Here is a 1153433-nt window from a genome sequence, read left to right on the forward strand (position 1 = left end):
TTTCTTGGAGCTGCTCCCAGAACTGATGCACTCATCAGGAACACTAAGGCAGGCTCATTACTGGGGGACGTTGGACTAATATGATGGGCAACTTTAGTTTGAGGACTCCCCGTCAACATGACTAAACTGTCTTAGAAGTGCACACTAGTCCAAGACTCTTCCACACCACTTTCATTTTTTTCTTATCTCTTTTACAAGAGTCAGACTTGAATTAAAGTCTCCTGGTTCTTCCAGTCTCTCTTAGGTTCCTCATAGGCATTCCTCCTTATAAATATTTTAGATATGTAATTCTATCTTTCTTTTTTTGAGACGAAGTTTCGCTCTTGTTACCCAGGCTGGAGTGCAATGGTGCAATCTCGGCTCACTGCAACCTCCGCCTCCTGGGTTCAGGCAATTCTCCTGCTTCAGCCTCCTGAGTAGCGGGGATTACAGGCACGCGCCACCATGCCCAGCTAATTTTTTGTATTTTTAGTAAAGATGGGGTTTCACCATGTTAACCAGGATGGTCTCGATCTCTTGATCTTGTGATCCACCCGCCTTGGCCTCCCAAAGTGCTGGGATTACAGGTGTGAGCCACCGCGCCTGGCTAGATATTTAATTCTATCTTGGCTTGTGTTTCTTGCAGGACTGGACTAGCAAATAAAAACCCTCATCCAAGGGTCCAAGAAGCCTCTCCCTTTAGGATTTCTATCACAAATTATCTAAAATATTCAGAAATTCACTATCCAAATCAATGGGTTCTGAAAAGGAATTTTCTCTTTGGTTTTTTTTTTTTTTTGAGACAGAGTTTATCAAATTGCACAGGCTGGAGTACAGTGGCACAATCTCAGCTGGCTGCAAACTTCATCTCAGGGGTTCAAGCTATTATCCGGCTCCAGCCTCCTGAGTAGCTGGGATTACAGGCAAGCACCACCACACCTTGTAATTTGTGTATTTTTCATAGAGATGGGGTTCCACCGTATTGGCCAGGCTGATCTCGAAATCCTGACCTCAGGTAATCCACCCACCTTGGCCTCCCAAAGTGCTAGGATTATAGACATTAGCCACGCACCCAGCCATTTCCTTGCTTTTTTAAGCTAGTGCCATTATTCTCTTTTCGAATCGTCTACACTGCTAATTTTTTCCATCTCTTCCACTGTGGTTCTGCGAGCTGTCAGAAAAAGCAAAGACCACTACCATAGTTTTAGGACATGCAAGTGTGCCCGAATGCCTCCTTGTCTGAGAGTCATATAATGTATTATCAACAGATAATTGTGGACTATGCATCTGGGACCAAAACTTGTTATTTAAAGGGTGTACAAATGATTTGTTGGCATTCTAGAAATGGCAGCCATGAAGAAAAATTTGATTTGATGTAGTTGAGATATCAAGTTGCTGGACTCTAGTCCATGACCTGCTAACAAGCAGCATGTGGCCTCTGATAATTTCCAGTTTGCAGTGTTTCTTCCTTTATCCTGCAGTTTGGGTTCTTTTCTCTGTCCTCCTCAGAGGTTTCGCTTTTAAATCTTTCCCTCACTCTCACATACTACATCTGCTGCCACTCAAATGGATTTTTCTCTGAGGTATATAAATATGCTTAGTAGTCCTCCATCTAAACACACAAACAAATATGACTTAAATGTCCATACCTTCACACCTTCTCTACCTACCTTGCAGAAGCAAAAGTGGCTATAAACTCAGTGCAGGTAGGATTGTGTCTAACTTAATCTGCGCTGTATCCCTAGCTCCTTGTCCGATGGCTAGATCATGACCAAAATTAAACAAATAAATAAATGAACAAATAAAATGAGATAACATACACTTTTTGAAAGATAATACACGATTTGAAAGTGGTATACAATAAAGGCATACATTATAATTAATTTTTATCTTCTTTTTAGCAAACTTTTACTAAAGTATAAAATACATGCAGAAAAGTGCATACATTATAGTACAGTTCGATGACTTTTAAAAATGTATAGACACTTTTGTAGCCAAGACAAGATTGAGGAAAGGAATATTACTGGCATCCAGTACCTCAGAGTTTCTCTTCTTGTTCCAGCCACTAGAAACCTCCACCCATCAAACTCTCTAGTGTCCAATTTTGTTCACTCAACATTTTGTTTGGAAGTTGCATCCTTATTATTTTGTGCAGTTAATTCATTCTCCTGGCTATGTAATATTCCATTGTATGAATGTACCACAATTTATTTGCCAGTTCTACTATAGGCACTGAGGTTATCTCTAGTTTCGAGCTATTATGAATGGTGCTTCTCTAAATATTTTTGGACATATCTTACAGTAAGCATATTTATACATATTTCAGTTGGGATTATGTCTAGGAATGAAATTGCTAGGTCCTGCAGTTGTTTTTTAAGGTTGCATATTAAAATGTATCCTGTAAACACTCCTACAATGTTTCCTGAGGAATAAAAACTCAAGGTCACTCAAGTAAGAAAGAGTTTATTAAAGTGGCACAAACTCCAAGGAATAAAAAATAGGAAACCATCAAAAGGAGACACATAAACTCAGAAAGTATAGCATTTCATGTTTAAACAGCTCTACATACTTCAGTAGAAGAAGCATTTAAAATTTTATAACTTGGATGCCCATTAGAAGGCCAATGAGTCATCAAGAGCAAGTTAAATTGGTAAGGGTGTACAATACATTTTAGAAAAATTTTAATTAAAATATTAAGATATAATTTGGATCTTAATGAGGAAAGTATTTAACAATATGGGATAATCTACCCCAGCCCTGCTTTACTAAGGAATCTGAAAAGCTGCTATTTAACTGAGTGGGGGAAAAAACATTTTTAACTAATGAGAAAAAATATAATGGGAATACTTAAATTTACTGTTAGCATATTTTAACTTTATATTACAATTTTCATTTATACTTTACATGTCCACTTTACAATGCTATATACACAGGAATCATTTAATAACTGTATTCATAAATATGTAATATACATATAATAAAGTACAAGTAGAATAACTTATTAAACTGTGTTGATTAAATATCTGCATAGTATATATAGCATGTATCATGTAAATTGTATATTCACCAAAGGTTCTCATAGGCCACATGGTTGCTCACAGGTGACAAATTTATGCTGTAATCTTTATTCTGATGTCCACAGTGATATACTACCTGCACCATTAGGGAAATAATTACTGTTTTCTCTAGGTGCTTACACAGCTGACCTGGGGTTTTGTTTTTGTTATTTAACCTCCACTGAAATGTGTCATGAGGTTCAAGAGAAATCTATTATATTACTAGATAAGCATACCTATCCCCTGGCTAGTTCAAAATGACATTGTAAGAATTAATAATACTATGTCATTAAATATCTTTAAATAGCAAAAAAAAAAAAAAATTAAACTGTATAAATGATTTAACTTTAATATGATCACCCAAGGAATATTTTGGGAGTTTGATTGTACCATTCAAAAATTATTAAGTTAGTAAATTGGCATTATAATGTCACTTTTACTAAATTCAGAGTAGTGTCCTGAATTAATTTAACTTTTGTGAGACAGACTTTTTATAAAGCGGGATCCTTTTAGTTGCAAGTTGGAAAATCCAGCCCAAAGGAACTTGACTATTAAAAGAAATTGATCAAGTAATTGAAAAGGCTAGGAGTGTAGTATAGTTTCAGGGATGATTAGGTGTAGGGTCTCAAAGGATGGAATGGAAAAGAAATGGTCACTCACCCTCTTTCTTCTCAGTACTGCTTTCCTTTAGGTGATTATAATTCTTGAGCAAGGACTCCCAAGAGCAAATTGGGTCAATAGTATCTTGAAGGGTTTTTTTAATCCTTGGGGCAATTCCAGAGGAAAAAAAGAGTTTATCTTTCCCAATAGTTTTATGAAAGTCCTTGGGACTATGGCTGGCCCAAAATGATGATGTGTCCCCACATTGTCAGTGATATGTGGCCTCTGTTAGCTAGGAGTGGGTCACCAGCACATCCTGGAGTCAGGAGGTAGTTTCAGTATTATGTTACATATGCTGACTGGGAGATTGCTGACTTCCCAAAGTAGGATCAGGGGATTCTACCAGAGGCCAAGGCTAAAGGCAAAATCAGCAAGGCATCAAATTTTTTTTCTTAGCCATGTGGAACCCGTAAGTCAGAGTTCAAAAAGAGCCTGCCTCCACACTCATCTTGGTTTTCAACATCTCTCAAAGACTTACAAAACATTTAGCAATTTGTGTTTAAATGTTCTTCCACTACAAATTACCTCCTGGGTTTGACAGAACTGCTTGCCAAAATCGTATTGACTGTGTTTCAGAGACTGTTTGCAACATTTTTTCTCAGGGAGATCACAACTGTACACTTGTTAATTAGCATATTTGGGACCCATAATCGAATTCTTAATGAATGTCTAAGACAGAATCATATAACCCTGTCGTGTTTGAGCAGAATATTAATTAGGAAGCTGTGAAGTTTCAGACAGTGACATGTTACAGCTCCAATAGTTAGTGGAAAACTAGACCAGTCAACCTGATTTTATCTGTACAAGTGCTTCTTCACAAATAAAAGATTAAAAAGAAATTTGGAGCCCCAAGGGAAAAATTAAAGATCTTATAGAATGGCAGGAAAAAGTAACAAGGGCAAAGAAAGTCAAATTACAACAGATGTACTTTTTGGTGGGTCATTTGGATTTTGCTGGCGGGATAACCCCAGCAGGAGGGGTATTTTCACATGGTTTAGCAGAGGCCACAGCAGGGATGAGGAGTTCTAATCACTTTATTAGAATTGCAAAGTCATTAAAGGAGGCATAGGCATGTGGAAACTATTTATAGAAATATTCAATGAAATGCTTGTGTGACCACAAGAAATAATGGAAAATGAATGTTGCTCGTGGACACATACAAATAGAAACTTGATTTATTTTGGCTAAATAGATGGAATCATGAGATTCTCTTTGTTGGGGAAAAGAAATCTTCTGAGAATGAGGTCTTATTACCATAAGCTGGCAGCTTTAGTGCACAATCTTGGAACATCAGCTCCAATTAAATCCTTATACCTCTTTGGTAATAGCAATTAAAATATTGATCTACCTTATAATGTTGATTGTAACATATAATTTTCGATAAAGTTCTTAAAAACACTTCAGATAGAGAAATTCTGGGCTATTTGGGACTCTGCTCTTCCTACTAATGATTTCTTAATGAATTGTTTAACCTGGTCACAACAGATCTTGGTGACTCTATGACCTTAACTATGATATGTAAAATCTGCTGGTTCATAACTAGAGTTTCCAATCTCATTAACATACACAACTCAGGGAGATCAAAGAATACATAAGAGTAGCTGTGTTGGTATAAACCTAATTACGAGAGGCAGAGTTGCTTTTGTATAATCTGGGTATGTATTAGTTTGCTGTTTCTGCATAGCAAATCATAAATTTAACAGGTTAAAAAAATAGTTACATTTACCCTATAGTTTTCGGATCAGAAGTTAAGGCATGAAATGAGACTGGGTTCTCTGCTTACAGTCTTGTGAGGCTGAAATCAAGTTATGGGCTACCTGTACTCTCAGTTGGTGGCTTTGGGAAAATATTTGTTTCCACATTTCATTGAGATGCATGGCTAAATTTAGTTCCTTGTGGACATAGGACTGCTGTCCCTGTTTCTTTGCTTCCTAATAAGTGAGGTCTGCTCTTCACTCCTTAAGGTTGCCTGTGTACCCCACCACATGGTCCCTTTCATCTTCAAACCCAGCAACAGATACTCTTGTCAAATCTCTCTGATGCTTTGATCTCTAACTTCAGGGAGATTCCAGGGCTCTTTAAGGATTCATCTTGTTACACAGGCTCACCCAGGATGATCTTTCTTAAAGTGAGCTGTCCCTATGTATAACCTAATCATGGGGGTAAGGTCCATTATACTCAGAGTTTTAAGGTTTATCCAGGATGAGGATACCTACTAGTGTGATACCTACTTGGGCAGTCATCTTAGAATTCTGCTGACCGTAGAGTAGAAGACTATATTTCTTTGACCTAAGTATAGGTGACCAAATATACAGTGGTCTATGTTTCAAACAAAGACATCATTTTTCAACAGTTTTCAACCTGTTTTCAGTTATCCAGCACTGCCTGCTCCCCCTATAACTATGAAAATTGCCAAACAGAATTTTAAGTCAGCACAGTATTAAGCAGTGGTTTTTACATGAGTCTTCTGGGGAAAATGTTATTTGTAGATTTCTGTGTGCCATACCTAAAAAAATTAGCTCAAAAAGTTTCAGAGAAAACTGAGGAATATGCATTGCAACAGTGATTCTGACATACGCAATCAGCAGAAAGCAGTTCGAGAAACACCACTACTTCCAAACCTGTGTATTGACCTAGCAGTCTAGTGTGGCCACATAAGCTTCTCATAGCCTGGTATTCATAGCTTTATTGTTCAACTGAAAATTGTGGGATTTCTGAAAATATTTGAGAACTAAACTTGAGATTTACTTTATTTATTTCCTGAAAATGCCAAACTATTTTAGTGCAAAGCTACTTTGGATATGAAACATAAAGCAGAAAGAAAAAGGTACACATGATGAAATGATCGCTTTTTTCAGTGTCATCATTTAAAAAATGTTATTTTAAAAAATAAGTGTGTATTTTGTTAGATTTACATTAGGCATTCTTCACTGAGAGAAATGTCAAAAATATTTGGTTGCATTTGGCTTTTATTCACATGTAATGATGATCATGGAATAAAACATCAAAAATATGTTGTAGATTTTGTACTCATAATGAAATACATACAAATTGATGCATATATTTCAGATGCAGTTTAAACATAGAACCAAAGGCTTGATTTATGAACAGAAATGATAAATATAAAATGAAAAGTACCAGCATAATAAGGGGCACACTAAAAAAATTGCTTTTTTTTAGACAACAACTTTTTAGAGTACTCTGAGCACAGGTCGTTTCATCTTTTCTTAAATCTGGTGATTTCAGTTTATTTGTAGTTTATTTTCCAGCCCTTTCAGCTCATCACTAAATTAAAATTGGTTTGTCTCTGGGAAGTTTCAAACAATTTAAAGAAGAATTGTACATTTCAACTAAATCATTTGCAATTAGGCATGTAGTGAATTTCCCTCAGGATTATGACAATCTGAAAAACAATGTAGTAGATACAAATTCAGGTACTGTCTTTAAAAATTATAATACATGGTGGAAGATCCAAGATGGCCCTTTTAGGAGCAGCTCAGGATTGCAGCTCCCAGTGAAAGTGCAGAGGGTGAGTGGACGCCACATTTCCAGACGGATCTTTATTGCCCACAGAGCAGGACATTCCTAGGTGGAGGAGCCCTACTGGTAGCCAGCATGGCTGTTTTGGCCGGCGCGGCTATTTAGCCAGCACAGCTATTTTACTGGTGCATGGCATGGTGGCTCTACATACAAAATACACTGGTCTGGTTGCCCTTTTAAGCTGGTCAGAAGATTCCTGAGCAGCACCATTGTTACAGCCGGTGCAGTGGGTTGCTGCATGGGAAATCACTCAGATCCCAGCACCCTTTCAGCAGGTGACTGGAACACCTAAGAGAGAGTCAACCATTCAACTTAAAAAAAAAAAAAAAGGCTCTGAGGCAGAGAGCCAGGTGATCATACTTGGCGGGTCCCACCCCCACAAAGACAAACAAAAAAACCCAGCAATTGGAAATGCTCGGGGTTGAGACTTTCACGGCAAGCATAGCTGAACCCAGGATGGTGCAGCTCAGTGGGGGAGGGGCGTCCGCCATTACTGAGGCACTTCATCCCTATGGAGGTAGTCTGCTGTTGCACAGCCTGCTGTTGCCGAGGCAACCCGCCATAACAGAGAGAGTCCACCATTACAGAGGCAGGCCACCATTGCTGAGGCAGTTCAACGACACCCATATAAACAGGACTTCAGGGAAGCTCAACGGCAGCAAGGTGGAGCTCAGCAAAGCCTCTGCAGGCAGACACTAACTAGGCTGCTTCCTAGGTGGGCAGGGCACCACTAAAAAAAAAAAAAAAAGGCAGCAGCACAATGGACACTCATAAATAAAGCCCTAATTCCCTGGGCCAGAGCACCTGGGGAAAAAAAAGGGGTTTATGAGGTCTGCTGCAGCAGACTTAAAAGTACCTGCCCAGCAGCCCTGAAAGAAAAACAGAGCTCACAGCTCAACACTTAAGCTCCTATAAAGAACAGACTGTCTCCTCAATCACCTCCCAGACCCCCATATATCCAAAGAGTCACCTCACAAAGGACTTATCAGACTGGCATTTGGCGGGCATCATTCTGGGACAAAGATAGCAGAAGAAGAAACTGGTAGCAACCCTAGCTGTTCTGCAGCTGCTGCAGGTGATCCCCAGGCAAGCAGGGCCTGGAGTGGACCTCAACAGTCCTACAGCAGAGGGGCCAGACTGTTAAAAAACAAAACAAAACTAAGAAACAGAAATAACTTCATCATCAACAACCTGGATGTCCACTCAGAGACCCAATCTGAAAATCAGCGACTACACAGACGACAGGTGGAGAAATCCACAAAGATGGGAAAAAACCAGCACAGAAAGGAGGAAAACACCTGAAACCAGAACACCTCTTCTACAAGGAATCACAACTCCTCACCAGCAAGGGAAGAAAGCTGGATGGAGAATGAGTGTGATTAAATGACGGAATCAGAATTCAGAAGGTGGGTAATGAAAAATTTCTGTGAGCTAGAAGAACATGTTCTTACTCAATGCAAAGAAACTAAGAACCTTGAAAAAAGATTTGAGGAAATAATAACAAGAATGGACAACTTAGAGAGGAATATGAGTGAAATGATGGAGCTGAAAAACACAACACAAGAACTTTGTGAAGGATGCACAAGTTTCAACAGCTGAATTGACCAAGCAGAAGAAAGGATGTCAGAGGTCGAAGATCAACTCAATGAAATAAAATAAAAAGGTAAGATTAGAGAAAAAAGCTCAAAAAGGAATGAACAAAGTCTCCAAGAAATGTGGGACTATGTGAGGAGACCTAATCTATGTTTGATAGGTGTACCTGAATGTGACAAAGAGAATGAATCCAAGCTGGAAAATACTCTTCAGGACATTTTCCAGGAAAACTTCCCCAACCTAGCAAGGCAGGCCAATATTCAAGTCCAGGAAATACAGAGAACACCACAAAGATATTCTGCAAGAAGAATAACCCCAAGGCACATAATTAACAGATTCACCAGGGTTGAAATGAAGGAGAAAATGCTAAGGGCAGCCAGAGAGAAAGGTCGGGTAACCCAAAAAGGAAGCCCATCAGACTCACAGCAGATCTCTCAGCAGAAACTCTACAAGCCAGAAGAGAGTGGGGGCCAATATTCAACATCCTTAAAGAAAAGAACTTTCAACCCAGAATTTCATATCCAGCCAAACTAAGCTTCATAAATGAAGGAAAAATAAAATCCTTTGCGAACAAGCAAGTACTCAGAGATTTTGTCACCACCAGGCCTGCTTTGCAAGAGCTCCTGAAAGAGTCACTACACATAGAAAGGAACAACCAGTAACAGCCACTCCAAAAATATACCAAATGGTAAAGAGCATCAACAAAATGAAGAATCTGCATCAACTAATGGGTAAAACAGCCAGCTAGCATCAAAATGGCAGTATCAAATTCACACATAACAATATTAACCCTAAATGTAAATGGGCTAAATGCACCAATCAAAAGACACAGACTGGCAAATTGGATAAAAAGACAAAACCCATGGTGTGCTGTAGAAACCCATCTCACATGCAAGGATACACAAAGGCTCAAAATAAAGGGATGAGGAAGATGTACCAAGCAAATGGAGAGAAAAAGAAAGCAGGAGTTGCAGTTCTCGTCTCTGATAAAATAGACTTTAAAGCAACAAAAATCAAGAGACAAAGAAGGACATTACATAATGGTAAAAGGATCGATATAACAAGAAGAGCTAATGATCCTAAATATATACGGACCCAATACAGGAGCACCCAGATAGATAAGCCAAGTTCTTAATGACTTCTAAAGAGACTTAGACTCCCACACAGTAATAGTGGGAGAATTTAACACTCCACTGTCAATATTAGACAGATCAACCAGACAGAAAATCAACAAGGATATCCAGGGCTTGAACTCAGACCTGGAGCAAGCAAACCTGATAGACATTTATAGAACTCTCCACCCCAAATCCACAGAATATACATTCTTCTCAGTACCACATCACACTTACTCTAAAATTGACCACATAATTGGAAGTAAAGCACTTCTCAGCAAATGCAAAAGAAAGGAAATCATAACAGTCTCTCAGACCACAGTGCAATCAAGTTAGAACTCAGAATTCAGAAACTAACTCAGAACCGCACAGCTTCATGGAAACTGAACAACTGGCTCTTGAATGTTGACTGGATAAGCAATGAAATAAAGGCAGAAATAAAGAAGTTCTTCAAAACCAATGAAAATGAACACACAACATGCTAGAATCTCTGGGACACATTTAAAGCAGTCTCTAGAGGAAAGTATATAGCAATAAGTGCCCACATGAGAAGACTGGAGAGATCCAAAATTGACACCCTATCATTAAAATTGAAAGAGCTAGAGGAGCAAGATCAAAAAGACTCAAAACCTAGTAGAAGACAAGAAATAACTAAGATCAGAACAGAACTGAAGGAGATAGAGACATGAAAAACCCTTCAAAAAATCAATAAATGAAGGAGCTGTTTTTCTTAAAAAAATCAACAAAATAGACCACTAGCGAGATTAATATGAAAAAAAGAGAGAATAACCAAATAGATGCAATAAAAAATGATAAAGGGGAAATCACCACAGATCCCACAGAAATTCAAACAATCATCAGAGAATATTACAAACAACTCTATGCACATAAATTAGTAAACCTGGAAAAAATGGATAAATTCCTGGACACTTGCATTCTTCCAAGCCTAAACCAGGAAGAAGTTGAAACCATGAATAGACCAATAATAAGATCTGAAGTTGAGGCCACAATTAAGAGCCTAACACACACAAAAAAGGCCAGGTCCAGATGGGTTAACAGCTGAATTCTACCAGACACACAAAGAGGAACTGTTACCATACCTCCTGAAACTATTCCAAATAATCCAAGAAGAGGGAATCCTTCCCAAATCATTTTATGAGACCAGCATCATTCTGATACCAAAACCCGGCAGAAACTCAAAAAGAAAAGAAAACGACAGGTCAATATTCATGATGAACATAGATGCAAAAGTCTACAATAAAATACTGGCAAACCAATTACAGCAGCACATCAAAAAGCTTATCCACTATGATCAAGTAGGATTCATCCCAGGGATGCAAGGCTTGTTCAACATACACAAGTCTATAAACGTAATTCCCCACATCAACAAACCAAAAACAAAAACCACATGATTATCTCAATTGATGCAGAGAAGGCCTTTGACAAAATTCAACAGCACTTTATGCTAAAAACCCTCAATAAACTCGGTATTGACAGAACTTATCTCAAAATAATAAAAGCTATTTATGACAAACCAATAGCCAATATCATACTGAATGGGCAAAATTGGAAGCATTCTCTTTGAAATCTGGCACTAGATAAGGATGCCCTCTTGCACCACTCCTATTCAATATAGTACTGGAAGTTCTAGCCAGAGCAATCAGGCAAGAAAAAGAAATAAAGGGTATTCAAATAGGAAAGGAGGAAGCTAAATTGTCTCTATTTGCAGACAACATTATAGTATATCTAGAAGACCCCACCATCTCAGCCCAAAATCTCCTGAAACTGATAAGCAACTTCAGCAAAGTCTCAGGATATATAATCAATGTGCAAAAATCACAAGCATTCCTATACACCAATAACAGACTTAAAGAGAGCCAAATCAAGAAGGAACTGCCATTCACAACTGCTACAAAGAGAATAAAATATCTTGGAATACAACTCACAAGGAACGTAAGGGACCTCCTCAAGGAGAACTACAAACCTCTGCTCAACGAAATCAGAGAGGACACAAACAGATGGAGAAACATTCCATGTTCATGGTTAGGAAGAATCAATATTGTGAAAATGGTCATACTGCCCAAAGTAATTTACAGATTCAATGCTATCCCCATCAAGCTACCAATAACCTTCTTCACAAAACTGAAAAAAAAAAAAACACCTTAAACTTCATATGAAACCAAAAGAGAGCCCGCATAGCCAAGTCAATTCTAAGTAAAAAGAACACAGAGAGAGGCATCACACTACCGGACCTCAAACTATACTACAAGGCTACAGTAATCAAAACAGCATGGTACTGGTACCAAAACAGAGATATAGACCAATGGAATAGAACAGAGGCATCGGAGGCAACACAACATATCTACAACCATACAATCTTGGATAAACCTGACAAAAACAAGCAATGGGGAAAGGATTCCCTATTTAATAAATGGTGTTGGGAAAACTGGCTAGCTATGTGCAGAAAGCAGAAACTCGACCCCTTCCTGACACCGTACACTAAAATTAACTCCAGATGGATTAAAGACTTAAACATAAGACCTGGCACCATAAAAACCCTAGAAGAAAATCTAGGCAAAACCATTCAGGACATAGGAGTAGGCAAGGACTTCATGAACAAAACACCAAAAGCATTGGCAGCAAAAGCCAAAATAGACAAATGGGACCTAATCAATCTCCACAGACTCTGCTCCACAAAAGAAACAGTCATTAGAGTGAATCAGCAACCATCAGAATGGGAAAAAAGATTTTGCAGTTTACCCATCTGACAAAGGGCTGATATCCAGAATTTACAAAGAATTAAAACAGATTTACAAGAAAAAAAACAAACAAGCCCATTTAAAATCGGGCAAAGGATATGAACAGATACTTTACAAAAGAAGACATACATGAGGCCAACAAACATATGAAAAAATGCTCATCATCACTGGTCATTAGAGAAATGCAAATCAAAACTACATTGAGATACCATCTCACCCCAGTTAGAATGGTGATCATTAAAAAGTCTGGAGACAACAGATGGTACAGGACTCATTTTGGATTTGGATTGTATTTTACTGATGATTACTAATATTGAGCACATGTTGGCAATTTATATGTCTTCTTTTCAAAAATGCCTGTTCAGCTCCTTTACTTTGGCTATTCAATTGATTTCTTTATATATTTTGGCTATAAATCCCTTCTTATCACATATCTGGTTTGCAAATACTTTCTTACATTTTATACGTTGTCTCTTCATGTTTTATGTTTGTTTTCTTGGTTGTACAGAAGATTTTTAGTTTGATATATTAACATTTGACTATTTTTGCTTTTATTGTCTGTGCTTTTACTGTCATAACCAAGAAATCATTGCCAAATCTGATGTCATAAAATATCTTTGTTTTCTTCTAAGAGTTTTCTAGTTTTAGGTCTTTGATATATTTTGAGTAAACTTTTTATATATGTTGTTAGTTAAGGTCCACTTCTTCTTGTGGACATTTAGCTTTCTTAACATCATTTATCAAAGAGATTTTTCTTTCCCCATTTTGTATTCATAGCCCCCTGTTTGAGATCAGTTGAGTATAGCTGAATGGATTTAGTTCTGCTCTCTCTCTGTTCTGTTTCATTGGTCTATATGTTTGCCTTTGTGCCATTGTCACTGTTTTGATTACTGTAGCTTTGTAATATATTTTACAATCAGGCATTGTGATTCTTTTAGCTTTGCTCTTCTTACTCAATATTTATTTGGCTACTTGGAGTCTTTTATAGTTCTGTATAAATTTTAGATTTTTTTTCTATTTCTGTATAGAATGAAGTTGGATTTTTATAAAGATTTCATTGAAAAATCTGTCAATCACTTTTGTTAGTATGGATATTTTCATAATGTTAACTTTTTTGGTCTATGAACACAGGATGTCTTTCCTTTTGTCTATGTCTTCTTACATTTCTGTCAATGTTTTATAATTTTTAGTGTACAAGTCTCTCACTTCTTCTGTTAAGTTTATTCCTAAGTATTTTATTACCTTTGTCATGATTCTGAATGAGACCATCTTCCTAATTTTCTTTTTGAATAGCTCATAGTTTGTGTATAGAAACATGCTGGATTTTCACATTTTGATTTTGTGTCTTGCATCTTTACTGAATTTTTATGTTAGTTCTAACAGTTTTGCTGTCATTATTGAATCTTTAAGGTTTTTCTGTGTATACAAGCATGTCATTTGCATACAGAGACAATTTTACTCTTTCTTTGTAGTTTGAATACCTTTCATTTTCTTCTTTGGCCTAATTAGGCCCTGAGTTGGACTTCCAGCACTATGTTGAAAAGAAGTGATGAGAGCAGGCATTATTGTCTTGTACCAGACCTTAGAGAGAAAGCCTTCAGTTTTTCCCCATTGATTATTATGTGAAGTGTGGGTTTTTCATATATAGCCCTTACTGAATTGGAGTCAGATTCTGCCATAATTACTTTGTTGGGGGTTTTAACCATCAATGGAGCTTAAACTTTGTCAGATGCTTTCTGTATTAATTGAGATGATCATATGTGTTTTCTCTTATGTATTGTTAACTTTTTGTATAATGTTGATTGACTTGCATATATTGAGCCACCCTTGCATCTCTGAGATAAATCTCACTTAGTCATGGTGTATGATTCTTTTAATGTATTGTTCAATTTGATAAGCTAGGATTTTATTTACTACTTTTGTTTCTATGTTGATTAGGGATATTGGCTTGAAGTTTTCTTTTCTCATATATCTTTGTTAGGTTTTTGTATCTGGGTGATGCTGGCCTCATAAAATGAGTTTGGAAGTGATTCTTCTTCTATATTTTGGAAGAATCTCAGAATAATTGGTATTAATTGGTCTTTGAATGTTTAGTAGCATTTAGCCTTGTAGCCATTAGGTCCTGTTCTTTTCTTTGTTGAAAAATGTTTTTATTACTAATTATTCCTAATTCAATCTCCTGTTTGTTACTCATCTGTTCAGGCTACTTATTTGTTCCTGGTGCAGTTTTGGTAATTTATGTTTTTATAAATTTGTAAATTTCTTCTAGGTTATCTAATTCATTGGTGTATAATTGTATGTAATAGTCTCTCTTGATTCTTTCTATTTCTGAGGCATCTGTTGTAATGTTTCCTCTCATATTCTTGTTTTTTTAAAAAAATGTTTATAATTAAAACAATTTTTTTGTGGGTATATGGTACATGTATATATTTATGGGTGTACATGAGATTTTTTTATACAGGCATGCAATGTGACATAAGCACGTCATGGACAATGGGGTATCCATCCCCTTAACTGTTTATCCTTACAGTTACAAACAATCCAATTAATTATTTCAGTTATTTAAAAATATACAATTAGGTTATTTTTTTTACTATAGTCACCCTATTATACTATCAAATAGTAGGTCTTATTTATTATTTCTTTTTTATATTCATTAACTATTCCCACCTCCCCCCAAATAATGATTATCCTAAGCCTCTAGTTATCAACCATTCTTCTATTAATACTTTCCATGTCTCTGTGTTTGATTGTTTTAATTTTTAGTTCCCACAAATTAGTAAGAACATGAAATGTTTGTCTTCTAGTGCCTGGCTTATTCCATTCAGTATAATAATCTCCAGTTTCATCCATGTTGCTACAAATGCTTGAATCTCATTCTTTTTAATGTTGAATAGTACTGCATCATGTGTATATACCACATTTTCTTTATTCATTCTTCTGTTGATGGACACTTGGATTGCTTCCAGATCTTAACTATTGTAAGCAGTGCTGCAACAAACATAGGAATGCAGATATTTCTTCGATAGACTGATTTCCTTTTTGTGGGGTGTATACCCAGCAATGGGATTGATGGGTCATATGGTAGCTCAATATCTGTTTTTTTGAGGAACCTCCAAACTATTCTCCATAGTGATTGTCCCAGAGGTGTTGATAACTTACGTCACTCTTATCATTCATTTCAAATAATCTTAAAAATTCTTGTCTTGATTTCATTGTTAACCCCAAAGTTGTTCAAGAGCAGATTTTTACATTTCCATGTGTTAGTATAGTTTCGAGGTTCCTTGTAGAGTTGATTTTCAGTTTAATTCCACGACGATCTGAGAAGATACTTGTTATGATGTTGTTATTTCTGAATTTACTGAGACTTATTCTGAGGCCTATCATGTGATCTATCTTGGAGAATATTCCATGTGCTGATAAGAAGAATGTATATTCTGTAGTCAGGTAGAATGTTCTATAAATATCTGTTAACTCCGTTTGTTTAAGTTCATTGTTTCTTTGTTGTTTTTGTGTCTTTATTACCTATTTGGTGCTGTCAGCGGAGTGTTAAAGTCCATTACTATTATTGTGCATATTATTGTGTATATTGTGTTTATCTCATCTTTTAGGTCTAGCAGTAATTGTTTTATAAATCTCAGAGCTCCAGTGTTGGGTGCTTATAAATTTAGGATCATAGTATCTTGTTGCTGAACTGATTATTTTATTATTACATAATGTTCTTGTCTTTTTTTCTTTTAACTGTCATTGCTTTAAAGCCTGTTTTGTCCAATATAGAAATAGCTACTCCTAATCACCTTTGATTTTCATTTGCATGAAATATCTTTTTCTACTCCTTTACCTCCTTTACCTGGAGTTTATATGAATCCTTATGTATTAGGTGCGTCACTTGAAGATAGTAGATACTTGGTTGGCAGAATCCATTCTGTCATTCTGTATCTTTTAAGTGGAGGATTTAGGCCATTTACACTCAACAATAATATTGAGATGTGAGGTACTGTTCTATTCATCATATTAATTGTTACCTAGATAGTTTATTTTCTTCATTGTGTTATTGTTTTATAAAACTTCTATGTTTTATGCTTTTAGGAGGTTAAATTTTGGCACATATCAAGCTTTTATTTCAAGATTTAGAATTCTGTTTAGCCTTTCTTATAACAAGTGTGTGTTTGGTAGTGGCAAATTTCCTCAGAATTTGTTGTTTAAAAAAGACTGTCTCTCTTACATTTCTGAAGTTTAGTTTTGCTCAATACAAAATTATTCACTGATAATTATCCAGTTTAAGGAGACTAAAGACAGGACCTCGATCTCTTCTAGCTTGTAAGGTTTCTGCTGAGAAATCTGCTGTTAGTATAATAGGTTTTCCTTTATAGGTTATCTGATGCTTTAGTCTCACGGCTTTTAGAATTCTTCCCTTTGTGTTGACATTAATAATCTCATTACTATGTGTCTTGGTGATGATCTTTTTTGCAATGAATTTCCCAGGAGTTCTTTGAGGGTCTTTTATTTGGATATTTAAATCTCTAGTAAGGCCAGAGAAGTTTTCCTCAATTATACCCTGAAACAAATTTTCCAAACTTTTAACCTTTGTTTTCCTGAGGGAAAACAAATTAATCAGGTTTGGTAGTTTACGAAATTTCCTATTTCTTGGAGTCTTTGTACATTTCTTTTGATTCTCTTTTCTTTATCCTTGATTAGGTTAATTTGAAAGTCTCGTATTTATGCTCTGATATTCCTTGTTCTAGAGTTTCCACTGCATTTTGTATTTCCTTAAGTGTGTCATTCATTTCCTGAAGTTACTTTATAATATCTACCTATCTGAAAAATTTTTCATTTATATCCTGAATTGTTTTTTAGTTTTCTTTATGTTGGTTTTTACCTTTCTCTGATAACTCCTTGAGTAGCTTAGTAATCTACCTTCTGAATTCTTTATCTGGTATTTAAAAGATTTCATCTTGGTTTGCAGACATTGCTGGAGAGCTAGTGTGATCTTTTGGGGTGTTGTATAACTCTGTTTTGTCATATTACCAGAATTACTTTTTCGTTTTTTTTTAATTTGGGTAGACTATGTTATCTCTGAATTTTATTCTTGGTGCTTTTAGTGGTGAAGACTGTGTAAGTTCTTTGGTTAGAGAGAGTCTTTGTGTGCTGGCTTTTTCATATGCTGGTTGTAGCGGCTACATACTTGGTGTGTGGGCAAGTTCATTGTCCCCAGTGGAGTTGAATTGGCCAGGATTTCTTGTCTAATTCCCCAAAGGTGTAAACTTTGTTTATTTGTTTAATTTTTTCCCCAGCATTTTATTTACTGAGTCAATGGTTCAGGCTTCAGGTCAGTAGGGGATGTATCCTTGGGTATGAACTGGTTGTAGCTAAAGCAGGTGGGTGGATGCAATACCCAATGGTAGGCAGAAGTCCCAGCCAGCCTTGATGAAAATTGCTGAGGAAGCTCTCCATTAGATGCATTAACTTTTTTTTTTTTTGAGATGGAGTCTCGCTCTGTCACCCAGGCTGGAGTGTAGTGCCATGATCTCGGCTCAGTGCAACCTCTGCCTCCTGGGTTCAAGCAATTCTCTGCCTCAGCCTCCTGAGTAGCTGAGATTACAGGTGAGTGCCACCATGCCCAGCTAAGTTTTGTATTTTTAGTAGAGACAGAGTTTCACTATCTTGGCCAGGCTGGTCTTGAACTCCTGAACTCGTGATCTGCCCTCCTCAGCCTCCCAAAGTGCTGGGATTAGAGGTGTCAGCTACCGCAGCACCCATCCTAGATGCATTGAGATTTATCAGGGTGAGCTAGGAGCTACTGCAGCTTCCCTGTCAGGCCAGCAGGAAAGTGATCCACTTCACAGTCTCACTGCCATTCCAGTGTCCTGGTTATTCACATCAAATAGGGACTTCTTTTCATCTGTAGGGATACTGATGTTCCAAGCAGAGAGGGATGTGACTCTGCCTCTTGTGCAAGCCCTAACCTGGGGAGTGCTCCTCCTGTGGGGATGAAATCACCCTGAATTATTCTAGGAAGGCTGTCTATAGATGCATCCATGCTGACTTCCCATGAAAGAAGCCCCAGCTTTGTCTGTGGTGGTGAACAAGAGGAGAACAAAGATCCCTTCTCCAAGACCCTTCATGAGCACAAAGGCTGTCTGCCTGTTTGGGTAGCAGTGCATATTTTCCTTGTTCTGCCCAGCACCACAATTGTGTCTCTGTTCTATGATCACCAGTGGAAAGATCTGGGACTCAATGCCTGCCATACATATTCTTTTGTCTCACAGGATGTTCCTATGATGTGGTTTCCCACTTTCCCCAGGAATAGGAGTTCCTGCAAGCTTGACTACAGTGACTGTTACTGCTCTTGTGGGTCTAGCCACCCCGTGGGGCTGCCGCACTCTGGGCTGGTGTTAAGGAATGTCTGCAAGGGATCTGATGATGTGACCTGTCTTTCAAGTCTCCCAGCAATAGATACCAGCACCAACCCTGATGAAAGTTGTTGGGGAGTGAAATAGACTCTGTGAGATTCCTTGGTTTTAGACAGGCTTAGTGTGTTGACCTTCTTGAATGCTGGTTATAATTGTAGTGATCTTGTCATGTGGACAGATTCAGGACTGCTGGTTAGCCAGGGAGTTGTGGACAGTGGTGATAGCTGAGGTTACACAACCATTTTATCCTTCCTGGTCACAATGTTATTCTACCTGTAATAACAGCCATTTTCTCCTTCCTGGTCACAATGTTATTCTACCTGTCATAACAGCCATTTTCTCCTTCCTGGTCACAGCGTTATTCTACCTGGAAATGCTGTAGTGGACTGTGTGAGTTGCCTCCAGCCAGGTGGTGATGCTCGCAGAAGAACACCAGGTTCAGTAGTACTAGCGGGATTTGAGCTTGCCCTAAGTTACCCAGAGGAAGTAATCTGGCTCCTCAGGCAATAAGTGGGGGCTATACAGCTCCCAAAATTTTATGTCCTTTGTGTTAAGCTACCAGGGTAGGTGGAGGGGTACAACCATGTGGGTGCAAAATTAGACGGGTCTGCACTCTGATTCTCCTTGAGCAGTGCAAGCCACGGCTGTGTTGATGGTCAGTGGGAGGGGATTCTTAGGCTTCTTGGGTACTGTTCTAGAGGAGAGTGTAACTGCCTCTGCCTCACAAGAGTTCACAGTGGGAGTGGGGCATAGCAGGTAGAGGTAAGCCTCATGCAGCTGCCATGCAGTTGGCAAGGCTGATCTCACTCCTTCAGTGCTCTGATGACAGTATCAGATTTAGATCCAGCTTATAGAACTCAGACCTACCCCTCAGGCTATAAGCTTTCCAGACAAAGACAGCAACTGTGGCTTGCAGGCCATGCCCCTCCCTGTCTGCCTGCAAGGCCTGGCACCCAGCTCCTGTGCTCATGTCTGCAGCATACGTCCCACTTGCCCCCCAGGTGCTGATCAAGAGAGTTCATCCCTGCTTGAGATTATATCATGAAATTCAGGGAGCTTCTTTCACCCTGCAACCCATCCCAGAGCTAGTTGACTGATTTCCCCCTAGGTCCTTTGAAAGATACATTCAGGTAAAGCTTCCCTGGGTTCATACTGGAAACTGGGAATTCCTGCAAGGGAATTCTGACTGCTGCTTTGACTTTTATGTTTCCCTTCACACCCTAAGTCATTTCCACTTCTGGGTAAAGTTAAGGCCTTCTCCCATGGCCTGGATTTTCAGATTCCGTCGTGGGGATGTGTATTCTGGAGGTAATCTCTCCCCATCTCACACTCAGAATTTACAGTTTTTCACCTGTCTCACGGACAAGGCCTCTCGCTTCTTTCAAAGGGTTTATGGATTCTTGCAGTTTTCCCATTGAGTTCCTGCGCTGCTTCTTGAAAAACAGTTCTCACTGGGAACTCTAAACAATTCTGTCTTTCTCTGTGGGAGAGGCAGGCCAGCACTACCTCTAATCCACCACTGTGGGGAAAACGAAACAAAACAAAACAAAACTGTTCACTCTTTTAATCTTCTTTCTTTTTGTTCCTTAGACTCTATCATTTCCATTGTCCTATTTCCGAGGTTGCTGATTCTTTCTTCCGCCTGTTCAATTCTGCCTTCTAATCTCTTTAGCAAAATTTTTATTTCAATTATTGTACTTTTGAACTCCATGTTTTCTTTTTGCTTTCTTTTGGTGGTTTCTATCTTTTTACTGATACTGCCATTTTGTTCACATGCTGTTATCCTGATTTTCTTTGCATCTTCTTTGAGTGCTTTGATCATCTTTGACACAGTCATTTTGAAGTCTTTGTCAAGTAGATCTGCTATCAGATCTTTTTCAAGAATAGTTTCTGTTGATTTACTTTTTCTCCTTTGAATGGGCCAGATTTTCAGCTTTCTTTGCATGCCTTATAATTTATTTAGAAAAAACTTGGCATTTGTATCTAAAAATGTGGTAACTCTGTAACTCAAATCCATCCAACTTCCAAGGGTTTGTTGTTTTTTTTTATTTTTTACTTTTGATTTTTGATTGTTGTAGCCTATCTTAGTGTTAACAATCAGCCAGTGGTGTAAATTTAAGATCAGTGTGAATCTTTCTTGAGTTTGAACAGCTGTCTTCTAATTTCTCTGCATATATAGTTGTTTTGAAATATTCAAGTGTTTAATGTCTATTTCCCCACAGGGAAAAAAAAATAGCAAAAAAAAAAAAAAAAAAAAAAAGAAGGAAAGGGGAACTTTATCCCTTTAAATTCTTTGTAAATCCTTCAGCCAGAGAGAGAGGAGTTTCCAACAATGAAGGGAGATGCAACAATATTAGCCAGTGGACTCTGTGTGTCTGTAATCCGGAGCAGCAATCCGTGATTTGTGCACAGATTACTGATATATGGAGTACAAGGTTCTATTTGCCTATCCTGGCTCCTGCAATATGTGTGCAAGCCACTTCAGGAACACTTGAACATCTGCATGTCACAGGACTGTGATGAGGAATAGGTTACTGTTACTGTTCTAAACGCTGAAATTGGCTAAAATTAACTACAATTTATTGTACAAGCCTTCCCCTGGAATTTTCAAACCTTGAATAGATCTCAGAGTTCCAAACTGGTTACATCAGACATATTCTGCCTGTGAAATTGTCTAGCTGGGAGAATGACTTATGGTGCTTCTTACTCCACCATCTTCCCAGAATTCTCTCTTTCATCTCTGCTTTCTTTTGGCTATCATGTATATGAAATGTCTTTTTCCTTCCCTTCATTTTCAGCCTATGTGCATGTTTAATTCAAAAAAGGGAGAAGTCTGAAAAAATTGTATCTGTTAACTATTCACCGTGCACCACTCGTCTTCTAGCAATTAAAGGAAGCTTGAGGTAATAAAACCAATATGTAATATTGATTTTGTTTGATTCAAACAGGTTTAAAGACAATTTACTTTAATGGTAATTTTAAAGTTTTGCAATTTCATTTATTTGGTATTTTTATGCTAAGCCATAGTGAATTTATTAATATGGAGATGTCTATATATTTATTAGACAGGGTTCTCCAGTTAAAGAGAGCCAATAAGATAGACATACATTTGTATTTAAGTTTAATATATTATATTTATGTTTATATACATACATTTTTATATTTGTTAAAATTTTGCCCTTGTTTGAAAATTGTATACAAGAAAAAATTGTATTTTTTGCTTGTTTCATCTTTAACTTTGTATTATTATTATCAGGAATCATAGGTTCAGAGAAGTTAAGGAACTGCCCCATTCTTCAGCTTAACAGTGTGACCCAGTTGCCAAGTTGAACTTTGCTGAACCAAGGACACTTTTATAGACAACTTCTTAGGAAAGTGTCTGTTCAATGCATATTTTATGAAACATCTCATTCAGCCTTGAGAAGAAAAGGGAAAGTACCCGACTTTCTGGAACAAATCAACCAATTCCTAACAAGAACGAACAAGTATGTCTTGCATAAACACACTTTATTGCCGGCACTAAGGTAATTTGTACTTCAGTTTCTCCAAATCTAGTAAGGCTTAAACCAGAGTAGAATTATAGTGTTTCGGCTGATATTATATTGAGTCTACTTATAGCAGCATCATGTAATGGCATAGTGTCAATGATTTCTTTTAGGACTGCTAGTTAATCACTTTTAATGTATCAGTTCCACATACGTTAGATTGCGTAGAATATAAATAGCGTAAATTCCTATTGCCTGAGCGGTGGTTTCCAACCTTACATCACCAAGGACACTTTTTGTAATTTATCCCTCCACCGATGGTTCAGATGAATATTTAGTTTTTCAAATAAACTTTTAATAACAGATCACTGTGACCTTATTTTGGAGAAGTAGGATTTTCTCTAAGGACTTTTCAATATGTAAATTAGTTTGGGGACTGCTGTGGGTACTTGAGTGTCCAGGTTCCAAGAATTCCAGGATTGTCTTCATGGCCAGCTCACTCATCCACACCCACAGATCTGGCGGCACCTCCTGGATGGGACTGGGGCAGTAATGGTATCTGTTCCTCTGCCCAAGCCCACTCTAACCCCCAAATTCCCACATTTTCACTATTTCCTTGGGAGAATTGAGTATAAGCTGTAGAAGGATCTGCTTTTCTTTTTTTTAGTCCAGAGATAGCTTCGCGTGAAAGAACACTGAACAATGTTAGGAGTTAGCATAAAATTGGAAATAATAAAAGGAAGTCGACTAAATGAGAAGGGGTAGGATGTAGGGACACTTACCCTGGGGAGGCTGTAGGAAGCTTGAACATAACATAAACAGTGTTTAAGTTAGATGTTTGGGAAACGATGTTAAGACATTTAGTAGTAAGTAAATTGTAACTTGTGTCTCTGAGTTTAGTTCAGTCCTACGCTAGAACAAAACATCTTTAATTTCGTTTTATTAACTTTCAACCACAACTACAAATGTAGTATTGTTCAAGAAATACAAAGTTTTTTCGCTCCTGCTTTCATTTTATTCCTTATTTTGTGCAATATTGACCGGATAAAGATTTACCTGCAATATCTGGGCTCAAGTTCAAGACTGTTAAGAGTGCTTATAAGTCTATTGAACTTAGTTTATGGATACAGATTATTAGCAACAGCTAAAGCCTTGAATTAAATGACTTAGCCGGATGTTCAAATAAGATTAATCTTAGGTTGCATATGGTATAAGCACTACTCTTGGTCTAAAAAAAAAAGATTATCTTCTAGCTTTGTAGTTAGAGCTCTCCTTTGGCCTGAACCAGGGTGTGCCTAAGAGGCTATTAGAAGTGGCATTATCTCACATTTGGTGAGAGCAAGCCAAGTTTGCTTGGTAATTTGATTGGGAGAACTTATAGAAGACAGGATAGAGGGGTTGATTAGGAAGCGTAAAATTGTATTATGGAAAAAAAATAAAACCGAGGAAAATATTTACAGTATAATTGTCATCAAAACGAAAAGTTCAGTTGGAAATACTGGCTGAAATTAGGCTCCTTTACATTTATCCAGGTGCCGGAAATGTTGCTTCCAGTACAACATCTTTACTGAAGTGGCAAAGTAATGTAGAAAAATGTGTCTGTGTGCAATGTTTCTGCAGGTATGGCATTTTTTAACCGTGGAAAAAGTCCTCTTGGAAATGCTTCTTTGGCTTTGGCATCTGTTTCACATTGGTCAGAGCCATGGTTAGCAAACCAAATGTAAATGATAGTCTCTTGAGTAGTTGTTTTATTAAATTTTAAAAGACTTTTAATGTAAATTTGTAATTATTATTTTTTAAACTTTAGACCAGGTTTAGGTAGATAGCAAAATTGCAAGTACAGTGATATGTTTTTAAAAATCATACAATTTACATTCAAAAAGACATAAAACATAAATGTATAGCACAATGAATCATTATGAATATAACACCCACGTAGCCACCTCTCAGTTTAAGAAAAGAGAATGTGGTCAGCACCCTGGAAAGCCTCTGTGGACCTTCCCAGTTCCTCTCTCTTTCAAGTGACTATGAATCCAGCCTCTAGGTTGATTACATCTTTGTTTTGCTTTATAATTTTAACACCAAAGAATGCAATTCTAAACAATAGAATTTAATTATGCCTGTTTATGAAGACAACTTTCTGCTCAGTGCAGATGTAGCATATGTAGAAGCCGAAGCCACTGCCACTGAGATTGATGAAGCATAGTCAACAGGACCCAAAGTTACCATGAGACAAAATGTGTTCCCTCAAATAGCCTATCCTTGCTTTTATTAACAGAAAATTAAGTAATTATAAAATAATATATTTTTCTCCATTCTTAAGTTATTATCCTCTTGGTTCTTCCTTTTTGTCTCTCTGCCTTTTTAAAAATGTCACTGGAAATAAGTACTAAAACACAGGTTCATCATAATAAAGTCTTTTCTTTTTAGAGTCTTGGACTATTTCTATATTCATAGCTGTAGACTGCTCTAACTGTGACTTTGATTTGACTAACCAACTGCCATTTGTCTATACAACAGTGTGATTAGCAGAAGCTAGGAGGTACTGATTAGTTCAATCTTACTAATACTATAATGACTGTTGAGTTGTTTGAAAGAAAGTTGTGGCTTGGACAGTTCTTAGAACCATTCTGCCATTTCCTTTGTAGACCAGTCTATTGATTTCATAAACCTTATGGATGTACTTCAAATTGTTTTATTTGTACGAACCAATCTAAGCAGAGTTTAGCCCTTTAAAAAGCAGCTGCCAGCTATAGAGAGGCTAAGAGTTCAATGCCTCAGAGTATTTGGGGCTGGTAGAAAAAAGTGAAGTTATTTTTCTTCAGATCAAAAAGACTAAAGGGACAAAAACTGCAGCACATTAATAAATGAGACATGACCCTTTCCACTGATCCCAGATATTAAAGTTGCTTTTCTAAAATAAGAGTTTTATTTTTCAAGGGAGAAAGGGTCATGTAGAAAAGGCAAAGATCAGCAAATGAAAGGTGATGTTACATCAGAGTAGTTATAATTAATAACTTCTATTGGAAACATTGAGAAATGTCGGAGAGAATATTATAGATAAGGGAATGTAAGGAGGTATATTCAAATTCTATGGTGTCAAAGTAGATGAGCCAAAAATAAACTATTAGGCATTATAAGAATACAGATTATCTGTGATCAGTAGATATGTTCCAGTATGCCATCAGTCTATGATTTATGAGTTGGGGCTTTCTTAATGTAGCCTGTGTTATCAAAAGCCAGGAGATATTGTAGTGGAGAAACCCCTTATTTTAGTGGATACGTGTTCAAGTATTTTACTGTAAAATACTATTTGCAACTTACATCTAAATAGTTCATTGAAAAGAGAAAAGAGAAACGTGTGGTAAAATGTTAACAATTGGAGAGCCTCAGGGACCAGTACCATTTTTTTTTAATTGCATTTTAGGTTTTGGGGTACATGTGCAAAACATGCAAGATAGTTGCATAGGTACACACATGGCAGTGTGATTTGCTGTCTTCCTCCCCTTCACCCGCATCTGGCATTTCTCCCCATGCTATCACCCCCAGCTCCCACCTCTCCTGCTGTCCCTCCCCTATTCCCCCCAATAGACCCCAGTGTGTAGTAGCCTGTGTTATCAAAAGCCAGGAGATATTGTAGTGGAGAAACCCCTTATTTTAGTGGATACGTGTTCAAGTATTTTACTGTAAAATACTATTTGCAACTTACATCTAAATAGTTCATTGAAAAGAGAAAAGAGAAACGTGTGGTTTCTCCCCTCCCTGTGTCCATGTGTTCTCATTGTTCATCACCCGCCTATGAGTGAGAATATGCAGTATTTCATTTTCTGTTCTTGTGTCAGTTTGCTGAGAATGATGTTCTCCAGATTCATCCATGTCCCTACAAACGACACAAACTCATCGTTTTTGATTGCTGCATAATTCAGTTCTTCTATGGATTTAAAAATTTTGAAAATAAAAATTGGAGAGTGAAAGAGATTATACAAGCGTATTTATAAATATGAAGGTAAGCACCACATAAAATAATCAAGAAAAGTTGAAATTGTCTCTGGAGAGAAAAATCTGATAATAGTGGCTGACTGCTGTTTTTTTATTATATGACTTTTAGTACTATGTGAGTCTTTAAACCCTGTGAATGTATAACTTTGGCAAAAAATAAACGCTGCCTTTACAAGGAGAATAAAAGCAAAAAGACACACTGGGAGTTTTGATTGCCAGATGCTTCACAAAGTCAGAAAAGCTCATTGATAACATGCTGGAATGGTTTTATCTACATGTGTAAGGGAAAATGGGCACCATCTAGATGAAGAACACAATCACTGAAGGAAGAGTGATGTCTATATTAGGGAGCAGGTCAGAAATAAAATACAGGGAATCAGGAGGTCAGGAGAGTGAGCGACAGTCTGTATGGTTGCTGATTTCAGCCTTTCTTAAGAAGTACTGCAAGATAATTTATACATGAAGAATTACACGACTCTGGGCATTTCACAGATCAAATGACATCATTAAATGTTTTTCCTGACTCCCTGCATCCTAAGATTATTGCCTATTCCTTAGTTTCCTGGATAGGTTGTAGGTGCCTTAGCAAACTAGTTTAATAATTACTAGTTCTGGTTCAAGAGATCAGAGATCAACAAGATATCTGAGGAAGAGATCCTTGTGGGTAAAGCGATGCAGGAGGCTACCTTCACATTCTATGATTTTGATAGTGGAAGAGTTAACCGCTCTAGTGTTCATATTTTTATGTAACTGTTGTTTGTTTGACAAAAAACACCAGGTGCCTTGAGGTGGAGGAAGATCCTCTGATGATGCTTCTTTGTGTCTCAAAGATTATGTCAATAAGGATATTGATCTCAGCCTTCATCTCGAATAGGCAGTAAACTCTACAGTGAGAACAAGGACTCAGGCACTGATTGACTAGGTGGTAGTGTTATTCACTAGAGGTATAGCTGTTTGATTTCTTTGTCTGAAAATCTTTCCTTGCAGAGAGTGTCTGGAGACTTGGCACAGATTTAGCAAGTGATATGATTATGGTGATTGGTTGGGCAGGATATATAGGCAATAATGGTGACAGGTGGCAGAGATGACACCAGTATGTGCTAGCATGGTGAGCTGCAGCCCTATAGAAACTAGGGTGGTCACAGGTCAGGGCACAGGGCCATTGAGTAGTTTGGGCAGTGGCCAAGTGGCAGGACTAAGTGGGGGACACTCAACAATTTCAATAGAAGAATCAGGCTTAACTGCAGGGTTTGAACCATGATGCTGCCAGATATTTCCAAATCTTTGGGCCACTGAATCTGGGTTTCCAGTCCTCTTTCTCTGTTGTTTTATTCCGTTCTTGCTTATGGGTGAGGTGCCAGAACTGCACAGTTTTATTGGTCACTGCTCTTGCCTCCTGTCAAAGTTGATAAGTGGCCTAAATGACCATTTTATTATAGATTTTTGGGTATGGAGAGAAAATTGGGTAAGGAAATACTTGGGGGTAAATCTTAGGCATAGGGGAAAAGACATTGCTGAACTATTGCATAGGTCATGTGACCCAGATGGCTTTGCTTAAATGTGGCTGGAAAATCCTGACCCACACTGGACTGTGCAAGTGAGGAATAAGCCTTTATTATGTTAGGCCACTGAGAATTTGGTGTATCTTTATGGTGGCAGCTGGAGATGATTATCCTGACCAAATGCAATATGATTTGAAGAACCGGAACATCTCCAGGTCCCTTGTTCAAATACAGTGGCATCAGGGACTTCCGATGCACTGGTGGGATAAGGGTTTTTGCTAAGTTCTAACGTCAGGGTGTAGACGCTACAACAGTGATTAGATTGTGGTTCCTGACTGGTAGCATTCGGTGGAGGAACTCTTCAGCATCTGCCACATGCTAGGCTCTGCAGCAAATCTCAACTGATGTTTGGGGAGAAAAGCATTACTCAGCCAAGAAGATAGAGACTCATAAAAGCTGTTATTCCAGGGTATTCTTGTGTGTGGGCTTCACATGTCTCTCCGAAGGACTGTCCAGGAAGGATGTGAAATAAGTGTCTGATCTCCAGTCCTGGGTAAAACATCCACGTCATTTATTTAGTGTTTGCTCAGATCCATCCTCACATTTCTGGTCTACTCTCTATCACAAGGAATTGGCTCTGGTGGTTTCTATTTGGTTCAGCCTATGCAGGAAATTGGCAGGAGAATGGAAAGTAGAGATGTCACAAAGCCAGAATTTTCTTCCCCTTCTTGCTCTCTGACATGAGAGATATCCATGGTAATGTCTGTGCTTTTTGCAGAACCAGCTTACCAATCAATACGTGGTCCCAGTGCTACTGGCATCCCTGCCTCCTGCATTCCAGTAATTCCATGTTCCTTTTTTTTATTCCTGAAACCCCAGGGGTGGTAGCAGCTTTCTGCTATTGCTAACATAAGGATTCTCTCATCACCCGTGCTGGTTTGGCACCTCTTCCAACACTTTTGTAATTAGTTCTCTGTACTTAAGTCGTCTTTTGAACTCCCTTGGGATGCCTAATATTGAGTGTCAATTTGATTGGATTGAAGGACACAAAGTACTCCTCCTGGGGGTTTCTGTGAGGTATTGCCAAAAGAGATTAACATTTCAGTCTGTGGACTAGGAGAGGCAGACCCACCCTCAATCTGTGTGGACAGCATCTAATCAGCTGCCAGCACAGTTAGAATAAAGCAGGCAGAACACGAAAGGACTTGACTTGCTGAGTCTTCCGGCCTTCATCTCTCTCCTGCTAGATGCTTTCAGCCCTCAAACATCAGATTCCAAGTTCTTTAGCTTTTGGACTCTTGGGTTTAAACCAGAGTTTTGCCAGGGGCTCTTGGGCCTTCGGCCGCAGACTGAAGGCTGCACTGTCGGCTTTCCCGCTCTTGAGGTGTTGGCACTCAGACTGATCCACCACTGACTTCCTTGCTCCTCAACTTGCAGATGGCCTATGGTGGGACTTTACCTTGTGATTGTGTGAGTCAATTCTCCTTAATAAACTCCCCTTCATATATACATCTATCCTATTGGTTCTGTGCCACTAGAGAACCCTGAATAATATATCCCTGGAGAGAATGCTGGTTTTCTAATTAGATCTGATTCACTTGGGCTATACACCTTGCTGAGGTCTCAGGAGCCAGGATTGCATAAAATAATGCATGGGGATGAATTTTCCGATGTGGAGGTTAAGACAGAGGGTGATGCTGTTTGATTTGTTGAGAGATCTGAAAAGGATTCTTGGTGGACTGGAATGCTGAGAGAGGAAGATTTTTTTAATTGGGCATCCGCTTTTGAAAGATTAGGCAAGGAGTGTGCATATTCTGTACTCCATTAACTATGTTTCTGTCTCTTAATTTTGAGTAGGTGTATTTGTGAAATCCTCAGAATATCGAACTTTTCTTCCATTGGCTGAGTAGCAGGACCTGAATGTAGGTTTCTCTCCTAATGAACAACCATACTCACTATCCCTCCTGGCATCTGGGAGAGGACCTAGACCTCAGGAACACAGGGAAGTTATTCATGGGATGTCTAACTTTAAAGGAAAAGCAGGTTTTCTAAGGTCAGCTTTCCTTCCCATCCAGATGGTTTGCCTTTTGCAGATGGTAAGGCCCATATGCAGATTCTGACCCACTTGCTAATAAAGGAATTGGTCTGTGCCAGGGCCTAAAAAACTTGGATTCAGGTTCACAAATGCCATTATTGAGGTGAAAAACAGAGACTTAGAAATAATTGAGCTAGTAAAATTCTCATTGTTTTTCTGAACAAGTGAAACATTATTTAAAAGGTAAATGTAAATAGCACTGTCTGTTGATACAATGTAAGTTTGTCAACTTAATTTTTGATGAAACATGAAAATGCACTAGGTTCTCCTAGCAGTTTTTAACATAGACTTAACCAACGTTCATTTATATTTTAAACCATTTAGTTATTCTTCCAGTGCGATCTTTAAGCAGTCACTTAGGAACCAATTTATTATTAGTTTTTATTTAAGTGCATGTATGTGTTTGTGAAAGTCTACTAATGCAATAACAATAACCCTTTAAAAATTCAAATATGAGTATCCAGACTTTCCACTCTTAGGAAATTCACTGTTCACACTGAAATGTGAGAGTTAAAGGAAAGAAAGGGGTGAACTTAAGTGCCATGAACTTAAATTTGTTCTAAGCTTTTGGAGAGAAGATATAAATGGCTAAGCAGGAACTTTAAAGACCAAACTGAAAAACAGTCCATTTCTTTGTAGCATGCTTCATTTCATGCGTTTTTAAACTTAACCAAGGCGATATATACTCATGGTGGCAGAGATGTTCCAGGATTGTTTGCACAATTCCACTCAGGCAAACTGGGTCAGACAAAAAGGCGTGATTGCAATGACAAATCATTTTAGTTCTCTTTCCATTTTCTCTCCTCTCTCTCAAGTTATCTCTTACCTATCACTTAAGGTCAGTGCAAATCTCCTTTGTGCACATTTCTGTTCTGGGGAAATTTCTGCCTTTCTAGCCTCCAATTTTACTGTTGGTACCTGTAATTAGCACATGATCCTATGGAAATTTTTCTCCCATTGTTCAACCTAACATTGTTTTCTTTCAGATATGACATTATTTAAATTGAAAAAAATCAGAAGGGCATTAAATGCAGGTGGGATAAAAGTAATACTAAATAGTTATAGTTAAACTGGCAAGTCTTTCCATTTTTCCTCTCTGGGGCCGTTTCCTTCGCAGATGTAACCACCTGCACTAGACACTTTTTCACATGTGCATCTTTAAGCTTCTTTGCCATTACCTGCCATTTTTTCCTCAACCTGGAATACACTCCCTGCTCATCTATTAAGACTTGTAAAAGAGGTATACTCTGTACACTTTTCCTTGATGCCCTCTGTCAGCATTCAGAGTTTTGTTCTCTGTATTTCCTCAATATGCTGCTTGTGCCACTATTTAAAACTCATTTCATTCTGTCTTGTTTTACGGCAAGTTCTTTACCTATCAACTTCATTATAATGTACTTTTGTTGACAGAAGGAGCCCATTTTTTTCCTCTTTGCATCGCCTACAAAATCCAAGCCAGGGTTCTCACTTGTTTAAGTCATTGGATTCAATGTATACAATAAGGTTTATTCACTTTCTGTTTCATGAAGAGTTACATAACCAGACTATGAGCATCTTCGGGTCATTTGCAGAAATCTAAGACTTCTTGCTTTCGTAATTTCACACAAAAAAATACATCAATTAAAATATTGCAACCAGTCCTGCTGTGACTTGAATGTCCCCACATTCATGCATTGAAACGTAATTCCCGTTGTGGTTGTATTGAGAGGTAAAGTCTTTTGGGAAATGATTAATTCATGAAAGCACAGCCAACATGAATGGACTATATCCTTACAAAATGTCTTGAAGGAGTGAGTTTCCTCTCTTCTCTTCCACCATGGGAGAATATGTGTTTGTCCTCCTTTTCCCTCTTCCAGCCTTTCTGCCATGTGCAGACACCTAGATAGTGCCATCTGTGAGAAACAGGCCTTCATCAGACACTGAATCTGCCAGTGCCTTGATCTTGGACTTCCCATTTTTCCAGAACCATAAGAAATAAATTTTTGTTCTTTACAAATTATCCAGTCTGCAGTATTTTATCATAATAGCACAAACATAACAATTAATTTTGACTAAGACAAAAATTAATACCAGAGCTGGGTGCAGTAGCTCACACCTGTAATCCCATCACTGCGGGAGGCCGAGGTGGGTGGATCACCTGAGGTAAGGAGTTTGAGACCAGCTTGGCCAACAAGGCAAAACCCCATCTCTACTAAAAATACAAAATTAGCTGGGTGTGGTGGCAGGTACCTGTCATCCCAGCTACTTGGGAGGCTGAGGCAGGACAATAACTTGAACCCAGGAGGCAGAGGTTGTAGTAAGCTAAGATCTTGCCACTGCTCTCCAGCCTGGGTGACAGAGTGAGACTTCTTCTCAAAAAATAAATAAATAAATAAATAAATAAATAAATAAAACCAGAGAAGAAGGTGTTGCTGTCACAAGTACCTGAGAAGGCGGAAGCACTTTAGAACTGGGTAATGGGTAGAGATTGGAAGAATTTGAAAGTGTATACTAGGAAAAGCCTAGATTATTGTAAATGGAGCACTAAGGGTGATTCTGGTGAGGGCTTAGAAGAAGAGGAGAGTCGTAGAGAAAGTCTCAATCTTCCAAGTAATTATGTAAGTGGATGTAAATAGAACGCTGATGGTAATGTGAATAGTAAAGGCCATTCTGATGGGGTCTTAGAAATGAGAACTATCTTGTTGGAAACTGGAAAAAAGGCCATTCTTGCTACAAAATGACAAGAATTTGGCTGAATTTTGTCCATGCCTGTCTTACTACAGCTTTGTTGAAGGCAGAACGTAAAAACAGTGAACTAAGATATTTGTAGAAGAAATCTGTAAGCAAAGTGTTCTGGGTGCTATGCATCTTCTTTTGACTGCTTATAGTAAAATGAGAGAAGAAAATCAAATTAAAGACAATTTATAATCAAACAGAAAGCAGAATATAAAGATTTGGAAAATTATCAGCCTTGACATTTGAAAAAATAAAGCTTGCTTGGTAGAGAAAGCCAAGGGTGTGGCGAAGCAAGAATTTGATAAGGAGATTTGTGTGGATAGAGGGAGGCCATATGCTATTCATCAACAAAATGAAAGAATGACCCCAGAGATTCCGAGCTGTTTGAGGCTTCCTTTCCCATCACGGGTCTAGACTGCTAGGGTCTTGAAAGCAGAGCAGTTTTAAGGGAGGTATACCTCAGGTTACCTTGAAATCTTAGCACTCACTGCCCTGTGCCATCTCAAGTCTCTTTCCCTGCATGCCAGAGCAGCACTCATTAGCTGCCTCAGCCATGGCTCAAGCAGGCTCAGGTTTGGCTCAGACTGTCTCTTGAATACTGCTGCAAGTATTATAACAGCATGAAAGGGTTAAAACAAGTGACTTGCTTTGATCAAACACTTTGATTATAACAGCATGAAAGGGTTAAAACAAGTGTTTTGCTTTGATCAAAAGTTATTTTACATTCATTAATTCCTTGGAACTTGAAAACATTCAATGTGCAGCAGACTGCATTGGTCTAGAGGAAAAACAAAGAAAAGGGCTTTGGAGTCAGACAGACCTGACTTTCAATTCTTGCTCAACTACTTGCAGGTTATGAGATCTGAGGAAACTTTTTTTTTCTTTTCTTTTTCTTTTTTTTGAGACAGAGTCTCCCTCTGTCACTAGGCGCCAGGCTGAAGTGCAGTGGCATGATCTTGGCTCACTGCAACCTCTCCCTCCCGGGTTCAGGCAATTCTCCTGCCTCAGCCTCCCGAGTTGCTGGGACTACAGACACGTGCCACCACGCCCAGCTAATTTTTATATTTTAGTAGAGAAGGGGTTTCACTATGTTGGCCAGGATGGTGTTGATCTCTTGACCTCGTGATCCACCCACTTCAGCCTCCCAAAGTGCTGGGATTACAGGTGTGAGCCACCGTGCCTGGCCTTTAAGAAACTTTTTAAAACCTCTTTAAGTACCAATTTTCTCATATTAAAAGCTAAACTGTAGTCCTATAGAGTTGTTGGGAAAAATGCTTGACATAAGCATGTAAAGGTATGTATATTAGTTCATTTTCATACTGCTACAAACGACTGCCTGAGACTGGGTAAATTATAGAGGAAAGAGGTTTAATTGACTCACACTTCAACATGGCTGGGTAGGCCTGAAGAAACTTACAATCATGGCAGAAGGCAAGGAAGAAGCAAGGCACCTTCTTCACAAGGGGGCAGAAAGGAGAAGTGCTGAGCTAAGCGGGGAAGAGCCCTTTATAAAACCATCAGAACTTGTGACAACTCACTATCACAAGAGCAGCATGGGGGAAATGACCCCCAGGTTCAATTACCTCCACCTGGTCTCTTCCTTGATGTATGGGGATTATGGAGATTACAATTCAAGATGAGATTTGGGTGGGGACACAAAGCCTAACCATATCAGTATGTGATACATATTACACACTGAATATAAGTGAAGATTCCCTTCTCACCTAGGAAATAGAAACTTAGATACGCTAAATGATCATCCAAAAACATATGGCTGGTAAAGGTTTGCAAATGGAAGTAAAGCCAGGACTGGAAACGAGTTCTCCTAAATCTATATGTATGCACACGCCTGTTCCCTTGTGCCTAACGTCTAGGCTGAGAGTGAATGTCCCTGCACGAAACTGCACAAAACTCATTCCTATGATCATCCTGCTATCATACATACTCCATAGCCTAAGATACTACTGCAAGCTGTTGCCTTTTGCTACTATGATGAAACTGAGGTTTGGAAAGGTTAAGTGACTTGGCCAAGTTCAATCAGTAATCTAGAAGCCATGTCTATCTTGTTCCCCTCACTCCTGCCCCAGATGTGACTGATACATTGTGGTTTGAATTTATACTGACCCTGTGTGGAGGAGACAGAGCTGCAGCAACAGGAACAGCAGCGTCAGGCCTGTAGCTTCACAGAGAAAGACAACCTGAGCCAGGCTCAAAGCACTATGAGGATGAGGGAGAGGAGTTTGAAGATGAGGAGGAGAGCAAAGACTCACAGGACGAGCACATGCAGGACATAGATGACACGAATGATTTCAATGAGTTACCTGATGATGGAGAGGCCAGCGATGTGGACGTGGGAGGTGACAAACAGGATCAGGATGAGTGGACGAACTAGGTAGAAAGGGCACAATGGCCTCAGGGAGATTCCATGCCAGCTCCAACTTTCCTACACTCACTAAAGAACCAACTGATTTTTTTTTTTTTAAGAGACATAACTACAGAAAAGACTTCTGCTTACCTGCTGTACTTGTGAGGAAATGTTACACCAAAGCCATCTCTGAGTAAGAAAATTCAGATAGTTAAATTGTAAGTGATTTATTAAATAGCATGGTTTATCTGTTTTCCATGAATAAATGTCTAGTTAGCATAAATTGGTTAAAATCATACACACAGTAACTGAAATTATTACCCATGAGGTGGACACAAAGAGAAACAGATACCGAGCTGTAATACATTTCACTCATCTGAACTCATTCTTTCTGTCAAGTGTGCACCCTCTCCCTTCCTTATAAAGATTTGCACAAATTTAAACAACGTCAAAGTAAGTTGGAATAAAGGCAATGTGGCATGTGTGTAGTCAAGCAGGAAGTCTGTTTTGTGAGAAGAATAAGCCCTCACATGCATTCAATCACTGTGCTCCAACATGAGAAGCCTGAAAACCCTTCAGATGATTGGCTATTTATGATAGTGAAAACTGATCAGAAGACAGAAAATAAATAAGAAACATGGAGGGATTTGGAGCTCTTATGATGTCAAAGAAACGTTGGCTGGGAGAGTTTTGAGGAAGTAAAACTAAAGCAATTTCTGAAATGTATGTCATTCAGATCCAAGCTTCTCAAGTTGCAATGTGCATCTGGGGATCTTGTGACAATGCAGATTCTGATTTAGTAGGTTCATGGGAGATCTCTACATTCCTCTTCTCCAACAAGCTTTCAGTTTGCTGATGCTCCTGGTCCACAAATCATGCTTTTAGCAGTAAGGTTTTAGTCCATGTTGCCATTTCTGGGTTACTAAAATACTAAGATCCCCTAAATAATTGCTAATACTTATATTTTGAAAAAATACATTGCCAGTAATAAACATGTCTAAAATAATAGTATTCTTACTTGGATTAATGATTTAGAAAACCAAATACTGAGTCAAAAGTGAACCTCAAGATGAGCTTGAAATCAGCTGTAGAACAAGTTTTAATCTGTGTGAAGATAGGCCTATCTCATGTCTTTAAGTGCTGACTTACTCATATAAATGCTTCAAAGCAGCCTTCCATAAGTCAAAGAAAAAGAATTAAATTGGGAATAGTAATGGTGAGAAAGTTTGAGCTCCTAACCTGATTTACCTGACCACTCTTCCAGTTATCTTTCTCTTGTTCTGACCAGATCATTCCTGGCGATTTGCTGGCCCCTATATTTAGCCCTAGAGATTCTTTCATCATGGTATGTGACTTTTAAGCTCTATATTTTAAGTCTTGTCGGATGGATATTACAGTCAATATTGAAATCACAAGTTCTTTGTGAGAGAACTTCTGCAGAAGGTAGGAAGTGGTTTATCCAAATGCCTTTTATTGGTTACTAAGTTATCCAAATGCCTTTTATGGGTTACTAAGTTATCCAAAAGCCTTTTATTGATTAATAACCATCACAACAATGATTGCTTGTGGTGAAAGTATCTGATCAAACCCAATTTACAGAAATATTTTTTATTCCATTTAATCATAACGAAATGCTTTTTTTCCCTTCTTGGGCAATTTGGTTTATGTAAGGATTGAACTATTTGTATAAATAAATTTCATTCATTTTCTTCATTTGTGCTGATTTTCTTTTGATAAATTATCCCTGAACACTAAGGGCAAGAAAATTGACCAAGCATCTCAATACACTGATTAGAAGAGTAAAAAGTTAAGCCCATTGCAAATTATATGTAATGCTTTAAATGTAGACTGAACCAATCATCAACATGATACAACGGGAATTATGATGATACAAAAATAGGCTGTGATAATGCTTTGTCTTACCTGCCTCACAAGATTGCTGTGAGGATCAAATGAGACAGTCTTCCAAAGTAATCTCTAAAGTCTAAATGGTATTTCTGGCTTTGTCCTTCTTACCAATCCTTTTTATTTAAGGTTGCCAGATTAATCTTAAAGCATCACTTTGATTACATTTTTTTCCAACTCAAATGCCTTCAATTTTCTTCTCAACCTTTCTGAAGAAATGGGTTTGGCTTCTCTTGGCATTTAAGAAGCATCGCACTGCTTTTCTAGTCTTATCTCCAGCTATTTTCTATTCTAACCTCATATATCAATGCTACAGGGTTACATTAGATATCTCCTAATTTCTTTGCTGAGTCAAAATTTTTATTATCTCCTACATTGTCTCTATCCAGTTGTTCCATGGGGAACCTGATATCAAACATGTCCAAAATTAAGAGCATAAAAATATAGTATTTACATATTTCCTATTATCCATTGCAGAAAGTCCATTCCTATTACTTAAGCCTGAAAATTGGAGTATTCTCTCTCTCTCTCTCTCTCTCTCTCTCTCTCTCTCTCTCTCTCTCACTCTGTGTGTGTGTGTGTGTGTGTGTGTGTGTGTGTGTGTGTTTTCTACACATTTTTTTCAGGCCCACCTTCACATAGGAAATATGTAGTTTTTCTTTACCTGTACTTCTCCCTCAGAATCACCCTCAACAGTTACATTCAACCATTAATTCTAACAGGTATTTTCCAGGCCAATATCTAATGGTTCTTTAATTGAACAGTTACTTATGGAGCACATGCCATGTGTTGATGGTTGTATCTGCTTCCTATTGCTGCTATATTGCCATGAACTTATAACAACAAATTTATTGTCTTACACTTCTGGAGGTCAGAAGTTCAAAATGAATCTGACTTGTTAAAATCAAGGTCCTGGCAGAACTGCTCTCCTTCAGGAGGATCAAGAGGGAGCTCCATTTTCTTGCTTTTTCCAGTTTCTAGGTGTTACTCACATTCATTGACTTGTAGCCCCCTTCCACCTTCAAAACTAGCAGCACATTCTTCCAACCATTGCTTCTGTAGTTATAATTCTTCGACTCTGACTGTCTTACTTCTCTTTCACTTATAAGACCTCTTGTGATTACATTTAGGGCCCATCTGGATAATCCAGGAGAGTTTCTCCATTTCAGTATTCTTAACAATGACATATGAATTCACTTTTTCCATATTTGATAATATATGCGCGGGTTCCAGGGTTTAGGTTGTGGACATCTTTGAAGAGCAGTGGGAGCATTATTCTGTCTACCATAGCTATCTTCTTCAGTAGTGTGAACACAAAGGTCAATATTATGATGCAGTCTGTGCCCTCAAGGAAATCAAAGACAAAGCAGTCAAATGAGTGAATAGCTCCAATATACTGTAATTACTGCTCTGTAATCATGATGAAAATGATATAAAGTCCTGGGGAATCAGGGAATTCTTTGGGAAGAAGGGCTATCTAAGACATACAACCAAAATTCTATTTGAGTCTTTTGTTACATTTTAGGAGGGAGCATAATGGTACTAAAATAAGTTGGTACAATTATCTAAGCTCTAATAGCATCAATCAATCAATCTCATGTTACCACTTTTACTGTGTAACAGACTGACTTAATATCGACATTAGTTCCACTCCAAAGATATAAATAGGGGTACTATATGTATATATCATGTTCATATACATAGTCTCTCTTTTTGCTTTTAGAGACAGGGTTTCATTCTGTTGCCCAGGTTGGCATGAAGTGGCCTGATTATAGCTCACTGTAACATCAGACTCCTGGGTTCAAGCAATCATGTTGCCTCAGCCTTCCAAGTAGGATTGAACTACAGTCACACATAACCATGCCCAGCTGATTTTATTTTATTTATTTATTTAGTAGAAGAAGGATCTTTCTAGGTTACCCAGGCTGGTCTTGCATCGCTGGCCTCAAGCAATCCTCCCTCCTCAGCCTCCCAAAGCATTGGGACTACAGACATGAGCACCGAGACTCTATATTGTTTATGTATATGTTGTATGCCATTTAACATATATATGAGAGAACACGTGTGTACATAGGAAAGGATGTACTTTTCTATGGGCAAAAGGAAATACAGAAACTAGGAACAAGTTTTGCCCTCTTGGAACGTATACTGTAGAAGGGGAACAAGACTTGGGCATAAATGTTTGCTGAAACTGTCATAGCATATAGATATAGTACTATGGATATACAGAAATGGGTGTTTTCAGCCTAGAGCTAGTAGAGAAGACATCACAAATGAAGTCTTACTTGCGCTAAGATCTCTAAGGATGGGTGGTTGGGCTTTGGTCATATTGATGATGAGAGAAAAGAATATAAAAAATGACATATATCTCCACATTGCTATTAGGTAGAGGAGAAAAGAGTTCCTCCTGGAGATCTTTGAGTCTTTGAAACAGCAGTAGAAGAGGTGTGAATTCCAATTAAAATTTCACCTACACTAAACAATTATTCATGCATCTCTATTGCTCCCACCACATCTTCAGAAATACTTCTGTTGCAGTACTCTCAGGGAAATGTGTGGAAACAGATCATATATTTCCTCGTTGGAATAGGGAAGATGAAGAGATTCACAAGGGGAAAAACATGCTATGACTGAACATTTTCTAGATAAAACACAGGAAGGTTTGTAGCTTTGAGAAATTATTTTACTGTATATATTAACCACCAACTCTGCAAAGCACTGTGATAGAAAACATGAGGAGTACAGAGGTTTTAAGGCACCGTTTCTACTTTTCAATCCATCTGGTGTGGGAGAAAAAGCAGAGACTGAGCATATTACAAAACAGTGTGATTCATGCTACATGTTTAGGATATAGAAGAGTGGGAATTCAGATCGCTTCTAGTGGGGATCTAATCGAAAAGACAACACCTGAATCTGGCTGGAAAAATATGTAGGATTTAATAGACGAACGCATGCACATAGGGTTGGGGAGAGAACAAATTGGAAAGGATAAAATTTAGGCAAAAGAACAGCATGAGAAAAAAATTTTTTTAGAAAAAAATTTCTAAAAATCAAGACGTTTTAGAAACTGTACCTGCCACTTTTTTTCCAAAAATACAAACTGAGCAGTGGGCCTAGGGAGAATAACAGCAAATGAGGTATTTCCTGACTTCGAGGAGTTTGTAGCCTTGAGGGGGTACTGAGAAACAGATAATTAAAATAAAATGTGATTTATATTGTGGCAGAAAAAAAGCAGAGCCAAGATTTTACCTAGACTATGAGTCAAAGCAGAGAGGGATACCCAAGAAGAGCTGTCATCTTGGCTAAGTCCTGAGGGTTTACTTTGAGTTGGCCAAGGGAAGAGAGGGAAAATAGAGCAATCCATGCGAAGACCCAAACAGGGGAATCAAGACCAGGTGCATTTGAGGAACTCCAGGCAGTTTCTTTGTTGCTGAAGTCCAGGCTACACAGGAAGAGAATAAGGAATCCTACGGATGCAAACAGCAGCTGGGTCATACAGGATTTTTGAGACTAGGTGGGAGGCTATTTTAACCTCTAGGTAAGAATGAATGAGGGTTTGAAAGTATGAAATGGCATGCGGATGAATGAAGAGTAGAATCTGTTTGAAATAGACATAGGGCACATGCGGAGAATATTCCTCAAAACCTAGTCTAATTAAGAGAGATTTTACCACAAGAAATCTTCATGAGTGTATTGCTACAGAGAACAGTGATGAAAACATACTCGGGAGTAAAGCTAAAGGCTACAGGTAAAGAAAGGCTAGGTGGTGAATGCAAAGAGAAAAGACAAGAAAAGTTTGCGACTAAGAAGAGAAAGGTTGGGCGCTGTGGAGAGCAGAAGCAACAACAAAAACAGGAAGCACTGGATTTGCAGTGAAATGTTCTTTTTGCTTAGAGGCTAGTGGACACAAAACGAGGTGGAAGGCTGCCTTTGTAATTAACTCACCTTAGTTGGGTAACTGCAACTTGGTAGATCTTATGTAATGTACGAAAGTATAATTATTGGATTTGGCCAAGATCTTGAAGGCTGAATTTTCACCAGAAAATAAAAAATCTCATGAGCCTCAAGTCACTACTCCACTTTACCGTACCACTGTTCTACATAGCAAAGAAAGAAGGGTATATTTCCTGGTAGAAGAGCACAGTTACCTCCCTGCTACATGTATATGAATGTATAGTTTTATGTTTCTTGGGTTTTGGTGAGAAGAAAATGTAGTTTAACATCGGATTTGAACTGCAGAAAATTCAAGAGAAAATGGTCAAGATTTACTATTATTGATCAATATTATCTTCACGACTCCTTCTTCCCTCCTAAGGTTTTCTCTGCAAATAATAATTCTTTCAGCTTCAGCCCTAATTACTAGGGCCCTTAATCTTTTCCCATGGTTTTATAGCCCTTGAAACAACCATACGTGCTTATTATTGAAGGCAGCTTTTGTTTGCCAGAGGCAAAAATACTTACAGGTCACCTTCCTTAAGACATCTCTTCACATCTGCTAGACAACTCAGTTCTCTCCTTCTAACTCATCCCTCACCCAACTCCTGTCAAATTTTTTGCTGAAAACTGTTCACACATTGCTAAGTTCTTTTGTTTTGTGTCTAAAAACACGGTGTAGTCTTTGTGTAGAATGGCAACTGGATATAAAAATAAGATATATGAGTATTTGTTAAATATACTTAGACCTCCAACTAAAAGGTTCCTCTATTCGCAGTCTTGCTTACAGGGTACCCAACTAACTAAGCTTTTATCACTTTTCGAAACATGCATAGCTTTAGGGCATAAGCTCATTTGTCTTTGCTAAAAGCCTTCATAGAAATCTGAACAAAAATAGCTTCTGTCAAATGTTCAACTCTATGTGCAGCCTTTGATTACATTTTAAAACGCCAAGACCACTGCGGTTGTCTTTAGTGTGCTTACTTGGTGGAAAGTCCTGGCAATGGCAATCTTACAGCAGCATCTGGGAGGTATTTGGTTTAGGTCTGGGAGTCCAGTGCAGGTGAAGGTATACCTCCATTATTGTTGCTCTTTACTGAAACCAACCTAGATCAATACACTTACCAATCATAGTTCTTTTCTTTCCATTGATTTTCCTTTGATTAGAGAGCTGAGAAAACTTGTTATTCTTAAGCTATTTTAGCATTGAGTTTTTTTAAAAAATATGATCTGTTGATTAAAATGTATGTACGGATTGTTATCGTAAGTCAGAGAGCCTTCCCTTCACTGGCCGGATAATTTTACTTTTGGGGATAGCGTTTGGAATTAGGTGTCACATACTAGGAGGGCAGGTCTTAGCTGTAAGCATGTAAGAAGGCAGATGCAAGTAGTAATAAACCTCCCGTGGCTTGGCTAGCATCTTGCTCTTCTACAGTCTTGTAGATTTCAGCAGCTGAAAATAAGTCCTCAGCTTTATAATAAAACACAATCCACTTAACTCAGATCTGAATTTCATTACAATCTTATCTGGGAAAAAATAAACCAAAATCCCTTTCTTACTGGTTATGTCAATATAGCTTTTAGATGCATCAAAGATATAACAGTAAACAATGAGGCTCTCCATACAGAAAAAAAAAGACATGAATGAATTAAAATAAATATTGGAATGGGAAGGTCTTTGTGTGCAAGAAATAAAACTCTGAAAACACAAAGGAAAAAATGATATATTTCAGTAATTGAACACAAGAAAAAATTTTCTGCCTAGCACAAAGTAATATAAAATTCCAAGAAAAGCTGAGCAAAATTATTTACAACAGACATGAGCGAAAGTACTGATTTTATTTATCTATAGAGAACCCTTATAATTTCATCAGAAGAGATTAATAAACAAATAGAAAAAATATACAAAGTGAAGGAATACATCTAATATAAAAAAGAAATACAATGGCGTATATAAACATAAGAAAAGGTGTTTTACCTCAATTTAAACATGCAAATTAATACAATAATGATATTACAGTTATATTGAAATGGAAAATATAAAAAATCGATAACCACATTTTTGGTTAGAGAGTAGGGAAATCGATACTTTAATACACTGTTGGTGGGATGCAGATTTCAATGACATCTTTTTAAGTCAATTATGAAGTAGGTAGAAAACAATCTTAAAATACGCTTTTCCCAAACTTTCTGTTTGTAAGAATTATCTGTACTTACATTCATGTGCACAAATACATATTCAAGGATTGCGTTTCATTTCTTATAGTACTTTTTTGTTTTCCTCTGCATTAATAATTATAATTTTGCTTTGTAGTTTCCTACATTCTTTCCAAATTTAGCAAAAATGTATAAAATCTATACAAATAACATTTTTTCACATGATGAAATATGTCAGTTTTTATTTTGTTGTATAGATGTTTTTTCTACAACTCCCCAGCTTCACACTCTGAGCTGTTCTCCAGTCTCCTGAGCCGTGATCCTGGTTTTTTAATTTGCCTTCTCTCCTGGAGGTATGCCTTTGCGGACTGATACACTAAACTTATATTTTGTTTGAATATAAACGTCTATAGGTTAATCATAATTCTTTCTCAAAAATATGAAGGCATTTATTCAATGTATTCTAGCGTCTAGAACTGACATTGAGAATTCCTTTTGTTTCTCTGAGGAAGCTTTGAAATGTTTCTTTTTATTCTTACATCGTGACATTTTGTGATGATATCCTTTCATGGGTGTTTTTTTAATCCATTATACTGGGCAGCTGGTAGGCTTTTTCAATCAATAAACTCATGTTTTTAAAGTCTGAGACATTTTCATATACACTATGTCTTTTATTATAATCCTTCTTACTTTATTGTAAAATATAATCCAGGTACAGAAAAACATCATGAAATAAATATTTGGTTTAAAACATCATCATAAGGAAAACACTCAGGTAAAAAACACCCAGATTAAGAAATAGTACTTTGCAAGCCACTGCAAAAAAGCCTCACATGCACTGTCTCAATCACAACTTATTTCTTCTCTTATCAATCACCACTGTTTTAGATTACCCCACCTTGCTTTTCTTTATATTTTTATCACCAAATTATACTTCCTGAAGCAGAAAATTTTTTTTAAGTATTCGTAAGTTTTAAAAAATCTACATATTTTCTCACCTCATTTTTTCTTGCAATTTATTTATTGAGGAAACAAGGAAATTTGATTGGGAAAATTTTAAATAGTCTGAATTTTGCTGGGTTCATACAGATATAATTTAACTTGCTTCTTTGATGTATTTCCTGTACTATGTCTTTTCTGACAGTTGAACCGAGAGACTTCACCAGATACAGGTTTGGTTTTGGGTGCAAGCCTTTTGAGATAATCTTGTGTACATGTAACCAGGAGGCACATGATGACTCATTATTTCTAATTTTGTAAGGCTTAATAGTTAGATCCACTGATTCATTGGGAAGGACAAAGCAAGTGAAAACTGAAATTCTAAAACAACAACAATTTCTTCTTTTATTAGCTGAAATACTTCCACAAAGTGTAAATTCTCATCTACCATTTGTCTACCTTGCTGTATAGTTGGTGGAAGAGCAGCAGGACAAAATACTTAACTGTTCTTTTTACTTATGAGTTTTCAAAACAATGAATTATATTCCAATTGCCTGCCATAAGTCGTAGATGTTTTCTTTTTAATTATTATTAACTTTAGAATTTAAACTCAATTTTTCAATTAATTGAAATTATTCCTATTGATGCTCAAATAGTCCTATCTTTAGATAGTAAGATCATCTTCAGATTGGTTCCTGTGTCTTTTAGATATATTCCTAGACGTCTTTGATAAGACATTCCAGGTTCACCTTCTGCAGTTTGTCCCTCAGACCTTTCTCTCTATGTCTATGTATGTTTGTGTGTGTGTGGTGAATTTTTTTAAGTAGTATATATTCTTTCAAGACCACAATCTAGTCCTTAGGGATGTTCATTGCTACTAGATTGATTATAGTATGCATGACATTTTTTAAACTGTTCATCTTGAAAGTTCACTTTAAAATCAAAACCACAAGATGGGTTTTTACTTAACCTCTTCGCCTCTGATTCAGAATATCCTTTCTTCCACATGAAGAGGGCTGGTTCTCAAAGATTGTGGAGATGATATAAACAGCATATCAAAATATCCCTCTTTGCTGTATTCTGTGTTACACAGAAAGCAGCTTCAGAGTAGTAACAGCACTGCAAATATGATTATTGAAAGTAATTAAAAATTTTGCATGTTTCTATTATCTTCATATTTCCTATAGCTTTACTGTGTCTTCATTGTCAAAGCCTGTAACCATTTTACACTGTACTTCACCGCATAGACCTCATTTAGTCTTAGCTCTCTGGTATTTAGTGCCCATTCTCAGTCCTTATATCCATGGCACCCTTCTGTTTGTCTACAGGTCTTTTTCTGGTAAACTTCCACAGTAACAATGTTCTCTAAGTTCTTGAATGCCAGTAACAGTTTATCTACGCCTTTCATACTTGTAGGAAAGTTAACTTATGACTGAATATAAAAATAACTTGTTTACATTATAACTTCTTATCTTTCATATGTTACTTTATTTTTTACAGGCATAAAGCATTGTTTCTGAAGTCTGATGATGATCTAATTATATATCGAAAGAGTCTTCATTTTAAGAGATTTGGTCATTTTAGCTAGATGTGAATACTCACATTATTTCTTTGATAGTTGATAATCTTATTAGCATATGACTTGATGTTGGTCATTTTTGATCAGTCATTTCAGATATTCATTGTGCCTTTTGAAAATATGACATCAAATCTCTTTCTGTTGTGTTGTAAAAGTTTCCTTGGCTTATAACTTTTGCTGTATTTGTTGTGTCCCCTTGTTTTGGTTTTCTTTTTGGAAGTTTCCATATACATGTATATTGGGTCATCTTTTTCTATCCTCTTAACATTTATGCTTGATTTTTTTATTTCTCCCTTACTCTCCCATTCAGGTCACATCCCCCATTTTTTTCTTTTTGAAACTTTTTAGATTTTTTTCTGCTTTTTGCTATTTACTCCTATTTCTCTTTGAACATCTATGTCTCTTAAAGCCTTCCTTAGTTTGCATTTTAAAAAATGTAGTCTTAATTTCAAAAATTATTTTTCTTTTATTTATAATCCTTTCTTGAGTTCTATTAAAGCATCTCAACTTTCTAATTCTGATTTATGTTATAGGTTGTATTATATTCTTAATGTTTCTTAGTTTATCTAATTTCTATCCCCCAAAAACTTGTTAGAATTTCTTACCCGTTATCTCTTTTTCTATTCTTTTTGTTCTGATAAATGTATGTATTTTTCAGTCCTCTCTTTATTGAGAGAACATTCCTTGTGGGAATTAGCAACTGGAAAAAACAGGCATGTCTTTTATTCTCAGTATTTAATCAACTCTATTTTCTTTGTGAGTCTGTCCTTTCCTTATTTAAACTACAGGCATTTTCTATCCCTTCATGTTAATTAATCTTTCATTGCTTACACGTGTTGCATTTACTGTCAGTATGTGCTTATTATCATTAAAAATAAAATCTTGTTATCTGATGTATTAAGATTTTAATTGTAACTTGCTCTTCTTTTTCTTTATTGTTTACATGATTTTATATCTTGTTAATAAGTTTTTCCATACTTCAAGGACATGACAATATTTTCCTATGTTTTCTGAAACATGTAAAATGTGCTTTTATGTTTATATTTTTAATTTATCTGAAATTGATTTTTTTGTGTGTGGTATGACAGGGATATTTTCCTTGTAGGAAGGGATAGCAATTGTTAGCTGAAGCATCTCTCCTTTCCTCTTGATTTGTATAGCCACTTTATATGCCATGTTCACCTTTCTTCATAGGTCTGTTTATGGGTTCACTGTTATCCTACACCTGTCTGTCTCTGAACTGAAACAACACTCTTGATTACAATAGCTTTACAGTAACTAATGAAATATGGTAGATAAAAATACTTGCTTCTTTATTTTTCAATTCAAAATAACCTTGGCTATTCCTGACCCTTTCTGTCATGATGTCTGTAAACAAACAAACAGTGTTGAAATTTTAATGAGAATAGCCTTGAATTTAAGGAGCAATTTTAAACTTATTTTTAGTTGCTTCTTTTTATTCTTAGCGCTGACATACAGTGTCCTTACATGGAACATTTCCCAATAAATTAAAAAAAGAATATAGATAGATAGATAGATAGATAGATAGATAGATAGATAGATAATGCCCCCCACATGCATACACAGACAATACACTTTTACATGTTTGTCCGTGAATGACCTATTTGTAGAGATTTGTCAGTTCTCTGGGGGAAAAGGCTAAGGGATTAGAATGTGTAGTAAGAGATGTTTGGTTTTCACTTTAAAGTATTTTGTTTTATCTTACGCATGTGTTACCTTTTCATATAAGGAATCCCACTTTAAGACTACATTTGACTGGCCTAAATCAATATCTTAATTATGACAGGTGATTGGTGTGAGAATTATTTTTCTGTGATATCTTCTAACATTTAACACAATGCTCCAGGAACCCAGAAATTCCCAAATAGAAGGTTTAGAGTATTCATCCCAGTTTTCTTACTAAGGATGACTATGATGTCATGCAAATATTTTACATGGAAAAACTAGATCCTGTAAATATATCTGCTAGTGTCCTTTGTGCTGTGTATAGACAAGAGCAAGAGTAATCAGTTGGCTCTAGCAAGGTGAGAGCAGGGGCCACATTTTATTCACTTTTCTACCACTGGCAAGTAGCTCAGTAAATCATACATAATAGATGCTTAATTAAATCTTTTAAACAATGAATTAGTGAATAAGCACATCAACAAGTATTAACAGATATTTTGAGGGTGGTACGTAGGAGTTTGTTGTGGGGTGTGATACAGAATCTGGAACATAAAAATGCTTAGTAATTGTCGCCTGTTGCTTTTCTCAGTACTATACACACTATTGCTATTATTACGGAGCTTTACCCTCAACGTGATTCTGCGTGGTACTTTTTGTTAGTGACTTAGATGAAGATAGTTTAACACCTTTGTTGATTTCATTACTCTGAGATGGATAGAAATGTCTCCATGGGCAGTAGTGCTGTATCTAGTGAGGTAGAATTTAACAGTGTTTAATATCCTGAACATAAAATAAAACTCAAATGATCAAGGGCAGTAGAAAGACAGAATTTGCTTAAGAATAGTGCATGTAGAATTTTAAAAGTTTTAATAGAAAGAACATCTCAATCTGAATTGCCAGTATGCTATGGCCAACAAGTAAAGTAATACTATTGCAAGTTATATTAACATAAATAGTTTGTGTAATGAGAAAGTTGATAGTGGAGCTTTATTGGGCAGAAATGAACTATACCTAAGTGTTTATTATGGTCAATCCTAGACATTAAACTTTCTAAGAAACTTAAACTTGGGAGCAAATTTGGAGAACAGTGATTAGAATTGTGAAAAGACTGAAATACTGAAATATTTTGTATTGCAAGTGGGATTTTTTGCTTTGAGGAAAAAATAATAACTCATGGAAGATATGAAAGCTATCTTTAAATATTTGGGAGCAACTCAGGTGATGAAGATGGTAGTACCATAAAAAGAAAACACATACAGCAATAAATCAATATAAAGAAGGTAAAAATGAATATAAAGAAGATATCCCAAAGAGTCCAATCTAGCCAGTTATTTTAGAATACTGACCCACAGCAGTGTTCAATGATAGGCTTCACAATCACATGTTGAAGTTCTGGCAAAACATTAAGGATTAAGAATTAAGATTATGGGGATGGATCGGATGAGTGTTATGCTGGAAACTTCACGTTCCGTGAAATTTGAATTGGTATACTATAGCCTAACTTCAGGTATGGCTGTATTTATTATTTGGAAAGATGGCCACTACATGCCTTAACTGTTGAACTGGCTCAATAGAATTCAACACAAATATTGATTTGTGTTTGTTATTTTGAGACACGTAAAATAGATGAAACAAGGAATTATACAATGATTCGCTACAAAGTATGGCATAGAAAGTGGTCTAAATCAGCCCACCTGTTTGAACCTATTTTAAATTTAACAACGATAGCTGTATTTAATAAGTCATGTTGCCTGGCACATAGTGGACACTATTTATTGAAAGAAGAAATGACTAGTTTCTTACATTGCTTGATTAATGTTCACTTAATTAATGCCAGTTCCGAAGACACCAGTTCTGAAAAGTTGTGTCCAAGCTCCCCAAATCTATTCTCTAAATTTTTGCCCTGCATTCATTAAGAGGTGAAAAGATCACAAAATATCATTGTTTCTATCCAGTTAGTTATATCACCTTTAAAGACTGTCAGCACAACTTTTACGCCCTTGGAGAAGTCATAACTAGTAACAGGATGGGCCATGCAAACAGGAGCCACCATAACTGATGAGAAGATACCCTCTAGTGCAGAGAAAGGCAGCCGTGAGAGCGAAGTTGAGTATTTTAAGGGGAGGTAAAAATGTTTTAACTAGATTGTCAGTCAACTCTCCAAAATTGAGAGAGTACTTCAAATTACGGCATCCCATTAGGAAACTCTGCTTTCACATGAACATTCAGAGAATATACCCGAAACTTTTTTTGAACTCAGAAACAACATCCTGCCAAACATATGGAAATGTAAAACCAGTGAAAACGTAATCATCAAACCACAGCAAATTTTACAAAACATTAAAACCCTTTTATGGGAAGTGAAATTGTTAGAGTATGTTTTTTAACTGTTTAATTTATTTGGTGCCCATAGCCATATGTGGCCACGGAGACCAGTAAAGCAGTGCCAATTCTTTTATTTAGCCATTTGGAAACATTTATCTTCAGGCTATGTATGGGGAAATTCTATGATGTCCTATTTGCTGTATCTTAGGCTTTATAGAGATGAGAGATCTTACTTCACGTAGTCCTCCTACCAAGATCATTATTGATTAGATAGTACAAAACCATAAATATTTCAGAATAGATTTTATTTTTATTTCCTTCCAGTGATGCAATTTGATCAAGACCTGGATCAAGGATTAAATTTATGGTATCTTCCTAGATATTATTAATCTTGTTCTCTAAGAATAATAGATTTATGATTTATTTGAATTCCTTTGCTCTTCTTTTTAAAAAACTGGCACACATCTCTATTTAAAACATCATTTGGATGCAAAAAGTCATTAATTTAAAACTGAGAAGTTTTTCTTCCTTTTTTCTCTGATACTTCCTCCTTTTTTCGCTTCTTTTCTTTCTCCTTCTCCCACTTTCCTCCCTCTCTTTTCTGAAAAGTTGTGTCCAAACTCCCCAAATCTATTCGCTAAATTTTTGCCCTGTATTAACCAAGAGGTGAAAATATAAAATATCGTTGTTTCTATTAAGCCAGAACTGTCAGCAGATGTGTAAGCAATACAAAAACTTTGCAAGAAAACACTTATCTTAGTAATGTTTTTGTGTGAGACAAATAGAGAAGAAATTATTTCTGAGTTTAAAAATAGTCAACACAGCTTGGAAAACATGGTAATATTTATTCATGATAATAAACATGTTTTTAATGAAAGCCAAAGATGTCCAAACACAAACTGAATCATGACAACCCAATGGTCTTTTTTACAAAAACCATGACATACATTAATTTGCTAAATGATATGAGTGCAGAGAAAGGATGAATCAAAACTACTAAAATCCTTTTAAATACACCTTCTGGTTTAGATGTCAACTCTTAAAATGGCATTCAAAAATGGTCCTTCTGCTTTAAATTTATCTGCTGAGTTTTTGTTACTGTATCTTTACCAATTTCTTTAAAGTCTTAATTGTTATCATTCATTTCAACTCCAAACAGCTACCACTTTGACTTGACTTTCCATAGAGGACTAAATTGTTCCATTAGTATGTATGTAGGAAGTTATACAATGTCATTTGTAAGTATATGAGTTTGAATGGGCCATTATAAATGTTATATAAACCACATAGTATATAGGGTATATACCTTATGTGGTATATGTAACTGACTAGAAAAAAATATAAACCTATCCGATATGTGATTAGCTCTAATAGCTTCAGACTTCTTCTAAATTAAACTTGCTATCTGGAAACTTTTTAAAGTTTGTTAGAGATTTAAACTTTTATTCTTAAGTACCATCAAGTCAGATGACTATATAATTGTCACTTTCAAAAATTTACCTCAATCTTTCCCAGAAGCCATTCAGATCCATCTGATACTACTTTTAAATCAAATTAAATGTAAACATGTCTAAATAAACTTTTCCCATTTGTAATTTATAATATAGTCATCCTATTATACTCTTTAAATTGAATTATCAGATTCTGAAAATTAAAAAAAAAAAGCTAGGTTTTATAAATAAAATCTCCGGATGAAAAGGCACTTAAGCCCTGCACATGGTTATTCCAGTCTGCATTCTCCACAACGCTTATCAAATGAAATTGATTTCTGGCCCACACACATACAGCAAAGTGCCAGAATAAAATCAAATCAGAATGCTTATGAAAAAGAATCAAGTTGGCCACCAAAGTTTCACATCAGTAGGAAATTTCTTTAGAGACTTCTGATGGGAATTTGAAGCGTATGTTGCTATCAGATCAAGTGCAGGAGAGATATAAGGCTACTGGAGAAATTCCCTTAGTTTACCGACCAGAAAGCTAAAACATTTGTTCTAACAGTAAAGCTTGACAAGATAATTAAATGAATGATAACAAAATCTCAGCAGGGAAGTGCCCATTAATTGAATTTATTTGGAAGCATGTTTTCACAAGTATAACCAAATTATCTAATTTCCACTCACATTAAAAAGTGATAGTCTGTAACAACTAATTACTGGAAATGAAGGAAAAGGTCAGTACTTTGAACCAATCACACAGAAGAAAACAAAATTACTAACATCAAAAGACCACCATATTTGACAGCTTCTTAAGAATTTAACTCATCATTTCATCCTGTGAAACTATTTCAGTGAAACTCGCCAAAGAGAAGAATCCCAGTAATTTCTAATTAGTAGTGTCTTTAAAGCTGGAACACATTTCTCACATTCTTTGTATCCTTTTTTGATATTAATATGTGTGTCAGGATGAGTGTGCTAAGAGGTGAAATAACTGTTGTTATAACTATTTAGTTTCGGCACTTCACTTCTTTAAAACAATTAGTGCTATCTGTTTTCCTCTTTAGTAATATACATATAGTTAATAATTTTTTTAAAAATGTTGTTGCTGTTTTCATGTACAGATCAGGAAGTCTGAAATAAAGCTTCATTTTGGTCAACTTTTATATTTGAAATGAAGAATAAAGTAACATATACTCAGATTTTCTGCTTTAAGCTGCCAGAGAGATGTCTCCAAATCGGACATTTTTAATGCTTTAGCAAATTATTTTCTAATTTGAAAAAAGTTAATAATAAACTCTGTCATCTATCTATGATATTAGATTAGATTTTGTTCATAGACAACATGTTCAATAGAGATTTAAAACTGTGAAATTTGTCACTTTTATTTTTCTAACCCCATACTCTAAAATATTAATCCATTGGAAACATTTGGCAAAAATTTTATATAACAGCAAAACAATGAAATTCTGTTCATTTTGGTATAATGTTTGTACAAATTATAAGTAGCCTTGCCTAATTTTTAATCTGAGGCAGGAAAATCTGAATTAAGAAACAATGCCAAAAATATTATTTTAATTTTGTGACTTACATTGTTTTTCAAAGAAAATTATTATCTAAATAAATACATTTAAAGATATTGGCTACAATTGAGTAACAATATTTATGTTTCTTGCATACAACAATTATGTTTCAGCTTTTAAAAACTATTCTTAATGTTCTGTATAATGTGGGACATCCTTTTTCATTCAGAAAACTAGAGACTGCGATTATAAAACTAACAATTAACACTCATTCACAATGACTTTATCCAGTGACTTGAGAACAGCAATTAAATCTAGGCTGCTTTATCTTCCACAAAGTTACTCTACCTTAATTTAGAGAAGATAATAGGGCTATACTTTGTTTTCCTAAATCATTTTCCTAAATTAATATAAAAGATGATGATAGCATATAGTTATGCTATATATATGTGGAGTGATGAATGCAGAGCAATAGATAGGTAGATAGATATAAATATGGCCGTCGTTAAAACATTATATTTAATAGAATGTTTGGTTTTTCCAAATGAAGTAATGCAGATGAAAGTATTCATTTATACCTTATTTTGTTGTCATTTCTATTCTGTTCTTGTGTTTTGTTTAATCAATATAGTAAAATACAGTATTCCAATTGAACAAGCTTTTAGATGCTAAACAATTCCTTTTACTTGTGTACGTTGGCAGTTCACAGTCTAAAAGCCTAATACGTCAGTCAAACGCTGCACGTAGATCACTCTGAATTTTGAAGACGTTTTGTTTCTAACAGAGATGTTTTTTAAATTATGGAGCAATATCTACATTTCATTGGTAGCTAATAATTGGACGGGGGATTATAATAATTCCTTGAAATATATTTTTATCTTTTAGTGTCAGTTTAATCTCTTGCTCAGCACTTTTACATTCTTTAAGCAGGACAACTTTCTATTCATTACTTTATTGTAGTTTAATCACCCACATATTATGAGCCTAGTTAGTTGTATTCTATAAAATATTGTGAATTTATTTTCAATAGACCTTTTCCTTGATGACCAGAATTGGAACTTGTGTTCTAGCTGAAAACAATTGGCACTTTATTTCTACAACATCTGTACCTAAGAGGTATCTAAAAACACAGAGCTAGTCTTTTTTTTCCATGAATTTCTGGAGCTTTTAAATTTCACAACATTAAAGTTTTATGAGTTTCATCTTAGATGAGACTTGCCTTTAAATACATGGCTGTGTTTTCTATGGAGGGTACCTGTATGTCTTCAAAAACCCGACTGGTCTACTCTAGAAATATTACACTCTGAGATAGTCATGTTTCTTTGTTTTTCTTTTCCTTTTTTTTTTTTTAAAGAAAGACAAAACAGCAATAAACATTTTAGCTCTTTAATGAGCAAAGATCATGTTTCTTAGCATTGGACTAATAGTCATTATCCAGATTATCTTTATTTCACACAATGACCAGTGACATGGCCAAGATGTACAAAGTTGGTTCCATCAAGTAGTATACAATTTTTTTGTATAATAAGCTTTCATTCTTGAAAAAGAGTAACTGAAAAGAAAGGTTTCTGTTACTGCAGTTAGTTTGTCAGAGAAAGTTCTTTGCATTATCTTATAAACTATCAAAATTGCTAGTCATCTGAAAAAATGTAAAAAAAAAATCACATAACTTTAGTCTAATAGAAATATAGTACAGGTAAGAGAGAAAGTATTTATCAGGATGTGCTCTTTAAGTCCATCTCATTTTTTTTAAATATAAATGTACATCTGATTACATATACAAACATTTGGAAAGGTCTGTGATATACTGGTACTGGTAAACAACAGGGGGATGAAGAGTTTCCTGTGGTCTTAGAATATTCATTTAAAATCACACATATGTATAAGACTAAAATCCTCCAGGTGTTGACTCTCCTAGGTTCTGTATCTACGTTGTACTCTACTGAGATTGCGTGAGTAAATTCCAGTGAATGAACCTCAGTGAGAAAGATAAGTGATGTAAAGAGGGACATAACTTTATAATGAATTGTTATTAGTAAACATTTTGTCATGCAGCATGAGTAAATCAATGAACTCAGAACTATAATCAGAGTGGTAATACTGGGGCATCCTCATATCATGAAAGACTGTTGCAAGTAACTCTTTGGACACACTTCACCTTACCAAAAGGAACAAAATACAGAGTAACAAAAAAAAAAAAACCCACAACAATTTATAGATCCTGTACCACATGTCCAATTAGGGTTATACATTATCTAGATGGGAATGAAAAGAACATTAAAAACAGGAAATTTTTTTCTGGGATTCATATCAGCGAGTATTCACCACTATACCTATAGTTTCTTCAAATACCTTTAATAGCTAATTCCTTCTATATTGAAACTACTGTGAATTATTTTATTGTAATTACTTTTGCCCCTTAAAATCTTCTTTAGGTTCTGCCAATTGATGGAGGAAGCTTCTATTAAAAACTCCAATGAAATGAGAAGAATTTTAATTACGGCTTAATCAGCAGCACAGCCACCAAGCATATAAATTATCATGCACATCGTGCTAAAAATATCCAGTTTCCTTTATCCCCACAATTTTATACTGACAGCACTTATGTGATAATGTTGTACCTGCCAGTCTTTAAACTTCTTTGTTTTACTGGCAAATTTCAGCATGACCTTTGCTAAGGCCATTAACAGCACTGGCGCTTTGTGTACTTATCCAAATATGTAAATATGGTATACACAATAAAACGGCTCCAAATAAAAATGGGTGAAAATTATCTGACATTCCATTGGTGTGTCCCTTGTGCATATTCATAGTTGTTTTTTCATTTTTATTTTTTATATTTCAGACATAGTTCTTTCCTGTTTGGTGTTCCACATGCCTAATTCCATTATGTAACTTAAATCTTCAAAAAATTAATTCTTGAATGTGAATGAAAAAGTATCATTCAGAACAATTGCTTCAAGCAATTGAAATTTGTTTTTGAAGTTGATTGGTATATATACAATTCATTTTTTTCAAAACCCCCAATGTTCTTGATATGTATATTCACATAATATTCCTCCTTATTTAAATAGTAAGTCTTGTAGGTTGAAAGCCAAGGAATCTTCAGTAATCGTTTACTGCAATCCATCAAAAAAATAGTTTGTTTCTCTTATCTGGCTATACCCTGGTTGTTGAATGTGAATGGGGGTGGGGGTGGGGATGGGGCAGAGTATTGTTCTGTCCTCCAGTAAATGTATTGAATGTGTGTAAGGGCTGAATCCCTGGTATAGTGTTGGGAATCATTGTAATGGTGTTGGGTGTCATTAAGGGAACATCATCGGGTGACCTCCTCATAGCTAGTGTGTAATCTGGGGGACAGGCGGTCCGAAGAACCACCTCATGTGGATGGATGGACTCACATTCATGATCCAAATCAGTGTGCTTCATTTGGAGGGACATGATTTCCTCTTCTTGTGCATGGGTCAGATCATTGGTAGTAGTGCGCTGAGGGCTGCATCTCCTGTGAACATCGTGTCTCCTCTTATCCTTTTTGTAGTACAGGGCTGCAAAGGCCAAGATGTTCAGAAACAGCAGTGACGCTCCAACTGCAATAGTGACACTCAGCTCCGTTGAGTAGTCCCTCTGATCCACTGAAAACGGACTTGGTTGTTGTTTGGGATCATCCTGCTTGGCAGTGGGAAAGGCTGATGTGACAGGTACAGAATTTTTTCTTGTAGGTCTGAAAGTGATGTCAGTTGATGGCACTTTAGTTGTTGTAGAGGTATACTGAGAAATGTCATTGAGATTATGCAGATGAGGTACCAGCTCCAACCAGAGGTTTACCTTATTGGCTCTGTAATGTTCTTTAACTCTTGGTTTTAATCCAATATGGAGATAAAGTTGGTCTTTCTGGGAATACCTGGTCCATGCTACTTCTTCAAAACGGTTGGGTTTGGTATGGATGAATTTCGTGTCTTGAGGGACTGGTTGATTTGGATCACTAAGAAGGAAAAGATAAATTATGAGAACAAAATTATTTTATTTTTTACTTAAAACGACACTACTTTAACATGTAATAATTAACGAGATGACTGGGCAATGCTTTATGTTGTGTTTTAACATTAACTTGGGTCAATTAAAAACTATAAATCTTCTAGCAGGCAGATTGGCAGGTGGGTTATAAAGTAAGGTAAGTAAGTCTCACATTCTTGTTCTCTCTGCCTATGCCGAGATGGGCTACTATCTGCCCAAAGATTTTAAAGAATTATTTAAATACTCACTTACAGATGACTTGTCTCATAGGCAAACTGGCAGAGATGACATGGAACAGTGGAAAGGATTTTTGATTTGAAAGAAGCAGATAAAGGTTTGAGACTAGACTCTGCTATATACCAGACATATCAACATTTCTATGCAGTTCCCAGAGCCTCAGGTCTCTCTTTTGTCAAGTGGGATTAATAGTACCTGATCTGCCAGATTCAGAAGATAGTTGGAAGGATTAAAGAGTGTTGTGAATTAGCACTATAAAATAATTCTCGCTACTGCTGAGCAGTAAGCCCTGTGTAATTCAAAACCCAAAAGCAGATGTAATTAAGTAATGCAATTCACATATGTACTTTCTTAACAAGCTTCTAAAACATCAGAAATAATAAAGCAATGGCTTTTAAAAACACCATAATATAGAATTAATTTTGAATAAAGGAATTTAATATGTTGCTGGTATTAATCAGATATTAAATGATTTGGGCACAAATATCTATTATTTTTAAATAGTTAAGATAACATTTCTATTAACTTCATTCCTTTGGTACATACCCAGTTTTAGCAAAATTTGTCCAGTATGTCATTACAACTGCACTCAGCATCACATCATTTTTGGAGAAATTGCAAGGAAATAACTCCGTTGGACCAATCATGGGGATTCCCAGTACGTAGGGAACCTCGTCTCCATGGGCTGCATCAGCCCAAGCTGGAACCTGATCTGTTTGGCAATGATGGTAAAAGGCATAGAAGTACGTAGGTGAACCAAAGTTTGAGTGAAGATCTGCTGTGGCTACAGCTGGTGCCACCCACTGATGGTCCGTAAACAAAGCCAATAATGTCTTTCTTCTGGTTTCAGGGTTATGACGGTCAGCCCAGTCAGTATACATGAACTTAATGGTTTCTCTCAAAACATCTTTGCCTTCGGGATATCCATATAAATTATCAACAAAATTTGAAACAGCAAAGTCAAAATCACTAGCTGATATACCATCATCGCTATCTACTATATTTTCAACAAATTTTAACCCTTCCCCTTGGTTCACTCCTAACATTATATCATAGTTGAGAAACTCTCCTTGCTCCATCAATATCTGAGGGTCGTCTGGTATTACATCACCATCAATCACAGGTCCAAAGGCTATGTGGTATCTAGCTGGTTGAATATCTTGGTCAACAAGTTCTTTGTAAGGCTTCTTCTGGAGGCATTCCACTAACTCTACTGTATCTGAAACATTGCAACCAACTTTTGTGGCCAACATTCTAGCATATTTTGCAGGTTGAAAACTAACAGCCCAGCTGGAAAGGGCTGTTCCACTTTGAGCTATTGCTCGTTGAAAAAGTCCTAAGGGAAAATCAACAAAGAATTTCAGATGATCTTTGAGTAATGTTGTGATAAAACAATAACATCTGATATTTTAGACATGTATATAAAAACCCAGATACAACTCAAGAAACAGGGAGATAGAGACATTTTTGCTTAAGGGAAGTACACAAAGCCATCCACAGGGTACAATGGATTAGAGAGGTAGATCTAAGTCTTGTGCCCTGCCTTAGGGATCGAGAAGTCTAAACTGTGTGGAGTCTCAAAGAGGTAGGAGGAAAGAAGAAAAGGAGAAGATGTAGTGGTAAAAAGTCTCAAACACGTTCTTCAGTGAGTATGTAAATACTTATATTATCATCAACATTAACCAGGTGGGGCCAATCTTGTCCTATTTAATTCTCCAGCATTGTCCATTGGAATATTTCTTCCAGTTTGGCTACGTCTATCTTCCTTCAAAATAGTTCTGTGTATTTGTTTTAACTAGATGTTATTTGAAAAGGAATTTTTAAAGACTCATACAATGACTGGAGCTGGCTGTTTTCTTATACCCTGGGGATGGCCCTGAACTCACACAAAACAGAATATCACTTTAGACATACTCTTTCCAGATCTTCATGTCAGACATAGTATGCTGAAAATTCATCTTTCAGAAGAAGACATAAGATTTGAAGTGTTTTCACTAGGTTAAAGAAAAAACCATCAGCCAAAAGGTTTAGTGTGGGGTGATTTAACTTTTGCCACTGTTGAATGTACACTACTGTTTTTATCATAAAAGATGAAAAGCACATGGCCCACTGCTTTTTACTTAATTGCATTTAAGAATTGTAAATGATGGTTCCCTATGCAGTTTGATAAGAGCTGCATGTCATTCAAATTTACAGATGCACTTTATCTTATCTTCTCATTAAGGTATTTTTCTAATAAAATTCCTATTTTATAAATAAAATTTATCTATTTTCTTTTATATATTTAGATGCATTATCAATTTCCAAATACAGCTTTGTGCTTCAGTTATTTAAACACTTGCTTAATTATTCATATGTGTTAATGAGATAAAAACTCTTTTCGCAAAGGTGTTGAAGCAGTGTCTGAATTAGAAGGAAAGTTTGAGATTTTTTTTTAACCAAATATGCCTATATATTCAACATGTCTGTAACATGTTCCTATATTTAAAATTTTGACAATATTAATATAAATTTGTTTTGGTTTTCTGACATCTTTATAAACATTTTTTAGTTTACTAGAACAAAGTATGCAAAAGCAAATGATACAAATACAGATAATTTTTAAAATGGAGTAGCTGTTTGTCAACATTTGCTCAGAAAAATATTTTATTAATTAAAACTTGTATAACCAAAAAAAAATCCCTGGTGATTTCTATAATATTCTTTCCCATTCAGGGACTCAATGATATTAACTAAATATACCGAAAAAGATTTCAAAGGAAAGGCACATCGTGTTCAATATATCTTAAAATATGTCACCAAGATGGTATTGGGAAAACCATATGATTTATCATTAGTGAAAGTGCTTCTTATGTGGATGCAAGATGGGGTTGACTCGTGGTATATACAAGCCTGAGCACTGGTGCAGCTCTTTGTGGAGTTTATTGCCTTTAAAGTCTATGTCTACACTGGAGGCAGAATCAGCTTGATTTCAAGAGCTCTTTCGAGCATCTCCTGGTAAAGTCACGCAGCTCAGTCTGGAGATAAGTTTAGGCCAAACCTAAGTTCATGTCGTTTTCCAGTTACAGACACATTTCCTGAAGTATATAAGAAAATGCTGTATTTTCACCTCTTTGCATAACCAGTTACCACTGTTTACTACACCATCAGCTGAAGACCAGCAGCACTAGTTGACGAACTAACTTACTCATCTCTGAAACCAGTGCCGGTCTGACACTAGCCAATATTGGTTTTGATGTCAATTTTTGGTCAAAGGACCCTGAGAAACCTATGTAGGTGGCTTAGTGCTACTACATAGTGGCGTTAGTAAAATACTGAGGTTAGAGCAATCTAATCTGTTTAATTAAAGAAACACTAAGTTTATTATTTCAAAATAACCCATTTCTTTACAGATGAAATCTCTCTAGGAAATGTTCAGCTGTGTTATTTTGTCATCTTGAAACAGAATTGTACCAATATAAATGAAATGCTATGTAAACTATGTTAATAAATGAAGTCTATATGATTCTCCAAATATATGTACTCATTTAATGACTGGCTGCCTTTTTGAAATTAAACATTCATGTGTTTTTAATACCAAAAACAAGTGTCATATGTTTGGTGCTCCTATCATAAAACTCAACCTTACAAATAAAGATGCTTCACAAATTATACTCGACAGTATATACTTTCTTCATGTGTATACAATGACAATAAAAAAATCAGAAATTAAAACCTGGTCTATTTTTAATATGTTCTCTGTCTTCCTATTATACATGAATAATGCAGAAAAAGTATTTGCTTTGCAAATTTCTTCAACAATACTCTTGTGAAATTTCAAATTAATAATGCGGTTGGAATGAGTGATTAAACACATGATAAAGTGGAGATGGAGTTCCTAAAGAACAATATGATAAGCCTTGGACAGGCACTTTGGGAAAAATATGTCAAAGCCAGAAAACAGAAATAAGAAAAATATTTCATGGATTTCAGCAGCCTCAATAGTGCATGCTGCCTTGCCAAGTTTAGGGGGAAAAACAATGCTTTTGGAGTTAAAAATTTAAAAAACACGATATTAAATGTATTTTTCTTTTTAATCAAAAGCTCTACCAGTGACCTTGATGCTTTGACAATTTTGGATCATGCATGCAAAATAATCAACAATTCATTCTGTACTCAGACAACAAGTGAAATCACATGTTTTCGGACAAACTAGCTGAGGACCTCGTCATACTAATAAAGGGTTTTAAATGTCTATCGTCTTGAAAACAGATTATACACAATTCCTGCACTTAAAAAGTCTCATCTTTGATTTTGATCACTGAATAAACAAAGATGACAGAACTGTAGAATGTCTTTGTCTGAATTTTCCTCAAATCACCCTCTGAAGGAAAGAATAACTATAATGCTAACTATTCTGAAGTGTGCTTGCAAGGGCATCCTTACCAAGCTCCACAGGAGACAAAGAAAAGAGTTTGACGAAAATTTAAACATGCACAGAAAAGCTGAAGAAACAAAGCTTTAAACAGTTATTGAGTTCGACCTAACACTCAGTTTGAACAGAGAAATATACAGAGCATCACATACTACTGATGGTGGTGGCATGCAGACACCAAAATTGTCAAAATTTGCAACCTGCATAATACCTTTGGTTGAATTGCTCCAACGGTTACCTTCAGAATAATGGGATAAAGTCAGCAGATTGACACATGAACCCCCAGCACCAGATCCAAAAACAGTGATTCTTAAGGGGTCACCACCAAAGAATCCAATGTTTTCACTAGTCCATCTTAAAGCTTGTATGAGATCAAGAAGTCCATAGTTCCCTTTTGCAGCCTGATCCCCTGTACTCAAGAAACCTGAAAAATATAAATTTAGAAAACAGTTTTGAATGGACATGAATCAAATAGACATCAAACTTAAATAAATGAAGCCTATATTAATCAAGGTAAACACAGTCCAAGTTCATTAGTAGAAATTATTTTCCACCATAAAAAAAGAATTTACTTTAGCAAGAATAATAGTGGGTGAAATCTGAAAAATGACGTTTATCTTCCCCAAATGCCTCCCAACTTTTCCAGGTAACAGAAAACTGGGGCAGATAAAGGGAATGCAAACATTCTGAAAACCTCAGGAAAGACATTCCAGGGCCAAGTTATTCGGTGGAGACATTTGGATAGTATTATGGGGCTTAGGCAAATGTGCATTTTGCAGAAAACACCATGTCTGTCCTCAAGTTGCTTGTCATCGAACGTGGTTGGAATGTTAGGTGTTTGGGGCAGAGTGGCAGGATAGAAATGTGTACAGCAGGCAGATATTTCGCTAAGACCTGTAGAGAAAGGTTTTGTAAAGTCCATAAAATTATATACAACTCTTCATGCACATGAATATGTACATTTTTCATCAATGATTAAGAAAGAATTACTGTGCCAAGGGTGACTGGAGACCACATTTAACACTACTTTAAATGCCAAACTGAGGGGAGCTTCTCAGTTAGCCAATGGTATAGAATAATTGAAGGTTTTTTTGAAAAGTTCAGAAACATATTTCTGAAATGCTCAAAGCTCTGCTTTATAGTAAACCGGAAAATGTGGTAAATCTGAAAATGAGAAGGAGAGAAAATGGAGGTAGAGGAGAAAGTTTAAGAATCTGCACTGACAGAATGGCAAGGGCAATTGAAAAAAAAAAAAGAAAAAAGGACAGAAAAAATATTGTGGCATTAAGATCCGAGTAATTGTTTTACATTTGAAAGTTGTAGAAGGGAGAGTGAAATATATTACTTTAGTAAGATCTTAAACATATTCACTCATTTAGCTGACTTAGTATCTTTTATAGTGTGTTTATTATAACTTGTTAAACAAACATCTATTTTCTAATATATTTTTGCATTTAGTATAAATGAAAATGTAGAATGCGTTTCATAAAATACTCCATCTTATGGACTATTTTATATTTATGTAGAAAATATTTAGAGTCCCATTAGATATAAATTGATTATATTTAGGGATATAATTTCTAATCTCAACAAGTTTATAGAACTGATTTTAAAAAATTAGTTCTCTTATTGGAGACTTATGATAGGTCAATGTTTGTGGTAAAAATTACTTTATTCAGTTTAAAATATATCTCTTCACTTTATAAAGTAAGCTAGGACATAGATTACATTTATGAAAAGAAAACCATAATAACACTACCTATCAGGTTAGCAAATAAATCCATAACTAAACTGAATACATGGACAAGAAATTCTTTAGGATCATTGTAGAAAGGTATAGATAAAGACAAATACTCCTGAAAAATTTTGAAAAATTTGAAGAAATGAAAGTGCTTAGTTCTTTTTTTCTACAAGATCAAATATTCCAAGAAATAAAACTGCAGTCTCTAATTCATTGTGTGTGTGGTGTGTGTGTAATCCTGAAAATGTTAACTTTCCTTGATATTAATGTTTTAAAAAATACAGTTCAAATAAACAAATTTTTCTGGTAATACCCCTCTCTTTTATTGCATTTGCATAATAATTTAAGGAAATTTTCAAGGTGTCTTCTTAGAAGCATTTTCAAATACTCAACATTCATATAAATTAGACAGTAATAAAATACAAAACAGAAGCATGGCAGGGAACTCTTTTAACTCTATTTGCTCTTACATGAACTTTGATATAAGACAGAACCATTAGTTTAAATTTCTGAAAGATTGTCTAACAAATGTTTTGGTCTACAAAGAGACTATTGGCATGAACTCTGAAAACAATATGGAAGAATCACTGTACATTAGATAGAAAAAACTCTTGAAGGGAAAAGGAGGGGTGTGTGTGTGTGGGAGAGAGAGAGGGAGAAAGAGAAAGAGAGTGTGTAAGTGAAAGAATAAGAACATAAAGGCCGGGCGCGGTGGCTCAAGCCTGTAATCCCAGCACTTTGGGAGGCTGAGGCGGGTGGAGCACGAGGTCAAGAGATCAAGACCATCCTGGTCAACATGGTGAAACCCCGTCTCTACTAAAGATACAAAAAATTAGCTGGGCACGGTGGCGCATGCCTGTAGTCCCAGCTACTCGGGAGGCTGAGGCAGGAGAATTGCCTGAACCCAGGAGGCGGAGGTTGCGGTGAGCCGAGATCGGGCCATTGCACTCCAGCCTGGGTAACAAGAGCGAAACTCCGTCTCAAAAAAAAAGAATAAGAACATAATACTCTTGTTATTAGGTTGGTTCAAAAGTAATTACGTTTTTTTGCCATTTAAAAGTAATTGCACAAACTGCAATATCCTTAACGCCAACCTCATAATTTATTATATATAATTCAATATCATTAATATATTCAAAAAAACTTTGGTTTCTGAATATAATTTATGTCCCTCAGTGCAAAATGAGGATTCATATTTAACTCCTCTCAAAATAATATTGAATTAATCCAGTTACATTCAAATAAATCTTTACATTTGTAAAGGAATTGACTTACTCATAAAATAATCATCATTCAATGTGAAGCATGTAGGGAACCAGGGTAATAAGCCAATTATTTCTACATTAACTAAATTGTATCCCCTGTATAATCCCAGCTACAGATGCACTCTTCAGTCAAATAGCTTTGTGTTTATATAACAGTACTGTTAAAACATATTGTCTGTGAAGAGTAACCTCTACTTTATATATAGTCTAAAGAAGTCTTGTAATATATTCAAAAAAAAGTTTTAAACAAAATCTATTCAATTCAAAAATCTTGTTATTAAACCACAGCATGGAAAATAGAGTAAATCATTGGGTAGAAGCCATTGTTTTGTGGCCTCAAAATGTCCTAGATTATTTAGTAAAGCTCCGTTTTTACCCTTCAGTACTGAATGTCTCTTACTCCTGATTCTAGTGTTTTTTCATGTGTATGTTGTTATCTGTCTATATCTATCTATCTGTCTGTCTGTCTGTCTACCATCTATCTATCATCTGTCTGTCTATCTATCCCACCTGTCTGAAACTAAGTAATCATTAGCATGAATTTAGAGGACCACGTTTTGTTTCATATTAGGAAAAACTGACAGCAACTGTCTTTATTAAGGACAGCTGACCAGTCAAATCACATAACTTCAGACCTGGCAGGGAGATATATACTTGCATACATTTTTTGATTACTGATAGTACCTTCAAACAACATCCTGTGGCTAAGTTAAGTGGACAAAATGAGGAAAATTAAATAAATTGCTGCTCAAAAGAGATACAGTTTGCTAATTACCCAAGTATGTACATTGACAGCCTTCTTTATACCTTGGCATCTAGTGAAGTAGTAATTTAAAGTTCTTTTTAAATTGACTTAGCTGTTTCATCCTTAACAGCACAGCCATTTCAGATCAGTCTAGCTGAAACTTTACATTGACATGCTCGACTATAGTCCATTCATGGGGTTACTCAGTTTTGCAGAGTCCTAACTTCGTGATTGCTTCGGAGAAGAAGGCTTTTCCTTGAATCTCACTTGAATCATTCTTAACAGATAGTCACTACTTTATCCAGCTTTTCTCGATCCTCATTTTAAACTCCTGGAATCTGTGACTAATTATTGTCATAACACATTGACACATTATTATTTTTATAAAATAGAACAATAATGACTATAAAAACAAACTTCCTTTTCAGAAAAAAAGTACAAAATTTTCCGAAAAAATTTTAACTGCTTAATTTACTTGACTCAGGAATATAAAACTTTAACAATTAGCAAATTTTAACTTAAGGCTAACTCTCAAAATTCATAATTGCAATTATGCTAAAAATTATTTGACTGATTCACATATCTACTACTATTGTCATTCACCTATTTGTTCAAATAGAATTTATTTAATGCCAGTCTTCCCACCTAAAAACTCATTCTATCAAAAAACATTTCCATCTGTGGATCCTGCATGAAACTACTAGTTCTACTAAGTTGATTACATCTACTGAGCAGGCGTAGCTTGAATTTTCTGTTTACATGATGTGGCAACTAGAGTTAGTTTGAAGTGCTAGAGAGAAACCAGGTAACTGAACATGAGTGCATAGGCTCTTGGAATGGAAAAATAAGACCAGGCCTAAAATAAATTGGACAAAGGGAAAATAAATAACTGATAATTACTGTGACCAAGATATTGGCTTGGGCTACTGTTGTATATGGAACTCAGAAAACTCTCTGATAGGCAGACGCTAAGAAGTATGAAAGGAACTAATTTAAATTGTCAGGCGGTAGCCCTGAAGTTTATTTGTTAACCCAATTTATACTTAGGTCTCTTATAATACAACCAATCAACCATGTACAAATATCGTTAGAATGTTAAAAAAAATGCAGACTGTTTACATTTGAGATGACATCTAGGATGTCAAACATTTAAGATGACAGTGATTCTATACTATAGCTTTGCTTCCTCCATTTTTAAGGGAGGCATATTTGAGTGTCTATGTTTATAGTAGTTAATTTCTAGAAACACTGAATAGAATATTCCTTTCAGTCCACGTTATGTAGCTCAAGCTATAAAGTAGGAAAGAAATTTGCAGTGTTTCTCAATGCTGTTGCCTGGTTATAGATGTCTGTGGTTTGTTCCTTGAGTTACATTGCTAAGTATTTTAAAATAGAGACCGTACTGAGTATTAAAGAGCCAGCTTTGCAGACATGAGACTCTGACTGATAGTGAGACACCTTCTAGGGACTGGGAATATGGATCAGAAAAACAGCTCATTGAGGACTTTGCAGCTTAAACATAAAAGAATTTAGAGCTGTGGAATAAAACCTTGAATTTATTTATTTTCACGCTAAAAATCTGACTAGAAATCCTATGTCTTAACATTCCTTATCTTTTCAGTGGCCAAGTCCAGGTATGTCTTTTTCTGCATCTGTCTGTCTTCAGCTTTAAACTTCATGTCACGGACTATTTCCAAGTCCTCCTCTTTTCTTCTTAGACCTTTGAAATCCCTCTAATTAGTCAATTAACCTCCAAACTTTCAGCAAGGAAGTCTCTCTTCTATCTGTCAGTTCTCACGTTTGAAAAATATTCTCCTCTAATAGGGTAACACAGCTATATGAAAGTAAAATCTTCATGCTAGAATATGAGTAGATAGTTTCACTTTATTTCTTTTTGAGTCAAAATTATTTAAAATAGAATGTATTAAAATCCCTAAAATTAAGCATATATGGCCAAATGATTCTTGATAAATGTGCCAAGACTATACAATGACAAAAGAACAGTTTCTTTAACACGTGTGTTGGAAAAACTGCATAACTAGATACAGAACAATAAAGTTGGACTCTCAGCATACACTATATAAAAATTTACTCAAAATAAAAAACCCCAAACTATTAAACTCCTAACATAAAGCATAGATTAAGAACTTCAGGAGATTAGATTTGGCAATGTTTTCTTGGATATTAAACTAAAAGCATAGGAAACAAAATAAAAAATAAATAAGACTACACCAAACATTAAACATCTGCACATTAAAAAAACAACCGACAGAGTGAAGGAAACCAACAGAATGGGAGAAAACAGTTGCAAATAATATGTCTGATAAAGCATTTAATATCCAGAGATTTTTACAGCAAGACAACCGAAAACCACAAATAACCTAATTAAAAAATGGGCAAAGGACTTAAATGGACATTTCTTGAAAATGTTATACAAATGCATGATAAACACATGAAAAGATATTCGACATTGCTAATCATTAAAAAATGCAAGCCCAACCCACACTGTGCTATCCCCTCATACCCATAGGATGGCTACCATCAAGCAATAGGAAATACTCCATGTTGGCAAGAATGTAGAAGATTCGCAACTTTTGGTGGGAATGTAAAACATGTGGCCCTTATCAAAAATAGTATGGAGATTCCTCAAAAAATTAAACAGAGGATTAGAATATGATTCAGCCTCCTTCTTCTGGGTATATATACAAAAGAATTCAAAGCAGGATCCCAACAAGAAGTGTGTAAGTTCATGTTCATCTAAGCACTATTTGTAATAGCTAAGAGGAAGCAACCCAAGTATTCATTTACAGATGAATGTATAAAGAAAATACAGATAAAGATAATACACATATGATGGAATATTATGTAGCTTTAAAAAAGAAGCAAATCTTGTTACATGCTACAACACAGACGAGCCTCTAAAGACAATATGCTGTGTGAAATAAAGCAAGTCACAATAAAAGCAAATACTGTAGGATTCTACTCACAGGAAATAGCTAAACTAGTCAAAATAATAGAAACAGAATTAGAAAGGTAATTACCAAGAGCTGTGGAAAGAGAGGAAGGGGGTATTAGTATTTCATGAGTATACAGTTTTAGTGCTGTATGAAAAAGTTCTGGAGATCTATTGCTAAACAACGTGAATATACTTAGTATATTAACATATTAATATATTAATACAGTTACTGAACTATATGTGTAAAAATGGTTACAATGATAAATTAAATGTTAATTTAATGTTAATTTTTTTTACCATCTAATAAAAAATTATTCAAATTGGACAACTTGGGGTCTGTGATTCGGGAAAAGAACACACACACGCCATTTAATTATTCACCATATATATAGCTGCCTTGCTATTGCGTTCCCTCATAAGCTACTGTTTAATTCTTCTTCGAAAGCAATGAAGAACAAAGTACAAATAATTTCCTTTTTGTCTGTATCCACTGGAAAAAAACTTGACTCTGAAATGAGGTTAATATCTTAACATCATACAACTTGGTGGTATTTCCAAAATTTTATGTTTCGGTGAATCTACTTACTAATTTGTTCTAAGATAATTTGCTCTTTAATAACTTGTCTCAGAAATAACACACTGTGTTACTGGCCATGGCTTCTGATCACCCACAGCTGGAGACAGGGAGTACAGCAGAAAAGAAGATGACTGTAAATAGATGCCTGAAAAGGAAATCTTATAGATATCTCTTTGGTTTTCAGTTTCCAAATTCCAAAGTTTTACCATCTCCAAGGTAAAGAGGTGAGATTGTTCCTTTCACATTACACTCAATGTTAACATTTTGTGACTCCTTCCCCCAAATAAGACCAAAATGTTTATTTTAAACAGATTTGTTCCCAATTTAGGTAGTAATGGCTAGGAAACAGGGTCCTGATTTACTTAGCTCTGAATCATATATACCATTCCCATTTCAAGAATGGCCCAAGATACGAAGGAAAAAGGAATCCCCAGCTCCCATCATCAAACCCATATTCTTCATCCCAATTTAAGACTATTAGTGTTTTCTTGGTGTGTGTCTTAAGAAAAGCTTATCCAGCACTCCCTGATGGAGGCGACTGTGTACTTCCTACCTATGTGTATCTGGACAATAAACCTGGTATTAAATTTTACAAAGTTCCTATTCATTTTGAATAACTGCTCTCCCAAAGAAGTGAAAAAAGAAGAAATACCCCTACTAAAAGGGCTTTTGAGTCAAAAGAAATCACATTCTTCATTTCTAATTGCTCTGAATGTGTGGGAATGTCTAGTCATTTAAAGACATAGTGTACTTCAAAGCATGACATTGAAGAAACGACAATATCTATCATATAAGAAAGGTCCTTAGGAGCTATATACTTCAGAACTATACTGTGTAGCTTCTGGAACAACAGAAACTATACAAATTTTGTAATTTTCTAACTGTTTAATCTTAAGTGTTCCCATTGTAACCTATGCATATGTGTGTGTGTGTGCTTTGTAATATAGTATTTATAAGTTACTCATATTCTTTATATTTTTTCTAGACTAGAAGCTGTATCCACTGCACTTGTCCCCAAATTGTTGTTATATACATGTTTTCTGAATGAAGGATAGCATTAATATGTTATAATTTTCTATTAACACAGAAAGAAGACTAACAATTAAACCTTCCAAATGCAAGAGGTCTATGTATCTTTCTTAGATGGCAGCAATGAGGTGAGAACTTACGAAAAACCCTCTCAGCAGCCAATCTTGAAGGAAAGTACCCTAAGATGCAGTGTGGGTAGCATTAGCTTTGACCAGAGGAAAGTAGGACAATCTGGGGTGGGGCTTATCCGAGATTAGAGGACACATGGCCCAGTAGGCTATCCCCGAATATTCGTCTAGAATACGGGCCAAGGTCCTAAAGTTTGAGAGGCTGTTGAGATTCCCCCAACAGTTAGTGTGGTAAAAAGAGAGTCAGACTTAGTAGGATAACCAGGATGCTGATATAGTTTGGATATCTGTCTCCTCCAAATCTCATGTTGGAATTTGATCCCCACTGTTGGAGGAGGGACCTATTAGGAGGAGTTTGGGTAATGGGAACAGTTCCTTCACGAATGGCCTGTTCCCCTCCTCATGTGACACAGTGGCTCCTCTCTGCCTCCTGCCATGCGTGGAAGCCAGAGGCTCTCACCAGAAGCAGATGCTGGTGTGATGTTTCTTGTATAGACTGCAGAACCATGAGCCAAATAAATCTCTTTTCTGTGTAAATTCCCTAGCCTTAGCTTCCTTTATAGCAACACAAACAGACTAACGCAGGTTTGTGAGCAAATTACTGTGTAAATTAGTCACTCTGAGACTTAGTTTTCTAATAGACAATATTAGTAATAGCATCCACCCCATAAAATCATTATTATTAAAAGAGATAATGTTTTTGGTATGCAGGGTGCTTAATATATGTTGTGTAAAAATACTCTGGCTATAATCAACTAACTAAATTTGACATTTTCTTTATTATTATCTATTTCATTAAGTAGAATAAACCACTCATCCATTTTTACTGAAAAAAATACAAAGTCACATGGTATTTCTGCCCCTAGGTTTCTGAGGAATCGCCACACTCTCTTTCACGATGACTAAGCTAATTTACACTCCCATCAACAGTGTAAAAGCATTCTTTTTTTTCCACAATCTTACCAGAATCTGTTGTTTTTTGACTTTTTAATAATCATCATTCCGACTGGTGTGAGATGGTATCTCATTGTGGTTTTTATTTGTATTTCTCTAATGACCAGTGATTATAAGCTTTTTTTCAAATCTCTTCCTTTGAGAAATGTCTGCTCATGTCTTTTGCCCACTCTTTAATGGGGTAGATTTTTTCTTATAAATTTGTTTAAGTTTCTTGGAGAGGTTGGATATCAGACCTTTGTCAGATGGATAGGTTGCAAAAATTTTCTTCCATTTGGTAGATTATTTGTTTACTTAGTTGATAGTTTCTTTGCTGTGTGGAAGCATTTCATTTAATTAGATCCCATTTGTCAATTTTTGTTTTTGTTTTTTGTAATTGCTTTTGGTGTCTTCATCATGAAATCTTTGCCTGGGCCTGTGACCCAACTGATATTGCCTAGGTTTTCTTCTAAGGTTTTTACAGTTTTGGGTTTTACATTTAAGTTTTTAATCCATCTTGAGTGGATTTTTATACATGAAAATTATTTAAACATTCTAGTAATTACAGGAAACAGATACTGAAGCTTATTGCTAAATGTTGGAGCATATGGGGTATTTTATTTCTAACAACGAAGTATAAAATAGGGTAAAGCCACAATCTAGAACAATACTAAATAACCTCACATACATCGCACATGTACCAACACACTGCCACACACACAAAAACACACATGCACACACCAAATAAAAATTGAAAGCACTAATATGCCTATAATTCATCCTAGATAAAAATATTTTTAATGGCTTAAATTTCACAGATAATGGAAATAGCATAGTAATATGAGTTATGTAGATTATGTCACTAGAAAAAATAAAGAAAATGAGAAGGGCAAGGAATTAGCTTTCCTTGAACATTTTAAATGTTGTCTGAGAAGTGGGACAGCATTTGGGAGAGGTGTAGAGAAGATGACTTATCAAACAATCTCTAGATTTACCTCCATTGGTGCTCTTGGCACACTGTTGCCACTGGTGTATTGGCCCATGTCCCTGAATAAACAGAGTATACCTTTGTGTTCCTGACACCTAGCTTAATTTCCATGGAATAAACATTTCATGAAATAATAAATAAATAACAAATGAATGAACTTCCTGGTAGGACTTCTATTACTCTAGTCTCTTGCTTGATGGAGCATGTAGCTTAATGAACTTGGCCTTTGACTTGATTATCACAATACCCTGGGAATGAGAGAACATTAACATACGCTGTGCTCAATACATTTAACACTTCCTTTATGATTTTTGAATAAAATTTTTCTGTTCAGCAAGTCCAGGAGCAGTGGCTCATGCCTGTAATCTCAACATTTTGAGAGGCCAAGGTGGGTAGATCACTTGAGCACAGGAGTGGAATAATCTTATTTTCATCTAATACAATTATTAGCTGTTTACAATTAATCTACCTAATATTGAAAACTGGAATAATCTTATTTTCATCTAATACAATTATCCATGATTACAAGCATAACAATGAGACTCCAAGGTAAAAACCAAGAACGGTGTAAGTGGTCAGCAATGAAAGGTTTAGAAACCCACATAGAGAGAAAAGTCTCGTTAGATGCAGTGAAAGCTATAGTATAAAGGAAATTACATTAAGCTACTTTTCAAAAATCATGTCTCTGATAAAACTTGAAAGATAATTCAAGTTTCTCACTACCTCAGATTTTAAATTACAAAAAAATTTTGAAAGGACTTTTCCTAAGAAATTACAATTAGTAGCTTTTAAGAGACAAGCTTCTGAATGCTATATTAGGTCCATATGGTATGTATTTGGTGCATCTGCTAAGTGCACATAAAGGCACTGGAGTAGGGAACTGAAATATCCTGAGGCAAACCCCTGATCCCAGCAGCCAGTGTAGCAGTATCAGCAGCTAGCCTCAAGGAATCTTGTTTACTAATGCCAAGGGAATATATGATAGTTCTGAGTTAGCTGTTTACAGTTAATCTACCTAATATTGAAAACTGGAATAATCTTTTGCTTTTGGATTCTACTCAAATTTAAGCAACATGGTGATATTGGCTTCTGCAATCCACTGGAGATGCTGTGTGAAGCTCCAAATCTATTGCCGTGTTAGCCAGTGAAGGCTCACCGAGGAGAAAATCATTCATGTAAGTTGGCCTTCAGTTAGGGAAATTTTTCAAAAGTTTTCCTACGGATGGAATTACTACAGTGGCTAATATGGATCTTCAGCTCCGAGGGTCATGGAATGCTGTTCAGCAGAGAAGGAAATATTGAAACAAGTAGAAGGTCAATTTAGAAGAGGCAGTGATCTGAATCTCCCCCAGGGTGCCCTCACATTAAGCTCAGATTTGTAATTGAAAATAAATCTTTTATGTCGGGGTGACAAGTCTGAGGTCCTGTTCTGGGTGCAGTTTTCACTAAGCATTATATTTTCCTGCTTGAAGTCACTGTCCTTTTCAGCTGATTTGACCTGTAATGCCACAGTTAGATGTTGGCTGCCAAGTGATTAGCTATTCAAGAAAAAAAGTGAAACTAATGTCTGTATTAATATACATGAGGTGAAATGAGAAGGAATCTGAGACTGGAAGACACAGAGACTGATGTTACAAGCTGTGCAGCCAGGGATACTCCCCCAGATACAGTGGCAGAATCAAACCCAAGAGGAAGGGTGACATTTGTCGGAGATGGTACAAGAGACAGCTGCTGTGGCATGAAGTGACGGCTTGATTCTCCAGCACTTTACTGTAAAGAGTGAGTCCGTTTTCAGAATAAAAAGAGCACATTGTTATGCCACTTACCAAAAAGTATACAAGTACAGAATTCATATTTTTTCTTTTACATTGAAGATTGGAGGGGAGCTATGTTGAAAAAAAGAAATAATTTTTTAAAACACTTGGTCATTTTACAAAGAACTTCTACATCAGTTTGTAGCTACTGAGCACCTAGCCTATTTTCCATCTGATAGAAATATCCCTTCCTTCTCCTAGAGAATCAGACAGTGATGAAAATCACTTAATACCATGAACATGAAAAAATCTTTTAATGAAAAATAGTTCGTTAAATGAACATTTGTTGGGCATCTTTTCTTTGCCAGACACTCTCCCAGATTCTCAGTTTATGGTTTTAATAAAACACATCTCCTATTCTTCCTTTTCGGCTTTCCTGCAATCTCACCATGGAGACACTATGTGGAAAAAAGATGCTTTGGAGCCTATGTACTGAATCAGAGTTTCTGCAGAGGGACCTAGAATCTCTAGGGTGGAATCTGCCTTGTTATCAAATTCTCACGTGACTCTGATGTATCCTAAAATTGGAGATCTCTGATGTCTTAAAGAATGTAAATAATTTAGACAAAAATATTAGAGTTGGAAGCCTTTAGTAATTAGTGCGACCATATAATTTTTCAGATGAGAAAACTGAGGATCAGAGAGAGAACGTAAATTGCATTATTTCACACAGCTGGTTAGGACCCAATTTTTCTGCCTTCTAGTCCAATGCTAATCAAGGAAAAAAATATATAGGTTGTGGATTTCTTTACTCAAACAACTCACAGTATATTGTGTATGTTCCCTCTCTTTTTTGCTTTGCTAGTAAACTATTTCTACATAACAATGTTTTATTATAATAGGAATTTCATACATTTCCTTTCCTTTTTGCTTTTCTAATCTACCATTTTTATGTAATGGTGTTTTTTGTTATAAGAACATGATGGCAAAAATCTAGTAGCTGAAACTGTCTACTCAGTTGACCTTTCCTCCAGACCAAATTAAAAAAAATATATGGAGTGCTTCAGGAATTTGAGTGTCATTCTTTCACAGAGGCCATGTCAATCTTCTCCGTATTGTTCCAATTTTAGTATATGTGCTCCTGAAGTAAGCACCAGACTACATTTTATCCACACTTAACTATTCTAGAGAAGTAGGGGTATTTTTCCATGCAAAAATCAGTTTCCCTATGACAAGTGAATATGTGAGGCCTGTTGTCTATACCTTTATTAGTTTTTCTTGCAGTTAGAAATGCTGATTTTTATCTACAAATTATCCTTATATTTCTAAAGGAAAAACTGGATTTTTAAATGTGGGCCAATAAAATCCTTATTCTTGCTTTTAAAATTCTATCTACCTTGAGAAAAAAAAAAGTTCTGTTATAAACTAATTTTATTATTCTCTTTGTCAGGAAACTTTTCCCAGAGCTAAGATATCTATGTACCTTAAGCCGGTTTTCTTTCTTTTTTTTTTTCTGCACTAGAAAAGATGGAAAACATCTGGCAGCTTCCTCTGGCAGGATATTCAAAGAAAATACTTTCTTTACTCTTCAGGCAAAGCAATCTAATTCTTTTTTGCCAATGTTGTATGGAACTATACTCCAACTTTTATACAAGTGTATAAATGCATAATGTAGATAGATATTAGTTGATCAGAGCCAAATTAGAGTAGCTTAATTCGCAATTTATTTAAATAAAGTTAATTGTAACGAAATCAATGCTATAAATTGTACAGAAAATAATGTGCTCTTTAGGGTTTTCACCTGTTAACCTTGACAAAAGAAATATCCTCACGCAACAAGCTAACTTTTTTCAAGCTTATCTAAGAGGAAAGGTCATCTGGTATATTGCAATTGCCCGGCTTTGCCCAGGTGCCATAAGGTAACCCATGTAACAGGGCCACCTTGTGGTTGAGGACATTGTCATGGCACAAGAGAGTCTGCCTCCAGCAGATATCTTTTTCTAATTTGCACAAAGTTACTTTATGAATTAGTGGCAGCTCACCAAAAGGACTACAACAAGCTCTGGCCAAGTGTTCAACATTAGATTTGATTGTAAACAGGCTTAGACTTTTTCCCTAAATATTAAGGAAGGCTCTCCAACCATTTCTTACAAAGAAAATTACTCATTATATTGTGAACTGAAAACCTGTTATTAAATAAACATTATTTGAAAAACGTTTATGTCACATTATCCATTTCTGTGAATATTTTAGAGTTATAAAAATTGATCAGCATCAGTTATAGAAAGTTTGACAATCAGAGGAAACCTTGATTCCCTACTAGACTAAGCTGGTATATTCACATTGTGCTCAACAGTAAAACAACAACAACAAAAAGCCTATTTCTTATTAAAAACGGCATGTCAGATTCTGCCCAGAGAAACCTCACTCAGAGGAACAAGGAAGGCTCTAAGGGTAGAAGGGGTGATCAATATTTGATTATCTATATATCCTGGGTCACAGCTGCTTCTTTCTCCTGAGCTGGGCTGTAGTCTTTAAATTATTTATGATCAGAAGTAAAAAATATTTTCTCAAACTCGGCTTCAAGGCCCAGCATCAACTCTGCTTCACTAATATGACCTCCTTCTTTCTTCCTCAGCCTCTTTGACTCATGCCAGGCAGACTTGTTTCTCCCTTTTCTAGACCTCAGAGTCTTCCTCTAGGCTTTCGGTTATGCCAGTGTCCTTCTAGTTGTGTTTCCTTTGCCATTTTAAAGTTCCTCTGCAACAGATCTTCACTCATGAAGCAATAATTTTGTCATGTGCAATGCTTTTTCCCCCAAAACAGACCCCTTAACTGAAATCAAATAAATAAAATTTAAATAAAAACACATTTGATTACATATATTTGTCTGATCTTTCCAGAATATGAACTAATTACATTTTAGTAATGCCCATTCTATCATATAGCAATTAATAATAATGGTGACTAATTCTATGTAGTATAACTAGAATTTATTGAGAACATTACTCTGTGCTAGGCATTTGGCTAAGGACTTTCATACCATGTTTCATTTAATTAATATAATAGCCCTGATGAGAAGACAAGATTTTCAGTTCCATGTGAGTTAATAACAGACTAACATTTAAGAACTTTGTCCTGAAAAAAGAAAAAAATGTGCACATAATATTTTAATAATGAAGTGTGGCCCTATCTATGATCTATTTTTTTTGAACAAAATATTCTTCTGCTGTAACAACCTAAAAGATTTCCCACTCTTCTCAGTATCTCTCTGCTGAACACTTAACTTTTTCTTCCTTAACAAATCATCCAAGCTACAATCTTCTATTCCTTGATAATATAATCTTCTCCTTTCCAGAGGTCACACATTGGAACAAATGCATGACCCATTTGTGACAATGAAACACAGCAGCCTCCTTCTTCTAATACAAAGGCACAATCAAAGAAGAGAAAAATAACTAAGCAAAAAAGGAAAGGAGAGAAAACTCCCCTGGTTTTAAACATAACTCAATAGAAAATTGGTCTTTCATCAAAAGTATTTCCAGGCTAACGACTTGTGGTTGCTTTAGCTTTCAGTTAAGTAGAATAGAACTCACTTTTTACAAAGTAGGTAAGTGGATGAAGTACTCATTCAATTTTACATTAATTTTAAAGGGAATGTGAACCAGCTTCAGTTGATATGAGCACTCATCTCAAAGAAAGCGTTCTGTCAGAGCTCCAGGGGACAGAAGTGTCCGGCCTTATTTCAAGAAAGGACCATATTCACCGGTCGTGCAATGCAAAGAGACTGACATTGGATCTTTGCCCTGAGAGCTCCATTCTTCGCATCTCCTGTTTAGTTCTATACGGTTCTAAGGGAGAGAAAAAAAAACTCTCTTGATTGCATTCAGAACATATCTTATAGTTCGGTTCAAAAGAAAATTTATCGGCAGCATGTGACAGGTACCACACAAGGCACCAAGTGTAGAGAGGTATGGGAAATAAGTAACTTGTGAATTAGAGCAATCACATTAAAATGAAAATAAAGGAATAAATGCAGTTCCCAGCTACGGCTATACATAAATGAAGCAGTGATATAATAGACCAGATAGGGGAAGGGCAGAACCTATAAAAGGTATGTTTTTAATATCCACAACACAGGACTTGAGATGTGCATCATTTTATTCAGAGTCTACGGCTGTACCATTAAGAAACAAATATATGGATACTAATGTAATTGTTATATCCCCTCTGTAATTTCTAACAAATCTCATCTGAATCTTTTAATTAAATATAGCACCATCACAAATTTCCTGGATGTGAAGAAGCCACAGAGTAGGAAGAAGAGGAGCAGGATCCAGGAAGATGACAGGATGGAAATAGTATGAAAAACTCTAATATGAAGAGTCTGTATTGTATTATAGTGCCCACTTTTGTTCTGACCTCCACACTATATAGTCTTTATTTAGAGATCTTTATTGTAGAGCTGAAGCTCCAAAATACAGTCTTTTATTTATTTATTTATTTATTTATTTGAGACAGAGCCTCACTCTGTTACCAAAGCTGGAAGCAGTGGTGTAATCTCAGCCTGCTGCAACCTCCATTTCCTGGGTTCAAGTGATTCTCATTGCCTCAGCCTCCTGAGTAGCTAAGACTACAGGCATGTGCCACCACACCCAGCTAATGTTTTATATTTTTAGTGAAGACGGGATTTCCCTTTGTTGGCCAGGCTGGTCTCGAACTCCTCAGGTGGTCTGCTTCCCTTGGCCTCCCAAAGTGCTGGATTATAGGCGTAAGCCACCATGCTCAGCCTATACAGTATTTACTTAGCACTCTTTATTATACAATATGTCTCTAGCACACTTTCTACACATACTATGTGTTCAATAAATGCTGAATTGGTGACTCTGCATATTAATGGTGGATACTCTTTATAAAGAACTATCTGCGGCAGGGCGCGGTGGCTCATGCCTATAATCCCAGCACTTTGGGAGGCTGAGGTGGGTGGATCACGAGGTCAAGAGATCGAGACCATCCTGGTCAACATGGTGAAACCCCGTCTCTATTAAAAATACAAAAATTAGCTGGGCATGGTGGCACGTGCCTGTAGTCCCAACTACTCGGGAGGCTGAGGCAGGAGAATTGCTTCAACCCAGGAGGCAGAAGTTGCAGTGAGCGGAGATCACGCCATTGCACTCCAGCCTGCGTAACAACAGCAAAACTCTGTCTCAAAAAACAAAACAAAACAAAAACCAAGCTATCTGTTTGCCTGACTCTGCTCCCTATTAGACTATAAACATTTGGGGATACTGAGGGGAAAGAAAAGAAATCATGCTTTATCCCCCGCCAATCTCTAGCACACAGTATGCCATATGTACACATTTATAGAATAAAAAATATGCAAACGAATCTGGCTATCATTTCTCCCAACTGAAAATGGGGTCTTAGCATTTTAATCCTCTCTACATGTCCCCTTACTTGCTGATGACCTAGATGAGTTTCACTTGCAAATCTGAAGTTGGAGCTAGAAATCTGGTGCCTATCAGTGCCAAAGCTAAATTGTGAAGTGATCCATGTCATTTGCTAACATAGCCAATATGAATGAATCACTCATGCCTGGTCTGCTTATTTTTTGAGTACAGACACAGGCTAAAAACATGTTCTTTGGATTACTATCTTTTTCAATAATCTAATTAATATACGTTACCCGCCTGCAAACTTTCAGGCAGATTTACAGACCCTTTCAGTTCTTGTTCAGATGTGGTTAGACATGGGAGCAAAGCAGAGCAGTAACCATCATTGTGGAGCCTGAATATGTCTGGTCTTTCACAGCCAGTGTGGTTTCCCACTGAGACGGCTGTTACTGGCTTCCTGAGATAGCTTTAATGGACTTTTGGCTTGGGCTCATTATCTCATCTCCAGTCTGGATCGCTTGATGAGTGAGTAATGAATGCAAGTTGGTCAGGCTGACAGCTGTCAACTACCAAGGTGTTATAGATAACTGTAAGTAAATTTAAAGGACTGGAGAGACTTCTGGCTGAACTGATAAAATCATTTAGATGAGAAGTAGAGTGAGAGACAGTGAGAAGTAGAGTGAGAAGTAGTATAAGATGAGAGGTAGAGTGAGAGACAGCAGGAGCAAGAAAGACCTGTTATAAGGCTCTTCATAAGAGTTTTGAGAGATAGGCCGGGCACGGTGGCTCACGCCTATAATCCCAGCACTTTAGGAGGCCGAAGCAGGTGGATCACGAGGTCAAGAGATCTAGACCATCCTGGTCAACTTGGTGAAACCCCATCTCTACTAAAAATACAAAAAATTAGCTGGGCATGGTGGCACGTGCCTGTAATCCCAGCTACACAGGAGGCTGAGGCAGGAGAATTGCCTGAACCCAGGAGGTGGAGGTTGCAGTGAGCCGAGATCATGCCATTGCACTCCAGCCTGGGTAACAAGAGCGAAACTCCGTCTCAAAAAAAAAAAAAAAAAAAAGAGTTTTGAGAGATAGACTCTTAAACATGTGTTAAACGGAAGCTCACTGAATGGTGAGCCTGTCGAGGTCAGGGACTAGTTTTACAGCTTCCAGATGATGTGTATCCTCAGGACTTGACACGTAACAGTCATTCAATGAATGTACATTGACTTCAACTGAAAACGGACACAGTTCTGTCAAAACCGGGAAACAACAATCTTGATCTCCAAGTAACATCAAAAAACAATAAACCCTCATCTTTTCTAAGATAGGTAGAATTGAGTTACAGTAATTTAGAGAATGCTTAAGATATATCAACCTTAAGATTTGGAAATACCCCAATTATATAGGCTCTATGCTATTAGTTGTTAGGAATTATTCTGCTCTGTCTGTCTACATGGACCATAGCATAATGAGGCTAAGGATCAATGAGATCAATGGGTGTTTAGGTTGGATTAGTTTAATTTACTTGTCACATTCCTAGAGTGAACCAGCTATGCTTTCTCTTGTTCCTGCTGATCCAATCCATCAATGTGGCCATCAGTAGATTATCAAGACCAATTTTTCCCCATTTAACCATTCATTTATTCATGAGTGTATTTACTCGTCTAAAGAGTAGCTTTATTAAAAATGGAATTAGGAGTTAAAAACAGTGGCTCACATCTGTAGTCATAACCCTTTGGGAGGCTGAGGCAGGGGGATCACTTGAGGCCAGGAGTTTGAGACTAGCCTGCTCAACATGGTGAGACCTCATTTCTGTAACTAAAAAATTAATCAGGTATTGTGGCATACACCTGTAGTTCTAACTCCTTGGAAGGCTGAAGCCAGAGGATCATTTAAGCCCAAGAGTTTGAGTTTGCAATGAGGTGCGATCTGGCCACTGCATTCCAGACTGAGTGACAGAGTGAGACCCTGTCTCTATTTCCTAAAAATTGAAACTAGGATCATCCTGATAAGTTTCCTGAAGAAGAATAGCCTTGTCTATTCTCAAAAGGCTTACCTGTGTATAGAAAGCTGCTTTTGCAATGATAAACAGTTGGCCTTACAGATAAAATCATATACAAAACAACCAATATACTGAAAGATTAATGATTTCATTTTCATTGAACTTGACTTACTCAAAATAGGAAAGTAAAAACTTTCTAAATTTCTTTTAAGTCTTTCTGCTTTCTTCTAGCCTCAGCAAGTATCCAGTGACACCTAGAAACACTACTACAATTCTCATTCCCAGAATATTTGCTTTGAGACTAGCTAAATAATCTGTTAAATGAACTTATACTAAATTACTATTGAATGGATAAGGCTCATGTAATGTGTCTCCTTAGGGCTTTTCACATAATGGAAACTCAATAAATGTACATTGAATCAAATTGACAATGGGCACAATTCTATCAAAGCTAGAGAAAATCACCTTTGATATCAGTCTCCAAGTAATGCCAATTAATTTCCGCAATATGCTATTAGGTTACCATATCAGGTAACATTTCCATTCAATAGGAGACTTTCAGAGACAGTATTCAAGGCTGGTTATAGGTCTTAAGAATGCATAAAGTAAGTAGGCATAATATTTGAACCACATTGATCAATTTATTATAGAGACCTCATAACAATTACTTTTAGAATACATCTCTAGTTATATTTAATCTTTGATATCAATAATAGTAATGTTGAGAAATGGGAAGCAATTTTATCAGCACTTTATAGTCTTTGTAGACATAATTTTACACATATCTATTCAGTTACTGTGTAATTAGACACCAGGTTTATTTCCTTCATGATTTTTAATTCCAAGTGAAAACTAACAAACCAAAAATACTTTCCCAAACAATACATACATTAGGAAAAAACAGAAGAAGATATTTTAATTCAGTTACTTATTAATATATTTTTCAAATAGTTTTTAGGATTGGTAAAGTAGGATACGTAGGCTGGGAGCGGTGGCTCTCACCTGTAATCCCAGCACTTTGGGAGGCAGAGGCGGGCGGATCACGAGGTCAAGAGATCGAGATCATGTTGAAACCCCATCTCTACTAAAACATACAAAAATTAGCTGAGCTTGGTGGTGTGCGGCTGTAGTCCCAGCTACTCGGGAGGCTGAGGCAGGAGAAACACTCGAACCCAGGAGGTGGCGGTTGCAGTGAGCTAGGATTGTGCCACTGCACTCCATCCAGCCTGGCGCCTGGTGACAAAGTGAGACTCTGTCTCAAAAAAAAAAGGAGGATACACAGTACAGTTCACTCATGTTGCCCTTCCCCACAATCTAGAAAGGAAGCCTAAATCACGTTTTTGTATTAAACAAAAAAAGCAAGGTAGGAGACTTAGTTTAAAAAAATAATAGGGTGATTGCCTTTTGAACTAAGAATTACAAAGACTGTAAATGCCACTTTAAAAAAATATATGAGTACTATTAATCTCCACTTCCCAGATGGAATCTAGGGAGATGAAGCTCCTGCTAGCTGCACATCTATTACACAAAACAGCAGCATAAAATGGGTATAGATTAAAATAGAAATAGATTGCACAGATGCTCTTTTGGCTCCAGAACATCCTTATAAAACACCTAGTCACACGCAGTCTCCCTCTAATTTCTAGCAACAATTTAAATAAATACAAGATGTCAGACAATAATCCCAGTTCAGGGAAAAAAGGGCTTCAATTCCACCCAAGTTAATTGAGGCTAGAATCATTCTTGTGACATCTATGGCAATTTCACATTGGTGCACTTCAATTAAGGAATAATAAGAGTGCAAAGTAATTTATACTCATAGATTAGATGTCGTCTGTGAAAAATTACCGATTAACTCAAAGGCGGCCTCTGGAGTGCTCACCAAGCATTTTAATGGGGGTCTCTCTGTCACCTCTTGTCCTAACATCTGATCAGAAACTAGCAACACTTTAAATTTGCCTTTTAAAAGACTCAATATACCTATTTTACACATCCATGACTTGCCCTTTTAAAATTCCCCTAACCACAACTGTTTTGTAGTAATGGTCAAGTTTAATCATCTCCTTTTAAAGATTATTTTATTTATAACATTGTTTCCTTTTATTTCAGTTCTTCATGTGTACTTAAGGGAATTTTCTTTAATAAAGTAATTAAAAGACATTTATTTGAATAAAATTGTTCTGTATGGTATTTCCATCTCAGTGAGCACATATAGCTCTTAACAACAAGAAAATGCAGTGTTTGTAGTATAGAGAGAAAAAATTCTTAATTACTGTTTTCCCAAATTAAAATTTCATCTTAGTACATGACAAGCATGCAGAAAATTTTGTGCATCAGATTTGACCTTTATAAACTTCCCACAAATTAAGCAGGAAGATTATCACTTGGTTACCTGTTCTTAAATCAGTACTTTCTTCTTTCAGAATCTAGAACATATGACTAAAAATCATACACTTTCTAAAAAATAAAAATAGCTTTATTGCAACTATTACTTCTTTTCATTTAGCCATTAGATGAATTAAAAGGCACACTGAAACATAAAAAAAACCCACATTTATTTTATTAGGAAAGAAAAGAGTCTACTTTCAGTTATGAGTTATGTATTCTTAACAGATGAAACACAAAAATGAAACAGAAGTAAAGCAAATTCAGCTTTTCTTTCCTGCCTATAATGATGGAAGTGTCAGAGGCCCTAGACTTAAAAAATCAGAAGATCTGAGTCCAATGAGAGAGTTCTGTCACCCAAAAGTGCTGTGAATTTGGGATGAGCTCTTTGACGCCTGTGGAACGAGTTCTCTGTAGAATGAGGCAACATCTCAATAAGTCGTAAAGACTAAATGTGTTAACATGTGTTGATTGTGCATATTCAGGATAGCTGTCATTTTTGTAGGGTACTTACTATTCAAATAGACTGTCAGAGGAACTATTAAAATGTTTTATCTCTCTGTAGCAAGTATTCTGTGGCCCTTTTCTTAAGAGTAAGGAATCATGTATTCTGTAATTTATGAGAAACTGCAATATAACCAACCTTGTGGGACTTTCAGAAAAAAATATTAGAAATGTGCATAAAGAAACTGAAATGGAAAAGGAATTACATAGGAGAATTTTTAAGATTTTTTTAAGAAAGAAAAAGCCCAAGCATAGCGACCCAGTTAATTTAATATTAGCTAAAAATGTCTAAGCTTACAGTCATTAAAATGTGGTTCTGTGTTTGGTTTAAAAGCGTTGCTTTGTGGCAGCAGCTTATTTATATTGCTAACACTGTTTATTTAAACCTGTCATTGCCATAGTGACTAAGTCTCCAGCCTGCCCGCCCACAAGCCTAACAAGCCACATTAAGTCATTTTGTAAGCCCTGGATCTGGGAAGATAGACATATTTGAAAGGAGAAATTTAAATATGATCTCCTTCCTTGGACAAAAGGGTCATCAAAGCAGTAGGCAAAGGGCATACTGTTTTTTGGATATAGGAATGTCTGTATGTGAACACTGAACTACACCAGTAGCTTGGGCCTGCTCAGATGATCTATTCAGCTTTCCAAGGCTTGTGATTAAAAATGGTGTCTGACTAAGTAACTCCAATGTACCATCTCTCATTTTTGCTTCAAATTCAAAAAAGGGCGTAGAAAAAATAAAAAGCTTGAAATGACAATGAAAATCAAGGCAGGGAGTTAAGCTATGGCAAAAAACTTTTATTTCCAGAAGTAATCATAAAGTTTATCATGTTAGGTTTCCTTTATTTAACACCTATAGATCATTTATGGCAGTGGTCCCCAATCTTTTTGGCATTGGGGACCCGTTTTTCCATGGATGGGAGCGGGAATGGTTTCAGGATGATTCAAGTGTATTGCATTTATTATGCACTTTATTTCTATTATTAGTCCATTATAATATATAATACTTTTACAATTCACCATAATGTAGAACCACTGGATCCCTGAACTTGTCTTCTTGCAACTATTTGCTTGCCTGTAGCTAACCTCCTGCTATGTGACCTGATTCTTTATTTTGGTGAGACAGAGTCTCACTGTCGCCCAATCTGGAATGCAGTGTCTTGATCTCAGCTCACTGCAACCTCCGCCTCCCAGGTTCAACCAATTCTCCTGTGAGGCCTGATTCTTAACAGGCCATGGACTGGTAGAGTCCATGGCCTGGGGGATGGGGACCACCGATTTAGGGTGTACCAAGCAGTCTAAGCAATTTATGACTGTCGACTCATTCTATCACTGAAGCACTCTAGTAGTCCAGTATTTTATCACCATGTTGAAATCACACTGCTGCAAGTAGTAGAGTCTAAATTTGAACCCAGATTCTCTCACTCCAGGGTCCATGCTCAAAACCATTATTCTCTGTTGCTGTGAGAAAGTAGATTAAGAATTGCTTGATGAAACAGAGCTGCTGTGTTCTGGCGCACATCCACAGTGATAAAGATATGGTGGGGGTAAGGATTTATTGATTTACTACCTTTGTCCCCAAAAGATCATAATATACCTGAGAACAAGGACTGTGTTGATTTTGTTTTTTTATATATAATAAGTACCAGGAAGGTGTTCAATTTTTTTTTTAATTGGTGGATAAGTGCAGGTCTAAAGGACGACTAGCAAAATACGCTTCTAAGAATCCTGGCACAGAAGTCCAAGGTCAACACACCTAGTTGGGCATCCATAGCTCTACTGTGGGAAAGCTATTTTTTTAAATTTTAATCAAATATGTTTTTATTATAAAAGCAGTACACTCAATAAAATTTAAAACCTGAAAAAGAAAAAAACAGACAAAAATAAACTACTTGTTTTATATTAGCAAAAAACAATGACACTGGTTATGAATAAGAATTTTTAAAAGGTATAGAGAGTTATAATCAAATTTTGTAGCAGTTAAAATGATTATAAAGGGACTTTATCTCAGCTGTTTTTCTAGGACGGAAATAAATACAAATGTAGGATTCAAAGCTTTTTAAAACTCTTGAAACTATGGTTTGTCATTGTTAGCAAGGGTTGGATGAGAATGTCACCTGTTATTTTAAGTAGTCATTAAGTAAGTTACAAGAGGCCAGCTCAATGATAAAGTAGAAGACGTGGCACAAGGAGCAGATTTTGGAAACTGGTGGAAATGTGGAAGCAGAAAAGAGACAGCAGAGGAATATGGTACAGCCACATATATCCCCTGTGTTGCGAAATTCCCTTGACAGGAAATAGTCCACCTGGATTCCTAGCTGGAATCAAACAAAGAATAAAAAGACTCACAAATTCTCTTACGTATAACCTGTGCTTGAACCCCTACTTTGCTTTCAAAATGAATGCAGGGGTGGTATATAGTCTGAGCCCTTGAATATTCCAGAATAGAAATTTCCTTAAGTATCATGTCCTTGGGTCATGATGTTTTCTCCTAAACCTGCATGGATGCTGCTCTATCACAGTCTGGAATACAGTTGCAGAGACACTGGTTGTGCACATTTTTTGTTACTTTCTAGGTATTCTATCGTTGGTTTTGTTTTTTCTTAATGGACTTTCTTTTCTGTCTGGCCTGAATAATGACAGCATTCTTGGCAATTTAAAAAAAAATCAGGATTTATCTGAATGTAAGTATCTCTTTTTAGTCTTTGCTTAGTATAAGGAGAGCTCTGTCAATTTAGATACTTGAGCCAATTTTTCAACTCAAGAAAATTCTTCCGTAATACATTTCATTATACTTATATTCCTTTTATATCTTTCTTTAGAAAACTCTACTAAAGTTAGATCTCCATATGTTTAATATCATATGTATCATCTTCTTTCTCTTTGCTTCAACTTTGTTTTCTTTTTTTTTTTTTTGTATTACAGGTAAACTTTTTAGTGTGATCTGCATCTAATGAATCAATTTGCTATTGTATTAATTCCATTCTTTATTGGCATCAATTTTTGTGGACTTGAAATCTGTCATTACTATTTAATTCTCTTGGTATCCTTCCTTATCATACACATTTACTGTTAAATATCGGCCTCATGTCTTTTTGTTTAAATCTATTTTCTCTCATGTATGCCTCTTTTTCAGAGTTAATGTAGTGTATATTCTATAAAGAATGCCAATTTCTAAAAAAATTATATTCTGGGGCTCCTGTATCATTTTCAGAGATCTGCTTTTCTTTTACTATGTTAATCCTTTTTTCTTGCTTGATAATATTTTTTTAAAAAATATTACTTTATTTTTTAATGTTTTCTTTTTATTTATTTTCTTTACGCGTGGTATCCATCCCTGCAGTTTGTCAAAATGTGAGTTTGACTTGTTCTTCGTCCTACTCAGTCAACTTGTCAACTAGCCAAACCCTCTTCTTAGATCTAAGACTGGATGGCTGGTCAGTGTACACTCTTCCTAACTCAGCTTTTAGCATTTACAATTATACTGACTACCATTCTTTCTGCCAGGCTAAAACACATAAAGAAATAATAACTATTGTATTATCCAGGATTTAAAAACTTAATATAAAAGGAAACATTAAAAGTGGATCAAGCAAAAAAGAGTAACAGCAACAAAAGAAATGTATTGGGTTACATGATAAATAACTAAAATGCAATCAGGAATAGCTGAATCCAAATGTTTAACCCCTACTCTCCGGATCCTCTCTTGTATAAATTTGAGATGAAAGAGGCCAAGAGAAATACAGTGCAAGCATGCTAGATGCATACATTTAACTTCTTAGAATTAGGCAATGTATCATTCTGCATTTTAGCTATAGATAAGAAATGGATGTCTGACAAGCTCCAGGTAGTCAGTGATGAAAGCCAAGACATTACCTCAACCCTACTGAGTAGCAAACATATCAGTGTAGATGACCTTTTATTTGAAAATAAGTAAAGAAAATTAAAAAGAGAGATAGACAGTTGATACTATCTTATTATCTGTACAAATGAGAGTGAGTGCTTATCTTTAAAACCGATTTACCACAAGGATTGGAACACAAATCTAGACATACTATCTTGCATCCTCTGTCTATGAAATTGGCTGCAAAGTCATAAGAATAAATTAAAGCCTGAACTGAAAATAGAAACTGTAAAAGGGAGCAAAAAACTTAAGAAGCACTTCATAATAGAGAAGAAATGACAAAAAAAAATATAAAAAAGAATAAAAAGAAAGTACAGATTGAAGAAATGTCTATTTAACCTCAAGAGTCTAGGTACACATTCCAGAGGAAGAGAAAGCAGTTTCAAAGGAGGCAATAAGCGAGTACAAATTAGCAAGCAATAAAAGAAAGTACATGGATGACACTTACTTAAGTTTGAAGACAAAACAAAACAAATGAGCATAGCGGTTAAAATAACTGTTTTTAATCCAGTGGCCTAGTATGAAAAGAAACAAATCTACATAGAAACCTACTAGAACAAAATATTTGAGTCATGAGGATATTTAGCACATCCTACTGTCAACTACACAGGTAAAAATGTTGTCCATGAAGGAATTAAAAAATCTTACTACCAACTGGCTTCTTTGCAACATGAAATATCTGAAGACAACAGAAAAGGTGCTACCGAGTTTTCAGGGGAGGGTATCAACTTATAACTTAAAAATTTTATCCTGGTCAGATGTGGTCGCTCACACCTGTAATCCAAACACTTTGAGAGGCTGAGGCAGGTGGATCACTTGAGGTCAGGGGTTCGAGACCAGCCTGGCTAACATAGTGAATCCCTGTCTCTACTAAAAGTACAAAAATTAGCCTTGCATTGTGGTGGGTGCTTGTAATCCTAGCTACTCAGGAGGCAGAGGCAGAAGAATCTCTTGAACCCTGGAGGCAGAGGTTGTAGTGAGCCAAGATCGTACCACTGACCACTGCACTTCAGCTGGGCAACAGAGTAAGACTCTGTCTCAAGAAGAAAAAAAAAATTATCCTAACCAAATATCTATTTACATATAAAAAAATAGAATGCTAACTTCAGATACACTTGGCTCCGGAAGTTATGTTCATTTTGCAAACATTATGTGGAGGTGAATTCCATCTGACTGAATGATGAATCAAAACCAAGAATTTTGAAATAGGAAAATTGTGTCATTAAAGGAATGGTGTGGTATAAAATTGTTAAACATAATTAACAGTATAAATAATTGTAGTTTTGGATAGACAAATGAATAAAACATAAAATGTAGTATTGAATAGAATCTGTATAAGCTATAAATAAATATTAATGTAAGCTTTCAGGTTTAAACACAGATTCTATTGACAATCACTTTAAATTGGGATGGCAGGGAACAAAGGCAAGATAAAGTATTTAAAATTCCTTACACTAAATTAGAAAAGCAAAAAAGACTTCATTTAATTTTCTACTTTATCAATGAATTAATTATAAGATTATTTCTAATTTCTTTAAAGCAACTCACTGGAACACAAGTTCCATGTGTTGTGTGTTTTGTTCACTGATATATCTCAACTGCCTAGAATATTTTCTAGTTTATAATTGGTGCTTGGTAAATAGTAGATTAATAAATTGATAAACCTGACTTTAGACTTAGAAGCAGAGTTTATATATATTTACATGTATTTACTTTTACAGATTTGAAAACTGTTGTACTAACTGGGAAACTAAAAATAAGCCCATAGAATCTATATAATAAAAGCTAAGAAAATAAAGTTAACTGCGAGCAATAATAAAGAAGAAAATAACAAAAGTTAAAATAAGACTAAACAGAGTGCAGTTATAATACATGTAACTGCTATAAGTTCCATTTTCAAATGGTGAAGAATTTGTGACTGGTTAAGAAACAAAATCCAAATACATGTTTATTGAAAGTAACATATTAAAAACATGTAAATATCAATGGATGGACAGAACTTCACAAGTAACCACAGAGGCAAAGCAAGCACTAAGAATAGCATTAAACCTAGACAAAGTAAAATTCAAGAAAGACAATATAAAACAATTTAATCTTTTTGTAAAGGAGAATTTTTTTGGATCAGAGTTACAATCTACAATGGAAATAGTTATCACCAATCTTTACATGTCTCTGTTGTTACACTAAAACATGTAACATAAAACTCTTGGAAATATAATAATTTTAAATATTAATAAAAGGGAAGCATCTGCAAAAACAATTATTTTATAGGAATTTCATGTAATGCTTTGAACATCTGACAGATTAGGTAGGAAAAATATATATATAGGCATAGAGATTTGAATTTCATGATTTGAATTACATGTGGTTTGGATAATAGGCTTGAAGTAACATACTGATATTGAACCACATGCATCCTGTAGAGAACACAAGTTCTTTTCGAGCCCCTGATGCATATTTATCAAAACTGATTATATGGTAGGTCTCAAATCTTTGTAGATTCCAAAAAAGCATACTAGTAACATCCATTTGATCATGACTTGTTGGTATTTATTGAGTACCCACTCTGTGCTAGCACAATCTAAGAGAAAAAGCAATGACTAACAGTCCAACTCCCTGCATACTTGGAATTTATATTTTAGGTGGAGGAAGACAGGAGTAAATTAATAAGCCAGTAAATATATTTTATATCAGATAGTAGACTGTGCTATAGAGATAACAAAGAGGGGTAAGGGGAATTGGAGTTGTGGAGTTTTAAAGAGTTCAACTCTATTTCTTGCCTTTTTTAGGTTACATTCCTCAAAGTTACTGGGAATTTTGTCTCTTCTTAGTTCTACTCTTTTAGAAGACACTAGTCTACTTAGATTTAAGCCTTTTATGCTTTCACATAATCTATCTATAACACAGAAAATATGTCAACAAATCCACATTTTTAAAAGGAAAGTAGCAACTACATGTCTTATTTGTAATCACAAAGATTATAAATAGATAAAAATAATATCAAGCTAGTTGAGAAGGGTGTTCTATTAAAACACATCCTTGGCTTTACTTTTTCTATGTCTCAGGAATCCGAACTTATGATGCATCTGCCCAGGGTATTATAAGGAAATCATTGGATGACATGTACTAAAAATGGTTTGCTAAATCACTAAGCTAGAATCACATTATCTCACACAGATATAGAGTAGAACTGGAGTGTGAACAAGTAACTGTATTAAGAATTATGTCCTTTCTGCTGTTCCTTTTTCCTCATACCATACTTGCTGAAATTACTTATTATTCCCTAGGAGTGAGGTCTTAGCCAAGAGGAGAAGTTCAGGAGAAGAGAGATGGTAAGAGCGGGAGTTACATACTTGGTATATACGAAGGAGGGGTAAGGAGGTAGACAACCCTTGTTTAATTTCCCATGTTATTGGGTCAAACATTATCAAGAGTAGATTTCTAAATAAATTTGCAAGAGACAACTTCAAACTTCTGGATGCATAAAATCTGATTTCTCAGCTCAAGACAGCAACAAAATTGAGAGAATGCAGGTCAGATGCTCCATATGTTGGTTTGATGCTGTGCTAACATTAAAAAAAAGACTGGCTGTCACTAGAATGGTGAGAGCAATGATTTCCTTACTTTACAAAGCCCAGAAGAATTATATATATATATATATATATGTGTGTGTGTGTGTGTGTGTGTGTGTGTGTGTGTTTGTGTGTGTGTGTATGTATACAATGCGTCAAGGGGAATAGAAAGTAAAATTACAAAAAAATTGAGGTTATAAACTACATAATTTTGTTTTATATTAATTTGGTGCTAAAAGCATAAATGAATTATTTAGGGTGGAATGACTAAATATCATACGCTTCTGTTTCAGTAAGTAGCTACTCAGACACAAACAGAGCAGGGGAGGGCTTCCCACTCCCACCAGGGATGTCAGGCAATCCGTCAGGTGATGGTCCGGCAGTTGCTAGGTTGTTTCTCTAAAATAATAATTGATTGCAGCCAGCACCAAGAACAGGCACTCTTCCGGGTGGTCACGGTGTCTCATGCCTGTAATCCCAGTACTTTGGGAGGTCAAAGCAGGTGGATCAGGAGTTCGAGACCAGTCTGGTCAACGTAGTGAAAAGGTGTTCCTGCTAAAAATGCAAGAATTAGCTGGGTGTGGTGGTGGGCATGCTGAGGCAGGAGAATCACTTGAACTCCAGAGGCAGAGGCTGCAGTGAGCTGAGACCACACCATTGCACTCCAGTCTGGGTGACAGAGTGAGACTCTGTCTCAAAAAAAGAAAAAAAAAAAAAGGAAAAAGAAAAGGCAGTCTCCCAATAGGCCGAAAAAACCTGAAACTGGTGCTTATCAGCTTCATGGCAAGATCTCAGGAGTTGGGCAAGTGGGCTCAAGCATGTGCATTAAGAAGCAAAATTGTGAGTTTAACTGGTACGTGACCTTCTTAGAACATCTGGATGGTAAGGAAAGAACGCCTCAAGTGAGCATGCATACTACTCCAGTAGACACACTACGCATGCTCCCCTCCCATGTGCTAGCAGGATGCTGTGAATGCAGACAGCCCAAACCCACGGAAGGGAGAAGGGATGTAAGATTCCAAAAGCATGCCAACATGCAAAACCCCAAGTCAAAGTTCAAAGAGTGCACTTGATAGCCCAAATCACCTGCTTGGCCCTCTTCCAAGTGTACCCTACTTCCTTTTATTCCTCCACTAAAGCTTTTTAATAAACTTTCACTCCTCTAAAACTTGCCTCAGTTAATCACTCTGCCTTATGCCTTTTGGTTTAATTCTTTCTTTTGAGGAGGCAAAAATTGAGGTTGCTGCAGACTCATACGGATTCACTGCTAAAACGCTTTTATTCACATGGAACTTAAAGTAGGTTAATGAAAGGAGCTTAAATGAAAACTTAAGCTTAATGCCCATATAAAGAATAAAAGGAAAAGAAACTGTATGTCAACAACATGTCATAGGTACCAAAAAAAGCTAAAAATTAGCATGTAATAAATACTGTATTTTCCTCACTACTAAAGAATTAAATGACAAAGCTGGTAATATTTTGTGGCAATATCTACAGTTGTGGATTTAATATTACTGGTAAATTACATGCCACTTTCAGTGAACTAGTTCTGCTGAAGTTTCCACAACATTAAGTCAATCCTTTGACCCAAAAAAGATGCTCCATCTTGTACATGAATCCACTATCGTGACTTCGAATTAACCTCAGTCCCTATAATGCCACCTGAATACAACTCTGTTGACAGCCCCTAGTTTAAGAATATGTCATTATTCTTATTCTATGCTATATGTGTCATATATTACACAAACTATATGACATACATAGCACTCTTGCCTGTTCAAGAGGTTCGCCTTTAACTGTTTCGCTGGAGCATGTGCACTCTTTCCTTAAGGTGCATTAAGCCCAGAATGTGGGAGGTAACAGTGCAAAGATCTTCCTGTCTTGTGGCCACCCCAGACCACCGGTTTGTCTCTAAGTCCCCTCAATAAAATATCCTTTACTGAGAAAGTGAATTTGTCTGCCTTGTTCTTTGGTTTTGAAGGAAATGAAACCATTTTACTCCAGTATGTATACATTTTTGTCCTATTTTGAAATGGCTGCCACTTGGCCATCCTGACAGAAGGGGCCTTGCAAAGCTGTCTTAAGTTGGGGAAATTTGCATCTTTAGAGATTCGCCATTAATGCAGCCCTGTTCCTTTCCCTTTTGAGAGTTTAACACCATTTGAAATCTGAAAGGAAACATTTACCCTCTATTCTCCCTGAGGGAAGCTTCATCTACATGACAAGGCCTCTTTTTGCTAGCCAGAATCTTCCTCTCTCTCTCTCTCTTAACCTGTCTTGCCATTAGACTTGATTTGCCTGTTTCTGGCCATGTTCTGTGTCTGCATTATCTACTGTGAACTCAGGATGGTATAATCATTTTTGTACTTTTTGGGAAGTTGAGTCTTCATTCTGAATGCTTTCATGTATACATGTCAAATAAATTTGTATGCATTTTCTCCTATTAATCAATCCGCTTCATGTCAGTGATTTTTAGCAAACTTTTAGGGGTCCAAGAGCCGATGGCCCCACAATTTCTTGGCTCCCTCAGCATCTGAGGGCTGCTTTGCATATATAGCCCTTTCACAGAACAGATGCCTATTTAAATGCTTAGCAATTACTATCCCATAAGTTAAGGGATACGTAACTTCATAATTACATAGAGGAGAAACTTAGAAGGGCAAAATAATTCCTCCAAAAAACCACCCAGAAGAGGAACCTAGCAGAGTGGAGCCAATACTAACAGGGAGGCAATTGTGAAAGCGGGTCACCCCAACTAGGCTGGCTTGACTTGGGAATGACATGCCAGCTAAGATTCTGGGCTGGGAAAAGGCATGAGAGCCCTGGAGATCCGGAATCACGAGCCCAGGACATTTGGATTTGGAAAAGGGCTGCTATGCAGAGAATTAGGAATTACCAAATCCTATTCACATTGCAACTGCTGTTAAAGCACACTAAATATGGCCTGAGAAGGACTTCGTACTGCTATATTTGAGTCCTTGGGGATGAACTGTAACCTGGCTTAACAGTCAGACAGAATTGAAAACCTAGCTTAGTAGTATGGACCTGTAATAATAGCTGAGTGTTGGCCAATCCCAGCGGGCCATACTTCAACCACACATAGACTGCTGAATGTTCAAACTGCGTTCAAGTAAGTCCAACGCTGAACTGTAACTTTCTGTACCTCACTTCTGGTTCCTGTACATCACCTTACCTTTTTTGTCTATAAATTTGTTCTGACTACCAGGCACCCCAGGAGTCTGAATTTGCTGTGATTCTGGGCGCTCTCTGATTTGCGATTCGTTCTTTGCTCACTTAACTTCTGAAATTTAATTCGGCTTTTCTTTTATCACTTTCTTTTCAAACGTGGAAATAACTGAGGAAATTATGACCGTGAAGGAGATCTGACCTAACCGACTCCATCTTGCTTTTAACCTCCAAGCTGTCTTTGTTCATTTCTGGGTGTAGGTGGAACCCACTTTTGAGGAAGAACTTAGTTTATAGTTTAACTTTGAAACAAGGACATTAACAGCCTTTTCCCAAATTCCTTTCCTGCCTGGGAACTAGATTGACTTTGCAGGACTAACAAATTAGTCACAAGATTCAAAGTTATGGTTTAGGAATCATGCAACTGGAGGCTGCAAGATTCATAATCTTCCCAAATACAAAATTAGCAGGGCACGGTGGCGGGCACTTGCAATTCTAAGGCCAGTTGCCTCACCAGGAGCTAAATGGACACACCCATCCCTCTCTGCGCCTGATAACTACGTAATTATTCCGAATGCATTACTCAGCATCTGGCCTCTCCAGGCGGCTCCCCACACCCACCTCTGCATTCCGCAACACTCAGCACCAAACTTCACTCGACCCCGCCAAAAATTTAAAAAGCCCCACCAAGACCCGCCCAATAGGAGCTTGCCCCGAACGTCCTCAGCCAGCCCACCTACCAGTAGTCCTGCCTAGCTACCAATAGCGGCTCGCCCCGTCTGCGCCCTGCCTCCCCATAACCAATAAAATTGTCTTTGCTTTGTTTCCCCAGTAGCCAATCAACTACCTCCATTCCGTATAAAATCCCAAGCCCTGAAAAGCCAAGTGCGACTTCTCTGGCCCCCTTCCAGGACCATAGGACTTCACTTGGGAGCTAAATAAATTGACATTTCATTTTTTTATGCTGGTCTGAGTTTCCTCATTCTCAACTCGGCAATAACCTTTACAGTAATCCCAGCTACTCAGGAGCTGAGGCACCAGAATCACTTAAATGGGAAGGTGGAGGTTGCAGTGAGCCAAGATGGCACCACTGTACTCCAGCCTGGGCGATAGAGGGAGATTGTCTCCATAAAACAAAACAAAACCAAACAAGAAAACAATTTCCAACACCATTAAAATCACCATTATAATCATGAAATTAGATTATAATATTTTATCTTATAAATGTACTGTAATTTGTTTCTCTATTTTTAAAAAATGTTAGATATAGTTTCTCTTCAAAAAATCAGCCTATCAGTATGTTCAGCTATCTTATTCTTTAATTCTATCTTTTAAAGCTTAACTTCTTTGTAGTTTCAGTAAATAACCTTTTCCACAAGTTCTAATCAGTATTCGCATCTGTTTCTCTGGTCCCCTACCCCATCCTGACTCATCCCAGTCACCTGCTCCAGTCACCTGCTCTAGTCACCTGTTCCAGTCAGCTGCTCTGGTCACCTGCTGTGACCCCTGCTTACCTGCTCTGACCTGCCCATAACTGTCATTCCCACCATACTCCCCACTCTGCCACTACACCTGCTCCCTTTAAAATAGCCAATTGGAATTAGACTTCACTGTGCCGTCTAACTCTAGCCAATAGGGGAACTATGCAGCAGTAGGAGCTGCCTTCATCAGGTATAAGTGCCCCTTCCCTTCCCCTGTCCAGGTGTGTGCTCACCATTGTCCCATCTGTGAGCCACACCCTTCTATAGAAGTAAATTGCCTTGCTGAGGAAATTTATATTCAAGTGCTATTTCTTTTGTGGCACTGAAATTTTTACTTGAAACAAAAATAAGGATCTTGCTATGTTGCTCAGGCTGGCCTCAGACTCCTGGGCACAAAGGATCCTCTTGCCTCACCCTCCACCCCTTCAGTAGCTAGAATGACAGTCTTGTGTCACCATGCCAGGCTAGTTCTCTATTTTTGTACATTAGACCAATGCTGATACTTCACTAAATACATAGGGCCAGCATGAATACTTTTGTACATAAATCTTTTTCCTATTCTCATTTTTTTAGACTGTTAATAATGAAAACACTCAAGGAAAAGATATTCATATTTTCAGATAGATAAATGTTACAACTTTTTTTCTCAAAAAGTTTATATCACTTTACACACTAATAATAGGGACTTATATCTATACCACTGTACTACTCTTGGCACTGGGAATTATAAATTTTATATTCATCTTTAATAGTTTCATTGGAGAAAATGACATCTCATTTTAATTTGTGTATCTTTGATTTCTTAGTGAAATTACAAATGTTCTTATGTTTTTCACAAATAAGTTTAGGAGTTCTTGATTAAAAGTCTTCTAGGAAAATATTCACCTCAATTTTCAGTCACCTTTTAAAGTTTTATGTTGTGCTTTTTCAATATTGTAATTCCTCTCCCAGGTCGGGTCTCATAGGGCACCTATTTCTGCATATACTGGAGGCTAAGTATATGAGTATGAGCATCTTATTGCACTTCAACTGACTGCCGTTTATGCACCTGTGAGACCTTCACTTGTAGGAAATTTCCCTTTAAAAATGCATCTCAAGACTATAATGAAATAGGAAAAAACAGTTTTGGTTGAGAAGGAACGTGAGAATTTCCCTAATGTTTAATTAATCATTTTGGAATGACTATATTTCTTGTCAGTTCAGCATCACATAAGAACTGAAGGCTCAAGTGTATTCTATTCACACAGAAGAGGATAGATTCCATACAGTCAATGAAATGCAAGAGGCTTATGTAAAACAAGGTTAAGAAATTGCAGTTACCTTCCCACCAAAAGAAATTATTTCAAAAGCAACATCACATAATCACAATAACAGCAAAATGAAAGCTTGTAATATGCTTTTGCTTTGTCCTAAATTAAAACTTGCTTAAATTAATTCACTAAAATACCAATTGTGTTTTAAAGAAATTGAGCAAATCCTGCAAATATATATATCTGCCACTTTTTTCTTTTACTTTTTAGTAATCATTAGCAGGAAAATTTTGCCTAAGACAAAGACATAAAAGTGTATGATGTTCAAATTAAGTAAATGAAATTAAGTTAAGTAAATTTGAATTAAGTAAATGAAAACAAATCTATCATTTCACTTTTATTAATTTAGGGATGGCATGATTTGATGTTAGCACAAGCAGTAATGTTTGTAAACTGAGAGTTTATGGAGATGGGGAAAGAGAAATGGATGAATGTGTACTGTATGAGTGAGGATTGTTGTGTACCAGTCCTCATTTTTATCTGAGGAAATTGAGATTGCACATTTTAGAAAACTTGCACAAGATCACACCACTAGTAAATGACAGACTCATAAACCAACTCTACTTCTGCCTGGCACCAAAGTTCATGTTCTTTCCTTTACATTTCTGGCATGCTTGATCTTGTTATAAGTCCTTTAGAGATAGCAGTGCATTTAGTTCTCTTAATAGTTCTATATAATGAAAACTGTAATTACCACTGTTTTGCAGTGACTAAATTAGAAAACTGAGAGGTGAAGAATTTGTCCAAGTTTACGCAGCCAGGAAGTAGCAGAGCTGGAAATTAAACACAGACGACTTGAGACTTAGTCTGTACATTGAAACACAACATCTCTTGACAAGCTTTGGAAATAAATGGAATCACATTATCTTCAGTGGGAATATTATACTGTAGCCTAATTTCTACAAGGTAACACTCTCCAGGAAGTAATCAATGTCTATACTATAAGAAATATAATAATCTGCGTACATGATCAATATTTGTACTATTTATTGGTTCCCACAGAAATCCGGTAGAATAGAAGCACCATGTTTTGGTCCTGTCACTAGATTTGTGTACAAATGCTTGTTTGAGGGCGGGAATCCTCTGAAGAAGAGTTGTGAAAAGGAAGGGCACACTTCTTGCTGTAGTTTGAAATAAAACTTTTTTTCACCCAATTTAGATAAAGAGCAAATGGAATTTTATTCCTAAGGGCTTATTAACATGGACTTAAAGTGGTGACTATATAGTTACCTAGTGCTGAATAGTATCTATATCTAACATTTTCTGAAAGATATTTTATGACCCTCTACCCTTGCATGCACAATACAAAAATACATTGATGTCTCTAGTTTTGTTTCTGTAGCCCCTACCACTTAGCAGGTATTCTGCAAATACGTGCCTTTGGGGATGAAGAAAAATGATTTATGCTAACAGAACTGTGACAGGACTCATAATTAAGTCAAATTTCTTTTACGTGAGGTTGCATGCCATTTGATTTGCAAAAGTTGTTCCATCTTACTCTATGGGAAGATCCAATGATGATGTATCATTTTAATTTCTTTCATGAGCAGTCACTGGAAAAAAAGTAGCAAATGACGAGGTTGTTTATTTGTTACAGCAGTGTTCCTTCAAAATCAAATGAACGAAAGGTAATCTTAATTTCATGAATCAATTATCTTAATAAATACCTACATAATTAACTGAAGAATTCTCTTTGGAAGAACAAATTGAGAAACAATTTCAATGTAAAAAACACCGAGAGAGAAAAACACAATAATTCTGAGCTAATAACAATATGTCTCAGTATCAAACATACAAATTTTCCTGATTATATGTACAAATATATATTAAAACTCACTTAAGCATATATCATATATAAATAATGTAAGATTTGGTTCTATTATTTATGCTCACATGGTGGCCAAATTTAAAGGCAATTAGCCAAATTATATATTTAATACACTTCATATATTTGCATAAGTTAAATAAATATTAGATAATGCTAATATTAACTTCTTTCTTCATTACTTATGCTTGAAATACACATCTACTTGAATTAATTAAATAATACTATTCCATAAACATTTTTGAAAGATTGTTGGAAATCTAAGATGCATTTGCCATCAGACATTTATGAATCTTTGGGAAATTTTCTTTGCCTTATTGGTCAAGTTTTCTTATCTGTAAAATGAATGGTCCAAATTAGATACATTATGAGGAACTTTTACTGTTATGAAAACTACATTCATCTAAAATGTGAGTTTCCTGATAAATCATGAAATAATTTGTAGTAAAAATAAAAGTTATATTAAATTACATGACTATTTGGGTACTACAGAGAAATAAAAAAGATATGAATAAATAGAAGAGAATTGTGTTTGAATCCTGCTGTAACTTTTACATCCTACGTGGCTCCCTCTTTAACCTTTCTGAGCTTCAGATCCCTCATCTATGAAATGGAAAAGGTAGTAAAACTTTAAATATTTTTTCCCCACTATGTAGCCAGAGTGAATATCCACTCTTGGATTGCTTTTGTTTAGTCTTACATTTCACAGGAATTTGGATTAACATAATGAATTCATAGTATTTAAAGTTGCCTTAGGTGTTCAATTAGCTAATTGTACAGGTGATAAACATGGCTTTGTGTTTTACACCAGAAGTCTACGTGAACCTGGCAGGTAAATACAATTATTTCTCTTCTCCATTATAAAATCATGCAAAGCTTATGTGATTAGTCCTCATTACTCTTAAAAACTCACCTCTTATTATAAATCTTACTAGACTAGGCCTAAAATTATTTTTAATATTAGAATCACTAAAAGTCAGCAATCTTATGCCTACTTGGATTCGTTTTTTATAAATAATAAATAAGTAATAAATAACCAGGTGTTTAGATATAATGTAATTAAAACATATGCACTCCTTTGTAGCTGAGGCAAATGGAAAAAGTCATCAATCTCAGAACTGAATAATTCCCTGAATTGCCAATTTGGATAGAATGGCCATAATAAGGCAGCCCCCCAAAAATGGGGAGAGTATTCACAAGGGAACATTTCAGCAAGTCATTTAAAAAAAAATTTAGTGTTGTTTTAAATTTTAGTGGATGGTATATAACCCTTTTTAATTAAGTAACAGAGGTGCAGCCCCCGGTTCTTATGTTGTAAAATACTTGAAAATTAGAGGAAGTAACAATAAAATTCAGTGCATCACTAGTCTTTTAAAAGCTGAACTCGACAAAAACTAGCCTAAGAGCATCTTAATATATAGACTAATAATTCCCCAATGGTGCAGCAATAGGGAAAGGCATATCCAGACTAAAACTTAAAATCACTACTTCCGTGTTATGCTATCTGTACCAGAAAAATGCAGTGATGCCACCAAAGAAACAACCCCCAAAACAACTGGAAAAACCCCTCTCAACCTATGATCTATTTAGCTCACTCTTTATAATAAGCTAGTCCAGCCTTTGGCACTGGGTAAGAAATAGATGGTCAAAAGCAAACCTAGATAACCAAGGGTGGTGGGTAAAGGGTTGGGGGAGTCACTCATGGTCTGCCTCTTGCTCCTAGGACTATTACATGCCTTCAGCTAGAAACCATGTACTTTTTTGGCATTCATAATTATTTCATAGCTGTGATTATAAAGAACTTCCATACTTTCTTCACAGATGAGGCAATTTCAGCCATATGTTTCTTAATTAGCTCTTTGAATACATTTTGATAATCCAAGGCATAAATGAGTCTTGGTGGCCATTAGTGAGTTTCAATTTTGGTTCATAAAGAGGACATCACCTCAGTATGAAAGAGAAAAATAATGGAAATCTATGATCATGACCACACAACTCCTAATAAAATATGATTTTTCTGCTATTTTACTAGACGCTATATGGGTATTTCTGCTCTAGAAATACCCTTGACTTGTTTTATAAACTTTGCTACTCTAGAGTTTAGTTGTAATGATACAGAACTAAAACAACCCCCCCCTCCAAATACTCCAAGTAGTAAAGGTGCTTCATGGAATTAATTACAAATCATGTATTTCTTCCCCCTTAGCATTTCTGACGCAAGAATAATCTAACAGTACTGGAATAAAGCAATAATACAAGACATGTTATATCACTTTGAATATTCATGTTACCATTTGGCTGGACTAGATGCTGGTTGTTGAATTTTCTTTTTTTTTCTTTTTTTCTACTCCACAAAGTAAATGCCCATTTAGCCCTCAAGGTAGAGATTCTTTACATGAGATCCCTGGAAGTATTTAGTGGGATCTGAGAAACATTAAGATTTCAGGCATATTTTTGTCTGAAGAAATTGGTCATATGTTTTATTGATATTTTAAACAAGATTAAAAACTTCAGTATTGGGATTTCTCGAGAATATTATACTGTGACTAATTTCTCAAGCTTCACGGGTAGCCCTTCCCAACCCAAGTAAGGGCTTACTGAGATATTTAAAATACTTACATTTTTCCATTCTAGTGGCAGGAAGGAAGAGTAGGAGGAAAAAGAAAGGGTCCACATAAAGTCCAAGATGAAAACATGAACTCTGGCCTGGTGCGGTGGCTCAAGCCTGTATTCCCAGCACTTTGGGAGGCTGAGGCTGGTGGATTAGTTGAGATCAGGAGTTCGAGACCAGCCTGACCAATATGATGAAACTCTGTTTCCACTAAAAACACAAAAATTAGCTGGTGTGTTTCCACACACCTGTAATCCCAGCTATTTGGGAGGCTGAGACAGGAGAATTGCTTGATCCTGGGAGGCGGAGGTTGCAGTGAGGCGAGATTGCACCATTGGACTCCAGCCTGGGCAACCAGAGCAAAACTCCGTCTCAAAACAACAGCAACAAAACAAAACAAAAAAAAAACAAAAAAAATCAAGAACTGTGTCTCGGAAGGTTTGAGTTTTCCTTTTGACTAACCCCCTAACAAGCTTCTAAATTTGGACCCATCAATTGATCCCTCTTGGCTTACATTCCTTATCTCTAAACTGAGTGTGTTGGGTTACATCAGCATTATGCCAAGGTTGTTTTGAAATCTGGGGTTCTGGAAAAGTATTTCGTGACCATCTCAAGATGAAAGCTTTGTGTAAAAAATGTTCAGTTAGCTTTATGCACCTCCTACCAGGAAAGGTAGATGTGGTGATGGCAGGTAAGTGCATAGATGTCCATTTTTAAGTGAGAAAATTTAAGTCAGTCGTGTTATGTGAAAAGATTTCCCATGTCATTCCTTTCTTGAGATGTTGAAATTTTTCAACAATTTGAGAACATTTGACAACTGTACTTGAGTATCTTATGCTCAACAAAATGAGAACATTTTCTATATGGTATAGTAATTAGTTTATAATTGTTTCCTCTATTGGATTGTAAGTAACTCAGAGGAAGTATTCTCTTTCGGCCATTTCTAGAACTGAGAAAGTGGTTGCTCTATGGAAAGAGAAAGATAGGCAAACAGAATGTGATGAAAAATAATTTATATAGCGGTACAGAAGATGAAATGTTCAGGAGATAAAAAAGAGATAAGCAACTCTCAGGATTATCATGCAAAGGGTCTGTGAAGTAGGATGGAAAGTGGGTTAAACTTGAGAGACGTTTAGGAAGTAGAAAGTTTAGGACTTGTGGCTCTTGATGGGAAATGCAAGAGAGATGAGTCTAAAATAACTTTTGGATTTCTACATTGGAGTCTCATTAACTCAGCAAGAAAATCCAGAAGGAGGAGCAATTTAGAAGGTAATGATTTGGTACATTTTGGTCATGCTACTGTAGGCACCAAGTCATGTGGTCATTTGGGGCCTTTGGGTATACTTGATGATTTGAGATGCAAATATGCATTTATTTCTGTGAGCAGCAGTCAATAAAGTTTGAAAAACATTAAAAAGTTACACATAAATATTCAAGTGTGACTGTCAATGAAGTAGTTGTTCTGGATCTAGGAAAACAATTTAGAACTCAGGAAAAGACATCCAGGGGCACACATTGATTTGAGAGTTGCCAGGGGGCAGGTGTTGGTTGAAGGCAGGTGAGTGGGGAGATTAGGTAAGGAAATGTGAGAAGGAAAGAAATGCTAGAGAATACCAATATTATGCAGCAGAGTAAAAGAGGTAGAAAAACAGAATGAAAAATGTATCTTGTAATCCAAGGGAGAAGAACAAGCTTGTCAGAAACGTAATTGTGTTTGATACTTTGCTTGCTTTTATGCCGAAAAAATTACAAAGATTTGAGCTTTCCCTGTAGGAATTTCTCATGGAGAACCAAAAAGACATTAATCAGAGTAAGAATAAACATCAAAAGCAGAATTGCCTCGCCAATTTGGCACAGAGGAAGAGTGAGCCAGATAAAGCACGTTGAGGTAAAGAAGGTCAAGTGCGTGAGGTGAAGTGGGAGGTGCTACAGGGGATAAGAAAATGAAGTTCTCAGCTCTCCTCTGATCACTGTGAGAACTCTGGAGGAGAGGTTAAGCATCCTCAGTGATTTAGAGGAGAGATATGTAAAATCCCTGAAGAAGTCAAGATTGTCTACTCTCCTCTCTGGTGGCACAACGCATGTAAGCATCTAGGGAAATAGATGAAGTGTGATAATTGATTTTTAAAATGTGAAAAAAATATTAGTAGCACACTTTAAAAAGGAAAGTACAACCTCAGAAAAGTATAAAGAAAAAAGTCATATTTTCAAATAAAAACTTCCATTTATATCAGTTGAACGACTCTATACTGTAAAATAGATACAAATAGCAACTGGAATGGTCTAATCAACACCTGGGAAGAAACAAATAAAATAAATGAACCAGTGGTGTGCAGAAGGGAGATTACATTTACATGTGTCTTATGAACCTGAAAAATGGAAGAGAATTGCAAACTCAGAGAAAAGAAAACTTTGCTTGCCCAAACAGGAATCCTATTTTGCTAGACATATTGACTGAGCTTAATCTAATGAGTTTTTGTGCCAATGCAAAATAAACCCAAACCTAACCTAGGAATCTTATATTCTAAAAATGATTATCTCAGAGAACCATGTTGATTGTGAAATAAGAGATTATTTGATTGCAAGAAATATATAACACCCATTTACTGCATAAAATAAAGTATGCATTGATTTGTGGTGGGGATAAACATTTAGAAAACTAATGTATAGTTTCTAACTTTTCTGACTAAGATTAACTTTTGCTCACCAAATATCTATATAAAGTAAAAAATAAACTTATAACTCTAAAATTATTTTGCTAGTTGAAGTCTTTGCAAAATAAATTTAGGGAAATAAATATACAACCTGCTTTTACTATAACTATCTAAGAGGTTTCAGGTAAAATTAATGCTTGTGGAATAAATTAACATACCATAAAACCACAGACTGCATGACTGTATAGTGTATTCACGCAATAACTCATTAATACAAAGATTCATGACTTAAGTTATTTGAAGGCTCACAGCTAATTATCGCAAAATATTCAAACATTTTGAGTAAAAATCTATGTGATTTAATTTTCTCACTGAAGTTGGTTGAATAGATTCCCTCCCAAATTTATATCTGCAAGGAAACTCAGAATGTCAACTTATTTGCAAATAGGAGAGTCTCAGATATTAGTAAAATTAAAGTAAGATTACCCTGAATTTAACAGGGGGCCAAATCTAATGACAGATGTCTTTATATTAAGAAAAACATGTAGTCTATCTATATTCCAGGGCTGATGTGGTCTGTTACATAAGGAATTACCTAATGTCATTTAGAGGTGAGACTTGAGATTAAGGCGGTTAACCAATCAAGGTAGTAACAATTAGGGAGAAAACATTTAATTAAAGGAATGATAATAACTGGTGCTAATTTATGGGGAAAAACCTCAGACCATGCTGTATGAATGTAAACTGGTAAAATCCTTAGGGACAATTTGGTGATTATGTATCAAATCCCTAAATATGTGAAAAGGCCGGGCAATTCTGTGTTTCAAATTTATTTTAAGGAAATAACCCAATAAGTGCTCAAAGATAAGTGTCTAAAAATGTTTATGAAAGAATTAGAACATTAATAGAATTTTGCTGAATAAAAAATCAAATGGCAAAAGAAAAAACAAGAAACAAGAGCAGCATTCAGATCAGCCACGGAGAAGTCTGTGTGGCAATGGAGGAAGAGATTGGAACGATGCAGCTACCTGTCAAAGAACAGCAGAGATTACTGGAAGCCACTCAAAGCTAGTAAGAAGTAAGAAAGGATTCTTTCCTAGAAGCTCAAAGGACGCATGTGCCTGCAAGCAACTTTAGCTTGGACTTCAGCCTCAGAACTTTGAGAGAATACATTTCTCTTATCCAAGCAACCCAATTTGTTACAGCCGCCCTAAGAAACTCATACGCCCCACGTTTTAGAACAAAAAGATATGTTTATGTAAGTACCATTTATCTAATAATCTGGCTTTTGAAAAACTTATAGACTTATTCATGATGCCAAAAATTGAGTGCTCAGGGTCATCTGGTAAGTCTATGTCATAATTGGAACCCAAGACCAAGACCGACTGGAGTCTTTGTTGAAGTCACTGTCTCCAGATGCCTCTAACTTTATAAGCATAATTCTACAGAAAAATTACTCCTGTAAATTTTGCTGCCAGTCAGTAGAAGCTGGCAAAGTGCTGGTGCTGATGGTTTTTGTGATTAGAATGCAGGGCAAGCAGCCGTACACTCTGGCTTATAAAACAAGCTAAAGTGTCGCCTGCTTCCTCACCTCATCATTTCTAGAATGGTACTTATCTTTCAAGCCACAAACAGTGCTGTTGCCAAGGCCATAAAAAGTGTTATATGGTTCTGCCTGCCATCTTTTCAAGGTGGGCTGGCAAAACAGAGGACCACAGACAGAAAAATGGAGTAATAAAGTTTAAATAGTAGGCAATAATATTAATCTGCTCTGCTGCAGTGCCGATTAAGAGATTGAACCAACTCCCTGCTGTTCTAATTGGATTTTCCTGTTTTCTTCAACCCTTAGGACTTTACCGTGATAAATCCTATTTTTTTTTGCTATTTATTCTCCATGAATGACTCTATGTAATGGAATTATCTGTAAAAACACACAAATGCTTGTAGTGCCATAGAATTCCTTTTGTGGCTCTCTGCAGATTGCAGACACGTTACTTTCTAAAAGGCAAGTAATTAATACACTGAATTGCTGGGCTAATTGCTGTCTACATATTTCATATGCATAATATGATATAACACTATAATTCAGGTACAAGTAAAGCACAACCATGTGGAAGTAATGCCCTAGAAAGCTATATGACGCTAGGATTCGAAAAATGGATCTACACACTGTTGTGCATAATATCTAAGATAATCAATATAAAATGAAAGGAATAAAATTTTATATATGCACACATCAGGCGTATTTCTCAAATACACAAGGTAATTTTCACATGCTTGATTCACTATTATTTTTGAAATAATGTCATCTTGGTCTAAATTTGTCTTCAAGTATGTGTGTGCCAAAGAATACCTTCATCAGGAAATGTTGCACATAGGATGTAATCGCTGTTTGGTTATGATCACAATAACAACCATGTAAGCTCTAGTTATAAAATATTAATTATATATCCCTACGCTTATATGAGAGTGTGTGGAATAGACCCAGTAGGTTCACTTCTGCAGGAGATCTCCATACTGATTTAGAACCAAAAGTTTCATTTTGTTGATCCACTCATTTTGTCTCATTTCATCAGGGAACTAGTGATTCTTCCATTTTCCTTTGTTATGTTTTCAGTTTTTACTTTGTCTAGTGCCATCATTGAAACCACCTCAATTTTCCCAGTAGAGTCTGCTCACACAGTCCCAAACCCATCCAGGTGCTCAAACTTTCTGCTTTGGACTCTCAGGGCGAAATCTCTGTTTTCCAGTGTGTGTTGTCTTGCTATTTAGACTTTGTGGACACTTTGGTCCTGATTGCCAGAGTCTTACTTTGCCTCCCAGGCTGGTCCCTTCCCACGACAGTGTTCATTATATTCTCTAACTTATTTTTTCTGCTCCCAACAGCTTCTCTCTGTCTGACACCTGCTGGCTGCTCTTCTGTACTAATGCTGACATGTGGAAAAACTGAACTGCAGCCAGCAATCTTGCTTGTTTTCTGACATTTTTCTCTTGCCTCTGTTTCCTATTCTACTTGAACCAAACACTTCCTGATCCTCCTGGTCTTTGCTTTCAGCTCTGACTAGTGATTTCTAACCATTCACATCAATGAACATTTATGGAGCATCTGATTTGTGTCAAGGCACTGGACTATTGGGGACACAACAGTGAACACACACCAGCTTGTATTCAAGGAACTGATTGATTATCTGTCTAGGGCTAGATATGCTTGGTTGTACTCCTACTATGTACCAAGTAGTTGACACTTCAGTCTCACAGCTGTGGTTCTCTGAGCTTAGCCGGTAATCAGCTGTAATGTATGCTAATATGTCAGAGTTCTAGGCCTCATTCCAGATTTATCAATCAGATTGTCAGCACTGGTCTAGTAGTCTGCCTTAGCAAGCAACTACTGTGATTATGTCACTGATGGCTGGAGGACCATGTTGTCTTGAGGAATACTGTCTAATAGCAATTCAGTGGAGCAGGTTTAATAAACCAGAATTTCCAGATTAAGATATTGAGGACTGGACAGTCACATAACTTTCCTAACTTAAGAGTGGAAGAAGCACGATCCAAACCCAGTCTATGTGGCTTGAAAATCCTTGCCATTCCCACTCTATTGCTTCAGAGAATCTTTTAGGTGTGTCTTCCGTGGGTTCCTAGTTCCTACTCCAGGGTGGTCTACCAGATAAACAGTACATACTTATGGCACTAGCTGGTGCTGTTGACATCATTTGCCAGCATTTCAGAAAATAGGGAATCATTTTTTGGATATTTTGACAAGCTGCCTGAAACATACTTGGATGTTTTGTTCTTACTTCAAAATGAGGGAAGATTGAATATGAACAAATATGGTAGAAAATGATCTAGGTCATAATGAATCACCAGCTGAACACAAACCAGGACTGTTGTGTCAGAACTAGAGCATCATCCCAATCTCAACAAATGGCAGTAACAGCCCGGAGGCAATCCTCCCACTTCAGGAAACTCGTGAAATGCTCCCAAACAATAGAAAATGGGCTACTGTCAGCTGGATCCCTGAACAGAGTGGGAAACATGGAGAATATCAAGAGCCAAGAAAGCAAAATGACAACAAAGTTCATGAAGAAACGGTAGTTTGGTAAATACAGCTTACTGGTCTGATACTGGGCTCAACAAGCAAGGCCTCGATTGTGTTGTCCTGATGCATTTTTTCATGGAGGGGTCTCATATTAAAAGGTCACTTTAGCCCTCATTTAAGAGAGTCCCAAAGAAGAGGATTCCTTGTCTCCAAGGGGATCTGCTACATGGACCTTAACTGTAGTATGATTATGAGGTGAGGTCCTCAAGGTTCTAAGAGCTATTTATTGAAAAAGCAACTATCTTCTCTGAGCTAAAAGAACATGTTCTAACCCAACGCAAAGAAAAAAAAAAAAAAGAAAAGAAAAAGCAACTATCTGTTTGTGCTGAGAAGCAAGGAATAAGAATATCTGTGGTGGGAAAGATATTGGGTAAATCGAGAAATATCTATGACTGATTGAAGTAAGGGATCATTTTACTTCAACCCTTTCTTATAATTTCCTTTCAATTCCCTTAACCTCACTCAAGGAAAGATGATGCAGCAATACTGAAAAAAAATGTACTGGGAACATTTTTATTGTCTGCCTTAAATCCCCCCTACTGCAATTTTACCTTATTACTCTTGGGAAGGTAAAGGGCAGTCAATGAGTGGTATTAGTCATGGTTTTCTTAGTAAGCTATAATCCCCTGGTGGCAGATTCTATTACCATGAATACTTTCATTTTAACCTTGCTTGATTATTTAAAGGGAACTTAAGTGGTATGGATTCAACTTGTCTAAAGTATTAATATTTCCCATGAAAAAGCTAGTAGAAGCCATAAAAGAGCTGTGAGTGGGCCAAAGACAATTTTCTGAGGAAATTATTCATTGACTTAATTTACTTTAAATTGCAAAACTCTGCTTCTAAAGTTCATTTATTTTCTGGCCCAGGCAAACTTACAAATTAGGCGAAGTTTGTCTTTTTCACCCCCTCACTGCTTTTGCTGGCATTTTCCTTTGGTGATTCCCTCCACGGCTGATGCACTTACACTGTCACCTGTTTGACCAAGGATTGTCTGTCATTACACCTTACCTGACCCCGGCATACTGACTTCATTCTATGTGCCTTCACTTTTCTTCCCTACTCTCTCACCTTGACCCTTCACTTCACGAAAACTGTTTCCCTCCAAAAGATAAGTTGAAGTTGTAACTCCCACATTATGAACTGAATCTCATGTCCGCCCCTCCCCGCAAAATTCATACTTTGAACTCTTTGCCCCCAATGTGATGATATTAGGAGGTGGAGCTTTTGGTAGGTAATTATGTCATGAAACTAGGCCTTTGTGAATGGGATTTGAGCTCTTATAAAAGGGATTCCTCAGAGAGCTCCCAGGGGATTTTTCTGCTGTGTGAGGATACAATAAGTCAGTATTCTGCAAAACAATGTCAGCCTCTGCAGACCTAGTACAGAGACTGATAGAGGGCTCTCACCAGAATCCAATCATGCTGGCATTCTTATCTCGGAATTTCAGTCTCTAGAACCTCTAGAACTGTGAGAAATAAATTTCTGTCATTTATGAGCCACCCAGGCTATGGTGTTTTGTTAGGGCAGGCTGGCTGACTAGGACATCCCATTACCGTAGATTATGTTTTCATTTGGAAATAGGGAAACAGATGCAATCAGTTAACATGAGATCAGACTGGATTAGAATGGACAATAAATTTAGCATGACTGTGGTCCTTATAAAAAGAGAGATTTACTGTTGCATAAGGGAAGAACCCCATGTGACACCAGAGGCAGAGATTGGAATTATGCTGTCACAAGCTGAAAAACACCTGCAACTACCAGAAACTGGAAAAGGGAAGAAAGGTCCTTATCTAGAGGTTTTGGAAGACCTGCCAACACCTTATTTTTAGATTTCTAGCTTCTAGAACTATGATATGTGACATTTTCATTGTTTTAAGCAGCTAAGTTTGTGGTACTGTATTGCAGCAGCCCTAGGAAACTAGTACAGAGACTAACTTGTTAAAATGTTATTTCTGAATAACTTACATATGTCTATTATAATACGGCCTTCAGTAGACAATGACATAGTGGAAGCAATACTGCTAATGATGACTCAGGTACCTGACAGGTCAATGGGAAGGTGTTTTGAGATGGAAAGGGATCTGGGGCAGTCATCAGTTTCACATGACACATCCTGATTCCAGGGCTTTATGAGCTGACATAGCATTGCAACCTGACACCTAAACTATCCTGTTTGGAACTTCACTTTCTAAGTAATGCAAAGACAGAAAGGAACATGCCAAAGAAAGTAGCTATTGGTTGAGAGTCTAGGGTATCTCTCACCCTGGTAGATACTTGCTCTTGTCCTACATTTTTGCTTCTCATACCGTATTTTCTGTTTCAAAACGGGGCACTTCTATCTACTCAGTTGCAAAAGACCAACACAACTGAAAGATGGGAAGAACTGAGTTTCTTCCCTTTGAATATTCAGCACCTTGCATAGTTCATGGTGCACAGTGAGTATTCAAAAGTGATTTGAACGAAAGAATAAAATCATAATTGATCCATAAAGTCTGAACTGGCTTATCCTCATGACAAGAAGTCACCATATGTTATAATTTCGTGGGTTCATTTCTGGGAGTCCTATCTCCCTCTACGTGTCTCTCACAGGTTCTGTGAAGCCTACTTTGCTCTTACAATGAAAATCCATTTGTGAGGACAGGATGTACAGAGGGTGGTGGTAAAGAGTTAGTGGGAGGAGTCCAGATCCTGGCCTCAGGTTAGCTACTAATGCAACACCCAAATTTGTAGAGGGCACAATTTAACAGGAATTATTAAAGAACACAGTAATGCAATTGAAAGTGGATTGGAAATCCAGTAAAATTGGATTTCTAATCTCTGTACTGCCAATAACTCACCCATGGGTTGTCATGAATCTCCTCTGGGTCACATTTTCCTGCTCTGAATATTAAGAAGATTTGACTATTTAAGAGGGAGCAAGTGTAAAGCCATTTGGCTCTGTGGGGAGAGGAGGTTTAGGAGGTAAAAGGAATGGAGAAGAGGAAGGTTATCCCACTGGGAGGCTGCAGTAGAAAACATAAAATCACCATTTTATTTGGAGCCAGTGACGAGTGCAGAAATAGTTTTCTCTTACTGTCCTCAAATATATTCATTGGCAACGCACTGCCCTTCTGTTAGATTTCCACAGTTTTCTGCGACCTACATTTGCTGTGATGTTTTACTGACTCGTTCATTTGAATTAGCTGCTTTTTTTTGCATGCCTCCAAATGCCATTATGAATCACTGAAGCTCAAGACCATCTATCACAGTTACAAGGCATATAAAAGATGACAGTCATCACTCAAATAGCTCCTCTCCGCCTGAAACAAAATTCTCTCAGTACAAAATAAATACTTTCCCTCCTGCTGGATTAGTTAAGATTTACGCTCCTAATATGCAAATAGTCCCTAAAGTTCAGATGAAGGGAAGCATTCAGTGTCTCAGCTCAATAATAGGCAGGAGGTATAATTTTAAATAGATATTTCTGCTTTGAGGCTTACCCACAGGCTTTTAAAAGTGTCACATTTTTGTTAGTGAGACAGCAAGTGGCACTCTCTGTGCTCAAATATTTCTCCAAGAAGTTCTCAATTTATGTCTTGAGCATACCAGAGGCCTATATGATAGTAGTTAAATCTAAACACCATTTGTGTCTTAGACTAAATATAAATTGCAGTATAAGATTACTGAATTTCTGAACTGAATGAAACTGAAGAAACAATTAAGTCAGAGGCGATGATCTGAAACTCAAAGTTTGGGGAACTCAACCAAGAAAATCTCCGGTTAATAGTAGATGAACTTGCTGTAAAGAAATTTTCACTTTAGTTTGAGTTCCTTGTCAATTCCCTGACAGTTTCTAATTATTTAAATAATTAATTAATTGTGACAGAAACTGTTTACTGCCACTGAATATCCATTTTTCCCTCTTTTTACAGATTTTATTCTGCATAGCACTAATATACCTAACCAAAAAATTACATTGTTTCAGGTAAATTTTAGACAATAACAGATAAGTGTAAGTTTTTGGTGGAATGTCCTGAGACTTCCCACACAATAAGATGGTCTTGAAGAAGGAGCCCAGGTTAGGATTATAGAATGCTGGGTCCTTAATGACCCCTAATTCACCCTACTGACCATTTGTGAACTCCTTTTACTTCGGAGGCCATGATTAGCTATTTTAAAAGCCACTTTTATTTTCAGCTTTTTATACCATAAAACGGCGAATTTTAACTGCACACTGGTTATTGTCATTGTTAAAAAACAAACAAACAAACAAACAAAGCCTGGAAGTCTTTCTAAAACTAAGTAACTGAATGCTTTGCTACCTACCATCATGGATAACCAAAAAAAAAAACAAAACAAAAAAAGGCCCCAAAAACACTTGTGAGTATGAATCCATTCTTAAAGGTCTAAGGATTATTTCAAAATATAAAGCTAAAAAGTATGCCTATAAATAGGTAAAGTATTCATTAGCATATTTAATGGGGAACACTGTTGTTGCATAAGCAAAGAAGGCTAAGAATTCACTAGTAATTGCTTCTATAAGCTAATTTCACAGTAATTTACTAAGCATTTCGGAAAAGCTAATGCAAATCCATGAAAATAACTGAATAATTCACAAACACAATACATGGCAAATATGATTCTGAAGAAACAATGAAAATAGTAGAAAAATTTAAATTCTGAGAACATAACAGCTATTGCTTAATTTCATTTCTGACAATTCCTGGTTTGTGTTGCAAAATTGTAACACAATTTGTAGTATTGCCTGTAGTTTTTTATGTTTTAAAATTGCAGACATTAAAAAGATACAAAACTACAGCTAATATTCTTAGAGTAACATCAAAAACCCTTACGGTAAGTCAAAATTCTTTAGTAACATTGCCCTAAGTGATTTATTTTTAAGGTGCTTAAAGAATATTTCACATATATTATTATGTTAATACTTAGGAGAAAGAAAAGCCCTTTAAGACAAATAATTATAAATTAAATATGGTAAAATAGCATCATGAAACCAGCGTTTTATCCCTAATCTTAAATCCAAGGAAAACAAATGCAATAAATAATCATCTACAAATGTGATAGTTTTCAAAAGTAAATTATAACCTTAAAATAATTCTTAATCATAAATTATAACCTTAAAAAATTAACAATTATTTTAAGGTTATAATTTACGTTTTACTTTTAATCTGATGATTCTTCTTTTAGAATTTTTTTCTAAAATATTAAGAAAAGTAATTCAAAACTTGGAATGAATGCAGTTCTTTTCAACACAATTATTTTAACAGGTTCTTCTATGGATTAAAAAATTGTCTAAAAGAATGCAAAGTGCAGATACTGTTATGTTACATCTTAACTAGTAGATTTCTGTCTGATAGAAAAGAATATCTCCAAAGGTTATTGTTTTATGGTCAGGTAGGACATTAAACAGTTTGTTTCTTATTATCAGCAAAATTATTTCAACATCGTTTGATTGATTGATTATTTACATCTCTGTTCCTCATGTGTTACTTTGAACCAGTTTTAGAGTTATGGTTCCTTAATAATTAATAAGTTGAATGAAATATTTAACATGTGCTTATCTTGAATTTCAAAATAAGTCCAATTTTTAATCTTCAGAGAATTCTACTGTAACAAAACAATTGACTATGGATATAGACAACTATTATAACAGAATTTATTAACACCCAAAATTGCCTACAACTCAAATGGTGCCATATGCTCTAAAATGTAAACCATAGTTATTTTAGAATCAGGAAACATAGCAATTATTTTCATGATGCTTCTTGTGGTAGGCAGAACAAAGGCCTCTGGTGATGTCCACAACCTAATCCTCAGATTTTGTGAATGTGCTACCTTAGGTGGCAAAGGGGAATTAAAATTGCAGAGAGAATTAATACTGTTAATTAACTGACTTTTAAATAAGAATGTTATCGTGGATTATCCAGGTGGGTCTAATGTAATCACAGGGGTCTTTAAGGGTCAAAGAGAAAAGCAGAAGAGAAGGTCAGAGCAGTGTGATATGAGAAGGACCTGACCAGCGTTGCAGCATTTGAAGATGGAAGATGAGGTCATAAGCTAAGGATTGTAGGTAGGTCCTAGGAGATGCAGGAGGCAAAGAAATAGATTCCTGGGGCTGGGCACAGTGGCTCATTGGCTCATGCCTGTAATCCCAGCATTTTGGGAGGCGGAGGTGGGTGGATCATCTGAGGTCAGGTTTCGAGACCAGCCTGACCAATACGGTGAAACCCCATCTCTGCTAAAATTACAAAAAATAGCCAGTCATGGTGGTGTGCATCTCTAGTCCCAGCTACTCAGGAGGCTGAGGCAGGAGAAGTGCTTGAACCCGGGAGGCAGAGGTTACAGTCAGCTGAGAATGCACCATTGCATTCCAGGGTGGGCAACAACAGAGTAAGACTCCATCTAAAAAAAAAAAAAAAAAGAAGAAGAAGAAATGGATTCTCCTTCAGGGAGGCACACAGCTCTGTGTAGTACCAGTGTCATGCTTCCAAATGTGCAATTGTAATGAAATAACTTTGTGTTGTTTTAATCCATTACATTTGTGGTAACTTACTAGAGCAGCTGTAGAAAACTAATAAACTTCTCTGTGTGTTGATAATGACAGGAATATGTTCTGAGAGATGCGTTCTTAGATGATTGTATCATTGTGCGAACGTCATGGAATGCACTTTCAGAAACCAAATGATACAGCCTAACATGTACCTGTACTGAATACTGCAGGCAACTGTAACACAATGGTAAGTATTTGTGCATCTAAACCAGAAAAATACAGTAAAAAGAATGTGTTATAATTTTTGGGACTTCCCTCATATAAATGGTCTGTCCTGTTGCTCTGGTGTTGATGAAATATCATTATGTGGCATGAGACTGTATTTTTTTAACTGGTACTTGATTTAAAGCTAGGAGGAGAGTAAACTATATAATCCCAAGCACTGAAGGAGAGAGCTGGTAGGGAGAAGGGAAACAGTAGAAAGACTTTGGATCTCTCTCTGTTCTGCCAGTTATTAATAAAGAGATGAAAGATCTTGTTTTCTTTGGGCCTCAAGCTCTTTGCAGCTTTTAAATCTGTGACATTTCAGGGTCTCAAAAAATCTAGTCATTATGGAAAATACACAGTTCTCTTCCACCCCCTGCCACCATTGCCAACACACCAGTTGCCTCCATTAATCTGGCCTATTATACTCTTTGAAGGGCACATCCATTTATTCAACAAATATTTGCTGTATAAATACTGCGTGCCAGATACATCTGAAGGTGCTGGAACTATACCAGTGAATAATATAGACCCAGAGATCTTTCACAATGGGGAGACACAAATACACCAAGAACAAGTAAGAAAATAAATGTGGTAAATTCAGATAGTGATAAGTGATATGAGGAATTTTCAAACAAGGGGATGTGATGAATAAAAACTGATGGTAGTGTGTGAGGATGGAGTTGGAGGATATAGAAGATGGGAGTTTTATGAAAAAGGTATTTGAACTCAGACTTACATGTTAAGGGGGAACCTATAATGTGATGATTTCAGGTAAGAACTTTCCAGGAAAAGGCATCAAAACATCCCTAAGATAAAAATGATCTTGGTGTGTCTAGAAAGGAAGATAATCCCAGGGTGCCCAGGACATTGTGGTTTGGATGAGGGTGATAGAAGATGCAGGTAGAAAGGTGTACAGACACCAGGGTAGGCAGTGGGCATGTACCAGTGTGGTGAAGATCATCCTTTCTCAAGTGGCAATATAGGTCTACTCCAGTGAATACATTTTCTCATCTGACCTAACAACTTTGTTAGGCATCTACCTGCAGGAATTTTCTTGCCACTGAGTGATGGAGATATCCACTGGAAAATGTTGGATGAATATTATTTTTATTCTAATGAGTACTGAGAAACAACACACCTTGTGATGCTCTCTGTACATGGATCTAAAGTGTATATAATGCATAGTGATAAAGTCCAATAAGAAAGAAATAGAGTAATAGTGCAGTCAGAAGGAAGGATGGAGGTAGGTTTTAATAAATCAAAACAAAAGTAGCAATACCTAAGCAGAGAACAGAATTAGGTTGGGCAGGCTGGCTTGCACCTATAATCCCAGCACTTTGGGAGGCTGACGCGGGTGAATTGCTTGAGCTCAGTAGTTTGAGACCAGACTGGGCAACATGGCAAAACTCTGTTTCTATTTAAAAAATACAAAAAATTAGCTGGGCATGGAGGCGTGTTCCTGTAGTCCCAGCTACTTGGGAGGCTGAGGTGGGAGGATGTTGAGCCTGGGAGGCAGTGGTTGCAGTGAGCCTAGACTATGCCACTGAACTCCAGGCTGAGAACAGAGCCAGACCCTAAGAAAACAAATAAACAAAGAAACAACAACAAAAAAAAAAGGAAAAGAAAATAAAATACAGAATTACCACCTGCCTATATCACCAGGTTGCAAACATTGCTCCCTGCAGCCTAAAATACTAAACACCCTCAAAAACAGAGGAATAGAAAGATAAACATTCAGTTCTTTTATGCCTGCTGCTGCTGTCCTTTGGGCCTTTGCTGATTGAATTGAGGTTCTAGGCATCGTGTTTACCTTCTGGGCCTCATGACTAAGAAATTATGATTCTCCTTTTTTTCCCATAATAGCATTATCTTGCAATAATGGTACCTCTTTGAAGGCAACATATAAGTAGGCTGTCAGATTTGTAAGTACAAGCTACTTAGGCCAGCTATGTGCCAGTAAATTTAGAGAGCATTAGAAATTTTCAGTGAGAGCCTACCCTATATCTGACCCTAGACTTAGCTTTCTAAAGTAATGCTGATCACATCTAAATTGGGTGTTTGAAATGGGGGTCCTGTCAGTTGCAGTAATGGTGAGTCATCTACCTTCACCCACCATTTGAATGACCACCTGCTGTTTTATCTTTTTGTCTGAATAAATTCATTGTTAAATTACAGCAACAAAACAGATTATCCTCACCCCTGCTCTTTGCTTTGCAGATTTGGTACATCCTTTCTTAAGAGAAATAAAAGTTTGACCTAATCTAACTCAACCATGTCTCCCTACCTCCCACAGATGATTCTCTGTTTGAATTGAGAATGTAAAGTCAGACTGCTGCTTTCCTTTGGGTGGTCATGCAGGAAGCAGAGAATTGGAAATGAATGATATTTTCATGACCCGGAAATAATGGGAGGCAGATGCCTATTTTATATCATGCATTCATGTCCCCAAAGGCATTCTTAAGGAGTCTCTGTTAAATTCATTTGCTTTCTGCTAAAGCTTTGTTTTATAAGGCATCAAGGGGGTTGAAAAATACAAGCAGGATTCAAAGAAAGCAAAGCAAATGCATGCAGTGTTTGCATTATTTACCAATTAGAATCTGGCAATCAGTTCTAGTTTGCATATATTTGAATTAAGAGAAATTGATTTGTACCTCTCTAATAAGAATATTAATTCAAGTTTTACTGAAGGCCTAGAATGTACACATTTCAGTGCTTGGCACCATGAAGGGCTCGAAGAGGAATAAGAGGTTGTTGTGTGTTGAGACAGCAAGACACACAAACAGAGAATTATTAATAGCTATGAAAAGGTGCAAGCAAATATCTTTGTGGACAATTATCTTTGACAGTCTTACTTGAAGAATGAGATAAGAAAAATATCCTAGAGTACAAAATATCCCTATAGTGGAAAATTCTCATAGCCTGTGGCCTCTGTATACAGAAGCCATATATATTTGAACTATGATAAAGTCCATTCAGTTCACACATTTGGCTTGGCAAGATAACATGAATCAATTTCTTTGTAATGAAAAACATATTCATTTTATTTCTAATTGAGCTGAGAATAAATCTGTAGTCTGTTTGTATCTTAGTACGGGTGCATTCATTTTATAGAAATGTATTGAGTGCCTACTTTATGCCAAATCCTGTGCCTGTGGCTGAAGAACCTGTTCGGGTTGCATCCTGTGTAGGATCTGGGCAGGGCCATTACACCAGGAGATATAATGGGGAGAGTGATGCACCAGCCAAGCATGTTATCTTTACTCTTTATTGCACTTTCTGTTTCCAATGCTTGTCTCTTTTTTCATGAATAAGCTAAACAAAGAAACAAGGTATAAAACACCTCCAAACATAAGCACCATTCCATTTCAAAATCTTACCACTCTGGAAGAAGAAGAAAAAGAAAGAGAGCTTTTAACTTTCTGTCACTTCTCCCACAAGTCAACTGACAGTCTTTGTGGCTGGGCGGGGTTTACTCGTTGTGGATTGTTGGTTGATGTTTGTGTTTCCATGGTAACCCTGAGAGCAGTCCAGGGGGAATAAAACAAGTATGTAGGATATTATACTTCAGACTTTCAACCAGAAGTACCTTCTTTTGAACCCAAGAGGCTCACTCCGATTAAGAGTCTGTCTACATTTTGCCAGACCCTGCACTGGGTTTTGCTGGGTAAAGACACATCTTTGCTTCCAAAAGCCTATTGGTTTCACAATGACAGGAACATGCGATGCTCCCGAGGTTCTAATGCTCTTATTCCCATTCCACACAGGTCTTCAGCATACCAGTTATGCTGGGAAGCACAGCAAGCTGTTCTCGGCAAAGAAGAACTTGCCACAAATTATTTTACTGGTAGCCGAAAGGCAAGCCTGGGGAGACTCTGAGAGGTAACTTCTACAGAGCACTGATAGGTTTGCAAAGCAGTTTAAAATAAACAGCAGCGGGGACTGAGTGTAGGACATCGGCCCTCGCTCGTTTTCTTGGCTAAGGGCCTTAGAAGACAGAAGGGATGAGAGGCCTTGAGCAAATAAGCGGGGAGGCCTATGAACCCACCAGTGTACTATGAGGTAAAAGATAAAATGGTGATCTAGCTAAAACAAAATTTAGTTTTGCCAAGAATTGGTCTGCTTCCAAGGTGCCTGATGGTGCCTCCTTGACCTTGGTGGCTTGAAGTTGGTGCGATCCTTGATCCCCGTATCTGATTTCTCCCATCACTGCATGCAGAAGAGCCCAAGTGAAGAAAGGAACACGATGCCTTCCCCAGGGCTTTTGGAGGTACCTGCTCAGAAGATTATCTGAGAATACACGCTGCATTTTCTTGATCTGAAAACACAGTCAGTGTTCTTATTTGCTGGTTTGAAACAAATATTGTCATCTTATTGAGAGATTTTTGCCAGATTCATCTGAACTATAATATTAATAATTGAAGTATTTTCTCAATTGCTAAATTTGATTTTGGGTTCTACAGTGAACAAATTAATCACATAATTTTTATGTCCACTTCATCTATGTCGATTAAAATATTTAATAAAAATAATAGTGGCTACTGCCTACTGGGCTCTGGTTGTTGGGCACTGAATTGAAGCACTTCACATGCAGTTATCTCAGTGATACTCACCAGAATCCTATAAGGTTGAACTTAGAAGCTCTGGGACACATGCTTAAAAACAGGCTTTTTCTAGTATATATTGTGGAAACATAATAAAATTAAAAAGGTATACATTGTCTAATCAGAATTTAAGTACCACTGTATTTCCTATGTAATATATACAAATTAGTCATCTGTCTAGGTGTTTTCTTTTCCGATGCACTTAGAAATTAGATGAGGGACATATTACAGAAATCAGATGAGGGATGTGTTTACAGGTGATTTAGTTCATTTTGCTATTGTAAAGCTTAACTAACAAACATCTATATTAACACAATTTAAAGATAAAAGCAAAAGACCAATACATATACAGATACTGTGATAGCAAAATCGTGTAAATCATATAAAAGTCCTGAAGAGTCGAAAACCTTAAAAATTACTACCATAATATGCATATTTTTTTCAGAATAACAATAATCACTTTGATTTTTAAATGTTAACTAAAATTAAAACTTTTGTCTTATATTACATTTGGAGAGTCTTATGTACTAATCATAAAACAAGTGCTGAAGTAAGAGTAATGAGAATCTAAACATCTCCATTTTCTTTTGAAAATTGCAGTGTTATAATATTTAGCTTTAACCTCAAGCTAATCATATTCTAAAAACAGAATATGATATAATCAATGCTAAATCCTCAAGTGCTTTTTTTGAATATCTTAATTTTCTTAAGATGAAATTTCAGTGGATTCCTAAGAGTAGAAAACCCACAACATATTTTCATGTAACTCGAGATATTTGATGAACATATACAAATATATTTTTAAATTTGAATTATATTCAAATTAATAAAAGTACTATAATAGTTTGCTAACTATCTTGTGTTCAGTACAGTTACATAATTTCTGGATCAAGAGACTTTATGATCCTATGATCATGTGACTACTTTTCTATGTTCTATTTCTGCCAACTTATTGGTGGCTATTACATTTAAATCCTTTTTTAATAAGCCCCTGCAGACTAGGATATAATAACTGGAAATGAGTAATCCAAAAGGATTTTCAGGTGGCATCTAAAAAAAAAACCTGTTTGAAGTTTAGTTACTATGCATTTTAATGTTTTACTCGCTTAGAAATGGAAAAGTTGAAAAGTTGTGATAGGTAATATACTAAGCTGTTTTAGAGATGAAAGAGTAGCCATGTTGATGATCAGAGTTTTCATCTGTGAAGCTTTTCTAGGGCATTAGTCATGGAAACACCACAATCTTCTATAATTTACCTTGCCTAGATACAAATCCTGCTAATCAGATTACTTTTTTGCTTTTTCATGAGCTTAGGCTGTCTCAAGACTTTCACCCTAAACTGTATTATCAAAAAAAAACAACTCTATGTTTAGTGGAGCAAATACCAACAGAATCTGACACACTCTTCTACTGAGAACACATAGGACTTCAGTTAACATCCATGGATGAGTTTATCTTATGCACTAATCCAGTGACTGATAGGCTGGAACATTCAATAAAAATTTCTTTACATCAGTGGAAACACAATTAATCCACACTTTTGCTTAATTACATTTTAAGTTAAAAATTTTTTTTGATATGCAAAGAATGTTTCCTCCTGTGGAAACAAGTTTAGAGTGTTGTACAATGTCAAGATCTATTCTGGTGACTTGTCCTTAAAGAACAAAAATACTACTCTGGAGTTAGAAGTTACCAAATAAATACCTGAGGTAACAATAGGTCAATTTTGTAAAATTTTTTAAAATTTATTATTTATTTATTTTTTGTTTATTTATTTATTTATTTTTATTTTTATTTTTTTGAGATGGAGTTTTGCTCTTGTTACCCTGGCTGGAGTGCAATGGCGCAATCTCGGCTCACTGCAACCTCCGTCTCCTGGGTTCAGGCAATTCTCCTGCCTCAGCCTCCTGAGTAGCTGGGATTACAGGCACGCGCCACCATGCCCAGCTAATTTTTTGTATTTTTAGTAGAGATGGGGTTTCACCATATTGACCAGGATGGTCTTGATCTCTTGACCTCGTGCTCCACCCGCCTCAGCCTCCCAAAGTGCTGGGATTACAGGCGTGAGCCACTGTGCCTGGCCAAAATTTTAAAAAAAGAAAACAAAAAGCTCACAGCTCTAAAAGAAAAATTAGAGATTTGGAGAAAAACCCCTATTTCATCAAAAATTACCATATTGTTTAATTTTACTTATGTAGATACAAGTCTGTTGTCTCTCTTATGGTTAATAGAAAGATATGAAAGTGTATTTCTGGCATGAATTCAATTTAAAAAGTGTTAATATTAATGCTTTGATAAAAATGTCTCTACTATAATTGTAATTTTAAAATAATGACTCCAATAGAAGTTCTATATTATCTGAAACAAATTATAATATCTACCCAGGAAATTTGTTTTGTCTCTGTGTTGCTATGGAAATCTTTTTTTAAGTAATAAAGAATGATTGGATTAAGTTTCTAATGATAACAAAATAGCTATAGCTACATCATTCAAATGTAGAAATTCTATAGAAATATACCTTATGAAAAATATGCCTCTATCTAAAAGATCCTGCTTCATGAGCTACAATTATACAAGTCCTAGTCAATATTCGTGTAAGATGGCATCCTATGTTGAGTGGTGATGGGAGGGTGTTCTATGATCTTTCATCCCTTTTCTTCATATATTTGGGTACCCTGGATGTATCAGATCTCTACTTGTCTTCTGCAGCATAGCAGCATGTTTGTTGATTAAATAGCAGTGCCCTGGGCAGGAGAAGAAAGTCCTGAGACAGAACACCCAGGGCAGCATACTTATCGCCCCTCCCTGTCTCACAACATTCATCCACATCCAACTGCCCAAGAAAAAATGTACCACGGGTTCATCTGGAGAGGTGAGTGCTTATGTTTCACAGAAGAAATAAATACACTTCCCTCACTCTCGTGTACAGTGAAGTGGACCTTCCAATAAGGGTTTTAAACATCTCTTTTTGAAGGAAATCCTTAACAACTAGAATGTTTAACCTTTAAGAGACTGCACAGGGCAGAAAATTACTTTCTAGAAATGCTCTTGTCTAGGTCATTGGAGCATCAGTGAACTTCTGCTGGTGTCAGGAATGTGAGATGGTGGGTAGACATGGCCGAGAACTCTCATAATCATAGGAGGAGAGATATTAAGTGTGTGCTTCAGTAAGCAAACATATTAGACAGACATATCTTTTTGGGTCAGATATCTTTCAATGACATGCTCTACTCATAAAAAATAAATAAATAAATAGTTGCCCTTTTATAGGAAAATAGTCCACAACCTCCAACAGAAAGGTGAGGGCAATTCACTTGACCTCAACAAATTTCACCGCTCACTGAGGACTAACAGCTGTCCTCCACCACCTGTGTGTATCTCTCATTGACTTCCATGGGTGAGATGGGAGTGCTGACCTTTATTATTACTGCTGCATATATTTATTCTTGAATAACAGATTTTTTGCATGAGTCACACACAGTTTCTTCTCTTCTTCCCCACAGTAACACCAGAATTATTCATTTGCATCTCTGTTGCCATGGAAAAATGAACATTCTGAAAAGCAGTCAGGATTATGAGTTTAAGGCATAAACCTAATCGTAAGGGACAGAGAAAACTCAGGTTGAAAATATATACACAGCACAGCTAATATTGCAGAAAAATGACAACTAAAAAATAACAAGAAAAAAGAAAATAGAATTCCATTGAATTTCTGACCTTTTGGGTAAAGTACTGTGAGTTTCAAAACTATTTTTCAGGGTTTTTATTTTATTTTTCTGGTAGAAAAACACCCTCACGCTTAGGAATAAAGTAGACACGCTATTTTCACCACCTGGTGCATGGCTGGCAGACACAAAGGCCACTGCGTGCCAAATAGCAGATAATTGGATCCTATCTACACTGGGAACCTGCTAGATCATTAGCAGACTTTTCATTTGGAAATAGACATGGCTATTTAAGAGGAGCAAGGAACAGGAATAAAATACCAACTCTTCTGTGTTCAGCTTAGTCCGACAGGAGGGTTTGTATTTGGATCCAGGTAATTTTATTCCCAGTTACTCAAGTGCTATAGTACTATGTACAGAAAACACATCTCAAGGGAGAGAGATAAGATAAAAGACATAAAGACTTAGAGAGACAGGGACATGCTGAGACAGAAAGAAGCGAATTGAGAGCATCAAAGGAGAGAAGAAAGAAGGAGGAACAAATGGGAAGAGGGAAAGCATAGGAAAAAGAAAGAATGATTAAAGATTAAGAGGCACAGAGATAAATGAATGAAAGAAAGTTTGAGCGGTAAAGAAAACATAAGGGAAAAAATATCTGCCTTCGGTAAGAAACTTCAACTAAAAGGTCAGGGCAAATTAGGGAAAGGAGAACCGTGGCGAGAGGGAAATAAGTGCTGTTGGACACTACCGTGGATTCTTAGATTCATTACATTGTCCATATAAATGAGGTTTTCTTACCTAGACACAAGCCTTATTTGGGAGCAGATGGCAACGCTGGTGGGTGACACTTACGTGTAAGAAATTTGTTTGAATATTGCCCTCTCCTTTCACATTTAAGCTCAATGAACTTGTGAATTTTCTGACATCTTCATCCTTGCTTCTCATTAGACCTCATTCATTTGAACTTGCAATTTCTAGATCACTAGGCTGTAATTTTTAACCTGCCTATCCATGCAGTGAGAAAATTATAAGTGACCTGTCATTTGCTGAGAGGAGGTGATGCTGTACATGAAAGAGAAGGCAGAACTGGATGGTGGGAGATCCAGAATCAACCCCAGCAGTATCCCTAAGAAATAGGACATTAGGAGAGGCCAAGAGCAAACAGGGCCCAATTTCTTTTTCCCTCCCTCCCTCCCTCCCTCCCTTCTTTCCTCCCTTCCTTCCTTCCTTCCCTCCTCTCCCCTTCCCTCTCTTTCCTCTCCTCCCCTCCCCTCGGCTCCCCTCCCCTCCCCTCCCCTTCCTTTCTTTCCCTTCCTGTTCCTGTTCCTTTTGTTTTTGAAATAGGGTTTTACTCTGTAGCCCAGGCTGGAGCCCAGTGATGCGATCACAGTTCACTACAGCTTCAACCTCGCCTCCTGGCCTCATGATATCCTCCCATCTCAGCCTCCCAAGTAGCTGGGACCACTGGTGTGTGCCACCACACCCAGGGACTTTTTTGTAATTTTTGTAGAAAGGAGTTTCATTATGTTGTCTAGGTTGGTCTTGAACTTCTGGGCCCAAGCAATTCATGTACCTCGGCATCCTAAAGTGCTGGGATTATGGGCGTGAACCACCATGCCTTGACAGGGCTCAATTTCCACCCCCAGGCTATATACACTTGTGTATTCTGTGGACCCTACTGCTCTAGGGTCAGAGAAAAACATTAGCAGTGTTTTTTGCTCCATGTAATTAGAATATTTGTGCCTGTTGGTTAAGAAAATATATAGTAGAGGAGGAATAACTGGTCTGTTTAGGGCCAAGTAAGATGAAGTTGCCCAGTTCAATAGCTGAGAGCGAGGTGGAAGTGAGATTTTGATCTTAGGTAAAAGTGCATATAAAAGAAAAAGATAGTTAATATTATTGCTTTGTGACCCTCATTAGTTGAAATTAATATTTCTTTTTTTTTTTTTTTTTGAGACAGAGTCTCTCTCTGTCACCCAGGCTGGGGTGCAATGGCACGCTCTCAACTCACCACAACCTCCACCTTATGGGTTCAAGAAATTCTCATGCCTCAGCCTCCCGAGTAGCTAGGATTACAGGTGTGTGCCACCACACCCAGGTAATTTTTGTTTTTTTAAGTAGAGACAGGGTTTCACCATGTTGGTCAGGCTGGTCTCGAACCCCTGACCTCGTGATCCACCCGCCTCAGCCTCCCAAAGTGCTGGGATTACAGGCCTGAGACACCGCACCCAGCTTGAAATTAATATTTCTGCAGCACATAGAACTTTCTATGAAATCTATCCTATTGAAGCCTTTACCACTTCTACTCTGGGTACTAGTTATTGATGGTCATGCTTCATCTTGTCTGCTAGATGGTAGGGACCTTCAGTGCAGAATCTGTGTCTGATGAACCTTTTGTCACTCAAAGCATTTGAAAAGAGCTTCACGCACAGTAAGAACTCAGTTTACATTTGGTGTATAAATGACACAAACCATGCAGGCAGTCTTTCTAGGTCAGAATGTGAAGACTCAAACTTTGGGTTTTTCTTTGCGTTAATGTTGAGGTTATAGAGTTGAGAACACAGTGTTGAGTCTTAGAAGTTGAATAGCTAGTATCTGAGTCGTTATTTAGAATGACTATTAATTATTCATGCCTATTATGTGCTAGGAACTTTACAGCAGTTACCTTTTCTTATTGCATTAATACTGCAAGGTAGCAATCATTACCTGCATTTTACAGATGAAGAAACAGGAGATTAAGCAATTTTTCCAAAGTGATAAAATGAGTAAAGGGCAGAGGCAAAGGAGCTGAAGTCAAACTCAGGGCTCATGGTCCATTATTATTAGACCCCAGCACCCCCCTGCTGATCACACCAGGAGCCATAAAACTTTCCTGTTAAATCTAGTCTGCAAGAAGAGCTCTCCAGGCCTATAGGTCCAGAAAAGGTCATTGGTAAGAAAAAAAATACCAGGCTAACTTGATTATAACTGTGGGCTTTGGGTAAATTACTAAGCTCCTATAGTATTTATTTCCTCCTCTGCAAATAATGCTACTATGTAAATAACAATACTTCTTTCACATCCATTCAGTGTCTTTTTATACAGGGTTGAGATGAGATGTTTGAAAATCTCCTAGAACTGTGCTTGCCACATGATAGGCACCTAAGAAATGTCATTCAAACCTACATTTCTGCAGAAGTAAAATGGAATTGATGGCACCACAATAATAATGAGGAGAAAGTTTCTTTCCATGAGGCTTTTGGAGCATGTACTTGTCTGCTCCTACTCTTCTGTCCTGACTGCAGGCAAATGTTATTTCATCATTGTATTCATTTACTGATGCAGATGTCTGCCCATTGAGAGGATCCTCTTGAAAAGGACTCACATGGATTGTGAGTTCTAGGCCAACTCTTCCACACTGTTCGGACTTATTTCCATCTGTAAGGCAGTCCACAGACCCATGCATTAGAAAACAGTGCTTTTTAGAAAAGATCACCGTAGCTACCCTCACTCTACTATTACCATTACTATACTGAAAGTAGCTAACGTTTATCAGACACTTACAATGAATTGATCATTGTTTCAAGTCCTTTATGCTTTATTAAATCATCATAACAAACCTATGGGGTATGTACTATTCTTCTCATTATCATTTTAAAAATAAGGAACCTGAAGCCTACATCTTTTGCACATTCTCCCAGAAAAGCTGCTCCATAAAATGAATATGAGAATCTGCAGTCCACAGGCCTGTGGCCAGATCAGAAGAGATTCATGCACTTTACCTTCGTCATTAACTAATACCCCAGGGGACAGAAGTGTGAGCACTCAGATAAATATGGTTCAGTGAATGTCATTTAATTACCATAACGGTTAAAATAATGAATGGAACACAGTGAGTCTCAATATCAATTTAAAAAAGTAAAAATAAGATCCCATAATTTTTTTTTCAAATTTGAAAATTTAAATAATTTTATTCAGTGATGGAACTACTGCTATGAAATAAGCATCCACATATTCTGCCAGAAGAAATAAAAATTTGTGTATTTGTAGAGGCAAAAATGTATCAAGGGCTTTTTAAATTTTCAGATTTTGCTACAGAAATCTCCCATCTTGGAATGTATCTAAAGCAAATAAGCTGTGCCAATATTTATATTTAAGGATCACACCACAATATATTTAGTAATAGCACAAACATGTAGCTACCAAGAACACCAGGTATAAGAGTATCTGGCTCAAATCCCAACTCTACAGTCACTAGCTCTTTGACCTTGCAAAAACTTACCTCCCTGAGCTTTAGTTTTGGCCTTAGTAAAATAAAACTTCATGTAAAGCATGCCACAGTGTCTGACCCACAATATGTACCAGATAAAATAGAAAATCGCTGTTTTATTTTCTTCTCTGTTCCTACCATTATTACTTACCAACCTAAATGTACAACAATGTGGAATGGTTACATTGTAGATGAGTATCTGTTTGGTGGAATTATGTTCTTGAAGACTAATGTTGTAAACATAATAACTATCAATTAAGTGACGAATGTACACTATTAAATTATAGGAATAATTTCAAAATTTAGTATAGAGTGCATAGAAATACATGTATGTGTAACTACTTGTAGAAAGAAAAAAAGAAAAACATCAAAATAATACCAAATCACTTATAACCCCAAGAACTATTTAGTATTGACAAGTGACTCTATATATTTATTTTCCAAGTTTCCTCCAGTGTATATGTGTTACTTTTATAATCAGAAATAATAAACATTAACAAAATATGATTTTAAAGCAGTTTTTATGACAGATTAACTTACCTACAGACAGACAGACACACACACACACACAAACACACACACCATGATGGGAATTATTTTGAAAGTTGCCACCACAGATGTCTGTGGGTTTTTGACTGCTTGTACCTATTTTTATTTCCTGAGAGCAGTCTCAGTTGCATTTAGGAAAGTATTGTCCTCATTAAACATAGACCTGCAGGGCTCTGTTCCAATCCCTCCTCTCTTAGTTAAGGAAGAGTTCTTGTTACCCAGGCCAGGCTAATTGGATTCTCCTTTTATAGAGTTTAAGTCTTGAAAGGAGCAGCATATAGACTGAAAATATTTGGAATTCATTTATCCTAGTATGGCTCACTTAGTCACTCTGTATCTGATATAAATCATACCTATAGTTATTTTTCCCCTTCCACCACGATGGCTTGGATCCTGTTAGCTTTTAAGTTTGGTTCTGTATACTTCCTGTAATTCTGTGGCTTTCCACTACTGTTCCAAAACATATATACATATATATATATATATATATATACATATTTGCTTAAAGCAGTCAGAGTTGTCTTCTGTTGCTCATTAGAAGACAACGTATATGCTACATTGTTGAAATTTAACCTTGTCTTCTTAAATCCTATGTTCTATTTGTTAAAAATTAGTATATAAAACTTTCTCACCCTCTGTGGGCATGGGCCACCCATCTTCAGCAAAGATGGTGGCTAAAGGGTAGAGATCTTTTTGCCATTCATGCATCATCCCCAGTAAAAGGAGATGCACCAAATGACTTTGTTATACATTGACAACATTAAATATTTATGAAAAGCACAGACTCTGGAGCTTGAGCATCTGAGGTTAAGCCCTGCCTCTACCCTGCAAGCAGAAAGGACTTGGGAATGTTACTATTGGGGATAATAAAGGTTCTTACTCATACAGTTGATGTCGAGATGAATAAAGTCAATATATGTAAAGCACTTTGGATGCAATCTGGCATTTGCAAAGTTCCACTTGTGAGCTACTTTTTTCTACACATTGTAGATCATGACAGCATTGATTGTTGGCAATTATTTAAAATTTTACTGATTCATTTCTCAAATAGTTAAGTGCCATGTGAGTACTTGTTTTAGAAAATAAATCTAGAAATATTTCTTGGTAATTTTTAAAAGATCTAAGATCACTGAAAATCCTACAGAAATGAGGTTAATTCTGTAAGAATGCACCAAAATTCCAGTGAGATAACTTTTTGTCTATGACAGTTAAGATCATTAGACATGGCAGATGGTTATAAAAATTTTCTAAACATATTCTCAGATTAAGTGATGGCATTACATGCAGAGTATATACAAGACGAATAAAACTCAAAATGAGAACTTTTGAAAATAAATTTTAACTTCAGTTTGTGAATGAATATAATAGAAAATCTGAGTGAGTATAATTTTGCATGACTATTGGGAGAGCCTGGAAAGTTTGATCTTCAGATTATTAATGCAGCCAAAAAAAAAAAAAAAGAGAGAGAGAGAATATTTGATGCACAGAATTATCCTTCTTAAGTGAATGTACTAAACTAATAAAAACATTTCCAAAAATCAAAGTTTAAAGTGTGTCAGATCTGCCTTCTAAAATATTGTCTATCTGAGGCTATAGGCTTACCTAAGATTCAATCTATAGGCTTAAATCCGTTCTCTTCCTGGTTGATCCTCATCAACCTTGGCATAGCATTAAGGAGCCCAGGGACTCCCAGTGACTGATGTCTAAGAGTTATGTTTACTCTCCAGGTGAGGTATTTGGTGAGACTGGAATGAGACCACACCCTATCCATGTGAATAGCTGGCCAATCTGTGTGAGTAAATTTCTGTCCTGACCTCTGATTATACTTAATTTTCCCTGAAAAAGGCAATTTTTTTTCCAAACTTCAGCATGCTTCACTAATGGCTTCCAAAAGTTGAATCATGTTTCCTGTGCCCCCTGTTCTTTAGCGGCATCTCTTCCAACCTAAGTAAAACATGTAGATCGAGATGATATCGCAAGTCAGGCAAGGGGCATTGCTTGTGCGCAGACACTTCAGCTGCATTGGCTGTCATGGATTATGGATTTGGCCCTTAGAGAGATTTCTCTAATCCCTCACTAAGTCCAAGTCCAAATTCAGAGTGGATTTGGCTTGAGAAGCAATCTCATAGACCAATTAGCTTCCTAATATCTACAGTTTGTTTTTCTGGTGTATTAGTCTGTTTTTTTTTCAGATTATTTCTTTGAGTGTAGTATAATGAACTTTCCATTATTCATATGTCTACTTACTGGACTTTTTAAACATAAGTTTTACTGATATGATGGTAATTGATGTTAAGAGTAATACCTTTGAAATATCATCAAACATATTTTTAAATATTCAATTTTCTTAAAAAGAGATCTTAAGTTTGCTCATATATTCTATTTTGAATGTAACTTTTCAAAAATTATTGTATATGATGGAAAGGGAACTAGTTTAAAAGTCAAACTTCTGTGTTTGGGTCTAGCTGTGACTGTGAATAAAAAACATGATCTTGAGTCGGTCATTGGAACTTTCTGGGCCTCATTTCTTTTATTTTTTTTTTTAGTGAACAGTTGTATTTTCTTTATCCCAACATTCCTCATGGGTCTAAAAGATAATGTTACATCTATAACTATCTATGTCTACACACACTCACACACATGCACACACACACGTATTTACTTTTTAACATATCCTCATTTTTTGCTGACTTTTTTTCAGATAACTGTACTTATCAAAACAATACTTTCTCTACAAATAGCCTGATAACTTTTGTACATCTGGGTTTGCATAACTTAGACTATAATCTAAATATCTTGATTTAGTTAGAAGTGTATATACGTAGATTATGTCATAAAAGAATGATGGAAATTGTGGTCTTTTGGTATTTTGGAAAATATGTGGGAAGTAAATATTACCTTGCAGTAAAATATACACCAGTTTGTATAGTAGTGAAATGACAGAAGTAGAGAAGGATTGTCATCTAGTGAATGAAAACACCATTTAGCAATGGTGTGATATGGTGGTCCCTTGGTAAATGCAGATGAAGTAAAACGATAAAATTTTTTCTAAGCTCTGCAGTGACTATTGGCTTTTAAATTAATTTTTAAAAATAAAATTTATAAGCAAATATAAAATGCTAAGATAATGTCAGAGAAGAATTTGTAGTGCAAATATTCTAAACCAAGCCTTAAACATATAATCTTATACAAGATAGCACAGTGATGCTTCTTTTAGGAATGAGATGTGGATACTATTTTTAGTTTTCTCTTTATAGAGTAATTATTTATTCAGCTTTCCCATGTGGATATCTACACTATTTGCCATGGTAGGATGAAGTAATCTTAGTAATAGCTTATTTCTCACGTAATAGCAATTCCTCCATCTTTCATGAAAACATCAGGAGCCACAGGACTGAGATCAATGGAATTGTAAGAAGATTTTGGATTTGTGTGTGTGTCCTCTGAAAAAAACTGTTTCCTTTGTTTATGCTACTGCTTAAAAACTCACAGTTCATAATTACTTTTTTGGTTTAAGGGAATTCATTTCTTGTTTGGATTCAAATACTCCCAGAAAAAAGTGCCATCATCACACCAATAATCCCTTTCCCAACTTTGGCAGGAGGGTTTTCAGTGAAAAGCTTTTGAGGTACAGAATATATGGAAAAGGTACTCTTGGAAAGTTGAAGGGCAGAGAGGTCAGAGAGAGACAGCGGGATTTGGAAACAATCACAAGGCAGAATTATCCTGCTCAACAGTAAAGCAATGACGAATTGTTGGACGAAGCTGTAGCAAACTTCTTAAAAATATCATATGCCATTTTATTTTGTTCCTTTGTACCAAGTGTTATATGTCATTTTATATATGTTCATACATGGCCCTACAGATACAAAGAGAAAAATAAAATCATACAAAATTTTTAGTAGTTTCTTGACAGGAGCTGACAATTACTTATATACCAATGTAATAAGTGTTTTAATAGTGGTACATTCAAAGGAGAATTACTTCTGCTTGGTTTTGAAGGAGGAGTTAAGTTTATGGATTAAGGGATATAGGACTTTAAAAAGAAAACAAAGCAAGCAGGAGTATCGTATTACTAACACAGTATTCCATATAGCTGTGCTTCGGCACTAAACTACTTACTAATACAGTATTCCATATAGCTGTGCAGAGGTATAGCTATATGGAGATGCAAGTCACTCCAAGGAATAATGAACAGTTCTGTACGGACAGAGTGGAAGTTGCTGGTCAGAAAATGTGGACAAAAATGAGATAAGGAAGGTAAGTTATAATAAATGCTTTTCATAGGCAAATAAAAACTATTTATTAATTAAGCTCATTGTGGGAGGCACTTTGGGAAACTCATGATGCAATATAACTAGCCCCAAGGGCTTATAGGCCAGCAGAAAAGACAAGACACAAGCACACAAACTATGCAGCAGCACATCAGGACAGGACCTGCATTGTTTGTGTTACATACATGTTTCTTTGGGAGCCAGTTCAATGCTAAGCACAAAGTGGAAATTACTGAATGAATTTTGAATACATACATGAATAAAAGTATTTGCTCTGTTAACTTGTTGAAAATGAAATTTATAAGGTAAAACATCTGCATAGTATCTCTGATGTTTTTAAGTATTTAATCTCCTTAATTATATTTAGAACATTAAAGCAACTAGTTGAAAGGTAATCTGCACACAAAGAAATTATTAGTCATCAAGTAGGCAAAAAATTCTGGTTACTTGATTAAATCCAATATTTTTCAAATAATAAATTTACAGTAAATGAGTTTTATATTTAATAATTTGAATTTTGTAAGATAAAATTTTTCTAATGTGTTTAAAAAATCTCATTATAGCATGCCTTTTATTTGTTTTTTTTTCAGACAAATCAGTGTTTTTTCAGCTTTTAACACTAACAAAAACAAAATGTATATCTGCTCTGGGTATCTTGAAACATACAGTGGAATATAATGGAATTTCAGGGGTTTAGACTTCATTGATTAGTTGAAGTATAATTTTATTGGCTTTGCATAAGTCACATTCATATTTTCTCATTTGTTTTCATGGACTTCTGTCAAACAAGAAGTTTCAATAGATAAGTCAAATAACAAGAAGTCCTAGCTGACCTCATTTTCAGCATTGAATAAGAAACCTACCTGAAGTAAATTTCATAGATAGGTGCAAAGCTCAAGCACTCGGATTATCTCATTTGGCGATAGATCTTTGAAACCAAAAAACAAAAAAACAAACCCTCAAAATCTGAAGTACATGTTTAATCCCCGAAGCCTGGGAGACAGCATTTTTCCTAATATTGTAATTTCGTGGTGCTTTGTGGAAACTGTAATTTTGCAAAGCAGACAGCACCTGTTAGCAGCTTCTTCGTAGCTGCTATGAAGTGGCCTGTTCACACAAGCATAGGAACACCATCAAACGGCATGTGATTTGTGGTTTCATTTTTGGCAAGAGACACACTTTTCACAGAATGACAGGTCACAGAGTTGCAAACCAAATTCATTCTTTGATCTCGGTTAAGAGACAAACTGTGTAGCAAATATAGCTTTGCTTGCTTGTCTTTTGCTTATTAGCTGTATAATTTGACTAACAACTTAAAAGAAAGCTTAGTTGTACCACTCCACTATGTACTAAAAAGTAATTATCTACTGTACTTTGATTACTGTACTTTGATTCTCTCACATGCATAATAGAACAGTAGATGTGACATTAACTTTTACTTTCTAACAACAAGTAGAACTTTGATAGAGCAAAAATATGTTAGGGAGATCACTACACAGGTCTGTTAATTTACATATGAAAATCTTGCAATGAACTGTGGAATCTTGAGAGTAGGTTTTGAAGAAAGACTTGATCCTTGAATAGGCGTAACAAGACTGGGAACTCTGAATGCCTTTCATAATGCTTCTCATTTTTATTATAAGGAAAGACTTCCGCTAACTGAAAGAATAAATTTTGTACATTAGGTGCATATAGGAAAATGAAATTTACGTACACACACACACACACACACACACACAATACTGCTATTAGAAAAAGGAGAGAATAGTATAAAATCTCAGCTAGAAGAGACCCCAGTCAAACTCTTAATTTTTGCCTTTGGAAAGACAGATTTCTTGAAAATCAGGGTTATTGTTGGTTATGTGAAGAGTCAGACATGACATTCCTTGATAACAACATACGGAGAAAAGCCTGTTTAGAAACAAAAAGTTCTAGAAATATGTAGGTAATATTGAAGTGATAAGAAGTCATTCAGTTAAGTTACATACAGCTAATAAGTAAATCATATATAAGTACAAACCAGCACTTGGCATGTAAACATAAAGAAATTTCCCTCTTAAATGTATATACATGGTATATGTTAATATGGTAATTTTTGAATAGCGATTTTGTTGAACATAGTTATGCAAGAAGTCTAATATTTTTACAATTTAAAAATCTTTTATTTTTAATTATAAGCAGATTTCATAGATAATTCCCAAAGGACAAATTTATCCAAAGGATAAATACTTCTCTGAGTACCTTCAAAAATTGTGTTTTTATTTTTTCACCTTTCCTTATACTGTAAGTTTCACAATAGAATGGGTGTCAGCTGGTCAGCAGGTTCATGTTCTTCGCTTTTTAAATTATTTAAACCTCTGGTAGGTGCTATTTCTACACTTGATATTTTGCTTTTAAAAATATGGAACAAATACTACATTTGAAACCACAAAGTAGTCTAAAACTCTCGTTCAGTATGCTACTTAAATACAACTCAACAAATGATGAAGTGTGCTAAGTCATATAATAATTCACTTTTAAAAACTGAACTGTAGTACAGTGCTCAAGTGTTGTATCTTTTCCACCCTATGTCCTAAGTGATATCATATTCTCATTTAGAGAATGCCCCTGATATTCAAGTCACCTGGCTGTAAATTGGCTTCCCTCCCAGCCTAATAACTTGGAGACTTTTTGTAAAACAATTGTAATATTAAAATTCAGACAAGTGGCCCAAAAATGGCCCCAGAGGGCAGGAGGACTGCTATTTCCTGATTCTCACTTCCCTTATTCCCTCATTCGTTAAGTTTTGCAACATCAGTTTTTATACTGTTGCTGTTTTATCTTGGAATTTTAATGAACTGTATCCCTTTGACAAATGAGTTATTGTTTGATATATTACATTAGGGATATAGAGAACAAACTACTTATGGATACCAGATATTTGGATAAAATACGTTTACGTTATACTAGACTATTAGTGTAATGAGTTCTATTAGTTGCGAAAAAGACAATACACTGCAGATTTGGAAACATGCTGAAGAATGACGGACATATACATAATTTAAATCCCAGTACCTCAAATAAAATGGCAAATATTTTCACATTATATTACAAGTTTTTCTCCTCTATTATGGCACTAGGGAAATTTTCACTTACGTGAAATATATTTGAAGGTTAGGGAAACGTTGTCTGATTACTGACAGTTATGCAAATTGGGTGGTGGTTGAATTCAATATTAATGAAACAGATGTTGATGCGTAACTTAAGATGTTGAATATACTGGAGCTATGCTCACCTCTTTCCATAATTCTTCTATCCACTGAGGAAAGATGGGTTTATTTCTCTTATCTGAGGGCAATAGGGGTTGGGTTAAGAGTACTCTTTGCTCTGTGTCTTTCATTGAGATATGATTTCCGGATAATTTAACTAGAAATTATTTAGTAAAGGAAAATATTTAAAACAGACTCCCACATGTCCAGAAGCTGAATGGTCCAACGGTTCAAACACCCACCCTTTAAAAATATTATTATAAGCTAATTATGGGCATGATAACGAGCCACTTCAAGACTCTTAAGTGCCTCTCTATTCATTGTGAAAAGAGGAAATTATATTTGGTGTGACTTTAATGTTAAGTGTAAGTACATTACTTCATTTTAACTATAGTAAAAACTTACTCTAAATACAGTGATTTTTTTCCTAAACAAAATACTTAATTATCATTGATAGAAGATAGCAATTAAGGACATGTTGGCTTTTAAATAAATTTGGGTCCGTTCTCTATTCTGCCATAACTAGTTCTGTAAACATGGGCAAGCAGGCAAGATTCTTTAAACTTCACTTTTCTCATCTGGAAAATAGGATATCCAAACTTATATTCTTCTGTGTTATTTTGAGGGTAAATGATTCCACAAAGGTCTAATACCTGGAAAAAAGGATGAGTTTATAAACAGTCTTCATTGTTGTTGTTTAGGAGTGAGTAGCAGTTTAGTAGCAGGGCCTGAAGAGCCTGGACTTTGGGACCAGACAAAGCAATCTATGGGACCATAAAGCAATTTCTTTGCTTTACAATATTTGATCTTTTTTCTAAGCTCGTGATTTTGTCATCACTGTTACTATTTTTACTATTATTGGTTATTTTACACTTTTCCATTTATCTAAACATTCTAGGTGAGCAGATTTTACTCAAATTCAAACACACCACATTTCATAAACCTATAAATTACAAAACTAAAAACCAGGAAAATTATCCAAAAGACATTTTAGAAAGGTATAAAGAGTTATACAAATGTGGTAATATTATCATGTATGTTATTTCATTACTAAAATCATTTAGCAGTTGTTAATTTTGCCTCTGAAGCTTTATACTCTTTGATAAACATCATTTAGGTTTAACACTATAGAACTCAAGTAGCAATTTTTAAGAATTATTATACAAGTCATAATATTACTATTTGGTAAGCAGTAGAATGTATTTATGCAAAATATGTTGATTGATCCATTCAATAGATATGTCATGAGTACTCACTATGTGCTAAAGGTTGTGCTTCACGTGGAAGCAAAGTTATCTAGACACAGTCCCTGGAATCTAGCAGTCCAGCCTCCCAACAAACCCACAATATTCCTTCTACCAATGAGAAAAATATGTAGGTTAAAGATGGAGCAATTCCCCAGGAACCTTTACTAGTTCAATGACTCCTCTGAGAATGGGGAGCATTTAATTTGTGTCATTCTTCCCTACGGCATCTCACATGGCACTTCAAAGATTTTAGACAATGTTTTGATAAACATAATTATGAAGAAAATTAATAATTTCCAATTTCCTGGCTTTGTGAGTTTTTCCAGATAGTTGATGCCCTTCTCTTCAGATTTTGACTTTGCATTTCTATGTCTAAATCCAACAGTCTTTTAGCTTTAGACAGAATCTACATCATCCATACAGCAAAAGCATTATCTCTCCAAACTCTGAAAGCATTTTTGCTTATAATCAGGCACTGGCTAAGCATTTATATGTGTGCCAGGGACAAAATAACATTGTTCGTGCCTTAAGGAGGATGCTCTCATCCTCCACCAGGGGATTTGGATGCATTCAGATTGTAAATCAATAATCCAGAAACAAAGCCTGGTATTATTGTGCAAAAGAGAAAAGTAAAGCACAGAGAGGTTAATGTATTTTGTTTAATGTCACATAACTCCTAATATGGAAGTCAAAAAATCCAAGGCTGCCCTAAAGGCTGCTCTAAACCATTATGCGCTATACTAGGCCCTCCATATTCGAGGGTTCTTCATCTGATAATTCTACCAACCATTCTTTGAAAATTTCTGAAAATGAATACATAAACAATAATAATATAACAATAAAAATAATATAAATAAAAATAATAAAGTATAACAATTATTTACATAGTACTTACATTGTCTTCAGTCTTATAAATAATCAAGAGAAAATATAAAGTATACAGGATATGTACAGGTTATATGCAAATAATATGCCATTTTTTATAAGGTACTTGAGCATCATGGCAATGTAGTATCTGCAGGGATTTCTAGAACTAATCCCACTCAGATATGGCGGGACAATTGTGCTTAGCAATTGCTACTTTGTGTCTAATATACACGTATCCTATCTTTCAGTGATGACTGTGTTCTTGGAGGTCAGGTTCATGCATGATTTATCTCAATTTCCCTTAAAGCACTTGGAATACAGTTTTGCATAGTAAGTATGCAATAAATATCTTTAGAATGACAAGTATAATTTAAGCATCAGCAATCATAAACCTGCTGTTGTATTGATTTCTGAGCTACCTAGGGAAAGGGAAAAAGATAAAGATGGTGGTCATTCTTTTTTTTTTTTGAGACGGAGTTTAGCTCTTGTTACCCAGGCTGGAGTGCAATGGCGCGATCTCCGCTCACCGCAATCTCCGCCCCCTGGGTTCAGGCAATTCTCCTGCCTCAGCCTCCTGAGTAGCTGGGATTACAGGCACGCACCACCGTGCCCAGCTAATTTTTTGTAATTTTAGTAGAGACGAGGTTTCACCATGTTGACCAGGATGGTCTCGATCTGTTGACCTCGCGATCCACCCGCCTCGGCCTCCCAAAGTGCTGGGATTACAGGCTTGAGCCACCGCGCCCGGTCTGGTGGTCATTCTTGACGTTTCTTAAGGGAGATGTGAAAGCAACGTGTTCTGACTCAGAGTAAAAAACACTGGCTGACAAGTATAAACCAGACTCTGATGTATCAGAATGATAAATCTCATATGGTCATCTACATGGTGGGTCTGAAGCAGAAGCATTAGGAAAAACTCCCGCAATTTGTTCTGATGAGTCTTTGGTGACATTTTCTTTTTTATTTATTTAACTTTAGGTGCATACTATATTTGGCATTGTCATACTTGCTTACTGTTAACCTTCTACCAGGAGAAAGTAAAGACAACTCTTCCACTCTCTTAAGATAATGAAAATACTAAAAGAAAATAGTAAAAGAGTCAAAGAGGCCGAAACCACATCTAAAGCTAAAAGCAATGGGATTTTATAGAATGGCAGGTAGGAGATAGGGAGAATAAGACAATGATGATTTTCTTTTCGGGAAAAGTTATTTGCACTAACACAGGTTTCTCAAACACTAGACATAAATGCACACATAAAGTAGATGCTGCAGAATGCTTTATTGTTCATAGTCACTTAGGATGTTTTCCAATAGCTATCTTTTCTTTCTGAACATCAAATCTGCTGGTTTTATTAAAATAGTTTATTTCCTATCTTAGCACTCATTTCACTCTCCTAGGAGAATTTATTTGGTACCTAGTGTGTTCTGAGCTTATGTTTGGAACTGGGTACACAGTGGAAATAGAAGTACCTGTTTCAAGGAGGTGACGGTCTGGTGTGTACCGACTTAGATATAATTAAGATAGTATAATATAAGGGAAAAAGGTAGTATAAAAGAGAGACATACAAAGAAAATACAGTGTCAGCATTTCAACAGGTTTTTCTGTTTTTGTTGTTGTTAATTTTTATTCTAGGGTACCTTTGCTAACATTTTTTTAAAAAAGCAAACTACATTCAAGTCACACTATTTCCCCTTCTCATCTTTCAATAATTATTTTTAGGCACCATCAAATTTGTTACTTTTTCATATGTCTGATCTTTATATTCATTACTTTGTCAGCTATATACTATGATTCACTATGATTTGGTTATTTATTCAGCAAAACTCTATGAGTACAAACTATGATTGATTATAGTAAAGTATATGGGTGATAATGCATCATTCTTGCCTTCAAGAAGTTCATAGTATAAAACGACATGTCCAGTACAGTAGCCACTAACCACATGCTGTTATTTAAATTTTAACTTAAATCTAAAACAAAATTGAATTCTTTGTCACACCGGCCAGATTTCAAGTGCTCAGTGGCCACGATTGGCTAGAGATCTTGTTTTGGACAGTGCAGATACTGTATTTCTATAATCACAGAACGTTCTGTTGGTCAGTGCTGATTTAGACAATGTGTGGGATGCGGAGGAGTGAAATGGTGAGATAAAGATTATATGTAATTATTGATAGATAAGTATGGCATATGGATAAATTGTTAACACATGCAGAGTATGAGGGAAGGTTGGGGAAAGGGAAAGGCTTCACAGAGGCAATAACATTTGAGTCTCAAAAGATGAAATCAAGTGGGTTCAAGGAAGCCGAAAACAGCACAACAGGTTGAGAGAGCTGTATAGCAGGGCCTTTGCCTACTGTGCAGCTGTGCAGTTGCAGCTCTACAGGGTCCTATCACATATTGGTTGTGTTACAAGGGCCTGGCTGTGCATTATTATTCCTGCCTCTGGATCTGTGGTCATGCTTTTTCCTGAATCCGAAGAGTGTAACATCTCCACAGATCCCTTTACTCTGGACTTCACTCCATGTCTGCTCCTCTGGAAATCATTTTAATTGTTCCATCCCCAACTCATAAGACCACGTCTGGATTGTAGAACCTTTCTACTCTGAATTCTATACAGCAGTTTTATCTTGATCTATGTGATATAGCTTATAAACTGGTGTCCACAGTTTCTCACTGATCCCGCTGTTAGCATTGTCTTCCTGATTATACCTTAATGCCCAGGAAAGGAGATCAACTTCAGCCTCCCTGTTTCTTCTATTTCTCTTAGAGCAGTGCTGAGCATATAGGCAGATGCTCTGGGAAATAGGGCTGACTGACTGATGTCAAGGCTGATGACAACTCACTTTTATTCAACTTCAACACATATTGAACTTACAACCAACCTGTTCCACACTCGCTTTTTTATCTGGGGATTAAAAAGATAGACACAAAACATGGTATAGAAAAGTATTAAAATATTGGGAGAATTACATAACATTTATATTTAATAGCTTTAGAAGAATAATTTGATGTATTACTGAAGTTAATCCTTATGTAATATGACACTATTCTTTATTCTATGAGTAATCATTTATTGATATTTCTATTTACATTAATATTTGGCTTAGTGTTTTTGACACACAAAATAATTTTTAATCATTTTACTCATTACCAGTGTCTTTTATATTAAGGATGTGAGATTTCTGAGTAACAATAATTCTGATAGTTTTTTTCAGTATAAATGACAGTCTTCTAAATTTTTCCTTTGTTTTACTGCATATTATTTTGTCCAGTGTTTTAGACTTTTGTAGTTCTTTATTGAGCAACATTCTAAAGAAAAATCTAAAGATATCCTTTATGTGGCTTTGTTATGAGTTGTGGGGCATGATTTATTTATATTAAGGATTATCTTTTAATTGCTCCCTGAAATTCATGGTTGAGTTTTGCTTTCAACTGAGACATAATAGTTCTCATACATTGTCTAAGCATTGGCAAACAGGAGGAACATTGACTGCTCTCACCAAGAAACCATCTTTCATTTCAATTCAGTCTAATATCTGAGCCATAACTTCCAGTACCTAGGTGAATAATGACTGGAAAAGAAGAAGTGTTAACACACATTCCTGTCTTCTCCACTACTTTCTGGGAATTAGCTAAAATGATTGACATTTTAGGGCAGTTTAAATTACAAATGTTGTGTGTGTGTGTGCACATGTGTGTGTGCAGAAAAAACAACATGTAAGTAGTAACTAACTGTTTTCCTCATTGCAATGTTTCTTAGCACTTTCTTCCTCTGTCTTCTCTTTCTCCTGCCCTTTTACCCTAACATTTACTTCCGTAATATACTAAAATCTCATCACAAAACACATTGGCTTTTTTTGTTAGTTCCATCATAAATTATTTCTTGGTAAAAAGGGATGTTTGAGTAAATAGCTCGTTAGGATTTATTTATTTATTCTTTTAACCAACAGTTATTAAAACATTTTTTACACTTTGAATATAGCCTTGTGGGTAAAAGATGTAAAGAAAGATGAGATTCAGGTCCTTGCAAAAAAAAAAAAAGGGCTCATTTGGGAGTGCTGAAATCAGAAGGGTTAAATAGAAGAACTCGATAATGTTTTATGTGTTATGGAACTCAAAAGGGCATTGAAATACCTAACTCTGACTGGCAGGACAAGGCAGGCCATTGTGGAGGAGGGGACTTTGGAGTTTCCATAAGAATGAGTGCACTTTTTCCAAGTAGACAATGGGGACAGGAGATGCCAGGTGCAGGCAACAGCCTATGGCAAGCAGAGGTAAGAAAGAGTGTGGTGCAGCTGGGCGAGTGCAGGTGACCATGTTGTAGAAGTGGTGGAAATTGAGTCTAAAGAGTCAGGAAGGGCTAACTGGGAAGGGCCTTCCAGTGTGGAATTTACACGGTAGATGATAGAAAGAAATTAAAGTACTTTAAGCCTAACAGTGGCAAAGTCAGATTTGTATTTTAGAGAGTTCTTTCTGAATGTATTAGTACCTTAGAACATGAATAGGAAGGGGTGGAGAGAGCAGCAATATGAGTTTGTGTCAGGAAGATTCAGAAAGGCTTTAGAGAGGAGATGAGAAGCGAGTCATCTTATAAGCTGACTAGACAGGGCATGGGCTTGCATTTTCTCAGTGTCCATTCTTCTCTTATCATGGGGAGTTTTCCGTTGTGTCATTTACTACTTTCATGAAGCCTGCCTGCACTTAGAATCTTCACTATGAGGTATGTCATATGGCATTTAATGAATTTTAATATTTTTCCACTCAAAGAATGGCCCACACACCAGGGGCACCTGCATCTCCTGGGGATTTGTTAGAAGAGCAAAACCTCAGGCCTTACCCAAGCCCTACTGAACCAGCATTTCAGTCGCATCCCTAGGTGATCTGTATGCAGGATATACTTTGAGAAGCACTGTTTCAGTTCTCCATGCCACATTAGAGTGTCCTGGGGGTAAAGTGGAAGTCTGAATGCTCTGCTTCTCGTGACTCCCTCATAGCACATACAAAGTTTGGAACATATTGTAGGTGGGCAGCAGGTACTTGCTAGTTGATTTATTTTCAAAGTAGAGAGTGTTACTTTAAGCAATTCAACCTTTTAAATTTAATAGACATTTATCGTAACTGGGAGACCAGTTAAGAGATTATTGCCATATTGTCCAAGTGAAAAATGAAGTACTACATTAAGGCAATGATAGTGGAGATAAAATAGAAGTGGAAATTTAAAAAAATGTATATATATATTTAGAAAAAAGATTGGTAGGCTCTGCTAATTAAGGATATGGAAAGTGAAAGTGAGAGACAAGTACAGAATATATGGGTTAGATGTGCACAATCACCTACTCGTTTTGCTGAACCATGAAAATGATAGTTCATGTTTATTCAGAGACGTTCTTTTTTTTTCCTTTTTTTTTGAGACAGGGTCTCAATCTGTTGCCCAGGCTGGAGTGCAGTGGTGCTACCATGACTCACTATAGCCTGGATCTCCCTTGGGCCAATGTGATTTTCCCACCTCAGCATCCCACGTAGCTGGGACTACAGGCACACGCTACCATGCTGGCTAAGTTTTGTGTGTGTGTGTGTGTGTGTGTGTGTTCGTGTAGTAGAGGCAGGGTTTTACTATGTTGCCAGGCTGGCCCTGTAGTCCTGGGCTCAAGCCATCTGCCCACCTTGGCTCCCCAAAGTGCTAGGATTACAGGTGTAAGCCACTGTGCCTGGCTGACTATAGACATTTTTTTCTACATTTTTATATCTGAGTGTTTCCCAGTCAAGAAACATTAACAGAATTAGGGTCTTTTGCAGGGCAGGATCTCATCTGGGTGTTTTGATATTATTATCTTTGCTCTCAGGAGAATATGTCCGAAGGAGAAGATTTAAAAAAACCTGTGGATTTAGATAGCATGAAGTAAGTGCTGTGATAGAGGTAACAGCGATGGGCTCTGTGCCCCTGAGGAGGGGTACTTAATTTAAACTTGAGATGGTAGCATCGGACAATGCTTCTCAGAAGACAGAACTCCCACAATGAGTCATCAAAACCTAATAAATAGCCACATATGTGTGTGTGTGTGTGTGTATACCCATATGTAGATATGTTCTATGGATAAAAAGGCAGGGAGAGAGTAGACTTATAGACATAGAAGACACTCGGTATGGAAGGCCTGAGAATATGAAGATATATGGTTTATGTTTTTCCATGTGCCAGCAGTAGGCAGGGACAGGAGGAGTTTTGATATTCTGAAAAGAATACAGGACAATACTAAAATGTCTCGGATCTGATTATTTTAGATCAGGATACACAGCATTTTCTGCACCACGTGCCTCTGACATGGAGAACATGGGAATTTAGTGTTACTCCTGCAGTGATGGAGGTGAAATTTACATCTGATGTGTCTGCACTCCAATCACTTGTTAGAATCTTACTGATCTTTCAGAATGGATTAAACACCTCTCTTCCTTTTTCCTAAAGAAGCCAGTCCGATCCCTTCTCTCCTGTCTATTGTTCTACACATTTTTGTACCTCATTTTTCATGCATTTGTCTTTCCTTTTTTAAGGAAGAGGAAGAAGACTTTAAAGAAGAGGAAGAGGATGAAGAGGAATATTTTGAATAGGAAGAACTGGAGGAAGAAGAGTTTGAGAAATAATTTGAGGAAGAAGAAGGTGAGTTAGAGGAAGAAGAAGAGGAGGAGAATGGGGAGGAGGAAGAGGAATTGGAAGAGGTGGAAGAGTTGGAGTTTGGCACAGCAGGAGGGGAGGTAGAAGAATGTAGACCTTCACCCCCAACCCTGCCTCCAGCTCTGCCTCCTCCTCCTTCCCCAAAGGTGCAGCTTGAGCCAGAACCAGAACCCAGGCTACTGTTGGAAGTGGAAAAGCCAGGGGCAGAGGAGGTGCATGAGGCTGACACAGCTCCCACCCTGGCCCCTGAAGTGCTCCCCTCCCAGGGAGAGGTGGAGAGGGACAGGGCAGCCCTGCAGCAAGGCCCACTCCCCAGGAGCTTGTTGAAGAAGAGCCCTCTGCTTCCCCAAACCTGCTGGAAGAGGGGACTGAGGATGGGGTGACAAAGGACAGCCCCCACCAGAGACATCTGCAGAAGAAGAGACGGAGACAGAGACAGAGGCCAAAACTCTCCAGGAAAAGGAGGAGGATGACACCGCTGCCATGCTGGCCCCCTTCATTGATCGTCCCCCTGATGATGAGAAGCCACTGCCTGCCACAGAGCCTGACTCCTAGCCATCTTCTGCACCCCTTCTCATTTCCAATACTTATGTCCTTAGGAAAAAAATACTTAAAGTCTAAGTATTATACTTGATTGTGATCTGTGGGAAGTCAAAATTTTACCCTATTCATTTTTACAAGCATTTCAGTTGATCATGCTTGGCGCAGGGAAGACACACAAGAAAACATCATTTCCAAAGAATTAACTGAATTCTTAATTATTAAACTAAGTAGATAATTAATGGTAAAAGTGAGAGTTATTATCTTTAAAACAATGAACTCAAAAGTGAATTGTTTCCCCAAACTTGCTTAATATGTATAAATCACTAATAACTCAGAACTGGCTTTAAGAGAGAAGAGACTAGCCACCTTTGCCCCTCATTAAAACCATTTGTACCCTTAAAATATTTCTAAATTCCACATTTTCTTTTGCTGTAATTACATGACATTTCTCTATAAACAGTTCAAAAACAAAATTGCACTTGTTTATTCACTTTGGTATCTAAATGCAATTTTCTGACTGGGTCAATCTCACACTAAAACTGGACAACACCTTGTAGCCTACCAGAAAGAGACAGAAAGTAATGAAGCTACACACCTCCAAATTACCAGCAATTTCTTTTTGTGAGGGAGACATCGAAGGCGATATCTGTGTCCTTGATATTTTACTCCCACCTCCCTAAGGTAAGCTAAAAGGCACTCTCACTTCCGTATTGTGTCTAATTTTTCTTTCACCTGTAACTCTTCTGCGACACTTTTGCCTCCTTAGCAAATTGAAGGAAGGAGCTGTGTTCTTTTCATATAGAAATAGTAGCTGGGGGCATAAATAGTGCTTGGCAGCTCTTTTATTTTATTAAAGAGAAATAGATGGTCTCATTTATTCAGCTTGGGATTATATTGCTATAATTCTACCACTGTTTTGCAAGGAATGTCCCTTGCAATCCAGGGCACCATTAATGATTAACTAGAATCACAGATCAAAACCTGTCATCATATGGAATCTGTAGGAAGAGGTCACAGGTTAAAGAGTTTATTGGACGGTGGTCTTGTGGGTGCTGTTTCTCAGAGATGGATTTTAAATTAAAGTTCTAGTCTTCAACTATTAACGACCTTGTGAGGAAGCTGAGATCACATTTGGATTTCAGTCTTGGGGTAATAAGCCCCAGAAATGTTCAATTTTTCTAGAGTTCAAAAATACCCATTTTTCTAAAATACATACCACTCTGGTTTTTCAACAGACTACATATTGTACTCTTTTCTTTCCAGGGTTAACATGGAATTCTTTAAAAATCTATGAAATGATTTAAGTCAAAAATACATTTATACGATACTAAACTTTTTCGCTGCCAATATCTAACAAACAATATTAAGGCGGTGTGAGTTCAGTGTAGGAGACAAAAAAAATCCGCCTGAGATTTGACCTCAGCGATGTATACATCAGAAACTGTCTGAATACTGATGCTTTTCATTTTTCTATTGCAATATTGCAATATATTTTCTGCCCCATTGCACCCTTCACTTTCTGAAACACACATATTCAATTTTACCTTTACTCTTTTCTTCAACTACTTACATTTCTAAATATTTCTACAGGTACACATGGACCTTGGAGTTTTATTTTTTTAAAAGAATAATTAAGATAATAAGATAACCCACTGAGTAGCCAAGAACTCAATTTAATCTTGTCTAGATTTTAACTTAATAGTTTAAAATACTATTCTATTATGAGGCAAAAAATTCATTTAAAAATAAATACAACATTTGTTATATAGTAATCTTGGCCCAGGAATTATTGGATATTTGAGAAATCTAATGACAGCCTTTGGTTCATCAGTATTGTTATCATAATTTCACTTGTAATAATAACTGCTGACTTAAAAAGTAATCTGAAAAAAGATGATGCAGTTGCTAAAATGAGTTTGAATCATGTATTCTTTTTTTTCTTCCCAGAGCTGCCACAGATTGATTTCATAACCTTGAGAAATTCACTGACCTGTCTGTATGCCTCTATTCTTATCTCTCTAAAGTAAAGCTAATATCTTCACCTTATTATCTACTTCAGTAATGAAGGTGTAAAGACTAATAATCATAAAAAGCACATCAGGCTTTCTGGAAGTCAGGCTCAGTATAAACAGAGTATTTATGAAGCAGAGCACACTATGAATTTGTAAATCTAAAGACAAAGTTTTTATAATGTATCTTGGAAAAAAATACACTGGGCAAATAAATCATCTTTGATATTCATTTTTCTGGTGGTATTCCTGTATCCACCATATTCCCTGAATTATTAGTCTGAATGAAAGACCTGAGGAAATTTTTATGTCGTTGCACTTAGCATTCAGTTATGGCTTCCCATTGCTAGGCAGCGAAATACTCATCTTCTACTTTAAGCACCAGATTTACTGCTCCTAATGGGAGATTTGCATTTGTTCTAAGATTACAAATAACAATTACGCCAAACCAATTACTCTTAACCTCAATTTGTAGCTCTTGCTTTCAGCAGAGCACTTTCATCTGTTCCATTTATTTTCATTCTCATTTTGGCCTGCAGTTATTTCTAAATAAATCAATCACCGTAGATGCTGGAACAGGTCTATTGAATAACGCCTAGGCTGACTATATACACTGTATGGGGAATAGAGAAAATTATGACTATAACTCAAATGAAAGCAAAAAGCATACTTCTGGGGTCAGTTACCTGAACAAATCAAGAGAAAAAGCTTTTGCCCTAGTTCACTAAATAGTGTGCATTCCTTCCCACCTATTCTTCTAAGTAATTAATCTTTGTCATGAACTTGCTACTGCTCCAGGAGCTATGAAGCACTGTATCTTTTCTTGTTCCTACTTTACAGATCAAGAAACGGAGGCGAAGAGAGATTAAAGAACTTGCCCAATTTTATAAAGCTAGTGAGTGACAGAGCTAAGAGTTCATCTCACACCTGTCTCTGGAGTCAACTCTCTTACCACCTCACTTTCCTACCTTCCCATGATGAGCTAAGTACATCCTGGGGCGGTATTGCTGCCTAGGTTGTCATTATATTATGGTGAAAGATGAATTCCAACATGAAGAATAAATCAAAAGTTTATTAATTATGACTCTGCTTTTATGTTAAGACCACTCATATTTCTTAAGGAGAAAACAACACAATGAAAGACTCTGACTAAATAAGTATATTTTAACTATATCCATGTATAATTGAATATAAGAATCTCATATTTTTCTTTATGTTAAGACCTGCTAATCTAGGAACAGTTCCTTAGTTGGTGTCCAAATTATAATTACTCTTAACTGTTAAACTGAATTCTATTCCATAAATTTAACTAATGTTCTTCCTTGCTGAAGACACTGACTTGTAATTAGTAATTCCTTCAGTTTTATTATATGTAATATATACTTAATGTAAAACTGATAATGGCATTTCTGAACAGAAAAATCAAGTAGAATTTATGCCAAACAATATGGTCATCACTTCTAATCAGAATACTAATTAACATTAAGCATTTCATTAAATATTAAAATTTTGATCTCTAGTGATTTTCTAAAGAAGATTTTCAAAGCTCATGAAATGTGTACTCAGCACAGGAAATTGGGAAAAATAAAAATGTAGGAAAAAGACAAAAAGTACCTATGATACACTCTGTTAGAGAAAAATAATGGGTCACCGCTTATCTTTTAAAACTTTTTCATGAATGTCTTAATAAGAAAATATTTATTGTTGATTTGGAATGTATATACAGCCCAAATCTCTGAAATCGTTTCTAAATTTTGAGTATTGTGCATAGCTAGGAGCACATAAATAATTTTGTATATTTTCTCTTCTAAATCATTAACTTAGTTTCTTCATGATAGTCTTATTTAAAATTAAATGTTTAATTTGTCAGATATAAACATCTCCTATACTACTTACTCCTAGCTAGATAACTCTTTATTTGATGTGTGCCACACAACTTAGCACTGTACAGTTATGAGTATGTGTGGATTAACTCAGGGTCATTAAAACTAAGGCAGCCCCAACTTGCTCCTGTCAGTGGAGGCAAGTCATATTCATTACCCATATGTAATGAATATAAATTATGACTAAAGATGAAACCAAATGATATTAACTGTTTGAGTGTTTGCGTAGTTGCATGCATGCAATTATATTTAAAGATAGACTCTTGATTTTTAAGTCCAATTAGAATGATGTTACAGGCCCCTGTTCCCTTTGGACAGCAATCTGTATCATAAAGTTATTATTTGCTGTTCATTTACTATTCTGCATTTGAACAAACAGAAGAATTAACATCCTTCTATAAAAACAAACAAAACAAAACTTGAGTGCTAAGTTAAATGGCTCTCTCTTTCCCAGGGAGGCAGTCCTCTTAGTAGAGAAAGGGAGTCTCACCGCTGATGGCCTGCAGAAAAGCTGTTACTGTAAATGCACAGTTCTGTTACAACATACAAGATGTTGGAATGTTTAAAAATACTACCGATGGGTTTTTTTACACCTATAAACAACTAGAATTAACCAATGACAGTAAAAATTTAAATACTGTTCAAAGACGTTTATTGCAAAAATCCTAAATATTGGTATAGGTAACAGAATTAAGTAGACTTATTTGACTACTTTCTACATTTCATTTAAATATATTTCATTAGGAACTCTAAAGGTAAACTGATGACATATTGCACCAAAATATATAATTGTAGGGTCCAACTTCCCAACATGCCTTGTAAATTATACAGTAAAATAAAGTATTCAACAAACCTGATTTTAGGCCAGAAACCTGACCTAAAAACAGAATTCATGGTTGTATATTAAGCACAAAGTCCTCCCAGTTGTGTAAGTTTTGAGCTGTTTGGGTATAAGTAGGCAGATTGAGAATGAAAAACATATGGTCATTGCGGTGAATGAGAAGGACAAATCTAATAGTTACACCATAAGTGTGAAGAGAGAAACACCCTGAAGACATTCTCAATGGAAATTTTACCAGAGGTGAGCCTGGAAGAGTTATTAAGGACCTGTGATATCTCTAGCATAAAGACACACAGGATTGGTTTAGCTCTTGACTATACACCAAGATCATGTAACCTTGGGAAAATCTTTTAAACCTCTCTGAGACTAATTTCCCTCATTCTGAAAATGACGAAAAAAATTGTGATACCTCAAAAATCTTTAAACATAATTACACATTGAGATACTTTATAAATGCTATAGCACTCAGTGTGTGTGAGGTGATAAGAATCAATAGATATTAGAGGGTTCTAGGACTAGAATTTGAATGACAATTTTTCATGCAATATTCTTGCCACTAAAATAGGGGTTGGATAATGTAATGGTCAAGAAAACTTCATTAAAGACATATATAGACTGAAAATAAAGGGATAGAAAAAGATATTCCATGCCAGTGGAAACCAAAAAAGAGTAGGAGTAGCTATACTTACCTCAGCAAAAAAATAGATTTTAAGACCAAAACCATAAGAAGAGACAAAAATGTCACTATATAATGATAAAGGTGCTAATTCATCAAGAGGATATAATAATTGTAAATATATACACACACAACACTGAAACACTGAGACATATAAAGCAAATATTATTAGAGGTGAAGAAAGAAAGAGGCCCCCATAGAATAATAGCTTGAGACTTCCTCCATTCAGCATTGGACAGATTTTCCAGACAAAAAGAATCAGCAAAGAAACATCAGGTTTTATCTGCAATATAAAATATATGGACCTTAATAGATATTCATTCAAAAGCTGCAGAATACATATTCTTCTCCTCAGCACATGGATCATTCTCAAGGATAGACTATGTGTTTGTTACAGAACAAGTTTTAAAACATTCAGAAAAATTGAAACTATGTCAAGCATCTCTCTGACCACAGTGAAATAACACTAGAAATTAACAACAAGAGAAATTGTATAAACTATACAAGCACATGGAAATTAAACAATATTCTCCTGAATGATTGGGGGTCAATTCAGAATTTAAGAAGAAAATTGAAAAATTTCTTGAAACAAATGATGATGGAAATACAACATTCCAAAATCACCTATGGAATACAGCAAAAGCAGTACTAAGAAAGGAGTTTACAGCTATAATTGCTTAATTTTTTTTAAAAAAAGGAAAAAACTTTAAATAAACAACCTGATGATGCATCCGAAAGAACTAGAAAAGCAAAAGCAAACCAAACCCAAAATTAGTAAAAGAAAAAATGAAGATCAGAGAAGAAAGAAATGAAGTTGAAATTGAGGAAAAAATACAAAAGATAGTGAGACAACAGTTGACTTTTTGAAAAGATAAACGAAATTGACAAACTAAAAAAAGAACAAAGGATCCAGCAATCCCATTCCTAGGTATGTACAAAAAAGAAAATAAATCAGTATATTGAAGAGATAGCTGCAATATATGTTTATTGTAGCACTTTACAACAGTCCAGATTTGGAAGCAAACTAAATGTCTATCAAAGATGAATGGTTAAGGAAAATGTAGTACACGTTTATAACAGAGTGCTATTCAGCCATAAAAAAAATAAGATCCTGTGTTTTGGAACAGCATGGCTGGAACTGGAAGTAATTATGTTATGCCAGGCATAGAAAGACAACACCACATGTTCTCACTTATATTTGTGAGGACTAAAAATTAAAACAGCTGAACTTTTGGAGATAAGAGTAGAAAGATAGTTACCAGAGGCTGGGAAGTGTAGTGGGAGGGTAGGTATGGTTAATGGGTACAAAAAAATAGTTAAAAAGAATGAATAAGACCCAGTGTTTGCTACTATAACAGGGCAACCATAGTAAAAAATAATTTCATTATCCATTTAAAAATAACTAAAAAGAATATAATTGGGTTGTTGGTGACAGAAAGGATAAACGCTTGAGGTGATGGATACCCCATTCACCCAGTGTGATTATTACGCATTGTATGCGTATATCAAAATATCTAATGTAACCCGTATATATATAATTATATATAATGTAACCTATACACACACACACACACACATGCCCTATAATATACCAAGTGTGTGTGCATATATATATATAATATGGGCAGATATGTGTGTGTATATATATATACACATATACGTATAAACACACATATATATACACATATATGCATACACACATATACACATATATGTATACACACATATACACACGTGTGTGTATACACACACGTGTGTATACACATATATGCATATACACACATACACATATGTGTATACACATATATGCACATATATGTACACACATACATGTATGCACATATAAACACATGCATGTACACACACATGTATACACATATACATATGCACATATATGTATACACACATATATACACATACATGTATACACACATATATATACACACATATATGTATACACACACACATAATATCTGCCCATAAAATGTTTTAAAAATGTGAAAAACAACAAGAGGTACTTGGCAAACTGGAGGAATGAGGAAAATCTTGAACAAAACCATCGGCATGCCAACATCGAAAGTGTTGAATCTAAATTCTATCCAAGGATTATATTAGAATTGGGGTCTTAGCAAGTTAATATTGAAATTATTATTAATAACCAAAATAATAAATAATCTGTCAGATACATAAAAATCTGAGGGAGGACTAAGAGGACTGTGTTATTGTCATCCAAGCTGGTGACCCTGACATGTGGAACAATGAGCTTCTCAAGGTCTCAAACTTGGGGTGAGAGGGGAGAAATCTGTGACAAGGAAAAGGTCCTGGGACTGCTAAAGAAGAGTTAAATTGATGTAAATAAATGTTTCACAGATAGTGTGTAATAAAATACCTAAAGAGTCTAAATTCCAAACTATGGTAGGTTTGTAGTGCTGGCATTATGACGACTCTGTAAAAATGCTTGTGAACTAATTTTACCCACTTTTATTAGCAGCCTCAGAAGGAAATTAAAGACTTTAGTATTTAATTTTTCAACATTAAAGACCTCCTTAAGACTCTAAATGAGTTATGAAAAGGGTAGAAACTAGTTTACAAGCTCATATTCTAGATCATGTTTTCTTTGCCAGTATCATAAAGTGCACCACTACTTATTTTTAATGAGCAAATCCTACATTTAAACAATGATGCAAAAGTGGCATATTCACAATAATAGAAATAACATGCTTCATCCTATAGTTAATTTTGTTCATGATACTATTTAATTTAGGAATAAAGAAGATAAATGTAGACAAATTAAAATAAACATTCAGTCTTTCAAATCTATGTTTTCCATACAGTTCTCTAATAATAACGAATTAGACACCTGATTTAAATTATTTTTAATAGAGTGGTAAAAGATATATATTTAATTTGTTTGCAAAAATATTTGATTTATTACCCCCCAAAACATAACATTACTGTACACTTCAAACTGGTTTATTAAAAAGAAAAAAGTGAACTAGAGATCTATTATTTTATTTGCCTATCTATTCTTTCAACAAACTTATAACCTTACTAAATTTCAAATATTAAGTAAGTATAATAGAGTTTGTGATTTGTTTTCCTCGACATGAATGTAAATTTTCATTTCACATTTTTTATATACAAATATATAAATGGATACATTCAAGTTCAATGATAATTCTGTTATGTGACAAGGATATGAAATGATGTATGTGGTTAAACAAACATTTGGCTTAATAGGGCAATAGCACCCATTATTGAAGAACTAAAATGTACATATTATATAAAACATATAATAATACTACTTAAATCTCTTCTTGATTGAGATAATCGAAAATGTCTTTAGTATTTTATGGAATATTGCATTCATTGTAATCATTGTTATGCACATTAGCTAGTGTCATAAGTTTAAAATAAACAGAAAATTCCATCTTGTGAATGAAGAACATTTTGGTAGTTTCTCTCACATGTGTGTAATTCAATACAGAGCTGAAAGGTATACTCAGTTTTTCTACTCATCCATACCCATTCAAAACCATTTTTTTTCTTTCACTTAGACTAAAACAATTTATGAAAGAGAACTGTCTGAAGTAGTCTTTCCTGTCAGCCCTTAGGCTGATGATGTAATACAATAATCCATCATGGAGCCAGGGAGCCCTGCTGGTAGATTACAGCAGTGGATCATCCATGTGCTGCTGGGCCTTATAATATACCATTACTGACACACAAAAGCAAAGCAGCTTTGAAAAAACTAAAACACCCCGGAAATGCTTTGTTTAGAATATTTTTAAAGTGTTATCAAAGATTGTAGGAAGTGGGAAATGTTGAACAAAATCTAAAGGTGTTACTTTTTTTCAAAGATGATAGATTAGAGGCTTTCAGCATGCCTCCGCCGCCTAGCAACAGAAAGATAGTACATAAAGATCAACTCTGCGAGCTTTAATTCAAGAAGGCCAACAGGAATCCACTGGAACCTTGAAGGATACCCCAAATCTCAAGAGGAAAACACTGGCAAACAGCCCCCATGATGGTGTCTGGTTATTCAGAGTGAGTGAAGACCCAGTATGTGAGAGAGGCAGAGAACCTTCCTCTGTGACTCACCTTTACACTGGGAATCCAAGCAATCCAGGCCAAGGGAGAGGACTTTGCTTCTCCCAAGTCCTAGAAGTTACCTGGGGAGAGGCTTGAAGATGCTGTGAGTAAAAGCTGCAGACATATCCCAAGATGCGGTAGGCACTGGGATTGTGATCTCCCCCATACATAGTAAGCCTGGGGCAAGAGGAGAGCTGCTTCAGCTACAGTTTCTTTTGGGTGGCTAGGCTTATAGCCCAAGCCAGCTTAGTGACCTGGAACTGACCTACATGTGCCATTGCTGGGTGCCTCACTCTGTCTCTCTGAGATTGTGGTGAAGCTAGGCCCTTTCTACTCTACTGTCCGGCAGAAATTCAGGCATCTGGAGCACTTGCTTGCCTGCACTTGCAGGCTGAGCTACCCGACCTCCTTAGACATTCATTGTGGTATAGTAAGACTCTGTGCTCCATGCCCAGGCATCCAGAGAACCAGTGCACCCGTTTCAGCAGCCTGAACCACCTCACCCTTACTGGACACAGTATCTTGGTACAGCGAGACTCTCTCTGTTCCAAGCCCAAGCAGATCTTCAGGCATTAGGAGCACCCTGATCACCTGGTTTACCAGCCTGAGTTGCCACACCCTTCCTAGGCATAGATGTGGTGCATCAACGCCCTCTCTGATCTACATCCAGGCAGATTGCTGGGCATTCAGAGCACCTGTTTGCCTAATTCAGCAGCCTGAATTTCCCCATTCTTCCTGTGCAGAGATCCAGGTGCAGGGGGACCCTCTTTGCTACATGCTCATGAAGATCTCTCGGCATTCAGAGCACTTTCTTGCTTGGTCCAGCAGCCTTAGTCACTTGACCCTTCCTGTGCAGAGATCTTGCTGAAGGAGAGCCCTCTCTGCTCAATGCCCAGGCAGATCATTAAGCATTCAGAGCACCCACTTGCCTGGTTCAACAGTCTGAGCTGCCCAACCCTTTCTGGACATAGATTGTAGTACAGTGAGACCCTTTCTACTCCATGCCCAGGCAGATCTCCAAGCATTCTTCAACCAGGTAGGCTCCAAGCCTGGTGAAGCAGACTGAGTCACCCCACCCCTCCTGTGTGGAAAGTTTTGTGTAGGCAGACCCTCATTGTTCCACACTAAGGCAGGTCCACAAGGCATCTGGAGTACTCACTCTCTTGAATTAGGAGCTTAGACCACCCCCTATTCCCATGCAGAGAACTTATTTGTCACTCCTCTGAGTGTCTGAGGCCACCTACTGGCTTCTTTCTTGGTGTTAGTACTGTGCCACCCATCAGGGAACCTGCAGGTGGATCTGCCCTGGTCAGCCTCTGCTCTTGTGGCTCCCTGCCCACACCACCCAGGGCTGAGCAGGGAGCTCAGATGACCGTACAGTCCCCAAATCAGCTGATTGCCTGAGACAACAGAGAGCTTCTGCAAATAACCAAGGATCAGGCATATACTCAGTCACATTGGCTGCCTCCAGCTCTTACCTATAAGTGACATTTATGGGCTTATAAGATGATCTGCCCACCCCAATATAAAACCTGCTGAAAGAAGTGCATAGAGCTATAGAAATAATGCCAAATGGTCCTACCCAACATTCTCTACAGTCACATCCCCTAGGGAGGGAGAAAAGGGAAAAGGAAAAAAAATAATTAAAAAATAATAACATGGAGGACTCAAGATGGCGCTGTGAGAACAACCCAGGATTGGAGTTCTTCTCGTTGAATCTGCAAACGGTGAGTCAGAGCGGATTTCCAGACTGATCTTTGTTGCCCACAGAACGGGGAAACTCCCAAGTATAAAAAAGACACAGGACGCCAGGCAGTAGGTCTGCCTGGCGAAGCCGGCAGCCAGGGCGGCGGCGGCCGGCCCTACCCAGCAATCCCCGCAGGGCGCGCTTGTCCGGGTGCCCTGTTGAACCGGCAACCTGAGACTTGAGAGGGCTGGACTTTAGACTGAACGAGACTTGGACAATAGGCCAACCCAGGGGATTGCAGGGATTGGGATACCCAGTGGGACAAACAAAACCGCGATTTCAAACTATCCCGAGCAGACGGTCCGAGACGCTCTGTGGGGGAGGGGCGTCCACCACTACCGAGGCAACCCGCCCCAACTGAGATACAAGCCCACTGCTGACGCAGCCAGCCGTTGCCGAGGCAACCCGTCCCTACTGAGATACACGCCCACTGCTGACGCAGCCTGCCTTTGCTGAGGCAACACGCTACAATGAAGAGACTCCACCGCAGGGCGTGGCGGAGACCACAGCAGAGCCAGCAAGAACAGCGCGAATCACACAACAGCAGGGCGGAGCCTCGGCAGCCAATCAGTGGCTAGTCTGCCTTCTAGCTGGGCAGGACACCTGATTGGACATCCAAAAATAAAGCCCAAACCCCTCAACACAGAGCATTTGAGAAAAAAAAAAAAAGGGTTTTTTAATGAGCTCTGTTGCAGCAGAATCAAACATAGCAGCATAACAGCCCTGAATGAACAACAGAGTGCACAGCTCAGCAATTAAACCCCTATAAAGTACAAACTGTCTCCTCAAGCAGCTCCCTGACCCCTCTATATCCAAAAGACTGACATTAGGCAGGCATCATCCTGGGACAAAGAGAGCAGAAAAAGAAACTGGTAGCATCCCTCGCTGTGCCACAGCTACTAGAGGTGCACCCCAGACAAGCAGGGTCTGGAGCGGACCTCAGCAGTCGTACAGTGAAGGGGCTAGACTGGTAGAAGGAAAACCAGGCAACAGAAATACTTCATCATCAACATTCTGGGTGTCCACTCAGAGACCCAAATGAAAAGTCAGCAACTACGCAGACAACCAGCGGACAAATCCACAAAGATGGGAAGAAACCAGCGCAAAAAGGAGGAAAACACCCAAAACCAGAACACCTCGCCTCCTAGAAAGGACCAAAACTCCTCACCAGCAAGGGAGCAAAGCTGGACGGAGAATGACTGTGACGAAATGACGGAATTAGACTTCAGAAGATGGATAATGAGAAACTTTTGTGAGCTAAAAGATCATGTATTAAATCAATGCAAAGAAACTAAGAACCTTGAAAAAAGATTTGAAAAAAGATTCGAGGAAATGATAACAAGAATGGATACCTTAGAGAGGAATATGAATGAATTAAAGGAGCTGAAAAACACAATACGAGAACTTCGTGAAGCAAACACAAGTTTCAATAGCCGAATTGACCAAGCAGAAGAAAGAATATCTGAAGTCGAAGACCAACTCAATGAAATAAAACGAGAAACCAAGATCAGAGAAAAAAGTGCGAAAAGGAATGAACAAAGTCTCCAAGAAATGTGGGACGATGTGAAAAGACCTAACCTACGTTTGATAGGTGTACCAGAAGGGGACGAAGAGAATGAATCCAAGCTGGAAAATACTCTTCAGGACATAATCCAGGAAAATTTCCTCCACCTAGCAAGACAAGCCAACACTCAATTGCAGGAAATACAGAGAACACCACAAAGATATTCCGCAAGAAGAGCAACCCCAAGGCACATAATCGTCAGATTCAACAGGGTTGAAATAAAGGAGAGAATACTAAGGGCAGCCAGAGAGAAAGGTCGGGTCACCCACAAAGGGAAGCCCATCAGACTCACAGCAGATCTCTCGGCAGAAACACTACAAGCCAGAAGAGAGTGGGGGCCAATATTCAACATTCTTAAAGAAAAGAACTTTCAACCCAGAATTTCATATCCAGCCAAACTGAGCTTCAGAAGTGAAGGAAGAATAAAATCCTTTGCGAACAAGCAAGTACTCAGAGATTTTGTCACCACCAGGCCTGCTTTACAAGAGCTCCTAAAAGAGGCACTACACATAGAAAGGATCAATCAGTACCAGCCATTCCAAAATCACACTGAATGCTAAAGAGCTTCAACATAATGAAGAATCTACAACAACTAACAGGCAAAACAGCCACTTAGCATCAAAATGGCAGTATCAAATTCACACATAACAATATTAACCCTAAATGTAAATGGATTAAATGCACCAATCAAAAGACACAGACTGGCAAATTGGATAAAAATCCAAAACCCATCAGTGTGCTGTATCCAGGAAACCCATCTCACATGCAAGGATACACAAAGGCTCAAAATAAAGGGATGGAGGAAGATTTACCAAGCTAATGGAAAGCAAAAAAAAGCAGGAGTTGCAATTCTCATCTCTGATAAAATAGACTTTAAAGCAACAAAGATCAAAAGAGACAAAGAAGGACATTACATAATGGTAAAAGGATCGATACAACAAGAAGAGCTAACGATCCTAAACATATATGGACCCAACACAGGAGCACCCAGATACATAAGGCAAGTTCTTAATGACTTACAAAAGGACTTAGACTCCCACACAATAATAGTGGGAGACTTTAACACTCCACTGTCAATACTAGACAGATCAACCAGACAGAAAATCAACAAGGATATCCAGGGCTTGAACTCAGACCTGGAGCAAGCAAACCTGGTGGACATTTACAGAACTCTCCACCCCAAATCCACAGAATACACATTCTTCTCAGCACCACATCACACCTACTCTAAAATTGACCACATAATTGGAAGTAAAGCACTGCTCAACAAATGCAAAACAACTGAAAACATAACAAACAGCCTCTCAGACCATAATGCAATCAAGTTAGAACTCAGAATTCAGAAACCAACCCAGAACCGCACAGCTTCATGGAAACTGAACAACTGGCTCTTGAATGTTGACTGGGTAAACAACGAAATGAAGGCAGAAATAAAGAAGTTCTTCGAAACCAATGAGAACGAAGACACAACGTGCCAGAACCTCTGGGACACATTTAAAGCAGTCTCTAGAGGAAAGTATATAGCAATAAGTGCCCATATGAGGAGAATGGAGAGATCCAAAATTGACACCCTATCGACAAAATTGAAAGAGCTAGAGGACCAAGATCAAAAAAACTCAAAACCCAGCAGAAGACAAGAAATAACTAAGATCAGAGCTGAGCTGAAGGAGATTGAGACACGAAAAACCCTTCAAAAAATCAATAAATCCAAGAGCTGGTTTTTTGAAAAGATCAACAAAATAGACAGACCACTAGCCAGATTGATTAAAAAAAAAGAGAGAGAACAACCAAATAGATGCAATAAAAAATGATAAAGGGGAAATCACCACAGATTACACAGAAATTCAAACCATCATCAGAGAATATTACAAACAACTCTATGCGCATAAACTAGTAAACCTGGAAGAAATGGATAAATTCCTGGACTCCTGTGTCCTCCCAAGCCTAAACCAGGAGAAAGCTGAAACTATGAATAGAACAATAAGAAGGTCTGAAGTCGAGGCAGCAATTAAGAGCCTACCTCACAAAAAAAGCCCAGGTCCAGACGGGTTCACAGCCGAATTCTACCAGACACACAAGGAGGAGCTGGTACCATTCCTTCTAAAACTATTTCAAACAATCCAAAAAGAGGGAATCCTTCCCAAATCATTTTATGAGACCAACATCATCCTGATACCAAAACCCGGCAGAGACACAACGAGAAAAGAAAACTTCAGGCCAATATCCATGATGAACATAGATGCAAAAATCTTCAATAAAATATTGGCAAGCCGATTGCAACAGCAAATCAAAAAACTTATTCATCATGATCAAGTAGGATTCATCCCGGGGATGCAAGGCTGGTTCAACATACGCAAGTCTATCAGCGTAATTCACCACATAAACAGAACCAAAAACAAAACCCACATGATTATCTCAATTGATGCAGAGAAGGCATTTGACAAAATTCAACAGCCCTTTATGCTAAAAACCCTCAATAAACTCGGTATCGATGGAACGTATCTCAAAGTAATAAAAGCTATTTATGACAAACCAACAGCCAATATCATACTGAATGGGCAAAAACTGGAAGCATTCCCTTTAAAATCTGGCACTAGACAAGGATGCCCTCTCTCACCACTCCTATTCAATATAGTACTGGAAGTTCTAGCCAGAGCAATCAGGCAAGAAAAAGAAATAAAGGGTATTCAAATAGGAAAGGTGGAAGCCAAATTGTCTCTATTTGCAGACGACATGATAGTATACCTAGAAGACCCCATTGCCTCAGCCCAAAAACTCCTGAAACTGATAAACAACTTCAGCGAAGTCTCAGGATATAAAATCAATGTGCAAAAATCACAAGTATTCGTCTACACCAATAACAGACTTAAAGAAAGCCAAATCAAGAGTGAACTGCCATTTGCAATTGCTACAAAAAGAATAAAATACCTTGGAATACAACTCACAAGGAACGTAAGGGACCTCTTCAAGGAGAACTACAAACCACTGCTCAACGAAATCAGAGAGGACACAAACAGATGGAGAAACATTCCATGTTCATGGTTAGGAAGAATTAATATCGTGAAAATGGCTATACTGCCCAAAGTAATTTACAGAATCAACGCTATCCCCATCAAGCTATCATTGACTTTCTTCACAGAACTGGAAAAAACCACCATGAACTTCATATGGGACCAAAAGAGAGCCCGCATACCCAAGTCAATTCTAAGCAAAAAGAACACAGCGGGGGGCATCACACTACCGGATTTCAAACTATACTACAAGGCTACAGTAATCAAAACAGCATGGTACTGGTACCAAAACAGAGATATAGACCAATGGAACAAAACAGAGGCACCGGAGGCAACACAACATACATACAACTATACAATCTTTGATAAACCTGACAAAAACAAGCAATGGGGAAAGGATTCCATGTTTAACAAATGGTGTTGGGAAAACTGGCTAGCCATGTGCAGAAAGCAGAAACTGGACCCCTTCCTGACACCTTACACTAAAATTAACTCCAGATGGATTAAAGACTTAAACATAAGACCTGGCACCATAAAAACCCTAGAAGGAAATCTAGGCAAAACTATCCAGGACATAGGAGTAGGCAAGGACTTCATGAACAAAACACCAAAAGCATTGGCAACAAAAGCCAAAATAGACAAATGGGACCTAATGAAACTCCACAGCTTCTGCACGGCAAAAGAAACAGTCACTAGAGTGGATCGGCAACCAACAGAATGGGAAAAAATTTTCGCAGTCTACCCATCTGACAAAGGGCTGATATCCAGAATTTACAAAGAACTCAAGCAGATTTACAGGAAAAAAACAAACAAGCCCATTCAAAAGTGGGCGAAGGATATGAACAGATACTTTACGAAAGAAGACATATATGAGGCCAACAATCATATGAAAAAATGCTCATCGTCACTGGTCATCAGAGAGATGCAAATCAAAACCACATTGAGATACCATCTCATGCCAGTTAGAATGGCGATCATTAAAAAATCTGGAGACAACAGATGCTGGAGAGGATGTGGAGAAAAAGGAACACTTTTACACTGTTGGTGGGAGTGTAAATTAGTTCAACCATTGTGGAAGACAGTGTGGCGATTCCTCAAGGCCTTAGAAATAGAAATTCCATTTGACCCAGCAATCCCATTACTGGGTATATATCCAAAAGACTATAAATCATTCTACTATAAGGACACATGTACACGAATGTTCATTGCAGCACTGTTTACAATAGCAAAGACCTGGAATCAACCCAAATGCCCATTGATAATAGACTGGATTGGAAAAATGTGGCACATATACACCATGGAATATTATGCAGCAATCAGAAATGATGAGTTCGTGTCATTTGTAGGGACATGGATGAATCTGGAGAACGTCATCCTCAGCAAACTGACACAAGAACAGAAAATGAAACACCGCATATTCTCACTCATAGGTGGGTGATGAAAAATGAGAACACATGGACACAGAAAGGGGAGTACTAAACAGTGGGGTCTATTGGGGGGAAAAGGGGAGGGCCAGTGGGAGGGGGAGGTGGAGAGGGATAGCCTGGGGAGAAATGCCAAATGTGGGTGAAAGGGAGAAGAAAAGCAAAGCACACTGCCATGTGTGTACCTACGCAACTGTCTCGCATGCTCTGCTCATGTACCCCAAAACCTATAATCAAATAAAAAATTAAAAAAATAATAACATTATAGAAAAAGAAGAAAATCCTCCTTTCATAGAAATAGTTACAAAAATTAGAAGTGCCAGCATTTCCAGATGAGAAGGGACCAGCATAAGAATTCTGGCACCATGAAAAATCTAAATGTGGTGGCACCACCAAAAAAATTTTACTAACTCTCTGGCAATGGTTCCTAACTAAAATGGAAACTCAAAATATGAAGGAAGAATTCAAAGAATGGCTGCAAAGAAGCTCAATGAGATCCAAGACAAAATTGAAAATCAACATAGAGAAAGCCTTTAAAGCAATCCAGGAAGTGAAGTAAGAGATAAACATCTTAAAAAGAAATAAATCACAGTTTTTGAAATTGAAAAATGAATTTTTGAAATTGAAAAATGAATTTCTGGAATTTAAAAACTCAAGGTATTTTAAAATACAATTGAAAGCTTTATCAATTGACTGGAAATAAAATTAAAAAAAAAAAGAATCTCAGTGCTTAAAGACAAGTCTGTTAAACTAAGCCAATCTGACAAAAATAACTTTTTTTAAAGATTTTTTTAAAACTGTGCAAAGTGTTTGAAAAATACGGGATTTTGTGAAGTTACCAAACCTACTAATTGTTGACATTTCTAACAGAGAAAGAAAAAAGCAAACAATCTGAAATATATATTTCAGGTAATAATAAAAGAAACTTCTTTAATTCCCATATAAAAAATAAAAATAACACTTGTGACTTACTATACAAAATGAATATCGCCAAGGCATATAGTCACCAGATTGTCCAACATCAATGCTAAAGAAAAAGAAAGTCTTAAAGACAACTAGAGTTAAAAAAAAATTAAAAAAAGGATTGGCAGATCATATACAAAGGGAACCCCATCAGGGTAACAGCAGACTCCTCAGCAATGAAATTCTGGACTTAAACTCAACACTTGACCAACTAGACATGATAGAAATCTGCAGAATACTCCAACTGTAAACCACAGAGTATACATTCTCCTCATCTGCACACCTAAAATACTCCAAGATTGACCACATACTTGTCCATAAAGCAAGTCTCAGTAAATTAAAAGAAATCAAAATCGTACCAACCACACTCTCAGACCACAGTGAAGTTAAAAACAGAAATCAATACGGGGAGGATCTCTCAAACCCATACAATGACATGAAGATTAAATAACTTACTCCTTTTGGGTCAACAATGAAATTAAAGGAAGAATAAAAGGCTTCTTTGAAATAAATAAAAATAGAGACACAACATACCAAAAGTTCTCTGATACAGAAAAAGCAGTGTAAAGAGGAATGTCTATAGTGCTAAACGCCTATCTCAAAAAGTTAGAAAGACCTCAACTTAATAATCTAACATCACACCTAAAGGAATTAGAAAAGCAAGAAGAAACTAACACTAAAGCTAGCAAAAGAAAAGAAATAACTAAAATCAGTGGAGCAGAATGAAACTGAGAACTCAAAGCCTGCACAAATATCAGCGAAACCAAAAGTCGTTTGAAAGGATAAGCAAGATTCATAGATTGCTAACTAGATTAAAAAGGGGAAGAAAAGAAGATCTAAATATGCCTAATCAGAAATGACAAAGGTGGCATTATATCCAGTCTCGCAGAAATACAAAACATCCATAGAGAATATTATAAACACCTGTACACACATCAACTACAAAATCTAGAGGAAAAGGATAAATTTCTGAAAATGCACCATCTCCCAGGATTGAATCAGGAAGAACTGAAAACTCTGAACAGACCAATATTGAGCTCTGAAATAGAATCAGTAATTTAAAAAACCTGCCAACTAAAAAAGCCCCAGACCAGATGGATTCACAGCCAAATCCTACCAGAAATATAAAGAAGAGCTGGTACCAATTCTAGGGACTCCTCTGTAACTCATTGTATCAGACCAGCCTCACCATGATACCAAAGCTTACAAAGACACAATGGAAGAAGAAAACTACAGGCCAATATCCCTGATGAACATAAATACAAAATTCCTCAATAAAATATTATCAAATTAAAGTCAACAGCACATCAAAAAGTTAATTCACTATGATCAAGTATGTTTCATTCCTGGGATGCAAGGTTGGTTCAATATATACAAATCAATAAATGTGATTCACCATGTAAACAGAATTAAAAACAAAAATCATATGATCATCTCAGTAGATGTCAAAAAAGCTTTAGATAAAAATGCAGTATCTCTTTAAATTAAAAACCCTCGATAAATTAGGTTTCAAAGGAACAAAACACAAAATAAGAGCCATGTCTATGTCAAATCCAGAGACAATGTCATACTGAATGGGAAAAAACTGAAAGCATTTCTCTTGAGAGCTGGAAAGAGACAAAGATGTCCATTCTCATCACTCCTATTCAACATAGTACTGGAAGTGCTACCCAGAGGAATGAGACAAAAGACAGAAGTAAAAAGCATCCAAATAATCAAAGAAAAGGTCAAACTATTTCCCCTTGTGGATGATATGATTTCATACGTAGAAAAACACTAATGATTGGCCAGGCACGGTGGCTCGCGCCTGTAATCCCAGCACTTTGGGAGGCCGAGGTGGGTGGATCACGAGGTCAAGAGATCGAGACCATCCTGGTCAACATGGTGAAACCCCATCTCTACTAAAAATACAAAAAAATTAGCTGGGCATGGTGGCATGTGCCTGTAATCCCAGCCAGTCGGGAGGCTGAGGCAGTAGAACTGCTTGAACCCGGGAGGCGGAAGTTGCAGTGAGCCGAGATCGCACCATTGCACTCCAGCCTCGGTAACAAGAGTGATACTCTGTCTCAAAAACAAACAAACAAACAAAAAATAAAAACCAAAATAAAATGAAAAACACTAATGATTTTGTCAAAATACTCCTGGAACTGGAGTTTTTAAATGACATCAGTAAAGTTTCAGCATGCAAAATTAATGTTCAAAAATAAGTAGCATTTCTATAAACCAATAACGTTTAAGCTAAGAGCCAAATCAAGAATGCAATCCCATTTACAACAGACACAAGCATAAAAAGTACCTAGGAATACATCTAACCAAGGAGGCTAAAGATCTCTACCATGAGAATTTTTAAACACGGTTGTAAGAAATCAGAGAACACAAACGAAAGAAAAACATTCTATGCTCATGGATTGGAAGAATCAATATTATCAAACTGTCCATACTGCCCAAAGCAATCTATAGATCCAATGCTATTCCTATCTAACTGCCAATGCCATTTTACACAACATTAGAAAAAACTATTCTAAAATTAATGTGTAACCAAAAGAGAACCTGAATAGCCAAAGCAATCCTAACAAAAGAACAAGGACAGAGGCATCACACTAACTTCAGACTATACCATATGGCTATGGTAACCAAAGCAGACAGTTAGACCAATGGAACAGAATGAAGAATCCAGAAGTAAAACCACACGCCTACAACCATCTACGCTTTGACAAAGTTGACAAAAACAAGCAATAAAGAAATTATGCCATATTTAATTAATAAAGCTGGGTTAGCTTGCAAGCCATATGCACGAGAATGAAACTTGGTCTGTACCTTTTGCAATACACAAAAATTAACTTGAACTGGATTAAAGAGTTAAATGTAAAACTTCAAGCTGTAAGAATTACAGAAGAAAAAGCACAACAAAGCCAAGAATTGACAAGTGGTACCTAAGTAAACGGAACAGTTCCTGCACAGGAAAATAAAACTATCAAGAGAGTAAACAGCCTACAGAATGAAAGAAAATATTTGCAAACTAGGCATCTGACAAAGGTCTAATATCCAGGAATTTAAACAATTGAACAAGCAAAAGCCAAGTAATTTCATCAAAAAATGGGCAAAAAACAGGAAGAGACACCTCTCAAAAGAAGACATGAAAGGAGCCAACAAACAGATAAAACATTATCATCATCAATAATCATCAGAGAAATGCAAATCAAAACCACAATAAGATACTACCTCACACCAGTCAACATGGCTACTATTGAAAAGTGAAAAAGAAGAAACCACAGATGCTGATGAGACTGTGGAGAAAAGGGAATACTTGCACACTGCTGGTGGGAATGCAAATTAGTGCAGCTACTGTGGAAAACAGATGGGAGATTTCGCAAAGAACTTTAAACAAACCTATCATTTGACCCAGCAATCCCATTACTGAGTATATATATTAAAAAACCCAAATCATTCTACCAAAAAGACACATGCACTTGTATGTTAATTGCAGCACTGTACACCATAGCAATGACATGGAATCAGTTTTAGGTGACCATCAATGGTGGAGTCAGTAAAGAAAACATGGTACATATACACCATGAAATACTATGCAGCCATGAAGAACAAAATCATTTCCTTTGCAGCAACATGAATGCAAGTGAAGGCCATTATTCTAAATAAAATAATGCAGAAACAAAAAAGAAAAAATAAATACTGCATGTTCTCAATTTGAAGTGGAAGCAAAATATCAGGTACTCATGCACATAAAGATGGCAACCATAAAGGCAGGGGTCTGCTAGAAGTGGAGACGGAGGGAGGAAAGCAAGGGTTGAAAACCCGTTGAGTACTAAGCTCAGTACCTGTGTGAAAGGATCATTTACACTCCAAGCCTAAGCATCACACAATATACCCAGGTAACAAACATGCATATGTGCCCTCGAGTCTAAAATAAAAGTTGGAAAGGTAAATAAATCAGCTATTAAAAAAAACCTTAAAGGCATAATGAAAGGGAAAAGTTTTCTAGGTTCCAATTTACATGGAAATTTACTTTGTATCTTAAAGAAACAACCTAAGTTCAATGAGAGAAATTAAGTTTAGAAATATCCATGAGCAGTGAATGATGATCTCATGAAAGAAGAAAAAAATTTAAAGTTGGTAACTTCCTAACCTGAAGAATAAGGTTGATGCTTTTATTCATAAAATATTTTTTATTCTACCTAGAAAAAAAGAAATCTAGTCTAGTAGACAATGTTATCCTGTTGTTAGTGATAACCTTAATATAAACAGTATTTATTAATGAAAATTCTCTTTGCAAATTTTAATTTCATCTGTTTTCCACTTTAAAATGAAGATCTAGGGAACTTGCGAACACACAGCTAAAAATTAGTAGCTAAAGATGTGAGTCTAAATCTCTAGACTTTAAATCTAGCATGTTAGCATACAAAGGCTGTATATCTCTTCCCCTTAGAGGTAAGTGTCAATAAAAACTGGTATTTCACTTACCTAATCCTGTGCCTGACAGAATGTAGCCACAATTAAAGTGATTTTTTTTTCTTTTCTCTCAATGTCATTTAATCAGATGCCTCGTCCTTTAATTATAGGCTATGACAACACACTACACAGGAATCCATGGGAAGCTCATATTTCACAAGATGGTAGAATAGTCATAGGACTGTTTTAAACTTGTGTCATTTCTTAATGCAAATTCTTGGTTAGGATCCAGAGTCATTCTCTAATTGAGAACAACTTCTTCAGAAAATAACAAAGTAATTTTAGAATAATGAATACAAAATCTTGATTAAATTCAAGAAATCGATCTCACCATACAGAATTGGACATAATTCAGTTGATAGTAGTCGATCTTAAAAAGCAGAACAAAAAATAATGATTTTATCAATCGTTTTATTAATGAATGAAAAATGTGAAGCAACTGCTCTCAAGGTTGAGCCAATGGCAGTAGTTTCTGATTAGTGAGAGGTTATAGTCCCACCAAACTCAGTCCATAACTCGATTACACAGATTGCTTCTATATGTTTTATTTATACAAAATAAAGAATGATGTTGCCATCTGGAAACCATTTCATATTAGTAAGAGACACAAGAACTGATTAAATAGAGCCTAGAGATGGATTTTTTAAAAATCCTAAGAAGAACATGAGAGTTCTTAATTCTATTTGTGTGTGAGGGGTATGATATAATCACATTTATATTGCTCAAAAAATTATATCTAACACACATAAGTAAAGAATTCTGGAGGGTCAGGTTGTTCCTCAATTTAGAAACTAAATTGTCGGAAACTAGTTTGGGTTGCATTTTATATAACTACCACAGGAGTTAACTGTCATTATTTATTAAGTTAATCCTGTGTTCGATGGGATTTGGACCATCCATCTAAGCTCTTCCAACCCTAGAATTCCTGCTTTTGTGGAAGCAGATGGAAAGTAACCAGTCCAATTATCCCATAGAACTGATATTTATGGTTTCTTTGAATACATATAGAAATTGATCCTCCCAGCCTTAAAACTTGAGAAAGTTATATATGTCTTCTATGAGTTCCATTCTCAGGAAACCAACCATCAGAAACCAACCATTAGACCCCCCTAGATAGTGTTAGGGAGCTGAAACATACAAGATCACTGCAACTGGAAAATGAGACACTAGTCCCGTCATGATTGTGTCACTGGCCACCTGCTTCCTGTTGACCAACCTTTCTTCTTTACCCCTCCCTAGCTCCTTCTTTTTCTATACATTGTTGGATTTCTTCCCTGCTATCTTAGCCCCTAATTTTAGTCAGTTGGGGAGATGAATTTGAGACTCTCTGATCTCCTTGGCTGCAGCACCTGATGAAAGCCTTCTTCACTAGCAATACTAGGTATCTCAGTAATTAGCTTTCTGTATGGCAAGCAGCAAGACTCAAACTAAATCCTTAGTGTTTTGGTAATATAATCATAGGAATCATGAATCACAATAAAACAAATTTTATACAAGCATATAGCATGAATTAAATATTTTGCTCCTTCTATCTGGAGTGCAAATAAAAGAGTGCTTTCCTTTGGGAGATGTTGTCGTTCTGACATGTGAAACTCTAACCATGAGTAATAGTTATATGGTGATTTTTTTTTTGTCATTGAATTTCTAGGCTATGATCCATTAGGCTAAATATTATTCATAAAATTTTTCATCACAGATTTAGAGCTGATTTCACAGTGCTTTATGCCACTTAGTAGAAAAAAGAAAAAGGTAAAGAAAACACAAGTCCACATTGTTAAGTTGTTTAAAGTTAGGTCAATATTTTCTCTGTGAAAACAGAAATAACTACAGAAAGACAAACATCACACGTTTCCACTTATTTATGGGATCTAAAAATCAATACAATTGAAAACAGGAAGATGGAGAGTAGAAGGCTGGTTATCAGAGGCTGGGGAGAGGATAGAGGGGTTGGGGGCAGGAGGTGGGTACGGCTCATGGGTACAAAAACAGGAAGAATGAATAAGACCTAGTATTTGATAGCACAACAGAGTGACTACGGGCAATAATAATATAATGGGACAGTTTAAAATAATTAAGAGAGTTGTAACACAAAGGATAAATGCTTGAGGGGATGAATAAAACTACTATACTGGCTTGTAGGAAGGAGATTAAATATCTAGAGGAGAAAGAAAAAGGTTTTATGCTTTACAGTCATCTCTTACAAAATATTTCATAGAAGTATAAGGATGAATATGAAGAAATGGGATGTTAGCTACTGAGGAAACGCTCTTGTGGAAGGATCAATGCTAAACAGAAAGAGAGCCTTTAACTTCTCCTTTATTATAAATAAGAAATTCATTGTTAGATAACGCCAAACATTCTTAATAATGAAAAAAATGTTTAAGTTATTCATTGCCATGGTTATGTAAAATAATTTCCTATTTTGTGGGTGGGGAGGAAGGGGATTACTGATGTATGTAGGAGAGAGGAATCGGGATCTACGGGGCTACAACTTCTTCATGAATGGCTGGAGAAAAATGAGATAGAATGTAAACGTGGCAACATTTCACATTTAATAATCTGGATGAATTTCTTTGCGTAATTCTTAAAATTCTTCTGTAAGTGTGAAACTATTTGAAATACAAACTGAAAGAGAGTATAAAACTAATGGCTTCTGTTTGTACAGCATGTGTGTGTGTGTGTATATGTGTATGTGTGTGCGTTTGTTTATTTTGGGGCTCTACAGATGAATACAAGGAAAATAATTCATGCTAAAAATCAGGAATATATTTACAAATAGAATGTCTACTTTCCATAAAACAAAATATCTCATAAGAAATTGATTTCATCTGGCCCACTTCAAGTACTCATGAAATGATACTGCTGTGGCTTTAATACTGCATCCAAGAGAATGAAATCCATCCCCCATGGAGGCTGTCATGGCGTCTTGTTAAATGCCTAGTGAAGGTTAAGCATAATAATAATAGCTGAAGAGCAGTGGCTAGTGGGTAATTGCTGAAAAGCTCATTGGAATTTCAAAGGTTAGGGGTAGCAGGTGATAACTTACTTTGATGACTATAGAACAAATAAACTGTGGAATCCAACCAGCCACCTAACTTGATTAACACATCAGCCTCATAGCCTAGGGAACTTGTCTCTGGCTGCCTGTCTCAATTTCTTCTCTTCTGTGTGATTTTCTCTTTACCAATATTTCTTTGTCTCTCCACCTCTTTAGAAAATCACTTACCTTGTTGGGCTTTTCTTCTCTTTTCCATTGCCCACCTATTCACTAGATCCTGTTTCTCTTTCTTATCCATTACTGACTGTACAATCAGAGTAAATTGTACTTTATAAAATTTAGTTGTCATAATATGACACTTATTATACTCAGAGCTGAGTTTTTCAAATGTTTTCCTCAATTAAAAATTGCCCACAAATAGATATTTCATTGGATTTGGCTCTTTATTAATTTGTTTGTGGTTAAGTAACACTTGAAAAATGGACCAAAATTTAACCTTAGTTACAGAGGTATAGATATTAAGAGTAAAAACCCCTCACAAATATCTTCTTTCATAATTAGCTTTCAAAGTGCCAGGAATTCAGAATAAGTAGTCTTGCTTCTATGGTAGTAGCCATTTCTTAGGGAGCTGGTGAAGATATTTTACAACAGATACAATACTACCCAGTGTATACTAGATGAATAGCAGCCTGGCTGTTCCTGACTCGACTCAGTAGTTTCTCAGTAAAGAGTTCTTCTCTAATAACCAGAGAAGAATTTTTTATATCTCTTCATTTTGTACATCTTGAAGACTGCAAAAACATATTATTTACAAAAGGAGACTTAAAAAAGTTGAGTGTACCCAGTAGTTGTGAGGAGCTTACCATGGCCTGGATGAAAATAGGGAGTGATGGGAAAGGCCTAAGGAATGCAGACCACTAGACTACAAGGTGGGTTCAGGAGCCAGGACATCATGAGCTGGCATCTATCCTAAACTCTGATTGTTTCATTAATGGCTTTTTCAAACTATGGTAAATATACCTTGTCTTTCCCTCCCTTATCATCTCCCCCAGCCCCTCACTCTATAAAATGTTAATACCCACACACAGACAAAATACTAGTCCAATCAAGTGTTTCTCAAACATTAATGCACACACTTACACACGTAATACACGTACACACAAATACGTGAGAATTTTGCAAAAATACAAATTCTGACACAGTAGATTTGGAATAGGTCTGAGATTCTGCATTTATAACAGCACCAAGGTGTGCCCAGGGCTTCTGATTCATAGACCACACTGAGTAGCAATGCCATGTACTACAGTGACTCTCTAGGGAATTTCAATGATATTTTATTTTATATTGTCTCTAATGTTTATATGGTTAGAAATGTTATCTCTTCTTTCACCCGGATTTATAAACGTTTGGGATTTGGTTTCTACTTACATTTTATTTCCACATAATATACATTACAGTTTCAGACACATAGTAGACATTCAAGGAATGTCTACTACATGCTCAAATAAATTCTACTTTAAATGTATTACTTTACAAAGTCTTTGAACAGAAATTTTCTTCTTCACATTTGAGAAACTTGTGTGAAATTTTGTTGGTTAGCACCTGAAAATAAAAGCAGACTAAAAGCTATAATTGATTCTAGGAGTGAAAACACACTTAACAAGGAAAGTAAACACAAAATATACTGCTGTTCTTTTGTCCAATCTTAAACCCATCTAGACATAGCACTTCATTTGCCACTGATACTCTCTTCTACTTAGGACCCTCCAGAAGCCCCATAATGGAAGGGACTAGTGAGCTGAACACTGTACTTTCTACTTAAGGCAGAAGCAAATAAGCAATATTTGTAAGTGGTGTTGGAATCCCGGTTGATGTTTAAGGCTAAAAAGTATTAAAGAAAAATCGTGTGGGAGTGGGTGTTCTAAGGGTGGAATGGAAGACATCTAGGGAAATATCTAATGTACACTTATAATGCTGATTCTAAGAACTTTTATCTTTCTCTGTCCCTATTCTGTATTCAGTCTCTTTGCCAACTCTTTCTTTACTTCTTCCTCATGCTTGGAAAAGAGATAGCGGAAAATATGATCAAGACAATCTATTTCCAGTAGGTGAAGAGGTTTAGGTTGCAAGTAAAAGTTCCCAGCATCATTATAGCTAAGAGAGACGTTACAAATATGTTGTCCAAACTCTATTTACTACACATGTCTAACATTTACTGAAGACCACCAATGTATTAGGCAGTTTGTGTTCTTTTAGTCTTTTTTGGATGGAGGGGGATTATGTCAACTATTATTGGTGGAAAAAGTCAAAGCACATTTTAAAAAAATGAATATCTGAATTATTTAAACCTATTGATGAGTTTAATTATTTAAAAAACCTTTAATCAATTATATTTAATAATGACATAATATTAATAAGCACAAGTGGAGATGTCATATAGAAATACACCACACTGTCTATTTTCCTTAATATGCTAATATACAATGATGAGACAGAGGGGGAAAAAGGTGTTTTAAGGTTACCAGTTACACTGTTTTTTGTGTCTATGGTTTTATGTTAAATAAGCATCTTGTTAAGAATCAGCCTTGAATATAAATGATCTAAAAATCTTGTTCACAGCACTTTGGTCAAATTGGCTTTGCACTAAATCAACCATTTTTCTCTCCAATACCTCCACACACCCTCAGGTCTACCACTCACCAAGTACCTTTGAAATTCTTGTGTTAGTGTAATATGTAACTAAAATACAGGGCATTTACATTTCATTAAGGAATATATATAAATATATATATATTCTACATTTATATTATATATGTAACTATACATCTATTCCTTACATAAGACTATGTAGAAAGACAAAATTTAATTTTTAAATTCACACAATTTAAAATGAATCTGCATAAATGATAGTGGGACATTTATACTTTCTAGAGTAAGTGATACTATAGTGCGGGAATATAGTAAGTGTAGTTTACAATTAACTTGCTGGGTAGCTTTGCAATAGTGCTTTTTTTTTTTTTTTTTTTGAGACGGAGTTTCGCTCTTGTTACCCAGGCTGGAGTGCAATGGCGCGATCTCGGCTCACCGCAACCTCCGCCTCCTGGGATCAGGCAATTCTCCTGCCTCAGCTTCCTGAGTAGCTGGGATTACAGGCACGCGTCACCATGCCCAGCTAATTTTTTGTATTTTTGGTAGAGACGGGGTTTCACAATAGTGCTATTTTTGATAATTTTTTGTTTTAAATTTTGACATTAGTCATAAATGTTGGGTGAAAGACTTTGCTAATATGATCAATATCATACATTTTTCAAATTTGCACTCTACAAATTGTACTTTACCTCTTAAATATGAAGACCTCCTTAAGCGAGAATCCTCTACGGCTTATATTAGACTATTTTAAAATTAATATCGTTCTTAAAACAATTGCCTTTGATACACTAAATATGGACTCTTACTCTCAAATCTATAATACAATTTTGGAGAAAATCTCACACTTCTCCCTGACAAATAAGTAGCTATACAGAGTCACTGAGTGAGTGAAAGGAGTTTCTAAGTGCTTCATTCAAATTACATCGTCTTACTTTCGTTTAGAGAATGGGCAGCATTAAAAGAACAAAACAAAGTGAAACATTAGGTCAAGAACAAAGCACAGGCAACGAGGCTGAACACACTTCTGAGAGCCCAACTGACCCTGCCAGAAATATCTCCTAGACAGCTTTCCCAGAGAAATAAAACGTTCCGGAAATAGCTGTTAGTTAAAAACATTTACCATAGTGTTAAGTCAGCTAAATGGCCTAAATGGTATTCCTAAAGTCACTGTCTAGCAAATAACCAGTTTCAGCCACCTTTACCCCACACATGCATTAAAGTAGAAAAGCAGCAGGTCACGATGCCATATGTTGAAAAAGAACGTTTTCCACCAGGCCTGTACCTCTGCTCTTTATACCTTGACTGGTAAATGTCGTAAATGTTCTTCTCACAGCCTAGGTACTTAACCAATATGTGCCTTAAATTTGGCTTCCTGACAGTTTACCTTATTATGCAGAGGTGTTTCAAAGTATTGTAGCTAGATTATCAATGAAGACAGAAATACTTGTAAGGAAACGAATTAAAGGAATAACTTTCTTTCCTTTCTCTAAGTCTTACAAAATAGATTTAACTAAGATTGGCTTTGCTCTCTGAAAACACCGCAAGCCTTTTTTTTTCTGTTACAAAAATATGTTAGCATATACATACTCCAATTCTTGCCACCCTTATTTCCTTATTCATTTTGATATTTCTTTATTCACTTTGCATGTTCTTGCTTATTTTCACAGTAATTTATGCTATATGCTACTTCTGTAATAAAAGCAATGTTATGAGAACATTTCTTTTGTCTGAAAATGAGAACCAAATGGGGAAAAAATCCATTACAACCTTAGTAGCTATGTTATTTGATATAACATTGAAACCTAAAAACACAGAGTAAGATTTCCCTATATTGTCTAATGAAAAGTTTGCAAGTATATTTTCACTATATATTGTTCAAAAATGTTTCAGTGTCCCCTGACAAATGGTCTGTAGCAAATCTCTAAAATCTTCTCTTGTAGTACTACAGCTTAAAAGATTCATACCATCAAACGCTGCACCTCAAAGACTAACGTCTACTTTCTTAATTTCAAATACTGTAGCCTCATAAAAATTTTAAAAGTCTGAGTTCCTCTCCAGGGAGCAGCTTTCAAGCATCTCTTGAAAGAAAAAAATCATAAACAGCCCCCACCTAGAGTATCAGTGTCTCGTCTTTGAGGAAAGATATAGTAAGGGCAAGTATTTTTAATAGAAAAAATCCAAATTATGCTATTTGATGTTAAAATGATGGGCTTTTGATCTCTCAGTAACAAAAGAATTCCAAATATTTAAGATGTATTTATGGAATGAAAATGAAAATCTTTGTATCTATAATATGTATACTATATATATATATACATGCAAGCATATGCACAGGCATATACATGCACACACACACACACACACACAATCTACTTAGAGGGCATTGTGGGAATTTTCCTATATAACTGCTTTCATTGTCAGGTTTCTGTGCAAAGTCTGACTTGTCTTGCTCATAGCTGCACTTCATTAAGTCATGACTGCCCTGGGGACAAAACAAAGTTCATTTTAGTTCGGCAACATTTCACATTTGCTCTCATTGCAACACATTTCATCAACAATCTTTCATTTACACTTTCCAGTTCAGTAAAATCCCTTGTAGTAATATTTCTTCATAAAAACTTGATCTGAAAAGTCTTGTGTAGAAAGAACCAAATCACTTATTTTTTTTTTGTCACCTTCAGAACAATTTATTTGAGGACAGAGAGCCCTAGATTAAATGGGAAATATTGTCATTTTCTTCCACAGAAATGCAATCTTATTTTTTTCCATTATAGCATCTTAAAGTATATTTATACTATCACCCTAAATAATACAATTTATTTTTAAAAATTTAGTATTGAAGTTCTTTATAAAATGATGCATAAACTCTTTGGTGATTCATTGTCTGTCCAGGATGCCTTCTGCTGACGTCAAATTTGAGAAACAAAAATGCCCATCTTAAAGAATGATGATAGTTCTAGATGTCATCCTGATTCTAAAATAACCTAATATAATGCAGTAAAGATGAGTTATCAAAATTTTGCCATGGGGCATTAACCACATATGAAAATGAATCACAGTTACATTTTATTTTGGTTACATTGTGGTTCACTCTTTTGTGAATGCCAGAGACAATAAATACACAAATAGCGAAAATCACAGCCATTTTGAATTGGCTAGTGTTTGGAAAAATTGCAACTAATTTAAAAGGGAGAAATTCAGTTGAATTCACTCAAATCATTTACATGCATAAGTTTAGTATTTAAATTCATATTCCGACACAGGTTTGCATCCAAATCATTTTGATAATTTGATTGTATTTAAACATTGTAAACCATTATAATGTAGTACTTTAAAAAAAATAATGTTTAAAACAATATTTAGTAATTAAAAATTCAAATATGAATTATTTAAAAATTTCAAATAAAATTCTAGATTTTGTTTTTATGGCTGTCATTGTGTTGTTTTGGTTTTGGTTTGGCTTTTTATTTTTTTGAGATGAGTGTCTGTCACCCAGGATGGAGTGTAGTGGTACAAATATGGCTCACCCAGTCTCCAACTGATGGGCTCAAATGATCCTTCCACCTCAGCCTTCAGAGTAGCTAGGACCACAGGTGGGCACCACCATGTTTGGCTTTACAAAAATTTGTAGAGACAAGGTCTCATCATGTTTCCCAGGCTGATCTCAAACTCTTGGGCTCAGGTGCTCCTCCTGTTTTGGCCTCCCAAATTTCTGGGATTACAGATGTGAACCACTATACCTGGCCAATTTTAGAATCGTCAGGCCTCCGTATGCAGCTGATTTTTTTAAAAAAATTATACTATGACATCTTGTGAATTTAATTATGTACCAACTTTGACTCAATTTAAATTTAATATAATCATAAACATTTCAAAGATGCTTCCTGTTTTAAAAATTACGAAAGCGTAAGTATATATAAATATATATATATATATATAAATGTGATTATTAAGTTGTAGAATTGATATTAAAAACCAAGGTAATGCTTAAGATGTCTAGACAGACAAAATGATATATTCACTGCAATTTTCTCTGTAAGCAAAATGCTATATCTATCTATACCTGTAGATATTTTAAATGTATGTGGGAAAGTGACTATCACATCTATCTTCACATTTGTTTCAAACTTAAGGAAAATTGAGTTTAAAATTATCCTATGAATGGAAATGTCATAACTGACCAATATTATAAATTGTGGTAAATGCTATGAAGTGTTGAGGAAAAGCCAAATAAGAGAGTGACATATTATAGCTAAGCCTTTTCAAAGAAGTGCCATTTGAACTAAGATTTGGAGTCTATGAAATCAGTCAATAAAAGAGCCTGATTTCCCAGGTAGAGGACCTGGGCTGGTATTTTATGTCTGTAAAGTGTAGTGATGAAGGTAGTAGGCAGGAAGTAAGTTCAGAAAGGTAGGCAAGGGCTAGCTCAGAATTTAGAAGAGACAGCCAAGGAATGTACATTTTATTCCAAATGCATTAAAAGATAGTGGAGACTTTTAAGAAGGTGAATAAAAGGATTTGATAAACTTTAAGAAATGATCGTACTAGGTGCTCTACAGATAATGGATGACACAAATATGGATTGTTTCGGATTATCATGTTACACTAAGTATCTGGTTTCCTTAGTTGGAGATTAAAGAAAAAATGTTTCCACATAATATTATAGGACTCACTTGATGCTCAATGAATACTATGTGTCAGCCTAACTAGTATGTCCTTAAAAACTAATATTTTTGATAAGCAAAGTACTGTTAATCTTAACATATGTCTTTGACATTAAGAACATCCGTTTGCTCTTCCTTGTGAAGAATCCATACTACACTAAATATGGTGAAGATGATATGTTTATGTATGTAGAAAGATAGATACATAGATATACACGTTACATACTTTTTAACTATTTAAATATTATGTGGCAATTTGGGATAAATCTAGATGAAAAGTTTAGTTCCACTTGTCTTCAGATATTTTAAAGTTTTAGTCCATGATTTTTATTTCTCACCATTATATGTTGGCAATTCAGAAGAATACAAAAATCAGAATTGCTCTGGGTGAATACTTTTGAGTGTGATTTGTGACTAAAGCGTTTTTATAATGTTCTGATATTAGAACAGATAAGCAAAAGTGTTTTAGGATGTATATTCTTTCTCTAATAGTTATTTCTTTCTATTCACATTATGAGGTCCAAAAAGTGGTATATGAAAGTTCATGGTATATATATTTTTTCTCAGCAAACTTTTAACTCAGAAATGGAGTTAAACATTTTTTTTGTCCATCTGTAGTGTGGAAATCAGTCGAAGAGCAAAAGAGGAACTCCTTCAAAGACTTTAGGAATAGCTGTGTCTCATTTAATACACAAATGGTTCAGGCAGCACATTCGTTCTAGATCAGTCACTCAGGGCTTAATGCAGAAAACTTTGCAGAACTGGGTTAGACAAAGGAAACCCATCAGCATAACACAATGATCTGAATAAATCTGTATCAAGCTGTGCATGTTTTCAAAACACTATGTAAAGGTTTACAACACACAAACATTCTAGAGATGCATCAAAACGTAATCTGTCTGTGATATGTTTTTATTAGAACTTTATTAAAAAAGATAAATACATTCTAATTTAGAATGATTAGTATATTCAATATTACAATAACTATTTCAAATACAGATGAAATTAGGAGATAATGAAGGTAGAAAGTAAAACGTATGATATTAACAAATACAGATTGACCACTTCATCAGTGGATAGCAGCCATTCTGCTAATAAACATCCTTTTTGTAAGTTATAATACAAAATCAAGTTCTGAGGCTTGTAGAAGTAAGGGTCAGTGAGGAATTAACTAATTTTATATAATCCAAAATTTCAAAGTGAAGGAAGATTTTTTTTTGTTTGTTTCTATGTGTAAAAGTCACCACTCATCAATATGTGATATTGCAGCTCTACTCTGTCAGATAGACACACTTATATAGAAGAGAAAGAGGGGATTATGTGAGCTGCAGAGATGTTTCAGACGTGGGGGACAATGGCTGAGATCTAGAGAATTCAAAGGCAGAGGAGAATGTCCACAATGAGAAAAATGCTGTTAAGATAAATGGTCTGCTAGATTGAGTACTGCTAGATTGAGAGGATGGTAGTTGATGTAGTTATTGTACTACAATAACCAGCATGCTACTGTACTAATTTTTGTTTAGAAATGTTTGATTATCAATACTCAATCTCTGATTATTTAGTGTTTTCATAGACTTCTGTATTCTCCAATATTACAGCTTTCTACTCTCCATCCCGGTGCTTCCTACTCCAAATAGAAGTAGTGCTTTATCATTTCTTCCTAATATTTACCTTTTGAATCTCTGCTAGATAATGGCCATGACCTGTAATGCTAGCTTCAGCAATGATCAGATAAAAGACTTCAGTGTTCATATGGTTTCTTATTCGATTATGCTGTGTAACTTTCTTAACTTGGGCTTACCTGCAGCTCCCAATATAATTCGAGGAAGGTAGGGTTGGCTCTGGAACACTGGTTCTCAACTCGGGGCAGTTTTACTCTATAGGATTCATTTGACAATGCCTAGGGACATTTTTGTTTGTCACAACTGAGAGGGTGCAGAGATCAATAATGCTGTTAAACATCCTACAGTGCACAAGAGAGTCCTACACAACATATAGTTTGTCACAAGATGTCAATAATGCTAAAGTTGAGAAGCCCTGCACTAGAGATATTTACTGTTTTGTAACAAACTTTGCTGAAACACATTAACTCTGATACAGAAAAGAGAGGATGCAGAATTAATTAATGTTTGTAGGTGTCAGTATATATTTACACTATTTTTGTGGTCATATTTCTGATATTTTAGAGAAGTAACTATGTTTCTATTGAATAACTGTGTATCGTCCATGTGACTAGCTGTGTTATTTCTTCTACAGTGGTAACTACATTGTGACTGGTTTACTAATTTCTAATTATAGAGTGTAAGAAGACAGGGACAAATAATGTTTTAAAGATTCTTTCAGGGAAAAGTAGTAAAATGTTAAAGATCATGGATCAATAAGTGGTGTAATTTATCCATGTGTGGAATATATATGTCTTGAGGTTCTTTTCAGGAAAATAGGACTTTTTAAATCACACTTGACAGAATGCAACACCTGTGTAATCCAGCTTGTTTTCCTTTTTTCACCTAGTTATTCAAAGCCTCTCAAACAAATTTAATACCAAGCCTCAGTGATGTGCTTATCCAGGTTTCCTATGCTACACAATTTTCTTTAGCCTCTTTTCTGTATTATTATCTATCGTATCTTGTTTCTTGTTTTAACTTGTAAATCACTTCAAATATTTTTAGAGATCTTTGGGTTAAAATTTTAGTTTTATTAAATGTATCAATATTTGTTTAATTGCTACATTATTTTCATAAAGTGGTGATAGTTTTAAAGGCCATAAAAAATAAGAACCTAACTCTGCTTTCATTGAAGGATGCTTACAATTTGATACAAAAATAAAGAAAAGCATGCTAACAACTATTGAACAAAGCATGAAAATTAGAGAAGATAGGGACAGACTAAGTGTACAGAATGCTGAAGCCACTCTTCTTTGTGAAGTAGAGAAATATTAAAGCTTTGGGATAAAGTTGCCTGCTGAAATGTAGAATTTTAATACATGCAGAAGTCAGAAGAAGAAACGAATTCAAAGGAGTGGCATGGGGGGAGGCAGAGCTAAGAAATGGTTAGGTTTGGGTTACAATAAGTATTTTTGGCAGATGCTATTGTTAGCTTACTCCACAGTGCTGGCTAGGTTACAACTGTGATTCAATTCTGGCCCATGAAAGCTTGGGGAACATCAAGGGTGGGTTTATTGCTGCTCAGACAGTTTTTTCTCCTCTCTAAATGTAAACGTGTGAGAGCTAAATGAAGTCATGCCTGTTGGATGAGGTTTTGCCTTAGGAACTTCATTTTTCACCCTCTAAGAACTTCCTTGTTCACAATGTTTTGCAAATAAAAGTGTTCTCACTGATAACATAATCAGATGTGACTAGTATATTAGCACACATAAAAGAAGAGTAGGAAATAACATAAAAAAAGTGTCGTATTGTAACAGGTTTTGAATGATACACGGCAATACCTTTACTTCATTTGGTATGCCTATGTAAGGCCTGTAATAGCAGAACAATATAATTGTGCAATGTATAGTATACGTAACATTACTTTACCCCTGTCTAATCCACATATTAGGACCAGGGACATAGCAAATGCTAAGTAAATATTTGATGAAAAATATGAAGGAAAGAAATCACACAAATAGTTATTCGAGAGCTTGCAGTAATTCTTCATGGCATACTATCTTTGATTTCTATTCAATAATTCTATGTAGATTTAGAACAAGTCAAGTTTCTTCTAACCCATGCAAAAGTTTATATAATGTATTTATGAAGCAGATTTGTCTATTTAATTAGGAGGAAACAATTAAATGCAAGTAAATTGAGTTATGCTGCTGAGTATTAATTATATGTTACCGAAAACAGATTTAAAGATAGGCAAGAGAGTGAGAAGCAGAAAAAAAATGCAAGCGTAGCTATAGGGTTATGGCAATTTTGTATGTATTTCTAAATTAGTATGGGGGAATGCCTATTTATATTTATTTATGCACTTGTAAAACTGTAAAATTCTTATCATATAGTTGTTACTTAACACCCTATCGTTTCTTCTGGGAAATGTATGACTTCTGCAGGATTAGATCATCTAGGACATATTGTGTCCCCTTTTACATGTAATCTAAGCTACTAAAACTGAACCGAAACCTAACACATTCACAAGTGGCACATTTTTCTAAGGACCTCCTTTTTTATTAAACCAGAAAACAGTGAAACATCTACGATGGGAAAATACCCATACTCCTTAGTCAAGTTGGAGAATAGCTCATGTTTGTTACTGAAAAAGTTAAAAATTCATTGTTCGATTTAGTAGCTTGAAACTGTGTTAGGTCATGTTCTTCATTGAATGAATGACACACATTCTTTTGTAGAAGTGCTCTTCTGCAAAATGCACACCAGAATGTTGGTAATTGGGGCATGCAAATTTGTTCTGCAAGTAAGAACAAGAGGAGGATTTAGAAGCTATTTTAATGTGGTAGTTCATTTATGTCTAAAGTGTAATAATATTCATGTCATTATCATGTATTATTCATATGCAGTGTTTGAAGTGAGGTCTTTCCAAATATATTAGGAAACTCTTATTCACAATAATCTAATTAATTCCCACACCCTTTCTTCCTCTGATTTCAGCAAGTGTGAATCTTCAGGCTGAATTCTATCACATGTTTTAAACTAGCACCTTTTTGGCCAGATCCAGTGAGCAATGTGTTTTACTTGGCCCACACAGTTTTTAATTTTCAAAAATTATTTTCCAGAACTTAAAGATATGAAGCCATTACAGAAAAATCCAGATTTTCACTCTCTTTTGCAAGAAAATCAGACGGGCTGGCCACAATGGGCCTACACCACATAGCAACAATTTGCTGTTGCCGGATAGACCTGTAGGCGGGGCCCGTGCGCTCTGACTCCACGTAGCTTCACTTTCATTGGTCTCCTGGCGCCGGGAACTTCTGCAGATGCTACCCATGACATCCTCTCACAAACCCTACTTCACTTGGATAGACCAGGCTTAGCTGTGGTTTGGTATGAATAAAAATTATTGGCTGCAATTAGAATGCTTTTTCTATAACTGGAGATGAAGGAAGAGGCCAATCTCAGCTACCAGGGATTCACTGGGTATCTACATACATAAACCATCTTGAACAAAAGTTTTCCATTCTGCTTGAAAAGATGTTTTTTATTCTTGTTCAAGAATAACTTTTATGAACTGAATTTTCTTCTCATAAGCCTGTTTTATGCAAATACTACTAAGAAGAATGGTATACTATATATTACAGCTTATTTTTAAAGGTCCACTTTGTGATTAAGATTCATGTCTGCTGGGTGCTGTGGCTCATGCTTGTAATCCCAGCACTTTGGGAGACCGAGCCAGGTGGATGGCCAGAGGTCAGGAGTTCGACACCAGCCTGGCCTAGATGGTGAAACCCTGTCTCTACTAAAAATACAAAAATTAGCTGGGCGCGGTACAGGGCCTGGTAATCCCAGCTACTAGGGAGGCTGAGGCAGAAGAATCTGTTGAACCCAGGAGGACAAGGTTACAGTGAACAGAGATCACGTCACTGCACTCTACCCTGGGCAACAAGAGCAAAACTCTATCTCAAAAAAAAAAAAAAATTCATGTCAAATATTTTATAAAATATTATATTGGAATGATCTTTAAACATTTAAAGTAACTTGCTTTTATTTAAATTAAAACTAAAAAAACTTTTACTGTTGGTTAACATTTATTGCAGTTGCCAGTGGTTATAAATTGTGCTGATTACATTATATACTTTATCTCATTTAACCTCACAAAAATCATAATGTGTGCTATTGCTATTCCCATTTTACAGCTAGAGACAAAACAACTTGCTTAACATTGCTTCTTTAAAATTTTAAAATATTTGATAGACAACAATCGTATATAGTCAAAGTATGCAACATGATTTGCTATACACGTCACGTCATGTGTTTCAGAGTAACATTCTTAACCTCTTCAGAAGTATGCACGAAAAGAAGGAAAGAAAGAGAAACGGAGGGAAGGAGAGAGGAAGGAAGGAAAGAAGGGAGGGAGGGAGAAAGGGAGGGAGGAAGGAGGAAAGAAGGGAGGAAGGAAGGAAGGAGGGATGGAAGAAAGGAAGGAAGGAAAGAAAAGGAAGGAAGGGAGGAAGGAAAAGGAAGGAAGGTAGGGAGGGAGGAAGGAGAACAGATTAATAGATTATATTAAGATGCATGCATATATTAATAGTAAATTTTTATTCTTAAACCTTTGATGCAGTTGCAAGGTTTGTGCATGTGTGTGAGCGTGCACTAGTGTGTGCACACACTAGTCATAAGGTAAAATATGATTTTCTTGGCCGGGTGCGGTGGCTCACGCCTGTAATCCCAGCACTTTGGAAGGCTGAGGTGGGGGTGGATCACAAGGTCAAAAGATCGAGACCATCCTGGTCAACATGGTGAAACCCCGTCTCTACTAAAAATACAAAAAATTAGCTGGGCATGGTGGCGTGTGCCTGTAATCCCAGCTACTCAGGAGGCTGAGGCAGGAGAATTGCCTGAACCCAGGAGGCGGAGGTTGAGGTGAGCCGAGATTATGCCATTGCACTCCAGCCTGGGTAACAAGAGCGAAACTCCGTCTCGAAAAACAAATATATATATATGTTTTTCTTACTGAAATTTGGTCAAAAGAGTTTTTAAACTACTGCACTGTGGCACATTGCTTTCTCCTATTAGAGCTTGTAATATTTAATTAATTTTTGTTGCTATTTTAGGTAAAAGTGAAGTTTAGATTTAAACATCTCTTAAAATATGTACACCTTTAACCTTACAGTGCATAAAATTATTAAAATGTATTATGATTTTACTAACCAAGAATGATGGCCATGTCTTAGACTTTTAGAGCATTACCTATTCTTTTAAAAAAGAGAATTTTATTGGAATGCAATCAGTTGTGCTGCAAAATACAAGTAGCAATGTCAAAGACAAGATTGATGATGCATTTTTAAAAAGCAGTTGTAATATACGTTTTTCAATGCTTTTGTATTTAACGAATTGTCTATTTTATCTTAAACATCTTATTTGCATAAATACAAAATAGGTGACAAGCAATGGGGAAAGGATTCCCGGTTTAATAAATGTTGTTGGGAAGACTGGCTAGCCATATGCAGAAAACTGAAACTGGACCTCTTCATTACACCTCAGACAAAATTAACTGAAGGTGGGTTAAAGACTTTGACATAAGACCTATAACCATAAAAACCCTAGAACTAAACCTAGGCAATACCATTCAGAACATAGGCATGGGCAAAGACTTCATGACTAAAACACCGAAAGCAATGACAACAAAAGCCAAAATTGACAAATGGGATCTAATTAAACTAAAGAGCTTCTGCACAGCAAAGGAAACAATCATTAGAGTGACGTAACAGGCAACCAACAGAATGGGAGATAATTTTTGCAATCTATCCATCTGACAAAAGACTAACATCCAGAATCTACAAGGAACTTAAACAGATTTACAAGAAAAAAACAACCCCATCAAACAGTGGGCAGAGGATATGAACAGACCCTTCTCCAAAGGAGACATTTATGTGGCCAGCAAACATTAAAAAAGCTCATTATAACTGGTCATTAGAGAAATACAAATCAAAACCACAAAGAGGTACCATCTCAGGCCAGTTAGAATGGCGATCATTAAAAAGTCAGGAAGCAACAGATGCTGGAGAGGATGTGGAGAAATACGAATGTTTTCACACTGTTGGTGGAAGTGTAAAATAGTTCAACCATTGTGGAAGACAGTGTGGTGATTCCTCAAGGATCTAGAACCAGAAATACCATTTGACCCAGCAATCTCATTACTGGGTATATACACAAAGGATTATAAATCATTCTACTATAAAGACACATGCACATGTATGTTTATCACAGCACTGTTCACAATAGCAACAAGTTGGAACCAACCTAAATGCCCATCAATAATAGACTGGATAAAGAAAATATGGCACATATATACCATAGAATACTATGCAGCCAGAAGAATGGATGAGTTCATGCCCTTTGCAGGAATATGGATGAAGCTGGAAACCATCATTCTCAGCAAACTAACACGGGAACAGAAAGCCAAACACTGCATGTTCTCACTCATAAGTGGGAGTTGAAAAATGAGAACCAACATGTGGACTCAGAGAGGAAAACATCACATATCAGGGCCTGTGAAATGGATGGGGGTAGGGGATGGATAGCATTAGGAGAAAAAGCTAATGTAGATGATGGGTTGATGGGTGCAGCAAACACTACCATGGCAAGTGTATACCTATGTAACAGACCTGCACATTCTGCACATGTATCCCAGAACTTAAGGTGTAATATAAAAAAACTATCAATTGAAACAAGACTTCAATAAAGCATCTAAGTCTAGAAATAAAAAAATGCGTACACTAATTAATCAAGCAACATTGCATTATTCAGCTTCATAGAAGTCACTTATTCGTTAATTAATTTATGCTATGAAAAATTTGTTAACCTGTCCTAAACTTGTGTCTGATGGAAGAAAATAAACACATTGGAGGTTGAAATAACTGACCATAATTTCACATGCAGACTATTTCTCTGCATTTTTGCCAAGGAGTGCCTTATGAGGAGAGGTTGTATACCCCCAACCCAAAACGTTCATCAGCACCTCATAAAGTCAACCTGAAGTAAATATAGAGGGCTAAGTTTTCATTTAATACAAGTCTTTTTTTTGCTGTCTGCTTCTTAACAGAAAAACTGCTACTCGGGCTATGCAATCACTAATTCCACTTGGAATACAGAGATTATTAAAGGTGACATCTTGAGGGAGACTGAATATGCCTTTTGCTGAAGTAATGATTGCAAAGTTTTGACTAAATACAAATCATAGCATCTTTGCTTTCTGTCATTCTCTTCACTTTGGTTTCATAACTTGAATGAAGTTCTTAATTAAAAAAAATTTTCCCAGTGGCTAACAGTGGCTTCACTTGTCTTCCTGCTCTATAAAATCTGTAGTAGTCCATAAATTCCTTATTAAATAGTATTTATATACTATTTAACATAAATAATATTACTGATTGATATGGCTTGGATGTTCTCTCCTAATCTCTGGGTTTGTGATTCCCAGTATTGGAGGTGGGGCCTGGTGGGAGGTGACTGGATCAATGGAGTGGATCCCTTATGAATGGTTTAGCACCATCCTTATGGTGATAAGTGAGTTCTCACTGAATTAGTTCACATGAGTTCTGGTTGTGTAAAACAGTCTGAGACCTTCTTGTTCTCTCTCTTGCTCCTGTTCTTGCCATGTGACATGCTGGCTTCCTGTTGCCTACCACTGATTGTAAGTTTCCTGGGGCCTCACTGGAAGCAGATGCAATCACCATGCTTCCTGTACAGCCCGAAGAACTGTGAACCAAATAAACCTCTTTTCTTTATAAATTACCTAACCTCAGGTATTTATTTATAGCAATGCAAGAACACCATATAATATAAATGCATATATATTTGTAGGTTACCAATAATTTAGTGTTGTGCATAAACTCATATGTTCTTCACCCTGATTCCTATTTCAAATGTACTATAAAGCCCTGATTTAGTTCTTTGTTGGCTTCTAGATGTCTTGCTATGTTTCAGTTCATTGTCTTTTTTTCTCTGCCTAAAATACATCAGCTTATTTCACCTCAGGGCCTTTGCTTGTATTCTCTGTGTAGAACATTCTGCTTCCAAATCCATATTTCTACTGTAAATAAGTACTACTGCTTTAAAAAGCAGAAAATTTATTTAGAAATTTTGAACTAACATACCTTATAACTCAGAAATTTTACAAATAGGCACATACCCATAGAGAACCATTTATACATATGTATCAGGTCAAAAGTATGATCAAAAAGGATCAGAGCTGCATTAGCTATAATGGCAATTAAAGAGAAAAACAAACAATCTGGAATGCCAGCCAAGAGTAGAATGAATAAATACACTGTGATGAATTCATACAGTGAACTATTATGCCTAGTATTGAAAACAAGTGAATATGCATTAACATGGATGAATGTCTAAAACAAAATGTAGACCCCACAATTGGCAGTTATTAAAAAAAGAGTATGCTTTCATTTATTCAATATATTAAACATACAGAATGATACTTTTTATTTAGGTACAGGAATATGTGATAAAATAATTAGGGAGACTAAGCAAACGATAAACAGGGAAGTAAACGTGGTGGCACCTTCTAGAGGTGAGTAGGGAAAGTTGAGATTAGAAGGGTAGGCGGGGGCTGTAAATGTTTTATTCCCTAAGCTAGATTTTAAGAAGCTGTGTATTTTGGTTTCATATATGTGATATATACATGAAATAAATAATACAAATGTAGTGTTAATAACTTTTTTCATGTGTTTAACATTTAGTTTAAAAAGAGACCATTAATCCTTCTGTACCACATCCTGTTTTATTTTTTCATAACTTATAATTATCTGAAAGGACTTTATTAATTTAATGCTGATCTATTTATTGTTCATTTCTCCCCACTTCTCTAGCAGACTGCAGGTTCACAAAGCTGGAACCTGGCCTCTGTAGTTGAGAGCTCAGGATAGGAGACTCTCTAGTAATTAGTAGGTACTAAACATGTTTGTTGGCTTAATGAACCCTCAACAGATATTTATTACAAATATAACTTCAGAGTACTATGGGGAAGACATTTTTAGGTACATATGCATCTTTTCCTTAAGTACTTTAGATTTTAAATGAATGTGTTAAACATTATATATTTTCAGTGACTGAAACAATTTTCAAATAGAATTTCCTATATATGCACCCATTGCTCTTCCTTGTATAGTTGGCCACTGACATGTTTGCTTTTTTCTTTTCCTTCTTCACAGGAGACATTTTTGAATTTTGGCATTTAAATTAATCCTAATGTGACAAAATGAAAGAGTAGGAAACACTTCAGCAACCCTCCTCTCATCTATTTTATTACTGGATAGGAAAATTACTTATAAATTTCCTGAAGGATATAATCCTATTCCTGTTAACTGCCTGAAAAATTATCTGCTTGCATTTTTTTTTTTTAAAAAAGCCTTTTTCTTGTTAATTTCTTAATACAAAACAGGGTAAAAACTATTACTTAAATGGCATGGAAAAGGCTGAAGTACTTAATTACTAAAGAAAACCAGAAAAATGTTAAGTGAAGTGTAACAACAATTATAAGATGAGCTAAGAAGCCATTAAACAACATTTAACATACGCATTTAAAAATGTTGCTTTCACTAAAATTATACTATTTGACTTTTAATTATTTTAGAAATAATAAATGATAATACTTTAATATAGAGATTAAAAGTAAATTTCTCGCATCAATTCCCAAAATTGAGTAATTAGCTAATATAATTTTTTCCCAATCATAGAGTCATACAAAATCATTCAACTTTTGGCTATAGAATCTGTGAACACTTAATGAAAGGACAACCTAATTGAAATGATATCTTTCACTCAATCTCTTTCTTCAAAATTTAATCTTTGTAAAAATCACTGATATTTAAAAAATAATCTGTAACATAGAAAACTAAAGGAGAGATTGTCATCCAAGAGCAGTTGAAGAATTGTAATGTTCCGGAAAGGTGGAACATGACATATAGTAATGTGGAGTAAAGGCTAAGCCCATTGCTGAACCATATTGCTTGGGTTTGAACACTATTTCTTCCACTCGTGTATGGGTTGTATGACATTCAGAAATTTACTTTCTCTTTGTCTCATTTCCTCATCCATAAAATGGGGATGAAAATAATATTGTCTGTCACCTGGGGTTTTGAGGGCCGAATAAAATAGTTCATATAAAATACTTAAAATGTACACAGCATATATGTTCAATAAATATTACTACTATTTTCCCGAACTATGAAACTGTAAGCAGGAAGATTAATTTACCTAACTCACGTTCTGCATGAAATAAATAATGAATATATTACAAAGTATCTATTAAAAACTAACTCTAGGTAATGAACACATCTAAAAAAAAATTAGAAATTATACTAGAAATATTCAAGCTAGCATATAAATTTGTCTGGCAAAAAAAATCACAGATGAACTTTATATTTAAAGCCTTATAATAAAATTTGCTTGTCTAATATTACAAATTGTTTTTAAAGTGGATTAAATAAATAATATATAGCAAATCACCCTAAAGGTACAGCTAATATTTCTGCAAAAGAAAAGTATCTGGTAAAGAGAAGAACAAGACAAGCCACAGACAGAGAAAATATTTGCAAACAACGCATATAATAAAGAACTGTTACCTAAAATACACAAAGAACTTTTAAAGCTCAACCATAAGAAAATGAGCAACATGGTTTTAAAGTGAGCAAAAGACTTAAATAGACACCTCAATAAGGAAGATGTTCAAGTGGTAAATAAGCATATGAAAAGATCAGGGAATGGCTAAGTAAAACCACAATAAGATATTTCTACATATCGATTAGAATGGCCCAAATCCAGAAGGCTGACAAGGCCCTATGCTGGTCAGGATGTGAAGCCACAGGAACCCTCATTTACTGCTGGTGGGAAGGCAAAATGCTACAGCCACTTTAGAGGACATTTTGGTGTTTCTTACCAAACAAAACATACCCTTACCATACAATCCAGCATTTTTTCTCTTTTTATTTATCCAAAAGAGTTGGAAACACAGGTCTATACAAAAACCTGCACTGAAATATTTACAATATCTTTATTCCTAATTGCCAGAACTTGGAGGTAAGCAAGATGTCCTTCTGAAGAAGAATGGATAAAACAACTGTGATGGATCCAGGCAAGGAAATATTATTCAGTGCTTAAAAAAAAAGCTATCAAGCCATAAAAGACATGGAGAAAACTTAAATGCATATTCCTAAGTTAAAGATGCCCATCAGAAAATGCTATATACTACATGATTCTAACTATATGGCGAAATCCCCAAACTATGGAGACAGTAAAAAGGTAAATGATTGTCGAAGGCTTAGGAGGAAAGTAGAAATAGGCAGATACGGCAGATTTTTAGGACACTGCAACTATTCTGTATGATACTACAACAATGGTGCATATATGTCAATATATATTTGTTCCAGCCCATAGAGTGTGCAACACTAAGAATGAACCCTACGGTACACTTTGAGTGATAACTTATCAATTATTAATTGTGCATGATGTGCAATACATCTAGTTTTAGTAAAATATAGATTTTAATTTTACTACAAAATATTTTGTAACTGGGGTTTAAAGTATGTTTGGCTTCTATATTCTTTAGCCATGATTGTAAAACAACCAGAGAATTATGTTTAAATTTTAAGAAGTTTTAAGTTTACTGCCTGAACTTAATTAATTAAACTAGATAATTTGATTTATTACCTTTGGCACCGCCATTTCCCTCTTTTTTTTTTTTTTTGTCATTTTGCAAAGAGTTAAAAATGAGGAAATAAAAACTGGTAAGTGAGCAATATACTCAGTATCCTGTGAAAACACCTAGAATTGTGCATCTATGCATAATAAGCTAAGTCTTAAATTAAAAATTGTAGAAAGCAGTACTAGTGAATGTAGAATAAATTATAACAAAATAATTCAATTATATTTTAAATTACAGCTAAAATGAATCCTTGAGAGGATAAAAACATTATTAAAAATAATTTGCATACATTGTGGCAACATTTCTTTCTGATAACTTGAATTGACTTATTAAGAGATCCTATACACTGGTGCCTAAATTTCTATGCCAAATTTCAAATAACTGCTATATAGATGGAAAATTCCTTTGAGACCAAACATGCCGTTAAACTATTTATTTGCCCCAGTGCTGAGTTTTTAACAGCTCATCTAAAACATTATATTAGGGGACTTGAAGCTTCCAAATGTTTGGAATGATGCTTATAGGATAACGTAACTGCTAGAAAATCGTGTCATTTCTACCTTTAGATAGGTAGAAATGGATTAGCATCACATGGATTAGCAGTGCAACTGGAGGGATCAATTTCTTCTACGCTAATGGTGTTAATGAGTAGAGTGACACTTGGCCAAATGTTACCAGATAAATGGTTTCTAGAACAGTTTAGGCACCATATGTGCAAATAAAGTCGGTTTTTGTTTATTCCCAGAAATCAGGAGCTGGAATAGATAGTAATGCCCCTTTCTACCCAATAAGACCAGAAGGAATTATTTTCCTCTTCAGAATTAAGCTTTCCCACATGTAAAATAGATAAAATAACACAGAACTATAGGTATTTTCCCCCGAAGAAATACCAAAATTAATATAACTGTCTTGATTCATTATGCATATTTACAGTCTTTTCTTATCCTCAGGCATTAAGTGACACATATAATTTCTGGTAGAGCATAACAAGCATCCCTTGATGTGAGAGTTTTTAAAATCGTTTCATAACCATGACTTTATTTGAGATTTCCAACAATCCAACAAGTTTGCCAAAATAGATTTCAGTATTCTTATATAAATGAAAACTTAAGGTTCGAAGGTTGAAATTACTTCTCCAAGGTCATATGGCTAATTAGGTAGAGTCTGGATTAAAACCAGGATTAGTGACTTTGAAACTAATCTTTATAAAATTATGTTATAGCCTAGCCTAATATTAGAACTTAAGATTTAAACAGCTTTAGGAAACCATGCAGGGGTTGAAATAAATATTTACACATTTTTGCGTTTTGCTTGCTGGTATATTTCATTTTCTATTAGATGGAAACACATAGAAACATATTTCAGGAAATATCCAAGAAAATACAGACAGTCCTCAACTTAGGATGGTTCTGCTTATGATTTTTCAGCTTTACAAGGGTGCTTTCACCTGTGAATGTTAATGGTGAGTGTCCTTATAACATTCTGTTTTTCACTTTCAGTAAAGAAGTCAATGAATTACATGAAATACTCAACACCTTTTCATAAAAGTAGTCTTTTTGTTAGATGATTTTTGCCACTGTAGACCAATGTAAGTGTTTTGAACATGCTTAAGGTAGGCTAGGCTAAGCTATGATGTTTGGTAGGTTAGATGCATTAAACGCATTTTCTGCTTATGATATTTTCAAGTTTTGATGGCATTATTGAAATGGAATCCCATCATTAGTCAAAGGCATCTGTAACATTTGTGGTTGTGGTTCCCAAATCACATAAATGGAACAAGTGGTGTGTAAGATCAAAATTAATTACTTTGGGAAAACTGGCATATTAACACTGTAACTGGGGTTTTTATTGAATGCCAGTGATTGTTGTGGGTTCTTGGCCTCTACCCTCTTAAGGAATAAGAGGTGCCATATGCTCATAAAGTGAATATTGGACTCAAAACAGTGTTGCAGAAAGGTGATTTTATTTAGGTAGAGAAAAGAGAAGGAGGCCAGGCGTGGTGGCTCATGCCTGTAATCCAAGCACTTTGGAGGCCAAGGCAGGTGGATCACCTGAGGTCCGGATTCAAGACCAGCCTGATCAAGATGGTGAAACCCCGTCTTTAAAAAAAGAGAGAGAGAGAGAGGAGAGAGAGAGAGAGAGAGAGAGAGAGAGAGAGAGAGAGAAGAAGAGAAGGAAACAAGAGAAAAGCTTCCACGAAGAGTGTGGAAGGGGATTTTAGAGGGGAAAATCCTGGAGGGAGCTCCCACTGTGTGGGAGGGTATTCCAGAAAGCTGGAAAATCCAGTGCAGGTGAGGGAGCACAAACATTTATTCTGGGAGAAACCCCTACCGTCTCAAAGACTCTGGGCCAATGAAAGGAGTTCCTTAGAACTTCTGCTGGAGTGATTGACTTTTAGTTTTTTCCCATACCTGCGAAATTTAAACATAAACTGTTGAATCTCTGAGATGGAGAGAGATGGGAGTGGGGCATGGTGCCGGGAAATTCTTGCCCTTAAAGCTGCGCCCCCTCATGGACCCAGAAAGAGAACACATTCCCTCATTCCCCACTCTGAACAGAAAAGTTTAACTTGTGTTGGAATTGGGATGTTGATTCTCTTTAACTACTTCCTGCTGAAATGGATGTAGAAGGGGCTCTGCAGTAGAGGTTTTCTCTAGAGGGGAGCCTTTTAGGGGTGCAGGTTGATTTACAGGTTCACGATAAAGCTTATGAGCCAAGGACATCTGGGATTCCAGCAGCAGGATTAACTGTGACCTCACGGTTTTATGAGAAATGAATATGACCAGGTTGTTAAAGATGAGAGGCCCAGAATTATAAACCAGCCTAGGAGAGAACAGAGCCAGGTTCTTGAAGATCTCTAGCCCTGTTTTTGATTGATTACTGAATTCTATATTTAAAATAACACTTAACTGGTTTACAAAATAGCAGCATTTTTCCTAGAAAAAAACAGGTTTCCCTCTTTTCTGTTGTTAGCAGATTTAGGGCTCTTTTATTTTTAAGGCTCTGGCAGCTAAGAAGTTAAGCTGGTTTGCAGAGAGAGAGCTGCCCTTTGCAGAGAGAATTAGCAACCTGTTTTTGTTATTAATTAACTTCTGAGATAGCTTATAGTAACTGAATAGAGGTAGTAACTTTTCTAATACCAGCACCAAGTTTCCAGGGCAGGAGAGAAATACCGAGAAGGCTGTGCCAACGCCCAGGAGAAGATTGGCTTCCTGGACCTTTATGGCTAGTTTTACCTGGGGCTTTGTGAGGGTGATGGCTCATGCTGGTACTAGTTCTAGGCATCCTCAGTCCTGCCATTGGGTCATCTGGTCAGACACTTTAGGCCCAGGGGACCTTGGTTCCCAGGGACAGTGTGCTTTCCAGTGATTCCCTTGGCACAGCGGGCATGGATGAGGTGGTGGTCCATTCCTCTGGGGACTGTTTTTGACAACATGTCCCTTCAGACCACACTGGTAACAAGTTCTGCCAGACTGGGGGCTAACCCGAGCCTTTCCCTCATTTGAGTCCCTGGGGTCTGCTTGCCTGAAGGCCGTAACTAAGACAGCAGCCTTTCTCTGCTCTCTCCTGTTCCTTTCAGCCTGTTCCTCTTGGTCTTTATTATAAAACACTGAGGTTGCACACCTTTGAGTGGTCGAGGCACAGATAAGTGCTGCAATAAAGCTACCTGTTTTTAACACTGTTGTGTCTGCAGGCCTACCTGGGCAGACACATTTTCAAATGAAAGAGAGTTAGCTTATTCTTGGTAAACAGAGTTGTTTACCCTGAACCTAATGAACAGAGTCAGGAAAACAGTATCGCTTTCTTACTTCCAGTAGAATCTCCTCTTCAGTTTCCTCTTGGTAATCAGGTGGACTGTGCTAGGCATGCTTTTCTTTATTTGTTTTTATTTATTTATTTTTTCTTGAGACGGAGTTTCGCTCTTGTTACCCAGGCTGGAGTGCAATGGCGCAATCTCCGCTCACCGCAACCTCTGCCTCCTGGGTTGAGGCAATTCTCCTGCTTCAGCCTCCTGAGTAGCTGGGATTACCACGCGCCACCGTGCCCAGCTAATTTTTTTGCATTTTTAGTAGAGACGGGGTTTCACCATGTTGACCAGGATGGTCTCGATCTCTTGACCTCGTGATCCACCCGCCTCGGCCTCCCAAAGTGCTGGGATTACAGGCTTGAGCTACCGCGCCCGGCCCGCTTTTCTTAAAACATTATAAATGGGTAATTTTCGTTGTGAAAACAATGTTGCTGTACCCACCTAATAAGTGTCAATTTTCTCCTGTATCCTATATGGCTTTGTGGCCTCACAATACAATGACCTAAGTGCCAACTTAATAATATTGAAGCATATCAGTTTAGGGACAGTCATGAAAACAGGCTTAAGTATTTGTTCAAATTTAGTTATTTTCTACAGTATTTGAAAGTGGGAGTCACAAACACCAATAATATGTATTGCTATGTATCTTTTATATTCCCGTTCTTAATGTGTGCATTCCACCAATATATCAGATAAGTATTTCTGGAACTTACAAACATCTGGCGTATCCTGTATCTATTGTATCCTGCCGCAGCATGTTCCGAAATCGAGGACTGTTCCAATCTTACAACTTTGGAATTATTTCCAGATGAAGCAAAGATCAAAGATCCTCTACAAGCAGGCATGGCTTTAAACATGTTAGAGGGTACATTAAGCCATGTTCAGGCAGAAAGAAAAAGCGAGAGGTAGAATTTTACAGGTTAATAACAGCGGCCTGCACACAGTAGTCACTTTCCACTTTATTGAATCTTAATGTCCGATGATACAGTAATAAGAGTTTCCATTGTGTTATTTCACCAGATTTGATCTAGGTCTGAATCTTAAAAATGGCTTTTCCTGAAGGCACTAACATAAAATAATAAGGAAATACTTAGTCAAGATAGTTATTGATCTGTAAGTTTTATGCTACATATATAGCAGTATATACAATTTAATTTTTATTTTAATTAAATAAGCATCAAATGACCCCAGTGATGATTTGAACTCTGGGTCCTGTATTCCCTGGTATTCTATTAGGTCATATTTAAACTTCTGTAAATATGCAAATTCTGTTACATAGAAGATCTGGAAATGACCACATTTACTTTTAAAAGTCAGAACTGTTAGCACTTTACACCCATTTATGAAAAACTAGAGTGAAGAATAAAGCTTGCTATTTCAGAGATTTAGCTGTGCTATTAATAGGAGTCATTAACATCTTTCAGGGTTAGAAAATTGTTTGCTTTAAACCACATATTCTCTAAACAACTACTCCTTCCTTTCAGGCATATTTAACTATCAACCTTGAAACATACTACACCTTTATGTCCTCTGCCTATCATTAGGATATAACCAAAAACAATCCTGTTGTATGTCCTAGCTAACTACTTATCATTTCATTTGTCAGGAAATAAAAACAAATGTTTTTTACCTTATCGGTTTGCCAACTATTTTCAGACATTTACCTAATAAACTATTTAAAATAAAGATTCTGAGAAATACAACCTCCATGAAATTGCCTCAATAGTGGTTAATTTAAGATACGAAATGTCTGATTAAGATGCACTAGAAATCTTAAGGAACAATAACGTTACACGTGGGATGATCAGAATGATAGCTATTATAATAAAGACGTTAGGAAAATGGCTTTAATAATCTCAGAACTTTGGCAGAACACTAAATTCAGTTTTGTTTTTTTTTTTTCCTATGTCAGAAGTACCTATAATTGCTTCTGAAAAGGAAGCATAAATATCAGACAGGGTGCCAGCTCCTCCAGGAATACCGTAGAAAGGCACAGCCTTAATCTTTCCTTCAATTTTTTCCAAAAATTTGCTTGATATCTGGGAAAGTGGAATTAGACCCTGGCCTCTGCTTTTACCTGGGCACCCAGTTGTATCTCCACTGGTCAGGTAGCATTTAACTGTGTAAGAGAAGCTGATCCAGTCTTTACTCTCCTGGTGGCACACTAGAGTTTCCTCAGAATTGCCCCAGCCCACACTATCCAGCTTCAAGCCATTTGCTTTGAAGTTGCAGGGTTTTGGGGGTATGTAGAAATATCAAGATGAATCAAGTTTCTCTCACTGCTTCACATGCTTCAGCCTCTTCATGTAATGTCATTTTGGGCACCCACCATCAGTCTGGTTTCTTAGTCCTTCAGTATAAAGTCAGGAAGGGGGCAGTACATCTCATTCAGGTGTGTAAAGAAATATAGAATTTTTTTTATCTGTAATGGGTTAAATACAGATATAATTTAAATTATATAGCTCCCCAAAATGATTTATTTAATATTTTGGCTAAATAAATTGCTTCATGTACATGAAAGTGTTGGATTGATAACCAAACAAGATGAGTCAGGCTGCTTTTCCATTTCTCTCAGTTTCACACTAAGATCTCATAAAAGCACTGTTGGTTTTTAACCTCACTAATTCCCCAGCAGCTAGTCTCTCCTTAATGTTTGCAAACTGGCTTTCCCCTCTGCCATTTTCTAAAATGATCCTTTTGATTCTTTTCTTACTGTTTACTTAAGTCAGTCATTCTCCTATTTCTGTCCTTTAATAACAACTGTTTCTTTTGGTTTTGTGGCTACAATAAAATATAATTTGTCCTTTTCCTTCACCTTCAAGATTAAATCTGAGGAGAAGGACACACTTGCCTAAGAACTCATGAACAGTCTAAAACCTTATTAGCAGTGGCTTTAAAACTTTGTCCAGGTATTAGAATAACTTGGTTATTCAGGTCTGTTTCTAAATCTTAAGAAGGCTCAAATAAAAAATATGTGGATTGTGTGTGTGTGTGTGTGTGTGTGTGTGTGTGTGTGTTTGTGTGTTTTGTAGGGTGTGGTGGGGGAGAGATAAAGGAAAAGCACATCTTGTTTTGCTCTGTAAGAAGAAATACTCCATTATGAGAAAGATAGTGTTGCTAATCAAGAAGGCAGTTAGGCAAAGGTTTTATCTTAGGGAACTTTGGACAATCTGCCTCCAAAAACTTACTGCTTATCTTTGGGAAGTGTGCGAGTTTACTCTTACAGTCAGAGGAATAATTAAGGCCTTCAGCTCATATTGAGAGAAGACCTTCAAGGAAACTAGACAAGGAGCTCTGATCTACCTTCCACTATTTTGCCTAACTCGGATTGCTAAAGCCTCTTCCTCATCCTCAGCCTCCTTGTCATCATACTGTCCACTCCCTTCCCAACAAAAGCCAACATTGTATCTAATTTTTTGTGTGTAATGGAGAATCGCTCTGTTGCCCAGGCTGAAATGTAATGGCGCAATCTTGGCTCACCACAACCTCTGCTTCCCAGTTCAAGTGATTTTCGTGCCTCAACCTTTGAAGTAGCTGGGATTACAGTCATGGGCCACCATGTCCAGCTAATTTTTGTATTATTAGCTGAGACAGGGTTTCTCCATGTTGGTGTGGCTGGTCTTAAACTCCCAACCTCAGGTAATTTGCCCGCCTCGGCCTCCCAAAGTGCTGGGATTACAGGCATGAGCTACCCTGCCCGGCAGTATGTGATTTAAAGAACAAAAGATCTCCAAAGATTGACTGGCTGGCAACCCAGGCACTAATTAAATCTGAATTTCTTAGACTCCAGACTTACACTATTGGGAAAAAGAGGAATGGATCCTGAGGGAAAGATGAAATGGGTGGAGTTTTCTGAAAGATGATTGGAGATTTAGATGTCAAAGATTAGAAGATGTTTTCCAAGTGAGGTTCAAGACAAGAAAACAGGTTAGGATCTGGAGACTTCTAGGAAGTAATGAATGACCTATGAAGGTTTTAATTTCTTGGATACTTTTTCTTTGGTTTTACATTTCTCACCTTCCTACCTACAGTAATGTTACTGACCAAATGATCACTCAAAAAAGTCTAATAAGTGCCAAATATCCTTGTGTTTTCACACAAAAATCAAGGAGTGAGGCTAAGTGGACATAGGAGGAACAAGAACCAAAAGGCACTATAGAGAGATGATCTATAACTGATCATTTTTAATTTACTGGCAGTAGATGTGAAGAGGCTAAGGTGGAATCAATGATGCTCAAGAATTCACAGTAACCTTGGGGAGGGTGTTGGACTTTCCAGAAATCATGGATTAGTGGTTAAGCCTAATTTATCACTGGTCAAAGGACAGAGGGAGCCTAGTAAACCCTTGGGTTACTCGCTTGGTAAACATTCTCCATGGCTCTTTTAATTTGGATGTCCTTTATGCAGTCTCTTCCACTCTCTTGAAGGGAACTGACTTTTACATCTGGGACATAGTCAATCATTTTTGGATTGAATTTCTTTGTTGAGATCACATAAAATAATCTCATTACTGGATAAAGAACAGAATCATTTTGCTGACTCCTAAGGCAGTGACTGAGTCTACCTTGAACACTGTTAAGCCCAGGGCGACTAGTAGAGTACCTTGAACTCTGGGAAGTACTTAGTAAATGTTTATTGATGATTAATCCAAAAGGTTTCAGAAGCTTTACAGGAGGCTATAAACAGACTGAAAAAAAATCCATAAATCCCTCAAGACAGGGCCAGACTTACAAGAGTATTCAAATTGGTTTTTTCTGAAGCAGACTTAAAAGAAACAAGAGGGAAAAAAAATTCAATATTCTATTAAAAGAAAGAAACAAGAAAGAAAAAATTTCAGTGTCCTACCTTTCTGAGATAGGTTTGCAAATGCAACAAAAATGACAAATATTTATGGAAATGATTTTGTTGTTGTTGTTGTTGTTTAGTCTTCTGAGGTGACATTACCCTCAACTGTCTAGTTGTTTTGTGAATATCTTTAGCCTTTGGTAATCAGAAGCATATGGAGTTCTATACTTCTCCGGGGTGCCAGGTGTTACGTGGCAGTGAAAGAAAGTCTTAGATCAAACTCTTATTTCTATAAAGGTTGATTAGTAAGCAGACACAAACATTCTCATACATTCTCTCCTTGTATATTCAAGGGAGCACACACCCTCTGTCCTCTGAACTCTTGAATAATAACTATGAATGAAAATTCCTTTTCTGTTACATCCCAGGCAGATGCAACAAGATGAGGCGAGCCAGTGTTTGGGCTACATGCCGTGAAATGAGACGCATGGTACTTATAGGCATCCAGACTGTGAACACTGTTCTGAACGTGTGAAGCTGTTGAGATTCTATATTCTAGTGCCTTAAGAAAGGGCAGTGATATCAATACAATCTTGCTAGCCATCAACAAATTTTAAACACGTGCCATGTCACTATATAGAGTTCTAATATCTCTTGAGCTAATTAGCAAAGTTTCTGGTGTAATTTCACTAATAATGTTTGAAGAGTTCATGTAGCCACCCTGGAAGGTAGATTCCTGATTTGGGTCCTTCAGTGCTAAGGAACAGATTATAGTTTACTTACACAGACATACATAATCACACATTACACTGTTTATATTAGAGGTTTTAAAAAGTATATTATCTTCATATAACATAATGAGTGAATTATTTATTATTGCTATTAATATGATCATCATTAGGCTCATTCTCCAAATGAGAAAACTGAAATTCAGAGAGTTTAATGTAGAAAAACCTTTACCACCATGTAAATCAGAACTCAGCTCTGCACTTCTCATCCTCCACAACAAAGAGGGAAAAGCGGTGGTTATGTGGCTTTCTTACGGCTAGGAGAAGAACCCAGGGAACTAAGGAATATGTGTGAAAATATTTTGGACAAATCATTTTGGACAATGTTATAGACAATACACTTATTAATAGAACAGTGAATCCATAAAAAGTATATTATCTTCAGATAAAACAATAGGTACATTATTTATTGCTATTAATACTATAATTATTAATCTCATTTTCCACATATGTCATACATTAGCCTTGGAGAAAGGCAAGTGCATCCTACTATCTGCATGAGGAATTAAGGTGTATAATGATGCTTAAGTACTTCCAGGTAACCTGGCTAAGTATAGAGGAGAAATTTAATGAATAGATAATTGATACATTCATTACACTATTTTTTTCTCTTCTCAGGAAATGTGTGTGATTAATAATAATCAGGTGAAGATCTTTATAAAAAGAAAGACTATATCCCTGTGACAATTTGTTTTTTATTGTCTCTGTATTTGGCAGGAACTGAATGACAGACACACAGAACACAATTGCTAGCAGGTAGTTTCTTTCGTTGACTGAAGGATGATCTATGTGTTCTTAGCTTTCACCATAAAAATCAAATTTCAAACCCCCCTTTCCATCCTCTTCTCTCATTTCTCTCCTTTTTATACTCTACCCATTTTTCCATCATGAGTGACTCCAACTCCCCTAATAAACAATCCTGTCCCTTTGCTTTTGTTCTTGTTGTCTGTGCCACCTGCCACACCCTTGCCATTTTCTCTCCTGGCATCTCTCAAAAAGTTAATTTGCTTTTGTGTCTCCTGCGTACCATACGGCCTGATATATCATAGGTCCTTAAAACTTTGTAGAGTGAATAAAGAGATGAATACCTTTATTTCTTTCTTTCATTGCATTATACCTGGCCCATTTAGATTCCCAAGGACTTAGAGCTGTCAGGCAAGGAAGAAATTTTGTTTTGAGAACTGAACAAAGTTATGGAGGCATGGAGTGAGTGTGGTCTACTATACAGTGATTTATTTTTTATTTTTTAGACGGACTTTTAATCTTGTTTCCTTGTCTCCACTGGAGACAGAGGCTGCAGTGCAATGGCACAATCTCAGCTCACTGCAACCTCTGTCTCCCAGGTCAAGTGATTCTCCTGCCTCAGCCTCCTGAGTAGCTGGAATTACAGGTGCATAGCACCTTGCCCTGCTAATTTTTGTATTTTTAGTAGACATGGGGTTTTACCATGTTGGCCAGGCTGTTCTTGAACTCTTGACCTCAGGTGCTCCACCTGCCTCAGTCTCCCTAAAGACTGGGATTACAGGCGTGAGCCACCATGCCCGGCTTACCACACAGTGATTTGCTCTTAGGATGGTGCTATCTGCTCCCTGCCCTGAAGTTCAGACTCTTTCCTGTTGTGGTCTGCAGCTGCATTTTGAAAACTAGTAACAGACAGGCTCTTATAGATGCTAATGATTACAAAAGAAGTGTGGATTCAGTGACCAACATAGTCTTATTAGTAGTAAATCTAAAGATATTGTATATTTGAAAAATACACGTGAACTTTCAGTGACAAATGCATTAGAGCAGAGGGTGAAAAATTATACTAAGGATCCACTGCAACCTCTGTAAGTTACATTTAGGTATCTTACTTTACAAGGCACATTAATTACTTTATCTTTGCATGTTTTAAAAAATATTGTTAAATACAATTTACCTCCACGTATACGATGACAAGGACTTAATTCCCAGCCCTCGGCTTAAAGATAAAGTTATACTGTTTCATTCGCTGGGGTGTCCCACCCATCAGCGTAACTGAAGCCTAGCCAGTGCAATTTTGAAAAAGTCAGTATCTTCAAAAAAATCTAACAACCTCGTCTTAACTCAAATGTCATAAGTACTTTGACTACTAAATTCACCTTCAGTGGAATTTGCAAAATTCTGAGATTTTCATAAAAATAAACACAGATTGTGATTGTAAATTTTTTCAGCTCCACTTTGTATAGTAAAATGAATGTGTGTGTGTGTGTGTGTGTGTAAACACAGGTAGGGGGAGACAGCAACAGGTGGTAAGTTGAATCACATTTATTCATCTATTCCATACAAGCTGAGATTCTTACCTCTTTAAATTTTGAACCAAAAAATTGATTTTTGGGCCCCAACACTTCTAAGTCTTGAATGTAGAGGATAAAAACTTTCCCTAGCAGACTGATATTTCTGAAACCAAATGAGGGCTTGGTAGGGAATAGGGAAGACATCACTTTTATATTTTACTTATGGGCTTGTGTTAGGGCTCTTACGTCTAGATTTGACAACAGGCTAACTATATAAATTTGGACATGTTTTAATTGAAGCTTGTTACCTATCATGTCCAGATAATGACCCAAACAGATGCAAAGTTCTGCTGTTCACAGGACAAGGACACATTCTGATGAGAAATTTCTCTCTCTAATTTCCTTTGTTTCCCATTTCTATTTTGATTGCCTGGGCCTGCTGTATTTGGCAGGCAGGCACATTTTCCAGATGAAGCAGTGAGGAGGGTGACAATCAGGACATGCTTTATGATGTCCTTTTCAGGTTGCTTTATGCAACGCCATATCTAAAGAACCCAGCCTTCCTGAATGTCCAGGCAGGTGGCTCCTTTATGAAGCCCACTGAAATAGCTTGTCCCAAAATGGACAAGTTACAAGCTACCAACTGAGAAGGTAAAAGCACCATCACTATGGGTTGTCTAAGGTCAGTCACTTGGACTGAATGTACAAAGATGAGAACTACATGGACTTTGGGCTGCTTTTAAAATGGGTCAATAAATAATCACCATTCAATCAGAACAGCAGTGAAGAGACTGGATATATTCAAAGGCAGTAAAATGGTGGTGAAAGCTACTTTCTTTTCATTTAACTGAAAGGATCAAATAAGCATCTAAATGAAAATATTTCAGAGAATGTTAAAATGTAATTCTTATCTATCCCACATATTATCTTTTCTATCATTATTTTACTATTTTTCATGACTCTAGCTGGAGGGAAGCTAGAAGTAAAATTTAAATAATTACACCTTTGCAAAGTTATTAGAAATCAATTACCTCTTAAAAATGAATATAAGATAGGTAACATTCCTGCTGGCTTTCAGGCTGAGCTTAGTCTGTAAATCTATCTGATCAAAAAAGACCTTTTGCTTTAAGGGATTAACTATCAAAATTAAAAATTCAGAGTGTTTCCAATAAAAATTTTATATTTCTCTTATTTATTGGAAAATTCGGAGGTTTGGTAGCAATGGTTTCTGATTTAGCATTCATTCATTCATTCAATTACTCATTCAACAAATTCCCATTGAGAGATGGGCACTTTTATGCACATTGAGGAAACGACAGAACAAAGTGATAAAAATCGGCTAGAACTAGCAGGAGCTGCTTCTGTAAGAAACTTTTTGTACTTTCGTTTTATCATAGCCCCTACCATCCCTATATTATATTCAGACAGCCAGGCTCACTGTACTCATTTATTTTAACTGTCTTGTCCCTGTAAACATCTGTGTTTGTGATGCCTGGAATATACTTTCAGTGTGCACTCTAATTCTAGAAAGAGACCGTAAATGGACCCAATTTATTTCATTTCAAATAACACATGAAGGATGAAGTTGGGAAGAAAATTGCTAGCTGTTATTACACTCAACTCAAGCCTCTCTTAAGTACCTGCCATGTGTACCTTCCTTGAAGGGTTGGTATTAGAATTGAACCTTGAAAGGAGAGGAGTTTCTATAACAGGACACATAGGGAGGGTGACATTTCAGGTGAAGATAACATGACCAACCCATAGGAAATATTGAAGAGACCAGTTTGGCAGGAGCATGGGAGGAAAGTAGTATTATTTCAGAGCCCTGCACGTGATGCAAAAACATGCAGAGGCTATTGTTACTATGTCCAAAGAATTAGCTATTACAGATTAAAAAAAATCTGCCAGAAAATAACAAAAGGATAACATAGAATCAAGTGGTTTAAAAATATTATGCCCTTTATAATGCCTAAATAATAGAAAATAACCACACACTTGGATCACGTAGTTTTACTCTACTTGTAAAGATTGAAAGGGCAGGAATACAGATAATTTAGAAGTTTTAAAATGTCTACATTACTTGATCTTATCAACTCCCACACACGGGCATGATTAAACTGTTTAGATCAGATTTATCACACAGTATTCCAAGATATTAAGTTTGATGAGTCATAATGGCAAAAGTATTTATTAAGCCTCAGCTTCAGTCTAGGAAACATTTTTGCCTCCTTCTGATGTCAAACATAAGATCTTAAATCATGTTGTTCCTATGACATTTTTGGAAAGAATGATGAGATATACCCTATTGTGCATGTGTATAAACTATAACTGACTGCATATCTTACCAATGGAGTTTAGAGCAGTAGTCAAGAAGTTGGCATGCCATGCTAGCACATGACATTTTGTAGTTCAGAAAAAAAGCTTCTAGTGTCTTTGGGGGCCAAGAAATATCCTCTTCATTAACATCAAGTTTATTTATTTATTTTTAGTAAGTATTGTGTAAATATCATGTGCCTGGTGCTAGATTAGGTAGAATGGAAAACTCAGCTTAGAAAAATCACAGAAGTTCTATTCCAGGAGTTCATGATTTTCAGGGGTCTAGTTTTCCAATATGGCATTTGCACAGGTTTAAGGAAAGGGAGAGTATCTTATTTTATATTCTCTTCTCAGTCCCAGGTTAAGGCAAGTTTTCATAAGGGGAGTGAATTGACTCCTAAACTATATTAACAATTATGATGGGAACAATTAACTGAGGAAGAATTTGTTATCACACACAGTATCCTAAGAATTAGATTAGATAAATATTTAATTTTACTCTCCGCAGTGCATTTGGCTGAAAGGGATATGCAGAAATAATAAAAGTCACATTCATTCAACATTTGGCTCATCTGTACCTGTCACTCTTCTAGACACTTCATGGACATTATAATTTTTAAACTGTGACTCAGGTCTGTCTGGTTGCAAAGTTTATTTTCTTTCCCCTACAGTATTCTCTGGTGTTTGCCCTCAGTGAACTCATAAATCTAATGGGAGGGACAGAGCTGCCACACATAAAGCAGTAAGAGAATAAACAGAAACTAGTTCTGTGGCCTTGATTTTAAAGCCCAAGCAAACAAACAAACAAACAGTGACAATACAGCAAATCCAGTTCAAGAAAGGGACAGGTGAAGGCTTTAGTGGCAGTGATGCATTATAAGACTTCTTCTCTCCAGCATCATGCATGGGTTAACACAGATTTGTCTCCACTCCTTCTTAATCTGTGACCTTGCACTCAGATGCTCATTTCTTCATCTGCAACATGGCAATATTACTTATTCCACTATAAGACTAAAAGTTAGATGTAAAACGTCTTGCATGATGTCTTCCCTAAAGTAGAAGCTCTGTGTTGTTAAATTTAACAGGTATTTTATTCTTCTTATGATTTAACCTCATAGTAGTTTCTGACAAAGTGACTGATGACTACTCTCTGGAAATATTCCTCACTCCTTGTGGCCTGGGACACTACAGTTTTAAAAGTTTTCTTCCTGTCTCTTGAATATTCTTGGTTTCCTTTGGGACTCAGTGCTGAGTTTCATCTGCCTTTTTTTTTAAATCACTGTATACTTTCTTTATATACAATCTCATGTACAAACATGATATGTACATGTATATTCTACCAACTTACTAGGCTATATTTTGAACTTTGACCTCTCCTTGAGTTCTAAACTGGAATATGCAACAGACTATTCAGTATCTCCTCTTGATGATCTTACCAGCATCCTAAGAAGAGTATGTCCATACCTGAACTCCCTGTATCACACCACCTCCTCCACCCAAATTCCTTCTCCTTTACTTTCCTCTAGCTTAGTAAATGACAACACCTTCCTTCTAGTTGTTCAGGCTAGGAATCATTTTTGATAATCTTTACCTCCTTGTGCCCATATACAGTCAATCATAAAATCTTTTCACAACTTACTCTGAAATATATTTTAAATCAAACCTCCACTTTTTATCTTCCTCTGCTGCAACCTAGTGTAAGCAAACATAGCATCCAGACTAAAACATTGAATGAGTCTGACTTTTTCTTTCTTCGTCTAGATCAAAAAGTCCTTTTAAATCTGAAAATCTACTCAGATCATACCTAATCTTTAAGCCTTTTACTGGCTTTGCATTGTTCTTAGAATACAGATAAAACCTCAACCTTTGCCTAAAATGCTACCTTATAATCTGGCACTTGAGGATTTCTCCAACTTCATCTCATGCCATTCCCCACACACTCTGAATATCCTCCAGCTAGACTAGCCTTCATTACATTCTTCACATGTCCCAAGCTGCACCTGAGTCAGGCTCTTTGAATTTGCTGGCTCTTCTACCTTTGGCTGGTCAATTCCCAGTCAAATTTCAATGGTTAGCTTGAACTTTCTCAGAAAGAGTTCCAGGAACCCCCATGCTAAACTTGGTTCTGTGGTTATATGCTCCCATAAAATTCTGTGTTTCTTCATCCCAGCATTTAGCACATTCACAATATATACAAATATTTTATGTATTTGTGTAACATATGTATACACACATATGGCTATATGTATATATGCATAATATATAGTATATTTGTTGCATTTTATTCTCTCTCATAGAACAGAGACTATAGTGATTTTATTTATCAGTGCCAATGTGTTCCCATAAATTAGTACAATGCTTGTACAAAACAACAGGTACTCAAGAAATATCATTGAATGGAGAAATGTTCAGTGAATGAATGTTCAATAAACCAAAGCTATTAATAGCAACGATAACAGTGACAATGTATATTAGTCAGCTTGAGCTGTCATAACAAGCACCATAGACTGGGTGGCTTAAACAACAAAAATTATTGTCACACAGTTCTAGGGACTGGGAAGTTTAAAATGCTGGACAATGTGGTTCCTGGTGAGGCCTCTATTTCTGACTTGTAGATGGCCACATTCTCATAGAAAGGGACCGCTTTCTTCCTTTTCTTAACCGACCACCATCCCACTGGGGAGGCCTTATCCTTATGATCCCATTTAATCTTAATTATCTCCTGAAGACCCTCCCTCTAGATTGGTCACACTGGAGGTTAGGGCTTCACGTATATATTTGAGAGAACACAATTCACACCACCGCACAGTGTTTTACAAGATATGTAAGACTTGAAATGCACCCACGTATCTGAGGGAGCAAGCAGTTGAAGAACATAGGGTGTATTAACAGGAGTTTCTAAAGGCTGAACAGATGTGATGATTAGTGAAGAAAGCCTTAGAAATAATTTCAGATTCTTGAGCTTTAAAGCATGACCCCTACAGTTTCACAGGAAGATTATTAACATAGCATCTATGGGCGGAATAGGTCAAATGGTTGCTGGCTGTGATATTCACCAGTGTATGAGGCATGGAAGCAAGAGCTTCAGTGATGGAAGTAGGAATAGGTGAAAGGGGGTCTAAAAGACTTCCATAGAAAGAAAATACACTATGACTGCTTGGAAGAAAAAAATATGTATTTATGAATCTATGAAGCAAAAAAAATTTCTATTAGAACGGGAGACTGTGAAGGGAATGTTTGCAAACCAGGGAAGAAACCCCAAGGTAGAATTGTAAGCAAAACGGCAAAGCAGCCTCTTGACGACAGACTCAACATTGATCAACTCCAGGCAGACGTCTTTGACAACCACAGAGGCTGTCTCTCTTGCAATTCACCAGCAACAAATCCCAACGTTCTACCTACTCTGGTGACCATTAATTTTTCTGCCTTTTGTCACTGGCTTTCATCTCCAAAATCTGCCTGCAAATGGCTCTCTGTTCTTTGCCTTGGGATTCTCAATCATGAATCCTGATGAGTTGGAGTCTACACCAGAAATCTTGTGGTAGGTGAATTCACCCTAAATGAAGCATCCATGGTTTCACATTTCACTTGTCTTCTACCTGAATAACTGGTAGCATTTGGCATCCTCTTCTTGGTGGTTCCAAGATATGTTCATATGTCAGTTGATATTTGCATATATGCTTGCTATCTTAAAAAAGCTTTCGTCTCATCTCATTTTAAAGAGGAAATTTTTATTTAATTATTTATTTACAATAGAATTTCACTTTTATTACTAAATAGCATGCTGCTGAAACAAATGGGTAGAGAGGTAAAGCAGATCTAAGAATGAGGAAAAAAATCGCTCTTCTCTCTGTTATTTAAAACGCATAAACTAAGTAAGGGTAAGAGATGGTTTTCCATGTAAGGGAAAAGCCAGAGCGAATGATCTTTGCTGTGGGAGGTCTAGCTCTGGGCTTTAGCTTAAAATCGATGTCATTGTTAAATCTGAAGGGCAAATTTGCCACATGATGCTCATGGGGATGCGTAAATTGCATTTTTTTCCTTCTCCCTGAAGAGGTTATTACAGAACAAGAATTATTTTGAAAATGTCATCAGAGAGGGGAGAAAAAATAATCTCCCCCTCTAGGTAGAAGATAATAAAAGACTAAGGGATCCTCGTGGATTTTCAGCTAACAGAGGACATAACCTGTCTTTCGGGTAAAGCAAGAAAGTGTGCAGCAAGGTTACATTTCCTTTATAGGACCCTGCTATTTTTATTTTATGATTAGTAAGCCTTTCCTTCATGTTCAGCCTCTTACAGAACATGCAGAAACCCAGTCTTCCAAATGGGTTAAAATTTCATGTGTGAAAAAGTTTGTTCTTATGGAGGTTACCTGCTATGAGGGGGAAAATAATTAGATGCAGATGGCATTGAGCAACTTACTGTGTTTTTACTGAGATTGAAAATGGGCAATATGACTGGGCTTTGGAAATACGTTTATTCATTTTTCCCATTATCTATTTTTTTAAAAAAAAATTCTACAGGGTATGTTAAGGCAGTCTGACTGAAAGCCAGTCAAAAAAGAAGGAATTTCAAAGTGGAGGAATAGAAGTCTTGACTTAGGAAAGACAGAAAAATGTTCCACATACATGAAGTGAAAGAATAGATGGAAAAGAGCGTGGGTGTAAATTAGAGGCAGAAAAGTCTGCTTGATTTAAGAAGAAAATGACAAGTGCAAAATAGTGAGTTCAGCTTCTTATATTTATGTGCTCATGTAGGCTCAGCTCTACAAAGTAAAGAAATTAGAAACATATGTTCTGGTAGAATATTCTAGTTTATGATTTTGTCCCCATAAAATCCTATGTAAGCTAAATGATAAATGCTTTAATATATGGGCAAATAGTTCTCATTGTGTAAGCTCCCAGAGGTATAAGAACTTGGAAGTTAAAACTTATTATTTGTTTTTGATAAAAAATTCAGTGATGAGAACTGGATATTTAAGTATCCAGAAGTGAATCTATTCCAAATGAAATTGTATGCCCATAGCTATGGAGCAAATAATATTTTTCTTATTTTCCTGTCCTGGAAATGTAGCTTAGAACTAATTTCTAAGGCTACTTGAAGCTCAAGCCACAATTGCTGATTACATTAGTTAATTTCATATACTTGCCAACCTGTCTAGAATACAAATGTGGACCCAGTGTGACCATGTTGCCCTGTGCTCTACACACAGCATTTTTACACAAAGCACAGGTCACCGTAGTGGGTGGAAATGTGTCTGGTCAGTAATCTCAAAATAAAATGCTGCTGTAGACAATAATATTCTGAGGCACATTCGTTCCACTTAGGACCGATGGACAGAGTGGAGGTCAAGTAGAGTTGAAAAGGTCAAGTGGCTCTCAGACAGAACTCGCTGCTTTTGTTCTTTCAAATGCTGTCACTAGTCACTGCTCCAAAACAGCAGAAATAATGAGCATATGTGCTTGGCCTGAACTCTCAATGTATTAGCAACTGTAGGGCACACATAAGGCTACCCAGTTGACTCTAAAGGTATTATTCAAGTTGAACTTGAATCTCCCTTGCTCTAAGGTAATACTGGTACATACGTGTTACCAAACTTTGAAAGCTGCGGACTACTAGCTTACTGAAGTGAATGGCTAATATAACAAGGCTTATTGTTCTGCAGATCCAGTTACAATGAGGGTCAAAAAACAGCTGCTGGGCCTCCTGATAGCAAGAATCAAGAATACAGCCAGTAGAATTGTGTACAGTGACGTCTGGATTCAAAGTCAAGTAGGTTTGAATTCCAATGCTTTTAAGTTGTGATAACTTGGCCAAGAAGCTATCTTTTTGAGGTTTAAATCTTTACCTTTTGGGGGCTTAACTTTCCTCTGTCTATTAAGTATCCATACTGCTGGGAGACAGAGAGGAAGAGATATTTTTCTATAACTCAAACATGACCACGTCATATCTTGTTGTGAGATCTCCAGTCATTTCTTAATGCCCTAAGGTCAAGTTGAAACTCTTTAAGAAGTCAATGTGGGTCACTGGTAAATATTTTTTACAAGCCAAATTAATAAATTAATTAGTGAGATGACCACGTAGGTGAAACTAGTAATAAGATAGTACTTTCGTTGTTTTATTTTTTGAGATGGGGTCTCGTTTTGTCACCCAGGATGGAGTGTAGTGGCGCTATCTCAGCTCACTGCAACCTCCACCTCCAGGGTTCAAGAGATTCTCCTGCCCCAGACTACCAAGTAGCTGGGATTAGAGGCATGTGCCACTATGATTGGCTAATTCTTTTTTTTGTATTTATAGTAGAGGCGGGGCTTCATCATCTTGCTCAGGCTGGTCTTGAACTCCTGACCTCGTGATCCACCTGCCTCAGCCTTCCAAAGTGCTGGGATTACAGATGTGAGCCACTGCAGCCAGCCATAAATCAGTACTTTTTGAATACTTGCTATGTATTTGATGTTATGTAAATTGCTTCACATCATCTCATTTAACCCTTAAAACAACCTTCATTTATTTGATTATATTTCAAGCTCTATCATTTTGTGATATTTGGATGTTTGTCAGTGTTTGTTATTTTTGTCAATGTTTTTTTATTTTTAATGTCTATTGATGTTTTGTGAGGTATTTAAACATCTATATCAGTGGTTTCCAAACTGTGAATAGCAGTGTTTTATCAAATACAGTTATTATTTAAAAGGAGCTTAGCACTCCTGTTAAGAAATGCTAGGTAAGACAAAGATAAATAAATTTATTTACTACAAGAAATTTCTGGCCTTTAATATAACTAACTGCACCATGAATATATAAGAGAAAATAAGGTAGAATTGTATTATTTGACAAAGGAATTTCTTTGGGTTTAATACATATTAAGATGTGCTAGTATCATAAAAAACAGTTTGGGAAGTTTTGATCTAGATAAATCTTAAAGTGATGGGTCCCAGGCAAATATTCCCAGAGCACTTTCTAAGTCAAGAAGCTACTTTAGCTTCTAAGTCATATAGTAGTACTGTAATCATTCCGAGAGAAACTCTTGTTTTGAAGCAGTTTTAAAGACTCTAGCAATAGCATGTGTTATAGAACAGATGATCCCAGTGTAAGTCCATAGAATAATTAGACACATGAAAAAGTTTTTCTAGATCCTTGTGAAATAAAAGTATTTAGCCACTGTAACAGGTTTGCATAAAATTTTATGACAAGGGGGATTTAAAAATAAATTCTAAAAAATCCAAGCTATGAGATATTTTGAAGTGGTTAAAAGAGTGAGATAAACCTATGCAGACTGTAGAGGATGTTGTCTGCATCAAATAATAATTTGAAAGAGAAATTGTAAAAAGTACATTATATAAAAATTCCATTTGTAACATTAAGAAACATGTACATTTAGCAATGTGTAGAAGTAGGTCTGAAAATTCACATACAAAACTCTAATGGTGGCTTCTGAAAAGATGAATTATGGGATGATGCATTGTGGGTGAAGAAGACATTCAATTTGTAGCCTACTAATGTTAATATTTGAGATTTTAATAAAAACATGTATTACTTTTCTAATAATGTTATTTTAATATAACCATCATGTTCTAAACGTGAAGAAAAAAAGCATATTCCACTGGCTTTTTTCTATGTTCTCTGCCTTAACTAGAGATAGAATACCAATTATTATTGCCTTTCTAGAAGAATATAGAGAAGAATATTGAGATTATATACAGTCATTTACTATATCCCATGAAGAATGTCAAGCAATGCTCACATTCAGTTATGTACTCTGTACAAGTCAAGGGTGCAACAGGAAAAGCCATAGTATGACCTTTACTATTAAGACAAAGCCACCAATATCCTAATTTTCATTCTACTTGTACATAACATCTCCTCTCCAGATTATTCCAAATGCTTAGATTTTCTTATATCTGTTTTAGATCATGAAGGTAGGCAAAGGCTAGAAAAGCTCCTTCTTTCTACTCCTCAAATCACCCCATGGGTACTTGCTGAATATCTAAGAATCCTTCAAGAATAATAACTTCAAATTTTATTCTTTTATGAGATGTTTCCTAACTAGCTCCTTCTCCACAACAAGTGAATAAACTATGCTTTAAAAATTTTAATCTTACCACTTATTACAACATACTGAAATTGTTGTACAACCTTAGCTTCCATCACTACATTATACTCACAAAGACATGTCTTATTCTTCTTCTTTGCTTTAATTCTCAGAGCCTGCATGAAATCGGCTTTGGGAATTAATTCCAAATTAAGTGTTTCAAAAATGAATGGCTTTGGTCATGGAGTTGGGATGCTACATATATGATATTAGAGTAAACTCTGAGAGTTCTGAAGCTGCAGCAGTCACAGATGCCCCCACTAGATAAATAAGTGAAACACATACAAATAAATATAATACTAAGAAGAAAGTGATTAGGGTCATGAGAAGAATTTACAGAAAATACTTGCTGCCCATTCCCCTCAAAAAAAAAAAAAAAATCCCTGAGCAGTGGTAAGTGGCAATGGCTCAAACAATTTATGAATTTTAAAAATAAAAAATAAAAATGAGAGAAAAATGACTGGTTTTTAAAGTAGATGAAAAATTAATAAAAAATAACTACTAATGACATGGCTTTTATTAGCAGAGAGTAAAAAAACAAAAGAAACTCCTGGTGTTTCCTTTCATTTGTTTCCTGAATATAGGGTTTATTTGTTCTCTTTGAAGCCAGATGAGTTCAGATCCTCAAATGAGTATTGGACTTGAGTGTCTGTTAAAATTATACGTAAATAAAGGACATTTTTAAATGGACCACACAAAATAAAACCTGATCTATGAAAATGACAGTAATAGAATTTCCTTCTAATCTTTGGTTAAATCAGTCATCTTTTCCTGGATTTCAGAGCTTTCCAGCTGGTAGGCAGCAGCGCAACGGTGTGTTGCAAAGAGGTTTCAGGTGTGTTAGATACGGACCTCTTGCAACTCTCACGGCCATTCCTCACCAGCCATAAGCACGCTGGCTCATTTATCCCAGTGATTTTTCTTTGTGTTCTGTGATATATATTATATATATAAAACAATTCAAGAAACATTGATCTACTGTCAATCGAAATCTTCATTCTTTAACATGAACCAGTTTTTTTGATAATGCCTATTACGATGTAATGTAATTGAAGGAAATGTTAGCAAAACAAAATAGGCTATAAAGTTAAAAATATTAAATATCATTGAAAATTCAATATTATCTGTACCCTTGAAGAGGGCAGTTAACCTCTTTTAGTTTTAGTTTGCTTGTTCATAAAATGAATAAAATAATATCTGTCAAGCCAACTTTTATATGATTGTTACAAATATAAAATACAGTAATAGATGTAAAAGTGCTTTGAACCCTAAGTATTATTAAATTATAAGGCTGTCAATTCCAGCATATACTTTCTATTCACAGAATAGAAATATTTTTTCATATATCATTTTATTAATTCTGCTAAGAAATGAGAAGATAGAATAAGTAAAAGTCATTCAGAACTGGAAATGAAATTTAACTGAAATATGGCCCATATGCCTTCTATTTCAGCTGCCATTATTTAAGAATATTAAAATTCTACATTTGCACTGAGTTAATATTGAAGTTCGTGATCAACATTCGTCTTTGTGGTATGTGAGTAGGTGTACAGTTTCCAAATGCTATCTTAGTCTGTGAGTTCTAAAAGTCTTACATGTTGGCTGGGTGCAGTGACTCAAGCCTGTAACCAGAACTTTGGTACGTCAGGGCAGGCAGACTAAGACCAGAAATTCGAGACTAGCCTGGACAACATAGTGAAACCCTGTCTCTACAAAAAAATACAAATATTAGCCAGGCATGGTGGCACACACTTATAATCTCAGCTACTCAGGAGGCTGAGGCATGAGAATAGCTTGAACCTCAGAGGTGGAGGTTGCAGAGAGCCAAAATCATGCCAACTGCATTACAGCCTGGGTGATAGAGCAAGGCCGTCTCAAAAAAACATCTTACATGTCTCAATTCATAATGCGGTATATAGCACTTGTGTTCATGAATGTAAGATGATAGTGATATTGATGTGGTGGTGTATGGCAATGAGAGTGGTGATAATACAAATATCTTATATTTGATGAAAACATTTTACTTTTCAAAGCCTTTATATTATCTATTTCAGTATTCATAAAAGTGTGTTAAATAAGTTCCATGGAGGCTATGGGATTTGGGAATTGGATGGTTAATAATTCTCTTGTTGTAATGGACTTCCCAGTATTTTAATATTCTCGGATGTTTTACTAGGAGATTTTAGATGGTGGATGACATATGTACAATTCACTATGGAAACATTTTTAACTGTTTAATGGAATATATTTTGGGATGCCCTCATCTACCTCAGAAACATACAGAACCTTAATGCTTGAGGTGACCACAGTCACATGTCATCTACTTCAACATCTTTATTGAGCAAATAGGGGCATTAAAGCTCAGGAGTTAAATGACATTTTTTGAGGCTATCCAGCAAAGTAGTGATAGAGGAGGAGTTATAGTCCAAATTTTTAAACCCTAGAGCTTTGTCTGTTTTATTATTACATCTGAGTTGTAAGAGTATCCTGAGGCTTCTTTTATCTCTACAAAGTCTTTCAGATCACTTACATGCTCTCCTTGTCACCTCTTCCCAGCCTCATTTGTACATTTTATTTCTGCGTCGGGATTCCAAAGTTATCTTCATGACCCCAATATTCTCTGGATGGAAGGACCTCTCCATGAATCGCTTATCTTAACATGGATTTTATAATGTGGTTTTATATATCTGTGTAACACATGGCAAAAATAATATCTAGAGGTAACATTTACTTAGGGTAATGCAGCAATTAGTGACATGGAGAACCAGGGATAGAATCTAAGTAACAGCTGAGATCTAATCTTATTTTCCCATGTTTTTATTTTTACAGTAATAATGGCTATTATATATTGTGCTTAAGTAGCAGTCATCATGCTCAACTAAGCCCTGTAGTTCTCTCATTTAACCCCATTGGCAAATGAATAAACTCCAGGTGATCAATCACTTTCCGAGGTCACAGGGCTAATGAGCAGTTGTACAGAATTTGAACCCAAATCTAACTTCAATGTACTGAGACATTGACCATTCTCTACTTACTTTGATTTTTAATTTGAAAGTACAAAAATCAAAATATAATTAACTTTAAAAGAGACAGTCCACAATCCCAGGACCATTTTAGATTGCAGTGTAGTCAATAATCCTTTGTTAACCAGGCAATAAAGATATTTCTATCAAGGTTTGGAAAATCTAGATTCTGATCCAATTGTTGCTCCTTATTGGCTATATACTCTTAAGCAAATTATTTTGTAACTCAGTTCACTTGCCTTTAACAGATAACTGCTATTTTGTAGAAAAATTTTGAGATTAAATTTGGAAAGTCAGAGATTCCTGACACTTGGAAGAGCCCTAGGCTCTTTGATGAGACCTAGTATTGTTAGGAACTGTCAAACTGGGTTAAAAATGACATTATAAAGAAAGATGCATTTTCTGGGTACATCTGTGAGGTGGAAAAGTATAACACCTTACGGATAATGTATAAATGCATGTAAACTTTGTTACATACTATGTTAAAGTATAACAAACATCACTAGAAGTTATGCAGGCAAATCATATTTAACAAAACTGTAACTCAAAAGGAAACATTGAAAGGAAGAAAACATGCTTACATTTTTGTTATATTTGAAATATTATTAATCTTTGTGACTTGGTTTGGTTGAGACTTAAAGCCTCATTGAGTAAGGCATCAGATAAATTAGTATGAAGCATCCACTTTACAATATTAGAACACTTCCAGGAGTTTTGGAATTCTTTATATGCCTTTTTTAAATTGGGGATTATCCATAATGAGAGAGATCATTTTTACAGCTTGACTCACATTACTGGGGGCTGTAAGTTGATATTCATAGGTTGGTATCTTTTTATGAATTACATAAAGTCCTTCTTTAATGTTTATAACATATGCTTGTTACTGCTATCTGCATCTCTAGGAACTTACATGACTAAATACTTCTAGTGCCATTGAAGCCACGTGGTTGAAAATAGCCAGCATCACCTGGCATAAAACCTAAAGCATGTGCATGCATGGCACTGAAAAAGTAAGGCCAATACTGCAGCCTAGATAAATATAATGCAGAAATATATTTCTGTCACACAGGAGTAGTTCCATTTAACATATGTTGGACATTCCTAGCTAATTTTTGTACCATTTAATCTAAAAATAGAGGAGGGAAAAATAAGTTCAGGAAGGGAGTATCTGGTAAAATAAGTTACTTTTATTAGAGTGGTTCCTACTACTGCTGTGGGGTAGTTAAGTTCTATCTGTGCTAATGTTATCAATCCTGATTTCGAAAGATTTCTGTCATGATAACAAAAAGAGCTGATACAGACCCTTCCAACTGTCAGCCTTGAATATTTCAGCTGATTCACCTACATATAGTTAGTGGTAACTAAAAACCTGACAATGAACTAATCAAAATATCAGAAACGATAAAGTATTATTATTAATTTTCTAAATATTAGGCACTATCCTAAGACCTATTCAAGAATCATTTTACTAAATCTATACAACAGGTCTATGACATAAATGGTAAGGGTTATTTAAATCTACATTTTTAATCATTAAATCTGGGCTCAGAAAAATTAAGTGAATTTTCTATAGGCACAAAGCTAATGAATGGCAACAATAGTTTCAAAATTCTCAGAAAGAAAGGGAATTTAAATTCGTTTTAGCTAGGAGACGCAAGAATGATAAGAAAGTTATGGCTCTAAAAAGTTTTAAATCACTTTCTACTGACATGTTACTCTAATAAACACTAGAGTAGAATACATTTGAATTGAACAGTAAAGACTATGTCTCATAAAACTTTGTCTTATTTTGGAAATAAATCATATTCTTCTTTTTGTGTTGCTTTCATTTTGTCAGTCTTCCTCAGAAACATTTAGAACTCAAAATCACTGTAGGTTATTCTTTGATTTCTTGAAGATCAAATTTTGAAAGCGTATAAAATTAGCATCTTAACTTACTGGCATGTGAAAACGTATTTTCTGGAGATTATATACTGTTGATAAGTAAATGCTCTTAGAAGCAATGCAATCAAGGAAGAAAAATGTCAAAGTACTTACCATACAGAACATAAAGCTAAATATTAAGATCTAGTATTTGTAATGGGATTACGTTTAAATTGCCTCTTCCTCCTTTCCTTATTAATCGCTCTATCTTATCTAACATTGATATTTCTTGAAAATGGGCATAAATGAATTACGGAAGGTACTATGTATATGTGTTAATACACATATCCTATTAAAATAGTATATACACATATATTTCTGTTTAGCTATAAAGATTTGTGGTTTGTATCAACTTGTTTAGAGGGTCAATTAAAGACCAAGCACAAGCTCATTAATTCATTTGTTCACCAATTATTTATTTAGTACTTATTATACACTAATCACCATGCCAAATTCTTTAATCTACAATGTGTCAATAAAAATAAATCACATTTTCCTTTTATGTTAACATATTTTTAGAAACATGATGTTATTGTCTTATAAATGAGGACTTCTAAATCAATTTAATCTGGTCTTCTACTGTATAAATTCATTTTAAGCAGAAGTAATGAGTGACATTTTAAAATGAATTTTCAATACAACAGAAGATATAAAGTATGTTCTGCATCCAACCAGGGCAGTTAATCTGTGTCATGGATCTATTGAACGGTGAGCAGAATAGAGTGATATTAACAAATATCACTGAAATGGCACTGAGTCTAAAAAGGAGAAATGGAAATTGCAGGAGAGTTCAGAGGAGGAAGAAGAATAGTGGCTTCTCCCACATTTATTTTCTTGATTCTATTCAAGAAGTTCAAACTCCATGTTCTATTCAAGATGTCCAGTTAGTTCTTATATTATTAACAGTAGTCTGATGCATTGAGAAAGTTTTTAAAATATTTATAAATATGGTAATGGAGAAAGATAAATGTTTAATTGATTTCCCCATATTAATCAATCAACTCACCTATTTCAATATCTGGTGACTTCATCCTTCAACTGAATATTTCAACCTTGCAAAGGTTCATACATAAACTACTCAAACATCAAGACTCAGTTTTTATACTCAGGCATCTTTTTAAGCCACTAGAAGTTTTCCTAATTTATAATCAAGTGCCAACTGCCTCTGTATTAATTTGGTAATTATTCAGACATTACTTTGACATTTTTTGAGTCATTCTGTTAACTTTTGTTTGCCTTATGCATCAACTTCTCACTCACATAATGAGAAAGCTGGCTGGCTTCCTCTTTTAATACAGAAGTTCCAAATTGGCAGTTCCAGGACTACGTCCACTGGTACATCCAACAGTCGATATGTTTTGCATGTTTTAATATATTTTTTAATTGGATTTAATATGCATAGAACTTAACCTTTGTTTCACGGCGTACTTTCCTTGCAAGTTCATGTGTTGCTCTCATTTATTTAGTTTCCATTTAATTGATTATTTTAAATAACATGATAGCACTCAGTTACCCTCCATTCAGACCATAAGGCAAAACCGTACCAAAAACTTTAATACTGCATTCCTTTCCTTCCCCTACCAAGTGTAATTATCATTCTATATCCTTGTGTTCACTATGCTATTCCTTTGCTTTCCTTTTTCTAGAGTGTTATTGCATAAATATGTATTAATTAAAAGTAGATTTTATAACTTTTAACTTTACCAAATGTAACAGGCCATTTTTAGCCTATGCTCACTTTTTAAAATTTAATATGTTATAAAAATAACCTATAGTTAGCATATTTCTCGTTTTGATCACAGTGGGTTTAAAAGCATGTGAAGTAATTGCCAACTTTTAAAAATTGGGAAGGAGGGCGCACATAAAAATCCAACGTTCCGGCGTCTATTAAATTAAAAATCTTAAAATTGTAATAGCTGGAGATTTTTGGTCTTCATTCTTCTATATGATCAATTCGAGGTAAGAAATAACTACCGCTTACTGGGAACTGGTTTTTCTAGGTCACGCTAGTTTCTACAGTCCCACTGTCTGCTTATGGAGCCATACTGTGGAGTGTGAATTGGCACTTCCCCTCTTAGACTGGCAGATTAGTAGCTAGCAAAATGTAAAATCTAATAGTTACAAAAACTACAGAATTTTAACTCTTTAAGATACCTTTTTTGGATTAAAATAATTATTTAGATATAGTATATTCTGGCCAATCCATGGGAAATTACTGTTGCTTAATGCTGGGTGGTGGCCACGCGTGTAGAGGAAGGATTGATGATAAATATTTTTCAGCACTTACTTTGGGTGTTTCTGACTCTGACCTTTAAAAAACAGCAGGAACTATTTGCCAAACGCCATAGAGAGATTGCTCTCTGAAATCACATATTTCTTGTTTAGTGCTTTAAATTGGTTTAAGTGATCTACATTTTACATCGGGATTTTTGGATTAAAAGAAAATATTCTAAGGTTCTATATTTACACATTCAAAACATATTTTAAAATGAAGGTATTTATCCAGATAACTTAGGGAAAGAGTCATCATGTTAGAAAAATAATTTCTTGGTCAGAATTACGCATTTTAACAGACTATATCAGTAAATGTTCTTTAAGTCTTTTCATTATTTACTTGTTTGTACATTGGAATATTTTTAAGTACCTACTATGTGCTTGGCATTATCCTTGGAATTAATGTAATAATAATTAACTCTTTTAATAATATTCATTAATTTTTACAATGCATTTAAACCCAATAAAAAATGCTTGAAGAGTTAATTAGCAAAGAATAAAATCATTTGTTTCTTATTGGTTTCAGGTATTATTCTTTTTCTGGATGTCAGATCCAGGCAACAACAGGAATAATATCTAACCTTTCCTGAAAAAATAAAATGAACATCCCCTTAAAACAACTAGATAGAAATAAAAACTAAAAACAGTAAGAATGCAAGCAACCAAACATAATGTTATGATTAGTTCATTTGAGAGGTAGGGATGTGGAGAGCTGGAAAAGCAAGTACAAATCTACAGGGAAATATAACACAGTACCCAATGGAATAGACAAATAACTACAAATCAGGAACATGTTCACTAAGGAGAAGCCATCCAAGTGAACATCTGTAGTTTCCAGCTTTAACAAGTCTTGGGAAGTATGTACTGGCAGAATGTTCCCTTCTAAACATGATAAATCAAGTGTATACCACTCTAAAAAATAAATAGAAAGAAAGAGAGAGAGAAAGAAAGAAAGAAAGAAAGAAAGGAAGGAAGGAAAGAAAGAAAGAAAGAAAGAAAGAAAGAAAGAAAGAAAGAAAGAAAGAAAAAGAAAGAAGTGTGGCACATTCTACAGGATTCAGTGAAGATGGTAATTTAGGTTTCTGCAGTTCTTTAAAACGTCTTTAATCACCAAAGGCGTTTGCACTGGCTCCCTTTTCAATTGACCATACCAGACAAAGTTGAGGAACATGTGGACGGCTTCTGATTTTACTTCTTACATAAATGCACACACAGAATCTGAATTTAAATTTCAAAGGATTGGTTCCTTGAAAGCAACATTAGATGCAACCCCAGAAGGAATCTTTAGATGCTTAAAAGATCTTCACATCTTTGCTTATAATAATATTCCAATAAGGTATAGTACCTTAACAGCTAATACTCTTTTCTACCTTGGATAAAAATTCAACAGAGCCAAAATAAAGAAGGATAGAAGAATACATTTGATATGTTAATTTCTTTATGGAGTTATAAGGTCAAATATAGAGAAAAACATTAATACATGAAAAAAGAAAGGATCCTCTTGATAGTTGTAGGTCAAATAATATGTTTATGAAAATTATGTGGTTAATAAAATGTGCATGGTCAAGCATGAGGAAGGAGTCCTTACAAGTGTGGACTAGAGAATAAAAAATTGAGAAGCAAGTCCAAAAAGCAATAATAGCCATTCAGCGGAGCTAACAGCGACTTTATATCCAAACTAGAAAGTGGTACACAAAAAAATAATGCACAGTGATAGGAGGATGCAAGTAAGTAGGAGGGGAAATACTTCTAAAACTGTAGATAAAAGAGCTTATTATTTTTAAAAATTCTCTCAAAAGGTTAATTCACTACAAAAGTATAATAATATTAGTTTAAAATAATTAGAAGGCACTTGCTTTAGATTTCCTTATGCTCTTGTTTTTCGTTTCTCTCTCTCTTTTTTTTTTTTTGAGACAGAGTTTCCCTTTTGTTGCCCAAGCTGGAGTGCAATGGTGCAGTCTCAGTTCACTGCAACCTCCGCCTCCCAAGTTCAAGCGATTTTCCTGCCTCAGCCTCCTGAGTAGCTGGGATCACAGGTACACGACACCACATCCAGCTAATTTTTTTTTTTTTTTTTGAGAGGGAGTTTCGCTCTTGTTACCCAGGCTGGAGTGCAATGGCGCGATCTCGGCTCACCGCAACCTCCGCCTCCTGGGTTCAGGCAATTCTCCTGCCTCAGCCTCCCGAGTAGCTGGGATTACAGGCATGCACCACCATACCCAGCTAATTTTTTGTATTTTTAGTAGAAATGGGGTTTCACCATATTAGGCAGACTGATCTCAAACTCCTGACCTCATGTGATCCACCCGCCTTGGCCTCCCAAAGTTCTGGGATTACAGGCATGAGCCACCATGCCTGGCCTCATTTCTCTCTTTCTAAATAAACCAATTAATTCTGTATCCTTAGTAAAGGAAAGAATTTAATAAGACAATTTATTGCAAAGGTTATTTAAAATATTTAGCCTGTAACTTTTCAAATAGTCTTAAAAATTTTATAGGGCATATTTTTGCTGTATAAATATATCTAATATTCACATCTATTAAAAATCTCTCTATAGGTAGTTCATATATATATATATATATATATATATCCCTCACAGAGAGAGAGAGAGAGAGAGAGAGCACAGAGAAAGAGACAGAGACAGAGACTTTGAAAGTTGAAGAGCAATCAGATTGGCAGACCAGTGAGGGACCTCAGATCCAAGAAATGACATGCTGATGACTAAGTTTCCTTGATCAAAGTTTAGCCAGCCTCCTCTGACCCATCATCTCAATTATGCCTGCCCTTGCCAGACCTGTGTCACTCAGTTTTAGCAAGAATGCTTGCAAGTTGGTTTAGCCAGAACTGCCCCTTATTCTGAGGTTTCCTCTTAGTAATTTCCATACACTGACCCCTACCCTGGTCTTTAATTATAAATCTCCACTTGTCAATGCTTTATCCAGATTGACCTCAGTTCTATATTGAGGTCTCTTTCTTTCCTATTGCAATAGTTCCTGAATAAATTATTTTCTTCACCTTTTTAAGTACTTTTCAGCTCTGCTTTTTCTAACAATGGTGAGTGTGCTCTGTTTTCTTCATGCCGTATATGGTAAAGGCTTGGTACTGGAAAAGAAGCACCCAGAAATACCAGGGAGTGCAGACAAAAAATAGTCCCCAAAATGCCTGTTTTCTTTAGTCAAAGGACCAGAAAAGGGACAACTAATCAAGGAACAGAAATCTAAATTTCACATCTTATACAAAAATTAACTCAAAATTGGTGGCAAACTTAAATGTAAAATGTAAAACTATAAAACACCTATATAAGAATTTAGGAGAAAATCTTTGGGAAATACAGTTAGACAAATAGTTCTTAAACATAATACTAAAAGCATAATTCATGAAAGAAAAAATCAATACATTAGATTTTATCAAAATTTTAAAAATTGCTCTGTGAAAGATTCAGTTAAAAGAATCAAAAGACAAGCTATGGAAAGAAAATATTTGTAAATATCATATTTAATGAAATATTATTTAAAATATTAACCAATGGTACAAAGAACTCAAAAACTCAACAGTATAAAAACTAATATTTCAATTAGAAAATCGGCAAATGACATAAAGAGCCATTTCCATTGAAGGGGATATGTCTACAGCAAATACATACATAAAAAGATGTTTCTTAACATCTTTAGATGTTAAAAAAATGTAAATTAAAGCAATAAGATGTTACTATTCCTGTGGAAATGGCTAAAATAAAAGAGTTAAGACAGCAAATGCTGCTGGAGATGCGGAGAAATCAGATCACATATACACTGCTGGTGGAAAGATAAAATGGTTCAGCCTCAGCTCAAACAATATGGTAGTCTACTAAGAAAATAAAAGTGCAACTATTGCATAACCCAGAAATGGCACTTTTGGGAATTTCTTTCTCAGAGAAATCAAAACTTATGTTCACCTCAAAATGTGTAAATGAATGTTTATAGCAAGATAAGTTATAGTCAGAAAGTGGAAGCAATTTAAATGTCCTTCAATGGATGAATGGCTAAATAAACTTTGGTGTATCAGTCTATGGAATCCTACTTAACAATAAATTGGAAAGATCTCCTGATTCACACAGTCACCTAGATAAATCTCTACAGAATTATACTGAGGGAAAAATGCCAGACCTAAGCCTTACTTACGTTAAGATTCCATTCATATAACTTTCTTGAAATTACAAAATTATAGAATTGAAGAACAGATTAGTGGTTGCCATAGGTAAAGTTTAGGAGAGGGTGGCGTTGGAGGAAAGTGGCTACAAAAGGGCAACATGAGAGATTCTTACAGTGATGAAAGTGTTCTTCAGCTTGACTGTATCAATATCAATATCCTGGCCATGATATTGTGCTATAGTTTCACAATATGTTATCACCGTGAAACCGGGTAAAGGCAACATGACATATCCGATGGTTAACTTTATGTGACAACTGGAGTAGAGGATGCACAGATAGATGGTAAAGCATTATTTCTGTGTGTGTGTGTGTGTGTGTGTGTGTGTGTGTGTGTGTGTGATCCTTGAAGAGACTGTCATTTGAATCAGTAGATGGAGGAGAAAATCCACCCTCACGAATATACGTAGCCATCCTGTAACTTACTGAGGGCCTGAATAGAAGAAAAAAGTGGGGAAAAGGTAAACTCTGTTTATCTTTATAAACTGGGACACGTACCTTCTCCTGCCCTCAGACATCAGACCTGTTGGTTCTTAGGCCTTGAGAATGGGGCTGCCTTAAACCACCTGCTCTCTGGGTTCTCCAGCCTGCAGATGGCATATGGTGGAAGTTCCTAGCCTCCATAATCACGTGAGCCAGTTTACATTTTAAAAATCTCCTCCTGTCTCTCTCTCTATATCTCATTGGTTCTGTTTCTCTGGAGACTTCTGACTAATACAGGATCTCTCTTTGCTATTTCTTACAATTGCATATAGAGCTATATAATCTAAAAATAAAATGTTTAATGAAAAAATATAGTGTATAGAAATTAATGGCTTTTAATTTCTTTGAATAAGTGAACACAATTAATTCTTAAAACCATAAAAGACAAGAAGAGAATATTTTGTTGAGGAAGCCTGACTGCGGATGGTTGGAACATCTTTGTATTATTGCTTCAAGATTCAAAAATATTGAGGAGAAAGATCAGATTTAAAAATCTAGATTTAGTTTATAATATAAAAGTATAACTGATCCTGAATATTTGAGAAAATATTATATAAATATATATAGGGCATAATGTTATATACTTGGAGAAACAGCACATATTAAAGAGACCCCTACCCGTAAAAAGTTAACAGTGAGTATATAAACTTTATGCCAGCTCTGGATTCTAACGTAAGTTAAAATCCTTACTCGGTGATTTTAGTTGAAGCTTTGATCAAATGATTTCACTTCTCTGAACTTCATTTTACACACCTGTGAAAGAACGCTATGGTTCTTACCAAGAATTGAATAAAATGTTTTGTGTAAAGGTATTATCACTGGGTCAAGTAAAATATAGATTCTCAATCGATGGTAATTACTGAATTATTTTCAGAGACTCCAGCATATCAGTCAAAAAATGATCCTCTGCTTTACTGAGCAATTAACCAATGTGACCTCATATAAATTCCATGACGATGGGATATTGTAGTCTTTCATACAATGGCTCCAAAACCAATATTGCTAATAGTATACATATCCACTTGTCCTTAAGAGTCTTGTACACTATTATTTTCTATTGGAAAAGGTAATAGGATTTTATTAGGTAAAAAGTTAAAATGTGGAAATGCTAGAAGTATAAAATACTTTTATACTTCAAAAATTCCTCAACGTTTTCTGTACCACTATAATTCAAATGTATGCTTTTAATATCATTTGTTTTATTCTTAGATTATAGTTAATTTTCTAACATGTCTAACTTATATGCTGCATTTTCATACAAGTATTATAAGATACTTAAAGGCAGAATTTATGCCTAGTAAGGTGGTCTTTGAATCCCCAGTGTGCTTCATGGTGTTGAGCACATGCAGAACACTCTGTTCTAAACATTTAATAAATATTTTTGAGTAAAAACATGAATTACTGCACACATCTGAATCATGGTATGAATATATCCCAGTAAAATATATCTAACACGTGCTCAATACAAGCTATTTGAGTAAAATAGCTTTGAGTGAAATATTATTATAATATCTTAAAGCTCACAAGTCAATTCAAGTGAAATGTTACTATAATATTTTTGAAACTCAAATAGCCAAGCCATAGGACATGGAAAGAGAGACAAATAGCCCAATAACTGCTGAAGAAATAAGGACATAATAAGGGATTAAAGAAGGATGATTTGAAACCTAAAAGGAGAAATGAGAAACTATTGCAAAAGACTGGGAAATGGAAAATTGTATTAAATACATCAGAGTAAACAAAAGATAAAATAAAATATCATTATTCTATGAGGTGAGAAGAAACAGCCAGGCATTCTATTTTTGTTTTTATATAAAAGATAAACTAGGAATGTTACTGGTAATCTATATAGAAAAAAAAAGTTACAGCCGTAGTGTGAAGTACATAGTGTTAGCTATCATGGAGAAATGAAAAAATAAAGAAAAAAAAGATTTTATACTCTCTGGACATTTTCCTAAAACATTTTGGAACCTATTTGTAGAAATTTAACAGGTAAATGTATGACTACACCATACAGTAACATCTATATTCAAGGATATTGATGGTAAGGAATTAAGGTGTGATTCTAATAGGTAATAAGTATCTTTATGTTTTGTGCAACAGTTAACCATACCACTAGTTCACTACAGCATAACAAACGGCTTCTGATTCAAAGGCATCTTTTCTTTAAAAGTGCACTTGAGTGATGCTCCCCTCCCTGTGTCCATGTGTACTAACTGTTCAACACTCACCTCTGAGTGATAATATAGGTATTTGGTTTTCTGTTCTTGTGTCAGTTTGCTGAGAATGATGATTTCCAGACTCATCCATGTACCTATGAAGGACATGAACTCATTGCTTTTTATGGCAACATAGTATCTCACATGAAGGGACAGTGGGGGTGGGAAGGGTGGGGAGGGATAAATGAGGGAAGAAATACCAGATATAGGTGATGGGAGGATGGAGGCAGCAAACCACCTTGCCATGTATGTACCTATGCAACAATTCCGCATGATCTGCACATGTACCTCAGAACCTAAAGTACAATTTTAAAAAATGCAGTTGAGTTATGTTATTTTACTATATTATAATGGCATATTAATACCTGTCAATTCACTAGAACATTTAATTGTCAATAAAAACCCATTCTCCCATAATTATGTTCAAAATAAAATCTATTCACATTCCAAAAATTCAGATGGCAAGATTTTCTGGCTATGTATGATGGTCTTTCCTATTGGAGAATTTTTAATGTGAGGAAAGTTGACTTGCTAAGCAAAAATGAGCCTTTATCTATAAAATTAACAACTTTAAAATATTTCAAAGGATTTTTGAAGTACAGCAATTGTTACTCTTTAGCATATTTCCTCTTTCCAATCCAAAAACTTTTGAAGGAAATTGCTTATCTCTAATCAGTTTTATGTTTAATCAAAACCTTTCTTGAAACATTTCAGTGAATGTGACACATGGAATTTCTATGTAGAAAAATGCAGTGTTACTCACGATGACTTCTAATGCAAATAAACCCAAATGTCAAAACAGTGTGGAAGTTATAAGTACAACTGAAGCTGAGAAAAAGATTTACAGTTCCTCCCAGTCCTCCATTTATTTTACAGTTGCCATATGAGATTTTATTTCTGCATGAAAGCTGCATTGATAAAAAGGTTTAATTGTCTGTCAGTGTGCCTTATGGTAAAGTTGCTTCATTTACTTCAAGTCTGAATCTCATTACCAGTTCAATTCTCCAGGTTCCCCTCCGTCTTAAGGCAGTGCTTAATTAGTGTAGCCGTGGCAATGAAGGCAAATAGGCATGCTTATTCTTCCCCCTCTTCTCCTGACGAGTCTAATAGACTATTGATTTTCCATCCTCAAATAGATCAGGCACTATTCAGTCATGCTATTAGCTGTCCATTAACTTGAATTCCCTGGGTTGTCAGGGAATTCATGGCTTGTCAACACTATCAAGTCCATCCAATCAACCAATCAACAGCCAGGTAGCGCCGCAATTGGAGAGCTTTTGAAAACCATGCCTAAAATTCTGTTCTTTGTTATTTTTTATCCAGAAGAGTTTTTATTCCTATCGTGATTTTTCTTATTTAGCATTTGAATAAGGCTCTCATTTCCTAACAATTATACTTGGAAAGAGGTGTTTGCGTTTGAAAGGCTGATTGTGTTATCTGCCGACAAGCCATAATTTTACTCAAAACTAATTCTCCCCCTTTTCCATATCTGTAATATTTTGAAAATAACCTGACACTATAAACAGTTAGAATTTGTCAAAGCAAATAGATCCTTCTAATTTTAGAAAAAGAGATCTCTATTAATTTCAACTTTAGTTTTAAGAGATAATCATCATATTAAAAAGCCAAGGAGAAGAAAATGAACATCTTATATCCCCCTACACAAGAACATGCAAGAGTGAAACCAAGAGAGGGAGAAAAGAAGCTGGCCATGATTTTCTTATACTACATATCAACTTAAGAGAAATCACACTCAACAATACATTTGTCAGTGGAAAGAACGACAACAAGAAGGCCTCTTTGGAGGGTGGAAAATTTACACTTTAGCCATATAGTTTTAGAAATACTTTCTTGTTATTTTTTAGTACGTATAATTCATTAACATATTTATTGTATGATGAAAATGTAGTAATCATACGCTTTGTCTAAAGTACCATTCCATGACACATCTTCTTCTTACTGAAGCCCTATGTAAATGCCATTTGCTCTGTGAATATTCCCTGATTTCCCCATTGGAAAAAGGGTAATTTCTTCACTGTTTCCTTTGTCTTTTTGGGGGGCATTTATGGCAGAGAGTATGGCTTATATTAAAAGTACCTTTCTTCCTTTGGAGACAGATAATATGCTTTCATTCATTTTTTAGTGAGTCAGTCATTTTTCTAGTCATTAATCCCTTTGATAACTATTTATTATGAACCTATAGTGTGGGTGCTACTGTACTAGGGCCTGAGGAAAAATAAATAAAAGACAAAGATACGTGTTTGACTTTAAGAAGTAAACAGTCCCGTGAAGGAAGTAACATATTATTAGAACACAGTGCTATCATTAAGTTTTTGAAAAACTATAATTCATTGAGAATTGTTTACAAAATTAGTTGGGAGGACATTAGGCTGAGATGGCTCCAGCACTTGGTTCAGACATAAGCTGATCAAAACCTAACTCAGTGTAAACAGTAAAACAAAACTTCAGCTGAACCAACCAGAAACTGCCACCTAATCTCTAACTAGAGATGTGAAAGCTACTGCCCCGGTTTAGACAAGCAAATAGTTTCTGTGTCTTAATTCCTCAAATACCTTGTAAAAGTTTTCCTCTCGTGCTCCTTTGCTGGAGTCCAAACTGCTTGTAGTTTAATTTGCCTGATTCATGAATCCTTGTCTGAAACAACTCTTTGTAATGTGCCTACGTTTATCTATTAACAGAACCTAAAATGTACCAGGCATTAAGCTATGTACCTTACTTACATAGTTGAATTTAGATTCAAAAAGTAACAGAAGTTAAATATCATTGTCCCAGTTTTATAAATAAGAAAATCAAGGTCAAAAATTCTCAGCAACTACCTGTGTTCATATCACACAGTTGACAGAAGGGGGAAATGGGTTTTGAAAACAGACCTGGCTGACTCCAAAACAGTTATGCTCTTGGCCTCATACTTGATGCACAGGGAAATATGGAGCCTCTAGAAGTATGATGGCCATGGAGTGTATTACCCAAAACAGGACAACACGCCCCATTGTAAGTGAAGGGGAGTGCTAAACAAATGAAATGATGAGAAAATTGGCATAAATTGTGACTTTCTGTAGTGAACTAGAAAAAAAATCACTTTACTTAGAAGGGGCACCTTTCCTACCCCCTTTGAAGATCTTAGAAAGCAGGAGGCAGAAGGTGACTTTTTTGGGGGAAATTTTTTGAGATAGAGTCTTGCTCTGCTGTCCAGGCTGGAGTACAATGGCATGTCACCACAACCACTGCCTCCTGGGTTCAAGCGATTCTCCTGCCTCGGCTTCCCATGTAGCTGGGATTACAGATGTGCGGCAGCATGCCCAGCTAATTTTTTGTATTTTTAGTAGAGACAGGGTTTCAGCATGTTGGCCAAACTGGTCTGGAACTCCTGACCTCATGATCTGCCCTCCTAGGCCTCCCAAAGTGCAGGGATTATAGGCAAAGGTGACTTCTTAACGGAAATGAAGGGATTTTTAAGAAAAAAAGAAGCAAAGTGACTTTTAGTGATAATCTGCAGTCTGTGTGAAACCTGGTGCTTAAGAGAAGATGGCACGTTGGAAGAACCGCTTTTAGAATTCAGTGTGGCTGGAAGCCAGCATGTGAAGTGATGGGGTGAGGGAAGAAATTGGTTATATATGAAGTAGGCAGAGGCAGATCCTAAGGAGGCTTGTGGGGCACACTGAAAGGGTTTAACTTTAAGCAAATGCCTTGGGAAAGCAAAAGCATCGCATGACTTTAAACCAATGGAAACAAGATTAGCCTTGTACTTTTGTAATATGTTTCTAGCAGTGGGGTAGAGTTCAGTAAAATATGTTGAATTAAATTAATAAAAATAAATAAAAATGATTATAATTTATGATGAACATTATAGAGTAGCTAAAATTAAAATAAATGTTTTTGTAAACCATAAGTTTTTATTGATCCATGAAAAATCTCAAGCTGTGTTGAAAGATTCCTTAGTTGTCTATAGTCTCTGGCATCACACAATGGAAACAAAAATAACAGCGCAAGGTTACATTTTGAGTTTTCATTTCAAGTCAAACACTGAAAAATTTAGGGAATTTTTTCCCACTGTATTTTGCTCGATAAGGAGCACAAACCCCATATTTAATTCATGTAAAACCTGAACAAACTAAATTATACTTTCATACATTTCCACATTTCTGTGGAAATCAACAAGCCACCAAGGGTCATGACAAAGTTCTAAGGCACATCTTTAAAGATGATGCATCAATAGTGACAGCTGCCACAAGAAATCCCTGACTCAGCAAAACACATCAGAACTGTATCCTGTTCACACAGGGACATTGAGAAACACTCCATTGCCTGGGAGAATTACCTCTACAACTATTTTCACAATCTCTCTTTGAAATATAAGAATTGACTAACAACAAATTTTCTTTTCACAAGAGAGCCTATTTTGTATTAGCACATTCTTTCAAAGTTTTTTCTCCTGAAGTTAATTAAACCTTCCCTTTGAATTACTTTACCACGTCACACTAAATGGCTAAAATGATGGCACATAGACTGCCAAGTTAAAATAATCACTAATTCCTTACTATGCAGCCATAAAAGTCAATGAATTCGTGTCTTTTGGAGGGACATGAATGAATCTGGAAACTATCATTTTCAGCAAACTGATACAAGAACAGAAAAACAAACACCGCATGTTCTCACTCATAGGCGGGTGTTGAACAGTGAGAACACATGGACACAGGGAGGGGAGCATCACACACTGGGGTCTGTTGAGGGGAGAATAGGGGAGGGATTGCAGGGGTTAGGGAGGTTGGGGGGGAATAACGGGGAGAAATGCCCCTTAGAGGTGACAGGGAGATGGAGGCAGCAAACCACATTGCCATATAGGTAACTATTCAACAATCCTGCATATTTTGCACATGTACCCCAGAGCCTAAAGTGCAATACATATATATATATGTATATATTCTGATTCTTATCACTAAATACTTTTAATCACTTTCTATAACTGTTTACTCAGATTTGGAATGATATTCTCACCTTCAATCATCTGAAGTCCAGGGAAAGTCTTCAGTAAGAACTAATATTGTTACATGTTACTATACATTTCAATGAAATCTGTGCATTTAAATCTATTTTTTAGTGAAACTGGGGCACTGTTAAAAATGCAATGCCAACTAAAATTGACCGCACATATCTTAAAACCTGGAGATCATAAACAGCCTTAAACACTGTGAATTAGCATATGCATGGTATCTACAGCAGAAAATAATATTGCAATTTAAAAAATGTCTTAGGTATAAGTTATAATTCATTTCACAATGCTTACAAATGAATTATCATATTCAGATCTAACTACATATTTATGAGATTCAAGCCAGGTGTTTATCATCTGCAGTTTATAAATAAAGAAAGCTGGTTCTATGGCAGAGCTGCGACTGAAATGTCTGTTTCATCACTCCTACTGTTTACTGTTGGACATTTGCTTTTTGATTTATGCATTTGTTCTTAAGGATTGTTTAGATTTTAATAGAAATGTCCAGTTTTAATAAAGTAATTTACCTTTAATATGACTATCAGAATTTCACAGCAGGGAGCCCAACTTAGTTGATATTTTAATTTTGTGGCATTTTCATTTGTTCAATGAGATCTCATTTAAGTTAACAAAGCTAAAATCCCATTAAATATATAAACAGGCTCCTATGTAATAAATTTTCTAGTGGCTTATGCATTTTAAAGGCATTACTCACTTTTTGGTGTTTGGTTACAACACACATTTGCTTTATATTCAGTTCTTTAAACTGAAAGTGAGTTTATCTATTAGTAGTTTAATACATTATACTCTTGTTGCTCACAGTGTGATTGATTTGTGGACCAGTGGCCTTTTGGGATGTGGTTTAAAATGCAGTGACTCAGGCCTCACACTGAACTGATTAAATCAGAATCTGAATTTTAGCAAGAGCATCAGGTGATTTCAATGTCCAGGAAGGTCTGAGAAGTACTATTCTATTCTCTAGTGAATCACTCCTCAGGAGGACTGCAGAAAGACGAGACTACCAAACATCCAATGTCTATTTATTTTCTTACCGACGACCACAGGAAGAAATATTTGAGGCAGCAGATTTTCTGAATTAGTTAAAAAGTTCCTCCACTGACCCTCCTTTTACCTTCCCCAATTTGCTAGGTGGGTATAGAGGTAAATGCACATAGACATATGTATTACAGTAAGAAAAGTGTGATCGTGTTTAAGGTTACTCTTAATTTTTTTCCCTTCTATTGCAAGAACACATTTTACAAATTTGCACAAATCATGAATTACAAAATGTAAAATATAGGTAATGGAATGCAATAAATGCACAGCCACCAATGAAGGAAAAATGTTCAGGAGGCAAATGAAACTCTCAGTGGAAATAGTCTCAATCCTGGATAATCTCATTAAGAGCTTTACTGCAAGTAGCAACAAATTAGTAACATCATGAAGGTGATTTGTATGTAAATTTCCTTTTTATTTTTCCGTAAATGTGTTTGCTGTGGTCCAACATTTATGGGGAAATGTTTGATTTTATCAGATGAATGTTAACACCACCTCAGTGATATACTGCAGAGAAGCTAGTACAGGAGGCTTAACTGATAAAACAGGTAATCCAGACACATGCTTAGAGTTAGTGAGTTTGTTAAGTGGTGGGCAGTTATTCTGCTAACTATGCACCATTCACCCACTGACAATGAATCACCACCTTCTGAGGGTGAACTGGTGTTGGAATGATAGTGAGCAGGTATCCTTGTTCATAATTAGATACTCTGCCACACCTCTGACCACTTCCCTTAGAATTTGATCTGTCAAACTCCAGGAGCGATTTCAGTAACTTTATAGCCACTTTCTTTTTAAACTGGATCAGATATTTTTCCATTACATACTATGTTTTTATTCATAGCTGGCTGGATAAACTCACTCCAAAACACTACATAATTGTGCCCTACATTCACATCAATTGAAATAATTTTAGACTTAATGATTGACTATTCAAAAGGTTGAGTGAGTGACTGGCAGAATTATCTGTTTATAACACAGACTGGATAGAAATGACTCATGTACATTATATTAGTATATAAAATGATTCTTTGCAGATTTAAATTCAAATAATTTTAAAGGCTCCCTTTTGGGCCATGAATATTTCTTTTGACAATCTACACTGATCAAATAAATTGAACAACTGCCAAGTTTTCATTTTGCTGTTTGGTGTGTAGACAGTCCAAAGATATTCATATCCATTCACTAATTTTTGCCCTGAGGAATAAATATGAATGATTTCTAAAGCGATTTGAGTTCTAAGCAGAGCTATACTTAAAATTTTGAATAGTTACAAAAATGAAATGATTACGTCTTTGAAACTCTTTGCCATGAACAGAAATATCCCATCTGCTGATTAAGAAAACATTCATAATATTGGATAATTATAATCATTTATATCTAGCTAGCATCTTTCTACAGTGGCATTCACAGTCCTATTGTCTTCTTAACCCTCAAATTCTTCTCAAGGTGAATAAACAGAAGCCTTTGAAATATTCAGTTGTAGCAAAAGCCACAAGCAATTAATTTTTTTTTTTTAAAAGTATAGACACACATGATTACACACATGCACATACACACAAAAGCTTATTTATTTAATTTCTTAAATTTCACTCCCAGATGCTAATTCCAGAAATATGTTACCTTGTCTTCTGAGGTCACTTATGAAAATCTCCGTTTCTAAATACCACTGTCATGGTTTCTACACATTCAATTACACTAAAAATTAATATTTTAAAATTCTAATATTCTTAATTATGAAAAGCAATATTGAGTGTATTCACTAGAATAATATATTTCAATATGGTTTCTCCAAAATGATTACATCTAATAGAAATTTAAATAACATGAAAGAAGCCAGTTGGTTTTTTACTGTTACAAATCATGTTATAATTTGTTTTTTAAAAATGTATAATATATTACCAAAAATGCCATCTCATTTAAACATTCATCTTGAACGATTTAGGTATTTTTGGGGTGATTTTCCCATTTAAAAATCAACCATTGTCAAACTAATCTATTTTTGTATTCTGACAGTAGAGATATATTTATAATCTCTTTCAGGAAATTAATGATATTTCCACGATTATATTGTTTAAGTTAAAAAGTTTTAGAAAGTTTTATACTATTACAGTATAACTAGGTTGTATTTGCATTTAACTTAATCAACCCATGTTTTGTGGAGACCCCTTCAGGGGTCACAAAGGGAGATAGGGGAGACAACCAAGTTTGCGTGGTTCCTAGTTCCTCTCAGTAACAGTATCTTTATATATTACATATGTAATATTTACATGTATACATAGACACATATATACATATATATTACATATTATAAATTATATACACACACATCACATTAATTCCATTTTCATCTATTATATATATTGTGTCCATTAAAAATGTTATGCCTACTTTTGGACATGGCCAAGCAATCCTATGGTCATTGCCAGTCATGATGACTATAAAGAAACATCATGAAACAGGTATTGAGGCAGGAAATGGCTTATCCAGTCCTTGATCCCTCCCTTTTTTAAACTCATAAATGCCCCCGAAAAGGTGCCCAAAACATTGGATACAATGGCTGTTTATGATGCATTCTCTTTGGCCTTTCCAGGACAGAGAGAAATGTCTGGGTGCGACAGCACAATCTGTGGTCAGCCTGCTTTCTATGCCTCTTTCTACTTATTAGGTCTGCTAGTTTCCAAATGGAGTAGCCTGCTGTTCAGGTCCCGTGGGTGATGAAATGAAAAAAGGTACAGTCTCTGTCTGGCTTCCTATGCTTTCCTTTTTCTCATTAAAATGTGCTTGACTCTTTTTTTGTTTTGTTTTTTGAGCAGAGCCAAGGAATGATGAGCAGGAAAACAATTTGTTTTTTTTCCAGAAACATAGAAGAATATTTCTCAAGAATTAATAGGGTGTAAGATGGGAGTCCTAAGGAATAAATAATAACTACTATTGTTTATACCCTCAGGGCAGACTGCTTGAAAGAGAGAAAACAATCAAGCTTTGTAGGTTTTGTAGTGATAATATCTGAACGGTTACCAAATTAGAACTAAGTTATGAGACAAGGGGTTTGAAGATATCTTGGGAAGCAATGTTAAAATATATCATAATTATTATAAATTCTAACTTGGTTCTGTGAAGACACTGCAGAAACTGCTGAATCTTGGGAGAAGTTAGTAAGCACTCAGCCAGAACTGACCATGTGTATATGTCACCATGTTAGGAACTGTGATGATAAAAAGAATCCCTGCCCTTAAGATGTTTATAAACTAGTAGGGGGAGTATCTGCAAATATATATCTACACGTAAATAAGAATGGAAAAACTCTAAAGAATTGAGATTAATAAGGAGTTTATACAGTTTCATTTTTAAATGAATATGAAGTAAGAATGAATAAAAGAGACTTTTGGAGGAGGAAACCTATTTGGACGCATAGAGTGAAGAAGATGAAGGACCTAAATTTGATTCCTAAGATAACTCTTAGACCAGGAGGTAGATGGAGTCATCACAGGAGACAGGCAGAGCATAAAGATAAGCAGTCTTGGTGGAAAGTACAGAGTAATGATGAGTTGAGCTTAAGGCATGTTGAGCTTAAAATGCTAGCAAGACATCCACAAGATGTTCAGCCGGCAATTAGAACCACCCAGTGCAATTTTCTGAGATAGCTACTCTCGACAACTGCATTTTCAGAAAGACACTTAAAGGTATATTTTGTCTATTGCTTTTGCTAATTTATTTATTTATTCAATAAATACTTATCAACTTCCTTCCATGTACTAGACACTCTGTTAGATACCTAAAGATGAACAAAACTGACATGATAATCCTCTCTCATGGAGTTTGTAATAAACTAGAAGAGGCAAACAACAAATTATAAGTAAAAAGATACATGTACTTACAAAATGAGATTAATGTGATCAAGGGAAAGGAAATAATAAAATAGGTGGGAAGTATTTTAGATTAGGTAGTCAGGAATGGTCTCTTGGATCAGGTGACATGTAACCTGAAACTCGAAAGATGTGAAGAGCTAGACATTTGAACATTATTGGGGGCAAAAATAATAGCATGTATGAAGATCCTGGGGTCCATAAGAGCGTGTTTCTTTTAGGAATTCAAGAACACTGTGGGAAGACGTGAAATTGGCAGATACATTAAGTTTGCAATGCTCAGCTCCATCTGAATGGAGATGTCAATTATGTGTCTAATAAGAAGCCAGTTTTGTCCAGTGACTAGAAGAGGAGGGAAGTTTACTAATAACAGAGAACTCTTTTGAAAAGTAACTTTCAGCAATCAAAAACGATGAGTTCGTGTCCTTTGTAAGGACATGGATGAAACTGGAGAACATCATTCTCAGCAAACTGACACAAGAACAGAAAATGAAATACCACATATTCTCACTCATAGGCGGGTGAGGAAAAATGAGAACACATGGACACAGGGAAGGGAGTACTACACATCGGGGTCTATTGGGGGAAATGGGGAGGGACAGCTGGGGGGGGAGCCGGGAAGGGATAGCATGGGGAGAAATGCCAAATGTGGGTGAGGGGCAGGAAGGCAGCAAAACACACTGCCATGTGTGTACCTATGCAACTACCTTGCACGTTCTGCACATGTACCCCAAAACCTAAAATGCAATAAAAAAGAAAAAAGAAAAAGAAAAGAAAAGTAACTTTGTTCTCTTGATTTCCACTTAACTGTCATCACTACTCTATCCATTTTATACCATCTCAGTAAAATGAAGCAGAGCAAGCACTGATTAAAGAAACTGCAGGAGTAAATTCTCCATCAAACAAGTAAGTCTGTGCTATCACACAAGGAAGGTGAAATCAACATGAATTTTTGTTGTAGTTGTAAAATTACCAAAAGCCGTGTGTTTAGAAATACTATCTAACAAGTAATGCATATTTTTAAGGTTTGCATATTCTAATATGAATGCAAAATTTCAAGTTTACTATTTAAACACAAAATAAAGCTCACAATGATGTTTTGATTAACATGTGTGGCACAGTTTACAATTTACAAAGAGCTCATTGCAGGACCAATTATTTCTTAAAACAACCTAGTGAGATAGATCCTATAATTATTTTATCAAAGAGGAAACTGAGGCTTAGCAAAAAGACAACTGTCTAGGATATTATGCTAATCGATGGTTAAAGCCCAGACATTCCTAGAATCCCACATTTATCCATGAAACATTTATGCTTCATGATGAGTTAGAGAAGGATCTCTCAGAGAGATTTCTCATGGGTTAATATAAACTGTAACCTTCAAATATGAGCCCAACAAAAACGAAACCTAATGGATATATATTACATTTTAACAAAAAAATGATGGTAACAACAAACCCCATTTCACATAAGGGAAACTAAGGCAAAGCACTATGAAAGGACTTGAGCCACAGCTATATGCCCTCCCATCAAACTGCAAGATGATAACTTCACTCTGCAGCAGGGGTGTCCAATCTTTTGGCCTCCCTGGGCCGCATTGGAAGAAGAAATGTTTTGGGCCATACATAAAATACACTAACATTAAGGATAGCTGATGATCTAGAAAACGATTGCAAAAAATCTCAAAGTTTTAAGCATGTTTACAAATTTGTGTTGAGCCAAAATCAAAGTCATCCGAGGCCACATGTGGCCTGCTAGGCCACGGGTTGGACAAGCTTCCTCTATAGCTATAAGTCTCTATAAAGGATAATAAACATGTAAAATATAAAATTCAAACATATTACATGGAGAAAAAATTAGAAATTATTTTTTCACTTAAGTTTCTATACTGGTCTATTTTCAGGACATAATTTATAAATTGCTTTTTAGATAATCAAATGGTATATCAATCAAATATAAAATAAATAAACAGTTTAAGAATTAAACTAGTTACCACTAGTTTTTGGTTAGTGTCACTAATTCTTTGAATTTGGTCTATACTGTACAGAACACTAGGGTATAAATTTTTATTTTTTTGGATTATGGTCAGATTTGTATATAATGAAGACAAATTTCTCCAAATTAATTTCAGTGGAAAACAAAATTTCCTCACTTAAATTCCCAAACCATGATAATACATTTTATTCATGAGATATATGATATTATATGGAAGAAAAGCCATTAGAGAGGTTTAAAAAAAAGGAAATGTATGAAACACTTTATAATGCATATATGTTGGAGGTGAGAGGAGCAAAGAGGCTCAATCTTGGTATGTGTAATAGACAGTGACTATTAACTAAATTAGTATACTAACATTGGCTAAAAGGATTGCCTGAATATTAAATGTATATCAACTAGCAGAAAATAATTATATGTGTGGTGTGAACAATTTAATTATAAGGTCAAACTTGGGAAAGAGGCAATCACACAACGAAACTCACAACTTAAATAAATGTTTCATGTGGTTTCATTTATATCAAATAGGCCAATGTACAGCATTAACCTATTGTTAGGCATCAGCATTATTGATGAGTTTGCATGTAACTATTAATCAGTTTGCTTCAGAGAGACAAACTACTGTTTTAATTTGTTTTCTAAAGTACACTGAGATGAGCCTTTACTTCCTTCCTCTAACCCATATCTCATGTACAGCTTTGATATGTGTTGCAGCTGCTTAGCTGGAAGCTGTGTGCTTCTAAAATACTCTCATCTTCTAACAGGCTGCGTAGGATTTTAGTAAAGGAAGCACTATTCTGAAAGCAGGTATCTTTATTACGTGCTCTTATTTAGTCATAACAGAATTTTTGTATCTTGTTAAATTTACTTCTTATAGATATCTTAATTCTTCCTTTTCCTTTTCTCCTGCAAAACTGTGTTTGCTGAAAATAAGTTTCCCTGTTGGCACAATATCTTTCTGGCTAATGCAAATAAATAAAAGATTGTATTCCTTTAGATCCCTGATGTGCCAGCAAGGTTAAAGCTTCCCTTTCATAAGAAAACTAAGCTTTTTAAAGTCGTCTCAGAGTCTGATTTATTCTCTGCATTCACTGTTGTTAGGTATGGCTCATGGGACTGGCTAGCTCAAGGGAATGACAATGAGCTATGGAACTGCTCCCTTCTAAAATCCTGGTGCAGATCCAGTTCATTTTGATAATGGCTTAGAAAATTTAAGGACTTGATGAATTAAACATTGGGTGGAAGGGAGATAGAGAACAGATTTGAAGTTAAAATCCACGGTCCACATTTGAATTGGCAATTGTCCATAACTTTTGAATAATCATTAAGTTGGATGTTCATATTCTCTTTAGGGACACCTGAAATGGACTAACTATATATCTTCATGAAGTTACCAGTATTGCCATGCATCAAAGTGCAGATGTGGCAGCACATATGGGCTCCAGAGACAAAATCTCCCTGCTGACGTAAAATAATAATAATAATAATAAGAGAAATGTTATAATGTTATAGATACTGTCAGTCTTTGGTTTATCTCAAAAATGGAAAACAGAATTCCAATACTGGCATTACTTTCATTTTTTTTTATAATTGCCAAATGGCAAATTTTTGTTACAAGAGTTTTTAATAGGAAGCAAACATAGCTCTTACACCATATGTGAATAAATGACATCATTTGTGCCAAAATCCTCATTTCACCTTCTACAAAATGTTCTCCTATATTGTTAAAATGACTCCCAATCTTATGTCTATACCTACGGCACCTGTCCTTCATCTTTTGGTGCAATTAGTTTTTATTTTCTATCTTAGTTGCATATATTCTTCCACATGTCTTCTTCCTTCTGGTTTAGCTTATGTGATTTTCCCCAGCTCATAATTTCCTCCTTCCATTCACCAGTTCAGTATCTGAAGAATCATCTGTTTCTGGTAACTTCCAAGTGCAACTCCATTTTATAGCACGTATTTATGGGCTAAGAGGAATGCTTTGCCCAAAACATATCGCTTTTATTTATTTCTTCATACATATTTATAGTCTATGTACTTTTATTTGTAAAGTAATTTGGATATGTTTATATGTTGAAAGATTTATAAGCTGAGAGAGGGTCACAGATTTATTTTTAAAATTCATTTACTCCAAAATGTCCTTAGTATAGTACTCTTAGAATAGATTTGGTTGATTGTTCTTCACTTTGAGATTTGGCTATGTTTGGGGAGGCTTATAATCGTAGTAAAATAATCAAAGCTTACATGGCAGGAAGAGGCAGAGAAAGCACTACTTAGTAATTAATGAGTTAGAAATCACCTTTTAAACATATCCGTGTATTTAATTTATAACTAGGTAGGATTTAAGTTTTACAGTATCATAAATACAAAAATAAAATACCCCAAACAAAACAGCTATATTACTTTTATAAAAACAAAGTCACTATAACAAAAATATGTATTTGGTTCCTGAGAAGGAAAATGGATGATTCATCAACCTACGTTTAAATATAATATTTTTGGATTAAAAATCACGGTAGCTGCAGCATGACCTGTTCATTAGTTTTAAGGAAGAAAGCACTGTGAATTAGTAAACGAGAGCTCCCGGATCTGTTTTGGAATGAGCACGGTCTCTGGCTAAATACTATAGTACATTAGTTGAAGAAAATACTTGTGCCAGAAAGTTCGAAGGCAAAGTTTGAAAGCAAGCCTATTATTAATCTGAGGTTTTCTTTTAAGTAACTGAAAGGCATTTGTTTTCATCAGGTGTTAAGTCAGCATAAATCGCTTAAAGCAATTTTTAAAAACTCACAGAGTAGAATGCATTCTTTAATTTTTGAATAAGTATAGAAACCACCTGTTGATTAAAAGAAAAGCCATAAAAACAAATTGCTGTTTTAAAAGGTTTAACTAGACCAATTTTGAAGCCCTTGAATCATTCATTTGCCAGATTGATTACAGATTAACTGAAATTTCATCTTGATTTTACAACTCCAGGTTAATTTCCTTCAGGCACCTGGTCATCTAAAATCAATTATTGTCCTGGGAAAGTCAGAGCTGTCTGAAGAAGAGAAATTCTGCTTCATGGCTACAGCACTGTACCTCCTCGGGCTGCAAGAGCTGATGGTCTAATATGCATCATTGTCACAATGTTATTTACAATCGTGAAAATCCAGAGGGGGTGGCAAATATTGTTAAAGGCAAAAATTACTACTCTAAGTTTAGAAGAAATAAGAATCCCATGGATGCACCAGAATGAAGCCTAGGCTGGCCTTTCTAACAAGCTCTCTAATGATGCCTATAGAGCTGGTCTGAGAACCCTGCTTTGAGTAGCAAGGGGCTGAATTATCTGTGGGCTTTCTGGAAGATTGCTATAACATTCTGAAAAAAAAAAATCTTTGTTTTCTTAAGTGTCACCATATGTCATGCACAAATATTGCCATTTCTCTTGGGGTTTTGATCCTTATGTGTCTATATATTCAACCTGAGTTTTACTGGTTTGGTTACAGACAATTCCTTTCGATTTGGTTCTCAAATGACCAAACTTCTCACTGTATGAACTGGTCCAAGTGTTCTTTCTCCCTTGAAATATCTTGGTGGGTGGGACTTTTTGGAGCAATAAACAATTACTGTCTTAGTCTCTTTTTCTTTTTCTTTTTTTTCGAGACTGAGTCCCACCCAGGCTGGAGTGCAGTGGCGCAATCTTGGCTCACTGCAACCTCTGCCTCCTGGGTTCAAGCGACTCTCCCGTTTCAGCCGCCCGAGTATCTGAGATTACAGGCATCTGCCACCATGCCCAGTTAATTTTTTTGTACTTTTAGTAGAGGTGAGGTTTCATGATGTTGGCCGGGCTGGTTTTAAACTCTTGAAATCAAGCGATCTGCCCACCTCGGCCTCTCAAAGTGTGAGGATTATAGGTGTGAGCCACCGTGCCCAACCTAGTTTCTCTTTTTTTCTTTTTTCTATTTAAAATTCTAACACAAAATGATTTACACTATGTATCCAGAACACGTTGCTTGTTCACACACACACAAAAATAGCATTTTTTAGAAAAGCAGTTCAATAACTAAAGGTTTGATTTTCATTAAGACAGATTTCATTATTGAACTGTCTTTTGGCTGATAAAGAGTTAATGAGTTAAAGTAAACTGGTAACTCTAGATATAGTGATTGTACCACCACTAAAACCTAAGTTGGTCCAATAATACGTTAAAAGAAAAAAAAGTCTGTTTATCCAGTCCCCAAGGCAAATATTACAAAGCTCACTTTGCCTTCTGAATGCATTTGCAATTTGCCATAGAAATGCTGGATGCCCATCAGGAAGAGAATTACTTCTTGAACTTAATTGGATTAAATGGATCTGCAGCACACTCCATGTGAATACTGTAAAGCTCTCTCTTGAATTATTTATTGGTGGTCTCACCCTTCATAATAAGAATAGCGGTCTTGCTGAAGGATCATTTGAATTAACATATATTAAGTATTTTTAAATTTGTTAAAGCAGAGGTTTGTTTTACTGCAAGGGCCCATTAACACAAAGCGTAGGGAGTATTTTCAGGTATTCTGAAAATTCAGTTTGTTTCTAAAATTGTGTGTTCCTTGAAGCTAAGGAAAGTGTGAAAGTAAACTTTTTTTGTATCCTCTCTTATTTTCAAGCAAGGCTGCTGTTTCTGTGGACTCTAGGTTTTATGTCCTCAAACCTGAGGCAGAGACCACAATTTCATGATTTTTTGCTCAAGTTTTAGTAGAAAGAAGGAAAGCAGTAATAAAGAACAGGCTAGTGGAAGAACCACATACTGAGAATGGCAAGATAAGTTCCCAGAGAAAATATTTTAAGCAAATAGTACCCAAGACAGTTTATATGTTTATTTATGGGAAAAACTTCCACATCTTCTATTATGCTCTGAAGTGAATGAATGCTGATCACGCTCCTGCCTCTAGAACTATATGCATTTAAATTAAAAATATCAAAAGCACAATATCCACTGAGGTGGGATCTATGGACTGTGTCAGTATTGGCATTGTTTTCATTTTTCCTTTTGTAATAGAAGCCATTGTGTGTGTTCTCAGGATGGATTCTTAGTGTTTATTAATCTCAAAAATGAGAGCATTTAGGATTTTAAAAGCGATTGATTTTTAAAAAGAAATCGGAGACTTTTTTTCCTATGGTATCCCCAACTTCTATTTTAAATCTGTCATAGAATAGGTACTCAATGCAGAGGAGGCCAACACTTCATGCGATGGACTTCAGGCACCTTCTTTAATGTGTCTTGAAAGATTTGGATAATCCTTTATTTTTAAGAAATAAAATATAATCTAGTTTTAATTAATGATTTTTTAAAATCCTATTCTTTCTTTTTTCTTTTGACAGTTTGATAAACACGGCCTTCAGTTGTGACAATAAAAGCTGTAAAACGGGAACTTGTAACATGTCCTTCATTTGCGTTTTCTCCAAAGTCCTCCTAAGTAATTTATTTCCTCTTCTAGTCACTTTTTTATTGTCACTTGCTTCTGAACCTTACTGCCTTCTCTCCTAAAGTAACAGAACCTTTGCAAGCCCCTGATATTAATTGCTTACCTTTTGCAAATCAATCATTTACTTATGTTATTAACATCATACAAAATGAATCTTGAAGCAAAATTAATGTTTTTTTATTGTTCTATGATATTACTTTATTTTATACTGTGAGAAGTAAAAAAATTCCTCTTTAAAGTTTCCTTTTTTGTTAAAGAATAAATCATAAGTGTGCTAATAAATCTTTGTTAAGCCCTATCCTACGTAGCTGTTAAACATGCTGTGCTTACAGACATGTAGTATATTCTATGTCCTTGTACTTTAACCAAGATATTTTTGCTGGATGTGTTCACAGGCATGTCCCAGCTCTCCATTGCTTTTACCTGTTTAGAAAAGGTTTAAGTTATTAGCCAATAGTGTTTTAGTTTAGATTTTAAGATCTGGCTTTAGCCAATGGAGATCAGATGCAGCAATAAGGACAATCCCGAATGCATAAGAAATAAATTTGTCTGTTTTCCTTTGTTCATTGTACTCTTGCGGCAAGATGGCTAGTGAGAGTACCCTTCCTGCAGTCCAGGAAGTAAAAATTGTGTTGCTGAAAAATCCTTTGTCTCAGTGCTTAGTTTTCTTTGCAACACCGAGGATCTTTTTCCAACATATATGTTGGCATTTGAGGAAAAAAAGAAAATGGAATATGCTAATATATACCATGCAGCAAAACCTATTAACACTTTGCTTGCATTCATAATGATTTAAAAGTCTCTGTTCTGAACAACCAAATGATGCCATGTTGCAGGAATACAAAGCAAAAGGCAAACCCTAAAAAATACTTCTTAAATGGAGAAAACATTTACTCTCTTTCCCTGATATGTAATTGGGATTAAGAGAAATTAAATACATAGCTGCAATTCTTATTCATAATTAATTATTCAAAAGGGAAATTCATTGTGTGATGGATCCTTATGAACAGATATGAAGGGTCAAATAATTATGTGGGCAAACATACTAAAATTCATTTTGTAGTGGCCACAAGTATAGTTCTGGCATAGAACTTTACATTTTATCTCAAGGCCAGGATATACAGTCATGAAAAAATGCAGAGAATGTATGTATGCAAAGATCTAAAACCCAAGTCTGGGTTTGGAATCAGGGGTGAGAGTGTGGGACATACCTGGTAGTTACTTAACACTTTGGAAAATTCTGCATGTATGTTTTTCTTTCATGGCATAATTGTGGCTTAAATAATAAAAGCACTTTTCATAATACCTTTTTCTCAGATACCAGCAGAATATGCACGCTTTGGCAGTGTTGTGATTTTACACTTAACTGCTCTAGTTTATCAGCTTGTTATTACCTGGCTAGAAGTAAAACACCCACATACTTTCTGTTACTTTGTTTTAGGTTCAGGGGTACATGTGCAGGTTTGCTATATGTATAATCTAAACTCACGTCACAGGAGTTCGTTATATAGATTATTTTGTCACCCAGGTATCACGCCTAGTGCTCAATAGTTGTTTTTTTCTGATTATTTCCCTCCTCCCACCTCCACCCTCAAGTAGGCTCCAGTGTGTGTTGTTCCCCTCGGTATGTCCATGTGTTCTCATCGTTTAGCTCCCACTTGTACATAAGAATGTGCAGTATTTGATGTTCTGTTCCTGTATTAGTTTGCTAAGGATAATGGCCTCCAGCTCCACAGTTTGTCTATATAAAGATAATATCCTTCAGGAAATATTTTACACTACATTTCCAGATTAATTACATTTTGGATGCTGAAAGATTTTAAATCTTGGCTTTGGGGATTTATAACAAGAAAAATAAAATAACTGCAAAAGACAAACAGTTTTGTAGAGATTTTGCTGTAAACTTTTCATTTAAAGTAAGAGAAAACCTGAGCATTATATGTTATTTTAGGTTGCATTATTCTAATGTTTATTTTAAATATAGTAATATTTTATATATTTTTAAATGTTTTGGGATAGTTTTGGTTGCAAAAGGAGGAAAAAATTTTAGAAATTTCGCCACAAAGGTACAAAGGCTTTTAAAATGTTTTAGTTTCTCTTTCTACTCATCCTAATTAACTATATGTTTTATATAGTGGCTTATAGTGATTTAGAAAATTCATATTGTTTTCTCAACTTAACATTATGTTATATTCACTTCTCCATGTTTTTACCAAGGCTAACTTTAGAGGATGTAGTGAATATTTTTACATATGTGATTTCTTCCCTTAGGGCTGCATATTAAAGCTATTAATAATTAAATTAATATCTTAAGATTAGGCAAAATTTAAAAAGCATTTATTTAACAATAACATAATATAATCCAAAACTGGTCATATTCACATATCTAAACATATACATATATATGCTCCATCAAATATTCCTGAAAGGATATAGTGATTGTCGTTACTGTAGAAAGTTGGTGAACTATTTGGTGCTTGTGCTATATAAGGTATATCAGAAAAGAATAACTTTCATATATATGCTTTGGTACTATTTAGCCTTTAAAAATTATGGATAAATATTAGTGACTTTTCCAAAAACTTGTTCATTTCCTTACAAATCAACTGACAGTCGTCATTGTAACAAATAGAAGACTGCTCTAGTCAGAGTCTTTTCTAGACCATGATAGAAGCTCAGATAATGCCACTAACAATAATGGCAAAAACCGTGATTATGTTTGCACCAACCTAATGTGTTAAAAGTGATAGAATGAATACGTTCATTTTAAAAAGTTGAACTTATATATATTTTTTAATCTTTTTGCTATCAACAGACAACATACGTACTTTTCAATAAGTTGTTTAGTGACAGATAAAAATTAGAAATTTGCCCATTTGATTTTTAATTCAAAGAAGAAAAACATATCCACTTTCTAAAGGTACCCTTTCTTACTCTGTAATCTTCTGTTATGAAGGACCAAGTACAAAAGATGTTTCCTCAAAATGTTTAAGGTCAGACACAATGACCAAAATACAAGGTCTACCTTGAAAAGTGCCCCACAGGGAAGACTGACATGTTTTGAAAATTCTTTGGCAGGAGGTTTGGAGTATGAGAAAACAAGAAAATGTGAATAAGACTAAGGGGTAAGAATGAAGTTAACGTATGTGGACTGTATTGCCCAAGAAATGACTTTAATTCACACTTGATTTATGAGGATACAATTTTATAAAACCATTTATAAATGAGTAATCATAGGAAGATAATTCAGTAAATGTAATTGAAAGCCTAATAAATGCTATTTTTGTTAATTTGAATATGGAGTTTTAAATTTCTCTGTTCTAAGAAGCGTATTTTTTCCTGACATTTTATCTGGAAAATTTTCAAATATACAGTAAAGAGAACATAACACATATTCATAGAACAACTACATCTAACATTTTGTTACACTTGCTTTATCACATTACATATCCATCCCTAAGGAGCAAATTTTGAGAAATAATTTTTATGTTTTCATAGTTTTAACTTTATTGAGGTTAAATATCATTTCACAACCAATATATATTTTAAATATGATAATGTTTTTCTTTCAAGAATTTTTACTAATTTGGTGATAATTCTTACAATTGAAGATAATTTGCAATTGAGGAAATATAGTCTTAGTTTGGACAAAAAAAGAATAATTATGGTTCAGTCTTCCTATCGAATTATGTATTTAGTTTTTAAAAGAAAACTATTTCACATTAAGAATTTGGAGTTAACTTTAGCAAGATATCAAGACTGAAGCTCATTATTCCAATATAAAAACACAATTCATGATTGAATTACAAGAGTAGACTTTTATGACATATAAAAGAGTGGAACAAAGATTACAGGAAGAATTGGAGCATTAAATGTCAGGAACAGTATTTTCTCAGGGAAGTTATTAGGTGGTTGATATCACTCTATCATTATTTAGGCCAGAATCATCCCTTCTTATCAGTTTTTGACTTTTGAATATTGATAAACACAACTATAATCTCTACCTTATTTTGGTTATCTGGTTTCTATTATATTCTGAAGTTTTGGAGGACAAAGATTAAATGAATATAATTTGCATGTTCAATTTCTGCTGATTTTTCTTCCTAATTTTTTTCACTTGGTACTGTCATTTTAGAGTGCAGAAAGGCATTTTTTTTTTTAAGTAAAATCTGGAAAATAGTCCTGTGTGAAGATATGTTAATTTTTGATGCAACCTATTCACTAATGAATTTTCTTCTTCAATAACTATTGTTAGTTAAATTAATTGACTTAGTCTTAATGTAAGTTCCAGTAGAATATTTTTAAAATATTCTCAACTGTAAAGGAGGAAAACCTTTTTAACAAAAAACTGTGATTTAGAATTTCTATATTGTTACTCAATTATCTGAAACTGTTAAGAAATCAGTTATTTCATACAATTATTTCTTTTCATAGCCCATCCCACACGAAAGTACTAAATTTTAAGAAAAAAAAAAACTCTTAAAATATGTGAAAAAATATTCCTGCTTTCTGAAAGAGTGAATTCTAATCATAACAATCCTAATAATTTAGCAGAAGCATCACCTTTTTGTGTTCACCCTACTGTATAACACAAAATGATATTTTCCATCTAGAGGCTGTTTGTCCTTCTACAAAATGAACAGTTCCTGATTTTGTCAGAGTGGTGGTTTTGTTTCTTCCTAATGTGCAGCTGGTCTGTCTCTGTTCCCATCATGCAGCTATCAGCTCTTTCTTTTCACTCTTGTCAGAGAGACTGTTTCTAATGGCCACCAGATTTTTACCTGTCCCTTGTTTGCTGTGGTTAAAAGGGGAAAGACATTCTGTATTAGCCAGGTATTAGCACTGAATGGAAAAGAAGAACAAATTCACTGAGTGAGAGCTTGAGACATTTTAGAGAATGAATTACATGAGCATCAGTCTATGAACTTTCTGGCATTTCTTTTTAAAAATATTCCAGTACTTAGAATCTATATCGTTTAGTTTGTTCCAAATAGTTAAAAATGTAAGCTAGTAACCTCAGTATATGAGATGTTATTATATATTGTAAATTAAATTCCAGGGATTCACTATGTGTTTTCAAAGAACACTGAATACTAGGTTGTCTGCAATTTTAAAGTGTTTTAACTATAGTATTAATTTCATCAAAAGAGCTAATACATATTTACTGCCTACTATGTGTGAGACACTATTTTGGTTCCTTTATATATATAAATGCATCAGTTCCTAACAATGTATTTATCTTAATTCATAAATTCAGATTACATATATGCCCATTTGATAGATGAATGAATGGAGCTACATGGCGTTGAGCTACCTTGCTAAGAGGAATCACCGCCTAAATTCTGCTAGAGTCCAGAATCTATAGGATTGATTATTTTCCTACACTATATAGCTTCATATTGACATATGTTCATCTACTATACATGTCATTTTCAAACATGTTATATATCTAATATTTATGTCATTTGTATGTCAATATGTTATTTAAGAATGTAATCTATGTTTATTAAATAAAATTATAGGGAAAAAGTAGAAAAAAATGAACAGAGTGGGGCTCCATGGCTCATGCCTGTAGTTTCAGCACTTTGGGAGGCCGAGGTGGGCAGATGACCTGAAGTCAGGAGTTCGAGACCAGCCTGGCTAACATGGTAAAATCTTGTCTCTACTAAAAAATATATATATATCTGGGTGTGGTGGCACATGCCTGTAATCTCAGCTACTTGGGAGGCTGAGGCAGAAGAATTGCTTCAACCTGGGAGGCAAAGATTGCAGTGAGCCAAGACTGCACCATTGCACTCCTGCCTAGGCTACAAGAATGAAAATTTGCTTCAAAAACAAAGAAAAAAGTGAACAGAAATTCTGTCACATACGTAAAAATAAATACTATTAATATGATTACATATTTTTTTATTAAAAGTGTGTTGCTTTTTAAAACAAAGCTCCAATCTTACTGAGTAGATATATGTGAATATATATATATTCTTGTATATACAGTATATGCTATTTTATATATTTTATTTACTATCATATTTTAAACTCTATATGTAGTCTTTTGAACCATTATTTTTAATGGCTAAATAACATGCCACCAACTGCTTGCATTTAAAATGGTCTCATTTTAAACAAAAAGTCATAGAAAAATGATTGCTAAAGCTAGTAATAAGCCCTGTAAAGTATCTATCCTCCCTATTTAAATTATTACTTTTTTAATTGACTTTTCACTAGCCCAGTGATCTAAATAGGGTCTTAAATAAAAGAACATTAGGATGGGCATATAAAGAGTGAGTGCTGGATAGTCATATCGAGAAAGTATTGGGAACATAGTATATATCTAATATAAATGTGTGGTTTGCCTCCTCAGATAATCCTCAGATGGAAGGCTCTATTAAAGTTGTTTGATATCTTCTCTTTAAATAGAGAAGCACTTACAAAAGCCTGCTTCGAATAATAAAATTAGTTTCTTATACCTTCATTTTAATGACATTACTAGGAAAGTAATAATTATACTGCAGCCATTGTTCATTCTTCAGTATCAATATTACAGTCTAAATGGCTCACGTTGGAATCATTAACTACTCTTTCAGTGGATAAAGTGGATAGTAAAAATGTCCCCAGATTTGATTTAATTAAATAATTCAAAGTGGGTGATAATGTCTGAATGTTTGTGTTTTCCCCAAATTCATATGTTGAAAACCTAATCACCAATTGATGGTATTAGGAAGTGGGACACTTAAGGGGTGATTAGATCAGGTGGGCAGAACCCTCACTGATGGGACTAATATCCAAAATCACCCCCATAGAGCTGTCTTGCCTTCTTCTACCACGCTAGTACTCAGTGAGAAGACACTTTATATATATCAGGAAGTCGGCCTTCACCAGACACCACATTTTTGGGTGCCTTGATCTTGAACTTCTCTGCTTCTAGAACTGTGAGAAATAAATTTCTGTTGTTTATAAGCCACCCAGTTTATATTATTTTGTTATAGTAGCCCAAATGAACTAAGACAGGGAACTTCTATAATTTAAGTATCCCCATTTCCCCAAGTCATAAATAAATATAGTATGTGTCTTTGTCTCCCTACAATGCACACCAACATGGAGCAATCCAGACCTTTTCTTGTCAAATTTATAAGTCATGGTTAAGTGTGTTCCATGACTTGTAAACTGGATGAAGGATGCAACTTATCCACTGATGAACATGATCTTTAAGCTTAGCAGCCCACCCAACACAGTAACTAGATTTCTGACATTTAATTTTTACCAGAACTAGTAGGTAGCTAGTCAGGCATAAGCAGGGCAGGAGAGGGCTCCACTTACCACCATGACCACCACACACACACACACACACACACACACACACACACCCCAATAATGTCAGGTGACCATCAAATGATGGTTATAACTCTCTCTCTACAATAATAATCGGTCACAGCCAGCACCAGGGAAAGGCAGTCTTCCAATGGAATTAATTAAAGAAAGAAAGAAAAAACAACCCTGAAAGTGATGATCAGCAGATTCCTGATAAGATCTCAGGAGTTGGGCAAGTGGGTTCAAGCATGCACACTAAGAGGCAAAACGGTGGATACTAACCTAGACCTTCCTCTAGGAATGCTAGACTGGTAAGGGAAGAATGCCTCAATGAGCATACCTATGACTCCTTTAAACACACTGGCCACTGAACATGCAGACAGCCCACTGCACATGTATCAGCCCACCCCAAGGGAAGAATCAAGTGAGAAGTAACACAAGACCCTAGAAGTATGCCAACATATAAAGCCCCAAGTCAAAAGGTCAAATGGTACACTTGAGCTCTCAAGTCACCTGCTTGGCCCTCTTGTAGGTATACTTTACTTCCTTTCATTTCTGCTCTAAAATTTTTTAATAAACTTTCACTCCTGTAAAATTTCTCTCAGCCTCTCCTTCTACCTTATACCTCCTTGGTCAAATTCTTTCTTCTGAGGAGGCAAGAATTGAGGTTACTGCAGACCCATGCAGATTTGCTGCCGTTAACAGAACTATAGAAAAGGGGTAATTTATTATATGTTATGATTGAGCATTTCCATCCTATTGGTTATATATTTTGGATTTAGGCACTGGTGAAATGTTTGATTGGAGAGAAATTATTACAGCAAAGGTCCAAAAGAATCAAATGTTAATATATGGAGAGAATGGATAGGTTTTTTTCCCATTGTTTAATATTTTTATTTATCTTTAATTTTAAGTTCAGGGGTACATGCGCAGGTTTGTTATATAGGTTAACTTGTGTCATGGGGGCTTGTGATACAGATTATTCCATCACCCAGATATTAAGCCAAGTACCCATTAGTTATTTTTCCTGATCGTTTCCCTCTTCCCTTTCTCCACCCTTCAATAGGCCCCAGTGTATGTGGTTCCCTTCTTTGCATCCGTGGGTTCTCATCATTTAGCTCCCACTTATAAATGAGAACATGCAGTATTTGAGTTTTCTGTTCCTGTGCTAAATGGAGCCTCCAGCTCCACCCATGTTCCTATAAAGGACATAATCTCATTTTTTATAGCTGCATACTATTCCGTGGTGTACATGTCCCACATTTTTTTTTTTTTTTTTGAGACGGAGTTTCACTCTTGTTACCCAGGCTGGAGGGCAATGGGGCAATCTCGGCTCACCCCATCCTCGGCCTCCTGGGTTCAGGCAATTCTCCTGCCTCAGCCTCCTGAGTAGCTGGGATTACAGGCACTCACCACCGTGCCCAGCTAATTTTTTGTATTTTTAGTAGAGACGGGGTTTCACCATGTTGACCAAGATGGTCTCGATCTCTTGACCTCGTGATCCACCTGCCTCGGCCTCCCAAAATGCTGGGATTACAGGTGTGAGCCACCGCGCCCGACCCCACATTTTTTTTAAATCCAGTCAACCATTGATGGGCATTTAGGCTGATTTCATTTCTTTGCTATTGTGATTACTGCCTCAGTGAACAGATGCCTGACTTTATAATACAATGATTTATATTCCTTTGTGTATACACCCAGAATTGCTGGGTCAAATGGTATTTCTGTTTTTAGGTCTTTGAAGAATCACCACAATGTCTTCCACAATGGTTGAACCAATTTACACTCCCACCAACTGTGTATAAGCATTTCTTTTTCTCTGAAGCCTCTCCAGCCACTGCTGTTTGACTTTTTAATTTCTTTGACCATTCTGACTGGTGTGAGATGGTATCTCATTTCAATTTTGATTGGCATTTCTCTAATGATTAGCAATGTTGAAATTTTTTTCATGAGTGTTGGCCACATGTATGTCTCCTTTTAAAAATTGTCTGTTCATGTCCTTTGTCCACTTTTTAATGAGATAGTATTTCTTTTCTTGTAAATTGTTTTAAGTGCCTTGTAGATGCTGGATAGTAGACGTTTATCAGATGCGTAATTTACAAAAATAATTTCCCATTCTGTAGGTTGTCTGTTTGAGAGTATGTATAGCCAAACACTGCAATCTGAGACTAAAGGGTAAAATATGTCCACATTTAGACACACACACACACACACACACACACACACACAGAGTTGTATAATGGTATTTGTTTCACTAAAAAATAAACAATCTTCATTTATAGAAATGCAGCTAGTATTAAGGAATCATTCTTTAGATTTGTTGATTTGGAAAGGGCACAGTAAATGCAAGATATTCCCAGAGCAGTAGGTTGCAAAACATGACTGAAATAAAGTTACTCTAAAATTAACACATCCAATGTTTCTTCTCATTTGAAACAGCAATAAACCACTGAGGTCGTCAGTCCTTTTCTTTTTCAGAAACTATGGTGCAAAATAAAGAAAGTAATTTCCAACCTTAAGATCACTGTATGAAGAAAGAACCTGAGTTTCAAAAACTAAATAAATAATCCTAATGCCACACAGGTAGGAAGTGGCATCATAATGATTTAGGATTTACATTTTGGTCTTTCTGACCCCAAAGAGTAAATTCTTTCCATTAGGAAATTGTCTCATTTTTTTTATGTCTGCATACTTTTATGTGAGAAGATTCCTCTAATCCTATACATACATAAATAGGAAAACAAAATTAAGACAACATATAATTTCAGAGTTGTAAGATGCTTGAGAAACAGTCTAGTCTAAATTTCTGCCTAGAACGCTTCCAATGGACAGTTGGTCACTATTAATAATTCTAATAAATGTTACTGAATTCTTCTGTGTTTCTGCACTGTGCAAGCTGTGTGGGTTCAGGGAACTAAATTGACATAATGAAAAAAAATGTTTTCAAACGTTTCTCCAAAAGGATGAACGTGGCACACATACTAGGCATCCTTTTCCAGCATTACATGCTATAAATTAATTAGCAAAATGATCTATCTTACCTATGTTCCTCTCCTTGAAAACCTCAATAAAGTGATTTTTTCCCTAAACATATAATGGAGACATCATGTAGTATGTTTTCTGAAATATTCTACTTAAGTTTTAGCAATATTGAGACGTTTTCTTCTGTAGACAAAGGCTATGTGGTGTACACAGGTACATTATTTAACTGCTTGGTTTTGTTCCTCTGTCTCCCACCTCTAATGGATTAACTTCAACGAATAGAATTTTAACCCATTAAAGAGTAACTGCACATCTGTGAGATTTTCTGGTTTTCATTCCATCTAAAGATCAAATGTGCCTTGCTTGGCTGGTATTGTCAAAAAGAAAGAAGGTAGGCCAGGCATGGTGGCTCATGCCTGTAATTCCAGCACTTAGGGAGGCCGAGGCAGGCAGATCACAAGGCAGGAATTTGAGACCAGCCTGACCAACATGGTGAAACCCCATCTCTACTACAAATACAAAAATTGGCCGGGTCTGGTGGCACACACCTGTTATCCCAGCTACTTGGGAGGCTGAGGCAGAAGAATCGCTTGAATTAGGGAGGTGGAGTTACAGTGAGTCAAGATCACGCCACTGCACTCCAGCCTCGGGGACAGAGCGAGACTCCATCTCAAAAAAAAAAAAAAGGGAAGATGAAAGTCTGAATGTATATATTTCTTTGTGTTGTCTGAATATTTTCTGGGCATTATTTGCTACTTTCTATACAATTAGTTTTACATTACCTACTCTATTCTAACAACTATAAAAGTACACTGCTTCACTTAAATACCACAAGTTTCACTTAAAAATCAAGTTAGTGGAGCTATTTCACAGATTTCAATGTTCTAGTAGTGCATTAAACTCCTGTAAAATTAGTCAGGGTATCTAGGTTGACGCATTTGGATCTTAATGGAGCATTACTCTCTAAGTACTGTAATGCTTCATTTCCTCCCACAATGTATTCTACATGATCTCATTTTAAAACTGAGAATAGATTTTTTTTCTTGGAAAAAGATAAATTTTTATCTGTGATTTGTCACTTGATATGTCCATCAGCATATTGATTTAGTAGTAAATATGTATGTAAGATACATAAGGTAAATTTTCTACTGAGAATTAGTTTTAAATGTCCAGTTATTTAAACAAATCAGCATTTATTAATAGTGGTAGAGAATTCTGTATGTTAATTGTTCACAAGCTAAATGTACTTGGAGCTGCTTTGGATAGGAGAAATTTGAATTATTTAAGTATCACGGTTAGTGATTTCCAAGGGCCCCAAACAATTTTAAACAAGTGGTGACACACTTTAAAAGTAACAGCTGCACAGATAGAATTCATTAGCCATCTCCTGTATACAATCTTTTATTGACAACCACTGATGGTTTTAGAAACACACATGTGTACATATACACCTGTGAGGATACACACACACACACACACAAAGTTATGATCCCAGAGAAGGAAGGAACTTTTAGCACTCTCTAGCAGCTTCAGGATAGGTTTCATAGAAAATATGACAGTTTAATTGGATTGCGAATGATGTATATGAGTTTATTAGGCAAAGAGAATAAAGAAAAACATTCCCAGTCCAGATGGAAGCTTTGGTTGAGGATAGAGGAACACTATCTGGGCCTCTTTGGATGCATTTCCCAGAATCCAGAGCAGATTCAGAAAAATTGTGAGTGTTCAGAAAATAGCACTGAGGTCTGAATGGAGTGATGCAATGAAGGGTAAAGCCTTATTTCCCTATTTCCTCAAAGTGACTAAACCAATAAAGGAAACTGAGTCTAATGGTTAAAGACTTTGTTAAACATATATATATATATATATATATATATATATATATATATATATATAACGTGACATTTCATAGCAGTTCTTTTCATATATACATATATAGAGAGAAATGTTAAACATATTTTAAAAACTTGGAATTATGTGATTGCCTGTATCACTTCTAAATAAAACAAAATTTATTTGAAAAATATTATTTTTAAAACGACAAAACATCTTGCTTTAAAACCACTGGCCAAATTTTGGATACAAGCTATCATATATATATTGGACAAATAATTAATAAAAACCAGAATTTAATTGGTTTAACAATTATAAGCTAATTGAATGATATAGTGTGGGCAGATATATGTACAATAAGTGATGTTGCCTAGTTTAATTACTTAGATGTTGTTACAACCACAGTGATTCTTCTTATAACAATGAAAAGTGTATACTTTTAGTATTAAATTAGCTATTTCCATGCATGATTTGATACTGATAAAATCAATTAAAGCAATGAAATTTAAATATTAATAGCTCATTTTCAGTTCCATTGAGATTTATATCTAAATGCTGACATGCTCAAGAATCAATAATCCACTTATGCATTATTTTTATGTCCTTTTCATTTTTCTAGTTAGCTGTAATGGTAAAACATAAATATCTGAAAGAAAATTTCATTTTTCCTTAAGACATTTTTGAATATAGAAATGTTTACCAGTCTTACTGTTAAAAACTGTAAAAAGAGTCAAATAAATTTGCAGAAATGTCTGCCTATGTGGCTCCACTCTGCTCTCAATTAGAATGTTTAATTCCTGGGCAAGTCATACTGTCAGCTTTGGCATCAGGAGGATATTCTGATCACTTTGTGACATTTTCAATCATGTCTGGCATTTGCTTTAAAGGACCGCTTAATCAAAATTATTTCTAATCTAGGAGCTCTGATTATCATTTAAATAGATGTGCTAATTTTTATTAAGGATCAGAATCAACCAATATTATGTGGTTTAAAATCCTTATCTTCATGTAATAACTTATTTGACAGTATACTTTTTTAAATTATTGATTGTATTATAAGTTTCCCCATTTCCTATGATATGGAAATATATTTCTTTACAAATATAATGAAATTCTTTGTATTTATTTTTTAGAAGAGTTAAAAATTAAGTTAGACTATCGTAAGAACATATTTTAAATAATTCAATGGAATTCAGGATGCAAATTTATGGTAAATTTTGTAATCCCCTGTGGAATAGCCTCTATTGCTCATACAAGGGTCTGTTAGCTACTCCAAAACATATTTGGCTTGCTCTAATTCCACAGCACTAAATTCAGGAATGTATTAGGTCCAAGTTAGGTAATCTTGGGAAGACCAACAGTGGTGGATTAGAAGTTTTTTCCAAGTTAAGTGTGTCTGTTATACACTAGCAATCACATTGTGCACTGTAAAACCCTAAGATTAACCAAGAAGCCCATGGCTCAGGTGTAGTCCTGGTCAGCATGTATCTGCTGGGCAAGACTGCGTCACACACAGACTGCTTAACCTTTGTCTTTTTAAAGCTAGGCTGAAGAGAGCAACTGAACTTTCAGAAGGTCTGATGCGCCCCTTACTCACTAAGACTCGTCCACAACTGTTTCCACTAGTGAGTTGGCACTGGGAAGCTCAGAAACTTACATCAATGTTTGTGGTAAAATAATGCTGCTGATTTCTCTGCCTTCAAATCTGATTGTACTGACTTCCCTTTCTATCCTTTAGAAGTAAACCTCGTGCAATTTGCCAAAGTAACATCCGTATCTGATCCTAAATATTATGACTCGCATTATATTCCAGATTTTCAACATGTTTTCAACAAGAATATAAGTAATCACCCAGAATTTAAACTCACCCTTGTCATCATATAATTGGTTATTACTATAAAGAACGGTTTGGAATTAAATAATTCTTTTGTATATTTATGTTTCTACTCAAATAAGCATCATTTAAATTAGTGTGAAATCATAATCACAAACAACACCCAAACCACAGAAGCTTAACCATAAATATTAGCACATTATCATCTTTGCCAATAGGGAATGGGCAATAATTGTGATTTATAAAGCCTGTTTGATTCTCTTAATTTTTCTAGGTATTTATAAACACATGAGAGTTAATTTACATCTTCAATTCGGCATTTGAAATCAAGCTTTTTATTTTGAGATGCTCCTTCTACACTGGATTCCAAAAAAGCTTATGTTACGAACATTCCTAAAAGACTCCTATGCCCAATATTTTCACCGTTTTCAATTTCACCTACTCCCTTCCTGAAGACTGTATCAGACTACTTTCTGCTAGTGTATCTGATAAACCAAGCTCTGCTTTTATGTTAGATGAGAGCTAACAATTTGCTTATTACTTCATTCCAGGAAACATTTACATTTAAGTCAAGATACTCTTAGTACTTTAAATATAGTATTTATTATCATTCATTTAACTAAAAGGACCACTTTATTACTCCTCTGGATCTTATGTTTTGGAATATTTTGTATTTGTAAGGAAACAAGGGATGGATATGGGCACTGTGATAACCAGGCTTGTGATTCAGGCAACTATGTCTGCTCTATCGTCATATACCAGAAGTTTTGGTGATATCATGAGCCACGAATCTGAGCTTCTGATTAGCATGAATTTAGAATTGTAATACTTTCAACCAAATGGGAAGAAGTAAATTAAGATTTTCATTAGAATTTCCAAAACGTTGAAAATAATCTTTCAGGCTTCACTACTACATATAGACTTTTAGAAGGAAAAGAACTCAGAGAACCAGTGTCTTAATCCAAAGGAGTGATACCAAGATTTGGAATTTTCTACCAGTGGAAGAAATGATTTTAGTTAAAACCCATTAGCTCCATATTCAAAAGATGTGCTCTTCGATGTTCATACTGAAAGTACTTACATATGCTAAAGTGCCTCCCCACAAAATTCTGAACTTTTATTGTTCAAAAGTTATTGAAACATATGCAGCATAAACTCTTGGCTAAACAATTAAATATAGACTAAAACTTGTAGAAGTTGTTAACTTTATGATTGAATGGAATAATGTTCTAGAAGAATGCCTTATGTATCCCTAATATGACTTCATTCTGTTTCTTCTCTTTAAAAAACCATGATTTTCTTGACCTCATTATATCTAAAATTTTATTTTTATTGATTCATTATTCTCTTAAAAATATAATCAGATTGGCCAGGCGCGGTGTCTCAAGCCTGTAATCCCAGCACTTTGGGAGGCCGAGACGGGTGGATCACGAGGTCAAGAGATCGAGACCATCCCGGTCAACATGGTGAAACCCCGTCTCTACTAAAAATACAAAAAATTAGCTGGGCATGGTGGCGCGTGCCTGTAATCCCAGCTACTCAGGAGGCTGAGGCAGGAGAATTGCCTGAACCCAGGAGGCGGAGGTTGCGGTGAGCCGAGATCGCGTGATTGCACTCCAGCCTGGGGTAACAAGAGCGAAACTCCGTCTCAAAAAACAAAACAAAAATATGATCAGATTATTGTTGAATATCTCATATCAATACCATACAAACATAGCCTGAGGAGTTATTTAGGTAATGAAGCCATTTGATGTTTATATAGAATTTCACTCAAGAAAATTCCACTCAAGAAGGCTTGCTTTACTCGGAGTCATTTATTTTATTAACCAGAAAATATGACACTCTTTACATTGGAAGTGGCAACATATCTTACTATCTTCAAGCAGAGTCATTTATGATTCAAATCTACTTCATAGGTCTGGACATATTAATACTGGGAGCGATTTACTCAGCCATTCTCTTTAGCTTCCTCCCTGCTACTTTGCTACGAACTCATTTTGAACTCCATAGTCAGTTCCTTCTGGGAGGCTCCAAAACCAGTCTTTGACATTTTACCTTACGCTAAAGTGGCAAGCACCAATACCCTTCTCTCCGTCAGTCACTGTGTCTGCTTGGTTTGTTCCTGTTCTGGACTGCAAGCTTTGTGGGAAGTAGCTAGACAGCTTTACAAATGCAGCTGCCCTCACTTTTGTGTTGCCCAATTTTAACTCAGACCTCACTATTATACCACAATCCTCTATTTTGCTGTCAGTATCCTTGACGTGCTCCCCACTTTCACGGTTTTATTAACATAAGCTAAAACTCCTGAGTTTATGTTTTTCAATCTTATTTTTGTTGTCTTACTGGTACCTGTCAAATAACCATTTCAGCAGACAGTATTCGTCCTCATGCCAAAGTTAGTTCTCCGTAGGCTTTCTCCAGTCCCTATCTTACAATGCCATCTTTTAACTCACGCAAGATCAAAACCTTCTCCTCCTCTGCTCCCTTCCCCAAGAATATAGTCTCTCCTTAGGATGGGGAGTTCTTGTATCATACTTTCTTGTTAAATGATATTAGGCAAACCCATGAATTCTCTCATTCATTTGTAGAATGAAAAGAGCATGCAATTGCCATTCAGTGTAACTGCAAGGGTAAATACAATGTGAAAATAGACTTAGACTTACTTTTCTAAGATTCTCCCCTTTATTTTCCCTTTTCTGCAACCAGGTAACATAAATACCAACTATGCATCTTTTCCACCCTTTAATTCATTCTGGTCCTTTCCACATGAAACTCCTAATCTCTGCCTTTTAACATTCTTTTTGAAAGCATTCTCAATGACAACTTCTTCAGAAGGCTTTCCTGATCTTGCAACTAGATCCTACTTTCATATAAGCTGCTTAAGAGCAAACCATTATCTCTATATTCTTGGAAATTCTTAGCACAGTTTCTGCCATCTTTAAAAAGCATTCTGAAAAAAACGCTACAGTATCAAAAATCTGAAAGCTGCCTCACTTCCCTGCTATCCTTCCCCGTGGTCACCAAAAAATTTAAGAGTTTTCCTAGGAAGTTTATCATTGTTTAAAAATTTTCTATCTCACCCTTGTCCATTATTATTTATTTATTTCATTTTATTTTTTGAGACAAGGTCTTATTCCCTTGCCCACGCTGGAGTGCAGTAGCAATCATGGCTCACTGCAGCCTTGACTTCCTGGGCTCCATGACCACATGTGCATCTACCATACCAGGCTAATTTTTAAGTTTTTTAAAGAGATGGGGGTCTCATAATGTTGCCCAGGCTGATCTTGAACTCCTGTGTTCAAACGATCCTCCTACCTTGCTTCCCAAGGTGCTAGAATTACAGGTGTGAGCCACTGCACCTAGTGCCCATTACTACTAATGAGTATGCCAACTTCATAGTAATTTATCAGTTTATATATTTAGCAAGTCTTGACGTTCTCAAAAAAGTTTTATAATGTTCTAATATTTAATATGCAAACTTTTTATTTTAAAATGTCAGCAATAGTGAGGCATATGTTATAAATTATCTTGCAAAGTATAACCAACAATAAGGCATAGTTTCAGGCTTTTATTCTCAGTTTAGTAGAAAAAAATGTGAGGTAGGAATCTTCCATGTGGGTTCACTCCAGTTTAGCCTTTTGTAGCCTTAGTTTTCTTCAGAGCTGCAGAAAAATATAAGACTAGCAACACTGCTTCTAAACCCCTCCAAAGCCATTATTGTATGTTCTGTTGGCCATTGTAACGCATTGTCACCATAATAGCAGCAACCGCTAATATTTATTTACTGGCTGATTACTACATGTCAAACTCTATCCCAAGTATTGTACGTTCGTGATCTCATTTAATCCTTATAGTCAATGTATAAAGGTCACCTATTATTTTATTTTACAGATGAGGTTACTGAGATTTAATGATGCTTAAGTCACACAACCCAGGTCACACAAGCAGTCAAGCTTACAGCTAAGCAGAACTCAAAACCTGGTCTTTCTGAGTCCAAGACTATGCTAATAACCACTTTCCTATACTGATTTTCCAGAAATAATACCAGGATTGAATACTGAATTACTTTTCTGGTACGTATCTGACATCCTGAGATGGTTTCCTCACCTTTCTTTTTACCTTCAGGGCAGAAGTTGCCCAGACAGCTAAACAATCAATGAACTCCTTACACGATACCCTGTGTGGGCAGTTTCACACCTCCATGCCCAGCTGTCTGCACCCAAGTGTGCTCTGTTTCTCCCTCATCCAACCTTAAAGTGTTCATTTACTTTGAAAAATATATGTTTTGAAAACACAGGTTTACATACACAGGAAGTCTCATTAGTTACTTTTGAAAATTGTCCCTAGGGCATTCCTTTCCTCCTGATTCCCGCTGTGATCACCTGTCTCATCACGGCCAGTATTCTGACTGATCTCCTTCACCTGGCCTCTTCTCTCACGTGGCCTGTGCACAGCTCTCAGTTATATTTCCAAAACACGACTTTGACCATACCACACCCAGATTCACAAACTACAAGAAAAACTTTTAATTATTTCACCTCGTATCTAAGGCAATTAAGTTCCTCTTGTGTACTTTTCCTCACTTCCCCATGAGGCGCTGCTATAGATAATGTATTACTTAGTCTATGATTTATGAAAAGTCATGCTTATTCTGGCTTCTAAACCATGGGGCTCCTCCAGGATCTTCGAGAAACGTTAAACCCCATTCTTTATACCTCTTCAAAGCCCGTGCGGCATTCCTGTCTTCTAATATGCCCCTGCCTTTGAAACTCTGTTATCTTCCTACTGCACCCCACAGTTTGGCACAGAATTAAATATTACTATGTTTAACAATAACTGTTTTCTTCCACCACGTCATTTCTCTCTACATGGCAGGTTACAGGTGTTATATACATGTCTAGAATTACCCCACACCATCCACATGCACGTTAATGTAGAATATACTTGCTATTCAATAAAATGTTTTCTGTTCATATTTTTATGTTAAAAATTAAAAATCTATTTGATCTCACCTATTATCTTAGATAAATATTATTAAAGGTTTAAAAATGAAGCAGATGATTGCGATTGATTAAAGTGACATTGTGATTCTAATCATTTTTATATCAAATATAACTTCCTTTTGAGGTAATCAACATTTTCTAAACCCATAATAGTTCAAAACAAATTTTGAAAGTCTTCAAATAAAGTTAGTCTAGGGCAAATATTTCTCTTAAACGAATAATATTTAGCTATTCTGAGTACAAGATAGACTTAGGTTCAAGTCAAGTACATGTGTGGCTTAGAAAGGAGATGCACAGAGGTCATAAGATCTAGCGTACTGGGCTCATGGTAGCAGACTGGAAGGGTGTGGGACAGATGTGAAGCTTTCCTATAGATGCCTATGTATTTTATACAACATTTTTGCTGTGCTACCTAACGTGTCCTCAAGATAGTGGAGCCCCAGAGTGCTTAGGCGGAGCAGGCAGCCAGCTGTCTGCTGAACTTGGAGCTCTAAAAGGCTCCAGCTACTCAGAAACACTTGCTCTTAGCTATCTTCACAGTGCCTCAACTGCCAATTTCCAGTAGTGAAAGCAAGGAAACCCACTTAAAATGCAAATGCATATTTATTGCAAGAAGGAATGACACAAGTGGGAAAAAACACTCCAGCCTCACCTACTTCCCAGTTTGCCTCAGGCCAGCCTGCTGAGAGGAAATCCTATATAACTTTAAAGTAAAGAACTAGGGTGTGCTATTCGTAGAACAAATACTAGAAAACTTTTCTGTCCTGATTCTCAAGACAATTCTCTGTACTTGAACATTCCACATTTTGCGTTCTTTAATGTTTATGTTCTTTTCAATTTCCCCCCAGATGCTCCAAAATATTTTCTTCAAATAGATGAATTTGATCATTCCATTTTTAAAGGGTATCAAAGTTTAGTCATCGGGGGGCCCTGGCACAGGGTACAACAGATGACTTAAAGTACTAAATAGAACTGATCTGCTCAGATATGTAAAATCTTTGTGAAATGGGATTTCTCCAGTAGGATATCCTGTGCCCATCAGAATAGAAGAGACCTGAGGACAAGTATTTTCACAGATACCTACTCAGATCTGCCTACCTTAACAGCAATTAAAACTTCATCAAACTCAGTAATAGTAGAAGAAAGAAAACACTGACTTTGCAAGCAGGTGTTTAAGCTGCATTTTATAAAAAAACGTCACTGTAAACACCTTCTTTAATTTAACACAGAAGAAAATCAATTCTGGGTATTGAATTTGCAATTATTGATCTACCATTTCTAAATACTCGGTAGAAATAAAAGTTACCATAGTTCAGACTGCTTTTATAATCAGCAAAAGTATAGCCCTCAAATATATTCTAGTTTTACTAAATCCCCTTTTGTATTATGATTAATTTAATGGAGATTTGGACGTAGAGAGGTAGATTTATCAAATTTACTTCAGTCTTTCAGCAACAGAAGGAAAATGATCAAGGTTTACCAAACCCAACAATTTTAAAAATAGTATCGTATACCTATTTTCCGTTTTGACTTCGTTTTTAATTTTTTTCTTTATCTGAAGGAGTTATTTAAGGTAACTTCTCTCAGTGAAACGGTGAAATATTTATGAGGTTTATTAAACAACAAACTCAGAAATAGAGAGAACCAAAAGCCTTGAGATTAAGCATTTCAAGTAAGTTTGTTACTTTTTTATCACCAAGAGCATCACAGGCGAGAAAAACTTTAGTTTCATTGAGAATATTTGAAGAACTTACTTACTATTAAATTCCTTTTTTATCAAACATTAGAACAGTCATTTGAACAGATTTTTCATTCGGATCCTTTGTGTATTAGTCATAATTTCAAACCTTAACAAGTCATTTAGATTTAAGGTGCTGCCAAAACACACCTTGCCCACAGCAAGGACCTGCTTAAGTTTAACATTTTAAAAAGAATGTCACCGAGACACGATTTTACCTCTAAATCAGGTAATACATGCTTTTTGATAGCACACTCATTTACATCACTACAGTGGAACTATCTATAACCTAAAAATAACCAAAATTATGAGATACACACACACACACACACATACAGAGAGAGAGAGAGAGACCAGAAAGAGAAAGTTAGAGAGAGAGAGAGAGATTTGTTCCATAATCCATTTAAAAACTGTGGTTAGATGAAACTGATAAGTGGGTCAAAAGTGAAAGGAAAATAAGAGAATAAACTTTTTTATAACAACACTTAACCTTGGAATAGGTTGACGTTGACTTATAAATATTTGAAATAAATACCCTATCTTGATATGACTTCAGGTTTTCCTTTGAGGCAGGTAATTTTAGAATCTTTAAAAAAAAAAAAAAACCAGTCCATAACTTTCAAGTTATTTTAGGTATTAGATTACCACTTCCAAATGAGGGAAACAGGAGAAAATACACTTCCTCTGAAAATTTGTATTAGTGAGATCATGAATAATTCACCTGCAAATTATTTGTGTAGTGGCAAAGTTGGCATCAAGTCTGTTGTAATGACCCTTTTCAAAAATCTCAGAAATGACATTAAGTTAGCTATTCAAAAGTGCATTAGTAATGCTGTGTAACAATTAACCCAAAACTTCAATTACATTTATTACATCATAGTTTCTATGGATAACAAATTTTGCTGCTGGTTAGCTGGATCTTCTGGCTCACTCATGACATTGTTGGCAAGATTCTGTCCCTTGCATGCTGTGGAACTGAGGACTTCATTTCTTGCCTGCTATTGAAAACTCCTTTAGTTTTCTACTTTAGAAGCCTCTCCATAGGGAAGATTACAACATGGCAACTGTCTTCCTCATAGCAGGTGAGAAGAGCCAGAAAAGGAGAGAGTAAAAGGGAAACAGAAAAGTAATGTTTTTCTATAGCCTAATCTTAGAAGTAACATTTCATCACTTTTACCGTATTCTATTCAGTAGAAGCAAGTCAGTAGGAACTTTGTATCCGTACAAGAAGCAGCATCTACACACACAAGAACAAGAATATCAGGGGGCAGGAATCACTGAGACGCATTTTCAAAGCAGGCTATAACACTACAATGAAGAACTCAAACCAATGTCTTAAAATATATAAATCATACCTGAATTATTCTTCCACAACAAGAAAAATTCTCTTTCATAAGTCAAGGTTTGGCTATGTATTTTAAGATTAGTTTCTTAATATATTTCAAAAGATATGATCATATAATTGACAAATAGTGAATGAAAAATGTATACATATACCATCGGTCTCCCTTAATCTCGATGTCTTCCTGTCTCTCTCTGTTTCCCTCTCTCTCTCACAGAAACACACACGTTATCACTTTTGCTAAGCTCTTTGATAACAAATTTTAGTACTCATATAAGAACCTCACAACATAATATTTTTATTTTCTCATCATTTGTGCAAATGCTGTCATGTTTTACATCTACATAGGGAAAACCCACACATATTGTTATTATTTTAAAAGACAGTAGTCTTTCAAAAAATAAGAAAATATAAAGTTTATCTTTTCTATTTATTTCAAAAAAAAGTTTACGTTGTTTATAATTTAAGGGTTATTTGCTGTATTTATTTATAAAATACTTGATACCTTATTGAATATACAGCGTTCTTTAAGATATTCTTAAATGTTTTATTAGAAAGTATAATAGAAGCTAACATTTATTTAGTACTTATTATGTGACCATCACTGTTATCTATAGAAATATTTCTATACATAACAGTGTTTTATATATATAGAATATAATATTTAAATACAATATATAAATATAGACATATATATAGAAATATTATATATAGTATACATGTATTAATATATACATATCCTTATATATCCTATCTTGTTTCTTTTTTACTCTTAATATTTGTCCAATAATTAGTGCTTCAGGAACTGCTATTTCTTTTACTTCTTTTTTATTATTAAAAATTTCAAAAGTATTCAGAAGTTGAAAGACTAATGTAATAAATATCTATAACTGCTTTCCCTAAATGTATACATACATACACATATTCACACATATATCATATCATATATACACATATTCTCATATATCCTTACTAGTATATGTATCATGCAGGTATTATAATTAATATTAATGTAATTCATAGGCATTGTAATTCAACTCATTTGAAACTAAGACATAGACAGGTTAAGTAATATGTCCAAGATTACACAGCTAGTAAGTAATGGAGTCAACTTTCAAACCCAAACTATCAATCTGGCTTCAGAATTCCTGCTCTTGACCACTACACTATATGTTAACACATGTAGTTATGATAAACCAATATTCAGAATTATTTTCTGTTTCCTTTTTCTACTCTTCCATCTCTCAAGTTCCTGTTCATTAATAATTAATAATTCACCAAAAAATATTCTACACTAACCAAATTCCAGCACCATATTAGGTGCTGGGAAAGAAGTGTTGTCTTCATAAACATGAAGCTTGCTTTATGCTTTTCTTAGGATCTTCCTTTCTTTCTTTTTTTTTTTTTGGAGATGGCGTTTCACTCTTGTTGCCTGGGCTGCAGTGTGATGGCTTGATCTTGGTTTACTGCAACCTCTGCCTCCTGAGTTCAAGCAATTCTACTACCTCAGCCTCCTGAGTAGCTAGTATTACAGGTGCCTGCCACCATGCCTGGCTAATTTTTGTATTTTCAGTAGAGACAGGGTTTCATCATGTTGAACAGGCTGGTTTTGAACTCCTGACCTCAGGTGATACACCCACCTTGGCCTCCCAAAGTGCTGGGATTGCAGGGGTTAGCCACTGTGCCCAGTCCCCTTGTTTTTATTTATATTTTTCTTTTTCTTATCCTTTAGGATCTGCTTTTCCTTTTACTTCTAACCCTTTCAAAAATTTTATTCATTACACTTTAAGTTCTGGGATGCATGTGCAGATGCTGCAAGTTTGTTACATAGGTATACACATGTCATGGTAGTGGTCTGCTGCATCCATCACCTCATCATCCACATTAGGTATTTCTCCTAATGCTAGCCCTCCCCAATCCCCCTACCCCCTGCTATTCCTCCCCTATCTCCCCATCCCCCAGGCCCTGGTGTGTAAGGCTCCCCTCCCTGTGTCCCTGTGTTCTCATTATTCAACACCCACTTATGAATTAGAACATAAGTTTGGTTTTCTGTTCTTGTGTCAGTTTGCTGAGAATGATGGTTTCCAGTTTCATCCATGTCCCTGCAAAGGACATGAACACGTAATTTTTTATGGTTTCATAGTATTCCATGGTGTATATGTGCCAAATTTTCTTTATCCAGTCTATCATTGATGGGCATTTGGGTTGGTTTCAAGTCTTTGCTATTGTGAACAGTTAGAGAAATGCAAATCAAAACCACATTGAGATACTACGTCATGCCAGTTAGAATGGCAATCATTAAAAAATCAGGAGACAATAGATGCTGGAGAGGATGTGGAGAAATAGAAACACTTTTACACTGTTGGTGGGAGTGTAAATTAAATCAAACATTGTGGAAGACAGTGTGGCAATTCCTCAAGGACCCAGAAATACTTCTAACCATTTTACTATTAAAAATTTCCAAACCATAGTAAAGTTAAGACTAATGCAATAAATGCCTATAAATGTTTGTCCTAAATCCAACAACTGTTAAAATTTTACAAATCCTCTTTCTTGCTTAATCTCTCTGTCTCTCTGTTTCCCGCTCTCTCACACACAAATACAAACGTTATCATTTTTGCTAAGCTAGTCAGTAACAGATTTAGTACTTTATAAAAAATATGAGGACCTCATTATATAATTTCATTTTCTTCTCATCTTTGTGCTAATGTTGTCATGTTTCACATTTATATATAGAAAAACCCATGATATTTTATTATTATTTTAAACAGATAGTAGTCTACCTAAAAAAATAAGAAGATTAAAAAAAGGTTATCTCTTATATTTATCTCAAAATGGATCATTTCCAGTGCTCTTCATTCCTTTCTGCAGATCTGAATTTCCACTGGTGTCACTTCCCATAGCATCAAGAACTTCCTTTAGCTTTTCTTATAAAACAAGTCTGCCATTGATAAATTTTACCAGTTGTTATTTATCTAAAATGTATTTATTTAACTCTTAATCTTGAGAGTTATTTTATTTGGAAATAAAATTCAGTTTTTATAGCCTTTCAACATTTTTCAGATGACATTCCAATGTTGCCCATACTCCATTAATTCTCATGAGAGATCAGCTGTGTTCCATATTATTGTTCCTATGTATGTAGTGATATTTTACATCCAACACTATCATGTCAGATTGCAATGGTTCTTTGTTAGATAATAGAGTTTTCTTTCAGAGGAAACTTTCCAAAGCCTGGCATGGAGTCACTTCCAAGGAACTCTTTGACGGATGAGAAAATGAATGAATGAATGAATGGATGGATGAGATTGGTACTATTGCCAAGAAAAAGGCTCTGGTTGTTAAGATCAGTATCTAATATAGTGTTATACTAAGAGAAGAACATAGTACATGTAATATTCTTCTATATAACTAGCAAATTTAAATCACAGTTAAATTAATAACCACAGTATTCTGACTATGTACATTTTAACATAAAAAGTAGTTTCTAAAGAGAGAAAAGAAAAATGTATTAATAAAGAATGTTTCTTTCATCACAGAGATAGTAATTTCAATGACACTTTCATTTTAGAGAAAAAAATAGATGCAAACAATAGTTTTGCCCTCTGAATAACAAGGCAGTATGAATGAATGACATATATGACATAGATTGTTCTGGTTCTAAAGGACTGTTGAATAACATTCTGGTTTATAACATTATTGTTTTATTTTTAGGGAATACTTTCATGCCACTGAATTTACTGTCTTCTTAGCTGACATTCAATCAGAATTTTTTAAAAGCAAAAGTTTAGGAAATGTTAAGATTATTATATGTCAACAAAACTATAAGATTAACTCCACTTAATACATTGGTCATTTAGCCAACATATGGTATTGTTGAAGAAAAATATCAGCTTCTATAAAAAACAGGAAGCCACCTATGGAAAAAAGAACTATACGTAGTCCTTCTGTCTTAGATTATGTGCCTTAATACCAAAATATTTGATAATACAACAGAATAATTAAATAAATCATCAGTAATCTCTTATTTTCCCTCACTCCCAAGCTTCAAAAGTGTTCTTAAAAGTCACACTTCTTTTCTAAAACCTTTTAAACACTCAGTTAAGATCAGTGGATTTGAATTAAGTTGAGATTCCTAGTAATAGTCTTAATTTTGTAAGTCATATCTTAATGACTTTTATCCTTATACAGAAAAAGCTTTCTTACACTCCCCCTGCCCCCACCACAAGCATTCACATGTATGAATTTAGAAAACACATTAAACTAGTCTTGTGGAATAACTAGGCTTCCGATTTATTTCAAAGTAAAATTCAGAGAGTTGACTTAAGTCAACAGATGGTTTGGGGCTTGTTTAAAGAAGAAATTATCTCACTCCATATGTAAGCCTGTGAGACATGCAATCAACTGCTGCACTTTTACACATAATTTCTAGAAACCCATTTTAAGAAACTGCAACCAGGGAATATTCAATGGAGATCCAGTAACTGGAGCTTCTGCACCTTACAGAGTAGCCAAGCCCTTATTACCCTAACTTGCTGATCCTTTCTAAATAAAGTGACTTGAAGTTGCTGCTATTTTGGTGTTATGTTTATGTTAAATCATTTTAACTAATTCTACTGGTAGCTATTTTAAGCAAGTTAATTAGCTAATTTTCTATCTCTGGGCCATTAAAGTTAAGAACAAAAAACAGTCCTTTATATCCTTTAAAGAATTAAAATAATCACTTAGGCAAAGTTCTTCTCAGAGTGGCAACCAGGAAGGCTGACATGCTTTATCCTTCTAGCTCTGCTCTTCTTTTGGCTGGTCTATCTACAGTGCATTTACCAATTCCACTAGCTTTCCTCGGAGTGTAATGACTTTCCTTGTACTCTGTTAAAAATATATCCCCACAAATCAAGAAGAAGCAGATTCAGACTAAGTGGCTGAGAAGATTTACATTCTATTGCTAACCCAGTTATTACTCTGCTGAAAACCCCATAGCATCAGTATAATGAATCCCTCAACTTCTGCAGCAAGCACAATTTTTCTTCCCAACCTCATTGGCTCCCAACTTTCTGCTTGACCTTTTACAATCTGTGTGCAGCAGAACTTCATTACAACCTTTTAATGATGCACAAATGGCACACAACACCAAGGTCACAGAAGATCCCAAGTGAAAACTTTTCAAACATCACCAGAATAGATAGTGAGACCTCATTTAAGAGACAAAATAACCATATGGAGAAACCAAACCGTATAATTGAGTATATCTCCCAAGGACTGATAAGGCAAAATGTTGACAATATGGTAAACTGAATAACTACCCTCAACAAACCTTTTTTAAGAGGAAAAGAACCTGATTTCCCAAGCTCTAAGTGGCTGAGGGATTCTAAATGGCTCCTTAGGTGTACTATCTCAGTGCTAGAAGGCTAATAGCTTTAGGATTCCAACCCAGGCAGGTTTCATGATGTAACTCACAACACTGATGTAAGCTCAAGAAGCCAATACTCTTACATATTTTTTCTTATCAGCTTGATCCAGCAAAAAGCACCTCAAAGTCCCATTGTAACATAAGTTGAGGATGTGAAACACACAGAATTACAGCATGGTGCTTCACATGATTGAGTGACTGAAAGTGGGGGATCTCAAAGGCGTAGGAGTAGGCAAGTTGAATTGCAGGGCAAGATGGGATGTGGCAAGAGACAGGGAGGGAGAGCTTGATTCTGATCAGCAATCTCCTTCAAGAAAATGAATATTTGCATAGGGAGAGACAAAGTAAAGAGAAAAGTTTCATTCCACTTGCTTTAAATCTGTTCAAGGAGGGTGAAGGGGGGGCACGTATTCTGGTTCTCTTTTTGCATTTTTAAATCAGATCCTGAGTTGTTTCCCATTTTCTCTTTTCCTGTCCTTCCTCTTCATCCTCTTTCCCTATTCTTCACATCCACTTGAAAGGTCCAAGTTATGCATGGCTGAGGCTGTGTCATCTGTTAACGTATGAGATGGAGGATTCTGTTCAGGTTTGGTGGGAAAAGAGAAACATTTCAACTCACTGCTTTCCCCACCATTTTCATCAGCTCAACCACCAATTTTAAAAATGTGATTTTCTTTAGTATTTTATACTGTGGTGAAATACAACCATAAAATAAGTACCATGTAGAAACACGGAATATTTTTAAGTCTCTGAATTTAAGGTCAACATTGGTCCCATGTTGGTGGTGCCATGATGATTGTCCTCAATGCCCTTAGAAAAGTTAAATGACGTTTCTGAATGCCCCTTCTCACACTCACAGATTCACCTGCAGCTTTATAAAAAGTGAAGATAAGAATCCAGAAGCTGCAGAAATTGCTTCCGAACCCATGAGAGCCTTGGGCTCTTAGATGCAGTGGTGAAATAAGATTAGAATATCTGTTATGTTGCCAAATGCATCAAGGTTCAAATTTCTAGTTCAGAAACTTGCTAGCTGTGTGAATTCAGCACAATTACTTTACCCTGAACCTAGATTCCTTCCTGTCAATTTGTAATAGCATTTAACTTGTGGAGTTATTAAAAGAATTAGGTATCACAGGAATTCTTGAACAGAGCATGCCACATAATGGATTCTCCATAAATGGTAATTGTGGTCATCATAAGACCTATAACTTGGTTTAAATATTATTAGACGTCATTATGTCCATTTTCATCAGAAAAAGTCTCCATATCAGTGAAAAATGTCTATAGGCTTAAAAAGCCAGGGTGGTTTTCCCAAGGTTTTTAAAGGAAAGACCATCTGGTTTAGCTTAGCATACTATCTGATAAGAAATGAAATTGGAAATTGAGGCTGATGGATTTTATATTTCATTCCCTAATTTGATGACTTAATTCCTTTCTGGCCCCACACAAAACCTTTCATTTACAGTAGTTTCTCTTTTAAACCATTTCATCCTGTTTGCACTGAAAAACACTGTTAAATGAAGTTCTAATATAATACGCATCCCATTCGAAGTTGCCTTTGAGGCTGTGACAACCCACGGCTTTATATCATGGTCTCAGTCAATGCTGAAGACAAATGATCTGTTTACCAGATTAACTGACTAGGCTAGCCCAGGAAGTAGTACTAGATCGCACCATTGACCCTGTCAGGCTCTCTGCCATGGGCTCCGGGGCCCAAACACTATGATGGCTGGCAGCTTTGGTCGTGAACACAGATGGAGAATAATTGAGGTGCCCAGTTAGCACCAAACACATGACAAAAGCCCAGAAAAGTATTAAGCAGCAATGGGGAACCATATTCTGTCTGCATACAGCTGTTACACACATTTGGGAATGTATCTGTAGATCAGATTACTCTGTCTGCATACAGCTGTTACACACATTTGGGAATGTATCTGTAGATCAGATTACCCACATTTCATCCTCAAGCCTACAGGATTGAATGGCATTTGCTTTGAGTTCTCAATATCTTGCCCAAGGAAACGCTGAACCTTTGGCAACAGAAATTATCTATAGACAAGGAGTTACTGACAAATTTAATCTTTATGTATTTTTGCATACAAATATGCCTCTTAAAAAATCTCAGATAAATGGCATGGATTACTATAGGAATTATTTTTTTCACAATAACTATACAAGGTACATGTCTACGGCTAAACTCTCCTTACAGGTTTAGGCAGAGGTAGGTCAGGTAAAATAATAAGAGACTTATTAATGTTTTAATTAACTTTCAAAATATATGTACAAAATTGATTTATGATACAAATTCTTTAAATAGTTTGTAATTGTATTCATTTATTTACTTCTGAACTTTTCAACAAATATATATGCCTATTGTGTTTCAGGCAATTTGATAGGCACTAGGTAAGAAAGAAGGGTAAGAAAGAAGCAGGATGAAGGACACCAATCTCTCTGTGTTGTAACATGGCACTCCTCTCATTCTTTTCTAAAATCTGTAAAAGTGAGAATCATCTTCAAGGGGATGGAAAGTGTGTCCAATTCATATGCTTTTATCTAATTTAACTGAATCAGGCACTCTCCAGCATAAATGCTTTACTTTGTCATAAAATTTCATTACAGATGTGCCGGAACAATGTACAAGCAAATGGAGTTAAAGAAGTTAAGTTTTCATAATTCTGAAAGTCAACTGTGAAAATAAAACCTGCCTCTCTGGCTAATTCCCCATGCACAAACTGCTTATCCATGAAGAATGATATGAAAGGCTCTGAAATCACTCACTTGACAAAAGAAGCACAAAAAATACTGGTGAATATATTCTTACCTGCCTTGTTACCACTTGCCACCTGAATTGTTCCTGCATTTCTACAGTCACTTTGCTGAAAATGCAAATAAATCATCTTAGCTACAACTATCTCTTCCCTCAAAATCACAACCTATGCCAATCTTAAATCTTATATTCTTCCTTCTGTATTGGACTTCCATAGTGTTTCTCTTCAACATCTAAGACTATTTCCCTTCCACTGTAAAAGAGGTAGAATAACTTAGCAAATTATATAAAAGTATCTACTCCCAAAAACCAGAGCTAGTTTTGAAATTATACAAATGGAATTCAACAACTTGACTAAAGATTATTTCTGCTCTTTATAAAGGCATTCTTTTTAACTAAGGTTCAGCAGAGATGCAGATGGAGAAAGAAAGGAAACCCCACCTAGAAAGTCATGAGCAAAATCAACTGGAAAATCAGTGGGTGATAGATGTGGCAGCCAGATTGTCTTTCCAGCTATATCCACACCAAAACCATTGCAGGATCAATGTCACTTTCAGCCAAAATTGACTTGTGATGGCAACAAAAATACATATGGAAAACTAGAAGACTTATTTTATGGAGGGACATTTCTTAAATTCTGTTAGAAAGCAATTCCCATAAATTGCTTTATAGGATAGAAAGCAATGAAATTACAGAAAATATTTCCCATAGAAAATATTCCCATGTCTTCCTGGAATATTTTGTTTATACATTAAATTATGCTTTCACCTTTCTGCCTGGTCATCCACAGACCTAAGGTCATACTGCTTGTATATTGGATTCCTTGGAGGCCCTGTTGCCACATTCAGGTTCATACACTTCTCCATAAGATGCTGGTTTATTTTCCCAGTAAGCACTGCAGTAGCATTCACATGTCTAATTATCAAGAAGTTTCCCCCTCCTCTATCAAAAACAGTAGTGTGTCACATGGATGCCTCTAAATTTTGTTGTGACAAAAAATACTTAAGTTATGACTTACTTCTCTTCTCCTCTAATTACAATTTAAGGGCAATTTAAAACCAATTAAGTTCTTGTTTTTTTTTCCCCTTCAGTCTGCCATTAATAGGCCCTAAATTACAGGACTATAAGAAGCTGTGGAACATCAATCTACAGTCACAATACTTTCAGTAGAGTTGTCATGAAATTACAGAAGGATAACGAAATGATTGGGTGTAATTAGGCGGGAGGAAAATAAGACCCAACTCAAAATGTCAATCAGCAAGTAATTAATCATAATGTAGACAAATGAAATATATATATATATGACTTAGAAGTCAGATTATGAACTGTATTTCCAAGGGGAGTGAAAACATGCAAAGATGAATTAGAAAGCCTTTATTAATAATTTGATTGGTTCATGTTTACCATAATAAGTGACAGGGCTTCTGAATTTATTACAACTGCCTGAAAGGAGAATGGTTTCCTTAAGTCTGAACTACAGTGCTTGAGCGTATTTATAAATGGCATACAGACACTTAATGTTTTATTAATGGTTCATTACGGGAAAATAAAAACATAAATGGTCTTTATCTTTGAGGAGTGGCTATATACGTATCCTGGTATTAGAGAATTTCCATGATATGAACTTTGGATTCTCCTTTGCACTGAAAATAAAACCTGCTCCAATGACAGAGTCAAATCTTACTCATCTTTTAAGGCAATTATGTCCCTGAGTTAGGTGGAAAAAGTAACAAATACATCTGTTTGTTACAATCACATGAGAGTAATCATTTTATATGGCATACAATTCAATGAAAAGTAAAAGAAATTACGCATTTTCAGTAGAAAAAAAATATTATTTAAAAACATCAGTCCACATCATGCTTTGATCATCTGAAAGAGGAGCAACCTCAAAGTATGAAAGAAATACAGACATGAGGAATTACCAACACACTCATTACACCATGGCAAAGTATCTAAAATGTATTTCTTGATAAACAGCCTGTAGAATAGTTAAGAACTTGCTTTCTGGGGATAAACCTGCGCTCAAATTCCCTTGGACAAGTTACTTAACCCCTCTAAGCTTTAAGGTATACATCTTTAAAGGAAAGTAGTAATAGTATTGGCTCATGGAGCTATGAGAATTAAATAATAATGCTTAGCATATAATCTGCTCTCTTACTTGAAAACACAATTTATTCTGAGATTCTGCTAGGACAGAGACAATGGGCTGTAACCTATTTGTTAAAGTAACCAACAAAATCAATGTCCACTTTTATTGAATAGGTATACTGGACATTAAGAACGTTGAGAACTTGTAAGACTGAGGAATAAGAGGTCAGGTATGAGAATAATTACTGCTAAAAATGATTGAGTGCTTGTAGTATGCAAGCATTGTTTTACGTTCTCACCAAAAGTCTTGAGAATAGTTTCATTTTTGCTTGTGTGTCTACTCCACCAGCTGTTTGAAGATGGGGATTATGCTTTAGCAGCAGGGCCAAACATAGTATATGGCATTCAGTTGTTGCTTAGGAGCTGTGGACTGAACATGGGAATGAATCTCCTAGAGTGCCTGAAATCTTTAATGATTTCACACATCCTGCAAGTTAAATCTAAATGCCTCCCTCTCCAGATTTTTCTTCAGCCTTATCTGCCAGAGACTCAACATGCTAATTGCATAAGACAAGTTAGCATTGCTTGATCAGATCATAATTCAGTGCCCTTTTTGCCTTTTCTGCAGCCTCAAATGTTTTTCCTTCCTATGTCTGCCAACTTTCTCTTCTTTCCAGCGTTAGTTCCAATTTTGTTTTTCAGCGACAACTTTCCCAGTTCCCTCAGCCAGAACCCATATCTCCCTATTTTGTGTTTCCAGAGTCATGTACATGTCTCCTGGTTCATTTGATGATTAATTTATTCAATAATTAGATATTAAATGCAAATGATGACCACAAGGCATTTTTAGGCACCGGACAGAAAAAAGCAAGCTCCTTTGAGGAGTTGATATTCAGAAAATTAAGCACACATATTCCGATCCAGGCAATAAGTGTGATATATGCAGAGGATAAGCATAGTAGTGGAATTTTGAATCAGTCTTGGAAGGCTTTCAGGAGGAGGTGACTCTAGCGCTAGTAGAGGATTAGTTGGGAGAAGAAGTAATGGTCATCACAGGAGGGAGAAAAGAAAAGCAAAATGGCAGTGGGCATCAACATGTTTGCAAACTGTAAGTAATTTAAGAGTGTTCTAATTGGTGGAGAGTGATCCACTAATTCTCTGTCAGACTATGCACAGAAATAAGTGCGGACATTGCCAATAAGTGCTTAGAAACTTTTATGGAACGTTGACAGTGTTATAACATCATGGTCTTGAACATAGTCTGGACCAGTTCTCGTATTGTCATGTGAAATGAACAGTGTTCTAGCCATATGCACGCAGCAGGACCCATGCACATGTCCACAGTGGATTAGAAATTAAATAATCAAACAAAAGCAAATCGTTCTTCCACACAATTAGAAAAGCACCACTTTAGAACCCCTAAAGCACAGGGAGGAGAGATGGCAAGAAACTAAAATAGAGAATAAAGAGAGGATCAGATCATGAAGGATTATGTAAGCCAACGTAACAATTTCTTATTATAGTACTCATTGAATTCTTCTTTCAAGATTGTAAACTCTTTGTTAATGATTTGTATTATTTTAGATATCACCATATTTCTCACAACTGCCCAGGTGAGACTACACCGAGTCAATTTACCATTTTGTTTAGTTACTCAGAGTTCCAAGCTAGGGACAGTCATAAATTAGACCAAATCCTTCCTCTCTAGTTGCTCACTATGCAGTCAATGGAACCACTTGAAGCCATACCTACAGTTCACAAAGAAGCTATATTTTGAGCAAATTCACTTTTTTATAGAAGTCTGGCAAACTGTTGTTATGTCCCTAAAAGTTCCAGTGATTTTTTTTTCTACAAGATTACTTAAGTTTTAGGAACTTGCTCAGATTTGTATTTGGTAATAGAAAACATATTCAAGAAGCTTGGCATAAATAAATTCCTTATACCGAAAATTTCAGAATTCCTTAGAGTGAAAATTTCAGATATCCTTATACGGAAAATTTCAGAATTTTCAGTATAGAGAGTATATTGAATATAAGCAAAGGAAATAAAATTTCTGAAGTAATCAATGTGTAACACGTTTTTTTCCTAATAACTAGACACCCAAGGAAAAGGTAGCAAATGAAACAAAGGAGCAATTGAAGAGTAAAAGAAGGAAAAGGGCAAGGATTAGGGAACAGGGAAAGAGAACAGAGACAAGATGGCTCCGTAAGAAAGAAAACAGGGAAAGAAATAGTTGAAGCCCAAAAGGGACATAATTGTTAAATGCTAGCACCTAGAGGACAGTGATCATTTAGCTTTACCCATTACCTACAGCTCTTTTCCCACACACCAGCCCATCAAAACGATAATTTTAAGAGTATACAAATGTTTATTTGTAATAGTTTCAAACTACCTGATGTTTGGGTAAACCAACTGAAAAAATATAATCAATTAAATGTGATGTCAAACCGTATATATAATCCATTTCAAATGGTGCATTTGGACTTAATACAATTGCGTTTGCAAGACCACCAGGTGCATACATTGAAAAATATATAATTGTGACTATTTTTCCCTTGTCCTAAATTTTCCAGAATACTTTTCACTGTCATTTTAAATTATCATTACAGTCCTGAGACCTGAGGAAACTAAAAATGTTACTATTATTTTGTTGACAAACACACTAAGGCTCAGGGACATTGAGGATTGGTCCCGAGTCACCTGATAGTAAGTTTTAAAGGCAAGAGAGTCACCCAATCTATTTATTTTATTTTGGGGCACTTTCTTCAACACAACACTATCTTCCTAAAAAGGTAATATTGCTCTAGCAATATGATAGTTCTAAGAAGTCCTACACATGTGCTTTGGAGTAGTATGAAGATAAACATGGAGAGTGAATAACATCATTCCATAATGACCTTCATGGGAAAAGGTAGCAATTAGCAATTAGCTAATTGTCAAACATTTACTGCCACATCTATTTTGTAGAAGCATTTTTAATAGAAAGAACATAGTTACTATTTGCACAAAGCTGTTGGCTTTGTAAAATAATATCCACTGATTAAGCCAAATTGCAAATCTTCTTAGAAACTTACTGATTGTGAATTTTGTTGTCTAATTTCCAGTACAGAAAAACACAGATTCCTGCCATTAGTGTCAGTGACACAGATGCAAACACTGTACCCCTTCAGTTATCTCACCTTTGTCCTATTAAATAGACTAGTAAGATAAGAGTTTAAATAAATGATAAAGTAAAATATTAGCCTCAAGGGTCCTATAACATAAATTTGGTTGGTTCCATTTGATTTTATTGCCACATTTAAATATACCTGTGTATCATCCTATTTAGTGCATTGAAATATAATGCTATGGTAAGAAATATTATTCATTGAAATGTATTCAAGTTAAAAATTAAATAGGTCAGAATGAACTTTGCTTGTTGACCTTATAAAATGTTTTAATGCTTATTTATTATGAATTATGCATTCACAATTATATTCCTTGCATAATTTGAAAAGAAAGTCAATAATCTTGTTAATTCTTCAATGAAATCTCAAGGGAAAATATAATAATTAATATTCTTATAAAAATAAGTAGAAAATGCCCCAAGTCATCTGAATTTGTCTTACATATTCATAACAGACTACTGCATTGCATAGTTTTCCCTACATAACACATGCGCTGCCTTTCCCCGAGATTGAAATGACAACCTCATTTTACATTTCCCTCTTGGCACATTCAGTAAAGTGGTTCATGGAGAAAAAAGCCCAGTGACATCTCAATATGGGTGTGAGGCTACAAGTAAAACAGGAAATTAACATTTTACCGAAGAATCACTTGGAGTTTGTGAGCCTTGAACTAAGTGTTAAAACAGATTATGCTACATGAATAACTAATTTTTTTTCACAGAGATGAGAGGGAGTTATTTATTGGTACTTGAAGGCAGAGAACCCATGGCTAGAGCTATTACTGTCAAGCACCAAATCCACATTTTTTTTCAATTGTATTGTGTTGCATCTTTACTCAAAGAGAAAATTAGAGCAAAAGCATATAAGGTCCATCTGCCTGTGAGGGATACACTTTTCACTTCTGGGTGGATGGGGTAAGGATTTTGATGGCAGAGAAATAATTCCACAGTCTTTTTGGATTTCTCATACAAGCTAATGTCACTTGCTCTCAAGAAATATTTCATTTCATTAATCTGATCCCATTAGTTCTTCCCGTAGCCCTAAGTACCGTAATTACTCTATAATTTCAGTTTTTGTGACATGCCCTCATTTATGAGCTTTAGTCCCATTTACGTCCTCCAATCCCTAAAGCATCCTCTAGGCATCCATGTAGACTTGATTATCATACATAAGGGTAAGAGCAAGTTAGAGCCATCCCAAATTGATTATAAGAAATCTGCCTTGCAGCCAGTTAGCACTGCCGCAGCAAAGCCAGTTCACACAAAGCAAATGGGAGCTCTCCTTGGTTTAGGTGGCAGCTGATCAACACACATAGGTGAGAAGGGAACTGTCTCATCAGCGAAATCTAGGGCTTGGCAACCTTTCCGATGTGGTATGCCAAATCTTCACTTAGCCTCTCTCTTAAATTGGGGCTATGAAATTGAACCTACTTGAAAATCTCTTTACAAATCTACATAATAACATGGTGGGTGGCACCCTGGAATTGGAGACCTGGGGAAACTTAGATGACTCGCTAAGTTACTTTATATCCCTGAGTCCTAGTTACTTTAAGAAAGCACTTTTTAAGAGTTAAATTAGAATTCTTAATGTAATAGCATCTGGAACCTCATTACTTAAAACAAAGCAGAGTTGGTAAACTAGAATCAGAATTAGGGAGCTGAAGGCCCTCTTGTTTGGTCTCTTAGAAAAACTGGTGAGGACATCCCTTCACTGACTGTGTAGTTCCAAAGTTAACCAAGCCTTATTCCAAAGCTAACCTCTCAGCCCAGCTCTCTTCTCTCTGTGGCTGGAATCATTGTGATCAACTGGTCAGACAAATAAACACAAGTGATACTTCCCGCCCTCAGAGCAATACCTCTAGTCCTCATGGCACCATTATAACTTTGAATTCTAGAATGTTCTTCAACATTCATATCTTCACTTTAATCTTAAAGGTATCAGCTGATAGGAGGAAAAGCTTTAAAGACATTCTAAGTGGGAAGGAGACCAAGCAGCTGGTGTGGTAAGGTTTCAATAAAGGTGAAGGGAAGGGGCCTAAAATACCAATTTTATTCATTTCTTATTTTAATCCAAAGCAGTGAGTCCTCTCTGCATCAGGCTACAGCATTAGTTGTCAAACTGTGACATAAGTAATTTTACGCTAAGTGATGTACTATTTTCTTTTTAAAATTTTTTTTTCAGTAGCTTGAGAAAACACGTGATACACTATTTTCTAATAGTTTACCATAGACTTTTAATCTACGTTAAATACTAGGTCAATTTGGTGCATAATCCTGGACTGTAAACCAGAAAAAAATGTTGGCTGGGCGCGGTGGCTCATGCCTGTAATCCCAGCACTTTGGGAGACGGAGGCAGGTGGATCACCTGAGGTTGGGAGTTTGAGACCAGACTGACCAATATGGAGAAACCCCGTCTCTACTACTGAAAATAGAAAATCAGCTGGGTGTGGTGGCACATGCCTGTAACCCCAGCTCCTCAGGAGGCTGAGCCAAGAGAATCGCTTGAATTCGAGAGATAGAGGTTCCAGTGAGCCAAGATCACGCCATTGCACTCCAGCCTGGGCAGCAAGAGCGAAACTTCATCTCAAAAAAAGTTTCAAAGTCCAAATTTCACTGTCGGACTGTCAGAATTCTTCTTTTCATGGTTTTAGTTATAGGTATCAAGTAAAAACAAGATCTTAAAGTGATCTCTACGTACTCTAGAGAAATTGACACCCTAATGACAATGCCATGGTAGCCTCTAGTGGCACCCATCCTTTTGAATCCTAGCCACCTTACTTTAATCATTTGAACTCTATAATTCTAGTGACTTTTCTTTGAAATAAAATGTCATTCTATAATGCATTTATGTATGATCACTTTTGAAACAAAATTCAGAATGTATATTTACATGCATAACTGTTCTTACAACTCTAATAAATGCTACAAATGACCTCTAATTTTCATTTTAAACTTTTTCCTTATTAGTTCATAACACTGAACAGAACTTAAAATACTCACTTTTTCTCTTGGAATTAGTTAGTGTAACACAACCCTCTTTTATCTGTCTTAACTCCCAAATGCATTATCCACATCTATTTCCTTTTCGCTCAGTATCCTTCTATCAATGTCTTTAGCTCTCCACATTAAAACATGATATTGATTACTTAGCTTATTTCCCTCTCAATATTCTTAAACGGTTCTCTCGTGTTGGCTAGGCACATCCATCATTCTGTATTCCTCTTTTACACTTAATGAATAATCGTATTTACATAGTGTCCAGTTCCAAAGAATTAGAGCACTTTAGATTACTTTGGAGAAATATGCATAATCAATTCTGACAGCATCTCTGAGACAGGTAGAAGCAAAACACCATAATCCATTTTTACTAAATAAGAAAGATGGCATTGGAGATAGGGAATTAGCCTTAGGGCCCACTGTCATTTGCCAGTAATTACACACTGACATTCATTTCTGCCCAGGTTTGCTAGCTCTCTGGATATTTTCATTTCTACTGTGTAGGTGGCCTGAACTGGACAAGTTCAGGCCACCTACACTATTGCCATGGCTGGATTTCCTAATGAGAACTCCCATCCTAGCTTATCCCTGCTCAGTCCTCTTCTCCTTTGTCCTGTCCTTAACTATCACATACATGTTACTAAGGGGCTGTCCTGATCATGCCACTTACTGGCTCAAAAATCTTGCATAGTTTTTCATCATCCAACATATTAAGTATAACTTGTCTTACTCTAGAATTAAAGGGTCTCAACTTAACTTTTTCAAAAATATCAATAGCTACTATGTTACATATACTCTATGTGACCAACAGAGTTACTAGCTGTTTTCTGAAAACCCCAAATTTCCCTAAGACTTTCCCCTGATGTTTCTGACATTCAAAAATACTTTACTACTCCTCCCTTCTTTAATCTTGTCTCTTTATCTTGTAGGGATAATTTTTAATTTTTTTCCTTAATTGAACCCACATGGACTGCTGGCTGAATGTAACCCATCTTTATCAAAGATGCGGGAATTTGTGTTTACCTTTAGGTATTTGTGATACTCTAGCTTATGATCTGATCATTTTTTACTTACTGTACTGTACTTTGTTTTCACAACATATTTTTGAGATCCATAACTCTATCTTAGAAAAAAATATTCTGTGGTACCTAGCATCTATAGTTACTAATACAATTATATTTATGTGTTTAATTTGAATATGCCAATTATATTTCATCACACCTATTATCTTCAAGTATCATTTTTGATTATAATTCATACAATTATCATTTATCATTATATCCTTTTAAAATGCTTGATTTCTGTATTTCTCTGTCACCTTGTGGGCTCCTTTTTCATCTTGTGACTCTTATTTCTGTCATTCTTTATGGATCGATTCTTGTATTTAATCTACAAATGTCCCCAAGGAGAAATTATTTTTCAGAGCTCTAATCTGTGATAGATAGCACTGACCTAAGATTTTTTTTTTAGCTCCAGTAACTATCTGGGGCCTTGTTTCCAACTGTCTCCTTAAAGTTTTTGCAAAACTGTCAACTTGTCTGTGACCAAACTCAATACCTCTTTCTCCAGTCCTTCTTTGCCATCATTGACACCAATGATTTCACCTCTCATGGGCACTTAAGCTATAATTTCTTCTCTAAATCATCCAATCAGTCTAATTCCCTCATTGTGTAGATGAGGAAACTAAACTTAGAAACTAAACTAAAGCTTATAAAGGGCAAGTGGCTGGTCCAAAATTATACATCACAACTATCTCCAGATCAAATTAACATTAAACCAGCAGCCCATCTGGAAGGATGTCATCAAAATAATCTCATGAAATCTGTTGTGATTATAGCAATGATGTGTTGAGAATGTTGACTCCATCCCACAATGTTCTCTTTTTGAGGTTAGATAAAAAACAATTCTCTCCTTGCTAAGTATGGAGGACAGATAAGTCCCTTCTGTGCAACTGCTTTATTTAGACTTTAAAAATGACAAACCTAATTAGATCTCCCTTTAATTGTTTTCAAGAAAGTTCATGCCCAAGGTTTTTGCCTACACCTATGAAGGGCTTAAGATAGCATAAGATCCACTTTGAACCTTACTGTCCCTTTGTTTTTAAATTATGTTTCCCCAGCAAATTTTTTTCTTCACATATATTTCGCCATTATCTTTGTCTTAAAAATCTTGTAAATTATGTCTATTTTATAACTATCTTTACTATTTGGAGAGAATAAAACAGGATGAGAATATTTAAGCAAATAAAATAATGATAGGAATATGAATAGATACAAAGTCTCTAGACCTCCAGTAATACATCATGTCTTTTCTGGCTGTTTTTAATATTTATTTAACACGTATTACTGCGTGTATCTGTGTGTGGGGTGTGTGTGTGCCTGCCCATGTGCATCTCTGCATATGTGTTTAAGATTTATTCATTTATCTTATCTCTCCTATCAGACTGTAAAATCCCCAAGGACAGAAATTGTGTCAAAATATTTTTTCAACTTTCTCAGGCCAATACAATAGTACATACATATGGTGACAACTCAATAATGGAACTGGCTGTTTCCAACTTTATCACTAAACTCTAATTCCTAACTCAATTCTCAGTCACCATCTCAATTACATAGAGAATTGACTATTAGACCTTGGCTAAAATTGAAATCTCTTACTTGACAGAATAGATATGTAATTTTAGGGTGTACTATACAATAAATTTCTGTTAGTGGAAACTTGTCTTTTCACTAGTGGAAAATGGAAAAATGTGCATTTTATAAAAATACACTTATTAGGTAACCAGTATTTAAAATTATGGCAAATTATGGTAAATTCATGGTGAATTATGATAAAATTATAACCTTCAAATAAATATTGATATTTAGAATATCAGCAAGATCATTTGGTGCTTAAGTTAAATACAATAAACACAGTAACTTAAGGCAGAGAAAAATGCAAGAATCTCTGACCTAATGAACATCTATTTTATAATCTCTCAAAATTTTAGAAATCTTGCCTTTTCATCATTGATTATTTTCTTTAATAATTTTAATTGACATTCAATATAGATTTATTTTTAATACTTTAAAACCTTTTATAAATTTTCTTAACTATACTGTACAACTCTCATAGCCATTCACTTTTCACTCCTCTAAAATTTTTTGGATGAATGACATAGCACTAAATAAAACTGAGGAGTGAGAAAGCAATTCTTTGTTTAGTAATGGAATCTGCCCCTTCCTACTTCACAAACATACATTACTTAGCGATTTCATTTGATCCCCTTCTTAATTTTATAAATAGGCAGTAAGTATGGGTGTAGGAAGTCCCATTGTGAGAAAGAACTATAAATCTATACTTCTACACTTCTAAGGTATAACCCTTAGGAAACAGTCACCAAACTGAGTAAGATTGCTATCTTTATCCCTTCTAAGCACAGTAAAGGGTGTTTGTTGAACCTAGAAATGTGCAATGTGGGTTCAAACACAGAGACAAGTGGTAACTGAAGTTCAGCAAATGTCACACTGGGGGAGGGGATTGTGCCTGCAAGATCAAGAGCAAATCCCAGAGGCTCTGCACAGCTCCATTTTCTTTGTCCTAATGTAGAGCTACAGGAGGAAAAAGCAAACAAACAAAAGAACACAGTTTAAAAAAAAAAGTTGCCTGCTTCTATTAAGGACAGCCATGACTGCTCTTAATAAAGCAGGAGGGAATATGTTATTGCGCCGATTTTCAATTTTCCATTATTATTTAAAGAACAAAACCCTCGTATTCAAATCCGTTTGAGGAAATACTGTTGTCATCTTTTTGTGTATGAAAGCAATTTCAGGTTACTGCTGAATTACATTTAAGAAAATATAGTATGGGGCTTCAATTTTGTACATGCTCTTGCAAAATAGTTGGTACAATTCTCCTTATGAATATACTTGCAATAAATCTAACATATATTGAGACAGCACCTTTCTCTTTAGGTCATTATTGAAACATTAAGAGTATAATGACCAAATACTTTCTGAACAAATAGGCCTGTAGCTTTTACCCTAGTGGGACATTAAATCATTATGCTTTTTCTCAGATTTCTTGAACTTAAGAAAATCCGATCTCAGATCAGAACTCTTATTATAGAAATTACTTCTGAGGACTGAAAAGTCTGTTTTGTTTCAACTGATAAGGAAGAAGAATTTTAAAAGCTCATCTTTCCATACTTACTCTTGGCTACTTTTACATTACATTTGCAAGCAGATTTATTCAAATACTGTCAGTAAAATATAGAGTAAAAGATAAAAACATAAGTCATTAAAGAAAGTGTGTTACCATTTAAAGGAATACTGGTTTGAAATTCCAGTTTTCTCAAAGTAGTATATGGAATCAAATATGCTTATTTTCTATGTAGTAGAAGCAATGTCAGTTAATGTCTCAGTTACTTCCCATAAGGTAAAATGTATGATTGGGGCACTGATTTTCATCAGAAAGTGTGTTACCATTTAAAGAAATACTAGTTTGAAATTCCAGTTTTCTCAAAGTAGTATATAGAATCAAATATGCTTATTTTCTGTGTAGTAGAAGCAATCTCAGTTAATGTCTCAGTTACTTCCCATAAGGTAAAATTTATGATTGGCACACTGCTTTTCATTATGGTACTTAATATAGTCTTGCTCTGTGTCTCCACCCAAATCTTATCTTGAATTGTAATCTGAATTATAATCCCAATGTACTGTGGGAGGGGACTCCTGGGAGGTGATGAGATCATGGGGGCGGGTTCCTCCATGCTGTTCTCATAATAGTGAGTTTTCACATGATCTGATAGTTTTATAAGGGGTTTTCCCCTCTTCACTTATTCTTCTCCTTCCTGCTACCATGTGAAAAAGGACATGTTTGCTTCCCTTTCCACCATGATTGTAAGTTTCCTGAGGCCTATCCAGCCCTGTGGAACTGTGAGTCAATTAAACCTCTTTTTTTTTTTTATAAATTACCAACTCTTGGATATGTCTTTATTAGCAGCATGAAAATGGACTAATACAGTCAATTGGTACTAGGTAGTGGGTCATTGCTATAAGGATACTTGATAATGTGGAAGTGACTTTGGAACTTTTCAACAAGCAGACATTGGAACAGTTTGGAGGGTGTATTAGTCCTCTTATGCTGCTATAAATGACTTCCCATGATAGGGTAATTTATAAAGAAAAGAGGTTTAATTGACTCACAGTTCTCCCTGGCTGGGGAGGCCTGCTGAAACTAAATCATGGTGGAAGGAGTAGCAAACATGTCCCTCTTCACATGATGGCAGAAAGAAGAAGTGCCAAGTAAAAAAGGTGAAGCCCCTTATAAAACCATCGGATCTTGTGAGAATTCACTCACTGTCATAAGAACAGCAGCATGGGGGTAACCGTCCCATCACTCAATTACCTCTTACCAGGTCCCTCCCATGACATGTGAGGATTATGGAAACTACAATTCAAGATGAGATTTGGATGGCGACACAGTCAAACCATATCAGAGGTCTAATAAGAAGACAGGAAGTTATGGGAAAGTTTGGAACTTCCTAGAGACTTGTTGAATGGTTTTGACCAAAATGTTGATAGTGGTATGGAAAATGAAGGTCAGGCTGAAAGGCTGAGGTGATCTCAGATGGAGATGAGGAACTTGTTGAGAACTGGAATAAAGGTGGTTCTTGCTATGCATTAGCAAACAGACTGGTGGCATTATGCCCCTGCCCTGGAGGTATGTGGAACTTTGAACTTGAGTGGGATGATTTATGGTATCTTGTAGAAGAAAGTCCTAAGTGGTAAAGCATTAGAGAGGAAGCAGAGCAGAAAGATTTAGGAGGTTTGCAGCCCGGCCATGTGATAGAAAAGAAAAACCAATTTTCTGGGTAGATTAAAGCCAGTTGGAGAAGTTTGCATAATTAATGAGGAGCCAAAGGTTAATCACCAAGACCATGGGGAAAATATCTCCGGGGAATGTCAGAGACCTTCACAGCAGCACTTCCCATCACAAGCCCAGAGACTAAGGAGGAATAAATGGTGTTGTGGGCCAGACCCAGGGCTCCCTAGGTGTATGCTTTCTCAGTACTTGATGCCCTGCATCACAGCTGCTCCAGCCATAGCTAAAGCGGGCCAAGGTACAGCTTGGGCCATGGCTTCACAGGGTGCAAGCTCCAAGCCTTGGCAGCTTCCAGATGGTGTTAAGTCTGAAGGTGCACAGAAATCAATAAATGATAGTATCATTTTTCATTAGGTAAAAATTGGGAAGGAGCACACAAGGCCTTATCAATCAAAGGTAAGTTTGGATTTATGCCCCCTGGTCTACTAACTGAAATCTTGAGCAATCTATGTAAAAGTCTTTGAGAAAAGGCGAAGCAATGCAATAGAGAAAGAAGAGTATTTTCAACAGGGGGTAGTCTAATAATCAGATATCCATATGGGAAAAAGTAAACCTTAACATCTACCTCACACACAAAAATTAATCTGAAGATTGACCCAACTGTAAAATATAAAACACTAAATATTGTAGAGAAAAATGCAGGAGGATACCTGTATGGCTTGGAGCTAGACAAAGCTTTCTTAGTCAGATCACAGAAAAGACTAATTATAAAAGAAAAAAATTTAAAATGTAAAACTTAAATTTAAATAAAAATTTATAGCTTCTTCACATCAAAAGACACCATTGAGAAAATGAATAGGCAAGCCATAGAATAGAGGGAAATATCTGTGAAACACCTATCTGATAAAGAACAGGTATCCAGGATATTAGTAATTTAAAAATTTAATAATAAAAAGTCCAATAATCCAATGTTTCTGAGACAGAATCTCGCTCTGTCACCCAGACTGAAGTGCAGTGGTACAATCTCCGCTCATTGCAACCTCTACCTCTCAAGTTCAAGCGATTCTCCTGATTCCGCCTTCCAAGTAACTGGAATTACAGGCACCTGCCATGATGCCTGGTTAATTTTTGTATTTTTTTTTTTTTTTTTTTTTTTGAGAAGGAGTTTCGCTCTTGTTGCGCAGGCTGGAGTGCAATGGCGCGATCTCAGCTCACCGCAACCTCCGCCTCCTGGGTTCAGGCAATTCTCCTGCCTCAGCCTCCTGAGCAGCTGGGATTACAGGCATGCGCCACCATGCCCCACTAATTTTTTGTATATTTAGTAGAGACGGGGTTTCACCATGTTGACCAGGATGGTCTCGATCTCTTGACCTTGTGATCCATCCGCCTCGGCCTCCCAAAGTGCTGGGATTACAGGCGTGAGCCACCACGCCTGACCAAGTTTTGTATTTTTAATAGAGACGGGGTTTCACCATGTTGGCCAGGCTGGTCTCAAACTCCTGACTTCAAGATACCTGCCTACCTGGGCCTCCCAATAATTCAATTTTTAAAATGGGCAAAATATGTGAAAAAACCTTTCACAAAATAATATATGGCCAATATATTAATACAAATGTCCAATAACCACATGAAAAAGTACTAAAAATCAGTGACCATTAGAGTAATGAAAATTAAAAACCACAATGAGATACCACTCCAAACCCTGCCAGAATAATAACAAATATTAAAAACTGGCCACACCGAATTTTGGTAAGGATGTGGAGTAATTGCAACTCACATGTATTTTTGATAAAAATGCAAAATGATACTGTCACTTTGGAGAAATATCTCACAGTAATTCCATTCCTAGTTGTTTGCATAAGGAATTAAAAAATGTTTTCACAAGAATATTTATACAATTACGCTCATAGCAGCTTTATTTATAATAGCCTAAAACTGCTTTCAGCCTAGGTATCTATTAATAGTAGAATCAATATGCACACTGTGTTATAATAGTAAACACACTGTGTTTACTAATAATAGAATATTAGTAAACAATGAAAAGGAAAAGTACTAACATATTGACAACATAGACAGATCTCAAAATAATTGTGCTGAGTAGAAGAAGCCTTACAGGAAAAAGTGCACACTATTTAATTTCATTTATAAGACTATAAATAGTTCTATTATAAGGACACATGCACATGTATGTTCATTGCGGCACTGTTTACAATAGCAAAGACTTGGAACCAACCCAAATGCCCATCGATGATAGACTGGACAGGGAAATTTGGCATGTATACCCCATGGAATATTATGCAGCCATTAAAAACAAGTTCGTTTCCTTTGCAGGGACATGGATGAACCTGGAAACCATCATTCTCAGCAAACTGACACAAGAACAGAAAATCAAACACTGCTTGTTCTCACTCATAGGTGAGTGTTGAACAATGAGAACACATGGACACAGGGAGAGGAGCATCACACACTGAGGTCTGCTGCGGGGAACTAGAGGAGGGACAGTGGGGAATAGGGAGTTAGGGAGGGATAACATGGGGAGAAATGCCAGATATAGGTGACGGGGATGGAGGCAGCAAACCACATTGCCATGTATGTACCTATGCAACAATCCTGCATGTTCTTCACATGTACCCCAGAACCTAAAGTGCAATAATATATATATATATATAAAGAACTTCTAAACAGGCAACATTAAACATTTTTTTAAAAATTCCACACATGGTTACCACTATGGGGACAGGTGGAAATGGCTGGAATGGAGCATGATGGTGATGACAGTGGTATGTATTTTGATAGTGGCTTGGCTTACACAGGCATGTTTGTATTTTTCAACACTCAGTGAATAAACTTAAGATTTTTAAAATTTCATTGCATACAGTCACATATATGTGTATTTTATATAAAAAATTCATAAACAAATATTGAATTCTAGCTAATTAATGATGTTCATGTTGAGATATGTGGGGAGAAGTGTACTGTTATCTGCAATTTACTTTGAACTCTATGTTAAAAAATGAAATAGATGGATGGATAAATTTGTAGTAAAACAAGAATAATACAATGTTAATGATAGATTCTAGGTCATAGATATATGAACATTTATTATAACATTCTTTCAACTTTATTGACATTTGAGAATTTTTGTTAAGAAGTTCCCAAAATTACAAACCTCTTACTTTCTGAAAGAGGAAAGCCATAATTCCTAACACCCCAGAATTTTCTGAAGTAAAATGAAACAATGAGGTCTCGAACATATATTTTGCAAATATTTCTTCCCATTCTGTCTGTAGATTTCCTATTCATTTTCTGACTGGTGTCCTCTGATGAGCAGAAACTTCTGATTTTTTTGCTGTTTATCCATTTTTTTCTAGTATAATGTATAAAATAAGGTGTCTTACACAAATTTGGTCTTTAATGAGTGCCAGTTAGTTTATCCTTTATTTTGCCTACATTTCCCTTTAAGGTCAAAGATGGCTCCTTTTAGAAGATTCTAGAATTCATTTAGATTGTTCATTTAACTTTCATTCTTTGTCCTTTCTGTACATAGTTGCTAAGCGGTCACTTGCTCAGAGTCTCTTCTGAGGAATGTCTTTTACCTCACCTAGTAACAGACTTTGCTCTCTCTCTCTCTCATTTCTTTTACAACACACAGAGCTAATCAGAAGACACGTGGTGGGCATTTAGTCTTCTTTGGCCCCCAGTCCCTTTTCTCTGAAAAGAAAGGAGTAGGCCAAAAAAGAAAAACAAAAAGACAACCGAGGAATGGGGCACCCTGCATGTCAAATTAAAGACTACCATGAATAGCGGAGAGCCAGGACAGAATGCTATGGAAAGTCAGAGAATATTAGGACACAGTAATGCCTTTGAGTTGTGAGAATTTTGAATATTGGCCTCAAAAAGACCACTTTGAGGGAAGTGGTTGGGGCATCAGAGGATTGGTCTTATTTCCATTTTGGGCTTATCAGTAGCTCAACTTTGGCAAAAGCTTTCCAGCTACCACTGCTGCAGTACGGAAGTCCTACTTATTTTGTTGTCATTTCTCACATTCTTAGGCAGCAAATTGTTACCTCTCAGCATTTCTTATCTTCCTAAGCACAGGCAGTCACAGACCTACAAAGGCACCATAAACACAAATGATTCCAAACACATTGTCCATCTCACCATCGCTGCCGGAAGCCTTGACTGCGTTGGCCCTGGAAATCACTCTACTGCTATTTTCACTTTTCAGGTGTATTTATTTTGTCCTTTGCAATGAGTGAGCTGCAATAACTTCACTAACTTACTGAGTCTTATCTCCCTTACCTGATGCCTTTGAATGCTTCATCTTCAAAGGAAAAAGAAAAACCCTGGAGAGCCAATGAAAACACTTTGGAAATATAAGAATGAAGACAGTTTGGATAGTTCTTCCCATAGAGCACTTAGAACACATGGACACAGGGAGAGGAGCTTCATACAGCAGGGCCTGTCGAAGGGTGGGGGACATGGGAAGAGAGAGTATTAAGATAAACACTTAGCCCCCAATGGGGGCTTAAAACCGAGATGATGGGTTGATGGGTGCTGCAAACCACCACAACACATGCATAACTGTGCAACAAACCTGAACATTCTGGACATGTATCAGGGAACTTAAAGTAAAATTTACAATATTAAAAAATAAAAATAATATATATTATGTTCTATGTCTGAAGGTAAAAAGCACGAGGCAACTGGTATATGGACTGAATGTCTTCTTCCTAAATAACTGGCCCCTAAGGGAGTCTCTCTTCTTTTCTCATGCCCGAGGAGTCTCATGCTATGGGAAACAATTTCAACTGAAATTAGAGCTACCTAAAAGCTCATTGCTTTTATAGTCAATGAGCAATTTTTGATGCTCAAGTCTATGGTAGGTCCTGTGGAAAGTACCACACGTTCTTTCCCTCGAGAGTTATGTGCATGAAACAATTCAATCCACAAAATAGCTAAGCATCACTGGTTACTGTGGGTATGGAAGGAGAGAGATTAAGAGGGCTGGAGTACATTTCCTTAGTTCTTCAAGCTTCCCAGAAAAGGAGAAGGAAGCCACTTTGAAGAATATGTAGCATTTGTGACAGGCCACGTGGACAGCCAGGAAGTCAAACATAAGGCAACTAGAACTTCTGTACATCCAGAACATCATATTTCTCTAAATCAGAAATTTAACTCATTGTAGTAGCTGACTTCACTTATGTGGAAGGAAAGAGTTTTCTTAAGTTAACCAGTAACCATTTCTTAAGATGTAGCACATGAAGAAACATTCTGAACAATCATTGAAGAAGAAAGATGTGGAAAGATTAGCATTAAACTTTATTTTTAGTATGCACTTAGATGATGTAAAGACCGTCATTAGGATAAGTTATAGAAGTGGCTTGCTGCTGAGAGTCTTCCTCTGAAAAGGAATTTCCTGTAGAGATCATATCCCACATCTCTAGAAGGGCAAATGACGTAGACTCCTTGTTAATCTGGTGCATGAACCGAGAGCCAAGTGAGAGAAGGAATGACTGACACCTCATCGAATCAGCCTAGTACACTCAGTAAAAAAGGCTGTCTATTGGCTGCAGAGCAGCTAGCTACGGCATTAAAAAAATTTCAGTTTTGACCAAAATCTAGCAATTCAGTGGGGCAGTAACGTTCCATGCCTTGCTCATAGAAGCCGAGTAAGATTTTCAAAATTAAAAGCAAAAACCTGACAAGAATTATGCTGCCTGGATTCACAACGACTGCCACATTCTCTCTCTTTATTACCTTATTTTAGTTCATATTCTTCAGAGGCTTCATGCATCATAACATTCTTTGAATAAGAAACATAATTTTCCATATTTGCAAATCTATTTGTATCATAAAATTAGTTCAATACATTTTTATCATTACTTGAGGCATTAATATCAGGAACCAGCTCTGCCCTTTCTTTTTGCATCAACACTTTCTCCTGCAACTTTTAAAGCCAAAGTCCTCATAACATCCTGCTTCAATAATCTGTTTCACCACACCATGAATTGTAATTTTTTATTGTTTAAATTACCACCCAACTAATATGCTCAAAGTCACTGCTTTAACCTTCATCCACGGCTACTTAATTCCTCTTTTCATGTGTTTGCTTCAGAAAAAGCAAAAGGTGCGAAAACATGCTAAATAGCTTTAGTGATATATTTATTCCTTAAAAATTAAGTATTCTAAATTAACATATAACAAAATCTGTCCTTAACTATCAGCCTCAGCTAATATCTAGTTTTCTCTCCTATTTCCTCACCCGTGTTTGTTGGGAAGTAATACTTTGTGTGATGACATTATGTAAATATACCTACTCCACAGAGCTTATGTTCTTAAGTCTTTTGCTTTGAAGGATATTACGTTGCTAGTGCTTTCATCAACATCGAGTTCTCTAACATCGAAAGATAGTTTTCTCCAATGTAGTCATGCTAGTAGAGGGCAGCCCACTGACAGTGAGGTGGTACACTTTTTCCTGAATGGGGCATATCAAGAAATTATCACTGATGATTATTTAGTTTTTAAACATAAGCAAAGGCAAATGGAAGTATGCCTATACAATGTGAGTTATAGGTTAAAACCCCTTTCCTTGAAAAGCCCAAAATAACAGATGCTGGTGAGATTTCAGAAAAAAAGGAACACTTCTACACTGTTGGTGGGAGTGTAAATTGGTTTAATCATCGTGGAAGACACTGTGATGATTCTTCAAAGACCTAAAAACAGAAATACCACCCAAATCAACAATCCCATTATGGGGTACATACTCAAGGGAATGTAAATTATTCTATTATAAAGAGACTTACACATGTATGTTAATTGCAGCACTACTTATGACAACAAAGACATGGAATTAACCTAACGCCCATTAGTGGTAGACTGGATAAAGAAAATCTGGTACATATACACCTTAGAATACTATGCATCCATAAAAAAGAATGTCATCACTCTTTTGTAGGAACATGATAAAGCTAGATGTCATTGTCTTTAGCAAACTAACACAGGGACAGAAAACCAAATACTGGATGTTCTCACTTATAAGTGGGCTAAATGATGAGAATGCATGGACACACAGAGGAGAACCACACATACTGGGGCCTATTAGAGGGCACAGGGTGGGCAGAGGGAGAGGATCAGAAAAAATAACTAATGGGGACTAGGCTTAATACCTGGGTGATGAAATAATCTGTAAAATAAACTCCCACGACGCAAGTTTACCTGTATAACAAACCTGCACATGTACCCCTGAACTTAAAATGCATGTTAAATCTGAAAAACAAACAAAAAACTATTTCCACAAATATCAGGAGTCACTAGATAAAATGACGTGTTTGGGTTGTTCCCTACTATCTCTTCCAAGGAATTTGTGGCCTCCAAGCTCGTAACTAAACTTTCTCATGTGTAATAGGGTTAGAATTATACTGTTAATCTTCTTTTGCATAGAAACAGTCAGTTGAAAAGAGAAATAGGTTCATGGAATAGGAAGTGTCCAAGAGCTTTACTTTGCCCTCTAAGTCAGTGGTTTTGCCTACATAAGAATCACCTGAAGAAATCTTGCTAAATCACATAATTAGTAAAAATCCGTCTCAAAAAAAAAAAAAAAATTTGCGAGGTGTGGTGGCATGTGCCTATAGTTCCAGCAACTTGGGAGGATTGCTTGAGCCTGGGAGATGGAGGTTGCAGTGAGCCGACATTGCACCACTGCCCCCCAGCCTAGAAGATAGAAACCCTGTCTCAACAATTTCTGTTTCTCTTCTCCCACTCTGATATGATAGGGGTCTCCATTACTAATAAACATTTAGAGCCCTAGGTAACTGTGCTCTGGTTGTCCCGGCCTCTGAGAACTACTGATCTATCAACACTCCTGGTGGGGAAAATGTGTCTTAGAGAGACAAAATGAGTGAGCTGTGATCACACCACTGCACTACAACCTGGGAGACAGAGAAAGACTGTCTCAAAAAAAAAAAAAGAGCACAGAAGGACAGGTCAAATTGTCTTCTCTCTCTTCCTGCCCTAAAAGGGCAGTTGATATTTAAAAGAAAAAAAAATTTTTAAGTAAAAATAACAATATAAAAAAAATTGTTTTAAAAAGAGTGTGTTAAATAAAACTAATAGGTATAAAATAAACTTCAAAAGCCAGAAAGTGTGAGGACTGTGGCATTGATCTTGACATTAAACTACATGCTAGTTTGTTTGATTTTGCTTTTACTCTGATCTAGATTTTCCTTGTAAAGTCTTTAGTTGAAGAATAATACTTATAGCATTAATCGTTTTTCTTGCATAAGTTAATAAATGAGATGTACATTTAAAAATAAAAAGATACCATCTATCTCTTCATTGTAAAAATATAATAACTCATGTCATTTGCTGCATCAGACCAAGGACTATATTGTCTGTTTTGTAAATGCAGGATGTATAAGGTTGGTGGTGCAGAAGGTCAGGTAACTAGGAATGAGGTCAGTGGCTTTAAACACTAATGTATGGGGCAGTGATAATGGAATGAAGACTTGCCAGCACCTGGATTTCTTCAGGCAGTCTCACCAGCAACACTATAAGCTCTTTTTATTATGAAATGGAATTGCAGATCACTGGCTATAAGAACCTGGACTCCAGCCAGCTCAGCAACACTAAAGCCAGGCTCGCTCTAGCTCTGCACTGCAGGATGAGGTGTTTGCAGATGATAAATGGTAGCAGGACACCAAGGCAGGAGCTGCATTAAGTGGAGCTAGCCTCAAGTTGGCAGGCAGATAAAACGTGCTAAGCACCTACCAAACACATCAAGCCATGTGGTAAAGCTGTGCGACAATAAGAAGCAGTAGAAACTGCCACCAGGATTACATGTGAAATCGCATGGCATCAGCAGCCTCTGAGAGAAGATAGCCACAGACCACACGTGACAACAGGCTGGTGTGGAAGGTTCTACCGACATGCCTCTTTTGAGTCTCTTGCCTACCTGAGGAGCAACAGGGTCAGCAGTTTTAAATAGGTGCATATGACAATAATCAATGAAATATAAAATTAACCAATGGAATGATGTAGTGAGTTCCTGTTTGCACCTTTCAAATGCTAATTTTCATTTGCTGTTGCAATATAATTTACTTAACAAAAGGCAACCAATTTATAATGACATTATTCACATTTTATTAATTTTTAAATCTTTAAACGTACAGTAAATACCACTCATGAATTGTATTTTCAAGAGGAATAAATTAAACAATGTAAATTTGAAAAAATTGTCATGGTATTAGACACAGAGCAGGTGCTTTATATGTAATATCCCTCTTAACCCCGATAATATTCCGTGTCCTGAAGTTGGTTTCCTCTGAAATTAACATAGCTACTCCACTTTTCCTTTTCCTTTAATTAGTGTTAGTGTGGCATGTCTTTCTCTGTCCCTCAACTTTATCCTGAGTCTATACTTAAACATATAAGTCTTGTCTTTTTTACCCACCCTCAGTCAGCCTTTTAATTGGTCTGTTTAAACTGTTCACAAAATGATTGTTCATATCATTGAATTAATACTACCTAATTTGTAACTTAGATTCTATTTGTTACATTTGCTGTTTGTTTTCCATTTCCTCAATTTTTTTTTTCTGCCTTGTCTGGTTTTAAACAAGCATTTTATATGATTCCATTTTATCTCCTCTTTCAGTTTATCAATTATATTTCTTTAAAAATAAATGTTTAGCTTAGGGTTTGCAATATGTGTTTTAAACTAATCTAAGTCTACCTTCAAATAACACAAACCACTTCACATGTAGTACAGATGACTTATAACAGTGTTCCCGATTCCTCCTCATTTCTTGTGACACTGCTGTCATTTTACTTTTCCATGTGCTACAATCACCTAAAATATTATTACTATTATTATTAATAGTTATCTTTTGGGTAATGAAGTACATGAAAAATAAAAGGTTCTATTTTCCCTTTATTTTTTTCCTTCTCTAATGCCCTTTTTTAATGTAGATCCAAGTTTCTGACATTTATGAATTTCCGCAAGCCCAAACAACTTTTAGCATTTCTTATGTAACGTTCTTATGTCTGACGAAAATGAATTCAGTTGCTGTTTGTTTGAGAAAGGCTTTAATTCTCTTTCACGTTTGAAGAATAATTTTGCCGGATATCTAATTCTAGCTTGATGAGGTTTTTCTCTCTTGTTCAGCACTAAACTCTTCACTCCATTTTCTTCTTGTTCGCCTGGTTTCAGATGGGAAGGTTCATGTAATTCTTACCCTTGTTCTTCTATATACAAAGTATTTCTCTCTGGCTTCTTCCAAGATTTTGTCATTAGCTTTGGTTTTCTGCAGTTTAAATATGGCATGCCTAGTTTATTTGGTTAGTTAGCTATTTGTATCTATCCTGTTTGGTGTTTGTTAAATTCCCTCAATCTGTGGTTTGCTGTCTGTCACTAATTTGGTAAAATTCCTGATCATTATTACTTTCAGGATATCTTCTGCTCCCTTCTCTCTTTCTTTCCCTTCTAGTATCACAATTACATATCTTTTACACCTTTAAAAGTTGTCCTAGAATTTTTTGGATGTTCTGTTTTGCTTTTCAAATTCTCTTCTTTTTGCATTTCACTTTGGGAAGTCTCTGTTCTCCTATCTTCAATGCTCATTGATTCTTTCCTCCACTGTGTCAAGTCTACTAATGAGCCCATTAAAGATATTCTTCAACTTCTCTTAAATGCTTTTGATTCTAGCATTTCTTCTTTACTGTTTCTCAGAGATGTCACTTCTCTGCTTATGTTGCCTGCTTTGCCTGTCATCTAATGTTTTCATTAGAGCAATGAACACATGAATCACAGTTATTTTAAATTCTCCATTTGATGTTTCCAACACCTGTGTTACATCTGAATCTTGTTCTGACGATTGTTTTATCTCTTCAGGCTTTCTTTTCTTTTGCTTTAGGTATACATTGTAAGTTTTCCTTGAAAGCCAGCTATGTATCAGGTACTAGAAACTGAATAAATAGACCCTTAGTGAGAGTTTATGTTAATTTGGTTAGGCTTAGGCGTCTTTAATATTTGTGTTTTGTTCAGCACTGGCTGTAGTTACAGTGCCAGAGGTCATTAATTCCTTTGTCCTTGTTTTTGTCCTCAGGCGTAACTTTAGAATTTCCCAATTAATCCTCAAAGAAAGTCTGTGTCTTGCATCTTTTTAGCTGTAACCATTGTTCTACTAGGGCCCTGTGGTGCGGTGGTACAGTGTAGGGGAGAAGTGTCTTATAATCTTATGATTTAATCTCAGTCCTTCGGTGACCTACGTCTTGAGACTGTGACCTTCACAAGTGATTCTCTAATAACGTATCTTTTTTGCTTCTGTCTCCCACTCTCTACTCTGGCTGAAGCATTCCAAATCTATTTCTTTGAATCTCTGACCCCTCTTAGGGTCAGAAAATGGGATGGCTAGGGAAAGCTAGCCTGGGGGAAAAGCTAGCCTGGCTGAGTAGAGATAATGCACTTCCTCCACTGTGATAAGCCTCTGGCAGTCTTTTCCCTGGAAGAGTTGGCCTTCATTGTGGAGAAGGCACTGGTGTTTTTATAATTATTATTCTTCCCTTTCCTCTGCTGGAGGCACAAGGGCATCATCTTTCTTGGATTTTCACCATAAGATCTCAGTGGAGTTACTGGAGGTAAGGCCCATTAGAGTGTGGGGCTTTCCGCTAAGACTGCAGCCCTTAGAATTTTCTCAGTCTCACAGTAGTCCACACTCATCCTCCATCAAGCCTTTAAAACAGATTTACATGTCCCGTTCAGGAGATACTGCATTTCTAACAGGTTCCCCAGTGATGCCAATGCTACTGCTCCAAAGCACCCTTTGTACAACAGACCTCTCCACCAATGGTCTCAAACTTATCTATGCACTGACACCACCTAAAGAGCTTTGAAAAAGCCGATGCCGGAGGCCCATCCCCAGTTTTGCCAATTTAATTGGTTCAGTGTGCCATCTAGTATTTTTCAATGTAATACTTTAAGATCCAGTTAAAACACTGCCTTCAGAGATTTCCCTTCACATTAAACTGGAAATTCCCTTTGTCCCTCTCTATTGCTGAATTCTCTGTTACAAAATCCTAAGTCTTCATATTTTTTGGTTTATGTTCTTGTTTTGGTACAGCACATACTCCAGTGGCTTCCTGTGAAAGAGTACATAGGACTCACATTTTTTGAGGTTTTGTCTAATTACTGTTTACTCTTACCTTTCAACTAATTTAACACCATTCCTGGTTATAGAATTCTTCTTTGGAAATCATTTGTTTTTTAGAATGTATTTTGTTTTTTTACTTTTAGTTTTGTTTTTCAATTTTCTCATGATGCTAAGGAAATGTATAATAACTGTTTGTTTTTTTGTTATTAAATCTGTTTCTTTCCTTGAAATTTTTAGAAGATTTTATTCCTCTTCTAGTGTTCTAAAATTACACACTGTAGGCTTGTGTAGACCTATTTTCATCCAGGATACCAGGCACTAAATTGCTTTCTAAAATCTGAAAATTCATATCCTGAAATTTTGGCAAATTTTCTTAAGTTAATTACTTGATATTTCCTCCTCTACATTTTTTTTAAATTCTCTGTTTCTAGGACTACCATTATTACTGTACTTTCTGAGATATTTCTTAAACTTTATAGTCTAAACCTACTACTAAAACTTTATTGATTGATTTAAAAAATTTAAGAGGCTTAAATCTGTGAATATTCCTTTTTTATGCCATAAAAATATTTTGCTTTGGAAACATAATCTTTTACATCCATGAAGATATCAACAATGACTTGTAGTTTTTTTCCTGAAAAGTTTCCTTCAATTTGCCTCTTTTGTATTTGTTGATTTTTTTTTAATCACAAAGTCTTGCCTCAAGTTTCTGTTGATGATTGGCATTTTTACATTCACAAACAGAAACTAAAAGTGATTAAAAGCTCAGTGGATGAGGCTTGCCAACTCTGGGCTTCTCTTCAGGATGGGCCATTTCAGTGAAGAACCTCCTCTCTGAATATGTTGGGGTAAGAAAATGGGAAGGCTAGGAAAAGCTAGCCTGGCTCAGTGTAGAATAATTCCCTTTCTCCACTGGGATAAGCCTCTGGCAACCTTTTCCCCTGGAGAGCTGGCTCTCATCCAGAGAAGACATTGGCTTGGAGAAGCCTTCTAGGACTGCGTAGGTTCTCCCAAAGAAGGATTTCTCACTCATCTTTCTGGAGGGTATAAACTTGGCTGCCAGTATTGGGCATTGAAAGCAAAACGAATGTAAAAGATTTCACTCTTCCACATGTAAGCATTCCCCTAAATGTCTTCAACTTCTAGCCAGTTTTAATACTGTAGGCCGGGGAGAGTGGCATTCAGGTACTTTAGATGTGTGGTAAAAAGAAAGGTTTAACATGCATCTAAAGAGTTTTGCCCAATATTTCCTTTCTTCATCCCAATTTTATCCTAATTTCTAGAGATGCCTAATTTGGTAATTATCTGAATCTTTGGTGTATTCTGCAATGTAAATTGGGTTGCTTCTTGGCTCAGAATTTAGTTTCCTTGGTACTATTTAGTCATTAAGTCATTATTTAGTCATTAACTGCTTTCTAGTTTCCAAAATTTTGTTGTTATTTTTACCTCTACCACCCTGCCACCACCCGTGCATTAAGCATTTTTTAAATATCCCATTACTGTTATTTTAGTGAGGTTTCAGAAGGGAGAATAGGTAAACATATAAGTTCAATCTGTCATCTTTAACCAGAGGCTAATTCCTTGAGATTAAGATTTGCAATATGATTAAAAGCATATTTCAGAGTCACACACAACTTACATGGAATTTAACTTGCTTACAAAGTACCTAAATGCTTTTGGGCAATATATTGAGCCTCAATGTCCTCTTCTATGGAATGTATTAAGAATAGCTAACTTGACTGGGCCCGGTGGCTCACGCCTCTAATCCCAGCACTTTGGGAGGTCGGGAGTTTGAGAACAGCCTTACCAACCTGGAGAAACCTCGTCTCTACTAAAAATACAAAATCAGCTGGGTGTGGTGGTGCATGCCTATGATCCCAGCTACTCAAGAGGCTGAGGCAGGAGAATCACTTGAATCCAGGAGGCAGAAGTTGTGGTAAGCCAAGATTGCACCATTGCACTCCAGCCTGGGCAACAAAAGCAAAATTACATCTTAAAAAAAAAAAAAAAGATTTGCTAACTTAGAGTTGTCATAAGGATTAAATGAAACAACACGTGGGTTTTCCAGGGCCATAAAATTGTATTGATAGTGACCATAGACAGCATTTATTATGTATTTACCATGAGCTATTATATTAGTCTGTTCTCTGACTGCTAATAAAGAAATAGCTGAGACTGGGTAATTTATAAAGGAAAGAGGTTTAATTGACTAACAATTCACATGGCTGGGGAAGCCTCACAATCATGGTGGAAGGAAAATGAGGAGCAAAGTCACATCCTACATGCTGGCAGTCAAGATAGTTTGTGCAGAGGAACCCCCATTTATAAGACCATCAGATCTCATGAGACTTACTATGAGAACAGCATGGGGGAAATCACTCCCATGATTTGATTATCTCCACCTGGCCCCACCCTTGACACCTGGGGATTATTACAATTCAAGGTGATATTTGAGTGGGGATGCAGAGCCAGACTATATCATTCCACCCCTGGCCTCTCCAAAATCTCATATCTGCACATTTCAAAACCAATTATGCCTTCCCAACAGTCCCCTAAATTCCTAACTAATTCCAGCATTAACTCAAAAGTCCAAGTGAAAAGTCCCTTCCACTTGTGAGCCTGTAAAATCAAAAGCAAGTTAGTTATTTCCTACATACAATGGGGGTACAGGGATTGGGTAAATACACCCATTCCGAATGGGAGAAATAGGCTGAAACAAAGGGGCTACAGGCCTCATGCGAGTCCAAAACCCAATGGGGCAGTCATTAAGCATTAAGTTTTCAAAATGATCTCTTTTGACTCCATATCTTTCATCCAGATCACACTGATGCAAGAGATGGGATTCCATGGCCTTGGAGAGCTCAGCACTTGTTGTTCTGCAGGGTACAGCCACCTTCCCAGTTGCTTTCACAGGATGATGTTGAGTGTCTGCAGTTTTTCCAGGCACACAGTGCAAGCTGCCAGTGGATCTACAATCCTGGGGTCTGGAGGGTGGTGGCCCTCTTCTCACAGCTCCGGTAGACAGTGTCCCAGTGAGGACACTGTGTGGGGGCTCAACCCCATATTTTCCTTCTGTACTGCCCTAGCAGAGGTTTTCTATGAGGACCACATCCCTGTAGCAGACTTCTGCCTGGCTATCCAGGCATTTCCATACATTCTCTGAAGCAACTGCCTGAGTTCTCTGTTGGCCTCTTTTAGCCATGGCTGGGATGCAGGGCACCAAGTACTGAGACTACACAAAGCAGCAAGGCCCTGGGCCCAGCCCATGAAACCATTTTTCAATCCTAGGCCTTTAGGCCTATAATGGGAGGGGATACCATAAAGACCTCTGACAAGCTCTGGAGACATTTTCCCCATTGTCTTGGTGATTAACATTTGACTCCTCATGACTTATACAAATTTCTGTAGTTGGCTTGAATTTCTCGTCAGAATACGGGTTTTTCTTTTCTATAATCATCAGGCTACAAAACTGCTTCCCTTTTAAACATAAGTTCCAATTCCAAACCACATCTCTGTGAATACATAAAACTGAATGCTGTTAACATCACCCAAGTTACATATTGAACACATTTTTTTGCTTAGAAATTTCTTCTGCTAGATGCCCTAAATAATCTTTCTCAAGTTCAAAGTTCCACAGATCTCTAGGGCAGGGGTAAAAGGCCACGAGTCTCTTTGCTAAAAACCTTGTCCCCAGTTCCCAACAAGTTCCTCATCTCCATGTGAGACCATCTCAGCCTAGATTTCATTGTCCATATCATTATCAGCATTTTTGTAAAAGGCATTCAACAAGTCTCAACTTTGGGGAAATTTCAAACTTTTCCACGTCGTCTTGTCTTGTTCTGAGCCTCCAAACTATTTCTACTTCTGCCTGTTACCCAGTTCCAAAGTCACTTCCATATTTTTGGGTATTTTTATAGCAGCACCCCACTCAACCAGTACCAATTTACTCTGTCCCTTTTATAAAGAAAAGAGGTTTAACTGACCCACAATTAAACATGGATGGGGAGACCTCACAATCATGGTGGAAGATGAATGAGGAGCAAAGTCACATCTTAGATGGTGGCAGGAAAGAGAGCTTGTGCAAGGGAACTCCCATTTATAAAGGCATCAGATCTATACCATGAAAACAGTAAGGGGGAATGTACCCCATGAGGCAATTATCTCCACCTGGCCCCACCCTTGACACGAGATTATTACAATTGAAGGTGAGACTTGGGTGGGGACACAGCCAAACCATGTCAGCTATGCACTGATCTATGAGTTTTATGCAAATTAACTCATATGATCTTTGAGTATTGATGTACAAGACCAGATTCCTTCATCTTCAATTTCATAATTTATAAAGCTATAAAAATTGAGCTTTTAAAAATTCATTTGACAGCAAAACTTGAGCCAACCTGAATATATTTGGGGCAAAACTTGACTGAACTGATGTGACTCTGTCTTATATAGTATGACTATGTGTCTTGTTGCAGTAATAATAATGTATCATTATTACATCAGTGCTGCCCATTCCCCTTTGTAGTATTTTTATGCACCAAATTTCTTCCTAAAACCGGAATAATTTGGGATTCTGAAAAACATCTGGCACCAAAGAGATGTGGACCTGTTTATGTACATGTAGTCTTTCCCCTGAATCTACTTACTAGCCTTTTGTTTTGGTGATTAGTAGTGGTTAGAGTTCCAGAGTTCAAAATGATAAACAGAAATAGCTATATTAGGAAGAAAAAAACTAAACAAATTCAGAGTTGAAGAACAGGATATAAGAAAGAGGGGTTGGAGTTTTAGAGAGAGTCCAAGATGTTGAATTTTGGAGAGAGCAGTTTTCTGGGATGATGGAACTTTGGGTAGACAGCTGGATAAAGAACATTTTTGGGAATTCCTTCTGTGTGTTATAGTGTGCAGGAACCTCAGTATAAATTTATACTCCTTTAAAGTCTTGGTGAAGATGGATTTCTGTTTTTAGTGCTTTTTTTTCATATATCTTTTTATTTCTTTTTTTTTTTTTTTCAAATCGCACTAGACCAAACTTAGCCAAGATTTATTTGGCTTATACTTCTAGCTGTGTCGTCCTTGAGCACCTAGGACAATCAATCTTTTACATATAATTGCTGCTTAATGAATGTATTTGAATTGAATTACAATATCCTTATCATGTGAATATATTATGTAAATATTTAGTATAAAAGCAGTATGCAATATGAAAAGAGAAAAATTAGGAACAGAAAATCTTGCAACTTTGCTTCAAGTTCTGCCTTTACTGCTAACAAGCTGTGTAATAGAAGGTTTTGTTTGTTGGGCCTCAAGGGCAGAGAATTGGGCTAAACATTCCTAATAGAGCATGGGACATAATAATCATAAGTATTCTAAAATCCTGCTCAAGCTCTATTTGTTTTCTCCTTTTGTTCCTGAACACCTGTTTTATCAACCTCTTCCCTACCTCATACTGTATTAAGCTTGATACATGTTCTGAGTTATGCTTATAAAATATATAGTGATGTATGTTTATCTGCTTTTATTCGTATGAGTAGTGTTTGTGCTGTATTTCTCATTTGAACTATTTTTTTGACTTATCATTTTTAAGATTATCCATGTGATTCTATGTATACAAGGATATTAGGATTTAAAATATCGTCTAGGTCACGTGTGATGGCTCATTGCCTGTAAGCCCAAAACTTTGGGAGGCCAAGGTGGGCAGATTGCTTGAACCCTGAAGCTTGAGATTAGCATGGGTAACAAAGTGAGACCCTGTCTTTACAAAAAATACAAAAATGAGCCAGCACAATGGCACATTTCTGTACTCCCAGCTACTTGTGGGGCTGAAGCAGAAGGATTGCTTGAGCCCATGAGGTTGAGACTGCGGTGAGCACTGATTGTGCCACTGCACTCCAGGCTGGGTGACAGAGTGAGACCTCCTTGTCTCAAAAATAAAAATTAAAAATAACTTATCTACAATAATTTTTTAAATTTTCTTATTCATATAAAGCTATTCATTAGCATCAAATACAATCAACATGCAATAATGAACATAGTCTTTGGCATCTGGGAATTTAGGCCTAAATAAGTATATCTAAAAAAAAAAACAAACTAATTTTAATTTCTAGTTAACAGTTTGAAGTTACAGATAAAATGGCTTCCTTTCCCTCTTATAAGTATTTTGCACAAAATACAAGTTCTGTCTCTTTGTGACTTTTTTAATGTAAGAAATTTTCACAGCTAAATTCTACCATATAGCCAGTGTCATAAAGCTGCCATATAAATGCATGTTTACAGTGACAGTCTTTTCCAGAATAGCTAATCCAGTTTACTTTCTTCTCAACAATGCATAGTTTTTCCAGCTTCCTACATCTTTTGCAGTCCTGAAAATTTTTGTCCATCTGATTAAAACATTGCACTGTTATAGTTTGTCTTTTTTCCTATTTACTGGCAAACTTAAATATCTTGTTATATGCTTGTCATCCATTTGCGCTTAACTTTCCACATCCTTAATTTCATTCTTTGTCCATTTTCTCCTGGAGTCCCTGACATGATTGTTGTGTGTTTTTCTTTGTTGTTGTTTGTTTTGTTTTGTTCTGTTTGTTTGCTTTTTGAGACAGAGTCTCACTCTGTTTCCAAGCTGGAATGCAGTAGCATGACCTCAGCTCACTGCAATCTCTGCCTCCCAGGTTCAAGTGATTCTCCTGTCTCAGCTTCCTGAGTAGCTGGGATTACAGTTGTGTGCCACTACACCCAGCTAATTTTTGTATTTTTAGTAGAAATGGGGTTTCACCATGTTGGCCAGGATGGTCTCGATTTCCTGACCTTGTGATCCACCCACGTCGGCCTTCCAAAGGGCTGGGATTACAGGCATTAGCCACAATGCCCAGCCTGTTGTTGATTTGAATGCATTCTTTGTATATTCTATATAATATCTCCTTTATCAGTTCTAGATGCGGAATATATCTTCTCTTAAACTGTTAGCTTTGTCTGTAATTTCCTTAACTGAACAGAATATTTTAACATCTGTATGCTCATACTCTTATTTATGTTTTGACAATTTGTGCACAATTGGTTGGTGCTTTTGAAGTCATGTTTAAGTCATACGTTTGCAATTCAAGGTTAAGAAGATTACAGGCTAGATATGTAACCATTCTTAGCTTTAGTGATGTCATTTGGAAAATATACGTTTGGCCTAGGTACTTACTAATTTGTTTTCTAATGCTAGATTTAGAAAAAAATCTACATAAATTTATAATTAACCAGAAATGAAAAATGCAGTTAAATGAAATAAATATTGGTAAAGCATATCTGATTCTTGGCCCATAGTAGGCATATACTAAATGGCAGTTATTGTTATTACTATTCAAAATAATTAGCCGGAAAAAGCTAACAAAGAACAGCCTGGGCTCATGAAAAATGATGAGTGTGATTTAGAAGTGAACATTTAATTTTTATATGTTGATCTTGTGCAGTTAAATGCTGATACAATCGAATGTGTTTACTTTCTATTTTAAAGATTTAAAAGTGAAAGATGCCACAAATCCCAAATGGCATCACTATTAGAGCCAGATATTTAATGACAGATGGACAGAGCAGTGGTGATTTTATATTGTCAATGAACAGATAAAATAATTTGAGAAGTCACTGGTGTTTCAGAAATGTGTTGGATGAGTTCTACAGAGGGGCACATACAAATGACAGTCCTGTGTACACAGAGAACATGTTTCTTAGTGGGATATAGAAAATGTAGCTGTGAGTTGTACATAGACCATGAATCTAAAGTGTTCTGAATCCTAGCCCTTTCCTTATTCCTTAAAATACAACTGATTCTACAAAGTAGATAACCTATTTTTCTAAAGAGGGATGCACTCCTATTGTCCTCATTGCTGCATTACTCACTTGGCATGCTAACACTTACTGGGCAAAGTTCTTAGTTGTCTTTTCTTGACAAGAATGATCTCCTTAACTATTCTGCAAACTCCTGTTGATAGGAATCATGAGATCCCTTTGTTCTTTCCTAAATATTAGCTGATCGATGGACGATCTACAATCTACTATGGCAGTTTAACTATGGTCCAGCTCATGTTTTATTTTTAAAGGACTCTAGGAACACCAGGGAACCATGGACTAGAGATAGTGGACAAAGCCTTACTACTCCTTTTGGATTCTTACAATGAAAACTAGCTTTTGCTTCTCTCTACACCAGCATCCACATGTACTTACTTGCACCCTGTGATGTTACAAGTGTGTTTCATTTCCTAAGCTTCTGCATGTCATCAGAGGTATACAAGGAGTAGGGAGATGCACTGAACAAACTTCCCCCTCAAGGTCTTATTGGCAGTCAGCTCTTCCCATTTTCCAGATCAGTCTGCCCTGCACATAAAATCCACAGCTGCTAACTGCAGGGCCTGTCACTGTTACCAGCTCTGACTCTTTATCACACAGTCAGCATGACTCTTTTGCTCAGTCAAACTTACCCCAACTTGGATTGTTCCATTGGTGTGGTCTGGCTGCTGCTACTGCGATTTCCCAGCTATTAACATAGACATTACAGCACTCCAACCACTCAAAGACTGCAGCAACACAGTCATCCTGGATGGCAGCCACTTCAGGGAGTTCTCAGACAGATGGCTGTTTGCAGAGGGCAGAGAATTTAACAGCAGTGCCTCTCCACACTGAGATGATGGATTCCCACCTCAAAGGAAGAAATGGGCATTAATCCCCTTGAGATTTTCCTATACTCATTCTATGCCTTTGTACCCATATCCCATTCTTCACCCTTGCAGACAGCAAGCAGATGCCAGCAGTTTTGGAGGTCTGAAAAAAGGGAGTTCCTATGACTACCAAAAAGCCTCACATATATCCTAGGAGAAGCCTGTCTCCAGGCAGACCCCCAACTCCTGCAGATCCTAGGTTTGTGAGCCTAGAATCATATAACTTGGCTGAACTCTTGGTTTCTTATGTGTAAAATGGAAATGATACTATTTAACTCGTGAGTTTGGAGGAGAGCTAAGTGAGGTGTTACACATAGGGCACAGAGAATAATCCTGGCATTCAATAGGTACCCAATCATTGTGAGCTGCAGCAGGGACATGAGAGGAAGCAATGGCATATTGTCTATCTTGCCTCATTTTTCTTTCTGCCTTTTCTTGTGTCTCACTGAATCCCTCTTCCAATAATTTATGGATGTTATCACCTCTGCTAATTTTTTATATCAATAAAGCTTCTCTCTGGGTATTTTTTCTAAGTAAAATTGTATTGAAGTATAACATAATACAGAAAAAAGCACTCAAATCCTAAATCTACAGCTTGATGAACTTTTACAAAGTGAATGAACCTTTGTAACCAACACCCAGCTCTAAAAGAGACCATTACCGGCACCTCCAGAAGCCCACTTATGTCCCTTTTTGGTCTTGCAAGGTTTGGAAGGACTAGGAAAAGTCAGTAAGTACAGACTCAAAGGCTCTTGGGAAACAGCCTCCCAAGTAGCTGAGACTACAAGTACGTGGCACCATGCTCAGCTAATTTTACTGTATTTTTAGTACAGATGAGCTTTCACCATGTTGACCAGGATGGTCTCAATCTCTTGACCTCATGATCCACCCGCCTTGGCCTCCCAAAGTGCTGGGATTATAGGCGTTAGCTACCGTGCCCGGCCTTATTGGCTATGTTTAAAAGGTGACTATCTCTTTCGTCTTCCACAAGCTATTCCACAGACTGTGTCTTGGCAATGGGAACTTCATTTCCAAGAGGCAAGATAACCCATCACTGGCCAAGACTATTGGCCTTATGGCCTTCATTAAACATAGATTCTGATGTAAGGCTGTTAAGTAATTCCGAAAAGCTTACAAGTTTCTAACCATCAGGTTTGATCTGTAAAGACAATCTTAAGATTTTTATGATGCGTGTACCCAGATGCATTAGTACAACTGTAATTATTCAGTTCAATTTGAGGTATAATCAGTGAGAATGACTGAAAGTTTAACTTTTAGTTATCTACTACAGTGCATGTATGATTACCAGTTTGTTGTCAAGATACTTCACAGAACAAGTATCTTGTTTAAGATACTAAATTAAGTTTAGTGTCCTTAAATCAGCATACTGATTGTCTGTATGCACATGCAAATATATACATATATACACACACACATATATATGTGTGTGTATATATGTATGTGTATATGTGTGTGTATATATATATATATACCTGAACTTAAAAGAAAAGTTGAATACACATACACACACACACAGAGACACACATATATATATGTATGTGTATATGTGTGTATGTATATGTGTGTGTATATGTGTGTGTGTATGTGTGTGTATAACAAAAATGGAAACCTGATGACTTCTGTCTCTCTGTCTCTTTTCTGAGTCTCAGCATGCATCTTTAATTGCCTCAGGTGGGTTTATACATAAGGCTAGAACCACGTGACTGGCAGTTCCCAGATGTGCTTCTTCACCTGAATACAGAGAGGAGCTGCCTTTCTTCTCTTCGTTTCTATTACACTGCTTCCAAGATTATTGTGTTTCATAGAATAATAAAATTAAAATGAAAAAAAATTTGGAAAGCCAAATCATAATTTTTGTCTTATTGTTTTCCCAGAAGATAAGTAAAAAACAAAAGGAACTACCTTTCTTCTAGTAGCACCATCATTTCATTAAACACAAGGATATTTTTAAATAAGAGGGAATTTTATAATCCTAGAAGAAAATATAGTTGTTTAAATAGAATATAGTTAGCTTTATAAAAACTCTATTACATTGCCCTTATTTTTTGCCTCTCACCAATGAATGTATCATCACTGACCAGCACCAGTCCTTATAAATTATTGTTAAAGATACCAAGAGACGGAAGCCAGTGATTGGTGATATCTGCAGTAGTAATGTATTTCTCTTGCCACACAATCTTGTTTTCAGTTTCTTATCTTTACCACCAGCCACCCTCCTTAGCTATTAGTCTACCAGAAGCCAAGGACCAACATAGGTTCATTAACAGCAAGAAATCAAGAGGAAAAAGCAAGAGCTGAATAAAGAGATATACTCAGTGGCACAATTATTTATAAGAAAGGAATGAAGCTCCTCATCGTTTTTGGACTATGTAAATTTAAATTTTTTCCTGTCTTTGAATTTCCACATAGTATAAAAACACAGAACACACTTCTAACTGCTTTTAGCACCACTTAGAGGACACAAAATTACTTTAGATTCCAGACATTTATGTAAGAATATACATACTAATTTGCTAGTATTGTTTTCTAATTGTATTTTACCCATCTCTCCCATATATTCATAAACATAATTAGGTCTTTAAAGTGAAGATTTTTCTTCACCACTAAAGAGCATAAGACAAACTACTAAAGTGAAATATATTCAGTCATTAAACAACAAGCCAAGCTTTCAAATTACCATTTGCATTAGTGAATGACTCCAACATAATATAAAACTAATCCTTTATAAATTTATACAGGCTTCCTCAACCTGTGACTATAAGAGATTTCCTTAAGAAAGCAATTTAATTACATATTTTTAGGAGAATAAGTACATCAAGACCTAGACATCCAAAAATTAGGTAAAATTTTCAGTGATTAAAAAAATACAAAGTAAGAAATAAAACAATACTAAAATTATCAATGTAATTTTCAATCTTCACAAAGAGCTAATACAAATTTTCCATCAATCACTTGGGGATAATTTTTGGCAGGAAAAGAACTTGTCTTTCCAAGGCAGTGCAGTTATTACTCAAATCTCAACCTAAAATTTTCCTCTTTGACAAAGAATTATGTTATATTCATATCACTTCCTCAAACATTTATTACAGAAGGAATCAATTAACAGTAAAATTAATTGCAAACTATGAAATTGCTAATTGAGACAAATTACACATGATGGTTTTGTAATTTGGATAAATGAAAGGTTCAGATGGATGTGTGACCTACAAATTTATGTTATACAAGTTATTTATCTTTCTACAAATTTTTCAAAAGAAGTGTGCATTAAAAACAAGAGAAGCAGAATCTACTGTTATACAATATATTACAGCACAAAGTCAGTACATGAAGCCTCTAACCTAGAGGCTTTTTAAGTTTTAGAAGCAGGTCATTGAACACTATTAAATTCATCATGCGATCTTGTGACATAGACCTAAGGGTCAGATTTTAGTGAGAGTCAAGGTACATTGCTTAAATGGTTTCTATCATGCTTGCTATTTATATATTACTGCTTCAGTTACAGTCAATCATTTGTTCTAGTGCATAGCTATGCAAACCAAATGCTAAGAGAAAATAAATCTCTCTGTGAAAACTACGCTTCCCATTCTCCTTAGTAGCAAAGTAATGCGTATTGTTTGTAGAAAATCCAAAAGAATGAGAAGGAAAAAAGTCACTGATAATATACCGCACAGAGATACTGTTAAGATGTTGGTGTCTTTCTCTCTACCTGTCTCTAGCTATATCTGCATATTTGAAAGTATTTACTTGCAACAAAATATGATATTATACTCATCTTAGTCTGTTTTCTATTGCTATAACAGAATAGTCCTGGGTAACTTATCAAGAAAAGAAATTTATTTCTTACAGTTCTGGACTCTTGAAAGTTCAAGCGTGAGGGGCCACGTTGGGTGAGGATGGTGGAAGGTATCAAATGGCAAGAAGGCAAGAGCGAGCCAGCTCAGGTCTCTCATCCTCTTCTTATAAAGCCACCAGTCCTATCATGGCAGCCCCGTTATGATGACCATATTTAATACTAATTATTCTCAAAGGCTCCATCTCCAAATACCATTACCATATGAATCTAGGGATTAAGTTTCCAATACATAAAATTTGAGGGACACATTCAGACCGTAGCAATATTATACCCATAATTTCATAAGCTGCTTATGTAGTATATCAATATATTAGGAATACAGTTGCTGGCCCAAGTCAGTAACATATGTATTATTTCCTGAAGCTTGTGTTTGGTGGTATTGAATACATAGTTTATTAATATTCCATTTTGTGACACTTGGAAGTTTTTACTTTTGATACAATGAACATTGCTGTGATCATCTCCTAATTAACTATATTTCTTTACACTTGGGGCTATTCTTCAGTTTTTCTTTCTTATATTCCATAATAAATACCCTTGCATTTTTATTGGTTTGATTCTATTTTTTAAAAATATAGTATTTGGTTTAAACCACACACACAATCCACATGATAGGGATCTAAATCATGCACAGACGTACTTGGATACTTTAATCAAGGCAGTATCAAGTCCCGAAGTTTCTGGCTTGCAAATGAGTTGCAGAGGAAAAGGAACAGTGGGGAGATCAGTGAGCACCACCGATGTTTCACTGACCTCAAGGAAGCACCCTTGTGCATGATGCCTTCTAAAGAAAATTTTAATTTTGTTTTAAGAATGTTTCTAGATGTACCTATAGAATCTTGTTGTTCAAAAAGCCATGTAGACGCTCAGTAAGTTCATTCTAAAATGACCACAAACTATCAATTCCTATGCTTCCACTAAAAAGACAAATTATATGAATGACTCCGGGTTCATTAGAAAGCACTTATAGGCTGTCAAAGAAAGGGTTTACTATAAACATCTCAGCAATTAAGGTGTCCATTTCATAAACCTGACTTTGAATAAAATGTTCAAAAAGAAACCACAGACATCAATTAAAGTCCAACACAATATTGAAGGATAAAGAGTTCTAGATGCAACACCAGCCAAAAGAAGAGTGAAAAGGCAAGCTAAATGTTATGGTAACAGTATAAAACCACGATCTAGGCTTTTCATCCATTCAGCCACTTTCATCTTTCAAAATATAATCACCTACGGTTTGCAAGGCCTCTAACAACGGTGTTAGCAGCCATTTAAAAGTTCAGCACCTGTTGATTAGATTTTGTGTACTATGATCTCACACTCCTGTCAGGAGCTGCATCATTTGTTTCTCAGATTGTATTAGCCATTTTCCCTGTCTCTCACACAAAATAGGCCGTGCAATAATATTTTTCTGGCTGCTTTCTCTTTCATCTCTCCCTTCTCTGCTCCTTTCCAAACCCAATCCAATGTTTCTGGCAAAATAAACCTCCAGTGATAATTCTTGCTGGGCTGGGAGTTTCTAAGTTTCTATTGTTCCTTGTGAGGAAGTTTTCTTGCCTGCTATGTGGCTTCAGGTATTTCCTACTGTCTTGCTAAGGTCTGCAATTAAGATATTCTTTGCCATTACTTTTAATGGCAAAATCTGCAATTACTTTTGCACCAACTTAGTTTCTCATGCCAAAGACAGGTACCCAATTATAAGCATCTATAGATAGTGCTGTCATTTCTTCTGGCATCATCCCTGTCTACTGACGCTCCTGTATCGAGGGTGTTACTTGGTATGCCAAGAAAACCAGCTCCAGCGATGGTGGCTGGTCTCAGTCTGCTGATGCCTTGTGCATGCAGTGTCCTGCGGTTATCATAATAAAGCAGCTCTTTCTGAGATGTACTTACTCTTTCATTGCAATGCTGTGTGAATCAGGCATGACTCCACAGGGAACTAGTCATAAGACAGTCTGAGTAATGATTGCTGTGTGTATTTGTACTTGTACTTTTAGACTCTGGCCCATATACATCCAGTCTCTTTTACTTTAGCAAAAGTTATAACCCAAAAGTTTTTCTGACTCTCACTCTAAAGGTCTTCTGGCAATCTGACATTTCTAGGCTTCCAATTATGTTGGAATATTAGAGTGAGCACAGTTTAGACTCAAAATGGAGCATCTGTTACTACATAGTTGTTAGTTATTAATAAGAAGACTTGGAGACTCCGTTTTTGTGAGTCACATTATTAGAACCCAATACCATCTACTCTAATTTCTGGGATGTTAGAAACGTTGCCATTTTATATAGAATTCTGCCTCATCTACTCTTCTTCAAGGTTGCTTCTGCCTTCCAGATATTATTCTCTCCTGTTTCCCCATCTCTTGCCACCCCTTTGAGGATCATTTTCAGACACGTTTTACCTTATTATTTTCTAACATTTTCTGTTCTATTTTCTTTACTGTCACTCTGCATAAGCATTTTTAGTGATTTGTGTCCCTGTGTCACTTTTTTTGCCACTTATATGCTGAAAATACTAGTTAAAAATCAGAGAATCTAATTCAACTTTCATTTTATCTGTTAATTGGTATAATAACCTTGGGCAGGCCATCTAACCCCTCCTGTTTTCTGTTTTCTACCTTGTAAAAAATGGGGGACTTTGGCTTAATATAAAGTAAGTCTCTTTAAAATTTGCTGAGTCTATGATTAAATATTCTTATCTTTTTATACACAGTGCAATGAACTGAATTGTGTTCCCTAACTTTCATATATATATTAAAGTCATAACAGCCCTTCCCCCCACACAATGTGATTGCATTTGGAGATGGGGCCTTTAGGAGTTAATTAGGTTTACATAAGCTCCTAAAAATGGGGCCTTCATGAGAGAATTGGTACCCATACATAAGAGACACCAGAGAGCTTGATTTCTCTAACTCTCTGTCATGAGGGGGACACAGCTGGAAGGCAGCCATCTGTAACCCAGAAAGAGATACCTCACTGGAACTCCACCATGCTGGCTCCCTGACCTCAGAGTTCAACTCTCCAGAACTGTGATAAATCAATTCCGGTTGTTTATACCACTTATTCTGTGCTTTTTGTTATGGCAGCCCAAACTGACCAAGGAACATAGCACACAACTTGCTAATAGCTTCTGTAAAAATATGGAGCGTTATTGCTTAACTGATAACCATAAAATTAAAATAATGGCCTTATGCATTTTATCATAAATTCTATAGGAATAAACGTAGCAAAACATAATTATAAAGATAAAGCCGCCACTTTGAGACATGGGATAAATAAGACTATGCTTTCCTCATGAAGATCACCTAGATCAGTGAGTTGATGGAGACTTTCTCCAGCTGTTCAGTAACCCTCTCCCTGCTCCTACTACCATGGTCACTCAGGTGAACCTGAAAACAAATGACTTTTCTTCTCATACTCCCTCCTTCGAGAGCCATGATTATCATTTATGAAGCCTCTTCTTGGGGTCAGGAACTGAGCCAAGTGCTTTACATGATACCTTGCTTGATTCTCATAACAAGCTTGAGAGGAAGGTTACTACATTCCTTTTACAGATTAGCAATCAGAAGGTGAGAAAGATTGAATAACTTGCTCTGCCTAATGCTTATGAACTAAGATTCAAAATGCTAGCTACCTTGTTTGTCTAGCTCCAAACTGTCTATATTTTATGACATGCTATTGAGATTAAGGAAACGGATGAGACATGTCTCTTTCTCCTGGGAACTAGCAATTTAATGAATAAGATACATGCAGAGAGTGTAATAAAATCTAATGGGGAGATGATAATAAGTATTTATTAGAAGAATGTGGCACGTGTGCCTATTGAGGCTGGGGGATTCCTTCTTCCTATATAATGCCTTGCAATGTAAGTGGAATGTTAAAAGATGGTGAAGAACAGGAAAAAGCAGTTATCAGATGTGGTGAAATATGGGCCAATCTGAAAAGGCCAGTAGGTATGACATAGTAAAAATATTAAAATGGTGTATTAAGAAATCTGGAGTCTATTATGTAAGAAAAAAAGGGCTAAATCAGATGCTTGCCTATTAATACAATAATGTAATTTATATATTCCAAGATACTTGGAGGCTATTTGATTGTTTTTTTGTTTTTACATGTTTCATGGGACTTGGGTTATTTTCAATTGTGAGAACTTGTGTTAACCTGTCTTGTTAACTCTTCAACACTTGGAAAATCTTGGGTAAAGTTTCCATTTACCTAAGACATGGCAATATCAACCATACCTTTGTACTATCTGCAGTATCTTTAGAAAACACTAGATTCAGCTGGGCCCAGTGGCTCATGCCTGTAATCCGAGTACGTACGTTGGGAGGCTCAAGAGGGAAGAGTTGAGCCCAGGAGTTCAAGATCAGCCTAGGCAACATAGTAAGACTGTCTCTAAACATAATTTTGAAAATTGGCCTGGCCTGGTGGCACATGCCTGTGGTGCCAGCTACATGGGAGGCTGAGGTAGGAGTGAGTGAACACAGCAGGTTGAGGCTGCAGCAGTGAGCCACGATTGCCTTATCTCGCTCCAGCCTGGGTAACAGAGTGAGACCTTGTCTTAAACAAACAAACAAATAAAAAATTGAAAGAAAACACTAGAGTGGACATGAGAAGAGAAAAGTGGAGATGTGTCTGATGTTTTCTCTGGTTTAAAAAAATATATGTGAGGCATCACATATGTTTGAATGCTATTGACTAGTCTGGAATCATAAGGTCTAGTAAATCACCAATAATTTTAAACAATAGCTAATCTGAAGCATTGTATTATTGAACTTGATCCTTCCAAAGATAAGTTCTCACTAACTGATATAACTGCCTTTGAGTTATTAAAATACAACTATTTTGCAGAAATATTATTTTATGTTTTACTTTGTTCATTTCTCATTTCAGCCAATTTTGAGGATATTGATCTTAAGTCCAATTTGTTATTTTGAAGGGGAATAATAGTCATTTGCAAATCCATTAGAACATTTCAAAATCTTATGACAAAATGTTACCAGTATGAGGACTGCTAGAATAAGGACACTTATAAACTAGAATAAGAACACTCAGAAACCCAAGTATCTATTATCATCTCAAAGAAAACACCCGTAACCAAAAATTGGACTCACTCAAGATTCACTGCTTTGTACAAAATCTGGAGGAGCGATTTGAAAGACCTCACCTATTATGTACATTACAGTTTAAGGTTACTCTCATTTCTGAATTTACTATTCACTCTCATTTTTGCAAAAGCTGCTCTACATGCTCGAAGGTGACAGTTTTGATGATGTTATTGTCCCTGTGTAAATATCAATACAGCACCTGCTTTCCCTTCTCACTATCTGATTCACTTTTATTGCTTTAAGCTCTATGCTCTGCTTTGGCAACTTAATATCAGATCAAAATCCTCAAGGAAATTGAAGCTCTTGGTTAACTGTTATATCCAAATCTAACGCTCTACTACATCACTTGAAACTGGTGTCTATAATCTCAAACTTATTAATAAATATATCAAGAAGAATGTGGTCCTTTTTGGAGCTAAATTAGTAAAAGAGAGTAAACCATCTGCTTTTATCTTTTTAGGGCTCAGCTATGACCAATATTTGACCGTAATGTCTTTGAAACTGTGATGGTAAGGATAGAATGCAAATCTTCAAGTAGTTGGTTTCTAAAGTTAAGGCAAGGACTTTAGGAAGAACTTGTAGAACTCCTCCCTAGAAGATAAACAGTAAGGAGAATGTGGACTGGGCAATAGGTACCTTTCAGATAGTGATAGTAGAGAATGAAAGATAAATGAGGCTTGATTATATTCTACTAATGATGGTCTCAGAAGCTGAAGGTAAGGGCTTGTGCCTTTTGAGTGGGAAGTGGCACTGCAGTCAGTGAGATTTCACACAATCACTCATACTTTAAAAAAAAGATCAATTTAAGTGACAGAAAATATGAATTAGAGAAACAGACCTCATCAAGAATGGAGTAGGGTATAAATTCTTCTTCTATTTAGAGCAATATCAAGGCACTAAATAGGCGTGTAGGGCGAGGTGAACTTAGCGTTCCCTGAGACTGGAGTGTAAGTATGGGAGATGAGTGGGTACGGGTACCTTGGGGTCTGTGCGCGGCCATTCCAAGTACAAGCGAGTTGCACAAGTTTGGCAGCACAGCCTCATTGTCATCATGGCCTGAGGAGGGAGAGAAAGCGAGAGAATTCCAGCCATTTCTCTGAGTTTACTAATGTAAGATCATGGCTGCTCCTTGAGAGTTCTGAGAGTACTGAAGAAAGCTTTGAGAAGTTGTGGTCTTGCATCTATCAAAATTTGCTATTTAACAGAATGGTCATTTCGTTTTGTTGTTACAGGCTGAAAACATCTGGGAATAATGAGCACCTACTCTATACCATAAAATGGCATTTTGTTTTTTGGCATGAGAAATTATAAATTCCAGGAGAGGATATTTTTTACTAGGTTTGGTTTTCTGATGTAATTTGTGCCTAGAACACTGTTTTGAACAATATGAATTTCTATAAATATTACTGAATATATAATGTTTTATTTCACTTTTACAATAACTCTGAAGGTAGGTGGTAGTATTTCCATTTTACAGATTTAAAAAAATAAGATTTGGAGAAATTAAATGCCCCACAGTTTGAGAGAGAGAGAGAGAAGCAGAGTTTACACTTGAACCCAGGTCTCTTCAATGCAGTTACATACTTACAACCATTTTAGTATAGTTACGGATACGAGAAACATAAACTAAAACTTTGATGATAAATAGAACTTTAAACCTCAAAGCCTGTCTGCACTTCGCATTTATACTCACTGTTCTCAATTAAAACTCTGAATATAGATACTTTTCTTTTTCTCAAAGAGTACCAAGGAAGTGAAAATAAATGGACCACATTCACTAATGTGAAATTAGAACCATCTTCCTTCAGTCACTTAAAAAAATGAAGGCACATTATACAATTCAGGAAAGCAGGATGGCTGAAAGAAAGGAAAAGCCAACAAATACTAAAGCCAATTTATTACTCCAATAAATGTCAGGGCATTAATTGTGTGGGACATAGATTAATACTGAAAAGAATAGATTTGTGCCATTCTTGAAATACAGATATGAATGCTTTTGACCACAGAGTTAATAAAAGTATGTTGTCTACAGCGACTGGCAATTGATATGAAACAGTTACCTTTACTTTATCCTGCAAATGGAGGAAACAAAGCTTCCACTGAGGGGACTATTCATACGTAAATTGTGTTTAATGGTTTCCTGTTAATGTGTTCTATTTCTATAATGAAAGTCTAGCCAAATCATGGAAGAGATGCTCTTAACTCCTTTACTGCTATAAAATTGAGCAGTAATTGAATCGAACAAGAAATCCCTTTCTGACCTTGAAAGCTGAGATTTAGATTTTACCTTCTCATCCCATCATCAAATTTGAGCGAGATATGATATTAATTTTTCTAGCCTTTTATATTTTATATGGTAACCTAGTGGCGCTAAATATATTTGCTTCTAAATGGAAAATGCAATGAGTCATCAACAAACTCATCAGTTTTCATGCAGAGACTAGAAATCTGATGCAGTCCAACTTTAATTCACCAATTCAAGTTTTGCATTCATCATTTTACCTGTTATAAAATATTTAATGATGAGCAATTCAGATGTTATGTAAAATCTGCCATAAGAAGAATTGTGACTGTACGTAGAACATATTAACAATCATATCAGAAGAAATGTTGTGTATGGAATATGTAATATTAAGCAGTTGCCTTAACAGAACTATTCCTGAAGCATTTCAATAATATTTAATTCAACTGCAAAGAGTTTTTATGACTTTGTATTATTATGTTGTATATTTTGAAAATCAAACAATAGCATTTTGGGGGAAAATAATGTAAATATTTGGGATTCACATGTTGAAAGGACTGTCCCTGTATATAACTTAATTGATTTTCAAGTGAAAATGATTTACATGCAATTGGCAAATTACAAGCTACATTAGACAGATCTTCCCTCATTTTAAGGGAGCAAATGGCTAATTGCATTCATGCTCATTTGAGCTTCAGAGACTGAGTTGGCCTAAAGCATTATAAAGCTTGTCTTCAGAGGTATTAGGTTTCAATACAAAAAATTTTTGTTTAATAATTGTTTTAAAGCCATTTGTGAAGCTGTCGTTTAATATTCCCTAGAATATTCACTTAAAAGTTGATAATTATTTAGAAGAAAAGTAGCTCTGTGTTGACTTCCAAAGTAGTTCAAATTTACTAGTATGATTAAAGGTTTCTGTGTGTGTGTGTTAAGGTTAGAGATGTTTTTACATAGCATCACCCAGATCCTGCCTGGTCCCCTATGCATGGCAGCATTTCTCTGACTCTTGCTCAAGCTACAAATGCTCTCTGCCTATTGAACTCCTACTCACCCTTTTTGCCCAGCTGAGCCATTGTCCTCTCAATGAAGGCTTCCCATGTTTCCCTTCCATTGCCTATTTGAATTAATCACTCCTACTTTTTTCTCCTGTGGAACTCAGATTATAAATACATTACTTTGTTTTCTACTTTTTATTTAATGGAGATACTTAGAAATTCTGTTGCCACTCATCTGCCAATTAGATAACAAGGTTCTTGAGGGTATATATCACTATGTTTACTGTGTGGTTAAGAATGTGACCTCTGAAGTCAAAGAGACCAGGATTCATGTGCAAACTCCACTGGTTTCTGGCTGAGTGAAGGTGGCACAGGGATACAGTGTCTCTAAGAATTTTGTTCTTTTACTGGAAAATATAGTAAACTACCTCTTAGGATTTTATAAAGATAAAGGAAATAATGCATCTTGTAATGCATTTATCCACGTGACTGACATATAATAAACCCTCAATAGTTGTTAGATATTTTCATTAATGCTTACTATGACCTGAATGCTTATTCTCCAACCATTACCCCTCACTTCCTCCTATCAAATTTATATGTAAAAACTCTACTTCCTAACGTAATGGTATTAGGAAGCAAAGTTTTGGGAAGGTAATTAGAATTTTAGATGATGCAATGAGGGCACCCTCATGAATGGGATTAACACCATCATAAAAATCTTAAGAGAGTTTACTCTCTATCCCTGCCATGTGACGATACAGTGACTAGACCTCCATCTATGAACCAGGAAGCAGGTCCTCACCAGGCATTATGTTTACTTGTACCTTGATTTTGGACTCCCAATCTTCAAAACTGTGAGAAATAAATGTTCATTGCTAAGTCACCCAGGGTATGTTATTTTGTTATAGCAACCTAAGCTGACAAAAGACAAGAGTAATTCAGTATCTTTCACGGTCAAAGACAGAATATAGTACAGGGCAGATGCTCAATACTGTTAAATGAATGATCAAGCAAATGAATGAAATTAAACCAATAAAAAAAGTTAAGGCTTTAATTTGAGAAGAGGTTTATTTTTTTAAATCTCTTTCCAAGAAACATTATCTATACATGCAAGATTGTGAAAGGACTTTACATTTTGTGAAGACATTTGCATACTCATTGTGCAGGTGATTGATTATCTGGGGGCTTGTGTTCCTGATCTTCCTGCCGTACGTTAATGTACATGTCTCCCTAAATCCACAAAGCAGAGTCCGAGCTGCAGAGTGAGGATCAGTATTTCGAACACATTCAAGACATGTTCTCCTCTTTCAGTAAGGGGCTTACTATGCAAGCAAACCTGAGTACCTGCCTAAAGAGCCAAGAGTGAAGTACTCTTGCTTTGTGTTTAAGGCAAGGACATAGGTGAGAAACAAACAGAAGAAAACATGGGCGTGAGGGGAAATGATGGGGTGGAAAGCAATGGCAACTGAGGCATTTGCTTTAGCTGCCTTAATTTTAATGTATTTTCCTCAAAATTAAGTGCCTATTCATAAAGAGCTCCTCCATGGGGGTTGGAGGGTATGTTATTCCCATCTCAATGAGAACAGGTTTGGCTATGCACGATGCTTTAGCTAGTGGGATGTGAGCAGTAGTGACATATGCCACATCTGAGCAGAAACTTAAGAGATATTCTATGATCTTTCTATTAATCCTTTTCCTCTACCTGGCATTTGCCTGCAAGAAATGAAGAAAAAATGGACAGAGGCACAGCTAAACCACAAACTTTGCTGTTGCAAGAATACAGATTTTAGAGGTTATTACCATAGCATAAACCAGCAAAAGCTAATGGACACAGAACTCTTCTAAGAGTTCATTCTTAGGGCAAATGCATCCTTCTGCAAAACGCCACAGTAACTACTCCCCATCCCCACTAACTACACACAAACACACACGTGCACGCACAAGTGCACACACACACTTAGACTTCTCTGGGTCAGCAAATCCAATGTACTCACTTTGGAGAACTCAGTAGTTAACAATTGCTACACATCTATCCAGCCTCATTTTGTTTGTGCAAGTTCACAAGTCAATGTGTGTATGTGTGTATGTATATGATACATAATTCTAACTGCATATTCAGATATGCACTGTGAGAAGACATCACTCCTGCTTTCTAGGGTTTACAATATTAGAATTACATATGTAAACCTTGAGAACATAAAAATTAGTTATCATTTCACTATATTGAGCATACTTCATCCAGTGCAGTCTGCTAAATACGCATGTCTTGTTAGCTCTGGTTTCTGTTATCAAGAAAGTTATCTCCTAGCTGGGGATATAAGTTTGCACATCATTGGCTATAACCTATCCTAAGGATATAAACTAAATATTTCCATAAGAAAGGATGCTCAGAGTCTTATGGGAAGTCACAGTCAGGAAAGATTCAGGCAATATGGTTTTGAGAAGACTTTTTATTGATAGAAGAGTTGCAGCATTTGAGAATGAGAAAAAGGCATGATTGAAAGCACAGATTGGAAAACAATCACATTTTGATTAAAACATGGGACCATAAAGGACAGAAAAAGTGTGTATGAGTTTGCTAGGGCTTCTATAAAAAAACACCACAGCACAGACTGGACAGCTTAAGCACCAAAAAATTTGTTTTCTCACTGTTCAGGAGGCCAGAAATCCTAGATCAAGGTGTTGACAGGTTTGGTGTCTCTTGAGGCCTCTCTCCTTGGCTTGCAGATGGTCACTTTCTTACTGTGCTCTCACATGGTCTTTCCTTTGTGCGCATGCATCCCTAGTGTCTCTCTGTGTGTCTCTGTGTGTCTGAATCTTCTCCCTCTCTCTCTCTCTTTTTTTCAGATGAAGTCTTGCTCTGTCACCCTGGCTACATGGCAGTGGTGTAATCTCAACTCACTGCAATCTCCGCATCCTCGATTCAAGCAATTCTCCTCTTCAGCCTCCCGAGTAGCTGGGATTACAGGAACCTGCCACCACCTCCAGCTAATTTTTCTATTTTTTTGTCAAGACAGGGTTTCACCATGTTTCCAGGCTGGTCTCGAACTCCTGACCACAAGTGATCCAGCCTCCTCAGCTTCCCAGAGTGCTGGGATTACAAGTATGAACCACCACACCCAGCCCTAATCTCCTCTTCTTATAAGGATAAAGTCAGATTGGAATAGAGCATACCCTAGCAGCCCCGTTTTAACTTAATTACTTCCTCAAAGGCCCTCTCTCCAAATGCATTCTGAGCTACTGGGGGCTGGCGCTTCAACATATTAATTTTGGCCATAGTTTAGGTCTGTAACTAGGTGAATAGAATAAAATATATGTTCGTTGACAGCTGAAATAGACTGCAAACTTGTAAGGAACAAAGGGACATCCAATTCCAGCTCTGATTTAAGAAAGATTATGTCTCTGTGTCCATTTTTCTATTTAAGAAAGATTACGTCACTGTGACACTAGGACTGAAGAAAAGATTGGATAGATCTGTTCAAATGCACACAGCAGATGACCCAATTGAAGAGAATGTCAGTACAGATAGAAAGACTGAAATACCTGGGACACATTTAAAGCAGTCTCTCAAGGAAAATATATAGCAATAAGTGCCCACATGAGAAGAGTGGAGAGATCCAAAATTGACACCCTATCGTCAAAATTGAAAGAGCTAGAGGAGCAAGATCAAAAAAACTCAAAACCTAGCAGAAGACAAGAAATAACTAAGATCAGAGCAGAACTGAAGGAGATAGAGACACGAAAAACTGTTCAAAAAATCAATAAATCCAAGAGCTGGTTTTTTGAAAAGTTCAACAAAATAGACAGATCACTAACCAGATTGATAAAAAAGAAAAGAGGGAATAACCAAATAGATGCACTAAAAAATGATAAAGGGGAAATCACCACAGATTCCACAGAAATTCAAACCATCATCAGAGAATATTACAAACAACTCTATGCACATAAACTAGGAAACCTGGAAGAAATGGATAAATTCCTGGACACTTGCGTCCTCCCAAGCCTAAACCAGGAGGAAGTAGAAACTATGAATAGACCAATAACAAGGTCTGAAGTTGAGGCAGCAGGTAAGGGCCTACCACACAAAAAAACCTGGGTCCAGATGGGTTCACAGCTGAATTCCACCCGACACACAAAGAGGAGCTAGTACCATTCCTTCTGAAACTATTACAACAATCCAAAAAGAAGGAATCCTTTCCAAATCATTTTATGAGACCAACATCATCCTGATACCAAAACCCGGCAGGGACTCAACAAGAAAAGAAAACTTCAGGCCAATATCCATGATGAACATAGATGCAAAAATCTTCAATAAAATACTGGCAAGCCGATTGCAACAGCACATCAAAAAGCTTATCCATCATGATCAAGTAGGATTCATCCCAGGGAAGCAAGGCTGGTTCAATATACGCAAGTCTATAAACATAATTCACCACATAAACAGAACCATAAACAAAAACCACATGATTATCTCAATTGACGCAGAGACAGCCTTTGACAAAATTCAACAGCCCTTTATGCTAAAATCCCTCATTAAACTCGGTATTGATGAAACGTATCTCAAAATAATAAAAGCTATTTACGACAAACCAACAGTCAATATCATACTGAATGGGCAAAAACTGGAAGCATTCCCTTTGAAATCTGGCACTAGACAAGGATGCCCTCTCTCACCACTCCTATTCAATATAGTACTAGAAGTTCTAGCCAGAGCAATCGGGCAAGAAAATGAAATAAAGGGTGTTCAAATAGGAAAGGTGGAAGCCAAATTGTCTCTATTTGCAGACGACATGATAGTATATCTAGAAGACCCCATCGTCTCAGCCCAAAATCTCCTGAAACTGATAAGCAACTTCAGCAAAGTCTCAGAATATAAAATCAATGAGCAAAAATCACAAGCATTCCTCTACACCAATAACAGACTTAAAGAAAGCCAAATCAAGAATGAACTGCCATTCACAATTGCTACAAAAAGAATAAAATACCTGGGAATACAACTCACAAGGAACGTAAGGGACTTCTTCAAGGAGAACTACAAACCACTGCTCAACGAAATAAGAGAGGACACAAACAGATGGAGAAACATTCCACGTTCATGGTTAGAAAGAATCAATAATGTGAAAATGGCCATACTGCCCAAAGTAATTTACAGACTCAATGCTATCCCCATCAAGATACCATTGACTTTCTTCACAGAACTGGAAAAACCACCTTGAACTTCATATGGAACCAAAAGAGAGCCCGCATAGCCAAGTCAATTCTAAGCAAAAAGAACACAGCAGGAGGCATCACACTACCAGACTTCAAACTACCCTACTAGGCTACAATAATCAAAACAGCATGGTACTGGTACAAAAACAGAGATTTAGACCAATGGAACAGAACAGAGGCATCGGAGGCAACACAACATATCTACTACCATACAATCTTTGATAAACCTGACAAAAACAAGCCATGGGGAAAAGACTCCCTGTTTAATAAATGGTGTTGGGAAAACTAGCCCTGTGCAGAAAGCAGAAACTGCACCCCTTCCTGATCCCTTACACTAAAATTAACTCCAGATGGATTAAAGACGTAAACATAAGACATGACACCATAAAAACTCTAGAAGAAAATGTAGGCAAAACCATTCAGGACATAGGAGTAGGCAAGGACTTCATGACCAAAACACCAAAAGCATTGGCAACAAAAGCCAAAATAGACAAATGGGACCTAATCAAACTCCACAGCTTCTGCACAGCAAAAGAAACAGTCACTAGAGTGAATTGGCAGTGAACAGAATGGGAAAAAATTTTTGCAGTTTACCCATCTGACAAAGGGCTGATATCCAGAATTGACAAAGAATTCAAACAGATTTACAAGAAATAAACAAACAATCCCATTCAAAAATGGGCAAAGGATATGAACAGACACTTTACAAAAGAAGACATACATGAGGCCAACAATCATATGAAAAAATGCTCGTCATCACTGGTCATCAGAGAGATGCAAATCAAAACTACATTGAGATACCATCTCATGCCAGTTAGAATGGCGATCATTAAAAAATCTGGAGACAACAGATGCTGGAGAGGATGTGGAGAAATAGGAACACTTTTACACTGCTGGTGGGAGTGTAAATTAGTTCAACCATTGTGGAAGACAGTGTGGCGATTCCTCAAGGACCTAGAAATAGAAATTCCATTTGACCCAGCAATCCTATTACTGGGTATATATCCAAAGGACTATAAATCATTCTACTATAAGGAAACATGCACACAAATGTTCCTTGCAGCCCTGTTTACAATAGCAAAGACCTGGAACCAACTCAAATGCCCATCGATGATAGACTGGACTGGGAAAATGTGGCACATATACACCATGGAATACTATGCAACAATCAAAAATGATGAGTTCGTGTCCTTTTTAGGGACATGGATGAATCTGGAGAACATCATTCTCAGCAAACTGAGACAAAAACAGAAAATGAAATACCGCATATTCTCACTCATAGGCGGGTGATGAACAATGAGAACACATGGACACAGGGAAAAGAGCACTACACACTGGGGCCTATTGGGGGGAATAGGGGAGGGACAGTGGAGGGGGAGAGTTGGGGAGGGATAGCATGGGGAGAAATGCCAAATGTGGGTGAAGGGGAGGAAGGCAGCAAAACACACTGCCGCGTGTGTACCTATGCAACTATCTTGCATGTTCTGCAAATGTACCCCAAAACCTAAAATGCAATAAAAAAAAAAGAAAGAATGGAATATGTGTGGAAGCAAATTCGACACATAATGAAAATTCCTGGATGGGGGACAGTAAAATAATAAAGTAAAAACAACTTATTTATTCTTATAATCGACAACGATATACTGATTGCCATGTGAAAGTGAGATTTCCTTGGAAAAGAATACAAATAGAATTCTGGAAAATAGAAATAGACTGTAGAGAAGTAGAAAGGTGCTGGAATGAGCCAAGAAATTGAAGAAGGGAGTTTTTACAGTCAGTTATAGGGTCTTTATATCTATTTATAGGGCAGAGAGATTGAGAAGTATAAACTCTGAGAAAGACCTTTAGATTAGGCAATGAGGGTATGAATGATGTTAACCTTATCAAATAGTCCTGTTAGGTTTGGAGAGGTGAAGGTGGAGGCAGGAGAGGGCAGTTTGACTGTAGAGTAGCACAGAGAAGTATAGCACATAAACAAGGTCTTAAATTTAGTAGAAAACGTAAGAATAAAGATAAATTTGTTAACTATTTGATCATTTAATTTTTACAAATCTTACAAAGTAGATACTATGATAATCCCCGTTATACAGAGGAGGAAAATGGGGCACAGGTAGATGACATATTTTATTTACTGTTACATAGCTAGTAAATAAAAGAGCTATGTTTGACCCCAGGCACCTCACTCAGGAATACATATATTAAGTGCTATTATTTTATTTCTCAATATAAATTTAGTTTGGTGCTTTAAAAAAATTCACTTAAGGTGGCAAGAAAATCCCAAGCAATTGCATGCGTGAACACAGCATTGTGCCTGCTTGTGAAGGGTTGGGAAATTGTTAAACTGAGATCAGCACAGATGCAGCAGAGGGCTTATGCTGAGTACTCATCATAAGAAATAAGACAGGATCAAGTTGACAGAGTAAGTATAGTTTATGTATTTGAACTTAAGAAAAGCAGGCGTTTCCTATGTGACAGAGTTATATGTATTACACTTCTCTGGTACATTCATTTAATGAATATTTATTGAACACTTACTAAGTGCCAGGCACTTACGTTAGAATCTAGAGATACAATGGGAAGCAATACACACAAGGTCCCAGAAATTATGGATTTTCCAATTAGTAACACTTAAAGCTATCATTAACAACTTTATAAGGAATGGAACTAAACATTTGATATTAGAGGTCATAGATTATAACAAAACTAACTTCATAATTAATGGGACATACAATTCAAGGAAAATCATTACACCTCTGATATCCCAGTTTGTCTGTCAATGAAACAGAGATCAAATTATAAAAGACTATCATAACCTTGGATAAAAGGATACATTGAAGAGGCAAAGTCATATTAATAAATGAAGATAGCATATAATACTATTTAATAAGATGAAATCTTCATTTTTACTTTCATTAGGAAAATATTAATTACTGGATTTGACCCAGACAGACTTGTTATTTTAAATATATCAAGTAATCTTTAAAGGCTTTTATCATTTCCTGCAGAAATAATAAAGATATAATTTGTAAAATCAGAAGTTAAATAAAATATCTTTTATAGTAAAATGATGTTATGATTGAGATTTAACATGAACATAATTTAAGACATTGTTACGACTCCCGTAGTAACTGTACCTGGCCACACTTCTTCCTTTCTCTACATATAACATTTTACTCTGCTTAAACAATAGATGCTAATCTGATGCTTTTACATTTTGATAATTTCTATTCCATTTTAAAGCTTAAGTAGAAATACTGTTTACCTTATTGCTGATCAAATTATCATGTTTGCATTCAGGAAACAACCACTGAAAAGAAGGCAACATAGATCCACAGAGATTCTTCCAAATTTATCTAATTTTGTTAACTAGAATTAGTTACTAAATTAGTAAGTGCGAGTCCAAGAATGTTTTTATCTTAGCACAGCACTCTGTTGTGTTTGACCATTTTGACCAGTTATTTAAATAAGGATTTTAAAAAGATATAAAAATTTGAAGATAATACAAAACGTGGAAGGATAACTGTTGCAAGAAGTGACAGAATCAAGATTCAAAATTATTTTGACAAATACTAACAAGCTAGTCTAAATCTACACAACTGATAACAGCAAACAGGCCTTTAATTTGAAAATATCAACTGTTATAAGCCTAGTTTTGTAGAGAATCCTATTAGCAAGAATTCATGAGAAAGGATTCTGATACTTTGGATTAATACTATATTTTTTAAATGATTCTAAATAGTGTTAATAAAGATGTAGTAATAGCAAAGATAACAGGAATCTTTAGGCTACACAAATTGAAGTACAGGTTCCAGATCATTGGAAGTGATTACCGCTTGTGGATCTAATGTTTGATTCAATTTGGACAACCATATTTTAAGTGATACTGAAAAACAAAACCCAATCCACAGACATGGAAAAAGAAATTGCAGAATTGGATGTGAATTATTTTAACTCACTTATAAAGTTTATTTCAACATTAAGATTCTATTATTTCATGCAAAATATATACTATGCTTTCATCAAAAAAATCTGATTAAATGCATCACATATAATCTTTGATTATATACTACAGTACTTCAGAAATCTGAGTTTTGCACAGAAAATTGTTATTATTTTGATATATTCAATTGCAGAAAAATACCAGTCCTTATCATATTAACCCAGTAGAAGACATCTAATCATTTAGGATTTGCAGATAAAATAGATAAATGTCCTTTCCTTGAGTCTAATTTTTCTTCTTTTTTTTAACATTAGCAAATCCTATTTTTACATTGAAATATACATAAAGAAATGTCAGAGTTTTAAAAAAATTCTTGCTATTCATGTATAAAAATATATCTATTAGATTAAAATCTTTTAAAATTGTTTTCAGGCTAAGCAGTATTTAGAATATGAAATAAAGGGTTTCCACAAATCATTTGGTTTGAATGTATATTTGACTCCATAATTCAGAAGGTGCTTCTCAAATCTTAATGTGTGTACAATACACCTACATATTGATGCGGGCCTCACATTATGTGTTTCTGGCAATCTCTCAGGTGATACTGGTGACACCGGTACATGGACCACTCATTAGCAAAGATTCAAGAACTCTGCTTCATTGAAGCTATCAATTAAATTCAAATAATGCCTGCTAAATATATTAGGCCAAGTGAAATAAGTTATTTTCATAAAAAGAAAATAACCTTTGCAATAGTAACTTTCTTGCAAATTCGTAGCCCTTCTGATATCATTCTTCTGAATAATGTCACTATTGTTCCTTTGAAACATGAGGGTCTTCCTTTTTCCAGCTCCTCCACCTGAAAGTGTGAGACTCTCTCTGAGCAAACATGAGCTTGTTTCTCATTAACTCACTGCCACTCAGCCTCACTCATCTTCAGCTTTCTGCTATCTTCCTTTGGTATGATTCTCGACTCTCTTCTGCATGCCTTTGAAGTCATCTATGAACTTCTCTAATTTCTGTCTTCTAAAGCATTGACATAACAATAATAAATTATAACAAATAAAAATAAATTATTATTATCCATTATGATGAATATATGGACTACTCAAGACTTTATCCTGACCTAACTTAAAATCCTGACTTACAAGTGTAAAAGAATTTCAACTTGCAATGAAGAGCTTGCAGCTGACTGACCTTAACGAAGTCATGCATGAGAGAAATGGGAGCAGCACCAGTCTGTTTCACTACTTACCTCCAGTTTTCCCTCAATTTTTTTTTCTGGGGGGTGCTATAGAGTGACTTCTTCACTAGGCAAAAAATTTCAATAGAAATTAACTGTGGTCTTTAACACTTGTCTGCTTCTACGAGATACAAACTCAAGGTCAATTTCATACATTATTCTACCTATTATTTAACGAGGGTGACAGTTCTCAATTTGTGGTATCACTAGAATAACCCGGGAGGTGTTAAAAGTAAAAAAGACTGATTCCTGGAAGTGTTTAAAAAATACGGATTACAGTAATTAGTGATCACAAGTCATTAAGTAAAAATGATTTACTTAACATTTTAAGTGTTAAAAAATACTGATTTTCATCCGGCCACAGTGGCTCACACCTGTAATCCCAGCACTTTTGGGAGGCCAAGGCAGGTGGATCATTTGACATTTGAGTTCAGGAGTTTGAGACCAGCCTGGCCAACAATGGAGAAACCCCATCTCTACTAAAAATACAAAAATTAGGTGGGCGTGGTGGCACGTGCCTGTAATCCCAGGTACTCAGGAGGCTGATGCAGGAGAACCCGGGAGGCAGAGGCTGCAGTGAGCTAAGATTTTGACACTGCACTCCAGCCTGGGCAACAGAGCGAGAACTTGGCTCAGGAAAAAAAAAAAAAAAAACAATGCTGATTTCAACCTCCTTTCCCATAAGAGTCTCATGCCATTAGGTAGGGCCCGAATTAAAAAAAAAAAAATCCGTCTAGGTGTTTCTGTTATCTTATCCTACTTTCATCCATGACTTCCATATTTCTATGGCATCTTTTTACCCATGTCACAGCATTTCTTTCTAAATTAAAGTTTCTGAAATGCAGCTCTGTGGTCATTTGGGACTGGAAAATTATTTGTTTGGAGGTTACTCTGACATTATAAGATGTTTTTACATGAAGCGTCTCCAGACATTGGCAAATGTTCCCTAACAAGCAAAATCGCACTGAGGACCACTGCTGCACATCATCGTCGTCATCCCATCTCGCTTGTCACCACCACTGTCATCATATTAACCAGTGCTTTTCACATGCCAGTTACTCAGTTAACTGTTGTACACAGATTATCTATTTTGTTTAATACTCAAAATATAGTAATGAGGTACATATATACACTACTGATGAGGAAACAAGCTCAGAGATGCACGGGTGCAGAATGTAAATCAACATCTGTCTGCTTTTGACTTAGGGGATTATGTTCTTAACCACTACAACACGTTTTGCTTCGTAGACTTTTACCTACTGATACCCTCTCAAGACTGCAGGCATCCTGGAAGCTGACCACATAATGACTTAACTTCAATTCCTGACACAGAGTAGATGCTGAATTAATATGGATGAAACTGAATGGATCTAAAAGTCAGTTTCTTATCCAAAACGTACTTCTATTCCCAATTTCCTGATTCTTTTTTTCCAAAGAAAAAAAATCTGTTCCTAACTCTAGTCCTGAGTTGTCATTTAACCTCCCTCGTGCTGACCCTCTCGGTGTTTAGTCTGTCTTACAAGCCCACCATTTTTACGGTCACCTCAGACCTCTGAAATTGAACCAGAAAATTTTAGCCTGGCAATTAAAAATCCATTTTTTATTTTGTTCTCATCTGTTCTTCCTTTTCTCTTCCATGAAAAGTACTAAAAAGGGTTTTTCAACAGTCTTTTGATCATTCTCTATACGATTAAATCTTGCATTTGAGCCCAATATGCAAAGTAGAATTGAATTGTGTGGGGAGGTGGGTGAGGAGCAGGTACAGTGCGTTCAGCGGGAGTATTGCACCATAGACAATACACATGGAGTCTTTGACTGGGCTCACAGGATATCTTGGGGTTCAGAAAGTCAAGAGAAGACCAGCGTCCACCCATCTGCCCACACAACAGGATTTAATACTGACCCACTGCTGATCTGATGATTTGACATGTCTAGATATGCACGTTGCCACAATGAACAGATCAAGTCTTACCTTTTCTCTCTTCCTCTCATGAATGTATTTAAATCTATCCATTTAAGTTCAACTAACTTCATAAATTCATTTTTACCATCCTCCAGAAAAGGACTCTTTCCTTTGCCTTCTTGCTCTCATTGTATGACTTTCACATTTGGTGCTTTATGTATTTCCCATTATACAAAATGCAAAGGTAATTTCTTAATTAAAATTCTAAAATTTTGTTAAGTAATCTTGATTTACTCAACTCCATGGATTACCTATAGCTCTCTGTTACCTTTTTAAAACCTACTGACAGCTTTTCAAAGCATACAGAATCCAAAACTTGGAAGGATTCTCTTTGATTCATTCACTCACGTCTGCCTCCAGAACCGGAGTTGTCTGCTGGCCAAAACTATTCCTGACGTTGTTTATGCCAGTTGAATTTGTTACATATATAAATTAATTATTTCTCATAAAGATGAAAATAAACGTGAATAGAGCAGTTGTTATGAAAACTAAGTTAAATGTTATGGAAAAATTCAAGTCGCTGTAAATTGGGTGTGAAGATGCAAAAATTATAAATAGGAATTCCTGATGAGAAATTTTCTTTAGGGTTGTACTCTAAAGAAATGGAAGCTGGAGGCTGGGCGCGGTGGCACACGCCTGTAATCCAAGCACTTCGGAGGCCAAGGCGGGCGGATCACCTGAGGTCAGGAGTTCAAGAAATGGAAGCTGGAATTCTGTGGTCAGGGTGTTATAGATGAGAAAAAATGAGAGGAACCATCATCGGTGGACCAGGTCCCAAAGGAAAATACTCAGTCCTGCATCAAAGGATTGGTACAACAATGTGTACTTTCATGTTTAGAAATAATAAAATGTTTAAGGTATCCACCATGTAACTCTTATTATGATTCGCTGCTCTGAGGAGCTTTGCAAGATCTAGTCATATCAGAAAAAAAAAACTGTTATTTCTTCAAATTAATAACTCTAGAAATTTAGGCAGTTACTACATTGTTTAATACAGGTTTTCACTCTTCTTTTGGAAATGCTGTTTTATTTTGAAACATTTTGCCCTGTTTACTTGTTAGTAACATGTTTTCACTCTTCAAGGGTGGATTCAGGTCCTTGGAATCTTTCAACTGAAAGGTCAATTGAAGCTACTTCTGTGAATAAAACAGTGGTCATGCTGGGTAATTCCAGCTTTGGGCAAAATGAGGTTTAACTAGAAAGGAAATTGATCTCTTTGTCTTACAAATTGGTCTGCAGTCAAATAAATTGGTAAGTTCCCAAAATGTTATTAGGATTTTGTTAAAAAAGAAGTGGTGGTTGGAGAATGAAGGTTAGTATTTTTTTTCTAACATATTCTATGAAATTTCCATTATTTGTATCATCTAATTCTCAGTAATTTTTCCATTATTACAAGATGTACAGTTGAAATCATATTTCTGGTTTCTTACAACATACATTTAGAGGCACCAAAGGTAAAATCATCTGCTAGAACTCCTCTAATGTTATTTATGACCAAGACTTCAAATGAAACTCAGTCCTAGAATTTTTAAAGCCTTGCCTAGTCGAAGTTGGAAAAAAAATGTCATCTCAAAGCTTTCTTGAAAACTCCTTGAAATCATTTTGGGGCAGATTGTTCTTGCTTTCTGGGAAAACCACCAAGGAGAACTTCTATTATGAGAATATAAGCAGTCATCTTCTTTGGAAATGGATGAGACTTTTATTCAATTGTAGCTCTAAGGAGCTCATCTGTCCTGTCAAGTAACAAAGGGGTTATTTTATGGGGCATCTAGAGTTTCATTGTCCTTCTAGAGATACTAGCTTCTATAGAGAAAATTTCTAACTTGAAGAAAGCATGCTCTATGCCTGAAGATTATTGCTGGTCCTTACAGAAGAAAGTGTATTTCCTTTGTTGGTATATGCAACTACAGCTAAAAGTTTAGAAGCTAAAGATCAGCAGCTAAAGGAACTATTTGGTGAGGATGTTTATTAGACTATGATGGGTAATAACACTTTCAGACCCAAGTGATGGCATATCAGCGTGAAGTTGGAGGGTGCATGTAAGTGACTAGTGTCCAGAGATCAGAATCACACCAATATTTCAGGGTTGATCACTTTGAGAGAACTGAAATCAGCATGACCACTGGTATCCTCAAAGGAGCAGTCAACAGAACAGGGAGTGACTCCCTCATGAGAATAAAACAGTGCAAGTAGACTTATGAGAATAAAGTCTGATATGTTTTATTGCATCATGAGAAGAAAACAGTGTAAGTAGACTTAATTCTGAATACATGGCAATGTTTTGAGGACTCAAACAACTGAACTCCAGGCAATTAAATTCCTAGTGGGCAAGGAAGAGATGAAGGAGTTGTAATTTAGGCTTAATAAAAGTGATGCTTTTTATTTGATACACATAATCAAGTGAAGCTTGATACTGAAGTTATACCTTATTGTTTCTTCTTAATATATTTAAGCCACATGCTGAAGGGAAGTCATAACATGTGAATTACCTTCTCTACTTAAACGCTCAAAGAAAATGGAAGTTTCCTCTTAAAGCTGTAACAGTGTGTTGTAAGCTTGGATAAATCCCATGGAAATGGAAAAGCTTCCTTTGAAGTAGGATGTTCTGTTTCCCAAAGTAATGTGGCAGTGGGGAACCCAGCTAATGAAATAGCAATGGATGAAGTGAATGGAATGACTGCTTTGAAAGCAGTTTGTCTAGGATGGAAAGCCTGCCTGTGACCCTCAGTAAAAGGTAACACAGGAAGAGCTATGCATCCTTGTTGGGCTTTACTTTTCTCCTTCATAAAACAGTAAGAACAAGAGTGCATATCAGGAGGTTTTGTAGATCGAGAAGGTTAGCCATAGCTAACCCCTTGGCTGATCTCATGTATGGCTCAGTCCATAGAGAAACTGGTATTGATGGTATTATATTACCCAGCATACTGACAGTAGGCAAGACCTTGGTTAAGTTATTGTTTAATGGGAATAATAGTGAACAAACTGAGGATAGCAATTCCAGGCCTGAATCTACTGCAACTATGAAGATTGGTTCTAGTATTTTATTTCAGTAAGCTGTAAAAGCCTTCTTAAATTAAGTGGCTAGAATAAATAAGGGTATTTTTAAAGTGGGTGTGTTTTGAGCTCTGTGGTAGTTTTGCTGTGAGAATTATAGTATAATGGTTAAGAACATAATCTGGAACCTTGGCAATTTATTTAAACTCACTATGTCTTTATTTTCTCAACTGAAAAATGGGGTGATAATACTACTATCCTCATAGGATGATTATGATTATTGCTGGGAACATAGAGTTCAGTAAAAACCATCAACAAGCCTTAGACTCAATTCGATAAAGAGTTTTAATTCAAACAGGACTAGGGACTATGAGCCCTGGAAATCTCCATAAAACTCTTAGAATTCTGTAAATGTATTTTAAAAATCACCGTAACAAATGATTCTGGATATTCCATCCAGCTCAAAAGTACAATGACTTCTGAAACATTTGAAAGATGCAGAATCCTAATCAATTAATATGGATCAATTAATATGGATCTCTGATGCATCCTTTGTTTGATAAATGATCTCTAGTCTTTCTGTAGAATGGGTATGATGGAAATATTGTTCCTCCATCATCATCATTTTGCAAAAAAGTTTACAGAAGCCTCATTCCAAGATAATTACATTTTAAAAATAATTGATAATTACTATCTCATCCACTTCAAAAAACTATTGAATGCAGTTTGCTCTAAATATTCATGACCATGACCTATATTATGAAACATGTTTCACAATAAAATAGTTGATCCAAGTATAAGATTTATTCTGCTGTTTTCCATTCCATTCAATATAAAAAGTAGACATAACCCATTACATGGATTTACTCATGAATATGTCACAAATCACTGTTTTAAAAACACTGTCTTATATAGATTTGGGGCTTATATTATGCCCTGTTAGAGTGATTTTGCCAAGGAAATTCCTGGTGTCCTCCACATAAAGTCTCATTTATAGTCAAGAAGTCCCTGCCAGAAAAGAAAACATAACACAAAGTGTGCAATTTAGATTACTTTGTTGCATATTCTCTTTCTTATAATTTTCCCTTGATCCACAGTGATCCCTTGTTTACAAAGTCTGAAGTAGTCCAAGTTGTAGTTCTATAAACAAAGATATAAATTATGAATTGATTTGAAATGTTCAGGGGTACCCGGTAAGGCCAGTGTTGTGGAGAGTGTTGGTGCTGATGTGTAAAAGGATCTCTCCAGGGAAGACCAACTTCAGGAGGGCAGTGGTGAACTAAGACTTTAACATGGAAAGCCTTATTTCACTGGCCATCCTTGGAGAAGTTGAATTTAATTTTATCTAAGGCAATGGAATCTCAAATCGTGGTCCAGGACTAGCATTTTCAGCGCCCAATGGTAAATTGCTGATAAGCACACATTCTTGGGGCTCCACTCCAAACTAACTGGTTTACAGACTCTGGGTGTGAGTCAGCAATCTGTGCTTTAACAAATTTTCCAGGTGACTCTGAGGCACCAGACAGTTTGGGAAGCACTGATTCAAGAAAACAGCATGTCCCTGCAGTATATATACAGCAAGGATCTTAAAATAGAAGTAATTTTTAACACGTGGACTAACAAGAATCTATCATGTAAATTATAGATGCTGAATTACCATCACTGAATAGATGCAGAAATTAGAGGTTCTCTATCCGGCACCATTCATAATTTTGAAGCTTACTTTTAATTTTAAAAAATGACACCAAAGAAATACACTAATGCTTGGACTGATAATCTATTCTCTTTGAGCTTTCAATACATATTTGTTGATATTTTAAAACTAATTAAAGTGATTGTTATGGTTCAAAACAAAACACAAGGGCTAGGTTCAGTGGCTCACACCTATAATTCCAGAACTTTGGGAGGAAGAGGCAGAAGGACAGCTTAAAGCCATGAGTTTGAGACTAGCCTGGGCAACATAGTGAGACACTGTCTCTACACAATTTAAAAAATTAGCCTAACATGATGGTATGCACCTGGAGTCCCAGCTGCTTGGGAGGCTGAAGCAAGAGGATCTCTTGAGCCCAGGAGTTAAGACCACAGTCAGCCAGGATGGAACCACTGTATTCCAGCCTGGGCAGCAGAATGAGACCCTGTCTTCAAGAAAAAAATAAATAAAAATAAAAGTCAGGAGAAAAAAGAATGAAAGAAAAAGGAAAAAGAAAAGAAAATAGTCTAACACTAATTGGGCATTTTGGAGTGACTGATCAAATCACAACACTCTTTCCCTAATTCCCTCTTCACTCAGGGCAGAAAGTTCTCTGCAGCCATTTTGTGCAGTGGGATACCATCTTGACACATTTGATTAGACAGGATGAGCACTTGACCTATTTCAGCTCAGTCTCCCTTTTAAATATTTGGGATTGGGATTCATAGAGATTCATTTACTCCCCCCTTATGCAGCTGGATTTGCAGCAGAAAACTCAAGAACTGAGTAGTGGCTATGTTTTCTTCCCTGGCCCTGTGAAGGAAGGAAAGGTGCTCTGCAGAGAGGAGCATGAGGCAGATGGGCAGAGTGAAGCAGGGAGCAGAGTTGGCAAATATTTCACGAGGCTTGAGGCCCCTGGCTCCAGTTTTTTCCTTTGGAACAATTGAATTCTGTCCCGTAGGTTTCAAGACACCTGAATAATCTTTGCATAAAACCTTTCTTGGCTTAACCAACATTAATTTATTTCCCTCATATGCAAGCAAATATTGCAAACCTCGGGCTAGCTGGCTGGATAATTTTTTAAAAACTAGCAGTAGGAAAAATGAATTCTTTGGGCCAAGAAAATCCACAAAATAAGCGTGTAAAGAATGGGAGACAAATATAAACAGGAACTTACACTGACAACCACTTTTTAAAAATATATCTACTAGTTTTTGAGGGTTTGGTGCCTAACTCTGTTAGCTTTTCAATCCCTCTCCTCATGTTTCCTCTTTGCAAGGGTGAAGTTTCAAACATTTCTTCTGGAAAGCTGTTGGTGTTGGTCTCGCCTTATGCTTTGTAGTATTGTAATTATTTGACATTTGTAAAATGCTCATGGTGTTCCAAAAAGTAGTCCGGATTTTAAAAACAAAAATATCAGTTGCCTTCAGGCAAAGCACATGTGCCCAATTCTAACCTAAAGCCAAAAATTTAGATGCTAGTAGAGAGAAATAAAGGATTAATACTGTCACCTGATTTTGCCTGGATCTTTGCTGAGCAAAATGTTTCACAGTAAGAGAGGCATGAATCACACATGAGCTTAAAATTTTGCCATCAGATGTAAGATAAAGAACTAAATTTTAATAGGTTTTAAAATAGAGCTAATGCATTACTAATTAGGCTTTTTTTTTTTTTTTTTGCTTCTTTGCTTTTTTCAATGTTAAAATAAAAATTTTCATACAAAAGAAAATCTCAGTACGAATTATCTACCAATACATGCTGGGCACAGTGGCTCATGCCTATTATTCCAGCACTCTGTCGGGGCAGAGCCAGCCAGATAGCCTGAGCTCAGGAGTTTAAGACCAGCCTGGGCAACATGGAAAACCCCCCCCAAAATACAAAAATTAGCTGGGCATGGTGGTGTACTTTTGTAGTCTCAGCTACTCAGGAAGCAGAGGCAGCAGGATCACTTGAGCTTGGACGGTCAAGGCTGCCGTGAGCTGTGATCACACCACTGCACTCCAACCTGGGTGACAGAGTAAGACTCTGCCTCGAAAACAAACAAAAGAATTATCTACCAATACATTTTCTGTGCATTTTACAATTTTTAGGTGAAGTATGAAACGTTATACTTTTCGAATTTAGGTTATTTTTTCTATAAAAGTTAAACATTCAAAATCCTTTATGGCATTCTACTTATATTGATTGCTCTGAAAGATTTACTTACGATAATATGAGGCAACAAAGAATTTGCCCTAAATTGGGTTCCTAGTTACTATACATACACACACACATACAACACACACTCATATACACACACATATGTATATGTGTATACACACATATGTATATGAGTGTGTGTTGTATGTGTGTGTATACATATATACATATATGTGTATATATGTACACACACCTAAATGCATGTATGTATAAATTTTGTTTTTTGCAAGGTAGAGCGAAATACTATATATATTCACAATACTATCTATCCAGCCACACACACACTATATATATGTATGTACTTCATTATTAAATTAATGAATGGAAAAACTGAATTACTCTTAGTTGGCCCTGAACTATACATCTCTCTCTCTCTCTCTCTCTCTTTCTCTCTCTCTCTCTCTCTCTCTCTCTCTTCTCTCTCTATCTGTCTATCTTCTGTTTTGAAAAAGGCCAAAGTATCCAAAAGAAAATAAACATGTGTGGTACCTGCACCTCCCTCTACTGACCAAAAGCTACCATAGCATTCATAGGGACACAAAGAAACACACACATCATTCTTAACATCTGACCTAACCACTAGTAGCTCTATTTACTTCATGCTATAATAATTTGTATCTGCTCTGCAACCAAGGGAGTGAATCCTATGTCCAAATTCAATCTGACCTTATGCTACAAATACAGCTAGCGCAAAATGCACCATTTAGTGCACACACGGTGTATCTTTCACAAACTGCAAATGGCAACGTGAACAACTGCATTGGTGATTTGCTTTGGCCACATACAAATAAACCCATGAGGTATTGATCTTTAGGATGGTTTACATGCTTCCACAACCCATTTAAGACATTTCTATGAAACTGCTGTATCACTGAATACAGAATTCCAACTGTGTATAGGTCACTCATAATGAGAGTATTAAACTGTGTTCCAGTGACATCAAAAATAATGAAAATGCCTGTTAGCTGTCCCTCTTCTATTTATTTACATATTTTAACAAGAAACAGGAGGATAATAAATGATAATGAAGAACCATTTATCCCCCAGTGATTAAATAGCCTCTTGTACTATTAAGCCACACAATCATTAATTTTAATTGCTTCAGATTCCTAACCCACATGGATAAAATTAAGATCCATTCTAAGAGGAGAAAAAAAAATAGACTAAGATTGCTGTATATGGAAATCTCTTCCAGGTTATTTTTCTTAACAAATAAACACAAATATTGCTGTATTATTTGGCATAAGGGTCTGTAATAAATATTTAGTTCTATACAATGAACAGACATCTAGACTATATGTGTGCTCTTAATATCTTCCTGTCTTTTCTGGGTCTATAAAAATGAAAGAATACATTAAAAACTAACATTACATACCCTGAGAGTGCCTTAAAACTACTCACTTACTGTTCAGCATGAAAAGTCACCACAATATCTATTTCTGGACAAAATCAACATCATACTTTAAAAAGATAAGCCTATTTTACTTATAAAAATAATTCTTTCATGGGACATTTATGTTTGATTTTTATGGCAGTTACACTGTAAAATATACAGTTTATTCTTGAATCACTTAAAAGGAGAAAAAAAGCCACTGGTGCATTTGTTGAATCAGATATTTCTTAGCCATGGGAGGAGGTGGGGCAAAATTTTCTCAACTTGTTCTTTCCATATCTCTTCCTAGAGTCCTGAGTGCAGCTTCAGGGCCTGAATTGTGACTATTCTGCACAATGGCTTTTTTTTAGACCTGACACATTTTAGTGGATCACTAAAAAATTTTGAAAAATAATAAAGTAAAATATAATTTAAAGGATCGTAGTTCACATAAAAATATATGTATACTAATGAATAATATACATATGTATTGTGTGTGTGTGTGCGTGTGTGTGTAACAGTAAATCTGTTTTTTACCATGAATTGTGGGCAAAAAGGCAAATACATTTGAAAGTTATTATTCTACTGAGAGTAACTGTTGTTGATAGTCCTTATGGACAGGCAGGAAAAAATATAAAGGCACACCCCAGAAAAGAGTTTCACACAATGTGGTTCACAGACCCCAGGTGTCAAAAATCACATGATCTTTGGCTTTACCCAAAATCTATTGAGCAAACGTCTCTGGTGTTGAGGATATTCAGGTAAAAACAATTCTCCAGATAATTCTTCTTTGTCCTGATGTTTGCAGACCATTTTGTTAAAGAGCATCTCCACACCCTGAGAAGGGGCATCCAGAGTGTTCAATGAGGTAAGAAAGAAGAAGTATTCTTTCTCCTACTTTATGCTTCCTTCTAAATCTGTAATATCCAATATAGTAGAAGAAGCCAGACATGGTTCTTTAAATTTAAATTAATTAAAACTTGATAAAATTGAGAAATCTATTCCCTGGCGACACTAACCACATGTCAAGTGCTCAATAGACACGTGTGGCTAGTAACATTGTATTCAGCAGGGAAGATATAGAACATTTCTTTCATCATAGAAAATTTAATTTGACAGCCCTGCTCTAGAGGTTTTCAATAAATTATAAAATTTGTCACACAATGTTTTGTCATTGAATACATTCGTATTAAATGAAGAATACTAAATCACATAAAATTTCTAAAAGGTATAAAAGTTATAAAGATAATATGTTGTATTGACTGTAAAGGTATTTTCTATTCAATCATATCAATTATTAAGGTTTTCTAACATGTCAAAAGTCAATCTATAGGCAGGAGGAAGGGGTAAACAGGTGGTGCTCAGAGGATTTCTATGGCAGTGAAGCTACTCCATGTGATATTAGGAGGCTGGATATATGTCATACATTTGTCAAAACTCATGGAATGTACAACACCAAAAGTGAACCCTAAAAGTAATAGTAAACTATGAACTTTGTGTGATCATAATGTGTCAATATAGGTTCATCAATTGCAACTCTGTGGGAAATGTTGATAATCAGAGATGCTCTGCATATACGGAGGTATATGGAAAATCCCTGTTCCTTCTGCTGAATTTTGATGTGAGTCTAAAATTTCCATTAAAAATAAAGTTTATTAAAATATGTTTAGAAAAATGTTCGACTAAGGAAATTAAACACAAGCTTAAAAAGTATTTTTACATTCTAATACCCATTACAATTGTTTCTTTTAAAATATAGAATTAATATCTTTTATTAGGATAAAATATTTATGAATATGAATATTCATAACTACAACTCACATTTCATACCAAAACAGCTGTGAGTTGTTTACTAATTTTCTCTTTAAATTATAATGACATTATCTGAAGAAGGCACATACTGCTTGAGCTGCCATTAAAATAATGGAATAATCAAGCTGCCAATGAACAATTTTCAGGATACTGGCTGCAAGAAATGATATTTAAAATAGATTAAGGCCCCCCGAAAAATAAATCTTTAGAAAGATAGATGATTGTTAACTGGAATTGTTATACAAGTAATATAGTAATATAAAATTTGCATGCTCATTGGCAAAAAATTTCAAATCAGTTGCAATCTTGAGTATGTTTGCATCAAACAAAATGTATTTCTCTATAATGTACTCTCCTACTCTTTTGAAGTGTGTTCACTTGAGATTGGGAGAATAAAGAAAATAGCCAACAGACAAAGAATCTGTAGAGAACATTTTGATAGAGAAAGGTACTGTAAGCAGTACACGGGGAAAATTGGGAGGTTGCCTAGCACCCTAAGTTCTTGCAAACATAGAAAGTCATGTTTCCCTAAGACTATACATGATCACCCAACAGAGTATGGTGTGATAATCTCGGTTAATTATCTATTTAACAGCCATTCCCACTTCCTGCTTACTAAGGGAACAACATCTCCATCCCCAACCAAGACAATGTGCCTAGCTGCTGAGAATGGATCATGATTATTCTGAGCCAATATGCCAATATTACTCTTCTCTGCCAGTAATTTGTCTAGAAGTGAGCTGGTGATCCACATATACCCAAAGAGAAGTAAACTGGAAGGAAGAGCCTAGGCAGGGTAGAGTGCAAAAACGTCTCTGATAAGACAGTGCTCTGAGGTGAGAGAGCCTTTTTGCCCCTTCCCTTCCTTCTTGGTTTGTGTCCTTCTCTGAGGACATGAACTCCAGAGCGAAAATACTGAGCACGGGGTAAAGGAAGGGTGGGAGGAGAAGGTCTTTGATGACATAATTAAGCTACTTGCTGCACCTGCTGTAAGACTGCAAAGAAGAACCTTCTTTGTGAATGTCTTTTTAGTTTAAGCCTCTGTGGATAAGATTTTCTGTTCCTTTTGGCTGAACACAATCTATCGTAGTGAGCGAGATCAGAGATTTGCGAAATCATATGAACATTACAGAAGGCTCCTAGATTAGACTATACCTTGATTCATTGCATCATCAGAATATATATTTTTTAAATGTGTTAATCCTAAAGGAAGCTTCTCAGACTTGGAAGCACAGAAAAAGAAACATCAGAAAGAAAAATAAACCTTGACTTTCCACATTTAAGTGCTGCCCATGGGAGGGGGGATTTGGGCCAAAGATTTGAAGAATTATTATTCTGTGGTCAAAGTTATCTTTACAGTGGAAAGAGTTTTTCAAGTTCTCTTAGCTAAGGATTATTTCTTTTTAAAAAACTGACTTAGATTGTTCTGAGTACAAGCATGCGATTTCCCATGCAGATTTGCCCAACGGTAAGAAATGTGTAAGTCATGCTGCTGCTGCTGTTTTATCCGTTGATGTGACCGTTGGGTTTGTCATTCAGAGATAACAACTGCCTTATCCCTTGAGCTCTGTGGGCTTAGTTAATGAGTGGCAACCTTGAGAGATGTGACAGAATGAAATTAGCTGAGCCAAAGCCTGGTGAATTTACCAAATTAAGTGCCAACGCATGAAAATTATTCCCAATCTGCTAGCTCTCCTCTCCTACCTTGTCTTTGCTTCAGCCTCCTAAGTGTGTAAAACAAAAGTGGATTGGGCAACAGAGAAAGAGAGAAAAAGGTTGAGAGGGGATTAAATAATATCACAGAGATGGTAAGTGGGGATGGCAGGGAGGTCGATAAGTTGTTTAGGAGAGAGTAGTGGTATTAAAGACAAGAAGAATAAGAGATGTACATTTAATAAGAAAATTAAAGTAGGATCAATCAGTTCAATTGAAGTACTGGAAAAAATGATTTAGAGATTTAAAAAATCAGTGTTTGTGTATGGAAGTCAGGGAAGTTGAGCAGAGAGCAAAGAAGTAGAAGAGAGAAGGTTAACTTCTGCCTGCATGGCTACTCTTCCGGGAGGCATTATCGATAATGGTCGGGACAAGTAGTATTCCTTAGAAGTCATGATAGGCAGCCTTGTGCTTAAAAGGTAAGGCCTTGCCAGCCTTGTTCTTCCCGTGAAGGTCTGAGCAACCTGCTGTTTTCCTTCATTCATCCTGAAATGGGCTAAAAGTAATGGCTATAGGAAACCCTTAAAAAATACATCGGATTATTAATAAAGAATTGGTGATGACATAAGCATGGTAGAAGAAACAATGCAAAACTTTGTACCTTCATCTATTTTGGAAGAATGAGCTTGTATCTAACATGCACAGAACCTGGATCTATACAGAGAGAAAGCATTTAAACAAGGGTCTGTTTTTTGCTGTAACTCTTCTTATGCAGAAGGAAGTAAAATCACTTCAGTACGCGATTCCAGTCCCCTGACTAGGGCTATTAGATTATAGAGAGATTATATTTCATGGACTTCTTCTTGTTCACTGTGGCCTATGTGTCTCCAAATATATTATATATTTGAAAATTAAATAAGAAATGTACTCCTCTGTATGAAGCTACATTTTAAAAGTGGGCATATTCCAAAATTGAGAATCTTTATACTATGGGGATAAAAAAAAAGGGCGAGTTTTTCCAAAATGTAACTATGCATCTTTACGTTGTTCAAGTAATATGATCAGAGAACCAAACCACTAGCTTTAATAAAATGGTAACACACTTCAAAATATTGCCATTGATAAGGAAAGGCATTTGGAATATTTGACAGCAAAGTCATGACTGCAATTGATAATTTCATTAGTTATCCATACAAGTGAGAATTCAGAAGTAAGATCTCCCTTACTGAAAAATGCCAAAAAGAATTAGGCCATTTGCTAAGTCCAACTGAACCACAGCATGCCGTATTGTCAATACAACTGAAAATAACTACAGAGCAGAACTGGGTTTGCAGTTCTAGAAGGGTACTGAGTGACTGTTTTATTGGTGAAAATGAAGTTTGTTATAATTGTGGTGTTGTAGATGATGATATTATTGTACTGTGGTAAGCTGGATTAAAAGAGATAGAAAGAAACTATAAACAGAGAAAACAAAAAAGCGGTTTTAATTTTCATGAAGTTTTGGATTCAAGCCTTATTTTTCATGTTTTAATTATTTTCATATCTTTATCAACCCTCTTATATTGATATTAGTGCTAAATAGCAGTTAAATATGGGCAACGAATTCCTTTTCTAGCTGAAAAACATAAAAGGTGACCTAATTTTCCCTGTTGGTAACATTCTCACAGTTGATTTCCTCAGATCTGGATTTCTTGATTCAATAACAGGGCCAAAGTGAATTTGAAATAACATCTGAACTAATTAGTGACAAGAACAGTTTGACTCTTCTCTTTGTTTCAAGTGCCATTTTAAAGCTCTGACCTCTTAGTGTTAGGCTGAAGAGGTATAAATTGCATTAGACTGGTCCTCAAAGAACACTAGTAATGGCAGCAGTAATTTCAGGGAAGATTCACTTCAATTTTCTGTATTACTTGCTTCTAACATCCACTTTAAAAATCTAGGCAGTTTTGCCCAAAACGTTGCCTGGTCAACCTTACAGGGCTGTACAAAGTGGGTTTCAAAGTAATTTCATTGCCTTTTATCTTTCCAAATATTTGTAATTTCTTCCAATCTCTGCTTATTATGGCTGAAACAAAATACACTAGAACAGTAAAGGAAGATTCACGAAAATGTCATTAAGAAATCTGCTCCGAGACTGGAGCTAAACCAGCTACTGTAGGACGCAAGAACTAAAGAAAGTGGTCGGAGGATATTGCTCACTGTCCTGCTCTGTCGTGTCCTGAGACTACTCAAACATTTGGTAGTCTGGAAAGAGGAATTTAGCTGGCAATTGGACAGATTGCCACTTAGGACCCAGATACCTGATTCTAGCACCTAGACTCTGTATTAGTTTGCCGGAGCTGCTGAAACAAAGCACCTGAACTGGGCAGCCTAAAGAATAGAAAGTTATTATCTCACGTTTGTGGAGGTCAGAAGTCTGAAATCAAGGTGTTGGTAGGCAGTATTGGTTCCTTCTTGGTCATCTTCTTCCTGTATATCTTTATGTTATCTTCCCTTTGTATATGTCTGCCTTGGTGTCCAAATTCCGCCCCCCCTCTTATTTTTCTTTTTTGGAGACAGAGTTTTGCCCAGGCTGGAGTGCAGTGGCATGATCTCGGCTCATCACAACCTCTGCCTCCCAGGTTAAAGTGATTCTCCTGCCTCAGCCTCCCAAGTAGCTGGGATTACAGGCACGCACCACCAGCCCAGGCTAATTTTTGTATTTTTAGTAGAGATGGAGTTTCACCGTGCTGGTCACCCTGGTCTCCAACTCCTGACCTCGTGATCTGCCCACCTCCACCTCCCAAAGTGCTAGGATTACAGGCATGAGCCATTATGTCTGGCCCAAATTTCCCCCTTTTTATACAGACAGCAGTTATATTGGATTATGGATCCACTCTACTCCAGTATGACCTCATTTCGACTTAACTAATCACATCTGAAATGACCCTATTTTCAAGTAAAATCACATGTTGAAGTAGTAGGGATTAGGATTTCAACATGTGAGTTTTGAGAGAACTGTAATTCAACCCACAGCATATCTTAATTTCTTTCTTTTTTTCTTTTTCTTTTTCTTTTTGAGATGGAGTCTCACTCTGTTGCCCAGGCTAGAAAGCAGTAGCACCATCTCAGCTCACTGCAACCTCCACCTCCCAGGTTCAAGCGATTCTCCTCCCTCAGCTTCCTGAGTAGCTGGCATTACAGGCATGCACCACCAAGCTGGCTCATTTTTGTATTTTTAGTAGAGACAGGGTTTCACCATGTTGGGCAGGCTGGTCTCAAACTCCTGACCTCAGTTGATTAGCCCACCTTGGCCTCCCAAAGTGCTGGGATTATAGGCGTGAGCCACCATGCCCAGCCAATAGTTACTTTTTAAAAAATACTTTATTATGAAATGTATGACTTCAGGGGTACATGAATTTTCTGAAGCAGAATCATTTAAATCACCTGATATATGGCAATATCGTGCCAGTGATGGTCATAGAGAAGCTTTTAAAATTCCTTGTATTGTTTGCTCAATGCACGTTTTCTGTAGACGAGACCAAAATGCTTTTTGTTAGTCTATTTCCTGGCACAAGAATGGGTTCCTGCTACCAAGATAGACCCCTTAATCTTTGCATAGCTTTTGAGACTCAGAACTGCTAGGATAGAGTCAGAGGGCAGTAGGTACAGGCTCTAATCAAAAGGGGCTGATCTCACACAGAATGACTCCTAGCTTTGGGAATGCTGGCCAGTGATTTCAGCATTGAAAGCAAAAAGGTTCAAATCATCATAATTCTCTCTTTCACAGATGTGAAGCCAGCCCCATGGGGATTACAGAGCTTCTAGAGTAGATAGCAAGCATCCTTGAATTTTGGCACCAGGCAATTTTTCACCATCAGAACCACAAGATAGCATTGAAATAATCTAGTTCAGCAATTCTCATGCTCAATTTTGTGGAATAATAGTTCACAGTTTGTACAGGACAAACAAATTAGATAAGTCTGATAAATGTTGGGTTAAATAAGTGTGAACAAACTTATTTTGTGGAAGATTGTTAGTACTTTACCACTGCAAATATGTATTGTGAAGCTCCAAGAGAGAAAGAGACATAATAATTTGGATTTTCTACGTTTTTTTGATCATATGAGCTGCTAAAATTTCTTGCATTATTTCTAGGGAGTCAATATTTAGGTCTCAATGAATTAGTATTTTGTAGAACCTCATATGGAAAGTATTAATCTAGTCTCGTTCTCTCATTTTAGGTGTGCAGATATATAGGCCCCTAGAAGTAAGGCATCTCAACAAAACGCTGAAGTTAAAAATCTTTGATTGTTTGTCCCAAGGAAAAAATATATGTAAACCAGCAGGAGCAGGAGCCAAAGCCATGGTCCTGATCCCAGCTCAGCGACCTTTCACACTGCCACAGGGTTTCTTGATATACCTAAGTACTCCTGGATGTTTCCATTAGATCTGATTTGCCTCGGAGAAGAGCCACTTAACCAGATAATTAAAATCACCTGGGGCATCGCATTGTTTTGTTTTTAATTGAGAAACATATGCTAGTCGTCCTGAGACATCCTCTAGCCCTGTGGTGCCAAATTTGAGGGTACGTGAGAGCCACCTGAATTTTTGTTTAAAAATTCAGTTAGTTAATCCACAATTACGTATTGGAGTGCCTTCTGCAAATATAGCAGTGAATAAGACAAAGGAGAGTTACTGTGCTAGTGGAGTTCCAATTTTAGTACAAGGTGACAGACACTAAATGTTAAAAATAAAACATATTAATGTGATAGAAAATATTTTGCTGAGGATGGGGGTTGCTTTTGCTTGGGGAATCAAAGAAGTCTGCTCCATGGAGGTGACACTTGAACTGAGACCAGAATAAGGGGGAACCATTCATGAGAAAGTTGGAAAATAAGAGATTCCAGCAAAGGAAAAGCTAGGTATGGCTTTCTAACGAAGACATACTTGGCATGAGTCAGAGACTAAAAGAGGCTGGAGCATAAAGATCAAGGAGTAGGTAGAGAGACGAGCACTGAGGTTAGGTTCCTGGAATCCAGACCCGGAGACCGTGATTCAGTAGATCTGGGATGGACTCAGGAATCTGCCTTTCAAACGGGGGTCCACATGTTTCTGATTCAGAATGGAAAATGTTTAGGGAAATTCTGCAGGAATCCTTTGGGTGTCTGCTGGACTCAACCAGAAGCATTTCCTTAGCACAGTGGGATCAGTACTCTCTTGCTTACAGCTTGTGTATCCAACTCGGTAACTGATTTGGGAAATTTAAAAACAGGGTATTGTGGAGTTTTACCATCTACAGATAATTACAAGTTACTTCTAGCCTATGCAATTTGACATTTGGCATTGACCAGTACATGGCAATTGACAGTCCCCAAGTAAGACTAAGTAATGTACTGCCCTTCCAATATGAAGGTGAACTAAAAGAAAATTAATAACATTTATGAGAAACATAAGAAACCCAAAATAATGAAGACAAAACAGAAGAACTTTATAACTTGCATTTTTAAACTTAATTATTTGGTATTAGCATTTTGTTCTTGAGATAAAAAGAATACAATGAAATCAAAAAGCTTTTATGGGAAAAAATGTGGAACTCTATTATGGAATATAACATTATTATATTCTGTCTATGATCTTTAGATGACTATCCACGTTCTAATACCTTTTGTAAGATGGAGGCCTGGGTATGGAGATGCATCATGTTGGCACACAACAAAGAAAACATTTTTAGCCACAAGGGAATGTAACAAAAGACCTTACATTCTGGCCTTCTATGTTTTATGGTAAACTACAATCAAAAGGCACTTAAATGTTCCTGGTACATGTCTGCACTGTCTTCACTGAAACTCGAGCAGCAGCAACAGAAAGGAAAAACTGGATCAACCTAGCCAATATGACAGATAGCAGTTGGACTCAGAAATTGATATGGAGTGTATCTGGCTGTGACCATCAATCAGTGCATTCACGGCTTTTCATTCTTCAACTCATATAATTTCCAGAATGATCCATAATCCTTCACCTTATAGAGTTAACTCACCCTATTCTAAATTGACTATACCATGATATCCTCTGGCTCCTTATCTAATCTATGGGGTCTGTATTTCTATGTACCAAGCATTTAATAATACATGGTAGAGTTAGAACGCTAGAGAGGATAGGAGAGTTCCGTTATTTTCTCCTGTTTTTTTTTTTTTTTTTTTTTTGAGACGGAGTTTTGCTCTTGTTACCCAGGCTGGAGTGCAATGGCGCGATCTCGGCTCACCGCAACCTCCGCCTCCTGGGTTCAGGCAATTCTCCTGCCTCAGCCTCCTGAGTAGCTGGGATTACAGGCACGCGCCACCATGCCCAGCTAATTTTTTGTATTTTTAGTAGAGGCCGGGTTTCACCATGTTGACCAGGATGGTCTCGATCTGTTGACCTCGTGATCCACCCGCCTCGGCCCCCTAAAGTGCTGCGATTACAGGCGTGAGCCACCGCGCCTGGCCTTTCTCCCGTTTTTTAAATCAGTTTTATTCTTTCTCTTTGTCTCAAGAAAAAGCATATATGTAATAATTAAATATTAAAATATAATTTATCAAATTACTTTTTATCTATTATTTTAGATAAAGCTTCCTGGCACGTTTCTCAACAGAATTAAGTATTTTCTTTTAATCCTCAGAAACCGAAGTGCCTCTGTCCTGAAGTTAACATTTATGCCAAACATTTATAGTTAGAATAAACTGATGGTTAGAGACCTAAGTTCGAGCCCCAGTCATTTCATCTTATATTCATAAGAGCATACAAAATGTCAGTTAACGCTGTGCCGTCTTAGTTTCCTTACTCATAAATTAAGGATACTAATATGTTTTCTATTCCTCACATGTCTGAGTTCAATATCAAAACAGATTTTTTTCAAATGTGACAGCTAGTGTACTTCAAAAATCACAAATACAATATAAAAATATCAGCTGTTAAAATCATTTGACTTAAAGAAAAAAGAAAGCAGCCTGGCAGTTCATTGCTAGATTATGACACTCATATGCGTATTACTTAAGTTACGTAATATGTATTAAAGAGAAAATAAAAATTGGTAAAATTTATTTTTAAATGATAAAGTACAAATATGTGTGATATTGTTACAATATGATTATATGTAAAAATATAGTTGGTATCATGATGAATATGAAGAATTATACCTTGCAAAGAGGAAACACCATCATATAGGTATAAGCTATTTCTCTATATACATTATAAAAATACAACCCCAGCAAAGTTACAGCATATCACAACATAGCCTTACATAACAATCCAAGAAACAGATGACATAGCCAATCTATTAAATAGCAAATGTAATGTACTAGATAAAATAGGATCCCTGCTTTAATGTAATATAGAACTAGTTGGAGTTACGTGTTACACCAGGGATACCTGTGAGCCATCATCTCAACTCTTCTAGCACTTTGAGCTAAACCAACTCCATGTGGAAATTTATTTGGTCAATATTCTTACTAAAGATGTTACCATTCTATTCTATGTTTTATTTCTGCTATGAAACTACCCAAATACTATCAGTTCGAAAATCTGGTGAATCTACAAGAGGATGAGAAAAATCAAATCAAATCAGTTATCCTGGGTTGGCTGATAATCTAAACCAACAAATAGCCAAATGTTGTTAAGTGCAATGTTTAAATACTTTACATGTAATCCTCACACAACTGTCTTGCTGTTGTTATTCGTATTCTCACAGGAGGAAACCCAGAGGATTATGTCACCAGGAGAACAATTAGAGAGGCAGAGTTGGGCTTCAAATCTAATTTCTCGTGACTCCAATGCCCACAGCTTCAGCTACTAATATATTCTGACAGCTGTAGAGATTCGGTACAATTTTATTTAAGAAAATATTTTAGGTAGTATGTATTTAATAAAAATAACTGAACTAAAATAATTGGGAAAGTCTGGACTGAAAAAATATGGATCAAAGCAACAAATTACAAAATAATTTCTCCAAAAGAAAATTCAAATGAATAAGATATAACTAATATTTCTCAGAATATAAATGGGTCAATGATAGTACTCAAATTTTGGAGAATTAGTCTCATGAATTTGAAATAAGTCCCACCCTTACCCAAGTAAATTAATATAGAGGTGCCATTCTACATATATTAAATTAAAAATTTTTATACCTGATGCTGGCAAAGATGAATTTGAAGCTCTGATATCGTGTCATTATACAATCTTTTTTGAAAGCCATATCAACATTCATGTGAACGTCTTTTTATCTTTTGATCTAGTAACCCCACTCATAGGTATGTATCCTAAGGAAACATCTCAACAAGAAAGAACTATATTCCCAAAGATGTTCATTAAACAATCATAATGAGGAAAAAACAGAAATAAACTAAATGTCAAACAAAAGGGGAATGGCTCTGTACATTATAATGCATCAACCCAGTGATATTTTGTGCAGTCATTAAAAATGATAAATACAAAAGACTATATAGCAACATGGAATAATTTTATGATTTAATGAAGAGTGAAATAAGCTATAATATTTTATATATACTATGATTAAATAATAAAAATATAAATGAAGGCTGAAAATACCATGAAGTAAATTTAAAAAGAAGAACATACACTAAGATAATGTTACTTTTGTTCAGCGTATACATTTTTAACTTTTTATTTAATACTTATTTTTAATGAGGAGTTTATACGTTAATGCTTTATAATAATTTTTCCAATTTATTTTTTTATTGATTTTAATTTGTTGAAGAGGCATAACTGGCTGGTACAACCCAGTGTATTTGTTTTGAGTAAGTTGGTTTAAACAAAGGGCAACACCACATTACTTCTAAATCTTTAGGTCCTTAACACATCATACTTCAATCCATAAGATGAGATGGAATTAAATGTGTGCTACTGCTACCACTTGGGAGCTGAAGGTTAACCTCAGAGGTATAAATACAATTACCGATAAGGTGCCAGCTGGAAAATGTTACTTCAATCCATTGAACATGTTGAGTATTCTTATATTTAAAACACTTTGGTAGGCTCAAAGAAATGCCCTGGGGTCTCATAATCTACCATCTAGACAGATGCACAAGCAGTCAATAACAGGATATGGTGATAGGACTAGGACAGTGACACAAAAGAACTCTGGATATTGAGGAAATAGTGTGTGACTCCCAGTTCCATGGTAATCTCGAAAAATTCTGCATTGTGTACCAGGCTTAGCATATGCTATTAATAGGTTATAACAGATACATACTGATGCTCAGTTACACTGGCCTCAGCTGCTGTTAATCTCATTGGTGTCTTACATTCCCACTTCTTTGGACCTCTTTTCCATTTGCCCTTCTTATCCTCACATGTAGATTCTATCAGCCATTTTAATAAACTCTTATGTTTAATAATCCTCTTACCTTGTATGTTGTGCCCACCTTGTAAAACATGTACTCTAAATTTCATTCTTTCCCATTTATTAATACTTCTCTTATTTTATGTATCTTTAATATTTCCTGTTTCTTGGATTATTCCTATCATCCTTTAACATGCCCAGGTGTTTCTCCTTAAACAAAGTCACCTCTTGGTATCTCATATTTTCCTTTAGCTATTGCTCTATTTCTCTTTATAATCTGTTTTTGTGGGAGAGTTATCTACATTGCTAACCAAGCCCTCCACAGTTCTTGTTTCCCCATTCACGCCTCAATTTATTCTAATCTGACTTAATCCCCTTCCCACTACTTGCCTCCATTGTCCGTAGTATATCAGTGAAACAGCTTCAGACAAGATCATCAATGTATTCAGTTGCTCATTAAAATGGATATTTTACTCATTCTTGATTTTTTTCTTTTTTATGAGACAGAATCTTACTCTGTTACCCAGGGTGGAGTATAGTGGCATAATCTTGGCACACTGCAACCTCTGCCCCCAGGATTCAAGCAATTCTTGTGCCTCAGTCTCCCAAGTAGCTGGGATTAAAGACATCTGCAACCATAACTGGCTAATTTTCTTTCTTTTCTTTTTTTTAATAGAGACAGGGTTTCACCATGTTGGCCAGGCTGGTCTCGAACTGCTGACCTCAAATGATCCACCTGCCTAGACCTCTCAAAGTGTTGGGATTACAGATGTGAGCCACCATGCCCGGCCTCATTTTACTCAATTCTCGGTAATATTTGACCACCGTTTTCTTCAATGCTTTTCTTCCCTCGGCTTTAATGACATCACATTCTTTTGATTTTTATTCTTCTTGACTGCTACTTTAGGTCCTTATTAATTGGCTAGTCCATGGGTACCCACTCCTCAATGCTGAAGTCTCTCAATTCTAGATGCTAAGCCCCCTTAACCTTTTCTGTATGTTGTTTTAGGTACTTCCATCAATAGTCATGACTTCATTTACTTCATTTAAAGAAAATTAAATAGTTTCTTTAATTTTATCTATTTACTCAGTATCTGCATTTGGATCTTCACGTATCTTGCAAACTTAGCATGCCCATAACTAAACTAAAACTTTCCCTCCAAAACTGCTCTTTCTTTGTGTTATTCATCTTAGTGTTTACACCAATATGTAATTATATAATCACTTATCTCCTATCCAATCTATCAGAAGTAAAGATAGAGCCAATGCCAAAGACGGCAGAAGGGAAGAGACATTTGCTCCTTAGTGGCATTGTCTGATGAAGGCTTGAATGAGGTCAGACCGATGCTAGACATTACTATTCCGTGAATCAACAAAAACATTTATTTGTTACTTGTAAGACCATGTAGTCATGACCTATTATCTTTTCCTTATCTCTCATAAACATTGGCATCATTGATATTTTCTATTCCCTTGGCTTCAAGACAATTCTTTCCTGGTTTTCCTGTTGTTACCTTGAGTCTCCCTGCTGCTCTACTGTCATTCTCATTCCCCTTCAAGCCACAAAATGTTGACATTCCTGTAAGACTGCTCCTCAGCTCTCTCTCCTTTTCTCACTTGATGTTTTCTCCTGAGGTGATCTCATCCATGCTCACAGATTCAATTACCATCTAGTCACAACTGATTCTCACAGTTATATCTCTAGGCCATAATGCCCTTTTGAGTTCCAAATTCACTTAACCAACTGCTTACTTTACATCTCCTCTCGGGTATCTCAGAGACATCTCAAACTCAACATGGCCCAAACTGAATGCACGATTTTCCTTCCCTCACTCTCTCAGAGTTTGGACTTTTTCCATTTTTTTTTTTCTATGTCAATAAATAGCACCACTAGACTTCCACAAACACAAACCTTCTTGTTGTTGTCATCCTTGGAAGCTCTGTCTTCTAATATAAAAATTGTTAATTCCTGCTTACAGTCTTCAGAGACTGCCTATTTCTTTGGGGCTTAAGAGACTCCTTAACTTGTTGTACATGATCCTGCAGATTCCAACTGCTACCTGCCTTGTCAACTCAGGTAAGGCTGCCCTTCACTTTTTGCACTCTGCCTACAGTTACACTTGACTTTTGTCTATCCTTCACCATGATCCCTCACATTACTGAGTCTTTGCACATGCCTTCCCCCACCCCCACTCCCATATAAGACATGCTTCCTGCTCCTTTTTGATTAACTGCCAACTGGTCATACTTCAGATTTCAACTGAAATGTTATTTCCTCAGAGAAGACTTTTCTGACCTACTTGGCAATGCCAAATATTCCTATCATAAGTTCACGTAGTATGAATATCTTTCTATTGTAGTATTTGCCACAGTTATGTGGTGTGTGTGTGTGTGTGCGTTTGTCCTACGCCTTAGTAGTCTGTAAATTCTTTTATAAAATAAGTACTTTGACTATGTTTGCTCACAATTCTATCTGCAGTACTTAGCATCCTGCCTGGCACGTAATAGGCATTCGTATTTGTTAAATGAAAGAATGCATGAAGAATGAATGAGTAAATTTTTTTCAGTAGTGCTCAAAAGGTTGAGTTTAAACCTAGACACAAGTTAGTGAAGTGAAAATATACACACTGAATAAATTCGCAAGTGGCTAAAAATATCAGATTATTAAGAGGTTTAAAAAGTATCCATAAGGAAAAATGGCTAGCACTGCCAATGTTTACTTGAGAAAATGACAGACTAGAAACATGAAAGGTCATAGACTCCTTAAGGGCACATGCCAGGGAAAGAATCATTGACTTGCAGAATCATGATCTTCAATATAGCCCAGAAAAAGAAAGTGAAATGAAGACAATCAGAGAAGCTCATGGTAAGACACATTTGTTCATGGTAGTCAATCAGAAAAATAATAACTAGAACTCATAAACACTTAGTGGAAAAAATGCTGATTGAGAACCAGAAAATCTGGGTTTCAGTTCCAGCTCTACTATAACCTCCAGCTTGATCGGTTAAATCACTAAAATATGCTGACCCACATCTTCATCATTGGGACATATTATCAGTTTGTAATAGCTCCAAAATTCTGATCCTGTTCTTCCAAGAGAGTTTTACATGCAATTAGACTACACAAAGCTAGGGACATTCATTGTTGTACTCCCCGGGGTCTAGAATGGAAACAAACTTAGCTAGTCTATCTTGTCAAGCCTGTCAAATAGTTTACCCTGTAACCAATACTTAGAATATCTTGGATCAATAAATCTCTTATAAAAGTTTATGCAAAATTTTGTGGTGTAGTTTAAATGGGCATTTTTCAGGAAAGGAGCAGAGCAATACATTTTGCAATATAGTTGAATAACAGAATAAAAACCCTGAGTGTAGCGTTGTAGAATATTTATGTTATCTCCACAACTGCATTTGTACACAGTGCGTATCACTCAGTTGGGATTGCTCTGATTTATAACCACCTAGCCCACTTGGTATAGTAGATAAATAGTCAGTGAGTAAATATAGCAGATCTACCAATGCTGTATTAGATGCTGAGGATACAGCAGTGGTGATCAGATTTAGAAATATTAGTAAGCAAGATATATAACTGCCCTCAAGAAACTTCGTTTCTAGTGGAAAGAAATGGAATCATCTCACACATGAGAAAATCAATCATATAATAACATGAACATAAAAATGCCACCAAAAATATGATGAAAGGCAATGACCGGGGCAAGAAAATGATAATGTGGGAGGGAGTTGGTAGGGTGCTCAGTGAAGACCTGGGCATTCTTGTTCTGAGTAAAAAATGCACTAAAAGAGGAATTGGAAAGTATTATCTCAAAGATAGTATCTCACATAGGCCGTGCAATCTTGGGTAATGTCACATACCCTGTCAGAATCTCAATTTTCTCATCTTTTAAAAGAGATTCTATACTCATCTTCGTATACTTCAAAGAACTATTACACTTTGAAGTTTCAGTATTAAGGTATTCACCTTCCTGAAAATCAATTGCATTTTTGTTCTGTGATCCATATTATCACTTGGTTTGCACAGCACCAAACTGTCAACTTTTTCTGATACAGTAATTCTTGTCTTGTCACTCTCTCCTTCCCAGAATTCCCTTCCCTAATCAACCACTCTTTATTGATTGGAAAGGGAGGTGGCAGATAGGAGTGAAGGGCAATGAGGAGAGATTTGGAAGAGATCCCGGTGTTGAGCCTACCATGAAATATCCAGGTGAACTCACTCCCTGTTTTCCCTGAAGCCTCCAATTGGTGATTCATAAACTAGATTGTACTTAGTCCAAGGCATCCAAGAAAACAGTTAACTTACCCAAAGAAAGCTGTAAGTGTAAATGTGCACATCTTAAGAAACTGGTTAAAATTCATTTCCAAGATGCTGACACTGCCACAGACCCCAGCCCTAGAAACATGTAAACACCATTAAGCCAATTTTCTTTCAGTCTCTAGACTGGTGTGTCCTTGGGTCACCACTATATTTTGAACTCACTGAACCTAATAATAAATATTCAGGGTGGCATGTGAGAAAAGGGTTATTGGCTCTTTAATCAAAATAAGACTCGAAAGCCTAATATTTACGATTTATGACCCATGGCTTTACCTCTAGTTTCATCCATCTAGGAAATAAGACAATGAGACTATAAAATCAAATATATGCTTTCAATTATAAAGACTATACACTGGGACTGACAAAACAGAAAATAGGGCCCGCTGTAGGAAGTATTGTGAAACAAAGCATTCCTGTCTTTGCCAACATATGTAGCAGATTCTTCAAACTTTTAAGACTCAGGAAGCAATCTTAAAGTTTTCTTTGAAGTCCCCCCAAAGTAACCACTTCATCCTTTTAACTGTTCAAGTATTTTATTCACATGTTTCTAAAAAGCTTCTCCACTTCTTCTCGCCTCAAATCACAATTCTTTTAAAAAACATGTTTTAGTTCTCCACCAGAGTAAAATACTAAAGGTCAGGATTTGTGACTGTTTTACCTTTTCTCAACGATGCTCTCTTTGGAGACTTGTATATAGTAAGTGCTTAATAATTATTGGTCAGAAGAATTAATTAGTCAAATTTCAAGAACTCTTTTAAGTAAAAGCAAATTTGTGTTATAAAAATACCAATGTAGTATGAAGAATCCTAAAATAAATATTTCTTAAGCAATGTTGAAAAAAACATACATGAGAATTTACTTCAAAAAAAATTTTTTGAGATGGAGTCTTGCTCTGTCACCCAGGCTGGAATGCAATTGTACAGTCTCAGCTCATTGCAAGTTTCACCTCCCAGGTTCAAGCAATTCTCCTGCCTCAGCTTCCCAAGTAGCTGGGATTACAGATGCCCACCACCATATCTGGCTAATTTTTGTATTTTTAGTAGAGATGGGGTTTCACCATGTTGGACAGGATGGTCTCGATCTCCTGACCTCGTGACTGCCTGCCTTGGCCTCCCAAAGTGCTGGGATTACAGGCATGCACCACTGCGCCTGGCCTCCAAAACCTTTTTTTAGGAATGAAGTAAATCTTTCATCAAATACCCTCCTAAAACTTTACAATTTTATCTTTCAGCCTCTCTTGATTCTAAATGCACAATAAGACTTTTATTAACTGTAATTGCTCTTTGATCAGACTTTTGATTATTTATCCTGAGGCTACATTGTAGATTCCAAGTTGTTCTGCACAGTTGTAATTACCATATGTTTTCATTAATCTAATTCTGTTAGCTGGCTGTTTACTGAGTGGTCTTAGTGTCAATCAATTATCCTGCTAGCCCATGCATCAAAGCAATTAGAATAGGGTTTACTTCTCAAGGTGTAGTCATTAGAGTATTTTATTACACATTTTCAGCCTATTAGAGGGTAACCAGAAAATTACAAATAGTATACTTTTGAATGTGGTTTTATCACTAATACTAAGCACAAAACTACTGGGGACTCATTTGTGTAGCCAACATTATTACTATCAAATAATTGGGTCCTGGAAAATATCATTAAATACTTGACAAATGAAGTCATATAGATCTCAGTAAATGAAAGTATAATCAATTTAATTAGACATTTCTTTCAAATACACTAGAAACCAGATTCTCCAGTTAACACAGAATTTGTCTTTTACTAGTCTACTACATTTGATGTGGTTTCCTAGCAATATTCCTCAAAGAAACATGTAAAGTGTTTCCAAAAAACAAAAACTTGTTATTATGTATTTATTCAAAGTTCCTACAGAGTTCGACAAATGCACATTTCCCTGCACACATTACTTTGCTTCTTGGTTTATTCTTCCTCCCTTTCTCTGATTCATTCATCAAAGTAGGCTTATGCTGCTGAAGATGGTGCAAAGAAAGGAAAAGAACAGGACTCCTGGCAGACAGCCTTGTGGCAAGGGACTAAAACAAAGTGTCTTGGCTTCTAAGGGGGCAATTGTCACACAGTACAGCACATTAGACTAATCAAAACTACCATTTCTTATATGTATATTTAGAAATGTATTCCATTTCCCACAATGATAATACACACTTGTTAATTATTTCAATATGCTAGAGATTGTTCTAAAGACTCCAATGCATTGAGTCACGTAGACTTTACAAGTATACTATGAGTATGTTACTACTAGGTATTCTTACTTTACAGGTAAAGAAACAGACATGGAGAGGTTAAATATTAGTAGTTTGCAAAAGACGGTAAGTGGTAGTGCTGTGATTTAAACACAGAACATGTGCTTTAAATTGCTAAACTCTGATAGTGGTTCTTAGATTCTACAGTGTGCAGGAGAATAATCAGGAGGGCTTGTTAAAACACAGATTATTGGCCAGGTGTGGTGGCTCATGCCTGTAATCCTAGCACCTTGGGAGGCCGAGGCAGGTGGATCACCTGAGGTCAGGAGTTTGAGACCAGCCTGGCCAATATGGAGAAACCCCATCTCTACAAAAATTAGCAGGTGTAGTAGTGGTCGCCTGTAATCCCAGATACTCGGGAGGCTGAGGCAGGAGAATCACTCCAACCTGGAGGGCAGAGGTTGCAGTGAGCTCAGATAGTGCCATTGCACTCCAGCCTGGGCAAAAAGAGAGAAACTTCATCTCAAAAAAAAAAGGAAAAGAAAAAAACACAGATTGATGGGCTCCACCCCTAGAGTTCCTGATTCAAGAAGTCTGGTTGAGACTTACGGAGTTGGATTTACAACAGCTTCACCAGAGATGCTGATACTGTTACCCCGGGGATCACACTTTGAGGACTAGTACTCTGTTTCATTACAAAACTCTCTCCATTTGTAATTTTCCAATCTAATCACTGCATCACCAGGACTCCTAACTCACAGAAGGGAAGCTCATCAATTCCCAGAGAAAATAAGGCTCACCAAGTCAAATTTCTCCTCATTTATTTCTGTTCTTTTGTATCTTTCCTCCTAGTAAATTTTGTCACTATCTTTTCTCTCTCTCTCTTTTTTTTTTTTTTTTTGAGACGGAGTTTCACTCTTGTTACCCAAGCTGGAGTGCAATGGCGCGATCTCAGCTCACCGCAACCTCAGCCTCCTGGGTTCAGGTAATTCTCCTGCCTCAGCCTCCTGAGTAGCTAGGATTACAGGCACGCGCCACCATGCCCAGCTAATTTTTTGTATCTTTAGTAGAGACGGGGTTTCACCATTTTGACCAGGATGGTCTCGATCTCTTGACCTCGTGATCCACCCGCCTCGGCCTCCCAAAGTGCTGGGATTACAGGCGTGAGCCACCGCTCCCGGCCCTTTTCTCATTTTTATCTCTTTCTCTTCTATATGTGTGAAAGTCTGCTATTCAAGGTCAGTTTTCCTAAATGTTGATTCTATCCACTCATACTTCTTTGGGACCTTACTGAACCAAACGTACCAGAATGCCAAGTAAGTGTGATTTGTATATTATTAAAATTCAACTTTATTTCTATGTTCTTCTGTTCCTTTGCATTTATTCACTGGAGGAGTCCCTCTCCTCCACAACCAACATTGGAGAGTTCTAAGCAGCCTTGTGACTTCTCTGGTCATTTGCAGGTAGTAGAAAAACCTAATCACTTTAAATTACATATAATGAACCATTAAGTAGGAAACCAGTTCTAAATAATAATCAAAACTCTATACTCTTCTCCAGGCTGAACCTTGTGCTGCCCGCAGGCAGGTTTCCTGCCTTCAGGAGGGAAATGTGGTTGTCTTACTTTCTTACTCTCTCCTCTCCCATTAGGAAAAGAAAGGTGGGATATTCTTACTTTGTTAGTGTTCTTTTTAAGACGCTTTATGCTCCGTATCCTGTCATATGCTTAAAACTGGCTCTTTCTTGGTGGGACCTTCTGTGGGCTCTTCAGAAGCTGTTCCTCAGCTGGTTACTTTCCATTGAACTCCCACGCTGTGAATTGCACCCATGTGACTGCTGCTTTCCTGGAGTCTACTCCCCGTAGTCTTCTGTATCTCATTGCTGTCCATTTGCACAAGAGTCAGAACAACTGCAGAACAATTCTCAGTTGTAGTCCCTACTTGATTCAAAGGTAAATCCTTACATATCCTTGGCCCCGACACATTCTGGAAAGGCACTTACTTTTTATATGTGCATAAGTCTTAACTTTTTGCTATAAGTTAGGCACCAGTCCTTCGTGCCCTGTGATTGCAAGGAACCCATGTCATGGTCCCGGGGAAACCCAAGCAACCTAAATCAACAGCTCAGCCATCTCAGTGGTTTGATGCCTTACTATAGAATTTCACATATACTGTTTCTCAGTGTTTGGGGAAAATTTTTTGACTAAAATTTCTATTACAAAATTATTCCTCCTTATCTTGTGTATGTTTTCTCCTTAATCAGCTCTTTTCCTGCAATGTGATAATACACTCAAATTAAAACTAAAAGTCCTTAAGGTTTCCTCTCAGCATCATCAGCAGCAGCAGCAGCAGTAACAACATCCTCTGTCTGTCTGTCTCTCCTCTCTCTCTCTCTCTCTCTCTCTCTCTCCTTTTCAGACAATCTCTAGACTCTCCTTGTCTCAGTCACTTCCTATTCCACTGAAACTTGATTTTCCCTTTTCCTCAATGAACATGGGTAGTGACTTCCAGTGGCTCCTTCTTGTGAATATTATCTAACATTATCACAACCGACGTGTCATTGGCAATCAGTATTATCTCATTGGCAATCGGTATTATAAACAAGTGGTATTATAAACAATTTATTTCCTGGAAATCTTTCTTTGACTTTTGTAACACCAATTTCTCCTATATCCCTTTATGATTCTGTCTTCATCATACAAGGATTTTATTTTTCCAGATCCTTTTCAAATAATAGTGAATGCACACAGTTTTTCACCTTGCTTCTTCTTGTCTATCCCCTCTATGTATGCAGTTTCATCATTCACTCACAGTTTCACCTTTCCTCACGGCATTGCTGATAGTTCACAGACTAACAGGGATTCCATTGGCTCTCCACTTGCTGGTTCAAATTTAACACTTCTGAAACACCAAAATACAAACCAATTGTTCTTCCTGTATTTCTAGTGAATTATCCCAGAGCACTCTACTCCCCCATTACTTCCAGCATTCAGTCTTCAGTTCCACTTTTTAGAAGCGGAAGGAGCAGCCAGAATCAGCAGCAACAGTTTCTCTTTACTGCACAGTAACGATGTACCAGGCAGGTATTTTGCAGATAAGGACACTTGGGTTTAGAGGTTAAATAACATGCTTAAGTCACATAACTCTTAGTTGGCAAGGCCTAGATTTAAACCCTGGTTTAGGCAGGTCCTTTTAGACACTATGCTATACTGTGTTCTTCTAATAGCTTTGGAATCTACCCCTTCTATAAATCCTCAAGCTTTAATTCATGCCTTAACACGTCGGATAAAATCCAACTTTTTTTTTTTGTAAGCAAAGCCCTTCATTATCTGACTTCCACATCCCTTCCTACTTAATCTCCTCCTACCTACCCTTAAAACATCTGGACTTCAGCCACACTGAAACTCTTGCATTTGGATTCAACTCTCCTTAAATTGCCGTTCCTTCTAGCTGAAATGCCCTTCACTTGATTAACAACTAAATGGCCTTCCGGAGCTCAGGCCAACGAGGTGACTGTCCTCTGTTTTCACAAAGCACCCTGGACATTTCCTCTCATTGCATTTGAGAGAACAAAATATTACTGCTCTCTACTAATGTTTACTTGCTTCCCCCTCCACTAAACTAACGGTTTGTGTCTTCAGCAACAAGGACTGCGCTTATCACATCACAGGTGCTCAGTAGATTAAAGGACTTGTATAAATGGTTTTGTATTCGGAAAATACCAACCTTAACTGCTTTCACTCTTTTAGATGTCAAAATATGTGAAAGTAGTTAAAGAAGAAACTGTAACTATCAGAAACACAACACTTGATATGCACATATTTGATGCACATCAAGTGCATATAAGTGAACGAGTATACAGTTTATTTAAAAATATTGCAGTGATAACAAAAATAGACAATTAAAGGTTCTATTTTATGGTTAAATTTTTTTTAAGCCCAAATATTTTCTCCATGCTTTACGAAGCAGAACTCTGAGATTTCAAATAAGTTAATGGGCAATTACTTGCAATGAGTCAAAACTTTTTTTTTTGATAGCAATTTTGATTCTACTCAGAGGTGCTGTTCTGTATGAAAGTGTGACAATAAAAATCAAGTAGCCAGATTTTCATAATAAATGTAAGTTTTGCCATAGGCTTATATTAGATTTAAAGAATATGTATTGCTTTCAACAGCATAGAATATTGGCACTCCAGATGGTCGTCACAGAATCCAGCCCTGAACGGACTATAACTTAATCCTAAAACAAGCTCACATAAGTCAAAAATACTTGAGATAGACTCTCAGTGGACTGGCCAAACCTTGCTCTAGTTTTATATATGTTGTCAATGTGTTCATTTAGTATCTAAATTATCTAAATTCTATAGAGTGCCAACTATATTTACTAGTGCTATTTAATTTTTAGTGTTTATAAATGGGTAATATAAGAATATTAAAATATTTTTCCTTTTCCTATAAAATACCTAGCTAATTGTGTTACTTTAAAAACACTTTGTAGAGATTTATATGATATATTTTATTTAGAATTCAGTACTAGGAAATAATCTATTTCTTCAAATGAACTGGTATGCATTCCTTTATCAAAAACTTAAAATCCTGTCATGTGACATATTGTCCATATGGTTTTGACCGAAGGAAAATTAAAACATCCAATAAAAACATCTTAGAATTTATTTCTGGTTCCCTTTGTTTGGTCACATTTTGATGTTGAACTCATCCTTAAATCTTTTTTTAGACAATAAGTAGAATATACAAATAAACAAAATGAAATAATTTTTTTCAACAAATTAACAGTAACAAAAAAATTTCCCTTAAAAAATCTTCTTGCATATTCTTTTCTCATCCAAGTAACAAACTGGTAATATTAAAGATGGCTTTTAGGTTGGGCATGGCGGCTTATGCTTGTAATCTCAGCACTTTGAGAGGCCGAGGTGGGCAGATCATTTTAGGTCAGAAGTTTGAGACCATCCTGGCCAAGAAAGTAAAACCCCGTCTCTACTAAAACTACAAAAATTAGCCAGGCATGGTGGTGTGCATCTGTAATCTCAGCTACTCTGGAGGCGGAGGCAGAAGAAAAACATGAATCTGGAAGGTGGAGGTTGCAGTGAGCTGAGATTGCAACATTGCACTCCAGCCTGGGCGACAGAGGAAGACTCTGTCTCAAAAAAAAAAAAAAAGATTATTTCAGTAATTGTGGGGTGTTAGGGAATGTAAACACATCAAAGTTTATTCTGTGATAATTTTCCAGAAAGCCTAGGACTCAGTAAAGCATTCATTGTATATCTTCTTGCTATAAAGTTTTTTTTTCTGATTAATATGCTTTATTATAAGCGTCATCCAGTATTTTGTCAAAAAAGCAAAAATTGTCATTGACTCATTTTTTATAACTGCTAAATATTCTATAGGGCTATAATTGGTTGAAGGCTAGATATAGATATAGAAATAAATATGGATACAGATATATCCCATAATCAGTTGTTTTTAAAATTAGGTTTAATTATTTCTGAAAAGCAAAACTGTAGCAATCACATTGCTTGTATGAAAGATAAAATAATTGTTCAAAATTAAGTCGGTATTTAAAATATTCCTTTTCTATAGGGTGAAAAGATGTTATTGATAATAAATAAACAAGATCAGGTGTTATTCACTTGAGAAGTATATAAATTATAAGATATTCTAAATCTTTACAGCTGAAAAACTCCAAGATGTTTTCAAGGATTTGCAGAATTCTTAAAATGAAATTTTACACTTTATTGTAATTTAGAAAAGAAAAACACACAAGTCTGAACCGTACAACCTTTCAGGGATAAAGTTCAAAACTCCAGCAAACTCTAGGCAGTCGCGTTTGAATTATGTTACTGGAACACACACAGCTACCATTAAAGTTCAAAGGCCCTGAATCCAGCTTGCTTAATGTGAAAAAATTAAACGCGAATACGTTCTAATCAATTTTGCTGGTTTGGGAAGACTTCATGTTATGGCTAAGCTTTATGTCTGATTTCTAATAAAGAAAAATGAAGTGTGTAAAGAAATGGCAATGAGGATGAAATGACATAATGTATTCACTGGATCTTTTCTTATTTCTTAGCTCTTCTGAACGTAAAGGTTCATTGGTCTGACAAGTTCATAGATAGAATAAAGCAAAAGGAAACAGGATAAAATGCATTTCAGAAGAATTGAGAATCAGAGTAGACCTTAAAAATAAGAAGTAAGAATTATAGAAAGCATGCCAAAGAAAACAGAAACTAAATAAACATTTCTGAGAAGCTAAATTACATGGCAATGTGAAAACGTAAGCAGAGGTCACAGGGTAGTTTGGGGTAACTTAGGACCTAAAAATAGCCTGTGAGGACACTAAGGTTCAGATTTTGACAAGAATTCCTTTTTAGTAGAAATACTGGTTGTGTTCAGATCGATGCAATAAAAACATATCTACATCGATTTCAAACGGAAAGCATGCCATTATTCCTCTCTATAGAGCTACCTTATTATAGTTCAGGCAAGTGTGCTAGAGTTTGCATAGCACAGTCACTACAAGGGAGCCACACAAGTTCTGATTGCTGCGCAACAGCATGGTCTGTTTGCTGCTATCTCTGTCCACCAGTCGGAAGTTATGCCACATTGCTTAAAGGCCTTAGAGTACTTCTTTTGCCTACTGTGCTTACAATCACTCCATTTCAGCTAGTGTATCAGCTGCTTCACCACCCTGCTGATATCCATCTTCCACACGTGTCCAGCCCAGTAAATCTGAATTTCAGTGAGCCTGACTTCCATGCTGATGTCCTGGGATCCTGCTGTTGCTGACCTTGTCTTATCGTTAGATGTTAAGTATGACTTGTAGGCAAAGTTGGTGAAACTGTTACAGAAACTATATGAATTTTTCTCAAATTTTAGTCTCAAATTCATCTACTAAACATATTTGTATATTGCCATCATTTTCAGACCTTTCTCTTTGAATAAACCTAAAAACTTGGTTCATGTTACAGGGTGTATATTTACCTTGCAAAATACATTCTGGTTCAGCAAACCACTTTCAAGCGTGGGGATTTACCAAGGAATATTACTGAGACAGCGATGAACTACAACGATGCTATGTTAAGAAAAGGTTTTGTCTATTTTTATATAATGCTTTGTTCAACTTTGGTCTTTCTAAATATATCAAACTATCAAGGTTGATACTGCTGATTAAGCAGGCATCGTAACTTACCAAGTCACTTACCACTAAGTCTGGCTATACGTGATCGATGGAGTCAGTGTAAGAAACGTATGTGTGCTTTCAGTGACAAGCTGCGGCATCTGAATATTCTTAAACTAATATCTTCAATTTTCCATTTTTTATGTGAGTAAAACATAGGCGGCACAAAAAATTCATGTACTTTCTTAGTTTAATGATTGTTGTGTCCTTTGTTAGATAACGCGGTAACATGTTTCCAATCCTAGCCCCCATCAACTTCACAACAGTATTTCAAATCAAAACAAAAAATCTCTCTTGGCATCTTTACATTAGTCCCATGTCGTATACTTTTTGGATTCGGGAAAACATGCCACCACCAGTAAGAGGAACGTGGTGAAGTAAGCTTTGAAAGACAGAGCTGTGGACTTTTTACTGGACCAAATATTTAATATTAAGCATGGGAAGGAGAGATTTTAGGCAAGTGGTCATTGGCTCTGTGGTTACAGAAAGGGACAATAAACCAAATTGTTATGAAAATAATATTTATTTTGAATATCAGTTGGTGCTAACTAAAGTATAAATCTTTCATTCTTATAAAGAAGACATGGTAAATACCAAGGAGCTGCACAATATTCAGACATTCCCAAAATATGAACGAGCCTGCTTAAAAGACAGATATTTGTACTGATAACAGCTGTTTCTCAGAATATATGTATATAATATAAAAATGTGTATATTTATATACTGAAAAATTGTCTTTTACAGTCTTAGTATGGATAGAATGTATATATACATTCAAACAGCTAGAGAGAAAAAAAGGCATCTTTTAGGGAACTCTTAGCTCCTTTGATGTGGCAAATGCACGTTTGTTTCAGAGAAAGATAAGTATTTGTGTTCAACAGATATCTTTAAAATTTGGATACTGAATAAAAGATCCTGAGAAAGAGAAAATCTAGTCTAGAAAATTCTCTTCCAGTTGTGGAACAGTTTTACCTTTGAGATGATAGTAAAATGTCTGGGAAAAATGTCTAGGAAAGGGCCAGCTTGGTGGCTCATGCCTGTAATCCTAGCACTTTGGGAACAAAGACTGGTGGATCACTGGAGGTCAGGAGTTCGAGACCATTCTGGCAAGGATGGTGAAACCCTGTCTCTACTAAAAATTAAAAAAAAAAAAAAAAAAATAGGCCAGGCGTGGTGGCTCACACCAGTAATCCCAGCTCTTTGGGAGGCCGAGGCGGGCGGATCACGAGGTCAAGAGTTCAAGACCATTCTGGCCAACATGGTGAAACCCCATCTGTACTAAAAAATACAAAAATTAGCTGGGTGTGGTGGCGCGCGCCTGTAGTCCCAGCTACTCGGGAGGCTGAGGCAGGAGAATTGCTTGAACCTGTGAGGAGAAGGTTGCAGTGAGCCGAGATCGTGCCACTGCACTCCAGCCTGGTGCCTGGAGACAGAGCAAGACTCTGTCTCAAAAAAAAAAAAAAAAAAAAAAAAAAACAGCCCGGCCTGGAGGCCCACGCCTGTAATGCCAGCTACTAGGGAGATTGAAACATGAGAATCGCTTGAACCCCAGAGGCAGAGCTTGCAGGGAGCCAAGATCACACTACTGTACTCCAGCCTGGATGATGGAGTGAGACTCTATCTCAAATAATAGTAATAAATAATTATAATAAGTGTTCTAGGAAAAAATGAGGAAAACGAAACAAAACCCTGCTTTGTGGTTAAACAAGTTTGGAAAACATGGATTCAACTAGGTCATTGGAGTTCTTAGAGTCCTTTGGGTCTTCTACTCTGTAGCATTATTTAGATCTTCAATTCTGCATTATAATTTTCAAGTAGAAGTAGGAGAGGCTGCAGTGAAAGTACGGCAAAATTTCACCACAGACTTCTTTATTCAAAAAATACCTGTGAGCAACTAGGGAACCAAAATTTGGAAAACAATGACTAAAAACGTAAACCAAGATATCGGCATGCCGCTATTCAGAATTGTGCTGCATAGCTACTTATGACTGTGAATGTTTTTACTCAAAACAGCCTTGAAGATCTCATATCTGAACGGCTACCACAAAACTCCAAATCTCCTTACTAATCGTATGATTTACAATCCCATCCTCATGTACTCACACCTGAAAATGTTAACTTTCTATGCTTGCTTTTCAAGAATATTGGCATACAGTTTCAAAAATATGATAGTTATTTAGATTTGAGAACATAAATATCTAAAACTATCATACAAAATCAAACTGCCATGCATCTACCATTTTAATCCATTTTGGAAGAACCATTATTAAAAATTGAAAGTCAAAATTACAGCTGATTCATACAGATTTCAGGAGTAGGGCAAGCTTAGAAAGCAAGAAAAATTAGTTTTTCTAGTCTTTTACCTCAATAAAAGGTGAATTCAATACTCGGGATGCTGTTAAGTAGTGCTTTGATAGTCTACCACCACAAAGTATAAGCTGGAGTCTGTGTTTCCCGGTGTGCCAGAAAGAACACTGAATTGCAAATCAGAACAAAATCCCACTCTTGCCTCTGTCCCTGTGTTGTTATTATCTGACCCTAGGGAAGTCCTTCACCTTACAGAATATGCACAGATACAACAGGTGCGGTTGCAGTAGATAACCCTAAGGACTTTCTATCACTGACATCGTGTCATTTTCAGTATGGTAACAAGATGAACTGCATGACCTTGTGTTGTCTCTCACCCCTTCTGTGGCAGCCCTTCCAAGACATCTTGTTGACATTTATGCACTGGACTTCCTTCAGGTATCACCGTCATATCATCTGTCTGCCCTGTGTATCAATCTTCTCTCTCTCCACACTTATATGTGTTTAAGTTTCTTTAATAAAAGTCTTCTCTTGATTCTAGCTATTGACCTTTTAATCTCTGCACACCCTGGCTTTTACACACTATTCACTTCCTCACTACCCACCTACCATTCACTCCTCTGCAGAGGTAAATGTATTGTAGTCTCTCTAATAAAACTCTTTTCTTGATTTCTGGCTATTGACCTCTTAATCTCTGCACACCCTGGCTTTTATAGAATCCATTCACTTCCTTGCCTATCCACCTACGATTCACTCCTGAATACACTAGAACACTGAATTCCAAGTCTGCCCACCTCTGTTCACCAGGAACCAGTATCTGTAGCTGACTAATTGGCAAGCCAATTAGAGACCTTTCAAACTTCGTATTACTTGAGAACATAATTCAACATTTTCAGCTATTCTTTACCTCCTATAATCTTTATTGTATTTGTTTTGGTGATAACACCCTGTTCTAATTATACTATTCAAATTCTACAAATCATACCCTTTGTCCTTTTTTCTTCCCAGTCCACAAAGCTCTTTTAAAATGTCTTATCCATACCTGAAACTTCAACTTCTATAACATACTGATGATTTCCAAAGCTATCAGACCTCTCTCTTGAATTCCAGATCGCTACAGAGAAGGGGTAGGCAGATTCTGGAAATTTCCAACTAGCGTAAAATGTAACCTGTGAAGTGAAATGTATGACTTTTATTTTCGTTTGTGTTTTTTTTATTCCATCATTCCATATCATCTAAGGCACATAGCTACTACTAAGGCAGTTTTAAAACCTAATGTTACTTACAAGATTTTAAAAGCTGTTTAATGAATCCTCTTTTCTGATTGCACCTCCATCCAATCACTCGGCCCCTGCCCATTGCTTTGATATTGAAAATCATCCTGTTTTCTCACCTCAGCTCCTTTAATTGTAGAATTGACGTGATAATTCCCTTTACCGTTGTAGCTAAGTCAGATGAGATAACGCATTTTAAAGGCCTGGAACACAGCAGGAGTCTGATAAATGGTAGAATATTATTATTGCTGGAATTATTTTTATTACTAGCAAGATTATGAGGTTCCGTAAATTGCAACTCGACCCTAACTACCACGAACTTTATTCACTGCAGTAATAATAGTTTAGGATTGAACTTGATCTGATTTACTAAATTAGCATTTCTTCAACTGCTATGTCGCAGTGAAAGAAAAGATTATAGACTAACTCAATATAAGAGACCCCAGCTTAATTTAGAATTGCAGACAGATATGGTAGACTGAGCATCAACTTTTAAAATTTTAATTAGAAAGCACCCTTAGGCTATTCTGTATCAAAAGGATAACTTTGTAGTTACTGAGTCAAATCCAAGAATGTATTTGTTAGTTAATGGAACTAACACATGCCTTTATATTAATAGAGAATTTCCTAGCTTATGACACTGCAAATTCTTTATCTTTTCAGGACTTTAATTTTGAAAACTAAACCTCCCATTCAAAATTAAAAATGACTAATTTGGGAAATATTTGACTCAATGTAACATTTGTTTTAGAATTCACAACTGTGTTCAAGTGTTTTCAGGTAAAAGGAAGAAATGAAATGTCTGTGTTGAAGGCTTCGAATAAAACGTGACAGTCCATGGTAGAGCACTTACCAAGCACACGTTTGGGGTAACTAAGCCCAGCTTCAAAAAGATATCTGACCTAACACATTATATTATAAAAGAGAGATTGAACTTCTCTCTTAATGGGGACTCCAACTTGAGGTGGTGCTTGACAAAGACACTTCTTATTTAATATATATTAAAAGTAGATCAGACATAAGCACTTGCCAAATGAATAATCTTTTATTTAACTATATAAAGAAAAACCCTTCAGAACTTCCAGTGTAGAGGACGGAAATAAAAGAGGACTGAAAAGAAGAAACTTGTCTTCTTATCTATTTTAACTTGTAACAGACAAGGATTCCAAAAATCTGAAAAATGAAATTAATAGATATATGCAACATATTTTTTCTTTATATAGTTTATATTTAAATGATTATCCTATATCTTTGTTTTAAATTTTTATGTAAAATTTTTAAAAATTATAGTGTTAGGTACCAAATAACCTGAATAAATCTTTAACAATATATAAGTCTTAAGCCACATATTCTGAATCCAATAATTTAACAATTAAAATTAGTAATATAATTGTAACCCTCTACAAATTCTCTAAAATTTAAAAGAAAAAGAACTCCCCAAAGTTACATTGGAGCAATAGAGAAACAAAAATTCCATTTAGATATTAGTCGAAAATGAGAGCAGAAATAATACATATCAAAAATTTCAAGCATGGTCAAAGGTTTAATCAGAAATTAAAATTTTTATGTGCACACGCTTTGCTTGTTAAGCAAAAAATCCTAAAAATAAATGAACTAACCAATCAATTCAAGAAAAAAAAAACACAAAACAAGAAAAGCCAAAAGAAAGTCCGTATTGCAGAAAGTAAGTTAATACATTGTAAAGAGGAAAAGTCAGTGATTACCTGACAAAGATAATTAAATAGGTAAACTTCTGTCTTAAGTAATGCCAAGGAAAAAAATAACAGCAAAAACGGAAAAGCACTGTATTAAGAATGAAAAACTGTTTTTGAATTTCACACAGAAATCTGTGTAATCTGATATACAAACCTCAGTATAATACAATTTTCTAAAAATATACGGTTGATTAAAATTGATCAAAAACAAAAAAGAAGGAAGTCTAGCAATATCAATAATTATAGAAGAATGAAAATGTGGGTGAAAATATTTAGGCCAACGTGGCTTAAAAGCAATTTCCTTAAAGTTTTACAAAAACAATATTTCCCTGACATATAAATTTTGTATGAACATAGAAAATCTGGAAAATTCTGAAAATTATTTTAAAAATCTTCTATAGCTATGAGATTAAAACATTTAAAAAGAAATAAAAAATTTCAGACTAATAGCACTTTTACATATTGATATAAATAGCCTAAATGAAATAGTAACAAATTGAATCTATTGCAAAGTTGACCAAGTAGAGCTTTTCTCAATAATGCAAAATATTCATCCTTTGAATATTTGGGGATTCAATGTTTATGTAATTCCTCATATTATTAGATAGTGAGAAAAAACTATAAGATCATGTTGATAAATAACAAAATTTGAAAGTTAGGGTACAAGAAGCAAAACATTTATTTCTTTCTCACGTATAAATGTAAGCATTGTCAGTCTGGATTCCTAGGGTTACTCCAGGCATGGAGACCCAAACTCCTTTCCTCTTTTTACTCTGCCATCTGTAGGTGTTTTCTGCTTCTGGTTTGATAAATATATCTCATTGCTGATGGCAGCAGCAGCCCATCTGGAGCAGCCGCTGCAAAACGCTGGTGGCAATGGGAAAGAGCAGGTGGGGCTGTGGGCTCCACAGAGAAGGTAGGAGCCCAGCCCTCCCAGGTGCAGCTGCAATCACCCAAGCCATGGCTGTGGACCCAGGCATTCCTGTGCTCTTAGAGACTGGGATTAGACAGGTTTCCCGCCCATGGCTGCAGACTCAGGTATCTCTGCCTTCTTGGGGGCCTAGGGAAGGCACCCCCTTCCCTTGCAGGTTTGGAAGTGCCTGCTCCCACTGCTTGGTCCTGTCACTTGCTCTGATCTCGGAGCAAAGTCGAGGCTGAGCCAGAGCATTGTTGCAATCTGGCCAGGTGTGTGCATGCTCAGGGCAGCACTGACCTGCCAATCCCCTGCTGCCTAGGCCTCCTCCAGACTTTGGGCACCAATGAGCATGGGAGAGAGGCCAAAGGGGTGCTGAAGGCAACTCAGGGCTGGCCTATAGGCATCTCTCAGCATAAACAGCCTGGGTGCCATGAACAGCAGGCACCAGAGCAGAAAGGCGAGAGTCCCCAATGAAGCCCCACCTTCTGGGGAAAGCCGGAATCTTGGGGGCTGGGCTGCCAGTCCCACAGACCAGAGAGGAATTTATGGTGCTTTTTCCAGGCCCACTCATGGCTTGCCTTGAACCAATCAGCTCACACTTCCTCTGCTCTGAAGTCCATAAAAGCCCAGACTCAGCTAGATTCAAGGAGAAGATGGGATAACCTTCCTGTGAAGAGGAGCTACCCACTCCAGGGTGTCCTCTCTGTTGAGAGCTGAACACTCAACAGGATGCCCTGCCTGTGGAGAGGAGCTACCCACTGTGGGTCTCCCCACTGAGCTGTTCTGTCACTCAATAAAGCTCCTCATCACCTTGCTCAACCTCTACCTGTCCATGTACTTCGTTTTTCCTGGATGCCACACAAGGACTTGGTACCTGCCAAATGGCAGAGCTAAAAGAACTGTAACAAACAGGATTGAAACATGCCCCTTGCCTGCCATGTTCTGGGTGACGAGAAAGAGAGAAGAGCTGCAGCCCTATGGGAAGCCGAGACCTAGGGGTTCCCCAAGCGAGGGCTGTGACACCTTCTCTGGGGCTCTGTGGTTCTTGGTGGCTCCAAGCTTCTGGTGTCAACCATGGAAGCTGCTTGCAGTATGCCTGGTCCAGCTGCAGCCTCACAGGAAGCCAGCACCTGTGGAGTCCAGCCACTGCCTGGCTGTGTGCAGTGGCTGGACTCCACACTCTCTCACTCACACACCCCTTGCTGCTCCACGCTTGACTTGTCCTTGGCAAGTGTGGGATCCAGGGCAGTAGCACAAGCTGAGCACAGCCTGCCAGGCTGAGTGGGCAGAAGGAGCCCAACGGGCCCAAGCAAAACCCAGGCAAAGGTGCCAGTGGCTATAGAGGTTTCTGGCTGGTGAAGCAATACCCCAAGAAGCTCATGACACTACCAAACCTACATTCAGGCCCACAGGAAGGAGCAGAAACTACAAGTAAGGTTTCTTCCTTATCTTAAGAATCCAACCTGTAAGGAGCACATAGCATGTTCTGCTGTGTCCCAGTAGGTCAATATAATGCAGAAGCTTCTTGAAATGATTGTTTAGCTGTCTAAAAATTATTGTTTAGGAGTCTCAATAATATAGCTGTTATTCTGTGCTAAAAATCTCAGGTTCTCCAAGATAGGGAGAATGGATATTGGGGGAAAACTAGCTATAAATCATCATTTTTTTACATGTCAGTATTTAAGTGCAATCCATGAGAGAAAAACAGTCAGAGCAAAATAATAATACTTCAAAAGTGCCTAAAAGACTCCAGCTATCCAAAATACAATGAGCTATGCTGTTTACAACGCATTATGATCTGCAGAGTTTGAGCAGCTGTTTGGGGAAGAAGAAAATGTTCATAATATTGCCCTTTTTGCCTTAATATAGATAATAATTAATTAATGTTAATTAATATTTGTCTGGATAAACAACTTATCCAGGCAAATAAATACATTTGATTTTCTCAGAAAGACATACACTTTTCAATTAAGATATTTAAAATTTATCTTAAAGAGTATTCGATTCTTATTAAACCACTTTATCCTCCAAATGTTCTTTGGCAATTTTATAATATGCATCATAATTCTGTAGAGATAACTCTATTTTTGTTATTGATAACTTTTCATACATGCCCCAAATCACCATTTTATAATGTTCACCATATTATTAACTAATTTAAAAAAATTAACTCGGTAGGAAACTGTGAGTTCTCTGAAGAAAAGAAAATCCTCAATATGTTCTGATCAGTGGGAAAAAAACTTTTCCCATCTCTATAGAAGTCTGTGAGCTGTTTACTATGTAGGATTTTACTAATCTTTCTTAGGATTCATAGGTGGGAAAATTATATTCAATGTTATTTATCAATCAAAAATTTCAATCATGACCAGTATCATTATGCTTTGTTCTATTTAGAATGCTTACACTGACAACTCTTTAAAGAAAACCATCATACCCATACATAAAAGCCACAACATTAAGTGTATTTAGCACATTGGAAATATTCAACCATACAGTCTGTACCACTATCATGTAAGAATTAATGTTTCATAAAATATAATTAAATTGAGGATACATACATTTTATTTTTCAGGATAGCAATAACTATAAATAATATTTATTTTTTTTCCCAAAATAACATATGACTAGCTTTTGAAGGAAGAAGAGATAAGAGCAGAAGAAGGAAGAGAAAGGAAAAAGGAGGAAGGAGATTAAGACCATAAAGGAAAACCTAGGCTGGGTGGGGTGGCTCACGCCTGTAATCACAGCACTTTGAGAGGCTGAGGCGGGCAGATCACGAGGTCAGGAGATCGAGACCATCCTGGCCAACATGGTGAAACTCTGTCTCTACTAAAAATACAAAAAGTAGCTGGATATGGTGGCATGTTCCTGTAATCCCAGCTACTCAGGAAGCTGAGGCAGGAGAATCCCTTGAACTAGGGCATCAGAGGTTGCAGTGAGCAGAGATGATGCCACTGCACTCCAGCCTGGAGACAGACCAAGACTCTGTCTCAAAAAAAAAAAAAAGAAAACAACTTTCAGTTAATTTCACACATTGTTATTTCCTCAGTTCACAAGATACATTTCTCTTGCTTCCTTTGGTTGTAGACTATTGTAATAGAAAAAGGCTGTATTCTTGTCCTGATTTGCCACTAATTTGCTGTGAACCTTAAATAAGTTCCTTTACATCACTCTTCTTGATTTATTTATTTTAAAATGACAGACTTGGACAAACCACATGATGCAATGAAACATTTAAACTCTGCCTCATCAGATTTGGGTGTTTTACTATTAACATCATTGAAAATCTATATAAGCTCTACAAAAGCTTATTCTATGAAGTTTTGCATTTTAACAAATTTACTCCACTAGTAGGAATATAACATTAATTATATTTTTTGCTAATAATTGGCATCTGATTATAATTTATTCTTTCATGTGTTATATTTATTCTTGTATATTCTGAATGGCCTCTAATTGTATTAAAATACTAATATTTGTAATTGTGATCTATTTTAATGACCTATTTGACTAAACAATAAATTAAATAATATTAGAAATTTCCAAGGTTCTTTCTCTCATCATTAGATTACATCTTGGCAGTTGCAGAAGGGATAATTTTTAGATAATTTCTAATAAATTCATGTTAGTAATATTAGTCTTCTTCAACTATTTTTATCTGAAGTTTAAGTCAAGCAATTATTCTCCAGTTTCTTGTTTATGTTCCATATTCCAGCCTATCAGTCAAAACTGATTATGCACAAACATAATGTCATATCTATCTATAGTATTATTTGACTGGCAAGGAAGCTGGCTATACACTGACATCATATCTCTACATAACAAAGCATTGTTCTGGAAGTGTATTTATCATGGACTCTTTCTGTAAAATTAGAAACTGTTGTTTTGATAGCACTTTCCCTGTACTGTAATAATCTGTATTTTCTAAGGGGGAAAAAATGTGGCACCTCATTTTAGCAACATTACATGCATCTCAAAGCACATTTGGGAAATTTGGCTAAATGCCACACATAATTCTTTATTGTCTTTTCTCCCTGAGAGAGAACAGTATTAATGCTCTATGAGAAGCATAAGCAAAAGATGGTTCACATACCAAATTTTCCCCATTGACTTATTTTTGCATGGCCCACAAGCTAAGGATAAATGATTTTTATATTTAAGTGATTGAAACATTTCAAAAAAGAATTTTATTTCGTGCCTTATGATAACTCTATGCATATCAAATTTCTGTGTTCATGCATAAAGGTTTTTATGGAAACACAGACACACGCTTTTGTTAATGTTTTGTCTGTGGCTGCTTTTGTGCTACAATGGCGGAGTCAAATAGCTGTAGCCAAAATCATAAGGTCTACAAAGCCTAAAACTTTTACTACCTGGCCCTACACTGAAAAAGTTTGTCAATTCCCTCCCCACAATCTTTTGATACCTAATGGAGATTTCCTGGATTCTGTAAGTATTATTTCCAGATTCAATGACTAATTCTCATATTTGTGAGCTAGCCCACTATTCCTGTGTGTGTGTATACATATGTGTGTGTGTGTGTGTGTGTGTGTTTATGTTGCTATATAAGATACTCTACATAAAATTATGGAAATAAATTAAAAAGGAGAGTCTGGAAAGAACACCCTTGGTTTCAGTTTGTCCTCTCTGTCTGAATCTCAGTTTAGTGACCATATCAGCAATAGTCAGTTCAACTCATCAGTGGTCAATTCTCTTATTGCCTCAGAAGTACATCGGTTCTACTGAAGAAATATACATGAAGAAGGTGGGACATGAGAAGAAGCAATTCAAGATGTGGCATTTGAAATGGCTGGCAGACATTGTGAAATGCTGATTCCACTTCAACCTAACAGTGTATTCAGGAAGCTAGAAATGAAATCCATCTTGCAAAGCAAATTTCCCATAAATTTCAGATGCAGGTTTCCCAATGACAGCAGTTCAAGGATAATGACAATAACAATAATAACCTTTTACATTTCCCTCAAGATTTAAAATTTAGAAAGACTTTCTTAGTGGTGACTGCTGATGTAGACAATTACATCTGTGCTTCGTTTAGCACAGAGTTTTGCTATAGAACACATCGATATACATAAGCCAGGTGTTATTTGTGGGGCAGACTTGGTATTTCTGAAGAATAGGTCATTGAGGGTTAGTGGTGCACCTAAATTCAGCAATAAGCATATGCATTTTCTTCATTTTTGTCTTGTCAATAAATTACAGTAGCATGAAAGATGATAATATTTTACAATTTATTGATTTTATAAATGATCTCTATATCTACCATTTGTAGTTGTAACACTTTTCTCAGATACCTCATTTTTCGTCAAAGCGTTACAAGTTCATCACCGTATCATTTTCCTTTAGGGAATCTTTGGTGGCTAACCCTAGGATGAACACATAATTTTTCTCATAACTGGAATTCTTTTGAGGGTCAAATCAGGAAAACTAATATAAATTGAAATGAGCCAGGCACAGTGGTTCAAGCCTGTAATCCTGGAACCTGGGAGTCCAAGGTGGGAGGATAGCTTGAGTCCAGAGTTCAACACCAGCCTGGGCAACACAGTGAGACCTCCCATCTACAAAAAATTAGCCAGAAATGGTGGTGTATGCCTGGAGTCCCACCTATTTGGGAGGCAGAGGTGAAAGGATCACTTCAGCCCAGGAGGTTGACTGAGGTTGCAGCAAGCCGTGATAGCGCCACTGCACTCTAGCCTGGGCAACAGAGTGAGACTCTGTCTCAATAAATAAATAAATAAATGAAATGGTCCCAGGCAATCAGGGCTGTCTACCATTAGTCAGGATAAATGGTCACCTCAGTTTAGTGCCCAACTGGATAAGAAGTAGCTCTAAAATTTAACCGAGCTTACTTAATTAGGAAATATAACAGTAATTTATTTTTTTTATGAAGCTTTTTCTGCAAGAAAATCAATAAGTGGTACTTTTTTGTTTACACTTTTTAAAAAAACAACTTAGGTAAAGATAACAAGATTTGGTAAGCATTAGGTAAGACAGCCTAGTACAATAACCTGATTTATAAATGTGAATTGTTTTCTCTGACAGTCACTTGCATGTTTAGATACGGTTAATTGCCTTTTGTTAGTAATTTTTACATAGATAATGCTAAGCTACTCTGCATGTCAGTAAACAGCAGAGTAATCATGAAAAGATATAGAGGTTAAAATCAAATTTTTTTTTTTTTGAAAGAGAGTCTTGCTCTGTCTGTCACCCAGGCTGGAGTGCAGTGGCTGGAGTGCAGTGGCATGACCTTGGCTCACTGCAACCTTGGAGTTCAAGTGATTCTTCTGCCTCAGCCTCCTAAGTAGCTGGGACTACAGGTGTGTGCCACACACCATACCCAGCTAATTTTTGTACTTTTAGTAGAGACAGGTTTTCACCATGTTGGTCAGGCTGGTCTCGAACTCCTGACCTCGTGATCCACCCACTTTGGCCTCAAGGTCAGGAGTTCTGGGATTACAGGTGTCAGCCACTGCACCTGGCTGGTTAAAAGTAAATTTTAACTACTTAAAATAATTATTAGTATGATAAAAAACAAGATGAAGGAAAATAATAAACATTTTCAGTTTATCCTGATGTAATAAACATATGGGATCTTTGTAATTAAGTACATGCTGTTATATATATAGACTGATTTCTGAAAGGGAAATTATGAAACAGCTATCTATACCAGTCCTTTACTCTGTAGATGAAATAACCATGGTACAGATGACTCTTAATCAGGCTTCTTTAAGATGCAGGGTTATAAATACAATTCAAGCATGCTTAAGCAACAATAAGGCCACTTATTAGCTTCTATAACTGAAAAGCCCACAATAGTACTAGTTTAAAACCTGACAATATTCAGGAATCAAAAGATGTCACCAAGACTCCTCCTTGTCTCACCTGTTGTGTACATTCTTAGGCAAGAGCTCTCTTCTGGAGGGCAACATAACTGCCAGCAGCTCCAGGAACACATTCTTCCTCTCAATGACTCTGGAAAGGGTGAAACTGAAGTCTGGGACTCCAGGCTTGTTGGCTCTTACTGGGAAATGTGCCCATCTTTAAATCCATCTTTGTGGGATTGACTAGACTGACTGAACAGACCTGTGCCACATGCCCATCTATGGACCTGCAGGAAGTTCACTATGCCAGAAGTATACATACAGACTGATGAATGAAACCAAGTGTTTTTCCTACCTGCATCCCAACCCTCACATAAAAATAGTGTTATTATGAAAAGAAAGGGAAATAATGCTAGCTATAATATCAGATGCAATTTTAAATGTTCTCAATAGTATGCCTTTGTTCACAGACACATATTTTCATTGTACTATGCATAAGTTATGCTGTGAAAAATCTAACCAAAATGGTTTAACACTAAGCCATAATAAAATTAGGTGAATATACAAGGCATATATTACAATTTGCAAACACAGTCTCGGATATATATACATGAAATGTTGCTTTTACTATTTGGAAGACACTAAGATATATGATATCGGATACAGAGATAAGAATGATACCTGCTCTTGGCCACCAGGTGTGGTGGTGCATGCCTGTAATCCCAGCACTTTGGGAGGCCAAGGCAGGTGGATCACAAGGTAGGGAGTTCAAGACCAGCCTGACCAACATGATGAAACCCCGTCTCTACTAAAAATACAAAGATTAGGTGGGCATGGTGGCATGCACCTATAATCCCAGCTGCTTGGGAGGCTGACGCAAGAGAATTGCCTGAACCCAGGAGGCAGAAATTATAGTGAGCCAAGATTGTGCCACTGCACTCCAGCCTGGGCAACAGAGTGAGGCACTGTCTCAAAAAAAAAAAAAGAAAGAAAAAAGAAGGATGCCTGCTCCCTGCTCTTAGAAAGGTTACATCTAATAGGAAGAGGAAGATATAAAGTAGACCATGTTGGCTTCAGAGTTGTTAATATATTAATCAAAATTGCTAAAAATGCTGAACACAAGTCTTAACCAGAGTGTGATTTTATCAGATGACATATGCATGTATTAGACAAATTTTAACAAACTGAAAGACTATCACATAATTTTCTTCATTTTCATTTATTCCAGTTAGGTGGAAAAAGAATTCTGCTAAAAATCTATTTATGTAATTAATAACAGGCCAGGCACAGTGGCTCATTCCTGTAATCCCAGCACTTTGGGAGGCCGAGGCGGGTGGATCATATGAGGTCAGGAGTTCAAGATCAGCCTGACCAACATGGTGAAACCCCATCTCTTCTAAATACACAAAAATTAGCCAGGTGTACTGGTGCATGCCTGTAGTCCCACCTACTCAGGAGGCTAAGGCAGGAGAATGGCTTGTATCCAGGCGATGGAGATTGTAGTGAGTCAGGATCGCACCACTGCACTCCAGCCTGGGCAACAGAGCAAGACTCTACCTCAAATGAATAAATAAATAAAGTAATAACATTTTTTTTATTGTTTAGGACCTTTTTAGAATAAATTTGAATGTCAGTATATTTTTTTAAACGCTCCTTGGCACATAAACATATGTATTTATTAGTTTGGTGCTTGTCACTGAAAGTGATGGCCAAACTGCAATGACTTTTGCACCAATCTAATAATAAGAATAAAGTTACTGCATACACATAGGCATTCTGATACCATATTTTTGTAAGTATGAAAATAAATTGTATAGTTAGCAGTAAATATATTTTTATGTCAGCAAATACTTACATATTTATACATGAGCTAAAACAAATGACTAAAATTTCAAAGTATTTACCAGCAGATCCATTTATTCAATAGTTTAAGGTTTTAGTATAAATTACTGAATTAATTACTCTTTGAAGCATTGATAGATAATAAAGAAAAACAATAATTTTACCAAGTTTTCCATTTTTCTTAACTATAAAAGGTTACTAAATCTCAGTAGAAAGTGTTATGTGGTTCCAATGTTTGTTTAAGTCACAGTAACCACAGAACTATTTCTATCTTTCAGTTGCTAACAGTTAATAGTTACTCAGTTGAAGCATTTACCAGGTATATAAATGGAAATCTCTCCAGTAGCAGATGGTTAAACATCCATCAACATCGGAAAACAAAATTTATTAGAAGCCACAAAGGTAATTGATCCAGCAATGCAAGACATAATTATTTCCTCCTCTGACATCTTAAACTCTAGCAACACTGCTAAATTCACTGTAATAAATTTGTATAAATTCTAGTTCTATTTAATTTTCATTTTAGAATTATTACAATGTCATGCTTCACTTTCTGACATAATATTATACAGATATTTTTTAGTATTTTCAAACTGAATGTTTATAGGATACCTTCGCTTTTTAAGACTTGGTTTTACTAACTGAAGATTATTTAACAATTCATCATTCAGTCTGAAAGTAGTAAAGACAAGGTCTCAAAAGCACAATCCAGAGATGCCTCTTTTACCCCAGAGTCTATAAATTGACATTTATGACACTGGCTATTAGGGGAATGTTTCTGAAAATATAAATAAGCAGAGGAAGAATTTGCAACATGCCCCAAATCATGTAAGAAGATAAATCTTTCTAATTATATCTTATTTACAGTTTTGCTCTTTTCTACTCTGTAGATTAGGAAGTTTTGTCTTTCTTAAATGTATCACTTCTGCTAGGAGAGAAAAATGACTAAAGGCTGCAACATATATAAAGCCCCCTTTTCACAGCCAATCATTGAAATATTAAGGAATATATTCAGAAAAATATATTTACATCTTGAGATTTGCAAGTATAATAAACAGCATCTAAACCATGCTATTTTTCTATAAAGAGAACTGTTTGTTCAGAAAGAATATGCTGAGAGCTGTTTTTCTAACTTCTCATTTACACTAATTATCTGGTTTACCTGTTTCTATTTATGAGTTAATATATTTTTACATAGGTTGATCGAAGTTAAAAAATTGAGTGATGAGAAGTGTCTACGTATAGGGTAAACTTTTTTGGAGATATAAAACATTATTTTTAAAAAATTTACTAAATTGTATCTTCTGCTTGTTAAAAAAAATTCTTTAAAAATGTATTATTATGAATTTCCCCAATTTACTTTAGCTAAAGTCTGTCTGGATTGCCATTAAATTTGAGTTTATCATAATCAAATATAATGTCCAATCATGGAATAGTTCTAAAATAAAACTCTAGGAATAATCAGGAAGGAAAGCATTAATGTTTAACACGCATAAGCACAGGTACTGCTGGAGACAAATATCATGTAAATATACATGCATCTATCTGTACCTATCTTGTGTCTGTCTTCCTGTTACTATGGCGTAGATGTCCTTCTCCCTGTCAATGGCATCTCTCCTCTTTCTTCGTCCTAGACTCTGTTGCCTCTCACTTTTTCAGGGGCAATCTTTCTCCTAAATCTTCTGTCTCTGTCCATGTACAGCTTCCTACAGAGGATAAATTATTTCTCAAACTCTGGTCTTTCTGAGTTTCAGACCAAAAAACCTACGTGTCTTTTGGCCGTCTCAATTTGTCTGTCTTGCAGATACTTCAAAGTCAGGTCTTGCACATCAGCAAAACACATGTTGGATAATGTGGCATTGTCTTTGCTATAATTATAAAATGAACTGCTAACAGCTTAGTTATATGTCTGTGCTCTTGGCCCTGTGTGATGTGCTTGACTTTTCTTATTTCATTTAATTCTCTCAGCCTCTGAGGTAAATACTGTCATTATATAAATAAGGAAATTTAAATTTGGAGAACTTAACTAACATTCCCAGTGTCACCCGGCTCTAAAAGGCAAACCGGTGGTTTGAAGATAGGTTTTCTAACAATAAAATATGTGTTCATAGCCACACCTCTATGCTGTATCCCACATTGTATCACAGAGCCCTGTATGTGGGTGCTAACCTGAGAAAACTGCGACTCATCTCTACTTGAAGCCAAATATCAGACCACTGAGAAGCAAGTGAACATGGTTAGCTAGCTCATCATTCAGTTGCTTGACCTCTTACAGCAGAAGGTACTACCATTTAGTAAAATGAAAAAAATTATTCATTTTTTGATTAAAATAAAGTCCCTCTATTATTCCAAGTGACTACATATTTGCTTAACTCTATATGTAACTTGTGTATTCCAAGTATGGCTATTAGTATGAAGAGGGATATTGGCATTTGACATTTCAATAATAAATATGTTACTTATAAACCTATTTTTTAACATCAATTCCTCTCATACTTTTGTCTTACATTAAGCTAAAATGAATTCAAAGTGAATGTTCAGGATATTTAATGCCTGTATTGCATATTTAAAGGAATTTAATGTTGATTTGAAGATGTTTTGATAAAATTAATTTTCATTCATAAAATTAATTCCTGCACACTTTTGGCAGCACGTCACGAGAAAAGCATAATAATTTAAATAATGACAGTTAATACATATTGATAGTTTATTACCTACCAAACATAGTGCTAACAGCTTTATATATAGCTTCATGAGACACTAAGAGAGTTGAGACATACCAAGTGCTAAAGACAGTGCCTGGCATACAGTGAGCACTATAGAGATGTTTTGACTATTATTGTTCTCATCGCTACCGTGTATAAGACTTGATTAGCCCTGACAACTGTTAAAGAGTTAATACTTCAAAGTCAGGTCGTTGCTAATACTTTGAACAAATACTTTGTTAATATTTGAAGTTCATACTTCAAAGTCAAGTACAAATCATGATTACTGAATACCCCATGTAAATTTGGCATGACCATTTCCTTCAAGAAGCTAACAATCTATAATCTGTGAGTTTGCTTCCGCTATTGACTACATTATATAGACAAATGAAGACAACTGCCAGTGCACACGAATTGGGGGAAGCACTGTGGAGGACCAGGTTTGCTGATGCCCTAGAGCATGCCCTCACTTAAACATGATACTACGATGCTACTGAGCTGGGTTTGCGTGTCTAAAGGAAATGAAAATGAAACATATGATAAGCATTTATTCTCACCAGTTTAAATTAAAAAACAAGATTCCATATTTCAATGGACATATTGGCAATGATTAAAGATAATGAGAGTCCCATTGATAGAGGACAGTGCATAGAAAGACACTTTAATTCTCTGCTAATGAAAGTACAAGATTAGTTCATCTTTTAGTAGGGCAATTTGTGATTGATATAAAAGACCCACATAGCTTTCAATCCAATAATATCATGGCCAGGAATCTATATTAAAAACGTGATCTGAACTGCACAGAGAAAACTTAAGAACAGCAAAAACTGAAAAATAACCTCAACATCCATTCATAGACGGTTAAGTAAATTATTATATTACCTCAGCTAGAGTGGTATTAAAAATCATGCTGGGCTGGGCGCGGTGGCTGAATCCCAGCACTTTGGAGGCCGAGGCGGGTGGATCACAAAGTCAAGAGATCGAGACCATCCTGGTCAACATGGTGAAACCCCATCTCTACTAAAAATACAAAAAATTAGCTGGGCATGGTGGCGTGTGCCTGTAATCCCAGCTACTCGGGAGGCTAAGGCAGGAGAATTGCCTGAACCCAGGAGGCGGAGGTTGCGGTGAGCCGAGATCGCGCCATTGCACTCCAGCCTGGGTAACAAGAGTGAAACTCCATCTCAAAAAAAAAAAAAAAAAAAAAATGCTGTAAACAATACTATCGCCAAAGAAAATGTCCATAAACTATTGCTAAATAAAAATATATGCTACAAAAGTAATATGTAAAATGCGACCCTCCTGTGAAGAAAACAACAAATATCTGTACACACACCACACACACACACACACACACACAAAACCAAACACAAATCATTATATAAATGCCCAAATAAATGCCTTAAAACATTAAGCTGGTTATCTCTGTATGGTTGATTAAGAGGTGATTTTGGTTTATTGGGTAAAATTTTTTGAATTACTTACATGCTTCACATTGAACATATATTACTTCTTTTATTAGAAAAAAATAATTTGCATTTCCAAACTCTAATTCAACAAAAGGAAAAATATTACATAGGCCTTTTCCTGTTGAGTTAAAGTTAGTCTGTGTGGGAAAAGCTGATGACATCTCTAAGGAAAAGGGCAGATGACACAGGCACATATGTGCTCAGCATCAGTTTATGGCACCAGGCAAAATCATATTGTATTTGACTCAAAGTTGGACGGCTAAGACCTACCATGACAGCCTAGCCATACCTGCCTTAAGAAGCACACTCTGTTTTCACAAGGAGATTGCAACTCATCCTTGTCCTCTCTTTACAAATGCAACATATAGAATGAAAGATTGACAGCTTGTTAAGAGCTAATTAGGAAGAGTAGGAAAGCAGCAAACCTTGTGCAACCAGGTAGGTACATTTTCTCCCTTCAATTATGCTGAACACTAAACCTCTCATAAATGTGAGTGGGGGAAAAAAGTACATTTTATATACTGAACATATAATGTTAGTATTTGTCAAGAGTAGAAATTCTGGATTCAGAAAAATAATACATGTATAAAATAAACAACTTTTCATTGGCATTGAAAATATGTGCATATTTCTTACAGGGGAAAATGGCATTCCAGCTCATTAAATTATGTCAAAAATCATCGCTAAAACTCAACACAGACTGTCACCAAGCATCACACAAATAATATGGCATGGGTTGGCAGCTGAATACCACAGACTGCAAATAATGACAAGAAAAGCCTTTATTCCCAAACCACTTAGAGCACATTCCAGCCAGCTCTGCACACTCCAGAGGCACTAGCATTATGCACAGGGAAATTAGGTCTACACCCACATCAAAAACTGTATTTGTTAGGATAGAGGTGTAGGAGGAAACACTGATAGCTGCACGGATGTAACCAACATCACCAGAGAGCACAGTTTTTGGTTCCTGTTCCCACCACCCCCTCTAAAGGCAGCCCAGGCATGACGGAAAACACCCACCTTTTTCAAAATCTCCAAAGACTTCTGAAATCAAGCAGATGAGGCATAGATTAAAGTCCTGCTATCCAACCGTGTTATTGACTTTCAAATCAGGTCAAATGAAGCCCAGACTGGATGAAAGCAGAACAATCAAATTTCCATTTAAGTCCACGTAAAGGAGGCTTAAGGGTCCAAATTATTCAGTAAGTGGCCTCCATCTCATTTTCTCTCCACCATCAAAGTTTGTCAAATATAAAGTTACCCAAAGAATCCTAGCCAGACAGAACAAATAGAGTTTTTGGTTGAAACTCTTCTTTTTATTATACGTCCATTTATACAAATCATGATTCCAGAGTACCATCTCTGTACACCCCATGTAAATTTGGCATGACCATTTCCTTCAAGGAGCTAACAAGCTACAAATTACAGAGTTAACATATCCAGCATTAAATTACCAGATTAAGGCTGGGCACGGTGGCTCACGCCTGTAATCCTAGCAATTTGGGAGGCCAAGGCAGGTGGATCACCTGAGGTCAACAGTTCAAGACCAACCTGACCAACATGGAGAAACCCCATCTCTACTAAAAATACAAAATTAGCAGCACATGGTGGCAGGTGCCTGTAATCCCAGCTACTCAGGATGCTGAGGCAGGATAATCGCTTGAACCTGGGAGGCAGAGGTTGCAGTGAGCCAAGATCATGCCACTGCACTCCAGCCTGAGCAAAACTCCATTTCAAAAAAAAAAAGAAAGAAGAAGAAGAAAAAATTATCAGCCTAGAAAGGTGCAAAGATGTACTTAAAACACTGGAGGTGCCTGGAAAAAGTCAGTCTTACAGAGGAATTTCACACTTCCCAGTTGAATCTAACTTGATGATAGGAAAAGGCATTACGAGACTTCATTGGAGTCATCCTTTTTTCTAGCTTGAATCATATCTCCACTCCTTCTTAGCCTTGCCAGTCAGACTATACCCTTGGTGGAGAACATTCTAGGTGTAGGAGAAGGATAACTGACCAGTAACATTTCATCCAGTCAACTTTTCCAGGGCCAGAGAAGGTTGCCCCTCCCAGTTTCTCTCTTGTGCTAACATGTGCTCTCAGTGCTAACGTGGAGCAGGAAGTAAATGCTGCAGAGGTGATTTCTATCGACTTCGAGTTGCCTATGTAAACAAAGCTTCAGACAGAAATTCAATTTCTCTCCTTTTTTAATGTGGCATTTTTTTCTCCACATGTTCATTTGTGATTCATTTGAAATAGTCTAAATTTGGAATTATCATAAAATAAAATATAAGTACACATATTATAAAAATGAGGAAGCTGATACAATGCTTCCTTTCTGGAAGCTTTCTAATCCTCCTTGCATTAGGGACAAAACACATGCACACACACACACACGCACACACACACACACCCATAACATTAAGTGGACATTACATTTATAACAAAAAGATGATAAAATGTTTCAGTTCCTTATTTTTGTGTTTTTCTTCGTCTAATATTAACTGGCACATTTGTACATGTCTGTTCAATAGTCATTCATTATCTGCATTTCTTGTCACTTCTTTGGAAAATATGAGCAAACATATTTATTACTAATGATGTTGGGATAGGGTTGCTTTTTCTCTGTTTTACTACTTAGTAAATAATTCTTTAGCAGCTGCAAAACATTAAATGTTAAGTAGAAATACAACGTTGCTTTCCGAAGTGGTTCTAGAATAACAAAATGTCACAGCTTCACACTTGGGAAGCTTTGTTAGGCTTCCTAAATGCTGTTCTCACGTTTCAGCAATAATGCTAAGAGATGTGAAAAATAAAATGGCAGGGAAGAAAATATGCCTGTAAAACACAAAAGCACAGACCTACCCCTCCTCCCGCAAGCCGAGAAGCCTAAGTCCTCCAAAAGCTTCAGTCATTGATTCATTATCAAGTCTTAGGGCACTCTAACAAAGTAGAGGACACAAAATGTTACCCAACTCAAGCAGACATGCCGTTACCCAACAAACAGGAAAGAGCTCATAGGTAATTCACGGTGAATGTGCGGCCACAGAAGTGGAGTTCTAGCCTTAGGTGCTTTCCTGAGCTCTTTTCCAGGTGACAGTTGTAGGGGCTGCTCTGAAGCCTGAAGAGCTGTTTGGTTCTGAAATCCAAAGAAAGAATATTTGCCCCCAAAAGGACAGTGTTGGGTTGCAATAATTAGAGAAATGTATAAGATCCTATTTAAAAAGTAATTAATATTAAAGCAGTAACAAAGGAAAAAAATATCTTTATATCCTTCATTACTTTTTTTTTTTTTTTTTTTTTTGAGATAGGGTCTTCTGTCTCCCAGGCTGGAGTGCAGTGGTGCAATAACAGTTAACTACAGCCTCTACCTCCGGGGCTCAGATGAGCCTCCAACCTCAGCCTCCTGAGTATCTGGGATCACAAGCATGTGCCACCATGCCCAACGAATTTTTAGTATGTTTTGTAAAGATGGGGTTTTGCCATGTTGCTCAGGAGGGTCTCAAACTCCTGGTCTCAAGCAATAGACCTATCTCAGCCTTGCAAAGTGCTGGGATTACAGGTGTGAACGCCACATCTGGCCTGTCCTTCATTACTTTTAGGAGTACCAACATATTATACTGTCAGTCCAAAAATAGAATAAAGAGCAAATAAATTGTATATTTAGTTACATTAATATGTGAAAATGTAGTTTTACCATTAACTTATAGGTCTGTATCTTTCACTTCCCTGGTTGTCATGAATACTATTATTTTAATGGAAGAGTTAGTCAGTCACGGAAGGTAATATTTGAAGCTGTCGTTAACTATGAAGAAAAGGGAAAACAAATCCATCTCTGTTCTCATAGACATCAGAAGGTTTCACATATATTTTCACTGTATTTTGTTCTTTTTTGGTTACATTTTTGCTCTTAAGGAATAAAACTCTTTTTTCCTCCAAAGTGAAAAGAAAATCTTGAAACTAAACCTTGAACTATAAAGTCGATGCCACATTTTCAACACTTCTTGGCGCTATTCTGAGAGCTCAGGATATCCTGGTAAACTCTGAACCATGTCACAATGATCTAAAGTAGCCTGAGGTACCTCACTTTCACCATGGCTAATAGGGAAGTCTTCACTTAATGATACACTGCAAGTTTACACTTATGGTTCTGCTTCAAGCCAATACTGTTAGAATGGGTGCTCTTCTCAAGTTACCTTTGTGGAATAATTAAGCAGATATGTCCTAAACCTGGCATACCATCGATAAAGCTTGGTTCTAAAACAGTAAAGCAATCAGAAGATGCCAAAAATACAGGCACTATTTCACTATGAATGTGTGTGTGTGTGTGTGTGTGTGTGTGTAAAGGTAAAAGCGATTTGGACTCAGACAGCTGACAGCCGCAGGACACTTGCCCGTGTTACTTGCCTAACTTGAAGGACTTGCACAGACAGACGATGCTATTTTCTTGCACACAAGCTGCCTTGCGGGTGGGGGTTGAGAAAGTGGAACGAGGAGCTGTAAATAGTGTACAGAGCCGAGAGGGTCGGCGCCCGGGGTTGGGCGCGTCAGGACCCACAGCCCAGCAGCCCCAGGCTGCCTGTGCCTAGTCCCCACCATAGTATTTATAGTTAAATTAAGGATGACAGTACAATAAATTGATGGCAATGCAAACACACACACACACACACACACACACAGCCAGATATCTATATCCCCCCTAACTACCAATATTCCTAACCATAATGTTTCCCTGGAAAAATATTCCAAACACAACAACGCACTTAGTAGTAAAGCAAGAGAGCACCAAAGATCTACAACCATCGAGTAATGGACATCTCTCAGTGCCAGAATTGTAACTGGGAGTAAACAGCCAGTGCCCCATAGTATCTGTGGATGTCATTTGTTCATAAGTAGAATGTTTTTAAGATGGATAATGGACAGGTACTCATGGTATGATGTTAATTAGAAGCTCATGATGGCATGTGATGAACTGAGAAATGGCCAAAATGGGAAAGGCTAAAATCTAAGTAATTCATCAAATGCATGGTAACTTCTGAATAATTGCAGAAGGATAGTTAATTGTAACTTCAGTATCTTTTACTGTAACACAGGTTTTCTACAAGAATAGCTACATATATATACATGTTTTTAATCGATCTTTTATCTGTCTATCTCTATCACTATCCACCTATCTAAATAAGCCCTCAAAGGCTTTTGTTTTTGTTTATTTGAACAGCCAGCATAATAATGCATTTTGATGTGCTTAATGTAATGCATGGAAATGAAAGTCAACGCCAGTCAACCTTGTGAGTCAATTGCCTTGTTTTAAGCTTCCAACTATTGGAAAGCCTGGGGGTCTGATAGGATAATCTGAACCGTCACTGTAAAACATTTAGTGATGCCTGATTCTAATTAAGTGTATCAGCTCTGATGCCTGACTTCAGTGAAACAAAGGATGCCATCAACTTGATGAGACTCTGCTAAGCAAGGTTTAAAATTAATTCATAATTTCCTTTATGTTTGTCATGTGTTGTGAAAATGAACTGCCATTCGATTTTTATAAGCCATGCATGAGCAGAAGACTTAATTTCAGGAGGTTTTCTAGAAGGCCTGAGTGGTTTGAAGAGCACATTATGATTCTATACTGTGATCTTCAGATAATTGGAGCAGCAAGCAAAGCTATCTGGCATATAGATATTAACATTCACTCTCAAAGTGTTTATACATTTACACAATTACAGACCTATCACCTGTTTTCTCTTCATAAGTAATCCATGAAAGGAATCCAAAAGCCACTTTATAAAGCTGTACCAAGTGTAACATTTAGAACTTTTCTTTTTTTTTTCTTTGTATGTGAAAAGGAAGAAAAGAACTTTCCTTTTTATAATTATGGAAAATGGGGTAAGAATCATGAAGTTTCAGAAGTGGTGAAGGTAAATGGTGACCATTAAGCAATGTATAGTTAGTATTTATAAAATATAGTGAAGTATTTATTATTATGAAATTCATAACAATAAGCAGTTGGCTAGTTCTAAGACTATGTCATAGACAAATGCATGTGGATACTCAATCATCTTAAACTACTTATGAGAAATATAAAACTGTCAAATATCACTGGGAGAGAAATTATAAGACAAATTTATGAAATCGGGAAATAACAGGATATGACTGTTGGGAGATCCAAAGGAATTTTTGATGATATATTCTGTCTCCCCGTGTGCAAATGTTCTCTGATGGGTCAGACTTCTTCATCCAAAAGCGGCACTGGGAGGGAAAGATTTATTTCTAAAGTGAGTTTGTTCAGGACAGTTTTACAGAATGACACATATCAAACCTGTAGTTTTATATAAATATTAAAGGTTTTGAAACAAAATGCAGGAAAGATAAACGTGTGCTGATTGAGTGAATGAGTTCCATTATTTCCTCAAATAAGAGCTAGATATACCCTGTAGATCAGGAATCTCCAAGATATAACCATTTGAGTATAGTTTCTGTTTCTAGTCCAGTGCCTGAAATGTAACTTTCAACACTTTTAGTTGATTATACACAATGTGCTTTTTGTTTAAGACCAAGCAATCATTTTTGATTGAAAATGCATTAAATCAGGACTCCATGTTTGGATTCCCTTCCACGAACACTCCCTTGGTGGAAGCCTCCTAAACTCCATGTCTCTCTATTCCCTTCCACTCAGTGTGGAAGCTGCTTTCCTCTCCTGGATTCCACCTTTCTGGATTGTCTCACTCAGTGTGAGAATGAGCTGTTTCTTTCACTCTCCTTCTCCTGTTTCTGTCTCTCTAAATAAAAAAATATAAAAATAAAAGAAAATGCATTAAGTCAATTTTAAGAATCCTAAACTAATGTCATTCAACTTCTTTTGGATGACAAAAATGGAATCCTGATTAGATGTTTTAGGCATTAATGAGGTAAAACAAAAAACAAAACAAAACCCAGTAATATTTCAAAGGAGACAAAAGGCATGTTTCATGATTACTGGGCAGAAAAGCAAAGCAAGAATTGAATTCTCTATTAAAACAAATTTTGAAATGATTTTTTGCATTTTTAATATCATTGTAGTGAGACAAGAAAAGTGGATATGAAAACCAAATGATAAAAACATTTTCCTGCCAGCTGGAAACCCTTATGTCTGTTTTGACAATCCTATCACACATATACAGACTGTCACAAAGGGAAAATCTTTCGGTTTCCTCTTAGGAAGATCATTATGAGCCTTTTTTATTGATTGTTTCCTGTGGTATGTATAATCCTCTTTGTGGTTTTGTGCTGTCCAGGGAATCTGTTGTGTGTAAACAACCACAGGTGATTAGCCATCAATGAATGGTTTTAACCCACGAGATAAATGCAATAGGACATGGACCTTCATGTAAAGAGCTGTTTAGTTTTCATTCCCTACAGATTTAACCTGATTCTTTTCCGTTGAAGGGATAAGAACATGGAAAATCAATGTTACTGGTTGAGTCCAGCACAGTTGAGCTCTACTCAGGAGAACTCTGTTAGATGAACATTTCTAGCTGAAATTTTAAGGCTACACACACACACACACACACACACACACACACACACACATGCACACGCATTAGATATTTCTGGAAACATGCAAAAACTATGTACATTAGTCTTTTTTAGAGTAAGCCTTAAAGTCTAGGTAAAGAAAGAGGTGTATGCTTTATATCTCATCACCTTGGGCTATGGCTTGCATTTTTCTCATGTGTTCAGTAATACTTTAAATTATTTTTTTCAATATTTTAAAATAGGTTCCTCGGTCATTGTGTTGACAAGTTCGGTTTAAAAAACACTGATTTACTTATTTCACCCCAAATTATATCTCTGACTCAGTTGGGTGGTAGAATGTTGTGTGGGCTATAGATCACCATCCCTAAATCCTGCTCTTGCCACATCTGTCATAAATCACGGATGCTGGAAGCTGCTGAGTCGAGGCCTTTTCTCAGTACTTCATTCTGTAGGAGCTGATTAGATAAGCAGAGTAGAAAAGAGGGGGGCAAAGGGCCTCCTCTCATCTGGAGGGTGTTTGTTCTAGTCCCCTCGTCAAGCCATATTATTAGAAAAGCCAAATTAATGATTAACCGCTCATTTAATCCTATCTATTCCAAGCTTGAGTCAGATGCTCAGAAGTTTCTTCTTTGCTCCTCCTTGATGTTTTGTATATAATAGCAGTATATGTCAACACGGCCAAGTCACACTGCAGTAGCAAAGAGCTTCAAAATCTCTGTGGTACAACACAACAAACATGCATTCTTGGTCGTTATGCATGCTCACTGCAGAGCTCTGAAAGGCCTCTGCTCATTCTTGTAACTCAGCCACCAAGACCATGTTTCCATGACAAATATACGCTTCAGTGCTCAGCATCAAAAGTAAGGGGAAAAAGAAACATGCAGAGTCATGCTCTGGCTTTTACATTTTCTGCTATGGAGGGCCACTTGTTCACATTTTATCATCTAAAACAATTCAAATGGCCATATCTAACTTTGAGGTGCTGGGAAGTATAATGCTACTGTGAGCCTGAAAAGAGGAGAACTGGGATTGTTGTGAATAGCATTATTGCCTACTCAACCACACTTAAAATATGATGCAATTTCTGTTTTCCATGCTAGAAAGTGAGATCCTCGAAGAAAAGCACCCTCTTTTTATCATCTTCGTATCCCCAGTGTTTGGCAAATAATAGGTGCTCAGTAAATATTTGATAACATAATGGCCTATTTATGTTTATTGTTATAAGTTTTATATTTTCTTAATATAAACCCAGACGAATTGTTTTAACATCAGAACAACTACATTATCGGATCACATTAACAAATATGACATTTTAAATTTTGAAATGTTAATGGAGCATCTAGGGTGAACTTTGTAAAATGCAAACACTAACATTTATCTTCTTACACAATTGACCAGAGAAACGGCCTTGCGTTTTTTGATGAAAGACATTTGCTTCTACTACCTCATTTTGGGTTAATCACATTTTGACAAAACCCCAACATTTTACAGACACATGATGCAAAGATGTTACAGATTATATAAATAAAATCCCTTGTCAAGTGATTAGTAGCTATTAGTAATTTATCTCTAACAATTGCTTACTATGAGATACGGCATAGATAAGCTGCAGATTATATGTTTTCTTCAGTCCTGTCTAATTTTTTCCATTGTGATTAATTTTAAAAATTCACAAAGTTTGGATTTTTAATCCAAAGTAGTAATAAATAACTTGCAATATAATGACTTGATGAAGTTACACCTGTTGTTTGAAGTATCATCATTTTCTGGACTCAATGATAATGCTCATCTCCCAATTTGAGCTGCTAGTAAAATTCATAAAGTATATTAATTTGTTCTCTGAGCTATAATCTTTGTTTTATTTGCATATCTCAACACCTTGCATTGGTGGGGGAATTATTTCATAAAGTCAGTAATCTGAAATCCAATTTATAATTAAGAAAAAAACCCAAAAAGTACGTATGCAGCTAATATCATCACAATTTATTAGTGGATTATGTACACATAATTAATAGCTCATGTTCTTACTCAGAGCGAGTGAATCCTAATTTTGGTCACATTTCTAACAATCCTTTTGTTCTGCTTGTTCACCAAATGGTCTGGGACCTGTAGTATGGAGTCAGAGGAAGCCGATGGGGATGGAAGAAGGGAAGGTATTAGATTCATAATTTGAAATTTTAGTTAACTTAGAAGACTTTCATTGTGTTTCTGTGTGTGCGTGTATATACATACACGCACACACACACATACATATATATATGTCCTTGTGTTCAAATGAGTTTTATTTTACATACTTATTAAACACCACTTTAGTTGGGGAAGAAGCCTATTTTATTTTGTTGTATTTCTAAATAGTGAAAATAAAAATATTAACTCAATAGAGATACAATAAACCATTGTCTATTCAAAATTCTCTAATTTTTATGTACACCTACTGCCTATCACATATTGATGAATGCCAACGCAAAAGCACCAATTTCTGAGTGAATAACTGAGGCAAACAAGTCTGCCTTTTCAGCTATGATGTTATAACAGTGTGTTACAACTAAATAAGGCATATACCTTGAGGACTTAAAAAATGATAGAAGCAATGCAGTAATTAACGAATGCTTATGGGAGTTATTTCATTCTAAAGTTTCTATCTTCAGTCTTGTGGAACCCTTTCAGTTGAGAATTTTAATGTAAAAACTTGTGAAAATGCTACGGTAAACTGCAGTAGTAATGTCCAAGGGTTGCCATCTGCCACTGTAATCCTAGCCATCCAAGCAAATTCACAGTGGGTCACACTGCTTGGATGTTATTACCCCTATAATGCTAGACCAAATGAGAGAAATACTTCTTATAGTGTTTACTGACCTGAAATTTCTACACCCATGGTGTGGGAATCTGGAATAATGCAAATTAAACACACTGTAATAAACATAAAATGCATGGTATTTATGAGGAAGTATAGGGGGTAGGCATCTATATGGCCATGCTTAAGATAAAAAATTGTGCCCTTAAGGAGAAAGCAGATGTAGAGATTGGATTTCTAAACTGCAAAACGAGAATAAATATTTGAAACATACAAACACAATACAGAAACCAACCACTTATCTTATGTCAATTTTGTGAAAACCTTTACATAAGATCCATTTAAAAAAAAACTTAATGTGGAAATCAAAAAGTCTTTATAAAGAAAATGATAACTTTGCACAACAGAATCCATGCCTATGAAAAGTTTTGGTGACTAATTCAATATTCACCATGAGGTATTATCCTTGAAAATATGCTTAAGAACTTTGAACTTGCTCAGAACAGCTTTTGCTGTAGGCTTCGCACTGTCCATGGGGATTAGTAGGTCTTTGGTGTCTCGAAATCTGTATTAGCTACCAACTTCCCTCGTGATATAATTCAATATTTTCTCTTAGTTTACAAATTCCAGTAATTTTTAATCCTTGGTTGCTAATTATTGATTCTTTCACTAACAACTGGTTTAAAAGACTCAAAGATACATACACACAAAATAAAACCAAAACACACTAGTCTATCCACAATCAAATTTCTGGTTTTAATGGATTTTTATTGGTGGTCTGAATCAATTTAACTGTGTGTGTGTGTGTGTGTGTGTGTGTGCGCGTCTGTGTGTGTGTGCCTGTGTGTGTGTGTGCCTGTGTGTGTCTGTGTGTGTGTGCCTGTGTGTGTGTGTGTGTGTGTGTGTATGTGTATACTCTATACGCTCAAGATAAATGGAGCCTGCCCCCTTGTACTTCAAGATTCTAGAACTTGGCTAACTTTGTGGAAGACTGGCATTATTGGATTTTTTGTTTCTCCTGAGCTCCAACAAAACTAGTATCAACTGACATGCAGGGCAGGTTAAAAAAAATCATATTTTCATGCTGGATTACATAAAAGGAAAGTGTTAGACTTCATTAATTTTTGTTACAAGATTCTAACCAAGAATTGTACCTTGCATTCACTAAGTTGCAGCTAAACTTCATCTCTGATATTTTTAGCTATATGACCTTAGGCAGGTCCTGTAACCTTTATAACCCCCAGATAATTTAACTGTAAATTAACTGACATGGGCAAGACTGTGAAAAGCTTTGCTTGCTAAACAGCTAGGTTGGATTTGATCCAAAATGACGAGGGCCTGAACTAAGGCGGTGAGAAGAGTAAGGAAGAGAAAGACTCCAGATCTTCCAGCAGATGGGAACATAGCACAGAATTTAAGGGCAATGATTGGTCTGAAAAAGCAGCGTTTTTGAAAATAATGGAGTGGTCTGGGACAGACATTAATCCTTACTTTCTTCATTTTTATAATGAAAATGATAATACATACCTCACAAAGTTGCAGTAAAATTTTGAAACAAAATACCTAGGATAGGGACTTTTTTATTAAGAAATTTGCCACAGGCATACATAATATCTTATGTCCTTAAAGAGATATCCTTGGATTTTTTAATCAACCTGATCAGATATTTAAATAGTGACATGTTAGTGACAAAGGTATGGCCTCAACTTGCCTTGTGATTTAATTCTTACCTAAAAGCTAATTTTGTGATAAAGATGGGTTCATCAAGAGGTTTTCTGAGAAAACATTTTGAGAATACTCATAAAAGAAAACAAAAAAATCTGCTTCTTATTTACAGAATTGAGGGAATCTGTGGGGATTGCTCCCGTGTGAGGCCCCTAGGAAATTGGCCTCGCCATACGGTGAGCTTGAGCCCGGACACAGATCCCTGGTTGGGGGAGTCGAGCTGAGGGAAAGCAGGAACGGAGAGAGGAACTATATGTTATTCAAAATAATTAACAGACATTACTTTATGGATATGAGGACTTGCAAGGCATTGTGACCACTTTTGGCTCCTTATGGTTTATTGCCTGATTGTGTTCATTTTGGACCCTTGTTACCTTCATTGTAAAATATTAACTGAAGTATTTACACTTGGTAACTTACTTACCGTAACTTACTGGGTGTAACTGTAACTTACTTTCCATAGCTTACAGGGCGTGACTGTAACTTACTTACCTTGACCTATTGGGTGTGACCTACTTACTGGAAGTAACCTACTTACTGGGCTTAACCTACTTACCGGACTTAACTTATTTACTGGGCATAACTTAGTGGGCGTAACTTGCTTACTGTAACTTAAGTAAGTTGATCTGGTGTAAACAACTTTGACTTCAGAAAAGTATATAATGAAACGTATTGCAAAAATAAAATGGCTGCTTGGACATAGCCTAAGCCAGCCCGCCAGACTCCGCTTTTCTATTTTCTTTCACTTCCGTGCACTCTCTCCCTCAGGTTGAACGAGACATCTACGTTGGTGGTCTCGGGGACTCCTGCAGGTCAGTAGTCCCCCGGCAGATGTGCTGGACCCCAACACAGAATATAGTTTTTCAGAATGTAAAAGGTCAGGGGAAGACAAAATGTGCAATGTGCAATGTGACCTCTATTTTGAGAAAAGGATAGAAAGGTAAGAAGCCCAGTGTTAAGTGGATAGTTACTCAAACTAACTCTTATCTTCCATCTAAAGAGTCACCATTTGAGTTTTATCATAATATTAATGTAACCTGTGGTTTGCATGTAGTTAATAAATATTTGCTTAAAATTCAAAGGTAAATTTTCACTATTCACATCATTATTCACTGTTTCTTGCAACCTCTTTATAAAACAACAAAGTGAAATGAACAAGTTAGATGTGAATTATTCTATTATAATAGAATAATAGTTTATTATTAACTAATATTAGTATTATATTAATACTACCACTAATAGTATTAATATCGTATAGTATTATGTACTATAGTGACTATTATTATAACTTAGATATTAGTGTTTTATTTATCTGCCACAGAATGCAAAACACCCAAACATTTTTATAATTCTAGAAAATTGATAGATGTTATTTAAAGTTGTTCATTTGCATACAGGTATTTTATTGGCCATATGGTTTTTCTCTAGGGATATTACACAGTTTGCAAAGCAATACAGTGTCTTTTGCACCTCTCCTAATACTAAGAATCATATTGTGCATCATTTAGGTGTTAAACATTTCTCCTTCAATGAAAGGAATATTTGTTTATTATATTATTATTGACAAATATCTTGGAAAATAATTACCCAAACCAAACTGAACCTTTGAGATGGAGAGATACATATGAGATTAACATTTATGAAGTACACTGAGAATTTGCTTGATATTATTCAGAAGCAAATAACCTAGTGACTGCCTAATGAGATTTGTATCTAAATTAGAGGAAAGTAAATAAAATATCAGAAGAAAGTTCAGTTGACTTATCTGACAGTTATTATCATTTTGTCATATGTTTCTGAAAGAGGAAATAAAAAAGACCAGAAGGAAGAGGAACTATGCCAAATCTGACTCCTCTCAAAATCCTTGGGGTCTTCCCAAGTACCGGGGATCTGAATCACTTGTGATTTGTGGCAAGCTAAATAAACTGTGTCTCAGATACCTGATATATATATTTATTTATTTATTTTTTTGAGACGGAGTTTCCCTCTTGTTACCCAGGCTGGAGAGCAATGGTGCAATCTTGGCTCACCGCAACCTCCGCCTCCTGGGTTCAGGCAATTCTCCTGCCTCAGCCTCTTGAGTAGCTGGGATTACAGGCATGTGCCACCATTCCCAGCTAATTTTTTGTATTTTTAGTAGAGACGGGGTTTCACCATGTTGACCAGGATGGTCTCGATCTCGACCTCGTAATCCACTTGCCTCGGCCTCCCAAAGTGCTGGGATTACAGGTGTGAGCCACCACACCTGGCCCCAATACCTGCTATTTTTAATTGTCAACCAAGATAGACACCCCTCTGGTTATTTTTCTAACATTTTTATTCCATACTCTCTAGAATCCCCATCTGTAGTCATCAAACTCCCTTAATCCACAGATCCTTTGAAGTTCTGGCCTTGACTGAAATGGGGCTTATTGTGAAGAGTCCCACTGGTGGAGGCTCATATCTACCTTTTGAAGAACCAGTAGTGGGAATCAGCCCTTCTCTCCACAAAGAGGCTTTCTAATCGCTACCTTTCTACCTCCTCTCTCCTGCTTTCTCTGAACTTTTAGTGTTTCACTGGAGGTGCCCTTCTGAATAGTTAATTTGTTTGTTTGCTTTCTTATCTCTTTCAAACTAACACCTATTTTCCCATTCAATTACTTAACGACTCTCAAGATAACATTTTTCACACTGCCCTGAGGCCTCTCCTACTTTGTCTCGTGGTTTTCCTGAGCTGTTCCCTTGTCATAGAGTTTGGTTGTTTAGGACTTCTTGTGATTCTTTGAGTTATCTTCCAATAAATCCCACCCTTACCTACCAACCCTGTTGCATAAATTAATTTTCTTAATTTCAGATGGCTTATGCCAAAAGTATTGTGACATATTCTAACACTTACACATGAGCTAAGCTATAATACAGCACCTCCCTGAGGCAGCCAGGATCTAGGATGAGTCACATCTACCTGACTCTTCATATATGTAAATCAGCTATTCCCTGGCACTCAGCAAGTCACCCAGCCAGTCTTCAAAAATGCTAAGCACTTGAATTCTCTTTAGCCTCTAAGAAATTTGATGAAACCCTCACTCTCAACAAGATTAGCAAAGAATATTTTAGTCATCCACAAAGAATCTGGTCACGTCCCTTAAGTTCTCAGTCATAGGTGCTGTTACTATCTGAACTGTTCTCCTGAGCAATTGTATTAAAGCTAATTTCTTTCTGTTCTTCTCCGGATTTAATCTGTAGGCAAATCCTACCACATCTCCACGTCTTGTTTATTTTTATTATTTTTTTAAATAATGTGCACCTCCGTTTTCTCTCACAGACAGATGTCCTAGTTGAGTACTGGTTCATTTTCCAGTTAAATGCAACCCATTGCTCTTCAGCATTCTTGAATTAATCATAACAGAATATTTTCCTTATGTGTCTCTAGCTTAGTGATAAACAACAAACAATATGAAAGGGGAGTTATAGATTGATTTATTTCCTATGAAGCAACTTAAAGAAAAAACTGAAAACTAAACTATTGCCATGATGACGCAAGACAGTTTGAAACTGTACAACTTTTAGCTTGAACACAGTAGAAACAGGACAACCGATCACAAATAACTGAAAAAAGAGTAACCAAATAGCTCATCCAAGATTGACCCTATGTACCCACATGCTCACCTAGACACAAATGCATTGAAAGAAGAAAACAAAACAAATAAAATGACCCTCCTCTTTCAGTAATGGAAACTCAATTCTTCCATTTGCTCTGGAAAACAAAATATAACAAAACATCAGAAAAAAAAAATTAGTAAAAATCAGAAAAACACCTTAGAGTCTCCTTAATTCTGCTTTTTCTGACACATCTCTCATCCAAACTGTGAATAGATTATTTTGGCTGTACCTTCCAAGACAATTTAGACTCTCAGGGCTTCTTGCTACTCTTAATGCTACTACCCCTTCCCAATTCACTGTTTTCTCTCACTTTGATGATTACAACAATAGTCTCTTAAATGATCACCTAACTCCACACAGAAGCCAGAATGATACTGTTAAATATAGGTCAAATATCTCGACATTTCCTCTAAAAGTGAAAAACTCTCTACTGATTTCCTTTCTTCTACCCAAGCAGAGGAAAATTCTTCAATGATCTGAAAGTTCTTATGCAATTTGGCTTCCTACTCTCTGACTCTTACTCTCATCCACTTTTCAATGCCTCAGTTATTGCTGTTCCTTCAATATCCAGGACATACTCCTGCCACAGGGACTTTACAATTGTGATTTCTTCTGCCTGGCATGCTCTTTCCTAGACAGCAGCAAGACTTACTTCCTAGCTTATTTCAAAGCCTGTCTTTAAATTATCTTTCCTTATTAAAGACTTCCACGACCAATCTATTTGAAAATACTGTACCCAAGCCCCCTCCACATTCTCTATGCTACTTCCATGCTTTTCTTTTTCTTCAAAGCACTTCTCACCTAGTAACATTTAATTTTTATGTAGTTATGATGTTAGCTTCCTATTGATTTCCCCTGAATAGAACATAGGTTCCATGAAGGTGAAGCCTCTCATTTTGTTTTGTTTATTGGTTTAGCCAGAGCCCCTAGAATGATGCTTGGAAAACCATAGATTTTCATTCAAAATTTATTGAATGAATATCTACATTCATTTATTCTTTACAACAAAGAAAATAGAAACAGCGAATGTAAAAATGTTAATATAACCGAGCAAACATAGCGATGGAGATTAGGCTCCATAAATGTATTGTAATGAATACTAGCAAATTACAAAAATGGATAGTTTCATGATGCTTCATAGTTTACAAAATAATTCTAAATATACACACACTCTCTATCTTTGACAAGGCTATGTGACTGAGGAGGTAGTACTATTTTCTCTCTATAGGTAAGAAACAACGTCAGAGAGCTTAGTGACTCACTGGAGGCCACCTCGACTTCTTGAACAATGCTATCTCCTGGAGACTGTATTTCCGACCTACTCCGAGAGAACTCTCTAGACCTTCAAATTGCCTCCCAAATTCACATGATTATAGGATGTTCAAAAGACACTGTATTCTTTTTTATTTTGAAGATTGGACTTCGGAAGTACCAGGATGACTGTTACAATTGATTTAACACTTCATTTTCTTAATTCGTATTTTGGGGTACAAAAGGCATCCTCTAAACTCTATCCTGCTTTCTTAGATTATCTCAGTCTATCCTGGTTTCTCAGCTAAGGTGAAATAGCTTTTCACCTACTTGTATTGCATTACCTTAAGTACTTAAATTTCGTTTTCAATGAAACCCAGTTTAATGAATATTTATGAGTATGTCCCTGCAGTGTTCATTCAATGTGTAGACTTCCCTTCACAGCAGGCTGCAGTTTTACATTTTGCTTTTTATTGCTAAAATGTTAGCCATACAAATTGATGTTGCTTAGGAAATACGAAAATAACAATTCCTCTTCTAACTTGAACATTTTTTGCCAGAGTTACCTGGTGCAGCACTGGTGGTACTAAAAAAATAATAAATAACAATAATTAGAATAATCAGCCCCAATCTGGAGTAATATGCAATTTACATTTTTGATAGATGATATTAAGGTATAAATCTCCCAGTAGGCACAGAGTTTCCAAGCTAAAACATTCTAAAACATTCATCATTTATAAAAGCATCAAGTGCAGATGCGGAGATAAATACTCTCTTCTCACCATAACTAGCATCTACTAGATTTTGTTTTTTGTTTTGCTTTGTTTTGTTTTAACATCAGGTATTCTCAAAAAAAGTTGAAAGAAAGAATTTATTTGAAAAAACTTACTGGGTAGACATACACTTTAATAAGGAGATTTGTTCCTCTCAGAAAAGATTTGGGAAATTTTTAAGTTGGTTTCTTTCCTTTTTTTCTTTTTGTAAATGACAGTGATCATTTATAAAATATTCCATTATAACTACGGAATCAAAAGTCACATAATACCTATCTACTCAGCAAAAGGTAACTCCAATTAAAACTCTCTGTGGGTGGTCTGACTTCAGATACTGTGTGGGCAAATCTGACAACCTGCCACATCCTTTGAATTCCTTTAAGGTGAACATACAACTTAGCTGATAATTTGCAAGAAAGAAAGACTATGCAAGAATGCAAAATAAATGGCACCAACCATATGGTGCTCAGATTGTAAACCCCTGATGACAAGAAGATAGCTGATAATTTTGCAACTGTTACAAGTTTTTCTTCCATCTGAAGCCATCCTGAGCCATTGAATTATGCAAGGAGCACTTTGCTCCTTTCAAATCAGGGAAAAATAAGAACTTCATGTAACTTTTGTACATGTAACACATACTAAATGGAATGTATCTAATTTTCCCAGTTGATATAATACCCCTGGATTGGATAAAGAACCTATTTCACTAAAAAATTTAGAGGTTCTTTAACACAGAATTCTATAAGAATAGGATTTATAATAATTGAACTTTTCTTTTAAAAATTTCATCCTCTCAAAATTTAACTATGTCAGGTCAGGCATGGTGGCTCATACCTGTAATCCAACACTTTGGGAGGCGGGTGAATGACTTGAGATCAGGAGTTCAAGACCAGCCTGGTCAACATGGTGAAACCCGATCTCTACTAAAAATACAAAAAATTAGCAAGCCATGGTGGCACATGCCTGTAATCCCAACTCCTCAGGAGGCTGAGGCAGGAGAATCTCTTGAATCCAGGAGGCAGAGGTTGCAGTGAGCCGAGATTGTGCCACTGTACTCCAGCATGGGGTGATAGAGAAAGACTCTGTCTCAAAAAGAAAAAAAATTAACTATGTCTAATTTATTGAGATAGTACCTCTAAATATCATTTAATTAAAGGTAGACAGAGAGACATCAAACCAAATATAAAGTTGAAAATTAAGACAAAAGGCCTTTTATTTATATCTCGAAATTTAATTCAATTCAATGGATATTAAGTACCTTTTATGTGTCATGCACTATGCAACATAGTTCCTATCCTCAGTTATTACAGATCTTAGTTATTCCAATAAATCTTTGATGCAAGTATTTTTAAGATTATTTTGTTTTAAGAGATTAAGATAATTGAGGCTTAAAAGGCTCAAGTGCTTTGTCCACTATCACAGAGGATAATGAATGTACCACACAGCTAAGGCTCATGTCACTCACCAGGCAAAAAGGACAGTGACCCAAGAGGCTTTGATGTGATCCTGAAGAACAGAGGATCACAAGACTGTCACTTAAAAGCGTGTGACCTTGAACAAATTAATTTTCTGAGTCTGTGTTTCTATATATAAATAATATGAACACTAGCCAATTTATACGATTAATAATAGGTAACACACAACTAAAGTTTTATATTAAAGTTGTTGAGAATAACCACAGTAACTCTTTTTGGACATGGTAATAAAAACCAATAATGGTGACCTAGCTACACTTGGATTTCAGAGAATGTGTGTGTTAACTCTGAATGTTGGAGAATTTCAACTACTCAGAGGGGCGTTCTACAATTCCTACATACAAAGCACTGTGCTGGACACAACCAGGTCTTCAGAGAAGTCGTGACTCTTGGAGCCCCTCTCCCTATCACTGAGGAAGCATGCTATAGAAATCACAGGCCCCTCTGCAGCTACTCTCTGGTTCAGAAAGAAGAAAGCCTGTTTCCGTGACACACCAGAATACCTGTTTATGAATGTACGTGTATGTATGTATGTATATGTACCTGTATCGGCGTGTATGTGTGTTTTCGGTGCAGCAATTGAGAGTAGGAGAACGTCCCCACTGTCTTCTCCAATCCTGAAATGAGGCCACTCTTGAAAAATTTGCAAATGCTATCTTCCAAGGGAGGTCTTTCTAACTTTACTCCCCCTCTTCTTCTTACACTTTGGAAAGAGCCCGAAGTAGCCTGGGCAGTGAATGGGAAGAAGTGTATATAGCCAGGAAGAGCAGGAGGAGAGACTAATTGTGTCCCCATGCCCCCCGTAAGTTTCTGAGCCTACATCATGACTGAGTTAGAAGGGTAGGATTGGCCAGGCGCGGTGGCTCAGGCCTGTAATCCCAGCGCTTTGGGAGGCTGAGACGGGCAGATCACGAGGTCAAGAGATCGAGACCATCCTGGCCAACATGGTGAAATCCTGTCTCTACTAAAAAAAATATAAAAATTAGCTGGACGTGGTGGCGCATGCCTATAGTCGCAGCAACTGAGGAGGCTGAGGCAGGAGAATTGCTTGAACCCGGGAGGCGGAAATTGCAATGAGCCGAGATTGTGCCACTGCACTCCAGCCTGGCGTCTCGCCACAGAGCAAGACTCTGTCTCCAAAAAAAAAAAAAAAAAAAGGTGGTGGTGGGGGGTAGGATTTACACGAGATGAGAGACTTTGGCGTAGATGCTGGACTAAACTCTTCACTTTTAAATACTAAAAAATGAGGCAATACGTAAGTCAGAAGGTGTCCAAACAAAAGCTATGAGAAGTTTGTCCATCCAGGGGAGAAAAGAAATCATCTGCTACATCTGTAAGACTCAACTCGCCTTACAGTTACATGCTACTAAGATCATTCCATCCTATAAAGCAGTAGTAGTACTCTAACTTTGAAGGTAGTACTGAATTGCTTTCGGGTTTGGTTAACAATGGGTTGGTTAAGGTTTATATTAACATCGGAACTGTTAGCATTTCCTGCACTTCCCCCATCCACTCCCAAACACAGTTTCTAAAAGTTTCTAACTTGGATGGACGCATTTCCTGCCTTCATGGAGCGTGACGCCACCTAAATATAAAACATTACAGAGATATATGATAGGTACAGGTAATGAAAACCTCATCAGGTAAAATAAATAAAATTCACTGTGCTCTTGCGTAGATAGGGAACTTTGTGAAGTGGATACAATTTGGATAAATATTAGAGAATGATAAATATACGGATGTAGACACCCAGTAGGTTTGTTTGAAGCAGATTATTCTCAGAATTTAGTGGGAAATAAGACTGGGATCAGACCATGGGTCTCAGCAAACCACTTAGGTGAACTTGATACTCTATGGCAAGCTATGAGTTATGCTTGTGTTTTGTGGTTAGGAAAATGATGACATAAAACAGTATTATTTAGAGAAACTTGAGTTGGAGACTTAGACTTTTTTGAGATTTCATAGTATACTTAAATTATAATTTGTAAACTTATCTTTTCCAGAATAGATATAGTTCTTTGAATAGTTCTTAAGAGTTATTTTAGTTGTTAAGAGTGGTAGTCTTTTTTGACAGTTATCTTTTTCCATAGATAACATGAAAACAGGGGAAAAAATACTATTTAAAGTTAATGAAAAAGTTTTTTTAAAAAATCTTTAGATCTGAAAATCTAATGTATTTCATTTTTAGTCACTAAATTTTTTAAAAAATAGAATTATAGTAAGATCTTAGAGTTTTTAGTATACGATGATCCTAATGAAAATGACAGCACTAAAAATAAGAATGAATGACAGCTAAAGAAGTTTTGAATGACATGTACGCTTTTTGAAAATCTTTGCATTCTAATTGGAGTGGGAGAAATCAGAACAATGACATAGATTTTCTTTTTAAAATAATCAACTTTTTAAAGGTACTGTAATGTTCTATTTTTTCATCGGGGTGCTGATTCATTATTCCTTAAACTATGAATATATATATTTATACTTTTATATCTCTGGTCTACTTTTAAACAATTAATCTTAGAATACATTTACATATTTGTACATTTGTCAACAGATCCACTTTTTTGGGAAAAAACGTCCAACCGTATCTTCCCCTATTCTGTCCACAGACTCCCCGACCTTTGCTCTGGGAGCAGTCTCCTCCTTCCTGTCCTTGTTCCACACCCAGCAATTGAACTGTGATTCTTACAGCACCCAAGTCAGCAGAAAATGCTACAACGTTTCTGTGAGGGAGGCAGGAAACAAAACATCTGGGCAATAGTGGTTGTTACAACTGTACACTGGGTTCAGGTAGATGCCTTTCTAATTATTCTGAATTGGTAAAATATAAAGCAGCAGCAGTGGTTTATTCTACCCTTATTTCTCCCATAGATTTGGCTCATTTGCCAAAAGGTTCCTGCTCTCTGACTTCTTTAAATGAACTATTTTTTCTTCAAAATGTTGTTAGTCCAAAACTTGCATCAAAATACCAACACCCCCAAAAGATCCTCAGTGGCTTATTTTCATTATCCAGGTACAGCTTTCTGAAATGTCACTTTTTAATTAAGTACTTTAAATGGATAACATTATTAAACATCTACAAATGTGAATTTCTAGTACACCAAGCGGTGCTTTAATTAATATCTCTGCATTTTCTCTTCCCATCTTCTCCCATCAAAAGAAAAAAATAGGTTTGATCCATTTTGGATTTCAATGTTTGTGTGTTTCTATTTCTTTTTTAACTTTTAGAAAGAATATAAAGTTGCCAAAGAAAATATCCATAGGCAAAAGCCAAAAACTCAAAAATGGTTTTTAAAGATCATACTCTAAATATTTCTAAGGAATTCTGGATAAAACTTTAAGTGAAATGTTAGTAAATACACCAAGTAAATATTTCATTTTCAAAATAATCATTCAATCTTAGAACCAGATGATCTTTGAAAGGGTTCAAGTCAGTGGTTTTTAAATATTTTTACTCATCTATGCTTCAAAAGGAGTACAACTTAAATGCCTTCTCATAAGTTTAACATTTAAAAACATATAATTCCCAACATACAGTAAATGTTGGCATGTTATAATAATTGTTTTGACTCTTGTATTTGTACTTAATTGAATCTTTTCTCTTCTTTTTTTAGACAAGGTTTTACTCTGTTGCCTAGGCTGAATTGCACTGTTTTTTCTTTCTTTAGACAAGGTTTTACTCTGTTGCCTAGGCTTAATTGCACTGGTGTGATTATGGCTTGCTGCAGCCTTGCATCCTGGGCTCAAGGGATTCTCATACCTTGGCCTCTGAAAGTGCGGGATTACAGGCATACCTAACTGACCCTGAAGGGCACATCAGTGGAAGTGATCACACATTACAAAACAGAATGCACCAAAAAGCCCTGCACAGTTAAAATATTTTGCATCCTTCCTTTTTCTCTTTGGACTTTTATTTCACCTTTCCCATAGCATCATATTTTGATGAAATACATTTTTCACATTTGCAAGACCTTTATAAGGTCCTATAATTTTATGCAATGAAAATATGTATATAAATAAAAATTTAAATTTAAAAAATTTCTGTGATGACAAAATAAGTGTTAATATATTTCTTTCAGGTTTTTTGTATAATTATTATGATATATGCTCGATCCAAATAAATACATTTGATAATTACTAAATATAATTTTTTAAATGTATTGGAAATTCAGTCCTTAATGAGATGGATGATCTTCCTCCAATCAGTTTTTGTAATCATGGCTGAATTTTTTGTATTGCTATAAGGTAATATTAAACATAGATTTTATGCTTAGTTTTTATTTTTATAGATGTCAACTTTGAGAAAATGAATCATATAATTAAAGTAAATGAGAATGGAGGAAGTTTTATTACAAAAAATGTCATTCAATTATTTGAACTTTTTCCAAGTTATATGCCAAAAATCACATCAAGATTTATGGTAAAAATTACTGTTAATGATCTCTCAACTGACAACTCAATTATCATCACCTTCAATTTTGTTGAAAATAAATAACTGAAAATTAACTGACTTGTAAAGGGATTTTTTTTATGCAGCCATTTTTTTCTCAATACAATCAACATTATCTTAACTTTTTTCTTTATTTAATGATCTAACAATTTTTTGTGTCAACTTATCAGATTTATACTGAAAATTTAATGAGATATGAGAGGAAGATTATATCATACATCATTCAGATAACTGTAAGAATATTTCCTCAAGATTACTTTGTCTTAGAAGATGTTTAACCCACACCAGCAATTTCTAAATCACAGGATCAGTAAACTTTAGGAAAAGGCAAATGTACACCATTGTTTTTAACAAGCAAATTTTTAAAAAACCATTTGTCATCCTGCATCTGAACACAGATGTGCTATATTGAAGAGTGCTTCTAAAGAGGGAAGAAGAAAAGGAACACTGTGTAATAGTTCTCTGTGGCAGGCACATTCTCCAGCCAATTCATTTTAGGGTAGAGTATGTATGACCATTCAAGATGCAGATCTCGATTCCTTTAGAAATACTGATTCTGAAACTTTTGGAAAGTCCTTTTGAAATTCCAGAAGTTTAAGAAGAAAACAATTACCGTAAAGCAGGACCGTCTACTAAAGGCTCTTATCTCTGCTGCCTTCCCCACAGACCCTGGCAACCATGGTGGTAAACTGACTTTTTTCCACCTCTCAGCTTCCTATTTCCTCTTCACTTTTAAGGACTCATAGACCTAAAAAATATTAAATATAGTCACATAAAGTTTGAAACTACTGGATCAGCTCTCTCACCTTTTGGCTTTATAGGTAAGATTTCTGAAAAACTGTTGATGAAATGTGATATGAAGTCACAACAATGACAATGATGATGATAATTACGTAGTATGTATGTGCCATCATTGTTACAAAAGATTTTCTTACATTAATTTATTTAAATGTCAGAACAACCTTATGAAGAGGATTCAATTTCTCTTCCCATTTTACAGGTAAAGAAACTGAAGAATAAAGAGTTTAATGAAATTGCTCATGGGATTCAACCCCAAGCACTCCCTCTGCTCTGTTAGTTCACCTAACAAATGCTATTCCATTAAAAAATTATTCTATCAGTTGGGGAAATTGCTTTCCAGAGAAGATACATGGCATTAGAAAAGAAGGCAAAGTAGTTAACTATTTCCAATAAAGAGCTTTGAGCTTCTTTTTATCAATAATTCTTACCAAAAATCTTCTATCTCTTCCATTCTAAAAAGATAAATCTGCAGTTCTTGAAGTGTGTAAAATTAATATAAATAACCAGCTTAAAAAATGCAGCCAAAACTCACCTGGGATAAAAATTTAAATAATTTTATGAAAATATAATAGTTTTATGAAACATAATATTTAATGTTTATTTCCTAGGAAAAACTTCTCTTATTCAGAATGTGAACAAATATGTTCAGATGCAGGATGACAAATGGCTTTTTAAAAACTTGAGCTGTATTTCTTAGCAAAGTTAACATTATATATAAAAAATTGTTGAGAAGCAATTAGCCATAGCCACTAAGTTGTGACTGATTGGTTTTAAAGTCAATGATGTGATATCTGTAAGACATTCAAATTTCTTATAAATTTTCTTATCAATTTTAATTGGACCACATTTTCTCTCTTAATATTCATGTGGGTCATATAATTAGTTGGAAGCTATAAAAGGAAAGTATTTTAATTTCTTAATTGTTAAATGGTCAAAGAAATGCATGCAATTCCTTAGTGTTTAGACAGCTTTTTTATTTTGAAAGTTATATCAAACACATAAAGAAAAATATAATGAATATGATTGCTCATGTAATTGTGATATGAAATCTTTATAAATCACTGTTAGAACTAAAAAAAGGTATTTTAACATAGTAATACTAACTTTCATATACCTATTTTTTTTTATTTTGGATGTATGATATTGAATTATCCTACCATGTGAAAGCTTTGACAATCTGCAGAATATGGTTTATAAGAGGTTTATTGGTCGGAATTTTTTTATTTCTCATCTGCTCCTTTTACTAGGTTGTTAGGGGTTAACATCAGTAAATGAGACCAGCCATAATTAAAATAATTAGGTAAAGATCTATGTTATCATGATAAAGTATAATATATACATTAAGTATGAATTGAGCCCTTGTTAAAAAATACAGCTTTGTATTCTTCATGTTTTTTCAAAATAAATCATACTTTATTTTACTGAAACAAATCCATAGTTTATCTTAAAAGTCAAAAAATGAGAAAAAAAGTAGTGACATAGTTTTTCTTATAAGACCATACAATGAGAAATAAATGTAGAGAAATAAAGGCAGAAAATCAAATTTGAAAATGTATGAAGAGTTTTGAATATTACACGTTTATACAATTATTTTAAAATATATATTCACATCATTAAAAAAAATCCTTTATGCTGGTAACATGCAAAGGTCTCAAGCCCACATATTTATGGTGGCTAGGATGGTAACAAGTATACAGAGCGTGGGGAATGGAGTTTTCATGCCCTATCTAAAAGAATCAGCTATTACTCCACTATTGGATGGCCAGAGCGTCCCATTGATCAAGGAAAAACAGAAATGCAGATTGTTTAAAACGTAAAACCTTTTGGTTTTTCAATATTGATCATTAACTCTATTTCTTTTTAAGCTACCATGTTAGTTTATTCAAAACCAGCAGAGGAACGAGCCATGAGCCACGGGATGCAGGTAGCCCCTAGAAGATAGAAAAGGCAAGAAAAGAGATTCTCCGCTACAGCCTCAATATGTAATACAATACTGTAGACACCTTGATTTTAGGACTGTAAAATAATACATTTCTGTTACTTTATAACACTAAATGTGTGGTAATTAGTTACAGCAGCAACAGGAAACGGATACAAGCAATACTGGCAAGAAATAGACTAGAAGAGGTTACCATTCTATGCATTTTCCTTATCTTGCCCTACCTAAGAGTCAGCTATTACTCAGCTACAGGTAAGGTGACCAGAGCTTCCCCAGCAGATGTGTGATTAAGGAGCTCCAAGGCTGGCTTCAAGGGCATGCAAGCTGCGCAGTCACACAGAACCCAGTGCTTAGAAGGACCCCATGCTTGGTTTAATATTCTGTTCTCACTGTTTTGAAGTTTTTAATAATTGTGGAACACAGACCCCACTTTTCTTTCTTTTTTTTTTTTTTTTTTTTGGCACTGGGCTCCACAAATTACATGGTGGCCCTTAATAGGGCTAGTAATCTCTGCTTGCTGGCTCATTTTAAGAAATCTGGCCTATCCTGCTGCAACATGAGGCTTCATAAAACAATACAGAGGTATCTAGTGTATGAATAAAGAAGTCGTTGTGGTTGTTAAACCCAATAAAGTCTTCATATGACTTGAAGCACAGACACCATCTGACTGAAAACCCATGACTCGAGTGAGTGCTACCAGATGACCACAATCAACCCCAGACCCAGAACACAGCTCAGAAGTAAATTGTTGTAAGCCATTACATTTTGGGTTGGCTTGTTATGCAGTGCTTTATAAGCAGAACAGGCAATATGTTGGCTATGCAAACATGAGTCTTGGGGCCTCAAGTTTGTGACCTCTAGTTCACTGTCCTGTGGCCACCATAGTTATTTGCAATCTAGAAATTCAAAATATATTTAAAATATATAATTATGTGCACAATTATATTCCAAATAAAATATACAAATATATTTAAAATACATATTAATATATTTTATAATATATAATAATATATTTTAAAATATATTTTAAATATATTTGTATGTTTATATTTCAATGTTTTAAACAGTTTTATTAGCTTGATTATATTGATTGAAGAGTTCAGACAATAGATTTTATTTTTCTGAACAGAGCTGTTTGATATTAGACAAAAATTTTAAATATGATGTAAATTACTAAACAAAGTTGCTATAATTTGCCAATTACTTGATGTATACCTCCTTAGCATATATTGCCAATTTTGTTGTTGTTGTTTTTATCTGAGGATAACAACTTGAATTGAAATAATTGCCTCATTACTGAGTTATTCCAAATAGCTTTCACAAACATATGCCTAACAAGCCATCAAATCTTTCCCTGAGTTTCTAGTTCCTAAAAGAACCTAATATTACTGCATTCTTCCATAAGATAATGCCTTCACACCTTTAGGCCACGCACCTTAAGGCATTTATCTGGAGAAGCCATCAAAATGAATGACTAAATAATTCTCTTCAATTTTTTGTAGTATATATACAGCTACAGTTATACTGTCTAGACTATATTTGTACCTTTTTTTCTATAGTGCTTAGCAAATAGCATGTTAGCTTGATTCTTTCTATGTAAAGTTCAAGAAACATTTATTACTAAAAATTGATCAAAAATATAAAAACAAAAATATTTAATTCTTTATACAACTTTTAAAATCCTAAGTCAGAAAAAATATAGGTTTCTGTATTAATCCCTTAATATGTGTAGTTGCATTAGCCTGGATCAATAAGGCTGTTCCTTAAAACATTGCATAGAAACTGATTAAATTAGCAAATAACCAAGAAACACCGCCACGACCAAAAGACACTGGGTAAAGCTTAGGAATTATGTAGCACCACCCTGGGTTGCCAAGGCCCTGAATTGGGTTCTGCTGTAGCTGTTGGTATAGTGTATTCAGAGGGGCACAAAAAAGAATCGTTCTGCTTAGAAACTGAGTGGCAAGTTACAATAAGCATGCCCTAAGGGTCTGTTTCAGGCAGCCAGTGATTCAAACAGCCCCAACTACCACAATTAGCAATGATCAACACCACTTAATTCTTCATGATGGCAGTTTCTGATAACTGTATTTTCAAAGTTTTTATGCACAGAAGGAACATTACGATGAGAATTCTAGTTGCAGGGAGGGTTCAGCTCATTTCAGGTTTTGATACCCATTAGCTGTATGACTTGTACAAGTCCAAGAATTCATACACACATTAATTGTTTCCTTCAACAAGGGTAATACAATCTTGTTGGAAAAAGATTTTGATAATCTCTTAACTGAAATAAAAATTTAAATTAACAAATTTAATTAAATTTGAGTTGCTGATAAACAATATTTTCCTAGGGTAAAATAAATGAGATTTGATCACAATTAAAACAGTATAAATGAAGCATTTAGAGAAATGAAAAATAAACCTTTTTAATGTCTAAATGCATTCCTGGTATGAACTGAACTTGAACACAGAAAAAAATAAATTACTACAACTGAAACAATAGATTTACTAAAGTCAACTGAAATTATTTTCTATTCTCTCTCTCTCTCTCTCTCTCTCTCTCTCTGAGTCCTGTTTCCTCTTCTGTGAAATGTGGCTAATGCAACCTTCCTAGTAAAGTGACTGTGTTTTATACAATTTAATGAAATTGTGTAAATTATCTTGCATATATGCAAGATATGGTAAAAATCCAAGAAAATTTTTTTTCTGTTCTATCCCCTTTAAAATATGCTTATAAAGCAAAACAAGAACAACATTAAACTTGAATCTTTTCCTTAATATTTCCTTTGTGTCCTCAAAGGGATAAACAGATTTCTCCTTCATATTCTCTGTAGCAGATAGAAAATGGCCTCCCAATGACGTCTAAGTCTTAATCCCCAGAATCTTGAATATGTTACCTTACAAATACACTTGTCAGGAGAGTTGGCAGATGGGATTAAATTAAGGATCTTGAGATGGAGAGATTATCCTGGATTATTCAAGTGGATAGTAGTCCTTGTAATAAAAAAAAAAAAAAAGAGAGAGAGGTGGGAGAGTGAGAATCAGAATAAAAGATGTGGTGACTAACACAAATTAGAGAAAGAAAATGAAATTTGAACATGCTGGACTGCTGGTTTATTCAAAACCAGCAGAGGAATAAGCCATGAGCCAAGGGATGCAGGTGGCCCCTAGAAGATAGAAAAGGCAAGAAAAGAGAGTTTCTGCTACAGCCTCAATGTGTAATACAATCCTGTAGACACCTTGATTTTAGGACTAAAATAATAAATTTCTGTAATTTTCTAACACTAAATGTGTGGTAATTACAGCCGCAACAGGAAACTGATACAAGCAATAAAGGCAAGAAATAGACTAGAAGAGGTTACCATTCTACGCATTTTAAAATTCAGGTGTTTGATACCTTTTGTAGATGTGTAACAAGCTACAGAGAACTGTAATGATATTTAATAATGCTGGGGAGGTCATTTCATGTTGCAACACATAATGAAGCATTAAGTAAGCAGAGTTAAGATTTCACATAAATATGTTTAAAGAATTAGAAATTTCATACTTTGGAAGACATTAATAAGTAATGAATGCATTATATCTATTAATAAATAATAAGAACAATTACTATAATTGACTGAATACTTAATATATGCCAATATTATGACCATCTTATATACATTATCTCATTTAATTCATAAAACAACCTTAGAGGTAAGTGTTCTTATCACAGTTTTGCAGACAAGGGATTGAATTTAAAAGTTTAATCAATGGACAAACTGAAAGAAAGTGAAATGTTTTGAACTACAGTCTATTGATTTAAAATTGCAAGCCATTCATCAATGATAAAGCCAGATAAGGGCCAACACACACACACACACACACACACACACACACACTCTCTCTCTCTCTCTCTCACACACACACACAAGATGTCGCTTAGTAAGAATTTCAGCATGCCCTTCCTAAGTTCAGTTGGTAATACTTCATTGAGTCTTGGAGACTTCTCAACCAAGTGGATTCAGTTAGAGACTGTGTTTGCTGGTGACCTATTTCTCCAAAATGACTGCCTTACTTTTTGCTTAGATATCTTCCTGCCCAGGGAGTAACTGATATAACCATCACTAGGGTACTTAGGACTAGCCATTTTAGGTCAGGGCTTAGAAAAATGTAGAGGCAAAGAAGGATACATTTACTTTTCTCTTGTTTTGGCAAAATCTTTTGTATTCAATATATGTTCTGGTTTTGCTATTTTCTTAAGAAAAGTATTAGTATCTGTATTAAAAATTTAGGCAAAATTAAACTAACATGTAATGAATATTGATTATGTTCTGGTGTTATGCCAATCACTATCAAATATTTTATACATGTTAATGTTCCCTTTTTTTTTTTTTTTTTTTTAGGCTAGTCAAGTGAAGCAGTGGGAGTGGAGAAGGAACAAAGAAATCTGTAACTGGTTGAATGTTCCCATTTTTACAAAAGAAGTGACTAAGGCTTACAAGGTTTGTCTAAAATTATAGTCAATTTAGTTTCATATGTGACTGATTCCAATACCTATGATAAAATATCAATCCACAGAAAGTATAAAATAATCAAAGAGATTATTGTTTCTTTGTAATCTTCCTTTATTATAAAATTCATGAAATCCATTTGAGGGAAGGTGTTCTCTTTCCGGGTCCATGAGGGGGCATAGTTTTGAGGGCAAGAATTTCACAGAACCATGCCCCGCTCCCATCTCTCTCCATCCGGGAGATTTAATGGTTTATGTTTGAATTTCGCAGGCACGGGAAGAAACTAAAAGTCAATTACTCCAGCGGAAGTTTAGAGGAACTCCTTGCATCAGCCAAAGGAACTTGCAAAGGTGGGAATTTCTCCCAGGATAAATTCCCCTGCTCCTTCACCCACGCCGGATTTCCAGCTCTCTGGAATCCCTTCCCACACGGTGGGAGCTCCCTTTCCCCTCCGGGATTTTGCTCTCTGGAACCCCCTTTCACACTCTTCGTGGAAGCCTTTCTTCTCTCCTTTCCTTCTCTTTTTTCTACCTAAATAAAATCGCCTTTCTTCAACCCTTCTCGAGTCAGATATTTTACTTTTAAGAACATAAGGCGCACCTGCAGCGGCCCCACCGCTTATTCTTTAAGAGATTGGAGGCCAAGAACCCACAGCATTCTCTGGGGGGAGCTGTGCCTTACCAGCGCACCCCCCCCCCAAAAAAAACCCGGTTACAACTTCTCATACAGTGAAACAAAATCAGATTTTGCAAATTGGATGTTTAATCGAAATCTGTCACTAATTTCCATTATATCGTTTATCCACTTGACTTTGGAGTGCACTGATTCAGGTTTTCTGGCTGGAAGTCGTTTCTAAGCAATGTGTGCCTTCTTCTCTTTCTATGTTATTCTCACTTGATTGAGTAGTAAGCTGGAAACTAGCTTATTCAGCAATTGTAGTCTGAAGTTGGAAAACAAAACACCCACATTTACACAAAACAAGTCTGCTTTTCTACTTTCTGCTCCCTTCAACAGGGAGCCAATCACAGGAAACCATCCAGAAAATTTTATTTGTTTGTTTGTTTTTTTTGAATTTTACTAATTAAGGCATTTTAGATTTGTTCGCAATATTCAGCAAGACCCAATGCATCCTCAACTTTACAATATTAGGGTACTTTTATGGATAAACACTCACCCTATATTCCAGTCTGGTCAAATTTAAGCACTTTTATAAAAAGGTGGCCTCATCTGAAACTTTCATGTTTGTGTAAGCCTCATTGGAATCTGTATCTCTTTAGGTGTTACAATAAATAAAAATAGCATTAGAAGAGTCATTCCACTGAAATTGCTATCTGGAAGGGCACCATATCTAATGGCTTTCATGTAGTCCTAATTATTATTATGACAACATTTATCAAGAACTTTTACATGTATCGAATTACTTGATATAAATTATTATAATTAGGCTGTGTTGCAATTATGTGCCTCTCCTCTCTATTTCTTAAGCAACAGCTTATATTCTTGTTTCCAGCCCTTCCACTTACAGTGATCAATAAATGAAAGAGTGAATAAATAAGCAAAATATTTGTAGCATGCCACAGATACTGTTTTACCAATTGTGTTTTTAGCTCTGTACTCCATTAGATGTTATTCATTAAGCTCAGCAATAGTAGGGAGGCTGAAAGGAAACTGAACTTAAACCCCTCAATATCTGACGGTCATAGTAAGAAATCATAATCATACTAACTTTTACTAGGTGCTACATGCTAACACTATACTATTTTATATAACATGCTTATCTAATCTCATTCTCATAAGAAACCTAAGATATAGGGGATCAGTACCTACATTTCATAAATGTAAAAACTGAGGCTCGGAGGAGTAAAACATGCTCATCGCAGCAAAAAACAAGGCCGGCTTGAAGCTTCGCATTAAAGTCCATGATCTAAACCCTGCTACTTTTCTCACACAATCCTGATTCAGCCTAAAATGCCGCTATAATCTAAAAAAATAAAAATCAGAAAAGAATAAGAAGGACTAGTATAGACTTTGCATATGAGCATTAATATGAAAAAATCTACATGGTCCTCGAAAATAAAAGAAGACAAAAAGGCAAAAATATGTGCCTTTTTTTTGTTTGTTTTGGTTTTTTTGAGTCAGAGTCTGGCTCTCTCGCCCAGGCTGGAGTGCAGTGGCGTGATCTCCGCTCACTACAACCTTCGCCTCTGGGTGCAAGCAGTTCTCCTGCCTCAGCCTCCTGAGTAGCTGGGACTACAGGCGCCCGCCACCATGCTGGATAGTTTTTGTATTTTTTTAGTAGAGATCCAGTTTCGCCATGTTGGCCAGGATGGTCAATCTCCTGACCTTGTGATCCGCCTGCCTCGGCCTCCCAAGGTGCTGGGATTACAGGCACGAGCCACCGCGCCCGGCCAGGTTTCCGGGGAAAAAAAGAAATTGCTATTCAATGTCCCAATAAAGGAAGAGTCCATGACAAGAACGGTTATAGAATGTGAGCCTCTAAAACTGCAGGTTTCCATAACTATTTCTAGCAAACTTATTTCAGCTCACAACAGTATCTGTATATATTAGAGTTAAAATCGGCCTTCTTTACCAAATTTTTTTGACTAGATTGTGTTGGCAATAGTCAGAATAATTCTAGAAGTGATCTGGTTAGTTCTAAGGCAAAGAATCCTTGATAAGGGATGTGTTTTCCTTCTTGAATGCTCTTGGAAAGTGCTGAAAAGCTTAATTGGATATTATTCAAGAGAAATACATTTTCTGCCTGCAGATATAGACTTCAGTCTACTGATCTGTCAAGAGTAAACAATGTTTTTAATGTAAATTTGTTTTACCCTGACATCCCTGTAGACAGCTACATTTGATAACGAATTAATTGTTTTTCATATGCACAGGTGCTGGTTACTCCTGAGATGTAGGTCATAAAATTTGAGTCTTTTCCAATAGGAAATCGATTTTCATCGATGTGTTCATGTGTTCTTACAAAGTACCCCTTGAGACCAGAAGAATGCATTTAAAACCTGGCATGCTGAGGTCAGAAGTAAATCCATAATCATGGAATAGAGTTAGCATAGCCAGCTCGAAGATATTCATGTCTGTGATCTTGGTCCTGTTAATATGTTGCTCAAACTAGTCAATCTTAAGAGCTCAAGTCAAACTGAGGGTGTAAATGATTAAAAAAAAAACGATGTCATAATTAATGCTATTTGTAATTGCAGCAATTATTTTAAAAGGCACAAGGATTATACATCGTTCAAAATAAAATCTTGTGCTCCATTCAAGTACAGGCGCATCTTCTAAGGAACACCACCACGCAGAGTATGACACTCTTTTAACTTAAAACCGAGTCCAAACAAAAATCTTGAAACAGTTATTGACTGGAGCCAGTGATCTTTAGTGCTGATCTAGTATTGGTGTGAAGGGCCTGTATCAGGAAACTCAAATCGTTACTCTGTTCACTTGGTGATTTTGCCTTTATTGATTCATGTTTGCTTTAGTCTCTTCCTGTTTCAGTGTCCCTGTGCCTCCGTGCTTTCACTTTTACATAGTAACACAATCCCCTGCCACATACATACCCCACAGATTCTCTACCTTGTACTTGGTCCCAGAGCTTGACGATGTAAGTCTTCATCAAATATACATATATATGTATGTGTGTGTGTATATATTTGTACATATGTATGTGTGTATATATATGTATACATACATACATTCATTAAGACTCGTGTGTGTGTGTGCGTGTGGGTTTCTATTTTCTTCTTTTCCTCCATGCTTCACATGCTTCATTTTCTCCGGGGAAGTATAAGGCTGACCACAAGCCCGGCAGAGCCTATAAGTCTTGCTGGCTTTTGTTTTACAAAAGACTAAATCCTTTGAAGAAGAGGCAAAGGGAATGCGAGAGGTTGTAGTGGGACAGAGGCTTCCTTCAGATTCAATAGTGATTTCTTCAAGGATGTGGGGGAGAGAAGACTTCTGTCACTAAAACAGCAATGGGAACCCAGCCTACGCTAGAGAGTGATAGACCTCAAAGAGAGGTGGCTGTTGGAGTATCTAGGGAGGCAGAACCACAGCCTGAATATGTCAACCACGTATTGTGAGGAAGCACAGAGCAACCAAATTTCATGAGATCACTTTGGCTCATTAAGGAAGATACCAGCTACAACTATACTAGACTAGAGTTTAGTTGTTATTTCCTTCTTTTGAGAACACCATGTAAGTTTCCTGCAGTGCAGTGTGATTTTGACTTAGGGAGAGAACCCTAATAATGACTGACAGAACTTCCATGAAGACCAACAAGATGAATATTCAGTCTATATTTTCAATCTTTCTTAGTATATGTTTTTCTGCTTTAAAACAGCAATACTCTTCAACAGAGACTGGTAAATTAAGAACACCTCATAGTTAGGAGCAGAGCAGTTGAGATAAGAAAGGTATAATAATGAGTCAACCACTTTTATTTGGCAGTTCCTGAGTTCTTCTGCTTGACATACTTTTTGCATGAAGTGAAATGTGGCCTGTCCTTGCCAGAGCAGATAATGGTACCTGGACACTAGCCAGTTTAGCTGGGACATTGAGGGGAAAGCATGTAAGCATTCTCTGAGAGACCTAACCAGCTGCCTCTGTCAATGCCTTCTTCTCTGTCTTCCTCACCCCTTCCTGGGCTGTCAGCACTGAACCTGGCCCTCAATGAACTGCTTGACTGGCACTTAAAAGACTCAGCTAGAAAATCCTGTGTCTCTTAGTTCCTGTGGCCATTAGTTCCAAGTGAAAATGAACTTCTAGTCCTATGGAAAAGACTTATAGCTGCTATTCCCACATGCCAGGGTACCAAACATCTAAATCCTAAATTTGACCACAAATGCATTCTAAAGGCAAACCACAACTTTTAATTAATCTTGCAAACTGCTCTCACTCTCCCACTTTTCTTCCACTTAGCCCCCCCCACCCCTTTTTTTGAGACAGGATCTCACTCTGTCACCCAGGCTGGAGTGCAGTGGTGCAATCTCAGCTCACTGAAACCTCCGCCTCCTGGGCTCAAGTGAGTCTCCTGCCTCAGCCACCTGAGTAGCTGGGATTACAGGCGTGTGCCACCACACCCAGCTAATTTTTGTATTTTAGTAGAGACAGGGTTTCACCAGGTTGGTCAGACTGGTCTCAAACTCCTGACTTCGTGATCCTCCCGCTTGGCCTACCAAAGTGCTAGGATTACAAGGTGTCAGCCACCATCCCCAGCCCACTTACTCTTTCTTTGGTGTGTAATTTAGAATTCTTTTTCACGTGGGTTCTTTCTTCTAAATGTGTTTATGTTTTTCTTTTGAGGCAGTACTGGTCAGGGAATATCAAGAACATGCACAAAAGTGTTTGCAGACTCATGGTTTAGTCAACTTTGCCTCTGCCTCCGATGGACTTGGGGTGAATGAGTATTCTTAAGGGGAAGAGAAAGAGGGATTATAATACATTCTACCTGCTGTTGGGGTTGGTGTAAGCCAGCAAAGGTGCTCTTCTCACCACTCTAACCTCCGTACTGTTTTCTTTCCTTATGTTTTTAATAGAAAGGACAGTGAAGTGGCTTACAGGAGGGATCAATATTAATACAACAATCACTTGTAACCATTCTTTCTGTAGTATTTTCATCCAGCCAGTTATAATCTTCAGACATGTGTCTTTTATATAGTGATAAAATATTACTAAGTCCACAATTTTACTTGTGCTGTTTGTAATACTATCATTTTCATTATATCACAAGATTTCCCCCATAGTCATATTTTTAATCAAAATTTTAAATGATTAGATCATACTTTAATCTGATATATCTCATTTATAAATATAAAGTTTACTAACTCATTTTCTAATTCTAGGCATGCAGATTGTTTCTACAGTTTGTAGAGATGATACTGCACAGAGAAATAGCACATACTGAGAGCTCTGATAGATGCATGGGGCATGTACCAGACACTTAGCACATACGACTTATAATGCTCCTGAACACCATTCAGGGTGGACACTCTCAAGTCTGTTTTACAAATGAGAAAACTCGGAGCTCATAGAGGAAAAATACTTCCCCAAGGGCATTCAGTGAGCAAGTGGCAGAACCCGGATTTGAAATTCATATCTTCCTCCAAATCTCATTCTTTCTCCTCTATGTCATAGAATTATTTCTTTAGTGAGGTTTCCCCAAGATAAAATCCTGAGAGTGGAATTGCTGAATCAAAGAGTGTGACTATCTCTGTTCCTTGTTACTTACCCTTCAATGAAAATAACAGTGAAAAGAGGACAAGAAGAATAATGTGCAAACTTATTGTCTGCCTTCCTTAAAGATCTCATGCTATCTTCAGATCAGAGGGGAACACTGTCAGGCTCCATTTTTTACATTTGAGAAAATTATATGCAGGAGAATTTAGTTACTGGCTTATATTTCATGCAACCAGATTTCTTGTAATCTTATGAAATATGCTAGAGAAAGTTCTGTAAAAAATTTAGCACATTGTAAATAAAACATTATTATTATCCTGAAAGATTTAAATTCTGTTGTTTTCAACTCTATTGGCATAGATAGAATTCTTAGTAAACAGAGGGACACATATTTAATCTGTGAATAAATAAGGGGCCTTTGTGTAACAAAAATTAGAGGGATCCCTTTAGCCAGCATAAAAATAAACTTCGAGGAAACAAAGGGATGCTTTCATGGTTTGAGATACACTATTATTATTATGCCTTTTCAACAAGTATCAATGCTCTCTCTTCCTTTTCACTGCAAACAGTGGAAGCTTTGCTGAACTGACAGTCAGTTAGAGCCAGTCAACAGAAACTGCTTTGGGTCACATGGCACCAAGAACTGTTGTTGCCATCGCAACTGCACTATGATAAATTAGCCTGTCTCCACGAAGTATTTGGTTTGCCTACATGCCCCAGAAGGTGTCGTTTTGATATTCTCCTTGACAGTTTTCAGCTAATCTCCGATTCAACCTTTCATCAGGCTTGCTAACATTGAAATACATTGAAGGAGAGAAAAAGGAAATTAGTATTTTTGACTCATTAGATATGTATGTCAGTGTTTCTGGATGATTACAATATTAAGGAGTATTTTTGCCTTCTCATAAGTTTGATCATTGTGTTAGAGGCTATTCGATATAAGGCAGATTTACTTCACCTCTCAGATACTTACATATTACTGTCATTTAATAATTGAGACAAACTACTAAATTTAGCAAAGCTAGAGAAAAAAATGTAGCTATAATAGCACCGGAGCTTGCAATAGCTTAAACAATTATTTCTCAAAAATTAGTACATTTTTATTGTTCGGGGGATTGCTTTCTTAACAAATTCTCTTTGGATATTATAACAGTTTGTTTTCTTTCTGGAGGCAGAGTGAGTTTAGGAGATTTGTCACAAATTTAATCTCATACTTACATTTAGTGATGTTCATAAATATTGATGTGTGAAATGCAATAAAACGTTGTGATTTCAGATGAAGTACACGAAAACGTAAGGAATAGTTAATAATTAGCAACTATTTAAAGTGCCTTCAGTTTGCAAGGCATTTCAAATAAATCTTTTCCTTTTTACTTTCCAACACCCTCTGATACAGTATCATTCCCATTTTATAGACCAGGAAGAACATTTGGGGAAGATAACAAAATGGCCACAGTTACAATGAGATTAAAACAGGTCATTCTTAAAATCAAGTCTCTCACTCCAAATGGAGATTTTTTTTATGCTACATTATTACCAAAATAGTTTTGTTTCTCTTTTCCTCAGGGAAGCACACGTTTGCTGAGAGCATTATATATTACTTATTAAAATTTAGTAATTTTAGAATTTTAAGAAGTTTAGAATATAGTTGAAAAATTTGCTGTAAAATTTTATTAGATTTTATAAATCTTTTATTTAGATTTATAAAAATCTGTTATCAATCTAAATAAAAGGATACTAGAAATAGGAGCTATATATTCTTATTTTACTTGATATTCTTAGTTTATCCTACATGAGATTAGAAGAGAAGAAAGAGATCACTGTAAAGTAGAATAAAATGGTAGCGAAAGTTCACATTTCAGGCTCAGAATAATCACACGTGTTTCTGGGATGGGTAATGAACACTCACATCCAGTCTGCTGTAGGAAAAGATTGCATTCTTTCCTGTTTTTGTTCTTCAAAGTTCAACTCATTTCCCAAGCTATTCAACAGATAGTACCTGGATAAACAACCCAAGCAGCATCCTCAAAAGGCTTGTTATAACTGCAGAATCTGAAGTCCCACCCCAGTTATGTTGAACCAGAATCTGCATTTTTAGCAGGATCCCAGGTGATTTATGTGCACATTAGTATTTGAGAAGCACTGCATCCTCTGGAACCGCTGCCAGCGATCAGGACGATGAAGAAAGAAACTGAGCATGAACAACCCAGTAATGTCAAGTGCCTGGAATCAAGTTTGAGGAGAGTTTAGGGTTTAATATTACAGACTGCTGGGTTAGCACATCTCTTACACATTGACCTAACATGTCTTCATTCTAAGAAATGTTGTGTGGATTGGTGGCTGAATAGAAGGTGGCCCGTGGCCGGGTACGGTGGCTCAAACCTGTAATCCCAGCACTTTGGGAGGCCGAGGTGGGTGGATCACGAGGTCAAGAGAGCGAGACCCTCCTGGTCAAAATGGTGAGACCCCCGTCTCTACTAAAAGATACAAAAAATTAGCTGGGCATGGTGGCGCGTGCCTGTAATCCCAGCTACTCAGGAGGCTGAGGCAGGAGAATTGCCTGAACCCAAGAGACAGAGGTTGCGGTGATCCAAGATCGCGCCATTGCACTCCAGCCTGGGTAACGAGAGCGAAACTCCGTCTCAAAAAAACACAAAAACAAATGAAGGTGGCCCTTGAGAAGTCCATATTTAAATGTAACCACTGGAAGGTGAGACAACAATATAATCTACCAGCAACCATTAGCTTCTCCAGGCAAATTGATTGCTCAGTGGTGGAAATTGAACAAGTGAGTCTTCATCTCAATTTGTAAGGTCTAGGACACCAGAGACTGTGACTGTGCCTGGCACAGGACACACACAAATCCCTTTTGAATTAAACTTTGTTCAGGGAAAGGCCCAAATGATGAGATGCTTCTGTTTATGAAAGTCCTATGATAAAGGATGATCTGCAGTGTAGGTCCCTGGGGGAAATTTATCACCAGAAAGATGGCTAAGCTCAGGGTTACATTGAAGTTCAAGTTGCTTTTCTCTGCTAGGTGCCAAATGCCATTGTCTGGGCTTTTCTTTATGTCTTAACTGAACCTCTCCTGAAACCAAATTTGGTGTTTGTTGAATCATTCCGCAAGGACTTCCTGACTTCGTGACTGGCTAACAGAATAAAATTCATATGCTAATTATTTCCTTAAAATGAATAATGTTAGTCTTGGGAGACAATGTTTTAGTACAAATGTTTGCTAGTAATGGAAAAATGGTCCATTTTCCACCTCACTGGTAGGAAGAGATACTTTATGATAGTAAAAGACTAATGATGATTCTTAAGACACTGGGTTTAAAGTACTTGAGTCTGGCCAGTTGATGTTATTACATTTCAATATTTAGATAAATTAATAAAGCTAAAAAAACTTTCGCCTGCCAATAGTTCCCATTAAAAATGTTTTTATAGACATTAAAATCATATTAACAGAATTCAAAATGAAAGAAAAATAACTTACTCAATGCCATTATCTCAACAAGCCAAATTATTTTCATTTCTCTCCATTTCCTTCTAGTTGTTTACAAGCAGCATCTATTTTTTAAATGTAATTTCCACAATTACATCAATATTAATTGCCCCTGACTTTGCCAGCCTCACTAGAGTTATAGATGTTGCTACATGTAGGCTATTTCCTGCCTGATTTCATAGTCAACTCTGCACTAGACAGACTTTAAAACCAGCATAAGAGTCAGGGGCAGTGGCTCACGCCTGTAATCCGAGCACTTTGGGAGGCCGATCACAAGGTCAGGAGTTCAAGACCAGACTGGCCAACATGGTGAAACCCCATCTCTACTAAAAAATACAAAAATTAGCTGGGCATGGTGGCTCGTGCCTGTAATCCCAGCTACTTGGGAGGCTGAGGTAGGAGAATTACTTGAACCGGGATCTGGGAGGCAGAGGTTGCAGTGAGCCAAGATTGCGCCACTGCACTCCAGCTTGAGCTACAGAGTGAGACTCTAACTCAGAATAAATAAATAAATAAACCAGCATAGGTAGTGCTGTTATATCAGTGAGTGTGGGCTGATGGGGGTAGAAATTACTATGTTGCCCATTAAATATTTAGGCTGTTTAAAATTTTAAATATAATAAACAACTCTGAGCTTTTCTTATACAGTTTTTCTCTAATTTCCAGTTTTATAAAGATAACTCACCACAAGTGAGATTGTGAGGTTTGAAAACGCAAACATTTCTGTGAGGCTATTTAAAGATATTGTAAACATTACTTTCAGAAAGCATCCATTTTTTTACTCCATCACTAAGAATTAAAGGTAGCGGTGGGAGGTTGGTCTCGGTAAGTTGCAAAAACTCTCCAGGTAGTACTCATGCACAATTCCGGGCTAAGAACCACTAGATGTGTGATGTTTTTACTGCCATCAAACTAGCCTAGGTATTATCATTTAAATATACATATAGCTCCAATTTTGTTGGTATAAATGGTCCCTTATTTTTGCCTTATTTTTAGAGTTTTAACTAACATGCAGTTATCAATATTTCTATAAAAGTTGTCTTGTTATGAAGACCTTTTCAAGCATTTATTACGTTTACTAATTAAAGAGAGGCTGAGTAACGTGGACTTCCCTTTCTTTTCTTTTGTATTTTGTTTAAAGATTGGGTCTCACTATGTTACCCATGCTGGAGTATAGTAGCTAATTGTAGGCATGATTATAGCACACTGCAGCCTGGAACTCAAGCTCAAGTGATCCTCCTGTGTCAGCTTCTTGAGTAGCTGGAATTACAGGTGCACCTACCATGCCTGGCTAAGATTTTTAATATTTAATTTAAAAAGGGAGACAGGAGGGAAATAAATACAGAGTTATAGAAAAAGTAGATTTGAAATAGCCTAAAGAATCAGCTACTATTTTGCCTCCATCATGGGAAAGATGAAAAATGTAGTAACAACTGTATCACAAATTCGTTTGCAAAAATGTGATAGGTTGACTAGATAGATGACAGCACAGTGCTATTCTGGAATTTGTAAGGGCAAGGGTGATATCTCTTTCATATTCCCAGAGACTATCGCAAAGTAGGTACACAATAAGGGTCATAAGGCATTGAGTTTTATCAACTATTAATATAAATAATCCATTAGTTTATCAGAATCTTACTAAGGTCCAAAGTAGAAGAGATCAGATTTCAGTAGAGTAAGATATACATACAGTAGGTGAATGGGACAGGGAGGAGAATGGATGGAAAAAATAAAAGAGCAATACAATTGAGTGCAAAGAGCACGTAGGCTTAGGCACCAGATAAACCTGGATTCAAATTCTGACTGTGGTACCAACTTAGGTGTGTGATGCTAAACACATCACTTAAATTCTACAGCTTCCTAACCTACCAATCTTCAGTAACTGGTGAATAAATACTCGCTGTCTTTCCCCTTGAAATTAAAGGTAATTTATTGGTTAAGTTGCCTTACTTTCCTCAACTGGAAAACAATAGTATTAAAATCCATTGCCCTTGTGTGTGTTCTCACTCCAAGAGTTCTTTAATTCCACATTCTGTGTCCACAGTGGAGCTCAATCTCCTTAGTACGTCACAGAAATACATCATCCGTGATTACATTTCAGGGACCACCCACAAGCTAATGAAAGAGATTTTTATTTCTGTTAGATAACAGTTGTCAGAACCCCACAAATCCTACCATTTTGCTTCAAGTGAAGGCTGCGCCCTGAGGCTTCTTTTATAGTTATAGAGGCAAACCTGCTGTGGAAAGTGGGACTGGATCCGTGTCTTCTGTTATTTTTACCAAACATTTCTGTGCTTGCTTGAAATGCCCCAAGTGATGTATTTCTTATCACATCCATCGTCTCTGGCAGGTCTCTAAACATAAATCACAGCCAGATCCAACAGGCCGACGTATGCTCAAGGGAGGGCCATACGAGAGGTCTGTCTTCTCTCTTAAAGATTTAGGATGGTGCTAGACCAGGAAAGGGAAATGTCAGGAACGCATTCCATTATTCCTTTCCCTTGTCTGTGGAATATATTCCTGATGGACCAGAGCTCACTCTCAGTGAATGAGCTTGAAGTCTGGAAGTCCTTCTTAACATATGGCTTTAAGAGGGCAGTACAAATTGGGATTGGAAGTTAATATGGACTCTTTGGCTCTCCTCACTCTAGAGTCTTTTTAACAACTCAGGTGAAGTTGCAAACTTAAACTGTGTAAAATAAGAAAACAAATAACAAGTTTTCAGTGTCATTCATCTGTAACAAGTTAACCAAAATTGGAATCTGAAGGACTAGACCTCTGGCAGATCCAAGACCTGCCTAGCAGGATGAACCTGCTATGGGATAGTCCACTTGGGAAAGAGAAAGAGAACTTAGCTTTGGTGTGACACAGAATTCTATGCAGATGAATAACACTGTAAATGTCTGGAAAAGTTTAGTGTGAGGAAAAGATTTGTGAAGTAAACAGTGGACAGGTCAGAAAAGGCACTGCGTGTTGTGTTAGGAATTTATCCCAGGGAAATGGGGATAGCATTGATGGACTTTGTGCAGGACAATGGCCTTATTAGACCAGCTCAGCAGTAATTCAGGAGAAAGAGTGGTGACTGGATCTAAGGAAAAGAGATTAGTGTGGGGAGAAGGGGATGATCAGGAGAGAGAACAGAACAGACTCGGCTACTGACTGAATGAAGGCAAGCAGACAGGGAGATGCTGAAATTGTTACCAACTCTTTGCACCAGGCAGGTAGCCAGAACATTATCATCAGGAGGATTCACAGAGGTTTAAAACCCCAGGAAACCAGAGAGAGGAACTTTCTAGAAATTCTGATTAGATTCTCACCTCAAGAAGAGGGCAGAAGCAGCAGCATCAGTCTCTTTACGGGACTGGGAAGCCAGGGCAGGTTGGTCCTCTCACTGGGAACACTGCAGTATCACCAGCCTTGTGTAATCAGTGTGTGCTATTGTAAGCTTTTCCTTTACTTACCTGAAAATAACTTGCTCTTGTTCTGTATCTGTCTGCATTTTCTGTCAAATCTTATCACCATCACTTTGTTGACCAGCAAGCAGAATCATAAATGCAAACATATCTTTGCATGGTCAGAGCTGTTCTAAGGTATTCCCTCTTAGAAACAGAAGTGGCCCAGAAAAGAAATATCCGTGTCTCTTTTCCTGAAATTCTGAAGACATTAGGATGGGTATTTCCTTCAAGATATTATTCCATATCCTCCTCCAACTGCCATACTGCAATGGAAACATTCAATGTGCCTATTTGTCACACATTCTTGCTTGTGTACTTGAAACTAAAAGAAAAGAAAAAGCACTTTACTTTCACATATACCCAAAAGTATATTCCATTTAGGTGAAAAAAAAGAGAGAAAAATCAAGCGAAATAGTAGGAGATAAAAGTTAAAAAGAGAGAAGCCAGGACAAAGAGATTCTAACCCCTGGACCCTGGAAATATCTTCTTGTCTTCTTTGTCTTTCTAGGGCTAGCACAATGCCTTAAGTGTAACAAGACAATGAGTAAGTTTCTACTAAACTGAAATTGGAAAGGGGAAAGGAAGAGATAAAAGAAGAGATCAAAAAATGAGAAAGGGAGATATTTACATCATACCTCTTTTATTTTAAAGAGGCCATGCAATAATGAAACGAAAGGAATCCAAAATAATTTATATGCAAACCAAAAGCCACTGAGAGCTTTTTCCAAAAAATATAATAAAATTGGCAGCCCACAGTCGTATAAGTTAAATCTATTACAAAGTTCTTAAAAGTTTAAATTGTACTGTCATACAGAAGTCCTTCAAAATTTCTTAGAAAAGTAAACCTCTACTTCAAAAGTAAACTTTGTAGCTGCTTGGAAATGGAAAAAAAAAAAAAAAAAAGAAGAGCCTTCAGAGTCTATTCTTGGGGAAAAAAAGACTACAAGTATTTTAAAGCCAACTTCTAGAGGGCACATCAGGATTTGAAAGGATGTAATAAAAGATCTCCTTACAGCTCCCTGAAATATATGACAATATTTCAAGGAATTTGGCTGAGACTGACACCAACTTTCATGTGAGACTTTAAAATAGAAGACTAACTGTCCCAGCTTTCAGCAATCGCTTCGTTGTTTCAGGAGGCCCTCCATCGCTCCTTGCCGGCAGGTATACGTTCCTATCATCTCTTCTATATTCTGTACCTAGAGCACAGCTACCTTGATGTGTAGACCTGGCCTCAGCAATAGATAATTCTCACTTTTTAATCACCTCTTCACAATCTGCAGCTGCCATCTGTCCCCTCTAGTACCAAATAGGTAAATACAGTAGAATAGAACTTCACTTGTTAAATAAATGAGAGAAACATCTTTATGTTTTACATAAATATATCTCAAACAAAGTGCAAAGATTAAATTATCTTTACCATGCAAAAAATCTTCAACATAGCACATTATACGACCACAGGTAAAAGCATCGTCACCTGTACACACTGTCTTAACTCTGAGTACTCCATTTCTATCACTTCATTTCAGTCCGTAGCCGAGTCTGTTCTGTTCTCTGTCCTGATCATCCTCTTCTCCCCATGCTAATCTCTTTTCCTTAGATCCAATCACCACTCTTTCTCCAGGATTACTGCTGAGCTGGTCTAATAAGGCCATTACCCTGCAAAAAGTCCATCAGTGCTATCCCTTTTTCCCCGGGATAAATTCCTAACAGAACATGCAATGCCTTTTCTGACCTGTCCACTGTTTACTTCACAAATCTTTTCCTCACACTAAACTTTTCTGGACATTTACAGTGCTATTCATCTGCATAGAATGCCGTGCCACACCAAAGCTAAGTTACGTGGTAAGGCCCCACATTCCTGTAGCATTTTTTACAGCAGTAAACACACGGTACTCTTATTTGTGTTTATCTGTTTTACCCCAGGAGACCTCTTTAATACAAGTACCAAGCCTTGCTTTGGTGCTCTTTTCCCAGCATTAAAAGAGTGCCTGGGACACAGTAGTTCACAAAACACATTTTTGCTAAATGGATGCTCCTAGTATCATCTCTAGACTTAATGCTGTGGGCTCGCAGAATAGTTATAGTCTCATATAATTATAATCATGTTTTCTCTCGGCCCAGAAATAAGCCAAAATTCACAATTCCATGACTACTCTATTATTATCTCCAAGTAATAAAAAAGAATAAGACTATAAATTCTGTTGAAATAACCACAATCAAATATTAACATACAGTTGCCAGAGGCTTGTCAACTTAAAAAAAACTGGGTTGAGTAGCCACAGGTTACTCAAAGTTCATGTGTAGTAATAAATGTAACCTTAAGTTATTCCATATTGTGGAGAGAAAGTCTATGTAAGAGTAACCATCATGAAATGTTGCTACATGAAATCAGGTTGACCTATAACTTGGTAATATTACATTTTTTACATCCTTACATAAACTCTCTTAAAAATCATATTTTTTGTGTCAAACATCAGCTCTTTCTATGTCAATTTTGAAATCCTCACCAGTTGAGGAAGTAAGTAAAGACATAGGCCAGACGTGTATGTATTCCCATGGAGAGGTCAAGGCAACAGACAGAAGCTGTGACCTCTAAGTGAACTCATTTCCTTTTAATGGATCTTATTCAGGAAGAGTAGGAAAACTATGAGATCTGGACAAGGTGAAGAAAAAATATTCAAGCTGAAAGAAGTTAGGAGTATGAGATATGGCAGAGTGGAGGAAACTAAAATTTCTTCAAGGTTTCCTGAAAAAGTATGAGCACTGATTTGGATAATCAAATAATATTCTGTCAAGGGCTATCTGTGTAGGGAACCAAATTTTGGATGCCAAGCAAACTACTACTAATAAAATCCACATCAGAAGCTCCAATCATCAGTTTTAATACTAGCTCACCATTAAAATGACTTAAATATAAAAGCTGTATTTTAGACAAGCAAAATGTATCTGAAGTCTCAATATATACTGTGTAATGTTGTGAGACAAATGGCTGACTCTGACACAGCAACTGCAGTACGTCCTTTCAATTCAGCTCAGAGTTCTTGAAGGGCAGTGCAGTGATTCTCAGAGCAAATCAATAAAATTCAACAGCATTTTAAGGCCTATTCTCGAAAAAGAAATTAAATCTTCTGTGTAAATTCAGATCGTTTGCCAATAAAGTTTCCAAAATGAAATTATCAAATCCAGATGTCTTGAGTACCACAAAGACAGATCTTACTATTTCATATTTCAGTTTTGCAAAATGGAATCCTTTATCATTTTGTATGGAATCTCAGAAATAAGGATCACACACACCGAAGTCTTACATATAGAATATGCAAATCCTGAATAAGCAAAATAAGAAATACTCTTTAGTGGCAGCTAACAAATGGAATAAATTCCAAAATGAGACTGTAAACAGACTTAAGTGTAATTTTATATTATCCAAATCTAATATGTAATAGAGAGAAATGCCAAGCCACTGTTTTTTAAATACACACATACACAACCAAAAAAATCATACTAGTTTTTCAAATATTCTGTTTTTATTTGTATTTTTTAAGTTACTGGTTTCAGAAACATGTCTATGTATTAATTACACTCCTCATCTCCTCCCCCAACCATAGTGGGTTACATGCACATGCACATATTAAGGAGTGCATATATATATATATATATATATATATATATATATGTGAATTCCCAATGTATTCATAATCTCAACTCCATGTCAAACACTAGCAGAGAAATTCTTTTGGAAGTTGAGAAAAAATAAATCTATATTCTAGATTTTATAGGCCAAATGACATTAAAAAATATTCTTTAAATTAGATCATCAAAAAAGTTCTAAGACTATTCTTAGGTGCTTTTCTTGACCTCTATGGTATTTTCTTAAACAGTAGTTCCGAAAGACATGAATTTAAAATCAGAAGACTTGGCCTTAAACATGGCTACATTAGTTATCACTTTTGTGACCTTGAAAAAGTCATTTCATAATTACTAGTTTTCTTTCCTGCCAGGTCAGTATAATAACACATGATCCCCTACCAGAGATTCTATCAGGGTAAAATGTTGAACAAATGATAATTAAGCCTGAGTTGTTTTACTGACATCCTAGGATTACTCTACTGGTGAAAATAAATTTTGCCCCATCCCAGTGTTAATAGGTCTCTCTCTCTGGATCTTTGTACATTGCATGACTGCCTTCCCTGAAAGTCTGAAGAACTCAAAGTCATTTGATTTTTCAACAGATAATCTTAAGTAAATCTTGCCTGTTAAAAATTAGAAGTTAAATTCCCCTTTTCTCTGCTCCCATACTTATGAAAACCTAAAAAGAACTGAGATGGAAACAGAATTATTCAAAATCATATTTAGCAAACTTGTATAAGAAAAGTAATTAAAGGAGGGGAAGGCAGATCCAAGATGGCCAAATAGAAACAGCTCTGGAGTGCAGTTACCAGAGAGATCAATGCAGAGGGTGAGTGATCACTGCATTTCCAAACGAGTTATTACTGCCCACAGACCAGGAGATTCCAGGGCTGAAAAATGCTACAAGTTTCCAGCATGGCTGTTTCAGCCAGTGCAGCAGTTCTCTGTACAAAAACTCACACAAATCTGGGTGGGTGTTTCAAGTGGCTCCTGGAATGCCTGGGAGACAGAGTCACCCATTCAACTGAAGAAAAGAAAGCTGAAACAGGGAGCCAGGTGATCTGGCTCACTGGGTGCCACCCCAACAAAGACCAGCAATCTGAAACGCTCTGGATTGAGAGTTTCACAGCAAGTGCAGCTAGACCCAGGAAAGTCTAGCTCTGTGAGAGGAAAGGCATCTACCATTACTGAGGCAGTCCATTGCTACTGAGGCACTCCACCAGTACCGAGGCAGTCTGCCATTACTGAGACAGACCGCCATTACTGAGGCAGTTTTAACTATACTTCTATAAACAAAACTGCAAGGAAGTTCACATAGTAGCTGGGCAGAGCCCACAGCAGTCCAGCAATGCCTCTGCTGGCAGACTATGACTAGGCTACCTCCTAGCTGGGCAGGGCATCTCTGAAAAAAGGCAGCAGCATATCAGGAATTTATAAATAAAGCCCCACCTTCCCAGGTCAGAGCAACTGGGAAAAAAGGTGATTATGAGTTCTGCTGCAGCAGATTTAAACATACCTTCCCAGTAGCTCTGAATGAAATAATGGAGCTCACAGCTCAGCACTTGAGTTCCAATAATGGTCAGACTGTCTCCTCAAGTAGCTCCCTGACCCCCGTATATCCAAAGAGACACATCATAAAGAAGAGCTCAGGCTGACATATGGTGGGTATCCTTCTGGGATGAAAATAACAGAAAAAGAAACTGGCAGAAACCCTTACTGTTCTGCAGCCACCACAGGTGATTCCCAGGCAAGCAGGGTCTGGAGTGGACCTCCAGCAATCCTACAGGATAGGGGCCTGACTGATAGAAGGAAAACTAAAAAACAGAAAGAAATCACTTCATCATCAACAAAAAGGACATCCACTTAGAGACCCCATCCGAAAAGTCACCAACTACAAAGACCACAGGTAAATAAATCCACAAAGATGGGAAAAAACTAGTGCAAAAAGGATGAAAACACCCAAAACCAGAATGCCTCTCCTCCTCCAAGGGATCACAACTCCTCACCAGCCAGGGAACAAAGCTGGAGTGAGAATGAGTCTGATGAATTGACAGAAACAGGCTTCAGAAGGCGGGTAATAACAAACTTCTCTGAGCTAAAAGAACATGTTCTAATCCAATGCAAAGAAACTAAGAACCTTGAAAAAGTTTGAGGAAACGCTAATGAGAATAAACAGCTTAGAGAAGAATATACATGACCTAATGGAGCTGAAAAACATAAGAACTTTGCGAACCATACACAAGTTTCAATAGCCGAATCGACCAAGCAGAAGAAAGGATATCAGAGATAGAAGGTCAACTCAATGAAATAAAATGAGAAGGCAAGATTAGAGAAAAAAGAGTGAAAAGAAATGAACAAAGCCTCCAAGAAATATGGGATTATGTGGAAATACCTAATCTATGTTTGACAGGTGTACCTGAATGTGATGGAGAGAATGAATCCAAGCTGGAAAACACTCTTCAGGATCTTATCCACAAGAACTTCCCCAACCTAGCAAGGCATGCCAACATTCAAGTCCAGGAAATACGGAGAACACCACAAAGATATTCCTCAAGAAGAGTAACCCCAAGGCACATAATTGTCAGATTCACTAAGGTTGAAATGAAGGTAAAAAAATGCTAAGTGCAGCCAGATAGAAAGATTGGGTTGTCCACAAAGAGAAGCCGATCAGACTCACAGTGGATCTCTCAGTAGAGACCCTACAAGCCAGAAGAGAGTGGGGGCCAATATTCAACATCCTTAAAGAAAAGAACTTTCAACCTAGAATTTCATATCCAGCCAAACTAAGCTTCAAAAGCAAAGAAGAAATAAAATTGTTTATGAACAAACAATTACTGAAAGATTTCATTACCACCAGGCCTGCCCTCCAAGAGCTCCTGAAAGAAGCACTGCAAGGAAAGAAACAACCAGTATCAGCCACTCCAAAAGCATACCAAATGGTAAAGAGCATTGACACAATGAAGAAATTGTATCAACTAATGGATAAACAACCAGCTAGCATCAAAATGACAGGATCAAATTCACACATAACAATATTAACATTAAATGTATATGGACTAAACACCCCAATCAAAAGACACAGACTGGCAAATTGGATAAAAGTCAAAACCCATTGGTGTGCTGTATCCAGGAAACCCATCTCACATGCAAGGACACACAAAGGCTCAAAGTAAAGGGATGGAGAAAGATTTACCAAGCAAATGGAGAGAAAAAAAAAAAAAAAAAAAAAAGCAGGAGTTGCAATCCTAGTCTCTGATAAAACAGACTTTAAACCAACAAAGATCAAAAGAGACAAAGAAGGGCATTCAATAATGGTAAAAGGATCAGTGCAACAAGAAGAGCTAAGGATCCTAAAACTATATGCACCCAATAGAGGAGCACCCAGATACATAAAGCAAGTTCTAAATGTCCTACAAAGAGACTTAGACTCCCACACAATAATAGTGGGAGATTTTAACACTCTGCTGTCAATATTAGACTAATCTACAAGACAGAAAATTCACAAGGGCATCCAGGACATGAACTCAAATCTGGACCAAGCAAACCTAATAGACATCTACAAAACTCTCCACCCCAAATCCACAGAACATACATTCTTCTCAGCACCACATCACACCTCCTCTAAAACTGACTACATACTTGAATGTAAATCACTCTTCAGCAAATGCAAAAGAACGGAAATCATAACAGTCTCTCAGACCACAGTGCAATCAAATTAGAACTCAGGATTAAGAAACTAACTCAGAACTGCACAACTTAATGGAAACTGAACAACTGGCTCTTGAATGTTGACTGGATAAACAATGAAATGAAAGCAGAAATAAAGATGTTCTTTGAAACCAATGAGAATGAAGGCACAATGTCCCAGAATCTCTGGGACACATTTAAAGCGGTGTCTAGAGGAAAATTTATAGCAATAAATGCCCACATGAGAAGCAAGGAAAGATCTAAAATTGACACCCTATTGTCAAAATTGAAAGAGCTAGAGAAGCAAGATCAAAAAACTCAAAAGCTAGCAGAAGAGAAGAAATAAGTAACATCAGAGCAGAACAGAAAGAGACAGAGACACAAAAAAACCCATCAAAAAATCAATAAATCCAGGAGCCAGTTTTTTGAAAAGATCAACAAAATAGACAGACTGCTAGCCAGATTAATAAAAAGAAAAGAGAGAAGAATCAAATAGATGCAATAAAAAACGATTAAGGGGTATCCCCACCGATTCCACAGAAATACAAACAACAATCAGAGATTACTACAAACAATTCTATGCACACAAACCAGTAAACCTGGAAGAAATGGGTTAATTCCTGAACACTTGCACCCTCCCAAGCCTAATCCAGGAAGAAGTTGAAGCCTGAATAGACCAATAACAAGGGCTGAAGTTGAGGAAGCAATTAATTACCTACCAAGAAAAAAAAAAAGCCCGGGTCTAGATGAGTTCACAGCTGGATTCTACCAGACATACCAAGGAGCTGGTACCACTCCTTCTGAAACTATTCCAAACAATCCAAAAAGAGGGAAATTTTCCCAAATCATTTTATGAGATGAACATCATCCTGATACCAAAACCCAGCAGTCTCAACAAAAAAAGAAAACTTCAAGCCAATATCCACAATGAACATAGTTGCAAAAATCTTCAATAAAATACTGGCAAACCAATTGCAACAGCACATCAAAAGGCTTATCCATCATGAACAGGTAGGCTTCATCCTGGGGATGCAAGTCTGGGTTCAGCATACACAAATCTTTAAACGTAATCCACCACATAAACAATTGTGAACTGCCATTCACAATTGCTACAAAGAGAATAAAATACCTAGTGATGCAACTAACAAAGCATGTAAAGGACCTCTTCAAGGAGAACTACAAACCACTGCTCAACGAAATAAGAGAGGACACAGACAGAAAAACATTCCATGCTTATAGTTAGAAAGAATCAATATTGTGAAAAGGGCTATACTGCCCAAAGTAGTTTACAGATTCAATGCTATCCCCATCAAACTACCTATGACCTTCTTCACAGAACTGTAAAAATACACCTTAACCTTCATATGGAACCAAAAGAGAGCCTGCATAGTCAAGACAATTCTAAGCAAAAAGAACAAAGCTGGAGGCATCACGTTACCTGACTTCAAACTCTACTACAAGGCTACAGTAATCAAAACAGCATGATACTGGTACCAAAACAGAGATATAGACCAATGGAACAGAACAAAGGCCTTGGAGGCAACACCACACATCTACAACCATCTGATCTTTGATAAACCTGACAAAAACAAGCAATGGGGAAAATATTCCCTGTTTAATAAATGGTGTTGGGAAAACTTGCTAGCCATGTGCAGAAAGCAGAAATTGGACCCCTTCCTGACACCTTACAGTAAAATTAACTCCAGATGGATTAAGGTCTTAAACATAAGACCTAACACCATAAAAAATCTAGAGGAAAACCTAGGCAAAACCACTCAGGACATAGGCATAGGCAAGGACTTCATGACTAAAACACCAAAAGCATTGGCAACAAAAGCCAATATAGACAAATGGGAACTAATTAAACTTCAGAGCTTCTGTACAGCAAAAGAAACAATCATTAGAGTGAACCAGCAATCAACTAAATGGGAAAAAAAGTTTTGCAATCTACCCATCTGACAAAGGGCTAATATCCAGAATCTAAAAGAACTAAAACAGATTTACAAGAAAAAAACAAATAAACCCATTCAAAAGTGGGTGAAGGATATGAACAGACATTTTTCAAAAGAAAACATTTATGAGGCCAACAAACATATGAAAAACTGCTCATCATCACTAGTCATTAGAGAAATGCAAATCAAAACCACTTTGAGATACCATCTCATGTCAGTTAGAATGGAAATCATTAAAAAATCTGGAGACAACAGTTGTTGGAGAGAATGTGGAGAAATAGGAACACTTCTACACTGTTGGTGGGAGTGTAAATTAGTTCAACCATTGTGGAAGACAGTGTGTCGATTCCTCAATGACCTAGAAATAGAAATTCCATTTGATCCACCAATCCCATTACTGGGTATATATCCAAAGGATTATAAATCATTTTATTATAAAGACACATGCACACGTACGTTCATTGTGGCACTGTTTACAATAGCAAAGACCTGGAACCAACCCAAATACCGATCGATGAAAGATTGGACAAGGAAAATGTGGCACATATACACCATGGAATACTACCCATAAAAAATGATGAATTTGGTTCCTTTGTAGGGGCATGGATGAATCTGGAAACCATCATTCTCAGCAAACTGACATAAGAACAGAAAAACAAACACCACATGTTCTCACTCACCAGGCAGGTGTTGAACAACGAGAAAACATGGACACAGGGAGGGGTGCATCACACACTGGGGTCTGATGGTGTGCAATAGGGGAGGGACAGCGGGGGGTAGGGAGGTTGGGGAGGGATAACATGGGGAAAATGCCAGATATAGGTGACAAGGGGATGGAGGTAGCAAATCCCATTGCCATGTGGGTACCTAATGTAACAATCCTGCATGTTCTGCACATGTACCCAGAACCTAAAGTGCAATAATATATATATATATATATATATATATATACACACACACACACATATATACTTACATAGAAAAGTAATTAAAAGGATTAATGGGGAAATATCCATGAGTTTTCAAAATCTATTTCTGTCTGTGTTTGGCCATTCTTAATCTGGAAATAATTACTTTCTTTTCCTGTGGTTTTTTACCTGTGTTTGCATATCAGCAGGGCAATGATATTAGGGCATATTTGCATCTCTACCATAACAGGTGCACCAAAAGCCACAGCCAGGCCCTGAGAAGGTCCAGTTGATTCCAATCATTTGAAGTTCTTGGTATTTAAAAAATGAAGGAGTAACAAAACAGAGTTTATAAAACTTGGGCACATTTTAAAGTATAAATTTGACAAATTAATGTGTTTAGGACTTAAAAATAGAACACGATATAATTATAAGTTCTCCTTTTTATTTTCTCTGTCATGAGCATTATCTTTGCTAACCTCTTTTTAATAGTTCCAAAGTTTTGCCCTTTTATCCTCTGTGTTCTGGTGAGGAGAAGCAGAAGATTCACCAGCTGCTCAACAGCCTTTGGCTGGAGATGATTGAAAGGAAAAAGAAAAATCTGAACATATTATCTCTTATGAACTCAGTTGATTGCATATGCATCATTTATTTCTTTGTTTACGTTTTATGATTAACATGTAGCTATTTAATATCCTTGGGAAAATTGTTGATCTCGAATTTGATTCAAGTTAAAGAAAAGGAATTAAAACATCAAATTAAAAATAAGTGTCATTGAGTCCACGGGTAAGCAAACTTACACTGTAAAGTAGTAGATAGAAAATATGTTAGGCATTGCAGGTCATACAATGTTTGGCAACTAGTCAACTTGGCTTTCGTGGCCTGAAAGCAGCATAGATGACATGTAAAAGAATGGGCAAAACTCTATTCCAATAAAACTTTATAAATGAACAACACGAATTTCCTATAACTTTCCCATGACAAAAATATTATTCTTTTGATTTTTCTCAACCATTTAAAAATGTATAAAAGTCATTCTTAACTGAGGGGCTATATAGATGAGGTAGTCAGTCAGATTTGGCCTACTGGTCATAGTTTGCCTATGCCTGGTTTAATATAGCCAGACTAATTTAACTAGAAGTAATTTTAAAAATGGGCAAGGTTCACCTGTGTTCCCAATAAAAATCTTTCATTAAAAAATACTCTATAGTTATTCCAAATTTTTCTTAAAAACATTTAGTATAGTTTACTAATGCAAGGCAGTCCAAAAACTTTTTTAACTAGTTTGAGAAACTTTCAATGTGTTCATTGCTCTGACTCTATTTCAAGTTCAGCAAAATTTATGCCTAGACCCTGTTTTAGGTTTTTTATATGTGTTTACCCCAAAACCTCTAAAGCCTTTGCTAAACTAATAGCCACAATCTGATGAAGATGGGAATGGTACACTGCAGGAAAAGTTGAAGGAATAAAATTGGCTTATGTTATATTGCTAAAAGATCCAGAGATGTACATGTTTATCATTCTGACTCTGAACTGAATTACTTTAACACTTAATATTTTCAAATAATTTTATTATTTTAGGACTCTTTACCCAAGATCAAACTCCATTTTTATTGTGGCTATTGTTTTGTTTTATTGTTGCTATTGTTGCTGGGAAAGCTCTATCTGAATGGTCTACAGAAAAAATCCATTTTTTACTTTAAAGTTTGTCTAAAGTCGTTGGGGCAACTTTAGTCCAACAAAGTTTGTGAGGTCTCTGAAAGTTTGTTGATCCAGTGGCTGATACTCCACTTACTACAGGGAATATTTGTAGTTGGTGCCTTGTCAAAGTAGCATACAACCCTACATCTAAAAAAGGATTAAGAGTTAATAGTGACAGTTTTATTGCATAAATGACTAATTCACTAGTTAACTGTGAATCATATACACCCAACAACAACAACAACAATCCGTCCACTTGGCTCCCCTAGAGCTAGAAGCTACTACACTGTTATAGAAGTTGTATGTATGTTAACATGCTATACCAGTGATATGCTGGTTAATGCTTTATACCAGGTCTCTGGGAAGAAAAGCCCTGATTTGGAGCATTTACTGATTTTGATGGTGTGAATACCTTGCCGTGGTCTATTTCTAGCTACCAGAGAGACATCTCTGAATGCAGAATGGGAAGAGATGCACACTATTTGCCTTTTAAAGCCAAAATGAGCTGGCTTCAGCACCTCGCTGCCTGGTACTAAGCAATTGAAGTATTTTTCTCCTGATATCTGGAACAGAAATTGAACATCAAAATTCCTTCCTGTTTATTTTCTGTGATATTGTATGTATCTGCAATAAAGTAAAATCACCTCAATGATTAAAAGATTGAAAAAGTGTTGGATTTAAAACATGTCTTCGGGATAACTTACAATTAAAGGTCTTACCACTAGTAAAATTTAGAATTGTTACGTATAATAGGGAGATGTCTAGGCAGAGAAATTACCAGTTATAAATTTCAGTGAAAGCTACTTTTTAAGACAGAAACTTTTATCAGGATTTTTTTTTTTTTTTGCTATTGAATCATGATAATTCAAATATAATCCAGAAAAGAATTTCTTTTACATGCGGCTTTCGAATTCTTCAATTTTTCCAGTGTTAACTTTTACAGTACACCATGGCTTTTACAAATGCAAATCTGATTGATTGCAATGACTCATGTAGTCTAAAGGGGGCAAGAACACCATGCTATTCTATTAGTATTGATTTGTAACATGAGTGGTAGATGCTCATGACAAGGAGAGAAGAAATCTATGGCTTACTTGTGGAATTGAGTCCCTAAAGCTTGTCTGGTTCGGTGAACAGGACTTTCCTCTTATAAGATATCTATTGTTTATCTTGCCTTCATGAGTTGAAACAAGAATGCCTTATTTGTTTTTCATTCAGATGATGGTATCAGTATAACATTTTACCTAACATATACACAATGAGAGCAAAATGTAAATTGTCATGGGATTTTACTCCAAAAGTAAAATTGCTTATATTAGGCTGAGCCATGCCTGCTAATGACTGATTCTGCACTTGGTAGCTCAGCAACTCATTAAAGCTTCGCTATTCATATTTGGATCTCAATTTCTGTTTCTACAAAGCTACAGAGGGCACTAGCAGAGGTTGTTTGTTAAATGATAGATTTACAGGAACTCAACAAGGCAACAGCAATATGTCAATGTCCTCTTCAAGGGAAGATACCACATTTTACTATTTTAATTTTATGGGGTGGATATTTGGGAAGATAGTTGGTATTTTATGATTTTATTGCAGAGGCATCAAGATGCTAGTCAGGTGATCATCTCTACCAGATTTGCCTGGAAAGAAAATCAGTGAAAGTGAATATTGGGGAATCTTATTGTGCAGCACAGGAGTCAAAAATGTGGTAAAGATTTTAAAAACATGTAAAAAATCATGGGGCCTGTGGGATAGAGTTTGAAGAACAAAGCACGTAAATTTGAAAGGGAAGAAAGACACTTGCTTCTGGATGAAAGAACGTTGGTTCTGATAAAGAAGATCTTTTGGGACCCTGGAAACACATTGAGTAAGAAACAAGAATAGTTTATAGTGAGGTGTTGGGGGATGTATTTAGCAGTAAGTGTGGTAATCGGGGCAGTTCGTGATCACTAATTGACAGTCAAGTTCAAGGAAAAGGAACAGTGAGTGTGACAAGGAAGGGACTATTTATTTGAAGGATGATAATTGAGAGTCCAGGTCTCTAGCTGAGGGAAAGGTGATTGGGTGAGAAGAGCAGATGGAAGTGACGCTAGATAAGGAGGTGGCATTGAGAGAGCTGGCTGGCACCTCATAACGAAGCATGTCAGCATCTATGGTGTGAATGAGAACTGTGACGAGAAACTCGGATGGAAAAGAGAATGAAAAAGCAAAGGCAATATCAGAGAATACGCGTTAATAAAGCATACAACTTTGCTCCAGATGTTCACATTTTGTAGGATCAAACTAACAAATGTCAAATAAGGTCATAAAATACTATGAAAGTAAAATGCCTTCCCAGGGCAGGAAGAAGTCACTCAAGCAATTCTAAAACTTTGCTACACTAGAAATGCAAGTCTATTTCTAGTCTTTGACAGACACTGCACGACAGGGTACTCAGATAACTCAAATTGAAAGGAGATACTCTACTTTCCAGAACCAGAGAGACTTTTATTCTATATGATCATGATTCTTCCAGCTCACAGAAGGATCAGCTGGACAGTAACTATTTGGTCCTATGTATGATAGACAGAATGATCCCCCCAAAAGAGGCCTTCACAAAGCAGATCTTTGGGGAAACTGGAAACAGATTAAGAAATAAGCACTTATCATAGGATGTTGCAATTATAAGCATCATCATCATCATCACATAGCTAGTGTAGTCCTACTAGAGGCGAAAGTCAAGCACACTACCTAGCAGAAATCTGAGTGGAATCAATGAAGCACAGTGACTTATCAAGAGGCAACAGGAAGGGAACCAAGCTAATTGCCAGGCATAATTCATCTCCAGAGACTCAAGCTGACAGGAAAAATATAATCATTGGAGCCAAGTGTGGTGGTTCATGCCTATAATACCAGCAATTTGGGAGGCTGAGATGGGTGGATCACCTGAGGTCAGGAGTTCGAGACCAGCTTGACCAGCATGGCGAAACCCCATCTCTACTAAAAGTACAAAAATTAGCCAGGTATGGGGGCACATGCCTGTAATCCCAGCTACTCATGAGGCTGAGCCAGAAGAATCTCTTGAACCCAGGAGGCAGAGGTTGCAATGAGTCAAGATCTCACCACTGCACTTCAGCCTGGGCAACAGAGTGAGACTCTGTATCAAAAAAAAAAAAAAAAAAAAAAATAGTTGCTGGCAAGTTTTCCTTCTCTGTGAGGTCCTCTTCCAGGAAATTATTCTGTCTATCATTCAAACGACCAAATGATTATTTGTCTCTGGTCCTTCTAGGAGCTAGGAAGCTCCTGGTAACAGAATAAAAGTCTCTCTGACACTAGGAAGTCGAGTGTCTCCATTCGGATTGAGTTCTCTGAGTACCCTGTTACATGGTGAATGAAAGGACATATTTAAGAAATCTTTATCATATTTTGGACTCTTTTTGCATCACAGTAAGGTTCCACATTTAGTTTCATTGCTTTCCTTTCCAGGCAATCCTGGTAGAGATCATCACCTGCTAGCATCTTGATGCCTTTGCAATAAAATCATGAAGTATCTCCCAAGAACCTGTGACTATATTACCTTGCATAGAAAAAGGGACTTTACACATGTGGTACTCAGATGGATTACATCAGTCCTTAAAAGGACTGTGTTCAGAGAGACGCAGGAGAAAAGAAGAGGCAAGAAGGATGAAAAGTGAATGTGAGAAGCTTCTAGAAGCTGGGGACTTTTCTCAGTAGTGCAACTACAAGAAAATAAATTAGATCAACAATGTCCCCACCACACAAAAAGCAAGAAAACAGATTCTCCCCTAGACCTTGTGATAAGAAATGCAGTCTTTGTGATATGCTGATTTTAGCCCAATGATACCTGTGTCAGACTTTCTAACTACTTAACTAAAAGAAAATAAATGTATTGACCAGGTGAAGGGCTCATGCCTGTAATTCCAGCAGTTTGGAGGCCGAAGCGGGTAGATCACTTGAGGCCAGGAGTTCAAGACCAGACTGACCAACATGGTGAAACCCCATCTCTACTAAAAATACAAAATTAGCCAGGTGTGGTGTCACATGTCTGTAATCCCAGGTACTTGAGAGGCTGAGACAGGAGAATCTCCTGACCCCAAGAGGCAGAGGTTGCAGTGAGCCAAGATTGTGCCATTGCACTCCAACCTGGGCAACAAGAGCAAAACTTTGTCTCAAAAAAAAAAAAAAAAAAAGAAGAAAGAAAGAAAGAAAGAAAAAAGAGAGAGAGAGAAAAGAAAAATATTATTTTAAACATTTAAAAATACTTTAAGTTTGACGTAATTTTTATGAAAACAATGGAATACTCAAACACTATATGACCCTCAAGAATCTATGATACTGTATTTTTAATAAATATTAAAGAAAAATAGGACTCAATTTATGTAAATCATACAGGAGAATGAATGACTTAGAGACTCCTTTCTCCACCCCAGGAGGCTGAAAACTTGCCAGCTTCCAAGATTATTCTTTTCCTATCAACTTGAGTCTCTGGAGATGTATTGTGCCTGGAAATTAGCTTGGTTGCCTTCTTTTTACCTCTTGGTAAGTCACAGTGTTTCATTGGTTCTCCTTGGGTTTCTGCTAGGTAGTGTGTTTGACGTTGGTCTCTAGTAGGACTACACTAACTATTAGACGACGATGAAGATGATGATGATGATTATAACACCTTGTGATAAGCGCTATAATGGAAGTCTATACCAAGCCCAACTTGTATAAAAGGGAAAGCAACCAGCTCACTCCAAGGGATGACAGGAAAGAGGATGTGAAGGTGCTTGATGGGATTTGAAATAGTGAATAAGGTAAAGTGTGAAAGTTGGGCAAACTGCCCAGACATTCCAGGCAAAATTAATGACAGAAATAAAGGCTTGAAGAATTGAATGAGAGGAAAGGATGTGAGTAGCAGGAGGCCAAAGAACTTGTAACGTAAGTATTCAGGGTTCATACATGCAAGACTTGCTATGACATAGAAAGAAGGTTGGGGTTTATAAGTAATAGGCAAGCTACTACAGAATTTAAGCAGAGGAAAACAAAATTGTATTTTTGTTTCTGGGGCAACACGAAGGACAAATGGAGGTGGGTTAAGCAGGAGGTAAAAAAATAAAAACAGGTTAGGAGGCCATACCATAATAATTATGCAAAAATTAATTAGGGCCTAAGGCAAAATGATAGACATAAGGTGAAGATCTGAAAGTATTTCACACAATGTGCAGGATTTGATGACCCTTAGGGTGAAGGATGGTTGAGGAAAAAGCCAAGCATCATCATTAATCATCATGGTCATCAGCATTATTAATTTTTGCTGTGTCTTAGTACCTATGTGCTATTTTATTAAACACTTTGCTTGGATTATATCACATGGCCTGTACAAGACTGCTATGAGAAAGGTATGATTGATACAACCGTTTTACTGATGAAAAAACTGACACTTCTAAAGGTAAAGTAACTTTCTCAAAGTCACACTGTTAGTATCAGAGCTGAAATCTAAACCTTGGTGACTGACCTCGGAATCCCCTTATTTCTAAAGCTATGCTCTTAACCATTGCCTTCTCATGGCTGACATCCAGGATTCTGGCTTAGGTGACTAGCTGGATGAGCGTCTTTAGTTGGGAAGGTCAAAAATGAGGGGTGAGAAGGTAGAAGTTGGAAACATGTTCAGTTTGAGATACGTCGGGTTTGAGATGCCTACGAGAGGGCCCCTGATTTTCTGAGCCTGATTTCTTAGAAAAGTGTGGATAGGAGATACCTATATTCTGTCTGATTCTCATGCTGGCTCAGATAGTAATGTAATTAGCATATACATAAGAGACAAAGGCTCAGAAGATGCATAGTTTATAAAGATTAATTTTTGAGATTAAAAAAGGGGGAAAACTGGACTTCCTCCAGTCTCCAAAATAGTACAATGTCGCCACCTACTGCAATGGCTCTCAAGGATAACACAGCTTCCAAGTCAGGTTAAAACCTAACTGTGCGGTCCAGGAGCGGCGGCTCACACCTGTAACCCCAGCACTTTGAGAGGCTGAGGAGGGAGGGATCACGAGATCAGGAGATTGAGACCATCCTGGCAACATGGTGACACCCCATCTCTACTAAAATAAAAAAATTAGCCAGGCTTGGTGGTGGGCACCTGTAGTCCCAGCTACTAGGGAGGCTGAGGCAGGAGAATTGCTTGAACCTGGGAGGCAGAGGTTGTGGTGAGCTGAGGTCACGCCACTGAACTCCACCCTGGCAACCGAGCGAGACTCAAAAAAGAAACAAACAAGCAAAACAAAACCAAACCTAACTGTGTTGGGGGGAATCATGATGGTGCCTCTCTGGCGCGCCTCACTTCCTCTTCTCGTCTACCTGTCTACCTGCTGCAGTCAGCCTCCTCTGTTTCCTCACATTTTCCGCCCAGTGACTCCTGAATCACAACTCGGATACAGAGCTGAATAGAAACCCTTCAAGTGTCTGGCAATTGTGTACCAGTAGGTAGTGTTAAAAGTCTTAGTTTAATATAATCTCTTATTCCTCATTTTTAAACTTTCATTTTTTGTTCGTTTGCTTTCTATTCCTGGTTCTCAATATAATGTTGACACATATTAGTCTGCAGGAAGTGATGCACTTTCTGAGACTCAGTTTTCTCATCTGTAAACTAGGGCTACCAATCCTTACGTTACAGAGCTATTGTAGAATTTCAAAGGAAATGATGTATATAAAACATATGTAGGAAAATCCTGATAATGTTCTGTTCCTCCCAATCAACATTTAGGAAGATCACAACATATCTGAAAAAGAGGTTGCATAAAATAAAAATAGAGAACGGAGAGGGCGGCATCTATTGGAGGATATGACACAGATTTTATAAAGTAATAAGTTTTCACAGGCCCAAATACAGCAAAGGATCTGACATAAAAATACATAAAAATAAGGGAAATGCAAAAAAACCGTAAATCTGTGTGACAAACTCTGTTCTAATGACAGAATATGTACTTAACAGGAGTAAGGGCTTGTGAAGGTAGCTGATTTCTACCATGTGTCAGGATTGCACGATACACAAAACCATTTCAATGATATGCTTAAGTAGAACAGTGACTCAGGTGATTGTTACTTTCCAGTGACTCCTGCTTTCAGAAACATAATTGCTGTGACCTCGGCTGGGGAATATAGTTTCTGCCATTTAGTGAACTTTCTTGAATATTCATTCATCAAGTATTTATTACTCACCGCAAGGTGTGAGGTAGTGTGTTAGAAGCAATTTTGTCTTTTCTGCATGATGGGCATTATTGTGACTTGAGTGGGACAGAGCTGGAGGGTTCTTTGGAAATTGTATAATTAGATTTCTTTTAAGCACAGGGTATGAGAAAGACCCAACCTTTCTAAATTTGATTATGTTGGATTTGAGAAATGTCCCAAGGATGCCTCAGTGGTGGCCACTCATATCCACTGCCTTGGTAAGTTTTAGGATTGTGCCGGGAAGGTTGGCAAATCGCCCTGGACATTGGCCAGGAGTAAACTGTCCTCACCATTTAAGGTTTGCGGATGGCTCAGCTAGGAAAACCTGGGTTTAGAAACTTTAGAAAAAGGAATAAAGGCTAAACTAGGCATCTGGGGAAGGAAGGTAGACTGGGCAAAGGGCATAACACATATGGAAAAGAGAAACTACTCCAGGGTGGCACCTTGCCAAATGCAGTACTCTGAAGAGACTTTTGCTGCCTAAATACCTAAAATTATTTTCTGACTATGCAGATAGCTTGAAAATCTGACAAAATATCACATCAGGTTAAAGAGATTCTAAGAAGATATAATTATCAGCCCATAATCCTTCCATTTGGGAACTCGGAGATCAGGCTGTGTATTTGCTACTTTTGATTATTTAGGCCATTGCAGATGATCAAAAATTCAAATAATGAATGGTGCACAATATTACTATTGTGTACAGAGTGCTTTGTTGTCATTACCTGTCAACCTGTATGACATCTCATGTTGTAGGAAACATGTGGTTTGTATTATCCTGTTTTATCACTGAATTAAATGTGGATAGAGGACTGCCTTGCTTGAATAAAGGCAAGCTACTTCACCGTAAAGCGTAAACACGGGAGAGGTCATCTCTGCTGATCTCCACTCAGCTTCAGTCCATACATTATTCTCTTCAAGATAAACACTCAATGATGAAGGATTCAATATTTAATTTCTTTCTAACTTTTTTTCCAAGATCACTTAATTGAACTCTCATTACAGGTGCAACCAATTCTTTTTCAATTTGTAGCCGAGAATTGCCATGGCACACAGATTCCAACCCAATTGTAATGAAGGCTTTTATTAGAGCACTGGCTCTTATTGCCATGTGTGAAGCAGCTCTCGGAATTTTCCATTAAGGACCACACTTTGGATGGATTTACAACTAGGAAGTAAACCTTTTCGTCAGGTTGAAGTAGGGCAAAAAAGGTTTTAGCCTTAAGAGTACTTTGTTATTTTGTAAAAATAAATCACTTTTCCTTCAAGATCAGAGTGCAATAACATTTTTAATTCAGTGCTATCTCCTTGTATTTCTCCAGGTTGATACAAATGACCACCTTTCACACATTTGTATCTTCAGAAAACATTCATTTGAGGTCAGGGAAAAGGGTTCAAGAATAAGGCAGTTGAACATTTTGTGCAAGATGCTAATGCAATATCCATAAAGCCCTGTTAGATTTTGCACCGAAGAGAATCTCTATACCAAAAGCACACACTGCAGTCTCCGATCCAAGCAGCCTTCTCATAAGTGCATTCTGCTGGTCACCCAGGGACTAAACAAGTGTGTGTAGGTGGCTCTGAACAAACCTCTCACCATTAGCTGCAAAACAACTGAAGGGATAGGTCCCAGAAAGGAGAGTCAGAATTATTACCTTAAAGATAGTTCTCTGTATTAATGGTAGTATCTTCACTTTTATAAGGGAACCTACCCTTGCAATCCAAGTTAATGCATATAGAATCTTGAAGGGAATGGCTTTTGATTTCAGATTCCTTTTCATTGCTCTTAACAGCTAAGTGGGATAACTGAAAACGATTACTGGGTCATCACAAAATGCTGCAGAGCCTAAATGAACTTACATAATTTTACGTAATTAAACACACACACACACATGAACACACAACACACACACACACGAACACACAACACACACACACACACCCTCACGCATACACAAGAGAGTAAGCCCTTTATTTTCGGCAAAATCTCTACCAATTCCCACAGTTTATTGCTTTCTTTCTTATGTCTGTAAGCTTGAAGAATTTAAATGCTTTCTTTGAGTCATTCAAGACTGAAGTTCATGGTGGTGTTTTTTAAAGTATAAACGTATGCACCGTATCTCTTTTGAAGGATGCATATTTTTTTGGATGCATCTGAATTAAACAGCTTTCTCGACCAGTACAACTAGTCCTTATTACTGCTGTTGGCAGGCAAACAACTATCACGGTTGTTGCCAGACCTTATGTTTGCTGTGTTCTTTTATTCCTTTTCATGTATCACTGTCTTTCGGTCTCAACCATCATAGGTACTTTTCTTTAACATAAATTGGATGGGATTTTAAAACATCTTTTAACAACAACAAAACCCCTTTTCACTTCTTGACAACCGGATTCTTTTAAAAGGAAACAGACTACTTTAAAAACGACATGTCACAACTAAATGGTCATGCCATTGAGCTTTGTAATAAAAGGTATTAACTCCTTGTGATTCCTACACTGACCTCTATTTTGCTCTCTTTGTCACAGTTTCTAGAAAAGCAGTGGAAGGTTAGCTGTCTAGAGGCTACAGTTTTCCAGAAAGAAAGGTCAGAAAGGCAAGATGGCTGCAAAGATGGGCAACTCACCCCCCCCACAACAACTGCCTCCACGCAAAGCTCCTTTGTCTTATACGAAGCTCTGAAAATTATGCTTATTAATGCCATGATCTCAGAAAGGAAAATTATTATTATTATTCATTCTCATGGCCCACTTTCATGCTGAACAATTATGACTTCAGATGAGAAATAACAGTTTCATGTCAAAATGCTCATACATTTATGGAAATACATAGCTGTCATTCTACATAAAATTAGAAGCCTTCAATTTTCATTTCAAAACATTCTTCATGGGAAATACTGAATACAAACAAAAATCTTGTATAGCTGATTTGAAATGTAGTATTCTATCCCAATAATAGAAAATCTCAAGCCAAAGTCATTAATTAACAGCTAAATTATAATAAAACTGTCTTTGTGCATGTCTTGTAAATGGTGAGCTGTTAATAGTCCATATTCAAATGACAATAAAGGTAACAAAATGAAATCTCTGAGCTTTCATTTTACCTGGGATATTGCAGAGTTAAAATACTCCTAAAAATCCTAATGTCTTCTTCAACACTCAAAAAATGTAAATACATAATGTAAGAAAAAAACAAAATTCATAATAAACTTTCGCTTGTTTATAATTTTATATAGAAGTTTTGGGACATCAAATATTCATATTAATAAAATAATATGTTTATTATATATTTAAAATAGCATGTATTAATATGAACATAACACAGAAAATATGCTTATTGCTATTTAGTCCATGATGTTTTAAAAGCACTTCAGAGGCCGGGCGCGGTGGCTCAGGCCTGTAATCCCAGCACTTTGAAAGGCCGAGGTGGGTGGATCAGGTGGTCAAGAAATCGAGACCATCCTGGTCAACATGATGAAACCCCGTCTCTACTAAAAATACAAAAAATTAACTGGGCATGGTGAGGCACGCCTGTAATCCCAGCTACTCAGGAGGCTGAGGCAGGAGAATTGCCTGAACCCAGGAGGCGGAGGTTGCGGTGAGCCGAGATCGCGCCATTGCACTCCAGCCTGGGTAACAAGAGCGAAACTCCATCTCAAAAAAAAAAAAGCACTTCAGAACAGGTGGCCTCCATATCTGCAAGGTTCTGCATCCACAATTCAACCAATGGCCAATCAAATTTAGTGGGAAAAAAAAAATAATAAATAACAATATAACAATAAAAATATTTTTTAAATTACAGAATGCTATTAAATATTATATCAATAGCATTCATGTATGAATGAATGCTATTGATATAATATTTAATAGCATATTAGGTACTATAAGTAATCTAGAGATAATTTCAAGTATAGAGGAGGATATGCTTAGGTTATATGCAAATACTACACCATTTTGTACAAAGGGTTTGAGTATTTGGAGATTTTGCTATCTCTGCAGTCCTGGAATCTATTCCCCACACATACTGAGGGATGACTGTATCTCTGTGCTTTAAACTCTCTATTATTAAATCAATTATATTTGAACTAGGAGTTCCAGATATGCCTATATTGTACAGACTTTGGAATAGAATACAGAGAATATTGTGATTCAAAAATATTGTACTACGTGCATTTTATGGGTGATTCATATACACCATGTTTCACTACAAGCATTTCCTATTGGTGCAAAATATCTGCATTATTTTAAGAAATGGAATATAAATAGAAGGTCAGCTAGAGGTAATTTAGAAAGTTTCATTTAAAATTATAATTTTATTTTCTTAAAAAGGATCCATATTTAAATGATGACAGTAGTGGTAGAAGTAGGTTTTTATTGTGTTATTTTTGTTGTAATTAAATTTTCTGAGTAAAAGTTTTACTAAAAACTATTGATAGTTTTAAAAAACAATTATTACAATTTTTCTTGAACTCTCCTATGTTTAGTGTATTTTATAGTACAAGGGACATCATGATGTGGAGTGATTACAAAGGCATGCGGTGGGCTGACAGTTATTTTTACTGGTTTCAGCTGTCTCTGGTCATGCATTTATCATATCACCTATGGATTTAGGAGGCTACTCCTCCCTCCCAGGAATTGCCTGAGTTGAAACACCAACGCAAAATTTTATGACCGATGTATTTCTTCATTTATTTCGATTTTTACACCATCCATATTTTATATTTTACTGGTAAAATGCATTGTTACAATTAATTTTCCTTTTAAAATATTTTGCCTTATATATAGTGTAAGTGCTCAGTTTATAATTTAAGTATAAAAATATTCAAGTGTTTAACGATTTAGTGAATTGATAATGGTGACATAAATTTTATTTCCTTTGGACATTTATCTCTTAGTCATTTATTGAATACCCTTTCTTTTTATTATAGATACATAATTTCTATTTATAATATATTTAATATAGTGATATGTCAAATTTTTATCTGTAAGCGGATGTATTTCTGGCCTAACTATATTGCACTTACCAGGTTAAGTATTTTGGTTTTATAATATGTATTAAACTGTTTCCCTTGTCTTTAATATAGTAGTAACAATAAATAACTTAAAAGAGATTCTTTTCACTTCCCAGCTACCTGCTGTATACTGGCGCTGCTACTTTGAGTTTCAATTATATAAGGTGCTTCAGATAAACTAGGAAGACATATTTCTGAAAAAAATAACAGCACATGGTATATGAATATGTTCTAAATTGTGCAGATTTGATTATAAAAATACATTAAATAATAAAATTAGGGGCAAAGACAAAGTATACAACATAATTTATATGTGAAATATCAATATTTGCTAAATTGCTCAGTAAAGATCCTCAGATCTATGGAGTTAGTAAAATTTCCACTGAATCTTACCATATTGGTTTCTGTGATTTGAATGTGTCCCCTAAAACTCATTATGTTGAAATATAATTATCAAGTTGACAGTATTCAAAGGTGGTGACTTTAGGAGGTGATTAAGTCATAAGAGTGGACTCACAGGTATGAGATCAGCCTTGTAATAAAAGGGCTTGAGCAGGTAAGTCCCTTTCTTACTTCTCTGTGGCCATGTGAGGTTGTGGTGTTCATCCTCTTCAGAGGCTATCTCAACAAGGCAATCTTGGAAACAGGGAGTAGCCCTCAACAGGCATGAACCTGCCAGCACGTTAATCTTGGAATTTCCAGACTTCAGAAATGTGAGAAATAAATTTCAATTGTTTATCTATTATCCAGTCTATGTTATTTTGTTATAGCAGTACAAATGGACTAAGAAATTGGTAGATTGTATATGTGCTCATCTCATTTTAACTCATGAGATAAAAATAAGTATATCAATATAGGTGAAGTCTGGAGTCTTATGTACATGCATATGCAGGAAACTTTCTTTTAGTTTCCTGCATGTACTATCAGTATGTGTGGATGTAAAATTTCAACTAATCTCAAAGTATGTAGGTTCTTTTTAAGTAACCTAAATCAGCATCTCTCATCACTCATTGTCAACAATGTATTGTCAGACACAACAGAAAGTGTTATATTTATTCTCCTTACTTAAAGATCATTATGAACCTATAGGGCACATCATAAATCCAAAACCACCTCATTACAAATGACACATAAGGATAAAACTTTAAGAGTAGGATGGGATGTTTGCGCATGCCTAGAAATAGAAATTAAGTGCTAGGAAACAAAATCAGAAATTGCAGTGGATCCCTTATCTCTAATTTTTCTGGCTTACTTTCTATTTTTTTAAACATCTGTTTATAGTTTCATCTCCCCCAGAGAATTCTTGCCCATTACTGAGCAGAGAATTCCTTTCAAAGACAATGTAAGTTAGTAAGGCATTGCAAACAAAAGTTTTGGGTCAGCACTATAAAGGGCAAACAACATCCTAAGATGATTTAATTGCTAATGATTCTTCTGATTAAAAAAATGTCAATAAGGAACCTTCAGTTTATCCTACCCTACATGCAAAAGGTAAATATATATTCAATGGGGAGGACAATTTATTCTGGTTGAACATACTATTCAAAAAAAGAGTAAAAATGCGAGAATGACAAATTTTCTTGTAGAATATCAATGTGATTGTGTCTCCATTTCTATTACTAAGCCGAGAGAACTTTTTATCTCTAAAGGTCATGGAATTCTAAGAAAAAAAAAGGTTTCCCTTTAATCAAAACTAATAAAACGATTATTTTGAAAATATCATGGGCCATGATATTGCCATGTCAACATGGGCAATTACAAATCAATACATATAGTACAGGGATTTAAATCAGAAACTGGTAGTGACATAATGTATATACGTTTCAAACACATTATGCACCATAAATATAGGGCATACTTTTTCTTTTTCTTTTTTTTTTTTTTTTTTGAGACAGAGTCTTGCTCTGCCAGGCTGGAGTGCAGTGGCACTATCTCAGCTCGGTGCAACCTCCGTCTTCTGTCCTCAAGCAGTTCTTCTGCCTTAGCTTCCTGAGTAGCTAGGATTACAGGCATGTGCCACCATGCGTGGCTAATTTTTATATTTTTAGTAGAGACAGGTTTCACCATTTTGGCCAAGCTGGTCTCAAACAGCTGACCTCAGGTAATCCACCCATCTTGGCCTCCCCAAGTGCTGGGATTACAGGCATGAGCCGCCGTGCACAGCTACAGGCATATTTTATGGCACTCTATTGCGCTTTATAGATATTGCAGTTTTATTTATTTATTTATTTATTTTAGAGATTGAAGGTTTGTGACAACGTTGCATCAATCAAGTCTATCAGTACTGTTTTTTTTTTTTCAGCAACATGTGCTCATTTCACGTGTGCTCACTTCTCTGGGTCACACACTGGTAATTAGTGCAATATTTCAAACTTTATTATTATTATTTGTTATGATGATCTGTGATTTTACTATTGTAATTGTTTTGAGTGCCACAAACCACACTTATATAAGAATGCAAACTATACCAATAAATGTTATGTGTGTTCTGACTGTTCCACCGACCGGCCGTTCCCTCATCTCTCTTCTGACTTTTCTATTCCCTTAGACACAGCAATATTGAAATTAGGCCAATTGATAACTTTTCAATGGCCGCTAAGTGTTCAAGTGGAAGGAAGAGTCACACGTGTCTCGCTTTAATCAAAACCTAGACATGATTAAACAGTGAGAAAGGCATGTTAAAAGTCAAGATAGTGTGAAAGCTAGATCTCTTGCACCAAATAGTTAGGCAAGTTGTGAATACAGAGAAAATGTTCTTAAAGAAAAGTGAAAGTGCTACTCCAGTGAACACAGAAATATAAGACAGTGAAATAGCCTTATTGATGATATGGAGAAGGTTTCAACAATATTCCCTTAAGCCAAAGCCCAATCTACAGTAAGCCCCTAACTGTCTTCGATTCTATGAAGGCTGAGAGAGGAGAGGAAACTGCAAAAGAAAAGTTGGAAGCTAGCAAAGATTGATTCAGGAGGTTGAAAGAAATAAATCACTACTATAACATAAAAGTGCAATGTGAAGCAGAAAATGCTGGTGCAGAGGCTGGTGCAAGTTACCCAGAAGATCTAGCTAACATTGTGAATGAGGGTGGCTACACTAAACAACATGTTTTCGGTGTACATTAAAGAGCCCTATATTAGAAGAAGATGCCTTCTATCATATCTAAATAGAAGTCAGTGACTGGCTTCAAAGCTTCAAAGGATAGGCTGACTCTCATTAAGATCTAATGAGGCTGGTGATTTAAGATGAAGCCAATGCTTACTCCAAAAATTTTAGGGCCCTTAAGACTCATGTTAAATCTACTCTACCTGTTCTCGAAAAATGGAACAGCAAAGCTTGGATGATAGAACATCTGTTTATAACATGGCTTGTTGAATATTTAAAAGCCATTGTTGAAACTTACTGCTCAGAAAAAAAAATTCTTTCAAAACATTACTGCTTATTGACAAAGCATCTAATAACCCAGGAATTCTGATGGAGATGTACAAGGATATTATTGTTTTTATGCCTGCTAACACAATACTCTTTCTGCAGCCCATGGATCAGGAGTGATTTTGATTTTCAAGTCTTATTATTTAAGAAATACATTTTGAAAGATTATAGATGTCATAGAGAGTGTTTCCTCTGATAAATCTGGGCAAAGTAAATTAAAAACCTTCTAGAAAGGATTTACCATTCTATATGCCATTAAAACATTGGTGATTCATGGGAGGAGGCCAAAGTATAAATATTAATAGAAGTTTAGAAAACATTGATTTCAATCCTCATAAATAACTTTGAGAGGTTCAAGACTTGGGTGGAAGAAGTCACTGCAAATGTCATGGAAATAGCATGAGAACTAGAATTAGAAATGAAGTCTGGGCTGGGTGCGGTGGCTCACACCTGTAATTCCAGCACTTTGGAAGGCCAAGGTGGGTGGATCACAAGGTCAGGAGATTGAGAACATCTTGGCCAACTTGGTGAAACCCCGTCTCTACTAAAAACACAAAATTAGCCAGGTGTGCTGCTTCACACCTGTATTCCCAGCTCTTCTGGAGGCTGAGGCAGGAGAATCGCTTGAGCCCGGGAGGCGGAGGTTGCAGTGAGCCAAGATCGCCTCATTGCACTCCAGCCTGTGGGTAACAGGAGTGAAACTCCATTTCAAAAAAAAAAAAAAAAAAAAAGAAGAAGTGGAGCCTGAAGATGTGACTGGATTGCTGCCATCTCATGATAAAAATTCTAGTGATGAGGAGTTGCTTCTTATAGATGAGCAAAGAAAGTGTTTTCTTGAGATGCAATCTACTCCTGGTGTAGATGCTGTGCACATAGTTGAAATGGCAACAAAATATTTCGAATTTTGCATAAACTTAGTGTGGCACAGTTTGAGAGCATTGGCTTCAAGGTGGAAAGAAGTTCTCCTGGAGGTAAGTTGCTATCAAACATCCCTGAATGCTACAGAAAAGTCTGTCATGAAAGGACGAGTTAATTGAAGCAGCAAACTTCCTTGTTTTCTTACATTCAGAAACTGCAGTAGCAACTCAAGCTTTGGCAGCCACCACTCTGCTCAGTCAGTAGCCATAAACACTGAGGCAAGAGTCTTAGTTTAGGCAAGAACAAAAAAGCTTCCAAGTCTCTGAAGGTTCAGATGATTGTTAGCAATTTTTAGCTATAAAATATTTTCAAATTAAGATACTTGTAATTTTCAATATAATTATATTGTACACTTAATGGACAACAGTATTGGGTAAACGTAACTTTTATAAGCACTAGAAATTTTTAAAAAAATTTTGTGAATCAGTTGATTGCAATACTTGCTTTATTGCGGTAGTCTGGAACTGAAACACAATATTTCTGAGGTATGCCTGTATACTATTTTTATAAATTAAAATAAATTATTAAAAAGAAAATGGCAGTGGTACAGTTAAATTAGTAAAAAGAAATGGCGATGGTACAGTTAAGTTAGAAAACATCTACATTTAGCACTTTTTGACCTTTTAGCTATAGAAAAGGTCTATGTTTGATTTTATTTCTTTTTACATTATATCTTGTACAACCAAATAATTTGCAGTATTAGCTATATATTTCTTCAGTTATGTATCATTCAGTTAAAGTTATCTAAAAACTTTTGTGGGTCACTTCAAGTTCGGTATTTACCTAAATTTATTTTTTTAAGATTGATCTACTTTTACAAAGAAGAAAATCTTTTTGGATTTTCGCACACAATATATTTTTAAGATGAGAAAGGAAAAACAAACCACTTATAAGATATAGCTACAAAGACATAACATTTAAACATAGTCCAAAGAATTTATATGTCCAGATAATTTTCTGTCTGCAAAATAATACTCTGATGCTCAAAGTATTTTAAAATACACTTGGGAATGCTTTTAAAAATTTATTTACATAAAATTTTGTTTCTCATCATGGCTAAGTAGCTTCTGTTGGAACAACTATCCCAAAGATGACAACTGGAAGTTGTAGAAAAAATGCAGAACTATCTGAAGACATTAGACAAAAACCACGAAAGGGCAGATTCCAGAGGATTCCAGATTCCACACATTTGGTAGAACATAACTGAATCCAGAGTCTCAAAAGTGTATCATTCATTATGCCCAGGATATAATCCAAGTTGCATTTAAAAAAGCAACAGAAAAAGTTATCAATATTCAATAGAAGAGGCAACAAATAAAAATAGATTCTAAAGTGACCCACATGTTGAGCTTTTGCAGACCAGGATTTTAAACAACTATTATAACTATGCTCAAGGATGTGAGGAAAACCATGCTCAGCGTTAATACAATGATACATCAGCTGAGATACAGAAACTCTTTTAAAAATGAATCTTTTAGAACTGAAAAATATAATATCTGAATTAAAATTTCAGTGGATGAGATTAACAGCATATTGAAGATGGCATTAGACCCAGTGAACTTGAAGATAGATCAATAGAAATTTTTCAATATGAAGAACAGAGAGAAAAAGTATTGAGGAATCGGTTTACCTGAACTCAATAAAACCTTTCTTTCTTTCCTTCTTTTTTTTCGAGACAAAGTATCTCTTTGTCACCCAGATTGACGTGTAATGGTGTGTTCTCAGTTCACTGCAACCTCCACCTCCCAGGTTCAAGCAATTCTCTTGTCTCAGCCTCCTGAGTAGCTGGGTCTACAGACATGTGCCACCATGCCCAGCTAATTTTTTATTTTTAGAAAAGACAGGGCTTCAAAATGTTGGCCAAGCTGGTCTCAAACTCTTGATCTCAGGTGATTCACCTGCTATGGCCTCCCAAAATGCTGGGACTACAGGCATAAGTCACTGCACCCAGCCTCAATAAAACTTTTCTGACAGAACTGTCAATTTCCACCACTTTCTTAGGCAACAAATGCTGAGTGAGTCAAAAGGTGTAAATATCCACATAATTCTTGATTCAGCAATTACATTTCCAGGAATTTATCCTATGAAATTGAGATCTTTGAGTGCAAGGGATGATTGTTTCCTTCTCTGCTGTATCCCTAGCATCTACACAGAGCCTGAAACACAATAGGTTAAATGTATATACAGATATATTTGTATTCATTTATATGAATGAATAAAAGACAGATAAATGCATAAGTGTGTGAATGGAAAATGGTACAAGAATTTGTACACAATGATCTTCATAGCAGTATTTTTTCTGACACAATAGAGCCAATTTTTCAAATGATACTTGATTATGCAAGTCTCATATATTCATAGAATTAAATGTTTTATATTAAAAATAATGCAAAAGAATATTTATAGATGTGGAAAGATATTAATGATATAATGTTTTACAAAAAAGCCTGCTGCAAAACATACATATGTCATGTATTTTGACTGGGCATGGTGGCTCAGGCCTGTAATCCTAGCACTTCAGGAGGCTGAGGTGGGTAGATTCCGAGGTCAGGAGTTCCAGACCAGTCTGACCAACATGGTGAAACCCTGTCTCTACTAAAAATTCGAAAATTAGCCAGGTGTGGTGATGTGTTCCTGTAGTCCAGCTACTAGGGAGGCTGAGGAAGGAGAATCACTTGAACCCGAGAGGCAGAAGTTGCAGTGGGCCGAGATACCAGCACCATTGCATTCCAGCCTGGGTGTCAGAGCAAGACTCCATCTCAAAAAAAAAAAAGAAAAAAAAATCCTAAGGTGTTTAAAGTAGCATTATTATGGTAACTATATTCCTTAGAGATAAGTCAGTTAATCTGAAAACCATGTAACAGTAGTTAAGAGTACTTACTCCAGAACTAACTTCCTGGTTGAAATCCTTGCTCTATCATTAACTAACAATGTGACTCAGGGGAAAACTCTGTTTGCCTCAGTTTTCTCATCTATAAAATGGTGATAATAATAGCAGCTCATATTGCCAAAATTATATAAGTCGATATATGCAAAGCATTTGTAACAATGTCTGGTACATATTGCTACATAAGTGTTAGCTATTATCTTACAATTGGATATGTACATTTTATTATAAGAGCTTTTATTTAAAAACTTTTAAGGTTAATTTTAGACTTAATAGAAGAGTGGCAAAAATAGTTTAAAAAGTTCCCATATACCCTTCACCCAGATTTCCTTTATGATAACATCTTACATAACCATAATCTATTTATCACAACTAAGAAGTTAGTACTGATACAATATTACTGATATTAACTAGAGTATAGAACTTATTCAAGTTTCTGAAGGTTTTTTTTTTTTCACTAATTTTTTTTCTGTTTTAGGATTCAATCTGAGACCCTGCATTTCATTTACTTGTGATGTCTCCTTCGTCTCCTCCAGTCTCTAACAATTTCTTAATCTTTCATTGTCCTCTATGCCTCTGAAGATTTGAATAATAATGGCTGGTTATTTCATGGACTGTCCCACAATCTTGGTCTATCTAATGTTTTCTCATTATTAGATTGTGTTTATTTATTGTTGGCAAGAATATCAGAGAGGTCCTGTGCCCTTCTCTGTACATCATATGAGAAGGTATGTCATATCAATAGATAGCACTAGTAACATTAAAATTGGTCACTTGGTTAATGTAGTGTCTGCCAAGATCCAACATTGTAAGGTTATCTGTTTCTTTGTTATTACCCATTTTGGGAGGGGGATAGTTGGAGACTATGCCAATATCCTATTTTTATTTAAACTTTTGCTCACCAATTTGAATATCCATCAGTATATCTTGGCTAAAACAACTATTACTTTGGTGTTCAAATGCTGATTTTCTATTTCCCTCATTTTTTCTATATTAATTCTTTGCAATTCCGTGGTAATGAAGAGTTGTCACTTCCATGGCATTTATACACTTATTTGCCTATATATTTTTGTCAGTATGTATTCATAGATATTTATTTTAGCTTTTGAATTTAATCCAAAATTTCCTATTTGCTTATTTTATGTTTTTGTTTATGCCATTTATAATGTTGTTTAAGTTGTTCCAACTTTGGCCACTGGGAGCTCTTTCCCATTAGCATCTAAGCTTTTTTAAATGCCCCATTTTTCTCTTTTAGCACATTTTGATTTTCTGGCAACAAAAGATGCCCCAGGCTCATCTTATGTTTTCCTGCCCCAGCTCTGGAATCATAGAATAGCTTTTAAAATCACACTATTTTTAGCAGTGCTCCATATTTTTTGCACAGCAATGTAAACCAACAATTTCCCTTTAAAAATCTATAATTATTGTTGAATTTAGTCTCTTCATTAATTGTTCTGAATTGCAAGAAGTATTTCAATTTGATGAATGCAAACAAACAAATCCTGAACATTATTTTAATTAATTAGAATTAATTAAATCTTGCTAAATTTTTAAAGTAAAATGAAGCATACCCAAATCTTTTAAACTATGATACATAAATATTCGGCAGTTAAGTTACCAAGGGGAAAAAGCATTTTGTAAAAGTTACTCGACCTGTTCTGACTCAACTACCACAAATGCACTGTCAAAATTACCACTTCCACAGCCATCATAACCTACTGTTCACAAATTATACATCTTGTTTCCTTTAAGAACTCCTACCAACTTGACGTTTCTTAATATGTTCCTGCCTTCCAGGGGAATCAGTTTGATTTTTCAGCTCTTTATCACTGTTGCTATACTTAGAATCTTATCACATTCATCAATCATTATCTTCAGTTTTAAAATTTTCTCAGGGATTTTTTTTTTTGAGAGGCATTTAAGGCATGTATTAAGCTTTTAAAACTCTTATCTACTCCAGCCTGACCAGCACTAAACTCTTTGTAATCATCTCCTAAGTTCTTTCTGGGTATTATATTTCATTTACAAAGTCATGTCTGAGGTTTTGCTACCTAATCATATGAAAATAAAAACTGTCACTAGATTAGATAAAATGTTCAACTGAAGTGCTGAACTGTTGTTAGGACTTCAGAGAGGAAGAAGCTTCCTTATAGCTAGGGTCTCTCTCCTGTCGATGTTATAAGCCTAATTGAAAGCATAACTCTATTAAAAAAGTATGACATGAGGATTCTGTTTTATAATAAAGGCTTAAAATCACAATATTTTCTCATTAAAAAATAATGGTACTTTTTTGTTAAAAATTATTTTGAATAAATAAAAAGTCTTGCTACCTTAATTTGCAGTTGCTAGTGTAATGTTCACTATGTTTATTTGAAATCGATTATTGCCTTGCATTTGCATTGCATTTCACCACTTACATTTAATGGCTTTGGCAGGTGTTACTACATTTAATGCTTTAAAAAATATCTTTAGAAAGCAGAACAGGTATTTTTCATTCTACCCATTTTATAATTGAATAGAGTAAAGGTGAAAGATATTCAGTGTCCAGTGGCAGAGCAGAACTTGAGTACAGGTCTTATGAATTAAGGCTCCAGACACAGATTCTACCTGGCAAGTAAAGTTCGGATGGCAGAGTGTCACTGTCATGTGCAGACATAGTAACTGCCATGGCTTCCGTTTTTATACTGACCCACCAAAACACACATTCAGTGTCAGTGGTGGTCAAACACCCTCTATGCCGTTTCTATCCATGGTCTGTCATGAATGGCAAAGTCTGACAGGAAGTGAAGAGGCTTGAGAAATAGTCCTTGCTGTGCTACAGGAGTAACAAAGGGGTGAGATTTATACCCTCAATAGTACCTTGCTTTGAAAACCAAAAGCCTAAAGACTTTCCAAGGTTACTAAACATAAGTAGTTGCATAGCCTGTAGCCCACATCTTCACCTAAGCACTTCAAATATTCACTAGGCATAAATGGCAACAGTCCTAGGGCTCAGGTTAGGTTTTCTCTAGCTCTAATCTCAGATTATGTTCTTCTTTTCACTTCCTTGAAAATACATCCCACTAGTCACAAAGGGGAATGATCAAGAGATAGAATAGATCTGTGCAAATTTATTATCCAAAATGGATATTCTGCTTAGCGGTCTCTATCCTAAGCTTTTTATACAGTGGAGATCATGCTGTTATTATTTCTCTAAAACAGGGATACTTCAGTCTGTGGAATTTGGATGAGAGGGAAATTACATGTTTGTCATCACTAACCCCTAACTGAAAATTTTCATTGTCTTCGAGTTTTTGAATGTTGGCAATAAATCACAGGAGGATAAATAGTACTTGTGACTTTATCTTTAATAGAAACCACAGATACTTTCATATTATATTGTAATTATAGCCCCAAATATTATTAAAATTATATTCACTTGCTCCATGTTATTATTCACTGGCTAATAAGAATGCCCATATAATTTTAAACCTTACATGTAAAAAATATTTTGAAAACTCTATTTCCATAAAATTGGTTCCCTTTGTAAGCTTATGTATTTTATTTTATACATTTAAACATCACTTTGAGAAGGGATCCATAGGATTCATTAGACTGCCTAACAGGTATGTGGAACAAAAAGCATTCAGAACCCAGCTAAAGGGGAATAGCTGACAGCCCAGTCATCCTCCAGGATGAGACTAGAAAGTCTCTTGACTGCCCAATATGAAAAGATAGTCACTCTATTAGTCTGATAGTGCTGCCATAACAAATTACCACAGACTGGGTGGCTTACACAAGTGAAATTTATTTTCTCACAGTTCTGGAGGCTGGGAAGTCCGAGATCAAGCGTCAGCAGGTTAGGTTTCTTCTGAGGCCTTTTTCTTTGGCTTACAGGTCAGGTGGCCATCGTCCCACTGTGTCCTCACATGGTTGCCCCTTGGTCTATGTGTTGTCTACATCCTACTCTCATTTTCTTACAATGGCAACAGTCGTACAGGATTAGAGCCTACACATCTGACCTCATTTTACCTTTATTATCTCTTTAGAGGTCCTAGCTCTAAATAGAGTTATGTTCTGGGGTACTGGATGTTAGGTACTCAACATGTGAGTCTTTGGGGAAACAATTCAGCCCATAAAAATCACTGTCCAAGGTCCGTGTTCCAAGAGATGTGCAACTGAAGGATACCAAGTCTGAAACGAGGTGATGACAATTAAGAGAAGAAGCTTTTACAGATGCCCAGACCATTGTAACTTGATTGAAAGACTACTACCTAATGAATGCAAAACATGTAAACCATCTTCTACTACAAAAAAAAAGAAAAAACTCCACATTAAAATACAATAACATTTTAAAATGATTCCTTGTTTTATGTTAATATAAAAAAATCTAGAATTACACATGGCTCTGTCTTTTAAATACTTTCTATTTATGACTTCAAATAGTTATGTAAGTTTTTCTTATACTGACAGAGAATGTTTTTCAAAAATCATCTTCTTAGCTTAAAAGTACAATATTTAAAAATTCCTCAGGCCAGTCATGGTGGCTCACGCTTGTAATCCCAGCACGCTGGGGGCTGAGGTGGGCAAATCATTTGAGGTCAGGAGTTTGAGACAAGACTGTCCAACATGGTGAAACCCTGCCTCTACTAAAAATACAAAAATTATCTGGTGTGATGGCACACACCTGTAATCCCAGCTACTCAGGAGGCCGAGGTACAAGAATCACTTGAACCTGGGAGGCAAAGGTTGCAGTGAGCCAAGATCACATCACGGCACTCCAGCCTGGGTGACAGAGTGAGAGTCCTTCTCAGAAAAAAAAAAAAAAAAATCCTTTATACATGCATCCCTATGTTTAGCAAGTAGTTACTGAGTTCCTTCATGTGCCAGCCCCAGTTGACCTTGGGCACTGGAGACATTTCACAGTAATGACCGTGCGTGTGACATTATATCATCGGACCCTAAGATCATTTCACTTCCTTTTTCATCTGCTTTTCTGTATCCCTTCTGTGTGTCCTTATGAAATAAAGAACAAAAAACACAGCTGTCAAAATGGGGGTGGAGAGAGGTTCCAGATATTATTCAAATGAAAGCCCTTTGTGTTGAAAAATAAACTACGGATACTTAGTGAGATTAAAAGCTTTATAACCCACTTCAAAACTACATTTAGAAAAGCTAGATAGAAACTGAACACTAAAATCCTTGAAGCAAGTCGGCAAGACCTCAGTGGGAAAGAAAAGCTGTCATTCTGATAGCCCTGAAGAAACTTTAACTGACTTTAAACACTAAAAAAACCTATGAAGTGGGGTCTCTGTTTAGCCTGAGGGAACTACATTGCTTCAGGGGCATTTGCATGCATGCAAGACACACAAACACACACCAAAGTCTTTTCTATAGTTAAAGCAGAAGTAAATACTCTGTTTAAAAAAAAAAACCCTTTTTTGTCAAGACATCATTGGAAAAATCCAGTGGTCATTTTGGCATTTGTCTAGTGCCTGAGGAGAAAAAAGGGAAGATGGGTGAGAAAGTATGCAACTCTAGATTTCTTTGACCCATTTTAGTTCAGACAACACTGCAGTCTAAATCACATTTGTTCAATCACTAGCATAGGCTCACACTGGAAATGTATTAGAAAACCTTCCATTGCCCACATGCTCAATTTAGACTAAATAGCTAGTCAGTCAGTCAGTCAAATCAAATTGTCCTCCTGCCTTTAGCTTAGACATGTGCCTGCCACAGACCAAGGAATTTTCTTGGCCACCCCATCCTCTCTCAGTCCAAAAAAAGGGAGGCAACTTCCAGTACTCTTTCTCCCTAGATGCATGCTCTCCAGTGCATCTCTAGTGACCCACTCACCCTCACTGCTGCTAGCCCTGACTCCCCTCCTCATGGTGGGTCATCCAACCAGTCTTCATTCATTTAAGTTATAAAAAAGATGTCATTCTCACGAACTGCAGCTGTTAAGAATGTTTGAAATTGAAAGGTCCTATAATAATAAATATTTCATATTTTCTTTGAATGTCACCCAAATCTTAAAAATGTTTGTATCCTAAAGAGTGTCCTAAAAACTCCTGGGTCAAGACAATGACTGGACATATCACACATTAACTGAAGTACCCAGGCCGGTTCCTATGGCCTCCGTCTAGACCATTCTACTAGAGGTTCTTTGGGAAAAGAACCAAAGCAGGAATGTGCAGGCTTCCGCCAGTTGGGAGTGACCCTTTGTGTATCATCAAGACTGTGTTCCAGCCTGGCCTTGTTACGATTTCTGGGTACCAGTAGAGCTATGCTGTCTTTCAGAGAATTAGAACCAATCAAATATCTTCAAATTGATTTTAATTTGAGCTTGAAATAGTTCCCTTCAAGTGACATTCACTGAGATCCTCTTAGATGCCAGGAATTTTGCCAAGTCCTAGGAAAACAAAGATCAAGATGTGTTTACGTCTGGTGGCTCCTCAATGTAAAATCTTCACTGAGAAAACATTTAATTTCATACTTCCTGTTATCATCGAAGGCTAATTCAAAAAATATAAAGATGGTATTTGTCTCTTTTGAAAAATGATACATTTGCAACTCTATTTCAGCTTAATATACCTTTTTTCCCCACATCTACTAGTTTATTAGCAAGTATATGATAAAGAATACAGATCAACAGCCAGATAAAGAGGCACACAGGGTGAAGTCTGTGGTAAGGGTTGCTTCCAGCCCCTTCAGGGCACATCAGCATCCTCTTCCCTGCATCATCATGTGTTCAGCAGCCCAGCAACTCTCTGAACCCTGTAGTTTAGGGATTTTTAATAGAGCCTTCATCATGTAGACAGGACCTATTATCAACTCAAACTCCCCTCCCCTTCCTGGAGAATGGGAGAGTGGGGCTGAAAGTTTCAAGCTCTTAATTATGGCTTGGCCTTCCTTGTCACCAGTCTCCATCCAGGAGTCCATCAAGAACTGCCTCACTAGAACAAAGGACGCTCATATCACCTTGGAGATTCTAAGGTAGTAGCATATCTGAGTCAAGAACTGGGTTCAGAGACCAAACGTTAGAATAACAGATGCACTTAGCATCCCCATTGCTCAGGACTTCACCATGGTTTTAGTACTCTGTGCCAGGAACTGGATGCAGAGACCAAGCAGGTATTTTTCACTATATCATGGTGTCATAACCTGCCTCTCCATTGCCTCAAGTACTTTCTCTGCATGTATTAAGCACCACAGTGGATGTTATAATTTTTGCCTCAACCATCAAATCAACCATCGAATATAATTAAAGAAACTCAGAAGGAGAATGATAGTCTATTATATTTACCTCTTTTTTTTTTTAACCATTCTGTTGCTACATTCTTAAATTCAGACCCAGATAAATTTCTCATCCTGGATGCTCCTTTCATTGAACAGTCAAAAACAAAATCAAAACAGTCCCCTTTTTGTTGAAACAGTTAGAAAGCTCTGAGATAAATTTGGTGATCAATTTGTTATCTAAAACCAGCTTCCAGGCCCTGTTTGCTTTTCTGGTTCCTTTTCATTTCCCATGCTGCCTCAAACTGAGCAAGCATTTACTCTTGCAGCACTTGGTCACTAAGTGCCATCTAGGGAGGATGTACTTTATTAGGTTTTTGTAAATACGTAGCCTTGAATTTCATGGATTTCATAGTTGTTGGATTTGAAAGCAAGAGGAAATACTTGTAAATGAATTTATTTTAAAACTGAGATTTTGAATAACATAAATATAGTGGCAAAATATAAATATGCAACTTAAGAGATCAGAAGAGATAATGGTAACATGTATATTAATTACATGATTTGATATGAAAATAAGGATCTCTATTAAAACCTAGGAAGGCATTCTCTAAATATACTTTCTGATAATCTAGCATACTTCACACACTGAAATGCATTTGTACTGGTCAGCATTTCCTCTCTTCCAGCCTCTAGATCTATTGCTGAACATAACAGCTAGCAATAGTCAGCCGTGTCTAGAATAAAAGACTTTCTTTCAAATGTGTGCTCAATTTATCTGAATCAGATGCCTCTGCCTGCTGGAATACTTGATACAGTCTGAAACTGTAATTTGTCCTCTGTTGAGCATCTGATGCAAACAGCAAAAAAATAATTCCAGTCAAAGAGACAATGAATTAAAGCCTCATTTGTATGATATATATTTTAATTCCAGTAAAAGCCAGTTTAAAAAAACTGGGAAGTAGAAGTTGAAGGAAATTCTCTTTTGTGCTATATGCCTCCGAATACCTTTGACAATTTCTTTTTCTACACCAAGAAGCCTGTGTTTCCACTGACATGCTCAGGTTAGGCTATTGAACACCAGCAAACGTGGCTTACTATAGATATTTCCACCCATTTCTTACCTAAAATACAGAAAAGGTGTCCTCTTAATGGTAGATTTGGGATATGGATTTAAAGAGACCTTCAGTTTTTCTTAAAATGAAAGATTACTAGTTTCCAATGTCCAAGGAATAAAGCCAAACAATTTTTGCCATAGGCCATTAGTGTGCATGCATATGCAATTCAAAATAGCATCATCTCACAAAGTTAAAGATTATTTTTTATTTTTATTAAATTGATGGATTTCTTTACTAGTACTTTATATGTAGAACTTGTTTTAAAGGCATATAGTAATTTCTATGTTAAGAAAAATAGATGATTTTTATCAAATAGGAACAATTCCTAATTGAAAGGTATTATTTTTATTTCTTTCTAGCAGTGCATGATTCTGACATTTAAACTACAAAGTCAGGATTTAATGCTATTTGCCATTTATCTGTACTTAAAAACTACAGTACAGTTTAATAATATCTTCCGCAGTTGGAATTAACTTTCTCTGATCTATTGCTATTTTCTTCAAAAATACCGAATATCATTTAGTAAGATATACTCAAAATATGAAAAATAGCACTTAGGTAGAGAAGAGACAATACCTTATATTTTTTGAGAATTTACTAATAACTTTTGCCTTAGAGTCCAATTCAGATGTTTCCAAGGGTTTTCTTTGGTTTCTCTCTTTGTTCTCTCTCTCTTTCTCTCTCTCTCTCTCTCTTGCTCTCTCCCTACTTTTTAAATATGTCATAAATATTGTAGGTTTAAGTCCAACTAGAGACATAGAACATTAGCCTTAGACCACCTGAGATGCTTGTTAAAATTTTAGAGGTTGTGTTCTATGAGATCTAGTGAATCAAATTCTTTGGGAATAGGGCCCCAGTAACGTCTATATTTTTACCAAAGATTAATATGCCCAGGGAAGCTTGGGAGCCACTGGTGTAGACTTTCTTTATCTAGACTTCTAAGCAGTCAGGCCCTGAAAGACCTCCAGTTGAATCCCTCCTTTCACTCTAAGTGGAACTATTTTACTCTCACCTGAAGGTGAAGAAACCATGACCAGGAGGAACACCAGATGTCTAAGTACCTTTTTATTCACCAACGAATGAACAGTAGTCAGTGTAACTTTACGTGATTGGCTAAACCACAATATCTTTCAGCCTCTGAATAATATGAATATTTTCATAATTGTTGATTGAAAATATATAGATAAAACAATTAAAATAGTACTGCCTTCAATAGCTTCCCTAACATCTGGGCCATTCAATTCCCATGACTTCTCATATTCAGTTTCTCTCATGCTCATACTCACCTACTCACCTTGCTTCTTCCTCCTCTAAGTAATCAGCCCACTAGGATTCTGTAAACGCTGGAAAGTTCAGAACTCCCCAACTGTTGGACCTTTCCTTCCAGTGAATAAAAGCCATGGATATAAATTGGATGGCATTTACTAATGTAACTGGGAAATATTTAAAAGTTACAGGTTTATAATATATTTAAAAATGTTAAGATATATAGAAGATCTAGGCTATTTTCTTGGTGGAGATTAAGATTTTAAGTAAGCTGTTTTAAAGGCAAAAAGCCACATAAGAACATTCTCCTGTGGGTTGTAGTTGTTATATCTAAAGCAAATCCAATTTCAATTTAAACAACAACAAACAAATCAATAGCCTACCTCACGTTGAAAATATTTATACCTTCATTTACTCTAAGTGGATTTGAAACTTCCCAACCTATCACATGTTTTTCTTACTTTGCCTCTTCAGGTGATTCTTCTGGGGCTCAAATGTGCCTATATTGTTATAACTGAAAGATTAATTGAAATGTACCCTTCACCCCCGCTATCATGCAATAATGAAAAATCACCTTTTTATTATCAGCTATTGTATGATAATATTAATTAAACAATTTTTAATTTACTAACATGCCATGAGAATAGAGAATATGCTAACATTACATGTTTCTTTAAAAACTGGTAGAGCTATTTGACTTATGGAAAACAGACTCTCAACATTTATATTTGAAAAAGAATTATTCATAAAACAATTACTCTAAGGCTCAATTTACCTATCAAAGATAAAGTTCAGAACTGTATTATAAGTAACACAAATTGCCAGTTCCAGTAACCTTGTGCAAATCATTCTAAACTAGGCAATACAGAAAAATGGACATTTATCTTTGTTTAATATAGCCAGTTTATTTAAAAAGATTGTCTCTACTTTCTGGATCAATACAAGGAACACATTTTTTGCTCGGTTGAAACTAAATTTCGAAGAAAAAATTAACTGATTGCTCTGCTGTAATCTGATATCATCTCCGCATATTTTGGTCAGGCGGGGGTGACATTTTACATTTTATTTGATAGTTTTTAACTAAATGAGTTTTAAGAATGCTTAGTTGATCAGAAAAATGATCCTTAATGTGCCACTCAGATAGATCCTCCCAGTAGTAGAGACAGACTGTGCTGTTGGTAGACAGCATGATGCCATTTATGGCAGTTTTAAGCCATGCGTATTCAAAGATACAGATTCAGACTTACAATTCTGAGTGGTACATTTCTTAAATTTGTCCTTTTTTTTGAGGAGTCTTGCTCTTGTGGCCCATGCTGGAGTGCAATGGTGTAATCTCGGCTCACTGCAATCTCTGTCTCCCAAGTTCAAGCCATTCTCCTGCCTCAGCCTTCCAGCCCTGTAGCTGGGACTACAGGTACCTGCCACCACACCAGGCTAATTTTTTGTATTTTTAGTAGAGATGGGGTTTCACAATATTGGCAGACTGGTCTCAAACTCCTAACCTCATGATCCGCCCTCCTCGGCCTCCCAAAGCACTGGGATTACAGGCATGAGCCACCACACCTGGCCCCAGATTTGTAACTCCTTTCCATCTATACCCCTAAATCCCCATAAATATATTAGAAACATCACATATCTTTATGGAACCATTTCACCCCCATTGCTTCTAATGACAAAAGGATGATCATCCCCAAAAGGGTGCTATAAAACTAACCTCACAATTATATAAATCCCCACTGCCAAGCTATGAATATATAAATCAGAAAATGTGGTTTTATTGAAAAATTTGTCTCTTCAGTCGCTATGTATTAACCCAGGCATGATATCTTCCATGAGATTCCTTTTTGTCCAAAACCAACAAAGCAGTTGGATGTCTCTGAGGTTTCAAATTTGATATCAATGTCAACTTAGTTTAGACTATACGATCAACTGCGTATAAGTCAACTGGCAAAAATTCAATTCTAAAATAGTTTTGCTCATAATAGATTACAGCAAAAACATGCCCAACTTCTCAACAAAATATCGCTATTCTCTCTCATTCATTTATTCATTTATTTTTTTAACTCATGCATTTACAGAGAAACATACATTAGTGTCTAACAGGTAAATAATACATAATGCAGAAAAAGAATCGCTATTTTTCTTTTTCTTTTCTTTCTTTTTTTTTTTTTTTTTTTTTGAGACGGAGTTCGCTCTTGTTGCCAAGGCTGGAGTGCAATGGCACAATCTCGGCTCACTGCAACCACCACCTCTGGGGTTCAAGTGAGAATCACTACCTATCTGATTACTGTCATTACTGTTTTCAAATGTCTGCTCCTACCGTCAGAAATGTTCAAGAAGCTATCTTAATTACCTGCTTGCAGTTCACAAATATATTCTTTCAACCACATCCTCCCAAACTACAAAAGTACACTGATGAAAGAATAGGTGTCAGCGTCAAGGGAAAGAAGCAGATGTGGTCACAGATGTCTGGTTCCTTTAGGGGGCTGTCTCAACTTTGCAGAACTAACCCTGCTTAACTAGAGTCAGTTAAAGAGGAAGCCTTCCTGGTGCCCTCCACTTCTAATAGCAGAATTAGTGTGGCTAATAGCAGAATAAAGTGGCTAACAGCAGAAAACAGTGTTTATACATTTTTCTAATGAAAATTTTGAAGTAAGGGTCTTAGGTTTATAAGATTCTAGCATCTCAGTTCTTCATCATATTTCCTCCCCCAAGAGCCATCTCTATTCCAGTGTCAGGTTTATGCATATCAAAGCCTTCTTTCAGATCATTCATTTTGAAGCATAAGTAATGTCAGATAACTACATTTAAGGACACCCTTCCAAGAACCAGCTTTACTTTTAAATATCAAAGCTGTGTGATTAAGATTCAGGGCACTATCTCTTGAATCAAGCTACCTAGATTTAAACCTCAGTTTCTTTACTTCCCAGCTGGGTTATCTTGATCAAATTTCTTTGTTTGTTTGTTTGTTTATTAAATCTATCAGTGCTACAAGTATTTATCTGTAAGGATGTGAATATAACAGTTTTGAAATCATAGGGAGTTACGGAGGAATAAATTACTTATTACACATAAAACACTTAAAATGGCTTCTGGCACATACTATGTCCAGTAAGTGTTGGTTATTATTATGTCCATGTAAGAACTAAGCAAACTACTAATGATGGAGCATTTTGGAGATGAGGATGTGCCTTTTCTAATTATATTAAAATGATACTACATATGCAATCAAATAATATACCAAATTTTAAGATCTTAGGAAATTAAAGGGTTGAAGTTAAGTTCAAAATTCAGATAAAAAAAAAAAAAGAAACTCAGTGAAATAAACATAAAAAATACAAAGAAAGGATTAATACAACTGTGGTTACATTTACTTCACACTAAACCTCTAAAATAAAGTTAAAGATGCCACCTAACAGGGAGTAGCATTCACTTTGAGAAATATCGCACTGACTTCACAATCTTACCTTGGAATTAGTACCAGATAACCTCACTATTAAATTGACAGTCCAATCAGAACGATTTAAACAAAGTTTAACTAATTAAACATCATCTAAATATACTTTCTGTTATATTCCCAGCAGAAACGATGGCAAGGTGTCTTATTCTAGGTTTTCCATCTCCCTCCTCCACCACTCCAATTCCCAGAGTACCTCTCCAAATATTCCTTCTTGCCAGTGGAACTATTTGCTTTAACAATATTTCTATGGGTAAGGAGATGCATACACCAATGTGAAAGAAATGGAGGTAACTCCTGCCTTCAGAGCTGACTAGAAATATTGAACTACAGCCTGCATGTACGAACACAACATAAATTCTCTCAAACATTTCATGTCATGGTTCCAAAATTAATGGCAAAATAATAATATATTTATGGTAAAGAGCAAAATTAAGAATGTTTTTGAGAAAGCAAATGTGCAAATATTAGTCACTTAAAATGTTTTATTATTCTGTTAAATATTCCAAGTAGTCTCAACATTCAAAAGCTAAATGATCCCAGTTATGGTTTTGTCTTCAACGTGTAACAGTTTTAGTAAAAATTGTCTTATGATAAATAAAGATTTTGCTTTAAGGAAAAGAAATTTGTCATCCATGATGTAAATAGATTAAAGACAATGGAAGATCACATTTTAATTAAAAAAAGTGACAGTAAATGATAATCTACTAAGCAAATTGCCAATATGTACATATATTAACTGTCACATCCTTGAACTAGGGCAAATTTATAATATGTTACTTATATCTCATTTCTAAAATGGAGACAAGAGGTTATTTTTCCTGTCATTATGCTTATGAAACTAAGGGGCATATTATCATATTTCATGAATACTTCACTAAATTCTTGCATTTAAACAAGCCATTCAGCAGCCTAATATTGGGCTGACAATTTTATTTATAACAAAGCAAAAATGTTTAAATGTTTCCTTTTTGATAATAGCTCTCCCATTTGAGACAGATCATTATTCTTCCAATTTTCCTCTCACCACCATCATCCAAATATGGAAGGCAACTCTGTCACGTTGTGCTTGGGATCTGAAGGAAGAGTTAACTATGTCTGCTGCAATAGATTGATCACTTCTTCTTCATTAATAGAATATGAAAGCTCAATGACAGCCAATCAAGCTCCCTTCTGCCTGAAGACTTCCAGACCCCACTCTATAGGGTTCTGTCTTATGGTCACCATCATTCTGTGGAATGCTAGTCCTGCCACTAACACAGCTGATTTTCATACAGCCATATCAGAGCAAGAGAGAAACTTAAGCGTCTTGAATATTACTCTGCTTTCAGGTTTAGTCCAAACCTTGAAGGGAAATGAAAACTCATCGGAAGTCATAACTATCAAATTAGTTCATTTGCACATTCTCCTTTTTCCTCATTTGATCATGACTGAGGTTTATTGTCTATTAAAGACGTTCAGAATGACTCCATTGACACAACTTTTAGTGTGTTTACAATGAAATTAATTGAGGAAATACATGCCATTCGATACTCATACTAAAAAAAATTGTAGTAACAGGCTTGACAGAAAAGAAACATCATTATACATATTAACCTTCAGAAACCTAGAGTAAGCAAAGATTTATCCTGCTGCTTTACTGATATGAAAGATGATAATGAAGAAGCTTTAGGAAATGTATATCCATTTTAGAGAACTCTGAATTAAGTATCTGAAACACAAAGACAGCAGATATATGTCATGGAGAAAAATTAAAAAGTCAAAAATGAGAATGTTCTGGTTAAACCAGAACAATCACATTAAATTTTTATAGCTTTTTAATTTAAAAAAGGAACATACATACACATAAGTACTTTTTAATATAAAATAGAAGAAAGTTTTTTATTTTTTTAATCAGCCATCTCTCACATTACTATTGCTGAACAATTTTCGAATTTTATTATTCAAAGCTATTAATTCTTACTGGTTCACATAGACAATTTAACAAAACAAAAGTTATAAATATTTTAGCAAACCTATGGTATGCCACCTATAATATTAGGATATTTTGTGACATTCATTAACTCGTTAGAGAAATAGTGGCAGAGATTTTATAATTGTACAGGGATTTACCTGGCCTGGAGGTAGAGATTAGAGAAGTGAGCAAGGCACAGAGGATTCCTGTACCATCATAGCTTCTTACTTGAATATTGGGAGTTCAGAATAAATAATTAAGTTTGATATCTTGCCAATCAAATTATCTAAGATATCAATGATTTTTACTAATAAAATTTTATTATAATCATTACATTGTAGCACTGAAAAATTTATATAAACAGTACAAACAAATACAAAATAAAATACTGCTGAAATAATTACAGTTATTCGTTTGGTGTTTCCCTTTCTAGATATTTTTATTTATTAGTTAATAAAAACATATATGCATACTTACTATTTTTACATATTTGGAATCTATAATATACATAATTATATGCATTATGTTTTTATTTATTAGTATATTTTAGTCGTCTTTCCATATCAGTACATGTAGATGTAGTTAGTTATTGATCTGAACAGTATTCCTTTGTCTGCATATAGATTCGTTTTATAATTAAGTTATGCCTATGATTTAATATTTTCAACTACCTAGAGTGGTATAAAATAAAAAAAGGCTGGGCATGGTGGCTCACACCTGTAATCCCAGAACTTGGGGAGACCTAGATAGGTGGATCACCTGAGGTCAAGAGTTCAAGACCAGCCTGGCCAACATGGTGAAATCCTGTCATTACTAAAAATATATACATATTTTTAAATAAAGCTTTAGCTGGGTGTGGCGGCGTGCACCTGCAATCCCAGCTACTCGGGAAGCTGAGGCATGAGAATTGCTTGAACCCAGGAGATGGAGGCTGCAGTGAGCCAAGATCGTACCACTGCACTCCAGCCTGGGCAACAGACCAAGACTCTGTCTCAATAAATAAATAAAATGAAAAATTTAGAAACACACAAACACAAACACATACTATCCTCACATCTCCACACTTCAAAAGTTTATATTTAAAATTGTTCTATTGGCAATGATTTTCATTTTTATTATTTATTAGACACTAAAATTGTAACTATATGTGTGTGTACACACACACACACACACACACATATAAGCCGATTACTGGAATTGGCAATTCTTAACAATATCTATTAACTTACCAGTATGAAAAGTAAGTAATTTGGGAGACTAAACACTGTCTCCCCCTTCTTTCCATCTCCCAGCTCTACATTCTGTTATTTGTTTTGCTTTACCTTTGTTTTTAATTTCTAGTGATTTCCATAAGGATTTTAAGGCTTATACTTATCTATTTTTCTTGATTTAATTAAGATTACACATTGACTTTGCAAAAGATAAAATTGAAAACTTTTTTAAAACACTCATCTATTTTCTACTATTTAATTTATTAGCTTTATAATTATTATTATGTCATCAAGTTCTAAAGGTTAAAGCTGTGTTTAAATTTTGAAGTATGATAATGTCTTTTTTGAATTTATAATAGGCTAACTTTTAACAAAGTAAAAACAGATAAACAGAGTTTAGAGTATTAATCATGTACTGTAATAGAGAAGGAAATAGAAACCTATAATATAAAAACTTTGCTCACTAAAAGAAGATTTCTCTTATTTTTTGGTTGTTTTTCCATATTTATGTTGACAAGTATAGGCAATTGGCATGAGTTCCTTGATGGTCTCATACATCTGTCCCCTGCAGGCCCATCCCTTGAATACTTGCTCTGACTGAGGTGTGCATATTTTCAGGTCACATAAGCAGGTAACCTCCCCTTTATATTTTGATATAGAGGAAGCAGGCAGGTGGTTAGAGGCAGACACTGTGGAAGATTCTTCTTTAAAAATAAGATTATAATGAATTAACATTATTCACATTTAATTCTCCAGAAAGCAGTTCTCAATTCTCTTTATTAGAGAATAGAGTGTTGGATCCAAATGTCCCTACCTGCTGGATTCCCTAATGATTCAACCTGATCACATTGTTAACAAGGACAGTTTCTTTGCTCTTTTTAACGTATTTTAACTAATCTACTGATGATGCTCATTTCTTTTCCTATTATAACATTTACATCTGTATCTTGATTTGCTAATCTTAGAAAGTATTTTTGGCTTTCTAGAACAAAATAGGTAATTAGTTGATAAATAAAATGGGCCACCAAGAAAATTTGAGCAAAGGTAAAATAATCAATAGTCTACAGTCTACAATTAGAAAAAAATCAATAAAATTAGAAATGTTAAAAGTTGGCAAAAATGTTCAAAAATTTGGAAACCCCAAAACACAATTTTAAGCAATATATGGGTCAAAGAAGACACAATAACTGATATTTCTAAATGCCTGGAACTGAACAACATTGAAATACTACTCAGGAGGCTGAGGCAGGAGAATTGCCTGAACCCAGGAGACGGAGGTTGCGGTGAGCCAAGATCGCGCCATTGCACTCTAGCCTGGGTAACAAGAGCGAAACTCCGTCTCAAAAAAAAAAAAAAAAAAAAAAAATATTTGGGATACGTTTAAAACAGTGTTTTGGGAAAGGTATATAATGTTGAATTAATGAAAAAGAGAAACTAGAAACAGTGAGTTAAGGGTTCTTAAAATAATTTAAAAATATAACAAAGTAAACCCCAGACAATACAAAGGAAGAAAAGGAAAGATAAAAATGTAAATAATAATAATAACAAGGAAAACTTGTTATTATTAATAATATCAGAATAAGGAAGATTAATAAAAAGGAGGATTAATAATATCGAAAGTTGACTTTTAGAAAGATTTATAAAATAGATACACATCTGGCAGGATTTGATGAAGAAGATAAGAAAGCATACATTTTTTAAAGTTAGAAATAAAATGAAGTAGGAATACTATAACAGCAAACAAAATGGAGAGTTTAAAATTTCACAAGGTTACTTTAAACTTCATACCCAAACTTTTAAACTTTATATGAAATGGATGATGTTTAGTTGTGTACTCTAGAACAAGAAAACATCTTGAAAAACACAACAATCTTAAATAAGAATTTCAAATTTATAAAACAAATTGTTTAGATGACTGCTAAAAATTATTTGGTTCCACTATCCCAATATAGATGAGAAAACTGAGACCTAGAAAGAAAAATTGAATTTTTCAGTGAAAAGAAGACACTTTTAACTAACTGATTGTATTTACTATAACAATAGTTTCAAAGAACAGTATCAAAATAACTTTTTTGATGTTATTTCTTTAGTTCATATCACATGACAGCATAATTTCCTACAAAGTGAAATAAGGCCTTTACAAATATTTTCCTAGATTCTTAGAGGCATGGATATTCTCTCTGAATACATTGGGTGTAGCTTGCTAACGATATGAACAAACAGAGTAACTAAGATACCAAAACAACTTTGGTAGCTCACAATTACGTATGTGTGAGAGGCAGAAAAAAATCATGGCAGCCCACATGCAAACTCCTTAGAATGGAAAAAGGAAGCCAGTAATAAAAAATAAAATACAAAATGAAAATGAAAAAATTAAAAAAACTAGATTGTAAACGCTTTGAGACCATTATATCATTTTCATAGTTAGTTATTAAAAGATGCTCAAAATACTTCATTCTTTTACTGTCAAACTGCATGAAAAATGCCAAATCCCTTGTGGTGGGAAGACTTCCTTTTTTTTCAATCTTTGTTGGTTTCTTTTTTTTTTTCTTACCCTGAAGCATTCAGGTTTTATTAACGTGCAAACTATATTGAAGTAGAGTATTAAACATAGATATTTTAATATGGAGAAAAACATCATTAATTTACATTATGATTTTCTCTAATAAAAAACCTTAGCAAGTTTTATTTTAGACAAAAGCTGTACAGGCATTTCAAACTAAGACATGATCCATGATTTCAATTAACTGCTAATATTATTAGTGAAGTTTCTATGGTTGGGAAGAGATGAGTAAATGAAGTGACGATCATTTTCAGACCTAGGAGAAGTATTTTGCAGGAATGTGGTCGTAATGAAAAATCCAGTGCTACTTATATGAAGTATCTATGCAATTTAGGTCAAAGATGAATAAGGCATTTTATAAAAATTTCGTGTAGGCTCAGTACTGAAAGTTTTAAAACCGACATTGCAAATAAAATGAAATCAAACAATATCTGAATTAGAATTTGTCATAGAAACCATCCACACAGACTCCTTTTGATATTAAAGTTGTGTGTTTACAATGGGATAAGCAATGACAGAAATCATGACCCATTTTAATCAACAACCGTGATGAACAAGAGAATTCAGAAATTGAAAATCTATCCAAATGGCAAGGCTCCCTAAAATAATTCATATCTTAGCATTTTATCCAGAACCTACATAGGCTTGATTACTAGATTATAATTTTAAAACAGAAGGTAACTGTTTTTCAGACCCTGCAATACTGTCTGAAATTAAACATACCAGAAGAGGAAATGACAAATCAGTCTATCCTTCTGTTTTGTCTGGTATATGGATATAGAGAAAATATATGACTCAGTCCAAGGCAGAGAAATCAGACAGAGCTCGTGCATCTTTAAAAATCAAGCAAAATATTGCCCGCTGAGAATTCAAAATGGAAGAAAAGAGGCTGGAAATCTTTCCAGGTTCACTGTGCATGTGAAGATGCTGACAAAGAAGTAATGGCAAAAGAAGGTTCTTCAAACAGTGAAGTTTTTTTTTTTTTTTCAATGTCTTCTTACAAAGAGAAATGGTTTTCCATAGGACAATATTGAAATTTAAGCACATTTTAAAACATATTCTTTTTTGTAGTAGCTTTTAGTAATTGTTGACTTAGTAATTTTTTAAGTGGCCTTGGGATAGGGAATAAAGGGATTCTGGAGCTCTTGGACAGTAAAATAAGGAAAGAGTAACTCCCTGAAGATGCTCAATATAGCCCAATAAATATGCATTGATTTTCGAGGCCACCTTCTTCTTCCCTCTTTTCACCATCCAGGAGGCAACATGACTTTATCTGATTTTTTTTTATACTGGTTTGGTGATTTTCAAAGCTTGTTCAATATTGTTATTATCAATTCAAAATGTATTTATTTTGTGTCCATTTTATTGGATACAGAGGTGGGAGAAGCAGAAAAACAGTTAAGTAAATTGGAAGATGTATTGGGTTTTGAAAAAAAAGTGATAAAATCTTAAAGGTAGACATGGAGAGAGTTTGAGGTTGAGAAGACGCTATGCAAAGCATGAAGCTGGGGATATTTACAGCACAGAGGAAATGTCAGATAGTCTAGTCTCTCATGGTTTGACCATAAATGGTTTTTAAGTCCCAGCATTTCAGGGGTCAGTTCTCAGTGGATTCAAATTGGATCAACAGTAACATTTGTGCCCAAATTACTGAAGCTGTTACCTTCTTTTTGCTTGACTTAAGGACGTGCTACCCTAATTCCCACTCACTTCAAAGCCTTTGCCAGTGACTCCTTCATGTGTCCAAGTGGTATTCCTCTTGTGCTCAAGAGTGAGTATTGAATAAGAAGATGAGCTACATAAGAAATTTTGTTTCTTAATCTTTTTCCATGCCTCTTCATTTTTTTTCCACTAATGCCCTTTGCAAATGCCAAAGGTACCTTTCCAGCTTCTTAGATCCCTAATTTTCCAGGTGCCAGGGTACTGTTGGGTTCTGTATGGAACAATGGTGAAATCACCCCCTGCAGTTTTGCTTCCCAGAGAACCTGAGCCCGAGAACCTGAGCCCCAAAGTTTATCCTGCACTGAGTCTCATAAAACCTATTATGAAATTTTGCCTGTCAACTTCTGGCTTTATGATAATATTTTAACCTTTGTGCTATTCACTTTTCTCTCTAGTATTTTCGACCTCTGTGTAAAACAACTCTCATTTTCTTTAGAAATCTCTTTTGGAATATTCTTAATGCATATACATTTATGCAAATAGACCTAGGAAAGATCATCAACCTTTCTGTATTCACAGACTTGGTTTTGAATTCCAGCTTGGACAATGCTGTTACGCTGCAGCATATATTATCCCCGTTGCTTTTGCTGGACAATATCTCCTGGTTAGGAAGGAAGCTCTTAATAAAGAACTTTGCAACCTTGGCAAACACAGTTACTAAATATGAAGCTTAGGATCTATAGTCTGTTATTACGTAGAAGAGACTTCTCTTATATTCTGAATTCAACTGTTTCCAACCTTGTGACTTACAGATTTTTATGTTCTGTCTATGCTCAGTTGCCAAATAGATGTAATACCACCTGCAGCATAGGTTGTTTTAAGGATTAAATGAGATAATCTGAGCAACGTGCTCAGCATAGTAGCTAATATATGGTAAACAAGCTACCACTGTTTTATTAGCAGTATTTCTATTACTACTACTGCAAAAGCCTGAACATGATGCAACAACACTCCCTAGAGGTGAAATCTCTGTAGCATTCAGAAAGTGGCTTTTGTATTCTATCCACGTTAAAAGAAAAAACTGTACACTTGACAAAGAACCCCAAAAGGAATGCCTCAAGATACTGATACACAGCTGAGTAACTTAAAATGCTTTTGCTAGAGGGTTCAGAAATAGCTCCTTTGCTTCTTGCTTTTAGGAGAGAAATAAGTCCTGAGGATTAAAATCCAGAAAGAGGGAAGATTCTAAACAGTACCATTCTCTCATCAGAAAGTAACTAGAGTGATGGGTAAACGTGAAACCAAGCAATTTTTTAAAATTATGGTAGTGGTGTGGTAGTGTATCATCCCCAACCTGCAACCTGACCACCATAATATTATAAATTATGAAAGACTTGAAATATTTATTTATAGAGTTGGATTGTGATATTGCCTTGCCTCTACTGGAGGCAAACTGGCAATACTAAGAATTGTTTATAGAATCTCATGTCAAAATTAGTTACAGAACTATTTAAAATTCAAATTCTGTATGTTGAATAATAGTCGTTTGTTGGAACTGTCAGGATTGGCAACGTTTTGAATCATTGTGGTCATTCTTTATTTTGTTTATGATATGTCTCTCAGTTTGTGACATTTAGCAAAGATTCCAAAGCGTGGCACATCTTGGAAGACTGCAAGAATACATTATGTTGCCATAGAGGCATCTAAAATTAATGTTTCAAATATGTGGGGCTTAGTGAAATAAAACTTTTTTGCCAAGTACATCTCCTCAATTTAAAAAATCAAGATCATTTTGTTATTAGTTGATTTGTAGTTAATTGACCAAAATAGATAGGTATAAGAGAATATTTAGAGTTCATTATTTCTAAAAGTTAAAATATTTTCAAGAATATTTTAAAATGTAATTTTATTTTATTTAGGCATATACACTTGAAGGATAACATATAAATATTAGAAAAAAAGCGTAAGTGCAGAACGTATTTTCACATTAAATTATCCTTTAAAAGATTTAATTTCAGTCACTAACTTGGGATTACCTACAGATATGACTAAACTTTAAATTATAATTTTTTTTTTTTTTGAGACAGAGTCTTGCTCTGTCACCAGGTGCCAGGCTGGAGGGCAGTGGTGCGATCTCGTCTCATTGCAACCTCTGCCTCCCAGTTTGAAGCAATTCTCCTGCCTTAGCCTCCCGAGTAGCTGGGAGTGCAGGCGCACACCACCATGCCCAGCTAATTTTTGTATTATCAGTAGAGACGGGGTTTCACCATGTTGGCCAGGATGGTCTCGATCTCTTGACCTTGTGATCCGCCCGCCTCAGCCTCCCGAAGTACTGGGATTACAGGCGTGAGCCACCATGCTCGGCCTAAGTTATATTCTTAATATCACCACTCTTATGAACACCATAATCAATTGTTAATGTTCTTAGAAGAATTTACCTACATTTTGTCAAACACTGTTAAAGCTTCTAAAGTGACAGAGTATGGGACATTTTCTTTTATTCCTTCCTTCTAATAGTTAAAAATGTGGCATAGTACATTAATAATGTAAGAGACAAGGAGGGACACACTGCTCTATAAAAAATAACTCTTTGTGATTTTGAACAAAACATTTACTCATTTTTGGTCTAATTTTTTGTCTTGTAGTATGATTTTTCAAAAACCCTGTCAAAGGCTGGCACTTTTTGTTCAAATCTTCTACCCACTAGATATAATGAGAGATGTAACTTAAACCTGCTAAACATCACCTTGTACAATGGACATGATGTTATTCCCTTTCTCCTTCTATTTCAATGCTACAAGCTCTATGCACTCCATTCAGATATCAATCCCTAATAGTGTTTCCCCAATAAATATCACCTATAATGGTATGCAACCCTTGAACTTCAATATTTACTAAAGTCAGTCAACAATTTTAAATTTACCATTCAACTTTTTTTTCTCTTTGGCTGCTATTGTGAATATAAAAATCAATGCAAACAGATTTCTTTTTAAAAAAATATTAAGTTAAATAGGGTATTCATTATCTTGTAGATAAGAAGTTAGTCATTTGTCCCCTGATTATGCTGTAAATGTATATTGTTGTAGACACAGCTACAGAAAGCTGAGAATAGATTTATACTTACATAACTCACCCTTTTTTCTTGATAATTTTTATGTAGGCTTCAAATAAAATGATTTTTCTGGGCAAAGTAAAAAAAAATCAGACTTACAGTTGGCATCATTGTACTGTTTTCCTTTTAATATATTGAAATGACAGAGAAGTAATAGGACAACTACTTGAGGTAGCAAATATGATAACTTTAATTAAAATGAGTTCCGAAGTGGCTATCATTTTAAAAAGCTATACTGAAGTCCTCTGTAAAGGAAATGGGTATTTGAATTATGGATAAAGTTTTGTTGTTGTTGCCATATTAAAAGTGTACCTTGCTTTAAAAACCTAGCATGAAATTCTATAAGCATAAAACTGATAAAATGAGAGACTGCTGTTTGAATTGTAAGAGTTTAGCTACTATTTTTAAGATATCTTAACTGTTGGATCAGACTTTCATAATTAACATTTCAAAATATGTTAAAGGTATAGTATTTTTACATATAATGAGCAAAAATATTGGGGGAAATACATCAATTGCATAAAGCAAGATAGATCACCATCAAATGTATACAAATTTTAATTAATAACTTGTAAAATGATTATATTAATTTTAATTTTAACTCAAAAATGATACCATTTTTTTTATTACTGTTGACCATGAGAACCTCTTATCATTGATTTATCTTGGCATTTAAGTCATGGTATTCCTAAGACCACAAGCAAAATCTGAAGAAAATATGAAGCTTATACATAGTCAATATTTTTTAAATAAAGCAAACTTTTATGATTGTGTTAGTTTGTTAAAAGACTTACTACAAAGTCAAATACAGTGAGTAAAAATGAACTTAGTCAACACACATAAGAAATAGTACGCTAGTTTAATTTGATCCATTTTTGAAGTTCAGTCAACCATAATGCTACAGTATAAGTATACAATTTCCTTAGTGTTACCAGATACTTTGGGTACTCTGTAATGTATTTGTTACTGTTATTTTTATATTGAGTTTAATGCCTTAAATTTATAAGTTCTTCATCTGAAAAGATGATGGGATTTTGAAGAAAAATAAATCTATTATTATAAAATGAAACATTGAATAAAAATCAGTTTTCTGACTTATCAGATGCACTGAAGCTAGTTTATGATAAGTTCATACTTAATTCTTCTCTTTAATTAAGCCCCATAAGCATCAGCAATGGCAACATCACAAGTGCATGAAAAATAAAAGTATGTTTTCCATATGCTACAAGTAGTTTGCCACCTGCCAACCTTATAAAAGTAGATTTGTCATTACCCTGACTGTGCTGGTACCACTATGCTGTCAAGATATACCTAATACCCGAGAAGTCTAAAGAGGTGACTAATGAAGCAGGTCACAAGTGATTATGTTGATGTCTTAAAGACAGAGTAGTGTGCAAGTGAAGGAGACATGGGTACAAATGTGTAGAGGATTGGGTCCATTTCTTGTAAATCTGTGATTAGCAATCATATTGAAATAGCAATAACAGGTGGGTTTGAAGACTACAAATAAACCCACTTGAGAGTACCTGGAAACAACTTTATCTATGCTCTATTAGTATCAGCCTGATGAGATAAAAGCATGACTTCTTTCAAGAACAGATGGTACTGTTTCTGCTTATGAACATCTCTTAGCAGATCTAGCTAGATTGCTATTGATCATTTCAAGAATATAGAAGATTTTTACAAATTTAAAGGATATTAAAGTTCCACTGGAATATAGAAAATGTAGAGAAAGAAAAGGAAATTTCTCATTTGTTTTTAGAAACCCAACATGTCAGTGGTTTTAAAACTTTACAAATATAATTAGTGAAAAACATGTTATAAAATAATTTAACATTAATAGTGATACAACAAATATAAACTATTACGAACAAATAGGATTAAACAAGATATTTAATGAATAGTATGCCATGGACAAATAGGATTTGCCTCTGACATACAAGATTAGTTAAATATTAGAAATTTTTATAATTCACCACAAGACGTGGACTTATTCTGAAACAGATGAAGCCATAGATTCAGAACATTTTACTCCTTTTGGGGCCTTCCATGGCAGCTTTATTTTCCAATCTTAATGACCTCTTGCTTTTAGTCTCAACTTTATATTCATAATTTTATATTCTTTTCTCAAAGAGAGTACTTCAAATTATATGTTTTAAACCCCACATAAAAAGGAAATATTGGATTTGTTGTACCAATAATGAAAAAGAAAAAAAAAAACAAGTGACATCAAGACTACATTTGACAACATTTTAAATACTTTATAACAAGACTCTTGGAATATAAGAAATGAATTTGTAGTTTCTTGACATTTTGACATGAATACGTAATGACTTTGACTCAGACAGACAAAATCTTCAAACCTATTAAAGCAGAGGCAATAGAAGGGTGCTCCCTCTCTGGGTTAAATCTTAAGCCAGTACTAATAGACCAAAATGTTAACGTATTCCCAGATATTTTAAACATCTTCTAAGCATTTGGCACAAAAAAGTGAAGGGGATCATGTTAGCAAAACAAACCTGGGTCTGGTCCTTATAAGTTAACATAAAGATAGAAAAAAAGGGGATAAGAATATTAATAGTTTCAAATGTTTACCTGGAAAATTTAAGATTTTGGAAAGTATAAGATAACTCGTTAATAAGATCAACTCTTTTGGCTCTGAATGACTTCAGAGAAGTAACCTTTTGTAAAATATAAGTTAAAAATTGTGTCAAATGTACCTCAAAAAAGTATCAAAATCAAGGAATAAACATTCATAAATCAGTATGACCTAGTTATGTCTGTCTATTGAAATATACATCAAAGACTTAAACAATAAGAGAGACCTTATTCATGTAGATGAATGACTTATTATTGAAATAATTGTTTATCTTCATTAATTTCTACTTTCATTACAGAAGAATGCTGCCATGATTCTTAGGAGGTTAGATTTGATGAAATGTTCTAAAATTTGTCCAAAAAATTAACCTGTGCAAATGGCAAGGAAAATGAACAAAAAAAAGTAATGGGTATGTGGGGAGTGATCTGGACCAATCGGTTCTTAAACCATATTATGAAAATAAATAAAACACGATGGTATAAGACACATAAAAGTTTGAAAGATAAGTAAGTCAGGCATGTGGCCCATTTCTGTAATTACAGCACTTTGGGAGGCCGAGGCAAGAGGATTGTTTGAGCTCAGGGGTTTGAGACCAGCCTGGCAACATGGCAAGACTCCATTTCTACCAGAAAAAAAAAAAAGTAGCCATATGTGGTAGCATGTCTGTGGTTCCAGCTACACAGGAGGCTGAGGTGGGAGGATAACCTGAGCCTTGGGAGGTTGAGACTGCAATGAGTCATGATTGTGCCACTGTACTCTAGCCTGGGTGACAGAGTGCGAATGTGTCTCAAAAATCAAAGCTATTAACAAAACAAAAATGAAATATATAGTAGGAAAAATAAACTAGAAATACACCCAAGTAAAAACAAAAAATTAGTTTAATGTGTGCTTCACAAAAAAATTTAAAATCAGTAAGAAAAATTTTTGTTTCAACAAAAATAGAGGTAATTAACTATTCACTTGGGATGAGTATTTCTAATATAATTATATACATTAATACAGAGAAAACATTACCTTGGAGATATATATATATTATTATAGTATATACTACTATATTACAGTTGAGCTCACAAACAGTGGTATCAATGAACTATAAATCATGCTTATGAGAGAACTCATTTATCTATTAATTGGTTAGATTTTTCATAGTCACAGTATCAGAGAATTGCATCTTAGGAGGAACATGAAGTCATCTGCTCTGCCATAATTTTATTTATGAAGAGCCTCAGATAGTTTAAATGAGTTATGTAAATTTATAGGAGATGCTAAAGCCACAACAGAGTTCCCTGTTCTTCATAACACACTGAGCTCCCACAATTACCTGATGGTCTTTGACTAGGGACAAGTAATTAGCATTGGCATAAGCAGTATTTGAAGACAGGATGATACTCATACCTAAATGATGCTGAATTACTAACCCTAAAGCTTCTTAATATTTTACATACCACAAATTTTTTATTAACAAAATATTCAAACAACTTTCTAGTAACATGTGACCTCTATACTAATGTTTACATTCAGACGAAGGTCGCACTGTTGCTCTGCAGCCTCTTGTTTTGTCTTACTTGTCCTATGATTTTTAGATGACTGACCCACACACATAGAGGCCTGGTTTCTCAGTGAGTCAACTCGGGGTTAAATTGATCAAACATTTTATTCCACATGTTTATAAAGTTCAGTAGAGACAGAAAGGTGACAACCAACATGAATTAAAATTAAGTGCAAATCTATCTACTATCACGTATGGAGTAAGACAGAGAGTAACTCAAAGGAAACAATGCCTTCATAGATTTAAAAGAAAAGCCCTAACTACCCTCCATGAAGAAGAATTTTTTTCTGTTTTCATTATACGGTAGTTACTGCAAAGCTCATACAATGTATAAAAAAATTCTATAGTCCAAGGAAAATTGACAATGGAGCTATACATAAAATCCTTAGCTATATCCTACACATCTGATGCATTTTAGAAGGTTATGGAGTCTTCAACTGGCTTCTCAGCTCATATGCAACCCCTCACTCTACACATACCTTATGTCTAGAAAATTGTTTTGTAATTCTTTATAAATTTTGTTTTAAAAGAAGTCTATTGCAGGTAATTATAGTTCATTTTTAATGTTGGTATATCCTATTTAATTTTGTAGTAGTTAGAAAATAAAATAGTTCACATCTCATTAAAACCCAATAGGAGGCAAATTGATTCACATAAAGATTTAATAAAATAATCCATCAAAAATAGAAGACTGTAATCCCAGCACTTTGGGAGGCCGAGGCAGGTGGATCACGAGGTCTAGAGATCGAGACCATCCTGGTCAACATGGTGAAACCCCGTCTCTACTAAAAATACAAAAAATTAGCTGGTCATGGTGGCACGTGCCTGTAATCCCAGCTACTCAGGAGGCTGAGGCAGGAGAATTGCCTGAACCCAGGAGGTGGAGTTTGCGGTGAGCCGAGATCGCGCCATTGCACTCCAGCCTGGGTAACAAGAGCAAAACTCCGTCTCAAAAAAAAAAAGAAGAAAAATTATTTAAGAAAATCAACGAGCATTCCAAATTGGAAGGTGATTGTTCATACTTCAGTAAATGCAGACCAATATTCCAAAAGGCCTATTACTTACTTCAAATGTTTCCTCTATTAGCAGTTCAGGGGAAAATCATATATTGTTATTTTTTAATGCAAAAAGCAATGGGAAAGTAAGACATTTTAGCATTCACAAAGATGACATATGCAATAGAAAGAAAAAAATGATATTGCTCTATGCTATTACTCCTTATGAAATAAATGACTTGAACATGTCTGAATGTTTACATAAATTTGAAGATCAATTTGAAATGAGGGCATATGATAGTCTGCTGATCTGAATTGGGACTGAATCTTACTTCTGCTCTCTTTAAGGTGCAACTTTGGGAAAGTGATTTGACTTCTCTAAGGTTCCCCGTCTGTCAGAGATGATAAGACCTACCATACAGATGTGGAATGAGGATTTGAGTTACTGATGACTACTATTGAGTTCATGCTTACTGTGTGCCAAGCATCCCTCTAGGGTCTTTACCCCTTATGAGTTAGCTGAATTGCCATACTATATATACTACATTGAATACTGTAATTATCACTATTTTTCAGGAAAAGGAAGCAGGGTTTAAGTAACATGCTCCAAGTCTCACAGCTAGTAATTGGAGACTCTATAATCTGAACCCAGGTAATACAGCTCCAGAAATCATGCCCTGCCATTAATAAAATAGGTTGCAAGAGTAAATGCTCAGAAGAGGGAAAACTAATATATTTGCTTGTTACTGATCTTCAGTCATTTGACTGTGAGAAAAAGGTGAAAGAAGATGAGTTTCATAATATAGTACATTCTATTTTTATTTTATTGATTGACTGATTGAAATGGAGTTTCACTCTGTTTCACTGTACTGCAATGATGTGATCTCAGTTCACCGCAACCTCTGCCTCCCGGCTTCAAGTGAGTCTTCCATCTCAGCTTCCTGAGTGGCTAGGACTACAGGTACGCGCCACCACACCTAGCTAATTTTCGTATTTTTGGTAGAGACGAGATTTTGCCATATTGGCCAGGCTTGTCTCAAACTGCTGACCTCAGGTGATCTGCCTGCCTTGGCCTTCGAAAGTGATAGTATAATACATTTTAAAATATAGCATATTTTTATCTTTTGATAATGAAAACAACTTTTTAAAGTGTATAAAAGAATACAAGAATACAGCTTTTTAAAAAGACTTCTTGTTGTAATAAACCAATCTTTAAAGGTACATTTTTAATATAAGTGGTAGCCATCATCATTGGAAATATTTATTTGAAGAATTGAAGACGTGATCAAAATGTCTCATTTCCCTTTGTGTCCAATTTGCATTTGGTAAGTAATATTAAAAAAAATACCATCTTTAAGATGTAAGAAAAATGCATTGAGAGATCTAAGTAATGTATAAACAATCTTTCTGACAAAAAAAAGAGCAAAACAAAACAAAGCTATTCATCAGTTGTCATCTTAGAATACAATCCAAAGATATATTTTAAGCAAGCTTCTCATTGCAGCATTTTTTAAGGCAAGAATATATTTAACTGTTTGCAAAGATCATCATTTCAAACAGTGGTTCTTTGATCATTTAATCAGATAAAGGAATACATGTAAGAGAAGCATCTTTCATATACTTTTTAAGACAACCACTTTGGACTATTATTAAGCATCATGGGCAATTTAACGTTTTATTTTCTTGTGTATTCATAAAATAATAGAACAAACGGTATTAACTAAGAGAAGTCTTTAAAAATGGTTTAACTATTGATACATCAAGGAGATATTTACTACTGAGATTCCTTGATTTATTTAGATGTAAGGACAATGCTTGTCCACTATTCACATGGCAATTAAAGGAAAAATTTCCATTTAATTTAGTAACACATAGAGGGCGGAGTAATACTTTGGTGTGAATTCAGTGATACACAGGAAGGCAGAGCAGCAACACACTGGTGTGCATACTGTAAGCATGAATGCATAATTCATTTTGCCCTTGAGTAAATGATTTGATCTTTCAATATCTCGATTTTCTCCTCAGTAGAATAAAATGTCATTATCAGTCTCTTCTTAAAGGAATGACCTACAGTTTAATTCAAGCCATTTGTGGAAATGTGGGTGAGAGGGGGCAGATGGCACATTCCCCATTTCTCCAAGTCAGAGTCCTAGATGTAGCATCATTAAGAAACATGTGTTTAATTTTGGTGGGATTTTAATGTAGGCTTAGGTCTATCCCCTACTCCACTCATGTTCTTTCACCTCTGCCACTCTGAGTAATCTGAATGTCTACTGTTAACTTCCATTCTACCCAACATGGGAATATATCCCTCAGAAATGTCCCAGAAATACTAGGGATGGCTTTCCTTATACAAAAGCACTGTGTCCTGGGTCATCCATTATCTACTGAGACCTTGTAGGCCTGAGAATCTAACAAAGTAGAAAGAGTCTTTTCTGGCCATTAAGTCTTCATTCAGTAATACTGGATGGAATTTTATCTGGAGAATTTAGAAAAGATGGCTTATTCATTCATTTATGTTAATATTTAAAAATTATCTACCATGTTTTAGGAACTATGCTTGTACTAGGGACACAAATAAGCCAAGTATAGCTCCTATTTATGAAGAAAATTACCATCCTAACCAGGAGTGGTGGTGCATGTCTATAATCTCAGCTGCTCAGGAGGCTGAGGCAGGGGGATTGCTTGAGCCCAGGAGCTGACCAGCCTGGGCAACATAGCAGGATCCCATCTCTAAAAACAAGAAAGAAAGGAAATTACCATCCTAGAGGTGAGTAATACATAAAAATAAGTAAACAGGTGGTTATATGACAAGGTACTGAATACTATGATATCAAAAAACTTTAAATAAACACTTTTACAAAAGCAAGAACTAAGTATTGCTGAAAAAAATCTAAGAGTCAAGATATCAAAATCCAGCCATTTTTTTCAACCAAAACTGTTTCTCAGTTTTTCACCTACAAAATGAAAAAACTGGACAGATATCTGTTTAAATCCTTACTGGCTCTAACATTTTATGTTTCCTATTGAATTACTCTTTGAACAATTAATCTCTCTATCTATCCATCTATCTATCTTATGTAAAAGTTAAGGCGTCCTAGAGAAATATTTGAAAATATTAAATTATTTCTCTACAATAGAAATTTCTTATTGCATTAAGATACTTCTGAATGTGTTTTTCTGTTGGTTTATGTTGTTTCTTTGATTTTGCTTCAACAGAGGATCATTCACCCAGATGGTTTATAGGAGAAAGTAGATGGTGTTTAGCCTATTGTCTCACAGTACATACAAGCCGTATATTGATGGTTCAATAAAACAGGCGCTATTATGTATTAATTGTGTAAAAAAACTCAAGGGCTGGACTCCTGAGTTAGACTCATCTTACACATCATGGGACTACCTCAAATATATATTTGGTGTATTTGTTCCACTATCATTAGCTTTATGAGCCTGCTAATGTATTAGAATTCATTCAACAATAACAGCAGGAATGGTGGGGCCATGAAAGTAACAAGATGAAAAGGGAGATATTATTGTATGAAAACCACTACCTTTTTGGATCATTGATGAAACTTTTCACCTAATCCAGTGGTCTTCCTCTAAACCCATCAAGCCCATTTTCTCCCTAGAGATACTGTCTTAGATGCATGGCATTTTATGAGTACAAAGAACTTACACAGATCATAGCATGTTTTCATTGTCATGTCAGAATTTTCTCTCTATTATAATGACTGCTTATTTTAAAATAGGAAATTGTGAACTTCTTAAGTATAGTGACAATGTCTTTTCTCTCTAGTACTGTATGTAACCCTACTACAGCCTCAAAAAAATTTGTCAAAGAAATGAGAAAGTCAATGAATGATTATGCAACAAAAGTCTAAAATTATGCTTACTTTGTTCAAGAAATGTCCACAATGAAACAATCACAAACATTATGCATTGTCTCTTCCTTCCTTACAATATTCACAGCCTAAATCAAGAAATCTAAATGTAGAGGAGATGAAACTAACTGATTTCTTTTCTACCTCTGCTGTGACATTTGAGGAAATGGTCTTCTGATTCCATGCTTAGTTACCTCAGCTTCTTCCTTGTGTTACAGAAACTTATTCTATTAATTATACATTTCCTTATGAAATTCTCATTCTCAACTGTTTTTGTTTTTATTTCAAAAATTTTCATAAAAATGTGCAAGATCAATTCTACAGATAGACCTGACCACATAAACAAACCCACGCATTCCACCAATAAATAAAAACAAAATAAGTAAGGCACTTTTTCTCCTCAAAACACCCCCTCTGTCTTACTCTGCTACCAAAATTCTTGGGCTGTGATATAGCTTGGCTGTGTCTCCACCCTAATCTCATCTTGAATTGTAACTCCCACAGTCCCCATGTGTTGTGGCAGGATCCCTGTGGGAGGTGATTGAATTATGGGGGTGAGTCTTTCCTGTGCTGTTTTCAGATTGTGAATGAGTCTCACTCAATCTCATGGTTTTAAAAATGGGAGTTTTTCTGCACAAGCTTATCTTTTTGCCTGCTTTCATCCATGTAAGACGTGACTTGCTCCTCCTTGCTTTCCGCCATGATTGTGAGGCCTCCCCAGCCACATGGAACTGTGAGTCCAATTAATCCTCTTTCTTTTGGAAATTACCCAGTCTTGGGTATGTCTTTATCAGCAGCATGAAAATGGACTAATACAGTAAATTGTTACTTTTAGAGCAGGGTGTTGCTGAAAATATACCTAAAAATGTGGAAGTGACTTTGCAACTGGGTAGCAGGCAGTGGTTGGAACAGTTTAGAGGGCTCAGACAACAGGAAAATGTACAAAAGTTTGGAACTTCCTAGAGACTTGTTGAATGGCTTTGCCCAAAATGCTGATGGTGATATGGACAATAAAGTCCAGGCTGAGATGATCTCAGTTGGGAATGAGGAACTTGTTGGGAACTGGAACAAAGGGGACTTTTGTTATGTTTTATTAAATAGCCTGGTGGCATTTTGCCCCTGCCCTAGAGATTGTGGAACTTTGAACTTGAGAGAGATTATTTATGGTATCTGGAGGAAGAAATTTCTAAGCAGCAGAGCATTCAAGAGGTGACTTGGATGCTGTTAAAGGCATTCAATTTTATAACGGAAGCAGAGGATAAAAGTTTGGAAAATTTGCAGCCTGACAATGCAATAGAAAAGAAAATCCCATTTTCTGAGGAGAAATTCTATCTGGCTGCAGAAATTTGCATAAGTAACGAGAAGCTGAATGCTAATCCCCAAGACAATGAGGAAAATGTCCCCAGGGCATGTCAGAGGTCTTCATGGCAGTCCCTCCCATCACAGGCCCAGAGGCCTAGGAGGAAAAAGTGGTTTGGTGCACTGGGTCCCGGGACCCTGTGCTGTGTGCAGCCTAAGGACTTGGTGCTCTGTGTGCCAATCACTCCAGCCATGTCTGAAAGGGGCTAATGTGGAGTAGAGCTTGGGCCATGGCTTCAGAGACTGCAAGCCTCAAGCCTTGGCAGCTTCAATATGATGTTGAGCCTGTGAGTTCACAGAAGTCAAGAATAGGGGTTTGGGAACATCCACCTAGATTTCAGAGGTGGTATGGAAATCCTGGATGTCCAGGCAGAAGTTTGCTGCAGAGGCAGGGCTCTCATGAAGAACCTCTGCTAGGGCAGTGTGTAAGGGAAATGTGGGATTGGAGCCCCCACACAGTGTCCCTACTAGGGTACTTCCTAATGGAGCTGTGAGAAGAGAGCCACCATCCTCTAGACCCCAGAGTGGTAGGTCCACTGACAGCTTGCACTGTGCACCTGGAAAAGTCACAGACACTCAATGTCAACCTGTGAAAGCAGCTGGGAGGGAATCTGCTCCCTGTAAAGCCACAGAGTTGGAGCTTACCAAGACCATGGGAACCCACCTTTTGCATCAGCATGACCTGGATGTGAGACATGGTGGCAAAGGAGATCATTTTTGGAGCTTTAAGATTTGACTGCCCTGCTGGATTTCAGACTTGCATGGGGCTTGTAGCTCCTTTGTTTTGGCCAATTCCTCCCATTTGGAATGGCTGTATTCATCCAATGCCTGTACTCCCACTGTATCTAGGAAGTAACTAACTTGGTTTTGATTTTACAGGCTCATAGGCAGAAGGGACTTGCCTTGTCTGGGATGAGACTTTGGACTGTGGACTTTTGAGTGAATGGTGAAATGAGTTAAGACCTTGAAACTATTGGGATGGTGACTGGTTTTGAAATGGGAGGATGTGAGATTTGGGAGGGGCCAGTGGTAGAATGTTATGGTTTGGCTGTGTCCCCACCCAAATGTCATCTTGAACTGTAATTCCCACAATTCCCATGTGTCATGGGAGAAACCTGGTGGGAGGTGATTGAATTATGGGTTGGGGATGGGTCTTTCCTTCACTGTTCTTGTGATAGTGAATGAGTCTCATGAGATCTGATGGTTTTAAAAATGGGAATTCCCCTGCACTAGCTCTTCTTTTTGCCTGCTGCCATCCATGTAAAATGTGACTTGCTCCTCCTTGTTTTCCTCCATGATAGTGAGATCTCCCCAGCCTTGTGGAACTGTGAGTCCAGTTAAATCACTTTCCTTTGTAAATTGCCCATTCTTGGGTTTGTGTTTATCAGCAGTGTGAAAACGAATTCATATAGGCTGCTTTTTGTTCCCCAACTAAGCCTTATTTCTTAATCTTTTGCCATACTGTCCCTACTAGTCTCTAAAAATGAGCTTCTGAACTGTCACCCACAACTGTCAAAATAACTAGCATTTTCCCATGGCCTCTCTAAAGAACAAACCACTCCTTTTTATCAAATTTCATCCTTTGGTTCTCCTGCACAATTTCTTATCATTCCATTGCTTCTTATGCTGATCTATTTTATTTGGCATCATTCCTCTATTTCAACAGTTTTCTCAAAGTTTCCAGCTCTATATATTTTGTTCTCCAGTCTTTCTTTTTAGCAATTTCATTTGCTACTGAGACCTCAGCTATGCCTTCCATGCCTACCATCCAAATGTACCTCTCCAATAAATGGCTTCCTCCAGAACTTCAGGACTGGGTTTGCTCTTGCTCATGGAGGGAATATTATCACCTCACTATCTCACTGCAGCCTTAAATCATAAAACACATAGATGGCTGAATTCATACTCTGTTCCCCATGAACAACTTCCTTCTGTTCCACATACTTTGTGAATGCCAAGACAATCCTCTCAATTTTATCTACTTTAGGTGCAAGATTCAAGACTTTTCAAAGATGCCTAATAGAGAAATAAATCTATTCTCATTCAAGAAAAATGGGACAGAGTTTTACCAGATCATCTGTATTTGGACAAAGTGTATAAACTAGAAATAACAATCACTTGCAATATTGCTACAAATAGTTTTACAGACCATCATGAAATTGTCACATTTGACTAGTATTTGTTTGTAACTATAGATAGAGATATAATGACAATTTATTTGGCAGAGCTTTAAAGTATTTCTAAGAACTTCAGAATTACTTAGACACTGAGAAAAAGTGGGTAATAATCATTGTAAAGTTATGAGCTTCTATGGTCACAGTGTGAAATTGTGTATATGTTTGTAATTCTTAAAGTAGGGTGACATCTACAGTATTCACAGGGATTCTTGAAGAAATGAGGTTATGTAGGTAAGCTGAAGTTTGTTAGGAGGTTAAAATGTGAATCAAGTATTTCTTATATTTAATTTCACCAGCAAATCAAGATTAGAAATCTAGTAAAAGCTTTTGAGGCAAAAAGATGTGGCTGGACTGTGGTTATAAAAATAGTGGTAGATAATAACTCGGTACATAATGATGGGAGACTGAAGAGAGGATCCACAGTATCTGCAGAGAAAGGAAGGAGGGCTGCACTAAAAATGTGAGTATGAAAAGAAGGGAATGTTTTGTTGTTGTTTGTGACAAAGACGTTAAAGCACACCTAATGACTGGAAGAAAGAAGGAGGAGTCAAAGAAGAAAGTATGTTGTCTGAAGCCTTAACCCAGGCTTTAATTCCCTTACAACTTGACTTCCACTTACCTGTACAACCTCATTTCTTCTTGCATCCTTGTTAACATTATAGTTGTCAACCGACTCTAAGAATTATAAACATATAGACAATTTCACTGTGAGCATAGAAAATACTAACTTTATAATGATTACTCTCCAATTTTACCTGCTTTTTAAGCAATTCTAAAGTTCTTGAAATTACTGGAAAACTCTACCAAAGTAGTTATCTTTATATTTATATCATTAGTTACCTCTATATAACCCAAATCAAATACCAATCAAATGTGATAATTTTATGGTAGTCTGTAGAGCTGCTTGTTGTAAGTTATTGTTTCTATTTTATACATTCTCCCCAAGTTCAGGTGATTTGGCAATTCTCTGTCCCTTTTTCTTGAATGATGGTATATTTATTTGTCAATTAAAGTAGCTCTGGAGTCTTGAATCTAGCACCTGAGGTCGATGAAATCAGGATTCTGTTCAATAATTGCAATAATGGTATTCAGAGTCACATATATTGCCCTATGTGTTTCTTGAATATGTTGATGCTGCAATTTGTAAAATGGCACAGTGGTTAACCTGGAATCTCTGGCTTAAGTTGTCTCTGGGTTTAAATGTTACATTCACCACACTAGCCGCATGAATAGTTCAAGTTACTTACATATTTCTGTGCCTCGGTTGCTTCATAAGTTAAGTTGGGAAAATAATAATAGGGCACTTAGCTATATCTGTAATACTGCGTTTCCGAATGCAACGCACTAGTTTTTTTTTAGATGATTTGAATTTCCTATTCCTTAACTGCTGCTAGTGTTTGAGTGCTATAAGCATTATCTACATAGCCCTTTAATGAAAGTTTAAAGTGCAAACTAACTTTAAAAACAGGATCTTATCTTGCTAAGAACTTGACCTCATTCATCACTGTGTCAAAACTCACTGTTTCAGAATATGACAATTTTGTATGCACATTTAGAACATTCTAAATGTTCTCTAAATTAACTTGAAACTAAAAGAAAAGGTAGGAAAATGATAGAGCAATGACTATTAAGATTACTGTCTTACACAAATTTAATAATTAAGAAAAGGGTGATGGATTTTGGATTACTATTTGCATTAACCAAAGGTGAAATTGCCTGCTTATTTGAATCTTAATCTGTTAAAGAAAAACATGCATCCAATTCAGGATTTAAAAAGAATAGTGTGAAGGGCTACATTTCTTTTCAAAATTTGGTTCCTAATGATATAAAAGTAAGACAAGAAAACGGCTTTCTGAATAAAAAATAATTTATACATTCCAGCATCTTGAACTGGATTAATGTATACCAAAAAAACCACACTTCTATATCAGTAAGACTTTTCATGTGAAGCATCAGTCAAACGTAGACTGCTTGCTCATCATATTTTTATTCACACATTCTCAAGATCCAAACATAGAGACAATTTCACTCTATGAGTATAGAATTCGTTGCCTCAGCAGTCATAAGTCCCATTTTTCTCTTTCTCTAAGCAATTCAGAAGTTCTTGGAAATATTCTGAAACTCTACCAAAATCATTACCCACTTTTTCTCACAAGTTTCATACAAAAGCAGCAGTGATTCATTCATTCATTCAACATTTTTTTTTAAAGGTCCCTTTTGACAGGCGGGGATTTAGAAGCTGGGAGTCCAGCATGGAAGCAGGCAGATAAATCCCAATTCTTATTAAGTGTATGTTCTAAAAGAATGAATTTAAGACTGGGGTTGGCAAACATTATTGACTGCACTAAAGAAAAAACTTCTATTTTTATGGGTATACAGAATTATTAAACAAAGCTTTCTTTGATAAAATGGTAACCTAAATCAGTAACTAAACAAACTGTTATATAGAGGCTAAATGTTAATTTCTAGGATAAATATTTCAATGAACCTGCAGTTGGTCAAACAAAAAGCAATACAAATATGACAAATGTAAATTATCCAAAATCTGGTTATCATATCTATTTTTACGAGGCTATCCACTTTGCCAAATCTGATGTTAAAACAAAGATAAAATGTTCTTCTTATGCAGATTATCAAATTTTTGTTTTTTTCAAATTTCCCTGGTCAAAGTAGAAAGTTGACCAGGTTACATACAATTTAGTGTCTATACTGAACAAATGTTCAAGTTAATCAGACACTGTATAAGGAAGAAGCCTTGAGTTGGGAATCAAAAACATGTCACTCTACACTCAGTCTTGGCACCGCTTAGTATCTCTTACCTGTGAAACACTTTTCCTATTCTAGAAAATGAAAATTAGACTAATTAAATATTGTTTCCAGCTTTAAGTTTGTCATTTGTCAAATTTCAAAAGTGCAAGTTTATATAACAATTTTTGAAACTATATAAACATTTCAAATCAGTAATATTGACTGTCTAGATTGCAGACAGTTGCCACGCGTTCCACTTCCCTCCAGCTGCACAGACATTCCCCATGGCCACATAAAAATATTTTGGCCAGTTATTCGTTTATATTTTCATGGTTTGCCACAGTTAAAAAGAAAAATAACAAAAATGTATATGTACGTATGCTAGGGAAAATGCTCTGCAGTAGAAAGAGTTAATTAGAAATTTAATATATGTGTACACAGGTAGCCCATCTCATACAGTGGATTTAGTGGAATTAGGATTGGAATGCTCAGTCCTCTGGTTTTATTTTTCCATGCTAAAATTAAGAAACCAGAGAGTCTACTTCAGGTGACTTCTGTTTTTTCTGCCCAACATATTGTACATTAATGAATATCATTATGGAACAAAAGGCTTTTCAGAGTCTTCAGATACTTTTATAATAGACATTCCATTATAATTCAGATTGCCTCATAAAGAACAAAGCTTTGTCTATGTTGACTGTCCTAAAGCCTATTTTCCTTTATTCTATAATAATTATTATGAGTGCATTTAAATATAGATAAACACTTTTAAATTAGTGAAAATGTTACTCTAAAGTAAATGTTTGATTTTACTTAATTTCATATGTATTAAAAACTTTAAAAACATCTTTTGTCTTTATTAAAAAATAAACTAGCTATAGTCTGAGCCAGTAAGGAGATGAATTAAGAATGAAAATTGCATACTCTCAATTTCCTGTTTCTTCTCATTTTCATGTTTAGTTTGGGGAAATAGAAGAAAATTGTTTCTTCAACCTACAATTTTAGTATTATCAGTCCATTGTGTAAATATGTAGAAGGGATCTGAAAGTTCCAAAAGAGGTATTAACATCTATTATGCAAATATACTTAGATGATTTTCATAACACATATTATAGTGTTTTTCAAAGATGAATATCACGTTACCCAGTAGATCAATATCAGGCCTTTAGATCAAGTTAGCAAGCAATTACATGTTCAGCATCCCTTTACCCATGTGAGCATTATCATTTTGTTGATGGCCTTAGAAAAATCCAAACAAGAAACACTCATTTTAATTTGAAGTTACATGAAATGCTACACTGTTCTAACTTTTGATGACACTGATAAGATTATACCAGACTGTGTGAATATAGAAAGATTATGCCACCTGGATGGTTATGGGCATCTAAAAATTTCTCTTTCTCAGTAACAGGGGAGATGGAAGGTGAGTTTCAAAATCCAGGAAGTTTTTCTTGAATCATAATACCACATTTAAGCATAAAACTAACAACATCAACTTCAGGAAGTTGTTGAAGAAAATCTGATAAAATCATGATTTATTTTCCACAATCATTTTGTTTCATTCATGAGAATGTATTGTGAGGATTTTACATATTTTTCTCTTGAAAGTAAAGTTACAAAATCCTCTGATTTGCATGTAAATTAAGGTCCGTAAATTAATAAACTATCAGTAGCAGTAGTATGACTATTACTGTTATAGTATTAGTTGTAATAATGATTGTAACAGCAGTTGTGATAATATGATGCTAACCCCAAGGAATAATTGTTTTACGAATAAAACCTTAAAATGCCAATCTGTCTTATAATAATGTTATAAGACACTTAAGTCATTATACCATTATCATAATCTTTGATATTTGATATACTAGGCCTCATAAAGTTAGGACTGGATCCAAAATATTCTGATGTCTTCACATTCTCCATGGTCATGGTGCTATTGTTTTATGCTACAAATTATTCTTAACCATTTTGAAGTTCTATTTTTAGCTGGAGTGAAGATACTTGGTTGTGAGTTCCAGTGCTGGCATGCAATAACTGTCCATGGAGTTTTCCTTGCTAATATCCCTGAGGCTCTGACATATTACATACAAAATGGAATTATTAATACTTGTTTTGCCATCTTTACAGTGCAATGGTGAGGATCAAGGGAACTGGGAATTGTGAAAATAATTCATAAATGCTAACGTATATATAAATATATTATTTTCCAAATTCCCTAGCCTATTGATTTATGTTCATTCTGACTATTCTAAATTTCTCGTTCTTAAGATCCAGCTGATGTTGACTTCTTTCACTATCAAAAGGAAACGTTTAGTATTCCTGGATTAAGGAAACATTTATATCCTTTGGTTGCAATTCATAACTTTAATTCAATATTGAAAACTTTGAGTTTTACATACCTGTTGTATCCAAATGTTATTTTAAATCTTCTTGGAGAGACACAGGGCATAGAGGAAAGAAAAAGTGTGTGCCTGTGTGTGTGTGTGTGCGGGAGCGCGTATGTGTGTATTTTTGAACATATTATTGTCCTTATATATTACATAATGTGTATTGCTCAATATATATGCTTTATCTCTATTAAATATGTAATACTACTTTTCTTAGATTATTGATAATAAAATATGTATCCAAAGAAAACAATTCAGTTTTATTCTGTTGCAAATTTAAATGATCACACCAGGAAAATGCAAGGTAAGTTTTATCCTCTTATCAAGTGCAGATTATAATAAAAATATCTTGTATTTAAAAAAGCTTTTCCTCTTGTACTTGTCTATGCACTATCAATATATAATTATGGTTCCTTGTATGATACAATACTAAAGCAACTGCGATATATGAAAGTGCAGAAAACATTTTCAAGCAATGTTTAAAGCAAAAATCATAAATTTCTGATAAACTATAACACTCAGTCAACTGCAAAAATCACTACCAACTTCAAGTGAAATTATGACTGTACAAAGAGACAAAAAAAGTCGGGAAAAACTCTATATATTGTTATAAAATGTTTTCTCCTGTGATACATTTAGAGGATTATTAGTTATCAGAAAATTTGGGTAAGAATTCACTGCCAGAATGAGGCAGCACACATAAGTTCATTGTCAACAGAGCAATGGCCTTTATTCTGGTTTGTTGCTGGTGCATTCCCTGTTCAGTTTCATAAGTGCCCTTTTTCAGTTAATGAATGAGAGTGATTACATAGAGATAAATACAGGTTAGCATAGTGAGGGAGAGCATGAGACTTAAATTGTGTGGGCTTGAGTTTGATAATCTCCTCCTGACTCTGTGACTATATGTAAGTTGCTTGTTTTCTGATGTTCAATTTCTTCACATATTTGATTGCATGATGCAAGAGTTAAATGAGATAATATATGTAAAGTTGTAGCATAGTGTTTGGGGATGATATAGTGCTCCCTAAGTGTAAGCATTGTTATTATAGCTATTATTAGAAAAATTGGAAGAATTTTAGGTCACCTATAGACAGGAAAATTCACTTAACCAATAAGCTTTACTTGAATAAAGGGAAAACATCTGTTTGTTAAGGAATAATTCAATGTTGTGAAAGGTCAGTTCTTCCTAAAGTAAATATTTAAGGTAATTCCAATAAAATATAGTAAAAATTTAAAACTAGAGGAGCTTATTTTAAAATATGTAAAGTAAAAATAATACATGAAAAACATCAAGAATTTTCAAAAAAATCAAGAGTAATAAAGGGCAGAGTTTAGCCATGCACGCCATCAAAATGTATTGTTGCGCTATATTAATTAAATAAGTTTGACGGGGCAAAGAATATACAGTTAATTTAAAATATAGAACAGAAAGTCTGGATTATAAGTGTGTGCCTGTAATACAAATGTGTACTATGAAAAGTTAAAAAACTAGTGAGAAATAGATGGATTAATGAATGTCATTGTATTTAACAATTAAGAAAAACATGGTATTGAGAGAAAAAGTTTGATTTATTTTGATATTTCCTATATCCTAAAATAAATCATAGACAATTTTAAGTTTAATTGAGAAGTAAAGTAAATCACAAAACATAAGGGGATATTTGGGAAACATCACACACTGGGGCCTTTTGGGGGTGGGGGGTAGGGGAGGGATAGCATTAGGAGAAATACATAATGTAGATGATAGGGTGATGAATGCAGCAAACCACCATGGCACATGTATGTATGCCTATGTGACAGACCTGCACATTCTGCACATGTACCCCAGAACTTAAAGTATAATCATAACAATAATCTGAGTGACCTGAAAACACCCAATAATCCTGGTCTTTTGAAACAAGACATAGAATCTTGAAGCCATATGGAAAAAATGTGTATTTGAATATATAAAAAATTTTAAACTCTTATAAGAGAAAACATGCTATAAAAAATTAAAAGATGGCCAGGTGTGGTGGCTCAAGCCTGTAATCCCAGCACTTTGTGAGGCTGAGGCCCAGAAGTTTGAGAACAGCCTGGGCAACATGGCAAAACACTATCTCTACAAAAAAAAAATAGCAGGGCATGGTGGCATGTGCCCATAAACCCAGCCATTGAGGGGCTGAGGTGAAAAGATCACTTGCGCCCCAGAGGTTGAGGCTGCAGTAAGCTGAGGTCGTGCCACTGCACACCAGGCTAGACAAGAAAGTGGGAGACGATCTCTAAATTAATAAATAAAAATAAAAGATAGAGGATAAACTATGACTTTTTGCAGCATATATAGACAAAGAGCCAAAAAAGCTATTTTTTTAGTATAATTTTTTTAAAAAGTACCTAAAATATAATTTCAGAAACTGACAAAATGTATAAATAAGCAGTCCATAGAAGGAAAAATAAAGTATACTAAATCCTATACAGATATTTATTTTCCTCATAATTAAATAAATGTACATCAAATTGACATACATTTTAAGCCAATCAAAATGGTGTGACACACACAGTTTGAAAATACACATTAAAATGATTTGTGAAGTTACACACTCACATATGTTATTGAGAGCAGGTAATTTGGTTCAATCTCTTGCAATGCATTTTGCCAATCCATATGAAAATTTTAAATGCACATATACTGTAGTCCAGTAATTCTACTTCTAAATTTTTTTCTATATTCAGTTTTCTATAAAATGTAATGTGCAAGAAAGATTTTTAATTTATTGTATTGTAGTAATACATAATAGCCTAAATATTTATCACCTGTGAACACATATGGTTTCATTCACATATAAAATACTTTGCATCCAGTAATGAAATGGAAAGGCTCTGGGTATGCTGACCAGAAAAGGTCTCCAATATACCTTAATTGAGAAAAATTAACAAGACTCCTTTGTGTAAGAAATTTCTGGATAGAAATAAACAAGCAAACAATAATCTTTGCCTCTAAAGAAAACCAAACCTAAGGTTAAAGAGAAACTTCCTTTACCTGATACCTTTTTTCTAGGCTTTATATGTTTCTTCATTTAATCATGCATATGTAATATTTTAAAAATAAAAGCAATACGAGATAGAAGTATTCTCATACTTTCCTAAGTTTACAAAATTCGGCAACAGAAGGAAATTGCTTTGATGAACTGTAGTCTTCAATATCTTGAATAGTCTTCTGGTTCTCTAGAGGAAGACAAGTATTTCATACTTTTTTGTTTGTTTGTTTTTAATGTTTATATAAACCTTTCTAGCAAATGTCCTCCTCAAATTAAGAGATTTCTCTTTGCAAGGGCAACAGTATAAGACTTTGGATGGCTACAAATTGGCATGAAATTAAAAAAATAATAATCTTGTATTATCCAAGAAACAATAAATTCAATAGTTAATATAAGGAAAGTTTTCCAGTGATAATAGGATATGAGATATGTGTTGGAAGAAACATGAGAAATTTCATGATTCATTGGTCAGGAGAAGTAATTTTAACAATAAAGTAAAGGCCAATGCAGTGGCTCATGCCTGTAGTTCCAACACTTTGGGAGGCCAAGGTGGAAGAATTGCTTGACCCCAGAAGTTCAAGACCAGACTGGACAACATAGTGAGACCCTGTCTCTATAATTTATTTTTTATTTAGCCAGGCATGGGGGTGAGCAACTGTGGCCCAGCTACTTGAGAGGTTGTGGTGCAAAGATTGCTTAAGACTGGGAGGTTGAGGCTGCAGTGAGCTGTGATTGTGGAGCCACCACACTCCAGGCTGGGTAACAAAGTAAGACTCTGTGTCAAAAAATAAAAAGAAAAATGTAGTAGAATATAGACCTAGCTGTATGAAAAATAGTAATTGTAAAGATGGCCTGTTTATTCAATCTCTAAAGTTAGTAAAGAAAGCAACGAAGATAAAGAGAATCTAAGTATTTCTCTGCAGATTATATATGTGTCTCTACTAAATCATAATGAAGGGTGTATGACTGTAACATCCAGTCCTAAATCAAGCATTCTCAATTAAAAAGTTTAAAAAAATTATGGGTATTTATTTAACTGATATAAATTGGGCCAAACAGCCATAAAATTCATGTGATTGTCAGAAAAAAAAGTTTTCCTGCTTTCGCATAACTTTTAAAGAAGTTTATGTCACTTCATAGAAAGTACAAACATTGTATTTTTTATTTGAAATTTAATCAAGATGTTTATACTATTCTCAGAAAGTATCAACATCCAACGACAAAGCCACTGTTGGTAACTGAGCCACCAGTACAGTGTACCAGCGTTTGTCATCTTGCCACTGTAGTTGTGTTCACAGTGGTTCTGCGTATATGGGAAGGCATTTGTCTGCTTCATTATGCCTTTAGCATAGGATGAAGCCTCATCCAAAACTTGTACTTTAAAATACACATTTCTTCAAAAGTTATTTTCCTTTTATTTTCTCCTTTATTTTACAGATAAGAAATATGGTTGATATATAGCTTTTTCAAATGTATGTGCAGATAGGTAATATGACACTAAACTGGACTTTTTTCAGAATGGTTATGAGGGACTAAATTTGGATGCAAACTAAGTGTCCATTAACAGATGAATGGATGAAGAAAATGTAGTAAATATACACAATGAAGAACCATTCAGCCACAAAAACGAATGACATCCTGTCATTGGCAACAACATGGATGGAACTGGAGATCATTACATTAAATGGAAATGTTACTTTTAAAGGAGGATATTTTGCTGACCAAATTGAGAGCTATCACTTTAGATCAAATCTGAAATGATCTCCCTATTCTTTTTGAAGAAGGAAAAGTCAAGCATATTCTTTATTCATGTTACTCTGTGTTAGTCTCCTTGAAAACCCTGAGCTTCAATCTCATGTGGAACTAAGAGTAAATAAAAATCTAGATTAGAAATACCAGGTAAACATGGACTAGTTATTCACATGACTGACTAACCTTTTCATGAATGTTTTCAGACTGACTAACCTTTCTAGCTAGTACATATGACAATTAATTCATCATCAGTATTATTTCTGGATGCAATGTACATAATATATGAATAATACTAGTATAGATTATTTTGAATTCTAGAAGATTTCATTTAATTTTTTCCTGATTTCTATAAACCCAAATGCCACAAGAGATATTTTTTAAAAATACATTTATGTGTTTCATTTATTGTATGGATTGGATTTCCTCAGTATTTCTGATCTATAAGGTGTCATACTTTAAAAAAAAATAAAGCCACTATGTGTTCCAAATAGATGGATAATGCCAATCTATTTTGTTGGAAAGGACATAGAAATGAGATTCAGATTATAAGAGCTATATATTTTCAAAAGGCCTGTTGCATAAATAACTTGCCTGTTGTGCACTGCAGTTGATGCTGTAGGCATATCAAGCCACTAACCTGTTGTTTATTATAGAACCATTTTGTCATTTTGATGGTACAGATTCAAGTATGGCAATCTTCTTTCCTCTCTCTGCTTCACTGGCTACATGACTTCCCTTGACTAAGGCCATATCGAAACATACACCTGAATGTCTTAAGTTATGACAGCCTGGGGGTAGAATGGGAATACTATTAGCTGACCTCTGAAATTAGAGAACTACAAATCTCCATGAATACATATTGAACTGTGTGCATAGCTTACTATATTAAACAGGTATCTCTTTAACATGCTCAGATAAGTTCAACTAAACGTAATTTAAATGCATGAAAACATATTGATAAATTGATTGGCTACAAATACTTCTTTTTCCTCCACACACACTCTACCCACAGCAATTCTATAACCTACTCAAAGTCATTGAGCAAATATTATGACCACTCAACAGGGCCTGTTTGGATCAATTAGCTATTTACTGAAAGTAAGAAGGAAACATCACAGATGATTACTTAAAACCTTTTAGACATGGCTATGCTCGAGGCTACATATTAAGAAGGGCTGAATGTCAACTTTTGGAAGACAAGAGGGCAGAATAATCAGCAAACAAATGTGAATGAAAGGAATGAAATCAGGTAAATCCTACCAGAGCGTATATGTTGGTCAAATGGTACAAACTTTCAGTTATAAAATGAATTAAGTTCTGGAGATCTAATGTATAGTATAGTGACTACAGTTAATAATAATGTATCATTTACTTGAAATTTGATAAAAGAGTAGTTTCTTTATTTTTTTTAAGAGTAGTTTCTTTAAGTATCTTACCAAACACACACACACACACACACACACACACACACACACACACACACCCCATGCAAAATTTTAATTATGAAGGGTGGTGGATGAGTTAATTAATTTAACTATGGTAATCAGTACACAATGTATGTGCATGTCAAATCATCACATTTTACATCTTGTATAGAATTTTTATTTATCGGTTAAATATTTCAAAGAAAAAAAAATCAAACCTGAAAGTCATGCATAGTTGGATTTTGAATTTTTCTCTCTAGCCTTATCTCTCCTCTAAACTCTAAACTTGTGTACATAATTGTCAAATAGATACCTCCAGTTTGATACTTAATAGGCATTTCAAATTTAATCTACCCTAACTGGCTTCTGTCTGGCCAAAAAGTTGTTTCTCCCGCCATCTTCTCCCTCTCAGAATATGAAAGCTGCCTCTTGCAGTGGCTGAGAATGTAAAACTACTTCTCACCGCTTCCACGCTTACCATCCTGGTCCAAGTCCCCATCATATTGTGCCTGGGTGATTGCAGTAGCCCCCATCTGATCTCCTTGCTTGCATTTTTTCTCTTCTCCAAACTGTTCTTAATAGAGAAGGCCAAGGGACGACTGTTAAGAAGTCACTGAGGTCATGGGATTATTGCTTAAAATTCGTCAAGTGTCTTTCCAAATTAACCCCCCCCCCAAATGCAACAAATTCCTTCCAATACCATCTGTACAACATTCGCCACTACCCCACTCTCATGGTCTATCTGACTTCATTTACAGGCCAAGATTCTGTTTCGCAACCAACCTAGTTCCTATCTCTGTTCAATTTATTTGCTCTTACTTCTTCCTCTGCCTGAAACACTTTTCCTTCAAATATCAACATGGTACATTTTCTCACATCAATCAAGTGTTTTCCTAAAAGCCTCCTCTAGCTACCCTATTATAATTTACCACCACATTTCCAAATTTCACAGCCACCTTCCATGATTTACTTTTCACCTCAGCCTCTGTCACTGTCAAACATACTTTGTATTTTATTTGATTATTTATTACTTGTATCTTCTCACTGGAATATGAGGTAAAAAAGGTAAAAGCATTTTTATCTTGTGTTTGCTGCTCTGTCTCCGATACCTAGATCAGTACCTAGCATGGAAACATATTCTGGGAATATCTATTGGATGAACACAGAAAAACTCTTATATCCTCGGGAAGCTCCCACTCATCTGCCTTTATCATTTAGAAAGGGATCCCTGTTCTCAGTTACATACTTTCCAGTGTTTTAGATCTCCTAGTTTTTAACAATCCCACAAAAATGTTTAAGTCATGAAAAAAAATAATGGATTCACAATATAGAAAGAACTCTTGGCTGTCAAATTTGACAAATGTTTAAATCAAGTGTCCACATGATGTGGTAGCAACTCAAATTATGTTATTTTATATATATATATATATATATATGAAGTTTGAATCACAGGCATGAAATAAATAATTTTAACAAACTCAAAATTATGAAAATTATAAAACATCCTTTAGTTTTCTTTAAGCAAGCAGAATATTAATATGGAGTAATGGTTAATTTCATGTGTCAGTGTGACTGGGCTAAGAGATACCTAGATAGCTGGTCAATTATTTCCAGGTGTTGTCTGTGAGACTGTTGTTGGAAGAGATAAGCACTGAAAGCAGTATACTGAGTAAGAAAGACTGGGCATCACCAATGTGGGCAGGCATCACCCAGTCCTTTGAGGGCTCAGATAGAGAAAAAAAGGCAGAGAAAGGCTGTCTGAGGGAGCCGTGGTGGCTCTGGCCAGTTGTCCTGGCGCTTGAGGAGGCGAGGCTATGAGTTCAAGGCCAACCTGAGCAACATAAGAAGCTCACATTGATTAACAACAAAAAAAGGCTATCAGAGTGGGAACATCTATTTTCTACTCTGGGACATCAGCACTCCTAATTCTTGGCCTTAAGATTCACACTGAACTACATCACCAACTTCTCTGTCTGTTTCTCCAGCTTTCAGATGAAAAATAGTGGGACTTCTCAGCCTCCATGATTGCATTAGCCAATTTCCATAATAAATGTTATGCATCTCATTCTCTCTCTCTCTCTTTCTCTCTCTCTCTCTCTCTCTCTCTCTCTCTCTCACACACACACATACACACACACACACACACACACACACGTCATAAATATATATGATCCCGGCCAGCACAGTGGCTCATGCCTGTAATCCTGGCACTATGGGAGCCTGAGGCAGGCGGGTCACGAAGTCAGGAGTTCAAGACTAGCCTGGTCAGCATGGTGAAACCCTGTCTCTACTAAAAATACAAAAAAAATTAGCCAGGTGTGGTGGCATGAGCCTGTAGTCCTAGCTACTCAGCAGGCTGAGGCAGGAAAATCACTTGAACCTGGGAGGTGAAGGTTGTAGTGAGCTGAGATCACATCACTGCACTCCAGCCTGGGCAATAGAGCAAGACTCTGTCTCAAATATATATGATCCCTCATTAAGATGAAGGTCTTAAGGTGCTGTCCCTTTGTTTTTCCATGCTTTGAAAATCTTAGCACAGTCAAATATATGCTGATCACTGCCTTCTTATTTTCAGCTCTGATATTAATGTGCTGCTAAATGTTTTCTTCATGGAGTGACCCTCAACACTTCTTGGCCAGCTGACTCATCCTCATTTAAAATCCAGCCCAGACATCCTCTCCCTGAAGCAGTTTTCTTCTCTGATTCCCCTGCTCTACCTTAAGATAACAGAACCAATTTTGTTCCCTTAAATATCCTATTTTTATTTATATCTCTTCACTAGAATGTTTACCTCAACCTACAGACTCTGCAGAATCTGAATTTTACCTACTTCTTCAAATTCATCCCTTACCACTCTGCTCTTGATATACAATGCCCCAGTGCCACTAGCCTGTCTTCTAAAGTCTAATTATAAGAGAAGAAACTTGTTTCTTTCTGGCCTTTACTCCTAGAATGCTCTGTCCCCAGATCAGATATTGGAATGCATGGCTGCTCAGGTAGTTACATGAGTGATCCAATTTTAGAGCATTCTTTTCTAATCACCCAACCAGAGGTAGATTTTCCCGCTTCCTTTCTGGGATCACAATGTCTTATTTTCTTCACAATACATATTTCTTTATGATGTAATATATTTCTGTTTTGTTTATTTGTTTCCTATATGCCTCTCCCATCTAAAATATAATCACTACAAACCAGAGACTTTTCTGCTTACTACGTCAAACCCCCATTAAAAGACCTGGCACCTCATAGGTAATGAATAAACACTTGTTCAATAGATGGGAGAATGCATTTACCAGTATAATGTATACATTTACATAACTTTTTTGAAAACTAATCAGTAAGCTCCTTCAGATTAGAAGCACTGCATCTCACTCCTCTGTGTATCCCCAATATGTAGCCTAGGATAAAGTATGTAGTTGTTTTTCAACTGAATGAATGAGTGAGTGAATGAATCATCATTAACACTCTCGGCGGAGTTTCAGAACACTGCATACTAGCATTTCAAGAAAATACTTTACAAGAAACATCAGGATAAATCTCTGAGAAATCAGACATGAAAATTTAAGTATTTTGCTTTTGATCAAATGAGTAAGACATCATGGCTGAGGAAGGAATGCTCATGACAAGTTCTAAGTTTCCTTCTATTTCCCAGCCCTGTTGCAGTTAAGTGGAGTTGTATCTCTCATTCTAGGCAATGTTATGGGTTTTTTTGGGTTGAAGTAATGAAAGGGCGATGTGCAACTCCCTGATTGCTGTTTCTCTACCACAGAAAATGAGGAGGCCAGGTATTGTGATGGCAGAAATACAAGATTAAGATCAAGGCAGTCTGAGTTAGGGAGATGTCACACGGAGGATAGTTGATCAAGAGTTTTCTGTATCTCCAGAGGAAACTGAGTGTGTAAGAAATAATTTTGTCATTTTAAGCCACTAACATTTTGAGTTTATTATTCCTGGAGCAAAATGTTGCCTATCCTGGGTAACAGAGAAACCTCCTCCTACACATACAGACACACACGTGTGCACACACACACACAGACACAGAAGTAATGTGCTTTTTGTAGTTAAAAGTAAAAAAACTACATTTGTTAGTTTTTTACATTAATATATCTCATAGGTGCAGGTATAAACTAGGAAATGAGCCACCATTTTAATTGAGTCATGGGGTAACCTTGCCTGTTTCCATCTGAGCCGTGACTTAAAATGAACTCTGCTTTGCTCTCTACCACAAGACTTATTTTAAAAAACCAAAATCACAGTTTAGAATTAGGCTATTTTATCGACCTGGAAAGGACATATCTTGTAGCAAAAGATGTCTGATTTTTCATCTGCGAAAACTGCAACATTTCAGAATCTGATGTAAGACAAAAATGAGGAAGGTGGTGATTTTAATTTTACCATTTCTTAGAGCTAATCTTCTCAAACCTACTTTTCATTAGTGGAAAAGAGCATATCAACTACCATGTGAATAAAGATCATGTTCAATAGAGGTAAACATCCAACTAAGTTGGTTGAGAACTATGTGAGCTTTGGAGAACACGATGTAAACCTCAATTATTTTCTAATAATAATTACATATTGTGGGAAAATAGAATAAAAGGAAAAACCTTAACTAACAGAATGCATCTTACTCATGCTACTCACTACAAAGGCCGAGCAAAGGATATAAAAATCACAAGCAATGCTGAAATAGAACGAAATGGCATATTCCCTTATCATTTTTTCCACTAAGTATTATTAAATATGCAAAGAGATCCTTTCAAATGCTCATTATTGCCATCAACTTTAAATTTACTTTCAAAAATAAATGGAAATTAATCATGCTCTCAACGTCTCAGAAATAATTATTGCTAAAAAGCTTTCTCCATCCCTTTCAGCAGAGTAACAGACTCTAAAAATTGTAAAAGCACAACTTGAATTCTTATACAGTGAATGGAAATGAAGACTGTTTTAAAAATAGAGACCTTAATTTCTTTACTTTTTTTACTTGTTCTTTGACGGGCACCGGTTCCTGTGCTTTTCTCTTGGGCACAATTTGCCAAGGTCTAAGTGGCTACTTGGGCCCACTTTAAGACTGCCAGATTGCTGGATATCATTTTTAGATACTCACAAAACTGAAAGAACCTACATAACGCTTCTAATCTGCTTTAGGGAAATCATGGTGTTCAATGTCAGTCAATGAAAAATGTTTCCAGTTACTTCTATCAGATATATTGAAATGGCTACATATGGTTGATAAGAGGAAAATCTTCAAACCATAATATCAATACACAATGTCACCAAATCAAATTCCTGTTGATAAGGAGCATTTTCATTTAGATTAGTAATATTCACAATGGTTAAGTGCTTAGTAAAGGGAGACACAGCATGATCCATATGAGTGTAGGAGAAAAACATCAAAACCTGTATTTACATGTATCTTTTATAAAAGAAAAAAGAAATCCAATTTTTAAAATAAACATACTCTTTCCTGGTTAAGCAAGTCAAGCATGTCGGGTTAAGTGCACTGTCAATACACACATGTCATAAATAGCACGTGAGGTCTCCTGAGGGCAGGGAGATATCTAACAGCCCCTTACACCTTTTTTCACTTTCATTGTTTTAAAGCATATTGCTTTATTTAATTTTTTAAAACCAGCAATAAACAAGGGCATAATTGATTACAGGAGCCTAGTTAAGTGAATTTAGTGTTTATGTTATCCATTTTAATAAAACTATCATTCACATGGAGCAAGTGGTTCAAAGAATTTTTGCAAATAAACCACAGATTGAAGATTGTACAAATACCAATGAGCCACAAAAAGTGGCAAAGTGGACATTTTTTTCCTTTTTGCTGTAAGAATGAGCTAGTAGCCAACCACATTACAAGGTAGAAACCATGACCATTTAATCCTGTTTTATTAGTATTCGGCTCTCAGAATTATCCATAAGACTATTATGTGGATTTAAATATACTGTGATTAACAATGAACTGCTCCTTAAATGTGTTATTGTACTTTTGTGTCTTTGTGAATCGTCTCTTTCAGCTCTAACACCCATTGAAACTAAACATTAAACTGAACTTAGAAACACTTTTACAAACCTCTGGATGACAAAATGTAAAATGACTATCTTAAAAATAACCAAGTGTTTTCCTAACATATAGTATTAAAAAAGATTTGTTTTTTAAAAAAAATTTAAAATACTCATTAATCTTCAAAATTTCTACCTCCTATTATTTTATAGTATAAATAATATATTCATATGATGTACATGTATATAATATAAAGACTTCCATGAATTAAGGATTCTTTTTTCAAATATTCCTCCCAATGGGTGTATATAATTAGAAAGTTTAGTTACAACAGTGTAGAACTGTGTGTTGTCTGATCTGGTAACCAACAGCCACGTGTGACTATTGAGTACTTGAAATGTGGCTTGTGTTACTGTGTTACTGCATTTTTTACTTTATTTAATTTTAGTTGATTTAATTTTTTTTTTAAATGAAGCAGCGCCAAATAGTGTTTTCTGGTAAGCACAACTGGAACTACTATAGATGCTGTTGAAAATTTATTATATAAACTGAGATGTTCTGTTAGCAGAATATTAAGTACATTGCATATTTCAAAGTATAAAAGTTTTAAACTATCCCAGTAATAATTTTATGTTGACTCCATTTAGAAATGATAATTTGGGGATATATTAGTTTGAATGAAATAAATATTTAAAACTAATTTTACCTACTTCTTCTTACTTTAATATGGTTACTGTAAAATTTAAAATTATATATGTGTATTGTAGTATATTTCTATTGGACAGCACTGGTCCAAAAGTAATAGTTGGTGGATAGAGAGATTTATATAAGAAACATTTAAGAGAACAGACTCATAATTTATGAAAGATTCAAGTTTAGACTAATAGACAAATTTTTAACCTATAGAACTTACACACACATATATATATATATATATATATATATATATATATATATACTTAAAAATTATGTGAGGATATCTTTAATTAGGATTTGCTGATCTTAATGCAACTAGGAATTTCACTGATATCTACTGTATATCACTTGAGCCACATTGGATAGTCTTATAGAACTAACTGACATGGCATTAAATTGAAGTTACTAAATTTTAATTCTATTTCCAAAAAAATAGGAGATTTTTAAAAACTATTATACAAAGACTATCACAGAAGCACAGAACAAAAAGAAAAAAACAAACAATATAGCAAGTAGATCTTTTTAAGAGAATAAGAGGAAACAAAAATCTGACTTTCCTAATTATATGATACCATTTTTAAAAAGAAAAATAAGTAAATGATCTCTTCCTCTTAAAGATAGCTAATGAAGTTGGCAAGCCACAGAGAAACTCCTTTTTATCCAAATCCATTGATTCAGATTTCGTATATTAAGGAATGAATGATCAGAAAAATGAAATGCAGGTTGTGTAACAGTTATTCAAAATACCTGGCATCAGAATTGTTTTAAATATCAGATTTCTTTGGATTTTGAAATATTTGCTTATAAATATTAAGGACTTAATGCTAAAGACAAAATTTATTTATGTTTCCTATATACCTTATACATGTAGCCAGAAGATAATTTTAAACATTTCAGATTTTTGAGCATTTCAGATTTTTGGATTAGAAATGTTCAACCCGTAATCAGTAGTTTTCTCATTCTAAACAATATTCAATTAGAAGATTACCTGTGGAATACACACATATTAGTCACTCCTGCTGGTCTTTTGGCCATTGGAGTCCCTGAACTGCTCTATTTGGAGGCTGACTCTGAGTAAGTAGAGAAAAGCTAATACATGGAGTAGATGGTTACAGCTAAACAGAGCACATAGATGTATGGAACATAAATAAATTAAACTACACAGTTTGGGCTCTTTCTATTTAAAAAAATTTTTATCATAGAATTCTGTTTTTGTAATTGTCCCCAACAAGTCCCATGTGAGAAATTTCTTTTGCGGAACTTAATGCCTAGAATAACTTTGATTTCTCTGAAGACTTGTCATGTTTCACAACCTTCTGATATTAAAAAATGAACGAAACTTGGATGAGTTTCAATTCATCAACTTGGGAAATATTTTGAGACTTCATTATTTGCCTTTTTGAGTCTTCTGTTTTCTCTAAACCTGACTTGCTATGCATATCTCACCATGATGTCATTGTATATGCTCCCGCAAATACTTTCTGGCACAAAGAAGGGTAAAAATAGGTAAATGAATTATTTATTTAATTACTTTCCTAAAAACAAGATTGTATGACTTATAGTAAAATATCACTAAGGGACTATGTAGATTTTACTCATATAAATGCAGATCAACCTGGAATTAGGAAAAAAGTTATATATGTCTGATCTGTGGTCTCTGTAAACACGTTCTTCCAAAAACTAAACCCAAATATGAATTGTAGACTATAAATTGTCTGCTTTAGTAAAGAGTACAGATTGATACTAAAACAGAAGAGCCAAACATATACACTAAAATCCAAATTTCTTGTGACTTAAAGCAGATAAAATTGTGGTATATTTTAAGGAAAAACACTACTGAGGCAATCATTTTATTTCCATTGAAAAAGCATAATGAGTATTTCTTAAAGCTTATTTTCATACGAGGTCAGAAAACATAAAGAATTCTAGCATGATTAAATAACATAAGAATAAATTCATCTCTTATTCCTGTCAGAAGAATTGCTCCTAATTATGATGATATTGCCACAAAGCATCTTTTCTAATAACTTACTTCTGTTTGAGCATGTTGCATATTCTCTGAGAGAACTGACTTTTCCAGAAAAGATGGCTTTTTTCGAAGCTCAGATGCAAGAAGACAGCAAATACTACAACAGAAATTAGTCTTGTTCTTAGACATGTCTCATCTCAGGGATATGCCTCACCTCTTTAAAAAGGTTTGCAAATGTTGAAATTACCAACAAAAAAAAACATCAGTTGAGAAATGTCATTTGTTCCATATGTGAGGAAATATTTTAAGATTATAAAATTAAGTATGGTCTTGACTATAGTGTTATAAAAGATTAGTGGGTGTGAAAGTGATCAGGAATTGGTTTGATTTCACCCATATCTCTATATCATGGCTGTGCACCTGTAATGCAATTCAAGATAGACGAAGTCTCAAAAGGCAAAGTTAATGAAACTACAATTTCCTTTTATTTCTAATCTTTACAAATGAACAACACTAAGCTGAGCCCCAAAAAGCTACGATTCCAAAGGCTATTGTCTCTATAAAGTGAATAGTTACCCTTTCTGCGATACTGCATATATAGCAGTCCTCCCTCATTCAGTTTTGCTATCCACAGTTACCTACCATGGTCTGAAAACAGGTGAATATCTTACAGTACAGTAAGATATTTTAGACAGAGAAAGACTAGATTTACATAACTTACATTATGTTATATTATTTTCTCTGTTTAGTTTTTTTTTGTTAAGTACTATGCCTAATTTGTAAATTAAACTTTATCATAGGTACCTATACATAAAGAAGTAGTTTACTTAAAGGTCTATACTCTCCGCAGTTATAGACAGTCACTGAGCGTTTTTGGAACATATCCCTAGTGCATAAGGGAGGACTACTGCATTTTAATTCAAAAAGTAGCACTTCAACACTATTTTCATGTTTATCTAGTGCTTATGAGCACCAACATTTTCACTTACCACATGCTGAGCAGGAACCAGAACAGTACAAATATTAAATACATGAGAAATGTAGAAATAGCTATTCAATTTAAAATAAATTGCAGCTTTCATGCATTATAGTCTCAGTACAAGAAATGTTTCTCTAGAAAATTCAGGGCACTTCTTTGCCACTGCTATTGAGGTAAAGGATTGCTACTATTAATAAGGCCTCACCTCATTTATTTGGGACTTGAAATGAAGCCTACGCAAGCACATGGTTAATATGCTTAACTACTCACTTTCTATACCACCAGCAAGTCTTTCTACCCACTCTGTATTCCTAGAAATGCCTATCCTGAAAGAGCACACAGTGAATCCGTGTATATGTTTATTGATGACTTTTGATTATGCATGCACAGCAGTCTGTTGTCTTTAAGAAACCTAGAAAACCAGGTAAGATGCGGTGTTCATTTTTTAGTTTGGGTGGCGAGTCATCTACCATATTAAGCAGTTAATATACACAACCATAACAAGTAGGATTGGTATTATGCATACCAAAATAAAGATTAAGCTGTGTATGCCATGGAAGCAGAGAAAAGAGAGGGATCAATTAAGCCCAAAGAATTGAAAGGAGAGAGTTAATTAGGCTACACCGATTGAGAAAGATGGGTATTTGTGGTAGGTCAGCTGTTGGAAAGAATCTTCCTTGTCAGTGAGGAATCTAGTATGGCCTGCGTGAAAAGGATTTCTCAGAAACCAATAGAAGGTAAAGTTGGGCAAGAAGAAGAGCAAAGTAATTCAGCAGATTTGGAATGGCAGGAAATCTGTGGAATGGATCTCACAGTCAGTGAGAACCGTTTAGAGATGCAGAGCAGAGGAAAACGAAAGAAAACTGGTTCTCTTGCATTAAAGTAATTTGCCTGGTTGTGGTGTGGGATGAAATGGCATGTGAGTTTAAGTCTGGAGGATGAGGGGTCAGCTGAAAATCCACTTGGTAACCCAAGGTGACTAGGTAGTAGCAACGGGAATAGAAAGAAGATGTAGTTTTGAAAAATGAACTGTGCAAATTTAAACTAAAAAGACAAGGGAAAAGGAGTAGTATCCATATGTTTACAGAGTAAGCAGTTCAAGGAAAGATTTTAGAAAAAGAATAAAGAAGATGTCTTGGCAGATAAAATTGCACTGTATTTTAAAGGCAAATCAGTAAAAGTGGGCAGAATGTCAAGGATCATGACACCAGGTCATAGGACGGTCAGGGAGTCCTGCCTTAGTTCCTTATTGAAGAAAGAACTATTCAAAAGCAGAACAAAATCAAAAAGCAAAATCCAAGCCCTCATTGTTTTTTTGTAACAGAGAGGAAACACTGACCCTGGCTGAAGAAAAGACCCATATCTCTGTTTTTAAAAGTCAGTAATGCAGCCAATTTATCACATTTCATCACTCTTCTCAAGAGTTATAGGCAGGTGAAGAAGAGAACCTTTCATTTTCTCCACAAAGCTCCAAGGTTACCCCTCCGTTACACAGATCAAATATCTACCTAAGGGCTAGTCACTCTCTTGGGGTATTTTCCCTATGTATTTCATGAACCAGTTTTGCTCATTTAATTCAGATAGAGAACTTTGCCTGGTTGTTTGTGGGTGGTCTGTTTGTTTGTCTTGAATTTGCATTTTTCCACAGTTGCTTGTTTAAATGATTTGTTTTGCATCTAATTATTTTACAGCTTTACGATTATTTCAAAATATTTTATCTGTCATAATATTTAATTTTGTAAATGCATCCAGAAAAAAACTCATAAAACTATGCTGAAACCCTCAGTCTACATTTCAAAACAATTCATTTTTGTAGCACATTGTTCTTTTGGAAATACAAGTCATCAAAATTTGTATTAATGTTTTGTTTAGTAATTTGATGTCATTTTTCCTCACTCACTGTGGGGTCCAGAGAGGAAGAATTGAGGCTTATTTTAAACATTGTAGACACCAAAAATTAGAAGGCTATAGTGGGCTCTTAAGAAATGTTTGTGGAATTAATGAAAGAATAAATGAATGAGTGAGTTAAGAGGATGAATTCTGCTCTGAAAGAAAGCTAAATATATTTTTATTTATTGTTTGGTTAGTTGTAGTCCTATCAATACCTGGAAATGGTTGTTGAATTCTAGTCCCAGAAGAATGCTTTAACTAGGAACGAGGGAAATTTTGATACTATGTTCTGTAATCTTATTTCACATCACTGATCTTAACAACTTGAGAAAATCATAAACCACATATTCTCAAATCCTCCCAGAATTTGCCCAAAGACTATTAAGACAATAACTAAAAATAATAAGATACCCTTTTTAGGACAACCCAACACTTAAATAAAGCCATATTAATAACACAGGAACATTAAGAAATAAGGAGCCATCATGATACAAATTACTATATTATAATCTCTCATATTTGCCAGTTTCTGAAATACAGCTGATATTGATTCTCGCTCCTTCAAAACAGGCATTCAAAAGAACTCTTCACAATGCTGGTTTGATTGACCCTGTTACCACAATAAAGGAAGAAAAACAGGCAAAATCTGTGTTTCTCTTTGTGTAAAAAATAGATTCTTATACTCACCTGAGCAAGTCCAGCCTCAGCTGGTTCCTCAATCTTCTTATCCCCAGCAGAGTGTAAACTTTGATCAAGGTCTAGGCCTACCAAAACATTTTTTAAAGGCAGATCTAGTCATGTCACTTACCTGCTCAGTGGCCTGTAATTGTTTCTGATTGTTCATAGAAGTCCTCAATCTTTAACAAGGTGCTGCCCAACCAGCTCCCTATGTTTTTAGTGTGATTTAATACTGCTCAGCCTTTACTCGAAGCATTGCAGCTGCGTTTGCTCAGCTCTGTTAGCATGCAAAACTGTTCTACACTTTCACCTAGGCTCTCCTTTCTGCCCACAGCTCTGCCTCCTCCACTTCATGGCCACATCAGATCAACATCTGTTGACCCTTGAGATCCAGTTTAAATTCATTCACAAACGTTTTTTGAGAAAATATCCTATGCCAAAAACTATTTTAGGCTTTGTAGAGCTATACAGTAATAAAATGAACAATCCCAACATAAACAGAAAATAATCAGGGATGATAACTCTAATGCAGACAATTTTAAAAGGGACATGGCATGATGTGATGGCTTTTCTTAGATTGGATGAACATAGGTGATCTGTCTGAGAAGATGACATTTAAACCAAAATCAGAATGATGAAGAACTGGCCCCACAAAGATCTGGCGTAGAGAAAGCACCAGGCGTATAATGACTAAAATGGGAGAAAGTTTGGTGTGTGTGAAGAATAAATGATAGCTGGAACAGAGAGGAAGGGTGTTTTGAGATGAACTAAGAAATGCAGGCCAGGACCACTTCATATGGGTTTTTGCCAGACAAGGCAAGGATGAAGTTTAAATTCTATGCTAGGCGAATAATGGTAAGCCACTAGAGTGGGTTAAGCAGAGAAGCGAGTTGGTATAATTTATATTTTAAAAGGATAATTTCACTGATTTAAATCTAGAGTTTTAGAAAACCTACAAAAATTAGGAGTTTTTACTTGATCATCCAGATATATAAGGCCAATGCCATCATTGCAGTGTTGTGTTAAGAGAAGTTAGAATCCTGGCTCCACCACTGAATGCTGTCTGGACTGTGTGACTGTGAATACATTAGTTAGCCTCTACACTCATTTGTTTCTGCACTTATGAAATCTGGAAACTAATAATCCTACCTCATAGAGTTGTGAGAATTTAATATTACAATCCATGTAAACTGCTTAAAACAATTTTTGAAATATGTCTTCAATGAATGTGGCCACTATTACTATTGCTGTTGTTGTAATCATTATTAGGTCATTATTAACTTCTACAAGTAGGTTATAATATTATAATATTTATAATGAGGTATAATTATGATATTTGATACTTATAGATCATTATAATTATTTAAAATTTATAATATTCAATTATTGATTATATTATACTATTATGAGAAAATATTTATAAATTTGTAAATATATTTAATTATCTATTATGATTATTATAATATAAATTAAGGATTTTCACAATATCCTTAATAATTAACAGAATGGCATAATAATATCATAGCCTAGTCATGGAAGTCAATAAAAATAGGAGGGCTGAGAAATTCAACATATTTCAGCCATGTTAAATTTGAGATATTTATTAGACATCTACTTGGAAGGGTTGATATGCAGAAGTATTTGAAAGGCTGGAGTTCTGAGGAAGGGTTAGTCTTGAAGACACAGTTTTGAAAAGTCGCTTCTATAGAGATGGTATTTAAAGCAATTCGCAGGGTTCCTTAAGGCATATCAGAGACAGAAGAAAAGAGAGCCAAGAATTCCGCTTAATGGCACAACATTTAGAGGTCAGGGTAGGAGAGCAGGAGTCAGCAAAGGAGACTGAGACGAAACAGTCAGGGAGGTGGAAGGAAAATCCTGGGTATTCCCTTTGGTTAACCAAAAAGGTTAACTGTGTCCTGTGCTAGACAGTGAACATACAAGATAAAATCAGAGAGGTGACTAACGGAGTTGGCAATCTAGAGGTCTTTGGGAATCTTGACAAGGTCTTTCTCAGTAGAGTATAAGAAATGGAAACTTGAATGTCACCCCCTAAGGGAACTGTTCTGTGTTTCTAAAATAAAGTAGCTCCCTTCTAATTGCACTGTTTCTCTAGAATTTATATAAGAAAATTAACTTTGCATTCAATCATTATCTATGTAAAGTATATAATTTGTTATTCATTTATTTTCTAATTTCCCTAAAGCTAGTAATCTACTGAAAGCAAGGATCACATATATCTTATTTTCTACAATATCCTTAAGAACCAACAGAATAACATAAAAACGATTGCTCAATTTATAGAGAATAAGGGAATAAAGGGCTGAACAAATAAATGAGTGAGTTACCTAAAACACACCGTTTTTCTTCTTTTAACTAACATCCACAGTAATTGACATGCTTACTTTCAGATTTTTCTAGGTTTTAGGCATAAATAAATAGTTGTTTTTACTGCAGGCCACCTGAAACCATTTTGGAGGGAGTAGGAGAATAAAAATAATGAACAGTCAATTTTGCAAAATATCATTACCTATCTAAAGTGTCCCCAAAACCCATCACCATAGGACAAATAGTTTCTCTATTCCAGAAGCTCATTTTAGCACTCAATCTAAAACTGATTACCATCTAGCCCTTATTAAGACCCGGTTGACGTAACATATTTGAGAGAAGAAATCTATGGATCAAGTAAACCATCCTTTGCTCTAAATTGGAGTTTAGTTCTATCCTATTATAAGTGAAATCACCAAATACCTTACCCAGATTGCGTTTGGTTAGCTCTTTGCTAAAATGATATTATAGAAGTTATGAGCATTTATTATTATGTCTTTGGCTTTTACAGAGGTTACTATAAATAATCATATACTGAGAATATTTTTGCATCTTATAATGACATGAAGACTATCACACAATTCCTGTGTTGTCCCATATTCCAAATATAAGCAATACAACCCATATGATAAATTCCTCTGTAGTACAATGTAAGGAAAACTATTATCTGTGTATTTTTCTGGTTAACATGTTTTTTTCTTTATGTGATTATAATTATGAAATTTAATCCATTATATTTTACTGTGCTTCTAAAAAACTAGGATATGTATCTATGTCCAACTGTTGTACATATTCATCACCTGACTTTCTGTATTCTTTTCTCTGAGCATTACTACTCAGATATAATTTTACCAATCTATTTATTTGTGTGCATTGTCACAAATTACTTCCACTTTTTCAAATTTGTATGAATAAATGAAAACAAAAATAAAGATTGTCTTTCTCCCTTTCCTTCAGTTAATACCAGGGATAATCCACTCTTCGTGGCCTTCCACAGGTACACCCAATTCCATGAAAACAGTCTGGACTCTTTAGAAAAACCGACTCCTCCTTTTATCTCCCGAGAATACATTTGGATGTGTTGTAAAACATTATCATCATATAAAATTTAACATTTGTTTAAATATTACTCTTAAATATATAATCATGCCTGAAGTTTTTTTTTTGTTTTGGAGTTTGAGGCTTTGGTTTTTGGAGATTCTTTTAAAGAGCCAGACAGAAACAAAAATGATGTAATACACAGGAGTAACAATGACGAAACATTGTACCACTTGAGGGATTAATATGCTTTTCTGTTTAAATCATAATCAATACAAAGGCTTTAGCAAAATTCCTTGCTCCTAAGCTGATCAGATTGAAGTATAAATATCAATTACTATATCCTTATTAATCCATCAGATATCCTACCCTTCTTTCCTTTTCTCTTCTGTTTTCTTTTTATATATCAAATGAATCTATTCATATAGATCAGTTAATAAACCCATATATTATAAATATAAGTAGAATATCAATTGTTATTCTCTACTGTCTCTCTCAACTATATCAAAAGTTCTTTAAAGATAAAAACTATCTTATCTTCACTTTTATCCCTCAGAAAAGGCGTATAATGCTGAAAACAAGTGTTATTGATTTGATAACTGACCACACCAAAGTTATGTGTGTATGTGTGTGTAAAGAGATGGTATGTGTCTGTGTGTTTGTGTATAGAGATGGTGTGTGTCTGTGTGTTCAACAGATCTTTCTGCCTCAGCCTCTTGTGCAGCCAGAAATACAAGCACATGCCACCACACCTGGCTAATTTTTTGAAATCTTTTTGTAGAGACATGATCTTGCCATTTTTCCCAGACTGGTCTTGAACTCCTAGACTCAAGTGATCCTATTGCCTCAGCCTTCCAAAGTGCTGAGACTATAGGCGTGCACCACCACACCTGGCCTAAAGTTATAGTCATTGTTGCTATTTATCTAATAATATTTGAAGCATTATTATTGCATAGACAGTCTAATTTTAAGAATAAAAAAATTTCATTAACCATATCTAATAGAATATAAATAAGTTAAGGGGTTCATTAAAAAGTATATGAAGTAAAGTTAACAAAAGTTTGCTTTAAATAATTTAGCGCCACATAGAATTATAAAGTAAACTAAATGCAATTGTTTAAATACAAATAGATGAGCTAGCACTTTAAATTATTTTTTCCATGGATGGGTGGTGTAAACATTCAGTTACTAAGTAAAATATTTAATTAGATGCTTTTCTAAAAATGGGCCAAATTTCCAGATAGATATCAGTACTTCTAAAATATTTAAAACTTTTTTTCTAAAACAAATCACATGGACTAGCATTGTGAATTGCATGATTGCCTCCAAGATATTTATGTCAAGATAAAAGTAAATGATTAAATTTCCATAAATTAAAATCTTGTTTGCCCAAGTTAGATCCTCACAGGGGTATTAAAATTTTTCTTTTATTTCAAAAGTAATTTATAGATTTATTCTAAATTAAAATAAGTGGTTGAAACATTTTAATGATAAATTACTTAACATATTTTTCATTTTTGAGATTTGTCAATATTATCATTAAATAATTCTATTTTGAAAAACGTTTAGTGCACAACATCGCATCTCATAGGATTTATTTTATACTCTTTTTCAATTCTTGCTCATAAAAACATGTTTAGTTATAATCAGAGCATTTAATTTTGATTATTTCCCTTCTTTAAGAACACATCAAGTATTTCTCCCTACCTTTCTTTCTTTCTTCCTTTTTTTTTTGAGATGAAGTTTCACTCTTGTCGCCCAGGCTGGAGTACACTGGCATGATCTTGGTTCACTGCAGTCTCAGCCTCTCAGGTTCAAGTGATGATTCTACTGCCTTAGGCTCCAGAGCAGCTAGAATTACAGGCACCCACCACCACACCCAGCTAATTTTTGTATTGTTAGTAGGGACGAGGTTTCACTATTTGGCCAAGCTGGTCTTGAACTCCTGACCTCTATCCACCCTCCAAGGAGGCCATCCACCCCCTCAGCCTCCCAAAGTGCTAGGATTACAGGCATGAGCCACCACGCCTGGCCATTTCTCCCTACATTTCTAACATGATTATAAGCCATACACTAGAATCTTAAAAAAAAAAAACACCCGACTAACAATTATTTTAAACATATTTAAGGACTATGTAACAATGTATTAAGAATAGATGCTGAAGAAAGCAAATATGGAAAGCTTATGTCAAAACTGGCTGAGGAAGAAGAATGTGTATAGTCAAAAGTGAAAGAAAAGTTAAACAGTGTATAAAAGATGTGACACTAAGTGGTAGGAGGTCACCAGGAGCTCTAACAGGAAACTGGGGAGTGAGGTTAGCAGGCAGAGTCCTGCATTCCCTTCCTTCTTTGTCAATCTTATTGGCAATGTTTCCCATCATCTTCAATAGCATTTCCAGGGTGGGGGTAAATCATATAAAACACAGTAAGTGGTAAATTCTATGTTACCACTCCAAAGGAAATCATAAAAGGGTGTTGGTAGAAGAACTGATTCTGCCCTGTTGGTAGCTGCTTCTGAGGAATGGTGGAGATTTTTTTTTCTTCTATTCCATTTCTACTTTGTAATAAATTTTTTAACATGAAATCTTTAAACAGAAAAATTGGCTGCTAGATAGCTGTATGAATTTTCTAACTGAAACATTATCACATCTCTACTCACCACTAAAAGCAAAGAGCAAAAAACAAAACTTGTAATATGATTCCCCACCACCTCCACTTGTTGAGTTCAAATCAACACACATGCACTACCTGTTCCAAACATCCTGACTGCTCCAGCCAGTCATCTCAAAGTCTTGTAATTACCCAATTTGTCCATTCGACCCCTAAATCTATTTCTTTCACACCAAAATGTCCGAATGAAAACACAGCTCAGGATTTCCTCTGATGTGGGATCATGTCTTATTTCCTACTTCATTTCCAACACTCAGGTGCAAATTAGACAGCAATAGTCTTGGATCCCACACCCAAGAAACCTTGGCTTACCTTGTTACTTGTTAGACAAATTATTCACAACATCAGTCTCAAAAGTCTACAGTCTTTATTGTTGCAGCTCTTCTGTCAGATGAGCTGTTGATCTTGCTGTGGTGCACCATTCATGCAAAGTATGCTGAAACAAATGTTCTGATACTTTCTTATGAATTTATCTAAAAACATTTATACAAAACCCAACATATATTTTCGGAAAAAAGTGACCAGAATACATCTGTTCTAGAGCTAATGTCTTAATGTCTACCTAAAAAACGTTTCACAGAGTTTATACTTTGTCATGTTGAGAGGAGGCCTATCAAGGACAGTCTTCGGCTTATTATCAGTGTATAATGTGTTTAAGAGAAATGAAGGAGATAACTAAATGTTACATCCTGGGGTACAGTAGAGCCAGAATAAATATTTAACACTGGGAAATCACAATTCAATAACATCAACACTGTCTGCTGTCTGCTACTATCTAAACCAAGTGATTGATTGAGTTCTTTATATTGTAGCCAGTTAATCCATTGCCTTGCAATCCAGTCCTTCACAGTGTGGCATTAAAATGGGTATGGGCATGAATATAGGTCTAAAATGGGTCAAAGTCAAGTCCTTATCAGTTCTGAATACATTAAAAAGAAAGAATGGCTAGAATTCATATTAACATAACAACAAAGTTCATTTTATGAAATCTTGCTTTATATAAATACAACCAATAACAGAAAGAGGCAAAAAAACAAGTTGTGGCCAAAACATTTTTAAAATAAAATAAATATATATGACTAACTGGATGTTCAAGCCCTTAAAAACAGTTACAATAATTTAGCATTTCAACCTAAATTTTGATTTGGCCAACTGGCCACTGCTCAATATTTTCAACTTGAGAAATTAGAAAAATATAAAAATAATAACCAACAAAACAACTGAGCTCAGAACAATACTACAATTAAAATTGAATGCCTTAAAATATTAAAAACCCTCCTCCACATTGTTCCATAGGAAACAAATGACAACATATCTTAATGTTAAGAATTCAAGATTTAAGATTCAAGAATTATTATGAGCAATTATTTGTATGTCTTCGAATACAGAGTTTTCATTGGTGGAAAGACACTTATCCCAACCCACAGAAATCATATGAACATTTGAAACAATGGACGATTAGAGGAACTAATGTGTACTTGATCAATGCTACAGAAATATGATATACCTACATTGACGAAGTGCATCTATCGTCATCCACCACACTCCAAATTTTCAAAAAAGCAAACTAGAAAATGACTGAAACTTAACCTTCACATTGGTAAAATGTCACCTTCCCTCAGACTATAAACTTGATTCACAAAAATTATTCTACGTTTTAAAATATTTTGTGATAAGAATAAACACAGAATTATGATTACATAGGAGTTAGGATAACACTCAAGAGGAAAAAATTCTGACTCTCAACATGGATTAAAATATATGATACTATCAATCATTATAAAAGGGAATATAATTCAAATTCCTTTTTTTCAGAATATTTTAAATGATAAAATGAAAGGGTCAGGTGCTTTGTTGTGTATAAACAAATTTATAATTTATACCATTTAAGTGTATAGTAGTATGGGATAAGATTTGGAGAACAATTAAGATTAAAAAGTTAAATATTTTGTGGCTGCATTGTGCTCTTTTAGCAAATTCTGTTAATGAAGTATACTACAGATAAAGAAGTTTTATTAAATCATACAGTAACTTTACTCCTTAAAGTGTGGTAATACTATAACAAATAAACGTATACTAGAATGGCAAGTTCATCTCTTTTTTGTTGTTGTTTTGAGATGGAGTCTTGCTCTGTCGCTCAGGCTGGAGTGCAGTGGTGCAATCTTGGTTCACTGCAATCTCTGCCTCCTGGGTTCAAGCGATTCTCCTGCCTCAGCCTCCCAAGTAGCTGAGATAACAAGCACGCACCACCACGCCCGGCTAAGTTTTGTATTTTTAGTAGGACAGGGTTTCACAATGTTGGCCAGGCTGGTCTCAAATGCCTGACCTCATGATCTGCTTGCCTCGGCCTCTCAAAATGTTGGGATTACAGATGTGAGCCACTGCGTCTGGTCGCAAGTTTAATTCTTAAAAACTGGTTATTGCATAAGATAACATGTCTATCTCAGAGTATCTAAGTTATTTTATAAGTAATATTTCTCTATACTTTTTATCAAAGCTAGAAATCTCCACCTTGACTTTATTTTATTATTCTTTTGGCAAGAGTATACATTATTGAACTGAACTCTCTGTTACTTTATGAAATCAGTGTTTTTTCAAATTAAATAATTCGATCAGAATACATTCATAAAAATATTACTCATCATTATGGAACCAAAGTAACAACAACAAACAAAGAAACCTCCATCAAAATGCCAATCATTCCCAAAAGCCAGTCCCTATACATACTCTAGAAGAGAATGCAAACTTATATCTTAGCTCATGGCAAACTTCAGACCACCTTATAGCATTGTAAACAGAAAAGTAGAAGAAGGAAACATTTGTTCAAAGATAAACTCCTCTTTAATAAGGCCCTACCATTCTGCCTCTCATAGTTTTATAAACCAGGAAGTACATTCCATGACAACATGAATAATTTTATTACCTTTTAGTTTTACACCTTATAACCAACCTATAGAATTCACTGAAACTATAAAAAGAATTGGGTTCAAAAAAGTCAACAAGCATTTTAAAAAATGGGTGAAACAAAGCAAAGCAGAACAAAACAAGTCAAAACAAAACTATCACACTCTTCATGGATTCATGGTGAAAATGAAAGAGACTTCTTACCAAGTACCCCAAGTCGATAGTTGACTGTGATGACGATCACATTGCCATAACTTGCCAAGACACTCCCATCATATAAATTTCCAGTACCTTCCATATATGAGCCACCATGGATATACACCATCACTGGTTTGGGACCCCCACTGTCCCGAATATCTGGAAAACAAATGGTTGGCAATCGTTCTTATCTTCAAAAATAACACACAATGAAGTAGAGAATACATTTTCCATTTTAGAGAAAAGAGGGCATAATTTCAATATGGTTCTTAAACTGCTGTTTTTATTAAAGTGTTTCTTAAGCAACTCATATGAAAAGCTACTGTGGAAATGAGCAATAGGCATCCATTGTTTTCTATCAAAATTTTATTTACAAGTTGTAAACTGACTTACAAAACTTAGACAAATTAAAATTAGATATGAATTTTAGTGCGTTTTGATTAACTTTTTAAGTGACAGTAAAATAAAGAGAAATAGAGTGGCAGTGAGTCTCAGGACCACTTATTTAAAATGTTATAGACCTCACATGACATTTATGAACAATAAGCTAAAGACAATGGTGTTGTTGCTATTGTGAGTAAAACAATCTGTTCATCCTTTCTAACATACTGTAAAGCTTTGCATCAAATACAACATGATTACATCAAGCCATTTATGCTCCAATTTGTGAATATAATTACAATCTTGTGTTATGCAAGATGTTTCATTTAACTACCTAAGTAATGTCAGATGAATGTTTAGGCAGTAAGGTCATGTACATCTGTGCTCCTCTTCTTGCATTTAGGGAAATGTCATTTGAATAATATTTTTTTAGAAAATTTAGGACATCAACTATTTACAGCTCCCCTTATCCTTTAGAAGAAGAGAACAGACAAATATTTTTTCACTTCTTTATATAGCTAATATAATCTTTTTCTTCCCATTCTGGCTCTATGTTTTATCATGCAGACATGAGATGGGATAGAGCTAAATTCAAGTGTAAAGTGTCAAAATTTATGGTTAAAGTGATTTCTACAGCTCTAAAGTTTATTAAATGTATTTTATTTTCTCATACTTTTCCTCAATGATGTAATTTTTTATAAGGATCTAGAAATAATATATAAAGGAAACGTAAGTTTAATCCGTGTGAAAAATGCACTGATTTGTGTAGATAAGTCAAACTGTGTATCAGCAAACACAGTTTCATCTACATGTGACATAGATTGAAATATCTGAAACATTATATGTATGCATATATATATATATATGGCTCTGAATATATACAGAAAGTAAACACTATTATATAGCATCCCATGATCTCTTATACCCACAATTTAAACAATTATAACAAATGTATTACCTTTTTTATGCCAAAATTAGAAAGTATAATTTAATAATATGGTTTTGTTCCTTTGCTTTTGACATTTTTATCAAATTTAATTCTCCTACATGCTAATAATTGAGGTACCAGTTTTCAGAATGGACTAACAGAAAATTTATTGAAAGAAGTGGTGATTATTTAGAGATTGCTTTGCATTTTTTGTAAAAAATAATGTGTAATGTAAATGCCTTGATTTCTAATGAAGAATCATTTTAGTATCATTTAGTATCAAGAATTGCAGCTCAGCTTGGTTGACCAGATTTTTGAGTTGGGGAAATGGATCATTGCAAAACTTACAGACTTTTAAAAAAATATATTTTAAATTTGACTTAATACCAGTGTATAAACTTACTAGTTTCCTTCTAGTCCCCCAAAGGTGTATTTGAGAAGAATGTCTTGTTTTTAAGCAGTGAGGGAAGGATACTTTGACATAGGAAACTTCAGTAAACATAGACACATTTAAGAGAAAAAAATCTAAATGTATTTTCTCCTTCAAACCTTGGGAGAAAAAAAATAGTATTTGTTCATTTATAAAGATTTGGGGGCTTGTGGAGATGTTAGACTTACACAGAGAAAGTAATCCTTTGGAAATTGTTAAACTATGCACCTTAAATGCCTGTTTGCTACTACATAGAGTTTCAGCTTCTTATTTTTCTAGTGTGGCTGGCACTGAAGAAGCAATAATAAATTATTAAACTGAAATCATTAACTGACTGTTCACAGCAGACACTGTACTATGCTAATTGTATGCTTGGAGGTAGCACAGAGGGAGGCTGTTTCAGAATTCTTCTTTAATTAAAATTACATAGAATTACAAAGCACCAACTGTGAACAGTAATGAAATCTTGGTAGAACCATTCTGTTCACCTGGAAAACAATACAGGCACACATTGAGAAGACCCGCCACGTTTTATATTTAATAACAGATTAAGTGGACATTGTCAGAAAACACTGACAATAGATTCTAGAATCTATTTTGAGTGGTATCTCTTTACTTTCTTTGAAAATTAGACTTTAAAGGATTACTGATCGTTCGGATTAATCTTAATTTTTAATTTCCCTTTTCAAAATTAAGCCTTGTCTAATAACTTAGTATATTGATTTCTTTTCCATAAAGTTCTCTAGGATTCTTTTTTTTTTTAGACGGGGTTTTGCTCTTGTTACCCAGGCTGGAGTGCAATGGTGCGATCTCGGCTCACCGCAACCTCCGCCTCCTGGGTTCAGACAATTCTCCTGCCTCAGCCTCCTGAGTAGCTGGGATTACAGGCACGCTCCACCGTGCCCAGCTAATTTTTTGCATTTTGAGTAAAGACGGGGGTTCCACCATGTTGACCAGGATGGTCTCGATCTGTTGACCTCGTGATCCACCCACCTCGGCCTCCCAAAGTGCTGGGATTATAGGTGTGAGCCACCGCGCCCGGCCTATTGATTTCTTTTCCATAAAGTTCTCTAGGATTCTTATGCTGTGTTCTGATAAAATATTTTTCACTTGAAGTAACCCTGAGATTTATGTTATAAAAAGGATTACTAGGTTAGTGCAGAAATAATTTCCATACTTACTGAAACAGGTAAAATCCTTGGACATAACAAACCTTAATATTGCTAACAAAGTTTGAGAAACCATAGAAACTTTAGACAATTTTTGTTACAGAAAAAATTGGAAGTCTTTCACAGTGCATTGTCAGAGTGGTCCATCTTACGTTTTTTTTTTTAATTTAATTTTTATTTTTGAGACAGGGTTTTGCTCTTGTCACCCAGGCTGGAGTGCGGTGGCATGATCTCAGTTCACTGCAACCTCCACCTTCTGTGGATTCTCTTTTCTCACCCTCCCTAAGCCTACAGAAACATACCACCATGCTGGGCTAATTTTGTATTTTTAGTAGAGATGGGGTTTCACCACATTGGCCAGGCAGGTCTTGAACTCCTGACTTCAGGTGATTTGCCCTCCTTGGCCTTCCAAAGTGTTGAGATTACAGGAGTGAGCCACCACACCTGGCCAGTCTTTACTTTTTGTAATGTTTAATTATAAATTTTTATCTTATGCTTAACTTTTATGCTTAGTTTTTAGGGTTTTAAAAAATGTAAATAGCAAATTAAAGAGTTTCAGTGATAACTATTTCTTTGTTTTTAGAAAGAACCAGACTCTTTATAAATGAAATGGATATATCAGATAGCCTACCATTGAATACCATCTGCTAATTCCATCATTTTAATAATAATGTTGAGGGGGGCATTTATCTTCTGTGAAAATATGTCAAATGCAGCTTATCAATTTATAATTAACTTTTTAGAGCCCAGTTGTCTCTTTAAACCTTGTTACATATTTAACTGCCTATGAATATGGTGGAATTTGTGAACTATGGATTTTCACGGAAGAGTTTTACTTTGCCTAAACAGCACCTACTGGCTTTACTAAAATCACAATGACCCGCTCAGATATCCTTAAATACTAACTCAGCTCCAGTGAAAGTACAAATCCTTGTCAGGCATGTTGACATTTTCTGTTATTTGCAATGGTTTTAAGCCTTTGTAAATACAAACATTTAAATTAAGTTCTTTGAGTTAAAAAAAAATATTTGGAATCTGTGTAAACACCCTGATTTAAAATTTTAGTACCTATTTTGTTTTTCTTATAAACCAAAATCTTAAGCCAAGATAGCAAGTTTCAGTAGATTCCGAGCAGTTAATGGGGATTTATTTGTGTCTGACAACCAGGATTTGAAATCAGTTTCCATTAATGATCCTAGTGAATAATTATTAGTGATATAATCATTAAACATGTTTACTGTTTCTTCTTCTTCTTAAAGGACTCATGAAGTATTTAAATGCCCATATTTTACAGTTTCTAGGATTAACAGTTTTAAAACTGTGAAGTATTGCCTCACTTAAATCTTTCTCTGTTATAAAAAATACATTTCAAGGCAGACTTTTGTGCCTCCCACTTATTTTTATGAACCTTAACTTATCATTCAGAATAATTGAATTAATATATAGAAATGTTGGCTGAATTTCTGCTCATTAAACTGGACATAACAGAATTAAAGATGTATTTTTAGTTTAAAAATATTCAAAATCTACAAAAAAATTCTTAAAAGAAAATATATAGGATATAAAATTGCATTGAAATATATTAGAGACAGAATCATTGTTGCCCAGGTTGGAGTGCAGTGGAGCAATCTCAGCCCACTGCAACCTCCACCTCCCAGGTTCAAGTGATTCTCATGCCTCAGCCTCCCAAGTAGCTGGGAGTATAGGTGCTCACCACCATGCAGAGTAATTATTTTTTTTTGTCTGTTTTTAGTAGAGATGGGGTTTCACCATGGGGTTGTACAGGCTGGTCTCAAACTCCTGACCTCAAGTGATCTGTCCGCCTTGACCTCCCAAAGTGCTGGGATCAGGCGTGAGCCAGCACACCCGGCCTAAATATTACAAAGTTAATATGAAGGTATTCTCAGCACCATTAAAATTTTTTTAAAATACTTCTTAAATTTCTTAATTAAGTTGGTAGAAATCTGGGATGTTACTTCGAATCATTTTTGGCACTTCAGATTAGTTTTGTTTTTATCTACGAAATTGTCTTAAAGATATACAATTCTGCTGGGCATGGTGTTTCAGGCCTGAAATCCCAGCACTTTGGCAGGCTGAGGCCAGTGGATCACCTGAGGTCACGAGCTCGAGATTAGACTGGCCAACACGGTGAAACACCGTCTGTACTAAAAGTACAAAAATTAGCCACGCATGGTGGCAGGCACCTATATTTCCAACTACGCAGGTGGCAGGAGAATCACTTGAACCCGGGGACGGAGGCTGCACTGAGCCGAGATTGGGTGACTGCCCTCCAGCCTGGGAGACAGAGCCAGACTCCATCTCAAAAAAATGAAATTAACTAATTAATCAGTTAGTTAAATAAAAATAAAAAATACATAATTCTTTTGGTTGTTATAAAACTTAAATGAAAAATGATATAATTGTGTTTGACCATATATGGCAAAAGAGGGACAGCAGGGATACAAACAAGCATTAGAAGTAAAGAATAGTGGTCCATAAGGAAGCCTTCCATCAGAGTAAGTGAATGGAGGGCAAGTCCCAGCAATATGACAGGTGGCCTCACAATTCAGTGGCTGAGATTGGGACCTGAAATTAAGCATAGGTGGAGGGGAACTGGGAAGTAACAGGAAATTTCACGTAAGTGATCTGATGACCTGACTTCTGATCGATGTAAATGAAGTTACTTATCAAGTCGTTCATATTTGTTGCTTTATGTCCAGTGATGCTGAGTCAACATTTGGAATAAATTCAATGTAAATATTGAGCACACTTTTTATTCACAGCCACATCTACAAAATAATAATTAGAAAATTAAGTTTAAAATGCTCAAACATTTCTATAAAAGGTTTCTTTTCCCCTGTAGGATATCTGAATTCATCTTTCTCATCTTCAAAACAATTATCCAAAACAACACAGAGGAGGAGACCCAACTGGAATTGACTGCTTTGACATTCTACGCTTTTGAGTATTTAAAAATATTTATTGATTCGATAACTCTTGTGGCTGAATGGTTTAGTACTTAATCTGAATACTACCTGACATTTTAATAGGGCTTTAGGATATTTTAAATGACTATCTTAAAATGTTAAATGTGCTTCAAAACATCGCTATAAAATAGATTCAGGTTTACATGGCCTACCTATGGTCACTCAGACTTATGTACTCTCAATAGGTAAATGCCTTACTTGATGTGTTTTAACAAAAGGAAAAATATCACATTAAATCAGCAATCAAAATATTTTTAAAATAGGAAAGTAATGTATTTTAACCCTTCGCCTAAGTTGGGAAAATTTGACGTTTACAAAGATACACACAAAGTCCTGTAGGCGTTCAGTATTACTTAGATAACAAATTCTAGGAGTTAAGGATTTTCAAGGGGTTCAACAAGTCCCAAAGCCTGAAAGTGGAAGTAGTCTTCTTTAGAGCTTCCAGAAACAATAATTCATGTTCTACAACATTAAAAAAAATGTCGTGAATGTTCGAATGCATCCAATTTTGAATAGCATATTTAAAAAATCAGAATTTGTATCTTGATAGTGTAAGTTTATTTTTAGCTATTTAACATGCAGAATAATAACTCCTGGACAGCAATAATGATGTATTTCAAATATTAATGACTGCTTTGTGTTTAATCTTTAATCCACTGCTGAGATTCGTGGTAAATGAATATTTAATCAAATGTCATATGCTTCATTTAATCAAAATAATTCTTAAACATTTCAAAAATATTGACACCAAATATAATTTTTAAGCTCTCAATATTCCACCTCTGTAATTTAATTCTATGTTGTTAAGGAGTTTATTAAATGCACATATGTCAATGAAAACATGCAAATTTTTTAGTAAAAATTTTATTTACCCGTAGTTCCCTTGTAACTCATGGACAAAACACTTGTGCTATACTAGTTGTAGGTTATTTTATTTTGTAAAGCTTGTCTTACCACATTATTATTTTCATTATGAGATTTAATTTCTAAGTTTCTGGCAATTATTTGAAACCTGGGATTACAAAATATAATAAAATAAGCAAACAAAAAACATAAGCTTTAATCCTGATTGGAACCAAAGTAGATGAGGTCACTTTAATGCCATGTAAAGGTACAGTGAAACCAGAAATGTCAAGTCAATCTAGCTAGTGAGTTCATAGGTTTACAGACTAAATCAGAATTGTATGCCAAATGAAAGTTGTAAGGAGGCAATTTTGATATTAATGAAGTAGAAAATATTCTATTGCTTATAGTTACAATGCTTTGAAAATCAGAATATTTTATTTGACAAACAGGAAGTTACCTCTTTGAAATTAAAGAATATTCATTTAATCTTGTCTAAGAAAATAGCTACAAACTCTGTCAAAAATACTATATGTGTCCAGAGTGCTTACGTGTTTGTATAAGGTTTAATACAGTTTTCTAAATATTTGTAATGCCTTTTCTTATGTATATAATTTAGTTGCATTTATGTGACATTTAAGTAAATCAATAGAAAACAAGTGTTTTTTTCATCTAAAATATATTGCTTAAGAAACACTTTATATTAGCTTTCAGCTTGTCCTTCATTTTATTGGGTATGTGTTTTTTATAAAACAAATATCAAATGTAAAAATGAAACACATTTTAATATTGGGGAAAATATTTACATAGATTAGAAAACATGCAAAATGGGCACAGACTACAAGGAAGAGATTGTTAGTTCAAAGAAGGTGGACATAATTCAGTCAAAATGTGGAATGAAACATATCAAAAGTCAGTTCAAGAAAACAAAAAAAAAAATGCCCCTCTTTTTAAAACATTTTAATGGTTGGCATCAAAATGTAAAACTTAACATTCATTAAAAAAATTAATATTCTATATTTGTATGTAACAACAAGCAAGAAGACAAAACACATCAAAAACGGGAATTAAAAACAACTCTTCAAAAAAAGACAAGAAGTGAAAAAATAGAAAGGGGTGGAAAAAGTGATTGAGGGCCTTGTCATGCAAATAGATTTGGGGAAAAAGATACCTTCATCTTCAGCACCGTCATTATCACCTAAATCATCTGTCTGTTTCTTTGTAAGGGGACCTAGGATTGAGAACGGAGAAATGGAGGAAAAAAAAAAAGACAATTCAAGAATAAACAAGACTGAGGGGAAAAAAATAAATATAAATACTAAAATTCTCAAGGATATTTCCAAAAAGAGTGGGAAAGTGGTCATATCATAATTGATTACCTAATTTTTTTAAAGAAAAAACACACCTTTCCCCAAAACATAGAAGATTTGGTTTGTGAATATATCCAGCATAAAAAAATACCTTATGGCTTGAAACTCAAGTCATGAGCAAAGAAAATGACTTTTCTTAATACCCATTGCAAACAAAAAAATAAACAGTTTTATTAGCCAGAAGAGCTTAACTTATTCAGTGTCTTTTCTAATTTAAATTCGTGGCAACAGCAAAAGAGTAGGCCCAAATCATTCTTTAATTTGAGACAATAAAATAACCTTAGAGAAGGCTGAGATAAGAATATTTTAAGTTGTTCTTTTTCTATTTTCCTCTGTTTTTTTTGTAAGAACATTGACATTTCGTTTTTACATATTTTTAATCCATACATTTTTCAAAACTGTGACTTTTTAAAATTACTTGTCATTACACAAATACTTCCCATGTGTTTTCACTTAAATATTACTTGTGAATTTAAGACATTTGCAGGCTGCACAAATGTATAACTAGATAGTCTCATCACTCGGCAGAGCAAAGGTTTGATCAGCAGAAATCAGTGTTTAGCTATTAAGGTAGTTACCGAGTCAGGGCTTATATTTCATAATCAATTTCGTAATATAATGGAATTATGCTTTAGTGCAGTTTCATGCTCAGTATAGTTATTTATAATAGGATCATGTTTGAGGAGAATAATTGTATTAAAACACTGTAAATGTTTAATAAGTGTTTTATTATACTCAACAACGCTAATTTGCAAGAATAAAGAAGCATACCAAAGGGTACATCAAAGGCCATATGAAAGTAATTTTAAGTGTCACATAATTGACATACTCAGCACACGAAAAAGCAAGTGAAGTCCCGCATTCTTTTTTCGTTTCCACAACCATTTAATTTATATGACATTTCATAATCCTCATGCAAAAAGCAATCACTACAAACACAGGACACTCAAGTTAAAAGACAGCCAATCACATAGCAGTAAGCGAGAGAATTTTGTCATGCATAAAATAACAGTCATGGAAAAAGGAGGGAAAAACGGACTGAAAGTCATGTACTGATTTCAATAACATAAATAGTAAAGAAGCAGGCATTAATTCTAAGCACACTTCATAGGCAAGGATTGTTAAACCTTTTGAGAAAAATGTCTAAGTCTTTTCGGAAATTACTATTTATTATATTTGTAATTCTAAACCAAATTTACTATCATAACCCTCAAAGAATGAAAAACACAATCCCAGAAAACAGAAAGGAAAGAATAAGATATAATACAGTTATGTTTCATAAGCTCAGGTAGACAGCTTTGAAAAACAGTAATAACTGGGCAAAGATCAAAAGGTTGGAAAGGCAGAAATGGATGATGTAATTGAAGGGACCTATTGACTACCTCAATTGAAAGGTCATTATATCATGGTCATTGCAAACACAGACAGGGAAACTGTAAGCAATAAATTAAGTGATATACTTTCATAGTCGCAACTGCAAGGAATTATTCCATTAAGAGAAAACCTAGATAAAGCAATAATTTCCATTAATTAACACCCAGTTGCAAGTTCACAGAAATCTACATTTCTTTCACATGACCCTGTTTAAACGCAAAAGGCACCCTTAGGATTATGCGACATTCATGCAACAACATAGCTATACGTTTCTGAAAATGATACATATTTTTAAAATTTAAACTTTAAAAATGCTGAATCAGAACATTATATTTAAAATATTTCTAATTTTAAAGCACCCCTCAAAATATTAGAGTTTAAGAATTATATTTTCAGGCTTTTAATTTTTCTATGATTTCCTAAAGACTGCAACAAATATATATTTTTCACATTTCTATTTTCTAGGCTGCTATGTAGAAATTATGGTTTTATTTACTGGTTAGCAATACAATTTAAATGCAGTGGCATTTATTGCTGCCAAAACTACTATCTACTTTCCAATTTTAGTTAAATTACTTAATTTGCTTAATTCTTGGCTATATTAAGAAATCATTAATGTGAGCTCAAAATTTTTTCCTGAATCATTAGTTTGCTAATACTTGGAGGCACGTGTAAAACCTATCACAATTAAATCACTGTCTAATTTTGCTCAAAACTTTATAAGATCTGTCTTTTCAATGAGTCAGATGGAATTGTCTTTCTTTCCCCTCCTAGTGTACCAAAGTCACTTTACATGATTTCTACGGGGAATCATTCAGCTTATATAGCCATTGAACCAGTGCTTTCTATGTACTTAACATGTATTTAGAACTGCTAGCTCTTGGACCTACATGAGTTGCAACAGAAGAGAACTCTTATCAAAACATCATCTCCCACTTCTTTGCATGTGGAACACGGTTCTCAGTTGCTGGTTGAGGGCATACGTAGAGAAGTCATGGACGGTGTATACAAAGATAGTTTTCCCATGGATGCATGGTTGATAGACCAGTGTGTTTGTTTGCTTTTTTTTTTTTTTTTTGCTACATTAGTTATTTTTACCTTCCTTAAGTGTCACATAATTGACATACTCAGCACACAAAAAAGCAAGGGAAGTCCCACATTCTTTTTTCATTGTGAAAAGGAAAACAGAATGTGGGACTTCACTTCTTTTTTCATTGTGGAAAACTGTGTGTCTCTGATGTGAGATAATAATTGCATGCAAACATTGTATAGAGCATCTTTCATTGTCATAAATCTGAAGAACTGGAAACAAATATAAATATTGCTTCAACATCATGTGGATATGATTATCCGGGAGGAGGATTAAGTCTAGTTCTCCCAATATACTTCGTTTATTGATACTAAATAAAACCTTATTATTAGATGATAGTAATTTTTTCCTATGGTATGTATTACAGCAATATTTTAGCGAATTAGTATATCTTCATGTTCTTAACAACAAGAATTTTTTAAATGTCTGATTTTTGAAGTTTCCCTGGGAAGAAGAGGGTTGGTAACAATTTTTGGCAAAACTGATTATAAGAAGAAAGAAAACAGATTTCCTTATCTCAACACCTAAAGACACTGAGAATAAATGTCTACAGGGTTCGGGGCTGCAAACTGAGAAACTCCACATTGATTTCTCTGAGGAAGCCTCAGTGGAGTAAATATATGCTTGTGGATTACCGCAACAGATTTCTACATGATCTCAAGATTCCTTCTTCTGGGCTGGACACAAAACACCACCACTGCCTTGAGCTCCATTCTTTACTAGGGCATCTGCCTCCCCAGCTCACTTTCCCTTTATTCTAAGCTGTTACAACTGATGTTGTCACTGATATTAAAACATTTTAAATAGAAAGAAAATATTGTAACAGGTAACTGGCATTAATTTTTCGTGAAAAGTACATGGTCACATTTTAGAAACTGAGTATTCCTTTCAATTGAGCGACATCATTGCCCCAAAGGGTAACACATTTATCCCTCAAACAGAAATAACAGTTATTAGCAACATTCCAACCCCAGCTTATGCTTCTTTTAAACAACAAATACTGCATTTTCAATAGAAGCAGTTTAAATGGATATCTCAAAGCACCAAAATATAAAGCAAATGAGACCACTAAAGCCAGTGTGTAGAAGTGATTTATTCTATCTTGAAACTCTATTGGGTCTGTCCTCCCTGAGGAACACACACATAACTCTCATTAGAGTTAATAGGAAAGTAGACCTCCTGTCATTCTGAAAGGGAGTGAGAGTAATTACTATACTTTATATCTCCTATGGGCAATAAATAAATTCAGTGGTGAAACAACAGGACTAAGCAAGGTAAAGGGAACTCTTAACCATGAACTTTGAACTCGTTTAATTCCAAAATAGTTCCTTTTTGATTAACATGAGCACAATTTAAAGTATGCGTCCTTAGAAAGAATGTGTGATGCATTCTTACATTTCAGAGTCTGACTACAGAGCCTTTTACTTTTTAAAAAAGGAGCAAAAATATCAGCATTTCTCTGTAGTTAACAGGAGAATAATTATGAGCTCCGAAATAATTACTATCCACCCATATTAATGCTGCTTTTTATCATTCCCTTTGATGAAGGGCTAATATACTTTGGGTTTCAAATACATTAGAACTGATTATAAATTCCTTCATTATGGGTTCAATTCAGCAGAAATTATCCATACTTTGTGTCACACATATCTGTAAAAGGCAAGTAGGTTGAGGGTATTATTAGCTCCTGACTCAGAAAAGCCGGCCATAAGAAATGTGTCCTTCTCAAGGGAACAAGCCTCTGAATTTTTTAGTATTATTTAGAGCTTCTGGCTCCAGTGGTCCCACCATGACAGATGGAAAGCCCTGGCTAGCGACCTTCTTCTTTTTCCCTGTCCTCTTGACCCAGCAGTCTTTGAAGTAAACTGATTGTAAAGCATCCCTAAGGCCATTTCTACAAAATGAGAGAATTTAAGATATTGCCATTGTTGTTCTGGAGCAATTGGAAGCAGGCTAAATATTCTCAAGGATGTATTCTCTTGGAGCAAAATTGAGTTCATAAAACTTAAATCAAGGATATGGAGGAAAATGCCAGAATTCAATGCATTTTAAGTAACAACAGGATCATATTATTATATATGACTTTTCAAACTGACAAACTTTAAAATACAGTGGTTTTAAGAAATTAGATATTATGACAGTTGTTGTCATTGGAAAGTTATTGAATTTTACCCATTGAAATTTAGTTAATTTTATATAACTGAAATGAATACATACCTTTTGAGAATACAGAAGTGAGTAAAAGTGATTGATTTGGAATCATTCTCACCAATTTGATATTACCATATTTATTCAACACAAAGTTATCACACTTTTTAAGCTATTGATTCTATTATCAGATATGAAGAAATCACAGTTGAAAAATAATTTTCTTTCTGGAAAACATTTCAGTTATAGGGAAATTACATTTTTGAGAATGTCATAAATTTGTATTATGCTAAAATAAAAATATGATGCAAACCACTCCAATGAGGTATTGGAAGTGAATTTTGGAACATTTGATATTTAAAAATGAATCCGTATCAGTGCAAATCTTGGTGGTGGTGCTCCGTCATTCATGACAACGGTTGTCATTTAGGTGAGCTGCCTGTTTAGGCTAATGGCTCCTATGTACACATGTTTTGGAAGGAAACAACTTCCAAATGTCTGAAAGCAACAGACATACCCTATGTTTATTTTTGTGTTGGAAGAAAGCATGTATACACAAAATATATTCCCTCAGACAGTTTTTCAGAGGCAAGAGCACAACTTAAAACATGACTTTTGAAAAAAAGGAGAATCTTATGTTAAAGTCAGAAAAGGGGGAAGGAATTTTTCTCAGATCTAGTACATTGAGAAGAGCTCACTTGTATTTATTTAAAAAAGAGTTTTCCTCCATAAATTACCTTGATTACATAACACTTTGATGTCAAAAGCAATTCCATCTAGAATAAAAATGATAGCATCTGGGGAAGAAAGAATTTAAGCAGATAAAAAGTAAACAAAATACGCTAACTCCTAACCTAAGCATTAGCGAATTTGCAAAGCTAATTATTTTTTTAACACTATATTTGTTTGATTTATTTTTTAATGCAGATGCAGTATTTCTACAGCCTGAGGAATCTCAGGCTGATGTTCCTTTTATTCTGGAGAAATGCTTCTGTATACTCTATAAACCCTTTCACACTTTGTGAAGACACACTCTCCTCTGTCCTGACTTTCCAAGTATTATCCAGAGTTGCACCCAGAGCAGGAGTCTGGTGAAGACACAGGTGCCACTAGACATCCAGAGCTATTTAAATGAAGATGGGATTGGGATAGCATCAATAATCCAACCTCTCTGCCATGGCTTCAGTATTCAGTCATACAGTCATTTAACAAATATACGGCACATTAGGTACCAAGGATACATGGGGAAGCAAAACAAGCAAGACCACTGCACTTGTGAAAATTAGATCTCAGCAAAGAAAGACACATGAAGCAAATAATCATACACATATACTCATAAATTGTGATAAGTGTCAAGGAAAAATTCTTGGTGCTATGAGATGTTAGACAAGGTGACCTGGCTGAGTCTGGGAAGTCTTCAGTGACCAGGTGCAACGTGGCCTGTGGGCTGAAAGCTGAGTAGACACCACGCAGGCAAAGGGCTGGGTATGAGGAGTTCGGGTGGAAGAAAGATTTCAGGCCAAGAAAATAGCACATAGAAAGGCCCCAAAATGAGAGGAAGCCTGGAGGTCAGTGTGGGTGGCATACAAGGTGGCATACAAGTTGTGGTGATGAGGACAAAGAGCAAGACAACTGGAGCCCGCAGCCCCTTCAGCTGGAGGATTTTTATCTTAATCTTGAAAGCAATGGAAATCATCTACAGGGCTTAAGCACACACTGATAAATCCTGCCCTATCTGAGTCTCAAACAGAAGAATCAAAAAGAGGCAAAATCTTTCTCAGAAATATGACAGGGAATATTTTATACAGAAGCCTGCATTATGTTCTCATCAGACAAGAACAGCTTTATGGAAGTGAAATTAGAGGATGAAAAAGCAGCCTCTAAAGTCCTATTCCATTTGTGTTTGCAAGTAAAATGAATGTCACCAAAAAGTAAAATTCAAGACGCTAGAACTTCTAAAATTTTATAAATATTTCTAAAGTTTTGATTAAATATGTATTTAAAGTTATATTCACTTTGCCTGAGAATCAACATATTTTAGTTAATCTTATTTTGGTACAAAGATAGAATATTCTGCAACATTTTCTACTTGGATGTCTCACCAACATCTCAGTACAACAGGAATGAATGACCATCATCTCCACCTTCAAAGCCACTTTTCCCTCCAGCAGAGGTCTTGCTTCCAGAGGTGTAAGCCTTCCCTCTGTTTCTAAAGTGTAAATCTAGAGATAATATTTAACTATTCCCTCTTTCTTCCTGTGGTCTCATCAAATTTCATCAGATTTCCCAGTGAAATCTCATTCCTGTCATTACACACTCTGCTCTTAGCCTAGTCGGTGGCCAGCATAACCACGATCGAATTATTGTAGAAAGCTCTTGCTCGCTTCCACCATCATGCAGACTCCAAACTCTCTCCCAATCCACTTTGTATTCCATGGGTTTTTTGAAGTTGTAGTTAATAATAGTGGCAACCCCAAAGAGAAAAAGGATTTTATCATTGTAAATTGACATCAGCTAAAATGTGCACACATTCGACTCTTTCTGAGACTAAAATTGCAAGCACTCTAAGGGAACCAACAGGAACTTAAAAACCTAAAGTCTTACTTAGACATAGTGAATCTTGTACTGTGAGTTTTAAAATAGCTAAAACAAGACAGATGAAAACTAAATATGGTTTAACACTAGTTTTGATGTTTTCGAAATTCATGAGCAAAAATAAGAGATTTTCTATTCCAAATGGAAGCTAGTCATTTAAAATACAGTTTTAAAAATGCAGTGCAGATTAATGTAATTTAAACATGACTTTCATTGTTTCACTACTCTCCTTAAAAGTCTTCACTATTTCCTTATCCCTACTGTCATATACTAAATGTTCCAGCTCAGCCTGTAAGACCCTCTTACTATTTTCACTTTTAATCTCTAAGTTCCACTGCTTTCCAAAATGTCCTTTTTTAAAAAAAAAAAATTGAGTCTTGTACTATTATACAAAAATGTGACTTCATCCTTAGACCTTGTGTGTTTCATGCCATATGTTTGATTCCTTAAAGTTCTTATTATAATCAACTCACCTCAGAAAGGAGGAAAGGTGTTAGCATAGACATGGAGAGTCTCCTCTAGAATAATGTGTAAGAACATTTCACATTGAAAAGAAAGGAGTATTTTTTTGTGTTTTGGCCCAAAATGCTGTCTTCAGGATCTGAATGAGAGAGATAGTTCTTTACAGACCAGCAAGACCTGACTATGAAAATATCTTAATTCTTCAGCGTTACTAAATTTTAACTTCATAAGTGAGATGAAAAGATTAAAGCAGTAATTATGAAGATCCTATTTTCTGAGTGGGTCTCATGGGAAATAAGCCAGTGAAGTATGAGCTCTCTGACAGTGGGTGTCTATTCCCCGGGGATGACTTCTTAACAGTTTCTGGTCTCACACATGCCTCTCTTTGATCCTCAATGAAGCACAGTTTCACTCTTTTCATATTTTCTGTGCTATTCCACATTAGTTGATCCTCCTTTACCAGCCAGGCTGGAGTATTTCGGGGAGACAATTCTCTGCGCCTTTCAGTCTCTCCATCTCTATCTCACATGATGCAATCAATACATGTCAAGCATATACTACATACTACAGAAACACTTGGCATCCAGGGGTCATGTGTCCAGATTTATAGGACACCAGAGCCAGAAATGACCCTACTGAGTGACTATTGAACTCCTCATTTCACAGGCGAAGGAACGAAAATAGAGCGTTTAACAGATTTTACCCAGGACTCACAGCTAGTCAGAAGCAGAGCTAGGTCTGGATCTCAGTTTTCCTCTCACCCAGTCTAATCAGCTCCCATACAAAAGCCACATGGCAGTTAAGACAAGCAGAGAAAAGGAAAAATTGGGTATGGGTGTACCACGGACTTGTTTTAAGCAAACCAGACATCAACTGATGTATTATAATCTTATTAAAACTGGAAGGCCTTTAGCACTACTCTAAGCAACACTTTATCTAGATGCAATTGAAATTAAAATTAAAGAGAAATATTTATTGAAGTGCCTTTAAAAGAAAAAAACAAAGAAGAAACTTAAAAACAAGCCAATGGATTTGGAAGGACAAAAGATCCTAGAGTTCAAACGAAATAAGTATTATCAGTTAAAAGGGATAATTTCTCAGTAATGGATATTATTAAATTGGGTGGTATGTGGAATAAATAATTAAAACTTAGAAAAATTAAATATTAAGCAGATGTAAAATAAGGACAAGAGTAGCTAGGGCTAACGGACAGTTATATAGGCCAGAGAAGGAGTAGAATGCGTGTACAGGCTGGTAAAGAATGACTGCCCAGAACCACCAGAGTCCTACTCAAGCACCCAACTTTGGCTGGGCCCATTTCCCAGGATACCCTAACTGTATCATGATTAAGAAACTAAAGACTTGGCCGGGCATGGTGGCTCACACCTATAAACCCAGCACTTTGGGAGGCCGAGGTGGGTGGATCACGAGGTCAAGAGATCGAGACCATCCTGGTCAACAAGGTGAAACCCTGTCTCTACTAAAAATACAGAAAGTAGCTGGGTATGGTGGCATGCGCCTATAGTCCCAGCTACTTGGCAGGCTGAGGCAGGAAGTGTTCAGTTGCTTGAACCCAGGAGGCGGAGGTTGTGGTGAGCCAAGATCGCGTCATTGCACTCCAGTTTAGGTAACAAGAGCGAAACTCCATCTCAAAAAAAAAAAAAAAAAAAAAGAAACTAAAGGCTTAATGTTTAGCATAGCAGGAACTACCACACCCAGTCACAGTGCTCTATGCAGATATCCTTTTAAACTACTGTAGACAACTCATGTTTTTGTTATCACCTCTGAATTATTCTCAACACATTGCCAAATCTAGAACTAATACTCTAAAAAGTATTTCCTGAATTATACATTAATACTACTTGATAATTTGTCTGTGTTGTAAAGGGTTTAGAGACACACATATATAGGTTTGGATTTTGGGGCTCTTTTGTATGCTGGTTGTGTAACTTTTGACATGTTTTCTAATCTCACGGCATCTCAGGAGACAATGCCCCTCTCTTCTAAAAATATCGTGATCATAATTAAAAGTGCCTCCTTCAGGGGTTAGCATAGAGAAGCTTAGTTAAATATTTGTTTTACCATTCACCTCTCTTCTATCCATTACCTCAGACTAAATCCTTAATACACACACGCACACACAACCATACTCACACTTGTAACTTCTAGGATGATACACACTTAAAAAAGAAGAACTTTAGAATAAGATTGTCCCCATTCAGCTACCTGCCGGCTATATGAGCTTGGTGGTGTTCTTACCCTCTCTATTATTAGTTTCTTTAAATGTAAATCGGAATAATACTTGCTTAATAAAACTTTCATAACAATTCAATATTCTGAATGTGAAATACCCAGTCTAATGCCTGATCTACAAAGAGAATACAATGAGAGTAACGATAATTATCACTGAATTGTCAGTGGTTAAGAAGGACTCCAGGGCTTTAGAAAGACGACAAATTTGTCCAAAATCCTCTGTCTAATAAGTGGGAAACTAGGATATGGACTCAGCTCTGCATTATTTTGGAATTCACACCATTCACATTATTCACTTTAGGGAGAATAGTAGAATAGCAGTTAAAATCCAAGATGAGTGCTTCACTGGGATACACACATACATACGTACGCACACTACATTCATATATGTGTATATGTGTGTGTGTGCACGCGTGTGTGTGTGTGTGTATTTGAGGCTCCCTATCCACTCAGGGTAAATCTGTTGCTCATTTATTTCATGGCATAAGGTACACTGAAATGATGAAGAAAAAAGGAAACAATTGTAAATGTGAGTGGAAGGTAGAGAGCAAGGTGTGCCACCTATGGTACGAGAAAAGAAAGCCATGGTTACGACAACAAAGGATTTAAAAGAGACATGGGTAGGGACTGTACTCTGCAGAGGGAACAAGTCTCACAGGTGCCTCATCCCCAACAGAGATGCTGAGAAAGCAGAACTAGATTAGCTTCATGGGATGAGGCAGTTGGGAAAGACAGAAAATGTGTTCTATTCAAATACAAAAGTTTGAGTTTGAACTTTAGTTTATTGCTTAATCCCAGGAAGGATGAGTGGATGTGCACTTTACTGATATACAACCATACACTATGCCCAGACTGTGAAGCTGTGAGTCAGTTGCTCCCACAGTACCCAGAGGCCTCAGCAGCATGAGAGTGATTATCCTTAAATTACTGTTGCTAAATTCTGTAGTCAAAGACCCCAAGTTATTAACAGAAGCCTTGGGTTCTAGTTTAAACTCTGCCTCTTAGATCTTACATGATAATCTATACAATATTGTTCAGGTCATTTCCTATCTGTGAGACTTCATTTCTTTGGCTGAAAAAGAAAGAGACAGTGTGTTCTCTCTACCTTGGGAGACTGTGGTAGAATCAAATATGATGGTGTTTGTGAAAGTTCTGCTCTGCAAAAGTTTTTCACGTGTAATGTGGACGTTTAATGTAACTGACATTAAGTGAGCTAGAAATAGTGGGGACTACTAAAGAAATGAAGTCTCGTTATGACACAAAGGACTGGCTGTATCTGTATTATTTTTGTAAAGAGTGCGTAAACACTTCTTTTTAATTAAAACATCTCTTCTTCCCCCTCCCCCTCCTCCTCCCCCTCCTCCTCCTCCTCCTCCTTGACGGAGCCTTGCTCTGTCACCCAGGCTGGAGTGCCGTTTACCGCAACCTCCACCTCCTGAGGTTAAGGTGATTATCCTGCCTCAGCCTCCTGAATAGCTGGGGCTGTAGGTACTCACCACCATGGCTGGCTATTTTTTTGTATTTTTTAGTAGAGATGACGGTTCACCATGTTTGCCAGGATGGTTTTGAACTCCTGATCTGCCCCCCTTCGGCCTCCCAAAGTGCTGGGATTACAGGTATGAGCCACCACATCTAGCCAACATTCTTTCTTTCTTATTGGCTATGAAGAACACAGGTTCTGGAATCAGGATAATCTTTTATTTATTTATTTGTTTATTTTAGAATGGGGTCTTGCAGTGTTACCCATGCTGGATTAAGGTAGTGGCTATTCACGTGTGTGATCATGACACACTACAGCCTCCAACTTCTGGGTTCAAATCTTGCCTCAGCCTTTCCAGAAGCTGGATCTACAAGTTCAAGCCACTGCATCCAGCTGGAATAAGATTTCTTGGTTTTGCTTCATGACTCCACCACTCTACCTGCTGTTAGACTTTTGGCAAGTTATTTAACAACTCTAGCCCTTGATTTTTTTTCATTAGTTAATTGGAAATAGCAATAACTTACACCAATTTTATAGGATCATGTATGAGATTAAAAGCAGTAAAATATGTATAGCTCTTAGAATAGAGTCTGGTATATGTCGAGGACACAATAAATATTAAAAATTTTACTGCCACACAGTAAATTAAAACTAAAAAAAAAAAATAGGTTAATTGACAGTGGAATAGTTTGCAGTAGACAAACAATTCATATTTTGTGTTGCCTTTTAAAAATGAAGGTTCTAAATGTATCTAATAATTTTTATCCTCATTTACTATTTAATATTTACTCATTACAAATGACTAAATATTACCAGCAATTGAAGATAAAAATAAACTTTTTTGTGTGCAAAACCCAAGTCTGGGTTTATAGCATTAGAAAAAAAATACGGAAAATTTAAAGGTAAACTGTCACAGCAATTCTGTATTTCCATTGTAGTAATACTCATTAAGGAGAAAATGGGCAGGTTTGGGACAAATCTATATTTCTAAAATTTTATCCAATTAAGCCAATACATTTTATTGAAAATAAGAATGAGATTCTGGATGAAGTTATATTTTTAAATTATTTAACTAATAAAATATTTTTGTTCCTTTGATTACTCACCAGCTTCAATGTTCTAGCTCTATTTTCACAATCTATGATAATTTTTAAAATATATTTATGTTTACCAGCACTGCAAGAAACAATTGCTTGAGTATAATTTCATTTACCATGCACCTTTGCTGTGGTCAGCTCAGAAACATCGGAAACGTGGTCACTGTCTATCTTGTGTATGAATTGTATTTGGGAAACCCATGAGCAAAATTAAAGTATTTGATCTTTGAAATATAAACATGCCATCTTAAAAGAGGCTTATTTAAGTATTTAATGGTTGCTGGATTACAAGAATCAATATGGGATAAGAGGCCCCATGCTTTATTGATTTCTCCTTCCTTACATTTTCATTATTCCCTTTAAGCTATTAAAATGCCTCAAATAAAGCTACTTTTCGTGAGTTACAGAATAATAACATTTATCAAAAATACCATATTTAATACTAATATTAACTATTGGCAGCCAAGATTGCCTTTGAAGAAAAATATCTTTATCAATATAAATGCTTTTCCATTTAGTCTCCAGTATTTCTACAAAGAAACTATATGTTTTAAAATATATGGAAATCGCATTTGATTTTGTGAAATATTAGCCATGTGCATAATATCACAGACTTTTTATTTTAGTATAGAAAGATAGAAACAGCTGTATTAAATATGCAATTGACTTTAGGCAAGAGATGTGTTTTGAAAATTTGCACATGAATTAATGTTTGTAAATTTTAAATACACTAAGAGAAACTGCAATTTTGAGTACCCAGTGGTGAATTATTTGGGTAAATAAGTCTCTCTTATAAGGGAATAATCACTCCAATATCTGTTTTCTAAGTTATCATTCCTATATATTTTTTCCTTTGAATATGAATGTATCTGTATTTACTTAGTATTAAAATTCACTTTTTCTGATACAGGTTAAGAAATAGTACCTGTTTTATTTACATATAATTAGGCCAGAAGGATTCATATAATATTAAGCATGATTGCCATTATAGTGTTTGATTTATAAATATGAATACTATATATATGCATGTATATGTTGTGTGTGTGTTATACACACATGATACATGGCTTCACTTCTTTGCAAGTCACCTAAAGATAACTTTTCATTGAGAAAGAATGATTTTCAATATTATTTTATTGAAATGAAGTCGAAATTTGCTTCTGTGGGCAGCTTAATTATTCTGGACATTTCTTGTTAATCAGAAGGGCAGTGAAAAACCATAAAAGAACAAGATCATAGAAAGAATAGAATGGTTTGGTACTTGAAAAAAAGAAGGAAAGAAAACTGAATACATAGGGATATTCAGGGCAATTTTAATGTACAAAATTCACAGCTATAGTACTTTCCCACATGGCCCTCCCTCTGCATTGGAACATATCTTTCAGATTTAATCCCTGTACAAAAATCAGTAAAACTCCGTTCTCTAGACAGTAATTCTCCAACATGAATGGGCATAAAGAATACCTAGGGAGCTTATTAAAAATGACATTTCCTAACACTCTTATCCCCTGAGGTTAGTTAGGGTATAGCCTAGAATCCAGCAATTTGGTGATGAATGAGGTTTATGTACCATATTTTGAGGAAACATTGAAGTCCAGACCCTTTTTCTGTTTGTAGGGTTTTGACCCTTTCCTATCTTACCTCTCACTGGGAAGTAAAGGGAAAAGCTGTACGTAAATATATAAAATTGATCACATTGTGTACATGCTTAGCTATGAGGCACATCAGCCAGAAATGTTTAAGACTATAAGTTCAACTCGAATGGTAACTTCTCTTTGTAAAGACAATGCCCAGAAGAAACAGTATACCCTGGTCCCACACAAAGCTTTATTTTGTAAGAATACAGTCAATAGATGATAGATTATACATACACTTATAGATGCACACATATGTATTTTACATCTGTATAAAAACACAAATATATATACATATATACCTCAGTATGTCATTAAAATATCTACGTATTTAGAAATCTAGTCAAGAAATAATCTCTATCTCAAAATATTTTACACCATGTTGGTTTAAAATTTAATATTGACAATATTCTACATTCTTTTGGGTTCACTTATTACTAAATAATGCCCACCTTACTATCTTGTATAATATTAATATCAGACTTTAATAAAACTAAGGCTGGGAGAAGAAAATCATTTTTAGATAAAACAATAAACCCAACTGGCAGTGACTTAGAACATATTTTTAGGAAAATTAAGGAATGTATTGTAAGGAAGATGTGACAATCATCAAGATATATTTATGGGGAATAAATGCTAAAGAGTGAGAGAAATGTGCTCACTAGAGCATAATGAAGTAAACAGAAGTAGAAAAATACAATAAGATGAGGCACCACGATCCAAGGGTGATGGCACCATCTGTGGCCTGGGAAACAAGGAATTTTTAGCCCCCTACTGAGTCAGAAGTCAGGGAAGCAGGGCAGCTTTTGTACTATTTTTATAGCCAGAAATAAAGTCTGATTCTTCTTCTTGTTGGACTATGGGTATCTGCATCTGTCTTGTTGTGCATGTGTATGTCTATGTTGTGTGCACAGATATCATAGCTGCCTCTTCTATATATTTCTTCGTGTGTTAATGTGTGTGTGTTCTTTGTCTAGTTTAACATATGTTTCATTCTTCCCACGTGGAGGTTCATATCATTCACTTTGTTTTCTGTGTACATGCCTCTGAATGTAAGAGACTCTGCCTAATTGTGTCTTGCTGATGCTTATTTGCATGCCTTGCTCTGCCTTGTGTATCTCTCTGGCTAGATGTGTGCTTCTAAAATGTTTTCTATCTGTTGTATATATATACGAATCTTTGTTTATGAGTCTCTCTTCTTCTGCAGAATGTCTTGCTTGACACCCTGTGATCCCTCTGTGTGCCTGCGCTCCTTTCTGATCATATCACAATGTCAAAGTCTCTATAGTGTCTGCCTGACTTAGGATTTCTGAAGGTATGTTTCTCTTTCTCTTTCCTCTCTCTGTCGCTTACTCTCTCTCTGCCTTTCTGTCTCTATCTCCATCTCTGTCTCTCTCTCTGCCACTAGGTATGGTCTCTGTGTGTCTTTCTTCCTCCTATTTATATAAGAATCACAGGGTGGGTGTCTCAGTGTGGCCACTTCCCTCTGTATGTCCCTGTTGAGCATGCCTACGGGAGAGGAGGGAGATAAAAGAAGCTCCCACAATCTATATCCTCTCTCAGATTCAGTCTGTCAATGAAAATACTCCAGAAAATTACCTAGTCTTTTGTTGTTTCCAGACAGGAATACAGCTACCATTTTCCATGGAGAGATGTTAATATTCATCCTCCTTACTTTCCAACATATTCTGTTGAAACTCAAGTTTTACTTGATTAGATATATAGATTATAGAATATTCTATAATCTAAAAGTCTCTAAGGTTTATTTCTTTAAGTGGAAATGTAGACAAAAACAACCTATTGTCAATTGTTGTGAAAATTATAGATGTCAAGTTCCAAGTCCATTACCTAGCACATAATCAGTGCTCCATACATTTTATTACTCCTATCAGTGTGTATTTATTAGTGCTAAATTTTTTTTGAAAATTAAATTCCTCTAGGGAAACCTGCTACATAATCAAACATTTTAGAGAGATTATTTTAAGCATAGTTTCTGCCTTTAAGAAACATTACCAGAAAAACATTATAAAACAGATCTCTTCACAAAACATTATAAAACAGATCTCTTCACAAAACATTATAACATGCCTGTAATCCCAGCACTTCGGGAAGCTGAAGTGGGAAGATCACTTGAGGTCAGGGGTTCAAGACCAGCCTGGCCAACATGGTGAAATCCTGTCTCTACTAAAAATACAAAAATTAGCCCAGCATGGTGGCAAATGCCTGTAATCCCAGCTACTCAGGAGGCTGAGGCTGGAGAATCGCTGGAACCTGTGTGAGGCAGAGGTTACAGTGAGCCCAGATCGTGCCACTGCACTCCACCCTGGGTGACAGCAAGACTCCATCTCAAAAAAATCAACGAATAAACAAATGAAAAACAATATGACAACTTGTTTGGATTTAAATACACCAGAACATGTTTCCATGCTTTCAGTGAGTGGCCTATGGCACAAATTCAATAACTCTGGATTATGCACAATCTTGGATCAATTAAAATATAGCTCAGAATGACAGCTAGGGCATGAGATAATAAGCTGCAACCTCCTTGTCTGGAGCAGGTGAGGACACTGAGGCAGGGCGAGTGAAAGTCTCAGTAACTTGTTCTAAGTTACAGGAAACAGTAGCAAATCTGCTACAAAAACTCCATGCTCCTCAGGCTTATAGCCAATGTTTTCACTGCAATTTGCTGCCTCAACCATGGATTTTTCAATTGTTTTTAATGTAATGGTATCTATTTAATATGTAATTCATTCACAAAATTGAAAAATCCAAACAATAAAAAACGAAGTACAGTAAAAATCATGCTTCTCACTTCTCATCCCCAATTCTATAGGTAAGCACTTACTTTTGTGTGTATCCTTTCCAAGTTCTCTATACAAAATGAAGAAATTATTTCTGTAGACCTTAGCAATTATAAACTATACGTGTGTATATATGTACATACACATGTGTAATTTATAATTATATTTTATATAATTTATAAATATATATATATATTCCCTCTCTTTTTTCATAAAAGACAGGTTTCTATATTCACTGTTTTGCACATTGCTTTTTTTTTTAACTCAACACTATATTCAGGAGATCTCTTTGTATTAGAATACGTATCAGTATACATATATTTTTATACCTGCTGAATGATTTCAGATTTCATTCAAAGAAACTTAATTAGTTCTAAATACTTAAAGTGTGGGGGGATGAAGTGCATTATAAGCAAGGTGATAAGATATGAGAATATAGTTTGAAAAATCTCATACCATTTTTAAATCATGAGTGGTAAGAACAATGTCAAGAAAAAGGAAGGCTTTGAGTACACAATAGAAGCTGCCTGGCCACACAAGTTCTCTTTCCTGTTCTCCGGGGGCTGCCCGAGGCATGGAATGAATAGATAAAATACTTACAGTTATTTTACTTTTTTCTCCCAAGACTGAAAGTCCATAAACTACAAACATTCATAATATGGAGCTTTCATTGAGAAATTGAAGTTTTTGAAAATAAGCAATTCTCTAAGCTAGCACATCAAGTTATCAGTTTACCGAAACACACACACATACATGTGCATACTTGGTTTTCTTCTTATGACATTTTTATATTTTTATGGTAAAAGTATCTTGAAGAGGGATTTTTTTCACTATAATTACATTACCTACTGCCTTTACTGCATTCCAATTAATTCGCTGATCTATATTGTTTCCAGGAATTAGCATCCGAGTGCCTGTGTGCCTGTCAAGAATGTGGCAAGGTGTTGTATGCACTTCTCCTTCTTAGCTCTTTCAACACCCTATCCTGCCATAGCAACAAGATCAGTTTCATGTCTAAATTGCCTTATTCCTCTCTATCCCCACTATAGCCTTATTCCTCTCTAACCCCACTATACCTTAGACAAGAAAACTAAAGGAAGACACTTCCAACGTTCTTCCAACAGTAGAATTCCTTTGGTGAGACCCATAGAGACACTTTCAATAAAAGTAACTAAAAAAACAAGGAGAAACAAATTTATCTACTCTACTTTGCCTGTTCTTAAGTGGTATCTCAATCTTCCCTTAAATCTTAAATAAAATAAAGCTTAATAAAATGCAATTACCTTAAGAGTTTCCATGACAGAGGCATGTAACATTGTCCATATTTGAACGAATAGTTTATGACTCTACCAAGAGTACGATGCCTAATACACTTTTAGTTCAAAACAGGTTTCATTCTTTTCAAAACACATCAACATATATTCCTTCAGTAGATTCTCCTGACTGCTTTGTATGTCCAGGGCTAATGTGCCTTTTTTAAAAATATATTTGTTTTACAAATCCAATTACTGAGACATGGGGAGTCAACCCCACCTGTCCAAAGTGATATCACTAACTAGTGGAGGCAATACTAGTGCCCATGTCTCATTCAATACATTTCATGGAGATCAACCAAACCTACTGGCTTTGACAACGATGTATCCATTAAGTCAAAATGGGTATGATAAAAGCCAAAATGCTAACGAAACGCCCATCAAAGTTAATCTGTAACAGTGAACCAATTCAATTTGTGATATGTACTAAAATGAATTAAGTAGATGCATATGATCTGACAAAGTTGTATAAGATGTATGATTAAGAGAAAAAGGCCAATTTCAGAACAATCTGAAAAGTATCATCCTATTTGCATAGCAAAAAGTATTAGCCATATTATATTTAAATATACATAGAGATTTCCTGGAAGGGTATCCAATAAACTATTTTAAATGCTTTTTCTCTAAGGTATGAGTACAGATACGGAGAAATGGCTTGGATTTTTACTTTTTCCCTTACATGCTCTTCAATGTTTACATTTTAAAAACTATTAACATATACTATTTAAATACCTAATGTAGATGACAGGTTAATGGGTGCAGCAAACCACCATGGTACGTGCATACCTATGTAACAAACCTGCACATTCTGTGCATGTATCCCAGAACTTAAATTATTATTAAAAAAAGAAAAGAACTATCATTCAACCCAGCAATCCCATTGTTAGGTATATATTCAAAAGAAAATTTTAAAAAGACGAAAAAAAAAAAGAATTTTTCACTTGATGTTTAACATGGAACCAACCAACTAAATACTCTGGGCACACCTTAAAATATCTGCTTCTCCTGTATTACTGCTTGCTCTGCAAATTACTTTATTTGTGCCCAAGTCTCTACTGACTTTTAGAATAAATATTTAATTTCTCTAACTAATTATAATACTCTACTGGAATAAATACATTGGAATTTTACCTCATCAATAAAATAACTGCTAAGAATGACATGACAGTTGGATTAGCGTAACGCATGTTATTGTCTTGATTACTAGTACATGTGGCATTGAAGGTGCAAATGGTCAATTTAAACGTGTGTATTACATGAAACATTATTTGAAACTTTAAAGTCTTCCAGTTATTTGCACTTGTCATAGCAATTATTTCAGCTGATAAGCTATTGAGTCTTATTTGAGATTCACGTTTTGAACATAATTAACATTTTTAATATTTAAGACCCCACTGAGCATGTACATGTGTACACTGACCATATGCAGATACCTGTATGCATGTATTTATATATCATACAGAGAGAAACGTATGCATCATCATTAAATATATGCACCAAATGACAGCAGCAGCAACTGTAGATTAATACAATCTTTAATTTACATTATTATGTGTAGAAGTGAGAAGCATGGCAGCATGAATTAAGGACAAAGTGTCAACTTTAAGTTTAAATATGGACTTTTCAGATAACAAATTATATATTACATGAGCAGCTGTCTAGAAAATGTATACCTTTTAATGCATGCAATTTAGAAATTTTATTCATGTATTTTAATTCTTTGACTCACAGACCTTGTAGGTAAATGGATAACACTTTCTAGCAAAAGACAATTGACAGAATTGAAAAAAAGGGATAAAGAAAGTTGTACAATGAAGAGTCTATTTATGAACATTTTACATAATCTAGCAAAAATAGCGGCTGACGAGGGGAAATTAGTAAAACATTTTGTATTATTTTACGTCGTATTCTGCCACTCATCTTTAATGCCTGGTACCTGGTGCATGGGACTTGTACTGTCAGATTTGTAACTCCTCAAAATCCACTTATCTAAAATACAGTTTGATTTTCTGATTTTTTGGTAGCATCTAGGTTTATCCTATGTTTCACAGTAGTTAGTTCAAACCATATTAATATTAGGTCTCTGTCCCACTGCTTCAGTTGGTTTGATGCTTGTTCAATTTCTTCAATAGATTTTAAGTATCCTATAGAAAAAGACCATGCCAACTTTATCCTTTATATCTGAGGTGGTGGCCCTGGATTTGACATATTATAGAATATACTATGTTTATTATTGTAAAATAATAGATGTTTTTATAGATTAACTATAAACTCGAATGTTAATAAGGGGAGAGTAAAAGCTATGAAGCAAAGTGACTTGAATGCAAAAGTAAGCCTCCACTTAATCTCCATGTTTTCTAATGATCCAGCCAAATATATTCCACCCATATATTCACAAATATCATCTGATATAAAAATAATAGGTATTCAGAATGTAGGCCCTGAGGGATTTAAGACATCTAATATAAGAGGAAAATAAATATAAAACAAAAATGCAGTCTGTGGCCGGGCGTGGTAGCTCATGCCTGTAATCCCAGCACTTTGGGAGGCCAAGGCGGGTGGATCACGTGAGGTCAGGAGATCAAAACCAGCCTGTCCAACATGGCAAAACCCCATCTCTACTGAAAAAAAAAGCACAGAATTGCCCGGACATGGTGGTGCATGCCTGTAATCCCGGCTACTCGGGAGGCTGAGGCAGGAGAATCACTTGAACCTGGGAGGTGGAGGCTGTAGTGAGCCAAGATCGTGCTGCTGCACTCCAGCCTGGGCAAGAGCAAAACTCCATCTCAAAAAAAAAAATGCAGTCTATGTTCAATACTGTATGCTGACTAAGAAAAATTAAATATTGCTTCCTAAAAATATCATTTTAAAGTGTTAAAATAAAAAATTTTTGAGCTAATATCTAGTTAATCATATTCAATCTTAAGGTTGTTTAGTTTATCAAAATACCACCATTTCTACAGATTTGTACATAAAATACATTAAGCACAATGAACTCTAATTTAAGGAATGTCCTTATTCTTTAAAGTATTTCATATTTTAATGAATAAAACATTAAATATGTTTCTGTATCACCCATCTTAATTGTTTATTATACCAAGGATATATTAGATATCATAACTAAATTGAAAACTTTGTACTTACATTTACTCTGTAAGTTAGTTAAATGATATCACAACCTTTTATCATATCAATTAATTACTCATATTATTTTTTGTAATCCAGAGTTCTACATTTGTTTCTATATTTGAAGAACATGAAGTGATTTAACTTAATTACTGAAAAAAATCAACTGTCAGTTAAAAATAAATTTTCACCATGCATTTTTGTAGCATTAAGTTTATTGTTAAGAAAGAAAAGACAGAGCCAAAATCCACTCAATAGCTAAATTTTGCTTTCATGAGAATTACGAAGGTTTAATATCAGCTTTGTGTAGCAATTTTAAAGCAGAAAAACAAAGAGAAGCAGATATTAGTAGATAATAAAGGCTAAAATTCATTTTTAAGAGCAATATACTATAGTCTTCATTTATTTTTAGGGAAAATCTGGCAAGTTTGTTGGCTTTCCTCTGCCCTTATCTTCTGCCAGCAAGAGCCATCTGTAACAAGATGGAAACATTGGCACATGCAAAAAATTCACTTCTATTCCCTAAAACCATCGGCTAATAAATTCTGCTGTAAAATTTTCAAGGCTCTAGTCTTTTCTTCTTTTAAAAAAAAATTAACAATGATAGAAATACTGAGGTACTTCTTTTGGTTAATTTATAAATTTCAACTAAAAAAAAAGGTCTCCAAAGCCAGAAAAGATACAGTAGCTGCACTGAACAAGACATTCATATTTGTCGATGAAAGTATATAATTACACAAAGTGAAAAAATGTTATTTTTTAAAACAGACACTAAAGAAATTGTGTGTTATCTTAAAATGTACCTTAAGAACCCCAGTCAATTTGTCAGGAATAACCTTGCAGGTGCAAGGATGAACTTTAAGACTTCAAGTGAAAAGTGAATCTGATGAATGCTTTATTAAGTTGTAGTGTTTAAGGAATATACTGTAACAAAAGTGAATCACATTTATATACAAAAGCACTGATTGTTTAATACAATGAATGTTATCATTATCAGTCATAAATGTGCTAGATATTTTATGAATGGAATAGATACTTGGGAAATTTATATGAGCCTTTTCAGAGCAGCATGGAGTTTGGAACAGAATAGAAAGCTTTTCAAAAGCAATAATTTCCTGAAATTGGTATGTCAAGGAGATATCTGCACTCCCATGTTTGTTCTAACACTATTCACAACAGGCAAGATATGAAATCAACCTAAGTGACCACCAAGGGATGATTGGATTTCTAAAAATGGTAGGTAGGTAGGTATAGATAGATAGATAGATAGATAGATAGATAGATAGATAGATAGATAGATAGAAGAAATCCATTCTGGTCTTCTATTGCACTACTGACTATCGTTAATAATAAGGTATTGCATATTTCAGAATATCTAAAAGAGAGGTTTTTGAATGTTCTCACTACAAAGAAATGAAAAATATTTGAGGTGATGAATGTGCTAATTTTCCTTATTTGATAATTACATAATGTATAAGTGTATTGAAATATCACCCTGCAACCCATAAACGTATGTAATACTATGCCTCAATGAAAAATAAGATAAAACAACAAAAAAAGTAGTCATTTCAATGTTCACTTATAGAACCTGCCACTTATTCACAAAGAGACACTCACCAAATCCACATGATTGCTACTTCGGGCATTTGAAATACTGTTTCATGATTGTAATAAAAACTAGTAAAACTAACACTTATCTATTATATTCCAGGCACTGAGAGAACAACCTTACATAAATGGCCTCTTTTACTCTATTCAAAAGTCTATGAGATAGGTACCATTATCCTCATTTTATAGATGAAGTGCCCAAAACTTCTAGAAAGATGAAATAACTTGCCTAAGCCAAAGAGTAAAGAATTTGAATGTAAAGCAGTTGCTATAGAGCTTGCGTTTTTTAGTCACTCTTATTGCTTTCGTAAGTTATATAGTTATTCTATTTTGTCTTCATGGTATACACAGTCTGATTGTTGTCTTGTATGGTAAGGTTATGATGGTAATGAGGTCAGGGTCACAGGTTTGATTTGTGTGTTCACTTGACTTTTTCCTATGAAAGACCATTCCACTGCTACTCTATCATGTTTTTCTAATTTTACAAAGAGAATAGCTTTTTAGTCAGTCATAACTGAGGATCAGAGAAGTATCTCCATCTAGTTTAATCAAGTATGCCACCCTTGGTGATTGGTCAACCACATTACTTTTACGTACAGAGGAAAATAAACATATAATAGCCAAGTCATTCATGTCTCTTCCATACCTGACCAATTTACATCGGAAAGTAGTCAGCTATGAGGAAATCCCTTTTAACCTCAGTGCTGTGTAGTCGTATCACATAATTGTCCCTTTTTCTGTATCCTTCACTTTATTCTGTAACAATGTAATGGCAATATATTTTTATAATGACCTAAGTTAACATAAAATGTCACTCTAGTTCTATTTTTCCCACTTTATATTTATTAATGCTTTATTGCTTTCTAAACTACTTCCATGTCCATTCTTACTTTAATTAATCTAAAAGTCTGTGCTTTTGAAAAGTTAAAGTTGCTTATCTGTGATTATGCAACTAATAAATGACAATACCAAAATGGAAAGTCAGTGCAGAATCAGTAATGAGACAATGGTAACTAATGCTTACTGAGAATCAGGCAGCGTGAAAGGAGCTTTACATATGGTATATAACAAATTTAAAGAATCCCATGCAGTACGCATGATCCTAGCTATATGATGGGGACAAAAAAAAATCAGAGAAGTTAGTACTTTATCCCAGATAACAGAGTAACAAGTCTAGGGTTCAAATTCATGTCTGACAACTCTAAAGACCAAAGCCTTAAGGAAGAATGGCTTTGCTCTTAGATTAAGAGATCAAAGAGCACACAGGAAGATGCATACATTTTAAAACACATAAGAGTAATGAAGAACATAAAATCATAAAATAATTTAAATTTGATAATCTGAATATATAATAATGAAATGCATTTTAAGGATTTAAGTTCTCGCAATTTTACCTTTTAATTATTGTGCATTTAGTAAATCCAGTATTTCTTATAAACACTCAGAAACAAAAGCATATTTGATTGTACTAATTTGCATTTTGATGAGAAACTAGAAGGTTGAGAAACAGAAAACTATTTTATTGACTATAATTGCATAAACTTGGTGCACTTATAAAGGCTTTAAAGAATACCTTCAACACTTAAAGAAGATTCAACTATAATGTATCAAATCTGAAACCTTTTCAAAACTAGTAGACACTACATTAAAACTATAGTTAAAAGATTTGAATGGGGATAAATGTGTTGTAAGAAGAAAAAGCACTCTATGTTCAATTGACAAAATACAAGCCATATCTACAATCTAGGATGTGTGTGTGTGTAGGGGGATGAGGGAGGCTGTATTAGAGGTGCAAATTCTCTCACCCCTCCAAATACCTTGAAATTTCAAGTAAAAAGTAAATGAGAGTACCAAGGTACTCAGAAACAACAAAGAATCCTGGGAACACAGAGAGCAAATGACCTTAAATTGAAGAAAGAAGTGTTTATCAAAGTGCTCACAGAAAATTAACACAAAAGGTAGATTGAAACACCAAGAAAAGACCAGGCCCATAGCAGCCCATTCTAGAAGCAGAAGTGAGTTCAGGGAGCCCACAGCACAGCTGTTTGGAGTATCATAGCAGGGAATGGTTGTGGAATCCTCTACATATACTGCAATTCAGTTATTGGCCAGATCAGTAACAGGAGTCACTGTCTCGCAAAAATACATTGAATATAGGAGTTTGGGTGGAAAAGATAGGATGACTGGGTAGCCAAAAACTTAGAGAAATATTAGTGAGTGTCCAGAGGCAGAAAATTAACTACCGAAGCGTTTTATCGGGCAGCATTCCATTCTCTTCTCCCACTTACATTTTATGTAAGTTCTTTCCACCTCTACTACTAAGAACCTTGTATGAGCCACTTCTTGCCTTGGCTCTCTCAGTAGCCTTATGACTGGGGGGACTACATATATCGAAGGCTTGCCTGTGACCACTTCAGTTTACACATATGAAGGTCATAAGCATTTCTGCTTAAAACCCTCCGATTTCTTCCAATTGCTTTAAAAATGAAAATACAGACTCTTTTTATGGCCCACATGCCCTGCTATCTGAATACATCTGCCACTCTCTGCCTTCCTCTCTGTCTTCTGGCCACATTGTCCTTTCTGTTTCTTAGACATGCACGCATTTTCCCACCTTATGACTTTGCGTGTACTACTTTCACTGGGATGCTCTCTTTCCTGCTCCTCACCTGACTAACTCCGTTTTAAAGTACAGCTTAAACTTCATCTCCTTAGATATGTTTTTTCTTCCCTTAGCATCTAATTTCATACCTCAGTCGCTCTGTTGTATTACCATGTTTTGTTTACTTCACAGCATTTATTACCTTCTGAAATAACGATTTCATTTATATATACAATTATATGTGTGCTTTAAAAAATTTATGAACCTACCCACCTCCTGCCACTACAGTGAGAAGGGAGACGTTTTGTTCCTACCATTATGTCCCCAGCATTGAAAAGAATTTCTAGCACTGATAGGCACTTAATTTAATTAATATTCAATAAAAATTGTATTCGCTAACAAGTTTTCTGCCCAAAAATTTATAACAAACATTACAAATAGGTAATATAATATATTATAAATAGGTAAGTTAAAATCCATACTAGCACTATTCTTTTTTAAAACAACATATGAATATGAACATTTTCTGTCTTGAGCAAAGCCAAGAACAAAACAACTCCAAGGAGAGCCGCTAGAGTATCCGGGTAAATCTTGCAAAGGAGATGACCAATCAGCTACCTGTGAACTTAGTCCAATACTCACCGTATGAAAATAAAAGATTAATACAAAAATGTTTTTGAGCGAGGATTTCTTTGTAGAAAGCTGTATGTTGAAGCACATTCCCTTCCCTCCCCACAGAGGGAGAGAGACAAATGCTTGACCTCACTCCCAGTCCGGTATGAGAAGCTTTAAGGAGTTAGCCTGGATAGCTTGATATGTGTGCCTTGAAGCTCTTAAAGCACAGTGGGGAAGCGGCAGACAAATGTTGTCTGAAGTGGGTTAAGGCAGTGGGTCAGGATATTGTGTTGCAAAAAATAACTGCCCTTTTCCCGATAGAGAATCGAAAGTGCATATTTCCAGAAACATGGATATGGAATTCATGATAGGAATGTTGATTTGGAATAATTTGAAAAGAAAATCTAAACCAAGTATGCTTCTGCCAGAGGGAGGTTGCTTTTGCAAAAAGAGTTTGGGGTGATGCCTTTGGATGCAAAAGCAAGGGGAATTATAGCCTGCTGGCTGAAGGAGAGGAAGCTGCAATTAGGAGGAGGATTCTGGCAACCTAGGAAAGAACAAATAATACACTCAGTGAGTACAGAAAAAGGACGGGAGTCACTGAGGAGCAGAAACGGGAAGAGAAGAAGACCACCACATCCCATTCTTTGGTACAGGCTTCTGCCTAAGCATTAGTAAGTTGAAACAGAAGAAAAGTTTAACTTTAAACAAAATGTGGGGCATATCAAGTTTTTGTTGTTGATATTTTTATTGTTATCTAAGTGTGGCCTGCCAAAGGTTTCATCCAAAACATAGGAACTAGTTCGCCAGAGTTTTGAGAGGCACAGATAGAGAAAAAGCTGTTTATGATTATGACATCAATCATTCCTTCAAAGGTTCTATTCAATATATTCAACACTGGAGAATTTTATGACAAAATATAGGACCCTGTCCAAAGAGAGAAAGAAAGAAATCGTGTGTATGCATGTGCATTAGTCCATTCTCACATTGCTATAAAGAACTACCTGAGACTGGATAATTTATAAAGAAAAGTAGTTAAATTGACTTGCAGTTCCACAGGCCATACAGGATGCATGGCTAGGGAGGCCTCAGGAAACTTACAGGCATGGTGGAAGGATGAAGGGGAAGCAGGCACGTCTTCACATGGCGGAGTGAAAGAGAGAGAGAAGGTGAAGTGCTACGCACTTTTAAACACGATCCTGTGAGGCTTCATACTTCATTTTTAAACCAATAGCTTCTAAAACTTCATTACTCAGTATGGAAAAATGTGAACAAATTTGATTTTAACTTCATCATAATAAAAATTGCTCTTTCAAATAAAAATATTTTGCACTTTCTAAGGGCACCAAGCTTATGCAACTGTATTTCAAACTAGCCACCATGTTGTCCAGGTTGGTCTCGAACTCCTGACCTCAGGTGATCCTCTGACCTTGGCCTCCCAAAATGCTGGGATTACAGGCATGAGTCACCATGCCCAGCCTCATATTTCATCATGAGAACAGCAAGGGGGAAATCTGCCTCCAATCACCTCCCATCAGGCCCCACGTCTAACACTGGAGACCACATTCAACATGAGATTTGGGTGGGGACACAGAGCCAAACCATATTTGGGGGCGGGGGGGGGAGAGGGAGAGAGAGAGAGAGAGGAGAGAACATTTTCACTATCTCTAAAAAATAGCATTTAATAAGACTTAATAGAATCAGAGTCAAATAATAAGAATAAATTGAACAGGTTTGACATATAAAAAGCAGAAGCTCCAAAATGTAACAAGAATGAACAACTAGAAAGCATTATGAGAAGAAGACAATAATTATAACTGTAAGCTAAACTTAAATCAATTAAAATTTTAAAATGCATTGTAGATAAAATTAACTTAAAATATGCAAAAGGGCAAAAAAATTCTAAGACATATGTATAAAATATTTTTTAAAATAGGGGAGGGACAGTGGGGGGTGGGGAGTTGGGAAGAGATAGCATGGGGAGAAATGCCAGATATATGTGAAGGGGAGGAAGTCAGCAAATCACACTGCCACGTGTGTACCTATGCAACAATCTCGCATGTTCTTCACATGTACCCCAAAACCTAAAATGCAATTAAAAAAATACACATAAAATGCTGTTGAAATGGCTATGTGTAGGAATGCGAATGTTTAGGAAGTGGTGGCAGCTGCACTGATCACAGGGTTGCTTCTGGAAATGGCAGAGAGTAGATAAGACTAAAAGGTGATTCTAACTTTACCTTTAGTGTTTATAACCACAATATAATTTTTTGGTACTTACAGAGATTCTACAGTTTATAATGCATTAAAATATTAAGAAATAAGTGGATTTAAATGTATAAGAAAATTAGATTTTGTGTAAGTTTGAGAAATACAATGATTATAAATTTATGAATTTGCATTGTTTTTCATATTTCTTTTTTTTTCTCTCTCTCTTTATTATTATTATTATTTTTTTTTTTGAGATGGAGTCTCACTCTTGTCACCCAGGCTAGAGGGCAGTGGTGAGATCTCGTCTCACTGCAACCTTTGCCTCCTGGGTTCAAGTGATTCTCCTGCCTTGGCTTCCCAAGTAGCTGGGATTACAGGTCTTTGCTACTATGCCCAGCTAATTTTTGTATTTTGAATAGAGACAGGATTTTACCATGTTGGCCAGGTTGGTCTCAGACTCCTGACCTTAGGTAATCCTCTGGCCTTGGCCTCCCAAAGTGCTAGGATTACAGGCACGAGTCATGGTGCCCAGCCTCATATTCCATTTTTAAACCAAATAGCTTCTAAAACTTCATTACTCAATATAAAACAATGTGAACATATTTGATTTTAACTTCATTATGATAAAAATTACTCTTTCAAATAAAAAATACCCTATGATACACTATTAAAGGTAAGAATAAATTAGTCAAATCTTTGATTAACATTCACATAAGGGAAAATAAAAATGAGTCAATAATCTTTTAAGTCTTTTCACTTCCCTCTTTAAATAACTGAAAAACAAATTTATGTGACTAATAAAAATACACCCTGAGTTTTATTCCCTCTCTGGTTAATAGTAATGATTAGTACATTCGTCAGCGGGAATTATATAATTTTTAAAAATAAGGTTATATTTTTCTGTCTTTTGGTTAAATTCAAGATTGAAAAAGACAAGTGAACTACATGTTGAAGTTAGAATGTTCAACTGTCTTGAGGATCTAAATATGCATGTATATGTATATTTTTATAATGGTAATTATATTTTAATTTATTTCCACATTTTCTTATTTCTGCAAAATAAGTTTGTTTGATATATATAAACTTACTTCCACAAAATAAATTTGTTTGATATATATAAAAATTTTTTACTAAAAGTTGGTATAAACATACTCATCAGCAAGTCTAATGTTGTTACTATTACATGTTTTAACAATATTGAGTTCCTGGAGGTCAATTCTTAGTAATTAGTCAAATTATGGAGACCTGATAAAGGTTCAATAATTAAAAAAAAAAATAGGTGAATGAATGAATAAAGCTCAAATTTTCTGTGTTTACTAGCCATCAATTAAAACTGTGGTGGTACATACAAACCTCATACAATTCAAGTTGTTAGTTATTCCCTTGAGTACCTATTCATTCAAGAAGTATTTATTTTGCCCCATCAATTAAAAATGAGTGAATTTATCTTGCTCTTCAGTCAATAAAATTACTTCCCCTACATTTTTCTCAAATTATAAGATTCCTCAATGTGCTCAAATACCCTAATCATCACAACTGTTTATAGGTTTGATTTTAAATGATGGCATAAGATTGCAAAATTCAGATGAGTCACAAAAGTAATGTAGCTCCTTATTTTCTATTCAGTTTAATCTGATTCTACAGATTTTTTTTTTAAATAACCTACCATGCACAAAAATTGTGCTAACCATTCCCCATGTGCTCACAGATGGTATCATATAATGGAAAGACGGACATGTGGCCAATTTTTAAATCGGGGTGATTAAAATAAATGATTTAGAAGCAATAAAAGCAAATACTATGGGAAGAAAGAGATTACATTTCTCTGTGAGGTCTCAGTGAAAGCTTCTTTGTGGAAGTGCATTTGAGATTAACCTTGAAAAATGAGAGGGATTTTGAGAGGTGAAATGTGAAAGAACACTGCTAGCTGAGGAAAGAGTGAGCATAGGATTTCTACTTTATAAGCTGAATAAGCCCTGGGTTCAGTTTGAAAGGCTATGTTATTGGCAGTATGCTTTTTTATTCACAAGCTCCCCTATAAAGGTTGTAGGGCTCTAAATGACAAAATAGCAGGATTTCTTTTTCATTCTATTAGTGCAAATTATGTTAATTGGATCACATGCAATATCTTATTCAATCTCCTTCAAGCCTTTTTTGGAATGCCCACTGCCATTTTCATTTCATAGATGAGGAAACTGAGACTTTGAAAGGTCAATAAATTCATCTGAAATTGTATTTTCTGTAAATGAAGGACCAGAGCTGTGAATCTAGTGTCTCTCACTCCAAAACCTATTCTTTTAATCATAACACCATACAGTTCCTCAAAGGAATTAGGAGTCCATGAGGAGCAGCACTGAACTAAAATTTTAGCTATATTCCACTAAATATTTATTTAATATTCTACCAAGAGAAAAGCAAAATAGCAGGGGGTAGCAACAAAGTAATTAAAGTATCTATATGACTCTAGAACTTATAAAACTTTTAAAATCTATTAATTTTTAAAAAACGCCAAGGGCAGAAATTATGACAGATCATTTGTACCCTACTCTTTAGATCCACCACCGTTATCTGTGCATGTAACCTTGGAAGAATCAACTTACCTCTTTAGCCCAAGTTCTATAAATGTTTTACATGTGTAATTATCTTATTATAGCTCATTATTTCTAACTAGACTGTGAATGCCTGAGGAGCAGCCAAGCTTACTCATTTTTATTCCAGCACCAGGCATTTTCCTGGCATTTTCCACCACAGAATAAATGAATAAGCAAACGTTTCTTCATTTGTAAAGAGTTGTTCTACATCTCTGAGGTTCCTAACTGCTTAAGAATTATCTTTATTAAAATAGGACATTTTACAGAATTCTAGGAAGAGGTCAATTTCCAAACTTTGCTGCATCCCTAGAACATAACAGAAACTTAGGGACCTCCATTAATTGCCTTGAGCTTTGAAAGTTATGGATTCTGTATGCAGAAAACATAAAGCAGGGACAGCTTATATTTTTCTACTATCCTGTAGGAGAAATGCTCCTTTTAGATATTTCCAGTGGGATGAGGTAAGGGAAGAATGTAGCAGAAGCTAATGGACGATACACTCTTTTTGGGATAGCTCAATTAATGATACCCATAAGACCCTCCCTGTTCACTTATTCACTTGCATATGAATTTAGTAAGTTGTTAAGTAGACAAACTCAACATTACACTCTTTTAGATATATTCTGAAAGAGTAGAGATATCCTCTATCTCCAGCCTACATTTCATTTCCAATTCTGCCCTCTGTAGTTTGTCCCAGGCCTTGGATGTATTGGCATAAATGCAAGATTCTTGAGACATAGACACACCTTTCTTTTTTTTGAGACGGAGTCCCGTTGTTGTTACCCAGGCTGGAGTGCAATGGCACGATCTCTGCTCACCGCAACCTCTGCCTTCTGGGTTCAAGCAATTTGCCTGCCTCAGCCTCCCGAGTAGCTGGGACTACAGGTGTGCACCACCATGCCCAGCTAATTGTTGTATTTTTAGTAGAGATGGGGTTTCACCTTGTTGACCAGGATGGTCTCGATCTCTTGACCTCATGATCCACCCGCCTCGGCCTCCCAAAATGCTGGGATTATAGGCGTGAGCCACCAAGCCTTTCAAAGAGAAAGGGAAGTCATCTACATGCATAGCATGTATTATGTGCATGAGTTATCAGGGGACCATGCTGGAAAGTTCAAAAGAGATTCCTGAGCTAAATGTTGGGTTATGAGAAAGAGTGTGACTGGCAGGAAATACATGGCCCTCGTATGTGTGATTGGGGGAATATTGGGAGATGAGTTTGAGACTGAAGGCCAAGTAGTTTGCAGTCATTTGAACATGTAACTCATACAATGGTGGTAGATGAGGGATGGACTGTCCTTGTAAGCTATGTTAATTAGCTTTGTCTGATATTCTGACAGTTCTAGAAAAGATGAGTGTAAGGGGTGGGGTGTGATATTCACTATTAATGCCTACAAAATTATGCTTCTTAATTTGGACTTTCTGGGCTCTGAAGATTTTTGAACAAAGTAGTGAAAACCAATCTAGGTCAGTTAAAATGTTAATTTGAGGCTGGTCCTGTAATCCCAGCAGTTTGAGAGGCTGAGAGGGTGGATCGCTTGAGTCCAAGATTTCAAGCCCAGCCTGGGCAACATGGTGAAACCCTGCCTCTATAAAAATAGCTGGGTGACGATAGACTGAATAAGAAAAATGTGGCACATATACACCATGGAGTACTATGCAGCCATAAAAAACATGAGTTCGTGTCCTGTGTAGGGACATGAATGAATCTGGAAACCATCATTCTCAGCAAATTGACACAAGAACAGAAAATCAAACACCACATGTTCTCACTCATAGGTGGGTGCTGAACAATGAGAACACCGGGACACAGGGAGGGGAGCATCACACACTGGAGTCTCTTGGGGGAGGAATGGGGAGGGACAGCAGTGGGTAGGGAGGTAGGGGAGGGATAACATGGGGAAAATACCAGATATAGGTGATGGAGGAGATGGAGGCAACAAATCACATTGCCTTGTATGTACCTATGCAACAAGCCTGCATGTCCTATATGTGTAACCCCAGAATGTAAAGTGCAATAATATATATAAAAATTTGTATATATAATTTATATATTATAAAAATATATAAATTTTAAAATATATTTTATAATATATAATTTATATATTATAAAAAATAAATATATAAATTATATATATATTTTTATAATATATAAATTATATATATAAATTTTTACATATATTATTGCACTTTAGGTTCTGGAGTAATATATAATAGCTGGGTGTGGTGGCACGTGCCTGTAGTCCCAGTACTTGGTTGGCTGAGGTGGAATGATAGCTTGCCTTGAGCCTGGAAGGCACAGGTTGCTGTGAGCCAAGATCACACCACGGCACTCCAACCTGGGTGACAGAGTAAGGCCCTGTCTCAGCAACAACAACAAAATGTTACTTTGGTTTTGGGAATGCTTTGCTTTAGATAATACTTCAGTAGTAACATTAGGTACTTCACACTTATTATTGATTGGGTATTACATGTGTTTGATAAGTAAAGGAAGACAATTAATTAAACTAAATGGAGTTGATAGGTTGTTTTTTAACAGAAGTTCCAAGAGGGAAAAAAATCAAAAGATGGCCTCAAGAAATATTTGACATATGTAATACATAAGGTGTAAGCTAATGAAAGGTGACCATTTCAAGAGTTTGGACATTTATGAAAGGGGTATGCTGGAGATGAAAAATCTCAAGATCTGGAGAGGCAAATCTACACTGGATTATTTACTGTGATTGGGGAGGGGGCTATTCGTTTATTAATAACCCACTGAGGGCATGAACTGTCTCACCAAGTTTTATCTCAGCTCCTGTGGTACGATCTCAAGCAACTGAATCTGAGGAGTAAATCTATTCTTGATTAAAGAAGAGCTTTATGAAGATTGTCTCTGATCTCACATAGTAGGAATTAGGTATTCTCTAAAATTCAGTGAATTACTTTTCTTTCAACATTACCAGTAACTCCCACCCCCAATTCAGGTATTGGGAAATAAAATTATTTTATTACATATATGAATTACCTAATTTCCAATTTCTAACTTGTATTTGAGACAACATCAGGTAGAAAAAATAGAAATCAATATGAGAAACTCGTTTCGGATTAACAACTTACTTAATGTTGAAATAAAATGAGAAATTTAAATTAATTTTCATATATCCAAAGGAAATTGTTAAAGATTACAATTCAAATTACCATCATGTAATATGCAAAGATGACAATAAAATGACTATGTATACAGTTGCATCAAAATATGAAGGTTCTTTTAATTGTTGAATTTTGAGAAATAATTTGTCTAGACTCATTTCAAGACCTTAAACTATAATTTATTTGAAAAAATTATAAAACTTAAATACCTAGAATTAGGATAAAAATGAATGTGTGTTTTACTAAGATTTCTTCAAACTGAATGGGTCATTGTTTACTCTGTGTTCACTGTTCTTACAAACAATGGACTTATATTTATAGAATAAATTTTATTATTTAAGGAATTGGCTGGATAGTTTAAAACACAGAATACATTTGTCATGGAAAGGTCTTAAAAAGTCAATGACTTAAACTTTCCAGATAATTCTCTGTTATTATTATAATTTAGTATTTATTATTTTCTAGCATTTATTATTATTATTTCTGTCTGGTGAAAATGTCTGTTCCCCTCATAAATATCTTTGTGCGTTCCAAGATTTTGGCCAATCTTCTCTACATGTAATAAATTATTTTTAATGCTAATTACAAACCAACTATCAGCATAGTTTGTCCATCACTCATCTATCAACAGATGTCAGACACCAATTGTGTGTCAAGTATGTGTTAGATTCTCCTTGTTGGAAGAAGCAATGAATATAATTTGGTCATCAAATATAAGAAATCCCTTCACACCTTAAGCATTGTTTTAAGTACCAATTTTACATTTCTGGTTCTGTGTCTATTAGAAAATATTCATTATTGAAGAAAAACATGTCAGCCCCTTCTTTTGTTTTTCCAGATTATTAATTTATATCCGCATTATAATTACACACTAAACATTTACAGCTACTTATAGTTGAAGCTTTAAAATACCCTTTCAAGATAAATTGTAATTACTATTTATGTTAACATTACTAAATCAGAGAATGGCAAATCAGTGAAGGAGATAATTTTAGGGAGAAATACAGCAGATCGCTTTTAATCAAATTTTCAAAATCATTTATCTAGATAAAAAATTTTGTAATAATAATTTTACACATTAGCTCGTAAGTTATTTAAAGATACGCTCTGTATAAGATGACAGCTATAAAGTTTATTTTATTCCAATCTGGTCTTGATTTTAAAACTTATTCTTATATTATAAAAGTAAAAAATGCTCATTATTTGCATAGGCAAAACAAGTTTCCCTTTTTTTTCAATATTTATTGAGATCTGTTCTTCTATCTTTACAAATCGTGAAATTTTATGTTCAATACTATTCTAACAGTTAGGATACTTCAATGCAGGGGTCCTGCTCTACTGACTGTATGACTTAAACTCTTTCTCTGTTTCCAACCTTATATAATAGAGAAATAACATAGTAGGGACCCTTTCAGGGTTATGCAGAATGCACATGAGGTGACAAGCACACACCTAACATATAGTCAGTATTCAATAATTAGAAGATACCGCCATACTACTGCTACGAGTATAGTAATTAATATCGCTGCTACTACTACTAATAGGAGAACATAGAGGAGGGAAAATAAGAAAGAATGAGGAAAAGTTGAGGCCGGGTATAGTGGCTCATGCCTGTAACCTCAGCTTTTGGGAGGCTAGGCAGGCAGATCACTTGAGGTCAGGAGTTCAAGACCAGCCTGGCCAATATGGTGAAATCCCGTCTCTACTAAAAATACAAAAATTCACTGGGTGTGGTGGTGGGCACCTGTCATCCCAGCTACTTGGGAGGGTGAGGCATAAGAATCACTTAAACCTGGGAGGCAGAGGTTGCAGTCAGCCAGGATGGCACCACTGGACTCCAGCCTGGGTTACAAAGGAAGACTCTGTCTCAGAAAAATAAAAAAGAAGAAGAAAATGAGAAGACAAAACATAATAAAAAGATTCTAGGTGTTTTCATGTAGATGTGCATACATCCATATAATGATATGTGTATAGTAATGTAGAAAATAGAAGAGCTTCTCGTCCACCAAGTTTACTATGCCACTATAACCATGAGCATGACCTACCTTCAAATAATACAAGGGATAGAAGACATGGGAGGGAATGAGGGAAAGAGTGGTAAATGACAGAAAGAGATGACAAAAGATCATCTTGAATCAGATAAGTATGTACGAGAACAAAATGAGCAGAATGGAAATGGCAGTCATTCTACTTTTCTTTCCTTTTGAATCTGGCAATAAAAGTGTAAGAGACAAACTCCTTTGGTATTGTTACCATATGATATAAGCTTGGAACTCTGCATGGTACCAATGGTCATTCCAAAATCCCAGGAATTGAAGTACACTGGACTAACTTTATAGATATTCATTGGAATAATAACGATGCGATGTACTGGTTAAAGAGAGTGTCTAATATTCTCTAGGAGAGGATACCAGACCTCCCAAGGCACTGTCTCAAGTTGCTGAGAAAGGAAAAAGATACAAGAGGAACAAGGGAGTCTGGTTCTTTTTTCTCCTTCTTGTCCTATTGGCAGATTTTATCTTTTTTTTTTTAATTTTACTTATCATTTTACCATTTCTCCAGAGAAAGTATCATTGGTTTTACTTATCATGTTACCATTTCTCCAGAGAAAGTATCATTGGTTTCTCTCAATCTGCTTAAGCCACAGTACAGAAACAGCTCTTGTCTATCTGATCAATTACCTTTTATTATCAGGCCAATATCATTCTATATTGTTTTAAATTCTGGCAGCACATTATTCTATATATTTTTCTTCAGTGAGTTAAAGATTTTATATGGCACCAGCTTTCTTGCTTTTGTTATTTTTAATCCTCATGAACCAGAAAGACTTCTATGAGCAAGAAGGAATTATATCCCTGAATAAAAAAACCTCCTCCATACAAATGTATGTGTGCATACACAGACAAACACGCACATACACACAAACACACACACATACACGCACCCATAGCAATTAGCAATTTCTGGCACATTTCTTTACTTATCTATCTTTTCAAAGCCTATCTAAAGATGGAGATAAGAGTATTTTCTTTCCAATAAGTATGACATAGAAATTATCCGACAAGAAATATCAGAAGGTGTCCTTGCAGCATTATAAAAATAATACAAATATATGAAAGGTACATTGACAAAGTAATAAGTTATTTATTCTAGAATGACACTAATATGCTTGTTTATAAATATATTTTAATAGGCTAAAGAGTTCTATATTTATGTTTTTTATTCCTATTCAGAAAATTGTGTTTTTACGTAGAAAAAGACATAGAAATCCTCTCATTCAACTACCCATTTAATGAGTGGATCGTTCAACAAATTCATACCAGGTAGAATTATTCTAATTGTGACTAATGGAAATTTGGCATTAAAACTTTTGTGGTAGCCCAATCTATTATTGGCATCTGAGAATCACATCTGAAAAAATAAGCTGAGATATGCTTCTCAGAGTCTTCCTAACTCCTTGGGAATGCAGGAGCAAATATACATCTTCCACATGGCAGACCTTCAGATAAGGCAGACATTCTGTTCTTTTTGATTCTGCTTTTATCTTGCTTAATGAACAAGTGATCCGGTCACACCCCTCTGAACATAGTGGTAGTCTGTCCACGGCTCTCCATGGTGAAACCTAAGGTAGATCTGATCAAATAGAGTATACTTATCACCTGCTTTCTGCACATTATGCTTCCTTGCCAGTTAAGATCCCATTAGTTTTCCTGAAGACCACATTCCAGTTTTAACCTATTTTAGAAAACCCTTTCTACTGCAATCTAGCCTTTCCCATCGTGAGCTCCTGTTGAAGCTGTGTAAAGTTTTTGTTGTTTGCTTGAAATTCATCAGTGAGAATATGAAAATTTCACAGGCAACTTCAAAGAGTGATTGTGCCCAAAGAAAACGAGATTTAAAAAACAATAAATGAATAGTATAACTTCTTATTCAATGTTATGTATTTGTTAGCTTACAGATTTTATGGAAAATGTTTGGATATAAAGTGATCTCTTATTTTACAGGAAACTAAGTGGCTATGCTTGATATGCGAAATGATAAGTGGGTTGTGAGGTTGCTTTTTCATTAACGTTCCTGATATTGTTTCCTCACTTTGAAAATGTTATTTTTTTCTTTTTCATACTTTTTCTTCCTCTTCCTCTCTCTTCCTTCCATTTTTTGTGTGTTCCCTTTTCAATATTTTTTCTCCCATATCTCCCCTTTTTCTTACAGCTCTAAGCAGTAGAAAAGAGGAGTTTGCTGGAGAGTGGAAAGCATGAAACAGTTTGAGATTCAGTTAATGAAACTCAAACTTTGTTAGTTATACCATATATACAAATTAAATGAGAGGCTTCATGTATCAAAACAAAGTTCCATAGGTCTAGGAGACATTCAAAATGAATGAGAAATAAAGTAGAATCATAAATGTCTTATTAAACCAAAACTACCAGTGTAATACAAAAAGTAAACCCAAATCATGAATTTCTGCTGTGCTTTACATTTTATTCAAGAGGGCATGAAATTCGATGTACTTCTTCTCTTAATCCCTTACACTTTGTCTGGCACATAGTAGATATGTGAATAAATAGTTGTTAAATGAAGAAATTTATAGAATCTAGTGGAGGTTAGAAACAAAAAAAGGGCCAGGTACTTCCCTTATATCATGTGCTAGAATAATGATGTTCATTAAATAATTCACAGTTAATCAACTCTGTCCTTGGCAGTAGATGGGATATTGACACATATGCTGACCTAATGAATTTAATAGATTGGGAGAATATAAAGAATGAAGCAAGTTTCCAAAGCTTTGTCCATTTCTCCAAACATTTAATTATTAGTAGTTGTAACAAGAAAAAGTGTGCAGTCTGTAGGAAGATGAAACCATATGCCTCATGACTGTCAAAGGTGAAGGGGTGTGTGTGTGTGTGTGTGTGTGTGTGTGTCTGTATCAGAGACAATTTACACAATCCTATTGCTTGGAGAGTTCCACAACAGTTTTTGAAATTGATGCCCTAAAGTATCATATAATTAGTATTTGGAACTTCTGTTTTAATGAGTTTAACCCTTTCTCCCTCTTCTTCCTTTTATATTCCCTAATATGATCCAATCTCACCCAAAACTTTATCCTAATCTTGGCAGAATCAGCGTCAATGAATAAGCAGATAGTTCCCATGTCTAAGTTACTCTCTTATAGTGAGCTAAGCACTTAAAGAGAAACATTAACTTTCAGGCCGCCTGGGTACTATTCAGAGTAATGGTTTATAACAGTTAATAATGTATAACATAACGAGAGAATGCCTTAGGCAGGCTCATTGTGTAGTAAACATAATAAAACGGTCTTTTTTTAGTATCAGTTGGAAGTACATTATTTCCCCCACCATTAAGACATAAGAAAGTGAAAAAAAAAACACACCATTTGCATATTTTCTATAGCTATAAGTTATTTCACTTCATTTAGATTTTAATCACTCAAATGTTTTGTTCTCCATTATTTTTTATTTATTATCATTTTTAAAGGTACAGATACTTGTTTGCATCATCACTTTTATGGCAGATGTCAATTTTAGCAACCTAATGTTATCGTAAATTGCTTTTCCCTTCATTAAAAAACAACAAAATAGTACTTCATTATTGGAGAAGGCAAGTCAGAACCATTGTGTTTGCATATCGGAGAACATGGTTCTCTGGAATCTATCATCAACACTGTCCTGTTATTTCTTTCCCTTCTTGTTAAGAGAGTCTCCTCGCTGCCTCTGTTCTCTAAGATCAGAACCAACCAAGATACCTTTGGCTTATTCCTATCCTGGAAGAAATAAATGAAATAATCAGCTCGAATTAGAATAATGCCTTAATATTGCTGAATAGTACTAAAATTACCAGCAGGCTATAAGACTCTTGCCCCTGAAACATTCTCTAACCTTTCAACTGCTTTCTTGGATTATTTCTTTGCTCTATATCTCTGAGAACTAGAATTCCATTGGTTCATTCCCAGAATGTAACTGAAGTCTCACAGACTGACGATCCTTAGCACCATTTTATTAAATGTGCCTTATTCATCAATTTCCCCTGGGAAAAAGTCTGCATTATCTAACTCAATTGAGAGGTTTAAATCAGAGAACAAAAGCTACAAGAACAAAAAGAGCATCCAATGGATATAATGGTGGCTAAGGTCTTGTTTCCTCATTTTGATGATTTTTGAAGCTACCAGGCCAGAATAAATATTTCTGTAGGAAACGCAGTTTATTAAACAACTCTGTTAAAATGGCGGGCCCCCAATCTCAGAAATATTATGATCTCTTTAATAAGAAACATCATAAAATCTGCCCTTAATGAGACGATCATACTTTAAAAGGTAGTGATGCTCCACATACCATGCTAATTTCCCTGCCTCATCAGAATCTTCCAGCTTTTACCTCAGTTGAACTGTATTTTGGATTCACATTTGATTGTGGACACTGGCTCCCTTACCTTTTACCCATCTACTGCATGTCCATCTGTCATAGCCACTAAATACAGCTTATCTAATCAACCTTTCTTCTGGGTTTGGGACCCATGCCAACCTCCAGGGAGACAGCTTCTTTCCTTCTTTAATAGAAGAGAAAATGAGAGTCACTCCAGTGGGCTTTGAGCTCTCTACTAGAACAAGAAAATTAGGTTGTTTTTGACACAAGAACTGCATCTCCCTGTTTCTTAGCATTATGTGGTAATATGAGTATTAAAAGTCATTGCACACTAACTTATGTTCAGTTTATATGTTGAGTACAAAGACATTATAGCAAAAAGGGCAAGACTGAATCGGCTGTCGACATTTCTTATTGTACTACACAAAACAGATGGAAATGAAGCAGAATTTCCTATTTTATTTTACCCAGAGGCTACCACAATCAGTTTCTCTAAAAATTCTTATAGGCCCAGAGTGAAAACGGCCTGATTGCAGGTAGCTCTAGGTAAACATCTGCTAATTGCTCTATTGCGCTGCCTTAACTAGGATAATTTTTGTTATCCTAACATATTAATGAGTTAGAAATTATAGTAGCTGTGTCCTCTGCTTTATTTTACTACAGCAAAATCTGCATCTCAAAACCTGTGACTGAGGTCAAAATACGAATAAACTGTGTTTTATATGCTTTTCTCTTCTTTGGTTTAATATTATCTAAGATTCCTGGCTCTTGCAGATCTATAACCTTATCTATATCATTCATGCCTTTAATAAGTAGAAAGAGGTACTAAATAAAACTAAATTAGACTGAGCCACTTACTAAATTTTCATATAGTACAACAAACTATGCATAAAAGGGTATAAACTATGCACAAAATTATATTTATGTAATCTCTCAATATTCTATTCATTAGTACATAAATCCGATTTTTTGGTTTAACTTCATTCATTGTAGCAAGAACTTCTACATTGAAACAAGAATAAAAACCTGTCACATCTTGAACAGAATCACCCTCACTTGAGGTTTCTCAAATTGTATGAAACTGTTATGATTTTCATAATATTTATTCAATTATTAGTATATTTATTTTGTGAATCACTATATTCATGTATTCAATAACTATGTCATAAATGTCTAAATTGCTCGAGAAACGGAAGCATTCAAAGACGAATTCAATGTGTATTTTTCTTTGTGGGATCATCCAGTGAAATTCAGAAGGCATACAGATAAGAGCAACTATCATCTGAGACGGATGTGGTCAAAGTGAAACCAAAGTGCCGTGGGACCCCGGAGCAAGAAGACAGAATTTCCAACCAGTGAAACAGGTGATTTTATAGGAATGAAAAATGTTAAAGCCACTTGCAGAGAAGCACATATGGTTCAGAAAGCACAGTATGTTTGGGAATGTAATGGATCACTAAGGAAGTATTTCAATTCATTTGAAAAGGATGGTCTAATGTAGTAAATGAATGTTACAACTGACTGTCCACTAAAAGAAAATGCATTAGATCCTTGTGTCATCAATTCCAGTTGATTACAGATGTAATTATAAAACAATAAAACCCTCAGAGGACAATTTGGGAGATAACAGGTAAGAACAGAAATAATTTTAGAAATAAAAATAATGCAGATAATAAAAATATTTTGTGTGATATACAAAAGATTTAAAAATTGATAAAAATGCTGACATCTTAGTGGAAAACTGGGCCAAAGAATAACAATATATGAGCTACTATGCAAATAAAAATGGCAATAGTCACATGGAAGTGTGACGAACAACCCTAGGGTGTAAGGGAAATACAAATGCAAGTAACCGTGCAATAGGCCTTTTTGCCTCAGCAGGTGGCTTCATGGCCAATAGCATGACAATGCCTAACATTCTCCATGTAATAGAGTATTCTCATACATTGCTTAAAGAAATAGCTGTCACAGACTTTTGAGAAAGCAATGTGAAAACATGTTAAAACTAAAAACAGACATAGCAGTGACTCTACTCCCATAGAGGTAAAACCACTACTATGCACATAGATGTTAACTGATGCGCCATGTTGATGGTGAACCTAAATAAGAAAAAAGTGAATGTTTCTCAATAGGAAAATGGTTGAATAAATTATGGTTTATCCTTGCTAATATTATAAAATTCTTTAAAAATGCATTTAATTAATATCTATCAGCAGATGTGCAGGGATTTCTATGATGAGTTGTTCAGTTAGCAAATGGAAGATTCATAGAAAAATAGATAAAATATTTTTATTTTTAAATCAATGACATGAAAATTGGGTGCATGTGAGTGTGTATATAATTACATAAAAGAATAAGAAAGAATTCATATTAGAAAATTAAAGTTGAGATCCTAGGAAATAAGTGAAAAAGAAGGTGGTAAGAAAGGGGGAAGAAAATGTGGGATGTAAAAGACAAATAATACTGAATATGTACAGGCTGAAAGTCATGCAGAAACCTAAGTGCAAAACTAAGAATTCATCAATAAAGGCAGTAAAACCAGAGACATCCCTGAACCAACAAGGATCCCAGTGTGAGGTCTACAGGAGAGACTCTACAGCTCTCTCTTCAGCAATCCTTTAGCCACATTGATTAAAGGTTATTTCCAGATCCCTAGGAAGGAAAAATTGAGAACTGATATCAGAACCTAAACTGTGTTCATTTATTTAGCTTCATGTAATTGTGTATAGTAACTGCTTAGCTATCTTTTTAAAGTTTTAATGTAAAAATTGAGAATCACTTAATGAATTGCTACAAATATACATGGAGAGGGTGCATTTTTGGTGATGTAAAGTTTATTTTGAAGAATAAGGATATGTTACAAAAGTCAGAGCAAGATATGTCTGGAAAGATTCATTTGGAGTTTAATTATGGGAAACGCTGGCTGAGTAAGCAGCTTGGATTTTCTCTTGTAGGCTATAAAGTACTGTGGATAATACATCAGCAGGAAAGCTACAAGATCAGATGGATTGGACTCTGGGAGTCATAAGCTGTAAAAGGAGAATTTAAATTCTAATAGCATTCTGTTTAATTGACATGGTTAGAAACTTTCAAGAAGATTTTTTTTATTTTCAAAATACTTAAAATTAGAGATTTGAATATATACATTCCCATATATCCATTGTCTCAGTTTGCTAGGGTTCCCATTACAAAATACCATAGGCTTGGTGGCTTAAACAAGAGAAATTTATTTCCCACAGTTCTAGAGGCTGGGAAACCCAAGCTCTAGATGAAAGCTGGTTCCATGTCTGGTGAGGACTCTCTTCCGGGCTTGCAGACAGCAATCCCATCTTCTTACTGTTTCCTCGCATAGCCTTTGCTCATTACATGCACCTGGAGAGAAGGAGTTTTCTCTGTTTCTTCCTCTTCTTATAAGGCCACCAATCGTTTCAGATAAGGACCCCACTCTTAGGACCTCATATAATCCTAACTACCTTCTAAAAGCCCTGTCTCTGAGTACAGACACCTTCAGGGTTAAGGCTTTGACATATGAATTTGATCAGGGGACAGAATCCAGCCCACAGCATCCATCTTCCCATGTTAGATAAATATCAAGATTTGGCCACTGTTATATCATGTACGTTATTACTTAGTTTGTTATAAAGTATTTTAAACAAGTTTCAGACATCACATTTTAAACTTCAGCACGTAATTTGAAGTATATGGGCTTTTATTTACGTAATCACTTGGCCATTTCCACACCTAATGAAAGTAAGAATAATTCCTTCATATAATCTAACAACCAGACTATTTTAAAATTTCTCTGATTATCTAAAAACTGCCATTTTTTTCTGTTACTTTGTTTGAATCAGAACTAAACAAAATGTCTACACATTGCCATTGGTTGTTATTTATCACGTTTTTAAAATTATAAACCTCTTTTCCCAGCCACCTTCTTTGGATATAATTGCCTTAATTAAGAAACTGAGTCAGATTGTTTGCATAATGTTCTATGTTTTAAATGTATACTTTTTAATATATCTATTATGGTTTAATTTAATTTATTATACTATCACCTATATTTCTTGTAAACCACCAATTAGCTTTCAAGCCATGATTAGATTCAGGTACAACTTTTAATCTTTTCACAAGAATATTTTTAAAGCAATTCTGTGTATTTTACTTTCAAACATATCAGGATAGGATCACATAATGTTGAGAGTTCTGCTTTACGTGATTCTAAGATTGAATAATGGATCAAGATAGTGACATCTGATTTCCCATTAACATTTCATCCAATGGTTTCATTTATTAATGATTTTACGTGATATAAGTGTTATCATTAGATACTGCAAAAATGTTTATTTTTCTTGGTTATATCATCTTCCACAATTTACATACAAACTTATTTTACAAAGAAGATATTATTCCCATCACCTACAGATAATTATTTTCTTTTAATTGACAATCTTTAGAGAATGGAGTCAGTGTCCTCGTTACAACCAATGCATGGTATTTGTTGCTGTTTTGCTTATATTTTGGCTTTCTCTGACTTAGTGTCATTATAAACTCTTTGACTTTTACTATTCCAAGTGTTTGTAAAAACTGCAGTCAATTTTCTTTTTGACACATAAAAAACATTAGTCAAAGGGATCTTCATGTAAATTTCTGTGCTTTTTTTCTGCTCCAGGTTTCTGGTTTATGTAGATTTCTATGTTTTTCTGTGTGTGTGTGTGGGTTTCTGGTTTATGTAGATTTCTATGTTTTTCTGTGTGTGTGTGTGTGTGTGGGTTTCTGGTTTATGTAGATTTCTATGTTTTTCTGTGTGTGTGTGTGTGTGTGTGTGTGTGTTTTACTTTTATCCATTCATCATATATTGAATTAATCATATATTAAAACACATAATATAATTCATATATTATGTATTTTCTGAACAAAATAAATGTCCCTAAATCATTTTGTGCATTTTTTGACACAGATCTGCAATCAGCCATTTTTTGTAAGACGCTCTGATTAATGGGAAGTGGTATTTTGAAACACAATTTTTATACTCACTGCTTCTGCTTTGTCACTATTTCTAAGCTTTTTCTTAGGACAGACAGCTAGAATATACACAGTTACACACATACATATTGTATATATATCCACAGATGTACTGAAGTATTTATGATATTTTAATTTTATAGCTCTCTACACTGAAAAGGTTTAATTTTTTATACTTGTATATTCTTTCTCTTACACTCAATATTTTGACATATATCAACATTAACTAATGAATCCACGACTTGTTTTTCTCTTCAGATTTAGGATACATATGTATTAGAAGAGTAAAATAAAATCAATGTATATTGATGTTTATAGTTTGACTTAAAAATTTATACTTTGATTTTTATATTTTTATCACTTTTTGCTTATACTAAAATTAATGGGCTCTACTACATAAAAGTAATGACTTATTTGCTTTATCTTATTGGAGATAAAAAATATGTAAATGTGATTGTGTAAAATCCCAAAACATTAATGCAGATATCATTAACAACAGAATTACTGAATGAAATTTAAGGCTTCTTTATAGCTCTATTTGTTAAAAATACTTTTGAATAAAAGAAGTACAATTAGGCCGATCTCAATGGCTCATGCCTGTAATCCAAGCACTTTGGGAGGGCAATGTGGACAGATCACGAGGTCAGGAGTTCGACACTAGCATGAGCAACATGCTGAAACCCCGTCCCTAATAAAGATACAAAAAAAAGTTTAGCCAGGTGTGGTGGCACACACCTATAGTCCCAGCTACTCAGGAGGCTGAGGCAGGAGAATCGCTTGAACCTCGGAGGCAGGGATTGCAGTGAGCCAAGATGGCACCATTGCACCCCAGCCTGGGTGACAGAGCAAAAAAAAAACCGTATACTTAAAAGATGAAAATGCCATATATAAAGTAAAATGCCTTCATTAGAGTTAAAATATTTTACCAATGGAAAGAATTGATCTTACAGTTGAATCAACACCTAACTTTGTCAGTTATAGAATTAGCATTTTAATTAAAGTATATGTCAGTGGAAATATGTAAGGAAAACTGTTAATGCAATTAGGTTTGCCAAACACCCCAAAAATGTTTGCTGGGCACAGGTGACTATGCCTTTGATATCAGAGTTCTCTAGTGACCCCGAGGAACACAAAATGTGGCAAGTGTACATCGCTCTTTATGATTGCATCTCTTGATTTGGCTCTCCCTACTTAATTATTAACTAGCCTTGTCATTTTCATTTACCTACCCAGACTGGGGAAATGTATTTGTTTGAAGAATAAACTCCAACCTTGCCACTCGTCTGTCTGTATGTTTCTACTTCTGCCTCCACAGGTAGCCCTAATATTAGTGCTGTCTTTCCCATCCCAGTATCTATAAGTCACATGGGCCTGCCTTGAAAATTGCTCCTAAAGTACCTACAACGTATCAGATGTCAGGTGAAATGGGAAATTATTTTAAATTATATTTATTTCCTCTAAAAATACAGATATTGCAAACTGATGTCTTTGTAGTATTTATGTTTTAATACCATATCTTTCTGTAAACTCATGAGTAAGAAAGATCATATTCAATCATAAAAATGATGCAATAATAATTTGTTTTCCTGACCTTATATTTGTCATTAAATAATGTAATAGATACACCAATAGCATATCAATATAACATCAGATATTGGTAAACCTTGATCATACACATAGTACAGTTTTGTTCTAATTTTTGTAAGAAAAAGAATTCATATATTGCAACTATTAACTAAACAAAATCACCAAACTACTGCAAATACAGTATCTAAAATTTTTCCTGATTTTCAGAACTTTTCTAAGGGAAATATTGTCAGAGAAAGTTTCAAATGATATTCTCTCTTACACAATTGTCTTCTTTTAAACAAATAAGCACTACCTTGCTCTGATAGTTGTATCTTTCAGAAACAGATTGTAAGGCCTATCTTTAACCTTTACGTGGCATTTCATGGTAAACTCTGTGATGAGTGATTAAAGGTGACAAATGCTGCAATTGTGTAAATTAAATAATGTATAATGAATGGAGTGTTGACATAAAAAGTAAAAAACAGTGACTTTCTGGACATGTAAATATATGATATAAAAGCAAAGAATAAAGAGAAAGGAAATCATTAGTGTAGGCTATACAGAGCTTTAAGAAGATTCAGTAGTATCTTAGGTTAAGACTTGGACAATGTATTTAAATGTTTATTTTTCTGTGCTAGTTAGATTTGCGGCAGAACTCCTATTCATTTTCCTACTAGTGTATTCATTCATTTATCAAATATTTATGGAGTGTCTACTACATGCTAAGTACTTTTCTAAGCCCAGAGGATAGAGTATAAATAGCCAAAAATCCTTACACTGATAGAACTATTAGTAGGGATATTGATAATACACTAAGTAAATAAGTAAATTAAGTAATATTTTAGATGGTAATAAATACTGCAAGAGAAAAATGTGATACAGCAAAAGGAGAATAAGGAGGGCTAGTTAAAATGGGCATTGCAATTTCATGTGGTTCAGTTACAGAAGGCTTTACCAATATGAGGACATTTTAAGGAACACTCAAAGTCCAGGCACGGTGGCTTGCACCTGTTAGCCCAGCACTTTCGGAGTCCAGGGCAGGTAGATTGCATGAATCCAGAAGACCAACCTGGACGAGATGGTAAAACCCCATCTCTACAGAAAACTACAAAAACTAGCCCAGCATGGTGGCCTGTACCTGAAGTTCCAGATACTCAGAAAGCTGAGGTGGGAGGATTTCCTGAGCCCAGGAGGCAGAGATTGCAATAAGCTGTGATCGGGTCACTGCACTACTCCAGTCTGGGTGACGGAGTGAGACCCTACCTCCAAAAAAAAAAAAAAAAAAAAACACACAAAGAAAGGAAAAAAAAAGCACTTGAAGAAACTGAGAGACCATATTATGCAGACACTGGGGGAAGAGCATTTTTGGCAGAGAAAACAGCAGTTAAAGATTCTGAGGCTAGAGGATGCCTCCTTTGAGGTAGAATGAGAAGACAGTGACTAATGTGGCTGAAGAAATGAGAGAATAGAAAGTTGATGACTCAAAAAAAGCAACAGGGGCTAAACTTTTTGAGAGACGGTAGGCCACCGTGTAGACTTTGGCTGCTATTCTGGATAAACACAGAATGACTGGGAGATTTTAAGGCAAGAAATACTATGATATGACTTACTAATATTTGAATATAATCACTCTGGATATTGAAGTGAGAACAGCCTTAGAGCTACAAGAATAGGAAGAGAAAAAACAGTTAGGGTTGTTGCTTTCATCCAGGTAAGACATGATGGTGTTTTGGTCCAGGATGGATTTAGCAGGAAGACAGCCTATTCCAGACATATTTTGAAGGTACAGCCAACATAATTTGCTAGCAAATTAGATACGGGGTCTGAGAGGAAGATGAAAACCATGAATGATTTCAAGTGTTTTGGCCTGAGTCACTGGAAGTTTGGAGTTGCTTATAACCAAGATAGGGAAAACCATGAACCACATTTGGAACAAAGAAGAGTTTGGGCATGTTGACACTGAGATGACTATTGGATATCCACGTAGCAATGGAGAACAGATAGTGAAGTACTCAAATCTTAACTGAGGGAGATTCATGAAGCAGAGATGTAAATGTAAGCATTACAAAGTCATAGATAGTATTTAAAGCCAGCAGTCTGGATAAAATTAATAAGGCAATGGGTGTAGTTTTAAAGAGAAGTTAAAGGATTGAGACCTGTGGCATATTCCCATGCGGACGAAAACTCAGTAGACAGTGAAAAGCGGATGGTACTGAAAAGAGGGGTGGGTAGAATTTTTCTGAACAATGTCCATGAGTTGGCAAAAGAGGTGGGTGTCTAATATATAAGTCAAGCGTCTGGCCTTTCTTGGAGAATAAGGGAAGGGATGGGGGGAGATGGAAGGCATTGGAGGAGAGTGGACATTCTCTTATAATTGCTTCTGTGTTTTCACTGGATTGGGAAGCAAAGTAAACAGCTGAGATGGAAGACTGGCAAAGGACAGTTGAAGATTTGAGAGGGAGAAGTGCACTAGGGAAGTAGAAGGAGAATGGGCAGGAGAACTATAGTAGAAACACGGAGCAGCCTGAAAACCACTTAAGTTGGCAGCATATTTAAAGTAGTGACCTATTCAATGTGGCTTAGTTTTCCTGCCATGTTTAGTGTAATAAGTGGAGAGGGAGTCAATCAAGTTCTAGGAAGACAGAGGAGCAAGAGAATTAAATCATTAATTAGTAATAGGTAAGAAAATAACAAAGACGGCCTTTCAGCTGTTTAAAGAGAGGAAAGAAATATTAATGCTATGAGAAACACGGAAGAGTTGGTTGATTCAACAACTAAAGCGCTGGGTTGCATTGAAGAATATGTTAGGCTTGGAGCATTGCGGGTGAGCTGGGAAAAAGGCAGCTGGTGATTACAGAGTAGAACCCTTGTCAGCAAGATCAGGGAGGGATTTCTGTCTATGATGTGGTGTAAGGTAGGCCTATGGGGCTAAATGACTGATATAGGGCAGAGGGTGAAAAGAAAGACACTGGGTACATTCTGCATATTATAAGAAGTTAAGAATATAAATCTTCATTTTTAAGATACCAGTAAGGGTTTGTTACTTGCCCTTCAGAAGTCTGGCAGAAGAGGTATTTGGCATTACAATAATCCTGGAAATAACTTACATTTGTGAACACAATTTTGAGAATCAGAAAAATACAAATACAGTACCTATGTCCTTAGGCATCTAGCAGCAGCCTGATAGAGAGATCACAACTCTGCCATGCTTCTCAGAGGCCTCTTCCTCCAGCTGTGCTAAACCACTCATGTTAAGATTGTGTTTTAACAAGCATAGGCCTGAGAAAAAGATTCAAATCTCGGCTCTGTGACTTACTAGATATGTCAACCCCAATCAAGATAATTAACTCTTTAATTCTTAGCTTCCTATCTGTAAAACAGGAAAAGTAAACTTAACTTAAAGGATGGCTGTGGGAATAGCATAAGATAATATAGGTAAAGCTCTTAGCAAGAGCCTGGAACAGTGCTTAGTAACTATTACTGTATTTTATTCCCAAGCCCCCTTAAACCTTCACATTCTATGGTTTTGCTGTACCGTTATTCTCTTTTAAGGATATGCTCATCTTTTCTTGTACACAACAAAATTGTTGATTTGCTCATCCAGACTGTTCAACCTTGCTTGGAAATCTCCAACTCTGTTTGATTCATAGCATAACAGAGTTAGGCTTCACCTCCAAAGGTGACTTACTTAAGGCCTGTTTGAGTGCGTTGGGTAAATAGATCCACCACACTTACATTTAGGGAGAAATAATAGCTATACTCACATGTCTTTACTTTTACAACACATGGCAAAGAAAAATGAATTGAAGTAAAACTGTTTTGTAAAGTTTCAGCAAATTAACAAATGTTGGATTTAATCAACAGGTTATGACTATATTCCTTTATATATTCAATAATTGGTAAACATACTATATGTTTCTATGATCCTCTATGGCAAGGAACAGGTGGAAATGAAGAATTTTTAGGGCATGTGAAATTGGGTTTTATCAATTATTTTCTTTTCAAAAATGCAAAATTTCTTTGCACAAACATTATCATAACTAGATGTGCCCCTACTCTGGTGATCCCGGAATCTTATTTCAAAACTTGAAGCTATTCTTCTACTTCTATGGTTTATGACTAGAATTCGCAGTTTCAAAGAACACATTTGTCACACGGCTAAACACCTGGCCTTTAACTTGTTTTTTGAAATATGTTCTTGTTATACCCTGCAGAAACAGTGTAATAGTTTAACATGATTTTTAAAATCTTTTGGCTACAACTACCTTAGTTAGCTCTTCTAAAGCACTGTTCTTTCTACCAGAAGTTGCAGTTAGTTGTACTGAAATGTTCTAAAGATCCTAGGGTTAAGTACATTGCAAAGAACTTTTTTGGCTTTGAATTTTCTTTCACACATCATAACTGAGCTGAAGTTTAGACGTTAATGTAAACTGCAGGAAGACAAGCATTTGCATAAAAGGATTATGCATCATCTAAAGAATTAACTACAGAGAGGTTGATTTATCTGCCTTTCTATCTAAATAAATCTCTACAAACAAGTATTTCTGCAGTGCGCAACAATAATTAGTGTGCATAATGATTCCTTTGAGGCCCAGAGTGTATTCTAAATTCTCAATAGACATAAAAATTATTTTGATACATATTCACTACTACTTGTACCTGTGTTCTAGTCTTTCAAAAATTGGCAAGTCCCATTCAATCTGTAAGCTAATGTTTTGTTCAATTTTGTTAAGTGCCAAATAGAATACTCTGGCAATGTCAAGGAATTGAGTTTTCTATCTTAGCTCAATAATCTCCAATTTGCAAAGGTGATGTAACCCAGTTGCAAACGTGATGTAACCCAGTTGCAAACTCTTACCAGAAACGTCATTACCTTACTGTAAAACAAACACAAGAAGCATAAGGGTATGGTGTAAGCCATGAGGGAAGTGTTACTATGGTAATAAATTATCACTAATATGAAGTGAAATAAAGTCACATAGCCTAGGCAACATGAAATAAGCTTCAGTAGGAAGTCCAAAATAATGAGCAGGGCTATAAGGGGTAGGAGAGGGTAGATCTGCCTATATGAACAGAGAGACAAGGGGCAAGATTGGAGGAAGATTGCTTTAATATAGGGCAATTCAGGGCAGGACAGCATCCACCAGGAAAGGAAGCCCGTGATGGGATAACAGAATTAACTCCATTTAGGTCTACAAATTTCCAGCTGGACAAATTTCTGACGAGAACAGAGGGAAAGCACAGAGATAAGAAGGGGGGACAAACTTCATCACACTTTTTTTTAACTTGGTTTGGGAAGTGCTTATCTTCATGTGAGAATAAATAAGTGAAAAGTATCCAGTAATTACCAGGAACATGTCCACTGCTCAAATTAATGTGCTTTAGGAAGACTGGATTGCAATATAGTCACCCTGTTACAAAGGTAGTTATTACCAGAAAATCAGGTAATAGAAGAGCACCTCATTCTGTTTTCAATTAATAGGTATTGGTCATCACTAAAGAGTGACAGTAATGTTTAATGGGTTATGATAATCTTCTGTGAGAAGGGAAATATTTTACAATGTATATCTGTCTATGTTAATATTATTATTATTGTTAGAAGCACCATTAAAGGAAATGATGTCTTACATGTGGAATAAAGATCTCTGGTATTGTTTCAAAGTGGAAAGCTGACCTTTTATTTTGGAAGGGGAGTCTTTTTATTTAATTAAATTAACGGTTATGATCTGATTGATTGGCATTCAAGCTATTTGTCTAGACTGATTAAATTCACTAGCAAAGTGCCAAATGCTCTCATTTTGTAACCAAATAAAAATGTTAATTGTGTTTAGAAGAGTATCTTTGAGATCATTTAGCTAGGACAGTCTTCTCATTTTATAGATGAGGAAACTGAGGCCTAGAAAAATAAACTGATCCACCTGGGGTCACTGGGGCTCCTAACACCTGTTTAGTAGTCCTTTGACTGAACTGTTTGATCATAAAAAATGACTTTGGAAATCTAGCAGGCCATAAATCATCTTGTTATTTTAAACTCTGACTTTATGCTAAGTTTCCTATCTGAGTTATAGCAAAAAGGTGTCTAGGTTGAAAAACAAAAAAGGGTAAGTGAGATAAACATTTTTTGAAGATAGTTTGTACATTTAATCAAATTATAGGGTTCTCTGCCTTATATTTTCACTGTATTCACCGATACACGATGACATCAAGCGTACAGAAAATGCGAACGAGACATAAGCTTTCATTTGAACAGATGTGCTTTTTTTTCCTTCATAATGAATTCAATCATGCTATGTGCATATAATGACTTCACCTACTTTGAAATCACAAGACCACTAACAACCTGAATTCTCAATATACAGGGGCAGCATCAAGGAGTAGCCACCTTATTCTTGCAATCAGTTTCTCCTTGCTGCTACCCAAACTTCTTCAAATAAATAAGCCACCTTACTCAAACAGTAGGCTTGATCTACAAATGTAGCTTTCAGATAAATTACTTAGATGCAAATCTTCCAAAATGATAGATAAGAAGATATCTACATAGATGAATATTTCAATAAAAAGTAAAAAGAACAAGACCAAAGTCAAGCAGTTTTCTGTAACTAACAGGTGATTTAATGGAGAAACCTTGTTTGTTTATATTATGTCTGGATGGTGTGATAATATGTAGATTAGGCAGTCACCATGAGGCCAATTTCTTGCATTCATCCCTTTTCATCCTCCCTTATTTAGATACGAAAAGGCAAACAATCCATGATTTTACAGAGATTTAGAAAGCTAACCAGTTTCTTCTCACACACATTGTGGACAGCTCTAGGGAAGACCCTTCCCACCACAGCATTTTCTCCCCAGAAGCTGTCATCGGAAGTCCAATTGTTCTGCACATACTCAGTAGATAGTATTTCCTCCATTGTAACTTCCTCTGCCCCTATGTGTTCAGATGTAACGTTCTGCCTGTACAAACAAGGAAGTAAGCAGCAAGTGTAAATCCAAGGGATCAGCTGTTTTCTCTCTTCTGCACTTAAATTTTTCTTTTACTTGCTTCCTTCTTGATAAACTCTTTTTTCATTCTTACAACAAAAGTAAAACAATGCAGTTATTTCTGGATAAGTACTATATCAACAAATAGTATTTACTAGATTTTAGGCTCTTAAATTTGTGTTTTCAGTACAAGTGTGGTGGCTCATGCCTATAATCCCAGCACTTTGGGAGGCTGAGGCAGGCCTCACTTAAGGTCAGGAGTTTGAGACCAGCCTGGCCAATGTGGAGAAACCCCATCTCAACCAACAATATGAAAATTAGCCAGGCGTGGTGGTGCACACCCATAATCCCAGCTGCTTGGGAGGCTGAGGCATGAGAATCGCTTAAACCCAGGTGGCAGAGGTTGCTGAGTGACAGAGTAAGATCCTGTCTCAAAAAAAAAAAAAAAAAAAAAAAAAAAAAAAAAGAAGAAGAAGAAGAAGAAAAAGAAGGAGAATAAGAAAGATTTTGTTTTAAAATTCTCATATCATATTCCAGTGGTTGTAAATACCCTAGTCCCTAAATGAACAAGACTTTCATATACTGGAACAAAGAGTAAATTATTCACTTTGGGATACTCAGTCTTAGTCATCAGGTAAAAAGGAAATGTGTGTCAAGGAGTGAAAAGTGCATAAAAAGTATCCCCTTAAGAGTGTGGAAAGATTGGGAAGAAAAAACATACCCTTGAGATTAGAACAGGACTTCTGCTTGCCAATCAACAATGCAGGGAAAAACCATTCTTAGAAAGATTAATTCACTTATGTAGACATTAACCAAGTAATTTTTTGATAGCCTAAATATATGCCAGGCTCTGTTTAATGTACTAAAGATATTGCATGTATATACGTATATATTTAAATATATATATATATTTTTTTAAATATATATATATATATTTTAAAATATATATAGACCCTGTCTCAAAAACAGACACAAACATATGTACATACATATGCATATATATACGTGTGTGTGTATATATATCTATCTATATACACACACATACATATATATCTTTTTTTCTTTTTGAGACAGGTCTTGCTCTGGAGACCCTAGGCTGGAGTGCAACAGCCTCAGACTCTTGGGTTCAAGCTGTCCTCCTGCCTCAGCCTCCCTAGTAGCTGGAACTACAGATGCAAGGTGCAAGACATCCTGCCTACACATTCAGAAGGGACAAGATCTTGTTGTGTTACCTAAGCTGGTCTTGAATTCTTGGCCTCAAGCAATCCTCCTGCCTCAGCCTCGCAAAATGCTGAGATTACCACCCCCAGCCTAAAAGTGTTATATTGAATAAAAAGATTATCCTTATTTCATGGGGATTACTTATCTTCTGATGACAAGGACAGATCTTGAGCAAATAATTAATAAATAACCCTATTGTTATATCTGAGACTGTAGAGGGCATGTCAGAATGTTCTATAATAGCATATGACAAATCAGACTTAATCTAGTGTAGATAGTCAAGAACAGTTTTTCTGAAGGGCTTTAAGACTGAGATTCGAATTCTGACTAATTAGTCATAATCAGCTAGTGTAGAGGAAACAGCATGGAAGTCCTGATACAAGCCAGAGACAGGAAAAAGGCTTGCATGGCTGGAGGTCAGTAAGTGGAGGAGAGAGGATCAGGAGATGAGTCAGGAGTGTTAAGAAGCAAAGGGCCAAGTGTAAAAGGTCATATATATTCTAGCTAAGCATATTAAACTTTATCTTGAGAATAAGAACAGAAAATGAAATATTTTAATGAGGATACCCATAACCTGAGATACATTTTTTTAACTTTTTTTTTTTTTTTGAGATACAGTCTCACTAGGTCGCCCAGGCTGGTCTTGAACTCCTAGGCTCAAGGGTTCCTCCTACCTTAGCCTGCCAAATAGCTGGTATTACAGGTGCATGCCACCAAGCGCAGCCTAAGATCAATTTTTAATAGGTGGATATAAACTGTTCATTACTTTCTGCTGCCTAGGAACCAAGAAAACAAGCTGTCAGTCCTGAGGGAGCAAATCCTGTAATGACCTTCAAAATCTTCTGTCCAGTACAATGCCTCACTTAGAGAGGGCATTCAGTGAGGGAGTTTTTAGTCCAGTGCCCTGATGGCAAACCAGTTACACACTAAAATACTCAAATAAATGACTGCAGTGATGTGAGCCTCAGTTTCCATAACTGTGAAGTGAATGTATCTAACTTATAGTTATCTGAAATTCCTTTTGAACTAATAACCCTTGATACAAATTATCCTTTGTTAATGGGAAATAAAGACTCAGAAATCAGACCTCTTCTTTCTGGAGTAGCTGTTCCCTGGAACTAGGTAACTGGGCTACCAATAGCCAGGTCACATTGCATCCAAGCATTCTGGCCTGATGCTTGGAGATTTCCCTAAATACCTGCAGTATGCTCTAGGGCAAGTTACATGATCTCATCTATAAAACATGAGGTGTGGGCCTGTTCATCATTAAGATTCCTTTCAGTCCTCGAATACTATATAGTATCCTCCTCCCTAGTCTCATTACTGGTACTAAACAGGTATTTCTAAGTTTGCTTGAACTTTTGTCTGTTTAAAACAAATAAATAACCAGCTTTTTCTTGTAAAAAGCTTTAGATGTACTTATGTAACAAATAAGCTAATTAGTTTATTTAATTAAATTAGTGAATTCCTTAATGCTGAGCCAATTAAGCATAAACTTTTTAGGATTTCCACGGATCTACTACTTTAAAAAAGGATGTCTGGTAATGTTTTGGGGGTGAGTTTATGGAGATAAAAAAGGAAAAGAATATTCTTTCAGTGCATAAGGAAAGCTATCTTCTGCTCTCCATTTCTTTTCCTTCATTCAATCTGTAATGAGGGCATTAGTCACAAGGAAGGCATCTCTGAGCACAGAAAATACGGCAAGAGCTGACATCAAGTCACTAAGTTCTGCAGCCACTTCACAATAGTTGATTAAAACAACTGCTACTGTGCTTATTTGGCACAGTCTGCTCCATACATAGGGCTCATCAGCTCTGTTTAGGGATGAGCCATTAAGAATGTGCATCACTGATCCAACTGTACCTCCTGGTTTCAATTAAGTGTAAGGCAAGATAGGTGGTCTATTAATAATGTCAAGAACAACTGAAGTTGGCAGTGTGGACAAACAGTGATCGGTGTGACTCTGCTGTTGGTATACACAGTAGTGGTTAGAGACATATCAGATCCATCCCAGCAGACAGCAGAGCAAGGAAGATGTCAAAAAAATAAATAACACCCTTTTCAGTACCACTGAAGTACTCTTGTGGAGCCATTCAGTGGCCTCCACAAGAGACCGAAGGCGAAATCATAGGGAAAGATAGGAAAGCCAAGGATGTGATACATACCAAAATTTAATGATTTACAATTTATTTAGCAGGTTTTACTTCTCTGAACCATTAAAAGAAGCTTAGTGTTCACACAGTCATGCTTTATAATGGTGGTAGCAGTGAAGATAATAATGAAGTTGATGATGATGGCTCCTCACTCCCTGGTTGCCTAGTTTAACTCCTACTTATCTCCCAGATCTCAGCTAAGTTGTCACCTTTTCACAGAAGTCTTTTCAGACCTTTGTGACAGGCTCAAATCCTTCTGAAATATGCTGCTCCCCATCCCTCCTTCCTGTGGCACCTGCCCCAGTGAAAGTGAGCCACTATTTTCATGATTGTTTCTTTATCATAGATTTTGTCACTAGGAAATATGTTCCCAGTGAGCAGGGAGTGAATCTGCTTTTGCTTATCATTCTCTCCTTAAATTAACCATAGTGTCAGGGCACTCAATAAAGGTTGTGTAAAGGAAGAAGAAAAGGAAGAGAAGAAAAACACCTTTTGTACATCTATTGGGTGGCACCCATTGTCCTGATGTGTTATATATTTCTCCTGACAACCCTTCTAGTTGACTTTTCTTATTCCCATTTCATTGAATTTCAGAGAACAAAATTAATGGCTTCAGGTTTCACAAATATAAAGGTTGATCAGCTTGACCCCAATTTTTACCTTTCTTTACTAGGTCCTGCTATCTCTTTACCTTACCTTTCTTTACTAGGTCATGCTATCTCTTTATGTAACAGAAATTTGTCTAAATTTCTAACTAGTTATTTTGAATTTATAGCATGTTATTTGTCTGAATTTATAAAGTTATTTTAAATTTAAAAAGTTGTGTTCAGAAGTCTGAGCACTGACAACTGTCTCATCCGACAGTTGTTTACTGTATAAAACATTAAACTTAGAATAAATGAAATCCAATAGTCTATCTCTGAACACTGAACTCTGTAGGCAGTTAAAGCAATCATATGTACTGCAGTTAACCCTGAGGGAGAGATAGAGAACCCCACCCAGAGTGTCAGAGTCAGTTGAACAATTCCCACTTCCTCCCCATCAAACTGTCCAATGAAAGGGAAGTAGTTTGCTGCTACTGTTATTTCATCCCAGTAACCTCAGCAAGGATGAAACATTTTCCACTTAGACATAGAAAACAGAATGTTAGCAATATCGTTTTCAAAGGCTACAAAAAAGAGGAAATTCTAAAAAGAAAAAGTCCTGCTTTTCTTTTCTTCTCAAATTCTATGTGAAAGAGGCAAAGATGTGAGCAAATGCTGTGATATATTTGATAGTAGAAAGCACTGACAGTGACACTGAAGTAATATGAATAATAAGTAGCAGCTGCTCAAAGAAGAAAATGTAATATAATAGAGTAAATGGTGTATTTGTCCCTTGAGCTGATGGTGCTTAGTCACTACAAAATCATTCTCACAGAAAACTTAATTTAGACTACACTCCAGGACAAGCTACTCAGAATTCTGTTCATGTTACCACTTGTTAGATGTTTGCATGATTTTAAATATTAAAGTCATTATCAAATATTAATGATAAAAATAAATCAAATTTAGAACGTAGAACTCAACTGTTGCCATCTATTGCTGAAGTGTGAGTTTATTACGTGTCTTTAAGGGTCAACTGCAGAAAACTTCCACCAAAAGAAAGTCTCAATAGCTGTTTCATGCAAGTTTTGGTAGCCTCAGCATACTGAGCAAAGAATTCCCTATGCTGACCTTCTGTAGCAACATAGTTGTTATTAAAACATAGCTCTAGCCAGGCAATCTCTATACTGAAGATTAGGGGTGTATGTATTTAAGTTACAAGTGCATGCAAATACTTTCATAGACATAATACAAGCATCCCCCTCAAATCTGGAGGAATAACTTGGACAAAATAGCATGAGAGAAATGTATTTTCTGCTTTTCTTAAGTTAGGAATAAACAATGGAAACAAGTTCCTGAAACTTCAGCTAATATGGAAAAACCAGGGTCACTTCCATGGGATAAAAATTACAACTTTTGCTCTCTTGCAAAAAAAGTCTAGCACAAATCAAAAGTAAAAAAGAAATGCAGACTGAACTCCAAGGGGGAATTTGTTGCCTCAAAATGTCATATAAAAATGAAATATTTGTTTTCTTAAATGACCAATACCATGTTATGAAGAAAAATATAAAGGCTCAGGATATAGCCATAATATATCTAGGTATAAGAAAGAAATTAAAGAAATCTCTTAATCTTTCTGACACTCAGCTTCTTCAGCTATGACATGGGAATATACTAGCTACCTAAATAGATCATAATAAAAGTTCAGATATTGCATATAAAATGTATAGCATGTAGGAGAAGCTTGAAAACTTTCACCTTTTTTCATTAAGGAAAACAAAGTATTTTAGAAAAGGTGTTAATTACATTTAATCAATTGGCGCAAACAGAAAATTTACATATTTGTTACCTCGTACAGTGACATCAGCCCTAATATTTAAAGAGAATCTCAATTCTTCTCATCACATCCCTCACTCTTCCTCCCCAATGTCCTTGTACATAATTGCATGAGTTTTGACTTCAAAATAAAACTGCCCGCAGCCTTGTAAATGGAAAATAAATATGCTATATATTCCTAAGACAGTGTAATATAGTTATCCTTGGAGAGAAGGAGAAGAACAAATTCCTGGAAAAGCAGAGGGAAAGAAGAAACAAATCTTATTTCAGAAAAAGATGAACATCGCAGAATGAATTGACATTTCCGCAACTTGGTTGATGCAAAAATTAAAGTGAGACTGGTTTTGCTTGTTCACCAGAGGGCCTATAGGGAATGGGAAGGCTAGTTTCCAACAAAGGAGCATAAATTAGAGGGACGCTGCACATAAACACATTCTCAGTTTCCTCAGGGATAGAACTTTTCTTAGTTTCCTCAATCTTTTAGCTTGGACTTTCTTAGCTAGATCATGATTATGTTTTCATGAGTCAGAAAGCTGATATAGAATGGCTGGGCACAGTGGCTTGCCCCTATAATCCCAGCACTCTGGGAGGCTGAGGAGGGTGGATCACCTGAGGTCAGGAGTTCAAGACGAGCCTGGCCAACATGGTGAAACCCTGTCTCTACTAAAAGTGCAAAAATTAGCTGGGCATGGTGGTGCATGCCTGTAATCCTAGCTACTTGAAAGGCTGAGGCAGGAGAATTGCTTGAACCTGGGGAGGTGGAGGTTGCAGTGATCCAAGATCATGCCTCTGCACTCCAGCCTGAGCAACATAGTGAGACTCCATCTCACAAACAAAACAAAAACAAACTCAGAAAGCTGATATAGCGGACCACAAGTTAGTAGGAAGATGCTAAGGAACCCATGTATACCATTTCAAAGACTATCAGTTCCCTGGAACATCAATTGTCCCTTTTACCTAGCACATAGTAGGTATATAAGAAATATTTCCTGGGCAAAAGTCAATAATATCACTTTCTCTATGATGGCCTTGGGCTAGAAATTACATATGAACTCAAGAAATGGCTCTTGATTGTCTGCTCTGTGCCAGACACTATGCTAGGCAACAGAATAAAATTGATATCACTTAATGGAATCCAAGCAGCAAGTTAATGGATGATTACTGCATTGATTCTAACCATATTTAAGATGCAGCACTTATGTACTGACAACTGTCTTCATTAGGTTTTATTAGTTTATAAATATTGACTAAATCAAACTTCTGTATATTTAGTCATTCTAACTAATTGTGTACCTATATATGCTAAGAGTTTTCATAAACACTTACTTTTGCATGCTGATAATACTTCGTGTGTTTTATAAGGTCAAAGCTATTTTTTCTGCAGGCTTTGAAATTGTCACAGAAGATAGTCTGCCTTCTTGATTTCACATCTCATCTACTTCATTTGGCCCTTCGTTGTCAGTGCTAACACTTAGTTAGCCTTTACCCTCCCCACATTATGCACAAATGTTCTAGTTTTTGAGAACAATTGATCTTTTCCTTTTATTTTTCAATTCCAAAATCTTTCACTCTCCAAGAATCAAACATATGATTGCTTCCTTGCCTATGAACTATGGTGTGAGCAAAAACAAGCACATTTTCCTTTTAGACGTCATTGCCCGTCACCATAACTATTGTTTTCCATATTCCTCTGTTTCTAATCAGTACTTCTTTGGAATAGGGGTATGGGAGGACATGCGGGAGAACTTTGGCCAGGATATGGGTTTTATATTGGCAGGTCCTGATTTTATGAACAGAGCCTTATTTGTTCTGCGCAATGTGCAATGTGCAAAATATGGTCCATTCTTTTACTGATAAACTCACTTAAACAGGTGATGAATGTAGGAACTCAGTTTAAAGAACAGAGAAGTCCTAATTTTTCCATTATCCCTAACGTGTGATTAGGCTTAACACAGCACAGAATCACTGAGTTTCTTCTAACTAGCTGTCTAGTTCGGTGTATACCACCGATTTCCAGTTTGGCTCCTATGGCAGACTCCAGGGGTAAGTACTGGGTGCCAATCTATTGTCCTTCATGTTTTATGTGCTTATTGCAATGAGTTCGAAGGATTAACTGTTTTTGAATCTTAATAGTCTCTTCTGAGGCTATGCAACTAAAATTTAAACTAGGGTTTGTTTCCTCTCCCCACCACTCTCTCTTTTTTAAATAAACAAACTAAATCAGGGAAACTGGGGAAACAGTTACAATGATTTCATCCCCAATGTATTTTAAACTGTCTGTTAGGAAATGAATCACAGTGCGGCAATCTGTTAAGCTTTTCCTTGTCCATCAATTCAGAATGAAAGAAGTCCACCCCCAAATTAGGAATGTCCATGGGCATTATACTACCAAGCAAAGCTGAAGTATGTTTACAACCTTTGTTTTGTTAACAGTCTATTTACTGAGGTTGGTTAATTGAAAGTCTAGGGTACTAGGAAGAGTCGGCCTTTTTTTAAAATAAGGTACAAAAATATTTTGACCATTTATATTTTGCCATTTTCCAAGTAAAGTCATTTTTTTTCCCTCTGCCCTTGCCATGATGTGACATTTAATTATGGATTCTCCAGAAACCTTTCCCTGAGGTCTTTTACATCAGAAGTACCTTTTCCGGGAGGGCTCCGGTGGCGTTTTTCATCATGACAGCAGCTCCCTATGGCTTAGCTTGCTATTAAATCCTGAATTAAATAAGCAAACCCCTTTCGTTGACAAGATAAGTAATGTTTCCTTTTGTTTTCCAGAAGAGGATCTACTAGGTTAGTTGTCACAGCCTGGACCTTTCGTTGATAGCCTTTTGTTTGGGTTGAAACATTTACACATACATGTGCTTTTCAGCTAACAGATTTTACAAACTACATTACAGCATATCCTCAATCAAAATATTGTGGAGGTTCTGCAATGCCTACCAAGCAAATGCTACACCCCTGATGCTGGTTTTTCTGCCCCCCACAATGTGGTCGCCTTTAATGACCCTTCTAGAAGAATATTTGAGCACTTTCCTTCACACATCTCATTCTCTAGCCCAACTGAGCTGTTTGATGTTCTATGAGTATGACTCATAAGTTCCTGCATCGGGAGCTTTTGTTTGTGCCATCTTGAATATTCTCACCAATGCCCCTCTGTTCCAATACAGCCTGATGAAATCCTACACAATTCAAGGCTTACATCATACTTCCTGAATAGTCTCCATGAATAGTCTTTTTTATTCTCCATGGACAAAATCTCCTTTTAAACTGCAAGGGGGGTTCATTATACATCTTTTATGCCACTTATCTTAAGCTACCTCAAATTACAGTTTTCCATGTTCTAATATCAGATGTTTTTGCCTCTTCTAGTAGAATATGAATTCCCTCAAGGCAGAATTTTGTTGTACTCATATTTAATTTCCGTGCAAGACCTAGAAAATGGCATTCCTCAACATATATGCTGTAGTTTTGTGGAGATAGATAGACAGATAGATAGTGATTTATACCTATATCTGTATCTATACCTATATATTATTTTTTATTTAACAATGGAGGCTGGGACTTCATCTTTCTAGAACATGTAGATTTAGATTTAAAAATATTTTATTCTGTCTACAACCTGCTGCTTAGGATTGGGATGATTTTGGTATTTTATGTTTGTCATTAGCCATGCCACTAACGCACTAAAGGCACTAAAAATACCAAATATTTAACATCATGTTTTGAGACAGGGTCTCTTTCTGTCACTCAGGCTGGAATGTAGTAGTGCAGTCATGGCTTACTGCATCCTGCACTTTCTGAGTTCAACAGATCCTCCCACCTCAGCCTTCCTAGTAGCAGGGACTACAGGCACAAGCCACTGTGCCTGGATGATTTTTGTATTTTTTTTGTAGAGATGGCATTTTACCATTTTGCCCAGACTGGTCTCGAACTTCTGGACTCAAGTACTCTACTCAGTTCAGCCTCCCATACGCTGGGATTACAGGCGTGAGCCACAGTGCCTGGCCTTTACATTTCTATTTCCTTGGTTTTGCTTCAGATGCTAAACATGTTGAATGAAAATAAGACAAGGATAAATGCATAGTCTGTTTTTTAATGATCTGTCTGTCAGCATGGTTTTTACAAATGTTTTGCATTGCAAATGTGTGGATGCTCTGAAACAAAATATTACCAAACTTCATCAAGTAACATGAAAAGGATTGTCCATTATGTCCAAATGCAATTTATCTCAAGAATGCAAGGCTGGTTTTACATTCAATTAATATAAGCTATCATATTCATAGAATAAAGGACAAAAACAACGTGATTACTTCAATGTATGCAAAGAACTAATATGTAAGTTTAGCAATTTTGCATGGTGGAAGATCAAAATACAAAAATAACTTGTATTTCTATATGCTAGCAATGAATGGTCAGAAAACAAATTTAAGAAAACAACTCCATTTACAATAGCATAACAAATTTAATGATAAAATATTTAGAAATAAACTTAACAAGGCCGGACGCGGTGACTCACACCTGTAATCCCAACACTTTGGGAAGACGAGGCCCGTGGATCACAAGGTCAAGAGATTGAGACCAACCTGGCCAACATGGTAAAACCTTGTCTTTACTAAAAAAATACAAAAAATTATCTGGTTGTGGTGGCACACACCTGGAGTCCCAGCTACTCGGGAGGCTGAGGCAGGGGAATTGCTTGAACCCGGGAGGCAGAAGTTGCAGTGAGCTGAAATCGTGACACTGCACTCCAGCCTGGTGCCTGGTGACAGAGCAAGACTCTGTCAAAAAAAAAAAAAAAAAAAAAGAAAGATATTAACTTAACAAAAGAAGTGCAAAACATACACTTTGAGAATACAAAACATTGTTGAAACAAATTAAAGGAAACCTAAACAAAAGGAATGATATTGGCTAGTCATAGTCAGAATATTTAATATGATAAGATGGCAGTACTCTGCAAACTGATCTATAGATTCAACACATTATAATAGAAATTCCAGATATTCTCTTTGCATAAATTGACAATCTGATCCTAAATTTCATATGGGACCCAAAATTGCCAAAACAATCTCATAAATAAACAGAGTTGAAGGAATCACAATTCCCAATTTCAAAACTTACCACAGAGTTACAGTTATCATGATTGTGTGGTATTGGAAGAGGATAGATATATACACCTATGGAATAGAATGAAGAGACTAGAAATATCTTCTCACATTTATAGTAAATGATTTTTGACAAGGGTTCCAAGAAAATTCATTGAGGAGATAATAGTATTTTAACAAATGGTCTTGAGTCAACTGGATATCAACATGTAAAAGAATGAATTTGGACTCCTTCCTCACACCACGCAAAAAAATTAACTCTAAATAGATTATAAACCTAAATGAGAGGACAAAACATATAAAATTTTTAGAAGAAAATATAGTAAAAAATTCATAACCTTGGTCTAGACAAAGCCTCTTTAAACATGACACCAAAAGCCCAAATAATGAGAAAAAATGATAAACTGGACTTAATAAAAATTTTAAAATGTTATATTACAAAGAACATAACAAAGAAAATGAAAAGACTACCCATAGAATGAAAGAAAATATTTGTGAATCATGTATCTTGTAAAAGACTTGTATCTAGAATACATAAATTTCTCTTACAATTCAATAATAAAAATTTTAAAAATAATTTAAAATGGGCAAGGATTCCAAATAGATTTTGCTCCAAAGAAGACATATAAATGGCCATCAGGCACATAAAAGATTCTCAACATCATTAGCCGTAAGAGAAATACAAATCAAAACCAATGAGATATGATTTCGCATTCATTAAGATGCCCATAATAAAAAAGACATATAAGGAAGTGTTGGTGAGGACGCAGAGAAGTTGGAATCCTCATTCACTGCTGGTGAGAATGTAAAATGGTATAACCACTTTAAAAAATAGTCTGTTGGTACCTCAAAGTGTTAAATATTGGGTTATCAAATGACTCAGCATTTTCGCTTCTAGGTATAAACCTAAGAGAAATGAAAACTTATGTCCACGCAAATTCTTGTACATAAATATTCGTAGGAGCATGAGTTATATTAACAAAAAAGTAGGAAAAACTCAATCAACAGACACTGATAAGTGAAATGTAGTGTATCCATACAATGTAATATTTTATTGTGCTATAAAAAGAAATTGTGTACTGATACACGCTATGATGTGAGTTAATCTTAAAAACATTACACTAACACAATAAGCCAAAAAAGTTGTGTATCGTATGATTCTGTTTATATGAAAAGTCTTGAAGAGGCAATCTATAGAGGCACAGATTTGTGGTTGCCTAGAGCTGAGGGGTTGAGAGAAAATGGGTAGTGACCACTAATAGGTATGGGGTTTCATTTGTGGGTAATGAAAATTGTGGTGATGATTCCAAATGTATTATGGTGATGGTTGAACAATCTGTGAATATAGTAAAAACCATTGAATCATACACCTGAAATAGGTGAATTACCTGGTAAAAAAATTAAATCTTGATAAAGTTTTTTTTTTAATAGTGATGCTTTATGTTAGCAATTATACAGGAAGTTGTCTTTTGCTGTCTCGTGTGGAAACTCAACCAACACATGTTCACTCTATTTCCCTAGGTAAGTAAGACCTAAATTCCAAATAAAGTACCAGTGGGATTTTTGCTTTTGCATTTATCATGTGATCTACTACTAATTAAAATGGGTTTTGTTTAGTAATATGACTGTAATCAGAAAGATTCTTTGTAAAAATTAACGGCCATTTTAGAGTAAGTTAAATGATATAATAAATAGATCCTCTCTGGTTCACTGCCACCATTAAAATCTCAGATACATTTTGAAACTATCTGCACCAATATTGCTCATAGTTAAACAGAAGTATTATGCAAATGTATATAGTTTTAATTTATCAATAATGATCAATTTTGGCCAATATTAGAGGCTATATTATATGAAATATAGTATATGAAAAACATAAATATATGTATTTCTACTTTGAAGTCATAATCATATTGTAGATGAATTGGGTTGAGATTTTGAGGTTGTTTTATGCTTTAACGGTTTACTAGCACCTTTAATATTTTATAGGAACTGGAATTTCCAAGACAAAATTATTATTAGTATCTTTATCTGCCACAGCTCTCTTTCCACACTGCAAACCTCTCCAAACCTCCCTCCTAAAAAGATGGAGGACTGCATCAAAAGTAAGAAAGGAACAATTTTTGTTCAGAAATAAAAAACAAGTCAGAAGGCTGAATCTCATTTTACAGTTATGTTCTGGTCCTCTTCTATGTTTCTATTTCCCCTGCTTTTTTTTATATTGGTTCTGCATACCTATCTGTAAATCATATTCCCCTCAACTTCATACTTCCAAGAACATGACATACAAAATGTGCATGTTTTTCCTAAACTTTGCGATCACATTTGTAGGACTGGTTGAAGGAGAGTGGGGGACAAGAAAAATTTCCTCTTTTCTTAAGCACAGAAATCAATCAGCAATTTCACTTCTGTGAGTTAGAAGTGGAGAAAGGAAGGAAGGAAAAAGAAAGAAAGGTAGGTAGAAAGCATTCTCACTTCTGTACACTGTAGTAAGTAGCCAACATAAATACTAAAAACAAATCAAGCTGAATTCATTTTTACTCTATTCTCATAATCTTGTCTCTAACCTAGGGCAACCACTTCCTTCAGTCTGTGCCTACCTCCCAAACATGAAGTCTTCCAACTTTTCTGTGCTTCCATCTGCTTGGTGTCTGCCTGAGAAAGAGGTTTCTAAGAGCTACTCCAAAAACCAAAATCACCCTAAAGGAAAGCATGAAGATACAAAGATAAAATATATATTTTTATAACATGTTTGAATGACTCACAACACAAAAAAGCATTTCAAAATGCCACCTGTAATTGGAGAAATAATATTTATATGCAAAAGGTATTTTAAAAAAATAATGTGATTGTCACCAGTCCCTTGTGCAATATGAGTCAACTTTGGCCCTGAGAGTGACAAAGCCTAACCAAATTGTCAATCTTTAATGTTATTTCAAGACCCTAGGCAGAAAATTATTATACAGCCTCCCGTGAAAAAGGAATAACAAAAATAGCAAAAGCAAATTTCATCCCCAAAGGGACTCTGCTCCTCTCCAAACTTATCTCTATGCAGATTTGAGACAGAAGAGTTGGCCTGGTGTGCAAGAAATCAGCCAGCTGACAACAGCTTTCTATGTTGCAGAAGAATGAGAAGTTAAATGTATTTCATGAACTATCAAGAAATTTTAGTCTTATAAACTTGTAAGATGGGTCTTTTTCCTAATCCTTTGAGTTGGATTTGCAGCACTCTGAAATGTGAGAAAGAATTGCTTCATTAGTATTTTACATTGCTCTTCTCTTCCCTATAAATTCAAATGGCCAAAGAGGTACTGGGAGAAAAAAAAAAAAAAAACGTGTTTCACTAGTTCTATGTGCAAAGGAGGCAGGGAATGAAAATAAACTCCCATGTATTGAAACAACAAATGATTCACTTTTTGGACCAAATATTGCTAGGGCTCTGAATTTTGGTTGTTACTTTTTTCAATAGTAGTTGGAATTTAATGAATCATCCTTATTTTTTGTAACTTATGCCCATACATAGTCACAGGAACCTGAAAACTGGAATGTTACTATGGACATGCGAATTAATAGAGCTCATAAGGGCAACTGAACTTCATTCCCTTCATCAGCATCCTAGTGAACCCTTATTCACATAGCTGGATTTAAAACTGTCAAATACTGTATTAAGTTTCATTCTTAAAGGAAAAAGAAAAATCTTAGTAGAGGAAGATGTTATGCCACATTAGTCATAAAGATGGAGAAGAGTACATGATCTCAGGAAAGGTCCATTATTTCATTCCCTTTATCCTGCCATTGCTAATACCAATTGGTCTTATCACTCTGGACCATAGTTCAGAAAAAAAAAATTACGATAATTTCCTGAAGATATTAACTTTGTCAGGGAAATTTGCTACTGAGGAAAAAAAGTTTTTTAAGGGGGAAAATGTGATTCATTCAGATTGCTTGTTACAAGTAAATTAATAAGGCCAGGTGCAGTCGCTCATGCCCAAATCCTAGCATGTTGGAAGGCTGAGGCAGGAGAATTGTTTGAGGCCAGGAGTTCAAGACCAGCCTAGATGACATAGTGAGACCTTATCCCTACAAAAAAATAAAAATTAGGTGGGTGTGCTGGCACACTCCTGTAGTCCCGGCCACTTGAGAGACTAAGGCAGGAGGATGACATAAATTCAGGTATTTGAGACTACAGTGAGCTATGATTGAGCCACTGCACTTCAGCCTGGGCCACAGGGTGAGACCCTGTTCCTTAAAAAAAAAAAAAAGAATTAACTATCCCCACACCTTAATTTATCTGATATCATTCACATTAGACTGAAAACACAGCACACATGTTATTTTAGGAATATACAATGGTTATTATTGTAAACTAAAATGTCAGAAATGTGATTGGCCAAATAAATTAGGCTCCAAGACCTTGAAATGATCATTCTAAAGCTATCCATATTACAAAACCGAATTTTATTAACAAAACCAATAAAGGAATTTCCTAAAATGAAAAAAAAAATGTAATTATAAGACACTTTGGGATTATTTCTCCAGGAATAGTTGACATCTAGGACTTTTGAGGCCAGGAGTTCAAGACCAGCCCAACCATATTAGCTTTAGTATTTAATAATTAAAATGTAACAGTAAAGTATACTTGATGTGCTCATATAAAGAAGTAACAATAGATGACTGGTAATATTATATCTTTTGTCATTTAGGTTCTAGACTCATTCACTAGATTTAGTACATCTAAATTGAAAATTCGCTATCCATCAATTTGGAACCATATGCATTTTGGAAGACTGAAGAAATTAGTCACAATTAAGAGATCTGCATTCTAATACACAGCCAAAAAGGTTTGTGTACAGAAGAGTGAACTTGAAAAGTGGAGACATAAACATGCACCAAGATTCCAAGGTGAAGTTAGAAACCTCCTTGAATCTAACCCAGGAGACAAAGTGGTGCACTTGCAGGCCATATGTCTGAAGGTCTCCTGGATACCTGACAGTGGGAACAATATATTCCACTTTCTTCTGTGGAGAAAAGATTGTATCCTTCCCCCCGACAGTACAGCTGCTGAAAGCTACTGCAGAAAAGGGAACGCTGGCTAGAGAAAAGGGAAGGGGAAAGAGAGAGGGAATGAAAAGACATTAAGCTTATCAATTCCAGTGATAACTCAGAAGCTCTAAATTATATTTTCCTTCTAAAATGTAATTACCCCTATAAAATAGAAAATAAGAACAATCATTCCTGAAAGTTTTGCAAGATTTTCAAAAATCTCTACTTTAAATGCATTTATAACTCAGGCACCACCTGCTGGTTCAAATTGGAGCTTCCCACTCAGTCAACAACTTCAACCAGCCAAGAAGACAATTCAAGTTTTCACAGGAATAAAGCAAGAAGACCACTGATTTTTAAAATCAGATTTAGGTTGTTTTGCTAAAATGTAAAACCAGCTTTTATTTCCATCTCATATCTAAACCAAAAACATTAAAAATGTACTGTTATAAAAATTGAAATATAACTTTTAATATAAAAAAATAATAACCTATACATACAATGTTCAAATTTTTATATATTTCTGTGGTTCATCATCAATACTCTCATTAAGTACCGTTACAAACGTTATCTTGCTAATGTTTATTTTTATTATAGTAATAATTTTATAATACATGAAACTTTCAAATATCTTAATAAAAACAAACTGATGTTTTGCCATACAGACTAAATAAAAATCTACCAATAAAAGGCACTACCAAATGGAGAAGCTTGTAGAAATGACTCGCTGTGATTTAGCTAGTTACCTTTCCAGTTCTTCAACAACAAAAATTGAATTCTTTGAGAATCTGTGTTTGAATTAGGTCACTGAATCAATTTTGCATTTGTTTAAATAACAGTCACTATTTGTCTCTTTCACAGAAAGACTAACCTAAACTAAAATAAAAATAACTATTTTCACTGTAACTCCTGAAATATACAGCTGGTTATTTCATTAATGAAACTGCAACTACCCACCCGAACCCACCCCGTAAAGTGTCTCTGTTATATAAATGTTTCTAATGTATTAAAAGCAGCTATGTGTAGCACTTAGAGACACAGCTTCAAAGCCTAACTGGTAGCAGCATCTTAGGGCTACATTAACTGTGTATCCTAGGCAACCAAGTCATGGCTAAAGCACCACAGTGTTTGTTTAAAACGTGATGTGGAAAGCAATCAGAGAAGCTTCAATTCCAGGGAAATTCCTTTTCAATGTAAGCCTCACACTGTATTAGAGTGGTGCTGTTCGCACCATTATAATTAAGAATGTGTCACCATATTCATTATTTTCAAGGTTTTGTAACTCAGCTGTAAAAAATTAGTCATAGTAATTAAAAGATGGAAAACGTCTAGTTGTGCTAAGATGTCCTACTGGGGCATTTAAGGTCCTAGTGAAGGGGGTTTAAGCAATTTAAACAACAGATAATATTTTATCTTAACTAGCATAAAATGCTATCCTAACCACTGGTATGTCAGAGATGTGTCTGAAAATAAGTGTAAACAACAATTTCATTTGTACTTTTCTTGATAAAAATAGACATCAGCTATTTTAACACCATAATAATTATTATGATTTTATTGAATTTATTCCTCAGTGAGTTTATCTTTTCATTACTCTGTTACCAAAGAGCAGTATTTTTCTTTACAAAACATGTCTTTTTAATTTTTTGATTAGTTCATAAACTCAGTCATAATACAAGAACCTAAATCCATGTTATTTTGTAAATTTCACTTACACATTTATATCTCTATATAAATTATAGGCGGAGAACATTGTTCTTGATTAATTATTTTCCAAACAGAGTTTATCTTTTTCTTTTTCGGGTATCCTTAAGCAATAATGAAACATGTTTTTCATGCTGTTTTTCAGATTGAAGAAGGAACTTGATTTTTTTAGAACAAAAGGAAGCAGTAATTGTGGTAAAGGAGAAAGGATAACTAACCTTTACTAAGAGCCTGCTGCAATATCCACATGATACTATTCATCACATATTTATTTCATTTCATTTTCTCAATAGTTCTGGAGAGTAGGTAGTGTTTCCCATTTCATAATGAGGAAACTAGTGGGAGTCGGATCCAAACTCCTAATATTTTATGCCATTTGTGTATTTCCAAAATAAAAACTTGAAATTGAACATAGTCCATCTTATATTTAAATGATTTTACAAAATATCAGAAACAAAATTATAAAGTAACTCCATTTTTCTTTCCATTCTTCAGATTTTATTGCTATGTTTCATGGTCATATTTAATTAACAAATGTATAAAACTCATCGGAACTCAAGAATAAAATGAAACTAAGGGTTTCAAAAACCTGTTTCCTTTAAAAATCTGTCTAGTAATAATACAACTTAAATTATGCATAAAATAGTACTAAATTTTTCTCTAGAAAAAGAGAAATTGTCTCTAAGACTTGATGTGAATGATACTGGAACGAAACAGTCACAGATTATATAGTAAAATTATTCTGCAGAGCCACTCCAAGAGAAAGGATAACCCTGGTGATGTCCAAGGGATATCTCAAGGGAGGTATCATGGCCTCTTTGAAGGTTTTCTCAAATTTATATGTTAGCTTTTTCTTTAAAATTCTAAAGTTAGAAAATATTATTTCCTCAATTATTTTCAAAGATAATATATCAGAGATTTTATTATCTTCTATTGGTACCCAAATTTGATGTTCCATAAGTAAGCTTTAAACATTTCCTTCTTTTAAAAAAAGACCTTTTAATAAATAACTGTATGTTGTTTTTATATTGGAATAGTTGAGAAAACAATCTGCCTGTTTCCCCATTTTATTATTTGCAGAGTGCAAGAAAAAAAGGAATTACTTAATACTCTCATTTCAAATGGAAAAGACAAGGCAAACAATCAAGGCATTGGAGAAACACTGTCCAGTGCAGTGACCACGAGCTACCTGAAATGGCTATGGAGCAACCTGAAATGTGGTTAGTCTGAAAAAATACCACTGGCATTTCAATGCTTAGTATGAAAAAAGTATCAAAATCTCATTTCACAATGATGGTTCGTTGAAACGTTAATACTTTGAAAATAAATATAATCTGGCCATTTACCTATTTTACCTTATTCTTTCCTTTTAGTGTGGCTACTAGAAAATTTTAAAATTACATATGTGGCTCAAATTTGTAGCTTTCATTCTATTTTTTGGAGGGTGAGGCAGGAGTGTGTTAGACCTCAAAACATAAGACATGACAATCGCTGATATTATCTACAAGATATTTCCTACAACAATTTGTTTTACTCTTTCCCTTATATCCTAGTATTTCTCACATAATTGATAAATTGATATATAATAATATATATTGCTATGCAATAATATATAAGAATATATGCATTTTTTCTCCCCCTTCCAATGTTATATTTTCAATATTTAGAATAGTGCCTGGTCAATATTAGGCACTCAATAAACAGATTTTTTTACTGTATTTTTAATTAACACATTTTTCTAGCACTAAACACAAGTCAGAGATAGAGGGCAAAAAGAGAAAATTCTGCCTCACTGACCTATTCAGAATGTTTTGTTTTGTTTTGAGATGGAGTCTTGCTCTGTCACCATGGCTGGAGTGCAGTGGCATGATCTCTGCTCACTGCAATCTCCACCTCTCAGGTTCAAGCAATTCTCCTGCCTCAGTCTCCTGAGACTACAGGCACGTGCCACCACATCCAACTAAGTTTTTGTATTTTTAATAGAAATGGGGTTGTACAGTGTTAGCCAGGATGTTCTTGATTCCCTGAATTCATGGTCTGCCTGCCTCGGCCTCCCAAAACCTGGCATTAAAGGCAAGAACCAGTTATTCAGAAATTTTATGTCCCCTAGGTCAAATAATCTGAAACAAATAGATATGCAAATATAAAATGGAATTTTTAAAGCATTTGGCATAATACAGAAATTGGTAATCCATAAAAATTTTCTATAATTGGATTACAGAACCACTCATGTATAGGTCCCACCACATACACATTTATATAGTGGGTAACCTGGACATTTGAAAATGCATTCACCTTTAATATATACAATTATAACCATAAAAGCTATTTTTAAGCTTTCTATTCAATGTTGTCAATATTTCTCCTTAAAAATTAAACCTACCAATATTATTTTATAAACAGCAGAAATTCCAAGTTGCAGATTTGTGTTCCATCAAAGGCATTCTAAGAAGAATCATTTAAAAAGCTTACAATTTTTCATATTGCTTCACCATGACTTCAAATCTGTGCAAATGTGTGTATTTTAAACCATCTTTGCAACTTATGTCCCTGGATAAAATAATTTTAGAATGTATACAAATTTTTAGATACCGAAGTCTAAAGAATTAGGATAGATGGAAACAAAACGAAGTTATTGCAATCTGCAAACTCAGAGGCTCACCGAAGACTGATAAGTCTAAACATAGGAACAAGAAGTGTTATCTGGGTTAGAAATCCTTGATCCACTGATGAATCTGAACTCAACAAAAAATGTTTTGTTTTGCTTTTCAGAGAGCTTTCAAGCTGAAAACGTTATTTCCTGGGAATTGCTCTGCAGCGGAGGGAATGACTGAGAGATAACCTGCTTGGTGGCTGTTAGGTCCAACGGATATTTTAAGAATCCTGGTTCCACCAATTACTACCAGTATGTCCTAGGGTAATAAAAGCCCTTAAAGTCTTCATGTTTTCATTTCAAAAAATATATGACAATCATTTCAGCAACAAAAGTTTCCATCAGGTAATCTGCATAAAGCACTTGGTAGTGACTAGCACATACTGATAGTTCAATAAACATTAATTATTATTTGCTGTAGTTCAGATACATTAATTTCCTAAGGCTGCAGGAACAAATTACCACAAACTTGTTGGCTTAAAATGAGAGAAATTTATTCTTTCACAGTTCTAGATGCTTGAAGTCTAGAGATCAACCTGCCCGCAGGGCCATACTCCCTCTGAGGACTCTAGGGAAAAGTCCTTCCTTGCTTCTTCCCAGCTTCTAGTGGCTTCCAGCAATCCTTGGCATTGCTTGACTTAGAGCTGCCTCATTTAAACATCTGTTTCTGTTTTTCACACGACGTTCTTCCCTATATGGATGTCTCCATGTGGGTCTCCTCTAGTCTTACAAAGATACCATTCTTTGGATTTAGGACCCACTCTAATCAAGCATCACTCATCTGAACTAAGCACATCTTAAAAGACCCAATTCTTAGCCAGGCATGGTGGTTCATGCCTATAATCCTAGCACTTCGGGAGGCCAAGGCAGGCCGACCATGAGATCAGGAGATCAAGATCATGCTTGACAATATGGTGAAACCCCAACTCTACTAAAATACAAAAAATTTGCCTGGCATGGTGGCATGCACCTGTAGTCCCAAAATAAAAATAAAAGTCCCAATTTTCAAATAAGGTCACATTTTGAGGTGCTGGGTTGATATGAATTGGTGGCGGCTTGGGGGGGCACTATTCAACCCACTACAGATATTTAGCCAATTCTAAAGCTCACGTAGCTTTAAACAAAACAAGGGAAAGGTCAAAACATGTTGGACTGTAAATGAGGTAGTCACCTCTGTTGTATATTGTCTTCTCATACATACATGCAAAGTCCACCTACTACACATCTAGAGTGAACTCCAACCAAAAGAATGTTTATCTGGAAATGCCCAGCAAATGGTGAAAGCCAAGTCTGGGCCTTCTTTCAGTATCATTTACAAGAGATAGTTTAAGGTGCTAGAAGGGAATACAACTCTAGCACCACGTAGGTCAGTGACAGGCATAATAAAGTTATTTGCAAGGATCTATTATTTTAAAAGAGTAGCACTGAAAGATGTGCTTGATAAATGTTTTTCTACTTTTTAATAACTGAAAACTAGCTATTGGTCTCCAAAGGAAAATATGTTTCTCTCCTGGGAAGTCAGCTCTGTATGTTACATAAGATTTCTGAGAGTGGCCATTTAAGCTCACCACAAACTTGCCACTTACTAACTAACTGATTCCAGGAAATACTTACCCTGCTAGGATTTGCTGTGCCATAGTGAATTTGTTTCCCCCTCTGATGCTTCACTATTACTTTTCTCTCCCAACAGTGGCTACGGAACTTCTGTTGATAGAGAGACTATTCAAATCAAGCAAATTTCTTACTCTCTTCTCAATTAATAGATGCTGCCTTGTGTTGAAAAGTTTTTCTTTTTCTTTCTTTCTCTCTCCTTTTCTGTTCCTGCCTTTATTATACAAACAAACACACACCAGTAAATTTCCTGATTTTTTTCTTCTTTTTCTTTTTGGTAAGGAAATGGAAAGTGAATTGTAAGTTGCTTCTGAGGTAAAGAACATAACTTTTATTATCTCTATTCTCTGTTACTGACTGTTATTAATTTTAAACTTTTGTTGCACTTTTCAGGTAATAAAAAAGCAATAAAGTAGTCCTTTAATACAAACTGTGCAACACTTGTGCTTTGTTTTAAAAATCAAACATACTTTATGACAAAAACTATCTACAGCTCCCTTGATGAACAAAACTAGATATAAACCAAATGAAGAAAAACGTATGTTACTCCTTCAATAAATATTTGAGAGCTTGCTGTTTAGAAGGTTTACAGAAAGGTGACAGGTCACAAATCATTTGTAACATTGCTTTTTCCTCCTAGACAGCTGTGAACAGTTAGAGAAACAGAGCATAATCATCATAATAAAGGGTACTGTCATATTACATTCTTATACCACTTTATAGCACAAAATTCAATTTTTCATAAAATATTTTATGACTTTTTTATAATCCTGTTATCAAAAACAAGACACTGGAATGATACTGGTACAACCATTTTAAAGATGGGAAAACAGAGGTTATGACAGATTAATTACCTTGTCGTATTCCCATGATAAAATAGAAAGTACTGGGAATAGTGCTCATGCCTTCTTACCCCTGGTCTATAATTTCTTATTTTGTAATCAAGATGAAGACCAAACTTTTATTCCTTCCTACAAGTTCCAGGAAGAATACCTTGGATAACAAAAAGACAAGTAGAAGAGCATGTGCTAAGATGACCCCCAGTAAGTAATCCTTTCCTTCTTAGTATGGGCATAACAAATAACTCATTTCCAATCGTGTATGGAAAAAGTGACTTTACTTCCTTAAGTTATATAATATGACAAAGGTGGTGGGTTGTCATCCCTATTATAATTTATGTTACATAAGACTCCAGCTGGGCACACTGGAGATTAAGAGAATCTTCTGTGTCCTTGAAGAAGTAGGTGGGCATGCACTGAACTGCCTACAGAGAGGGTCATATGGCAAGGAACAGCAGGCAGCATCTAGGAGGTTAGAGTGACACCCAGCCAACAGCCAGTAAGACAGTGGAGAACTCTAGCCTAAAATTATAAGGAGATAAATGCTGCCAACAACCTGAGGAGCTTTGAAGTGGATCTTTCCCCAGTCAAGCCACTGATGAGTCTGCAGCCCTTGCCAACATCTAGTGGAATCCTCAGAAAGAGAACCCAGCTAAACTATACCCAAAGCTCTGACTCACGGAAACTGACATAATAAATGTATGTGACTTTAAGTAGCCAAGTTTGTAGTGATTAGTTACACAGCACAGAAAACTAATGCAATATCTGGTTTTTTTCTGTATGCTATAGTCTGAACCCTCTAACTATGAAGCTGATAAAAACAAATCAGGAATATTTGGGGAGAAGGGAGCTCCCTTTAAAAATACAAACTAATACTTGTTGAGCATTTAATATGTGCAAGACCTTGCTGCAGAACTTTGCACATAGTCTATGAAGCAGGGCTCAGTCCATGGGACTAATCTCTTCTCTATTCTCATTCTCATTCTGGCTTAGTATTTTTTTTAATTGCACTTTGGGCTCTGGGGTACATGTGCACATCCTGCATCCTGCAGGATTAGTGTTTTTTAATCTTAGAAGGCGTGTAATAACTTTGGCTTCTGAACAGAGAAAAGATGAGACAAGAAAAACAAAATGTATCATACCTATAAAATAAAGTTACTTAAATAATACGTATTTTTCCAGGGTATGTTTGTGTGCTGTCTAGTGATATGGTGATATAAAATGTTACTTTAAATGCAAATAGTAGCCAGGCATGTTGGCTCATGCCTGAATCCCAGCACTTTTGGAGGCCAAGGTGGGTGGATTACCCGTGGTCAGGAGTTCCAGACAAGCATGGCTGACATGGTGAAACCTCATCTCTACTAAAAATACAAAAATTAGCTGAGAGTGCTGGTGCATGCCTGTGGTCCCAGCTACTCAGGACTTTGAGGCAGGAGAATCACTTGAACCTGGGAGGCGGAGGTTGCAGTGAGCCGTGATTGCACCACTGGACTCCAGTCTGGGCAACAGAGCAAGGCTCTGTCCAAAAAAAAAGTGTGAAAAGCCGTCAAAAATGGAGAAACACAATTGTGGCAGATGCCATCCTGTTTCATAATATTAAACAGCATCTTTACAGGAAACGAGTCTTTTCATGTTAAACTTTTGTCTCTGGATTCTACTTCTGTGAACTCTAGACTCATCTAGTTGCCTACTTCACATTTCCACTTGAATGTGTAATACTGAAATTCACTTGTACCATGTCCAATAGCAGACTCCCAACCCCTATGGACCCCAGATCATCTTCCCACAGTCTTCCCAATCTCATGCTAAAAACTTGCATTATTCTGACTTCTTTCTCCTATCGCCTTCCCCCAATTATCAATAATCTTGTCATTTTTATCTTCCATAGACGTCAGGATCTGACCATGTCATGATACCTCTAAGACACCATTCTGAGCCAAACCACTACCATCTATCTGAATTGTCATTAATAAGATAATTCTCCTGGCCAGCTCTCTGCTTGCACCTTTGCTCATTTCAGTCAGTCTGTTCTTTCCATGGCAGCCAAAGCAATTCTTTAGGTAAACCATCACTTATTTTTTCAACACCCTTCTCTGACTTTCTGTCTCATTTACACATCACATTTAAATAATGATAACACACTCTTATTTTTTATATAGAAAATTAAAAAGTGTCTTATATTCACTGTTACCCTGGTGGCAGTTGTGATATATTGATCATTTCCCGTATATGAACAAACCTGGTCATCACTTCAGTTTAATTATAAGCACAGTTAGGACTACACTTGAATTTAGTATCTTCAATAAGTTTATACTATGATTCAAAATTGAAATGAGAAGTTATTGTGTATGTAAAAAGAAACAGAGGCAGACCAGCATAGCATATGAAAGAATTATTGTCGAAATAGACTAAATAAACTCTTCACATGAATACAAAATAAAAATAGATGTGATTAGGAAGTATTGTGCTGTCATCTTCATGGCAGTTTTTGTTTCTTAGTTATATATAGAATAAGGATTAAGCTAACAATAAAATATGTTTTAAATTTGATAACATAAAGTAAAAGCCAATCCTTATAATGTTCCACAGGGCCCATATATTCGCTGACCCTTTTGACATTTTTCTAAATTTATTTCTGAAAATTCTCCTCTGCGCACATAGCTCTAGCCATGATGGCCTCCAGGTAGCTCTTTGAAAATGCCATGAACTCCTGTGCCTCACAGCCTTTGCCTGTGCAGTTCATTCTGTCTGATATGTACCAGTCCCCTCATAGCTTTAGGACTTACTTACTTACTTACTTCAGGTTCCTGTTTACACATCATTTTATCAGGGAGACCTTCTCTGCCTACCTTATTAAAATATTCTTGCCAATCTCAAATTAATTTTTCCACAGGTTCTATGTTTTTCTTTTTCTTTCAATTGTTGTTTTTCTATCTTTCATTGAAATGCATCATGGTGCTTGGCACATAGTAGATGCTCTTACAATTTTGATGAATGAGTAAATGAATAAATGGATCTTCACAACAACCTTACGATATTAATGTTGTCATTAACGATGGCAATATTATCATTGCCCTTAAACATTGATGAAAAACTGAGGAAAAGGGAGATTAAGTAATTTTGCCATGGTCGTGGAGGTATGATGTGTGACAGACTCTGGATTTGGTGTGGCTGCAGTGCCTGCACAATGAACCCTCCCTCACTGTTTCTCATGTCTTAATAGATGAGTGCAGATTTGAGGTCACTTATGAAGATAAAGAAAGAAAATTGGCCAGTAAGGTGGCTCACGCCTGTAATTCCAGCACTTTGGGAGGTTGAGGCAGGCAGAACACGAGGTCAGGAGTTACAGACCAGCCTCGCTAACATGGTGAAACCCTGTCTCTACTAAAAATGCAAAATTAGCTGGGCGTGGTGGTGTGTGTTTATAACCTCAACTATTCTGGAGACTGAAGCAGGAGAATGCTTGAATCTGGGAGGCGGAAGTTGCCGTGAGCCAAGATCCCACCACTGTACTCCAGCCTGGGCAACAGAACAAGATCCTGTCTCAAAAAAAAAAAGAAAAAAGAAAAAAAGAAAAAAATGTTTTTGCAAATTAATGACTTTCACAAGGCTACTGCAGAATTTCTTACCAAGCCAGCAAAGGCTACCAACCCAGTGTGTCACACCAACTTTGGGGCTCTTTTACAATCAGTTCTGTTAGTTTACTAATTCCTTGGAGATGTCATCACTTATGGTGTTTCTCCATTCTAGGGCACTTACAATTTTGTAGTTGACACATGAACTAGAGAAGTACTTGAAAACCTTTCTATGTGAATATGTAACTCCAGTCTATTGGGGTCCCTTTTTTACCAGCAGATATTCATGTTGCCCATCCCATCATACCAGCTTCCCTTTCAGCATCAAAGCATAGTCGGTTGGTACTTTATCCTGGACAAATGGGGGCCACTTTCCCAATTCATTAAAATGATTAAATGGTTTACATAACAAACAGCAAATCATGTACTAGTGGCTATAATACACCACAGAGATGATAAGACTTACTTTAATTTTCTATTCAGCAATAAGCAAAATTTCTCTTTTAAAATTCCCTCTTATCCCCAGTCCTTTAATAATTTCCATAAATAATTACATAAAACGTACATGGTGTATTTTGTCTGAAAAACTCATTGGGTTGTTGTAAAATGAAGTGATAATTCATAAATACCTAGTACAGAGTAAGCACTCTGAAGACATTATTATAATTCGTGTTATTATTATTATAAATTATTGTATGTTTACATTTTACCTTAGAGTATGGTGAACAAACCTGAGAAATTTGAAAGCAAAAAGCAAAGAAGTCCTATGTGCAACTAAATCTATAGAGTTTACTCAGAAAATATTCTGAAATGAGCCTTAATCAAATTACCAGAAAAGCATTCAGATTGGCCTGCCTATCTTTTCGCATATTAGAAATTACAAGTGATGCCAAATTTTGTGATGTGCTTTTTGACTGGACGCAAGTCATCTGGGTGAGGATAGTGGACACCAAGCTCATTTCACCTGGTGACTAGAGCCATAATGTAAAATGTTAAATTGCTATCATTTTCTTCTTCTCCTAAGTAATTTGTAAACATAATAATGGCTTCATTGTTGAGGCTTGTGGTTTCTTTCAAAAGGAAAATAATTTTTAAAACAGGCTAGGATCATAGTGTTGTGCGAATACGAACACTCAAAACTCTGTCTTTAAAGAATGCAAAGCAGAGCCTTCATTTGTGCTGCCCTTTCTGCCTGAAACCTTCTACCGACTTTTTGTCTGATCACCTACCTCTTATTCATTCTTCCAGACCGTGGCAGTCTTCCTCTCAACAGTTTTTACTCCTCCTCATCACAACTCTACCTAAATACCTTAAAAATTAATTTTACAAATAAGCTTATCCTTAAAATTCATCGGCAGACACCAAGAGCAGGTATCAACGTTTTATTACTTCATCTCCAGATCTTTGCACTATGCCTGCCATTGGCATTCAATAATGTTGGTCTAAAGAATATATTAAACTCTCATTTACCTTTGTTAGTAGAGAGATTCAAATGGAAAATTAAGATCTGGAATATATAAAATGCATTCACATAGCAATACAAATAAAACATTTAGTTTTTTTGTGCTTTCTCCTCAGTGGAATTAACTTACTAATAATGTGTGATATAATGAAAGATATACTGTTTCTAAAGCTGAAACAGGATTGAAATATCCACTACTCCCACCTTCTCATTGAATATATTTCGTCCTTCCTAAGCATGTGTGATATACTGGAAGTTGCTCTGCCTGCTATGCATGACAGTGGTATGAAAAGTGGATTTCATTACATTAGCTCCCTTCAACTATAGCTGGCAATACAAGAAATTATTTTATTTAGTGCTTTAAGAAAAGTTTTTTACATTTTGTTCACCAATCATAAAACCTATATATTATTGTAGAATAACAGGAAAGTTTCTGGTATCTGTACAAACATTTTGGTAATTATTTTAAAAATATACTTTAAAAAGTTATTACAGGTTACCACTTATTTTGAAACACTTTGCATCACATAAAGCCATATATTGAATAAGATCACACAAGTAGATGATCTACCTATTGGCCTAACTCAGGACATTCATAACCAGAATTTGTCATATGACACTTTAAAAATCATCATCTGTTGCATTTTCTAATCAGAGTCATAGATTTTTATAGTTGAGTGAAAATCTGGAAATGCATAATGTGCCTACCTCCCTTCTAAGGATTGTAACTTGTGGTGGAGAGCAGTGTTTTACAAACTGAGACTTATTTACAGATTACAAAATCGATTTACTAATTTGTGACCAGCATTTTTTTTTCAGCAACATGGATGGAACTGCAGGTCATTATGTTAAATGAAATAAGCGAGAAACAAAGAGGAAACATGTTTTATGTTTTCAGTCATATTTGGGAGCTAATAAACGTTGATATCTCATGGAGGCAGAGAGTAGAATGATATTCAACCAGAAGGGTGTTGGGGGCAGTGGGTGAAGAGAGGTTGGTTAATGGGTACAAACACACAGGTAGAAGGAAGAAGTTTTAGTGTTTAATAACACAATAGAGTGATCATAGTTCACAATAATTTATTGTATATTTCAAAATAGCTAGAAGAGGCAAAATGTTCCCAACACAAGGAAATAACAGATGTTTAGGTGATGGATATCCTAAACACCCTAATTTGGTCACTACACATTGTATGCAAGTATCAAAATATGACATGAATCCCATACATATGTAGAGTTGTTTAGTGTCAATAAAAAACACTAAAAACAGGTAGAGTGAAGTCCTAGCATTCTGAAATGTCTAACAATGTTCTAATTTGTAACTAAAACAACACTCTTATCCTTGTTCCTACATCATGTGCCTTTTATTTTCATTTTTGTTTTTAATTTTTGCAGGTACATAGTAAGTTTATATATTTATGGGGTATGTGAGATATTTTGATTTCTTTAATTATTTCCTGAGAGCTAGAGTTTATAAACCACTTTTGAACTATTCTGTGGCTCCTGATGCTTGCAGAAGGACTCGTATAATTGTAAAGTGCCACATACAGATTGAAAGCATTATTATCTTCCCAGCACCTAATACTGTATGTATCTTGTACATAGTAGATATTCGACAAGTTGTCATCAATTATAATAAAAAAGAAAATACAATTCACTGCCTTTTCTGGTTATCATTTTGTGACATTTTTGCTCTACTTCTAAACTACAATCATGAGTAAAATAGTTTATGAGCTATGGATCAAGCTAAAACAGTTTGACAGCCATTGGTGAAGAACCGTTACAAGTAAGCTCGACCAACACCTTTAGCTTCCAACCTCTTGTGCACTCCCAATATTAACTGGCTTGATATACATTCATTTTGTAAAAAATGGACATGTACTAAGTCAATGTACTTTCCTTAAGAGATCTAAACAGCTTAAAAATAAAAACTATTAACTTCTTTTTCATAAAATTTTCGATCATATTAAAATCTGGCAACAGAAAAAATAAAACACAATCATTTTAGAATAGATTACATCAACTTTTACTAAAGACAATAAAACTCAGTCTCAAAATCCACTAACTCTAAGGACTGCTGTGGTATCACCATACCAAATTGGCTGAATTTTCTTTTATTAGATCTTTCCTTAATCAACTTCTGACAATGCAGTCCAAGAATGGGCTTAAAAGTGGCTAAAAGCCATCTGCTTAAGCTAGAGTCACTTAATAAAAAGTAAGTTGTAATGACTGCTGGAAAGGAAATCAAATACTAGAAATGAATTCAGGTGCTACGATGAAAGCTATAGTTTCATTGATTAATGTGTCAGGATAAATAGTACATGGCAGACTCCAACCCTTTGGTGCATTCAATGTGTTTCAGTTGCTACAATATCTTCATAAAGATACATGACAAATATTCACCTTGGAACAGTAGGCATAAATGAAATCAAGAAGGGAAAACTCCTCATTAAAAGGCCAACATATCAAATAATAATCTAAGCTACATTATGCTTCACCCTGATTGCAGCTTTCTCTTTTAGACTTAAGGATACATTTGGCTCCCAGCAACACTAAAGCTCATTATAATCATCATTAAAATAACACTTTTCTCAAGTCAGCAGGAGTCGGGTGTCTTGCTGAAGCTGTGCATTCAGCCCCCAGAAAGAAGGAGTATCAGGCAGTGCATCAACTGACCCCTCAGGATAAACCTGAATGGGCTCTGATGAGCTCCAAAGGGGTGCAATCCGAAGGTCTTTTTGAGGTGAAGACCCTGCTGCCTCTTGCTTCCTGTATATTAGCAGCACTTAGACTGCTGTAAAAGGGACTGAAGTCTAAGAGAGTCACATTCTTAGAGATTATATACATGGTAGTTCAACTTGAAATGCTAACATAATGTACAGATGGTATATTTTATGTGTATACACACACACACAAACACACACAGAGTGCCCTATGGACAAGCACTCACGTGTTTAAGTAAAAGGAATATATCTACAAAATCTGTGACCCATCGTTCCAAAAACAGAGAAATAATTTAAATTCAGGATTGGAAATGCTTGTAAAGATTAATTCCTTCAAATCCCTTTCCTAAATGTGCAAATTCACTGTCTCTATTAGCTCTTACGTACAGCTGACTTTGACAGGAAAGCAATAAAGTGGTAGATTTGCTCAATTTTATTTTGTGAAATAATTCAAAGCTTTTTGTATGAGTGGTAGAACTGTCTTAAAATATTTCTGGATATTGTAATCATATTTATTTATTAAGTATTTTTAATATCATCTAAATAATTTAAAACACAAATCATCTATATTTTAAAATATTTTTCAGGAAGAACTGAAATACTTTAATAAAAATCTAAATGATGAAACAATTTTTTTCAAAAGTCTGAAGTCCTTTTTTCCTATTGTCGTGACATAAAGAACAGTATAAACAGGACAAGGATTTTATTTTTAAATTTAAACTATCAACTAAAGCCGTTTATGACTAGTTTATACATGCCCAACCAATAAACTTTCTATCTGCAAAATCGGGTAGAATGATATCTGGAAAACACCTTAAAAATTGATGCTATTTATTTAAATAAATTAATTTTTCCCAGCAGTGTAATATCAGCAAGCATAATAAGAAGTTCTGTACATCTTTCAATGGACAGAACATGAAGAGAAAATAAAAGAAAAATGTGTTTGTAATAAAAGGGATACAACACCTTTCTCCTGATACATAGAAATAGCTCACTAGTCCCTTTCTGCTACCCTTATTCTGTAACATTGCAATTCCTAAACCTTAAAGCTCTTAATAAGAGAGATGAATCACACCAAGAAAATAATCCATTACTTATGGAACAAAGAAAAAAGAAGTGGCATATTTATTTTGCTTACTGTTCTCTTAGTATTAAAGCCACAGACTTAACAACACATTTCAAGTGGAAATATTCCACATGAAAATTGTAGAATTGGGCATGAAAGTGTTTACTTAAAGTCCATGGAGCATACATTCTTACTGGAAAAAGAAGTCACGGTGTTCAGATCTGTACTCAGGAAGGTAAGTGAAATGACTATGAAATAATCATTTAAGCGATGGCCTGTAATCCCATTTTAAAAAGTTTAAAAAAAACATTGTCTTCTTGATTCCATCTAAGTGTAGAGTCCATCCACTTCTCTCTCTCTCCCACTTTCATGCCCCTTTCCAGGGGCTCCAACCACTTCCTAACAATTTCAGTAAGTGCCTCCTAAGGAGCTGTCTTCCTGGAAACGTTGCCTTCTTCCATCTACTTTTTATGTTGTATCAAAGGAAAGAGAAAAGAACTCTTCTAAAGATCTAAGCTCTTGTGTTTATTCTTGTGTGATTATTCCGAGGAATCCCTGCAAGTCTAATCTCCCTAACACTCAGGACAAAACCCTTCTCATCTTACCCTGCTCTCTTACCTCCTTTTCTCCTACCAATTGCTTCAGTCTCTTCATCTGACCCCTACATTTTTCTCCTGTAATACTAGAGTACTTGAATTTTACCAAAACATTCTGGGCACATACAGTTCCCTTGAGCTTTGATGATACTTTTCCCCACTCCCTTTTCAAGTTAACTCTCATTCTCCCAGGACGCAGTTCAGAGATCACTTGCTCCAGAAAGACATACTTTATTCCCTAAAATAAATGGGTTCCCCTTAACTTGCTGCTCTAGCAGCAATCTGTGTGTATCTCTAGCAGCTTCTGGACAATTTGCAAGTCTGTTCACTCTCTAAGTCTCCTTCAGTTGACTACTGATCTTCATGAGACCAAGAACAGTGTCTTTTTTCATCACCATTTCTCCTGGCCTAAGAATGAATCTGATATAATCATAGTTTCACTGAAGGAATGCAATAGTCCAATTAATCCTCCAATGACATTTTGCAATCGACATACTAGTGGCCCCAACTTTAGATGAGAAAATCAACAAGCAGAGAGGTTAACCAGAATCGTAGCTACCAATGATGGAAATACATGATTCCAGAGCCTATTTCCACTTCCAAGACTTTCTCAGCTGAGTTGGCAATATAACAACAAAACATGAGTGTTTTTGAAAGACACTGTTACATACCATAATTACAACCAATTTAATGTCATGATTTCAACCTTAAATTCTAATTGCAAATGTATTTTTATTACACTTTGCCTTCAAACATTTATCCTTCCTCTTCTTAATCTAGTTTCCCCTTCATATTTATCCCTTTTCATTGTATCCTTGAGCCATCTCTCATTTGTTAGGATGTAACCATCCATAAAAAACATAAATCCTTAGGAACAAAGCCATATATAATTTTAAATATTTTTCAGGTATAACAACGCACTCTATAATATACAGTACATATGTGATTTGTTTTATACAAAGTAAGCCAAGGAATGTAATCATACACATAATAGCTTGGCTTATAATTAACATTTATTGAGTAAAGATGGGTATAAGTCTCTATTCTAAACATTTTGCATATATTAGCCTACTTAATTCCCACAAGGACCCTGTATTATCATTAATATCAACTTAAAAATGAAGAATATAGAATGGTTAAATAGTTGTCCAAAGTCAATCATATAGTAAACAGTGAAATAAGTTAGAAAATATCTCTACAGAACACAGGCTTATTATAATTTTAAAAAAGAACGAAAATTACATATATATTTTCAAAGGAATAACAATTATTGGTGGCCTAAGCACCGAATTTGAGAACATACCGCTAGTGTTTGGTGCCATTCTTCTCTTAACTATTCTATTCTCCCATGATACTAACTCACCAGCACCTTGTTCCCAACGACAAAGGAAAAAATGAAGATAATTTCAAAGACCAAAAAAAAAAAAAAACTAGTTATGAAGCCGTGTATCTTTGTAATTTGTAAACCCAAATAATACAAATATTTCATTGCATAAAGGAAACACTGACAAAGTACTCATTTGTTTTTGGTTTTTGCTCATTTGGGACCTAACTCAGTTTCTTTATTCTCACTTCGCATTATCACAGGTTGACCAACGAAATTGTGACAGCCGTTTTTTTGAAAACAATTTCGGCTTCCACCTGAGGATAAAAGAGAGGATATTTTTACGTCTGCCCAGAATTATAAAAATGCAACCTTGTTTAAAGTAAAAGTTTATTTGAAATCACAAGTTAATTGTATTACTTGACGAACATAATCTCTTAGAATGTCTATTTGCCCCTTTGTCGTTAAGTATAGCATTGTTTCTGACCTAGCTGCTGCTACACAGATCTCTTGCTGTCTCTCCCTCTATGCCTATCTTTCCTCTTATTACTTTTTTCTTGCTTTTCTGTATTTGTGTCTACCCCAACCAACCTGTTCTAAAGTTTTACAATTAATCTGTTATCTAACAGACTGTATTTTTCATCTTTAAAAAATAAAATTTCAAGGCTTCAAGTTTAAAAAAAACTCAACTCGTTGCACTTACTTATAAGGATTTTGTTTATTCTTCACTTGCAAATTGGTGGTTTTCAATAACTAACAATAGTAATAATAATGACAGCAATAATGTCTACTTTTTATGGAGTACACACTATGGGCTAGGCACCACTTGCTCTGAGCACTTCCCACGTATTAACTTGTTTAATATTAATGAGGCCCCTAGAAATTAAATTCTGTTATTATCCTCATTTTACAGTAAGAAACCTAAGGTACAAAAAAGTAGAAAAACTTGTCAGGGATCACACAGGCAGTTGGTGGCAGAGCCGGAATCTGAGTCCAGGCAGCCTTGACTAAATCTTCAATCCTAACCACTGAGCTACGTATCTAGACAAGCTTAGTGGTTAAGAATCTTGAGTATAACCAGCTTAGATGTAGCTAACAAAGAATGGCTACTTTAGGCTTGGAAGTTAAACAGACATGGATTTAAATCCCCTTTCTATCTCTTCATAGCTTTATGCTCTTAAGCAAGCGTATTACCTTTCCAAGTTTTAATATCCTTATCTGGAAATCCAAGTACAATCCAATTCAAGCACAATAATCACTGAGTTAATGTAATAATTAAATGAACTAAAAGCAAAACAAAACAAAAAACAACGCTGCAAAATAAAAATGCTTAATGCTGTGGTGAGCACATTGTATATACTCCATACAGTACTATGAAGCAGTCACAGAAGTACGTCCACATATTTCCTGATCTGTATTTACTTCGCTTTTTAAAGCTTCCTGAAAGCAGGAACCCAATACTTTGTAGATGATAACAAACATCACGTTCAAAAGTAAAATTACAGGTATTGCTCTGGGCCCTCTGTTTCCTATTGCTCATTCTGACCCACTTAGTGATCAGCCTTGGCCTCTGCCACTCCAGACTTGGGAGAGCATAAGGAGCTGCTGCTCAGAGTGTCAGGAGGTGCCCAGCAGCCTCGCTGCCAGTCAGTTTCTGGTCTCTAACCTCACCTCCTTCAGTAAGTAACTGGGCTGCTATTTCATAGTGACTCATTGTCCCTGTAGTAGATCAATTCCAGTAACAAGCATAAGCAATCAGTATGCTTAGGGCCTACCCCTCCTAAGAACCGGTAAGACGTAAGAATGTTGAAAAGGTTCCCCAAGCAAAAGAAGTCCTTTCAGATTCTATTGCTTTTTTAACCTTTCAGCTGATCTGAGCCTAGAAGTGTGAAAATAATGGGCCTTGATGCCTTTATGCATTAGCAAAACACAAAAAATGAGTGTCTTCAAAAGACGCTAATATAAACCATCATTACAGCCAATTTAATGTTATAATTGAAAGCCCAAATCCTAGTTAAATGTAAGGAAACACAAGTTTGCAACAAATAGTGGCTTTAACAGCTTGTGTTTCATTGGTGACTTCTGCTTGTTCTGGTTTTGACTTAGGATATTGTCCTCCTTCTCCCTGAGCTGAAAACAACTTACACACTGATTTTTCTCACACTGCTTGTTTTCACCAGAAACAAATTACCAAGCCCACTGTTGCTTTTTAGCTATGAAGCATCTAAATTGGGATATCTGTGAAATATTATTGTGAATCGTTTAAATCCAAAGGATGACCAAAATGAGGTTAATAAAACTATGTATCCATCACAAAATTAATACTATTTTTTCTCCTAAGAATTTCATGGCTCTTGATTTTATGTTTTATTCTGTTTGCACAATCTCGAATATGACCATTTATGGATCTTCTTGCCTGTGTGGACGACTATCGAATAATAAATAAATATGTGTATAAACAACAATCTGAGTCCTAGAGTCTCAAACTCATAGATACTCAAATCTTGCTAATGAGAGTGTTTAGTTTCATTGGAATAATGCTTTAAAATTGTTCTTACTGGAACCCCATTAAGAGAAGCATGCGCTCCCAGGTTACCACAGAAACCTGTTTTGTTACAGACTGTTTCCCTTCTTTCTTACCCAGTTTACTCTCACATGGTACTTGACTGGTTCTTCTTATGCTTTGAGCCTGCTAAGCCTGAATTAGATGCCTCCAAAAGTATGCATTGCCTCCAAAGTGTCCCAGGTAAAAAGGAACTTTATTGTTAAAGGTTCTCAGTTAATGAAATATTTCTGCAATATTTCAGATGCAATTAAAAATTTAATTATTCAGGTTTCATTAATTTAACAAAACTCATGCTATCAAAGACATTGCACTCGTGTGCCGTGGGGCGTTCAATGGTTGTTATAGGCATAGACTTACCAAGGATTCATAAACCAAGTCCTAGGAAATTAAATTACTTTTAAACAATATGACTTGCTTTTAGTAGGTAACAATAGAAAATAATTCAGAAACATTGCATTTAAAACTTATTTTAGATATTTAAATACTGAAAAATTAGGCTGTGCAAGACAGTCAAGTATAAAGAAATGCATAATCCTGGGAAATCTACATTGAGATTTTTTTTTTAATGTGACTGGAAATACAGCTAACAATAGGTACTAAATGAAATGTTAAACATGGCAGTAGTGAATTCCCAGAATCTAAAATGTCCCATGGAATTAAGGAAGAACAAACTGTACCTTACTGGTCCTTTTCCATTGTATATAAGTCTAATATCTTCTACTACTTTGGTATGCTCATTTTAATTTTCTTACAGTATCTGAATATATAAATATTCACTCACTGAATTTTTGAAAAATTTGTAAGTAATTGTGCCTACTGAATCTCAAATTTAATTAAAGATATGTCCATCACCAGTTTGTCATGGTATGAAAGTACAACTAATGTTAGATGAACAGTAGGTTTCGATTTTCAATATATGGGTATTGCATTAGTACTGATACCTTTCAAGACGATTTTATAGCAAACACTCCAAAAGTACTAAAAAACACACACTACTCTTTTAAAATCTAGATGTTACCTGTCCTCCACCCTTAAGGAAACTGCATTAACAATTGGTGCATATAGTTCTTGGTTCTTGATGTTTCTCTCTCTTACTCTCTCTCTCTTTTTTTTTTGAGACAAATTCTGCTCTTGTTGCCCAGACCGTGGTGTGCACTGGTGCAGTCCTGGCTCATTACAACCTCCACCTCCTGGATTCAAGCGATTCTCTTGCCTCAGCCTCCCGAGTAGCTGGGATTACAGGCACCAGCCACCACATCTGGCCAATTTTTTGTGGGTTTTTTAGTAGAGATGGGGTTTCACCATGTTGGGATTACAGGCAGCACTTGGGAGGCTGAGACAGGTGGATCACATGAGGTAGGTGCGCCTGGACGGTTCTTGATGTTTCTTATGCTTTCCTAGATACATATATGTGAATACCCTACAAGATTAATCATTAGTTCTAATCAACAAATACTCTGGTTCTATCTCCCTCTAGAAAACAGGATCATTATGACTGTCTTTCTGGCAATGAGTTATGGGCCAGAAGAGAAAATATTTTCTTCTGGGCTGAGCACACTACAGGTAATGCAAGATTTGCCATTGCTCTCTTTTCCCTCTTTAATACAACTTGTAAGACCAAAGGGGTGACTGCTGGGTCTGGCTGAATTCCAGTGTTGGAAGGACCATGATGTAGAACAGAACTCTGGGCTGACTCGCGATAGACATAATGTGGATGAGAAATAAACCCTGGTATTTTTAAATCACTAAATTAGTGTGTTCCCTGCCATAGCAAAACCTAGACTTTCCTGACTAACACAGACTCATGGCTATAGTTATGTCTGTGTCTGAATTATTTGGTATGCTTTGTGTCTTTGACATACATAACCTACATTTCTCAATAACTAAATTCCCTACAAATATGTTAAAACGGAAATAACACACAGAAAAAATGTTTTGAGACCCTTGCTTTTAAAAGAAAATTAATATACCAAGTAATGCATTGTTTTATAATAAAGGTTTACTTTTTCCTAAAGCATATATAATTTAAAACCAATGTATTAGTATCACTGACATATTTGAGCTATTATGTAATCCACATCTCTGAAATATGCTCAAATGCTTAATGTATTATCATTACCACCCCTACATCTTGGCAAGGTGGGTTCCTGGGTCCTATACTTCAGAAAACCTCACTATAGCTCTCTGCCACCCTGTTTTCTCTTCAGGGAACAAAGAGTCAGAGGGCCAAATGGATGTGTTCACATGCAATTTACAATACCTTTTCTAGGCTATTTTTCAGGTATCAAAAACTCCAAGATTTCTTGCCCTAATGGTCCTGAGTCCAATCCAAGCTCTATGCACACCTCTCTCCTGGTCCATTGGCCTGAAAGTCAACTGAATTACTAGTGTGTGCATCCCTAGACCAGAAGGTTGGCTCAGATGCAGCCTTTTGGGGCTGAGAGGTGGTGGTGACGGCTTAGACGTGTGACTTCCTAGAGGTGGAGCACAGGATTCCCCGTGGTGTAGCACTGAGCAGGGAATGAAAGGAAAGTGATCAGGCAACCAGTGAGGGGCCTACTGCTCTTCAGTCTAAGTCTGGTGCAGGATTCCAAGGGTCAGAGAATTCCAAATTTAAACCTGGGCTTCTGGGTCATTATATTTAGCAATTTATAACTATTTTATAACTTTTATATTTGCCTATGCCTCACAAAACGTTAGGGACAGGACTATATATGATTAGTACTCTTGGCCTCAATGTAAAACTGTGATGATCAAACCCTAATTTTTATATAATTGCTAATATAAATTCAATCTGACTGTAAGGAGCTTTACCTGTCACTGTTAATTAAAATTGTGCTTTGTCACCTGTGATGATACACTTATCATGGTAAAAGGCATTAATTTTTGAACCAATAACAAATTACAAAATTTAATTGCAAGGGCTGTTTTATTTCTACGGATAGGTAGCAAAATCGCCTCAATATTCAACAACGGTGAGGTAATTTTTGAGTGCTACCATATCCCTATTTCACAGTCCATTGGTTTTAGTATTGGCAGCAGGCATGCTGTAATTTTTCAGTTTCTTAATTAGATTTGGCCATTAATTTAACTATTCTATCATACAGGAAAAAGAGGACAACCCTATTTGTGAGATTATTTTTCTTTCTGTTTTTACTAAAGAATTTCTGATGGATGCATACGATCACAATGTTTACATCTGGAATCTTGGTATCCATCTGGTTACTTAAGATTCATATCATTGTGTACATGTTAGGAGAGGGACTCAGTCTTCTTCTTTGCTTTCTACTGATGTAAGAAATCAGAAATCTTAGCTATAATAGTATATAGTTGTTACATTTATGGTTATATAACATTTGCAGAGCACTGTCAAGCCGATATCTTGTTTATTCTTCATTACTACTTTGTGATATGCTTACTACTTTTGAAGTATATTGTTTTTCCCTTAATTTCACAGGTGAATTAAACTGAGGTTCACAGAAAATGGGGAATATCTTTAAAGCCACACAGAAATTAAGTAGCAAATGCTCTGACTGCATGTCTCATGTTCTTTTCCAAAACACTGCATTTCTCAAAATTGATCCTTTTGTTGCAGACAACAATGGAAATTCATATGTATACAACACTGGCTTAGTACCTACCCCAAATCAATACATAGTGCCAAATCATGAAGTATCTGTAGATTAATGAGATAGGTCAGACATGGTTCCTGCAACCAAGGGCCTTATCTATGAATACTGACGCTGAGATACACCTAAGTCAAATTAAAGAGAGAGGAGGATAAGAGTTATAGGAGAGTGCAGGCACCATAGAAGTTCTAAGGAGGAATATGAGATTTCTGGCAGGAGCAATAAAAAAATGGCTGTGACTCGGTAGGAAGAGTGAAATCAGAGCTCAGCTTCTCAGGATGAGTAAAGTTGAATATCAAGAAATCAGAGTTTCTAGGTTGATGAAACAGCATAAACAACTTGCTTATGGGAAAAGATGTGTGTGCATGTGAGTGTGTGTGTGTGTGTGTGTGTGTATGCATGCCTTTGTCCAAATCTATGCCTACATCTATGTATATAACCATGTCTGTAACCATATCAATAACTATGTCCATATCTATATCTATATGATCTATATTCATATCTGTAGATTGATATCTACATGTAGATATCCTCTGCTATAAGCTTAGTAATGCCTGCTCAGTCTGATGGGTGAAAAGACCATCAGTGTGCTAATAACCAAAGGGAGCAGATTTTAAAAGCAATTAGAGCTTTATAATTAGAGTAACATAGAACATAAAAGATGGTTAAGGACAATGCTATTGTGGAATGTGGAAACCAACATTTTCATGAAATTCAGAATATCTGCCTAAGCACCCTTAAGCCAGCAAATCTAGTTCTAGGAACCCATACTAGTGAGATAATTGAACAAGTATGTAAAGATGTATGAATAAGAACATTTGTTATGATAGTTTAAAATTATTTGAAAACTCTAAATCTTAATGATCATGCAAAGTTATTTTTAGAATTACATCTATTTCTAAAAAGTGGTAGCTTTATATGTGAAAATAATTCCTCCTTAAATTGTTAAGTGAAGAGGGGAAATGATAGAACAGTAAATACAGCATGTCTACATTTAAGTGGATAAAACATACTTACATACGCATGAAAAGTATGGGAAGGTATATCCCAAATCACAAACAATTTTTGTCTCTAAAAATAGGTCTATAAGAAACTCCCATGCTCTATTTAACACTAACACTGTTGACTGATAGTAAGAAGGATGAAAGTTATTTCTCTTTTACTTTTTTAAAGTTTCATTATTTGCAGTTTAATTATTATTTAGTTGTCATAAACTTACAATACTCAATTCTTCCCAAACCCCACTAAAGTTAAGGTGAAAATTATTCAAATAATCTCAACTTTGTTTCAAAGTTTTTACTTGTTTGTGTTTGGTCTTTCAAAGACCACAAGATGAGTTACTGCTACAACTGATTGTCACAAGGTCTACATACTTTGAATACAAAAAAATAAAAATTGTGACCAAAATGTTCAAAGCAGCATAAGCAAATGTAAAGGATCGTGCTCTCCTCATATTGGGGGAAAAAAAGGATGGGTAGGCTAGGCTTTCGCCATGACGTCCGAATAAGTATTCCATTCATTTTTATGACAAAACAGTTAAATTATTTAAAACAAAACTTTCCGCCTGCTAAAGTTATTCTTAGATTTTTCTATTCTCCTCATCTCTTTTCCATAAAAGGGAATATTTCCTCATATAATCTTTCAACAACACTTTTAATTAGTCAGTTTCTTGTACAACTGTAAACCCTTCTCAGGATTTCAAAAATTTCAGGTTTGTTTCAAAGCAACAATGTGCATTTTTACCTAACATCTGTTGCCCAGAAGGGAATCTGCCAGGTAACAAAAAGATGTTTTCCTGGTCTTCCCTTATTCAGAAGAAGAATTTTACAAAACAAAGACCGAAGTTCAGAAAATAAACATCTCAGTACCATTGGCTCCTTTGAAAACATTTCACAATGACCTATTTCTTTATATCAAAAATGATATACTACCCACCAGTAAATTTCTCTGTGGATCCTGCAAGTTCATATAACATTTTTTTTTTCAAACTTATCTTCAGGTTTGCCACAAGATGTAGGTCACAAATTCATATACCTTCTATTATTTAAGTAAAAAAAAAATGTTTTCAAAGGAGGCTAGTTGAAAAATATATTGATTTGTACACGCATATATGTAGGGCTGTCAGTGCCTTTTTTGGGAGTGATAATATTCGACATTATAGATTTGAATGAAGATGGTTTGTTGATTGCAATGACAAAAATCCTAGGCAAAGTAATTTTCCACTAAAGAGAATTGTCAAGATTGAAAGTACTCTATTATTGATTACATAGTAGCAGGAGTATAGCTGCCTCAGAAAATGGTAACTGGCTAACATGTTGATGACAAAGAGAGGATAAAACACTGTTAAATTTTTGTCAAACAGAACAGCAGACAAATAGGATTTACTGTAACTTCATGTAAGAATGTTGGAAAAGTGAACACCAACCCTAACCACAATTTGACAAACAGCTCCAAGGTAATGCAGTTTATAAAGGCATTCTAATATATAAATGACAATTATTTTTATCATCATTAGATGATTAAGAATAATCTCATTGAGTCTTTCTGTGTCATGAAGAAGGCAAGTAGGCAGAGTGACCAAAATAATTCAGCCATTTTTTTCTACTATAACAGGTAGTTATCTCAAAATGACCTTAAAACTTGCATTTTACACAATACTTTTACCAGATCTCACCAGTTGGGTCTCTGACTCATTGTACCAACTGAACTCTTTCAGAAATGAAACGTTGATTTTTATAACAGTTCTGAGCACTTTTGAAAGTGTCTCTATTATTTACCTCCCTGAGCAACAATAATTCCCAACTGACTGTGGGAGGCAAATAAATTATTGTGGTTGAAAAACAAAGTCCAAACATACTGGAAGACCACAGCTTGGCCACCAATTTTGACCATCATTTTAAACAATGAAACTACTACGTCACTTTAGAGAATCGTTACAGACTTGTTCTATAATTGAGAGCATAATTATTTTGGGGAAAATGACAGACATCAGGACACACTTCCATGTGCCATACTTAGAATAACAACTTTGTCTTCCTAGTTTATGCCTCCCAAACCAAGTAGTTTCCGCACTGGCTAACAATTAGTCTGTGTTCTTGCAAGTAACTGAAGCTTCTGCATCTGCTACTGCGCGTAAAAAAAATAAAAGGCAGGCAATAACACAATATGTGTGTGATTTAAGGAACAGTTCCGCCACAGCCTCTAATTGCTCTCAGGATCTGAATTGGCAAAACCATAAGACATTCAACAAAAGGCTCCATGCAGGTAGGCCTATAAAACCTAATTATTTCCCACAAAGTAGACCATTCCATTTAAAATAAAAGAAAGCTATGAGCAATAAAGACCATGCCATTAACAATTAGTCTTCTGCACACATGATTAGACTCAGAGAGATAAAGAAGCCTCTAAATTTAATGACGAATCCCATATTTCTGGCGTGGTTCAATATTCTGTGCTAATTATGTTGAAAGACCTTGTGCTACTTAATAGTACTTAGACTACAAAGTATGACACTATCTCCATGGATTCACGGTTAACACTTAATATTTAACTTTGATATTAAAATACACTTGAATGTATGAATTCAGGAGTGACATTTTAATTTTTTTTTGCTTCCTTAAAATTGTTTTAAGAAACAATTTTAAGCTTTTGCCAACTATAATATTTAGTGACACTTATGTAATCCAGCTTTCATAGGACTTAAAAACACAAATGTTAGTGAAACAGAGAATCCTATTTTAAGAAGTTAGAATAAATAAAAAGTTCTTACCAATAAATAAAGTCAATGTAAAAGGAAGTTCAAATCAGGCAATATTATCTGTTGATTACCAATTCTCAAAAATCATTTAAAATTAATGATGCAAAAGAAGACAGAATGAACCTGTCAGGATCTAGGAAACAAACACTGACTTAGAATTGCTTTATTAAATTAAATTGCCATGCCTCTCCTAAGTAGAAAAGGTTTGTTCCTTCACATGGCTTTGTACTAATTTGGTTCCATAAAGTGTGCTTTCCGGCTAGCGTGCAAATGTGACTTCGATTAATATAAATGAAAGTTATCTACACACCACAGCTGTGTGAAAGATCAAAGTTGAAGTTCTTGCTCGTGTTCAATGTATACGTTTTTTTTTAAAAAAAACTCTAGTAACATAATACCAACAAAAATTCTAGATTTATAAACCACACAGAGGAAACACTATCTTTGCCATTAGTATGGGATGGCTAGGGAAGATCTCATTTTCTGTTGGACTATGTTTAATTCATAAATGTTTCATAGTCTTTGTGAAATAAAAGATAATGTTATTGGCATTCAAGTAATATTGCTCGAAAAGAAGACCATTTTAATTTTATTTCTGAATGTGTGGAATAGAAAGATGAGTAAAAACAGTTTTAAAGCTGCAGGGAAGCGGAGGAGTCCTTTTCTCCTCCTAACTGCACAGCAGTTAGTGTCTCCATAGAAACTGCTGGCATTACAGTGAAGTGTCATCCACAAACCTGGGCTTCGAAAATATACACAAGTGTGTTTCCAAAGACATGGAAAAACACATGTATGCATTTTTTCCCCATAAAAAAGGTGATTATTATATCTGCAAAATAAGAGTAACATCTCAAAACCACACGATGTTCTTTTAATAAAATAAAATCCTTTTTGGTCATCATCTTATTCAAACACAATATGAAGAGGAAAACTCTTTGCATATGACAAAGTCTTTACAGATCTTTGATCCTTGAAAGTATTCTATTCATTAACTGTAATTACATTGGCTTATATTTGTCTTCTCAACAGTCAGCAAGAGGACAAGGGCCACGTCTCACTGATTGACTACAGATTGCCTAGTCTGTAAATTAGCAGGACATATATAAATTCTCATTGTGAAGTAACTCTTCCCTTTCCCTACCCCTTCATCCGCACAGCCACTTTTACCCAGTTTCTTATTACACTTGAAAACTTTTCTTAAACGTGACTTTTGTATGCAAATGTTTTTACACCATGAAACAGAGGCAGCATGTACAAATTAAATATCAGTGGCATGAGAACCTTATGTAACCCAATTTATCTCACCTCTATCACTAACAAGCTGTGCCACCTTGAGCAAGTCATTTGTCTTCACTGGCATCAGTTACTTAAGTGCAATGGGCTTGTATTACTTACATTCTAGCTCTGTTATTAGAGAAGGAATGAGTATAGCTCAAGGTTGTGTCTGAATCACTCTGTTCTAAGTCAAACCTCAGAGTTTTGTATTCTAAAATTGAAAAGGCAGATCAATAACTGTGTATTTGTTTCCTGTTAATAAATTACCACAAATTTAGTTGTTCAGAATGCCAGAAGTGTATTATCAGTCACACAGTCCTGGATGTCAGAAGTCCGAAATCAGCTTCACTGGGTTAAAATCAAGGGATTGCAGGGCTGCATTGTTTCTGGAGGCTCCAGAAGAATGGGTTCCTTATCCTTTGTGGCATCTAGAGGCTGCTTACATTCCTTGGCTTGTGGCCTCATTACTCTGAGTTATGCTTCCCTCATCACCTTTCCTTCTCTGACTCTGACCCTACTGCCTCCCTCTTAGAATTCTTGTGACTACAGTGAGACACCCAGATAATCCAGGATAATCTCCCCACCTCAACAGACATTATCACATCTACAAAGTCCCTTTGCAATGTAGGCTAATATGTTCACACAACATGGATATTTTTGGATGGCAAGGTAACATTATTCTGCTCATATGCTTCAGAAAAACCTTAGAGAAACTTCAATGACATTTTCTGACACTTTTATGAGGTCTAGAGCTTAAGATTCCTATTGGCCCCTCTCAAGCACACACATTAGCATTGTACCCTGGCTTCTACATAATTGTCTTGCCCTACCATATATCAGTTATAACACTGACAGACATTTCACACTAAAAAGTAAATATGACAGAAATTGGATTCAAGTAATAGCTAGACACCAAAAACACAACTCTAGGTTTCTGCCTAAAGATGATGTATCAGAGAGCAGAAAACAGGCATTTAATTATGTATAGATTCTACACAGAGTCCATGAAAATATAACAGAAGTTCCACATTCAATACAAGGAACTCATTGTGAAAACATAAACCACTACTGTTCAGTTTTCTTCATACAGCCTTAATGATGGAATTTATTTGTTTCTGCCTGTAGAGTACAAAGTACAGTACAGTAATAGAGATCTGAATACATCTTTTCTCACCTTGAGAAAGTTAGTAACCAAAGTTCACACAGATAACAAGGCAGTTTTCGGTAAGATTTAATTAAAACGAACTCATCTGGCTCTTTTGATTGTTTTTAAAATTATCTTGTATTTTTCCAAGAAACATGATGGTATAAAAAGTAAGAAAATAGAGCATTTCTTCAGTAGTGATTAACATGAGTGCATTTACAAGAATTTTTGTAGATATACAATTAACAATAATATTTTAGTATCTTTCCCAGGAGCCTGTGGTTTTTAGCATTTGGGGAATACATTTCATTTTGCTGATTTACTCCATCGCCCATATCTTACCCAGTTATTTCCCAAAAGATGAATAACTAACTATGTGGAGTTTTGTCCTTGTGATGGGAGGAATGTAAATCTCTTCAGTTGGGTAGGTGAATTAGCTCTTTTTAGCCACAAAGGTGCACTTAATAAATTATGCTCCAGTGCACTTAATAGTACCTCTGTGACCAGAAAAGTTCTCTTTTCTTTTTCTTTTTCTATCTTTCTCCTACCTCTCACTGGTGGACAATTTTCTCCCATTGGTGGGAGGAGAAAGTCCATTATTTGTGAGGTATTTTACAGTGTCTCTATTCACCAGTCCTCAAAAACTTTGCTGCTGCTTCTCCTATAGCTTTCTACATCCTTCTTCCCCCTAAACCTTAAAACATAAAATACTCTCTGTATTTTATATTTATAATTCCCATTTTCAATAGTGAAAACCAAGAAGTCAAGGCCACAGATGCTACATGACGACTCAATACTGGAGAGAGGGATTTGGATCCGTGACTTTTAAGATCCATTCTGTTGCTTAGTTCACTGAGACAGGAAGCTTACATTTGTATTCACTGAAAGAACAACTTATTTCAAACAATCCATGAAAAAGCAGAGCAGTTTTTACTGCTGCCCTGGAAAAATCAGGCCATTTGTCTGCCCTCATGACACATTTGAATAAGAATATCAGGTTAGAAATTTAGGTCGAAAGAAACCAAGAAAGAGCTTGATGAGAATATACTAACATATATAACGTCAATTGGATTTGCCCTAAATTGTATGGATGTGCATTGTTAGCCTATATTGGTTACATTTAGCTTGTGTTTTTTTATCTTACGTTCATGCTTGGTAAACTTAATAAAATTTGGGTTTTGAAATAAGAACTGGTTTTGCTATGATTAAGTGGAAGACGAGGTCCTAGATTTTTGTTTTTTAATACTTTCTGGTCCGGGCGCGGTGGCTCATGCCTGTAATCCCAGCACTTTGGAAGGCCCAGGCAAGCAGATCACCTGAGGCTGGGAGTTGGGGCTTTGCCTGACCAACATAGCTGTCTCTATTAAAAATACAAAATTAGCTGTGTGTGGTGGCGCATGCCTGTAATACCAGCTACTCAGGAGGCTGAGGCAGGAGAATCGCTTGAACCCTGGAGGCAGAGGTTGCAGTGAGCCAGGATCGTGCCACTGCACTCCAGCCTGGGCAACAAAAGCGAAACTGTATCAGAAAAGAAGAAGAAAAACAAAATTTCCCGTTTTCTAATTGCATAACATACAACATTTCTCACCATTTAATCACTGTTATTTTCTTAGCTCCAAATAGGCAGTTAATGTCAAAAGAGAACAAAATAAAGGCTTTTTGAAATTAATCACTTATTCATTTGGGAAGCATTGTTTTGTGTATGCGTGGACAACAGAATTTGAATTGCATGTATTTTTATCCATAAAACGAAAAAAAATTATGTAGCAAAATGTTGCTCTTTAAAAACCTATTTCTTTTGTATATTCCACAGGGCTTAATATAGAATAAGGTATATACTGAGAACTGAATAAATATGATGGCCAATTGATTCTATCATTTTAAAGCATTTTGCCACTATTAGGTAAAGCCTTATGCATCAAAAGGGAATAGGTTGTTCCACTAGTAAATGTATCAGATGACCAGAAGCTATTTAATGGAATGGTTTAGGAGGTCTTTTAACACTCATCAGAGAAAGAATGGGTATTTGAAAGAAGAGGACCTGAATGCTAGTTTTGTTTTCACCTGGCAAAAAAAAAAAAAGTCTTCCACTTGAGAATTCAGTATTGCAATTTGATGCCCTTCTTTCCTGGATTTCTAGTTCTTGGAAAAAATACCATAAGCATTATCATCAAATTCATTTATTGAGTGTCTAATAGTTACAGAATAAATAAACTACAAAGCTTCACAAATCACTGAACAACATCTTCTGCAATAGAGCAGTGATTCTCCCAAGGATTTATGATCCTAATAAATTAGAACATGGGAAAACAGTTTTTAAGTTATCTTGAAAATAAAGCATATATAAATAAGTTGTTTGTTTGTTTGTTTTCTATTTTTTAAGCCTTGTCCTTATGTGTTTAGGCCACTGGTTACCATTCACTGCAATGGAACATACATTTACAAAATGCCCCCAAAAGTCTGAAAAAATTTTTGTAGTACTAAAAAGTGCATCATTTACCCCCTAATCACAGAGAGGGTCTGACCTATGAAGGGGAATGGTAATAAAGATAATATTGGATTGAAAATCTTTCTCCCTGTTCCTGTCACTCTAGCAAACAATATAGAAATTTGTATGTCACTCTCTTAACATTTTTTAAAAACCTTTCATAAAATCAGACAATAAAAAATAAAACCAACCACTAATTTGTTTATTGTATCAGTTTTCTTTTTTGATAGATGCAGAAACTGAGACTTTAAAAAGTAGGACAGCTTGCTCAAGGAAACACAGCTTGGAAAGTATGTAAAAAAAAAAAAAAAAAAAAAACCAGACTTGAGTCCTGCTTTGACACAAGCCCAATCATATCTTTCTAACATAATGTCATGTTAACTCATCAGGTTGTTTTATGAGTATCTATGCAATGTGCTTGTATTTAAAATATGTATCTATATGTTAGTGAATGAATAGAAGGCAGCATAAAAACTGGAAAAAACATGTAACTTTCACTAGGATCAAAACCAATATGGCAATACTACTTCTGATCATATTTTTTAAATGATGAGAAGGACAGCATTGTTAATAATAGGTAAAAGCTATTATTACTCTCTGCCTTGCTCTATGGCTTTATCAGATTGCCCATTTTCAGGAGACTCATGAATTTTTTCCTTCATAAAAATCGAAATCTACTGTAGCAATATACCACTATGGAACACACTAAGCTGTTTAGGTGTTTACTCCATAATGTCTGCAGGACATCTTGCAGGCGAATACAGAAGACTGTGGTATAATTATGAAAAAGTGAGTTTAGTTCACAGACATTTACACTTTGTTGTATATGCAGGGAAACTTTTTTATGTGGTTAAAACTCATAAGAAACAAACAAAATAAAACCAGGCCACCTTCTTCTTAGAGAAAAGAAAGAAAAGGAAGATGAAGTAAAGAAAAGAAGTAAGAAGTAAACAGAGTAGTTCGCCCAGTGCTCTCTTCTATTTTCTAGAAATTTTAGTCTACTCCCTTCTCAAAGATGCTTGCCATATAACTCTTCACTGTTCAGAATGATTGCATTATTGGGCCACAGATGATTGGCTCAGCAACGGGTTGGATCTTTTGATTCAACAAAAGGGCTACTCATGGTCCCTTTTCAAGGTTTAAAAAACTGGAGCTAAGAAAGAAAAAAAAAGGTATCTTAGTAGCCCTGTAAAACATAAAACTAGGATTCTAAAACATAACCATTTTCTTACTATGCCATGAGGAGAAGTTAGAGAACTGAGGTAGCCATTGGAGTCAAGAAAGCAAGACAAGCAGAAATAAAAATCGAAAGAGAATGTTGTCAGAATTTAAATCTTTCAAGTGCCAAATCCTCCTGTCACACAACTGTCATATTATTCAATCTTTTCTTGAATTGTATATTCTAATAGATTTCCATATTTTAGTAAATTTAGTTGGGGCTTAGTTTCTTCACAGGTATTGTAAAGAATTACAAATAAGGCCAGGCTTGGTGGCTCCCACTTGTAATCCCCACTTTGAGAGGCCAAGGCAGGAGAATCACTTGAGCTCAGGAGTTCAAGACCAGCCTGGGCAACATGGCGAAACCCTGTCTCTACAAAAAAAATACAAAAATGAGCTGAGTGTGGTGGCTCACACCTGTAGTCTCAGCTACTCAGGAGGCTGAGGTGGGAGAATTTGTATAAGCCCAGGAGATCGAAGTTGCAGTGAGCCATAATAGCACCAACATATGCTGAGCACAGTGCCAGACACTTGACAAATGTTCTCTAATGCTCACAGACCCTCCATGATATTAATATTATTCTTCACATCTTATACATAGAAAAACTGAGGGAAAGTCAGAGAGATTAAATTGTGCAAGGTTTTATTCCAAGAAGTGATGGTGATAGAGTTGAGTTATGCTTGTGGATATGCTTCTTACATTACTAGTTCGGAGAAAAGTTGTTGACTACCACTAAGATTTTTAAAAACAAAAACAAAATAGAAACAAAGTATTTAATCGCATGCTAGTGTAAGTGGTGTTGAAAAATAATAAGATAAAGCAATGTGAGTATATGGTCCAGTTTTATAACTAAAATTTTGCTACAAACTCAGAACAATAAATGGATTGGAAAGAAATCCTCACTAGGAACATATATATCCCTGTGGATGCACTCTTCTTTGAGGAGAATTTTGTGGATCAGTCTGGGAACCTAACTATCATTTCCTACATAAAAGTGTATTTTTTAAGGCTACCTACTGACAGACAAATTTTAGAAGACAACTACTTTAAAGCATGGGGACTGACTGTATTAATAATGTTTCATTTGTTAGAATATTTAACAGTAAAGAATCATGTCTTCAAAATACTTCAAATACCAAAGGTAGACAGTCCCCTTTTTCTCCTGAAAAAAAAATATTTTTAAATGAAAAATTTATTAGCAACTTTATTTAGGCCATACAATATGGGATTTAAAAAAAAATTGACCTTTGACTCTCAGGCTCAACTTATATAGCTAAACGTCTCTGAAAAAGTCTTGAATACTGAAAGACTCAAAACAATTACAGGAAAAGTCAAAGCAAATAAAGATAAATGCAGAATTTATTAATAAAATCTGAACGTTTATGACACCTCAACTCTTGGTCTACACTTCAGTGGAGGGCTTGCAAGGGGCCATATTTTTCTTCTCCCTCTTCGGAATTCATTTTCTGCTAATATTGTTTGCAGGAATTTGTTGTGCACATGCTGCACGTCATGTATCTTGTCTTAGTCAATAAAATGCTTCACAAAATTGCACATGTGAGTAATCTTCCAATCAGGACCACTGCATAGATACGCTGTAAGCCCTAGCTTTATAATCTTATGTTTCAATTTACAATGAAGGCTAGAATCTACCAGGTAAGTAATTTTCAACAGTGCTTATGGAAAAATAACCAGTTTCACTCTGGCGATCGGGAGCTATGCACAAAAACAGTTTTCATTTACCCTACTCTACACTCTGACAAACAAACATAATCTTGTTCAGTTTTGCTTCTTTTTGTCACATGAGGCAATATGAGAGAAAAATATGTTCCTTGAATCAGTTCGTACCTCAAAATATTTGAAGTCCTACATAATGTACACATCAATATGTCCCAGTGGACCAAACACAATGAAACATTAAATGATCCTTTGTCATTGTTCACAAGCTTTCAACTTCCTACTTGGCCCTCAGTTAGTTTAGCACCTCTATATTACATCATGTTTTTTTGGTGCTCATCTTGTCGTATCTTGTCCTAGACTGCTCACTGTGGATCACTGACTTAAACATACAGAAGAAATATAATTCAAAATTGACCTTATTTAATTCAGAGCACAGAGAAAGAGAGAGAGAGAGAAAACAGAGTTTCACAACTTTGATGAGCAACAAGCAATATACATCACACAAAATCACTGATAGAGTCACTCAGTCCCATTGCTCCCTCTTTGTTGATATTTTGGGATTCAGTTTCCTCTGGGTTCTCATACTTTTTAAGGACTGTTTTCTTCCTATTATTTTCTTACACTCTTTCATTTAATTTCTTCTTACTATCACCAGCATATTGTCCTTAAAATGCGTTATTTTATACTTCTCCTAAAATTTTATTCTGTAACATGAATTATACTAATATCTGTATATTAAGAGTTTATAAACATCTTAATCTTATTTTCCAATACTTTTTCCTCAACTTTCTCCAAAAATATTGGTTCTGGATATCTCAGTGCCCCAAAATAACACAAAAAACCCTACACTGTTACCTTAAAGAAAATTCAACTTTCTTTTTCATTCTTCTGAACACCATTTCTTGTTTTTTATTCATTATTTTCCCTACCATTCTCCCAAACGTTATCGATTTGTGGTTCTGCTTTATAGCCAATATTAGAAGAAAAACATCTCTAATTCATGCTACTAAACTGAGGAGAGTAAATGCTAATATAAATTAAAATTCTAATACAGCATGAGTATAAGCAGATTGTCAATGTGATAGTAAAGAAAATTCTCTGCAATGAATAGATAATTTTAATTTATAAATAATATATAAATACTTTAACCTCGTATGTAGTGCTTGAAGATATTGGTAAAGTGGTAGCTTTTTAACACATACTCCATTATTCTCCAGCTTTTTCTACTCTCACAAGATATGTATTTATGCTACCTCCCTACCAATAAAGGAATTTGTAATAATAGCATTTGTTTTCCATAGTTGGTAAGTAAATTTTACTTCAGTCCCTTCTCTAACCTCACATTAAAACAAATTCTCACGTTCCAAAATACGTGAAGGACTAACTTTATAGATGGTGCATATCAAACCACTTCCTTCAATAGCACAAGATCCCCAGCGTTTTATCTGATTCTGCTTTGAGATGTCAGAATCAGTTGTTCTATTATTTTTCCACAAAATTATCCTACAAAGATTCTTTAGCCAACTTGTCATAACTCTTGTTTTTACTTTCACTTGTAGTGTGCTCTTGAAGAAATCATGTAACAAATCTCTTTAGGCCACCAATTTGAACCATGCAAAGCAGCAAGGATATTTGATTTGATTGAAATGTCTCACTGGTGGAGAAGTGGTTTGTTTGCTCAGCTCTATCTGAATCAGGCATGTGCTTTTGACTCTGTATCGTACCTGTTAATGGGGAAGTGACCCCTCCTTATTTCCATCAGTGTTCTTTCCAATGCATTTAACACTGTTCACGGAGACCATTCTCAAAATATGTATTCTGAGGATTAGAGGTAATGCAGCTAAATACTTCTAAGTTTATTGCAAAAAAAGTTAGCTTTTAAGTATAAGGCATTATCATTTTAGTTCATATTAATTCAAGAAGCTCACCTTTGCCTTCAGGGCTCTGTAGCCTTCGGCGTACTTCCAAACTGCAGCTATCAAACATATTTCTAAAATACTCAATATAAACACTAAAGTAGTATGTTACCAAGGATTTTTATCACCCACTGCAGGTATTAGATAAGTTCAATCTTACCTCTGTACTTTAGAGAAATGTAATTGAAATATTTCTCAAAATACAAAAAAGCCATATTTTGAATTTATATAGTGTTTTCTATGTTCAAAGACATAACTGATTATTTGCTTTATTATATAGCAGTCACGTAACATTTAGGGGTTATAGAGACATTTATCAGTTAATTCTCATGCCACAAATGCAAATAGATCACTGATTTTTTAATTGAGTAAAAACTTCTTCACATAGAAAGTAATAACTGCCAAACAATGTTTATAGCTTACTTCTTTTATATATGAAGGGATAGTGGGTACATAAGTAAATGATGTCATAGCATCTACCAGCAGAACAATTAATAGCAGAAAAATTTCCTTTTTCAAACACTAGTGGGCTTAACAAAGTATTAATTTCCAGTTGAGAATGTCTTATGTCTAACAAATAAATGTAAAGAGAATTATAGTGAAGCTATATTTTGATTTAATCAGTACATTGAATTTTATTTCCTGATAATTGCTACACGAAAAATATTATTTTCTGACCTATTAAATCCATAATATTCAAGATACCATGTGAACCTTAGTGCAATAAAACTAATTTTGCATTCTGTTACAAAAAGATACATTGTGCTGTCAATTTTTAGCTTCCAAATGACTACAATCTTTCTACAGATGGAAATTTAATGTGTATTTTCAGTCACCACCCATAAGCCAATAAATCTTTTCCAAAAATCTTTGGTAATAAAAACATTTCACTTAAAGAAACTATTTGTTGCTGTTATTTCATTTTGTTTCATTTTTGAAGCTGCTCAATAGCATTTAGAACCGAGTGTGGTCAGTTATCATATAAGATCCAGCTAAATAACACCACTGACAGAAAAAAAATGTGATACAAGAAGCCATCGGTACTGACTTCATATATGATCTCAACACAAGCTCTGGGGAGGACGTCTAAGGTCTCTCCTAACTCTTAAGCTTTATCTCTGAGTTGATACTTGGATTACAAGTTCTCCCACTTTAAGAAACATATTAAACACACATGAACCTAGCTGAATGCTAAATGGAGTACACAAAAACATAATATAAAGTCCCTGGCTGCGACGATTATATTTTCCATATGACGTAAATAAGAACCTGCGGCTACTGAACAAAACTGTGTTTTAGAAAATCTTTTAAAGAGCCAATTATAAATTAAGAAGAGAGAATTGAGAAGGATAATAATTTTGTGGTAAAAAGCAATAAATGCAGAGGATGGAGAGAGAGAGAGAGAAAGAGAGAGAGAGAAAGAGAGAGAGCACGCATCCATTGGCTGGAATTATCAAAAACTTCAGAGACGGGATATGAATTAAGCCTTGAAGAAATAGGCTAAAGAGGGGTTTGGAGAAAAGGAAAAGAAATCTTCCAGATGGGAAAACAGCATGAGCATAGGACAGGAGTAGGAGTATTCCCTAAATGTTATTTCAAGTTCCCCTTCTTAGAAGCCAACAATGACTCCCAATCATCCCTTGAATATACATCAGACTCCTAATCACAAGCTTCAAAGTTTCCACTCCTCCATCTCTCGGAATCCCCGGCTAATACTTCAGTCAGGTATTTCAACTTAGTATACTCTAGATAGAATTGTGTTCACCCTTCTACAGCTTTTGCAATTTTTACAGCTTCTCCTAAGGCACTTTCCCTAAGGCACCACAACCTGTTCAGCCTGTACTTCAAAAATGGTTTAAACCCAAGTCTTTCTGCCTTTGGCTTCTTTCCCTAACCACACTTGGCTCTGATCTCCCTATACACAAACTATAATTAGTCACGTATCTATGTATCTTGTACTTTTTATCTTTAAAACATCTATGCCTTGTTGTGCTTTCATTCTCGTATGCAGTCAGTACTGCTGTAAACAGAAGCAAAAAGTATGTTCTTCATTAACTTGATTATAGATTATGAAGTCCATGAACCATTCATACACTAAGAGGAGGTTCTATGGAATCTGGCATCATGGACTTTCATCACATAATTCATGTATTTGTTCACCAAATATTTACTGACAACTGTGAGCAAAGCACTACACACATTTACAGTATATATTATTTGCACCACAAAAAGATTTCAACTTAGTGAGAAACCAAACAGGAATTCAGGCAGTGTGTGAAAAATGCCACAGAAGGTAACAGCAAGATCTGACAGCTTATTTCTAGATGTGGTAATCATAGTTGGAATTATAAATAAGGAGGTGTCTAGGCAGGAATAAAAATTATAATGCTTAGAAGTGAGGATAGATGGCCTTCTAGGAATGAAAAACAAAGTTTAAAGGTATGTAAGTCATGATGGTGTGGTCAGCAGTGCAGTTCACTTGAGTAGAGACTTTTAAAATATGTTTTAGCACAATATTTAATATAAGCTGTTCTGACCTGAATCCCTGCCAGGACCATCACTTCATTTCCTTTTTAAGTGTCACCTATAAAATGGACTCACTCAGTAAGGATTCTGGAGTCCTGCTACCACTTTTGACTGTCAGTAAGTAAACAGTTAATATTTGGAAAAATCTAAGTCTCAGTTTCTTCAAATATAAACAAAAGACTAGAAACACTCAATTTATTCAAACCTGCCTATATTTATTACCTTAATATTAGGTTTACTTTTTTCATAACAATAATCCCCATTTATTTTAATTTATCTGACTCTCATTCCTCATGAATAGAACATGGGCTCCACAGAAGTAAGGGATCATGTCTATCCTATCCACTATTGCATCTCCTATTTCTAGTGTATGGGGAATAGATTTTGAAAACTATAAAAATGTTTTCCTTGTTTGCATTTTTGTGAACAAGATTTTTACTGTAGTTCATCCAAGGTACCTAACTGAATGGGGCAAGGTAGAGTGGGAGGCTCAGGATTTGTTACAGAAAGAACAAAAAAGAAAAATCAAGACAAAATTTAGCTTGTAATATGCAAAAGATGGTTTTGCAGCACATGTGAGCCTTTCAAACCAAGCCATTATCTTCAGGAATCAAAATTTCTTTGGCTCCTTCTTTAGAGTAACAAAGGTCAGATTTAATAGTGCCCATAGGAAAAGACTGTGGGGTCAAATGTCCCTTTACCTTTCTGATGTCAGAGAATTTGGGGAGAAGGAAAGATAAGTTGAAGAGCCATTTCAGCTGGGGTGTATTCAGATTTGTCCAGGAGATGGGGAGGGGCATTAAGGAAGAGAGGGTTACTCTACAAGCAGATTGGGGCTGCCTCCTCCATTACCCCAGTCTCTGTAATTTCCCAGGCGAAATCTCCTTACAAGACACCTCACAATGCCCTGTGACAAGTGCAATCTCATACCCTTAGAAGCAAAAGTAGTCAGAGGAGGTGACGCTGGGTTTGGTTTTGCCATGCTGCAAGCACGGTCCCGCATGTCCAGGATGCTGAGTTGAGAACAAGCAGGCCTGCAGTACAGTCCACCAGCACAGTCTGGAGGAATACCGTCGAGGCTGGAGATGACTCAGGACGTAAACGAAGATCTGACTCTTGTGGAGCCAAATGGGACCAAGGCAGCCAGTGAGAGCAGACCTGAGTCTACCAGAGTAGGACATAAATTACGTTAGCTGCAGATGTTAGCCATAAATTATCAGTACACTCAAAATGCTAAACGCAGACACTAAATGTGACAACAGGAGGCAAACAGCAAAACCGAACTTCTCACCAGTCTCATATGTAACTCTCTTCCTCAACACTCCTTAGCACCGTTTGAATGAAAGAAAACAAAATTGGAGGAGGTTTTTTCCCACAGAAATTAGCAATTTTGTCCATGACATTTTGAAGACTAATTTTGAATGCTGGCTACAAGAACTATTTTATCACATTATACCTAAACTTGAAAACATATTGGATGCTCAGTTAGTATTTATCCAACAGGGGAAATCAAGATTAGTTTTCTTATACATTCAGTTGGACTAAGAGACCACATGACTTGCCTATGGTATCTTTAATAACATAGTGTCTGGCATGTGTTCGGTGTTTGATAAACAGCTTTATTTTAATGACTGAAACAGTAACAAGGCTCTCTCAAACACTGAGATTCTTTGATTTCAGTGTATTGCTATGATTAAAAAGAAAATGTGAATGACCTTTTTAGTCGCTCTCCACCGCCCAACCACACAGCACTCAGAGGAATACAAAGTCCTAAGAAAAACAGCATTGCTTTAGGAGGCCCAAACTCAAAGCCTAATGAATCATTAATTTTGTGTAAGCTTACTTAAATTCATTTCCCTTTAGACAGCAAATAAGAGGATTCTATTGCATCCTCAGGAGCCATTAGCAACCCCTTGTGTCAGTATTTAAGAAAATCTCTATACTAGAATTGATAACACTTATAATTGGCTTAACGGCTTACAAAGCATGTTCATATATGCCATGTCATAGGACTCACAAGTAGGAAGAACACTGAGTGGCATTAAATATTTGAAAATAATTCCCTTTGAAAAGGCACATGACCAGCAGTATCTCATCATCAGTCATGGTCTAGGTCTACCACTCAACTGAATGCATACAATTCTGTGTACAAACTGCAGAATGTCCATTATATCAGGCATTTGAAACACTAGTATGCCTTATTATTACCTTCTGACCATTCTATTTAATTTAGACCTTTCTGAGAAAACTAATATTTCCTAAAATTAACTGATATTTTAAAACCTGGTATTCTAATACAGAACTACAGTTTTTGCCTGCAGTGGCTATGCTCCTTAGAATATCTTTCATTTGCTTGTTAATTTGGGATACTCTTTCATTGATTGTCTGGAAATACTTGCTAGCTGTTTTTCATTCAGGAAACATTCCTGTAGAGTGAAGAATTATCCTACATCTGACACAACTTTCAAAGACCTTGCTGGACATAAATAAATAAGTGAAATAACTATATATAGTTATCTGAGCCCATAACATGGACTTCTTTTTACATATCAATACTTAAACATTTTATTTTTCTCACTTTTTAGTATAAATATAAATTCTCCTAAAATACAACCGTGTTATAAATCCAGACATGTTTATTTTATTTTTCAGAATTTTATCAAGAGTAAGTTACCATTTAGGAAAATCAGGTGACTGACAGCAGGGCTGCTCCTGATATTTGAGTCCCCAACAAAGCACACCTGTGTCTGTTTGCATTTTAGCTATTTCATCTTAGTGATTCTATGTGTAGACATAAGCATCTATTTCATCCATCTTCTAGTGAAACCATACCCATGCATTTACATAATAAGGCCTATATTATTTTTAAATTACTTTAAAAAATCACATGTGTGGGTAGAGAATATCATCCATTAGCTTCATTTTAGTAAAATGTGCTTTACAAAAGATTTTACACAAGGAGTTATTGAGTCTATTTTATTGAGAACCACTGTTACAGGAGAATACATCACAGGTCTACAAACATAGGGTTAATTCCAGAATTTAAGGTGAACAACCTGATCATGGATTCCATTTGAAGTTTCTTTACACCCACAGAAAAACCCAGCATGCATAGATTACTACTGTCCCAGGGCTACACACTTTCCAACCCACAGTAACCACTCCTCCTGGATACTTGTCACCATAGCACACAAACAACTCAGATTTCATACAAGGCTCACGAGTATCTATTTTTGCTCTGTTACCCACGTTGGAGTACAGTGGTATGATCTTGGCTCACTGCAACCTCCACCTCCCAGGTTCAAGCAGTTCTCCTGCCTCAGCCTCTTGAGTTGGTGGGATTACAGGTGTCTGCCACCACACTGGCTAATTTTTGTATTTTTAGAAGAGACAGAGGTTCACCATGTTGGCCAGGCTGGTCTCAAACTCCTGACCTCATGATGCGCCCACCTCATCCTCCCAAAGTGCTGGGGTTACAGGCATGATCCACCGTGCCCAGCCATGAGTGTCTATTTATATGCAGGTGTTGGAGTGGGTTATGGATATTGTCTATATGTCTGGGAGAAGCATGGATAAGCAATAGCATGCCTATTATTAGAATCTGGAAAACATGTACATAGTGATGACAATAAAATTAACCACTTCAGAGAGCAAAGTTTGATTAGATCACTGGGAAACATCATTTCCCTTAGTTTCTTCCCATTAGAGTCAGTCCCAGAATTCACAAATTTTGATACAGCAATTCTAATTTAAAAAGAAGTGCAACAAAATTAAAATAAAGCTAAAACTCCCTTTTCAAAATGAAAAAAGAGAGAAAGTAAAAGAAATTTTCACTCATTAAACAGTTGAAGTAATTTTATTTTGTTTTCGTTTGACTTTTTTTCTTTTCAGTCAAGTACTTTGGGTTTGCTTTCTCATCTTAGCACAACATTAAGAGATCTCTGAATTCAACAACTGAAGAATAAGCTAAAATTTCTCCACTTTCACAGTTATCTCAGTATTGCTCCAGAGTTATGCTGTGAAAAATCAATTGTGTACTGTGACCAAAAGAACAAGTTCTTGCCTTGGGTTTTGACTCAATGTATTTCCTTTAAAATGCTTTAAAATTTAAAAATTGTTGTTAGTCACCTCCCTTATGATCACGGTCAATGAGTGTTAGACTCTGCCACGGCTTTTCTTCTCCCTCTTCCCTTTACCCTTCTTATAGCTTGATATAGTCCACGTACTCCCACATCATAAATTCAGGTTTTGATCTTCTCAACCAAGTAAAAGAAGTATTAATTTTATTTTAATTGCATGAGGACATCTGATGTTGAGGTAAATAGTAAATGGTATCTCCATACTCATGTTCAGTCGTCTCATTGTGCTTACCTTTTTGACACAGCACATACAGAAAGCCCCAGCACCTGCTTCAGAGTCACACCAGATTACCCAATCTTGGAACTCTTAGGAAGATTTACCAAACTTCTAGATTTGAGTCCTTATGTGACATAGCTATCTTCCTGCCCTATCAATTTAGAGCTCATGATCTTAAATCATTGGCTTCCAGCCAATCTCTGATAATTGAACTCTAATATCTTTTCCTGGGTTTTGATGACTGCCTGGCAGCCCTTGTTCTATGCAGGGGTTGAGGTACAACAGTGATAACTATTAACTTAGGGTCTTGAAAATCACCTGGCAATATTGTTTAAGTAGGAATCTTGGGAGCTTCTTTACAACTGTGTTTAGGACAGTTCAAATTATTGATGCATTTAAAACACGTTTAGCTCTTAATTTTCATAAGATATTAGTAACCTCAACCCTCACAGCTCATAAAACCTGGAAATATGTCTTAACCATACATAAAAAATGATTCAAATCTGTTCTCTTCCTGTCCACAGGTCTTCTAATGATTTTGTCTCATAATTACTAATGACCAATAAGTTTCAATTTGTGTCTATTGTAATATTGGGAGCAACTTATTTAAATTGATTTTCAACTGGAGCAACTACTAGGAATCCTGTAATTATCATTAATGTAACACAAACCATGCATTATTAAATGAGTTTTCATTATTAAAGAGAAAGGCCATTAAATAGTCTAATAATGAGGGCTTAACATAATGGTAAGATCATCTGGTTCCATATTGGGGCACAGAGAACTAAAGTGGTGGCACACATTAAAATCTATCATTATGAAATAATATATTATCTGCATGCAAAGAACTCTATTAAAAACAATAATTTCTGAATTATCAGATTTAAAGCAAAGATTATTTACCTTTAAAAGCCTTTGGAATAACATTCTACTGTTTATGCATTACGTTTTAAAATAGCTTAGTTATAATTTTAACTGCTAGGGTCAGGAATATATTAAATTGGGTTAAATATACAGTTAATTCAACTAAAGTACAACTTTTAAATTTCAAATATTTTCATCATGACACACTTCACATAAATTCTTAATATGTAATTTGAACACAAAAAAGCAAACAATAACCTGATTCAGTGACTGACATTTCCAATATGCTGTAAATTGGACATCACATGAGCTCAGAGATTTAGTGGGACCACTTCAACACATTTTAAAAATTGGGCTCTTTGAAATATTTTCCTTTGGTCTAGTTTTTCAAAGTCCAGATATATGGAAAACTAATGACCCATAAGTAAATTAGAGCAATGAACATCTTTTACATCTGTTACCCAGGTACACTTCAGTCTTAAAGTATCATGAAGACACAGCACACTACTTAAGTCCTGACTTTTAAACGTCACATTTATTCTTGCCAAATGTGCTCGATCTCTTTCTTGAGCCTAAAGTAAAAAGGCACTGCAGAGGCACGTCAGTCTACTTAAAATACATGCCCATGGAAAGGTGCATACAAGTGAAGAAGTCTTTAAAAATCAAGTCATATCTTTAATGACATTAGAATTGAAAAAAAAAAGCGTTCTATTTAAAACGACTTAATGTGCCTTCAAAAGCAAATGATTTTTTTGAAAAGTTAATAATGATTTCAAATTATTTTTTGTTTTGGCACGTTTGAATTTCAATATGCTAAGTAAAATAAGGTACACTTGTTATATACAATTAAGTAAAAATAAAAATCTCGTATATTTGTTTATTGTGATTAAAGAAAAACACAATTGGCTTTGTAATCAGCTGGATCTGGGCTAAAATCAAGACCAACAGCCATTTCCCAGCATGTGGAGTGGCCTTACCCTCTGTTATTTCATCTGCAAAGTGGTGATAATATGCGTCTCTTTGGGTTGAAATGATGTTTACATTTGAAAACATATGCACAGCACAAAGCATTATACCTGACACACCCTTTCACACTTAACAGTTTGTCATCTGTTTTATATACATTATCTTATCTGATTGTATTAAATAAGGGAATTACTTGTGTTTTTATTGTGCGGATGAAAATTGCTTGTGTTTTTAAGTGTGAATGAAGAATAATTTTCTCACACTAAGTGCTTGACTTGAAATTAAGTGTTTTTGATTACCATGGGAATAGGGAGTTAGAGAAAGCAAATAAGGAAATCATATTTTGAGTTATTCCTTCAAATCCAGTCTTTTCTCTAATTTACACATCTCAGCAACAGTTATTGTTCTGTCACTTGGAGATCCCCTGATATGTAGTCAATTCCATACCCTCAGTAGTGACAGGCTGAGGAGAGCTTAGTGGGATCTGGGGAAATTTCAACTCTATTTCCCAGAAAGAGAATACCAGCACTCACTAAATGCAGTGTGTCCAAACACATAGGGCATGAAGCAGTATTCATGCCATGAGGGGAAGAGGGGCAGGGAGGAAGGAGAACTTGAAATGTGCTGGAATGATAGTTTCTTCTGAGAACACAAGGGAATAAAAATGAAAGAAAAGCAAATCAAATGAGCTCTCTGTATTTTATAAGGAGCAAAAAATAGATTCTTATACATCATTTATAAATACATGCCAGCTGCATTTTAATACTAACTCGGAAAAAGAAACATTTAATTTTTTTTTAAAACTAACCACAAAAATGCTCCCTGTATACAGAATGTCCTATGATGAAAAGCATGGTTTTAATATCTGTCAACACTTGCAAGACAACAACTTATATAAGATGACAATTTAATAAAAATCTAAGTATTCTCTCATGCTGGAGTAAACTGCTTAAATCACAGTAGCTTTTGTGGCTTTCTTCAACTAAAGAGATATCTGAATTTGATATGCACCTCTGGTTCCAACATCCATGATTTGCTAGTATATAATTTATTGACACCTCAGGCAACAATGTAAAAGACTTGATCCATGTATGCTTAGCGATCCATTATTGGAATATTATCATGTGGGAGTTATTTATATCCTGTTGCTCAAGGTCACTGCCAACGTCTGATCGCAAAAATTCACAAAATTGGAACCTCAGGCATAAATGAATTAACCCATTTACTTAAGTTTTTAGGCATGGAAAGTCATGGCTTATGTAGTAACACACAATGTTTATATAGGTGGGCAAAGACAACTCCATAAAGGCAATATTTGAATGAAAAATTTGAAAATAATAATAACAAGAGTTATTATTTCTTGAATTTAGCCACTATGTGAAGTGTTGTATATAAACTCTTTCATCTAATTCTTTCAAAAGTCTATGATGTGGATGCTACTACTATTCTCATCTTTTCTAAAAATTAGAAAAAAAGACAAGGGAGTTAAGACAAATTGCACACAGAAAAACACTAGCAAATGGCATAGTCATGATGAAATCAGGTCTAACAGATTTCACAGCCCAGTTTCCTACTAAATAAAGCTTACACTGTCAATTCTTAGTAAGTCAGTTTCACAAATCTCAGAATCCTTTAAAAATATTATGTTCAAGTGTTTTAGATATAAGGAGGTTGACTGGGGTAGTTAAATGAATTCCCCAAACCATCAAAATAAGTACAGTAATAAGTAATTATTGAGCATTTATAAGCACGGTATTGAGGGCATCACATGCCTACTCATTCAATTTGATAATGTTCCTGTTAGGTGGGTTACTGTCTGTTCAAATTCTCATGGCCAGTGAAGGAACATGGTGCAGCGAGCTTAAATAACCTGCCCAATTGTACTCCTGGTAAGTCCTTACTAGCAGTCTAAGTCTAGAGCCCAAGTGCTTAATTAGGGCCAAAAATATGTCTTACTCTGAGAGTTCCCCATAAAACCAGTACCAGGAAGATGTGCAGATTTCTCCCTGAGGGGTAGGGAGTACACAGTTTCAAACCTCAAGCACATCAGCCAGGGAGGTTTGGAGAGGCCAAGGATGAATTCATCATGTAGGCTCCAGAGGACTGACTGTCACAAAAATACCTACTTACAATTACTGATAACAGCTTGAGCCACAGAAATATATTATTTAGAGTGACAGCGAGGAAGCATCAGTGCAAATTCATCCTTGCCTTTAGAAGAGTGAGAACAGCTAAGAGTCAATTATTATCCATCAAAACATCAATCTTCTATTCCTCTTTCACATCCAAACACTGACCATAAAGTAATTTTGTTACCTTAGTTAAGAAAAAAACATTTCATATTTCTATTTCTTTACCATATTAAAAAAATACTCTGAATATAAAACAACTTCTGCATATCTTATCTCACTGGTCAGAAAATGCTGTATTTATTTTGAAGAGAGTAGACTCAATCTATACAAAGGTAACAGTCAGTACAATCATCACGCATTTGATAGCCTAACAATTTTCAAATAAAAGTTCATAGCTAAAATTCACTGTTTAACATGTTGAAAAACACAGTTTTAACATGAAGCAAATGGGAAATCTTTAAAATTAATTATTCTGGAGTTTTTAAAAAATGTGGCTTGAAGCAGCAAAAAAATCTGACCCAGTACCCCATGTCTCAAAATTCCAATTGCTTAAGTTGGAGCCAGAAAGGGTACATTCACATTAGTTCTTTGTCCAGAACATTCTGCTGTGCACCAAAAAACTGAAACAAATAAATATTGCATACAGCTTCCAAAGTTGCTTCAGTTTCCATCAATGTTCCCTAGTGACAGAGGTCCAACTTAGTCAACCAATGTCTTCTCCTTCAACTATATGCCATTAACACTTTTCAAATGTATGCAGAAATATCATCATTGTCATAAAAGGTTCTAATGAGCAAACACAAGAATCATAACCTCGATCCACCTACGCTACTTGACACCTAGAGAATTAAAATTTAAACTGAATTTAGTTTTTTCAAAATTTAAAAAACTTACCTTCATAACAAAGAAAATATTGTTTTAAAACCTGATGCCTGGCCTTACTTAAAATTAATTCAAAATTGTATTTTTATCTTCCAATCTTTGCTTTTACTTTAGAATTTTCTAGAACCTGGCAGTGGTGATTTATAGGTATATAGATAATTTAAGGGTGCATTTCTGATCATTCCTAAACTGGCACTTCCTTCTTCAAATTATTACTGCTACCTTTGTTAATTAGTTTATCAAGAAAAATATGTAAGTGAAATACTTAATAAAACTGTGGTATATTAACACAAATTAGCATAAACTCAGCATCTCATACTGAATTCTTCATGAGTTCTAACTAAAATACCTCCCACCCTATTATCCATAACACCACCCCTACTGAAAAACAAAAAAAATAAATAAATTTTCGAACCTCATTTTATTTTTTACAGAATAAAATATTTCTACCCTCATCTTCTTTTTTCTCTAGCTTCAAAATATTCACTCTTCCAGAACACTTGTCTCCACCCATTTATTTCTTTTTCTCCAGCCAAAATAATACGTACTTTTCAAGTACTGGTCTAACATTTTCTAGAAACTTCTGTAAATTTCCTGATTTCTTTTCATAGTCATAATTAATTGTTTCATTGTCATGAGCTTTTCAAAGAATCTTTATCATAAAACACGCCTTATTCTGTAGGACACAGAGGAGGTTTCCATGTCTCATTCATTGATGGCTATTGTCTAATCTTATGCACATAAAGTAGGTTTATGATGGTTAACAATTACTAAAATCAGATTCAGAAATTACTAAGATCAGACTCAAGGTATTTTCCTGGCATCTTACTTCAAAGTTCAAAATAGAATTAACTCACTCTTGAAAACCTCTTTCCTCCCTGAGACCAATACTATTTTACTGTAACACCCTCTACTCAATCCTTTAATCATTTCTTCAACTGACCTCCAGGTCATTCTACATTCATAGAGAAAATTAGCTCTTGGCTTATATTCTACGTCTCCAACATAACTCATTAAATGGTATTCAGTGACTGCAACACATGGAGATAACCTATCCAATTTTCTAGCTTCTCAGTTTTTTTATCTCCTCCCCTATAAAACATTTATCCCCAAATCACTTCAGCAACCTGCTCATATAACCCCAATCTATAGAATACCACATGATTCAGAATTAGTTCTGTCTGCGAAATCTTTAAACTATTTCAGTTCCTTCATTCCTTTATCTTTTCTGAAACCCTGGAACCTCTGATTCCTTAAGCTGTGCATTTTTTATTCATCTATCAGTTTCTTCATTTTTTTTCTTTTTTTACTAGCCCTGGTGAATTGTTTACATTTTTCTTTTACCAAAAATCTCATTCGACTAATCTATTTTCTGTTCATCAACGCTAAATCATTACTAAAATATCCCTGCACTTTTTTCTTTTTCTTTTTTTCTTCTTTTTTTTTTTTTGGCATCAGGGCTGCAAAATACAGATGAATGAAAGATCTCTGCACTGGCAGACTGGTGATTTCAAGAGTATCCTCAAACTCAATAACATATCTAAGCTCAACTCATCTAGTTCCCAACTAAACTGTGCTCCATTTACTATACTTTTTCTCTCACTAAATAGAACCATCCAGTTATCATAGACTATTCAATTTCAAAGCCTGTAAAGCAAGGAGTTCTCCTAAATGTCAATAAAATCGGTTCATCTTTTTTCAATTTCTGTGTCGCTTACTTAGATGAACTCTCAATGTTTCCCACCTGGATTAGAACTGTGACCCCTTAACTAGTATTCTGTTTTCAGTTTTTAAAATCTATTTTCCATGTTGTTGGCAGGGGAATCATTTTCAAATTCACAGATTCATTCTCCTAATTTAAAAATATAGACTGGCCAGGTGCGGTGGCTCAAGCCTGTAATCCCAGCACTTTGGGAGGCCGAGGCGGGTGGATCACGAGGTCAACATATCGAGACCATCCTGGTCAACATGGTGAAACCCCGTCTCTACTAAAGATACAAAAAATTAGCTGGGCATGGTGGCGCGTGCCTGTAATCCCAGCTACTCAGGAGGCTGAGGCAGGAGAATTGCCTGAACCCAGGAGGCAGAGGTTGCGGTGAGCCGAGATCACGCCATTGCACTCCAGCCTGGGTAACAAGAGTGAAACTCCGTCTCAAAAAAAAATATATATATATATATAGCCTATGAGTAGTTTTCTTTACCAAGACAATGAAGCCTAACCCCTAGAGTACAAGGTCCTTTAAAATCAGACCTCAGAGGATCTCTCATCTTCAGCTGCATCTTCAACTTCTTCACTCTACAGTCACTATAGCTATAAAGAACAATTTGCAGTACCCCTGCAACCTCCATGACCTGGATCCTTCTGTTTGGAATGAACTCCATCCTCTTTCCAGCTATGAATTCCTACGATTCTTTCAATGCAGAGATCAAAAATCACATCCTTTGTGAAGCCCGCCTTAGTTTTCCTAAGGCTTTATAATAACTATGCAAAATTAAGCTCTCCCTTTTTTGTACATCCAATAGCCTTTTCTCTTCCCTGTACTGCTGCATGTCCTCACTCTATGTGGTAATTATTTCTAACGTAGCCCTCTTAATACTCTATGTTTCTTAAAAGCAGGAACCACACCATATTCATCTTAGTCTTCCTAGTACATAGAAAAAATCCTGATAAACAGCAAGCACTGAATATATATTTGTCAAATGACTATACCAAAGACTGTGAGAATGAACTGCCCTTGTCACATTAAAGGCCTGTGGACACTCAGGTTGACTAGATATATTGTATTTCAATTCAGAGGCTGTTTCAACAGTGGATCCCACAAGTGCTTCCATGTAGAGCAGGATAAGGGACACAGTGAGGAAATTACACGTGCACAATGCCACACACAGAACTGGACATGACTGAAGAAAATTGCACCGGAAACTATAGATAACTGAAAATTAAATTATATGACACTAGGTCATTTTTTTTAAATCTGAAAATAGCTACTTGGTGTCAAAGCATGAAAAGGACTCTGCTGTTACCCCTAAGTTTAGTCCCATCTTTAGTATTTCTGTGTGACTTTCAATCAACAATTTAATGTTTCCAAGATCTGATGGCTGTACCTACCAAATATAGACATTAATACAGAATTCAGGAAGGATCGTTATGGAAATTATGTGAGTCCTTAACCACAGTGACTAGTTGGTTATAGACAGTCTATTTATGGTAGTCCTTTTTGTCCTATGGAGCTAAATATGTATATATTTATATCTATCTTCATTTTAAATGTTTTTTTAATGTATATTTAGAATGCATAAGCCTCACAGATAGGTTATAAACTTATCAAATCCATATAGTGGTCTTTGCACAACAATACTTCTGCTCATCTGTGAAGAAACTGTCTTGGTTTAAAAAGATTATCTTTCCATGAAGATCCTAGATGCCTTAAAATGATCAGTTTTGAAGATTGAACTGGCTGGTGACTTGAGAGATATATGTGTAATGAAACGAATATAGGATTCTGGCATTTTGCAAACTACTTTAAAGATCAAGAAGTGGGGAAAAAGAATATTTTATTGATGTTCATCCATGTTAAATAAAAACATTTCATTAAGGAAGATCCACATAGACATCAGTGCAATCATTTCCAAACACTCAATCAACAAAGATTTTTTCCTTTGTGTTGCTTCTGTCCTCCTTTATACTACATCCAAAACTTCATGCCCTTAAAGATTAACAAACACAATTTATTAATCATCAATATTTTTTATAAATTAAAACATATAGCTGTCACTCAAACCTTCTGGCCAACATATGAAAAATAATGCTAGCATACTGATTGATATGATTTGAGGAACAAAGCTAGCCAAAATAATCTTATCATGTAAAACACTTTAAATAATGCTTTTATAATGATAAAAATATATCCGAAATCCCTATTACTACACTTACAGAATCCTGGGGGTTAGAAAACTTAGTGTAGGTTGGATTATTTTCTCCACGTTTATGAACCTATGTCTCATCCCAACTGGGACTCTCTAAGTTCTCTCACCATATTTTATTTAACCTAGAATTTGTAGGGAAAACAGCTTTAGGAAAGGTCTTTCCACTCAAAATTTTAAAAGCTACCATAATAATTAATAGGCTTCCATCCTTAATATACTATTGTTGTAATTAACTCCTCAGTAATGATTTCTTATGTAGATATAAAAAGGAATCTAATTTCGGAAAGGACAGCTTTCTATTTCTTTAACAATTTTTCCTATAACATTGAAAAACATATTCATAACATTACAATTTTTTTTCCTATGGGGCTTTCTCTTCACCCCAAGATATAGCATACTGATTAAGGGCACAGCATTTGAAGTCACCCAGATGTTGGCTAAAATCTTAGTTTTTTGTTTGTTTGCTTGTTTTTGCTTTTTGTTTTTGGACAAGGAATTTAAACTCCCTAAGCCTCAGTCTCCTCATCTGTAAAGTTGGGTTAATGACATGAATGCGTAGTGCTCTGTACACAAAGCTTTGTACACAAGTACTACAGGATCAATAAATGTCCTTGGTACAATGACTAATGTACATGTAAAATAACTAAATTTTAGACAATATTAAAAATAACTGTTTTAATATTGATTGTTCATATATTTATTTTCATATTTTACATAAATCTGCTAAAAGTCTATGATTTTTACCTCTCATTACTTCAGAAAATGAAGCAAAATGTATGTCCTTAAAATGGATATCTAGACATGAGTGATTACTGGATGACTATATGTGAGGCAGGAAAATAGGGTCTGGAGGCAGGGAACATAAGGCCGAATCACACTTCAGCTATGACAGGAAATATGCTCTCCACAGGGCATAGGCCAAGTCAGTGACTTCGTAGCTTTACCTCGTTCTCTTCATTTACACAGGGTGTACTCCAAGTAACTAATGGAATCCTCTAAGGGGTATTTGAACTTTCAAAAGTTTTGCAATGGGGCCTTTGAGCCTCTATGCTCGGGCCCACTCCCACACTACGGGATGTACTTTCAGTTTCAATAAATCCCTTCATTCCTTCCTTGCTTTGTTTGTGCATTTCATCCAATTCTTTGTTCAAGACATCCAGAACCTGGACACCTTTCTACCGTTAGCATATATACTTAAAGAAACAAAAAAGTGTGTGGCTTTTGTGGTTAGAGATTGCGTTGTGATGTTTAACTAGTTGTGTAACACTAACAAGATATTTAACTTCTCTATGCCTCAGATTCCTCACACACAAAACGGGATAATATCAGTGAGATCACAGGGTTATTTTAGGAACTAAATGTGCCATGCTTGATACTCCTGCAACATTCCTGCAAAAATTGTGTTTTCTATTACTACAAAAATCATGGTAAGCAAGCTAGACCATGCAAACCAGACCAGTGTTTCAAAAATAGTAAAATAAGCCATATTTTAATGCTGTTCCTTTTAATGTATACCCTAATGTTCTAATACTGGTTTCAGAATAAATGCACAAGCAGTCTATTTTAGCAAATAGAAAAGCATTATTTTCCTCTTTGTGAATGACATAACCATATTGTTACATATTAAGAGTTGTATCAGGGATTAACTAGTGCTACTAGGTAGTTATTGCTAAAGGAATGACTTAACATAAATTATGCTCAACCGATTTTAGCATTTTACTATTTTACCCAGTGTTACATTTCATAGCATCAAAAAATACCACTCTGATCATATATGGTTATCACAAATTTGCATGAGGGAAAAAAAATTGATGCTGATCATGCAAATCTTTGATTTACCCACATAATTTCCTAAAAGTCTCCATTTGGTACTTAAAAACATCAACCTTTAATAACAAACTATTCTCCTGGTCACGCCATCACAATTATTAAAAACATAACAGTCATTCTCAATCCTTTTACTCTGAGAGAGCAACTGTTTATTCACAAAGCTTAAACCAGCAAAAACCTACAGTGACTCCTTAAAGGTCTGTCGGCTGAAATATCCCCTAATTTTTGAGTAATATGTAATCATTTCTGCTGTTTCCATTGACCTCTATTTATCAGCAAGGGAGAAAAAAGTGTACTTAAAAGAGGTACATTGTAATAGGTACTTCAACTTGAGGATAAAATGCTATACCTAATGATAATAAGGCTTGACTGAGGTAACATAAGCGGAAATAATAAAGAGGTGTCTAACATGGTGGGGAAATAAGAGCAAGGAAGTCTATCTCCCTGAAGGTGTCAGCCTTCTTTTAGGAAATCTACATAGGCTCTCCCATTCAATTCCCATGTCAACTCTATCCAAGAGATGTCACCAGCATCCCCATTGCACTGACAAGGCATGGAAGCTCTCAGAGGTGTAATAATTTGTCCAAAGCCATTGAGAACACAGCAAGATTTAATCTTCACCTATCCAGGAATTTCTATATTATCAGGTGTCAGAATAGACTCTGTTGTAAACAATAACCTGACGCAGATCTCGTAAGCCTTTCAGCTAGTCTTTATTTGCCCGGATAGCAATAATCTCCTACCTCACAGGTATGGATTAATAACATTTGAAAAAAATTCTGTATTCTCTTTGGAAGCAAGGTAGCACATAAATCCCAAAGGTCACTCTGCTAAAACCTTAAGAGCAGTATAGCTTCATGACTACGGATAAACTATTTCTTTCTTATTTGAATTCTTATGAGCACTAAGTCCTCATTCTAAATTAAAAATAACATTTTAACTACAAAGCTTTACATTGGAGCACTGATCTCAGGAAGGCCTAAATTGTAGTACCAGGTGTTTTAGCTTATATTTGCCATTGGGTCAGATACTTAAAATATCAGTGCCTGTGTTTCCTCACCTGTCAAATACAATTTCCTCCCTAGCTTGTTTGCACAATGGGAGGAGAAAAAGAGTGAAGTATATGCAAAAATGTTGGGAAATTGAACAACGTGCCAAATGTAAGGTGGCAGGAGAAGTATTGTTGCAAACAAAAGTATAGTAAATTGTGGAGTTACTTAATATCAAGATCTATCTTCCAGTGTGGCTGACCCGGTTAAGGTAAAATGATTCAATTCTTTTTTTTTGTTTTGTTTTTGAGACAGTCTGGGGTGCAGTGGTGCAATCACGGTTCACTGCTGCCTCGACTTCCCTGGCTCAGGTGATTCTCCCACCTCAGACTCCTGAGTAGCTGGGACTACAGGCTAATTTTTAGTGTTTTATGTAGAGACAGAGTTTAGCCATTTTGTCCAGACTGGTCTCGAACTCCTGGACTCAAGCAATTCACTGGCTTTGGCTTCAAAAAAGAGTGGGATTACAGGCATGAGCCACCATGCCTGGCCAAGGGATTTAATTCTTATATTATTTCGCTATAAGTTCTATGCTACTCAGCAAAACCGCTGAGTTTTGTCAGGGAAGAAAAACTGTATTTGCCCAGACAAATGATTGGCCACATAAGTATTTAAGAGTGAACAGCATCATCTATGAAGAGTGTACTAATAATACACCATTCCTCAATTTAGAGTAATTAAAAAGCCAACAAAAATCATTTCTATAAGAATAAAATTAAGACATTTGCCATTACACTGTTAAAAGCTGTCTTTTTCCTATGCACTTTTTAGGTACTTTGAGTACTTTAAAATACTTTTTAAGTACTGTGTTTTCTTTTTGTACATCTGGATTTATAGTACATTAGATGCTTAACTTTTAGCCTTTATTTTTATGCTAAGAACTTTAAGGACTTCTGACCTTTTAAATCTCAACACTAATGATTAACGTCATTGCTTCATGCTAGAAGCTAAAAACTGTTAGGCCCCTGCAGGTAGTGACACCTTTCAATGGTCACACACTCCAGCAATTACTAATTTCCCAACCCAGTACCTGAAGATGACATTTTGATAAATTAGCAAGGAACTTTCTGAACTATGTATTAGTTCAATATATGAAAAAGTATACGTTCAGTAATGACATTTTGTTCCCAAAATAGCTTTATGCACTTCGTCCATCTTTAAATTTTTTAAAATGTACTTACAGAACTTCTGGAAAAAAAAAAACACCCATAACTCATAATAAGCAAATGGCACACTTCTATTTCTCATCTCATCACACTCAAAAGCACAGCGTTTTTAGTCTGAGTCCAAAAATGTTTTTCTAGAACAAAACCTGACATGATACTTCATAATCTTCCAATAAACAAATGAATGACACATCAATTTTTTTTGTCCTTACTCTAAGTTAACATGTGACTAAGTGAGGTTAAAGTTAACTCTCTTAGCATCAAGCAATGAGTCGATCATTAAAATAAAAATAGAAAGAATGCAGTAACATAGCCCTATGCTCTGCCTTTTCTTCATGTTACATTTAAGATGTGATACTGGGGGGCGGTTGGGGAGAAAAAAGATGTGGTATCAATAATCACATCAAGTTACCAGGCACCCATGTTCTCAGAATAATGACAATTTTTGAACCGCATGAAAATTAAGATCTAGAATTCAAAGCGTTCACTTTATCCACTTTCTCCTTATTTACAGGAAAAATCAGCTTAAAGATAATTTTGAAATCAAAATCAAAATCCTACCACCATAGTAAAACTAAAACCTTTTTAGTATATTAAATTTCAGACATGCATGTCCCTTGGTTAGTTTTAATTATGGTATAAACAAGATTTTGTGTTTTTCTTTTTTAAATCCTTATATCACATAATAGTTTTAAGCTGCTTTCTCCAAGAATATATGCATAAGTAAACAGAAGTTCTATCTACCATCCCACACTTGCCCAGTATTTGAATGTTATCTGTAATTATTACCAGCGTGCTAGGAAGCACCCAGAAAAGCACCCAGAAGGGACCATCCAATACTGAAGCTAGAAAAGACATTATAGCTTAAATTGTGTCCCCACAAATTCACCTGTTGAATTCCTGATCCCCAGTAGCTCAGAATGCCAACTTATCTGGAAATAAGGTTGCTGTGAATATAATTAGTTAAATTAAGATGAAGACGTAGTGAAATAGGATGGTCCCTAAATCATGGTGACTGATACCCATATAAAAAGAAAGGCAAGTGAAGACACAGTCATGCACACAGGGAGAATGTTATGTGAGGGTTTGAGTTTTGGTGCAATAAACTAAGGATCTTCCAGAAGCTAGGGGAGAGCCTGAAACAGATCTTTTCCCAGAGCATTCACAGGGAGCAGGGCCCTAACGAACACCTTAACTTCAGACTTCTGGCCTCCAGAACTGAGGAACATTTTTCTATTGTTCTAAGCCATCCAGTTTGTGGTACTTTGTTACAATAGCTCTGGGAAACTAATATAAACAATATAAAACAAGATTGTATTACACTGCCCTCTATACACCCAATAAATGTAACACCTTCCTAACAAGTCTCACTGTCCCTTCAAGTCATTCTACCTATTGTAACCACATTGTTTTTTCTTAAAGTAAGAACATACTCATAGGCTTAAAACCCTGCAATGACTTCCCAATGTCTACAGGAAAAAAAAAAAACTGCCTGCAAATATAACACTTATGTTATAGCTTTAACACTTATGATAATCCACTATGGCCTATGCATGGGGGTTTGTCATATCTATTATATCTTCACAGAATCCCCTTGAACTAAGTATTAGTATTACCATATTAAAGATAAAGAAACTGGCCAGGTGTGGTGGCTCATGCCTGTAATACCAGCACTTTGAGAGGCCAAGGTCAGCAGATTACTTCAGGTCAGGAGTTCGAGACCAGCCTGACCAACATGGTGAAACCCTGTCTCTACTAAAAATACAAAAATTAGCTGGGCGTGGTGGCTTGCACCTGTAATCCCAGCTATTTGGGAGGCTGAGGCAGGAGAATCGCTGGAACCCAAGATGAAGGTGGTTGCAGTGAGCTGAGATCACACCATTGCACTCCAACCTGGGCAACAGGGTGAGACTCTGTCTCCAAAACAAAAACAAAAGCAACTAAGACTTAGTGAGGAAGTGAATTGTCCATGGCCACACTGAAGAATGACCAAGTCTTTCACACAGGGTTGTCTTCCTTAAAGACATACACAATTAGCTATCACAAGAAAACGGCAATAATTCCAAGTTCCTTCCAGATATGGCTTCTGCTTGTGATGTATTTCAGTATCATTTCTTCAATTTGCAGCAGCCAGCCATCCACACCACTATATTACCCTAAAATGCATCCATTTTGGTTTGTGAGCCTTTTAGTTGAGGCTGCTATTTTTCTGCTCATTACTTCTCCTGGAAATAGTTTTTTCTTTGCCTTAAAAACCCAACTAAACTGATAACTACTTTCTCATATTTAAGACTTGGCAACTATCTCTTCTTCTGTGATGCCTAGTTAGATTCTTCCTAAAGAAATTTTGATCACTGCCTATTTTCTGAACTCGTAATAATCTGGAAAAATGCCAATTATAGTATTTAGACAATCATATTATTCACAGGTCTGTTTCCTCCTACTAGACTGTAAGCTTCTTAAGGAAAGCACATTGTATCCCTTGTGCCTTCAACTGAAGATAAAGAAATGTTCGTGGATTGGAGGCATGAATAAACGAGACATAATACATTATTAAATTAAGACATTATATGTGTTTCCAGGTTTTGCTATTATAAAAAATGGGACCAGGCATAGTGTCTCACACTTGTAATTCCAACACTTTGGGAGGCTGAGGCAGGCAGATCACAAGGTCAGGAGTTTGAAATCAGCCTGTCCAATATGGTGAAACCCTGCCTCTACTTAAAAAAAGACAAAAATTAGCCTGGCATGATGGCACGCACCTGTAGTCCCAGGTACTCGGGAGACTGAGGCAGGAGAATCACTTGAACCCAGGAGGTGGAGGTTGCAATTTGCTGAGATTGAGTCACTGCACTCCATCCTGGGTGACAGAGTGAGACTCTGAATCACAAAAAAAAAAAAGGAGTTTCAAAAAAAATAATAACCAAATCCAATGTGAAAACCTATGTAGAATCCTGGTACAGAAAAAGATATTACAGGAAAAAAAATGATGAAATTTAATTAAAGTCTGCAATTTAGATAGTAGTGTCATACCAATGTAATTATTTGGTTTTAATCATTATAACACGGTTATGCTAGATGTTACATTCAGGGAATCGGGGTGGCATGTGTTGGGTAAATCTCTGTCTTATTTTTGCCATTTTTTTTGCAAGTCCAAAATTAGTTTTTAAAAAAATGTTTTAAAAAAGAAGTATACATATCTATGGATCCCACAATTTTATCTGTTAAAATGTATCTTAAGGAAATAATCAGAAAAGCCAACAGAGCTGTATGTGTATGTGTCTGTTTCGTTATGGCAATAAATGCCCAGCAAATAAATTGTGTTATATAACACAAAGCTACATTCAGTCACAAAAATTATTTTATTTCTTTAGATTTTTGGCATACATGGATGTTTATAATCTATTGTCATGTTTAAAAGCAGAATGAAAAATATGTAACGTATAAAGTGATTACATTTATCCTTTTTTACTTTTTGTATTTTACTTTTTGTATTTGTACTCTTTGTCCAAAGAGTTCCTATCTCTGAATATGTGCAAAGGAACTAATCTTGAACAACATACAATAAAATGTAACATTTTCTTTTTATGTGAGTTAGGATAATGAGTGCTCTGTTTGTTAATCTGTATTTTCTACAATTCTAATAACAATTAAAAACTATGTTGTTTTTAGAGTTTAAGATGTCTTGATTAAAGACATTTAAAAACTATTATATATAAAGCTTCTCATCTTTATTGTCATTTTAGTTAGTATTCATATAAATGAACTTTTAAAAAACTTTCACTGGAGCTGAGTTTTCACCTTCAGGACAATAATGAATGTACAACACATCCAAAAAGAACTGGGATCATCTTGAAAGAAAGAGAGTGTCATCAAGAGAGTCCCTGTTACAGAATGATTGCTGCATTAATCATATCTCTGTAAGGAGAGATCCTTAAACTCTGACGTCCTCTGATTAAAACAGGACTGTATCATCTCTAACAACAGAATTTCCCTTCAAAAACAATAACTTGTTTTAACACCAATACATGAGGCATGTTTTCAACTCCCTTCGTAGCGTATTTTTTAATGCTGACACACATTTTAGGGAAAATACATCTGAGCTTATGATTTGGTCCAGAATTACATCAATTGTATCCTATCATAGGACACTTAATTTTCTAAAAGAGGATACTTAGGTTTGTATCTATCTACATCAATGGTCAGGGGTGGGAAAAGCTGATAGTGTTGTAGTGACATTATCAGGTACTCAAAATTATATATATATATATTTATCAGGAACACAAAGTCAGTTGACATTTAAGAGAAGATGTAAGGCCAGAGCTTTCACAACAGACATGATACTTTTTCCAAGTATATCATAATTTATATCCTCAATCACATACAACAGTATGGTAAAGTATGAATTTACCCATAAGATGGCTGAAGGGACACAAGGATGAATAGCCGTTTTCTGTCCTTCAGGTTTTGAAGAAAAGAGGTCAGGCATAAAAAGAAAATGCATTTGGCAGCACTAAGTTATAATGCCAATGGAAGGTAAAAACTAATACCAATTACAAATCCAAAAAACATGAATAATTATGACAAACTTTGTATTATGGAAACGATGTATGAAAAGAATGTGGTCACTACTATTTTAGATCTTTCAACAACAGTTCATTTTTCTCTCTGCACATTAAGAAATGCATAAAACCACATAGGTAAAATTTAAATGTTTCCCACTGATACACATATCTTTCAACGTTTTTATGCTGTCCTAGGCAACTATTTCTGAATGCATACCAAATAGAATATTTTTGGTAACATGATTTAAAGTAGTCAGAAGATTAGTGTTGTTTATACATGTGAGATTCTTCAATGTCAATTATGCAAACCTTGTCATTTCAGCAGAAATATAATGATGCATTTATATAACATTTATCTTCAGAATGTCTAAATGGCTTGACAGGTGTGCCATTGTGCCACTGTATTAGCCCATTCTCAAGCTGCTAATAAAGACATATCAAAGACCTGGGTAATTTATAAAGGAAAGACGTTTAATTGACTCACAATTCAGCATGGCTGTGAGGCCTCAGGAAACTTACAATCATGAAAGAAGGGGAAGCAAATATGTCCTTCTAGCATTCATAGCAGCAAGAAGGAGAAGTGCAGAGCATAGGGGAGAAATGCCCTTTATAGAAACCATCAGATCTCATGAGAACTCACTCACTATCATGAAAGCAACATGGGAAAACCACCTTCATGATCTGATCACCTCCCACGAGGCCCCCCAACACATGGGAATTATAATTCTGGTTACAATTCAAGACAAAATTTTGGGTGGGGACACAAAGCCAGACCATATCTACCAACTTTTTTTGACAAGTGAAGCAAGGTGTATTTCTCATATGTTTTCAATATTGGAATCTATTTAACAAATGTACTTCACCAACTATAAGAACCAACTATTGCCAGTCGCTAATATGGAATATCTTATGAGATCAGAAACATTCAAATCATTAAAGACCTCACCTAGCAGTGGAAATTCAGAGCATTTGGGGGAATGTTTAGACACAAACACATATAGAATAATAATAAACAATACAAGCAGTGTGATTTAGAGAAAAGAGCACTGAACTTGAGACTTTGACATCTGAATTCAAACTCAGAGCTTGTACTCACTAACTGAATGATCTTAACATCTCTCCTACTCATAATCTCATCTCTGAAACAATACATAATAACATAATGCATAATACAGTTTCCAAGCCTTGCATGTGGCCCTGACAATTCCATGAGAACATGTACGAAAGCATCACAAGGGTACTTTGCCCACAGAGGGTGTTCGATGAACAGAAACTTCCTTTCCCTTTGTGTAGGGATCACAGCAGAAGAAATTGTTAATACTATCCAGGACTCATTTTTTAACACTTTTAATTGCTCCCTCACTCAAGCTACCCATTTCTTTATCATAAACGAATAATATGGCCATATTTATTCTAGAAGCATCTTCATGCACAATAAAGTGATTCTGTATTTCTAAAATTTACATGCTGATTCCATTTAGGTGTTCATTACCAAGAAGAAACATCTCAGTGAAAAGATAAGAGATTGTAGATACAATCTGTTCAAAATAAATGTGGCTTTTCTGAGAACCATTGGAATTTTTTGAAAGTTCATTTTAAGTCCAATTGGGAGAGTAGCCCTTAAAATGTACTGATAAAAACTTTGAGTATTTTGCTTTTGCAAAAGAGTATGATTTTTATTATTCAGAAAATACCATTCTTTTAGCTAAGATATGTGCATAATTCAATAGGAATCCATTCCAATTGTTTCATATTTTGGAGAAGTACATTTTTAACAATTCATATTGTTTTGGCACAGAAATAAATTACAGTGCCGAAAGGCCCAGAATAAATATAACGACAGCATACCCCATGCTGAATACTCCTCCATCTTCCCAACAGTTTGCTAAAGGGGAAAAACACCTAAGAAGTACTTCTGTAGTTCTTTCAAACAATGTACTCCTACTCATCAGGCAGGATTCCTTTGGGAAAAAGACTGCTCATAATGAAAAAAAAAAGTGGCAGTGATTCACAGATTTTAAACTGATAATCTTCAAGAGTTTGGCTTTCAGATATCTGTGAATCTTCTGTCTATACTTGATCATTTTCTAGAGTCATTGACCTTACTGGTCATACTAGTGCAGAAAAGATGGAATGTTTAGAAATGAAGCATGTTGAAAACTGTTCCCAGCTCAGCTCCCAATACATTTGCAGTCTCTCTCAACTGTAGCTTTTTTTCTGATTCATTTGTGGGTGGTTTTAATATCTTTGGGAGCTTCTCTTGTTCAGCACAGTTCTTTACAATATCTTTCCAATGCTATTTATTATTTTGGCACTTGCTTCCATATACGCAAGTACTTTCATTTTTACAGCACAAAATTTGTTTTTCTATATATTTTTTAAATTAAAAAGTTTTGAAAAGTTATTTTTGTCCTATATTTTTCTAGTTTCAACAGAAGCATTTATCAGTATTCCTTTTCTGCTGTAAAACCGTAATAAGTTAAACAACTTTGTGCAAAGAAAATTTTGATTCATGAAATTTTTTTTTAGCAAATCAGATATCATTGTCAACATAATCATTGTTACATGTCTGTTTTAAACAGCTTTTCCTGATAAGCACTTAATGTTCTATTTTAAGTCTTACAACAATGAAAGGAAGATCTAATTAAACACTCAGATGAGAGCAATGAGACTCAAAAAATGAGAAATAAGTTGTCTGAAGTCATGTAACTATTAAATGATAAAGTTGGGACAGGAACCCAAGTTCACCTACTCCAAAGTCCATGCATTTACCATCTATACTGAATTTTGAAACAGAAAAAATTATTTACAGCTAAGTATCACTTGATTTTTTTTTTTTTTTTTTTTTGATACGGAGTTTCGCTCTTGTTACCCAGGCTGGAGTGCAAGGCGCGATCTCGGCTCACCGCAACCTCCACCTCCTGGGTTCAGGCAATTCTCCTGCCTCAGCCTCCCGAGTGGCCGGGATTACAGGCACACGCCACCACGCCCAGCTAATATTTTGTATTTTTAGTAGAGACGGGGTTTCACCATGTTGACCGAGATGGTCTCCATCTCTTGACCTAGTAGTCCACCCGCCTCGGCCTCCCAGAGTTCTGGGATTACAGGCTTGAGCCACCGCGCCCGGCCCACCTGATGTTTTTAAAATGAATAATAAAGTGACTTATCTTCCCTGCAGTGTGCTTTATATTTGATATGAAAATAAGACTCCCAGTCTAGTTCCTCTCGACTTTAATGTATATAATTAGTTTAGCATTTCTCAATATATCTATGGAAACGTATACTGTTGCTATTTTGGCCAAGGAAATTTAGTCTGGGGGTTATGGAGCTGCCTTGTGAATTGTGAGATTTAAAACAGTAATCCTAGTCTCTATGTAATAGAGATACTGACAGTGTCTCCCAATTTGTGACGACCAAAAATATGGCCAGGCACTGGCAAATATCTCAAGTTGAGAACCACTGACTTGAGTTAAAGGAAGTTGATGAAATCATATGCTAATGGCTAAGAAAGACTCCAATGAAAACATCTGGAATCCTTCCACAGAGTGAAAGAAAATCAAACATCTATTATTTCAAAAAAAGTAAGAATAGGAAACAATGTAGTCATCCTGACATAAATAGATACTTCAAATGGACAAATTCTGAATAAACTTAAGCTGCACAAATTATTCCAATAATTTTAATATACTTTATACAATTAAATATAGATGAGCTGGTCTTGAGATTTCATGACTGATAGACTCCTTAAATTGTACAACCTCCTCATTTCTTATGTGAGAAAACTAAGATAAAGTGACTTGCTCAAGGTTGATTTTTTCTTAAATGTTGCAGAACTATGTCTAGAAGCAAATTATTTTAGTCTTAGTTCATTATTTCTTCCTTATGTATTAAGTTTAGGATTCCATAAAAGCTCTGTAAAGGTCTATTTGGTAATGGAATTGGACATTCATACTTTCATTCTTAAGATAGTGTTCTTTGTCATCAATGCCTGTGAGCTGAAAGAGGTATCCAGGAACCATGAAGAAAGCGAGAGATGACTTGTTTATCTTTCAGTGGAAAGGTAAGAGAATTATAAGCTATCCACGAAGAGTCAAAGGATTAAAGAATTTACTACGTACAAACAGTTGCGTGAGTCTTGCCATTTGAGTTCTAACAGAAGAGACCAATGCTTTCAGCAATCAGCCTACAGGAATTTAATTAATAAAGACCTGCTGTGGTCTGATTCGCCAAGGTTCCAAATGCTATTGCACACACCCTGCTTCCTACTCTGATTTGCCGGTTATCATGCTCACGGTATAAACAGATGGCTATTTATATTAATGATATGGGTAAACTTCTCTCCTAATCGATGAAATGGTATTCTAATGACCTTCAGTAAGTGGCCCAAAATGCCAGATTATGCTATGTACTAATGATTCTATATTTTTATAGTTATAAATTATAACTTTATTAAGAGATAGCTTAAGATAAGGAATAGTATACATTTCTCTAATCACAACATAAACTTATGTCTGATGAAACAGCTTTAGCAAGACACAGGCCAGATACCTAATCAAAGAAGAAATTCTTTTTTCAGATGGTGGAAGGTAAACTCCGTATCCTCAGGGGAATTATTCCTGCTCTATAATCTTGCTTACCACTATGTGGTGTAATAATAACTAGCTACCTTTACCACAGTTTGGGAGGCTTCTTCACCCAATGCTGAGAACTTGGACTTTGATGTCAGATAGACACAGAGTCAAATCCAAATGCTCCTACCTATGAGTCATGGAATGTTAGGAAAGGTACTTATCTTCTTTGACTTCAACTTATCCATCCGAAAAATGTGGATAATATCAGTCACCTTTTATTGAGACACATTGCAGTAAGCCATTAATAAACTTGAAGCATTATAATTATCAGTCATCAACGAATTTATTTTCTTAGAATCCTAAAGAAACTATACAAAAACTTTCAGCTCACTCACTACTCTAGTTTGAATTCCTTTGGTCTTATCTGCCTACATGTTTCTTTCATTAGTTCATTTCCCTCCATCTCTGCCGCTAACACACAGAATGAAAGGCATGAACATTCTTAAGCAGATTATTGGCACACACCCTTCACTGGACACTACTCATTCACGTTTGCTTTTCAGTCTTTTCAAACACTATTTTATGAGTGCTCTCACACTCTCTTTGTTTATAGATGGGGAAACTCAGACCCAGGGAAGTTCATTAACTTGAGACCACATGAAGAGTTAGTGTTTGAGTCTGAAATTGAGCCAAACTTCTTTTCAGCACACTATGGTGCATCCAAGTATAATGTGAAGAGGATGTGTTGGGAACACTTAGATAAAATATGGACCAGTGTTTTCTCACCACTCAAAGGAACTTGACAGAACGTGATATATTTTGGTGCTCATATTGTTCATTTTATACTAGTAGTAGAATTTGAGTATTTTAACAGTGTTTAGACAAGAAGTAATACATTAAAGCAGTTTTTGTCCCTTGTAATTGTTTAGTTTTTACCTTCAGGTTGTAAAGCAGAATTTCTATTTAAAGTATTATATTCAAAAGATCACTTGGTATGGCATTCTCCTCTTAATTGACTAAATGCTTTTGATCTTCAACCATCCAAGCAATTTAATAGTTTCAATAACTTTCAAGAGGTGAAAATAATGCATATATATTCAGAAAGCTATAACATAGTATTTGAAAGTTGGGGAACCTGAATTTCGGTGCACGAACCCATAAAATGTAATGAACTGACTTCTAAGTATGTTTTTTATTTGAAAAAAGATAAAGAGATGATTGGCCCAGTGTGGTATTCTGTCTTTCTTTGATAATCACTTTCCCCCAACCAATAGCTGTGATAACTGAAACAAGTGTTCCTTGGATGTCAATTGACTTTAATGAGTGATTCATTGCACAATGGAAACTACTTTGCATTCCCTCTAGATGCTTTCACTGTGTGGAAAAGATAAAGCTCTATTTAGCTTGGGGCTGACATAGTGGAACATAATTCACCTGCCTCTGCTATCTCTACAGAATAGCAAGAATAACCACTCATTTTTCTAGAACATGTACCACATTTTCTCTCACTATGTCCTCAGAACAGGAGACCTATACAAACCAACAAAATATAGAAGGAAGAAGCTTGCATATCTTCCAGTTAAGGACAAGTATTTACATTCAAAACAAAATACCTATGACTTTCAGGAGCCACATTTAGCCTGCAAGATGGATATTAAGGTAGTAGACTATTGTGATAAAGAATTTTGACAAAACATAGAACCAAAAACATATACCTCCTAGCTAAAGCCAAACACAAGCATGCAAATGATGAAAGCAGTGAAGAAACCGCCACCCCCTTCCAAACACACATACACACACACAAGCATGCACATGCACACGCGTACACACACACACCAAGAGAATCATAAATAAGCAACCATAAGGTACACATTAAGATTTGAAGATAGTGGTGCTTTAAATTTGTAAATCAGGAGTCAAGGCATCACAAGGGCTTTTTTTATATACATATATATAATAAACCCAATATGTTAGCTGGCAAGGAAAACTCTGTGGCCCAAGGCTATTTTTTAAACTGCTGCTCTGGAAGTTTCTAAGTGCTAAATGATTCTGGTCTCTTCAATGACTCCCGCATGATTAATATTTCTGAAATATCCTTGTACACACTAGGTAAATGGTTATGTCATGCAGCGATAACCATTTCAGCTGTCACAAAGAGTTGGACACTTCAGTAAAAAGAGGAGACAGCAAATAAAATGGTCTTAGGCATCACCACTTTGTTCATTTGAAAAAAATACAAAAGAAATCTCCTTTCTTTAATATGATTTATTTTTAATAGCTTACATATCACTATTGAGTATAATATGAGAATGAGAATGCATACATCTAAATTTGACACCTTCCTAGACTCTAAAATTCTTCTACATTTAGGTTTTATTTTCACTGAATATTTTACTATTACCTGCACTGGCTATTGCTTTCAATAATGCTAAGGGTAAGACAAGATTCTTTGGTAAAAAATGAGAAAGTAGTTGCAATATAAATTAAGACAATCACTTGCCTAATGAGATAATGCAAGGCTTCACATTTCTGGAGTTACACTTCTCTGTTGAAGAGAAGACCAAAATAATTGTGTGCTTATCTTTGCAGAAGCATCAAATAAGGTTAACTATACTCCTCAAATAATTTTCTTATTTTACGGGATAGTTTTACAAATATTTTGAGGATGAACCTCCATTCCATGCATGTATATAAACCATACAAATGTAATGCTGTATGAATAGATTATAAAGTACATTATAGAACATGCAAAGGCGTTTAGGCCCAGTGGATAATTTGGGGCCTCTTCTTAGAGCAGTGCTATAGCACTGGAATCAACACCATGCCTACATACCCTAGAAACAGGGCCCTGGGGAAAGACTAGCAAGGATAATCCCAAGGAAGTCTTGAGTTTATAGCACCATTAGCTTTGAATGAACCAAAGCAAAATAGCAAGAAGGTTTCGATGCCTCATCTTCACACTGAAACATGTTTTCGAGTCTTGTAAGACCCTGCACAACTAAGAATGGACTCATCAGAAGTCATCTGAAGGAGCAGGATAGTTCTATGCTGTTTCCAAATTAAAATGACAGTAGTCATAAAGCTTCAGTATAAAGATAAGAAGTAGGACTACCTGAGAATGGAACAAATTCAGATTATTGCTGTTGTGTGTCACTAGCCTGGATTCCACTCTGAAGCACAATTGCTTTTCTTAATTCTCATCAAAACTTGTCCATCCCAAGCTATTTCTCTCTCCTGTAAAGCAGGAGTGGAATTACACCCAACAGAGAATCATCAAAGGAGTAATTTAGGTTATGAGAGCTTCCTAATCACATACCTGGTAGCAACAGGCCTATGGAAAATGAGAAGTAGTTAGGACATCTATCTACAAAGGCCCAATATCTCTTTCATTTCATAGTTCTATTATGTGGTACCTTGGACTTAGAGTATAAATATGTATAGCCACAGCATCTACTACTAATGTGGATTTTCACCATGCCTGTTAAATTTCTCTAACTACCATATAAAAGTTACACCATTTTTAGTTATTTAATTACCTATGTTTTAATGATAGGGTTCCTAAAACTTATTTTTTTCCCAAATCCCTTTACTGGATATCACTGAATGTCACCATACACTTACAAACTTAAGTTGATCACTGTCCCACTACAAACAGGCCTGTCACATTAATCGGATTTTATATGGAAAATAAGGGAAGTCATAAGAAAATTTGGGAAGTATTAATACATTGTTGACAAGGATCATCACCAACGCTTTTCAAAATTAATATCCAGTGTTCAGGGCTCACTCAGCAAGCCTTGGTGTTTGGCTTCCTTCCTTCCTACCTTCCTTCCCTTCTTCTTTCTTTCTTTCATTCTGCTACTGAGAATAAAGTAACTGGATCTGGGGCTTTGGAGTGGGTGAGATGATTCTTATTTTTTATAGCTGAAGGCAAAATATATGCACCATATTTTAAAATATCCTAAAACAAGAATGTGAATCAAATTTCCAACTAATGATTTTACGGAGAAAGCATTTCCATTTTAAAAGAATAACTTCAAAGCAAAAACCTTGGGTTAGCTTTTCCCCGACTGCCCATTACCCCTTAAAATGACTAAAAAGAACTTTCGAAATAGGAAAAATATCTCACAATAACAAAAGAAGGGGAGCAGACAAAATAACACTATTTTAGAAGCTAGACTGCAGAAAGACAAGAAGCAAATCCTTAGCTAAGAAAGTTAATTCCTAGGTTAGCAGTAAAGAAGGTCAAAAACCAATTCAATTTGCACTACAAAACTCCAAATGCCCCAGGAATTGGCAGCACATGTAGTTGAAAGGATGGGGAAGGCAAATCTAAAGATAGAAGGTTTGAAATTCTATTTAAGAAACAGAAGATCTCTAGATTCTCTCAGTCCCAGAATTTAAAGCTTTTATTTTAGATACCATAGTGTGTGAAATTCAGGAGTCAAACACACCATGAGATGCCAAAGTTCTATGCCTAACAACACTCTTAATAGGGTTAGGTTAAAAAACTACGTGTTCTTCTTGATAATAATGAAAACTGTGTTTTCTTTTTTATTTCATGGTTTTCAAAGCATTTTTACATTTATTGTCTAATGTAATATTCACAACAGTTCTTTCTGGTAGGAAAGACAAAATGATTTCCACCTCTTTTACATGAGGAAGAAGCTGAGGTAAAATGACCAACTTGTCAGTTGTAAAACCCTGCAGAGTAGTGTGTAAAGTCTTGAAACCTCCACTTTCTTGCAGCTTAGATTGATTGCCTTTTGATTTGCTTCCCACAGGTCTACTTTTCTAAGAAGAGATTTGCCCTCTTTTGTCTTTATAACAATGCTTTGAGAAGCTTTAAAAAAAAAAAAAACCCAGTCCCCAAAATTCTGATTGACTAAGACTGAACTGAGGACCTGGAATGTACATTTTAACCAATTATTCAGGTGATTTTAATTCAGGTAGTGGTGGGGTCATCTTCTGAAAACTACTTCATTAAGAATTGTAACTATCACCAGAGAAGGTAACACATCTGGACAATGTTAGCTGGATCTCATCAACAGCAAATGAATAAAATAATCCAAACTAAAAATCAACTTACATTTTTCAGTAAGTAATATTTGCATAGTACACCTACGACTTTCATCAAGAGTAGGCTGGGATGTGAGGGACATCGCTGTATCTTTCTCAAAAGTTCTGCAGAGTATTAATTCTGTCCAAGTAGGAACTACCCAACAAATGGGTTTCAGAATTCAAGACAAGGAAAAGAAAGTAGTTATGAGCTCTAATTAACTTGGAATACTTCTTTTAATCAGTGCCCCTTCTGTCTTGTCTACCAGCAAGCTCGAAACAACATTTAATATTACCAAGTTTTAGGCATATATGAAGCAAGAGAATAGGGTCTTGAGGCAAGGAACCGAAGGACTTCCTAGAACCAAATCATATGGAAACACTTCAGCTATGAAAGGAAATATCCTCTCCATTTACATAGGACGTACACCGAGTAAATGACTTTGTAACTTTCCTTCATCCTCTCCATTTACATAGGGTGTACACCAAGTAACCAACAGAAATCTCTTGAGGGTACTCAAACCCCAAAAAAATTCTTTAATGGGGCTCTTAAGCCCCTAAGCTTGGGCCCACTGCCACCCTGAGGAGTGTACTTTCATTTTCAATAAATCTCCGCTTGTGTTACTTCATTCTTGCTTCGTTTGTGCATTTTGTCCAATTCTTTGTTCAAGATGCGAAGAACCTGGACACCGTCCACTGGTAACATATGTACTTCCCATTGAGAACCTCATCCTCTCATAAAGTCATATACATGTTAGTGTCAGATGTTTTAAATTTTAATCTTTATCTTATTATATATGAATTTTTAAAAGCTATCTTAAAATCATTTGGGATGTAGGCAGGGTACAAAGTATAAATAAATACACCTGAGAAATAAGAAGTAAACAGACTCATGCAGAAATAGTTTCAACATGAAGAAAGAACAGAGAACTAGAGGTTTGCAGAGTAGGTTTTTTTCAAAACCTAATTCTTACAGGAACAGTTGGTAAGTACACCTGTCATATATGCTTCCAAAAATGTAGCTCAAAATGATAACATACTGAGAGAAAAACAAATCTCAGGAATACAAATTTCATTTGTTATAACTAGTTTTGCTTACACCCTCTCAAAATAGCCATCTGTACTAAAATGTGTACATAACAGAATGACTTGCTGCAATACAAAAAGGTTCATATATATTTAGGCTTTGGAACTTTCTAAAGGCATGAAAACTTTTCAGAAGTGCCTTTCATACTTTCTACAGAGATGCTACATATAAATGAATAAGAGTTGATGTAAAGAAACAGCAGCTGCTTAAATACATCCTGTTACAGTGTTGCCTGTCCTATTTTTTCCTTTCTACCTTCCCCCTAAAACACTGATTTAGCTTCTCCCCTTCCAAGGTCCTCCCTGCATTTTAATTTTATTTAACAAACTCCTGTATGGTGCAAACTATATGCTATTACTTTCCTTTGTGCTTTACGAGTATTACTTTATTCAATACCCATAACAAACTATAATGTAAGCAAAAATTTCACAAGGTCACACGGTTACCATGGAAGAGCTGAGATCTGAAAGAGTCTGGCTTCAGTATCTGTGACAAAACTGTATTCACTACTGACTCCATCCTTATATATATGGCTATAAAAGGCAATGCCAAGCAGAGAAAAACACATAGTCCATCCATTAATTATTTACCTCCTGTGCAAACTGGATATTTGTCTAACTACGGGGCCATTTAAACAAAATGCCTGAAGAATCTTCTCGCAGTTCTTAAACATCTATCTATATATGCTAATTTTATTTTAGAAAAAAAAGGAAAATGCTTCAAGATGTATACATAATTCTTCAATCCTGATATATTCTTTGACTTAACAATAGCTTTTGGATGATAGGAGAGTCACTACATTAAACATAGATGTCAATCATAAGAAGCATCTAAGTTGGAAAATATTTAAGTGTTAAAAAGATGAAACTTAGAACCAAGAAAATAATGTAATAATGTAATCCCTACATTTGTAGGTTTCTTCTTCTATTTAGTTATAATAGTCCTGATGCAGAGATAGATTTTTAACTGCCCTGAATACTTATTTGAAATATATAGGATAAGAGTAACAATTTAATTGTTAGAAACTATTCACTATACTAAACAAGTATAATGCTGTGCTACTCAGGATTAATGTTTTATAAGATGTTACTAGTATTATTAAGGTGTTTAAGGTAAAATGTTTATTTAAATATACTGTATTACAATCCTCTCAATATTATTTTTAATAGAATATGGTAGAAAAATGAAGATATAAAGACTTTATGATGGCAACTTAATGCAAGGCAGAAAGTTTATAAAATAAAATAAACAGATAGATAAAAAATTATCTATCTAGTTTTAACTCTCCTTAAGATCATTTTTCTGGATTAAAACAACAGTAATTTTTAATAATTATTCAGTTTTTGTCAAATAAATCTCAAATTTGAGTAGGGCTTATTGAGGATGACTCATCTCAGTTTTACAGCATCAGCTGGGGTGATTCTATTGGGGCTAGAGGATTCACCTCTAAGAAGACTCAATCATGTGGCTATCTGGTTGGTAGTGTCTATTGATTCAGCCAAAGTTGCTGACAAGTATATTTGGCTCCTGTTCATGCGGCTTGTACAGGGAGCTGCTTGGACTTCCTCATAGCATGGTGTCTGGGTCCTAAGAGTTTCTTGAAAAGGAACTTCCTCAGTTCCTAAAATTGAGGTTCCTAGACCTAGAAAGTGTCTGTGAGGGCTTTTTCTGCCCAAGCATGTAAGTCTCAAAATGTCACTTTTATACTCCAATAGACAAGTAAGTCACAGTGGCCAGCTCAGACTCCAGGGAGGGGAAATCAGATTCTATGTCTCAATACATAAGTAGCAAATCATTTATAGCTATCTTTTAATCAACTATATCAATATATAAATCAAACATAATGATTATACAAATGCTAAGTTTTCATTTTCTTAACCCAAAACGTTGTTGCTAACATTTATGCCAATAAATGTAATTCATTGTATAAACAAAGTTAAGGACAGAAAGCATATGATCATCTCAATAAATTCAGAAAAAAAGGCATTTAATAGAATTCAGCATTCCTTCATGATGAAGACCCTCAACAAACTAGGTATAAAAGGAATACATCTCAAAATAATGAAGACCATATATGCAAACCCATAGCCAATGTCATACTGAACAAAAATAGCTGAAAGATATGCCTTCTAAAATTAGAACAAGACAAGGATTTACACTTGCCACATTGCTATGAAACATAGTATTGTAAGTACTAGCCAGAGAAATCAGGAAAAGGAAAGAAATAAAAGACATTCAAGTTGAAAAAGAGGAAGTTGTATTATCTCTGTTCACTAGCAATATGATGTTGTTATCTATAAAACCCTAAAGACTTTGCAAAAGACTTTGAAGTTTGATAAATTCAGTGAAGTTTCAGAATACAAAATTAATGTACAAAAATCAGTAGCATTTCTATACACTAATAACAATCAATGGTTGAACTGATTTACACTCCCACCAACAGTGTAAAAGGGTTCCTATTTCTCCACATCCTCTCCAGCATCTGCCTGTCTCCAGACTTTTTAATGATTGCCATTCTAACTGGCATGAGATGGTAGCTCAGTGTGGTTTTGATGTACATTTCTCTAATGACCAGTGATGATGAGCATTTTTTTCATATGTTGTTGGCCTCATATATGTCCTCTTTTGACAGGTATCTGTTCATATCCTTCGCCCACTTTTTGGTGGTGGTGTTTTTTCCTGTAAATTTATTTTAGTTCTTTGTAGGTTCTAGATACTAGCTGTTTGTCACATGGGTAGCTTGCAAAATTTTTTTCCAATTCTGTTGGTTGCCAGCTCACTCTAATGATTGTTTCTTTTGTTGTGCAGAAGCTCTTCAAGTTTAATTAGATCTCATTTGTCTATTTTGGCTTTTGTTGCCATTGCTTTTGGTGTTTTAGTCATAAAGTCCTTGCCTATGCCTATGTCCTGAATGGTTTTGCCTAGATTTTCTTCTAGGATTTTAATGGTATTAGATCTTATGTTTGAATCTTTAATCCATCTGGAGTTAATTTTTGTATAAGGTGTAAAGAAGGGGTCCAGTTTCAACTTTCTGCACATGGCTAGCCAGTTGTCAACACCGTTTATTAAACAGGGAGTCTGTTCCCCATTGCTTGTTTTTGTCAGGTTTGTCAAAGATCAGATGTAGATTTGTGGCATTACTTCCAAGGCCTCTGTTCTGTTCCATTGGTCTATATCTCTGTTTTGGTACCAGGACCATGCTGTTTTGATTACTGTAGCCTTGTAGCATAGCTTGAAATCAGATAGTGTGATGCCTCCAGCTTTGTTCTTTTTGCTTAGGATTGTCTTGGTTATACAGGCTCTTTTTTGGTTTCGTATGAAGTTTAAGGTGGTTTTTTCCAGTTCTGTGAAGATCAATGATAGCTTGATAGGGATAGCATTGAATCTATGAATTACTTTGGGAAGTATGGCCATTTTCACAATATTAATTCTTCCTAACCAAAAGCATGGAATGTTTTTCCATCTGCTTGTGTCCTCTCTTATTTCGTTGAGCAGTGGTTTGTAGTACTCCTTGAAGAGGTCCTTCACATCCTTTGTTAGTTGTATTCCTAGGTACTTTATTCTCTTTGTAGCAGTTGTGACTGGGAGTTCACTCATGATTTGGCTCTCTGCTTGTCTAGTATTGGTGTGTAGAAATGCTTGTGATTTTCGTGCATTTACTTTATATCCTGAGACTTTGCTGAAGTTGCTTATCATCTTAAGAAGATTTGGGATGAGAAAATGGGGTCTTCTAAAAACATACAATTGTGTCATCTCCTTTCCTAATTGAGTACCCTTTATTTCTTTTTCTTACCTATTGCTGTGGCTAGAACTTCCAATACTATGTTGAATAGGAATGGTGAGAGAGGGTACCCTTGTCTAGTACCACTTTTCAAAGGGAATGCTTCCAGTTTTTGCCCATTCAGTATGATACTGGCTGTGTAAATAGCTTTCATTATTTCGTGATACATTCCATCAATACCTAGTCTATTGAGAGTTTTTAGCATAAAGGGCTGTTGAATTTTGTTGAAAGCTTTCTTGCATGTATTGAGATAATCGTGTGGTTTTTGTCTTCGGTTCTGTTAGTGTGATGGATTACATTTATAGATTTCCATACGTTGAACCAGACTTGCATCCCCAGGATGAAGTCTACTTGATTGTGATGGATAAGTTTTTTGATGTGATGCTGCATTTGGCTTGCCAGTATTTTATTGAAGATTTTTGCATCAATGTTCATCACAAATGTTGGCCTGAAATTTTCTTTTTTAGTTGTGTCTCTGCTGGGTTTTGGTATCAGGCTGATGTTGGTCTTATAACATGAATTAGGGAAGACTCCCTCTTTGTGTATTGCATGAAATAGTTTCAGAAGGAATGGTACCAGCTCCTCTTTGTACGTCTGGTAGAATTCGGCAGTGAACCCCTCTGGACCTGGTCTTTTTTTGGTTGGTAGGCTATTAACTGCTGCATAAACTTCAGACCTGGTTATTGGTCTACTCAGGGATTCAACTTCTTCCTAGTTTAGTCTTGGGAGGGTGTAACTGTCCAGGAATTTATCCATTTCTTCTAGATTCACTGATTTATGTGTATAGGAGTGCTTGTAGTATTCTCTGATAGTAGTTTGTATTTCTATGGAATTGGTGGTGATATCCCCTTTATCATTTTTTATTGCATCTATTTGATTCTTCTCTTTTCTTTTTATTAGTCTGGTTAAGGTCTATTTTGCTGATCTTTTCTTGATTTACTGATTTTTTGAAGGGTTTTTTGTATCTCTATCTCTTTCAGTTCTGCTCTGATCTTAGTTATTTCTTATCTTATGCTAGATAAGTGGACATCCTCTTGGTTGATATTGAAGCTTTTACTTTCTGCTTTTTAGTTTTCCTTCTAACAGTCAGGCCCCTCTGCTGCAGGACTGCTGGAGGTCCACTCCAGACCCTGCTTGATTAGGAATCACCCTTGGAGGTTGCAGAACAGCAAGGATTGCTGCCTGTTCTTTCCTCTGATAGCTTCATCCCAGAAGGGCACCCACCAGATGTCAGCCAGAGCTCTTCTGTATGAGGTGTCTTTTTGAATACATTGTGTGGGGTGGTCAGGGAGCTGCTTGAGGAGGCAGGCTGTCCCTTATCCAAGCTCAAATGCTGTGCTGGGAGCTCTGTTCTCCCTTCAGAGGTGCTGGGCAGAGACGTTTAAGTCTGCTGCAGTGGAACTCAAAGCCATGCCTTTGCCCAGGTGCTTTGTCCCCAGAAGGTGGGTTTTTTTTATAAGTCTTTGATGTGCTGCTGCCATTTTTTCAGAGATGCTCTGCCCAGTAAGGAGGGAGTCTAGTCATGATCTGCCTGCAAAGGTGCTGCTGAGCTGCCGCAGGCTCAGTCCAGCTGCTGTGTAAACTTCTCTGTGATTTTATTTACACAGTTATGGTTAGAACTGCCTAGGCAATAGCGGATGCCCTCCTCCCCACTGAGCTCAATTATCCTGGGTCAAGCTCAAACTGCTGTGCTGACTGTGAAACTCAAGCTAGAGGGTTTCAGTTTGCTGGTCTTTATGGGGGAGGGAACCCGCCAAACCAGATCACTTGGCTCCCTGCTTTCAGCTCCCTTTTTTTTGTGAGGAGTGGAAGGGTCTGTCTCGCAGGCATTTCAGGTCCCAGCCAAAACCTGTGGTGCTGGCTGAAACAGCTGCTCCGATTTGTGCTGGTAACCCATGGCTCTTGTTGGCCCAGCAAAAATCTCCTGGTCTGCGGCTGTAAAGACCATGGGAGAAGCACAGTATCTGAACCTGAGTGCCCAAGTGGCCCAGGATAAGTCCCCAGTGACTTCTGTTGGGTAGGAGGGGATCCTCCAGCCAGTTGCCCTTTCTGAGTGAGATAGCACCCCACCCTGCCAGGGTTTTTCCTTCTTGGGCTACACCCACTCTCCAACCAGTCCCATTAAGATTAACCTGGTACCTTGGTTGGAAATGCAGAGACCCCTCGCCTTCTGCATTGCTCTTGCTGGGTCCTGCACTCAGGAGCTCTTCCTATTTGGCCATCTTGGCAGAAGTTTTCAGTGTACTTTAACAGTCTGTATCATATAGACCAAAAGAACTGCAAGAAACCTTTAATTTTTACTTGTGATATTCTTTTAGTGATAGTAATATAGATATGATCCTAATGCCAACTTTCTCTCTGTTTCTCTCTAGCTATGTGTGTGTTCATAGTTGCCCATGTGTTGTGAGAAAGAACAATAACTACATATTTTGATCTTATTAGGAGCTAGTTTTCATTGTCAGAAAAGGAAAATACAAATAGGAATGTGGGAAGTTGAAAAAGAATCTTATGGCATTTCATTTGAATTTAAAATAACAATGTGCATTCAACATTTTTTTTTTTTGAGATGGAGTTTCGCTCTTGTTACCCAGGCTGGAGTGCAATGGTGCAATCTCGGCTCACCACAACCTCCGCCTCCTGGGTTCAGGCAATTCTCCTGCCTCAGCCTCCTGAGTAGCTGGGATTACAGGCACGCACCACCATGTGCAACTAATTTTTTGTATTTTTAGTAGAGACGGGGTTTCACCATGTTGACCAGGATGGTCTCAATCTCTTGACCTCGTGATCCACCCGCCTTGGCCTCCCAAGCACTCAACTTTTTTAAACTGCTTTATTCAGGTATAATTGACATATAATAAATTGCGCATGTTTAAAATGTGTAATTTGATATGTTATGACATACGTATATAGACATGTAGCTGTTACTGCAATCAAAATTGCATCCTTATCTGTCACTCCCTGCAGTGTTCTCAGATTCTTTGGAATCCCTTCCTCTTTTCCCCAGTGTTCTGTCCCAGTAACCACTCATGTTCTTTCTGGTACTATAGTTTGCATTTTCTATAGTTTTGTACTGATGGAATTATCCAGTACATACTCCTGTCAAAAGAAGAATCTGGCTTCTTTTATTCAACATATTTATTTTAATATTCAGTAGTTAATCTCTTCTTATTACTGAGTTGTATTCCATTTTATGCTTATTCCACAACTTATCTGTTCATCTGTTGATGGATATTTAGGCGGTTTTGGGTTTCATGCTAACAGAAGTAAAGGTTCTATGAATATTCGTGCACAAACTTTTCAACAGACACATGCCTTCTTCTTTTTTGATTAAATACTGATGAGTGGAATGGTTGGATCTTATAATAGGGCTGGGTGAGATGGCTCACACCTGTAATCCCAGTACTTTGAGATGCTGAAGTGGGTGGATCACCTGAGGTCAGGAATTTGAGACCAGCCTGACCAACATGATGAAACCCCATCTTTACTAAAAATACAAAAATTAGGTAGGTGTGGTGGTGCATGCCTGTAATCTCAGCTACTGAGGAAGCTGAGGCACAAAAATGGCTTGAATCTGGGAGGCAGAGGTTTTAGTAAGCTGAGACAGGGCCACTGCACTCCAGCTTGGGCAATGAAGGGAGGAGGAGGAGAAGGAGGAGGAGGAGGAGGAGGAAGGAAGGAAGAGGAAGAGGAAGAGGAGAAAGAGGAAGAGGAAGAGGAAGAAGAAGAAACTACCCAGTTGTTTTCCAAAGTGGTTGTACCATTTTACATTCCCAACTGTGCACAAGAGTTTGGATTTCTTCACATCCTCCACTGACTTGGTATAATCACCTTTTTAACTTATTTATTTTCTACATGTAAAGTGGCCTCTCACTTTTGCTTTCATTTGCCTTTCATAGCATGTGCTTATTTATTCTCTCTTATCTATTTTGGTGAAGCATTGTTTAAATATTTTAACTGGTTTTTATTTTGTATTTTGGTTTCTTATTATTGTGTTTAGAGACTTTGTTATACATTTTGGATATAAATCCTTTACAGATACTTTATTTGAAAATATTTTCTTTCAATTTGTAGCAGGTATATGCACCCCATGACAAGGATGGAGGTGCTGTAGATTAAGAGGGCCCACGTGCTTGCCTGGAACTTCCAATTCAGGTTCACCAGTGATGCCCACACCGCAGTGAGCATCACCTCTCAGAATTATGCCGTTGATGTCATACAGGTGCCAGTAGGACAGGGCCACTGGGGCCAGGCAGACACCAAAGTGCTGGCTGGGGTTGGCTCCTTGTTTAGCTCTGGGATCACAGCCCTGAAAAAGCTTGCAGTGGGAAGAACTGGTAGTTCAGCGGACGTTGGCCCCCTTCTCTTGCCATACTGTTGAGTGCACTCCTTAGAACAGACATCAGAATCATTGTCCAAGAGTGTCCCAGGTTAATCTTTGTTGGCAGGCCCTTGGTGGCATTCTCAGTAGGTAAGTACCAGCTCCAGGGCTCAGGTGATCCGCAGCTGGTAGACTGGCAGCTTCCATATGTGCCCCGCCCCCTTTTTCTTGAGACGGAGTTTCACTCATTACCCAGGCTGGAGTGCAATGGCGTGATCTCAGCTCACCGCAACCTCTGCCTTCTGGGTTCAAACAATTCTCCTGCCTCAGCCTCCTGAGTACCTGGGACTATGGGCACGCACCACCATGCCCAGCTAATTTTTGTATTTTTAGTAGAGACGAGGGTTTCACCATGTTGACCAGGATGGTCTCGATCTCTTGACCCTGTGATCCACCTGCCTTAGCCTCCCAAAGTGCTGGGATTATAGGCGTAAGCCACCGTGCCTGGCCTCCATATGTGCCTTTTATTTGGTAATCCTGTTTGCTGGTTCTTTGATGTATGTCTTTATGATTAAAATAGAGAGAAAGGCAGGTGTGGTGGCACCTTTTTTTTTTTTTTTTTTTTTTGAGACAGAGTTTCGCTCTTGTTACCCAGGCTGGAGTGCAACAGCGCGATCTCGGCTCACCTCACCTCTGCCTCCTGAGTTCAGGCAATTCTCCTTCCTCAGCCTCCTGAGTAGCTGAGATTACAGGCACGCACCACCATGCCCAGCTAATTTTTTGTATTTTTAATAGAGACGGGGTTTCACCTTGTTGACCAGGATGGTCTCGATCTCTTGACCTCGTGATCCACCCGCCTCGGCCTCCCAAAGTGCTGGGATTACAGGCGTGAGCCACCGCGCCCGGCCCTACCTATTTTAATTATAAAGACATACATTTCTCTCTGTTACTTGAGGACACACTCCCAGTTACTTAGAAAGCTGAGGCAGGAGGATCACTTGAGCCCAGGAGTTCAAAACCAGCCTGGGCAGCATAACCAGACTCTATCTCTTTCAGTAAGAGTCTTGTCTCCCCAGCTGTGGTAGTCTGCTTACAAAAACAGAGGTGGCTATGCTTTTTTTTAACCCCAATATGCCCAAATAAAGCTGAGTAACTTTCACAATGACATTCTTATATGTCAATTGAGTGAATGAGGAACTAACATCTGTTTCTATTGTACGAATGCGGTACAAACTGCTGACAGCTTTTTGTGTTTTGTTTTTTCAAGTACTGTACTTTGAAGTACTTTGCTTGTCCTTATCTTCAGTTATATTGTTTCTGATTAAAATTCTGCTGTTATTACCTTCTTCTGTATGTCAAATGTCTTCTCCTTCTGAGTTGTTTTCTTATTTTCTTATTACCATTATTTTCAAGCAATTTCATTATAATGTGCTTGGTGTCATTTATGCTTCTTGTGATAGGAGCTCATAGAACTTCTGGGATCTGTAGATGTATAGTTTTCATCACATTTAGAATTCTCTCAACAATTGTGTCTTCAAAGATTTTCTGTAACCTTTATCTCTACTCTGCTTTAGAGAATCCAGTTATGTGCGTATGAAACCTCTGAAAGTTGTCCCACAGATCGATCACCAGTGCTCTTGCTATTTTTCTAAATTTTCTTTTCTCTGTTTCATATTGAATAGCTTGTATTGCTGTGTCTTCAAGTTCACTTATTTCTGTCTGCGATATTACTGTGCTCTAATCACATTCAATATATTTTTCATCTTACATATTATAGGCTTCATGTTTAGAAGGTAGATTCAGAGATATATATACAAACATTTTATATTTAACTTGAAAAATATGTAATACAGTTATGACTTTTAATGTCTTGTGTGCTAATTCTAACATATTAGCCAGTTCTAGCACAATGTCAACTGACTTAGTATTTTCTTTATTAAGGGTCATAAATACTTTTTTGCAATATTTGCAACCTTTGGTTGGATATCAAACATTTTGGAATTTATCTTATTGGGTGCTGGATATATTTACAGCCCTCAAAATATTCCTGAGCTTTTATCTGAGCCTCTCTTCAGGCATATTAAACCTGTTTGGCCTTTTGAATCTTGCTTTAATAAGTATTAAGTAGGTACAGGGCAGTAATAGGTCTAGGGTTAATTATTTTCTACCACTAAGTAAACAACTTCCTGAGAACACTACCCCACGTCTCACGAATTAATTTGTCAGTTTAGCTGGTTAGCAGTGTGCATCAGTTCTAGTCTTGTGTACATATCATACATTGGCCGATGTAATAGTTTTGAAAAATTTCTTTCCCTGAACTCTGATGGTTTCTTCACATGCAGATTATAATCACTGTGCTTAACACTCAAAGGAGCCCCCCACCTACCACTGTACCTATAGCCACCTTGGTCTGCTGGACTCTATCTCCCCAGTCCTGAGACTTGGCTAGTTTCCATCTGGGTTTGTCTTCCTATACTGTAGTCTGAAAACTCTCACGGCAATAAATTGGGAGAGTGGTGGGGCATACTTTGTTTTTTTCTTTTTGTTTCTCAGGATTTGTTCTCTTTCATCTTTATTGTCTGACATCTGTTGTATTGAAACTCCTTGATTCATATAATTTAACTAATTTATCTAATTTAGTGTAGTTTTGTGTTTTGGTTATTTCAGGCAAGCAGTAGATCCAGTCTCTGTTAATTCATTTGGCCAGAACAGAAGTAAAATCATGACATTAAAATATATATACATACATATATATATATATATATAAAACAGTCCACTGAAAGCATCTCTATAAAAGGCTGGCAAACATTTATTTTCCTGTAAAGGGTAAGACAGTATATATTTTAGACTTTGCAGTCCATATGGTCTCTGTTGCAAATAATCAACTCTGCCATTGCAGTGTGAAAATAGAAATAGATAATAAACAACAGAGCATAGCTGTTCCAATAAAATATTATTTACAAAACCAGGAAGTTGACCGGATTTGTTTCACAGGCTCTAGCTTACTCACTAGTAATCTAGGTCAATGCCAGCCCAGGAACAAAGATTAACATCTTGTTTTCAAAATATTATATTCCATTAAAAGAAATGAGTGTTTCTTCAGAAATTCCTTAATTTAAGGTTGAAGCAACAAAGGACAAAATGAGCTTGAAACACCATGTTGTACTGGAAGGTAAGAAGTACCCAGATATGGGCTGGGCAAGGTGACTTACACCTGTAATCCCAGCACTTTGGGAGACCTAGGCAGGCAGATCACCTGAGGTCAGGAGTTCGAGAGCAGCCTGGCCAACATGGCTAAACCCTGTCTCTGCTAAAAACACAAAAATTTAGCTGGGTGTGGTGGCACATACCTATAATCCCAGGTAATTGGGAAACTGAAGTAGTATAATAGTTTGAATCCGAGAGGCAGAGTTTGCAGTGAGCCAAGATAATGCCACTGCACTCCAGCCTGGGAAACAGAGCAGGATTCTGTCTCAGAAAAAAAAAAAAAAAGTACCCAGATAAAAATGGGATCAAAAGTAGCTGAAGTGAAGGAACTTCAAGGGGTCACCTTTAGATATTAGAGTATAAGACAGAATAATGAATTAATTTACCATAACAAAACTGAATCTTTTTTAGAAAAAATAAGTGCAAAGGGATTAGAAAATTAAAAATTTGCATCACATCCCTTAATGTAATGACTTAGTCACTCAAAGATTATCAAGGATAATAGGAAACAGAATAGTCACACTATCTTATTGCAAATACTTCAAAATATCACCCCATAACTTGCTTATTAATTATGAAGAGAAAAAAATGTACTTTATAAATGGTGAAATATAATGGACACTGTCTTAACCAAGTGTTCAAATTCAAATATATAGTATCATAAATGATAGAAAGCCCTAATATGATTTCCTTCCTAATAAAAGTAAGCAACAACCCTTAGGTAGTATTCTTGCCAAAGTGTTTAATCTAACTGTGATAAGAGAATCAAACAAATAAAGAATGTGAATTATCATGAGCAAACTTTGGAGTTGGCCATTAAAAGGCATCAGTTTCATTAGAGAAAAAAAGCAAGCACCAAAAAATTAGAATGTGGGGCAACTAATTTCAGACATAGTAAATAGACTGTTCGTGAATTTTGATTAACTCCTGGATAAAAAATTCAAATGCCAAAGTTATAAAAACATTACTAGAGTCAATTAAGTAAATTTAAACATGGACTCTATATTATTAGATTATTGAATTGAATGAATGTTAATTTTCTTAGACATGATAATAGCCTTTTGGTAAAAGTCATTATTCATAAGAGATATACATTGAAGTATTTTGTTGTGAAGTGTCCTGATAGCTGTCAGTTTAAAATGATTAAAAAATATTGTCACTAGACAGATAAAAAGATAAATATAGATGTTATATACAAAAATACTAACAAGTAATGAACTTAGGCAGAGACTATAAAGAGCAAGTATGGTGTTCTTCTTGCAGAAGAGTACAATATAAAAGTGCCAAAAATTAAATTTTTGCAGAAATATAAATCTTTCTTCTAAAATGTAAAATTTACCTCATTAAAATACAGGCTTCAGATGACTGACTTTAGAGTCTATCTGATCACCAGATTGTTTCTCTGAATAATTTTACTGAGAAATAGATTTGGAAATAATTTGCAATTTATCCTTTATATGTAACACACTTGGTACATTATGCATCATTATATTATGCACCCCGTTGTCCTTGAAAGATGACACATTAAGCATCATGCAGATAGGTGATTTAAAAAGTTTTTTTCATTAATGAATTAGAATATTGTAGTTTAGACCTTCACTAAAAGCTAAACATGGAAGGAGAAAAGAAGGGAAAGAAACGGAAGGAAGAAAAGAGACAGAAAGAGAGGGAAAGAAATGCAAGAGAGAGCAAGAAAGGAAGAAGAAAGAGGGGAAAAAGAGAAGAAGAAAGGAAGGAAGAAGACTCCACAAACAAGAAAAGGAAAGAGGCATGCAGGCAACTACTTAGTGAACATTAGAAAATGTGCAGCGTTCCCTGAGGACAGACTATCTCCTTAAGCAGATCCTGGGCTTTCAGTTGTGAACTCATTAAAGCCCCATATTCCAGCATCAGCCTTGGCTTTTCTCTGGGAGATTTTCAGGATTTCTAGTCCAGTAGTTCAGCAGAATCATTGCAAGGCCAAAACAATTGCCAAGTCTTGTTCTGATCATCTTAAAACTGGTCTAATAATTACATATCTACACTTAAATCTCATTTTCATTAAACAGATTCCCATAACACTCCTTCATGTCTAACCATAGCCTGAGAACCTGTCCAGTGCCATTCCCTATGACTGGATGCCAGCCTTACCCCTATCAGGTTTCACAAGACCATAAGGCTGAAAGCCTACCCAATAGCTGAGGTCTGGCCCAGTTCTCCCAGCAGTCAAGATACCTCAACAGCTTGCTTGCTGCCAAACCAGTTTCTATCCCCTTCACTCCATTCATTGACCCAAATTAGCCACCTGTCTGGTTGAACCTCCGAGACTGAGACATCCCTGATGACTGCCTCATTCCATTGCTGCTTGGCAGCATTCCCCTAGGATGCAGCCCTAACTGAGCCAGAAAGAACATGCAGGCCAGGAAAATTGTTTATTGCTTAAATATTTTATTCTTAATGGCCTGTTCCATTCACATTTAGGGTGAGAAAGCAAACACAGTGAAATAAAATTCTAACAAGTGAAGCATTTTATGTCAAAGATTCGGGCCCAACAGTACAACTTCCTCACCACTGTGCTGACCTGTCATTCAGCATTCTTTTTAAGCACACAAAGCTGTATAGACATCACACAAAGGCAGAACAATCACTTCTCTTGAAATTTCAACTTTTTTTTTCTATTTTTGTAAGTACTTCTCCCTTATTTATTCACTACCTTCCTATACTACATGCTGATATTCCATACCTCAGAAACACAACCTATATGAAAATCAATACATAAAAATAATTCTTTCCTCCAAAGTTACTCTGACACATCTCACAATGAACTTACAGGAAAAACAGTGTGTAACCAGTTTATGAATCACATTTTTTCTGATAGTTTAATAAGGAAAACTCCCCTCATAGAGATTCCATCTCTGATTAAAATAGTTCATTATGTGAAAGGGAACTTAAAGTTAAAATTCTTTTATATTGGCCGGGCGCGGTGGCTCAGGCCTGTAATCCCAGCACTTCGGGAGGCCAAGGCGGGTGAATCACGAGGTCAAGAGATCAAGACCATCCTGGTCAACATGGTGAAACCCCGTCTCTACTAAAAATACAAAAAATTAGCTGGGCACGGTGGTGCGTGCCTGTAATCCCAGCTACTCAGGAGGCTGAGGCAGGAGAATTGCCTGAACCCAGGAGGCGGAGGTTGCAGTGAGCCGAGATCGCGCCATTGCACTCCAGCCTGGGTAACAAGAGCGAAACTCCGTCTCAAAAAAGCAAAAAATCTTTTATATTATCTCATCAAATTGCTCATTAATCCTTGTGTGGTAAATATATTCCTCAAAAGAGAAATAAAGATATCAGAGAAATTAAGCAACCTGACCTCACATCTCAGCAGGTGATGGAAGGGAACTGAGCGAACTGTTAAAAAATAAAAGCAAAATACTTAGAAGAATATGATCTTAAATTTTATTTTAAAATTCTCCATATATGCCTCTTTTAATAAGGCTTGAACACCTGCAAATTTATCTTTTTTTTTTTTCATTTTATAATGATTTTACAGAACCTTTTCCCATTAACGGATAAAATCAACATCTGTCTATTGAAGTTGACTGAACCATCAAACTCATTTTACACCCACTCATTTCACAGCTACAATTACACTTCCTCAGCCTGGAACATCAAAACAGAGCCACAGTCAAGCCTTTTCACCTTTATGGTTACATAAAACATTCTAACAAATGCATTCCCCTATTTATTCATTGGTTAAAAAACAAAACAAAACCATGCTGAAAAAAAGTGAAGTGGCGTAAAACAAGAGTTTTATCAGAGGTTTAAAAAATTGTATCTAAAGTTTCAGATTTCTGGGAAATAGAGGAAAAGTAAACATCTCTTATTAAAATCTACAAGCACACCTAGTAGTATATATCTTCAATTGCAGTGAATGGTTTGTCATCAAAGTTTCAGTTTTCCACTTCTAAATGTTGAAAGATAAAAGAAAGAAACGCCATCTCTGGTGATTTTCATCTGAATGTATGAGACCAAATCCCAAACACAAGACACAGAGAAACAAGACGACTCATTGAATACGTATCCTATGTAACGTATGGCATTACTAGAAGGACTGCAGCATAAAAGGAACCGTTTTCATGGTTCTGCGTAACAGTATGCCCAGTCTACGCAACTTCCCATTGGTCTTTTCACCCAAGGCTCAATTCTATATTTTAAAGTATCATGGAAGTTTCTCAGAGACCAACCGTCTGTCCTGTGTAGACATGTCTCATAACGTCATAGTATCTCAATATACTAACTCTAAAATAATGCCTGTGAAAGCAATTAAGAGTCATACAAATCAAATTATCATTATATTGCATTATATTGTGGGCCTTAAGCATGCTGTTATTTGGCTACTTTCTTAAGAGATTATTTTCAGCATTTTACAGGAACTGAAACAACACGAAAAGCTTACATGAAAGAAATAGTGGTAAAAATTATTCTCTATATGATTCACACCAAGTGGGGGGTGTTATTTAGTTTAAATGTTATTCTAATGTAGAGAATGGACCACTCTATTCATTATTCCTTTCATGTACCATAATAGCAGAACAGATGAAAAAGCAAGGAGGAACTAAAATCACTCTCCATATTTTAAACTGTGCATATTTCCAGAGATACTCTATGATAAACTGTCTTCTAGATACAGCTACCTACTCATCGTATATAAGAAGAAGTCTCACAGGTCTCTTTAATGATTTTCATTGACTCTCAGATTTTTAAGCTTGGTGAGTCCCTATACAACCAAGTTTTTTGTTTGAAAATAAAGAATGTTCCATATCACCCAGTGTTGCTGTTTAGCCAAAGTAACTATCTTTTACAAATTTACTTCATTCACTATAAGACTTTTACAAGGAGACAAAAAAAAAATCCTAGAATTTATCTTACTTCGATTTGTACTTTGCATAATAAAATAACAGCTGAGACTGTATTTAATTTTTTACACTGGCTTAGCACTCTATAAGGAGATACCCAATTGTCTTATCTTGGCCTCTATTCAGTGTAAAATATTTTCATTCTAATTCTTTATGTTAAATTTCTAATTTTATTTATTATTATAATATTTTACAGTATAGGCATTAATTACCCCATTTATGTCCAAGAAACATGGGGGAGTCATTGTACTATCTAGAAGATAATCTACCCTTAATGTTGTTTCAAGTTAGAAATCCCCATAGAACTATTTCCAAGTTAGGCCTAAGAGTAGACAAAATGTTTAAAATAATCATGTTTTGAAATTCCAAACCATGAACTCAATTTTCTTGGTTGGGAAGTTTTTAGTTATATCATACCAAAGAATATTTCAGCGTGAAGAGCAAAAAAAAAATCACACGCTAAGAGTAGATTAAGGAGTGCTCTGGTTAACAAAACAAAACAAATTAAATTAGATTAGATTAAGTTAAAGGTAAGAAGAAAGAGAGAGAAATGTCATCAACAGACTATGACCTTAAGGAAGACACTCAGCTTGTGAACCTCAGTTTCCTAATCTATAAAATAGTTATAATTTTCTTGAAGGAATAGAACCACCTCACTGCTTAATTAGTTATACAGTGAAAAAGACTGTTGATAAAAGCATTGCTTCTTCTTTTCCTTTCTTTTTTTTTTGGCACTGGTGGACATACCCCAAAAAACCAATGTACAAATGGAGAGTTCTGTGCAGGGATGCTGCAGTGGTGGGGTAGGAGGAATCACAGACATCATTTACATATGGCATGTTTCCTCTTACGCCAACCGATTACATTCTACTAAACATCAAGTTGATAAATACTTAAGTTCTTTTCTTACTTTTATAGGACTGTAGAAATGAGGATAGGCAGTTTACCAAATAACAAATTAAAATAATTTCAAAGCAGGAAATAAAACACCGCCACCCTTGCTAGCAAGGCCAATAAATACATTGCAGCCTCCTCTTCTGTGGAACTGCACATAAGGAGCCTGCCGAGTGTTTTTGATCACTATCTTCTTTCACATGTATTTATTAATAGACTCCATAGTAAAAACAAATCAGTAGAAATGTGAATCTCATTTTACTGAACATAAAACTAATTCCTTTCAGAAATGTCTTATCCAATTAACTTAAGTCCCCATAGACATATTTCCTAATCATTTTGAGAGAGAAGGAATGATACTTCAAGGTTTTCATTGACATAAAATATGCCTCTAATTAATAACGGTAATGAGAAAATTAAGATAATAGAAGTAAATCATTTGTAAGTACAGAAAGCACCCAAACAAAGAAAGAATTCAGCTTTTAGTTAGTTCCTGGCCTGCTGATCATTTATTTCTCAAAATGTGTTTCCTGAAATTATTTTCTTTAAAAATATTTTATGTATTTCTTCTAGAAATACAGTTAAGACAGCATAGATATTTGTGACTGTTTTTCTCTTTTGACAAATAGAAAAATGAACCTAGACTTTCAATACAAAATAAAGTAGATGAATAATAGTTTTCAAAAATAGAGGGAGGGCTCTACTGCTGTTTCCATTATAAATTAATTCTCATTTGTTTGAGAACCAATAAGAATTAATGCAGCAAATAGGAGCTCCCTTGTCCATATTTGCGGGAGTGGTATTGCTCCAAAGATAATAACTCCCTATAAACTGAAAGTACTTAATGTTTCTGAGTCATAGGAGTAAAAACAAAGCAACAATGATAATATCTGTCTCTTAAGAAACTGTAGGGAGTAGATGATGTGTACATAAGAAGAAAAGGGCATGTGGGAACATACAATACTCTGTAGCTATTTTTGTTATTATTCATATTATTAATGTAACTATTAAAGTTTTAGACAAAATAAATGTTCATAGATCCTGCAAAACATAAAGCAGAGTTTTATTGTTAACAACTTTATTTTTTATGTGTGTTACATATGTTATATTCTAGAAGAGATTGAAAGTTTAGTTAACCTAGCCATGCTTGATAATGGTAAAATCCCTGCATTGTGGAGGAGGGCACTCTCCCCTTGTCTGTTACACGCCTACTTAGAGGTGCTATGGCCATCTCAAGGGCTCCTTCCCTGAATGTGCTTTCTCCAGTTCAGTCCTCCCACCCTCAGTCCTCCCTCTGTCCTATCCTGCTCCAGCTCTCTCTGTCTCAGATCTGGATCACCCAGGAAAAAAACTATCTTACTCTTCTCAGTTCCAGTTCTGTCTTCAAGTGAATGAGCAATCCTTCTAAAATATAGTTCTTAGTAAGAAGAGTAAATCGACTCAATTATATATACAATATATAAAATAATACTACACATTTAAAAATATATTTTCAAGGTGGAAATGATTAAATAAATTGTGATACTTTCCTCCTACCACATATATATTACAAATTAGTAAAAAAAAAAGATATGCATTATTGATGGGAAAAGAGGTCTATAATTTATTATTAGTCGAAAAGAAGAAATTGCTTTATGGTATGTATTTTGTCATCCCATTTCATAATAATGTAAATTATGTACTAATGCATATAAGTATTTGAAATGTGCAAGTAAAACATATTACATGAGGCATAGTAATGCACATATTTCTTCATAGTAATTTTGGTGGAGATTGGGGGAACTTGGAGATTTTATTTTATTTTTATTTTTTGAGATGGAGTTTCACTTTGTCGTCCAGACTTGAGCGCAGTGGTGTGATCTTGGCTCACTGCAACCTCTGCCTCTTCGGTTCAAGCGATTCTCCTGCCTCAGCCACCTGAGTAGCTGAGATTACAGGCACACACCATCACGCTCAGCTAATTTTTGTATTTTTAGTAGACATGGCATTTCACCATGTTGGTCAGGCTGGTCTTGAACACCTGACCTTGTGATCTGCCCATCTCGGCCTCCCAAAGTGTTGGGATTACAGGTGTGAGCCACCACTCCAGGCCAAATATAGCATTCAGAATCTCAGGGCTTTTTTGTTCATTTGTTTTGTATTTTTTTTTTTTTTTTTTTTTTTTTTTTAGTAGAGTCAGGTTTTCACCATGTTGGCGAGAATGGTCTCAATGTTCTGACCTCATGATCCGCCTGCCTCAGCTTCCCAAAGTGCTGGGATTACAGGTGTGAGCCACTGCACCTGGCCGAATATTTTATTTACTAATTTCTTTTATGGAGGATATAATACTTATTTTAAACAACTTTCACTTTTTAAACCACATTTTATCATATGTAGTCTCAACAAATTGTCTAGTGATTTTGAAGAAGTCAGTGTGAATTTTTTATTTATTTCCTACAACATTTCATTGTTTGTTTTTTCTTTTTTAACAAAAAACATGTATTTCTTCAGAAATTTAAAATAAACTTAAAATCCCATAATGTTTTTAATTAAAAATGTGGATTTAGACAAGGTTACCTTTATTGGCAGATACAGCCTTGAGTAGATTGTTTTTACTCTAGTAGAGAATTACTTAGGCAAGTTGTCATTTATCATATCATCTCAGAATTCTATTAAAATGGGCAACAGAACAATGACTCACAGTGTTGTAAGTATAAGCTAATATAAGTGGATTATATGTAAGAGGTTTAACAAGCTACGGGGATCAGAAAAGATTATGGAAAAAAATTCAGTTCGATATAGTCTCTTTTTCTATAAATATTGTACTGCTAAATGATAATTAGAAGATAAGAATTGGGGAGGTTGTTTTTTGTTTTTTGTTTTTTAACTGGTCTTAGAAGTCTAATATTCTTAACCCAATAGACTTCGCCAGAAATTATTTTTTCAGACAAGCTGTTTATCCGAAAAGCTCAAAGGGCTGGGCCACTTTTTCAGATGGCACTTCCCCTGCCTGCCACTGAAAGTGTCAACCAATAGGGACAGTTTTGAATGCTATGGTAAAATGTTTGAATTAGATACTTCTGAGGTTCTTTCCTTATGGTGAGCTCCTCGGCCACCAAATTCCTCTTTCCAGGAACTTATGCAATCTTCTATTTCTTAATGATCAGTTGTAAACACTTACCTTGTAGCTCATAATATGAATAGCAGCTATATTTGGCTAAGAACACACAATAGGCGAAACTGCTCTAGGGAAATGTACATTAAAAACACTGAAAGCAAGACAAATTACTGCAGACCAGACATCAAAGCCAGGTGTGGAAATGAATAATGCTAGAAAAATTTGCAGAGGCCAAGCCATGGAGGATCTTACATGAGGAGCAATTGAACACCATGGAAGGTTTCAAACTTGTTACGGGGTTCGGAAAGATGGTGAAATAATTTGAATCATGATGTGAAAATGTCAGCATAAGTTAGCCGTGTCAACCCTTGGCTCACAGCTCTTCAAAGTCTCCTTGTCCCAAACGGTAAAAGCTAAGGTACTTCTAGTTTCCTACAAAATGTTCTATGATCTGGGCGCCCATTTATCAGACTTTAATTTCCACTAATACTTTCCACACAACAAACATTTCATGGTATCACAAGAATAAAATATTTTAAGAGCAAACAACAATCATTTGGTCACTGAGGTAGTTTGATTGAAGCAATTATACTCATACTACTCTCAGGCAACGGGTTCTAAGGCAGTCTCATATCATCCCTTTTTGAGAAGACAACTTCATCCCTTTTTGAGAAGTCCGCCACTCAAGGAGGACTTCTCTAAAATCCTATTGATACAATGAGTCCACAATATTAGAGAAACATATATGTCTGAATGCTTTTCTTGACTCTAAATCTCAAAAAGGAAGGATTGGAAGGTGGGAATTTAGTCAGCTACAGGAAATCCTGCCCCTTTGAAATTTTCAAGTGATGCAAATATATGAGCACTCAGCTGGTATTCAAATATCTATTGATGAATTGACTGAATTCTCTGAACTTCCCATGAATATAGGTATAATATGACAGAGCTAAAAATAAACCAAGGCCGTTTTTTTTTCCGCTGCACCTAATTTATGGTCATTCTTTGAGTGTGTGTATATGTTGGCCATCAACACGAGCATCCCTTCAGATAAAATAAACTCCCAGTCACTGCAGGCATCTTCCACAGATTTGGATGCACCAAAATTTGTGAGAGAGAAGCAAGATGAACTTCTTCACTTGATTCCTAGAAATTTCCCAGCTACTTTTCCCAGATGCTCTGGGGGGAAATGAAGCAGAACAAATGTTTGCACAATCACCATTTGGGAAGCCCCGTGTCACAACAAAAATATCTAACAAAATTCAAGAAGAACTAAGTGATATGTACAACATACTAAACCCATTTCCACTGATGCTGCCCTCAGCAAAATGAATATGTTCTTTTTTTCCTCTAAGAGAGGAAGACACTTCTTTCCCTACAATTTGGAATGCTCAAGATAGACACTGCAGATGTATCTGAAAACAAACTTCTATGTTGTCAGCAAATCACGAAGACTGAAGGCTGCCTCCTAGTATTGCTAGATTTAAAGTTATGGCAGAATTTCTATTATAAATACCATTTTCCAAGAGTTTATAATCCAGCTGCAAAAAATCTGCTACAGGACCATGTTTTGCAGGCTTAAGAAAAAATAAAAATATTAAACTTCATTATAAAAAAAAGAACATTTTAAATTTCATCTTGAAATTGTAGATTATAAATATGATTGAAGAATTTTCTCCCCAAACTTAATTTTAATGAGTAAATTTTATTCAGTAAAGTAAATGTTAATAAATAATGCAAGAAATATAATGACCAGAAATTTATGGGGTGAAAATCCATTTTAACCTATTCTGAGTGCATGTTGGAAAATAACTGAGCAAATAGTTATATCATTCTGGAGTAAATTTTACTTTGTTAGACTAGATTTACTCTTGTAACCACGGTTATAGATAGTTATGAATATCTATATTTACCGAGTTGTCAAAAGATGTTATACTTTAAAAATAACTCTGGTGCAAAAACTTACTTCATGAAGTACAAAGAGAGGAGAGTAAAACCCTTACTCCTAGTAGTCTCTGTTTCTTTCTCATAGGTGTATAAATAAATTCATACAGAAACTTGCCCGCCCTTCAACATATAAATTCACATACACACAGATACACACACAAAGTGCAAAGGTTTTGGTTGTCTTTTCCTGTTCAGGAGTAAAAGACAAGTCAAGTCTCTGAATAAGTAAGAAAAAGGAAAAAAGGAAAGTTAAGCCCTAACTACTAACATATATATGTATATAATCAACACTTAGAAAGGATGGGCAAACAGTGTTAACAATCTTTCACAAAACAAGAAATGTGTATTCTCCACATTGTTAGAATCTTCTCTCTGCCTGCTTGCCAGAATATTCCTTGCTCAGCAGTCATTTAATAGAGAGTTGATAATGATAATAAGTGAAACCACAAATTTAATTTAAAATAGCCACATTCAGAGTGAACTTGTCGTTCCTCAAACATTTAAATCTGAAATTACCTACACAGTTATCAATCCAGAAAGATCACCAAGAAGGCAGAATAGTCACAGCGGAACTTCATCCCCTGAGAAGACAACTTGCCTTCTGGATCTCTTGCTGGGACTTTCTTTGAAGCTCCCCATTTCGACCAGCTTCCACTAAACCACACTTCTAGATGCCTTTGATTTTGTATTGCCCCTCTCAAGTCTCATTTCTCCCGAGAGTAGCTCTCTTTCCAATTTTCAATAACTCTAATATTTGTATACACTGTTAATTGGTGTACTAAATCAAGAAGTTTATGGCATGTAAAAGAAAATTTAAGTAAGGCATGTCAGAAGAATATTGTTCTGTGTTAAGAAAACATGGTAAGGAAGGAACTTTTAAAGAATATTGGTACCTAGTAAATTATATCCTTGCAGAGATAATAAATAGGCCTCACAAAGGATTGAGTCTCTCTCTGTGGAAGAGATTTTGAAGGATGATACTATTAAATTAGAATGATGTTAAAAATAGACGACTCAAAAAAAAAAGTTAATCTGATTTTTAAAGGTCAGTAAAGATGAACCTTGAAAAAAAATACTAGACCCTTGATTTTTAGGGAAACGCAGAACACTGCCATGCATGCATATTTTAATACAGCTTTTCTTTTTATTAATTCTTAGCTTATACCAAGCTATATTTTGAAATGTCCTTTTGTTTCTGTCTTCTTAAATGTAACAGACTTATTCCCAAACTAAAGAAAGCCAGATAAGTATATGACTATTACAGTTAGGGATTCTAGAACTTAACATTCATCATATAAATAGATCCCTGTTCACTGTTCAGGATGTCAATAGAGGGAAACATTAATTCTGTCCCTTGGAATTCTTCCTCATACTTTGGAAAGAATGTCAAACACTTAAGCTCTTTTCTCCTTGTTGCGTAGACTTGGTAATAACTTCTAAAATAGCTTAGTTTCCCAATTATACTTACTGGCTCTGCTTTTGTTCGCTTTCCCAGACACATCTCATAAGTAACCTAGAAACATAGTTTATTCTACAGACAAGCATTTTTCCTACTCCTTTCCTTTGTCTGTAAAATAGAAAATACTTCTCAAATAACTCCTCCCCTTTTTAACCTTCAGCATTTTAAAGTTCTCCTATATCTTTGGTGTATGCTATTTTGTTAAAAAAAAAAAGTTTCTATAAGGGTTAGAAGAGGAATTTATTGAATTTTGAAGGCATTTTCAGTGAAAGTTGTTCAAGTCTGAGAAAGTCTGAAATGGAGATTGATTTTTTCAGTGTTTTAACACAGTCGTGTCTCCTTGCTATCTTTTTTTAAGCAATGAAGGGACATACATTTATACCAGCAATATTAAACAAGATATCAAGGAGCTAGAGATAAAGGCATTAGTTATGCATACATGATTCAAAGGGAGTTGTCTAATAGAAACTTGATATACAACTTGCTAAAAGCCCTTTGTCTAAGGATTCCCAAGTATCAAATAACCTTTCACTGGATGTTTTATGACCTATTGCTACCAAGCTCATTTAAATCTAACTTACTACTTTTCTTTTATTAAATAATACCTAAAGTTAAGTCTCTGAATTAAAAAAAAGTCCTTTTAATTTAAAAAGTAGTGTTAATTAATAAAGGTAATTGTCTATTGATCATTTGCTATTCTTAATATTTAATTTTTAAGAAATTGAAAGCTGGACATAGTGGCCCACATCTGTAATCCCAGCATTTTGAGATGCCAAGAATGGAGGATTGTTTGAGCCCAGGTTTTCAAGACCAGCCTGGGCAACATAGCAAGGCCCCTACTTTAGTAAACAGACTAATTAAGATTAAATCAACCCCAGTCTTGGAATATGATCTATGCACAAATAAATAATTAGATCCTCCTGTCTAGAAGACTTACCAAAGAAAAAAGCAACAAGACAGTCTAAAACTCAAGTATATCCCTTCACCATTGTGATTAAATTGAAAGATAAGAAAAAAATGAAAGAACGATAAGTATCCTAAAATTACTTTTTACATACTATAGTATAGTACATACTATTATTACAGTAATACTATTTATTTGTATAATGATGCATAATGTAGAAAGTGCTCTAATCTCACTGAGATAAGTAATAAAAATATTACATTTAGCATGTAATCCCAGCACTTTGGGGGCTGAGGTGGACAGATCATTTGAAGTCAGGAGTTTGAGACCAGCCTGGCCAACATGGTAAAACCCCATCTCTACTGAAAATACAAAAATTAGCTGGCATGGTAGTTTACACCTGTAATCCCAGCTACTAGGGAGGTTAAAGCAGGAGAATCGCTTGAGACCAGGAAACAGAGGTTGCAGTGAACCAAGATCACGCCACTGCACTCCAGCCTGGGCAACACAGCAAGACTCCATTTCAAAATATGATAAATAAATAAATAAAATATTACATTCAGCTTCTTAGGACAAAATTTTAAAGCTACATAAAACCCCAAACAAGTTACTCTACTAAAAACAAAATGGTATAGCTTCAAGTATCTCTAAAATTACTCCCAGTTTTATTAAACAGTAACTAACAATGTATTACATATTGATTTAATATATAGGCAAAACTTTATTTTGTAGTATTCTCTAACTTCTCCTTTTATGTGCATTTTTACATTGACTTCTTTATATTTTTTCAATGACAGTGCCAATACCTCTGCGCATGTGGATGCTTACTAATGACTACTATAAAAGGCAAAACCTAAGGCATTTTCACATGCATTATAGGGAGAAAAAGTTAGTAATAAACAAAGAATAAGGTGGGGTGGTTTTGCCCCCACCACCCAACAACTAAGTGAGCTCAACCTAAAGTTGATGTCAAATGACATTCTTACACTCATTAAGAAGAACAAAATACAGTCTTCAGTAAGAAATTATGTTACAGAGCAAGGTCATTCTTGAGGTGAGGCCTCCAAGCCCTTAGTGGTGACCACAGGGCTCCAAGAAGCTTGCTTATCCAGGTGGGAGAGGCCCCAGTCAGTACAGACTACTTTTCAGTGCCTAAACTCCCAGCTATGGAATGACAGAAGAAGAGAGCAATGTCTGACAGGAAGAGAACCAAACATTCTCACGAAAGGTAAAAGCGCAAAGGAGAGAAGTTCAGTGGACCAAGACTGGAATGAGATACAATATCAATATAAGCCTCATGTGAGGATGGCAAAAGAATTCAGATAATACATACAGATTTTCTGGAGTTTTTTTGTTTTTCCTCAACAGTCAATATATTAAAATGAAGAAGTCTCACTTTAGTGAAATATACAGTCAGCTGCTTGAATAACTTAAAGCATAAGTCCTTTTAAGAAAGTATATCCCCAAAAAAGTTACCTTCCTTTGCTACAAAAAAAGAAGCACAACACTAAGAGAGATGATGCAAGTAATAAGTAGAAATTTGGTTCTAGGGCTAATATGCTGGAAAATCACAAATTTCAAAAGTTTCCATATAATATATTCAACTTAAAACTACGGCAGATTCCTCAAAAAATTAAAAATAAAACTACCATATGATCTAGCAATACCACTGCTGGGTAGATATATCCAAAGGAAATAAAATCACTCTCTTAAAGAGAGCTCTGCACTTTCACATACATCGCAGCATTATTCACAATAGCCAAGGTAGGAAAGAACCTAAGTGTGCGCTGAGAAACGAACAGATAAAGAAAATATGTGTGTGTGTGTAATGGAATGTTAACAGCTTTAAAAAAAAAAAAAAAAAAGGAAATTCTGTCATTTCCAACAACATACAGGAACCCAGAGAAGGTTACTAAGTTAAACAAGTGAGGCACAGAAAGACAAATACTGCATGACCTCATTGATATATGGAACCTTAAAAAGTCAAATTTGTTTTTGTTTTTGTTTTTTGAGATGGAGTTTCGCTCTTGTTACCCAGGCTGGAGTGCAATGGCGCGATCTCGGCTCACCGCAACCTCCGCTTCCTGGGTTCAGGCAATTCTCCTGCCTCAGGCTCCTGAGTAGCTGGGATTACAGGCACGCGCCACCATGCCCAGCTAATTGTTTGTAGCTTTAGTAGAGACGGGGTTTCACCATGTTGACCAGGATGGTCTCGATATCTTGACCTCGTGATCCACCCGCCTCGGCCTCCCAAAGTGCTGGGATTACAGGCCTGAGCCACCGCGCCCGGCCCAAAAAGTCAAATTTGTTAAGCACAGAGAGTGGTGGTTTCCAGGAGCTGAGGCGTGGGAGGAATGGGAAGATGGTCAAAGGATACAAACTTTCAATTACGTAGAATGACTACATTCTGGAGATCTATTGTACAAACAGTGACTACAGCTAATAATACTGTATAGTACACCTAAAATGTGCTGAGAGATCTTAAATGTTCTCAATAAACACAGACACACACACACAGTCTATTAATTCTAGTAGAATGCAGACAATATTAGGCAACTAATGGTAGTATTTCCAAGACTAGTTTATAGCTCACAGGTTTTTAATTTTTTTAAATAAGAAGGTGATGGTTTATATTTCTATCTTGTATTTAGTATTACATTTTGTATTTGTGTAAACACACAATGGTGACTGTGTAAGGTGATGGATATGTTTAATTAGTGTGATTTTGGTAATCATTTCACAAAGTATAATATATCAAAACATTACATTGTATACCTTAAATGCATACAAATCTTGTCAAACATAGTGCAATAATATGGAAAAACAAGCAAAAAAACCGATGATAGATCCAAGTACATAATAAAGGGCAAGAAAAATTATATTACTTTTGATGATGTGAGTTTACTTATGAGTTAATCTTATGCAAATGCTTTTGTTTTCCAGTCAGTGACTTTTAAGGGATCCCAAGGGAAATCTACCTTTCCCTCCTGCTAGGATAGTATCGTCAGTTTCGACAAAAGCTATTTTTCAAAAATGAGGAACAGATTGTGAATCACCAATACAGTCTTTAAGGAATTATTTGAAAAGTCAAAAGTTATAATAACCTATTTTAAATCTCCAGAAAGAAAAGGTGAAAATATTTCCAATTGGTGACATCATTTTACAGGGACCAGCTCCAGAATAGCCTAGGTATATGGCCCACACTGGTCTATATCACTGGGAGAAAATATAGTAAACACTAGTTACAGAAACAAAAAAATTCTTATCTACTTAATATTTCTAAAAAATATTAGCAAAAGTGTCTTATATAAAATAGCCCTTGATATAACAGACTATTCTAAAGGACTTTTGCTTTAATTTTGAAACATTTATGACAAAATTTCAGCAAAAAGTTAACAGAAGTAGTTAAAATAAATTGTACATCGTCCTATTCTCAAAATGCCAGATAGTAAAAATAAACCATACGTGGCATATCCAATTGAACAAGTACCTTTCTTGTGACGGTTTCTAGCTATTATCTCGTAAATTCAAAAATATCAAAATGTAAAGACTAAGATTTTACTCATATTTGAAAATCCAAGACCATTTTTCTCTTTCTCTTGGTAACACTAATATTCATTTCCAGCTGTACTTCCCAAAATGGTAGCAATTAATCATAGGTAGCTATTTTAATTTTAATTTATATTAATAAAATTAAATCAAATTAGTTTCTGAGACACATTAGCAATGTTTCAAGTGCTTAGTAGCCACATGGAACCAGAGGCTAGTGCATTGGTCAGAGAAGATACAGAATATAGCTATGACCACAGAAAGTTCTGCTGGATAGCTCTAACATACAGATTATAAACAGAGAAGGAACATTATCCTTTTGAATGTATTATGATACAGTTGTTAATAAAAACTCAATTATCAAAGCTGTATTTATATTTACAAGAAAATTACTCAACTTCAAAAAGGTTTCTATCGTCTTTTATAGTATAACAAAGTCCATAGCCCTAACAGTAAGTTTATTTCAATTTTATACTGAGTTCTTCAAACTAGAAATATGGTTTGAAATAAAAAGTCAATTGATTTGTATCTATAGAGTACATAAAGACTTACTACATTAAGCATTCCAAGATTTTCTATGCAGATTCAGGTGAATAAGTTAGCCAAGTTAACTGAATACTCCGTAACCTCATTATTTTGATCAATTAATATCTCTTAATGTTTCATCAGTAAATAATGTATCAATTTATTATTGATCATAACTAGTACATAAAAGGTATTTAATAAATAGTTAATGATTTGTAACTTGAAACAAACATGCTGTCTTATCAAAGAAAAATGGGGAAGACAGAGATTTTTCCAATCTTTCCACATGCCCTTGGAAATTGTTTGGGAAAAGTGCAAAAGCATGAGTAAATGTACACACTTCTCCACATAAACAAATTTAGTACAATCAACTGGCAATCCTAAATTTGTTTATTCAATTGCAATCTAAGCATAAGCAGAATTACCAGGGTGGTGGCAGTGGTGGTACATGTGTTGGGGGAAGGGGGCAGGAAATAGTTCTTCCAATACGTACAATCATAAAATACTTACACACACATATCAAAACACACCTTATGTCTAAGATCCACGCCATGAAAAATTTCCGTAAATTATAAAATGTCATTCCTTTTCCTTACTTCTACTTTATCTGGCAATTTTTCTGCAAAAGTGAAAAAGAGTGGGACTTCTAACAGTGGTATCCCCAGTTCCTTGATGACTGGAACTCAGCTAAGTACTATTTAACTATACTGTAGTAAATCCAGAAACAGTTGATGACTCTCTAGCTAAAATTAGGGAAAAGAAATCTGGGCATGGTGGCTCGTGCCTGTAATCCCAGTACTTTGTGAGGGTGAGGCAAGCAGATCATTTGAGGTCAGGAGTTTGAGAGCAGCCTGGCCAACATGGTGAAACCCCGTCTCTATTAAGAATACAAAATTAGCTAGGCATGGTGGTGGGTGCTGTAATCACAGTTACTTGAGAGGCTGAGACAGGAGAATCGCTTTAACCCAGGAGGCCGGAATTGAAGTGAGCTGAGATTGTGCCACTGAACTCCAGCCTAGGCAATGAAAAGTGAAACTCTGTTTCAAAAAAATTAGGGAAAAGGCAAGTAGGCAGAGTTAAGAACATTTGACCCACCCATTCTCTACATCTGCCTGACCAGACTGACATGGATGAAATCTCTGTCAGTTAAGTTAAACTGCAAGAAGACTCTCACCATCATCCCATGACTTTTATGAACTATCCAAAAGCCTCCAGAAAAAAATTATAAAGGGAAAGTAGATAAAATACAAAGAAAAAAGAATAATAAACCATCATCTTCCTATTTTAAAAAAATTTAAACCTGTGAGCTATAAATTAGTCTGGGTATTACTACCATTGATTGCCTAATATTGTCTACATTTTATTAGAATTAAGTAAATTAATTGAAGAACCTTCTGCTCATTCTTACTGCATGTGGTAGCTGTCTTGCATTCATGTTGTTTAACTACTACACAGTATAGTTAGCTGATTTAAATTATTCTTTGACAGATAAAACTAAGATATACCAATATCGTACCACAGCTAATTTATTCACATTAATATTCTAAATCTTCTTAAATATAAAGAAGAAATTGTCTCCTTAATGAATACTTAATTCATTGTAGGAGTGGGAGCACGCATATCTACAGAAGTTTCACTTCTTGGAAACAGGGAAATCAGCAGCAGTAGCATGAGAAGAAAACATTAAAGATGGCATTTAAACTGTTGCAACAAATGAAACAAGCTCATGCTACATTAAATCCATGCATGAAGTCTTCAAACTCATCCTCCTTACTAGAATTCTTGACAAGTCAGTGAAATAGGCAGAAAGTGCAGACAATCATTAACTCTGTTATTTATTGCAATTCCCTTTGTTCCAAGAAAGAACTTCAAAATAAGAAATCTTGCAACGCTGAAGGTCATGGAACCCAAACCTTTGTCTCACTCAAGTGAAAACTGAGGCCCAAAACCATAAAATGACTTGCTGAAATACACAGCCACAGAATGACAGAGCCAGAACAGGAAGCCATGGGTGGACAGCTCTCCAACAGCTGATCTGTTGTTAGAGCCAGAGGGCCTGCCCCTTTTGTGGAGAACAACTTCTGTACTCTATGCGGGCTTTTCTAGCCTTCCTATCTTTATTTGGAGAAAAAAAAGTGGATACTGTTCTTTATTTCCTAACTTTTGGGGCCTTTTAAATAGATGTCAATGGGATGGCAAGAAAGTTTAAATATTTATAAGACTTTTGAAATTACTGATCAACGTCTTGTCAGATGGCACAAATGCAAAAGCCTACTATGTTTTACAAGACCCAGTCTCCTGTATCATCAATCTAACCAAAGACAACTGCCAAATTAATCTTCCTAAAACAGTTTTAATCATGTCACTCTCTTATGCACAACATCTGGTAACTCCCCTTTGCCTTCCAAATTAAAATCCTCACCCTGGCATTCAAAGCCTTTCAGAATATGTTCCAATCAATCTTTCCTTCCTGGTACTTATTACCTATTCCCCAGCTGAACTGCAGCCACATGATGGCCACAACCCTCATTCTTTCCCCTCTCAATGCTTCTCTCTGCCATGCTATTCTCTGTTGTTGGCACGCATTCTTTCATTCCATTGTGACCTGTCAAAAGTCTGTATTATTCAAGCGTATCTTGACTCCCATTATTTATTTTCTGATTTTTCACCTTAACCTCATCCAAAACGCACATACTATTAGATATTACCCCTCCTCCCTTTTAACTCTCCAATAATCTGTTTCTTTTTTCACAAAAACAATCACACTGCCCCATTTTTACAGTATGTATACACCTGTCCTAACTTCTTTTTCAGACTGAGCTCCTTGACATAGTCAGTGGGTCCCACTCCTGCCAGCATCCAACTAGCATTGTTGACTTGCACGCCAAAGAGCTTTATAGAGAGAATACACAAGAATGACTTAACCTTCCCTGAGGTTTATGTAGAGACCATGTTAGAGGCAGAATGGGGGGTACGAATACTATATGTTGCTGTAGAATGATTATGGGACAGAAACAGGGTGCTGGCTCTTTGTGGTTTCATAGCCTACCTCTTCATTCACCTGAAGTTCCCTGGGACTCAGCACTCTTTTGAGGGTACAGAATGCATTGAGAAGCTGTTAACTCTTTCTGAAGAAGTTATTTGTTCAATGATCTGGAAGGCCATGTGCAGCTTCCCCAAGGCCTGCATTTGCTATTGAGCCGGAAGTATGGCAGCTTGTTGTGTTTAGTAATTGGGACTGTTAGTAATTTTGTTCTTTTATTTTTTGGAAATGCCAAACAATAAATAATTATCCTACTGGAATCATATTGTGGAAACTGTTGATTTACTTTCACAATTTTTGCAACAAAAATAGTTCTCAGCAATGCTAAATGCCAGGGGTGTGATACCTGCCCTTTAAACTACATAAGGTAAAATAAAACCACTTCTCCAGTGCAGTCCTGGCACCAGCATAATCACCTGACATGTGAAAATTTCTATTCATTTTTTTTCATTTTCTTAAAATAAGTTTTTTTTCTTCTCTTTTTACTGGGACTATTTTTCTTCTTCTTCCAGCAGGTCAGCATCAGAAAGCAATTTGGGCCATTCTGTCACACTCTGATCTTTCCAGATGTCCTTGCCATTGCTTTTAGACAATTTTCTACTTCATGTCCCACATTCTGTATTCTCAGTCTTTCTCTGAGGTTTATGTGGTTTTAATGATCTAGGTGTATGAGTCTCAGGAAAGAGCCTAACCAGTCCCATCTGTACTTCTCACAGCAAGACATGCAGCTTTCACAGGTTTCAAATTCTTTGGGTCCATTTCACTTCCATGCAAATAAATACAGTGCTTGATGGGAACAGTTAAATGCTGGAAAAACAAGCTGAGTCTGTAATTGGCCTTGTATACATTCCTCAATCTTGGCTTGTCATTGAAAATTATACTCCGACAGCCTATGGCAGTGGGTAGCCTTTAAAAAAAAAGGATTATGTACCCTATTCATTTCTCTTTTGGAAATCTAGAGCTGTACACAGCCCAGAAATGACAGTAATAGAGAAATTTTAGTGTGGAAGATGTATCATCTTTTCTCCCTGCTTTGGCAAAAAATGAAAGGCGGATTTTTCAGTGAATTTCTTTGAATTGATGAGGTTAATATTTTATTTGAACACACTACAAAGGCATAAATAGCTTTTTTATGCCTTTATATTGATAAGAATAAAGAAAAGAATGGTAAATTCATTCCCATGATCAATTTTGCTGAAAATTTCACAAGCTCATCTATCCTCAGAGTAGATTTGGAAATAGGATTTATTAACAGCATCATCTTCCTCCCAGCCATTTCATTTCCAATCTGTTGTCAACCTTGCCACGGCCTCCTTGCTCACTGTCCACCCACATATGCAGTCACTTTCCCATTCTACTAATTTCTACTTTGAAATGTCTCTCAAATTTGTTATCTTTTCATGTCCACTGCCAGTCACTCTTCATATAAACTACAGTCCCATTACCCCATATCTACTCTCTGTTCCAGCAATTAATTCTCTGCCCTTCCCATTCCCTGCTCACCCTTCACTGAAACCACTCTTGTTATCACAGCTCCTTGCCCAAGAGCCATCAGTGCATATGGTTGACAGCAAAATGCCTCATCTTGACCTTCAAGGGTTTTGATATTTTACCACAACCCATATTTCATCACAATTCAATATCTTTACCATCTAATCAGCTTCGCACTTACTGTCCCCAGACTTTACCAACTGCAATGCATTTCTCCCTACCAGACAAAAGCCCTACATCTCTGCCTGTTGAAAGTCTATCCATCACTCAAGGTTGATTCCAAATATTATTCTTTTAAGATGCCTTTCTGATGAAACCTAAACTTCATGAGTTCTTACATGCAAAATAAATAAATAACATTCCTTCCTCTTTAATGACCTCTCTAGTCTTATAGTGTACATATTTAATAATTTGTAATCTGCCTTCATATTAGATTTTAAGTACCCAAGTGCAGTACTTGTACACTTGTGTGTGTCACTGATTTGTACAGACTCAATTTGTAATTCAATACCTAGCACGAGGCGTGCCACACAGTAAATACTCAGGAATACACATTGAATTCAATCAATATGTGTTTTCTGACTTACCAGAGTTCCGATAAATTATGTTCATTTGTCTAGCCATTAATAGAAATCTACACAGATTATGCACCTGCCTGTTCTTTTTAGCAATTTACATTTCAACTAAATGATTTTGCTTTCTTTCCAGTTGACACTTTGCGATTTCCTGTCTCTGCATGTTTTTCTTCTCTTTTTCCAGTGTACCCCAACCATGGGTAAGCTGCAGACTCTTTCCCAGCACCACGTCTGTGTTATCTATCTCTGCCTCCTTCTGACATACTTATCTCTCTCCCAAGTTCTATTTTTAAAGGATGACTCAGTAAAATAAATCCATATAGGTGGCATTATTTTCAAGAACTTACCTTTTATCTGGCATATGAGTGATTAAAGATTTGTTCAGTATTCCATCCTGCCCTTCTGTTTATTTTCTGGAATCTTTTCCCCTTTTTCTCCTCTACCTTTGACACTTTCCCTTTTCCCCAAATTATTTTTCATTATTCTAACTCACTGTCTGCCCCATCCTGCCTTCTTGAGTTCCGGTGAAGAAGCCATGTTAGACAAGGCTGGTTAGGGGAAGTAAGGACAGCAGGTCAAGGAGAAAGGTACTGGACAGTGAGACATCTTAGAGTCATCCTTGTTTCCATGATTTCCCCAGTCTTGTCACCCAGCAACAATCAATTACGGAACAAACCCTATGAAGCTACCAAATCAACACCTCTTACCCTTCATTTCTTTCTTTCTACCCCACAGCTATTGCCCTGAGTAAGGCCTTCATTGTCACTGACACACTAAGTTGTACTGAACTTCTAGTTATTCCCTTTCATGGTTTATCATCGTTGGATTCCATCATTTATACTGTTGTCAGAAAGAACATTATGCAGTACTCATCCGATTATGTCAAGCCTTTACTTAAATACCTTAATGACGTCCTATCACGTAGAGAAAAACTCGAAGCTCCTGAGACATCTCAATCCTGCCTAGAGCTCCAGGCTCATCCCTCACTGTACTCTCTGATCACAAGCTGATCAGATTTTTGTTAGCCCTTACTTGATTGTCCCCTGTGACAACTACCAAGTCTTCCTGTTTTTATCTTCGGGGTCTAGCATAGCCCCAAGACCCATTAAACACTCAATAACTTATCAGAGAATGAACAAGTGCATTAAGACAAGAACAATAGGCTGAGGCAGGCCTGAAGTCAGATCACCTGAAGTCAGGAATTTGAGACCAGCCTGGCTAACATGGTGAAACCCTGTTTCCACTAAAAATACAGAAAATTAGGCTGGCATGGTGGCACGTGCCTGTAATCCCAGCCACTTGGGAGGCTGAGGCAGGAGAATCACTTGAACCCAGGAGGCGGAGGTTGCAGTGAGCCAAGATCGCCCCACTGCACTCCAGCTTGGGCAACAAGAGTGAAACGCCATCTTAAGAAAAAAAAGAATAGAGGAACAGACCTTTAATTTCCCAAAGTTACAACATGTCTTTTTTTCATTATTCCCCTTAGATCTAAGGGAACTATAAGGGTAAAAATACAAGTGATCATAGTGTTTTAGTTGAGAGTTTTAATCTAATTATTCAGTGTGCACAGAGGGTTTCCATTCTATCATCTCTCATAATTACATGAACATTTACTGATGTGCAGCATGGGGAAATGCCAGCAAAACCAAGAACAAGATTAGCTAAATAATTTGTAGGATCCAGTGCAAAATGAAAATGCAGGATCCCTTGTTCAAAACATATTATCAATTTCAAGATGATGAAAACAATATTGTTTATCCAAATGTGTGGGGCCATTCTGAGCTCAGGGATCAGTCGGACTGCACAGACCACCAGCCAATGAAGCCAGCCCCACCAGAAATCCAACATCCTATTCTCTATCACTTGGCAATGTGCTCTGAGACATAGATCTAGTTTATCTCATTGCCAGCTTTATCTCTCACTCCTAGATTGAGACGTTATAGGTCAATAACATTCTTAGTATGCCTCTCCACCACCAACTCCCCAGGATTCAGCCTCCACCATCCATTAGAAAAGCCAACGGTCACTCTATTTACCTCAATGATCTAAGTGGCCCATTATCTGCCATACTCAAAATGCTTCTTCATTTATCAACTGTTTTTGGTGCACTAACCATGTTCCAAAAACTCTGCCTATGGTGATAAAAGTGTAATATAGTCTCACTTTCTGGTTTGCTTCATTTTATAAAGTGATTTCTGACTTGCCCTGGGAAACCTGTGGTGGCTAATATCTAATAAAAGAAGAGAAGACATAGTGGTCCTGCCCGTAATCCAAGCACTTTGCGAGCCTGAGGAAGGAGGATTGCTTGCCATCAGAAGTTAAAGATCAGCTTGACCAACTTAGGGAGACCACATCTCTACAAAAACATAAAAATAACCAGGTGTGGTGGTGTGTGCCTCTAGCCCCAGCTACCCAAGAGGCTGAGGCAGGAAGATCACTTGAGCCCATGGGCTCAAGGATTACAGTGAGCTACCATCTTGCCACTGCACTCCAGCCTGGATGATATAGTCAGACCTTGTCTCTAAAAAAAAAGAAGAAAAAAGCAATAACAACAAAAATGCACTGAATTTATGTCTATGTTCATGGTGGTATTAACCAAAGGAAGGCCAAATCATAAGGAATGAGATTCCCCACACAGGCCATTGGAGGAGCTATTTAATGCTATGTAATTCCTTAAACAAATACGATTAAACCTCTTCTTAGATTATCTGGTATTCAGACTTTTTGCCTCTTCCACAATCTCAAGTTAAATGCCTTAGAGAAAACGTTAGCAAGAAGTCTGATTTACAGAGATAGATGGTAAAACAAGGAAAAAAAGAAAATAATGAGAAAATATATTTGTCAGGGGAGGGAAACTGGGGTTGAATAAGAAGGAAAAGATTAAAATAGAAGGTAGGAAAAAAATGAAGCTTCTGGCTGGAAAAGAAAAATCATTCTCAATATTCCTATTACAAAAATGCATTGTTGGCATCCTGTATTAAAATATATATTCAGTGCAGAGGCCATAAGGCTGGCAGTAACGTGCACGGGCAGAAAGCCAAGAGTCTCGGCTGTCGGCAGCCACTTGGCCTCGAGGGCCCCTGCCACAGAGTCCAGGTTATATCTGTCAGACTCTGAACCACTGAACAATGTTATTTCCTAGTTAAAGACTCTGATGTGGCTTTGAAATTTACTTTATTTGGGGAGCAGTGTGCCATAAACAAATAGTGATTGCATAGCAGAAAGGAACAGAATTTACCAAGTCTGGTGAAGAATGATAGCAGGTATAGTATTACTCAAATAAATGCAGATGGTGGGAGATGAAGGCTCTCTCCAACAAATTCCACTGTTTCTTAAGGCTGTTTATGTTTTCAATGAATATTTATTGAATCCCTTGTGAGTGCTGTAGATGTAGCAGTGAGCAAGAGAAATGTTTTTCTGGGGCAGTCAGAGAGTAAAGCACATAAATGAACAAAGTAATTTAGCACGAAGATAAAAATGTAATGAAGAAAATAACTATGAAGATATTAAAGACTAACTGGAGGAAAAGGGTAGGGTTACCTTGATAGGTTGATCAGCAAAGGCTGTTTTGACAAAGTGGCACTTTTCGAAAACTTGAAATCTAAAACTTAGACATGAAAAGATGTAGAGGTTCATTAAAAGTATAAGGATCAGCATGTGCAAAGGTCCTGAGGTAGGATGGAGGCTGACTATTCCAGCAACCAAAAGAATATCAATAAAGCTAGAAAGTAGAGAGAAGGGAGAAATATACAGAAGAAAACTGAAATGGTAGACAAGAGTTACTATGTAGAGTCTTGTAGGTGATAGTAAGGAGTTTCACATTTACTGTAAAAGCAATAGGGAATCCTTGAGGGCAATTAAGAAAAAGGTGATATAATCTGATTTCAGAATTTAAAGCAAAGACCATACTGGCTGCTATGTGTAGAATAGATTTCAGAAGCAGGAATGGGAATAGGAAGAACTGTTATGAGGCTATTACATGGTTGGGGCAAGAAATGATGGAGGCTCTAGATTAGGGTGAGACAAATGCATCAGGGAAGAAGGCTAGGGTCTGCAGCTGTCCTGAGTGTCAAGCAGTGCCTGTGTACACCCTGAGAAGTCTCCTCATGAGGGGAGGGTTGGCTTCTATAGATTCCCAATTAGTAAATAAATCACTTATTTGAAGCCTACATCTTTAGTGGCCTGTTGCTAAGAACATAAAACTGAAAAAAACTACCGTCGCACCAAGTCTGTATACATAAGTTCACATGGGTTTCACATGGTGAGGACTCTCGTTTTGACTCCATTTTTTCACAAGCAAGTTTTTCTGTTTGTTTGCATGTTTTAAGTGTGGGTGCTCTGTTTTCCAAACCATAACAGATCAGATTCAGGACTACAGAAGTGAGCACGTAGTGTTGCTAAAATCCTGGCAAAGTGAAATTAGAAAGAAGACACAACTGATATCCATACAAAAAAAGAAAAGATACACACAGATATTTTAAATAAGCACTCAAAAATATTTTAATCTCTCAAATATGGTCGCATAGACTACACTAGCCTTTGAAGGTATGAAGAAACTACAGTATTTATCCGTGAGTGCTCATGTGCTCCTGTAAGGGGTAACTTTCTATCTCAAAATATCTGGAACTACAGATACCTCTCCTGTGTGTTCCCTCAATGCCCCTTGCTTCCTTTCCTCAGGGCGCCTACTATATTGTTATTTTCTCTTTCTGTATCTGCCTCCCCCACAAGATAGCGAACTCTTTTGAGGGCAGCTCTTTAATGTCTTTTTTATCGCAGCATCTCCAGGACCTACCCCAGGGCTCTGCACTGAGAAGACTTCCAACAAAAATGAGAAAAGAGCCCTAGAGTGTCAGCTGTTCATTTTTACTTCTGGAAGCAACAGCCTGTAATCTAGCAGCTGTTGTATCAGTAGCCAAAGCATTCCCCAGCTTTAAAGAGATTTGTATAGGTATACTTCAGGCTTAAAAAAAAAAACAGATGGATGTAAAGTTTTAAACCATTGCTTCTTGGCAGAGCAACTAAGGTGGGCTCAGGCAACAGGGCTGATATAATTATAGTTTTGGTTATGCCTGATGTGTTTTATTCTAATGTGCAGATTTTGTACTCTATACACATTTAGAGATTTAATTAAATGTTTTATTATGGGGAACACAGTGCCAAATATCAGCATCATTACCTTTTCTTTTTTTTCTTTTTACAGAAGCAGCTATTTTCTCATTTTGTTTTTTGGAGATTTGAATACATATCAAACTTACATTTCCTTAGTAATATTGACGTGGGCATCAACAAAAAAGCCCTATTTTTTGTTACTAAGGTTTTGTTGCAATGTAAGCTCTCTGAAGGCAAAGAGCAATTCTTTCCCAAAGTGCCAGATGGAGCGATTTGCCCAGAGTAGGCAGTGGCTGGGAGAGACAGGAAACAGCCAAACTGGGAAATCTGAGGCAGGGCCTCCAGGACACAGAACACAGAGCTGAGCAAAGCAGCAACTCAAAAAACAATAACAATCAATCAGTCACTCAGTTGATAAAAGCACTACTTGCAATAGTCGAAGTTTCTACCCAATGACAGTCTGAGGCCCCAGTAAATATTATACAAAGCTTTATGTTTCCTTCCCCTCTGTCCCCACAAGAATACCCTGTGCTAAATTGCTGAGGTGGCCAAAGAACTTCATAAAATATATACAGAAAAAAAAAAAAAGAACTCATCTGTGGCCCTTCAGAGTCAACTGGAATACAAAATCTTTTAAGTAGCCATTTTAGAAAACATTTTCTCTTTGGAATGCAAATTTATAAATATGTTCATTTTTATTGAAATGAAGTTTTTCTTTAAATGAATGACTTCCAAATATTTTAATAAAGAAGCAGGACCCCCTTTGCTCTGGAAGAAAGGAATCAAGGAAGGAGAGAAGAAAAGTGAAGAAAAGGAAAGAAATCTTTCCATTGTAGGTGGTGTCTCCATGTACATATGCGTGAGGGATGAGGGAGCTGTCCACGTGGGTGTGTGTGGGAGTGTGGGTGTTTGCGTTGCTGGGAAGTCGGGGATAGGTTAAGAGAAGCACTGATGGGCTACTTGGCTGCCTAGCTTGGAGCAGCTCAGATACCTCAGGATCTGCCTCCTTGTAAATTACTGTGGCAAAGCAACATATCAGTTCTTTATAATGAAAGCTCAGAAATGCAAACCGAGGCCTGGCCTGCTCATTGCCAGGAAAGATGGTGACCTGAAGAAGATGATGTGTGGAAATTTAGCAGGGATAAGGTTAGAGGAAGTTACGGGCATTCTTCTTTTTAGAGATGCTCCACAGGGCATGCCTGTTCCCAAGAGACCTACGAGTCCAAATTAGGAAGCACATATATATTTTTAATAGTTTTAACCAGGGATCCCTCTTCCATTACTGGAAGTAGATATATTTACTACTACTTTACAGGGTTATATTCCTTGTCCTAGTGTCAACCTGTCCTTTTCTTACTTATCCTCCCGCCCCTGCTCTTCCTTCTTTCACTTCCCAGTTTGGGGAACTCAGAAAAAAGATTCTAGAAGAGGAGCCCCAGACCTTTTGGAGAAAAGAAAATGTGAGCATTTTTGTAAAAGGAAACGGTAGATGTTTTTGTGTACTTCTAACACTAGGAAATGATAATTTTTTTAATTGTAATAACTACTCCAAAGATGTTTGTCTCAAAAAAAAAAAAAAGGAAGAAAAGGAAAGTGAAGACTTCCTCCTTCACTCCTTCAGTCCTGCAATGGGGACCAGAAAATCAGAACCACTATCAATTAATCAGATTTTTCTACTCTTAAAAATTATAATTATGGTTGCTATGACTCCTGATCCTTTTATTAAGGTTCTTTTTGTCATTGTGGAAATCTGATTATTGCAACATTTTACAGGTTTTCCTGAAAATTATGGGCTATACTTAAATTGCTTTAGTGTTAGTTCATAGATACCAAATGAATAGAATTATACTAAACAAAGATTTAGGTCTTAATTTAAAAATTATTTTAAAAATAACTTTGTTTAATTCCCTAAAATGACAAATGAAACAGAACTGAAAAGCAATAATATTACAGCTTTAAATTGTTAGGATCCTCATTTTAACTTAAACCATGTTTGCATGTAAGCAACCATCTGGATAAAATGTTTAACATTCAAGAAATACATTAAAAAACTGAATTATTTTGTTGACACAAAGTCAAGCACTTGGATATATAAAAGCATATGGATTAATGCATTGTATCCTATCTTGATAGAAAAATAATAAAAAACAAATGAAAAGAACTTCTTAGGAGGGCAGAGAAAATTCATTATCCCTACGAGGGGTCATTGTGGTAAAGGCAGCTATCACATAAAATTTAAGTTTTGATTGGAGCAAAAGTCTCAGTGCTCCCAATAGTCATGAGACCTTGGCAACATACTTAACCCCAATAAGTGATAGTTTTTCAATATTTAAAATAGACATCACGATAGAAACATTTCGAGATCATTCTAGGGATTAGTCTGGAAAAGCGGCAGTGTCCTTAGTGTCCCTCAAGAATTTATGTTCAGCTGGAACCTTCAGATGTGACAGTTATAGGTTGAATTGAGTCTCCCCAAAATTCTATATGTTAAAGTCCTAATCTGAGTATCTCAAAATATGCCCTTATTTAGAAATGAGATTGTTATAGATGTAATTAGTTATGTTGAGGTCATTAGGTTGTGCCATAATCCAATACAACTTGTATCCTTCTAAAATACTGATCATTTGAACACAGACATATACACAGGCAGAAGTCCATGTGAAGAGACACAGGGAGAAGACCGCCATCAATATGCCACAAAGAAAGGCCTGAAACTAATTCTTCCTCGCAGCCCTCAGAAAGAACCAACCCCGCCCATGTGCTGACTAGTCTACAGAACTGCAAAACAAAACAAAACAAAATTCTGTTGTTTAAGCCATCCAGTTTGTAGTACTTTGTTACAGCAATCCAGCAAACCAATACAACTACCTTATTTGGAAATAGGTTTCTGTAAACAGAATGAAGATGAGGTCACACTGGATTAGAATGGGCCCTAAGTCTAGGGGCCAGCATGTGTTTGAGAAGACCACACAAAGACACGGGAATGTGGGGAGACACACAGGAAAGAAAGCCATGTGACAGCAAAACTGGAGATTGGAGTGATGCAACTTCAAGCTGAGAAACAGCGAGGACTGTTAGCAACCTCCGGAAACTAGAAAAAAAGCAGGGAGGTGCTCCTGCAGAGACTCCAGAAAAAGCCAATCCTTCCCACTCCTTGATTTTAAATTTCTTGACTCCAGACTTGGAGATTAGAGAGGATAAATCTCTGCTGTTTTAAACCACACAGTTTGTGGTAATTTGTTACAGCAGCCTAGGCAACTTATACAGGAAGTGTTACGTAAAGTACTCTGTCCAATTATAAAAGGCTATATGAAGATTTATGATTAGAAATTATGCTTCTACAACTAGTCCAGAGTTTAAGGGGCTCAAATCCAGAATGATTCTGTGTAATTGTTACTAGCAAATGTCTCTACTGGTATGACTTTGGAATTCTCCCATGTCATAAACTATGTTAGCATCTACTGCCAGAGGAGGAAGAAGAAGAGTATTCATAGGAGAAATATTAAAGACCAGAATCTTAGCTACAAAATGTGTAATGGTAAGTAATATAGAACTCAATTTAAAACAATTGCATTCTAATTATTAAGCTCTTCAAATGCTATATGTGTGAAAAGAATACATGAGGAAAGATATTACATATGGTAGAAGAAAGGATAGCAGTTTCTACCAAGAATGAATTTTGTAGCATAACTCTTTTTTCTGGTGGCATAAATCTTAAATGTTTTCAACTTCAACCACAGTTTCTATGAGGAAAAAAATATTTATTCTTCAGAAAAATTGAATTGGACAACTATAATGGCCTTTTAATCATCTGCTTCAGGAGACTCTCTCTGCCTGTCAGTAAACAATGGAACAATTGATGTTGTTCTTTTAAAACTTTACAACCCTTTAGATCTACTTTATTTCAGAGTCCAACTTATGCTGTTTAGCTTTTAGAAGACATAAGCACATCTGTCCACAGTTACTAATTCAAATATGAAGTCAAATCTCTGGATTAATATAGATTTTTTACGTTCATCTTCAAACTCTAAGTGAACTAAATGTTATAAACCTTTAAGTGTGTGGTGATTTTTCTCCTAGCAAATTGGCCACTAATTTCATCTTCTATTTGATTTTAAATCTCATATAAACACACTTATTGTTGCCTTTGTGCTGTTTTGTTGCTTTGTTTAGTTTTCCCATTCTAAAATAGACACTTCAAAGGAAATAGTTGGCCAACAAGAAATTAGAATCTTTGGGCAGGATAATTTAACTTCTTTGTTCCTCCATTTTCACATCTGGAAAGTGAGGGTGAGAACCTCAAAAGGCTGTTGCCACATCAAATACATTAATATGCTGTGACGTCTAGATCATCAGAAGATCTCACTGATGTTAATTCTATCTTCATTTCCCTTAATATTACACATCAAATAATTAAATTTGAAACAATCAGATAAGAACAGAACCCCACTATACTTCCACCCATGCACTCACACTCATGTACTGTGCAGAGCAACATATTAATTTTTCTACCCATGTTCTTTTAATTCAGAATCTCCAAACCTCATCTTTCTCACCTCCTAAAGGATACTGTTCCAGCATTTCTACCATCTTTTGCCTATATTTAAAATTTTTCCTTTCCTGCTGTATAACAATATTACTTTATTTCTTCTGTCTTAATCTACAGTAACAAAAACAACCACTATTTTCCTCACTTCTCATATTTTTCTGATCCTTTTTTAAAAAGCAAAACTCTTTAAAATAATTATTTATGCTAAGCCACTGCAAATCTTCACCTATTCTTTCTTAGACACACTTCAGTGTGTAGACGCACTTAAGTGTGTAAAACCTACATCACTCCACAAAAGTTCATTTGGGAGAGTTGATCACTATGCCCACTTGGAGACATTTTCTTCTCTTAGATTCCAGGCCAACAAAAAAATCTTAGTTTACCGACCATCTCACACATAATTCTTTCTCAGTTTCCATTGGCCTCCTTCTCTTCTTCCAGACCTCATAATGTTGGAATGTTCCTATAAATTAAAGCTTGGTGTCTTATTTCTTTTGTTATCTTCATTCACTTCCTTTTATTCTCTCTCAAGCTCATGACTTGAAATCTTTACCTTCATGTTAGAATGACTGCCAAATTTATATCTCTACCTAGGTCTTTCTCTCTAACTTGATTTAAGATGTTGGTTCAAGAAACTGGCTTTTTGATGCTTATACTTGAATGTCTAAGGGTTACCTCAAATTAAACATGTTGGAAACTAAACTTATTTTTGTACTCTGCTTCTCCCAAACCCTTCTACATTCTTCCTTTCCATCTTCATTGATGGCAAATCTATTCTTCCAGGTGTTCAGATCAAAAATCTAGAAATATTCTTTGACTTCTCTTTTTCTTTCACAGCCCACAGCAAGTTGATCAAGGAATGTGATCTTCAAAATTCATGAAGAATCTGTCACTTCTATGGTTACTACCCTGTTTGAGCCTGGACCATGCTCAAGTCTTACCTGGAGCCTTATTTGGAGCCTCATATTACTCTTCCCATTTCTCCATGCTTTCCTACAACCTACTCTCAATACATCAGCCGGAGTGACTTTAAAATTATCAAGTCAGATTATTCTGAATCTCATTGTTTCTCTCTCTTTCCCCCTTTCCAGATAAGCTATATTCCTAATTGATCCTTTAAGATATTGACCTTTCAAGTATCTAGATAAAGATAAAGATGTATCTTTATCTAGATACTCCCCTTATCTCTTTCAGCTCTTTGCTCAATTGAGGTAATACTCATTTTATTTTCAAGTATTTTCACTCTCCATGCCAGCACTCCTGGTCTTCCACACTCTGTTTCAGTTTCTCACCTTCTCATACCTTTTAAATTTAGTTTTTATTGTATTCATCACCTACAAACTGTCTCGACACACTAGGTTGTAAGCTTCACAAGAGCAGGCAACGTTTTTGTCTGCTTTTATTTACTCTGTACCTAGAGCAATAGTCAGCACAGAGTAAGTATTCAATAAATATTTATCAAATGAATAAGTAAATGAGCGAGAAATGTATAAGCAAGAAGGAAGAACATTCTGGAATAGAATCCCCTTTTAAAATCTTAAATGCCTTGACAGTACTAGCAGTCATTGTTATACATTTTTAATTAGGAAGAAATCAGTCCCTATGTTTTCTTTTGTTTGTTTGTTTGTTTGTTTTCAAGAGCACAAATCCACATTTATTTATTGACTTTTCATTAAGTCCCTATGTTAAACGGACAACAGAACAAACCAACCATTTGTGGAAAAGGCTCTTGAAATAATTCAATATTATCTCAGGTAAAGACTATGAACCAGAGCATGGAAAACACTTGAAAATCATGAACAAAATGTTCAGAGAGTAAATGATTGTGCCAGAGTCATCTATGAAGATGTTAATCTTCTGCACAATACAAATTCGGGTAAATAAGAAAGCAAGTTAGTCTCTCACAAGTGCAGAAATAAAAGTTAATTCTATATCCATCTTAGAAGAACTATGCATACTTCTTATGAAGAGCATTTACTACTTATAATAGTAAAAGTGCTGGAGAAATACAAGACTATACAACTCTAGAGAATCCACGACCAGACAGGGTATTTGCAAATCTTCTCTGGGTCCTATGTTACTCCTTCTCATGTTTCCTGCCTAATATTTGACCACTTTCTTGTTTGTTAGCAACTCTCTCAGGAGAGCAACTAAAGAAACAGGGAAACTTAAGCAAATTAAAGCAACTTCTTGATAGCAGCCAGGAAGACTCTGTGGGGATCTTAGTCTGGACAGTAAGAAGTATGTGGTATTATTAGCTTGGTGCAAAAGTAACTGAGGTTTAAAGTATTCACTTAAATAATAACTGAATATATTTTTGGAAATTGGCTGCTAACATTGGCTTGATTCAGTTCAATTAAGGTGAGCATTAAGTCTATCTAAAATACGGTCAACAGATAGAATAAAGAGAACTTAGACATGTGAATGTGTAAAAGAAAGAAGGAAAAAAGAGAGAAGAGGGATGGATAGATACCACCTTCTGCTATGGAAATCATCTCAGAAGGTAATTCAACATAATGGAAATCTATCTAAAGTAAATAAGAATTAAGGCCAAACCTGCCTCTGCCGCTAACTAGCAGTCAGTGGTAAGGCTGGAATACCTAACTTTTCAGAATCTATCTTTTTACTTATAAAATAGAGATAAAAAATTAAAATTAAAAACCAGAGATAGTAATATACTTGTCTCATAATGTTGTGATGATTAAATAGCTAAATTATGCAAAACACCTTATATATAAAAGCAGATGTCTGTCCTCCACAACCAAATTCCATATTCTATCGCATGTTATCTGCTTGTTTGTTCAAGTGTTGATAATCATCTCATGTTCAGCATTCACTCTTCTTTTCCATTTTGTAAGGATAAAACTCTGAAGAAATATCTAGAGGGTAATTAATGTATGGCTGAAACTATCATGGGAAATATTAAGAAACAGATTAAAAAGTACAACTGGGACTTGTTTTAAAACAAGAGGCAGCCTATTGATAAAAATGAGCTTTTTTCTTAAATTGGAGGAAAATATTGTAAACGCTCTATTTAAAAAGTATAGCACATCTCTTGGAGGAGGGATAAGATTTCCTTCCTTTATACACACCAAAGGATTTCCTTCCTTTTATACACACCAAAGAAAATGCTTTGCTCTTTGTAAAGTTGTTTGATTATAAGTTCTATGGGAGGAGGGTTCTTTGTTTCATTTATTACTGACTCCCTTGAATAGTATGTGGCTTGTAATTGGCAATTAGGAAATAGTTTTGCATGAATACAGTATGCACAGATTATAGAGTACTTGGCTTGGCTTAGGGATGGGGATCCATCTGCCTCTGCAGATGATCCACACACACATAAAAGAAATAAACAATAACAAGACAGGGTTTTAATGGCATCTAGATAAAAGGCAAAGCTGCTATTCTCACAGTTCCTGAGCCATCATTTATAAACTCCTGGCAAAGCAACTATTCTCACAGTACCTAAACCATCATTTATATACTTCTATACTCCTGGCATTCTACTGATAATCTCACAGTCCATATGCAGTATATATTGTGTATAAATAGATACACACACATACACACAGAGATATAAAGTGACTAATAATTTCTTGACTCCCAAAAATATAGTATCTTGAAATAACCAAAATAGCCCCTTCATGGTAGAAAAGAAAAAAACAAAACAGTTGAAAGTTTTGAAAAAGATTTCTACTCCTCTACTTAAAAGCTAAACTCTAAACTTCTGTTTTTGTTTATTTTAAAAATGCTATTTACATATATAAATTACATTAAAAATTTTTGTTATTTAGACTTCCGGATAATGGACAAACATCTAATAAATGAGCAGAATGTATTAATAAGCATAATAGATTTAAACTGCAAATCATACAGGGTCAAGTAGGCATCGATAGATGTCCTCATTCTAATTATTAATTAGTTCAGAGTTTGTGAAAGTAATAGCATTGCCTACAATCTCCTTGCCAACTCTCTTGTTAAAGCAAATGGAACCAACAATACAAAGAACAATAAAAAAGAATTTTCTAATAAATCTTTCATCCTCTGAAGTTGTATGAGAAGAAAGGTCACTTTCTCACTCACTAGCTTACCTTTTGGTGCTCTCATCTTTTTCTTCATCATACATATTTTTATGTATTATGCTCTATTTATGCATTTCTTCAGTAGCATCTTTATTTATGACTTTGTGAATCAACATCTTTGTGATAGGAGGCGAAAGTCACTTAGTTAATTACACATGCTTGATAAGCTGCATAATAATAACTACTGCGGTATTGTACATTAGTTAAAGGTATGTAAATTACCGCAGTTATTTTCATTTGCAGAAAAAAGAGACCTTTTTTTAGTTGTTTAAAACACCCTTGTTGCCTCCTTATCTGTCTTCTTACGTATACTGTGCTTTTAACCAAAATTATAACATCAATAAAGAATGAAGTTTAAATCCCCCTCTACCAGTATTATCCAAGAAATAAGAGCTAAGACAAAACAAACAAAAAAAAAACCCCACAATTTAATGCAAATACTTCTGAACTGCAGTTACGAATTTTGTTATTTATAAAGTGTCTTCCATATAAATGTAATAATCCCAGTAAAACAGAAGAGTTTAGACAGTCCCTGTCCCACAAGGATGCTGTAAGGAAATCTGACTTGGTCCAGCCAGGAGATCAGAAGTGCATAGCAGGAGAGAATGTGCAGCATTACAATATTAATATGACATCTGTATGAAGATTGGAAATTCTACAAAGTTATGAATAAGGTCAAAATAATGCTTAGATGACTTACTGCCATAGAAAATCACACTCTCCTATGAGTGATTTACTGAATGTTATATAAAAATGGAGTGTGGACAAGCTACATTCAGATGCAAGCTTGCAGCTGTCAGTGTCTACATTTGCTCAATCTGGCTAGAGGATGATTTGAAGGTTGATTTAATTGTAGCTTCTGAATCATGCACTTCTCTATGTTTTAAATTGTTTAACGTAAATATAAAAATGTTAAAGTAATTTTAAGACTGTAAATATTTAGTATCAAATCTGCAAAATCTCATTCTCCTCGGGAAAAGTGACTGAAAATGAAAAGACAGAGAAAAAACACTGTTACCTTAATAATAATTGCTCAATAATTATGTAATTATGTAAAATTTACGCTTATGTTGAGAAAGTCCATAGAGTATTCAGAAGGAGTGCTAAGAATAAACAAAAAACCCCACTAGATTTGTGGTTGAAGTGATCAAATTTTAAGAGGAACACAAATATATATGTGTAGGAAAGAGTTCAGAGATCAAAGTTACCAGTTAGTAAGACAGCATTGCTTTGGTTTCTTGCAGGTATCATAATAGCCTTAGTATACATTCCACTACACACAAACTCTAAGCAGAGGATCAACTCTTGCCAATGCTACCAGCACCAGAACACAAGGCACAACCAATGAGCTTTGCCAATGTCGTCTACTCAGCTAGAGCTCTCCTTAACCACCTTTCTATTCCTTGACAGCCTTCATCAGATTCCAAATATCACCTAACCATTTACTTCCCAGCATCCGCAAATCACCCTTACGGAGAGTTCTTTGTTCTTCCTCTGCAAGTTTTGTCCCCCATTTTTAATTTCCACTTTTATACATACCTCCTTTTCTACATATTTTCTTGCCGGGCTTTCTGGCACATTCCTTGGATATTCTTTTTACTGAAAAATGAATAGAAGACTAGAAAATAACATGGCGCTCCATCACAGACCGCCGAACATGCAACACTACGATCTAACTGAATACGCTCCTGCATTTACTCAGTGCGAAAGATCCCCAATTTGTTGAGGCTGCACATGCAATGAGGAAATGTTGATGCATCTTCTCAGAAGTCATTTGGTAGGAAATGGAAATTAGAAACCCATTTCTACCTAAATATACGTGCTGTGGAGGAAAGAAAATGAGTAAGCACGGGAAAAAAAATAAGACACACTGACTGACACACATAAACAAAAAGAGCATCATGCACGCATGTAAAATATGTCTACATGCCAACAGGGAAAGCCATGCATACTACCAGTACACATGAATTAATATTGTTAGAACTTAGAATAGATAAAATATATAAATATATCTCCCTGTTTTTCCTGCAATAAACTCACCATCCTCAGTTGGGACATATATATTTAAATACAGGCAGTCTTCACTCTGGTCTTGAACATATGATGAAACCACATCCAAGTTATTAGTAAACCACACAGGAAGCATGACTTCTGGCAATCTGCCATCAATGATATTCTGGGGACACACGGGAGCAAACTGAGTGGCATTCCTGATATCTGACCAGGGAGATGGTGGTTCTGGAGGCTGAAAACGACGTTCCCCTGTTGGCGGGGCTGCATATGGAACCCCAAGAAATTGAATAACAGGCCCCAAAATTTCATTATTGAGTTCCTTCTTAATCCCTCTTATCTTTCCAAAGTTGGTAGTCACCAGTGGGTCCACATCATCCAATTTTTGTGATAGCACATGGCCAGCCTGAAGCAAACATCCCAACATACAGAGAGTCAATGGGGTACCCAATCCCCTGTGTACCAAGCATGCCATCACTGCTCTCCAAACATAATTTGGCCACGTGCATCTGGGCAGAGCCATGGTCCCACATTAGTTGTCTAGTTGACTGGTTACAGTGAGGCAAATGTATTTATATCCACTTGTGAAAGACTGTATAATGGTAGAATATACCTCTGATTTCTTAAAGGGGAGCTTGTTGGCCAAAGCTCTGAAAGATCTTCATACAGCAGGTATCTCCCATTGATTTCGCAAGTATCGGAGCAGCACCTTCAATCATCACTATTTATCAGACCATATCCTATTGAACATTCTGTTTTCCATATTAGCAGTGTGGCAAGGGTGGGAACTGACTGTAGATTTCTCTCTTATAAATCAAATCCAGTTAGCTGCAGGTCTATATCCTAGAAAAAATGAAAATAAATCGTAAGTTGGAGGAAGCTAACATAGACGGTGTGATAACTAGATATTTTACAATCTACAGAAATACATTAATAATGACCAGCATCAGCTAAGTTAAATCTTACCACATGAAAATCATGTTTTGAAGTGAGATGACAAGTAAACTAACTGATTTTAAGATTACTGAGAAACTTGTCTGCTGACTTTATACACATTTAAGTGGAAGCAGGCCTTGTCAAAATACACAGTTTCAGAAACGTGTCAAAGTAAAGTATTTAAAAATACTGAATGTTAGGTGTGAAATTTATACTTTATTAATAGTCTTCAATCACTTCAAGCAATAGAAGGTTAATCTGTTTCAATTTTAAAACCCAATAGCAGAAAATCTTTTAAGAAACTGACAGTAAACTAGCAGAACAGATACAAACTCCGTAAGATGATTGTATGCAATGAAAAACAGACAAAAAGGTGGTTCCCAATCTTATGATAATCAAAAAAAGGAAGATAACATCAGGACAGGAAAACTAATACGAGTTCAGCTATGATTATTCGGATGAAACTACCTTACTTCCTTGCTGTATCTCAAAAGTTTTCATGAAATTTTGCTTACATGTTTCCTATTTGAGATTATGATTCAAGAATTTAAAAGAGAAAATGGCATTAGATACAATTTGTAAAAGAGATAGAAGTTGACATCTTTTTTTGCAGATAAGTTATTTTACCATCTTGCTATATATTTTAGATAACAATAAATTTGGATGCAAAAATTAATTTAGCAGTCAAAGTCAATATATTTTAAATTACAATTTTGTTCTCACTGTCTGTTAGAGATCAGAGGAAGACTACAAAAAGAGAGCGCGGTGATTTAAAAAAACAATCATACCTAATCATGGCACCTTGCATATTAACACTAATCAAATATCTACCATTGTTTACACAGTTCAACTTAAAATGCATCAGAATAAAATGTAACATTCAGAGGAATGCAAACCACAGAGTAATCTGCCATTAACTGTCAAATAACATACAGCTCAAAAAAATGTGTCTTTTCTTGTTTAAGCAAGCTTTTAAAGTGCTTACTTTGAAAATAAAGTGTTGATTTGTATTAGAGATGGTTCTACCCTGTGTATTATGGGAAGATTTCTAAAGAAATGCTGGTCTGGCAGTGAGACTGCCCTGACTTTGTGTTACTTAAAAAGACATTGTAAAAACTATACAGGGCAGCAGGAGATTTGGTTCTGGCCTAGTGTGCCTTTAGCTCTGAACAACCCATCACTGAAGGCTATAAGGAGATAAATGTCTTCCTTTGAAAATACTTTGGTCTGTGTTAATTCATATACCTTTGCTGTGAAAGCACATTAACATACAAAAGACAGGCTTAGACCAATCCAATTCCTGTTCCAGAGCTCTAGCACTTATCAGAGACTCAGCTACACAAACCCATGTCTGTAAAGAGTGTATTATGCTTATTCTTGTGCAGCGCCATAGTAGGCCACAGCATTAATGAGTCTTTGCAAGCTCCCTTTGGTATTCAAAAGGCACTATTTTGACACCTAACATAGAGAACCTGTGATGAGGTCTTAAAAGTCTCCATCATCGTTTTTTATTCAACTTAATTTTCAAGTACTCTACAGCAATTTCCAAAAGTTTTTCTTCGCACAACTGATATCAAATACTTGTTTGGTTTTTAACAAAATAACAGTCCTTTTTTTGTACTTAGAAATCCCTAACTGTGTTAAGGGTAAAGAATCTCCTGTTTCCCACTTACGTGCTACTTTAACACAAATTGCAGAGGATTGGGAATTCTTCATGCCATAATGGATTTTCAAATTTGAAAGACGGTTAGCTCCTGAGGTTATGAAACTATCCCATTTTACATGTTGTATTTACGGAGAACTATAGTATTGACCTCCAAAATTTTCAGAAGTTGCTACTATAATAATAGCGGTCTTCCAATCAAATGTAGAAACATGGCTTATTTAAAGTACTAAAATTAAACAATATACATATGCCTAAACAGTCTCAAATTTGTTGACAATCTTTCCCCCTATTTATTGATGCTTCCTTTGTATATACCAAATCCTCAGTTTTTATGCATTTATGTCTCATTTACAACAATCCTATGGAGTGGATCTGACAGTTATCCTTTTTACCCATGAGTAACATGAAGAGGTTAATTTTACCTTAGCCAGGGTCTCTTAGCTACTTAGTAGCAGATCCAGGAGCCCATTGCTATCTGATTTAAAGGTCATTCTTAAGATCATTGCATATGATACAGTCTCTCATTTCACAATTATCACTTTTTAAGAAATTGATCCTAAAATTGAATTGTAAAAATATTTTGTTTCTTCAGAAGATGAAATCTTGGTAAATATTCTGACAATTTCATAGGATAGAGAAATAAAAATGATCTACCCTATTCTTATTGGAATTATTATTTTATTTTGCTATGTATATACAAAATAAAATAATAAATAATGTATATATATACATATACATATTTTATCAATTTTACTCTATATTGAATGTGGTGATAGGTTTTTCTTACGTTATTACACAAGATCATGTTAAACAATGATTTGTATAATAATTTGGTTATTTGTTAGTAACCAAAAAACCCAAACTTATGGCAACCTAAATGTCCATCAATGGATATTGATAAATTATGATATATTCACATATGATATATGATAGATTCTATATATCAATGAAAATAAAGGACCTAAACAAAAAATATCAACGTATACAAATCTTAAAATTTTTGGCAAAACAGATCACAGAAAATTAGATTCAGTAAATACTATTTAAATAAAGCTTAAAGTATTTAAAGAATATTATGTATTATTTTTAAGTGGGTAAATACATAGTAATAGGATAGCTGTCATCTTTGAGTAAAAAGGAAAGAGAATAAGGCTCATTCTAGCAATAATTCAATTAATTGGGCCAATTATTTAATCGACATCTAAGATGGATAACCTGTGGTAAGGCCGTAAAAGGCCAGCAACAAACTACAGCAAGTTTGACACACCCTTAGTATTTGAATTCTCTGTGTTCTTTTGTTATGTTTGAAATATTTCAGAATGCATTAAAATAATAAGGCCAGAAAATTCTTACTGGTAACCAGATCACATGTTACCAGTAGATTAGCCTATCAGTCCACACAGAACTAGCTTTGTCTGACTTTGAAGTTAATGGGGATACTAGCTCATAAATTTCTCCATTGTTTCTCTTTTTGACTTCAAGCATGTATAGTCCCACTAAAAGGATAAAATAAAAATAAATAATATTTAAAAGGGCATCATAAATGATAATATATTTTCTCCCTTACATCAATTCATCAAAAGCTTGTCCCTCAGCTAGTTTGTTTCTGAGAAACTCAGAAAAAGAAGTAGAGAGAACTGTATGGGCCATTACGTAATTACAGTGGGTGGCCGCATTCGTCCAATCTTTCATTCACTCAACAAACATTAGATATTTACAATGTGCAAGCTATTGCACTGAATGTTAAGGAGAATTGAAGGACAAGCACAATCTACTCATTACTCCCAAGTAGCTTAAGACATTGTAAAGGAATAAGTAATTGAAAAAAGTGGCTCTAGTGCAAGATGAAATGTGACATGTGTTCAATAAATACATGATGAATGTGGGAATAGGACCTAGGACCTAGCAGGAGGTATCTGATTTCTAATTTTATGCACCTTTTACATATCTTTTTCTAAAAAAAAAAAAATATATATATATATATTTTATTTCTACCTTGCTCTGTTTTATTGTTTCCATTTATTTGTTTTCTTGTTGAACTCAACTCTTCCCTACTAAATTTCTTACTTAAGGGCAAGGACTTTGTATGTGTGTTTTAAAATGTATCTTTATGTCCCTCATAAAATCTATATGAAAATTTTTACATAGTGCGATATGGTTAAATGTCAGTTGGTCTGGATTGACAGAATGCTTACCATCAGAGCTGCCTGGCTTGATGATGACCCCTAACCAATGCTATACAATATACAGTGGATCCTTGTTATTCACAGTAGTTATGTTCTATAAAGTCATCATGAACACTAAATTAGGGAACACAGATCTTTTGCTCCTAGGGACATACACATGTATGTGTGTGTGTGTGTGTGTGTGTGTGTGTGTGTGTGTATATATATATGTATATATATGCATATATGTGTATATATATGTATATAAACACACACATATAGGAAACACAGATCTTTTGCTCCTAGGGATATATATATGTATATGTGTGTGTGTGTGTGTGTGTGTGTGTGTATAGGTGCTAGAGTTGGGATTCAGATGCCCTCCAGTTGGTCCCAGAGATGAGGCAATTTGCACTGCGCTAAGTGGCCTCTACTATCTCCATCCTCTATTCATAAAGCTGAAAAAAGAAGGTAGAGCAACGCCTTGTTCAACTTCAGTTGGCAAGATGCTCATAGGATGACTCAGATTTGCTGTTTTGCTCATGTCTGCAGAATGACTGTGAATGTGCTATAAGTATTGATTTTAGGATTACAGATACATTCTAGTGAATAGACAAGTTTGCAAATACACAAACCAGGAATAATGAAGATCAACTGTACTAACTAAAGACAAATAATGTTTTACACGTGCAGATCTGTGAGTTGTTTGAGGTCAGACCGTACCAGCCTGTCAACGATATACAGTAATAATAATTGGATATAAAAATGGACTTAGTAATATGAATTTAACAAATACTGCAATTTAATAATATCTGGCTTCAGCAGAGTGTGGTGAAATTTGATGACTAAGGCTAGCCGTATACCTGGAATCTATCACTGTAAGAGAACCTGACCACAACAGATATTGGGTTTCCTATAGCAATATGTTTCATATATATGGTTAAAGACCTGGAGACAAAAGGGTATTCTTCGTGACCCAGGAGTGGGAATATGAAGATGCCGGAGTCTGAGACTTTTTAATTCAATTTAACGCATATCCTTCTTCTGCTCTTGCCATACTGTATTTTGGCTTGTAATAAAATGGTGCAATGGTGCAATCTTGGCTTATTGCAACACCTGCCTCCTGGGTTCAAGTGACTGTCCTGCTGCAGCCTCCCAAGTAGCTGGGGATGCAGGTGTCCACACCACCACATCCAGCTAACTTTCTGTTTTTTTTTCTTTTGTACCTCAAATCTATCTGTATTTGATTTCTACAAAACAGCCACAGCGGCAAAAATAAAAAAAATTTTAAAAATAAACTGTCCAATGAGTATAAGCTGTTTGATGCCTTTCAGCAACTGAATATTTAAAGTAACTAACGTGTAATTAACTCACATAGTAAGTACTTAAAATGGGATGAATAAACAAATGAACACAATTTCACAAAATGATATTAGGCTTCAAAAGAAAAGACAGGTCTACCCCTGGCTACTAGATTAGAAACGAGTTCATGAATCAAGAGAAATTTGAGGTGGGCTTAAAAGAATGAATATGATTTGGACAAACACTGATGGTCACAGAAGGGATCACACAGTGGAATGAATGTTCATTAGATACTGTTCTATCACCCTTCCTGAAGCCAATTCACATTTTAACGACTGGTCCCTGCCAGTGTACAAAGGCCTGGCCTTGTTTTCTCAATGCAGAACAATCAGAGGGGCCACTTCAGCCCCAAAGCTCCCCATGAAAATGGGCAGAGGCAGGAGTTGGTTGAGATTCTCTTATCCTTTATAGGAATTGTTCCCAATGGCACCTCTCAGGAAAGTTCTCATAAACAAACCTTCATTTTGAAGTCTTATTTTTTCCTCTGGGAGCCTGAATTATGACAGAAAGAATAAAGGGCTTGTCTGAGGAAGGCACAGTCTGATTTGGCCAGAACACAGAGTAAATGAGGATGAGCACTGGATAAGACTGGAATGGCAGGCTAGAGCCAATTCAAGCAAGCCCTTCATTAAAAGGCTAAACAGTTTGAATTTTATTCTCTAGATGATGAAGAGGCATTAAACATTCCTAGGAGAAGGAAAGTATTACCAAATTCATTCACAAGAAAATTAAACTGGCAGTATTTTGTGGCAGAGATCTCTAAAGCAGTGTGTTCATACCCCACCACAAAATGATTAGATAAAGGAACTAAATGGTTCAACTTCTATTTGCCATTTTTTATATAAAACAAAAAGAGAAACCAATTAAAATCTGCTAATATGAATATATGACTTAATACCAGTGTCATCACATGGCTGTTAATGCATATAGCACTTACAGTGTTCTTGGAAGGTACGTTTGCCTGGAGCAGTTCGTTAGCCAACAGTATCACTTTGTTATTGTTCATTTTCAATATACGGTGATGCATTAGAGTTTACATCATTGGGAAAATAAATTTACATATTTGTATCAAGTTGTAATTAAAGTAGCCCTTAAAAAACACACTAGTGGTTTAAGTTTTTATCAAACATCAATGAACGGGAGTACTAAAAATACAATCACAAATAAAGACCTGTAAAAGGGAAAAATGAAATTTCTACTTTTAGGACAAGCTCTTCTTCAGCTATATCACAAGATTAAAAATAATGGCCATCTAATCATATATAATAACAAATCAGAAAAAATAGTTTGATAACCTCACGAAGATAACTTGAAGTACGAATTAACATACATTTTATTAGCTGTGAACTGTGCCATAAAATCTCTGTGCCTTGAGATATTAGTGAATAATGCAATGAAGTCATCAGGATTTATAAGACATTAAAAATACTGTTAACTTTTTCTTATCTTCTTAGTGCCTATTTTTGTGTATGTTTTGCAATCTGGTGACATAAATATTTATATAGGAATATACAATATATATCTATGTATTCCCATATAAAATTTTGACAACCAAACCATATTTTTACTAAAAAGTAAAATATATGTATACATTTCTTACCTTTTTAGTAAAAACATGGTTTGGTTATCAAACATACAGACTAGATACAAAGGTGTGGGAATCATTACCTTTGTGAATGAATTGGTGCAAAAGAAACCAGAGAGAATCTTAATTCCATGTTCAGTTTGAAATATCAGCTGGATTCATCCATGATAAAGTGAAAATATCAACAAAAACAGCTATTATTGTAAGTCACTCTCTACTTGCCAGTAGCTGCCCAAAACTTTACATAGTTCATGTCACTTGGTCTCCACAACAGATTTGTAAGCCAAGCACTCTTCTTATTTTACGTGAGGAAAACGAGGGTTAAAGTGATCAGATAACTCTCTGAAGGCCAGAATGCCAGGAAAAGGCAGATCCAAGAAACAAACCCATGACCACCTAACTCCCAAGAACATGTCCTGAACCTTTATGACAGGAGTTTGCACTCTGCACCTCAGTGAGACCAATTCAATAAAGATCTACAATCAGGTTGAGGAACTGAGGAGAGTGAAGCACACAGAATATTAACAGAAGGAAAATGAAAATGCTGCTTATCAGCTTGCTGTGGTTAGTTAATAGTCCTAATTTGCACCAGCTCCAAAGAGTGTGGTATTGAAACTTTTTTCCAGTAACATTCAATAGCCTAGGGCAGAGAGTAAATGATGGAAGCCAGGGTTGGGGACAAGGAAGGAAAGCATGGTAGAACAGCAAGGAGAAACGATTACAAAAATGGTAATCCTGATGTCAAACACATCAACTAAATCTAATACAGAGTTAAGCAGAACCAGAAGGACACAAAGGGGAGAAAAATAAGACAAAATCAAAGCTAAAAAGAGTTTACTCTGAGATGAGAATATCCAAATTCAAGGTCTTGAGATCTTGATCATGGAGAAGTTCCAAGGGATATCAGGGCCCGTGTCACAGCCATATTAGCATAGGCTATTGAGAACTAAAGCAGTGATGAGTTTATTCTGACATGACCATCATTAAATAATGACTGGATTAATGGCAAGCACCAATTGAGTAAGTACGGGGGCTAAACACTGAGCTAACTGCATCACTTTCTTTATTGTCTCTAAGTACCAAGAGGTAGAGATCATTATCATCTTCTTGTAACAGACAATTAAATTGAAGTCAGAAACACAAAGCTACAGTAACACCCTTCAATAAAACAAGAACACAGTTTATGGATGCAGCAAGCTTCAGGAAATAGAAAGAGATAAGGCAGAAGAATTAACACTCTCTAAAGACAAACTACCTCCTTCTTAAATTTGCCTAGAGCCTCCTTCTGGGAGAAATTATGGGCAACTCTCAATAGTTTTCCAGAGTTTCATGATATTCCTTGTTTCTCTGCAGAGTATATAAATGGTTCTATTTGTTCTATTTCCCCTTGGGCTACTTCCACACTAAATGTAACTCTCCAATAACATAAAAAAAAAAAACCGGCCAGGCATGCCTGTAATCCTCGCACTTTGGGAGGCCAAGGGGGGCAGATCACGAGGTCAGGAGATCAAGACTATCCTGGCCAACATGGTGAAACCCCATCTCTACTAAAAATACAAAAAAATTAGATGGGCATTGTTGTGCATGCCTGTAGTCCCAGCTACTCCAGAGGCTGAGGCAGAAGAACTGCTTGAACCCAGGAGGTGGAGACTGCAGTGAGCCAAGATCACACAACTGCACTACAGCCTGGGCGATAGTGCGAGACTCTGTCTCCAAAAAAATCAGAGAAAATAGAATGGTGATAGGAAAAGGTCAACTAAAACTTAACATTAATTGGAGAAAAAATTTACCAATAAAATATTTTTTAAAATAACAAGTAGTAAAACATGAGTACATGGTAGAGATTATACCTGGTAGCAAACTAATTTTGTGAATAAACAATACTAATGGGAGGTAACACACATGAAATGGTTTGGATCCATATACCACCCAAATCTCATCTTGAATTGTATTCCCACAATTCCCATGTGTTTTGGGGAATAATTTGAAACCTGGTGGGAAATAATTTGAATCATGGGAGCAGTTTTCCCCATACTGTTCTCATGGTAGTGAATAAGTCTTATGAGATCTGATGGTTTTATCAGGGGTTTCTCCTTTTGTATCTTCCTCATTTTCTCTTGCCACCACCATGTAAGAAGTGCCTTTTGCCTCTTGCCATAATTCTGAGGCCTCTCTAGCCATGTGGAACTGTAAGTCCAATTAAACCCCTTTTTCTTCCCAGTCTTGGGTATGTCTTTATCAGCAACATGACAATGAACTAACACAATAAATTGGTACCAGTAGAGTGTGGCACTGCTGAAAAGATACCTGAAAATGTGAAAGTAGCTTTTTGAGACTGGGTAACAGGCAGAGGTTGGACAGTTTGGAGGGCTCAGAAGAAGAAAGAAAAACATGGGAAAGTTTGAAACTTTGTTGAACGGTTCTGACAAAAATATTGATAATGATAGGGACAATAAAATCTAGGCTGAGGTGGTCTCAGATGCAGATGAGAAACTTGTTGGGAACTGGAGCAAAAGTGACTCTCGTTATGTTTTAGCAAAGAGACTGATGGCATTTTGCCCCTGTCCTGGAGATCTGTGGAACTTTGAACTTAAGAGAGATGATTTAGGGCATCTGATGGAAGAAATGTCTAAGTAGAAGCATTCAAGAGGTGACTTGGGTGCTGTTAAAGGCATTCCATTTTATAAGAGAAGCAGAGCATAAAAGTTCAGAAAGTTTGCAGCCTGACAATAGCATAGAAAAGAAAAACCCATTTTCTGAGAAGAAATTTAAGCTAGCTGCAGAAATTTGCATAAGTAATAAGGGGCCAAATGCTAATCCCCAAAACATTGGGGAAAATATCTCTAGGGCCTGTCTAAGGTCTTCACAGCAGCCCCTCCAATCACATGCTTGAAGCCTAAGAGGAAAAAAATGGTTTCAAGGGCAAGGTCCAGGGTCCCAGTGCTGTGTGCAGTCTACATACTTGGTGCCCTGTGTCCCTCCTGCTCCAGCCATGACTAAAAGGGGCCAAGGTACAGCTCAGGCCATGGCTTCAGAGGGTGCAAGCCCCAAGCCTTGGCAGCTTCCACGTGGTGTGGAGCCTGCAGGTGCACAGAAATGAAGAACTGAGGTTTGGGAACCTCCGCCTAGATTTCAGAAGGTGTATGGAAACACCTGAATGCCCAGGCAGAAGTCTGCTGTAGGGGCGTGGCGCTCATGGAAAACCTCTGCTAGGGCAATGTGAAAGGGAAATTTGAGTTGGAGCCCCCACACAGAGTCCCTACAGCAGCACCAGCTACTGAATCTGTGAGAAGAGGGCCACCATCCTCCAGACCCCAGAATGGTAGATCCACCAACAGCTTGCATTATTCACCTTAAAAAGCCACAGGCACTCACTGTCAGTCCATGAAAGCAGCTGAGAGGGAGACTGGACACTGCAAAGCCACAGTGGCAGAGCTGCCCAAGACCATGGGAAACCACCTTTCACATCAGTGTGACCTGGATGTGAGACCTGGTGTCAAAGAACATCATTTGGGAGCTTTAAGATTTGACTGCGCCACCGGATTCTGGATTTGCATGGGGCTTGTAGCTAACCCCTTTGTTTTGGTTAATTTCTTTCATTTGGAATGGCTGTGTGAAAAGCTGTACTTCCTTTTTGTCAGGAAGTAACTAGCTTGCTTTTGATTTTACAGACTCATAGGTGGAAGGGACTTGCCTTTTCTCAGATAAGACTTTGGACTGTGGACTTTTGAGTTAATGGTGGAATGAGTTAAGACTTTTGGGAACTGTCGGGAAGGCATAATTGGTTTTGAAATGTGAGGGCACGAGATTTGGAGGGGACAGGGCAAAATGATATGATTTGGCTCTATTTCCTCACCCAAATCTCATCTTGAATTGTACTCCCATACTTCCGACATGTTGTGAGAGGAACCCAGTGGGAGATAATTTGAATCATGGGGTTAGTTTCACCCATACTGTTCTTGTGGAAATGAGTAAGTCTCATGAGATGTGACGGTTTCATCAGGGGTTTCTGCTTTTACATCTTCCTCATTTTCTCTTGCCGCCACCGTGTAAGAAGTGCCTTTCAACTCCTGCCATGATTCTGAGTTTAAAGGCACTTTTTACATGATTCCCTAGCCATGTGGAACTCTAAGTTCAATTAAACCTCTTTTCTTCCCAATATTGGGTATGTCTTTTTCAGTGGCATGAAAATGGACTAATACAGCACAGCACTAGAAGCAGTGCTCAGTTAATTGGGCCCAACTTGTTGACCAAGGTTGTTCTTCCCGGAGAATACTTTCCCCATCAGTTTTTTTGCTGGAAGGACCTCAGCTAGTACCTTTCAAGGCCTGGCTCAAAGGTCAATAAGTACTTCCTTCTCTAGTACTTCAAGTCATAAAAGTATTCCCTTCTCTTATCTCTCAAAACACTTACTACATTTTTTGTAACTAAACTCATAGTACTTTTTTTCACAGTAATTTGTAATCCCAATTTCCATATTCATTCCTATATTTGGGAAATAATTAGTACTAGGCATTGGAGAAGACAGCATGAACAAGAGAGGAATAGTGTGAATATTCATGAAGACAAAAAAGTAACCATTGGCTATTAGGCTTAGAACCTGGGTGATGAAATAACCTGTACAACAGAAGACATGAGTTTACCTGTGTAACAAATCTGCACATGTACCCTTTAATCTAAAATATATATTTTTAAAGACAAAAGTTGAATGGGAAAGACAGACTTTAAGCAAGCCAATTACACAGATAGCTATTTAGTAATAAGTACTATACCAAGAAGGATATTATAGGGTATTTTGAGGGGAGATTTAAGAATGTGGAGTGAGAATGATGATCTTCCTGAACTGATCTGGAAACTGGGGTCTGAGATTGAGTAGAAGCTGGCAATTGAAAACCAGGATATAGAATGTGTCAGAAGCAACAGGAAAGCCAAATGCTGTGGAAGTTGGGGCTTTCCAAAGAAATCACTGTGAACTGAGAGGAGGGCAGTCCGTCAGACTGGAGAGGAGAAAGGACCTGACAACTCAAGAACTTGTTGGCCATTTTAGGGGTGTGAGATCTTATCCAAAGTATGGTGAGAATCATTATCATCACTGTAAAAATGACATGATCAGATTACACTTACACTTTGAGAGTAGAGGCTGTGTCTTTTGAATTGTTGGTTTTTAACAAGCATCCCCAGGACAATGCATTACATTGTAAGTCCTAAGAAAATATTTCTTGAATGAATGACCCATTAATTCATTATACTATTTTTGTCAATTAAAACAACCCTCAGATTTTATTTATCCATCTGTGATGCTTGACCTCTGTGAAGGCATTAGCTTAATTAAAGTTGCAGCCAGAAGGAATGAAACATAGAAGAGGTGGAAACAAATTACAATACAATGGAAATTTCTCATCATGTAGGAGTGTGGATAGATATTCATATAGACTGGCAGCTAATTCCATTATTGTGTGGCAAAAAGATAAAATAAGGCTCTAAGATGCCGTAATAGCTTTTCTGACAACACAAAGAAAAAGAGATTAGAGTGACAGTATTGACTTTTACATTGTACAACTGAGTATTTCTGCTATAACCATCATTACACCTAATGGCTAATTATTAGATAGCTTCTTTTTTATTTTGTTGTTCTGAAGAGAAGGAGGGCTGAAAAAAATATTTAACATTAACTATATAAGTTTTACTTCCTATTTATTCTGAAACTACTTTCGGGTGTAATCTCCAAATATTAATTGCTAAATCTAGAATCTACTTAGGAAGCCTGGACTTCCAAATGAACAGGAAAGCAAAGGGGGTGAGAGAGGCAAGAATCAATGAGACAGAATGTTTTTCAAAAGTCATGGGCAATAGTTTTAATGTTTATGTAAAATACCACAGGATACATTTTTAAAACCAATTGGTGACCCTGTGATCCCACAGAAGAAAATGAATAATCACTCAAGAGCTCAGAAGAGACAGCCTGGGAGAACTGATTACTTCCCTTGATATTAAATTGATGTTTTTGTCTGGAAGGGGCCACCTTTGGGTCACAAGTCATTGCTTCCAGAAGCAACTTAATTATGCCTGCTAGTATCTTTACAGAGAAGCTAGCACAACCTAAGAAGAGTGCCACATTCTCAACTCACTCTTGAAGCCTATTTTTGTTTGTAGTGAGTTGCTGATGCCTGGGAAGAGGGGAGAATTGCCATTCCTGGTTCCCTGCTTAATTAAAGTCCCGTTAAAAACAATCCCTTGTTGCCAGAGAATAGCTACAACTTTGGCAGTGGCAGTGCTAAGTTTGAGTATGGCCCTATGCCAGAGTGTGTCAATCTTGACCCCTTGGAGGATGATCAGCAGAAAGAGGGTAGTTAAACCTTTGTGTCCATTCAGTCCCAAACCTTTGCTGGAATTGGCAAATACTATAGTGACTATTGTTTAAGGAGTAGCTGTCTACTAGGAAGTGAACTAAGACCACCAACTCTTTTCACATAAGGCACCAAACAGCAATAATGGTTTCTTGACACTCCTGACCTGGCCTAGAGCTCAACCAGTGATTCAAAGAAGAAAGAATATTACACTAGCAATCTTCTTTATATATCTACGTCATTTTTCCCTTCATATAAAAATTCCATTAGTACCAATAACAAAAATGAAACTTTAAACAATATCCTGTTCAGGGGCCATTTGTGAAATATAAATAGTATATCAATATATTAATGAATATAAATATATTAATATATTAGTATATAATATTAATTGATGTAATAGTATATCAATATATTAATGAATACAATAGAATATTAACAAGAATTTAATATACATATGGAATATAAGTTGCCAAACAGTCACCATTTAAATTCAAATTACATAATGGAAAGCATGGGATTATAAAGTTTTACAAAATGATAAAAATATTAAGTAATGATGAAAATCCCTAAAAGGTTATATTTTAAATCTTATTGTCTTATCGTTCATGTTTTACCTATTTGAAATGACTTTTAGTAATTCCAAAGTTCCCTGAGATATCACATTTTCTTCATGGAAGAAAGTAACTCTAATGTACCTTTAGTAAATTATAACAACACAAATAATCCTGCTACACTTTTCAGTCTTGATCAAATAATTCATCAAAGTGAAGTATATAAACTCCATATGAGATTACTAAAAAGTTTCAATTACTATTTGTCTTTAATTAATATTCAATTTCTGAATAGAATCCTTTCTACCTTTGGAATTTTGCATATTCTTTGAAAATATTTGTCAATTCAAATCATTTTTTGAAAAGCACAAATGAAGATCCCAGGTATTCATTACATAAAGAGGTTATTTGTTTAGTTACTAACAATCAATGCTAGAACCCAGTCGCTCCTCATTCATTCATTCAATAAACGTTTATTGATCTCCAGTTAGGTACCAGGTACTATTCTAGGTGATGAAGAGAAATACACCCAGTTCTGAACAAACCAGACAAAAATCTCCTACAGACTACTAGTACAGTATTCCTTCAAAACAGAAAATGCTTTCCTTCTTAGATGTTGTTATTAAAGACCATGGCTTCAAATAATAGGGACTTTTGGCATCAGTCTTGTAGTAATATATGTATTAGAACACTTGGCACAGTTAAACAGATAATGAAACTGGACTTTTTTTTACCCATAGGAAAAAGGATAGATAACACTGTCACTTGTGTGTAAAGTGTTGGACAGTAAGTAATACAGATTTAAATTAGAAATGACACATGCACTGACTTGAAACATAATGGTTGCTGAAGTGAACTTTTATTCCTTTTAGTTCTATAGTTAACCATTAAAATGCTCAAGTATTATTTTCAAGGTGTGACTATGGGAAAACTGTTGGTCAGTGTTCTATGCTGCAATCACTGTTTCTCTGGGCAGTTCTGTCATAGAAGTGGTGGCTGTCACATGGAACAAACTTACGATAATCCCAACTTGGTTTTTATCAAATCAATATTCCTTGATTACATGTTTTAACTTGTTGATCTTTTTAGAAAGTATTCCATATGATAAAATGAGAGTGCTTGTATGACTATTTTTTAAAAAAAGCAACAACAATTTTCAATTCATTTTTAAACATTACAAGTAACCTCTTTTCTTCTCCTATTGATCTAACATTCATCAGGTGTATCCGGGAAGAAAAAAGAATCATTAGGTTACACAAAAGTGAAGACAAACATTGGTATTAAAAAGTAGTATATCAGTTTGATGTTTCCCAATAGGCAGTTGTTGAGAACCATTGATATATAATAAGACCTTCATATCATTGCCTGGTTATTTACTCTTTCCAGAAAGTGCTTGTGTTACTTCAATACAGGCAAAATATAAGAAAATCATATTGTAAGAAAATATTTGCCCATATCCAATCTCCTCCCCCACTTCCACTTTTCCTCCATGACTATCACCACCACCAAATAAATAAATACATAAAAATAAGCAAGCAAACACATTAGTCTATTATTTTCTAAATTATGCAAAAAATAAACAGAATTATAGGTATTGGAAAGTTGATGAATATGCAGTCCTATTAATGAAGCACCACCTACAGCACCTCCAAAGAGATGGCATAGGCTTCAGCAGGTAGTTCGAATTGTAGGCATATGTAGCATTAGAGAATTAGGCTACAGAAAAAGTAAGTTACTGTGTGGCCTGTCACAAGTGAACTAGTATTATGTACACAAAGTGTGGCTGGATACACAATGAAAATACTAAACTAAAATTTCTGTACAAACCAGGAGAAAGTGAAAAAAGCATATATTTTTCTATTTCATAAGTCAAATCAAAGTTCATCAACTTAAAGCTAAGTCCTGAGATGTCAACTTCATTAAGTAGGTCTAGTCTCAGGCTAGAACTTAATTTCCTGTGATATATCACTGTGGTTTTTGAATGTACATCTTTAGTAGTAACTTAACTTTCATTTGTTCCAAAATGAATTTCATGCTCAACTTGTTTTTCTTAATTTAACTTCCTTTAGCAGTCCCTAATATGTGTATTATTAAAACTCATTAGTCCCACTCACAATTGCCCGTCACTTTTTTGACTACATATTCACATATTGAGATACTGTGCTGCTATATATAGGAAGAAAATTAAATAATAAATATGGGGACTTGAACGTTTAGTGAGTGTCAGGATGAGAGAGTGCCTGCAAAGCCCATAAGGTTTCACACAAAAGAGGCATTACTGCTAAAGCTAACATGCTGACACATCTCTGATCTATAAAGTCTGCGGTAATGGCAGTAGTAAAGCGTTTTGCCATTGACTAGAATTTCTCTTACATGCAACGGAAATAGGTACAGAAGAGATTATACTGACTGTTATAAAAAGAATTCATATAAAAATCCCCCAAAAGTTTAATGTCTAATAATTTCAAATGTCTGGAATGATTCACTAGTTTTCTCTGACTTAAGTTAAGCTTTGAGTTGACAGTCATTCTCTTTCATACAGGTTAGCTACCAAATAGCTGTGGGGTTTTTTGTTTGTTTGATTTTACTTTGTTTGGGGGATGACTCTTAAAGGCAGAGATTATTCAGATCGTTTTATACCAGCATAGTAATATTTGATATTACCAACATTATTTCATTAATAACAGACTAAAAGGACCACACACATGTGCTACTATTAAGTAATGATCTTCCTTAGAAACAATTGGGAATGATGCTATCCCACAGGATTAAATTGTTAGCCAACTCATAATGCTTTAAATTCTCTCTTAAAAAGGCAAAATAAACCTCAGATTCGTCATGAGTGTTCACAAATTTGGTTTATTTTTTCTATGCTTTGCAAATTTAATGTGTCAAAAACTTGATTTTTAAATTAATTGAAAGTTGGTTTTTTGTTCTCTTTTATTTCTCGATAAAGCAAAAGAGATGGAAGATTTGCACTTGGAAGTGCCATGTGTTAAATTTCAACAAGTCATTTAAAAATAATTGCCCTTACCACTTTGCTTCTAATTAAGTGTGTGCTAACTTCTTTTTAATGTAAAATAACATTTAATGTAGTTAATCATCTCAAAATCATAGAGAGAAGCTGCAGCAAATGTGTTAGCTTTCCCTGAATGTTAGGGCAGACAGAACACATGAAAGGTTTTCGAGGGACAGGTGCAGCTGTCAAGCAAAGCTCCAGTGATTGCAGCATCAGTTTTTCCATAGTGATAAGCTTAGGGGAATCCAATGTTATTTCTTGTCACCTATATTAGAAACTATGCTTGCAATTTTCAGGGCTAATTAATTGACAGCTTCCATCTCCTTACCCCAAACTACCACGTTTTGTATTACCCTGATAGAAAATTCACAACTCATCAAGGCCACCATATTCTTTTTAATAATTATGGCCAAAAATAAGTATTGAGTAAGATACAGCTAACTGTAATTAATTTTCTAAGTGAACTCCTCAGGTTTTTCAATAGTTCTTAGAACAATCCACTCTACTGGGGAAAGCCTTTATCTAACTGGGTACCTTGATCTTCATTCATTTGCCACAACTTTTAAAAAATTTGTGATGTGTAGTTTTGCATATATTTCTTTCCATTGTTATTGGCTTTCCAAAGTGGATTTACTACCTACAATGTTTACCAAGTTTTGTGTATGTACTGCTTGTTGAAACAAAGAATACAGCCCATCCAAGTAGATTCTAACAAAGAATAGGTCATTTTCTCCCTTTTCATTTTAACTGACAAAAGAGAATATAATAAGGGAGTAGAAAGCATTGTTTATTCTGACAGAAACATATTTTTCAGGCACTACAAAGCCACATTCAGTTAAGTCTTCCATTTTAACACTATGACATATGCAATGACTACTGATTTAATGGCTTTGAAATATGCAAATCAAAAAGAACCTTCTTTTTCATGTTTCAAATTATCCATCTATTTTTATATCAACAGTCATATTCTCTATTAGCTTAAAAAGAGAAATTCCAACCCACTTACCACTCACCTTCATTACTTATTTGCTATTACCACTTACTGTTATTTATTTACTGGCTGTCTTTTTAAAAATCCATTTAAACTTTGAAAACTATTTTCAATACTATCAGACAGTGTGGCTAGGATCAGTGGCTAGAATGCGCCAGTACACAGAGGATCCATTCTACTTTCAGCCTGCACGTGAACCACGTGACTTAGAGCAGAGTAAAAAGAGACTAACCTAGCTTCTCAGATATCCCCTTGAAACTAACAATTGGGTTTGTAGAAACTATTTATTATTATTTGTATAATCTCTAAATAAGCTTAAACAATGTCTACCAAAATAGGAAATATCTAACTCTGCCACTTTAGAATTCCTGGGAGACAAAAGTTTTATATTTTGCTATTGCATCTTTAAAAAACAAATCTCACATACATGCTTCAAAATTAGATTTCAGAAACATACATGCATACACAAATCCAGAAAGAAAGTTTGGTGAGACTGATCTTTTAGTAACTAGAATGTCGCATGTATCTGGAATTCCTGAAAAAAGTATTAGAGAATGAGTGTGCTTCATATGACATTGAAGAGATGCCTTTTGATGAGTTCACACATACAGACTTCAGTGCTAAACCACAAAGGTATCTGCATACACTTCATAATCTCTAAACCAGAAATCCCTGAAAAAAAGGTAACACTTTCCTTCTAAACATTAAAACATACAAAAATGCATGCTTTCTCTTTTATCTATATCCATTTTATTCCAAGGCACTTGAATGTCTGAAAGTTTAAAATTTAACGAATTGGCTTTAAATCTTAAAAAAAGCCAACTAAAATTATGATGTTGAAATATCAGATCCGTCAACCTACTGAACACATTTATACACATCCCTCCAATAAATCGGTTCTTTGTATGCAATTGTTCTGAAGCTACGTGGTCTCCAAGATTACTTCAGAATAATATGCTTTTCTGGATTCCAAAGCAACTTTTAGTTGCCTGAGTTAATTCATATTCACTCATTTGAGCGATTAATTATAGCTGCTGAAACTGATTTCCTTCTGCAAATAAAGATGAGATTTTATCAGGAGCTACAGAATTCTTTAAAAAACAAAAATCCCTGAATTCAGCTGCAAGAAAATGTCTGGGAACGCGCGCGCACCGCTCAGGCGGAAAGAAAAGCCAGTAAGTGGCAAGGCAGGCAGGGCAGAGGCACATCAGAAACGCAGCCGTCTGCCTGGCGCACTGGCTAGCCTGGGCCCTCGGCAAAAAGCCTGCAACGTCCTCTCGGGCTCCTCCAACTCGAAGAAAGTTACCTCGGACTAGTATTATGGCAAGTCGTGCAAGTGAATTACAAGACAACATGTGTGGCCAGTCACCCACTTCTACTGTCTCCATCCGGTGCAGTGACCCTGTAACCCTTTAGCTTCGGGCGGGCTGAGAGAAGTGGGAAGCGGAAAGGGGTAGGAGACGGGGTGGGGGAGCAGACAGCCTGAAAACAGCCAATTCCCCGTGCAAAATCCCCCGCTGGAAGCCACGACCGCCGCCGAAACGGCGGCCGAAGCACTAGCGATTTCTACTTGGGCTTTTCCGCTCTCCATGCAGGTTTTCCAAGGCACCGCCGCTTCCCCTCCTTAAAGTACTGCGAGGAGAAAGCACTGGATCCGGGATGCAGCTCCCAACCGAGAGATTTTCCATACAAAGTTGAGAGCCTGGAGAGCTGCTCGGCTCCCCCACCGACGCCACAAAAATAAGGGTTTGAGCTCGATCTAGGCAGCTCCCCAGCGATCCCCCGGGGATGCGCGAGGTGGTTTTCCATCCCCTTCCTTTCTCCATCTCGCAGGCTGCGCGTCCGCAGCACCCTCCGCGCACTGCCACAAAACCCTGGCAGCCCCCTCCCAGGAAGAGAGCCACAAACTTACCCTCAGCAAGATCAATCCACAGAGGGAGCCCCTCATCTTCCCCCGGTCCCTTCGCAATGATTCAAGGAGACAGTTTCTACAACACTTCGCCGTCAAAGCCAAGCCGAAATGGTCAAAGTATTTACCAGTTTCTAGACGCTTTTTTGAAATCTCGAGCCCCCGGTAATTCTTGTTTCAGGATTCAAGATGCTTCCTTTTTTCTTTTTTCTTTTTTGCTTTAAGCATCCGCAACCCCAGTTTTGTAACCCCCTCCTTTTTTATTCACCCACGGACACTTCCAAAACGTGTCGATTGATCCTTTTTTCTCTCCAGATGGAACCACGATCCAGAATCCTGGGGACCCAAAGCCACCTCCATGTAAATCCGACCAGCAGGCAAGAAATACAAATGATCAAACAACGTTACTTCTTTCAGCTGCAATCAGATAATCCTACTAATCCAATAGATTTATCTCGATTGGAAATTGACCTCAAAAATGAATTCCCGGTACTGATGTCCAGAAGAACAATTTCATAATCCTGTTCGGGTGACTGAAAAATTGTGGTTTCTTTCTTTCTTTTTTAAAAAATCTTTTTTGGATTCTGGGTGCACTGCTCGCACAAAAAAGAAAAAAAAAAAAAAATGCCGAGGACCCTGGTTTTACCCTAACATAGGTTTCTACTCCAAATCGGTGCAGGATGAAAAATGGTACAAAGATACCCCTAGCGGCTCGAGGCGATATTGCAGGGATCTCACTTTTTTCCCATCCCCTCTCCTCACCTTTTTTTTTCTGCCCCTTTAGATAACTGGCTGCTGTAGTAGTAGTTAAAGAAGGCTGAACCGCAATTAACATGAACGATACACGACTACCTGAATACATCTGATCTTTCTTTGTTTTATGTTTAAAGAGTGAATCTTCTGTGCTTCTGTCTCCTCTGGATTCTATTTATTTGTACAAAATTTTCCCCAATGGCAGTTAGTAGCTAAAATGCCAATCTGAGGCAACTCGGTGATTTCAAAGCAATTGTATTTGTTTCCTGAATATTAATCTAGAAGAAGCCTCAGTATTCCTGAGATATGCTGCTTTTGGAAAAATGCTTAAAATATTATTTTCTCTAAAAGAATATGATTATGAATGTATGTGTGTACGGTCATGTATATGTATGTGTATATAAGAAGATACATATTCTTAGACAATCTTTTCTCATTTTGGACTTTAGATGTTCATTCAGCAAGGCAAGCGATAGCTCCTGTAAGCCTGTGGTTAAAGAGCAAGACCTAAGAGTCATTACATAGGCCTCAATGTTGCTTACCTGAATGCTTTGAAATTCAGTGACCTCAAGATTACCCCAGCACTTCTGACAGGCTCCAGAGAAAGAGTCAATCAATGTAAAGGATTTCAGGACTTCGTTTGCCAAGCCCTCTAAACACACTTTGAGGGCTTGAAACACAAATTGGGCCTAGTAAACTAGAGAAGTTGAATTCTCTTTCATAGTGAAGAGTTCTGAAGCTGCAAGGACTTCAAGATACTCTTTCTTAACTGACTAAATAATTAAGCCTTTTTAGTGTACAAGCTGTTAAGGAGTCAAAAGACCTTTATTCTACCACTGGTGTTACTATTAATTGGCTATGCGACTTTGGGCCATCACTTTTTGGCCCACAGTTAATTTGTCTATTAACATTAAGGGGTAAACTCACATAAATCAACAAATATACATGTTCCTGGATGGGAAAATCAATACAGAAAATTAATCTATAGAACTAATGTAATTATTAATAAAATTTACTACAGTTTTCTGTGAAACATGAAAAGTTAATTCTAAAATGTGTTTGGAAGAGCAAAGGATAAGAAATTATCAATACAATCTGGAGAATGAGGTTCAGGAAATCCCCATATGAACTATTATGGCTTAATATAAAGCAGCAGTAACTGAGGCAATGTAGATTTGGGTCAGGGCTAGAAATTAGTCCAACGGAACAGAATAGAAAGCCTGGGAAAATATTCATGCATTTATGGAACTTGATAAATAACTAGTGACATTAAAAAGCAGGGAGGAAAGATGACGTATTCAGACATTGAACTAGCCATATGAAAAAATGATCATACTAGATTGCAACTTCACACATATGTATGTTAAGGTGTGTTAAAGACCTAAAGATGCTGAGCAAATTTTACAGCCTTTATAGGGAAATAGCTTTATGATTTGGGGTAGATAAGAACAGAACCTAAATGGGAAAATGTGGTTTAATAAACAGGATATAAAACCAAAATTCATAAAGAAAACATGTTAAATTTGATATATTAAAATAAAACAATTATATACATCAAAATGAACACTCAGAAAAGGTATTTGCAATGCATATAACCAAAAAAGGATTACTATCCAAAGTACATGAAGGGTCTTATAAAAGATAAAGAATATGGTATGAAAGAGTGGGTTAAGGAAATGAATAGCTGATTGACAGAAAATGATTCTCAGTGTCCAATAAGCAATCTGAAAAAGATCCTCAATCCCACTAGCTATTAGAGAAATGCAATTTAAAATAATGAGATTTTTGTTTCACAGTCATGAAAATGGCAGAAATTGGGGGTCCAAAGTGGCTCCCGCCGGAGGTCATGGCGCTTGCGAAGGCGAGGTCATCAGTTCAAGGCTTACCTGAGCAACCTCATAAGCTCAAACTGATTGGCAAAAAAAAAAAAAAAGAAAGAAAATGGCAGAAATTTACAAGTCCAGCAAAAGTTAACATTGATGAAAATGTGATCAAATCATAGAGAGTATATGACAGTGCAAATTCAGAGAGCAGTTTAGCAATAGCTGAACATTCTCATGTCCTATAATCCAGTCTTTCCACTCCTAAAACTATTCATTACAAAACTATTTGAAAGTAAAAAACACAGCAGGAGGGAGAAATCATCTAAACACCTTTAGATAAATAACTAGACAAAATATTTATAGAATATTCATATACTGCAATAGCAGAAGTGGTAACAAGAAAAATGAATGTTAACTTAGCTCCTTGAATTAATATAAATGAATCTCAAATATATAATGTGAAGCCACAATAACAAAAAAAGGATGTTGTAGAAAGATGCTTATAGGATGATGGTATCTGTATATAAAGTTCAAAAATATGCAAAATAATTACATGCATTATATTTGATCACATACATATATAGAGCAACAGATATCAACATGCATGATAATGATAAACATGAAATTCAGGGTAGAGGTCACTGTTCGGAGGGTGTGAGGTAAATGGAATTGGAAGGCATCATCGGAAGCTTCAACAGTATCTATAGTGCTCCATTCCTCAACCTGAATCTCGAGTACATGGGAGTTTACAATATTACTATATAAATTGTTCATATGCTTTAAATATTTTATTGAAATTAAAGATTTAGACTAGATGATTCCTGTGTTTTACCATATTATAAAATTTTCTAATTAAAAAGATCTGTGAAAAAAGTATGAAAATTCAATATTTCATAATGTGCTTTTTATCTGGTTAATTTTTTAAAATGTACTACTTAATATTTCTAAGAAGTGTAAATGGAATGGTGCTTATTTATTTCTATAATTCATATTAGAAATTCTAGCTAGGAAGCAAAAATTACCACCTAAATGAGAAAATGTGGTTGAAATTGAAAATATATATATAATCCTCAACTAGCTCTTTCTTGTATTTTCCTTTGATCTCACAAATAGTAACGGGGCCTCTGAAATTGTGAAACAGTCAATCAACTGATTATGTTCAGTCTGACCAGTTAACTATAAACTACCAAAGTCAGTGTAGCCATAAGCCAAAATTACAACATGAAAGAAAATTTACCCAGAATGTTTAAAATATGTATGTGAATTCAAATAAGAAGGCTTTGTTGATATGAAATATGAGGACTGGATATCTCATTTTAAAATCACTAGGTATTATTTTTCATAATCCATGCAAAAGACATACCAAATATTAGAAAAGAAAATTTGTATAACTCAATTGAGCTGTTAATACCATTCAATGCATCCCAGACTCAGGAAAAAATACCTTAGTTAATTGTCAAACTATCAATTTTTGATTATCCAGAATAGATTTCCTGGAAATAACCAAAACAGATTTGTGATAAGGAAATAGTAAGATACCAGTTTAATTTCCTTTGGTAATAGAATAGATAAGGGAGAAGAAGTAGATGTCCTGTTATATTTCTGAAATTTGGAGAGGTTGACGTTCTTTCAGCAACCAGTTTGATTGATTTGTTGATTGTAAATGGCCAGTAGTTATTGTTATAAATTAATATTTCAGCATCCATACTGAACAAGTATTAGATATTCATATAGAACTGAAGGTTCATTTTTCAGTGTGTTTAAGTGCAAACTGGGTTGTCATAGGAAGGTAGTCAATGAAGAGGAGTAAAGGAGGAGAAATAAAAGGAGAAGGAGGTAAAGTGGAAAGGTGTTTGAGGATGAAAATGTGAATCAAATTCATGTCTCTCCCTGGTGATTTACTCAGAGAGATGATATCCCTCATGACACAGATTATTAGCAAATGACTGACTTAATAGATCAAACAATTGAACATGAAGAGAATAAATTTATTCTCTACATTAGATGGGCTTGATAATTTCTTCAGAAAATGAAATTAATACAGGAGGGAAGTAAAAATTGCTGTGAATAATAATAATGGAAATAAAAGTCCAAGATTGGCAAACACGACCACTATAGGGCATTCCAATTTAACCATGTTATTAAAATTTCAGCTTTGATCCAAAAAAATGCTAGAATTACATATCCTATTTTAGTTTCTATACCAAATAGAAAATGATTGATTGATTATTAATATCAAATGGTTCACGTGAGGAAATAGCATGATTTTAATAACAAATAGATGAGCAATTATTTCACTGTTGCTTTTAATACAAAAGAGAGTTCTTTTCGGAAAAAATGGGTTTTTTTGATAAATAATATGAAAGCACATCTTTTATGACCAAGTCAAATCAATTAAGTTCTGGCTTGTGATAAACGTCTTAGGATATTGTGAAAGATTGGAACTTAGTGTCTGAAAAAGAGGAAGTAACCTAAATATCTCACATATCCCATAAACATATATACCTATTATGTACCCACAACAATTTTAATAAAAATTTTTAAAAATTCTGAAGCTAGAAAAAAAAAAACCAGAATTGTAAAGCCAGTCTAGAGTCTTCAGAACTCCCCTGATGTAACCCCATATTAAGTGCTCAAGACTTGAATCTAAATGACTGGCAATTGGGAATTATGAAAGAAACGAAAATAAAATGTGTTGCAACATTGTAAGTTCTGACTACTGCAAAGGTGACTCTTTACGAAGAGTTTTTTTCTATGGGGAAGAATCTACTCCCACAATCCTGATTAATTAGAAAAGACTACTTAAATTCTTGACTGGTACTATTTCAGGTATGTATTGGGAGAATACACCTGCCTCGCTGCTAAATAAACCAGATGTATCTTTATATTCCACAGAATAGAGATTGGTAAGGGAAACTAAGGAAGTGATGATCAAGACGAAATATTTTGTTTGTTTATCTAGAGACCTGGTCTCACTGTCTTGCCCAGACTGGAGTGCAGAGGCACGATCACAGCCCACTGCGAGCTCAAACTCCCCAAGCTTAGGTGATCCTCCCATGTCAGCCTCCTGAGTAGCTGAGACTACAGGCACCATCCCATTACACCAGGCTAATTTTTGTATTTTTTCTAAAGACAAAGTTTTTTTTTATGTCACCCAGTCAGGTCTTGAATTCTTGAGCTCAAGCAATTTGCCCACCTTGGCTGTGCAGAGATTACAGGCACAGCACACTGTGACTAGCCAAGACTAGATATTTTAGGATGAGACTGCCACTTTTGAAATGGAACTTTTTCATTAATGTTGGTTAGAGATGCTAAAAGATATTTACATAAGTACTCTTAAAATGGTTTAAATCAGAAATAAATCCAGATTTTCAAAACAAATAATTTTGATTTGTTAAAAACTTTCAAATAAGGGTGCCATTATGCTAATAATTAAGATTCTGTTTTGTTTCTTTTTGAAAAGCTCTTTTTTATATCTATAATTTATATATTTACTTAATTGGTAAAATTGAAAAATATAGAAATTTCCAACTTCAAAGATTTTAGCTAATAATAGCATAATGCACTATTTTGCAGAATTTTCTTCATTTTTGAATGTATATTTGTATGTACTGTTTGTGAGACAGTATTTATGCTGACTCTCTAATAACCTCAGAGCAGTTTCTCTTAATATTTTAGTGTCTTCTGATTCCATAATACTATGATTGATTTTGACATTGCAATGTAGTCTAGAATTAAATTTTATAAAATTATCTTAGATATCCCTTACGTACTGAAGTAATATCTAAGATAATTATCTTATTAAACATAATCTATTAATGTTTATTGTAGAATATTAGTTAATTTGAGTCCGTTTCCAATATTAGCAGAATATACTATAAATTTGACCTAATAGGATGGGAAACCACATGAAAATTAATGTTCTGTAGTTCAAGATGGAAAGAGAAATTTTTAGTTATATCCCAGTGGCACTGACATCTCATTGACTTCACAGACAAGAGTTGGGTACTCCTTTTTTAATAGGATTTTATGCTAATTACATAATTAAAGGTAAACACTAGCCTGAATTTGCATTATTGCTCAATTAGCAACTTAATGAGCATCTTCTACCTGTCCCAAAATATTTAGTTCCATAATTTCCAAAATATTAGTAAATGAACCCTCAAAATGACATCTTTTAAAGGAAGGGTTATTTCTGTCTTCTTTTCTCTCCATCTCTATCTATCTATCTATCTATCTATCTATCACCTATCTATCTACACATTAATCTGCCTCTTAATTTTTGACTACTTACAAGAAACTGAGAAAATATGTCACAAGTTTTTTTTTAATGATATATTTTTCTAAGATCATTTGTGTTTGGTTTTAGAGTTTGTTTTTGCTTGTGTTGAATAAAATTACTTCTGATGAACTAGAAACAAACAGTAGAATGATGTAATTAAACAGAAAGATAAAACTATGTTACACTCAATGCATAAGAAATTGTTCAGCCTTCCACCCATCCTAAAATTTGTGACTCTCGGCTTCTTCTTGTGTCTTCTTATTTAAAAGTTTCCCAAATCTTCCCTAGTGATAAACAAGCTAACAAACGGTGATTTGTTACACACACACATACACACACACAAAACAATTAAATTTTGACTATTTATAAATTGTACTAGGAGGGAGGGAGAGAAGGAAAGCAGGGCATGGTAATATTTCAGATGTAGTTGCTTATATAGATTAAGCAGAAAAGGTAATGTCAAAATAGTTTAAAGCATGATTTGTTATGTCACAAAATAGACTATGAGGATAGATGGTTTATGTGTTAATAGAAAGTATACTCATTATATGATGGAATGAGAATATAATTCCTGACTTATGTGTAATACATTAAACCAACTCACAACTCACATCCTCATCATTCATAAGTCTGGTGAAGCTATAAGAAATATCTTGTAGCTGAAATTCATCTTACAAGAGCTCAAACTAATCATTAAAACAACGAGAGTATATTTGAACAGTGGCCCAAAGAACTGCAGTTTTAAAGTTCTTTAATGGACTCACAAAGACTCCTTTGGCTAAATGGAAAAAGCCCAAGAAGATAAGATAAGTGACATAACTAAGATCACATTGAGGTCAGCAGCACTGCCCAGATGAGAAGCCATTGTGCCATGCCATGCCTGACTTGATGTTTCTTATGTTTGCTCTTTGGTATCACAGATTCATTAATCTTAAAATACTGGACCACATTAAAAATTGAAATTAACAAACAAATCGGGAAGAACATCATTAAACATGCTTAATATGGTAATTGGAATAATACCCCACCCCCCTATTGATGTCCTAATTCCTGGAATCTGTGTATATGCCACTTTACATGGCAAAAGGGACTTTGTAAATGTGATTAAGTTGAGGATCTTCAGATGCAGAGATTATTGTGGGTTATCCAGATGGGTCCAAAGTAATCAAAGTATTTTTATTAGAGGAAGGCAGAGGGGTCAAGGATCAGAATCTAAGTAAGAGATGTGATAACAGAAACAGAGATGAGAGAGAAAGAGAGAGTCAGAGACATTTGAAGATGCTACACTGTTGGCTTAGAATATGAAAGAAGGAGCTACAAGCCAGGGAAAACAGGTGGCTTCTAGGCAAGAAAACGGAACTTTTTCTAGAACTACCAAAAAGAATACAGCCTTTGCCAATCATTTTAGATTTCTGACATCTTAAACTGGAAGATAATAAATTTGTGTTGTTTTTAAGCCACTAAATTTATGCAAATTTGTTATAGCTGGAAGAGGAAACTAATACACTTAATTAAAAATATTCTGGGAATAATCAGTGCTGCCCACAGGAAACATAATGTGAACATATAGGAAATTTTAAATTTCTTAGCATCCACATTAAAAAAAGAAGAATCAAGTTAAATTAAATTTAATAATATATTGTATTTAGCCCAATATGATCACTTCAACATATAATCAATGTGAAGGACTGATAAATATATTCAAAATTCAATGTGTATATTACATTTAGATCACATCTCAACTTGGGCTAATTCCATTTCAATAGCTCAGTAGCCACATATGGCTAGTGACTACCATAAAGGATAGTGCAGCTTTAGATTATAAGAAATAAATTTAAAAGAAAATTTTATATATTATCCATATCATTCTAAAGCTCTGTCACAATCCAGATAAAGAATCACGAGAGAGATCCAAGATGGCTGATTACTAGCAACTCAGGATTGTAGCTCCCAGTGAAAGCACAGAGAACAAGAGGATGCCACACTTTCAGATGAATTTTGTTGCTCACAGACCAGGAGATTCCGCCAGCATGACTCTTGTGGCCAGTGCAGCAGTTCTTGGTGTAGAGTAAATGGGACTGGGTCCCCTTTTGGTCAACTTTTGGAGCTCCGGGAAGGCAGAGTCGCCTATTCAGCTGATTGAAAAAGGGACTCACGAAGGAAGCCAGATCAGAGACCAACGAATCTTAATGCCACTGTTTTAGCCTGCATAGGGGGTTGCTCAGATTCCAGCGCTGGGAATCAACAAGTTGGATGTCCACTCAGAGACCTAATTTGAAAGTCGGTAATTACAAAGACAACAGGTGGATAAATTTACAATCATGGGAAGAAACCAGCGTAAAAAGGATGAGAATACCCAAAATCAGAATGCCTTTCCCTCTACAGGGGATCACAGTTCCTCATCAACAAGGGAACAAGGCCTGATAGAGAAAGAGTGTGTTCCAATAACAGAATTAGGCTTCAGAAGGTGGATAATAAGAAACTTCTGTGAGTTAAAAGAACATGTTCTAGCCAATGCAAAGAAACTAAGAACTTTAAAAAAATGTTTGATGAAATCCTAACAAGAATAGACAATCTAGAGAGGAATATACGTGAATTAATGGAACTGAAGAATACAACACGAAAACTCTGTGAAGTATGCACAGGTTTTAACACTCAAATTGATCAAGCAGAAGAAAGTATATCAGAGGTCAAAGACCAACTTAATGAAATGAAATGAGAAGACAAGATTAGAGAAGAAAGAGTAAAAAGGAATGAGCAAAGTCTCCAAGAAATATGGGACTATGTGAAAAGACCTAATTTATGTTTGATAGGTGTACCTGAATGTCATGAAGAGAATGAATCCAAGCTGAAAAATATTCTTCAGGATATTATTCAGGAAAACTTTCCTAACCTAGTAAGGCAGGACAATACTCAACTTCAGATATTACAGAGAACACCACAAAGATATTCCTCAAGTAGAGCAACCCCAAGACACATAGTCGTTAGATTCACCAGGTTGAAATAAAGGAGAAAATTCTAAGGGCAGCTAGAGAGAAAGGTCAGGTTACCCATAAAGGGAAGCCTATCAGACTCACAGCAGATCTCTCAGCTGAAACCCTACAAACCAGAAGAGAGTGGGGGTCAATATTCAATATCCTCAAAGAAAATAATTTTCAACCCAGAATCTCACATCCAGCCAAATTAAGCTTCATAAATGAAGGAAAAATAAAATTTTTCATGAACAAGCAAGCACTCAGATTTCATCACCACCAGGCCTGCTTTACAAGAGCTTCTGAAAGAAGCACTCTACACAGAAAGGAACAACCAGTATCAGTCATCCCAAAAACTTACCAAAAGGTAAAGAGTATCTCCATAATGAAAAATCTATATCAACTAATGGGCAAAATAGACAGCTAGCATTAAATGACAATATTAAACTCACAATATCAATATTAATCCTAAATTTAAATGGATTAAATGCCCCAATCAAAGACACAGACAGGCAAATTGAATAAAAAGTCAAAACCCATTGGTTCGCTGTATCCAGATCCATCTCATAAGCAATGATGCACAAAGACTATAAACAAAGGGTTGGTGGAAGACTTACCAATCAAATGGAGAGAGAGAAAAAAAAAAACAGGAGTTGTAACTTTTGTCTCTGACAGAATAGACTTTAATAGTAACAAAGACTAAAAGAAACAAAGAAGGACATTACATAATGGTAAAAGGATCAATGCAACAACAGGAGTCAATGATCATTATTATATATGCACCCAATATAGGAACACCCAGATACATAATACAAGTTCTTAATGACTTATAAGAGACTTGGACTCCCGCACAATAACAGCAGGAAACTTTGACACCACATTGTTAATATTCGACGGATCAAGATAGTCATTATATTAAAAATGACTAACTTTTTAATTATATTCAACAGGGACATTTATGATTTGAACTCAGACCTGGAACAAGTAAATTCAGTGAATATTTATGTAATTCTTCACCCCAGGTCCACAGAACATACATTTTTCTCAGTATCACATTACACCTATTTTGAAAGTGACCACATAATTGGAAGTAAATCACTCTTCAGCATTTGTATAGCATTTCACAGACTTAAATGAAATGTTGGTTGGCTGTTTGTTATTTTCTTCCCTTATTCCTTCCTGTCTCCGCTGTTAAGCACAATTTTCAGCATAAAAGAGGTTTTTAATACCTATTTTTAGATTGCATCCCAGCCTGGGCAATAGAGCAAGACTCCTGTTCTCTCTCCCTCTTTATCTTTCTTTCTTTCAAAAAAAAAAAAAAAAAAAGAAAAGAAAAGAAAGAAAAGTAGAACAGCATTTTCCCTGAGTAGATGTTGGAAAAACAAAAAAAAATTGCTTGAAAGCATTTCTAAAATAATACCTAATGCATGTATTTATTACTAAACTTAGTTTCCATATATCTAATTGTACCATCATTGCATTCTACAGTATGGATTTATAATTTTTTAATGTAGTGGTGAGATTCTAAACTATGTATAAATCTAGTAGGCAGATGACTTCAAAGTTTGATTAGTGGCATAAGTAAATAAGACAGAATGCAATTATATTAAAAATGACTAACTGTTGAATTATATTCTCACTAACAGAAGCACAAGGCCAGAAAAAAAAAAAAGAATCACAAAGGCATCTAAAAACTATCAGCATGGTTTTAAAGGAAACTCTCTGATAATTTCGTATTTGAGAATTATATTTTAAAACAAAGATCAGAAAAGAAACAAAAGTTAGAAAATGAAAGAAGAGTATGATTACCTAATGATATTGAGTTCACTGACGTTTGTCAAACGTCAGCAATAATAGAAAGAAACTTATCTGGTATTTTTAGAACAAAATGATAGTCAAAGATGGGATAAGAATAACATTGCTTGGGGCCAACTACATAAGATGAACAAATGACCAAGCTCCAGTTTCTTCATAGGGAAGAAAGGTGTTTGAGCTGGAAAAGAATATGATGGTGAGAAAATGATAAGAAAGCCTGAAGGTAACTTACATTTGTTTTAGGATTTCAGGTCCAATTCTATCACCTAATTTAGAACACTAAGAGTATGTGAAGATGTGTCCTTGGAACTAATATCTATTGTTTTTAGGTCACTGTGAAAAAGTGTCATGACAATCAGCTGTCCTGGTTTAACAAGACAAACAAATCTTGTTTTCTAACAAGATTCCAAAAACTGTAGTTTACCAATCTTGACATTAACTGAAATTCTAAATCTGATGCTCATGTGTGTTTGCTAAATGTCTAGTCACAATAATTTTTTTTTTTCTTTTTAGAATTACTGGAGCTGGGCGCAATGGCTCACACCTGTAATCCTAGGGCTTTGGGAGGCCAAGGTGTTTAAGGCCAGGAATTTGAGACCAGCCTTGACAACACAGTAAGACCCTGTGGAGACACAAATTTTTTTATAGAGACCCTGCCTCTACACACATTTTTTTTAAAAAATAGCCAGGCATGGTGATGTAAGACTATGGCTCTAACAACTTGAGAGGCTGAGGCGGGAGGATCATTCAAGCACAGGAGTTGAAGGCTGTAGTGAGCCATGATTGTGCCACTACACACTAGCCTAGGTGACAGAGTAAGATTCTATCTGTTTTTTAAAGTCTTATTGGAGTGGCAGATCAAATGTGTCATTTGTATTGTTTATCTTAACTGCATCCCAGGCCTTTTACAAAAATCACCCATAATTTTCTTGTGGACAAAATTGTGACATATGGGCTAGATAGTGGTATAGTTGAATAAATCCCTTAAAAGTTAAACAGTCTACTGTAGTATCCAATATATATTCTCTCACGCTATATTCTCTTTTCATTTTTTGAGGCAGGAAATTCCTACAGAAATTTGTTTTGTAATTGGACTTGTCCATTAAGCATGTTAGTTTCGTGGTAAAGAGAAATGGGACACTTTAGTAAGGAGCCTGCCTTAGATTACAGACTTTAAATAAATTATTTAAAACCATCAACTGTTTTTGGAATTAGTATTTTCAATGATGCTTTAAAAAACTATTTACTAATAAGGAGTTTAATATTTAAGTATTAAATTTTAAATCAAATATTAATTCAATTTAGGCAAAGTTTAACATTTATTTTCTCTCTGTGTCCCCATTTGCAATAGAGAAGTCAAGTTCTTATATTTGGATTACTCCCTGCAACACAAACATTTCTATTTCATTAATCAACTATATTAAGTTATCAAAAGGTATTTCTTATTGACAGCATTTCATTGACTTAACAAAGAACTTCACATTATAAAAAGTATGTTTAATAAAAGCTCCAAAATTAATCAAAATTTAAAACAAATCGGTAATTAAACTGCAATTTAGCATCAATCGTAATTATGACTGCATACATTTTAAATGAAGTTTCGTGATATAATGGCAATATATTTTCATCTTTTTTTGATTCTTAATCCTGACACAATAAAAAATTTGTTGTCTATTCTTCCTCTCCCCATATTCATTAAGAACTAGACCGGGAAGTAAATATAGCAGAGAAAAACAATAATAATTATAGCATAAAAATAATAAGAGCTCAGGAAAGCCTGTCTTCTTCCTACCGATTATCTCTTTTCCTCCCTCCCACTCCATTTCCCTTGTTTCAATATACATAATGTATAATTATATTATAAATAATTCTATATTAAATATATTTAATTAAATGTATATAATATATAATATACATATGAAGATACATGTATCCCCACTTAGCCATTACAAAGACTAACATCTTTATTTATGTATTTGTTCTCTCAGCTGACTTGAAGGCATCCAAACTTAATAATCATAATAGCAAAAAAAAAAAATCAACTCTTATTTGTTGAATGCATCCTGTGTACCAATATTGCACTCTCTTACGCTTATAGGTATTTTCATGTTTGAAGGGTACATATAATTTTTCCTACTTTTACAAGTCAGAAAACTGAAACCCAGTAAGACGAAGTGAGTTGGTGCTACTAACAACGGATTAAACTGAGATTACTTCCAAGTTTAAATCCAAGCCTCCTGTACTCTTGTTCATTGTGAAGGGTGGTAACTCAGAGCTGAAGAGAACAGGTATTGAGGGAATAGTTTCAGGGTTCAGGAGCTAATATAAATGGAATGGACAGTTAGAGGGGTGTTCTTCCAAAAAAGCATCACCTTTTAGTGATGGGATGCTCCAAGCTTTTCTATGAGGCAGAAATAACACTGGGACTTGGGGTAGCTTTAGTTCTCCTGCCTCACATAGGACCATTGCTGCTGACTATTCTAAAGAGCAACAGGGCCGGGAGCGGTGGCTCAAGCCTGTAATCCCAGCACTTTGGGAGGCCGAGGCGGGTGGATCGCGAGGTCAAGAGATCGAGACCATCCTGGTCAACATGGTGAAACCCCGTCTCTGCTAAAAATACAAAAAAATTAGCTGGGCATGGTGGCACGTGCCTGTAATCCCAGCTACTCAGGAGGCTGAGACAGGAGAATTGCCTGAACCCAGGAGGCGGAGGTTGCGGTAAGCCGAGATTGCGCCATTGCACTCCAGTCTGGGTAACAAGAGCGAAACTCCGTCTCAAAAAACAAAAGAGCAACAGAGGATGAAGGTGTCTCCTTGTAGTGAGATACAGTGATTCTGCCATGGGTGAAGCCATGGGTGCCTTAAAACATAAAGGGAGGACAAGAGGAGAGGCTTGGTGAGACTGAAACTTGGGAGCTGTAAGCAAATTCCTCCTGAAATGATTGCTCAGATGAGAGAAAATACGAGGATGCCCCATTCAAAACTGTGTTCACAGCAACACATTTGGTTTCCCTCTTTATCTAGGAAAGGGCACTGGCTCAAAATCACAGCTAGGGCAACCAGAGAAAGGTGTAGCTCAAAGCACCAGGAGAGAATGACCAGTAAATATGATAGCAGAAGGGTCAACTAAGGTTAGGGAAACAGATCACAGAGGACTTGGTAACAACAAGATTCTTCATCCAGAAATTGCAAGCAATGTTGGGAATTCTTGGCCTGGACTCAGATTGGTTCGTGGCTGCATGGCTGTGCCAGGCTCACTGGCCTCTGGCCTCCTCACCTAACTTCGTCCAATCTATTTCTCACACTGACACCAAAATAACATTTTTATAACACAAATCTGAATAAATTGCTTATCTGCTTAATTTTTACCAGAATTAGTGGGTCTCACTCTGGTTGCTCATTAGAATCCCTTGGATCCCTTGGGAAGAAAGTAAAAATACCAATGTTTGGTTCCCCCTCCTTCAAGAACAATTAAATCAGAATCTCTGGAGCTGGAGCCATGCCACACTTTCAAATCATTACTACATGCAGCCTGGGTTAAGAACAGGGACCCAGAGACATATTTTAGACTCTGTAGAGTGGTAAAGTCCTCCTTAAACTGGATCCTGCTAGGATATGGAGATGTGCACAGGGTTTGCATTCAGAAAAACCCAGGTGACTTTGTTACTCCCTCTAAGTAATAACTTCTTAGAGGGAAAAATTATCCTTTTTCCTCATCTGCATTGTGGAGCAGCTGCAGTATTTGTAAACAGAGTTATCTCTTTCCTTCAACCTTGATATTTTGCCCTGTCCACACTGTATAGAGGAAGATCTTTTAACGTAACACATACCTGAGTTTTACTATTGAGAAAGGTCAGTATTATTAATAGGAGAAAGGGCTGTTGAATTTGAAATGCTCCATTAAAAGATCACCACCACCACCACCAACAAAACAAACATCTAAATCTACTTCTCCTGAGCTTTGTAATGAAACTACTATGAAAAGAAGATTCATAATATTCCAGCCTAATGGATGCTCTTAAGCAGAACGAATAACTCAAGGAAGCATCCTGGGATATAAGGTTACCATCACTTTCTAATGAAGTTTAAAATGATCATTAATATTTATTTTTCTTTTAATAAAATTCATTCTGATAAATCTAGGAAGCTATGGAGAAAACTGTCCAGTACAGAGATTTTTATCTCACTTTTAGGTAAGAGAACTTGAGCCAAGAAAAATGTAACGTAAGAAGTGTGACACCTCCATTAAATAACCAGATTCATCATGCCAAGGGCATCTTTTATATATTAGATACTCATACCTAGAGACACCTTTCAGCATAGGTAATAGTTTCCTTAAGAATAACAGTCATTTTTAAAATACCTCACTATTCACTAAGCACTTCAACATATCTGATTTTATTTCAGTTTTTGGAAAAAATCAAGATAAGAAGGGCAGATGATATTTGTCCTCTTTTATAATTAAAAAAAAAATCAGCTAAGGAAAATTGGCTCCCTATGGCCAAACAGAGGTCTACCAACCATAAAATCATACCTTTGAGCTTTTGGTCTACTGCCCTTTCTAACAATAAACATTGCTATTTTTCCTAAACTGGTGTGGGGTACAGAAAGACCTCAGATAAATTAGTCTTGTGGGTTTCAAAATATTTTTGTGGAGGTCAGTTTTCCAAAAATAATAAATAAATAAGCTGGGCATGGGGGCTTACACCTGTAATCTCAGCACTCTGAGAGACTGAGATGGGTGGATTACTTGAGATCAAGAGTTCTAGACCAGTCTGTCCAACATGGTGAAACCCTGTGTCTACTAAAAATACAAAAAATTAGCTGGGCTTGGTGGCACACACCTGTAATCCCAGCTACTTGGGAGCTGTGGCACAAGAACGCTTGAACCTGGGAGGTGGAGGCTGCAGTGAGCCGAGATTGCACCACTGCACTCCAGCCAGGCATCAGAGTGAGGCTATCTTAAACAAACAAACAAACAAACAAATAAATAAATAAATAAATTCAATTTGTAAGCAAATAATTTAGGCAAAAACAAAACTGGTGTAATATAGCCAAGGAGACAGGGGACGAAGAGTTCTGGCCACCAAGTTCCCCCCACCTAGCACCCATTGGAGGGCTTCCTGGGGTGCTGGTTAAAAATCATATGCTCGTTTTACAAAGGAGGAAGCAGAGCCCTCAGAAATTAAGTTATTTAGTTAAGCTCACAAAGTTAGAGATTTCAGGTCTCTGAATTCCTAACAAAATGCCATGCTACAGTGTCTCCCAGATCACATGGGTGTGAATAGCTTCAGCTACCACCTCCAAGCTGGCCACTTGCTTTTCTGACCAGCAATCTCTCTTCCCACCCATAGCCTCCCTAAGCATGCTATACTACCTGTGGCTTTTCAAATCCACCATGCTCTTTCTGAAACATTTTACCTTTGCACTTGGCTTTCTCTCTGTCTGAAAGGCTTTCCTTTTGGATGCCCTCTTTCCTAATCAATCCACTTTTCTACTTTCCAAAGGTCCATCAATTCTTACTTTAGTCAGCACTGCCTCTGTTAGCCCTTCAAAGATACAACCTATCCTACTTCACTCCTCTCTGCCACTCTTGACCCCTTACAGCCTCCACTCCCAAGCTAGGTTGAGGTTAAGCCTACTCAAACTATGCTTATCCTTATCTCTTATCACATTTGTAATGTATTAATTTCCTACCTTCACTCCCCAGCACTTTGAATCTATTGACACAACCAGAATTTGTTAAAAAAAAAAAAAAAGAAATGCATAAATGAATGAATGTTATCTTTATTTCTTAGAGAAAGCATGAATGTGGAGTAGTATAGAATACATTCCAAAGAAGTGAGCCTCAGTCGAACTTGCTGCCTATACTATATCATACTGCCAGAAAATGACAGTCATGGACTCTAGCAGATCTCAACTCACAGCTCTTAAAACTTCCAGGACCGGCCAGGTGCGGTGGCTCAAGCCTGTAATCCCAGCACTTTGGGAGGCCGAGGCAGGTGGATCGCGAGGTCAAGAGATCGAGACCATCCTGGTCAACATGGTGAAAACCCGTCTCTGCTAAAAATACAAAAAATTAGCTGGGCATGGTGGCACGTGCCTGTAATCCCAGCTACTCAGGAGACTGAGACAGGAGAATTGCCTGAACCCAGGAGGCGGAGGTTGCGGTGAGCCGAGATCGCGCCATTGCACTCCAGCCTGGGTAACAAGAGCAAAACTCCATCTCAAAAAAAAAAAAAAAAAAAAAAAAAAAAAAACCTTCCAGGACCATGACAGACATGTCTTGCCAGATACCTACATTAAGCAGCCTAATCGTCCATTCACAAATTTGAAGAGAAAAAAGGAAACAGAAAGCATCTGGGAAAAAAGCATTAAAAAGGAAAAACAATAACCATAATGAGAAAACAAATTTTGGGGGGAAAAAATTAAAAACATTTAACCTATTACTTTTAAGGAGATTTGAGGGACTACTGTTTCAAGAAAATAAAAATAGCCTTCTCTGAAAATATATCTATAATATAGTATAGATTTTTGATAGAACTCTAATATTAAAATTTAAAAATAATTAATAGAAGCCCTGAGTCACCAAATGCATGTGACTGCAGATTAATTCCCAAACTGAAAGATGAATGAAAAATCTCTCACTTGAAAGAACTAGTATTATAATAGATTATGAAGGAATAAGTAAATAAATTAGAGTTTACAATCCCAGGTGTCCCTGTTGTTTTATTTTACTTCTGCCGCTTTCAAGAAAAATTTAATATAATAATTTTACTAAAATTATGTCTAATAAAACACATTTTCAAATTGTGCACAATATTCTCCTAGAATTGACAAGATAAACTAACACACTGTTAGTGTAAAATCTTTATGAAGAGTAATTTTACTGCACTTTTTAAGAACCATACAGCATTGTTCTACAGCATTGTTTTTTACTTGGGGAAAAGCACTGAGAAAACAAACACTGAGTGTTGAAGAAAGAAGTCCTAGAAACTCCTTTCTCTTCTGAAGTTAATGTTATTTTCCTAATTTGTTTTGTTTTTGTTTCTTAAATACTTTTGTTTGTTGTTGCTCAAGGAGTGGCAAATTTCAATTAGGAGGAATAAGTTTAAGAAAGCTATTGAGGCTGAGCACAGTGGCTCACGCCTGCAATCCCAGCACTTAGGGATGGAGACCGAGGTGGGTGATTCCCCAGAGGTCAAGAGTTTGAGAGGCCTGTAATCCCAGCACTTAGGGATGGAGACCGAGGTGGGTGATTCACCAGAGGTCAAGAGTTTGAGAGCAGCCTGGCCAACATAGTGAAACCTGGTCTTTACTAAAAATACAAAAATTAGCTGGGCATGGTGGCGTGTGCCTGTAATCCCAGCTACTCGGGAGGCTGAGGCAGGAGAATTGCCTGAACCCAGGAGGCGGAGGCTGCAGTGAGCCAAGCAAGGGCCAGCCTGGCACTTTCAAACAGATTTCAAAAAGAAATTTATTGTACAAGAAAGTAGATTGTAAGTGTTGTTACTTTGTCACTACAAATAAATCATTACTTTTTGAGGTAATGCATATGTTAGTTATTTGATTTCATCATTGCACAATGCTATTGCACATATTACTAAACATCATGTGTAACACCATAAATATATACATTTTTATTTGTCAAATAAGAAATGAATAAAAAATATTTTTCATTATTTATTTATTCAAATTACTGTCAATAGTTTAATATAGCTTCAGAGTCTTAATGTTCAATAAGAGATTTCTTTACTAAGAAGGCAAGTATTTTCCCTTTCCTCTTTAGGGGTTGCTGAAGGTAAATCAAATCCAGCAGTTTAATTATCCTTCCTCTAGAAATTTAATCCAAAAGAATAATCCCAAAGAAGTAAAACCTGTATGTGGAAATATGCTTCTTACAATAATTTATAGCAGCAAAATCAGGAATAATTAAACACCCAGAAATAGTGAAACATTTAAGTAAAATATGCTAATATACTTGATAAACATTATTTGATATATAAAAATACAGTAAAATGTTCAGCATACAATGTAAGTGAAGAAAGTATTCAAAATTAAATTTGTGCTATGATTTCAATTATATAAAAATATATGCAGGCATTTGAATTCCAGAAATTTGAAGGAACACATAAAAATTGACATTTTTTGAATGAATGTATATATTCCTTATTTCCATATATTTAATAAAGCTAGTAAAACACTTTTAAAAACTAAAAAGCAACACAATTTTTCATTTTTTCTATCAATATCTCAACTTTATATGGGTTAAGAGTATTATTAACCACATCCAATTAATGTTAAAATGTATGTATGAGTCATACATTCAATCCTAACGTCAAATGAGGGTTCCTCAACCTGATGAATCTGCCCTCTCTAATTTATCTTATTTTTTAGAAGGTGATCATGTTAATGCAGTAATAGAAACTTACATGTATACATTTTACAATTCTCAGAATTTATATACACACACATAGAATAATTCAACTCTCTTAACTACCAAGGTTAAAGTTAACAAGAGAAACAGGTATTTTAACAAGAATGGGTGCTATTCTTTTTTAATAAATAAAGATAAAGGGGAAAATGAAGTCCCATAAGGACACAGAAGGAAACCCATTTCCAATTGTTTAGTCTATATTAGTGTCATCTCATGGTACCATTTGATAAAAGAACAATTCATTATACATCGAACTTATAGAGGATAAATCTCCTTTTCTAAAGTTTTCAAAAATAGAGAAAAATTTCAATTATTTACATTTGCTTTACCCTTTTTGACTCAATACAAATTTGAAGACATCCTATGTAAAGGCAGTCTACCAAGTGCTAAAGATAAAGAGATGCACAATATACAGGGCATTTTTAAAGGATTTGCAGTCTTAAGAGTGAAGACGTACACAAAAATAAATATGTATTAGTCAACATGAGAAGTGCTGAAGCAAAGATCAATAGCATACAGTTAAGGAAACGTTTAATTGTGTGCAGGGTGAGGACAGAGAGGGAGTCTGGAAAAGTACTTGAGAAAGACTAAGGGTGGAGGATAAGTAAGTGTTAATGAAATAAGATGGGGCAGAGAGTGAGAATATTTTAGAAAGAATCCAAATTTAATAATTTCACAGAATTTTATTAATGGGTATTACTAAGTCATCCAATTTGGCAAGCATTATTTAATTCTCCAATCATCATCTTAATTTGCATACGACTGGTCCAATTACACATATTTGGATGACCTATTAGCCCATATAATTAACCAATTTGTGTGAATGCTGTTGAAGTTGAGGTTAAGGAAGGTTAAGAACAATGCCTATCATTTAAAGCCTAGAGAAGCAGCTCAGGTCTGTAGCTTCCAACTCCATCCTGAAGCTATTTCCTACTGAAAGCATGATGCATGAAATGCATGGATCAGTTAACCCATTTACTAACCAGATATAGTCATGAATATTTTCAAGCTCTTTTTAGGTTAATTTGAAATAATAATGTCCTGCTGTATAAAAAATTACAGGCTTATATCTCCCCACAATATCTCACTCTTTATAGGTCAGTCTTTAATCCCACTACGCTCATCCTGTCTGCTTCCTCTACAAATAATTTTGCTTGATTTGAATTTCAAGGATGAACACAGTAAGAGATTAAATCTCTATTTACAATTAATGGAAAAATTGGTTTAATCCTCTGAATTTTCATATACCTAAACAGCTTTAATTGATATTCTTTTCTTTCATGCAAAGGAAATGCTCTTCAATACATCCATCTATGGTCATAATGAAATGTTTATTCTAATATCTGCTTCATCTTCATTCCAATTAATTCTGCTCAACTAAAAATTGTCAGGTCTAAGAATTTTTCTACCACCTCAGTGGTAGTATAAATCACTTTACCTTTATGTGGTAATACATATAACTAGGAATTTAAAGACCCATGTCTGGAGCTGCGGCTTCTTTCTCTGTGGTGAGAGTTATCTTACAGTTTTCCTCTATTTTCCTATGCAATGTAAACCTACATCTCTGGAGAATTGCCAATGTTCTTATGCCGTTTTTTAATTCCTACCCTCCCCTACGCCCATCATAATTATTAGAAGTAGATATCTAGCTTTCTGAATGCACTCTAGCTCTTTTTCTGGCTTAAGTGGAGTAGATCAAATAGGAATTCAACAGCATAGATCTTGGGATTTAGTAAGGTTTGGAAAATATTTCGCTGCTCAACTTCTAAACACCAGTCACTTCTGTTCTACTTCCAGGCAATCCCCCTCTTCTCAACCCCAGGCTGCTTCACACGCAATGTCTACTTTAGCCTTCACAGTCACTTCATTCCCCATCTGTAAGGCAGTCTGTTTCACTATATTTTGTCTATTCAAGATGCCTGGAAGTGACCACTCTCTTGTATTTTCACCTGGCTGTCCTCATTCTCATAAGGCTGATTTCCTAGGACTGACTTCTGATGGTCCTTTGCTTCCTCCCAATCTTATACTCTGCATCCAACCAGGCTGGCATCCTCTCTAACTTTGCCCTGCACTCCTTGTGTCTCTCATCCTTATCATCCTGGGCTGAGTTAGTCTCATCATTCCCTTTGCTCAACACAACTTCCACTTACAGACTATAAGCTCCAGGAAGACAGAAGCTTTTGTTTATCACTATATTCTCAGTGTCCAGTAAATTGAGGTGATTAATAATCATTAACTGAATGAAATAATAAATTCTCCTTATGAATTCCTGTTAGCTAATCAATCTCTTCACGGGAGACAACCCTGGTACAACATAAGGAAAGAATTGAGCAGTGTATAATTTAAGACAAGTTAGGTTAGGCTATAATAACAATTTTAAAGTTCCTGTTGTTTGTGGCAACAGTGACTGATTCCCTGTGTATGCGACATGCCCATGATGATTCAGTAGGGATCTTGGTTCTCACAGTAACTCAAGGGTTCAGAGTAACCAATGTTAACCCATCTTCAGAGGCTGATCTCTCCTCATGAGCTCAGAGTTCATAAAAGGGAAAGGGAATGGAAGTTTCTACACTGGATCTTAGTGCTCAGTCAGAAGATCTCTTAACATCTTCTCATACGGTCAAGTTGTATGGTGACACTCAAACTTTAAGAGCACTTGGAAGTGTAATCCATGAAAAGAACTGAAAATATCAATGAGGACTCATAATATTTTACACAGTTAGTAACAAATTCTGGTCTACTTCAACGTTCATTCCTCAGTAGTATGGTTTTACTCAATGTTTCCCGAAGGTGGATAAATACAAATCTGCCTTCCTTGTTACTGATCCTTTACCTTTGTATATTCCCTTCATTCAGGTTTATAAAGAGTGTAGAGAAAAATATGGAAGCATTTAACAGAAACCTATGCCTACAATAGGTGGAAGGCATGATGAAAGAAGGTAACTTCTTTTGAGTAGGAAAACATTCCAGGCAGATGGAATAGTGAATGCAGAGGCCCTATGGCAGGACCGTAACTGGTATGTTCACAGAACCAAGAAACCAGTGTGGCTAGAGCATAGAGAGGAGGGAAGCCAGACAGCAGATGACACTGACGGGTAGTAAGAGCCAGATGAGGTAGGGCCTCGTTTGCCTTTGCAGGGATTTTGGCTATTATCCAGAGAGAAATCGGAACCCCTTGCAGGAATTTGAGAAGAATTTTTTTCTTTGTAAAAATTCAATTTGGCTACTGTGCAGAAAATGGTTGTAGAGAGACACAAATGGAAACAGGAAGAGGAGCAAGAAGCCTATTGCAGAAATTCAAATGGAAGATGCTGATGGCTTGAACTGGGGTGGATGTAGTGGAGGTGGTGAGGAAAGGATGGGATTCTTACATATATTAAAAGTAACCCCCAAAGATTTATAAGAATATACAAGGGTATGAGGGAAAAAAATGACCTAAGGATGACTCTAAGCTCTGTGACTTTGTTGCAGAATTTTATCATGTTTTAAAAGATGTCAGTAAAATGTAAATCTGTTTGAGAGAGAACACATACAAGCAGATCAAAGAGAATCAGGAGTCCTGGTAATGCTGGCGGGTCCGAAATTAGATAAAGTTGTTGCTTTCTTACATTTTCAGCAATAAATTCAACTTTAGTACTTCCCTTTACGGCAGGTAAACTTAAATCATTCCTTGGCTTTTGGGGCAGACTTACCTATACTTAATTTCCTTCAGGTTTTTCAACAGATATATTGGTTTATTCTGATTTGCTCAGGTGAAAATGGGGCATCACTCAAAGGCCCAGCTGATGTTTATTAACTAGCAAGCGCATGCACATTATCAATATTCTTATGTTTGTAAATTTTTATCTAACAATAACTATGAGCAAGCCCATTGTGTTCTCTTTATTCAATAGTTGATGACCATAAAGCTACAGGCCAGCTCATGTCCTCAGATGGCCCAAATTGGAATTAGGCTTTTGTGCCATTGCAACACTTTATAGCATAAGCCTGACTGATTCAAAAAGTGGAATCTCTATCATCTTGGGCAGAGAAGGCTGCAGGTGGAATAGTCTTTGTGTATATGTGTGTGGGGGGAGAGTTGTGGAGAGATAAATTGTTCAGCCTTGGATATGGTAGGTCAGTTTTATCAGACATCTTGGTGGAGATAGCCAAAAGAAAGTTCTTGTGTCCTTATCTACAAATCTGATTTTCAAAAGAGTTATCTGGAATACAGACATGACTTTGAAAAACTGTGGCTGATAAATGATATTTTCAGTTGGGAGGCTGAATGAAGTAAACCAAAACAGGTAAGATGAGACCCAGTAACTGAACCTCAGATCAGTTGAATGTTGAATCTTAAATGTTGAGATGAAGAAGAATATCCAGTTGAATCTTAAATGTTGAGATGAAGAAGAATATCCAACCAAGGGGACTACAGAATGATCAGTGAAGATCGCTGTTGGTAAGATGACTAAGGTGACATATAAATGTGCTTTGTAAAGTTCAAAGTGTTATACATACTTACTATTGTCTTTAGCAGTTGAATTAAGTTTACTTGCGGCATTCCTCTCAGCCAAGACACACATTCATGCACACATATACGCAATTCTCTGGCATCTGATCAAAATGCTCTGCCTTTCATTCCTTGAAAGGAATGCCTTTCGATGGCTCTCCTTTATTTTTTGACTCACGTTATTCTTGCTGTCTAAAATGTCTTCCACTTCCTCACAGTCTTTAAAACAAACAAAAAAACCACCTTAACGGTGCTGATCATCTACAGCCCTACTTCTCCAATCCTTTTTTGTTTTTCACACCATTAAACAAAAAATTAAACCATTAGAGCATTTTTCTGCAATGTTTCATAGGCTTCAGTACATCAGAAAGAGACACATATGCTAAAACAAATGTTTGGGCCATCAATTCTTGCCTAATGAATTTTGCCAAGAAACCAGCAATGGAAAAGGGGCTGAAAATTGAGAGAAATCATGGTGTATTCCCAGCACCTTTGATTTTGAGGCTTTACCAGAGATGAATCCGAAGATAAACCAAATATCTGAAACTGCAGCCCAATGACTTCCAACTTCCAAAAACCAAGATAAAAAAGGTAGAGACAATACTGATGGCAGCAGGTACATCTAATCACAGGTGAATTTAATTTAATAACATATAAGTGCCATATCAAATCTACTCAACCAAAACATCCTGACAGGATTCCTATATCTTAACCACCAGGAAGAGAAAAGAGCTTACCTACCTGGAAAAACAGCAACAAAAATCAAACAAAACCTTTACTACAATATTCACCTTTTTATTATACATAATGATCAGGATAAAACGATTATCAGATATAGGAAGAAGCAAGAAAATGTGACCATATCCAAGTTAAAAATACAGAGAACTGAAGCAGGCCCACAAATGTCACAGGTGACAGAATAGACATAAACTTCAAAATAACCATTATAACTATGTGTCAAGGGGAAATGGATATAATAAATGAAGAGATTAACTGTTTTAAAAGAGAAACTCTAAAAAAACCATCTAAAAATAATTCACTAGATGAACTGAATGGGGTAGTTACTGTAGAAGAATAAGTAAACTTGGAGGTGGGTCAATAAAAATTATTCAAACTGAAGCAAAGAAAAAACACTGTTAAAAAATAAAAGAGTTTAGTGCCTGTGAAATGCTATTAACTACTTTAGTATGTATTTGCAATCCAGGAGGAGAGGATATACAGGATAGTGGTTGGGGAGGCAAATGAAGAAATAATGACCAGATGCTTCCGATTAGATGAAAACTATGTATTTACAGACGTAAGAAAGTCAACAAACCACCGTAGCATAAATACAAAGAAAATCACATTTAGGGATATAAATTCAAAGTAATGCAAACTAATGGTATAAAAAACATGTTAAAAAGCAAGCAGTGAAAAAATGACATTTCAATTAGGAAAATAATAATTAGAAAATAACAACTGATATTCTATCAGAAATAATACAAGTAAGAAGACAATGAAACTGTATCTTTAAGGTGGTGAAAGGGGATAAAAAGAATATCTGTTAATCCGAAATTACACACACAGCAAAGAAAAAACTTCAAAAAATAAACACTAAAGACATTTTTATATAAACAAAAGTGAAAACAACGATGCTACCAAATATCAATTACAAGAAAAATGCCAAAGGAAGCTCTTCAAGAGGAACTGATGCCAGGTAGAAATTTGAATCTATAGAAAATGTGGTAACTATATGTGTAAATATAAAATATCTTTTTATCTTTAATTTGCTTAATAGACAATTGAATATTTAAAGAAAAATAATAACAAAGTGTCATGAGGTTACTAATACAGTAATAAATGACAGCAACAGCATAAAATATGTGGAAAGGGGTGCTATATTATATGTGAAGTGGTAAAATGTTAATTCAAAATCTTAATAATGAGTTAAGAATTCATGCTGTAATTTCTATAGCAAGCACCAATAAAGGTGTTCTGATAAAAAGTTAATATAAGGTATAAAACAGAAGGTTTAATACATTCAATGGTTTAAAGAGCATAGAGAAACAGCAGAATCAAGAAAGTTAGACAGGGCAAAGAGAAAACAATAGACGACAATAGACTTCAACACAATCTTATAAATAATTATATTAAATATAAGTGGATGAAATAACTTAAAGACAAGATTTAAAGATGAGAAAAGAAGATGAGATAAATCATATATGCTGTGCATAAGAGACACACTTCAAATATAAAGACAGAAATTGGTTAACAATAAAAAGATTGAAACAGAGGTGCCATACAAACCCTAATTACAAGAGATCTGGTGTGACTACGATGATAGTAGAAAAGCGGGCTTGAAAACAGTTTTAGGGATAAAAGTAACATTTCATAATTATAAAAAGGTCTATTTATCAAGAAGACATAACAACTAAAAATGTATGTACCTAATAAATAAGCATCAAAATTGATTTCAGGAGGAAGTAAATGCATCCAGAATTATGGTTGGAAATTTTATCACTACTTTCTCAGTGACTGATAGAATGTAGACAAAAAGAAATCAGTATGCCTACAGAAAATCTGAATAAACCTATCAACCTAATGGATGTTTATATTTTATATATAAATATCCACAAATATATATATATTCACAGAAAAACTATAACTGAATACAGAACAAGATATACCACAATCTTAGAAGTCAATAGCAAAACCCTATTTTTCTTTTTTATTTGAAGACAGGTTCTCTGTCACCTATGCTGGAGTGCAGTGGTGCAATCATAACTCAAGGCAACCTTGACCTCCTAGACTTAAGCCATCCTCCTATCTCGGCCTCCCTAGTAGCGAGGATTACAGGCATGTGCACCAGGCTGGACTAATTGTTAAATAGTAAGACAGGATCTTATTATGTTGCCCAGACTGGTCTTGAACTAATAGGCTCAAATGATTTCCTGCTTCAGTGCACCCAAATTCTGTGATTACAGGCATGTGCCACTGTAACCAGGCAGAAAAAAAAAATAAGTCTTTAAACAAAAACACATCCATATATTTGGAAATTAAAAACACCCTCCTAAAAACAAAATAGGCAAAGAAGAAGAAATTATAAAGTAATTTAGAAAATATTTTAACTAAATGATAATAAAAGTATACAATATTGAAATTTGTGATTTGCAGCGAAAGCGGTGCTTTGAGAGAAACTGACAGCTAGAATCAGTAAGTTAGAAAAAGAAGAGCAAATATAGCCAACGAATGTGTGTTTGTATACAGCAAAGCAATCTTTAAAAATCCAACAAAACCAAAAATTTATTTTAAGTAAAGATCAATAGCATCAAAACACACTTAGGAAGACTGGTGAAGGAAAATAAGAAAACACAAATTAGATGTCATGAATGAAAAAAGATCAACAAGAAGTCTTTTAGATAATACAAATAAAATATGTAAATACTATGGGCTCCAGGTGAATAAAGTCACAACTTATATAAAGCAAACTGTTAATACATAGCTTATCAAAAGTGATCGAGAAAATAAAAACTCTGACAGCTTCATTTCTATTTTAAAAATTGAATTAATGATTCAAATCTTCCTAAAACAAACTTCCTAAAATAGGCCAGAGGCTTCATTGTTGAGTTTTCAAACATTCAAGGAATAAATATTGTCAATCTTCTAAAAGCATTTTCAGATAATGGAAGAGTATAGAATACTTCCCAATTCATTTTATGAGCTCTATAATCCTGATAGCAAAACTTGACAAGAGGCTGGGAGCAGTGGCTCACGCCTGTAATCCCAGCACTTTGAGAGGCCAAGGTGGGTAATCAATTGAGTCTAAGCATTTGAGACCAGGCTGGGCAACATGGCAAAATCCCATCTCTACAAAATATTCATATATATATAAATTAGCTGGATGTCGTGGTGCACACCTGTAGTCTCAGCTATTTGAGAGACTGAGGTAGGAGGATTACCTGAGCCTAGGGATATCAAGGCTATATATAGTGAGCCGTAATTGTGCCATTGCACTTCAGGCTGGATGACAGAGTGAGACCCAGTCTCAAAAACAGGAAAAAATAAAGGAAACCTGACAAGGAAATTGAAAAAAATAGATAAATGTGAACTAATAATTCTCCTAAGATTAGACACATCAGTCCTTACTAAAATATTAGCAAATGGATGGAAAAACATAAGAAAGATTCTATTATTGTTATTCAGTAATTCAAGGGAGGCTTAACATTAAAAAAACATTCAATATAATGCGTCAGTTAAAAGATAAAAGTCATATAACCATCTCAATTGATGGAGGAAAAAAAACTTCCAAAATTTTATACCCATTCATGGTTTCAAAATATATTTTACAAACCAACGCTAATGAAATTGTCTTCATCTGATAAAGAACTTACTAATGTATTAAGAAATCAACAATACATAAATAAACAGCTCAATAAAAATGGGCAAAAATTTGAAAAGATTAAAGATGTTAAAGAAGACATGTAAATGGTCAACACAGAAAGGTGTTCAACATCTTTAGTCATTAAGGTAATGCAAGTTAAAAACCACAATGAGATACAGTTTTTCATCCCTGGAAGGGTTAAAACAAAAAAAGCCTAAAAATATTACCGAGATAATGAAGCAATTTAAGCTCTCATACATACAGTACTTATAGGAATCTATAACTTTTTCATAATAAATGGACCTAAAATTGTTATGAAAAACAATTGGAGAGTTTTTTTGTAGTTATACATTTACCCTAAGTACCAGAAATTCCACTCCTAGATAGTTACGCAACAGAATTAAAAATTCATAGCAGCTTTCTTCATAGAAACCAAAAATTGAAAATAAGCTAAATGCCCATCACCATGGGAATTGATAAACAAATTATGGAGTACTATTCATCAATAAAAAGGAACAAACTGGTGATAAACTCCACCTGGGTGAATCTTTCATCTCCAGAGAAGCCAAACACCATTCATTTCTACTGAAGTTCTAGAACAAGCAAAACCAATTAAAGTCAGATAGTTTTCTAGGTTGTGCATGTGTTAGAAGTTGACTGAAAGCAAAGCACAATAGGAGGAACTTTGGGGGATGATATCTTTCATTTGGGGATGATGGAAATACTTTACGGTAGGTATTTTTTGTTACCATACACTGGATTCTCTCTCTTACCATTACATTCTAGAAATGATAGTAACTTAACCTTCACTGTTAGTCTTAAAATAAACCTATTTCTCAACATACAGAATCACATGAAGAACCTTTATACAGATGTGTTTCTCTTCTAAAGTAGTTCTGCATTCTCTTTAATTTTTAGTTTAGGAAACTGCTAGTACTTTACTAATTGTACTGTTTGGAAGCTTTATAGAATTATAATTCCCCACATAGATTTTGAAAATAAAGTTGATTCAAATATTAAAAAATAAAAATTATTTGCTGGTGTCACCATAGGGCAGCAATTGAATCAAGTGCTATTACAAAGATAATCAAAAGCAAATGTCCCAGAGTCAAACAAGCTGCAGTTCTCATAAGCCACATCTTAATCAACGTATCCTTGCTCTTTCTCACTACTTCTCTTAGATGTACAAATATCACCTATTATTCCCAGGGGGGAAATTTAGTCTCTTTTCCTATCTAAAAATCAGTGCCCTACATATCAGCCAGCAGAGGGCTCAACGAGGGATTTTTCAAGTCCTCACGAAATAGCTAAGAGCCCTCTTTTTAGTCAGCCTTTCTAAACATGTAATTTGCCTCTTAAATCTGCACAGGCTGTGTAGCTGATTATTCTTATTAGTTGTTAAACCTAACCATTACTTATGTTCACCCAAACAGTTCTCTTTTCACTTGTCACATATATCCAATTATTCACAGGCATTTGTTATTCCCTGAGTGGACAAATCCTAGAATTTCAGACTTGAAAGTGACCCCTGAGGTCATTCTTCTGTAGTCTTTCAGTTCAAACCTCTTACTTATGAGGCTCTTTCAACAGAGCCCATGACAGATAACTGGGTAAACCTTGGCTTGAAGAAAGAAGATAAACAGATACCATTTGTGAGGAAAAGCATTGCATGTACACATAGTTCAATTATCTGGCACCAAAATCTCTCTTCCTGTGAATTCTATTTGTTGATCCTAGTAATTCTCTCTGGGTTTATAGGGAGTAATTTCCATTCCTATTCTAGTGGACAACGTTCATATATTTAGAGCCTCTTTTTGATGTTTCCTTAAGTCTTGGGATCAGGCTCAGTAAATAATATAATTTTCTTTTTGCATATATCCATAGGCAATCAGTTCTCCTTTTGTCTAGATTTAGTTCTTAACGTACTAGTTAACTATGGTGATCCCATCACTTTGCGAATTTGGATTTTCAAGGCCAGTTCTCCAAGTATTTACAATTTGGAGGCACAAGGAGCTCCAAAGGAATAGCTTTGTGATCTAACACAATGCCTCATAAATTTTAATGTGCATTGAATTACCTGGGAATTTTACTAAAACATCGTGCTTGTTTTAATAGTTCTGAGGCAGGGACAGAGAGTATACATTTTTAGTAAGATTTTATGTCACTGGTCCATGGATCATATTTTGAGTAACAGGATCTAAATAGAATTTCTCATACAGATTTCAAGTTTCAAAAATATAGCATGTTTTTCCACACTATTGTGTGTTATATAAACATGTAAGTAGGACAAAACATTAACAGTAACACACATGTATAAACAAAGGATGCTGAGACAGCTAGGTGGGAAGGGCTCCCTGGCAAAACTGCAACTGGCCCGCATGCCAGGGTGGAGCCTCAAGAAGTTCATGCTGTCTGCAGCGAGGAGGAGCCTGGTTCCTCTCCTCTTCCTGTGTGGAACCTGGAATTCAATCTGTGAGGTGGGAAGCCTACACTAGCAGGAATTCTGGCCTTGCAGAGAGTCCTTTCCCCCACTTTATTCCTTTGTGCCCAATAAATCCGATTATTCTCACCCTTCAAATCGTCCGCAAGCCTAAATTTTTGTGGCTGTGGATCAAGGACCCCGTTTTCAGCTGAATTAGGGAAAAGTCCTGCAACAAGGCCATTTAATGCAACAACCTAAAATTTGTAGAAAAAATTAGAGGCAATCATATATGTCTCCATTGCTAACAATTATTATCTAAAGCATAGACGCTTTGAGCTAAAAAAAAAAAAATCTCTCAAATTATTTTTGCATAATTAGAGGCCAATAATTGCTCAAAACTTGTGCTGTAATTAAAACCACCATAACTTCTTCTGACCTGCTACTTGTTAATTAAGAGGGATTTCCATAGGCTGACTTTCTCTCCTCCCTGGTGACCAGCTCCCACTATGGCCATCAAAAAGATTTCTCTATATTTTCATGTGGGTGAAAATAAATTTCTCCTCTGGGGATTAGACACATATATTGCAGAAATTTTCTCGTGTGTAATAGGATAACTATTCTCGAAAAAGTCTATTTCAATATGGAAAGAAGTAATTTTCTCTCCTCAAAAAAGAAAATCATCCATTTTTAACATAAGTCATCTCCTGAATGGCTTACAAAGAGTATATTCTAACACTTTTTTTTGACATATTTCCTTTACTTAATTTCCTATTATTTACTAATAGGTGCCTCGGAAATGTAGGCACCTATTAGTAAATACTCTACAACTCTATATTCTACAACTATTTGTTGAGTACCCACCTCATGTAAGGTACTGGTGTCAGTAAGGCTTACAGAATTCTGAAAAAGTAGGCATAATTTATATCATTACACGAGTGAAAAAAAACATAAGTCCAGAGATGTGAAGTAGTTTGGGTGGGGGTCACATGAGTAGTAAAGGGATAAGCTAGGGTATGGAGCCAGATGATTTTGGTACCAAGATCACAATGCAACCCCTGCCTGCCTTTGAAAGGAATTTCATATGACTTCATAAAAGGTTTTTCTCTTGAAGCAAGTAATTATAATAATCCTTAAAATTAAGGGATTCCATCATAGTAGGTTCAGAGAATATATAAAAGACAAAACAATCTTTTAAAATGTGAACCATCCCTCTGGGCATAAATATAAGCCTTCTTAGGCTCAAAGATCATTAACAAGAATTTATGTCAAATACGATATATTAAAAACATGAAACAATTACTCTAGCTTTTAAGCTATTTAAAGCTCACATATTAACTAAGTGGCAAAAAGTATACAACCAATTTAATGAATCCATAATACAGATATTAGCAGAACCAACAGCTCCTGCCTTAAGCTTATGCACTGAACTGGTTTAGTTTTGTGGTTTCTTTTCTAAAATATGATCTTTAATTTCAACTCCTTCTATTTTTGCTTGTTATTTGGAAAAACTTTTGGCAAGATCCTGAAAATTACACTATTTATCACTAAGATTCTTCTAATTTCTGTGAAAAATCATCTCACCTTATTTCCACAACTCCAGTCCAACTTAACCTGTGACTTCTCCACTGCTAAAGATACCAATGAAGGTGGGGCAAGAGTAGAAGTGATTAGAAGAACTAGAATGAGCACTCTCAAATAAGGTGATAATGCTGTAAAGGCAGAAATCAGATTAGATCTGTAAAAACGTTTAAGATGAGAAAAGACAAGCTGTCATGTGTATAGGGAGAAAAATAGGAAGCTCTCATGTGTATAGGGAGAAAAATTGGAAGAATATTTAAATAAAAATGTATCCCTTATGCAATATCACCAAAAGCGAATAGATTTTGTTGTATATTTTAATGATTCAGAGCCTCTTAATGTCTAAGATGTTTCTGAATAGTATCCTAGTTTGCATTCTGCTTTTTAAGGCACTAGTGTACCATTAATGCTAAGTTAGTAAAATTAACTTCAGTAAGTAGCTGCCTAATGGTCTCAAAAAGACATTGCAGGTTACAAATGTGGTTTGTAAACATGCATTTTCCAAATATTTAACAAATGCTATTTTTTTTCAGCAGTCTTAGAAAGTATACTTATTATCAAGTGGCCATATCAGAGCTCCCACGTGTTAAAGAAAAATGTAAGCTAAATAGCTAACATAATTCTTATTGATGAATTAATATAAGTTCTTTCCTTTACCCTCCTGCTTTCCTTGAAATGAGTTCTTTGTAAAGATTGATGGAGGATATAATAACAGCAGATGATCCTTTCTTGACAACACGCATGTGTGCCTAAATATGCTATTCATCAAAACATGACATATATTGTATCCTGTTATCTAATCAAAAGAAGAGAACATTATGGCTAATTTTTGTTCTATCTCTCTGCATATATTTAATAAAAGAAAATGTTATTCACTTTAATTATCTAAATTTAATTTTAATTCACATTTCCCTTGAAAGAAGTCCATAAGATTGCTAAAAAAAAAAAAAAAGAAATTTACAACAAACTGCCATATCGTATGGCATGTAGGCAGCATGAAGACCTTCAATTGAGATATTAAAAATCAAGCCTTGACTGAACCAACAATAGGATTCATGACACTTTTATAGCTTTCAGAGTCTAACTCAGTTGACACAGATCCTCATAATCTCCTCATCATCTTCTACATTTTGAAAACCATCATATGCCAGTGACCTGTGGAATTCATCACTGAAGTAGAAGATAAGGTTATGTCACCGATAACGGTTCACTGGAAAAGGTTAGCTTTCAGGAGAGACTTAGTGACTGACTTCCATAATAAAGTGAGCAATGCTGGATGACTTCTACGTAGAAGAAATCCTCAATAGCTTATACAGGATTGCCTTGTCCTTCAAATCCTGAGGGTTAATGTTGTCTCATGTTATCTAAATTTGGTTCAGATAAGCATGGTCATCTTCTGCCAGTAATATAAGCATATAAAAAACTGCATCAAATAAGTTTTACAAGTATTGCATGATTTAGCATTCCTCCTATAAATAAATTAATCTAATAAAGAGTAAGCCTGTTTTTATTCAGGAAGAAGGTAAATTTGGTTATAAAATGAGAGGTACCTTTTTTATTATTATTAACACAGAAATATGGACCGACAATTGGCAAAATCTGTATGGCAACACTGAAACTATAGTAAAGTAGACATACAGGTGAAATAAATTTAATCACCTTGCTTAATCAAAATGTGAAATGTTTTCTACATCCCATGTGCCCCATACAGATATAAACCTATTATGTAGTCACAAAAATTAAACATCAAAAAAACAAAAAGAATAAAAAAGAAATATTTTGGTTTTCACTAAAGATATTTAGAATTTGTAAATACATTGTAAGAACACTCTAGGAAGCTACCTGCCATTTATTCAGAAAACAGAGAAGTATGAGTGAAAAAAGAAATCTTGGTACTGTCAAGCATATAATTGATCTGGATTTATTATCGAGTCGTGTGAAAAGGGAATAGTTAACAAACTATTTCAATTCACAATGATGGTGAACAATGTTTGTTCACCATCATTTCCTCAGCAGTTAAAAAAACGATGCATAAACATGTTTTAACACAAATCTTTTTCTGAAATGAAAGCAATTGTGGTAAAAATGACATAATATACAAATACATATCCACAATTCTTAAGGAGTAACAATAGAACAATGTTTTTCAAACTGCAGTACATAAGCAAGCATGAAATAGATCTATGGTATGTGGCCAGATATTTGAGTTATTTTTTAATGGTACAGGGTAGAATAAATACTAAGATATGTTAGAGGACATTACACATAGCAAAGTTAGAATCATTTAATAGAACCTCCATTTCAAGTTATATTCATATACAAATAAATATACTTTCATTTATATACATATATACTCTTATATACACACGCGTTAATGTGTTTGTGTTCACTAGATTCTAATATAAAATACACATATTTCTTTCTACAGGCCTTGATCAAAACTGTTTCAATAATATAAAAATTCAGTCTTCATTACCAACCTAAAATCACATACTGTATTTTCCTTCAGAAAGTTGTCTTAAAACTCACTGATGCCAATTAATTCTACAGATGGATCACACTGCTTCCATAACCACTACAGAAGCAACACATGATCTACAAAAAAAAAAAAAAAAAACTTAGTTGCTGGCGTCACTCTGGGTTCCAAGCAGAGTTCCCAGTTTACTCCAGTTTCCTCATGCTTTCTTCTTCACCTTTTCATTGTAGTAAGGCATACACAATTTAAATTCTGGCTGAGCTATCGGAAGCATTTCAGAATCATTTTATATATGTTTTTGTATCTTAGTCTGCCTTGGTCAAATGTTGTCAAAGCTTCTTTGATTTATTGACCAGAAGCTAACTTTAGAGAAGGACAATAGATTAACAGCTCCTAAAAAGGCAATAACTATGAGATCCAGATAAACAGTGATTAACAAGGTGGCTGCGAATGGAAGTGAAGGACCAAAGGTGTTTGATTTGGTTAGGCACTGGTTTAGAATAAGTAAAACAGAGACAATCTCAACGAACTTTTTGAACTTTTGAGTGTTAGAGAAAGAAGTAAGTAAGTAAATTAACCAATAAGTTACTATCGTGGGAGAAAATGATTATGGGGAGGGAATGAAACCCCTTAGCACTACTCCCAAGATAGTGCTTTGAGGAAAAAAAATTAAAACACGTTCAGGTTTTGTTCTTACAAATGATTCAGAAGAGACATCTGGCCTCCTTACCAAGACTTCTGTTCCTGCCCTCTGTTATAGAAATTGTACTACTTCCTGCTGGCCCAGAATTGTAATCAGACTACCTTCATTTTATATGGACCCCAAGAGAGTACTAACAACTTCTGATTGCCTATAGCCTGGGAAGAATTCAAACCACTAATCCATTGTCTCTAAGCACTTTATTCTCATCCCAATGCCATAAACAATCTAATTCTCTAAAAGCTGACACATAATACCTAGTATGAAAAGAAGAACTTATGTTTAGTAGCAACCTGAGGAAAAATAAGTACATAAAATCAACAAAGAAGCATCAGTGTGGTTCATTGGAGATCTGGGACTGCATATCTGGATATAATATCGGATAAATTGAGAAAATTAGGGCAATCATGGATCAAAAGTTATAACAAAGCATTTTTGTGCATTGCAGAGACCCTTTAGGGAAACCCAGGCTCTGCAGCACGTTCATTTTTCAAAGGGATAATGACCCGCAAACATTCTTCTGGAGACAGTGTGGAAACTATTTTCTTTCTAAAGGAAAGGCACCTGTGGAACTAATTAGGATGAAGTACTTCTTTCAAAGTATGAGCTATAATCCTGTTGAGTGAATAGAAGATTTACAAGACTATAGTTCATAATGATAGACAACTGAAATGACAGTTGATGGTGGTCTGTGGTGTGAAAACAAGATTCGGGGAGATCCAGACTAATGTTCGCTGAAGTAGTCATGAGAAAAAAGATAGCAATTGTACCCAAGAATAATTTAAATAATGCAAGTTCCTAGCCCCAAGTTTAATTAACAAGTACTCCAAAGTGGAGTAGCTCCAAAATGAATATCCTACTTACAGAATCATGGGACAGTTCTGAAAAAAATGAGTTCCTCCAGGGAGTAAGCAAGGGACTTATATTAAGAGGGTACATTCCTATTTTATACTGTTTAATTTCATACTCATTGCTTTTTTATGCATATGCACATATTACTTTCTAAGTTATAAATAATATTTGCAAGGAAATTGTATTTCTCATTATATTAAATAATATATTTAATCATTTTCTTTTTCATCCAAGATATAGAAGATTGGTGGATACTGCTCAACTTTATGTGTATAAGTAAAAGCCTGTGTAAAGGAATGATTCTTGACAGTTGTTTCAGTTCATTATCAGTTGAACAATAATGCATGAATTTAATAGCAGAACCCAACTGCCAAGGCTTATCTCACCTATGCATAACAGAGAGAGGAAATACAGTGGGATATTAGAACTATAGCCTGGAAAAATTCAGAGACCTCACATCTAGTGGAATATAATTTATATGCATTTTTTGTTACTCTTATGAGAAAGCCTCAGATTTTTTTTTCATTTAACCAATATATTTTTATTTAACAGCACTTTTCCAATAAACTTTTGTTCATTTGACAAATATATTGCCCACCTCACACACTTCAGACAGTATTGGATTTATATCAGGGACCTCAACAGACAAAACATGACAATTAAAGTGATCATAAAGATGGTTCATGGTATGGTTAAGAATATACATATATATCATACATGGTATAAAGAGTAGCGCTGATTAAGAAAATTGCAAGTGCTAGGTGGTTCACTGTTTTGCAAAGAATAGAATGCAGTGGTGTATTTATAAATTTCTGCATAAATCCAACTATAATACCTCCACCCTATCAGTATTATGCTGACATATTTGTTACGTTGCATATACTTGAACTCCTCTCCATCATGGCTTCATATCTTTGATCAATACCATTTCAAATTTTTTTAATTATACTTTAAGTTCTGGGATACAGGTGCAGAACATGGAGGTTTATTTCATAGGCATAGACATGCCATGGTGGTTTGCTGCACCCAGCAACTCATCATCTACCTTCGGTATTTCTCCTAATGCTATCTCTCCCTTAACCCCACCCCTCAGCAGGCCCTGGTGTGTGATGTTCCCCTCCCTGTGTCTGTGTGTTCTCACTGTTCAACTCCCACTTATGAGTGAGAACATGCAGTGCTTGGTTTCCTGTTCCTGTGTTTGTTGAGAATGATGGTTCCAGCTTCATCTATGTCCCTGCAAAGGACATGAACTCATGTTTTTTTATGCCTGCATAGTATACCATGGTGTATATGTACCACATTGTTTTTATCCAGTCTATCACTGATGGGCATTTGGGTTGGTTCCAAGTTTTTGCTATTGTAAACAGTGCTGCAATAAACATATGTGTGCATGTGTCTTTATAGTGGAATGATTTAAAATTCTTTGGGTATGTACCCAGTAATGGGAAGGTGGGGCCATTACCCTCAGTTACTTTTTTAAAAAATAATATGTTTATCAACCTAGCATAATCTACATTCTCTCCTGAAAAAACTTTAAAGAAAATGCATTTCCACATACTTTGTTAATGTTGTAATGTTGTAAGTCTTCTGAAATGTACATTTGTTTCTATTTCTGCCTTTACATTACCTCTGTGGCTTCAATTCATCTTTTATAATAAAAACTTTGCAGAGGGCCAGGCGTGGTGGCTCACACCTGTAATCCCAACACTTTGGAAGGCCAAGGCAGGTGGATCACTTGAGGTCAGGAATTCGAGACCAGCCTGACCAACATGGTGAAACCCCATCTCTACTAAAAGTACAGAATTAGCTGGGCATGGTGGCACATGCCTATCACCCCAGCTACTGGAGAGGCTAAGGCAGGAGAATCGCTTGAATCTGGGAGGTGGAGGTTGCAGTGAGCCAAGATCGCGCCATTGCACTCCAGCCTAGACAACAAGAGCAAAATTCTGTCTCAAAAAACAAAAAAACAAAACACACACACACACACACACACACACACACACACACACAACTTTGCAGAATTATCAATGACCTTCTTACAGTTAATTATAAGAGACAACATTTATCTTCTATCATATACTGACCCAAAAGTATAATTTCAAATTTTTGGTTATTTACACCCCACCTCTTGCAACAATTTCTGGATATTATGAACTCTGTGACTTAATTGCCACCTATGTACTGAAAATTCCAAATCTGTATATCTAGGCCAAATCTTTTTTTAACTTATTTGTTTAACCTGGTTTTTCTTTTAATGACTACATATTTATATTTGGGTATCCCACAGATAGTTCAAACTCAGTGTATCTGAAACTTGTCTCAAGAGACTTTTTTCAAATCTAATCCTTTCCTGGTAGTCTCATTTTCAGGGAATGAAAGTGGTAGCCACTATATGGCTACATAGTTGCCCAAGCTAGAATTAAGATGCTTATTGAGTCCTTTTCCCCATCCATGATAGCCAATCAATTACTAGAACCTACCTATTCTATGACATCTACTTTTCTCTGTCATCACTGCCACATCCTTATGTCTTAAATAAATAAATAATCCTCTTTCTGCTTTCTATGCTGCTTCTCTGTAAACCATTCTCCACATAGCAAAGTAATTTTCTCTCTCTCTCTCTCTCTCTCTCTCACACACACACACACACACACACACACGTGTAATATAATCATGGTACTTTACTACTTAAAATGAAATAAGGGCTTCCTATCTTTTTTAGGAAAAAGCCAATACTTTTATGATGAGTTGGCACGCTATTATGTTTTACCACCTTATTCCACTTTTGCCCACAATTCAACATAATCCTCCAGTCACTCAGAACTCATTCTGTTACTCAATTATAACATGTTTCTATCCATACTTCAGAATTTTCCATAGGGGTTTTCTCTGACACATTCATCTTTGACCTCTTAGTTGCCTGCCTTCTATATATCACTTAGATTTCACCTGAGATATTATTCCCAATAAAAAGTCTTCCCCGACCTCTATCCCTCTACTTAACCCTTGGCTTACTGTCACTCATCTGTGTTTCATAACAAATAATGACTTGTTGAACTTAACTTATATTACAATTCTCTCATTACTCGCCTCTAAGCTTCATGAATGCAATGATTGTGTCTATTTCTATACCATTTTCTTTCTATCTTCTACTATAGGAACCAGCACAGATTTAGAGCTCAACACAGATTTTAAAAAGCAAATATAAAAAGAATTATTATCAATCCTATAGAAGTTTTATTTTTAAAAATCTAGGGTTCATCGGTTATTCTTCAAATACAAGAATTTCACTTACAATATCTGGCTTCATTCACTCTCTTTAGTCATGTTTCAGAACACAATATTAAACTATGCTTGGTATCTTCTGATAAACTTTTCACTCCGTGGACACTGCTGGAATTATCAAAAATCCTCAATACAGTTATTCAAGAACTCTTTTACCCAGTGGATACGCACATCAGAAAATATCAAGAGTTTACATACTGTTTTAAAAAGGCAGAATAATGCTGGGAATGAAAGATTATCTTGAAACAGTTCAAAGTTCTTTACTCAGTTATGTTAGGGAAACCTGACATCCAAGTGATAGGTTCAGTAGGAATACATCCAATTTTACTATTTTTATAGAACATTGTTAGGTGCTATGCTAATAGACAAAAGTAGAAAATCAGGACATATGTTGTGAAATTAGCTGGAAGCTATAAAAGTATCATTTCTGTAGGAAGATTTCCAGTTCAAAGACATAGTTTTCTTACATTTTAGCATATAAGAAAAAGCTCAATAATATGGTCCTGAAATCAAACAAAATTAAGCTACATCATATGCTCATCTGAGTTGTGCAAAGGCAGGGTAACAAAAGAGCTAGATAAAATGCTGTAAGTAAACACTGAATTTTCTTCAGTACATTCTGCTACACCACTTACTGTGAATCAAAAGTTGAAGACATGGAACCTTGACATGATAGGGTAGGAAAGTAAGAGGAAATAAATACTCAGAATTCTAGAGACAAATCCCATCATCTGCAACTATTTAGATAAAAGGAGAATTGAAAGGACAATAGACATGTGGCATGTATTTTCAATCACTTTAGAGTATAACTGTCAACTACAGCAAAATCATCTTTAAATATAAAAGACAACAATATGTAAATAATACCAGAGTTGGGAGATAAGATAGGAGTTAGAATGCAAGCCTCTAAAGAGAAGTCCTCATACTGTAAAGTACCCAATGTACCACTTACACTGGGTTAAAAAGAAAATATAAGAAGAAAACTTAAACAGCTTACATTTACAGTGCCCCAGTATAAGGGTTAGCTTCTTGCCTGTTTACCATAAAAGATAATCAAATCTGTTTATATCTACAGTGCTTCTAGGAAATGTTTATTTACCTCATTTCTAGCCATAAAAGGTGATCAATAATTAGAGACTATTTAAGGAAATCAAGCAATAGGAATGAGAAGGAGGAAGTCCTAACTAAGCAAATAGAAAAGTTAACTTCCAAAGAAATGAAAACACCCTTTAATGAATCAAATACAACTTTTTAAAAGTCTCCCCTTGTATATTCAGAGATCTTCAGAGTCTACATTCATAAAACCAAAAGAGGATTCAGCAAAAATGGAGCCATACAAGAACAAGACAGGGCTCTTAGAAAAGGGAAGTGATTCTTTAAAAAAAAAAGTCAAACTTAAATAGAAGAAATAAAGTTAAAATTTTATAAAATAATTTTAAAAGAACCAATTCTATTAAAAAGATAAAGTAAGTAAGAGAAAATATTTAATGCAGGGGATCAAACAGAGAGGTTCCAGTAACTGATAAATCACACTTTAATATGAGAGAATAAGATGAGAGGTGGATGCAGTAGAAAATTATCAAAGAAATATTACAAGATAATTTCCCTAAGAAAGGGATTTAGCTTTTTGGTTGATAGGGTCCATCAAATGCCCAGCAAAAAGAATGAAAAATGTTCACATCTACATACACCCTGTAAAAATTAACATCAAGTTCAAAGGTGACATAACAAATATTTTTAAAGAGAAACAAATAAGTCACCAATGAAGTAAACAGGAATCAAACCAGATTCCAAGAACATTAGATGTATAAATAGAAATGAGACAACACTTTCGAAGCAATGCACTACAAAAATGATTTCTATGTAATTGAGTATGAGGGCTGAATAAAGACATTTTTACATAGGCAAAGAATCAGAAAGTTTACCACTTCTGTTTCCTTTCTCATTAAGTTAATCTCCCTACCTACAAATAATTATATCACTATCTTCAGTTTCCCAATTGGTGCCTTTACAATTTCAAACAGCATAGCTAAACCTTTCACTCTGAATTTCATGAATTCCAGACAGTATGCACTGACTCCCCATTTTATAGAATAAGAATGATATTAATGTTCCTACCCTCTCTCTTCACGTTCTTTTTTGCACTACCCAAGACATAAAAAGCCTTAAGTACACCCTTATGTTTATATGGATTAGCTCCAAACTTTCAAACCTAATAAATGCTATTATTACAATAATGACATAAACACAGTTTGTTGCAACCTTGAGTCATATACTAGGATTTATATTTCATCCCTCACATATTCAGTAGCCCCCACCCCTCTATAAGGAAAATACTTTTAGTGTCAATTTAGAATGAATTCTCCTTTTTAGCCCTCTATAAATGCCTTTATAATGTTCTCTCTTTTGTATAAGCTGTAAAACATTCTCTACATCTTACAGATTTCCTATATCCTATTTCCTAGAGTGTTCTGTCCACTGTCCCTGGGTCAGCAGTGTAGCTATCATAGTGGGATTGCATGTCACTGTGTTTATGTATTTATCCTCCTTGGTACATCCTCTTTTTTTTTTATCCAAGTATATCTTTAATTAACTTCCTAAGAAAGCATAATAGTGGAAGAAATGGTTCAGTGCCAGGAGCAGAGAAAAGGTTGATGGTGTGGATGAACTAAACCCTTCAGTGTTATACCAAAAATCGAAACATAACATATAAGTTGATTTAGAAAAAAAATGTGTCAAATATCATGCTAAAATATGCATCAGAGGAGCAAAACACAGAAGCAGAAGTAGTTGTCACCAGGGAATACTGTCTAAGAGGAGGGAGAAGTCTGACAACAAAAATACTTGCTTTTCAATGGCACTTGCAGTCATTAGCTCTGTTCACCAAACATTCCCCGTTCTCTGCCCCGACAGCTTGGCAGGGCTGCACATCCTGGCCCTGCTTAAGATTGCATGGACCCATGAAAGGCGCCACTGCCAAAGACTTGTCATTGAAAATGGCATGTGTCACTTCCAGGTGGAGAGTTTAAGACCCAACGCATCCTGTACTACCTTCTTTTTCTGAAGGCTGTTGTTGCATCTGGTCCCTCCTGTGACCACAAAAGAGGCAAAACACATAGTGGGCCTCTGGATTCTGGAGTCAACATATTCCTCATTTGGATGTGTTACTCTGGCCCATGTACTGAGTGACCTGAAAAGCTGCTAGTTTTCAGTGGGGCCCAGCAAAAGAGAAGGCTCTGTAGCAGATCCAGGCAGCTGTGCAAGCTGCTCTGCCACGTGAACTGTACGACCTATCATATCTAACAGAGCTTGAAGTGGCAGTGGCAGCCAGGGATGCTGGTTGCATGCAGCCTTTGGAAAAGGTCCCTATAAGGGAATCTCAGCACAGGCTTTTAGGATTTGGGAGTAAAGCCTTGACATTCTCTGCAGATGACTACCCTTCTTTTGAGAAACAGTTCTTGGCCTACTACTTGGCCTTCGTAGAAATTGAACACTTAACCATGAGCCACCGAACTACCAAGTGGTCTGAGCTGCACATCAGAGACTGGGTCTTAGCTAACCCACTAAACTATAAAGCTGGGGCCCCCGCCGCAGAAGTACTCTATCATCCAGTAGAAGTTATATGTATGTGATGGAGCCCAAACAACTCCTGAAAGCACAAGTGAGTTTCATAAAGAGGTAACCCAAATGCACACATCCCCATTCTTACTACACTGCCTTCTTTCTCCCAACCACCACCTATGGACTAATGGGAAGCCTCCTACTATTAGATGACAGAGGAATAAAAGACCTAGGTATGATTTACAGATGATCTGCACAATATTCAGGCATCACCCAGAAGTGGACAAATACAGCACTACAAGATCTCTCTGGCACACCCTTGAAAGACAGTGGTGAAGGAAATCTTCCAAGTGGGCAGAACTTCAGACAGTTCATCAAACTGTTCATTTTTCTTGTGAGGAGGTATAGTCAGATGTGTGATTATGTACTAATTCACGGGCTGTGGCTGATGGTTTGTCCAGATGGTTAGGGACTTAGAAGAAACATGATTGAAAAAACTGATGACAAGGAAATTTGGGGAAGACCTGTGTGGATACGACTTTCTGAATGAGCAGAAAACATGAAGATACCTGTGCTCCATGTGAATGTTCACTAAAGGGTGATCCTAGCAGAGGAATATTTTAATAATTTAGTGAATAGCATGACCTATTCTGTGGATTCCAGACAGCTTCTTTCCACAATTGCCCAGGGTTGAAGGTGATACATGGGCTTCACATACAGACTTCCACTCACCAAGGCCAACTGGCTAGAGCCATCGCTGACAGCCTAACCTCCCAGCAGCAGAGACCAGTTATGAGTCTCTGACATGACACCATTCCCACAAGTGACCAACCAGTTACCTAGTGGTAGGTTAAGTGTATTACACTGCTTCCATTATGGAAGAGACAGTATTTTGTCCTTATTGAAATACCCATTTACCCTGGATATAGACTTTCCTTCTCTGCACACAATGTTTCCACCAAAGCTATCATCCAGTTACTTACAAAATGCCTTACTCATTGTTATGAGATTCTATACAGCACTGCTTCTGCTCAAGGAACTCACCTCACAGCAAAAGAAGTGCAGCAATGAGCCCAGGATCTGGGAATTCACTAGTTTTACATGTTTCCCACCATGCTAAAGCAGCTGGTTTCATAGAATAATGGAATAGTCTTCTGAAGATTTCCTTACAGTGACAGCTAGCTGGCAGTACCTTGCATGGATGGGGAAGGCTCTCCAGAAAGCTGTGTATGGTCTGAATCAGCATCCGATATACGGTGCTGTTTCTCCCAAGATTCATGGGTTCAGGAATCAAGGGTGAAAACAGAAGTGGTACCAGTCACTATTACACCACTAACAACATTTTTGCTTCCTATTTCCACAACTTTTTACCTCTGTTGGTCCAGAAGTCTTTGTTTCACGGAAAGAAATGCTTTCACTAGGAGATATAACAATTATTCCACTGACCTGGAAGTCAATACGGCCACATAGCCACTTTGAACTCTTTATACCTTTGAATCAACAGACAAAGAAGGGAGTTGCTGTGCTAGTTGTGCTGACTGATCCTGGGAAAACTACCAAGGGAAAATGGGAATGCAACTTCACAATGGCGGTAAGAAAGAGGATGTCTGAAATATAGGAGATCCTTTAGGGCATCTCTTAATATTACTATGTCCTGTGCCTAAAGTCAATGAAAACGTATACCAACCCAATCCAAGTAGCACCACAAATGGTCCAGACCCTTCAGGAATGAAAGTTTGAGTCACTCCAGTAAAGAACCATAACTAGCTGAGGTGCTTGCTGAAGGCAAAGGGAATTCAGAATGCATAGCAGAAGAAAGTAGCCATAAATACCACTACAACTATGTAACCAGTTACAGAAATTAGGGTTGTAATTGTTATGAGTATTTCTTCCTTATTTTGTTATAAATATATTTAGGTATACATATATACACACGCACACACACTAAGCAAATACCCTTGCTTTTTCCTTCCCTTCTTATCATGTAACCTAAGATGTACTGACTTTATATCATAGTATTTAAGTTATGGAATGTCAAGGAGAAAAGTAAACATCACTCAAGGACTACCTCCTTTTCTGTGGAAGGAATTATTGTATTCTCAGTTGTATGTAGCAGACTTGTATAATATTTAGTTGGAATTATAACCTACTTACTGTTTTTATTTGGAGATTAAGTGTGATTTCAAGAGATACATCTGGATGTCAAGTTGACAACACGTGGATTTGTGATCATTAATTTCATTTGTTAACCTGTCTGAGCCACAAGGTACGTAGATATTCGGTTAAACAGATTTTGGGTGTGTCCTTGAGAGTGTTTCTGGGCAAGATTAACAGTGAATTGGTGGATTCAGTAAAACAGATTACCTTCTCCAATGTATGTGGGTCTCATCCAGTCCACTGCAGGCCTGAAGAGAAGAGCAAATGTTGAGTAAGGGAGAATTCACTCTTTGTGCCTGCCTTCAAACTGGGACATTGATCTTTTGTTGCTTTTGGACTCAGACTCAGACTGGAAATTACACCACTGGCTCTCATTTCACAGGCCTTTGGACTCAGACAGATTATAACAACAGTTCGTTCTCCTGAGTCTCTAACTTGCTGACTTCAGATGTTAGGACATGTCAGCCTCCATAATCATATGAACCAATTACTTAAATTTCTCTCTCTCTCTTTAAAACACACACACACACACACACACACACACACACACACACACACACCTACTGTTGACTGTCATTATCTGGAGAGCCCTGAATAATCCATCATGAAAAGCTAGTTATTATTCAACACTGTTTTACCAGAGTAAAGTAATGACTAAGATAAAGTAGGAATTACTTTTCTTGCTATGCTAGTTTATATTAGGTACTGGTTCTCCAACTTCAGTGAGTCTGGAGTAGAGGCCATATTTGCATGTTAACCAGTACATGGAGATATTACAATTTAGATAGTCCTTAAACACAATTGATAATACTGCCTTAATATCTTACTACTTACTCGTCAAAATTGAAAAGATTATTTACATTTTTTCCCAGATATTGTTGAGCAATCAACTCTCAGTGAACAAAGGCAATAAAATGGAAGCCAGGAGGAAGTCAAAGAAAACTCAACATCACAATTAAAATAGAATTAAATCTTCCTTAGCAGGGGAGATTAACCATCTCCAGAATAGACTGTGACTAAGAGGCAGCAGAACCTTAGACTTATGCCTGATCCCCTCTCGGAAGAACTCAGTAGTTGGTGAGACATCAGCTGGACCAGTTGTCAGCTCTGCATCCTCATGAATATCAGAAGTGGAAGAGAGGAATCATTAGAAAAGGATTCCCTAAGCCATTCAAGTTTCCTAAGGCTCCCCCCGCCCAAAAAGCACAATCCAAGAGGCAAATTGGTTTACATTTTCTAACCTTATGGGGGACCACTCCCCGATGTTGTGCCTTGCTATGTAAAACTTCTGAAACCGAGGTTTCTCTTTTGTTTTATCACATGGCTGCGTTAATATGTCTCAGATAGTGAAAGTTGACTTTGTGACAGTGAATATGGTCTCAGTTCTGTCAAAACTCATCTGTGCATGCCCTTGCCTGTATTTAAGTCATGTGCCCTATTTTGAAGTAAAAAATATTATAACCATTTGCTCTTCTATTTTTCCTGCTTCTTTGACAACAGAAAACAAAAGGCTTGCAATGGTTACAGAATAAACCATATTAAAATATAAGCCAACTATTAAAAATGTATAAAACCATTATTAAAGGTGAGTCTTGTTCATCAAAAGTGAGTCAACATCTTGTGGTCACTGTTTATACTAGTTTCATCCCCTCACTCTAGATGTGGTGTCTGATAATCTGAGCAGCCTAGATACAATTCTCCGTGCATGTTCTTATTCTTTTTTTATATATTCCTAATGCTCAAAGCACTGTCTATAGTCCTGCCACTTATGATCTGATATCTGAGTGTAGTAGGGAATAATATGTGTGTTTGGCTGAGAGACAGAATACACACTACTTAGTAAGTGAGTTCTGTCACACTGCCGCATCACAAAGCAAAGCTTACCATGCAGCCATGGAAAAGGAATGTTGTATTTAATGTAGGATATTTTTCACAGCTCCAAAAGTGCCCTCATATGATAACAAATTTCCTTGAGCAAATGGTTTTTTCCATATTAAGAACAGTATATTTTATAGCACACTGTATTTCCACTTTCCTTTGGTATAAAAAAAGATCAACATCAAATTTGAAGTCTTCTCCAACTCACTGCCTAGAGTCTTCTGATCTGTATCCTTGAGGGCTAACCATATTCCTGAAATATCTGTTTTTTCTACACTTATTTTCCTTTACTCTATATTTTTAATCGACCCATTATTATTCTGTTAAATTGTATGTGTTTAGTTTTCCAGTCCTGGAAAATATAAGTGTAGAAGGATCAGCTATACCTTGAAATATTCACAATTGGCCTTAGAGATCAAATAATACAAGTGATTTTCTTTAAGTTTAACAGATGTATCTCAAAGAGATGGCATCAACTATCTACCATTCTCTAGGGTCATGGAACTGACAAATATATATAACAAATGAAGAGAGACTTTAAAAGATATCCAAAGTAATCAAGAGTGAAAGAAAGGCAAGAACAGAGTAAGAGCTTTGGGACTTTAACAAGAAATTATTATTAGTCACATTTGGAAGTATAGCTTTGGCGAATTCATGAGTAAGAGGTCAAATTAAAGGAAATTCAAAGAAAATCTAGTGAAGAGGAAATTGAAGCAATGAGTAAAAGGCAATAGTAAGAGTTGAAATGCACTTCTATAAAATAGAACTCCATTTTAGCTAAAGAGCCTAGGGAAACTTAATAAGAGAAAACAGCCACATGTGGGTCTGTGCAAAACTAATAATGAAACACAGGAATTTACAAGGAGATGAGTGGCATGAGGGCAAAAGAGAGCAGAGGACTTAGAAAAGGATCAAACACCCTCCTGGAGGCTTAAAAGAATCAAATGTAAGGTAGAGCTTTAGACTGGCTGCCAATCAAAGGTGAAATCTTTGATCTGTTGAGAATTACATGTTTAAATGATTGGTTACCTTAACTTTGAATATAAAGCATGAGATTTATAGGTAGTTGAAAGTTTAGCTGGAATAAAGAATATGAGAATTTGACTAACTAATAACATGATTTTCACAGAAACGTCTATGTGTATGTGTGTGTCTGTCTGTGTGTGTACATATATACACATATATTTCACACAGGTAAAAAAAAATTTTAAGAAAAATAAAAGTGAATCAAAATCAAGTTCATCATATGTGCTAGAAATAGCTTTATAAAGGAATAAAAATTTAAATAACAGTAAAGATATTTTTTCTAAAAATTGAATACCATACAGTTTTCTCGTGTTTTAAAGACCCCAGAGAATAAGCAATACTATAAAATTAAAGAACTGCAATGTCCATCACAACCCCATGTTATTTTGCTTATATACTATTTTTCTACATGTATACCAAACTTTGAAGTTCTTGAAAAATCAAGGTCTCCAAGTGCTCCTGTATTTTCACCAATTTTCTTAGCATCTAAATATTGGAGGAAATAATAGCAGTAAAAAGGCAAAATAAAATAGTTACCTAGATTTGTGTGCTTAAACATAAAATTTATGGAATGCATGTTAGCTTAAAGAAAAGTAAGTGTCACAATACACAACCATATAATTTTTCTAATAGAGTAATTGTATATTCTAAAAGTGAAGAGCAGTGTAGGTCAGAGACTGGCAAAAATGACAGCAAGAACTTTAAAATGATTTTAAAAGGTTCACAAAATGGTGGAACTTGAAAATTATATCAATTAAAGCAAAGCCCAAGAAAATACAAAATACTTTTAAAAGCTCATTATAAAAATGAGTATCAAACTGTGAAAATAATTTTAACTAAAACAAAGAGCATTTTAAATATAATTATAAACTAAGTAACTGACAAAAGAAGAATGATGAAGTATAAGGAGCCTAGAAAGTAATTATTTAAACTCTGTTTTCAGAATTAAAACCAAAGAGTAGGCACTTGCTTAGCATCAAATCAGATTTTTGAGTAGCAAGGTGAAAAATTAAAGAACCACCAAATTAACATTTTAAATAACAATTCAATAATGTTTTCTCTGCTGATAGAACACTGACACCAGTAGCTTTCAATAAAAAGTGCTAAATTAAATAAATATAATGACAAACTTTAATTCATTCATATGGTTAAACATCTATAAGTAATTTAACTAAATCACTTCAGAAAATTAACCTCACAAATAGCTTTTATGTTTGAGGGTGATGTCTACAACTTTCCAACAGAAAATATTTCTCCCCTAGGTTGACTTCTGTTCCATTCATCCCCACACTCTTTCATCTAGGATGACAACACCTTGAACTCATCAGTGCCCTTTATTCCTTCCCCTCATTGACCAAATGGGGATCATAATACCTACCTTCAGAGTCACAGCGGGAACGAAAACAAGGCTGGTGCAACTAAGCACACAGAAAGTGCTCCACCAGGTCAGGTGTGGTGGTTCACACCTGTAATCCCAACACTCCAGGAAGCTGAGGCAGGAGGATCACTTGAAGTCAGAAGTTCGAGACTAGCCTGGCCAACTTGGCAAAACCCTTTCTCTACTAAAAATGCAAAAATTAGCCAGGTATTGAGGTGCATGACTGTATCAGCTGCGCAGGAGTCTGAGGCAGGAGAATTGCTTGAACCCAGGAGGCGGAGGTTGCAGTAAGCAGAGATTGTGTGACTACACTCCAGCCTGGGTGACAGAGTAAGACTCCATTAAAAAAAAAAAATAAAGGAAAAGAAAGTGTTCCATAAGTTAGAAACTTGGGAGTTGGGGAATTACCTAGTCCAGTTTAACACCACTGACACCTGACCACTCTACCCAGGGCCAGAGGTCGGTCAACCCAACCAGCCAACTCTACCACAGCTAACACACAGCCGCATATCCTGAAAGGTATACTTTCCTTCTCTACACAAAGTAGCAACATTACTGCATTGAAGAACAGGTGAGCCACAAAGTTGTATTTATTGGGTGGAACATAAAGGTTCTGCCCCAAAACCATTCCCACAGATAGCTGAGGGTCTAGCATTTCCCACAGCTTTCAGCTGCACTGTGGCCTGGAGATAGATGGACAAGGGTGTGCCTCTGAACTGAGAGTCACAAGCCCCAGGACAGAAGTGTGATAAACAGATCACGTTCTTGCCTATCTAGGGCATGGAGTTGGTGCAGCCCTTCAACCCCAGCAAACCCCAGCAGTGAATTTAACCAGGAGGCCTCATGGATACCAACTTTAAGCTGGTGCTTGTGCTCTTCACTGGAGCATTCATGGGCAAGCCAGATGGCCCAGCTCTGCTCGTCTGTGTCCCCTCTTCACCCCGAACAGGACCGCCCAGCCCATCACATGAAACAACAGAGAGCACCTCACAGTAAACAAGTATCAAGTACAAACCCACCTGCTTTTACCCAGCCGGCTCTTACCCACAAGTGCCACCTACTGGCCGGTAGGTCAAACTACACAACGCAATATTATACCTGCCAACGGAAGTGCTCAGGACCATAGAAGAAAAACCAAGAGGCCCTACCAAACATATTATACAGTCACGCCCTCAAGGTGGGCTGGGGAATAAATAAAATAAGATAGATTTTTTAAAGTTCCATCCAAACAAAAATAACTTCAAAAGCAAGAAGTGTCAGTTTCCCTAGATGAGAGGATCCAGCATAAGACTTTGGCACCATGTAAAATCTGAACGCTGTGATACCAACAAAGATCACACTAGCTCTCTAGCAATGGGCCCTAACCAAAATAGAAATTCAGAAATTACATAAAAATTCAAAGTACAGGTGGTAAAAAAGTTCAATCAGATAAAATAAAAAGTTGAAAACTGACATACAAAAACTCTAAAAGCAACCTTTCAGAGGTCAAAGACTGATCTTTCAAATTAACCCAGTCAGACAGAAGTAAAGAGAAAATAATTTTGAAAAATTAAAGCTTTGGAGAAATATGAAATTATGTGAAGTGACCAAACCTATGAATTATTGTTACTCCTGAGAGAGAAGAAGAAAAAGTAAGAAATTTGGAAGACATATTTGAAGGAATAATGCAGGAAAAGTTCCCTGATCTTGCCAGAGATGCAGAAATTACAGTAAACTGAGAAAACAACTGGATGATGCTATATAAAATGAATATCATCAAGGCATATAGTTATGAAACCATGCAAGGTCAATGTAAAATAACAAATATTAAAAGCTAGAGAGAAACATCAAATCACCTATTAAGGGAATCTCAACAGACTGACTGAAAACATCTCAGCAGAAACTTTATAAGCCAGAAGAGATTGAGGCCTATTTTTAGCCTCCTTAAAGAAAAAAATTATGCCAGTCAAGAGTTTTATATCCTGCCAGACTAAGCCTCATGAATGAAAGAGAAATAAAGTCATTTCCAGACAAGGAAACACCAAGGAAATTCATCACCACTGCATTGAACCTGCAAGATATGCTCAAAGTGTTCTAAACATGGAAATGAAAGAACACTCATCATCATAAAAGGATACTTAAGTACAAAGTTCATAGGCCCTATAAAGCAATTACACAATGGAGACTTCAGGCAACTAGCTAACAACACTATCATAGGAATAAAACCTCACGTATCAATATTAACCTTGAACATAAATGACCTAAATGCTCTACTTAAAAGATAGAGTGGCAAATTAAACTTTAAATAACCAAAGCAACAACAACAAAAAAAAATACAAGACCCAACCATCTACTGCCTTCAAGAGATTCACCTAATGCCTAAAGACACCTACTGATTCAAAATAAAGGAAACTACCTATCTAACAGAGGATTAATAACCAGAATATATAAGGAGCTCAAATACTCTTTAGGAAAAGAAATCTAATAATATAATTTAAAAATTGACAAAAATTCCGAATAGATATTTATCAAAAGAAAACATACAAATGGCAGACAATTATATTTATAGGTAATCAACATCACTGATCATCAGAGAAATGCAAATCAAAACTACAGTGAGATCTTTTCTCACCTCAGTTACAGTGGCTTTTATCCCAAAATCAGGCAATTACAAATGCTGGTGTGGATGTGGAGAAAAGTGAACCCCCATACACTGTTGCTATGAAGTTTCTCCACCATGGAGAACAGTTTAGAGGTTCCTCAAAAAACTAAAAATTGAACTAGGTATACATTCAAAAGAAAAACAATTAGCATATCCAACGGATACCTTCATTCCCATGTTAATTTCAGCGCTATTCACAATAGCGAAGATTTAGAAGCAACCTAAGTGTCCATCAGGAGATGAACGGATAAAGAAAGTGTGGTACATAGACACAGTGCAGTACAATTCAGCCATGAAAACAAATGAGATCCTGATATTTGCAACAACATAGAAATAAGACAGGCACAGAAAAACAAACTTTGCATGTTCTCACTTATTTGTGGGAGCTAAAAATTAAAATAATTGAACTCATGAAGACAGAGAGTAGAAGGATGGTTAGCAGAGGCTGGAATGGATAGTAGGGAATGTGAGGATATTTAATAGGTTAAAAAAATTGTTAGAAAGAATGAATAAGACCTAGTATTTGCTCACACAGCAAGGTGACTATAGTCAAAAATGCTTTAATTATACATTTTAAAATAACTAAAAGAGTATAATTAGATTGTTTGTAACTCAAGGATAAATGCTTGAGCAATAGATACCCTATTTACTCTGATGTGATTATTATGCATTACATGCCTGTATCAAAATATCTCACGAAACCCATAAATATTTACACCTAATATGTACTCACAAAATTTAAACATTTAAAAAAATTTAAAGGGATAGAAAAAGACATATCACAAAAATGGAAATTTAAAAATTAAAAAATGAGGAGCAGTAGCCATTTTTAATCAAACAAAACGGATGTTAAGCCAACAACAGTTTAAAAAAAAAAAAAAAAGACAAGGAAGGCCATTACATAATGATACAGCATTCAATGCAGTAAGATTTAACTCTTAAATATATATACGCCCAACATTGGAGTACCGAGATTTACAAAACAAATACTACTTGACCTAAGAAAACAGACTAATAGCAATTCAATAATATAGAAGAAGGGACTTCAACACCCCACTGACAACAGTACACAGAGCCATAGAAACTAAATATTACAGAACATGCTCCCCAACAACCACAGAATAAACATTTTGCTCATTTGTACATGGTATCTTTTCCAAAACTGAGCATATTTTTGGCAGTAAAAAAGCTCAATAAATTCAAAAAAATCAAATTCACATCAAGTATCTTCTTGGACCACAATGGAATAAAATTAGAAAGGAATGCCAGAAAAGAACTCTCAAAACTATACAAGTACATGAAAACTAAGCAACCTTATTCTGAATGACTTCTGGGTAAACAATAAAAGTAAGACATTAAAAAAAAAGAAAAAGACATTTTTGAAATGAATGAAAACAGAGACACAACATACCAAAATCTCTGGGATACAGCAAAAACAGTGATAAGACAAAAGCTTATAGCATTAAATGCCTAAATCAGACAGGTAGAAAGATCACAAATTAACAACATAATGTTGCACCTCAAGAAACTAGGAAAACAAGAATAATTAAAATCCAAAGCGAGAGGAAGAAAAGAAATAACAAGGATCAGAACACAATTAAATGAGACTGAAACCAAAAAAAGATGTTTAAGAAATCAATGAAACAAAAAGCTTGTTCTTGGGAAGGATAAATTTCTAGATTAACCAAGAAAAAAAGAAGATTCAAATGAGTACATATCAGAAATGATAAAAGTGACATTACAACTTATACCACAGATATAAAAAGATCATCAAGAAATACTGAGAATAACTCCATGTGCACAAACTAGAAAACCTAGAGGAAATGGATAAGTTCCTGAAAACATAAAACCTCCCAAGAGTGAATCAGAAAAAAAATAGAAATCTTGACTAGATCAATAATGTGTCACAAAATCAAATCAGTTATAAAACATCTTCCAACAACAAAAAACCACACACAACTGGACAAATTCACAAATTCTGCCAGACATACAAGGAGATGGCACCAATTTTACTAAAACTGTTTTAAAAACTCAAGAAAGAATCATTCCTCTCTAACTAAAAACCTGAGAGGAAGATTCCTCCTATAACTATTCTATAAAACTAGTATCACTCTGATCAGGTAGAGACACAACAGCAACATATAAATTACAGGACAATATCCCTGATGAAAAGAGAAGTGGTCAGGCATGGTGGCTCATGCCTGTAATCCCAGCCTTTCGGGAGGCCAAGACGGGCAGGTCACCTGAGGTCAGGAGTTTGAGACCAACCTGACCAACATGGAGAAACCCCGTCTCTATTAAAAATACAAAATTAGCCAGGTGTAATGGCGCACACCTGTAATCCCAGCTAATCGGGAGGCTGAGGAAGGAGAATCGCTGGAACCTGGGAGGCAGAGGTTGCAGTGAGCCGAGATCACACCATTGCACTCTAGCCTGGGCAACAAGAACAAAACTCCATCTCAAAAACAATAAATAAATAAATAAATAAGAGAGAGAGAGAAGCAAAATTCTCAACAAAACATTAGAAAACTGAATCCAACAGTATATCAAAAAGATAATTCATCATCATGATGGTGGTAGGGTTTATTCCAGGAATGCAAGGACGGGTTCACATATGCAAATCAATAAATGTAATCCATCACATAAACACAATTAAAAACCAAAACTATATGGTCATCTCAATAAGTGCAGAAAAAGCATTTAACAAAATCCAGCATCTCTTCATGATAAAAACCCACAACAAACTAGGCATTAAAGAAACATACTTCAAAACATTAAGAAGCATATGTGAAAAACCCACAGCCAACATTATAATGAATGAGCAAAAACTGAAAGCATTCCTCCTAAAAACTGAAATAAGACAATAATGTTCACTCTCACCTCTACTATGCAACTTAGTACAGTACTGGGAGTCCTAGCCAGAGCAATCAGGCAAAAGAAAGAAATAAAAGACATCCTAATTAGGCATATGTTGTCTCCAAGGAGAATCATGGTCTTAACAGATAAAATCTGTAGGGATGGAATGCTGGCACCCCTGTGGAGATCTTATACACACATCTCCATGTGATTTGTGGCCTCACCAAAGTCCCAAATATGTGCATTCTAATCCTGGCTCTGTCATCCGCCAGCTTTTGACTTGAACAAATTCCACAGGGTATCTAACCCTTTACTTAGGAAATACCAATGTCTCAGAATTTCTGTGAATTTGAGGATGTTACATAAGGTGTCTGCCATGCTATCAGCAGCTGGTTATGAAATACTAGCTATACAGTCTCCTTATCTGAATTATTTCTTACATCTTATACCAGTAGAATGTGTTTATTCTAATGCCTCTCTTCACATAGTACAGCAATTTTACTCCTCTCTTTGATAAATGTCCATAATTCCCTATAAGTTCCTTAGACTCTTGCATACACTGACCACTGTCAGGTCTTATTATACCTGCTGACTTCAATTGTCATCTCACTATTTCAGCTTTCATGCTAAAGAAGGATGCTACCAATCGAGGTGGCCACATAAATGAGATGAGCCCTAAGTTTCTGTTCACCCATTATATCCAGTAATTCTAGTTATAAAAGTAGCTCTGTAAATATTATAACACCCCGTTGTTTCTCCAAAAACTTATACTGAGTTTTTGATCTCCAAGCCAGATCATCTGTCACTACCTGTTATGCATCCTCCAATTCCCCAAACATCCTAGGCTATGCTAGCCCCTGATTTTTCATGGTCCATGTGTAGTGTGGCTTTGATCACACTACATCATGATTTGCAGAATATATTTCTGACCCATTCAGTTGTGTGCCTTTGAAGACAGAAATAATGCCCTCTCCTTATTCTCAGCCCCAGCATTAACTCAATACTTGGCTTCTAGTGTGGGCTTTACAAATGCTAAGTGACTAAATAGATTATCACTTCATTTCAGTAAAATGACAAAGGTTATCAATAACAAGTTCCTACATTTGTTCATTCTCATCTCCACAATATTTTGCACCAACTTCTATCATATTGGACTAAGTACAAATAGAATCCAGTAGCATGTTACAAGACTGTATTAATCCATTCTTGTATTGCTATAAAAATACCTGAGAGGCCAGGCGCGGTGGTTCAAGCCTGTAATCCCAGCACTTTGGGAGGCCGAAGCAGGTGGATCACGAGGTCAAGAGATCAAGACTATCCTGGTCAACATGCTGAAACCCCATCTCTACTAAAAATACAAAAACTTGGCTGGGCATGGTGGTGCGTGCCTGTAATCCCAGCTACTCAGGAGGCTGAGGTGGGAGAATTGCTTGAACCCAGGAGACGGAGGTTGTGGTGAGCCGAGATCGCACCATTGCACTCCAGCCTGGGTAACAAGAGCGAAACTCTGTCTCAAAAAAAAAAAAAAAATACCTGAGAATGAGTCATTTATAAAGAGATTTAATTGGCTCACAGATCTGCAGGCTGTATAGGAAGCATAGCAGCTTCTGCTTCTGGGGAGACCTCAGGAAACTTAGAATCATAGCAGAAGGCAAAGGGGAAGCAGGGACATCTTGCATGGTCAGAGCAGGAGAAGAGAGGAGGAAGGTGCTACACACTTTTAAACAACCAATCCTCACAATAACCCGGTGTCATGAGCACAGCACCAAAAGGATGATGCCAAACCATTCATGAGAACTCTGCCTCATGTTCCCACCAGGTCCCACCTCCAATGCTACAAACTAAAGTTTGGCATGAAATTTGGGGGGGATACAGATACAAATCCTATCATCCCACCTTTGCCTCCTCTGAATATCATGTCATCACATTGCAAAATACAATCATCCCTTCTCAACAGTCCCCAAAACTCTTAATTCATTCCAGCATTTACTCAAAAGTCCAAAGCCCAAACTCTCATCTGAGATAGGGAAAGCCACTTATAAAGCTGTAAAATAAAAAAACAAGTTAGTTACCTCCAATATACAATGGAGATATAGGCATTCAGTAAATATTCCAATCAAAAAGAGAGAAATTGGCCAAAAGAAAAGGCCTACAAGCCCCATCACAAGTTAAAAATCCAGCAGGACGGTCATTCAATATTAAATATAAAGCTCCAAAATAATCTTGGTCTCCATGTCCAACATCCAGGGCACGCTTGTGCAAGGGATGTGTTTCCAAAGCCTTGGGCAGCTCTGTGTCTGTGGCTTTCCAGGGCTCAGACTCCACAGCTGCTCTCAAGGGCTGGTATTGAGTGCCTGTGGCTTTTCCAGGTGCAAGGTGCAAGCTGTCGGTAGATCTACCATTCTGGAGTATGGAGAATAGCGGCCCTCTTATCACAGCTTCACTACGCAGTGTCCCAGTGGGGACTCAGTGTGGAGGCTCCCACCCCACATTTCACCACCATGCTACCCTAGTAGAGGTTCTCCATGAGGGCCCTACCCCTGCAGCAGCTTTCTGACTGAACATTCCAGCTTTTCCACATATAGTATAGTCGTCTAGGCCAAAGCTTCCAAGACTCAGCTCTTGGACTCTACACAACTGCAGGCTTATTACCATGTGAAAGCTGCAAAGACTTATTTGCACCCTTTGAAGCAGTGACCTGAGCTGTAGCTGGGCCCCGTTCAGCCATGACTAAAGCTCAAGCTTCAGGGATGAAGGGAGCAGTGTCCTGAAGCTATGCAGGACAGCAGGGTCCTGGGCATGGCCCACAGGATTATTACATCTTTCTAGACCTCTCTGAGCCTATAATGAGAGGGGCTGCTGTGAAGGCCACTGAGATGCCATCGAGGCCTTTCCCCCAGTCTGTTGGCTATCAGCATGTGACTTTTAGTTAGGCAAATTTCTGCTGCCAGCTTGAATTTCTCCCCTGAAAATGGATCATTCTTTTCTACCACATGGCTGCGCTGCAAATTTTTCAAAGTTTTACACTCTGCTTCCTTTTTAAATATAAGTTCCAATTTTATGTTATTTCTTTGCTCACACATAAGAGCATAGGTTGTTAGAAGCAGGTGACAGGATTCTCAAAAACAGGAGGAAAAACTCTATTATCAAAGTCAGAAAAGAAGAGAAAAATGAGGGAAATATTTGCAACTCATATCTCTCACACACACACGCACGCATGCATGTGTGCACACACACATACTCATATATGTAATACATGCATACATATATACTCATAATATATAAGTATATATACCTATAACCATGTATGCACATACCTACATATAATTATAGTTACAGTAAATGCAATTATACATATGTATATACATATAAATATTTATAACTGTGTATAATTTGGAAATAACTCATCATAAGACCCATAGCTCACTACAAAAATAATGAGCAAAAATGTGAACTGTTTACCAAAAAGAAAAAAATATATTAACATATAGCTCTTAATCTTAAGGGGGAAAAAAAGTATCTTGTTTATATTAGCGTCAATGCAAATGAAAATAAGATACTTTTTAACCAATCAGTTTGGCAAAAATAAACTTGCCTGGTAACACACTGCATTGATGTCATTGCCTATAAGACAACTGAAGACCTAGCTGGTAGGAATGTGACCAGCAGTACAGCTTCTGATGAGGGCAAATTAGTAAAATCTTTCAAAATTAAAAATATATACACCCTTTGATCTAATTTCTCATTTAAAGCATTTGCCATGTGTATAAAAGGATACTTGTATAAGAATATACATTGTAGTGCTATGTTTTATTTCACAGGTTTGAACAGTCTAATTGTCCATTACTGTAGAGCAGATTAAATAAATTATAGCACATCTATATACTGGAACTTCATGAAGGTTTAAAAAATAGGGCATGCTATATTACTAACATGGAAATAGATGACAGATAGATATGATAGATAGATGATTGATGAAAGAAAGGAAAAAAGAAAGAAAGAAGAAAGAAAGAAAAAGAAAGAAAGGTGGAAGAGAAAGATTTTTGCAAAAGCAAAGTACAGAAAAGAAAAGTACATTATGCTGCTGATTGTATAAAATGTTTTAAAGAATCACATACATATAAACATAGATGTTGAGAAATATATAGACTGTATATGAAGAGATGAAAAGAAAACTAATCACAGAAAATGTCCCCAGGGAGGATGACTGGGTGACAGAGGACACAAGCAGATTACCTTTTCACAGTACACTCTGTTGTGTTTTTGAATTTTGTAGCATGCGTATATATTAGCTAATGAAAATGAACAAAAACTATTTTAGAAATGTGAAGTAAAAATGACAGCTATTCCTTTTCTCCAATACTTTTCAAACAAGTCAACAAACCAACAAACAAAATCCCTCCAATTATTCGTATTATCTTCTGTCTGTCCACTCTCTTAGTTTTTATTCCCAAATTAAGAAAATATTTTTAAGTAGCTACTTCATGCTATACATTCTGTTAGATTTCAGGGACACGATAGTGAAAAGGGCCAGGGTCTATGCTTTCACAAAGCTTACAGTCCAATGGAGGAAAGACTAAACAGGCACTAATGGAACAGTCTGATATGTTTATTAATACAGAATAATGTAAAGGACAAAAGGGGGACTTTTATAAAAAGGGCATCTTACCCACACTTTGAATGTTATAAAGTTATCTTCAGAGAAAGAAATTTTTAGCTAGAAAAGAAGGATTGGATCATGAAAACAAGTTCCATTCAAGGAAAAAGTTGCTGAAGTGTCAATAGGGGTGTTAAAGAGCCTGATTTTATATATATATACACACTGGAGAGAGGAAGACCAATTAGAAGATGATAGCAGCAATTTCATACAAAGAAGATAATAATAGGACTTTTTTTTTTTTTTGAGACAGGATCTGGCTCTCTATTGCCCAGGCTGGAGTGCACTAGCACAATCATGGCTCACTGCAGCCTTGACCTCCCTGGGCTCAGGTAATCCTCCCACCTCAGCCTCCTGAGTAGTTGGGAGTACAGGCTCATGCCATCATGCTGGCTAAATTTTTTGTATTTTTATTTTAAGAGATGGGGTTCTGCCTCATTGCCCAGGCTGATCTCAAACACCAGGGCTCAAGCCATCCACCTACCTCAGTTTCTTACAGTGCTAGGATTACAGGAATGAGCTGCCATTCTGGGCCAGTAATTGGAATTTTAAAAGATGGGGTAAATTGAATAGGTTCAAAACACGCTGAAGAGTTTAGAAACACAGATTTGACAACTGGGTTTTGGAGATGAGAAAAATAAAGCAGTTAAGAACTATTCTTAATCCATCTGCTAGAATAACGGAATGATTATATCATTCACTGAAATAAGGAACAAAGAAGAAAGACTAGAGTCCGAGAGAACATCTTTGAATTCAACATTCTATACATTGAATTTAGGGTGTCCGAAAGATATCCCAGTGAAAAGGTCCCATAAGCACTTGAATATGCTGGTCTTCAGTTGCTGGAAGTATAGATGTGGAAATCATAACTATAAAAGCTAAATTTTGTCAGGAAAGTAGGTGTGATTGCTCCAACAAAAGATTACATTGAAAAGCAGAAAATAAACTTTAAAGAACTGTCATAAAGGGAGGTACAATTATGGAGTAAGAGTAAAATATCCAAAACAAAGAACAGTAGAAAGAAATACTAGAGAATAAGGAGAGCATTAGTATCACAGAAAGCAAATCAGAGAAGACTTCCACAAGGAGTATTCTATACATGTCAAACATAGCTGAAGGAAAAGCATGGTAAGTGCTAAAAATTAGTACATTGTATATTTTGAATAAGTAATTTTATCAATGAGTAATGGGTGTAGAATTTATACTGTGTTTGGTTGATGAGTAAGAGAGTATTGAGGTTCAGAAGACAGCGTGAGAGATATTTTGCAAGATGTTTCTGAGAGTAAGGAAAATGAAAAACAACAGTAGCTACGAATAAACTTCCCCAAAGAGTGGTCTGTGTTTGCCCTTCTTTGTTCTGCAACTAATTCCTCCATGCGTCTTCTATTCTACCTCTGAATTCCCTTCTCATTATTTCATTTAAGAGCCATGAGAAGCTCATACTGGAAGACAGTGAACACAAGGAATTATAAACAATGTTCATACACCCCTCTTGTAACAACTTGATGCATATCATAAATTCATTAACAGAAACTAGAAAAAGCTTTTATGAGAACATAACAAATGACTGATGAGGATAATTACATTAATAAATTGTTAATTGCCTATTATGTGGCAGATCTAATACTTAAAGATATATGAATAGAATGGTAATAAATTAAGTATGTAGTGATGATAGAGTAGGATAATATGTATGTAAATAGACTTAGTCTTTTGAATCCTTAACATAATTCTATGAAGTAGATAAAGCTAACCAATTTGTGTTATTCATATTACTACAAAATTATTGAAGTCAAGTTTTATACTCAGTTATTTCTTAGCTCAAAAATCATGGTCTTCTGCTAATACTCTTTTGTTTCTTAAGCTCTATTGGTGTCAGAATGATGAGAAGTGACATGTTTGAAAGAGAGTACCATGAAAACACTGTATGAAGAACGTACATAAAGCTAAACAGCTAGGCAGAGTTCCTGAATGTGATGTTGAGAAATCTGGACTTTGTTTTCTAGGCAGTGATGAGACACTGAAGGGTTTTAGAGGGGGCAATAGTATAACAATGTTTACAACATAGAAAGATAATTCTTGGCATCTGTGTCAAAGGTAGAAGAGACTGGAGGTAAAAGGAACAGTTGGAAGGTGATTTCAACAGTTTGGGTGAGCGTGCAAGAGAAGGGGTGAAATTACCATTAGCTGTTATAAAAAATTCAGGAAGAGGAGTGTATTGTAGGAGGAGCATGAATTCTGTTTTTATCACCTGGAATTTGATAAACCTCTGGCTATCTAGATGGAGATATAAAGACAGTATATGAAAAGATGGAGCTAGAACTCAAGAGAGCAGTATGGATTAGACATAGTGATTTCAGTGTATTCAACACAAAGGAATTAGAGAATGCAATACATAATGGTAAGTTAGAATGTCCAGGCTCTTACCCTTGTATTGTTCTTTCTATTTTAATAATATGTGCTCCATTGAAAAATTTGTCACTATCATCAGGGATGTTTCCTCATAAGTACATTTTTAGAAGCACCGAAGACAGTATTTTCTTATATACTGCTCAATAACCATCCAAAAAAACTAAATTGAAGGTAGCAGTCAAAAAATCAATTTGTAAAATGGAGTTCAGAAAGCATGAAAATCACATGGTCTCTCAATAGATGTAGAAAAAAATTGATAAAATTCAAGACCCTTTTATGATAAAAATGAAGAATCTCAAAATAGTGTGTTACTGGCATACAGACAGACAATACAGAAGAATGGAACAGAATAGCGGGTCCAGAAATAAACCCATGCATACGTGCTCAACTGATCTTCAGCAAGAATGCCAATCTAAATCTAATCTCCAGGAAATGGAGGCTGAAAGTATAAAATTTAAAAAGTAAAAACTAAAAAAAAAAAAGAGAAACAAATATCACAATGGAGGAAGAATAACTTCTTTGACAAATGGTATTGTAAAAATTGAATATTCACATGAAAAGAATGAAATTGGACCCTCCTATCACACACAAAAATCAACTCAAAATATATTAAACACTTAGATGTAAGACTTGAAACTATACTATTAGAAGAAACACAGTAAACTCTGTAACATTGGTCTTAGCAATGATTTGATGAATGTGACACCAAACGCACAGGCAACCAAAGCAAAAATAGGCAAGGAAGACTACAGCACACTAAACTCCTGCAAATCAAAGGAAATGATCAACACAGTGAAAAAGCAACCTACATAATGAGTGGAATCTTTGGCCAACCATATATCTGATAAGGGCTTAACCTCCAAAATATAAAAGGGACTCAATAATAAAAACAAGTAATAGCCTCATTTAAAAATGTTCCAAAATATTGAATAGACATTTTTCCAAAAAAAGGCAAATAGCCAACAGGTATGAAAAGATGCTCTGTATTACTAATCATTGAAGAAATACATGTCAAAACCACAAAGAGATATCACGTCACACCTGTTAGGGTGGCTAGTGTCAAAAAGAGAAAAGGTAAGTGTTGGTGAGGTTGTGGATAAATTGTTACCCTCGTGCAGTGTTGGGAAGAATGTAAACTGGCACAGTCACTATGGAAAACTGTTTGAAGGTTCCTCAAAAAATAAAAACAGAACTACCATATAATTCAGCAATCCCAATCCTGGGTATTTATCTGAAAGAATTGAAATTAGAAATTCTAAGAGATATTTTTTCCATATTTAATTCAATACTATTCACAATTGCCAAAATGTAAAACAATCTAGATGTCTATCAACAAATAAATGTATAAAAAATTTGCTTTGGTATATACATACAATAAAATCTTACTCCACCTTAGGGAAAAAAAAGGAAATCCTGCCATATGTGACAACATGGATTAAAGTAAGGACATTGTGCTAAGTGAAATAAGCCAATCACAGAAGGACAAATATCACAATATTCCCTTATTACGAGGTATTACCTAAAATTGTCAGATTCATGGGAGCAAGCAATATAATTGCGGCTGCCAGAGCTTAGTGGTATGGGGGAAGAAGAAGCTGCTGATCAATGGGCACACATTTTCAGCTTTCCAAGATGAAGAAACTCTCGATATGTGCTGTGCAACACTGCGCCTATAACATTGTACAATGTTATATTGTACACTTAAAAATCTGTGAAGAGGGTAGATCTGATGTTAAGTGTTTTTGCCATAATTAAAATTTTAAATAAATAAATAAATTCTCACCTACAAGTGACAGCTAAGCTACCAGAATGCAAAGGCATAAGAATGATATAATGGACTTGGGGTACTTGGGTTGGAGAAGGATGAGAGGGACTTTAGGAATAAAAGACTACATATTTGGTACAGTATAAACTGGGTGTCAGGTGCACTAAAATTTCAAAACACTAAAGAACTTACCCACATAACCAAAAGCCACGTGTACCCCCCAAAACTATGAAAATACAATTTTTTTAATCTCAAAAATAAATTTCAGATAACTGTTCTTCAATATAACCCTGTAAAACTTTTAAAAACATACTAATTAAATCTAATATGATTCATTCAGAATATATCAGACTATGTACTGAACATTGTTTATTTTATGTGTGCACTCAGTATGCTTTAGAAGGTCAGTGAGTAACTTGACATGATAGCATGGTATCATTTTACATAGGAAAGTTAATGTAACACATATATTATTATTATTTTATTTATTTCTTTATTTATTTTGAGATGGAGCCTTGCTCTGTCGCACAGGCTGGAATGCAGTGCCATGGCCTCAGCTCACTGCAACCTCCACCTCCTGGGTTCAAGCTATTCTCCTGCCTCAGCCTCCAAGTAGCTAGGATTACAGGTGCCCACAACCACGACTGGCTAGTATTTTAACTTTTAGTAGAGATGGGGTTTCACAATGTTGGCAAGATTGGTTTCAAACTCCTGATCTCAAGTAATCTGCCCACCTCAGCCTCCCGAAGAGCTGAGATTACAAGTGTAAGCCACCATGCCCAGCCAACACGTACGTTATTAAAAGTGATGGAAGATTTCACCAAACAGTGAGAACACATCTATTTTATTCTTAAAAAATGAGAACATACTTCATTAAAAAAAATGGGACTTTTGGTTTCTACTTTGGCATGTATGGAGCTTAGAAATTGCTCTTCTGTTCTAACAACAAATGAAAAGCTGAACAAACAGAAAAATCAACCACTTTTCTTAGATTCATCAGAGAAGTGATGGCAAACCACTCCTTTTTTTTGAGGGCAAACCACTCCTTCAAAAATTAGAGAAAAAGGCATATATAGAAAATCGCAAATTACCTGAGCAGAAATCCATGAGCATAAACCTCCACTGGAAGCAGTGCTGGGGAAGGAAAACCTAAGCTGTAATTGATAAGTTGCTGAAGACTCAATCTGAACAAGTCTGAAAGTGAGACTTTTCCAAAAAACGTCTAGAAAGGATTAGTCACAGGGGCATCCCCATTCTTTTGTGAGTTTTACCTACAGGAGTTCTACCACCTCCTCACAGCAATTATCAAAGAAAAAAAATCTCATCTTCAGCAGTAGGGGAATTGTAACCATTTCGAAATATGTCAGAACATTCTGTAACAAAGTCTGCCCTCAGGAGAAACCATTTTACCAGAGGCTAATGTGCCAATGTTTATCAGAGCCCAACCCAGTTAGAAAAAGGAAAATATCCGACTCTAGCCAGCTCTAATCTTCCTTAAGGGAAAGGGAAATATCCAAGTCCAGCTTCCTCAAGTTCTTTTAGCCCACTCTGGGAGGTGGGGGAATTGGGAAGTGTTTGAAAAGTTCACAGTCCATGGACAAGGGCTCAACAAAGACTGAGACCTAATCATAAGACTAAAACATATCCCTCCTCCCACTTCTTACTTTGCACTACTAAAGGTATATTTACTGAACCTTCTTTTACCCATACATCATGCTCACCTTTCAACATAAAAATTACAAGGCATACTAAAGGCAAAAAATAGTTTGATGAAGCAGAACAAACATCGTAACAGAGTCAGATATGATAGAAATATTGTAACTGATAGAGACAGATGCAGAGAAACTCTAGGCAGACAGGCTGGGTCCCTGGCAAAACCCCACCTTTGAGGCAAAGAGCCCGAAACCCACAGCCCAAAGTAAGAACTTCCATCCCTGTGTGTCCACTCTCCTGATTGGTTCTTTCTAAATAATGTCTTCTTATCAATCAAATGTTGCCTTTTCCAAAACTACCTATGGCCCACCTTGCCCCCATCTTGTGCCTGTAAGAACCCAGACTCAGCTGGCAGAGTTAGAAGCAGCTGGACTTTGGGAGAAGCACCGGGATGTTGGAGACAGGCAGTATGACTTCAGAGACAGTGGCTGGCCATCAGAGAGAGGTGGCTTGACTTCAGACAAGAGTTATTTCCCTTCCTGTCCCCTTTCCAGGTCCCCTCTCTATTAAGAGCCACTTTCATCACTCAATAAAATTCTCCACATTCACCACCTTTCAATCCTCCTGTGTGACCTCCTCTTGGGCACTGGACAAAAATTTAAGATGCACTGGGTGTGGACACCCAAAAAGGCTGTCACACTGGCCCTTTGCCCTTTGCTAGTGGAAGGCAGCATGAGACAAGCAAAGGGCCCACTGAGCTGATAATATTTGCTGTCTGCAGATGGCAGAGCTAAGAGAGCATTGTAACTCAGCCTCTGGGGCCTTGGGATCGCAGGGCCCCCAACCTGGACGCTGCCATAGGGCCTGTGTGGAGTTGAGTTCTGCCAGCTCCAAAGCGGCTGGTTCCTGCACTTGTTTGTTTGCATGCCCCCTCCCATGAGGGATTGAGTGGTGTGGGCTTGGTATATGATGCAACCTGTCATGAGTCTTAGGAAGGGGTCCAAAAAATACCCTGCATCATAATTATGAGGCAAGGAATTTTTAAAGCCATGATTAATATGCACAGAACTTTAATGCAAAAAGTAGGCAACGTGAAAAATATAGATGGATAATGTAAACAGAGAGATTAAAATTTTAAGAAAGAAGATAAAATGCCTTCAGTAAACTCATAGTAGAATGGACAGAGCTGAGGAAAAAATCTCTGAGCTTGAGGACATGACAATACAAACTTCCGAACCTAAAAAGCAAAGAGAAAAAAAGATGGGGAAAAAAAAACACGACAAAACAGAATATTCAAGAACTGTAGAATAACGAATAAAGGTCTAACAACTATGTAATGGGAACACCAGAAGGAAAAGAAAGAAAGAAAAAAGAGGGAAGGAAGGGAAGGAAGGAAGGAGAAAAGGAAGGAAAGAAGGAAGGAAGGAAGGAAGGAAGGAGAGAAAGGAAGGAAGGAAGGAAGGCAGGAAGGAAGGAAGGAAAGAAAGAAAGAAAGAGAGAGAGAAAGAAAGGAAGGAAAGATAGAAACAGAAGCAATATTTGAAGCAATAATCACTGAGAATTTCCCCACATTAATATCCAAATGTCAGATCAAGGAAGCTCAGGGAACACCAAGCAGGATAAAAATCATTATACCTTTGCATAATCCATAGAATGTATAACACTTAGAATGTACTCTAATGTTAACAATGGACTTTGGGTGATGGTGATGTATCACAGTAGGTATCATTGTAACAAATGTACCAACTGAGTTCCAGATGTTTGTCAATAGTGGGGGAGGTGGTAAGTGTGTAGGGACTGGGGATATACAGGAACCCTTTTTACTTTCTTCTCAGCTTTGCTGTGAACCTAAAGTTTATTAATAACAAAATCAAAAACAACTTGTCATTTGCATGTTTCAGTGCATTTTGTTTAGGGGAAACAAAGGAATAACTGAGCTTTTTCTCTTCAATACAAAATGATACGCCTTCATATCAAATGTTTCCATGAATTCCTGTAATAAACTAATAGAATAAGCATAGAATTACTGATACTATCTTAGCTGCATTGAAATTTTAAGCTTTCCTTTTCTTTCTTAACTATGCACAAAAGAACATTTGTCTGTGCTAGAATTGGTTCCTAGATTTAAGATAAGTTAGTATGGGTAAAAGGAAACCTTTAATCTTGCAAGTTTGTAATAATTTATTATATACCACGCAGTAACAATGAAAATTTTATGCTTCATCCGGGATTCTTTCCACATTCATTTCCAGACAGGATCCACGGTATATATCCTACATGTGATTTGTGAAAGGAAAAACTCTCTGTGCTCTCTCTAGGGCCTTCTCATCTCCTGTCAGACTAGTGAACAAGATGAGTTTCTTTTTATAACGACAAGGCACAGAGATAATTTATCAACTGGAGAGCACAAACAATCCTTTATTCAGCAGTATGACAAAAGGTTATTTAGCTTCTGGCATCTACTATCATTCTTGCAAGAACTAGGCCCAAGAGCCAATACGATAATTAATAAATTTCCAACATCTGGGCAATAAAACAATTTTTTATGAATGTTAAACAATGCCAATAGCAAATGAAAACCTTCCCTTCTCATATTTATCTATCTGAAACTTACACTGCACATCCAAATTCACCTGTGTTCTGGCTATAAAATGGGGATAGTGATGACATACCAGGAAGATATTACACAGTTCGGGAAATCCATATTACTAAGTGTCATTTAATCATATGGACAGTGATGATATCACCTACTGAGCCTAATGGAGACCAACCCTTGCCAAGAGTGCAGTATTAAGTTAAATGACAGGTGAGTCATATCAATCATCATGTTGAATAGGGGAGCCAAATTTAAAGAAAAAATTGGAGTCTCAGTTTTTCTCTTTGTGCTCCAGCAGGTTTTTTCTATATTCATAAACAGAAAGAAAAATTGTGTTATGTGGAATTCCAAAATTTGGAAGATATTTAAATCCACCTTACATTTTGATCCTGTAAGTAAAGAATTTCCTTGTACATTGCTCCATATGTAGATTCTTGTTACAGCCAAATGTGATTCCTATCAAATCTCTTCCTATTACTAAAACTGCTGTTCTGTGCACTGAAGCATAGTCCACGTCCTTATCTCCTTCACATCCATTGAAAGTGGATATTTCTGATAGTAATTTCAGGAGAGTAGATTTACTGGTGCAAAAGACATCAAAACAATCAGTTCATAATTCTAGAGAAAACAATTATACAGTAATATTTTAAAGTCAAACGTATATGGACATTATAATTTCATATGGGTATAATTTTTGATGTTCTCAAATTTATCTAAGCATGTGGTCACAATTCTTATCTAACTATGCTATTTAGTTATATGTCCTGACTTACTGTTTGCTAGTGAAAAAATCATTTAAAATTCATGAATACAGAAATACTATTTATAATTTACTCATTTATTATTCGAAACAGGGTCTCGCTCCCATAACCCTGCTAGAGGGCAGTTTGTAGTGGCACATCATGGCTCACTGCAGCTTCAACTTAGGAAGCTCAGGTGATCCTCCCATCTCAGCCTCCTGAGTAGCTGAGACTGTAGGCGCACACCACTATGCTTGGCTAATTTTTGTATTTCATGCAGAAACAGTGTTTCAACATGTTACCCTGGCTGGTCACTAACTAAATACATTTTTGATCTTAAAAATTTGAAAAAATAAAAGCAAATCTATAAGGACAGAGTAATGGAAACTATGTATAGAATAAAGCATCAAATGGGATGAAAATAGTTTAAAAATCTTCTTCAAAATATAGAAATGTTAAAAATGTCAAAATGTGTTTTACATATACTTACTTTGTAGCAACATGCTTTGACTTAGAGCTGAATTGGTTATGTCAGAATTTTACTTAATGCCTTATTTTTGGCAGTTGGAGGGATGGTGGAGAAGGAGACTTTATAACCATGAGATACTATTTAATGAACTTGTTTCAAAATATTCTTAAATATTAATCCTGTAAGAAAGAAATTTGTATGTATCCCAGAAGTACCATCTTTCTGAGGGACTTGGGATGATGAAAATACGAGGTGAGAATATCAAAAGAACATCAAGACTATCATGGAAAATGGTTGAACTATGAATGAGAAGACACCTGATGGAAATGGGCTGGTTGAGCTTAGCAGCACAATAAGGGGGTCAGAATGAGCAGTCAGATCAAGAAAGTAGTTCAGGCTGGGCTTGACTCCACAGGAAACATCCTGCCTCCCTCAATTTCACCCCAGGCCAGTTAGCCCTGGAGAAGAGAGTTTGATATGACTGGAGAACTGTATTCCTTGGGGAGCAAACTGAAGAGCTGTGGACTTCCCTTCTAATGAGCAGGACAAAACTCTAGATTGCTAACTCAGAGGAAACTGGGACTTATAAGACGTAATAATGTTCCTGTAGATGTACACCATGAGAGCCTAGAGGATATTGAAATTTACATAGGAAAGCCTCCCTGACTTACATTTTATTTTCCATGGTAGTTTCGTGATATTCCAATCAAGACCAAGAGGAAAAGAAACATCCCTAGATTACATAACATCACCTAAGACACAAAAGGATCTGTGAGAAAAAATAATTACATGCATCAAAATGTAATTTATTAGCTCATTGATAAAATGGAGGACACATGTAGAAATATCTTTGTAACCCTGACTGTAAAACAAAAGATTTGTTAATCATAACACTAAAAATTATGAGCCAAAATTACAAAGAAGAGGAAAAAGCCAGAGCAAAAATAAGAAAGGAGTTACAGGATACAAATAACAGTTAGCAGTGATATGTTAGCCACAAAAGTAGATAAAAGAACCTTAAAGTAGATCTTCCTTATAAGAAAAAACACCAAGTATTCAGTTGTCCCGAAGACAGAATTTACAACACAATAATTCTATCACTACCATTTATTAGGTACCTGATATATACCTCTCAATTAATGAGGTAGTGTTAACACCCTCTTTTTACAGTTGAGTAAACTGAGCTGAAGCAAAATACATTGTCCAGGGTCACAAAACTGCATGTTCCACAGTAAAGCCAGAAATTAAGCCCAGATATGTTGCTTCAAAGACAACGTCTTCCCTAATACCAATGCCTGCTCATATTTTTTATATTCTAACAACTGTCAGGAAAAGTGGGCCATATTTAGCATAATGTAATACTTATAGTCACGATTAAAACATTTTTAGAACGTAGGCAGGAATATATGTGTACACACACACACACACTACTATTTGGGAAAGTAAGAAAAGATGTACTGCATTTGGAAATAATGTCATCAATATAACATAAAAATTTTCTAAATTTACATAAATATTACCTTAAAAAATTCACTAAGACAAATGATTAATTACTAATTGGCTGAAGACCATGTACTATGGTGGACACACTAAGTAAAATCCTAATTATTTCAATAGCAGTCATAGGATTCAAATATATTCTCTCTTATTGGGCATTAGTAATGACCATAAGGAATGAAAATTTCCATTCAAATAAACAGAACTATCCAGTTAACATAATTGTGCTATCATTTCTTTTTCATTTTAAGTGGATGGATCTGATTGGCCTTTACAAACCATGAAAAGATTCCTCAACCAACTCCTCCACTTTCAGTATGACAAAATGATAAGGGTGCTTCTTGGTTCATCTTTCCATTCAAAAGCATAGATTTGTTGGCACAGAATAGAATAAACCTGAGATTAATTATTTCTTATCAGCAGCAAACATGTATTTATTCCCTACAGCAGAAGTGAAAAAGCTTTAATCCAAAAGAATTATTTTCCTGCTTGAAGTATCAAGTGTTCAGGGACCCAACCCTACTTCAAAATCTGTTTCAGCCTGAAGTGAGAAGGGTTTTGGTGCAAAAGAGAATAAGGATGAAAAAGAATACTACACATTAAGATAAGACACTTACAAAACCATTTGAAAAACCAAGTGTTACAATGGAGTCTGAATGTACAACTTGTGATACTCTTTTGCATTTTGACCTTTCTTTTAAAAACTAGAGTCTTCCCTTAAAAAGTTTTTCTGAACACTAAACACAAAGAATGACACAATTGAAAATACAGCATAATGCAGAAGTTCTGGATCATTTTGTGATATGGACCTCTTGGCAATCTGATGAACGAAGTCCTTGTCCCAGAATAATGTTTTAAAATTCATCAAAAACAAACATATATAGAATTATGATGAAAACAGTAATTCTGTTAACAACATTTTAAATAAATGAAATATGGGTATTTGTGTGTCTATTAGCACATTCTATAACAAAACATACCAGCAGTTCTAATAGCTATCATAATTTCAAGGTAGGGATGAGCAAAAATATTTTAAAATATCTGTAACAACTGTAAAATGATATAAAATATTTGTGGTTTCTGTAAGTGATGAAGTCACAGTTACAGCTAGTTACTAGTGTGATGTGTTGACTAAATTCATAATTAAGGGAAATGCCACATTTCAGCAAAGGATTATAAATTTGCTAAAGAAATCTTGACAGTTAAAAAAACTAAAATAATATAATGACAAAATCAGTTAAATCCAAAATTTGTAGAAAGTTTTATTCAACCTCATTTTGTTAAAATCTGAAATATATAGACTCTAACAGGAAGAAATTTTCTAGATATAAAATAGTAACCCTCAGCTTTAGCTAGAAGCATTCCAAGTTATTTTCTCTGTTAAGTATGTATCACGAGGATAGAGAATTCCCTTTGCCAAAGTAATAAATAGCAAACATCATTTTGAAAATAAAAAGCATAGTTAATGATATGGTCAGGGTTCAAGGTTTATCAGGAACACTAAGCAAAAATATATTTTTTCATTACATTCACTGATTTATTTACAAATATTTACCTAGTGCCCACTATGCCAGTGGTTTTAGAAATATACAGTATCAGTTGTTGAAATTATTACTTGCTGATTTGTTCATTCATTAAGTATATATACATGCAAATTCTGTAATGGGAAAATTATTATTTTGGATGTTGTACAGCAATAAGCAATATACATATAGATCCGTATCCCATAGAGCCTCTATTATAACACATGAGAAAGACTAAAACAAGTAGTTATTTAAGTCATTATTTAATAATTGTGCTAAATTCAGTAATAGAGAGGAGTCAACTGCCAATGCGGGTTAGGATAACAAGAAGATCCTGAATGGCCAGGAAGGGCTTCTGAGGAAGTGACATTTTCACCGAGTGTTGAAGAATATGTAGTTTAGGTAATGGGAGATGAGTTACAGTACAATGGATGCAGAGAACACTCAAGGTAGAGGTAATGGAATTTGCCAAAGTTCTGAGACAGAACTATAGTACCGAGAATACCAAGGAACAGTATACCAAGCAACTTGGTATACTCAAAGACCCTTAGGAGAAGAATGGTGCAGAGTATCAGAATTCTCTGGAGAGAAGGTGATTATTCTAAAAGGCATCATGGGCGATATTAAACACATGGTCACTAATTTAAGAATTATAGGAAGCTTTTAAGTAAGACAGTGGCATGATATATATCTATGTTCTCAAAAGATCACTTTGGCTGCAACGTGGCTGCTGGCTTCCACGCAGGAAGCTCCATTACGATCTGCCAATGCTCTGAGCTAGGTAGGGTTAAAGTGACTTGAACTCAGGTTATGGCAGTGGAAACTGGAACTGGGATAATTCAAGGAGTGTTCATAAATTAAACTGATGACTTGATAAAAAAGGATGAAAAAGTTGGGCAACCAGAGTAAGCCTCTGTTTTCTGACTCAAGTAATGGTTGAAGAGGGATGTCATTTACTGAGACAGAATGGAAGAGGAAGTCTGGATATGAAGGAGTCTGTGTGTGTGACAGGGGGGGAAAAGGGCATATTTTGCTCAATTATAGACTTGTTAAACTTGAGGTGTCTAAAAGACAGTCAATTGTAGATATCCAACAGGCTCTGAAATGTCCAGGTCTGCTCTCCAGAATTGAGATCTTAATTTTAAATATTTATTTAGGAGTTATTCATGTTGAGGAACTCCAACATGTAATAGTCTTAAGAGGACAAGCCTGTAGGGGATTCTGAAAGAAGAAATAAGAATGGTAGGAAGAAAAGATAAGGGAAAGGGAAAGTGGTCAGTGGAGGTTGAATGCTGCTGAGAGATCACCAATGAAGAGGACTGAAACATGATGAATGGTGGCATCAAGGGCTGAAGAAGTCTATTTTGGTGGAGAGTTTGTGTGAAGCCAGACTAGAGTGGGTTGAAGAGTGAAAGAGAAAAAATGACATGAAAATCTTAGGTATAAACTTTCTTAACCTTGGTCTGTGAATGCAGTAGACTACTGTGGAAAGCAGATGTGAGGTTAAGAGATTTCAAGGGTCTTCATACTATCAGAATACTTTAAAAGAGAGAAATGTACTTTGCAAACTCTATTTTTCCTCTTTTTATGTTAGATTTTGCATTATTGAAGTTGAAAATGTAAGTTTGAAGTAACTTCAATGTAGGGGAATTAAAAATACTATTTCTGAAAATGCTAAAGCACACATATGAGCTATCAATTTAGAATCTCAGAACGTATTTCATCACATACATTTCCTCATTAATTCACCAAATGCTGTATACATATGCTGTCTATAATGTATAAATAAGCAAGTGTGTGGATTACACTCAGTAACTAGAACCAGCATTCCCTATAGTCAATAGATACAAATTCTGAAGTAAAGGGGTATGCCCATAGTGGTCCAATGAATCAGAAGCAAAGATAAAAATTGTAGGGACCATTGACATTTCTCTAAATCGTCTGAAGAGAGGCATTATTAGTAACTAAAGTTGATTACATTTCTCATCATTCAAGATTAATTGACAGTTTACGACACATATGTGCCATTACAGACCTCCTAATTATCACATTTCTGATTTTGCTGTTTTCTTATCTTGCTACCAATAACTCGTGTGTGAGTGAGCAAAAGAAGCAAAGTGCTTTAAATTGAAGATAATAAGAAAAGGAAAAAAAAAAATCCCAGTGAGGGTTCCCTTCTAGTTAAGCATATGGAATTTCCCATGAAAAATACCATATATAATGTGAAAATTACCAACAAGCATCAGATTTACAGTGCTGCACGCTGTAGCACCTTTGGAAATGACATTAAGGTTTTCTGGACAATTAGAGACTGGTAAACCAACAAATTAATGAACTATCCCCAGGTGGCCTCAAAAAGATAATATAATTCCTACAAAGTGAAAAACATTCCGAGGGAGAATTGTAGGCACTAGGACTGTCTGGTCTATAACAGCTTAGTAGGCCAAATTTATCAACAATCTTTTAAGTGAAAAACAAATAGTTTAACTTAAAAAGTGAAATATTCTACAAATGATTTTATATAAAACACATTTATAGGACCCTTTCTCATGGAAAACTTTGTTTTTATAAATTATCAAATGTCAGGAATAAGCTTTTGCACACTGTCTCATGCTGTTCAGTATTTGGCTTGAAGCCCAGAAGAGGGTCATGCCTTTATAATGACAGAAAATGCAACTATAAAATACCCAAGGGATTTCGAACGTGCTTCTGAGCCCTGAGAATATGAGGTTCCCACACTGCTTTGCACACAGTAGGCACTCAGCAAATATTTGCTAGGTTTGTTTCCATATTGCTGAATTCTTATATATTTACTTAGTAGATGTTAACTAAGATTCTTAGTCTTCAAGTAATTGGATATGGAACTCAATACTAGTGAGGTGAGGTTAGTCATTCAATGTCCCAGTTTCCTTATTTGTAAAATAGGGTTAAATGTATTTATATATATATATATATATATATATATATATATATATATGTATATATATATATATATATATATATATATATGTATATATATATATATACACCCACACATATAAAATGTCATATACATACATTTATATGGCATGTTAATTGTGGGGGAAAAGGCAGATACTATGAATAAGGCTTCATAAGTTGCAAAAGGTCTATAAAATTACATATATAATTCATAAACAATGTGATTCATATATAATTCAACTTTATGTAACTACAATGAACAGCAATTCAAATATAAGTCTTTCAAGACTAAGAAGTGCAATTTAGCTTCTGCTGCTAGCCTGATCATTGCTTCCTCTAAATATTTTAACATCAAACCCCTTTGTGAAGGTCATATAGGAACTTAAAAGTACTGCCAGGGGAAGAGACGTCGATTAAAATTCAGTGATTTGTGAAGTTTGCTATTTCTCTTTCCCAGTTGTTCTACACGTAATATTTATATGCTGAACCCAATCACTGATAACATGTCCTACAGTGCCTAATTTCACATAACAAGTATTCCTACATATACTTTTCAGTGTGAAGAACAGGCTTACATATTTGGTGAAACATACACACATACATGCACACACATAAGTTAACTTGAAACATGTGTGCACATGAAGAAAACATTAGCTAGAAAACATATCCCTTTTGTGAAAAATGAAATTCTGGCAACGTCAGAACAGCATCTCATATTCTCTGGAAGCATTTATGAAATACATAGCTTGACAGAGTATACAAACCAACTCAACTTAATTTGTGTCATCTAAGAGTTCACACAAAATAAAGGTATCACATTTCATTGAAATTACTCCTTTAGACCTGAAGATTTATTTATATACTTTGGAGATTTGGGAACATAAGATCCTCTCTTACTAAGTCTCTAGGAAAATTGCCAAGAACTAGAATTTAATGTTCATGGCCAAAAAATTAATAATCACTTCTGAAAATTGAAAAACAGAATATCCACTCTTGATAATAGAGTTGATTGTTGTCAAAATGAACTACTTACCACTTGAAATGTCTACTCTTATAAAAATATTTGTGGAAAAAATTATTACAGTGTTGACTGAATATATAGAGTCATAAGTGTCTAGCAACCTCAAAGTCTAGGTCATGACAAGCATTATTAAATGAAGCATGAGTGAGCAGAAACGCAGATACCATATAAGGATCTCCTATGTGCTTGGAAACTGTGAGTACTCAGACACTTCCTGATGATTATAAGACCGACCATGACTATACCAAGGTATGTGGGTGCCCTGGGCAGGCTAACGACTTGGAATCTTTTCAACCAATATTCTTTAAATGACTGTTCAGCATTTACTTAACGAGCAAGGGAAAAACCAATTTCCTTTTGATAAAAATCTTCTATCTATATCTATTTTTTATATTATGAGTTTTACATGCAATAAACATAAAATAGAATTTATATATAGAATTGTATATATAGAAATTCTATAGAGAGAATACTATAATTATTATTTTATGTATATTTCTAATATATATAATTATACAAATGTTATATATAATTATCTACCACTTCACATTTTCCTCTTATCTTTCAAAACTGGACAAAATCTGTCACTCCAAATCAGTAACAACAGCAGCAACATAGATGGTGTGTAATAAACAGAACTACTGTATTATGATAAAGAATTTCTAGGTGGGAAATAGATAAAGTCTCCCCCAATTTCAGACTTTAGGTTTTGTTTTTATTTAGATGTTTGCTTATCAATATTTGCTAGGTTCTTGCAAAGCAATTATTACTGGATGCTGTGTAAGTCTGAGAGATATGTTATTTTTTTAAAGTGTGCTTTTAAAATTATTCTATGAAATAGATACATGCGTATATGTATGTAATTTTAATCCCAAAACTTCATAGAAAGAAATGTCTAAATTATTCTTGTGAACTGATAATGCTATATTACCGTGTAGCTCCCTTTCAAGTAGCTGGGATTACAGGTACACAGCACCATGCCCAGCTAATTTTTATGTTTTTAGTTGAGATGGGGTTTCACCATGTTGAGATACACTTGTAAGTGGCAGCTGAACAATGAGAACACATGGATACATGAAGGGGAACAACACACACTGGAACCTGCTGGGGGGGGTTGCCCAGGGAGGAAGAATATCAGGATAAATAGTTAAGGCATGCAGGGCTTAATATCTAGGTGATGGGTTGATAGGTGCAGAAAACCACCATGGCACACATTTACCTATGTAACAAACCTGTTCTGCACATGTATCCAGAACTTAAAATAAAATAAAATTTAACTAACTAACTAAATAAATAACTCTGAGATATCTTGGAGAAAGATAAATGAACCTGGAGGATGTCAGTTTGGAAGATGCTAACACAAAGTCATTTGATTACCATAAAAACCCAGTAGTTATTTTCCTTAATGTCTACCATGTGCAAGCATTGTGTTAGGTGCAGAGTAAACAATACCTGGTTCCTTCCCTAATGAGGCTCACAGAATAGCAAAGAATAAAAGCACTTATATGCTGAGTGTTGTGAAGTATAAGCCCAGGATGTCTTGGGAGCTTGTAGTAAGGGGACTAAAGCCATGCTGAGGAGTTAGAGAAGGTCTCTCTGTGAAAACAAAGGTATTTAAAAGAATCAACCTAGTCAGTTTTGTGGAGGGTTTAGAGAAACTGACATTTACCATCCAAATACAAATTTGAGAGGAAGTACATTGTTAATGATAGCTAAAGCCTTATAAAAAGTGCCTATTTTCTAAACAACAAAGGAATTTTCATTATGAAAATTACCAGATAAATTCAGAGAGAGACATATATAAAGATATTTATAGCATTACTATTTATGTAGACTATTTTTCTAGACACCATAAAATAACTGTCAGAGTCAGTAAAGATAATTATATTAAAGCAAACATTAAAAATAGCCTAGGCTACTTGGGCCATGAATATTGATTTTGTCTAATGCGAATATTCATTTAATGGTTAAATTTTAATAGAATACCAATTTGTGAATCATCAAAAGTTTTGACTAGTTAGCATTTGAGATTTTTCCAAATGCAAGAACTGATTTGAAAACATATTTTTGTAGCTTACATACTACCTTGTGGTTGTTAACGTTGTTATTTTTTTAAAGTGCTTTTTTAAATTATGCTATGAAATAGATATATGTGAATATGTATGTAATTTTAATCCCAAAACGTTATAGAAACAAATATCTATATTATCTTGTGAGCTGATAATGCTAGTTTACTGCATAGCTATTCAAGTTTAGGAGAAGATATAAATAAGGATATCTTTTTTATTTATTTATTTATTTATTGAGATAGAGTTTCACTCCTATTGCCAGGCTGGAGTGCAGTGGCGAGATCTTGCCTCACTGCAACCTCCACCTCCTGGGTTCAAGCAATTCTCCTGCCCCAGCCTCCCTTTCAAGTAGCTGGGATTATAGGTGCACACCATCATGCCCAGCTAATTTTTGTATTTTTAGTAGAGATGAGGTTTTACCATGTTGGCCAGGCTGGTCTCAAACTCCTGACCTCAGGTGATCTGCCCACCTTGGCCTCTCAAAGTGCTGGGATTGCAGGCATTGAGCCACCACACGCAGGCTAAATAAGGATTTCTGAAGAAACAATGATACAGTAAGTCGGAAAACAAATAGGTTTTGTCTACTTAAAATGTAATCATGGTGATTCATTGAGAAAGGTGCTCTCAAACCACTGCAAAACTTTCTTTTTCTGCCACTTTAAAAGTGATTGGTACTTTCTTTTTTTTTTTTTTTTTCTTTTTTGTAAGAAGGGAGGAAGGCAGGAAGGGAGGAAAGGAGGAAGGGAGGGAGGGAGGAAGAGAGGGAGGGAGGAAGAGAGGGAGGGAGGGAGAGAGGGAGGGAGGGAGAGAAGGCGAGGAAGGAGATCAGGCAATGAGAGAGACATTGCCGACCTGGATCTAGAGGTCTACAAGTTGATTTCTTTTCTTCTTTTTTTGAGAGAAGGAAAGAAAAAAAAGGAGTAAAGGAGAGGAAGACAGAGGAAGAAAAAGAGGGAGAGAGAACGGAAATGTTGCTTTATTCTAAAAAAAATAGGTATTAGTAATGGCCAATCAATATTTCATTTAAAACTATGAGTAGGTGTGATGTGGTATTGACAAGAATGTATATTTTGTGTATTTGAAGTGGAGAGCTCTATAAATATTTATTAAGTTTACTTGTTCCGGATCTGAGTTCGAGTCCTTGATATCCTTATTAATTTTCTGTCTCATTGAATCTAAGTCTCTATGTATCTGAGTGTTAGGATCGTTTGCTCTTGTTGTTGCATTGATCCTTTTACCACTATATCTTTGTTGCTTTAAAATCTATTTTATCAAATACGAGAATTGCAAATCCTGCTTTTTATTTATTTGTTTATTTTTGCTCTCCATTTGGTTGGTTAATCTTTCTCCATCCCTTTGTTTTGAGTCTTTGTGTATCCATGCGTGTGAAATGGGTTTGGATGTAGCATACCGTTGGGTTTTGGCTCTATCTTTTGATTGGGGGATTTACTTGATTTAAATTTAGGATTACTGCCATTTGAGGTTAACTGGCTGTTTTATCCATTCGTTGATGTAAATTCTTCTTCATGTTGATGCTGTTTACTTTTTGGTATATTTTTAGAAAGGCCAATACTGGTTCTTCCTTTCTATGTATAATGCTTCTTTCAGAAGCTCTTGTAAAGCAGGCCTGGTGGTAATAAAATCTCTGAGTACTTGCTTGTTCATAAAAGATTTTATTTTTCCTTCAGTTGTGAAGCTTAGTTTGGCTGGATATGAAATTCTGGGCTGAAAGTTCTGTTCTTTAAGGATGTTGAATATTGGCCCCCACTCTCTTCTGGCTTGTAGAGTTTCTGCTGAGAGATTGGTACTTTCTAATAACAAGATTAAACAATAGAATGAGAAAAGTAAAACAATTTCTGGAAGACTATAAGAAGCCCTAAGCTTCAAAATCCTAGAGTTAGATTAAAAAGGAATTTGATAAATTTTAATAATAAGATCTCTATTTACAATAGGAAGTCCTATTTCTTTAAATCTTATTCTGTGTGTATTCTGTTTAAACCCGTGAGTAATATTTATTAGGTAAATCCATCTATTTTTATACATTCTCATTAAGAAAATTCCTTTGTCTCTCCACCAACCACATTTATGTCCATATTCCAAACTCACAACCAAAGTATCTCCATCAATTGTGATAAGCTAACAGATAGCCTAAATATGAATGTACTCCTGATTGCAGAATCCACACAGGTGGTCTCTCCAAGGTTTGCGAATTTAATGTATCTCAGATATTCCCAAATTTTATAAAAACGTTTTTGAATCAAATAACCATATGTATAAACACACACACACACACACACACACACACACGTATATATATTTAGTTCTGATCACTTATAGTATAATCTGCCTTCTTGATAAACATAAATTTTAATATTTTGCATGTTTACATAAAATTACATATCTTATTTGCATTAGATGAGGAAATATTTAATAATCTAACCTTCACCAGTCCCCAGTATCCCAGAATATTCTAGAAGCTTTCTATTCAAAATCTGATTATTGAACCAGCAGTATTGGCATTACGTAAGAGTCCATCATGGCAGCCACAACACAGGCACTCAATAAAGAACTGACTAAATAAATACAAACATTATGAAGACATGGTCTCTATTCTCAAAGTTGGGTAATAAAAGAGATGGAATCTTGTTAAGAAGAAACATAAAAGAAGGCATGGAGACAGGAAAATCCAAGTGTAATTGGTAGTACAAAATCCGCAGAAGCGGAGAGGATGTGAGAACAAGCATAGATAGAGAAATTAGCCATATAAACAAAAAGAATTGAAAATTGTGAACTCTGAAAGTTAAGGGAAGCAGTTAATATTAAAGCCAGAATCTGCAATATGATAAAATTTTTAAAGAGCAAAAAGATAGTAATGAAACTAAACTTTATTTGAATTAATAGAAAATAAGAGGGAACGGGAGGTCAAGGTTGCAGTGAGCCAAGATCACGCCACTGCACTCCAGCCTGGGTGACAGACAGAGACTCTGTCTCAAAAAAAGCAAAAAACAAAAAAAAAAAAAGAGAGAAAATGTGGTGAAAGGAAAAATAGAGCAAAGGAGAAATGGAAAAAAGGGTTGAATCAACATCAAATCATAACAAGGAAAGACACTTAGAAGGAAAGACATGGTTGGATGTAAAACTGCCTTAAATAATGTAGATAACAACAAGAATGAATTAAACATTTTGTAGGCTATCATCTAGAGACCAGGAAGAAGAGTCTGACCTTAGCATCCAGGAAAAAAGTTCATTAGAAGACAAATACACTCCAAGATCTAAGACAATGTATTTTTGTTTTGTACAAAAATAATTGTATTTTCAGGACTTATATCTAATAGCAGTTGAAATCCCAGATATTGGTTTATGTTCAGATGTAGCTCTGTTAACAGACATTGGGTGGAATCAGATATAATATAGCACTCTGCTTATTCAGAGTATCATGTAATATCTTTACACTTAATTTAAGCTCTGATGTGATAGAGATGGCATCTAAGCAGACATGGGAACAACTGTTATACTGTTATACCATCAATTTCTCAGCAGAGTCTTAGAGAGAAGATACAACCTAGGTTCCATAGATGATATAAAGTGGAGCCTGTGGAAGGGTCTCAATATTTAAACTTTGCCATTTCTGACTGGGCAACTATAAAAGGAACCATGGTTGAATTTCATCAGTTATGAATAGGATGGGAATATCTAGATAATGATTCTTCTTTTTCTTCACTTGCTAGTTTATAATCTGAATATTAACTGAGAAAATACTTTTAACTCTGCATTTAAAACAATACTTAATAAAATCTATAATAGTCACTCTTTCTGCTTAATTCCCATAGCAATCCAATCATTTGCTAAATATTAAGTATCATTATTTTTTCCCTGATGGTTGGGGAAGAATTCGGGATCTCGAGGTAAAGTTTAAGAGATAATATTTGGAAGAATGGGAGTGATGACAGAGTGGATGGTATACAATAGGATGTGTGACTCCAGAAAAAAAGCTAACTAAGTAGTACCATCCTCCTTGATGAGTGACAGGGAAGTCCATTCCCAATCCCTGAAGATTGGCTTCAATTTAGGACCTTAAACCATAAAAAACTACACGAAACAACAAAAACTAAAAGTTTTTAATAGTATATTAGCTAAATAAAAAAGGCAAAATAAGAGAATTAAAAATTATCACAGAACAAAATAAAGACTACAAATATGAGTTAAAAATAAAATACAATTAATAGATAAATAAAAAGTATAAATAAGTAAAAATTAAGTTGTTATGATGATATTAATACAATAGTTAATACAGAACCAAAGATTTAAGAAAAACACCATGAAATTAGCATAAAAATATAAATTTAATACAAAATAATTTAAAGAACTGTGAAAATTTAAGAAGCTAAAGTTTAAAAAATCAGGGCTATTAAAAATACCTAGCACCACAAATTCTCAGTTTTCAACCCAAGGCTTGTGATTCTTAGATAAGGAAAACAACAAATGGTCCATCCAAGAATACAAGAGAAAACAAAAACCCTGAAATTTGAGCTGATGCCCAGGAGAGTCTGCAGTTTGAATCCAACCAAATAAATTGTCTGATAAAAACAAAACCAATTAACACGTCACAGGATAATAGTACAACTCAAAGACTCCACAACATAATATTCACAATGTCCAGGATAAAAATTCAATATTGTTGTGCATATGAAAGATAAAGAACAATCTGTTCTCAAGAAAGAAACTGGAGGCCAATGCAAGGTGGTCTAGATGATAACATTTACAGAGTTAAAGTAACCATTATGATCATGCACAATGAAGCAAAAGAAAACATACTAATAAATAAAAAGAAAACGATTTTCTACAAAATAATCTATTGATGATAATGAAAATAAAATACGTAACCAAAAATTAAATATTTGAAATAAAATAGTTTATTGGATGGCAGAATAGAGATGTCAGAAAAAAGAGTCAATGAATTCGAAGGTAAAATAATAGAAGTTATCCAATTTTAAGAACAAAAAATATATTTAAAAAATTTAACAGAATCTCAAGGATCTTAAGGACAATATCTAAATGTCCAACATGTCATAGGAGTCCCAGAAGGATAGCAGAAAGAGAAGAAAGCAGAAATTACATTAGAAATAATGATCAAATATTTCGCAATTTGGTGACAGGTATAAATTTACATATTCAAAAAGCTTAACAAGCTATAAACAAGATATATAAAACTAAAGCCATGCCTAGGTACATTATAATCAAATATTAGAAAGCACATGCATGTAAGGAGAAAAAGAAAACCTCTTTTGAGTAGATACAAAAAAGGTTGTATTACATGCAGGACAAAACAATTCAAACAACCTCTGAGTTATCATAAGAAGCTATGGGGGTCAGAACACACAGTAAGAAAACATCTTCAAAAAAATATACTGTCAACCCAGTATTCTATATCAGATGAAAATACCTTTCAAGAATTGAAGGCGAAATAAAAAGAATTCATTGTTAACCAGTCAATGATAAACAAAATACAAAATAAAGTTATTTGGGTTAAATTAATTGATACCCAACGAAAATCTGGGTCTTCAGCAAAGAATGAAGAACATTACCGAAAATATCTAAGTTTCTATGCAAGATATTTTTCTTTGTAATTTCTCCAAAATACATATGACTATTTAAAATAAAAATTAAATTATTATATTGTGGGGCTTATAATATATGTAAACAATCTATATGGCAACTATCAGTGAGAGATGGTAGGGGTAGGATGTCTACCATTATCCTCTGTGACAGCTTGTACATTTCTCAAACAATAAATATTAAAATGAATGTTTGTTTACAACAGCTCTGGTACCATCAATGAGCTAAACAAGTGCCAGCAGATGTCCTGATATGTAGAAAAACAATAAGCCCATACTGGAGTAAGCCTCTTTAAAAGCAAAAACAAACAAACTGGGGCCAATAAACTACTTAATCATGAAAACTTGTGAAAGATTACATGTTTTCCCTTAAAACTGAGAACAAACCCATAGTATCTGCTTTAACCATTTTTATGCAAATTTGTACTGTAAGCCATAGTGAGTGCAAGAATGTAGTAAAATTAACCAGACAGAGGAGAAAGATAGATATATTCTTCATGGACAACATGCTCATGCTTATTATGAAGCTACTAGACTAACCAATGATTTTTCAAAAGTAGCAGGACATGGTCAATATAAAACATATATTATGTTTATATAGACTAATGACAAGCTCGATATTAAAATTATAAGCAATTCCATTTATAATAGCCTTATTATATGATGTACTGAGAAACATATTTAACAGAAGATGTAGAAGATCAATGCAAGATACTGAAAATCACAAAATATTATTGTCAGAAACTAAAAAATTTAGCAATATTCCATGCTTATAAATTGAAAATGCCTATTCCCCAAATTTATCCATAGACTCAAATAAAATCTTTGTGGCCTGTGTTTTTCTGAGAAATTGACAAGCAGATTATATCATTTCTGTCACTGGTAATTAGAGAAATAAAAATTAAAGCCAGAGTGTTATCATTAGATGCCCACTAGAGTGACTAAAACAAAGAAGAATTGGCAATGCCAAATGTTAGCAGGGTTGTGGAACATTCTGGAGATTCATATATTTGTAATGGGAATGTAAAATGTTACAACCATCTATAAAGCATTTTACTGTTTCTTACAAATATAAATACATACTTACCATATGAGCCAGAGATTCTGCTTCTTTCTTCAAGATAAGTGAAAATACATGTCCCCAAATACTTGTACACAAATATTTACAATAGGTCAAACTTGGAAACAATCCGTATATCCATTAACAGGCAAATGGGTAAACTGTAGCATATCTACATAATGGAACATTATATGCTGGTAAAAAAGAACAAACTACAGAGACATGCAACCACATAAGGATTTCTCAAAAATCCTTATACTGAATTAAAGAAGCCAGTTACAAAAGTATACAAACCCTATGATTCAAATCAAATGAAAATACATGTCTTAATAGAAAACACAAACTTCACCTACAGAGGCTGAAGCAGAGATTGAGATGGGGTGAAGATTTACTCGTATGGGGTACAAGATAAATTTGTGTAGTTGTTTAATATTTTGTATGTTGGTTGTGGTAATACACTTAAGATGGTGTATTTTGCTATTTGTAATTTATACCTCAAGAAAGTTGATTTTTTTTTCAAAAAAGACTCAACAAACTAGAAAAAAAAAGAAAATTTCTTCAACTTGATTAAGGTGCCCAAAAAATGCTACAGCTAATATCTAATTTAATGGTCAAATATTGAATGTAATTCTCCCCTAAATTTAAGACAAAGGTAGTGATGCATATTCTCACAACTCATCCACTGTTTCACTAGAGGCCATACTCATTGCAGTAACACAAGAGGAAGAAATAAAATTTATAAATATCAGAAGGGTAGAAGTAAAACCAACTATATTTCCTGATGAAATGTAAATTTTCTATGAAATGTAAATTTTCTATGAATCTATAAAATTGCTAGAATAAACAAGTAATTTTTGAAAGCTTAAATAACACAATATTAATATATAAAAATTAGATATATTTTTATACCAAGATAAATCCACTGACCTATGAAATTTAAAAATTATGTTTACAATGGCATCAAAACCATAAAATATTTAGAAACAAATTTAGTAAAAGGTATGTAAGACCTGTAAATGGAAAATGATTAAAAACATTGCTGAAAGTAAAGAGCTATAGATAGTTATAACATACGCCTGAACTGAAAGACATAATACTGTTAATATAGTAATAACCCTCAAATTACAAGAGATTCACCAAAATTTAATAATAATTCCAGTGAGTGTTTTATACAAATTGATAAGCTGTTTATAAAATTTATGTGGAAATGAAAAGCATCTAGAATGTTGAAAACAATTTATTAAAAAAACAAAGTTAGAGGATTTACACTACTCAGCTTCAAGAGTTAGTATAATTCTTGGTAATGAAGACTGTATGATATCAGCCAAATGGATCAGTGAAGGAATATCATGACCAGAACAAAATCCCCAATTATTTACTCATTAGATATTTGAAAAATGTATAAAAGTGATCAAATAAGAAAAGTCTTATTAACAAATGGTGATAGAATAGCAATATCCATATGGAAATTAATGCACTCTCAGCCACCATCTCACATCATGCATAAAAATAATTCAAATTATACATATAAACATAAAACCTGAAACAAAAAAACTATTAAAAAAACATAAAATGCATGCATAACTTGATGGCAGGCAAAGTTTCTTAAGTATGTCACAGAATGTAGGCAAGGACAGAAAAACAAATGATATATTGAACTTCATCAAATCAAAAAGTTCTAATCATTAAAAAACACCATTAAGAAAATAAATAGGAAAGCAACAAGTTCAGATGCTATTTGTAATATATATATATATATATATATATATATGTCCAAGGATTAGCATCTAGCATATATTGAGGATAACTACAAGTCAATATTAAAAAGATAACCAATAAAACAAATGGGCAGAACAACTAGAAAAGCAATTTTCACTAAACCAGATACACAAATGGCCAAAAACAGATTTAAAAAAAAACCATTCATCAATCAGGAGACAAATTCAAATTCAAACCACAATAAAATACCTCTATACACTGACCAGAATGGCTAAAACAAACAAAACAACAGCAGCAAAAGAACCAAACACTCCCACCTCCACCCCCTCCCACACATACACTCACCTGTAATGCTAAATATTGACAATGATGTGAAGGAATGGAAAAACTAGGCACAGATGAAAATGATAAAACACGCCACAAGTAACCAGAGAAGTCTGGATTATGCAACATTTTAGAGAACCATCACTCATTTTTGGTATGGCAAAATGCAGCAATTGCTGAATCTGAGGATTGCTATGTGGAAGTTTGGTATAGTTTTCTTTCAACTTCAATAAATTTTTAGAAATTTTCAAAAAATTCAAAAATAAGAGTAAAAGTTCTAAAGAAACACTATATATACAAATATATGTTCAATTAAATTATTTACTTTACACATGTTAAATCTTTTTCTATGTGTATTTGTTTCATAGAATAGTGGTTGACTATCTAAATTCTTGTGCTGCAATGCCTAAATTTTAATCTGATTTTCCACTTACTGGTTGTGTGAATGTGAACAAAGTATTTGGCCTTCTGTGCTTCAATTTCCTCATCTTTAATATATGTGATAAGCGTACTATTTTCACGTGTTTGTTGTTAGCATTAAAAGAGTGTATGAATATACAGGACTTGGAATTTTGCCTAGCAGATGGTAAACACTTTAAAATGTTAGCTATTATAATGCTATTAAATATATATATTAGCTAACATGCATCACCCACTCCAAATATATTTACAGTAGACAAGAGTGCTTACTAAAGTTGAGTTACTAATCCCCAATTTTATCAGCAGCTTCAAACGATAAACACAAATTACGGTTTGTTATGACATGCTAAAATTATGCCATTTTCTACTCTTCGGACCCAGGAGCATGTGAAAATTAGTCCCTTCACTAGTAGGCAAAATATGGCACATATCCAGAAGGCAGGGACTGTGGTTCATACCTCATAAACATGCCTGGATGGAATTCTCAGACAAGCGACTCAACAGCTGTGTGACTTGGGGCATGATATTTAATGTTGCTGAACTTCAATTTCTTCGTTTGTAAAATGAAGTTGATAACACCCAATAGGCATATGTTGAAGTATAAATGAAATTTACTGTAAGGAAAACTTTAATACAAAGTATAATGCATAATGTGAATTCAACAGGTGGAGATCTCAATTTTTACTACTGGAGAAATAGTCATTAATATAATAATAATGACATGTTTCAGGGGCCACTGACAATGACCTGGAGCTGGAGGATAGACTAAACTATTCAGAAAATTCCTTCCACCCAGATTCCTAAGGAGATACTAATATTTTCCATGTTAGAACACTGAAACTTCAAATTTTAAGCCTAAGTCATAGGCTTTCTCTAGCACGATATATTCACACTACCGTCTGCTTTAATAATTCAGTTCAAATAATTCAATCAAAGATTATAGATTCCTCTTTCCTTCTTTGGTTTTCTTCTGACCTATTCTACTTTTGTATTGATACAGTGAAGTATTGCTTTTGCAATGGATTCTGATGTAATATATTTAAAAATATCCTCCCTTGCTGATTATATTTCTTGTTATGTAATTATAACTAAGTAATTATTGTATTCTAATCTTGTTACAATTTAATTAAATAGAAGCATGAGCCACATATATAAATAATAATTTTAACCTTGCCTAGAAAATATCCAAATATATAGAAAATCCTATTGTAACAAATATTATCATTTATAACATTCTTCTTGTTCTTTAATCAAACATAGCTTGATTGTCCCAAAAGAAATATAGTCTAGCAATATTATGCATGTACTAATTACTATGCCCAGAACTCTAATCATAAATGAATTAAGCACTATATCTAAGAAGGTAAACATGAAATGCTTAGGCTCAGTAAATGATTCTATGTGACATCTCTACTTTATACAGAGCTATTATTCAATGCAGATGCAGGGAGGCCATTCCCAAAAATAACACAAGTTAATACTCATTGACACCTACTATAAGTCAGATACTGCACTAAACACTTTTCATTCATTTGTCCTTCAAATGTTTACATCAACTTTGTGATGTGTTATTATTCCACCAGTTTATGTGAAGAACTGAGGCTTGGAGAAATTATACACCGAGTAAACCCAGAGATGTAAATTCAAATTCGGTCTGTCTTGATCCCAGATCCCATCATTTATCCACTACCCTGCTTCCTTGTCAGTGAGGAGGAATGACAGCATTCAAGGGAGAATAATAAGGGTGCTAAGGATTACAGGTGGGTCACATTTAGTAGAATAAATGGAATTTGGTGAGCGGTGTTATCCCATAGGATATTAATGACACAGTTGACAGGTTAATGGCGACTGAGGGTGACTCCTAAAGTATGTGATTCTACAGAGACTAAAATATGAGCAGATTTGGGAAAGGAAATGATGCTCAGTTTAGAAGTATTTGCAATATCAAATACTCTAAGAACCATCCTAGAGATAGAGATATGAAAGTCATAAAATGTATGGGGGACAATTGAAGCCTAGCACACATATGACTGCTAGGGATGGTATTAACAGAAATGAAACCCAGAAAAATATTAATTAAGAAGTAGGCAGAAAAAGAAAACAGCTGAGAAAGGAGTAAATAGGGGGTGGAGAAGGAAATCAGATATTTAAATTTAAAGCTCAGATTAGGTGTATTTGAGGAGATATTAGTAAAATGAAAGTTTAACTGAAAGGGTTTACCCAGAATATAATGCAGAAAAATAAAGAGAAGAATTCAGAGAAGAAAAATGGAGAAACTGTGAAGGAAAAAATTTTGAAAGAAGCAATGACTGAGATGTTTTTCATGATAGATACAATATATTAATTATCAGATTCAAAACAAATCCTAAGTAGAATAAATAAAATTAAACTTAGACCTATCAAAATGATAATGCAGCACATCTAAAAGAAGAAAAAAGGACAAAAAGACAGCAGGAATAAAAAGATTACTTTTGAATACCAAGAAGACAATACCAGATTTCTCAACAGCAGTGATAGAGACCAGACTACAATGGAATATATGCTCAAGTTGTCCCAGCATAACTAGTTGTTACCCTAAAAGTTTACACTCAACCAAACCATAATTAACAACTAAGACTGAAGTAAAGATACTTCCAGATAGACACAGGCAAAAGTGAACCACTTACAGAATGTCATTGAAAGAAATGATAAAGAACGCACATCGGGAAAACACAATTCATTTCAGGAGGAAAGTGATGGAAAATAAAAAATAATGCTGGCAAATACATAGAAAAATATGTGCATATAGAGAAAAAATTACAGCAAAGTATGAACAAAGAGTAGGTTTTAATTCAAGTTAATTCAAGTAGGTTGATTTAAAACAAATTGGAACTAAAAAAATGAAAATAGTATTAAAATGTAAAATGAGGTGGGTAGTGATTAGAATAAAACAGTATTCTAAGATCCTAATACTTTAGAAAAGAGGATATAATTATGGTTTAATGTTAAGCATTATTTTGGCAAGTAAGAATGTTAAAAAATTTAATGTAACACTAAAAAATAGAAATAAAATGTATAACATACAAAGAAGAACAAATAAAATTCATCAAACAGAAGGCAGAAAAGAAGGAAAAAGCAAAAATAAAAAGCAATAACAAAATAAAACAAAAACTAGTAATTATAAAGCACATAAGGTGAAAAAGAATAAATTCAAATGGATAAATAACCAAAATAAATACAACTTAAATAAACTTATCAGTTCAGAGACAGAAACTTAAAATGCATTAAAAATAACAGCTGCATGCTGTTTAAAAACTATTAAAACATAAAAACAGAGAAAGTATTCAAAAAGGAATGAAGATAGAGAAATGAGGCAAATACTCAGAAAGGAAAACTGGCACAGTTGCATTGATTTCACATAAAATACACTTCATGGGCTGGGTGTGGTGGCTTATGCCTGTAATTCCAGCACTTTGGGAGGCTGAGGCAAGTGGATCACGAGGTCAGGAGTTCGAGACCAGCCTGACCAACATAGTGAAACCTCGTCTTTACTAAAAATACAAAAATTAGCTGGGCATGGTGGCACACGCCTGTAATTCCAGCTACCAGGAGGTTGAGGCAGGAGATTTGCCTGAACCTGGAAAGTGGAGGTTGCAGTGAGCCAAGATCGTGCCACTGTACTTCAGCCTGGGTGACAAAGTGAGACTTGGTCTCAAAAAAAAAAAAAGTACACTTTATGGCAAAAAGAAATATTAGAGATGAAAAGAACAATTCACTAGGAAAACAATAATACTTCACCAGTATTTCCTTAACAAGATGGTTGCAACTTGAAAGAATTATGAAGATAATTTAACAGAAGTCAATATGGAATTTGACGATTTTAACATAGATACCTTAATTTCTAATGTATTAAACAAATGAAAGCAATCCTAAGACATGGACGATTTAGAAAAAATATATATATTACTTAATAGATAACTACAAAGCCCTAGTCGGAACAGTCAGTGAATCAGTATTATTTCAAACACATGGAACATCTACAAGAATGGAACACAAAGCAAGTCTTAATAAATACCAACGATTTAACAGCATACAAACCACACTGCAACAAAATTAGAACAAAATAATAAAAAAGCTCCTAATTCCCATATTATCCCTTTAAAAATTGATGGCTTAAAGAAGAAATCATAAACTAAATACAGAGGTCTGAAATGGTGATAACCCTATGTACGTTTTGCGGGATGTATCTACAGCAGTACTTAGAGAAGTATTCATAAGCTTAAATGAATATATCAGAAAATAAGATAAGGTTAAAAATTAACAAACTTGAAACTTAAGATGTTAGAATTTTTAAATATAATATTAATTGATTAGAAAGATGCTTCTTCTATTTGAACAGAAATTAATGAAATATACATATTAGTTACAACAAAGAGGATAACAGGCAAAATTTTGTTCAGGTTTGCACCTTGAGTAGGAGACAGCCAGGAGTGTGGGGGGATAAAATAGTAAAAACAGATAGAATGATGCTCTTGCTTCTTTCCTTCCATTGCCTTGAGCTAAATAATGCCTGTTCTAAGAGCTGCAGTGACTCAGAGCTCTAGTTCTGATATCCACAGAAGTAAATCAGGGTGGTACAGAGCCCTGTGCTTTGTGGAATGATAAAAAATAGAAGCGAAACCAGCAAGCTTTATGAAGTCTTTTCTCCACAGCGTTTGTTCCAAATCCCTACACTGATAATTTCAGTGTAAGTTTTGGAGCATTTTCTGTGCCACGAACTCCTTGGACAGTCTATTGAAGCCTATAAATCTCATTTCAAAATATTTGTGAACATTAGAAGCCTAACTAGGCTGGGTGCAGTGGCTCACTCCTATAATCCCAGCACTTTGGGAGGCTGAGATGGGCAGATCCCTTGAGGTCAGGAGTAGCCAACATGGTAAAACCTTGTCTCTACTAAAAAAAAAAAAAAAAAAAAAAAAGCCAGGCATGGTGGTGCATGCCTATAATCCCAGCTACTCGGGAGGCTGAGGCAGGAGAATCACTTGAACCCAGGAGGCAGAGGTTGCAGTGAGCCAAGATCACACCACTGTACTGTAGCCTGGACAGCAGAGTAAGACTCCATCTCAAAAATAAAAATAAAGTTAGAAACTAGAAAAAGATGCAATCACTAGCACTACTCAACATTACACTGGGAGGCCTAGTCAGATTTCTGAGAGGTTAAAAAACACGCAAACCAAACGCAAAACAAAAAGATGGGACCTAAAGAAAGAAATGTGACATTTCCTGTACTATTTAGCCAAATTAATGTCAGAAAAATATAAAAGGAAAGATAATAAAAGCTAAATATTGTTATTTGTAGATTATTTGGTTACCTATGAAGGAAAAAAATCTTCAAAAAACCTTACAAAATTCAATGTAAATATATAAAAATCAGCTGCATTTTATTAGGAAATATGCATTGTCAAACAATGTCATTTCTAATAAAAATTTTAAAAGATGCCTCAAAGTAAGTCTTTCAAAACCATACAAGAATTCTTCGCAGAAAATTATGTAGCTAGATTGAAGGATATGAAAGTTGAACTGAAAATATTAAGAGAGAAACCATGTTCATAAATGGAAAAAATCAATACTTTAAACATGGCAATTTTTCTTACATTAACCTAAATTTAATATGACTCCCAACAAAATCCTAGCATAATTTTGTATGGGACTTGAAAAATTAATCCTGAAATTCAAGTGGAAGCGAAAGTAAACATAAGCACAACACTTTTTGAAGGGGGGGAAAGAGGATTATTAATTAAGTTATGTGATTTCCTATATCTTTTTATAATCTGTGTTATGTGTATATGGCTAAAGTCACTGATATGGTTTGTGTCTGTTTCCCCACTCAAACCTCATGTGTAGCTCCCATAATTCCCACGTGTTGTGGGAGGGACTCAGTGGGAGATGATTGAATCATGGGGTGGGTTTTTCCCAGGCTGTTCTGGTGATAAATGAATGGGTCTCACGACATCTGATAGTTAAACACGGTAGTTTCTACACAGCTTTTCTTTTTTTTTTTTTTTTTTTTTGGCCTGCTGCCATCCGAGTAAGATGTGACTTGCTCCTCCTTACCTCCCACAATGATTGTGAGGCCTCCTCAGTAGTTTGGAACTGTAAGTCCAATAAACCTCTTTCTTTCCGAAATTGCCCCGTCTTAGTTATGTCTTCATCAGCAAAGTGAAAACAGACTAATACAGTCAGTGACTTACAGAGTGGAAGGGTTCCTTGCAGATCATCTAGTTCAGTAGAAAAACACAGAAACTGAGGATAAGACAAGCCATTTGGCCCACACCCCTAAGAAACAAAAACATTGCATGTCACTACTCTACCACTATCACTGTTCCTTTGAGCCGTATAAAGGGTATGCCCAGCTTCAGTTTCATTAAACTTTGCCTGAAATGTAAGAATTTATAATACAATCAGCAACACACTTTAAATTTTTACTTTTCTTGATGCTAGTAGAGTTAAACATCTTTCATAGATATATTGGCTTATGTCTTTTGTTCCATCTTCATTCCCCTTTTAGAGTTTGCTTAAGGACTTGAAGGAAAGCTTTAATAAGAATGTTTTACTTATTAAGCTTCTAAGAGAAATATACATTGCATCTATATGCAGTTTGGGAATTGTTTTCCAGCTTTGCTTGTGGGCCTTTTAAAAATATGTTTCAAGCATTTTAATGCATCTTATTTATCAATATTTCTCTCACACATTGCATCTTTTAAATTTTGTTTAACAAATACAAAATTTGTTAAAAAAAATTTATAGCAAATCCGTCCTTCTCCACTAGATCAAAAAGGTATTTTTTCCTAAAATGTTTCAGAGCTTGAATTTCACATATAGATCGTAAATCGATTTGGATGTGATTTTGTCATCCATTAAGCATGTATTTTTCAATAGAGTTGGTCATATATCCCAGCATCATTTGTTCAGTGAGCAACTCTTTCTCCACTGCTTTGTATAATCTCCAAATACACATAGGTTTAAGGTCTTTTCCTGCTGTATTGGTGTATTGTTTATTCTTATGGTGATACCATATTACTTAATTTGCTATAGGCTTTTAAAATCTGTGTTATCTACAGAAACATCTGTAGTTAAACATCTATGAAAAGAAGTTTAGCATCAAGATTGGTAGAAATTTAAAGTCAGAAATAACTGGGAGAAATGATAACTCGTGTATTGCTGATTGTATTATAAACTTAACATTTCAGGCAAAATTTAATGAAATTGAAGATGGACATACCCTTTGATCTGTTCACTTATATGGTCAAAGGAACAGTGATAGTGGTAGAGATATGCCACGCTTTTGCTTCTTAGGGGTGTGGGCCAAATGGCTTGCCTTATCCTCAGTTTCTGTATCTTCCTAGTGAACTAAATGATCTGCAAGAGGCTTTCACTCTATAAGTCAGTGGCTTTAGCTATACATGTATCAGCAATCTTTCTTCTCCAAGTGAAACAACATCTCAAGACTTACAAAAATAAATTTTAAATAAAGTTGCTCACATTTTAAAAAGTTCAATATCATGAACTTTGTATTTAACTCTTTGTAGATTCTGTATTTTCTCATTTAAAATTAAATGTTAAATATAATATCTGTTATGTTTAAATAATAAACTGTTATCCTTTCATTTAAAATTTTGGGACTAGTAGAATAGCATTCATTGTATTAATTTCTGTATTTTCCAATTACTATTAATTTTTTTTTTTTGAGATAGAGTTTCACTCTGTCACCAGGCTGGAGTGCAATGGTGCAATCTCGGCTGACTGCAACCTCCGCCTTCTGGGTTCAAGCGATTCTCAGGCCTCAACCTCCCAAGTAGCTGAGATTACAGACATGCGCCACCACACCCAGCTAATTTTTGTATTTTAGTTGAGACAGGATTTCAACATGTTGGCCAGGATGGTCTCAATCTCCTGATCTCATGATCTGCTCGCCTCGGCCTTGGCCTCCCAAAGTGCTGGGAATATAGGCATGAGCCACCGCGCCCAGCCCAATTAATGTTAATTTTCTACACAATCTATAACAATAACATCATACTGCTTTGGCCTTCATGACATTCTATGTCCTTCTATCAAGTTATAAAAGGTCAGAAAGGCTAATTTACATGTATAATGGAAAAGACTGTCACAAAATATAACTGTTATTAGCGTGCTAACCATGATATCCTAACATGAAAACTAGAATCTCTTAGTACTTTTAAAATTACGTTTTGGAAGTTTAGTGTATGTTTTTCAAAAAGCAAAAAGGTAAACAACATCAAAAAATATGTGTTCAATTATTGAGGAGCTCTTTACCAAGAATATTTGTGAAATACATTATCTATAGATCCTGATACATGATCACTGCAGAATCAACTACTGGAGGATGGGAGGCTTAAAAGACTGGATATAAAAGGGGATGTGAAGTGATTTTATCTTCTCTAAATTCTACCACTGATTACATGATCTATAACACATTTAAATCTAAGAGATTGCATTCCTACCAATGAGATAGTGTATCAAAGTAGATTTTTTGTATTAAATTTTCCTTCTAATTCTGGGTAGCCTAAGATTCTATCCATTTAATAATAACTGTCAATAATTAAGGACATTGTCTGCCTATAGTTTTAGGCATTCAGCAAATTAGAGTGTTCTTATCGTTGTCTTCTTAACCTAGCTCTCACTAGATTGCTTTTCCTTCATGTGTGTTAATAATTCTGGTTTTCTCTCTCACTTCACTCATTTCTCTCCACCCAATTGTCATCATCTCAGAATGATCTTCCCTCACCACTGTATCTAAAATAGCCTCCAAGAGAAATGTTCAAAAAATTAATAGATCATGTTAAAAAATAAAAGTATTCAGCAAATTTTTAAATTGAAATTTCTATGTCATATTCTGAGAAAAAAATCAAGAAATGTTTCTATAATTCACAGAAGCAGAAAAATCTATCAAGGAAATTTCTGATAGTGTGTTGACAGTGTGGAGATGGACCTGGGAGGGAAGGTAGAAATTTAAGAGTAACAAAACCTGAAGAGACAGATCCACCTGGAAATAATTAATATGTTAAAAAAATTATATCACATGTTAAACTAGTAACTTTAAAAGTACTCTGGAAAGAAATGTTGAGGTCCTCCTCTCACCATATATAAAGGAGAAATGTAGGTGTATTAAAGTGTAATTATAAAAAAGGAAGACATAAAAGCACTAGAAAGGTATACAAATGACTGTAATCTAAACATGTAGGGACATGGATGAATCTGGAGAACATCATTCTCAGCAAACTGACACAAGACAGCGGGGTGGGGGAGCTGGGGAGGGATAGCCTGGGGAGAAATGCCAAATGTGGGTGAAGGGGAGGAAGGCAGCAAAACACACTGCCATGTGTGTACCTATGCAACTATCCTGCATGTTCTGCACATATACCCCAAAACCTACAATGCAATTAAAAAAAATCTAAACATGAGAAAGACATTTCCACATATGCCATCAAAATGAAAAATAACACACGTAGGACCACTTGACTTGATTGCATGCAAGTGAACATCATCAAATAGTACCATAAACAAAATCGAATGATCAATGTCAATTTAGGGAGAGTGGAGAGTGACCTGAAAAGCAAACTTCCTCTGTGTAAGTGAACAAGAACGACAAATGGCAAAAGAACTCAGCAATTCATAAAAAAGACACAAATGAATAACAAACATAAAAATATGTGTCATTTTATTATATCAAAGAAATAAAAATTAAAGCACCAATGAAATATAATTTTGTCACTCACCAAAGTGCCAAATTTTTTAAATGAAAATATTCATGCTAATTAGTATGTGATGAGTTGAACACTTTCACACTCTGCTGGTAAGAATATAAACTGGAATAATAATATTCCTGGAGAGCATTTTGTGAGTGTCTTTAAAGAGACTTACAAACCATATGATCTAATTGAACAATTTCAACATCTAAGCAGCTACCTTAAAAATGTTCTAAATGCATAACAATGACCATAATATTATTATCTAATACAATAAATTACTTGAATTTACAAAATAAAGAAGGACACTTATTTAACATGATATATCCATATAAAAATATTACATCTAAAACAAATAATTTGAAGAATAAAGTCATATTGAAGATTATGTAAAAAAATATGATTTTAATCAAACGTTAAATGAAAGAAACAAAATATTCAAGTTAATTTAAAATTTGATCCAGATTTTCAAGAATCAATTAATGTATTTATAAGAAGCCTGGAAGGAAGTAGACCAAAATGAATAATAGTTATTAGTTCTGCATTGCAGTTTATGTGTAATATTTAGTTTCTTTTCAATCTTTTCCATGATTATTTATATTAGTCAGAAAATAATTGTTATTTTAAAATAGGGGATACTCCACAATAAATATTTATTTAGTTGTTATAAAACATCAAATCCTGTCAATTCTGAAAAAAAAACTTAAACCTTAAATAAGCTATCTGAAAAAGCATATATTTATAACATAACTATTGTGTTATTGGGGGCACAGATTCTGGAACCAGACTGCCTGGATTTGAATGCCAGCTTTCTATGCTTCAATTTCCTTACCTGAAAAATCAGAATACTACTAGTCTAATAATAACAATAATATCTATCTCAAGGCATATTTGTGAAGATTAAATGAGTTAATGTATGTGAAGTACTTAGAAGAAATGATAAATGCACTTTAAGGGTTTGTGTGTACACACACACATGCACACACACACACACATGCATTGTTCTTATGAAGCACTTGTTACTCATACACAATTGATATAATTTTACTTCTTTTGAGATAAACAAAGTGAACTAAACTATGTGGAGTTTGGCTACAGTCTAGATAGTTTAAAAGAACCTATATTTAATAAATTTATGTAACATTTATCCAAAAGTCTTAGAGATCTAGATAAGTGATTGACTAATTAAGTGGAATAATTAAAAAGCTAGAGCTATTACCCTAGTCAAATTATCTAGAGATTTCCTATTGATGAATTAGAAAATTTACTACATTAACTACCAATTTAATGAGACTAAATTCTTTTTTGGGTAATTATGTAATGAAATACGGAATGTAACTGCTATAAATCTGTCTTAGTACTATCCAGACCCCATGAGTAACATCTTGGATCTATTCCCCTTTCTATACTCTCCATTGGTTAATTCAAATCTGAGTGCATGTGTGCAGAGCATCACCGATATAGCTGGCTCCTCTTTAATATATTTTAAAACTAGAGAAGGAAAAGTGCATTTTGTTTTGTTTTACATTTTCCATTCAGTGAGAGTTGGATAATTTCAAATAGAAACCCATTCCTCATTTCTTTTCCAGGAAGCATCTCATACATTTGTCTTCTAGATCACTTTAATGTAATTCATCTGATTCTGAGTCTATGAATCCATAATGCAATACCTCATTTGTGGCTAGCACTGAGAATCACATGTTTTGCACATTTCATTCGTACAAATAAAAAAGGGGGGAAAAAAGAGGAACAGAGAAGAGAACACATACAAACAATATGTGGCAGCACTGGAATATACTCCAATCCGTCTGAACCAAATCTAGTATCTTTTCAACTGTCTTACATAATAAATGCTCCAAATTGTCCGTATCTTTACATATCCAGGCCAGCTTGCTTTCTGGTTCTCTTCAATGAATGACAGGTGGAAATCATCACTGTATGCAAGTACCTAACTTGACTCTGATTCTTCTCACTTCTACAACTTCTCTTTCTACTTTATAACCCTACCAAAAAAAAAAAAAAAAAAAAAGCTGGGCAAAGCTGGGCAATGTGGCTCACACCTGTAATCCCAGCTCTTTGGGAGGCTGAGGAGGATGGATCATGAGGTCAGGAGTTCCAGACCAGCCTGGCCAATATATAAAACCCTATCTCCAATAATAATATAAAAATTAGCTGAGCATGGTGGCGCACGTCTGTAGTCCCAGTTACTTGGGAGGCTGAGGCAGAAGAATCACTTGAACCCAGGAGGCAGAGGTTGCAGTGAGCCAAGACTGTACCACTACACTGCAGCCTGGGTGACAGAGTGAGATTCTGTCTCAAAATAAATAAATAAAATAAAAATAATATTTTAAAAATAATAAAGATAAATGTGGTTATGGGTTTACTCTCTCAAACTTAGGCCCTCTCTAATTATATCAATTCTTTTCTTTATTGTTTATAGCTGCTCTTTTTTCCCTGTTGCTATCAGCTTTACTTGTTTTCCCATCCCATCTCCATTTCCTGTGATTTTGGCTGGGCTGTCTGTACGGTTTTTCACCATCATCTTTGTCTGTGATCTGAGACAGGCAAATGGCCAGGAAAAGTCATGCAGAGAACCCCTCTGGGTTGATACACCAACACAGGGAGTAGTAAGAGTCTTTTCCCTTGAAGCTAAAATGCAAGTCAAATCTGGATGTCTCAGTTACCATCAAACTAACGACACAAAATTAAGCTAGCACCACCAGACTTCATGACTGTGATAACTAGGCTCCTTTAGATCCAGCTTTATGGAAGCCAGTTCTATTCCTGGCCCACCCATTTACGAGAGTCAATACATTCTCTTGCTTGTTTGTATATTCTGGCTTGGGATTCTATAATTTACATCAGTTATGGCCCTTTTCTGCTCTTCTTTTTCCTCTCTCCCTCATCTTATTTTCCTACTTCCTTCATCCTCACTCTTTCCCAAGGCTATACATGTAGCCACCTGTATTCCAGATCTCATGCCTTCCATCTCCTCAGGAACCAAGCCATTCCATTGTAGCACTTATTTTTTATGACTTCAAACGATGCCTTTCTAGTTAGTATTTTTTCCACTGCATGCAAACAAGCTTGCTTATTTAACAAACAAACACAGACATCTTCTATGGCATATCCCCTTCTCCAAGTAAGACTTTTGAAAGAATATACTCATTTCCTCAAGTTCTTCAATGGATATCAACCCCGATTACTACATTGAAATACCTCATGCAACAGTTAAATTGGTGTACTATTATCCAAATCCAAGTTTCAGCGGATTTTCTGCCTGCCTGCCTGCCTTCCTTCCTTCCTTTCTTCCTCTCTCTCTCTCTCTCTCTCTCTCTCTCTTTCTTTCTTTCTTTCTTTCTTAGGTCTTGCTTTGTCTCCCAGGCTGAAGTGCAGTGGTGAAATCTCAATCTCACCTCACTGCAACCTCTGCCTCACAGGTTCAAGAGAATCTTGTGCCTCAGCCTCTGGAGTAGCTGGGGTAGCAGGTGTGCGCCACCACTCCTGACTAATGTTTTTATTTTTAGTAGATACATGGTTTCACCATGTTGGCCAGGCTGGTGTCAAACTCGTGGCCTCATGTGATCTGCCACCTCTCCTCTCAAAGTGCTGAGATTACAGGCGTGAGCCAATGCACCAGCACAATTTTCACCTTTTTGTCCTTGTTTCGCTTGGCCTATTTCCAACACATGACACCGTTCATTGTAAAAAAAAAAAATTAATTTTTATTTTTGCTTTAAGTTTCATGTGTAGGATGTACAAGTTTGTTACACAGGTTAACGTGTGCCATGGTGGTTTGCTGCACCTATTAATCTATCACCTAGGTATTAAGCCCTGTATGCATTAGCTATTTATCCTGATGCTCTCCCTTCCCACACCCTTCAGGCCCCGGTGTGTGTTTTTCCCCTCCCTGTGTCCATGTGTTCTCATTGTTCAGCTCCCGCTTATATGTGACATCACACAGTGTATGGTTTTCTATGTCTGCATTAGCTTTTTGAGGATAATGGCTTACATCTCCAACAATGTCCCTACAAAGGACATGGTCGTATTCCTTTTTATGGCTGCACAGTACTCCATAGTGTATATATACCACATTTCCTTTATCCAGTCTGTCATTGATGGGCATTTGGGTTGATTCCATGTATTTGCTATTGTGAATAGTACTGCAATGAACATATGCATGCATGTATCTTTGTAATCGAATGATTTACACTCCTTTGGGTATATCCTCCTTAATAGGATAGCCTGGTCAAATGATATTTCTGGTTCTAGATCTTTAAAGAATCGCCACACCATCTTCCACAATGGTTGAACTAATTTACATTCACACCAACAGTATAAAAGCCTTCCTATTTCTCCACAACCTTGCCAGCTTCTATTTTTTTTTTTTTTAACTTTCTAAAAATCGCCATTCTGACTGGTGTAAGATGGCATCTCACCAAAACAAATTTACAAAAAAAAATGAACAACCCCATTAAAAAATGGGTAAAGGATATGAACAGACACTTCTCAAAAAAAAGATATTCATGCAGCCAGCAAACATGTCAAACATATGAAAAAAAAGCTTGACATCACTGATCATTAGAGAAATGCATGATGAACTTCTTAATCTGCCTCTAGCTTCTATGCTTCCATTTCCTTTGGGTTTTTCTCTTTCATTATTCAATCTTAGATCTCTTTAGGAGCTCCCATTCTACACTTTCTGTGCTTATCCCTCACAAATCCATCAATACTAAAGATTTAATTCGTTTTGTTCTTTTTTTGAGACAAGCTCTTGCTCTATCATGCAGGTTGGAATGCAGTCGCGGGTTCATAGCTCACTGTAGCCATGAATTTGGGGGCCCAAGTGATATAATCAGCCTCCTGAGTAGCTGGGACTACAGATACTGGCCACCATGCCTGGATTTTTTTTTTCAGAGACAAGGTCTCACTATGTTACCAAGGCTGGTCTTGAACTGCCGACCTGAAGGAATCCTCCTGTCTCAGCCTACCAAAGTGCTGGGATTACAGGCATGAACCACTGCACCTGGTCAGGGTTTCATTCTTGAACCTCATCTCACTTTCCATGGCTTCACCTACCACCTATATGTAAATGATACCATTTACATTACATGGAACCAACACCCACTTGTTACATTGTTACTAGAAATGACATCCCCATTTCTAGTCCAGATCTCTCCTCTGAACTCTGAGCAATATATCCACTGGCTGCTGATGCTCATTTCACTAGGACATTACAGATAACTCCAACCAATCAAAACATGAATTTGTCATACTCTTCTACAATCCGTTCTTCCTCCCCACTTCCTTCTTTATCTAGTGAATGTCGCCAGCATCCTTTCAATTGCTTCCACCACTACCTTGAGTCAGTTAACAACCTAGACTCCTTGTTTCTCAAACACATAATCAATCTATAATGAAGATCTTCCTTCCCTTCTACATTCAGATAAATAAACTTTCTATCTCTTGTAACATACTAAAATCTTCTATTTATCTGTTATCTAAATGTTCTTTGTATCTCTAGTAAATGCCCACCCACTCACCTTTTATGGAAATGTCTAAATGACATGTTCAACCTTCCTTGTCACTTCACTTTAAAAATGGATAAAGCAGACTCCTTGGAGTAGCACAGGAAGATCCTTTATGCACTAGCCTTTCTTCTTCAGTCTCCTCACCATCACCTATCACATCTACTCATTACCCGCTTCCCCAAGTGTTCTGTATTCTTCTATGACTCCACACTTCTACCAATTCTGGTTGTTCATTCTGAATCCTACGTTCCAGTGTTAGCTGGGCTCACATCCACCAAAAAAAGGCCACAATTTTGGGGGAGTATAATTATGTATGTAGTTATCTTACCTGATGGTTTTAACTCCTAAAAGCCACATTAAACTTACCCAAAATTTTCTCCCACGTACAGAATAATATAAGGAAACTCATCTATAAGCACCTTTTTATGAAATTTTGACTTCTTGCTAATGCTTCCCTCAAAACTCATTTTCAACTCCTAGCATTAGCACCATCCCTAGAGACAGAATCCCTACTCCAGCTGCACCCTGCTGATCTAAGGAAAGCAAACTTGATTTTGAGTTGAATTATGTCTACTGGCCACCGGGGATGTTAGTCGTCTTCTTGGCCTTCTCTTTAGGTAATTCTCTAGCTTGTCTTACTCTATTCTTAAATAATCAGTATTTATAAGGTACTGTAGGCAGAGAACTACAGCCATAAAATATCATAATACAATGTCGACTTCACTAATTTCTTAAAGAAGAAAATGACTCGCTTCCTTCTTCTCATCTCATTAACTAACTGTACCCTTTTAAAGCGCAGTTCTTGTTTAGTTAATAAATAGACCCAATTAACCGATTTTGAAAAGCATGTAGCAGTTGTTCTCTAATAGAAACTGTCTCAAATGCAAGGATTAAAGTATTTACATCACATCCAAAAATGTTGTAAATCTTATCACGAGTAATATGCTTAGTCAAAAAGGTAAAACATACACTTGAGGAATGATTAGTAGTAATTGCTATGCAACAAGTGATCAGTCATTAATGAACTCTTGCTAAAATTATTTGTTGAGCTCCCATTATGTCATCGTGTAAGGGTCTAGGGATCCACTGGCAGACAAGATGTAGTACTTGCTTCCAAATAGGTTTGTTTTTTGCTAGACTTATAAGAAAAAATTAGCAAACCATATAAGGCATTTAACTTTTGGCAAGCTGATTTTAATTCTTACATTTTGTTGAAGATTTGGAAATAAAAGCACTAATGAATAACTTTAAATGTTTGAGACAGCATGTTAGAGTTGAGTAATCAGATGCTAAATAATGAATATTTAAAAGTACACATATATACATAGAGAAACTCTATATAGTTATCTCTTATAAAATATTTTGTTAATCAGAAAACGAAAGAACAATTCATTTAGAAAAAAGAAATTAAAGCATTATACAAAATAACTTGTTATTAATGTATAAACAGCTTTGACTACACTAACAAGTCATTGAAATAACATTAGCTTAGAAATTAAATATTTTTCACAAACTTTAATAATTATAAAGGTAATGAGTTGGAAATTAATTAGTAAAACACATTTTTTTTCTACATTGGAAAATCTATTAGCTAGAGTATAAATTTATATTAGTAATTTTGATGCTGCATTTAAGATAATATAAAAACTACTTTTAGGCCAGGTGCTGTGGCTCATACCTATAATCCCAGCACTTCAGAAGGCTGAGGCAGGTGGATCTCAAGGTCAGGAGTTAGAGACCAGCCTGACCAAAATAGTGAAACTCCATCTTTACTGAAAATACAAACATTCGCCAGGGGTGGTGGCACTCGCCTATAATCCCAGCTACTCTGGAGGCTGACGTTAGAGAATCGCTTGAACTGGGAGGTGGAGGTTGCAGTGAACGAAGATCATGCCACTGCACTCCAGCCTGGGCGACAGAGAGAGGTTCTGTTTCAAAAAAACAAACAAAAAAACCCCCTATTTTTAGATTGTATATAGCTTCATAGTATCAGAATCATATTAACTTGTTGCGTATAACTTCTGCCATTTCTTTTTTTTTCCCCTTGAGATGGAGTCTCTCTGTCGCCCAGGCTGGAGGGCAGTGGTGCCATCTCTTCTCACTGCAACCTCCGCCTCCCAGGTTCAAGCAATTCTCCTGCCTAGGCCTCTTGAGTAGCTAGGATTACAGGCGTGCAAAATCATGCCCAGCTTTTTAGTAGAGACCGGGTTTCACCATGTTGACCAGGCTGGCCTTGAACTTCTGACCTTGTGATCCACCTGCCTCAGCCTCCCAAATTGCAGTCCCTGAGCCAACAAACCTAGCCCAACTTCTGCCATTTGTTAAGCACATTTAATAGTAACATGTATATTTTATTCTTTTTTTTTTTTTTTTTTTTTTTTTTTTGAGACAGAGTCTCACTCCATCACCAGGCACCAGGCTGGAGTGCAGTGGCACGACCTAGGCTCACTGCAACCTCCGCCTCCCGGGTTCAAGCAATCCTTCTGCCTCAGCCTCCCGAGTAGCTGGGACTAAAGGCGTGCGCCACTACGCCCAGCTAACTTTCTTGTATTTTTAGTAGAGACAGGGTTTCACCATGTTGGCCAGGATGACATGTATATTTTATTCTGAAAGCAACCAAGAAAAACTGTGACAATCAGTACATACATATTAATCAAACTATATGTCAGAATTACCTCATATTAGGCAAGTGATTCTCAGGTTTTTCCTGTTCTCATAAATAATTTTGAACATTTCATTTAAGTGCTGCATATTTGTGTGTGAGAATATATAGCTTGTATACAAACACATACACACATACAGAAATAGATAATCTTGAGAAACTGAAGGTTTTGGGATTTTTTTTTAAGGATGATGCAACACTTCACAGAATAATTGCCACTTTTCCAATCTGTGAATTTCAGCATTGTTTGTTAATTCAGGTTTACTTTATTTGTACTCAGTTCTAAGAAAGACAAGTCTTTCACAAAGCACTGAAGAGTCTACCCCATGCTAGTTGAGAGTGGTCTGAGGACTCTCAAACAAAAACAGACTAGCCTTCAGAAGAAGAATAAGCAAGAGGAGGAAGAGAAAGAAAAAAGAGGGAAAAGGAAAAGGAGGAGGGGGAGGCAAAGGTTGAAGAAGGGGAGGAGGAGCAGGAGGAAGAAAACAATTGCACACTGTAATAAAAATTTCACCTGAGACCTGGTGTAGGCTACCCACATATTTTCTTTCTAGCCCTGGGTTTGAGGCTAACACTGGCATTCTTTCTATTACTACTAGAAGAAATTTAATAAAGTAAATCCAGCCCTGTGCCAAATTACTACAGAGACCAATATTCTTAATTTTCAGAGGTAGGAAATCTGCCGTCTCATTAAAAAGGAACGTTGTGTTATTCGCCTACTAACATCTAGCAGCTGTAGTGCACACAGAAACCTTGTCCTCCTGACCAGCAAAATAAGCAGAGAAGTTAACATAAGATTATTTATGTGGAAACTGAGTAGGAAAAGCACGCTTCAAAATAGACTAGAAATTTTTTTTTGCAAAATATAATGCAAAAAATAATGTATTGTTTTATTACACAATATTTCCATTTATAAATGGCCAATTGGGGATGGGGAGAATGACGAGGAAAACAGAAAGAGTTTTCTGAAATAACTCATGCTGCATCACTGTCTGAGAAAAGTAGTACTCGAGGCACATAGTCCTCAGACAGCAACTATTTTAGTGAAGTTTGTCATTTTGTTCAAGGTCCATATTTGAAGGTTAACAAAGGGAACGCTGGATTCATTCTAAACATCTTTTCTGCAAGTCAGCATTTCAATGCTCATTTCCCACAGTGGGGAATTAATTGCTACTTTTGGCCCAATGGCCAACAATCCAAATTAACAGGGAAAATAGTGTCTTCTTTGAAGTTATGTTTCATTACTCTAGAAAGGCCAGGTACTCTTGCTGAGAAAGTTCATACTCTCAACTTGCAGTAATTATCAAAACATTTTCTATATTTTTTGTACTGTGTAATAGCTTGAATTGACAAATTTAGAGACATAACATTTACATTTTTAAGGGAAATCTTAATATGAAGGTTTTAAAAGCAATAATGAACTTTTCCTGGATTTCTGTTGTGTGGTTACTAACATTTTGCCTATTGAGGATTTTGAATTCTCACTGCACAAAAAATTCTTATATTTGAAAATAAGCTTTATACATAACTGGCAGATTTGATTCCTCAATGCATCTATCTTTTGTGAAATAAATATGAATCTCTGAGATACTGTACTTCTGATGAAGTTTACAGGGCAACACGGTTTAATTATTCATGATGCAAGATCCATCAAGCCAAGAGACTCCTAAAGGGGCAGATGAAAACGATTCACTTATCCCATTAGGGTCAAGCACTCAGGGTTGAGCCAAAATACCTTACATAGTACAGACATTTTTTTTTTTTCGGTTGACAGTTGAAAAATGCTAAGAACAAGATGCTATAGTCACAGTAATTAAATTCTTCAAGAACTTGTGTCCTCATGACATTTTTTATGTATTCCCACCCCAGGTTAATATTCCTTTATTAATAATAATAAAAGGGAAGAGTATTAATTTCAGTCTAAAATATTGAATAAAAGATAATTTTAATAAGTCCAAGGGGGGTGGTGATATTAATAAATTCCTTCTACCCAAGGCACAATGCTGGATACTGAGAGTTTCTCAAGGTTGACTCAAATACAATTTGATAAGTGAAACTATTCTCCATTTTAATTATTTAATGTAATTCCTAACTCTGAAAATTTTACTTTTGAATATCCTTTCTAAGCAAGGAGCATCATTTCTTATACGGTTCTCATTTAAACTTTCTATCAAGGCAAGATTTTAAAAGGTAAAACAATGAAATCATTCAAAAAGACATTACGACTAAGGATAAAATAATAGAAACAGCAGAAGTTTTTCTGCAGGTAAAACTGAAACAAGAAAAAAAGAGGAAAAAGAGAGTAGACTACGTTTGTGGTCAAATTTTAAGAGGTATTACCACCGGGCATGATAAAAAACTATATATTTTCACATTTCTTACTGAGGGAAGGTGTCCTCTTTCCAGGTCCACAAGGGGGCATAGTTTTAAGGGTAATAATTTCCCGGCGCCTTGCCCCACTCCCATCTCTCTCCATCCAGGAGACTGAACGGTTTATGTCTGAATTTCGCGGGCACACAAAGAAACTAAGTCAATCACTCCAGCGGAAGTTCTAAGGAACTCCTTTCATTGCCCTGGGGTTTACAGAAGGTGGGGGTTCCTCCCAGGTTAAAAGTCCCCTTCTTCCACATACCTTTGGACTCCATGTTTGGGTCCCCTTCCACGAACACTCCCGTCATGGAAGCGTCTTTCTCTCTCCTAGATTTCCCCTCTGGAATCCGCTTCCACACTCTCCGTGGAAGCCTGTCTTCCCCTCCTAAACTCCATCTCTCACTATTCCCTTCCACTCAGCGTGGAAGCTGCTTTCTTCTGGATTCCATCTTTCTGGATTCTCTCACTCAGTGTGAGAGTTAGCTATTTCTTTCTCTCTCCATCTCCTGTTTCTCTCTGTCTTTAAATAAATCACTTTCTATAAACATTTTTAAGTCCAGCATTTACTGCACACTGCACCGTGGTCCCCTCTCTCATTCTTGAGAGGGCAGGAGACCAAGAACCTGGAGAAACGTCTTCTCAGGGGAGCTGAGGGCACCCTGAACCCCTGAACCCCAATATTACATTACTTTAATGTAATCAGCATCCTATCTCTGTGTTTGAGAACTGAGAACAGTGTGTGCAGTACTTTGCATATAATTACTTTTTCTTAAGGGAAGGACTGAATGTTCTCCAAGTCCCTACATTCTATGATACCTCTACTGTTTGTCTAAATATTTTACTTCTGGTGAGTTTTATATTAACCCCAGCACTTCTACCTTAATAATCAGATTTGAATTTCTAGAATTCATTACATTCTTTCTTGGAATGTCAACACTGATAAAATTTGCAAACCTGCCTGCTTCAGCAAAGTTCAGGTTCACAATCATAAATCTCTTTATTTGGATAGGAATTTCTCTAGTGCACAGGAATATCAAGTATCATAAACCTAAGTTTAGAAACATGAAGAGTTTCCTCATAACACGCAGGTTCTGGAAAGCAACATCAAAAACATTTTTCATTGGAGGGACAATGAAGAACAAAAACACATCTATTGATACTCCATCCTTAATAAATGGTAAACACATTCTCTAAAAGTCTCTTGTTATTGGTTGAATTATGTTCCTGCCAAAATTCCTATGTTGATGTCCTAACCCTCAAGTACCTCAGAATGTTATTTGGAAATAGGGCCATTACAGATGTGATGATTTATTATGAAGTTGTGCTAGAATAACTTTGGCCCCACCCAATAGGCTGACATTCTTATAAACAGGAAAATTTGACACCCAGCCCCATACACGGATAGAATGCCATATGAACACAAAGGCAGAGAATTGGTTGGTTTATCTACAAGCCAAGGAATACCAAAGATTGCCTGCAAACCACCAGAAGCTGGAAGAAAGGCAAGGAACAGATTGTTCCTCATAGCCCTCAGAAGGACCAATGCTACTGATGTCTTGAACTCAGACTTCTAGACTCCAGAATTGTGAAACAAACAACTTTTGTTGTTTAATTCACCTAATTTGTGGTACTTTGTTACAGAAGCCCTAGCTAACTAATATACCTGCAGATATATCATAGAATTTAGGAACCTAAGGCTGACCTGTGGCAACAGTAGTATTTCAAAGTACAATGTCTTCCTTCAATACATTCTTATACTTCATAAGGAATAAGGATATTCCTTACCCTTATAAAGGATATAGGCCTTTATTGTTGTTGTTGTTTTCTGGAGACCAAGTAATTCTTTTATTTGATCCATTTTCTAGAAAGAAAATCAGAATTTGTGTTTGCTCATTCCAGAGCACATAAGCAGTTACAAGCTAAAGGTTTCTTAGTGCAGATTCCACCTTTCTTTTAAATTGTGTCTCTTTGAGATGTAATCTAGTGTATCTAAAGAAGGGCATTACCTGTAGAGTTGGCAGTATTTATTATTCACAAGGTAGCTCTACTGACTGTGGCTGGAGACGTGAAGATGAATAAACAAGAGTTTTCATCATTAAGAATCCCATAGCCTGCAGTGGCAGATTGATATATAAGTAACTAATCAAAATATACTGAGCTGAGTCTTACTAAAACTGTAGTTCACATGTAATTGAGTGCTTGCTATCTACCAAAGACTGTTTTAAACTCTTGGAAATGTTCTCTCATTTAATTCTATAACAGCTTTAGGAGGTGGGTATTATTATTATCTCACTGAACAGATTCTGAAGAAATAGAAAAAAAGAGAAGGAAACTGCTCAAATTCACATAGCTAACAAGTGACAGACCCACAATTTGGCAAGACAAACCCATACTGCTAGTCCCTCTGCTACAAGTGCTATGTGTGCTTGGGGATAAAGGATGAGGTCAGGGATGCAAAAACAAAAATATGCATTTAAGCTGGGCCGTGGGTGAATTTGACAAGGAGACACAGAGAGATGGGTATATCTGGAGGAAAAAACCCCCAGAAATATGATGGCAGTCACTGGCAATCACAAGCAGTTCAGTGTGGATGGAGTTGATGAAAGATAAAAGAACGGAGACAGCAGAAGAGGCAAGACAAGATGTTAAAAACAGGGTGTGGCATACACTGAATGCCCTTGCAAAGCAGTTGAGAGATTTCTCTGTATAAAAAAGGAGTCCCCATTGGGTTTTGAGCATATTAGAGATACACTCATGTCTGTGTTTTACATACACCCCTGCAGCTACTGAAAGAGGGCAAGTCAATTCTACAGTTGAATCTGAGAATATATGTCCAGACCACATAAATGTCTGAGGGTCACCCTCAAATGGTTCAGAAAATAATTATACATATATATAATTATATACAATTAACATAAAAGTATAATTAGTATATATTAGATGCATTTATAATAGAGAAGCAAATGAGGTAAATGTTTACAACAGATGAATTGGAGTAAAGTGTACATAGGTGTTCTTTGTATTATTAATTTAAAAACTTTTCTTACATATGAAATTACTTCCAAATTAAAAAGTTTTGAAAAACAAAAAATGCAGATTTGTGGTTACCGGGGGTCTGGGAGGAAGGGGAAAAAAGGTTAGACCACTTGAAGAGTAAGGGGTTTTACTTTGACGTGTTGAAAGTGTTTTGGAACTACACAGAGGTAGTGGTTACACAACACTGAATGTATTTTTTTTAAGTTTTTAAAAGTCCATATACCAACTTTCTGAGGACTTAACTCTACTTTCTAGGCACCACCCAAATGCCAGTTAGCATCCAGCTGCCTTAGGAATTGTCTCCCGAATCGTAAAGGTTGCTGGCGAAAGTGATACAAGCCAAGGAACATTTTGAAATGACAAAGTTTTTAATTGGCCAACTAAATATGCAATGGCCTGTGTAATCAAACTGCTTCCCCAGAAACTATTAGAGAAGAAGAGGGGATCATCAGTGTAACTTGCAGTAGGAGAACTAATTAACAATCTGGGAGGTATTGCTATGTTTGGGAGGCTTACTTATGGTAAAAGCCTAGTTGGAAATTAACAACGTTGCCATCTTTGAAGAGAGATTCTCAAAACCATTTTAAAGCTGTAAATTATCTTATATAATAAATAAAATAAATTATTCAAGAAAAACATCTATTGTGATTTGAATAAAATTAATTTCACTCGTAAAAACCAGAAAAAAATTTTAAAAATTAGGGCTTTACAAGAAGTATCAATAGTGTATTATTTAAAAGAAGTAATATTGCTCTAAGTATTGATAACACGTTCATTTCTTCTGAATATTTGATCTCAACTAAGCCTAACAAACTTCTGTTGGGGACAGAACAGATATTACAAAACTTATTTTTCATATGAAGACCACATATCTAGCAGTACTGGAATCTGAAGTAACTCGTCCTACCATACCCTAGTCATACACCAAGTCAGATCAGTTCCTCAACTCCAAAATACAATAGAGTCTCCTATCATGCACTGGCTTTTTTTTTTTGAGATGGAGTCTTGGCTCTGTTGCCCAAGCTGGAGTGAAGTGGCGTGATCTTGGCTCACTGCCACCTCCGCCTGCCAGGTTCAAACTATGCTCCTGTCTCAGCCTCCTGAGTAGCTGGGATTACAAGCGCCTACAGGTAATCCTGAGTAGGTGGGATTACCACTGTGCCTGGCTAATTTTTGTAGAGATGGGGTTTCACCATGTTGGTCAGGGTGGTCTCAAACTCTTGACCTCAGGTGATCCACCGGCTCCCAAAGTGCTGGGATTACAGATGTGAGCCACCACACCTGCCTTATGCACTGGCTTTTCACTCCGTTGCTGCGGATAACACTTAGAACAATTTTTTTTTTAATTTTCAGTTTTTTTCAACTATGAAACTGAGTTGATTCAACTCACTTACTATAGATATGCTATTCTCTAAAAGTCATCAAATGGACAGAACCTTCTTGATTTCCCAGGAACTCTTTGTTTTCTTCTATTCCAAAGAAAATCTGGTCCAGGAAACACAAAACATCAGAAAACATTGAATTCAAGTATGCCAAATACTACTGCTGAGGGAAAAGGATTATTCATCATATGAGGATAATGCTTGTTTTTAGGTAATAGAGTATCTGCCTACATTGATTTGAAAATGTGCCTCACTCATTCAGATTTGTTTATTTGAAGGCCTCAGTTCCCCAGAACATAGTAACGGGCCAGACAGTAAGGCAGTGTTGATGTAAAGGAATTTTATTAAAGTTTCTAAGCTTAACTACTTCAAGAGTTATTTTAGTCCCACAGATAGTTAATATTCTATTTTATATATAGTATCCCAGAAGTTCTAAGAGGTTTGAAGATTAGAATAACTGACGGAAGGAGAGGGAGACTCACTAATAGAACATATGGCCACATGAATGAAACCACAAAAGCAGGCAAAGGAATTAAAAGTACATTTATTAATCCAGTTATTTATTCATTAACCTAATTGTTATTAATGAATATTAATAAGTGCCAGACTTATTAATCAAGTGCTGAAGAGACTAAATTGAATAGAGCTCAGCTTATGGCTCTCAAAGTGCTTCCAATCTGGAAGAGTGGCAGACATTCAGTGTGCCATCATGAACCAGTATGGTATGTGTTTGCCTGAGACATAAAGGTAGTAAAAAGAAAATGCATTACAATGGTGGCAAGTAGGCTTACGATCTTTAATAAATCACAGGTGCATCTTTCTATGTGAATAAAACAAAAATTTACTTGAACTTTTTTTAACAACTATACCTTAGATTGCCTGTGGTCACCACTAAACAGAAGTGATTTTTGAAGCAAGGATTCTAAGGCCTTAAGTGATGGTGAGGCCAATAGATGGAAGAAGCCTCGATCTCTAAGGACTGTACGTAGCAGACTCACACTAAAATGTGAATAAGAGATAAACATTGTGTTAAGCCTCAACTTTGACCTAGTTATTTACTAAATAGGGACTATGTACCATGGAGTATTCTAGATGTTATTGCCTAGTTATCTCACTTATCTCACTTACATACATGATCATGACTGAATCATTTTGACATGCAGCAGCACATTATTTGAGAACGATAAAGATGGCAATGTCTGCTGATGACAAGGAACACACAGAGATGGGGACTCCCATACATTTCTAGTGAAAGTATTAATTGTCATACTTTTTCTGAAGGCAAGGTTTCACCAATTTTCACTAAAATTTGACCAACTTCACTAATTGTCTAAACCAACAATCTTAGCTTTTGACCATTCCGTTTTTAGGAATTTATAATTAGAAATATCCTAAGGTAGAAAGAGATATATGAGGTTTTTCTTTGCAGCCCACTATAATTATGAAAAAGTGAAGCCCTCTAAATTACTATCAATAACAATACGTATATATTTAAAATGATTCTAGTGTATGTATTTGACAAAATGGTACTGCCATTAAAACCATACATTTATAGAATATTTAATGATATGGGGAAATGCTTGCAAATAAATTCACATAACTATATTAGATTTACAAATATTTCAATTACTTAAAAATATACATGTAAGAAGATGGAAATAAAATAAATCAACTTGATAACACTGGTTTTATTTGGATGATGGGATCAGAAATAGATTTTTATTTTCTCCTTTATATGTCTTTATTTTCAAATGTTATACATGATCACATATTATTTTTAAACTCAAAATATGTGTTATAAAAATAAAGGAAACAAATTTTTAATCCATTTTTGAAAGGTTTCCACATAAACTTGTTAAAATTAAAAAGTGTTAGTGCTTAAATCTGTAAGTTTTATTTATTAGGAAAATGTGCTTATATGAAACAGCTCATTCCCTGAAGATGCTAGATACGTGAGGTGTATCACAGCATTTCTAACGTTGTCTGCCATCTGTGAGTTTATATTTTAATTGTCTGTGGTTTTCCAAACCTAAATTTAATATTGTTGTCACATAAAAATGTCTAACCACTTATGGGGACTAATTTGATAGATTGCGCTTCTCTAGTTTTTGGTTCCACCAAAAATATTCATCAATAAACCACCTCTTCATAAGAGTTGCAAAACATTTTTCCTATTTTACATATAAATAAAATAAAGGTAGAAATATGTCAATATACCTAATATACAAAACAAGAAATGCCAGTACCAGCACTCTGGCAGCCAGCTCAGGAACCTATTCTGTATCGCCTTTCCAACGCTACACCAGTGGTATTATCTCAGTAGCTAGAAACTGGCTGCAGTACTCAAATACTTACAACTAGGAAGTCCTCAAATACTCTGTGAGGACTTTTTATTTTTATTTTTATTTTTTCCCAGTAAGCCAGATTACCAGCACATCGCTGTATATAACACAAAAGTATGTCTCTTCTAATAGTGCTTAAATAGCTCAGGGCTAGGAGCCTGTTAAATATTCAAAAAAAGATCTCATGCTCCACAGCTTAGAGATCGTGATTTTAATTGTTACAGCTATACTCAAGCACCTAAGACAGTGTCTGTGTACTACAATTGCTCAATGAATATATCTTTCATCTTTTTACTAGACAATCTGAAGATGATGAAACTTTTCCCTCAAGTTATCCATACATCATCCTAAATTTAACTCTCAGCCTTCATTAAAACCTGGTCTGTTTCTTTTTGTTTATAATTGTCTTTCTGCTAGTTCCTTAAACTATTATCACATTTCTATTCCCATGCTTACTGACATATAATCTAGCTCGCATATTAACAACTCACAGGTCACCAAGTATCTTTTCATTAACAAGTCAAATATTTTCCTCCTCTTTATTTCACTTTCTCTGGAATATTTTAGTGTTCATGGAAACTTCTTTCTTGAAACTTCTTTCTCACTAGACATTGAAGGCACTGGCATGGTTTTTTTAATTTTTATTTTTTGAGACAGAGTCTCACTCTGTCACTCAGGCTGGAGTGCAGTGGCACAATCTGAGCTCACTGCTGCAACCCCCACCTCCCAGATTCAAGTGATTCTTCTGCCTCAGCCTGCCGAGTAGTTGGGATTACAGGCATGTGCCATCATGTCCAGCAAGTTTTTTTTTTTTTTTTTTTGTATTTTTAGTAGAGACAGGGTTTTACCATTTTGGCCAGCCTGGCCTCGAACTCCTGACCTTGTGATCTGCCCACCTCGACCTCCCAAAGTGCTGGGACTACAGGTGTGAGCCACAGCGCCCGGCCAGGCATTAGCATATTCTAAGTGCATGTTCTACCATATTTTCTTTGCTATTTTTATGTTTTACTTTCCTTAATCTCTCAATGTAACAATAGAATTTATGCAGAGTTTAACAGCCATCTCTTTCAGCTCATTGCTTTTTGATTTCCTTTCAAAAAATGGATGACTCCATCTCTCACCTCTAATCTAAAACATTCACTTCTATGAATTTAGTCTTCTTATTTTCCTATGTTCAGGCTGACATTTCTAACCACCGACTTCATGTTTCTGTTAAAAACATAGTCTTTATATCAAATTTGGCTAAATCCAAATTTATGATTTTTCTGACAAATGCCCTTTCTCAAATAACGTTTGTGTTTTTGTGTGCTAGGGGTGGTGTTTCTGCCCCTTGCTGCCATGGTTGTTCTCACCTACCAGAATCTCCTCCAAGAAGTTCTCAGCAACAACTTACATGCATTGCTCATTCGGGTGTTTTTCCTAAGCATTACATCTTCAGTGTTAGCTCTGTCTACAAGAGCCAGAATCCTCTGTGATGCTGTGTCAGTTTCCTGAGTTGCAGGGCACAGCACCCTGCAAGCATGGCAGCAGGCCAGTCAACTGAACAAGGCTTAATTATGTACTGATAACTTTGAAAATCTTAATTCCTCCGTGAGAAATGCCTAAGCATATTATCAGGAAGTGGAATTATAAAATGTTTCCAGATCAAGTTAAGCATCTACAGGTGAATTAATACAGAATTAAGCTTAGAAAGCTTAAGTAGAAGTTGAATGAACTGTGTTCATTCTTTGAAACCTATTGATTTGCAAAACCAATATTCCACTGTCTACAGGAGGCACTCCAGACTGAAAATAATTTAGAAAAAATGTTGGTCTCTTTGTTTCTTTAGAGTTTAGAAATGACTGGTGATTCTAAAGAGGATTTTTTAATATTTAGAATATATCTATGGATATTTATCACAATATACTTGACTTTTGAAACATACATATTTATGTTTCAATTTACCTTTATGTATCAATTTATCTTTAAGTAACAACTATAAACCCATTATATATTAATATAAATGTTTTATATATAACAATATTTTCAAAAACAAACATTTATTGAGAAGAGTTGTGCCATTTTATACTTTTGCAATGTATTTAATGCTAGGATTTATCTAAGACAGCTGGATTGCCATATCTGCTCCCTCATTTAATCTGTCATGATACAGTGTTTTATTTGAAGTATTAGAAGACAATCTGGCCACATGCAAATACATAGTTGAAAGGGTACCAGGAACCCCAAGGGATCCTCTGATCACACTTTGAAAACTGCTTGCCTTAAGTAGTCAAGACATCTTCTTGGAAGAAATGAGTCGGTTCAACAATGACAATGATGATGATAATGACAATAACAGTAATAAAAAATAAAGAGTATTTGGCAGAGACACTAAAGAGAACATTCTAGGCAGTGCTGACATCTGTGGTTAAGGTTGGAATGTGGAATTGAAGGTACCACAAGGTCAGCAGGAGCAAAAATTCTGTACAGAAGAGAGCTGAAAGAAATTGGAAATGGAATTTCAAGTGGGGAAAACACAGGGATACAATTAGGGATAAGTACACTTTGATTTATATTTTGTATTGATTTGTTTTCAGGTTGTTTACAATGAATAATGTTTAACTCACGTTTTTAAAAAGATGATCCTTTTAAGGGAAAATATAGTTTCAATTTTTCAGAATACTTAATAACACTGATGTTTGGGTAGAGAGTACCTGTAGAGTCACAGACCACCTGCATACATTCCAGCATGCCCTAGTGATCTTTAGCCCATAATATGAGAACTAATGGTTTCTTCTCAGAGCTAAATCAAGCAAATAAAGTGTCCCAGAGGGATTAGGACAAGGTGGAAGATCCTGTCTCTCCTATGTAAAGCAATTCAGCACAACCAGAGTTACAAACAATCCTCAAGAAAGATGTGAGGAATTAAAAAGTGAGTGACTAAAGGAAACTAAGAAAAGACAGGTTGAATTTTGAAGAGAAGAACCAGAAAGAGATCTTACTGCTGAAATAAAGTCTCAGAAGAAGATAAAACATGTTTTTTTGAATTTGTTTGGTAATATCAAGTTCTCAATTCCTGACAGATTTTTTTTAAGAAAACAATATCAATTACTTTAAGTGTAGGGGGTTATCAAAATAGTACATAATAACCACTGCATGCAAAAAAATGTTGAAATAGAAATAAATGATGGTAGAGAGAGCAATAGAAGATTGTTGCACTGATATGAAAGCGAGGTAACAAGGCTGAAAGTTAAAGTCATCTGGGAGGCAAATTTATCTGAATTGGAGACTGGCTGTGGTAAGACAAAAATCCAGGGGAGAAGGTGGTAGAGTCAGGGAAGAGGTGACTTTCTAATAAAATGAAGAATTCAATAAAATGCATGCAAAAGAAGAAAGAACCTTAAGTCCTTTAAGGGACATTCAGAATAAATCAGCAGGAGGAACAAAAGCATTGAGGAGGATAGGGAGTAGTAATATCAAATGGAGAAAAATTTGTGAACAGTGGTCTGCAGGAGAAATTAGAAAGTTAAGAATGGCCAAAACAGTGTCATTGATACCTTGCTTATTTTCCATAATTTTTAAAATTTTATTTATTATGTTTTACTTTCTGGGGTACATGTGCAGAACTTGCAGGCTACATAGGTATACACCTGCCATATTGGTTGGCTGCATTCATCACCCCATCATCTACATTAGGTATTTCTCCTAATGCTATCCCTCCCCAAACCCCTCACCCTCTGCTATCCCTCCCCTATCTCCCCATTCCCTGACGGGCCCCAGTATGTGATGTTCCCTTCCCTGTGTCCATGTGTTCTCATTGTTCAATGCCCACTTATGAGTGAGAATATGTGGTATTTGGTTTTCTGTTCTTGTGACAATTTGCTAAGAATGATGGTTTCCAGTTTGATCCATGTCCTTGCAAAGGACATTAACTCATCCTTTTTTTATGGCTACATAGTACTTCATGGTATATATGTGCCACATTTTCTTTATCCTGTCTATCATTGATGGGCATTTGGGTTGGTTCCAAGTCTTTGCTATTGTGAACAGTGCTGCAATAAACATATGTGTGTATGTGTCTTTATAACAGAAAAATTTATATTCCTTTGGATATATACCCAGTGATGAGATTGCTGTGTCAAATGATATTTCTTCTAAATCCTTGAGGAATCACCACACTGTCTTTCACAATGGTTGAACTAATTTACACTCCCACCAACAGTGTAAAAGTGTTTCTATTTCTCCTCTCCAGCATGTGTTGTCTCCTGATTTTTAAGTAATTGCCATTCTAACTGGCATGAGATAGTATCTCAATGTGGTTTTGATTTGATTTCTCAAAAACATTCCATGCTCATAATTAGGAAGAATCAATATCATGAAAATGGCCATAATGCCCAAAGTAATTTATGAATTTAATGCTATCCCCATCAAGCTATCATTGACTATTTTCATAGAATTGGAACAAAACACCTTAAACTTCATATGGAACCAGAAAAGAGCCCACACAGCTAAGACAATCCTAAGCAAAAGAAAGAGAAAGAAAAAAAAAAAAACAAAGCTGGAGGCATCACACTATCTGACTTCAAACTATACCATAAGGCTACAGTAATCAAAACAGCATGGTACTGGTACCAAAACAGTGATATAGACCAATGGAACAGAACAGAGGCCTCAGAAATAATGCCACACATCTACAACCATCTGATCTTTGACAATGCTGACAAAAACAAGCAATGGGGAAAGGATTCCCTATTCAATAAATGGTGTTGGGAAAACTGGATAGCCATATGCAGAAAGCTGAAACAGGATCCCTTCCTTACACCTTATATAAAAATTAGCTTATTTTCAATAAAACTGCAAATATTTATTGAGCATGTAATAGGTAAAGGGCACTCTTTTAGGGGCTTTACATCAGTGTTGCTCAAAATGGGCCAATGGACAATTGCCAATGAGCCAGCTATTTGCTATCAGTTTGCAATGAGATAAGTAAAGAAATCTGAGCAAGCTTTGAGAGACTTGTATAGGAATTCAACACAGTAACAGTGCTGAACCTAATATTAAAAAGTTCTTTCTCTTTTTCATTTAGTTTCTCTTATAATTCATTTTTGATACTTTATCAGTCTGCAATTGATGATAACTTATAGAAAATGTTCATTCACCATAGATGGTTTGAGAAGTACAACTTTATATGCCTTATCTGATTTCATTTTCACAGCTATGTCATGAAATAAATATTACTCATATGAAATTTACAGGTGAAGAATTGAGTCACTAGGAAAACTCACACAACTATAAGTGGTAAGACATTTAACCTATACAGATAAGAAAAATTTGAAAAAGTAGATGAGGAGGCAAAAGGAGAAACAAGGGAAGGAGAGAGATTTTTTAAAATAGAATATTACAGTATATTTTCAGGTTACATCACATGGAGAGATAATCTTTCTAGCTTCTTTTTTGAGTAACTGGGACATGATTTAATAGTATTTGTTTACTAAATAACAAGTATTTATAGGACAATGTCAAAATGAAGTTGAAAGTTAATGGTACTGATGTTGACTTGATAATATTATTATTCTATTTCTCATATATGTATCTCCTACTGATGTTGACTTGATAATATTATTATTCTATTTCTCATATATGTATCTCCTTCTGATGTTGACTTGATAATATTATTATTCTATTTCTCATATATGTATCTCCTTCTGATGTTGACTTGATAATTATTATTATTCTATTTCTCATATATGTATCTCATACTGATGTTGACTTGATAATATTATTATTCTATTTCTCATATATGTATCTCATACTGATGTTGACTTGATAATTATTATTATTCTATTTCTCATATATGAGTGGAAGGCCTACTACATGCACAATATCATATTATGCATAATGGAGGGCGCTAGGATCAGCTGGTTTTCAACTAGAGTAAAATTAAGTAAGTTAATAGTCTTTCTAAACCTCAGTATCCATGTCTATATAATGGTCATAATAGAATCTTCCCCCAGTTTGAGAATTAAATGATGTGGTCCATGCAATATTTAGCACAGTGCATGCTTAGTGCAAGAAGTCAAAAAATAAATAAATAAGCCAGATTGGGAGAATTAGTATCCTCAGGAGCCTATTATTTCCCCAAAAGGATTGGATAACCACATGTTTGGTTAGAATGTAAAATTCCCCCTACCACTCACTAAAATCACTGACTGGATTTGGTACTTTACCACACTTTTGATTCAGAATCAAGGGTTTCAGCCATGCATAAACAGTTCAGTCTCTTTGATTGATTTCCTTACATCAAGGCTCATATAGTTGTTAATTGTTTGGATTTGACAACAAGATGTATCTGACTTCCTTATAATAGACCTCCCTCATGCTTAATAGTTTCTAGAGTCTACTACTGTTTCTTCATACTACTGTCCTTCTCTCTGATTCATCCTTGTATTAGATACTATCCAGATATAATCAAGGAAACAGTCTAAGTCCTGTTAAACCCACGTGATTGCTGAGTGGAAAGGCCTGTGCTTTCGGTGTGGAGAGAGAGAATTTCCTAGGCAGTACTTCACAATGTGAGGACATCAAAGTCAGCTGAGGTTGGGACACTAGGTTCAGTGCTTATACCCCATGCTTTGTCCTGGAAAATCTCTCTTTTATTTCCATGTAGACATCAAAAACATGGATTATAAACAAACTACAATTTCTTTACCATTTGTAGACCCAACTTCTTTCTGGGCAATGAAAATAGACATTCTTGAATATAGACTGTATCTAACTTTTAGCCAACATTATAACTGCAAAGAATCCAAACCATTAGCTGCAGCTTCTAATGACTGGTACTTCTATTTCTACTTGTTCCCAGAAAAGATAAAAACAAATACACAAACAAAACCATGCCTTCAGTTCTTGAGCTCTGTCATAGTATTTGCATAACATCAAATATTTTAATAGTTCAATCTTAGCTGGTTGAACTATTATGAAAAGGAGGGATGCCAAGTTTCAAAAAAAGAACAGAGAATAACAGTTTCTTCTTACTATCCCAGCTTTTTATCATTTTGTGTATTTGTCTGCTCTCCTCAACCAAGCTGTAAGCTTCCTGAAGGCTTACCATTTTCTGAGGGTCATGTGGGTACTATTAGTTATGAACCACGTTACTGCTTTTAATTTAATATTATTTCTTGATCTAGCCATCTTAGGAGCATTTCATAACTACCGACAATACACTATTATGAGGCCAAAGGGTAATTATAGCATACATAAAAATTCCTGTACGATTTTATAAAAATACATATTACAACTCTGAAATTTTCAACCAACTCTTATTGCCACAATGTCAGGCCTACCTTAGTAGCTCTCCAAATATGTGTTAATTAATATGTTAATTAATACCTATTGATTTTTTTAAATTATTGTTTATTGTATCTAAGAATTCCCATAGCAAACAAAAATAATTCTGTGTTGACAATTTTTATTCACATATGCCATAAAAATTATTGCTTTTCATAATACTTTTGTTTTAAATAAAAGCTCAAAAATTCCTAACCCCTGATAACAGCTTTACAAATAATGCTCCTGATTATAATTTCTTTTTTAAAATACGTATTTGATACACAAAAATATGCTATTATAGTGTTTAACTGCAAATTATTTAGGACTTGCCTATCATTCAAACATATTATAAGGTCTGTGTAGGGCTTATTGATATAGCATAAAATTATAAATATATTGATGGCAGTGGTTTTATTTTGCATCTTTAAGTTCAACTAGATATTAATTTCCTTCATATTATATCAGATATTATTTTAAAATGTGAACACAGAAAAAACTGCCATGGTTTCTCATGAGCTTGTTTTCTACAATAAAACAACATCTCACTGACCTAGAAGCCAACTATTTGTCAATCTCTGCTTACCATAACAAACTCAAGAACTAGAAAATTAGCAGATATAGCCTCTGATTAACCAAACAAATGTCACTTAGTTTATGCATTAGCTGAAAGAAAGTTGTCAGTCATTCTTTCCAAGCATATTTGCAATTAAATTCACATGTGTAGGTGCATGCACACATGCATGCATTTGAAAAAACTTGGGGATTTGTTTAATCCCTAACAAAGTGGACAGGAAATTAGAATTATTGTTGTAGCTAATGTTTTTTAAAAATGCATTGAAATTTATTTTTGCATTCATTAAATAAATGTATTTTAACTAACTGAGTTGAGCAATGAGCTGAGCATTTACAAGGAAATGATGAACAACAAAACCCATTACTGCTGTAAAATCATGTAATTTAGTCTAGAGGAAGAGCTGGGCTGTTATCTGAGTGTTAAAAATAAAATACACTCTTCTTTCTTGTTGACAGAGTGTCTCCCACCACTGAAGCTAAAGATGCTAGATCTTTGCTCTATCAGGTTCCCTGCAACTAGAGAACGGGTGAAGCACAGTTTCCAGTATTAGCCAATGGAACCTTAGTAGCATCTGCTAGTGTCTTCTCAAAGGGTTTTTCTTCCTTAATGAATCTGAAATAGTGAAAAATAAACATCCATTAAGTGCAGACATAATACTTAGAACTGCTGCAGCTGCCTTGCAACCATAAGAGGAAAGCCAAGGGGACTGTGGAGCACCAGCATCCCTGAATTGTCAAATTAAAAAACCCTGAAACTTCCCACATGCAGCCTTCTTCTTACATAGAAAAATAAATCCTCACTTTTAAAGTCACTTATATATGGGGATTCAGTAACTCGTTACCAAAAAATCACAACTTAAATTGTGGATTAGTGAGTGGGTGATGCGGAACCAGAAACAGAGGTTAGACTGCTCTTGGACAGGAAGAAGCTGCTGACGGTGGGAGAAAGAGCTGGATCTGGAGTTTGGGGAGAAGTTCGCGGGTTTTTTTGTTTGACTTTGGCTTGTTTCTTAAGAGAGAAAGGATTTGAGTGTATTTAAATGGTTATTGGAAGGATCGAATACAGAGGAGAAGATAAATGACACAGAAAAGAGAAGAGTCATCTTTAGGGTGAGATACCTGACAGAAGAAGGTGGTATGTCCAGCACCATATTGCTCCACAGGACACTAATGTTCCCTCCCTCTTTCTGAAAACACTTTCTTCTGATGTCTGACCTTCAGGATCATGTAAAAACAAAACAAAACAAAACAAAAATGCTTTCTTCTTTTTGCACCCGTGACTTTTTGCACTCAGGATTTTTCTCCTCCATCACTCTGTTCCTTCTCACTCTCCAATACTTTTGCTAAAATTCCTAACACTGAGGTAGACCCGTGGCCTCAGTCCTTACTCCTACTTACTGTAGTTTTAAATCCCATCAATATTATGATGACATCCAAATGTATATCTCAGGCCTTAATTCACCTCTGCACTCTGGACTGTCTCCTTAATATGTTAATTAGGATTCCTAAAATCCTAAAATGTCAGAACTCCTGGTTCTGCAACGATTACCTATCACCCATCTCCCTAACTGCTATTACACACACCACACACAAGCATGCAAAATACATGCTTCTTGGGGAGGAAACAAGATGGCCAAATAGACACAACTCCAGTGCGCAACACCCAGGGAGAGAGATGCAGAAATCCAGAGATCTCCTAGCTCCAACTGAGGTACCAGGTGCATTTCAACAGGTCTGATAGGACATTGAGCAAAGCCCAGACAGAGCACACCAAGGCGAGGAGGGGTACTGTCTCACCCAGAAAGTGCTTCTGACTAGTGAGTCAGAGGCTCCCCCTCTGGCACCCCTTTGGCTCCCCCAAAGCCTCAGCAATCCACAGAACAGGGGATCTTTGCCAGTCAAGCACTGGGAATTACAAGTGCACAGTTGAATAATTATCCAGGACGGTGTCCCGGATTGTCACACAGATCCGAGCAAAAGCATAAGCCCATAAGCCCGTGGACCTAGCTATCGACCCCTCCCCCTGCCCTGAGAGACAGGGAGCTGAAAGCCGGGAGATAGACTGTGTGGCAGGGTGGGTCCCTACCCTCCCCAACAAACCCCAGAATGCTGAAGCACTAACTGGTTATACAGCCAGTGCCTCAGTCTGAGCTGAACCCTGAATGATCCAGCTCCATGGAGGAAAGGCAGAACCCATCATTAAAGAGGCGGGACTAGGCTTCATGTTTTAACAAAAACACAGGAATGGGAAGGTGTTCCTGACCACTCAGCAGCACTTCAGGTCAACAGAGAAGGTGAGCCTAACCTCCCACTATAAACAAAAAAGACACAGGAAGCCTACCTAGCAACCTAAGGAGTCCCTGGAAACCCAGTAGCACCTCCACAGGCAGACAAACGACCTCATCAAGCAGCTCCCTGAGATCAAAGCCAGGTAAATCCACGAATATAGGGGAAAAACAGTGCAAAAAAAGATGAAACCATCAAAGACCAGAATTCCTCTTCTCCTTCAAGGGATCACAACTCCTCATCAACATGGGAACACAACATGACCAAGAAAGAGGGTGACAAGTTGACAGAAACAGGCTTCAGATTGTGGGTAATAATGAACTTTTCTGAGCTAAAGGAAGACATTCTAACCCAATGCAAAGAAACTAAAAACCTCAAAAAAAGGTTAGATGGAATGCTAACTAGAATAACCAGCTAAGAGAAGAACATAAATGACTTGATGGAGTTGAAAAACACAGCATGAGAACTACGTGAAGCAAAAACAAGTTTTAATAGCCGAATTGATCAAGCAGAAGAAAAGATATCAGAGATTGAAGACCAACTCAATAAAATAAAAAGAGAAGGCAATACAAGAGAAAAAAGAGTGAAAACAAATGAACAAAGCCTCTAATAAATATGGGATTATGGGAAAAGACCTAATCTACATTTGACAGGTGTACCTGAATGTGATGGAGAGAATGACTCCAATCTGGAAAACACTCTTCAGGATATTATCCAGGAGAACTTCCCCAGCCTAGCAAGGCAGTCTAACATTCAAATACAGGAACTACAGAAAACTCCACAAAAATATTCCTCAAGAAGAGCAACCCCAAGGCACATAATTGTCAGATTCACCAGAGTTGAAATGAAGAAACAAATGCTAAGGGCAGCCAGAAAGAAAGATCAGGTTACCCACAAAGGGAAGCCAGTCAGACTCACAGTGGATCTCTCAGCAGAAACCCTACAAGCCAGAAAAGAGTGTGGGCCAATATTCAAATTCCTTAAAGAAAAGAACTTTCAACCCAGAATCTCATATCCAGCAAAACTAAGCTTTATAAGTGAAGGAGAAATAAAATCCTTTAAGGAAAAGCAATTACTGAGAGATTTTGTCACCACCAGACATGCCTTACAAGAGCTCCTGAAAGAAACACTAAACACAGAAAGAAACAAGTACCAGCCACTGCAAAAGCACACCAAATGGCAAAGACCAAAAATGCAATGAAGAAACTGAGTCAACTACCAGGCAAGAAAACCAGCCAGTAACAAAATGGCAGGATCAAATTCACACACAACAATATTAACATTGAATGTAAGTGGCCTAAATGTCCCAATAAAAAGACACAGACTAGCAAACTGGATAAAAAGTTAAGATCCATCGCTGTGCTGTATTCAAGAAACCCATCTCACATACAAAGACAAAATAGACTCAAAATAAAGAGATGGAAGAAGATTTACTAAGCAAATGGAGAACAAAAAAAAAGTAGGGGTTGCAATCCTAGTCACCGATAAAACGGACCTCAAACCAACAAAAATCAAAAGAGATGAAGAAGGGCATCACATAATGGTAAAAGGATCAATCCAACAAGAAGAGCTAACTATCCTAAATATATACGCCCCCCAACAGGAGCACCCACATACAAAAAGCAAATTCTTAATGACCTAAAAGGAGATTTAGACTCCCACATGATAATAGTGGGAGACTTCAACACTCCATTGTCAATATTAGACAGATCAAAAAGACAGAAAATTAACAAGGACATCCAGGACTTGCATGCAGAACTGGACCAAACAGACCCACCAGACATATACAGAACGCTCCACCCCAAATCCACAGAATATGCATTCTTTTCAGCACCACATCACACTTACTCTAAAATTGATGACACAACTGGAAGCAAATCACTCCTCAGCAAATGCAAAAGAACAGAACCCATAACAAACAGTCTATCAGACCACAGTAAAATCAGATAAGAACTCAGAATTAAGAAACTCACTCAAATCCACACAACCACTTGGAAACTGAAAAACTTGCTTCTGAGTGTAGACTGGAAAAACAATGAAATGAAGGCAGAAATAAAGATGTTCTTTGAAACCATAAGAATGAAGACATAACTTACCAGAATCTCTGGGACACCTTTAAAGCAGTGTCAAGAGGGAAATTTATAGCAATAAATGCCCACATGAGAAAGAAGGAAAGATCTAAAATTGACACCCGATAATTAAGATTGAAAGAGCCACAGGAGCAGGATCAAAAAAACTTAAAAGCTACCAGAAGACAGGAAATAACTAAGATCAGAGCAGAACTGAAGGTGATAGAGACACAAAAAAACCCTTCAAAAAATCAATAAATCCAGGAGTTGTTTTTTTTAAAAGATCAACAAAATAGATAGACTGCTGGCCAGACTAATAAAAAAGAAAAGAGAGAAGAATCAAATAGATGCAATAAAAAATGATAAAGGGGATATCACCGCTGATTCCATAGAAATACAAACTACCATCAGAGATTACCACAAACAAATCTATGCACACAAACCAGTAAATCTGAAAGAAATGGATAAATTCCTGGACACTTGCAGTCTCCCAAGACTAAACCAGGAAGAAGTCAAAACCCTGAATAGACCAATAAAAAGGGCTGAAGTTGAGGCAGCAATCAATATCCTACCACCCAAAAAGAGCTCAGGTCCAGATGGGTTCACAGCCAAATTCTACCAGAAGTACAAAAAGTAGCTGGTCCCATTCCTTCTGAAACTATACCAAACAATACAAAAGAGGGAATCCTCTCTAACTCATGAGACCAACATCATCCTGATATCAAAACCCGGCAGAGACTCAACTAAAAAGAAAACTTCAGGCCAATATCCATGATCAACATAGACGCAAAAAGCTTAAATAAAATACTGGCAAACTGATTGCGACAGCACATCAAAAAGATTATTCATCACAATCAAGTAAGTTTCATCCTGGGGATGCAAGGCTGGTTCAACATACACAAGTCCTTAAATGTAATCCATCATATAAACAAAACCAAAGACAAAAGGCACATGATTATCTCAATAAATGCAGAGAAGGCCTTTGACAAAATTCAACAGCCCTTCATGCTAAAAACTCTCAATAAACTAGGTATTGACAGAATGTACAATAAAATGATAAAAGCTATTTATGACAAACATATAGCCAATATCATATTGAATGGGCAAAAGCTGGAAGCCTTTCCTTTGAAATCAGGCACTAGACAAAGATGTCCTCTCTCACCACTCCTATTAAATATATTATTGGAAGTTCTAGCCAGAGCAATCAGGCAAGAAAAAGAAATAAAGGGTATTCAATTAGGAAAGGAGGAAGTCAAAATGTCTCTGTTTGAAGATGATATGATGGTATATTTATAAGACCCCATTATCTCAGCCCAAAATCTCCTCAAACTGATAAGCAACTTCAGCAAAGTCTCAGGATACAAAATCAATGTGCAGAAATCACCAGCATTCCTATACACCAATAACAGACTTAAAGAAAGCCAAATCAAGAATGAACTGCCATTAACAATTGCTTCAAAGAGAACAAAATACCTAGGAATACAACTAACAAATGATGTAAAGGACCTCTTCAAGGAGAACTACAAACCACTGCTCAATGAAATAAGAGAGGACACAAACAGATGGAAAAACGTTCCATGCTCATGGTTAGGAAGAATAAATATCATGAAAATGGCCATACTGCCCACAGTAATTTATAGATTCAATGCTATCTCCATCAAGCTACCAATGACCTTCTTCACAGAAATGGAAAATACCACTTTAAACTTCATATGGAACCAGAAGAGAGCCCGCATAGCCAAGACAATCCTGAGCAAAAAGAACAAAGCTGGAGGCATCACACTGCCAGACTTCAAACTATACTACAAGGCTACAGTAATCAAAACAGCATGGTACTGATACCAAAACAGAGACATAGACCAATGGAACCGAACAGAGGCCTCAGAAGCCACACCACACATCTACAACCATCTGATCTTTGACAAACCTGACAAAAACAAGCAATAGGGAAAGGACTCTATGTTTAATAAACAGTGTTGGGAAAGCTGGCTAGCAATGTGCAGAAAGCAGAAACTGGACTCCTTGTCACCTTACACTAAAATTAACTCCAGATGGATTAAAGATTTAAACATAAAACCTAACACCATAAAAACTCTAGAAGAAAATGTAAGCAAAACCATCCAGGACATAGGCATAAGCAAGGACTTCATGACTAAAACACCAAAAGCATTGGCAACAAAAGCCAAGATAGACAAATGGAATCTAATTAAACTTCAGAGCTTCTGTACAGCAAAAGAAACAATCATTAGAGCAAATCAGCAACCAACAGAAAGGAAAAAAATTTTTGCCAGCTATCCATCTGACAAAGGACTAATATCTGAAATCTACAAAGAACTAAAACAGATATACAAGAAAAAAACAAACAAACCCATTCAAAAGTGGGCAAAGGATATGAACAGACACTTCTCAAAAGAAGACATATATGAGGCCAACAAACATATGAACAAATGCTCATCATCACTGGTCATTAGAGAAATGCCAATCAAAACCACGTTGAGATACCACCCCACACCAGTTAGAATGGCGATCATTAAAAAATATAGAGACAACAGACGCTGAAGAGGATGTGGAGAAATAGGAACACTCTTACACAGTTGGTGGGAGTGTAAATTAGTTCAACCACTGTGGAAGACAGTGTGGTGATTCCTCAAGAAATAGAAATACCATTTGACCCAGCAATCTCATTACTGGGTATATACCCAAAGAACTATAAATTGTTCTTTTATAAAGACACATGCACATGTATGTTCATTGAGGCCCTGTGTACAATAGTAAAGACCTGGAATCAACCCAAATGCCCAGCAATGATAGACTGGACAAAGAAAATGTGGCACATATATACCATGGAATACTATGCAGCCATAAAAGTTGATGAGTTCATGTGCTTTGTAGGGACTTGGATGAATCTGAAAACCATCATTCTCAGCAAACTGACGCAAGAACAGAAAACCAAACACCACATGTTCTCACTCATAGGCAGGTGTTGAACAATGAGAACACATGGACTCAGAGAGAGGAGGATCGCAATCTGGGGGCAGTTTTGGGGGGACTAGGGGAGGGATGGGTGTTGGGCAGGGTGGGGAGGGACAAAATGGGGAGAAATGCCAGATATAGATGAAGGGGAATAGAGGCAGCAAACCACCTGGTTGTGTATGCACCTATGCCACAACCCTGCATGACCTGCCCATGTACCCCAGAACTTAAAGGAAAATTAAAAAAATAAAAAAATACATGCTTCTTCTACTTCAAGACTTTCACTCCTGCATAAATGCCAGTCTTGTCCACCTAGTTCCTTAAACCAAAGACCTGGAATTATCCTTGGTTCTTTTACTTTTCATCATCCCCCCACCCTTATATTCAACCCATCAGAGTCTTATTGCTTTATTTCATACATACTGAATCTCAACTTTAAGCCAAGCCATTATTATGTCTGAGCAAGACTACTGTGACATCTTTGTTGCTGCTTCTATAAAGATAAGATCATGTCTCTTCCTTTTTTAAAATCCTCAAGTGCCTTTCTATTACATGCAAAATAAAATTCAAATTATTAAGCATGACCTCTAAAAACCAAAATGATCTGGATCTGTTTATCTTTATGGTTGCATCTATCCCCCAATTTCCCGTATTTGTTTTACTCAAGTCACACTTGTCTTTATGCCTTGTGAATATAGCCTCTGTGAAAACCATCACCTACACTTATATGGTTCAAAATCTGCACAGGCACAGGCAGCAACCCTCCTTCAGTGCACTGAAACTTGCTGTCTTCTCTTTCTGGTACTATTCCCCCTAATTTTGGAGTGGCCTAACTTCTCAGCTCAAATGTCATTTAATAATGATGAAAATTATGATAGAACTTCCAGGCTCAGGCAATCCTTCCTCCTCAGCTTTCCAAAATTCTGGGAATAGAGGCATGAGCCACCATGTCTGGCCTTTCTAAATTTTTTATAAAAAATAATTTTAGATTTTCTGAGGGGGGAAGATGGCACTATAAGAGGAACTCAGAATTGCAGCTCTCAGTGAAAGCTCAGAGGGTGAGTGGACACCACATTTACAGACGGATCTTTATTGCCCACAGACCAGGAGATTCCCAGGTGTAGGAGCCCCACAGGATACCAGCGCAGCTGTTTCAGCTGGTGCAGCCATTTCAGCCAGCACCGCAGCGCAGCAGCACTCCGAACAAAATGCACTGGTCTGGTTGCTCTGTTAAACGGGCAATTTGAGATTTGGGAAGGCAGATTAGCACATTCATCTGATTAAATGGGACTTAAACAGTAAGCCATGCCAGGAGATTACTGGGCAGCAAGGTTTGAGCCAGCGCAGTGGGTCACTGCACAGGAAATCACACAGATCCCAGTGCCCTTTCAGCAGGTGACTGAAAGACCTGGGAGAGAGTCAACCGTTCAACTTAAAAAAAACAAAAGGGCTCTGAGGCAGGGAGCCAGGGGATCAGGCTCGGCGGGTCCCAGCCCCACAAAAACAAACAAAACAGCAATTGGAAACGCTCGGAGTTGAGGGTTTCATGGCAAGCACAGCTGAACCCAGGACAATGGTGCAGCTCGGTGGGGGAGGGGTGTCCACCATTACAGAGGCATTCCGCCTCTACTGAGGTACACTCTCATTGCTGACGCAGCCTGCCTTTGCCGAGGCAACCTGCCATAACAGAGAGAGTCTGCCAATACAGAGGTGGGCCACCATCACCACAGCAGTTCCAGCCAAACCCATATAAACAGGACTACAGGAAATTACACTGGGCAGCAGGGTGGAGCCCACGACAACAGGGCAGAGCCCCCAACAGCAGGGCGGAGCCCAGGGCAACAGGGCGGAGCCCATGGTAGAAGGGCGGAGCCCATGGCAGCAGGGCGGAGCCTCAGCAGGGAGGCAGGCAGTAACTAGACTGCCTCCTTGCTGGGCAGGACACTGCAATAGATATTCATAAATAAAGCCCTAACTCCCTGAGACAGAGCACCTGAGGAAAAAAAGGGGCTTTATGAGTTCTGCTGCAGCAGACTTAAACATACCTGCCTAGCAGCCCTGAATGAACAATGGAGCTCCCAGCTCAGCACTTGAGCTCCTATAAAGTACAGACTGTCTCCTCAAGCAGCTCCCTGACCCTCGTATATCCAAAGAGTCACCTAACAAAGAACTGATCAGACTGATATTTGGCGGGCATCATTCTGGTACAAAGATAGCAGAAGAAGAAACTGGTAGCATCCCTCACTGTTCTGCAGCTGCTAAAGGTGTACCCCAGGCAAGCAGGGCCTGGAGTGGACCTCAGCAGTCTTACAGCAGAGGGGCTAGACTGTTAGAAGGAAAACTAAGAAACAGAAATACCTCATCATCAACAATCTGGGCGTCCACTCAGAGACCCAATCGAAAAGTCAGCAACTACTCAGACAACAGGTGGATAAATCCACAAAGATGGAAAGAAACCAACACAAAAGGAGGAAAACACCCAAAACCAGAACACCTCGCCTCCTATAAGGGACCACAATCCCTCACGAGCAAGGGAACAAAGATGGACAGAGAATGAGTGTGATGAAATGACAGAATCAGACTTCAGAAGGTGGGTAATGAGAAACTTCCATGAGCTAAAAGAACATGTTCTAACTCAATGCAAAGAAACTAAGAACCATGAAAAAAGATTTGAGGAAATGATAACAAGAATGGACAACTTAGAGAGGAATATCAGTGAACTGATGGAGCCAAAAAACACAACACAAGAACTTCATGAAGGATGCACAAGTCTCAATGGCCGAATTGACCAAGCCGAAGAAAGGATATCAGAGGTCGAAGATCAACTCAATGAAATAAAACAAGAAGGCAAGATTAGAGAAAAAAGCCCAAAAAAGAATGAACAAAGTCTCCAAGAAATGTGGGATTATGTGAAGAGACCTAATCTATGTTTGATAGGTGTACCCGAATGTGATGACGAGAATGAAGCCAAGCTGGAAAATACTCTTCAGGATATTATCCAGGAAAATTTCCCCAACCTAACAAGGCAGGTCAATATTCAAGTCCAGGAAATACAGAGAACTCCATAAAGATACTCCGCCAGAAGAGCAACCCCAAGGAACATAATCGTCACATTCACCAGGGTTGAAATGAAGGAGAAAATGCTAAGGGCACCCAGAGAGAAAGGTCGGGTAACCCACAAAGGGAAGCCCAGCAGACTCACAGCAGATCTCTCAGCAGAAACCCTACAAGCCAGAAGAAAGTGGGGGCCAATATTCAACATCCTTAAAGAAACGAACTTTGAACCCAGAATTTCATATCCAGCCAAACTGAGCTTCATAAGTGAAGAAAAAATAAAATCCTTTGTGAACAAGCAAGTACTCAGAGATTTTGTCACCACCAGGCCTGCTTTACAAGAGCTCCTGAAAGAGGCACCACACATGGAAAGGAACAACCAGTACCAGCCATTCCAAAAACATACCAAATGCTAAAGAGCATCAACAAAATGAAGAATCTGCATCAACTAACAGGCAAAACAGCCAGCTACCATCAAAATGGCAGTATCAAATTCACACATAACAATATTAACCCTAAATGTAAATGGGCTAAATGCACCAATCAAAAGACACAGACTGGCAAATTGGACAAAAAGCCAAAGCCCATTGGTGTGCTGTATTCAGGAAACCCATCTCACACGCAAAGATACACAAAGGCTCAAAATAAAGGGATGGAGGAAGATTTACCAAGCAAATGGAGAGCAAAAAGAAAGCGGGAGTTGCAATTCTCATCTCTGATAAAGTAGACTTTAAAGCAACAAAGATCAAAAGAGACAAAGAAGGACATTACATAATGGTAAAACGATTGATACAACAAGAAGAGCTAACGATTCTAAATATATATGGACCCAATATACGAGCACCCAGATATATAAGGCAAGTTCTTAATTACTTACAAAGAGACTTAGACCCCCACACAATAATAGTTGGAGATTTTAACACTCCACTGTCAATATTAGACAGATCAACAAGACAGAAAATTAACAAGGATAACCAGGACTTGAACTCAGACCTGGAACAAGCAAACCTAATAGACATTTACAGAACTCTCCACCCCAAATCCACAGAATATACATTCTTCTCAGCACCACATCACACCTACTCTAAAATTGACCACATAATTGGAAGTAAATCACTCCTCAGCAAATGCAAAACAATGGAAATCATAACAAACAGTCTCTCAGACCATAGTGAAATCAAATTAGAACTCAGAATTCAGAAACTAACTCAGAACCACACAGCTTCATGTAAACTGAACAACTGGCTCTTGAATGTTGACTGAATAAACAATGAAATGAAGGCAGAAATAAAGAAGTTCTTCAAAACCAATGAGAACGAAGACACAACATACCAGAACCTCTGGAACACATTTAAAGCAGTCTCTAGAGGAAAATATATAGCAATAAGTGCCCACATGAGAAGAGTGGAGAGATCCAAAATTGACACCCTATTGTCAAAATTGAAAGAGCTAGAGGAGCAAGATCAAAAAAAACTCAAAACCTAGCAGAAGACAAGAAATAACTAAGATCAGAGCAGAACTGAAGGAGATAGAGACACGAAAAACCCTTCAAATAATCAATAAATCCAGGAGCTGGTTTTTTGAAAAGATCAACAAAATAGACACACCACTAGCCAGAGTGATAAAAGAAAGAATAACCAAATAGACACATTAAAAAGCAATAAAGGGGAAATTACCACAGATTCCACAGAAATTCAAACCATCATCAGAGAATATTACAAACAACTCTATGCACATAAACTAGTAAACCTGGAAGAAATGGATAAATTCCTGGACACTTGCATCCTCCCAAGCCTAAACCAGGAAGAAGTCAAAACCATGAATAGACCAATAACAAGATCTGAAGTTGAGGCAGCAATTAAGAGCCTACCACACAAAAGCCCAGGTCCAGATGGGTTCATAGCCGAATTCTACAAGACACACAAAGAGGAACTGTTACCATTCCTTCTGAAACTATTCCAAATAATTCAAAAAGAGGAAATCCTTCCCAAATCATTTTGTAAGACCAACATCATCCTGATACCAAAACCTGGCAGAGACTCAACAAGAAAAGAAAACTTCAGGCCAATATCCATGATGAACATAGACGCAAAAATTTTCAATAAAATACTGGCAAGCCAATTGCAACAGCACATCAAAAAGCTTATCCACCATGATCAAGTAGGATTCATCCCTGGGATGCAATGCTGGTTCAACATATGCAAGTCTATAATAGTAATTCACCACACAAAAAGAACCAAAAACAAGAACCACATGATTATCTCAATTGACCCAGAGAAGGCCTTTGACAAAATTCAACAGCCCTTTATGCTAAAAACCCTCAATAAACTCAGTATTTATGGAACGTATCTCAATATAATAAAAGCTATGTATGACAAACCAACAGCCAATATCATACTGAATGGGCAAAAACTGGAAGGATTCCCTTTGAAATCTGGCACTAGACAAGAATGCACTCCTATTCAATATAGTACTGGAAGTTCTAGCCAGAGCAATCAGGCAAGAAAAAGAAATAAAGGGTATTCAATTAGGAAAGGAGGAAGTCAAATTTTCTCTATTTGCAGACGACAGGATTGTATATCTAGAAGACCCCATCGTCTCAGCCCAAAAACTCCTGAAACTGATAGGCAACTTCAGCAAAGTCGCAGGATACAAAATCAATGTGCAAAAATCACAAGCATTCCTATATACCAATAACAGACTGAAAGAGAGCCAAATCAAGAACGAACTGCCATTCACAAATGCTACAAAGAGAGTAAAATACCTAGAAATACAACTAACAAGGAACGTAAGGGACCTCTTCAAGGAAAACTACAAACCACTACTCAACAAAATAAGAGAGAACACAAACAGATGGAGAAACATTCCACGTTCATGGTTAGGAAGAATCAATATCGTGAAAATGGCCATACTGCCCAAAGTTATTTACAGACTCAATGCTATCCCCATCAAGCTACCAATGACCTTCTTCACAGAACTGGAAAAAAACCACCTTAAACTTCATATGGAACCAAAAGAGAGCCCGCATAGCCAAGTCAATTCTAAGCAAAAAGAACACAGCAGGAGGCATCACACTACCAGACTTCAAACTATACTACAAGGCTACAGTAATCAAAACAGCATGGTACTGGTACCAAAACAGAGATATAGACCAATGGAACAGAACAGAGGCATCGGAGGCAACACAACATACCTACTACCATACAATTTTTTATAAACCTGACAAAAACAAGCAATGGGGAAAGGATTCCCTGTTTAATAAATGGTGTTGGGAAAATGGCTAGCCATGTGCAGAAAGCAGAAACTGGACCCCTTCCTGACACCTTACACTAAAATTAACTCCAGATGGATTAAAGACTTAAACATAAGTCCTGGCACCATAAAAACCCTAGAAGAAAATCTAGTCAAAACCATTCAGGACATAGGAGTAGGCAAGGACTTCATGACCAAAACATCAAAAGCATTGGCAACAAAAGCCAAAATAGACAAATGGGACCTAATCAAACTCCACAGCTTCTGCACGGCAAAAGAAACAGTCATTAGGGTGAATCGGCAACCAACAGAATGGTAAAAAATCTTTGCAGTTTACCCATGTGACAAAGGGCTGATATCCAGAATTTACAAAGAACTCAAACAGATTTACAGGAAAAAAACAAGCCCATTCAAAAATGGGCAAAGGATATGAACAGACACTTTACAAAAGAAGACATACATGAGGCCAACAAACATATGAAAAAATGCTCATCATCACTGGTCATTAGAGAAATGCAAATCAAAACCACATTGAGATACCATCTCATGCCAGTTAGAATGGCAATCATTAAAAAATCTGGAGACAACAGATGCTGGAGAGGATGTGGAGAAATAGGAACACTTTCACACTGCTGGTGGGAGTGTAAATTAGTTTAACCATTGTGGAAGACAGTGTGGCCTCAAGGACCACTATTTCTAGTCCTCAAGGACCTAGAAATAGAAATTCCATTTGACCCAGCAATCCCATTACTGGATATATATCCAAAGGACTATAAATAGTTCTACTATAAGGACACATGCACATGTATGTTCATTGCAGCTATTCGTTTACAATAGCAAAGACCTGGAACCAACCCAAATGCCCATCGACGATAGACTAGACTGGGAAAATGTGGCACATATACACCATGGAATATTATGCAGCAATCAAAAACGGTGAGTTCATGTCCTTTGTAGGGACATGGATGAACCTGGAGAATATCATTCTCAGCAAACTGACACAAGAACAGAAAATGAAATACCACATGTTCTAACTCCTAGGCAGGAGATGAACAGTGAGAACACATGGACACAGGGAGGGGAGCACTACACACTGGGGTCTATTGCGGGGAATAGGGGAGGGACAGTGGGTGGGGAGCTGGGGAGTGATAGCAGGGGGAGTAATGCCAGATGTGGGTGAAGGGGAGGAAGACAGCAAATCACACTGCCATGTGTGTACCTATGAAACTATCTTGCATGTCCTGCACATGTACCCCAAAACTTAAAATGCAATAAAAAGGAAGAAAAAAGGAAATTATGATAATAATGATAACGATAATGAAGCTGAGTGCCTAATGCCCTCCTCAACTCATTCATCACCCTTCTGTGTCTTTCTCTGTGCTTCAGGACATTCTCCACTGAACACATATTCTAGATTCCCTTATCCCTGAATTCTGGTTAGATATTCTTATAGTAAGCACTGTTGGAAGACTAAAAAGTGGGAAGAGATAGGTTAGGGTATCACCCTGTCACGGTTCTTCCCTGCCAAGCAACTCTTCTTCCATGGCTGAATTTCTCTATGACCACAGCTCTTGTCAGGGGATCCATATATAGAGCAGCTAAATCATAAAAATAATCATCTTTATGGTATGATTACAAAGACTGAAGGAAGAAGATTGTATGCTTAGCTCCAAAGGACACCAGTGATCCTTTTTCACAGCCACTGCTCCTACTACTGGTGAATACTCTCATTCTTTCTGTTTGTCTCTTTGGGCTTATAGGTAGTAACGACTTGGCTTTCCACTGTTACTATTACCTGGGTGATTTTCCACATCCTGCTGGTTCCATTCACTAATCCTACACCTCTATAAATGGACCCTTTAAACTCTCTTTATTCAAACTCTTGAATGTGCTAATTGGTCTTTCACAGATACTATAGCAATAATCATTGAATGCTTTCTGTAATCCAGGTCCCATTCTAAATACATTACAAGTATTTAATTCACATTAACACTAATATGTAAATACTGATAAGGCTCCAATTTTACAAATGAGAAAACTCAGAGAGTCTAAGTAACTTGCCCAATGTTAATCAGGCAGTAGTGGTAGAATCTGAACAGAGGTCACACTATATTGCTTCTCAAGAGGTATCTTTCCTTGCCACCCTAGTAAACGCTGCCTTCTCCCCAACCTTACCTTCTGTCTTGTCACTGTTTCATGCCACCTCTTTACTCTCTTCTTAGAGCTTATCAGTTTTAAAAATATTATTTATATTTATTAATGATGATTAATTACATATGTCACTATCACTGGGCCACAGTGTACCCAAATATCTGGCTAAACATTTTCTCTGGTTTATCTCTGGGTGTTTCCAGAAGAGATTCAAAGACGCCTTTGAATTGGTGTCTCACTAAAGCAGATGGTCCTCCCCAGTAAAGCAGATGCTTGTGTATCACCCAATCCCTTGTGGGCCTAAATAGAACAAAAAGGTAGAGCAAAGTTGTATTTGCTTTCTGCCTAATAGTATAAGCTGAGCCATCATTCTTTCGCCCTCCCACCTGTACTGGAATCTGTACCATCTCTACAGTTCTCAGGCCTTCAAACTACACCGGCTTTTCTAGGTCTCCCTTTCATAGATGACAGACTGTAGAACTTCTTAGCCTCCATAACAGTGTAAGCCAATAACTTAAAATAAATCTTTATAAACATATACAATCTTTATAAAATAAATCTTTATAAATATATATATATATATACACACACATATGTTTATATATATACATGTATATAGATATATATTCACACACACAGGCTAACCTTGTTTATTGTGCTTTGCTTTATTACACTGTGCACATAGTGCATTTTTTTATAAATTGAACTTTTGTGGCAACCACGTATCAATGAAGTCTATCAGCACCATTTTTCTAACAGTGTCTGCTCACTTCCTGTCTCTGTACCACATTTTGGTAATTCTCAAAATATTTTAAATGTTTTGGTTACTATAATACCTTTTAGGGTAATCAGTGATTTACACAGTTTAAATATTGTGTCTCCACTGAATCTCACATTGAAATGTAACCTCCAATGTTGGAGGTAGGCCTAGTGGAAGGTGTTTGGGTCATGGGGGTGAATCCCTCATGAACGTATTGGTGTCTCCTCATAGTAATGAGTCAGTTCTTTCTCTTTCACATGAAATTTCATAGTTTAAAAGAGTATGGCATCTTCTTCCCTTGCCCCAGTTTTCACCATGTTAAGCACTGGCTCTCCCTTCACTTTCTGCCATGATTGTGAGATTCCTGAGGTTCACAAGCCAAAATAAATTCCCTTCTTTATAAATTATGCAGTCTCCGATATTTATTAATAGCAATGCGAATGCACTGACACTGTGATCTTTACTGTTATTTTGCAATTGTTTTGGTGTGCTGTGAACTGCAACCATCTAAGATGGCAAACATATTCCATAAATGTTGTATATGTTCGGATTGCTCCATCAACTGGCCATTCGCAAGTCTCTCTTTTCCTCTTACCTCCCTGTTCCCTGAGACACAGCAATATTGAAATTAGGCCAATTAATAACCGTACAATGATCCCTCCCAGTTCAAGTGAAAGAAGAGTCAAACATCTCATTTTTAATCAAAAGCTGGAAATAAGCCACAAAGTGCTACCTACTGAACATACAAATCATAAGAAAGCAAAATAATGTGTTAGCTGATACAGAGAAAATTTTAGTAGTCTAAATAAAAGATCAAACCAGCTACAACATTCTCTCAAGCTAAAGCCTAATACAGAGAAAGACCCTAACTCTCTTCAATTCTATGAAGGCTGTTAGAGATAAAGAAACTACAGAAAAAAAGTTGGAAGCAAGGAGAAATTGGTTCATCAGTTGAAGAAAGAAGATGTCTCCACAACAAAAAAGTGCAAGTAGAAAGTGCTGACGTAGAAGCAGCCACCAACTTACCCAGAAGATCGAGCTAAGATCACTGATGAAGGTGGCTATAGTAAGCCTGGCTTGTAGGCTTTCTTCTAAAGAAAGATGATACCAGAAGATGATACCATCTAGGAATTTCATAACTAGAAAGAACAAGTCAAGGCCTGGCTTGTAGGCTTCAAAAGAAAGACTGACTCTCTTTTAAGGACTAATGCAACTGGAGACTTAAGTTGAAACTAGTGATCATTTATCCTTGTGGAAATCCTAGGACCCTTAAGAACTATGCTAAATCTACTCAATCTGTGCTCTATAAATAGAATGTCAAAGCCTGGAAGGCAGCACAGATGTTTATAACATGGTTTACTGAATATTTTCAGAACACTGTTCAGACCTACTGTTCAGGAAAAAAAAAAATCCTTTCAAAATATTACTGCTCATTGACAATGCAACCAGTCACTCAAGAGCTCTGATGGAGATGTACAAGAGATTAGTGTTGTTTTCATGCCTGCTTATGCAACATTCATTCTACAGTCAATGGATCAAGAGGCAATTTCAACTTTAAAGTCTTATTATTAAAGAAATACATTTCCGGGGTCCAAAGTGGCTCCCGCCAGAGGTCGTGGCACTTGCGAAGCCGAGGTCATGAGTTCAAGGCTAACCTGAGCAACCTTATAAGCTCAAACTGATTGGCAAAAAAAAAAAAAAAAAGAAAAAGAAATACATTTCATAAGGTTATAGACAGACTGATAATGATTACTCTGATGGATCTGGACACAGTAAATTAAAAACCTTCTGGAAAGGAATCGCCATTATAAATCCACAAGAACATTCATGGGAGAAGATCAAAATATAAACATTTAACAGAAAGAAGTCAATTCTAACCCTCATGGATGACTTTGAGAGGTTCAAGTCTTTTGTGGAGGAAGTAACTGCAGATCTGGTAAAAAATAACAAGAGAACTAGAATTAAAAGTAGAGCCTAAATATATAAATGAATTGCTGCAATCTTGTGAACAATCTTGAATAGCTGAGGAGTTGCTTCTTATGGATAAGCAAAGAACGTGGTTTCTGGAGATGGAATCTCCCAGTGAAGATACTGTAAACATTGTTCAAATGACAACAAATGACATAGTATGTACATAAATGTAGTTGATATAGCAGTGGCATAGTTCGAGAGGATTGATTCCAGTTTTGAAAGAAGTTCTGCTGTAGGTAAAAGCCTATCAAACTGACTTGCACACTATAAAGAAATCTTTCCTGAAAGGAAAGATCAATCAATGTGGCTAACTTTATTGTTGTTTTATTTTAAGAAGTTAGCAATCTCAATCCTAGCACTTTGGGAGGCCAAGACGGGAAGATCACTTGAGCCTAGCAGTTCAAGACCAGCTTGGCAACACAGCAAGATCCCATCTCTACAGAATACACACACACACACACACACACACACACACACACACACACACTCCATTAGCCAGGTATGTTGGCATATACCTGTAGTCCCAGCTACTTAGGAAGGATTGCTATAGCCTGGCAGGTGGAGGCTGCAGTGAGTCATGATTGCACCACTGCACCCCAGCCCATGCAAAAAGAAATAGGAGACCCTTTCTCAAAAAAAAAAAAAGAAAGAAAAGGAATAGAATTATCAGTTACCATAGCCAACCTAACCTTCAGCAACTACCACCCTGATCAGTCAGCAGCCAAGACCTTCCACCTACAAAAAGATAAAGACTCACTGAAGTCTCCAATGATCATTAGTAATGTTTAACAATAAAATATTTTAAATTAAGATATGTATGTTATTATGAAAATAGTGTCATGTAAACATAGTTTATATATGCATTGGGAAACCAAAAAATGTCTGTGGCTCACTTTACTATTATTCACTTTATTATGATGGTCTGGAACTAAACACACAGTATTTCTGAGGTATCCCTGAATCTCCTATTGTACTATTAATCATCTATCTATCAAATAATCTCTCTCTCTCCTGTGGCTTCTGTTTCTCTGGATAACCTTGACTAATGCATTTAAGTATGAGTTTATGTTCTGTCTCTACTATGGAATGATAGGTACTAGAGACCAGCAAAACAGGCCTATTCATATCTGTATCCACAGTGTATAAATTATACATAGTGTAAGTATTCAACAAAATATGATTTACATGTTAATATAGCAATAAGAAAATTTGAATGTGAAAGCTGGCAAGAAAATTAACAGAATTTGTATCCAATAGCTTTTATTTTCTCTGTAAAGCAAAAGCAGGAGTAATCTGCCCATAGTAAGGGCAAGGGTGGACAGATCAAATGTCTGTCAGAGGTGGAGAAGCTTTGAAATCCTCATTGCACAGACCAGGAAACTGAAAAAGAGCAATAAATTGACCAGGGCCTGTTAAGGGTTTATCTGAAGTCGGTCAGTGTGAACTTAAAGTTTTCCAAAACTTCCCTGTTCTCTGATGTTCTAAAACGATGCTCACCTTCCCTGGTGCAAGCACAAAGAAAACCCTACTAGGGTCAACAAAAATGCAGAATAAGGATGCTGATATGTCAAAAACACAATGGCTCCAAAGTTTTAGCAATCTGAAGCCATTTAATGTAAAAGAAAACTGTCCAACATATCTCAGCAAGCTCTAAATGCTTTACTCTACTAGTGTAGACAGTACCAATTGAACTCACTGTATGGGAAGAGCAAAATGCTCAGGAATTGGAGTCAGTTCAGCCACGTACTAGCTATGAGATCACTGGCAAACTTTCTGATCTCTCCAAGTCTCAGGTTTTGCTTCTATAATTTAAAACATGTATAAAGAGTTTTGAGCCTGATATTAATCATTAATTAACGTAAGCTTTAATTAACCATACCTATGGAACAGGTCATTCTATAATACCAAATAAAACAAAAGACACTGATTGACAGGAAACCATAATGGATCTTCAAGTACTTGTTGTTGTTGTTGTTTTAAAAATATATATCCTTGCATATTGCATTCCTACAGAACACCAAAAAAAATTGTCTGTAATGTTAAAGGGCTACAAAATGTAACATATGTGTGCGAGTATATAAATACACACAATCACACAACTAGATACTGCAGTATCTATCTACCCACATGTATATTTATATATACACACATATATACATGTATATACACATATATGAGTGTGTGTATATATATATACATATTTATATACATGTTAGATAAAACTTAGACTTCTTCTTGAATGAAATAAGCACTGGTGTGATTTCATGCAATTCTGGTATACATTTATTCCACCTTCTACCATCTTTTCTTTATGTATACACACATATGTACATATATATGTGTATATGTATACATGTATATATATGTGGATAGATGATATAGATAGATAGATAGATAGATAGATAGATAGATAGATAGATAGATAGATAGATAGATACTGCAGTATATGGTTCCAACCATCCAGTCATTGAGGCCAGAAAATATAAAAAATAAACTAATATAGTAAGGGCATTTTCAAGTTTTAACGTTTTTGAGAAATGTCTATTTGCTTCAAGGAACCAAATTAAAGTAAAATACAGAATATACATATATGTGTGTGCATATATAGATACACACACAGACACATATATGTTTTTTTAATTTTACTTTTACAAAATTACAAGAATCATGACATATATTTTTGAAAGATGAAAATCCACACATTTGTACTTAAATTAAGTACTTAATAGTTGTAATTTTTAGCTTATAAATCAACTATGCAAAGTTACCATATCGAGACTGGGAGAAAAAATGGCAGAAAGTGGAATAAATGTATGCCAGACCTGCATGAAATCACACTAGTGCTCATTTCATTCAAGCAGAAGTCTAAGTTTTATCTTCCATTTTATAGATATTAGAGCCTATTCATTTTGATGAGCAGCATTACCTGCTCTCCTTCTGTTATACAGACATGGAGCCACAGACTAGCTATCATTTTATCTAGGCACACAACATAATATCAAATATGAAATTGATTTTATAACAACCTTAGAAGAGCAGCCATTAAACTTTTTAAAAGTATGTTTAAGTCAGGATTTTATAAACAAGACTATAATTCTAAATTCCTATAAACTTAGTATGTATTCCAGTGATTTGCCTTTTTTAGAAATATGCCCAGTGTATGTGATATTTTTAAACTATATTCTTTACAGATCTTTTCAAGTTAAAATTATACATAGATAGCACAAAAAATAGAGTGGGGCAAAACTTATGAGCAAATTAATACCAAAGAATCGATAAAATCTTATGTTGCTTATTATCCAAGAATGTATGTTCACTGATCAGTTGAGTCATTTATATAATTTATATAATGATATGCTGTCAATGAATAAGCATGAGTAGGTATAAATTATCTATTTCAAAATTGTATTACCTTGAAAAATATGATCCCTTCAAGTTCTTTGCAGCATTAAATTTGCAATATGGGTTCAACTAGCACTATAGTCTTTCTACTGAGAAAATACAATGAAAATGTTCTCTAGAAAATAATTCCAGCTTAACAATAATGTTTACACATTTTCCTTCCTAAAGCAACAAAGATTCAGAAATTTCCAGAAAAGTAAACATTGCTGAAAATTTAAAGTTAAATACCAAAAGTCCAAGTCTGAAAGTAAATTTTTAAAATGTGCTATAGGCATTCTTATTGATACAGTACATACAATATATATATATATATATATTTACTCCTTTTCCCTTTCTCATTAAATGCTTTCAAAAATAGAAAATAAGTTTTAGAAAAATCTCAAAGCAACAGAAATCATAATCATAAAGTTATATAAAATAATATTGAGAGTACAGTTTCAAAAAATTATTAATTTAATCACAAAGACCTTCAATTTATCCTTTTATCACTAAATATATATATATGGTCATGGTATATATATGTAGTATATATATACTATTAAAGTAAAAAGAAGTGGACATTTAATTTTTTTTAATTCTATTTTTTTAGAGGGTCTTGCTCTGTCACCCAGACTAGAGTGCAGTGGCATGGTCATAGCTCACTGCGGCCTCCAATTGCTTGGATCAAGTGATCCTCTCACCTCAGTCTTCCTAGTAGCTGGGATTATAGGCGCTAGGCACAATACCTAGCTGGCATTTCATTTTAAATCTTGTGTTTCCACTTTAAAATATACAGCCATTTCCCTCCCGTGGAAAGATTGGTGACACAAGTGTTTTATTATAGATCCCAACTGGGTCAAACCACCCTGTCATTTCCTCTAAACTGGCTGTATAGCAGTGTAGTTAGTACCAGAGATTGCCAGCTTATTTAAGAAGATATATGTAATATGTGTGCATGTATCTTACTTGTTAGACCGAGTCATACTGTAATCAGGCAGAAATATAAATTTTGAAAGATTTATAACTACAACTAATAGCAGGCAAGTTATTAACATCCTTAAATTCAGAAACTCTTGGCTATGTTGTCGCCCATGATGCTTATCATAAAATTCTGCAAATGTCTGATTAATAGAATTAATCAAATAGCTTTCAAAAGTTAATTTTGTAATGTTTTAATATAATCTTGAAAATAATATTTTATAGTTTTTTCTAGCCTAATATTATGACTCAATAATTACTGAAAGTATACGAGAAAACTAGTGTAAAATTTAAACTTTTCAATACAAACATCCCCGTACAGTCATTTATAGGCTAACAAAGGGAAGTTACAAAAAAGCCTGTAGGAATCTCTTTTTCCTTGGAGACTATTACACACATTGAATGTTACACATTATTTTTGGCTAGATACAAGAACAATTTGATCTGCTTTATTAAAAAGAGAGATTAAACCAATTTAACTGTATAATGAAAAAATTGTTGATGGGAAATATGATTAGTAATTTTACGTGAAAGATAAGCATTTGATACCTTTTCAATACAATGGAAAAAACTCAATACTCTTTATACACCTAAAATTCCACTTAGTTTTTTATAGCATTAACATTTTCAATATTTAATGATTTTTAAAATCAAAAATAAATAGGCAATGCACTCAATACAAATCACTGCACACTGAAAACTTGGTAAGATTTAAGATCCCAAGTGTTATTAGCATTTTACTAACTTACAAAGACACATGCATTATACTGAATTTAAGTTAATTGCTGTTTATACATATTTTTATACAATTGGAGTGCAAGTATCATGGTTTTGAAGTTAAAAAGGCTAATATGTACCTTGACTTCCTACAACACAAATTTTTTGAGGTTCAGATCAAAATACTAAAATTAGATTAATACAGAAGGCAGCCAGGAATTTACATCATGACCTGGTGGTTTAACAGATTTACTGTATACTTCAAATATAAGCATACCTTTTCTTATTGCACTTTTCTTTATTGGGCTTTGCAGAGAATGTAATTTTCACAAACTGGAAGTTTATGGTAACTCTGCATTAGCCAAAGTGATCGGGGTCATTTTCCCAACAGCATGTGCTCACTTCATGTGGCACTTCTCACGTATTACAACTTTTTCATTATTACTACATCTGTTATGCTGATCTGTGATCAGTGATCTTAGATGTTTCCATTGTAATTGTGCCAGGGTGTTGGGAACCCCATTCATAAAAATGGCAAACTTAGCTGACAAATACGTGTGTTCGGACTGTTCCACTAACCACCCATTTTCCCATCTCTCTGCCTCTCCTCCTGCCTCCCTATTGCAAGAGAAACAGCAATACTGAAATTAGGCCAGTTAATAACCCTACAATGGCTTCTCACTGTTCAAGTGAAAGAAGAGTCTCATAGCTCTCACCTTCAATCACAACTAGAAATACTTAAGTTGAATGTGGAAGGGATGCCTAAAACCAAAGTGGGCCAAAAGGTAGGGCTCTTTTGTCAATTGGTTAGCTAAACTGTGAAAGCAAAAGAAAAAATCTTAAAGAAAATTAAAAGTGTGACTCCATTGAACAAAAAAATGATAAGAAAGCAAAACAATGTGTTACTGCTGATATGCAGAAACTTTTGGTAGTCTGGATAAAAGATCAAACCACCTACAACATTCCATCCAGGTAAATCCTAACCCAAAGCAAGGCCCTAACTCTCTTCAATTCTGTGAAGGCTGAGAGAGGTTAGGAAGCTACAGAAGGAAAGTTGGAAGCAAGCAGAGATTGGTTCATGAGGTTGAAGCAAAGAACACATCTCCATAACGTCAAAGTGCAAAGTGAAGCAGAAAGTGCTGACTGCCGTAGGAGCGGTACCAATTTATCCAGAAGATCATTGAGCAAGGTGGCTACAGAAAGCAACAGATTTTCGATATTGGTGAAACAGCCTTCTATTAGAAGAAGATATTATCTAAGACTTTCATAGTAGAGAGAAGTCAATATCTGGCTTGTAGGCTTCAAAAAAAAGATTAGCTGTTTTGTTAGGGGCTAATGCAGCTAGAGACTTAATGGTGAAACCAGTGGTCATTTATCATCGTGAACATCCTAGAACCCTTATGAATTATGCTGAATCTACTCTGCCTGAGCTCCATAAATAGAATAATAAAGCCTAGAATGCAGCACATCTATTTATATCATGGATTACTGAATATTTTAAACCTACAGTTCAGACCCATCCTTTCAAAATATTACTGCTCATTGACAATACACCTAGTTACTCAAGAGCTCTGATTTAGATGTACAAGATCAATGTTGTTTTTATGCCTGCTCACACAACATTCATTCTATAGCCCATAGACTGGGAAAATTTCAACTTTCAAGTCTTATTATTTAAGAAATACACTGTAAGGCTATCGATGCCACACATAGTGATTTCTCTAATGGATATGGCAAAGTAACTGGAAAACTTTCTCAAAAGGATTTACCATCCTAGGTGCCACTGATAACATTTGTGATTCATGGGAGGATATCAAAATATCAATATTAGCAAAATGAAGTTAATTCCAACACTCATGGATGACTTTGAGCAGAGGAAGTAACTGCACTGGAGGAAGTCTTCAGTGGAGGAAGTAACTGCAGATTTGGTAAAAAATAGCAAGAGAACTAGAATTAAAAGTAGAGCCTAAAGATAAGAATGAATTGCTGCTATGTCATGAACAAATCTGAATGGATGTAGAGCTGCTTCTTATGGATGTCAAAGACATGAAATCTACTCCTAGTAAAGATGCTGTAAACACTGTTGAAATGACAACAAAGGATTTAGTACATTATATAAATTTAGTTGATAAAGCAATGAAGAGAGAGAGTTGACTCTAATTTTGAAGGAGATTCTACTGTGGGTAAAATCCTATCAAACTGACTTACATGCGACAAAGAAATCTCTCCTAAAAGGAAGAATCAACTGATGCAGCAAACTTCATTGCTGTCTCATTTTAAGAAGTTGCCACAGTCACCCCAATTTTTAGCAACCACGACTCTGATCAGCCAGTAGTCATAAACATCAAGGCAAGACCCTCCAGCAATAAAAAGATTAAGTCTCACTGAATTATCATTAGTATTTTAGCTTTAAGTATTTTTAAATTAAGATACATATTTTGTTTTTTTAGATCCAGTGGTATTGCATCCTTAACTACGGTATAGTGTAAGCATAACTTTCATATGCACTAGGGAAACAAAAAATTTGTGAGACTCATTTTACTGCAATGTTTGCTTCATTGTAGTGATGAGGAACAAAACCTATAATATATCCAAGATGTTCGTGTATTTTTTTTGCAAGTGAATGAGCAGTCTTTTGACAGTAAGAAATAAACTTCCGCTTCTTCAAAGATGTGAAATGAGCACATTTTTCCTTGGGTTCTATACCTTGGGACACATTTTATTGGAATAGAAGCATAAAGTATTTACTCAACCTCAAAAGAGCTCCTCTATATAGTTTCCTACGTATTTCTTATTTGACTGCCATTCATCCCTTGGATTAAATTTCACAAGTTTATAACCATTTGTTAATATAATACTAAAACTCAAAAATGAGCCTCAACAGGTTTAGAAATTCATTCTCCAGGCTTTAAAGCAGTGCTTCTTGAACAGGTGTTAAGAGAAAACCAAAGAATGCGATATGTGTTATGGGGGAAAAAATTCTTCCCTTGTGCAAATAAACTTGGTTGCCTAAGCATTAAACAGACTTGAACAAGCTCTTTTCTTTCCAGAAATTTTTCTTAAATATGCTAATCCAGATTGCTAATATCCAAGAGAGGGATTTAATATGAGACATTTGTCAAGCTGTTTTGACCAAGGAAATCTTAAAAAGTGAGTATCTCTGATAAATCGTGTCTCCACTGAATTGAATTTGGAAAATACTGAAACATTTCCCAGATAAGTCTATCATTAAGGAACTTCAGAAGAGATAATCCTTAAAATGTCCACACGGTAACTATGGTTTTTACTTTTCTTGCTAACATATACCACTGTTCCCTCTTCTTACATTCAAAGAAGAAAAAGGAACATCCAGTACCCATTAAGTCCCAGAAGGCATTGTCTCTTTATCTTTTCTGTTTACTGAATAATTCTAATTCTTTTCATCTTTCTTTAAAAGTCCCATTTTGAAACGTGTTAGTAAATATTAATGCTCCCTACAATCTTCTGCAGTTTTTCTATAATTTTCTTAATAATTTCAGCACTAAACTTTAAAAATAAAACTGCAAAATTAAGTAAAACTTCTTTGCAGTGATTCATAATTATAACAGGTATCAAGATCAGAATCATCCTATTTTTTTAAAAAAAAATAAGAGCGCTATGTTGCATACTGTTCAGCAAAGACTGCATATTGAATCTTTGAGCCCAGAATCCAGGGAAGAAATTCTGGATCAAGTTGGCATGTCTCTTTAACTTAGTTATTTGCTTCATTTCTGTCATTTTATTTTCCTTATATAGTTTTAATATGAAAGACAAGAAGTATAAGACTCATTTTTTTTTCACCTTATTTAAACTCTACTCCTATCTTAACCTGGAAATTGGGTTTCTGGTGTACACACTTTATAACACAAAACATTTATACATCTGGGATATAAGATTTTCTCCATCATCAAATGAAAAGGGTTTTGACTTGGAAATATGGTCCAAAGAAAAAAAACCACCATTAAACTGAAATTTATCTTAAAATAACCAAACCATCAAAGGCTTATTCCTATTTTCTTAAGAGAAAAATATATTCACTCTTATCTGCTATAAACCCCAAATGAATAAATCCTTTAGGACTAACTTCCCTTGATAATAAATCTGCAATGTTAAAAAAAAAAAAAGTTTTACAATCTTTGGCGACTTGGATACTTGGAAACTCAGTCTAAAGGCTGATATGAAAGAATCTGACCAGTAAATTGCTAGTTTGTTGGTAGAGGTGATTATGGCAGTGGTTAAAGGGTGATAATAGAGAAGGCAGGATCAGGAAGGCAAAGACAGAAGACCTTTGTCTGCAGCACAGCACATGTGTTGTGTGTGAGTGTGTGTGCGTGTGAGTGTGTGTGCGTGTGCGTGTGCGTGTGTGTGTGTGTGTGTTGGTGGATGGGGGTAGCGACCACAATGGCGTCAGCAGAGACAAAGTCAAGAGTGATGGTGGCAGGAACAGCAATGAAAGAAACAACAGTGGTAGTTCCTTCATAATACTTGTCATGTGTATAGTCTGGGAGCAAGATTTTAAAAAAATCAAAAGTTGGAAGCCAAATGAAAGGAAATCAAGTCCACTAAGCTAAATGGAGTCAAGTCAGAGAACCAGCTCCAAGACAAGTCCCATAGAATACTACTGGGATTAGACACAATGTCATATCCATCAATGTTCAAGAGCAGGAGGAGCTAGTGGTAGCACAGAGGAGTGCTGGATAAACCCAATGAATGTTTACTGCAGCTGCAATTGTCTTTTAATAATGTTGCTGAAAAAGCCTCATCTTCCTTCATTCAATCTTAAAGGGCTTCTGGTCACAGTGAGTAATTGGGTCTTCACAGCAAATGACTGAGTCCTCTCAGAAAGCACGATAGTTCTGGCCACAATAGACACATGTGGTGTTGGATAATACCAATAGCTGAACATCTAGCTGTGGAATTAAGAAACCATGGGATAAAGAGCAGGAGGAAGCAACAGTCAAATAATTCCAAGTATAGGTACTTTCTTTTTTCTTTTTTTTTTTGAGACGAAGTTTCACTCCTGTTACCCAGGCTGGAGTGCAATGGCACGATCTCGGCTCACCGCAACCTCCGCCTCCTGGGTTCAGCCAATTCTCCTGCCTCAGCCTCCTGATTATCTGGTATTACAGGCACGCGCCACCGTGCCCAGCTAATTTTTTGTATTTTTGTAGAGACGGGGTTTCACCATGTTGACCAGGATGGTCTCAATCTCTTGACCTCGTGATCCACCCGCCTCGGCCTCCCAAAGGGCTGGGATTACAGGGGTGAGCCACCGCGCCCGGCTCCAAGTATAGGTACTTTCTAAGCAGATCATGACTGGGGAATTTTCCTCAGGTTTCTCATCTTGTTTCTGTATCCAGAAATCAAATCTTGACAGTCAAATGTTTTATGTAGTGCTTCTTATTGCTAATGGCTGAGTCAGTCATGCAGGAATGAGAATAGACTTCAAGAAGTTTTAATAATGATGACTTCTAGATCTAGAACAAAAATAAAAAGGAACATGGCAGCACCCAGGGAATGGCAATAGAAAGAATTTATGACTGGCCTAAGGGCAAGAGGAAAATAGTGTTACTGGAGTACAGTTCAAGCTGGAGGAATAGAAGAAGGGCTACCCAACCAGGGTCATAGTCATAATAAAGATGTATTCACAGCTAAAACTTATGGCTTAGAGCAGGAAAGAATGGCAGTGGGTGTGTGGGTGGCATATAACCGAAACTCTCTCTCTTACCCTCTGTTCTCCTACCATCGTCTTGCATTTTTTGGATTTTTAAAAGAAGACAACTATCAAGGGGGCCTAGGTGGATGCAGCTTATAGAGATCAAAGTTAGCTTCTCAAGGCATAGAACAAGATGGAGAAGAGCAGAACATGGATCTGTGTGGGTTGAGTGGCAGATAATAACCCATAGATATGTTATAGAATTAATGGGACACACAGGTAAACCATGCCTAAAATTAATGCACTTGGTCACAAATATAGAGTTTTCCCTATTTGAGCTCCCTAATGTAAAGTTATCCAATTATGAGAGATGGGTCACGAGCACTGGGAAATGCAGAGTCATTAAAACACGTTCCAGAACTTGTGTGTGCCATGCATTATTTACCAAAGAATGAAAGCCACTAACCAGAACAAACAGAATAGTGTGCAGTGGAGAAGTCTGTTTGTTTATAACAACTCTGAAATAATTTTAATATAGGGAAATATATTCTAGATGTTTCCTTATTAGCATATGTGGATGATGGCAATGAAAAATCGTTTTGCTTTTAATGCTGGTCATTTAAAACTGATTTCTTAATTTCTCAGCAAAGGCTAAATAATCATTTCTGTCTTTTTTTCTCAACAAGTGCTGGGTTCACTCAGTGTTTGATAAGTTGATTTGAAGAGGGAGTTATAGACATGCTCTAATAACATACATCATGTGTTGTTTGATTTTGTTATCGCTGCTTCAGGTTAATCAGTTTGGTTTGGAGTTTAGTTACAAAGAACAGAGAGTCAGTTTGATATCAGCGGTTCTTTCTGACCCAAAAGCCATTACTTCTTCTTTAAAATATTCTTCTCTCATTAAAAATGTTGTTAGGCTTCCTCCTTGACTAAATGCATGGCATAGACTTTTACTACATTTTTTTCTTTTTGTGAGATGGAGTTTCGCTCTTGTTACCCAGGCTGGAGTTCAATGGCGCGATCTCGGCTCACTGCAACCTCCGCCTCCTGGGTTCAGGCAATTCTCCTGCCTCAGCCTCCTGAGTAGCTGGGATTACAGGCATGCGCCACCATGCCCAGCTAATTTTTTGTATTTTTAGTAGAGACGGGGTCTCACCGTGTTGACCAAGATGTTCTCAAGCTCTTGACCTCGTGATCCACCCGCCTCTGCCTCCCAAAGTGCTGGGATTACAGGCGTGAGCCACCGCGCCGGGCCTTTTTTTTTTTTTTTTTTTTTTTTTTCTTTAGATGAAGTCTCTCTCTGTCCATTCTCCTGCCTCATCTTCCTGAGTAGGTGGGACAACAGAGTGCCTCACCATGCCTGGCTAGTTTTTGTATTTTTTGTTGAGATGGGGTTTCTAGAATGGTCTTGATCTCCTGACCTTGTGATCCACCCATCTTGGCCTCCCAAAGTGCTGGGATTACAGACGTGAGCCACTGCACCTGACCTGCTACATTTTTTTTTTCTAAAAATGACTTTCTTTTATTGAACAGATAATAAATATCACAAAATAATGCTTTAGTGAACATAAGATTTTTACATATATCTTTGTGTGTATGTATATACTGTGAAAAAAGAATCAAACTTTGTAACATAAAAACATATTTAAAGTGAAAATAATAGCTGAAAAGGGTAAAGAAATTTTCAAAAATAAAATCAATTTTTCTATGGCAGGTTACGGGGGTAGAAGGAGAAAAAGTGTGAGAAACAGTAGCTACACTCAAAGCACAGTTAAAGGATTATGCCAGCTTGTCACAACTATACCGCATATTGTAGGGATAAAAGTATTAATATTGTTCAACAAAAAATCAATGGCATGAAAGAGGTAAGTCATGACTATGGTGCATGGTCAGGAAACAGAATTGCTGTTTTTCCATGGGAGCTTTTGTTGTTACTTTTCTAACACTTCAGTGATTGAAAGGAAATCAAACTGCCAGAACTTACTGCCACTCCAGTGAGCCCTGGGGGATTTGTCACAAATTTGGAACTTGAGTGGCCTCAAGCTTCACAGTTCTGCTCCTCAGAAGTGACAGAAAGCAAAGAGAAAGCAGAGCATTAGTTACATGGAACTGAGCATCTACATATTTTCAAACGTTGGGTGAACTTCAGGCCACCTTCTAAGTTTTACATTTGACCAAATCACCAAAAAATTTCCTCTAAAGCATGTGCTATATTTAGGAGTTTCCAGCAACCATAATTTTGTAGCTATTCACAGATAATTCTGAACCTGCTCTTGCCTAATAGAAAGCTTCTTAAACACTAAAAATTGGATAAATAACAAAATAGAGTGGCTTTACAACTGCTTTTAGATTATTTTAAAGGGTGTCATTTTACTAAAAACCTCGGAAGGACAGGAACATTGAAGGAACTTAGCTCTTGATCCTGGAGAGCTGGGGAACATCAACAGCTTATTCTCAAAGTAGACTGTAGAGAGTGCAATTGACTGCAACTACATGATGCCCTGTATTCCCTCAATAATGATATAATCACTAGAAAAAAATAGGTTTACTCTTTGTCTGCACTTTAAACAAAAGTATACTCCTTGAAACAGTTATTCAAACATTGTTTCACTCTAAATCAGCATTTCTTAAGTGAGGCCCATGAACTGTAATCACCTGCAGTGTTTGAGCAAAATGCGATTTCCTAGCCCCCATTACCAGGAAATTCATATGCATGTTAAAATTGGAAAACCACTACTACAAAGAACTCATGTGTCATATTAGTAATAAGAATATGAACACTAGAACCTACTTTGCCATAGTTTTTGATACTTTCAAAGATTTTATGCAAAAAGGAAACTTAAGGAGAAAATATTTTGAGTAATTTGAATATACCTAAAAATTATCTAATATAAACTATAACACACAGTTTTAATTTTCTAATTCCCCATCTCTCCTGACCTCTACTTTCTAGTTAAGAATTTTGGATTCAAGTGGATTCTAGAAATCAGAATAATCATGTATTTTCTACGTCTAAAGTTTGGAAGAAAATAATCTAAATAGCAAGCAATATTTTGGCTGATTCTTAAATATTTTTAAAAGGACCTCACTCTTCTATATTCCATCATTTGATATAGCAAATCACAAACAAATCTTAACACTAATTAATGAATTCTTAGGAACATTTTTATTTAAGCAACTTATGTCCTACAAATACTAATTATACAACCTAAGCCAGGAGGTTCTCAACTACAAAGAAATATCAGTTCAAAAAAACTTCCATTGTGAATGAAGTGATAGAACAACTGATGATTTAGGAAGAGCTAGATTAAATAAACATAAGGAAGGAGCAAAATGATCAAGAATTTGGGTGGTTATAAATTAAACACTCAATGTACAACTTATCTATTTTCCAGCAATAAGGAGAAGATAGAAAAAAGAAAATAAATATGAACCATACAAGCAAAAATATAAAATAGCTAGAAATCTAAGAAAGTGAACAATGAAATTATAAATTTTACTGAGGGACATGAAAGACCAGGCCTTCTGCCCTTTTCCTTCTTTGTCCTTAATGAAAATTAAGCGAAATTAACTGGGTAAGACAGAGTAAGGTAGGCATCCAAAAGGGGGAGGGTTTTCACCCAAGATGGCCAAGAGAAAGGAATCAGAGCCTAAGCATGGTGAGGAGAGGTTTCAGACAGGGAGGGAACACAATGGGGAGCTAGTGGATTGGCAGAATGAGGAGGTATCCAAAGAGAGGCAAGTTCAGACATAGGCTGTTTTGACCCCAAACAGGATGAGGATGTTCCTGCAGTGAGGGAGCCCAATAAGGAGCATCGGAGCCCAGGTGAGGTGAGGAGGACATCTGTCTGAGGAAGGCACAGTGGCAGCAATGGGAGATTGGTTCCCTATATGGAAGTTGGTCAGATAGAAAAATATCTTAAGAATAATGAAAGCCATGTTTCTCACTAACATAAAAATGTTGCAAGTATGAAAAGAGAGAAAATCCAAATAATTATGTGGTGTTTGATTAGAATTTTAGGTATTAGTATAAACTCATTGTCTTTGATAGAAAGATATAGAAATAGGCCGGGCGCAGTGGCTCATGCCTATAATCCCAGCACTTTGGGAGGCCGAGGCGGGTGGATCACAAGGTCAAGAGATCGAGACCAACCTGGTCAACATGGTGAAACCCCGTCTCTACTAAAAATATAAAAATTAGCTGGGCATGGTGGTGCGCGCCTGTAGTCCCAGCTACTCGGGAGGCTGAGGCAGGAGAATTGCTTGAACCCAGAAGGCGGAGGTTGCGGTGAGCCGAGATCGCGCCACTGCACTCCAGTCTGGGTAACAACAGCAAAACTCCGTCTCAAAAAAAAAAAGAAAGATACAGAAATAGAAAGAGATATAAATTGCATGAATATATACTCCCCAACTCTCTCCACTGAGAGAGAGCCTGGGGGGAGTGGTTCCCAAATAGCAATGAGGATACCTAGCACCCACATCTTGGCTTTTAATATCATTGTCCTCTAAAAGGGAATAGGACTTCTAAAAGAGAACATAGGAAATAAATCCAGACAACTTTGAGTTTGGCATTAATTTTTATACACAACACCAAAGGCACAGTCCACAAAAGACATAATTGATAAGCTGTACTGGATTTTAATAAAAAACAATATACTCTGCAAAAGACACTACTAACAAAATGAGAAGACAAGCCACAGACTAGATGAAAAGGTTTATTAAAGGCATTTAATATAAAGGACTCATCCAAAATATACAAAGAACTCTTAAAACTCAACAATAAGAAAATGAAGAATCTGATTAAAATTTGGCCAAAGTCCTTAGCAAACACCTCACCAAAGAAACTATACAGATGTAGATAAGCATAGAAAAAGATGCTCTGCATCCTATGTCATTAGAGAAATGCAAATTAAAACATTAAAGAGGTACTTCTACATGCCTATTAGAAAGAGCAAAATCCAGAATGCTGACAACAGTAAATGCTGACAAGGAGGTGGAACAAAAGAAACTCTCAGTGACTGCTGGTGAAAATACAAATACTATAGCCTCTCTGCAAGTCAGTTTGGTAATTTCTTACAACGTATACTCACACCCAGTGATCCAGCCATCACACTCCTTGGTATTTTCACAAAGAAGTTGAAAACATGTCCATACAGAAACCTGCACACAGGTGTTTATAGCAGTTTTATTTATCATTTCCAAAACTTAGAAGAATCTAAGTGTTCTTCAGGAGGTGAATGGATAAACTGTTACGAATCCTGATGAAGGAATATTATTTAGCCCTAAAGGGAAATGAACTATCAAGCCATGAAAAGACATGGAGGAACCTTACATTAGTAAATGAAAGAATTCAATATGAAATTATTATCTACCATGTGATTTCAGATATATGACATTTTTTAAAAGGCAAAACTATGGAAACAGTAAAAAGTTTGGTGGTTGCCAGGGGCTGGTAGGGAGGAAGATATAAATAGGCAGACCACAGAGCCCTAGAGGGTTTTTAGAGCAGTGAAACTATTCTGCATGATACTATGATGATGGGCACATGTCATTATACATTTGTGGAATCCACAGACTGTACTACACTAACCCTAAATCTTAATGGAAATTTGAATTGTGGATGATAATGATGTGTCAGCGTAGATTCACTGATCATAACAATGTAGACTCTGGTGAAGGATGCTGATAATAGAAGAGAATATGCATGAACAAGGGCAGATCATATGTGGGAAATCTCTGCATCTTCCAATCAATTTTGCTACAAATGTAAAAATGCTCTAAAAATTAAAGTATATATATTACATATGTATATATCCAAAAATCATGCAAAAGTTGATTACTAAATTTGAAAACAATGCTCGCAGATACTGACTTAATCAGATTTGTCAATATTTCATGCAAATAAAAAATATACATGTACAAGATAGACTTTGTATATATGTGTGCTAGATTTGATAAGAAAAGTACATGACTGAAAAGAAATTGCTTTCTCCATATTTGCCCAAATCTACTCATATTCCTGAAGAAATAAGCTAAAATGTAAATTTTTTTTAAAATGGTAACATAAGGATCCTTGGAGAAATGGCTGGTTCAACACTGGAGAAGGAAAAGCACAAGATGAGCCAGGAACATCGTCCTGGACCAGAAGGCAAGCAAGTGCTTTCATATGATAGGGATATGCTAAAAGTTTATGTGTTCTGCCCTAAAATGCTTCTACTAGTGAAATAGGGAAAATTTTAGCATGAAAGAATAAAATGATAGTAATAAATTATAACCCATTTAATGAAAATAGAATGAGTACATACTGATATAAATCAGTGAATTAATTAATTGAAAGTTAGCTGGGCATGATATATTACAAAGGGGAAAAGAATATTGTCCTCATCTACTTGTATTGCTATAAGAAATATCTGAGGCTGGGTACTTCATAAAGAAAATATATTTGGCTCACAGATCTCCAGGCTGTACAAGAAGCCTGGTATCAGCATCTGCTTCTGGTGCTGCCAGGAAGTTTCTGCTCATGATGGAAAGCAAAGAGGAGCTGGTATGTAAAGATCACATGGTGGGAAACTAGAGAGAGGAGAAGGAGATTCCAGACTCTTTTTAAAATCTAGGTGGCACAGGAACTGAGTGATAACTCATCTAATCCCATGAGAATGGCACTAAGCCATGAGGGCATATCCCTCATAACCCAAATACTTTCCACTAGGTCACACCTTCTATATTGGGGATTAAGTTTTAAAAAGAGATTTGGAGCAGACAAATACCAAATGAGACTAGACACCTTTACAGAAAGAAGGCTGGCAGATACCACCTTAATCAAGAGCCACCATGATAGGGTGCAGTAAGATAATAGCTTCACTTTTGCGACATTTTTCCAACAGATGCATGTTAGAGAAGTAATCATGAAGAAATATCAGACAAGTCCAAACTTAGGGACTATAAAACAACAGTCCTATACTCCTTAAAAGTGTCGAGAGACTGATTTTATCAAAATAATGGAGTAAGAGCAATCTGGGTTTACTCTCTCTCATAGAAACCCAAAATCAACTATGCAGGGCAAGATTATCACCGGGGACATCCCAGAACTAAAAGCTGAGGCTGGATAACTAAAAACTCCAGGTATCACAGAGAAGTGAAAAGCGAGAAGCAGGAGGTAAGAGAAACAAAACTCTCTGGCCACAACACCCCTCCCACAAGCTGCCAGGCACTATGTAGAAAGTGTCTACTAGATTCAGTTTTTACCCTGGGAAACGTGAGAATAAGGAAGGCAGACAATTTTGTCACCAGTTAGATTTCTTCACAGGAAAAACATTTCTGCTTTAATCCACAGGAAGCATCACAAATGCCTGTAGGGTAAAGGCTTCTAAGGGCAACTAGAGGCAAATAGTAGAGTTGTGGCTAGTACCAGCCATGCACAAAACTCAGAGGCTATTCTTCATCTCTGTCAAAAGAGATGCCAAATCACTGTGTCTGTTCAGCAGCAACATGCTTTATAAGAGGTGCTTCAGGGGCCCCCTGGGCATAACCCTTAGCCAGCTTTCACATACAGAAGGAATATACACTCTAGAATTCCCCCATCCCCTATCTGGGATGGGCAGCACTCCCAAGTTATTTGCAAGAACTGTGGCAAATCTGAGCAAAGATGCCATCTAGTACAGAAAGGGAGGCATTGTTTCTGGGCTGAGGGTACTCAAAAATCAACCTGCACAGTACTTCTAGTCATATTTACTCCAGAAAGTCCAAGCCAAGGCAGACCACAAAGGCTGAAGAAAATAATTAAACCTTGAATGCAAAGACATAGTCATATATTCATAAGAAACAAAAATAAACAGGAAACCATGACTTTCATAAAAAGAAAAAAGGGAGCCAATCTCTGACCCTAAGAATATGGTGATCTGTGACCTCTCGGATCAAGTATTCAAACAGTAGTTTTGAGGAAACTCGGTGAACTCCAAGATAGTACAGTAAATCAGTGCAGAAATTTATTCAGATAAATTTAACAAAAAGAATAAAATAATAAAAGAAATAAAACGGAAATCCTGGAGCTGAAAAATAAGATGGCTAGACAGAAAAATATATTAGAGGTTATTGCCAGCAAAACTGATGAAGCAGAAGAATCAGAGTGTGAAGACAGGCTGCTTGAAAACACACAGAGGAGAGAAAAAAGAATAAAAAGGAAAAAGGAATATCTATGAAATCCAGAGAATAGCCTCAACAGAGCAAATCTAACAGTCATTGATCTCCAAGAGGGAGTTGAGAAAGAGCAAGACATAGAAAACATATTCAAAAAATAATAATAATAATAACAGAAAATATCGCAAACTTAGAGAAAGATTATCCAGATACTAGAAGGTCCAAGATCACCAACCTAATTCAACCCAAACAACACTACTCCAAAGCATGTAATAGTCAAATTTTCAAAGGCCAAAGACAAAAAGAAGATCCTAAAAGCAGCAAAACAAAAGAAATAAATATCATATAAAGGAGCTCTAATTAAAGACATTCCCAGACACACAAAAGCTGAGGAAATTCATCACCACCAGACATTCTTCAATATGAAAGAAAATAATGTTAATGTGAAAAATGAAAACAACTGAAGTTATAAAACACTAGAAAAGGTGAGTACAAATACAAACGCAGAATACTCTATACTTAGGATGTATAAACCACTCATACCTTTAGCATAAAGACTAAAAGACAAATCTATCAAAAATAATTACATAATTTTTTAAGAGATAGGATACAAAAAGATATAAACTAAGTCAAAAAAGGTCAAAATGTAGGGAGATGGAGTCATTCCTTTTCTCTTCTTGAGTCCAAGTTAAGTTGCCATCAGTTTAAATAATTATAACCATAAAATATTTTGTAAGCCTTATGATAATCATAAATCAAAAATATAGACATGTTAAAAATAAAAAGCAAGGAATTAAAATATACTACCAGAAAAAAATTACCTAGCAAAAAAAAAAAAAAGACAATAGAAAAGAAATAAAGGAAGAGAGAACTTACAATACCACCAGAAAACCAGAAACAAAATGGTAGTAGTAAGTTCTTACCTATCAATAATAATACTGAAGGTAATGAACTAAATTATGCAGCTAAAAGAACAAGACCCAATCATATGCTGTCTACAGGAAACTGACTTCACCTAAAAAGTTAAACATAGACAAAAGTGAAGGAATAAAAACAGATTCCATGCAAATAGAAACCAAAAGAAAGCAGTAGCTAAACTTATATCAGATAAAATAGACTTCAAGTCCAAAACTATCAAAAGAGACAAAGAAGGTCATTATATAATAATAAGTGGGTCAATGTAACATGAGGGTATAACAATTATAAATATATATGTATTCAACATTGGAGCACCAAAATATATAAAGCAAATATTAATAAATATAAAGGAAGGGACAGAATGTAACACAATAATAGTAGGAGACATTCATGTGCTTCTTTCAGCAATGGACAGGTCCTCCAGACAGAAACTCAACAATAAAAAAGAAAAAAAAATTAGAGTTTCTAGACCAAACAGACCCAACTGATATTTACAGAATATTGCAAGCAATGCTGAAGAATATGTATTATTTTCATCAGCGTACTGAACCTCTCCAGGAGAGACCATATCTTAGGCCACAAAGGATGTCTGAGCAAATTCAAAAGAAAGAGAAATCATATCAAGCATCTTTTCTGACCACAATGGAATAAAACTAGAAATTAATAATAAAAGGAAACCTTAGAAATTGCACAGATACATGAAAATTAAACAGCATAGTCTTGGACAACCAATGGATCAATGAATACATTGCCAATAAAATTTTAAAATTCCTTGAAACAAATGAAATGGGAACATCACATACCAAAACCTATGCAATATTTTAAAAAGTAGTACTAAGAAAAAAGTTTACTGCAATAAATGCTTATATCAAAAAAGAAAAAGACTTACAATAAGGAACCTAACTATGCATCTAAAGGAATTAGAAAATCATGAACAAACCAAACTCAAAATTCACAGAAGGAAAAAATAATACTAACAACCAAAGCAAAAGTAAATAAAACTGAGATGAAAAAGAGAATACAAAAAGAATCAACAAAACAGAAAGCTGGTTTTTTTTTTAGAAGATAAACACAATGGATAAACTTCTAGTGTTGTTAATTAAGACAAAAGAAACACCCAAATAATATCAGAGATGAAAAATGAAACATTACAGCTAACAAAACAGAAATGTAGATGATTATTGGAGACTATTGTGAAGAAATATACACCAACAAATTAGAAAATTTAGAAGACATGAATAAATTATTGGAAGTATAAAATCTTTCAAGACTGAATAATGAGGAGATAGACAAACTCGACAGCCCATTAAGTAATGAGATTGAAGCAGTAATTGTAAAAATCTTCACAAAGAAAGTCCAAAACCAGACAATTTCCTTGCTTAGTTTTACCAAATTTTTAAAGAAAATAGAATACTGATTTTCCTCAAACTATTCCAAAAAATTTGAAGAGGAAATAATTCTTTCAAACTCATTCTATGAGTATATAAAAAATGTTCAACATTAATAATATCAGAGAAATACAAATCAAAACTGCAACGAGATATTATTTCACCCCAGTTAAAATGGCTATGATCAAAAAGACAAAAGAAAATAGAAGATGTTGATAATAACCCTGTCTCTACAAGAGAAAGAGAAGGGTTTGTACACTGATGGTGAGAATGTAAATTAGTACAGCCATTATGGAAAAACAGTAGGATGGCTCCTCAAAAAGCCAAAAATAAAAATACCATATGATCTGGCAATCTTACTACTGGGTATGTCCAAAAGGAAATCGGTAAATCGAAGTGATATATTTGTAGGAAATGTGCACAAATATATTTGAAGAAAAGATGGGCAACTTACTTTTAAATGGCTTTAAAAATAGACATTTGTACTCTTACAAATTTTGATTTTAAGATTACATCCAAAAATAACTTTTCTATACATTTAAGATTATTTCAAAATAAAAAGTATATAATAAAATTGATTTGAAAAAAATTGAGAAATAAGTTTCTGATTCTGAAACTCGAGTGTGAGGTTATTTAACATTTCCTTATTAATTTATTACAACAATTATATTACTTTTAACTTGATGAATATTTTCTAATCCACTTAGAAGAAACAATAGACAGAATAGTATGAAAATATCTGGAAAAAAAGGAGTAATTAATGCACGGGGCTTGTACTACCTGGTATTATAAAAGCATTAGAAATATATAATAAATTAAAACAATGTATCATTATTACCCAATAAATAGAGCAATGGCAATGAATAGATAGTCCAGAAGATTCAAGTATGTGTAAAAATTTTGTACATGATAACGTGCATTTCAAATTAGTGTGTGAAGATGGACTCTTCAATACTACCATATTCAGGGGTGTCCAATCTTTTGGCTTCCCTGGGCCACACTGGAAGAAGAATTGTCTTGGCCACACATAAAATATACTAACACTAATGATAGCTAATGAGAAAAAAAAAAGAAAGAAAGAAAAGATACTTCAAAAAAACCTCGAAATATATTAAGAAAGTTTACAAATTTGTGTTGCACCACATTCAAAGCCATCCTGGACCACCTGTGGCCCATGGGCTGTGATTTGGACAAGTTTGGTTTAGATCCTTTTATCATACTTCATAACAAAACACATTTTGGATGAGAAAAATATGTAATTGTAAAACCTCAAGACATAAAGGTATCTAAAGAACATGTGGGTTAATAAGTATATAATTTAGCTTCTCAGAATCTAAGCTTGTTGCTAAAGAAAGAAACAATAAAAAAGACCTATCAATGTGTTTACATAAACAGAATAAACAGACAGTAGATTAGAAAAATTAGATTAATCTCAAAATTCATTTGGTAAATACATATATTTTATATGTTTTATATCATCAGCTATCGAAGACTTGCCAATTTAGGTGATGAGAAGAAAGATCATACCTACTGGATTGAAAAATATCAAAAAGAATGTATCAACTGTATAGCACAAGGCACAACAAACTTCTACCGGAGACATTTCACGGGGCTATGACCTTTATGGAAGGCATCTTGGGAACATACATTGAAAGAATTTAAAGTGTGTACATCTTTCGCTCCTAAAATTCACAATTAAAATTTATCCTAAGAAAATAATCACACAACTGCACATTGAAATACACAGTGTTAGTAATTTACAGAAAAAAACTGAAAACGAAAAATTCAAGTAGTTGTTAAATTACAGTATACACTAATTATATCTTCTAATTATAATAATTATATCTTCTAATTATATTGTAATTATATCTTCTAATATTTCATGTATTAATATATGAAACAAATGTATGACAAGTGCATTAAAGCATCATCTTTGTGCTATACTTATTATTTTTTTATATTTACATATATATACTTTCAAATACTATGCACATACACACAAACACACACACACAGAAATAAAAAGAAAGAATAGATGAATAAAAGGAGCTCTCTTGTGATGACAGAATTCTGTTTTTTCTTCCTTTCTGTTCAATTGTTTTTTTTAATTATTATTTCTTGTTTAATAAAAATAATAAAATCCACAAGATGTTATGAGTACAACTTAACCTGAGAAGAATATGGAGACAGGAAATTTACATAAAAGTTTAGTTTAAGAAGAAATGAAACGCCTAAAGAACATAATGTTTCACATTGCGCACTCCCTTTACATTTTGTATTATAATATCTGTTACACAAGTTACATGTACAAGAACTATTTAAGTTACAAAAGAATTGTATAACTGATAGAGAAACATCATATCTTGGAAATTGCAAGTCATTGCTGCAAGCGATCTGTTATGAATTATATTTCTATGTAGTGTATGGTAATTAGGCAACTCAAAATAATTCCTATTAGAATCTGATAATATTTTCCAGTAGTGTTTAAATCCACATAATGATAACAAAATAGGAATTACTAACTTTATAAAGAAAATTATTTCCATTAAAGTAAAAATGCTTATATGAATTAGATAATTAAGCAAAATAGAAAATCGTTATTATTTTGTAAATAGATTAGAGAATCGAGTTCAAGTATCACATATGAACACATTTTAAAAATAGTTTTAATCAGTGAGTTTTTAAAATAATTATTTAATTCTATAGTCTTAACATTGAAAAAGACCATTTAAAAAAAGATAGGCCGGGCGCGGTGGCTCACACCTGTAATCCCAGCACTTTGGGAGGCCGAGGCGGGTGGATCACGAGGTCAAGAGATCGAGACCATCCTAGTCAACATGGTGAAATCCCGTCTCTACTAAAAATATACAAAAAATTAGCTGGGCGTGGTGGCGCGTGCCTGCAATCCCATCTACTCAGGAGGCTGAGGCAGGAGAATTGCCTGAACCCAGGAGGCGGAGGTTGCAGTGAACCGAGATCGCACTATTGCACTCCAGCCTGGGTAACGAGCGAAACTCCGTCTCAAAATAAATAAAAATTAAAAAAGATAATCAGAAAATTTATTTTTAACAAATTTTATATTTTTATGAACTCTCTTGAACTTTTGCAGTGTATTTAAGTTTAATGGCCTGAATAACTAATTACAAATGTAATTTGTGAGACCACAGGCATTACCTTGAGACATGAAAGAACATGTCAAATGTAATACCTAATACAAAAAAGTAGATCATTTTCTATGAAGAAATAACATTCAGTATTAATTCTAAGTAATGGATTTCCAAATTTACCAGTTTATACTCTCAAAAAATTTTAATTTTATTATAAAAGCATATATTTCTATTATTGAACGTAAGAGTTGAATTCATACAGGCAGATGAAATATTATAGTTTGATTATGTTATCATAAAGATTTATTTTATATAAACCTTCAAAAACAGATTTGTAGAAGATCTCAGAATAATACTTGGGTTTCTTTATATCTCTCTCAAAATGCATCAGACATCAGACTCACTTCAACTATATACATTAAAGTGATGAAATCTTTGTGCCTAGGCCATACCAGTATCCATTTAATCATATCAAATTCTAAAGAATACAAATATGATTTGCAACTATATGTCTCCCGTCTCTTATTTTGAATCTTGATGCTCACATGCTCTGGAATGGCAACTAAGTAAGAAAAACACACACTGTTCTTACATATATTTTTACATGTCTTTTCCAGAAAAAGCCTCAGGGTTACATGTAGCAGGGGTCAGCTCTGTGATCAAAGGCAATATTTTCCGAACTAACTGAAACGCGAAGTCCTTTAGGAAATTGAAATACAAGAAATATGAGTTAAAGAAAACAACTGACACAGTGGAAATCACCAGGAACATGCTGCTCCTGGTTGCCCTTATATCTACATCATCCAACTTCAGTCCCAGTGTACTATGCGAAGCATCAAGCTTCTTTCCATCCTACTTTTTCTGGGAGAGATTTGTCTTCATACTGCTAAACTATTTGTTGAGAACTTTAAAAATAAGGATCAGAGAAAGACATAATGCCTGTCAGTTGCTTTAAATTATCCCCTCTCCTACTTCCTGCCATCTTAGATGTAAATCGTAAACCCTATATAACAGGAGCTGTAAATTTGCCTATTCTGCACTTAACAAAGGAGGTTTTTGCTGAAAGCCTTGCTCAGAGGTCCAGAATTTAACCATATACCATTGAGTTGCTACAATTAGTATGGGGTAATGTTAAATCGAACTAATTGAAATCATCCTTTAATAACAATTAGCTCAAAAACCAAATGCGGTTTTCAAATCACTGCAAATGTTCTGACTTTGCTTGATAAGGTATCAAAGACCAAGGAAAAGTTTTGCTCACTTGGCTGTTGCCTCTTTGATTGCCCTATTGTCTCCATCTGCATCTTAGTGTGGGTTCTTGTTTCAATTTATTTGTTTAGGGGTTTCAGGTGGACTTCTCTGATGGCGTTATTCATATGTGGACATCTTAGGGCCTCTTCCCTGCTCTGTCCCAGGATCCTTTCTTATCTCTTTCCTATTGTTTGTCATTCTAGACTCTGTTGGGTCTTCTCAATACCACCCACTTCACCTTTCATGGTTCTGCCTCTCCAGATCTGATTTCCAAAGTGAGATGTTGTTCCTCAAATCCTCCTTCCTTTCTCTCCCCAAAGACATTGATGTTCAGGTCCTTTTCTTTTCAAGAGTTATACTATTAAACACAAAGGGACACAAAAAGAGGAAGGCAAACTAAGCATGGAGATATTGCATATGATACAATGTAGTTCTAGTCTCTTAACTCAGATTCTGAGGCGGCAAATTGAAGCCTCTATGTGCCCTCTGCCAAACAAGGCATAGTGGTAATTCTCAGATTACAAAGAAAGGACCCCTGACCCCTTATGGTTTCCTAGCTCCCTGAGGATTGCTTCTTCTCCAGTCCATTTCAAAGATAGCAATTTAGTCATTCCTGAGCAGGAGACATGCCCTCTACTCTCTCTAATCCCTGCCCCTTCCCAGCTTTTTGTATACTACCAAGAAGAGTACTATATAATAAATGTCTCCTTTCTCACACTCAAATCAGTATTCAAGCATCCTCTTTCTGTTAAGTCAGCAGCCCAGCTACCAGTTTACTTGCAGACATAGAGTGAAACAACAAGATGTGAAGATGATCATTTTAGGTACCATATATGCCCCTCTCCCTCTGGGCTTCCACTCCTGTTTCCATATGTTCACATTCTAATACAACGAAAGTATGAAGATGCTTTGAAGGCACTTTAACAGTATCTTCCCTTGGGAGGCCAAGGCAGGCGGATCATGAGGTCAAGAGATTGAGACCATCCTGGCCAACACAGTGAAACTCCTTCTCTACTAAAAATACAAAAAAAAATTAGCTGCGCATGGTGGCATGTGCCTGTGGTCCTAGCTACTTAGGAGGCTGAGGCAGAAGAATCGCTTGAACCCAGGAGGCAGAGGTTGCAGTGAGCCGGGATTGCGCCACTGCACTCCAGCCTGGCGACAGAGCAAGACTCCATCTCAAAAAAAAAAAAAAAAAAAGAAAGGAAAAAAAAAGAGTATCTTCCTGAACCCAGGATCTTCTGTGTGTAAAGCGGACATGATAATCACTACACTGTGAAACACATGCGAGGGGCACCTTCTCTGTGTGTACAAAGCTCACATCATCTCTTGTGCCTTTACTAGTCACCTGTTGTGCCACAACCACTGCTACTAACTTTCTCATTCCTTTTCCAGGGAGAAGAAGGTTCTTGAAACTTTTTGCCCATGGGGTAGCCAGAATCACCTGATATGTTTAGCTCCAGGGTTTCCAGTTTGACCTGCTGCTCTGGCCCTGGACTTCTCTACACATCTGGGGGCCAAGGCTCCTGAAGGAAGTGATAATCAATGTTTTCCAGAACTTTGGAAGTTAACAAAATTGCTGTAGATCCCTTCCTCAGTAATGGTCTCTCTTTCTAGACTGAGAAGTTTCATTTTTAAAATTAAAATAAAATAGGTAGATGGATGGATAGATGTATAAAACAAAAAGATAATATGAACTTCCTTGTCTCAGAGGAAAATTTGTATTCTTAAAAGTTCTGCAGGCAGAAGGACACTAGATCACAGTCACACTGCATCCTCAACTCCCTTAGCCCATCACTTCCCTCACAAATGGATTAGGCATGAGCAGTCTGCAAGGGCAGCAGGTTGGCTAGGGTGGGCAGGGCAGAAAGAGAAGGAAAGACTCTTATAAAGAAAGAGAGTAAATATCGCCAGGGAGTCAAGCACAACACCTTTCCATCTGTAGCACAAACCACAGTTAATCAAGTACTTTCTTGAAGAGAACTACTGTTAACATGGAAAGGGACCTAAAAAAGCGTTTGTTGTCAGCATTACACACTGAAGGCCTTATCACAATCAGGCCAGAAAGGTACCATTACAGAGCCAAAGGAGATCACCTTATTTTATAGAATGATTGTATGTTATTGGATATACCAGATGCTGTCAAAGTAGGGTGGAGGAAGGCTGACCAGTATTAAGAATACAGCTTTTTTTTGTTGTTGTTCAAAGAAGAACTATAGCTATTCTTCCTTTCCAGTGTTTTTATAATTTGGTTTAGAATTAGTCAAGATACAATAAGAGACGAGCTAGAAATCTCCCCTCCAAGAAGTTGGAATCAATATATTTTCTTGAAATATTTTGTCAATGTGATCATTAAGAGAGTTTCACTCAGAACTTCATGTATTTGACTATTTCCTCATAAAAAAGGGTCAGTGTGCCAATAAAGATAAATTTATTCTATTTTCCTTTCGACATTTTAATTCTCTCAACCCCATCATAATACTCAAGAGCAAGCTTACCTGATGTCCCTACAGCAATCCTAGTTCTAATGCTCTACAACACAATCACCTGTGCAAATATGGGTGCACACTGTGTGTGTGTATGTGTGTGTGTCAGAGTGAGACAGAGATTGTATTTCAGCACTGCCATGGGCATCTAAAAAGTTTTAGTCTTAATTCCTCATTCTTTATTTTTGGTAGCGTCATTAACATTACAAAAGCAGTAAACTGGTACAGGTTTCAAACATGCAAACTTGTTAATAGTATTCTGCAGAGGAACAATGCCAGGATCAGAGAGAATACTTCTTGCTCCAAATACAATTGTACATTTTGAAATATGATTTACTTTCTGGATTGCAGCCAGGCAAATACCATTCACAAATACTTCAAGTGGGAGAAATAAAGTGGTTGCTACTAGCCCCATAATTTGAAATTGCTGCTAACAGATTTTACATAGCATCTACTTTTCTGCCGTTGTCTTTCAGAAAATACAATTAAATCTTAATATTTCTGCATTTTAAGTCTTATTGTCAGCTTTGTCACTGCTTGAAACAAAAGCATGTGTAAGTGGCTCCCTCTGGTGCTGCCATTAGTACTAGTTTTTCTATTCACAACAGAGATGTAACCCAGATAAGTAGGAAAAAGTGGGTAGAAGCCCTTGTAACTGGAAATGTCTCTTGGGATACAATCCCACATGGAATAATGTTAGATAAGAGGGTTTTTTATAGGGAGGGGTAGGAACAGATACTTAATATCTTCTTTGACCTTTTTTCCTCACCTCATATACACCAAGGGAAATTGCAAAAGCTAAAAGAAAAGTCATGTTCACTAAACCCAAGCCAAAATCCCCCATCTTGTTGCTGAATACTAATGACCTAAGAAAGTACTTAAGTACTACTTCTAATGAACCTCAACAGGGCCATCAGTCACCAGCCCAGTACTCCACTTGACCTGAGGCCTACATAGCAGTGATTAGAGCAAAAGTGGGATCATAAAGAGTCTCTTCCAAGTGGCAACTGAGGGGTTCAGAACAGCACCTCTGAATGGCAGTGGTGAAGGAAGTTGGCAAAACTTCCTAGTGTGGCTGTGATCCATAGTTCTCTCTGATGACCACTCTTTCAATGTAAGTCCTACTCACAGACAGCCACTGTTTAAAATTTAGACTCTGTAAGAGAATGATCTGGCTTCTAGGTCAGACACCAGAGTGTACAGTCACAATGATTAGTTTCCAGCAATCTGCAGGCTCTCCCGTGTTGATCTGGTCCTCTTTCCTGCCCAAGAGGCAGCACATCTTCCCTGCTATACTTCTCTAAAGCACAGCATAGCCTCCACCACCAGCCGGAATGTTAATGCATTATCACTCTGTACACTGAGAAAACAAGTGACCATATGTAGCCTATGCCAGCGGAGCTGTAACTGTGAAGAACAATGGCTCTGAGTCAACAACAGAATTAAACTACTCCCTCTTGTGAAGCTCTTCTGAATATTTTAAGTGTTGCCTTGAAAGTGTGGGATTATGTGCAAGCATAAACATTAGCTTAATGCAATTTTTTGGTACAGAATATGCCAGAGTATAAAAATCAGAACTGAAATGCAGAAAATAACTCTGGGATAAATTTAATTTTTTTATGTGTGATTAAAACATGATTGAAGTGGCACACTTTATGTATAATTAAAGTTGCTTTGTAATTAAGAGATTTAAGCATGTATAGAAAATGATACAGTTTAGTTTGGAGATTATACAAAGGCACCTATTAAATACTCACTCCCTAGCAAGCCTATGACTCAAATGTTTTCCATTCTAATGCTGATAGAGTTCTTGAATTTTTTAAAGCTGCCAATTTCACCATTTCTAAATGCTTTATCCCTCCTTCCATGTGCTAGTGAAATAAAAGCAGCCCGACCTCCCCTGCACTAGCAAAAACATGGATGTAGAACACTGTTTCTTAACTTCAAAAACTCTTGGTGAAAAAAGAAGGATCGTCACAATTTGAGATAGTGTTTGACTCATTTTTGCCTTGTTCATTGTGCCTCGCACCATGTCCAAGCCAGTACTTCGAAAATAAGTCATAAATGGCTATTAGCAGGTAAGCAGAGTCTGCATTTATATATGGATGGTCTCGTGATAATGCAGACACTTCAGAACATTTTTATGTGCCAGGCAAAAGTGCTATATTATTTTGTTTATTCCCATAACAGCCCTATGCTTCTTTGGAGTTTTAGAACAGCCGGGTGAAGGAATGACATTCAAAATAGACTAGCAGGACTATTCTCAGGGTATTTTTTACTGACAGAAAAACTAAATCAAAGAAAGGTGAAGTCCACACAGAATCATGAATTTTAATATGAACTTAGCAGCAGTACCACCTATTAAGCTAAAGAATAATGCAGAAAGAGTTCCCCCCACCCTTATCTTGCTCACTTGTGTCAGCCCCTTTCCCAGACCCAAATTCCTCAATCTCCAACCCTCTCCAGAGATTGCCTCTTGGCCTCCCTAGTAAGCATCTGGCATAAACCTAGGCTTGTTCTCACTGGCAATGATCATAGTTTAAACTGATCTTCCTGGCCTTCCCCATCAGTATTTGTCTTTTTTGTTTTATTCTTTTTAGCCAAGTATCCCATGAGAGGGGGAAATGTTCAGACAAACTTATTCATACTAGAGTGTTGGTTGCTAATATTTGCATTTAGAAGGCTTTTGCAACATTGCAAAAGCAAATTGAAAAATTTTGAATTTGGGTTATGGATTCGGGTACAGAAGGATGCCATGTAAAAGAGGTTGTTGACTGGATACAGGGGTCAAAAGACAGGAAATCAGGAGTTGGAAATAGGTGAAAGAAGCAATATTCATGAAGATAAGCAAAAAATATATATGTAAGGACTGATAGATAGATGCGATATTTATTTTCCTGGTGGCCAGTGACATGTTTTCTAGTGTTTTTCCCACTTTCTCATCTGCAGAATATATGGAATATGAACAATTTTTCCAAGAAAAGTGATTGTTTCTTCTCAGGTTTTCTTGTATCAATCATCCAACTATAATTTTCAATTAAATCAGATAGATAAGCAGACAGAGATAGGTAGATAGATACACATTTACATATTGATATATATGCATACATATGGCAGTTTTGCAAATCTGAGCATGGCAGGATAAATAAAAGATATTGCAATGCTAAAGATGGCTCTTTATACTCTTCCTATCTAACAAATTATTCCATTTCCAGTGATTGTATCTTCTTTCTCCCCTACAGCAGCACCACCCCCTGCTCTTATTTTTCTCAGGTTTCTATGGTAGAGTGTCCCATGAGTGGCTGTTCTGTGAAATATCAGGCTTCCCAGGAGTTCTAAAGGGACTGGTGAGGAAATGACATTCCAGACAGAATACCAGGACTATTCCCAGTGTATTTTGACTGGAAGAGTTGTAATGCACCTGTTCTTGAGAAGTTATGGAGGCCACATTTATGGAGTCCTATAGAAAACACACCTATGCTCTTCTGAATGATTCCCTCCCTAATCTCCAGGTGCTGGTTATTCTAGCCACTGACTCCCAGGATGAGCTGCTATTTTTAAGGAGAGTGTCTTCAAGGAGAGTCAGGAAGGAAGTATTGATTTTATGCAGAATTTAGTAGAAACAAAGGAATACGTGTATCTTGAAATTGCCCTTTAGACCTTAAAAATGTTAAAATGTTTTAAGTGATGGTGAGTATGACCAATGAGCGTTAAAAGACAGATCAGCACCAGGTAGATCCCCTCTCCCTTAAGCAAATAGGCATTTTGTCTTGCAATCAGCAAATCTGGAGGGAATGCTTGGAGTACTATGTTGAAAAGGAGCATGGAAAAGAAGACATATTGTATGAGGCAGAACATTTCTAGTATTTCTTATGGACAGAGTGCTCAGGTTAGAGAACCATATGTAGGTAGGCTTGTGATAAGAACAATCTTCTCATTTGATGACAAGAATCACATAATTTCAGCTGGTTTTGTATCAACCAGTTACATGAATAGACATTCTCAGAAAGTCATACTTTCCATTTTAAATAATTTATATTTAGTAGAAGCAAATTCTTCCTGATATGAGTAATATGAACCAATTTTTCTGAAGACTATTTATTCAAAATAAATGTATACTTGGTATTTCTAATTCGCAGAAGTTCTAAACCAAAATACTGAATGCAAAATAAGATGTATGATTTCAACAAGCATTTTTCTTTGCTTCCTACAGTGATATTTCTCAATGTGTGTGTTTACTTTTGAAAGAATCTAGAATGGCCAACTGTCTCTGCTGCCTGTCTTAGTCTTAATTTTCATTGCTTTTATGCAAGCAATGCTTGCTCCTCTTCTCTATGTATGCATATCCTAATCTCCTTTAAATAACACTTCCTCCACTAAACCTTCTTAAAATATAACTCCCCTTTCCTTTATCCTTTCTGGTGATTATTACCTATGGTTCTAAAATTCTAGTAATTATGTAATCATGTAACTTATATACAAAATATATGGTGCTGATATATGTATTACTGCCCTTTAACCAAAACTGATGGATGAAGGCATTATGTGAAGATCAGGGTCCAGCTCTACCACTGCATAAACAAGCGAATCATTTTTTTCCTCTGGACTTCAGTTTTGTCACATGTAAATTAAGGAAGTCAGCCTATGTTATCTAAAACCCACTATGGCCCTTTCAGCTTTTCAGCTGGAAAGACCATGGGAAATTTATTAAAGTTTTTAGAAATAAATTATTCCTTTGTACAATATGTTTTACAAATCACCTTAGATCAAAAATTGTGATTTTCCCCATTTAGTCATAAAGACGTGATTACAATATGAATATAATCTTTGAACCCCATTTAATGGTCTAAAACTCTGAGCCATTAAATAGTACTCTCAATCTTAAAAACTAGTATCTTGAATATTTTTCTTATGGAAAAAGTGACCCAACTAGAGGATAAAAATAATTTAATTCATAATTTTACAAAAACCTACTTACTTCAATAATACTATATATTTTTGATACCTTAATTATATTAAGAGAGAACTTCAAGAATATCTAGCCAAATTAAAAAAGAATTTTCTTCATGATCCATCAATCAACTCACTTTTCAAGCAAAGCAGGTAGGTGAGAAACAACACAGTGTTTTCTCTGTATCACTACAGCTACAATAAGAGAAAGGAGAGTGGCACACCTCTGGAGACCTTGTTATTCATCAGAAAGTAAGTGCCCAGCTTTCTGACCACTTAAGAGCAGTGGCAATTTTCAAATACAATACACTGTTGTCTGTGGAACTGCGCAGTAAGAACTGTCAAGATGCATCCACAAATAGTAGCATCTGACTGATCCAACCATAGGCTTCTCTTCCTTTTATTCATATATATATATATACATACATGTACATATATACATATACATATATGTAGTGTATATATATCAGTAGTATATGGTTCACTAATGATAAAATAAAAAAGGGAAACTTCGTTTTTACCTGACAGTTTTCTCTTGCTTCTTGCTGATGACTCGTTTTAAGCAGAACATTTATATATAGTGATATTTAATTCCTTGCATAAGTTTTCTTTGTTCTTGGTGGAAAATGCATTTTCTTCATGCCTCTTCCCACTTTTACATCCGCTATTTGGCTGTGATTTATTTAGTAATCTTTCTCATCCAGTGTATTTGAGGAGAAGAGTTCCTAAATCCTAATTTTGTTCTACTGAATCTTCCGGATTACTCTAACAGTTGTTTTAAAGAACAAGTAAGATATGTATGGACAAGTCTCCCAAAATGTGTAAAATATTAAAGCCACACATGATACAATAAATCTTAAAGTTATACAATATATGTTATATATTTTAAGCTTACCAGCTTAGGGTACATCCCTCCACTGTTACGTATTTATATGATACTAACTTAAAATGTATGATATAGTATAATGAATTTTATTCATTTCTGATTATCTTTACCCCAAACAGATTTTAGAGCAAGGAAACATGTTAATTTTAATTAGTCCAACCACACACTTGAAACACGAGACCAAAGCCTAGAGTGAAGGGATCATGAGAAATCACAGAGAGTTATTAGAGAGTCTGCCCCACAGACATAGCTCTCTTCATTCCTGGTCTAGTTCTTTCTGTTTGTTTTCATCTGACTATTACTTCTTTTCTTAAGACTAGCTATATTTCATATATTGCATAATTGGAGGGCAAATAGAGGGAAAGAAGATAGAATTAGATTTGAATTATACTTTCTAAGAATTATGCAATAATTTCTCTTATCTAACTACTTGTGGATTATTAGTTTAGTTAATTAGTTATCATTATTGCATTCGTTTGTTTAAGAAATAAGGATACATGTAGAATTCAAGTTGCCATATTTCATTGACTCTGACATCTTTAACATATCTGAAATCAGGATGTGTTTTATAATTCCTTGTGGCCAAGCAGTAGTGGAGACATTGTTTCCATAGACTATATACGTGAAAATGGTTTCTATTCTTCTTATCATGACCAGACAACCACCACTCCCGACAGTTTAGGACAATTTAAGGAAGGCATATGAGTTCTGGTTGTTGATTGAAAATATTCTGTTGTCACATTCTAGTAAAATCAACAAAACACAAGCATCAAATTATTCAGAAGGTATCAGTTGCTTAGAACTAAATTCTGAAGACAATTGTGGAGCCCTTAAAAAATAGTGCATCACCAACACTTGCAGACTATTTTCTCTGGAAAAATATGAATATAAATAAGTCAAAAAAATGATTCAGAAGAGATTCTAAATATGATAATTTTTTAAATTTCTTTTATTCTTTAAATTCTTAAACCAGTGCATCTTGCTAATATTATATGTTTCATTCAGGTAAAAGATTGATGTATGTTAAAAATTGATATCTGTTTGTCTAAAAGTCCTCTTTATAGAAATACAAAGTTAAAATTCTAAGTAGTCAGGAAGCATTGAGGAATTAATAAACTGGAGTGTTCTCTCCACGGTGTGCAGAAAATGCAGTGTCCTAGAATCAGTGCTCCTTGGGTCTGGAACAAAAATATGGTTATTAAATATAATTAAACATCTAATTCCCTAGGAGCAAAATTTTTGGAGCAAAACTATGGTTATTAAATATAATTAAAAATTTAATTCCCTAGGAGAGGCTTCAGGAACTTGCAGTCCCTTAGACTCATTACTATGAACCATAGTGAATTCACAATGGATTTGTGAAATAAATCTTCTAAGCATCTACCTCTTAACTGAACTGTGTCCAGATAAGAGGGTTAGGTAGGTGCTTAGAAAGCATAGTCCATGATGGTCATCACCTGACACAGGAGTGACCACCACAATATCAATCTATTTAAACTCTATTTCCCTATATTTCCACCTTCAAATACATCTTCCATTAAAGAAAAAAGGAAAAGCATCGGTTCCTGACCCTAAACACAGATGGAGTTACTAATTATCATTTTAAGCTTGATTCAAAAATCAATTCCCCTGGAGGCGAGGAGCCCAGTTCAGAGGTGGTTGCTGTGGTGTAAACAGCTCTAGGCATGGAGCCTGAAAAGAGCATTGCCAATGGAATGATGAGATGCTCAGAAAGCACATTCTAACATACTGAAGGTAAGCCAAGAAGATTGCCAACATCCATCACAAAAGTTGCTGTGAAACAGATATCAAACCCATTTTTTTCCTAGTTTATGTTTCTTTTACATTGTGACTTTGGATCCTTTATACTGGAGAAAGAGTTATTGCAATGAGGTTATTAGACTTCTAAAACTGGGGGGGGGGGAAGTTGAGACACAATTGATATCGGTTCATAGAGCAAAATAAATATAATGAGTTCAATTTATTTATATTTTATGTCACCTACACTGCCTTAGTTTCCCACCTGTCTGCAAACTACAATATGTATCTCCATAAAAATAACTCAAGCACAACTGCTGTCTCCTTTCCCTGAAATCCTATTGCACCATATTGTACCTATTGCTCCTCTCATGCCACAAATTCAGCAGTTTACCGAACATAATATCGTCTAATTTCCAAACATATATTCATTCAGGAAAAAAGACATGTATTGAGTGACATGTGATGGCGCTCATTTGTTTGTGCATGTATTCATTACATTCTTTCTCTTTCCAAAACAAATAATTTGAAGGAGCTCTGATTAAAAAAAGAAACTCCGAAACAAATCTTGAAACAATGTTAAAGTTCAAAAATAAATCCAAATAATAAAGCAGAGTAAAAGAAGATGATTAAGGATATCTTTTTCAATTGAGCACAAAATTGGCTCTGAGCTTCCATGAAGTCAGGCAAAAGAATGAAAATAAAGCTTCCCTTGTTTACAAAAATGAGTCATAATGTTCAATGAGAGAGATGTTCACTGGTATGTGAGCTGAAAATTAGATCCCTCCCCTGAGCTCCTCAAGTAAATAAACCGTTATCAGAAACAAAGAAGCAATTTTTATTTGTGCAAAGCATATATGAAGTCCTTCTTTATGAGAGTCACTGGCTAAAGGGTTCAGCCATTTCTCATATTACCTCTGAATTATGATGGTGAAATCATATGACAAACATAGATGAGGATACGTGATATGTTTGGTAAGGGGGACATCCTCTGATTTAACTATGGTTTACATTATATGATAATATAGATAGGTAGACATTGACAAGGCCGGCTTTCTAATTTAGACATGTAATGTAGTATAAATTAGTATTTGTAATTTTATGCAGGACACATTCCTACATTTTCCAATTATTCAGTTTCTATTAAAAAAAAAAAACCCTCTGTAACATCATGAAAGCATGCATTCTACATCAGAAGCATGCAGCCAGAAAGCTATACCATTTATACCATGGATTTAAAGACCATATAATTATTTTTTCATGCATTTAATTTTCATATAGGCATTGTATATTTTAAGAGATTTGAGAAGGACAGGCGTTTTGTTTGTGGAACCACCTGTTAGGAGCCCCAGATAGTTATTGCCTCCTTCCTCCCAGTTACCAGAGCTCTGACTTGTTGTGTGATGCAGCCAAGTCCACAGTGAAACAGACCTCTCTTCCGGTCCTCCAGGGTCCGACCATAATTACCAAAAACAAGCGTACAATGCACTGTCTCACTGCCACTTATAAGTTAGGAGCGAAATGTGACATAGTTTCAGTCATTCAGGCATAAAGGGAAGTTTACTGATGTCTTCTGGGAAAAGTTTGTTTCTAGATAAAAAGAGACATATCCATGAGAAGACTGCTTTCTCATTTTTGCTTTGAATGGGGCTGTGAGAAGAGGGGATGTTTGGCTCTGTTATAACCATGTTATCTTTTTTCCAAGATCAAGAGTCAAGAGACTTACAGTGAAGTTGTACCAGAGCCATAACATCCTTGAACTCCTGTCCTGGATCAGCACACCTCCACAATCCTGCTTCTGTGAGAAAATGAATGTCTTTTTGTTAAAGCCTTGAATTGGGTACTCTGTTACTTGCAGGCAAAAGCTTCCTAACAGGTACCATCTTTTATATTTCTATATTCTATACAAAGCTGCGCAAAAATTTGCATTCAACAAACTTAGAGAAAATATAAACAAGGGTAGGAAGAAAAAAGATTACAATCAATCAGACAAGATCATTGGCCATCCATAGCAATGTTAATATACCTTTGTAAGTCAGAATTATTTCCTATGATAGAATCCAGTAGAACTCATTGGTAAGTAGAGAAGCAATCCAACGTAAAGTTGCTATAGTCCATTCTAGCACATCTGAACAAGAATTCAATATTTTATCTACTGCCTGCATTAGCATGTGTTACCTTTCTAAATACAAGCGTCAGAAAGATTAAAACAACAGAGCTGCATTTTTATTTCCTTTGTCATCTCTCACATGATTGATTACTAAATAATTTGTAAGTATCAATAGCAAACTTTACTGCTTTATTCAACAGACTGGAGGAGAAGGGATGCTGTCTGTAGAGAAAAATGTTATGAAGCACAATATGTTTCCATTCTGCCCATTTATTTTCCAAGTAAAATATCATCAAAAGGAAAAATATCACAGTATTATCCTAGTTACTTAATTAACATTTAGCATGTGGAAAAATTATATCTACCCTCTGTGATGGCTGTTTATTTTGTGTTTACTCTTCCTCCTTTCTGAAGTACTTAGAAGAATTTTACGTATTCATTCACTCTGCCATCATGGCAAACACTGTTTTCAAACCCAAATCCTTTCCCTTCTTTTCTTGAATATTCTAATTTTGTTGAGGGTAGTAAAATGCCAACCTAAAAATCTGTCTTCCAACCTCTCAGTTACCTAGAATTAGCCAGCTGACACAGTCTGGCAGTGATGGGAGAATGGAAGGCTATGGGGAGAATGTTCACGCCATAAAAAAAAAGGACACAATGCCCAGAGGAGACTTGTTTGGCCCCTTCCCCTTCTCTACTTTCTTATTTGTTTTTCAAATCTCATCATGTGTCCTCTGCTACTTATTAAGCAAAAATCCAAAAAATCCTCACCACCACCCTAATGCAGGGAAGAAAAAGAAAGAGGGGTAGGGGAGAGGAGGAAACAGAATTTCCTTCCTTCTTATTTCAGAGCAATACTTCTCAACCTGGGACACAATCTGACCTCTCAGAGACATTGGCAATGTCTAGAGATACTTGGGTAGTGATGATGAGGTGGAGGTGTGGGGTGTGCTACCAGCACCTGGTGGACAGAGGCCAAGGATGCTGCTACACATCCCTTTAATGTACAGTATATTCCCCCATAACAAAGGCAAATAATTATCCATCCCACAATGACAACAATGCCAAAACTGAGAAATCCCAGGCTAGACTACTATCATCTTTTTCTTCCCCATTTTGGGCCCCAAGCAGACACGACTTTGGAGGTACATCAGTGACCTTGCACCCATGAGAAGAAAGGTTCTGAGATCATAGAAGAATTATTAAATGCTTAAGCAACTATCTTCTCCTGACTTTTTCTTATGTGAGATAAATAAAGCTTTATTTGCTTAATCCACTGTTAGCCAAGTTTTCTGTTACTTCATAGCCAAATACACTTATAAATAATACATTTACTATTCATTTATGGTAGACTTTATGTTCTGACATGACTCTAAGCTATCATTTCTGAATGACATGATAAATCAGGCATGGCTGTTGACCTCTGGCAATTCACTGTGCAGTGAGAAAGCCAATCATCAGAAATGTGAAAGGTGGGCTACTCCCGGCATAAGTAATTTGCTGTGGGAGCTCAGAGTAAGGGTTCAGGAAGGAAAGAAGGAGCATGATGGAGGAAAGGCCACCCAAGGAATGAAGAATGTTTTTCTGTCCTATCATTGGTGTATATTTGGCTAACCTATCACTGGTGTATATGGGTGGGATAGGAAGGCAGGGAAGGGACCAATGAAGAAAGATTAGCATAAGCAAACCACAAAATCCTAAAATGGTATGTAGTGTTGGGGGAAAATAGTAAGAGTCTTGTGAATGGACTAAAGAGTAAATTTAGAAGGACAGCCAGGAGGAGGGTGTTTTGATCTCCATAAGGAAGTTGGAGAATGAATTGTGAAAAGCATTGAGTGTCATTAGAGTTGTGGACTTTGGCATGCAATCTATAAGGAACCACTGGCCAATGTTACTAAGATATCTATGTTTCAGAGATAATAAGTCTGGATGACTGGACTTTGGTGATTCCATTTACAAATGATTGAAACATAACTAAAAAATCCTATCTTCCTATTCACAGTCCAATAAGATGAAAACAGCCTGCAAACTTCACTTCAAAAACTAAACCTTTAAAACATGGCAAAGTTATATGTTAAACAAATGCAGTTTCTGATATTACTGCTAATTCTGTGTTTTGTTTATAAAAACTACAAATTAGTATTAGTTTGGTAATTTTTGAAATAACTCCTTTGTGTAAAAATAATAAAGAATTATCGAGATAAACCATTACTATGTTAAAAACTGTTTCAGCACACGGAAACCCAGAAAGATATGTATCACTCATAGCTATATCTGTATTACTATGTCTTAGAAAAAGTTACCAATAACATTCAAATTTATGTGAAAAATTTTAGGAAAAAACTCATATCTTACATTTATTACTGTATTTTCTAGTTCTAGCTACTTTATCAGCCTATAAAGGAAACCCTAGACGGCTAAATTAATGGAATTTTAAGGGATATGTAGATCCTGCCCCTGGATAACCATGTGAAAATAGTAAAAGTGGAATAAAGTATAAGAATTGCAGAGTTGGAAGAGACTTCAGAGAGTGATCCAAGAAAGTCATCCAGGGATGCACAGGGTCATCAGGCCTTCTTCCAACACCCTGCAAATGAAACCAGCGGAGTTCTCAGCCTACCTTCTGTAAGTGTGTATTTCACCTTCAACTTCAAAGCCATTCAAATATTGATGCTTGAAAATGTTATTACTAAATAGAAGTGGAAAATTTCACAAAATAAAACTCCAATGAGGGAATAAAGAAAAGATTGACAGCAAGTACTTTGGGGGTGGAAGAAGGAAGACAATGGGAAGGAGGGGAACTAAAGAAGCTTTTCTTACCCCACATTACTGGAACTTAGTAGAATCTGCTCAAAGATTGACTCCCTCAATTTCTGCTTATGTTAAGAGGATTGGGAAGACTAACTGCAGAATAGCAGGCTTACAGAAAACAGTTACTTCTTTTAATCAAACCATGTAATCAGAAGGCCTGAGTAATGATTAACTTCCACTTTCTCTGTGAATCATTCAATCACTCTGCAGTGCAAGTAGACTTAGATTCATCCTCTGCCAAAGGCACAGTACATTTAATGTTTTGCGTTTAACATTTAATATTTTAAACACATGCACGGCCCTTGCTTATGAGCTCATTTCAAAAACCTTGTGTTCTGCTAGGTTACAATGGCTGATGGAAATGCTGAGACATTTTATAGGTTTTACACTCAAACAAAGGTACATATACCCTTTCTCAGTGACATTTTAATGTCTATGATCCTATTAATAATTGAGCACAATTGTGAGAAATGCATTAAGATCCTGTAATTTTTATGTACAGCGTGACAACTCAATTGATTTAAGCAAAAATTGTCTACCAGAGTTTAAGTATAAAAAGAGGGTGCATGAGTATATTAACTACCTATAAAAATGCAGAGTAACAGATACAGGGGTTAACTATCCGAATTCATGTTTCCCAAGCCCTGCATGTACCACTATGGCCCTGGAAATGCCAAAAAAGAAATAGTACCTTTGTGGAGGCCAACTGGTCATGATTTAGAATTATCACAAATGAATCAAATATTGGACACGTAATATCCCTCAGCTCTATAACACCCTAACAACCTCCTCTGGAGGAAATTATCCCCAATGTAAAATCTCAACCTAAATCATTTTAAATTCAGGTGGTTTTTCATGTCTACTCACAAGGCGTTGTGTTGAGGCGGGCAGGAGTCGGTGGAGAACGGTTTAAATGTTTGGAATACCTTCTCTTCCCGGGAGAGTTTATTGCCCAATAATGCATAATATATTAGTTGCTCAACGCGGGGGATCTAGGGAGTGACATCTTGACTGGAAGCACACAGATCTGAAAAGCACCTCGCAGGAAACGTAGCGGGGAAGAAGAGCAACTTTCTTATCACTGTCAAACTAACAGGCGGAACCAACCCCCGAACTCGCCGGAGGGCCTGGGCAGAGCAGAAGGCTGCAGGCAGCTCCCCTGCGCTCCGCCGAGGGTTCAGGCAAGGGTTTTCTCCTGGAGGCGGCATTGTTCCTCCATCTGCTCAGCCTCCGTACTTCGCCAGGAAACCCTCCCCGCTCTCCGGTAATCTGCTCCTTATTTCTTTTGTACCTCTCAGCCGATTTCCATGCTGTCGGTCTCCGTGGTCCCAGGGCACCGCTCTAGGGTGAAGAGCTGCAGTGACTGTGGCGCCGCTCTAAGGCTTCGGAGGCGACTGCACTCCGCCCGGGCTGCACGCTCGCTCGCGCCCTCCTCTCGGGTGTCTCCGGCTCGGACGAGCTCTGCCGCCCTCTCATCACCCACTCCGGCTGGCCTTTCCTGCCGGCTCTCCTCACGCCAGATCCGCGCTCTCCGCGCCGGCGCCTGCTCCCCGGCTCACAGCCGCGGCGCCCCCCGCCCGCCCGCCCACAGGCCGAGACTCGGGATTGCAGGGTCAAGCCGTCGCGGGGAGGCGGGGAGGAGCGGCGGGAAGAGCTGGGGCAAGTGGGGAGCCGCGAGTGGGGGCACCGAGGGGGGCACGGGAGAGGGAGCCTGAGAAAACAGAAGATGCATCTGCTCCGAAGACGCCAGTGAAGAAAGGACAGAGGGGGCAGGAGTGGAGTGGGGGAGAGAACGCCCACCAGGAGGGTGGGCAAAACAGGCAATTTACTGACTGCCAGGGCTAGAGATGCCGCCGGAGGACGAGGGAGGTTAGAGGGGCAGGGGAAGAAATGAGGGGAAGTTCCCAGCTCTCCCAAAAGGTCGGGTCTGAAACCCGTGCCCCCTGAACGGGAGAGTTAAACAGCTACTGGCCATGGTGAAAAGGTGGATTTAAACGGAAATTTGGTGTCATGTACTCGTTTAGACACGGCTTCGTCTCGCTCAACTCCGGCAAATTACCCTCCAAGTAAAATGAATTGGCTTTATGCAGAAACGGAAGCCGAATCTCCTCCTCTGTGGACTCCTCCAGAGGTATTGGTTTGTGTGCTGGTTATCTTTCTTTTTAAATTTAAAAAAAAAAAAAAGCGTTTGGGAGGTTCCATGAACCCCAACGCTGAAAAAAAAAACACCCAGTTTATCAAAGTTCATTATTTTTTATTGCTTTTATTTTCATCAGAGGATAGGGTGGGAGACTGGCACCTGCAGATGTTTAAACACTTATTTAGGTAGCATTATTTTTTATAAAGGACAAAATTTCATTTCCTAAAACCGCCAGCAAGGCGATTGGAAAACTCAGTTACTCGCCTGGGAAAGAGAGACGCATTTAAACTCTAATAGACGATTACACCTTCAGCACCCCCCACCCCCACCCCAAAGGGATTGGAAAAGGGTTGAGTTTACAGAAGAGGGAGAGCAGAGAAGGGTGGGTGGAAGGTGGGGAAGGCGAAGGAGAGGCAGGGAGTAGGAAGTTCTCGGCAATCCCCAGGATTAAGGTAAACGCCGGAGCTCGGCGGACGCAGGAAGCTCCCTTACCTTTCTCTCTAAGCCCCGTTTGCACCTGATCTGCAACCATAAATACTTCGTGGTGCTTAGTGTGCAGCCAAACGATGGCCGAATGTTAAACAATTCTTCGCGTTCCCTCCCCCTTTTAAAAAATAGGCTCAAAAGAACGTTAATAGTGTTCTTGTTATCCATCGACTCCAAAACATTCCGCTTCGTGGGGAGGAGAGACGAAAACCAGGCTCTTGGGCACGCGTATATGTATTTATATATTATGCGGTCGGTATATAAACATATATACGTTTCCTGCATGTAAATCCAAAAAGAAAAGCACCACAGATGCTTCTGTAAGCGGGAGGGGACAGCGAAGAGCAAAACTTGGCAAGCCAAATGTATCCAGAGATTTCGTACCAGGAGCCACCTGCTTCAATATGCAGAATTTCCGAGATTTAGAGGGAGAAGGAAAAAAATAAAATAAAAATTAAATACCCAAAACACACACTTGAATCTGGTGTCTACCTATGAAGCTTGGAAACGGAGAGGATGAGAAGATCTCCCGGGGCTACAGATCCTCAGCTAAGTGAGCAACCGCCTCCTAAAATCACAGGCGGGGAGGTGGCTGCAGTTGCGTCCCCTGCTCCGGTCCCCGCCGCCGCCACTGCTACCTGTAGACACGCGCACACACACGTACACGCGCGCACACTCTGCCACCTTCTCTCTCTCGGTCTCCCCTCACTCCGCGGCGGCGCCGGGTGCCGGAGTCTGAACCCAACCAGGCCCTCCTCCAGACCCCATCCTGCCCCCTCAGAGCCAGACTCCCTCCCCCGCCTCCTCCTCCTCCCCCCAGCAGGGTTTATTGCACAGCGCCCCCTCCCCTGCGCGCCCTCCCGACGGTCTGAGGCGCGATCTCGGGGGACGTGGGGGCTTCGGGGCGCGGGGCCGGCGCGGGCCGACGCGGTGCTGGTGGTGGTCCCTCCCTTTACAAGTTCCGCCCGCCTCCCTCACTCCTCCCGCGGCCGCGGACGTCCTCCGCCCGCAGCTCCCGCGGCGCCCGCGAAGGCAGGAAGGGTGCACGGCCCGGGGAGTCACGTGTGACGTTCGCCAAACCACTCAGAGCGGCGTGTGAGTAAACCCGCGCGGCCGCCCAGACGCGAGGCCTCGGACGCTCGGAGTTTCTGTTCCCGGCGTCGTTGTGCTCCTGTTCCAGGCGTTTTCTGCGGCTTGGTGACAGAGAGCGCGGAGCTGGAGGCCTCAGCCTTCCACTGTGTCTCTTCTCCACCCTCCCCCAACCCCCGCTTTTGGTAAATCTCTTGCCACCAAACTCCCCTCTCTTTCCTCCGCTCCCTCTAGCTGGAGGCAGAGTAATCTCCGAATTGAAGCGTTCCTTGGCTGTAGCCTCTTCCCTGCGAGCAGTGTAAACGCAGCACCACTGCCTTTGGCCTCCCCCTCCTGACTGTGCCCACAGCTTCTGCCGCTGGAGGTGATTTAAAAGAAAAAAAATCATAGCTAATCATTGTTGGCTTTTGTGAGGGTGTGACTCACTATATCACATTGTTTACACCTACCAGCCTCCCACTAGCCTCTCTGTGTGAATTTTTAAATGCAAGTGAGTTGGAAGATAGGGCGCTACCTACAGAACCACTAAGTTAACTGCCACCTGTAATAATCATAACCCCAAAAGGAAAACCCAGCAGTAGAAAATCGCTGTGAGAAGTGACGCGTGAGCTAGCGTATTCTAGTGACAAGCGACACGTGTGTATGGCTATTTGAGATTAGTGTTAAAAACTGATTAATAACATTTTTAGCAATATATGGTTATCTATAACCTGGAAGTCATTAGTGATTTTTCTTACTATTTAGGAGTTTGCTTCGTATTTCTCAGTCTCGTGTATGTATGCTTTAATCTCTACAATTCAAGTAAAAACAAAAAAGGAACTTTAACATTTAGACTGCAGTGGCCCTGAAGTATTATTCATTCATTCATTAATAACAGTAAGTAAGAAACCAAGATTCTACCATTTCTGATCTGATTTCTTTTAAAACAGTCTTAAATAGAACATATTCCTTTGGCTTAAAGGGAATTCAGTACCACATTTTCTTGATGACGTTTTAGAATCCAATCTATCTTGTCTTTTTTTTTTTTTTTTTTTTTAAGTACCTTTTAGGCTTTATGTGGACAAATCCAGCAGATTTCCACAATGCTCCCAAGGAAGTGAAGTTCCATTCTACTTTGAAACATGTATCTGATTCTTGGTAACAGAACTACCATGCCCAACTTGCACAAGTTTGTCTAACTTGACAACCTAAACCCTTTGAAATTTGTCTGGAATTTCTTAAGAAAGTTGAGAAATAAGTATCTATTTCAATATTTGTAAAAGTACCTAAACGAGTCCTGTTAATTTTCAGGAGACTACATAATTAACATAACTTGATATAGGATATGATTTTGCCAAGTGAAGAATAAAACTTTTTAAAAGGAAATAAGGATGATCCTATAAAGTTTTCCATTATAATTTATATAATGTGTTTTATATACTCTCTTGTATCCCAAGGCTATGGGCACCACTTTCTAACTGTATTTGCTGAGGTTAATATCAGAATCCTAAAGGTAATAACTAAGCATTTTTCACTTCCAATATTTGGTATTTATAGTATGAGATTGATTTTAAATAGGTTCTGTTGTGGGTTCATTTCATTATTATTTCCATGGCTACACTTTATCAGTTAGGCATTATTATCTCATTCCTATGAGTTAGTTTTACAAAAAGCCTAAGCATTTTAACAAAATGAATTGTCACGCAAACTGCATTTATCACAATCTATAAATACAACTGAATAAGCCAAACCTCCTTGCTCATTTTTCCCCCACCAACCCAATCAACCCCTCTTAAGGAAACAAACCCATTCCCCCACCATTTGATCTCAAAAGCAATTACATAGCAAGAAGTTTTGTTTTTTACTTTATTTTTGTTGTTGTTGGTATGTAGTTAAGGGCTGGGACTCTGAAATCAGATTGCCTGAGTTTGAATCCTGGATTGACATTTAATTTTTTATTGCCTGGTATGTGTCACTTAGTATCTTTAAACTGAATTCCACCTCTGCAAGATGGAGATAACAACGGTACCACTACCTTATGTAATTGTTGTAAGGATTATCCAAAATAATGCATGTAAAGCAGTTGGCACACAAATTATATAATTCTTCAGTGTTTCTATTTTTAGTATCTTCATGATATGTTTCCTCTTCTGATTCAAACACCAACACAGGTATGTGTACATGTTTGTGTCTGGATATTTGAGATTAGTGTTAAAAACTGATAATGACATTTACGAGCAATATATAGTATCTATAACCTGGAAGTCATTAATGATTTTAGAATGATTCCTAGGTCCTTCCTGCCTTTTGTTTTTCTTATGGTATATTTGTCTTTTATTAACTAACTTTAATATTAGACTAAACATACTAAACGTGAATCATGGCGTAGAAAAGAAGACATTCACCATGTGAATAAGTGATGAAGGCATCAACAAAATACAGAAGATTTGATTCAACTTACATTGAAAATCATGAGGCCTTCTAGATTGTGACATTAACTGTGCTTGTGTGTACTGCCTTTCACCATGTCAAGCATTGTTTGAAATGAATACTGGAACTCTGGAAAGTCAAACACATATAAAAACAATATGAATCTTGCCTACACATGTCCGCTTCTTTATAAATTTGGAAGGAGACTTCAATATAGCAAATAGGCAGAGTATTAGCATTTTCTGAAAATATGTGCTAAAAACAATCTCAGTATGCAAATAAATCTATTGAGTGAGAATAGGGAAAAAATCACTAGAGAAGTAGAGAAATCAAGTTGATAAGCATGTATCTATTACCTAATATTGTGATATTACAATTTATTTTTCCAAGGAATTAAAATAAAAATATTGGAAAAGGAAGCTAGGCTTGAGTGTAAATAGCATATTGTACAGACACCTCAACAGAATAATGTATAGATTCAGTGTGCTTTCAGTCCAGATGTCAGTCAGTGAAAAGCTGTTTTTCTTTAGTAATCATTTATATAAAGAAAATTAAATAGCATGTTCTCTTAAAGTAAAAAAAAAAAAAAAAGAAGGAATATTACATATTCTTCGGAAAATCCCAAAAACCCGCAGCAGGAGATTAGCACATTTTCTTTCTTTCCCAAGCCATTTAGGAAGAAATAAATTAATAAAATGTGATGCTTAGATGAAATTCTTTTGCAAATTTCCTTATAAATTGTATGTATTTTACTTAAAATTGGTTAAATACAAATAATATACTGAGAAAGAGTTTATAGGGCAATGGCAGCTCATATTTCTGTTCTAAATGAAAAAACTGCCAGATAATCTTTGAGTTGTAGCATTGCCAAGTGGACCCCCTGCACAGCTTCCTGGTAATGTTTTATTGTAAGCCCGACAAAAGACATAGATATTATTAATTCTAACAAGACAGAGCCTGACTTCTAGGGTAACTAACATGATATCCAGTAAACCAGAATCCACATGGTCTCCAACTCTAATCTCTTCACACAGCATCCCTTTACCCCATATGGCCTATGCAGCTTGGCTAAATCCATCCTGTTTTTATCTATCCCTGAACAAGCCAAACACCATTTCTGAAAACCTTTAATAAACCTATATTTTCTATCATGGAAATACAAACTTTTTATACTAGGAAACAAAACTCAGCAGGCTCTCAATCCCACATATCTTTATTTTGGACTATCCAAATCACCATCTCTACCTATTGGAAAACTACCAAAAATGTTATCTTAAAGATTCCCTGCGCTAGATATTATTTTCATTTTCCCTTCTTCTCTCACAAACTTGCATCTCCCTAATGCAATAGCACAGTCTATCTTGCGTTGTCATTATTTCTGGATCTTTTGTTTACCCTAACTTGTTTACAAGATATCAAATAATCGCTCGCTCAAGACCTTTGTACATATCCGTTCCTTCTGCCCAGACCTCTCTTCCTCCTGATAGCTATAGGCTCCCTCCCTCATTCATATAGGTCTCTGCTTAGGTGTTACCTTCAAAGAAGTATTGCCAGGCACTGCGGCATAGTCCTGTAGTCAGCTACTTAGGAAATGGAGGTGAGAGGATGGTTTGAGCCTATGAGTTCAGGGCTAGCCTTGGGAACATAGCAAGACCCCATTTTCAAATAAACAATTGTTTAAAGTCTCCCATGACTGTGTTATCTAAAATAACATTCTCCTCCCCATTTCACTCTCTGCCTTGTTAAATTCTTGTATTTGCTTGAACATACTTATTATAATCTGATTGTATTTATTTGTTTGCTTGCTTGCTTTTTCACCCATCAGAAGATAGTCCCGTGAGATCAGGCACTTAATTTAATTTGTTTTGTTTACTGCTGTATGCCATACACCTAACAGTACACTTGACTCATTTTGATACTCTATAAATAGTTCAGTGAAGGTGCAAAGTCAAATTGATTCAATAACAATCAATTTCCGGGGCATGATTATAGACTATCTCTAACTTTAGCTAAAAATTGAGCATAAATGCATAGGAATATTCTCAGATGTCCTTGAAAGACAATTTTTTAAATGCACGTCTTACATAAAAGACATTAAAGCTATACTTATGGGACATGGACCCCCCCTTTCTTGAGATAATTGTTAGAGTGAGCATATATTAGCCCCAAATGTGTTCATAAAGCAATTATGCCATATTTTCAGAGATATTTTGCTCATTTAAGAGCCAATGGTCTTTATTACATGACAGGTTGCACATTTACTCATTTCCCAGAATTTTACTATTTGAGACTGTGTATCTAGGATGTGTGTGTGTGTGTGTGTGTGTGTGTGTGTGTGTGTTAGGTTCTAAAGTACTTTTTTGGTAATTATTGAAGAACTCGAAATTTATAGAAGCAGTTATTAAACCTAAAATCACATTTACAATATACTGTGTGTATACATCTTAAGAAAGTTAAGATTGTGTTTTGTGTGTATGTATACTGGTAAAGTTTATTTACACTACATTTTCTCATGTCAATTACATTTAAGTCCTGGAAGTTTGTATTTACATACAGAATTAAGTACATTACTGAGAAAATGTAATTCACTAAATGAGTTTTCACTCATCAATCCTTTGAGTGCCTAACTGTACCTTTCACTGCATTATTAAAGAATCAAAAGAACTATGAGACATGGTCTCTTCCCTCTTGAAGCATCCTACCTAGACCTTATGATACCCTCATTCATAATACAAAAGGACTTCCTAGGGAAGGACATTCTAAGCAGAAGACTAACATATATAAAGACATGAGCTCACTAGAGAACAAAAAGTGTTCTTAAAGGCAAGCAGCTCCATTTAGCTGGAGCATGGAGAGGTATGTAGGTGAGGGGAAAGAATGAGCTTGTATGTAAGCAGGGTCAGATAATGAGGGGACTTGTGTGTCAGGCAATTACATTTGGACCTGACCCTTCAAGCAGAGTCAGTGGGAAGCGTTAAGCAAGGAGACCGTGTGGTCCTATTTGCTTTTTAGAAAAATCTGCCTGTAGCAGCAGGGGGAGTGGAATAAGGAAGGGCAGGCAAAGCCAAAGGCAGGAAAGTTAGTTATGAAAGTTATCACAACAGAACCGAAGAGAGATGAAAGGGTGTCTAAACTATGTAGCAACAGCAACAAAAAGAAATTGAGTAGTGCATTACTACTTAAAATGTTCAATGATCTTTTCCAGATTCATCCATGTCCCTACAAACGACACAAACTCATCATTTCTGATTGCTGCATAATATTCCATGGTGTATATGTGCCACATTTTTCCAAGGGTGATGAAAAATGAGAACACATGGACACAGAAAGGGGAGTACTAAACACTGGGGTCTATTGGGGGGAAAAGGGGAGGGCCAGTGGGAGGGGGAGGTGGGGAGGGATAGCCTGGGGAGAAATGCCAAATGTGGGTGAAGGGGAGAAGAAAAGCAAAGCACACTGCCATGTGTGTACCTACGCAACTGTCTCGCATGCTCTGCTCATGTACCCCAAAACCTAAAATCCAATAAAAAATTTAAAAAAAAAAATGTTCAATGATCTTCCATTTCATTGTAAAAATGCAGGCATCTTTCAACATCACGCATCCTCATTAGAATGAAAGTGACAGAAACTTAACTCAGGCCCAATTAAGTAAAATAAGCAAACTTCCAAACTCAGACACCTAACTGAGAAGTCAAGGGTGCATTTAGCTCTCACTATGATTGCATTCAGATGTTTGACTGAGGTCTTTACATTTTTCTCCTTTCCTTTTCTTCATTCCTTGGCTTGACTTTATTTTCAGGAAGGCTCTCTTCACCTTTGGGGCAGGATGCCTGTCAGCAACTCCAGACATACTCTTCAGCACAGCATCCCCAGGGAAAATTACCTTGTTAACTACAGAAAAGAAATCCTATGGAGGACTTAAAATGATTTTGCCTGGGTCACACATTCTTTTCTGTGACTGAAGATGGGATTAATTTTATTGACCAAGTTCAGGGCAAATAATATAAGCCTATATGAGGTAAGGGGGCCCAACAAGATTTACACATACAGTAAAGGCCAACGTAGGAAAAGCCTAGGGTACTTACCAAAAGAAGAAAGGTGAAACAATTTGCTGCACAAAGTTTAACTTCAGCCATAATAATAGTTCGCCATGTGCTACCCCCAGTTTTTCTCCTTTTAGTGTCTTTTCAATTCCTTCAGTCTTGCAAAAGTGGATACTTGAGGCTGCAACACCACAAATCATGGCTTCCCACCTCTGCGTCTCGGTTCAATTTGTTGATGCTACTTTAAGGCCTTCTCTATCCCTGCCTGTTAAAATAGAACTTCTAGAAACTAATGCTTTGTATTTATTCTGTGCTTCATTGAAGAGACTTGTCCTAGCAATTCATTAGATATTCAGGAGACATAAAAATACACAAAACAGAGACACTCTCCTCAAAGAGTTTTTAATTAGAAGGTAAAACAGGACACATATACCAATAACCAAAGTAGGACACAAACAACACAGCAAATTAAAGAGGGCAATGGAAATTTAGTGAAGAAAAGCATCGAGGACTGACTGAAACTCAGTGCACATTTATTTTGAAGGAACAAAATGAACAAATGAAGGAACTGATATAAATGAGTTAACTGATAAAACATAGAAAATTAGATCATCCAGAAAGGAAAAAAGATTAGGCTTTTCACCATAAAAGGTATAGCTAGCAAGAGAAAAATAATTTATTTTTAATTTGGAGGAGAACTGAGCATGTTTGAAGAAGTAAGATGTATTTTAAAAAAGTGAATAAATGTAAGGTTTCTGTCCAGAAAAGCTAGGAAAAATGAGATAAAGAAAATAAATGGAGTTCAAAGCTAACTCTTTCAAAAATATGTTTAAATGATTTTTTAAAAGAGCAAGAAAATGTTTTAGGAAAATGCGTCTTAAAATGATGATTGACTTAAGCTTAAAATGGCAAAGATTTGGTTCAGAGTAGATTTCCCTGTTCATAATGAATAGACGTGTTTTATTTTAATATGCTCAATTATAATTTATGGACTACATTAAAGTAACAAAATACTTCTTTATACAATATCAAGTGCCTACTCCTTAATAATCTACTTCAGTTGAAAGTATAAAAGTGTTCTTCCAGTCATTTATATATAAATAGAGGTGTTAAGTGTCCCTTACAGTATTAAGAAATCAATATAAATATTTAATGCAAAGGAAACAAGAGATGAATTAAGCATCTTAGTATTCAAGCTGGAGATAATTGCCCTCTCACATTTCCTTCTCATTTTCTCTCTTTCAGAGAAATAAATGTACTATATTTGATGCCTAAAATAATAATTGTCATTTTTAAATTCACAAACCAGATTGCAAACCTGAAGTAGCAGGTTCACATTTATTCTAGTACTCTCACAATGGAAAATATATTTGAAGTACTCAATATGTGTGATGTTATTATGAAAAGGCGCCTTTTAGACTTTACCTTAAGCCCATATTATTATATCTAAGATTTCAGTTTATATAATAGCTGCTTAGAGCTAACTAAATCATTTTGATCACTAGAAGGTGATAGATATTTGCCCCTACACGTATAGAGAGGTAATGTTCAGCCTTGAAGGATTTCCTAATAGAAATTTTTCCTTTTGTAAAGATTGTCTGTGGATGGAAGAGCCAGGTGGAATGTGACTCTAAAGTGGATAGGCATGATGAAAATGTGCACATTAAGAGCCATGTTATCTTTTTGAGTCACGCCTCATTTCTGAAGAGCCCAACTAGATCTCCTTCCTCTTTCAATTTATTAGAAATTTCAGATATGGCCCTCTCTATTTCTGTATGTTATCAATCGAGTGCAATGTATAGAGGGGTGAGGAACGTGGGATAATGCATCCCCATAAATTATGTTAAGTATTTAATTCTCAGCCTCATCTTCCAATGAACTCCTTTGAGCACCCAGCCTGGATGCTAGCTTTAGTGATGTGCCTACATGTTCACCCCACTGCTTTCCTTCAGCCTGCTTTCTTCTTTCCCAAATACTTCTTTCTCTTTATCTTTTTAACCCAAATACTCTCAAGCCAAAAAATGTAGATTTCAGTTCAAATGTCTCCTCTGGAATGAAACCTCCTTCCTTTACCTTCAAGATGGAAGTAGTACTTTTTCATTTGAACTTCTCTGGCACTTCATCTGTAATACCTTTGTTGCAAGCATCACTATTTGATTCTCAGTAATATTTATGTATGCATTTTCATCTGCCCTATTTGAGAAGTGGTTCACAGATTGGTTATTTGTTAGGGTGCCTGGCACATGGTTTCTCTTGCACATGTAAATACCTCATAAATATTTTATTTTTAACCATTAATATATGAATAAAACTGGGTAAGAAAAGAAATTTGGGCCGGGCGCGGTGGCTCACGCCTGTAATCCCAGTACTTTGGGAGGCCGAGGCAGGTAAATCACAAGGTCAAGAGATCGAGACCATCCAGGTCAACATGGTGAAACCCCGTCTCTACTAAAAATACAAAAAATTAGCTGGGCATGGTGGCGCGTGCCTGTAATCTCAGCTACTCAGGAGGCTGAGGCAGGAGAATTGCCTGAGCCCAGGAGGTGGAGGTTGCGGTGAGCCGAGATTGCACCATTGCACTCCAGCCTGGGTAACAAGAGCGAAACTCCGTCTCAAAAAAAAAAAAAAAGAAAGGAAATTTATTAACAGGTCATTTCACTTGTATCTGCCACCAACTGTCCTTTGACAAAATTGCCAAAAGTATACAGTGGGGAAGGACACCCTTTTCAAGAAATACTGCTGGAGTAATGGGATTGCCATATGCAGAAGATTGAAACCGGACCTAAACCTTTCACCATATACAAAAATTAACTCAAGATGGATTAAAGACTTAAATGTAAGATCCAAAATTATAAAAATACTAGAAGAAAACCTATAGAAAACTCTTCTGGATATTGATCTAGGCAAAAAGATCATGAGTAAGACCTCAAAAGCACAAGCAACATGGACAAAAATAGACAATGGGACTTAAACTAAAACATTTCTACACAGCAAAAGAAATAATCAACAGAATAAACAGATGACCTATATAATAGGAGAAAATATTTGCAAACTAGGTATCTGACAGGAGGCTAATATCCACAATTTACAAGGAAATCAAACAACTCAACAACAACAAGAACAAAATAACGTCATTAGATGTGGGGCCAGAGGTGGGGGAAAAAATAAAAGGGGGAAAAAGATGAGTAGACATTACTCATCTCCATTAAAAAGGGGGGAAAAGATGAGTAGACATTACTCAAATGACGACATACAAACGGTCAATAAGCGTATAAAAAATGCTCAAACATCATTAATCATCAGAGAAATACAAATTAAAAACACAACACTGTATCATCTTAAACCAGTCAGAATGTATATATATATACACATATATATATATGTCTGTATACACTATGTATATACTTAATGGAATATTAAGAATAATATATCTGTATATATATATATATATGTATACACACACATTCACATTCCATTAAGTATATATTTCATATATATATTCACATTCCATATATATATATATATATATATATGTCTGTATACAGTATGTATATACTTAATGGAATGTGAATATATATATATCTGTATACACATTCACATTCCATTAGGTGTGTGTGTGTATATATATGTGTGTGTGTGTGTGTGTGTGTGTATATTCACACACATTCCATTAAGTATATATATATATACATATATATATATCTGTATACACACAAACATATGTGTATATATATACAGACAATGAAATGTATACACAGACACAACGGAATACTATTCAGCCATAAAAAGAATAAAATCATGTCTTTTGCAGCAACATAGGCAAAACTGGAGGCCGTTACCTTAAGTGAAATAACTCAGAAACAAAAAGTCAGATATTGCATGTTCTCTGTGAAAACTAAATAAGAAGAGCTAAATTAGTGATAGTAGCTAAATAATGTGTATGCATGGATATAGAGTATGGTGTGATAGATACTGGAGACTTGAAGGTTGGGAGGATGGATTGGGGTGAGAGACAAGAAATTACTTAATAGATAAAATGTATGTTATTCAGGTAATGGTTGCACTAAAAGCCTAGACTTCACCGTTGATCAATATTTCTATGTAACAAAACTGCACTTTTACCCCTTAAATTTATATAATTTTTTAAAAAAGAGTTATTACAGTCCTTCAGTGCTGTTAACATTATTCATAGTAGAGTGGTGGTGGTATAGATAGGATGGCAGGAATGGAGAAGTATGTAAATGGAAAATTATGAATGTTATTCAGGGGATAGAACTAATAGGACATGTAGAGGAAAGTGAGGAAGAGAAAGCATTATAGATAATTTCCAGGTTTCCTGTCTGAGGAATTGAGTAGCTTATCATGCCATTTACTAACATGGCCAATTCTGAAGAAATAGTAGTTTGGGGAATAAAAATAATTTATTTGGATATGTTGAATTTTAGGTGCCTGTGGGAAATCCAAATGGAAAACAGCAGCTAGGCATTGATGATAGGTCTGGATTCAAGGGGGTATTGTGGACAGTTGGAAGTTGTCAGCACATGTGTGATTAATAGGAGAGATGATTAATCAGAGTGTATAAACAAGGAGGAGAAAAGGGCCTCTGACACAGATCACAGATCACAGCAGTCAGTTAGAGGAGAGGAAATGAAGACAGTAATCGTGAACATTCATTCCAGAAGTTTGACTGTAAAGAGAAGGATAGAGATTGATTTGTAGCTGCAAAGATAAATTGGGTCAGGTATTTTTCTTTTTGTTTTTACTATTGGAGACATTAACTTTGAATTGTTAATAGAAAGAACCAAGTAGAGAGGGTCAGGATGATAAAAGAGAGAAGGGAAGGTTGTAAGGTTCTTCAGAATGTAGAAGGGCTTAAAAACTGAATCTAAGAGGATGGAGATAAATGCAGATACAAGTAAACTCGCAGAATTCACAGGGAAGTTGAAGGAGCCTCTTTCTACCTGATAGTTTCTATTGGTTCAATGGCATAAAATTCAAAGTCATCTTTAAATTGTGTATGTGAGTATATGTGTGTGTATCTATGTGTGTAGTCTGGAGATGTGTTGGAAGTTTGGAAAGAACAATCAATATTTAAAGCAGCATATATATATATATGTTTATATATGTGTCTGTATATACATATTATATGTAAGAGTTATTAAAACTAAAAGCTAAATGTAATGTCATATTCTGTCATATTTAAAAGACATAATATGATAGGAGAATCTTTGTGTGTGTGTAAGTGTACTTAACCATTATTTTATGGATTTAAGTTTACAAGGCTAGTGGTAAAGAGCCTGGAGCACAATTTTTGCATCAAGGCAGCTGGTATAAGGAAAATAAAGGTACAGGTAAAAAGTACAAGGCTGTGACTGCATAGGTCTGATTCCTACACTTTGCCCTAGGAATAAGTAACTGAATACAAAGATAGACATATGTTCCATTTAATAATTATATTATATTATTTGTGTATGTATGCATACATACACAAACACTGGTAATAATAATACCAATGATAGTAGACAACATCTATTAAGAGCTTTCCATGTGTAAGCTAAACACCAATCTAAGCTCCTTACATGATCTTCTCTTTGCTATCTCCACTGCACAGCTGAGGAAACAGGTGCTGCATGTCAAGAACTTGACATTTATTTAGGAATTCATGAACTACCACATAGCTAGTAATTTCTGGAGCTAGGATATATAGCATCATATAACATATCCATTCATTGCCTTTTTAAAAAATGTCTGTGTTATTTTTAACCAAACACTATTTACGATGTACAGTTGTCCAAGTTGATTATTAAATAAAGCAATAACGTTTATTTGTTCTGGATTTCTCGTCAAAATGGCAGTGTAAGTTCAATCTTTATGTGCTCTTCTCAAACTAAGTTTTTATCAACAACTTTTTAAAAATGATATGAAACAGTGCAGTTGTGATGGTGAACTTTATAAGTCAATTTAACTGGGATACGGGGTGTGCCTGTGAGGGTGTTTCTGGGTGAGATTAACATCTGAATCTGTAGAGTAATTAAAGAACATTGCTCCTCTCAATGTGGAAAGGTCTCATCCAATACACTGAAGGCCTGAATGGAACAAAAAGGTGGGAAAAGAGGGCATTCTCTTTCCCTGCCCACTGTCTTTGAACTGGGACTTTAGTCTCCTGCATTTCAACTTGGACTTGGGGCTTTCATCGTTAGTTCTCCTGGTTCTTAGGCCTGCAGATTTGGGATGGAACTTTGCAACTGGTTCTTTTGGGTACACTTGCCAATGGCAGATCTTAGACTTTCAGTCTCCACAATTGCATGACATAATCCCTTACACTAAATATTTAATTATGCTATTCAAGATATATATGCTTTGTTTCTGTTTCTGAAAAATCATCATATAGTCATTATGTTCAAAGACAAAACAAACATTTTCATTGGCCCACAATAGAAGAGAAACACACAGTGCTTAGAAAGGTTAAAGCTACAGGCCTTGCTGGCTTCTAAGTGTGAAAGAACTTAAGAAGCCATGAGGAAGTCAACTGCTGCAAATAAAAGAGATGAAAAGCATCCAACACACAGCAAAGAACAGAATCAGGCTCCACTGTGACATCAGGGACTAGGACTGCTAAAAACGCTGGCCTCTGCCTGGCTCTGCTCTGTGGGCAGGTTAAGAGACCACTGTACAACCTGGAAATGGGTCAAGTCACCTACGGTCATGGAGGAGAGATGTGCAATGTTGCCACACATATGACAAAGTGATCAGAGAGACGGAGCCGTGGGGGGAAGAGAGAGAGGGAGACAGAGAGAGAGAGAGACAGGGAGAGAGAGAAATCAACTATTCCGAAAAGGCTAGTAAGCATAAGTAAACTATTATTGAAAAAATCAAATAATAAAAATTATAACCCTAGAGATAAATTCACTCACAGTGAACTGAAAATAATACAATAATCCAAAAAATACTTTACCCTAAGTGTATTTAATGTTGTCAAAGAGATAGAGAAATAAATGGCACATTTAAAAAATAAAAATTGAGAAACCAAAAGAACCAAATGTAAATTAAGAACAGAAAAAATACATAAAGTAAGTAATCCTGAAAGCAAGCTATAATTACTAAAAATATTTCACTAAAAAAGTAAAAACTGCAGACTGGATAAAGACAAATGTAGTATTGAGGAGCTCATTCAAAACATGGTAGGGAAAGGACAAGGTGGTGAACAGCAAATATTAAAAGAAGTTATGGATTCTGGTGCTTCTGCCTAGGGTGCAGAAATATGTAACGGGTGTTACTTCTACTCTGAGAACAAAAAAAGTCAAATAAACTGCAAAACCATAACTTCTCTTGAACCCATCAGAGAGCTACGTAGCCTGAAATCCGAGCCAAGACATGACGTAAGCATGCTTCATCTGTGTTAGAGCATGTAAGGAAGAGATGGATGTCAGGCACACATGAGCAGGTAAGAGAAATCCAGCTGAAAGGTTAACAAATTTCTAAAGGCTTAGCGTAAGCTTGGGTAAGAAAATAGAATCCCTGAGAGCAACAGAGGTAAGTGGAACTCAACCCACTCACCATCTCTTCTCTACAGGCTTCCTTCCAATGCATACTAAAAACAAAAATGGCAGGCATGGCAACTACAGAAAACTTCTCTCAGCGGTGCAGGCCTGGAAGAAGAAAGAACTCCTTTCCACAGAAAAAGCAGGAAACCCTGGCTAGAGCAGGAAGCCCCAGCTAGACCCTCATCCTTAGAAAACGAAAGTCTTTAGCCCCTGCAGGAGCATACAGCAAACTATTGCTTCCAGAGCACAGTGGAAGAAGACTATTACAGCTGAGAAATGGAGAGAAAGAAAGAAACCCTCTACTCTACATTACAGATGATGCCAGATATTTCTGCCGGAACGTTGGGTTTTTCCTCTCTGATGCCAGATTTTAGATATTTTGCTTTTTTAAAATAAAGATATAATAATGCATAAAATTGAATGACTTTCTGAATAGTTTAAACGTAGCTATCAAATCAAAGGCTAAAGAGATTTAGCCAACTGGTAGTGTTCTTACTCTTCAGAAAATCACCTTTTTTACTGTTGCTGTATAATTCTTTGGCTTTTACTGCTGTTACTTTAAAAAATTATCAATTTAATACCAACAACACAATGCCCATATACCTTCTTATTAACCTGCATAGTTATCCATGTTTATATGTTATATGACTAAAAAAGGATAATATTCTTCATCATTTACAAAAGTTCTGTTAGCATGTTTTGAGAAAAGTATATTCCTAAACTATCAAAGTCTTGATTACTCCCTAAACAGAATGTGTACCACTGCTGACATGACAACAGGAACACTTTGCTCCAAACTCTCCCTAAGTTTGACTTTAACTCGAGTCACAATTATATCTCCCCAGGGCCTTCTCCTGGTTGAGAGGAGGCGAGGAATGTTTGCATGCCTCTCCCACTGAAACTGTTATTTTAGCCTCATTATTAAAATAGATTGTATTATCTAAGTTGCTAGATTGTTTAGGGGTTAAATGAAATAAATGAGGTAAGAATTCAGAATCAAACCAATACCCATAAGGAACTATAATTAAAGACTATTTTTATCCAAGTAAGTTAAATGCCCTCAATAGCTTGTTCTGAGTATGGAGCAACTGGAGGTTACACCCTGGAGGTTAACCTCAAAAGTCAAATATTTTCCTTCTATTGCCTAGCGAGAATTCACCACTAAAAAAATAACCTCAAAGAACCAACCAAAACAGCAGAAAAACCCAGGAACATATTCTCTGTACACTGTCTAATAGTCTCACCTGTATTTCTAAGATAGTAGCCTCAAAAACTATCTGTTTAACTATAGCCCTTACCCATTTCATTCTTGATCACTGAGCTGTAATGTAAGATGCTGTAGTGAGCTACTTGCTCAATTCCACTATTCACACTCAACCCTGTGATTTCTTTATTTTGCCTTTTTTTCAAATTGATATTCCTCTCAATCCAACCTTATTTTCTCTAGAATCCTAGTTTTGTGGTAAATATATTTATCTACATATTTTTAACTTAATATTTCTTCAAGCTCCCTAGTTCAACTTAAACCAAGTTGAAATATAGCTTCCTCTGAAGACAAGTCAAGTGGTGACTGTTCATATTCCTACATCCTGGTTCTGTTACCACAGAGTGCAGAAAGCACAAAATCTCCTAGCTCACCGTTACTGCCTCCAGATGCATTACTTTTTCTCTTGAATGTAAAATATTTCCTCACTTGATGCATAATAGTTGGTAACACTCCATAGTTGTCGCTCATTGACATTCTGGTCACTTCCCCTCTGTTTGTTGAACATTTTGATAAAATGACGTGTTTTTTTTTTTCTTTTCATTACAATCCATGCTATCTGTATTAGTCCATTTTCACAGTTTTGTAAAGAAATACCCGACTAGGACTCACAGTTCCACATGGCTGGTGAGGCCTCAGGAAGCTTACAATCATTGCAGCAGGTGAAGGAGATGTAAGGACCTTCTTCACAATGAAGCAGGAGGGAGAATTGCAAGGAGGGGAAATGCCAGACACTTAAAAAATCATTCCATCTTGTGAGAACTCACTCACTATTACAAGAACAGCATGGGGAAAACTGCCCCCCCCCATCCAATCACCTCCCTCTCTCAACACATTGGAATCACAATTGAATTTGAGATTTGGGTGGGGACACAGAGCCAAACCATATCACCGCCATCATAGAAAACCTCAAATTTCTCATGACTAATCATCAATACTCGTAAAAATCCTTTCCATAATTGAAAATTCTAGGGTAATATACTTTCTAACAACTACCAATAAGCTTATAAAATTCTGTAGCAATTATTAAATAAAAAGAGAATCCATTTCCTCTTTCTGTTTAAATATACCAAAACATTGTAAAACTCTTCAGCAGTTGAACTGTGTTTATATAAAATGTAGCTCATTCAACAAGGAATAGCTGTTTAAAAGTAATACCATTTATATTTAAATACATAAAGAAGCAAAATAATATTCCATAATAGTGTAGGATAACAGAACACATAAACTAAAAGAGTCACATACAGACTAAAAACTATCAATGTATGAATGCATATCAAAAACTACAAATAATTACACTGTGTATGTGTACTCTTTGGGTAACGCTTTGCTAGGAGGTCAAAGGAAATAGTTCCGTATCCATATATTTGGATTCTCCTCCTCATCATCTAGTGCTGCCATCTGCTGACCTCTTCTGCATCCCACACTTTTTGTGTCCCACATTGGAGCAGAACTGAGGTTATTAATTTTAATATTAGAGAATTCTCCAACTCCCTGGATAGAGCTTCCTTGCAGTCAGACTCCTTGGAGGACTTATCAGTGGTATTTCTGTGACGTGTAGCTACTCCATTGTCTGCACAATTTAAGAAGATTTGCCCTTCTTCCAAAAGCCCTGAAAAAGGCCAGTCTCAGCCACTTACTACATGGAAATGGCCTTTCTGCCCTGCATGCTCTCTGCTCTGTGCCTTCTGACTCTTTCCCAGCCCATTGAGCTGCGCTTATTGGAGCTTTCAGATTGAGTCCTACCTCACAAAGCTCCCTTTCTACACAGAAAACATGAACTCCAGATTGCTTGATTGTAACATCTGATATTGCTTCCAGCTTCAGTTACCTGGAGTTTACTGCTTAGCTGTTTGTGCTTGCTTACTATAGGCTGTAGGCATAAATGACATATGTACAAAGACAAAATATCACAATTCAGAGAATTTAAATAATTGTTGCAGGAAACAAAAAAATGATCTGACTACAAAACAATTAACAGTTCCTAAGCAGTACTGAGGAATCAGTTCATAATGGACATACATTCTGATTAAAAAGAAAAAATCTAATTACATGTTTTTCTCAAACAGCATTTATAAAAGCAGAAAAGGAAAGCCATTTAGTTGAGTTCATTCACGTTGCAGGTTGGCCAGGTAATTGGCAAGGGAGTTCCGAGTATTGAAAAAAGGGTGATTAAAACTATGGACCATGGACTCTGCTGTCTGGAAAACCTGATGAAGTCAGAAAACTTGTAGTGGAAGTAAACAGATAACTTGAAGGTAGAAAGCTGTCATCTGACAGTAAGATATCTGAATTAGTGACATCACATATGAAGCAATTCAAGGAAATACAAATCAAGATTATGACTATGGAAATTGAGTGCTGCTGTGGAGAGCTGAAAAATATCACTGAGTGAGAATCTGAAAGTTATGGAGGACAGACTACTGGGCACCTCTCTCTCTAGACTTGCACAGTGGACCGTGTCCCCGTCATTAAAGAATGAGAAGGAATGATCAGGATGTTCATTAATAATAGCAATGAAGTGAAGAGAAAAGTGAGATAGTGTAGAAACCAAAAATTGGGCAGTATGGTGAATGAACAGTGGTCTGGAAGCAGCTCATGGGAGCAAGGAGGACACAAATACCACATGAGATAAATGGGTTTTGAAAGTATCAACCTTCTCCAAGTGAAGTGATATGGTTTTGCTGTGTCCCCACCCAAATCTCATCTTGAATCGTAGGTCCCAAATCCCCGTGTGTCATGAGAGGGACCTAGCAAGAAGTAATTGAATCATGGGGACAGGTTTTTCCTGTGGAGTTCTTTCTCATGATAGTGAATAAGTCTCATGAGATCTGATGGTTTTATAAAGAGCAGTTCCCCTGCACACACATTCTTACCTGCCGTCATGTAAGATGTGCCCTTGCTCCTCCTTTGCCTTCTGCCATGATTGTGAGGCCTCCCTAGCCATGTGAAACTGTGAGTCAATTAAACCTCTTTTTCTTTATAAATTACCCAGTCTCACAAATTTCTTCACAGCAGGATGAAAATTGACTAATTCAGGAGGGTTCTGCACAGCATACGCTATCCTCAGGGGATAGAAAATTTTCAGTTAGGAAAATAAATTTGGAAGAATATTCTGAGGAAAAAATGTTCAGAAAATACATGTTTTAATCCTGGAGTCCCAGGGGCTCAGGGAAAGCAGGGAATTAAAGAAAAATTCAGTTACAGAAGAAGTACACACTTCTGTGAAGTTTTCTGACAGGAAAAGGTAGATAAAAGATGGACTAAAACTGATAGACAAAAACTGCAAAGCTAGGAATGGCAATTTCACTCTGTCAGTCTCTCATATCACCGAAGACACTTCAACCTAAATTAACTCAACCACAACCCAACCCGAAACCTAAGGCTTGGGGCATAGGTTCAGGTATTTCATTTCCACATCATCTGTTTTGTTTTGATTTTTTCTTATTCAGTAAATGTTTATTGAGTGCATACTTTGAACCAGGCAACATTCTAGGTGATTGGAACATGGCAACATTCTAGGTGATTGGAACATGTCAGTAAGCTAAATAAGCAAAGAAACCTGCTCCCATGGTGCTTCTGTTCAAGAGAGGGAAGACAGAAAATAAATGATAGATAGCTATACATGACAAATAAGCATAATGTAGTAAGTTAGAAAATGATGATTAAGAAGGAAAGAAAAAATGCAGAGTATGTAAGGGGTGGTTATATGTGACAGGAAGAATGAATTAGAATCTTACATAGGGTGGTCAGGTTAGGGCTCAAGGAGATGGTTATATTTGAACAAAACTTGGAGGAGATGATGGAATTAGCCACATGGATACCCAAGGGAAGAACATTCTAGGCCAAAGGAATCGCTCTTGCAGATACACTAAAGTAGAAATGTGCCGCGTTATATCTTAAGAATATATAGAAACAAGTGTGGGTTGAGCAGAGTGAAGAAGAGAGGTTAGAAGATCAGTGCTTCTCAAACTTCAGTGTGCATATGAATGAGTTGGGGATATTGTTAAGATGCAGAATCAAATTTAGTAATTCCGGCATGAGGTCTGCAATTCTGCATTTCATTCTGCATTTTTGCTCCCAGGTGATGAAGATGCTGCAGACCCAGGGCCTGTGTTTTGAGTGTCAAGAGTTTAGATGATTCTCACTTTGGAACAGTGAAAGCAATTAAATTAGGGAAGCATTGTCTTATTACAATATAGTATTAAGGACTCATTTGTGGTTTGCAGTTATGAATTAACACACTGTAGCTATACATTTTTTCCAACCATATTCAGCTGTACCGATAGAGGCATGGAGTTAGCAAGGAGCTGAATTTAAGCAGGGTTGTGGTTTTGCCAAGTGTTTATGATGAAGGGAAAGTGTTCAGTGGAGTCAAGCATTTATACAGGAAAGAACAATTAGCAGCAGTATTTAATATGGGTAATATGACCTGAGAGAGCTGATGGAAGATAATAAGTCATCATGGGCCTTGTGGCCCTTCACAGCTAATAGCACAGTAGACTTAAGCCATAGTTACTGAGCATGTGACCTCACCCTACACTGGGTCAATGGAACATGAAGTAGTTGATTTTGACAAAGTTTAATGGACAGATACCACTTTCAAGGAAATTTGCATTAAAGTATCAACTGTTTTAGAAAGTTTTCAATACTGATGCTCAGATGCCATTCACACACACACACACACACACTCACACACACAGTAATATACTATTAGATAATAGAGTCAAGAATGAATTCATTGTAGGAAACAAAAACAGCATAAGGTATGAATTATTATTCTGATCCTTATTTAAGGCATATCTGGAATGAGAGGGTATCTGGGGATTGGAGATTTAGGAATTCCACCATCATCATCATTGCATAATGAATACCATGTAGCTAATCATGACTTTCATTGCAGTTCACCACTATTTGAGTGTCTGCTGTCCACAGCCTCCAATTACTTCAATACATTTAGTCACTACTGTGGATACAAGTAAACCTAGCACTGACTTTTTTTTTTTTTTTGGCTGAGACCTAGCTGAGGTTTTGTTTTGGGAGAAAGAAAAAAAAAGCACTTGAATTGTTTTGCAGTTGGAGGCATGGGCAAGAGAGATCCCAGCAATAAAATCCCCGCGCCTGGGATGAAGGTTATGGCTGAGCCCCAGGTGGGTCTCCGGTTCCCTGTGCTCCCCTGCACAGCGGCCTCCCTCCTGGGCTCTGGGGCAGCCGCAGGAGGGGCAGGCTGGGAGGGGCTGCCGCAGCTGTTCACTTGGGCAGGACGTCAGAGGACTGGGACACCAGCTTCCCATCACGGGTCTCTAACCGCGGCCCTGGTGGAGCTGGCGCGGCTGAAGGAGCTGGAGCCCGCGCCAGAGCCAAAGCTGGAGCCCAGGCCGTAGCCGAGGCCGGGGCTTGTGAGGCCCCCGGAGGCCGAGCTCAGGCCACCTGCATAGCCGCTGGTCTCCCTGTGGCTACCCGTGTTCTGCATCCCAGAGTCCAGCCGGCTCTCCTCGCCCTCCAGCAGCTTCCCGTAGGCGGCCACTCGATGTCCAGGGCCAGCTTGACGTTCATGAGCTCCTGGTGCTCACGCAGCTGCCGCCGTGTCCTGCTGGGCCCGCTGCAGGCGGCCTCCGGCTCGGACAGCTGGGCGTTGGCATCCTTACCGGCCAGCTCCCCACGCTGCTCGGCATCTGCGATGGCGGCCTCCAGGGAAGCCCTCTGGCCTTTGAGGCCCTCAGTCTCAGCCTGGAGCCGCTGGTGCTCCGCTCACCCCGCAGATGTCAGTCGTTGTGCGCCGCAGGTCACCCCCGGGCTTCCCAGCCTGCGTCTGCAGCTCCTCATACTCCATCTGGCGCGTGCTGTCAGCCTCAGCCCGGCCACCATAGGCGATGTCCTCGCCCTGCGCCTTCACCTCAGCGATGAGACTGTCCATGTCCAGGAGCGGCTGTTGTCCGTGGACAGCACCACGGGCGTGTCTGAGCTCTGGGACTGCAGCTCCCGGGTCCCCTGGTCATACAGCTGCCTGAGGACGTTGATCTGGTCAGTCAGCCCTCGCAGGCGGGACTCCAGCTTCATCCACATCCTTCTTGATGAGGGCAGATTCATTCTCCATCGCTGCTGTATGCTTATTGATCTCATCCTCATACTTGTTCTTGAAGTCTTCCACCAGCGCTTGCTTGTTGCCAAGCTCCGCCTCCAGCTTCAGCTTCTCCTGGCCCAGAGTCTAAGGTTGGGCCAGGTTGTTGATTTAGCTCTGGAACATGCTGTCCGTGTGGCTCTGAACCATCTTCTGCTGCTGCAGGAGGCTCCACTTGGTCTCCAGCATCTTGTTCTGCTGCTCAAGGAACTGATGAAGGAGGTGAACCTGTTTTTGAGGCTCTTGATCTGCTCCTTCTCCTGGATGTGCACAGCCTGGATATTCAGGTCCAATTCCAAGTTAGAAGGACTCAGTAGGCTCTGGTTGACTATGATGTCTCCCATGCCGCTGGCCTCAACATAGCCTCCATCCAGGCCACCCCGGAAGCTACTGCTTGCCCCCTCGGGAGAAGCTCGGGGTGCTGATGCAGGCACCAGGTCCACTGTGTAGGAGGGGCTGCTGAAGGCCCGGGGGCCAGAGGTGGACACCTTGTAAGACGTTGGGGTCACCCTGAGGGACATGGTGGAGGCAAGAGTGGAGGCAGGTGGACTGAACTAGACAGAGATTCCAGAAGGAGTGGAGAAGCTGCTTCTTTAAGCCATATTTACTCACCACTGCAAAGAATTCCTAGTGACCCTAAAAACAAGCCCTAACTGTGCTGAGTTATAAACCATCACTCAGAACTCCCCGCTCTCTTTCAGTAGATTTCAGTTGCTTCTACTCCACCTCACTCTGTGGGAACACATGACTTCAACATTGTTGTCCATACAGATTTTGATTGTGGTCTCTGACTCCTTTGAGATTGGGCATTTTTTCTAATCCTCTACTCTCATCAACTAAGTATTTTCTACTGTAGATTTTCTGGATTGATTTTTCCCTCCGGCCTTATTATATTGTTTTTAATTAAGATTCTCTGGTTCAATTACTGACCCCTCCTCTCCTCCGCCTCATTTTCCAACCTCAGTAAGAGAACCAGATACTATTAATTTCCATTGCTCTCTTCCATCTTTCTGATTTTCTTCCTTCTCGTCTTTTTGTTTCCTGTTACATAATGAATGTTACTCTGTTTCTTGCCAAAGGAAAAAAAAAACTCACCTCATTTTATCTAGACTTATTCTTCCTTTCTTCCTTTTGGAAGACAAATCAGTCATAACATGAAACTGTAACCCTGGGATCTTCATTTCATCTAAACTGGTTCCTCTGTGCATTTCAAGTGGCTACGGGAAACAGGTCTCCATGACAAAAAGGAAATGGGCAGAGGTGATTCTGTGTATGCATGTTTTCTCCAATTGTTTTCAGATCTGGATGAAAGCCTGGGCTTTTAGGATGCCTGGTCTCCAGATAGCCAAGCTTTACTGTAATAAGCAAATTGTACATAGAGATTAACACTAATAGCTACAATGGGAAATAACATTAACTTTGCAATTAAGACAAAAATGTTATATAGACAAGGAAATGGAAGAATTTTTTATGGAATCATAACCATTTTTAATGCTGGATGATACTGACAGATCCTTCAGATAAATCCTGAGAATAGAAAACTTAAATATGTTCTTTATATATATATTATCACTTCCCTCACTTGGAGGCATTTTACCACAGGCTATACAGAAATGATAGGGGTGAGATATTCACTGATTAGCACGTGTCTGTTGCTATAGCTTTAAAGCCTTTACATTTTGCTGTTTTGTTTCCACCATGGTTGGTTCACATCTTGATTATTCTGATCCTTTTTCAAGGCATATCTGGAAGGACAAGAAATGAGACCCAAGGAACCAAGGCTTGTCTCTGAAAGTTTAGACGGTTTAAATTTACACATAATTTTGGGAGACAACGTCTCCCTGAAACATTTGCTTCTAGTCTAACAGGAATAATAACCTATATAATAAAAATGTTTTAATTTTAATTTTATTTTATCAGTTTTCAATTTCTTCTAAAGACCGTTTATGCAAAAGAGCAACATAGAAGTAACAACTGTGAGCTTTAGAATGAAGTTGCACTTAAAACCTGGTTCCTCGTTTCCCAACCATAAGACCTCAGGAAAGTTACTTAACCTCTCCATGCCTCATTTTCCCTACTTATAAAAGAGGATACTATTTTCTGCCTCATAACCTTGTGTTAAGGATTAAATGAGTAAATATGTAATTCATAGTATGCTCTATGAATATGAGTAAGTACATAGTTCATAGTATGTAGTTATGGTAACATTTTTGATAATGAGAAAATGGAATGATATGTAAAGCAAACACAAACGTTTTCATCATAGCAAAAGAATATCTTCAATGATGTATCCATTATTGTTCAGCATGTAGTTATTGTCGTCTTGTTTGAGAAGTTGATCATCCCTCCTAAGTGCACCGATACATCTAATTTCTGGAAACGCCAGAGTGACAAACACACTCTGAGCTGTATGTTGGTCCATGTCATAAAATTCTGTGAGGCTACTTGCCTGCCGACCATCTCCCAACTAAAGCTACTCCATTTAATACACATACATTCACTCTACAGTATATTTCTTATGCACTTTTCTGCCTCCACATTAGATTCTGTGTTCCATAGGGCAGGGACCAGATTTATTTATGTTGATGTCACCATTGTGCAGGAGTGCTATACATGTATTTGGATAGAACTTGAATTTTGTTCTAAAATATAAATCTCTTGCAGAAATATAAATATATAAGATCTCTGTACCTTATTTATATTTGCACTGCTAGTTTATAGTGTAAAGCCTTAACTCATATTGGGCACTCTTTGGCTGTTGGTTAGACCTAATAAATGTTGAAGTGCTTTTATGATAAATCTAGACAAAGTCCCAGGAATCCCAGGTGTAAGTAGTAGAGTTTATGGTGTTCAGTTGATAAGGGCTCTTTAATACAACAGCCCACTGAAGCTACGTTAAACTTTTTCTTCTTAAATAAAATTAAAATCCTTTAGTCACAGATGTTCATCCTTTCATTTTAAAAGTTAGAAAGGTTGAAAAAAATATAATTTTTATGATCTTTTTAAAATTTTTTATTATTTCCCTTTCTTCTATAATTTAAAAATTGGCTTTTACTCCTAATTTCCTACCATAATGAAAATTGGGATTAATTAAATTACATTTTATAAGCTTTAATAAGTGAAGCAAATGTTGCAACCCCAATTAATCTGTAGCAAGCTATCCTTGTTTTATGTTTTCTGTGAATAAACATGTTTTCAAAGGTTCAAGAAGCATAGGGAGAGGGGACAGACAACTTTTTAAGTTGCACGCTATTCAACAACATTGCTGCACCGACTCTGGTAACTTCCGCGCTCAAATTCTTCCAGCTCAAGTTCTATTTCCTAATGTAGAATTTAGGAACATCATCAAGGATAAAAACACCCATTTTTAATGAACCATTTGTTGAAGACTGAAGTCACCTCTGATCAGGAACTGAACAGATCCAAAAATCTCACTGAACGCCCATTTCAGTGCCAACCACTGGGATGGATGTTAAGGAGGACCAAAATGACAACTCAGGAGTCTTGCTTAGAACAGATGGATGTCATCCTAAAGCCTTGACTAGGCTTTGAAAAGGATGAAGAACACAAGACCAGACATGTTTTGCACTTGCTGTGTGTCATTCACCAGACTGCATCCACATAATTCCTGAAACACAGGTAATATGAACATATAATTAGGTTCCATACCACAATGCATCCCCTTTTAGTCTGATGTGGTTCTGAAACACATTTTGCTGATGAATACAAAACGGACTAAAGATAGGGGAAAAGAAACAAAAATAATTTACTACATGAAGTTACTTGACGTATATTCCTATATTCAGTTACTGTATCCCAAACATTTGAGATAAGGTAAGATGAGAATAGAAATAATCAGGCAGAAATGGAAGGATTATTTGGGACTGCCTATAAATGAAAAGATTGTTGTTTATACTTTGAAAATTGCAAGGAGGTTTTTTCTTTAGAACTTTGCCATATAAGTTTTAGGGATCATGGTCCCAAATAGCCCTTCCAAAGATGTTTACATTCTCATCCCCAGAACTTGCGAATATGTCAGCATATAGGGAAAAAGGGGTTTTGTAGATGTGATTAAGTTAAGGATCTTGAGATGCAGAGTTTATTCTGGATTATCTAAGACAGCTCAGTGTAATTACAAGGGCTCTTATGCAGGAAAGAGGGAGTCAGAATCAGAGAAGATAATACAGCAATAAAAGTAAAAGTGTGAGTGATGTAGCCATGAGCCAAAGAATGTAGGTGGCCTCTAGAAGCTGGAAAAGACAGTGAACACATTGTCCCTTAGAGCTATGAAAAAACACAGCTCTTCTGACACCTTGATTTTAGCCACGTAAGACTCATTTTAGACTTCTGACCCCAGGAATGTAAGAAAATAAAACTCAGGCCGGGCGCAGTGGCTCAAGCCTGTCATCTCAGCACTTTGGGAGGCCGAGGCGGGTGGATCACGAGGTCAAGAGATCAAGACCATCCCGGTCAACATGGTGAAACCCCGTCTCTACTAAAAATACGAAAAATTAGCTGGGCGTGGTGGCGCGTGCCTGTAATCCCGGCTACTCGGGAGGCTGAGGCAGGAGAATTGCCTGAACCCAGGAGGTGGAGGTTGCAGTGAGCCGAGATCGCACCATTGCACTCCAGCCTGGGTAACAAAAGCAAAACTCCATCTCAAAAAAAAAAAAAAGAAAAAGGAAAGAAAAAAAGAAAACTGTCATTTTAAACCACTAAATTTGTGGTGATTTGTTACAGCAGCACAGATGTTATAATTAAAGTTTAGTTTTATGTGAAAATGTCAAACTAGGTTTCTGGGTGAGTGAGAGACCCCAGGGGAAAAAAAAAATGGAAATACTGCACTAATGAAATTGATCGTAATGGGCCACACAGGGCAATCCTGTAATCAAAGTTTACAAGCGACTAGGGAAGATGCCAACAGCACATGATTCCCTAAAAGTAGTGCAAGGAGCACATGTGAAGAGAGAAAAGGGAACATTGCATTTTACAATTCATCCATGTTTACCACTTTTGGCAACAATGCATATATAAATATGTCTGAGAGGTATGGAAACTATTATAATCATTAGCCAACATCTTTGACTTTATTACATATAATCTAACCCACAAACACATATTTTATATCTACCATTTGATTACCATTTATTAATCTCCATTCTTGGTTTGTCTTAAACAATGAATTACCACTCTATCCTAAAATTACTATTTCCTTATTTGGCACAGGTCCAAAATGAGTAGAGTAAAATTGTATATTTGGGATTCAGAAGGTAAAAAATATCTACGACCACAACATAAAAGATCTAGAATTCTACTTTCAAAGAAACATTTTCTTTTAAAGAAACATATATAAATGACTATGGCCAAATTATAGGCATACTAATTTTGGCCTATGTCCTTAGTTGACTTTTCAGATATAAGCATATTGAGTTTTATTTTGTCTTTATATTAATAGAATACAACAGTTAAATGCATGTCTTTGGGTCCTTCAACCTTGGGTTTATATCCCAGCTCCTTCCCCTACCAATGCCTTGTTTATATGCTGTATGTTACTTACCTTTTCTATGCTTCCGTTTTTTCATCTGTAACATGGTGATAATAACAGTACCTAGCTCCTCATGTCATTAAAACAATTCAATGGGAAAAAATAGATATAAAACACTTGGTAGAGTTTTACAGAAAGCTCAATTAGAGGTAGATAGCATTGGCATTAATATTATTCCCTCTTTCATTGACATCAAGACAGCAAAGTTTCTAACAACTATTTACTATGTTCTGGTAATAAATTTCTAAGCAAGTTTGTTACATTTCATAAAAGGAACTCCAATTATGAATTGAGTTTTATAATACTAGGGTCCACCAGACCTTTCTTGCCCTTAATTTAATTAACTGGCCCAGTACAAAACAAACAAAAAGAATAGAGTTGTATCAATGTTTTCCCCTTGGGAAAATTGTGGGGTACCTTTGCGGCTCAAACATGTTTTCTCTCTTTTCATTTATCATAGTTATTTGGTGATCTGCCAATATAAACCTTATAAGGAATCCTCTACACAAACTTTTTTTCTACCTGCTCTGTTTTTATAGCCTATATTCTGTGCTTTCAACACTATTTGAAATGATAGTATTTATAGGTTGTTGCCCTCAATTAAACTGCTTACTCGTTGAGAAAAAAACACTAGTCTTATTTTTTGAGAAATGCCATGCATATGTTAGGTGCTCCAAAATCTGTGTTGATTAAATGAATCGAATTATTTTAAAAAAATTAGTTACCATATTCTGAGCCATTTCACCATCTAATTTCCAATTGGTGAATCTATGATTTGTGCTCCTTGACTCTGATCGAAAACAGTAACCAATTCTGCATTTACTGTGAACTTCCCAGTAAAGGCTCGGACAATGGGCATGGTCATTACTTGGAGCTAGATGGTAATATATCATTTCTTGCAAATAAAATATAGAAATAATATATGCAAACTCAGAGATTCTAATTTTATTTATTAGCTTGCTACATATGTGAGGAATATAGGCAATCAACATTTTCATCATCTCCTCTCTAAAAAGTAAATTAATAGGTTTTTCAGCACAGAGTCTATTCCCTCCCTGTTCTTAATGCTTCCCATTCTCTACTTCCCTTTCCCCTAAATCCTGAAAGCTCAGACTTGACTGGGCTAGTATCCATTGGTTTGAATGGTCATACTCTTGCCAAAGTATAAATTATACCTCAAGCTGATAGGCTTTTGATAAGCAAACCAGTGAACAGAAGGACACATTCTCAGTAATTGCACTGTAAAATTGTTGAGCTATAGTTTTCCACTGACATTATTCATGTAAGGAAATGTATAAGAATTATAAAGAAAATTAACAGAAATATTTTTATAATGTATTGTCTGACGCCTATTAAAACACTTCATCATAAAAAGACTATGTACACCAGAACATTTTCACTTTGCAAAAGCACTTGGTTCAATACATTTTCAAAATAGAGTTCTCAATTACCAATGTCTTTTTTATTTAATCATCCTGTTTATAAATTGATATTTTAGAGAATCAGCAATCATGCAGTAACTTGGTAAATAGAGTGAAAACTTTCACCTAAATACCTTTATTTTGATGCAGACAACAAGGAAGCTACAATTGCTAAGGGCAAAATACATAAAATCGCACGTGGTTGAATACATAATAGACCTTAACAATGCCAGCTATTTAAGTAACAACTTTGAAAGCATATTAAAAAGCAACAGAAATAAAAACTGTTTTCCTCCCTGGAAAACTACCTAGACCACACTTTTCTTATAAAAACAGTGGGAGGACGTGCTACCCACTAAAATGAAAGCTTTGTTTCTTCTCTTTCGTATATGGGCTCTCAATTTGGTGAATAAAGTATTTTGGGAAACAAAGTATAACAGAGTCGAAATTATGAGGTTGATTTTGCTCACAAAAACACTTTTCTTCTACTTTGTTTTGTAATCTGCAAAGCTTATCAGACTTTTGGCAGATATAAGCAACCTCTGCTGAATCAGTCTCATGAAGCTGGTTAATGCCACTAGCAGCCACTGTTACCTGGCAATACACATCAGAGATTTTTATTATTGTTATTAATCAGTAAGGTTAACTGACATTTAGAATGTGCATGTAACAAGCTTAGTGACTTTCTCCCTATAATCAAAAGATTTTAAAGATAGTCATAACATGTTTGAGAAGGATCTTGGTTTATTGAAGGAGGCAAACATTTAGATTCAAAACATCTTCACTGTTTTATTTACTAATTTAGAGGTGGACAATTTTTTGTAAAGATGGAAAAATACTTTTTTTTTTTTGCCTTTGAAGGTTATATATTTTCTCTGCTACCTCTCCTTCTCCTCTTCATTCTTCTTTTCCTTTATCTTTCCTCTCCAATCCTTTAAAATATTTAAACATCTCACCTTGAGAGCTGTACAAAAACAGCTGCGAATTAAATCTGGCCCACAGGTGTCATTTGCTGACCCCTGAATGAATTTACTCAACAAGTGTTTTTAAGCAATATGGTCACTGTCCTCATAAAACTTGAAGTCCACTAACAGAGATAGATGAATATAAGACCAGTTGTACCAATGTATGTATGGTACCATGATGTGTGTGCTTTCCTATGGTGAAGACATCTGACCCCCACCTTCTGGATAGGATGGTTTGTGATTAAATGATTATTAGAAGGCAACCAACCAAGCAAGATTATCCCATCTTTGTTCTAGCTTCATTGGCAGTTGATTGCTGCTCACCTACATTGAGAGTGGGTCTTTCTTTCCCAGTCCACCGACTCAAATATCAATCTCCTCTGGTAACACAGTCACAAACACACCCAGAAACAGTACTTGACCAGCCATCTAGGTATCCTTCAATCCAATCAAGTTGACACCTGGTATGAAGCATCACACAGTGGGATGACATTGAGCCAATTTAAGAAAGGACATGGAATGAGCAAATCTGGATTTTTAAAATATCTCTTTGGTAGCAGAAGTGAGACTGAATTAGAGAAATTCAAGACAGGAAGGAGGTCACCATTGTGGAAATGGCAGATAGATAGAGAAAAATAGCTAAATTTGAGTAGGTGCCCATGGAAGGACTAAAGTTGAAATCCCATTTCTAAAAATCACTTACATTTTTGACATCTAACAAAAACTAAACTAATAATATTTCCTCATCTATTTCTCCCAGAAGGTTTCTGTGAAGCTTATGTGAGATGAAGTATGTAAAATAACTTAGCAAGTAGGAAGTACTATTCACTTCTTTCCATAAAGGTAACCGTTTTCATGATTGTGGTCACCTAAATTCAAATTATTAAACACAATAACCTTTTAAAAATTATAGCTTGAATAATATTCAGTGAGGCAAGTGAGCATTTGCCAACCCTATTTTATCACTTTTTTTTTCCCCAAGATCTGGAGGCACATAATTTGCTCCTGGTAATATTAGGTTCTTTTTTTTTTTCTGGGCCTTTTTGTTTGTGTATCTGCTCAGAGGAACCTTTTTTTTTCTTTTTTATTTGAGACAGTCTTGTTCTATTGCCCAGGCTGGAGTGCAGTGGTGTGATCTCAGTTCAGTGCGACCTCTGCCTCCTGGGCTCAAGCAATTCTCATGCCTCAGCCTCCCAAATAGCTGGCATTATAGGCATATAGTTCCATGCCCAGCTAATTTTTGTATTTTTAGAAGAGCCAGGGTTTCACCCTGTTGACAGGGCAGGTCTCAAACTCCTAACTTCAAGTGATCCGCCCACCTCAGCCTCTCAAAGTGCTGGATTACAAGCATGAGCCACTGTGCCCAGCCTTCAAGTGGCCATATGTATTATTATTATTTTGAGACGTACTTTTGCTCTTGTTGCCCAGGCTGGAGTGCAATGGCACGATCTTGGCTCACTGCAATCTCTGCCTCCCAGGCTCAAGCAATTCTCCTGCCTCAGCCTCCCAAGTAGCTGGAATTACAGTCATGCACCACTACCAACAGGCTAGTTTTTGTATTTTTTTTTAAGGTTAAGTTCTCTTAATTATTCCGTTTTTTATTGCATTTTAGGTTTTGGGGTACATGTGAAGAACATGCCCATTCAAAAGTGGATGAAGGATATGAACAGTCACTTTACAAAAGAAGACATACATGAGACCAACAAACATATGAAAAAAATGCTCATCATCACTGGTCATTAGAGAAATGCAAATCAAAACTACATTGAGATACCATCTCACGCCAGTTAGAATGGCAATCATTAAAAAAATCTAGAAACAACAGATGCTGGAGAGGATGTGGAGAAATAGGAACACTTTTACACTGTAGGTGGGATTGTAAATTAGTTCAACCATTGTGGAAGGCAGTGTGGTGATTCCTCAAGGACCTAGAAATGGAAAGTCCATTTGACTCAGCAATCCCATTACTGGGTATATATCCAAAGGACTATAAATCGTTCTACTATAAGGACACATGCACACGAATGTTCATTGCAGCACAGTTTACAATAGCAAAGACCTGGTACCAACCCAAATGTCCATCAATGATAGACTGGACAGGGAAAATGTGGGTCTTTTAGAGGCCAATTTATTTATCTGGTCTTCTTGTGCCCTCCCTAGATTTACCTTAAAACTGGAAAAATGGCAAATATATTATTATCTATAAATACACCCCAGGATTTGTAGAGAGAACTGTCTTTGAGTTAGGAAAAAAAATGCCATAACTGCCTGTGTGGGTCTCATGGACATTTCAAAGACCAAAGGCTTCAGAGCAAGGAATGGAACTGATCTAAAAAGGAGGGGATGGGGAAATCGAGGCTGGTGAAGAAAGGACTCTGGGAAGGACATAGGATGGAATGCTACACTGGGGGAGAGCTAGGAGAGGAACCCAGAGGACTATAGAAAAAAGGATTGTCTAATTTCTGTCTTAAAAGTGTTTACTGCATGATAAGCAAAGACCTCAACATCCTTTTTCATTCTTCAGCTTCTTCAGCACTTAGGAAATTCTACCTTAGTCATGCCACATTCACAAATGTTTTGGGAGGGATGGATGTTGTTGATGATTGCTGATTGTGGATAGAAATTGGCAAGGGAGTTGGGTTTTGCAAGAGACTAGCATGTGGAAGCAAGAGGTTAGGTGATAGGGGAGATCATAAACTTGTGAGTCCTTGCACATCTGTAGAAAACTTGAGAGATCACTCAATTCACACAGGCCATGGAGTTGAGGTCACTCACATAATGTACAGAACTCAGAAAAGAAAAGGCCTCTCCACTGACATGTGGGTTGCTGGTTTATCATGAGTTCTCACAATGGCTCAGAATACGAGACTTATTTCAGATAACCAAGTCTATAGCTAAGAAAAAATGAAACCACCTACTGATGTGGGTGCTTAAAGATAACCAAGAAGTAGCTCAACATTTTATGACTTCTGGGAAGAAGACAGTTTATTCACTGTACTGATGGAACAATGAAATGTAGAAAATTTAATAACTGATTAACATAGTGGTGTTCTTAAAAGTAGTAAACTTCATAGTCTTTTCTTGCACACTGTAACTACAAACTATCTTTTAGTATGGTAAGGTAGAGCACTGAGTTAAATTCCCATGATTTACTTAGCAGGTCTACCACTAGGTAGCTCTGGGAACTTTAACAAGTCAATTCACTTCTCCAAGTCTTTGCCTTTTCATCTGAAATAATAAAAAGTTGAAGGTAATAATCTTTAATAATTCTCTAATTTGTTTTTTAATGAATTGCAATGGAAAGGTCAGAAATATGTTGTGCACTTACATGCTGCTGTCTTATTACAGTCAGAAATTTCTTTTTGCATCACAAATTCATAGTAATTTGCAAGGAATTATTTATTAATCTATATAACTCTTAAGATTATAGAATAACGAAGTTGTAAGGGACCTCTGAGTACATTCCATCAAACATCTATGTTGGTACAATATTATCAATATATCCCCAAAGTGATCTTTTATCAAAGACATCTCCCATGACAGAGAATATTTTAAAAGGTGACATCTCTATGCCTGTTTGCTGCATTGGGTCCTATAATGGAGAATTTTATTTTGATATCAGTTATAGATGGTGATAACTGTTAGGGACTTGCTGTAAAGACAATGAAAGTTTCCTCTTTTTCTTTTTGCCTTCTGACTACAGATTTTTTTAAAAAAATGGCTGTTCACTCTTCTTACTCCAATTTGTCATCAACTCTGTTACTTCCTTTTTATTTCTCTCTCCTTTCTCTCTCTTACTCTCTGAAACACACACTCTCACAGCAGAAATTCCTCTCTGCAGTTACATATAGAATATTGTATACCACTAAATAGGTCAGTAAGGACATCTAATGCTAATATGGACAAAGCTGGTTTGTATCCATCTGTATGTAACAATACATTGGCAGTCAGAGCTGGATTCACACTATTTTTTGTCACTTCTAATGCAGTGTTAGGTGAGAAAACAGGTATAAGCACTTCAGTTTTAAGATGAAAAGAATCCTTGAAACATCATATGCATTTGTGTTAAGGAAGATTTGTAAATAGCATGCTCTTCTTATCTTTACAGAGATGGTACCATTTTGAAATGTCAAGCAACCCTTTTTGAGTAGTTTTGCAGCCTTTACACATGAAAATATTTCAGTAGCTGTAACCAAATAAAAGGCTTAAAGCTCCATAGTCTCTCTTTTTCTCTCTATCACTATCAGAGACATGTTGAAAGTGAACTCACCATTCAATATGAGAGAGGTGCCAAATGAGTGAAAGAACCAGTTACAGAGGAGAAGCAGTGGAGTCTGGGCAGGTTGCCTAAAGGGACACGTGAGTTAACCTTCATATTGAAATTGAAAATGTGAATACTTTTAATTTTTTTTCTGGATAACAACAGTAAAAATAGTCTTTGAACTTGTGTTACTGTTTTTTGGTTTTTTACCAAAGCAAAAAGAGGCAACAAGAGAGTGAGCTATAGAGGCAGAAAGCTCAATGCTTACATCCAAGCCCTGATACTCAATTGTTATGTGATCTTCATGACCATACAAAATCAGTTTAATTTTGTTTTCTAACATATAAATAGATATTAACATGATAATAACTAGTTTATAATGGTATTCTGAGGATTAAACAAGAAAAATATCTGTAATTGATGTGCACTTTTTATATAGACATTTCTCAATAAATTATAGCTATTATTCAGATATATTGGATACACATATTGAACTTCATTGTACATATTGAAAAATCATTATAAATAAAATCAAATCAAGAGACTGAACTCTTAGCTTTTGGATTTATAAAATTTGCCTTCTATTTTAAATAACATAAATGAACAAACAGCCAAAATTACTCTGACACTATGTATCTTTGCAAGTATGCAATTGAGGATGGTTACCTTTATGAAATGTTGCAAAGTCGAAAGAGTCTTAGATTTGGAAGTGAGGCCAAAGGACTTAGTCTAATTTATTTAAGAGAATAAATTCTGAAGTAGCTAAGATGAGAACCACTCTGGTTATGTATGCTGGATATTTTCTATTTGCCCCTTTGAGTCCTCTCTCTGCCTTTTTTCATGGGACTTTCTATCCCAGAAGATGAACCTCAAATGTGTGTAATAACTAGTTCCTTCATCCAGTGACTTTGGCTTGAGCTCAAATACATAAAATAGGGATTTCAGTCACTGGCCATCAGGACAGTGATCCCTGAGAGACAGAAAACAAGCAAAATGAAGCCTGACATTTCCCATTTTCTTGCCAGAATAAAATTTCCAGGTTGCAGTAAGGATGTAAAAGATTTTCCTGTACTGAGAAAATGGAGGTGAAATCCAAGAAAGCTAGAGAAGAAAGCTGCATAGCAAGAGCTCATAAGTGGGTGTTGAACATTGAGAACATAAGGATACAGGGAGGGGAACATCACACACCAGGGCCTATTGGGGTGGGAGAATTGGGGAACGATAGCATTAGGAGAAACACCTAACATAGATGATGGAGTGATGGATGCAGCCAACCACCATGGCACGTGTATACCTATCTAACAAATCTGCACATTCTGCACATGTGCCCTAGAACTTAAAGTATAATAAATAATTTTTTAAAATAGAAATTAAAAAGAAATAAAGAGCTCTGGATATTTAGAGAGTTCCCCTAGAGTCTTTAGCTGAGATATCAGTGAATGTGTTGTAAGAAAACTACCAAAGACCTGGAGGGAAAAAATAACAGAAAAGTGTAGATGGAACAATCTTTAGAGCTAATACAGACCACTAGTCCACCAACTCTGTTTCCATAGAATTAACCAATCTCAGATGAATAATATTTGAAAAAAATATATATATATAACAAAAAATAATAAATTTTAAAAATACAGTATAATAATCATTTATATATCATTTACATTGTATTCAGTGTTATAAGTAATCTAGAAATAATTTAAAGTACAGGGAAAATGTTCATAGGTTATATGCAAATACTATACCATTTTATATAAGGAACTTGTGCATTCATAATTTTGGTATCCATGGGGATCCTGGAACCAATCTTCTGCAGATACCAAAGGATGACTGTATATTTCATATTTTCAAGAATGTAGAGAAGATGAAGCAGTTTACATAGAGATGTGGAATATACATTTATAAATATTTAACAAACTCTTATAGACAAAAAAAACATAATGTCTGAGAAGAAAACTGTACTGAATAGGATTAAATACAGATTAGACACAAAAGATGAAAACAGTAATGAACCTGAAGACACAACAGAAAATATCCAAAATAAAACATGGAGAGAAAAAAGACTAAAAAAATAAAGTAACAGAGCATCGGTGAGCTATAGTACAACTTCAAATGGCTTAATATATTGCAATTTAAGTCACCAAAGTACAGGACAAAAAAAATTTGAAGATACAATGGTAGAAAATTTTTCATATTTGATGGAAATTATAATCCCCCAAATCCAAAAGCATTAACAAACTCTAACCACAAGAAACATGAAAATTATACCAAAGCATATCATAAGTTCTGAAAACTAATAGAGTATTTTAAAAGTGCCTAGAAGAAGACCTACTATGTTCGAAAGAGTAATAATATTACATGACAAAGGAGACTTTATCCCAAAATGAAAGAGACTGGCTTAACCATTAAAACTTGATCAGTGTAATTCATCTCATTAACAGTGGGCTAGAGAAAAATCATATGATCTCAAACACCAAAAAAGCATTTGACAAAATTCAGTTTGCATTCATGAGAAAAACACTTAAAAACTAGAAATGGAAGGGAAATTCCTCAAGCTGGTAAGGGCATCCACAAAAAACTTATAGCTAACAAATTAAATGCTGAAAGGTTATTTCCTTTTAAAATTGTGAGAAAAGAAGAATGTTCATTTATACCATTTCTATTCAACATAGATTTAGAAATCTTAGTAACTGCCATAAGACAAGTAAAAGAAATAAGTATGTAATTATCAGAAAGTTAGAAGTAAAAACATTGTTATTGTACGAAAGTGTTATATCTAGAGACCCAAGGGAATTCAAAAATAAAACATAAGACTAAGCAAAATTAGAAATTTTTTGAAAAATAAAGTTGAAGATGGCTGATCGCTAACATCTCGGGATTGCAGCTCCCAGTGCAAGTGCAGAGAACGAGAGGACACCACACTTTCAGACAAATTTTTGTCGCTCACGGACCAGAAGATCCCCAGTGGAGGAGCCCCACGGGTCACCAGCGCGACTCTTGTGGCCGCGCAGCAGTTTTGCTGGCACCGCACGGCAGCTCTTGGTGCAGAGTTAACGGGACTGGTTCCCCCTCTGACTGATGTTTGGAGGTCCGGGAAGGCAGAGTCGCCTATTACGGACTCAAGAAGAAAGCCGACAGGAGATTCCCAGGCAGAAAAGCACCATCAGTCTTAACACCGCTGTTTTGGCTGGTGCAGTGGGTTGCTCAAATTTCAGCCCTGGGAATTAACAACTTGGATGTCCACTCAGAGACCTAATTTGAAAGTTGGTAATTACAAAGACGATGGGTGGATAAATTTACAATGATGGGAAGAAACCAGCATAAAAAGGCTGAGAATACTTAAAATCAGAATGCCTCTCCCTTTAAAGAGGATCACAGTTCCTCATCAACAAGGAACAAGGCTTGATGGAGGATGAGTGCATTCCATTAACAGAATCAGGCTTCAGAAGGTGGATAATAAGAAACTTCTGTGAGTTAAAAGAACATGTTGTAGCCCAATGTAAAGAAACTAAGAACTTTGAAAAAAGGTTTGACGAAATCCTATTGAGAATAGACAATTTAGAGAGGAATATAAGTGAATTAATGGAACTGAAGAATACAATATAGGAACTCTGAAAAGTATGCACAGGTTTAAACACTTGAATTGATCAAGCAGAAGAAAGGATATCAGAGGTCAAAGACCAACTTAATGAAAAAAAACAAGAAGACAAGAATAGAGAAAAAAGGATAAAAAGGAATGAGCAAAGTCTCCAAGAAATATGGGACTATGTGAAAAGACCTGATTTATGTTTGATAGGTGTACCTGAATGCGACGGAGAGAATGAATCCAAGCTGGAAAATATTCTTCAGGATATTATTCAGGAAAACTTTCCCAACCTAGCAAAGCAAAACAATATTCAACCCCAGGTAATACAGAGAACACCACAAAGATATTCCTCAAGAAGAGCAACCCCAAGGCACATAATCATTAGATTCACCAGGGTTGAAATGAAGGAGAAAATACTAAGGGCAGCCAGAGAAAGGTCAGGTTACCTACAAAGGGAAGCCCATTAGACTTACAGCAGATCTCTCAGCTGAAACCCTACAAGCCAGAAGAGAGTGGGGGCCAATATTCAACATCCTTAAAGAAAAGAACTTTCAGCCCAGAATTTCATATCCAGCCAAACTAAGCTTCACAATTGAAGGAAAAATAAAATCTTTTATGAACAAGCAAGTACTCAGAGATTTTATTACCACCAGGCCTGCTTTACAAGAGCTTCTGAAAGAATCATTACACATAGAAAGGAACAACCAGTATTAGCCTTTCTAAAAATATAACAAAAAGTCAAGAGCATCAACATAAAGAAGAATTTACATCAACTAATGGATAAAACAGCCAGTTAACATCAAATGGCAGTAACCCTAAATTTAAATTGACTAAATCCCCCAATCAAATGATACAGCCAAAACCCAACGCTATGCTACATCCAGACCCATTTCACCTGCAAGGATACACAAAGACTCAAAACAAAGGGATGGAGAAAGATTTACCAACCAAATGGAGAGCAAAAATAAATAAATAAATAAATAAATAAAAAGCAGGAGTTGCAATTCTCGCATCTGATAAAACAGATTTGAAAGCAACAAAGATATAGTGGTAAAGGGATCAATGCAACAATAAGATCTAACGATCCTAACACCCAGATACATAAGACCTATAAAGATACTTAGACTCAATGAGACAGAAAATTAATAAGGATATCCAGGACTTGAACTCAGATCCGGAACAAGTAAACTTAATAAATATTTATAGAGTTCTCCACTTTATTTTTTTTTATTTTTATTTTTTATTTTTTATTTGATTATAGGTTTTGGGGTACATGAGCAGAGCATGCGAGACAGTTGCGTAGGTACACACATCGCAGTGTGCTTTGCTTTTCTTCTCCCCTTCACCCACATTTGGCATTTCTCCCCAGGCTATCCCTCCCCACCTCCCCCTCCCACTGGCCCTCCCCTTTTCCCACCAATAGACCCCAGTGTTTAGTACTCCCCTTTCTGTGTCCATGTGTTCTCATTTTTCATCACCCACCTATGAGTGAGAATATGCGGTGTTTCATTTTCTGTTCTTGTGTCAGTTTGCTGAGGATGATGTTCTCCAGATTCATCCATGTCCCTACAAACGACACAAACTCATCATTTCTGATTGCTGCATAATATTCCATGGTGTATATGTGCCACATTTTTCCAATCCAGTCTATTATCAATGGGCATTTGGGTTGATTCCAGGTCTTTGCTATTGTAAACAGTGCTGCAATGAACATTCGTGTACATGTGTCCTTATAGTAGAACGATTTATAGTCTTTTGGATATATACCCAGTAATGGGATTGCTGGGTCAAATGGAATTTCTATTTCTAAGGCCTTGAGGAATCGCCACACTGTCTTCCACAATGGTTGAACTAATTTACACTCCCACCAACAGTGTAAAAGTGTTCCTTTTTCTCCACATCCTCTCCAGCATCTGTTGTCTCCAGATTTTTTAATGATCGCCATTCTAACTGGCGTGAGATGGTATCTCAATGTGGTTTTGATTTGCATCTCTCTGATGACCAGTGACGATGAGCATTTTTTCATATGATTGTTGGCCTCATATATGTCTTCTTTCGTAAAGTATCTGTTCATATCCTTTGCCCACTTTTGAATGGGCTTGTTTGTTTTTTTCCTGTAAATCTGCTTGAGTTCTTTGTAAATTCTGGATATCAGCCCTTTGTCAGATGGGTAGACTGCGAAAATTTTTTTCCATTCTGTTGGTTGCCAATCCACTCTAGTGACTGTTTCTTTTGCCGTGCAGAAGCTGTGGAGTTTCATTAGGTCCCATTTGTCTATTTCGGCTTTTGTTGCCAATGTTTTTGGTGTTTTGTTCATGAAGTCCTTGCCTACTCCTATGTCCTGGATAGTTTTGCCTAGATTTCCTTCTAGGGTTTTTATGGTGCCAGGTCTTATGTTTAAGTCTTTAATCCATCTGGAGTTAATTTTAGTGTAAGGTGTCAGGAAGGGGTCCAGTTTCTGCTTTCTGCACATGGCTAGCCAGTTTTCCCAACACCATTTGTTAAACATGGAATCCTTTCCCCATTGCTTGTTTTTGTCAGGTTTATCAAAGATTGTATAGTTGTATGTATGTTGTGTTGCCTCCGGTGCCTCTGTTTTGTTCCATTGGTCTATATCTCTGTTTTGGTACCAGTACCATGCTGTTTTGATTACTGTAGCCTTGTAGTATAGTTTGAAATCCGGTAGTGTGATGCCCCCCGCTGTGTTCTTTTTGCTTAGAATTGACTTGGCTATGCGGGCTCTCTTTTGGTTCCATATGAAGTTCATGGTGGTTTTTTCCAGTTCTGTGAAGAAAGTCAATGGTAGCTTGATGGGGATAGCGTTGATTCTGTAAATTACTTTGGGCAGTATAGCCATTTTCACGATATTAATTCTTCCTAACCATGAACATGGAATGTTTCTCCATCTGTTTGTGTCCTCTCTGATTTCATTGAGCAGTGGTTTGTAGTTCTCCTTGAAGAGGTCCCTTACATTCCTTGTGAGTTGTATTCCAAGGTATTTTATTCTTTTTGTAGCAATTGCGAATGGCAGTTCGCTCTTGATTTGGCTTTCTTTAAGTCTGTTATTGGTGTAGACGAATGCTTGTGATTTTTGCACATTGATTTTATATCCTGAGACTTTGCTGAAGTTGTTTATCAGTTTCAGGAGTTTTTGGGCTGAGGCGATGGGGTCTTCTAGGTATACTATCATGTCGTCTGCAAATAGAGACAATTTGGCTTCCACCTTTCCTATTTGAATACCCTTTATTTCTTTTTCTTGCCTGATTGCTCTGGCTAGAACTTCCAGTACTATATTGAATAGGAGTGGTGAGAGAGGGCATCCTTGTCTAGTGCCAGATTTCAAAGGGAATGCTTCCAGTTTTTGCCCATTCAGTATGATATTGGCTGTTGGTTTGTCATAAATAGCTTTTATTACTTTGAGATACGTTCCATCGATACCGAGTTTATTGAGGGTTTTTAGCATAAAGGGCTGTTGAATTTTGTCAAATGCCTTCTCTGCGTCAATTGAGATAATCATGTGGTTTTTGTTTTTGGTTCTGTTTATGTGGTGAATTACGTTGATAGACTTGCGTATGTTGAACCAGCCTTGCATCCCCGGGATGAATCATACTTGATCATGATGAATAAGTTTTTTGATTTGCTGTTGCAATCGGCTTGCCAATATTTTATTGAAGATTTTTGCATCTATGTTCATCATGGATATTGGCCTGAAGTTTTCTTTTCTCGTTGGGTCTCTGCCGGGTTTTGGTATCAGGATGATGTTGGTCTCATAAAATGATTTGGGAAGGATTCCCTCTTTTTGGATTGTTTGAAATAGTTTTAGAAGGAATGGTACCAGCTCCTCCTTGTGTGTCTGGTAGAATTCGGCTGTGAACCTGTCTGGACCTGGGCTTTTTTTGTGAGGTAGGCTCTTAATTGCTGCCTCGACTTCAGACCTTGTTATTGGTCTATTCATAGTTTCAGCTTCCTCCTGGTTTAGGCTTGGGAGGACACAGGAGTCCAGGAATTTATCCATTTCTTCCAGGTTTACTAGTTTATGCGCATATAGTTGTTTGTAATATTCTCTGATGATGGTTTGAATTTCTGTGGAATCTGTGGTGATTTCCCCTTTATCATTTTTTATTGCATCTATTTGGTTGTTCTCTCTCTTTTTTTTAATCAATCTGGCTAGTGGTCTGTCTATTTTGTTGATCTTTTCAAAAAACCAGCTCTTGGATTTATTGATTTTTTGAAGGGTTTTTCGTGTCTCAATCTCCTTCAGCTCAGCTCTGATCTTGGTAATTTCTTGTCTTCTGCTGGGTTTTGAGTTTTTTTGATCTTGCTCCTCTAGCTCTTTCAATTTTGACGATAGGGTGTCAATTTTGGATCTCTCCATTCTCCTCATATGGGCACTTATTGCTATATACTTTCCTCTAGAGACTGCTTTAAATGTGTCCCAGAGGTTCTGGCACGTTGTGTCTTCGTTCTCATTGGTTTCAAAGAACTTCTTTATTTCTGCCTTCATTTCGTTGTTTACCCAGTCAACATTCAAGAGCCAGTTGTTCAGTTTCCATGAAGCTGTGCGGTTCTGGGTCGGTTTCTGAATTCTGAGTTCTAACTTGATTGCACTATGGTCTGAGAGGCTGTTTGTTATGATTTCAGTTGTTTTAGAGTTCTCCACTTTAAATATACAAAATATACATTCTTGTCAATACCACATCACACCTACTCATAGGTTTAAATGAAATATTCATTGGCCATTATTAATACCCATTTTTAGAATAAAGCTACATTTCCATTCTCTCTCCCTCTTTTTCTTCTTCTTTCTTCCTCTCCTTCACTCCTTTTTTTTTCTTTCCTTCTCTCCTTAAAAAAAAAAGTAAGCAAAATTAGCTACGTTGCTGGAGATAAGGTCAATAGGCAACAGTAATTTTCATTTTTATAAACCATCAGTAGATTGAGACTATCCTGTCCAATATATTGAAACCCTGTCTCCACTAAAAACACAAAAAAGTAGCCAGGCATGATGGTGTGTGCCTGTAGTCCCAGCCACGCAGGAGTCTGAGATAGGAGAATTGCTTGAAACCGGAAAACGGAAGTTGCAGTGAGCCAGGATTGCACCACTGCACTCCAGCCTGGCGATAGGGGAAGACTCTGTCCCAAAAGAAAAAGAAAAAAAAAAAACTATCAATAAATTTTTGAGAAATACATTTTTAAAATACCATTTTAATAGAATAGGGAATCAAGGAAATATGTAGAAAATCTACACACATATATGGTAAGTTGAACTCTTCCAAAGTGTAAAGTTAATTCAGTTGGGAAGTGGTGCTTTGTTTTTGTTTTGCTTTAACTAACAGGGCTTAAACAATTAACCATTTCTATGAAAATCAAAATGAACACTAACTTCTGCTTCACTCTACTGACATAAATTATTTTGAGCTGGGTCACATAACTAATGTAAAAACTGGAATAATAAAACATCTACTAGAAATTATAGGAGAATATCCTCACAACTTTGGGATAGGCAAAGATTTGTTAAATGTACGTTTGAGACACCCCAGCTAAATTGGGGTCCAATACCAGAGCAGCTAGCAACCTTATCCTAGTTGGAAATGAAGGGGAGTTGGACATGGGTGTTTACAGTGTTCCTTATTTTTTTTTTACCTGGCAGGCTGTCTAATGCCTACTTGTCCAATCAATGACCAGGGGGTTCTTCACACAGAAACCTTGTTTACAATGGCAGACACCCTTGTGGCTCTCATCCCTGCGTGATCTGGTTAGGTCTTCCTAACCATCACTTTGGCACTGGAGCCTAACTTTGTGTCCCCCCCATCTCATCCACATGTCCTGGGGCAAGTTTGGACTAAGGTAGTCCCTGGTTCAAAAAATGGAAGGTACAAATTCATTACACCACCAGAATAGAAAACAAATTAAAATATTTTTACTTTCAGATCCTGAGCAGGGAGGATGCAATGAGTTAAGAGGGCAGTCCTCCATCCTCGGGTCATGTAATAAAGGAATAAGGAATCAGGCAGAGAGAGAGAGAGGAAACTAGCAATATTCATAAGGAAATAGCATGTGGAATGTGGTTACCTTAAGTTTACAGGCAAATGCCAGAATAGTCTGTTTACAGAAAGCCACAGGAAAGCAGGAAACCCAGTGTGCTAAGTGGGAGAGATGCTCCTAAGCTGTTATCTCTGACCACCAGCTTGAGCCATTCAAGGAAGTGTTGCTCTACTTCTAATGCCTGGGCAGTAAGCTTTAATGCATCATTCTCATTTCAATATAACACAAGAATGATACATTATAAAAGAAAAAAGATTCATAATATTTAGTTTATTAAAAAATATTTGAACAACAAAAGTACCATAAGAACATAGTCGATCTGCAGATAAGAAAAAATATTTGCAAAACAAATATCAGAAAAACCACTCATATTTAGAAAAATATAAAAAATTAGAAGTCAATAATAAAAATATTTAACCTACTAAAAATGAACAAAGAAATTTAACAGTTATTTCACAAAAGAAACCATGTACTAGAGTGGCCAATAAGCACACAAAAAAAGGTGCTTTACACCATGAATATTCAGGAAAACACAGATCATAATCACAATAAAACATCACCTTACACTCGGTAGGATTGCTAAGATGGAAACAAAATAAAAAAGAATGCGAATATAAATGGTGGCAAGTTTGTAGAGCAACTGGATTTCTCATCCTTGAATGGTGTGAATGAACAGTGGTACAAGTGCTTTAGAGAACTGACTGAAATTTTCTCATGATATTCAATACAAATAAACCCTATGATGCAGCAGTTCTACAACTAGATACTTACCCAAAAAGTGAATATAAATATTTACACGAAACATATACAATAATATCGATAGCAGGTTTAATCATAATAGCTAAAACTAGAACCAACCAAAAGTCCATCATCAAGAGGTAAATGAATAACTAATTGTGATATAGTCACAAAATGAAATATTATTCAGAAATGCATTTGAAAGAACTACTGATAATTTCCCCACAATTAAATCTTAAAAATATCTTATTAAGTGAATGAATCCAAATCAAATAGTTGATTCTATTTATATGAAAGCCAAGCACGGGCATAACTTGTTTATGTATTAGAAGAGTGGTTACTCCCTTGAAGGTAGTAAACCGGCCAGGAAGGCACACAAAGGAAGTTTTGGGGAATGGCATAATCTCTATTTCAGTTGGAGTTGGAGTTGCACAATTTATAAAATTATCAAAACTCAAGAAACCCGGCATTCTGTATTTTGCCTCAAAAATGACAAATTATTGACTATAGGTAAGTTTGAGAAAAAGCAAGCTGAGGTACTAGAAATCAGGGAGACAGAAGAAATGTGAGGGCATAGAATCATGGACAAGATGAAATATTTGTTTCGGAAAAAAGAAAGACAGAGGAAAGAAAGGCAATTAATAGGATAGCTCATAAATATAAAGCGCCGATAGTAGTACAAAGAATACCCAGAGGGCTGGGCACAGTGGCTCAAGCCTGTAATCTCAGCACTTTGGGAGGCCGAGGCGGGTAGATGACGAGGTCAAGAGATCGAGCCCATCCTGGTCAACGTTGTGAAACCCCGTCTCTACTAAAAATACAAAAAATTAGCTGGGCATGGTGACGCATGCCTCTAATCCCAGCTACTCAGGAGGCTGAGGCAGGAGAATTGCCTGAACCCAGGAGGCGGAGGTTGCGGTGAGCCGAGATCGCACCATTGCACTCCAGCCTGGGTAACAAGAGCAAAACTCCATCTCAAAAAAAAGAATACCCAGAAAGATGATAAAATTTTGTTATCAAGTACAATAAATAAAAATCAGGAGAAACAAAGTAAAGGGGTAGTGATGAACAGAATCTAAGAAACTCAGAGACTATGTATATACACATACATATTATATATGTAATTTTATTTTAATTAATTACAAATTATTGATCTTTTTTTCTTTCATAATTTATCCATTTTATTTTATGTTGTAACGAGAGTTATACAGTAAAGGTTACTAGGCATTAGAAGTAGAGCAGCACTCCCAAATGGCTCAAGCTGGTGGCCAGAGATAGTTTAGAGGCGTCTCTCCCACTTAGCAGACTGGGCTCCCTCCTGCTAAACTGTGGCTTTCTTTAAACCACGGGAAGAGAAAGAGAAAAACCTCTTTACATCTGATTAAACATCTTGTGTGATTTAAGAGCAACCTTTAAGTGTATTCATTGTGATATTATTTTCTAGCAGTTCTGCTGACCCTGACCTCTCTAATAAAAAGAATTAAAAAGAAGTTTAGCAGCTGACAATGAGATCAGCTTTGTGTTATTGCCATAATGTGTGTTTGGGTCAATTGAGAGGTATTTTTTTTTAATCCATCTAAACCGAAATATTTTTCTGCATTAAAACTGTATTTGTTGTTTTCATTTGGTTTTTCTTTTAATCATTGAGACCATGCCTTCCCTGTCATGGCATCACTTTAATGACTCAACAGGAGCCAACAAAAGCCATTTATAACATTCACACATGCATACTCTTTAAATAACCAAACTATTTGCATCAGCAATTATTTTGCACTGCTTTGTCATATACCTGAATAGCTCTTTGGAATATTATGTGATTTATTTATTTATTCTTTCATGCTTAAAAAAAAAAGTTTCTGTAGATGATGCCATTAAGATGGCAGAGTAGGGGGTACCAACCTTTATCCCCCCACAAAAATGTATGTACAGCTAACCACAAACCAAAATAGGTCAATGAGGGCTCAAAGGCCTATTAAAGAATCTGCAGCAACATAGGAGAGAAAAAAGACAGAATACCCACATAGAAGGGATCATTGGTGACACTGGCATTCCTGAGGTTCCAGTAGATGTCTAGGAACTAATAAGAAAGTCACAGTTTGTTGATATCAGTCATGTGACAAGAACCACTGTAGTTTCCAGTGGCCTGCTCCACAGAGGACACTAGCATCTTTTGCCACTGAGGTTACAGTTTCTACTAGGGATCCTCAGGGAAGGAGACATGGCTACATATCCATCTTCTACCAAAGAAGCAACCACTATTGAGCTGCTTCACTGCTTCACTGGTGCCAGCACCTTTGCACCTCTCCCAGAAAGTGCCCTCACAACCTTCCTGATTTGAGAAAGGTGTTTTCACAGAGAACCAAGCTCATAAAGTTTGGAAGAGGTGACTGCTACATTAAATGTGCAAGCAACCAGATACATGAAAAACCAAAGAGACAAAACATCACCAAAAGAACAGAGTGATTTCCCAGTAGTTAACTCCAAGTAAATGAGGATATAAAAACTGCCTTAAAAGAAATAAAAAATAATGGTTTAAGAAAGCTCATCATCACTGGCCATTAGAGAAATGCAAATCAAAACCACAAGGAGATACCATCTCATGCCAGTTAGAATGGCCATCGTTAAAAAGTCAAGAAACAATAGATGCTAGAGAGGTTGTGGAGAAATAGGAATGCTTTTACACTGTTGATGAGAGTGTAAATTAGTTCAACCATTGTGGAAGACAGTGTGGCAATTCCCCAAGGATATAGAACCATACATACCATTTGACACAGCAATCCCATTACTGGGCATATACCCAAAGATTTATAAATCATTCTACTATAAAGACACATGTACACATATGTTTATTGCAGCACTCTTCACAATAGTGAAGGCTTGGAACCAACCCAAATTCTCATCAATGACAGACTAGATAAAGAAAATGTGGCACATATACACCATGGAACACTACGCAGCCATTAAAAAGGATGAGTTCATGTCCTTTGCAGGGACGTGGATGAAGCCAGAAACCATCATTCTCAGGAAACTAACACAAGAACAGAAAACCAAACACTGCATATTCTCACTCACAGGTGGGAGTTGAAGAATGAGAACACATGGTCACAGGGAGGGGAACATTACACACAAGGACCTAGGGGAGAGATAGCATTAGGGGAAATACCTCATGTTGATGATGGGTTGATGGGTGCACAAACCACTATGGCATATGTACACCTATGTAACAAATCTGCACATTCTGCACATGTATCTCAGAACTTGAAGTATAATAGTGATAAAATCTAAAACAAAGAGAAAGCTTAGCAAGCTTCAAAAAACACAGAGTAATTCAACAAAATCAAGGAAGTGTATAAATGTCCAAAACAAGAAATTTATCAGAAATATTGAAGTTATAGGCATTAAAAAAAAATCCACACAATCTGAAGCTAAAAAATATAATGAAATAAAAAATATGATAGAGTATGTCAACAGCAGAATTTAACATCCAGAAGAATCTGTGAATGGAAGACAGGCTATTTGAAAATATACAGTTAGAGGAAAAGAAAGAAAAAATAAGAAGAAATGCAGAAACCTCACAGAATTTATGGAACAGCATCGAAAGAGTGAAATTCAAGCTATAGGGGTAAAGCAAGTTAAGGGAAAGACAAAAGGGAAGAAAGCTTTCTTAAAGAAATGATAGCAAAAAACTTTCCAAATCTGGAGGAAAATGTTCAGTCACAGGAAAGTATGAAGTCTCCAACCAGATTCAACTCAAACAAGACTACGCCAAGACATATTAGAACTAAATTGTCAAAAATCAAAGGCAAAGAGAGAATCTGGAAAGCAGCAAAAGAAGCAAATCACATGTAAAGGAGTTCTATTAAGGCTAGCAGTAGATTTATCAGCAGAAACCTTACAGAGCAGGAAAAAAAATGGGATTATATATCCAAAATGCTGAAGGAAAAATAAAAAATGCCAGCTAAGAATACCCAGCAAAGCTGTCTTTCAGAAGTAAAGGAAAGATGAAGACTTTCACAAACAAAACCTAAGTGACTTGGTTGCCACTCACACTGTCTTATAAGAAATACTAAAGAGAGTTTTTCAAGTTGGAAAAAAATTAGTAATGCAAAAGCATATGGAAGTATAAACCTCACTGATAAAAGTATGTTCCCTGTCAAGAATACCTTCATACTGTCATGTTGTATGTTGTTTAGTATAAAGGTTAAAAGACAAAAACATTAGAAATAAATAAAAGCTACAGTGATCTGTTAAGGGATATGTAATATAAAGTGATTAAAATTGTGATATCAAAAAATCAGAAGGAAAGGAACTAAAAGTAGATAATTGTTTATGTGATCAAAGTAATATTCCTTTAAATAGCCTGTTATTATTATATTTTATTAAGCCTCATGGTTGCTGCAAGGCAAAAAATCTATAGTAAATATACAAAAGCTTAAAAAGTAAGAAATCAAAGCATACCAGTGGAGAATATTATCTAGTCACAAAGAATTCCAGCAAGAGAGTAAGAAAGCAACAAAAGATCTATAAAACAACAAAAAAAAACAATTAACAAAATGGCAGTAGTCACTTCTTACCTATCAGTAAATACTATAAATATGAATTAAATTCTTTAATCAAAAGACGTAGACTGGCTGAATGGATAATAGAAGGAGAGCCAACTATATGCGAGAGACTCACTTCACTTGTAAAGACATCCTTGAAAGTGAAAGAATGGAAAAGTATATTCCATGCAAAAATGAAGAGAAAAAGCAAATAAAAACCAAAAGAGAGAAAGGGTAACTATACTTATAATGGATAAAATACAATTTAAGGTCTGGCATAGTGGCTTGTGCCTGTAATCTCAGCACTTTAGGAGGTGAAGGCGGACAGATCACAAGGTCCAGAGTTCGAGACCAGGTCAGGAGTTCAAGACCAGCCTGGCCAACATAGTGAAACCCTGTCTCCAGTAAAAATACAAAAAATTAGCCAGGTGGGGTGGCAGGTACCTATAATCCCAGCTACTTGGGAGGCTGAGGCAGGAGAATCGCTTGAACCTGGGAGGCACAGTTTGCAGTGAGCCAAGTTTGCGCCATTACACTCCAATGCAAGACTCAGTCTCAAAAAATATATACAAGTTAAGTCAAAACAGTGTTTCAAGGAAAAGAAGCTTATTTTATACAGTTGATCTCTGAACAACAAAGGTTTATATTGCACAGATTCACTTATACATATATTTTCTTTTGCCTCTGCTACCACTGAGGCAGCAAGACCAATTTTCATCTTCCTTCTTCTCCTCAGCCTACTCACACTGAAAAGGATACATGAAGAGCTTCATGATGATCCACTTCCACTTAATGAATAGCGAACATATAGTAAATACAGTTTCTCTTTCTTATGATTATCTCAGTAACATTTTATTTTCTCTGGCTTATTTTATTTTAATAATATTGTATGTTGTACATATAACATACAAAATACGTAATAATCAACTATTTGTTGGTAAGATTTTATGTAAAGAGTTGGATATTACTAGTTAACATTTTGGGTAGTCAAAAGTGACACACAGATTTTTGACTGCATAGGAAGTTGATGCCCCTAACCTCCATGCTGTTCAAGGACCAACTGTAGTGTTGAGAGATCAATTTATTAAGAAGATATAATTGTAAGTATGTAGATGTTCAATATCACAGCACCTAAATACAGAAAGTAAACATTAATAAATCTAAAGGGAGAGAGAGAGAGATTGTAACTGGGGACTTCGATCCTCCATTTTTAACAATCGACAGATCATCAGACAGAAAACCAATAATAAGGAAACATCGAATGTATGGTACATTTCTAACAGACATATACAGAACATTTCATTCAACAGTAGCAAAATATACATTCTTGTCAAGCATCCACAGAATGTTCTCTGAGACAGATCACAGATTGGGCCACAAAAGAAGCCAACAAATTAAAGAAAACTGAAACCATATTAAGTAAAATAGAGAAAATATTAGTGCCTATTATATCAGGTTACGGTGATGATTAAAAATTAAATGCCTAGAATGGCACCTGGTGTAATAGATTATTAAATATGTAGAATAGCTAGATAAGTGTTAGGGATCATTTTATTATGATGACAATTGCTATTATTATCAGTAGCAGCATCAAGGAATCCTATCATTACAGCCCTTTTGGTACGAAAAGATCCATTAGTGGGGGACCAGAATTTTTATCCAGTCCACAATATTTTATCCAGTCCATAGTCAAGATATAAGATTAGTTTTAGTCGTTGTTGCAAACGTGGATTTGTAATGGCTATAGATACTAACTTGGGTAGGTTGGCTTATGAAACACAAAAAGATACACGTTTCTGAAACTAAAACACTGTGAATCAGTTCCTAAATTGTAGTAAATTTACCAAGACAATGTTATCACAGAGGGACCTGTTCTGTAGGTGAAACTTTATTTTATTTTCTCCTTCCCTTTAACTGTAATTATGTCTAGGTTAGGTATAAAATTAGGATATGATTGTAAAGATAGGGAAAGACTGTAACCTTGAGTATGAAAATCAAACTTGGGGTAAGAAACTTGCAATAATGGACGTCTATATTTTGCATTTTAAAAGTTAAATAGTTCTAATTGATAACAGCTTAGTAGTGGAAACTAACATCATTAATTACAATTTAGTATGATGATTGCATCGTATTATACAATGTGCAATGAGAAAGGACAAGAAATGTATTCAGTCTTTCTGAGGGAGTCATGCCCTAGGTATACACAAAAGTGCCTCTCAGGAAAGAAAGTCATTAGTTTTGAGGAGACTAAGAATAGAGTTAAAGTCTTAGAAGCTACACCATTAATAATATTGAACTTATTGAAGGGAGATCAAAGAAAAGAAACATTTCAATTTATTTTTAAAATTGACAAATAAAAATTGTCTATATTTATGGTGTACAACTTGATGTTTTGATCTATGTATACCTTGTGAAATGGCTAAATCAAGCTATTTAACCTAAGCATTACTTCACATGCTTATCCTTTTTGTGTGATGAAAATACTTAATATCTATTTGCAATTTTTAAGCAAAACAATGTTGTTATTAACTGTAGTCACCATGATATACAATAGGTCTCTTAAACTTATTTCTCTTGTCTAACTAAAATTTTGAGTCTTTTGACCAAAATCTCCCCAATCTTCCCATCCCCCAACCTCTTCTAACCACAATTACACTCTCTGTTTATGCCCTTGACTTTTTTTCATGCATAACTGACATCATGCAATGTTCTTCAGCACTTGGATTATTTCAGTTATCATAGTGTCACCCAGGTTCATCCCTGCTACAACAAATATTTAGGTGGTCGTTAGATAAAAATAAAATGATAACAATCAGAAATCTGGATCGATGCAAAGAAATGTGAAGCACTGAGCATGGTAATAGTAACGTAATATTTTAAAGATAGTTACATAACATAAAAAATATTTATACATATATAAAATAACAAAAAATATATACATATATAAATATATATTTTATGTTATATAACTATCTTTAAAATAAAATTGTTTAAACAAAATAATGTAGTAGTGTGTGGTTCAAAACATGTGTAAAGCTATAATGTATGAAAACAATAGCATAAATATCAGTAGGGAAGGAATGGAAGTATACCATTATAAGGTTTTAATATTATATATTAAGTGGTATAATATTACTTAAAAGTAGACTGAAAGAATAAAGTTATATACTATAAACTTTAAAATAACTGTTGATAGTTTTAAAAACCACAAAGAATCATATAGTCAATCATTCAACAAATCAGATAGAAAAGAAGTATAAGGATGTGCAATGAATCTCTAAAACGGTGGATAAAGAGAGCAAATCACAGATGGGACACATAGAAGACAAATAGCAAATGATAGCTTGAAGCCTAACAGCATCAGTAATTCCATTTGAGGCAAATGGTCTAAAGGCCCCAAATGAAAAGGAAATATTTTTAGTTTAAATATAAAGTAAGTCCTTAATATTTGTTACATACAAAAAACATTGTTTTTATATTATTTTTAACATTTATTTTAGGTTTGGGGGTTCATGTGCAGGCTTTTTTAGAAAGGTAAATTGTGTGTTGTCTATGTCTGATGTACAGATTACTTTGTCACCCAGGGAATAAGCCTAGTATCTGATAAGTAGGCTTTCAATCCTCACCCTCCTCCCAACCTTTACTTTCAAGTAGGCGCTGGTGTTTTTTTTCCCCTTTTTTGAATACACATATACTCAAAGTTTAGCTCCCACTTGTAAGTGAGAACATCTGGTTTTCTGTTCCTGGGCAGTTTGCTTAAGATAATGACCTCTAGCCACATCCATGTTGCTGCAAAGGATGTGATCTCATTCCTTTTAAGTATTCCATTATGTATATGTACCACATTTTTAAAAATCCAGTCTACCATTGATGGGCATTTAGGTTGATACCATTTCTTTGCAATTGTGAATAGTGCTGCAGTGAGCATGCACATGCATGTGTATTAATGCTAAAATAATTTTTGTTCCTTTGGGAATATAGCCAGTAATGGGTTACTGGGTCAAACGGTAATTCTGAAAAAAAAGACACTTTAAATAAAAGAAAAATAGAATAAGATTAGAGATGAAAAAATATATACCATAATAACACTAACCAAAAGAAGTCTGCAGTAGTTATACTGCTATAAAAGTATATTTAAAAGTAAAGAATGACAGCGGTAAACGAGGTCATTTCATTACAATAAAGGGTTCCATTACTCAAGAGGACTTAACAATTCTAAATTTTTATGCACTTAACAAAAAAGCTTTGAAATTTCCAAGGCAAAAAGTGAGAAAATTGCAAGTAGAAAAATCCACAATTATATTTGGAGATTTCAATATTCTCATTATAATTAATAGGATTAATTGATAGAATAAGTAGACATAAAATCAGTAGGAAAGGAAGGCTATAGAAAATTTGAATAACATTATTAACTATCTTTACCTAATGGGCATTATATAAAATTCCACACAAATATAGAAGAATACACATTCTTTTCAAATGCATATGGATCATTTAACAATACCATATTCTGAGCAATAAAACGGTATCAACATAGTTAAATAATTCAAATTATATAAAGCATGTTCTCTAAAGTCAAACTATTTTTATAACAATACTCAAGCATTATTAGTCTATTTTCACTCTCATTCGCTCATAAATTTACAACGAAGTTTTCAAGAATCTACATGATGTGTGTTATTGCAACAAATTAAATACAGAAGTAGCTTTAGGATTCCAGTTGTCTGTTGTTAAGCCAGACACTATCATTTTCAAAAAGATTTAAACAATAATGCTCTTCTCATTAATATGTTTCAGAGAATGTGGTAATATGCCCTAAAAGGTATTAATTATGTTGATATATAAGACTTTTAAAATTATTTTAGATTACTTAATACACATTTTTTAAATTTCTTAGTTTTAATTTCTAACACTATAAATATTGATAAATACAGCCAAGATAAAGAAAGTTTCCCCTTGGATATTTTAGTAGTTTTTAAGAGGACAAAGGAGTCCTCAGATCAAAAAGTGTGAGAACCATTGCTTTAAAGTACAGTTCAAACACGATCACTCTTCGATTCATGGAAACATTGCTGGCGTTGTCACTGAGTACTTCCGTCTTGGTGTGTCATTTGCAACTCAAGTTTGATTGTTCAGACCCAAGCTCACCCTCCCCTCCTCTTCTGCCAAATCAATTTCTGCTGTTGACATGCCTGTTTTTGTTAATGCTTAATTCTTGGAGTCAAGGTAGTTGAAATTTTTAAGCAGATAAAATTTATTCTTGTCATGTCTTTTCTGTGTGTGTATGTGTGTGTGTGTATCTCTGTTAAGTGTTTATATTTTGTTAGTTTGTTTGACACATCTACCCATTAGATTGAAAGTGCCCTCAGGCTATAGAACATATATTAATCACACTAAAAAAAAATCTCCTGTAACATAACACTGGGACCACATTCAATAAACAAGGTGTATTTTTAGAATAACTCACAACTGATTGCTTGATAAAAATGACATAAAATTGGTACTTATAATTAACTTAATATTGCAGACACAATGTTACTTGTATAACCTGGGACATTTATCTTGTTTGTTGGAACCAATTCATTATATAATACATTATATATAATTTATTATAATAAAATTTCATGAGCCTCTGGTAATAATTAAGCACATTAATGTGATTTTAATTGTGTCTAAATTTAACATAATCATAAAATACCAATATATTAGATTGATAAAATATTAATATGTTATTATATAGGGACCTCAGAATCTGTTCAAAGCTTTATGTAGCCTACACTAGGGAGAAGGGGTTACAGTATTGCTAGATAGTTTAAATTTTGCATTAAACTTTTTCCACTTATATTTGTGCTCCTGCTTAAAATAGCTATGAATGCTAACGTCTGGGAAAAAACATTGATAAGGGCACTAGCACTAAGCCAGACTTCATTCAAAGTTAAGCCATTTCTACCACATAGTAATGATATTTCAGGAGGGTGGGTCATAACTAGGGTCATGATTGCATGACAGGGAATGGTTGGGGAGACAGCTTGACAATATGGCTGCTGACTGACAACCACACTTAATGTGGGGGAACTTCTTTGCCCAGGGGTGAAGGAGCAGCCAAATGCAAAGTATTTCAGGATGCAATAATGTTTGAGAGCAAAGGTAAAAGCACTGCGTTGATGGTTGAGAAGTGACAGGAGCTTGACTGCAAAATATCTCCTATGGCATAGTTGAGTTAAATGCAGAATTCTCTCTTTGTTTTGGCTGAATTTAAGGCACTACCTAACTTGCAGATGCCTTCTTTAGACTTACCTTTAAGGAAAACAATTTTATTGAGATTCTGAAATGATGATATCAATTTGTTACACTGCTCTGGGACCAGAAAAAGCTATATTTACTAGAAGTTATCTTGATATCTGACATAACAAGAGGTTCACTATTTCATCATCAACTAAATGGATAGGTAAATTAATATCCACGATTTATAATACTTTAAAAAAACTGATGGCTTTTCCTTTTTTGTTCTAAACCATTTATGAATTTGAGTTTAGCCCTTAAATATTGCAATTATGCCTACGGTTACAATCAACTGTGCTATTTTGACTATATATATAAAAAATAAATCATATTGTGTTAAATAAAACCATGTATAGATATGCTTTTGGCTACACAGTTTAATCAAAATGAATTTTAGAAATGCTTAGAAATTATAAAAGTACAAAAATAAGATCTTTTTAAATTTTATTTAATTCACACTGAAATAAGCCAGCTTAAATTTTTGGATTAGATAACGTAATCAAGAAGGAAAATATAAGCATTATGTTATTTAAATTTAGTAGTCTTTTGGTGATTTCATTAGTAATAGTTTTTAACATGTAGTTCTGAAAATTTGGAAAAGGTGTTTAAGAATGAATGTGTCATTCCTTGAATTAAGGCAATTATTGAGCATGCGATATATGCCAGGGACTGACAAAGAAAATAACTACATAAAATATCCTACTTAACATCAATCGAATGGGGAAGTTATTTCCAGCAAAAACGAATGGTCACTATTGTAGAGTATAGGAAAGAACTTCAATCCAACTGTATTCATTTGTTTTTATTATAAGTAGACATGTTATTGTCAAGATCTTTAAAAACAAACACTCATTTTAGTTCTTAAACAAAGATTGAGACAAAAATGAAAGGTTTGCGAATTCCTCGGTAACTGAAATATGGATGAATTATAATCGAATCAAATGTACCCAACTTCATTCTAAACATAGATAGAACAACTATACAATGTTGAGTCCATTCTAACCACCATTATTTCAATCCTAGAGAAATTAAAAGAGTTTTGTTTGGGGTACGAAGACCAGGTCTTTGTCTCAGTCTATTCCTTCACTTCTTGGCCCATCATTCTCACATTAAGCCTAATATTGTCATTGACCTTGCTAACTCCTCCTAAGATATTGCACATCTCCTATTGCAGCATTACCTTTACAGCAAATTGTGCTCTTCTTCAAGTTACATAACCTTTAGGTAAACAAAAATGTGTAATGCGTACAATTTCTTATTAGATTTATTTCTCTTTTCACTTTTCTTCCTTTTCTATTTCTGTGCTGTTGACTATTCCTCTGTCCAATTACTCTGTACTCATGCTACAGTTGCTTCCTTTGATGCCATTGTTTAGCCATATTGTGGTTGGCATGTCTCTAAACACAAGCCCTAAAACTTCCGTCTGGATCTTTCTCTCTACGGTTTGCTTTTGCATTGATAATTTGAAAGACTAAAAGGGCTATTTATCGGCCATTTAGAAAATTCCATTGTCGTGTTTTCAAGAGATAAGCTTCTAGGCTGTATCACCAGAAAGGTACTAGTTACAGGGGAGAAAATACGCTATTTCTGTAATATGCCCATTACCCTTCATGATAAAGCACCTGGCACTTATCAACTCCCATTGAAATCAGGCACCCTGCAAAATCTATAACTATAGATTAGTTTAGTTCTTCATACATGCTGGATAAATAAACATGTTTCAGGTCACAGATTTTTGAGAAACACTGAAGTATTTCTAAGGAAAGTTTCTTTTCCTTCTATTTTTAACTCACCATGAATAGATGAGTGTAATCCAAGAAGTTCTGTGCATGTTTTAAAAGTATAACTGGGCCAGCATTTCCTGGAATTCGTCTTGATTGGAGGCATCTGGCTTATAATCTCAGCATTGCAAAGAAGCTCTGAGACTCCAACTTGAGCTGGCAAATGAATTTCAGTCGTGTCTGGAAAAGCCTCTCCTGTTGAGCCAGCAAATTCTACAAGTTCTTTTGAAACTGAGTTGCTTTGTGAAAGTGGAGACTGACATGCTTCAGGGTTTCTTGGACTTCAAAATTCTAAGAACATGAGGGGCGATCTATAGTAACTTTTCTCTATAGACTCTATAATAACTTTTCTCTATAGAAATTGATGAGAGTCACTGTAAAATTCAAAAGTTTTCTACACTAATAGATTTTGGGTCATCGTGGTATCCTGTCTTATTAAAGAATGGACTAATTAATCACTCTCATAAAGTTGACAAATAGTGTTTATTCCTAGGAAAGCCTTTTCTGCTCATTGCACATACATTTCACATTGTTCAAATGAGTCCTATTCCTGGGATTGATGGGCTTCAAGCAGTAGTGGCGCGTGTTCTGCTTGATCCCTCATGTTGTTTTCAAAATATTTTTCATTTATCAGAAGTCTACTACATTAAACAGAAAAATAATTGAAGTTGCTCAAAATGAAGACAAGAAGGTTTGTCTTGGGCCCCGTTGACTCATCCTTCCTTCATTTCTTGCCCCAATCCTAAAGGCACCTCATTAGAACTCCTAGTACCTTGTAACATTTAGATTGAAGATTTCAAAGGCAAAGCAGCACGTTTCATACAGAGCCTTGAGCACAAATTCCATTTTCAGTCTTTTGTAAATATATAATTTTAGCCACACTACTTCATAACTTCAGCATTTGAGGATTATTCATAATGTAGGAACATTTATATTTTTAGGAAGTATTTTTACATATTCTACATGCTTTCTATTATTTTTCACTTTTCAAATAAGTTTTTATGTCACAGAAGTAATACATATTAACATAGAAAAATCAGAAATTAAAGAACAGCACATACAGACAGAAAATAACAACCAATATTTTCAGAAACTTTTGTAGATGCTGCCAGGATGATTCTAAATATATTTATGGACAGTAAGTTTTATGAGGTTGTTATTATTTTTCCTACTTTATAGATGAGACACTAAGGAAGAGATGGGCAAATAACTTGCTCAGTATTGCATATCGAAAATATTATTCGTGTCTGAATTTTTGTGTGTGTGCATAGCTAGCCTCATAATATATTGTTCTCAATGACATATTTCTGTGTTAATAAATATACTGATAAATAGCGATTCCATATACACACAGACAAGCCTGATATAGAGTCATTCAAAGAAGAATCACACACATCTTCATTCTCTTTACCCTCTCCAATTCCATCTCCACCTCTCTCTCTATTTCTCTCTTCCTTTCTGTGGCCTCCCTTTAGAGTTAGCTAAGGAAATCGAAAAAGAGTAGCCAACCCTGTTTAAACCTAACAATCTAAATTTTTTGTATTTCAAATATTGGGGTTCCACGTAAAAATGTATTCAAATAAAATATTTTGATTAAAACAGAAGTTGAAAAGTTTAGTTTTATTCAATAGAGAAAATATGAGCAGCTTATCAAATTGCTTCTCAGCGTTAATGAATGAATAAAATTTTATAACCATATAATGTCAGATGCCAAAAGAATATTATCTCAACAACAAGCACTAGATTTCAATTCCCGTAGTTGATTAAGGCTTGCTGATAAGCCAACAATGGAGTAGTCAACAAAAAGTAGCATTGGTCTTCAAGGTTCAGTAAATTGGCGATTATCATTAACTTAACCTAGAGCCAAGAGGCTTCACGGCTGAGGGGAAAATTTCATGTAAGATGCTGAAAAGGGAAAACCAAGGATTGGAATGTATACTTCATAGAAATTTCCATGATAACAATTCCATAAAAGTGAAAAAGTACCAACTAATCCGATTGGTGTTGAAACAAGACTCTTACATTGAGACATTGGAAAAGAAGCAAAATGCACCTATAAATACTTAAGCAGTTAGATCAGTATAAAAGGGTAACATAATCTCTTAAAGCAAATAATCAAATTAATGACTAATCTAAAAAACATAAAATGCATTATAAAAAAGATATGTCTAGAAAAAAAATCAGTCCAAATGAATGCATAAAATTTCATTTCAGAAATTCTAGTAAAAATGCTTTCTCAACAAAATTTAAATTAAAATTCTTTTCAGTTACTAGGTAGAGTATATAATATTTTCTTTTTCAACATTTAAAATTAATGATATTTAATTAATATATGTTTGGGAACTGAATGACCATTAAGAAAGAAATAAAATGACATAGACAAATTTACATTCATTAAAATGCATTAAGTACAATGACTAAATGCATTAAGTTTCATGTATTTGCCACAGGGAACTGTTTCTTGAAATTTCTTGAATGTGAAAAATTATGACTGAAATATAGTGATTTAAAAATGTTCAGAATGCAACGCAACCTTTCAGTAATTTTAAGAAGTCACTTTACTTTCAGCTAATGGGTAAATATTTTTATATCTTCTGCTAATAATACTCCACTGTCAATTCACCTAGAGCTTTTCTAATTGTGTAACTCATTTTCTTTATTTTCAATTACTCAATGTACTTGTCATTGGAAGTCGCCCAGCACTTATCACGTGAATTATAAATGTTCCATCAATGTTCCTAGCATAGTCTTTGTCTTGAGACATCTAGAAGTACAAAGCAAAGAAAGGATGAAATAATAATCTTAAATATTTTGGGTTTTTTTTTTTGGTGAACAAATTATCTTGACTTTATATCCATAAATATGAAAATAAAATTTTCAGATATATTGTGTATTCAACATATGAGGTTATTTAGTGATTTGACTTGTTATATCATGTTAAAAATTATAATTAATGACACTGAATGAGAATGTATATGTGACTTTTAAAAAGTTTGTTGCATAAATTTTTTTTTAGAAATCCTTCAAACTGTAGATCCTTCTCATTGTGTGAAGTATAGTTTTGTTTTTATAGATGAGTGCTTAGGAAGATAAGTTTTGAAAAATTTTATTAACAGTTAAGTCAAAGGGTTTATAGTGAATTTAAGATTATTTTTAGAAAAGTTTATAATGCAATAGGAGATGATGAACTGACATACAGTAAATAAAGTGATATACAATGAGGAGAATTTTAGGGACATTTGAATAAGACTTGAGGGTTTTTTTTTATTTTAATGATTTGAAGTGTAAATCTGCATACTAAATGACTACGACCAATATATCAAAATAGATGCAAAAGAGTCTTTTTAGCAATAGGTGTTTTCTCTATAGTTTGCTGAATACCTATCACCTCCTGGATTTCTAATTTCTAAATATTATAGCAATGTTTATCCCATATCCTGTGTATTGGCAAATTTCATATCTGCTAAAAATAAAAAATCGGTTTAAGGAATTCTAAATATACATTATAATATGCAAAGAGATGAGCGACAAAGGAAGAAATCCAGCATTGTAGCCCTTAACTACTTATATTTTTTAAACTGCTGTAAGTTTAAGAGACATTAAAAAAAGAATCCATGAAATGTGATTATGATAAATGAAAATGTATACTTTAACATAAACAATTGAAAACTGGCAATCATTTATGTGATATAATTAATAACAAAAGAAAACAATTTTGAAAACTTTTGCTTATAGTTTTTAAAATCTGTGTCAGTGGATGCCTAATGCACTTTATTAAATTAGATTAATAGTATTTGAATAACTGGAATAATTTATTTAGTTTAATATATAGTCATACATGAAAGAGTACAGTATATGTAACTCAGTATCATGCTGAATATATTTTATGTAGCCAAATAAAAGCATCATAATCCTTGATTTTCATCTATGTCTTCTGCTTTTACTTTTTTTTTAAGAGATAGACTCTTGGCCAGGTGTAGTGGCTCACGTCTGTGATCCCAGCCCTTTGAGAGGCCAAGGTGGGTAGATCACGAGATCAAGAGATCGAGACCATCCTGGCCAACATAGTGAAACCCCGTCTCTACTAAAATATAAAAAATTGCCGGGCGCGGTGGCTCATGCCTATAATCCCAGCACTTTGGGAGGCCGAGGCGGGTGGATCACAAGATCAAGAGATCGAGACCATCCTGGTCGACATGGTGAAACCCCGTCTCTACTAAAAATACAAAAATTAGCTGGGCATGGTGGCGCGTGCCTGTAATCCCAGCTACTCCGGAGGCTGAGGCAGGGGAACTGCTTGAACCCAGGAGGCGGAGGTTGCGGTGAGCCGAGATCGCGCCATTGCACTCCAGCCTGGGTAACGAGAGAAACTCTGTCTCAAAAAAATAAAAAAATAAAATATAAAAAATTAGCTGAGCATGGTAGCTATAGTCCCAGCTACTCGGGAGATTGTGGCAGGAGAATTGCTTGAACCCGGGAAGTGGAGGTTGTGGTGAGCCGAGATCACACCACAGAACGAGACTCTGTCTCAAAAAAAAAAAAAAAAACAGAGAGAGAGATAGAATCTTGCTCTGTAACCCAAGCTGAAGTACAGTGGCATAATCATAGCTCACTGCAACCCTAAAACTCATAGGCTCAAACAATACTCTTGCCTTAGCCTCTCTAGCAGCTAGGACTACTGGCTAATTTATTTTATTTTTTGTAGAGACAGGATCTCACTATGTTTCCAGGCTGGTCTCAAACTTCTGACCTCAAGTGATCTTCCCACCACAGCCTACTAAAGTGCCAGGATTACAGGCGAGAGACACCATTTCTGGAAGATCCTCAATCTATTTATAAAACAAAATCAATACCACCATTATGACATTTGCCACAACAATTGCAAATAAAGACGTGAGTACAGAAAAATATATCAATAATTCAAACAGATTTATCACAGAAATATAAATACATGCCAAAGTTACATTCATGGGAGGTTTTATTGCATGGCTTGGCAATAGTGCTAAAAGTTAAAGAAAAGTTATAGATTATGAAGGTAAAGGTCAATAACAGAGACCTGAACTACTAGGCTTATGTCCATTAGACTATTTCATCATTAGTGAAGTCCTCCAACTTTAAGCTGAAAGACTTCCAGATAAAATTAGCTGTGCATGGTGGCTGATGCCTGTCGTCCCAGCTACTCAGAAGGCTGAGGCAGAATCACTTGAAGCTGGGAGGTGGAGGTTGCAGTGTGAGCAGAGATCACACCACTGCCATTCCAGCCTGGGTGATAGATCAAGAATCCATCTCCAAAAAAAAAAAAGGGTAATCAAAGATGAATACTAAAAGGATAGATATAAGGTTAAGGTGGAAATTTAAACCTCATATTCACAATATTCTGCAGTTAAATTGGCTTATAACATAATCACTTGTAATGGTATTCATGAGCTTAATGCCTTAGAAGACAGTATTTAAAAATTCTGCTATTGAAAATGAATGTTTTTCTCAATACAGATTATGTAAGGTGATTTCGTTATACTTTCTAGAGATTTCTTATCTGTGAAATTGAGACAATTATAACATCACTTAACCGGGCAGTGATGAAGATTAATGATTTAATAAATATAAAGCACCTAGAACAGGACTCAACTCCCTCAGCTATCACATGATAGAAGCTCTCTGCCTATTCTCCCTATTTCGTCTCTTCTCTTCATGGTCTAGTCCCTCTAACCTAATCCCAGTTTCTATCATTTTAGCTCCGACACACTCTGTTCCAGTCACAGTCTTTCTTGTCAACCTTTTCACTTGTCCACTCTTCTGGAAATGCTCCTGCTCAGATATACCCATGACTTTCTCTTCCCATTTAGCTCTTAGGAGGGACCACTTTATTTGAGAGCCTTTCCAAAACCAAGAGAGTGTCACTCCTATTGCCCAATCTTTTCTGGCTTCCTAATCTAGCTTTATTTTTCTTCTAAGCATTTATCATTGTTTTGCAGACAATGTACTGACTCATCTATGTTGTTAGTTGTCTGTCTTCTTTGTTAGATATCTTCTGTTTGGCTCTCCAAAGATATCGCCGCTCTTCTGTAGCCTGATTTTTGCCCAGGACCCTTATCTGTACTGACTGTATGAAGAAATTTTCTTCTCCTCTGGCATCTTGTTAGGTTTGACTAATAGAGCACCCCCAACAGTATAAAGGAGGCAAGGAGAGATTACAGTAAGGTTATTTATCTTACTTGGATCATTTCAGTAACTGATTCACTTCAGGCTGGTTGTTTACTTTAAGTGAAGATCATTTCTCTTCTCAAGAGTGCGCTACTTGAACCATGGTCCAAGGAACTTCAGCATTGGCATCATCTGGGAGCTGAGTAGACAAACTGACTCTCAGGACTCAACTCAGATTTACTGATTCAAAAGTCTACAGTTCAGCATGAGCTCCAGGTGATTCGTAGGCATGGTAAAGTTTGAGAATCACTGCTTTTCTGTGTATTAGTAGTTTTTTCATTTCATTGAGAGGCAGTAACAGCTCCAATTTTACAAAGGCCAATTTGTTGTACTATTCCTTGTGCTTTCCCTATACTCTACCAAACCCTTTGTAAACAGCTTTTTTTTTAATTCTTTCTCAAATTATCCGAATTGTCTAGCTATTTGTGAGAATCCTAGCACAGAAGATCCATTAGACTGTGTACTCCATGAGGACAGAGACTTTGTTAAGTTCACTGCTTTATTGCTAGGTCTTAAAACAGTTTTTGGACTATAGTGAAACTCTCAATGTTTTCTGATAAACCGAACGATGCCTGGCAGTAAATGTTAGTTTGTATTACCATTATTATTACTTAATATTACTGTTATGTGACCTCTAGCTTTGATGTTATCCTAAGACACAATGAATACTGACATAGTCAAAATCAGGATTTCCAAAGTTAATAATCTCTTCTTCCTTTTCCAGTAGTGTAGCAGTTTTCTGAACCAGTGGAGAGGTCTGTTTAATAAATTGACATTAAAGTCGAATCCTAAAAATGTATTAGGAGTTGGCCAGGTAGAAACAGGAGTGTTTTCCTGGCAGAGTAAACAGTTATACCTGGAAGAGGTTGGAAAGCTGATTTTCTTAGAACATATAGTTCACATAAACGATTTTGCATTTTGTTTTAAATAAAGAAATTCAGTGAGCTATTTCATGCAGAGAAGTGATATGGTCTATTTTATGCTTTTATAATATAAATGTCACTGTTGATTAGAAGACAATTGCGGAGGAAGCAGTAATGAAATCAAGAAAACCAATGGAAGACATTTCAGTGGTCAAAGCAAGAGAAGATAGAGACCTGCACTGTGCTGGTGACAGATATTTCAAACAAGAGTCTGAATAAATGCGAATATATGTTTAACTGAATTTAGTGATAGGAAAGAAGAGGAAGATGAGGACAAATTGGGAATGGCCCTAAAATTTCTGACATGGCAACTGAATGGTAGATGTATCATTTGCTGCAATACGGAGAATTGTTAGAGTAATAGTTGTGAAGAAGCTCAAGAGTTCTGTATTTCACACGTAGAGATTGAAGTGCCTGCATACATTCAAGTGGAGATGTGAAAAATAAGAGTGGAATAAAATATCAGCTTGTGAGTTATAGTAATATTTAAATACTTGGGAATGGTAATATGTCTTAAGGACAGACTATAATCAGGTTATATCCCTGAATAACTCTAATACTTAAAGATCAGATACAAGTGACTACAGCAGGGTGTAAGCAGAGATAGGAAGAAAATAAGGAGAGTGTGAGTTTACAGTATCCAAGAGAGAAAAGAGAAATCAGCTGCATTAGAATTACTGTAGACCTTCTTTAGCAATACTGGAATCCAAAAGAGAGTGGAATCATATCTTGAAAAGTTGAGAGAAAATCTATCTGCAAAACTATAACTTAATATTAAGAGGAAAATAAGAACAGTGTTTTTTTTTTTTTTTTTTGAGACGGAGTTTCACTCTTGTTACCCAGGCTGGAGTGCAATGGCAGGATCTCGGCTCACCGCAACCTCCGCCTCCTGGGTTCAGGCAATTCTCCTGTCTCAGCCTCCTGAGTAGCTGGGATTACAGGCACGCCCCACCGTGCCCAGCTAATTTTTTGTATTTTTAGTAGAGATGGGGTTTCACCTTGTTGACCAGGATGGTCTCCATCTCTTGACCTCATGATCCACCCGCTTCAGCCTCCCAAAGTGCTGGGATTACAGGCGTGAGCCACCGCACCTGGCCCGAACAGTTTTATATAAAAGCAGAAATGAGAGCTTATTATTAATAAATCTTCTCTCTGTGTTACAAAATGTCAAAAGCTATAGTGAACAAGCTTTTGGGTAAAGCTACATAAATGTGAAATGTAATTATAATAAAATAGTTATGACATTTTAAAGAGGTTGAAAAGGTAAAGTGAGTGGAGTTAAATAGTAGACAACAATGCACAATAAATGGAACGTTAGCGTGTAGAGATAAGACATTCAAACATTCCTATACTGTTTTAGTGTAGGGTAGATATATTGTTTATTTTCAGAGAATATTAAGACAAATGCAAAGACAAACAGTAATGAAATAGTCTTATGTATATAACACTTCCAAACCATTAAGATGAGGGAGGAAATAATAGCAATTAAATAAATCAAAGAGAAAGAAAATAGGGGAAATATGAGTAGAAACTACAAGTTAAATGCTGCAAATAAATTCATCAGAAATATTAATAAATGTAAAATGAGTTAATTCTTTTAGAAAAGATTATTTGATTATATATACATAAGATTGATTAATGTATTTTATACAAATATCATACATATATGGCTTATATAGATAAAAAATATTTATAAAGACAGGTCTAAAATTTAAGAATAAATCAATGTTAAAATTAATATTTTACCTCAGGAGAACTGCAAATAGCACCATTGGCAATACTTGAAGCCCCCAACATTTGGGCAATATGGAAGATTAAAGATAAATGAATGAATAAATAAACAAAATAATTGTTGCTTAACATAAAATATCTAAAGGTCTTGGGTTCAACAGAGTGAATATTCTTTAAATAATTGTTTCAGCTGGAGAAATAAAAATAAAAAAGTAAATATCCAGTGGCTAAAAACAAAGAAGTTTCAGGAATCCAATGCTGTGAATCGTCACTGAATTTGTGGCTGATTCTGATAATTCAGAAGCTTGATTCGGCTGCATGAGGAAAAAGAGACAGGCCTTTGGAATATAAGAGGCATGGATTTTACAATTGGGATGCCCAACTGAATCTATGACCTTCAAAATGTTATACCTCAGTGAAAGAGAAAATAAAGAATGCAAGTACCTGCTTACCTGGGATAGGTATCAGATTCTGTATAAGCCAGGGACAAAACATTCAGCTAAAATTTTTAATAAATGGCCCAAATCTAAATGTGACCTAATTTAAGAGTTTATAACCCCTGGGAGCCACATACACAAAAGACATTTTCATGCAAGTTTTTCCTCAGACTCTTCCTGGGTATTTATGAGAAAGACTGAAAACATGGTGAGAAACCTGAGAAAGCATCCATCCATCATGGTGCCAGCTTTGGGAAGGGGAAAATCAGCCACTACAGAAATGACAAAAAGGCTGTTACAGGCTGCATGTTTGTACCTCCACCTTCTCATATGATGTTATTAGGAGGTGGAGCCTTTGGGAGGCAATTAGGTTGTTGGATAGAGACTTGATTGTAAGATTAGTGCCCTTAAAGAAAGAGATTTTAAAGGGCTTGCTTCCTCTCTCTTCACTGTGAGAGAAAACAAGATAGACACCTGCAAAAGAATGCCCTTACCAAACAACCAGATCTGCTGGCACTTTGATCTTGGACTTCCCAGCCTAGAGAACTGTGAGAAATAAACGCTTGTTGCTTAAGCCACCCAATCTGTAGTATTCTGTTATAGCAGCTTAAACTAATTAACACAAAGACCCACCCAGACTCTTTTCTCCCGTCGTTCCTATGGAGCTAAAGCTTTAAGACCCTGAGAGGGTAACAGATACTTTGTTACTGCCAAGCAATAGGGGAAGATTCTTTACAACTGGATGAAAGGAATAGAAAATATTTTTCTATCCCAAAGAAAGAAGCAAGAAAACACCCTGGCCCAGATATTTAGAGAGCCTCTGACACTGCGAAAGGGGCAGGATCACTGAGAAGACCATTAATCTGTGAGCAGATCATCTGCCCAATATTAAGGCTGAACTAGAACAACAGAAGACACCCATACCCTCCATCACTAAGCTAACAAGTGTAGAGTAAATAAAAGCATCTACTGCTGGAAGACAGAGAGGCAAGTGAATAGATAAAGACACTCTGAGTGCAGGTAGAAAGAAAAACTTTAAGTTGAAGATAGAATTGTAGATGGAGGAAAGTCCTCTGGCAAAGCCTTCATCACAAGCACAAGGTAATTCTAGAACTGAGACTGTGGTGCACTGACAATAACCACAGCAACAGGAAAACCCAAACTTAGTTTAACTTTGACTATATTGATTCAACCTCTCACACTAGAAGCATAGCAATAAATAAATAAGTAAATAAATAAATGTAAATAAAAGCATGTCTATTTCTAGGCATAAAATAAATGATTCATTATTTTATAATAATATGAATAATAATATATAATACTATGTATTCATATACTATATGTATATATATACTTATAAACTATAATATTTGATATTTATCTCAGTTTCTTCAGTTCTACTGAAGAGAATAGGCTTTCAAGCAAAAATTACATAATAACACATACACACAAAAGGAAAAATAAAAGCACACTGTAAAGATATACAATTATTACGAATCAAGTTCAGATATAAATCAGAAAATTTAAAGTTACAAAATATCAAAATTTCTATCAAATGAAATTAGAAAAAGGAGCAAATTAAATCCAAATGAAGTACAAGAAAGACTATAATAAAGATAATAGTAGAAATCCATGAAATTGAGAACAGAAACAATAGAGAAATATTGGTAACACCAAAAGTTGATTCTTTTGCAAAAATTAGCTAAATTAACAATCTTTAGCCTGACCGACCAACTTCAAGTTCACTTACCAAGAAAAAAAGACTCAAATTAGAAATATCAGAAATTAAAGAAGTAACATCAGGACAAATATTACCAGCATAAGAAAGATAGTAAAGGAATACCAAAAGCAATTATATGTCCATAAATTGAACAAGTTGGATTAACAAATGAACAGACTCCCTTCAAAGCTCAAATGGTGAAAATTCAGCCAAAACAAAGAGATAACTGAAATAGCTCTATAGCTATTAAAGAAATCGAATTGCTATTGAAGAATTTTCCAACAAACAAAACTCCAGTCCTGGATGGTTTTGCTGGTCGTTTCTACCAAGAAAAGAAGAAATAACATCAATAATATCAAGCTTTTTCAGAACATAAAATAAGAAAGAATATTTTCCAATTTATTTCATAACAGCAGAATTACCTTGATATAAAAAAAGACACAGTAAATCTCAACAATATGCCACCAGATGCAATCCAACTATATATAATTATAAATATACATAAAAGATATCACATTATGATCAATTGAAGTTTATACCTTAGATGCAAAGATGGTTCAACTACAGAATCAGTAAATGTAGTCAGGCACAGCAGTACCTATATTCTCAGCTGCTTGGGAGGCTGAAGTGGGAAGATTAATTGAGCCCAGGAGTCCAGCCTGGGCAACATAGCAAGACCTTGTCTCTGAAAAAAAATTTTTTTAATCAATCAATGCATAACATTCATATATGAAAAACCACAGTGAACACCATGCTCTCTGCTGAAAGAGTGAAAGCTGCTCCTCTAAGAGCAGAAACAAGTAAAGGATACCTGTTTTTACCACTTTTATTCAACATAGTACTAAAGACCTAGTCAGAGTAATTAGGCAAGAAAAAGAAATAAAAGGAATTCTAATTGGAGAGGAGAAAGTAAAATTATCTCTATTTGCAGATGATATGATCTTACATGTAGAAAACCCTAAATATTTCACACACAAACATCCGTTAGAACTAATCAACAAAGTTGACAAGGTAGCAGAATACAAAGTCAACACACAAAAATTGGTTGCATTTCTATAAACTATTACTGAAAAATTCAGAAAGAAAATTAAGAGAACAACTACATATATAATTGCATCAAAGAGAATAAAATAATTAATTAAGGAGATAAAGGACTTGTATACTGGAAACAAAAAAAAAAGTTGCTGAAAGAAATTAAAGAAAACATAAATAAGTGGAAAAACACCCTGTGTTAAAGTATTGGAAAATCTGAATTGTTAAAATGCAAATTCTACCCAAAGCAATATGCAGTTAATACAATCCCTGTCAAAATCCCAATGACATATATTTTTTTCACAAATAGATAATTCCATCCTAAAATTCACATGAAATCTCAAGGGACTCAATAATCAAAACAGTCCTGAGAAGAAAGAACAAAACTGGAGGCATCACACTTCCGGATTTTAAAACTTGCTACAAAGTTACAGTAATCAAAACCATGATTCTGGCACAATGACAAACATATAGAACAGTGGTGTAGCACAGACAGCCCAGACATAAACCTTCACACATAGGATCAGATTATTTTTGACAGAAATACCAAAACCATTCAATGGGGAAAAGATAGTCTTTTCAACAATTGATGCTGGGTAAACTGGATATCCACATCAACAAATGAAATTAGACCTTTATCTAACACCATATAAAAAATTAAGTAAAAATAAATCCATTACGTAAGTGCATGATCTAAAACTATAAAATTATTGGAAGAAAATATAGAGAAAAAGCTTCACAGCATTTAATATGGCAATGATTGCTTTTATATGACATCACAGGCAACAACAACTAAAAAGACAAATTAGTGTTCCGGAAAATTCAAAAATTGTGTGCATCAAAAGACACTATGAATGGACTAAAAAATCAAACCATACAACTGGAGAAAATATTTGGAAATCATATATTTGGCAAGCTATTATTATCTAGGATATATAGGTAATTTTATTCAACAACTAAAATTCAACAGCTCAAATCGAACAACTTGATTAAAAACAGGCAAAGGACTTGAATGGACATTTCTCCAAAGAAGATATACAAATGACTAATAAGTATGTAAAAAAGTTCAACATCACTAATCATTAGAGAAATACAGATCAAAACTATGATAATAGCCCCTCACACCCATTAGGATGGCTACTATTAGAAAAACAAATGACAAGAACAATAAAAAAAAGAAAACAACAAGTATTGGCTATGATGCAGAGAAATTGAGTCTCCTGTGCACCATTGGTGGAAACGTAAAATGGCACAGCCACTGTGAAAACTAGTATAGCCATTCCTGAACATTTTTAACATAAAATGCATGAGACCTAGTATTTGAAAGCACAACAGGGTGACTATAGTCAATAATAATTTAACTGTAAGTTTTGAAATATCTAAAAGTCCATAATTGGATGGTTCATAGCACAAAGGATATATACTTGAGGGGATAAGTAACCCATTTTCCATAATGTGATTACTGCTTATTACATGCCTGTATTAAAGTATCTAATGTGCTGCATAAATACATCTAGTATGTACCCACAAAAATTTTTTAAAGAAAATTTAAACATTAAATACAATTACCATATGATCCAACAATTCCACCTGTGAGTGGAACTTGAAAGAATTAACAGCAAGGTCTTGAGATATTTGTATGCCCATGACCATAGAAGCATTATTCACAAAAGCTAAAATGTGGATGTAACCTGAGTGTCCACTGATGGAAGAATGAATAAGCAGAATATGGTCTATACACATAATGGAATATTATTCAGCCTTAAAAGTAAAGACATTCTGACAACATGCTACAACATGAGGACATTAGGTTAAGTGAAATAAGACAGTCACAAAAGAAAAAATACTATATGACTCCTCTTATATAGGGTAGAGCAGTCAAAATGATAGAAACAGAAAGTAGAATGGTGGTTGCCAGGGTCTGAGGCAAGGCCAGATTGGAAGAGAAGGTAGGGAGTTATTGTTTAATAGATCAGAATTTCAATTTTGCAAGATGGAAAGAGTTCCAGAGGTGGATGGTGGTAATCACTATACAACAACATGAATGTACTTAATTCCACTGAATAGTACACTTAAAATGGTTAGTCACTTTCATGCTGTGCATATGGTACCATAATAAAAAATCGAAGGGAAAAAAACAATCAATGCAATTCACCTATCAATGAGCTGAAGAAAAAAGGTCATATGATCATTTCAATAAATATGGAAGAATATTTGACAAAATTCAACATAAATTTCTGATAAATGCTCTCAGCAAACTAGGAATAGAAGGAAGCTTCCCAGACTTGGTTAAAGGGTATCTACCAATATTCCTACAGCTAACACTATTTGTAATAGTGAAAATTGAAAGTATTCTCCCTAAGATTGTGAAAAACACAGGATGCCTGCTATTGTCATTCGTAGTCAACTTTATGCTGAAGGCCACAGGCAGTGCGACTCTCTTGTATAAAAATCAAAAGAATAATATATTATTAAAATTAATAGAGAAAAATCATTATTAATAAAAATTACCAATCTCAGAAACATAATGAGAAGAGCTTCTCTCTAGATGGGAGTGGAGACAGTTGTGGGCAGGAGGCAGAAGATTATGAATAAAGGTGTTGTTCATTTCTTTTTTGTTTAAAAATGAAAAGACACTAAGGCTGGGGTAAAAATATAGCACAAAAAAAGGAGTCAATGTAATGAGGAAAGAGAACCAAAGTAAAATTCCTTGAGCAGGTGAGCGGAAATGCAATCCAGTGTACAAAGAAGGATATTTGACAGTGAGAAAGGCTCCTCCTCAGAGTCTGCTTATCCATTAGGCCTCCATATGCTTTTAGGGCCCATGAAAATGTTTTCATCAGTTTTAAAATCAAAACTCATAATGTCCTGTTCTTCTCTGTGGAATCCCAACAACACTAGTATGTCAGCAGGAACAGGTTAGTGGATAGATTTAGTGGTGGGAGTGGGAGAGGGTTCCCATCTAACTACTTTTATACTCTCTATAAAATATGAGTTTATCTTGGTGCAGTAATGGGTTGGTACCTGGGCAGAGACTGATATAATTAGAAAAGTAAAAAATACACACTGGGTATCTGAAAATAAAATAGTGAGCATGAAAGAGAAATATAGAAATCTAGAGTTAGCTGTTCATTTGTGATCAGAGATCAAATATATTTACAGCAATGTCTTTCTTCTGGGCTGTGTAATTTTCTCCTAAAAAAAGAGATCTCTGAGTTACGCTATGCAATTGCTACCCAAGGAAAGAAGAGTAAGAATGAAAGTAAGTCTCTTTCTCTCTCTCCTGGCCTTAGTATCTCTTTTTCTCTCATACATAAATATATCCTAAATGGAAGCAATTTTTTCTTTAAACTTTAGGATTATTTGGAACTTTTATAATGAGCCTTTCTCTAAGAGGTAAAATGAAGAAAATGAAGCTCTATATTTGGTTTGCAGATTTATAAACCGTATGGGTTTGAGAAGATAAAGATAGGACAAAAATCCTAGCTATTCTGCTTACCAGCTGTGCAACCTTAGACATAGAGATAATTCACCTCTGAGCCTTTAGTTTTATTTTCTGCAGAAAGAAAAAATAATAATATCTAATGTATAATAATTTTGATGAATATTTGTTGAAATGATGTACGAAGAATAATTTAGTTCATATATATAGTATATATGTGTACCAGTGCATATATTATATATGTACTAATGTATTCTATATATATATGCATATATAGTTTATACATATGTAGTATAATATAGAAATTAATATATAAAATTATTCTATATTTTTGTATGTGTATATCATATATAAAAATAAAATAAATATATATATTAATATAGTGCCTGAATGTAATTGTTATCATTATTAATTAATGGAAAAACTTTTGTCAACAAAAGTAATTTAAAAAAATTAAGCCAAAATCAAATTTTTTCTCATAAGGCAAGGAAAGGTACAAGATTAAATATTTAAAAATGTTTTATGTGGTCCTAAAAGTAACCATGAAGAAACACATACAGCTCTTTTTTAAAATGCACCAATAAAAGTATGTTTTTGGAAAACAATACATTTATTCTTTCATTCAATTGTTCATGTATTTAACACGAAAGTATTTATCTAACACATGCTCTATGCTCACCACTTAACGAAATCCTGGAATACAGTGGCAAGTCACGTGGGCTTCTGAAGCTCTTCATGCCCTTGCCATTTTTGACTTTCCATTGAGTTTATGACTCTTAAGTCAGAGAAGAAGTTATCAACCCATCTTCACTTCTCAACTCTGCCCTTCCTTTAAGAAACTATCTTAGTTATTTTAAGAACTGGTGACTGCTAGCTGACATTGACTTTTCTGCATGACTTATTTTCCTCTGTTATAGAACCTGACATTTGCCTGGTATCTCTTCAAATTAAGCCCTGACTTCTGAATCTCTATGCCCCACCCCACCCAGGATGGGTATGTGACAAATGCATTCCTTATCCAAGTTTATCAGACATAGCAACATATCTGAGCTATCTCAGCCCAATTGTCTATAGAAATGCCTGCACTAAGTTATGATTCAGTGTTATGAACTGGATTGCTATCAAAGGCCGATATAAGAAATGACCATTTTTAAAATGTTACTCTATTTTCTGTAAAATGTGAATTGAAGACATTATCCATTATTGTTACTCAACAGCCATACCATAAATTTCCTCTAGAATTTAGGGACAGGAAAGTATTTGTCTCACTAGATAAACTTTTATGTTTTCTGTAATCTGACGAAAGTAGTATATAGCACAGTAGTTAAGATGATGGCTTTGGAGTCAGATAGATTTGAGTTTAAGGCCTAGTCCTAACTTTTTCTGACTAGGGAAATTATACAGTTCTTTTAAGTCTTGGTTATTCATTTGTAAAAAGGAGACCCTGTTTTCATTTATGTTGTTTTTTTGGTGGTAGGGGGAATTCAATGAGATTATACATGCATTTTATAATATTTTGAATATAGTGAATTCAATTAATATTATCTTTTATGTTTACTATAAGTATATAACCCTATACATTTTTTCATCCCACCCTAATCTTTACATCTAAGTTGTGTATAATCTTATATAATTACCCAAATCTTGCTTAAAATTCCAGGTATGATAATTTTTTTTATTTTATTTTCTAAATCTTTTAAATTATATCATATATATATACATATATATATAGATACATATCTATATATATATATATACATATCTTCCTAAATATATTCAGTATTAAAGATGACTTAAGGACTTTTTATGTTTATGGATATAAAAATATATAAAGAATAGAAAATCCTCAAAGATATCCTATTTTTTATAAAAATTAAAATGCAATTTTACATGTCATTTTAAACAAATGAAAACAATTATATTTAATATATGACATATAAACAACTAAAAAATGTTAGATCCCTATTCTCAATCTTATGTCTACGTGTGTGTATGCATATGTGCATATATGTATATGCATGTGTGCATGTAGGTATGTATATATATAATTTTAAGCTCTCCCCCAAATATAGAATAAATCTTAGTTGAATACACTAAAAAATCTCAAAACAAAAATATTTTTTTCCTAAATGAACAATATAAGACAGGATCAATGCCACGTGGGTTTAAAAATCTTCAGTTTACCAGCCATTTTCTAAAAGCAAATATTAAAAGGTCAAACAGATACTAAAAAAAGTTTTACAATAAGTAATACAAGTGTATACTTAAAATAGTTACTACAAAATATTTTTTTACAAATAAGTAAAAGGGATTATTACCAACCAATAAAAAGTGAGAATCTTTATATGAAAATGGTACAAATAATGATAAACAGACAACTTACATAAGAAATAAAGCAAATATGCAAAATATAAACAATGTTAACTTTGACAGCAGTAAAATATGTAAATCAATAGAAATACAATTTTAAAACACCAAATTGGCCAAGTTTTAAAAATTATTGCACCTGTTATGTATAATGAAGTAGTTATTTTCACATACTGTTGCTAAGGGTTTAAATTACTAAAAGTTGTCTGAAAAGAAACATAGCACTAAGTATCAAAAACTTCAAAAATATTTATGTCTTCAATCTAGCAGCTCCTAATTGAATTTTAATCCAATACTTAATTCCACATTTAAGATTTTACTCTAAGAATATAATCAGAATTTGATGTGAAAATATGTTAATGTGAAATTATGAGCAATGTAAATTTAGAAACAATCAAATTATCTACTAAAAAATGGAAAAAAGGTAAAATATAGCATGTATGTTCATCAGCTTAAATATTATTTGGTCATTAAAATTATAGATATTTAAATAGTTGAAAAAATGTTTATGACATATTCAATAGGAAATAGAATAAAACATTAAAATTTATACTATGACACGACTTACATATATAAATATATAGTATACTTATACTACATTATAGTATGTACACATTATAATATACATATTTTAAATTACATATAATTATATAATATATATTTTAAATTATGTATTTAAAATACATAATGTATATAAATATATAGCTAATAGACATATCCATATGTATATATCAGAGAATTCCTGATAAAATTCATTCAGAACTGACAAGTAATCAAGAATGTTAATTCAAGTGACAATTCAAAAAAAAGTGGTAGGGATTCTGCTTCTTGCCAAGATGGCAAATTAGTACAGGATACTGGTAATCTTTTCCCAGATAACCTCTAGACAATCTATAAAAATGTAAAGGGGCCAGGCGTGGTGGCACACGCCTGTAAGTCTAGTATTTTGGGAGGTCGAGGTGGGCGGATCACCTGAGGTCAGGAGTTTGAGACCAGCCTGGCCAAAATGGAGAAACCCCATCTCTACTAAAAATGCAAAATCTAGTCGGGCGTGGTGGCAGGCGCCTGTAATCCCAGCTACTCGAAAGGCTGAGGCAGAAGAAACAGTCGAATCCAGAAGGCAGAGGTTGCAGTGGGCCGAGATCACACCACTGCACTCCAGTCTGGGCAACAAGAGTGAGACTCCATCACAAAAATAAAATAAAAAAGTTTAAGGGAAAAGTGCACTTTATAGTTATTAAAAAATATAAGGTAATTCTGAGGAAACCAAAGTTCATGAATTGTGTGACAGTTTGTGATAGCAGCATGGTGTAGAGGTAGCCAGAGTTGGTTTTTCTCATTTGTACTGTAAAAATAATTCATACATAGAAGAATGAAACAAGCTAACAGCTCCAATTACTAAAAAGAGAATATCCAATAATCACCACCCAGGTCAAGAAATAGAATTCCTGCAGTATGTCGGAAGCCTGAACACATATTTTTCCAATCAAAGCTTTTCTGTCTGGCTCATTTCACCCATACAATCTAACCACGATTGTTTAACTTTCAGTTGTCAACCTTTGCTATTCTGAATAGAATTATGAACTCTATGCTCCCAAAACACTCAAATTTTTGTTTAAGTTTTGAATATATTATTAAATAAAGAGTTTGTTATAGTCTTTTTTATCCTTAGAAATTGCTTTCAATTGGCTGGGCGCAGTGGCTTGCGCCTGTTAATTCCAGCACTTTCGGAGGACGAGGCGGGCGGATGACCTGAGGTCTACAGTTCGAGATCAGCTGACCAATATAGTGAAACCTCATCTCTACTAAAAATACAAAAAATTAGCTGGGTGTGGTGGGATATTCCTGGAATCTCAGTCACTTGGGAGGCTGTGGTAGGAGAATCGCTTGAACTTGGGAGCTGGAAGTTGCAGTGAGCCAAGATTGCACGACTGCACTCCAGCCTGGGCAAAAAGAGCAAAACTCCATCAGGAAAAAAAATTGTTTTCAGTTATATACCATCAAAAATTTTACTGCTTCAGATTTTGTATTTACTCCTATAATCATTAATTCATTCATTTTTAATGAACTTATGTAACTACGGTTTAGATGCAATAAAATAAATCCCTTTTAAATGTACATGTGGAAGGCATATAATCATGCAACTACCGCCAAAATCAAGATGTAGAACATTTCCATCACCTTGTAAAAGTTACTTTGTGCCTTTTTCAGTCAGTTTCCACCCCAATCTAATTTCTAGACCCAGGAAACCATTAATTTGCTTTCTGTCACAATATAGTATATTTCATGTTTTAGAGTTTTATATGGATGGAATTATACAGTGTCTACTTTTCTTCTTTTCTGACATTTGAATATAAGTATATTTATAAGATGCATACCTGTTTTTGCCAGCATCAGTAGTTTGTTACTTTTTATTGTATTGATACATCATATAGATATACCAAGTTTTTTAATCCATTTCACAGTTGATTAACATTTATGCTATCTGCTATTTTCAATATTTAAATAATTCTGCTATGAACATTTATGTCCCCTCTTTATCCTTAGTAACATATTTTGTTTTGAAGTCAGCTTTGTGATGTTAATATAGCCAATCTATCTTCTCCTATGCTTGATATTTTTACAGTATATATTGTTAAATAATTTTACTTTTAATATGTTTGTTTCTTTATATATGAAATTAATTTATCATAGACTACAAATATTTGGTTTGTGTTCTTATCAAGTCTGATCATCTCTGTCTTTTCATTGGTGTGTTAAGACTACATTTCATATCATCATTAACATGGTCAAGTTTAAATCTATGATTTTTGACACTTGTTTTCTATTTGTTCCATATGTTCTCTAATCCTTCCCTTTTTTCCTTTTTTTTTGGATTAAATATTTTTCAGCATCCCATTTTATCTCAACTTTTGGCTATTTGGCCCAGTCTCCTTTTATTATTCTATTAAGGTTTTCTAAGGGGCTTATAATATGTATCTTTAGCCTAGCAAAACCTACCTTCAAATAATATTATAGCATTTCACATATATTTTACTTCTACATATATTACAAAGACCACAATCCTGTTCATGTTATTGCTTTAGTCAGTTAGATTTTTCTAGAAATTTTAAAATGCAAAAAGTTTTCCTTCATTCCTGTATGTACAACCAAGTTTCCTTCTGTTATTATGAAGAACTTCTTTTGACATTTGTTGTAGTGAGGCATATTGCAGTAAATTCTCACATAGTGTTTTGCTGAAAAAAAGTTTAATTTACTCTTGTTTTTGAAATACATTTTATCTGGTGAAAGTTATAAGTATTTCTCCACCTTTTAGTACTTTCAAGATGTTATTCCTTTGTTTCTTGATTTGCATAGTTTCTGAAGAGAAGTCTACAGTCATTCTCATTTTTGGTCCTTTGCAAGTAATATGCCTTTTCTCATCTAGTTGCTATAAGTAATTTTCTTTATTACTAGTAGTTGTCCATTTCATTATGATCTATTCTAACATGGATTTTGTGAGTTTGGATTCTTGGGTATATTTTGCTCTTATCTTTTTTCCACATCTAACTTCTTCAAACATTTTTTCCTTTCCCACAATTTTTCTTCTGTTCTGGAATTTCAGTTACATATATATCACTTTATGTTTCTCCACAGATGACTCAGATTCTAATCATTCTTTTGCAGTCTTTGTTTTTTTCTTTATTCTGAAGTTATTGTATTATTATATCCTCAAGTCAGTATCTTCTTCTGCAGCATCTAATCTGCTCCTAATTATATCCAAAAACACTGACATCTTTGCTGTGCTATGTCTCCTAATCCATGAAAGTTATATCTCCTCTTTTATTTAGGTATTTTATTTCTGTCCTCAGCATTTTATAATTTTCAGCATACAGATCCTCTGGATGTTGACTACATACTTACCTAAAGTTATCCTTTTGAGGGGAGCTATTGTAAATTGTATTTTATTATTTTTAATTTAACTTTTTTTTGAGGCACAGTCTCACTGTAACCCAAGCTGGAGTACCGTGGCATGATCTTGGTTTGCTGCAACCTTCACCTTTCAGGTTTAAGTGATCCTCTTGCCTCAGCCACCAGAGTAGCTTGGATTACAGGCATGTGCCACCATGCCCAGCTAATTTTTGTATTTTTAGTAGAGACAGGGTTTCATCCTGTTGGCCAGGCTGGTCTCAAACTCGCCTGCCTTGGCATCCTGAACTGCTGGGATTACAGGCATGAGCCACTACACCCAACCTAAAAATTTGTTTTCTGATGTGTATTGCTAGAAAGAAAAATTATAACATTCACATTTTTCATGGTACCCACCCATTGTCAGGTATATACCCCAAAGAAAACAAATCATTCTACCAAGAAGACACAGGGACGCTCATGTTCATTGCAGACTATTCACAATAGCAAAGTCATGTATCAACCTGGGTAACAATCCATGGGAACTGGATAAAGAATATGTGGTACAGAATCAATTTATTCCTCTGGATATCAGCTATTTGTGTGGTACATAAACACAAATACATACACACCATGGAATACTACACCTCCATACAAAAGAAATAATTTGGTCCTTTGTAGCAACAGGGATGCCGCTGGAAGTCAAGCTATTATCCTAAGTGAATTAATTCAGGAACAGAAAACCAAATTCTGCAAGTTCTCATGTATAAGTGTGAGCTAAACATTGGGTACACATGGACACACGATGGGAACAATTGACTCTGGGAACAGAAGGAAGGGAGAGACCAGGATTAAGAGCTAAGAAATTACTATTGGGTAGTATTCTTGGTGCCTCAGTGATGGGATCAGTTATGCTCCAGACCTCAGCATACAATATGCCAGTTTAACAAACCTGCATGTGTACCCCTAAAGTTAACATAAAAACTTAAAAAAGAAGAATTATAATTGATTGCATATGTTTATCCTTTATCTTGTGACATTAAAAACTCACTTATGGCGGGGCACGGTGCCTCACGCCTGTAATCCCAGCACTTTGGGAGGCCGAGACAGGTGGATCACGAGGTTAAGAGATTGAGACCATCCTGGTCAATATGGTGAAACTCCGGCTCTACTACAAATACAAAAAATTAGCTGGGCATGGTGGCGCGTGCCTGTAATCCCAGCTTCTCGGGAGGCCGAGGCAGGAGAATTGCCTGAACCCAGGAGGCGGAGGTTGCGGTGAGCCGAGATCACGCCATTGAACTCCAGCCTGGGTAACAAGAAGCGAAACTCCATCTTAAAAAAAAAAAAAAAAAAAAAAAAACAACTCACTTACTAGTGGGAGTTTTGTTCTGCAGTCTCCTTGGAATTCTAGAAATATACAACCTTGTCGTTTGTGAATAGGTAGACTTGGATTTGTTTTTTCCAATACATATACTATTTCTTTCTTTCTCTTTTCTTATTATACTGGCTGGAACAGGAGTGGAGATAATGGACACCCTTGTCTTTCTGTAACCAAAAAAGCAGTAAGTGATCTTAAGAGAAAAGCATTTAGTGTTTCATCATCAGGTATTTTGTTAGCTTTAGGGTGTTTTTGTACATGCTCTTTATGAAGCTTAGAAAGTATCTTAACAAACATATGAACAAAAAGCTCATTACCACTGATCATTAGAGAAATGTAAATCAAAAACACAATGAGATACCATATCACACTAGTTAAAATGGCAATCATTTCAAAAGTCAGTAAACAACAGATGCTGGAGAGGATATGGAGAAATAGGAAACTTTTACACTGTTGGTGGGAGTGTAAATTAGTGCAACCACTGTGGAAGACATTGTGGCGATTCCTCAAGAATCTAGAAGCAGAAACACCATTTGACCCAGCAATTCCATTACTGGGTATATACCCAAAGGATTATAAATCATTCTACTATAAAGACACATGCACACGTATGTTTACTGCAGCACTGCTCACAATAGCAAAGACTTGGAATCAACCCAAATGCCCATCAATGATAGACTGGATAAAGAAAGTATGGCACATATACACGATGGTATACTATGCAGCCATAAAAAGGATGAGTTTATGTCCTTTGTAGGGACATGGATGAAGATGGAAACCATCATTCTCAGCAAACTAACTAACACAAGAACAGAAAACCAAACACCACATGTTCTCACTCATAAGTGGGAGTTGAACAATGAGAACACAGGGACACAGGGAGGGGAACATCACACACTGGGGCCTATTGGGGGTGGGGAGGAAGGGGAGGGATAGCATTAGGAGAAATACCTAATGCAGATGGTGGGTTGATGTGCAGCAAACCACCATGGCACATGTATACCTATATAAAAGCCTGCATGTTCTGCACATGTACCCCGGAGCTTAAAGTATAATAATAATAAAAAACAAAGTATCTTTCCATTCCAGGCTCTCAAAGAGTGTAATTATGAAGGGATGTTAGAATTTGTCAAATGAATTTTCTGCACCAGTTGACATGATCATATGTTTTCTAAAGATAGGGAATTATCTTGATTGGTTTTCAAAAATAGAATCATCCTTACATTCATGGGATAAAACCCACTGGGCTTAGGTGATTTCTCTAGAGAGAATTTGTTATATTCTGTCCAGTTTTCCGGACTGCCACAACTGTAGAATGTAGATAGTATAATGTCGAATCTCAAATCTGTGTTTTTGTTTTGTTTTTTTCATTTAGATCTCAAGGAAAGACAGAATTTCTGTTTTCACTTAGACCTCAGGGAAAGATAGAAAATTTTTCTTGACTTCTTACTTTATTGGTGATTTAGATTTTTGCTATTTGACCCTTTCACTGAGGTTGAAATGTATCATAATTCTGCTTTGTACAGATAACTTACCTCCAACTGTCACTTTACCTGAAACCAAGACATGTGTCCTATTTCTGCATAGTTCATAAAATGCAAATCTCTTGCTTTAGAGGTTACAAAATGCTCCCAGGAGTTTTGCAGCTCCAGTATCAATTTATTCCTCTGGATTTCAGCTGTTCAGCTGTTATGTGATTCACATACACAAATACATATACACAAATTCAGCTATTTGTGTGTGTGTACATGTGCACTTTGTTTAGTTTCCTTCTGGCTGTTTCATAATTTCTTGAGATCTTAGGTATTTTACAGCTTTATTTTATTTTATTTGTTTTAAATTGGCAGAGGTTTTCAGAATATTTAATAAAATATACGACAAAAAATGGGAATCTGTATTACTTTCATATTCATTTTAAAAATAATAAAATTGATTTGTTTTCCATTTATCTTAATGTTTCATAAATTTTTGTGTTATTACCATCATGCCTGCAGTTTTTGTTTTTGTTTTAGCAAAGAGTCTATGGAAACTTGTAGATACATGTGGCAAAAGCAGGTTGCTCTAGGATAGAATGTCAAGTTCAGATTATGGCTTACCAAAGTACAGACAAAGCTAGGTTGCATCCAATGTGGTGGGTCTTGTCTTAGCTAGTTATGGAAAGGAACAAAACAAAACAAAACAAAATTGGAAAACAAAACAAAATAAAAGTTCCCACCAAAAAAATATGGTGAAGAGTTTATGAGAAACCACCAGAGATTCCTGAAACCCTGTGATGTTTCTTTTGTGTCTGGAAATGCCCACTGGAACCTGGCAGCTCTCATGAATCTGACCATTCTTTACATCTTCATTTTTCAAATATACACTTGTTTTCTATTTCGTGTCATTTCCTCGGGGTTCTGCTGTGTCTTAATGAGTTTTAATAAGATGGAAAAATACATGCTATTGTGTTTGAGTAGCAAATAATTTACCCTGGAAATGTAATGTCTTAACTTAATTAAAATGCGTGTCTCCACAAAGCCCTGAGGAACAATGTTAATGGTGAAAACTTCACACATTGTGTCAGCCTCATGGAGATCTATTTTTCATTGTGAAGGAATTTAGCATTCTTCAAATTTTGCTAGCACTGAATGGAAGATAAAGGCATGTTTCTACTCTGTAGCCTGAGTCCCTACTTGATTTATAAAATAATATTTTTGTAAAAGTGGAGAAAATTTATCATACACATGGAATTTAATTGTTTTAAATTTAGGAACATGCTGAAGCTAATATGGACTACATGAGAGTGAGAATAAAACAATTAAAAAGAAAGCTCAGCATAGGAGAGGTTTTTGTTAAAACTTCATCTAATATGTATATTTTATTAAAACTGCCTTATACATTAAGTCCTTAATTTTGAAAATATGTTTTTATTTATTTTTGTATTTGTAAATTATTGATTAAATTTTTTTGAGTAATACATTTGCATGGTTCAAATTCAAGACTATATGAGAGACAGTTAAGAATTAACATATTCTTCAATCAGATATTCTAATGCTAAAATAACTGTTTATCCAATAATTCAGAGGGCATATTAAGTTAAAAAGAGCCTTCTCAAATATGGAAACATTCAGAATAGCAGAAACAAAATTAATAAAAATCTCCATATTAAATTTTTAACACTGAGTAATGTTGGACTGAGTAAATAAAAATGTTTAGTTTTGAGGATTAAATTGTGCTACAGTTACATAGATACCTTTCACTTGCACAAGGACATTTTGGGAAGCAATAAAAAAGTTATTACTAGAAACTGAACTGCTCACAAAGAGAAAACTCTCCAAGAGAGAAATACACCTGGACTGTTCAGGAAGAAACAGTTCTCCTGTTCTCTTCTGGCTAAGGATGTTTGCCAGTTCCTACTCGTTAAGGGGGAATTAGAAATTTTAATCTACAGATCGTTGAGCAACACACACACCCATCATCTCACCAACCCACCCCCCCACCCCCCACGCACATACATATGTGAAGTTGAGAAAAAGTGGCATACCTGCTAGAGAAAGGTACCTGGACATGTGGTTCCACCTGACTGTCGCAAATTCAAAAGAGGCTTTCCAGTTAAGTGGCACCCTTTCCAGAAGGTGCTCCACTAAAACTAATTTCTTACTGTATATAGCATGTTACTAATCATAATGTGTTACATTATCAGCACCATGACATTGATGGCTATACAATTTACTATAATACAAAGAATCCATTGATAGTTTATATATCCCTATAAACAGTATCATAGAGAAGATAATAGAATCTTGAAACATTAGAGCAGGAAGAAACCTTAGAGATAATTGCAACAAATGCTAAACTCAATAACACTTATTATGTGACAGACATTGTTCTATCTTCTTTAATTATATTAACTTAATTGATCTCAACAACAAAACAATTGACAGGTATTGTTATTTCTATTGTGTAGAAATCAAGGCACAGAAAGTTTAAGTGACTTGCCTTAGGTTACACAGCTTAATAATTTTTGAGTTGGGATTTGAAATTGGCTCCAGAATCTGTGTTCTTGAACACAATAAGTCAAAGGATCATTCCCAAGCAAAGGAAGGTAGAAAGTATGACAATAAAGGTAAAAATATTGTATTGTAATTCCATACAAAATTTTTGACCATTGGAATAAGTTTGCCATCCATATTCTTAGTTTTCAGTTATTGCAATGTGACTTCACCTAAGATAAATAGATTTGGCTGTCCCTCTTGATTAGTCTAAGCAATTACATACTTTATCTAAAAAAAACCCTATAAAAGTCTATTAACTCAATATAGAATAATGCGTTTCATTTTTTTAAGGAAAGATAAAGGCTTGAGCCTGCCACTCTTAATCCTCAATGAAAGTTTAAAACTGAAAACAATTTTCATTTAATACAAAATGATTTTATTAGAAATAATTGAAGTAATTACTCCCAAATTAATCTATGCTTCCTACTGCTTCATAGTTCTTTTTCCTTTTGAGCTTTTATGTTTCAAATGTAAAATGCTTTGAGACTTTTTTGTAAAAGATGCTTTTAAAAAGTCACACTGTCAAAGTGTTACTGTAAAACTCAGTTATATTGGGCCACTGTACATATCAAAATGTTGATGTGACTCCTCTTGGATTCCCTATGTTGTTTATATGTCCTAAATCACAGACATAAATTGCTTAAACTGGCTAACAAAAGATTGTCACTCTTTGGGTAAAATGACCTTGGATGAATAAGTAAGTTTCTAGATGCTTATTTATTCCTAACTTGAAGAAAATCTCTCTTTCTCCACTTGAGATGGATAACCTGCATGGTGCCCTGGGTAACTAAGTGTTGCTAAAATCTGAATGAATGTTCTCAACCACCTCAGCCACCGGAATGCAGATGCTACCTAGAATTCTTGAAACATAAAACAGGAATCATAAATCAGTTGCTTGACTTAAACAAATGGAAGTGTCTGTTTCTAAATGTCATTATTGTTTCTTCAAGCATTTCATTGAAGTGCTTAGTAAATTTTAACTGGCTTCTGGCCATTTGTTTGAAAGAGAGAGAAGCTTTGCAGTGTTTTAGGAAAAATACATTATTTTATAATTTACAATATGTATATAAATAGGTAGTTTTCTTATATACGTGCATATGTATGAATCACAGGAACCATACGTAGCAGTCTCCTTATGACTTCCCAATATTCATTTCATATATCCATCCATATTAACAGAATGTTTAGGCAGGCACATGGCTACCTTGAATAAAACTACATTTCTAGGCCTCCACTGCAATTAATTGGGGTGCTGTGACTATATTTGGCTAATAGGAGGAGAAAAGATGAGATGCGACGAGAATGTGAGAAAATGTATCTTTTAAGAGCTTAGGGGATATTCCTTAAGAGACAATGCAATTGTACCATTTGCCTCCCCTTACTTTTGTTTCTACCCATTGAGGTGGAGCAGATGCTGACACCTTGAAGCATGAGGTTAAGGCCACACGTGGTAGAGCCACTCAAGCTAATTCTGAGTTCTCAACACCATAAAGTGCCACACCAGTTACTGGTTGATAGACATAGTTGAAGTGAAAATAAAGCAGTTTTTCAAACCAAGTCTCCCTGTATTCATGTTTGTGACTAGCTCTTTTTTCATTGACTCTGGGCTTACCTATGTGTGCTGCTTTGGCCAGTGACACAATTAGCAAACAGTGTAATCAGACATAAAAAGTGCTTGCACATTTAGGCCGATCTTCTCTTGCCGCACTTGGAAACCTGACGTCGGAATAAGCTTAAGCTAGCCTTCTGGAGGATGACAGACGTGTCAGCCAATCACCCCCACAGTCATTGTACTAGTTAATAGCCAGCCCATCACTAGGCTGTCTGTTCTGGGTTAGATCATATGGGAATCATCCAGTTTCCAGTCCAGCCTGCTAACTAACTGCAGGCATATGGGTAAACTCGAATGAGATAAGCCAAGCCCAGATCACTGTACATGAATCTGAGCAAAATTCTTTAATAAATAAATCAATGTTGTGAGGCCTCTAAGTTTCGGGTGGTTTGCAATACTAATAGATAATGATGCAGTTGCTAAAGTCTTCTTCAGTTCTACAATGTTATAATTCTTTGATTATATGTTATAAAATTACAAAAGCATAGACTTTACAGGCAGAGAACCTATTCAACTTTTTCCATTTGGACAAACTTCTGAGCTTAGCTTCCTACCCTCACATTATAGGCTGACTCTCAATCCTGGTTGGTCTGGGACAGTCCTTGTTTTGTCTTGTCCTGATGTAATTTTTAATAATATCCACTCTCTCAAAAGTGTTTCAGTTATATCAATAAATTATACTGTGACCTTAAAATATATTTCATAAATTTTGAGTCAGGAAAAATGAGATTAAAACAATGTTGACTAAAATCATCAGTTATTGATAAGCAATCCATGTCCTTACTGAGCACAAAATATGCAAAGCCCTAAGGTAGGAATTATGTGGATGCAAAGATCAAGAAAACACGGTCCACTTTTATTTTTATGTATACCTGTGCATGTGAACCTATTTGTGTATTGTGTGAGCACAATGGTTAAGACAGAAGATTCAGGAGCCCAGTCACTTATAGTCAACTTTCACATAAACACTGTGACCTTCTGTACATCAGATTTTTCATCGTGAAAACAAGATGATAGTAATAATACTTGAATCTGAAAACAACATTTAGCACACAGTGCTATGTAAGTATGAGATAATCTGACAGAGAAAACGGAACTGGCTTACTTTTTTGCCTGTAACAACACAAAAAGAAAAATGTATTCCTAGGCTTTTGAAAACTATGTACTTATATATGACAACACTTAAATATGACCCATCTTTGAGCTATAATGGAATCAAACTTTCACGGAGTGCAGTGTTAAGTCCTGCCACTATTTTAATCTCCCTCCCTCTCCTTTTCTGGTCATGATAGTTGGTCTTGTCTAAATGTAATGAATGTAGAATGTCTTATACCTGTGCAAAATACCTGGGTTGTCAAAACAAAGCAATGTTTTACTTACTCAAATGATGAGTGCTGTTATTAATTTTTATTAAATTAGAATAGTACACATTGAGGTTAAAATGCTGACATGTTGTGATTATATTTACTCTTTTGTTTTCCCAACTGATTTAGATGTCTTTTGAGTTGCCAAACGTACTCGCTTAGTGCTGAAACAATTCTTCTGGTTAGAAGAGTAAAGACCTAGTTTAAGAGAAAATGTGTTAGTATGCCACATAGTAATTAGGTATCTCAGAGACGTCCACTAGGTATATTATGCACAGGGATATAAAAGTGTGCTTCAGGATTATTAATGCTGCTCTTTATTACTTATATGTGGCTTTAAGGAACGATGTGTATGCATTACAAGTAATAGGAAACTTCTTTTACATCTGGCTTTTATTTGTACTTTTTAACTTTGTCTTCATAAATACATGCTCTTTACCTAGTTTTTCTCTCAGCTCTGCCCTTGACAGTAATAATCGATATGCCCTATATTTGCTGCCAGCTGCTGTTGATTCTAGTGGGCCAGAGCAATCACCACATGATTTGAATTGTGCTTTATGTTGAATGGTTCTTGTGTTTCTGAGGCAATATAGGCAATGCTTTACATAAGTTCAGATGCTAAAACTACTCAAAAACTTCAAATTTTGGAAGGAGAGAGCCACCAAAAGTGATTCCTATGGCTTAATTGTCCCAATTGCTTTTAAAATATGAATAATTTTATTTTGATTAAACATATAAAGACCAAAGCAACATATATGAACATGAAAGTTATCCTTAGTTTGCAGCTTAGACAATGAATAGCACAAATAAAAGAGAAAGTTAAAAGGATTTAAGAGCTCTTTAATAATAAAAAGAGAAAAAATAAACAAATTGAAAGCATCACAGACTTTCAGCCAGTTAGAACCCAGAATGAAAGAAAAGTAGTACTAAGCTAGTGCTAGTACTAGTACTAAAACTTCAAGTTGCATTTGCCCTATGACAGTCACTATTTTAAAGGCCATCTCTGCATTAGTCTTCAAGTAAAGACAGAAAGTAAAAGAAGTGACAGTTCCTCAAAGCTTGCACCTGCTAGAAATGTCAAAGAAACTATAATTTTAGTCCAACAAGGCATATATACCATGCTAAAGGTGTTCTTTCAAATGAATAGTGTATTTTATTTCTATTTCAAATAATCATTTTGACTTTTGTTTAATATTTTCTAACCCACCACAGAAAACCAAAATCTGAGAAATAAAAACGAAAAGAACAACAAATTAAAAATCAAATATTTTTTTTTCTGAGCTTTCAACCTTAAATATGAACACGATGACTTGTAAGGGTAATTACACAAGAATACGGAGCGGAAAAGATTGTTTGGTAACCACAAATTGCCTATGGTATAGCAATTTGTGGCAGATTTTTGCTTAAACACCTCACAAACAGAGGATAAGAGCTCTCGGAGCCTTCAGAACTGTAATATAAAGGCCAGAGCTGGGGGCAGGGGAGTGGTTAGCAAATAGTAAGCTTGATATACAGCAGCAATAAATATGCCCATCGAAAAGTCTTATAGCATACCAGCTTATACTAATAGAACCAGATAAGTGGCGGTTTCTTTTTACTTTGTTCTGGACAAAATATTGCTGAACAATGGCGATCAGATATAGATGCCACACTTGACATAATCAATTTATCAATAAGCATGATCAGAGGAGAGCAACCAAGATGATAAAGGAATTCAAAACAGTGGATCACGAGGTCAAGAGATCGAGACCATCCTGGTCAACATGGTGAAACCCCGTCTCTACTAAAAATACAAAAAATTAGTTGGGCATGGTGGCGCGTAATCCCAGCTACTCGGGAGGCTGAGGCAGGAGAATTGCCTGAGCCCAGGAGGCGGAGATTGCGGTGAGCCAGGGTCGCGCCATTGCACTCCAGCCTGGGTAACAAGAGCGAAACTCCGTCTCAAAAAAAGGAAAAAAAAAAAAAGGAATTCAAAACAATATTCAGTGGAATGACCTGTAGATGTAGAAAGAGACAGAGAAGAAAAGATTCAACAGGTAAGTGGAAGGTCATGACGGGAAAGTGCAAACACTTGAAGAGAAGAAAGAAGAAACCGCACTGGTTTTATGGTTCCCATTTTTTTTAAGAGAGAGATTTTGCACAGTAATGATAACTTTCTGAAAGGTCAGACTCTTCAAAGAAAGAATAAACCACCTCAAAAGGTAATATGTTACCATTCACTGAAATATTGATTCAGACAACACAGCGGTCAAGCAGAAAAGCCACAGATTTAGTAATATAAGAGTAAGAGTAATTGAGTTATATAATGTTTAACGTTCCTTCCAGGTCTAAGGGGCCTTAATTACACAATGTTCAAATGTACATTTAGCTAAGAGAAAGTAAAGCTATTTGTTTTCATAATAAGCAATGTAAATAGCCATGAAAAACGTTCAATTTAACCCATAACTCCAAAAATCTCAGTATGATAAATTTTGTAGGAAAATTATTTTCCAAAGCAAAATAGGAACAAAACATAGGTGAAAGTCTACCTGAGAGAAAATACCATTGCTTACTGATCTGAGATTTATTTAAAAAGGCACTCAGAGACTTAAATTTGAAGAAAGAAAAAGTAACGACAACAACAAAATTTTAAAATTTAAAGTGAGCATTTTGGGTAGAATTTCCTAAAGTATATAGATTTGTTTTTAATGTGCAGCTCATGTAGAAGAGAAAATAAAAAAGAAATGCATGCTTTTTTTGTAAGGGAAAGCAGAATGCTCCCAGAAGAATGCTATGTTCTCGGTATTTTAAAATGTCCAATATGTGCCTAGGATCTCACAGACTGCTTCTGTTCTCATGGTTTCCCCACTCGAACTGCCCTGTCACGGCCTATTTTCAAACCCACTTTCAGTATGTAGCCATCGTTTGCTCTTGTCTTCTGAACTAGAGGTAGACTCAGTCTCCAACCTACAGACTCTCAGGTTACTCGGTCTCGTTAACTTTCACTCGCTATTCCATTATAGAAGCTCATTGTAGATTCCAAAGAGATGGGCATTGAGATCCTTCTTATCTATACAGTCCAGGAGGAGAATACAGTTGCTGTATATAATTTGAAAATATTCAAGAGGGATATAACTCAATAAAAATTTATTTCCAGTCTTATTCTCATAGATGGCCATGTTACAGTGCAGAAAATCAATTTTAAATAATTTTGGTTGCTTTGTGAAAGCTTCTTAGAAAGTCTCCAAAAATGGTTCACATTTACTAGACCCTAAGGGCCATCCCCTTACTGTTCATAAAGTGCCTACAGAAATCTCATTGCCTTGAATAAGGGTACTGGACATGCCTTAAAATATTTGCTGATTATTAATTTTCTCATGCTAAGAATTTGTTCTTTTTCACATGTAGTAATGATCCCAACACCATTTCCCTCAAATGCTTAAATATGCCACTGGATCAAAGGCTTAAATACACCTCTGGAAAGACTCATTTTATGTTTTGTTGGATTCAGATGTGAATGGAGATCAGAACAGTATTAATGCTGTTATGCGGCACTTAAGTAACTAACCTTTAGTTGTGTTCAGAAATGTCACAGAAACATTCACGAAGTTTAGCGTTTCTGAGACTCATGGTGCATAATCTGAGATCCAGAGTTAAAGTCATTGAGAGTGGTCTCAGCTACGTTTGAATGAGTCTCTTCAGTTTGCCATGGAAAATGTTGGGGAGTATATGTTGACACAATCTCATGCTCACATTCAACATGAGCAGTTATACTTGACTTTAAAGTCTGATGCAGGCAACAGTATGCTTCTTTTAAAGATGAAAGAGCCAATGAGAAATAGGCATTGACAGCATTTCCTGGTTGGAATCACCTCTTTTATTCTTTTCAGCTTATAACCCTGGAGTTTTGATCAAACATTTGGGAAACAACTTATGTATTAAAAAAACAACAGCAGCAACAAAAAACTGTTTTTTGAGGAAAGACTTACCCTGAATATATCTGTAGCAACCCTATTTAATAAAGTATAAAATAGGAATTTTTTAAAATAATATAAACCACTGGCAAATTAGATGTCAGAAAATGCTAATGTGAATTAAGACTGCTAAAACTGTGTCTGCAACAAACTTAAGAGTGTATAATTAATGAAAACTTTAAGAACACATATTTCTTTATTTTATTCTTGTTTTAATTTAGATGCTCCGAAAGAAATGTCCCCAGGATATATTTATTTAACTCCCTAAATTAAAAAAAAATCAATTACTTATGTGTTATACTCAGTTTTAAACAAAGTTTAAGGATTTCCCACCTGAAATCCTTTATTTATCTTCTGCAGATGACATGCAACATGGCCTAGTATAATGTCAGATACATGGTGATGCTTGATAACAATAAACGAAATTGAGAGGAAGTATACTTGTATCATATTGTTAACTAATATTTAACAGCAAGAAAACTAAATCCTCTAAAGCTTTACAGGAATTTATTTCAGGGCAGTTGTTTATATCTTCTACAGGCACAATTAATCCTCTGTGTTTAAATTCATTGCTCTACTTGATTCTGTTTTAAATATTACTCCATGTATTTTGGTGAAGGATTCTAGTCTCCTGGAATAATTTTAAATCTTAATCCTGAAACACTAAAATTTACTACACTTCCCAGTATCACAAAAGATTAATAAGCAGTACTTTTATCCTTTTATCTAAACACTGCTGACAATAGGGACTCGCATAAGGCCAAGGACAGGACACTACGGTGCTCAATAGATACCCTTTCAAGGGCAAAGATTTGTTCTTTCGGGGAGATGACAGCACAGTGAATTAATTCAATTCATTCTTAGAGCAAATGTGGCCATTCAGCATAATTTCTTAATTATGATAAAGATGAAAAAGTACATTATTTCAGACCAAAGTAAAGGCATATAGAATGAAGATACTGTGTGATGTACTCTCTGTCCATGAGAGATTTGAACCTCTTATATTAATCACATCTAATTCTTTGAACACCTCACCAACATAATTTAAAGTCATAATTAGCACTAAATAGCAAGAGAGGATCACCCACTCAGAGGTCATGGAATGAAGCCACAGTATTGACATTGGTGACTACTCATGGAATTTGCTTCAACAAACTCCACCAGGTTTGATGTGTGCAGACAATGGACATGGGCAATAGCTGTATAATGAGACAAAGTGGAACCAATGTACAGTAGAAACACTTAAAACATACAGGCAGCTTGGAATACGGCCAGTACAAGTAAAGTGGTACATTTTGAGCAAAATGTTAGAACTATGAGGGAAGAACTAGAATGGCAATCTGCAAAGGTTTTTGTGACTAGTGATTCCAGTTGTAAACTGACATGCAGTAGCTTCAGTGCATGATCACAAATAGCAGCTGCCTTTGCTCGTATCTTCAAAGAAGAGGAAAAGGTGTCAAAGATACAGAATTAGCATTTGTTTTTGTAATATTAAAATCAAAATTATGACCATTACCAAAAACACACACAAAAAAATGGAACAGCACTGTTTCTTTGTCTTAGTCTAGAGTACCACGTCCCTATGTATGAGCTGATATGGAGAAAAGATTGTGTAACATTTATTTTGAACATGTTTTCATTATGAAAGTCAAAGGAAAAGAATCAGAAACCAATCACACCAAATCAATGTGGCTAAACCCAATCACAATGAGTTCCCTCTAGGTATCAGAGAGACCCCATGAAAAAGAGCCACACCCCATGAAAAAGAGTCGCTAGGTGGCACAGTGTTGTGTGAGGTGCTCTGCAGAGTGAAAGATGCTGGGCTTTGGACTCAGAGAAGACCTACTTTGGATCTCTGCACCATCCTTCACTAGCTATTCTATTTTGGGCAGTCACCTAACCCCTCTGAGACAGTTTCCTCACACTTTAAATGAGGATAATAATACCTGAAATTCTTATGAAAGTGCTGAGAAAACATAATATACACTAAGAGTAATGGCAGCTGCAATCATCATTTCCCTAGATTCCAACATTTTTGGACAAGAAACACAGCCAAAATTAGGAGGCAAAAATTATTTATTTGGGGCTACATAAACTAGATTAGATCGTTTCTTTATTCTATAGGACTGCAGTTTGGTCTGAAATAATTGACCGCAAAGGATCAGGTTTGAAACAATTGAGAATTTGCCTATGATTTCAGGTTTGATTAGATATTATATGGTAAATCAGAAAAGCCCATGTAGGTAACAAACCTCCTGGAATAATAATAACCTGGAGGTTGGTTAAAAATGAAGATGGTGCCGGGAGTGGTGGCTCATACCTGTAATCCCATTCTTTAGGGAGGACAAGACAGGAGGACCATTTGAGCCCAGGGATTTGAGACCAGCCTGGGCAACATAGTGAGAACCCAGTCTCTTAAATAAATAATTATCTTATTTTTTAAATAAGGGTGGAGCACAACCACTTTGGAAAGTGGTTTGACAGTATCCGTTATACTAAAACTAAACATATATCTTATGTCCTAACAATTTTACTCTTAGATATAGATCAAAGAAGTACATACCCATGTTCACCAAAAGATGTGTACTAGAACGTTCGTAGTAGCAGTATTCAAAACAGCTTCAAACTGGAAACTACACAAAAGATAATCAATAGTCAACTAGATAAAGTATGATATATTCACACAAAGGAATTTAACAATAAGGATGAATGGCCTACAATTAAATGTAGTAATATGAATGATTCTCACATAATGTTAAGCAAAAGAAGACAAACACAAAAGAAAACATTTTGTGGAATTTTATTTCTATAGAATATATAAAAAGGAAAAGCAAAACCAAAAAAAGCTAAACCATGTTGTTAGAAGTCAGAACAGGGGTTATCCTTGGGACTTGGGGCAAAGTGACCAGAGGCAAGAACGGGATTTTTATGTTGCTGGTAATTATCTATTGTTTGATCCATGTACAGTTGTACAAGTTTATTAAATTTGCAAAAATTTACCAAGCCCTGTATTTATATGTGCACCTTTCTGTATGTGTATTATACTCGATTTAGAAAATTAAGAAATTACAGTGGGATGACATTCAGTGTTTGACTTTAGGCATGTTATTTGGTCCTTTATAGCATGGACTTCAGAAGCCATCAGCATTCAGGCAAGAGAGTCCCCAAAAAGCTTTAGACCAGAACAAGTTTCAGTGCGTGTTACTCAGTTTCTGAATAAATGCCAGAAAACACATTGTTTGGAGACATTATTAAAATTCATGCAATTTAAATGTTAATGTTTTAAGCATAACCTTATGCTAGGAGAAAATGCTCTATTTGCTATTTGCTTACAATATGTAAATTTACAATTTACATAACCATATTCTAATATTTTGCTTATAAAAAGTTGAATTGGTAAAGAATGTTTATCTCCATTGCATACTTGTATATATGTAATGTATATTTATACGCAATGTTATGATCCGCCCCTCAACTGATTTCTGGATCTAGTAAGCAAATGTGTTGCCACCAACTGGTCACCCCAACCATAGGTACATGGTATGTAAAACTTTAGGAAGATAAATATTGCAATGTGCATTACTTTACAGTGTATATACCTTGACTTGTAAAATCACATTTACATTTTAATAAGTCTTTAAATTTTTTATTTAAATAAAATGCTTCTTTATGTAATTAAATTCTACTTTATGTATTTGAAACATTACTCTATATATTTGGTTTACAATTTACTGAGATGACTTAATCCTTATTTCAGAAGTATACTGTCCTGCTGTCCATGTCTGCTGCACTAAAAATGATAGCCATCTTAAAAGGTTTAGTGGAACTTGGGTGTATGTGATCATTTGTTGATGGAATAAAAGACTAATGTTGTTTAGATGGTTTCTTTCTACTTTTGGGGAAGCCAAATATTTTTATTAAATTCATGTACTCAGTTTTTTTTGAGAAAAGAAAACCTCACAATCCTCATTAATGTCGCACCTTTGTAACTTCCTGCAGTTGGTATTTGGACCTTGGTGTGCAAAAAGAGTGCACTAATTGCCATAATGGATTAATCTCCCTAAGTAATGAACACGTCAAATGTGCTTTTAGTTCTATCAATTTCCTCTAAAGCCAGAACTCCAAAGAGACGGTATTTTGTTCTCAAAACAGCATGCATCAGTTACAGGGTTCGCTGGAGTTTCGGCCTTCTTTGTCTGCTGTTCCCTGTGTCTTGTGGAGCAAACATGGTGGCTGTGACAAAGCCTCCCTCCTGGTGAAGAATTGTGGAAACAGAATCTCAAAGGGTGGAAACCTTCCTATTCTATCTTTTACCATTATCATTATGTTTCATACAATCAAATACTTTTACAGGTCATTAGCTTTGGATTCTCCTTCCCTCCTTTGTCTTTACCCCATTTCCGACTCCAGGTCAGATCCTTCAGGGCAGTGATGTGTGCATCTTCCTCCCTCTTTCTCCTCGCTATGCAAGTCCCTTTTAACTGCCAGTGACAAGGACAGGAAATAAAGGCTATCAAGATGCAATTTCTACCCTCAAAAAACTTGAGAGCCAATGGGCAAAATCTGGGTGATTCTAGAGAATTAATTGCAAAAGGCTATAACAATGGATTAAATAAATATATTTTCCTGTATAATTGAAAAGGATTAATTATAAGAGCTAATAATTTTCACTAAAAACAGTGTTCAAATGTAAGGTTGCCTGTTTTCCATATTTCACATTTGCACATAACTTGTTATTTAAAAATTAATCTGCTAAGCCCTCTTTATAATGGGTGTTTAAATTGTAATCTTTAAATCTAATAACATCTTACAGGATAAGAAAATCAGAAGTGTCAGAGAGCAGGTGAGAACTATATTTGAGAGGGCAGAGGGCTCTTTGAAAGCTCCCGAAATCACCCCAACAGGCAGCTGGTGTCAGTCAGAATAGTTTATAGCTAGAAATAATATTAACAGTGTAAAATGATTTTCCTGAATATTAGAATCTACATTTGCATTAATGCAAAATACATATGTAGAAATGCTATTACTTCAACCGTAAATTAGTTTATATGAGTGGTGCAAAATGTTAAATAACTTTACAGAAGAAAAATACATACTTTTCCTATTCTCTGCAGGAGTATTTTACATCTGTAGTCAGGTTGCTGTTGCTGAGATGTCTTGGCTTCTTGGTGATTTATAAAAGCAGGAAAAAAAACTGTGAGCGTTATTTGGTATTGCATGCATGGTGTCTCAAGATATTTGCACATACTATTTGAGCAAATGTTCATAAAATTCAGCCATATTAGGCTAGTATTTCTCTGACCATAATTATTTAAGACTAATAATTATAATTACTGAAGAGCTGCACACAATTGGATAACGTTACTAAGTTATAAATGTGTACATCCACCAATTATGTAGGAAAATAACTTATATAAAGTTATCAAAATATGTATATTATACTGAAAAGATACTTAGGCAACAAACATTAATTTATCATCTACTATTTTAGATTTTTGGAATAAAATACAAAATGGCTTTCCCCTTTAAAGGACGTAGTCCCAAAAAGCAGACAGACACGTACTCCAATAAACACAGTGGTAACAGTGGAGTTGAATATGCTGCCTCTCTGCTCAGTCGCTTTTGTTGACTCCTCATTCTCTGATTTCTCCTTAAAACTGGTGTTTCTTGGCATTCTTTTCTCCCCTTCTCAGTACGCATTATCCCTGGGCAATTTCTTTCTCTATAATTGGCTTCAATTATCCCTTCTATTCTTGTAAGTCCTAGATATTTCTTTTCAGTCCAGATGGCTCTTTCAATTCTCTCTCCAGAGTCTACTAAACACCACTACCTAGATGCCCATGCCCGTCTCAAAAGCAACTTAGCCAGAACAGAATTTATCGCCTTCCTTTCCCTTCCTCCTCTATTTATCTATCTTAAATGTACACATAAAATTATAATGTCCTGTGGCCCTGGCCAGAAACCGAGGGGTTACCCAGATTTCCTCCCACATCTTTCTTTTAATTGCCCTCTGTGTGCCCCTGTAACCTGCCTCTTTGCTGTACCTTGCAGCCTTGCATCTGAATTTATTCCTTTCCCATTGCCTCCATGCAGGTTTTCATTTACCCACCTATTCGTCCATTTATTTAGCAAATATTTCTGAAGAGGCTTTTCCATTTCAGGCTTTCATTATCTGGTTGCGATGTGTTGTGTGCCTCTAGTATCATTTCTGTAAAACATAAAAACCTTCCTCAATTCTGCCAGAATAATGATTCTAAAATACAAATCTGGTCCTGTTTCTTCTCTACAGAAAGACCTTGTTTGGCTTTTCATGGTCATGAAATGTGGGGTTCACATAATAAGGGAAAAGGGAAAGTAGTTGTCAGGAAACTATTAAAATATTAATAATCTTTCAGCATGTAATTCTAAACTAGAATTTATATAAAATCAGACAGCAAATGTCAAATCTGTTACTCTTCCATCCTACCAAAGTCTGAATAGCTTGGAACGGCCAGATAACAATAATCAATTTCTTAATTTGGTCCTTTCCTCCCATACTAATTAAGGAAAGATGAGGACACATATTTTTACATCTGGTACACATATTTAAGTTATTTCTAAAAATTACCAAGGGACAATGAGGAATTTGAAGACAACATATCTTGAATATCAAATCTCTCAGGACAAAAAGGAAAGGTGGCTGAATCAGCAAAATATTCCCGCCACCCTACTCTCTTAAGATTCTGTCCACCAGCAAAGTGATATCTCTCCCTTTGTTTTGATGCAAGTGATTGAAATAATGTGGTAACAGGGTCGTGGAACTGACATAAAATAACGTTATAGTGTAACACTTTCAAACCGTTTGTAAAAACTCTTTTCGTTTCAGATTTAGCCCTGTGACAATATAGCACAGGGAATATAATCTATTCTCTAATGTATCCTAGGAAACCTCAAACCAAATACTGTCTGTCTCAATTATCCCAAGAGCTTGGAGGTCATGGAGGTACAGATTCCAGGGCATGTTAATCTAAACCCATTATTAAACTATAACTTCAATAAGCCACACAGGCAAGTTTGGAGTTACTCATATTGAAGCTCAATAGGACACTAGAACCCTGCTTACGCCTCTGACTGTCATCATCTCCACTGATCTCCCGGAGGCCTCTCCAGCTTCAGTTTTCTTCTAGAAAATCCTGATCATAAACACATTAGCCCAAGGAACAATGTCTGTACCCTTTAATATAACATACTGACCCCTCCGGTGTCCCGTTTCTGATTTTCTGTTTTGATCACTTACTTTGTACTACCCTCCCAGCCACCAATTTACCAGGCTCCACTTTTACCCAGTCTCCCACCCCAACACAGCCTCTGCACCAGCCCACTGCTTGCACATGAAGTTACTTAAAGAGAATGTCTTTCACTCACAGGGTTCTTTCTCCATTCTCTATGCCCTCTTACCTCCATCCACCCATCACCTCTCATGTTGAAAGCCTTAGCTAAGAGAAGCCTCCTGGCCAGAACTTAGGGGAGGGCATGAATCCAGTGTGCAGACTTCATGGCAGGGGAAGAAGGAGAGCCATATTTGCTTTTACAGCAGGTAGCATGGGGCAAGTTCTCAGCCCTGCTACCCACAGCCTTGAAGCAGACTTGGTGTTGTTGGGGGTGGCATGGTGGGAGTGAGACCAGCCCTTTGGATTGCATGGTAGCTGGGTGAAGCCTGTGACTGCCAGCCTTCCCCCACTTCCCTGAAAACCTAAATGACAGGAGAAACAGTCATAATACTCCTAGGAACATAGCTCCATTGATCTGGGAACCTCACCCCATCTTCCACAACAGCCTCAGCAAGACCTACTCAAGAAGAATCTGAGCTTAGACACACCTAGCACTGCCCTCACCCAATGGTCCTTCCCTACCCACCCTGGTAACTGAAGGCAAAGGGCACATACCCTTGGGAGTTCTAGAGCCCCTCCTACTGCCTGCCCCTCTCCATACTACCACAGCTAACCCTCTCTGAAAATTGTCATCTTCTGCCAGGAGGCTAACAAGCACAAAAATAGTGCATTAAACAACTAAGAACCCTTACAGGGTTTATTTCACCCCCCTGCCACCTTCACCAGAACAGGTGCTGGTATCTGTGGCTGGGAGATCCACAGACAGTTCACATCACAGAACGTTGTGCAGACAATCCCCAGTACCATCCTGGAGCTGGGTAGACCTGCTGGGTGGCTAGATCTGAAAGAGAGGTAGCAATTACTACAGCTCGATCTCAGGAAGCCACATCCACAAGAAAATGGGAAGAGTACTACATCAAGGGAACGTCCCATAGGACAAAAGAATCTGAACAACAGCCTTCAGCCCTATACCTTCCCTCTGACAGAGCCTACCTAAATGAAAAGGAACCAGAAAGCCAACTCTGGTAATATGACAAAACAATGTTATTTAACACATCCAAAAAAATCATACTAGCTCACGAGCAATGAACCCAAATTAAGAAGAAATCCCTGATTTACCTGAAAAAAATTTTGAGACGTTAGCTAGTATGCCAATAATGGAGGCACCAGAGAAAGGCGAAGCCCAATGTAAGAAAATCCCCAAAGAAATGATACAAGAAGTGAAGGGAGAACTATTTAAGGAAATAGACAGCATAAATGAAAAACAAACAAAACTTCAGGAAACAATGAACACTCTTACAAAAATGGAAAATGCTCTGGAAATTCTCAGTAATAGAATTAAACAAATGGAAGAAAGAAATTCAGAGTGTGAAGGCAAAATCTTCAAATTAACCCAGTCCAACAAAGACAAAGAAAAAGAATAAGAAAATATGGAAAAAGCCACCAAGAATTCTGGAATTAAGTTAAATGACCAAACCTAAGAATATTTGGTATTCCTAAGAAAGAAGAGAAATCTGTAAGTCTGAAAAACATATTGCGAGGAGTAATTGAGGAAAACTTCCCCAGCCTTGCTAGAGACCTAGACATCCAAAAACAAGATGCAGAAAGAACACCTGGGAAATTCATCACAAGAAGATGATCACCTCGGCATATTGTCATCGGGTTATCTGAAGTTCAGATGAAGGAAAGAGTCTTAAAAGTCGTGAAACAAAAGACTAGGTAACCTATAAAGGAAAACCAATTAGATGAACAGATTTCTCAGCATAAAACCCTACAAGCTAGAAGGGCTTGGTATCCTATCTTCAGCCTCCTCAAACAAAACAGTTATCAACTGAGAATTTTATATCCATTAAAACTAAGCTTTATATAAAGAAGAAATACTGTCTTTTTCAGATGAACAAATGCTGAGAGGATCTGCCACTACCACGCCACCACTATAAGAACTGCTAAAAGGAGCTCTAAATCTTGAAACAAATCCCAGAAATACATCAAAACAGAACCCCTTTAAAGCATAAATCTCACAGGACCTATAAAACAAAAATACAATTAAAAAAAAAAAAAAAAGGTATACAGGCAACAAATAGTTCGGTGAATGGAAAAGGACCTCAATTCTCAATACTAACATTGCTTGTAAATGGCCTATATGCTCCACTTACGATATACAGAATTGCAGAATGGATAAGAAATCACCAACCATCTGCTGCATTCAAGACACTCACTTAAAACCTAAGGACTCACACAAACTTAAGGTAAAGTGGTGGAAAAAGACACTTCAGGCAAATGGACACAAAAAGTAAGTAGGAGTATCTATTTTAATATCAGACAAAACAAATTTTAAAGCAACAGCAGTTAAAAAAGATAAAGAGGGACATTATATAATGATAAAAGGCCTTGCCAACAGGAAAATATCACAATCCTAAATACATATGCACCTAACACTGGAGTTTCCAAATTTATGAAACAATTACTAAGAAGGCAGGCATGGTGGCTCATTCCTATAATCCCAGCACTTTGGGAGGCTGAGATGGGCAGATCATGAGGTCAGGAGTTTGAGACCAGCCTGACCAACTTGGTGAAACCCCATCTCTATTTTAAAAAATACAAAAATTAGCCAGGCATGGTGGTGCATGCCTGTAATCCTAGCTACTCAGGAAGCTGAGGCAGGAGAATTGCTTGAACCTGGGAGACAGAGGTTGCAGTGAGCTGAGATTGCGCCAATGCATTCCAGTCTGGGTGACAGAGCAAGACTCCATCTCAAAAAAAAAAAAAAGATTACTAAGAAATGAGATAGACAGCAACACAATAATAGTGGAGGACTTTAATGTTCCACTAACAGAACTAGACAGGTCATCAAGACAGAAAGTCAACAAAGAAACAACGGATTTAAACTATGCCCTGTAACAAATGGACTTAACGCATATATACAGAAAATTCCATCCAACAACTGCAGAATATACATTCTATTCAACAGCACATAGAACTTTCTGCAAGATAGACCGTATGATAGGCCTATTGTCTACATTCTTCCAATGTTAACATTTTACTATACTTGTCTTATGATTTTCTCTCTCCAGTTTTTTTCTGAAATACGTGAGAATAAGCGCTCATGCAAACGTAAGTTCTCTTTACCTTTAAATTCTTTAGCTATACATCCGAAAAGCAGAGAGATTTTCTTATAGAAGCACAGTGCAGTTATCAAAATGAGAAAAGTAACACTGATGCAATAGTTAAGACTCACCAGTTAACCCATCAATGATCTAGGATTTTTCTTTTAATTCAGTTGTTATATCATTTTAGTCTCCTTTAAACTTTAACAGATTCTTAGTCTTTGTCTTTCATAACCATTATCTTTTGGAAACTCACAGGTCAGTAATTTTGTGGCCTGTCCTAGAAGCAGTTCTATATGTTAATGGGTGCATAGAAGATTTTCCAAATTTTTGCCTCTCTATCATCTTTCTTTTGATTCAGGAATGGATAAACTTCCCTTCATTCTCTCATTTGCAAGGTTAATGCCTTGGGTGTGATTGGGTTTGGATGGCTAGGGTAGGAGGTGGTTATGTTTTCTTTTCCTTACACCAGTAATTCTCAAAGTGGTATACATTGGTATCAACTAGGTAGCCTTCCGGAGTGGATGGTTCGTGTTCCCTCTAAGGTTTCTCAGTCTGAGGGGAGAAGAGAATAAAGGTCAATTGAGGTAGCTTTGTACTCTTGGTTAAAATACTTGGACTTTATCCTCTCTAAGATTTTGTTAAAGAACTATACTAGAACTCACTCCATCTACTCAGGTCAGAGGGCATCCTGTACTTTGGATTATCCTCCAACTGGGTATGCAGCTGCGGAGTCTTCATTTCCTGAAGAAATATCCCATCAAGCCCAGTTTCTCAATTTCACTTGTTTCTTTACAACTATTGTTTTTATTGCTTTCTGGTAAGAAGAATAAAAAGATGGATATATCCACTTATTTGCTTTTTCCCAACTTTGGGAGTATTAGTGAAAATCCACAATACAGCATTTCATTGGTTTACCTATGTTATTTAAGGCTTTATAAGCCTTCCTGTTCCACTCCAGAATCTTATTTTCTTTCATCAGGGCCAGCTTTCCGTTATTATCTTAGTTTATGCTAATTTCCTTATGTGGTTTCTGTTGATTATTTTTGGTGTTGTTGTTGCAGTTTACATGTTGCATATTGTGAGGTGTAGAGTAAGGGAAGAAATTCTAGGGTGGAATTTCAACCCATTTTAACCTGATATAGAAGCGATTCATTTATACATCTGTCTTTTTCTAATTGATTATCAACCCCAGAAAGGCAGGTTATGATTTTAGCTGACTTAGGCACTGGCAGAGTGTCTGACACATGATAAACATTCAGTAAATGCTTTTTTGAGTGACTTTTTTTTAAGGTATAATGAGAAAACAGATGGGGGAACACCAAAAAGTTATTAATTTAATCAAAACCTAGACTCTTCACTCAAAGTGTGTATCATCATATGCTTAAACATCAAGTACATAGTTCATAATTTCATGCATTATCCAATTATTTCTGATCTTATCTCAATATTTGCTGAACTAAAATCTTGCACTTTTCCAGCCTTTTTCCCAGTTGTTCATTTCTCAGCCTAATGGATAGAAAGTAGTGTTCAAAGGCTCACTAATTTACCAAATATCCTTTTTCTTTCACTCTTGGTAATTAGAGTCACATCCTTTTATTCTTCTCAGAAAGATGTCTTAAAATTCACACCATCACCACCTTCCAAAACGAATCAAAACACCTTCAGCAGCTGAAGATTATGAAAACAGCTAATTCCTTTATTTTTGTAAAAATTTCTTTCTTGACAAGGCAATAAACAAGATTCTGCTCCTAATCCGTAGCACAGTGTTTCTTTATGAAACATTAATCATTATCATAGGAGGATCCACTGCAAAATAACAAAACTACTTGTTCTTTTTCTGTGTGGTTTTGTGGGAATAAAAAAAAAGGTCATAAAGTTTCATTAATGGACATACAAATGACATGGACCTAGAGTCACACTCACCTCTGGTATGAGAATCACACTGTGACTCTGCCACTTGTTATTAAATCGAGATGTGTTATCATCCCACAGCCTCGAGCCATTCTGTCATTTGGAAATGTATTTATTGACATCTTTCATAACCTACTTTTTATTTAGCTCTGGAGTCTGTGTCATACTTTTTCTCTGGCAGCTTTTAAAGACATTGCTTTCTTATATGCATTTAAAATCTATTAACTAAGAAGTCTTGTTAAAATTAAATAAATGTATAAACATAAGGTCTCTAGAAAAGATCAGATGAGCCGGGGCAGTGCCCACATCTATGATCCCAGCTACTTGGGAGGCTAAGACAGGAGAATATCTAGAGTCCAGGAGCTTGAGACCAGCCTGAGCAACATAGAGAGGCCCTATCTCTATCAAAAAAAATTTTTTAATTAGGTGGGCATAGTGGCTCATGCCTGTAGTTCAAGCTACTCAGGAGGCTCAGGCAAGAGGAGCACTTGAGCCCAGGAGTTCAAGGCTGCAGTGAGCTATGACTGCAACACTGTACTCCAGCCTGGAGGACAGAGAGAGACCCCATATCTTAAAACAAAAAAGGAGAGAGTGAAAGAAATGTGTGCAAAACAACTAACAATAAATGTTTTATATGATGTACAAAATTATAGAGTCAATTTATCCTACTCTTGGCTGTAGAAAATGGTTTCAAAGAGGACAAGACAGTAAAGTAGATGAAACCAAGTAAACTTACCGGACCATAATAATTATGCACGCATAGATGGATTGCTTTAACTAATTAATTTATATGTCGAAAATGTTGTTTTTATATTACTTACAAGAGTACTATTCAAAAGGTGAAAATGAAGGATTGGATAAAATGAGGATAGAGTAAAATAAAATACAAAAAATAAGTTAGCATTTGTGGAGGCAAAATAAAGATCTGGCAAAGATGTCAACATTCTAATCTCTAGAGCCTGTGAATATGTTAATTTATATGGCAGAATAAATTTTGTTGGTGTGATTAAATTAAGGCTCTTGAGATAAGGAGATTATCTGGATTATCTTAGTGCACTCGACATGATCACAAGGTTCCATATTACAGGGAGGCAAGAGGCTCCAAGTGAGAAAAGTCCATGATGGAAGCAGGGGTTGGAGTGATGTAGCCAAGAGTCAAAGAATGTTGGTAGCCTGTAGAAGCTGGAAGAAGCAAAGAATGAATTCTCCCCTAGAACCTCCAGAAAAAACCAGATCTGCCTATCAGTCCTGCCCAAATCAGTCTGATTGCAGACTTTGACCCCAAATCTCTAAGATAATAAGTTTGTGTTGTTTTAAGCCATCAGATATATGGCAATTTGTTTCCACAGCAATAGAAAACTATGCAGGATTTAAAATGCATTCCATAAGGGCTTATACAGCATCTAGAAAAAAGCTGTAAAGGCTGGATTGCAAAGGCAAAGGTGGAATGCTTTCTTTGTTGCTCTCTTAAAATATGTGGCAAAACTATTAACATTTTGTAAGGTTTTGGTGGTATCCAACTCTTAGAATTGTTTCATATTACTGTTTAAAGTTCTGTGTGTGGGTATCCAACAAAATTAATTCATGCTGCGGAGGGCTATGGAGAATTTCACAAATGTGAAATAACACCTCTAATGTAATTACATCCTATTGACATCATAAAATAAGATCCATGATTGTGAAAGCAGGGATGTTATATGAAATGTTAGTCTCTGTGATCAAGATATTTCCTACATCAAGAAAAACTACCAATTCCCAGAGAGTTTCATATCTGAAAATTAACCCAATTTGTTTTGCAAATCTGTGTTATGCAAATTTAAAAATCCATCACTTAGAGGTCTTTTAACAACAAATTTTCCAAAAGGAATAAAAATTCCCTACACAGGTCAGTTCTCCAATTGAACCTCAATACAAATGCATACATTTAATCGTCTATTGTGAGACTAGTTACTTAACAAATGCCACATATATTCAACAAATAAATGTTGAATTATTCACTCAACATGGTGGAAACTCTGGACAATATACTATAACAAAACTGTCTTTTATTTTTTTCTTAAAGTGTGTAGATTTTGTGTTTGTAGAGTTTTTTGGGTGAATATCATGTTTAACTGTACAGACTCTGGAGCAATATTGCTGGATTGAATCCCAGCTCTGCCACTTGTGACCTCAGATTAATTACTTAATCTCTCTCTGCTTCATTAGGAAAATGGAGAAAATGATAACACCTAGTTGGGTTTGATTGTTTTGAAAGTTAAATACGCCAAAGCATGTAAAGTATTTATTGACAGAATGAGGCCTTGTACCAACAGGCCCTCATTAAAGTCAGGAAAATAAAATAATAGTTAATCAATCTCATTAATACATACGTAGCTCCCATTATGTAGTCAGTAAATATTTATCAGGGACTCCTAAGTTATAGGCAGCATCACTCCTTATGAAATAAATCTTCCTTTTAAGCCTAGTTGATAGCTTATGGGGAGCTCTCAAAGACCTCTCCAGAGCTAAACATATTTTAAGTATATGCAATGTTAGAGTCAGAGTTTAACACTAAGAGGTTCAGGGCTAATGGCTGAGAAGAGTATATCATGATCCAACAAAGCCAAGGATTGGATCCATCCTAATTCTAATTGCAGGCTCCAAAGCCTTAGGATCACAAAATCTTTCTTGGAGACCACATGAGGAAAATTTTTTAAAAGAGAGAAAATGGTGAAAAGCTTGGTTAAAAAAAATTGAGGAGGGTATAGGAAAAGGGATAGAATTATAACTTGATATTCTTAATTTTCAGTATAGGGATAGTTGATGATTGAGCAGAATTTTAAGCAGTCAGAGGAAAAGAAAAGAAAAAGCCAAAAGTCAACTTTACAGCCATATTCACTTGTATGGAGTACAGTATGTTTGACAAGAACATTATGACCAAATACAAACGTATGCCTAATTAATCACCGCCCAGAGGTACCTTGACCATGGGAGTAGGCATTAATATGCAAGAAAAAGTTTGGAAATTTTATAATTGTTAATTTTTAAAAAATTAACATAAATTTGATTATATCACTCCCACAGGGGTTTCAGTAGTGGTCATTTTGAGGTATTTACTTCCATCTCCTGATAGAGTTCCAAGGTTTTACACTCAGTGCCCTCCATTATTCACTCCATTGTGATTGCTGTTAAATGCTTACAGTCCAAGCCAGAACATTCCATTGATGTCTTCTGGCTCTGCTACTCCCTTGCCATGCTTGGGGTACAGGAATCACTCCCTGGGAACTGGAGGGTCAGGCATTCTGCAACCTGTTTGTATAGGAGCAGCCATTTCTTTCTGAGATCTTCCTCTTCTATTCCTACTGCAATCAGGGTGAGAAACACTCAAGAATCAGGTGGGGACTGTGGCAGAGACTTCTGTCTCCTAACATAAATTCTCTCCTTCTTCCATTTAGTGATGTAGAACTTTCCATATTTACCTGATATGCAAGCATCTTATTAGACAACATATGTCCCAGCTTCTTCAGAGTTAGATGTCACCATGGTACATTTTGACTAATGAGATGTTAGAAGTTATATATATAACTTTTAGGTATTATCTTTAACAAAAGGAGTTGCTTTTCCTCCACTTCTACTTTCCCTGACTTGCACTGCATGGACATGGTGCTAGTGTTCCATCTGCAATAAGGCAGGCAAAGTCAACATACCAGCAAACAGGATATTGAGCAGGAAGAAACCTCAGTTCCTAGATGACCTCATGAGCAGATAGCCACCTTCTCTGTATTATTTGCCTTCCTCTGGACCTGGACTGTTTTTGGTTGGTAGGCTATTAATTGCTGCCTCAACTTCAGACCTTGTTATTGGTCTACTCAGGGACTCAACTTCTTCCTGGTTTAGTCTTGGGAGGGTGTAAGTGTCCAGGAATTTATCTATTTCTTCTAGATTTGCTGGTTTATGTGCATGGAGTTGTTTGTAGTATTCTCTGATGGTAGTTTGTATTTCTATGGAATTGGTGGTGATATCCCCTTTATCATTTTTTATTGCATCTATTTGATTCTTCTGTCTTTTCTTCTTTGTTAGTCTGGCTAGCAGTGTATCTATTTTGTTGATTATTTCAAAAAAACAGATTTGGATTTACCAATTTTGTATCTTTATCTCGTTCAGTTCTGCTCTGATGTTAGTTATTTTTTGTCTTCTGCTAAGCTTTTGAATTCGTTTGATCTTGCTCCTCTAGTTTTTTAAATTGTGATGATGGGGTGTCAATTTTAGATCATTCCTCACTTCTCATGTGGTCATTTATTGCTATAAATTTCCCTCTAGACACTGCTTTAAATGTGTCCCAGAGATTCTGGTACATTGTGGTTTCATTCTCATTGGTTTTGAAGAACATCTTTATTTCTGCCTTCATTTCATTATTTATTCAGTAGTCATTCAGGAGCAGGTTGCTCAGTTGTCACATAGTTGTGTGGTTTTGAGTTAGTTTCTTAATCCTGAGTTTAAATTTGATTGCACTGTGGTCTGAGAGACAGTTTGTTATGAATTCCATTATTTTGCATTTGCTGAGGAGTGATTTACTTCCAACTATGCAGTCAATTTTAGAGTAAGTGCAATACGGTGCTGAGAAGAATGTGTATTCTGTGGATTTGGGGTGGAGAGTTCTGTAGATGTCTATTAGGTACACTTCGTCCAGATCTGCATTCAAGTCCTGGATAATCTTTTTTGATTTTCTGTCTCATTGATCTGTCTAGTATTGACAGTGGAGTATTAAAGTCTCCCACCATTATTGTTTGGGAGTCTAAGTCTCTTTTTAGGTCATTAAAAACTTGCTTTATATATCTGGGTGCTCCTGTATTGGATGCATATATATTTAGGATAGTTAGCTCTTCTTGTTACATTGAACACTTTACCATTATGTAATGCCCTTCTTTGTCTCTTTTGATCTTTGTTCATTTAAAGTCCATTTTATCAGAGACTAGGATTGCAACCCCTGCTTTTCTTTTTTTCTCTCCTTTTGTTTGGTAAATCTTCTTCCATTCCTTTATTTTAAATCTACGTGTGTTTTTGCACATGAGATGGGTCTCCTGAATACAGCACACCATAGAGTCTTGGCTTTTTATCCAATTTGCCAGTCTGTGTCTTTTGATTGGGGCATTTAGCCCATTTACATTAAAGGTTAATATTGTTATGTGTGAATTTTATCCTGTCATTTTGATGCTAGCTGGTTGTTTTGCCCATTAGTTAACACAGTTTCTTCATTGTGTCAATGCTCTTTACCATTTGTTACATTTTTGGAGTGGCTGGAACTGGTTTTTCCTTTCTATTTTTAGTGCTTCTTTCAGGAGCTCTTGTAAGGCAGGCCTGGTGGTGATGAAATCTCTGAGCAATTGCTTGTTCATAAAGGATTTTATTTCTCCTTCACTTATGATGCTTAGTTTGGCTGGATTTAAAATTTTGGGTTGAAAGTTTTTTTCTTTAAGGATGTTGAATATTGGCCCCCATCTCTTCTGGCTTGTAGGATTCTACCAAGAGATCTGCTTTGAGTCAGATGGGCTTCCCTTTGTGGGTAACCCAACCTTTCTCTCTGGCTCCCCTTAGCATTTTTTCCTTCATTTCAACCCTGGTAAATCTGACTTATGTGTCTTGGGATTGCTCTTTTTGAGGAATTTCTTTGTGGAGTTCTCTGTATTTCCTGGATTTGAATGTTGGTCTGCCTTGCTAGGTTGGGGAAGTTCTCTTGGATAATATCCTGAAGAGTGTTTTCCAAATTGGATTCATTCTCCATGTCACATTCAAGAATGTACATTAGGTCTTTTCATACAATTCCATATTTCTTGGAGGCTTTGTTCATTTGTTTTCACTCTTTTTTCTCTAACCTTGCCTTCTCGTTTTATTTCATTGAATTAATCGCTAATATCCTTTCTTCTGCTTGATCAATTCAGCTATTGAAACTTGTGTATGCTTCATGAAGTTCTCATGCTATATTTTTCAGCTCCATCAAGTCATTTATGTTCTTCTCTAAGCTGACTTTTCTAATTAGCATTTTGTCTAACCTTTTTTCAAAGTTCTTAGTTTCTTTGCATTGGGTTACAAAATGCTCCTTTAGCTCAGAAAAGTTTGTTATTACCCACTTTCTGAAGCCTGCGTTTGTCAGTTCATCAAACTCATTCTCCATCCAGTTTTGTTCCCTTGCTGGTAAGGAGTGATCCCTTGGAGGCAGAGAGGCAGTCTGGTTTTTGGTGATTTCATCCTTTTTGTGCTGGTTGCTTTCCATCTTTGTGGATTTTTCCACCTTTGGTCTTTGAAGTTGGTGACTTTCGGAAGGGGTCTCTGAGCAGACATCCTTTCTGTTGATGTTGAAGCTATTTCTTTCTGTGTTTTAGTTTTCCTTCTAACGTCAGGCACCCCTGCTTCAGGACTGCTGGAGGTCCACTCCAGACCCCGTTTGACTGGAAATCACCACTAGGGGCTGCAGAACAGCAAGAATTGCTATCTGTTCTTTTCTCTGGTAGCTTCGTCCCAGGAAGGTACCCACCAGATGTCAACCAGAGTTCTCCTGTATGAGTTGTCTTTTTGGATATATGGGGGTCAGGGAGCTGCTTGAGGAGGCACTGTGTCCCTTATCAGAGCTCAAGTGCTATGCTGGGAGCTCTGTTGCTCCCTTTAGAGCTGCTGGCCAAGGACAATTAAATCTGCTGCAGTGGTGTTCACAACTGCCCCTTTCCCCAGGTGCTTTGTCCTGGGAAGGTGGGATTTTATTTATAAGTCCCTGATGTGATGCTGCCTTTTATTCAGACATGCTCTGCCCAGCAAGGAGGGAGTCTAGTCACAGTATGCCTGCAGAGGCACTGCTGAGCTGCCACAGACTCAGTCCAGCTGCTGTATAAACTTCTTCGCAATTTTTTTATACAGGTGTGGTTAGAACTGCCTTGGCAATGGCAGATGCTCTTTTCCCCACTGAGCTTGATCATCTCAGGTCAAGCTCAAACTGCTGTGCTGACTGTGAAACTCTCAAGCTAGAGGGTTTCAGTTTGCTGGTCTTTACAGAGGAGGAACCTGCTGAGTCAGCTCACTTGGCTCCCCATTTTTTTGGGGAGTGGGAGGGTCTATCTCGCAGGCATTTCAGGCACCAAACAACACCTGCAGCGCCTGCTGAAACAGCTGCTTTGATTTGTGCTGGTAACCCACAGCACTTGTCAGACTAGCAAAAATCTCTTGGTCTGCGGGCTGTAAAGACCATGGGAGAAGCATAGTATCTGAACGGCAGTGCCGGAGTGGCCCAGGATAAGTCCCTGATGGCCTCCGTTGAGGGAGTCCTCTGGCCAGTTGTACTTCCTGGGTGAGGCAACACCCCACCCTGCTTCAGTCTGCCCTCCTTTGGCTACACTTACTGTCCAACCAGTCCCATTGAGATGAACCTGTCCCTCAGTTGGAAATGCAGAGATGACTCGCCTTCTGCATCACTCTCGCTGGGAACTGCCCTCTGGAGCTGTTCCTATTTGGATTTGGCCACCTTGACAGAAATCCTGTTTTTCTTTTTTTTCTTTCTTTTTCTTTTTCTCTTCTTTTCTTTCTTTTTTTCTCTTCTTTTCTTTCTTTCTTTCTTTTGAGATAGGATCTCACTCTGTTTCCCAGGCTGGTGTGCAGTGGTACAATCATGGCTCACTGCAGCCTTAACCACTTGGGCCCAGGGAAATGTTGACATTTTTGTTTGGGTTGGCAATTAACAAGATTATGTTCAGACTCTTCAAGTGTATGCTGTGATTGTAATATCAGTTCAGTTTTAACATCATTGTAGTGCTACTAAGAACTGTCCGGTGTGAATATCACTGAGTTGCCTGTCTCAGACTAAAAAAACTCTTTCCCTGAGATCAATTCTCAAAGTCTTTGGCATGCTTTTTAGGTCCAGTTATCCCAGGTACTACTCAAGAGTGAGCCCAGGAGATCATAAATAAATTTGTGAAGCTTTACTTTTTCAGGCTCCTTCCACTCCATGGTATCTGTTGCAGTTTCCAGTTCCCCGAAGCTCCCCGTTTTTGTGCTTTGTCATCAAAGCTGGATATTCAGTTATATTTTAGGCTAAAGAAATTCAAAGCCAGGATACATAGGTATAAAAGACACAGGTTACCAATAAAATTCTCGATAAATTAGTATTTTTAGTATCTGAAAGTTGTCATAATAAGAAAATCCTTTTACTATTCATTTGAATAGCAAATGTTTCATAATCAGAATCCTAGATTGTGGACATACATAAAATTATACACTAGCTTTTGTAGTTTGCAGTTTTCACATATTAGGAAAAATCTAAAACTTTTAAAATGAGATGATTGACCTCAAATAAAATTTGGGCATATTTTACATTTGGTGCCTCTAATATTCTTTTCTTCTGTCCCTTGTTCTCACCTTCTACCTCTAACATCTGTTCTGTGCTTCTATTCTTCTCTCACCTGCAGTTAACTAGTTGCTTTAAAAACTCAGCAGATTACATTTTAAAATGTTATTTCTTCCAGGCGTATTTGCATTTCAGTAAGTTTCCCTTGTAGTTTAAATCTTTGAGACCCAAAGGAATACGTCTTTAATGGTGAAAATGAAGGTCAAGGGTGAAGCATTTAGTTGCTCTTTATGCTCTCCTGTATACCTGGTCTTCTCAGGGAAACCCTTTCATTTATCTCACATAGGAATGAGATAAAAGAGACAAATACGGAAAAATACAAATGCAAGAACAAGTTACATGTGGTGTTTCTAGATTTCTTTCCTAAAAGTTATTACTGAAGCAATTTTTTTCCATATAAGTAGGTGAAAAGGTGAAGAATTAGCATATCATTTTATTACTTCATTAATTATAACTGCAACAGTGTGAATTGTAAAGTAAATGTGAACATTCTGGAAAAGTACAGAAAGTATAAAACAATGCATCTACATGTTTCTATCTACATTAATGATGATTTAATTAACACAATCAACTAATCATGTTTAATATGAATATATAATATGATTTTCCTATATATGAATTGGCAGATTAAATTTAATTAAGGCTATTTATTTAAAAAAATACAATACTTTGTAAAACTAAAGCCAAAATTTAATATATACATCTGACAGTGTGCCATATATATATATATATATATATATACTTTTTTTTTTTTTTTTTTTTTTTTGAGACGGAGTTTCGCTCTTGTTACCCAGGCTGGAGTGCAATGGTGTGATCTCGGCTCACCGCAACCTCCGCCTCCTGGGTTCAGGCAATTCTCCTGCCTCAGCCTCCCGAGTAGCTGGGATTACAGGCACGCGCCACCATGCCCAGCTAATTTTTTATATTTTTAGTGGAGACGGGGTTTCACCATGTTGACCAGGATGGTCTCGATCTCTTGACCTCCTGATCCACCCGCCTCGGCCTCCCAAAGTGCTGGGATTACAGGCTTGAGCCAACGCGCCTGGCTGCAATATATTTTTTTAAGTCTCATATTATACCACTTTATATTCCACATAAGTATGTACATTTGAATATATAGTTTATTTTATATAAAATATAAAGTATACAAATAGACTGCAGTACCTCCATTAAAATTAAGATTTTCATCATAATTTCAGCATATAGAGTTGACAAAGGCATCAATATTCACAAAACAAAAATTTAGAAAAACTCAATTATTGGGTGAACTTGGACTGTTACTACATCTAAAAATTGACATGAGCCTACCAGTTTGACCTGCATACCTGTCCAATGTCTCAACATATAACCATTAAATTATTCCTGTCATTAATCCTCACTTTTGCATTATTAGACTTGATTTTGTTATTGTTACCCTCATTCCCATGTTCTAATAATATTCTTACAAAATCTATTTCATTGGAGTGGTATTCTTAGCTGCTACTTGTTGACCTAAAGGAAAAAACTGAAGCAAACTTAAAAAAGGTAGAGTTTATTTGGGCCAAGTTTGAGAATTACAACCAAGGAGCAAAGATTCAAGTTGCCTGATAAGCAGAAGTTACAAGCAAACTGATATTATTTTGTGTTGTTTTTGTGTTTTAAAATTTTCATTGATGTTTACCAATACATTTTATTTTGTTTTTTAATATATATTTAGCGAGTACAAGTGCAGGTTTCCTGCATGCATATACTGCATAGTGGTGAACACTGAGCTTTCAGTGCACCCATCAACCAAAGAGTGAACACTGTACCCAGCAGTTTTTCAACTCTCATTCCCCTCTCACCCTGTCTGTAGTTTCCAATGTCTATTTCTTCAGACTGTATATGCATGCCTACTCATTGTTTAGTTCCCACTTAGAAATAAGAACATGAGGTATTTGACTTTCTCTTTCTGAGTTATTCAACTTAGGATAAAGGCCCACATTTCTCTCCATGTAGCTGCAAAATACATGATTTCATTCTTTTCTATGGTTGAGTAATATAAATGGTATAAATACATATCACATTTTCTTTATCCAGTCCCTCACTGATAGACTCCTAGGTTGAGTCTGTATCTTTGCTATAGTGAATAGTGCTGTGATAAACACATGAGTGCCGGTATCTTTTTGATATAATGATTTCTCTTTTTTGAATATGTACTCAGTAGTGAGATTGCTGAATTGAATGGTAATTCTATTTTTCATTTCTTTGAGAAATCTTCACAGTATTCTCCATAAATGTCATACTAATTTACATTCCCATCAACAGTGTAAAGCATTGCCTTTTCTCTACATCCTTACCAACATCTGTTATTTTTAAACTTTTTAATGATAGCCATTCTGACTGGTGTAAGATGGCTCACATTTTGGTTTTAATTTGCATTTTTCTGATGTTGAGTGATGTTGAGAACTTTTTCATGTGTTTGTTGGCCGACTGTATGTCTCCTTTTGAGAAATGTCTGTTTATGTTCTTTGCTTATTTTTAATGGGTATATTTGTTCTTTTCCTGTTCAGTTGTTTGACTTTCTTGTGAATTCCTGATATTAGCCTATGTTGGATGCATCATTTGCAAATATCTTCCCATTCTGTAGAATTTTTACTCTGTTGACTATTTCTTACACTGTGCAGAGGGTTTCAGTTTAATTAAGTCTCATTTGCCTATTTTTGTTGTTGTTTTTACTTTTGAGAATGCAAAAATCCTCAACAAAATATTAGCAAATATAATCCAATAGCACATCAAAAAGACAATGCGCTATGATCAGGTGAGATTTATCTCAGGGATACAAGGATGGTTCAACATACACAAATCAATAAACGTGACACATGTAACATAAATAGAATTAAGCACAAAAACTATATGACCTCAACAGATGCAGAAAAAGCTTTCAGTAAAATTCAGCATCTCTTCATGATAAGAATCCCCAACACGCTAGGCATAGAAGGAACATACCTCAACATAATAAACACCATATATGACAAACCCACAGCCAACATTACACTTATTGGAAAAAGCTGAAAGCATTCCCTTTGAGAATTAGAACAAGACAAAGATGCCCATTTTCACCACTCTTATTCAACATAGTTCTAGGAGTCCTAATAGAGAAATCAAAAAAAAGAAAAAAAGAAACATCCAAATTGGAAAAAGAAAGTCAGTTTGTCTCTGTTCACAGACAATATGATTCCTTTAGAGTAGAACACTCTAAAGACTCCACCAAAAAAAACTCTCTGATTTGATAAATGAATTCAGGAAAGTTTCATGATATAAAATTAACATACAGAAATCAGTATGTTAAATTAGTGTAGCATTTCTGTACACTAATAACAATCTAACTGAGAACCAAATCAAGAAGACAATTTACAAAGCTACCAAAAACATAAAACACCTAGGGATGTATTTAACTAAGGAGGAGGAGGTGAAAGATCTTATAAGAACTACAAAGCACTGAAGAAAGAAATCATGGATGACATAAACAAATTAAAAAAAAAAATCCCATGCTCATGACTGGAAGAATCAATATCATTAAAATGACCATGCTGCCCAAAGCAATCTAAGATTCAATGCAATCTTTGTAAAATTACCAGTGTCATTTTTTACAGATTTAGAAAAAGCAATTCTAAAATTTATATAGAACCAAAAAGAGGCTAAATAGCCAAAGCAATCCTCAGCAAAAGGAACAAAGCTGGAGGCATCACATTACCTGACTTCAAATTATATTACAGGGCTACAGTAACTCAAACAGGATGGTATTAGTATAAAAGTAGACACATAGATGAGCAGAACAGAATAGATAATCTAGACGAAAGCTGCATACCTATTACCAACTGATCTTTGACATAGTCAATAAAAATATACACTGGGGAAGTGGTACCCTATTCAATAAATAGTGCTAAGGAAATTGGATAGCCACAGGCAGAAGGAAGAAACTGGACCCACACCTCTCACAATACATAAAAATGCACTCAAGATTAATTAAAGACCTAAAAGTAAAATCTTAAAGTATAAAAATCCTAGGAGAAAATCTGAGAAAAACTATTTTGGACACTGGCTTAGACAGGTGGATTTTTAAAGGAAAATAAGAGGCAGTTCCTACAAGAATTTACATTAAAACAAGAAGCTATTGATTGGCCATACATTATTTTTGTATTACAAATTCTGGAAATGTAAAGATAAATGGCAGAGACAACTAGTCAGGAACAAAATGTTTTTAAACAATTTTTCCCAGGCATGTGTGTAAAGGGCATAACTAAAGTCCCATATTCATGTTTCTCTGGGCCTGATAAATTTTGCATATCTCACATAACTCTCAGACTGTTCTGAGATAGTTTTCTTTTTTATGTCCTTCCGTTGGTTAAAAATCTTCCCATAGAAGCATTGATGATCACCCTCTGCTGAGCTTAGAGTGATAGACATTTTTCATCCCTCAGTTCTGGGAAGGCTCATTCCTCAATAGTCCACAGTCAAGTCACTGATTTTTATAATGGTTATCATTTTTTAAATAATCTCTAGTCTTCAAAATTTTATAATTTTTGTTTTCTTGGAAGAAATAAAACAATGAGAGATTTGTAATAAAAACCTGTTCCATTGAGAAGTCAACTAAAAACTATAATTGCATTGAGGTTCTTCTTTACAGACTTGCTACAGCAGGAAATAATTCAGAATTTAGTCCAAATTATAAGAAAATAATAAAAACTCAAAAAGAATGGTCAAGGCTAGAATTTAACAGCAAGTATACTATAGCTATCTTCTGCAACCTACATTTTTTTTTTGTCTCACATCTCCTTTTTCTACTAAAAGAGAAATCAGAGTAAGACCAATTTATCAGTGAAATAAGTTTTAGACTTATGATAATTAGTCTGATTATTTGCATGAAGTTCATCAAAAATATTGATTGACCATATAGTCTCCTTTTAAATTGGCTTTGCCAGAACATTTTCATGAGGAATCTCCGATTAGACTTTTTTTAAGCCTTTTGAAACTAATAAGCCAAGGCAACAATTCACCAGACTGTGTCTATAATACCTGTACAGAAGTAGAAAAAGATATTGATTCTTTTGGATTTATTTACACTTCTGATTCTGGATCTCTTTATACAAGCACACTCATTTGAAGAGAAAATAATTTGATTTTGTGTCATTCTGCAACTAGAACCTAAAGATGGTTCAATTGGCCAAACTTTAATTGGCCAAAACCGTTGCACATACTGGGCTAGAGAAATGGACTTGTGAGCTTCTAAGTCCAGTGCATAATATAGAACCTCAACAAATGGAATTATTTAGATATTTACCCAATGTTTATTTGGAGATAAGATCGAGCACAATGAGAGAAAAATATATAGAGGAAAGAGCACTTTCTTAGTGTTACCAGGAAGTGAAGGATCTTGGTTCTTGTCTTCTTGAAGGAAAGAATTCAGCTAAGAGACCAATTAGTAAAGGAACCAAAAAGGTTTACTAAGGAAATAAATGTACAGTCCAAGAGAGGAGCAGGCTCACATGGCTAGGAACAGTCCTGAGAGCTCTAGGTTGAAGTTTTTATTATGTCAGACTTTTTCTTTAAGTTCCCATCTCTGTCTTAAGTCTCCATCTTTTTCTAGTTTCCTGCTTCTGTCTTAAGTCTCTGCCTTTGTAACCCCCTAGTTCCTGCCCAGGTTTGTTGGATTCTCCCTTACCGTCAGTGGATGTGCATGTGCAGGGCCCGATGATCAATACGAATCGTACCTAATGGTAGTGTTGCTAATCACTGCCACCTCAGGAAGGTCATAGAGTGGTCCAATCTGTACTTACTGTGTCTGCACATCTTTCAGGAATTGCCCTTTCACCCCTTGTCCTGTCTTATCAGCATGTAGCTAGCTATATTCTGACAGTTCAATCACAGATTGAGTAATTTCTAGGGTGTCTTAAAGGGCATTCTGTTCTTTGTAGGTATTTCCCTTCCTCTCTGCTCACAGTTGGCATGCATGTTTGGGGTGGTCTCTGGGACACGAGACTTTCTAGAGCTTCCACCCCTGGGAGCTCCCTTTCCTGCTCATGTCTATCTGCCTGCTCTAACAGTAATGCTTAGTTTTCATCTATTTCCCAGAAAAAATCAACTTTGGTGAAAAAGTCTTAAACCGTCATTCATTAAAAAAAAAATAAAAAGTTTTTGGCTAACCAGGCTCACCTTCCTTAGAGGCAATGTATTATCTATTGCCACTCAAGCATACCTCTTGCAATCTTACCTTCAGATCCAAGTGGCTCTTCAAAATATTTTCATATGTTTGTATTCTTCCTGTACCAGACCATATCGTTCATTCTATAGTATTTCTGGTGCTTTAAAAGTGTTTCCATCCTTGTTGCACCTCTGGATGTTGCCCAGCAACATTTTTTATAGTGTCCATTCAGATTGATACTTCTCCTGCCTTCTCTGTTGACATCCCCATGTTGTATCATTTGGGGAATACAGCCTCAATCATCCCCTTCCACATGCATGCATATGAATGAAACATACACATAGTAATCCATATAGTATCAATTTAATCTACGAAATACAGTTTTCTATGTAGTATCTATTATTCAGGTCTGTGGTTTAGGAGACAAAAAATAAACATAAAGACTATTGCCTTTATTACACAGTCTATTATGCACTCTTCTAAAAGGTAATTATATTGGGAAAATTTAATTTTTAAAAGTAATAGTGAATATGTTTTAAATCCACCATGTGCTAGACTGCTAGACTGTGTTTTAAAGACTTCTGAGTCTTGGAAGAACTGTGAGTTTTATTCCTAGCTGTACATAGGGGATAGAGAAGATTAGGGGCAAAGAAATGGCCTGCATATGTAACAAAAAAACTACATAACTAACATTTTTTGTTAGTCCCTCTTTGGCTTATGTAAATTACATAAGGAGGAAAAATGAAATGAAACAAAAACATTTGAAATGGCACAAAGGCCCTTGTCATATTAGCTTTTCAGAAGCTTGTTTTTATAGATGTCATGGTGCTCTATTTGGAATACAGCCCCAAACCATCAAATTCCATTATAATTAACTGGGCAGCATGTGAACTGTTCTACTGATGGGTTGATTTTGAGATGGAAATTTTCGAGGAATCCCATCAAATGCTGGAGAATGCACACACATTCGGTATAAAGGAATTACAATTAAACTTCAGTCATCCTCTCCTACAGAGAACATTGAATTAGAGTCAAAATTAGCTTCTATTATGTTTAAGTCTATTAGAGGCACTGGGGGAAGATCATTAAGACACTAGAGCAAAGTGAAATCTGTGGGCAAATGTTCTACTTATTATAAAGTGTGGGTGAATTCAAAGCTGTCCCCAGGATGAATGCAAATATAGTCTATGGTGAATCTCACTAGGATAACCGTATCACTAGAGTAATGCCTCAGGTCATGTATAGAAACTTCTCCACAGAGTGCCCAGCTCTCTCTTTAGAAGTGCCTATAGAGAATCAAGGAAAATAAGGAGTCATCTTAAATATGAACTTAAGCTTCCTCTACCTTTCTCCTTTCTCCCCACTTAGAATCAGATTTGTTTGTCAAAATTTCCCCATATCTATATAAAAAGCCACTCCCTTCCTGTCTTTTATGAAGCAAAATTGCTTGTGGAAGAGGAATAAAGTCACCTGTCGGGTGCTGCCTTAGAAGAATGACCCTACCTTCCTGTTACTATGATTCATTCTTGTCAAATACCCTTAGAAGAGCAAAAGGATAAGTTGACTCTTCCCCTTTCCGTAAATAACATTTACTCTGTTTTTTTTGTGACTTCTACTTTTCTCCAAGGATTATAATTCTTGTTGCTCAGAAAAATGGAAGCTTTAAGTTCCCCTTGATGTGTTCCCACCCCCTACTGTTTCGCCAAAAGCATAGGGTCAACTTGTTGTCTGAGGTTCCTCTATCTGCCATAATTCTCTGGCCACCAGGGAGAACAATTTTTTTTTATCCCCTCTCTGTAATCTCATTATCTATTGCAGAGACAAGACAAAGAATGTAATCATACCTGACCAGACTCTTAAAGATAATGCCTAACTCACAGGCTTATTCAGATTCGAAAGAGAACTGTTTATCATTTAATCTCTGTTCTCTATCCATTCATTTTTTCTAGTAATCACTTATTACCCCTCAAGAGAATTTCTCTTCTCCCACTTCCCATAATGTGTTTTGTGATAATCCAGGTCCCTACTCTTCCTGTAACCTCAAGATGGCAAATAAGATTTTGTATCTCCTTAGGAAGTTGAGTCTCCATTCTGAAGCTTCCTGTATGTACACAGTAAGTTTTTACACTTTTTCTATAATTAAGCAGTCTTCGGTTAGTTGATTTTTTCAGGGAAATTTCATAGGGCCAAGGGCCTTGGTTTCTATACAATGTCTATTTTAGCATGACATATACTGTATACACCAATTAAACTAGCTTGGAAGTACTATAAAGAATTGATACAGTCTCCAGTATCAATGAGATAGAGCAAAGACCCATCTTAGGGGCCTGCTGGGATCTCTCCCCAAGCATAGAAGTAAAATAAATATATATATCAAGTCCCTTTAAGAAAAATTCTGGGCACCTAGCTAGCAAAACTAAATGCACAACCTGATAACCAAGAAGAGGTCAATAACTTCAACAACAGCCTCCCAAACAAATTAGAGTCACATGGTGTCTTGGTTCCTTCTGAAAATTAAAAGATAACATCTTAACATAAGGTCTTGAGTTGTTTCTCAGAAACCTGAACTCCCCAGATGAAAAATGCCAAACAGCCGCATTTTTTGGCTCACGCCTGTAATCCCAGCACTTTGGGAGGCCAAGGCAGGTGGATCAAGAGGTCAAGAATTTGAGACCAGCCTGGCCAACATGGTGAAACCCTGTCTTTAATAAAAATACAAAAAAATTAGCCAGGCATGGTGGCAGGCACCTGTAATCCCAGCTACTCGGGAGGCTGAAACACGAGAATCGCTTGAACCCAGGAGGTGGAGATTGCAGTGAGCCGAGATCATGCCACTGTACTCCAGCCTTTTTTTGTTCACAGGCGACAAAGCGAAACTCCATCTCAAAAAAAAAAGAAAGAGAGAGAGAGAAGAGAAAGAAATAAAGTAAAATGACTTCAGAAAACTGAGAACTAAACTTAAATCACATTCTTTGCCCTAAATTTCTTCCTAGGGGTCCTGGGGAGCATCACATGAAACGCACAGTCCACAGGCTAACCCTTAACATTTATTTCTGTTGAATCCCAAGCTTTTAAACAAAGCATTGCTTCCTTAGCCTACTGCAAATTAAAAAAAAAATCTCTATATTCACCTATGACCTGGGAGCCCCTACTTCGAGATATCCCAGCTTTTTGGGCCAAGCCGATATATAACCTCTATATTCAAAGCTGTCCCCAGGATGAATGCAAATACAGCCTATGGTGAGTCTCACTAATATAACCATGCCACTAGAGTAAGGCCTCAGGCCATGTAAAGAAACTCCTCCGCAGAGTGCCCAGCTCTCTCTTTAGAAGTGCCTGTGTTGATTTATGACTTCGTGTGTAACTTTGGCTTTCTTAAAATGTACACTTGTCTTAAAAACCGTTGCTCGTAAATCACTGGGGAGTTCAGATCTTCAGCATTAGCGGCACATCTTCCTTGCTTGATGATCTACAATCAATGGCTCACTTTCTCTTGCTGAAAACCCTGGTGTGTGCCTTTTTTTGTTCACAGGCACATAGACCCAAGTCTTGTATGGTAACATCAATAATGAAACAGTAGCCTTTGTCTTTACACACACACACACACACACACACACCCCTTGCCCCACAAACAAAAATTAATAGATCCTGGTTCTTTCCATCTAAAGAATCCCTAGATTTTCTGACACATGCTCCGGAATAATTTCTATTTCCCAGTCACCATTAACTTTTGTTCTTTCATTCAACAGGTAGTTTTTAACAGATGGCATATAAAACACTGTGCTAAAAGAATCAGTAATGCTTTTCTTCATCAAGACATATACAGTGCATTGGAGGAAAAGTATGCACAGTATGGTAAGGTCTATGACAATGATGTGTAGAAAACAATGGGAGCACAGACAAGGGGCACCTCACCCAGGCTGGCAGAGGTGATAGTGACAGGAAAGGGGAAGAAACTGTCACGAGTGACCCTTGAAGGCCAAACAGAACAAACAGGAGTCAGACAGGTGAAAAACAGGGCAGTATGTAAAGAGAAGTGACATGTCAGTGTTGGCAAGTAACTTGAATTTTGGGATCCCAGCTTTTTTATCCATCAAAATTGGATAATCATTATCTAGGGCACATCAACATGTCTAAATGTGTGTGTGTGTGTGTGTGTGTGTGTGTGTATGCACGTGCATGCCAATTTTGATTGATACCTTCTCTGACTCCTCAGCTAACCTCATTACATCAGTAAGAAGATAAATTAGGATAGTGTATGTGAACATACAAGGTAATCTGTAAAACATAAATTTAATTAACTAAAATCTACTAGATGACTTTGTTGCTTGAATCACATGTTGACTTAGAAAGATGCTGAAGGTAAAGAGTGGAAGAAGAAAGAAGAAAATTGACTTATATTGAATTCCTATTAAGCACAGCATGGACAAGTTATTTAGATATATATTCCTTTTTTACAGTCTCCAAAAACCAATGGATAGAAATATGCCATTAAAGGAGCCCAGGGAACTTCACTCCTAAATATGGCACCCGTTGTATGATGATTGTTTTAAATTCAAGACCCTTAAAGGTCAGAAGATGCTGGGACAGACTCTACCCTGATATTCCCCTATCTACTTTAAGACTGCACTTGCCAAAGAGAGCACAATTGCCTTCTATCCCCTCCTTGAAATCTCATTATCTGTCACAGAAAAACAGATTGAGGAATGTAACCACACCTGGATAGACTTTTTCAAAAGATAATATCTAGTTCAATCAAATTCCAAAGGGAATGATTTACAAGTTAATTTCTGTCACTTGGATCTATTCATTCTCCCTAATAATCACTACCCCCCAAAAGAATCACCAACATTTTTCTGTTCTCCCTATGAAGAAGGGTATGTAAGCAAGTGAGCCTCACTGGGTTACCGGATAACCATACTTATGTGATTTTTCTCCCATGCACGTTAAATAAATTTTGTAGACCTTCCTCATATTAATCTGCCTTTAGTCAGTTCATTTTTGGAGAACCTTCAGTAGGTAGAAAAGATAATGTCCCTCTACCTCTACACTATCATTATTTTCCAAAGGAGAAAACTCAGAAAAGTTAAATATTTTCCCTATGGTACAACAGCTGGTAAGTAGAATACTCAGAATTTTAAGTCAGTTCTAAGTCCTAACTCTTCTCATGTTCCTATGCAGCAAAGAGCAAATGCTGTGGGAGTACTTCATCCTCAGACTATAATCACACCTTAACCTCTTTGATTCCCTCCAAAAATTACACCTGCACTTGGTCTGGTTCCAAAACAATCAGTGATGCCAAGGACAAGATCAGAGGCCTTTGGACTTTATCAAAATCAAGGGGTAATGCTGGGTCTCCTCTGAATAGTGCTTCCTTTGCTTTAAGGAAAGCTATGGCTAATGTCCCATTCTCCTCCCCACTCCAAAGCAAGAAAAGAAAAGAAAGAAAAAGCCAAGTCATCAGGTTTAGAGAAAATCACATGAAGACTCATGCCTTAGGTCACCTCTGCAATCAACACGAAGCACTAAGAGCTGACTACGTGTTTAGCCCTAGAGGAATGCCAGTTGACACCAGAACTGGACCTCAAAGGATGAATGAGATTCCAGACTGAAAGAAAATGTAACTGTGAAAGCACAGAGGTGAGAACACCTAGGTGATGCCTGGGAAGTACCAATAAGTTCAAATCAGTTAGAAAATAGGTCATGAGAAGAATAGAGCTAACAGTCTATCTCTCAAATATCTCACAATTCCGTCCCTTCTCTCCACCTCTACTTCTGTGGTCTTTGTTAAATGTTGGAACTTTTGGCCGGGCGCGGTGGCTCAAGCCTGTAATCCCAGCACTTTGGGAGGCCGAGGCGGGTGGATCACGAGGTCAACAGATCGAGACCATCCTGGTCAACATGGTGAAACCCCGTCTCTACTAAAAATTACAAAAAAGTTAGCTGGGCACGGTGGCGCGTGCCTGTAATCCCAGCTACTCAGGAGGCTGAGGCAGGAGAATTGCCTGAACCCAGGGGGCGGAGGTTGCGGTGAGCCGAGATTGCGCCATTGCACTCCAGCCTGGGTAACAAGAGCGAAACTCCGTCTCAAAAAAAAAAAAAAAAAAAAAAATGTTGGAACTTTTAATAAGAGCTTGTCATTATTCTCAGCATGAAAAGACACAGTGGTCTTAAACTATGTTACAAAAATATATTTGATCATTTAATACTTAACTAGGACTCCCCCAGGACCTTAGACAGTGCCTGAGAAGTAAGAGACCCTGATGCTTGCCTCATTATCTTTATGTTAATCTGCATCTGGGGAGTAAAGGATGGAGTTGATAGGGAAGGAACGAGAAAACAGAAAATAGATTATATTATCAGCACATGTCAAGAGAAAAGTAACCGCAGGACAAACATCCTTCCCCAAATAAGATATAAATATCACTGAATATTTATATCAAAATTGCTGATTTTTTTTCTAGAAATGGTGATATGACCCTACATCAGCAAAATTAAATGTTCCCCCGTCAGTATAAGTGCTTGCTCAAATATTAAGCCAAGTTATAATCAATCTTAAAACTTATGTTTCACTCACAATAAAAGATAAACATATAGGGTCTGCCGTGGAAAACAGGATAAACATTTAGTTCTATAAAACAGAAAGAATAGCATTAACAAGTATAAGAAAAAAAGGAGAGAGGACTTTTCATACAATAAAATATCTGAAAAAAATAGAAAATATTTGTATTAATCCAAAAGTTCTTTGCTTGCCCTTAGTATATCTTCCAATAAATTGAATTATTGAAGGAGATGTTATTACATATCAAGGGAAAGGCCAACATTATTTCCCCATGTCTTGATTTCTTATAACTAAAAAAAATGCGAATTTAGTACTTACAAATATGAGATAAAAATTGACTGAAACCAGAAATAAAAACAAAACTTATTACATCACTGTCATCACATCACATTATAAATATCCTTACAATTATCTTCTTGTATCACTATCCACATATGAACTTTTCTTATGATACTGTATAATTTTGTTTACTTTTTGCTGACTGGAAAAGTTATTAACATTTTAGACATGAGCTTGTCAAATTAAAAAAACTCATAGCAACTGTACACATTAATTGCAAAAGTCATCACTTGGCCAACGCTTAAAACAAGTTGTCAAAATAAAGATAAAAACTTAATAAAGAATGATATAATGCTAATGTTATACCATGCATAACAGTGCATAATTTTAGCTGTCTTTGATGGACCTAAGAAAAAGATTCCGAATAAAATAAAGTAGTAAAATGTATTGCAGAGACAATTAGATTCATAATTAGGAGCATTTGCCATGATGGTTCTAAATTTTCGATTTCATGTTAAAACTGATAAAGAGTGTTTTTCTCACGTAGGACTAATTTACAGAAGAAACTACCTATAAAAGGCTTTTGTTATGGTAGTTGCCATTATGTCACCAAATAAATACACCTGGATTCCATCCAAGACTCACTACCCAGTCTTCACCACTCTGCAAAACATTATGAAACCAAAATGTAGAGGCAATTTCTAACTTGCAGTGAGTTGTATTCTAAAATATATTTTGCAGGTGGCTGTTTGTCAGACTCACAGTGATTTCCATGGTGCCATACTCGGGGGTCAACTATAGAAATAAATTTAACCCATAATATATCAATATTATAGAATAAATTATGAGAAGTATGTACTATGTATAACAACAATTCTCTGGAAACTACAGTTACCGATTTTTCTAAAAATGTCAGGAACACACCCCATGTTTGCTGTAGCTGGGTAGGAAATTTCCCTTCCAACTCTATCTCTGCTTAATGGGCAGTTAGAACAAAGAGCTTATCAGCTTTAAGTTAATGCAGGAATTATAAGAGTTAGAGTTGAGGAAGAAAAGTTGAAAGGCATGATTGCTACAGACCGAAGGCTTCTGGTGTAATAGGGCCTCAGTACACATCCATAGCCATTTGCCACACATTGCTTTTGTTTCTTCTTGTCAACCCAAGGCTATGTTAGAACGTAAGATTTCTGATAGTATTATCTTTGAATTCTGGTCTGGATTTGTTCTCTCTCAAGTCTACTTAGAAACAGTTTCTTTTTTCCTATTTTACTTTTTCTACAATAAACCAAAAAGGACTATCTGAGATGTTTTGCTTTCTTTGAGTTTTAGCTGCTTAAATCAATTTTTACTGCAACTTACAAAGAGGAAACAAACAGAATTTCTTATGAGCCTCTCAAATTCTTCCTTTTAGTATAGATTCAGTTATCTTCATACATAGTATTACAGTAAGCTTGTTTGTCAGAGCCAACTATGAGAGATAGAGCAACTACTTTTGATTAATGATAGTTTAATTATCAATGTTTTAATGTAATGTTTAAAAATAACTTAGAATGGATTTAAGGTTAGTTCTATAATAAATGACCTCTTTCTTGCAGTCTGTGCTGGAATTGTGTATATGTAAATTGGGAATTGGACAGTACCTCCAGCCCTCCTTTAACAATGCAAACATGTCTTGAGTGACAATGTGTATAACATGCAGAGAAACACCCCTATAGAGAAAGATGAAATCTTTGTAGATGGAAAGAACTGGAAAAAGAAAAAACCCTTTTCTGAGTTAAATAGAAATGTCAGGATCTTTTTTTCCTGGGCATTTGATTAGATGCATTAGGGTAGAGTCTAAGGGAATGCACTAATTGGCATGTACTCAGCCTCAGCATTGGGATGGCAACGAAGAAGAGATGGGAAAGCGTACCTCAGTCTTTCACCATTTCATTTTGAAGTTCTGCCTCATAGGACCCTATCTTAGATAATATCAGAAGTATGAGGGGAAGCTGGATCTATCAGTTTCCCAATATTAGTTAAGAAGGAGGTGAGTTCACAACATAAATTAGAGAAAGAATAAGAATAGAAACAGGAAATTGATTTTTCAATGTTTCCACTTAAATAGGAGGGATATTAAAACTACCTTTGCAAAGATGGTGACAGTGAGAGAAATCTAACATGACTGATTCCATCTTGCTTCTAGTCTCACAGGCTGGCTGTCTTTGTTCATTTCTGGGCATTGGCCAAGCTAATCATGGGAGGAATTTAGTTTGTAGTTTAACCTGGAAGCAAAGATGATAATAATCCCTGTCTAAAATTAACCCCTTTCTTGCTAAAGGACTGAAAACTATTAAAAGGCAATGAGATTAGGGTCATGGGATGGACCTGAATTTTGCTAAAATGGAGGAATAGTTTCTATAATCCCTAACTGATCAGGAGACATGTTGCCAAAGACTGTAAGATTTGTGACTTCCCCAATTGTTCCTATATATAACATGACCACTGTAGGACCTAAGATTGATCTTTCAAGGCGCTTTTCAAACTTTTGCATTCTGGCAATTGACTGAAACCATCTGGACTCATGACTCATGACTCAACCCATGTGTGGTCCCCACCCAGAGGTGGACTCAGCACATGAGGACTGTTTTCTATACCCATGTGATTGCATCCCTAACTAATCAGTAGTATGCATTCCCTACTTCCCTGTTCATCACACCATCCTTGAAAAACCCAAACCTTCAAGCCTTCAAAGAGATGGATATAAAACCTCTTTCTTCTGTATGGCTAATCCAGCATTAATTAACTGTTGGTTTATTGCAATGCCACAGTCTCAGTGAGTCGATTTTATCTGTACAGCAGGCAAGAACCCACCAGGTGATTGCAATATAAAATTAGAGCCTACCTTTTATTATGTCCCATATTCAGAGTTAACCTGGAGAGCCCGTAGACATACAGTACAATGCACGGGTCAGCCACTTTTTTAGTAAAAAGCCAGACAACAAATATTTTAAGCTTTACTGGTCATATGACCCCTGTTGCAACTACTTAACTCTGCTATTGTTGCAAAGAAGGCAGTCTTAAAAACTATGTAAATGAATGATTGTGACTGTGTTCCTGGAAACATTTGTTTTTTGTAAATAATATGCAGCGGACCTGATTTAGCTTGAGGGCCACACTGTGTCCACTCCTGCTCTAATGGATCAAGCACTAGAATTAGTTTAGCTGTTAAGTAATGCATTTTATAATCAGAGTGAGTTTGCTTAACTCTTCAAGGTCTCCTTTTCTTCAGGTTTCTCATGTATAAAATGAGTGCTAAACTAGCTCTGTAATAATGTATATAGATGTATTACACATATATTTATAGAACATGTTTGATAAATTTACATTACATTCATCAGGGTGAATATTGCAGCTGTTGTAACTGACAAACTCAGAATCTCAGTTGCATAACAAAATGAAAGTGTATTTCTCATTTACATGAAGTCCAAAGCCAATGTTCCGGCAGGTTGCTGTCCGGAGAGTCATTCACAGGCTGTGATTCAGGAACCCCATGTTACGTTGTTTGGCTTGAGCAAAGACACATCAGTGTTATCCAGCCAGCAGTCCTGAGGGAAGGGAACATTAAGGATTACATATCACAAGTTTACCTGTCTCCTAGAGGTAATGTAGACAACCATTGGTCACAGAGTCTACCTGAATGCATAGCGGGAGAGTCTAGGAAATAATAGTCCATGAAGGGGCAGCCATTGTCCAGCAAAAACTCCACACTGTGGAAGAAATAAAGAAATTGTTAGTGCTCAGCTGGCAGTATCTGCCACAATTATAAATACAAAATGTGAAAAAAAAGTCTTCAGTATGTATGTATGTGTTCTACAAAAGTATTTATTATATGTATTTGCAGATGGTTTTCAAGAATATTAAGTAAGACCCCTGCAAAAACTGGATAAGAATAAATGAATACATTTAGTTTATTACTGAAATCCAGACACACCAAAATTTTGGCCAATTGCTTAACATTTCCACAGTAAATCAATAGTACAGTTGAGTTTCAATAAGGACTAAAACCATACATTCAAAGTTTTGTTCATTCTTTTATAAAATTGTATGTATAATGAATTGGAATTTCCACAGGCAGCTGGTGCTCACACCTACAAATGTATAACAGTAACTGTTTCCTCCCAAAGTCCAAATGCAATTCTAGTTAGGCAAAGAAAGTTACAGAGTTTGGAGATGAGCCAAGGCAAAAGAATGAAGCATAGCTAAGCAGACTTTGAGGCAGAGAAAGCAGCAGAACTTCTTCCTAGGGATTCATAATTACAGGGAGGTCATTAGAAGAAGATTTAAACCGTATTGCTAGCTTGCCTTTGATGCTACAAATTCATCTCTCTTTGATGCTTATGGTGCCCCTTATGCTCAGTCACTACAATGTTTTAAGCCTTATTACAAACCAGGGGAAGCTGTTTATTCAATTGTTTACTCAAATCTTTCTGAATGCTAAACATAGCACAAACTCCTTTCTTAACAAAGGAATTATTTAAAAGTGAGTTTCTAATCAGGGAAGCCAATGAAACAAATAAAACAACTCTTTGAAGAGGATTCATTTACTATATATATATATATATATATATATATATATATATATATATACACACTTACATATATATGTATATTTACTGAGTACTTCTATATACCAAGGATGGTATTGAGACAGTATATGAAAATAACAATAAGCCTTGCCCTACTTATAGGGAAGCAGAAAATAAACAAAGGACATGTATATAATCCCAACTTACTAAGCATAAGGAAAGAAATATGTAGAGAATACCACGAGCGGATGATCCACTTATAAAGGGTGTACAGAGACAACCTAAAAGATATTTAACTCAAAACTTAAGGAAGAGAAAGAATCAGCTAAATAAAACCTCAAACGAAGAGAATTCCCGGGAAAAATGAAAAACAGCAAGTGGAAAAGATGTAAAGCAGGAAAAAGCCTGGCATGTATGAAAAACAAAATGGAAGCTGGTGTGATTCCACTTGTGAGCTAGAGGAGAAAGGCTCAATGGAGATAAGAAGCAGCCCAACCGTGGAAGAGCTTCAGTCTAGGCATACATGTGGAATATTATTCTGATCTGCACAGGAAACTCATAGAAGGTTTTAAAGATTAGCTCATGTTAGACAGATGTTAAATACTACATCCAAGATTTTTATCTGATTTCATAAAAGATCATTCTGACTGCTGAGTGGAGAATACGTTATGGTCTGAGTCGAAGCGGAGGAAGAAAATGAAGGAGAAGCCCAGGAGCAGAAGTGAATGAAACAATAATCAGAATTAACTTAAAGTTCGTTGTCTCAATTGAAAACGGGCAAATCTTTCCTTTTTATTTTTCACTTTTTATGGATATATAATAATTGTACATGTTTATGAAGTACACTTGATATTTTGATACCTGCATAAAGTATGTAATGGTTAAATGAGACTGTTTAGGCTATTCATCACCTTGAACATTTATCATTTCTTTTTGTTGGGAACAGTTCAAATATTTTCTAGCTGTTTTGAAATATATAATAAATTATTGTTAACTATAGTCTCCCTATTAGTCTACCAAACACTGGATCTTGCTCTTTCTATCTAACTGTGTATTTGTACCCATCAACCATCCCCTCCTTATCCTCTACTCTCCACTCCCTTTTTAGCTTCTAGCAACCATCCAGATGTAACCAGGGTCACGGGATGCAGGGCAGGCTCGCTATCTCCCTGATGGGTTGTGCTGGAGGTTCTTGGGCTTTCATTCACTCAGGAATGGGGTGAGGGCCCTGGCCGTGCGGTGAGCTCACCATTGATTAAACGTTATAGACCCAAAGAGTTTATGTAATAGATAGAGATTTATTTGGCAGAGAGAGAGAATGGAGAGTGAGAGCTCCCACGCTGCTGTGGGAGGGGAATCCAGAGGGGATATCCCTATAGGGAGATAAGGAGAGACAGCTCCCATGCTACCGTGGGAGGGCATCCAGAGATGGAGTCAGTATACCTAAGTGAATAGGGGGGATTTTAAACCTGGAGTTACTCCCGCCTCATTCAAGTTCTCGTCCAGTGAGAGGAGCTTTTCCAAACTTCCTCTGGAGTGATTGATCTTCAACTCTGATATTACATTAGTTGCCTGGCTGGCAAGCTAAGCCTCCTCCCTTGGAGCTTTTGGCAGGCTTTCTAAACAAAGGAAGCTCACCTGGGCTCTCTACCCAGCCCACATGCGGGACAGTTAGACAAAGAACTCCAAGTACCGAGATGGGGACACGGATGAAGGCCTGTCAGGAATGTCATTGGGAAATTTCTGCCTTTGAAACCACGCCCCTTGTGGACTCGGGAAGAGAAGTTAACATAGTCCCTCAATTCTACTCCCTATCTCCATGAGATCAAATTGTTTAGCTCCCATGTATGTGTGAGAATATGCAATATTTGCCTTTCTGTACCCAGCTTCTTTCATTTAACATAATCACCTCCAGTCCATCAATGTTAGTGCAAATGGCAGGATTTCATCCTTTTATATGTCTAAATAGTACTCCATTATTATATAGAACACATTTTGTTTCTCCATTCATCAGTTCATGGACACTTAGGTTGATTCCATTTCTTAGCTATTGTGAATAGAGCTGCAAAAAACACAGGGGTGCATATCTCCCTTTGATGTATATTTTTTGTGTTCTTTGAAATAAATACTCGGTAGTGAAATTGCTAGATTGCATAATAGGTCTATTTTTAAGAAAACTACATACTGTTTTCCATAATGGCTGTGATAATTTACAGTTCCAGTGACAGTGTACAAGAGTTTTCTTTTCTCCACCACCAGCATTTGTTATGTTTTGTTTATTTGATAACAAGAAAATGAGAAAATCTTATTATTCCTGATATGGGACTACAAAGTTATTTTAGTAAAAACCAATCATTTAAGTCAGAAAGCTGAGGAAAATATTTATTCAAAATGTAATTTACATAACATTTTATTTGAGGGTGTTGGTCTAACTCTGTAAGAATACTTTTTTATTTATACAAGCTATAAGCTTTAGATGTCTTATATCCCTATGGTGCAAACACATTGCATACATACACACACATCACATACAATCTTTTACTGTGTACAATGTATACAAAAAATATCTCTTTAGAAAGGTATTTCCCAAAATTGGGAAACAGGAATAATATTGGCATTAGAAATGGCTTTAGGTAACATTGGATATGATATTTGATAACAGGATGTATTGGTCCCTTCATGCATTGCTGTAAAGAAATATCTGAGATTGGATAATTTATAAAGAAAAGAGTGTTGATCGGTTCATGTTCCACAGGCTGTACAGAAAGCATGGCAACATCTGCTCAGTTTCCAGGGAGGCCTCAGGAAACTTACAGGCATGGTAGAAGGCAAAGGGGGAGTTAGGTACTTTATATGACTGGTGCAAGAGGAAGAGAGATGGGGGAGGTGCTACATGCTTTTAAACAGCCAGATCTCACAATAACTCCTCACTCACTCACTCACTCACTCACTGTCTTCAAAACAGTACCTAGGGGTTTGTGCTTGCTCATTCATGAGAAACTGCCCCCATGATTCAATCACCTCTGACCAGGCCCCACCTTCAACACTGGGGATTGCAATTAAATATGAGATTTGGGTGGGTTCACAGATCCAAACCATATCAAAGTGAGGGACTGTGTTAAGGAAAATACCTCTCTCCCCAGTCCACAAGAGACATGGTTTCAAAGGCAGGAGTTTCCCAGTGCCACCCCTCCATCCATGCCCCCATCCAGGAATATAAAATTCTTTGTCTAGGTTTCCTGCTCTCAGGCTAGGTAAAGCAAGCCAGGTGGGTTTGTCCAACAAGCCCATGGAAAGTTCTGGAAGGACGGGGTTCTGTTGTGCACCATGCAGCCAATCCAGTATCAGAGTCAAAGATTGATCACCCCAGAGACAGTTTGAAAGAACTCTTCTCATTGGACGAGAACATGAATGAGGAGGGAATAACTCCAGGATTAAAACTCTGCTGCTTTTTGCCTATATGGATATCCCCTCCACATTCCCCTCCCACAACAGCATGGGATCTCTCTCTCTCTCCCTTTCTCTTTCTCTGACTAATAAATTGCTTTTTATGCAAAACTCTTTGGGCACATGATACTTACTGGAACAGTAAGCTCACCACATCTCCAGGGTCCCCTTCTCCATTCTTCAGGGTAAGAGAGGCCAAGGACCTTGACACATTCGGGAACTGGGGGCGTCTTGGGGACACTCCCACTCCCTACCCCAGCTACAAAAGGACATGGTAAACAAAAAAATCATGCTAATTAGATAGAGAGAACATTATTTTCCTTTCTTTCAACCCCAACAACGTCAAAGAGGAAGTTTTGATTTAAGGCTAAATATTATTTAACATCTGTCTAACATGAGCTAATCTTTATTTTTTAATTAGATCTCAACCTCCCATACTTTAGCAGTAAACAATACTGATACAGTTTGGATGTGTGTCCCTGCCCTAATCTCATGCTGAAGTGTAATCCTCCAGTAATGAAATTAAGAAACAGGTAAATGAAAAAAACCTTACCACTACTGGATCTTCTGTTTGTCTGTCTGTGTGTTTATGTGTTGTCTGTCTGATATTTATATATAAAACAGCTCTGATTTAATTGACTTAGAAAGATAAGCACTTAAATCATATTGCAGCAGAAAAGTAGAAACTTTAATGTGAACTTTGTTCACATGAGTTGAGTAATCTTTTGAGAATAAAGATGGTATTAAAGGCTATTGGTAAAACAAAATCATCTTCAAAATTTAGACATTTGGTCTAAATTAAGGCCAGATAACAGATTTGCTATGTGCTTTAAGGTTATAAACTGTTTCTTTGACTTTTGAAAATTGTTTAATTACCTACTTTGGAGGATTAGAGTCTAGATAAGACCTGGGGACCCGTGGAGTTAGCCATCCTCCCTGGCTATGCTGGAAAGAGTCAGACCTTTACTTCACTTCTGTCTGATGTCCTAGGCTCCACACCTAGTACATTATTAAAATTGCTAACTTTTCAGGTTTTTCACCAAAATAAAAGTAGCTAGGAGTGACCATTTTAACATGTCATTGAGACTACCAGAAAAACAGTTTTACATATAAGGTTGCAAGGTATAGAAGGAAAGTAGAATGTTGTTTTAGTGGGTTATTATAAGAAGGAATGGGAATATGGTTTTTGCTAAAGGGAATGTATTTTTGTCTAGTTCGGAGGGTTTTAAAGATTGTCTTAACCTGAAAGAGTAACGGGACAAAGCTGAAGGTTTAAGCAAGTTGAAAAGGGTTTGTGATGGTTGATCGCATATAAAAAAGTTCCGTGGGTATAAGCAATCTGGCTAAGACTTGAATGGGGATTATTTAGGTTTTTTTCTCTATAGGTTGAACATTTAAATAAAAGCACACTGGTGTGGGACCAGAAGATGGACCCATGTGTCTGAATGCCAGGGTTTTCTCAGAAAACTGATCTGCTGTTTAACAGAAAACTGTAAAGGGTTCTAAGAGGTTTGTGACAATCTTACATTATGGTTAAACGGGTTAAAACTGGAAGATTTCTAAAATTTTATGAAAACCAAGCATTATTGTAAAAGATTCACTAATGCAAACACGAAATTTGGTTTTCCCTTTTGAAAAAGATTTTTATGTGACATTGACACAATGAAAGATTCTTGTTTGCCTTTCAAGTAAACCACGAAGAAGTTGGGGAAGAGGCGAGAGAAGATACGTATTCAGTTGGCCTCATGCTGTCTTCTTCATTGGGTCTAGTTGTTTGAAATGCTGAGTGTCCTAACAGAGTCTACAAAGAACTCAAACATATCAAGAACAAAACAAACAACACCATCAAAAAGTAAGCTAAGGACATGAATAGGCAATTCTCAAAAGAAGATATACAAATGACCAACAAACATATGAAAAAATATTCGACATCACTCATTATTAGATATATGCAAATCAAAACCACAAGGCATACTACCTCACTCCTGCAAGAATGAGTATGATTGTTGGTGTTGATGCAGTGAAAAGAGAACACTTTTACACTGTTGGCGTGAATGTAAACTAGTACAACCACAATGGAAAACAGTGTGGCCATTCCTTAAAAAACTAAAAGTAGATCTACCATTTGATCCCACAAGCCCACTCCCGGGATTATACAAAACAGATACTTGCACACACGTTTTTAGCAGCACAATTCACAATTGAAAAAACATAGAACCAGCCCAAATGCCCATCAATTGAGTGGATAAACTAAGGGGGGGATATATATATATATATATATATACACGTATATACATACGTTTATATATACGTGTATATACACACATATATATACATATATACATATATGTATATGTAATTGGAGACCATTATTCTAAGTGAAGTAAGTCAAGAATATGTTGTCAACATCATATGTTGACACTCCTAAGTGGGAGAAAAGCTATGAGAACTCAAAAGCACAAGAATGATACAATGAACTTTGGGGATTTGGGGGAAGGGATGGGGGGTGAGGGGTAATAGATGACACATTGGGTACAGTGTACACTGCTCAGGTGATGGGTGCAGCAAAATCTGAGAAATCACTACAAAATAACCTATACATGTAGCCAAATGCCACTCATCCTCTCAAAATCTATTGAAATAAAAAAGGAAAAAGGATCAGACTCGGCTATAACAGAGATTTTGGATGATTAAAGTGGAATTTTTTTAAATAAGTAAAAATAAAATTTTCTGTAAGATAGGAATCATAGCCGTCAAGAAAATGCACTATTTTGAAACAGATATTTTCCAAAGAGTCAGGTGTCGCAAAATGATGTAAAGAAATTAAATTTCTTCAGAATTTAGAATAAATAAATTATCTAGTTTCCAGTAGTATCTTTTTTTTTTTTTTTTTTTTTGAGACGGAGTTTCGCTCTTGTTACCCAGGCTGGAGTGCAATGGCGCGATCTCGGCTCACCGCAACCTCCGCCTCCTGGGTTCAGGCAATTCTCCTGCCTCAGCCTCCTGAGTAGCTGGGATTACAGGCACGCACCACCGTGCCCAGCTAATTTTTTGTATTTGTAGTAGAGACGGGGTTTCACCCTGTTGACCAGGATGGTCTCGATCTCTCGACCTCGTGATCCACCCGCCTCGGCCTCCCAAAGTGCTGGGATTACAGGCGTGAGCCACCGCGCCCGGCCTCCAGTAGTATCTTTATAGCAGTGTGAAAACAGACTAATCCATGTGGTAATAGAAATATGTTGTTATCAGATACCAAAATCTTTCTATATTTTCATGTCTATCACTATCAGTTTATGTTCTCCTGTCAGAGTCAATTCTGTCTCCATCCTTGGACTGGAGCACACAACTTAGTGCTAATCCAATCAGGGCATCATATTTGCTTAATTCTTATGATTGAGAGAGAATGTGACCTAAGTGAAGCCAACCAGAATTAATCTCAAGACTTTATGAAAACTACTGCAAGAGATTTGCATTTTTTACCACTTGGCCTGAAGTTATGAAAAATGTAAGTAATGGCAGCATAGCAGCCATTCTGCGGCAAAGATGAAAGAGCGCCCCGCAGAATTAAGTCAAAAGAAGTGCAATAACAGAGCTAAGTAGTACCAAGAAATGGAGAGAACTTCACCCCAGTGACATTGTGTAAACCCAATATTTCAAGTCAGATCGATGTGTAGTTCAGTTACATCAGACAATACATTCTTTTTTGGCTTAAACAACTTTTTCTTCACCCTTGCAAACAGAAGAATCCTACCTGATTATGGAGGTACAATGCTTACTTCTATTGATTCTTCCTATTTAGTTTCCTATCTTAGCACAGAAAGTGTGGTATGCTCTGAAGTGGAAGAAAAATAAGTGTTTTGTCAAAGTAGGAATAAAAATCAGAGTTCTTCATTTGAAACAATCTTCATGAGAAATCTTTGAAGACCGAAGATATTGATGTTTAGGATGGCTTTTCTACAGTAGCGTCCTCCTGAAGCAAAAGGAAACAATTTATTTTGTGGTAATAAATGAACCTTACGGTTTTGCAAAGTCTGCTTGATTCTAGTGGTCATCTTCTTTCAATTGCACCACTTGGTTCATGACCAACTAATGGTTTACATCTCACATGTTTTACGGATAAAATCCCCAGAGTAATTCAAAGCAATATGTACAATTTTCTCAGCTTTTTCCCAAATTCTTCATCTATTATAGTCTTAATACTCAGAGACCCATTACAACCATGCCACTGTCAACTCTTCTCCTTTTGGCTTCACTGAATAAACTCTCTTGATGGTGTCCATCTTATTAGCAAGGATCCCCGATTCTCAAAGTTCTGTAACAGAGAGAATCACTTATTCTTCCGTTCAAGAAACACTTATTCAGCACTTACTGTGTTTCAGTATTTGCTGGGTACATAATAACAAAGGTGAATTTGAAGAAGAAGAAGAAAAAAAAAAAAGATGTGCATCCTGCCAGATGAAGCTAGTAGTCTAATGCAGAGAAAAAACTATCATTTAAGAAATTTCTCAGCTAGAAAACTTTATAAAAAGATTGATTTTAATAACTGAATGAAAGTAACTCTTAATAATTGAACAGAGGGTAGAGGAGCTGAAGGGACAGCCCATCATTTTTTTTTTTAAATACTTTCTGTTGGCCAAATGTTCTTTGCTTCTTTCTTCTTAGACAGTGTAAGGCATGAATAAAGTTGCCTTGAAACCAGACAGGAAATAAATTAATGTTGTCTTCCATGAACTCCTTTTTCCTCACTACTATTTTACAAGGCCCATGAAAGATAGAGCAAGGTTGCTTTTCATTCTTTGGAAATTGTTCTTGACTTATGGGTCCTTTTTTTCTTTGAAATTTTACTGGCTACGACTCATTTCTCAGGACATAAGTTGTCAATTATTTAAAGTAAAAAAAAATGTAGTTTGAAATACCCAATTCTGTGCCTCTCACATTTAGCCACTCAATAAAAATTAGGATTTTCCCCCCTTTCAACCAAATGTGATAAAGTAACCAATCTTTCAATAAGAACTTGTTGCAGACCTTTTAAAAAAACAAAAGCAGAGTAGCTTAAAAAAATATAATGAACTAAATAACCTGAAAGACTTCTAATATAAAACATCTAGATATGTTGGATTCACTATAACAACCATCCTTTAAATTAATAACGGAGTACAAAATAAATCAATGCAATTCAAATAAAGAGGGGAAAAAGCCACCTAGTGGTAAGGGGATAAGGAAGCAAGCGAGATTCTAAAGGTAGCAACCAGAATGGAAGCTACATTCGCTGATTTCAGTAGCCAGGAGGCTTAGGTTTCATGAACACAGCTGACATAGGAGTAAAAGATTACCTCCCTTTACACGGGTGTCAACGTGACTCACACGATCCAGATAATCACATAGCATAAAGAAGTCCCATGGTGGTCAAAATTAATTGTGCCCTTAAAAATATATTTCCAAAAAGACAGAAAACCTCTGAGATTCTCATAGATAATGCCTCACCAAATATAAACTCACCTTCAAAATTACATAACTCTTGAGGAAATAGGCCATTATGAGAATCCACAGAGGCAACAAATAACTAATATAGGCCTCTAAAAACATCAGACAATAAAATTCTGTTTTATAATACAAGTAAATATATTTTAAAATACAAAAAAATTAAATACTATTTTAAAATACTATTTAATGGTAATAGCTTACCATTAAAATAATATGTGGCAGATCTGAAGAAAACAACAAAACAGAAATTTCAGAAATCAAATTACTGTCCAACTTAAAAACTCATTGAATATATTAAGCAGAACAGCAGACACAGGTGAATAGATAAATAATAAGCTGGAATATAGATCTGAAGAGTTTAATTGGAATAAAGCATAACAAATAAAGAGACTGAAAATATAAACAAGTAAGAGATCAGGAAAACAGAATAAGATCCAACATATAGCTAAGTGGTGTTAAAGTGAGAGCAAATAGAAAGAGCAGGTGAGAGGCGAAATTAGAAGTGATAACGAGTTAAAGTTTTTCCTAGAAATGACAAGTTATGAATCACCTGCTAAGAAAACACATGATTGGAATAAGCAAAAATAAAAATAAAAACCTGGACATAGTATGATATACTTTAATATACTAAAGAGAAAGAGAAAATCCTAGTAGCTATAACTGAAAGATACATAACCTACAAAAAAAAATGACAGGTAGCTTACCAAAAAAAATGACAGGTAGTTTACCAAAGGCAACCTTCACAGAATGCAAGAAAAATAGAAGAACTGAGTGAGATCTGAAAATATTGAATGAAAATAACAATCAACCTAGAATTTTGTATCTGGTGGAACATCTAAAGAATATATTTCATCAAGACAGAAATTGAATTAGGGCTGAAATTACAAAAAAGAAAAGTGAGCAAAAATGTGGTAATGGTACATATATACAATAATAAATTAAATAAAAAAGTAATAATGTTATTAACTACTCTAATTCTTATGAAGTCAGATGGAGCTCAAAGCTCACACCAGCAGCATATAAGATGGGAAGAAACTAGAAATGAAGTTCTATTATCTTGGTGCAGTGTTAGGTGCCCTTAAAGATGCTGATTATTTTTAGAGTTTCTTAAGTGTTATATGCACAGTCATTAAAAATTATCAAGAAAGTATATAAATTTTTACCTGTACAGGTAGGAAAATGAAATGAAAACAAAACAAAACTTGAAGTATCAAGAGATAGAATAGAAAAACAATTCACAGAAAAAGTAGAACAAATAGAAAACTTATGATATGTCAGGGTTGACAGTATATACAGAAACTGCTAGAATGGATTTTTTAAATAAAATTGCCTACAAGATATACGTGCAAAATGTAAAATTTGATGGAATGTGATTAAGATGTTGAATATTACGTACAAGAAAATTACTGGAAAAAGTAAGCTAGTGTGGCTTTATAGATGTCTTACAAAATGGATTATGAGGTCAAAAGCATTTATACAAAGAGATTTACTTCATAATTTCAAAAGGTGCATTTCACCAGAAATCTATTACAATTCTAGATATATGTGTACTTGATAGTATTTCTCAAAACTATTAATGCAAAACTTGACCAAATTTTAGGAAGCTAAATCTACAATTATCTGTGAAAGTTCAACACGTATTTTTTTTTGTTAGCTGAGAGCTGCAGCTATTTTATGAACATATATAAAATCAATAAAGATTTGAACAGTTAACAAGCTTGATGTACTAGTCTGTTCGGACTGCTATAACATAATACCACCAACTAGGTGGCTTAAAAAACAGAAATTTATTTCTGCAAAACTTGCAGTGAGAAGTCCTCCAATATCAAGGTGCCAGGAAGGTAAGTTTTATCCTGAAGCCTCCTCTTGGCTTTTAGGCTGCTGCCATCTTCCTGTGCTTATGTGACCTCTCTATCCTAAAATTACATATTTGAACATTAATCAAGATTCACAAGGATATTAGGAAAGATTGGAACTTGATAGAGAATGAAAATATGGGTCTTCTGTATGTAATATGATATGGATATCTCCTATGAAACCTTGATTCTGCAAAACTCCCCTCTGAAAATAAAAGAGTATATTGGAAAGATAGGTTTGGAGTACAACACCTAAAATCTAAACAACTTTGTAACTAGAGCACTACTAAAAATAATAACAATCCCAGTAAAACAACAGCATAATTGAAAATACATGTTTATCCATTAATAAATGAATGCTATAGTAAATATAAAACTTTATTTTCTAAAATCTGCCCAAATGTAAGGGGAGGTGTAAGAGAGCTTAGAGCATGCTGAATTATAGGAAGGGTGAAATGCACAAAAATAATGAAAAATAAAATAACCCAGTAAGCAATTTGATGAGAAAGCACATGACTAAACCAAGCCAAAGAGAAGACCACGGAATGAGTAAATATCGTTTGTAGCACTGTATTCACATGCAGCAGGCAGTTCTGGCACTATCAGTTCACATTCTATTCTAGTGCACTTTCTATTCTAACATTATATTTTGGTAAGATATTATGTTAACATGTTTGTTTTCTAAAACAAATGTATGAACCAAAACAATATAGGCATTATATAATCATTATTCTCTTATTCACCAATCTTATAGGAGCTAATTCTTGTTACAGAACACTAGCAGTAGCAGAAGTCTTACCATATATAAAAATTTATTACTAGAGGGGAAATAATAGCTTTAAATGTTTCTATTAGAAAACACACTGAAATCTAGCTGGTATTTATATAGGCTGAATCTAATCAGGAGAAAGAAATCAGGGGAAGTTTGAAATCACTAGATATAAAGAATTATTGATTATGATAGAAGTGTTGCCGTAACTGTAGACAGAGAACTCTAATGGAAATTGATCCAAGGCCTGAAAGAAAGTGCCCAAGGAAAGATAAATTTGAAAAGATAGTTCAAACCTTGTAGAGGAAAATATGGTTGTGGTCAGTAAGTTAATGAAAGAGTTTGCTGGATGGCTGAACCAGAGCTGGTCCACAGCAGATAGACAAGCAGGAACAACTCTCTGGAGGGCAGGCAAATTAAAGTTGTGGACAGATGTCAGATGGAATTGAAGCATCACTGGGAATATGAGGAATAGTGCTGTGTTTGCATCAGGATGAAAATAAACCTCCCACACCAACAAGCTAGAATGACAAATACACACTGAGAAGCAGTAGGGAAGAGTCGGGTTTAGAGCTGTAGGGAAGTGAAGAGTGAGTGGACAGGGAGTTTAGAGACTGAAGGGAAGAAGGAATTCCCTCATTGCAATGGTTGCTAGTGAAACCAGGAACTAGAGAAGCCTTCCTCTTTTGTACAGTATGGACTGAGTGATTCTGGGGTAGCTTCTAGGAATGAAGGCTGGGAAGCAACTCCATTAAATGGCCAACCCACTGTGGCCACAAGCCTGATGCATGTGAGACAGAGGGAGGATGCAGGGAGTAGCGAACTTGGCCAAGGTTTTTGCCCATGCTAAGATTCTGGGCTATGTTGCTGCTGCTTAAGTCAATGGCTGCAAAAAGCACACAGTAGCTAAACACTGAATAGAGCTGATCCCTATCAGTACCTAGCACTGAAGATTCTCTGCAGACCAAGCAGTGAATAAAAAGGCATATTCTATAGGAGTCGATGAGCAAGCCTCTCCAGAAGCAGGAAGAAAAATCTTTCTTCTTCAATGTCCCTTAAGATCTCTCAGTAGGCAAAAGGGAAATATTTGTAAGGCCAATTCCTTTTCTCTTTTTTTAAAGTGTGAATTTGGAGCTGAGAGGCAATAAATCAAAGACCATCACAGTATTCACCTTGGGAAGTTAGAAAAAGATAAATAAATCCAAAGAACATTGAAAGAAGACAATAATGAAGAAAAAAGGCAAGTTCAAGAAATGAAAAATACAATAAAAGAATCAATAAACCCAAAACACTGGTTTTTGAAAACACAACTAAAAGAAGCAAAGTTATTTCAGGACTGATCAAGAAAATCCCCATAATAAATGTATTAAGTATAAACAGAATTATAGGAAAGACATACAAATAAAATAACACTATAAATACATTTAAGCCATGACATTGAAAACTTAAGGAAAGTAATTATTTTTTAGAAAAATACAACTTACCAAAAGTAACTTAAGAAGAAAGAAAAAATTTCTAAAACCACCTATCATCATTAAAGGTATTTATTCAGTAAATAAAAATCTACTTTCCAACTCGCAAAAACAGAAAGAAAAGTAACAAAAGGACAAACCCACATAGTTTTACAGCAACTTATTACAAATTTCAAAAAAAGAAAAAGAAAGGAAAAATCTCAAGTAATTTTATAAGATAATATAAGTGTAAGTCAAAGTCAGAAAATGACAGTATAGCAATTATAAGTTAATTTCACTTTGACACAGAGTAAGGTTGTATCAGAAAGGTCTGATCTACGTTCAAATACTGCCAAGAATGATGACTGAAATCACGGTGATCTTCATATCGAATTTATGTTAAAGCAGTAAACAATTAAAATGCAAAAAATATGAAGACTGAGAAAGTGGAGACAGCTTTGTACTTCCTGCTTAGTTCCTCAGAGAGGTGCTTCTTAAGCTTGGTTTTCAATCCGGAGAGGGCAGAGTGAGAGGCTCACCACATCAGAGGAGTCCAAGCCACTGGTATGCTTCTATTTCTGCATTAGGAAAGCAGAGGGAGTCACACTGGCATTTAAAGGTCTATCTATAACTGTATAAAGCAATTCCTTTCTACACTACAATGACACAATGTTATGCCATTATTACACTGTGTTTCTTAATGCATTTTTGCACCCACAGTAGGCATGACCACAGCCTATCACAAATCTACAAAAGTCTAAAACTGTATATCCACAAATTGAAGTCTGCAATGTAGTTAATAAGTAAATCATGACCAGATTTGATATATTGTAGGAGTACAGGGATGCTGCAATATAAAAAGGAAGGCAGCAAATCACACTGCCACGTGTGGACCTATGCAACAAACTTGCATGTTCTTCACATGTACCCCAAAACCTAAAATGCAATAAAAATAAATAAATAAATAAATAATAACATAAAATAAAAAGCTATAATAATGTAAAACATTACATTAATAAAGAAGAAAGAGCATAATTTTGGTACATGCAGAAATAACCACATCTATAAAATCAACTCCAATTTAAAAGTCATTAAAAAAAACTCCTTAGCAAACTAGAAATAGGAGAGAATTTTCTTAACTCAAACATAATGAATTATGGAGACTTTATGGCTTGGTAACCTAACACACATTTCCAACCCCTTTCCCAATATTTTTTTTCATTATGTAGCTGAAAAGTTTAATGCTTACTTTCTCAACTTCTCTTGCAGAGTCCTGCCCTGGGTAGCTGGCTCTACAGCAGCCATTTGGGGAACACAAAGAGAATATATCTAGGCTAATTTTACATGAGAAAAGTAATCTTCTATGTGTTTGAGACACTAGACTCTTGTCACACTTTCCATTACCTGCAACTAAACACATTCATAAGAAGTATAGATTATCTGACAAAGACATATGATGATTTCCATAATTAATGTTGAATTCCTAGCAACAGTGCCTTTAAAAATTAAGACATGGATGTCTATCATTACTGCTTTTATTTGTCATTATCTGACTTGTCTTGTCAGTCTAGGTTGACAAGAACAAGAACTAAAGTCTGCGAGATTTTTGAAAGGAAAAATTTGAACTGTAATTATCACAGAAAAATTGCAGTATTCATAAAATATTGAATAGATATACAGGCAAATTATTACAATTAATAAAAGGAGTTCAGCAAGACTATTGGATAGAAGATAAATATCAAAAACTCAATTGTATTTTTATACTCACACAAAGGTAAAATATGAGTTTTAAAAAGTAACAAGAAGATCTCTGCTTTCAACTATGATAAATAACAATGTCTAAAATTAACTTTTTACTGGTAACAACTAGAAAACTGAAAAAATAGATCAAACACCTGTTTTCAGATATTGCAAAGTATACAGTATAAAGCTGTGATCCCAATAAGAGAAAATGAAAGAAGTGAGCCTTACAAACACCTTGCAGATTTTTGGAGCTCTTTTTTGGAATTGTTTCTCCATCTCTGAAAATCTGCCTTGCAACTTCCTCCAGAAGGCACAATCTGGACTGTGGTGGAATGAGAAGGATCACAGCAGAGCATATTGGTCTCACTGATTGAAGAGAAAAATATTTCAGTTCAGAGAGTCAAAGGTAGCTAGAAGTTGCAAGGCAGATTTTCAGAGATGGAGAAACAATTCCAAAAAAGAGCTCCAAAAATCTGCATATGAATCCCTTGAATCTGTTGCTAAATACTATACTGTACACGTATGCAATAAAACTGGTAACAACTAGAAAACTGAAAAAATAGATAAAATAAATAAATTCTCTGCCAGGCAGAGAATGACCAGGGTTTTATGTATAACTGCATAATTCCAAGAGGTCACAGAGGGAAGGGGGAGCCATTTGAACTTCTGACCAACGGGGGTGGACAGTTCTTGATGATCACCAGGCCAGTCCTAGAGATTCAGCCACACATTAGTAAGGGAACTAAATTAGCCCTAAAAACTAGTCAATATCTACCCCATCAGTGTTTAAAAACAAGCCTTGGAAAGATCGCATTAATTCACAATAATTAAACTGTCTTCCAGAAAATGTCTGACAATCTTTAAAGAAAGATTACAAAATCCAAGTACTCAACAACATAAAATTTCAATTACTAGCAACCAATAAAAAATAACCAAGAAAGCCAAGAAGAAAGAATTTATGACTCACAAGCAAAAAAATAAGTTCAATAGAATCTCAGAAAACTATGATTAAAAGTAATTTCATCAACCTGATAATGAACCTCTATTAAATACTACAACTAACACCTATTTCATGTTGAAAAAAATATGTTTCCTTCAATCTACAGTACAAGAAAAGGATATCAGTTCTCTTTGCTTCATTCAAAAGTGAATGAAAAGGCATGCATCTTGAAGAGAAAAAAATAAATTTCTTTTTATTTACAGTATTAATGTATTTAGTAAATCCTAATGGAACTTTTAAAAACTACACAAAATTATAAGTGGCTTTAACAAAGTTGCAGGACAAACTCTCAATATGCAAATATCGATCGTTCTACATTTAGCACAAACAATTGGACCTTAGCATTTAAAACATGTTATTTCTAATACCATGCCAACCAGAACATATTTAGGGTTATATTTAGCAAGACATTTATGAGAAATTTATGAGAGAAATTTAAAATAATCTAAATAAATGGAAGAATCTCATGCATCTCATGAACTGGAAATCTCAGAAATGTTAATATGTCAATTCTCTTTCAGTTGATCTACAGATTCAAAGAATTACCAATCAAAATACCTCCAAGTTTTTTTAAATTGACAAACTGATCCTAATTTTTGAAAAATACCAACGATATAAAAAGCCCCAGTTTTAAAAAAGAAAAACGAAGCTGGAGAATTTTATACTACATGAATTTAAAATTAACTATAATAGTACAGTAATCAAGATAATATAAAATTGGCATTTTGATAGACAGAATTATAGAAAAGAATAGAAAGTTCAGAAATAAATTCAAATATATATGATCAATTAATTTTTGACAAAAGTATCAAAATAATTTAATACAGAGAGGAGTCATTTCAACAATTGGACTAAAACAAATTGGATATCTATATAGAAAATAGTGAACATTGACGCTTATACCATGCGCAAAAGTTAACTTGAATGATTAATAGACCTAAATATCAATTTTAGCACTACAAAACTTCTAGAAAATTATAAAACTACAAGCAGCATTTTTTTCTAAATGAAAACAGAATAAACTACGTGTGACTTTGGGATAGGCAAATATATCTTGGCTAGGACATAGAACGCAGAAACTATAAGTTTAAAAAGTTAATTGGAGTTTATTAAAATTTTAAAAATCCATGTTTTCAAAGGTACTCAAGAAAACCTAAAGACAGGCCACTGACTTGGAAAAATTATTTGTGATTTACATCTCTAATGAGGGATTTTTATCCAGAATATATCAAGGGTTTGTAGATCTGAAATATAAGATAACTCAATTTTTTAAATAAAAACAAGTTTTATAAGAATTTCATAGGATAACATACACACAGAGGCAATAAGCACATGAAAAGATGCTTAACATCACTGGAAATAGAAAAATGGACACTAAACCCACAACTTGATATCAACAAATACATATAAAAATGGCTCAAATTTAAAACACTGACAACTTTACACATTATTGAAGCTATAGAGCAAAATCCCTCATATTTTGCTGGTGGAAATGAAAAATTGTAGAGCCACTTTCAAGAACACTTCTAGAGTTTCTTAAAATGCTAAACATACACTTCACGTGTCACTTTACTACTCTACTACTATATATTTACCAAAAAAGATGAAAATGTAGTTAAAGACTTGTGCATGAATGTTTACAGCATTTAAAAAAATCACAGCCTAAACCTGGGAATAACCAAAGTGTTCATGAACAGGTGAATAGATAAATAATTTGTAGGATATTCGTATAATGGAATATCATTTCAAAAGAACTAGAATCCATTCTCAGCAAACTGACACAAGAACAGACAACCAAACACTGCATGTTCTCACTCATAAGAGGGTGTTGAACAATGAGAGCACATGGACACAGGGAGGGGAACATCACACACTGGGGCCTGTCAGGGGGTGGGGGGCTAGGGGAGGGATGGCAGGGGGTGGGGGGATTGGGGAGGGATAGCATTAGGAGAAATACCTAATGTAGATGACAGGAGGTTTTATGCAGCAAACCTCCATGGCATAAGTATATCTATGTAACCTGCACGTTCTGCACATGTACCCGAGAACTTAAAAGTATAATAAAAAATTATTGATGCATGTAAAAATCATGAGTAAATATCAAAAAGAATTATGCTGTGTGACAGAAGCTAGACATAAACAATATATACCATAAGATACTGTTTGCATAAAACAACAGGGAAAAAATTGATCTAATCTTACAGAAGACAGACCATTGATTACCTGTGGGCAGAAGAGATGATTGATTGGGCTAGGAAAAGAGGACAAGGTATTGTTTTAAATAATAGAAATTCTTCATCTTGACTGTGGTAGTGATTATGTGAGTGACATGTTTTTCAAAACTCATCAAATTACACACATGTAATAGGTTTTAGTTAGATTATATTAATTAATCTTATTAAAACTAACTTCAGAGAAAATAATTACAATTGCCACAAAAATATAGGATACCCAGCAATAGCAATAACAAAGCTCACCCAAGAACTTGGTAAAAAAGAAATGATCAGATTTTGAAATCATTTAAACAGATCCACATAAATAGATGTATATACTATGTTCATGAAAAAAAAGACAGAATATAGTGAAAATGTAATTTCTCCTTAATTAAGCTATAAATTAAGTACAATTTCTTTCAAACCTAGAAGTTTCATTTTTTGTAACTTAAGCTTATTTCAAAATGTACATGGAAGTATTAAGGACCAGGATACTAAAAATAAACAGAAGTCAGAATAAATAAAAACTAGTGTTAGAGAGAGATTTCCCAATAGATATCAAGATTATTTTAAAGCTAAAATACTTAACACTATGTTTGGTCTTGGCACAAGGATAGGCCAATAAACTAGTGAAACTAAAGAAGCTCAAAGAAAACCCCAGTATACTTGAAAATGTCACAGAGTGCCATTGCAAGGCAATGAAGAATGAATGGATTATATCATTAATGGTCCTGAGGAAATCGATGAGCCATCTAGGAAACAAAAATGGGCTCCACTTCACACTACATGCATTACACATTCCTGTTGCATCAAAGACCAAAATGTGAAAGGTATAAATGTAAAACACTAATTAGAATATCCTAATGATCTTTGAGTTGTGAAGCTTTTGTACACAAGAAAAAAGGTACAAGCTTCAGGGAAAAATAAATTGATACATTTGACAACATTAAAATTAAAGTAAAAACTGTTCATCAAAAGATTTTTTTTAATTGATGTTTCAGGTATTTATTCCTATGTTTAAAAGTACTCCAGAATTTAGGAGTTAGCTTAAAAACATCAATCATTTTACTTGCTCACATATCTGCAGTGTGGGCTGGGCTCAGGTGAGCCTTCTGCTGGTACTGTCAGGTGTCTCTATTGTGGCTGCAATCTTCTGCTAGGTTAATGAGGGCTGAATCAGCTGGGTTGCTGATGTGGCTAGCCTGTTCTATCTCTTTAAGTGATTCTGGGTTTCACCCCACTATGTGACGTCTTTACATGGTCTGTCTAGCAGTAGTTTCTTCCATGATGGCTCAGGACTCTCAAGTACAAAAGTCAAATATATCAGATCTTCTTGAGATGGAACTCGCACAAAACTTGCATGACTTCTTCCCTCTTGCATTCTACCAGGTAAAGCAACTAATAATTTGTATTCTGTTTTACACTCTCGAGACTGACAAAGAGTAAAAAGTCTTACCAAGCGTCAGTGATGGTGTTGAGACTGCTGGTGGAAGTGGAAGTTGTTGCAAGAGATTTTAGAGGTAGATCAGCCAATATTTTATAAAATTTTAAAGCCACATAGTTCCAGAACTAACAATTTCACTGTTACGTGATATGACCTAGAAAAGTCCTATGTACATACACAAGGAGACAAGTACAAAAATGTTCATAAAATCTTTGTTTGCAACAGAAAAACTAGAAAACCATCACAGTCTATTAACATGAGATTGGGCAAACTGTGGTAAAGTCATGCAATGGAATATTATACAGTAATGAAAATGAAGTAGAACCGCATGTATCAATGTTGGAAAAATAATCAAAAACACAATGTTAGCTAAAAAAATAAGTTGCCAGGATATACATACATATATATATGTATACTTTATATATATATATAGTATATATATAAAAGTATATATATATAGTATATATATAGTATATATATATAGTATATATATATATATACTTTTACTACTTAAATATGCAAAATAATATATATTTATATTATTTATCTTTATATTATAAAAATATAATATATATTTTGCATATAAATAATCCTCAAAATAATAATGTATATTATTTAGAAATACACATTTAAGTGGTAAAATATATATATTATTTTGCATATGTATAATTTGCATATTATGTATAATATGCAAAATAAAATATATATTTTATATATAATATTTTATATATAACTATATATAAATAATACATCATATGCAAAATAATGTATATTATTTAGTGATACACATTTAAGTGGTAAAATATGTATATAATTATTTTGCATATATATATAATTTGCATATACACATTATATTATAATTATATATTTTACATATAATATTTTATATATTATATATTTTTTATATATTTATATAAATATATATAGTATAGAATATTTTAATTCTATATATAATATAGAATATATATTTTATGTATAATATATAGTATATATAATATACAAATATATTTTTTTATATTTTTATAAATATAAATAAATGTTTATATATATTATATATAAAATAATATATAATATGCAAAATAATGTATAGTATTTAGCAATACACATTTAAGTGGTAAAAGTATAAAAATATATAAGTGGTTAAAAAACAAATTAAAAATAGGGGTCACATTGAGGCATTACCTAATGCAATGAAATTATGGTGTCATGCATAAAAGCGTTTCATCTGTATTTTAATGCTTTCTTTGTTTGACTGCATAGGAGATCCAAAAAAGAAGTCTCTTAAAAAATATTTTTGTTAGTTTGAAGTATATCATAACACAAATAAGCAAAAAAGTAAAACACCATGAAGAAAAGTATTGAACATTATAGCCTACGGTGACCACGTTGGCTTACTTATTGCTTAGAAAGATTCTTATTGCTTATTGATTCTTAGAGGAGTCAATAGAAAGTCATTCAGGAATAAATGGGAGAAAGTGTAATCACTATTTGTAAATCTTTGCCTATTTCTATTAAACTGCCAGAGGCTCTTCTCAAAGAAGACAATCAAGCAGCTCACTAAAGGGTCTTTTCCTCTAGGATTATGTTCCATATTTATTAAAACGATCTCTTGAGATATTTTCTTCTATGTGTGATGAAATTAAATTAACAGCTAAAGTTAGTCTTACCTATTCCATCTAAGACCAACCTGGTTTATAGCAACATGAATATTTATAAAATATGCATCTCATTAGCAGACAAAAAGATACATGTGCAAAGGTAATAATTATCTTCTCTCCAAAATCTCAGAATAGGAATGTTTCCGAGATAGAATATAAAGTTATTTCTCCCCTAGAAAATGCCCTGTGAAGCAAGAATGCATTCCTTTTCTTCATTCCACTTCAGGGATGTTTGATACAATGAAGAATCTGCCATATAATGAGATAATGTGTTTAAAATAAATACTGATCACAGCCAGAAGAACTGTCTGTTTCTGTATCATGTTTAAGAGCATGTGTTCTTTGTGTTTAGAGAGAATATGTGATGAGAAATATATAATTATGCTCTCGGGCCAGGCATGATGACTCACACCTGTAATCTCAGCACTTTGGGAAGCCAAGGAAGGAGTACTGCTTGAGGCCAGAAGCTCAAGACCAGCCTGGGAAACATAGCCCTCATCTCTTCCAAAAAAGAAAAAGAAAAACTAGTCCAGCATGGTGGCACACACACCTGTAGTCCCAGCTATTTGGAAGACAGGCAGGAGGATTTTTGTGCCCAGGAGTTCAAGGTTACAGTGAGCCATGATTGTACCACTGAACTCCAGCCTGGGCCATGGAGCAAGATCTGGCCTCAAAAAAAAAGAGAAAAGAAAAAAGAAAAAGAAAGAAAAAATATATAATTGTACTTTAGAAGATAAGTTTTATTTACACTGAAGTAATGATCTAATACATACTTCCTACCATCTATTCTCATACATACACATCAATATAATTTTACCAATAAATCTGATAATAAAGCCACACATTAATAAAACAAACTTGTAAGTGTGAATGCATGTATACAAGACAGAAAAAAGAAATACGAACTGTCTTCTTTGATCAAACCTACAGAATTATGCGTGACAAGATAATTTCAAAATATTATTCTTCTTAAAACTACTTGGAGATAGGCAATGTGAAAATGACCTAAACAATGAACTCCTACTCATTCTTCAAAACGGAGTGCCAGTAAAACCTTGGAAAGCTTTCCCTGGAGCCTCCTTTCCAGGGGCTAAATTAGGCACCTCTCTCAGCATCACAGCCCCCAGGATCTCTTCCGCTATGGTACTGACCCTAGTTCTGCATCACAATCCTCTTTGTGTCATGGTCCTCTTAGAACATGAACGTGCCACAAAGAACATGAACACCGGGAATCCGATCTTTTTCAGAGTCCTCAACCTAGCATCGTGCCTGGCACCTCATATTCACTCAACGAATATTTGATAATCTGAACTTTTACTGACATATATTTGGGATCTGCATCCCTGCAAATGTCAGTCTAAGGCTCTATTCTAATTGAGGCAAAAAGTTTTTCAGGCAGCGTGTGAGGAAATCAAAAATGCTGCTTTTTCGGCAACATGCTACCACTTTGAGTTCTTATTTTCCTGTTTCTGCAGTAGAGCATTCTGGGTCATAACCAGAGACAACGGTCCTCTAATTGAAATAGCAGTTACTTTTCTACTTTCCAGAACATTGCGTTTAAAATAATATACTTTAAATGAAGTTGGTGAAAGATGCCAATGATATAACCTTACTTTAATGCATATCTTAGCAACAAAGATGGCACTTCATTCAGCTTGCATTAAAATTTTATCTTGGATAATATTTAATATATTTTCATAATATGTCTGGATTCTTGTCATGGTATACAGAGATATATGCAAGAACTCCCTATCTCAAAAACTGGAATAAGAGATTGAATTATGTATTGGACAAAAAGAAGTGGCAGATGGTATTATAGATCACACTGAAACACTGGTATTTATACAATAAGCATTAAATACATGTCTCTAGATAAATGAGGTTATTTGCAGGTATGACGCACCTAACCCTGAAATAATGGTTTATTTTAGGTTTGAGTGCATCACACAGCTTATTTTAGAGGCTGCATCTGTCAGAATAAAACTGATGTGATCCAGAAATTAAAGAGATATCAAAAAAGAACTCCAAGCATACCTAGAAATGTGTGAATAGAAAGAGAACACAAAACTGAAGATTAGAGTTCCTTGGTGGTGGAAGGAGAATAAAATTAATAAGTGAACTTGAAAGGGAACTGAGGAAAAGAAGTTAAGGTCATGACGAATGTTACTTAAAAAGCATCCCATGGATAAGGAACTACAGCCAAGTACAAAAAGTCTAAATGCCAGTTGAGAACTTACAGCAGTCCATGCAATGAGTATGGTTTCCCCGAATTATTAGAGACCAAAATAAATCTTTTGAGTGTGTAAAAGATTGATTCTATAAAAAAATTCAAAATCACTTCTCTTTCCAGTTTGTATTTTGAAAACTCATCCTTAAGAAAAGCTGAGGGAAACAAAAGTAATTTTTTCATTACAAATGTTATTATCCAGCTTATTTCTCACATCTGCTTTCAATTGCTTCTCTTTGTGTAGAAAGTAAATTATTTTTTCAAAAAATATATTTTATTCACCAGTGAAAAAGATCACCCTCAATTTAAACTAGTGACCAATTCACTTTTTTTCTGAAACTATCAACATTTTACTTGAAAATGTATTGTTTATGCACCTTAACAGAAAAATATTACGTTATAAAGAAATGCAACACTTTGGTCAATGACAAACCGCATAGGCAGCAGTGTTCTCAGAAGATCATAATTTCTTCGTGACGTCTTGCTGATCCTGATTCTGTACAGGCCTGGGCTAATGTGTGCCTCTGTGCCTTACTTTGCAACAAAAAAGTTTAAAAGATAAAATAAAGTAGAACATAAAAATTTTCTAAATAGAGCTTATAGAGTAAGGATATCGAGAAAGAATATATTTTTGTGCAGCTGTATGATGTGTTTGTGTTTTAAATGCTATTATGAGTCAAAAACTAAGATAATTTAAAAGTTTATAGAGGAAAAGTTTACAGTAAACTAAGCCTAATTTATTATTAAATAAAAATATTTTCTATAAATTTGGTGTAGCCTAAATGTACGTTTATAGAGGCTATATTAGTGTACAGTTAGGTCTGAGGCCTTCACACTCACCACCCACTCACTGAGTCACCCAGAGCAACCTCTGCTTCTGTATGCTCCATTCACAGCAAGTGCTCTATGCAGGTATACCATTTTTAATCTATTACACCGTATTTTACTGTACATTTTCTATGTTTAGATACACAAATACTTACCATTGTCTTATGACTGTCTACAGTGTTCATTATAATAAGATGCTGTACAGGTTTACAGTCTAGGAGCAATAGGCTCTGCCATCTAGCCAGGGTATGCAGTAGGCTGTACCACCTAGATTTGTGTAAGCAAATGTAAGATGTTTGCACAATAATAAACTCACCTGACACATTTCTCAGAATGTATCCCTGTTGTTAAGTGATATATAATATTTTCTATCATATTGTCTAAGATTTCTGGACTGTAGAAATAATTCCTTCAATGTAAGGCTCATTTTGGAGGCTGGTCTGGGGCCTCCCCTGACACCCTTGTGCAGCTATGCCCTTGACCCTACTTCAAGTACAGAGTGGGGCATTCTGTCATTTATCAATCACTTACTGGTACCTAACATTACCCACTTTTTTAAAAAAAAAAAGTAAAAGTAAAATACTAAATTGAAAGCAAAGTACTGACTTGCACTTGTGAAAATTTCTGGAAACTCAAACATGTAAGTCCCACTATTTCCTTTTAAATATTCATTTAAGCATGAATATGAAATATGTTTACATATGCGTTGATGGTAACATCTTCAGAACTATAATGATTATATAAAAATCAACTTACATGTTGCCAAAGAACAAAAAGGCTTTCATATTTTCTCCCTGGTTATCCTACTTAAATACAGGAATTCCCCATTTTATTGCGTTCTGCTTTATCACACTCCGCAGATATTGCATGTTTTACAAATGGAAGGCTTGTGGCAACCCTGCACTGAGAAAGTCAACTGGGGGCATTTTTTTCAACACGAGGTATTCACTTTGTGTTTCTTTATCCCATTTTGGTAATTCTTGCAATGTTTCAAACTTTTTGAAATGATTCTGTTACGGTAGTCTATAATCAGTGGTCTCTGGTCATTGATTTTTGATGTTGGATCACCACAAACCAGACCATTATGTGACAGCAAACTTAACTGATAAAAGTTGTGTGTGTTCTGATTCCTCCACTGATCATTCCCTTCCCCTTCCTCTCTTGGGCCTCCCTATTCCATGAGAGAGAACAGTATTGACATTAGGCCCACTAATAACCCAAGTCGAAGTGAAAAAAACAGTCAGATGTTTCTCACTTTAAATCAAAAGCTAGAAATGATTAATCTTAGTGAAGAAGGCGTGTTGAAAACTGAGATAAGCCAAAAGCTAGTCCTCTCAACCAGTTAATCAACTTGTAAATGCAAAGAAAATATTCTTAAAGGAAATTTAGTGTTAGGCCAGTAAATACACAAATGATTTAAAATAAAAAAAGGGAAAACAGCTTTATTGCTGATATGGAGAAAGTTTTAGTGGTATGGAAAGATCAACCTGCCACAACATTCAAAGTCAAATCCAGAGCAAGGTTCTAACTCTCTTCAGTCCTATGCAGGGTGAGGTGGACAAGGAAGCTGCAGAAGAAAAACTGGAAACTCGTAGAGGTTGGTTCATGAGGCTAAAAGAAAGAAGCAATCTCCTTAACACGAAAGAGCAACGTGAAGCAGCAGCAAGCAGTGATGTTACCCGGAAGCTGCAGCAAGTTACCCGGAAGATCCAGCTAAGATCATCAATGAAGGTGGCTACACTAAATGACAGACTTTCAACATACATGAAACTGACTTCTATTAGAAAAAGAGATGGCGTCTAGGGCTTTCATAACTAGAGAGGAAAAGTCAATGCTTGGCTTCAAAGCTTCAAAGCATAGACTGACTCTCTTGTTAGGGACTAATGCATCAGGTGACTTTAAGTTAAAGCCAATGCTCAGTTACCTTCCAAAAAGCCAAAGGCCTTTAAGAATTATGCTGAATCTACCTTGTTTGTGCTCTATAAAGGGAAAAAGAAAATCTGAATGACAACACATTTGTTTATAGCATGGTTTACAGAATATGTTAAGCCTACTACTGAGACCTAATGCTCAGAAAAAAATTTCTTCGAAATATTGTTAATTGACAAGGCACCTAGACACTTAAGAGCTCTGATGGGGATGCACGAGGTCAATGTTGTGTCCATGTCTACTCATACAGCATCCATTTTGCAACCCAAGGAAGACAAAGTAATTTCAATTTTCAAGTCTTCCTTTTTATATTTTATTATTTTTGTATAAACAGGCTCTATGTTGCCCAGGCTGTTGTTCTCAAATTCCTGGACTGGGATTACAGGCAGAAGCCACTGCACCTGGCCAAGTCTCATTATTTAAGAAGTACAGTTCATAAGGCTACAGGGGTGTCTGATGGATCTGAAAAAAGTAAATTGAAAATCTTCTGGAAAGAATTCATTTTTCCAGATGCCAATAAGAACATTTGTGATTCATGGGAGGAGGATAAAATACCAACATTAGGCCAGACACAGTGGCTCACACCTATAATCCCAGAACTTTGGGAGGCCAAGGTGGGTGGATCATGAGGCAGTAGTGCAAGACCAGACTGGCCAACATGGTGAAACCCCATCTCTACTAAAAAATACAAAAATTAGCTGGGCATGGTGGCTCGTGCCTGTAATCCCAGCTACTTGGGAGGCTGAGGCAGGAGAATTGCTTGAACTGGACCCAGGAGGCAGAGGTTGCAGTGAACCTAGATTATGCCACTGCACTCCAGCCTGGGCTGCAGAGCGAGACTCCACCTCAAAAGAAAAAAAAAAGTCAACATTAATAAGAGTTTGGAAAAAGTTGATTCGAACCCTCATGGATAATTTTCAGAAGTTCAAGACTTTCAAGGAGGAAGTAATTTGGTAAAAAAGCAAGAGAACTAGAATTAAAAGTGGACCCTGAAGATGTGACTGAATTGCTGTAATCTCATGATAAAACTTGGATGAGTAAGGAGTTGCTTCTTATGAATGAGCAAAGAAAGTGTATTCTTGAAATGGAATCTACTCCTAGTAAAAATGCTTTGAACATTGTTGAAGTAACAACAAAGGAATTCAAATATTCCATAAACATGGAATTTTGAAAAAGTTCCACTATGGGTAAAATGCTAGCAAATAGCATCACATGCTATAGAGAAATCTTTTCTGAAAAGAAGAGTCAACCAATGCAGCAAACTTTACTGTTAAGAAATTGCCATAGCCACCTCAAGTTTAGCAACCACCACCCTGATCCATCGGCAGCCATCAACACCATCAACATTGAGGCAAGACCCTCCACCATCAAAAGGTTTGGAACTCACTGAAGTCTCAGATGATCAATAGCAATTTTTATCTATAAAGTATTTTAATTTAGGTATGCACATTTTTCAGACATAATGATATTGCATGCTTAATAGACTACAGAATAGTGTAAGTATAACTTTTATATGCACTGGGATACCAAAAATCTGTGATTTGCTTTATTGTGATTTTGCTTTATTTTGTTGGTCTGGAATAAAACCCGTAATATCACTAAAGTATCCCTGTATATGATGCTAAAAGCTATTCCTGGATGCCAGAAAGCACAAGTCTACGATAAAGACATGGAAAAATAGTGAACATACGGTATAATCTATATTCAACGTCTAAAAAAGATTATTATCCAGATGTGGTGGCACATGCCTGCAGTCCCAGCTATTTTAGAGGCTGAGGTGGAGGAATCACTTGAGCCCACGAGTTAAAGGCCAGCCTGGGAAACACAGTGAGACCCCCATCTCCGAAAATAATTAATGCATTGATCAAGCGTCCTTATTTTAACATGCTTATATTCTTGCTTGTGATCTCCTACATAAATAACTGAAAATCATAGCTGTATACACATGGAATTATTTTCCACTTCTAATATGTAATATTTTTCTACTCTGAATAAAAATGAAAAAGCATTAATTCCGTTGAGCAAAAATCTACATCAAAAGAACATTTTTCTCTGTTGAAAAACTATTATGTGTTCTGTTCCAGAAAGACAGAAAAAAGCACATTGTATGAAAACAGTGCATGGTTCAAAGCAGGTAAAATTCTGTTGGAAGCCTACGAGAATAATTGAAGTGGGACCAATTACACATAAAATTGATGATTATAAAACAGTTGATGATTAAATATGAAGGAGATAATAGCTCTGGAGGACTTCAATAGCAATATAAACTGAGGCAGAGAAAAGTGGAGGGAAAATTACAAACCACAAAACATCCCTAAACTTTTAAGAGATACATACACATCAGATATTGCTGTCAAATATGATTAATTTCGATTACTTAACATTTTTTAAGAACTGGATATTTTACATTCTGATTTCTCTTTAAAAATCAGAACACTGATTATGCTGAGCGTACATGCCTATTACAGCGATTCTCAAAATGTAGTCCCTGGACCAGCAGCAACAGCTTCAGTTGGGAACTTAGTAGAAATGGAAAATCTCTGACCTCTTCCCTGATCTATTGAAGCAAAAATGCTGGGGTTGGGGCAGAGCAATCTATATTTTAAAACGTTTGCTAGATTATTTGGATACATGTAAAACTTACATGCAGCAAAACTCATATGGCAGCAAAAGGCAGGGTTGTGCTTGGTTAAAAAAAAAAAGTGTCAAGTTTTTGTTCTTTTTGCTTAGGATTGCCTTGACTATACAGGCTCTTTCTTGGTTCCACATAAAATATGTTTGTATTTATTTATCTAAAGTGTTTTATTTTATTTTATTTATTTCTCTAAAGTGTTGAGGGGAGGACATGGGGTTTCTTCTTTAATCTGTTAACAGAGGAAACCATTGTGATATTGTGATTTATAAAAGCATATTTATATTTGTTCTTAATCCCTGTTTCCTGGCATACAACTTCTAAAAGACAGAATTTTCCAACGTGATTATTGTCTTTTTTGCATTGTAATGAGATGACTGGCAGCTAGGGGCTCCTGAATAGCCATAGCATGGGGGCTGGTTGCCAGGAGAACCAAGCACTTTGTTAGAAGGTTGGAACTTTCAGCCCTGCCTACTCACAAGGTTGAGTTTATCACCAATGGCCAATAATGTAATCAATCATGCATATATATAATGAAACTTCCCTAAAAACTCAAAAGAACAGGGCTTAGAGAGTTTCTGGATTGCTGAACACATATGATGCCTGGATGGCGGAGTGCGTGGAGAGAGCCTGGAGGCTCTGTGCCCTTGCCCACATGCCTTGCTTTTTGCCTTTCCTCCATCTGTCTGTTCATCTGTATCCTTTACTAGCAAACTGTTAAACTTAAGTAAAGTGTTTCCCTGAATCCTGTGAGCTGCAATAATCAAGCCCAAAGAGTGGATTGTGCAAGCGCCAAAGTAGTTGGTCAGGAATGTTGCAGTTGGTAGCTAGTCAGATAGGAGCAGAGCAGGACAGGACTTCGCCCGACCCCCGAACCCACACGCGCACCAGGAACGTCAGGCAAGCATTAGATAGATGATGGTCAGGTAATTACTAAACTGCCTCTTCTAAAATAATAATTGGTTGCAGCCAGAGCCAAGGAAAGGCAGTTTTCAAAGGCTAGAAAACCCTGAAGCTAGTGATCTCCAGTTTCCTGAAAAGATCTCAAGAGCTGGGCAAATGGGCTCTTGCATTCTCACTAAGAGGCAAAATGATGGAGTTTAAACTGTATATGACCTTCTAAAAGCATTCAGCTGGTAAAAGAAGAATGCCTCAAGTGAGGATGTGTGCAACTCCAGTAATCACACTGCATGTGGTTCCCCTCCCAAGCACTGGCTAGCAGCTGTGCATTCTTCCACCCCAAGGGAAGAATCTGGGGAGAAGTGACACTAGACTCCAGAAGTACGCCAATATATGAAATCCCAAGTTAAAAGGTGAAGCCATACTCTTGATCTCTCAAGTCACCTGCTTGGCCCTCTTCCAAGTGTACTTTACTTCCTCTCATTCCTGCTTTAAAACTTTTAATCACCTTTCACTCCTGCACTAAAACTTGCCTTGGTCTCTCCTGCCTTATGCTCCCAAGTCAAATTTCTTCTGAGGAGACAAGAATTGAGATTGCTGCAGACTCGTACATGTAACAGAAGCATGGCTCACAATCTGAGGCTTGTGATTGGCATGTGAGGTATGGCAAAGTCTTTTGAGACTGAGTTCTTAATCTGTGGGATCTAATATGATTTCTTGGCAGATAGTGTCAGAATTGAATTGAATTATAGGACACCCAGCTGGCATCTGCTAGAGACTTCCTTGGTGTGTGGGGAAAATCTTCACACGTCTGGCCACAGAAGTGTTCTGTGCTGTAGTAAGCACGAGAGAGTAGGAAAGACTTTTTTTTTTTTTTTACTCTCAGAATCATTTTATTATATTCAACAATTAGACTATCTTTTCACACCTACTTGGTAATTTAAATAATTTTCTGGTTTGGTTTGTTAAAACTTTATTTAGAATTTGCCATGTATGTTATTAAGTGAATTATGCTACAACTTTTCTTTCTTTTCTAGTCTTATTATCAAGGTTTTCCATTTTTTCTCTTCCAGCCAGGCTCGGTGGCTCACATTTGTAATCCCAGCAGTTTGAGAGGCTGAGGCATGCAGATCACTTGAGGTCAGGAGTTCAAGACCAGCCTGGCCAACATGGTGAAACCCCGTCTCTACTTGAAAAAAAAAAAGAGGGATCACCAATTTTTAAAAATTATAAAACCTTCCTATGGATAGAGATTAAGCTATGTAGTTATTTGGATATACAGCTTATCTCTTTATTACTATATTCTGTATCTGTGAATTTGCCTACTCACTAAAACTTGTTTATAATCCCCAAATCAATACTCGAGTGTTTCTGCAGTATTCACAAAAACGTGCAGAGCAGTGAAAGATTTGAGTATCCCAACACACATGATCCCACCTGAGGTCAAACAAAATGAATCTCTGCCTCCGTATTTTAACCCTGTAAACAAGTGTGCTTTTTGTAGTCTATTTAGTGCCACATTTTTTTTTCTTATTTTTGTGCTTTTAGTTGATGATTTGGGTTATTTTAAATGACCCCTAAGTGTTGTACTGAAGTTCTGTCTAGGGTCGCCAAGCATGAGAAGGCTAAAATGTGCCCAATGGAGAAAATGTATTTAGTCCAGGCATGTTACAGTGTTATTGGCTCCGAGTTCAATGTTAATTAATTAACAATATGTATTAAACAACGGTGTCTTTAAATAGAAATACATGTAAAACAAGGTATTGATTGATCAGTTGGTAAAAATGTGACGAGAGGCTCACCAAAACCTATCCTTTTATTTCCACAAAGAGCAGTGGTTTGTATTTGCTAATTCAATGTTTTGTGGTGACTTATTAGGTCATATTCTTATGAATAATGACAATTGACTGCATTTTAAACTACTAATTCAATTTATTTAATGATTATAGGTCCAGTAGGCTTTTCCTTTCTTTGTAAATCACTTTTCTTAATTTAAATTTATCTTAAAAATTGTTCATTTTATAAATGGTTTTGCCACTGTAGAGATTTTTTAAATTTCTACACTATCTGTGGTTGTGTTCTTTTTTCCTTCCTCATATTGTCCAGTTATGCTCTTTCTCTTTTTTCTTTGATAACCTTACCAGATTATTTGCCTGTTCTGTTTTAAATCTTTTGGTTTGGTTTTGTAAAACCTCGCCATCTTCCTTTTCTATTTTATTAACATCTCTTTTACCTCATTTCTTCTACTTAATTAGCTCCTCATCATTTTTAATTTTCCAAACTTGTAGTTTGAATATTTTTGTTTCTTTGTGTTTTCTAATACATACATTTAAATATAAAAAGTGTCATGTTTTTTATTTTACAAGTTTTTCATTTCCCATATCATTTAATTCTCATGATGGGGCTTGGAACATGCTAATCTAGATAAGGCACTTTGGGATATTATTTTAAGCTAAAAACTTCTGAGAAAACTGAAGAAGTAAAAGGGTTTCTTCCACCCTCTCCCACCCTTCTTCCCTGAAGCAGGCCATAAAACCAGAAAGAATGTTCTAACCTCTCCCTGAAGTAGGGCATAGGACCCTCACACGAAAGATGCCCACCTTCTACCCAGAGGAAAGGAACATCTTTATTTCTGAAGACAATGGAGCACAGAAAATAATCTGAACAAACAGGCATTACTAAGTTACCCTCCATTTATTGCCATTAGTCACACTCTATTTGTTCAACCATATTTTTCCATGACTGCTCACACTTCATCAAATGTAAGCATAAAAATACACAGATTTCTACTTCTTTGGGACGTCATTTGCTTAGGAAGGCTGTATTACACAAAATTTACATTAAACAAATTTGTTTGTAACTTTGTAATTAAATATATTTGCATGTATGTTTTGTTAATCTGTCTTTGGTTATACGTGCCTTCACCATGAACCTTATAATAGGTAACACAAAAAAACTTTTCTTTCCTACAATAATTACTTATAATTCATAGTATAAATTTTTTGGTTTAGGAATTTTTACCAAAGTGCTGAGTTTTTGTTTGCTTTACATTCCAAAAATATAGGCATTGCAATTTCCTTCTTTCTCTGATTTCTAAATTTACTGCATTGAGGTTATAAAACAAAGAATGGAAAATGATAATTTTGCATATACTTATTTGGCGTTCTATTATGTGGTCATTTTGATAAATGCTCTACGTGTGCTGGAAATGAGTGACCATTTTTTATGAATGCAAGCTTTTATATATTCATCAAATCCAACTTACTATGTTATTTAAATTTTTATTATCCCCAATAATTGTTTTTGTCAGCTTTATTATTCATTGTCAAAAAGAAGTATTTTAAAATTACCCCTTAAAATTTGGAATGTATTCATTATTGTCCTATTTCTGTTCATTATATATCATTTACCCTGAGGTTAGCTTTTAAAGTACATAAGTTTTCAGGATCATAATATCTTTGTGATGCATTGTTCCTGTTTATTAATAAGGAATTATCCTTTTTGTTCCTAGTGATGCTTAAAAAAAAAAAATCTTACCATTAATACTCCTGCTGCCTTTGGTTAGCTTTTGTCTAAAGTAGGTGCTATCTTCAAGTTCTGAAATGTCAACATAGGAGCAAGCTGGCTTCACTACCCTCCATAGAAAACTGAAAACAGTTATACAGTGCTGAGATTATCACCAGCAACATATCAGAATTCAAATACAAAGATAAGACAGTTCCTGAGGCCACAGAGAAGTGGAAAAACTCTAAGCAGAAAAAAAGATACTCAACAGCAATCTTCCTGCCATCCACCTGGCACTAAGTACAGAGACAATTTCCTTTCATGGTTTCTACACTGGAAAAAGTGAGACTGAGGTGGACAAGCAGCATTTTGCTTCCCTGGCAGAAGATACATTCATGCGTCATTCATGTGGCTGTAGAAAGAATCTCCTCTGCCTGCGGAAAGGACAAGGAAGAGTAGAAAGAACTTTGTTTTGTGGTTTCGTGCCAGCTCCTCTGTAGTAAAACAAAGCACCAGGTGTATTCCTAAGGTTTCTGACTCCAGGCCCTGGCTCCTGGCGGGCATGTCTGGGCCTTCTCACGACCAAGGAGAATTTGTACCCCTGAAGGGAAGGCAGAAGACCGGCTGACTTTGTCACCTGCTAATTGTAGAGCCTTAGATCCTTGAGCAAACATGGGCAGTAGTCACACAGTGGTTATAGCAGGACTTGGTCAAGATTCAGGTAATTTCACATAAGTACTTACCTTATCCTTATCTTTTATATGATTGCATATAACAAATAGTTTATATATTCTCTTGAAGAGATCAATTATAATTTGACCAATGGCTTAGTGATAAATATTTATATAAATATAATATTTTAATATTGATTAATTTTATAAATATTTATATTTTCTCCATTTTAAAATCAAAATTTAACAATAATAGGCTAGGTATGGTGGTTCATGCCAGTAATTCTAGTGCTTTGAGAGTCCAAGGCAGGAGGCTCTCGTGAGGCCAGAAGACCCTGACTCTACAAAAAAATTTTTTTAATTACTTGGTGTGGTAGTCCTAGCTACTTAAGAGGCTGAGGCAGGAGGATCCTAACCAATAGAATTAGATAGGAAGCCAAGGAATTCTGTATTGGTAATAATCCATATTCAATATTCTATATTGAACATAAATAGATTTTATAAGATAGATAGATAGATAGATAGATAGATAGATAGATATAGATAGATAGACAGACATTCAGATTAGCCTGTAAATTATGTCAGTTGGCTTCCTCACTAGGCTTCTTTTACTTACATCACTGATGTGCTATGCTCCTATTTCTCTATAGTAAGCCTCCATGGTTGATGTTAAACCCTCCTTAACTTTTGGGAATGAGAAGTCATCACCCTTGGTCAGCTGCCTGACACCTTTCTGTGATTGCAACATTATATGAGATATTTCTCACCTTAGACAGTTTGGCTGTTACCTTCCTTTTCTTCAGTACCACTCTCTCCCCATAAATCAGCAAGCAGCAGAAACGTGAGTGACAAAAAATTATGTTTCCCCTAAAGCCCAACTGTACCAAATTTCTGTTGCATTTAATTGTCACTGTATTTTTAAAATCCAGAATCTCCTGTCCGTTTCAATCCGCTATGCCATCAAGCTGCCTGTCAACCTATCTTCAGTAGGATATTTACAGTATTTCTCATGATGATTTCTTTACGTAAATATTTTCTTTCCTAATTTTGCACCACATTTTTCTCCTTATTTCTTTTTTTCAACCCTGTTTCTTGAAGTGAAAATCCCATTCTACTTTGGCACATTAAAAACAATTCAACAGATGTGGCACCCATTCAGGTATGTTTTCTTTTTTTGCACAAGAATAGAAAATTGGTGGAGGAAGTGAATCTGTTAGTCTGCACTTAATGCTGGTGCCATCAATGCCTTCCTCAGAGTGTGCCTTGCATCTGTAAGCTCACTGTAGGCCAGTTGTAAGGAAGATACTAACTTACTTTATTGCATGTCACGTCTATGCTCATTTTTTATCTGGTCAAGCTGACAATAACTGTTTTGTTCTTTTTCAGTGTAAATGTTTGAAAATATTGTCACTGGATTTATTTATGTTGTGTAGTTTTTTGTTGTTGTTGTTGTTTTGTCTTCTATATTCTGCAGTGATTTCCCATGGAGTCTGCGTATTTGATTTTCCTGAAAGAGAAAACAATCCCTGAAGAAAAATAGTTGCTAGTTCTGAATTTTCCCACATTAAACTTTTGCAAAAACTTGATAAGAGCTGTGTATAATTTGGTCTATACTTAGTGTTTATATGATTATACTAAAGACTTTTTCAACTTAAGAGTATGTATAAAGAGCAACTGAATATCTGCATAAACAAAAATTCAACTTAACAGATGCTTCATCAGCTTGTCACTAAACATACACATGATTACATGAATTATTTTACATCACTCAACACATTTATTTAGTTTCCACTCCTTGCCTAACACTTCAGTTAGGCACTTCAGGAATACAGAAGAACTGTAAGATTTCTCTTTTCCAAGTGTTGAGCCTCTTAGTCAGTGTGACATAAATGAATATACTATAGGCAACCAGAGAATAGTATTTCTTTTTGGACATCTATATAAGGAAGATTTTCATTATAAGAAAGCAAAAACTGTAATCCAGTTGTCCAAAGCCTGTCATTTACCAATTTTAGGACTAACAGGTCTTCCAATATGAAAACATAAAATGTAGTCTAAAGTGCCTCTTGTCATTTTACTACAATACTTTCGTATAATTAGTGCTTTATAAACACTGAATGAATGAAAAACTAATTGAATATATATTATGATTTATGTCATTGTACTAATGTTCTACAAGAATTTACATAACTGTCATTCACAAAAGCTCTTTTAAATACATAAATTGAAATTTTACTCTTATCTTTGTTTTGAGCCATTCAATTAAGAACAGAAAAATAGATCCCTGATTTAAATATTTTATAGAATTAGTTGCATCATAATAAAAAGAGTAGCCTTACCGTATCGAGCTGAACTCAGTGACTTCAGCTTAATAAAATGTGTCTTAAACTAGTCCTGAAAGTTTAATAAAAGTTATTCTTAGATAGAAATGTAAGGAAAGAGATTTTCTGGCACTCTTATGAACCTTTATTATTTACAAGTGTAAATGTATGAAAGCTCCAATCCTTGGAGAATTTATCTATTCTAGCTAAAGCTAAAAATGTTGAGAGAAAAATGAAGGTACATCCTTTAAACTTTCAAAGTATGAAATGTAATTTATCTGTATCATTAGAAGTAATTCATTCATTTATGGGCCTTAAGTCTCTTAAGAACTTACGATGCTGGTAATAATTATAAGAATGCAAAAGCAAACTGTTTCTAGCGAAATACAGATAAATAAAAGTGGACAAGATTCTATTTGTGTCCTGACAAAAAGGAAGGCTAGGTGTGGCTTAGACTGCAAGGGAGAATTTTCAGGTTTTAGAGCTTTATAGAAATGAACCTTAAACACAAAAAGAAGTCCTGGTTTTAATTGAACAAATTGTACTATCTTATTGCCATAGTGCCTGCGTGGATGTTGAACAGGAAGATGCACACTTTTTTTCATTCAAACGATGACTTCTAATTAAAACCTAATAAAAGGCAGAACCTAAAATGTTTTCAAGCTGTGACTAGATAATTAGCTTCAGGGGTGACGTTGACAGGATTCCTAGATGGGTCAGGCATTAGACTTCTGGGATGACTTCCAAAGACCTGTGGTAATTTGGTATCCCCCCTTTTAATTAGAGTAATATTTGTATAACTTGAAAATATTTTAATTTGGACAATATCACTTAGTTTTTTTTAGAGAATGAATAGTTTGATCCAGTCAGAAAAGTCAGGTACCTCCACACTTAGCAAATGTGTTCTTGGTTACAAATTGCACTCATCATTCAGAAAACAGCCTTCAAATGCTTTCAGTTAAGATCCCTCCACAAACACCTGTCTGCATTATTGAAAAGAAAACCCAAAGCACGTGTTGCATCAGTAGTGGCATCTTCGCATAGCAGACAGTTCATTCATAGTTTGGGAAATACCTATTTAAAAACTAAACCCCAAATTCTCAGCCTTCTGAGAATTTTTATTCTAGTTAGTATTGAGAGCGAACAAAGTTTTAAAAAACAAGTAAATGAATAGCACAGCATGTTAAAAACATGGCAGTGCTGTGGGAAACAAAAATAGAGCTTGTTAAGAGGGCCAATGAGTTGTCGGGAGTGAGTTGCAATTCTAAATGGAAGATCAAAATAAATTTCATTGAAAGGATGACATTTGAATAAATACTTATAGAGGAAAGAGTTAACCATGCAAATATATTGGAGAGTATGTTCCAGACAGAAGGAAGAGTCGATGTGAAGGACCTGGGGCAGAAGCCACCTGGCATGTTCAAAGATCGTGCGAGGCCAGTGTTACAGGAACAAAAGGAGAGAGATAAATAATTGATCCTGAAATGTGGTGAATACAGAGATGCAGCAAGAAACCAGGCTATGTGGAGTCCTGTACGCCATGGAGGGTACCATTCATTTCACTGGTTTTACTCTAAGGGTAAAATGAAACCATTATAAGGTTCTGAGAAAGGCGATGACTTGATCTTACTTACTTTTTCATGTAAGTATTCTACACATACTTACCACTGTGTGTAGAAGCAGTTCACTAAAATATCAAGTAATGGACATCAGTAATAATTAAATTCAAAGGCTGATACCAAACCCTAGCTCTACTTGATCTCTTCACATCTCTAATCACATTTGAACATTGTCTGGGGACTGGAAAGACCCATGTGGCAAACTCAGACAGCACAGGCAATTGATGAGCATGCGTTACAGGAACTATTTACAAAGATGTGGACAAGGTTAAGTGAAACTGACAGTCAATCATGAAATCATCCAAGGTTAGAAACAGCAGGGAGCTGTTACAACCCCTGGGTCAGAAGGGCAAGGTGAATGGTGGTTATCATAACTTAGGGGTGATTTCTGTAGCTGTAGGAAAGAACACTACAAGAGTCATGTCTCTAAGTAGCGTGCTGGAGAAACCAGCATCAAAGCGTTTGAGTGCAGATTTGTTCCAAGGCTGTTGATATGTTATGGAATAATTTGAATATAACCAAATTTGATGTTTTCTTTGTTGTTGTTGTTGTTTGTTTTTGTTTTTAGGTTTTTCTGAGATGGAGTTTCACTCTTGTTGCCCAGGCTGGAGTGCAATGGAATGATCTCGGCTCACTGCAACCTCTGCCTCCCGGGTTCAAGTAATTCTCCTGTCTCAGCCTCCTGAGCAGTTTGGGATTACATGCATGTGCCACCACGCCTGGCTAATTTTGTATTTTTAGTAGAGATGGGGTTTTTCCATGTTGATCAAGCTGGTCTCAAACTCTCAACCTCAGGTGATCCACCTGCCTCAGCCTCCCAAAGTGCTGGGATTACAGGTGTAAGCCACCACGCCTAGCAAATTTGATGTTTTCTTATGCACAAATCCATATGTGGGAAATAGTTTCGAAGTATTTGAAAGAAACAAAATTGCAGAATTGAACGACACTAGGTAGAAATACACAAAACACACACATACATTCACCTCAAATATCTCCCTGCCACCTCAGTTCATTGTGTGTATGATCCATATCCATTCACATCTGATGTTACAACTTTTCTTCCAATTTCAGTTAACATTTTTTCACCACTTATATTACCTCACGATCTGCAACCTTATTAATACCCACAAGCATACTTCAGGTGCTCTTCAAGGCAAAGTACCATATTTATTGTCATATTTATGAGTATTTCTTAAGCATTTAACATGTACAAAACTGTTCTGCAGCTTTTATTGGGTTTCCGTCTTTGTGCGTATATGTGTCACGGACAATGTTTTTGAGTGTCGTGCCCCAATAACATCTTCCCATAATTCGGTGCTTTTTAATTGCATGATTTTACACACTGTGGTAACTTTTAGGAATTCATATGTCCTGTTACAGCAAAATGAACTGTAAGTGCCAAGTCCTCAATCACATTCTCTTTCCACTTTCAGCTGATGCCTCTTATGTAATGCCCAAAACCACCAGGAAGCCAGAGCAAGGAATCCCACTGTTGTAGTCCATAAAGGGTAACCTCCTGGACAACTGCAAGGTAGAAAAGGGTGGAGGGTGGATTTGAAAATGCAGTGTGAAAGAATGCAGTGCTGAAACCTTCTTTAGTTTAAAACTCCTCTCCTTTGATTGCTAGCGCCTTGCTACTCAAAATGTGGTCCAAGGATCAACAGCGTTAGCATCTCCTCAGAGCATATGAGAATCGCAGAATGTTGGGCCTTTCCACAGAACTACTGAATCAAAGTTTGACTTTCAAAAAAAATCCCTCAGGTGATTCGTGTACACATTGAAGTTTAAGAAACACAGTTCTCAAATCATATTTTATTGTTTCTTCTATCTCCTACCTCCTTGGCAACTGTCTTGCTGTATCTTTTCCTAGTGCCTCTTTCTCTTCTTACTCTACAGAAGTTTCAAAGTTGTGACAGACCACAGCTGGCCTGTAACCTGAAGAAATTTCAGTGGTGTGTGAACTTCAGCTTCAAAAAGATCATTCCCATCCTGGTAGCTAGCTCCAAAGATACTACACAGAAGTAAAATAGCATCTGTTCCCAAGAAACCAGGTCAAAATCATTAGTCAAGCTTAACTAGTTTATGCTGACTCAAATAAAAAATACTGTGTCAATTTTCATGAAAAACAAAATAAAATGCTTAAGCCAATCATAAAAAATTGACACTTGCTAACGAATATAGATTTAGTTTACCTTTATAAAGTAGCAATGCCTAAGAAACTTGGTTGGCTACAAATTCTTGATTAAACTTCGTAAACAACTTTATCTTTATGCTTTACTTTCAACACCTGCTAACTGAAAGAACTGCAATCTTCACATTCCTGCTCTCCCAGAAGATTCTCCCAGTTACTATTCTCAAGTCCTCAGAATTGTCTTTGATTCAATTCATTTTCTTGATTTCACTTTTGAAAGCCAAATAATCACTGAATCTTAACAACTCTTTTTTTTTCTCAATGTCCCATATCTTTTTCATTTTTTCCATTCTCACTTCTAAATTTCTGGGAAATATCCTTATTACCATTTACCTTGGATACACAAACAACCTCCTATGTCATCTTTTTAAATTTATTGTTTTCTTACATCAGTTCTACCCCAGTTTCCAGGAGATCATCACTGCCTACAGAGTAAATTAGAATTTATGACTATCCCCAGCCTAAAATTCACAATTCCTGATAAATTGGTCCCAAACTAACATTCCAAATTTATAATGGAACCTGCATGATATCCATAGCTGCTCCATCTCCAACCACAGAAGAGGTGACAGGTCTCTATAACTGCATTCCTTACTATATATGTAAACACACTGGAGAATTCCTAACTTCTGCTTATTGCATGCCCATCTAATTCCTGCTCTCCAAAGAGACGAGCCTGGAAAACCAAGTCCAAAGTACATGGTTGGTCATTTCTGGGCTGCTGCTCCCTTTGACTTTCATTAGTTTTTGTTCTTGGAGCCATTTTTTGAGATATCCCTTGATTCTGTGTTTTATAGTCATAGGTCGTATCTTGCTTCCTTCAGGGCTCCATCCTGGAAAACCTCAGCTCATGGCAGTGCACCGGGACCCTTTTTTGGTTGAGAGATGGTTGTACAAATCTTATTTCTAGATTATTCTAGTTCTCTAGTTCTCTAACTAAAATAGTGTCTTAAACATTTTATCCCCCGTGAATTAAATATGCATTCCTTTTCTCTCCAAATGTGCAAATTGTGTTTGTTCTTCAAGAACCAGCTGGAATCCAGCTTCTGCACAGGGATTCAATGCCACATCACTTCTGCACAGGGATTCAATGCCACATCACTTCTGCACAGGGATTCAATGCCACATCACTTCTGCTACCCCAGGCAAACCACCTTTCTTCACTTCCAGGAATTTTTGTTTTCTATATTGGTCTTTATTTTCAGTTAAGACTCCGGTGGTTTAACGACATTGGGCACACTTTTCCTGATTGCTTAACTCATGTTTATGCCTCACCTCCCTAACAGGGCCAGGGACAAAGTCTAATTTTCTTTACATCCCTTAGAAGTTTTGCTTGTGCTCTCTAATATTTGTTGATTGAAGCCATAACAAGCACTCTCATTTTTTTTAATGGAAAAAGAGGTTTTTGTTTCTGGACACTGAGAAGGTGCATGCAACTCTACAAACACAATCTACATGGTGACAGATTAACGGTGCTTTTAAAAGCCACCATTAAGGATTCAGTTCAAGTCTACTTACCTTTAAGTTTCAATCCCACAGCAATTTCCTTTTCTGGTGTCCATTCTGTTCTCAGTTACATTGTCTCTGTAATACTACTTAACTTTAACCATTAGAGAACAGGTTAAAACGGATCCATAATTAAATTTATCTCAAAAAGCTATTAATTCTGATTTTTATTACAATGCTTTCTATGCTAATAGATGTTAAATATGTTCATTGCTTGTCCGAAGCTTTTTTCCATTGTATTAAACATGCATGTAAACACATGTATATCTTATTTAATTTTATATACATGTATATAAAATAGAAAACTATTTGCTTCTAATATGTTGTGGTAACCTTTAACATAAGAAATATTATCAAAGAACTTCCAATATCTGGGGTATTAGCTTTCAAATTTAATAAACTTAGAATGGTCAGTAAATTTGAGTGGTCAAATAGGATAGCAAAGGAAAGCCATTGTTGTACTCCCAAGTACTCATAGTTTGGAAGGCTACATATGTAGAAAGACTATAATGTGTGGCACCTCCCCACTCCCTCTCTCTTTCGTTCCCATTTCACCATGTGACAAACCTCCTCCCCTTCACCTTCTTCCATGATTGTAAGCTTCCTGAGGTCTCCCTAGAAGTCAAACTAATGTCAACACCCTGCTTCCTGTAAAACCTGCAGACCTGTAAGCCAATTAAACTTCTGTTCTGTATAAACTACCCAGTCTCATATATTTCTCTACAGCAATGGAAGAATGGCAGAAATTTAGTACTGAGGAGTGGGACCTTACTATAAATGTGAAAGCAGCTTTGGAACTGGGCAATGGGCAGAGCTTGGAAGAGTTCAGAGGGCTCAGAAGAAGACAGGAAAACCTGATACTTCTTCGAGACTGGTCAAATAGTTGTGACCAAAATGCTGACAGTGATATGGACAGTGAAGTCCAGGCTGCCAAGGTCTCTGATGAAAATGAGGAACTTATTGGGAACTGGAGCAAAGGTCACCCGTGTTATGCGTTAAAAGTATTTGTTGGTCGCATTCTGTTCAAGCCCTAGGGATCTCTGGAAGTTTTTAAACTTCAAAGTGATGATTTAGAGTATCTAGCAGAAGAAATTTCTTAGCAGTAAAGTGTTCAAGATGTGTCGAGTGTTGGTGGTGGGCCTAATAGGAGGTGTTTGGGTCATGGGGTGGAATCCCTCATGAATGGCTTGGTGTCATCTTCAGAGTAATGAGTACATTTTCTATGAGTTCACACAAGAACTGATTGTTTAAAGGAGCCTGAAACTTCTTCTTTCTCTTCATCTCTCTCTTGCCATGTGATATCCCAGCTCCCACTTCATTTTCTGCCATAATTGGGGCCTCACCAGAAGCAGATGCTGGTGCCATGCTTGTCTGGCCTGCAGAACTGTGAGCCAAAATAGCTTCTCTATAAATTATCCAGTCTCAGGTATTCCTTTATAGCAATACAAATGGACTAACATAGAAAATTGGTAGGGAATTACTATAAATATACCTGAAAATGTGAAAGCAGCTTTGGAACTGGATAATGGGCAGAGGTTGAAAGAGTTTGGAGGACTCAGAAGACAGGAAGATAAGGGAAAGTCTGGAACTTCTTAGAGATTTATTAAATGATTTTGACAAAAATACTGACTTAAATATAGACAGTGAAGGCCAGGATGACAAATCCTCAGATGGAAATGAGGAAGTTATTGGGAAAGGGACCAAAGATCACACTTATTACACCTCAGCAAAGAACTTTGCTGCATGTGCCCATGTCCTTGGATCTGTGGAGGTATAAACCAAAGTGATGACTTAAAGTATCTGGCAGCAAAAATTTCTAAGCAGCAAAGTGTTCAAGGTGTAGCCTGGATGCTTCTAACAGCCTACAATCAGATACAGGAGCAAAGTAATGACTTAAAGTCAGAATTTACAAACAAAAAGAAAGCAAAGTTTAAAAGTTTGGAAAATTCACAGCCTGGCCATGTTGTAGAGAAGGGAAGAGCATTTTCAGGAAAGAAACTGAAGCCAGCTTCTAAGCAACCACTTGCTAGTGAGATTAGCCTGGCTAAATGGGAAACAAGTGCTAAAAGCCAAGACAAGGGGGAAAAGGCTTTAAAGGCATTTCAGAGATTTTTCAGGCAGGGCTTCTCATCACAGTCCTTAGGAAGCTTAGGAGGAAAGTATAGTTTCTGGGGCCAAACCAGTCCCTTTGTCCTGCTCAGCCTCAGGACACTGCTCCCCACATTCCTGCTGTTCCATCTACAGCCACAGCTCAGAGGGCCCCAGGTACAGCTCAGGCCACCACTCCAGAGGTGCAAGGTGTAAGCCTTCGTGGCTTCCATGTGGTGTTGGAGGTAAGACCTAGTGGGAGGTGACTGGATCATGTGGGTGGTTTCTAGTGGTTTAGCACCATCCCCCACTGCAGTCTCAGGATAGTAGTTCTAATGAGATCTGGTTGTTTAAAAGTGTGCAGCACCGCCTCCTTCATTTTCTCTTTCCTGTTGCCCCAGTAAGATGTGTTTGCTTCCATTTTGCCCTTCTGCCATGATTGTAGGTTTCCCAAGGCCTCACAAAGCATATTTCCTGCACAGCCTGCAGAACTATGAGTCAATTGAACTCTTCTCTTCATAAATCCCAATATCAAGTAGTAATTTATAGCAACATCAGAATGGGATAATACACAAAGCTTCTAGCAAAACAAATTTTTTAAAAGTCTATGTAATAAATAACTATGCTTGCAGGCTTATGTAAATAATCAGGCCAAAACTAATGAGGCCAGACTTGTTTTGTAAATAAGAATCAAAAGTACAATGATTGTAGAGAGAAAAGTTATGCTTTAATAGGTCAATATAGCATACCTTCAGGAATTACTAGATACTAGTTATATTCGCTGTCTTTGAGATTTTTGTTACCTATCTATAAACCAGCCTGGATTCTAAGCAGCAAAGTGTTCAAGATGTAGCCTGGATGCTTCTAAAAGCCTACAATCCGATACAGGAGCAAAGTAATGACTTAAAGTCAGAATTTACAAACAAAAAGAAAGCAAAGTTTAAAAGTCAGAAAATTCAAATGTGCCATCTTACACATTTGTCAGTTCTTACCAAATTTTCAATTCTTTTATATTCTCTAATATCTTGCTACAATTCTCCAAACTAACATTCCCAATTTTTCTTCCACTCCCCTGACTTGGAGCCACAAAGAAGTAAAACCTGGATACCAAGATCTTTTTAGAGATTTTTGGTTGTCTTGTATCTATTACGTCCTGCAAATTGAAACTGAACAAGGGGCAATCTTCATGACTGTAGTTTCTGCAATGTGAGCACTCAAGATGCTTCACCCAATGTCTAGAAATTCTCTCAACTGGCTTCCCTAAATTGGTTTATGCAATTACAGAGACTGAGAAGTCCAGAGTCTTCAGTTGGCAAGTTGAAAATCCAGGAGATCTGATGATGTAATTCCTGTCTGCGTGGAAAGACCTGAACACCAAGAGAGCCAGTGGTTTCAAGTTCTAACCTGGTTTGAAGACCTGAAAACCAAGAGCTGGTGGCCTAAGCTCTAGTGCAAGTCTGAAGACCTGAAAAGCAGAACCAAAGATGTAAGTTCCAAAGGTGCAATGTCCAAGTACAAAGGCAGAAGACTGATATCCCAGCTTGGAATTAGGAAGAAAGAATGTATTTTTTCTAACTTGAATTTTTATTTCATTCAGAGCTTCAGTAGATTATATAAGGCCCCATCTCACTGGAGAATTGCCACTGAGTAGGGAAATCTTTACTCAATCTACCAATGTAAGTGTTAATATCATCTATAAATATAATGTTTAACCAAACCTCTGGGCCCCATGACCCAGTGAAGTTGACACAAAAAAATTAACAATCACAGTCAGCCTAGCAAGAATTCTTTTACCTCTGATGTCTTTTCTTAGTAATCTTTCATCCACTGATCCCTTCCCCCAACCTGGTCCATGGCTATAAATTTCAACCTGTCCTTGCTGTATTTGGGTTGAATATCATCACAGTCTTAATATCTATTGCAATATTCTTAAATAAACTCTTCCTTACCATTTTAACAAGTGTCAGAATAATTTTTTTTTTAACAAGTGGAAAGTTTGGGCCAGGTGTGGTGGCTCATACCTGTAATCCCACCACTTTGGAAGGTCAAGGCAATCAGATCACTTGAGACCAGGAGTTCAAGACCAACCCGGTCAACATGACAAAACTGTGTCTCTACAAAAATACAAAACTTAGCCAAGTGTGGTAGTGAGTGCTTGTAATCCCAGCTACTTGGGAAGCTGAGACATGAGAATTGCTTGAACCTAGGAGTTGGTGGTTGCAGTGAGCCAAGATCACACCATTGTACTCCAGTCTGGGCAACAGAGTGAGACTCTGTCTCAAGAAGAAAAAAAAAAGTGGAAAATGTAAACTTTGCTAGTAATACAAAAAAAAAACTCCACAAATTTAAAGATAACGCTTTTTAATCAAATAAGCAAATATCTTAAAACCTCATAATATTCACTGCAGTAAGCTATGTACTAAATAAATTCCTTGCAAGAGCCTAACTTAGAATTTAATTCATCAAACTATATCAAAAGTCTAAATTATATTTATAATATTTAAGTTGATGATCTCACATCTAGAATTCTGTCGTAAAAAATGATAAATTCAGAGATATGTGTTTGACCTGCAACATGACAAGAGAATGATTAAATATAAAATATACTTCTTTAAGATGAAATGCTACAAGCCACTAAAAAATTATTTTAAAAAAATATGTTGACACTTGGGAGGATGCTCTCAATTTAATATCAAGTGAAAAAGCAAGCAACAAAACAGGAGTGCTAGTGTAATTCAAATTTTGATACATATAATTTCACTATATCTCTAATATATGTAAATATGTATTTGTATTTGTATATATGTGCATATGTATATGAAAATATTTCTCTTTGGGCAGAGTGAATTGTGTTTTCTTCTAAATTCTGTAATAATCCATTTTAATTAAAGAAAATAAGCATTAGTAAATATTTTTGTGATTGGTTCTACTTAAGAAAATCTTATATAGTGCTTAATAGGTCACTCTTCTAACTCTACAATTTTTGTGTTATAATTTTATACTTTTAATTGACAAATAATAATTGTGCATATCCATGGGGTACATAGTGGTGTTTCAATACATATAATGTGTAAAGATCAGATCAGGGTAATTTGCACATCCATCATCTCAAATAATAGATGGATGTTTCAAACAGCTAGAAGGAGAATTTCTTGATAAATTTATCATTTATCATTTCTTTGTGTTGAAAACATATATTATTCTCCTTCTAGCTATTTGGAACTATATATTATTGTTAACTATAGTTACCCTCTAGAACTTATTCTTCCTCTCTAACTATAACTTTACAAATATTAACTTATTTAACTCTCATAACAATGCTATGAGCTGAGAATTACTATAATACCCACTTTACAGACAGGGAAATTACACACAGCTCATTCATCACAGGCAATATTCATATCCTAGATGTTTGTCTCCAGTATGGGCTCTTAACCACTGCATCCTGCTGCTTCTCATATTTAATAACAAAATAATGGTATTTTGTTATGTGAATGAAAATTTTTAATATTTCTCTTTGTATATCCAAGGCCATTTTTCTATATACAAAGCACTACATGGCAAAATATATAAACTTGACATTTATTAAGAGACCCATGAACTTGGCTTCAATTAACTTGGTGAGTCATGTATTTTCTATCACACTTATCAATTCTTTTACTGTACTTTTATTGAGATTTTAAATTTTATTTAATCAACGGAATCTCTTCTCCCATATGAATTCTCCCATATGAATATTTTAATAATACTTCACCCATTAATATGTTTATTAATGTGATAATATATACAATTATAAAATCAAATTGCATATTTTAAATGTTTATATTTAACTAGCCCTCTACCCTGAACTTTCATTCTCATCCCCAAGATGCAGCCATTTGGAAATCATTTTAACTGTTTCCTTTGGTATATACTTCATTTTAAAATAATCTAATAATCTTTCTTTCCTTTTTTAGATACTATTTATTGACTCATTATGATAAATAAGGTGTCTGTATACTAATGGGTATGTTTGAGAACTGGCAGTCCTCATTCTAAGATCATATAGAACTCAGTCATTTTATTGGTAGGCCACTATATAGCATTTATTAGTGTTTTCACTTTTTAATTGTGTTTAAGGAAAATACTGTAATCTCTTTTGGAGGTGGGGAAAGTTGGAAGTGGGATGAAGATATAATCGTGGTAGCCACTAAAAAAATTGTTTGCCAGTTTAACTTTTTACTAAGTAGATTTTTATTGAATTATTTTTGTTAGAGCACTAAAACCCTCATCTGTACTGATGTCAGTAAGTCCAGAGTCCACCTTTTCTAACCTATTCAGAGCATAAACCTCCAGTCCACTGCAAATAATGGAGAAAGTAGGTCAGCTAGTTTTGTCGATGTATTAGTCAGTTTTCACACTGCTGCTAAAGACATACCCAAGGCAGGGCAATTCACAAAAGAAGGAAGTTTAATGGACTTACAGTTCGACATGGCTGGGGAGGCCTCACAATCATGGTGGAAGGCAAGAAGGAGCAAGTCACATCTTACATGGTTGACAGCAGACAAAAAGAAAGAGAGCTTGTGCAGAGAAATTCTCATTGTTAAAACCATAAGATCTCATGAGACTCATCCACCACCACAAGAATAGCATGGGAAAGACCTGCCCTCATTATTCAACCATCTCCCACAGGGACCCTCCCACAATGTATGGGGATTCAGGATGAGATTTGGGTGGGGATACAGCCAAACCATATCAGTTGGGAACTTTGATGTTTTAAGAAAATTTAAAAAATGAGGTCTCATCTATCACTCTTGAAATAAAATCCAAACTTCTCTTTGTCAGGGTGGTTTTCTAATGACCCAATCTATAGTAAATCTGCATCTATTACAGCTTTTATCATTTCCTCTCTCCCTTCTTTCCCTCCTCCCTCTCTTTCTTTCACCCTCCCTTCCTTCCTTAGTTGCCCTCCCTATTAGATGTAAACTTGTGGTGACCTTATAAATCACTGTATCTATACTACCTAGCAGAATATTTGGTGCATGATTCCCACTCAATACTTTTTTAAATAAATAGACCACTTTGCATTGAATCAATAACATTTTGTTATGCTTGTTGGTGTAAGAAAGCTCACACTTGAATGCAGACTGCCTTTACCCATGCTTTGTGGAGACTCATCATCCTTCACTGGGAGAATTAGCACATTTAATTGGTGATAGTAGGGTATCTAAAGCCAAGGTTTCTAGCTACAACCCGGATTCATGATTTATTGTCAGGTGAATCCCTTATCTGTAACATGGGGATGATGACAATAATATCAGCCTCACTTGGTTATCAGAGGATCAAGCAGCTGCCATTTAAAATGCATTTGATAAATGTCAGTGTCCTGCCCTATCCCTGTTGAATAGAAAAAAATTAACTTCCACTTTCTAATCCTGTGTATGTACAAAATAGGAGTTTTCTGTCTTTTCCTTTGTTTGCCAAAGACCGTCCTGGGTTTACCTGCTCATTCTTGGATCTTCCCTGCCTTCTAAGAACTTTTCTGCAATTGCCAGATTCGTTTTTTTGGATTTCAGCACTGCAGAATTGGAAGAAAAGGTTAAGACATGACAAGGTGATAGCTTTACTGATAGATTGTATGAGAAAACACAGTGGAAGTATACACAACTATATTCTTCAATGAGCAGTGATAGTGAGCGGGGAAAATGAGGACAAACTGACTCAAGCATAATTAAGTTGGAGGGACATTCTATATTTAGGGATGGGGAAGGAGAGAAATGGAGGACATAGAAAGTCATAGATGAGGGAAAGAATTGTCTAAGCTAACACCAGACATAGCTGATATTTATTACATGCTTACCATGAACCAGCTCAATCAATCTCACTTATTCCTCATAACAGCTCTGTAAGTACCTTAAAGATTTAAGGTTTTAGAGAATAGGAGACACCCTGAAACTTGCATATGCTTTCTGTAAACTATGACTCCATTTCTTATATTTTTTGTAGAGAAATGAAGAAATGATGAAACTCTTGTTTAGATTAGCATTTCTGAAAGAAAGATAATTCTGAGATTAACCCACATGGGTCACAGCTTCAGAAGATGACACATGTAATCAATGCTACCTAGTTTTCTATTCCTCAGTATTAGCTATGAATACAGCAGACCTTCTCTTTGCTACTCAATATTTAAAATACCTTTACTCTGTCAGAGTAAAATGTCTAATTATAAAAACCTCTAAAGACAAAAACACCCACAAGACTGTATCATGTACATTCTAAGAATTAAAGCTTGGTCATTCTCTGTGATGGGTACAAAGATGAAAGTAAAAAGAAAAAAAGAAAGGTCAATTTTCTTCTCAGTAACTTGAAAATATAATTATTAAACTTAATGGAAAGTCCTTACATTTTAAAAGGAAAAAATCCCACAAATTGTAATTCAAATTTTATTTCAAATTATTAATTTTTAAAAATCTGCCATTAGAATTAGTTTTTATTCTACTTCTTTTTTGTTATATTTTCTTTGATCCTAAAGAAGATGAACTATTAATTGTGATTATTTCCTTTAAGGAGTACTGTGTCCTGACAATAGTATGAGTAAGGGGGTTTGCAATTCTGTAAACAAACAGATTTATACTCAGTTCTGAGACTCAAAAGAATATATTCTTAAAAATTGACTTGTACACTTGTCTAGTGAGAGATTCCTTTGTGCTTTGACTACCCACAGGTTGCCTTGTTTACGAGCTTTATTTTCATTCTTTTCTTTAATTGAAAGAGTAAAAAGCCCTAGGAATTTTCAGGGGACAACTAAACTTCAGGCCCATATGTTATCTTATTATGTTTGGCTTTTAAGTGTGTTTAATTTTCATTTTCATTGCAAAGGCAAACTTCTATCTCCTTTGATCTTTAAAGTCATATTTCTGGATAATTTTAATTCATATAAGCATAAAAACAACCCTTTTTATTGCACCATTTTCAGGTTATTGAGTATCTTTCTACCAGTTGTCTTTTCAAAATAATAACAAAAACAAAGGCACAGATTTGCATAACATTCACGGTTTCAAATCGATTTCACACACCTTGTCGCATTTTCTCTTTCCAAAGCTTTATGAGGTATGGAAGCTGGTATTATTTTCCACACTTTATAGATAATGAAATTGAGGTACAGAGTTTAACATACTTGCCCAAGGGCATAGATCTAATAAAAGATAAACTAGAACTACAACACAGGACTTCTCTTTTCTGGTCCACAAAATAATGAATCATGTGTGTTTTTTTCTATTCTAACCAAGCTTTTACTATTAGATTGGACCAAATATTTATCCCTTATTATTATGACTAACAGTATATTTGAGTGGTGAGTCACACTCTGCCTCAATTTTCTTATTTGTAAAAAGCAGATAATGACAGACTCTAATTCATTCAGTTGCTGTGAGAATGAAATGAGTTAATGCAAGTAACGGAGCTGTCCACATGAACCAACCTTCATTAAAATCCTGGCTCTGTTAGGCTAGCTATACAAACCTGGGTGATTTCACTTTCCTGAACCTATAAAATAAGAGTAACCTAGTTCACAGATTCTTGATAGGATGACTGACATAATATATGTACAGCTCCAGCGCAGTTTAACCATCAGATAAATGGTAACTGCTACTGCTGCTCTTGTTTTCCTAAGTATGAGTCATTGTCAAAACCATCCCTTGTTTTATTTTACTTTGCTTGTTACTAAATCTCATGATTCAGAATTTCACTCCATCAACCACTTCATTGATCAACATACTTTGGTCACTTTGAGCATAGCTGTCCACTAGATATAAAAGCACTTTACTTCTTTTCACCTAAGTTTTCCTCATCTTGCTCGTTGGATATGATGAGAGATTTCTCAGAGCGCTTAAGAAAAACACACTAATTTATTTGCCTTATTCATTGGATTCTTACAACACTTAGGCTGTGCCTCTCTAATAAGATTTACTCATGGTGAGTTTCTGTTTTTACTTCGATATTACTTCTCAATATCAGATGAGAGGAAGCTGAGTGGCACTATGGATCCAGCCAGTAGTGTCCCATGGAACAGAGTTTTGCCCAGAATTTTATGACCTTATGCCCATGCTAGCAGCTCAGAGAACCAAAGGTCATTGACCAGAGGCAGCCGCTTACATGTCTACTCAGTCTCCTGTCTGAAGATGGGTGACGTAACACAATATAAAATAAATTGGCAAAATTCAAGATGTTAATCTAAGTAAGTCAAGAACTGATGAATCAGGAGGAACCGATGAAATGTGCACTGATGAATGAGAAAATTCCAAGTTCATGAAAGAAAAGTAAAACTGGAGAATTCAGGTTGTATCTGATGAGATGTTTTATGTATCTGCTGAAGGCAGTTCTGAGCTATGATGTAAAAAAGAGAATAGTTCCATATCCCACTCATTCTCATATTCCCCCTGCTAGACATGAATTGAAAAGCCTCACACCCATGTCAGGGGCACCCGCAGCTACCTTTTAGCCCATCGCAGGAGGGTTGTCATGGAAAGTCTTTTCTTTCCAGGGTAATAACGATATTCTTCCCATTTGGTGAAGCCTGGGGTCTCCCTTTGTGTATTACTGAGAAGAGGACACAGATTCTTCAGTCTACGCATATTCCAATGAGAAAATACGATAACGAGGCGAAAATTCCCCTGGTGAGTAAGTTTTCTGCTTGTGCATTCTATTGTTGTGATGGTTTTCTTTCTCACTTTTTACTTTGAGTCACAAACTTTTGTTCGCAAACTCTCGCCAATGATTTCTTCTGCTCCCGGACGTACATGGCTTACTTCTGCCAACCTGTCTAGGAATAATTCACTGTTTCAATAAAAAAACATTTACCAAAGATTTCCTTTTGCCTTTTCCTCTAGCATGGAAATGAACTTGCACTTGCCGCATACATAGCCAATGATCGTCCAAAGCAAAAATACATGCATAGCACATAAGCTATACATCACAGGAACAGATGCCATCATGCTCAAATTTAAGGGCTCTCAAGAGTAATTCTTTAGCTCCCTTGATATATTTCTCTCCATAAATTGTTGTGAGAATTGCCTCTTTGCAGCTCCTATTCCCAGAGGGAAAAGCCACTTACTTAAGACCTATCTTATCCTACTTGTTAACCTGCAAAACTGCTGTAGAAGGTTCGCTTTAAAGATTTCAACCCTGTCTCTACTGTCTCACCCTCAGAATATATACAACGGATAACAGAATTCACCCTCTCTCACGGGCATTTGGTCTGCACAGTAGCATATTTTCTTGTTTTCTTGCTTTGGTAGCATTTCCTGCTTCTCCTATGTTGTATGGAATTTGGAACTGGAAAAAAACTGTCAACATAAGAATAAATAGGCTAGAGCATTCTTGGGAAACTGCAAAGGAAAAATTGGTATGATGAAATGATCTTATTTGTATTAGAATATAAAGTGGCAAGAATGGTGCTGAAAGTAACAGCAAGGTTTTAAGTCAGAGAGACCAAGAGGACACAGCCCACATAATATTAAGATTTTAGACTATGATGCACATAATTGAATATTATTTTAGTCATCACAGAGCTCTGAAGCCCCTAACATTAGCTGACAAGTAAAGTGTTGCATGTAAGAAGATCCACAAGTCTCACCCAGTGGGCATTTAAAATGAGCGACCTAACCCAGTGTAATTTTTCTAGGAATATTTGGATTACTTTTTGTGTACATTTAATATTATATCATGCAACAAAAAGAATCATGACAGCTAACAATTTATCAGTTGGTCTATTGTTTAATTTATAGGAAATCTACAGTCTCTGACTCTCAGTGGTACCATGAAGGAAATTCCCAGACGATGGGCAGCAAAATCATCACTGTTAATATTACAAGTGTCTTCTAATTCTCCCTGACCTTCAGCTTTCTCCTGGATGTTTTGTGTATCTTCCATCTCTATCTCAAATACTAAAAATGGTTCGCATTGTATAGTTCAAAGACTTTTGTTATTTTAAAAATTAGAACATTTCCCTTTTTTGTTTGACATTTTCAAGTAAAAAGCACCAGTATTTTCTTCATATTTTCTCTTATTCTCTCTTCTTCTTTTCTGTCTTTCTCTTCCCACCTGTCTTGGTCCATTTTCTGCTGCCATAACAGACTAATTTATAAACAACAACAAAATCAGAAGTTTATTTGGCTCATCGCTAGAGGCTGGGAAGCCTAAGAGCATAGTGCCAGCATCTGGTGAGGGTCCTCTTGTGGCAGAACTGTGGAAGGGAGAAGTGAGCAAGTGAGATAGAAATATGAGGCCAAATGTATCCTTCACCAAGAGCCCACAACCACATCAACTAACCCACTCCACTAACAACATTAATTCTAATGCAAAAATTAGGCATTTTGCTTTGGATAACCATTGGCTATATATGCAGCAAATGTAAGTTTATTTCCATGCTGGAGAAAAAGGCAAAAGGGAACCTTTGGCAAACGTTCTTTTAACAAAACAGTGAATCGCATCTAGACAGGTTGGCAGAAGTAAGCCAGGTAGACACGGAAGCAGAAGAAATCATTGACAAGAGTTTGTAAATGAAAGTTTGCAACCCAAAGTAAAAAGTGAAAAATGAACCAGTAATAACAATAGAATGCATAAGACCTAATCACTTCTTCAAGGCCCCACCTCCCCGTACCATTACCTTAGCAACTAAGTTTCAACATGTATTTTGGCGGAGATGTTTAAACTATAGTATTGTTTATCTTTACCCTCCTTTTCCACTACCAACTACCCTAGCTCAAAGAGACAATAATGTGTTCTCAACCACAAACATCCACCGCAAGAATTCCAGCATTTCTCAGCCTTACGATCTCCAAGGCAGAAATGCTCACTTTCCTTTTCAAAACCTGCAGTAGAAAGAAAAGATGAACTTTTAGCTAAAGCTACAATTAACTGACTGTCCTTGCCAAAAATAAATGTTTTGGTAAATATTACCCAAAAATCCATTTTTATAAATAAAGGAAAGCAACCACTTTCATATTTAAATAATCTTCTTATTACCCAAGACTAATGCTGGGTGATACTGTTAAGCAGCTATCATCTTATTGCATGCTTATTCTATGTCAAGCATTCTGTTAGGCAAAATATGCTATTCTGTTTCGTTCTCACTGTAGTGTATTAAGATCAGTGTTAACAGTATTACTGTAGGTTTTAAATGAGAAAATTGAGATTTCAGATGGCTAAAGTTGACTGAAGTAAAAAATAGTGAAAATATAACACTTAAATTCCTGTCTGATGTGTTCTAATGCTTCCAGAACTTTTTAAAGAGCTTTCAAAATATATTTTCAGACAAAGACGAGAGTAAAATTATTGACTAAATCGAATTACGTACTTCTTTGCCAAACTCTAATTTACAAATGGAGCATATATGAAGATAATAAAACAAAAAAATTATTAATTTGGGTATATTTTAAAGCAAATTTTTAACATATTTCACCTATTAAGTAATTACATAAATATATCTATAATATGTAGGTATTTATTGCATAATACTATTATCATACCTCAGGAAATGAGTATTGACTCTGTAAATAAAATAATCAGTTCGTATTCAATCTTTTGGCAACAGGAGGAAGACTTCTAATATTCACAGGACCAGAGACCAAATGAGGCTCACATGCTATAATTAAATATTTAAAACTTTATATTAAATATTTAACCATTAAACATCTAAATATTTAAAATTTAAAATCTAACTAAATTTTTAAATAATGTTTAGTCTTCTAACTCAAAAAAAACCTTTATATAACAACAAAACTTAAAAATATGTGTAAAACTATGATTTTTATGCATAAGCTTAAATGTTGAAGATGACTACATTTAATTATTGCTACATGTGTTGGTGTTCCCTGGTTAGCTGGTAATGTTTCAGTGTATACTCAAATACAGATAGATATAATTCATAAGTTACAGTATATTATTACATAAATTTTTTAAATTTCACTTCAATAGAAAAACTGATTTTTTATCATTATAATCATGGTATAACATAGTTTTTGTTCTATTAATGGAAATATTTAAATAATTAAAAATAATGTAACTATTTTCAGAAGCATAAAAATTCAAGTGTTGTCAAATTTTTTAATTAAAATTATTTTCATGTTTCCTAAACCAGCTATTTTTTTATAAAACATTGTAAGTCAACTATCAAAACATTAAAATATATATTAAAATTAATGAATATTGAGTTTGTGTCATTTGTAGGGACATGGATGAATCTGGAGAACATCATCCTCAGCAAACTGACACAAGAACAGAAAATGAAACACCGCATATTTTCACTCATAGGCGGGTGATGAAAAATGAGAACACATGGACACAGGGAGGGGAGTACTAAACACTGGGGACTATTGGGGGGGGAAAGGGGAGGGCCCGTGGGAGGGGAGGTGCGGAGGGATAGCCTGGGGAGAAATGCCAAATGTGGGTGAAGGGGAGAAAGGAAGCAAAACACACTGCCATGTGTGTACCTACGCAACTGTCTTGCATGTTCAGCTCATGTACCCCAAAACCTAAAATGCAATAAAAAATCTAAAAAAAAATTAATGAATATTAAAGTTAATCTTAACATCTAATATTTATATATAATTTTTGAAATTTTAGTTGAATTGCTATTTTTTAATGACACCACAGCTATTCTCAATTCTTTCATTCAATGCTCAACTCATTGCCAATGTGAAAAAATGTTATTACACTTTGCCTAAATTACCTCTATATCTACATATATGCAGTAAATATGAGTGATTTCTTATTGTAAAAATTATTTGGCCATCACATGTAACTGTTGCAAATGTCACATTATTAGTACCTTCAGAACAAGAGTTAGAACAGGAAAATAACAAAATAGAGTACTGTCATCACTACAGAGAAACAATACTTCATTATACTGCAAAGTCTATAGCAGTCATAGTAACTGTAAGGAACTTGCATTTGATGAGTCAATTAATGTGTCTTTTTCCCAATGAGAAAAGACATTTCTGCCTCTCTGCTATAAAGCAATGTCAATTTCTCATGTTGATGAAGGCATAATCTTTAAATCTTCACCACGCTTTGAGAAAGTCTCCTATGATTTCTACAACATAAGTCTAAAGAGATGAAGAAGCTTTTCCTTGGGGCTCAAATAGACTCAGCCACAAGAATAGGTGTTTAAGACTACAGGTCATGTTGTACCAGTACCGAATGGCAGATCTCAAGTGTCCAAAGTATTCCTTTTTTGATCTTGTTTTTGTGTATGTTTTCTATATTTGTATATGTTTATATATGCAGAAATATCTAACTAGCTGGCTGGCCCAAGGAAGGAGGCTCTATTTTCCAGGTCTAGGATTTAGATGTCATAGCTTATTTTCAACGTAAAAGGAGCATTTTTTGAAGAAGCCAATTCCAAAAGCTTGGATGTCTCTCCATGTTGTTTCAAGTTTAACCTAATCAGGACTTCCACAGATGATTTACTTTTGTTTGGCACTGGTATACAATATCTCTAACCCCATCTGTGCTTAGCAAACATAAAAGTGTAAATCAGCTGTGCAGCAGAGTATCCACTGGGTCCCATCCAACACTGGACAATCAGACTATAATGTACTCATGATATAAAAAAAAAAAAAAGAAAAAAAGAAATGAGCTCATCACTGTTTCTATGCAATCTTATTTTTCATTATACCAAGACTATGCATCAATATAAAAACAATAAAAGAGATTCTAGAAATGGGAATTACCCTGAAGATTTTTCAAGAAAATGGTTAAAAATGAAATAAAATAAAGACACTCATTCTTTATTCCAAGAATGGGAGATTTGTATGCACCAAAGGAAAAGAAGTGTATGTCAAATTGATACTTAATCCTTGTCCAGGTAGAATTCAATCTAGGCAAGGTGCCTGATCAAATTGCCATGATGATCTATTGAAGTTATATCTATATATGTATATATGACAATTCTCACAACAGAAAATAAAAATAGGCTATCAACATATGTAAGAGTATATGAATGTTGAATGGGAGAAACAAGTTGCAAAACTGTCCATTCCATTTCGGTCTAGATTATAGAAATGCAACACAGAAAGTTTTATGTTGATAAAGAAAGGCTGTTAAAAGGTGTGTATATATATATTAATACGCAAACATGCACAACGGCACTTGATTATGTTTGGTGAAGTCTACTAGAAATCTTAAATAATCTGGACTGTATTCAAGTAATGGTGAAAGTAATTAAACAGATAATGACATTGACTAAAAAGAAAATACTAAAATAAATATGAGGTTATATTACATAAATTTATATTTATTTATATAAATATAAATAAAATACTAAAATCAATATGAGGTTATAATTATATAAATTTATATTTATTTATATAAATAAAAATATTAAAGTCAATATAAGAGGTTTGAAAATAAAAAGATTAGTAGCATGATTACATTGTTCGATATCTGAAAAAGTGTGGCCACGAATATGACAGAAGTCTTAATTTGTAAAGTTAAAATAAGAGCAACAAATGAAATTACAAGTGTTCCTTAAGTAAGAAAAATATTTCTTAGAAGCTAGAGAAGTAGGAAATAGAATGCAGGGAAAAAACTCTTTTGTGAAATGAGTCAGTGACAATTAAGGCCCTATATACACCACCACCAGTTCAGAACACCAAAATATTTCTGCCAAATGTTTCCAAATTTGAATTTCAAGAAACCAGAAGGAGAGCATGAGTCATTGTGATGCCCTGCTCCAGTATCCTTCATGTTTGAAGTACTAGAAAATCCAGTTTGCTAAACTCAGAGAACAAAAAAACCTAATTTCTATAACCATTTTTTAGTGAGAAGAAGGAGTTATAATTGTTTGACTTGTATGTTATAGGTATCATTTGCACCTATGCGAGAGATGAAGAAACTATCTCAAGCATAATGGAGGCATTTCAAATTAATAATAATAACAATAATAAATGGAGTTTATTTTCTAATTAAATGAGAAAGTTACAAAAGACTGTCACTCCCACCTTAATGAAAAAACAAACAAAAATCCGAATAAGATAGAAAAGTTATAGTTCTTAAAACTCATCAAAGCATTACAGAAATAATGAGCCCTAAACAGTGTTAATCAGGAAGTGCCAAGTCCTTTATAGAAGAGAATAGACACAGGCCCGCTGAGGAAGAAATATGTCATTAGATCAAGATGAGGGAAGAAAAAGTATCTGTTAGATATCAGACAGATTTTACGAATCGTTAACAGCCATATGTAGGCTGGCATGATAGACTAGAGTTTAGAGGAAACCCACCCACAAACCAACTCTGCACCCATCTGTCAACTGCTGCTCATGAGTATTCACCAAATGTAAGGAGTAATACACCAAAACTAGGGAGGATGTCAAAGAACAAGGGCTAAGAGATAGCCCCATTGAACTGTCAATGGCCTGTTTCAGGGGCAAATCTCCTTTGGAGGAGGTTGTCTTGGGCAGGTATATTAGTCCTTTTTCATGTTGCTGATAAAGACTGGGCAATTTACAAAAAAAAAAAAAAAAGAAAGAAGTTTAATGAACTTACAGTTCCACTGGCTTGGGAGGCCTCACAATCATGGCAGAAGGCAAGGAGGAGCAAATCACATCTTACATGATTGGTGGCTTACATAAAAGAGAGAGCTTGTGCAGGAAAACTTCCATTTTTAAAACCATCAGAACTTGTGAGACTTATTCACAATCATGAGAACACCAGAGGAAAAATCTGCCCACATGATACCATCTCCCACCAGGTCCCTCCTACAACATGTGGGAATTATGGGAGCTACAAGATGAGATTAGGGAGGAGACAAAGAGGCAAACCACATTGTTCTGTCCCTGGCCCATCCCAAATCTCATGTCTTCTCATTTCAAAACCAATTGTGCCTTCCTAACAGTCCTCCAAAGTCTTAACTCATTTCAGCATTAACTCAAAGAGTCCAAAGTCTTGGATTTGGTAAATATAGCCATTCCATTGAGAGAAGTTGGCCAAAACAAAGGGGCTACAGACCCCATGCAAGTTCAAAATCCAGCAGGGAAGTCAAATCTCAGATTTCCAAAATGGTCTCAAATCTCAGATTTCCAAATGGCCTCACATCCAGGTAACAGTGATGCAAGAGATGGGTTCACATGGCCTTGGGTAGCTCTACCCCTGTGGCTTTGCGTGGTATAGTCTCCCTCCTGGCTGCCTTCACAGGCTGGCATTGAGTGTTGGTGGCTTTTCCAGGTGCATGGTGCAAGCTGTCCATGGATCTATCATTCTGGGATTTGGAGGACAGTAGCTGTCTTCTCGCAGCTCCACTAGGCAGTGCCCCAGGAGGGACTCTGTGTGGGTGCTCTGACCCCACATTGCCCCTCCACACTGCCCTAGCAGAGATTTGCCATGAGGGCCCTGCTCTTGCAGCAAAATTCTGCCTGGGCAGCCAGGCATTTCTATACATCTTCTGAAATCTAGGCAGGAGTTCCCAACCTCCAATTCTTGACCTCTCTATGCTCAAGGGTCAACACCACTGCAAAGCTTGAGGCTTGCGCCCTCTGAAGCCACAACACAAGCTCTGCATTGGCCCCTTTCAGCCATGGCCAGAGCAGCTGGGCCACAGGGCACCACATCCCTAGGCTGCACACAGCATGGGGACCCTGGGCCTGCCCCATGAAACCACTTTTTCCTTCTAGGTCTTTGGGCCTGTGATGGGAGGGGCTTCTGTGAAGACCCGATGTGCCCTGTAGACATTTTCCCCATTGTCTTGGGGATTAACATTTGACTCTTCATTACTTTCACAAATTTCTGCAGCCAGCTTGAAATTATCCTCAGAAAATGGGATTTTCTTTTCTATCACATTGTCAGGCTGCAAATTTTCCAAACTTTTATGTTCTGCTTCTGTTTGAAAACTAAATGCCTTTAACAGCACCCAAGTCACCTCTTGAATGCCCTGCTGCTTAGGAATTTTTTTCCACAAGATACCCTAAATTATGTCTCTCAAATGCAGAGTTCCACAAATCTCTAGGGCAGTGGCAAAGTGCTACCAGGCTCTTTGCTAAAACTTAACAAGAATCACTTTTGCTGCAGTTTTCAACAACTTCCTCATCACCATGAGATCACCTCAGCCTGAACTTCATTGTCTATATCATTATCAGCATTTTGGTCAAAGCCATTCAGCAAGTCTCTAGAAAGTTCCAATCTTTCCCACACTTTCCTGTCTTGTTCTGAGCCCTCCAAATTGTTCCTACCTCTGCCTGTTATCCAGTTACAAAGTCACTTCTGCATTTTCAGGTATCTTTTCAGCAGCACCCACTCTACTGGTACCAATTTACTATATTAGTTCATTTTCATGCTGCTGATAAAGACATACCTGAGACTGGGCAATTGACAAAAAGGAGGTTTAATGGACTTATAGTACACATCACTGGGGAGGCCTCAAAATTATGGCAGAAGGCAAGGAGGAACAAGTCACATCTTATGTGAATGGTGGCAGGCAAAGAGAGAGCTTGTGCAAGGAAACTCCCATTTTTAAAACCATTGGATCTCATGAGTCTTATTCACTATCAGGAGAACACTACAGTAAAGACCTGCTCCCATTACTCAACCATTTCCCACCAGGTCCCTCCCAGAATATGTGGGAATTATGGGAGCTACAAGATGAGATTTTTGTGGGGACATAGAGCCAAACCCTATCAGCAGGAAAGCAAATGCAGAGAAATACATCATCTAAGGAAAATTAGAGGAGTTGAAGAGATTGTACACAAACAGACTCACGCGTGCACACACACACACACATACACACACCCCATTACAATTTGGTTCTCAATTACTAAAGACAGAAGGCCAACTAGGAAAGCTAAAGAGAAATATCTTCAAAGTATTCTGTATCTTTATAGAGTACAGAGTCACAGCTCTATAAAGACTGGGAGACAGACAGCAGGTCTGAAAGAGACCTTCCATGGTGCAGAATGCATTGGGCATGACAGAAAGGCAAAACAACACTTCAGGACCCATAAAACTGACAAACAGGCTGTAAACTAGAGACATATCACACAGTTGCAAAAGCTGGTGAATCAGTTTTGAAGTATAGGCAGATTTCTTGAGTATTAGCAGTGCTCTGAACCTAAGCCCTACAGAAGGAAGAGTCCTGATTCAATTCTCCAAACATTTGAAGATAGCAGAAAACTAAATTTAGCAAATGTTGAAATATAGCACCAAACCAAACAACTACATTATATTGACCCAACTTTGGCTCCCATGGCCTGATTAAAACTGTGCCTGCCCCCACTTATAAGCAAATGTTATTTCCTTCAGTTTCTACTATCCTTTTTTACAAAATGTTTCACAAAAAATGAAAGATTACAGGCAAAAAAACCAAAATATATGAACAATAAACACAAGAGAAAATAGTCAACAGAAGCAAATCTAGAGATACCATAAATATTGGATTTAACAGAGAAGTTAAAATAACCATGATAAAAATGTTAAAGGATAAAGTGAAAATGGTGCATAAGAAGCATGAAGAATTGGAACTTTCATCAAACACACAATAACTGCATGAAGATATAAATAGAAATGTTGCATGTATGGGAGGCCCATGTGAGTGGATCACCTAGGTCAGAAGTCCGAGACCAGCCTGGGCAACATGGTGAGAATACATGTTGCCCCATCTCTACTGAAAATACAAAATTAGGTAGGCATGGTGGTGGGTGCATGTAATCTCAGCTACTCAGGAGGCTGAGGCAAGAAAATCACTTGAATCCAGGAGATGGAGGTTGCAGTGAGCCAAGATCACGCCATTGCACTCTAGCTGGGGCAACAAGAGTGAAACTTCATCTCAAAAAAAAAAAAAAAAATTTAAAGGAAAATAAAAAGAAAGAAATCTTGCATGTAAAAAGTTATCGATAAAATAATTACAAATTCATTGCATAAACTTATAGCAGACTGGAAAAAGAAAAAGACAGTACCAGTGAATGTGAGGTATCCAAACAGAAACAAAGAGGAAAGAAACAAGTAAAATAAGAAATTAAAAAGAAAAAAATATGACATAGGAGCGAGAATAGCAAACAGTCCTATATATGTAATTGGACTGTCAAAATTAAAAAGGGGGAAAAAGAGTGACAAACTACTAGACAAGAAAATGATTGTCACTTTTTCAAAACTGAAGAGAAACATCAAACTGCAAATTCAAGTGACTTAGTGAATCCCAAGAAGCTAAATTAAAATAAAAAATAAAAAAGCCCAAGCCTCTAGATACATCATAATCAAATTTATGAAAACCAAAGACAAAAGGCATATCTGCAAGCAGCTGGAGAACAAGGACACATTACAAAAAGTGGGACAATAATGTGAATAATCGTTGACGTCTCAACAAAAAGAATGCAGCTAGAAGAAAAGGGAATGGCATCTATAAAGTGCTAGGTGAGGAGAGGCAGTTGTAAACCTAAAATAAGATGTACAGCTAAAATATTCACCAAAATTAAAGACAAAATAAACATATTCTCAGGCAGAAAAAGCTGACAGTAGTGCTGCTTTCCTTTTCTGTATAAATACCAAAAACTTTTTCATGCTAAAGAAAAATAATGCCAGACCGAATTCTAAAACTGAAGAAAAAAATTAAGAATACAGAGAAAGTAAATACTTTTTAAAAATTAAAAAGTTTTTTAAAAATTAGTGTGAGATATCTGTATAATAATTTCTGAATTTATTTAAAGCAATATGAACATGAACTGTACAAAGCAAAAATATAAACAATGTTTTATGGAGTTGTAGACTAATAGCAGAAAAAATAGAAAACAAGAGCACACAGAGCAGAATAAAGTGAAAGGAAATTACATCGATGAAGGTACATAAAGAAGCATATTGCTCATGTGTGGTAGCCAAACAATACCTAGCGTAATATCTACAACCACTATCTAAAATAATATGAAAAGTTATAGCTGAAAATGTGTGCGTAAGATAAAATGCAATCCTAGAAATGTATGCAATACATTCAAGAGAGTAAATAAGAAAAGAGGAGAAAAAATCAAGATGAGAAATGTAGCACATCAATAATTGCATTAAATACAAACAAAATAAATACTTCAAATAAAGAATGTCCGGTTCGATTTTTAGAAATTCAAGAAGAAACTATATTATGTTTAAAGGAAATGCTTTGAAAACAAAGACATGAATAAACTGAAAGAGAAAAGATGTGAAAAAAATACCATGCTAACACTAAGTATAAGAAACTTGAAGCGGCTATATTAATGTAAGTAGACTTTCAGAAACAGTATCAAGACAGGTAAATTTTATAATGGGAAAATTATCAACTTTAACATAAGAATAATATAAATATATATTCAACTAATAACAAGCTGTGAAATATATGAATCAAAAATTGTTAGAACTAAAGGCAAAGACACACAAATGTGTGATTATAATTGAAGATTTTAAGGCCCCTTATCAATAATTGTTTTTTTAGGTACGAAAGAATGAGTAAAGGTAAGTATGATTTGAACAACATTAATAACCAGTTAAAGCTGACTGATATTTACAGAACACTACATCCAACAGCTGTAAATTATCCATCCTTTTTAAGTGCACATGGGACATTCACCTAGATCAGGGTTTTTAAGCTGGAGACAATTTTGCCTCCCTGAAAACATTTGGTAATGTCTCAAGACATTTTAGATTATCAGAACTGTAAGGGAGAAACTGGCATATAATCTCTGCTAACCATCCTAAAATATACAGAACAGCTCCCATAGCAAAGTGATATCCAGTCAAATATGTCAATGCAAAGTCTGAGAAACCATGACCTATATATAGACCATAGGGTGATCCAAGTCTTGATAAATACTAAAGAATGTAAATCAGAGTACACACTCCAGATATGACAATATTAAAATAAAAATAACATTGGTTATGTAGAAAATCCTCACGTTTTTGGAAATAAACCAAAATACTTGTAAATAATCCATGAGTATAAGAAGAAATCAAATGTAAATTTCAAGAAAATATTTGAACTTAGTGACAAGGAAAACAAAACATAAAATATGTGGAATATAGATAAAGCAGTACTTACAGGGAAACTTGTAGCTTTAAATGAAAAAAGGCAAGTAAAATCGATTTCTCCACTTAGGAAACCAGAAAAACAGTAAGCAAATTAAAACCAAAGTAGGTAAATGAACTAAAAATAATAAAAATAGGAGAAGAAATAGCTTTAATGTAAAACAGAAATATTAGAGAAAAATGAGCAAGTAAGTTATTTCTTAAGAAAATTTCATAAACATCAGAAATGAAGAGAGGGAACATCACTGTAGATTCTTATAGACAATAATAAAGATAAGATAGAAGTATTATGAGCTACTTCATGCCAATTAGTGCAACAACTTAATAAATTTTCAGTTGTTTCATTATGTCTATTTCCTTTTTCACCATATATTTGGTGATAACTCTTTACAAAACATGCTAACAATTCTGATTTAAGTATCAATTTCTGTTGATTTCTTCTTCATAACTCAGAAGATAAAAGGAGAAAATACAAGAAATTAACATTTACTACGTCTCTGAACTTTTGCTGTTATGTCTGTTACAATATCTACTGCATTTACTTTAGCTCATAGAGATACCTCCCTGCTTTTCTCGTTCCCTGTGATACCTAGGACTCTACACGTATGTGTGGAATAATTATTTTTGTAGAATTTTTTCTCTAATATCCACAATTAGAGTTCAGTAATATTTGCCAAGTAACATAGTTTTTGGTTACATCCTCAATAACTCTATCTCCAGGAAAAATTATTAAAAAGGCAAGGTTAACCTTTGGTATATCTCATCAGTTCTTTAAGGTTAATCTTTCAAATTTTTGTGACCCACTCCACACAAAAAAGATAAAGAATGCTAAAAAAGCAATTGTATTGTCCCATAATATAAATTGGCTTAAAGAAAATATATTTTTTTCCTCATGTATTAGTAAGAATAGATGATCCAATGCTAGTAGGATGACTCAATGATATCAGGGCTTTTATTTTCATCTTATTTCGCTACCTCTGTATTATTGTCCTTGGGTCCATTGCTAAAGATGACTTCCCACCACATCTACACTCCAGCCTCAGGGAAGAGGAAAAGAAGAGATAGGGAAAGAGGTTGGGGGATTTCACTTTATTCTGTCACTTTTGCCCACATCATGTGCGCAGAACCTAGTCATGTTGTCATCCCTAGCTCCAAGGGAAGTTACAAATATGTCTAGCCATTTGTAACTTTGCTTGCTGCTGCTGCTTCTATCACAGAAAATCTACAAAGCAAATTAAATTAGGGCTCTGTACAAAAAAACGACAATAAAGTGAGTTTGCTATAATGAATAGGAAAACAAAAAGCTGAAATATCTTACTGAAAAAGAAAAGGCAAATTGTAATATACACATTTAAAATTCACATTTCATTGATTCTAAAAATCTATTAATTAGATGATGTGCTATTATATTATAACCACTAAGAAAAAAATGTGTTTCTAATTAAACTATGGCATATGCTTTCTTATTATTCAGAATTTTTATTTTATACTCATTGCAATAACTCTTCTGGATTATTTTTGTATGCATTTTAGCACATACCACACTGCTCTTTTTCTGTGTATACAGTAACTGTATTATTGCTGAATCATAATGTACTCTTCCTGATATTTTAAATGGCAATTAAAGTCAATGTGTGTAGTAGTGGCAATGTGCATGATTCCATTGAAATGATATTATGAGCAGCTATGATCAAGTTTTCACATGAGCAGTCAGTAACCCCACGTCATTACCACTGCCTGGCCAACAATGATTCTGAGATGCATTCCAGACTCAGAGATGTCCAAATGTTAAAAACAAAAAGCACATCTTCAAATAAATGAAATAGAAGAATTATAATATACTATACTAGCACCCTCCCATTTTCTCTCACCCCACCTCCACTCATTTTTGTTGGCTATGTTTCTTTCTGAACAGCACAGAAAAGTGATCATGCCACCTTCCTTTAAAGAGTTGAAATTCACTTTTGTTTTGCAGTGAATATCTACATAATGGTAATTTTATATATGTTAATCATTGTTTCTATTTCTAGAGTCCATTAATAAGCCTACCAAGGAAGATGAATAATATAGTAACAACATGGAAGGTAAATAATAATACTCATGACAGTCCAAATATAATAATATGGTAATTGGCATTTGAGAATTAGAGGGGGCAAAAAAAATTATATATGGGCACTAAATCTATCACCTTACATCATGAAAATACAAGCAATGCTGTCTAACGTTGACAGATCAGTAGAATAGAGGCTTAACATAGTAAATTAGTTTTAAATTTAATTAAGAGAAAGCAAAAGCATGACTAGCAGAGATACAGGAACAGGGATTGGAAAAGATAAAGTGTAGATTAAATTTTTAACATTTTTTATCCTTTTTTAAGACTGACTCTTTTTAATGATCACTTATTGTTTTCTCGTGTTATACACAATTTTTTATTTCTTTACAAATTCCACAGATGCTTAACTTGTACACTTTTCCATATAATTCCAATAACTAAGGTCACTGGTAATATCTCTACATTATTCTCTATCATTGCCTGCTTCCTTTGTTGTTATCATTTTTATTTTAATTATGTGTTCAAATATTTTATCAAATTTTTTTGGAGGAAGATTTCAAAAGCCTGAATTGGGTATACTTTTCAGGGAAACTACTGACCTGGTACTTCTCTAACCCCACATAAGAAACTCTTCTTAGCGTCTACATTGCAATGAACCCTAGACTTGGTCTCCTCTTCCTATGATTAGCTGTCATTTATCCTAGGGTAAGCTTTCTACTTACAGGTTTCAGTTTATTTTATCCCCGGAATTGTCTCTTATTTTCCATGACTCCAGTGACTATAATCATCTAAAAAGCATACTTTAGAACTTCCACCAAGATGGCCAAATACTAACATCTGTGCAGTGCAGTTCCCAGTGAGAGTGATGCAGAAGGTGAGTGATCTCCGCATTTCCAACCAAGGTACCAGGTCCAACTCAATGGGAGTGGATGGATAGTGAGTGTAGCCTAAGGCAGGGTGTGGTGCTGCCTCACCCAGAAAGTGCAACAGGCCAGAGGACCCCCTCCTATCCAATGGAGGCCATCAAGACTTTTTCCAGACACTCTGGCCCTCCGACTGAGATATTGTGCTTCTCCCACTGTCTTTACAGCCCACAGACCAGATTTTCACCAGGCCAACAAGCACTGCAGGTTTCCAGCACAAAACTGGGTGGCCCTTTTAGCCAGCACCTGGAACAACTATGAGACAGAGCTGTCCATTCCCTTGAAAAACGGGCTGAAGGCAAAGAACCAAGTGATCTGGCTCAGGGGGTCCCACCCCAACAAAGACTAGCAAACTGAAACCCCTTGGGTTGAGACTTTTGCAGCCAGCACAGCAGCTTGAGCTTGACCTGGGACAGTCGAGCTCTGTGGGAAGAGGGGCTTCCACCATTACCAAGGCTAATCTTGCCTGTGTAGACAAAATTGCAAAGAAGTTGACACAGCAGCTGGGCAGATCCCGCCACAGCTCAGCAAGGCCTCTGCAGGCAGTCTGTGACTAGACTCCCTCCCTACTGGGCAGGGCATCTCTGAAAAAAGGCAGCAGCCTTCAGGGACTTATAAAGCCCTACCTTCCTAGGACAGAGCACCTGGAAAAAAGGGCAGTTGTGAGTTCTGCTGCAGTAGCCTTAAACATCCCTGCCCAGCAGCTCTGAAGGGAGCAACAGAGCTCCAAGCATAGCACTTGAGCTCCGATAAGGGACAGAGTGCCTCCTTGAGTGGCTCCCTGACCCTGTATATACAAAGAGATACCTCATACAGAAGAGGTCTGGCTGACATCTTGCAGATACCCTTCTGAGACAAAACTACCAGAAGAAAGAACAGGCAGCAATCCTTGCTGTTCTGCAGCCCCCAATGGTGATTCCCAGGCAGCAGGGTCTGGAGTGGATCTCCAGCAGTCCTGCAGCAGAGGGGCCTGACTGTTAAAAGGAAAACTGAAAAACAGAAAGAAATACCTTCAACATCAACAGAAAGGACATCCACTCAGAGACCCCATCTGAAAGTCACCAACTTCAAAGACCAAAGGTAGATAAATCCACAAGGATGGGAAGAAACCAGCACAAAAAGGATGAAATTACCAAAAACCAGAACACCTCTTCTCCTCCAAGGGATCACAACTCCTCACCAGCAAAAGAAAACTGGATGGAGAATGAGTTTGACAAACTGACAGAAGCAGGCTTCAGACAGTGGGTAACAACAAACTTCTCTGAGCTAAAGGAACATGTTCTAACCCAATGCAAAGAAACTAAGAACTTAAAAAAAGGTTAGACAAAATGCTAACTAGAATAACCAGCTTGGAGAAGAACATAAACAATTCGATGGAGCTGAAAAACACAGCACAAGAACTTGGTGAAGCATATACAAGTTTCAATAGCCAAATCAACCAAGCAGAAGAAAGGATGTCAGAGATGACGATAACTCAATGAAATAAAATGAGAAGGCAAGATTAGAGAAAAGAGTGAAATGAACAAAGCCTCCAAGAAATATGGGATTATGTGAAAAAACCTATCTATGTTTGATCAGTGTACCTGAATGTGACAGAAAGAATGAATCCAACTTGGAAAACAGTCTTCAGGATACTATCCATGAGAACTTCCCCAACCTAACAAGGAAGGCCAACACTCAAATCCAGGAAATACAGAGAACACCACAAAAGCATTCCTCAAGAAGAGCAACCCAAGGCACATAATCATCAGATTCACCAGGGTTAAAATGAAGGAAAAAATGCTAAGGGCAGCCAGAGAGAAAGGTTGGGTTACCCACAAAGGGAAGTCCATCAGACTCACAGCAGATCTCTCAGCAGAAACCCTAAAAGCCAGAAGGGAGTGGGGGTGAATATTCAACATCCTTAAAGAAAAGAACTTTCAACCCAGAATTTCATATCTAGCCAAACTAAGCTTCATAAGTGAAGGAGAAATAAAATCCTTTATGGATAAACAATTGCTGAGAGATTTCATCACCACCAGGCCTGCCTTACAAGAGCTCCTGAAGAAAGCACTAAACATGGAAAGGAACAACTAGTATCAGCCACTGCATGAACTAATGGGCAAAACAACCAGCTAATGCCAAATTGGCAGGATCAAATTCACACATAATAATATTAACCTTAAATGTAAATGGGCTAAATGCCCCAATCAAAAGACACAGACTGACAAATTGGATAGAGTCAAGACCCATCAGTTTCTCTATTCAGGAGACCCATCTCACATGCAAAGACACACAGAGACTCAAAATAAAGGAATGGAGGAAGACTTACCAAGTAAATGGAGAGCAAATAAAAAGCAGGGGTTACAATCCTAGTCTCTGATAAAAGACTCTAAACCAACAAAGATCAAAAGAAACAAAGAAGGGCATTACATAATGGTAAAGAGATCGATACAACAAGAAGAGCTAACTATCCTAAATATATATGCATCCAATACAGGAGCACCCAGATTCATAAAGCAAGTTCTTAATGACTACAAAGAGACTTAGACACCCACACAGTAATAGTGGGAGATGTTAACACTCCACTGTCAATACTAGACAGATCAATGAGACAGAAAATTAACAAGGATATCCAGGATTTGAATGCAGATCTGGACCAAGCGGACCTAACAGACATCTACAGAACTCTCCAGCCCAAATCCACAGAATATACATTCTTCTCAGCACCACATTTCACTTACTCTAAAATTGACCACATAATTGGAAGTAAATCACTCCTCAGCAAATGCAGAAAAACAGAAATCATAACAACCAGTCTCTCAGACCACAGTGTAATCAAATTAGAAATCCACTTGAAACTGCACAACTACCTGGAAACTGAACAACCTGCTCCTGAATGACTACTGGATAAATAATGAAATGAAGGCAGAAATAAAGATGTTTCTTGAAACCAATGAGAATGAAGACAAGGTACCAGAATCTCTGGGACACATTTAAAGCAGTGTCTAGAAGGACATTTATAGCACTAAATACCCACATGAGAAACGATGAAAGATCTAAAATTGACACCCTATTTTCACAATTAAAAGAACTAGAGGACCAAGATCAAACAAAATAAAAAAGCTAACAGAAGACAAGAAATAACTAAGATCAGAGCAGAACTGAAGTAGATAGAGCACAAAAAACCCTTCAAAAAGTCAATGAATCCAAGAGCTGGTTTTTTTTAAAAAGATCAACGAAATAGACTGCTAGACAGACTAATAAAAAGAAAAGAGAGAAAAATCAAATAGATGCAATAAAAATAATAATAAAGAAGCTATCACAGATTCCACAGAAATACAAACTACCATCAGAGATTACTTCAAACAACTTATGCACATAAACCCATAAATCTAGAAGAAATAGATAAATTCCTGGACACTTATACCCTCCCAAGACTAGACCAGGAAGAAGTTGATTCCCTGAATAAACCAATATAGACCAACAACAAGGTTGAGGCAGCAATTAATAGCCTACCTACCAAAAAAAGTCCAGGTCCAGATGAGTTCACAGCCAAATTCTGCTAGTCATACAAAGACGTAAATTCTACTACACTTCTTTGTACATCTAGTAAAATTTTCCGGTACCATTTTTTCTAAAACTATTCCAAACAATACAAAAAGAGGGAATCCTCCCTAACTCATTTTATGAGATCAACATCATCCTGAAACCAAAACCTGGTAGAGATACAACTAAAAAAGAAAATTTTGGGCCAATATCCGTGATGAACATCAATGCAAAAATCTTTAATAAAATACTGGCAAACCAAATGCAACTGCACATCAAAAAGCTTGTCCAGCACAATCAAGTAGGCTTCATCCTGGGGAGGCAAGTCTTGTTCAACATAGGCAAATCTATAAACATAATCCATTATATAAACAGAACCAAGGACAAAAACCACATGATTATTTCAATAGATGCAAAGGAGGCCTTTGACAAAATTCAACAGCCCTTTATGCTTAAAAATTCTCAATAAACTAGGTATCGATGGAATGAATCTCAAACCAATAAAAGCTATTTATGACAAACCCACAGTCAATATCATACTGAATGGGCAAAAACTGAAAGCATTCCCTTTGAAAACTGGCACTAGATAAGGATGCCCTCTCTCACTATCCCTTTTCAATGAAGTATTGGAAGTTCTAGCCAGAACAATCAGGCAAGAAAAAGAAATAAAGTCTATTCCATTAGAAAAAGAGGAAGTCAAATTGTCTCTATTTGCAGATGACATGATTGTACATTTAAAAGACCCCATTGTCTCAGCCCAAAATCTCCTTAAGCTGATAAGCAACTTCAGCAAAGCCTCAGGATACAAAATCAATGTGCAAAAATCACAAGCATTTCTATACACCAATGGCAGACTTAAAGAGAGCCAAATCACGAGTGAACTCCCATTCACAATTGCTACAAAAAGAATAAGATACCTAGGAATACAACTAACAAAGGATGTAAAGGACCTCTTCAAGGAGAACAACAAACCACTGTCCAAGGAAATAAGAGAGAACACAAACAGATGGACAAACATTCCATGCTCATGGTTAGGAAGAATCAGTATCATGAAAATGGCCATGCTGCCCAAAGTAATTTATAGATTCAATGCTATCCCCATCAAACTACCATTGCCCTTCTCCACAGAATTGGAAAAAACCACCTTAAACTTCATATGAAACCAAAAGAGAGCCCACATAGTCAAGATAATCCTAAGGAAAAAAAAAGTTAGAGGCATCATGCTATCTGACTTCCAACTATACTACAAGACTACACTAATCAAAACAGGATGGTACTGGTACCAAAACAGAGATATAGACCAATGGAACAGAACAGAGTCCTCAGAAGTAATGTCACACATCTACAACCATCTGATCTTTGACGAAACTGACAAAAAAAGGAATGGTGAAAGGATTCCCTGTTTAATAAATGGTGTTGGAAAAACTGGCCAGCGATGTGCAGAAAGCTAAAACTGGACCCTTCCTTGCCCCTAATACAAAAATTAACTCCAGATTAAAGATTTAAACATAAGACTTAACACCATAAAAACCCTAGAAGAAAACCTAGGCAATACCATCCAGGACATAGGCATAGCAAGGACTTCATGCCTAAAATACCAAAAGCATTAGCAACAAAATCCAAAATAGACAAATGATATCTAATTAAACTTAACAGTTTCTGCACAGCAAAAGAAACTGCCGTTAGAGTGAACCGGCAACCTACAGAATGGGAAAAAATTTTCGCAATCTACCCATCTGACAAAAGGCTAATAACCAGAATCTACAAAGAACTAAAACAGATTTACAGGAAAAAAAAACAAACAAACAAACAAACCCATCCAAAAGTGGGCAAAGGATATGAACAGACACTTTTCCAAAGAAGACATACATGAAGCCAATAAACATGAAAAAATGCTGGAGAGGATGTGGAGAAATAGGAACACTTTTACACTGTTGGTGTAAATTAGTTCAACCATTGTGGAAGACTGTGTCAATTCCTCAAGGGTCTAGAAATAGAAATACCATTTGACCCAGCAATCCCATTACTAGGTATATACCCATAGGATTATAAAGTTTTCTATTTTAAAGACATAGGCACACATATGTTTATGCTGGAACCAACCCAAATGCCCATCAGTGATAGACTGGATAAAGAAAATGTGGCACATATACACCATGGAATACTATACAGCCATAAAAAAGGATGAGTTCATGTCCTTTGCAGGGACATGGATGAAGCTGGAAACCATCATTCTAAGCAAACTGACACAGGAACTGACAACCAAACACCACATGTTCTCACTCATAAGTGGGTGTTGAACAATGAGAACACATGGATGCAGGGAGGGGAACATCACCCATTGGGGCTTGTCGGGAAGTGGGGGGCCAGGGGAGGGGCAGCAGGGGGTTGGGAGATTGGGGAGGGATAACATTAGGAGAAATACCTAATGTAGATGATGTGGGGGGTGGATGCAGTAAACCACCAAGACATGTGTATACCTATGTAACAAACCTGCACATTCTGCACATGTACCCCAGAACTTAAAGTATGATTTTTAAAAAAAGAAAAGAAAACATGCTCACCATCAGAGAAATGTGAATTAAAAATGCAATCATCTCATCCCTGTTAAAAAGGTTTATACCCAAAAGACAGGCAATAACACAGGCACAGATGTGGAGAAAAGGGAACCCTCATACACTGTTGGTGGGATTGTAAATTAGTGCAACCAATATGGAAAACAGTTTTGAGGTTCCTCAAAAAACTAAAAATTGAGCTATCATATGATCCAGCAATCTCACTGCTATCTATACACACAAAAGAAAGAAAATCAGTATATCAAAGAGATATCTTCACTCCCATATTTATTGCAGCACTTTTCTCAGTTGTGAAGATTTAGTTGTAACCTAAACATTCATCATAGATGAGAACAAAGAAAATGTGGTACAATACACAGTAAAATACTATTCGGCCGTAAAAATAATGAGATCCTGTCATTTGCAAAAACATGGATGGAACTGGAGATCATTACATTAAGTGCAATAAGCCAGGCACAGAAAAATAAATATCACATGTTCTCACTTATTCGTGGGATCTGAACATCAAAACAACTGAAGTCTTGGAGATGACAGAGAGTAGAAGGATAGTTATCCACAAAGAAAGGCTGGGAAGGATAATGAAGTAGTTGGGGAGAGGTGGGGATGGTTAACAGGTACAAAATTATAAAATTTAGAAAGAATGAATAAAACCCAGTGTTTGGCAACACAGCAGGGTCACTATAGTCAGTAATAATTTAATTGTACATTTTAAAATGACAAACGTAATTGGATTGTTTGTAACACAGAGAGTAAACATTTCAGGGGATGGACATACGCTTTTCCATGGAGAGATTATTATGCATTGCATACCTGTATCAAAACATCTCATGTACCTCATAAATTTATACACCTACTATGTAGCCACAGAAATTAAAAATTTTTTAAATTAATGATAACCATGTTGCAAAGCTCACATGGAATTAGAAGGAAGCTTTATTAAAATCAAATTAAATGACCAACCTATATAATCTTAGTTTTCATAACTGTGAATGTCTAATCATCTGAACACAGACATTCCTAAAGATATGAATTGAGGACTAGTCACAACAGATGAGGAATATAAGCAGAAAAATAACCATAGAGTGTAGTAAATTATTTAAGAATCTTAAAAATGAAAACTATAATTTAATCCTGTTTTCACTCATGAAGCAAAGTCCAGGTGAAAACGTTGGCCGTCAAGTTCTCTTTGCTGCACAGGAAGCCAGGGTTACAGGCAGTGGATGGTTGCATGTTACCTTATTGGAGGATAACCCAATACAAGGCTATAGGAAAGAAAATAATAGGTGAGCCATACTTCAACTTTAAAGATGCCTTTGAAGAGATCTTCACGCTAAATCTAGAAACCTTTCAGTCTTATTTCTGTTACAAATTATGCTTGAACAAGTCACAGCAGGACATCCAAAATCTCAAGTACTTTAAGAAAACAGAGGAACATCACAATGCGGAAAACTGAAGATTTCTCTTTTCAAACACAATCTAGTTTTGAAAACGTGAAATCTTACTAGGTTACAATGTGTTAGGTGAGGTGTCCAAGGGCAGAGAATGACTCAGTGGCAAAGCTAAGAATAAAACATGGGCTTTACACCCTAGAAAACTTTTATTTAAAATAAAAACTTCAAACCTGTGTGCAACTGGAAATGTTCTTATGAATTTCCAAGTGTTTCACCAAAAAGTTCCCTTCTCTTCCTTTCTCTCCTCTCTCCCTCTTTTTAAATTTAAAATAAGAATTTGCAAAAATGGTATGCTAAGTAAAATGCCATTAACCCAAGATATAAAAGACTTAAATAAAGAGAGCTGAAAGAAGAAATAAGAGTAGAAAGGAAGAATTAAATGAAATTAATATTTGTATTTTATGCTACAGGAAGGAATTTCTTTTAGAGGATCTTGTAATATAGTACAAAGTGTATAATTTCCAAGATTAGAAAATATGAGTTCAAATCCCTGTACTGTCCTGTGAGATCTGGCAATGTGACTTCATTTAATCTTCAAGGTCCTTATCTGTAATTTAGATTATCATGTAGCCCAAAACAAATACTATATATCTAGACTCCAAAGTTTACATAATTATTAAGTCATGTTTTGCCCCCAATATTTTACATTATTTTCTCCTAATATATGAAAGGATAGGATAGGGGCGAGCTCTAGGCAAAACTGCAGAATAGGCCAAATTAAATCTCATCACTCCTCCATTGTCCACATTTCTCCCTTTTCATTATTTCTTGTATGTGTTTGCCAATATCTCCTCCCTCTACAACAGATGCAAATTTCCTTTCCTTTCTACCACCTTCTTCCTTTTCCACGCTCAAGCAAAATGAGGAGGTGTCCATATCTGCATATGCATATCCCTGTACAGACATATAAGAATGAAAGCTCATAGAAAAACTTTAGCTCCTCCTCTCGTCTGGTAGCATTTTGTCAATGGGCTCCAAAAGACATCCCCTTAGAATACCCCAGAACATTTACTACTGTGATACAGATTATGAATCACATAAAACAGACAGAAGACACATCACAGCAGAACAGGAGATATTTTGGGAAAGTCAAAGTCTTTGCAGCACCACTCACAGAATAAGACACCAGCTACTAGCATATGCCCTACGTCTACTTCCTATTTTATTTTTTTTAAACTGCTTAAAAATAATTTCCGGTCACATGGTTATATTTGTAAAGCTCTGATTGACCTTAAAGGAGTTCAACATTAGAACCATGAAGGCATTTGTGAAACAACGGTGCCCAAAATGAGCAGTAGCCATTTTTAAATGTGGAGCTTCAAGTGGCATGAAATAGCAATTTGAATTAAAATATAATTCAGCTAGATTTACATTTATGGGTTGAACGAATGGCAAGTTATATTTCACTTTTTTGTCCTACAAACATTCTAAATGTGTGAAAACAACGTTTTCTGCAATATGAAGGAAAAACTAAGTGGAAATGTCAAAAGTAACCCATTATAATATGAGTGGCTTGTCCCAGTGATGCTCTCAGATTTAAGCAATGTAGATCCTCTACTTTTAAAAATTAACAGTTGATGTAAATTAGTTCAACCATGGTGAAAGACAGTGTGGCAATTCCTCAAAGATCTAAAACAAGAAATACCATTTGACCCAGCAATACCATTACTGGGTATATACCCCAAGGATTATATATCATTCTGCTACAAAGACACATGCCCAGCTATGTTTATTGCAGTGCTATTCACAATAGCAAAGGCTTAGAACCAACCCAAATGCCCATCAATGTCACACTGGATAAAGAACATGGCACATATATCCCATGGAATACTATACAGCCATAAAAAAAGAATGAGTTCATGTCCTTTGTGGGGACATTGATGAAGCTGGAAATCATCATTCTCAGCACACTAACACAGGAACAGCCATAAAAATGAATGCAGCTATAAACAAGGATTAGTTCATGTCCTTTGCAGGGACATGGATGAAGCTGGAAACCATTCTTAGCAAACTAACACAGGGGCAGAAAACCAAACTTATAAGTGGGAGTTGAACAATGAGAACATATGGGCACAGGGAGGGGAACATCATACACTGGGGCCTGTCAGTGGGTTGGAGGCAAGGGGAGAAATAGCATTAGAAGAAATACCTGATGTAGATGACGGGTTATTGGGTGCAGCAAGCCACCGTGGCACATGTATACCTATGTAACAAACCTGCACGTTCTGCACACATATCCCAGAACTTAAAATATAGTAAAAATAATCCACAGCTGAAAGATATTTTAATAACAAGTATGCATCCCAACTAAGACTTCTGTGGTGTTCCTGTACAAGAAATTTAATAGTATTATTTATACAGACTATAGAGGATTTAGCAATTTGTCTCCATCTCATAATGAATTATTTCTGAAACCACTTGCTTCTAACCTGGACTATGTGTAATTGTGACTTCAATGAAACTATTTCAGAAGTGGATTGCTATCAATATCATATATTTTAATATCATCAATAGGCTTCTTTTTTATTTTATTTTATTTATTTATTTATTTATTTTTGAGACAGAGTTTCGCTCTTGTTACCCAGGCTGGAGTACAATGGCGCGATCTCAGCTCACGGCAACCTCCGCCTCCTGGGTTCAGGCAATTCTCCTGCCTCAGCCTCCTGAGTAGCTGGGATTACAGGCATGCACCACCATGCCCAGCTAATTTTTTGTATTTCTAGTAGAGACGGGGTTTCACCATGTTGACCAGGATGGTTCCGATCTCCTGACCTCGTGATCCACCCGCCTCGGCCTCCCAAAGTGCTGGCATTACAGGCGTGAGCCACCACGCCCGGCCTGCTTCTTTTTTAGTTTTATGTGCCATATGTAACCTTGTTTTTGTCCAAGTTCATACATCCCAATAAATATTTATGCTCACAACTAAAATTAGTAGATAAAATTCAAGCTATATACGAATTAGAAATTGTCTGCTGACTTTCAATATTTATTTATATAAACTTTAAAACTCCATCTCCCATTGCTTGAAATATGCACCTCTTTGTTATGAAAGTGTTACAACTCTATCCTCCTAAAAAATCTTTATGTGTAATAAATTCACTTGAACATTATGGGAACTTTCGTTTTCATGTAAGAGTCCACCATTTTCTACAGTCATGCCGTGTTACAAACATGATGAATTGTCATAATTTAGAACTAGTTTATTTCTAATGTTACAAATTTCTTAAGAAAGTCTTGGCAAACTCCTCCTTGCAAACCACGGTTCCCATGTTGTGTTTTAAGACGTGAAGGTCCTCTTCTCCAGGTGCCTCAATTCCCACGTCCCTCAATCCTTAGTTCTCAGGTCTCCATGTCTTTTAGTCCCTGCCCTCATTTGAAGATGTGAAGTTCGTCTTCCCTGTGTCCCCTCAAATCTGCGTCTCTGGCCAGGAACACTTTGCCATTTGTCACACTGCCTGCCACGCCCCAGCATTAGATAAATTTCACTGCCTGTGTTCTTAGCCCTTACATCAGCGCTCTGGGCTCTAATGGAGAAAATCACACAACTGCTTGGACTGATTTCAGTTCCAGTTTATGGCTTCCACATTTACTGGGCACTCACAAATGCCTGGCAAACTTCCTGTGTTTCTCTAGGCAGCCCTCTCTCCCAGTCTGAAATTGGCAATTTCAAATGTTCTCCCTTTCCTCACACCTCCCACTCCGTCTCCTAATCTGTCATTCTCAACACTAGCCCTCTCCTATTCAGAGAGAGAGAGAGAGAGAGAGAGAGAGAGCCTTAAACTGCACCCTTTTTCCTGAGAGGTGCTGGCCCCACCTTTGTCTGAGACCACAGCTCTGGCTTTCCCAGAGAACTTGCTCTCACACTCATGCCCTTCCCTTCCTGCTTCCTTAACACTCCTCTTCTGCTTACTGTTTTCTTCCCACCAGCACTTACCATACCCAAGTCTTACTGATACTAAAATGAATGTTCTTGACCTTTCCTGTACCAGTTACTTCCACTTACTCTCCTCCCACACATTTGTCAGTTTCTTGCTTCTCACACCATCCCCAAACTACTAAAACTGTCCGTATCCAGCCACTAAGGTCTCCTCTTATTGAATCCAATAAAATGCTTCTTAATTCTACTCTTGATCTTTTGAGACCCCATGATACTTTTGATTTGTCTCTCTTCTTTGTTAAAATTCTCCCTCTTCATGTCTTGTATGACACTACACCCTCCTGATTTTCTTCCTTCGATGTTCCGTACTCTTGGTCTCCAATCAAGCAGCTCTGCCTACTCTTTTAAGGCAGGCACTCAGAAGCTCCGCTCTTAGCCTGCTTCTCTTCTTAATGGTAAACATTTTCTGTGGATGATTTAATCCACTTCCAAGTCTCACTTACCACCTATATGCTGATAGCCTCCAAAATTATAGCCTAGATGTCTCTGCTGAAACTCAGACCCATATATACAACTGCTCATGAGATTTTTTTAAAACTGAGGCATGTGATAAAATCCTAAAATTCATACGGTTGAAGCATAACTCATCAAGTACTCATCTGGCCTGTTGCAAACCCATCTATGCTCTCGTGGTTCTCTGTGAATTTCTCTGGCTTGGTAAATTACATTCCAAATTCTCCCAGTTTCTCAAGATGCAAATATGTACATATGGATGTACAAATTGAGATCTATATATCTATACTTTATAGATATTATTTTTCTAACATCATTTTACATTAAATACAAAATTGCATAATTTTTCTTCTCAGTAAACCATGAATCTGCCCATTTCTCTCTATGCCCACTGCTGCTTGCCAGATTCATGTTACCATAATCACTCTCCTAGGTTACTGTAACAGCTTTTAAGCTTGTCTCTCTGACTCCAGTGTGGCCCTTCTTCCATATTGCATACTGCAGCCAGAGTGATTTTTTTTTTTTTGAGACAGAGTCTCACACTGTTGCCTGGGCTGGAGTGCAGTGGTGCAATCTCAGTTCACTGCAACCCCCGCCTCCCAGTTTCAAGCGATTCTCCTGCCTCAGCCTCCCAAGGAGCTAGGATTACAGGTGCCCACCACCATGCCCGGCTAACTTTTTGTATTTTTAGTAGAGATGGTGTTTCACTATGTCAGGCCAGGCTGGTCTCGAACTCCTGACCTCTTGATCCGCCTGCCTTGGCCTCCCAAAGTGCTGGGATTACAGGCATGAGCCACCACGCTCGGCCCAGAGTGATCATTTTAAAACACAAATCTTTCTAAGTACTCCAATGTCTTCCTATCATACTCATGAATTTCCAACCTCTTGAGCATGACATTCAGTTCTATCCCAGTCTGTTCCCACTGCACCTCAGCCCTTGCCACTGCTAGCTTTTTTCCCCCACTATCCCAGTCAACTTAACTCCTTGAAACCCCTGTAAGCGGAGTGAATCCCTGAATAGACCTAAGTCTTAGCACATGTCAATAACTCTATCTAGAATGCTAGCGTTTGCCTGCTCAGCCTGTGCTCTTCCGTTGTGTAATTCTCCTACTATTTTCCCAGTCTTAATTTAGAGGTTACCACCACAGGAAACCTTTCTGCTACATCCCCCACCACGTTAGTTGCCCACCACAGTAGATCTTCAGTGCCCTGTGCTTTATCTCTTAATTAACATATATACTGCATCATGAGTTTGACTTAAGTTGATTGTTTTTCCATTCATAACATCGTGACAAGGCTGAAGTAAGCGCTAAGTAAACACTTTCGAATGAATAAAAATGCAGTCATCCCACAAACAGGTATTTGTCATGCAATGTTATACATTATGCATGGTTCATTTTCAAAGAAATGTGGACGAGAAGGAAAAATGTGTGTCCTCCTTAAATAAATAAGTATATTCATTTGAAATGAGAGAATTAAAATATGTGATAATCTCTCAGCATATGGGGTCGAGGAGATGTCTATGGACCCTGAATGTGCTTTAAGGCAGTTGTACCCAGGCAAGTCAAGAGCTTTGGCTTCTCCTGCTTGACATCAGTAATATGGCTCACTGGACCTATGGATTGACAAGGGAATGTCAACAGCGGCAATACACCCATATACGCCTTATGTTATCTAGTTCATAGGCTTTATCTACTAAATGAGGCATGACCATCATTTTTTCAAGCAGCTGAAGATGAAAAAATACTGAGGACAGCAATTAAATGTTACACTTATTACTTACTAAAACTTTGAAATTCTTCTATTAGTTTTACTTCTCCATTTTAATATACAACCTACAAAGTTATTCAACTTAACTCCTAAGACAGACACAATTCTAGCATTTTTCTGTCTTAAGTACAAAGCCTCCCAGGCTTCTCTTTCATGTTTGTCTTCTTCTGGTAACCTAACTTTTATATCTATCACTCCACGTAACATCTTCAGGTCTATTCAGGGAGTCACCTGGTGACTTCTTATGTCAGTATTAAAACGTCACACACTTTTTTTAATCATAGAAGTGGTATTGCAACCTGTGCAAAGAAAGGAAAACGAACACCTTTTATATCCCATGCTGCATTGGTAGCAAACCACAGCCTCTGTCTCCATAAGCTCATGTTCCGTTTTTCACTAAAATGCCCTACTTGTTCAGCTCAGCCTGTTGACATAGAACAGATTATGTACTGTGATTTAGGGATGCCAGATAAAAAAAACAGGACATAAGTTAAATATGAATTTCAGGTAAATAATGTATAATTTTGATATAAATTTATCTCCAATATTGCTTGGGGCATACTTCTACGAAAGATTATTCATTTTTTACCTAAAATTCAAGTTTAAATGGTCATCCTATAATTTTATGGGTTAAATCTGACAATCCTATCTGTGTGGGTGGTTGTCAGGAAGTATCATCTCGAAAATCACTTTCTACTTTATAAGCAGCCACATCCTACCCACTCCCATCCCTGTTTCATCTTAACCTGAAAAGCCCTGCTATGGAAGCAACCATTCAGAGATGCAACAAGCAAGTGCTTAGCTACCCCACTTCAAGCTTAGCCTCCTCATTTTCTATGGAGAGAACAAAGTTTCAGAGTTCAGTGGCTTGAACAAGACCACATGGTACTGGGAGAGTGAAACTGGGAGGGTGCCACTTTGTTATTGTTGCTGCTGCTGTTAGCTACAAGCCCAGCATTCCATCCACTACCAGAAGGTGTCAGACAGTAACAAACACTGTCGTTTTTTTTCAGTATGCCATTGACAGAATGCACCTAAGCTTGGTAGAGTAAGAGATGGTTATTGATCCTTCCTCAGAAAGTCTAAAAGTCATATTAATATCTACTTAATTGAAATGCATGCAATATGATGTAAAGCAAATGAATGGCTAACCCAAGAATAACAATCGGGGTATGGACCTGCAGCAAGAGGATGTGAAACAGAAGTTAGTAGCTGAAGATGTCTACATATTCATGGAAACAGAAGCCCCTGAAGACCCGAATGATTCCCTTCAGTACTATACGGAAGTCTATATCCCAGTGATAGGCTATGTGTGGCACACCTGCTACTTAACAATGTAAAGACATCTGAAAACAATCAATATAAAATAATACACGTACATCTGAACACATTAAACCTATTTTTGTGGGGTCAAAATCTGAACCTGACCACCCCAAGAGCTCTCATTCTACTCCTCTAGCATGGCAAAAGTAAAACATCCATCTCTATGACATCTGCTATGTTTTTATAATGTTTAATATAATTTTAATTTTGTAAATTCACAAGCATGTGATTCTCAAGGTCACATTCTGTGATTATTAATTTTATGTGTCAATTTGACTGAGACATGGAATGCCCAGATATTTGGTTAAACATTATTCTGGGTGTGTCTGTGAGGATGTTTCTGAATGAGGTTAACATTTGAATCAGTAGACTGATTAAAGTAGAATGCCCTGGCCAAGGTGGGCAGGCCTCATTCAATCTGTTGAAGGCCTGAATAGAAAAAAAATGCTAAGAAAGAATTTTCTTTCTCTTTCTGCCTGCCTTTGAGCATCAGTTTTCTACCACCTTTAGACTAAAACTGAAATATATGCCATTGACTGTCCCGGTTCTCATGCTTTTAGACAGCAGACCTTAACCTCCACAGTTATATAAGCCAATTTCTTATAATAAATGTATCTCTTTTAATTTATCTATGTATTGATCTAATCTATATATTTAGTCATTGGTTGGTTCTCTTTCTCTGGAGAACACTAATACAACCTCCCTTGCCCTTCAGCTCCTGAAAAATTCAGTCATCAAATAAGTGAATGAAGACCGTAGTGGAGCAAGGCCTCAGCGTGTATAAAGATCAGGATCTGTCTGTTATCTCTCCTGCAAGTGAGCTTAAAACAGGTGGCTTCTCTTAGACAGAAAGTAACAATTTAGCAGGTAGCCATGTGCTTAGGAACAAGAGGGAATACCAGGTCTGCATTGTGCTGGTGGCTACAGCTGATGTGATATAAACAGGCGCATGAGAAAGGTGGTGTCCGTAATCAGAGCAACCTAGTGACTCTACCAACTGTAGAATCTGACCTGGAACTAAACAGCCAACCAAAAGAAGACTCAGTACACTTATAAGTATAATTCGTAAAAACTAAAGACAAAAATAGATTAGGGGCAGTGGATAGAGACATGTAAGACTGAAGCCAGAGGTTTCTGTCAAGATGGGTACATATGATGTGCTGGAACAGGCTCTCACCAGCTTCTGAGAGCTGATTGTGTCCCTCTCTTCTCAACTCCATCTGCAGTGACCTCACGTTGGTAACTTAAAATTGATAGTGACATTTATACATGGAAGTTCACAAAGGCAGATACAGTGCTTCTTTAGTATCTTTTGTTTTTGAGAGCTAGTTTACATGCACAGCACTGTTCTCTGCCTAAAATCCATGAAGGAAACATGCCAGGGACAGTACAGGACCCACAGACCAGGCTCACGATGCTTTCAAAGAAGGTGTACATGTAGATGTGTTCTTTGGAGCAGGAGAGGAAGACCCAGAACTAGACTTGGAAAGAACGATCTGACATAATTTCCCCAGACCTAGAAGCCCTACCTATCCAAATCTAATTCAGAACAGATATCCAGGAAGTTTATCTCAAATCACTTTGAGGCAGAGGAAAAGGAGAACGTGTGACCTTTAAGTAATATTTAGAAATCAATGCTAAAACGTCCATTTTTCTTTTTATTTTGTTTGCTTACTGAATTTTCTTTTGAAAAATTCAAATCCTGTATTTGCTGTTTCAGGAAATATTATTTCAAAAGCTTAGTCAGTATAGCCCCAAATGAGGTTGCCAGAGCTGGTGCAGGAAAAACAAGCAAAAAGAATGTAAAGTTAGACTCAGCTCGCTTCTAAACAGAAACTAATAGCTGTTTGACAAACTACAGCTATACCCGAAATTTGCAGAACTGCATCCAGAAGCTCTATGGGAAACACACACACTAGTGAAGATCCCAAATGGAATAACGAAGGCTTCAGACTGCATCCCTAGGGACAGCCCCTGAATTTGTTCAACAGTATCAGAATTGCCCATTCATTTGCTTTTTCTGTAACTTCAAGACAGGAACAAACCTTAAACAATCCATGTTTGCATGGATAAGAAAATAATTGCTTTAGCACTTTAGCAGGTAGTGATTACCTAAGGTTATTGCAAAGAAAAGGAAATTTCTTGCATTTTCTGTACCAGTTTTGCCAGTCCTGATAAAGAACCTTCATGAAATTGCTTTGTATGTGCAAGACAGAGCACGTTGCTCTTTAGCTTAGATAAGAAACTATTTCATTTACTATTCCAAATGTAATAGCGATTTACAGGATATGTAAAGGGATGTTTAGGGATAACATCAGAAATAAATATGTATGTATTTGTGTGTTTGTTGATTTTTCTACTTTGAGCTTATGTAAAAGCCTTTGATGTTTATTTTAAAAATTCACACTTAAGTCACAATTCAAGAGAATACTCATTTTAAAAATATGTATAGATAAACTGTTTTAGAGAAGAAAATCATATTAGTCATCAATTAATTCAAAGCCTAAATGCTGCAGATGAAGAAACGGCCAGTTTGCTAATGTAAGAGCTCAACTCTAATCTTCTGGCTCTGAATGCAGTGTTCTTTCTAGTACTATAATACATTTCTTTCCTGAAAAGAAATGGCAACCTAAACCTATTTATTGAGGTGTGTAAAACACTAAACTATAGAGATATTAAAAAATTCAGGCGAAGTGGGAGCAAAGCAGGTTAACCGAAAGCAAAACACTATGATATCTGGAAAATCCTGTCTCCTATCTTCAGCAATCTAAGAGAACCTCAGCTGGTAATCTCAATTAGGGTCATCTGCAGGGTCATCTCAATTAGGGTCATCTGCAGAAACCTCGATTCCTTCCCCTACATGCATGCTGAGTAACTTTGACTAAGTAATCACGGTTGGCAAATGTAGCACAGAACAGTTTCTAAAATGCCTTCTTTCTATAAAATGTTCATTTCTAACACCATGGTCACCTTCTCATTTATCCATTTGAATATTTTACTATTCACTGGCTCACCAGGTAACTCTGTTACCTGTGTTAAAAATACTAGGGAATCTGTAT

The 1153433-nt window shown here is 35.9% G+C and overlaps 1 protein-coding gene, 2 long non-coding RNA genes and 1 other non-coding gene across 24 annotated transcripts; 2 read left to right on the top strand and 2 right to left on the bottom strand.

The window, feature by feature from the left end:
• Window positions 1-50622: 50622 nt before the first annotated feature.
• On the bottom strand, window positions 50623-938455 carry NLGN1 (neuroligin 1). Of its 21 annotated transcripts, XM_035277798.3 has the most exons (9): window positions 936488-936729; window positions 907380-907448; window positions 732449-733261; window positions 731948-732007; window positions 540559-540618; window positions 532656-532808; window positions 61630-61842; window positions 57551-58340; window positions 50623-56735 (listed from the first exon to the last, which is right to left on the bottom strand). In XM_035277798.3, the coding sequence occupies exons 3-9, from the start codon at window positions 732939-732941 to the stop codon at window positions 55913-55915; spliced, it is 2592 nt and encodes an 863-aa protein (XP_035133689.1). In that variant the 5' UTR covers window positions 732942-733261; window positions 907380-907448; window positions 936488-936729; the 3' UTR covers window positions 50623-55912. The 21 variants fall into 21 exon arrangements, with proteins under 21 accessions (XP_035133689.1, XP_035133692.1, XP_035133690.1 ...); XM_035277801.3 differs by lacking the exons at window positions 907380-907448; window positions 936488-936729 and adding an exon at window positions 938315-938455; XM_035277799.3 differs by lacking the exons at window positions 907380-907448; window positions 936488-936729 and adding an exon at window positions 938298-938455.
• LOC118148999 (U6 spliceosomal RNA) lies at window positions 74582-74688 on the bottom strand. The gene has a single exon (XR_004736176.1). It is a non-coding gene; the product is annotated as a U6 spliceosomal RNA (small nuclear RNA).
• LOC118148773 (uncharacterized) lies at window positions 118720-145776 on the top strand. The gene is made up of 6 exons (XR_008477370.2): window positions 118720-118884; window positions 118985-119099; window positions 130012-130076; window positions 138169-138250; window positions 144468-144573; window positions 144735-145776. It is a non-coding gene; the product is annotated as an uncharacterized LOC118148773 (long non-coding RNA).
• On the top strand, window positions 346319-352686 carry LOC144579873 (uncharacterized). The gene is made up of 2 exons (XR_013528397.1): window positions 346319-346555; window positions 350624-352686. It is a non-coding gene; the product is annotated as an uncharacterized LOC144579873 (long non-coding RNA).
• Window positions 938456-1153433: the final 214978 nt, after the last annotated feature.

This window comes from Callithrix jacchus, chromosome 17 (genome assembly GCF_049354715.1).
Source record: "Callithrix jacchus isolate 240 chromosome 17, calJac240_pri, whole genome shotgun sequence".
Taxonomy (NCBI): domain Eukaryota; kingdom Metazoa; phylum Chordata; class Mammalia; order Primates; family Cebidae; genus Callithrix; species Callithrix jacchus.

Bases quoted from the DNA above. Each gene is read 5' to 3' on its own strand.
- NLGN1 (XM_035277801.3), bottom strand. From the start codon at position 732,941: ATGGCTCTGCCCAGATGCACGTGGCCAAATTATGTTTGGAGAGCAGTG. The intron at 540,619-731,947 runs GTATGTATAAAA...TCTCAATCCTAG, and splicing joins GAAAATATGTAGAAAAGGAG to GTCCCCTTACAAAGAAACAG. The intron at 58,341-61,629 runs GTATTATGCAGG...ATTTTCCCTTAG, and splicing joins TTGGAGCAATTCAACCAAAG to GACTTTTTCAACGAGCAATA.